Source organism: Lutra lutra, chromosome 11 (assembly GCF_902655055.1).
Source record: "Lutra lutra chromosome 11, mLutLut1.2, whole genome shotgun sequence".
Taxonomy (NCBI): domain Eukaryota; kingdom Metazoa; phylum Chordata; class Mammalia; order Carnivora; family Mustelidae; genus Lutra; species Lutra lutra.
In genome coordinates this window covers 89,143,649-90,297,081 of record NC_062288.1, presented here as the reverse complement: position 1 = coordinate 90,297,081, position 1,153,433 = coordinate 89,143,649, and the positions used below count along the sequence as shown (strand labels likewise).

Sequence of the window (1,153,433 nt, the reverse complement as noted above, 5' to 3'; positions counted from 1 at the left end):
CTTCCCAGCTGTTCTCTCTCTTCATCTCTTGCTCCATTAAAGTATATTTTCCTCACAGCAGCCACAAGGATCCTTCAAAACCATAGTCACATCATGTTACTCCTTTACTCAAAACTTGTCAATGATTTCATCTCAGAGGCAAAAGGAAGTCCATAGCATGACAAATAAAGTATTATATGGTCTGCTGCCTGTCTTAACTTCTGATCTCTTCTCCCATCATTCTCTTGCTCATTCTTTCCATTGTAGGATCATTAGCAATATGTTCTTCTTTTTTTTTTTTTTTAAAGATTTTATTTATTTATTTGACAGAGAGATCACAAGTAGATGGAGAGGCAGGCAGAGAGAGAGAGAGAGAGAGAGAAGCAGGCTCCCTGCTGAGCAGAGAGCCTGATGCGGGACTCGATCCCAGGACCCTGAGATCATGACCTGAGCCGAAGGCAGCGGCTTAACCCACTGAGCCACCCAGGCGCCCATGTTCTTCTTAATATACTAAGCGTGTTACCACCTAGGATCTTTGCACTTTCTCCTGCAACCTAGAACATTCTTTGGGTTTGTTTTGTTTTGTTTAGAACATTCTTATCCCAGATATCTACATGGTTTGCCTCTTCATTCTTCAAAGTTCTTACTGAAATGTCATCTTATTTAGAAGGACTTTGTTGGGCATGAACCTGCATGTTCTCTGCTCATTCCCTTGCCCAACTTTGTTTTCTTCTACACGCTGCTTTCCTCAGACTCCTACGTCAGCTGGCTTCTGGTTGGGTTCAGTCAGTAGGAGTGCCAACAAAATACTGGAGAGTGGGAGGATGGAAGGGGAGACAGGGTATTTTGTCCTATCTCAGGCTGCATCTCCAGGCGGCAGTGAATCTGCCCCATGGCTCTAGTCCCTCTTGAAATAGCTCCTTGCCTCTGGCAGGCTACTCTAGCCTTTGGGATCTGATAACGCCATATATTTCCTTTGTTCCTTCAGCCTAGGAATGCTAGTGGCTTCCAGCCATTGCTGATTTCCAGATTTCTCTAATGTTAATTATTTGGCCTCTCAGGTCTTCCAGTACCCAAGTCTTTCCAATAAATTCCTCTTTTTATTCTTCAGACCTATTTCTGTTGTATTCACTGGATTCTGACTTGACAACTTATATCAGTTTCAGTCCCAGAAGGAAATTTGTAATTTGAGGAGAGTTTAATAAAAGGACTGTTTACATAAGTGTTGGTTTGGTTTTGGAAAAACAACAAGGGAAGGTGTAGTCACTCTGGGCCAGTAACAGCTGGGCGCCATTACGCACTACTCCCAGGCTTAAGGGGGCAAGTCAGGGCTTCTCAACCTCAGCACTATCAACATTTTTGGCCAGATAATTCTATGTGATTGGGGGAGGGCTATCCTGCACATTTTAAGGATGCATAGCATCATCTCTGTCCTCTGCCCACTAGATGCCAGTGGCATTCCCCTCAATGAGACAACCCAAATTGCCTCCACACTTCCACAAATGTCCCTTGGAGTAAAGAATAACCCCAATCCTTGCCACTAGGGAAGGGCAGCTCCTAGAATCCCAAGAGAGACAAGTGTGATGAGATGGCCATCCAATTAGACAAACCTTCAGTAGAAAGACATAGCCAAACCATTGTAACACAGTAAGAAAGGAGCCAGAAGAAGACATACCCCAAATCTACTCTATTCTTTCCCTCTGATCTCTTGCTAGTGCTCCCACTAGCCAAATCCAATTGAAAGCCAAGTGCAAAAGAGCATACTGTGTAGTCCATACACGTTAGCCTCCTATGACAGATAATGGAGGGGAGAAGAAGGGTGGGGAACAGATCTAGAGAAGAAAATGGAAGGTACCTAGCATACTACCCTATGTGATAACACTCCTGCCTCCTGGTAAACATCCCCTGCATCCTGCCCTTTTCCAAAGTGTTTTCCGTAACACCTACCACCATTTGACCTGCTATATATGTCCTTATTTGTTCTCTGCCTCATGCTCAGAGCCTGGTACATTGTAGATGTTCAGAAACATTTGTCAAATGAATGAATGATGAAATCCAACAGGAGAGAATATACTGGATATGCAGTAAAATCTTACTCTGGAAACAAAGTACAAATCACAGGGCTAAAAGAAAATATTTTAGTTTCAGAATAGTTCTTCATAACAAGTTTATCAGTCACTTTTCCAAAGAAACAGAAATAACAGGATGTATGTGTATAAAGAGAGATTTATTTTAAGGAATTGGCTTACATGATTGTGGAGGCTTGGCAAGTCAAAAATCTGATGGAATGGGGACTCAGCGAAGTGGTATAGTTTGAGTTCTTGCTGGGGCTAGTCTTTTCCTATAAGGCCTTAAGGTGATTGAATGAGACCCATCCACTTTGTGAAGGATTGTATGCTTTACTCAAAGTCTGCTAATTTAAATGTTAATCATATCCAGGGTGCCTGGGTGGCTTAGTGGGTTAAAGCCTCTGCCTTCGGCTCAGGTCATGATCTCAGGGTCCTGGGATCGAGCCCCGCATCGGGATCTCTGCTCAGCAGGGAACCCTACTTCCCCCCCCCCCACCGACCCCGCCTGCTGCTCTGCCTACTTGTGATCTTTCTCTCTCTCTCTCTCTCTGTCAAATACATAAATAAAATCTTTAAAAAATAAATAAATAAATTTTAATCATATCCAAAAAATAGTTTCACAGAAACCTCTAGAATAATGTTTGACCAAATATTTGGGCACTGTGGCCCAGCTGAATTGATACATAAAATTAACCATCACAGCAAGATTATAGCATATTAAATTACATTTTTAATTTGTATTAGGGATTTATTAGGGATTTGTATTAGGGATTTATAGTCTAAAGAGGGTAGGCTGGGATCTTCAATCCTAACCCTTTTTAATAGGTGAAAAAAATTAATACAATGAACTGCAACTGTTAACTTAATTATGAAGACAGGTTTATTCTTAGCCAATCCTATCCTACGTTTTTAGCATTTATTTGATAAAAGACTTCAAAGCCAAATGTATCTAATGATAAAATCAGAATCCAAAAACAATTTGTCTAGATGGCATGATAAATACAAGAAAACAAGGTTTAGTAAGGATTCAAATAAGGTCCTAAATTAGGATGGGATATGGATTCCTCATATTATAGACATTCTGAATTTAACAAGTTCTGGAGTATGATTTAAAGTAGCATATAATTACAAATATATGCAAATCAAACAACACACTCTTAAACAACCAATGGGTTAACTAAGGATTTGCAAGAGAATTTAGTAAATACTTTGAGATGAGTGAAAGTGAAAACACAGCATACTAAAACCCGTGGGATGCAGGGAAGGCAGTGCTTAGAGGGAAATTTATAGCAGTAAAGAGTTACATTAAAAAGGAAGAAAGTGGTTGCATGGGTGGCTCAGTCAGTTAAGCACTGACTCTTGGTTTCAGCTCAGGTCATGATCTCCGGGTCATGAGATTGAGCCCTGTCTTGGGCTCTGTGCTCATCGTGGAGTCTGCTTGAGATTCCCTCTCCCTCCCCCTCTGACCCTCACCCTGTTCATCAGTGCTCTCTCTCTCTCTCTAAAATAAATGAATAAATAAATAAGATCTCAAACCAATGACCCAACTTTATGCCTTAGAAAAAGACAAGCAAACTTAACTCAAAGCTAGCAAAAGGAAAGGACTAATAAAGATTAGAGCAATAATAAATGAAACAGACAATAAAAAACTGTAAAGAAGACCAGTGAAGATAAAAGTTGTTCCTTGAGAGACTCCTGGTTGGCTCAATCAGTTAAGCTTTGACTCCTGATTTCGGCTTGGGTCAGGATCTCAGGTTGTGAGATTGAGCCCTGAGTGCAGCTCTGAGCTCAGCGAGGGGTTCTGCTTGGGATTAACTCTCTTCTCTGCCTCAGCCCCTCCCCCACTTGTGTGAGCTCTCTCTCATTGTCTCTCTGTCTTTCAAATAAATGAAGATCTAGGACAGGAGAGTTAATGGGCCAGAGGCTAGAATCTAGGAGAAACGAACCCAACGAGATGGAATTTAACTCACATGAGAGGTCCTTTACTTAGGTCTATAAAAACAACTGTCCAAGACCTTGGTAGGGTTGAGATGGCTGAATAGCATCACCCAGGGAAAAAGAAAAGACTCTGGTTTCTGTTGGCTGGAAGCTAAATATGAGTCAACAGCAAGTTGTGCTGCCTAACAAAACAACAAAAAACAAAACCCAAAGGAAATCTTAACCTAGAAAAACAGAATTTTAGTATCTGGGCCAAGGTGAAGGAACACTTTTATTTTTCCTTCCCTTGTCAGCCTGTACCTGGGGAACGGAACACTCTGCCTGGTATCAGATTGTCAAGGGGCAGCATCAAAGCACAGGGGTCCAGAAGAAGGGGCTGGGATGGTGCAAGCCCAAAATCATCTCCATGAAACATGTCTGCAACAGAGAATCCTGCAGTGATTTATGTCACCCTCAGCTACTCAAAGGGTGCAGAAGGGATGCTTTTCATGATGACCATTCATTTCATCGGTCTGGTCCTTGCTGAAAATATGTAGCTTCTAGACAGATGGACCTTGGTTATCTGGACATTCTGGTTACTGGTCTACCACACTGATGACACCATGCCAGTAGGGCCTGGTAGCAGAACGTGGCTAGAACTTTGAACGTCTAAGGAAGAGATGATAAGAAATAAACCCTAAAACGATTCAGGAACCTGACACATCTGTGGAATTTTTTAGAGGTACGATGATCTAGACCAGGGGTCAGCAAACTGTGGCCTGTGGGCCTAGTCTGGCCTACTGCCTGTTTTTATATGGTCTGCAAATTAAGAAAGGTTTTGCATTTTTATTTTTTTTATTTTTTTTTAAAGATTTTATTTATTTATTTGACAGAGAGAGATCACAAGTAGACAGAGAGGCAGGCAGAGAGAGAGAGAGAGAGAGGGAAGCAGGCTCCCCGCTGAGCAGAGAGCCCGATGTGGGGCTCGATCCCAGGACCCTGAGATCATGACCTGAGCCGAAGGCAGTGGCTTAACCCACTGAACCACCCAGGTGCCCCGGTTTTGCATTTTTAAATGGTTGAAAAAAGTCAAAAGAAGAATAGTATTTTGTGACATGTGAAAAATACTTGAAATTAAAGATTAGTGTCTATTTTGTTGTTGTTGTTTTATTGCAAGACAGCCACACTCATCCATTTATGTATTATCTGTGGCCACATTCAAGTGTCAACAATAGAGAAGTTGCCACAGAGAATGTATGTGGAACTCTTACACTTTCTACTGCTGCTCAGGGGGTCATAACTCACTCAAAACAGTGTCAAGAGTGTTAAGTGTATCATTGTACCATAATGTTTAATCTAATTTAATTTAATTTTACCTTATTTTTTAGTACCAGTGCATATCCTTCATGTCAAAACAAGAAAAGTGGACTCCAAGTGTTGTACTTTCTAGTCACTGTGAAGTGTGGTTTATTTTTTATTGAATTATATTCATTATGTAATGGCACAATAACTGTGCTCAAACAACACTATATATGTCCGCATTACCAGATTAAGCAGCCATTGCAATATTTCCAATTCACAGAAAAGTAACAGTCAATAATATTATGAAATTTAAAATGGCATATATCATTATAGCAGAACTTCTTCCCAAGAATTAAAAATGGAAACTTGGGCTGCAACCCAACTTTTCCTGGGGCCCATTTCATAGCAAGCAAGGAAAGCCATTGACCATGAGTAAATGAACTAAATGGTGTTAGGCTGCAGAAGCTGAGAAAATGTGTCCAGAGAAAATAAACTTGTTTAAGACAATAAGTCTTTTGGTAAGAATAGCAGGTCCAAGTAGTGAAGACATGGAGAACAACATCAACAGTTAAAAGAAACAAACAAAACCCCAAAACACCAAGGTGATCATTCTGAGTATTTTCTCTTGTATCTTGATGAGTTACCAGATACCACTGATAGTGTTCAGTTACTATTGCTTACTTGAAGTGTGAATGCCACGTCTAAAGTGACTGGAGACTTGGCTCCTGTGAATAGTCTTTGTAGAACAGGGACAAGTTGAGAAAATCCAACCTGAGGTGGAATCTGCTAAGATGTTCTAACAACGCCTAGTGCTAAGAACTTCGGTGGCACAGAAGAAGGGCTTAATTGGACAAATTTTCACAAAACTTGTGGAAAAAAATGCTAAAGCCTGTGATTATTCATTGTCTTCTTAATCAGCAGATCCTTTGCCGAAAATACTTGAATCTTTGTGTTATTGAATCAAGAGTGTCAAAAATGACTACTCTGGTGGACTTATGCTTATCTTCAGTCTATGCATTTTTGTCAGAAATAGAAGCAAAATATTCTGACCTGGTGGCTTAGAGGTAAAGTTTAATTGTGGTCCTTTTTTTTCCTTTTTCTTTTTTCCTTTTTGTTTTTTTTAGCTCAAGACGGAAATTGAGGGTTTTTTCTGAGCAAGAGCTACCTTCAACCACTACTATTTAACACTGAATGAAAGATGGAAATGTTTTGCTAATTTTTAAACGTGATGTGGTATTAAGAATCCTTATCTTTTAGAGATATATACTAATATGTTTATAGATGAGAGGGGCTGCTGATAGTATTTGCTTCAAAATAATCAAGGGGAGGAACAGAAAGCAAGGGGGGCCAGATGAAATAATATTGGTCATGAAATGATGAAGGATGAGTGATCTGTACATTATATTCAAGATACTATTCTCTCTAATTTTGTAGATGTTTGAAATTTTTCCATAGTTAAGAAGTTAGAAAAAAGAAATGATCTCTGCTACCACAACTGACGAAGAAGCCACCTGGTAGATATAGTGGCTTGCAAAGTTGTCATAAGAATCAAGAGGTAACCAGAGTTCATTCCTCAAGGTATTCAAACCACTGACAGTATTTAGCCCTTCAGGCACTGGGCTCCCAGAGACCCACTGCAAGCTGGGGCTCTAGAGCTCATGAGCCCCATGGAAGAATCAGAGGGTCAGCAGGAATGAGTCAAGCATAGCATTTGGGTGAGCTCTCAGTTGGAAGAAATGTAGACTCCACTTGGTAAGGAATGAAAAAAATGTCTAGAAATCCCTCTGTAGGGAGTGGAGAAGGGCAGCCCTCTGGGTCAGCCGAAGTCCCTGCCAACCCAGGACAGTGTGACTAAAAGCCAGATTCCCTAGTAAACAGACATGCAGGATTTCCAGACTTCCTTGGACAAGCATGGAAAAGTGGAGTAATTAACTTTCAAAAACTTTTACAAACCCAAAAGGGAGGGAAAGCTGATGGAGTTGGGAGGCTCAGAAACTTGCCCGAGATCAAAGCAAGTCAAGTTGCCCTAAGGAAGTGTTTTTCTTTCACAGGCCACACGTTCCTTTAAGGGCTAAATTTAAAAAGAGAGAGAGAGAGAGAGAAAATAAATGAGTGTTCACAAAGTATATTTTTGCATTTGATTTCAGGGGCTCCCCAAAGCCTGGGATCCATGAACTCCAGATTAAGAATCCCTCGAGGAAAATCTTGTTTACAGTAAGTTCACAGTGGAGAACAAATGTCAGGGAAGGTAAGAAGAGAATTGCTGAACATAGTATATCCACTTCAGGCCATGAGCACACAGCAACACCCAGGTTGTTTTCCTGCCCTAGGAAGATATACATGAAGCTGGAAAGTACCAGGTATGGGGACCTCTGTCTAGTGGAAATAGTTTGGCACAGCCACTGGAAGGTTGAAAATAGCCGCTTGGCTCCGGAAAGCCAAATATTTGAAAGGATATCATATCTAAAAGGATAGGCCAACCAGATCACAGTTGAAACCTCTTTTCCGTCATCTACGATCACCATTAGCAGTGTTCCAACGTTCAAGTCCATCCCAACAACATTTTATAAACAATGTGTCTGGAAGTGTGGGAGATGAAAAATGTCACTGAGACACAGGACTCTAACACAGGGATGGTCATCTCTGAGTGGAGAATACAAATGGCTCTCAATTCTTTGACCTTCAACTTAAATGTCTTTTTTCAGGGCCCTTTCAGTTGCACACAACCTTAGCCTCTCCTTTGGTATTATCCTCACATGATATTCCTTCATCATCAAGATTTCAAACTCTAAAATTCTCTGAGACCACAAACTCTCATTCTTCTGTCATTCTCATACCAATTAATTTTTTTTTTTCTTTACTCTCCGCAGGAACTCCAGACTTCTTGAATATTCATATCCAAGCATTCAACTGCCTTGATTTCACTTGCCTCTTGCCTAGTCTGGATACCCTGGACACGTGAAGTGACCCAGGACCACTAGGTGGCAGCAGAGTCTCAACTAAACTGTCCACCAGCTTGAGCCGAAGATCATTGGTATTAATAACAGGAACCATGAGAGACTATGGACTCTGAAAAACAATCTGAGGGGTTTGAAGCGGCGGTGGGTGGGAGGTTGGGGGAACCAGGTGGTGGGTATTAGAGAGGGCACGGATTGCATGGAGCACTGGGTGTGGTGCAAAAACAATGAATACTGTTATGCTGAAAAGAAATTAAAAAACAACAACAACAAAAAAAACAAAAAACAGGAACCTCAAGTTTGAAGGGGCAGGGCAAAAATGGAATTAAACAAAAGATAGAGAGTACAAGGAGATCAGTCAGCTGGGGACAAGGTCTTGAGCCCCACATAAGTGTAAACCAGAGAAATGGCTTAACCTTAGCAATGGGGAGATGGCAGTCACTCCCAGGTTCATTGACTAAGTATTTCATACCTAGCCATGTGGATAGTCTTCCCTTGCTTTGAAACATTCACTGCCCAGCTTCCTTTAAAAATATATATATTTTAGGACGCCTGGGTGGCTCAGTGGGTTAAGCCGCTGCCTTCAGCTTGGGTCATGGTCTCGGGGTCCTGGGATCGAGTCCCGCATGGGGCTCTCTGCTCAGCGGGGAGCCTGCTTCCCTCTCTCTCTCTCTCTGCCTACCTCTCCGTCTACTTGTGATCTCTCTCTGTCAAATAAATAAATAAAATCTTTAAAAATATATATATATTTTTTAATTAATTAATTTATTTATATATATTATTTATTTATTTGACAGAGAGTGAGAGAGAGCATGCACAAGCATGGGGAGTGGCAGGGAGAGGGAGAAGCACGCTGAATAGAGAGACCAACGTGGGGCTCCATCCATCCCAGACCCTGGGATCATGACCTGAGCCAAAGGCAGATGCCCAACCGACTGAGCCACCCAGGTACCCCCTCCCGCTTATCTGAAGTACTTTCTATCTAAGGGTTAGTTACTTGATGCCAGCAAGCCTCCTGGAATCCTTTGCTCTTAACTGCCTTGTCAGTCCCCAGTGACAAAAGTCAACTCCCTGTCTCTCTCCTTCTGGGCAGCCAGGTGCTCCTATAGAATGTTGGAAGGGTCTACACATTACTCAACTCTCCGTCCATAATATGTAACCTTCAGTGGGGACCTCAAGGCTGGTCACCACTCTTCTTTATGTCCTTAGTTAACATCTTGGGGGGCATTGCTCATGGAAACAATTCTAACCCTGCTTCACTCCCTCAGACTCCCTTACCACATTTCAGCTCCCCAACCTCACATCCTCCTTTATCTGAAGGACTGAGACCATCCATCCCATCTTTCCCCCACAGTCCTCCTCCACTGTAGACAGAGCACAGGACCCACAGAGGCCTCCGTGGGACCTTTCTAGAGGTGGCTCAGGAAGATGTCAGAAATGCCACCCTCTTCCGTGCAAAGTAATAAAACGATATCCTGCATCTCATCTCAGAATCAATGTACTTCTCTGAAAGATACTTTACTGTTTTGGTCATCTCAGGCTGCCATAACAGAACATGACAGCCTGGCTGGCTTAAATATCAGCATTTATTTCTCACAGTTCTGGGGCCTGGGCGGTTCCAGATCAAGGTGCCAGCCAATTCAGTCACTGGTGAGCATGTGCCTGGCTTGCAGAGAACCACCTTCTCTTACACCTTTACAAGGGTCTTTTCCTCAGGCATGCACCTCTCTCTTCCTCTTCTCATCAGGCTGCTGATCCCATCAGGAGGACCTAACCCTGTGAACTACCCCAAGCCCCGTCTCCAAACACCGTCACATATGAATTTGGGGGTGCACAAACGTTGAGCCCAGTACAGTTAAAATGTGGATGACTGGTCTTTCCTAACTCACAGGAGGAAGCCCCGGGTGGCAGGTTGGACAACTCTCATCTGCAAAGATAATGATTGCAAACCCTTTACTAAAAAATTAACACACGGACGTAAAATATATTCTCTTCTGGTAAATTTCAATTGAGCTCGTTTCCTCTTCAATGATTTCTGATTCATTTATTCAGTCATTGAGTTAATAAATACTTACTGACTTGAGCCGAGACTCCTAACCACTGCTTCTTGCCAAATACAGAAATGTGTTGATGCAGCACTTTTGTGGCAGATAAAGAGTATTTTAAAAGAAGAATCATTCATCCAGAATTTGTCAGAATCACCCTCCAGCACTATGGAAAGAGAGATATGTCAGTGTGCTCAGCTGTGAGCTCAGATGAAACAATAAAGTGCCTTGGGATGAACTTTTTTATTATCATTACTCCTGATATTCAAGTAGCTTTCAAAGGCTTTTGATCTAATGAAAAGATAACGTGTGGCCAGAGACATGTTCTAGTCCTCTTGACGGGCACATCTTTTAGAACAGTGATGTCAATGAGAATTCCATCATATTTATCAGTTTGTTATGAACTAGATTATTAAAGATCATTGCCGCCCCGCCCCCACCACTCCTGAGTGAACTAACAAGAATGAATTTTAAAATCTACACTGCCATAGACTTGACCTTGTCTTCAGAATGATCTCACCAGTTTGCTGGCTGGCATCCTCTGAAGTTCAGCCTGATCCTCCTTCTCCTGAAGCTTCCACTCTTAACTTAAAGTCATGTCCATGTTAAACTGTATTCAGTGGGTTTAATTAATGCGCTGCTTTAATATTAATAAATTAATTTATGGGATTATAAATTGAATTATTTAAATGAATGTAATCACTTTAAACTGTTATCAATGGATTAGCGATGTTTACCACAAATAATTGGGTATAATAACATAGGAACAGAACAGCTATATCAAATATTCAGCAGGTTTGCATGAGAAAAAGGATAAGACCTGTCCTGTGTGGTCAAAGCATATGAATTGAGTACAACAGGTGGAAGATGTAGGAAAGTGCATTTCAGCTTAGCATAACAACGACCTCTCTAAACACAAGATTTCTCTAGATACTCAAGGGGAAAATGGAATTCCTGGTCAAGAGAGGTGGTTGGGCATTTGCCAGCCTCTGGTGTAGAAGACCTGGAAGACTTTCAATGCCCCCTGAAGCCCTGCGGACCCCAATAGTCTATGATCCCCGAAGTCAGCCCTGTCATTTCTGCCGCAGCCGGGGGTGCACAGCTGTATGAAAGCCTTGAGGCCTGCTTGGCTGCCAGCCCTCACTCAGCTTCTCCACCGAAGCAGGACATGGCCCCAGGGACACACCTACATGGTTATTAGAGATTAGAGAGCTTGTAGCTGTGAGTGTGCGGCTTTTCTTCTAGTAGCTTCACAATGGAGGATGTTGCAAGGCTGATCATTATGATAAAGCAGGTGTTTAAAATTCTTGTCTGGATTCTTGACTTCCAGCTTCCAGGTAGAACTGAATTAAGTTATAAGGTGTCAGAACACAATTACAGCAGGCTTTTCCGCTTTAGAATATTACCGGATGGTTTAGAAATAAGTCAAGCAAAGCCGAAAGACAGAAACCGCACTCTTAAGGTGCTGGGATGGAAGAAGAAAAGAGGAGAGGGATTCATTTTCCTGAGATCATTTGTGTTTTTCCCTCTGAAAGCTCAAGCAAAAGTTAAGGAAATTTATTCAGGAGTTCTAGGGCCTTTATAACTAACTTCATAGTGTTGCCAGGAAGTAGAGAGTGTGGGGTCCAGAAAGAGCCTTTTCTGGAGTGACAGTAGAGAGGGAACTTAATTTTGGTGGATATGGAAATAACACTTCAGCAAGAGTTGTGCGTTCTAAAATATGGGAAGAGCCCAGAGGTGCATCGACAGATGAATGGATAAAGAAGATGTGGTGTGTGTATACAGTGGAATATTACTCAGCCATCAAAAAATGAAATCTTGCCATTGGCAATGACATGGATGGAACTTGAGGGTATTCTGCTAAGTGGAATAAGTCAGAGAAAGACAAATACCATATGATTTCACTCATACATGGAATTTAAGAAACAAAACAGGGGTGCCTGGGTGGTTCAGTGGGTTAAGCCTCTGCTTTGGCTCAGGTCATGATCTCAGGGTCCTGGGATCCAGCCCTGCATCGGGCTCTCTGCTCATCGGGGAGCCTGCTTCCCCCTCTATCTCTGCCTGCTGCTCTGCCTACTTGTGATCTCTCACTCTCTCTGTCAAATAAATAAATAAAATCTTAAAAAAAAAAGAAACAAAACAGATGAACACATGGGAAGGGAAGGAAAAATAAAATAAGATGAAAACCGAGAGGGAGGCAAACCATAGGAGATTCTTAACTCTAAGAAGCAAACTGAGGGCTGCTGGTTGGAGGGGGTTGGGGGAGGGGGTAACTGGGTGATGGGCAGTAAGGAGGGCACTTGCTGTAAAGAGCACCGGGTATTATATGCAACTGATGAATCCCTGACTTATGCCCCTGGAATCAGTAATACACTGTATGTTAACTAAATTGAATTTAAATTTTTAAAAAAAGTTATGGGTTCTAACTTCACCAATTTACTAACCAATTTCTGGACCTCAATGGAAAATACTTGGTATTTGATTTATCCTGAAGAGTATGTATGGATCATGTGTATGTTGCTTTATTATGATAACTAACATCAGGAAAAGAAGTTGTTAAGAGAAAGAATGATCTAGGGTCCTTGGATATTTTTGATCTTCAGAATCCTGCCCCCTTTGAGATCCACAGCCATTGCCTTAGTGGGAGAAAGAGTGAGAACCCTATGTCTTGTGCTGACAGAACACAAAAGCCCTCAACCTAAGGACATGAGGAAGATGTGTATGCAGAGTCATGGTGTCGGGTAACTCAGCCAGCAGCTTAACAATGGGCAGGATTGTGTTTGGATGTGATGGCACAGACTGCAGAAACCAACACACGCGGAAGGCAACAGAACCGCTAAGGAAAAAAACAACAACAAAATCCAGGCTGTTTTTTTGTTTTTGTTTTTGTTTTTTACAGAAACCAAAGAGTAGTCCTTATATATTTATTACATGCTGAATTCTAGGAGATATGTGTAAAAATAATAAGTATTAATTTAAAAAGAAATAATATGGGGCACCTGGGTGATTCAGTCAGTGAAGCAGCTGCCTTTGGCTCAGGGTCCTGGGCACAAGCCCCACATTGGGTTCCCTGTTCAGCGGGGTGACTGCTTCTCCCTCTCCCTCTGCCCCTCCCCCTGCTCATGTTCTCTCTCAATATCTCTCTCTCTCTCTCTCAAATAAATAAATGAAATCTTAAAAAAAAAAAAAGAAAGAAACTAGTACAAACCCTACTTATTGCTTCATAAAGGAAGGCCATTGTCTTTCTGTAACCACAAGGAGTGGCCCAGGACAGTGACAAAACTCTTGGCACTCTGTATAAAGTTGACCCCTAAACAATGCGGGGGTTAGGGGCATTGACCCCTGGAGCAGTTGAAAATCCACATATACCTTTTAATTTCCCCAATAACCCACTGTTGATGGGAAGCTTTATTAGTAACATACACAGTCAATGAACACAGATTTTGTATGTATATATATATATTATATGCTGTATTGTAACAAAGCAAGCCAGAGGAAAGAAAATGTTCTCAGGAAAATCATAAGGAAGAAAAAACACATTTGCAGTTAAAAAAAAAAATTCATATGTAAGTGGACCTTCTTAGTTCAAACTGGCTTGTTCGGGGGTCAACTGTCCTTAAAAAAAAAATGTGGATTACTGGGGCACCTGGGTGGCTCAGTCAGTTAAGCATCCAACTCTTGATTTTGACTCAGGTCATGCTTTCAGGGCCATGCGATTGAGTCCCACCACAGGCTCCTCATTCAGCACGGAGTCTGCTTGAGATTTTCTCTCTCCTTCCCCCTCTGCCCCTCCCCGCCACCGCTTGCAATCGCTAAATAAATAAATAAAATCTTTTTTATTTTAATGAATTTTCTGAAAGACTATCTGTACATTTTAGCAGGCTAAGAATTCAGATTTCTTTTTTTTCCCCCTAAGATTTTATTTATTTATTTGAGAGAGAGAGTGGGGGTGGGGAGAGATTGAGAGAATGAGTTGGGGGAAGGGCAGAGGGAGAAGCAGACTCCCTGCAGAGCAGGGACCCCCCAACGTGGGACTTGATCTCAGGACCCAGGGATTATGACCCAAGCGGAGTGGCAGACACTTAACTGACTGAGCCACCCAGGTGCCCAAATAGATAAAATCCTTAAAAAAAAAAATGTGAATTATTTTCTCAACACACTGGAGAAACGAATACTCCATTTTTCTGTCCCTGTGGGCTTCAGCTTTTCCATATCTAGACTAATACATGATTATTCTGACAACCACTCTGACCAGTTTTGTAACTGACTCTAATTCAATTCTATTTCCTTCCAGTTAGCAAATTTTCCATTTTTACAAACAGATATCCTAAAGGGAGCAGACCTTTTCATTTTGTTATCATTTGATTTTTTTTGAATACCCAAAGTAAAACAAAATGGATTCTAAAAAAGAATACATGAGATATTTGTTTTAGAGACATCCAGGTGGCTCAGTTGGTTAAGCATCTGCCTTCAGCTCAGGTCATGATCCCAGGATACTGGGACTGAGTCCCACATCGGGCTCCCTGCTCAGCAGGGAACCTGCTTCTCCCTCTGCCTGCCACTCCCCCTGCTTGTGTGCTCTGTCTCTACCTCTGACAAATAAATAAATAAAATCTTTTTTTTAATTATTTTATTTTTTAATAAAATATTTTATTTTTTCATTTGACAGAGAGAGAGGAATCACAAGTAGGCAGAGCAGCAGGCAGAGAGAGGGGGGAAGCAGGCTCCCTGCTGAGCAGAGATCCCGATACAGTCTCAATCCCAGAACCCTGAGATCATGACCTGACCCAAAGGCAGAGGCTTTAACCCACTGAGCCACCCAGGCGCCCCTAAAATCTTTTTTTTTAATCATTTATTTTATATTATGTTGGAAATCCAGCCTGCTTTTCTTATTTTTTTGACTAGGTAACTAATGATTTCTTTCTTTCTTTCTTTCTTTCTTTCTTTCTTTCTTTCTTTCTTTTGAAATGACTTAAGTAATAATTGCAGAAATAGTAGGAAGAGCTTTCCTTTCTGAGTAATTTGCTGACATGATGCCCCATGACTCTTGGATACTTTAGCATACAATTCTTACATACGAGGACTTACACCTATGATTACATTACCACCATCAAAATGAGGACATTAACTGTAATTTATTAATGTCATTTAATTTCAGACCCCATTCAAGGTTTACCAGTTGTCCCAATAATGTCTTTTGTAGCAAAAGAATCCAGAATCAAACAGCCCATTTATTTCTTGTGTCTTTTTGTATTTCTCAATCTCAATCATTTCTCTCAGTCTTTTTCTGATTTTCATGACTTTGACTATTTTAAAATTACAGACCACTTATTGTGTCAAATGTCTCTCATTGTGGTATTGTCTGATGTTTCCTCAAGTTTCTGTTTAATTATGCATTGGCAGGAATATCACAGATGTGATGCTGGGTTCTTCTCACTGCATCCTATCAGGCGGTACACGACTTCCATTTGTCATATGACTGGTAATATTAGATTCATCACTTGATTAAGATGGGGTAATAGGCAGAATTGTAGGATAGTACTATGACCTTGGCCGGTGGTGTTACTCGCATGATTCTGTTCTGTTTTACTGCAAAGGGGAGATTATCCGGGTGGACCCAGTCACATCAGTCCTTTAAAACCAGAGTTTTCTCTTGCTGGTAGCAGAAGCAGAGGTCAATTCTGCTTGAGAAATTCAAAAGTGACAGGGATTCAACTCTAGGCAGGTCTACCTTGATGTGATAGAGAAAACCCAGGGCAAAGAACTGTGATCAGCCTCCAGGTTCAGGGGGCTTTTCCTGGCTCCCAGCTGACAGCCAGCAAGAAGTGAGAACCTCACTCCTATAGCTTCAAGAAACCGAATGCTGCCAATCTGAGTGAGCTTAGAAGGTAGATTCCTCCCCAGCACCTCCAGATAAGAGTCCTGCCTGGCCAGCACCTTGATTTCAGCCCTGGTGGACCCCGAGCAGAGAACCCAGTTGAACCCACCTGGACTTCTGACTTACAGAACATGAGATCATAAGCAGATGTGTTTCAAGGTGTCAAGTTTATGTTAATGTGTTACACAGCGTTAGGAAACAGATACAAGACATATCTGCCAGGTTTTTCAACTGTAAAGTAACTTTTTTCCCTCTCAGTAATTGTCTTAGCTTGAGCTGCAATAGAAATTACCAGGAGGTGCAGTTCTGGAGGCTGGGAGGTCCAAAGCTAAGGAGAGGGCAGATCCAGTGTCTGGTGAGCCCGCTTCCTGGTTCTCAGATGGCCATCTTGTCACTGTATCCTTGCATGGGCAGGAGCAGAGAGAGGAAGCAAGCTCTCCTGTCTCTTCTTATAAGGGCCCTAACGCTATTCAAAAGGCTTCTACCGTCATGACTTAATCACCTCCGAGGTCCGACCTCCTAATACCATCACATTGGAGGTTAGGATTCCAGCATATGAATTTGGGGCAGGGTAGGGGGACACCCATAATAATAATTAACAAGTGCTTTAAGACTAAAAGAAGTGTTTTAAGACTAGACAAATATCCTATTCCTCATCAAAGATTTACCCACTTATTAGTCTAAGTGTGAACTGACGTTTCTTGGATGGATTAATTATTAATACAGTTGCTAAAATCGTGGTCTTCTAATCCCATTATTTCTTTCTCATATTAGTTAACAATATGCAGTGAGGAAGAGTTTCGGTCCTCATGTATTCATTTCAGTGTGGTCCCATGAATTCCTCTTTTATTCAGTGGGTCATAATCCATCAGTGTCCTTATTAATTATATGCTCTAATTGAGCTGACCTCTGTGCCTTTAGGCAGGACCCCATCATTCACTGAGCACTCCCTCACTTTCCGGTGGAAAAATCTGTTCCCTGCTGCTATCCTGGAGTCAGCTAGTTCTCCAAGTAACCTAGTTTGTTTGTCTGTTTGTTTGTTTTAATGGAGAATGACATATATATATCTATAACTATATGAATCTTTATGTCTTCTGTGCCAGCCTATCTATTTAGAAAACCATGATGAGTTCACACGAATCCTAATCCCATTCCATGGAGTTCATTCTGGTTTTGTGTCTTTTCATAGTCGTAACCTCTTACAATGAGAAATCGGACTCCATGGCTATGTAATTTGCAGAACCGAATAGAAAATGCAAATGCAGAGTCTTTGTCCCCTGGCAGGAAAAGAATGCTGTTAAAGGTACTAAAATATAAAGTTTATTTCTTTTTTTTCTTGACATGCATGCATTTTCCCCATATTTGACTTACAGATGAGTAAGGATGTCCTAAAAGGAAAAGGAACTATGGTTTGCCCCATATTTTCCTTTCTTCTAGATCATTTTCAGTGCAAGTGATCATCTAATAAAGAGAAGTAACGCAAGGACTCAAATGATTAGGTCAGGCCCACCCCAGCGATCTCCCTGTCTTACATCCGCTGATTTAGGACCTTAGTTACAGCTGTAAAATCCGCTTTACCGTACAATACCACATCAGTATTTTGGGTACTATCTTATCATATTCACAAGTTCCACACTCCAGGAAAGGAGATGATACAAGAGAGGGTCACTGAAGGCTGCCTTAAAAGTCTGCCTTCAACAACTACAGTCTTTTAAGATAGATAATGGCTAAAGCCCCCAAGGAAAATGTTAAATTCATTTGTTATTACGGAAGTGTCATCATGGCCCCTGCTGGGCTTGGCTCTGAGAAGGAAATAACTTTGTAGGCCAGAAGGAAATAACTTTGTAGGAAATAACTAACTTTGTAGGAGTAGATATCTTCCGTCATCTCAGGCCACTGGGCTCTTCTGCAGCAATGTGTCGTTTTCTGAGGCACAAGGTTCCTGTCAGAGTACAGAGGCTGCCAATGCAAAAGCATGGGACCGGGGAAGCTGCCAGCGTTCATGACACCGCTGAGAAGGCTTCACTTTGGATAAGATAATGCAGGTGGAGAGCCCCGAGAATGGATTCATACAGAAACAAACAGGCCATTGAGAAAAAACAAAAAACAGGCCTAAATATGACTCAGATGACATTGAGATGCTATTTGAGCTATTTCTTTTTTTTTTTTAATTTTATTTATTTATTTGACAGAGAGAGAGTGAGCACAAGCAGGGGGAGCAGCAGGCAGAGGGAGAGGGAGAAGCAGGTTCCCTGCTGAGCAGGTGACTCGATGTGCGGCTCCATCCCAGGACCCCGGGATCACAATCTGAGCTGAAGGAAGATGCTTAACCAACTGACCCACCCAGGTGCCCCTATTTTAGCTATTTGGCTAACAATTTAATGTGAAGAGTAAGTTCTGTTCAAGAAAGTGCATAAACGGGGTCCATTTATTCAAGAGATAGGATTAAGGAGCAGAGAGGGTACAACAACAAACAGAACAGACCAGAAATCCTGCTCTCATTGAATTTACGTTCTATTGGGAAGAAACCGAGCAAGCAAGCAAACAATAAATGTTATATGTGATCTATTAGATAAGTAAGTGGTATGGTGGGAAAGAAAATGAAGGGAAAGAGAGTATCAGAGGAGATGGAATAATTTTAAATAAGGTGGTGATGGAAGGCCTCACTGTGAAGACGGTTAGTGAACAAGGACCAGAAGAATATCAGGCAGAGAATCACCCCCATGTCTGACGGGAGCACATCCCAGGCAGTGAGGATAGCGAGGGCAAAGGCCCTGGGGCACAAACACAGTGGTAAATAAGTCCAAATCACCTATCTTGTGTTCTTTTCAATGATGGTCTTCTCAAGGTCTCCTTCTTGGTCTCTACCAATTCTCCCCAGCTTATCTGGAGATTGACCTTTTTGAAACAATGCAAGTACTGGCAGAGAGCACCATAAAGCTGAAGGGTGAGACACTTCCCTGGAATTTCTGGGAAAACATTTACCCTACTGAAAACAAATGAGGAGCACCAAGTTGGGTAGAATTGAAAATAATATGTGATCAAATTCCACTGTGTAGGACATTCAGAATATTTGTTTTCTGAAGTTGAAAGGCCAATTGAATGAAAATGATTTCAACCAACAGTGTAGGTGTATGAAATATTTAATTGAGTTGAATCCTTATTTGTTATTTTTTCAAAGGCTTAATAATTCCCTGATTGTAAAAATGAATTTCCCATTGTAGAAAACTTGAAAATTATGTAAAACCATATCAAGAGCAAAATTCACTTGTGACTATGTAGGAAAAAGAACTGTTTATATTTCTATCTTTCTAGACAGATTTCTCTTGTATTTTAAACTTTGTTGAATTGATAGTGAAAACAGCTTGCTTTAATTTGTTATTTTTGGGTACTGGTCTGAACAACACTTCACAGAGTTTACTGGCCAGGTCTCGTGTATCAGCTTTGCTTTCTCTCAAACTTTTCTTACTGATTTTAAAAAGCTCTTTCATCATAAGAAAATCACGAATCCATTTTCTGCCATACTCATGGCAAATGGTTTTTTCCAAGATCCTTTACTGCCCATTATTTTTGCATAATTTTTATGTTCAGAGTTTGCGTTTTTATACTCATGCATACTCAATATTACAGCCAAAAAAAATACTCATTTCCAACAATGTTCACTAAGAGGGTCTTTTCAAATTTAATTGAAACTTATTTTCTACAAGAGACTCTAATCGGTACCGCTCTTGCTCTGCAATGTAGGGTGAAATCCCACAATAATGTAATAGGTATGGTCCAAAATTTAAATCGTGTAAAATGCAATTATTACAAGTTTAATGAAAGACTAAAGCTGGCCTGGACAGCTGGGCACTACAGGGTCTGGCCGAGGACCTCCAAGGGCTCTGGGTTCCAACTGTAGTTTGGCAATCTGCTGGCTGGTGTTTGCAAGATCTCACTCACATACTGAGGGGTCAAGTCCCAAGACTTACTGGGAACTGCAGGACAGCAGCAGTGACTCCTGGAACTCCAGGTTTGCTGGTGCCCCGTTTTCCAGCCTAATCCCAATGGATGGAGGGGAAACATACTCAGGACGTGAATACCCACCACTTCCCATGATAAGCTCCCTTCATTTTCACACCCTGCCTTGGATCCCTTCCTCCCCAGCTACTCCCCTTCCTCTCTCTCCATAAGAAAAGACAAGTTCCCTACACACTCATGGAGTATAAAGAGTTCATTTAACACACACCTGTAGTGTATACATGAGACTCTTCATCAGGGTGGGCTCAGGCTTAATTGATGACCACAGTAGCTTTATTTCTAGCCATCCCAAAGCAGTGAACAGATTTTGGGATGGATTCATTGCGTTTGTTAGACTTGCAAGATCAGGGACCTTGAGACCTGCAAAGTTCTCATTCCTCAAGATGCAAATGTGGAAAATAAAATCGGGAACAGTCAGGAAGTTGCTCTTTGCAGAATACATTCTTTTCTCCATATCAGCTTACTTACTTCTTTTTTAAGTGAAATGAAAATGTCATATAATTCATTAATAGGAATATAATCTTTTTATCTTATAACCTAAGCTTTTTAATTAAGGAAATCATAATCACCTGAAGGAAAAAAAGTTACACTATTTTAAAAGCACACAAAAACAATCCCATAGATTATTTATGGATGTGTAAATAAATAGTAAAAATATCAAAATGTGCATGGGAAGTGTATCTACTCAGGGTCCAGTCAGGAGAACAGAATGCAATCTAAGATTGTTGAACACTGGATATTTAATTCAAAGAATTGGCTACCCGGGGTGTGGAAGGGATGTGAAATGGGAGACGAACTGGTGAGGTGACTCAGGAGTCAACAGCAGCAGGAAAGGACTTGGTCCTTGGGATGGAGCACATAGGAGTAAGTGATGCTCCTAATTCCAGCCGTGGCATCTTCTGGTAGGCATCAAAGTTGGGGCTGCTTGGCAAGAGCTGGGACAACCGAGGAAATGGGAGTGCTTTGGGGGATGCCACTCCAGGCACAAGGAGGAGAAACATCTGGCTTCTCCTTTTCTCCAGCCCTCTAATCACCTGACTCTAACTCCCACTGACCAAACCCAGCGGAAGTGACGGGGAAGCCTGGGAAATGTAGTCCGTAGGCACCCCGCCCCCATGAAGAATAGAAGAAGGTCAGGGCTGGGAGCAAGCAGGCAAGTTGGAGGGAATGGGGAGCAAGTGGCCCTTCCCCAACCTGACGATGGGCACGACCTCTGGGAAGGGAGTCAGGAGAATGGGGAGGGGAGGGTACAGATTAGGTCCTCCACTCTACTGGCAACCATTTATTTCGTTACTAAATTAAAAAAAGTTTGAAGCCAATATGGCAAAATGTCAGCATTTGTTAAAATGATAAGGTGGGTGGCCCAATGCTCATTATGTTACTCTGTGCATTTCTACATAATTGGAATATTTCAGAAGAAGAAATTATTATAGAAAAAAAATGTTCCAGATTAACGGCAAGAGCAAACATTTTCCTTGTTCAGACTCACTTCCTTTTCCACCCCCACTGCTGAGGATTCGCCATGACTCTTCTTCAAAGGAGAGTGGCGCCTCTGTGGGTCTTATAGGCTCTGCAGATCACTGGAGTTGACTCTTGGGCAGGAGGGGATCCTAAAGGCAGAGGGGGAGAACAAGGAAGAAAAAAAGGGACAGGCAAGGAGGGAAGGTACCAGAGGCTTGGGAAGCAGGGATGACCAATCACAGGGAGCTCTCCCCGTCTTTCTGCCTTTGAAACTTGGTTCAGCAACTCACAACCCCAACATCCTTGATCAAATTCCTTGGCCTCTCCATTTCTCCATTTGCTTTTCTGAAAACATGTGGTGGTTGCAAGCTTCAAGGAGTTAACACATACAAAAAGCACTCTGAAAAAAAGAAAAGCAGTTTAAATAACGTTGGCACATAGTAAACTCTCAATCTATTTTGGTTACTATCATATTTTTTATTCTTTTTATCTTTGGGTCCTCAGTGTTAGGAGAGTTCCCCTATGCTGGGATCAAATAAGTGGGGTGGCGTGGGGGTGAGGGACCCTGTAATTTGCTTATCTAAGATCTCCCTGTGATCACCAGCTCCTGGTTGAGCATATGCTGCCTAGATCCTGACCTGGGGCAGGCTAGACTTGTTGTGATTTTAGATAAGCTTGGTCAAAGTTAGACTCTGGCAGAGAGAGTTATACTTCAATAAAGTGAAGGGAGAGAATCTGTGTGGTCATTTTAGAAGGAGACTCAGCTTGAATATTCTGCAGAGAAGGGGTGATCCTCCAAATAAGACAACCTGCAGAGAAAACACAAAGGAGACTATGTGGCCATTATACCCTGATTTAGAGAACAATCTTCTCTGGTGTGCCCTCAGACTGTCACAAAATGCTAGAAGGATACAAGAACCCCCCGCTACACACACACACACACACACACACACACACACACACAACCTTCCCTCCAGCTGCCCCAACCAGTGTGCTAGGAAGCAGGGATCAGGGCACCAGAATGAACTCTTAATGATAGCTAACCAGAAGCCCAGTCCCCAGCACGGAGCTAAGTGCCTTCAAGTATCACCCGCATTTATTCTCACAGCAGCGTGAGGTGGGGAACAACGATAGAACAGTTTGAAGGCTGTTGTATTTGATGAGTTAACGGAAATGACCCAAGCAAAGGTCTTAGAACGCCTGCACTTTCTGAGTTCACACTCAGAAATGTGATGGGTACAGTCGTCCCACATTTGTGGATCAAGAAAGCAACTCAGGTGGGGTGCCTGGGCAGCTCAGTGGGTTAAAGCCTCTGCTTTCAGCCCAGGTCATGATCCTGGGGTCCTGGGATCGAGCCTCGTATAGGGCTCTCTGCTCAGCGGGGAGCCTGCTTCCCCCCTCTCTCTCTGCCTCTCTGCCTACTTGTGATCTCTGTCTGTCAAATAAATAAATAAAATCTTAAAAAAAAAAAAAAAAAGAAAGCAACTCAGGAAACGGGTGGAGGGGAGTAGAGTAGCCCGAGGGTGAGAAGACCTATAGACCTCTAGAAGACCTAGAGTCACACAAGAGGAAGAGCTCTGATGGAGCAGATGTTCCCATTACCATCGTGTGGGGAACTGCAGACCCTTGTTGCCGGGAACCTTCCCCCGGCCACACCCACATTCACAGGAGAGGTTCACATTGCTGTGGCCCGCACTGAGGCTTAAGTAGATAATTTGTTGAATGACAGCATACACCCAGGCAAGTGCTCAGAATCCAGGCATAGGCTGGTGAATTTCACAAAGCGAACATGGCCATGTAACCACACCTGGAACGAGAAACTGAGCACTCCAGACGAGAGGTTCATGACAAAGGGTTCATGAAACCAAACATTGTGCTTTCTTCTGTGTCTGGCCCCTTTCGTTGCAGAGCGGGTTTGGAAGGGGCACCTGCGCGGCCGAACGCGGCTGTAGCTTGTTTGTTCCTGTTGGTGTAGAGCGCTCCTCTGTCCGAGAAGCCCACGAGATGTGCAACCAACTCCTGATGAGCAAGCACGAGGGGTCTTTCCAGGATGGGGCTCTTAGGAAGCAGCGATGCTTTCTACATTCTTATATGCGTTTTTTGGTGAATCTATATTCACATTCCCGGTGGCTCCAAGGTTGAGAAATACTTCTCTAGACTTGAGAGTAGACCAAGCCCCATACAGATGTCTTTCGTAATACAGTCTACCACGCACCGGCAGCCACCCCAGCTCCCTTGTTTAAAATGCAGATTTCTGCATCTACTAAACTAGAATGGGGGAGGGGGGTCCTTTGGGAATCTACGCTGTTAACAACCACAGCCCACCCAGGTGATTTTGTTTTTTGTTTTTTTGGGTTTTGTTTTTGGTTTTGGTTTTTGGGGGTTTTTTTGGGGAGAGAGCAAGAGAAAGAAAGAGACCATGCTGGGGAGGGGAGAGAGACAGAGGGAGAAGCTGGCTCCCCACTGAGCAGGGAGCCCAATACAGGGCTTGATCCTGGAACCCCAAGCAGATGCTCAACGACTGAGCCACCCAGGTGCCCCTCCCCCAAGGTGATTCCTTATACCAGAGTTGAAGAAATACTATATTAGGCCACATTGCAAAGACGAAGTCAATCCACGCCCAGTGGTATTTCTCCATCCAAGATCTTTTAAAACTGATGAAATGCAGACACGAAAGGGAAGGATGGTTTTTTGCCTTCAGTGAGCACTTCTAGGTGAGAACAACTTCTCTCAAGCATTACCAACTTTGAAAGCTTGTTACAAGAATGGGGACTGTTTAATTAAAAATGTTTACGAACTCAGAGCGCCTGGGTGGCTTGGTCGGTTGAGTGTCCAACTCTTGGTTTCGGCTCAGGTCATGATCTGAGGGTCCTGGGATCAGGCTCCGTGCTTGAATCTGCTTGAGATTCTCCCTCTGCCTCCCCCTGATCCCCTACCCCTGCCCATGTGCTCTTGGGCTCTCTCTCAAATAAATAAATAAATCTTTAAAAAAAATTTTTTTTTCCAATCTTTAACGCTTGGGCTCACCAATTCCATTCCCATGTAAAACCCCCTCAGATACGTGAACATATATTCTTCCGAAGATACATATGAGGATGTACATATTTTTATAAAATGTTGTCACTCAAGAAAACACTCTGTTGTCGGGTTGCTTATCACTGGGGCTGACAGCACAGTTAAAGGTTCAGTTACTCATAGGATGCGAGAGGCGTGGACCCAAGCTTCTTATCAGGAATGGGTGAAGAGCGCGCACCAGCCTTCTGCCCTGAAAGCCTTCCTGACTGCTTCTTTGGGAAACACAAACCCCGGAACTGTCCAGTCTCTCCCTCTGGGGTCCCCACACCCTGAGAACAGGACTCTTCTCTCTCACCTGGTCCTTGCCTGTAAGAATCCAGCCCCCGCCTCACAGTTCCCTGTGTTGCTGGTACCATTGCCTCCAAGCCCAGCATCTTATTCAGATTAGAAAGGATGGTGGATCTCCCCAGGACCCCTCCTGCTCATGCAGTTTCTGACTTCGGTTCATTCTTCTCCAGCAGCCACTGGCTTTCCTGAGATCCTTCTGGAACCTCCCAGGGCTCATCTCTTCTTCACATAGCTGCTCTGCATCTAAGCTCTTTGGTCTTCCCAAATGAACCCCAGCTTGGGCGCCAGTCCACTCCCAGGTTCACTGGCTGTTAGGTTCCACCCCCACAGCAGGGGCCGAGAGTTATGCCCTTTTTGGCCCCGGCCACTTCCTTCTTCCATAAAAATATTCAAAAGTTGCTAGAAAGACTAGATTTACGATGATACGTTTGTTAACATATTCATGTTCTCCGTCTGAGTTTGAAAGATATGACAACATCTTTGTGGGTCTCTAAAAGTATCCCGTACCTGCTGGGCTTCCGATAGGCCCTGCATGGAGTCCTTTTCTGGGTGGGACTCCCTCAGCTGTCATCTCAGGGCACGCTTTCCGTGAATAGGCTTTAATTATCTGAACAGTTTGGGGTTTACAGAAAGTATGGATGCATTATTATTAACTCACATGCACAGTTTGCATTAGGCTCCACTCTGCGTTGCACCTTTTCTGCTGCACACACGCGACGACGTGTGTTAACCATTAAAATATCATACATGTTTTCACTGCCCTAAAAATCCGCTGTGCTAATCATCCCTCCCCCTCCTCCCCAGCCCCTGGCAACCGCTGATCTCTTTCCTGTCTCCACAGTTTCGCTTCCAGAGGAGAGTAGGAATCGCACAGAATATAGCCTTTTCAGATTGGCTCCTTGCACTTAGGGATAGGCATTTAGGTTTCCTCCATGTATTTTCCTGACTCAGTAGCTTTTTTTTCCTCCCCCCTGAGCAGTATCCATTGTAGGGATGAACTACACTTTGCCTCTCCATTAGCCTATGGAAAGGCATTCCGGTGGCTCCCCAGTTTGGGCAATTGCAAATAAAGCTGGTGTTGACATTCACATTCAGGTTTTTGCGTAGGCACAAATTTTCAGCTCATTTGGATACATACGAAGGAGCACAATTGCAGAATCACCTGGCAGGAGTGGCTCTTGGTTTCTTCTGACCACATTTCTCCTCTGAAACTTTGCATTTGTGTTTTACACGCCCAGGGCACCTGTGTCAGGCATCTAAAAACCCACTTGATTTCCTCTGCACTTGTCTCGGAAAAGTGTGTGTTTGCTCCCCCTGGTGGGAGGGCGTCCCATTCCCCCCGCCCCACGACCCGAACCCTCCTTTCCTTCTCCAGTCTGCTGACAAGTCATGAGGCTTCTCACTCCTCAGCGTCTTTATGGCTCTCCGGTGCCAGCTCTTAGCTAACGGAAACAGGGGAGAAGTAAGCCCTTCAATAAGAGCAGGGCCTATTTCTGTTCAGTCAAGTTTCTGCAAATAGATCTGGGTTAAGTTAGAGAGCCCCGGATTACCCGTATATAGTATAATAGGGAAGTTCTCAGCTATTATTTCTTTAAACTTCCTGCCCCCTTTCTCTCTTTTCTCCTGGAAACCCAATTATTCTAACGTTTGTCCATTTCATTGGGTCCCCTAGATCATGCAGGCCTTCTTCACGCCTTTTCATTCTTTTTGCTTTGTTCTCCTCTGATGGGGTTATTGCACAGTTCCCGTCCTCTACATAACTTACTCTGTCTTGCGTCCCATCTGCTCTGGAGCAGGGGGTTTCTACTGCATTATTTCGTTCTGTGAATTCTTCAGCTCCAGAACTTTGGTTTGGTTCTTTTTTATGATTTATATTTCTTAAATTTCTCTTTTTGTTCTGATATACATTTTTTCCAGCTGCCATTGAATCATCTTTCTGTGTTTTCATGCAGCTCATGGAGCTTCCTCAAAATAGCTCATTTTACATCCTTTATCCTGAAGATCAAAGGATTCTGTGCCTTTGGGCTTGGTTGTTGGAGAATCATTATCACCTTCACGTGTGTGTCATTGATTCTCCATGCTCCTACAGTTTTGCATGGCTGCTTTTGCATTTGACTAGCAGACACCACCTCAGATCTTTACTAGTTGCCTTCAGATAGCGGGGGGGGGGGGGGGGGGGGTTTCTCTCTGACTTCATATGGATTCACCTCTCCACACCTCTTGCTCCCTCCTCCTACTCCTAAGCTTTTTTGTCTCCTCTGCTTCTTAAACTCACCAGCTGGCCACTGGAAACCTCTCTTTCCCTTTGCGGAAGGTGGACTATAGCTCAATGCTGTGGTTTTGTCCTCGCCTGCAGATCCTGGTCTGTTTCTCTGAAAGCACTCCTTTTACTAGACTCTGCCTGGCCACTGCACTTGGACACATGTGCAAGGAGCCAGCTGTCGAGTGGGGATGTGTGGGGGCGACTGGCCCACCCGGCAATCTGGGGGGACTCTCCTCCCAGCGGCTTGTAGGTGCCTCCTTGGGGCAGTCATGAGTGCAGTCTGGGCTTTGGTATTTTGTCTGCCCCCTTCCCCATCTCCAGCTACCCCCTAGCCACGGAGGACCCCACCCATACTCTGGGTGCTGCTGGAAAGAAACGGGTTTCTTTAGCATCTTCTGGCACAGCTGGAGCTAGTTCAGTCCCACGCTGTGCTGTCTTGGGGAGGGGCCGGTGCTGGCAAAGTGCCTTTTTCCCTCTCCACTGTCTACACTTTTTTTTTCTTCCCGCTCCATAGGCGTGCTGGAATCTCCCCTCGGGAAGGCTGGACTTGCACAAATTCTCTTTCATCCGTGGTTATTTGCCCACGTCAGCATTCCCCAGGTTTCTCCCCGGCCGCAGCCAAGAGAGAGCATGTCCACCAGCTCTGGTGGTCCAACAGCTGGAACTGAGGTCTATTACAGATGTGCAGGTGGGCCAAAGGCCTCTTGGGGCCCGTGGCTCATCGGGCTGGATCCCGCAACTCCCGCAGGGGCATTTTTGGGCATGGACAGATGCCTAATGAGCTGTCACACAAAACACGACAAAAGGAGGGATGTCCATGCTGCCATGATGCTGCTGTGAGAACTGTCACCAAAGTCCAAGAAAACTCAGTTCTCCGTTTTACCCTTTATCCGCACCTTTGAATTTGTGACTTTTAAGTACTTAAAAGGAAAACAGAATAATGTTTAAACAAGGCAGAGAGAATTTCTTTGTAAACTTCAGAGTAAACTTCAGTTAGGAAATATATTGACTTTTCTTGTTTGTCTGCCTGTAATTGCTTTTTACAAATCAGCTCACAGACTCTCCGTCCCCTTTCCGCGGATGCTGCATCGCCTCGCCCGTTCCCCACCCCCGGACCTCTGAAATAGCTCCTCACTGGTCTCCATGGACCTGCTTTGGTTTCAGTGTAAGCCCCTGCCCAGGACAGCTCCACCTGCTGTCTTAGCTCAAGAGGCGATAAAGAATACCACAGACCAAGGCGCCTGGGTGGCTCAGTGGGTTAAAGCCTCTACCTTCGGCTCAGGTCATGATCCCAGGGTCCTGGGATCAAGCCCTGCATTGGGCTCTCTGCTTGGTGGTGAGCCTGCTTCCCTTACTCTCTCGCTCTCTGCCTGCCTCTCTGCCTACTTGTGATCTCTGTCAAATAAATAAATAAAATCTTTAAAAAATTTACCACAGACCAGGGGGCTCAAACCATGGAAATGATTTCTCACAGCTCTGGTGCTGGCATGGCTGGGTTCTGGGAAGGCTCGCCTCCTGGCTTGCAGAGGACTGACTTCTCACTGTGTCCTTACAGGGTGGAGAAAAAGAGAGAGTACACGTCCTGGTGTCTCTTGCCCTAATCCCATGAGGATCACACCCTCAGGACCTCATCAAAACCTCTAAGTACCTCCTGAAGGCCCCAGACCCTAATACCATCACACTGGAGGTCCGGGCTTCCACATCAGAATCTGGAAGGGACCCAGTTCAGACCGGAGCACCCAGGAACTTGCTAGAATAGCACACTCTCGGGGCCCACCCCAGACCTGCTGACTCAGAAACACTGGATGGGGGGCCCAGCAGTCTGTTTTCTCGGGCCTCCCAGTGGTTCTGACACATGCTAGAGACTGAAAACCACCGCTATAAATCATTCTCCAGCCTCCACCCGTCTCCCAATGTGAACGGATCATGTTCCCCCCTGCTTAAAAATCCAGTGAGTTGGGGCGCCTGGGTGGCTCAGAAGGTTAAAGCCGCTGCCTTCGGCTCAGGTCATGATCCCGGGGTCCTGGGATCGAGCCCCACATCGGGCTCTTTCCTTGGTGGGGAGCCTGCTTCCTCCTCTCTCTCTCTGCCTGCCTCTCTGCCTACTTGTGATCTCTCTCTGTCCAATAAACAAATAAAATCTTTAAAAAAAAAAAATCCAGTGTGTTCCCCCTGCTCTGACAGAAAAATACAGACTTTTGAGCCTCCAAGACCTCTGTTCTCTGCCCCTTGACTGCTTCCCTGACCTCGTCTTGGGCCACGTTCCCTTTGCTTATCATGTGTCACACTTGCTTGTTATTTCTCAAGGATTCCAAGCTCTTTGGGGTCCCAGGGCCTTTGCTGTTGCTTTTCCCTCAGCCTGAGATCACGTACTGGCTCTCCGGAGGGCTGATTTCTCTCTTCAGGGCTTACCTCACATGTATCCCCTGAGCTGACAGGCCTCCTTCCCTGACAGCCAGCGTGAAGAGGCAGGCCTACCCTCTCCCCACAAAGACTCTCTACCTCACATTCAGTGGATCTCTCCCATCAGCTTATTAGAATCTGCGTAAATGTGTGTTCCCCGGGTGCCTTTCTTTCTCCCATGGCCACATGAAAACACCACGTGGAAGAAATCTTGTCTGTCTGGCTCACCACCATCACCCCACTGCCTCAGTCAGTACCTGGTCCTCAGAAGGTGCTCGAGACATACTTCATGAGTGAACGAACGAAGGAATAAAGGAAGTTCGTGAAAGCCTGAGTCTTTATAAAGGAGTAGGCTTATAAAGGAGTCCTTATAAAGGAGTAGGCTCCAGAGCCTGAAATATTACCTTAAAGTTTAAGTCAGTAGACTTTTTTTTTTTTTTTTAAGTGGGGTGCCTGGGTGGCTCAGTGGGTTAAGCCTCTGCCTTCTGCTCAGGTCATGATCCCAGGGTCCTGGGATCGAGCCCCACATCAGGCTCTCTGCTCAGCAGGGAGCCTTCTTCCTCTCTCTCTGCCTGCCTCTCTGTCTACTTGTGATCTCTGTCAAATAAATAAATAAAATCTTTAAAAAAAAAGTAACCAATAGCAATGTCTTCCTGCTTACTTTGTATCTATTATTTGTCATGTCCTGAGGGAATTACTTACCCTTCTCCCCCCAAGCTTGGCCTCCTAGTTCTTCTTTGTAGGCAGCTGCTAATATCCAGGGTGGCTGATAGTGGAAAGTTCCCCAGAGGAGAAATTTGGGAGGGAGTATCCAAGCAAAAGCCACAACATCCCATTTGACCCCAGTATTTGGCAAACTTCCCATTCAAACAGTTCTGTCTGAGAATGTGCCTTAAGCCAAGGAGCTCCACAAGCACACAAAATCTCACTTTAGTTATATAATATAATATAATATTATAATATAATATAATAATATAATATAATATAATAATATAATATATAATAATATAACAATATATAATAATATAAATAATATATAATATATAATATATATTAATATAATAATATAATAATATATAATAATATAATAATATATAATAATATAATATATTATAATATAATAATATAATAATATAATAAACGGCAGGTGAAAACTGTCCAAGAGTGCCGACTGCACGGAGACCCCCTTTGCTCTTTAAGCAAATATTCAGTGAATGAATGGACTGTAGAATATTGAAGCCATCAGGAAGAAAGGAAGTAACGTTAATCTGGAAAAGTCAGGAAAGCGTGACAAAAGGAAAATAAGGTTAGATAACAGATATTTGGTAAAACTCATCCTTATTATAATAGATATAAATATTTTGAGCTCACCTATTAAAAGTCAAAGTAAACTGCCATGTTTACATGGGCAAGGACTCTGTCTTATTCACCATTTATTATTATGCAGACTAACCCTTACCGAGAGTTTATAATCCTTCTGAAATTGTGCTAATGCTTGTGAGTCACTAAATCTGGCAAAATGATCTTCTGGTATCCCTTGAGGATTATACTTAATAAGTATTTACTGAATGTGTACGATTAATTCAGTGCATGATCAAGGCCTATCAAATTCGGTAAAAAAAAAATCTAAATCTATTTGATATGTTTTTAAGAGACAAACAAGGGTAACAGAGCAATACCTTTCAAAAAATAAATATTTTTTAAAAATTAAAAAAAGAGCAATACCTTTCACTAGGTTAATGAAGAAACAAGGAAGTGATACTTCCTACAAATACTCCTACATAGAAATAAATAAGAAAAAAAAACTAGAAATACAGAGGAGAATTGTACAATTTTTGAAATTATTTGACACAATTCCATTCTAATCCAACTTAAGTTGTGACATGTATGTATGTATAGGTTGCTAAAATGTACTTAAAAAGGAATAGGAAACCTAACCGTATACTGTATACATAACCGTGGAGAAAATGAGAAAATTGTCTAAGAACAGTATCTCCTTTGCTCCCAGCCCCTAAAAAATGACAAGTCCAAAGGGTTTTATAGGCGAATTCACTTCCAACCTTGAACAAATGAATTAATTCCCCTATGTTTTCATGCTTCCAGCACCATAAAGAGAAGAAAAACTCCATAGTTTCTCCCAAGAATTCATTGAGACCCTATTACCAAAACCTCACAAAGATGGATCACTAAAAGAAAGCCACAGGCTCTGTTCTACATGGACAGAACTTGAGCGCAACACATGAAGTGAAATATGTCAGACAGAGAAAGATAAATCCTGTATGCTCTCACCTACTCGTGGAATCTAAAAAAAAAAAAAAACCAAGCTCATAAAAAAAAAAAAAAAAAAAAAAAGATCAGATGTGTGTGGTTGCCAGAGGCAGAGGGGAAAGGGCGGAGGGGGAATTGGAGGAAGGTGGGTCAAAGGCTACACATTTTCAGTTATAAGATAAATAAGTCCTGGGCATGTAATTTACAATAAGATGACTAGAGTTAACAATGGTATGGTTAACAATGCCGTAGTTAACAACGCTCTTTTTGCAAGTTGCTGAGACAGTCTATCCTAAAAGCACTTGTCATAAGGCAAAACACTGTTTTTGTAACTGTATGAGGTTATAGATGTTAACTAAACCCATTACGGTCATCATTTCACAATATATATGTACGTCAAGTCATTATGCTGTGCACATAAGCTTATGCCAATTATATCTCAATAAAACTGCAAGGGGAGGGGCACCTGGGTGGCTCAGTCGTTAAGCATCTGCCTTCAGCTCAGGCCCTGATTCCAGGGTCCTGGGATAGAGCCCCAATTGAGCTCCTTGCTCAGCAGGGAGTCTGCTTCTCCCTCTCCGCCCCCCCACCGGCCCCCGCTTCTGTTCCCTCTCTCACGTTCTCTCTCTCTGTCAAATAAATGAATAAATGAAATCTTAAAAAAAAAATACTGCAAGGGGAAAAAAATTATATGTCAGTACACTAATGGATATGGGTGTAAAGGTTTTGTGGCATTAAAATGCAGAATCTAACACCCTTTTAAAAGAAGTTTACCTATGATCAGAGGAATCCCATTCCTAGATCCTGTATTAACGGTTCAAGGAGAGAAAAATATATGGTCCGGTGGCTGGGAGGGAAGGGGCTGGAAAGAGTGGCCGGGCCCCACGACAGAGTTCCCAGAGCCCTCTGAGGGCACCGCAGTATTATACAGGGAGTTGGCAACAGGCCTCTTGCGGGATGGATGCGTGAAGAATTAGGGATCAGCCTTACAGGAACGCAGCAACTCCATACCTAGATGCTGGTGGTTTGGTACATTCCTCCCAAACTCTGCCATCCTAACAGCGTTAACTCCAGAGCTGGGGCCACATGGCCAGAGGTCAGAAGGTGCCTCCCCTCGGCAGCTGTGGTAGGACTGCGGGAGAGGACTAGGATGGGAGACAGGGCGGAGGCTGGGCAATAGGACACCGCTACCGACTCTGTTCTGCCCCCTAGTGGTCAAAGGGTGTTGGTCTTGAAGTCGCCCACCAAGAGCAAGCCCTGTTGAGGACAGGTCTCAGAAAGGGGATTCCCCCACCTCCCCCCACCCCCGACACTTTTGGTAATACTCAAACATTTCCTTTGCTGACTATCTGTGTTCAATTAAGGAAAGTCTCTTCTGAAATAAAATAAAGTAGAGCCCTTAGCCCAAAGACTGCCTCCTTTGAAGATGCCAGTCCCCTTGCCCCCTTTACCAATAGTTCCCACCTTGTGAGACCGTAGAGGGACAGGTGTGTGGGCATGGGGGTGTTCTGCAGCAGTCACCGGTCTCCTACCTGCCAGCCTTCAGATCATCGAATTTCATAGGACACTTCCATTTAATCAGATGCTGCTCTTTTCACTGCCAAAGAGGAGGTGCTTAATCATCACTTTTAATAATTTTCGAGGCCAGGAGGCAAGCCTGGTGTGTGCGCACTCCCGCTGGACCCTTCCCCTTCCCTAGACAGGACAGGGGACCGAGGGCCCCACTGGAGGGAGACAAGCAGGCTGTGTGCGCTGAGCAGGTCCGGGAAGCTCAGAACAGGAGCAAGGGGGTGGTCGTGTTGGTGGTGCTGGTGCTCACACGCACCCTCAGACTGGTGAGACCTCGGGAGGCAGAATGTACGACGCAGGTTACAGTCTAGGGATGTGCATTGGTCAAATGAAAGCATGAATCTAAGATGTCGTTTTGTTAAGAATCTCAAAAGCAGGCCTTCTTCTGAAATGGTTGAGGGAAAATCTTCCTAAGAGCAGAAGACATTAAGTCAGAAGCAGGTACTTAGGAGAGGTTGGACTGAGTTAAGAGATAGTAGACTGCCCACATGACACCAGTCTGCACTGTGTTACTGTCATGGTCATCCCGAGGGCAAGAGGGGCTGGCCCCCAAGGCAAGGCTGTCAGGGAATTTCCAAGGGCATTGTCAGCCCCCTCTGCTCACCTCCCAGACCCAAGAGCACCACATTCACTTTTTTCTCTCTCATAGTTTTGTCCTTATCTTATCCCTTGACCTTGCTCAGGGGACCTGACTCACTTGACATTATCAAGGTTACGCTGGAGTCCAATAGTCAAAGAATGTTGCCTTGCTTTCAACATTTTGCTCAAACACAAAGGACAAAACTTAGCAGATGCAAACCCCCTCATTACACATTTTGCACAAGCACTAACCTTCACCTTGAGTCACAGCATAAAACATGGGATATTTAAGAGAAATTCCTTGGCCATTCCATTACGTAATAAAAACCAATCTATAAAATGTCATGAAACAGAAGGAAAAAAAGGTCATGAAGCAAAGCAGTGTATGCTTGGTGATAGGTTTCATGACGAGCTTATCAAAAGAACAGGTTGAGTTTTGCCTTCTCTCCTGCATGAGGAGAATCAAGGTTGCTTCATTCTTCAATAGGCTCCCAACGATCTATGATGATTCTAGGTCATCTACTTCCCGACCTTTCCATGAATGGCAGGAACACATGCAGACAGTCTCATCAGGTCTGCCTTAGTCTAGCCGGCTGATGAACTGGCCCAGACTATATCCCCACAATCTTTCCTATTTTAGCCATCCCAGTCACTCCAATACAAACATATGTACAACGATCCTGCTCTATCTCCCGGCTTCCTACCTCATATCCGAATATAGTTCTAGCACTGTTGACTCTTCCTTTAATATGTTTTCTCTTTCAATCCATACCCTTTGATCTAAGCCTCTGCTTCAATTCAGAATGGTATGGAATCACCCAAGACCATCGCTGTGGTCTTTTGCTTCCCTTTGGCTCATTCTTCCTCTTACCCACTACCACCAGATAGTGTGAGAGGACTTCCGAAAGTGTGGTCTGTGGAATAGCTGTTATGTGAAAAAGAAAAAAACAAAACCAAACAAAACCAGTGAATGCATTCAAAAAAGTTCGAAAATTCTAGGTTAAATGAATTTAAATAGGTCTCTTTTCTACAGGACTTATCAGAGTCTTTAATACACTAAGCATGTCTTGAAGAAGAGGTATCATACGTGGTTGTTCTAAGACTTTTTGATCATGGAGCATTTTCCTTCCGCTCTTAGCCTTCTTTGTCTGTAGATCATCCTCAAGCTACAGAGCACACTGAGAAACAATACTAAAGAAAACTAGTTTTTCAGAAGGTGTGTTCTAATAGTCCAGAGGGCTCTTATGACATTCTCAGAATCTTGAGAATCTTGCATTATATGGAAATAGAAAGTACTCTTTGATATTTTATTTTAGTTTTAAAATTTATATCATATTTCATACCTACAAAAGAATAAATCCAGGGCCGCCTGGGTGGCTCAGCGGGTTAAGCGTCTGACTTTGGCTCAGGTCATGGTCTAGGGGTCCTGGGATGGAGCCCTGCATCGGTGTCCCTGCTCAGAGGGGAGCCTGCTTCTCCCTCTGCCTCTTCCCCTCCCCCATGTTGAGCTCTGTCTTCCTCTCTCTCTCTCTCAAATAAATAAAATCTTAAAAAAAAAAACCAACTCAATGTACAAATGGATGTAAAGAAAATTATAAAGGATGCTTGTGGTCTCACCATGCAGCTGATGAACTAAATCGGGGGTAGGAAACTTTTTCTATAAAAAGCCAGAACTTGAGCTGCCTGAGTAGTGTAGTCAGTTAAGAAAGGGACTCCTGGTTTCCGCTCAGGTCATGCTCTCAGGGTTGTGAGATCGCGCCCCATAGGGCGCTCTGTGCTCAACGAGGAGTCGGCTTAGGTGAGAGTCTCTCTCCTTCTCCCACAGCCACCCCCACCCCTCCTGTGCTCTCTTGCTTGCGCTCTCCCTCTCTCACGTAAATAAATACATAAATCTTTAAGAAGTAAAGAAATACATAAAATAAAAAGCCCGAACTAATCAAAAGAGCAGATGATTTTTGCCCTCTTTCCTGTGAGAAGAACGTGACCTGGGGACCCCGCGTGAGGCGGCACGTGCCACCATTGGGGTTCCAGCACCTTCTGTCCCACCGTCAGGGCGGCCTGTGGCTTACCACGCTGGGCTCTGGAAAATGCCGCCTGTCTGGGGGTTGTCACTCTCAGGATGGCTCCGGATGCATCGTTCTTCCCTGTCTCCTGTGAAAAGAACTCCCAAGTCGCTCGGCCACGCCCACCACCCAGGACACCACGGCCGTGAGGGCCCCTCGCAGGCCGAACGCGCAGTCCGGAGAGCTGCGGCGCACGGCTGCGGTCTGGTATGGAATAGACTAGCAAAGCGGAAGGAATGGTCCGAACGCCTTTCTGGGACTCACCTGGCCCCGCAGTTTCAGGTGTGGCTAAAAACTCCCCATGTCGCACGGCCCCCGGTGGCGCCGACCGCGCACGCCCGACTAGGCCCAGCAGGGGGCAGCACATGCCCGCGCACCCGGCTTTCCCGCCGACCCTGTGACGGGAGCTCCGAACGAGCCTCCCGGGGCAGGCATGGGGAGAAAGACCTTTGGAGCACGATCTGCAACTCAAGCCCAGGTCCCAGAGCTAGACCAAGGCCACGTTCAGAAGCTGGAAAATGTTGTCTTTGAATCCTCACGGCTTCCTGCTCTGTTCCTCTTTTGCTTCTCAAAGTGTGGTTGGGGGAGTGGAGGCATCAGCCAGAACGAGGATTCTCCAGGCCGTACTCTGGGTCCACTGAGTCAGAGTCTTCAACAACTTAAGTGCCCGAGCTGTCTACAACCATGGCTTTTTTTTTTCTTTTCCTTTTTAAGATTTTTATTTATTTATTTGACAGAGAGAGAGACACACAGCGAGAGAGGGAACACAAGCAGGGGGAGTGGGAGAGGGAGAAGCAGGCTTTCCGCAGAGCAGGGCTCGATCCCAGGACCCCAGGATCTTGACCTGAGTCGAAGGCAGACGCTCAATGATTGAGCCACCCAGGAGCCCCCAACCATGGCTTTTTAATAAAATCTGTGCTTCCTTCAGGACATAGGCAGCGTCTGAACATCAGTATGGCGTTTCCATGGCTCCCTTGATCACTTTCATAGCCTTCGTCTTATGGGTCAGCATTAGCACACCATGGTCAAAGTCAAACACAGCATGTATTGTAAAAGAACCCTCCACGTCCCCTGCCACTGCCCTCCTCCAGGTGGGTGTTACCCAGAGTTCTTTAAAGGGACCAAAGAGTGATCCTGGGGCTAGGTGGTGACCTAGAGCCAGACTCTCCTGATGGCCTCCAGACTTGTCAAAGCAGTACGTTTTACTGGGGATTTAAGTGCCTGCTCGGTGTGAAGAGCCCCCTTGGGCGCGCCATAAATCTGCAGCCAGGCACAAAGGAGGCTGAGGCTTCGTTGCTAGAATGCCAGATGCTAAGCCTGACTCTCTGATAGAAACCTCAGGACACCCCTGAAAGTGCGGACTGCCACCTCCCCCTTGCCGGTGGCGAGGGGGACAGATCCGCCTGGCTCAGACTGGCCTACGGAGACACTGTCCCCCAAAGATGACCATGTTCCATTCTCTGGGGATTGTTTAAGATGCAGAATACAGTTTCAAAGCTTGAGCCCACAGCAGCTGTGAGTGATAAGGGGGCAGGGAAGGGGAAATGATGTCCTCCGTCCTCCCAGCTGCCTCTGCAGCTCACCGCACCTGCTCCTCAAGTCAGGCTAGGCCCAGTCTGGGAGCAGCATCAGAAAACTGACAGGGGTGAGCAGAAAACCTAGAGTCGAGATTTCAAAACAATCCCGTGTTTATTGCAGAATGAAGAAGCAGCTCATTTTCTCTCCCTCGGAAAAGTAAGCAAACATTCAATGCAGCACATTTCTATAATTCTAGCCTCTATCTTTAGCTGTCTTTATATAAGCACACAAATTAGACGAACAAAACTGGATTCAGAGTTGGAGTAAAAATCACTCTATCTCCATAATATACCATGAAAATTGTATTTGTGCAACTGAGCTAGGGTCTTGGGAATTATTATAGATATTTTATTTTTTTATTTAGAGTTAAAGAAGAGGGCAGGATTTGCTTATTTTATTTATTTGCTTTTCTACTTTTTAAAATTTTTATTTATTTATGTGAGAGAGCACAAGTAGGGGGGAATGGCAGAGGGAAGGGAGAAGCAGATGCCCCACTGAGCAGGGAGCCTATGTGGAACTGGATCCCAGGACTCCAGGATCACGACCTGAGCCAAGGAGAGATGCTTAACCGACTGAGCCACCCAGGTGCCCCCAGGGTATTTGTTTTCCACAGGCAACCAAGAGAGTGTGGCATTTCCCCACTGTCCCCCCCCACCCTCGCTTGCTCCTGCCATCTTGAACATGGCGGGTAGGTTTGAGCCCCTTTGGAGGAAGAGGTTAGAAGTAAAAATTGAAGGTGTTTTGGTGAGAGACTTTGTAAGATTCAGGGCTCATACACTGATGCTTCAGGGCCCAAGTGACAAGTACAAGATAAAGTAGGCAGAGAAGTTCTGTCCACTTCAACATGGAACCCAGCTTCCCTCTGGCTCCTTGAAGATGGAAGGCATTGGGAACGTTACAGGAGGCAAGCTTCCAGAGGACACAGTGAGGTCAGCAAAAGCAGCAAAGTGCCCGTAGGGGGTGCTTTGAAAAGTGGCATTAAAAATATATTTATTTATTAAGAAATATGTATCATTTTCTGGCTTGCTTCCTTTGATCATGAAAGATGATCTTCGTTTCATTCATGTTCTTGTAATGGTGATTTCTTTATATTCACTTTGACTCAGTATTCCATATGTAAGTACACTGCAATGTATTTTTCCAATCTATTTGGGATATGCATTTGAGTTTCTAGGTTTCTGCTGTTACGCCCAATGCTGCTATGAACATCTTTGCATACATAGACACTGGACTGCATATATGTGAGTAAGAGTTCCTCTAGGACAGAAATTGCTGAGGTGCAAATATAACATGTTTTCAACTTACCTGGATAATAACAAGTCATTCTCCAAAGTGACTACACCAATATGCTTTCTCCAGCTGTCTCTGAAAACTTATGTTGTTCACCAGCAGCAAATACCACCAGGTTCTTTCGTTTTTGCTAATCTGGAAGGTTTGTGATTGTATCTGGTTGTGATTTTAATTGGGATTTCATGGATTACTAAAGGGGTTGAGTATTTTTTATTATGTTTACTGGTCACTGGGATCTCTAGCTTTCTTAACTATCTGTTCCAGCCTTAGCCCATTTTCTCTATGTGGTGGTTGTTTTCCTCATGATTAGTAGGAGGCCTTTCTATATTCTGGATAATAGTTCTTTGTATGTTTCGCAAATATCCTCTAACACTCTGGAAGCCCGGATTTGTGTGCTCTTTATAATATGTTTATATGAAAAGACGTTCTTAATTCTAATGTGATCAAATGTACCAATCTTTTCATTTAGTGCTTTTGTATCTTGTCTAAGAAACCCTTCCCTGACATGCAATCAGGAAGATGTTCTCTTTTCTCAGCTCGTGAAACCATACCACCCTGTCTTAATTACTATAGTTTCATAATAAATCTTAAAATCAGTTGGTGTTAGGGCACCTGGCTGACTCAGTGGTTAGAGTGTGGGACTCTTGATCTCAGAGTTGTGAGTTGAGCCCCACAATGGGTGTAGAGATCACTTTAAAAAATTAAAATCTTGGGCCCCTGAGTGGCTCAGTGGGTTAAGCTGCTGCCTTCCGCTCAGGTCATGATCTCAGGGTCCTGGGATCGAGTCCCGCCTCAGGCTCTCTGCTCAGCAGGGAGCCTGCTTCCCTCCCTCTCTCTCTGCCTGCCTCTCTGTCTACTTGTGATCTCTCTCTGTCAAATAAATAAATAAAATCTTTAAAAAAAATTAAAATCTTAAAAAAAATCAGTGTTAATCCTCCAACTTTATTAGATTTCCAAATTGTTGGGTCATTCTAGATTTTTCCATGTGAATATTAGACTCAGTTTGTCAAAGTCCACCAGTTTGTTAAAAAATCTGATGGGATTTTGAGTAGGACTCCATCAAACCTAGACATCACACTGGGGAGAAATGGCATTTTAACAGTATCGAGACTTCTAACCAGTGAATTTCTTTAATATCTCTCAGCAGTGTTTTATAATTTTCATTGTATAGATCTTGCACATCTTTGGTCAGTTTGGTAGCTAAGTTTTTCACATTGATTGTGGATTTTCAGCATAAAAATTTGAGGTGTTAAAATGACCTGAACGGGACACACATGGCTGTGCTCTCCTACCGTGCGCTTGCGAGACACTCTGAAGAGCTTGGATCCTTTGCCTTTGGCAGGTGAGGCACCGAACAATGTCACCTATGATACCACAAAGCCAAGAGACCTGAAAGTTAACTTAAGATTTCCTGTGAGATAAATTCATCTGAAGGCCAGGATAGCTATAAATACACAGTACCGGGACGCCTGGGTGGCTCAGTTGGTTAAGCCACTGCCTTCGGCTCAGGTCATGATCCCAGCGTCCTGGGATCGAGTCCCACATCGGGCTCCTTGTTCTGTGGGGAGCCTGCTTCTCCCTCTGCCTCTGCCTGCCACTCTGTCTGCCTGTGCTCACTCTCTCTCTCTCTCTCTCTCTCTCTCTGACAAAAAGATAAATAAAATCTTTAAAAAAAAAATACACAGTACCTTCAGTGCTTGAAATTAGATCAGGAGGGAAGGTGGATTAAGATAATTTGTTTAATATTTCCTTTGGAGATAAAAGCCAGTAAGAGACTTTCTCATGATACAGATATTTCAGGCAATTTACCTAAAAGACAGTAGGATTATTTCAGGTAATCCTGAAAAGACTGAGACTGCTTCCCACTCCAGCTTCTACCCTTTCCACAAGCCCTGAACCAGTAGGGTCGCCATTACCATCATTATTAAATGTCCTTATTTTATTTTATTTTAGAGAGGGAGAGAGAGATAGGGAGGGGCAGAGGGAAAGGAAGTCTCTTAAGCAGACTCCACACTCAGCACAGAACCCACTGTGGGGCTCGATCTCATGGCGGGGCTTGATCTCACAACCCTGAGATCATGACCTGAGCCAAAATCAAGACTTGGCTGCTTAACTGACTGAGCCACCCACTTAAGGCACCCCTTAAATGTCTCTGTTTTTAACATAACACCAAATTGTTGCTTGTTCGCTTGCTTTGAAATTTCATACTCCAATGCCTTACTCCAAGAATGGAAGGAGATAATAATGGAATAAAGTGTTGCCACTTCAGATGTAAGGGAAGATTTAAAAAACTGTGATAGGCTAAAATTTGGAACCAAACCCAACACAATGAGGTTTGAATGGGCATTAGGCTTTAAAGAATCTATTGCATGAACACTAATTCTTGGAGAAACTCAGAATAAAAAGAAATAAGGATTTCCACCAGCAATTCCGTAAGACGTAATAGTGTGAAAAATAGAATGACAAAATCGAGGAATTTGATGGCCTCATTGTACTTGGCTCTGATTAGATCCTTTCCAGAAAAATTCTCTTCTCTTGTTGTGCTGAGCCCATGGAAAACTGAGTTACACTAATGAGAAGATTAGAAACCAGGTCAGACAGAGAATCCTCAAAAGAATGAGGGATGATGTGCTTGGGAAATAAACTAGGCAAGATATGGTACTGTCTTCTGAATTTGAAGAACTGCTGCATGAAACTTTTATGACTGCAAGCAAAAGACCAACAAGAATGTCTCTAGGAGGTCTATGAAGCCCAAAATAAAGGCATTATGATCACTGAGATTGTCCAACAGATTGTCAAACTACCTTCCAAATCTCTGACCTCATCGAGAACAGAATTATTTTGTCCTGGGTTGCATGAACCACTATTATGGATGCTGCAAATGATTTCTCCCTGGCTGGGGAACAGTAGTAAAACTTTATGGCAGTGGTTCAGGATCCTTTTACACTCTTAAAAATTATTGAGGACCCCAAAGAGCTTTAGTTTAATGGGGACTACATGAACCAATATTTACTGTACTAGAAATAAAAACCATGAAATTTAAAACATAGTTATGTGTTCCTTCACTGAAAGATAAGAAAACCCCCACTGCATACAAAGAACATTTTTGTTTTGCAAAAATATGACTTTTTTTCCCAAAACAAAAATTTAGTGGGAAGAGTGGCATTTTACTAAACTCTTCAGTGGATAGTTTCATAGAAGACAGCTGAATTCTCGTGTCTTCCTTTGTATTTGCTCTGCTGCAATATTGTGTGTGGTGTAGCCTCTTGGAAACTCCACTTTTCGCTTGTGAGAGAGTAAGAGTGAAAAAAGAAAATGCTGTCTCAGATTATTATGAACATTGTTTTGGTCCCGAGCCCTCTAAAAACATCTTGCATATTCCAGTCATACTTTAACTCTATATGGTCTGATAATATCAACCCAATTTATCGAACAGACAATACTACATGAACAACTCAGGATCTCCCCTTCCAGTGGGAGGATTCTACTTTGGAAGAAAGCATCCACGTATGAATTCATCAAAATCCAAAAAGACTGTCCATTATTTTTTTCCCATATCAAGATGTAACAAAATTCTTCAACTAGTAGAAGTTCAACATTCTTGACAGCATCGTATCATCTTGACAGCATGGTATGAATTTAAATGATTTGCCTGCAAAGAAACTGTCTTGAAAACATTTCCTAACTGGGTCATGTCAACGTTGATAGATGTATGAGGAAATTTAAATTTGAAGTTGTTCAAAAAGTAATTACTTGATTCAGAAATCCAAAAGCAATGTTTAATTTACAAGTAATTTTCACTGTTCTCTCAGTTCTGCATAAGCTTTATCATAATTACGCTCAAACATGTTTACAGCAGAAGAGAAAGAAACTCCAACTTGCACTGAATTTTTTAAACTAAATCTAAGCTTACATGTTTTCACAACACTAAAAAATCTTTGGATCATATTTATGAGAACACATTTGTTTCTGCATATTCAAATTTCTATTTTTATAAATTTGCAAACATGTCCTTATATATTATGTGTTAAACCTCAGGCAGATTGAAATCAAAATGTTGGGCTAATTTGTAAGCAATAAAACCTTATTGACACTGAAACTATTAAACTGACCTGTTTAAATATTTGTTTTGGTGCTACCATATTATAAAAGGCCAAAATCCAAGCAAAATCCATTTCCCTATATTTTCATACTGCGGGGGTATTTCTTTCTCTTTTTTTTTCTTTTTAAAATATTTAATTTATTTATTTGACAGACAGAGATCACAAGTAGGCAGAGAGGCAGGCAGAAACAGAGAGGAAGGGAAGCAGGCTCCCCGCTGAGCATAGAGCCAGATGTGGGGCTGGATTCCAGGACCTCGGGATCATGACCTGAGCCGAAGGCAGAGGCTTTAACCCACTGAGCCGCCCAGGCGCTCCCTGCTGGGGTATTTCGATTTTTCTTGAAACCAAGTTTATGGCTTAATCCACAGTTTATTCTTAGTAACTGGATAATAATTACAGTATTTGTTTACTTAAAAATGAATCTGTCTTATCATTTTCCAAAAAGATCCAACTCCTTAAACTCATTTGGCTTTTTCTCATGTGTTGCTAACAATTGCCTGATTTGCTAGTTTCTCTATATCTCTCCTGTGCTTTTCTTACCTAGTCATCTGATTTTTTCCTACTATAGTTAGCTAATTCTTAGGTACAGCTGCCCTTCATTAATGCAATTCTTTAAAATTTTTTCCACATGAAGTTTTCTAACTCAAACCTTTACAGGTCTGCCAATTTAAGAGAAGAGCTTCTTTGGGATGTTGGGTCCCCCAAATCACACCAAACAACCTGCCGGTAAGACTAGGCTTATCGGGGAGGGCCGCCTTTATGGAGTCTTGTTAGCATCTCAGAGGAGAGACAAGGCAAAATTGGGATAGTTCTTGAGATGTTGAGTCTGGTCTTTTGAAGGAGGAAGGGGTGGTGATTGGCACTGGTTTCGAATTGGGAGAAAAATGATGACAGAACGGACTAGGTTTGGTGGTTCCCACAAGATTAAGATTTTGAGGATAGTTTTCAAAGCCTCTTGGGGAAACTGCCATTTGCTGCTTTGTATGAAAGAGTTGGCGATGGGACGCCTGGGTGGCTCAGTTGGTTAAGCAGCTGCCTTCGGCTCAGGTCATGATCCCAGCGTCCTGGGATCGAGTCCCACATCGGGCTCCTTGCTTGGCGGGGAGCCTGCTTCTCCCTCTGCCTCTGCCTGCCATTCTGTCCGCCTGTGCTCGCTCTCTCTCCCTCTCTCTCTGACAAATAAATAAAAAATCTTAAAAAAAAAAAAAAGATAATCTGAAAGAGTTGGCGGGCCTTTCAGGATGTTGCTGAAATGAACAGTACAGTCATCTGCCATTTTTATCTTCCTGGGGAAGAACCTCCCTTGAGGCATATGTTAGTGAAGAAAATAAACTCATATGAATGTGAGTTATGTGGTATGGATCACTCTTAGTATGCTTCTCATTAAAAGAACACAATTTTTGTAGAGTAAAGGATGCCTTGTATATAAATAGTTCTATAAGTTGTTTATTTTGAACATATATCATATAAAATACTATAAAATATAAAACTAAATATACTATAAATATTTACTGGTGAATGCATGGAAAAACTTCAGGTGGGGAGGAGAAGTTGACCAAGCAGCCCGATTCTGTCCCCCAGGTTCCTCCTTCCTATTGGAGCTCTAATGTTTTATGCCTTTGTCACCACTGTGCCAGATTTCCCTGAGTACAGTTTACAATTCCAGCCCAAGCTGGAACAAAAATATCCTTTCTTTTCAATTCCCCGGCATAGTTCAGTTAGGCAAGAATTTTAGAAATTATTGCTAGCTACTAAGAAAACACTGAGAGAAGTGAACAAAGAAATTACCCCAACATTCAAACAAAAGAATGACATCTGTAATAACCAATGGTATGTCTACTCCCAACAATTAGTGCTGAGCAAACAGAACCATCTGTTTACTTAGTACAAATTCCATGGTTGTTTCTTAAAGTAACATTGTTGATACTCTCTTGACCACTGCTTAACCATGTACACACTCTGATTTCCCGAGATAATTCCCACAGCAGTCCGCAAGATGAAGTTAGAGCTCCATTGCTCAACACTCAAGACCTATGCAGTCTGGACCAGTCTACCTTTCCACCACCTTCTCTGTCCCTTCTCTTTCCCTAGTGCCTCCCTGACCATCTGTGCCAAGATACCTGCCATTTCCCAACCCCACATCTTTATTCATGCTCAGGTGCCTTCCTACTTTTTGTAACCACTTCTTAGAACGACCTCCCCCAACACTCTTCATGATGTGCCCAACTTCAAGGCCAGGTATAAATAGAACCCCTCCTGTGTAAACTTTCCCATCCTCCCACCTCTGCCTGTCTGTCTTTCTTTCTTTCTTCTTTTTAAAGACTTTATTTATTTATTTATTTATTTGAGAGAGAGAATGAAAGAGAGAGAGGTGAAAGGGGAGAGGGTCAGAGGGAGAAGCAGACTCCCCACTGAGCAGGGAGCCTGATGTGGACTCGATCCTCGGACTGCAGGATCATCATCTGAGCTGAAGGCAGCTGCTTAACCAACTGAGCCACTCAGGTACCCTCACCTCTGCCTTTCTATTGCCTGTACCACACCATCTCACAGTTAGTTCTAGATGTCTGCTCTATGCCAGGCTGTGAGCTCTGTAGGGTCTCACTGGCTGGGGCACAGTAAAACACACCTCGGCTGAACTACATAAATTTGACTTGGTTTGGTTTGATCTAGTTTTATTTAAGCATACCACTCTGCACACTTCTATGGCTTTACTGTACTTTCAACCTCTGTGGTGGTTTCCTTATTGCATTACAGGGTGAGCAGACACATGAGAAAAACGGGAGTAAAATAAGGACACTCAAGAAATTTAGCAGAACTACTCCCTGTCAAAGTTGTTTTTCTCTTGCTTCTGGTTTCAGGCAGGAAGCAGATAGAATCTTATTTAAAATATATATTTTAAAATATGACCCTTTTTTTTTTTTTTTCATCTAAAGTATAACTACCTCCCCACCTATAAAAATCAATCCTGGATGTTAGGAATTAATTCAAGGAAGGAGTGAAGATTCCGTGTTATGTGATCTGAGACCCATGAATGGCTCTCTTCCCTTTCCTTCCAGATAGCTGACTGGGGTTGGGAGGGCACATTAGACAAGAAGACTTTGTAGGCTGATCAGAGTGTTTGTTATTGGTGGGGGGGTGTTTTTTGGTCATGTCTCTCATCATCTTTGAGAACCCCTGCCTGCCTTTCTGTGCTCTTATTTCTAGTGCTTATGACAACCACAGCCCTCAGGCCCCTTAGTTGACACATATATCAAATATCACCCACCATAGTGGCTGCCATATTAGACAGCCCTGAAAGAGGGTCTAGGGGAACAAAGGGAGAAGGATACTTTTACAGTGGGAACAAAGGGAGGAGGACACTTTTACTGTGTTTTGTCTTAGCTATGGCAGACATGGGACTGGGGAGAAGGCTCCCCATTGCCCTTCCAACCCGCAGGAAGAAGGACCACTAGACCTACGAAGGACAGGTGGGCCTTCATTGGGATCATCTAAGCCTTGAATCCCAGAAAGGATAGAGGCCCTCCCCTACTGAGGCTGAGGGTCTCCATCTTATGTTATCCCCAGTGCCTTCCAAAATTCTTTCTTCAAAGAAATGAGAGGGGGAGGATTTGTCCTTGGCCCCATTTCCTACATAGATAGGGAAGCCTGCAATCTGGATAAGGCAAGAAGCTAAACAATGATCTAGAAAGGAATCCATTGTTTGTCTGTGTTGTCTATAACAATTCAAACACTGTCGTAGTTGGTCAAGACATACTTCTTTTTACTTCTTTATATTTTACAAAATATAACTAAATGAATCTTGAGTACAAAAGGTATCACACATTTTTTTGGTATCACACATTCATATTCATCATTTTTACTTTTACTCATAATACTCTATTTTAATTATTGCAAGTATCCAGATCTGATGCTCTCATTTTATCTTTTTAATGGTTGCCTTGATCTCCTTTAATCTTTATTCCACTACTCATGTATTTTGTCAATTTTCAAGGTTTTTCTCCTTTGATAATAACTAGTGGAAAAAAGAAAATCCTGAATTTCTCCTTGCAGATGATAAATAGAAGAGATGACGTCTGCTAAGGGGCTCAGTCATGTCACAAATGCGACTGTTGGCTAGGGAAACAGAAAGACCTGTAGATTCTCAGTTTGGCCACACAAAGGCTTGTGGCCTTACTCTGAATCTTCATTTTTTCACCAGTAAGACAAAGGTAATGAGAAACCTATTTCACAATGGCTTTGTGAGAGCTCCACGAGATGACAGGCATCACACACTCACTCCGACCGCCATTATTAGATTCAGCGACATGAGACGGACATTTTATATTTTAAAAAGCTACATTTTATAATTTTTCTTATGGTTCCGTCTTCGGTTGGCTAGTGGAACCCAAACCCCAATCATCTGGGTCCCGGCCCTCGGCACTTTCCAAACCATGCTAACTTTCATTGTTGGTGAGATTTATTTTTAGAAGGACAAGTGCTGATGGTGGAATTATGAAAGAGCTTAGGACAGGAAATGTGTGAAGAAACCAACTAGTGAGAGTGAGAGAGAAAGAGAAGTTACAGAACTGGTACTAACTTCTAGATATTACAAATATAATGACTGTCCAGTGATCTTGCCTTTCCTAAGCCCAATGAAGTATATGTGGTAGAAGATTCCGATAAGCTCATCAATGTCATTTGTTAGGGATTGTGATGGTTAATCTCAGGCGTTCACTTGTGTGGGCCAGGGGGTGCCTAGACATTTGATCAAACATATTTTTGTCTGTCAATAAGGGTGATTGCTTTTATATCACTAGACTAAGTAAAGTTGATTGCCCTTCCTGGGGGGGTGGGGGGAAACTCATCCAATCAATTAAAGACCTGAAAAAGAATTTTTTAAAAAGGCAGAGTAAGGGAACTTTGCCTGACTACTGGAGCTGAGACATGTCTTCCTCTGCTCTCTAAGCAGAACTTATGTCATCGGCTCTCCTGGGTCTCCCATCTCACGGACTGCTAACTACCGATTCTGTGCAGTCCATAACCACATGAGCCAATTCCTTGTATCTCAAGAGAAAGGGAGAGAAAGATTGTAATACTTATAGTATATCATTATGCATCTATACTCTATTACATTCTATTATATATTGACCTATATTTATATTTTGTGTGTATTGGTTCTGTTGTCTGGAGAACCCTAATGCAGGGATGGATACCAAAGGTTCTGTTAAGGCAGTAAAGTTATCTTTAATAATGCACTCTAAAGCTGCCATCCATAATTGTACCTAAAGGATTCTTCAAAGATAATGATGCTGGGGCGTGCCTGGGTGGCTCAGTTGGTTAAGCATCTAACTCTTGGTTTCGGCTCAAGTCATGAACTCAGGGTGGTGAGATCGAGCCCCAAGCAGGGCTCCGTGCTCAGAGGGGACTTGGCTTGGGATTCTCTCTTCCCATCTCCCTCTGTCCCTCCCTACTCCCCCAAATAAATAAATAAATCTTAAAAAAAAAAAAGATAATGGTAATTACTTTGTAGGTTTTTTTGTTTGTTTTTTTTTTTTAAGTCTGAGCACGTGAATCCCGGATCTGGCATTAGGCAGCCAGCTTTGTTCTGTGAGTCATGACTCAAATCCAAAGGCTTCCTGTGGGTGAAGAGGAATGCATCTTGGATTTCACTGAGGCAGTGTGCTGGACAAGGTTGGAGGTTGGGTGTCTGAAGACCTGCATTTGAATATCAGCTCTGCTCTTTATTGGCTCTAAGAAGTAACTTTTAAAGCTTTGGCTTTCTCACCTACAAAGCGAGCATAACAAAGACTAATTCAAGGGATCTGGGAAAGACTTAAGAAGACAATGTGTGGGAACTGCTCTCTGTAACTACATAGTTTAAGCATATTGGTTGCTGGAAGAGATTATTTTATGTTGAAAGGAGCATTGGTTTTGGACCCGTGTACTTAGGTTAGTTAATCTTTTTGAGCCCAAGGATCTTCATGTGCCAAAAATCAAAACATGAAATAGAGAGCAAGAGAGTTTATAGCCTACCCTTGCAAAATCTTGTTAGGATTAAAGGGAGGACAGCGTATGAACAGTCTCTAGTAGAACTAGAACTTCTTTCTGTAAAAGCATAACTCTTTTCTTTTGGTAAAGATTTCATTTATTCATTTGACAGACAGAAATCACAAGCAGGCAGAGAAGCAGGCAGAGAGAGGAGGAAGCAGGCTCCCTGCTGAACAGAGAGCCTGATGTGAGGCTCGATCCCAGGACCCTGGGATCACGACCTGAGCCGAAGGCAGAGGCTTTAACTCACTGAGCCACCCAGGTGCCCTAAAAGCATAACTCTTGATGAAATTATTCAGCCATTAGTTACTTCAGTGTTATCCTGTGTTTATTTCTAAATAAATGAAGAAATTAAGGAACTGCTCACTCCCATGTACTACCAAGTGACGTTCATGTTCATTTCCCACTGAGAGCCCTCTCTTTGTCTCTTCTAGCTAGACAGTGCTTCTCCTCAGTCCTTCTTGGCCCATCGGGAACTGGTAACTGTGGGGGCACCTGGGTGGGTCAGTCAATTAAGAATCTGCCTTTGGTCATAATCTTGGGTCCTGGGATGGGGTCCTGCATCTGGCTCTTCTCCCTCCCCCCTTCTTGTGTGTGCTATCTCAAATAAAATCTTTTAAAAATGAAAAAAAAAAAAAAAGAAAGAAACCATAACTTCTATAACTTAAACACAAAGCCTCCAACTTGTATCTCAAAAAATTTAAGATTTATAACTGACAGATTCATATTATCTCTGCTAGGTGATACTCAAGAGTATTGCATAGTTATGAATTTTCTGAAGATCTCACAGAAAGAAGAAACAGAAGAAACAGAAGATTTCTGCCCTGGACGGTTAGAGGAGCCAAGAAAAGAAATACTAAAGTCACCGTATACACATAACTCTGTCACCAGGGCCCTTCTCTATTTACAGACCTTCTAACTCCTCCTACCAGGGAATCTTATGGTGTCATTTAGGGACCATTATCCCCTTCAACCTGGTTCATGTTCTTAGGTGATGATTTTCTTTTCAGCAGTGAAACAAGGGGAAAAGTGAAGGGGCTTTTTAAAGGTACTTATTCTCCATCCTCCTTTTGGCTTTCTATGGTCTTGGGCAAGCCACCTAACCCTTCTGAGCCATAAAAACTCACCTGTAAGATAATGCCCACCTACAAGGTGAAGTAATAAAACCTGGACATAAATTGGCTGCGGGGATGGAGGGGAGGATCCACTTCTGACTGAAGAGTGAATTATATGTGACACTCCTTTAATGAAATGGGCTCCCTCATCCAAGCTGGCTGTTAGTGACCGCTTGCCATGCACTGGGAATCCCCAGGCAGTGGGACGGGGAGTGGGGAGGTGTCTATCTGGGTTCTTCATTACCCATCACCTTGCTGTACAAAACACTTAGCTCTTGTCTTTCCCATGAGTCATCCTAGCAGGACCTCTTTCCTCTATTTCTGTAGATTCTAGGATATTCTGCTCCTGGGAACTCCTCAGAGGATAACACACATTCCCTTTCACCCATCCCCTCGTTTACTCTTCTTTAACGATGGTAGAATGACTTATTTGGTGACTTCTGGTCTTTTCCTGAATTTGAATTGTGCATGATTGGCACAGCCTTTTCTGGATTTGCTCATACTCTCCCTGTCTTTGGGTTACATGCATTTTCCACCAGGTAAATGTCCTGCCTCTGAGAGGAAGACCCAGTGGTCCAGCTTTGCCTGATGCTGGTGGGCACATCTGGTCCTAAGGGGCACGTTCAAACCATATTTTCTAATTCAGCCTTGTCGGAAACAAAGCTGATATTTTGATTTCCATATGCCTGATTTTTTAAAAAGATTTTATTTATTTATTTGACAGACAGAGATCACCAGTAGGCAGAGAGGCAGGCAGAGGGTGGGGGGAGCAGGCTTCCCGCTGAGCAGAGAGCCCGATGTAGGGCTCAATCCCAGGACCCCGAGACTATGACCTGACCCGGAGGCAGAGGCTCAACCCTCTGAGCCACCCAGGCACCCCCATATGCCTAATTTTTGTGGCTATTACTCAGTGTGTTCTCAACTCAGGAAAAGGAGAGCAATCACTCTCAAACTCCAAAAGAACATGACTAATATGTGTTGACCATTATTTTGACTTCCAGTTGCCCAGAGATTTCCATGCTAGGAACATACATGATGACATTTTTCTGAACATCATATTAATGTGTTTTTTGTTGTTGTTGTTTTTCTTTCTTTTTTTTTATTTCTTTTTTTTCTTTCTTTTTTTTTTTTTTGTCAAGCAAGCTCTGATACTCTTAAAATAGAGAAATCTAACTCCTGTGTATGAGGGCATTAAATCCATTTATGACTTGGATAGATATATTTCTAAGTTTTGCTACCAAAGTTACCTCTCTGACATTTGTTGTAATGGAACCTGAAGAGAGCTTTTGCAAATATTAGCTTTTGTCTTTGCCTCTAAAATCAATACCCATATATAGTCTTGACTTTGGCAACGCTATAAGGTTGATGCTTCTTCAATGTCAGATTTAAATCAAGGTACTTAACTGGGTTTACACAAATGATAGATTATCTGTTCATGGGACAAAAGCAACTCATAAGCCTTTACCAGATAATGGTCCTTAAAGGAAAGGAGTTCATCTCTGCTTCTGAGAAAGGCCATATCACAGAGTGCCAGACAGAGAACCCCCACCCAGACTGGGAGCCCCATCTTAGACCCAGGCTCCACCCTACTCGCTGTGATGTGTGGCACTTTTCATTGGGTACATGCCTCGATTTCCTCTTTTACAAATGGGGGGGAGTTGGGAATAACAGTAACTATCTTCAAAGTTTCTGGTGGGGATTATTTAAATTAATACTTTTTTTTAAAGATTTTATTTATTTATTTGACAGAGAAAGAGAGATTACAATAGGCAGAGAGAGAAGGGGAAGCAGGCTTCCTGTTGAGCAGAGAGCCCGATGCGGGGCTCGATCCCAGGACCCTGAGATCATGACCTGAGCCGAAAGCAGAGGCTTTAAGCCACTGAGCCACCCAGATGCCCCTAAATTAATACTTCATAAGTGTTTGGGAAGATGCCTGGTATGGAGGAAGAACACTGGTTCTGGAGCCAGACTGTCTAACTCAACCTGTCCCCAACTCAGCCTCTGTGGGTCTTGGCTTCCTCATCTATTAAACCAGTGTAACAGTACGTACCACCTCATTGGGTGATTATGATGTGTAAGTGAGGTCATGTGTGCAGTTTGTGGCAAGCAGGAGTATCGGTAAGATGGAAGTTTGTTTTCTTTCTTTCTTTCTATCATGAAAAGGAAGAAGGCAATCCAGGTCTGATACGGCAGTGGCACCATTTAAAGAATCCAGGTTCTTTTTATCCTGTAGCTTTACATGTGTTGTCTCACAGTTCTAACAGGCTGCTTGGACTCCTGCCATTATATGCACATTCCAGGCAGCAGAAAGAAAGAAGAGACAAAGAAAGCTGGTATAGCCCTTTATTAGCCACTAGGTTTACCAAGAAATGTTCTCTTAGAAAACTCAATTCCTTTTGCTTGGTTAGTGTGGAATTAGAACATTTTCTCAACTATAATTTTACTTCCTATAAAACTTGCTAGAGATTTTTCTACGTGAACAATCAGAAGTGATCATATAGTCTCAAAACACATGTTCCTCCAAGCAGTATTAAAGATCTGTTCACAGTCTTACTATTCAATTCGGATGGTCACTTAACCATTTGCAGTCTGTGGATTTATAGTGTGTATTTTTATCATTTACATTTTCTGGAGGCTGCTGTCTGATCATCCTAACTTTTGGGAGCTCAGGGATCCGTATAAGGATCTGAAGGAAAGCTCTGGACTCCTTCCTGGAAAAATACACATAAAAACACCCTCCAGATTGTGCATTTATGGATTTTTATTGCATTGAAAAGGTATTTCCTTCATAGAACTAATATTTAAAAACACATACAATAATTAATGACTCCTTCATTCTCATAAATGTTCAAACTTGGCAAATTGTTTTGACAATGGGCTTTCCTTTCTTCTTAACAAAAGAAAAAAAAAAAACTGCCCGAAGTTTGATCATGTGGTTCTAGAAGGCCTCTGCAAAGGCAGTGAGTTGGAGTGTGCTCTCATTTCTTGCTAAAATCTTGTGATTCCAGTGGTGATTCAGAGCCCAGATTCTGATGAAACTGATGAGGACTGCAGCGGCAAACAAGACCTCTTTCAAGATTTTCGCAGAGTCCTTGAAATCGCTAAGGAAATGTGGAGCCTCCTCAGAGACCAAAGGAGCCCTTCCCTCACTCCCAAGCACTCCCCACTCAGTTACCCTGTTTTAACTCTTTTCATATTGTTACCACTATGTAGCGTCTGTGTCTCCATTCATTTAATGAATTTATTCCTTTTTAAAATATCGTATTAAAGTCTCATTTGTCTTGATACCTGAGTGTTCCTTGGTGCTGCCTTCAATGTTGAGCCCCAGGACATTTCCTCACTTGAAGCACCCTGATCTTGCCCCCTACCCCAGGTTGGGCAGCTTAAAATAGGTGTGGGGGAGGAGGAGTATTTACGCACAGAAACTAACCAGCACTGCAAATGGGAACTCTGGGGCCCCAGAACACAGAAATATTGTTACACATTTATCCACAGACCCTGCCAACAAACCTCTTCTCTGAATGTTCCTTTCACCAACACTTGGTGAAGGACAGCACCCCGCCCCCAACCCAGCTCTTTTAAGAGACAGCTGTTTTGTTTCCTTGTCAATCCTCATGACCGCCCCCCGCAACCTAAAGGTGAGGTAAATATCCTCCTTGTATACTGCACTCTCAGTTCATTTCTTCTCTCAAGATCCAGATACTCAGGGACACCTGGGTGGCTCAGTCGGTTAAGTGTCTGCCTTCAGCTCAGGTCATGATCCCGGGGTCCTGGGATCGAGTGCCGCATCACAGGGAGCCTGCTTCTTCCTCTGCCTACCGTTCCCTTGCTTGTGCTTGCTCACTCTCACTCTCTGACAAATAAATAAAATATTAAAAAAAAAAAAAGATCCAGATACTCGGAAATTCACAGCATCTCATTATATGCCCCACTGTCCCTTCCACAGAATTCAGGTCATTCTTCCTCCATTGTCAGACATATTACGACGTGCCCCTACCCCCTCTGTAATCATTCGTGGTGACTTACAACATCCTTCTAATTCTTCGTGCCTTCGATATCTGTTTATCAACTCTCTTGCTTGTTAGGAACTTTTCTTTTCTTTTCTGCCATTACCAATACCTCTACTACCATTAAGTCTCAAATTTTAGCATCCTGCCTGGTACCTCTTACCCCATCTTATTTCCTCTAACATTCATACTTCATCAATTCTTTGACACCATAGAGACCCCTAATTCACTAACCTCCTCTCATTTCACCATCTTATCACCACCTTCCTAGACAGTCACTGGCTTCTCAGCCTCAATTTCCTCTTTCTCTCACTTAGATTCCGTGGTCTATCCCAATAATCACTCCTTGCATTTACATTTTGCTGGCAATGTTTTCTGTTCTCATCAATAAAGAGGATCAGAGACAATCTGCCTTTAGACAGAACAAAAAAGAGTACGTGTTTACAGTTGTGCCCAGGGCTAAGTTAACTGTCTCATCCTTTGTCATAGTTAAAAAATATCTAGGCTTTCTGGATAGCCCACATTGATCCACTACATCAATGACATTATGTTAATTGGACTGTCCGAGCAAGAAAGGGCTAACACATTGGAGACTTTGGAAAGAAACATGCCTCCCAGAGGGTGGGAGATGAACTCTACTATAACTCAGATTGCATACCCCACCAGTAAAATTTGGGGGGGTCTGGTGGTTGGGGGATTCTGGGGCATTCCAACCAAGTAAAGGAAAGGACAAATTACTGCATCTCGCAATGACCATAATGAGGTTGTCAGCAGACACAGCAAGGGTTCCATTAAAGTATAAGCTCTGACTATTGCCTAGGTTTGGGGATGCATCTTGTATCTTCTAAAGTGTACATCAGATCATGACATTCCACTCTTAAAAATCTTCCAAAGGCTTCTCATCACGTTCAGAAGAAAACCAAATTGTTATGTGATGGCCCTTTAAGGTCCTAGGTGTGATCTATGCCTACCTCTCCACTTCAGCTCCAAGTTCATTTCCTAGGAACCTCCTGCTAACTCTCTCTGCTTTGCCCATGCAGATGTCCCTGCTTCTCCCACCACTCCCCCTGCACACACCCTACCCCCATGTCCCATTCACACACCACCCAACTCATTCCACCCTCAAGGTCCCTACAGGACTCTTCTTGCCTACTGGAATGTGTCTCTCTGGGTATGCACCGGCCTCATGCTCCCTCTCCGACCCTGTACTCATCTTTGCCCTCTTTGCCTTTGTTCATATCCCTTATCGTTATCAGGCCAGAAATTACATCAGCTTGTTTTTAGGTATGTTTACTAGCTATCTCTCCCTCTAGAAAGGAAGCTTTATGTGGTCAGAGACTTTGTTCTCTTTATCTCTGTAATCCCAGGCCTTCAAACAGTACATGGCCGAATCGAATACTCTGTAAGTATTTGTTGGATAAATGAATGAATTTGTTGAATGAATACAGGTGCCAAATTTGATAATAACCCACACACTTTGTCTGTACATAGAGATATTTTCTTCTAGTGGATTCTCCCAGCAAAGCTCTGGATCGGGCCAACACGAATGAAACGAGCTGGCAACCGAGAAGTTATCTATGGCCTCATACAAGTCCATGCTGATGGGAATGACCAGCGGCTGTGGGAGCTGCTTGATAATACCAGAGCCTGCATTAGCAATTCCATAGTTTCACTGCCATCCGCCCACCCCCACTGCCACCCAAACCAGGACCCCCGATCAATAAGGAGAGCCTTCCATCTCACCAGTAACCTATTCCTAGACTGGAGTACAGGAGACTTATTTATTTTCACTGCGAGGTCCATTGCCTCACAATGATGTATATGCATGTCTCTCCTCTTGCCTCCTAGTACCCTAAGTCTCCTCACTTGGGAAGGAGAAGCCACAAGTACAAGAGGTTCTCAGACACTGGGTGGCTCAGTCGGTTAAACATCTGACTCTTGATTTCAGCTCTGGTCGTGATCCATCCAGCCCCGCATGGAGCCTGCTTGGGATGCTCTCTACCCCTCCCTACCCCCCCTCCCCTGCTCCTGTTCTCTCTAAAAGAAAAAGAAACAAAAAAAACCAGAATTCTATCTTAATACAGGATTTTAAAAATCTAAATTAATGCAAGAATCCATCATGAACAAAATATGAAACTTTTAAAGAATGACTACTTAACTAACTTCTTGGGCTTGGGCAAATGAATATTACCAAACCTTGGTTTCTAGTGTCTGAAAAATGGGAAAGATATAAGGTCTTGTCTTTTCTAGGAGTTTGTAAGGATAAAGTCAAGCAACATGTTTCAAATGCCTAAGCACGGAAGGCACCCAGAAAATAATGGACATTATTACTCGCAAGAATGTATTAAACAGTTGTGCTAAAAGTGAAAAATGTTTTTCTTTCTTTTCTCCTTCTTCTTTTCCCCCTTCTTCTTCTCCTTCTTCCACTTCCTCTTCTTCTTCCTCTTTTTTTTTTTTTTTTTGTTGTTGTTGCTGTTGTTCTCCAGTATCTATGGGGAAGGTTAATGTTGACAATTCTCCCAATGATGTTTGCCATCTAAACTTCAGCTCGCAAACAAACGAATAAATATTGACGCCCTGGAACCAGCTCCTCGTTTGACCAGTCCCTGAGGTTTTAAGGCCAACCCCTCTCCCCAGCAGGGGCTGAGACCTCTGTCCTTTTCTTTCTTCCTCTCTCTCTCTTTCTTTCTTTCTTTCTTTCTTTTTTTAAGATTTTATTTATTTATTTGACAGAGAGAGATCACAAGTAGGCAGAGAGGCAGGCAGAGAGAGAGGAAGGGAAGCAGGCTCCCCACTGAGCAGAGAGCCCGACGTGGGACTCGATCCCAGGACCCTGAGATCATGGTGCCCCACCTCTGTCCTTTTCTTACGGCTTCCACACTTTCTCTTTTGGCTCATTACCTCTCCCGGCTTCTACCTACCAAAGCACTGGTCTCAGTTCTTATCCTACAGTTAGGACTGCTTGGCAGAGGATGCAGAGGGATGGAGGGGGCAGAGGTGAGAAGAAAGACAGCTTTGCGGGCATAGTAGAAAGGCTCACGCTGTGGATTTCTCCTGGAGCTGACATGTCCCTTGTACATGGTTGTCATAATTTCCTGCCACTTGAGATAAGAAGTAGTGGCAAGACCACAGAACAGGTGGAGGGCACAGGTTTTCTAAACCTCGAGCCACAGTCTACTAGCGGGTCATGAAATCATGTATGGTGCAACCAGGAGTGAATCATGATTGAAAGTAGCACTAAAGTAATCCAGGATATGGGGCACCTGGGTGGCTCAATCGGTTAAGAGTCTTCAACTCAGGTCATGATCCCAGGGTCCTGGGATAGAGCCCTGCATCAGGCTTGCTTAGCAGGGAGCCTACTATCTCCCTCTCCCTCTGCCCCCGCACCCCATGCTTGTGCGTGCTCTCTCTGTAAAATGAATAAACAAAATCTTAAAAAAAAAACCAAAACCCCAGAATGTGTAATAGCAGAGTATGCTACACATCATAAGGATGAGAATTACTTTGTCAATATTTTGTTTCTGTTTCATTTACAAACATGTGTATAGTATGTGTAGCTATGAGTCACAGTAAAATAATTTGTAGTGGTTAAGAGTTTGGGTGCTACACTCCAACTCTTCAGGTTTAAATCTTGACTATGCCATTTATTTGCCATGAGACCTTAGCAATTTACCTTTCTTCTTAATGCCTCAGTTTCCTATGTAAAATGAATTAATAATAGTACCACTGGGGCGCCTGGGTGGCTCAGTGGGTTAAAGCCTCTGCCTTCGGCTCAGGTCGTGATCCCAGGGTCCTGGGATCGAGCCCCGCATTGGGTTCCTCACTCAGTGGGGAGCCTGCTTCCCCCACCCCACCTCTCTGCCGCCTCTCTGCCTACTTGTGATCTCTGTCAAATAAATAAAATAAAATCTTTAAAAAAATAATAGTACCCACTGCAAAGAGTGACTATGAAAATTAAGTGATTCGATGCATAAAATGCTTATAGACTAGCAAGACCTTCCTATAATGTATGTAAAGTGCCTAAGACAGTGCCTGATATATAATAAAGGCCCAATAGTTGTTTGCCATTGTGGAAGAGACTTCCAGTGCTTACTGTATTTGATTGCATTCTGTTCTCCTCTGCTTTGAGACTCTCCAGTGCTCTTTGGCTCCCCTGAGGCAGAGCCTGAAGATTTGGATTGGGACAGCAGGGAAACCACAGAAATGTGGTAGAACCTAGAGCCTGGGACCTTGAGTGACTCTGTGAAGCAGAGCCTACTGACGCCCCCTCACCCCACCGGCCTGTGTTGGACAGACTGCCAGTAACCTTATATATTTGTTTATAACAGCTTTATGGGGATATAATTCACTTACCATAATATTCACCCCATTGAAGTATATGATTTCGTGGTTTTTCATATATTCACAGTTATACCAGATTTCACAGGACCTTGAATGCCAGGCTTAGGAGTTTAAGTTGTATCCTATGGGAATCAGAGAGTTAGTAGGAAAATGTCTTGTAGTTGCAAAACGCATTTAATTAATTAATGATAGTCTGACAAACAGCATTCCCATTTCCTTTGGCTTCTTCCTAACTTTATCTCTATGTCACATGTTTTCTTCATGCTTATAATGAGGCCATATTTACAATTTTGTTCTCTACTTTCACCTTTGTAATATTTCAGGTACACTTTTCTCTATTCATCGTCTTCATTTCCAATGGCTATATCGCGTCTATTGCCATAGCTGGACACTTACAGTTTTACTTTATGTGGTTAGAACTGTTTCTCTCTCTCTCTCTCTCTCACACACACACACACACACACACACGCACACAGAGCAAGTGAAGTGCCCTAAGTGTCAAGTTTAAGGAGGTGCTCACATCCAGGCGGTATCTGAATGATACATCCCTTTTCATCCGTGTGTACGGATGTACACGTGAGGCCGTGTGTACGCGTGTGCAAATGTGTTGCTTTTGCCTGGATTTCTTCAGGAGGAGATTACTGGTTCTCATGATCGGATTACTGGTTCAGAAGATGAATATTCTTATTGCTCTTGATATGAAGTGCTAGAATCGTTCTTGGAAGGATTCCACTGAAGGTTTTTTGAAGCATCATTCTGATAGATGCACAATGGCATTTTTCCAAAGTTGACATGCAGTCTCAGTATGTGCCCGTGATCCTACTGCTGTTGCTATCAAAGGTCCCCAGGTATGACTTTCACGTTTGCATAACCCACACAGACTATTCGCAAGTCACAACTGTAGCTATACCTTCATGCACTCAGCTCTAACCTCAAACATCAGAGAAACAGCCAGATCTTCACACTGCGTGCATGTCCCTAACAGAGGACCCCTCTGTGTATACCAACCAGGTCATTTAAGGTGTTACCATCTCCCCAAGGGATAGCCCTTTGGACAGCAACCTTTGGATATATTCTATCAACAGAAATCTTAAGAATGAAGAGTGTCAGGCTACCACTGTTTTATTACCAAGTTCCCAGCTGAAGGTGCTAATTAAAATTCTATTGTTTGAGGATAAGTAGCATCAGAATCCGCCAATTAACAGGTTTTTATAAAAGTCAAATGGAAAAGTATCTGGGCTAGTCAGTTGCGTATAAATTTTTCCTCAGGGGCACCTTTTAGAAGTCACCAAATGGAAAATCACCAGACAGGAGTTCAGGGAGGCCTGGTTCCTGAGTCATTGCCCTGCAGATGTAATTCCCAATCTTGCATGATTAGGAAAGATCAGAGGGTGATGGAGCAAAGAAAGCAGATTTGGGGTAGGATAGAGATCAGGGAGAGAAGTTGTTGAAAAGAAACCAAAACTGTCTTCAAAGCTCTTCCAGCAACTTTCTTTTGGGTGTCTTAGAAAATAATATCTTCTTCCCTGATAATTAAGGGCAGTTTATTATTTAGCCCATCCTCATTTGAAATACTTGAAACTCCAATATTAAAGTTAACTTTTCTTCTCTGAGTTTCTGCCTATTCACACTTCTAGAGAGTTTTGTAAAGTTACATTATTGAAACTTGCTTTGATAGTCTTAAAATTTTTCTGAAGACCGAATGTCTTCCGTGGGTTCTGAACCAAGCTCATCCGGGATTCCTAACCTCAAGGGATGCTTGCTGGCTTTTGGAGGAAGGCTTGTTCAACCCCACTCAATGGTGCAGACAAAACTCTCGCACCTAGGGTGGGTTGCCAAGATAGCCTTAAAGCGGCTACCTACAGGCTGTAAACTCCAGCCTCCAGTAGGTGTTCTGCGACAATACTGCAGCCATTTGTCTAATAGGCACCTTTCTAAAAGAAAAGTGCGCTGCTAACCTGTACTTGGAGTCAGTAGGATTCCTCCAGATCAAGGATAGGACATCAGTCCTATTCCCCAGGAACATGACTGGGGCTGGATCACAGGCAAATGTATCCTTCGGGGTCCCTTTTGAAAAAAAGAAAGAAAAAGAAAGAAAAGAAACCCGAACTCCTTCCCAGTCTACTTATTTATAGGATGTCTGGTACTTTCGCTGAAGCATTCCGGTTTCCACGTGCCCCCAATGCTTGGCGAGGTCTCTACCTCCGCCGGCCGGTGGGGCGTGGGCGAGCCAGCGGCGCGGCAGAAATCCGGTCCCTCTGGGACCCAGCGGAAGGCGCATCCTCGCGGAGCCCTCGGGCTGCGGCGCCCCCGCTTCTGCGCGGGCCGGCCAATCAGAAGCCGCCTTTGCGCAGCCGCTTGTCGATCCGACCCGCCCTTTCTGCCGGCCTCTTGGGCTATTTAAAGGCCTGCGCCAGGGCCGAGCGGCATGGTCTTCGGGAGGGGGTCTGCAGAGTTCAGCCGTCATGGCCAGCCACCTCGTGCTCTACACCGGCGCTAAGATGCCCATCGTGGGGCTGGGCACCTGGAAGGTAAATGCCCTGGGGGGCGCGCCCCACGGCTCTTCTCGGGCTCAGCGCGGCCTGGGGCGGTGGGGACCCGCCGTGACCCAGAGCGGCCCCCGCCGAGGACGCCCGGCCTCCCAAGGAGCCATAGTTGGGCTGGCCGGGCCTTGGAGGGACGGGGTGGTCCCCGCGGAGGCCCGGGCACCGGCCTGGCGTCCCGGGGTCTCGGGTGGGGGACCGCTGCTGTAGACACTGGGTAGCTGGGATCCAGGCCGCACTTGGAATCTGGTCCCGGCTGGAAAACCACAGAGAGGGGTTTCCTGAGCCTCGGCGCTCGGACCCCGGGGGCGGAAACCGGGAGGGGCCGGGCGCTGATGGGGCCGAAAGGGGTGTGGGGCGCAGCCGATCGCCGTCGTTTCGCGTCTGAACCGCACCTGTGGCACCTGCGTCTTTGTCTCTCTTTCTAAATAGTTTTATTCTTAATGGTTTCCGTTTCTGCTCTCTCAGGAATAAGCACTCAGATTAAGCCCGGAGACTGCAGATAATTAAATTAGCTGCTGCGAGTTGGCCCAGGATGCATCTATCTCCGTGTCCGTGTCCCCAGACACGCGACGCTGACCCCTTGTAGCCGAGCTTGCCTCTCGGGGTTGAGGGGGTTTGGGGGGCTGTTGTCGTATGCGGGGCAGACCTTCGCAGAGAATCTGGTCACCGATGGTGACCGCCCAGAGAAAACTGTGCCCCGGCCTCAGTATTAAAACTGAGGAAACCTTAACACCGCTGAAATCTTTCTACAGCGTCTCCAAGAAATGGCTAGGAATAAAAAGGCTAGCCTGATGACCTGGAAAGTAGGGAGCACAGAAGGGTGGTATTATAGGCGCTGGGACAACACCCGGTGTTTTTGAAAGCTCCGTATAAGTTAGTTTTGGGGCATTGTATATTAACATTCTCCAGCTATGACCCAGGTTTTCCCAGGGACTTTGAATGTGGGCCTGGGCATTGGATATTCACACACTAATAAGAAAACCTGAGACAAGAGGATTGAGGGCACCATTAAATGGTTTGATCTAGAACAGAGGGTGGGGCTTACCTCTACTCTAAAAGCTGCAGTTGAAGATAAATAAATATAGGAAATAAGAAAAGGGTCATAGAATTGCTTCACACAAAGTGTTTCTTGGCCAGAGTAATCAGAGTGTGTGTAATTTGTGTGTCCTTCAAGAAGTCCAGTGATGGCTCTAAGGGTGTAATTGAATTATGACCGTGATACCGAGTTAAATTTCAGCTGTTTAGGGTTATTATCTTGGAAGGGATATGAAAAGACACTTTCTTGGCAATAGTAAATTATTGCAGTTTGCATAATGATGCAGGCACGCACAGACGTAAGCGTATGACTGGAACAAAAGATCCATAAAACTACTAGGTGGGATGAATTCCAATATTTTATTCTGTTTTGTGTTTTCAAAAATTTGGTTCCTGACCTTGGCTCATGGTTTGACAATTACTGTTCTAGGGTAAATAAGGAATAAAAGTTCTTAAAAAGGTTTCAAATTCTTTTAATTTTTTTTAAAAGATTTATTTATTTAGAGAGCATGCAAGCAGGAGCAGAGAAAGAGGGAGAGAATCCTCAAGCAGACTCCCTGTTGAGCTCAGAGCCCAATGTGGGGCTCCATCCCAAAACCCTGAGATCGTGATCTGAGCTGAAACAAAGATCCAGACGCTTAACTGACTGAGCCACCCAGGCGTCCCTATATTTTTATTTTTTTAAAAAGATTTTATTTATTTATTTATTTGACAGAGGGGGGTCACAAGTAGGCAGAGAGGCAGGCAGAGAGAGAAGGGAAAGCAGGCTCCCTGCTGAGCAGAGAGCCCGATGCAGGGCTTGATCCCAGGACCCCAAGATCATGACCTGAGCCGAAGGCAGAGGGCTTAACCCACTGAGCCACCCAGGCATCCCTATTTTTTTATTTTTTACTGAGAGGGCACACATGCAAGTAGGATGGTGAGGAGGGAGAGGGGGAGAGAATCTTAAGCAGGCTCTCTGCCAAGTGCAAACCCTGTTCTCAGGACCCTGAAATCACGATCTGAGCCAAAATCAAGAGTTGGACGCTTAAGCTACTGAGCTACCCAGGCACCCCCTAAACAGAGTTTTAAATACTGCACCTGCACACTTAATGACCTGAAAAGCCACATATTCATTTAAAATAACATTATAAAATCTATACTTAGGTCATTCATTCTGGCAGACTACATTCTTTGAGGGCAAGGGTAGCATTGGTCTCGTTCACAAGTATTTCCAGCATTTCTCACAATGCCTGGTAAATAGTAGGCCCCCAAAGAAATACGTAGATAGGTGTTGAATTAATAGAAAGAAGTAAGATAACTTTGGATGGTGGCGGAGGTGAGGAGATGAGGTTTGTACAGAATTGTGTTGAGGTGTGATGGGGAGGTAACAGCGTAACAAGTAGCACAAGTATGGGCTTAGAGTGGAATCTTTTTTTTTTTTTTTTAAAGTATACCAGTATAGATCATAGCTATTCCCCCTTTCCCCTTATGTGTGTACATATTTTTTTCAAAGATGCTGGACAAAAGAAGGGGTGACCTAAGAAACATTTGCTTATCTTTGTGAGAAGTCGCGGAGGCTCTGCAAGCGGGTACAGTTGCTTGCTCCTGGATCTTTCCTGTCATGGCCTCTGTGTTGTACCGTCCAGACCCTTCGCTGGGCTCTAGTGGTCTCCGGTCTGCTGTTGCATCAAAGGTCCTCAACTCTGCCCTCTGTCTTTGGAGGGGAGGCTTTCGGTCAGTTGGGAGAACATCTCTGCCTCCAACCCCATGTGGCTTAGGGAGTGTTTCTCCCCGGCAAGCTGGCCTTCCCCATTAGACAGGAAGTAAACCCACCGACATTGTTTTGCTAGGAAGCCATTAAAGCAGATTTCTTCTGATACCCTCTTGCTAGTAAGTGTTCTGACCTTGTGAAAAATTGTTGGTAGTTTGATCATTGTAACGCACCCAGGTGCTGCAAACCGAGGAGGGGAGTGCAACCGCGTTTCTTAACCTCTTTCCCATTTTCTCCATCCCTGCGCCACGCAGGAACCATTGAGACATTTTTCCCTAATTGCTCACCATGTAAAAAATTAACATCCGAAATCAACTGTACATCTGTTCATGTCCTGAAGCCCTTCAGAGGGCCACAGACTGTTGTGTAAGCTAAGATTTATTTGTTTTTTTTTTGTCCCCACTGAACCAGTTTTTGCCTCTTTAGGGGTGATAGCTCCCCCTTTAAGAACACACGAGGTAGAAAATAATGTGCTGAGAGAGATTATCTGTCACAGGCTTGTAATGGCCCCAAGAGCCCAGGTTTAGGGAGAGGTGCTGGCATTGGAGCTGAGACAGTAACTTGGTTTTACTGTTCACCTGCCTCCTTTTCCTGCGGGCCTCAACCTCGTCCCTCTTCAAGATCAAAGATATTTAAGTAAGTCTTCCCCAAGCAGGGCCAGTCCCGGTCCATTGCCATCTCAACCAAGTGGAGATAGGAGTGTCTTAGAATTCAGCAGAGATTGATTCAGGTTTTATTAGTTGTTGTGTGTTTGTTGCCAAGCCTGATTATGAGCTTTGATGCCAAATAGTAGCCAGATTAACTGTTTTCATGTGATAATGCAACTAAAAGGGCGGTCAGCTCCTTATCATTTGTACAGAGCTGTAAAATGAGGTGGACGGACTGATCATGAGGTTGGTTTATCTGCCCCAGACATTGAAAATGCACTTTCTGTTGACCGTGGATTGGACACGAGAGGTAGCATGGACTATTCTCTGGACTGTCCCCCATGCTTGGTCTGTTGGAGCCTTAGGAGTACAGCAGACTTTAAGCCTTGTTTATACAAACCACCAGATCCCCTGTCTCCCATTTGTGCTGAGTGGGAGTGTTGGGTGCCCTATAGAGTGAGGAAGCCAGTTTGCTCAGATTTCCCTGAAGTTGATTGAGACTGTGTTGTCCACTGGTTAACTTAGAACAGGCATTAAACGCTTTTGGTCGCCAAAATACCCATGTTCACTGTCAGAATAACTCACTTTTTGTTATCATGATGCTGAATTAGACACCAGAAATTTTATTTGTGAATGAGAATTAGGACAAATCAAGGCTGGGCTTCTTGCCTAATCCCCATTTCTTTGTATGCTCTTCTGGCATAGGAGGGGCTTCGTAAACTACAAGCCACAGACCACTTTTGTAAATAAAGTTTTATTAGAACACACCTCACGTGTACTCATTACTTATGACTGCTGTGCTGCAGCGACAGAGTGGAGCAGGTGCGACCCACCGTTGAGCCCACAAAGCCTCAAGTATTTCCTGTTTGGCATCTTACAGAAAAGGTTTGCCAACTCCTCTTTCAAAAGATTCTAAGTGAATTAATCAGAAGTTGGAATACATTTTTAAGAAGTCACTAATGCCTATTACACTTGCTTCTGGTTGAAATGACTTATACTTAAAACAAACACTTAAAATAGAAAATTATATTGTAAGACCACTTGTATGTAAACAAACCTAATAATGAAAAATGAGTTTCTCTTAGACGAAGGTTAAGTTTCTCTAAAGTAAAGCTGATTTCATTGGAAGAGGTTAAATAATGTTTGTGGGGACAGCTTTTCTGCGATCACAGTACTTTTAAAGGCTTTAGAGGTTGATGACTGTGTTTCTTTATTAAATCTAAGTTCACATCAGAAGTTATGGTTTCCTACTCCTTACTCTAGGATTGGCATTGGCACGCTGTTCTCATACATCTTGTCCAGGAATTGTTTTTCCCCAAGGTAAAGTTTCCTTTGGTCCCATCCATACCCCCCATTGCAACATAATACCTGCTAACTAGAGAAAATTAAAAAAAAAAAAAAAACATCAGAAAGAACACAGTCCCCTGTTTCCAGAAATCCCCATGATTAATTCTACAAGGGATTCAGCTCTGAAATATTTTTGTTTTATTACCATTGACGCCATTTTATAATCTGGTTGAACCTTGCAGAGGGAATAGAGGGAGGGTTATTTTTTTAAAGTAACAGGTAAGAGCTACATGTAAAGGGGAAGATAATTAGGTTTTAAAAGTGTGTGTGTCTAAAGGGGGGGGCACTAATATGATCTGAGTTGGTATTAGCTGGCCGCGATAGAGGAGATAGGGAGGCCTATCTTGTGGAGATGGTGGGGGCCTTGGGGGCCGAGAGTTCTCACTGCCGTCCAATGACACTGTCAGCGCAGACTGTTGTCAGGTTGCTGTCTGAGCCAATGGTCTCGTGAGCTGGAAGGTCCAAGAGAGTTGGGCATGCATGGATTTGCCCAAGTCACAGAGCAGATGATTGGCAGAATCGAGTGAAAAAATGATTTAGTCTGTAAGACTTGTACAGTTGGGTCATCTGTAATTTGAATGTTTCCTAGAATGGTTTTCTGTAGATTTCCTGTGAAATGTATGGAAATATATCTTGATGATTTATTTTCTTTTCAAAGTTTCAGTTTGGACCACTCCCCTGTGTTTGCATTCATAAATGCAGACCTGAAGTGGAGAGACGGTATAATCACGTACTAGCATTGCCAAGTTTATTGTGTGATTTTTTCACCGTGACTTAAATTGGCTGATTCGTTAGTGGTAAGAGAAGTTTGTTTAGTCTCTTTCTGGGAAGGGTCCGCTTGAGGTGATTAGTAGTATAATTCGCGGACTCTGGTACATTTTCATGCCAGAGAATGATCTGTCCAAGCCCAGAACACTTATCCTTTCCCTGACCAGTGTCTTGGGCCTCTTAGGGCCCACACGGGGGGGTCAGATCTCTAGGCAGAGCATGGCTCTAAGGTCCTTCTGGTGAGGTTTGAGTCCTGACCTCTTTGACTGACTGTGTGATCATGGGCCCATTGCCTTCCCTCTCCTTGCCTTACTTTCTCTTGCTATAGAGATAACAGCGTCTGCTGGGCTTGTGTTAGATTCACCATATTAATGTATGTTAATGTATTGAAGACTGGTAAAAGTGAGTCCGTATTTTCAGTTTGAGCCTGTATGGGTCAAATACCCCACTCGTCCCTTTCCATTCGGTGACATGATCTGCCCTGGCACAAGCCTTCTGGTAACCAGGACATCTGTTCCAGGGTCAGCCCAGGGGACGGCCATCAGTCCCCCTGTGGCAGAGCACGTGGCCCCTTGTGGCCTTCCCCGTGGCCGCAAAATGTGTCCCCCGAAAGGGGAGGTTGGCACATAGCTCCCATCCTCAGGAGTCTTGTCACAAATTGCTACAACTCCTGCACGTTGAATTTATAAAATGCCCAACAGTCCTTGCATGTGCTTTTCTTTACCCTTGGAAAGCAGCGTGGCCGGCGTCCCAGCACATGTGTCCTGAGCTGATCTCTTGGTCATCTCTGCTCATGGCTTCTCTGAAAACATAGCATGAACTTTTTTTCAGTTTTGTGCCACTCTTTGGGCAGCCTTGATTATGCTAGTTTACACTTTCTGGCTCCAAGGAGTTGAATAACCAACTCCATGTTGGGTAGAATAAGAAGTATGTCTGAGGTGGGGATTCATGGGCCACAGGTCACCCTGGGGCATACTAGCGTCGAGGCTATGTGATGTCGCTAGGAGCAGTCTCTCTTGACTCTCCTGTCTCTCAGCCCCGCTCTCTTCAAGTAGCTCCTGGCTCCATTCCCCCAACACTGTGACCCCAGCAGAATGGGAGCTTGTCTGGGTAGTTCCAGAGACTGAGTCTCACGGGCCTGGTTTGGGTCATGCCACTGCCTTTGCATCATTTGCTGTGACAGATGCAACGTGTGGCCAGGCTGGGCCTGGGGAGTGTGCCCGCTCCCTGCCCCGTCTCTTGAATCTTGAGTGGTGGGAAAGGCTGCTCTCGTAGCTTCTTCGGTCCTCTAGGGAGAAAGGAGGTCATTCATCTGGAGATGTACCCTCTCTTACGCCTGAGCTTAGCAACCTGCCCCCTGCTCCCTCCTTGGGGGTGAACAAGCTCAGTGGGCCAACAGGCTCTGGCCATACCCTTGTTCCCACTGGTTCATAATCTACTACTCCCCCACCGCCCCCCTCCACCGGGCCTCTTAACAACAGCTGATGTCAGAACAGCCAATGTCTGCAGCTGCTCATCGCCCTGGGGAGTTTTCCTTTTCATTCCCTTCTCCCCCAGCTCTCTGGAGGAATGCTCTGTGTTCATTCCACAGGCTGCTGCACATGTGTGTATTTTTCGCCTCTCTGGTCTGAGTAGGATCAGTGAGGAGATGGAGTAAGTGTCCACGTGGTCAGTCTGGGTGCTGGCGGAGCTTGAAGGCTGTGGAGGGGTCGCCTCCTCCCTGACCGCCCAGCTCTGCCCCGTCCGGGTCGCAGAGGTGGTCGCGGGGCTTGGGCTCGCACAGCTCATCAGTCTCTTTGCAGCTCTGCCCACACATTTCGAAGCCCGTTTTCCCTCTCCTCCCAGCTCCCTTCTGTCTGCTGGTGTCTCAGAGGGGCCGTCTCCCACCCCTGCCTCTTAGAGCAGGTTCTCACGTGGTTGCAAAGAAAGCACCTGCCTTTGAGTCCCTATCAGTAAGGTTCTTGACTTTATGATCATCTCCCAAAACTACTGAAAAACGAGTGATTGCCAGTGTCCGACTCCACACCCAAAAGGAGAGAGTAAAGCATGGGTGTTCAGTGACAGCTCAGAAGCCAAATGGGCGTTGGGTAAATAGCTACAGCAGTTATTGAAATACTCTGAGCTATTTGAAGGAAATGGCATCCCTTACTGTCTTGGGAACCTAAAAGATTCAGATAGGGTGTTTTTTGTTTGTTTTGTTTTTATACGGTGGTTTGTAAATCAACAGATGTAGAGAAGCCAGGGAGACAGCTGTGGCACGTGTTTTTAGGGTGGGCTGCGGCGAAGTGGTCTGAGGATGCTCAGGTGAAGTCGTGTGGCCTTTCAGCTGGGTCGCATGCCCCCCCCCCCCCCCCCCCCCCCCCCCCCCCCCCCCGCCCCCAGAGCCTGGAAGCTCTGGGGAAGCCGCTGGCCATCCGCAGCCGTGGGAAAGGGGCGGGACTTTCAGCGGGAGGCTCACGCCTCCCTTCGTTCTTCCTGGGTTGCTTCGTTGTTGATTTGAACTCCGTGCCTTCCGATCCTTTTCCGTTCAGTCCCCTCCAGGCAAAGTGACCGAGGCTGTGAAGGTGGCGATTGACCTCGGCTACCGCCACATCGACTGCGCTCACGTTTACCAGAACGAGAACGAGGTGGGGCTAGCCATCCAGGAGAAGCTCAAGGAGCAGGTGGTGAAGCGTGAGGACCTCTTCATCGTCAGCAAGGTGCTGCCCTGCAGGGAAGCCCAGGCCACGGGCCTCTCTCTCCTGTTTGTCCGAGGCCAGCGTGGGTGCAGGAGCCAAGACCATCCTCTGGGGAAATGAGTTGACTACAGGCCATAGAGGGTTCCAGAGCTCACCGGTCCACTGTCTCTTGGATGGTCATTCCGTGTAGAGCCATTGGTTAGAGCCCCTTGTCAGCGAGGCTTAGGTTGTGGGTTGGTGCTCCCTCTCCAGGGAGTTCTCTTTGAGGACAGACCTTGGTTTCCGTCTGGAGGCTGGGTCTCCCCGGATGGCCTCTGTCTTTCACCTGGAGGCTGTCCGTGCTCAGAGGAACCCTGGGTGGGAGGGTGAGGCTGACCCCAAAGACACAGTCCTGTAGGAAAATGGCCATGGGAGCTCATGTTTAGGGCCCGGGCCTTCCTGACCTATCCATTCTCATTAGGCTTCAGTTTGGTCCCTCTGACAGGTTTCCCTGACCCAATGATCCTGCCTTCCTTTGGAAAATTTGGGTCCACAGTGTGCAATGGAAACTCCCTCACCCCCGTTTACAGCATCCCAGTGAGAGGGGGTGGGTGGTGTCTTGGAGCCGTCTGGCTTCCCGCTGAGATGTGCTCTCTCGCCGGCCTCAGCTGTGGTGCACGTTCCATGAGAAGAGCATGGTGAAGGGGGCCTGCCAGAAGACGCTCAGTGACCTGAAGCTGGACTACCTGGACCTCTACCTCATTCACTGGCCGACGGGCTTCAAGGTAGGCGGCCGGTATTGCTCCATGCAGCCCGGGCTGTGTTAGGCTCTCCGGCTTTAGGGTACAAGTGGGCACACGCTCTATGTGAGTCCTTACTGGCCCGGGCACTGTCCCCGGGAGCTGTCCGTCCCCAAGCCCCCACGCCTGCTGAATCTGAACCATGGGCGACTCGACTGAACATTACAGAGTTGGAGGAGTGCTGCGCTGTGTCATTTGCCGCTGGTACCGTTTCAAACTGTGGCCCTGCACATGGGTCAGGGGACATTCTGTACGTGGCCCAAAGACCTCCTTGGCTGTCATCTTCTGTACCCACATCAACTTTTGGGTACAGTCCGGCGTTCTGCACAGAGGCCCCATCCCCTGGAAGCCCGAGTTTCTGCACCAAACACACTCTCGTTATGAGTTCTTTCTAGCCACAGGGTCTGTTTTCTGCTTTATCAGCCAGAGTGAAGGCAATGTGGATTTTGTCCTCTAGCCCTGTTGTATTGTGCTGGTTCCATTGGACAGTCAGCTGTAACCCAATTGAAAGGAACAGGGTCTGGGGGCTTCAGGAGTTTTCTGCCCGTTAACTTTTCATAGTGGCCCGTGGGTTTGCCCTTGATGATCTTCTGAAAGCTTAGCTATGGTAGTTAAGAGTCATTTTTTTTTTTAGAACTTTGCTTTTAAAGATCCAGGTCTGCAAAGGGCTGTCATTGACCATGTGCTCTTGTAACAACAGCACGGGAAGGAATATTTCCCGCTGGATGGGGAAGGCAATGTGATTCCCAGCGACACCAATTTTGTGGACACATGGGAGGTAAGGCAGTTGCTGACTTGGTCTTCTCCCTCCTTGCTGGTATCTATTTCTCCTGTGAGTGATCTGCTCTGCTGTGTCTTCCCCTGCATTTTGGTGTTCGGTTACCATTTTTGCTCTTCCTGTCTTCTTAAAGCTAGCCAGGCTTTTGTTTTGGTGTCTCTCGGCTTCTCCGAGCTCTAGTTTGCCGGTGCCGGTTAGTAAGGGCAGGGCCCGTTAAACTGATGGGAGTCAGAGATGCTTTTCTCATCCCTGTCCTCTGGGGCACATGTCAGAAGCAAGCAGCCCCTCTTTTGTTGGTAGGCCATGGAAGAGCTGGTGGAGGAAGGGCTGGTGAAAGCTATTGGAGTCTCCAATTTCAATCATCTCCAAGTCGAGAAGATCTTAAACAAACCTGGCTTAAAATACAAGCCGGCTGTTAACCAGGTAAACATGGTGGGGGGGGGAGGTATGTGTGGGAGGCTGTTCAGTTACTCTCTGAACCTGGCAGTCACTTCCGGTCTGTGTCCCCCAGGGAGTAGCCAGGAGGCAGGTCCCAGTTTGGGACTGAGAATGATGATGACCCACCTGGGAGCCGCACTTGCAGGAGAGACAGGGTGTGAGCCTGGCTTGTGATGACTCAGGCTCTCCAGGATTATCAGCTGGCGGCCCATCACAGTTGATAAATTGGCCAAAGCCAGAACAAACCCTTAGGGCCCATGGCCACAGTCCGTGATAACAGCATTATTGTTATTCATATCGAAGACACTTGCTGGGAAACAGGGACTGCTGTTCCAGCATATCTGGGAGCTCAGACATTGGCTATACATCATTTTCTGTTGGGGAGGGGGGGCTTCCTGTATGTCCTCACAACCGTGCCCACACGTTAGCCCCAGCCCTCCGTTTGCATCTGCAGATCGAGTGCCACCCGTACCTCACTCAGGAGAAGTTAATCCAGTACTGCCAGTCGAAGGGCATTGTGGTGACGGCCTACAGTCCCCTCGGCTCTCCTGACAGGCCTTGGTGAGGTTCCCACTGGATTGTGTCCATCAGTGAAGGTTGGAGATGGATGGCTAGAAAGAAAAATTCAGCATCAAGGAAAATGCTTCTGGCGCCACTTTTCAGACCTACCCAGGAGCCTCTCATTGGGTTTCCTGGTTGTTCCTTCTAGTAGCAAGATGGCCGTTCTTTTTCCCAAGGATTGGGAGTTTGTACCTGAGCTTCAAATCAGGAGGAGACTGGTGGGCTGCCCTCAAAGGCCGATGGGAGTTAGAGCCGTGGGCTGTCCTCAAGTGGAAGTGAGGCTGGGTGTTCACACAGGCCATCTTTCTGTCTCCAGGGCCAAGCCTGAGGACCCTTCCCTGTTGGAGGATCCCAGGATCAAAGCTATCGCAGCCAAGCACAATAAAACCACAGCGCAGGTACCATCCCCTCCATGTGCCCGAGACTGTTCCCTGAACTCCCTGCATTCGTAGTGGTCCCCTTGAGTGGGGAGGGAGAGGTGACCAAGCCCAGCCAAGCCCTCCCTGGAAGTGCGACTTGAGGTCCTGGAGCGGGTGGTAGATGGGTCACACAGACTAGGACGCCAGAAGATGCCCATGTGGTGGGGACGGGAGTGCCAGCCTCCTACCTCCACAGGCCACCCCAGGGCCCGCATTTGCTGAGGATGTGGGAAGCTCCTCTCCCTGCTCACAGGAGAGCACTCAGTACCAGCCACCTGGGAAATGTTCTTTTTCTCCCAAGTGGTAGGATGGCTTCCTCCTTGTGACCAGGATGCCTGGGAGACACAGCAGCACATGGCATGACTCGGGGGGACCCTGACCTCTCTGAGCCTCCGTTTCCTTACATGTGACATTCTGGAATTTCCGTCTTTGGGGAGTGGATGTAGATGACACTGAGTGACATGATAATGTAGGTTATTGGTGTACGTACACACTCGGCCCCTCTGTTCACAGATTCTGATCCGATTCCCCATTCAGAGGAATTTGGTGGTGATCCCCAAGTCCGTGACACCTGAACGCATTGCTGAGAACTTTCAGGTAAGATCCTGGCTGCCTGGTCAGGGTTTTTACAGTGGAACAGGACAAAGGGCCTTTCCTCTCATGCCTGGACTGTCCCGTGTGGGACCCCCACCATCCTGTCCCCTCTCAGAGAGCCAGCCGGTGAAGACAGCAAGTGAGTGCATTTGCCCACAGAGGTCACCAGCAAGTGTCCAGCAGGCTTGATTTCTGGACATTTTGACATGAGGGCCTTCCCCGTCCCCACGTGCGCCGCCCCCGCCGGGCTCACTGGCTGCTGGCCTGCCCGACGGCTGAGTTCTTCCCCGGCAGCCCGCGTCCCTCATGGGAATGGTTCCCCTCCTGATGGACCTTTCTTGTCCTCTGTCTAGCTGTGAGGGGCTGCTTAGGCCCATCTCAGGTACCGCCTCTGACAGCACCCTTCAGCCCCCAGCCGGACTTCGTTCTCAATTTCTCTGGCCCCTCTGAGGATCGTGTAGCGTCTCCCTCCAGCGTGCCGCCAATCGGTCCTTGTGTGGGAGTTGTTGCGTGACCTCTTTCCTTCGATTCAGTGTAAACGGAAGCGGAGACGCTTGTGATCTGTCATTTTCTTCCCACCTGTGCTCGTCACAGAAATGCTCAGCACTTCTGTGATTGTGACAGTCACAAAATGAACTAAAAAGTCCCATTTTACTCAGAGGCTCCGGGGGGGAGGGCCTGCCTTGTTCCGGGCAGTATCCCGGCGGCCCGTGGGCCTTCTGTGAAGAAACTGCGCTTCCGTTTCTCGGACCCTTGTCTTCCCGCCCTCCCCACTCAGGGCAGCCTCTCCTCAGCGGCTGCGCCCGGAGCTGTTTGGATACTTTGTATTCTGGGTTTGACCTTTATTTGAAGAATTTACTGGATTTTCTTTTTTCTTCTGAGGTCTTTGACTTCGAGCTGAGCAGCGTGGATATGACCACCTTGCTCAGCTACAACCGGAACTGGCGCGTGTGCGCCTTGGTGAGGTGAGTGTGCGCGCGGGGAGGGGAGCTCAGGCCGCAGCATGAGGGAAGCTCCTGGAGGCCATGAGGTCCGCGTCCCGTTAGCAGTGGTTCCCACCGGTGCACGTCACCTTGCTGTCTCACCCGTGCACAGTGGGAAACGCTTGAACCAATGTCAGCTGAACTGCACAGCCAAGGGGAAAATGCCAACCGATGGTTCTAGATCTCTCCTCCCCCCCAGGGGCGCTGTTGGCCTAACCTGCAGCAACTACACATTTTAGCATTAATTTTCAAATCTTAGCGGCTCACCTGAAACCAGGTGATCGATGGGGCTCCTGGCCCACCTCCCTGGGAGAATTCGCCCGTGACTCTTACCTCATACTGACGTAATCAGAGGGGTTCAGTAGGAAGACTGTGGTGCTTGAGGCTGAGGAAACCTCTCCACCCCTCCCTGACTGATGGTCACCCAGAGCCCTTCCAGCTGCGAATTCGCTGGCTTCTTGTGTTCCCTGCGATTTGTAGTGTGGAAACTGAGGGAGGTGACAAGGAAGGTTGTTGTATCTCTCCCCCCCCCCCCACTCCCCCTTCTCCTACAGTACAGTAACCAAAGTTTAAAACTCATTCTTTCTGCGTTTTAAGAAGAAACCTCCATTTTACAGTGGGGACCAAGAGCTTCCTTTCTCACTTATGTGTACGGCCTCTCTTTCTTCCCCATTTCCCAGCAGTTAGTCCTCTGAGCAAGACTTGGCCTTGCCCTGAGGTGGGGTCGCGTGCCAGCCTCCTCTCTCCTGCCTCTGCTCCCTCTCAGTGCCGTTGGCAGCGCTGGTGGCCCCCCCACCCTCGTACCTGTCCGCCGGCTCTGCGTCCTGGGCAAGACTCTCTCCTGTGCTTGGGTGTGACTGTGCCTGTGAGCACGTGGCCATCACAGACATCACAGGCCACTAACGGCATATCACTGGCACTGGCACACCAGGCCATTTCTGATGTCCCTGGTTGTGTTAATGCTTAACCTTTAGGCACTAAGATCCTTTTTGAACCAAGTGGGTGAGGAAGAGAAAAGTGAATCATTCAGCAGGTGATGTCTGTTCTCCTGTGAGAGTCTCCGTATCATTCATTCACTTCCCACTGCCCTTCCCACTGCTGACACAGCGTATTGGAGCTCTCGGGGCTGACAGACAGCAGTGGTTTTCCGATGGTCCCTTTTCCCTTATACTCCCTCCTCTCTCCAGTGCCACTTCAGAAATAGCTGTCGGATGAGTCTGGGGGCTACTGATGCTTCATGGGGACGGGTTGGGGCTGGAGTAGGGAGGGAGAGGCTGGCTCCCACATTCCCAGCTCGCCTAGGCCGCTCTCTCAATAGACATACATGTCCATTGCCTCTTTTCAGCAGTTCTCGCTCCGGTGAGCCTCTTGCTGAGGGCAGGGTCCTGTTACTCAGGCTTGATGGGAGGCCAGAAAAGGGGCAGACTCTGGGGATGTTTTGAATGACTCCAAATCTTGGAGCGTTCTGGGCCCTGTGCTGGGTTCTCCCTGGGCCTTTCACACTATGCCCAGCCAGCCTCTCTGTTGTGAGTGCCAAAACTTGTTCCAGCACGAGCCATTGGCCATATTCATACATACTCACCCTGACTCTCTCCTCCCCTGTCTCCTGTGTCCCACTCTGCACTGCTCTGTGGAGCTCCCTTCAGCTCCCACTGACCCTAGGCAGCTTCTGTGTCCTCAGAGCACTGGCTCTGTCACATGCAGACTCCTGACCCCTCTCTGGTCACCCTCTTACTGTTTCAGACTATGGGATGCTCTGGTCCTGCCAGTTAGCCTGAGTGACCAGAAGCAGGAACCGTGTCTTGGTGCCCCGCTTGCCTCAGGCACGGTGCTGGGCACACGGGGGGGGGGGGGTGGTGTGGTCTGTCACACAGGTGCCAACTGATGACAGCCCATAGAGGAGCCTGGAGGGGGGCTGCGGGGGGCCCCCAGCACAGACCCATGACCTGAAGTCTGGACACTGGCTCGTCTCTGAGGCCTGTCTTTCTGCCTATAATGAGACTCTCACCATGGCTTTCGGTCTTCTCTTATGGTCGAAATCCCTTCCCTTGTAAAGCTAACATGTTCCTCCTTTTCTCCCAACAGCTGTGCCTCCCACAAGGACTATCCCTTCAACACGGAGTTTTGAAGCTCTCAGTGCCTCTTCCCCCTCCAGGTGACCTGCCGCTGTGTTCCCCGGGTCACTTTCCCTGTATGTAGTGTAGTGTGGCCTCTGCCTTTCCTGGTGGGTCAGCGACCTGCAGCCAGGCCAGTGAGGGCTTGGCCCGCTCGGTGTCGGGTCTAAAGAGCAGTATCAGTAGGTTAGAAGCTTCTTCCAGTTCTCTTTGCCCTTCTTCCTGTCCAGCTGGGAAAGTAGGACCTTAGGACTCTTTCCTGACTAAGTTGAATCTACAAAGTTGAAATAGTGCCACTAACAACTGGATTTTGGCTGCTGGGAACTGTTGTAACCCTTTCCTCCAGACTTCCTGCCTCAAATAAAAAGTTCTTTTGTGAACTTGTTGCTGTTTGTTTTATTTTGATTTATCGAAACAGTGTACCACCCTCTGTCTCACTCAGCCTTCATCCCCTCTGTAACTGTAAAGCAGCTACTCAGCTGAGCAACACGAAGGCGTACCTGACAGCTTTCCTTCTAGTCGGGGGTCCCTCACCCCAGTACCTTGCTCCTTTAGCTTTAGGGAGGTTGGTCTTACCTGGGTGCACATTTGAGTCACCTGGGGAGCCTTTAATGCTAGTGATGCCTGGATCTCACCCCTGGGGACCCATCTGATTGGCCCAGGGTGTCACCAGGTCCTCAAGAGTTTGCAGGCTCCCCAGGGGTTCCTACTGCACAGCCAAGGCTGAGAGCCACTGCTTTAGGGCTGAGAGGGGACGGGAATCTGTTTGTCACTTCACAAGTTACTTTGTTTTCCTCCTGCGCGCGAAGCCCAAAGTCCTATGTTTTCTAAGCCGCGCTCTTCACAAAGAACCGCTTTCATGAAGCTCATGGTCTAGATGAGAGGGAAGAAGGGAAGCATCAGCGAATGGCATCTGGGTGAGCTCCAGCCACCAGAACACGCCGTAGACTGAGCGGGCCAAACAGACATTTGTCCCTCCCGGTTCTGGAGGCTGAAGTCCGATCAGGTTGGCCAGCTGGGTCTGGTTCTGGTGAGAACCTTCTCCCTGGGCTGTAGATGGTCCCCTTCTCGCCGTATCTTCACATGACCGTGAAGGAGGAATGCTTTAAATAGGATTACGCAAGTAAAGGTCTGTTTTTAACTTTTACGAATGCTGTTGCTTATTTTTTATTACATTTCCTTTCCCGGAATTAAATTGACAAAGGCTAGGAAAGGCATGAGCTAGGTAAGAGTTGACTTAGGGTTTCATGGAGTTAATGGCTTGGTTGCTGACTTCTTACTGGATGACGGTAGGTCCTACAGGTGATGTTCATTGCTGTGCAGGTTACCCACTGGTGAAACGTACCCCCAGGGCTTTAGGGAATTGGGCAACAGTGGTTGCTGGGCCTCCCCCAGGGATGCAGGAGAGAGCCAGGCCCCTGCATGCAGGGTTTGGGCCAGGTGAGGGACTCAGAGCCCCACCCGCTCCCTGCCACCCACAGGCTGCCCCTCTTCCAGCCACCTGTTCCTCACAGCGGTCCAGCCCTGCCAGGTCAGCAGGTCCCACCTTACCCCAGGTCAAGCTGCAGACATCCGCAGTCACCCTCTCAACCAGAGCACACTGTCGTTTTCCTGTAAATTGAGTCAAATAATCTCTGACTTTGTACCCACCCTATTTCTCCAGTTAGCCCAGAGCTGGTTTTAACATGCTTTGGAAGAACTTTAGGGTGATCACTAGTAAGCGTTCATACCTGATGCCAGTGTGCTGGATCCCTGCTTTAAGAACACGATCAAAATAAGATAATTTGAAAGTCAGTGGGTTAAGCCTCTGCCTTCCGCTGAGGTCATGATCTCAGGGTCCTGGGTTGGAGCCCCACATCAGGCTCTCTGCTCAGCAGGGAGCCTGCTTCCTCCTCTCTCTCTCCCTGCCTCTCTGCCTGCTTGTGATCTCTGTCTGTCAAATAATAAATAAATTCTTAAAAAAAAAAAAAAAGATAATTTGAAGGTCAGCAAGAAGCACAAACAAGTTTAGAAAGGGCCCTTTTCTGGCCTTGGTCCCTACTTTGTAGCAGAGACTTGGTTCCTATCTAAGAACATGTCCCTGAGAAAGAGAAGGAGTCTTGGCTTGGGGGGGGTGGGGGGGGATGGGGAGGAGAATGAAAGCTTCTTGATTAAAGAACTCCTTCTGCCTTTGAAGATTCAAAAGGGGTGAAAGGGGTGTGGGGGGCCGTCAGTGGCCCAATGCAGGTGAGTGTCCCGGCTTGCTGGTGCTGGAATGTGGTGTGAAGGAGCATAGGTGTGGCCGAGCAGACATGGGGTGGGGGTCCTAGAGAGGGGTGCTGCCTTTCCAGTGCGGAGCCCCCTTCTCCCTTCTCATCGTGCAACTAAAACCCCCGATAGCTTTGCTCATTCCCGGGGTTGGGGGGTAGGAGGGGCAGGTTTACAATCCTGCCTTAGCTCTCAGGTGGACTTGTTGCCAATGAAGTGACTCTCCAGGGGTCCAAGGCTGTGGGAGTTCTAGAACAACAGTGCCGGTCCCATCTCTGAGGACCTTTGCCAGGGCCTCCAAACACATTCACAAAATAGTTAGACTTTTACCAAAACGAAGTTCCAGCCAAGGAGTAGAATTGTTAATAAGATAATGAGGCCCACTGAAGGACAGAACTAAATTTAACTGAATCACATAGGTGATTAAGACCTGCACTTGAAAACCTCTCTGAACAATGCAGACTTGATTTCAAACAGGGCAGTTTCTCAAGGACCAGTTTCACAGAGCACGGTTTCTCAATACTGTCCTGCTTCGCATCGGTACAGTTGTTGAACGAGCTGCTTTGTGCAAAGTCCGGGGTGTCCCCCAGAGGGACCCCAGGTGCTGGCCAGCCAGGAGCAGCATCGTCCGTGCTGGGTCCAACCCTGGAAGGCTACCTCGGGGGGCAACAGGGACTACCTTTGGGGCTTCATGGCTCCCTGGGACCCAGCTCCAGGTCACACCTCGTCTTTCTGTCCCTTGAAGGCATTTTCTAGCTGTGTTCTAAGAAGAACTGGGTCTTCAGGATCCTTAAGGAAACTTGCCTTCCCTCTCCCCTTCCCTCTACGGAGTTTGGCTACAAGAGGGGGAAGCTACTGATGGCTTCTCAGGTCCTCTTCGACCCAACGCTCAAGCTGGGCCAGAGGGAGCAGAAATCTCTGCTTTCCTTCCCTTTCTGTCCACAGGGCCTACAACGGGGTCAGGGCTCTGTGTTTGGGCTCTGTGTAAACGAGTGACCAAATGAACGACGAGCTTTTCTTAGAGCGACAAATTATGACAACCTCCTAGTGTAAAATCAGTGCATTTCCGACCCAAAGAGGGGCTGAAACTGTGGCCTGGAATCCATGAAAGAGGCAAAGGTTCTTCTACAGATGTAGACGGACCAAGACTTCCTTGCAGCTCCCTTCCTCCTTTTTTTTTTTTTTAAAGATTTTATGTATTTATTTGACAGACAGAGATCACAAGTAGGCAGAGAGGTAGGCCGGGGTTGGGGGAGTGGTGGGGAAGCAGGCTCCCCACTGAGCAGAGAGCCCGATGCGGGGCTTGATCCCAGAACACTGCAATCACGACCTGAGCCGAAGGCAGAGGCTTTAATCCACTGAGCCACCCAAGCACCCCAGCTCTCTTCCTCCTAATCCGAGACTCTGGCAAACCGGTTAGCTTTCCGACCTCGATTCCCCAATCTACAAATTCCTACCTCCTAGTGGTCATGGGGATTGAATGAGGTATATGGAACATAAAACCCATTATCCTGGGCCTTGCCCACACCACTCAGTCCTGCTTGCCCTTATTTTTACAACAGAACATTGGCAACAGGGGCAAATCCGTCCTTTCCCTCACAGCCTGCGGCTGGTGCTGGGGGATGGAGCTCTGCCCAGAGAGCAGCACTTTCTCCATGACCTTGACTCTGGCCACGTCACACACAGAAAGGGCAACCCTTGATACACTTCTCAGGGGGCAGTACACTGTGGGCCCTTGTTTCTAATCTCAAGGACAGTACGTCCTTCAAGAAGAGCAGACCCTGAAAAGAATGCTGACAGGCGCCTGTATGGCTCAGTCAGTTAAGCATTTGACTCTTGATTTTGGCTCAGGTCATGATCCCAGGACTGTGAGATTGAGCCCCGAATCTGGCTTGTGTTGGGCATGGGGCCCTCTCTCCTCCTCCACCCCTGCAAAAAAAAAGAAAAGAAAATGCTGCATATGTGTTTGTAAGAAGTATTTTTTTGTATGGATAGATGAAATCATTGAGTGTTGGAGGTCATCTAATCTAATTTATTTTTGGCTGCAGACTTCTCTCTTTGAAAGAATCCCATATGGATCCTCAATATTTAAACCAGATGGCCAGGCTGCTGTGGTTTAAGTCGGGGAGGAGTCTGGGAACCAAGCCAGTTGACACCCTCACAACCCCCTAACCATGAGGGCCTGAACACTGTTGCAAAGCCTTGGGATCCAACCTTTGTTGTTTATTTTTAAGAGCTATAAAGATTTCTTCCACACAGTTGTTGGAATTCAAGAATTCCAGAGTGGCTTAACTCGTTGTGGATGGGGGCCTCTCTTGAGGGGGCAGCAAATATGGCGGCTGGGATTGCATCATCTGTAGGCTTGACTGGACTTAGAGGATCTGATTCCAAGGTGGTGCATTCCCTCACAGGCAAGACAGTATTGCTGTTGGCAGGAGGCCCCAATGTTCTCACCTCGTGTACCTTTCCACAAGACTGCTGGAGAGCTCGTGACACGGTGGCTGACTCTCCCTGATGGGTGATCCAAGCAATCACAAACTGGAAGCCATAATGTCTTTCATTATCTAACCTCAGAAGTCACACACCATCATTTCCACAGAGAGATCAGCCCTATCCACTGGGTACACCTTGGAGGCTGGCCACCACAATTTGCAAACCTAGAACTACATTTACTAGGAAGCATTTCAGAAGTAATTACAAATGTGCAAACAATATTTCAAAAGAATGTATGTTCCAATCATCATGCCCAGCCAAGGCATGGTTTTATAACCACTTTTATAACCATGGTTTTTATAACCCTGACAGTCAAAGAGGTCAAGTGAGCAGCCAAAACTCACAGAGCAATTTAGTGACAGAAATGGACCTAGAATCCAGGTGTCTGGATTGAGTCTATTGCATTACATCATGACATTCCATTTAATAAAAATTACGGAAACTCACACACATGTATAGCCTGATCACCAGGGAATCAAAGTTAACATCAGGTTAACATCAGCTGTAGGTCATATTCATAATATGTGATCTCGACATGATGTGATGCGAACGGCCCTTTACCTCCACAATCTTCTCCCCGCAACCCTATAACCCCAGTCTAATCAGGAGAAAACATGAGACAAATTATATTTGAGGGACGTTTTATAAATATCTGACCAATACCAATACCACTCAAAACTGTCAAGGTCATCGAAACCTTGAAAAACCTTAGAAAAGTCTAAGAAGCTATCGCAACCAAGAGGAGCTTAAGGAGACACGACAACAAATTGTGTGGGATCCTGGGACAGGAATAAAGACATTTAGGTAAAAACTAAGGAAATCAGAATAAAGTTGGGACTTTAGCTAAGAAAAATTTATTCATATCGGGTCACTAATTCTGCCAAATGTACCATATTAATGTAATCTGTTAATAATGGGCAACAAGGTATGAAGTATATGGAAAGTCTGTACTATCTGTGAAATTTTCTATGAAACTATTCAAAAATAAAATGTCTATTAAAAAACTTTATAGATGGGGCACCTGGGTGGCTCAGTGGGTTAAAGCCTCTACCTTCAGCTCAGGTCATGATCCCAGGGTCCTGGGATCGAGCCCCACATTGGGCTCTCTGCTCAGCAGGGAGCCTGCTTCCTCCTCTCTCTCTGCCTGCCTCTCTGCCTACTTGTGACCTCTCTCTCTCTCTGTCAAATAAATAAAAAATATCTTTAAAAAAAAACTTTATAGAATGCTCAGAAAGAGCTGCTTTTCTAAACAAAATATAACAAGCCTAGGTTATTCACTTGCTTTAAAAATGCTCCCATCTCTCTTAGATCAAGTAAACACCATAACTAGTAAGGGTACAGATTTGAATGACATGATTGCTAACCTTGCTCTTGGAGGGCACGTATTTCCAAGCACATGTGGGACATTTATGAAAATCAGTAATGTGCTGGGACAGAGTGCTGGCCTCAGTGAATTTCAACAAATTGATATCCTATGGATCACACTGTCTGACCACAATTTAATAAAAGTGTAAAACATTAGCAAAAAAGCATGAACTAGAAACTGTCCATGCCCATAGTCACACACGGAAATTTGAAAACAGACACACAATCAACTCAAGCGTTAAAGAAGAAAAAATAATAGTAAATACTCCATATGGCATTTACGAATGAATTATGTCCCATGTAGTATTTTGTGAGTTTTATGTATTTTTTAAACCTCCAATCAACCCTTTGAGGCTGGTCCTGTCATCATTTCATTTGCAGACGAAGAAACCAGGGACTCATACAGCATGAACAATGCGCTCACGTCAGACAACTGGAAAATGGTGGCACTGGGTCTGCGTGTGGCAATCTGGCTCCAGGGTCTGTATTCTGGTTCTGTTAGGCTGCCTCTTAATATAAAGTAGAAAACACCTGTGGAATGGTAAAAATGAGACATATCAAAACTTGGGGACGCAGCTAAAGCATGCTTAGGAGTCTTATAATTTAGGAAGTCTTAAAAACCAGTGCTGAAGTAGAATAACTATTACAGATATATCCACAAATACAAGATAAAGATGGTTTTATAGAGGTGTTGTTGGGTATCATAACATTCTAGGTACAGACAATGTCAATCTGACATAACCTGTTCCAGAAAGCAGAACAAGAGGGAATACTTCCAAAATCATTTTATGCAGCCAGCAGAAATCTGATACTCAAATTACTAGCACAGTTCAAGAAAGGAAAATTACAGGCTAATCTCACTGAAGAACAGATAGGTAAAAATTCTAAACAACATAGACTTAATCACATCAATAATGTATAAATGATCAATGCAATTTTATCACAGGAATGCCATGTTGATTTTATATTAGAAAATCATTAACACCATCTACCATATTAATAAATTAAAGGTATATGTAGTATTCAAATAAAAAATGTTTGATACTTTAAAAAAATGTTTGATACTTTAAAATAATTTTATGATAAAATCTTTGGTCAGACTCACAATAGAAGAAAACTTCTTTAAACTTGGTAAAGGGCATCTCCACAGCCATCTCATAGACCTACTATGACGTATCCTTCTGGTATACGATCTACCACTGTTCGTTTTCACATGAACAAATCTCAACAACAGAATATCGAGGCAAGATATCAAGGCAAGAAAAGTCAGTCACAGAGAAATACATACAGTAAGAGTCTACTACTACAGGGGCACAGTCAGTTAAGTGTCCCACTCTTGGTTTTCCTCAGGTCATGATCTCAGGATTGTGGGATCAAGCCTCACGTAGGTCTGCGTGCTTAGTGGGAAGCCATGCTCAAGGAGTCTCTCTCCCCTGCCCCTCTGCTCACACACTCTGTCTCTCCCTGAAATAAATAAATTAATTAATTTTTAAAAATCACAATGAGATAGCACCTCATACCTATTGGAATGGTTATTATAGAAAAGACAAGAGATAATGTGTTGGTGAGGGTGTAGAGAAAGGGAAACCTGCATGGGCTGTTGGTGAGAATGTAAATTGGTGCAGCCATTATGGAAAACAGTATAAACATTCCTCAAAAAATTAAAAACAGAACTATGGCATGGTCTAGCCATCCTACTTTTGGGTATCTATCTACAGGAGACAAAATCACTGTCTTGGAGAGATGCCTATATCATTGCAGTGTTATTCATGATAGCCAAGACATGGAACAATGTAGGTGTCCATTAATGCATAAATGGATAAAGAAGATGTGGTATCTACATAATGGAATTATTCAGCCGTGAGAAAGAACAAACTCTTGCCACTTGCAACAATTTGGAGGGACCTTGAGGCATTATGCTAAGTGAGATAAGTCAGAGGAAAACAAATTCTATATAATCTCACCTATGTGTGCAACTAAGAACATCAAACCCACAGAAAGAGAGATCAGAGTGGTGGTTGTCAGAATCCGGGGGTGGTAGGGGAGAAGGAGGGGGAAATGGGGAGATGTTGGTCAAAGGACACAAACTTCAGGTGATAAGATGAGTAAGTTCCGGGCATCTCATGTACAGCATGGCAACTTTAGTTAACAATATTGTATTGTGTTTTTGAAAGTTGCAATGAGAATAGGGCTTTAATGTTCTCACTGTAACAACAGCAAAATAGTAATTATGTGTAAACTAACCTTATTGTGGTTAACACTTCCCAATATATACCTGCAACAAATCTTCACACTGTACAGCTTAAACTTACACAATGCAACCTGTCCATGATATCACAGTAAAGCTGGAAAAACAAAGACCCCAGAACTGACTGAAGTTACCACCAAAAAAAAAAAAAAAAAAAAAAAAGGTTGGAGGTCAGGTGAGGTTTGATATCAGAAAGGGACATGAAAACATTTCTAAGTTACCACTTACTTTGCCCTGCATTCTGGGAATATGTGTGTTTGTTTTATTTAGTCCTTTAAACGGGATACAGAGATCTTACACATTTTTTGTATATATATTTCATAAGAAAATGTAAATGCTGAAAAAAACAAAGGATCTCATTTGATTCTTGCAACACTCCCATGAGACCCATGTATCATGATTCTCATTTTATAGATGATGAACTTTGATGAACTTAAATCGAGAAAAGTTCTTTGCTATGCCAACTATCCCACAGCTAGTCCACAGTTCCATCTTCTCATTCTGGAAACTTCCTACTCAATCACACTGAAACTAACTTGTATGACTACTTCTTTTATTTTATTTCTTTAAGTTCTATTTATTTAAGTAACTCTACACCCAATATGGGGCTCAAACTCACAACCCAGAAATCAAGAGTCACGCACTCTACCAACTGAGCTAGTTAGGCACCTCGTTATGACTGTCTTAACTCTAGACACAGAAAACTCAGAGCACCCAACTGCATGTTATTGAGCAAAATAAAAGACAGGGTTGTTTGCTTGCTTGTTTGTTTAAAACAAAATGGTCTTTTCTTTTTTTTTAAGATTTTATTTTGTTTGTTTGTTTGTTTGTTTGAGAGAGAGAGCACAAGCAGGAGCAGCGGCAGAAGGAGAGGGAGAAGCAGAACTCCTACTAAACCGGGAGCCTGACTTGGTACTTGATTCCAGGACCCTGGGATCATGACCTGAGCCAAAGGCAGACACTTCACCAAATGAGCCACCCAAGTGCCCCCAGAATTGTGTTTTGAAGACCTATGTTCTTTCCTACTGTTCCTGGTTTGCTATGCTGTGTAGTAAGACAGTAATTCAGTAGTTCAGTAGTGATAAGCGAGGTATGCTGATTTGCAAACCAGGAATAGTGACAGTGGCATTAGGAATGAGAGGGGTGGTCAGACATGAGGCAGCAGATTTTGCAGAGAATTCTCAGTGCCTTTCATGTGCATGTTAGGTAATCGGTGCTCAGGAAGGAAGGGTCAGCCTGAAGACTCAGGATAGAAGTCAGATAGGTTTTCGTGGAACTGGAACACAGGATCAACGGGACCAGAGCAGGGGGCACTGACAGTAGGGGGCAGGTTCCTACCCATAGCTCAGTGTAGTGGGGAGGCCACAAGGACCCAGCATAGGACCAGGACAGGGAGAGAGGGCAGAGGAGAGGAGGCCATAAACACATTCCTTTTTTATTTTTTTAAGATTTTATTTATTTGAGAGAGAGAGCCCAAGTAGGGTGAAGGACAGAGGGAGAAACAGGCTCTCTGCCAAGCAGGGAGCCCAGTGTGGGGCTCCATCCCAGGACCCTGAGATCATGACCTGAGCCGAAGGAGATGCCTAACCAAGAGCCGACTGAGTCACTCAGGTGCCCCTATGAACACATTCCTGCTGCACATTTCCACCTGAGCCTGCTGTGAGGCTCCCAGCCTGGACCTGGGCACTGAGGGAATTGAGTAGGCTTCCCTCCCCGTCACCGTAAATCAGCCAATTTGGACAAAAGCACTGGCTCTGGAAGGGCTCCCTGAGGTCATATGGTTTCAGTTTCATTGTGTAGGACAGTCCAAGGGACTCTGTCAAGACCAGCCAGCCAATTGGTGGAACAGCCAGGATCAGAACTCAACGCCTTTGGATGTTTTATCCACTGTTCTCTTCCTACAGGTCACCTATGCTGGTGTCGTCTTAGGCTGGACACATCAGTTTGGAAACCTCAACCCCGCAGTTTATGGCCTCATCTGAACACGACACTACACTGGTTTGTCATCCAAGGGTTTCAAACTGCATTGTTGAGGAAGGTTTGATTTGTGGGTTAGGGCTCAGGGTCAGGAAGGTTGGCACAGGTCTCCTCTTTCCTTCCTCTTCCTGCCTCAACCAGAGTAAATTCCTTTTCATCTGCTTTGTGTGTTGGAAACTGCATAATATTTCATTTGTGAAGGAGTTTCTGGCCCTTAAAAGAAAAGTTGCAGAAAAACTAAAATCGTTCAATGGAGAATCAAGCGGGATCTCTTGGGGGCTCTCTCTCTCTCTATTTGCTCATTTCCCAAGTTTTAGTACCTTTCAGTAAGCATTCTTGAAGACTGAGTTCCACTCAGTTCCATGGCTAAGGGCCACGAAAAAGGAGATCACTCCATCCTCAAGGTAGAGATCCGTGAATGATTCCTAGGTTCGTCAGTCACTTGGCGGAGGGAAGCACTTTCCCTCAACAACAGTTTAACGAATACTTGTTTGACTTGCCTGTCTCATGCAGTGCTCCTGCCATCCTACTGAATTAATCTCATTTCTGGAATGTTCTGGAAGAGGATTGATGAAAGATAGGGCAATATGGTCATGACTCCAACAACTTGCTAACTCTCTGCCCCTGTAAAACAGGGATGATTTCTCTCTACATGTGTGTAGGTCATCCTAGTTCAAAAGCCCTCCAGATTATTCAGTACAGGACAACATAAGGCAATTAGTTCCTCTTCATGGAAGGAAAGAGGACAGGACAGGATGTCCTAGGTTGGATGTTCCTCAGCTGGGCACAGCCAGTGTGAACACTGTTGGTTCCTGGGACTACCTGGAGGGCAGGTGAACAGGTATATAACAAGGTAAGTTTAAAGAGGGAGTAAGTGAGGGTAGACTGGGAAGCCCCCATTGTATGCAGAAGCATTCCCAGGACCCAATTATATGGCTCTCTCCAGTCGCTGCTTGGCTAGGATGGGGTGTGTACAAATGACTGGTCTCTGGCCCTAGCCTGCAGCCTCCTCAGAACATCCTGACAGCACCTTGTGGTCTAGAACGGGGACTGGGCAGCCTTCTGAGCACTGGGGCCAAGCAAAGGCGGCAGAAGGAACCTGGCTCGTTGAGTTCATCCTGTGGGAGCAGAAGGAAGTCTCTCCATCCGCACACACCACTGCCTGGTCCTCCTCAACCGATAGTATGGTGTTTGCTGCCTCCTGCGGGCCACATGTGAGTCAACCCCAGTGCTTTCCTGACTTGCACGGAGCCCTAGTTCACTGCTGGGAAATGGGTCTTCATCGTGACAGCAATAACCACGAGACTCTTGCTAGAACTCTTGGTGGAGGGCTTATAAAAACATACCAGAGGGGCGCCTGGGTGGCTCAGTGGGTTAAAGCCTCTGCCTTCAGCTCGGGTCATGATCCCAGGGTCCTGGAATCGAGCCCCGCATCGGGCTCTCTGCTCAGCGGGGAGCCTGCTACCTCCTCTCTCTCTGCCTGCCTCTCTGCCTGCTTGTGATCTCTGTCTGTCAAATAAATAAATAAAATCTTAAAAAATAAATAAATAAAAACATACCAGACACCACACCAAGCTTTGTATGCACATCATCTCGTTTAATCCTTGGAGCAATTTTGTGCCATGGGAATTATTACTCCCACTAAACAGGAGAAACTGAGTCTGTTATACGGTTGTACAAAGTCCATGCTGGCAAACGGCCAGGCTGCGGTTGAGACCCAGGTGTGCCAGAATTCAGAGTCCACATTTGGAGCCACTGTGCGAATCCATGTTCCTGGCAGGCTGCACCCTGGATGGGCTATACTCAGCCTACTCTGTCGACAGAGGCAGGGACAGACCCACAGTGTCTTTTTGTTCCAACCATCCACAACCTGGCAACCTCTCACATTCCCTTTCTCCTCCACCTCGTGTGCCCATCACCAAACCTACAATCATCGCGGTCCTCTTCTTTTCTTTTGATCTTTGTGCAATTTGCCTCCTTCCGTGTGGGGCAAACCTTCACCCTAGTGCAGGGGTTTTGAGAGTGGAGTCCACAAGAGGCCTGAATGGAATCACGAGGTCTGTGAACCTGGACAAGGAAAGAATTGTATTCTATAACAGAATACGGAAACCAAGTAGAAAGAAATACTGTGACTCAGTCACTAATGGAAATTATAGGCGTTCTGTATCAGGTAGCCATTGTTACAGAGATCTCAAAATATCACTTATGCTCATCACTGCTTTAAAATTACAATAGCTAGCAAACCAGTCACAGATCTGTTAATCACCGATAAAAATATGTATATTACATCACAAATTCATTTTTTCCAATATTTTGAAATATTGAAATATTTCAGCATTCTCTGAAAGTTATGGAATTCCTCCATAATCCTGTATATTTTTAATGTATTAAAAAACTATGCCTGGAAATAAGTCAATCAGAGAAAGACAATTATTGTACGATCTCACTCATACATGGAATTTAAGAAAGAAAATAGAGGATCATAGGGGAAGGGAGGGAATGATAAAACAAGACAAAATCAGAGAGGGAGACAAACCATAAGAGAGTCTGAATCATAGGGAACAAACTGAGCGTTGCTGGTGGGGAGTGGGGTGGGGGGACGGGGTCACTGGGTGATGGGCAATAAGGAGGGCACGTGATGTAATGAGCACTGGATGTTATATGCAACTGACAAATCACTGAATTCTACCTCTTGAAACTAATAACACAGTATATGTTAGCTAATTGGATTTAAATTTTTTAAAAATCCCCAAAACCAAAAAACCAAGCAAAACAAAAAAATTATGCTTAAAAGTGGTTCAGAAGATTCTGCATCCAGCCGAAGGGGTCTTGGCATGAAAAATGAGAGCCACTGCCCTTGATGCCAGGCCAGGCTTTGGTCTTCCGGACGCAGGTCATACACGCTGCAGGGACCAGGGATGGGAGTGTTTGCAGTTCTCCAAAAATGATGACCACATGGTTTCTCTTCCAAACCAGGAGGCTTTTGAATTGAAAGGAGGCACTATTAGTAATTACACTGGGACAGCAAGTGTAAGGCTCACCCGACCCAAACAGCATGTACCCTGCAACCGGAAGAGTAAGACAGGAAAATGCCAGGTAATTAAATGTAACTTACAAACATCAACATAAAGACTCCATAAATACTCTGCCAATAAAACTAGATTACCTCCTAAAGTCCAGAGAAAATGAAGTATAACTAAGATAAAGTACGGGCTTCCCCTGCTATCCAAAAGTAGACTGGTCCTTCCTATGAAAACCTTCCTAAGCTGAAAGTGTGTAAATCAAAGGAAAGATTACCGTTAATTCACGTGGAAATTTTCTTGAGCATTCCCAGACCCCAAAAATAACCCCTGCCAAGCTTTTTTGGTCCTTGAGGACACACCTTGCTAGTGGATGGACAAAATCAACCGAGATAAAGCAGATGCTCAAAGAATTCACAGCTTGACGCCTAGAGGCTGGGTGTCCTTTCCTGGGAGGGGCTCAGGGGGCCCCCCCACTCACTGTGCGGGGTTCGCCCTATCTCTATAAAGGCTCACTGAACACTGTTGCTGCTCGTAATAGCCTTTTCTCGTAAAAGTGAAAATCCTCTTTGGCTTTTTTTTCCCGTTGAAAAGAGGTACTAACTCAGGTCTTTTATAAAAGGAAAGTGGTGTAATGAGGACTTTTGAAAAGTGGGGGATACCTGTGTACTGGCTTCGAAGAAATACCTCTGTTAGATAATAATAATATCACTAATGAACCACTTCCATTGGATCAGGTGCTGTCTGTAGTCATAGGAATGTACTATGATTATTCCCATCTTATAAGTGGGGAGGCTGAGCGGAGTCACACGGCCACACCTGCGCCCGGGGCTACGGTCTCCATAGCCTCTTTGAGCCCTTGTAACTTTAGGAATGTTGTTGTTGGGAATGGAGTCCAGCAACAGGATAGATGAAATGCAGAACATGGGTCTGGGTCTCTCCAGCACTGCACAGGTGAGCCACTGCTTTTATCCTCTGTGACTAGCTCCAGTGATGTGAAAAATATTCCCCGGAGAGGAAGGGGAAATCTGGACAGTTCCCATAGAGCGATAGAAGGATTCCTCTGAGACTCCGAAATTTTAAGTAACTGTCCCCAGGCATTCACCTCTTCTCTGACCACAAGCCCCCGGCTCCCCTATGAGACACGGCATGGGGCAGTGATGAGGAGCGTGGGTCTGAAGGTCAAGTCCCGGGCACCTACCTGCCGAGTAACCAGGTCGTGGGCAGGTCACATCGCCTCCTGGGACTGATATTTGCTCACCTGCAGAATGCAAATAATAATAAACCTTACAGGTGATGGTGAAGAGTCAATGAGCCCAGAAAATAGACAGAATACCTAGTCATGATTATTATTATTATCATTTTCTTTTTTTTTTAAAGATTTTATTTATTTATTTGACAGACAGAGATCACAAGTGGGCAGAGAGGCAGGCAGAGAGAGAGAGAGGAGGAGGAAGCAGGCTCCCTGCGGAGCAGAGAGCCCGATGTGGGGCTCGATCCCAGGACCCTGGGATCATGACCCGAGCTGAAGGCAGAGGCTTTAACCCACTGAGCCACCCAGGTGCCCCCTTATTATCATTTTCTAAGTCTCCAACTGATTGATATCCCCAGACGCCACGCTCCTTATTATTCTGAGTACGTCCATGTGTTCAGGAATTTTCAGCGTTGCTTTCTCTTCAAGTTCGTTGGTCCTTCTGTGGCTACCTTCGGATGACTGCTAGAACGTTTGCTTCTGCGGCATTTGTGCCTAGTTTGCTGGGGGAATGTTCTCCTGATTTATGGCACGTTCTCCGTCTGCCCACACCCTAATAGCATTTGTGCACGAGCTCCTCATTTGCATTTTGCTGAGCTGATGTGACTTTTTTTTATAAGTTCAGGGGTGTCCAGAGAATGCTTCAGTAAGAATTGAGTTGACAAAAAATGGGTTGGATCATTTATCACCTTTGCAGAAACAAGATGAATTTCTGTTTTCAACTGAAATAAGAAATTACAAAGGACTGCCGGGCCAGGCCTCATGAAAAATTAAAATGGTACAAAAGAAAGATAATTCAATACAAAAACGGTGAGACACAGCTTGAGAAATGTTTACATCAATATGAAATGAATATAAATATGTTCTTATAAGGCCAACTTTTAAAATTTTGCATAACGACCCAAAACACACTTAAACTGAAACAAAAGTTATGCACAAAAAAACACACTATGCGTGAAATTGTATTTTTATGTAATTCTGATAATATCATCAGACTAAGTTTTGTATGTTTTTAGTCTATTCTATTCTAATTTTTAATGCTCATTATGAGCCACTTAATTGATTTCTTAATTGACTAATGAGCTCTGATTTACAGTTTAAAAAAACAGTGATGTCAAGAGCTCTTATAAATACACTATTGGGGGGCGCCTGGGTGGCTTGGTGAGTTGGGCCTCTGCCTTCGGCTCAAGTCATGATCCCCGGGTCCTGGGATCGAGCCCCGCATTGGGCTCTCTGCTTGGCGGGGAGCCTGCTTCCTCCTTTCTCTCTCTGCCTGCCTCTCTGCCTACTTGTGATCTCTGTCAAATGAATAAATAAAATCTTAAAAAAAAATAAATACATTATTGGGTAAAGAATATACATAGGTACTTCTACATATAACACAATTTTTTATTTTTTCTAAAATATGAAAAAACCACTTTTAAAAGATAGCAAAAATCTCAGCTTCAATACTCACCCAAGAGATACAAATGATAACAAGGATAAAATACAATTGCACTGATTGAATTAGCAAAAAAGAAAAGCAGTGATGCGGTCTAATGCTGATGACATCATAACAAAGGTTTTCCCTTAAGGCTTTATGTATACCCCCACTTCAGTTCAAAACAGGTTTGAGGTGGCTTTGTGTACTGAAATTACCAAAGACAATGGGTGGCAGATTCTACTGACGCAATCTTTTTTGGGAAGAAACTGGGTAGTCAGTACATTTGTGGAGTCATAAAAATGTTCATACCCAAAAGTAATTCCACTTCTGGGAATTTATCCCAATGAAGCAGTTCAAAGAAAAAAAAAATGCTATACATAACTTTTTATATCATTACTTAAATAGTGACAAATGAAAAGCAGTCTCTACAGCCAAGAATAGCACCATATTTAAATAAGCGATATTACGCTAATTCAAAATATTTTGCAGCCAATAAAATAATTATGGCTATGAAGCAACATGAGAAATGCTCCTGCTAACAAATACAAGAGTTATAAAACAAAATGCAGTATGTGTTTCAGTTACCACGGCTGTATAAAAATTACCCTAAAACTCAATGGCATGAGACAACCATTTTTTAAAAAGATTTTTATTTATTTACTTGACACCGAGAGTGTGAGCGAGAGAGACAGAGAGCAAGCACAAGAAGGGGGAACAGAGGGCAGGGGAGAAGCAGACTCCCCGCTGGGCAGGGCTGAGCAGGAAGCCTGATGTGGGGCTCAATCCCAGGACCCTGGGACCATGACCTAAGCCAAAGGCAGACGCTTAACCAACTGAGCCACCCAGGCACCCCAAAACAATAATTTTTTATGGATCAGTAATTCAGACAGGACACAAGTGTATGACTTCTCTGGAGCGACAGTGCTTGGGGCCTCGGCTGAGCCCAGATCCTCATCATCATTTGCTCAGATGTCTGGTTGTCGATACTGGCTGTCAGCTGAGACCTCAGTTGGACCTTTTGGCCAGGACGCCTGTGTGTGGTTTGGGCTTTCTTGAAACCCGGTGGCTGGATGCAAAAGCTGACAGAGACCCCAGCGGAAGTCAATGCACCTTATATGACCTAGTCTTAAAAATTATGGGCTACCTCTTCTCCATGCATTGAGACAGTCACAAAGTCCCAGGAATTAAAATGACAAAACCTTGGGAATTGTTCCCAGGGGAACCCTACTTTCCTGTATAAAATTCCACTGATCCCACTTGCAGCTGTCAGCGCTCAAGCCCCTGCACGGGCGATGGCCCTCCCATTGATGGAAAGTGGGCCTGGTGCAGAGGCCAAGAACCCAGGGCACGCAAGCATCGCTCACACATGGCACTGTGTTCCTCCAAGCCCATCACCTCCCCAGCTGGGTGGCCTCATCTACAGATGACCTCGCTCCACGGTCACTAAAGGAAGCAGGAAAGGGGGACATGTCTTGGAGAGAGAGGCTCCTTCCTCCTTCACAGAGTCAGTCCCTCCACCTGTCTCCTGGTCAGTCCTTCTCACGTTCTCCCCAAGACGTCCCGCTCAACCACCGCACCCCGACAGCCAGCCTCTTGTTTTCCTAGCACCTTGACCTTCTCTCCTTGGTGGCATCCCTTCTCTCTGCCCAGGTCTTCCACAGGACTATTCTCGCTACCCCTCCTCCAATCGTCATCTGGTGTATTGCCTGCCTCTACCCTACAGACAAGCCCTTCAAAGGACACGCTGACTCCAGCTGTTTCCATCACACACTCACTCAACACCAGGATCTACCCTGCAGCTCTCTTTCCTGGCACGACTCCCACCTGCTTCTTAAATGTCTCCACACGGTCAAATCAAATGAGCCTGCCTCCACCGTCATCCTCCCTTCTGCGGGCAATGGTGTGGCATTGCTCACCACGGGCTTCCGGAACCCACGTCTCCAAGCTCTGGGACACCATCGGCTCCGGCCTCTCGGCACCTCTCTGCCCACCCGCCCCTCCCCCAGGCTTCTGCTCTCCCTCCACCCCCATTCCTCAGCTACGGCCAGTTACTCTCAGAGCTTCTACTCCCACCTACAGACCCCGCCACCAAGCTGAACATTTAACCCACGTTACATCTAGGATGTGCAGGATCCGAACTGCAATTTTCAAATGACCCATGAAGCTTAATCAGGCTGGGTAACGATCAAGGCCTTGAGGCGTCTGTTCAGCCTTTCTTGGACTAAGATGGTCTGTCTTTCAGCTGCCGTGGCCTTTTTCTGCTAGGAGAAGAGGCCCCGTGCCGTGGGGGGGTGCTCGTCCAGTCCTCCAGTGGGGTCGCTGGCTCTCCAGGGTGATGACCTTGGCCGGCCTCCTGTGTGCCCTGATGGCCTCTGATCTTGCACCACCTGCTGTGGGGTCCGCCCACCTGGGACCCAGTCCAGCTGTTGGACGACAGGGCCCAGTCTTAACCTGTACTTGCTCCCTTAGCCTCCTGCCCGTTGATACAGCCACCATCTCCTTCTCCTCCCTTAAATTTCCCCACCCAGCCAGCTTTATATTTTAACCTCCTTAAGTCACATTACCCTCTTCCAGATTTCTACCTGAGCCTAAAATTCGGGGCTGGAGCCTAGCTCTTAAGGAATCAACAGGGAAAGAGGGAAGCAGAGGAATTTGTGAACCCTCCTTCAAGATAGCACCCTGGCTTAAAGATTATTGTCCTGCGGTAATCCGATTTTGAATGTCAAAAGTTGAAAGATCAACTTAGTTTTTTCCTGGGCTATCCTTCCATAACAAATTCTATTTTCTTCCCAGACATCTGGTTGCCCGAGGCAGACTGTCTGTGAAGGTCACAGACTCGTGAAGACAAAAGAGAAAAATCGTGTGCAATTTCAAATTGTTCCCTCAGTTATAGTCGTGAATATTGACATCCATCTCGGCCCCAGTGGCTTTCCTGAGCTCGAGCTTCTAATATCTAACTGCCTACTGGACTTCTGCAAACACCTCTAAAGCCGAACTCAGTATCTTCGCTCTAAAACTTGCTCTTTTTATTATGATCCCATCATCAGAGCTTAAGGAGGCTGAGGACAAATGGGGTTGCGGCGGGGGATGTGGGAAGAACCAGGAATACCTAGAACCAGCTGTTTTTCCAGTGCCAGAGGCTCTACCCTTTCATTCCCAGAGATTCTGCGTAAGGCTTGGGCATCTGAGACTTTTCCAAACAAGCCAGATGATTCTGATACCGATGGAAGTGGCGGTGGGGGAACCACGTTTAGAATCACGCCCCAAGCCCCGCCACCTGGGAGCCCAACGGAGATGGGGTGGAGCCAAGGCCCCTGCAGAGTCCCCGCCCCTCCTACCGGGCTTGCTTAAGGACATCACCACTTGCCCTGTTGCGAAGCCTGCGAAGCCTCTGGTCTCCCCCTCCCTTCTCACTGCCGCCCCTGGACGACTGGTTGAGCTCCGTCCTCCAAGCAGTTCTAGCATCCATACCCTTCCTGGACCGCCCTGCCAGCACCTGCATGACACCTGTGCCACGTCAGCGGGATGACTGTGTGGTCCCACAGAGAGGTCTCCCCGCCTGGATACCTTCCAGTCCAATCCACCTGCTCCGCGGGCTCCTGAAAGCTCTTATCAAATGAAACTCTGACCATACGGCCTCCCCTGGAAGGCCCACCGTGGCTGCCATTTCCTCAGACCCTTGTTCCCCCAGTGCCGTCATCTACAAAAGGGAGGCGATGCCAACAGCTGTGTCTCATAATTGCTTCGGAGATCAGAAACAATTGATCTGAGGCTCGGCCTGGCCCAGCGTGACTTCAGGGCTACGAAATGCTCTGCGACCTCGCTCCAGATGGTTCTCCGCTGGAATATGAGCCCTTCTTCTGAGCTGCTGCACTGACAGTCCGTTGCCCTGGCTGCAGGCCCTTCGCTGCCCGTCTCATGCCCTTCCATACTAAGGGCACCAGGACCAAGATTTCCTGCAGACAGCCGGACACAGGCTTGGCTAGACAGACACCGGCCTCACCCTGCCTCACAAGCCCCAGCTTGGAGATGGACTCATGGTCCCTCCCTCTGGAATGGCCTCCCCTCCTCTTCATTTGACCAAGTTGTGGCCACCATCTCTGGCCAGCCCACAGGAGCCCCTTCCTCTGGGCCCAGGATGCTCAAGTCTTACTTTGACTCACAGAGCAACTGCATGTAGAAAGGTGCCCAGATCCTGGTCTAGGGCGGAAGCCACAGATCACCCCAGGGATGGAGCAAGATCTGGACTTGGTGAGGTTTAGCAGGCAGGTATCTTGCAAATCAAGTTCAGAGTCAAGTGTCAGAGTAGCCCTGAGGAGAGCCAGATGGTTCTATCTGTGAGCCAGCCCTCACCCCGTGGGGACCTTTGACCCAGAGGAAGCACACTTCTGCCCCGTCATCCTGATCAATGCTCAGTCCTGAGAGTGGAACGGGACCCCTAACGCCAGCTGCTCCTGGCCATGGAGAGCCCTGAACACTAGCAGATGGGTCTCCTGCGAAGGGCTTGGTCAGTGTCGGGGACCACCAGAATGGACTCACAAACAACCATGAGCACTTTCAGCAAGACTCAGAGAAATGCGGGGCCTGCAGACTGCGTAGGCGCAGCCCGGGGACGCGGAGCTATAAGGTCAAGGTAACCTGGCCCTGGATTCACAGGCTGAGGTGACCTGAGTTACATTCCCTCTGCATGTCTGATTGTGGGAGTAGCTATAGCAAAGCACCCACCAGCCACCAGAGAACAGAATTTTGGGTATGGAGCTACTTTCCTCTCTTGCCACTACCCGCATGACACCTTTCAGGTTTTTCTACTCTCTAAAGCCACAAAAGGGCCTGGACTGGCTTCTGAGGTGCTCCACGCCAGGTGGCCAGCTCTGAGCACCTCCCAGCCTGACACCCTGGGGTCATCCTGGGCAAAACACTTCTGCCAGGAGGATGAGTTGGACGAGGTGGTCAACACTGTTTTTACCAGATCTGTCACTCTGTAATTCTGGGATCCGTTTGGAAAGGAGCACCGATAAAGGTCCTGCCTAAACCCTTGGAGATGTGGCCACTTCTCCAAGGCCCAGCCTCAGACATGGCTTCAGGGGAGGTATAGGGGGCAGCGGAGACCAGGAAGGAAAGACACAGAAGGCCCCAAAGAGGAGTGTTTGTGAGCAGGGCCCCTGTTCAGGTTTGAGAGAGGAGAAGAGATCCCACCAACTCTCTTCCCCCAACTTTGGCCTCTGTTCAGACCACAGTGGAAATCTACCCTCTGGTGGCATGGGTGGGTATGTTTTTTTTTTTTTTTCTCATACCTTTGTGCTTTTTTGATTTCCTAAGTTTCTGAGAAAAGGTTCCTCTTGGAAAATTCCAACTCAGTCTCAGCTGAACAAAAAAGAATGGGGGTTTTTCCACAAGAGGCTGTGGTGGAAAGGGGGACCCAGAGTCTCCAGCTGATCATTGTCTGAAAGCTGTAAAGAACCAGGAGCTGAGGTCCAGGGGAAGGGCCATCCCGGGAGGGCTGGAGCTGAGGGGGGCCTGGGGGACACCCTGCCCTGCTCTCCCACCATCCTCTCACCCCCGAGAAGTGCGGTTCTCACATGCTGACTTGCTCTTCTTCTAGGACTCAGTATTCGGGTTCCATTGGGACACACATTACCAAACACTTTAATCCAAGGAAGAGGCTGAATGCACTCAGTTTGAATCCCTCGCCCCAAAGGAAAACCCTCTGCCCCGAGTGGGTCCAGCGAATCTTGGACTGTTCTTTCCCTCCTCTTTACCCCTAAGAACCTACTCTGTGACTGCTTTCTCCTTCTCTTCCTCCTCTTCTTCTGCTTCTGCCTCACCAAGTATCTGAATCTTTTTAAAATTGAGATTAATTCACCCAACATAAAATTCTCCATTTTAAAGTGTGTAGTTCAGTGGCTTTTATGTTATTCACGATTCCCTGTGACTTCTTATCCCCATTGACATCTTCCCTGGGACAGAGAAGAAGGGAGCTGGGGCTGGACAGCTCTGGAAGTTTCCCTGACTTGTTAGCAAGGCATCCCTGGCTGCTGAGACGGTAAAGGCCTGTTCCACCCAAGTGACATAGCCACACCCCTCTCTGGAATTTCTGGGGAAATCCTGTCCCCGGAGCTGGAATCCTGCCACTGATGCCACCTGTGGGTTCTTAAGCAATGTCTTCCATGTATCAGCACCTCTTACATCAGTGGCACCAGGATCAACCCATAAGGGGTTGGAGAACCTGGACCCTGCGATGAAGTCAAGCCCTGAGGGTGAGATGAGCAGGTCAGGGCCTCAGGCTGGGGTAGATGATAGGGTCTCAGGACCAATCATCCTGGAGAATAGAGCCTTGGGGATACTGGTAGAGTCCTCAGAGTCATGTCGCTTAACTCCTTCCTCCAACTAATTGAGGAAACCAAGACCCAGAAACCACAATGTTGAACAACCCAGCAATGGCAGACCCAAGACCCAAGACCAGAACCTAACTCTTCTGACCTTGGGCCGCTGCCTTCTGTGCCAGCTAATTCATTCAACAGGCAATGATCATTGAACTTCCCTACTCTGGGATGGGGACTCTGGGTGCTGGACAGGAGTGACCTGGAATTCCACAGAAGGCCACACCCCCCTTCCCAGCTTGAGGCAGCAGACCAGAGAGGACTTCGAGGCAGCCAATCCATGCCCAGTGGAGGGCTAACCTCGAGAGGAAAGATCCAGAGAGAAAACCCCTTGCACTGCCCAGAAGCTGCCTCAGAAAGCCCTCCCCTGAGAGATTATATTAGACACAAAGGTAATAAATACTCAAAACTCATCACCTACTAATTATTTTACTATGATCTGTACTCTCAGGGTTGTTTACGATTACATCTACACAGTAAAATACTATGAGATCCTGTATCTCTTCTGTGTTCAGTGATGTTAACATCGTGGCTTGAAACAGGCCTCAGTGGGAGTGTTTATGCTACAGAAACAGGCAAATGCTGCAAATGAAGGTTTTGTCTTGTTTTTACTTGTATCAGCCACCAAAAGGTCCATGACATCCTCCCATGGGCAGATTGTTTGCACATAACTTCTGAGCCTCCATAGTACAGCTGCTCCCTCCCCATCAGCCACTGTGGAAAAGGACCAAGCAGGACTCAAACCAGAGTTGCCATGGGGTAGGTTACAGGGACGGATGGGAGGGGAGAAAAAGAAGAGTATGTTGAAAGGAGAGGGCGCACACATCTGCTCAGCCCCCTCTTCCCTCCCTTCCTCCCTCCCTCCCTCCTTCCCTCCTTCCCTTCCTCCCTCCTTCACTCCCTCCCTCCCTCTCTCCTTCCTTCCTTCCTTCCTTCCAATCACCTATCCATTCCATTCATCAAACATTTGCAACCACTATCTGTCAGGCCCCTTCCTGGACTCTGGGAGAAAACAAATGCCAAAGAAAGCACTGTTTTCTCTCTCCTTGGAAATAAATACAACCCATCTGGGTCTGGGAGTCCGTCTAATTGAAAACTTCCAAAGGCTGGGCAAAGCAGGTCTCAGTTTGGAGGGAAGAGCTAAAGGTCCCCAAACCAGATAACTCAGGGCGAAAACGCGTGGGAAGGACTTCAGCGTAAGTAGCTTAACTGGTACCTGATTTAGCAAAAAAAAGTAAGGGTCTTAAAAATCCTGGGTCCCGCAAACAAAACCCCCACCCCCGTTACGTATCCGACCAGCTGCAGTGACAGGACTGTGCACGCGCGAGCAGGCTTGTGCACCTGCAGTCTAGGGTACGGTGCTCGCCTTTCGCTTTGTTTCTCTCCCTTTTAAACGTAATCATTCTCCTCTGTTCCTTGTCTTGACTTTCTCTTTTTAATAGAATGAGTTCAGGAGACCTTCACGGCTCCTCATTCACTGGCTTCTGTTCACTTTCTGGTCCCAAATTTTAACATTCCCTGGGCTGCCCCCAGATGCTTGTTAAAAGTGCAGACTGTGGGGGCACCTGGGTGGCTGAGTGGGTTAAAGCCTCTGCCTTCTGCTCAGGTCATGATCCCAGGGTCCTGGGATTGAGCTCCATATCGGGCTCTCTGCTCAGCGGGGAGCCTGCTTCCTCCTCTCTCTCTGCCTGCGTTTTGCCTACTTGTGATCTCTGTCTGTCAAATAAATAAATAAGATCTTTAAAAAAAAAAAAAAGTGCAGACTCAATCCCCAAGCCAGGAGGCTTCTGGCTCGGAGGGTCTGGGGCGGGTTCCGGACTCCGCACCTTTACCAGGCTCTGCAGGTGGTCCCGAGGAGGGTCTGGTAGAAAAACAGCGAGTTGCAGAATGCTTCCCTGCGTCACCGACAAGCCCTAAACAATACAATTATGTATTGGTTTTCCCCCTAGAAAGGATTCATTTCCGCGGCTCCATTCCCACTCTCTTGCCTGCTATCCTCGCTCGCAGTTGTCTGAACTGTGGCCAGTGCCCGCGAGCCAGCTGCCTCAACTTCCCTCAGATGAGCCAGGCCTCCGATCAGGTTGCCAGGTTAGTGAGTGTCATGAGCAACCCGCGGGCGACCCTGTCATTTACAGTTTCACCACTTAGTGGCGCCATTGCTCCACTTTCCAACTCCGGTCACTTTGGCGTCCTCAAGAGTTCCTCCTGTTTTGCTGACCGTTTAGAGGGGATTGTTGTTTTGGTGTTTTTCATCCTTTGTCACAACTCTGATTCAGATACACAGTGACACACTGAGGAGCCTGAAAAGGGACTGCATTTTGTTTCACAGTCGCCATGGGATTGGGGGTTACGTTCTGGATTGATGGAGGGAAGATTGGCCCCAAAGCGGGGACAGAGATGGGGACTGATGACAATCAAGTTGGGAGAGGCTGATCCATTGCCCGGGGTCATGGGGAGCCATTTTTCTGCCTCCCCACTTGGCCCTAATGCAGAGATTGCATATCGGGTGTAAGGAAGCGACCTAGTGTTTGTTGGTCGCCTACTGTGTGCCAAGCTCCTCATGGGTCACCTCATTTAATCCTCTCACTGATCCTGTATGTTGTGTCTTTCTCCGGAGGGAAAATGGCAGGCCTGAGGACAATGAGACAGAGATCTCTCTAAATCCCATATATTTTCTGTACACAACATGGTCTTTGCTCCTTCTCTGCTCAAACACTGATAACAAAGCAGATTTGCAAGTAATTCTATTTTAGACAAACCAATGAACCCTCTGGCCTCTGCCTCCTCTCGGGAAGGAAAACACTGAGCTGGCATAGCTGTGGAGCAGTGGACACAGACTGAGTCACTCCTTTCGCCAAGGGTGGAGCAGATTTAAAAATTAATGGGAGGGGGCGCCTGGGTGACTCACTGGGTTAAGGGAGCATCTGCCTTCAGCTCGGGTCATGATCCTTAAGTCCAGGCATCGAGCCCTGCTCGTGCTCCCTGCTCAGCCGGGAGTCTGCTTCTCCCTCTGCTCATGTTCTTTCTCTCTCTCTCTCTCTCTCAAATAAACAGGTAAAATCTTTAAAAAGAAATAAATGGAGGGAGGGAAATGAAGTCTTTTCTAATGAACAGGCAAACAGTCCCACCAGCAGCTGAAAATCAATGAAGCAATAATAGATGGCATTTGAGTAAGCTGGGATGGAGGCATTCTGGGCCCAGAAGCCCACATCTCCTTCAGTTTCCCAGGGACATCTCCTGTCCCTCTCACATCTGCAGACTTGGCTACGGCTCCAGAAGCCACTGCAGGGGCGTCCAGCGGGGGCCACTTAAACAGATGACGACCTGTCTGTACGGACAATGTGGGCACAGGCGGGGCAGGGTTCCACATTAGTAAAGGCACAAATAGAACTTTTAAAGAGCTAAATTGAGGAATGACATAATGTCATTAGGGGACAGTTAATAGCAGATATGATCAGGTAGGACACTACCGGGTGACACTGAACTGAACAAATTGAGCAAAGAAGTATTGGATACAGCTTTTGATTCTGAACTGGAGATCCAGCAATTCTAGGGACCAGCTAACCTAAGCAGTTAGGACCATCACGATGCTGCAAAGGCAGTTTCTCCTCACTGTGAAGTCTAGCTTCCAGAACGCACATGGATTTGCCCCGTCTTGCAGGTAAATTCCCCCAAATGGTCAAGGCTGCAAACATACCCCATTAACCTTGGCTGTTGCATAAGGATCCGCCACTTTGGCCCCCGCTTATCATCCTCTTTGTCTCTTCTCCATTCCTCGCTCCCATTCTTCTCAAATCCAACTCCCTTTCTCCTCCCCCGGCTTTCAAATGACTGTTTCAAGTTTAGGCATAAAAGTCCTCAGCCTCCGGTTCCAAGACTTGTGTCCACGTGACACCAGTTTATGGCTGGAGATTATTTCTGTTTTCTGAATCAGCACCTTCCTTTCCTGCCCTTCCTAGGGTGGGTGGCCTCTAGATGCCATGCATGGTAGACCAGCCCAGCCCAGACCAACCCACTGACTGCTCTGGCTTTTATTGGTGAAACCCTCTCCTCCTGGTAGCCTGTGAAGTAGCCATTTAACAGATGGTATCACATGACTTAGCTTCTACAAAGCCAGTAATAAATTGCATCCCTGGAACATCTATATTTCAGTAGTTGTATTATTTACATTTTTCATTTATTAATCCTATTAGGAATGTTCCCTCCAGGAGAAGAATAAAGGTAGAACAAAATACAACAAGCAACTGTGAAAAAAACATCCCATTCAAAGTCTTGCTGTTTTCTCTTGGGCACAGGTGTATATATTACCTGTGTGCAAAAAGGACATCTGACTTGGTGCAGACATAAGACCATCTACTGCTCTAAGTATCTCCTGAAACCACCCCCCCCCCAACAAAGATGCCAGGAGATCCCAGCCTAAAGAGTCCATTTTTCAAGGAACACTGTATCCAAGCATTTCTTTAAAATTCTGGAGACAGCCCTATCGAATGCTACAAGAAGTGTTGAAAAAATGTTGAAAACAAAATGTGGTTTTTAAAAGAGCCCAGTGGAAGAGCAAGCGAGTGTGGTTTTGTTGGGTTGGCTGGCTGGTGGTCATGAGTGCGATGGCTACATTCGGACCTGATCGCATTAGCAGTGCGGTGAACGTGATTGCCCTCATTGTAGCCCAGGGCTCGGCACGCAGTAAACCCAGGACCATGAGTTGCTTAGCTTAGCTCCTGGGATTGTCACCGCTGTCTCATCTGTCCAGGATCTGCGCGAGGCATCAGCACTCCCGCTGCATCTTTGGCAAAGCCTTTCAGCATCTGTGCCTGCCCTAAACACCTGACAAACTGGGATCCTCTTCTTTTCCCTAATGTGGTATCCTCTCTGCCTATTTTATGTCCCTTATTGGATGGCTCGCTATTCCTGAACTACCTTTTGTTCAAACCCCTCCCACGGCACACAGTAGGGGCACAATGAATAAGCGACATGATCACGGAAGTTGACAGGTGCCATATTTTTGTGTGTGTTGTGGTTCAGTTTCTGCTTCCTGGCTGTTGTATGGTAGCTTCAGACATGGGAGGAAGAGGCAGGGAGAAGTGAAGGGAAATTCTCATTCTCACTTGCCTTCCCGTTTTAGCCTTCTTGGATTTTGGTCAATTTTTGTAAAAATCAAGAAATGCAACCCATTCTTGGAATATAAGGCAGAGGCGTAACTTCCCTAAGTAGTGATTTTTTTCTCCTCTAAGATAATAATTCCTCTTGTAGCCACCTCACAAGACTATGGAGGCTCAAATAAGATAATGTGCATCTGAAAGCTCTTTGCTAGTGGGAAAGCATGATATGGGTATAAGGTATTATTATCCCTTTAATCTTTCTAGTCTCATAATGGAGAAAAATTTCCAAAGACAAATTGGGAGCTCATTTCAGGCTCTCAGCTGCCTCCTGCTACATGAGGTCCATGACAATTAAATGCTGCAGGAGAGTCTGGCTAAATTCAAATAAACAGCAATGTGAAATGCGTAGGTCAAGCCTCAAGCGCTGTTGCAGACTGGCAGAACTCTCCTTCAGGCCTCTGGGACTCCCCTGTGGACTGAGATGCCAATTTGCATAAGATTGCAGATGCCATTCTGGGTAAGACCTTTAGTTCATGTGTTCAATTTCCTGCTCTTACCATGCCACCAAGGGTCATTCTGCAGAAGAGTGTGGCTATACCTTTTGATCACAGAATGCAGAGCCTCCACCCTTTGGGATTGAGGGACCCATTCCGCCAGCTGATGGGCATCATGGCAGCTGATGGCTCTCAGTTGAGTCTCAACTGGGGCATTGCCCTAAGCCTAAGAGAGCCCCTTGTTCAAAGCCAATCCCCTCTCGTAGCCAGTGACTGGCCAGTGGTGGGGAGGGATGGTTTCCTTGGCCTGGCTTCTTTGTCTCAAAATGGACAACACTGAAGGGCCATCCCAGCTCCAGAGCTCCCCATGGCATCTTCTAAGTTCTCGGATTTGGGGCCACTCAACTTTTCCCATTGCCCAGTTCTGTGCCCTTCATCCCTCAAAGTGTTGTTCTTGAAAACACCGCTTGATAAAGCCCCTGTGTGCCAATCTCCAAGAAACTTTACCCATGACACCGCTCAAATGGTGAATGGGTTACTGTTCTGTAGGAATATCAATCCTCTCATCCCTTGGAGAAGGGAGGTCGGTCCCATGTCAGTCCATGCCCACAGGTGAGCTGCCTTGGTCATCAGCAGCATCCTCCACTTACTCTGGGTTGCCATACAAGCATTATTTTCCAGGTCCCATGATAAAAGGTTGGGAAGCGCTAACGTAATATGTGGAACACTCAGAGATAAATCTATTCTAACATAGTATGGTTGCCTTTCCAATACGCATTCCCTCTCTTCCTTACTAGTGGAACCCTGGCTTTAACTCCAGGCAGTAATTTTCTCAGCTGAAAAAAACAAAACAAAACAAAAAGCACGTTTCCCAGGCTGCTCTGCAGCCAGGGAGAGCCATGTACTTAGTTCTTTCTCAGTGGAGAGAAGCAGAAATTTATTACTTTCCTAATAAAGGCATCTCCCCCTCCCCCTTCGTGGTCATCCTGCCTGGAACAGGAATGGGAGAGGTGACCAAGAGGAAGCCCATGTGTTGAGTAAATTCATAAAAAAGTCATAAAAAAATTGTCCCAAACTTGGAAACTTCGGACAATTATTGTCTGACAGTTCCTATGGGTGAGAAATCATGGGGACGGGGTCGCTATCATGTATTTTCTTGCTAATGCAGCCCAAATGTGTTATAATATGGAGGGCACTACCCAATGATATAAATAAATAGTGAGAGGCGGGGATCATTAGGGACATTATTAGAGGCTGCCTTACCACCATCCAACCTTGGGCCCCAGTGTTGCACATCCGTCCCATGGGCAAAAGTTACTTTCTGCCTCCACCTGTAGGAGTCTCATCCCATTCCAGCATCAATGTATAATTCAGAACCACATTACCTAAGTCAGGTCCAGGTGTGGACGAGGCACCCCAGCAGCTCCCCCAAGACAGTCCCAACCCAACTTATGCAGTCTCTATAGCCCGACACTTTCGTTTCCTGACTTACATGTGACTGTGTCAGAAAGAAGAGAAAAGAAGGATAAGTTGGTAGTTACTTTGACCCGCTGCACACTACACTAGAGTGTGCCTATATGAGCCTGGACATACACACACGCACACTTTCTCCAAAGCACGCTGCGATGTGCGGCACTCTAACCATGTATGTAGGCAAGACAAAGAAGACAGCACTCAAGCAGAAATACCAAAGCAGATGTTTTTGCAGTGAGAACAGCAATGTGATCGGAAATGCCGCTCACATGTGGCCGATTCGGCAGATGCCAACCAAAGACCCAAAGTCGTCTTCTACCATCCCTGTAGCTCGCCGTGGAAAGCAGTGATGGAGCAAGAGTGGGCTGGGGCAGGAGGTGTGTGGCCAAGTTAGAATGAGGGCAGTAGAGCTGGGAGAAGGAAAGGAATAGCAGAGAAATGTGTAGGGCAGTGTGCCTGTCTCACTTCACCATTCTGAGGAGGCATGGCTCTGCCAATTCACATCACTGAGTGAAACAGTGTTCTGCAAAACGAGGGGCACAGAGCCCCCCACCCTCACCCCCTGGTGAGAATATCTTCAGTTGCTGAATTGCATAACCATGAGCTGAGGTCCCTCATTCCTGTCTAGCTGATGGCACAGCTTTAGCCTTTGCAGTCTTTTCTGATAACCATCCCAGGTGTGGCCAGCGAAGCACTTTGTCCATTGTGCTATCTGTGTGAAGAGTCACTCTTGAGGGTTCTGGGAGGATGATTCCAGATACAGATAGAAAAGCCAATCCAGAACACCACTCTACTGGCTTTGCCGTCTATGTAGATGTTTCTAGAGATTCGATCACTCTCTGCTTTTAAAGTTCATTCTACAAAATTAACATTAATAACCAACTGAAACTCACTTTTTTTTTCCAACTGAGGCCACCAAACCAGAATTTGAAGTTTAACCCTTTTCATCCTGCACCCAAGTAGGAGAAATTTAAGAACAAAAACCACCTTGGCTATTAGTCCCCATCTGATCTAGGTCTCTTGGTTCCAGTAATTTCCCCCTGCCTTTTTCCATTTGGCCAAGCCTTTGTCCTGAGCCCCAGTTCCAACTAAATCCTAGCCTTAGTTCCAAGAACTTCAATACATATAAGAACAGGATAGCACCTTCTTTTGTATCCTCTAGGGATTGAAGTCCTATTTTGAACCCAAATTCCTAGAGATGGATGTTGCCTTCCTGATGAGAGTCTCCCCTAGTCCCTTCTTGTTCCAAACAGATCCTTATTCCTAAACTTGGGAAGCTCCTAAACTTGGGTTTGCTAGAACTCTAACTGTTCTCAGGTCAAGGTTGGTGGCCTTTCTACTATGCCCTTCATTTGTCAGACCACCTATGAGAACATGGCATTCATGGCTGGAAGGGACTTCAAACATCGTTTAATCCAATAATTCCAACACACCTTGCCTGACGGTAAACTCAGGGAATCATTCATACACGCCTCAGATTCAGAGCTCTCCCCTTATCATGCTAAATAAGAATGGCCTAAAGTCAAACATTCCAAAAAGTTTCTCTCTAGTGCTAAGGGTCAGGGTTGCCTTGAAGGTCTAGGGACATTATTTTTTAGATTGTTTTAAAAACTGACTGGGAAAAGGGTAGAAGAAGCCTGGCTATGACTGTCAGACACACAGAGCCAAGTTGCATATTGCAAAGAAGGGACAGAGAATGAGAAGGAGGCATCCCCAAGTAGTTCTGACTTAGGGCCATGGTCAGCTGGTCCTCTCTGAGGCTGGATGTGGACACCCTAGTTGGCTCCTAATTCAGTCCCAAGACGAGGCCATCTCAAATACTGTAGATGAGGTTTTTGCCTGAACAAGGAGGACCAACCTTACGGTTTTCAGTTTTTCAGATTGTTGATGATCTAGGAGCCTGTGGATCTGAACTGGTCCAGATGGCCCTTTATTATTTTTTTTAAATTTAATTTAATTTTTTGGTGTGTGTTCCAAAATTCATTGATGCACCACACCCAGCGCTCCATGCAATACGTGCCCTCCTTAATACCCACTACCAGGCTCACCCAACCTCCCACCCCCATCCCCTCCCAAACCCTCAGTTTGTTTCTCAGAATCCACAGTCTCTCATGGTTTGTCTCCCCCTCCAATTACCCCCAACTCACTTCTCCTCTCTGTCTCCCCTAGATGGACCTTTGAAATTAAGAGGATCTTTCCTGGACTCATGGGCAGCTAAGGAGCTCTGAGCAGGCCATGGAAGCACACTCCCATCTCCACCCAGAGCTCTGAAGCTTCTTTGCAAAGCAACTGCTCTCCCACACTATGCCTGGTAGGTTTGGCCCCGTCTAGTCGTATAGCGGCACCCTGGTCCTTGACCCATCCTGGTCCATATGTGTCTGAAATTGCACTCTTACAGACCAGCAAGTGCCCAAGACACCCTGGCAGGCCAGATGGCTAAACACATTAGGGGAAGCTGAGGGTGTGCACACAGTGCTTTTGTAGACATGGAGAAGGCCAATCAACTAAATCTGGGAAGCCCCTGAAGTGTGGCAGTTTCTGGGCAAAGATGGAATCAACAGGGACACAAATAATTTAAAAGGTGTCATGCTAGGAATACCAAAGTTGATGCTGCTGCTTCTTCTTCATCCTCCTTTTCTTCTTCCTCCTCCTCCTCAATCTCCTTCTCCATCTCCTTTTCGCCACTCTTCCCCTCTTCCTCCTCCTCCTCCTCCTCCTTCTTTTTCCCCAGAGCTTCTAATAGGAGGCTCCTTGACTTTACCCAAGCTCCTGAAGGTCAAGGGCACATTTCCCAAGGTGACAGCCAATGGCTGGGCAGAATGAGAAAGACATGGAAGCCCAAGGACTCAGATGCTTTGGCTGGGCCACTTCTAGATTACTTATGGAAGCAGGTAGTTTGGAGGGAGCTAACCAAATAGCCACGAATTACTTAGTTGTTCAACAAGATGGGGCTCACCCAGGACTTTTTGAGGGGCTGCGAGGGGCGATGACATTGTGCAACTCTGAGCCTGTGTGTCATGTGTCATGTGTCAGTACAGAGACCCCTGATGTCTGGGGACGAAAATACCGGTGGGACCCTGAGCAAGAAGACTCTGCGAAGGCCTCTGAGAACCAGGCGCAGAGCTCGCTCCTTCCAGCAGCACCCAGGCAGGCGTGCGGAATCGATGGGGCGCTCTCAGAGACGCAGAACTTCCCCGGGAAAAGCAATTCCAGGAGGAGAAGGCAGGCCTGATTAATGTGCTACAGCCCTTGAGAAGATTAATGTGTGGACAAGGGGAAACCAATGAATGTAATTTATTTAGACTTTCCAAAAGGCTCCATACTAACAGCTATTTTTAAAAGTCACCGTGCGATCGGGGTTTTAAAGGACTAGCTTTTTGAGGTTAATGCCAACGAGGACACCCCCATTTTCCTGCTGCCACCACCACAAAATATGGATGACGTGTGACTTGTACCCGGTGTAGTGGTTTCTGAGCAGATTCCCACCACCTCTCGCTCCTCAAGAAGTGACCCCCCATTCTCTCGCCTCTGAATTCCCAGCTTGTTCCTCTCTTACCTAACACTTCCTATCTTGTGTGGAATTTTACATGTATAGTGCATTCCCTAATAGACTGGAACCCACCCAGGACAGGGACAGGTCTTAGCCATTGTTGGATCCTATGCCCCATTCGCACCAGGATTCCTTGACCTTAAGTCAGAGAACTCAGGTGACTTCAGACCCAGGAATCTTAACCGCTACAGTTTACTCCTGGGAATATTGCACAAGTATCTCCAGTTCGGCCTGGCCTCCTCTGCCCCTATCATCCCCCACTCTCCATCTACTTGGAAGTGCGACTTCTCTTCATGCCACTGCACCTGGCTTAGCTTAGGCCCTCATGCTCCACCTGTATTATAACACCTTCCAATGGGTCAACCCTTCAGAGGCCCCAAGCCGGGTGGAGGGCTCCTCACGTCCCCTCCTGCTATCCCCTCCAGCCTCATCCTTTGCACACCCTTTGTCTGGCCTGCCCCAAGCTAGAGCCACTGCCATGCAGAGCCTCTGCAGGTGCTTGATAGCTATTGCTAACAATCCCATTGTCACCCCCACTTCCCCTCACTTCTTCCAGCTTCTTCCTGTAGTGAAATCCTGCTTATCCTTTATATCTCAACTCAAGGGCTGTCTCCTCTGAGAAGACGTTTCTGAATCTTCAGTCTGGATTTATTGCTTTTCCTATGCGCTCATGTATGCATTCCACAAATATTTCTTGAACAGCTACTATGTGGCAGGTGTTGTGGTAGGCCAGGATGATACGATAATGAACAAGACAGACACAGTCTCTGGTCTCACAGAGCTCAGAATCTAAGGAGGGGCACAGACAATTTTACAAGGAAGTGTAAAATATATAGTAAGTGTTAAAATAAATGCTCCCTCCTGCCACAGGGCCTTTGCATAGGCTACTCACCCACTGCCCTCCCCAGAACTCTGTCTCCCCTTTGTCTCGTACTCCCTCAGATTTAAACTCAATTAGTTCCCCAGGCTAAATAAAATCCCCCTCCTTTATGCTTCCCCCCCACATTTTGTGCTTCTCTATCAAAGCATTTAAAACAATATAATTTCATATTTATTTGTATCATTAGCCAATTAATGACTACTAACTCCTCGAGACTATAAGCTTCATAAATGCAAGGCCATGTCCATTTTGTTCACCTGGATAAACCTGGAATAACAGAAACTCCATAGGTATTTGTTGTATGAAGAAGTGCTAGGGAAATAATAGAAGTACCAAACCTGATTTAAGTGGGGGCTAGACAAAGCTGCCCAGAAGACGTGATAAATTGGAGACCTTGAAGGGAGTATAAAAATTAGGCCCTGAGTCAGTGGGCAGTGAAAGCATTCCAGGCAGCAAACACAGCTATGGGAAGACTGTAGCTAGATGGCCTGATGTTTGTGAGCACAGGTTGTCAAAGGAGGGTGCTTATTCCTGAAGGAGTACGTAAATAATCCATGATGAAGCAGGAAAAAAGAATGGTCACCTACATACGATGAATTTTTAACAGAGTAAGAAATTAAGCTCTATTATTATCTAATAAATGGGCTGAAGCCAGCAGCTCTCTTAGTGTCAAGACGGTCACATGGCATGGGAAGTACATGGTATGTTCTGGAAGCAGAATGGCCGTGACCTAATATGCAGCTCATAATGTGTCTGTTACATGAACTCATGGATTTATTGCTTAGTATAAACCCACACAATACAAAGTGTGGTTTAAAGAGGTTTCCGCAGGGGCGCCTGGGTGGCTCAGTGGGTTAAAGCCTCTGCCTTTGGCTCAGGTCATGATCCCAGAGTCCTGGGATTGAGCCCTGTGTCCGGCTCTCTGTTAGCAGGGAGCCTGCTTCCTCCTCTCTCTCTGCCTGCCTCTCTGCCTACTTGTGATCTCTGTCTGTCAAATAAATAAATAAAATCTTAAAAAAAAAAAAGAGGTTTCTGCAAAGAAGACGCAGATTAAAGTTATGTAAGTAGAAGTTAGCAAGAATTTTCTTCTGACCACTAACTTTCTTATACCATACACAAAAATTAACTCAAAATAGATTAAAGATTTGGGCACCTGGGTGGCTCAGTGGGTTAAGCCGCTGCCTTCAGCTCGGGTCATGATCTCAGGGTCCTGGGATCGAGTCCCACGTCGGGCTCTCTGCTCAGCAGGGAGCCTGCTTCCCTTCCCCTCTCTCTGCCTGCCTCTCTGCCTACTTGTGATCTCTCTCTGTCAAATAAATAAATAAAATCTTTAAAAAAAAATAGATTAAAGATTTGAATGTAAGACCTAAAGGCATCAATCTCCTAGAAGAAAACACGAATGGTAAACTATTTGACATTGATCTTTGCAATGGATTTTTGGATCTGACTTCAAAAGCAAAATAAAAAAATGGGACCATGTCAAACTAAAAAGCTTCTGCATGGCAAAGGAAACCATTAACAAAATGAGAAGACTTACTTACTGGATGGGAGACAATAATGACATATTGATTATATATTCAATATCCAAAATATACAATTCATAAAACATAATAGCAAAAATCAAACAATCCAATTAAAAAATGGGAGAGAATCTGAACAGATATTTTTCCAAAGAAGACATACGGATGACCAGCAGGCACATGAAAAGACGTGATGCTCAAAATCACTCATCATCAGAGAAATGCAAATTAAAACCACAATGAGATATCACCTTACACTGGTTAGAATGGCTATTATAAAAAAAAAACCCCTAAGAAATAGCAATAAAGACGTGGAAGAAAGGGGGCCCTTGTACATCGTTAGTAGGAATGTAAGTTGCTGCAACCACTTGGAAAACAGTATGAAGGTTCCTCAAAATATTAAAAATAGAACACCATATTATCTACCAATTCCTTTTCTGGGTATTTATCTAAAGAAAACAAAAGCATAATTTACAAAGATATATGTACCTCTATGTTCATTGTAGCATTACTAACAATAGCCAAAATACAGAGATAACCTAAGTGTCCATCAGTGGATGAATGGATAAAGAAGATGTGGGGTTTATATATAATGGGATACTACTTGGCCATAAAAAGAATGAAATCTTGCCATTTGTGACAACATGGATGGATTTTTTTTTTTAACATGGATGGATCTTAAAGGAGTTCTGCTAAGTGAAATAAGTCAAAGACAAATACTATATGATTCCACTTACATGTGGAATCTAAAAAACAAAACAAGTGAGTAAACAAAACAAAACAAAACCATAGATACAAAGAACAGAATGGTGGTTGCCAGAGGGGAGGCATGTTGGAAAGTGGATAAAACCCATGAAGAAGGTCAAGAGGTACAAACTGCCAATTATAAAATAAGTAAGTCATGGGGATGTAATGTATAGCATGGTGACTGAAGTCAATAATATTCTTGAGTATACTTGGAATTTACCAAGAGAGTAAGTCTTAGGGGCGCCTGGGTGGCTCAGTCATTAGGCGTCTTCCTTCAACCGGGGTTGTAATCCCAGGGTCTTGGGATCGAGTCCCACATTGGGCTCTCTGCTCAGCAGGGAACCTGCTTCTCCCTCTGCCCCTTCCCCTGCTTGTGTTCCCTCTCTTGCTTTGTCTCTGTCAAATAAATAAATAAAATCTTAAAAAAATAGTCAAAAAGAGGGTAAATCCTAAAAGCTAAATTTGTATAAATGATGAATGGTAGCTAGACTTATGGTGATCATTTTGCAATGTATACAAAAATTGGATCATTATACTGTACATCTGAAACTGATATAATGTTATCTGTTGATTATAACTCAATTAAATTTTTTTGAAGATTTACTTATTTATTTGAAAGAGAGAGAGAGAGAGAGAGAGGACAAGTGGGAGGGGCAGAGGGAGAGAGAGACAGAATCTCAAGCAGACTTAGCATTGAGTGCAGAGCCTGAGGTAGGGCTCAATCCCACGACCCTGAGATCACAACCTGATATCACGACCTGAGTTGAAATCAAGAGTCTGATGCTTAACTGACCATGCCACACAGGTGTCCCATACCTCAGATTTTTTAATTTTTAAAAAAATTTTTAAAAGATTTTTTTTATTTATTTGAGAGAGAGAGAGAGACAGCAAGAGAGAGCATGAGAGGGGAGAAGGTCAGAGGGAGAAGCAGACTCCCTGTGGAGGTGGGAGCCCAATGTGGGACTTGATCCAGGGACTCCAGGATCATGACCTGAGCCAAAGGCAGTTACTCAACCTACTGAGCCACCCAGGCGCCCAATCAGATTTTTTTTTTTTTTTTTAAGAATTTACTTCGGAACTGACACTGCCTCACACAAGTTCTTTGTCAACCACACTATGAGATAAAAACAATTATTAATCAGATCTGACAAGAAGTCTCCCAAAAGAATACAGAATTATCACCAAGGACTTCTGAAATCTGTATTTGCATCCTCTGTTATCAGTGTCAAATCTTTCCCTATTTATAGTTCTCTTTGTCTTGATATATTAGTTAATGGTGATAGTATATGTATATAATTTACAAATATACATATCTTGGAGTGTAATGTATGTGTGTGTGTGTGTGTACCTGGAAGATTTTTGCTTATTTATCTGTTGTATTCTAATTGTGGTGTACAACCAAGACTTTGGAAACTGTTCCATTAAAGAAAGAAAAGTCAGTATAGTAGAACTAGAGAGTAAGGGAAGACAGTATTGAGAAACTGCGCTGAGGAGGTAAGTAGGGAACATATCTCTATATAATATTTATATGCTATTCATAATTATTTATTTTAGGGGTTCATAACCTGGAAATTATACTCAATAACTTATGTTTATAAGCATTTTGTGGAGATGATTCATAACCTTCTTACAATTCCCTAAAGGTTTATATCTTAGTGAATGTTAAGAAATATTGATTTAGTTAATGGTCTACCTTCCCCAACTAAACTGTGTTCTGTTGTCAAAGCCTCTCATCTTTTGGGTCATCATCGTGATAGATATAAAACAGGGCCTCGATCATTATTAAATGACTCAGTAATCTACCTATTGCTTTCTCTTCCAGTACTGGAAGACAAAGCAGCCAGAAAACCCCATGCCACTAAAAGTTGATTCTTTCATGAAAAGAGAATTTTTTATAGATTCTATTCAACATACACTTACATGACACAAACTGTGTGCAGATAGAGTCTAAGTCTTTTAGTGATGTAAACTCATTCAGTCCTCATCATGAGTCACTGTCCCATTTTAGGGATGTGAAGCTGGGATACAGAGAAGTTAAATGGCCTGCCACAAGCATACACCTGCTAAGTGGGAGAGGCAGGGATCAAACCCACACAATCTGGCTGCAGATTCTGTGCTTGTGACCATTATCCCATGGCATGACCTGCATGTCAGCCCACATGATGACAGGGTCAGTGTCATCAGAAGATGTTCAGTGTAACCTGACAGTTAAGACATTTGAGACACCTACTGTAACCTCCCTCACAACTTGGCAAAAAATGCCCTTCAAAAGCCAAATAGGGAAAAGCCGAGTTAGATCCAAAGGGCTTGAATTCATACAGCTACAAATGATAAGAGTTGAGTGGATAGCTCTACTTTTTAAGACAGCAAAGTGCTCACAAAGGTGTGAGATTTCTTTATGAGAATCCTCAAACATATCCAGAAGTGTAAAGAAAAATACAATGAGCCTCAATTTACCCATTACCTGGCCCCAACAATTACCAATACATGACCAATCATGTTTCATCCATACTCTCACTTGTTCCCCCACTATATTCTTTTTTAAGTAAGCTCCTCATATATGATTTCATAATGGAACTTTAAAATACTGTATTACTCACTTAGAAACTGTCTAGGATTGAAATCAGGGAACCTGAGTCTGAGTCTTGCCTCTATAATTTTCCAGCTGTCATTGGGTAACTTCTCCGAGCTTCAGTTGCAACTTCAATAAATTATAGATGATAAGGGAAACATAGGCAAAAATGAACTATTGGGACTTCATCAAGACAGAAAGCTTTTGCACAGCAAAGGAAACAGTCAACAAAACCAAAAGACAACTGACAGAATGGGAGAAGATATATTCAAACGACATATCAGATAAAGGGCTAGTATCCAAAATCTATAAAGAACTTATCAAACTCAACCCCCAAAGAACAAATAACCCGATCAAAAAATGGGCAGAAGACATGAACAGACATTTCTCCAAAAAAGACATCCAAATGGCCAACAGACACATGAAAAAGTGCTCCACGTCGTTCGGCATCAGGGAAATACAAATCAAAACCACAATGAGATACCACTTTGCACCAGTTAGAATGGCTAAAATTAACAAGTCAGGAAGCAACAGATGTTGGTGAGGATGTGGAGAAAGGGGAACCCTCCTACACTGTTGGTGGGGATGCAAGCTGGGGCAGCCACTCTGGAAAACAGTATGGTAGTTCCTCAAAAAGTTGAAAATAGAGCTACGCTGCAACCAGCAATCGCACTACTGGATATTTACCCCAAAGATTCAAATGTAGTGATCTGAAGGGGCGTTTGCACCCAAATGTTTATAGCAACAATGTCCACAATAGCCAAACTGTGGACATCATACATATGTATGATGTCCATCAACAGATGAATGGATAAAGAAGATGTGATATATTTATATACAATAGAATACTATTTCCATCCAAAAAAATGAAATCTTCCATTTGCAATTATGTGGATGGAACTAGAAGATATTATGCTAAATGAAGTAAGTCAACCAGGGAAAGAATTATCATATGATCTCACTCATATGTGAAATTTAAGAAACAAAACAGAGCATCACAGGGGAAGGGAGGGGGAAAAGAAAAAAAGACGAAACCAGAAAGGGAGGCAAACCACAATAGATTCTTAATCTCAGGAAACAAACTGAGGGTTGCTGGAGGGCGGGGTTGGGGAGGAAGGGGTAACTGGATGATGGATATTTGGAGGACACATAATGTAATAAGTACTGGGTATTTTATGAGACTGATCAATCACTGAACTCTACCTCTGAAACTAATAATGCACTATATGTTAATTAATTGAATTTAAAGAAAAAAATTTTTAAAAATAAAAAATAAAGTTTGGGTAAAATAGTAAATAAACAACAACAAAAATTATGGACGATAATGCTTATTTTACATATGCTTTTGAGGAATAGAAAAGTCAATGTGTATGAGAGTAATTTTTCAACTGTAAGTTTCTTGACTGAACCTCAGCCTAACTCTGCTTTCATCTTGCTACACCACAAGGAGTGTGATGGCTAATTTTAAGTGTCAGCTGGACAGGACTATAGTGGCCAGATATTTTGGCCAACACCAGTCTACATATTGCTGTGAATGTATTTTTCTTTTCTTTTTTTTTTTAAAGATTTATTTATTATTTGACAGACAGAGATCACAAGTAGGCAGAGAGGCAGGCAGAGAAAGAGGAGGAAGCAGGCTCCCTGCTGAGCAGAAAGCCCGATGCAGGGCTCGATCCCAGGACCCCAGGATCATGACCTGAGCTGAAGGCAGAGGCTTTAACCCACTGAGCCACCCAGGTGCCCCAGTGAATGTATTTTTCAAATGTGATTAGCATTCCCTGTCTCATGATTTTGAATAAAGCAGATTACCATCTGTAATCTGGGTGAGCCCCATCCAATCAGTTGAAGATCTATCTCCAGAGCAAAAATCGATGTTTCCGGAAAAGAAAAACATTCTGCCTCCAGACTGTAGCATGGAAACTCTGTCTGAGTTTTCCGCCTTTGGACTCAAGACTGCAACATCAACTCTAACTCAAATTTTCAGTCTGCCAACTGCCTTTATTTTGGACTTGCCGGTCACATAGTCATGTCTGGCTTCGAACTGGGGTAAACCGAGTGGCTCTCAGCAGCAGGGACTGGAGGGGGGGAAAAGTGGGGGGTCAGGGTATTTATTCCCATGGCTCTTTCCTGGTAGCTGTTGTACATCTCTACCACAGTGCTCCTCTCCCCACTGACCGGGTTCAGTAGTGCTTTCTTCAGTCCCCTCCAGATGATGGGGTGACGCATTCCCTGCGTTGTTCCCAGCCCTGAGCGCTGTTTTTTGTGGTTTCCTCATGCTGCCCACGCCACTGCAGTCTCTTCATGAAGCTCCCCGAGTTCCCCAGTGTGAGGGCTCCATCTGTTTCCTTCTGGGACTCTAAGTGATGCAGAAGCTGGAGAAAGCCATTTAACAGAGACTCCATGTTAGGTATGTGGATTAAATATTTCACTAAGAATTCTATTAGGAAAACTTCAAGTGCTCATCAGTATCGCTTTTCCCAAGTCCCCAAACTGTCTTGTCATAAGCTGTCCCGCTCTCTGGGACACTCAGCTCAAAATGCCTGCCTCCTCCCCATCCTCCATCCTCTTCCTTACAAATGTTTCCCCAGCTGGGGGCTGGACTCACTCAGCTCCTTCAAGTCTGCCCCATGACCTTTCATGGCATCTTAGCATGGAGGGGCGGGGGGAAGGACACGACAGGACAAACGTCTCCCCTTTCCCATAGTATCCCTTCATCTCCTTCCTTCCACAACACCCGCGTCCTCTTTCCTGTCCTCTGAGCCATGCTCCCTCTTGCAGCCTCTAACCCACAGCGTCTCAAGCCAGCTCAGTCGCAGCCAGTGGTTCCCCCATCGGCCCTAATGATCTGTTTGGACCAACCTCACAGGCACATGCAAAATTCTTCGGTTATTTGAATTGCTATTGTCACTTTCCTTTTAGACGTGGTCGATTCACCATCTCAGCCCTTTCCGCAGCACTGCATGGTTAATTTCCACCTCAAGCTAATGGGATATCCTATCATGTCCTCCACAAGTCCCCTAGTGTGGTTCCCCACCCCTGCCCGCATAAATGCTTACAACTACACCCCAAATATTTACAGTATGCTTTAAAAAAACACGTCCAATTTTACCAGGATGCTTCTATTATATTCACAGCCAGTCACAGCCTTTCCTTCCTTGGCAGCTTATCTTGCAAGCAGGAAAACAACCTTTCTTGTCTCTCTCTATATATATATATAAAAAATAATAAAAATAAAAACTTGACTTCTATTCACCAGCTCAATGGTGTGTGGAAATTTTGCTTTAAATAATTAAAAACACTGATAAACTACAAAGTAGCCCTTCTCTCCTGCTATACCAAGAGATGTCCATTTTAACGAGGCATTGATACGATACAGCCATTCTGATGCTTCCCCTGATTCCATGAAAACAGGATTATGTATGGTGGCTGTGTGTAGCCAGAAGAGCAAACTCAAAGACCAAAAAGTACAAAAGCCATTTGAAAGCTAATTAAAATGGCCTCCAGGATTCAGGAGGGAGGGATACAGTAAACAGCATCTCCCGGCCAACCACCCCTTCTGTCACAGACATACAGGATGTAGTTAGCCAACCTTTCTGCTTTTGGGTGTATAACTCCGCTGGTTAATGACCTGTGCACACGAAGGTTACCCACCCCGGAGTCACCAGTCTTCTGGGACCTCTTTGACTTCTTTGTCCCCCAACTCTCCATGAGAGGCCATGGCTCCTGGCAATGGAGGACCTTCCCCGAGCAAACCCACCCCGCTTATGCAGCCTGGGAAGGATTCTCTACTCAATCGTGAGGCAATGTCGCCTGGGACAAAGCTGAGAGTCTCTGGGAGTCAGGCCTCCTGAGGACCAGAGCCCAGATCTGGGCATCCGGGCCCAGCCAGACCCCACCCTGGCCTCACTGACCCCCCCAGAAGAGGAAACAGCAACGAGAGGGCCCACACGATCCTCACAGCTTCCAAGAGGAAAGTTGGCTTTCCTTTGTCCTTCTTAGTCACCAGCCTCCCTCCTATGGGAACCGCTTAGGAACAGTGCGTGAGGAGTAAAGAAATCTGCCTCAATTTGCCTATCTCTGACACATTTCACTACCCTGCTCTCTAAACCTTTCCTTCTTTCACTCTCTCCACCCCTCCCCCCTCCCCACACCCACGCAGACAGAGGGCATCCATCAGCCAGAGGAAGGAAAAGGTTTCATCTGGAAATATTGGTCTTTCCTATTTTGTTTCTGGAATTAAACAGCAAAGTTGTGTGGAAGCACATTCATTGGGACGTTTGGTACTTCCTTAGTAGTTTGTCTTCACGTATCTGGGGAAGGAACGAGGCTCCAGGGTCAGGAAGACATGGTCACTGGATGACTTCAGGATGGTATTTGACCTCTCTACGTCTGCAGTTCCTCATTTGTCTATAGGAACAACAGTAAGGCCTAATAATGGGACCATTAGAGGATCAACATAGTTAATGAGTGTAAAGGAACTTCAGGTAGGACTTGCAATGTATCAGGTCTTCAAGACACCATGTTATCTGCTCGAATCATTATAGGAGCCCAGAATTCATGTTTTCTTGGAAACCAATAGTTAAGGCTTGTTCTGTATGTAGAAATCATGACAGTTACCAAGAGGGAAACCCCAGCCTGGGAACTCTGAGGGACACGCAGAGTAGTTTCACCAAAATGCTAGGCTTCCAACCACTCTAATGAGAATTAAATTCTTCCCCCATGTTTCCTTTCTCTCACCTGCACTGGGAGCCAATCCCTTCTTTTAAATGGACCAGAACCTCAAATGAGGACATGATCCTGTTTCTGGGTCTAGCCAGGACAATTCTTCCCACCAACTTAAATTAGGTCTTCTGGTTCCATTTTTCCTCATGATACGGTCTATTCTTCTCCCAAACATGAGAGGAATTTTCTTAAAAATAAATTAGGCAGTGACACTGCTCTGCTCACGATCTCCCAAGGGCTCCTCATCTCACTCAGGGTAAAATCCCAATTCTTCATGGTGATCAGTAAGGTGCTCTATGACCCCATCAGTAAGGTGCTCCCCACCCTATCTCTACTATCTTTTCAAGCTCACATATGCCAACTACACTGCCATCAAGCCCACTAAACATATGTCAGCCACAGGAACTTTGCATGTACTCCCCTAACCTGAAAAGTCCCCCCCCCACTAGAAGTCTAAATGATTTGCTTCGTCATTTCTTTTAAGACTTTTCAAACACCACCTCATCTGCTATTAACATTGGGGTACAGATGGCCCTTCTTTTCACTACATCTGTATCTTTGGGGTAAATACCCAGTAGTGCGATTGCAGGGTCATAGGGAAGCTCTATTTTTAATTTCTTGAGGAATCTCCACACTGTTCTCCAAAGTGGCTGCACCAACTTGCATTCCCACCAACAGTGTAAGAGGGTTCCCCTTTCTCCACATCCCCTCCAACACATGTTATTTCCTGTCTTGCTAATTTTGGCCATTCTAAGTGGTGTAAGGTGGTATCTCAATGTGGTTTTAATTTGAATCTCCCTGATGGCTAGTGATGATGAACATTTTTTCATGTTTCTGATAGCCATTTGTATGTCTTCATTGGAGAAGTGTCTGTTCATGTCTTCTGCCCATTTTTTTATATGATTGTCTGTTTTGTGTGTGTTGAGTTTGAGGAGTTCTTTATAGATCCTGGAATCAACCTTTTGTCTGTACTGTCATTTGCAAATATCTTCTCCCATTCCGTGGGTTGCCTCTTTGTTTTGTTGACTGTGTCCTTTGCTGTGCAGAAGCTTTTGATTTTGATAAAGTTCCAAAAGTTCATTTTCACTTTTGTTTCCTTTGCCTTTGGAGACATATCTTGAAAGAAGTTGCTGTGGCTGATATCGAAGAGGTTACTGCCTATATTCTCCTCTAGGATTCTGATGGATTCCTGTCTCACATTGAGGTCTTTTATCCATTTCGAGTTTATCTTTGTGTATGGTGTAAGAGAATGGTCGGGTTTCATTCTTCTACATATAGCTGTCCAGTTTTCCCAGCACCATTTATTGAAGAGACTGTCTTTTTTCCACTGTATATTTTTTCCTGTTTTGTCGAAGATTATTTGACCATAGAGTTGAGGGTCCATATCTGGGCTCTCTACTCTGTTCCACTGGTCTTTGTGTCTGTTTTTATGCCAGTACCATGCTGTCTTGGTGATCACATCTTTGTAGTAAAGCTTGAAATCAGGTAACGTGATGCCGCCAGTTTTATTTTTGTTTTTCAATATTTTCTTAGCGATTCGGGGTCTCTTCTGATTCCATACAAATTTTAGGATTATTTGCTCCAGCTCTTTGAAAAATACTGGTGGAATTTTGATCGGAATGGCATTAAAAGTATAGATCGGACAAATGGATAAGGAAGATGTGGTCCATATACACTATGGAGTATTATGCCTCCATCAGAAAGGATGAATACCCAACTTTTGTAGCAACATGGACAGGACTGGAAGAGATTATGCTGAGTGAAATAAGTCAAGCAGAGAGAGTCAATTATCATATGGTTTCACTGATTTGTGGAGCATAACAAATGGCATGGAGGACAAGGGGAGTTAGAGAGGAGAAGGGAGTTGAGGGAAATTGGAAGGAGAGATGAACCATGAGAGACTATGGACTCTGAAAAACAATCTGAGGGTTTTGAAGGGGCGGGGGGGTGGGAGGTTGGGGGAACCAGGTGGTGGGTATTGGAGAGGGCATGGATTGCATGGAGCACTGGGTGTGGTGCAAAAACAATGAATACTGTTACGCTGAAAATAAATTTTAAAAATTTTAAAAAATAGCAACAAAAATGTCTACAGATAATGAAAGTGTGTGTCCATTCCCCTCCCCACAAAATAAAAATGATTTTTCTCATTTAAAAAAAAACAAATGAAAAAACAAAAAACACCACCTCATCAGTGAGGTCATCCCTAACTTTAACCTAAAAAATAAAATAGTTTGTAACACTTACATACTTCTATACTATGTGTTGCTCTAATATTCTTCACAGTACACATCATCATCTAACATACTATGCATTTTTAAATAGACTTTAATCTAGAGAAGTTTACGGAAAATTTGAGCAGAAAGTACAGAGAGTTTTCATATGCTCCTCCCCACCCAGTTTCCCTATTACTAACATCTTGCATTAATATGGTACATCAGTTACAGTTGACGAACCAATACTGATATATTGTTATTAACTAAAGTCCACAGTTTACATGAGGATTCACTCTTTGGGTTATGCAGTTCTTTGGGTTTTGACAAATGGATCACGTCTTGTAACCTCCAACACGGTATCATACAGAATAGTTTCACTGCCCTAAAAACCCTGGGCTCCACTCGTTCTTCCCTTTGCTTTCCCTGCAAACCCCTGGCAACCAGGAATCTTTTTACTGACTCCATAGTTTTGCCTTTTTCAGAATGTCCTATAGCTGGAATCCAATAGTAGTTAGCCTTTTCAGACTGGCTTCTTTCATTTGGCAATGCACATTTCACTTCCTCTCCCCCATGTCTTTTGTAGCCTAATTGCTCATTTCTTTTTTTTTTTTTTTTTAAATCACCGAATAATATTCTACAGTATGAGGGTATCACAGTTTGTTTACCCATTCGCCTGTGGAAGGATGTTATGACTGCTTCCAATTCTTGGCAATTATTAACAAAGATGCTATAAATATTCATGTGCAGATTTTTATGTGGACATAAGCCTTCAGCTCATTTGGGTAAATGGCAAGAAGCATGATTACTGGATCACGTAGCAAGAATATGATTAGCTTTGTAAGAAACTGCCGAACTTTCTCCAAAGTTGCTGTATCATTTTGCATTCCCACCAGCACTGAGTGAGAATTCCTATCACTCCCCATCCTCACCAGCGTTTGGTGACGTCAGTGTTTGGGATTTTAGCATTCTAACAGATATGTGCAGAAACCTGTTGTTTTAATTTGCAGTTCCCTGCCGTCATTGGATGTTGAACATGCCTTTATATTTTTATTCCTAGTTCATCCCCCCTACAGCATCTTTTAAATGTTTACGAAACAGATGAATGAATTCATCTTAAGAAGAGCAGGTTTTAGAACTTTTAGTTTTCAGTCACACCCCTTGTCCAAGGAAACCCCTAATGTCTTGTGGGGACCGGGCTTCCAGCCACGGACCATCGCAGACTGACTTTGTGGGGCTAAACACAGCTCCAGAAGGGGGTAGGGTGACAAGGGCACGTTCTTATATCTTGGGGACTCTACTGAGCTGAATAATAATGCCCTAGAGGTGCCCACATCCTCATCCCCAGAACCTGTGAGTGTGTTGCCTTACATGATAGAAGGGATTTTGCAGGTGTGATTAAATTAAGCCTCCTGAGGTGGGGAGAAGAGCGGGACTCAGCCAGGTGTATCCAACATAATCACAAGGATCCTTATAAGAGGAAGGCAGGTGTGTCCGACTGGGAAAGAGGGTCATGTAATGACAGAAGCAGTGGTGGGAGTCTTGCAGAAACAAGCCAAGAAATATTGGCAGGCTCTAGAAGCTGGAAAAGGCAAAGAAACGGATTCTTCCCTGGAGCTTCCAGAAGGAACACAGCTCTGCTGGCTCATTTTCGACTCCTGACCTCCAGAACTGTAAGAGAATAAATTCATGTTGCTGTAAGCCACGAAGTTAGTAGTAATTTGTTTCAGCAGCCATAGTAAACATACAGGGAGCAACAGCATAGAAGAAAATGGGAAAATGTATGAGAAATGCTAGAATTGAGACTAATCTCTCTGAAGGACTGATCTCGAAGATGAAGAGAAGCTCTGCCTCCCAGCAGTGTGCTCAGAAGGTAAGGAGAAAGAAGGGGTCAGTCCCCTGGAGCCCAGCCCACCAGTGGGGCAGAGAAGGAAGGGTTCTATTCTTGTAGATGGCGTGTTGGTTGCCTCTGTGTGCCCAGAGCCTGGAGTGGCTTCAGGCACAGATCCGTGCTCAGTGAATGTGTGCGGGATGAGTGGTGTGGCATGGAATGGAGCAGAAGAGAAAACTAGGACAGAGGCAGAGGGCCTTCTGGAAACTGTAGAGATTTGGTAACTAGCAGCTGTTCAGGTGTTGAGGCCCTTCTGAGCCTGCCGAGGCCCCTCCTTGAAGAGGGAAGGAAATGGTACTTCAAAGATGGTCAGAGGAGGTGGTCGCTGGTGTCCGTTTCCAGTAGTTCCTAAGCTGGATCTACCCTGGGCTGCAGACCTATCTGAGCTCACCTTCAGCCCTGATGGGGCACAGCTGCTTGGGGTCCATTTGCATAATCAAGGACCAGATAGGCTGCTCAGGTTTGATTTCAAAGGCAAGAAACCCGGTCTCACTGTACAGATAGAACTGGTCTATCTCCCCTTCTTTTACCTGTGTCTGTGACCTCTGTTTTGCCCAGAGTGGGCATTTACACCATCAGCCCTATTCACTGGTTTCCATTAGAAATCCAATCGAAGCAAGCGTTTTATACTTTTTAATAATATTGGCAAAGATGAATCCCACTGTGCAACACATGGTCTCCACCACCCATCTTATTCTTCCTCTGTTTTTATTCTCCTCTTTCCCTTCTCCAAGACAAAATAAAAACATAAATTGTTTGCTTATGCAGAATAACTTTGGCTCTTGCTCTGAAACCTTGGCACCGGATCCTAAGATAAATTCTTCTACTAGCTAGTAAGTGGGTGACCTTTTCCCCATCTCATTATGCCTGGGAACTGTACCTGAGGGCAATAGACATCTGTCACACAGACCATCTCTTTGGCAAATCAAATCTCAGCTATTTCATCGTCCTCTCCAAGGGACTCTGAGAACACAAGACACCACCATATTGGATCTGGCATCTCTGGGCTGGTGGGAGAGCAGGGCTTCAGAAGTGCTTCAGGACAACTCCCTTGCTTAGCTAGATGGCCTTCAAATCAGCTGAGTGGTGACGGAGGTGGAGAATCCTTGCCTAGGTGTTGTTTTGGAGTTGGCCCAATCTGGTGTCATCCAATTAACAGGAAATGGAAAGCTGAAAATGCCACTGTGTAGCTAGGATAACTAATGCACAGAGTTCACAGGAGACCCCCCTCACCTTCAGGGTGTCTTGAATGCTCCAGGAGGAACTTGAGCACTAAAAAGATTAACTGTCCTGGGTTCTCAGCAGGAGTGACCTATCAGGGGCCTCTCTGTCCAATTTCTGTAATAAATGGGAGATAATGCATGAAACAAAACATGTGCTTTGTGAATTTGTCTTCCATGGCACATAGCAGTGTATCTTGTCTTGCTCAAGGTTATTTAAGAATAACTTCAAAGTGTGGAGGAAATTGAGCTTGGCTTCACTGTTCTCCCATCTCCCTCTCTCCTTCCTCTTTGAGGGACATGAAGTATGGAGACAGTAGTTCTTTTTGCTCATAAGGAAAGGACAGAGAACGTTCAATCTCTAATTAAAGATTAGACTCCTCGGATTTTCATAACGATGAAAATTCCTTCATCCTTCATCTTAGCCAGATCTCCCAGGTGACTCAGATGATACCTGTGAGCTAAGATCTTGGTGCCTATGGATAAGTGAGGCTGAAGCTACTTCCATTAGGCTAGACCTTCTGTTCCCATAAATCCACATCAAGCCAGAGGCTTTACAGCCTGCTGAATCCTATAGTCATTTTCCAGAGTTGAGTTGGAGCCCTTTCTTCCATCTGTCTCATACTCCTTGTGTTGTCATCAATATCCTTCTCAACTCTTTAAGATGTAAATAGATGAGCCACAAATTGAGGAAGACAAGAAATATCCTGGAAAGGAGTTGCCAGGTCAGTGCTGTTGTAAGCTTTACTTGGTGTCAATACCAATTTGTTTCATCCAATGATCTGCATTGGGAAGAAGCATAAAGAGGACAAGAAAGTTGTGTTCATGGTTATAATTCTTGTACTTGAGTTCATAGGTACCAGCAGCTTCCATGGAGACCCTCTTATCTCTGCCTGGCTCTCTCCTGGTGCTCAGAGCCATTTAAGCAATTCTCCTGTGCAACACTGCCTCCAGATAGAGGTCACCCAGGGGCAGCAGCTCCCTCTGACCTCATGCCATCTTCCTCCTCCTCACAATTGCTGCTTCCTCCCTGGCACACAGAAATGGGGTTCTGATAGGCTTCCCAAAGGCTGGATGTTTGGACAAGGTCCTTTGTTTCTCCTAAAGCTGAATTTCAAGTATTTCTCTGGACCCCACTTGCCTTCTCTTGTTTCCATCAAACTTCTGTGGGTTTCCTGTTCTGTGGGTTCCTTTGCACTTTTAACCCACTTCCAATATCTGTAGTTTTCCCTCATAGTGTGCATCATTTAATTTTTTTAAAGATTTTATTCATTTATGTGACAGACAGAGATCACAAGTAGGCGGGGGTGGGGGTGGGGAGCAGGCTTCTTGCTGAGCAGAGAGCCTGATGTGGGCCTCGATCCCAGGACCCTGAGATCATGACCTGAGCTGAAGGCAGAGGCTTTAACACACTGAGCCACCCAGGTACCCATCATTTAATTTTTTATTAAGATTTTATTTATTCATTTAAGACTGAGCACAAGCAGAGGCAGAGGGAGAGGGAGAGGGAGAAGCAGACTCCTTGCTGAGCTGGGAGCCTGACACGGGGCTCAATTCCAGGACCTGGAGATCATGACCTGAGCTGAAAGCAGACACTTAACCATCTGAGCCACCCAGGCACCCAGCATCATTTAATTTTTCAGTGCTTTTTATTTTATCTTCTTCTTCTTCTTTTTTTTTTTTTTTTTAAGAGAAAGAATGTATGCAAGGAGGTGGGGAAGGGCAGAGGGCGAGGGAGAGGGTCTTAAGTAGGCTCCATGCCCAGCACACAGCCGGATGCTAGGCTGGATCTTATGACCGTGAGAGCATGACATGAGCCAAAATCCAGAGTCTGACACTTAAACAACTGAGCCACCCAGGTGCCCCTAATATTTTTTATTCTTATTTCTCTGTCTTACACACACATTGACACAGAGTGCCTATACCCAATACCTCATCTCATAGAGCTCCTTTTACCTACACAGTTATACACTTCCCATCTCCCTTTCTACTGCCTATAATCAGAACCTTAGACTTAAAAGGACCACAGTCTTTTATACCAAGTAAAACTGGCTACTATTTGTTGAGATCCATGGAATCCCTGAGCTAGAGATGAGGAACTTGGGAGTCAGAACGTTTGAGAAAACTGTCCGGCAGGTGGAGGAGCTGGGACTAACGTTGGGGTCTTTTTGACTCTAGATCATGTTGTCTTAACTCATGGCCTGGTTCTGGCACTGAGTATTTGAATTCAGTACTGACACTAGAATCTGATTGCTCTACTACTCCCCATATATTTCCAGACTCCCCATTTTTCGTATCATACCTGTATGTTTGGAAGGATTGGGGTGGGGGGGATCCTTGCCCATTCTGTTCCAGTTTGACATTGCCAGCTCCCGGTGTTTGGGGCTTAATCCCACCTAACAGTCCCCCCAGGCCATGCTTCCATCATCAAGTCCTTTCATTCATAGGCCAGATGAAATACCTTCCTTTATTTCTAGACCCTAGGTATAGAATTTCGGGTCATTCTAGCAGTCACTTTGGAAATTGTTCATCAGTGGGAGTGTTTATCCTTGACCAACAAAGTTAAAATTTGAACCTGGCCTTCCCAAACTTCCCAGCCTGAAAGTGAGGAATACTTAAGGACTGAAAATAAACAAAAGGATTTATAATGACTCACGCATGCCAAATTCCTTTTGTGATTAAAATAGATACTTTTGAAATGAATAACGAAATTCACTAAATACACATGATCCTGTCTGAATAAGATCCGAAGGTATTTTTGTTTTAGGGTTTCACTATTTTTCTGGGCTTGTATCGAGGGGCGCAAGGGCAATTGATTCTCAACCTGTCTTTCTGCGAATTGATTTAGAGGTCTGTGCGTCAAAGAGGCAAAAGGATCTAGAGCTGGGACTGAGAAGTTGTGAATTCCAGACTGAGCGCATTTAGTATTTCAATAAAGTACCAGGGTGACGAAGGCTCTTTTTATATTGATGTCTGTCTGCTCTCAAAATAACTTCTATATTGTTTGGATGAATTTAATATTACTAGAATGTTTTCAAAATGATCTTCGCTATTCTCACTTCTTCTCCACCTGAGCCTTATCATTACACCTCTGATTTCTTAAAAAAAAAAAAAGTTACCATCAGAATGTTGACTGGGTCTTTAATAAATAGATATGCTAAATTGGGGAGAATTAACACTTTTTCTGGTATTCGGTCTTATTACCTAGAAGTGTGTGTCCCCATCTTTTCAAGACTTAAATTTATAAGTGGTGAGCATATTTTGTTGTTTTACCTCCAAGTTATAGTAATTTTCTGCTTTTTAAGGAACGATTTCTGGTTTTACCACTGCCATTTTATTCCTTCTACTTTCTTAAGATTTGTTTCATTCTTATTATTCTCTTTTTTTCCTCCAACTAAGAACATTGTTTGCATCCATGAGTTTTCCTATTTGCAGAGCTTTGGCTGCTTTCCATTAGACGCCATAGGTGACCGATATAACTTTCCCCTTGTCTTGTAATCAGAGTTTTAATCTTCTGTTTGATTCAATAGTTGGTTAAGAATGTTTTATTTTATCTTAACAATAGAGTTTAGGGGAGTTTAGGTTAGTTTCTTTAAACTTTTACTATTTGGGGTAAGAGAAGATGTGACCCAAAATGACACTTAGTAATGATACCAATAGCTAACCTGTAAGGAGTGGTTATTACGTGCCAGCCACTATAATAATAAGCTCTGTAGAAACTCATTTACTCCTCACAATACCCATAGAAGTTAGCTATTCACATTTTACAGATTAAGGAACCAAGGTTAATAAGCCAGAATGTGACCCCAGAGTTTCTGCATTGTGTTTTCAATCCTTATAATAATTTTCACTCATTTGAATTTGTCAGTGTTATTAGGGCTTGGATAGCCCCCGGTGGGGCCTTTCCTCATTGTCCTCTTACTGCTGACTGTGTCTCCATCAAACTCTGAGCTGTAAGAAGGTAGAGAGGTCTGCCCTCTTTGTGTCTTCTGCATCCAGCACGGTGACCAGGAGCAGGGAGGACGTTAATGGCTCTGTGGGGTGGAGAAGTTTAGGAGATGGCTCTATGGGTGGTATCCTGCCATGTATGCAGGAAAGAGGAAAACAGAGCTACTTTGTGAGGATGAGTTGAAAAGCTCCAAAAACTCCACCACCTTCAAAGGCTCCCAGACTCCTTTACCACTGTGTTTGAAAACTTCCACTTTAGTGTTCTTTGTTAGAAGTACTGGGTCCAGAAGGATAAAGCTGAACTGCACTGATGTTTTCTGGCATAGAGAACCTATTAGCACACATTATTACAATGGCACAAATACAAAGAATTACTAATAGGTGTCTTCTACATTTGTAGCACTTTGACTTATAAATGATGTAAGTTCCTTGAGGGTTTGAACTGTCTTTACGTATGTTTTTGTTTTGTTCCATCCCAGCAAAGTTCCTGAACATAATACGTGCTCAATAAAAGAATGTCGAGTAAATGAATGAGTGACTTGCAAACTTCTTATCTCCTTAAATGCTCACCTACAAAACCCAACACCAGGAGAGACCTTGACTACAAACCTCCTGATGTCATTTACCAAAAGGAATGGGCTATTGAGAACCAGAGAGGAGATGACCCAAGATGACACACTTGTCTGATGGGTGTGCATGCTCACTCACAAACTGGGGCTGGCAGGAATAAACTTCATGAAGAGGAAGGACAGTGAAGGATTTACCTGAACCCAAAATAGGTGCTGAGATACCTCTTCTGAATCCTGCCGATTCAGCAAGGGGTTAATGGAAGCTTTCAAGCAAGCTAGATAATTAACGGGATTAAATCTCTACCTGTCAATTAAGCCGATATATTTGAGTATAATGCTATTTAATTCTGTACCAGGAACAGTGCAATAAATCAAAGTTTACAGATGTCTTCAGCAAGCCCTTGATGGATGAAACACTGTAACTCAGAGGTGCATAGAAAATCTCAAATAAGATAACCTCCCATGTGATTAATATAGCTGTCTGCATTGGCATAGGCTCCAGAAGGTTCTAATCCAAACATGTTTAACATCACATACTTTATTGTGACAGATTTAGACACCTGAACTAACTAACCAGGCAAATGGTGCTTAATTATACTGACTCATTATGGACCTCAGCAATAAAGCTGGGACACAGAAGTATGTGTTAATTCCCATCTCACACAGTCACATACAGCATAAGCAACTCCGTGTCCAGAGGGCTTTACAGGTCTGGTACACAAAGCACAGGGCAGAGAGCTATCTGATTCCTCCAAGGGATGCTTTCCTTCTCTCTGTTCAGTGGTGCTTGTCTACATGCATTGTTTAGACTGGCCAGCAAATGCATATCACTGGTCACAGGGGGAAAGAGGCGATGTGTCTATGAACATCTCCCCACTTAAAAACCAAAAGAATTGAGGTTCCAGTCTTTTTTTTTTTTTTTTTCATACACAAAGGATGGTACTTATGAAAGTACATGTGCATGTCTGGAGCTCATGTTTAAGAGGCCAAACCAAATGCTTATCAACCCTCTGCATTGATTCTGGAATGGAATGACCTCCATACAGGTATATGGATTTAAAGTTATCAGAAGTAAGCTCAAAACTCCCAGATACAAAATTCAACTTTTCCAGTAGGATCAAGTTGTTTGACTCCTTCTGTGCTAATGTCACAGTGGAACCAAGAGGAGTGGGTCTCCGTCATGGCCTGCTGATTGACTGAAAGATCGGTAAAGTGTGCCAAATGTGTAAAGATGGTGTTGGACAGAAATGAAGCATAACAATAGTCTCTGCTCTCAAAACCTACCTCATTTCTTTGGGAAGAGCAGCTCAACTCATACCAAGGATCACAATTATGGTGTTGGCTATACATGAAACAAAAATTCATTGAAGAGAGACTGGCATACTCTGGAATTAGCCAAGAAAGCCTTCATGAAGAAGGTGAGTTTGAGACAAACGTTTGAGGGATTTGGACCAGCAGAGAAGATGGAGTAGAATTCAAGATGAGAGAAACTACCTAGAAGTACGGAAGCAGGAGTTGATGTGCTGGGTGAGCGAGGCAGTGAGGGGAGCTATTTAAAGAGTGAAGACTGTCTAGGAGTGGTGAATGGGATTAGCACCTCAAAACACTTCTGGAAAAACACCCAGAGATGTCTGAACCCAAGACCAAGGACATGAGAAGGACATTAATCATAATTGCCTATAGATGTGACAACATGAGAAGAGGATTTTAAGAATCTTGATCAAGGGTGCCTGGGTGGCTCAGTGGGTTAAGCCTCTGCCTTCAGCTCAGGTCCTGATCTCCGGGTCCTGGGATCAAGCCCTGCATCAGGCTCTCTGCTCAGCAGGGAGCCTGCTTCCCCCTCTCTCTCTGCCTGCCTCTCTGCCTACTTGTGATCTCTCGCTCTCTCTCTTTGTGCCAAATAAATAAAATTTATTTAAAAAAAAGAAACTTGATCAAGCAGAGGCATAGGGACTGGAGAAAAATGAGATGAGCTGGAAGGGGCAGATGAGAAGTTATTGCAAAATTGATGAATAAAAGCGTGAGTACCTTTAGCATCTTTAACACAGTAACATTGGTAGTGTGGGAAGAATTAAGACAAAAGGAATCAACTCAGCAGAACCAAAAGGGAGAAAATGCCCTAGTATGTCTCTTTCTCCTACTGTAAATTGGAAATAGAGCTGATAACTTCTGTGATAGACTCCCCAACATCCATTCTACCCAAACACTCCCTGTCTCAAACCTGCTCTAATGGTTCTAAGTCAATCCTGACAATTCTGTTCTCACCAGTGATGGTTTCAGAATTGCACATGTGACCACTTCAGGCAGATGAGCAGTGGCTTGGGAGAAATCCTTCTTCTCTTTAAGTGAGAAACACAGGGTGAGATAATCTATCTTCTCCCTTTGAGCATTGTCTCATGCGGATGTGATGTCGGAACTGCTACACTGCCTCGTTATCAGCTTTGGAAAATCTGAATCCTTGAACTGCCGAATGACTTAACCCTGAACCCCACAAAACCTCCAGACTTTTGATAATGTGAGATAATTCACATCCTTTCTGTTGCATTAGTTTTGGGTTGGGGGCTTTTGCTATTTGTAGCCAGAAACATCCTAACTGATCGATAGTTCTGTCTTCTTGAGTAGAAAACTTTTATAATGCACTCTACAATGAAAAGGTACGGAAAAAAGGAAGGCGGAGTAATAATTCATAAGTTATAACACAATTTAAGTTGCAACTTGTTTTAAGTTTTATTTCATGAGTCTATTGCTAAACAAAACAAAAAATTAAACTATGGCACAAGAAACTGAAATTCTTCTTCAGATCTGCCAAAATCGGTATTTTTCTATTTCCATCAACAGAAGTGCCACTAATCACATAGGGATTAGTGTCTTCCTCGTTACCTTATGTGAACAGTTGTTAATGATGGCAATAGATATTTTTGTTATTCCTTAAGAATGTTGTGAGATGGTGGCTGGACATTTAACTTTTAGTATGCTGTGTGATTTCAGTTTGTTTTGAGTGTTGACAAAAGCTATAGTCAGCTAAAAGCACACAGTGTACCAGTTAAGATAAGCTAGATGATGCTGTAGTAATAACACCAATATCTCAGGGGCTTAACAATAAACAGTTTGCTTTGGATCTGGAAAACTCTCCAGGTAGCTCTTCTCCATGTGGTGGCTCAGTGATACCAGACACTTGGCTGTTATGACCTTCTCAACACAGGATTCCATGATCACCACGGCAGGAGAAAAGAGAGCTGGAGTTTCTCACCCCAGCAAGTAAACATTCAGCCCTGATAGGATACCTCATTTGCAGCCCGTTGGCCAGCACTCATCATACATGGACAGCCATCAGCAAGGATCACAAGACGTGTAGCCCATCCACATGCCCCTAGGAATGGGTGAGCACCAGAGTCTCTGCCACACATACTAACATGTTGTAAACTTCTGAAGGGCATTACCCAGTCCTGCTGGTTAGAATCTGATGAGAAATGCAAGACCTTAAAGGGTCATTAAAGAAAATAGACATAAATTGGCAGTCAGAACCACTCTAACGAGGGGGTTCTTGGTGGACTTGCGAAAAACTGCCTTTCCACTATTAAGTCCCCTGGCTTGAACTGTTGTCCCCCTTGACCATTGTCTTCACTGTGGCTCTTAATTCCTCAAGCTCAGTACCTCATAAGGAAAATAGAATCAGGGAAATAGTAAACACAGATGGAACGGGATCTACCATGAGTAGGGGAGGTATTGGGAATAAATACCCAAGGACACCAGACATCCACACTCTAAAAAGCTGTACGACATGGAAAATGTCCGAGTCTAGGCAGGCACTGCTCCAGATTCTCCCACTGACAAACTGTGAAACTCTGTCCGTTGCTTTGTGAACGGACATAATGTAAGGTGGTAGATTCTCTCCCAAATTGCTCAGTATTTGGAGCAAAAGAGCTGTTCAGGAAAAGTCAGCTTCCACTCCAATGGGCTTCACACTAGCAGGAAAGCTTCTCTAACCAGATTCTTGCAACACGGCCCTCAAAAATGTCATTTCCACTTGGTACTTACCAGCATCACATTTTACCCAAATATTTGCATTTCCCTGGCAATCTTTCCTTTACATTGTTAATAAAAATATAGAATAATATCAGCTCTCTGAGGTTTGAGGGATTTTACTTTAAAAAAAAGATTTAGGGGGGTGCCTGGGTGGCTCAGTGGATTGAGCCTCTGCCTTCGGCTCGGGTCATGGTCTCGGGGTCCTGGGATCGAGCCCCGCATCGGGCTCTCCGCTCAGCAGGGAGCCTGCTTCCCCCCCTTTCTCTCTGCCTGCTGCTCTGCCTAGTCGTGATCTCTCTCTCTACATCAAATAAATAAAGTCTTAAAAAAAAAAAGATTTAGGGACGCCTGGGTGGCTCAGTTGGTTGGACGACTGCCTTCGGCTCAGGTCGTGATCCCAGAGTTCCGGGATCGAGTCCCGCATCGGGCTCCCAGCTCCACGGGGAGTCTGCTTCTCTCTCTGACCTTCTCCTCGCTCATGATCTCTCTCACTGTCTCTCTCTCAAATAAATAAATAAAATCTTTTAAAAAAAAAGATTTGTCAGGGAGAACATAAACAAGGGGACAAGGGGAGCAGCAGGCAGAGGGAGAAGCAGGCTCCCCACTGAGCATGGAGCCTGGTGAGGGTCTGGATCCCAGGATCTTGGGATCATGACTTGGACTGAAGGCAGACACTTAACTGACTGAGCCTCCCAGGCATCCCTGGGAGATTTCAGTCATTATATTCCTGCTGGAGTCCAAGGGAGATGTTGCTCAGATAGGAGTGTGTAGATGGGCAGTACAGGAGAGGTAGGAGGGATTTCTCTGCCCACGCTGTCATTGTATTTCCACCTCTGATCTCTTTGTGTTCTCCTTCCTAGCTTCTCCTCCCCAAGGCTTAACTGATCAGAGAATAGGACATTCATTGAGTGCATATTGGCGGAAGTTAGGATATGTGCATCTGGGCTCCACTTTCTCTCCTGCTTCTTGGGGCCTTAGCCAACCATCAATAAAATGAGAAGTGGGTGGAAAAAGAGACCAAGAGTGACCTCTTCTCCCACTGCAAGCGGCTAGTGTCTACAGAACAGGAAGTAGATAGAAAACTCCTGAGAAAAGGTCCAAGAGACATCTATTCCATATTTAAGGGAAGTTAATTTGCTGAATATGTGACAAAAATCTCAAGGGGGTGCCTGTGGCTTAATAGATGCTCACTAAACATTTCTGAACAAATAACTGAGTACATTAATTGCATCTGGTGATTGTTTTTCTTTCATAATTGAAACAGGCCTTCTGTGAATCTCAGCAGCTCACCAACTTGCTTTGAGGCCTCGGGCAAGTTATTGAGCCTCTCTGAGATTAGTCTTCTCATTCATCAAATGGAAATTATGATGATAGTTTTAATACCCCACAGTGTTATTGAGAGGATCAAGTGAGACAAAGTATATAAAATGCCTGATAACTATAATAATAATTCTATGATAATAATGATAATAAGCCTTAAATGCTCTCTCCATCCTCTTTCCACAATTAATGGATTCGAATGAAGCATTTATTTGGTAGCTCATTTCCAAGTTCCTATTAACAGCAGAGCACTATTGTCATATAGGAAACTGTGAGTTTTCCCCAGGCCCTTTGTCACTAGAATCTCAATGCTATCATTGGTCATTTGGTAAACTGAGTCAGCTTCCATCTCCACACTGTAATTTCCAGTGTTTACTTGACAGCAGAATCCCAAGAAGAGAACTAGTCTTGTTTTTCGTTTTTTTTGTTTGTTTTTTACTTTTTTCCTTTTTTTTAGTATATTAACATATAATGTAGTATTTGTTTCAGGGGTGCAGGTCTGTGAATCATCAGTCTTACACAATTCATAGCACTCACCATAGCACATACCCTCCCAAATGTCCATCACCCCGCCACCCGCCTCCTGGCCCTCCAGCAACCCTCAGTTTGTCTCCTGAGATTAAGGCTTTCTTAGGGTTTGTCTCCCTCGTCGATCCCATCTTGTTTCATTTTTATTTATTATTTTGGTGTAGGCAGTGGATAGGGTGAAATATCTAAATGAGTAAAAAGCCAGAGTTGAACAGGCTAACTCTGTCCCTGTCCTCACCTACCCCCTTCCCCAGCTTTGGGCCCTCTCTGGTAATTATTTGTATTATTTTCTTATATTTTCAGTTTGTTCCTTTCCATACACTGAAGGTAGCTCTGAATCTTGCTTTAATCACCTAACAATGCATCCAAGCCTCTTCCATGTTAAAACATACGGAGTTACTTAGATGCTCGCCTCCTTGCTTGCTTCTTTTCTTTCCTTTCTTCCTTCCCTTCCCCTCCTTTCTTTCTTCTACACGGGGTTCCACTGTATGCATGTACCATGGTTTAATTAACCAAATGCCCTATTGTAAACACTTAACGCTACTTCCAAACTTTTGTTATTACCAATAATACTGCAATAAACAATTTCATACTTACGTATTTCACGGATGTGGAGGTGGTAAATTCTTAGAAGTGGTTTTGCTAGCCCAAAGGGTAAGTGTCCTTAAGATTTTGATAGATACTGCCAATGTGGTCTTTACATGAATTCTACCATCTTCCACTCCCAGCAGAAATGTCTAAAAGGGTGAAAGAAGCATGCTTAAACCAATTTAACAAAGGATAAATGAAGATTAATAATAAAAGCAAGCATGGGGCGCCTGGGTGGCTCAGTGGGTTAAGCCTCTGCTGCCTTCAGCTCAGATCATGATCCTAGGGTCCTGGGCTCGAGCCCCGCATCGGGCTCTCTGTTCAGCAGGGAGCCTGCTTCCCCCCCTTTCTCTCTGCCTGCCTCTCTGCCTACTTGTGATCTGTCCATCTGTCAAATAAATAAATAAAATCTTTAAAAAAAATAATAGAAGCAAGCAGAACCATGGGTCAAGAACCCCCAGGAGTGGTGGTGCCCTCAGGGACTCGGGATCCTAGCTCCTTCTCTTTCTCTAGGAGACAGAACCAGCCTCAAGAATCAAATGACATAAAGCTCCATGGGGTCTGCCTGTGGTGCAGATATTTCTACGGAACAAAAATGAAGACTCACTGGAGGGCCATCCTTCATGGCCTGCAAGTTCCACTTCCCCTGCCCTTGAACACCTTCTTCTCTTTTTCTTAGGGCTCCAGTCCCTGCACCCCTGGAAGCTGCAGAGAAAGTGGGCTCAATCATGACTGCATCTCAACCCACACCAGTTTGTGGAATGACCCATGGTCTTTAATGCCTGAGTGTGGATTCCAGGTGAGCCCTGGGAAGAAAAGGCTTGAATGATCCATGTTATAATGGATTAACGTTGGCAACTTCAGTATGAACTCATGTTTGTTTAGTGTGGGTACAGATGGATACATAAAGAGGTATTTGTAGGTATGTACATATACATGGGTTGGTACACACGCATATGTGTCCTTGCTCTGTTAGCTAAGAGAACCCAGAAGCAAGGACACTGCAGCAGAAATGAGCGCATGTAGACATCGGATTTTGGTTTCTAATACCATTCTAGTTAAAAGAAACAAGGCTCCTTGCAGAAATGGTCAAGTCCAGAACTGGGGCAGGAAATACAGAATGAATCTGAACACCCTGTAGTGCCAAAAACCATGGAGGTGCTGAAAAACAGAGGCAGAACCAGAAAACCATAATGATAACTTCCTCAGTGAAAGAGAACGGGGGGGGGGGGTCTTCCGCCAGCTTGCCGTGGCCTCAAACCAGAGTGAGCAGCCAGCTGGTGGATGGTTGGAGGCGATGAGGGCATCTGGAGTTACCATGGGGCTCTGCTCGATGACCAATGTGGGGGTGTTTCCTCAAAATCTGAGCTTGCTCTGGAGAGTGTTGAAAAGAGACTTTTCCCGTTTGGCTTGACTGAGGACCAGTGGCTGCATTCTGTGTTAGGGTACAATGAATTTGCTCCAACAAGAAAACCAATGCGCAGTGGAGTTAATTGTGAAGGAATGTGTTTCTTTGTGACTACTAGGTCTAGGGTGGGCTTTTGTAGCTGGAGGGGCAGCTCTGTTCCGTCCACCTCCTCCTTGCTTGCTGTCCCATCGTGCTGTCAGGCACTGGGTCTGGACGGCCAAAGCCGAGTCGCCTCACCTACCTCCCTGCTTGCAGAAATATAGGAAAAGGAATTTTTTTTAAAGCAACTGTCACAAATGGGGGGGGGAGGTGTTGAAACTGCCGTCTCCACACCCACCTCAGCCAATTACCCTCCATTCCCTTCTCCTTGGTAGTTCCACACCAAGGGTCGGTGCTACTGGTCAAGGAACGCCAGGAACCCAGAGGACCTGGGGGCAAGTGCACTACCATAAATGGGGGCAGAGTGGAGCATCCACAGTGACCGGCTGTTTTCAATATGCCAATGAGAACAGAATATAAAGTATAGACTTAAAATTCAGTACGGAGACACATAATTGATAGGGGGCTGTGGTAGACAAGGGGTTAAAACACACCAGCTGTGACACTGGGAATGGCTCTAGAATCATCTTTCCTGCAGGCCTTCAAAACCTGATCATTTCTGCCTGGAAACCAGAAGCCGGGCAAGGAAAACCCTTGAACTCCCTCCAGATTTATGATTCTTATTACTGCCGCCCCTAATGGGCTTGTCATCCCCCCGCCTCCCCAGACCAAAAAGGGGGGGAGGGAACCAACTTAAAAAATAGTCTGTGTAAAGAGAAATGCTATCTGAGGGGAAAAAAAATTAATTCCTAGGTAATTCCACCTTTGTGTTAAGGAATTCTGTTCCTTTTATTTTTCTGACTTAAACTATTTGCATGGAAAAGGAATCACAGATGAGCTCCTTTGCTGGTGCCATTTCTCTGTGGTTCATATTCTTGTCTTCCCTGTGACATGACAATCAGTCACCGTGGAGATGACTACATGTGTCAAGAATAGAAAATTTCATAATTTCAGGGGCAGGATGATGGCTCCATCCTTGGCTGATAGCTTCTCTGATCATTTTGGCTCCTCTGCTGCTCTTGTAAGAGCAGGAAAGATCTCCTTTTGAAAAGAATTCTTCTGATTAATGTTTTAAAAACTTATTTAATTCTTTTCTCACTCTGGACTCATAGATTGGTACCCAGGTAAAGTCACTGTCACTTTGCTGTGGTGGCAATTCCAAATGTCAACAAAAGCCTGTACCCCGGTTTTTAGTCTTGCAGAAAATGAGAATATGCATTCGGGAACAAAACATCACCGTTTCCCAAGGGCTGTAGGTTAGCAGACATCTGGCAGAAGCCTAGAAGGTAACTTATTTCAAGGCTCTGGGTAGATCTCTGTCTCTCCCAAAACATATTTCTCAATCACATGAAATTTCATAATTAAAAATTCCTTCCTTGGATACCTGCTGAAAGGCAAATGCTATCTTTGAGCTCCCGCTACTCACCCAATTACCTGGAAAGGCCACAAAGAGTAGGGACTCTGGGGAAGTAGAATGGGTAGGGAAATGCATGAAGCACAGGGAGAGAGAGAAGGGGGAAGCTGGGGATACAGAAACCAACATCCCTTTCTTAGAGTTTTGCCTGAAGGCAAGAAGAGCATATGGCAGAAGCTGGCAGAGCCCACTCATCTCTTCTCTGTGCACCTGAAGTCCTCTGGGAAGCTCAGTGGGAAGTTCCCACACAGGTGATGGCTAAGCCCATCAAGCACCCGTTTCTCTTGCGGGTTTCTTCCCGCCTCATACTAGGAGCACATAAAGCTTACTCATGGGGAGACCAGTTGTGCACCAGAGTTAAAGCCCAGGAGCAAATTCCAAGTCAGCAAGATGGGAATTGGATGAACCAAAACCTTGGCTTCCAGCTGCCTGAAGTCTTACTCACAGCTGCATCACCATTCATCATAGCCTTCATTGGAATGCTTTCTTCTCTTTGATAAATGCAGGGTTGTTTTTTTTTTTTTCCCCAGCTTTATTTTTAGATGCTTACCTGTTTGGGCAGTGAGGTCTAACTTTGGACTGAACCTTCTAGTGCTTCATCTAAGACTTGATGTAAGGATACTTGTGAAGTTTGAATAAAATTCCATTACTCATATTTAGTTGAGCGTGAAAAAAAAGTGATTGTATGTTTAAAAACTACAATTGTTCATTTTGTGATAAATGATCGATTCCATGAAAAAAGAACACTTGGGTGTTCCTCAAGTCTGAGGACCCCATGGGCTGAAGCGCCATTTGCCCACGGTGCCAACCCTCTCATTAATGCACCTGCATTGGCTTTCCCTCACCCATCTCACTTTCCCACTTGTTCACCATGCTTCCTGAGATCACTTCCTGAATAAACTACTTCTTCCCCTTGCCTCATTCAAGGTGTGCTTTGGAGGGAACCCAAACCATGACAGCACATCTTCTCAAACTACAGCAACTCATTCATATCCCAACAGGCCACCCCCCAGCCTACATCACGTCCTCACAAGTCCCTACAGAAAAACATCTGTGTCAGACACACTCTTTCCCTGCTGTCCCCTGAGGCCCATCTGGACCCACGTCCACATCTTTCTTCACACTCTTGGTCTCCCCGGAAGATGATTCCCTGGCTTTTCTCCATGCCTAACTCCTTCAAGACCCATGATGCCGGTCCTTGATGTTTCTGACAAGGTGATTTGCCAACATTGTAAATTCCTGGTGGGTTCATGTTGTCTACTTTTCCTTATGATCATTTCTCTGATTGCATCATTAGATATAAGTCTGTGCCAAAGATCCTATCAGAAGGTGCAAGAAAGGGTTTTTCCTCATCTCTGGTCGTGCGTCATCCCCCTGCTCTCGAAGATGCAGCTCAAACCGATGGAGATTAACCCCGAGATGCTGAACAAAGTGCTGGCCCGGCTGGGGGTTGCCGGCCAGTGGCGCTTCGAGGACGTGCTGGGGCTGGAGGAGGAGGCTCTGGGCTCGGTGCCAGCGCCAGCCTGAGCACTGCTGCTGCTGTTTCCCCTCACGGCCCAGCATGAGAACTTCAGGAAAAAACAGATCGAAGAGCTGAAGGGACAAGCGGTCAGTCCCAAGGTGTACTTCATGAAGCAGACCATTGGCAACTCCTGTGGGACCATCGGGCTCATCCATGCCGTGGCCAATAACCAAGACAAACTGGAGTTTGAGGATGGGTCCGTCCTAAAACAGTTTCTTTCGGAAACAGAGAAGCTGTCCCCTGAAGACCGAGCAAAATGCTTTGAAAAGAACGAGGCCATTCAGGCAGCCCGTGACGCTGTGGCACAGGAAGGCCAATGTCGGGTAGACGACAAAGTGAATTTTCATTTTATTCTGTTTAACAACGTGGATGGCCATCTCTATGAACTTGATGGACGAATGCCTTTCCCGGTAAACCACGGCACCAGTTCAGAGGACTCCTTGCTGCAGGATGCCGCCAAGGTCTGCAGAGAATTCACGGAGCGTGAGCAAGGGGAGGTCCGCTTTTCTGCGGTGGCACTCTGCAAGGCGGCCTAATGCCCTGGGCAGGGGACGTAGCCTTTTCCCCGCTCTTCCCCTTCTGTGTGAAACCTACCCCCACCAACGCAGTCCAAAATGCTTCCGTACTTGTGGAACACAGCTGTTCTCCTTTGGTTCTGCAGATAAGCTCCTCCCCCCACCCCCACCCCCACCACACCCGAACTCTAGCAGAGCCCAGCTGTCGAGAGAGCAAGGTTTGGTATAAGCCTCAGATGGCGAAGCATTCCCCCCCCCCCCATGTATGTATTGTACCTCAATAGCTAATGCTTTAAATGGCCACTTTGGTTTGCGTCTGTAAATTAAGGTCTTGGATGTGGTTTAATTGTCCTTAAAATAAATAAAACTTTTCTGCTGAGTAAGAAAAAAAAAAAAAGGTGCAAGAAAGAAATCCACCCTTGGCTTAACCTGATGACCAATGACCCCTCTGTACCCTCAAATGACAAATGCTAGTAACAAAGACACCTGCAGAGATAAGCATGATAAAGACGAGGGGATCATACCAGGCGGGTGCATGACTCTGTGAGAGGAGGCAATAGTGGGTTCTTATTTTCGATCTTAATGAAAAACTGTAAATTTCACACTCTTTCAGAACAAATAGAACTGTGACTTAGGCTTCAAAATTTATGTAATTGATTACTTGGATTTTTGACAGTTCATTCGTGCTTTCAACAAATACCCCTTTCCTCCCTAGGAAGTTCATTATATGGTGGTAGAGGGGGTGGTTCAGGGACCCCCGATTATTTTTCTTTCTTTCAACTGCAAGGCAATTACTGCCTAAAACATTTATTTGGCACTTAGCTGAAGCCACGTTGCATTTTAAATTCCTTTTTCTACTCACAAAAGCCCAGCTTCCCCAGGAAGACATCTTGCCTTGTACTTCTCCTAGGATCTGATAATTGCCAGGCATCTAAAAATAGAAAAATAAAATTTTCTCATTATTGATGAGAATGTTGACACTTTTCTGAAAAGTATTATGAAATTGTCTGCCTTCTTGAAGAGAGATGCCGGCAGAACTGGATCTCAGCAAAGGCACCACGCCCTAATACGGTTCTACCCTGAGTTTTGATTCTCTGCCTTCTTCCTCAGCATGAGGCTGTTAGCCAGCTCTCCCACCCCATAACACCCATTTCAAATACCTCCCCTTCTGCACTATAGGTCCCTTCCCAATTCCCAGATTATAATCTGCAGCAATTTAAGAATCCAATATCCCAGGTGGGATTTGGCATGAAGGGGAGAAGTCACCAGGTACCTGCCCTTTGCTCCACAGCTCTGTATGTCCATATGGATGGACATATCCAGTGCTCACAGATTGTTCCCTTCTTGTTTTCAGGTTGGGGCTGTCAGTTGCAGAAGGCCAACATCCCTATGTACATGAGGTCTTGGGCAAGTGTGGACAGTGCCTGGTCAATGTTAAGTAACACAGACAAAGGAATCACTGATGTCCTAAAAGCCAACATGAAAACCTCCTGTGCATAGCTGTGACTCATGCAATTCCACTCCCAGCCTTGGTTTCCAGAACTGGAAAAACAGAAGAGATCTCACGTCCTCAGAATTCAGAAACACTTGTGACCAGAATCAGCTTTGCCCACACAGGACAACCTTCCTCAGTGCTCACTTCCGTCAACTTTGCTTTGGCCTGTGGCCTGAGAACCTCACTCCTTGCAGGCAACCTTGGGCAGCCATCCTGGATCAACCATGGAAATTAACTGCAACCCGTGTCCTTCTCGAGATGTTATAATAGTATCAAAATGTGCATTCCAGTGGGAAACAATAACAGCAACATAAAATTCATTTTAAAAATGTTCACTAGGGGCGCCTTGGTGGTGCAGTCGGTTGAGTGTCCAACTCTTGGTTTTGACTCAGCATATGATCTCAGGGTCGTGGGATTGCATCCTGCATTGGGCTCCATGCTCAGTGTGGAGTCTGGTTGAGATTCTCTGTGCCTCTCCTTCTGCTCATGCTCTCTCTCTCTCTCTCAAATAAATCCTTTTAAAATAGTTTGCTATCTTTGTCTTTTCTACAATTGTTTGTTCTATAGGCAATGTGCCATTGCACACCAATAGAGAGGCCCATCTAGCTGAACAACTGATTGTAATACAAGATCTTGGGAAATTTGAGTTAGCTCATTAGACACTGGGTTTCTCCATTTTAATGGACTTAGCCATCACAACACTGGATGCACACGTCCCCTCCCGCAGTATTGAATCCCTACCAGAAAAGCTTGCTCTGGTAGAAAGAGAACCGAGTAGCAGCATTGGTCTACTTTGATGGAAAATCCCAGAAAGTTCATTCTTCTGGCTATTTGAAGTGTTACACATGCCCAGTCAACCAACCTGAGGAGTCTGCTACTACTGTGCTGGTAGTGAGTGTCAGTGGAAAGTTTCTGCAGTTGAATCCAGTCAGCTAAAGAATGTTCCATGTCAAAATGGCTCAGCTGTTGTTGGAAAATAGCAGTGAAACCAGCAATTCCTGGAAAAAATTCACCAGCTTTTTGGTAGTCCAAAAAGCTATGCATGCAGGTGTAAAGAATTCAGTGTTAAGCCAAGGTCTACCTGGAGATCCCATGACTACTAGGCTGGCCAACAAGCAATATGGCACCTCAAATATACTTTGTGTGGACAAAGATGAGGCCAACTGTATCTCACAACCTGAGTAGGTTCTAGGGTAGGTATTTCTTATTTGCATTTTATAAATGAGTCTCAGAAGGTTTAAACAATCTGCCTAAGGTCATCCAACTAGTAAGAATTGGGACCAACATTAAAATGTTTGATTTTTCCACTGAAACTCCTACACCTTCTGAAGAAGAGGTCTATTCAGAAATGAATCTTCTGGCAATACAAATTCTCCTCCTGTGTTGATATTCAAAATACTGACCAAAGCCTATGCCAGGGCATTGACCAATTGGAAGAGACCTAGCAGTTATTGTGTACAACCAGATGAGAGCATGTCTACTAAATACCTGCCCCTCCAAATTAGTCCATGAATGAGACTCAGAAAAGTGCATGAAAGGTCATTGCCATCAGAATAATTTCAAATGGTATTTTTGATGATAAATGTAGGTTGCATAAAATCATAAAATATTTAAAAGTATAAAGGAAAAAAACAAAAATTTCATGTAATTCACACACCCAGACCCTTGCTATAGGTAGGCTCTTGCCTTTTTCACTTAGAAACATGTTTTCATGTCATTAAGAAAATCTCTGGTGATTTCATATTGATAGCTATTTAATTTTAGAGGTAACTGATTTCATCCTCTTATTGTAAATTTTGAGGATTTCAAAGCTTTCATTTATCTAAATAATGTGTTGATAAATATCTTTGTGTGGCTGAATTTCTGTTTGCCTTTAAGTTTATGTCCTTAGGAAAATTCCTAGAACAATTACTGGTAAAGATGATCACAGAACCACCTTTCATTCAAGACAGCTACCATCAATACCAATAATTATCATCCTCATCCTTATGGTTATTACCTTTATGTGATCTCTCACCTAACCCCATCATGTTGTCTCACATCCCTTCCTGGTTCCCCACTGCTACTAGGATAAGATTCAGTCTCCTTCACATAGTTTACAAGGCCATGCATGAGCTAACCTTGTCTTGCCCTCTCTGTTTCTGTCTCATCTCTTGCTATTTTATTCTTGAACTTCATGTTCTAGCAACATTACACAACTTGCCATTTCCTGAGCATACAGGAAGGTCTCCAAAATTTGCATATGTAAGTTTCTTGCCTGGGCCACTTTCTTAACCACCAACCCCCGAATTCACCCTCTGAGTTCTTACCAATGTCTCCCATTTATGCTTTGGTATTTTCTTTAGTAAAGAAGCCGAGTCATCACATGGCACCTCATTCCAGGACCTCCTTATGCTCCCACTGCCCTGGGTAATCATTTGTCTTGCTGCAGTGTAACTGACTATCTTCCCCACCAAATACTAAGCTCCTTGGAAATAGGGACTGTGTCATGCTGGCTGTTTTGTCCTCAGGCTTTTGCAGGTCTGACCTCTGGTAGGCCGGGAATAGATATTTGTTGAGTGACCAGAACACCATCCATGAGTAAAGTGTTGGTTTGCTGCTCTGATTGAACAAATCTGAGAAGGTACTCAATAGCTGAGCTGTTGTGGACCCTGGAAGGGGGCCATTTTCTTGAAGGATTTTTTTTTTTCTGATTAGAAAATAATGCATCTCAGCAGAAATGGCAAGAAAGTCAAACCAAATGTGTAAGGCCCTGGTTAGCACAAAGGCATGGAGAGAGGAGGAAGGTACATCCACCTGTCATCCCACCCTAAGTTTAGATGGTAGGTCTAGATGGTAGGTCTAAATGCTAAGTTCGAATAGGAAATTCCCATTCTCATGAATTGAGAGTTCAGGAATGGATGGATGATTCCTACTTTCAAAAGCCCACAGTATGGAGATCATCATCCCATCATGGTCCGAGGAGCAAAAAAACAAAACAAAAACCATGTCCAGGGAGGTGTCCTCTCATACTTTCCATACCTGCTTTCCAGATACTAAAAGGAAATGTCTTCTCATGTGTACCCAACACCTACGGATGAGCTACCAGAATGAGCTACCAGATTCCAGCACTTTCTAGACTCTTCAGAGGAGATAGGCTTGTGGTGACTCATTCTGCTGTGATCTGCCATTTCTACTCACCCTTGAGCTAATGTGTCAGTACAAATACTTCAGAACTGGCCAGCCTCCAAGCTATCAGAAAGATGGACAGTGCAGTGGAAGAATACAGAATTGGACATCAAATGACCTGAATTCTGGTCCAAGGTTTGTAAGTAACTTGATTGTATCTATTTCTCTATGTGTCTGTTTCCTCACCTGGAAGTAGAGGCATTTGGGTATAGTCCTTCCTGAGATCACCTCCTAACTCACAGATTTTTCTAATTTGACTCCTACACAGCCCTGTGCTTGGCACTGTTGGGAATCATTGAAATATACAATATGATTTCAGTCCCTAGGCAAATTTGGGGGGTGGGGGGAGGACAACCCGGAGTGGTTTACACATTCTTCCATTTTTGTAAATGCTATATAAAGGGTTATTGTCACACCATTGGACATAAAGGAAAGGCTTCAGGAATGGACAGAATTTGAGCCTGTCCTTAAAGTAACCCACTTATCAAAGGCCCTTGGCGAGAAATAGTCCCTGCCATAAGCCACAGCCAAAGTCCTTATGTCATAAAATGGACCCTCCACCAGGGGCCTAGAGGAGCACTAAGAGAGTGGGTGCTCAGTAAAGCTTATGAGATGCAATAAGACAGGTGTACTCTTGTCCAATCTGCTCTACCACCATACTTGTCTGTAATACCTTATCCAGAGACTGAGTCTCTGTGACCCCACTATTAATACTTTTATTTTTTTAAAAGATTTTATTTATTCATTTGACAGACAGAGATCACAAGTAGGGAGAGAGGCAGGCAGAGAGAGAGGAAGGGAAGCAGGCTCCCTGCTGAGCAGAGAGCCCGATGCGGGGCTCGATCCCAGGACCCTGGGATCATGACCTGAGCCAAAGGCAGAGGCTTAACCCACTGAGCCACCCAGGCGCCCCACTATTAGTACTTTTAAAGATTGTTTTAGCTTAGCATCGTATGGCATGTCTATATTTCCAAAAGGTGTTGCCATTAGTCCGTGAAAATGGAGTCTTCATCTCTGACCCTTCACCTTGGAGGAAAGAGGGGTTGAGAACAAAAGCTGGGCAGGCACTAAGTCGGGATTAAACTGTGCAGCCCCTCCATGACTCGTACCTCCCCCACCTCTCTCCCCATTTGGACCTCCTGTTATCCAAATGAGTCATCTACTACTGCTTGACTCATCTGGTAGGTTAGTTGCCCAACGAACCATGGAACTTTAAAGGCTAAGAAAATTTCCAATGGTTCACCATGTACACCCATCACATAAGATTGTGCTTCCCGTGTTCACCTTTGGATTTTTAAAAGGAAAAGGAAATGTTGTGGGGGCACATAGAAATGGAAGAGAGGGGAAACAAGGTAAGAAAAGGGAAGAAGGGGTGTTCTGGAATGTTTATCTGGCTTGGAAGTAGGGGACGGACATGAAACCAGTGGAGGACCATCTCTGTGCCACTCCAACTGGCCCCATGTCCCACCTAAGGCTTCAAGTCTCCATCGTGTACCTGGTCGCTGGAGAAGTAGCAGGGTGATCTGTAAATCATGCAATGTGGATTCACTTCCCTAATTGCATTTTTCATATGCTATTAAAATGAATTTGGACTTGACCTTATTAAACAACAGGGAATTCTCACAGGTTCTTAGTCAAGGGAAATACTTGAACACAGCAGCGTACATTTTGTGTCTGCCAGAATCATGGCAGGAAACAAAAGGCACATTCCAAAGGGGTGTTTGATGAAAGCTCACCAGAGGGACAATACCCGATGATGTGGGTGGATGTAGGGAAGCCAGCAACGGAGAATGGAGGAGACCTGGAATGGCCACTGTGACTGGATGGAGCTCTAGCTTTGGGAGGCAGATAGCTGCCTGCCAGAAGCTGTTGGTAGAGGATCACAGTGTGGCTGGAAGGGAGGGAGCTGGTGGACTGGCTCTGATGTCCCTTTCCTCTCAACTTCTAGTCCCCCATGAAAGCCTCCTATTGGCTGAACACAATGAGATCCATGGAGAGAGCAGGAGACCCCTGGAAACTATCCATTCAAGCCAGATTCCCAGCATCACAACAGGGTGCAGATGGGAGGGGCTGGGTCTGCAGGGGCAAACAGAGAACACCTAGCCTATCTCTGTGTAGTATATTATGATATCCAGAGATCTAGATCTATAGATAGAGCTCTATTTTGTAATCTCATTTGGTCCTTACCACAATCCTAAAGGGTTTTCTCATTTTTCAAACAAGGTCAGCTTGGCTCTCAGAGATCAAATCACTGACCCATCTAGAAGAGGTGGCAAAGTGAGGACATCAATCCAGGTTTTGACTCTTTGAGATGTTACTCCCAGCCTGTCTTTTCTCAAATTCTACTGTCCCCCTTTTCTTTACCCACCCAGGGTTCACCTGGGCTTCATGTTTAATTCAAACCTACTTGAATGAAGTCGCTCTGTCAATCCTGTTCCTTCTGGTTGGCACTTGGTGGTGGTCAAACCAAAGAACGTAACAGCCGTTAGTTTGTATTGTTTTGAGGTGTTGGTCCCTGAGTTCCAGAGTCTTCTTAAGATGAAGAGAAGGTTCCTTTGGACACAACCTCCATCAGCACTGGGCACATCCTACCGCTCAGCAAACGATCAATAAATACTACCTAAATTTAAATAAGCAGCATGGGAAGGTAGTCAGGAAATTGCGTCTGAACAAAAGTACACACACGTCTGCCACGATTCAAAGCAGGACACAGAGTCACTCTGACCAAAAGGGACTGGATAGCAGGAATCCGGCACTCTCGTAATTATCGGGTGGGAAGAAGTAAGGGGGCCATCGTTAGGCAACTGGTTTCAAGATCAGATTACTCTAGTTGTGTTCACAGGTCAGGGAGCTGTTGCTACTAATGACACCAGCGCAACGCCTCACACTTCCCAAGTGGGGACCAGACCCTGGGAGTGGAGCGAAACCACCACACACGTTCACCTCTGACTGACCTTCTTCCAACAGCTACACGAGCAGGCAGACAGCCTTGGCTTGCTTCTCCATCACTCACGCAAATTCACTTCACTGGCTCAGCCTGAATTACACCGAGACGCCCCCTAGCTGTAAGAAAGAGTGGGAAGGCAGTTTTTGGCCTCTCCTCCCTTGCAGTATTGAAGGGAACAGAGAGGGGAGTGGGAATGGATTCTAAGTGCTAACAGACTGCCTGGCTATGAGGTGCAGATAGACATAGGGTGTCTAGGTGCTGCCATGATCCAGAAACTAAGATGGTGTCATGGCGGCTGGATACCTAGGAGGGTCGATAGGCTTGGTACAGATTATTTTGAGGTGTTTTATATTGAGTGCTTTTATTCCATTCTGTGAATTTGGTGCGTCCTTCAAGATCAGCCTTGGAAGGGAAGCACTGTCAAAGAAACAATCTGTAACACAAAGGTGTGGAGAGGAAAGGCAACTAGCCTTCCCTGGGAGCCGGCAGGGGTGTAGAGGGGTGAGGTCAGCATACCTGGTGCTTTTAGGAAGATGAACCTAAGTCTCTTGAGCACCATCAACTCATTCAAAGTTCCCTCTCAAGCCCTCCACTCCCCTCAGCAGTCAAACCCAGAGCCAATGGGGGTGGGGGGAGGGAGGGTGTCACTGTCTTGAGCCTTTCTTGGTCAATGGGGCCCCCTAGTGGTGTAGCAAAAACACTGTGTTTTCTGTAATGTCGCAGCAAGTTAGCTCAGTTTGAACTCAACTTTTAGATGGAAAAACCCCCCACAAATCTAAGTGAGACCATGAGCAAATTGGATCTGGAACTCCTAACACTTAGCTCACAGCAACAGGGGCAGCATTCACCTCTCCTCCTGATGTACCAGGCTGACTTTAGCTAGTCATGACTTAGTGGTTCTCAGCGGGGGCTGTTCTGCCCCCCAAAGGCTCATTTGGCAAAGCCAGGAGACACTTGATTGTCACTACTTAGGAGAGGGTGCTACATCCCATCAAAACGCCAGTAGTCCCCGAGTGGAGAAATTCTGCCTCGGAAGAGGACAGTTTTCCCCTCAGGATGTCACCAGGCTCAAACCCTCTGCATTGCTTCCAGTTATCCTCAAACCCAAGACCCTGAGAGAGATACAAAAAGAAAAGGGCTAAAGCCCACAAACTTCACAGTCATTAGGATGGTAGGATGGCTATTATTTTAAAAAAAAAGGTGGGGAGGGGGTGCGGAGACAGAGACAAGCATTGGTGAGGACACTGGCAGGAATGTAACATGGTGCAGTTTCTGGGGAAAATGATATAATGTTTCCTCCAAAAGTGCAACATAGAATCACAGGATACAATCCAGGAACCAGCAGACAACCCAAGAGCTGAAAGCAGGGACTCAAACCCACACTTGTACAAACCACTGTTTATGAAAGCGTTACTCACGATGACCCAACAGAGGATACAGCCCAAATGTCCATCAACAGAGGAATGGGTAAACAAAACGTGATCTCTGCAGACAATGTCATTTTATTCAGGTTTAGGAAGTGATGAAATTCTGAGATCTGCTATAACAGATAAATTTGAAAACAGTAAGTGAACTAAGCCAGACACAAAAGGACAGATATTGTGTGATTCCCCACTCATATGTGGTACCCAGGATAGGCAGATTCATAAACACAGAAAGCAGAACCGTGGTTGCCAGGGACTGAGAGAGAGAGAGAAGAATAGGGAGTTCTTGTTTCATACAGAGTTTCTGTTTGGAAAGACGAAATAATTCTGGAAATGGGTAGTGGCATTGCTCAAAAACATTAATGCCACTGAATTGTACACTTGAAAATGGTTAAAATAGTAAATTTTATATTATGCATATTTTATCACAATCACCCCCTCCAAACTTGGGTGGGTCACAGCTCTTTTAGCTCAAATAGCAGCCAAGGTCAGCAGGGTCCCCCGCTTGCCAAGACCCTCTGCCTGACCCACAAAGGCCCAAGCGTGGGTTTGCCAGGACTTAAGCCAGGGCCTGACATATTAACTGAGGATTTGCTGCACATGGCTTTGACTGCCCAGGGCTCAGATTGGATTTCCCGGGGTTGGGGACAGCTGGCAGCAATGCCGCTGCCCCTTTGGTCACCAGGAGGGCATCACTCAAAAGTCTGGAATGGACGCACAAGGAGCTTCCCGGAAGGCCTTTTGGCTTCCATTGTGGATTCAGCAGGACCGTCTTTCTGTGGGAAAGAAGGTAAGAGAGCAGGGCTGGAAGGAGGACAGTGCCAAGTCCTTCTGGTGGCCCCCGAGTCTCTGCTGCACGCGTGAGAGGTCAGCTCAGCTCAGCTCAAGACAAAGCCACTTCACTTCTCTTAGCCCATGGCACTAAGGGGGCATCTCAGGCTTTGTGGGCGTGTGTGTATGCACACCTGGGAGGTTTGTTTCCCATTGTCCTCTGAGTGAATGATCTCGGGCTTTAGAACACAGGAGGATGATTCTAAGACTGTGGGTTCAATTCTATTTACAAACCAGATAGCATTACACAGTGAAAACTGCTTTGGGTCTCAGAGAACACTCTGGTCTCCGACTGGCCAGCTGGCACAGGGAAATCAGTAAAGGAATAGAGAAGAGTCTGGACAAGATGTCCACACCCAGCCTTGCCCCGACCCTGCGGGAGATGGAAGCCTTTGTACAGCAGGGAGCGGTGCCTAGGGATATTGGTATCTGGCATGGCGCACATGCTGATTTTCACTCAGAGGATGCTGCAGACCCCAAGGATACCCTGTTGGCGGTAGTCAGCACTTCTGACAGCTGAGTTAACTTCATGATTCTCTTTTTGAAGTTGCAGGCAGGGTGTGCTGTGTATACCCCCAACTTTCTCCCAATAACCCTTCGGGGATCCCCATTGAGAGGAGTCAGTAGCCAGTGAGGGTGGTAGCATGGCAAATATGGGTCCTCAGCTCTCAGGACTGAGGATATCCGTATGTCCAGCCCCTGCAGAATTCACAGGCCATGGGGCCACTCTCCTGGTGGAGACCTTGACTGGCAGTGTTAACTGGGTGGCGGGGTTCTCCTCAGACAACCGCAGAAAACCCTTCACCTCGGGACCAAGAATAGGGTCACAAAAGCCATGATTCTCTAACACCTGGACGCTAGAGGTAAGGCCACACCCTGGTGCGTCCATCAGGCATGTACCTGTCCATTACCTACTTGTGCAAAGTTTGTGGCAATATGAGAAACAACCAATCTCTTGAAATCTCTTTACCTCTCCACCCAAAATTCAGTGTAGTAATTCCCATCCCTGTGTTGTGTTCGTGTTATTCTCCCTGAACAGATTGCCTTCCCATTCTCACTCATTTATTCGATGTCTCTTGGTTCCTACCCATCTTTGTCCGTCCTGTTATTTAAGCAAGCCATCACATAAAACGGGTTTCTTCTGGAACCGATTATGTGCAACTCCAAAGTCTGCCACCAGGTGGCGACAGCACGCTGCGCTTTGCTATCCCGGGTCCCAGGGGGGACTGACCTTTGCCAGGAACCCACCTGGGGCCAGAAGTTCACTTTACCCTACAATGACCTTAGCTAGGTATTACCACCCCCACTTCACAGATGAGGAGACTGAGATTCTGAGAGGCTAAATAACCAGCCCAAGAGCACGTCTGGCTGCTTTAAAAGCCCAGAGTGTTTACATTGAGTTGTGCTCTCGAGGCAGAGTTTCTTTCTTTTCTTTAATTTTAATTTTTTAAAAATTTCTTTTCACTGTTCCAGAATTCATTGTTTATGCCCACACCCAGTGCTCCATGCAATACATGCCCTCCTTAATACCCAGCACCAGGCTCACCCAACCTCCCACCCTCCTCCCCTCCAAAACCCTCAGTTTGTTTCTCAGAGTCCACAGTCTCTCATGGTTCTTCTCCCCCTCCCATTTCCCCCAACTCCCTTCTCCTCTCCATCTCCCAATGTCAGAAGCTCCTTACTCTCTGCTGTCTTTCTTGTCCTCGTGTGTGCGGCACACTTTGCATGCAGTCAAGGCCCTCTCTGTTCCCATCTGGCCCCTACCCTGGGAACTAGATTGCCACTTTCCATGTTCTGAATGTCCCCCGCCTTCCAGGCTCCATGGGACTCCCAGAAAGGGTTCAACCCCTTGTAAGGGCCTGACTGGTGTGACTTTCAGCGTGGGGGGAAGGGGGACGTGGATGCTTACTAAACTCTAGCTCTAGGGGGTAAAGTTGCCAGGGCTGCCGGGTATCACCTTAAAGAGGAGGAGGGGGGTGAGACTGTGCGGTGGGGGTTCAACCTGTCCACGCCATCCAAGATAGCTGCTGTCCAGCTCCAAGAGTGACCTGAAAACCCACCAGCCTCCCCAGCTTCCCTTGGGCACTAGCAGAGGGAGATAGGGTGCTAAGAGAAGTAGCAAGGCTTCCGGTCAGTATCTTGGACATGAAGAAGACAGCGAGTGTGGCCTCTTCTCAGTCTGGTGGCGATGATCCTCTCATGCTGGAGACTCTCTTCTTACTTCGAGGTGTCCTTTCCACTAGGGATAATCCTGACCTAGTACCACTTACTCAAATGCCCCCCCCCCCCAGGAGGGCAGAGTCCAAGACAGCTGGCCAGGGGCTCCTGCCAGGCTGGTGTGGGATGCTTTTCCCTCAATATCTTGATGATAACAAAAGTAGAGGCAAACGCAGCCAAGAGCCAAGCTCTGAGTGGAGCGTGAAAATGCAGGAGGTGGGAGTGGGGAGCTTACAGGGCAAGAAGAGGTAAGAAGCAGAAAGAGAACACAGAGCTGGAGCCAGGAATCCACCGTGAAAGCAGCAGGAACAGGGTGCTAGTGGGAAATAAGGGGAGACCCCGCTTCCAGGAGGTGCTGTTCCAGGAGGTGTCCCTCTGATGTGGCTCAGGAGGGCTGTTGACAGGGAAAGTCAGCAAAGCACACCAGCTGCGTTGGACCCCACAAATGGAAAATGAGGTTCTGGAGATTGGCTTCTAACAGCGGTCTCTGATCCTAAGAAGAAACTCCCGAAGTGGGCCCCCCAAATGCCAGGGCTCCCAGACTCCACCTGAGATAACCCACAGCTCTTGGGCACCGTCATTTAAAGTGGTACGTGGTGTGGGCAGCAAAACCACCGAACGCTGGCGCGCTGGGAAAATACCGCAAAAGCTACTGGGGCTTCCAACGTGGCTGGACTGGGATTTGGGTGGAATTTGATGGCGGTGTAAATAGTGACCCCCTTTTTTTTCCCTCAAGATTTATTATTTTAGAGGGAGTAAGAAGGAGAGAGAGAGAGCACAAGTGGGAGGGGCAAGGGAGAGGGAGAAGCAGGCTTCCCACCGAGGGCAGAGCCTGATGCTAGGACTTGGTTCCAGGAGCCTGAGATCAGGACCTGAGCTGAAACCAGGAAGCCAAGGGGAAGGCGCCAGAAAGAAGAAGAATACAAACACCAAATAGGACAGATAGACACCAGCTTGCTCCCACCTTCTGCCACCATTGCTGTCACCAAAAGAGACCAGCCAGAGTATCCTCTTCCTGCCACTCCTTTAGCCATCAAACCACTCTGTTGTAGAGAGAGAATATTTAACCCCTCTAAGAAGAATCTCTGATAGGAACCCCTACTGTTTGAGCGGCCATAGTCAAACCATCTTTCTTATATCATTTCAATATTATTAGGAAGCAGAGAAAATCAAGTGTCCAACTCAGCCATGTGTTACTGTGTGGTTATATCCCGCCTGCAGGCTCCAGAGTCTGGGTGTGGCTGCCGTCTGCCTGTCTCCTGACAACTCAGGAAGCCCTTTCCCACGTAGAGTCTTGCTTGAGGCTCATAGCGGTGGTGGAGTAAACCAAGGCCTAGGGACTGGAGGTGACCCAGCCCAAGCCACGGAGCTGATGGGTGAGTCGGAACGTGAACCTGGGTCCTTTAATTCCAAATATCGCCCCCACCTCATTTCCTCTCTCTCTCTCTCTCTCTCTTTCTTTCTTTTGATAGGTTGGGGACAAGTGATATAAAATAAGATCAGTTTAAGCAGTTTTTAAAAAGCTAAAATTTTCATTTTGGAAGATTGTCCTGTATTCTGTGACAATTTCTTTCCTGCCTTTTTTTTTTTTTTTTTTTTTGGCATTGAAATGTCCTTTCTTGACAAAATGATGCTGATTGTGGATGGTAGAGTAACGCTTTTTAAATTCAAGACTTACTTGTCAGGATTCAAAAATGACAGCCCTATGTTAGCTTCCAAAATTTGTATTGGAAACTTCTCTGGTGTTTGACATCTGAGAGCCCCAGGGACAGTAGCCTGGGGTACACAGTGGTCTTAGACTTCCAGGTGCTTACAACAGCTGGGAACCCTGCCAAGTCCAAGTTTTCAGACTGTCCCCACTCTAGTCCACGTCAGGGATGCTGCTTCTTTGCCGAGGGAGTGACAGCGCTTCGGCTCCATGGCTGCTGCCCGTGTTAGCCCTGTTACCACCTCGTGGGTGTCACCAGGGACGGGAAAGTCTCCCCTCAGGTCAAGCAAGTGGCGGATCCTTCCAGGAGCTGCAGCTGCTTGCTGGCTCTTGGGAGAGAAAAGGACCTCGCCGTACGTCTTGGGCAACTTTGTTACCTCAAATATTCCGTTATGCAAAATGGACTCAGTACTGCACCATTTGGAAGAGAGGTTTGGGAACCACTAGATCTCAGCTGTGTACTCACTTGGGCTGTAACCTTCCCATGCTTCCTCTATGCCTACACATTAAAATGGAAAATCTTAAATTTGGGTCATGCCCAGGCACAGTTTGGCCCTATTGCCCTTTCCAGGAAACCCCAGCACTCCCCGCCACCATTCCACAGTAGTCATGGAAGCTGGTCCATTCTCCAGCACCCCCACAATTTGTCCCATCCCACTCCTCACCTGTCATCACAAACTTTTTTTTTTTTTTTTTTTTTTTTTAGAGAGGGAGAGAGGTAGGGAAGGGTAGAGGGAGAGAGAGAGACTCTTAAGCAGGCTCCACGCTTGGCATGGAGCCCAAAGCGGGGCTCAGTCTTGTGACCCTGAGATCATGAGCGGAGCTGAAATCAGGAGTTGGACGCTTAACTGACTGAGCCACTCAGGCACCCCCCAAACTTTTTTAAAAAGTAAACTTTACACCCAGTGTGGGGCTTGAACTCGTGACCCTAAGATCGAAAGTCTCATGATCCACCGAAGAGCCAGCCAGGCACCCCTGCCTTCACAATTTTATGCTGAGTGGAGAGGAAGGATGGAGCTGTAGCTCGATCCCCCATTATCCAAGGATGTCTGCCATATTGGGGATGTACTCAGCATCTCCCAATTGTGATGCTATGCAAATGTTTGCCTTTTTTTTTTAAATGACTAAACTCCACCAAACTACCCCCAATCAGATGTCAACATTTCCAGGGACCATTTACTAAGAGAGTTGTAAGAGAGGATATTTGTGAATGGAATATGACTTGATTTGCTTTATGTCTAATCTAAAAGCTGGGGTGTTGTGTGGGCTCCAGAACTCCCCTGCAATCCACTCTGGCCCCTTAAATAGGTGACACGTGCTCATCTAGGCTTGGGGATTTGTTGGCAACCCCTTCAGCTGAAGTCCCTCACGCTGAGAATCTTATGTGGTCCCTTGGTCTGATGACTTCACCTCTCCAAGTCCTTCTGTGCAGTGACACTCCCCCATCCCCCACCCCTACCCAGGAGGACTGTGCTGGAGAGATGTCTGTTCTCTAGACTCTTGGTGTTTGAAAACAAGGGTCCTTCAGAACCACTCACCTGTGCACCCAAGCTGTGATGCCTCACTGGATCCTTGTGGTACCCACTGTCCTTGCTGAAGGATCAAAGCCACCAAGCTCTTCTCTTTGCTGTAAACCTTCTGTGATTGTCCTTCCCACTTCCTGCTGTGGCCAGGGCGATGGCCTCCCCAGCCCCACTGCTAGGGTTGCTCACTTCCTGCATCCCATGTCTGCTTGAGAAAACGCTGCTGTCCTGTTGAAGTTGGCCCACCACTGTCTCCCTTGAGAGTGGACAGACCCCAGGGAGAATCTTCTCGTTTTTCCTATCTCAGGCAGATGGGAGAAGAGACCTTGAAATACTATGTCCCCTGGGACTAGACCTGACTTGGGAGTCAAACAGTGTTGCCTGTCATTCTGAGAACCTCAAAATGTTGTCCCATGTTTTCACTGTCTCCCATAGGAAAATATGAGCCAGGGCTCCTCCATAGGGAGTCACGGGAACAATCGGCCCAATTCACCCGAAATCGCTTTCCTCAGCCCCACACACAGCAGCTGAACCGAGGTGACTCATGTCACTAAAAGTGTGTCCAGATGTACCTTGCTGATACCCACTCTCCATGATGTGCTGTAGAGAACAATGTCCTCTAAAACATCTTCCCCAGAATTAGCCAAACTCAAGGTTAAGGGCACAGGAGTCCAAGATGCCAAGTTAAGTCTGCCCAAGATTTCTGGCACCAAATGCAAGCTTGGGGTTTTCCCAAAACCATCCTCAGTTTTCATCATTCACTAGAATGACTCATGGAACTCAGGAAAGTGCTATATTTACACTTACAGTCTTTTTTTCATAGCACAGAGAAATAAAACAGAGCCAACCAAAGAAAGATACACAGGGCAAAGTCTGGCAGACTCCCAAATGTGAAGCTCTTGTGTCTTCAGGAACATGTTACCCTCTTGTCCTCAATGTGGACAACACAGTGTCTTGCCAGTGAGCTCATCCAGGCTTCAATGTCCATAGTTTCTTCCTGTAGACATGACTGACTGAATCTATTGCTATGTGGTTGACCAGAACTCCAATCCTCTAATCACATGGGTGGCCTCTCTGGTGGGGCTGGTCTCACCCTAATTCACCTGGTTAGCATCAACTATCGAATAAAACCCAAGGGGCCCACCGTGAATAACAAGACATTCCTATCACTCAAGAAACTCCAAAGATTTTAGCAGCTACCTCCCAGGAGCCTGGACAAAGGCCAGACCTCTGTGTGAGTAAAATAAAATATCCTCTACACACATCTCTAGGACAAAACAAAGTCTCCTGGGGTTGTTTGTTCTAACATTCCACTGTGTCTCATAGACCAATGGCATAACACTAAACACAGGTCAGAAAAGTCATCACACTGAGCAGAGCCCAAAATAATGTGGCCAAAGTGTGAGGTCCTTTTTTTTTTTTTTTTTATTTTATTTATTTATTTGACAGACAGAGATCACAAGTAGGCAGAGAGGCAGGCAGAGAGAGAGGAGGAAGCAGGCTCCCTGCTGAGTGGAAAGCCCAATGCGGAGCTCAATCCCAGGACCCTCAGATCGTGACCTGTGCCGAAGGCAGTGGCTTTAACCCACTGAGCCACTCAGGTGCCCCATGAGGGATAAATTAGAATATTTTACAGGATATCTCCACTGCATGCCCCACGCCCTAGTGGAAAACTTCCAAAAATAGAATTTCTCTCAGCTAAGCTTTTGAGAGCTATGGGGTCAAGTTACACTCCCTGATAACCATTGGAGAGCAGGTAGTTCATGTTGTGGCTAAGCGTCAAACCATGTGTCTTAAGAGTCTGCTCAGTGCGGTGTGGGAATGACATCCTCTGATAAATGTAGAAAAGCTAATAAGGATACGTTCCTACCTACAAGGACCCTCCCCGCCCCAAATGTGACAAACTTTGGAGTATCCCTAGCTCCTGAATGGATTAAAAATATATCGCTTTCCAAAATGTACGGGATATATCAAATTAGCAGCATTCTTTCTGCCAAAAGAACTTTCCAAGTCTATTTTTAAGTGTAACACTTTGGCAAGCAAAGGTATTCAAAACTCTGTAAGCTCAAGGAAACCTTGCAACTGTGCATCAAGTAACTTTTTAAGAAGTTTTGGCAATCAAAACAATATATTTTAATGAATGTATCTGAAAGTATCTTATGCAGTTGACAATGGGGGAGACATAGTTATCCTTGGATCCATTTTTAAACAATTGTGTCTATTCCCTGACGTGTCTGATGCTTATTTAGGAGCCCATTGATTGTGTACCGTCTAAATGGCCCATGGAAAATGGCATGGGCGTGTCATCACCACAGAACAGGCTTTGTCAAGCTGCGATCAGAAGACCTCGGTCTTCTATGAAGCAGCATTTATCAAGATAATAACTGCTTGGGGGCCCTCACAAAAGCCAAGAACCAAGATCATCACTCCACTTTTCTTTCCTGTGCCAATTGCTTCTCACCAAGTTGGCCGCAGTACCCTCCTGACATCTTGTCTTGTCCTAAGAGTGTGGTTGGCTCTAAGGATTCATTATCAGTGGACTTATCTCGTCTTAAGCTTCCCCTAGTCAAGTAAGGAAATGCTCAGGCCAAACTGCTTTCTGGCAAATCAAGAAGCAATGACCACCAAAGGAGTCTTTCCAGACCTTACCCTGCTTTTGTGTTTCTATGATAATGTGGTACTGTAATATTTAGCAACATCACCATGCCACTTTCTAAACCATGCTGGGCATGTCATTGGCAAAGTGCAAGATTCTTTTTATAAATAATTCTCAGATCACGTTGTGTGAATATTTACATATGTCTGGGCTTGGCTATTACCTTGGAAGAGGGTAATTACACATATTCAGCATTCCATGGGACCCAACACTGTGCTTTATGCCAAACAGGTGCATAATAAATGATTCATTAAATCGTGGATGGGTTTTAAGTCAGCACATTATAGACTCCCCCCAGGGCGGGATCCCTAAGAGAATTTCTTGTGATGTTAGAGTTTGGATATATATAGGAAATATTACTGGTGCAGTGCACCTGAACTCCCTCTGAGAGGGATTTTGAAGGAGATCAAAGGAGATTCATAATGGTGGAAGAAATGAAATCATTTGAATTCCACTTGGCAGTTCCGGAAATGTAAGTTACTCCCACAGTATGTATAGCCCTAGAAGATTCTAGTCCTAGCACACCCTAGAACAAGTCGGCAGATTCCGGTTTTGAGGTAAATCCAGAACATCTCTAGACCCAAGCACGTAAATTACCATGGACTGATAATTCTTGTGCATGCTCCAAAAAATTTTTTTTTGCTATTTTAATCAGCCATTGCTGAAAATTGTTGCTAGTAGCCTAGAAGAGAAATAATATCTTCATGGTTCACAGTTTACAAAACACTTTCATGTGCATTATCTCATCAAATCCCTTCTAATAGCCAGGTAAAGTAGATACTATTTCCAGAAAAGGATGGGATAGAAATGTTGCACCTTGCTCAAGCTGGGTGGGAAAATTGTGTCTCAGCACCAGGATTTCCGCTTCAGAGCTAGCTCTCTCCCCACTCTGCCATGGCTTTAGGCCACCTGACCTGAAGAACATACTTAAATGGATTAAAAGGATAATGTGGACCCAAACCCAATGACCAAAAATTACTATCTTGCATGTTAGTAATTTCTGTGTATCGTAGGGCTTATTTTGCACCCTTAATTGCATGTTGAGGGAATTCTGTCCAATTTTCAAAGTTCTCTGGGGGAGGGGTCAATTCATTCATTCTTTACTTATAATTCATTCCCAATCAGTGATTCTAGCCTCCCTCATCAGTAGTCACAAGATAGTGGAACAAACAAAATGTCCAACCACAGAGGACGTGTCACCTCAGATCCACCTCAGTATATTGGCCTCTCTGCTAGAATTTGGAGAACCTCTCTCTCTTTTCTGTTCAGTCACCTGTGACATTCTGGAAGCTGAGGTCCCATTCCCTTCTGGTCTCAGCCTCTCCTTGCCCACCCAGGCTCCGACAGGAGTCCAGGGGCCACGCGAGCACGGGAGTGACAAACCATCTGCTCAGAAACGCAGCTCCTCACCGACGGCAGATCCCTGGTAGCAGATGTCACTCACACCAAATATCAAGGGCCACACGGTGATGTGCTCCTATACAAATTAAATTGTAAAACAGTAAAAAAAAAAAATCTGCCTTCTTTACTAACTTTGACTATATACCAAGGCAATCTTTTTTATCCTACCCAAGATTTCCTACACTTTTCCTTTCCTTTTCTCCTACCCCCACCCTACTGTACGTATGTGTTGAGCAAACACGCAGGTACACATACATGCACACACACATATACATACATGCGCTCATTTCGGAGGTCCAGTCCTCACATGACAAGAAGGATTTAAAATGAGAATAGCAGGGGGGCCTGGGTGGCTCAGTGGATTAAAGCCTCTGCCTTCAGCTCAGGTCATGATCCCAGGGTCCTGGGATTGAGCCCAGCATCGGGCTCTCTGCTCATCAGGGAGCCTGCTTCCTCCTCTCTCTCTGCCTGCCTCTCTGCCTCCTTGTGATCTCTGTCTGTCATATAAGTAAATAAAATCTTAAAAAAAAAATTCTAAAATGAGAAAAGCTGAGATTGGGGAGTGGGGTGTGGTAGAGAAAAAGAAACAAGCTAGCTAGATCGACGTGCCTCCAAATCTCAGGGGGACTGGCTAATGTTAGTGCAGCTTGGAGACTGCCGAGTCATTTAATGAAACACAAGGTAGAGAGAGATTCATTTGCTATTCTAAAAAGCCCCAAGTCAGTGAATGCAAATGTGCCCTATTCAAGAAAACCAAATTAAAGGAGCTGCTGGGAATTCTCTGCATAGTTAAGCAGAACAATTTTTCCCCCTTTAAGGCCATGTTTACCCTTCAGAAATCACATACCCTTAAGCACAGAGACCTAGAAATGCATCAATTTTCAGAAAGGATGTGTTGCATTAGCCCAGCCTTGTCCTTCAAAGGAAGAAAGGAAAAATTCATCATTGCCCTGGACGTCTTCTGCCACTCTGCGAAGAGAGAATGGGCCCAAGGGCTCCCATCTGACTCTGAGGTGACAGGTGTCTGGAGTGGTCAGAGCCTTGGCCTTGCTCTAGCCTACGGACACACTCCAGCGTGAAGACAGGTCCAGAGATTGTAGACCAGGGAAGCGCCTTCCAAAGCCAGAGACAAGAAATAGGCAAATGAACAGGTATGTGAACTTGCACCCCAGTTCCTGAAATTAGTCACTGGGTGACTTGTAATGATTGCTTCGAGATGTATATTCTTTGCTTAAATGGCTAAGAGAATTTTCTCCCTATTATTCTGTCCTCATCTCCAACCAGCTCATGTTGGTTTCCGGTTATGGAAATACACTCAGCCTGGCCCAGAGCTCAGAGGGGATGGATGGGATGATTCAGAGATCTAGCTTCTGGAAAAACAAAAACAAACCCAGTGTGGGCAGGGACATCTCTGCCTCTCTCTGGGTGTCTGTGGGTCTATGACTCTCTGTCTCTCCATCACTGTGTCTGTGTCTCTCTCCTTGTGAGGAGTTTTCCTCTTGCTTTCTCCACATTGTCTTCTGTGGTTGGAAGGTCCTTCCCACAGCTCCCAGAGGGCTTGTCTGCAATGCTGGCAACCAACAGAAACCGATACCAGTTCTGATTCTCAATTCCAGATTCCTAGAAAATAGAAGTTTGTGAGCACAAAGAATGTATCCCTTGTCTTTATGGAACTGTAATGTAATAAAGGGAAAAGGACTCTACTAAAAATAGGCACAGAAATTTCTAAGTTACTAAGTGAGAGGATGTCGTATGCAAAAATGCGGACTGCTGTGGTAGAGAAGAAAGGTTGGGGGAGGCTAGACACTGAACATTTGTGTTTCCCAGAATTCAGGTGTTGAAACTTAATCCCCAAGGTGATGGTATTTGGAGGTGGGAGCTTTGGGAGGTGGATTGGTGTTCTTATAAAAGAGACCCCAGAGAGCTCCCTTGCCCCCTTTCCACCATGTGAGGATACAGCAAGAAAGCATCTGTCTATGAACCAGGACGTGAGCTCTCACCAGACACAGAATCCACCAGCACCTTGAGCCCGGACTTCCCAGCCTCTAGGGCTGTGAGAAATAGATTTCTGTTGTATATAAGCCACCCAGTCTTTGGTTTTGTTATAGCGGCCAGAAGGGACTATGACGGGAGGATTATATAGATTGGGTGTGCCAAGAAGTGCTATCCTGAGGGAGTGACATTTAAGCTGAAAAAGAAGTAGGAATTAGCCATTCGAGGCAAAGGGGACGAAGAACATCCCAGGCCAGGGAACCATATGAACCAAGCCCCAGGGGCAGAGAGGAGCTGAGCTTATCAGAGGATCTTAGATGCCAGTGTGGCCAGAGGTGAATGAGGTAGAGCGTAAATTGGGATGAACTACAGTGGTCTCAGGTGCTCTGTCATGCAAGGGCTCATGGCCATGTTTGAGATTTTATAGGAAGTACAGTGGGAAGCAATGAAAGAATTTCCAGCAGAGACATCCCTTTCCTGTTTGTTTTAAAAGATCATTCTGGTGACAGCATGAACTGATCATTGGAAAACAACAATGGAAGCAGGCAGGCCAGTTAGGAGCCCATCTGAAGGGTCCAGAGGAAAAAGGAAGCTGGCTTGTTAGTTCAAGGTTATGACAATAGAGACAGATGAGAAGGAGTTGGAATAAATTTGGGGAATAGAAATAACGGGTGTTGGGGGTATATTTTATGTGTGCGGGGTAGGGGGCAGCTGACATAAGGGGTAGGACTACAAATGCTCCCCCAGACTTCTGGTGAATGCAGGTGCCAGTACTGAGACCAGAGGCCCTGGAGCAGGAGCAGATGGGGCAGGAGGGGAAACGGTTCTGTTTTGGGCCCATTGTACTTCAGCTGCCTCCGAGACAGCAAAGTAGAGTTGAAGAGTACGTAATTGTGTATATGTATATAATGGTATATATGAATCAGAAGAGAGATCTGGCCAAGGACAATGCATGTGAGAGCCTCAGGATCAAGAGGGTTTTTAAATCATAGGAATGGGTGAGGTCCCTCAGGGAGAAAGTACAGAGTGAAATGAGAACAGGGCCTAGGACCAAGTGTGGGTAACTCTCACACCAGGAGCTTAGGGAGAGAAAAATCAACTAGGACGTCTGAGAGGAAATAGCTGGAAAGAATGAGGAAAGGTGGGCAGGCTGGCTAACACAGAGCAAGGAAGGAGAGGGGGCTATCTCCCCCTTCCGGTCAGTGCCCCAGAAGGTGTTAATTAGCTTTTATACGTAGCTAATGTTGACTCCATCCCTATTTTCCTGGCAGCCCCTTCTTTTTTTACAACTATTCCAAGTGATCTTTTTACTCTAAATTTTAAGTGTCCAGTCATCCTTCTACTCACCTATTCATCCATCCATCCCTCCATCTGTTCATCCATCCATCCATCCATCTGTCCATCCATCCACCCACCTACTCCATCCATCCATCTGTCCATCCATCCACCCACCTACTCCATCCATCCATCCATCTACCCATCCATCCATCCATCCATCCATCCATCCATCCATCCATCCGTATCCAAATTCACACTAAGGTGCAGGGCATGCAAGAGTCCACAAGGAGGAGCCCTCAGTCTTCTTTGCTTTCACAGTTCCCTTTCCTTCTCTACTGGTTTTTGGTTTCTGGCTCTGAAGGAATAGAGCAAAATTTGCGGCACGTACATATAATGATATCCATTCTGGTAGTTGGTCTTGGGAAAGCGCCTCAGATCTCAGTTTAATTATATGGAGTTAGTAGTAGTAATAATAGCATTAATAGTAACGCCGTGATTGGAACAATCTTCCTTCTAATGAAGGCAAGGAATATTTCAGCGTCCATGTTTCCCTCACTGTGTTTTCATACAGTCTAGATTGCTTCTAATGCATTTGAGCCCACTTTCCCTCTGTTCATTCAGTTTCTTTCGACATGTTTTTTCAGCCTGTCGGCGTGAAAAACCCTCACGTAGTGACGTGGTGAAGGCCAGCATTGTACCTTCACAAGGGCTGAGAGACTATTTCTTGTTGTGCCATCTCATTCTCCCCACCCCAGCAGAGAGGCCCATCCTGGTTCAGCCAGCATCCCGGCCAGTGGCCAGTGTCCTGCCTAACTTCTGCCACCACTAGAACCCTGAGTGTTCCCATTTTAGTGGGTCTTGTCTTCCTGCCACCACCCAAATTCGCCTTGTACCATTTCTCCATCTGCTCTAGAATGGCGGTGGACTTCTCCCAATCTTCCCTACGTGGAGTCACATATGCCTTAAGGACCCCTTGTGACACAAATGGTACTACCAGCCTATCCTCAAATCTTCCACGGTGTCAACATTTGTTTTTTGTTTTTTTTTAAGATTTTATTTATTTACCCAACAGATAGAGACCACAAGTAGGCAGAGAGGCAGGCAGAGAGAGAGGAGGAAGCAGGCCCCTGATGAACAGCCCAATGCGGGGCTCCATCCCAGGACCCCGAGATCAGGACCTGAGCTGAAGGCAGAGGCTTTAACCCACTGAGCCACCCAAGCTCATGCCTGGTGGCCTCATGCCCCTCAGCATTTGCTTTGTGCCAGTTTCTTCTTTCTTTCTCTAGACCGCTTCAGAGCAACTTGCAAACGGTGTTCTCGCTGTGCCCCTCGGTCTCTCCGCTCACAGCCTCTTGGCTCGTTCCGAGGCCGCCAAGTCCAGCCTGGATTTTCCCGCGCAGAAGCCCTCCTTGGTCTTTCTTTAGGGCAGCATATCACAGAGCCCTCGGCTCTTTTACATTCTCTTTTCCCTAAACTCTGAGCCAACTCTCTCACCCTGTTGCCTCACACTCATCTGGGAAGCAGGCGGCGACGTAAATCCTCAGAAAAATAGACTCCGTTGGCTTGCGCGTGCCCTGGAGGCTGATGAATTAGGGGGATGAAAATTCCAGCGAGCGAGAGCCCTTAACGCTGTCATGGCTCCACCAAGAAGAGGTTTTTGAGTGTCTTTCCCTGGGGATCTTTCAAAAGAAATTGAACCTCCATCAGATGATTTAGGGGCACAGAGTAGATGACTCTTCAAAATTCCTTCCAGCGCTCAGTTTCCATCTGTCTCTCCCAGACTCCGTCCTCCGATGGGAATGCACTGCCCCCGCCCTGCCCACCTGTGCTTTCCGTGGCCCCAGTGTCACTGACGGGGTGAGGTAACGTCTTGTAAATCCGTCAGAAACATGTCTGAGGCATGCTCTGGGGCACAGAGGAAATCTAGAAACCCCATGTCTGTCTCCGAATAACACTTGGGCATCTATTCCCACACTTGGCCAAGTCTTGGATTTGCCAGTCTGATGATTTTCTCCGCCCGTGTTCATCTTACCAAGTTCTGAGTGAAGGGGCGCTTCTCTGAGCCACTGGGAGTCTCCTGAGAAATAGTTCAAAACGTGGAATGCTTCCTTCGAGAGGTTAACCGTGAGCCCAGATGTGTACTCCTGCGAAGCCTTTTACATTGAAAAGCCAAAGAGGATTGACTGTCCCCAACTTGCTCCGCGGGGGGCGGGGGAGGGGGGCTTGTACAGATTAGCTGTGTGGCTGTGACTCCAACGTTTCACTTGCTCCGCAACATTTCTGAGGACCCGCTCCCACCACGTGCTGCGCCCGGGGCTAGGGAGACTGCATAGCACATCCTACGGAGGAGGGAGAGAGCGGGGGAGGGGAGAGGAGGACAGCCTGCACTCTGGAGCCAGACACCGTGACCTTTTTCTTTTTCTTTTTTTTTAAATTTATTTGACGGAGAGCACAAGCAGGGGAAGCAGCAGGCAGAGGGAGAGGGAGAAACAGGCTCCCTCCCACCCAAGCACCCCTGCGCCCGAGCTTCTAACCAACCCCAGCCGCACCACTCCGCAGCTGTGTCACTTTTCCAATTCTGCTGGTACCTTGATCTTAGACTTCTCAGCCTCCAGAACAATGAGAAATAGATGTTTGTTGTGTATTTATTTATTTATTTATTTGATAGAGATCACGAGTAGGCAGAGAGGCAGGCGTGGGGGGGGGGGGCGGGAAGCAGGCTCCCCGCTGAGCAGAGAGCCCGATGCGGGGCTCCATCCCAGGACCCCGGGACCACGACCCAAGCCAAAGGCAGAGGCTTAATCCACTGAGCCACCCAGGAGCCCCTGTAATTTTTTTTAAAAGCCTGCTAAGCCTTGGTTTCTTACTCTGTGAAATGGGGCTAAATGTAAGATTACTGCAAGGGTTAGGTGAGCAGATGAATGTGAAATGTTCAAACGGTGTAAACAGTGTGCAGAGCCCATCAAGCACGTAGGACTACTCCCCAGCCTCTGAATATAGCTCGGCTCTTTGATTGAAGGAACATCTCAGCCCAAGGCTATATGCAAAAGAAATACAAATTCTCTCACGGAAGGTTTTGAAAGGTAACATATGCCTTCCCTGAAAGTGTCTCAAGGAGGCAGAAAGAATCGCATTACACAATTGGGGGAGAGCTGGGCTCCCCAGCAAGAATCTTTATACCTTTCCCTCCCCCGAATTCCACCTCTCATCCATGACCCCACCTCTCCCCTTTCCTTAATCTTCCTCACCCTCTCCCAGCCTCCCGGCTCTCATGCTCTCCCTCTCACTCCTGACCCTCCCCAAGCACACCCCCACTCCACCTTCCCGCCACCAGGAAACCTCCTAGAGCATTCTGAGTCGGTTTCAAGCCAGGCCAGGCATTTATCAGCATCTCTAAGGACTGTGGAAGCCGTCAGCTCAAGGGAAGTGATTTTTCCCACTTGTGTTAAACAAAACTGGATTTTTTTTAAAAAAATTTTTATTCATTTGACAGAGAGACAGTGAGAGAGGGAACACAAGCGGGGGGGGGGTGTGGGAGAGGGAGAAGCAGGCTTCCTGCTGAGCAGGGAGCCTGATGTGGGGCTCGAACCCAGGACCCTGAGATCATGACCTGAGTTGAAGGCAGACGCTTAATGACTGAGCCACCCAGGCGCCCCAAAACAAAACTGGATTTTAAAGAGAAAAGCTCCAGGAGAATCTGAAAGGATGGAGGAGAAAGTAGGAGAAGGTGGAACGCAAAAGTTTTTCCCTGCTTTACAAGACAGAGCGGGCACTTGTCCTTCCGAAGCATGGAAGGAATAACTCTATGTTCACCGTGGGAGGAAAGCAGGGTCACCAGTCACGCTGACAGGTGGGCAGCATGCATTTCCCAGGTTGCAAAGAGCCTCTGCTTACTCCCTACCACTACTGCGAGAGCAGGGCCTTCTGCAGAAGCTCCGAGAATGCAGGGGAGCACTCCACATCTCTCCCCGGGAACCCAGGAAAATGTGCACATTCCCCACCTAGGAAGAAAGCACGGAAGAGATGCGGGTTTGGTGGTGCCACTGGCCACCCAGCTCCCTGCTTCCAGGCTAAGCGGACTTTCCCCAGGTCGCACCCTGTCTCCAATGAGGAACAAGGCTTTAAAGGATCTGGATTCAAAACAAAGTTGGTGTGCAGGGAGCAGCTGCCCAAAGCCCCTCCTGGGGCCTCAAAGCCTCACGTGGCTCTGGGTGTGATCCGGCCCCTGGACAGCGGGTGTCTGGAGATACACCTGGCAACACTTCTCTCATACATGAACAGAGCCATCCCCCCTGACCCTGGCTCTGCATTTAAGCGGATGCATTTTTAAGGCAGATGGAGGGCAAAGAGAGACTGAAATTCACTGAGTATATCCCATGTGCCAGGAGCTTTACATATGGGATTCTGCTGAATTCTTGTTATAATAGGGTTGGTGCTGTGATTCCTTTTTATTGATGAGATACTGAAGCTGTGGGGTTTTGAACCACTCACATGAGGTCACAACACCTCGAAGGAAGCAGAGTTGGAATTTGACGCCAGATACATCTGATTCTGAAATGGCTACTTTCCCTGTCACTCTACAGGGAAATCTTATAGATCTTATAGATCAACTTACACATTTGCAAATTTGGGCTTGATATAGAGACCCTCGAAAGAATCATTTTCGCAGGAACAAACCGGACATGTCGTGCTCCATTAGAATCATCAATCCACCCATGACTCCAAACACCGTAGGAACCGTGTCTTTCCCATCCCCGGATTTACGTCTTTCTTGAGCGTGTTCCAAGTGGACGAGTGACCATGACATGTGACATGCAGATCACACAGGATCTCTCTGGAAATGGAGGAGGAACTTCTCTCTTTGAGAACATTAGGGTGTGGGTCTCAGCCCCACTCAGACTCTGAGACCGTTGGAAGACCCGGATCACAATGAACAATTAGGCATTTAGAGCTGCCAGTCACCATTTCAGGAGCCAAAATAAACCTGCATAATTTTTTCCCCCCACAAAATCTAGAGTCAAACTGCAAATGAACCTAATTCCTTCCCTTCAAAAGCACATTGCCCAAATGGGCTCCCTTTGTTCACCCAGTTAATGAACACTCCTCACTGCCAGGTAAAAGACCAAAAAGAAAGGGAAAAATCTTTGATTAAAAAAAAAAAAAAAAGAAGAGGAGGAGTCACTTAATCATTACCCACCTCGTCTGGAAAGTCTGCTGAGTGTCTGAGGTGCCTCTATTAACACTTTCTTTAAAAAAAAAAAAAAAAAAAAAGAGTACTTCTTAACTGGCACCTGGCTTTTTTGTTCTTACATATCTAATATGACCTTCGCAAATCACATCTGGGTCTCTAAGGAGCTGGGGTGTGGTGTCTCAAAGAGAAGAATTAAGGGAAGTCAATGGGCTCCAGAATTTTTGTTCTTTTATCACTTCTCTGCCCCTCAGAAGTAGGACCGAGAGGTCTGACCTGACTTGCTGAGCAGTTGGGCAGAGAGAAACCTGCAGAAATGAAGCAAGCCATGAACCCTTTGAATACTCGAGGACATGGGAGAGGAAAAGCCAAGCCCGAGTGTTCTCTCTGTCACACAGCCCCACCGCACATCCCTGGAAGTCTTGTGTCTGCCGCCTGTCCACCCTGGGTTGCCCTCGGCCATGCCATCACCCCTGAAGCCCTTGCTGGGGGAAAAGGAGGCTTCAGCGGCTTCCCACACAGTGGAGAGCACAGAATGGCCTCGTTCCCCAAGACAACAACGGTTGTCACTTGCAATTCAGCTTCTCAACGCTACTGTGATACTCTCCAGGGAGGCTCTGCCCAGGACTAGGTCTGTCCCCTTCCGGCCCCCATATTGCTATCTGGTGCATTGTTGACTCTGTATTAATGACAAAATAGAAAAGGATGCTGACGCATGCCAACCAAGAACCAGAGCGGGGAGACCTCTGAATCCTCGTGATGCCTCAGCAATTGCAAGTTAAGGACGCTCTGAAAACTTGGGTTGGAAAACTCATTACCAGCCCCGTATGCAGACGTTAAGAATCCTAACCAGATGGGAGGCAGGAAAAGGACAGCGACGGAGCACCTCTTCCTCTCTGACTACTTGGAACGGCGAGGTGCATCACCTGCTGAATTATATATAGTGCAAACAATGCGTGCCAGAGACTTCAGGTACCGGTAATTAACGGCAGAGGGGAGTTGGCCCAGATTTATAGATTTCCCTATAATGAGATCATTACTTTCTGCACTTACTGATTCCGTGTGAAGAGTTTCTTTCTAATCTCTTCACGACTTCCTCCAAGTTCATGCAATGCAGGAGGCAGGGAGCTTAGAGACATAGAACTTGGACCCTGGCAGTAGATGATACTCAAGGGCTCCCAAGAACTGTCTGAAAACTCAGGAGCTCCGGGTTTCAACTGGCCTCCTGCAGTGTGAAGGGGTCTTGGGTTATAATGTTGTGCCTCAGTTTCCCCATCGGTAAACCAGGGAGAAGACCACTCATGGATCCCACAGGACCATTGAAAGGATCAGAATTTTAAGAGATTAAAAACAGGCTGCAGTCATAAAGCACACAGGCAATTTGTAAGTTTCCCTTATTCTGAGACACCGAGACTCATCGAGGAAACTCACTTAGGTAACGTTTACCAAGCCTCTGCTGTGGGGGGCCAGGAAGTGATCTGGCTGCTACAGGTAAGGCAGGAGTGACTAGAACAGCGAAGTTCCTGTCCTTAAAAGGCTTACATGCTAGTCTTCTGCCTTTTTTTTTTTTTTAATGGGGTTTGAATTGTGTGTGCTCCTGAGCACGGCAGCAGGAAACTTTCTAAGTGGTCGGACTTACACAAAACAAGACTCGTCCCTACCTCCACCGCCCCTGGGAGGGGGGCTGGCCGCCGAGCCAAGCCAGACTCCCACTCTTTACCCACCAAGTGCCCATTACCCTCTCACTAAATATTATTTTTGCAAGGGCTTTAGCAAAATTACCAGCCACTTTGCAGTCTGAACGCACCCCACTGTACTGCGTGTATTATCCTAAGCCATAAAATGTTTTGAGGTTTCCTGGGATGGGAATGGGTATAAAATTACAGTCCATTATTGTTATATATTTCTTTTCATTACTCTTTGTTATATTTCTTAGGTCTCACCAAAATAATTCTTGCCCCACTGACAGTTTACAACCTTCAGATATAAGTAGATGGTCCCCAAGTTCCCCCCCCAGAACATAATTTCTGGAGCTTTTCCTGTTCAGCTCTTTTAATCTTTCTTCATAAATTCAGTTGTCCTCCTCCATCAGTCCCATTGCTTTTCCCCCAGTGTTCACCCCATTTGTCAGTACCTGGCTGGTAATTAGAGGCTCAGAGCTGAGCATGGCTTTCCAGGTGGGGTTTCAGCAGGGTCGTCTGTTACTCCAAGCGTTGCTTAGCAGATCTGTCTCTGTCTCCTCTTGGGTCCCACACTTCACCCCAGACAGGCTAATACAAAGGGAGCACAAAGGAGAACAACACAAATATTACCCCGACCCAGAAAATGGGTCCTGGGAGGAAGATTACAAAGCTGGACCCTGTTCTGTTTAGAGCCGAGAAGCAGTCCCAGGAAGGGGGTATAAAGAGAGCGAGGATTCATTTTCTCCTTTATCTTCAGTAACAAGAGAGCAGGTTTTACTCCACAGCGGAGACATTTTGTCTTAAATGTTATTAAAACCTGCTTGGGGCTGAGCTGTCTGAGGTTTCTCTCCTTCTAGAAGTCACTAGAAGGTTCCCCTTCAGTGAGATGAGACACAGGGAGGAGCTTCCCGTCCCAGGAGCCTGCTGAGGGCACAACTCAGGATGTCCCTCCTCTCTTCTCCACGCTCCTTCCCTTCTCTCCACGTGCCTTCCTCACCCGAGTCACAGAGGGGCAGTTTTCCAGCTGCTCACTGACTGTGACCTGGGACAAATGCATTTTCATCCGCAGGTCTAGGTTTAGGGAAGGGGAGAAAACCACGTGGATAGACAGCTTGCATGGGCTCATATGAGTCAGTCATACCTCTCTGGCCATTTTATCAGCTCAGTTTTCCCTCATCTTTTTTTTTTTTTTTTGAAGATTTTATTTATTTATTTGACAGAGATCTCAAGTAGGTGGAGAGGTAGGCAGAGAGAGAAAGGAGGAAGGAGGCTCCCGCTGAGCAGAGAGCCTGATGTGGGGCTTGATCCCAGGACCCTGGGTTCATGACCTGAGCCGAAGGCAGAGGCTTTAACCCACTGAGCCACCCAAGCATCCCCCTTTTCCCTCATCTTGTTTGTACACCCCAGCCCTGGAGAACATGTATCTTAGAGTAGAAATCTGACAGGGGCTGGGGAATGACCCCAAGCAGTGGATTAGAACATGGTTTTGTTGTTATTATTTGTTGGTTAGTTTTTTAGAGAGAGAGAGCTGCATGTTTGTGCAAGTGGGGAGGGGGACAGAGAGAGAGAGAGAGAGAATTTCAAGCAGAACCCCTGCAGAGCAGGAAGCCAGACTTGGGGCTCAATCTCATGACCTTGAGGTCATGACCTGACCTGAAATCAAGAGTCCGACACTTAACTAATGAGCCACCCAAGCACCCTAGAATGTGTTTTTAAACTGGATTGCGTTGGGCATAAGGCCTCATTCTCCTGTCCCCTGTGTGCTTTAAGGCAGGCAACCTAATAAACCCAGGCCTCAGTTTCTTCATCTGTAAGACAGAATCGTCTTACGGGGGGTTTTGTGAAATGGAAGGGAGAGGGGCGTAAGGAAGGCTCTTGATACTTAACAGGCATTTATTCAGTCTTAGTGTTTCTTCCCTGGGAGGGAAACCTATCATGGGGGGCGGGCTCTGGTAGAACTCATGACATCTCATGCTTACAAAATCTCCGTAATTATCTCTACGTATGGAAAGTTAGTGTTTGGAGGGAAAAAAATTCAAAGAATACAGTTAGTCAAATCCATTAGCAAGACAGCCTCGAAGTTCATAACCTAGCTTTGATCTGCAATTTAGAGGAAGGAGTTTCCAAATACTTGAGGGATCATTTTTCCCCCTTGATGTGATGTTGGAATTTAACTCCCATTAACCATTACAGATATAATGAGTTGGCAGCCAGGGGAAACATACCCTCTAGTGCTTAATGAACACAAAATAAAACATTTCCTTTTATCTTCAACATCCACCAGAGTAATTTGAATGATGATATTCATATTCATGATGCATTAGACCCTTCCATCAGCTCCGTATTGTCACTAAGACTCCTATGGAATGACAATAAGTTTGCTGAGATCTTTTTTGATGATACCGTGGTCTAGTAACTGCTGCTGAAGATGAATCATGGGGTCCCAGGTCAATAGAAAGTAAGAAACATTCCACAGTCGCTGTGAATTTCCACCCAAACCAATGGATGTTGGTGGCCTTGAAATAATCACTTCCAAATAGAGCATAAATCACCTTTAATGGAGCTCTACCACCTGATGGGATGAAGACAGGGGAGTGGCAATAAGGAAGACCATTCTCCCAAGCATGAAGTTCTGCAGTTTTCCCAGCAAGGACTGGAAAGGACGGACTTAGGAGTTTGGAAAAGACCAGGGCTAGGGAGGAAGGCTGTCAGGCTGTGCTCCTGTCTCATATTGAATGTGAGAAAATCTCTGCAGCGAAGCCAACACTCTCCTTCATGTATCTGTAGCTCCTTGAGGCACAAGACTACATCTTTCATGTCTTTATTTTCCCCACCTTTCTTAGCACAGGGCCTGGTGTACAGTGGCTAATGGTTTTGAAGCCTTCGCTGTGGACCATGCCCTGTGTTGAGCATTTTCCATCATATCAACGTACCTGTTTCTCATTACAAGTCAAGAAGAGAAGAAGATAGTATTATTATTCCCTTTTTATATATTAAGAAACTAAGGTCAGTTCAGAGGATTCCAAGAACTTGTTCAAGGACACCCAGTAGATGTCAGAACTGAGACTTGAACTGAGACTTGAACAGGTGTCTGATGCCATCATCATCCGTGGTCAGAGCTGCCCAGTCTGAGGTGCTCAGAGAAACGTTTGTTCAACAGCATTGAATTCAGTAATAGAGTCAGCATGTGTGAAGGCTCTGTGCCTTTTATGCATGAGTCTGGACACAAACAGTAATTTCAGTATGGGATGAGTCTAGAAGAGGTACAAAACATTCTGTAAAGGGCCATATAGTTAATATATTTTAGACTTTATCATAACTACTCAACTTTGCTGTTGCAGCATGGCCAAGGTCCAATAAAACTTTACTGACAAAAACAGGCAGTGGATGGATCTGCATGGCCTCCCCCATCTGGAATTTGCCAATTCTTGGTCTTGCCAACAAAACCATTGGCTACATTAAGTTGGGGGATAGGGATCCCCCAAAGAAGATGGAGCGAGAGTTTGATGCTGTCTCTTTCAGGATCTCCAAGGGAAATAAGTAGCACAATCAAAGAGTTAACTAAATTGAGTGTCATGGCAGGACTTCCCACAGAATTGTGTACAGAGATAAGAGAACCAAGGATTCTCTTCATCTCTCAAGGATGGTGATGTGCCCAGGGATCCGTAACACTGGGAAGATGTTACCAACCTGGCCCAAAGGGACAAAGGGAAGAACATTACTACTGGAAGATGGCATGAGCTATATTCATGGGAAAGAAGCAATCTGTCAGGGATTGTAGCTCTAGATAGGAAAATGGAGTCCTTGCTTGAACCATGGCCCAAGAGATGAGGGGCAAGGGGAATAAAGACCCAACCTCTCTCTCTTCCTGCCCTCTGGTCTCCTGGTCTTCTTTTTGCCAAACTCAACTGGAAACCAGGGAGCAAGGGAGCCTGGGTGATGTGTTCCAGTTGAGCACAGTTCCCAGGGCTCAAATCAGGACAAAAGAGTAGAAAAGGGACCTGGGAAGATATGGAGAATGACTATCACAGTTTACTGTGATAAAGTTAAGCACTGCTTTTCCACTGAGATGCTGACTAGTTTTCATGAATCAAGCAATATTCTTCTAAACTTCCCTTTCCCCATATCTTTTTGGGCCAAGACACTAGAAAAATGTATTTCCTGGCAAACTAGTAGTGTCCTACAGAATGTAGCTCTTTTTGGAGAATAACCTTGCAGTTCCCTCTCCAGACTTATTGGAAAAGGCTTCTTGTGTACAGTTGTCCTGGGTCCCATCTGCTCAGTGCAAATGTGCAACCAGATAAAAACCGAACAACACATACTGGATCAATGAATACCAAAGAAGAGTTAATAACACTATTAAGAAAGAAGATGCTGGAAAGTTGTGATCTCCGGGTGATTTTTTTTCTTGATAATTATCTGTATTTTCTTTTTATTCTATGGTAAAGAGGAAAAAAAAAAACCAAAAAAAATAAAGAAAGAAGAAGAAGAAAGAAAAGGAAGCTCGGTTCTAATTGTTCAGGAAAATGTCAAGATTTACAATTCCAGGCTCTCCCAAGAATGTGTTACTGATGTTACTATGCAGAGTCACTAACTCATTCACTTATTCATTTCACAAGTGTTTATTGAACAGCTACTATGAACCAATTAGGAAGCTAAGCACAAGGATGCCGTTGCTGAAAAAAGATTAGCACAGCCCTGCTTATATGAAGACACCAGAAATAGATGAATAAGGCACAGGGTCCTTGACCTTGAAGTCTCCCCAGTTTGGGTACATTGAGTACCCAAGAGAGTACACGGTATGATCCAGGTAGATAGAGGAAGCTATAAGTACCTCAAAGAGGCACTTACCCCAGTCAGTTTTAATGGAAAGTTTCCTGGAGTATACAATGCCTGAACTTCTATTGGGAGATACAAAAATTTATGCAGAAGAATAAGGATGGCAAGGGCAGTCCAAGCAGAAGGACAGGCACAGGCAAAATGGTGCAAAAAAGTGGGGGTAGATGGCTCTAGAACAATGCTGTCCAACAGAACTTTCTATAACAATGGAAATGTCAATAAATCTATTCAAAATGGCAGCCATAGTCACTTGTTTCTGTTGAGTGGCTAATCTGACTAAAGAACTGAGGATTCCTTTTTATTTAATTTTAAATACTTTAAATTTGATAGCCACATGGGGCTAGTAGCTTCCAAGTCAGTTGCACAATGCAGTTCTAGAACAAAAAAGTTGGGGTAGGGAGTGATTCACAGCAAGAGGGCCATCAATTGGACCATATTCGATGGGCAGTATGAAACCACTGAAGAATGTTTGGAAATGATCCATGGTCAGTTGTGTTCATGGCAAATCGCAGCATGTAGAGAATGAGACACAGGGCTGAGCAGATGGGAAGCCGTGAGCAGACATTTGCCAGGAGGCTCTAAAGACACTAGAGACCTGGACAGACCAGAGTGACAAAGGTTGTCATGCTCATGCTCAGGGAGTCCCAGGAGGTTCTCATAACCCAGGTTCTGGTGCACATGGTAATGGACATGAGATGAGGCTGGGAAGACGGGGTATGGGGGGCCCTGGAAGGAAGTTTGGGGCTTTTCCTGTAAAGAGATAGGGGGTCAATGAAGGCTTGTAAGCAGAGAAGCAGATCTTAGGTGTGACCTTGAGTTAACTGTCAACCTATCTGAACTTCTATTGCGTGTTTGGGGAACTGTGAAATGCAGATAATGAGCCCTCCAACCCCACATGGGTCTGTATGAAGGTGAGACAGCTTTCCTGCAACAGAGCAGCTGCCTGACCACCCCGCCAACCCCCCCGCCCCACTCCCACTCCCACCCCCCCACCGCCCCCTTACCACATGGCAACTCGGGGTGTGCTGCAGCTTCCCCCTTCTCAGCTGTCACTGCCACAGGCTTGACGCTGAGCCATCTGGAACCTCTTTTCAAATCCACCCCCCCAAAGCCCCCCAGAACACCCTACACTGTTCCACGAAATTATGGGTGTTGGCATGGAGGAGGAAACCAAAGCTGACTCTTGAACAACAACAAAAAGCGTCCATATCGTTAGAAGGTTTGTTAATGAAGAAATGCCCCAACTTTTCTTTGTAACAAAAACCCGGACCACCACGTTGGTGCCTCCTGGGAAACGATGTTGGGATCAATTCTGAATTGTTTTAATTTTGCATGAAAGATCTGTCTCCCCCACCCCTCCCCCAAATACAATCTCAAGGGGGTGGGTAGGCTTGTTAAAGGTGGGGTATGATTATTCAACAGCAGGAGATTGGGGATTGACTCTCCACTTTCCTGAGGGTGTGATGTAATGCCAGCAATCAGAGGCCAGCCGGTAAGGCTGTTTGAAAAAAACCACACTGGGAAAAACAAAACAAAACCCAAAACCACCTGTCGCCACATCATTGAAAATTTTGGAAAGCCTTCTGCGTAGGAATGAGCTTTCCTTGTGTTAGAGAGGTGGGCAGGGACACCCCTTCTCTGCCATGGGCTGCTCTGACCACTCTCTTTGTTACTGTTTGCTGAGTTATTGTACTTTCTGAACCATCTGTCGTGCCTGAAAAAAAAGGTGGGGGGGATCTGAAGCATCCTAGAGGAAATCTCACCCCAGATAAACAGCTCCCTGGCGGTCTGACCCTTGTGTGATTGTGTGCGGGTGTTAGGCCTATGCTTTAAAAGCCCCTGATCCGTTCTTCTCTGTCCTATTAGAACTTGTTGAAATGTTATCAGAGCAAAACCAAGGAGAAACTGTCTGCTACATAAGCTTTGCAGATACAGCCTGTAATCTGCAAGGAAACAAAGCCCTGGGACAATGAACTTCCAGGACAGAATGCATAGGGTGGGGGGTGGGGGGACGAGGGGAGCTCATCCAGATCCTGGCTCAGTCAAGGAGCCCAGGAACACCTGTTCCATTTCTCTGAACTTTGGTTTTCTTTTCTGTGTCTGTAAAAGGAGAAGAAAATGATATGCTTCTCTCATCGGGGTGTGACCAAGTAACACATGAGATAGCGTAATGTAAAACTTCTGGCAAAATGCCTAGCGCAGAGCTGCTGTTCGATACTTATCAATTATCTTCAAGATAATTGCTGTGTAATAAAGTAATTTATTCATTTGGCAAGTATATATTGAGCACTGCTATGTGCTGGGCACTGTTCTAGTTGCTGGAGGAACATAAAAAGCCCCTGGTTTTCTGGAGTCTACTGTCTAGTGGACGACACAGAAATTAAAAGTAAATCTATAAAAAGATAGGTGATATCAAGTTAGGTAATGATAAAAATAAAGAAAATAAAGCAGGATACATCCAGAAAGAATGTCAGAGGATATTGTTTCAGAGATGGTGGTCTGGAATGGTCTCTCCGACGAAGTAATTTAAGCACAGAAGATAACAAAATGAGGGACATTGCCATAGATAAAGATAGGGGAAGAGTGTTCCAGGCAGAAAAAACAGCAAGGGCAAAGGCCCTGGGGCAGGACTGTGCTCAGCATACTGCAGGAACAGCAGGAACTCAGTGTGGCTGGGGGACAGGTTCACAGGGAAGAGCAGTAGGTGAGTGGAAGAGAAGTACCAAGGGCGCGGTCAGAAGCTGGAGTGTTTTGAGAAGTGCTGGTAGTTTCATATGTGTTTATCGTGCCTCTCTGATGAAACTGAAAATCTCTTGGGACAGGGGAGCAGAGCAGTTATGACTCTGGTCTCTAGAATCAGATAGATCTGGATGTTAGCCAAGCTTGCAACTTTATGTCACTTTGAAAAGGTCTCTTAATCTCTCTAAGCCCCAATTTCTTCCTCTGTAAAATGGAGATCGTAATAGTGCCTATCCCACTGGATTTTTATGAAGATTAAATGAGATAATTTTAGTAAAGTGCCCGGCATTAAGTGCTCCATGTGTTAGCTATTATTATTGACGACAGCGGAACATTCTCTGCACTTTTCCTTTATCAATCAACAAATACATATTAAGTTCTTACCTTTGCAAGCTCTGTGATATATAATCCTGTACTTCCCACGTGGGCGTTGAGCATATAACTCGACTCTTAATTAATTTTTATAGCCTTACAAGACAGCAATAACTTTCTAACCTAGCAGTCAGCTGACTGATAACTCTATGCAGAACCCAAGAACCAGAAGGAAAATGATGTATGTCTTTGAATTCCCAAAACACCTGTCAGAAAGATTATGCACCAAAGCTATAAACTTGAATCACAGGGAGCTCTTCATGCCGTACACGCTCTTAAAGCCAGTCACATGCTCAGTCAGTCGGGCTTCTCAGGTTACAGAGGGTTGGAAGGGACAGTGGCCAGAGGCCAGCACGCTGAATGTACGGAGAGCCACAGTACAAAAGACAAAATTAAAACTGAAACGTGGAGAGAATTCGAACTATTCACTCCCTCCTTTTTTATTTATTCAGTCATTCACTCACCTAACAAATATTTATGAGTGACTATTGTAAGTGAGGCACTGTTGGGAGCCGGGTACTCGAAAGTACCAAGAACCTGGTCCTTGTCCTCACATGGCTTGCAGCGTGGGAAGAAGAGAGGGACAAGGGATCCAGCTCAGTGGCGTGTTAAGCACTAGGCTAGGGTGAGTACCAGACAGCAGAGGGCGCTGGAGGAGCATCCATTAGTCTTGGGCCACCAGAGACCATTTCCTAGAGGAAATGGGGGGCCATTTCATATCAGAGATCTCAGGCCATGGTTCATCCAGTGACTCAGTAAGAATCACCACATTGCACTAATGGCTGCTCAGAACCATGATGCTGTGGGCACAAGATAAGGGTAACCAACGTTCACTGTGTTGGATTTGATAAGGTGGGGAATTCCATGAAGACATCCATTCAGAATTATTTTAGTACAATTTTTGGTTCACTTTCAATCCTAAAATTCACATTACCTGGAAATTTTGGCTTAATTACCAGGTTGAAATCTTGCTCTTGTGACATTAACATTTATTTCACCAGTGATAGTAGATCTCTGAGAAATTATTGTTAGGCTGTAGTTTTCAGACAATGCATGAGGTATACCATATAATATTTTATATTGTTCATAAGTATTAAGTTACATATCTACTTTGGTCTTCTTCTTCTTCTTTTTTTTTTTTTTTAACTGTGTGGCTGTAGGGAGAAGGCTTAAGAAGAAACATTCTTAACTATAGGAGTCCTGTGAAAGTTTGGTACTACCAAGCCTGGTGCTTGGTACAATTTTGAATCAGTTATGATTCATAACTAAGTAATGGCCAGTTGTCCTCCTGTTTGGTTTACTCAGAAATACATGCTGTTGATAGTGTGATGCTGTTTCTTAGAGTAAAAGATTGAGAACAATCTAAAAACCCAACAACAGAGGACTGGTTAAATAAAAGATGACAGGTCCAGGGGCGCCTGGGAGGCTCAGTCAGTTAGACATCTGCCTCTGGCTCAAATCATGATCCCAGGGTTCTGGGATTGAGCCCCACATCAGACTCCCTGCTCAGCAACGAGCCTGCTTCTCCCTCTACCTTTGCTGCTCCCCTTGCTTGTGCTCTCTCCCTCTCACTCTCTCTCAAATAAATAAATGAAATATTTTTTTAAATACATAAATAGACTATTATGCAGTCATTAAAAAAAAACAAGATTATGCTAATATGGAACATTCTCCAAGATATATTGTTAAGGAAAAAATAGCATCTAAACTTTTAAAAAAACATCTATTTTATAATACATGTGAGGATGCACAAAACATTACTGACAATGGTAGTCTCAAAGTAGGGATACTGGGTGACTGGAGTTTAGGAGAGGAAGGGAAATTATTTTACACTGGTAAATTTTTTTGTATTACAAATTCAAAAACCAATCTGCAAACAAAATTTTAAATGAAGAAAAAGTAAAAAAAAAAAAAAAAAGTTTCACCAATCCCAAAGGGAGCATGGTGTTGGGGCAAAATGGTGGTACAAACTGAGCAGGGGTCAAGTGAGGGCTGTCTCCTCCGTGTCCTGGCACTGTCATTTGGGGTATGATCAATGGTCACAAGCCAGCAGTCTGCAGAGAGAATCTTTCTCAAAGATGGGTGTGTTCCATCCTTTAAAAATGTGGGTGCAGGGGCGCCTGGGTGGCTCAGTGGGTTAAGCCTCTGCCTTCGGCTCAGGTCGTGATCCCAGGGTCCTGGGATCGAGCCCCACATTGGGCTCTCTGCTCAGCGGGGAGCCTGCTTCCCCCTCTCTCTCTGCCTGCTGCTCTGCTTACTTGTGATCTCTGTCGAATAAATAAATAAAATCTTTTAAAAATGTGGGTGCAAAGGACTTGGAGTATGCATTTCTCCAAAGACATGTAAGTGGCTAATAAGCACATGAAAAGATGCCCAACATCTCTAATAATTAGGGAAATGCAAATCAAAACCACAATGAGATACTGCCTCACATCTATTACGATTGCTACTGTCAAACAAACAAACAAAACCCCAGAAAATAACAAGAGTTGGGGAGATAAATGGAGAACTCTTGCGTACTGTTGCTAGAAATATAAAATGGTGTGGTTGCTGTGGAAACAGTACACTATTTTTCAAAAAAACTAAATATAGAATTACCATGATCCAGTGGAATGATCTAGCAATTCCACTTCTGGGTACCTACCCAAAAGTATTAAAAACAGACTCAAAGAGATATTTGCACACTCAGGTTCATAACAGCATGATTCCCAATAGCCAGAAGGTGAGAGCAATCAGTATGTCCATTAATAGAGGAGTGAATAAAAATGTGGTAGATACATGCAATGGAATATTTTCCAGCTTTAAAAAGGAAGGAAATTCTGACATATACTACAGCAGGAATGAACCTGGAGGACAGTATGCTAAGTGATATAAGCCTGTCACAAAAAGACAAGTACTGTATCATTCTACTTAGATGATATACTTCACTAGTCAAATTTATGGAGCCAAAAAATTAAGATGGTTATGAAGGGCTGGGGAGAGAGAAGAATAGGCGGTTATTGTTCAAAGGCTACTGGGTTTCAGTTTTGCAAGATGAAAAGAGCTGTGGGAATGGATGGTGGTGTTGGTTGTACAGCCGTGTAAATGTATTTAATACCACCAAACTGTACACTTAAAAAGGATTAAAATGGTAGATTTTATGTTATGTGTACATTAAACAATTTAAAAAATTTTTAAGATTTTATTTATTTGACAGAGAGAGAGAGAGATCAAAAGTAGGCAGAGAGGCGGGTGGGGGTGGGGTGGGCTCCCTGCTGAGCAGAGAGCCTGATGTAGGGCTAGATCCCAGGACCTGGAGATCATGACCTGAGCTAAAGGCGATACTTAACCGACTGAGCCACCCAGGGACCCCTAAAAATTTTTCAATGTGAATTTGAGTGTATCTGGACAGACTTTCCAATTCCTTAATAAAATTCTTACGTTCTGCAGCCAGTTTCCCACATTTACCTGAAAAATCGGTTTGGCACATAAACCTTAACCCGCTGGCCCCACATGCATTGAAATTTGTGAGCCTTAGAAAATATATTTAACCTTCTTAACCCTCAAATTTCCTCCCAGGTATAATAATCCCTGTCTACCTTACGTAATTGACGGAGGGGTTGATGAGTTAGGTGTGGAAGCGTTCCTGGGCTGAAATTGTCAGACAAAGTGATGTACTGTCCTCCCTCCCTCCCTCCCCCCTGCCTCCTGGAACAGATCAAAGCATGTTTCAGGACGTGGGTTAGTGACAGCTTCACACGCACTTAATACCTCAGTTGGGCAAAAGGGAACAGAACCAGTGTAGGGAAATTGAAATTAAATGATCCCATGGGTCGGTTTCTTTCCCTTAAAATCTTCTCAGTCATTCCGAGTTGGGAGGGGAGAGGAGGAAAGCATAGTGGGTAACTCCGAGACATGCCACACTTTGTAGAAAACTTGGTTCTCTGCTATCATGTTTAGTAGAAGTGGTATAACAGTGTCTTTTCCTCATAGTTAGATTTTCAGCCTCAATTCAATAATATAATTTAATAAATACCAATTTAAATAGAAATGAAGGAGGAAACTGCAAAGCACATAGGTCATCAGATTCCTGCCATCCTGAGCTGGCCCACGGCCCTAGACACTGAGGACTGGCGCTTCATAGCACTTTCAGCCCCTTTCCCGTTTGTGTATGAGTCCCCTAAAGGGAATTTGAAGGCAAAGTGGGGGGGACTTGGGGGGTAGGGAAGGAAAAAATGAAACAGGGTGGGATCGGGAGGGAGACAAACCATAAGAGACTCTTAATCTCACAAAACAACCTGAGCGTTGCCATGGGGAAAGGGTAGGGAGAGGGTGGTGAGGTTATGGACATTGGGGAGGGTATGTGCTATGGTGAGTGCTCTGAAGTGTGTAAGACTGATGATTCACAGACCTGTACCCCTGGGGCTAATAATACATTATATGTTAATAAAAAAAATTTAAGAGTCACCTAAAGGGATGGCTGGGTGGCTCAGTCGGTTAAGTGTCTGCCTTCAGCTCAGGTCATGATCCCAGGGTCCTGGGATCAAGTCCCTCATCAGGCTCCCTGCTCAGCAGGGAGCCTGCTTCTTCCTCTGCCTGTCATGCGCTCGCTCTCTCTGACAAATAAATAATCTGTTTAAAAAAAAAAAAGAGTTCCCTTAAAAGGAGCTAGTTTTACTGAAGATCCTTACTTCTCCCTTCCATCCTCCCTCCCTCTTCTGTCCCTCCATCCTCCCTTCCTTTTTTTCTTTCCTCCTATCTTCCTTCCTTCTTTTACTAACTAAACATCTGTTCTAAGCCAGACAGATCTAAATGTAGAGGATACTACAGCTAATAAGACAAAGTCCTCGACCTTTGCCACTAGCATTCCGGTTGGGAAGATTGCCTTCCTAGCCCAAACTCCAAAACTCTATGTGTCTTAATGCAGTGCTCTGAGAAAGAAAATCTGTCCGTGAATAACGTCCTTGAAGAAGCTAGAGTGCCTAAATCTATCAACATGCTGGGGCATTGCTTGAATCTGACCTCTGAAACAGGCAACAGAAATATTTTGACTTTATAAATAATATCTTAAGCATATTTATAGTGTGTCTTTCCAGGACACAGCTCCAAGTATCTCAAGATTTATGTGATACAGAGAGAAGAAAATCATCCTCATGTAGTACATATGGAAAATAGGTTTTTCAAAAAAAAAAATCAAGTGACAAATCTCTGTAGGATTATCAACTTGAGGACACTTGTCAAGCAGTATCCCACAGGAGTCATCTTACTTAATTTTTTTGTCAACAACTTGGTTAAGTGGATTTTATAAATGATTCAAAATATGTCTGAGTGGCTGGAACTAGAAGCAAAAATGGTTTTTAAAACAACCTTGACAGCGTTTCCTGCTGACAAACAAGCGGGTGAAGATGATGAACGTTCCCAAAGTGATAGGTCCTTCTTCACCAGGGAAGGGGGTTGTACGGAGGTTCAACTCATTGAGCCCGGCTGCTGTCGAAGAAATTCTATTCACTCAAGGATGCTAGAATTTTGAACTCAGTGGGGAAAAAAGAAGAAAAAGTCTGGGAGATGAAGGCTTGCCTCTACTGCATACCTCTGGTTTTACGATGAAACAATGAAAATATTGAAGATGAAATGACCCCTAAGACCCCCACTAGGGTCTTAGTGTTGATTTGCAGCCTCTCAGCTCCAAATTCGTTCTTCTTGGCTTTGTGGGGGTTGGGGGGCTAGAGCATGATCCTGTGGACGTCTGTCCTCTGCCTAGGTGACCCAATGGGGAGCTTTGTCACAGGGGGTGCTCTGAGAGAAGAACGGGAGGAGGTGGTCTGTCTTCCTGGTTCTGGTGTTGTCCCCTCTCTTCTTGTTCCTGCAGCCCAAGGGATACCCCATGGCCCTCATCTTGGGGAATTTAGCAGTACCCTTACAGATGGTTACTAGAGAGTTTTGCCAGAACCCAGCCAACTTCCTAGAAAGTACAATACCCCCAAGAAGCTTCCTGGTGGGTTGGCCAGTGACCCAGCTGGACCCCAGAGGATGAGTCACAGCAAGTTTGATCAGCAGCTGATAGAATGTCTCTGCTAGCTGGAGGGCCCTAACCATACCCTTTCCAGTAAGCCCTGAATCTTAGTTTGGCTCTCAAGAAGGCCCGCTTCCAGATTTGTTCCTTCCTTGGGTTATCTGCGTTGGTCCTAGGTAGTAGCTACTTCTCATATCTGCTATTTGTATAATCTTGGGAGTTTCTTAACTCCTTATAATAATGAATTCTCTGTTACTAGTTTGTAATTCTTTATATTAAACTTTCCCCATTCATTACTGTGTGATTTCTGTTTCTTGACTAGACCTTGTTGAATGTACTCGTAGCCTCCGGAAATGTGTGCTGAAGAGTTTACTAGAAGCAATGTATAACAAATTCCATAGTAGCACGATTCATAACAGCCCAAATGCCCATTACCAGCAGAAGAGAGAAATAATTTGTGGCATATTCATGGAAAGGAATGCTGGAGAGTGATTAGAATAAATGAACTACAAATATATGCGAAAACACAAACAAACAGAAACAGAATGTTGAGTGAAAGAAGCAAAAACAGAAGAAAATATGCTGTATGATTCCATTTATGTGAAGTCCCAAAACAGGCGAAACCAATTCTGGGGCTAGAAAGAAAGAAAAGTGGTTATTCCTAGAGGGGATTAGTGATTGGGAGGAGAAACAAGGAGCTTCTGGGATGCTGGTAATGTTCTGTTTCTTGGCCAGGGTCTTGGTTATACAGATGATCATTTAAGGAAATTAATTGAGCAGTGCCTTTTTGATGTTTACATGTTTGATGCTTAAAAATTAGTCATGCTGAAAATATGTAATATTTAATAAAAATATTTAATGAAACACACATATTTATCGAATTGATGAGGTACAAATTATTTGACTCCAATAATAAAGGAAAGCTCATTTATTCAACAAAAAATATATGTGCATAGTGTGTATCATATGATGCTAAGAATCAAGAGATGAATTCGTTATTCTTGGTTCTGTCCACAAAGGGGCATGGTCTCCAGGGGAGACAGACATGAAAATGACAACTACAACACAACATGCTTCATGGATTTGTTCAGGTGGTGTGGATGGAGTGCTACAGATAGAAGAGGGAACGAGGAATGGTGTGTTGAAACGCTACGCACAGGAAGGTGGCAGCATCTGAGAGGGGACCTTCCCTCTGCACAGTGAGGATGTATCTACTCACTCCACCATCCTCCACTTCCATAAAAGGTTGAGCAGGAGAAAGCGGGGTATTCTGAGCAGGCAGAACGGCATGCACAGAGATATGAATTTTGAAACTCACTGTAAACTCAGAAAACAGAGTGTTTAATGTCATAAGAGTCTGGGTAGCACTGGGAAGAATGGCAGGAGATGAAACTACAGAGGGAAACTGAGGCTTGATTGTGACATGCTTGTATACCTTCTACAAGTGTGAATTTTGCACAGGGTGCCAAAGAAATTCTGTATAGCTAGGCTTTAGAGATGTCCTCCCACCCAACACCCAACAGATGCCCATGTTAGTTCTCTTTCACGGAGAAACCAATGAAACCCATAGAATTTGGTACAAGTGACACTGTGTGACTTCTGAGGCCACTGCAGCTTCTGCCTCGATTTCTTGAAAAACTTGTTCTTGGGGTGTCCATCATCATATAAGAAGTCCAGCTAGCCTGAGTCCACAGCATTGTGAGAAAGCACAGTCTAAGAGAGACTGTGTGGAGAGGGCGGTCCCTCAGCCCAGTCAAGCTTTCAGGTGACTCCAACCTCATCTGACATCTGAACACAACTGCGTCAGAAACCCCAGTGGAGAATGGACTCACTCTGTGTTGAATGTGTATGACATAAAGAACTGTAAGAAAGATTTTCTTTTTTTTGGATCTATACTATATTTTGAATCACTACTCTTCAGAGCGGTCTATTACACAGTACTAGACAAGTAGACCAGATATTTTGGTATAGAAATGTGACAGAGAGAGTATGAGTTTGTCTTTAGAAACACAGTCTGGAGGGATGTCTCCATCCTCAGTAGGCTCAGTAGGTTAAGCCGCTGCCTTCGGCTTAGGTCATGACCCTGGGGTCCAGGATCAAGTCCTACATTGGCTCCTTGCTCAGCAGGGAGCCTTCTCTCTCTGCCTCTGCCTACCCCTGTGCCTGCTGGTGTTCATTCTCTCTCTCTCTTTCTCTGACAAATAAATAAATAAATTCTTAAAAAAAAAAAAAAACACAGTCTGGAGAAAGCATGGATGAAGATTTGAAGAAGGCAGAGGTTGAAGGTACCAAGACATGTTCAGAGGCTTTCACAGGAGGATATGTGGACAGAGAGGCTAGAATCTAGAGATACTTGTGAGGCATAAACTTGACAGGGTATAGAGATCAAATAACTATGTGGTGGGAAGGAGAGGAAGACTGGAAATCTTTCAGGTTTCTGTCCAAAGAGAATAGGTGGTAGATAATGTCTTTCATAGAAATTAGGGCCTATTGGGCCATCTGGGTGATTCAGTTGGTTATGTGCCTACCTTTGGCTCAGGTCATGATCCCAGTGTCCTGGGATTGAGCCCCTCATTGGTATCCCTGCTCAGCAAGGAGCTTCTCCCTCTCTGCTCCTCTCCCTGCTCATGCTCACTCACTCTCTCTCTTTCTCAAATAAATAAAATCTGAAAAAAAAAGCAAGAACTTATATGGAAGGATAGATGAGCTGTGTAGATGCTTAAGCTGAAGGGGTTGCAAGGATATAATGCTGAAGGAGTCAGATACGCAGTTGGAAGTTTTATTTAAGGCACACAGGAAATTGGGGCCATACATGACATTTATACACATATAGGCTCACAGTTACATATTAGGATGGTTGAAGTTACAGAGATGAGATCACCAATAGAAAGGGTTTAGGGCAGTAAGAAGAGGGAAAAATAATGGAACTTTGGTAGACTTGGGGCAGAGGCGGAAAAGCCCACAAACAAAACTGAAAAAAATAGGAGAAGTAGAGAGAGAAACTGGAGACTCGTGTCTCAGAAGCAGATAGAAAAGAGGAGAATGTCAAGAGTATGGAGCTTTCATTATCAAAAGCCACCGCAAGATCGAGTAGGGTGAGAATGTGGTATATGGTTTTGACAATTAAGAGGTCGTTAGGAATCTGAATGAGACTACTTTCCAGAATCTGGCTTGATCAGAGTAAAAAGTAAAGACTATGAATTTAGATTGTTCTTTGAAGATACTGGGTGGCCAGATGAAAAACTAAGGTAAATTTGAGCAGGATCGTAGGCTATGAGGAAGGAAGAGACTAAGGACAGGTTAGCTGACACAAAGTTCCTTGGCCAGTCAGAGAGGTGGGATAGAGAGGTCTCTAGAGTCATCTGTTTTACAGGCATCTGCTCTTCAAAGTGTGGTCCATGGGCCAGTAGCATCAGAGACACCTGAGAACATGCCAGAAATGCCTAATCTCAGGACACAGCACAGTTCTAGTGAATCATAACTTGCATTTAATTTATTATTATTACTATTATTTATTTACTTGGGAGAGAGAATGAGAGAGAGAGAGAGAGAGAGAGAGAGAGAGAGAGGTCAGTGGGAGAAGCAGACTCCCTGCTTGACTCAATCCCGGGACTCCAGGATCACGACCTGAGCCGAAGGCAATTGCTTAACCAACTGAGCTCATCCAGGCGCCCCATAACTTGAATTTAAACAAGATCCACAGAACCTGGTAAGACAGGCATTACTGTTTCCATCTCTACCTAGGATGAGACTCAGGCTCAAAGAAGTTGACTGACATAGCGGAGCTGATTAGGGATTGAGCCAAGATTCTATCCCAGCGTCTAATGATCTTTTCAAGAGGTGGACAGGCCAGTTCACAGGGATTTCTACTTTCACTCAATTCAGGGCAGTTGTTTCAGATGCTAACACCGCCGACAATCCATCACAGGTCTGTAGTTCTAGTGCCGTCAGTTGTGAGTTTGTTGTTACGGCGATGGACGAGTTCCTTTCTGAGCCTTCGGCGGCCTCCCAGGAAACCACATTGACAGCATCGGAACTTCACTTCCCAAAAAGCCCAGCGGCCCCTTTCCGCGCGAGGCATGACGGGCACCTCGGCCCGCGGTCTTCTCTGGCGGAAGCACCTCGAGGAGGGAGGCCACGTAGCCTGACGTGACGGCGCGCAGCATCATGGGATGTGTAGTCTGGCTCTGTCCGGGACGCCCCCTCGGATGAATGGGGCCCAGGCTGACTGCGAACTACAGATCCTCGGCCGGCTGCGTTGGTGGAGGCCGCGGGGGAAGGGGAGCCGGCGGCGGTGCCGCCAAGGAGAGCAGCACTGCGGCACGGTGGGGATGATCTGTGCCGCGGCGGACGCAGCGGCCCGGCTTCTTGGGGAGGCGGTATAAGCGGGCGCCGCGCCTCCGCGCTCGCCCTCAGTTCCGCGCTCCGGCCATGCGCCCGGCCTTCGCGGTGGGCCTGGTGTTCGCAGGCTGCTGCAGCAATGTGATCTTCCTAGAGCTCCTGGCCCGGTGAGTGACCTCCGCGGGCCGCACCCCTGCTCGCAGCGCGCGGGGCCGGGGCGGGACGGCCTGGGACCCGGCGGAGACGGTTTCTCCGTGGCCCCGCGAGCTGCCCGCTCTCCCGCCCTCCAGGTTGCATCCCTCGGAGGGGAGCGCCGAGGGTCCTGCTGGCCTCACCCGCTTTTCCCACACTGCGGGATTGCAGCCTGCAGAGTTTTTCTCTCGTGACCGGTCCAAGGTCGGCGGGGAGCTCGTGGCAGAACCTAGAGCTCCTCCAGCTCTTTTCGCGATCCTGTTAATGCCACACGTCGGACTGGGGCAAAGTCCAACGGCTTCTAACGCAGTCTGATTTTGCACTTGCAGCCAAGAAAGTTTCATTAAGCCCCCCCACCCCCACCCCCCAAAGCATTTGTTTTCTCGGCCTTCGAGATGGTTGTGAGTGCTTGACCCAAACAGACCTCCCGGTGATGTAGTCCGGTGGAGCCTTACTTACTCAGAAGGCCGGTCCCCTTGACCAGAGGGAGGAATTCCAGCTTTTAAGATACCACAGTCTTTAGATCGAGAAGCGTGCATTTGGAGGCGTAACTTTATAAATTAAGAATGATTATGACACTTTTTCCCAAAGGGAAACTAGGTTAGTTTTATTGAGGTGGCTCTCAAATAATGTTGAGCAACGTGCAAAGTTCAGTGGATAGGAGCTGTTGTTACGGAAGAGACGACGGTGGACTAGAAAAGGTTCAGGACCAAAAATCTCAAGTCTTGGTTGGGTCCTCCTTTTCCTTTAGCGTTGGGCCTCCCTTTTCTAGCCGAAGAATAAACGATGTGTGGTGTTCTCTAGGGCCATATATCTGAATCTACACATCTCCACTGACCATCAGAACAATCTTGTGAACCAAACAGGTCAGGAGTTACTCTCTCTTTTGCTGAACATGAAACAGGGCTCAAGAAGTCAGACGGTCTTCTACTACTTGTAGGTAGCAGAGCCCAAACTAGAATCCAAAATACCTGTACTCTACTCTAGTACCTTTTGCAATCTCCCTGTTGTTTTTGAACTTAAGCAGCCCACGGAATTTTGGTCAGTGCCTCACCTGGAGGTGAGCTAGAAATGTATTTATTTTGTTTCCATGATACCATTGATTAGTCATTCTAAAGCAATCGATTTATTTAAGGTCTGGGTTAATTTTTGCTATTGCAGAGCTTGAAATCTTATGCAGAAAGTGTTGATAAAGATCTGTCACTTATTTTGGGCGTAGTTGGAGAGAGGTTTAAAAATTAAAAAAAGAAAAAATGTACCCACTTGTCAGTCTGGTATACTTCCAAGGAAGGTCATTTGGGAAATTGATTTAAAAATACTAAAAAAGTGGAAAAATCAGGCCAGCCATGGAATAATGAGAGAATAATATACTGTATTATTAAATATATATAAATATAATAAAGACTTGTGTTGAATGTGCCATTAAATTAAATCCTGCCGAAGGCTATATGACATCATGATATGTGAGCACCTGAGGGCCCTCATTACTAAGTGTGAGCTCTCGGCTAAATTACTTGATCTCCTGAGTCTGTTCTTTGAACTGGGAAAGGCTCTACCAGCTTCACAGGGTTTTGAAGAGTTGAATGAAATGCACAGGCAAAGCGCCTGAAGCACACTAACTTCCTCTTTTTTTTTTTTAAAGAGTATTTATTTATTTGATAGAGACAGCGAGAGTGAGGGAGGGGGAGTGAGGGAGAAGAGGGTTGCGCTGAGCAGGGAGTCGGACACGGCGCTTGATCCCAGGACCCAGGCACCCCACACTGACTTCCTCTTGTCTCTAACAACTTCGGTTTCGGTGAGGGTAAACCTTGTATTATAAGCTACTCCTGAAAAGTTGTGGATAAATCTAACTTTACGGAATGTTTTTGTGAATTAGAGGAGCTTCTATTTAGAACGCTTTGAAAATTTATACATAGATCCTCCTCGTTTGTCTTTTTTATAAATCTGACTTTTTGCATAGAGCAGTAGGTTTTCATAAAGTGGTGAGGGGCACGGTTATTAACTTAGTGAGTGGTGTACACCAGACCGAATAGCAGACTTTTCCTGGTTTGCTGGGGCAGCTCACAACTTACTCTGTTAAAGACCAATAAAATAAGAACAGGTTGGACCAGATGGTCTTTAAGGTCCTTTGTAGTTTTGGCCTCCTCATAATTTTTGACTTTATCTTGGGACATCACAGTGGAAAGCTCATAAATTTTTATAGAGCAGGAACTTGCTCTTATATGGCTTCCTTGGGACCATCATGTGCCCTAATACCGTGCCAAGCAGAACACTAAGTAGAAATGGAAATGCTAGAGTGACTTGTAGGGAGAAGGAAACATTCTTTTCCATTTTCCCCAAATCAGGAAACAAACCTAGGTTTCTTTTTGATTTTTTTTTTATCTATAATTGGGACCTGTAATAAAATAAAAAGCACCACGCACTGTACAGAACAGACGTGAAGTCATGAATGGATGCCTTGACTTCCCCCCGGAAAGAGCTTGGAAACAGGTTGCGCACACATCAGCTAACTAACTCGCCAAGGTGGTGTGTCCTACCTCGGAAAAACAATCTGAAACTTTTTTTTTCCCTATTTTACTTTATAATTAAGTGCATCATGTTGACTCAAGTAAGGAAGTTTCCTAAATCTGGAAGAAGAAATTAAAAAATTCAAAGTTGCTTGTCTTTGAAATAAAAATGTGAAGGTTTGCTAAAGAGAATTCCAAGTAAGAGAAACTGCAGTTGGTGATTATAATTTGTAAGGAGTAAAGTAAAGAAAACAAGTGATTTAGGGAAAAGGATCCAAGTTTTTACATTGAAGGTTTAAAATCAGTTGTTCAAGTTAAAACAAATAGTTCCATCGGTAGCCATACAACAGTGTGTTCCCCCAAAAGCTAAGTTGGTTTTGTAAAAAGTCTAATTATGTGAGTACATTAGGGATATTTTAAAATCCTATGGAAATAGAGACAAAATAGTAGAGGGTTGTCAAGGGATGGGGGAGGGGCAATGGAGAGGGACCCTAACATGTATGAGATATCTTTGGGAAGTACCCTAAAATGGTAAGAGCTGCAGAACTCAATATAGTAGAAACCACTGAACTGTAAACAGTAATACAAGGGAGTCTGCAAACCTCACGTATTTGCACTGTGCTCTGGGAGACTTCCCTGAGTCAGTACCATGTGACCCTCAGTGTCTTTAGCAATGAAATGGGCATAAAAATAACCTCTGTAAAATAAAGATAACATTAAAAATTATTATGCTTTTTAAAAAATCCTGTGAGGAATACACTTGTAAAGTGGATCATTTTTAGAAATAAATGACTTCTTTTTATCTTTCATAAAATATTTTAGGTTATACTTCCTTACAGTGAGGCGCCTTCACATTCGTTCAGCTGCTTGAGTGAAAGCCAGATACTGTGCTCAGAGAGCGAGGCATTAAGATGAATTGGACACCGCTGGTCCTCTTACCTTCCCCATGTGGCACTGGATTCTTACTATTTCATACTCCCATTTTGCCTCACTCATTACCTTGTCACCTCCTTAAGGGTTCAGGTCTCCTTCACACTGGGAGCTTGCCAGCACCTAACTTTACCTGTGATAGGTTCTTTAATTAAATTGGCCTAATCCTTTGGTAAAGAAAAAATGGGTGGGAAGCAGGAAGCTTGATGAACCCCATTTGGGCTAAGTCTCGTGTTGGCACTTTACATTTTCTCCTGGGATCATCGCTACAGAATTAAAAATTTATCACTTGCACGTTTATAGCTGAGAAAAATTTGTCAAGACGAATGTCTTTAAAAAGGTTACTGTGCTTTAATTGAAGACCTTTCCGTATACAAGGTCCTAATGTTCTAGTCTTTGCCTTTTTCCCCTCTGTGGCACACTTGAAGTGCTTTTCAGGGACTGGTTTATTTACTCTATAATAAACCAGTGAGATAGGCACTAATACTGTTCTGCATTTTAAAGATAAGGAAGCAAGACTTAGATAGGGTAATTAACTTCCACTCTAGAGAACTGGATCCTGCTGGTCCTTGTGTAATTTTAACCATCTTGGGTGGTTCTCAGCCCTGTGACAGCATATGGGAATCACCGGCACATCTTACGTAGGTCTGCACACACACTCCCACACGCATCTTCTGGCACTTTCCCCAGACCTACACTAGTGGTTCTCAGGTCTGGCTGCACCTTAGAAGCAAGCAGAGAGCTTTGAAAAGTACAGGTTCTAGGGCCTTACCCCCACAGTAGTCTGAGCAGATCTGGGGGCTGGGAGGACACCTCCGACTTGTGGGTTTCTAAAGAGCGGCCTGGCCAGAGTTGAAAAGCACCAGGCTAGGAACTAGCTGGAGCTAACGTACCTTCTCCTGTCACTCATCATTAGGCCAATGGTTTTGATTAGCTCTTTGAATGAGGTCAGTGTTTTATGTGATTGTTTATGGCTTCTTGCAATGTTTTTCCCTCCAACATAAATACTAAAAGAAATGTTGGCTGCAAAGCAGTAGTTTTCAAGAACACCTTTGTAGCAACTAGAGCATAAGGAGTAGCAACAGTTGTGTTGCTCCTGGTAAGTCTAGCTCTGCACAAGAGTGGCTTATGCTTAGAGTTAACCTAGAACTTGTATACTTGACATTGCTATTTACTAATAATACCACTAGTAGAATATGGGGTTGTTTTTTAATAAATAGCAGTATATTAAATGTAATAGTACATTTATAATACAATAATCATCCCTCTGATCACTAGCCTCTGGTTAATAAATGTCCTTGATCAAGATGAGAAAACAATATGAAGGCTGAGAAGTCTGGAAGCTCCAGGGAAACAAAGACAAATGGCCACTTTGTACTTCTTCCAGTGACTGAGCAGAACCTGATAGGGGCAAACTCCAAACCACGAACATTTTAAGTAACCAGTTTTCCCAGTGTTTCAAGAGGGAGGTCAGAAGGACTCTTTCTGCCTCTTAAATGTGTGCCTAACCGTCACTGTGGAAGATTCCTCAACCCTTCCGTGGATCACTGAAGAGGTTCGATTGAATTCCACCGTTTATGGAGTACCTAGTATACCTGTGTTCAGGGCTGGGGTCAGTTGATCGCAGCGTTCTTCAGCCTTTTCTCCTTGTTCTTGCTTCTTATCTCTCCTTACCCCTGCCGAAGACCCTTTGTCTGTAGACACTTTTTGCCTAATTACCCCTCCACAGATACATTCTATCCTGATTCATGTGCGGTCTGTATACCCGTGCTTGATACTTCAAAAAAGAGAATGAACCTCCCCAGCCCAAGAACCAGTCATTGCCCCCAGGGTGACCTTCTCTGAGACGATGTCCCAGTCACCAGCAATGGGTGCATGTCTTCTACTGCCAGTAGTCTTGGTGGTTCCTGGTCAGGAGGCTGTGTAAACACCCCAGGAGACCTGAGCACATTTCTGCACTGGGGCTTTGCTGCTGAGGTGACCAGGATTCACTTTTGGTCTTTTTGAGTATCCCAAGGACATATGACCAACCTCCCACCCCTTACTAGAAAAGTTGTATTGTTCTGAGAATGAGAGTTATCAGAATTCTTCCTCATGGCCTACTCAAGGCCTATTCTTTCTCATGGCTAGGGAAGAGAAAAATAAGCTTGACATTTCTTCTCTGTGAGCTCTATTGATAGACGTGTGTGATCCATGGGATGTGAAATCAGAGATAAAGGACAGTGGGTAAGAGAAATTGGTCCTCCCTGTTATTTCGAACTATTAATATAACAAGTCTTAGTGCCCTTTATCTCAGCTTTTTGTTTTACTACGCAGGAAGCATCCAGGATGCGGGAACATTGTGACATTTGCACAATTTTTATTTATTGCTGTGGAAGGCTTCCTCTTTGAAGCTGATTTGGGAAGGAAGCGGCCAGCTATCCCAATAAGGTATGGCACATTGAAGTCTCTTTTAGCCTTTGTTATTTTTGTTTTGTTTTGTTTTGTTTTTAAGAAGTTCAGGACTTTTCTGGTAACTAGGTAGAAGGAGGAGTATGAGATATCCTCTTAAAAGATCTGTGTCAAAGATATTAGGAGAATAATAATGATAATTCATTTTCTGAATTTAAAATGTTGTGACATTCCAGGGAGCCTGTTTTTCGAATAAAATGCCCACCACAACACAAAATAATTATGATGGAAACAACAATGTGTGTATGTGTCTAGTATATGGTTGGTTAAAGGTTTAGTGTGACCACAATGTTTTTTAATAGTTATGTATGCTAGCCTCATGTTGGTATAGTTATCCGATAAATTAAGAGTGGTATTATTGGTCCTTTTTAAAAATGAATGGGTTTGGGGAATAACCAGAAGTGGTGCTTGTGCGGCCTCGTGATACGCTAAGTGCCACCTAACTGTTCACTTTCACATGGTTGATTTTACGTTGTGGGCATTTCCTCTCAGTTAAAAGGAAGTGAGTGGCAAGCCAAGGCAAAATTGTTGAGTCCAGACCTCCATGCATTAGTCCAGATTTGCATAACTACTCAGGGGGCCAAAGAGAAAACAAGACAGTTCTAATAAACAGTGTATTGAAAATTCAGCATTCTTGCCCAGACGGACTGGAAATAAAAGTGTAATGCATCCAGTTGTGAGTGTGTAGTAAGATCAAGTCATGTAATCCTGTTGATAGGGATTTTCCGGTGTGAATGTATCCAAGGGCGGGTCAAGGCTCATGGTGGTTGTTCTTTTGCAACATTCCCGAATAGCCTGCTATAGAAAATGTGGTTGAATTTTGTTATTAATATTGTGCTTTTAAATTTCCCAACGTGTTGCTAAGTATTCTGAGTAGGTGGTTTATTTCATTGGCTTTAGTATCTACATAAAACCTTCATTCCCTAGATCAGCGTTTACATCATGGTAGGCACCCCCACAATTTTTTTTTTTTAAATCTCTCTATTGTTTTATTTTATCCTATTTTCAAATTTTTATTGAAACTTCAGTTAGTTAACATATGGTGCAATATTGGTTTCAGGAGTAGATTCAATGATTCATCACTTATATGAAACACCCAGTACTCATCACAAGTGCCCTCCTTAATGCCCATGACCCATCTCTCCGTCCCCTACCCACCTCCCTCCAGCAACCCTCAGTTTGCTCTCTGTTGTTAAGAGTCTCCTATGGTTTGTTTCCCTCTCTCTTTTTCCCCCCCCTTCTCATATGTTCATCTGTTTTGTTTCTTAAATTCCATATATCAGTGAGATCAAATGGTACTTGTATTTCTTTAACTGACTTATTTCACTTGGTATAATACACTAGCTCTGTCCACGTGGTTGCACATGGTAAGATTTCATTCTTTATAATGGCTGAGTCCCTTGTACATACGTATATACCACAACTTCTTTATTCATTCATAAGTTCATGGACACTTGGGCTCTCTCCGTAGTTTGGCTATTGTTGATAATGCTACTCTAAACATCGGGGTGCATTTACCCCTTCACATCTGTATTTTTTTATCCCTTGGGTAAATACCTTTAGTGCAATTGCTGGATTGTAGGGTAGTTTCTATTTTTAAGTTTTTGAGGAACCTCAGTATTGTTCTCCGGAGTAACTACACCAGTTTGGGGTTCCAGCAACAGTCCAAGAGGCTTCCTTTTCTCTATATCCAACACCTGTTCTTTCTTGCGTTGTTAATTTTAGCCGTTCTGACAGGTGTGAGGTGGTATCTCATCCTGGTTTTGATTGGTATTTCCCCGATAATGATGTTGAGCATCTCCTTATGTGTCTGTTGGCATCTGGATGTCTTCTTAAGAAAAGTGTCTATTCTTCCGCCCATTTCTTAACTGGATTGTTTGGGGTTTTTTGTACATTGAGTTTGATAAGTTCTTTATAGATTTGGGATACTCAGCCTTTATCAGATATTTCACTTGGAAGTATCTTCTCCCATTCCATAGGCTGCTTTTTAGTTTTGTTGAATGTTTCCTTTGCTGTGCAGAAGCTTTTTTTTTTTTTTTTTTTTTTAGATTTTATTTATTTGACAGAGAGAGACACAGCGAGAGACAGAACACAAGCAGGAGGATAGGAGAGGAAGAAGCAGATTCCCCATTGAGCAGGGAGCCTGATGTGGGGCTCGATCCCAGGACCCTGGGATCATGACCTGAGCCGAAGGCAGACACTTAACAATTGAGCCACCCAGGTGCCCCTTGTGCAGTTTTTTTATCCTGATGAAGTCCCAATAGTTCATTTTTGCTTTTGTTTCCCTTGCCTCTGGTGATGTGTCTAGTAAGAAGTTGCTGTGGCCAAGGTCAGAGAGGTTTACTGCCTATGTCCTCCTCCAGATTTTGATGGCTTCCTGTCTCACATTTAGTTCTTTCATCCACTTTGAGTTTATTTTTGTGTGTGGTGTAAGAAAGTGGTCCAGTTTCATTCTTCTGCACGTCGCTGTCCAGTTTCCCCAACACCATTTGTTGAAGAGACTGTCTTTTTTCCATTGGACATTTTTTTTCCTGCTTTGTTGAATATTAGTTGATCATACAGTTGTGGGTCCATTTCTGGGTTCTCTTTTCTGTCCTGTTGATCTTTGTGTCCCGAATAGACCAAGCAATCTGGAAAAAGAGAAACGAAACTGGAGGCATCACAATTCCAGATTTCAAGCTGTATTGCAAAACTGTGGTCATCAAGACAGTGTGGTGAGACAAGGATCCCCCACATTTTTAATTCCTCTGACCCTCTCCCCACTCCCCCCCAACCCCGCACCATTATCTCTTTCCATTGAGGCTGCCACTAGCGCAGTTCAGGAATGCATTCATTCTCACCATTAACTTTTATAATGGTGTCCTAGCTGGCTGGCCTCTTGCCTCCCACTGCTCCGTACCTGTATTTCAACTTCCTACTATTGTCTTGTGACACCCCCCCTCACAGGCACTCAGGGGTCACTAGTAGGTTCTGAGGGAAACCCAGCTCCCTAACCTGCCCTTTGAGGTTCCCTGGGATCCTGCCCTGACAATCATACCTCCATGTGTGTCCTGTAGAGCTGGCTGTTTAGTTTCTATCTGTGAAGCTGCAGGCAAAACCTTGACATCATGGGGATGTCATTCATTCCCAGGAGCAATTTCTAGGCCATGCTGCGTAGCCAGCAAGGTGGAATAGTTGGAATTCATTATCCTAAACGTCCTGGATGAACTCTGTCTCCAGATGGCATTGTTTCAAGAGAAGACTAAGAAAATTTGGCAAGAAACCTTGTGAAGTCACCAGTGATATTTTAGAATCTGTGAAATAGCGGTTCTCAGTGTTAAAAAAAATATTCAGTTGAGTAAATTTGAAGATCTAATGGTTTTATTAAATGAATCATGAATCAGTGTCCCATCTAGCAGGAAGAGGGGAGCTCTATTGAGCTAAAGAAGGGAAAGACTTTTAAAGGTAGAGGGCGTTAAAAAAAAACAGGAAGGAATTTATTAGCAAAATATGCATTGTTTAGGCAAGGTTGCCTTGAAAGGAGAGCAGAAGCTATCAGGGGGGCTATCAGAAAATTCCCTAGTATTGACCAAGGAATTCTATGTTGACTGGATAAAGAGGACATTCCAGGGAGGGGGGATTGGTTGAAATTGCACTTGGGTAAGGAATTAAGTCTTGTTTTACTGACTTGGGTCCTTAACCTTAGTGGCACCATTTTGGGCCTGTGGTTTTCTTTTGAGCAGTTACTCCCTTTTGATCAGACTGTCAGCTTAACTGAGAGATGTGATAAATATTTTAGGTCTTAGCACTACTCTCCCTTACTGCTTGGAAGTTCTTGAAGTTTTTGTCATTTCTTTGTCTGGTATCCATAGATCATGACCTTTTTGCTTAACCTTCATAGGTCACAGCCTCAGATTCACACTCCTCTTAAGTGGGTTATTTTCTTTGTTCTATAATGTTCCTGTCTTAGGAAGAGCATTTGCTTGATCCATTGCTGCATGTATCTCAAGCTTTCAAAAAGGAAGTTTATTACCATTACATAAGTGGGATAAATCCCAGTATTTGGAGTGCACTTTAGAGCCATGGTCCCCCAGATTCAAGCCAATCAAAATCAAATAAGCCAAAGAAAGACCCTGTAGAAGGAGTCACCTTCTTAAGCCAAGCGACATGTTCTGTGACCTTACCTGAGTTTCAGGGTTCACAGGGGTGATGTTGGCTGTAGCCCAGACACCACCTTCGTCAGCCAATAGAGAGTTAAGAGCTATTCCGTTATCAAGAGACTTTAAGGATATTTGTTGGGCTGCTATTGCTTTAACAGGTTTTGCAGCAATTTTAAGAATTAAGAAGCAGTTCTTTTTTTTTTTAAGATTTTTATTATTTTTTTGACAGGGAGATAGAGAGCACAAGTAGGCAGAACGGCAGGCAGAGGGAGAGGGAGAAGCAGGCTCTCTGCTGAGCAGGGAGCCCGATGCGGGGCTCGATCCCAGGACCCCGGGATCATGACCTGAGCTAAAGGCAGCCGCCCAACCAACTGAGCCACCCAGGCGCCTCAAGAAACGGTTCTTGATCCTAGCCTCATTTACATTTATCTCTAATCAGGGAAATAGGAACATGTGAAAAGGAGTGAATTCTGAATCATGAATGTTTTCCAGTGGGCCCTAAAAAATATATATTTATTATCTATCTATTTATTTATTTATTTTAGGGTAGGGGGCAGAGGAAGAGGGATAGAATCTCAAGCAGACTCCCCACGGAGTATGGAGCCTCATGTGGGACTCGTCGATCTCAGATCCTGAGATCATGACCTGAACCCAAATCAAGAGTTCAACTTGACTCAGTGACTGAGCCACCCAAGTGCCCTGTTAGGCCCTTTCTAACTCAACAATGTAAATGTAGGGGAGTCAACCAATGAGATGTCTTATTTTGTCTGTGAAAAGTTAGGGGCACAGTTAGATTTTTTTTTTTCTGTCCTGAAATAAAACGTTGTCTACATTTCAGAGGTTGCCATGTTACAAGGACATTAGGATGACACAGTCTGGCAGGGAGGGACTATTTTTGCAGTAGAGTGGACTTTATCCACATGAGCCACAGTCTTACAAATACAGGATAAAGGCTTAGTGTTACTTTTTTTGACAGTGCTTCCCATGTAATTTACATATCAAATAAGCCTAATTCATTTACCAAGTCCTTTGGAATATTTTAGGTTAAAAAGACTTCACTTAGGGGAAAAAAAAAGGCTTCACTTAGAATTTGGTTTTAGGAAGTTAGTCAAACATGTATTTTTTAAAGATTTTGTGTATTTATTTAGAGAGAGCGTGAGCAGAGGGAAGGGCAGAGGGAAAGGGAGAAGCAGACTCCCCCTGAGCAGGGCCTAAGCCTAAGGCAGCCATGTAACCTACCGAGCCACCCAGATGGCCCAGTCAAAAATATTTTTAAAAAAGATTTTAAAGCCCTTGCCTACTTTAAATAGGATCACAGATTACTACAAAATCTAATACTTAAAAGGTGAAGAGATTTTTAGTCTTACCCAAATGACCAAAAGCCCAAGAAAACTTCCTTTTAACAGATAGAAAAACCAAAATCTAATTTTGCACCAGCTTGCTTTTGATTTTAAAACCCTTTTTTATAGATTTTATTTATTTGTTTGTTTATTTATTTATTTATTTGTCAGAGAGAGAGAGAGAGAGAGAGAGCGAGCGCACATGCCTGCACTGGCAGGCAGAGGCAGAGAGAGAAGCAGGCTCCCTGCCGAGCAAGGAGCCCAGTGGGGGACTCGATCCCAGGACCCTGGGATCATGATCTGAGCTGAAGATAGTGGCTTAACCGACTGAGCCACCCAGGTGTCCCAAAACCCTTTTTTAAAAACAAATTTGTTTTTAAATTTGTTTAATTTCGGTTGACCGCACGTGAAAGTTCCTGTTTGAGAAGATTATTTTTCCACAAACCTCCTACAACTTTTTCCCCCTATATTCCAATTTTGTCCTTTGTTTTTTCCCTTTAAACAACCAGCCTCATTTTAGGACAAAATTACTTTTTCTCCCCTTCACAAAAAATGTATTGAAAGAGGATTTTGGCTGCCTCTATTTTGACCTCAGACTTTCTAGTTGGCTTCTTTCCAGCTTGTCTCTTGGCTCAGACTGAAGACCCTGTGGGCAAAGCATCCCAGGAGGGGAACCAAAACTAGCCCCTCAAGCAGTAGGGTCGGCTGTGGGCCAGCGAGCTCCGCGATCCCATGATTCACTTCAAGACATGGTTAATTTGACTTTCACTGTTCACCTGTGCATATCCACCCACCTTTGCTCCACATTTCTTACATGTTATCCTGGAAGTATTTTCGGTACCTTGGAGACAGTCTGTCAGGTGCTAGGCCCCTGTTTTCCGGTGTTGGCCTCAGTGAAATAAATTCCTGTTTGTTTGTTTCTTTCTTTTTTAAAGATTTTATTTATTTATTTGACAGAGGAGAGAGATTACAAGTAGGCAGAGAGGGGGGAAGCAGGCTCCCCACCGAGCAGAGAGCCCGATGCGGGGCTTGATCCCAGGACCCTGAGATCATGACCTGAGCCGAAGGCAGAGGCTTAGCCCACTGAGCCACCCAGGCGCCCTCTGTGTTTCTGTGTATTAGGAGAGTCAGCTACATCTGTTCTTGAGGGTAATGGCCTTATGAAGAAGAGGTCCTGTAGTACCCTGCAGTGTAGTGTCCCCTGTTACCCAGACCCTGCCACTTCAGGGAGTATCTCTGATGTGTGCAGCATGTGGTCTATTGTTGTGTCCTGGCCACTTGATCCTTCAGGCCAGTCATTTACAGAGGCTTTTCTCTGCCTTGTGTGGACAGTGTTTGGTGTCTGGCCTGAATGTGGTGCATTTTAATAAGTTGTGCTCTGGTCTGCTTGTGAAATGAGACCTTTCACTAGTGCTGCTGGGGCCGAGGCCCTGCAAAACTCCTGTCAGGAGATGTGCTGTGGGCAGGGGTTTGAGCTGGCCTTCTGGGGGAGGGGGCCTGTCTTGTTGGGTCCGAGGCAAGCATTACTGGGAGGGTGGTTCCAGCAGTGTAAGCACTTTAGGTTGAAAGTGTCAGTGCTGGGCTAGTTCCGGGAGGTGGTTCTGTGTTTATACTAAGGAGTAGGGGAGGGAAATGGCTCTGCCAGTTCCTTTGTTGTTCCCAGAGGGGTCTCTTTGTGAGCTGCCTCTCTGGAACAGGTCAGAGAGGAGCAACTAACCTCTTCACGGTGTGCCCCAAGCCCTCTCCAAATCCCTGTTTCCATGTTCTGTGTTCTGGACTGTCTGCCTTCCCTTTTCTCCAAGAGCAGCCCCAGTGCCTTGGGGCTTTATCTGAACCAAACCCACTGACCTTCAGAACTCCAGGCTTTAAGCCCCACAAGAACTCACAAAATTTAGCCCCTCTCACTTTCCAAGCCAGTTGCTATGGGGATTTGTTTTCTTCGTGGCTCCCACGTGTGTTAGTCTGTCTCTTGTCCTTCTCTGCAACAGCAGCTCCTGGAGTCCTTTCTCTCCCAAACCATATTCATACTTAGTACCTTCTTCCATGTGGACCTTCTCTGCCTTTAGTTATGGAGTTTGTTCTGCTAGTCTTCAGGTCAATTTCTGGGGTATTTAGGATGATTTGATAGTTATCTAGTATGAGGTGAGCCTAGGGTCCTCCTACTTCTAGAAATGATTTAGATATTTAATGAATTTAACTTGATTCATCATTTAACCTAATTTAGCAAAACTTCAAGGTTTTTAGGTTATTAAAAAAATTGGGAAATCTATTTAGATGTAATATTGTTGAAAAGTTCATTTACAAACTTTTATCTTGTTTATATCTAATTTACTTGTCCTTAATAACTATGTTTAGGTGATGTATGAAAACAGTACTAAACATTAGACAAAGTCAGCCATTATCCTAAGCTATTAATTTTTGTTGACAGATCTTGTAAAGGACAACACGAACTTATTTGGGGGCTAGTAAACTGAAGTAGAATTAAAGTTTTATATTTAGTGTTGGTAACCCCAGAGACCTGTCTTTTTAATTAAGCCATCAGCCTTAAAATATCAAATATTTTTTCCAAACCATGTGACCTTGAAAAATATTTGGGTTAGTTTTTTTTTTTTCAGAAAGTTTTAGAATGCCCAATCCTTACAGGTGGTTGCCTTAAAACCAACTAAATAGAGCTCTTGTACAAATTAATTTAGGAATACCACCCGGAATTAGAAAATACCACAGAGTGACAACACATAAATATAGACACACATGAACATACAGACAGAGAGCCCCTATGGCTTTCTATTTTAAATTGCTGCACTGAAGTGCGTACAGAATTTACTAGTTGTAAAAGTTAGGTCTCTGTTGTTTTTCTGGTAGATATGGAATAAGGTTATCAATCTAGATGGTCAAAGTTATTTTAGTATTTGTGAAGACACTTAAGATTTGAATTTCTCCTGGCAAATCAAGTTCCAAATGACCTCTCCCCCTTGTGTTTTTCTTGATAAGAATGACCACTCTAAAATTTGTATTTTAAGGAAATGGACTAGAAAGGATTTCCTAGAGAAGACTAGTAGAATCTTGAACATTTACATCTTAAAGACACAAGGAAAGAATGCAAGCTTCTCCTAGAAGGACTCTTGTTCCCTTAAAGTCAGAAATTTTACACTTACAATTTTGAGATAGGGGAGATTGGGGGATTGGTAAGGGTTAATCTGATTAACCCTCCATGCATGTGCCTGTCACCCAATCAGGTTTTTGTCCATACGCTCATCTACCTATCCGGTAGTTCACATGGGAAGGGGTGGCATATAATCCTTTTGAAGGCAGTTTCCTCTTAGGGCAGGGGTGGGGGTGAGGGGTGGGCCTTGTCTCTGTCTACCTTTCTTCCTACTGTCCTTCCTTATTTGTAAAGGAGGGGACAATGTGAATTTTTATTTTCCTTGCTCAGCTGAGCTCAGGAAGTAATGTAGTTACAAACTCTTGAGGATTCACCCTAGGTTTAGGAAATTATTCACCTACGGACTTTAGTTTGGCCTTTAGCCAAGGAGTGAAGAGTATTGGCTGTAGCCTCAACTGTTCTTCTTCTACAAGTAACTGTGGGATGGTCTTTTTGGAGTGAAAGACAGTCCATGGGAGGCTGACTAGGATGAATACTCAAAGGACAGAGGGGAATAGTAGCCGTTATGTCAGTTCTACAGTCTTGTTTTAGGTACCTTTAGGTACCTTTGCTCATTTTCATTAGCTGTTTACAGTGAGTCTTTTAGTGAGACTGTTTTGGAATTTTGAACCTTTTGGAGGCTTCTGCTTGCCATTTAAAACAAATATCCCGCTCTATCAGTAAGTTGCCTAGTACTGACCAGGAAATTCTTTGTTGACTGATAAAAGCAACCTTTCCTGGGGTGGCAGGGGGAGAGGGGTATTGGTTGTAACTGCAGTTGGGTTAGGAATTAAGTGTTGGTTTGCTGACTTCGGTCTGTAACCTAAGTGGCGCCATTTTGGACTTGTGGTTTTCTTCGGAACAGCAGTAATTTTGTGTGTGTGTAATACTCTGTTCTGCGTTCATTGTGAAGCTTCTCAAACTTGGTAGACTGTTAATTTCACCCCAGCATGGTTGATGTTTAGGGCTCGTAGGTCCATATCTACCAGCAACATCAGGTAGGTTCTTGTCAAGGAAGATGACTGGACTCTCAGTGCTGTCATTCTTCTGATGTGCCAAGATGAAAAAGGTGGGGGTGATCTGTGCTCAAAGACCTTCACCATTTCCTGAAGGATACGAAAAAGGGGAAAGGGAAATTCTTGATGCCCTGTATTCTCTAGCCATTTATTTCAGATATTTTTTCTCTTTTTGAATGTATTCGATTGAATCGTAGGAAATTGCTGCTTTTCAACTCTTTCGACCTCCAAGAAAGTAGCAGTTTTATAGGGTTTAATCTGATGTACACGAAAGGCATTTTAATATCTTCTAGATAAAAATGGGGCATACAAATCCAAAATAATTATTCATTCATAATTGTTCATTTATATTTATCCCTTCCCCTAAGTTATTAGGGTTACTGAATTTTGGCCTTTGGTTTTTGCTTTTATTATTAAGGACCTATAAACTGTCAAAAACAGGGGCCCTGATTTTAAATACAACTCCGTAACAGTCAGATAATATCCTCATTAATTTGGAGGCCACCAGTTCGGAATGTGAGATAATTTCAGCAGTTGCTAGATTGAAAGTCACCCTTAATTTAGCACATCTTTTCTTTAGAAAGGAATTGTGAAAATTAACAGTAGAAACAAGTATATAGAGGAAATGGTTGGGAGAATTAATCATTACATACAAAGAAATGATAATGATAATGAATATTATCCATTCACTGAAAAACCTATTGATGTCTATCAGACAACATTTTTTGTTTTTGTTTTTTTGTTGTTTTTTTAAAAAGATTTATTTATTTATTAGAGCACGCGCAAGTACACAAGCAGAGGGAGAGGCAGAGGGAGAGGGAGAAGCAGGCTTCCCACTGAGCAGGGAGCCTAATACTGGGCTCGATACCTGGATCCCAGGATTGTGACCTGAGCTGAAGGCAGACGCTTAACCGACTGAGACACCCAGTCACCCCTCAGATAATGTTTTTTGAAGCCTAGTTTCAAAGTGCTTGAAAAGTATCTTGAGTATACTCAAAAGATTAAAATAGTGTTTCTTGAAACATAGCCTATCATTCAGACTTTTTCCTTATTAGTCTGGCTTTGGATGTATTTTTATATGTTGTTAGTACTGACTTTACATTATCGTAGCGATATAATCTTTTAATCCAGAGGGACTAAAACAAAATACTTTTCTAACCAAACATAACTATTTCCTTCTATACTTGATTTTCTTGAAGTAGTAGATTTTGTGTGATGTGCTGTGATCTCTGCACTTCAGGTACTATGCTGTGATGGTGACCATGTTCTTCACGGTCAGCGTGGTGAACAACTATGCCTTGAATCTCAACATCGCCATGCCTCTGCATATGATATTTAGATCTGTAAGTGCTGTCTGCTGACGGGTGTATGTGCCTCTGGGAAGCCTAAGTGGGTCGATCGAACACTTGACAGAAGTAGAAAGGTCTTACAACAAGTAGAGTCCAGCGTCTAAGAAAGATCTCCTGGATGCGGGAGCAAAGGCTGGCTGGCTTTCATCTGCACAGTAAGGCCGAGAGGGGACAGTTGACTTTCATCCCTCTGAGGTCTTCTGGGTGATCAATAAAAGGAGCTGAAATCTCCCTGGATAACAGATTTCATGTTTAATTTCCTTTGTCTGATTGATTTTGTTTTTGGACTTGCTATGAATGTTAATTAACTTATTTCTCATCACTTTTGGTTTCTCTCGTAAAATTATGTTTACTTCTAGTACATAAAATTGATACTTCCCTTTTTTTTAAGCAAGAGACTTTTGAGACCATTAAGTAAAGGGAAATTCTTTTTTTTTTTTTTTTTAAATATTTGCTTACTTTAGAGAGAGAGTGCGCATGCACGGGTGCAGTGAGGGGCAGAGGGGGAGAATCTCAGGGAGACTCCTCGCTGAGTGTGGAGCCTGATGCAGGGCTTGATCTCATGACCCTGAGATCATCACCTGGGCCCCAACCAAGAGTGGGACGCTTAACCGACTGAACCATCCAGGTGCTCTAAATGAAAAGAAATTCATAAAGATTTTTATTTATTTATTTGAGAGCGAGAGACAGAGCGTGGGGGTGGGAGGGAGCAGCCAGAAGCAGAGGGGGAAGCAGACTCCCCGCTGAGCAGGGAGCCTGATGTGGAGCTCGATCCCAGAACCGTGAGATCATGACCTGAGCTGAAGGCAGACACTTAACTGACTGAGCCACCAAGGCGCCCCATTAAAGGGAAATTCTTGATGAAGATGGGGTTTCTCCCAGAGCAGCAGAGATTTTTTTTCTTCCTCTCACTTTTGGTGGGAGATCTGCATGTAGTTTGTATGTAAGTAAATGAGAACGGGGTGCTCCCTGCAGAGCAGGAAAGACTTCAAGGGGAATGTAGTTAGGATTGCAAAAGAATGTAGAACTGGTGACCATTGGAATTATAACATTTTTGTGTCATCTGAGATTTCTGGAAGATTAAAGATACTATCCTCAAAGGGACTTTTCAGAGCTAATTATAATTAGAAAAGTGACTTTCAAAGTACGGAGCACATAATAGACTTTCAATAAACTCTTGCTGATTGAGTGACAGCTTTCCAGAGAAGAGAAAGATCCCTGCACGCCTTCTTTCATTAATTAAAACCGGGGGAGAGGAGAAGCTTAGCAAAAGCTCTCACAAATGGATGGAAAAATGTAACAAAATTAAGTCTACAATATAATTTATTTCTGGTAGCCTTAGTTTTAGCTCTGACCAATATTTAGAGAATTGTCATTTTTATTCTCATTGTTATCTTCAGAAGGTGTTATTAATTTACATAACAAATTTGTATGCTTTATACTTGTTGCCATTATAAGAACAAGTGACCTTACTATTTAATCATCCTAACCACTTCCTTTCTGGCTTTTTCCTGCTTGTCCATGTTCTTACTTATCTCGAGTTATTTTCTTTCCCTGGTGCATTGAAACTCTCTTACTGTTTTCTCCTTTTACAGGGTTCTCTCATTGCCAACATGATCCTAGGAATTATCATTTTGAAGAAAAGGTAAATAATACACTTTCATATTTTGTGTATAGGAAGGATATCCTGAGCCCCATCCCTAGGCTGGATTCCTTTCCTCGTAGTGCCGGTAAGTTTGCTCTCGATCACCTGGTTTGTTTCTTGGTTTTCTCTGTGCCGGTGCTGTGCATCCCAAGGCCGTGGACCAGGTCAGGGGCCCCACTTGTGGCTTTGGAACATTTCCTCTGTGTAGAACAGAATAGCTCTTGTCATCACTGCATCTTTAGTACCATGATAACCTCCAAAGCCAGCTGATCTAGAACTTTACTGTCCCATGTGGTCTCCACTAACTCCATGGGACTCTTGACATTTAAATTTCAGTTACGTGGGGCGCCTGGGTGGCTCAGTGGGTTAAAGCCTCTGCCTTCGGCTCAGGTCATGATCCTAGAGTCCTGGGATCGAGCCCAACATCACGCTCTCTGCTCGGCAGGGAGCCTGCTTCCTCCTCTTTCTCTGCCTGCCTCTCTGCCTACTTGTGATCTCTGTCTGTTTAATAAATTAAAAAATAAAAATATTAAAAAATAAATTTCAGTTACTTAAAATTAAATAAATATTTCGTTTCTCACATTTCAAGTGCTCAGTAGCCACACGTGGCTACTGGCGACCATGTTGGAGAACCCAGATAGGGAACATTTTCAGCCTCGTGGAAGTTCTTGGACAGCACTCTCATAGAAGGTGTTTATCAGTACAACGTGATGAACTAACGACACCCATGTTAGAGAGAAAATTCCTAACAAAGACCGAAATAGCCAAGAAGATGGGACAGAAACTTTCAGGACTGTTCTATGTGGCTGTCACCAGTGCCTCTCTCTGGGATGTGACTGGGAAATCTCAGAAGCACCTGGGATACTTTCTCAAAATATTTGTCTTTCACCTTCGTTCTGAGTCTTACCCCTTACTCCCAAGAAGAAAGGGCATTGCGGAGAGTCAGCACATTCAGTCTGGAACATTTCTCAGGGGAAGTTCACCCTCACCGTGAAGATCACAATTGTACAAGCTCAGGCCAGCTTTTCTCTGTTTTCAGTAGCTAGCCCCAGGGTTAGAAGTCTCTACCAGCTTAGAAAGTGCTGCCAGTTAAGTGTGGCAACCTAGAGTATTTAAGTAATAAGAGCTGTGTGGTAAGGACAGTTGGCCTGTCCTGCTAGGCTCCTTATCATGAACCCTTTATCTTTGGAGTCTTAGTCCCCAGATGAGTACGACTGCAGCTGACTTCTTTTCCTGATCTCCACATAAGTGTTCATATGTAATGGGTTTATTACATTGAAGTGACCACTACCCTTCTTGGTAGTGTAGACTTGTTGGGGCAGACCCACAGGCCTTCCAACTGTTGATTTTGCTCGTAATAGGGCTAAAAACATATTCTTTTTTTTTTTTTTTAAGATTTTATTTGACAGACAAAGATCACAAGTAGGCAGAGAGGCAGGCAGAGAGAGTGGAGGAAGCAGGCCCCCTGCTATGCAGAGAGCCCAATGTGGGGCTCGATCCCAGGACCCCGGGATCATGACCTGAGCCGATGGCAGAGGCTTTAACCCACTGAGCCACCCAGGCACCCCAAAAGAACATATTCTAAAAGGAATGTGTTCTCCTGAGAGTGCTCTGAAATGTCAGGGGCCTTTCTTAATCATCTCCGTTGCCCTGGAGAACTTCTATTGGGTCTGTCCTCTTGCATCTGTCCAAGTAAGCCCTGTTGACTCTCCTTGCTGTGTATCACCCAGAGAGCAGGAATTTCCCTTAGGTAACCATCTAATATCAGGAATTTGTAAGTTATTATCTCCTTTTGTGTATTTTGAGTAGAGCCCCTTAGGTTCACAGTGTGTTCTCATTCCGGGATTTGAAGACCAAGTCAATACTTACCTCATCCTGTCCTTTGTTAATTTTTAGGCCTGTATTACCAACCTCTCCCTGTTTTGATCTTTCCAGACTCCAGAGTGCCCTTACTTTTCCATCTCCCTCCTCAGGGCCTCTTACTTCATCCTCCCTCTCTCCACCAGCAGGTTGCTCTTGGCCCCCGATCTGCTGCTTAGCCAGGCCTGCTGGCCTGCTACGAGGTGATGCAACCAGAACTGTACAAAGTATTTAACTAGAAAACCTTGACTGGTTCATCCTGTAAATTGAATTCCTTTTTGTCCTTGCCTGAGTCCTTCCGCTTTATCAGTACGAGCCCAAGAGGGATATTAAGGATGTTGTTTTAGTTAATATGAAATGCCACTGTTCTTACTGCCAGTAGTCCTATTAGTGTAATATTTCTTCCTTTATCCAACTGTGCTGACGTTTAAAAACATTTAAGTCAGTCAGAGGTGTTAAAAAAAAAATCCTCTCCTGCCAATGGCCAGTTGAATGATTTTTCCCCCGCCACTGAATCCTGCTACTTGTTCCTTATGATCCGTTCTTCCTCTTGTGTGGTGTGTCTCTGACGCTTGGGTTTGGGTCCCTGAAGACCAAAAGCACCACGGGTGGCAGTTCAGATGTGTCCGGCTTTCCCTGGGACCCGAGCAGGATGGCAGAGCATGTCTGGCCTATGTCTTTTTTTGTTTTTGTGTTCTGACGAAACCTCTCGCTCCACAAACTAACAAACTATTTTAAGCAACACCAGGAAAGGGAGCTTAGTCACCAGTCAGCATCCTGCTTCGTTCATGCCCAGACTTCGTGTGTACGAGCCCGTCCGCTGGATTCCGCTGACGGGTGCTCTCACACGGCACCTGACTGGGAGCATCGCGCGCGAGTTCATATCTGTGCTTGTCTTCTCCTGAGGTGCTCTCGTTCTTGTTTTCGCAGATACAGCATTTTCAAACATACCTCCATTGCCCTGGTGTCTGTGGGGATATTTATCTGCACTTTCATGTCCGCAAAGCAGGTGGTAAGAACCACTTCACAAATCGTTTCTCTTCCTGCTTGCCGTGGGGGCCCCGGGGTGTTTTCTGGACGCGCTACATTGACCTGTTTGTGCCATGGAAGGATTTGGGCCTCTGCGAGAGAAGAGCGGCGGGGAGTGGGCGACACAGATCGTTCCTTCGTACCCGGGCACCTTGCATGCAGTTCTGGTCTCCCTACCTGGTATTTTCCTGTCTTTCCTAGACTTCCCAGTCCAGCTCGAGTGAGGATGACGGACTCCAGGCATTTTTAAGGTGGCTGCTAGGCAAGTACAGCGATTACAATAAAGCTAATTGCCTCTGAAGTTCTGTTTGCTGAGCTTTCTCCCAAGGGGCGGGTTTCTTGGCAAGAAGCTTTGGCTAAACAGATTATGCCACAGAAGAGAGAGGCACCCGGGATCACCCATCTCTGAACTTAGGTGTTCAGAACATGAAAAAAAAAGAACATGTCCACATTCAGGGTAATGTATTCTACAGCATGGTTCCACGATTTCCGTGGCTGCCAGTGGTATGGAACGAAAAGTGCACCTCCGTTTGCCTGTCACTCTCTCTGAGTGAGTGCGTAGAGTGTCCTCCATTTCTTCTTGGTCTGTCTCCTGAGTAGAAGCAGTCAATTTCCAAGGGACTCATTTCTAAATCTTAGATTCATTTTCTTCATAAGTTAGCTCTTCCATAATGAGTGTTCCCAAGCCCGACTGATCATCAGAGTCTCCTAGGGAATTTTTAAAAATATGAGTATCTCTTTGTGGAACTCATTAGATCACTCCTATAGAGCTCTGGCCTTGTGTTGTCGGATACGGAGGTGAAACTCTTTGCAAGTGCAGTCCATGACAGCAGTAACAGGGTGAGAGTAAGCCGAAGAGAAATAGCAACGAAAGAACTAGAATCTCCCTGTTGCTTGGCTTTGAAAATTTATCCCTTTAAGGTCGCTCTTCTTTACAAAAAAAAAAATCATCGTGAACTGTTAGAAAACACTTATCCAATAAGAAAAATTTCCAGAGGATATAAACATACAATTCATGGGGAAAAATTAATATCTAATTACTGTATGTTCAGCCTCAGTACTCTTAGACAGAGAGATGCAAATTGAAACCAAAATGCAGTACCTTTTTATTTTTGGCCTATTAAAATGGCAAGACAGTAAATAATTATCTTCATTGCTATAGGGGGTGCAGTAGGACAACCATTTTTGTATAAACTGTTTATGGTAGAAATTGACACGGCCTTTCTGGAAAAATTTATGTACTGTTTTAAAAATGTCTGCAACTTCTGACTGTAATTTCGTTTAGGAAAGTTTACCCTAAGGAAATCATCAACATTTCGTTTAAAGATTTATGTACAAGGATATACATTGATTTCAATAGTGAAATAATTGGAAGTAATCTAATCATTCTCATGTTGTAAGACCTTTACTATGGTCCCTCCACGTGATAAAGTCATGGAGCCGTGGGTTCATACCTTGGAAGAAATTCTAATGAATGACTTGAAGGAAAATCCAAAAAAAAAAAAAAAAAATCCAAAAAAAGGATTGTGAAGAAAGCAAGATGTACATTTGTATATTCATTATGATCCCGTGTTAGCATAAAATATATACATAAATATATAGAGAGAGCAAACTATCAAGGAGTGGGTAGTGATAATGTGGTTGATTTTTACTTTTTTTTTTTTTTATTTGACAGAGAGAGATCATAAATAAGCAGAGAGGCAGGCAGAGAGAGAGGAGGAAGCAGGCTCCCCACTGAGCAGAGAGCCGGATGTGGGGCTCGATCTCAGGACCCTGAGATCATGACCTGAGCCGAAGGCAGAGGCTTAACTCACTGAGCCACGCAGGCGCCCCATGGTTGATTTTTACTTCTTTAAAAAATTTTGTACATGTTCTACAGCTGGCTTGTAATAAATGTAGAACAGTCAGTGTTCTTTAGGAAAATGTGTGGAAATGAGCAAATCCAGTATCTTATCACCTGGTTTTTGTGTTTTCAGGAATTGGGGCCCTGACGTTTGCACTTCTGATGTCAGCACGGATGGGTATTTTCCAGGAGACCCTATACAAACGATTTGGGAAACATTCCAAGGAGGCTTTGTTTTATAATGTAAGCAATTTCTTGAGCCTGAGATAGATTAAAAAGTACGCAACTGTACTCTGTTATTTCAAACGAAATATGCGTTTTTCTGGTGTAGTTGAAGGACCACATATTTTTAATAGGCTACGAGTATGTATTCTGAGCCACTGTTCTCTGCCTGAGCCGCTCCTGATCGGTCAGTGTGAACCTAGCATGTCCCGTAAACCAGGAACAACGTCTGTGGATTAGGACCTTCATCTCCCCGCCCCAGTGTTCCTATAGATGAAATCGAGTGAAACCACTATGGAAACTTTGAACAGGAAAATAAGTTCCAAAAACCCCATGCAGAGGGGGCTGTGGGTAGGCGGACAAGCATTTGAGGGAAGGTGGGGGGACAACATCCCTCCGGGGAGCGCTCTGTACTCAATGGAGAGTTCCATTAGCTAATTCTCTGTTCTTCTGCTCCTTTTTTGGAAACTGCTAAGCCGGAGCCGCCCCCTCTAACTGTACTCTTCCTCCAGCCTCTCTCTTGTGGAGAGAACACCCACAGCACAGCCCCTCAAGGTCCCGGGCGGTAGAGATGCCGCCAGCCTCAGGGTTCGGAGGTTCGTCACTGCCAGCTTTTGTATTGAAGCTGCAGACAATCAGGCTGAGATATTTAACTGGGACACAGGCTCTCTGGTTCACGTCATTGTTTTAGAACAGTACCTGGCACGGGGTAGCTGCCCTGTGACGGGCCGAATGACTTTGAGTTTAAGCTTCCCTTTTGCTGAGGGAAGGATGCTGGCTCCATTTTTTTGTTCAGTGTGTGATGATCTCTGACTCCAGTCCGTAAGGGCCAGAGCTGCGGCTTGGGGTCAGTAGCCTGCTGGACAGTGTCACGTGGTCCGAAGCCCTGGATACGTTTAACCTAACGAGTCTGAATTGCTTTTCTTGATCCTGCTTGTCAGCTCGTAAAACTGGGAGTCGTTGTGAAGCTGCCCTGCGGTATTCTGTAGTACATCTGTATGTAAATTTACACGAACTCTTTCTTCCCACAGCATGCCCTTCCACTTCCTGGCTTCATTTTCCTGGCTTCCGACATTTATGACCATGCAGTTCTGTTCAATAAGTCTGGTGAGTGTGGGGTTAGCTGGTGGAATCCCCTGGCAGGTTCTGGGGCCACTTCTCAGTTTCGCCATTGACTTGACGATCTTACCCAAATCACCGCCCTATGGGGAGCCGTCCCCACTCTACCTCCCGGGGATACCGTGCTGTTCGTCAGCCGTTGCAGTGGCAAAAGCTTTTCCAGATGCTTCTCAGTTATTTGCAAACAATGTAATAGAGTATCTTCACATTTTCTATTTTGCTTTGGAATTTGTGTGCTTGTGTTTGCATGTGGAACGTTTGATGTTTTGAGAATGCCAAAAAATAGCAGTACCGCCCCGCAGAGGTGGGACCATGAGAAACGGGGCAGCCATCAGCTCTGCCTGCTCCGGCCCGCCCTTTGCTGCAAAGGCAAAGGCAGCCCCGCTCACACACACAGTCCTAGCTCCCTTGGAGTGAAGGGAAACAAACCATGAGGGGGCTTTTTTCAAAGGTAAAGGGTAGGAAATAAAGCAGCAGGAATAAGCAAAATTTGTTCAGCTGTCTACAGGGTAAGTTAGCTGTTACTTGTTAAAGGGACTTTTTAATCAACTAGCTATAAATTGCCAATTAACTTGAAGGGAATTACCTACCTGATGTGACTGACTGAAAGATGTAGTGTTTATACAGACCAAGGAACACACAGGAACAAATAAACATGTGTAATGTTAAGGCTTTCTCTTGCTCATATCTAAAATGGTAGGTGTATTTTGTGGAGTGGTGGTATGTGCCCCGTAAACTTGTTTGCCATCAGAACCTGCGTTAGGAAGTTGTGAATGCTTTCTGTTGGGAGTTTGCAGTGTTGTCTGTCCCATTCACCCACAGAAAGTGTGTGATGAAGGTAGTGTGTCAAAGTTGTTTTTTTTTTTTTTAAGATTTTATGTATTTATTTGACAGAGATCACAAGTAGGCAGAGAGGCAGGCAAAGAGAGAGGAAGGGAAGCAGGCTCCCTGCTGAGCAGAGAGCTCGAGGCGGGACTCAATCCCAGGACCCTGAGATTATGACCTGAGCCAAAGGTAGAGGCTTAACCCACTGAGCCACCCAGGCGCCCCTGTCAGAAAGTTTTTAAGGTTCTGAATTACTCAATCATTTCTGACTTTTTTTTTTTTTTTTTGGAGATGTAATTGACACATAGCCATTTTTGACACAATAATTTTTAAGGTCCCTTGAGAGTTTGCACATAGCAATGGACCATTGATATAAAAATATTATCAGATTCCTTGGGATTGATTTTGATTTAGTTACTAGAATGCTGCTTCTAAAAGTCACAGGGATGGTATTTACATAAAATCTTTTTTAGAGTATGCCTTCAACTTCTTCAAAATCATCCCTGAGTTAAGTATGTTTTCTTTTTTCCTCTTGCTTGTCTTAGGTTATCTCAGATGAACCTGTTATCCTTGAATTTGTTACAAGAATTGAATATCCACCTAAATATTTTGAGTCCTACTGATTGACTCTTTTTTTTTTCTTTCTTTTTTTTTTTTTTTCTACTGATTGACTCTTACATAGCAAATTGATACAGTGGCTCTCTGGAGCTATTAAACAGTGATAATGTTACTTGTCTTTTCAGTGTTTCAGAGACAGTTGAATAACACATTATGGAGATTTCCCACTAGTTTAGACAGTTATATTACATATGTGTGTGTGTGTGTGTGTGTGTGTGTGCATATATATGTGTGTGTGTGCATATATATGTGTGTGTGTGTGTGTGTATTTTTATGTTTTGCAAAAGAAAAGTAACATTCCTTTACTAAGGAGATCTCACTGTCACTGTTAGAATTTCCTAAGTTACACAGAATAATTCTACCTCCCCAAACACCTTAGGAATTTTTAAAGACTGATCATTTGAGAATTACTATGTCCTTAGTCTCTTTGATCTTTGATTTCCTCCCAAATATTTGCTATGCAAGCCTCATAACATAAGAATACATTTAAAGGAAGAAAAGTTACAGTTCTATAGCCTTAGATGTCAGCTAATTTCATTTTAGCAGTTTCTTTCCAGACACTGCTTACATACATTTTTACATAGTCGTCATCCTTGTGTGGATACATTTCATACTTGCTTTTTCACTTGCCTTCTTTTTTGTGTGAGTGTATATAATCTTCATGATTCTTTTTTCATCAAATGTGTCCCACCTCATTTAGTGAAAGTTCCTTTAAGGCTTACACAGCCATTGAGACTGATTTGGTTTTTCCTCATTATAAATGTACTCCATCAATGGAGAACTTCTTTCTTCTTTTGAATTAATGAGGATTAATTCCTAAGAATGACTGTCAATACTTGTATGGTCCCTTAATGTGAGCATTATGAAATGGATTTAAAACACACACACACACACACACACACACACACACACATCCCCAGTAGATATTACCAAATGAGTGGCTGCCAATTCCACTACTGCCTTTCCAGATTAGGGTTTTATACATTTTTAATTGCTGTTTTAATAGAGTCTAAAATGGTAGAACCCTGTTTAGTTTTGAATTCTTCGATTACTAGTAGGATTGCATATATTTCCAAATGGCATTTGTGGGTTGTCTTTACTCTTGGGTCGATCGTCAGGTAAGGGCACGTCATTTGTAACTTCTCTTTGCCTCGCAGTGTTTCTTTGTAAAGTGGGGTCCTAGTCAGGTGGATGGTGAAGAGTTTATCTTACAGTTGCAGTAAGTAATTTAAGAAGCCAATGTAATGACTCTTGAGACCGATGTAGCCTGGAATCAAGGGAAGTAAAGTGGCGTACAGTCCAGTTCTGCTTGCGAGGGAAGTCGTGTTGCTGTCTCTGTTAGGTTCGGTCTCCATTCGGCTGTCAGAAATATGACCGTCTCCCCTCTCCATCTTTGCAGAATTGTATCAAGTTCCGGTCATTGGTGTGACAGTGCCCATCATGTGGTTCTACCTCCTCATGAATGTCATCACTCAGTATCCTTTGCGCTGCTCTGCCATGAGGTCTGCTCTGTGGTCTTTTGACTGAGGAATGTTTATTCTTCTTTTTTTTTTTTTTTAAGATTTTATTTATTTATTTGACAGACAGAGATCACAAGTAGGCAGAGAGGCAGGCAGAGAGAGAGAGGAGGAAGCAGGCTCCCTGCGAGCAGAGAGCCCATGCGGGGCTCGATCCCAAGACCCTGGGATCATGACCTGAACCGAAGGCAGAGGCTTTAACCCACTGAGCCACCCAGGTGCCCCGGAATGTTTATTCTTCTAACGGTGTATGACATGAGTTCCGTCTCTGCCTTGATCTATTCTGTACTACCGGAGACAGAGCTGCCCATCCAGTTAGTGCCTTCGTGGGGGGCCAGAGGTTAGTGCTGCAGCAGGTCGGTAAGTCACTGGGCACCATAAAGAGACTGCTCTGGGGGGAGGTGTAGAAATCAATGGATCACCAAGTAATAGTATAGGACGTGCATGCTCTGTGACTTCTGCTGGAGTTGTTCAGTGGCCTAGGATATGTCTCAGGCTGCCACAAAATTCTGTAAGAAATTTTAAACTAACTAAACCTAATTTTTTAAATGGTTCCTTTGAACAACCTGAAGTAGGTTATAAAATCATGAAGGGTCTGAAACCACGAAACAGGTCGAGATTGGTCTCACTCCTCTGACGTCACCTAGTAGATTGGCCAGCAGAGTTCCTCTTTAGACAAAGAGGTGGAGCCCGGGTCCTTATATTAAGTAGGTTTGCTGACATTTATCGAAAGTGTTACCTACCTTCTGTCACTACTTGGGAGGGGACCATTACTGTACACCGTGTGAGGAACTCAGAGCGAGAACAGTGGGCGGTCTGCAGGCAGCTTCAGGGGAGGATCCGCAGATGAGTGGTAGGACATTTACTCAGTTAAGATGTTCTACTGAGGAAGAGCCTCCGAGCAGCCATAACCCACCCATGTCTTCTGGTTCTTAGAATATGAGCATTTAAACCAAGAGCGATGCCAGAATGTTCTCCCTGGTATTCTCTCTCTAGTCTGCCGAAACCACCTTAACCCCACCCCCCCAGGTACGTGTGCATCCGGGGCGTCTTCATTCTCACCACGGAGTGCGCCTCCCTCACCGTCACCCTTGTCGTGACCCTACGCAAGTTCGTCAGCCTCATCTTTTCCATCTTGTACTTCCAGAACCCTTTCACTCTGTGGCACTGGCTGGGTACCTCGTTTGTCTTCATTGGCACCCTAATGTACACAGAAGTGTGGAACAACCTAGGGACCACAAAAAGCCAGCTTCAGAAGGACAAGAAGAACTGAGGCCTGCCCGGAGCAGAGACCAGGGTCGTGATGTGCTAGGGTCTGGTGAAGGGCTGGCCGCCCTTCCACATTCGTCAGCGCTGAAGTGTTGAACCAACCATGTACCAGAGAATCCTCAGAAGGAGGGACTTCTCAGATTTCTTAAGGCTGTACAGACAGTGTCTGTGGACTCCAAATGGAAACCCCTCAACCATGAAGTAGAAACAAGAACAGTTCTCTGCTCTTGAACAGCCAGCGCGTTTGTTACTTGTTTACCAAAATATTTAGTACTGTTACTTGTTTATTGAGTTCCGAGTCCCCACAGCTAGTAGTTTTATATCCGTGTTCGGTGGTGGTCTCTTGTTGCCATTCTGATGATTCTCTGCCACACAGTCATTATCATCCTGTGGCCTCGTCCCTTTTTTCTGTCACCTTTCCCCTCCCCACCAACCCCTGCAGCCCTGTCAGCCAGTCAGATGCATCATCATCAGGAAACAACTGAGCTGAGACACCGGTGACACTGGGACTGGAAAAGAAGCAGTTGTCCCTGTGAGCCGAGCCCTTGTCACGCTGGAGCAGGGCTGGTGGGAATCCTTTCCCACATCTTGCCTTTTTTTATTTTTTTTCCTTTTTTCCTATGCAAAAGTCTGTTGCTTTTTCTGCCTAGAACAGACCTTCAGCGTCTCTCTGAGGCACAGTTAATAAGAAAGGTTGTGTATGACTTGGGAGAGACGTTTCCTGGCATGAAGCCCTGTGGCTCCGAGTGGAGATGGTGCTGGGAGTGGCTGGTCCTCGGCGGCCCCCAGAGGGCCACAGCTCCGGGCTGGTGCCAGTGGGTGCCTTTCCTGCTGGGAAGGCTGCTTAACACCAGAGAGATTGAGCTCTGCCTGTCAGGCTGACAGAGTCGTGGTCAGTCAGGCTAAGGAGGAGACTAGTGCATGGGGGTTGTGGTGTATAAATCAGGTCCAGTCACAACGAAAATGAAGGTTTTTTTTTTTCCCCCTTCTTTCCTATGAAGTATCTTAGTGTTCTTGATGAGTGTTTACAGGTGGTTGGGAGGTAATGTGTTTTGCTCTGTGTGGAAATATGATGCCCCTTTTGGCTAATCATTTCGGAGGTGTGGTCTTTCCTTGCTGGGGTAATTTTGAGAACAAGGAACACTATCAGCATAGTGTGTGTAGGGTGTGTGTGTGTGTGTGTGTGTGTGTAGTTTCTGCGATAATATTGGAGGAGAAAAGAACCTGAAAGTCTGTTCTTTTATTGCCTCATTTTTCACTCAGCGCCCCCCGCCCCATCATTAACCTCACAGGAGTACATGCCGCTTTTGGGCACGGACTGTCTTAAATTGCGGTGTGGTTCTGCAGATCTGCTTGGCTCTCCTGTGGTGTGGCAGGTGTCCGCCGCCGCCTGCCTACAGCTGGTCTCTGATGGGGCCTTTGGGTCGCTCTGGGGGAGTAACTTAAGCCACATCATTGTCGTCTGCATGCTAATCACGGGTTTTCAGACTCGTTCGTTGCTCTAGACGTGGACAGCTTTCCAGTGCTGATCACTGGTCTGCCCCAAAAGATGCTGAATTTGGCGTGAACCCATTCATGGAATCAAAAGGCATTTTCTTTGAAATATGTAGAGTTCTTCAGACTGATGGTGCTATAAGTAGCATGGGTTAAATATCCTCTTAAAAACAAAAGCTATTTTTTTTTAAATCACTTAATAGAAGAACGTGTCCCTAGGGGCTGTTGGATTGCTGTGTATCTGGAGTCTTAACAGGCTGTCCTAACTCAGTGTCATCCTTTTTATGTTGATGAAAATTTTTAGTAATTGAAATGTGTCGGTGCACACAGCATTTAAGTGAGTCTATTAGATTTTAGATTCCAGCTTTAGAAAGTACACGTTCCTCAGTCTGAACACCTCTGCTGGTTTTATTAACAAGAGGTTATATATGGACAGATTATGGCACTTAAGCAAAAAATGAACGTGTGTAAGAAGAGAATGTCTGAAATGCTCTGTGAGTTGATTTTCGCTCTAGTGGCCAGATGTAAGAAAATATGTCTAATGGACACTAGAACTTTCATTAACAACTTGTTTTTGGACCATTTATTTCCAGAGGATAACTGCTTTTTCCATCCAGGTTGAAACTAATTTCAGCTTTTATGAAATAGGCAAATAAACCATTTTGTAAAGGACCAGACCCATGCAACAGAAGGAGAAATGTCTATTAAAATGCTTTTCCTCTTTCTCTGGGTCAAAACTATGTAACTGTGTACCTCAGAGATAGAGTTTGTTTACAAAAGAGATTGGTGTTTAAGATAGCCAAAACTCTACCCTTAGAGCAAAGATCAGATAGCAGATGACACTAGCCAGAAAGTATACTGTGTGTGTGTGTGTATGTGTACATGTGTACACATACCTGTGTACCCACTTAACAGCTGGACCAGTGCCATAGATAAATAGGAGAAAGTGGTGGATATTTTACTTCTATTAATATAATACCTACATAGCCTTTACCACAATTCTGTCTTCTCATTATAAATGCTTTTTCATTTTTTGACTTTTTTCTTGATCTTTTAATTTTCCTTTCCATCTAAAACAATCATTAATGTACTTGGTAACTGTCTATCAAGTTTTAAAGTATTTAGACACAATCTGTTCTTCTGGGAAGATTACCTGACATTTTTAAAGCACTCTAATAACTTGAGGTCACTTCTCGAGCACCCGTCCCCCCTTCTGCCTTACTTTGTTTCCCTCCTGAGCCCCACCTCCAGTGTCCTCACCGCACTTTCTGTTCACTTGTGTACTTCTCCACTGAAGATTTGTATAGTTTCCCACACCTGTAATCTTGTATCTGTTTATGCCTCTATTCTCTGGGGCCTCTCAGATGTTTTTGTGGGTTTTTACAAGGTATTTATATCTGTGTAGCACGAATTTTGTTAGACATTGTTGTAAGTATTGATACTTGGCATGTTAAGATCTGGCCCATAAGTATGAACATGAGGGTGAATGTAAAATGTTTATATATTTTATTACCTGAAAGTGGGGCTGAAAATCTTAACCACCCTGTCCTGCTGTAGTTGGAAAATAATGTTCTTGTTTCCTCCTTCCATCCCATCTTGAGCTCAGTTTACTCAGCACTGCCAGATGCCTAGGGAGAGGGAAGGTGGAAAACCTCAGGAATTAATCCAAGCCAGTGAATTAGCTGTTGGGCTGGAGGACCAGTTGGCGGGTCAGAGTGAAGGGGAGGAAGAAATTTTCCTGTCCAAGGTTCTTCCAGCTGGATTAGGAGTTACATTTCCATGAGACAGATTAGCAGGAGAAAAAATCAGTTTTATTTTGTGCACCCGGAGTCCCGATAATGAAACCGAAACCTAAACAAAAGACCAAAGCAGGCATTTTTTAAAATACACATTTTAGACTGTAAACCTGTCAGGAATTGACAGAAAATGGATGTTTGGGTGCTTTAGTAAGGAATTTGGGCTTTGGTAGTAGATTAGTAAAAATATAACCAGGTTTATTTCTACAGCTTCCTTGGCTTTAAATAAAGGTGGTGTTTTGTTTTGTTCTGTTTCCCCCTGTTTTCTTAGTGTGGGGAGGGTACCTTTCACAGAGGAGTGTCTGAGTGTCCTTGTCATGGTTTCAATTCAGAATCCTGAGTATGCCATCGTGGTGCACTATGGATGGCCTGCCCCGGGCCCCTGCAGTTCCCTTCTCTGAAACTTCCGTGGAAGTCTCACACATTAAAAGTTGACAGATTGTTCCATGTCAGTGAACCAGCCTGGGTTCTGACGGGAGGTAGTTAAACTCATTTCAGGAGGCGGTGATGTATTCTCAGTCCAATGGTTCAAATCAGGAATGAATGAGCCATTTCTGTGGAAACAAAAGCCGTGGTTCATGACTGGATCAAATTAGAAACCAGTTTCAGAGTGTAGCCAGTCAAGTGGATTTCTGGATGACAGGCAGTGGCAGTCTGATGTATTTTCTGGGTTTGTAAATTGAGTTTTATGGCGATCTTTTTGAGTAGCCCATCGAGCAGTGGGCATGGAGATCGTCTACATCTGAGCTGTTGTGATTTCTCTGACGTTTAAGTTGTTTATGTGCAGTTTGCAGGGCTTCAGGAGAAAGGGAAGTTTTTGGTTATCAAATTCTTCCAAGTAAAAAGGATGGGGAAAAAAAACAAACCCAAAAATGTTAGTTGGGGGAGCTGTAGCCAGGCCCTGGAGAAAACCAGAAGAAATCAGGATCTTGTCCAGTTTATAATGAACCGTATTTGGAAATAGTATTCACAAAGGTATGTTATTGAAACAGTTTTTCTCTTTATAATCACACTCATTTTTACCAAATATAGCCCAGTTGAGACTAATTGGTTTGCGAAAGAAGCCTAGTTTTTTAAAACTTGGTTTAAGTGCAGCAAGAATTGTGATTGATCTCATAGGCTCTTTTTATAAGGCCTCTCCAGACTGAACTTGACAGTCTTTCAAGGTTGGCAGCCGAGTCAGATACTTGCCACAGACTTCAACTCTAGCACCTAGAGATTTGGATTCATTCTTTCTCAAGGTCCCAAAAGTATCCCAAGTTTCTTGCATCTGCCAGGAAGTGACCTTCCCTCTTCACATGGTAAGTCTGCTGGGAACTCTGTCAGCAGGATATTAGGCTATTTTTTCAGAGGGCTTCCTTGGTTCCATATAGTCCACCCTAGTTCCTTAAGCTCTCTGGTAATACCTGAGTTTATGCAGGTCTCCCTCAACTAGGCATTCCAGTCAAAACCCCAGTAATAAAACCAGTGTTTCCAGTTGTGTTCCGTTACTCTTATTGAAGTTACACAAGTGAATATATTATTAAAATATAAAAATACTGGGAGTTTCTGAGTTCTGAAGGGATCAGGTAGAAGATAAATGTTTTATTCACCGAGGTATATTTTATCAAATTGCTGTAAGTTACAATTACCTTAATTTCTTTAAATCTGGAAAAACAATGTTTCAACAAAAGAAAGTCATAAAAATTATAATCATCCTCAACTCATTCAGTCGCATGTTGTTCTTGTTGTGCTTAAACTAATTCTTACCGAGTTCAGTTGCATGATCTTATCAGAAACCTGTACTCTGATTTCTTTCCATGAGTCTCAGTGCAGATGAAACACATTTGAAGGAGGGCTTGTAAAAGCATCTGAGTATAACTGGAAACAACGAAAAGACTTAAAAGTGGCCGTGGTTAAGAGATCTGATTAGAGTTCATGACCATGCAGTTGACAAGGAAGTTCAGTTATTTTTGTGACACACACCACTTCAGGGTAACATATGAGGACATACCTGATTTCTGAGAGTTTCATACAGTTTTTAGTAAGATTTCTACATCTAATCCGAGAGGGTTCAGTATCACTCAGTGGACAGAGCTTCCCATGTAAGTTAACAAGCCTAATTAGTGTACTCTTTTTATATAGGAGACGAAATATCCATGGGCCCCCTAGAATATTTCAGTTAGATTGTGATGATAAGACTATAGAATTTGATTTTGGAAAGTGTGTCAATAAACATCAAAATGTCTGAACATTTTATTAAATAGGATCCCTGATCATTCTGGAATATTTAACCAAAGTGACAATAAAAGATTTTAAAGGCAAATACTGAAGGTTACATAATTGTGAGCAAAACTTGGCTCTTTTGATATTGAAGAGTCAGTTTTCCTGAATGATCAAAGATCTGATGAAGACATAGAATCTGTTATTGGTTTGCTTTTCATCAATTATAAACAAAACTCTTTAATGTTAGAATTTATTCTAATTTATTCTAATCTTAGCCATTACTGACCACATATAAAGTCTGTAAACCTACAACTTTTTCACATTCAGATTTTGTTCTAAGTTTTCCCTCAACAAAAATGTCTTTGCATTCCTCGTACCTCTTATTGAAAGCATTTTCCTTGTATACAGAGTTGGTTCCTTTATTGGGGGTAGCTTTAACCCATTCGATTTGAATTCTTAAGTGAAGTTCGAAGTAGGAAAACCTTGATCTCCCCTTCTCTGAAGGCTGACTGGACAGCTTCTGCACAACAGAGGATGGAGAGAACCCAGAGAGAACAGAGAAAGAGACAGATGTGGTAACAACTGGGAACTCCCACCCCAACACTGTAAACTGAGCGACTGAACAGATTTATCTGCCCTGGGGCGCAAGTAATATTCTAGTTGCCTTTTTAGACCATGGCTTCTTAAAGGATTAGCTTCCTACCAAGCAATATGGGCCTGCTGGAACACTCTCAGGTTGGAGAAGCTGCAGCATGTCCCTGTTCACACTCCTCCACCTTGATGGTGCGGAGGTAGATGGGCTCCGGGCTGGCCTGCTGCTTCTGTGAGCCTGGGGCCCCAGCACACACTGGGTAGACCTGGACAGCATTGACTGTGGCTTCAGCTGTAACACAAGGTGACACAGGGGCAAAGCATCTCAGGACACTGTAGATGACTTGCCTGGCCCCCCTTACACATACTGCTGTGGGACTTTCTGCCCAGGCTTCCTGTGGCTCCCACTGACTTACCAGGATGTCCCCTGCAGAAAAAGCCCTGGATCCCCCAGCTGGCCTTGACTTTCAGCTTCAGCTGTCCTAGTAGAGTCGTCTCCGCAGAACCCTGGGATCCCCAGCCCTCACACCTGCTACAGCTCTGGCCAGGCCCACAGTCTACACCAGACATCCTTGCACCAGGCAATTTCTTCAAGTTTAGAAAGGAAGTAGCTGATATACCTACTTCTTGGAAATAAACACAAACACAATGAAAAATGTGCTCTAAAGAAAAGCACGAAACTTCAGGAAAAGAACCAAATGAAATGGAGATCACCAGTCTACCTGATAGACACGAGAGTGGATGAACTCAGAACTTCAACAAAGAAAAAATATAAAAAAAGAGCCAATCAGAGTGAAAGACTATAGTAACAAATGAAAAATACACTAGAAAGAATCATCAGCAAATTAGAGGATGCTGAGGAGTGGATCAGTGATCTGGAAGCCCAGCTGGTGGAGAGCATGCAACCTGAAGAGCAAAAGAAATTTTAATATGCATAGGTTAAGAGATTGCTGGGACAACATCAAGCATCTTGACATTCACATTATAGGACTCCCAGAAAGAAGAGAGAAAGAGAAAAGGGCAGAAAACTTACCTAACCTGGGGAAGGAAACAGACATCCAGGTCCAGGGGGCACAGAGAGCTCCAAACAAGATCAAACCAAGGGAAGTCCACAACAAGACACATAATTAAAATGTCAAAGATTAAAGATAGAGAATCTTAAAAGGAGCCCGTGAGAAGCAACTAGGCATGTACAAGGAAACCCCCCATAAAGCTGTATGATTTTTCAGAAGTTTTGCAGGCCAGAAAGGAGAGTCATGACACATTCAAAGTGCTGAAAAGAAAAAAACCTATAACCAAGAGTTCTTTACCAAGCAAGATGGTCATTCAGAATTGGTGGGAGAAGAAATTTCTCAAACCAAAGGTAAAGGAGTTTATCACCTCTCAACTGTCCTTAACAAGAAATGTTAAAGGGAATTCTTTAAGTGGAAAAGAAAAGCCCATAATTAGAAGAAAATTAGGAAAAGGAAAAAATTTCACAAGTAAAAGCCAATATACAGTCAAAGTAATGTATCAATCACAAAGCTAATATGAAGATTAAAAGACTTAAAAGTAATAAAATCAATTATATCTAATAGCTAAATTATATCTAAGGACTCAAAAAATAAAAAGATGTAAAATATATACATAAAGTGAAGGGGGTGTAAAACTGAAGTTCTTTTAGAATGTGTTCGAACTTGAGCAACAATCAGCAATACAGACTTATGTACTTAGGATCTTATATATGAGACTCTTGGTAATCATAAACCAGAAATCTATAATAGATACACAAAAAGGAAGCCAAGCATAACACTAAAGAAAGTCATCAGTTACAAGGAAAGAAAACTATAACCAGAAAATAACGAACAGAATTGCACTAATACACTTATTAGTAATTGCCTTAAATATAAATGCTCTAATCAAAAGACATAGGGTTCTCTCTCCCTCTCTCTCATAAATGAATAAAATCTTTAGAAAAAAATAAAAGGGGGTGCCTGGGTGGCTCAGTTGCTTAAGCAACTGCCTTCAGCTCAGGTCATGTTCTTTGGGGTCCACACAGAGTCTGTTTGTCCCTCTCCTTCCCTGTCTGCTCTGCCCACCCCCACTTGTACGCTCTCTTTCTCAAATAAATGAATAAAATCTTAAAAACAAAAGACCTAGGGTAACAAGATAACCAGAACTACCTATATGTTGCCTACAAGAGACTTACTTCAGACCATTTATGGAGTGAAAGTGAGGAGATGGAAAAAAAGATTTCATAAAAAAGAAAGGAAAAAAACTGGGGTAGCAATACTTACACAAAATAGACTTTGAAAAAAAGCCATTATGTAATGATAATGGGATCAATCTAGTAAGAGGATATAATGATTACAAATATTCACCCACCATTGGAGCACCTAAACACATAAAGGAATATTAACAGAAGGAGAAGTTGACCATAACAGGAGGGGACTTTAACATCCCACTTGCATCAACAGGATAGATTATCCAGACAGAAAATAAGTAAACAGTGGCTCTGATGGGTTTTACAGATATATATAGAACATTTCCTCCAAAAGCAACAGAATACACATTCTTTTTAAGTACACGTAAAACATTCTCCAGAATGGATCACATGTTAGGCCACCAAACAAGTCTCAATAAATTCAAGAAGACTGAAAGCCTATCAAGCATCTTTTCTGACCACAGTAGTATGAAACTAGAAATTACCAGAATGGGGGGGGGGACCAAAAACATAAGCACATGGAGCCTAAACATGTTACTAACTAACCAGTGGGTCAATGAAGAAATTGAAAATGAAAACACAACAGTCCAAGAGCTTTAGGACACAAAACACTTCCAAGAGGGAAGTTTATAGCATTAGAGGCGTAGAAAATTTTCAAATAATCTAACATAACATGTAAAGGAACTAGAAAAAGAACATCAAGAAAGCCCAAAGTTAGTGGAATAAGGGAAATGATAAAAGTCGGAGTAGAAATAAGTGAAACTGAGAGTAAAAGAAAAAAGACCAGGGAAACCAAGAGCTGGCTCTTTGAGAAAATAAACATAATTGATAAGTCAAGAAAAAAAGGACTGAAATTAAAATCAGAAATGAAGAAGTGTAACAACTGATATCACAGAATGACAAAGGATACTAAGAGGCTACAAAAAATATAAGCCAACAAATTGGACAATCTAGAAGAAATGAATAATTTCCTAGAACTATACAGGCTTCCAAAAGTGAATCAGGAAGAAATAAAAAATCTGGACAGATCAATTACTAGTAATGAAATTGAATGGGCAATCAAAAATTATCAGAAGTAGTAACTGATGGCTTCACAGATGAATTCTCTCAAACATTTAAAAGAAGAGTTAAGAGACGCCTGGGTGGCTCAGTCAATTAACCGTCCAACTCTTGTCTCAGCTTAGGTCATGATCTTGGGGTTGTGAGGTCAAGCCCCATGTCAGGCACCCCCCCTCAGTGGAGAGTCTGCTTCTCTCCCTCCCTCTTTCTTTCTCTAAAATAAATAAATGACTCCTAATTAAGTAAATAAAGAAGAGTTAACTCCTGTTTTCCTCAAACTATTCCAAAAAAGGAAGAGGAAGGAAAGCTTCTGAATTCATTTTAGAAGGCCAGCATTACCCTCATACCCAAATCAGACAAAGACAGTATAAGAAAACTACAGGCTAATGTCCCTAATAAACACAGATTCAAAAATCCTCAACAAAATATTAACAATTCGTTATCCTGTGGGATTTATTCCAGGGATGCAAGTATGGTTCAATATCGATTCAAATCGATCACCGTGATGCATCACATCAACAAAATGAAGGTTAGGGGCACCTACCTGGGTGGCTCTTTTGGTTAAGTGTCTAGCTCTTGATTTTGGCTCAGGTCATGATTGGGGTCCCGGGATTAGTCCCTGTGTTGGGCTCCATGCTCAGCAGGGAGTGTATGTGGGGATTCCCTTTCTCTCTCTCTCTCTCTCTCTAATAAATCTTAAAAAAAAAAAAAATGAAGTCTAAAAAACATATGACCATCTCCAGAGATGCCAAAAAAGCATTTGACAAGATTTAACACAAACAGGTTCAGAGGAAACCTTTCTCAACATAACAAAGACCATTACGACAAACACATAGCTAAAATTATACTCAGTGAGGAAAATTTCAGTTAACAGCTTCTCCTGTAAGATCTAAAACAAAACAAGGATGTCAGTCTACTCTTTGGGTAGGTTGACATCAAGGATGTCAATCAAATTCACTTTTACTGAACATAGTACTGGAAGTCCTAGCCATAGCAGTCAGGTAAGAAAAAGACATAAGAGGCATCAAAATTGGTAAGGAAAAAATAAAACTTTCACTGTTTGCAGAAGACATAATACTATATATAAAAACCCTGAGGACACCACCAGAGAACTATTAAGAGCTAATGAATGAGTTCAGTAATGTCGCAGGATATAAAATTAGTATACATGAATCTTTTATTTCTGTACATTAATAATGAAATAACAGAAAGAGAAATTAAGAAAGCAATCCTATTTATAATTGTACCAAAAGGAATAAAATACCTGGGATTAAACTTAACCAAGGAGGTGAAAAACTGGTACTTGAAAACTATAAAATATTGACTTAAAAAAAGGTGACAGAACAAATGGGTCAGTAAAACCAGGAGTACCTCACCAAATTTTTATGACAAGTAGCTAAGCCCAAGGAACTAGTTCCACAATATATTCTCCTGCTAAGCAAAATTTAGAAAGAGAAATCAAAGGTTCTCACCCCTCTCATCCCATTGAACTCTGTAGACAGATTCTGGGAGGCTGACGGGGTCAGAAATCTTACCTTCTACCAGCTCTCTGTCAGACGTCCTAAGATCTCAAAGCTGCTGAATCTTCTTGCCAAGTATCCAGTGGAAGTGTAAGCAGCCAATGATGCCAGTGGAAGAGGAGGAAGATATTTTCTTCTTCTGCCCAAGATTCTTCTAGCTGGACTAAGAAATTGACACGAGACAGATTAACAGGAAAAAAATCACCATTTTATTTTGTGCACACAGAGACCCAATAATGAAACTGAGAAATAAATGAGCAAGGCAGGCAGTTTTTATACAATTTAGGCAAAGACACAATAAATCTGTGAGAAATGGACAGGATAAAGAAAATAGGTATTTGGGAGCTTTAGTAGGAAATTCTTAGTGGAATTTGGGTTGAGGTAGTAGATTAGTAAAAAAGGAACAGGGTTTGTTTCTACAGTTTCTTGGCTTTAAAGTCCCTATCTGCAGTAGTAGGGATGTCTTCTTAGTTCTTAGTGTAGAGAGAGAGTACCTTTCATGTGGGAGATTTATTTTCTGTTTTCAGGAGAACAGAGGAGGGTCTGAGTGTCCTCGCACATGTTCCCAAAGTAGCTTCAATTCAAAATAATGAGTATGCCGCTGTGGTACATTATGGGGCCTGGCCTTGGCCCCTGCAGGGGAACATGGCAAAGACCAGGGCAGATGCACAAATACACAGTGAGAAGATCCCTATCAAAGTGATCAGAAATCAAGATCCGACATTTGGTGTAGCTTGTTTCTCTTCGGCTTGGAGTGAATAGGATTATGAGTAACTCAGCCCTTAGATAAACAAAGCATTTTGATCTCAAGAACTTTATTCGGAAAAATAGGAGTAGATCTTACCTATGACCGTTCAGTCTCAGGTTGAAACAACTATCAATGTAGCTAAAATCCATTAACATATTATTACTGATTGAAGCGACATCTCAAAATGAGTATAAACAATGTTTGTAAGTAGAAGCTAGTCATAAGCGTTGGGATACATTCAGTACGCACAGAGCTAGGGCGGAGACTTCGTAGTGTGCTTTCTCTTTCCAGCAGCTTCCTGACAGTAGACACTGCAGAGAAGAGAGAGACCAGGGATCACATCTCACTCTGTTCTGCAGCACCAGCCACAGCCTAGTGTCTGACTTGTGTTAAGGAACTAAGTAAACACTTGCCAAGATCTCTGCTTCCATCAAGTTTCAGAGAAACCTTTCATCAGCTCCTGATACCTATTTCTGCTCTTCATTAGCTGGTTAGCAAGAAAGCAAATAAGAAGAAACCTTTCTGAGACTCAATTATAAGATTTCTAACGTTCCTAAGAACGGATAGACCACACACACAAGGGACTGCTGGCACTGCGGTAGGGAAGAGCCTTCTGTATTTAGCACCTTGTATCATTTGATGCTTGGTGCAGAGAGGCCTCTCAGGGTAGCATTAAAGATTCTCCGTTTCTTAAGCAGGCTGCCCGGGGTGGAGCTTACCTCTTCCGAGCTGGTATTGGCTGATGCCTGGAGCTCACTGTCTGTCTGTCTATGCTTAGTACCGTGTTAAGCCACCTCCCCTAAGCTCTGCCTACTTAAATGGCTAACCACTCTACCTACGATCTTGAATTTGAATCAAGTAAGGCAGGGTGCGAGGGTTCCAGACATCTGGGGGAGGGGAAGCTTGGGCTACATTTAAAAGAAATCAGGTCCATACCTTTTAACCAAAAAAAGGTTGTAATAATCTGTTGGCCTATTGAATTACTTATATCTTTCGAGATGTGAGAAGATGCCCGGGAACCAAGGAGAGCAGCAGGGCTTGTTAGCCGGCACTCTGTGCCTCATTTGCACGCACAAGTCATTTCTGTGCTAGTTGCTCTCATCCAAGGAATGGCGTCATCCTCCCCAAGAGGGGATGGTTTTTAAAGTGGGATTTCTGAACCAGTTATGTGGAGGAGGGGTGGGAAGGGACAGCGGGGATTTGATTTACCCAGCCTCTTAGCTTTTCACTGAGGATCCTGCTTTAAGATAAAGACCGGGGGAGGTGAAGGCTGGGAAGCCGTAGGGTGTGTAGAACAGCTAAGATACATTAGCTCATATTTGGGTTTTGAGCCTGTGACTATCCAACACTGGCTTCCAGGCTTCTGAGTTATCTGAGCAGAGAGTTAAGGAGGAAAGGGAAATTTTGTAGAGTAAATTGTTTTGCCACACTGAATGGGTCTTTTTAGCATGATTCTTATAAAGAGTCATTTTCTGCGTTCTGAAACAACTGATTAGACACCTGGTTTTTCTCTTGAATTTGTACATTGTTTCTTAATAAAAGTGATAAATTTCTTGCAGGTGTTTTCCATCACCGTTACCTTTCAAGCGCTTGTGTGCTGTTTCAGTAGCTCAATTTTTACCTCGTGTAGTGGCGGCGGTGGTACATTTTACTGCAAACGGTTGTAAGCAGCCTGTCTTCGTAATGCCTGGCAGCCGGATCAATCATAAACCACCTCTCGGGCTATAGGTCTGCTTCTACTCCGAAATTTAAGGAAGATCAGTCTACTTTTGGAGGTTTTAAAGGCTCCTGGCAGTAAGTTGCCGTAGCCACTCTCTCAAATCCTCTTTGCTTTACAGGGACACATTGATTTTTGTAATGCTGCAATGGCCAGTTCTCTTTATCTCTGATCTGTTGCTTTTAAATAAATCTTAACCTGAAAGCATCTTTCCAAGCAGTTGGCCACACCTAATCTATTTTTTTTTTTTTATTTGACAGACAGATCATAAGTAGGCAGAGAGGCAGGCAGAGAGAGAGGAGGAGGCAGGCTTCCTGCTGAGCAGAGAGCCCTATGCAGGGCTCGATCCCAGGACCCTGGGATCATGACCTGAGCCGAAAGCAGAGGCTTTAACCCACTGAGCCACCCAGGTGCCCCCCTAATCTATTTTTAATGTTATTCGGTAAGCCCTCCATCCAGAACACTGAAAGAAAAAACAAAGGGGAGATTTTGCATTAAATAGAGCATGATTAAAATTGGTCTCCTTAAAAATCACAGCACAGCCGGGGCACCTGGGTGGCTCAGTGGGTTAAGCAGCTGCCTTCGGCTCAGGTCATGATCTCAGAGTCCTGGGATCGAGCCCCACATCCGGCTCTCTGCTCAGCAGGGAGCCTGCTTCCTCCTCTCTCTCTGCCTGCTTGTGATCTCTCTGTCGAGTAAATAAATAAAATCTTAAAAAAAAAAAAAAAAAATCACAGCACAGCCTTATCAGAAGGACAGGGCCTGATGTTCCCAACTGGCCCTAAGCCTCAGATGCAATGCTGGACTGGCTCTGGCTACCTCTGAAGCCCGTGCATGCTCAAGTCATACAGGCATAGAGAAGGGGGGATTCTAAGATGGGATGGACTGCAAGCCTACAAAAAGGAAAAAACCCTCTGGGAGACTAAATCATGGCTTAGTTCAACACCTTCGCAAATTGTGTATCTCACCCGTGGAGCGGTCTTCTACAGGCGAGCCTGTGATCCCAGGGCCAGTAGCGAAGTGTAATTGCAGAGAACACAGCAGTGTCTCCGTCTGAGATTTCCCTCATTCACAAGGGCTCAAGCACATAGGGGGATGTCAGAAAAGATCCAATTTCCCCGTCTCTGTCTTCTGTGCAGCATTCAGACAACCATCAAAAAAGCACAGATCGATGAACTGAGTGTGTATTAATGTCAAAACCTCCTAAAAGAAAAAGCCCATCTGGCCAGGCAACTATCTGTTAATAGTCACAGCTTTTCAGTGATGTTCTTTATCTGCAAATTAACTTAATAAAATCATCCCATCATTAAAATTAAGTTATGTTCATGTGTGATTGTTTCTTAATCAGCACGTCAAGAATTTAGCATCTGGCTTCATTATTGCACACGACTCTGGTACACAGATGCGTTCCGAAGCTAAGGGAGCTTCTGATGATAATGATTGGAGTTTTATTATTTCCTGTAATGGATTCAAATGAAGTTTACTGCATGAACATATTCCTTTCATGAAAGCCACACATCTGTGTCAATTTCCCAGCGTCTTTAACATGGTTGCAAGCAGGGATTTCGTTCCGGCAATTAAAGGGAGTGACACGGTACTAATAGTATACATATATTTATCATGTGTGAGGCTCTTTGCTCCACCTAATCCTCATGACAAATCGTAGAAGTTAGAAAATTATCCCAGTTTCACAGATAAGGAAACTGAGGCACAGAGGAGCTAATGCCTCAGTTAATTTTAAGTGTTGGACTGGGATTTGAACCCATGAAGACTGATTCCAGAATCTATTAATCACAGTACTATGCCAGCTCTTAACTCTTGGTAAGAGTCCGGTTGGTATAGATCTCTATGCTAAAAATCAGCAGTTTTTCTTGAGTTGGTTTTCTCGCTGTGATGTTAACATTTGTCTTCAAATTCAGATCTTATTCTCTGCCTTCCCTTTGAGAACTGATGATCTGTAATGCAAACAAGAAAAGAAAAACCAGAAAGTCAGTAGCAAAACAGCCCTCTGAAATGGTTCTGGTTCTTAAATGTTCACATTACCTTCTATCTGAATCACATTGCTTTCAGGTTAATCAATAATATCAAATACGCAGTATGGAAACTGGGGAAATTAAATCACAAAGCCTTTATCAACAATTTGCTTAAGTAGCTGTAATTTACAGAATATTTAATATATGCTTAACCATTCTTCTAGTTTCTCCACATCCTGTCTCCAAAAGCATTTAAATCCTGATATCTCATCTACCTGGATACATGCCATCCCTGAATTATAGTTTGATAATAAACCTTCAACCATTATACAAGGATCATTACAAGAGCTTTCATTTTCAACGATTCACTATCTTTGGCACAAATGCAGTTAATGCACTATCCATTATCCACTGGGTTGTCTAATAACCCCCTTTCACACAAGAATCAATATTACAGTATTGCTCAAATTTAGATTCTAGAAAACAGTGGTCTCTGCAGATATGTTTGCATATGTAATTTTATCAGAAAATGAAAACCCGACTGTCATCCTTTTTCTACAAATATTATCAGGATTAACTGCCTGTCATAGAGACCGAAGCCACAGTAACTTAACCTGATGGCTTATTTTTCACAGGAGGTAGGCACACAGGGGTTACTTCAGTCCTGCAAAGTCCTCAACGAAAGCAGTGGAAGCTTCTAAACAATGGCATGCCCGCGGGAGCCGCTGTGTGCCCGCCGTTGCCAGAGGGCCTGTTATATGCCTCTCATTTCTGCCCCCCGCATCACACCAGTACATGCCATTGGAGAATCTGTCCCCCAACACTGTTGGCAAATATTCTGGGGAATGTAGATTCCGAGACTTCCCCACCCTCCGGAACAGGGGCGGAGATTCAAATTAGAGGGGCAACCCAGCAGCGTCAGCCCCGAGGCTGCACTATTGAACAACAATATTTAACGTCCAGACAAGCAGTGGAGTGAGGCAGCAGGCTTCTGCCGAGTAGGATGCCCACGTCTCATCCGAACGCCCCAGCCAGGGCAGCGGCAATTCCCTTTCGGGTCCTGGAGCCTGAAACTAGAAATTAAGGCAACCATCCCGTGTCTTATGTAAAATGAAGAGGGGGTGGGATTGGTCACTGATCATAAAAGTAATTTGCTAATGTTACTAATATATTCATAACAACGCAAGGAAGAAAAGAGGCAGGCTCGTGATGGTCTTCATTTTCACAGCTGTCCGTGAGGCCAGAGTTGGCGTTTACAACTTACGTGTCCTCTGCCCTCTGCCTGCTTCTCAGCTGCTCAAGGGTCTTTAGCCTGTGGGATGACCCAGACCTTTAATCCTGAAGTCCTTACTGTGCCGGTGGTGTTGTCCTCCATTAACTTGAACCTCTGGGCACTTAAGTACCAGGAAGGGTCCTGAAGGAGTGCCCTGCCTTGCAAACATTTTTTCTCCTCCCAGTATGGCCAGACTCTTGTTTCCCCCTTCATAATCAGGAGCCAAATTCCCCCCAAACAATGGCCGCGGTCCTTTTCTTTGCCTGTTGCTCCAAGAAGCCAAAAGGACCAAGTGGCCAACCCAACTTCTTCCCCACCTGAAGCTTTGTTGCATCCCGTGGTACAAAACGTTCCTCTCTCGGAATCTCAGACTCCTAGACCAGCAGCTCTTAAAGTTGTGCGACACAAGGAACAAACATCTTGCAAGTGGGCTTTGTGAGGGTGAGGGTATGAATCCACTTCACGTCCATCCCAATTCTTGGTCCTGTGTTTTCTCTCTGGGGGTAGAAAGGGACCATGTATAGGTCGCTGGTTCCAGCAGAAACAGCATCCTGTAGGACCACAGGTTTTATGTTTTGTTGTTGTTGTTTTTTATTGTGTTATGTTAGTCACCATAAAATACATCATTAGTTTTGATGCAGTGTTCCAACATTCATTGTTTATGTACAACACCCAGTAGGACCACAGGTTTTAACCGCTCCTCCAAAACCTCGAGGCTGAACCAGGATGTGTCTACTTACCTACGAGCTTTCCTTCCTGCTGCCGCACAGGAGACCCGTCTCAGGTGTTGGTTACGGGGGTAGGCCGACTTGAGTGACGGAGTTGGCCTGGCTCAGTCCGTCTGTCTCCGGCATCTTCGTCCAACACTGCTTAGACACATGCAAATGAACACACACATTCACAGGATTTCTGGTGTGAATCCCGAAAGCTGCGTTTTCTTTTTTTCTCTTGAAGGCTCCCCATCCCCCGCGCCCCACTCTCTCTCTCTTTGGTGGGTGCATTTTAAATGTGTTAAATCTAGGAAAAGATGTCATCAAAGGGAGAAAAACAGGTGGGGAAGAAAGAGATGAAAACACTCTTTGACAGTTCACTTCTGTTTTGCAGCTGCGAGGAGAGCCGCAGATTTGAATCGCGTTACCTCCCTCACCAAGCTAATTAATTCTCCTTTTAAAACAAAACAAAAAAACGTCTCCTTCCTTCAATCAGTGTCAACAGCCAATTACAATCTTTCATCACCTAGTGTAATAACACAAATGTTATTGAGGAAGAAAGCAGTTGGACTGACAAGATTAGCAATTCACTCCTTCCTTCTTAATCTTGTAATCACATGGGATGCAGCAGTTTACAATAATATATACCCAAGTTTGCCAGTAAATTACCGCATAAAGGCCATGTGTAAATTCCCCATCGTGTCATGTCTACTTTTGGCACAGAAGCACGTGTCTTCCTGTAGGAGACATGGGATAAATTAAGATCAGCTCCTTAGAGAGCTTTTTCCTCATCCATTAACCACTGCAGAAGGTTGTTAATTATGTAAAGAGGGGCCTACTTGGTAGAATATATAACCATGGGTGGCATTTAGGGGCAACAGAAAATGGAGGCAGCTGACAGTGACAGAAGGTATTTTGCCAGTGATAAGATCAGCACTTCGCTGTCATGGGCTGGAAGACAAAAGGCTTCTTGCCTTGTTGGGATCAAATATTTGTTGATATGATTTAGATTTTTTCCCTGACATCTGCGGGAAGCCTGACTCTGTTATCAGTGCTGAAAAACCACACTCCCTACCACTCTAGCAGTTGTGAGGGTAATGGGTATGAATTTTAAACCACAAACTGGATTGTGAAAGCAATGTCACAGAAAATTGATAAAAAGAAATGGACTTAACTGATTCCCAGCCCCCATCCTGTCAGGCTGGTGGGGTCTCATTCTCCATCTTGGCTATGGCTACCGCATCTCTTTGGAGTTGAACAAAGACCCAGGAAGCTTATGTGATGTTTAGAGAATGAATGAGGGGGTTCTGATTTCTGTTCGTCCTTGGGTGTTGGGGTTCCTGAAGCCTGGTGACTGACCCTGCAGCTCCAGTGCCTGCCCTGGAAACACTGTCTGGGTTTCCCCCTGGCTATGTTGCTCTCAACGTTTCCCTGGTCCTGCTCGGCTTACCTCAGGTGGGGGAGCACGGGGCCTGGACAGGTAACTAAAACCACACAAAGGCTTCAATGAAGGAAAGGAATGGGAAGGCAGAGGCAGATCAGGGCTCTGTGGAAGAACGGATCTCGCTTCTCCTACCTTGGGTCTGGCGGAGGAATGGGGGCTTGGCTTAGAGCCTTCTGTGTGCCTCACATTCTAGAGAGGACTCACCGCGACCACCACTTTGGTCAGAGCAGGGTGCAGCTCCTGCCCAGTGTGGTCTCAGGACCCCTCTGCTTCTGCCACTACATTCACACTTGACTCTGGTCCCTGAAGGAGGATTTCTCCTTCCTGGGTAGCTATAGGAATTTTAGATCTTTTCTGAGAGCCATTGGACTTCATTCAGAACCCCTCTATTGAGGAAACCGGAATACATTTCCTACTTTCCCAAAGTTCCTCATCATTTCTGCCAGGAGGACCTGTGATCTCTAATTGAAAAGCCCAGGAAGGCATGAAGAAGCAGACCCCACAACTAGCTGCCACTGAGAGTCACACACTTTCCACCCAGGATCAGATCTTAGTTGTGTGAAAGAAACAGCAAAATGGAGTCGGTATTGCCAAGAGAGCGATTTAAGATGGAGCCATTAAGGAAACGGAGTTTATGCCCATCCCCACCTGAAAGATAAACTTTAAAAGATAGTTCGCTGCCAAACCACAAGCACCCCAGAGCACCAGCAATGCTGCCGTGTGTCAAGAAATGAACTTTTTTTCTTCTACTTAGAAACCGACTCTTTGCTTAGTGATAGCTCTTAGCAACCAACGACGTGCAGATAAGAATAGCTTCAGCTTGTCAACACCAATCACAATTCTTGACAAAAAATTTACGTGGCTTTCCTGGGAGTCTCCTCTTTGCCTTTATAAGCCTGCCTCTTCTCTCCCTGCTTCTGGAACAAAGTTTTGATTTCTGCTCTTCTGTGTCTCCCAAAGTGCAATTCTCGGGCCCCAGATGAAAGCCTTTCTTTGGTTTGCCTCCCAGTCTTGCTGCATTTCTTGTTCAACAGCAGTCAGCTGGGTAATATGACAAGATCAGAATATTTCTTAATGAAAACATATGTTCCAAATCTCCCAGTCATCCTTAAGCAGCCAAAATGCAATCACCATAGATAATTTATGGAAGCCATTGCAGAGCTCAGCATGCTTAGTGCCTTGTGTTTGACAACCTCCCACCAGAAGTGAATGGAAATATATTTCAAATCAAAGACTCACACACTCTGCACGTTGAGTTCATTTCACACAACTGAGGCATAAATTCCACAAAAACACTTTGTTGTGGCAGACCGCAGGCGATCAAAGGCTGGCCAAGTATGTGTTACGTGCTTCTGAGCTTCCGCCATCTCCAGGCCCCAGAATGCCTGTGGGGGACGTGGCTAGTGTGGCCCACCAGCCACCTGTCTGCTCGCAGAAATATGTGATGATAAATGAAATTTTAGAAGACATGATCAGTGATAAGTTGATAATGGGCTATAAAGGATTAAGACTTTTTACTGTTTTTTTTTAAGTGTATTTCCTAATTGTTGAATACCACAGTTCACAAGTGCAGGGCTAAACTCCTAAGCTAAGAAAAACCTTGGTACTAATTGTAAGGTGTTTCCAGTCTACTGTAGTAGCCCTACTTAACTGGTGATTCCCATCCCATCGCCCAAAGACAGGTACTGAAAAATATTGCTGTATTTCTTTCCAGTTTTCTCAATGCCTGCATATAACACACCAAAATTAGGATCACAGTGCATATTCAGTTCTGTGTTCCATGTTACTTACTTAACACTGTTTTGTATGTGTTTTTTATAATCTTCAAAAACATGAGTTTTAATGATATCATGACATTCTTTTGTGGATGTCCCATAACTATTTCAACAAATTCATTATTGTTGAACATTTCACATTTCTGTTTCCAAAGTTACTTATCAATAGTGACTGAACGAAGATCCTTGTATGTAAATCTGCCTGCATTGATCAGAATTCTTTCTTAGAATGCATGCCTTGAAGCAGATTTATGGGTCCACAGCCTGTGAACAGCTTTAGATTCTTAAAGATATATGACCAAATTTTTGTGGATCTATAATTCACATAATTCATTAAGCAAGTATTTTATAAAAACAAGCTACCGTGTGCCAGGTATGGTGGCCCAGGGCAAAGAATATATTAGTGAGCAAAATCAACACGGTCTCTCTCCTTAGAGAATTGGCAATCCACTGAAACAGAGTTTAGATATAACCTTAGAAGTGAAAACAAGAATCTTTGTAGATTTAATGTTATAGTTCATGCAGAATTAAGAGTTTTGGGGAAAGAAAAACTAGAAACAAAACGAAAATTTTGACTCTCGGAATGCCATTTAGGCAAATAATTCTAACAAATGTTGTTAAAATTTTCTGAGCATTATAGCAGCTGTCAAGTTGCCCATAAATGATGCAATTACCCATAAATTGTGTTCAGTCAGTTAAGATTATAGAGGAATATTAGAAATTGGTTTGATTCCAAATGCTACTCAGTGGGAACAATAAAAATTATTTTACTTCCAGTTTAAAAATGAAAATGGATAATTCACAGGTCAAGTGAGTTGTCTGTTTTTCAAAAAGTTCTCTAGGAAAAACTGCCTCTAATGGTAGGAATGGGAAAATTTAAGAGGCAGAGTCTACCAGGAATTTCTGTCTGATGTGATAGGTTGAGATGATATGGATAGATCCACCTCTTGTTCCAAACCCATAGATATATCGGGGATAAGAGTAACAAGGAGGGAGGGAGGTAAAAGGAAAGGAGAAAAAGCAGGGTGCAAATGAGAACATATTTGTAATATATACAACTAACAGTGGATTAATAGCCAGCATTTATAAAGAACTCTTAAAATCGGTATGGAAAAGACAACTGAAAAGAAGAACAGATGACATGAACAGTATTTCACAGAATAAAATCACCCAGTGGCCCCTAGACATGAAAGGATGGGCAATCTCACTCCTAATAGGGTAATGCATCCTACAGGTGGAGTGACAGATCAGGTTACCTTCATCAGATGGACACTGAAAAGTCAGAAAACAGCAAGTGTGGACAAGGAGTATCAGCAGGAGCTGAAAATCAGTATAGCTGACTTGGAAGATAATTTGGCATTATCTTTTGAAAACATGTCTATACTAAGACCAGAAATCACTCCTGGTTGTACCTATAGAGAAACAGAATGCCTTTCCTTGCCTTTACTGTTCTTTTTCTTTCTTTTGTCTGGCTTTCTAAATCATATATTAATTGGGTTTTTAAGAACTTGCCCCAATTACAAGCAAGTGGATTTATTATTTAGGTAAAATTAGTGGCCCAAGCAAAATCTTTATTTAGCAGAACTCAGGGTTAGAGCAAGAATTTTGCCACAATTTACAAGTACTGCGATTTCAGGAAATATTAGCGATTTTATTTATTTATTTGAGGGGGGGAGAGAGAGAGGGATAATGAGCAGGGGGAGGAGCAGAGGGAGAGGAACAAGCAGACTCTGTGCTGAGCCTGGAGCCCAATGCAGGGCTCAATCCCATGACCCTGAGATCATGATATGAGTGGAAACCAAGAGCCAGATGCTCAACCAACTGAGCCCCCAGGTGCCCCTCAGGAAATATTAGATTAGATCTCTGCACCTAATCTCAGAGATCCAGTAAATATAAAACTTAAATATTCCACAGTGGCAATTGAGGATATTTTTGACTTTGCATTTGGTAGAAATTACTGTTCCTTATAGGAGTTAGAGAATTAGAGGTATGCATTAGGATAATATAATTTTCAAGAGAACCTTATAAGCTAGGGTGAAATTAGATTTGGGGCTTTAGTGTCTAGGATTCTAATTTAACATGCTTTGGAGTTCACCTAATCAAATTGCTGAACTAATCTCTCATGCCAACAACTGCTGGGGCTCGTAAAAAACTGGGAGCTTTTCACATATTAATAAATAAGAGAAAATATAGAACCGCAAACCTTTCTCCTCCTGAAATGCAAGCAAGTGGTACGTGACCTTCGCTGAGCCACTGTGATTTGATGGAGGCATTCTAATTAGTGGATCAAATTGCTCTCATTTTTCATAGTTCTTGTTCACAAGACTTGCTGCATATGCTTTTTGAAAAGGCAGTGCACTATACCGTAGATTCTGTGTGGTGCTAGGCTGATTATTATACTGAGGAGTTGTTCTTTATGTGTCAATTTCATCATCTTTGTAAACAACTTCATTATCAACACAGTTTGGGATTGGAATGCTTTCATTAATCAGATACTTTAGGTTCTTATGCATAACCACTTTTCAGAAAAGTCTGAAAACAAAGCCATACAGTGCCTATGCATTTGGAGATCAAAGCAGCATATATTCAACTATGCAGTGTCTCACCAACACTGTTATGAGAAATGTTCAAGGTGTTTAATGGGGTTTGGGAGAAGAGGATATAGACAGTTTGATTCATGTCAAGCCAGGGACTGTTATCCTACTGACTATGCCAACTGTCGAGGAGGAAGAATTTCCTCTGCCCTTCAAGGTCCTTCCAGCTGGACTAAGAATCAGATGGACATGAGACAGATTAATAGGAGAAAATCAGATTTAATTTCTTAAGTATAGGGTCTCCACACAGACATGAGATTCCAAAGGCAGTAAGGCAGAATGAGGTATATAGATAACCCTAAACTAAGGAGAAGGGTTACAGATTTGGGACTTTAAAGGCAAGGAATGCAATACATACACAGGAAGATGAAAGAGAATAAATGTTTGGTAAACACAGGTTTGCTGGGCCACTCATACACAATTAGACATAGAGGCCTTTGACCACACTGGTCTTGTTATGTTCCTCCCTGTCTGCCACACCTAGTTCATATCATAATATACTTCTCCATGATGATGGCTCTCTTCCTGGAGCAGATCCTTTATCTAAATGATCTTTAGGCAGTTGAGGGAGAGGTAAAGAGTTTTTCCTGAATCGGCTGGGCTTTAATTGCTTTTAATTCAAAAATACTCTTCATGTCAAAGTGGCCCATCTTAGGATAGCCTTCCCTTGGCTCCAACAGGAGCCAGGTTATTCTCTGGGTGGTCTCACACCACCCTACTTTTTCCCCACCAGGGATTCTGCTTGGCCCTTGCACTTATGAGAAAGGGTCCTGACCACAAAATTGTTGCTATTCACTGGCTTCCTGTCATGCCCTGGTTTTCATTCCCTCACCCCTATTCTCTTCTAGTCCTTGGTTTGTTTTACTGAGATAAATATATGATGTATATATATATATATAAATATTTATAAATTTTAAAATATGTATATTATGTACAGAGATATGTACTGTTTTAGTCAGTTTTTCTGGATCTGTTTTTATTTTCTATTTATATTCTTATCCTATTTTACAACTTATTTAATCTTTGGATACTTTGTCTTTTTTTTCTTTTTAAGATTTTATTTATTTATTTGAGAGAGCATGAGTGAGCGAGAGCATAAGAGAGGAAAAGGTCAGAGGGAGAAGCAGACTCCCCAAGGAGCTGGGAGCCCAATGTGGGACTTGATCCTAGAAGTCCAGGATCATGACCTGAGCCGAAGGCAGTCACTCAACCAACTGAGTTACCCAGGCACCCTGGATACTTTGTCTTTTAAGATTTATCACTTTAAAAACACTTATTTTGAAATTTTATTTAAAAAGTTGTTCTTTTATGGGCGCCTGAGTAGCTCAGTCAGTTAAATCTTGGTTTCAGCTCAGGTCATGATCTCAGGGTCATGAGACTGAACCCTGCATCAGGCTCTACACTAAGTGCAGAGTCTACTCGAGATTCTTTCCCTCTCCCCTTCCCTCCCCTTTTGCCCCTCTTCCCACTGGCAAATGCATGCATGCTCTCTCTAAAATAAATAAATAAAATATTTAAAATAAAATATTTAAACATTGTTCTTTTACTATCTCAAATGTTTTTCACCTAACGAGTCCAATATGGTAATTTGTCCACTATGATATTTCTTATTTACTCTTTTTTTTCTATTTGAGTTTTTATTTATTCTTGATGTCCTGGTTTTGAAATTCTTGTTCTTAAACTTGTAAGTATCTCACTGATTCAATTTTATATCTTTCTATATTTAAATTATCTTATTATTCACATTGTATGAATAGAAATGGAAAAACTGACCCCACATGATCCACATGTAGAGTGATTATATAAATTAGTATCTACACTAGGATGCTTTTGAAAATCAAAGTGTGCCCATTAATAATTTTGCTGAGACCACAGGCATAAAGTGGGACAACCCCAAGCTACCCAGGACACTAGATCACTTAACCCATAGGACCAAGTTATAGGTCTTCCCTTAACTCAACACTCCGAGGCACCATGAAACAGAGTAGTAGTTCTGGTTTTCCATAATAGATCCTTCATATCTTCCAAAACTCTCTTGCTAAAAATACTTATAAAAGTAAAAATAGTTATGTTTATACAGCATTTACCATTTGACAGACACTTTATGTGGGCAATTCTGGAGGGAACACAGTGCAAACTTTCCCTGAGGGTAGGTGTAGCCTCTTTCCAAACTGAAATGGTATAGCTATTCAATCTGCCCTTTCCATGCAAGGTGGGTTTTTTGTGTGCTCAAACACAGTAGTCCCTGATGTCCTTGCTGACAATGTGCTACCACATTGTGTGCTACCACACCAGAGCGAAAGGTCAGAGGAAGGGTCTCTTGGCAACGATTTCTCAATAGTCCTGGCTGACTTGGCAAATCAAAACAAAGCAAAACAAAAACCATAACCATAACAACAACCATAGGGAAATGGCATTGGAGGGGACCTGGGCTGGCTGTCCACTTGCTCTCTACCTTCCTCTAAACACGTATTCTTATGTTTATTTGTGGTTTAACTCCCTCCCTTGTTGAAAGAATGAGTTTCCTGGTACATGCAATTCCTTCATTATAAGGAACCTGGAAAAGATGGATACCATAAGCTATAGCCCTAGTAGGCCTTCTTCATAAAATGGGAGAGCCATATATCTGCTGAACACCTTCTCTGAAAGAATCCTAACTGGACAGCCGCAGCCCTCTTAGACTGTCAGAAGTGTAGAGGGATTCATGCTATCTCCCCAGTAGACCTTGTCTGAGGAAAAGCTGGTCTCTTACATAATTATCACTACCATATTTTATTAAGTCTAAGATATTATAAATTGTAATGTATAGCATCATTTTACATTCCACCAAGAAAGAAAAATAGTGCTGCCAATTCGACTATGGCATGCCATCAATTTTAAAATGTGCCTTGATTTAAAGATCTTAAAATGCAAAAAAGTGCCTCCTAGAATCAATATTTTTTTCCTTCAATTTTCCACCACCTGATTATTAATTTCCTTCTAAGACCCACCACAGGGGAAAGGGAACGTGAGGCTGGAGACTTGCAGGCTATTGCACAATATATCCCTTCACCCTGCCCCCCACCACTCCCAGTTCTGTGAAGTGACATCTCCATCGGTCCCTCCATGACTGAACCTAGCAGTTGAAGAAACAGATTGTTGAGTAAATTGCCTAAGGTCAGAATGTCTTCACAGATGGATTCTACCAAACATTCAAAGAAGAGTTGTTACCTTTTCTTCTCAAATTATTCCAAAAAAATAGAAAAGGAAGGAAAGCTTCCAAATTCATTCAATGAGGCAGCATTGCCCTGATACCAAAACCAGACAAAGCCTCTATAAAAAAAGAACACTTCGGGCTGCTATCACTGAGGAACATAGATACGAAAATCCTCAACAAAATATTAGCAAACTCAATCGAACAATACATAAAAAAAAATAATTCACCACAATCAAGTGGGATTTATTCCAGGGTTGCAATGGGGGTTCGATATTCACAAATCAATCAGCACAATACACCACATTAATAAGAAAAAGGATAAAAACCATATGATCATCTCGGTAGATGCAGAGAAAACACTTGACAAGTTACAACATCATTCATTAAAAAAAACTCAACAAAGTAACATAATAAAGGCTACGTATGAAAAACCCACAGCTAGCATCATTACATGGTAAAAAAATGAAAGCTTTTCTCCTAACGTCAGGAACAAGACAAGGATATCCACTCTTACCACTTTTATTCAGCATAGTACTGGAAGTCCAATTCAGCATAATACTGGAAGTCCTAGTCACAGCAATCAGACAACAAAAAGAGATAGAAGTCATCTAAATTGGTGAGGAAGAAGTAAACCTTTCACTACTTGGAGATGACGTGATACTATATATAGAAAATGCTAAGAACTTTACCAAGAAGCCACTAGAACCAAAAAAATGAATTCAATGAAGCAGGATACAAAACTAATATACTTAAATCTATTGCATTTCTATATAGAAATAATAATTTATATTATAATAATATAATTATATAATGAAACAGCAAAAATTAAGAAAATAATCCCAATTACAATTGAACCAAAAGTAATAAAATACCTAAGAATAAACAAGGAAGTGACAGACCTGTACTCCAAAAACTAGAAAACATTGATGAAGGGCACCTGGGTGGCTCAGATGGTTAAGCATCTGCCTTCAGCTCAGGATGGCTCAGGTCATGGGATCAAGACCTACATCAGGCTCCCAGCTCAGTGGGGAGTCTCCTTCTCCCTCTCCCCCTGCTTCTTCCCCTGTTTGTGGGCTCCCTCCTCTCTCTCTCTAAATGTATAAATAAAATCCTTAAAAAATTGATTAAAGAAATTGAAGATGACACAGACAAATGGATATTCCACCTTCATGATTTCTAAGAATTAATGTTGTTAAAATGTCCATACTACTCAAAGCAATATACGGATTTAATGCAATCTCTACCAAGATACAAATAACATTTTTTCACAGAGCTAGAACAAATAATAGTAAAATTTGTTTGGAAACACAAAAGACACCAAATAGCCAAAGCGATCTTGAGAAAGGAAAACAAAGCTGGAGGTATCATAATCCCAAATTTCAAGATATCCTACAAATCTGTAGTAATCAAAAAGAGTATGGTACTGGCATAAAAACAGACACATAGATCAATGGAACAGAATAGTCTACAAATAAACCCACAGTTTATGGTCAATTAATCTACAACCATGGAGGCAAGAATACACAATGGGGAAAAGACAGTCTCTTTAATAAATGGTGTTGAGAAAAGTGGACAGCTACATGCGAAAGAATGAAACTAGACCACTTTCTTACACCATACACAACAATAAACTCAAAATGGATTAAGGAGGGCACATGGGTGGCTCAGTCAGCTGAGCATCTGCCTTCAGCTCAGTTTATGATCCCAGGGTCCTGGGACCTAGTCCCACATCTGGCTCCCTGCTCAGCAGGGAGTCTGCTTCTCCCTCACCCTGCTTGTACTCTCTCTCTCTCAAATAAATAATAAATAAAGTCTTCTAAAAATGGATTAAAGATCTAAACATGAGACCTGAAACCATAAAACGTCTAGAAGAAAACGTTGGCCAGGATCTCTTTGACTTTAGTCAGAGAAACGTTTTTCTCAAATGTCTCTTTTGGCAAGGGAAACAAAAGCAAAATTAAACTATTGAGATTACACCAAAATAAAAAGCTTTTGCCCAGTGAAGAAACCATTAACAATATAAAAAGGAAACCTTTTACTGAATGGGAGAAGATATTTGCAATGATATATCTGACAAGGGGCAAATATCCAAAGTATATCAAGAATTTATACAACTCAACACCAAAAAGACAATCTGCTTAAAAATAGGTAGAGGACCTGAATATATATTTTTCCAAAGAAGACATATGGATGGCCAATAGACACATGAAAAGATGCTCAACATCACTAATCACTAGGGAAATGCAAAACCAAAACTGCAACGACATACCACTTTACACCTGCCAGAAAGGCTAGAATCAAAAAGACGAGAAATAACTGTTGGTGAGGATATGGAGAAAAAAGAACCCTGGCACACAGTTTGTAAGAATTCAAATTGGTGTGTGGAAAACAATATGGAGGTTCCCCAGAAAGTTAAAAATAGAATCCCCATATGATCTAGCAATTCTGCTACTGGGTATTTACTCAAAGAAAATGAAAACACCAAGTCAAACAGATACATGCAACATGTTTACTGCAGCATTATTTACAACAGCCAAGATATGGAAGCAGCCCAAGTGTCCACAGTAGATGAATGGATAAAGAAAATGTGGTATATATACACAATGGAGTATTACTCAGTCATAAAGAAGAATGGGATCTTGCAATTTTGCAATAACATGGATGGATCTAGAGGGTATAATGCTAAGTGAAATAAGTTAATCGGAGAAAGACAAATATCATATGATTTCCCTCTTGCAGAATTTAAGAAACAAAGGAACAAAGAAGAAAAGAGACAAAAAAAGAAAAGAGACAAAAAAAAAAAAAAAACCAGACTTAAATACAGAGATCAAACTGGTGGTTGCTGGAGAGGAGCTGGATGAGGGGATGGGGAAATAAAGGAGATTAAAAGTACACTTATCATGATGAGCACTGAGAAACGTCTAGAATTGGTGAATGATTCTACTGAACACCTGAAACTAATATAACACTATATTTTTATTATAATTCAGTAAAAACATTGCATAAGGTCAGACTCTGAGCAAATGGCTGAATCAGAATTCAAACTCGGGAATTCTGATCATAGTCTCACCGATCTATGCTATAGTGCCTTCCTACTATTTAGACAGAGTCTCTAAAAAAAATTGCCTTTGTTTGAGGGAAAGAGTGGTATGCAGGGACTGTGATTTTGTATTACACAGTCAATGCTGGAGAACATTACAAGAAATGGCTACATCAAACTCAAAACTATTTAATACCTATAAGGCAAAGAGGATGTGGTCCACATTTATATGCCCCCTTTGGAACAACTAGGAAGAAGAGTTCTCTGAAGTCTCACTCTGCAGAAAAGCTATACTGTTCCTGGGTAACCACTGACTTCATCTTAAGGTCACTGTGAATCTTAAAATTGTAGAACTAATCATGCTTCCTTCTCTCCTGTGACTAACCAGGAAGCCTACTTTTGTGACCCACCTCTAAGAATCAGGCTTGCACCTGATATATTAACCAGTCTTTTTGCTCTTTGCCCTAATATCCTTACTTGTTCATGCTCTGTCCAATTGAACTGCATGTATCACAATTTTATGTCCTCAAACCTTTGGAATACAAAGGTATGGCATATATCTAGAAAAGTTAATGTTTCTAGAAATTTAAATGCAGGTGTCCAGGTTAATATGTGGCATATAAGCAGCTACCTATCCTAACTTCCCATTCAATGAATTCTGAAAGATGCACGCCCCCCATAAAATCCAAACAAACCAACAATAACAAAAGTAACTGGCACCAGGAATAAAATCTAAAGGTCAGACCATATGCCCAAGCCCTGTTCTTACCCACTGAACACAGCATGCTAGGGAGAGCAGAAAGAAAAGAACAGAGAATATACCCTGGGAATAGAATAAATGTTAGAAAAATGTTAACAAGTTCAGTCACCTGTCACCTCCCATTTCTTCTACTGGAATACAGAAATCAAGCAGATTCTTCCATTAGTATGCAGAACTATTTCTGAAATACTCTCCTTCCCTCACTTTCCCTTTGCACCTTTAGATTAAGACTGTGACAATGAGGAAATCATCACATACAATCACTGGTAGTAACTACTGAAACTACTGAAAAATCCAGAGAGAAGTAAACACTTAATATAAGGCCAAAGCAGCTCTTGAAGATTTATTTGGCAAAAAGAGGAGTAACGTTCTATAAACTGAGTCCTAATTAAATTTGTAATTATGAATATGGGAAAGGATGGGGGAGGGGAATAAAAACATTTTAAACTCCAGGATACACATCAGAGTATGGAAAAAATATACTTTCCAAATCACTATAAATGAAAAGAGCAAAATATGTGGGAAAAGACAAAAGCCAATAAGTGAAACAGCAAAAAAAAAAAAAAAAAGTCTCAAACTCACCATAAAACATAAAACAAAGTAGCATGACTGAATTCATCTGTATTAAAAAGAAAAAAAATGATTTTGCTTCATAACTGAAGTAAAAGGCAGAGACTCTGAATGAGTTAAAGAACATGCAACTATTTGTTTCTTGAAACAGTGAGACCAAAATCAAATTATATAGAAAAAACAAGAATAAAATGTATCAGGAAAATAAAAATAGGAGATGGCACTGATATTATCAAAGAAAAGTTCAAAGCAAAAAGGATCCAATGAAACAAAAAACATCCTTGCATATTGAAACAAGGCAAAATCTGGGGCACCTGGGTGGCTCAGTGGGTTAAGCCTCTGCCTTCAGCTCAGGTCATGATCTCAGGGTGCTGGGATCCAGCCCCGCATCAGACTCTCTGCTCAGCAGGGAGCCTGCTTCCCCCTCTCTCTCTGCCTGCCTCTCTGCCTACTTGTGATCTCTGTCTGTCAAATAATTAAATTAAATCTTAAAAAAAAAAAAAGAAACAAGCCAAAATCCCTAATTATATAGTAGTTCTGAGTATTTACGAGGTGATTAGCATAACCTCAAAATTTATGTAGCAATAACTATTTAGTATATAAGAGACAGAAACACAACTACAGTGAAATATTAAAATACCAATATCATCCATGACAGAGTAAGTTAAAAAGAGGATATATCTATATAGTTTAAATAATGTAATTAGTAAAATTGAATTAGTAAATGTAGCAAAATTTTATGCTATAGACATTCTTTTCGATTCTAATGAAGATTTTTTAAAATTGAGCTCATGCCAGGGCATAAAGAACATGAATAAAATTTACAAAATATAATGACATAAAACACATTTTCATTTCTTCATTATAATTCATTGAAACTAGAACTTATAAGGAAAAAAAAAACCTCTCAAAATAACTGTCAGGCCAATAAAACCCCAAACTGTGATGATAAACCCTTTAGAACTGTCCTGTTCCATATAAGAACCATGAGATACATGTGGTTATTTGTATCTAATTAAAGTAAAATTAAATATTCAGTTCCTTAATCACACTAACCACATTTTAGTCTTTAACCATATCTTAGTCACACCATAGCCACAGGAAGCTTGTGGCTGCTGTACTGGACAACGCAGATATTTCTATGCATTTCCATCATTGTAGAAAGCTCCAATGAACGATGTGACTTTTAGAAAACAGAACTTATGATAATAAATGGGGACCAAATAGTTAATACCCAGTAGATACACATTCACAAGAATGTAGGAGAAAACACTAACATTCCAGGATAAAAATGTAACAGAGACATAAACTAACAATTCATAAGAAGGAAATGTTAATCAAAACTAAGTCTATGAAAAATATTAGACATATCATTTTGCAACTATCAAATTAGTAGTGAAAAAAATCATAACATACTTTATACTAATTAGAGTGTGGTGAGTCACTAATAAACTGAGGGAGGTAAATAATAAAAACTTTTGACAAAATCATTCTAGAAAGCCCCACTCATTAGTCAGTCATTCTAGAACGCCCCAGTCTAGGAGTTCTGACACCTGTCTATATACACTCTGGGGACTTTCAAGAATACACTGTCTGAGCCTCCATACCCACAGATCCCTATTTAACTGCCCTGAGATGCAGCCTGGTCATGGGTGTTTTCAAGGTTATGGAGAGTCTGATGAGCAGACCAGGTTGAGAACCATGACTCTAGAGTTACAGAGATATAACTTTGCGGTCTGGGGTACAAAAGAAACCTCATTTGAGTGTGGGACTTTAAGAGCAGGGGCACTTCTGCCTACTGTTTGTCTCCCCATATAGAGCTGTACCAGGTACCACTGAGTTCCCAATGTACCCATGTGGTGGGAACTCATCAGGGAAAGAAGACTGTGGAGGTCAAGGCAGAGAGGCTGAGACAGGCCTCTTGTCCCAGAATGACACAAGGGAGAAGTTGGTTTATCATGTACTTTCATGAAAAGAACCAAAGTTACATAAAAAAGAGGGTAGGCATACCTGGAGTGGCCAGAATGATGCGGATGCAGCAGCAGAGGACACCATATTCATGGACCCTGGAGAGGAGGCAAGACCTAAGGCTTTCATGTTAATGCAGACACAGATGCATACCCCCCACCCCCACCCCCATGTCTCAAAACTCTATAAACCTCTGGAAGTTGGATGCAATCCCAGGTGAAAAAGCCGATGAGGAAAGATAGAATTGATTGAGACTGTCCTGAATTGACTGAGAATAAGATACAATTTCTTTCACTTTGGATTTGAGCTTGAAATTAAAGAGTTTATGGTCTGAGGTATTCTTACTCACTACACATTCATTATCTAGTGTACTCATCACAAGAATTCCAAACAGGCACTCTTGTTGTAATCCTGGTTTTATAGGTGGTAATGATTTGATTCAGATAGAAAATAATTTACATTTCTAACACTTTTCACTTTATATACTTTGATGTTATTTGACTCAATTCGACTGTTATGTCTTAGTAATGAGATGCACCTGGTTTAATGTAAAGGGTGTTTTATGTATCATTTAATGGTTTTTGTCCTGATTTCTTACTTTGATTATAATATTATATATTCAACTTGTGTTTTTTATTTGTGTGATGTTACTTTTGATATTTCTATAAGCATTTCTTTTATGTACCACTAATTTTTTTTAATCAGCAGGTAATCCAGGAGGGGAAGGAGGGAAGGAAGGAGGGGAAGGAACAGAAACTCAATCACTGTGAGTGACATCTCAGTATAAGTGAGGAGAAAAGGAAAACTTAGAAGATAATAAATTGTTTGATTACGATGGGGCACCTGGGTGGCTCAGTGGGTTAAGCCGCTGCCTTCGGCTCAGGTCATGATCCCAGGTCCTGGGTTCGAGCCCCACATCGGGCTTTCTGCTCAGCAGGAAGCCTGCTTCCTCCTCTCTCTCTCTGCCTGCCTCTCTGCCTACTTGTGATTTCTCTCTGTCAAATAAATAAATAAAATCTTTAAAAAAAAATTGTTTGATTATGATGAATTTGATTAAATTAATACATACCTCAATTTTTTGTACCCTATAAAGAAAACCCCTTCTTTTCTATACTTATTCATAGTAAAATTCACAGTGAACCAGGAATTAAATGAAACATTGTTTTCTAAAGAAGTTTATCTGCCAAAAACCTATAGTAAATCTCACATTTATGAGTGAAGCATTAGACATGTATACATATTTTCTAAATCAGAAGTGAGATTAGAATGCCCACTATAATTTCTTCTATCCACCATTGTATTAGAGGTTCTCTCCAGGGTAGTTTCTTAGAAGAAAAAAAAAAAAAGAAAAAGAGAAAAATAATAAGAGTAGAAAGGGAAAAAATGGCATTTTTTAAATATTACCTGGATGGAAATTCTGAAATAATCTATGAGTATATTATTAGAATAAGTACCCATGATTTCTATATTTCAGTCACAGAAAATATAATCAAAGAATATTCCACTTATAATAAACAAAAAAAGTACCCAAGAATAAATCTCAATCATGCTAAAGATACTTATGTTCTTTATGGAGAAAATTAGACAAGTTAAAGAAATTAAAGAAATCCTACACAAATGGAGACAAGCCTCCTCAAATTTATGAATTCAGAGTAATTCTAATCAACTCCAAACAAGGGCATCTGTAGGGCTTGAAAAACAAATTCTAAAATTACTTAGAAAAGCAAACTGTAAAGAACAGCCAAGATAATTTTAAGGAATATGGAAGTACACAACTTGTCCTACTATGTTGTAAGTCTTATTACAAATATGCTATACCCAACTAATGAATGGTTGAACACTCCATCAAAAACTAATGATGTACTGTATGTTGGCTAATTGAATTTAAATTAAAAAATATCAGCAATAACATAAGTAAAGGCCATCTGATCAATGTAGCTCTCGTTATGCACAATTATGTGCATTTGGCTTTAAGCGGTAGGTACAATGGAGAGCAGACTCTAGATTGGGAATGGAGAGACCTGGATTCAAATCCTGGCAGTCCTAATCATTTGTTAAGCAACAAAAATTATTTCTTTTTTCTATCAAAACAAAAAACAAAAACAAATACATAGTAAATAAAATAGTGAGTTAGAGGAGAGAGTCTAAAAGGACACCCAAGCATTTATGAAAACAATTTGTGAAAGAAATGGTTTTATAGATTAGAGAGAAAACGGGATGGGACAACTGGAAAAAAAAATTCAATCCTACCTCATGTCATACACAAAAATCCATTCCAGGAAAAGTATAGACCTAAATTGGAAAAGCAAAATTAAAAAATAAAAGAAATTTAGAAAAATATCTAGGAGATTTTATCCATGACTACGGGATAGAGAAGGAATTCATAAGACATAAAAATAAAAGGTACTAACTATAAATAAAAACACTGACAAATTTAGCCATATTAAAATCTTTATTCATTCAAAGATGCTCTTTTAAAAAGTGAAAAGACAAGACACAGCCTTGGAAAAACACCTGTAATACACACAGTTAACAAAGAATTAATAACCAGAGTTCTGAAATAAATCCTGCAAATTGACAAGAAAAATATAGTAATCCAACATAAAACTAGGCAAAACATATAAATAGGCAATTCACAGAAGAGGAGCTATAACTGGCCAATAAACTTTAAAAAATGTTCAACTTTACTAATAATTAGAGGAATTCAAATTAAATATAAAAATGAGCTTATATTAACAGTCATTGGAGTAGCAACTAAAAAGACTGTCAATCCCAAGATGCAGGAGAATGGGGACTTAGATGTTTGTGAAGGCATGTTAGAGTAACCAAAGTGGGAATATCTAGTAAAGTTAAAGATTCACATACTATAACACAGCAATTCGACTCCTAGACAAGAATGCTTTTTGTCGTTGTTGTTGTTGTTGTTTTAAGACAAGAATGTTTTTAGCTGAATCCTTTGTGATAGAAAAAAAAAAAAGGAAGCAAAGTCAGCATTCATCAATAGGGAAGTGGATAAACTGTGGTATAGCCTTACTGTGGGATATTACGACAGTGGAAAAAAAAAAAACTAAAACAACATGATCCACGTGGATTAATTCCACACACATAATGTGGAGAACAAAGTACAATGCTGAGTATGTACAGTATAATATGAAGTTTAAAATCATGGTGAACAAAAGCATATATTGTTCAGGATAAATGCGTACATATAGAAGTCTTTATCAAGTTGAGGAAGGCCTCCTCTGTTCCTAGATTTTTATCATGAGAAGGTGCTGGACTTTGTCAAATACTTTTTCTGCATCAATTGATATGATCATCAATTTTTCTTGTTTAGCCTGTTATTAGAGTGGATTACATTGGCTGCTTTCAACTACTGAACCAAGCTTGCCTTCCTGGGATAAACCCATTTAGTCATAGGGTGTAATTCTTTTTATGTTTTGCTAAATTTTATTTGTTAATATTTTGTTAAGGATTTTTATATCTATTCATAAGTGATATTAGTTTGTAGTTTTCTCTGTATGGCCTGTCTGATTTGGTATCAGGGTAATATTAGCCTCATAAAATCAGCTGGAAACCTTCCTTCCTCTTCTCTTTTCTGGAGGAGACTGTATAAAATTGGTATGAATTCTTCTGTAAATCTTTGGTGGAATTCTTCAATGAAAGCCTCTGGGCCTGGAGGTTTCTTTTTCAAAATTCAATTATCAATTCAATTCAGTTTAATTCTTCAGTTTCTTTAATATATTTATGGAGTTATTCAAATAATCTGTCCCACAGTGTGTGAGCTGTGTTTTGAGAAATTGGTCCATTTCATTTAAGCTGTCAAATTTATGTCTGTAGAGTTGTTTGTAGTATTCTCTTACTGCACTTTGATGTCTATAGGGTCTGTAGTCTTATCCCCTTTCACTTCCAATATTGGTAATTTATGTCTTCTCTTTTTTCTTTGTCAGTTTTACAAGAGAGGGGTTGGCAATTTTACTGATCTTTTCAAAGAGCCAACTTCTTGTTTTACTAATTTTTCTCTATTGTTTTTCTGTTTTCATTTTCAGTGATCTCTGCTCTCATCTTCATTATTTCCTCCTGCTTACTTTGTTGTTTTTTTTTTTTTTTTTTTTTTTCTCTTTTTCTAGATTATTGAGGTAGGAGCTTCTTGATTTAAAAATCCTCTGCTGGGGCGCCTGGGTGGCTCAGTGGGTTAAGCCACTGCCTTTGGCTCGGGTCGTGATCTCAGGGTCCTGGGATGGAGCCCCGCATCGGGCTCTCTGCTCAGCAGGGAGCCTGCTTCCTCCTCTCTCTCTGCCTGCCTCTCTGCTTGCTTGTGCTCTCTCTCTGTCAAATAAATAAATAAAAATCTTTAAAAAATAAAAATAAAAAAAATAAAAATCCTCTGCTTTTCTAGTGTATGCATTTAGTGCTATAAATATTTCCCTTTCAGCACTGACTTGGCTGTATCCCACAAATTTTGATATGGTGTATTTCACTTTCATTTAGTTTAATGTATTTTTAAGTTTCCTTGAGAGTTTCTCATAGACCCACAGGATATATAGAAGTATGTCATTTGTTTTCAGATGTTTGGAGATTTTTCTGTTATCTTCCTGTTACTCCAGTTTGATTCTTTTTTGGTCAAAGGACATGTTTTATGATTTCAATTCTTTAAATTTGTTAAAGTTTCTCTCATCATTATGCAATATACCTCTCTGTCTCTGGTAAAAATTTTTGCACCAAAGCCTACTTTATCTGATACTAATCACCGCTCCTGCTTCCTTTTGATTAACGTTTGCATGGTATATGCAAACACGTTTCTATCCTTTTACATTTGACCAGTATACCTTGTTAAATCTCAAGTGAGTTTCTTGTAGATAGCATATAATTGGGTCACATTTTAAAATCAAATCTGCCAACCTCTGCCTTTAATTGGTAACCACTTATTCTAATGTTAATTGCTATTATATAAGGCCTTAAGGCTGCTTTTGGTTTTTTTTGTCTGTTTGTTTTGTTTTATGGTTCTCTGTTTTCTTTTTCCTGCCTTCTCGTGTGTCATTGAAAAGTTTTTAAAACTCCATTTTTGGGGTGCCTGGGTGACTCAGTGGGTTAAAGCCTCTGCCTTCGGCTCAGGTCATGATCCCAGGGTCCTGGGATTGAGCCCCGCATCGGGCTCTCTGCTTAGCAGGGGGCCTGCTTCCTCCTCTCTCTCTCTGCCTACCTCTCTGCCTACTTGTGATCTCTGTCTGTCAAATAAATAAATAAAATCTTTATTAAAAAAAAACTCCATTTTTATTTATCTATAGTATTTCTTGGATGTATCTCACAAAGTAGCTTTGTTAGTAGTATTCTAGGTATTACATTATCCATAGGATTTATCACACAGTCTACCAGTGTTACTATTTTAACAATTCAACTTCAACAATTCAAAGATTACCTCCCTTTAAGTCCTTTCATTCCTGCTTATAATTGCCTTAAATTATACATAACTTCTACACATACTGAGAATCATATTAGATGCTATGATTTCTCCTCAGTCATGAAACCTAATTTAAAAAACTCAAGATGAGGGTGCCTGGGTGGCTCAGTGGGGTAAGCCTCTGCCTTTGGCTCAGGTCATGATCCCAGGGTTCTGGGATCGAGGCCCACATCAGGCTCTCTGCTCAGCAGGGAGCCTGCTTCCCCCTCTCTCTCTGCCTGCCTCTCTGCCTACTTGTGATCTCTCTCTGTCTGTCAAATAAATAAATAAAATCTTAAAAAAAAAAACAACTCAAGATGAAAAGGAACTTCTACGTATTAGTCTATATTTTTACTTTACTGTTCCATTTCCCTTCCTTTTGTTTCAAATTTCCTTTTTTATCAGTTTCATTCTGTTTCAAGAATTTTCTTTAGTCATTCATTTAGGATACAGGTCTGCTGGCAACATAGTCTCTTTGTTTTCCTTTCACCTGAGAATGTCTTGATTTCCCCTTCATTCCTGAAGAACATTTTCACTGAATACAGAGTTCTAGATTGACAGGTTTTTTTCTTTTTTTTTCTTTTAGCACTAGAAAATGTTGGATCTATTTCCATGGTTTCTAGTGGTACCATGATTTCTGATAAGTAATCCACCATCATTTGATTTGTTATTTCCATATAATGACGATGTTTTCTCGCTCATTGCTTTAGGATATTTTTCTTTGTCTTTAGTTTTCAAAAGTTTGATTACAATGTGTCTTGTTGCAAATTTATTTAACCTGTCTGGGTTTTGTCATCTTCTTGAATTGGTAGATTTTTGGCTTTTGCCAAATTTGGGGAATTTTCAGTCATTATTTGAATACTTTTTTAGCTGCATACTCTTTTTTGCTCTCCTGGACTGCCAATGACATAAACATTATTAAACAGTCCTACATGTCCCTGGAGCTCATTTTGTCCTTCAGTCTATTTTCTTTCTGTTTTTCAGATTGGGTAATTTCAGTTGCTCTACAAGTTCAGACTTTCCCCCCACTCTGTCCTATCCATTTTACTACTGAGCCTCCCAGTGGGTTACTGTATTGCTCAGGTAAAAATTTCCATTTGGTTCTTCCTTATATCTTCTATTTATTTGCTAAGATTTTCTTTTTCTTTTTTTGTTTCTTGTCTGTCTTTTACATTTTTTTCAATTATGTTTATGATTGCTTCTTGAATCAGTTTTATGATAGCTGCTTTATAATCTGTCAGATCATTCCAGCATCTGTTTCACCTTGGCATTGGCATATGTTGATTATCTTTTCTCATTCAAATTGAAGTCTTCCTGATTCTTGATGAGTTTTGTTTTTCTTTTTTTAAAAAAACTATTTCTTGGACATTTGGGATAGTATATTATGAAAGTCTGGGTCTTATTTAAATCTTCTTAGCGTACTTTCTTCGACACCATGCTAGTGCGGGAGGGAACACTGACTCATTCCTGCCAGGTGGAGGTAGAAATCTAAACTCTCCACTCTCCACCCAGTCTCTCTTGACACTTAGAGTAGGAAAAGGGGGAATGATGCCTTATTGATACTGGGTGGGGTAGAAGTTTAGGGTTCCCATTAGGCCTTCACTGACATATCTTGGCTTGGATGTTAATTATCTTTTGTCATTCAAGTTAAAGTTTTCCTGATTCTTGATGAATTTCTTCTTCTTCTTCTTCTTTTTAACTACATCTTGGACAGTTGGGGTAATATGTTATAAGAATATGGATTTTATTTAAATTTTCTGTCCTCCACATGGCCTCCACTGCCCTGCAAGAAGATAGGTCGGTGGCAAAAGTCCTGGATCTCCACAATTACATGGTTTCACTTACTTGTGGAGCATAAGGAATAACCTGGAGGACATAGGGAGGTGGAGAGGAGTGAGTTGGGGAAATGGGAGGGGGAGACAAACCATGAGAGACTGTGGACTCTGAGAAACAGACTGAGGGTTTTGGAGGGGACAGGAGTGGGAGGTTGGGTGAGCCTGGTGGTGGGTATTAAGGAGGGCGTGTATTGCATGGAGCACTGGGTGTGCTGCATAAACAATGAATTTTGGAACACTGAAAAAAAAATTAAATTAAAAAAAAGAAGAAGAAGAAAAAGACTGCTTAGTAAGAGTAAAAAAAGACCTTCTCTGACACCACCCTGATGAGAAGGGAAAGAAATGCCTCAATACTCTCAGGTAGGGAATGGAGGTCCAGGTCCCTATGTAGCCTTCAATGACACTGTGGGAGGGGGTTCTCATTAATATTGGGGAGTGTTGCAGGTCCTAGCCCTCCACAAGAACTTCCCTGACACTATCCCAGCAGGGAGAAGGAGGAAACCTCATTTTAGCCAGAAAAGCCTTTGCTGACAGGGTAGGGAGAAAGGGTGAAGTGACATTTTCATCCACAAAGACGTGGATGAAAAGTTTTCTGTCTTGCTAGGTTGCCCCGTTCTTAGTTCTTTACCTAGAAGAAACATGCTTTTGGCTGGAGATGTGTGGTCTTTACTGTCAATGTTTTGGCATTACAGCTTATCTAGCACCCAGTTCGGGATATCTGAGCCAATAAAGAAACCCAGGGAACTCACCTCTGTGTTGCTTCTCAGCTCCCAAGGTCCCCAGCAGGCTTGTCTTCTTCCTTCTACCTCTCCATCTTCTTATATTTGTTTTAGATATAATTTCTAGGATTTGACTGTACTTAGCGGAAGAAATAGGGAAAAGTGTATCTCCTCCATGTTGTCTGAAATTGGAACTCTTATTTTTATATCTTCTGGTGTTTCTACAGTATTTCAAAATAACTTTTTAAAAGATTAGATGATGCTAGAGAACATTAAAGTATCCCACCCTCTGCCTCCTCATTGCTCTAGAGAGGACTAATTCTCTTTTCCCACTCAGTCTTGTCCTTTTTTTCAGGTTCCTCCCTTCTATCCCCTTCCACTAGCCCTAAGAAAGGAACTTTACGCAGCTTCTGTTGAGAATAGGGCTAAGTGGCAGACAGAAGCCAATATAGCAAATCAAGTTACATCCAAATTTGTCATGGGGAAAAAGGGCTATTAAAGGGGGTTCTAATATTTTTAAAACGGAAATCATTAAAGGGTTTTACTATTTTAAATATTTAAATATTTAACAATTAGTACAGTACGATGTGGAGGCTCTTGCTCCCAAGAATCAGCAGGCACAGAGGATTCAGAGAAAAGACCGTCTACCAATCCAGAGAGATGTGTTTCAATATTTTAAGAACCAATATAACTACCCAATTTTTTTTTTTCTGCCAACAGTAGGTAGTGAAGCTATAAAGATGAAGAAAGTTGTTTAGAAATAGTTCTAATGACAAGAAGTACATAATCATAGTCAGGAAAGGGTGAAGTAAAAGAAATATCTGGTAATTCTTATTCCTTCGTATTGCTAAAGCAACTCAAGAACCATGAAAAAATACATGAATTAATTCCTTTTGAGAGATGCAGTCGAGATCCTTTTGGTCACTAGTTAAATGGAACTCTACAGTTCTTTCATAATCAGAAGAACAAAATATCTCAGTCCCCTAGGGCATACACAAATGTTATAAATGGACACATTAAAATTTCAAAAGCAGAATCCCAGTTGGATGTATCCAAAAATCACTATGCACACAGCAAAATACCAAGATCTTGGGAGGGTTTGCCATCTGATATTTCAGAGCAGGAAGCAGCTGGAAAAGTCATTAAGAGCTATGAGAAAAACTGAAATTACATTTCCAAAAGCTAAGAATAACTTACATTCTAAAAAGACACTACTTGGGAATCACAAAAGAAATTGATTGAGAGAATTAAGGCACATAGAACATTCTTTTGTAGGTAGGTAGTTGAGTGGGAAACAGGATCCATGACCAGGTAAGACAAAGGGATTGGACATTGATCAGAACAAGTTTTGTACGTTAAGACCAAATGTGACTCTGGTCTACTTGCGGCCCTGAGGGATTGGAGGGAGGATGAGTTTGGTGTTGAAACCTGGGTGGCTGATGACCGAGACCGTGTGTCTTCTGTGTTGGACAGGCACTTTGTCCCATGGAAGTGAGTGTTTATATAGCTCTGTAAAACATTAAGGAAACAGAAGGCAATACATAGAGTTAACCTCTTGGTACACAATACATTTTTTTGTTTACAAAGAAAATAAACATTGCAATATTATAAGCACCAGAATATTGTTTATACTTAATTCATAACAAACTGAAGGGAACAAAAGACACCCAAACAAGAAAAACAGGGGATGAGTTTCAAAATACATCATGTGCAGGTTTGGATAAGCCTTAGGTTATGTAAATTTGTCCAGTGATCAGAAGTTGCAACCCCAAGTAGTTCCCATGCTACTTTTCTATCCTGTTCATACCCTCTGTAATGATGCCTGACATCATATTCTTTTACAATCATACCTAACCAGACTGAACACACACACACACACACACACACATACACATCCTACAGTCCTCCCAAGAAAAGCCTTATCCACTGTGCTCTAAGGCTGGTTTGTTCACCGAGGATGGAGACACCAAGGATGGACCATGGAGCTAGGTTCTATTGGGGACTGTGGGCAGCAAGATGAGTTTGAAAGATAGAGACTGAAGGTAGAGCATGGTGGCCACAGAGGAAGCTGAATTCTCACTGGGGAAAAGCACTGTAGCAGGGACTGAGAAAGTAAGGCAGAAGATTCTACAGAGAATGAGAAAAATGGAGTGACCTATACGGTAAGATTAGGAAGACTCCATCTATTGCACAGACAGAAGCAATCTGAATCACTGTAAGGAAAATGGACCCCCCGACCCCCGACCCTCACCTTAGAGATGTTTTTCAAACTGGAAAGGGTAACAAAAATGTCTTCAAAAAAGGAAGGCGCTATAGAAGAAAGAAGACAGTGGAAGTGTGGGCCTCCTTTCTAAATCAGTTCAAGTTTCCACACCCAGGTAAGTTGAATCCCAGCCTGCCGGGGTAAACTACAGAAATGCTTTCAGAATTTGGTCTTGTAGAGCTCACTGACAGTAAGAAAAGACAAATAACACTGCTCTTTTTAACATGGGAACAAAGGTTTACAAACCAGTGCACTTGACCTCAAACCTTAGCAAATTCAAGTTTGTGAAAGAAATGGTTTGTGCATTTATAAAACACCAGAGTGAGTGATAAGTGTTGGAAGGAGTTTGTAAATTATGTCAAATTAATTATTTTCAATTAACTCAATTTCCCTTTTACTTGGGCAGGGGTCAACAAATGTATAGCCCAGAGGTGAAATCTGGTCTGCAGTGTGTTTCAGTAAATAAAGTTATTGGAATCCAGGCTATGACCGTTAATTTACATATTGTCCATGGCTGCTTTCAGACCACAATGGGAGGGCTGAGTCATCGCAGAAGGGTCTAGCCCTTTACAGAAAACTTGCTGACCTCTGAGTTAGAAAGCACCACTGTTACAGTCTTGTCTTGATTTCCACACATATCAGAGTTTCTCACATAAAAAGACGCTAGAGAGATGTGAGTAGGAATCACAAGGCAAGTAGACTCTCCCTGGAACTGAGTCTCCGAAGACTTGTCACAGGACACTACTGTCGCCCAGGTCCTGGGTCCTACTGTTGGCGGAGACTATGAGAAAGACTTGGGTAGCATGCTTGCTGCAGAAACTTATAAAACTGTGAATATGGAGGATGAAACAAAACCCAGAATGATCGAATTAAACTAGAATGTGGTGCTGAAACCAAAATAACAAAAAGAAGAAAATAAAATTTGCCTTCACATAAGAAGAAAATCAAGTACATATGTGTTAGATGACGGAAACCTGGTCTGGCAGTTCATGTGCAAAAGACAGGAGAGCTTAACTGACCCGGAGCCAGTCGTGTGACTTCTCTCGAAGAAAACCGCCCCTGAGAGACACCAGCAAGATGGCAGACAGGGAAGCTCCAGGCCCTTGCCCCCCTGTGCAAACACTGAACAGTGACACTAACCGAAACAACCTTGTAGGAGCTCTGGAAATCAGTGAAAGAGCCCTAGCGACCAAGCAAATGCCCAAACAAGAAAAAGCCACATTAAAAACAGTAGGAAATTTCAAGGTTTTTTTCCACTCATTTTTGCCAACCGGAGAGAGTAGAGCACTGTGCTAATGTGCGTGGGGGCTGCCTGAGCGGTCTGTGTCCCTTAACTCAGCTTTCAGAGGGCCACAAGTGGCACAACTGGGGGCCCATACAGCTGAAGCTGAAAGCAGTGAGGACCCAGAGCCACGTATGCCTGAGGTGAGACACTGCTAATTGTACAGGACAAGAGAACATCATCTTCATAAGGCGCCAAGAAGCAGCTGGGGTAAGACTGTTAAGGAAATGGATTTTGTTTGTTTGTTTGTTTTGGTTAATGGCTGTGTATGCTAGGAAACTGGAAAAAAGCATCCATGCAGGTCCAGGAAAAGTACATGTCCAGAAAAGGACTGGAAAGACCTTAAGCCTTCATACTTTACTGGTCCTGGGCTCTGGACAAGCCCCGCACCCGGGGTGGCCTGCACGCTTGGAGAGGTGGCTGCTTTTTCAAATGCTCAGTTTTCAACAAAACACCCCATGGCACATAAAGAAACCAGAATACATGACCCATTCAAGGCAACAAAGTAAATCTCCAGAAACCATCCCTGCAGAAAACTACCACTATCTTTGGCTTCTGTGTATACAAATTTATAATCATACCGAGTAGGTATCTAGCACCTGACTCCTTTCTTACACCACACCGCATCCTGTACGCTCTAGATGACACCATGTGACACTAGAACACACATATACATACATACTATATGTGTGTAATATATGGTGTACAGGATGTTTCTCTATTATTGTAGGACAGATAACACGCTCAAGGCTCAGACATCATCTGATTTGCTCAAAACTATGCAGTCAGACAATGGCAGAAATGGAGCTAGAACCAGGCCTTTGCATTTTGAGTCCAATGTTCTTTTCACAGGTCACAGCCCCACTTGCGTTCTGGCTGGACTGTTTGGAATGCAGTTCGTACCTCTAAGCATCCCATTGAAGGAAAGGTACGAGAGTACAGAACATAAGATAGGAAAGGTCTGGAAACACTGTCCTATGGGATACCAGACCATGATGGGCCTTGGTGACACATTTGGTTCAGGGCTCCTGGAGTTTTGTCCTTAGGCCCCTGAGTGACAGGTCACAGTCTTGAATGGGTTTCTAGAAGACTTCCCACAACCTGTGAGGTGACAACAAAGTGTCTACTTCAGAATCTGGGATGACTTCCTGGAACCCTGGTCTTGGGACTCTAATCCTTACTGTCTGTGTTCACTCTGACAAATAATAAAATCCTTGAAAATACTTTCTCTCAGGCCTCATCTGTCCTGAAGTTAAGTACAGCTGAAGAGGCCCTGCCCTTGGGTTGGCTAGAAGCTACCTGTTTAGGAACCCTGCCTTCTGGACATGCCAACTGCTGTGCCTTCTTGTCTCTGGCAAACTAACAAGTCTTTATTCTCTTTCTGGTTTCCCCACTCACCTGAGCAAGGGGATCCTCACGTACCCTCTGGGCTCGGGCAGAACTTTGCCACCAGCCCAGGCTACAAATGGTGTCTCCCCAGTAGCCTGCAGGTCCTACAGAGTCCTCCAAGTTACTCATTGTTTTATCCATTGCTCACAGAGCCCCATCTTCTAGCCCAACACCAGGTTACTTTCTCCCTTTCTCACTTCACCTCCAGCCCTTCGGTCTCGCCAACCCTGTTCAAGGTCTTTACTCACGGTCATGTGTGAACACCACTAGCGCTACTATGCCCAGAGACAAAAATGCAATGCCCACCTTGTCGGGGCCTGGAGATACGCATTCATCTGTGTGTTGAGGAGCAAGGGGCATGAAGGGGGTGACCTGGCTAGGCTGGGCCAGATCCTTTTAATCTAAAACCAACGGGATTCTGCCAGACTCCCAGAGCAGAAGATGGGCCAGCAACCTGAAACCTTCCAGGCTTCTCTTCACCCTCACTGAATGGAGCCCAAGTCATCCAAGACCCCCTGCAGAAAACACACGCCCTTGACCCCAGAAGATCCCAGCAGGCAGAGCGGCTCAATGGGCCGAACAGCAGCCTATTCTAAGCCCACTCTAAGTGGCCTAAGTAAGGGACCTTGGGCACATTCCCGACCATGCTGAACTTTGTTTTTCACCTCTGAGCAATGGGAGACCAAAAAACCCCCACCCTACCTCAGAGGAGAGGGATGACTTAAAATACTCATTTAATTTTAAAAAAAATCAGAAACAGTGGGAAATAGATACAGTGATGTTACTGCGCATATGAGACCCGCACTTAAGAGGACACATACCTCTTAGGGCCTGATCAGCCTCACCATCACTTACTGCTGATCCCGGGCGAGAGTAACCACTGCCCTCTGGAGGCTGAGAAGACATGTCTTTCAACCATGGATAAGCATGAAATATCGTAGAGTAGTTCTTGAGAAGGTGGGAATCCTTGCCACTGAAAAGCGAAAAGTGAAGGATACCGTTGGGATGAAAAGTAAGCTCCCGAGCGCCACACGGTCGAAGCCTGTGACTGCCCTGGGGCGCCTCTCCGGAGCCCCGTCCGTGGTGTGCGCACGTCTCTGCTGAGCTCAGGCATTCAGCGCGGTCTGCGGCAGGAGCCACACGGCAGCGGGACAGAGGAGCATAAACCTCTCCTCCAACTGACAAAGCAAAGCAAAGCGCCGTGATGGGTACTGGAGCACACACAAGTTGACGGAGTCACGGGTACTAATTCCTAGCACTTCAGAACCAAGTGCAACTTACATATGGCAGTTCCTGCTATTTAAGGACAGATGATATGCAAGCGTCTTAGGAGGCCTGATCTGGACCACACACTGGGCATACCTAATGCGAGTTTTGGGGACTGGGATCTTGTTCCCCCTTTAGGATGAGGTTGGGTTGTGACTAGCGTGCCCAATACCCCTGTGTTTGGCCCAGTGCACTTCCTGCCATCAGGTTACTCTCCTTTGGGATTCACCTGCTTCTTGGCTTCCAAGGGTGGTGGGAGGTGGGGGGGGGGGGGTCTCCATGGACAGCAGAGGAGGGGCTCATCCTGAAGAGCACCATGAAGTAAGTGAGTTTTGTTGCTTTGCTCGCAGCAAGCTTAAACATTATTTCTTAATTTTTAGGTGCATTTATTTATTATTTAGCTTTTCTCCTGTCATTTATAAACATTTACCTTTGGAGGATCTAACTTCCTGTTTGCCCTACCAGTTTTATGAACTCTTTATTATTTTTATTTTTTATTTTATGAACTCTTTATATATTGAATGTTGACTCATTTGTTACATTTTACATAGTCTGCTGTTTTTCCTTTTACATTTGTTTTGGACCTAGAGAAACTTAAGGTGTTTATATGGTCAAAATGTACTCCTCTTTCCCTCTGTGAGTTTTCTTATTTCTCCAAAAAAAATTTCACTAATGTTTTAAGGAACTCATTACAGTTGACCCTTGAACCACGTGAGGGAGGGGATTAGGGGTACTGACCCGCCTCCCTGCAGCCAAAAAGCCACATGTAACTTTTGACTCCACAAAAATGTAACTACTCACAGCTTATTGTTGACGGGAAGCCTTACCGATAACACAAACAATTGATTGACACATATCTTGTATATGTATTAGATACTGTATTCTTACTCTTAGGATAAAGGAACATAGAGTAAAGGCTCTTAAGAATATCAAAAGGAAGAGAAAATGCATTTATGTATTGTAGTATTGCCCCGTACTGTAAATAACCCGCAAATAAATGGACCCGTGCAGCTCCAACTGTGTTGTTCAAGGGTTAATGGTCTATACATATAATTAAAACCAAGTTCTTTTATACAGAAGGGCTCATAATTAAAAAGCAGCAAGCCAAGCCCTACCTCTCCCAATACCACTCTCCTGAGAGCTAACCATTTTTTAAAAAAAAGATTTTATTTATTTATTTATTTGACAGAAAGAGAAAAAGAGATCACAAGCTGGCAGAGAGGCAGGCAGAGAGAGGGGGGGAAGCAGGTTTCCCGCCGAGCAGAGAGCCCGATGCGGGGCTCGATCCCAGGACCTTGAAATCATGACCCGAGCCGTAAGTAGAGGCCCAACCCACTGAGCCACCCAGGCGCCCCAGAGCTAACCATTTTTAACCATGTCTGTTTTCAGATATTCTCACAATAATTTTGTTTGTAAATAATACATTACTTTTATTGACTTACCAGTTTTAAAACAATCTTTGGCAGACATGGCTATCTGCTATAATCGGAAAGGATTCAGCTCACTTAATAACACTCCCCCTGTTTTTTCTCCCCCAAAGAGCTCTGCCACTGTTTTCAGTTCCTCCATCTGTCAGACCTACATGGTCATGGACTGTATTTCAATCCTGTCTTTCTTGTTCCACCAACAACAGATGACGCGTGTTGACTTTCTAACTCTACCTCCTCAACTTTGTCATTAGAGCTCTACTTTTCACTGCCAGTGTTAATTATAGTAAGTTCTGTCGTCAGAGTGTTGTCTTTTCATGATTTAGCCAAAGATTAATTTAAAATGTTGAAAATTAGGAGGTAATTATTTACTGCAGAGCCTGGAGGTCGGCTGCGATTACACACTCGCTGTAGTTTCAACGCAATGACTACTATCTCAGCACAGAAGTACATTTCTGGGATCAAATGTCAAATTCAGGTTGACCTCCACTTGTTCACACTCCACATTTAACTTAAGTTCATATCTTTGCAGTAGCAAAGGCTGATACAAATTGGGCCTACTCTGGATAAAGCCTGTCATTTAATGAGCGTGTCTCTGTCTACCAACCTGATATTACTACTGAGCAGAGTGAAAAGGGTAGAAGCAAGTTTTAATGAGGTGTCCCCAGGAGTTCAAGGCCCCATTACTAGGAAACACAGTCCAATTAGCTATTTGGGCTTGCCCTTGACCCAAGAGGAAATGTAGGGGGTGATGTAGGCATACTGAGGGGACACATCCAATATGAGGGCACTCATGCTGTCTCTATTATGTCTGAATGGCAAGCAGAGACTGCAGTACTTGGGTCGTAGTCCATGGCTGGAATCCAAAATCAGCTCTCTTGGAAAGCTCCCGCACTGGGCATGGACACCTGCCTTCTGCTCAACCTATTAACTACAGCTAGGGCTTGATGGCACCAACATTTCCAGGCAGAGGTAGTCCAGGATGGAGCCATCTCCCTGCGGCTAGGGTTCTGCTTAGAAGATTTCAGGACTTGTAGGGGAGCACCTGGGAAGCTCAGTCGGTCAAGCATCTGCCTTCAGCTCAGGTCATGATCCCAGGGATCAAGCCCAGCGTCGGGTTTCCCGCTCAGCAAGGAGTCTGCTTCTCCCTCCGCCTCACCCTCTCCCCTCCCCTGCTTGTGCTTTCTCTCTCTCTCAAATAAATAAAACCTTAAAAAAAAAAAAGTTTTGAGTACTTATTATCAACAGATAGAAAAACTGAATTGCTCATTGGATCGTTGGAAGGAGGGGATCCCTCTTACCAGGTTGGACTGAGTACTTGGGTTTGTCTTTTTTTGTTAGACAACAGTTTTTGGAATCCCTTCACAGAATACTAGCCTGTCTCAGATAGAATACTGTGATCCTAGAAGATTTTGTTTTCCAACTCTTGCCCCCACATAAGGTAACTGAGCTAAGAACCACTTCCTAAAGAAGTGAGACCAATACCTCCAACTTCTGGATTTCTCTGTGATTGAATAGCTCTTTCCTCTTGCAGTGGGCAAGTGACATTAGTAACCCTGCTTGGGAGCTTCTCTCCAGAAGTATACTAGACTGAATCTTGTTCTGCTCAATAGAATGTTAGATGCATTTATGTGTTAGGGGTTAGATCTTCTATTCTAAACTACAGCACCATAAAGCTTCATTCCTTCTTTTAGTAAAAACCCACAATAAACCATAGATTTTATGGCCAACCTCTAAAGTAATACCAACATAGTATGTTAAAGAGAGCACAGAAGGAAAATAGCAAGAAAAAAATGCCACTGGATTTTTAATACCTACCATATTAGTTTGTTAGGGTTGGTGTAACAAAGTACTGTGAACTGAGTGGCTGAAATTTAGTGTCCCATAGTCCTGGAGTCTACAAGTTCAAGATCAAGGTGTCAGCAGGGTTGGTTCCTTCAGAAGGCTGTGGCAGAGAAGCTATCCTAGGCCTTTCCTCTAGTTTCTGGGGTTTGCTGGCAATCTGGTGCTCCCTGGCTTCTACATCACTCCAAGCCCTTTTTTTTTTCTTTTTATTTGTTTATTTGACAGATCACAAGTAGGCAGAGAGGCAGGCAGAGAGAGAGAGAGAGAGGAGGAGGCAGGCTCCCTGCTGAGCAGAGAGCCAGATGCGGGGGCTCGATCCCAGGACCCTGGGATCATGACCTGAGCCGAAGGCAGAGGCTTTAACCACGAGCCACCCAGGCGCCCCTCCAAGCCCTCTTATGATGCACATGCCTCAGTCCAAATTTCCTTTTTATGTGGACACGAATCATATTGGTTTAGGGGTCTACCTTACTGCCTTATTCCAGTATGACCTTATCTTAACTAATTACATCTGCAACAACTTTATCTCCAAATAAGGTCACACTCTGAGGGGACAGGACTCCAGCATGTGAATTTGGCAGGGGGTGGGTAGGGGACGGGGTGCACAACTCAACCCATAGCACATGTTCTGGTCTCTTATTTTTGAAAAAGTGTAGGTCTTCATTTAAAGCACACACCCAAAAAAAGTGTGGGGGGGTGGATCACAGAGCAAGGCCTTTCAACAATTATTTCTTCCTTTTTATCAAAGAAAATATTACATGAAACTGCTTTGAAAGACTGATGTAAAAAAGTGGTGGAGTTGAAAGACACACATATGTTACCACCAGCGAATGGTCAGACTTGAGGGTAGGTCTGAGCCACCCTTTTCACCATGGGGCCAGATGAGGTATAAGCCCAGTGTGGCCTGTTAAGCGTTCTTTTTCTCTGTTATGGTCTGAATATGTCCACACTTCTCCTTCAATTAATACTGAATATTAATACTAATTAGAATACTAACTAGAATACTAGGGTCTCCAGTAGCTAGTGAAATGTGTAGGCTTGAAGGAACCACTTAGAAGGGATGGTTATTTTTCATCATCAAGGTTAAGGGAGGAAATCCAAGTGTTACAGCAATAAAACTCAGAAATAAAGGAAAACGTCACTCATTTTTTAAACTGTCCTTATCAAGACACAGGCTCTCAAAAAATATCCCTTTGTTGGGGCAGACTTTTAAAAAATAACTTTTTAAAGTTACGTTAATACTTCAAAAATACTTCACCACTGAAAATATGGGAGAACAAAGAAATAAAAATTGGTCATAATCTCATCACTACAAGATAATAACTAATAATATTTTGGTGTATTTTCAGTATTTTTTCCTGTACATACACACAAATATTTTTAGACCTAATTACATTGGCTATACATGTGTATCTCAATTTCCACACTTACTATTATATTATAGGCATTGGTTCGTCTTTAACGCCTTATAATTTTAACATTTGTTTTAACACACAGAGTGATGTGAGAAACTTAACTGTATCTAAAGGAATTTTTTCCATTTATTAAATATTTCATCAAGTCATGGATTCTAAATAGTTTTTTTAGGATATAAAAATTAAGTATAAATTCTAAATTGAAAATTTGAGTAATAAAGTGAAGTTCCGATTTTCAGAAAGTTAGTAAGAACATGACAAGACCTTAATTATAGCATTTAAAAATTTTCAATTTAGAAATTACAAAAAATGATAAAGAAGAAAATAAAAATAACTGTATTTCTAGAGAAATCTCCCCTGGTAATATTCTAGTGCATTGCATTCCAGTCCTATTTCTTGTCTGTTACACTGCCGTGTGTTCAGATAGCGCAGAGACTCTGCTAAACCCACATGACCCTTTCTGAAAAATTCTCTACTTGGTTCTCTCTCACTGGTCTGGCCACAGATAATCAGATAAAGGATGGGTGCTTGATATAGGTGCAACCAATCCATAGACCATCCTATTTCCTATGAAGGCTCTGGCTACAGATCTCTATTCAAGAGTGGCACACCTAGTAGATGATGATTGACCCAACCAGCCAGATCTTTTCTTGGGAAGTCTGGATTCAAGACCTATGTATGGAGAGATGGTCAACTGTAGAAAAAAACACAGAGCAAGCAGAAACCAAATGTAGCAGATTGCCTGCAAAGGCCAAGCACTAAAATCAGTGGTAGAGTGTCAGCTGTGGTCTGTATATGGTCTTCAGCTTAACACACACTCAGCTTTTGAACCACCTTTTGACATAGTAAGCATTGGAACCCTGAAATGTCCTTTTGTGTATTGGACACCAGCTGGTAAACATTTAGAAACAAAGCACTATATTAATCAGAGATGTTAATTGCAAATTACAAACACCAACTCTGGCTCATTTTAATACCTAAAAAGGAGTGACTGAAAAGCTATTGTGTTGTTTATAAACTAATGAAAAACTGAAGGATCAGACCTAAAAACTGGGTAGGAATCAAGGTAAGCTAGGTGCCAAGAACAGAGCCAGGTCTCAATATGGGAAGAGATCAGTAGATCATCACAGCTTGCACTCCACAATGGATTCTGGATCCTCCACTACAGGTGTCTGGATGGATCTCTACCTGCTCCTGCATCTTTGTGTCCCCCCACCTCCACATTCAAAATCCCAGAGAGAAGCTTTTAACTGGATGGACCCAGGATATATGCTTATGTCCTTCCCCAGAGGGCCAGGATCTACTCCCTTCAAATTCCATGGTGGAAGGTGGGGTCCTGCTCCCCAATTTCAGGATTTCTCTGAAGCATAGGGAGGAGTGCCATGATCTTCTCTAATCAGCAGAAAATAACTGATTTTATTGCATAAAACTCAACTCACCTCCTCTCGGAATACGGTCCAATGGGAGCTTTAAAATAATCTTCACAAAGCTCAAAATTTTTCTGCAGTTCTAAAGCTGTAAAATAATGTAGACCATTGATAACAGGTGCTGGCACTGGACCCCTGGAATCAGAAAAAAAGAAAAAAAAAACAACAAAGAACTTTGTAATGATACCAAGCATACACACACATAATACATAAATACTGACTGATATAGCCACATTAATGTAAATACCTGTAAAATATATTTGGAATAATGTAACATAACCACTCAAACATTTACTCCAGACTTGTCTTAAAACACTAGCATTATTACATTCTAATTTGTAGACTAAGGGAATTTATGTTGTTTTAAATCTTTCTTATCTATGAAATCACCAATATTGGCAAATCATCTTCCTACTGATTAGTATGTATTCTATGTCTTCCATTATAAACCCTTGTCCACTTGTTACGTGAGTCCAAAAATTTATCAACCGCTATAAAAACTGAAATAGATGTTTTCAAATTTTGTTCCTAATCCAATGCTTTGAAATGATACCAGAATAAAGTATTTCTAAAAATTCTAATATTATACTCTCCACTGAACTCCAGTGTAAAATATTTTTTTCATCTCTACTAGCTTGTTTTCCCAGAGTGACTTGGAAGAATCATTAACCGTTTTTAGTGAAAAAATCCTGTTGCTATTCACCTCAGACTTGCTAAATAGAGTTGCTGTGTGCAAAGTAGCCCAATTGCATATAAATTCATGCAAATTTGAATTGTCTATCTGTCCTGGTATGACCCATTTGGAGCTCATATTTAAAATTGCTTCGGTTCTCTGTCCCTAGCGTTTTAATAAGCTTGGCCCTGCTGCTGATTCGAGGTCACACAGATCCTAGCTTTGCTGCTCTGGAAGATACTGTCTATCTCCTGGCCATCACCTTCCTAGCCCTTCAGTGAATCTCTGTGTATGCCACACAGCCTATCCTTTGAATCAGACTATCCAAAGATAGCTTATCAATATGGAGAAAATTCATCACACTTTTTGGATATGGTACAAATAGACAAAACTTGGTTTCATTTATATTGGTTGAAGATTTTTAACAGATAGGTTAAAATTATAGACAATAAAAATTGAAATTGAAAAAAATTTAAATGGTTTCTTTATTCTGCTTCCTTGAATCTCTGCATTCTAAAAAAGCTTTTTAAAATGCATAATTAAGGTCTTGTCATGTTCTTGCTAACTTTCTGAAAACAGGGACTTCACTTTATTACTCAGATTTTCTAAAATGTGGCACAGGAAAGAGAATTCAGAATATCAAAGCCTGGGGGCGCCTGGGTGGCTCAGTGGGTTAAAGCCTCTGCCTTCAGCTCAGGTCATGATCACGGGGTCCTGGGATCGAGCCCCACATCGGGCTCTCTGCTTGGCGGGGAGCCTGCTTCCTCCTCTCTCTCTCTCTGCCTGCCTCTCTGCCTACTTGTGATCTCTGTCAAATAAATAAATAAAATCTTAAAAAAAAAAAGAATATCAAAGCCTGTAACGTTAATGAGAAAATAAAATGCAAACATTCTGTAGCTATCCTGTGACCTACTTATTCATTCTGAGTAAATATTAAACCTAAATGTGCCTCTTGATATGTAATGATAGTACAGTAATTATTATAGCCACTAACATCAGGAAGCCTTTACTATGCGGAAGGAACTAAGTAAAACCCTTCATATTAAGAATAGAGAATTCACAGATTAATAAAGATACAATGATTCCCACTCTCATAGAATTTACAGTTTAATATGGAAAGGAGGCATTAAACAAATAATGAATTACTATTGTTTTGAGAGTCATGACAGACAAGAGCAAGATAGTGAACAGGATATAATGAACTTTCAGTCATGAACAGCCTTGGTGAAGGCTGATATATATTCAAATTCCACCAAAAATACCATTCCTTATAGTCTTCAAAGAGTGCAAAGAGGGTGCCTGGGCGGTTCAGTGGGTTAAAGTCTCTGCCTTCGGCTTGGGTCATGATCCCAGGGTCCTGGGATCGAGTCCCGAGTTGGGCTCTCTGCTCAGTGGGAAGCCTGCTTCCCCCTCTCTCTCTGCTTGCCTCTCTGCCTACTTGTGATCTCTGTCAAATAAATAAATAACATCTTTAAAAAAAAAAGTGCAAAGGAAAAAAAAAAGCCACCAGTTTTTAATAGCTATGAGCACATTATGTCTTTTTAAAATACATATAAATGAAAGGAAAATACAACTTCTAGAACTAGGTTTACTACTGAATCACTGGGTCCACTTTAGTAGAGAGGCCTCTGTTATGTTGATGATTTAGGATTCATTTGGTATATTTGGATCAATCTAAAGATGCCCGGTATAAGTAAATGTGATATATCGCTACCTTTGAAACAGGAGTGTGTGATGAGGAGATATATTTCCCATCAGGGCCTGCCGGGCTGTCTCATATTGTCTCTCTATAGAATCTCTTTCCTAGGCAAGGAATATGATCAGAAAATTATATTGATGTCAAAAATACGTCAGACGGTGAAAGTAGCTATAATCACTATCTTCTAGAGATTGTCAAATATGTGGAAAGGGGGAAAAGGCCTAAAAAAAAAAAGCTATTGGTTCAGTGGAAAGAACAAAAACATTATAAATGAAATATTTTTATGAAGACCACAATTTATCAACTTTATTTGACATCTAAATAATAATGTGACAATTCCTTATTCATGTTTATATATTTTTTTATCTTTCCAATGAGATCATCTCTTATTATTGTCTTTTTGTCTTCCCAGATCTTTGCACACAGAATAGTCAAGTTATTGATTATACCCAACAGTATTTCAGTACAACCCTGAAATATCTCCCCCGTGTCACCAGCACTTCACCATCACTATATACTTAGTAAACATTTGAGGGGGATACAGAGACATAAAAGACATAATCTCCACCTTCAAAAGGTTTATAATCTGGTGGCAAAAGGGGATTTAAGGGACGCCTGGGTGGCTCAGTTGGTTAAGCAGCTGCCTTCGGCTCAGGTCATGATCCCAGCGTCCTGGGATCGAGTCCCACATCAGGCTCCTTGCTTGGCGGGGAGCCTGCTTCTCCCTCTGCCTGCCATTCTGTCTGCCTGTGCTCGCTCTCTCTCCCTCTCTCTCTGACAAATAAATAAAAAATCTTAAAAAAAAAAAAAAGGGATTTAAAAAGACAGAGAAAAAACCAAGATAGCACATGCTGTTTTATAAATAGTAAAATGTATATCTATACATGGATTATGTAATGGAGTGTGGTCTGTTTACAAACTGTCCAAGTGCTGGATTTCCTCACTTTAAGCAAAGCTGACATATAAAATTCTCAATTTACAGAAAAGATAAATCAGCAAGTGCTTATTTGTTTTACATAAAAGACTCATTTATAAAGGGATTTGTAGTAACATTTATTTAAGCAGCAATCTTTGCTTGCAGTAACTGAATCTGAAATAAAACTCTTTGATTTTAATGTCACTAAACGCCAAAGCTATGGTTATAAGCTCGCATAGTTTCAAGTGGTTGTGTGTGTTTTAGGGGAATTTTTCAAGAATTAAATTTTAAGGGTTAAGTTGATGTGATTCTAAAGGCATTTTTGCATTACAGAAACTACTCTGCAGTAATGGTTCTACTCTGTGGTGATGCCAAGGTTGGTGCAGTGAACACTCCTGGGAAACAAGTCACACCCCTGAGACCAGAAGACCCTTTGGTCACTCCTGTGTTCCCCTGTACACAGCACACACACCTGAGCATGAAGAGGGAGCTTAATCTATATCTTTAATGTACAACAGTATAAATTTGGGGAGATAATATGAAGTGTGAATAATGTCTAGCATTCTCTGTGATCTGGAATAGAATTTGCTGTTGACGGTTGCTACCTTAAGAAATTCTGGGTCAGGCTTTTGAAATTGTTTCTTAGACACCATGACATATGACAGCTAACAATGAAACTCTCAGGTGTCTATCTGGTCACCATAGGCTCTCGGGTGTCTATCTGGTCACCAAGACCATATAACTGTGTCCCTGACCATTAGCTCTGTGATTCAGCCTTAAGCAGGACAAGAAGAAAATAGCCTTGGACTGGATGGATGGGGTTTGCAATGGGACAAGAAAGGAGGAAAGAAACTCTATGTAAATTTCACTATTTAAAACTATCTGTTTAAATAATCCCATAAATACATCTAAATTATTTCATATTACTACACACAGAGCCAAGAGGCCACGGAGAGTCAGGGCTGGCGTGCATGAGAATGGGTTTAAACGATGTGAGAGGGAAGCCTGTGTGCGTGGAGGAGGCCGGCCCGGAGAGACAGGACCACAGAACACTCGAAAATCAGGAGCAGAGATGACAGGAACTTGATGACTCTGGAAGGCAGGGAAATCCGAACACGTTCATTCTAGCGCCTGGCAGTTCCTGTGAGGTCTGTACTGCAGCCCTGCTCCTGGCGCACCGGGAATCCACTCTCATGTTTTCTACGCAACTACCTCTTATGTAAACTGACTTGACCCCTTGAACACTGTCGTCGTAGGACTTAATCCAAGTAGACTGCAGAGCTACGCCTGGATATACCATAGCCCGAGACTTTTCATCGGAGGTAACCAGTCTGAGGCTTTCAGCCACCGCCTACAGTTCTGATTTTAGAGTCTGATGTGATTATTTGCCAACAACAGCCTCGCCTTAAGGAACCACCAACGAAGACCTGAGAACCAAAAGGCAAGTCCTGTCGCATTTGTGGTGACAGCAGTGGCTATGAGTTAGGCCTCTTCAAATTCCCAGACCATCCTATAGAACTATGACAAAAGGAAACTGAGCACAACCTAAGCAAGCAGAGGCAACGCTGCACTCAGTCCTCCCACTCAGACCGATTTTTCTGGGTGGTTGGGGAACCTGAATTGCAACAAAGTTACATGAGCGGCTTGAGCTCTGTGAAGTTATAAAACAGGGCCTCGGAGTGGACTCGCTTTCAAGTCTCAGCCCAAGAACACTGGACATTTTACCCCAACAGGAAAGCCAGTTTTCTCCTGAAATGCATATTTTACCATGTGAGTGCTGTCGAAGTCCTTTTCTATTCTTGCTAAAGAGAAGAGTTGAGTGTCCAAGTTTTGACTAAGGGCTAGGGAAAGGGACTCATGAATATTCTTTGTAGAGCCCATGTCGATTCGCACAGGCGTAGAAAGAGGGTAAAAATTTGTCTTCAAGACAAACTGTAAAAAACTCTCAATCTGGGGCACCTGGGTGGCTCAGTGGGTTAATGCCTCTGCCTTCGGCTCAGGTCAGGATCCTAGGCTCCTGGGATCGAGCCCCGCATCAGGCTCTCTGCTCCGCGGGGAGCCTGCTTCCTCCTCTCTCTCTGCCTGCCTCTCTGCCTACTTGTGATCTTTGTCTGTCAAATAAATAAATAAAATCTTTAAAACAAAAAACTCTCAATCTCACAAAAGAAACTGAGGGTTGTTGGAGGGAGGGGGTTAGGGAGAGGATGGTGGGGTTATGGACATTGGGGAGGGTATATGCTATGGTGAGTGCTGTGAAGTGTGTAAGCCTGATGATTCACAGACCTGTACCCCTGGGGCTAATAATACATTATATGTTTATTAAAAAATTAAAAGAATTATAAAAAAAATTTGGCTTCAGCTCATACCAGTCAGAAAAGAATTTTGGTGAAACTTAGTCTCAAAATACCAGATCCCCTTTTGGTCTGAGCGGAGCAAGGCTCCACTGCAGCTCAGCCCCTTCCCCACCCACCCCTTACCACTGGGGTTTTTTTGGCTGAAAGTCTGGCCCATAATTTCACAAAGTAGTTTCTGTCTGTAGAATCCAGGAGGTCACACAGATTCAAAGTGGAGAGCTTCCGAGCGGAATCTTCAGATTTCAGCGGAGGCATCTTAGTACCTGGGAGGGAAGAAGTCAAAGTTTGCAAATAAGAGGCACGAAATAGCAAAAGGGGACTTTCTGAAGTAAGGAAAATGCTTTGTATCTGGATTGTCCCAAACACAGTAAACTCAAGAATTAAAGTCTGTGCATTTCAACTTGAGAGTAACATAACTAAAAATATGTCTGGGTGGCTCAGTCGGTTAAACGTCTGTCTTCAGCTCAGGTCACGATCCCAGGGTCCTGGGATTGAGTCCTACATCGGGCTCCCTGCTAGTGAGGAATCTGTTTCTCCCTCTGCCTACTTATGTGTACTCTCTCTAACAAATATCTTTATCTTTAAATAAATAAAAATAAATAAAAATAAAAATAAATAAAATCAAAAATAAATTTTAAAATATTTTTAAATAAAATAATGTCTTAGAAAACAAGGTCATAATTATTACTGATTATAGTAAAGTCAGGCCACAGCACCTAGTAGACATGTCCTGGGAGTATACTTGGTGCTCACCAAGACAGGCTTATGAAGGGAACTGAAGAAAATCTTGGCACACACAATACCTTCCAGATACTTAAACGTCACACTGATAATCACTTTCTGTTTGAGAAAATTCTCCTAAAAGGCTAGAAAGAAAATAAAACATGCAACACTGAGAAGAAACTTAAAAAAATAATGGAATGGATGATGAGATCACTGTTTGACAGACTTTATTCATAAATAATGCTGAAAATTTCCTTTAAAACATTATTAGAATGTCCAGAGACCTAGGATACAAAGAATCTAAATTTCTATCACTGCTCATCTACAGAGACCCCTGGTGTAAATGCTTTTGGATATATATGAGCATCAACGATGTCAGGAATATTGCTTTAAAAATGCTAAAGTAAAAAATTTTTAAATGCCAGAATAAATGATCCCCTCATGTTCCACCAGTCAAATGGCTGACTGAGCAGACATGGGAAGCTCTCTTGACCCAAAGATAAGAAAACACTAGATATATAACAGAAATTTGTCATACATAGCGCAACTGAGAAAGCAAGAAAGAAAAATTTCCAGGTGTTGGAAGTGAAGGTTCCAAGTCAGAAGAGCGGGAATCGATGTCAAGAAATCCGAGTGCTCCTGCGGCTGAGGTTTCTGGACTGGGAGAGGCCAGTCCCTATGTTCCCGAGGCAGAAGCCCTGGGCTCTTGATACGGTGAGAAGCCGCAAAGGGGGTGTCTGGGAATGGCAGCGCACAGACCAAGGGACTGTGGTTGGACACGGAGTCTCGGTAGAACTGAGGATGGAAGCACCTGTAGGAAATCAGGCCTGTGATCCTGGGTTACGTGCTTGTATGGAGAACCTGAACTTAAGCTCCCACCAGATGGTGTGACAGTCCCAGGCCAGTGAGATAAGGAGAACACTTGTAGGCGAGTCAAAGTTTTTAATCCTGTGGGAAAGTCTAAAGCTCCACAACCCAACACCGGTCTTGAGAAAGAGAGACAGAGACAGAGACTCAGAAGATACAACAAATAAGTCCACACCCGAGGAATTCCAGGCAACAGGGCAATCTGAGAAGCGCTGCGGGTAACTACGGTTGTGACAGTCCCAGTGACAATAAGGGATCATTGCATGTGGAGACTTCTTTGTTAAATCTTCATGATGTAGAAACCACTCAGTCCGTATTTGTTGAGTACCTGCTGTGCCAGCCAGGGCTCTGGATGTTGGAGATTCGGCAATAGACAAAAAGTCTATCCCCTGAGCTATGGGAATTACAGCCTCATGCTGGAGAGAGACGAACCATGCATCAGATGCTACAGGCGGTAATACGAGCAGTGAAGCGATGGGCAGCCAGATAAGGGGACAGAGCAAGAGAGGGCATGATGGTTAGAGAAGATCTATCTAAGGAGGTGACATCCGGACAGGCAACTAAAATCACAAGAAAAGCATTCAACTGTCTGGGACAAAAGCAGTATCATGCAGAAAGAGATGCTTTTTTATAAAGACCCAGGAGCATGCTTAACTGAACTACAGGAAAGAATGGATATGGCTGAAGGAAGGTTGGGGGGAGGGGCCTAGTGAGATGGAGATGATGGAGACTGTGCTCAAGAAAAAGAAAGAGAACGCTTGTCACCTTGATGGGACTCTAAGAACCAAAAGCATTGTGAAAAAGAGCTGAAGAATTTGAGAAATGCTATAAAAAATTAAAAGTTATAAAAATTAAAGAAATAGAAGCTATTGCATTGAGAAAATTTCCACAAAAATTTCCAGTCTATGTGTCAGGGTTCTTTTTTCTACCTTTCTGAGACATAAGCAATTTGTACCATGGTGTGAACAAGTCAATGTGATGATACAATGGTAAAGATAATGTGTTTACATTATTATTAAACTACCTTGTAATGCCACCACATTAATGAGTTGAACTCCTATAATGAAGAGTTTCATACAGTTCTTAAAACAGTTTCTACTGTCTTAATACATCAATGAACAAGAGATTTTGCTTCTCAAAAAAAATATATCATATATATATATATATAATTACGACTGTTACAATAACCTGCAACAAAAGTTTCTTAACATAATCTTATTCAAAGTATCTACATTAAAGACAACCTTGAGGCAACATTAAAATATACATGTAAATTACAGTCCACAAAAACAACCAAGTTCTTCAGTATAAAGGCTAGTTAAATTTATTTAAACACCTACAATGAAGCACAAATGAATTTAATGATGCATGACAGATTTTAAAGTTATTTTATGGATTTATGGATTTTATGCATTATTAAATGCAGGAAAATATAAATGAATTAACTGGAACAAGTGGAAGTACATCTTAAATTAATTCTAAGTAGCTTAGATCTTTTATTTAGAATTCTATCCCTTTGTAGTCAAGTGGATTAAAATAACATGCATAAAACATTTTAAAAGAAGCTGCATAGAACCCAGCCTAAATAACAAATGCATTACGAGCCATGTACCTGAGAATAAAACATATTGAGTATATATTTAATATCCTACCCTTACACAGACAAATCAAGGCCTTTTCCTTCATAAAGGAGAGAATACAAAATGTTGATCTGACATTATAGGCATGCAGCCACATAGCCATGTCAATAACTAGTAATAAAATTAGAATTTGAGAATCAGACTGTGAATATTTTGAGAAACAAAAATCCCTATTTGAATAACCAATTTTTCTACATTAATGAGATTAGTTATATAGCAAAGCAACTAAGTCATTTTCCTGTTCAAAAATATGAAACTAAACACTTGTAAATGTACATTTTTTTAGCATTTAAAAAAAAAAAAACCCTGGGAAAAATCAATCAATTGGAATTTGTTTCAAAGCCACAGGAAATGTATGATTTGGAAATAAGCTTTAATTTTCAAACAAAAGTTCTCAGATAACTGGATGGTTTCAGAATCATTCATTCTCCCCCACCCCATTCAAATGGGGTAAAAAAAAAAGAAAACAACACACACATGTTTATGTAGGTAATAGTGAGGTGTGTTTTTTTTTAAACTAAAGAGAGTAATTTATCCTTACCATGATTAAACACATACACATATAAAATATACAAATACTTGGAAAATCACTGTAAAGGAGTCAATAACGAAATATGTAACCATTAAAAAGGATAAAACCAAATTAAGGCACAATAATCTATGATACAGTATTTATTTATTCTTAATGAGTTACATAATTTTAGTTGAAAATTAAGGAAAACTCAATTCATCAGGAAGTATTATCACAAAACTGAAGCTTCTGAAAAAAGCTATTTTTCTAGGACAGAATTAAATCTTGAAAGTCTTTTCTATCTGTGCTTCCAAGTAAGGAATTAAAACAACTAAAATTTTACACAATATCCATAATAGTTTTCCATAGTTAAATAAGCTTTTATAGAGGAAAGCTACCAAGACCAAGGAAACAGTAATAATATTTATGTTCTAAATGGTAAAATGAATACACTTATTAAATCCTTCTTACAGTAAAGTGCTCTATTCTTGAGTTTCCAATCAAAGAGTAATCAGCTACTTAAATAGAGAACAGAGTCTTTATCAGGACAAAGGAAAGCATGTGAACGTATATTCTCACACAGAGAGAATGAGGTTCACAAAAAAATGTTTCTTTCCATTGAACTTCACACTGAAACCTCTCAATATAGCTGAGTTAATGGGCTCAATATTTGGTCCCTGCATTTACAATGTCCTAATTCGAACATATAACAGGAATGCCTGGCCAGCTTAGTTGGTGGAGCATGTGACTCTTGGTCTCAAGATTGGGAGTTCAAGCCCCACGCTGGGTACAGAGCTTAGTTAAAAATACCAAAATAAACTTAAAAATAGAATAAAATAAAACATATGACAGTAGTACCCTGAATTTTTTTTTTTATGTATGAGTTTATCATGAAGTAGTCAATTGATGGTTTGAAGGAGATAAGATATACGACAGGCAAATTTCAAGATGAGAAACTTAGTATGTAAGATCTGCATATGTCCAGCACTTGGGCAAGAGAAAGGAGAAGCAGGAAACAGGAGAGAAATCTTCAGGGAGTTTGGATACATATGAAAGCCTTCTTCTAAGTAATAGGTTTGATAAGGCTGGTGTTGAAACTTCCACCCAATCCTATACTCTCACCTCTAGCAAGCACAGGGTGCTCCCTAAGGGATCATTCTTCAAGAACAGCTTTTTCAAAGATGGTACATCATTGGTCAATTCCTCTAGGAAAGACTTTTTTTTTTTTTTTTTTTTTTTTTTTCCTTTCTTCACTTTTGTCCATGGAAACTGAGGATCTTTAAGATTGGATAGCTTGTAGAAGTCAGTCTTGGTCTCAACCCATCATCAAAGGAAAACAGAATTCCTACTATCTGGTAGTTGATTTCTGAGTTAAGTAACTTGACAGTACTTACTATCCAACCAATTTGAAATGCAAAATATAAATGGCTTTGACTTTATCAATAAAGAAATATCATAATAAAATAATAGATAACATTTATTGAGCATAGACTATGTGCCAGCTGCCATGACAAGCCTTTCCCGTGTGTATCACCAGATTTTATAACCACCCTAGAGCTGATGTTTCCCCAACTCATTCTCCAAGCTGCGATGCTGTGTGTGAACGCCCATCAAACAATCTCTTCATCTCTGTAATACACCACTTTACTACAATTTCTTCCCAACATTATCCTAATTCTGTTTAAGCTCCTTAATTCAATCAAGGTCGTGAAGGTTTTTAAAAGGATTTTCAGAGAAGACCATCCTATTTGCCAAATACTTCTATCTAGTTTGAATGGTTGTTAAATCCAATTAATGATAAAATGCTATCCTTTTTTTTTTTTTTGCTGCTTACATGTTAACACTAACATTCATATACACACTTACTATGTGCCAGACATTTTCTTTCAATTAACTCATTTACTCCTAACAATAATCTTGAGGTAGGTCATCGTCTCTACATGAGAACTCTGTAACTTTGCCAAGGTCACACAGCTAGACTGTACTAGTGCTGGGATTTCCAATGATTATTTGGACAGTTAGTTATTTGAAATTATCAATTTCTAAGGTTATAAACTTTTTAAAAAAGCCTCCGGGGGGCGCCTGGGTGGCTCAGTGGGTTAAGCCTCTGCCTTTGGCTCAGGTCATGATTCCACAGTCCTGGGATGAGCCCCACTTTGGGCTCTCTGCTCAGGAGGGAGTTTGCTTCCTTCTCTCTGCCTGCCTCTCTGCCTACCTGTGATCTCTGTCTGTCAAATAAATTAAAAAAAAAAAAGCCTCCGGCTTTTGCTAATCATGTTCACACTCTCATAATCATCTTGGAGGTGAAAGATTTGGTGGTCTGATATTATTTACCTATCATCAACACCAAGAAATTGTTAGGCTCTTATTATCCTTTTTTTTTCTGAACGCCTGCTCAATAATAATAATAAAAAAAGTGGGGCGCCTGGGTGGCTCAGTGGGTTAAAGCCTCTGCCTTCGGCTCAGGTCATGATCCCAGGGTCCTGGGATCGAGCCCCGCTTTGGGCTGTCTGCTCAGCAGGGAGCCTGCTTACCCCTATCTCTCTGTCTGCCTCTCTGCCTACTTGTGATCTCTCTCTGTCAAATAAATAAATAAAATCTTAAAAAAAAAATAAAAACAATAATAAAAAGTGATTTCTAGAATCACGTCTTTCAGATTGAACTGAGCAATTAATTAAATTCAGTTATGAACATATTGTGCTAGATACTACATAAATAGCACAATTACTTAAAGTGGAGTTTGGAAGATCTTTTATGTTAACAAGATGATTTCAGGGTTGTCATGGAGCAAAAGGAAAGGGAGTCAGCTAAGTACTTGGTCCTGAAAACACTACTGATCCAAAAAGTTTTGAAGTGTTTTTTTCTTGCTTTACCTAAGAACTTATTTTTGTGCCTAAGATTTTCAGACATATCTTCTCTGGAGCCCTAATACTGACAAAGAGTGTAACTGCCAATCCACTGGATCCTTGCTGTTGTCCCAGAAAGGAATTCAGCGTTCAGGTCATTCACGTCATTCACAGCAACTCATCCCATCACACAGGAACAACCAGCGCAGGGAAGCATCTAGTCAAACAGGCCTCCGGGAACAACACCAGAGCAAAGCTCCAGAGAGCTCAGCACAAGGGTTTTCCAATCACAGGTTGCAAACTGAATTGTGGAATCCATTTTGTAGGTTACGGCCAGCATTTTTAGAAATTGGGATTAAGTAGAACAGAAAACATCTGGGTTTATCACTATAGTAAGGTGTCTCCTACACATGTCTGTGTGAGTGTGAGGATATTGTAAAATGTATTCCTAGTTAATGGATTTGGGGTCTGAAAGTTTGAAAGCCACTGTTCTAATGAGCCCCTAAGTGCATAGATTTTCTAGTACTAAGCTTTATTTTCAATTAAATAGACTGCTGGATTCTCCATAGCCAGCCTGTAGAGCCTGTTGTAGTAAATGGATTAAATCATAAAAGCAACCTTAAATTTTATCCAGCCCAACTAATCGTCCGACATATGGAAGCTTCTCATAAGATTTCCAACACAGAGCCTTTAAGTTCTAGAGAAAACCTGTTTATTCCTTTGTATGTGACTTCTAACTTTAAGAAAGTTCCTCATAGGGGCGCCTGGGTGGCTCAGTGGGTTAAAGCCTCTGCATTCGGCTCAGGTCACGGTCCCAGCATCCTGGGATCGAGCCCCACATCGGGCTCTCTGCTCAGCAGAGAGCCTGCTTTCCCCTCTCTCTCTGCCTGCCTCTCTATCTACTTGTGATCTCTCTGTCAAAAAAATAAATAAAATATTTAAAAAAAAAAAGAAAGTTCCTCATTATGTATGCCCAAACTGAAAGAGAACATAACATAGCATAAGGTTGCGCTTTCACAGGACAGGTTTTCATACATGTGAATTTGATTCTATGTAACCTTTTCCAAATAAACACAGGTTCGTTGTAGAAAATTTGGAAAATACTAAAAAGCATAAATGAGAAAGTAAAAATTATTCATAATCTGACAACCCAGAACTCACAACTGGAACCATACTGGCTTTACCTCCTTAATCTGTTTTTTCCTTAGTATGTAACAAATATTCTTCTCTATATTCATCTACAACATGATTATAATGGCAATGTAACATTTTAGCATATGGCTAAACCATAACTTTTCCGTAAGTTATTTTTAAAATCCCATTGGGTGGCTCTATTACTTCCAGATTTTATTATAAAGACATTAATGGGAACATCTTTCTAAGTCAATTACTTCCTTGGGATAAGTCATAGATTAGAATTACCAGGTTAAACATAGGCAATATTTACAGGCTCTGATGGATATTGCACAACTGTCCCCCACAAAGTGGTGCCAACTTACTTTCTCAGTGATGACACAGAAAGTGTGTTTCCCCTTAACCTTACCAAGAATAGGCATTAATTTGCTTTCCATCTTTGCCAGTTTGGTACCCCCAAAAATCTAATCCACTTTAATTTACAGGAGTACTGAAAGCTAAATGCATTTTGACATGTATTTTGGCCATTTTTCTCTTCTCTTTTGTGAATTACCTCATGTCCTTTGTCCAATTCTCTTTTGAAGCTTTAAAATAACTGATTTAGCTCTTTAAATATTTGAAGAAGTCTCTTAAGCCCAGTGGAACTATATTATCTCTGTTGATGTCAACAGAGCTTCCTTTAAAAAGCTTTAAAAAGCTAAAGATCACATTAGCTAATAGAGTGACTAAAGTTCTGCAGTGTTTTTTGCTGTCCCATAAAGACCACTTTGCTGAGGAATATAGCAAATGGAAGTGATGTGAACTTTGTAAATGTAGATGGAAAATGACAATTCTTATACAGCTTAAAAGCAGAAGTTTCCATTATACCAAGAAAATCAATAATAGCAGTAAAATCCTCCCACCACAGAGGAGTTCGTGATCTGTGCTCCTCCCTTCCTTGGACAATGAACAAAGTATTGACCAGCTGCTCTGAACCCAGGACATTTTTACATGCCATCAAAACACAAACCTTATACCATCACGAACCCCCGGGAAGGGAGCTAGAGCTTCCTCTAAGTCAAACAAAGGGAAACCTGGCTTTTCACTTCCCTTTAGAATCCTAAGAAAAATGCAACCTTGAATGCCCTAAGCAGCCTCAGAACCAGTTGCCCGAGGAGGAAACCACGTATTTTTCTAAAGTTCTTGCCTAAGTGAGGTATCAGCGCTTCTGAGATGCACCATTCATGGCTCATAAAACAAGGGGTGGTTATCCTTATTTTCTTCACATCTGTCCTCCCCAACCCCCCACCATGTCCCATCCAGATACCTCCTGAATCTGTCTATTCCTGACACAGTGCCTTATTACAGGCCCTCACCATCTTGTTAGAACTATTGCAATAGCTTCCCAGCCATCCTTCCTACCCCCTGTACTACCTTAAATTATCCTCCATACCAACTCTAGACACATGCCTCTAAGATAAAAATTTAACTATTCAATGGCTCCCCGCTGTTAGATCAAGTTTCCAATCTCATTATTAGCATAGCACAAAACGCTCTTTGGATCTACAGACACCTGACATCTGGGTCCTCAGAAAAAATGCTGCGCCTGCTCTTACTGCCACGCTTAGACATATGCTGTTCTCTTTTCGAAGAAACCTTCGCTCTCTCCCATCATTCTAATTTTGTAACCTTGATGACTTGGCTGAAAGATAACCTCCTTTCAGAAGTGTTTTGTGATCTAATTCTCCCATCCCAGGCTAGATTCAGTGTCCTTCCTTGGTATCCTTATGACATTCTGGAAAAGTTAATAAATGGGTTTGCCTATTTGATGTTAAACCTGGCCCAGTGTGCTGTGGGGCTTCCGGCTACCCCAATCACATGGTGTTGTAATGAACTCTCTTATCTGTCTCTCTGGATAAAAGATGGAGCTCCTCGAGTGTCCTCATCATCTCACTGTGTACATCTAGCAACCAGCAGTCTGGCAGCTAGAAGGTGCTCAATCAATGCTTGTTGGATGACTGGACTAACTCCATAAACGTAAGTTATGATATATTAAAAAAAAATTCACCTTACTATGGTCATCTTTGACAAATCAGATAAATCAAAGGGTAATTATTGGCATAACAGAGGCTCTTCATTTTACAAGAGGATTCCTGCCTCCTGGATTCTAAAAATGTCAATTTCCTCTACTGAACTTGAAATAATATGTGCCATACATACAAGTTCATGGACACAAACCTTTTGTGTATGATAAGATCCATTTATACAGGCATTTAGTCCTCCATTTTTTCCTCTTTTGGAAATACAGGATGCCAAACATAGTTTCCAGTGCTGCTATCTACGTAGTAAGCACGCAATAAATACCTTGTAACCCTTTAAGAGCCAGATCCCAGGTTAGCTGCTTTGCTCTCAGTCCCTGCTGTCCGGGAATGCAGTTGCCATGTACTCGAGGAGGGGGCACCAATGGTGACATGTATGGGACCCTGTCTCTGGCCAGAGTAGATTAGTTTAAGAATGAACACTTGGCCCAAGCTAGGCCAGTCTATATCGTTCCCTGAATTTTTTTTTTAATTTTAAGATTAAAGAACATGCAAATTAATCCCTTTCTAGTAGTGGGAGCTGCCAGATGTAAAAACACATATAAGACTTGAGAGGTACTGGAGGCCGTGTTCCCTGCCATGTACAGAAACTTCTATGGAGTCTGTCGGAACCAAAGATAAAGAGCCACCATGGAGAAAGAAACAGAAATGACAAGAGTGCTGTTGATGACAGAAAATACTGGGGATGACGAGAGTCTGGCTTATGTTCAATAACTGGTGCCAGTTCTGAGGTAGGCTCAGCTCTACCTCTACCCTCCCCATAGTTCGGTTGTGGGAGACTTTCCACTCCCTTCTCGTAGATTCCCATAAGCTGCCTCAGGTCGGACCCCAGTCACTTGTCAGCAAAGGAATCCTGATGGTATGAGTTGATAAAGGAAAATGAACTCCGCTCCATCTTCTCCCCACTAACCCTTTTCACGGATTCAGCCAAGTGATTTGGCATAATGAAGGCATGGGCTAATTTACATGAGGTTCCTATTTGGAGAGCGAAGGAAGGTATTCATCCTGAAATAAACATTGAGCAAAAGCAAGTTTCAAGTCATACATCCCAACGCAAACCCGGAGGACTCAGCAATCACAGTGTCACTGTGCAAGGAACGTATACCCTGCCCTTCAGAAGACTCCCATACATTAACTGTGAGTCTGGAACCTTGGCAGGAGTGACCAAGACCCAGAAACTGCAAAGGCTTCCTTTCTCAGAGTTCTCTTTCTGGATCCCTCGATAAGGCAAGAGGCAGGTGAGAATTTTCTCATCCAGAAGTGACTTTTCCTAATGGAGTCAACAAAAACAAGGGCAATGTGACATTGCTTCAGCCAGAGTTCGAGCATATATTGGAATTCATACACATCTAGACACACAGGCTCCCTGCTGGCACCAGATCTGTTAAGACCAGCTCTACAGCTTGCTGGAGTACCCCACTCGAGGGGCTGCTCTTTGAGGCTACAGTGGCAAACCACAAGAATTCGCACAGACTTGCTGCTTTCTAAGAACCCAAAGGCTACACGGGGCTGGTGCCCACCCCCTCATGCTTATGCAGGTGGCAGAAGGAAGCTGGGATATGGAGTCATAGTGGCCTGGCCATCACTTTCCTTTCTGTGACAGCACTGCCTCCAAGGGGCACAGAGGTTAGAGACCCAGTGCTCCAACGGTGGCTTACACCTTGGTGCTCTGACTGCCCCTGGCTCGCAGTCTTCCTTCCCAGCTGCCCCGCTCCTCGGCAGACATGTGACTCTGGGGTGTGGCTGAGCTCCTGTCCTTTGGTGCTCCCCCATGTTTCCGGCTGTGTTTGTCTCTGGCTTGCTGCCCAGGAGTGCTGTCCCTTTGGACAGAGCTCCCTTTGGTCTGATTGGTCCCCTTCCGGGCTTGCGTCCCTTGGACAAGCTGCTGGGTGGAAGCCTGTGCTGGGGAGTCCAAAACAGTCTCTCTCTTCGGAAATCTTCCCCTTTTATGAGCCTCTTCTTTTCCCCTCGGATGTAGCCCAGAAGCAGAATCATCTGGTCTGGACTCCGCAGAAGAAGTTTCACTCTGGAGAGGTCTCCTGGGCAGGAGCTGACCCTCCTGAGTTGGTGGACCACCACTGAGGGCCGCTTTAGTCTCTTGAGACAATCCTCCAGAATTCCTTCTTTTCGAGGATGGTCCTTTTTTGGACACAGTTCCTTTCTGAACCAGGTCATCTGTGGGGAGGCTGGCACCAGCCTTTTTTCTGGAAGAATGTTCCTTTTCCCGCTTCTCTTCTGGTAATTGGGGATCCTTAGGCAATGGTTCAGCATGGGTTGCCTCAGGGATTTCTGGTGCATGGACTTTTCTCCTCTGGTTCCCCTGAGGACTCTGAGGCGGGCTGGGATTAGAGCAGTCGGGAACCTGTGGGGGAGTCATCTTACTCTGGGATTCTGGCTGCAAGGCTGTCTGATGGCTTCTAGGTGCCTTTTTCAGATACCCTGGCCCTTTAGTTGTCTCTCTTTGGACAGGGAGTTTTTTTTCCTAGCTCCTATCTGCTGCACGGGCTCTTGGTTTTGGGGTAAGGCCTGTACATCTGAAATCTTGCTGGAGGCATGGCCTCCTTTTGGAGCTTGCCTTTCCTTTGCAGGCCTTGAATCATGGTGAGGCCCTGTGTTCTGAGGCAGCCGCTGTTCAGAGAAGGGAGTGGGAATTTGTGGGAGCCTAACGACCTGAGCCTCCTCTTCCTGGGGCAGATCAGGGACAGGCTGTGGCATGTGCTCCTGGATGGGGGGGCTGATAAGAGGGAGCTTCACCTCCCTGACCTTTTCTTCTTGGACTTGCTGAGGACTATGGTCTGGATAGGGGCTCGGATTTTGTGGTGGTTTGGAATGGGGAGGGCTGATGGGAGGAAGTTTACTGGGGTCTCCTTCCTGAGCTAGTGGAGGCCTAGGTGGGGAAGTCACAGTTTGATCTGAGGCTGTTCCTGAAGCTTCCTCCCTGCTGGGTGACAGGAGTTTGGGTGTGGGCCTCCGGCTCTGGAATGGAGCGAGGACCTGAGGCTGGGGGAGCCTGGTGGGAGCCAGGCGGCTTCTGGGGAGCAAAGTCATTGGGTCGTTCCTGTCCTGGGTCTGTTTGATAGCTGCTGAATCCTGAGGCTGTGGCAATTCTGGGTAAGGAGTGCTAACCCGAACCAATTCTGCTTTAGGGGTTTCCTCTTCTAGAGGTTGTTCTGGAGATGGTCCCAGTATTTTGGCCCCATTAGGGTGGGAAGGGTCTCTTGGAGGCTCATAATGGGTACTGTTGGGTGGCAGATCAGCAGACTTGATTTCCTCATCTTGGGTTCTCTGGGGGCTGAGGGATGTTGGGCCAGACCCCAGGGGAGCCTCAGATCGGGGAGGGCCAGTGGAAGTTACCTTGGCCTCCCCTGATTCCTCATCCTGGTCTGGCTGAGGGCTGCGAGCTGGAGCTGGGTCAGGGTGCTGAGAAGGCTCCTGGGAAGGAATGATGGAAGACTGCCCTATTTTATCTGCTTTTGCCTCAGATGTCTGGGACTCATTTTCAGGGAGATCCATCGTTATTATTTTTGAAGAAAGATCTGATTGTTGAACATCCCCTTCCTTCTGGTTTGGGGATAAGTCTTGGGCCTGCTGGGAAGTTCCAGGTGCTGAGGAGCTGGGCTGTGGAGGGGCCTGTGGAGGAGGCTGAGCACTGACATGGCTAGTGGGAGAACGTTCTTCTTGATAGGCTGCTCCCTCCTGGGTCAGCTCTTGGTTCTGGGAGGGGGCCAGGTTCTGATGTTCAGGGACCTGTGCATGAGTCTGTATTCTAGAGAGATGCTCTGTTATCTGGCCATCTGCTTGCAGTTTCGCCAAGCGCCTTGGGGACGGGACCAGATGTGCTGGTACCCCAGAGGGGGTCTTCTTGCTAGAGGGAGCTCCTGCTTTAATATAAGAAGAAGTTAGCTAAAAACATCTTAACATGTACTATGCAACTAAGTAACTTTAGAAATAACAGCAAAAAAAAATTGTTTCCTTTCCTGATGCACATAGGTCTTTGAAAAGAATAAAGTTACACATAGAGAAGAATTATAACCTTTCCTTCCCCTTGGGGAGACTAGGTGCCTAGAATTCTCTCATTTAGTAGAATGTAGAAAATCTTAGTCAATGGAAAGCATCAACTTCAGCAAATAAACATAAAGAGACTTATTCACAGAACCAAAATTTACATCCGGGTGAGAGAGTGACAGCAACACTTCTAAGTGAATGAAATTTAAAATTTCCACAACTTAGAGAGGTCAGTGCTGCTTTTGATGGTAGAAACGAGAGGGTGGATGTCTAAGCCAGGGGTAGTCCTGCCTGTTTAACGGCAGTCCCCTTCAAGAAACTGGGAGCTCTCTGAGGAATAATCAGCTTACCAAGAGAAGGGAAGGCAAGGCAAGGCAAGGCATGGAAAATTCAACAGGCACTCTAAGTCAGTAGGGAACGGAAGGAAGCAAAAAATGGATTCCATGGAAGCATGAGGTGCCATGGCTCACAGGAGCTGCTCCTGATACTCCCCCCACCCCCATCCCCGCCACCCCCAGGGCTACTCTTTTCCCTCGGACTCTATGCCAGGTTTCAGCAATGGTTCTCAGAGGCCACTAGCACATTAACACTGCAGACGGGGACACTTCCTTCGATCACCATGGGAGCAAGTTCTCCGTGTGATTCTGTTCTCATGGACCAACCAGGGACTCGATCAGTGCAGCAGGCACTTGCTTCTGAGAGAAGTCCATACATATTCTGGTGGCCCACAGAACATCTTAACGTAGGCCTAAGGACATGGCTCTGAAATGCTGTAGTCAAGGGTGGCACACCAGTGTGGAACAGCCTTGAAGAAACTAGTCTCTGCCCACTTTGAGAGAAACCTGATGCTCAGAGACTACAAACCAAGTCAGACCTCCAAGGTGACCCCACAGTTGTCCATCCCCAGAAGCAAACCAGGCTCCTGGCAACGGTCCATTCTCCCCCACAGAGGAAGATGGGCTTGGACTACTCCGGGTCCTCCCTGAACCTCCTCATCTGGAGAGGTAGCCTGTGCCTCAAGCTGAACCAGACATCTCTGGGGAGGGGTTGGGGAAGAGTGGGGACAAGGAAAATCTTGCCACTTGGTGGAATTTCTGAGGGGATGGCTCCACTCATCATTCCTATCTCCCTAGTTCATGACAGTAATAGAGTAAATACAAATTTAGTCAAGAAACAAGGCTAAATTAAAATATAAGAAAAGTAAAAATGTCTAGAAGAGACAAATTCATAGAGACAGAAAGTAGATTAGAGGTTACCAGGGACTAAAGGGGGGAGTTATTGCTTAATGGGAATAGAGTTTCTGTGTGGGAGGGATGAAAACTTTTGGAAAGAGGTAGTAGGGATGGTTATACAACACTGTGAATGTAGTTAATGGCATTAAGTTGTACACTTAACAAGGCTAAAATGGCTAATTTTATGTTTTTTTTAATCACATGCAAAAAGAAATTTTGAAAAATAGAAAGGCAGAAGAACAGTAAAACCCAATGCTGAAAGCTCTTTCTCTTTGTAAACCCCGTTTCCTAGAATCAGACACACAAGGATTTTTTTCACCCCACTTTTAGAATTTGACAATTCACATCATTTGGCAAATGAAACCCTGCCCTTTATTAGAGATAAAGACACCACGTGGGACCTAGTAAATTGCTCAATTTCCCCGTTTGACTCATCATCACCATCATTTTCCTCTCTCACTAGACAGATCTAAATAATGATTTGCAAATATAATTTTATTTTATGATTTCTATAGCAGGAACTCAGGGTGGTAGTTGGATCAGCTTTTTAAAAGCTTTATTGGGGGCGCCTGGGTGGCTCAGTGGGTTGGGCCGCTGCCTTCGGCTCAGGTCATGATCTCGGGGTCCTGGGATCGAGTCCCACATCGGGCTCTCTGCTCAGCAGGGAGCCTGCTTCCCTCTCTCTCTCTCTCTCTCTCTCTCTCTGCCTGCCTCTCTGTCTACTTGTGATCTCTGTCTGTCAAATAAATAAATAAAATCTTTAAAAAAAAAATAAAAGCTTTATTGGGAGCACCAGATGAGTATTCCAGAAATAGGCTGTAGAGAGACACACGGAAGGTAAAGACATCTCTTACACTGAGTTGTGAATAAAGTGAGTTTTTTATTTCATAAAAACTGTACTGTTTGCTCAGGATTTTTTTAGTTATCGTGCTTTAGAAATGAGTATTACCTGCTACAAGGGAAAAAAATAAGATCACCCATACCATGGTTGATAAATATTTTTAATTAATGGCATTAATTATAATGGTATGTCTCAGTATTTTGAGGTTTTAGAATCACTTTGTACCTAACATTACTATTTTGTATGTGCATTTCATGGAAATTCAATTAGTCTCTCCTCGGGTAAAGGTTTGCATTTCTGGGTCGAGGCTGATGTGCTTGCTACACTGATAGACTTCGGGCTTATTTTTACGATTTTGTTCTACTTTCATCATTAAGAGTAGAAATTAAAATTGCATTCTCAGTTACAAATTAGCAACATGAAATTACTGAAGATAAGGCTATGTATTATTACTTCAAATATCTAGGAATACTTCTCAATTGGCATTGGTACAGGATTCCTGCTTCCATGAAAACAAAGCCATTAGCCACCAGATTTCGGTTTGTACTGAAGCCTAACTTATAGGCTGTCTAATCTAAGGGGGAAAACCTCAGCAAATTCCAGAATGTTCCATAATATTATATGTACGGCTTTGTTGTTTAGAAATGGCAGTTCAAAGTGATTTCTCTGATCAAATTAATGATTACTGGTGAAATCTGGAATATGAAACTAAGGCTTCTAATTTCCAGTTCAATTTTCTAATTGGTCTTTCATAGAACCTTAAATATTTTTTATTTCAATTTCTTACCTTTGACAGCTCAATTAAATATTAAAAATATTTCAACTATGCTGAAATTACTGATCTTTTCTTTCCAGGGCTCTCATTTATACTTACATAGGTAATGTAAGTCTTTACGTAAACATACAGAACTACAGAACTTAAAATCAGAGGGACCCAGCTCAGAATGGAAGCAAAAATGCAAAGCCAGCCAGTCCTGGGGCAGTGACCCTGGTGGGGCTCTGGTCCCTTTTCGGGGAGTCATGACGCTCATTTTGGGGTGGTTATGGTTGGGCCCTGCTCACCTGCAGTGAACCCCTGAACATGGGGGCCTGTCCTCCTTGGCATAGACTTCAAGCCCTCAAGCTCCAAAAGGCCCCTGGCTCTACTCTTGAGCCACTAGAGATCCTTTTAAAGCTTTATTAGTAAGGACCATGCTCATTAGAATTTTTAAAGACTCACTTGAATCACATCTGGCCTCCACAAAGTCACTTTATGTGCAAGTTTATCCTGAAACCATCGACAGAAGACAGTAACGTCCTCCACAGATGGACTATTTAAATAAAATGAGGTGGTTTGGCTTCTTAAGAAAACACATCATTTTCCCAAATGCTAACCCTGCCAAGAAAAAAGGGGTCTACGCAGGCTACTGAATTAATACATTAATTATAAACCTTCCCTCTACTTTTTAAAGCAGAGGTTCCATGAGTCAATAATCAAATGACCCAGTTTCTGTTATGCAGTGTGTCTGAGAGGGAGAACATTTTAACAAATTCTATAATTCATACTTTCCATTAAATCAGACAGGCCGAACCTAACTGGTCCAAATAAATGAAGTTTCATTTTACCCTTTAAAAAGGGAGTCTGTTTTCCTATGCACACGTTATCTGGTCTATTAATTCACCAAATGGCAACTGCACCGAATCGTCAGTGTCCTGGTGGTCGCAGAATGTGGAGTGATGGAGAATACGGAATGATGGAGAGCAGGAGCCCCGCTGGCTGAGATCCAGCTCAAACGCCACAGCTCGCAGGTGCCCTCTGTGTTACGGACTGACAAACACGCTTCTCTCCTTTTCTCAGAACTGGTCAGGCTCGGGGGACAGCCTCACGCTCATCTAAATCCTCAAGGGGCTGATTTAAAAGCCGGAACACCAACTGATTCATTCACAGTGGGAGCCGGCCCGGCTCAGGGATCAGGGCAGGGTGTTCTAACGTAGGAGCGCGCCCCCAGCGGAACAGCTCCACCCGGGGGACCAAATTAAAGATCAGAAGTTACCAGGTTAGCAAAGATTGAAAGCAAAGAGAGGCAGATTTCCTCACGAGAGACTTCCATCCAGCTCTCAAAGCCTCATGAGATATGCCATGCCCCTTGCCCAGCATGGCTTTCTAAAAAACTGATGGGAGTTTATCCATGTGGATAAACACACGGGCATCCTCCTCATTGAATGTCCCCCCTTCGAAGACTGGACATAGTCCTCCAGTCCTCCATGAAGCCTGTCTGCACACAGGGCACACTTTCTTCCACTCCTCTGCAGGTGGGAAGTCCTACCCTGGTCACCTGTCTTCTAGAAGAAACACATGGAAGGGCAGCCTCACTCTGTTCTATTGGTTGCAAACCAGTGTCACACTGACCTCATTCCAGAGGTCCCTGACCTGAAAAAAGTGTGTAAAATTGCTAAAGGGCACTGCCAGTCTCAACTCTGGCAAAATCATGGCCTGGCCTGCCCCAACCCGGCCAGCGAAGTCCTACTGGGCCAAGAGTCATGGAGGCCAAAGCACGTGAACACACAGCAAGCCAGGGTCTCACATCAACATTTTACAATATGTGATATGTGAGGGCTGTTCAGCCCACTGGAGGGGACCTTCTTTTTCTTCATTCAGGTGGCAAAAACTACACAGAACATAGTCTGGCATCCCCACCATTTTTAAGTGTTCAGTTCGGTAGTGTTAGGTATATTCACACTGTTGCGCAATGAAGCCCACGAGCTCGTTTCATCTTGTAATAGTGAAACTCTGTAGTTGTTAAACAACAACACTCCATTCCTCCCCGCTCCCCAGCCTCTGGCAACCATCCCATTTTTCTGTCCTTATGGGTTCGACGAGTCTAGGTACCTCATAAAAGGGGCATCAGACTGTATTTGTGTTTCTGTGACTGGCTTACTTCACTTAGCAGAACACATCCTCCTTGTGGTGTGTGTCAGACAGAAGCCCCTTCCTTTTTAGGGCTGAATAACATTCCACGGTATTTATCAACCACATTTAGTTGATTCATTCGCCTGTTGACGAACAGTTGGGTTGCTTCCTCCTCTCAGCTGCTGTGAATAATGCAGCAGTTCACTGGGGTACAAGTACCTGTGCGAGTCCCTGCTTTCAGTTCTTCTGGGTAGATATCCTGAGGTGGAATTGCTCTATCATGTGGTGATTCTATTTCTAATTTTTGAGGAACGACTACACTGTTTTCCATCGAAGCTATACCATTTTACCTTCCCAATCTCTCAACATCCTTGCCAATGCTAATTTTCTGTTGTTTTTTTCATAGTCAGCCATCTGAGTGGGGATGAGGTGGATTGGGGAGAACCTTCTAAATACATCTCAAAATATTCATGTGCCAAAATTCTAAGTTAAGGCTTTAGAATTCCTGGATTCGAGGAGAGACACTGCTCTACAGCCCATGCTGTTTGCTGCACATGTTCCATTAGGCACTAACTCTCCCTCAATGGAGAGCATCAACTCCATCTAGCACGATAGTCAAGTGAAGTTCTGAACAGCAAAGCAGCTTGCCCAAGGGAGCGGGAGGACCACAACCAGGCTCACACCCTCTGACCGTGCTCTTCCGCTATCCTCTCTAGTACCAGACACTTGGAGGACTGTGGCAATGCAAAGAGGAGAAAGAAATCTATTGGCTGGAAACAACACTAAACACAAACTTGCCGAGCAGAATGCCACCTCAGCTCCCTCAGGGAGCCAAACTTCTGGAAGGCTGAGTTCTGAACCAGGAGGCTGGCCCTTATTTACCATAAACCACCAAGGAGGCACCGGCCAGCATGCCCCTGAAGGACAGCCCTGTGAGTGCCACTATGGCCACCCAGACAAGGAGAGGGACAGGTCCAGGGGGCTGATTCACGTAGCTCACTTGTGAAGACAATCACATGGGAGGAAGGAGAGGATTAAAGCGTTAGAACCAGCTTGAGCCTGGCTGACGAGTACCCTCATCGCAATTCAGACTGGTTTCCCTGGCACAAAAAGGGAGAGCGTAGTACCTGCAGTCGGAGCCAAATTCTTGGATGTTTCCTCAGACAATCCAAGGTATTCTCTGATGAGGTGACTCAGCTTTTGGTAGGCAACTTCCAGATCATCTACAGGAAATGAGAGAAGGAACTTTAAGGCAACAGAATCATAACAAAATACAGCCAATTTGCAACTGATGGTGGTAATGATTTTCTAAGCTACATCTAAGTTACGACTCTCGTGGTAGGCAGAATTCTGAGACCCTTGAGACACTTCACCCTCAGATAACTGCCTTCCTTCAGCGTGGGCAGAACCTGTGAACGTGAGAGGGGGTTACTCCTGTGATTATGTCATGTTAAATGGCAAAAGGGAGTTTTGCAAACGTAACGAAGGTTACTCATCAGTTGAGTTTGGGCTGGTCAGAAGGGAGACTCTCCAGGTGGGCCTACACAGGATCACATGAGCCCCATAAAGAAAGAGTGTTTTCTGGTAGAAGAGGAAAGCAGAGACTTGAAGCATGAGGAGAATGTGATGTGCTGTCACCAGCTTGAAGACAGAAGGGCCACCCACACACGACCTGGGAGCAGCCTCTAGGACGTAGGGCAACCCCTGGCAGAGAGCTAACAAAAGAAGCAGACACCCAGTTCCACAACCACAAGAAACTTCGTCAGCCAACAGTTAAGATGCAGGTTACAGCAGATTTTCCCCCAGTGACAATACACTTCAAAAATAAAACTTCACTGCAAGTTACCGACCTGCATTGATGATCGCATCAAAATATCCTGGAAATTTCTGATTGGTTTTAATATAAAGGTCCACTCTGGACACAGCAAATTCAATCTCTACACGACTGAATAATCCTTTTCTCCGCAAATATCCCTCATATTTTTCCTTGTCCATGGGCACCACCAGGATATATCGAGGCTCAAAATAGGAAAATTTCAAACTTCTTACACCCTATTTGTTCAAAGAAAATGTGATAAATTAGAAACAGACACACAATTTAGGAATTATGTTGGAGACATCTGACAACATAGGTGTAATAAATAGTCTTGTATTACAAGATTTGGATAATTAGCTATTATTTTCCTATAAATATCTCAAAGTTGGATTACTTCCCTTTGTCCATTAAATATTGTTATTGGAAATAAAAGAACTACCTGGTCATCCTCTAATTAATTACTCTAATAAACATGATGGTTAAAAAAGAAAATTGCTAGGGGCCCCTGGGTGGCTCAGTCGGTTAGGTGTCCAACTCTTGATTTCGGCTCAGGTCATGATCTCAGGATCATGAGATTGAGCCCATTGTTGGGTTGCACACTGGGCATCAGGCCTGCTTGAGATTCTCTCTCCCTCTGTCCCCACTCACATCCTCTTTAAAAAAAAAAATAAATAAATAAAGGAAATTGCTAGATACAAATAGGTACATTCACAGTAGTGTTGTGTCTTTAATACTGAAAAGTAATTTCTCTTTTTCTTTTTTCGGATTTTATTTTTAAGGAATCTCTGTACCCATTGTGGGGCTTGAACTTATAACCCAGAGATCAAGAGTCACATACCCTACTTAATCAGCCAGGTGCCCCACTGAGAAGTAATTTCAAGTCTACATTTCAAAGAGCATCCTCTGTAGCTGCAGGACATGAAGATCTTACCAGAGAAGAAAGGCTCCTCTGTTACCCCATTGTCATCTCCTTGGGACTGGCCCTATTCCTAAACCAACCTGGTTGGCTGGTTCCTGCTACATCTCACAGCTTCTACACAGAGAAGGGACAACCAAGCTGCCAGGAGCTCACACCCAGAAGCGGGGCTGGATGGTGGTCTGTGGATCAGGAGGGCTGGGTGGTGACAGACCGCAGCTCCCCAGCTATTGCAGACCACGAGCCAATCCCACAATTGCTCCCTGGGCACCAATTTCCTCATAGCGGAAATGCAAGAGTCCTTCCAAATGAACTCTAAAGCCCCTTCCACCTCGATCCCATCATCAGCAGTTTAGCTCAATGTTCAAAATCTTTGTTTTAAACATGGGGGGGATGAAATATGGGATCTTTTACAAAAGAATTTCTAAAACTGCCAATGACAGTACAACCAGGGACACCAGGCCTGGTTCACGGAGTCAACCTCTTGGAAATGAGTAGGAGAAAGTTCTCAGGGAGGAAAAAGGAGGAGGGAGCCAGCACTCAGAGAATCAGTGAGCCAGAAGAAGGTAAGCACAGGAAGCTGGAGAGTTTCTGCCTTGTCCAAGGAAGATATTTTTGGTGATTAGCACAGAAAACCTCCTTAGAGATGCAAAAAATGCAGTCAATTGCAGAAAGACGAGAATTGTGGGATTTTGAATAGAAAAATTAAAGAGCTGGACGAAACAGGCCCAGTTTCACTGCAGTGAGGCACCACACCAATCCGAGGAGCCAAAAAGGAATCACAGTCTCCTGTTCTGACAATTACAAAGAAAACAAGTTTTAAAAGAAGTTTCAGAGTCGATAGAAACGGAATATCTGACCAGCCCATATTTTGTTTTCTGTAAGTTTGATCTAACAGAATCATTTTCCTAACTTTTTTTTCTGACTACAAAACTGTTACACCGCTCAGTGAAGTTACCTTCCAAAGACGATCAAGTATCTTTAAAGATTTCACATACTTAATAAAGCCATAAATTTTTAAAACAATTAAATAGGGGGTGCTTGGGTGGCTCAGTGGGTTAAAGCCTCTGCCTTTGGCTCAGGTCATGATCCCAGGGTCCTGGGATTGAGCCCTGCGTGGAGCTCTCTGCTCAGCAGGGAGCCTGCTTCCTCCTCTCTCTCTCTGCCTGCCTCCCTGCCTACTTGTGATCCGTCTGTCAAATAAATAAATAAAAAATCTTAAAAAAAAACAATTAGATAGGATAGTCATGGTTTTACTCTGGATCTGGACTGGATCCATATTCTAATTGCATATTAGAATATGTAATATTCTGCATATTCTAATTTCAGAAGATCACTGGGGAAGATGGGATATCGGGGCAGAGAGGGAAATCTCCTGAAATCTGCAAGTCTGAATTGCTCCAAGCTGGAATGGACTGCAACCTGCGAGCAGCAGGAATCTGACAGCACAGCCCATGCCTCTCCCATGAAGAATGAGAGAACAAGGGCGGCTGCACAGAGCGGCCAGGCAGGTCCCGAGAAGACAGTGTACCAGCTCCACAGCCTGTGAGGAGGACATTTACCTGGATATCACTTCATATAGTCAGAGACCACATGCCCTAAATGAGGAATGTAGTGAGGAAATTAACAGAGAAAGTGAATCGTGGGGTGGCTCAGTTGGTTAAGCGACTGCCTTAGGCTCAGGTCATGATACTGGAGTCCCGGGATCGAGTCCCACATTGGGCTCCCTGCTCAGCAGGAAGTCTGCTTCTCCTGCTGACCTCTCTCCTCTCATGTTCTCTCTCTTTCATTGTCTCTCTCTACCTTTTAAAGAAATAAAATATTTTTTTTTAAAAAGTGAATCGTGAGTAGCACTTCTATTCCTAGTATATGTGTAATCCATGTCTTCTGTCATAACTCCGGTTATTTAATTGTGCATGTCTGGCCACCCCCTGTGCCTAACAGGGTGCTAGGTGCTACCCCCACCTCCTCAACCACAAATATATATAGATAGATAGATAGATAGACTCACATAAACATACACATGCATTTAAAATAAACTGACTGAATGAAAAGACACTTACTTCTATTTCCATGTGAATACAGCTTGCCAAACCGTCTCTCGCAATACCTTCTATGGTATCCCTATTTAATCCGTAACTGTGACTACCATAATTAAAGGTAAGAATGAATTTCCCCTGAAATTTGAGAAGCACAGAGGTTTTTCATATAACAGTTGCCATAATGAAACTGAATATAAATAAAACGATTTGATGTCTTACTTTTCTATGTTTCCATAAAACTTACAAATAGAAGGCTGACGATGGGTTTATGAAACTTAATATCAAAATGTGGTAGAAAAATTTATTCAGAATTCTCAGCTGGAAAAAAAAAATGAGTTTTTAGAGATCCTGTAATCTGCTGACGAAACACGTGAGGACAGTGAAGGCACTGAGGAGAGTGAAGCTGCTGGTAGGACAGAGCATTTTGCTCATTTACCTGCTTCCTTGCCAAACGTGTACCATAAACTGTCATTACTGAGAAAGCAAAACCGATGGCCCGCTCTTAGCCTCAGCCATGTTGGCTACGCTGGTAGACCAGGTACCCCAGAAAAAGCTCCCATTCTCGAAAGCCTTGTATTCCCAGATAAGCCTGAAGGCCATGAATTACAAGGACATCTAAAAACCTTCACATCCTGAGATAAGCCATGAAAAACAGACCCAATTCAGTTTTTCCTTATAAAACATAGCTTTTTATTGACACTGCCCCAAATGTTTTTCAACAGAATTGCCGTGTGCCCTAGAGTCATCTGAGGTTTAAATACTGCCTTCCATCTAATTCCTGGAAGCCCGGTTCTTCCCAAAGCTGTACTCCCTTGCAAAACAGTCCAAGTTAAAACATGCCTCTCGAAATTGACCATTCCTTTGACGCTGTTATATTTATTAAGCTACTAGGTCTCATCTAAACTGGAAAGCTGATGACAAAAGAAGGAATAAAAATATGGATGATCTTGGCAACTGTGGCTCCCCACACACGGGATTTTGAAAGAAATGAAAGCTTGCAAGGCTGAATCCTGTCAATTGAATTGAATCCCATCGGATGGCAGCATCATTAAGAACAGGAGCCGTTAGGAATCCTTTATGCTACCTCTGCCTCCTGGCCCGACATGTTCTGGAGATTTGGGGATGGGGGACAGGCCATCTGTCAGTGGGAGGTGGGGTGGGGGGCGTGGCATGGGTGTTGGAAGTCCATGAGACACAGAATACCTGTTGTGGTGCAGTGGGTCTCTAGTGAATGTGTCTGCTAGGAGTGATGAGGACAATCCACACACTTCATAATCCAAAGGAGTTTATATCATGCATTTTAAAAGTTAAAAACTCAGTGACAAATATCCTAAAATTTTATGTCTTCAATGTCATGCCTTCTTTGTTTTTTTTTTTTTAAGATTTTGTTTATTTATTTGACAGACAAGATCACAAGTAGGCAGAGAGGCAGGCAGAGAGAGAGAGGAAGGGAAGCAGGCTCCCTGCTGAGCAGAGAGCCCGACTCGGAGCTCGATCCCAGGACTCTGGGATCATGATCTGAGCCGAAGGCAGAGGCTTTAACCCACTGAGCCACCCAGGCACCCCGCCTTCTTTGTTCTTTGAAGCAAATAGTATGACATCTTATATATGTACATATATCATATGTACATATATAATACATATATATATTGCATCTATATAGATAGATAAGATCCCTATCTGAATCTTCCATCCTATCTTGCTTACTGTGACTCACCCTGTTTTCAAAATGCGGGTTTTTTTGTTTTTATTTTTTTTGAAGGTAGGGGTAGAGGGAGAGAGGGAACCTTAAGCAGGCTCCATGTCCAATGTGGAGCCTGACATGGGCCTCAATCTCACACCCCAGAGATCGTGTCCTAAGCTAAAATCAAGAGTTGGACATTTAACCAACTGAGCCACCCAGGTGCCCCTCAAAATGTACGTTTGAATCACGTTTCAGATAAATACTGTGCATTTGTTTGCTTGTGTGTACAAGGGCCACCCTCTGTGGAGCCCAAAAATATTTTCTGGAAGAATGAAGAGTTGGGAGGAATCTGGCATTGTACTTTAGTATATAAGACAGGCTTTGTTATACTTCTTTTTAAAAGATTTAGAATAAGTGTCCTCCAGCTCCTGGCTGGTGATAGTCCTTTCACATCTTCCTGCTGGAGGATTTCTTAGTAAACAGCAATAATCCTATTTCAAAAGCCTCCAGGTCTGTGATCTTACTTCCACAAGAGAGGAAGAATATCTTCAGGGAAGTGACTGCACGTATGTCCTTAAAAATGGGCTGTGTGTCTGGGGCACCTGGGTGGCTCAGTTGGTTAAGTGACTGCCTTCAGCTCAGGTCATGATCCTGGAGTCCCAGGATCAAGTCCCACATCAGGCTCCAGCTCCACGGGGAGTCTGTTTCACCCTCTGACCTTCTCCCCTCTCATGTTCTCTCTCTCTCTCTCAAATAAATAAACAAAATCTTTTTTAAAAATTTTTTAAAAAAAGGATTGTGTGTCTGTAGGGATGCAGTGAGGTGACAATCCACATGTAGGTGATGAGGGAATGGAGGAGAGGGTGCCTCCACAGGAGGCATCCGGGGCCTGGGTATGCCAGGGTAGTCTGCCAAGGCAGGGCAGCAGGCTGGCTGGGTGGGGGTTCCAGGGAGCGGGGGTGTGTATACAGGAGGCTGAGTGTGTCGGTGTGACTGGCGAAGCTGATAATGTGTCATGAGTTACAACCTCTCACGGTTTGCCACTTCGTGAAACAGTCTTGAGCTCGCTTTAGGAAAAGGAGCTCAGAAGCAAAATTCCAATTGAAGAAAATGACATTATACTGAGGTAATACACGTTAGCAGAAGCAGTAAAAACGAGCACTACTCACACAGACAAGGATTTTGTAGAGGGAGTCAAACTGTGAAACCAAATATGGAGTGTAAGTACGGAGACTTCTTAGACTAGGAATTAAACCAGACTTAGTTACTACTGATCCAGTAAGGTATGGAACATCAGGGGAGCATATGGGGTACTGAGAACAGATGAACTGAACCAAGAAAAAAATTGCTTCAGACTATAACAAGAGAAATTAACAGGAATTTCGGGAACTAGCTGTTTTTCAACCCTAAGAGTCCTAAAGGAATCCTTCTTACTAATATCAAGATAATGCTTTTTATCTCTATTAAGGCTTTTAGAAATATAAAAATCCCAAAATACTCTTGATACATTCAGATCAACTACCAGAATACAGCCCTAGGAGAGAAGATTATAAAGAATCTCAAAAATGTTCTTTTGACAAGGTTAGAGGGGAAACGGCCTAGAGATTATAGGACTTTCTCATTTGGGTTTCTCTGTGAATGCAAGAGAAAACATGCACAATGTATAAAGCTGGGCATTCAAAATCAAACTCATAGAAACTGCAGATCCCATGCTAAACTCTACTACAGTTATGCGCACTGATGCATAACATGGAAGCTTAAGGCTACATATGTGTCCAGGACAAGCCAAATGAATGAGACACTGCGTGATGAAATGATGCTTAGGGCCACAACAGTTAGAAAGCACCAGTGATGGGGTGCCTGGGTGGCTCAGTTGGTTGAGTGTTCAATTCCTGGTTTCAGCTCAGGTCATAAACTTAGGGTCCTGAGATCGAGCCCCACATCAGGCTCTGTACTCAGTGTGAAGTCTGCTTGCCCTTTCCCTCTGCTCTCTCTCATAAATAAATAAAATCTTAAGTAAAAAAAAAAAAGAAGAAAGCACCAGTGACAGCAAATAGGAGGGGTCTCTGGACAGAACACTCCAACAGCAAGAGAGGCTCAATTCATATCACACATCAGACTGGTCTGTGAGAACTGCCTATGTTGGGTAAAGTCTGATTAATAACAGCGGCACATGGGGCGTCTGGGTGGCTCAGTGGGTTAAGTCTCTGCCTTCGGCTCAGGTCATGGTCTCCACGTCCTGGGATCGGGCTCTCTGCTCAGAGGGGAGCCTGCTTTCCCCTCTCTCTCTGCCTGCCTCTGCCTATTTGTGATCTCTGTCATATGAATAAATAAAATCTTTAAAAAATAATAATAAATAACAGCAGCACGTAATAAGCACAAATCACAAGCACTTTACATAGAGGTTTTATTTCCATTTTCTTAAAACGTCTACTCATTGAGCTTCACTGAAAATTTACAATATTCTCTCCAAGATCCTAAAATAAAGCTGCATATCAACAAGGATGTACACGTGGTTTAAGAAAAAACAACCCAAAAAGAACACTTCTCTCATAACAAACACAAGATTTTTCTCTTTGTTATCACTAGTTCCTAATATTGCTACCAGAGGAGGAGTGTCTCTTGTGTAATACAGGGGAGAACGTTCTTACCATGTTTAGCATTTCATCAAAAACTTCCTGAGAGATAAAATGGTAATCCACTCGATCCCCTTCTCCAAAGTAAGGCGGTCTGGTGGTGTGGCAGGCCCTGAAAGCACAGTGGATAACTGGTCGGCTTCCAGCAGCTTGAGATTGAAAATAGAAAAGGTTTGAGTAAAAGTAGGTTTTAAAAAGTTGAAATTGATCCACGAATCATGAATTGTGAGGTAACGTAGTGCTGGACACACTGTGGTTTCGAAGTGCTAGACCACATTCAGCTGCTCCACTCCTCCAGGGCTCATACAAGCTCGGAATCGTCCACACCGAGTCCGGATGCGCTGGTGTCCGTCACCTCCTCACAAATGACTACTTCTGCTCATTACTTGTATATTTCCACCCAAGAGTCTTCGTGTCCTCTCTGCTCTGTGGGCATTTCCCCGGGCCCCTCCTCATCCCTCACCTGGCTAGCCCACCTGTCTTCCAGGACTCAAGTTAAGTGCCCCGCTCCCCTCCTGCCCCCCATCCCCAACCCAAAAGCCTTTCTTGACCCCCTCTGGCTGATTATGTTGCTCTCCACGGGCTCATAGCCTCAGTGCCTGCCACCCGTCTCCACCCAGTTCCTTGCTCAGGACCCCCCCTCCTCAGCTCCGCCTGTGCTATCAGCACCAGATATAAGCCTCCCAAGGGAAGCCCTGGGTGGAGCTCTCAGTTCAACCAGAGAGACCCTTGCTGATCATTGCGGCGGTGGCATCCCCTCCCCGTCTCCACACCCTCCCACTTACTCCCTGTCACCTGGACGGTCTTCCCTTGTCCATATATCTGGTTTTTCCCTGTCTTCCCCAGCCCGACGTACAACTCAGGAGGAAAGGACTTTATCTTGTTCATCTTACTTGCTACTGCATTCCCTACCACCCGCCGCAGCGCAAGCAGTCACTAGTTACCTGTAACATGAACCGGTAAAGGGACGCCTGGGTGGTTCAGCCGGTTAAGCCGCTGCCTTCCGCTCAGGTCATGATCCCAGGATCCTGGGATCGAGTCCTGCATTGGGCTCCCTGCTCAACGAGGAGCCTGCTTCTCTCTCTGCCTCTGCCTGCTACTCTGCCTGCCTGTGCTCGCTCTCTCTCTCCCTCTGACAAATAAACAAACAAATAAATAAAATCTTTAAAAACATGAGTGAGTAAATGACACCTGCAAGGTGGATAAGAGGCATGACCAACTCCATTTGGTGGAGGGCAATAAAGACAACTAGTCTAAGGCCACAGAGCAGACCAGCGCCAGTCCCAGAAATAGACAATGGGGTCCCAACTAGCCCATGACTCTCAATTTCATACCTCATTTCCTAGAGTTGAGCTCTGGGACCGCAGTGCAAACTGATCTTTTGTATTATCCTGTGGTTTTCAAGGAGCAGATGAGACTAGCTGGACATCTGACATGGCATTTCAGGTCTTCCTCACAAGAAGCCACGAGGTGAGTGTTGCTGTTCCCATTTCACAGATGATGAAATTGAGGCACAGCAGTTAGGTGACAAAGCAGCAGTGCCAGGATGACCCCGCGTCAATTCCTCTTACTATCGGTGACGCAGCGTCGTAACCTCAAAAGCTTCTCTGTTACAGAGCCCAATTTTTATCATTTATACCACTGTTCCCCTTCCGTTATCATCAAGAATTAACTAGACTAGGAATGTTAAAGTCTTAACATTCTACTTAAATTACAGACCCAGGAAGGAGAGTATATTCCAAGAAGACACTGTCAAACACCATGGTATTTGTTTTGTGGTGTGACTACTCTGGCATTCCTTCATACACCTTGGCAGGGCCCTGGGACCTCTGTCTAGCAGTGTCCTTGACAGGCCGAAAAGAGAACTCAGTGACTGGGCACCCTACACTGGACACCCTTCACATAGCCTTACGCGTGGTATTGGATTTGCATTTTCCAACAAAGGAACTGAGCGGCAGGAATTTTTTTCAGAATTTCTAAAAGGAAGACAAAGCCAAGTAGTAATATGAAGCTTCTAGGCAGGTAAATAAAGAGAAGACTTCAGAGAGGAGGAGAATGCGGATGACAGAGCCTGTATCCACTGTAGAACCTTCTATTACGATTGACCTAAGATGACTTGTGGGTTTTTGAATCCTGTCATCCAATTTTCACATGCAGAAATGTTCGCTGTGGAGTAGGCTGCCCAAATGTGAACATCTTAAAAAAGAAATGCTGCATAGTGAGAGCAGTGTTTCACTAAACTTAGAAAAAAATGGTGCCTAATTTTAGACAGAAATCTGCCTGGGCCATCACCTTCAGTGTCCTTTTTCTCCCCAGTCTCAATACAATTCCATTTGTAATTTAGATTTCCATGAGTTTATTATTTACTAATTAATTGACTAGTTAAGTCATGGTTTGCAATGGGAGCCACACCAAAGAAGAACTTGAGTTAGAGATGAACGCCAGACTACAACACTGGGCCGGAGAGTCTGAGAGTGAGTTTGGACATTCAAAAGACCTCTTCATGGGCCAGCTGTCCTGGAGGATCTTAGCAAATCAAGTCCATGGGGAAGAGACGACGATTGGGAGGGGAAGGAATCCACAAGGTCAATGGAATGGCCCAATATCCAGGGAAATGTAATAGGATGAGAAGATGCTGGAGAAGAACTAGCCACTTGGATGAGGAGTAGAAATGTTTTCAGTTTGATTCAGAAGCATGCAGTTTTAGAATCTCAGTTCTGGACCAGATTGCCTCAGGAAATAACAAACTTCTTGCCACTGGAAATATTTAGGCAGAGGTTTGGCTGTGAGCACATCTAAATTCAAGCCCTCGTTGTGATGAGCACTGGGTGTTATGCACAACTAATGAATGGTTGAACACCACACCAAAAACTCATGAGGTACTATATGTTGGCTGACGGAACATAGTAAAAAAAAAAAAGGGCGCCTGGGTGGCTCAGTGGGTTAAAGCCTCTGCCTTCGGCTCAGGTCATGGTCCCAGGGTTCTGGGATCGAGGCCCGCATCGGGCTCTCTGCTTGGCAGGGAGCCTGCTTCCTCCTCTCTCTCTGATTGCCTCTCTGCCTACTTGTGATCTCTCTGTCAAATAAATAAATAAAATCTTTAAAAAAAAAAATTCAATCACAAGGGGAAAAAAAGATAATAAAAAAGAAAGAAATTCAAGCCCACGATAGCACACCATCTTGTTAGTAAAGGAACTCTTTCATAGGCTACCCACAAAAGCCCAGGTCTTCCTAGGGCATTTGGTAGAAGAATTAAATTAGTCCTAACCCTCAATGCAAATATATGACAATTCACTGCTGGGCATAAAGAGATCATCAGCATCTAAGATGCTAGCGCCACCCACATCTCAGCATCCTATTCCAGGAAGCCACCACCCCGCCCACTCTCCAGTAACGACACGCCCACTTTCTAACTCACACCATGGTGAGCTGTGACTGTACCCCAGCTGGTCCCCAGGTCTCCAGTCTCCCCTTCCCAGCCTCTTCCGAGCCGCCCACAGGGCGCACTTTCTAGAATGCAACAGTCCTCAAGGCACTCCCCTCTTACAAATCCTTTCTGCTGAGACTCCTGTCTGCGTCTCTGGTCTTATCTTCTGCCGTCTCCCTGCACACTTCCGGTACTCCAGGCTGTACGTGCAGTTCATCAAACATGCCTGCCCACTCCGAAGGTGCTCCCGCTGGAGTTCCACAGCCCACGTGTCTTCCACATCTTCTATCCTGGAGATCATCGCAGCACCCATCCAAATATCCTGTGAGCCAGCACTGACCTGCCTGAGTCCCAGACTAGATGCTAAGCTCCCAGGACAGGGCCCACGTCTGTTTGCTCGGCAGGTCCCTGCCGGCACACGGCTGGTGCCCAATAAACACTGATTAGATGAATAAATGAGCCGTTCTACTGGTTTGTCACATCTGGATAAGCAGGCATTAGGTTAGCCTGCATTAAGGTAGCTGCAGCTCATACATCTCATTTAGCTAAAGAGCTGTGGTCTTTTCCGTGACTGCGCTAGCATACTAAAAGTAAAGACGTTTAGTAGTCGACATCAAGAAAAAGGTCATAAAGATAGAGACCGGGGTAAAATGGAGATCTCAGAAAGAAGACTAAAGTTTTTCTTTCATGACTATTCAGATCACTTTCCAGGCCTTAAATGGGGAAGGTGGACAGGTATACTGGCATTGTTTTATGTTTCTCTCATTATCCATCACTCTGCCAGGGAGCCACTGATTTGTGTGGTAATATTAAGGTTGGAAATAGATTTTGAAGGCAGTAAATTCCTATCCCCTCGTAGAACTAATACAGGTAAGGAAAGAACCACCAACCTACTTCTAAAACCAAGAACAAATAGAAAAATCAAAACCTAACACGAGGACAAAATCTCTCAGCCATTCCAATGCTTGTTAGACCACCATGTTATGATTTTAATATTGATACATCTGGATACACAACTTAGTGCATTTAGAGAATTTCATTGAATGTCTCAATCATGGGGCAGTGTAATTTAAAAAGGAAGACAGAATACCACGAGAAAATGAAATAGATGGGAAAGAAAAGATTCAAGGAAAGGGCAGAGAAAGTCCCTTTGTAAATACTTGTATATTTCAAGATGAAACTGTTTTTATGCCTTTTTCCCCCATTTCATTAAAAGTCAACAAAAATTATGTTGGATAAGGAATTTAAAAATCTAAACAAGAGCAATGACTTGCCTCTGAAGGTGTGCTTTGGTTTCATCATTTGTTTTAATCAGAAACTTGCTGCATATAAAGTAGTACTTTCTTACCTTCTCCACAGATGAAATTACTAGCTGTCTAAAATCTTTTTTTTTTTAATCCAACGATACGATCTTTGATCCATACCTTGATGGAATTTTTAAAATGATGTGCCACTGAGCAAGTTCTGAACTCTGCATCCATGGGGATGCCAGTGAATGGTGGGACAACGCTTCGGAGCCTGCGAGGGAGGTGGGTGAGTGGGTGTGTACTTGGCAGCAAGGCAGTAAGGCCCGTCTTTCCACACTGGCCACTAATTCCAGCAGGAGGAGAAAGATAGCAGTAGTAACTGTAGGCACGAAGCTAGTTTTAAGGTTTTGTTTCACTGCCTTGTGCCTCCACACGACACTAATTAAAGGTCTGAGTTCCCCACTAGATTACAAATTCCATTAAGGCAAGGACATTATCAGTCTTGTTCTCACTGTATCTTTAGGGCTTAGCACATGGGAGGAATTCAATAAATATTTATTGAAAGAATTGGTAAACAAATGAATGAATCCATCCATCTCTCTATATATCCATCAGTGGCAGTTGTAGAAAATCACCTTTGTTTCTTATCACAGTGATTTCCCACGAAATGTGGTATAGAATACCCTTAATTCATTCATCCCGTTCACTCAATCTGGCACTTGGTTAACAAGTATTTCTCGTGTAGGTATTAAGCGCCTGGTCACCTCCTGAAACACCGAGAACCAAACGGTGGGCAAAGCTGACATTGGTCCATACCCTCCTTGGGCTTACAGTTGAGTAGACAAATGTTAAATCAATCACAAGCATGGTGGATAAGCATTCTAATAGGGGAAAAATAGGATTTAATAAAAATGAATAAGAGGAAGGCCATCCAAGTGGGAACAGAGAGGCGGACTATCTCACAATCTTGGTGATGAGTTAATAAACACCTCCGAGAACACACCTGATCCTGCGGGCCTCCATAAACGTGTATCACAAACCATATGAAGGACCTGGTGCTCAACGTTTATAACGTAATTAAAAGGAATTCTAATCAGAGAAAGCCTAGGTTTCCGGAATTCTGGTCTGCTCAAAGGTTCTGGGTTTACATGTTGGCACAATGGTTGGGATACACAACCATGCCGACTTTGACCTTCCATTCATTGTGTTCTACTTACCTACTTATCTACAGGTTCAGCACCCCTATATAAGTAGGCATAATGGCACTCTATACTTTTTCATTCTAATGTTAAGTTTTAATTTATTTTTGTTACTTCAGGGTACTTAAAATATATTAGCAAATAAATCATTTTATATATTTGGATCCCGGAGTTGTTAAAATGAGGGATGTAATTTTAGATATCTAAATAAATGGACCTGTTTCGAAGAGTATTCACATTGTTTGAACATGTACAGCTTAAGGGAAGGCGAGGCATTAGAAAATAATTTGCATCGATTCTTCTCGCTGTCTGAAAAATCTTTGCAGTCCCCTCCTCTGGTCACCGACAGACATTACTAATCTAGAAGTAATTGCTTTGCCATAGGTTAAAAATTAAGAGGAAACCAGTTCGAAAGACCACAGTGGCGGCTCTAAACCTGACTCCCAGAAACTTTTAAAAAGTCTTTCAGCCCCCAGTCCCCCCAAAAAAAGTCTTTAGGCCCAGCTGAAGAATTTTTTTAAATGGTCCTCATTTGTTTGATATTCTCCTCTATTTTAACTGGACCATGAGGGCAAAATGTCTCCTCCAGAAAACTGGAGTGCAGTGAATGCTAGCCCAAGGGAAACAAAAGGAAAAGCGTTTGCCGTCATTTCTCTTCTCTTCCTCACGAAATGGGCCTCAGAAGAGGCCTCCCCATGTGGAGATGAGGCAGTGGAGGTGCAAGTGGTGGGAGTTGTGGGGGGCGGGGGAGGCGAGGAAGGGAGCTCTGGGCACCAGGTGCCCCACCCATCCTCATCCCCGCTGTCGCAGCCGGTGGCCACAGCACGAGCCTGGCCTCAAGCGCCACCATGCTTCACTAAAAACGCATGGATTTTGCAGCCCTTGGAGAGTGATGTCAGCGGTCAGTGAATGAAGGTGGACATTTGGGGGAATAAAGGACGACAACATGCAGGGTCTCTCTCACAGTGTGATAAATGGCAAAGAAACCAATGAGCCTTCTCTGTACCTTTTCAAGCTTGCTGAAAATGAACAGCCCCAAGGAGCAACAGCCGACATTTTACGTCCTTCCCGGCCAGTGAGCACACTTACCCGTACCGGAAGTACGTGCTGAACTGTCTGCAGAGGCGGTGAGCAAGTTCTCGTTTCCCACAGGCTTCAGGACCAGCCAGCACCAGCATGGGATATGGGGCGTCCAGGCGGGGGAGAGTGCTGGAATACAGGGCAGGCAGAGACAGCCGGGTCTGGTCACATACACAGCCAGCAGGCAGGGTCTCCACCCCAGTCACCCCTAAGTCAGGGTCTCGAGCCCAGTCAGGCCTAAGTCAGGGCCTACACCCCAGTCACGCCTAAATCAGGGTCTCCAGCCCAGTCACACCTAAGTCAGGGTCTCCACCCCAGTCAGGCCAACGTCAGGGCTTCCACCCCAGTCAGGCCTAAATCAGGGCCTACACCTCAGTCAGGCCTAAGCCCATGACTGAGCACCTGCTACCAGCAGGCACTGGATAGGAGGCCGGTCCTACTTTCCTGAGCAAGTTCGTGATGATAGGTCAAAAATAATATTCAAAGCATAGATAATAAGTCAAGTCCAAATGCATGTAAATTTACTTTACCCACATTTTTAAAAGGAAAAATATGGTAAAATGTGTTAGTTCTTAGTTGATCAAGTATTTCCCTAAGAACTTCAACATGAAAGAAGGAAGACTGTTCTCTGAGAAGTAAGTTTTAATATCTATGCCCACTGAATTAGAACACAGATATGCAATGAAAATGGTAATAATTAAAATTTACCTGAGCAATCAATATGTCCCAGGCACTATTCTAGGAGTCTGGTGGGCATTACCTCATTTAATTACTACAGGAAGTGGATGAAGATGTTTCTATCATTATCTATGATTATCCTCGTTGCATACACAAAGAAATTGAAGTACAGAGAGGTCAATTAACTTGCTCAAAGGAACAGCTAATGGCTAAGAGCTAAAATAGGAATCAAGGCATGGCTTCTGCGCCTGGAAGACTGGACTAAGGAGTGAAAACATGCTGGCTGATGTGTGTGAATTCCACTCGTGCCACAACTATAGAAATACAGAATAAGATATATTTTAAGAATACACGCTAAGGTATAGATTCTATAAAGAATGGAGGTGGTGGCGGTATAATTTTTCAATCTCTCTGAACATTCACAGGGGAAAAACACAAAAAATGGAAAAAGTTAACAGCAAAAGCCCATGGATAACATGTGTAACAAAACCAGATGAAAAAGTTTTTCCATGAACCAAAAGCCCACAGAGCCTTGTACATTGCAGGGATCCACGTGCGGGGATGAAATGGGGCAGCAAGTGACATGCCTGAAGACAAGAGAACCCCAGCAGGACCAACGGATATCCACTGGAAAGCAAACAGGCTGAAACTCTACATGAACAAAATCTGTACATCCATATTCATAATAGCTGGATTTGTAATAGCCCCAAACAATCAGCTCAGAAGCCTTTCGAGAGATGAATAGTTAAACTAATTGTGGTGCGTCCACACAAGGAATATAACTCGGCAAAAAAAAAAAAGGGAATGAATTGTTGGTATATCCAACAACTTGGATGTATCTCCAGGGAATAAGGCTAAGTTAAAAAAAAAAAAAAAGCCAATCCTAAAAGGTTATACATGATAAGATTGTTTGTATCAATTCTTGAAATGACAACATGATAGACATGAAGACTGGACCACTGGCTGCCAGGGAGTAGGGGAATTGAAGAGGAAGGAGGTGGCTGTGGCCCTAAAAGGGAAGTGCAGGGATCCTTGTGACAAAACTCTTCTGTGGTGGTGCTCATACGTTCTAGACGTGTGGCAACACCGCATATAACTAAATGCACCCACGAGTACATGCAAAGCTGGTGAAATCTGATAAGGCCGGTGGGTTGTATCAATGTCAAGTTCCTGGTTTTGATATTCTGCTGTAGTTACTCAAGGTATCACCCCTAGAAACATCTAGAAACATCTAGAATTTCTCTGTATTATCTCTTACAGCTGCATGTGAACCTAAAATTATCTCAAAGTCATACACAATTTATGAATCATTGAACACTATGATGTCTTATATGTGGGCTAATTGAATTTAAATAAAAACAAATAAAAAATAAAATTATATGAAAGTACAATTTTTAAATGATTAAAGAGAAAAAAAACTGAAAGTGACAAATATTGAGTATAGGCAAAGGAGATCTTCTTTCTGAAGGTGAAAACCAAAGCAAAGGAACAGAACAAATATTAAAGACCATAATTCAAGAAAACTGTCCTGAAATTTAAAAAAAAAAAAAACTATGCATTGAAAGAGTACACAGCATACCTGAGAGTATTAGCCCAGAATGACTAATATTAAGACACAAGTCTAGCAAAATGACCTGATTTTAAAGAAAAAAAAAAAATCACTCAGCTAGAAAAAGAGAACACATGACTTACAAGGGAAAGGAAATTGTTTTTAGATTTTGATAGATGTTTTGCACCGCCCCCCAAAAAAGAGTATCATCTTTTATATATTCAAGGAAAAAGTGTGAGTCATGGATTTTAAATATAACAAAAATGACTTTCAAGTATGAAGGACAGAGAATATTATCAACATGTAAGGGTTCAAGGGATACTATCCCATAGCACATCCTAAGGAGTCTACAGGAGAACAAGCTTCGCACACCCAATTAACTCAGGAGACATTAATACAAAGGCTGATGGGAAGCCATAAATGTGCAGTTATCCATAGAAAAAGACAAATGACAGCAAAGGGGGAAGTATGGTGGGTGAAGGATACACGTCCTGACAATATAAATATGGTACACTATTTTTAAAGTGGGTGATTGACACTTACTTAAAATATATACAATAGGTAAGTTCTCGGGGATAGAAAGGAGATACAAAGTCTCCAGGGACCAGGAGTAGTGGTAGTAACTGGGCTGTTACTGCTTAGGGGTTACAGCTTTTGCTGGGGGGTGGAGGGATGAAAAATTTTGGAAACAGGTGGTGATGATGGTTGCTACACAGTGTAAATATAATTAATGCCACATAGTTATACACTCTAAAATGGTTAAAATGGCAAATTCTATGTTATAGATACTTTACCACAATAAAAAATGGGGACAGGGTGATGGGAAGAGCATAGGCAAAATATTATTTCAGTGTTTTCGGCAAGCATGTCAGTGGTAGTATTAGGACTGATACTGTTGTGCTGCAATATGGGATTTTAAAAAAGTAATTATGGGATATTCTAAATCCATCTCCCTCTGTGTCTTTGATGTGGGAGGAAAGGAGGACACAGATGTAATAGAGAGGAGGATAAGTAAAAGCTCAACTATCGTCTTAAAATTGAGTTGTAAGTATCAGTATGAATTCAGGAGATATTTTATCATCTACCTATAAATAAATATAGATCTATCTATATAGACTAGATATAAGCACATTGAATAGATGTGGACAGAGACATATAAGTAGATAAACAGGATAGATAAAATAGACCAGTGGGTGACTGGATAGATGGGTGGATGGCCGGATGAATGGATGGATGGTTGGAAGAAAGGAAGGAAAGAAATACATTCTTAGGTCTGTCCACTAAAAAGCCTAACAACAATGACCAACTCAGTAGCAATGATTACCTCTAGCAACCAGGTTGTGACTGGGAAGTACCATTTCTCACTGAAACCAACCAGGGCTTCTTGGAGAAGTGGTTAATTCCAGAGTATGGACAGGGCTTGTAGAAGATGAGCCTGGAGGACAGGAGAGCAAGAAAGCTATCAGTGACCACCAGGCCAGAGTCAAGATTCTGCCATGTAATTTTAGTATTGTATCCTCACCCTCGTCGCACCAGAGGAAGGGACAGTGTTCCCCAATAATGCAGCATAAGAGTGCCAAGGTCAAGAGTTAGGGTTCCCTGTGGGGCCAGCCTGGGATGGGCAATGGTAGTCTTGCCCCTGTCTCCATGAGTTTCTCACAACAAACACTGCTTCATTCTGGAGCATCTGGGACTGCTTGGCCATTTTGCTCTTGTCTACTCAGTAGCCACAAATGATGATGAAATACGTGTTTTTCAGACAGTGCTGTAAATTTCTTTGGTACATATTTTTATATAAATGTACCCTAAAGCATGAAACAACTAGCAATCTCATAAACTAGGAAAGAAATACAACGAGGACGTAAATGCCCTTCTTTTAAATCAGATGTGCTCTTCCAGATGTATGCAAATAAATGATAAATCAGTTCACCTAGAGGGCAACCATAAATATATAAAACTGTCAATGTCTATATTATTAAATTACATGTAAAAAATCATGTCCTGGATGCAAAATAAAACATGTGCTCTCTGTGGGAAACCAACCATGTGAAGTCCAGAAGCAAATACCACATAAAGAAGGGAAGCCATTTATAACGAAGAGATTTTACAAGTATTTTTAAAATGCCTTTGGGTATTGATAGAATTTCTGCAATATACTTATAGCATAAATGGCCATCTGCTCCAACAGATTGTTTAAAAAGAAACGGAGAAACTGTGGTAAATCTGTCTTTGAACTTAGATGTGAGAGACTCTGTTCATGCACTCAGCTAAGCTGGGTGACTCACGGGCTCAGTGTGATCGGTGTAAAGACGATCTCAAGTTTCCCTTGGGCTGGCTGGGCTTCCTTCTATGGACTCTCTCATAGTTTGCATTCATGCTCTTTGGCAGGGCTATCCAGCATTCACTCACAGCTAAGGAAAAACTTAGAGTGGACAGAAATCATCACAATTCTCTGTTCATGAGGCAAAGGTCTATGGTTCTGTCCTACAACAGGAAAACGGACACATTTTAAACATGGCGTTTCACTGTCCTACGTCATAGCTAACCACCATTCAAGGGGCCGGATGGTCAAGGGGAGACGAATCCACTCATCTCCACACCTGGGAAACCACCAGTGAGTGAACCCTGAGCTCAAGCATGTGACGATAATCCCTAAAACTGAGAGAGTCAAAGAAAGACCCTCCTCTCAGAGAAGGCGAGGAAGGGATGAGTCACAAAACAGAGGGCTAGGGCAGATGGCGAGGATGTCCTGTGCTCACCACCCTGAGTTCTACCCTGGGGATCCCTCCTGAATACCTGTCAAAGATCCTCTGGGGCTGCATCACGCTGTTGACGACATGGGTCAGGTGATCTTGGGCTGCGACCACTTCAGGGGGAGGATCGTATATATTCACAGCTGCAACCTTTTCCAGAATTAGAAATGCAAGAGGAAAACATGCTTCATTTCTTCAAAGAAGACAAGTCTTAAATTTTCTTGAGCGAAACATTCAAGACAGGCAACTGGGTACAGAAAATAACTTAACACATGCTCACGACCTTTGTGCTCCAACGTCCTGTCTACTCTAACTTTCCCAAAACCTAAATAAGGATCGTTATCTTAAAATACCAAGCTGGAGTCCACGGGTCCCCCACTTCTTTCTGTTCTCCAGTTTGGGAGGGAAGAAGCAAACACCAAACCTCTAAAGCCCAAGAGTACTTTTAATACAGTAAAAACGCCCACTTTGAGCCTGAGAGGAAGGAATAAAATACAAAGTTCTAGATCCCAGCTCGTCGATACCATGGGGATGTGTTCCTCATGCCATCTCACCAGGAGCTATTCCAATTATCTCAAATTCTACCCAAACCTCCTCCTCTTTCAGCAGAGCTTCCTGTGTTCAAAGAAAGGGGGCTTTCCCTCGCAACGTAGACTTCTCTAACTGAATGTCCTTGTCACCCCTCTACATCCACGATCCTTGTGTACCCCACCTTTACTTAATGCAGGCTTTTGAACTGCACTCCCTTCACAAAACATTAAAGAGAAAGAGAAATCTAGGAAGTACCTCTGAGTTTGAGAACAACAAGGCACTAACATCCGTAACTATTTTTAACTGCAATTTCCAAGAGGGAAGTATGAAGCGGAATATCGGCTGCTCTACGTGCTTATAACTGTTTTCATGCTCACCTCAACTTTGCATTTAGTGTGAGAAATCCTTCGTTAATGGAGATGTCGGCTGTCACCACTCACTAAAGCAAGACAAAGTCCCACCCCGGTATGGTAGCAGGGAGGCAGGTGCTAGCGTGTCAGGTCCCATCACTCTGGAACTCTGTGTCCAGGGGGATCATGAATTTAAAGAGCAGAATTAAGGGTTTAAAATACCAGGAGACTGATCTGAGTACCTTTTGATTATATATGTAGAATGACATAATAATAAATTTCATTATTAAATGAGTGTTTAGAGCAACTAAGATAGAATCACACACCCTCCAGGAATGGTAGTTATCCAAAATTAACAGAATGCCATTGTGCTGCTGCCTGGAGCCGTGGAGCGCGGCTTCTGTCCCTACTGCTGGCCTGTTGACTGTGCAAGAGCAGCACCTTCGCCGCATTCGTGCTAATGTTCAGCTTTGCTGGGGGTTAAGACAGAGAGTAAGGAACCACTCCCTAAATAAACCGTTACTTCCCATATTGTCATGTGCCCCTCTTATTGATTACATTGGTCCCGTGGCAGGCAGCAAAGCCCTTGAGCACACTAACTCTCAAACACATGGAATAATATGATTACATACCTTTTCTTCCACTTTAATTTTCTTCTGGTCTAATTCTGTTAATCGTAGGAGCATAAAAATCACGAAGAACCAATATTCAGATTTTTCCTTGTTAAAATATGAAGAGGAATATTCAGTTGCCTTCCTTTCCCACGTGAGCAAGCGCTAGCATGCTACTCCCACAAGTAGGTGTTTCAGTTCTACCCTGTCGAGACACACACACACACACACACACACACGCGCACACACACCCTCAAGGTGTCTACACTTTCACTTTCACGCTCACCAGTCCTCTCATATTAACTCACATGCAGACTGTGCCTTGTAGCTTACAAAGCTCTTCAAACGTGTGATCTTGTTAATCTCCCTGTGACATAAGCAGGACGGGTATGACCATCCTCATTTCTAAAGAGAAACTAACCAAGCCTCAGTGGTGAAGCATTTCACCTTAGATTCCGTGGTCAGGGATTCAAATCCTGTCCTCTAGCTCCAAAGAAGTTCATTATTGCAAATAATGAACATTATTTATGATGACTTTGTCATTTGTTTAGTATTATTTTGTATTATTTTGAACTTGTACTGTTTGGAATTTATTTTACAATAAATATTACTCGTTTATAGAACAAATTCTTACTCCCAACTCCCAACTAGCTGCCATGTTAGGATTATCTGGCTTTTAGAAATATAATTAAAGATTTGTATTAAGAAACATCTTTTGGGACGCCTGGGTGGCTCAATTGGTTAAGCAGCTGCCTTCGGCTCAGGTCATGATCCCAGCGTCCTGGGATCGAGTCCCACATCGGGCTCCTTGCTTGGCGGGGAGCCTGCTTCTCCCTCTGCCTCTGCCTGCCATTCTGTCTGCCTGTGCTCGCTCGCTCTCCTCTCTCTCTGACAAATAAATAAAATCTTTAAAAAAAAAAAAAGAAACATCTTTTTTTTTTTAAAGATTTTATTTATTTATTTGACAGAGAGAGATCACAAGTAGACAGAGAGGCAGGCAGAAAGAGAGAGAGAGAGGGAAGCAGGCTCCCTGCTGAGCAGAGAGCCCGATGCGGGACTCGATCCCAGGACCCTGAGATCATGACCTGAGCCGAAGGCAGCGGCTTAACCCACTGAGCCACCCAGGCGACCCTTAAGAAACACCTTTGAAGAGAAAGGTATTAGTGGGTGATGCATTTATACATAAGAAATTACATGAAATGAACATACAAAAGTATCCTTTTTGTCCTTTGATGGGCGAGTTGTGTATATAAGTGAGCTAATGCCCGTGAAAGGGTTTGTGGTATTTATTTATGTGCACGCACAAACACTCCCCATGGCTCTAAAACTGGAAGGGGGAGGGAGGTTGGTGGCTTCTTTGTAAGTCGTGCTCCGTTCTTACCAGAAATGCTTTTAAGGTGGTGGCCACTATTCCCATACCAAGGACTGGATTTATTTTTTAATCTTGTTTTTCATTTTTGCTTGTGCTCTTTTTTTTTTTATTCTTTTTGCTGGACAGACATGTTCCTCAAGTTACACACACAGAAAAAGTTACTCAGAGGTACATTTAAATTCAAGAGTCTCTGGAAAGGGAAGGGAAGGGTATAGGTAGCAAAATGGAATGAAGGACAAATGGAAAAAGAGGGAGGGACAGAAGCCAGGAGAGAGAATCTATCAAGGGTAGGAAAGACAGAGGCTTAACAAACAGTGGATTTTTGAATACCAGAGGTGAACAATCCATAGGAAATAGAGTATTTCTTTCTATAATCGTTTTTCCAACACCATAGATTTCCCCAGCTATATCCAGACCAATTACTATAGAGATCTGAGACCTTTCCCCTCGTACACCACAGGAACCAGTGTCTGTCTACACCTCCAGCATGGTGTCTTCTATGACATAAAAGGACATTGCTCCAGGGTCAGTGGCTGCATCAGGTGATTTTTATTACCAGCTGGGATGAGTCACACGTGACACCCCCCCCCCCCAAACCCTCCCCAGGCCTCTCCCCCAGCCCCAGACAGGGCACTCCAGGCTCCACTGTGGCCTAGGGCACCAACAGCTTCTCCTTTGCCTAAACCTCCTAATTGTTTCCTTAGAGATGGAGAGTGAAGGTAAACACGGGGCATCACATCCCTGATGCTCCTTATCAAAAGTACCTCTTGAAGAATTCCAAGAAGGTCCTCACCCCCTCTCCCCACATATTCTCTCTCTCACCTGAATTGGATTTCTTAGAAAATTGAGAACCCGGAGGAGAGGTAGATTTTCAATGTATTCTATTTCACCCAGCTCGGCAATCTGTTTAATCAAAGAAACAAAGTATTATCAGTAGACTAACTGTGCAACCCATAATACAAAGTTCTGTGAAAGGAGCTGACTTGGATCTTCTAACGTCAACTTCTTTTAGAAACTGCTCTGTTGCGTAGCCCAGCCTTCTAAGGAGTATTCAGATCGCAGAGCACAGGAACGACCGCGTGCCGCCTCACTAAATGGGAACACACACAGCCATGTTTTCTTTTTTCCTCTCTGTTTAAAGAACAGTGAGCTGATCCTCCTCTCAGCCATATTTTTTTTTTTTATTTGACAGAGAGAGATCATAAGTAGGCAGAGAGACAGGCAGAGAGAGAGAGGAGGAAGCAGGCTGCTTGCCAAGCAGAGAGCCCGATGTGGGGCTCGATCCCAGGATCCTGAGATCATGACCTGAGCCGAAGGCAGCGGCTTAACCCACTGAGCCACCCAGGCGCCCCCACAGCCATATTTATTTTAAGGCAGAGATAACTTAGTACGCAGAATCAGAGAAATAGGACAAAAAAACGCAGGTGGGGGCTCCGTGGTTCTCTCCTAGGCCCTAATCCTTCCTAACCCTCCTGCTCCCCAGTCTCCCTCCCCAGCACTGCCTCTGCTAACCTGGCTGTTTGGGACTGGTGAAGACTTCTTACTACGTGTGCATGCGTAGCTCTATTGTTTTTTCAACAAGAGGTAATTATTTTAAGGAAAGATAAAAACAGAAATGATACGACACAGTTCTTGACATGGGTGTTCGCCTTACAATTTTTTGTTTACACCGTATCTTTATGTTTTATACTCTTTTCTGTGTAGGTTATGTTTCGCAACTTTAAAAAAATGAAAAAAAGTTGCTGGTCAGTTCCTTAATTTGACCAAGGAGAAAGCTTGGGTTGCAGAATGCCTGAATTTCCTGCTAAACACGAATGGTTTTACTTAAATTTCCTGTAGTTAGCATAATTATAATTTTACTTCAAATGTGGCTATCAAACTTTTGCAAAAAAATTAATAATCACATCATTTCTATTTCTCCCCAAGTCATTCCTGCTTGCGTTGTGAACGCTCTCCCAAGGTAGTCACCAATAATCCCGGAGTTATCCAAACACAAAACGCAGCTCAAATTGAACTACTCCCAGAGCTAAATCAGGGGAAGGACATATGCACTATGTTCAAGGGATGCCATTTTCAAAGACGTAATATAAAAGGTAAATTCTGAGTCATCATATAGAACCTGCATTAGTTCTAGATGCTTATTAATAAGCATTCATCTGCTTATAGCAATGCTATGCTATCAGACACAGCTCTTTCAACACAATGGTTATATCCATTAGAGTGACATTTAGATCCTCTGCTTGATAAGAGGATTATTTTTTAAATACCGTGTGATTCAGGAACGTGGAATAGTCAACTAGGTTCACACTGCTTGGTCAGAGCAGCGGGCTGATTTTCCTCTAGCGTACAGCCCCTGTGCTTGGACCCAACACAGATGCAACAAGGGGGATGTTTTCCTGCAATGAGCATGTCTCACCACTAAGTCCTGGCCTTGTGCCCTGGCACACACTGCTGGTGAGCATGGAAACTGGCATGTTTTTCCTAAGAGGCAAGCTAATGGTTTACGTGTACATAAGCTATGAACCAGCGACCCCTTCCTCAAGAGGTTTGCACTGAAGAGATCATCAGACCGGCAAACATTAGATAAAGAACACTGGGCCCAACATTTTTAGTAAAAGTTTAAAAATTCCTCAATTCTGAATAACCCCACCATTAGGTGATTAAATGAGTCACAGCACAGTCCCATAATAGGAACACCATGCACCCTTTAGGAGGGTAGAGATATCTCTGATAACTGACATGGAAAGATCTTGAAATGTTGCAAATAACATGAATAGCATGATCACAGACTACATAAAATTAGAACATGTCAGCTGGGATCATCTGGTCTTTTGAGAGTCACATGAGAGGGATCCAGCTCCCTTCCCACTAGCCCTTCCAAAGGTAGGAAGAGGTTGTTAAGGGGAGAGCAAAGCACGTATGCGCTAGCCCGGCTTCAAGATCCTACACCTGCTGAATTAGCCACACTCCACAGATACTGGTTGTCCTGACTGTGCCCTTGGTCCCTCTCCTGAAGACCTCACCCTACAGCAGACCCATCCTCATCTCTTCTTCTCAAATGCCAAACCCAGGGCTGTGTGCCTCACAAACTATTCATTATAGTAGGTGTAGGGGTACAGCGCCCCAAATGACTTGAAGTGAGACATCGCCAGAAAGGTTCTATTCCTGGAGGACCTTGAGCCATGTCATACCAGCAGAGCTGATCCCCAGATTCCAGATGCCCCTCTTCTCAAACCTCCTCTGCCACTAGAGGTTACTCCCAACCCCTAGCAGCTTGTCAACTTGAAATTCCTAGGGAGAGCAGTTTAGTTGACTCATTTCACTGCTTCCTCCTAGGCTATGCTCTCCCAGCCCCAGCATCCACACTTAAAGCCCCCTGTGAGGGCTTTTTTCTTTGACTGACTGGCTGATTGATTTGTGAAATAAGGACACTAAAAGAAGGAAAACAGTGTTCTCTGAGTAACTCCCCAACCAATGTCTTGTTTCTAGAAGAAAGGCCTGAGGTTATCATAGAGTTAACATTTGGGAGATAAGTTTTAAATGGCAGAAATGACATCCATGCTAACAAGGACTATAGAGAGTGATAAGGGCCCCCAAATCACCCAACGATGGGAAATATTTGCAAAGGAACTTAAAAGAGATGATGAAATGATCGTGTGAGGGTACAGCCATGTGCCAGCCGCGAAAAGCACGTAAATAATACTGACGGAAGTACAAATGATAAAACATCGAATTAATCATATGAGGAGCAACAGCTAAGTTATGTTTCTGTAAAAATGACAAACTTTCCATTCCTGACATGGTATTCTCAGTAGTACTGGGGAAACCTCTGAGGAAATCTGTGCAAGGCACGAAGAACATTTCAAACTACTGTTGGTTGCTCCCCAACCTGCCCAGTGGGGAGCCAGGGAATTATGTTATTGTTACGGACTCAATTGTTCTCAAAGGATTCCCTGCTTTGGGACACATGGCCACTTTTTCTTTAATAGAGTCTCCTGAACATTTGAAATTTATAAACTCCTTTACTCACTTAATGATACGTTTTTTTTCTCCTTAAACGTTTTCAAATATAACTTGAAATGCCTCTTGAAATGGAAGAAAATTATATATTTATTCATGAGGTCTTTCTAGAGCAGCACTATCCAGTATGGCAGTTACTAGCCACAGGTGGAGTATGGCTAGGATGAACTGAAATGTGCCTTAAGTACAAAATACACATCAGATGTCAAAAGCTTAGCATGGGCAAGAGGTTATAAAGCTCCTCATCAATGATTTTTTTTTTTTGTATATTACATGTTGACATGATGATATTTTGGATGTATTGGGCTAAATAAAAGATATTATTACAATTATTTTCACATATTTCTTCTTACTTTTTTACTGTGGCTACTAGAAAACTTAAAATTGTATATATGGCTCACAGTTATGGCTTGCATTATATTTCTATCAGAAAGCACTCTTGGGGGTGCCTGGGTGCCTCAGTGGGTTAAAGCCTCTGCCTTCAGCTCAGGTCATGATCTCAGGGTCCTGGGATCGAGCCTCGCATCTGGCTCTCTGCTCAGCAGGGAACCTGCTTTACTCCTCTCTCTCTGCCTGCCTCTCTGCCTACTTGTGCTCTCTCTGTCAAATAAATAAATAAAATCCTAAAAAAAAAGAAAGAAAAGAATGAAAGCACTCTTGTAGAGCATTATACTCTAGGCTTTCCTGAAGGAAGAGTCACCAGCATTTCATTTACTGTACTATGCTTCAGCATTGAGAACACTGAGTCTGGAGGCAAACCATCCTACATTTGCATCCTAGCTCTGCTCTTTGCTAGGCATAGAATTTTGGGCATGTTACACTTAACCTTTCTGGCCCCAGTTTCCTCACCCAGAAAATATGACAATAGTAGGGATATAATGAGGATTAAATGGGACAAAGGATGTGAAGCACTTAGAACAGTGCCTTGTGCACGGGTACTCAGCAAATATCTCTAGATGATCCTTTTATTACAATTATTACTATTAACATGAATCATTATTCCTTCCCCTGACTTCTGAGATGCATTCAGTTGGGATTCGATGAATGCATTTTACCTTTTCAATACTCCCTGGATACAGGTGAGAACCATTTTCATGGTAATTTCACGAAAGGACACTAAACCCGTATGAAATAGAGACTATGCTGACTCCATAAAACACGTGGCACAGGGAACAAAAGTTAAATGAACTTTAGAAGTTGACAAAACAATTTAATATACAAATCAAGTCAAAATAAGGACTAAGAGTTTTGTCTGTGATTAAAAGTCTACTTTATCTGTGATTAAAAGTCCCAGACCTAAAGATGGCCTTTTCTTGATGTTTAGACGAACAGGTGATGCAAGTTCATTGGAGAAAGAGTCATCAGACATAACTGATAAGCACCATCGCACTTGAACAGAGAAAGGTCTCCACAGCACCACATCTCCCCCCAGATAAGACCCATGCCTCTTTCAGGGCCAAAGTTTGCATTTTCAGGAAGAAATAGTCAAATTCCTTACGATGTCTTTCCAAAAATGTGACAAAGTACTCAGAATAAAATTGTATTGTAGACATTATTGCTTAAGTCATCAATAAACCATGATTACAAGCCCAAACACTTCACTGAAAATAATGTATAATAAGAGTGAATGCCAATTTTTATAATTTGTGAAACAAAGTTTGTTTTAAACCAGATATGGAAAATTTGAGTCTATCCAATCCCCAACTCCTACAGATTAGGAACATACACTATTGTTACCAATAGAATATTGGACTATGCCTCTTCTCCTTAAATGACAGTCATAGGCAATACCAGCCTGAGGTTCTTCTCATGTTTCTCATTTCCCTGCTCTGACACTTCAGATACTCCCAAGGTCACCTTTCTATACAAAACTTTACATGAACACATCTACTTCAGAAAATCATGTCCACTTGATTGCAGATTAAACCCTTAAAACAATGTATCAGGAATCATCAAATTTTCAAAAATTAAGAATCGCATTAATTACAGACAAACAAAACAGTCCTTCTGCAACTATTGCTCCTGGAGATTTCCTAGAATAATTCTAAGCTGGCATTTCAAATAAGAGCCCTGGAGAAACTAATAATGGGTCCTAATATGTCCTCTTATGTGGATGCTGAAACCAGGACAGATGACGTGTAACATTACCTTATTATCTTCCAGGTTGATCACCTCTAGGAAGTCATGGTTCTCCAAGCCCTGGAGGCTGCTGATCTGATTGTGGGACAGATCCACAATCTGCAAGGCTTTTAGGTCCTCCAAACCCGTGATCTTCTCAATCCTGTTACTGCTCTACAATTGGTAAAATACATTCAATATCTTAAAAGCTTCTAGTAGGAAAAAGTATAAGGCCAAGTTTTCATTCTGGATACTGCCCAAATCTCCCAAAATCAACAAGCCATTCTTGTTCCCCTGCCCCCTCCCATTTCCACCAACCACCTCCCTAAACACATATATGAACACCCCGGAAAGAAATCCCAGTATTTCAGCTGGAAGAATCAGAATGTCATATTTTCACTAAAGTTCATGCAAGATGAATGTTCAAATCAGTAGGACAGACAGAAGCTAGGTAGTATAAGCTTTTAACATTGTTTACCAAAAGCCTGAAGACAGCATGACTCCATGTTTACCTTCAGAAACATTTAATGCAAGTCTTTCAGTGCCATCATGTTACACCACTCAAATAGTGTGACTACCACAAATGCTTGGTTTTTAGGAACATTCTAAATATAATCACTTCATATCACAATGGTCGTGGTAGTCTGATTCATGGCTTGAATTATTCATGTTCTTCTGCAGGTTCCTCCTCTGGAATCTAGGCCAGACCTACGACTTCCCTTAAGCAAAAGAATATGGCAGAAGTATGCCAGTTCCAAGTCTAAGAATTAAGAAGGCCTGGTAGTTTCCCTTCTTGTGTCTTGGAGCCCTGCGCTGCCATGTAAGGACTCTAGCTATTAGGAGAGGATTTTTGGAGAGATCGCATGGAGAAGAAGAGGTCACACGGAAAGGGGCCCTGACACTAAAGAGAGGAAAAATCCAGCCATTCCAGCATCCCTGCTGAGCGCAGCCCCCAGCCAGTCTGCTGGCTGAATGAAGCAAGAGCAGCAGAAGAACCACCCTGCTGAACCCAGCTCAGATTGCAGAACGGCTGGCCAAAACCATGGTTAGTGAGTAATATTTCTCCATGCACTACACTTGGGATGGCTTGTTATTCAATAATAGATAACTGTGTTCTTCAATAATTCACACATAAGCATTTTCTCAGACAATGAGCATAAAACAGAGATTCAGAGATTCTCTTTCCCAACCCCCACGGAACATAACCAGAAATGACAGTGGCCACAATAATCTGCATTTTCTTGTGCGTTTTCCAACATACAGTTCCTTGGGTTTCTTAGCCTCAAGGTGTAAGAACATGTCACAGTAAATTTACACTTTCAGTTTTAGTTGGGAATCATAAAGACAATTTTGAGGTTTCAATTAATGACATAAAATGCCCATCTTTAAACTTTTAATACTTTTAATAAGCACTTAACTGAAAAATTAAATTATAGCATGCTCTTCCATCTACAGTATTTTTCCTGATATATGATTCCTGGTACATTGTAATAGCAAGAGCTCATTTTCATCCTATCTTTCATAAGATTTCACTTCAGTAATGAGCAAGATTTGTAGTAATTAGTTTAATTCTGTGGCTCTTTAAAATATATTACTAGAATGTTGGTAATCTACAAAGCTGGGTGATAATACATGGGGGTTCATTAAACTATTCCCTTTTTAAAATATATGTTTGAACAATTCCATAATCAGAAGGGAAAAATACTCATAACCCCCACTTGCCTAAGTTAAGTCGAATTTCCTACTATTCAGAGTTCAGAAAAGTTCTAAAAAGTGTAATAGGAAAGGAAAAGAAAAAACTGCACTAAAGTTAATATACTATCTATACTAATTTAACTTATTGAAATAAGACCTCAATATCCTATTTAAAATATGCCCACATGTAAAATTTATATACAATACAGTTCTTCCCAAAGGACTTTGAAGTGTTAAAACTATGGAAGACAGACTAAATCTTTACAGTGTCTCTGCTGGCTTTCAAAGTGGTAGATGCATAAGAGTAGAGTGAGGCATAGAAACGTTTAATTAGTTAGCCTATGTTCATAAAGGAAGGCAGAATGGGGAGATACTCAGAATCACAGAATTTCTGAGTTGAAAGTCATCTAGTCAAACCCTTTATCTGATGCTGAAAAACAGACACATTGCCCCTCAGAGTGGACATCCAGTTTCAGCGAGTTCTTTTCTTCTTTTCTTTTTTGTAAAATCATGATTAGCAGGGAAAAGGAGGCCTTTAGAGCAAAGCTATTTTCTTAAACAGATGAAATGAGAAATATTATTCATCTCCCCAATTCGGAAAGGAAAATATAAACGGCTCTTAGTAAGACAAAATGAATTTTAAAGTGTAGAATGTATTGTCCTCCCTTGCTCAAAGAAGCAGTTGACAGAAAAGCCCATGAGTGACCCACATTATCCCCTTCCATTTACTGTAAAAGCTGATGGTAGAGAATTAACTGGTTTGTATAGCGAATTATTCTTTTTTCTCTTAAAAAATGTAAAATGAATTATTTGCAGTAGTAAAGCAGTTGGTTTTCTAATTCCACAAACTAAAACATAAGAGCATTAACTGTTGAAACAAATGTGTATCATTTTATCTTATATATTTCATTAACATTTGTGAAAGAAACCCTTACTCTTCTCAAAAATTTTAAGGGAAAATGAATGATGCCATGGTCCATATTTTCTGATTCATCTTGAGTGACTGGGGCAGGGACTGGGAACAATCCCCCAAATTTATTTGTAGAAAAAATATGTCTTTTATGCTTTTTCTAAAAGCTGCGTGAGATGGGACAATCAACATGGATTACTTGTTTAATTATTGAAATAAACTCTTAGGATAAAAGTGCTATGTGTTAATCTTCTTAATCATGAGTTCAGTTCTCCTGCCTCTAAGCACACCCCCCTATCTCTTTCCACATACCATGCTCTACTTAAAGTTAATGGGAGCGCCAGTACAAAGAGATGTAAAGAGAAGGATAAGGTTCTAATGAGGTACCATCAGAGTAGTACACATTGCCAGTACTCCTTTAAATTATCATTTTTTGAATGTGACTTTCTTTTATAATTTTTAAATTTGCCCACCAACATAACAAATTCATTTTCTTTTTATGTTTTGCTAACATGCCCTGGTGGACAGAAAACATGAAACCTTAGGAACATTATGAGACCTCTCCACGCCTCCAGTCCATCCTTGGAACTGGAACCAATACTTTGCCCTCACCTAACTCGCTGTGAGGAGTGAAGTCTCTTGAAAAAGTGTTTCAAGCTCAGAGAGAGAAAAATGAATACTAGCCAACCTTCCGCTATCTGTAGTTTAAATAAGACAGGAATAGTCTATTAGAAATGTCATAAATCGGGCGCCTGGGTGGCTCAGTTGGTTGAGCAACTGCCTTCGGCTCAGGTCATGATCCTGGAGTCCCGGGATCGAGTTCCACATCCGGTTCCCTGCTCGACAGAGAGTCTGCTTCTCCTGCTGACCTCTCTACTCTCATGCTCTCTCTCTCTCAAATAAATAAATAAAATCTTTAGAAAAAAAAAAAAAGAAATGTCATAAATCTGCAGATAACCCCAAGATGTCATTTCAAAGAGCAGTTCAACAATCTCCCATGGGATAGTTCACATAAGAAATTAATAAGCTACCAGCCTTGTGGCTTAAAATCCTCCCTGCCCACCTTGTGACGGATATAATAAAAAACAGCAAAGCCATCCAAGGGTAAGACGTAGGAGAGAGGAGGAAAGGATGAAGAATCTTGAATAATCCACAACTATATCATCAGCTTTTAAATTAGTGAGCTAATCTGTTATTTCAAAAACACTGTATATATCTTTAGAACTATTATAATTCTGCTGACTTTTTGATAAATTATCTGCATGTTTATTCATAGTCACAGTGCACGTCAGAGCTTAAGAAAAGTTCTATGGGAAAAAAATTTAAAAATTTCAAGTTTCTGATTGGAATTGCTCCTTTAGTCTCAGCATCAATTTTGGTTTTCTAAAATGGGAAACTAGCATATATTAATATAAAAGCACTGCCAAAATTCAGATAACATCTTATGGTTCATTTGAGAACAATAACGTGTAAATAGCACTAAATATTATGTTTAAATATGCTTAAGTGTTATTTCATCAGTGAGACATTATGAAATGTATTTTTAATAGTTGTTAAAAGTATTTTTTCTTTTTCAGTGTAAAATGTCAATCCTTTAAAAAATTGAATTTGGACGCCAAATTAGAAAATCACTTTACTACAGCAGGAAATACTGATCCTACACATATACGGCACTGAAAGGAGCAAACAAAATGGAAGACAAAAACTTTCATGAAGGAATCAGTTCTTCATCTTGAAAAATCCTGATTTTCATTCAATTATTATTCATATACTTGCTAAAACATTAACTAGTACTTCCCATCAAGAATAACTTTTGGGGGGCGCCTGGGTGGCTCAGTGGGTTAAAGCCTCTGCCTTTGGCTCAGGTCATGATCCCAGGGTCCTGGGATCGAGTCCCACATCGGGCTCTCTGCTCTGCAGGGAGCCTGCTTCCTCCTCTCTCTCTCTCTGCCTGCCTCTCTGCCTGCTTGTGATCTCTGTCTGTCAAATAAATAAATAAAATCTTTAAAAAAACAAAACAAAACAATGTATCATTATAAAAAAAAAAAAAAAAGAATAACTTTTGGGGGCACCTGGGTGGCTCAGATGGTTAAGCATCTGCCTTCAGCTCGGGTCATGATCCGGGGTCCTGGGATCAAGTCCTGCATCAGGCTCTCCGTTCAGCAGGGAACCTGCTTCTCCCTCTCCCTCTGCCTGCTGCTCCCCCTGCTTGCACTCTCTCTCTGGCAAATAAATAAACAAAATCTTTAAAAAAAAAAAAAAAAAGTAACTTTTGGTTAGACTCACCAGACAAAGGATCTTGATTGGCAGCATGCCTAAGCCGTTAATTGACGTGATCTTGTTCTTGGCCAGACTCAGGTGCATTAGGCCACTACACAGCTCTAGCCCACTGATCTCCTCTATCTCGTTGTCTATACACAGTGACTATGTTTAAGGAAAATGTTATGAGAAACATTCTGAAGAGGGGCGCCCAGGTGGCTCAGTAGGTTAAGCATCCGACTCTTGATTTTGGCTCAGATCATGATTTCAGAATTACGAGACTGAGCCCCACATTGGGCTCCACACTCAGTACCGAGTCTGCTTTTCCCTCTCCCTTCTCGCCCTCCACCCCCGACTTGTGCACACACGCTCTCACTCAAATAAAATCTTTAAAAAGAAAAAACATCTTGAAGAAAAAAAACAGTGTCAGATCATCATTAGAAAAATCAAACAACAGCATTAATAAAGCACTAATACATGCCAGTACAGTTTGAACACTAAATCTTGAAATATATTTTTTTCATTATAGAAGTTAATAGTAAAAAAAAGAAGTTAATACTGGCACTGCTTAAATTACTTTAAAGACACAGCTTTTGAGTATGCTCAGTTGCATTCTGCATTCTTAGTGACTCATTTCATCAGTGAGGAGAAACATCTCAGGGTGCTTCAGAAGCTGCCTCCTTTACAGTGATTTTCCTCGGTTCCTTAATGGTTTCCACAAGAAACTCCCGTGCTCTCCCCCAGTCGGGACTTCAGCTTTGTCATCCTCAGAACCAGGGGAACAGCCTGGGAGATGTCCCCGGTGGCAGACAGGTGGTAAAGAACCAATACCCGGACACAGAGAGGAGCAGCCTTTTCTGTCTCTGTTGGTTTCTCTTCTCCCTTTAAAATAAATAAGGCCTGGGGTGCCTGTGTGGCTCAGTGGGTTAAAGCATCTGACTTCGGCTCAGGTCATGATCTCAGGGTCCTGGGATCGAGCCCCGCATTGGGCTCTCTCCTCGGCAGGGAGCCTGCTTCCTCCTCTCTCTGCCTGCCTCTCTGCCTACTTGTGATCTCTGTCTGTCAAATAAATAAATAAATAAATAAATGAGGCCTAAATTCCGTCTTCATTTCCTCACGTTAAGTTTCTAGTCATTTTAAAATTTAAATTGCTTCTGTGTTCTATCCTTAGAATCACCTAAAATTGCAGTCCCAAAGTCACCAATTCTATCCCCCTCTCTCCAGTCTCAATCTCTTCAGCAAATTTTCAGGATTTAGTATCATTTGCGCACCACAAATCATTTTCCTTCCCAAGTAACTGAAGACGTCACGGTTCTCTCAGCCATTTGTAATCCGCAGGGCATCCAATCAATCAGCAAGAGTTGGCATTTTTTTGCTTTAAAACATCTCTTTATTCCCTTCCTTTCAGATCACTCCACTGCCAACTTAATTCAGCTTTAGCACCTATGGGTGCATCTAACATCCATTTCTTCTTGCCTCAAATCACCTGACACACTGTAGTCAGGTTAATTTTTTCAAAATATTGATTAAATATCATGTTTCAATCAAAAAATTCTCACAGGACAAATTCCAAATTCCTCACTCTGGCATCGGAAGCCCCTGACTTTACACAAAGCCTATTTCTCCAGTTTCATCTCCATTATAACCCAGTGAGAATTGCCTAATTCTGCCAGGTCAGTCTTCTTAGCAGTTCTGGAATGTACCAAGGACTTTCTTACTTAGCGGTGTCTTTTTTATCATACTGCTTTCCTACCCTTCCTAAACCCTGCCCATTCCTCAGGACTTAATTTCAAATTCCATTTCTTTTCTTTCTTTAACATATACATTAAACCAACTTCTTTATGATCTCGTTTTGAAAGATAATCTCATATTCTTATTTCTGTTGCTCTTAATTACTTAAGACTCACAAAGGACAGGCTGCGAGGACATATTTGCAACAGAAATAGTAGATGAAGGATTACTATCTAGAATACATAAAGAATGACAATAACTCAATCCAAAGAAAGAGTAAAGACAGAACCACCCAACAGAAAATGAGAAAGAGTACAGGGAGGAAATTCTCAAGAGCAAACCCAAGTGGCTAATAAACGTAAGAAGCGACTCTGCTTCACCCTTAATCAGGAGAATGCAACTCCAGGCGCCATTCCTCACCTATCAGTTTAGCAAGCATTTTAAAGGGTTCTGAGGAACACATTGTTTCCTATGACTGAGGGTCCTTATGTCAGAGCCAACTTGAAAGCAACCTGGCAGGGTCTGCTGTAATTGTAAATTTGTCACATCAACTTCAATTCTTGATATCCACTCTGGACAGACCATTTCTTCCTTGAAGCCTTTTCTGGTCAACTTCCAACCTCCCACCTATCTCCTTCCATTAATCATAGAATCAAAGAATTTTTTAAAGGGGAAGAAAAGATGATTAAGTATCACAAAAACAGGTATTTCACCTCAGAATTCTCTGTAGATCTCCTAACTCCACTAGTTACTAATTATGTGACTTAACTTCTCTCAGCTCAGATTTTTCACTGGTAGAGTGGGAATAGCAAACAATGGGTTGCTATGAAAACTGAGAGTTTGATCATGGAAAAAAAATCATTGGAATGAGGCTCACAAGCTATAATATTCCTCACAATTATAAGGCAGTTATCATTACCCCATTAAAAGCGCCAGAAGCCAAGGAATCACATCCTCTACCTGTTGGCCAATAGCACAAAATGGAAGATTGAAAGCCAGCATCTATTCTGAAAAGATGTAGGCAAGAGAAAGAGATAAATTAGGAAACCAGAAGCAGTGAGGATAAAGTACTACCAAATGAACCAGACACTCACAATTTTTCTCCATTGGTTCCAGATTTGATCCTTGGAAGCATAGTTTCGCTTGTCATCAAATATGCATTTTCAAATGTACTTTCATAAAGCTCTCCTGCCAGGAGAGCTCTACAAAGCGTTCATGCTCACAAACACCACACTCTTTCTGCTTCTGTTTCCTCTGGGCTATTTAAATAATCATCCTCAAACCAGAACGAAGAACCAGATCTTTGCTGATACAGATTGTAAGAAAGGCTGTGCAATGTGGGAAACAGAGATTAAACTCTCCCACAGCTATAGATGAAATAAAATGTCCTTAGAGTGGCAATCTTTGGCAAGAAAAATTAGGCAAGGAAAACTTCAAATGGCCGTCTGCCTCCAGTTAGCACAGGAAGCAATAGTTCTTAAGTCCTATGTCAGGCGCACTAGTGTCCCGGTAGTTCTGCTCCAACTGATATGAAGATGCTCAGTGGGGAAGAGTAAAACAAACGCTTGTGGGCACTGAGTCAGGAAGCCTTCCCATGGGAAGGGGGCAAGGATCAGAAAACAAGGACTTAGGAATCCTGAAACTGTCAAGAGCTAGTGGGAATTGACAAGGCAAGCTTGTTTATTGTGTATGCAGTAATTTTCCAAGACATCCGAGGCTAACCCCAGTTCTCTCAGTACATCCGCTTCACTCTCCAGCTTTGACTAGTACAGCACGTCAGGTTTTATGAAATTCGCCTCGCAAGGGCCAAGGGAAGAGGAATACAGGTGCCTCACTGCAGCTGGGGGGCAAAGTTGCAAAGGCTTGAGGAACTGACTGCACAGCTCTGCTGAGAAATAAGTGCATTTCAGAAAAATTGTCTATTTCCCAACTCTTCACTCCCCTTTAAACATCAAGGAATTTCAGTCTCTATAAATTAATCACATTCTTGACTGAAGAGTACTTTTTACAATGGCCCAACACCCCACCCCCACCCCCCACTTCCACACTCTCAAGGTCACATCATCTGTGACCACGAGTAATGATAAAGGTCAGTATGCAGGAGTGGTCCGTACAGAGTTCTGAGTTTACAGCTCGCTTTCGGGAATACCTTTATCTCCCTCATCTCTCATCTTCTTATTTTAAGAACGTGCATGAAATGTTACTTGTCCTTCCTCTGAACGTTATTCTTTTGCATTCTTTCATATAGGTCTTGGGACTTTCCAACAAGAAGAAATATAATCTGGTAAGTCACTAAGCTATTACAATGAATTAGCTTACTGGGTTAACCCTCTTAAGTACATTTTAATTTTCAAAGGCCGCTGGCTACCAGAAGAAGGAGACTCAAAGAACTCAAAATCATCATACCGCATTCTAGCTCTAAAGTTTTACATTTCAGTGAATAAATCTTTTACGGTGGAACTTTAGGTCCTCAGAAACTGAGGGACGGAACCCAAAGGCACATAAGCATAACTTTACAGTGAGGGAAGAGCCCCACAATGTAGTTTTACATCTTGGTGATGCTGTCAGCAGTTTGCAGAGCTTGACATGAATTATTCACTAGTTCCGTATTCGCTCTTATTCGTTTGTCTACAATCATAAAATATGGTTCAGGTGTAGAAAAAACAGTTACTGAGAAATAAGTAGGAAATCCATCACAATTCTCTTAGTAGGGAGAACCGCAATGATAGCTTTAATCAAAACCAATCCTGAAAGATCTATATCACCTTACCAGTGAAAAATGTTCTTCACTATAGGAGTGAATCTCTAAAAAATGAAACACACATACACTTTAAATGGCTAGGTGATAAAAGTAGTTATGACTCAATGAATTGCACCATGGGGAAAACTGGAATTTAGAGGACAGATCTCGGTGCAACCACTGACCAAATGATCCTGGACAGTAAATGAGCCTCCCTGGGTCTTAGGCTCCTCTTTCATAAAAGAACAGTTAGTAGTAGATCATCTCTAAAGTCCGGTCTGGATTTTAAAATTCTGTGCATCACTTTTTAAAAGCTCCATGGTTCTATAATCATCTAACAAATTCTAAAGAATAATCAATCTGTCGATACTTACTGGTAAAGAATACACAGCATTCTTTCTTAAGAATATTCTTTCTTGATTTATCCTTGATAAAGTTTATCAGCTTGTGATTTAGGATGATTATCAATTAATCATCAGTTAGCCACAAATGGAACGACAAGATAGCATAAGATAAACCAAAAACTTGATTTCTTAAACCAGTCCACTTTGAGGCACTAATTTAATCTACAATCACAATGTCAGCATTAACCAGGTCGATTAACGGTTAACACTTAAAGAAGTGCTCTTTAACGCTGCTAATTACAATTTTGTTGAATTATATTTTAAACAAAAGTGCACATGTTCCCCTCAAATAGAAAAGACGTATTCATCCACTAAGGAAAGCTTGAACATAAAAAGCACAAAAATGATAGCCACCAAACCCCTAAAAAGGACACACGGAATGGCATCAGATTAGGAAAGCGTGCCCTGAGAGGTACGACAAAGGACTGGCTAGCTTAAAGCTGGGGATCTTCAAGTACACTCCTCAGACCGGCAATATCGGCACCACCTGGAAGCTTGTAAAAATGCAAATTCTCAGGTACCACCCCAGACCTACCCCACCAGAAGTTCTGAGGATGGAGGCCAGCAAGTTTTTTAACAAACCCTCCAGGGGATTCTCTTACAGCTCAAGTTTGAAGCTTGGTAAATAACTATTTTCAAAGAAAATAATAATTTTCAGATTTAAAACATTTTTAATAGACGTAGGTACAGCATTTGCCCATACACAGCCTGTGTATATTCATTTTTAAAAATCTAGTGAACACTCTGGAAATGGACCCCACCTTCAGCCCAAGAAGAACACGAACAGTACCTGACATCTACCTCCAAACGCCCCTCCTGTTGCATCCAACGCCTCCCTCTCGGAGATGGCCACCATGCTGAATTGTCTACTTCCTCTTCCTTTTCCCCTTTGGTTTGATACTAAAATTATATTTAGTTTTATTAAGATGCATCCCTACTGTTCCATGGAGATAAATTTCATTCATTTTCACTACCGTAGGATAGGTTATTATGAGTATAACATAAGTTGTGCTTTCTCTTATCAATGAGCGTATGGGCTATTTCAACTTTTTGCTCTGACAAGCAGTGTTGCTATGAGCATTCTTATACAAGCCTCCAGAAACACGCCGCTAAACTTCCCATAGGTAGGAATGAAAGTGCTGGGAATTTTGATGTTCAACTTTATAAGAGAGCATAAAATTGCTCTCCAAAGTGGTTGAACTAATTTCATACCCAAAGGAAGGAAAAAAAAAAAAAGAGAGAGATCCTCTTGATTTACATGTTCTCCAACACTTGGTATTTTTAGATTTCTTAAATGTTGTCACTTGAATGGATGTAACATAAGTATCTCATGTGGTCTTGGGCTGCATTTCTCTGAATACAAATGAGGCTGACATCTAGTCATGTTACTAGACTTATCGGATTCATTTTCTGTAAAACACTTTTTATACATCTTCTCCCATCTTCCTATCTGGGAACATGGAATATATTTCTCTTTAGTTAGGGCTTTACTGCTCTTCGATAAAGTTTTATTAGATTCCTCCCACAGGTCTTATTGTTAATAAGATTCATTTTTATTGCTCTTGTAAATGGGGTCTCTGTTTTAAGTTGTGCTTTCTAATTGCTTGTTTGTGATGTAGAAAAATGCAATTGATTTCCTTTTATTGAAGTCATATTCAACTATTTTGTTGAGCTTTCAAAACTATCATTTCTAGTAGTTCATTGCAAGTTATTTTTGATATTCCCTATGGACAATCATATCATTTGCAACAACAACAAAAAAGTCTTTTTATCTTCTCATTTCAATTTTTATACTTCCAGGTTTTTTTCCTCTGGTTTTTACAGTGCTGGCTAAAACCACCAAAACAGTGATGGAAAGAAGGGGCAATGGTAGAGATCTCTGTCTTGTTCCCAATTTTAAAGAACCTTTAGAACATGTCCCCAGTTAGGACAAAGTCTGCTTCAAATATTTTTATAGACCTTTTCAAGTTGAGGAAATTCCCTATAACTAGTTTACTAATAGTTTTTATTATAAATTAGATTTTATAAAATTCTATCTATTGAGTTTCTAAACCTACTGATCGTATGGTTTATTTCTCTTAATCAGTTAACATAGTTAATGATTTACTGACCTTCTAATATTAAGCTATCCTAATATTCATGAGATAAACCAAACTTGATCATGGTATTAACTTTTTCAAACACTGTCAGATTCAGTTTGCCAATACACAGTTAGGATTTTTATATCTAGATCATGGGTGAAAGGAGTCTGTCATTTTCCTTTCTCTTATCATTCCTTATCTGCTTTTGGATATCAAAGTAACCTCATTAGCATGGATTGTGAATATGCCTTCTATTCTCAATCTTTGAAAGATTTTGTTCATTATTAGAAGACCTGTTCTTAAAAGTTTGGATCTGGGGGCACCTGGGTGGCTTAGTGGGTTAAAGCCTCTGCCTTCGCTCGAGTCATGATCCCAGAGTCCTGGGATTGAGCCCCGCAACGGGCTCTCTGCTCAGTGGCGAGCCTGCTTCCTCCTCTCTCTCTGTCTCCCTCTCTGCCTACTTGTGATGTCTGTCAAATAAATAAAATCTTTAAAAAAAAAAAAAGAACCTCAATTAAAAAATTTTTTAAAAATTTGGATCTGGTGGGAGTTTTTTTTATATGAGTATTTTAATTTACTTTATATGAATTGCATTTATAAATACAGGACTACTCAGGGTTTCTATTTCCAAATCAGCATATTTTTCTAAGAATTTATCCATTTCATTTAGGTTTTCAAATGTACTGGCATAAAAAATGTTGTTTAAAAATTGTTATGCAAAGCTTTTCAGTCTTTTCAAAAATCTAATCTAATAACATAATTATATGCAGTATGTATGACACTCTAAAACAGAACAAGAGGCATATTCAGTACTGTTTAAAAACGAGCCTACTATCTATTCAAAACGGTAAGCTAAGAATTTGTTTCATTAAGAGTTTATGAAGGGGGGGCACCTGGGTGGCTCAGTGGGTTAAAGCCTCTGCCTTCGGCTCAGGTCATGATCCCAGGGTTCTGGGATCGAGCCCCGCATCGGGCTCTCTGCTCAGCAGGGAGCCTGCTTCCTCCTCTCTCTCTGCCTGCCTCTCTGCCTACTTATGATCTGTCTGTCAAATTAATAAATAAAATATTTTAAAAAAAAAGAGTTTATGAAGGGTAGCTTGTTTTGCCTCCTTGTGTTTATATTTTAAAGACCACAGGTGAGGAATGCTGCCATTTTACATTTTAATTATGTGTCCATGTTCTGAATTTCAATTGGTTCTGCTATAATGAGGACAGCTTTTTATACTTTGGAGAAAAGACTGAATTGCTACATCTAAAGTCAGGTTAAAAAAAAAAAAACAAAAATCCTAGTTTTCTTCATGGTGTTTGACATTTACAAGTCGTAACAGTTTTTCACACGGAAAAATAAATTTATGTAGAACTTAAGTCTTCCGTGATAGACGTGTTTTAAACCGCACCCTCTGTTTGGAGTCCAAAATCCTGTGGAGTTGTTTTCTCTGGCAGTTCCATGCTATACACAGAAGAGTATTTTTCTGGGAGGCAGAGCCCAGATTGCCACGTGACCGCCCTCATTCAGGGTGCCCTAAGCTGGAGCTCTGGATGCTCCCTCCTTCTTTCTGGCTGGTAGGAGTCTCCGGCATGGCTGACTTCTAGACCAGCGCTTCTCAAGCTTTACTGTGTATTTCCCATCACCCAGGGGTCTTGTTAAAAATGCAGGTTCTCATGTCAGGGGCCTGGGGTAGAGTCCCAGAGCCTGCATTTCTAAGAAATTCCAGGCAATGGTGTTGCTGACATCATTAATCTTCCCTGAGCAGTGTTCTTCTAGGTGGTCTGAGTGGATTTCTGAGTCAGGTGGCTTCTGGGTGGTCAGCCTCTACCTCCTTGCAAATTCAGTATGTATGATGTCAAGCATCAAGTGAGAAGTTCTATGGACAGGTGCTGCCAACGTGTACTACTTTTAGTTTGCCATCAGAGCATTTCATTTTGATCATTTTCTCATTAGGATACATTTAGGAGAACTTGCTCGTTTCAAGAGCACCAGTTAAATGCCCAATAATGGCACATTCCACATACCAGTTCTAAAGAACATGGTGCTATGTTCGAAGTTTCCCATCATATATGAAAAAGGCTTTTCCCCAATAAAATACACGCTCAAGACAATATACCTTCTGTTCTCCCCACATGTTCAGTCTCATTACAAGTGTAGTGTTTTAACTGCTGCCCTGTCCCTGGAATGAGGCACCCAAGGGCAATCAATTCATTCCCCCACTCTACCCGGAAAAATCCTCAGGTGGGCAGAGAGATACTGAGAAAGAGAAGACACTGCTCCCTTAGCACCCAGAAAACATCAGTCTCCGGTGTCAAGAGACTCCAGCTCATTAAACTCACAGATTCCTAATTAACCCTTTAGGATCTTGAAGCTGGTGTGTGCATACTTCAAGGTAGATGGTTCTCCATGGGAACCTGACTCATGCAGTGTATATATGTTCCTGAAGTTGGCTGCTCATCAAAAGAGGTTGGTTTTGCTTTTTTAAAAAAAAAAAAACAAAGTATATTTTAAATACGCCGGAGGAAATAAATAAATAAATAAATACATACGCCAGAGAAACTTGCTATTTAAAGGGCAATTACTATGGATTCTTTGGGAAATTAAAAAAAAAACCCACCACTTATTTTCCTTTTGGTCATATCTGAATTTCCAGATACTGACCTTATTATATAAAGCAGGACACAAGTAAATTTCAAGAGTCAATTAAAAATAAGCCTATGTTTATCAGAAAATGACTGTCTTATGTAGCTTTTTCAGGTGGAGGACGCTCTTGGGAAGCTCTGACTTACGATCTTGCTCCTTGGTAAATAAAACATGTTTCTTCATTTTGTGAATATCAATTCTTAATCATTCAAATGAGTCACACATCTCCAGTAAATTGCTTATCTGGTACCACTCCAAGTCATCCAAGAACACAGTTATTAACAGGCCTATTACCCAAATTTCCCCTTTATTCATTCAAAGGATACTGTCCAAAATTAGTTTAGTGAGAGTCTGGTATTCTGACAAATCACGCATTTCAGAAATTTGATTGTAGGAAAAATCCACCTTCTGATGAGAAAAAGAGAACAATAGGTCAAAGTTTATTTCTCGTCTGCTTCACCACAATAATTTCTGGCATAAGAAGACCTTTCTGGCCCCTTTTCTGGGGTTAGAATCATTACTGAAAGTATGCCAAGGCTAACACAGCCACCCGTATCTAATCACGTTCTGTCTGGACCCTTGTCTGTTCAGTCTGAGGGACAGGGGGAAGGAGTCCCCCGCCCGGGCCGCGGTGGGGACACCCCCACCCCCAAACACTTTCCATTCCTGCTGTTCCTCTCTCCATTTCCGGCAATCACTTCAGGCTTTCTTCATCTTCCCACAGAATTCACCACAATTCCGCTTTTACCACCATTTCCTTCATTTTCTCTACTGCCCCACGAGCGGCATTCACTTAGCTCACGTGTTCATCTTTTCTCTGCCTTTTCTCCTCTCTCAATATATTCTCCCGAGTCACTTCTCAAGTGCCAGAAAAATCTTTCTTATTCATCCCTCAGGCTATATCTCATCCACTTAACACCCTTTCTCAAAACGGACTATTTTAGGAAAGCCTTTTCAGCAACATGAGTTGTTCTTTCTCCAAAATAGGAGACTAAAGAAAAACAACATTAAGTAACTTTTAATATTCACCCATGAGCAAAAGATGAACAAAAAGGATTTAAAAAAAAAAACTTTTTAAAAATGCTACAGTGATAACTTGCTGGGCACATGTAATAATTCTCTGGAAAACTATCAAACAATGTTCTAATGAGCACTAGCGCTCTTTAAAACAGGGTCCCCCTATACAAAGAATACTTTATCAATGTATTAAATACTAAAAACTTTTTTTTTTTTAAAGATTTTATTTATTTATCTGACAGAGAGAGATCACAAGCAGGCAGAGAGGCAGGCAGAGAGAGAGGAGGAAGCAGGCTCCCCGCCGAGCAGAGAGCCCGATGCGGGGCTCGATCCCAGGATCCTGAGATCATGACCTGAGCCGAAGGCAGCGGCTTAACCCACTGAGCCACCCAGGCACCCCAAATACTAAAAACTTTAAATATTAAAAAAACATGTTGAAAACTCAAGTGCCAAGAGAAGAAAACAGATTAAGTTGATTACAAGTTAGCAACAGGACCACATTGTCAGTAAAACACAAGTGTGTGAACCATGCGAAGAAACAGTAATCTGCAAACAAAATACTATTCGTTCAAAAAACCCCAAACAATTGGAACACAAAGATTGACGCCGATATAAACTGCAACTATGTCAAACACAGAGCACGGCTGACCTAAAGCATTCAGTCTGATGTGACCGAATGAAGTTTCACATTCACTTTGGTCTTCTACGTAATCGTGACGGACCGGGAGTCAACCCAGTGATCGAGGCTTACTTATAACTGACACTTTTTCCATTAATACCTTCTGTTTTTGTGCCACAGTCGTGTCTGCTCCTCTCTAACTCTAGCCCTCTCTGGGCCACACGCCCATACTGTGCCCTCTGGCACCTGTGTTACCAGGTGTGCTGAGAGGCTGGAAAGGGTTTCTGATGGGAGCTCTGACTCCCCCTAGGAGTTCCACCGGGCCCGGAGGCGTGCAGGGAGTCCCAGCCACCAAATGAACCTGCTGGATCTACTAAGAGCAAAGCATTCTGGGAAAGACAGAGCATGTGTAAGAACAGGCCCCTGTGTTCAGGAAACGTGAGCCTTCTCTGGCTGGTGGCCCAAGGCTCACAGATAATAAGTGAACAGGATGCAGAGCTTTCTGAGAGAGTGGGACGGGGTACACAAGCCTGGTTTCCTGGGTAGACACGGGCTTTGGGTGGCAGACTTTGGGTTCCAACCCAACCCTACTACCTCCCAGCAAAGATGACATATGTGATTTGCCCATTCTCTACTCTGGAGTCCTCATCTGTGAAATGGGACCTTCCCAGCTGCCTCACAGCTTTACGGGGAGGACTGCTTAAGGATAATGCCCTGAAAACAACCAGCAGGCCTAGGTCATGGCCCCCAGGCTGATGCAGAGTTCACAAGGGTTTGGAGCGCGTCACCTGGGGCGGTCTGGCTCTTGGCAGGCACTTCTCTACAGGGACCGATAGATTTGCTCTTAACTCTCTGGGAGCTCAGAACCTCAAAGACAGGGTTTCTGCATTGTTTTTGTTCATTGGTGAAGCCTTCTTGGGGGAGAAGGTGGGGCGGGTGAATGGAAGAAATTCCAAGGAAGTTTTTCCCAGGGGAAGGGTTCACAAGGTTGCCTTGACTCATTTCCCTGGGGCTTAGGACAAAGCAGAATGGGAGAGCAACTCAGGGAGAAAGGAAACAGCTCTGCAAGTACAATTCCCAATCACCTGGAGATCACGGGGCCCCACACTGAGTACAAATAGGCACCTCTAGGCACCTCGTATGGCTTATTTGGACAAAAGAATGTCACCTTGGCAATAAGTATAATTTCAAAGGAGAAAAAATTTTACCCCAGTACTGAGAAAAAAAACGGGGTAAACATAAGAAAAATTAAAAGAGCGTCTCACTAGCAGTATGGGTGATGTCGGATTTTGATTTCAAACCAATTTTCCTATTTGTGCAAGCCCTACTTTTGGGATCTGAGTTCATTTGGTTTGTAAATAAAACAAAATAGATAATAAAAGGCAATAACTGATGTCTAATCCTAAAAATATTTAATGAAATACGTTTGTCTACTCGAACACTAATCCCAAGCTCCCAGCGACGGCTCTCAGATCCATCAGCACATTAGAGCCACCTGGGGGTCCTTTAAAAAAATTCCACACCCGGGCCTTACCTTGGGCCTCTTGAATCAGACTCTTTGGCAGGAAGATCCAGGTGTGTTTCAAAGTCCCCACGTGACTGAAACGTGCAGAAGAGTCTGGGAACCACGAATCTCTAACCTGTCTGCTTCAGTGTGGCCCAAGGACCACCAGCAGTGGCATCCCTTGGAAGGCTGTTAGAAACCACAGTCTCGGGGTGCCTGGGTGGCTCAGTGGGTTAAGCTGCTGCCTTCGGCTCAGGTCATGATCCCAGGGTCCTGGGTCCCACATCAGGCTCGTCAGGGAGCCTGCTTCCTCCTCTCTCTCTCTCTGCCTGCCTCTCTGCCTACTTGTGATCTCTGTCTGTCAAATAAATAAAATCTTTAAAAAAAAAAAAAAAAAAAACACAAGACACGGCCCAGAGCCAGCTGCTCCATCGACTCCCGTTCACACAGTTTGGTTCTGTGTCAGATGCAAAAGCAACTTCAGAGAAGCAAGATCAGAAATCATTGTCAGGAAAAAAAAAAAAAAAGTAACGTATTTAGCTGTGAGAGAGAGAAGGTAGTTCTTCAGCCTGAACACTATTAGCAAAGCTTCCTAAGATTATCTGCAGACAGACCGTCTTCCTTTCTCATAAATGATACCCAAATCCCTTTTTATTTCATTTCAGACACTTACGCTACTTACTCCCGTATCTCGGGCTGTCTGAATTCCCTATTTGAGCACTGGTTTGCGTGTTAATGTACTTTGCAGACCACTTAATGAATGAATGCGATGATCAAGTCTACCTTGAGATTTTTGGGTGGCTTGAAATTGAAGAATGTTGTCAATTTATTGTGAGAAGCATTAAGTTCTAGAAGGTAAGGCATACAACTCACACAAGACAGATCTGGGGGGAGAAACAAATACAGAAATAAGGTAAGCCAATAAAATCAAAATTAGACTAAGTCATTAAAAACAGCTTATGTTACATCACAGCATTTCTCTCCTTATGCCAGTTGCAAGCACTTCTTAATTATTCCAAGCAAGTGAAATGAATAAAAATAGGAATGCATGAAACACAGGCAGTGTGGAGAACTCTCCACAAGCTCCTACCTTCACCTTCTTCCCCAGGACCTCCCCTCCTCCTCAACACTTTTCTAACTACTGGTACACCCTCCAGGTCCCAGCTCACTCTCCCATGAGCTACTAACAGCCAAATTCTTAAAAAATACCAGCCTCGGGGCATCTGGGTGGTTCAGTGGGTTAAAGCCTCTGCCTTCGGCTCAGGTCATGATCCCAGAGTCCTGGGATTGAGCCCCGCATCAAGCTCCCTGTCTGTGGGAAGCCTGCTTCTCAACCTCTCCCACTCCCCCTGCTTGTGTTCCCTCTCTAGCTGTGTCTCTCTGTCAAATAAATAAATAAAATTTAAAAAAAAAAAAAAAACAAACAAAAACCAACCAGCCTTAGAGGAAAGGACGAGAAACTAAAGCCATAGATAATCCCCTTGATAATTAGCCCCTAAGTGACTATATTAAGTCTTTTCACAAAGACTGAAAATGCCACAATTAGAGAAGTTTGTTATAAATTAAATTTTTAGTTGGACTTAGCCCTAAATCTCATTAATTATTTAAAGTGATTTAAATTATTGCTGTTATTTTACTTTGGCTCTGGATTGGTTCAGAAGTATGTCCGAGTTTTGCTCTTTATCCCAAGCAAATATTCTAAACCTCGAACGCTAAGTAAAGGACAGCTCTGCTCTAATGACAGTAACATATAAAACATAAAAATGGTGAAGTTCTGTGTTGCCCTTCTCTGCCCATCTACAGCAGAGGCACATTTCAAAGCAGTAGGATAAATTAGACAAAGACTCAGGAAGAGGATTTATAGCCCTGTCTCCAGCAGGAACTCTGGTCTCCCACCCGAAAACAGTAATCATAACAGCTTTCCCTCTCTTTCCATTCTAGGTCACAGAAACAGCTATTACGTGCCTCCTCACGCCCAGGAAGGCCTCTAGTGGAGCAGCTGGGGCCTTCCCTGGAGTAGATGGAAAAGGCACCATGAGCACACCCCTCGGCCCACCTCCCCCTCAAACATCTTTCCTTCTCAAGATCCTGCCAAATTCTACATCATTTCTCTAGTCTAAATCACATCCTTCTTTAGCCTGTCTTTATGGAATTATTCTAGGATTACTATTCTGTCTTTATGGAATTATTCTACACTGAGACTTAATTGGTGGCACTTAATGAGTGAATCAAGGAAGGCTGCCTGGAAAAGGAATCTTAAGGTGAAACTGTCATGACTTTACAAGTCTTGCCTATTTGTCCTTCCTGAGCTCAGCTCCATTTCTCTCCGTCAACTCTATTACCATCCAGCTGACCCCATGCCTCCTTGGAGCTGATCTTTCTGTGGGCAGGTAAGTGCTGGACCATGGAGCTGTCCTGAAGCAGAAGCAGCCACTACCACTGAAAGGGAGCTACGGAAATGGTGAGTACATCCCAATTCTGTTGATGACCAATCCTTTCAAATCACTCGGACAGAGGAAAAAATGCATGGTCTGATTGTTGGCCCTCGAACTCTGACCGGCCCGTTAATCCCTACTTGGTGCAGTGACCTCCGTGTCCACCAGATGGCAGGAGCTCCTCGCGTCTACAAGGGTGATTCTCAAACCGTGGTCCTGGGTCGGGCACATCCCACTTCCCAGGGGAACTAACTAGAAATGGAAATTCTCGAGTCCCACCCCAGAGCTGCAGAATCAAACTGAGGGCGGGGCCCAGCTTGCTGTGTTTTAACACCCCCCCACCCCTACCCCCCCCACCCCGCCGCCGCCACGTGATTCTGATTCAAGTGAAAATCTGGTCTACATCAGAACATGAATAAAAAAAAAAAAAAAGAAAATATACTGTGCCTTACACATAGGTTCTCAAACACTGTATGCCCTTAAAGATTAAAGACGACTGATCTGAGAAAAGCTCCCTTCGCAACTGGGGGTCCCAGCTCAAGCTGAGGGGTATGAGGCCACCACTGGGCATTGCTGCCATCTCCCATCACACTGCAATTCCTTACCCAGGGATAGAATCAAACCTGGGAGTGGTGGCAGGCAGGGTAGCTCCTGCCAATGACACTGAAAAACACTTCCTGATGACAGGATATCTGGGATTTGATTAAAAATAACCCTAGCAGGGGCACCTACCTCACTCAGTGAAGAGTCTGCCTTCGGCTTAGGGGCTTAGGTCATGATCTCCCGGTCCCAGGGATCGATCTCCCTGCTCAGTGGGGAGTCTGCTTCTCCCTCTGCCTCTCCCCTCCCCGTGCTTGGGCTTGCTCTAAAATCTTTAAAATAACCCTGGGGGGTGTGGTCAGGGAGGTATAGGTGAAACTAGATGGGCCACAGGCTGTTAAATGTTGAACCTGAATGTTCATTACAATAGTCCCTTGTGCACATGTTTGTAATTTTCCATTGAAAAAAAGATTACTAAAACTAGGGAAAAAAAACTCAAACAGTAGCATTGGAGGAAAAAATGATGTTGGACTGGTTCTTAGCCACTGAAGAGCACGGCTGGATTTTAATTACTGCTCTCCAAAAGGGGAGGAATTCAGAAAGGGGCAAGAGAAAACCATATCAGCAACATTTAACCGTCATGAAAAAGACAGGCCAAAGCCGCCAGTGGAAAGATGACCAGCAAAAAAGCAGGTCGAAAACAACAACTGTTGAGTTCCCTCCAAGTCTAATGGAAAGAAATTGGACACTTTAACTTCAAATAAGATCAGAAAACAAGAATCAAGGTTTGAAGAAAATGTGACTAATTGCATTAAATGTGAGCAAGATTTCACAACAAATACATTATGGAGAACCACAAATAGTGCAGTGGAAGAACCAGCTACATGTAAAGAGACAGTAAAAAAAAAAAAAAAAAAGAAAGAAAGAAAAAGAAAAAGAAAAAAGGAAAAAATAAATGTGTGGAATCCCTGGCACTCAAGTAAGAAGAAAAGAAGTAGCTGGCCAGAATTAAAATGTAGATGCAAAAACAAAATTAAAAAAAGAATCTGTTAAAGGAAAAAAAGGTGAGAGGGGGAGAAGGACTAATTCATCTGTACTGAATAAACTAATAGGGGGAAAGACAAAGGAATCATCAAATATTCGGGAAGTATTAAAGAAGTATAATGAGCTGTCTCTTAAAGGAAAAAAACAAAGCAAACATTTCATGGGATACGCTTCAACACCATTGAACTATTCGAACCACAGACAATGTTGCATATCGGCTGACTTTACTCATCACCCATGATGCCTTTTTTATACACAAAGTAGAGCTTCGATATGTAAAGGGATAGATAGTAGCACTTACACCAAGTTTTGTAGTATTAACCCCTATGACATACTGCACAGCTTTAATTTTGAAATAACTGAATGATCCAAAAATCTACTAGAACGAAAATTACATACCTTCAATTTTATTTACTGAAAGATCCAACTTCTGTAGGTGAACATATTCACAGAGAATGCTAATGTCAATTAAATCACAACCCTGAGAAGATAAAAGGTAAAAAGACTTTAATGCTGCTTTAACAGGTTAGTACTCTGCCATCTCCTGACACCTGGAAGTAAGAGCGGACTGAGATCCAGAATTTCTGTAAGTATAGTAATGACAGTACACTTATGCTAAAAGTAGAAGTATAGGAAAGATATACTTACTTATAGTAGAAGCACAGTAGTTAAATGAGAGACTACATCTGAGGTCTCCTACTAACAGGATCTCAAAGCAAATGACAAACCCATTTAAAAAATGCATTCCTCTGAAGAAGAAAATAGCTTGGAAAATTAGTGATATTAACAACAACAAATACAACATGAAAAGGCAAATTAAAGCAGTGTTGGGTAGACCTTTAGAGTTTTACTATTTTTTTAAAAAGGAGAAGAAAAAGAAAACCCCACATAATAGCAGTAGGGCCAAGTCTTTTCTCTTGCAGAAGAAAAGGCAGATGCCTAGAATTTAAATGAAATGCTAAAGAGATCACGTATCACCAGATCGTTAATAACACTGTTACCTACATTTTCACAAGGTCCTGTTCAAAGCTCCCTCACAGTAATCTCATCTGACCAAGTAAAACTGAGATCCATAAGGCAGACTAGTCCCAGTTTGGCGATGAGGAATAGGAGGGACAAAGAGGGATTGTGAATAACCTAAAATCACACAGCAAATTAGCAACAGAGAAGCAGATCCAAGTCTCCTAATCCTTTTCCAAGATTCCTTCCATGAAATTGTGCTTCTGGAGAACTTCAGGATGGGGGAAGAGAATTTGATCCCTTGGAACAGACTCTTATTGCTGGTTTATGTTACAATGTCCAAATCAGAAAAAGTCAACCAATGAAGTATCATAAGCACGTTCTCAAAACACACTGATAAAATGTTTAATGAAGGCCACAAGAATAGTGTAATAAATATGAAAGAAAACCTACCATGAACAAGTCATTGTGCATGATGAGAAACACAGTGCAATGATGGGGTAGAGCTGAACTGTGCCCTTAAGAAACTTAGGACTTTGGCAGGAGAGAGCATATGTATATAAGTAATAAGAAAAAGTAAAAAAGAACGTGTAACATTAGATATAAGGGGATGAAATCACCAAATCAGGCAACTGTAAGAAAGCGTATGCAGTAAGACAGGTTATAAAGGCAAAGTAATTCAATATGATATATCTCAAATGTAAGGAGGTCAGGGGCAAGGTAAGGTAAGCGTTAGTCCATCTAGCTGAAGTAAGATTTAAAGGATTGCTTTTTTTCTTTTTGCAGATCAATTTAAGGCATAGCACTACATACAGGAGTAGAATATTGATTGAAATGGACTTGTGTAGGGGATGTATTGGGTGCTGGAATTATCTACCATTCCAGTGCCTAACATAGGGCAGTGCTCACAGAGGTTCCCTGTGAGTTACCGCTTAACTGGCCAAGTCATCCAGAACAGGCTGTAACGTAAAAATGGTAAAAGGTTACAGCCTCAATATGCTGTCCTCAAAGAATATGCCACGGAACCAGCATGGGTGAAAAGAGCTTAATATTTCTTGGATAGTTTACTAGTTCAAATCCAAGAGAGACCAAGATTATAAGTTGTATATGCTCATTAGACATACTTCAGCCGTATTATAGCACAGTAGCAAAATTTTAGTGTGCTTTTTTTTCACCTACGTATCTGACTTTACTGTGTGGCTCTCCAAGGAATATTTAATACTTCATAATATAAGGAAGCAAAAAGTTAAATTATTTTTCTAGGGCTATAGAGAAACAAAAGGAAGAAAGAATCTGAAATACTATGAGTACCTTGCTATTAAAGCTTTCCTTAAAAAGTGAAGCCAAGATTATGTGTTAGTATTGATATCTTGAAAATTGATGAACAACACATTTTTGTCTTTAATAATGGGTATCTTTTGGAAAGTGAGCTGTGACTCAAAGCACTTATTTCTTGACATACTTGGGGGGGGCAGTCAATACCAAAATACTTTGTTCCCTTGGATTTAGATATTAATTTTAGTTCTGGCACTGATCAGAGAGAAAATTCTTAAAGAGTTTTTGATTGGTTTCACAGAGTCAAATTCAACTTCTAGAAAGAAAGCATTGATTACTATAATACAAACTACTTAAGATGAAAGAAACAGACCGATGGGAATGAAAACAAAGGAATTCAGGGGCTGATTATTGGACTACCCAGAGCGCTTTGATGCCTCACATAACACAAATAACTCTTATCACCAGTCTCCATCAAATGAAAGACTGAGATCTAGGCCCACCACAAAAACTATGAATACCAGAAAAAATAGATATGATCCAACCAGTATTAAGATGTAGCCTAGTCAGCCCATGGTGATCTTGTCATACTCACTGGTAAAGCTAGATTGAGATAGACCTGCTCAGTCCCGGAGCCCGAGCGCCCCAATTGGTGAAGGGCATTGGCCACGACCTCCTCTCTCAGGACCCCATCAAATTTCTCCTGCAAAAAAGCAAAAACAAAAACAAAAACAAAAAACAGGTGGATAAAGGACTTCCATTAGAAAAGAAACAGTCCAGGCGTGCCTGGGTGGCTCAGCTGGTTAAGCGTTGACTCTTGATGTAGGCTCAGGTCACCATCTCATCATCTCAGGGTCATGAGATCGAGCCCCACATCAGGCTCTGCGCTCGATGGGGAGTCTGCTTGAGGCTCTCTTTCTCTCTCTCTCCCTTTGCCCCGCCCCTTGCTCTTGCTCACTCCAGCTCTCTCAAATGAACACATAAATCTTAAAAAAAAAAAAAAAAAGGAAAGAAAGAAAGAAAGAAAAAAGGAAGGAGAGAAAGAAAAAGAAACCCCTTCATAGCCAGCATTTAGTATATTACATATTCAGGAACTGACCCTTCCAGAATTTATCAGCCCTAAAGAAAATTCCATGTTGAAGACACATACATAGGACATATAATCAAATATCAAATCGGGGTTGTTATTGCCACTAAATTGTCGGGTGGTCACTTGCATTAGGTATTCAAAGTGACATACAACAGCAATGGAAACATCACCATTATGGTGAGAGCTACACTGATTGAGTGCTTCTCTGGTCCAGAGAAGAGCTCTTAACGATCAATTCATTGAATCCTCCTGACAATCTGAATGCAGGCACTCTTAGTTCCATTTGACAGATGAAGAAACTAAGGCTTACAGGGGTTAACTTGCCTGAAACCACATAGCCAGTGGTATAATACAAACGATTCTGTCGGACTCCGGGGCAATTCTAACCACTATCCTAGACTGCCGGCCTCTACCCGAAAGGATTGTTGCATCCAAATTAAGGCAATTACTTTGCTAAATCTGGTATTCTTAGTGCGGGGGGAAAAGAAAAAACAAAAAAGAAAACAGGTTCTCTGTTTGCTTCCTATTAGCTAATTTTACTGGATTCATACAATTTACAAGATTTATTAAAAAGGTAATAATCGGGGCGCCTGGGTGGTTCAGTGGGTTAAAGCCTCTGCCTTGGGCTCAGGTCATGATCCCAGGGTCCTGGGATCAACCCCCGCATCAGACTCTCTGCTCATCAGGGAGCCTGCTTCCCACCCCGTCTCTCTCTCTGCCTGCCTCTCTGCCTACTTGTGATCTCTGTCAAATAAATAAATAAAATATTTAAAAAATAAAAAATAAAAATAAATAAAAAGGTAACAATCACTGCCATAAGGAGATTGGCCCTTGGTATGTAGAAAGCCATGAACCAGTGATACGTCAACATGCCTTTCCCCAAAAATAAACAGAAGAGACAACAGGTAGATCCATATTAGCTCCGTACTGCCTTCAACTCTATAATGACCAACACATCAGCATGAGGACACAAAATCCAGTAATCCCATCAGTCACACCGATATAATTAACTGCGACTAGCGTGTATACAATGATGGCAAAATACTCTTTCCAGTTCCATATTAATTCGGGAACCAGCAGTGCTGCTCGGGCTGCTGGTACTGAGGGCGAAGTTCATAAGCTTGTGCTAGTAGCAGGAGTTTCTCTGTGCCACCCCTCCACCAGCCCAGGAAAGCAAATATCGCTCATGCATATAGGGGAGATAGTGCACAAGCTGTGAGGCTGCGCAGGCTTGGTTTGAACCCCCAATCGGCCATTTTGAATTTGTGACTTTGGGAAGATAAAGTTTTCTCTGAGCCTCTTATTCTTTATCTGCAAATAGGGAATGTTATTACTTTCTCTTAATGGTTAGGGAGAAGGAAAAACAAAATACTGTAAAGCTCTTAGTGCTTTGCCTAGAACTATAGCAAGTGTTCCCACTGAATGACCGCTGCTTCCACTAATTGATGAAGTTGGAAATTCTGCATCTTAAGGCTTCATTCTTCCATAACAATCAACCTGTTTACAGAGGAAAGACACTCACTTTTCTAAATACAGTTCCAACTTCTTATACAACGTGTGGGAAGGATTAGACATGGAGGTGTTACCTTCCCCTCCAAAACTTTCCATCTAAATCTCTGAAATTTTTTTTTAAGATTTTATTTATTTATTTGACAGAGGTCACAAGCAGGCAGAGAGGCAGGCAGGGAGAGAGGGGGAAGCAGGCTCCCCTCTGAGCAGAGAGCCCGATACGGGGCTCCGATCCAGGGACCCTGAGATCATGACCTGAGCCGAAGGCAGAGGCCTAACCCGCTAAGCCACCCAGGCGCCCCTAAATCTCTGAAGTTTACCTGACTCACACCCTCTATTTCCTGGTGTGAGAAGATATTGCTCCCCTGCTGACAGTAGGTAAATGTCTGCCTTTCAACAAAGCCATGGATATGGAGCCCGGCATACCATGCCGGTCAGCATTTTCCCAGCTCCCCAAGGCAAGCATCCCCATGGCAACCCCCTCACAAGTCCCTTGAGGTTCTTGCCCTTTATCAGCATCATGCTTTTCCCTTCTGATCTTTGGGCATTTTCAGACCTTTAAAAGCCCTACTTGATCTTGGGCAGTTTCAGAGCCTAAGGATGGCCATTCAATCCCCCCTCCTACTCCCAAGCACTCACGTGCGCACACACACATTTCTTTTTCAACTCCAGACACTTTAAATTGATCTCTCCTCAGCTTCAGCCACTTGTAGCCATGGCCACGCCCCGGACCAAGTCATCATGCTGAACTGTTCCACCTTAGAAACCTCAGACCCTAGCATTCTCCTCTGTGGTCCTACACTAACCTCGCCTTGTGATGACAACATCTCTAGCCAGTTCCTTTCCTCTCTGAGTCTACCTGTCCCCTCTCACTTCCTTCCCTGCTTGGGATCCCCTGGGCCATTTCAAGGTCTCTCTACCCTTAAGTCTCTGACTCCTCGTCCTCTGACTCAAAATACCACACACAAACCCAAACCTGAATCAAGTTCACAATCAACTACTGCGCTGAGGCAGGGACTGTGTCAAGCTCGTCATTCATCTGAGACAAAAATCTTTACAGCATGCCGGGCACATGCCAGCCAGTATGCTAGGCTCAGTGGATAGAATTATGAATAAGACATGGTGTCTGTCCTTAAGGGATTTACAGTTCAGTCTGGGAAACAGACAAGTACACAAGCAATTTCAAGTAGTTTGATAAATATTACAATACGAGTAAGCAGGGTGCTTTGACCATAAGCAGGGCATCCATTTTTTTGCCAGTTCTAGGGGGAATTAGGAGGTTGGCAAAGACTTGCTGGGGGAGAAAGCAATGAAGTTAAGACATAAGTAACTAAGTGGCTCTGGCAAAGGAGAAGAAAGGGCAGGAGAAGAAGACCAAGAAGGGTACTGCAGGCAAAAGGGCAACAGGTACAAAATTCCAAAGGCAAAGGCGAGCACAGCCCACTGGGGAACTAGAGTTCAAGAGAGCTGAAGCATAAAGTAGGAGGGGGAAGACGGTGCCTGGTACACAGAAGGGGCTCAAACACAGCTGAGTGAATTAAAACTGCTCCTGCCCTTGAGCTACTGAGTGGGCTGGGAGGGGACCCCCAAGCCATGCACGCTGGTACCACTCCAGTGTCAACCGTTAGCCGCACCCGCTGCTGTTCCAGGCCCGCTGCTGTTCCAGTCCCTCATTCTTCATCAGCTGCCTTTCAGCTCCCACCCTGGCTGTCAGATCTCCAACCTCTCCTCAAGCCTCCAGGGGCCTCCCCTCTGTTGTCCTCACTCTCAGCAGGTGCACTGCTCCCCCACTTCCCATGGAAGCGACCAGACATCAACCCTGCCAGCATTCTGCACCTGTCCGAAGGCCCTTCCTTTGGGTGTCAGAGGCAGACTGCTTCTTTTCCACACTCAGGGCCCCCACTTCCTGTTTCCTCAGGGACCTTGCGCAGGGACCATCCATGTTGCCCTCTTGGCCTGCGATATCAGCCAGTCTCTCTCCATCGTTGTTACTCTGCACCCTGTCAGTTCTCCAGCAACACAAGTCTGTGAGTCCTTTCCTGTTCCTTCAGCTACAGCTACGGTCTCCCTCAATAACCGAGCTACTGCAGAGCTGCTTTCACGTCCTTTAGGGACCCCTCACTCACCTCCCACTCACTCTTCAGGGCACTTCGGTTAGGCTTCCGCCTTCACAACATCACAAAACCACATGGGCCAAGGTCTCCAATCACAAAACCACACGGGCCAAGTCTCCAATCACCCTCAAATGGGGAAAGCTAATGAGCACTGTTTAGGGCCCTTCCTGTTTAACCTACTGGCAGCACAACTCCAGACTCTTCTCTCTCCTCCATAGACATTGCTAGAGGCTTCTCATGATCTGCCTGTCTCCAGTCTCACTATCCTCTAATCTAACCCCAGTCGGGGCAGCTGCCAGGGGAGCTCCCCACCACTTAGAGACCCAAGTCCATGGTCTGTAAAACAGCGTAAAACCCTCCAAAATTTGGCCCACACTTCACCTGTGTGCCCACACACCCCCTCTCCACCCAGACAAGGGTGTGCTTCCCTCAAAGTTTGCCATGATTCCTGCAATCCAGCTGTCATCTGTACACACTTAAGTACAACGCTTCAGATGCTCAACAGCTGTGATTTACTCACATCCTTAGCTGACCTTGAGCACAGGGGACACCTAGGTCCTCAAGGAAGTTCTCATTTTCTTCTGTCATTACTATTGCTATTATGCATTACCTCTGTAACTTTTAGGAACCTACTCTGTATCAGACACTCTTATCAAGAACTTTAACAGGCTTTCTTATCAGATTTGATGTTTATAACTATCCCATGAGTAGACATTACCCACATTAAGTTACTGGCAGAGCGGTTTCCATGCACCAGACACATGTGACGGGCCGGTATGGAGTCAGAATGGCTCCTACATAGTAATCATTCAACGAATATTTGCTCAAAGTCAATGAAATTTACCAAATCATTTAATAAGCTATATATAATTAGCAGATAAACACATGTGTTATTATTTGTATCAGTAAAAATAATATATTATGGTAAGTATTTCACTTATGGTTCTCATCTAAGTCTCACAACTCTCCTATGAGATAAGTGTCGTTAGAATTCCCAGATTACAGAGGACACACAGAAGTGAAATAACTTACTCAAAATCTCAAAACTAACCAAAGGCAGTATTCTGAACAGCTGGTCTACCTTCCTTGAGTTCGCCAGGGGCTTCTGAGACAAATTATGCCATAGGCACTCAGTAACAACTGCGACCATCATGGCATTATAAAACTTAGCCAGGCGAGGAGATGGACAATAAATCTTTGAACATGAAAGTCTAAATTTTTCCTCAATTCCAAGTTTTCAGCTTATTCAGCCTATTAAAATTTATCGGATACCCCAAAAAGCTAAAATAAGATGTAAGAATACAAAATAAATATTAATATTTAGAACATAAGTGGAGGAAAAAAAAATAAACTTTTCCACACACAACCTACAAGCCAGGGATAACCAGTTCAAGTCAACCCTCCCCACGGTTTGTTAATGGTATACTGAACACAGGTTAATACCAGCACTAATGAAACCCACAGCCCAAGAACATGTGTTAATTAGAATAATAAAGTAAACCGGTGATTCATCTGTGAATTCCTTTGGGGTGGAAGCTGGTAGAAACCATACAAACATCTCAAAGTTGTAAAAACACTGCTACAGTTTTGCATTTATCACTGTTAAGGGTAGCAAAGTAAATCAATAAAAGATGAATAACGTAAGTTATAATTTTCTATCATCCACTTTAAGAAAAACTAATGTGTAACCAGCCCATATAGAAGGAAGGAGAAGAGGAGGAAAGTCAAAATGGGAGAGAAGGGTGGAAAAATGGGCCAAATATTGAAAATGGATAGAAGGGTGTTATGAAAGAAGGGAACCCAAGTGGGAAAAGAATGTAGGTGGTTAACAGTAAAATCAGAAGAACATAAGACAATGCAAATTACAGACAGGTGAAAACGAATAAACAGGACAAATGAGGAAAGGAGTTTGTGAAGGAGAATGGGACTAGCAAAGAAAAACATATTTGGCCTCAAGGAGAAGAGGGGACTAGGAAAATGCACAAAGATGCAGAGCAGGGAAGCCAAAATATCACAGAACCGGGGTACTGGATACATTCTATTTTTTTGTATTATATCTACTTCAGAAATGATTTTGCAGCAGTTTATACCATGAAGGAAGAGGAAAGGAGAGAAAAAACCCCTAGAGGAAAAACTATTAAAATGAAGAAAAATATTGATTCTGAGTTTCCCGGCAGCCAAGACAAAGAGGAAAACCCAACAGTTTATTGAAAGGAAGCGAATCAACTTATGTTTTTGAAGGAAGGCAAACAATATATTAGAAGCCAAGGGAAGGAAGTGGTAAGAGACGGAAAGGGACCCACACCACCCCTGACCCCCAAACCAAAAAACTGGCAGTGGGGTAAAAACAAGATGATCAGTGTAGGAAAGAAGTGGAATTGGGTGAGGTTTAGAAGATGTTCTGTAGACAAGAGAATTTACAGTAATGTGAAGGCAAAGCCGCACCTTGGGGAATACAGACGGGAAGGTAAGAAACATTCTCCACCTGCGAAAACACCACCAGTGAGCCGGCTGTTTGTACACTGTAAGGGGGTGTGTGTTGCACTATATACCCCGGGCAGAAGTAATACATTACTCGGTGTGTGGGTTAGCCCTTATCGGATTACTTCAGGACAGTAATTTTTTTCCCCCGTGGAGGAAGGAGGATGAAGGGACTGGAAGTGAGGGAGAGTGTTGGGGTACCTCACAATCACGGAGAAGGGTGCAGGGGCTGCCAAGGACGAACTCTGTACGTTCCCAATACCGTCGAAGCACAACTTTTCAAAGCTAAAGCTGTAACTCCGCACACTAATAGGTGGAAGCCTTTTCATCAGGCCGCTGTGAAACTTGACTCTTAAGACACCCAATGTGCTAGGGACCAAAAAAGGAGACACGTGGAAATAAATGCAGGCAAAAGGTGAGGGAACGGGAAGAAAGGAGCAGGAGCCTAGGAGCGGCCGGGGAGAGGTGCTCCCAGCGGCGAGAGCCCGAGGGCTGCTGAAGGGCGCGTGGGGAAGCTGCCGCCCGAGTAGCAGGGCGCGACACCTGGAGAAGGGAGAGAGGGGGTTGGGGTAAGGCACACCTCCAAATCCTGCATCTCGGACTCTGAGGACTCCTCGGATTCCCCTTCGCCCTCGCCCTCGCCCTCGGCCTCGTCCTCGTATTCCTCTCCGTCCGCGTCCGACTCCTGAGAGCGGTGAATGAGCTGCTGGAGCAGGTAGGAGGAGGCTTTGTGGAAAGTACCCTTCGATCTCTGCCCCATGGGAAAAGAAGACCAGCGAGACTGCCGCTCTTTTTCTGAGTGCGGCAGAATCCACTGGGCTCCGGTTCGTGAACCGCTCTGGAGAGGGGAAGACATCGGCCACTGGGGACCGCTCCCGGCGGCCGCCATCTTTGTTTACCGGGGTTGCCCAGGAGACGGACGCAAGGGATTGTGGGCTGTAATCTCCGCCCTTCCGCGCGTCCTGGTTTACAGTCTGAGCCACACCAGGCTCTCGGCTTTTCTTTCTTTTCGTCTGACTCGTCTGGGTGTTTTTCCCCTCTCTTTTTCCCCTCTCTTTTCCCCTCTCTTTTAGTGTGCTCAGTCGCTGGCTTTCTTTTTACTTTTCTTTCTCATTTTCACCTCTTTTCTTCGCACCCCTTTTGTCTCCAACTGGTTTCTCCTAACCTGGAGGTCCCTTTGGGAGACTTTTCGTCCCACCCTAACGCTACCTGTGAGCATCCTTCATTCACCTGATTCATTCGCAGAGGCCCTTTCCACAGAGTGTACTTTGAAAGTGTTAGATGTCTCTAATGATCTCCGTCGAAAAGCTAATTAAGACTGAAACTTTGAGCGGGCCGCGCGTTGTTAGACCAGGTTGTGCATAAATGAAATAGAAGGCATGGCTCCTGTCTTTATTATTTAATTGCAGATACTAAAGAAAAAAGACCAGAGGAGGACGGGAGCTGATTTGCAATTAATTTACATTTTCCCCTTGAAATGAGAAGCCATGTCCTTGGGGAGAAATACGGGCAGTGGTCTAACAATCCAAACAGAAGAAGAAAAAAAAAAGATTGTCAAATTGACACTGTATCTGAAAGCCTCTGAAAAGCTATTAGCATCCCATAAATAATTGTATTAATCAAGTGACCTGCATTGGTAATTATTTTTATCTGGTTGCATAGGTTCTCTGTGCAGTTAGATATTCTTGCAAGATTACAAAGCATGATTTTATGCTAGTGTGATTTTATGTGACCCAAATCCCATAGCCTTGAGCTCCACTAAGTAGACTATGGAAAAGCAGAATGAAAATTATAGTAACTATTATTGCCATAGTGATGACAAGAGAGAGCCTTGCAGGGAAGTCGCTCGCATCCTCCTGGCCTTACAGGGCTTTTTCTCCATGCTTCAATGATAGCAGTTGAAAATGCAAAATGATCCTGTCAATGGCTGTCAGGGGAAAAGAAGAAAAAAATCCTTATGGACACCATCCATTGACTATTATCTTTCTCAGTGCTGGAGGGACCATTAAAACTGACATAAAGCTTTTAGAATTACCTTCCTTCATTATCTTGCTAGTCATAAATGTAAAGGCCACAATGAAAGTATCTCTTTTTGCTCGGCTCATCTTGCTCTTGTTTATTTCTTTTTCCTGTGGGTGGAGACTCCTCCAAGGGGTTTTTCCTCACCGTCACCCCCACAGGACATGGCTCTTGCTAACTGACATAGGGAAGAAGGGGGCAGAAAGCCTAAATATGGAAACCAGGTGTGGTTTTGTTTCTTAAAATAACTTAATCAGCATTTCTAGCAAAGCAAGATTTGCCAGTGCCTCTATTGAGGACAGTGTCTTAAATTGCGTTAGTTAGGACCTGTCAGAGAATAATTTTCAAAAAATTAAAAACATGATTCTCATACAAAAATGGAATAAAACACTTGCGATTGATTTTATTCAACCTATTCATTAATGAGAGAACCAGTAATATGGTAACAGGGCATTCACAGTCCATAAAGAGAGGCATTCTGTTAAAGAGAAAAAAACGGCTGATACCCTACAGGACATTAAACTATAGCTTCTGGAGTTATGTATTTCTTTCTTTTTTTTTTTTTTTTGTTTTGAAGCTTTATTTATTAGAGAGAGAGCATATGTGAGCGGGGTCAGGTGCAGAGGGAAAGGGAAAGCAGATTCCCCATTGAGCATGGAGCCAGAAACAAGCTCAGTCTCACCACCCTGAGATCATGACCTGAGCAGAAATCAAGAGTCTGACGTTTAACTGATGGACCCACCAGGGCACCCCTGGAGTTATATATTTCTAAGTGCTTTCTTTTCACCTTTACATTTAGGCTGCATCTATCCCCACTTGACAGATGAGGTAACTGAGGCCCAGAGAAGTTAAATAACTCACCCAAGTTCAAGTGGTGGTGCTGAAATCCAACCCCAGAATGACCAGTTCTACAGTCTGCCTTTAAGTACCGTTTTTGCAGATGGAAAATATAAGTCAAGATAAAGGTACACGAGAGGTCTCAGGAGAAGGAACATGTATCAGTTAATATTCTTCAGTAGAAATAAGAGAATTCACTCAGACAATGACCCTTTCATATAGAATCATGGCATGTCAGAACTAGAGAGAACTTAAAAGCTTATCTTATCGAATGTTCCCTTTTATAGGAGAAGAAACTGGTGGTCCACCAGAGACAATAACTTGCCCCAAATCACCTGATTTGTTAACAGCTGAGCAGGAATGAAGACTTTAGACCTCTCATTGCTCAAACTTTGCTCTTGCTAGTTCACCAAAATGCTCCTGGGGCTGGAATTTTATGAATAGAACACTTTGGGGTTCTGGGCATCAAAATGAAAGACATTACCTCCATAAAATTATGTTACCAGGTAGAGAAGACAATTCGGCAGAGGGAGAAGAAGTGAGAGGAGGAAATATTTTGTCTAAACTTTTACTGGCATAAAACATCAACAACTGCTTCCATTTATGCTCTGCTTACAGTAAACAAGGCTTACCTGAAGTGCCATCTACATATCTCAATGATTTATTCCAACTGCTTGCTGAAATAGGAATTGCCATTTCCATTTTACAAAGGGGAAGAAGGATGCTCCAAAATGCTAAGCAAACTGCCCTGTCACACAGTTTGTGTCCACACCAAAATTCCAACACAAGTCTTAATGGATCCAAAGCCTCTGGTCTTAACCAGTAGTACTCTGTCTTCTCAACAAGTATGAATTGGTTTTTCAGGAAGTAATTGTTAGGCACAAAGAGCATGCCCTTGGTGAGAGCCAGAAAATGTACTATACGTGTGGGCATGCACGTGTATGTGTTGGGGGCAGGCAGGAAGAGCTCAGGATTCTGGGACCGGGAAATAGAGTAGGCTGGGCCAGCAGCGGGATATGGTAATCCAGGAGAGCAAGGGCTTCTGGGATAGCCCTAGATCCTTTCCGCCACTGATGATGTCCCCCTCCCGCCAAGAAAGTGGAATATTGTCACCATGAAGCTAAGAGCAGCTCTCTTGAGAGGACAAACAGAATACGTTATTGGGAGGAGAGTGTCAAAGGGGTCAAGAGCTGTAGTTTGAAAGAAGGTCCTAATTACCAGCTTTAGGGACTAGGTAGCTGAGCCTCTGTAACAGTATTTATTGTACTCTTGACTTTTTGTGTGGAAGAGGGGTCCTTCCCAATCCAGAGCCAGCACTCTAAGGCAATTGACAATGGGAAGAAAAGGCAGGGACCAACCCTCTATTTCCTGTATTTGGGGAGAGTACCTTCCCTGGAGTGTGGACCTTGGGCAAAGCAAGGAATGTTTGGCTCCATCCCCTTCATGTACCTATGCCCCAATTTTGTGCAAGGAAAAACAGGTGGGACAATACTTCTCAGGTATGTTGAAATGGCAGCACCTTGAACTTGTGGTATTTTTTTAATGGAATATTTAAAATTTTACAGAGTATCATGAAATGGGAGAACAGATAGGCCATTGAAGGCACCAGTGATATGAGAGTAACAATGAAAACATAACCATTACTAATAATGTTTAATGGGTATTTACTATGTGCCAAAATCCCTTATAAGTGGTTTACATATATTAATTCATTTTATCCCTATTAGAACCCTACAAAGTAGAAATTAAAATTATCCCTCTATTATAGATGAGCTAAGCATAGGGAGATTATAACCCACTCAACCTACTTTATCACACAGTGGCAAAGCAAGGATTCAAATAGAGAAAGCTTGGTTTCCCAGCCCACATCCTTCATCAAAACACTACTTCATGGGGCACTTGGCTAGCTCAGTTGGAAGAGCGTGCCACTCTTGATCTCAGGACTATGAGTTTAAGCCCCATGTTCGGGATAAAGATTACTCAAGTAAATAAAAAAAATAAATAAATAAAAATAAAAATAAAAAACAGAACAAAACATTGTACTTCTGTTCAACCACTTTTGTGAAAGTTTATGAAGGCTGTTAGGGACTGAATTTTTCTGTCCCCCTCCCGCCAAGTCCCTGTGCTGAAATCTAATCCCCAGTGTGATGGGGTAAGGAGGTGGGGCCTCTCGGAAGTGATTAGGTCATAAGGATGGAATTCTCATGAATGGGATTATCCGAGGCCAGACAGATAGCTCCCTCTTTTTGCCCTGTGAGGATACAAGGGGAAGGTGGCAGTTTACAAGCTGGAAGTTCTTCCCCAGAACCTGAACCTGGCACCAAGATCTTGGACTTCCAGCCTCCAGAACTGGGAGAAGTAAATTTCTGTTGTCTATAAATCACCCAGTTCACGATACTCTGTTACAGCAGCCAAAATTGACTAAAATAGGGGAGACCCTTAAAGTTGAGATAATTCAATGCATTAATGTCATACCTCGTTTACTTTGTTATCCCTTTCTATGAAGATGAGGTCATTTTTCATAAGAAAGTTCATTATCTAATAACAGCCTAGTGGGATTGTGGACATTAAGCAAATAATTATACAATAATCACTTAATTTCAACTGCCATAACGGCTAATGAGGGAAAATATAGGAGCCATGAGACCATGACCTAGGGCCTTGACACAACATGGTATGGAAGGATCCTTCAAAATGTTAAGACAGACAGACACTTGGAGCCTCACGATTATTATCAAACAGGTTGGGGAAAGACAATACAACAAACGAGGAACTTCATTTGTTATCTTTATAGAAATCAATTGCATCCAGATTATGGTAGGAGTAATTAATTAGGCTGGTAGAACCTGATAAAGTCCTGGCAGGACTTGACTGAGCCACATACTATGTGTTCTAAATCGGGGTGCCTGGGAGGCTCAGTCGGTTAAGCATATGCCTTTTGCTCAGGTCATGATCCCAGGGTCCTGGGATCAAGTCCCACATCAGGGTCATGGCTCAGCAGGAGCCTGCTTCTCCCTCTGCCTGCTACCCCCCACTGCTTGTGTTCTCTAACAAATAAATAAAATCTTTAAAAAAAAAGAAAAAGGTAAACTCTTGATCTCTTTAGTCAAGAAATTTGCATTATAGTTGAGCAGCAAGATACAGAGATTTTAAAATGAGGGGGGCACCTGGGTGGCTCAGTGGGTTAAACCTCTGCCTTTGGCTCAGGTCATGATCTCAGGGTCCTGGGATGGAGCCCTGCATTGGGCTCTCTGCTCAGCAGGGAGCCTGATTCCCCCTCCCCCTCTGCCTGCCTCTCTGCCTACTTGTGATCTCTGTCAAATAAATAAAAAATTTTTTAAAAGTACACAGGAAGGGCGCGCCTGGATGGCTCAGTCAGTTAAGCGTCTGCCTTCAGCTCAGGTTGTGATCCCAGGGTCCTGGGATCCAGCCCCTTGTCGGGTCCCTGCTCAGAGGGGAGTCATCTTCTCCCCCTCCCTCTATCTGCAGCTCCCCTGCTTGTGTGCTCTCTCTGTCAAATAAATAAAAATCTTTTAAAAAAAAAAATGTACACAAGAGGGCACCTGGGTAGCTCAGATGAGTAAGCATTTGCCTTCAGCTCAGGTCATGATCTCCAGGTCCTGAGATCAAGCCCCATATAGGGCTCCCAGCTCAGCCAGGAGTCTCCTTCTCCCTCTCCCTCTGCCTCTCCCCTTGCCTGTGCTCTCTCCCTGTCTCTCAAATAAATAAATAAAATCTTATTTTATTTTTTATTTTTTTTTAAGATTTTATGTATCCTTTTGACAGAGAGAGACACAGCGAGAGACAGAACACAAGCAGGGGTTGTGGGAGAGGGAGAAGCAGGCTTCCTGCCCAGCAAGGAGCCCGAAGTGGGGCTCGATCCCAGGACCCTGGGATCATGACCTGAGCTGAAGGCAGATGCCTAATGACAGAGCCACCCAAGCGCCCAATAAATAAAATTTTGAAAAAAACAAAAATGAAAGTACATAAGAGAAGGTAAGTCCCACCTGACAGATCTGGAGGTAGTTCAGGCCCCCGGGGAGGGAGCAGGTGCAGACCGCTCCGGGCAGAGGGCTCACTCCTCCAAGCAGGCGAAGCAGTCCAGTCCATGGGAGCTGTCGGTGGAGATAAATCTGTCCCCAGATAGGGATGTTCAGAAGCTTCGCGGAGGAGGTAAGAGGTGAACAAGGCCTTCAAGGAGGAAGGAGACACGCCGGAGGAGGAGAAGAGCGGGGAGTCAAGCGATGGGAAGCGGCATAAATCAAGGCAAGTAGGCTGGCCTGGACATGTTTTAGGAAGAGGCTCTGAGAAGTAACGGGTCTAGAAACAAAAACTGCTCACAGGGAGTCCGGAAGAAGGGAGGATGCCGACTTCCTCAAAGAAGAGGGACGTGCCTGAAGGAGCAGGTGAAATTCCTTCGTGTCAAAATATCTTAGAATCTAGGGGATGACAGTAAAGAAAAAGAGGAGAAGAGATGGGCCTCGTAGGCGATTCTGAAAGCCACGCAGAGAAGGCAGGAGCCATACAATTTTTGGTTTTACGCCCAGTCCCTTACACACAGATGCTGCTTTCCCGTGGGAGGAACAGAGGCTCCGCTGGTCCCTGACACAGCATGTCTTTTAGGCAGTGGACACAATTCGCATCCACACCTTGTGGCCAGACTTCCTCAGTTCCCTTTCTCCATGGAGGGTCCCTCCCTTCCTTGCTAATGCACCTGGTACATAAGCTTTGTGAAAAGTGCTTTATCAACATGTGCTGACGGTTCAGAAGCACAGCCTTGTGGTGATTATACCGAATGCAGCTGCTGCCTCAGTCCTCCTGAGTGAGTGAGTGGAATTAACTTAGGAGGACACCCGTCCCAGCAAGGAGGGCCCGGTCTCTGAAGCCACCAGAAATCAGAATTCTGACACAAACTAGAATTCCCAAACTCAAAGGATTTCACAGGACTCCTTTAGATTAGACCTGGGATCTAATCCAAGCCTGTCCTAATGCTTGCCTCCCCAGGTTCCAGGGAGAGCTCACTCAGAGGAATAGGAAACTCGAAACTCGGGACTTCAGGGTGGTAGATGGCAAATACAACCAGGGCTTCTCCTGTCCCCGTCCGCACACCCCTTGCCCTGTGACTTCAGCCCCTCCCACTAAGGGGTGGAGCCTACTTGCTTTGGCTCACAGAACAGTTGCAACTGGGACAACAGCAGAGACGGGAAAGTGCTTGGGCATTGGGCCCATCTGCACACCTGCCTCCCTCCCTTCCTTCCTTCCTCTCTCTTTTTTCTTTCTCTCTTTCTCTCTCTTCTCTTTTTCTTTCCCTTCTTTCCTTCTTTCCCCTTCTTTTTTTCCCTTTTTTCTCTTTCCCTCCTTTCTTTCTCCCTCTCCCTTCTTTCTTTTCCTTCTTCCCTCCCTTCCTTCCCTCTTTCCATTTGTTCGTTCCTTCCTGAGAGAGAGAGAGAGCACACAAGCAAGGGGAGCCACTGGCAGAGGGAGAAGCAGGCTTCCCACTGAGCAAGGAGATTGATGATGTACGGCTCCATTCCAGGACACTGGGATTATGACCTGAGCCAAGGCAGACACTTGACCGACTGAGCCGCCCAGGCGCCCCTGGACTGTTCCCTCTTGCTGCTCCTAGGAAGATGGTAATCACCCTGCAAAGAAGCCAGGACCAGCCAGCAGGATGATGACAGATGCGGGTCTAGCTCCCTGGGGCTTTAGGTCACTGCCTCCCATTACCAGGCACGTCAATGAAGCTAGCCCAGCTCATCCAACACCAGCCATCCTGCCGACTGACTCAAGATTTCTGAGGAACCCAGCAAAAACCAGACCAGAAGAACCATTCAGTTAACCTAAAGAAGGATGAACTAAATAAATGGTTGTTTTAAGCCACTAAGATCTTGGGATGGCCTGAAAGGCAGCAAAAGTGAATTTATATATACAGTGTCTGGATTGCCTATGGTCTCATCTCACTGGCTAGTGACACACTGATGTTAGAATCTTTATCTTCCGACTTTCACTCAAGTGATTTTTCTTCTTCTTTTTTCTTTTTTTGCCCTTTTTTTCTTTTCTTTCTTCTTTCTTTTCTTCCTCACGTGTGTGTGTGTGTGTGTGTGTGTGTGTGTGTGTGTGTGTGTGTATGATTTTGGAGGCTAGATCTGAAGCTGGCAAGCTGGAGACCTGAGAGAGCCCACGGCCTAAGTTCTGGGCCAAGAGCAGAGGAAGACAGATGTCTCAGCTTAGCAGTCGGACCAGCAGAGTTCCCTCTTACTTGGCCTTTTTGTTCTATTCAGATCTTCAATTTTTTTTTAAAAGATTTTATTTATTTTGAGGACAGAGAGAGAGAGAGAGATCACAAGCAGGGGGAGGTGGAGGGTAAAGGGAGAAGCAGGACCCTTGCTGATCCGGGAGCCTGTCAGGACTCGATCCCAGGACTCTGGGATCATGATCTGAGCTGACAGCAGTCGCTTAACTAAATGAGCCAGCTGGGCACCCAGGGTCTTCTGTTTTGATTGCAGGAGGCCTCCCATATTAGGGAGGGCAGTTTGGTTTACTCAGTCTACTGACTCAAATGTTAATCTCACTCAGAAGCGTTGTCACAGATGCACCCAGAACAATGTCTGACCAAATGTTTGGGCACCTCGTGGCCGGGTCTGGTTGATGCGTAAAATTAGCCAGTACAGGAGCTAACGTTTGTGAGTGGTTTCTAAATAAGGGACAGAAACAAAAGTCCTTTGGGATCTGTCAAAGGGGAAGAACAAATCTCATACCTTTTCCCATCAGTGTTCCAGTGGCCCCATCAGACCCTGGTGGATGCTCTGACCACCATCCTCCATTTCGTGCCCCGCCACCTGGGGGAGCACTCTTGCGTTCCTTAGGTCTGGAGGATGCAAGCCATTAAAAGTATCAAAAAGTCAAGCGTGGGGGCGCCTGGGTGGCTCAGTGGGTTAAACCTCTCCCTTCGGCTCAGGTTATGATCTCAGGAGTCCTGGGATGGAGCCCTGCATCGGGCTCTCTGCTCGGTGGGGAGCCTGCTTCCCATCCCCCTCTGACTGCCTCTCTGCCTGCCTGTGCTCTTTCTCTCTGTCAAATAAATAAATTAAAAAAAAACTCTAGGGTGTATATAGGAATAATAACAGGGATGATTAAAAAATGGAAAGACCCATACTTACATGAGAAATACAAGTAGACAAGAGGTAGCGCTAGAATTCTATGAAACATTCAAAAGTGGGAAGAGGGGCGCCTGGGTGGCTCAGTTGGTTGAGCGACTGCCTTAGGCTCAGGTCATGATCCCGGACTTCCAGGATCGAGTCCCGCATCGGGTTCCCAGCTCCTTGGGGAGTCTGCTTCTCCCTCTGACCTTCTCTCTTGTGCTCTCTCTCACTCATTCTCTCTCAAGTAAATAAATAAAATCTTTAAAAAAAAAAAGTGGGAAGAGGATGATAGAGAAATCATACCTGGAGTCATGTCGCACGGCTTTTTGGAGTCACAGGATACGGGCAACATACATATCTGGAAAACAAAAATCAATAACCATCAGAAGAATAGGACCAGGTCCTGCCCTTGGGCCTCTCACTGCCCTTAGACACCCAGGTGAGCAAATCTGTGTTTGAATTATTTATCTGCTTTGTAAAGAGTCTTGCAGATACCAACAGCTCTGAATATGCTAGTATTTTCATGATAAATAAATAGAGGCTCAGGGTATTTTTCAAAGGTCATTAATTATTGAGGTCCCCTCAAGCAGCTCTTACTCTGTCTCATTTTGATTTTTGTTCCTGACCAAATCAAGTTACTAAAGAGTCCGTCTTGATTGGGAATTCAGTCAGGAAGTGATTTACGGCTTTTATAAAATTCCTTTGCATAAAAATCATGTTGGAGAAACTTGATTTTTGACTATTTCGGCTCTGAGTTGTTCTTCATACTACAGCCTTTAAAAATTGTGGCAAAATACACAATTCACCATCATAACCACTTAAAAGTGTACATACAGTTCAATGATATTAAGTATATTTACACTGCTGTGCAAGGGTCACCACCATCCATCCCCAGAATTCTTTTCATTGTGCAAAACTGACTCTATACCCATCAGGCAATAACTCCCCATTTGCCCTTCACCCCAGCCCCTGGAGATCACCATTCTGTCTTCTGTCTCTATGATTTTGACTAGTTCATGTACTTCATGGAAGTAGAATCATAGAATTCTTGGTGACTGGCTTATTTATTTAGCATAACATCCTCAAGGTTTATCCATGTTGTAGCACATGTAAAATTTTTCTTCTTAAGTTTGAATAATATTCCACGATATGTCTATACCACATTCTGCTTATCCATTTATCTGTCAGTGGACACTGGGGTTGCTTCCATCTTTTGGCTGTTATGAATAATGCTGCAATGAAATGGATGTGTGGAGACCCTGCTTTCACTTCTTTTGTGTATATGCCTAGAAGTGGCATTACTGGATCAGATGCTAATTCTATTTTTAAATTTTTAATGAACTGCCATACTGTCTTCCATAGCAGCTGCATCATTTTACATTCCTACTAACAGTGCATAAGGGCTCCAATTTCTCCACATCCTTGCTAACACTCGGTACTTTCTGGTTTTTGTTTGTTTTGCTTTGTTTTTGGATGATCGTCATCCCAGTGGGTATAAAGTTGTATCTCCTTGTGGTTTGGATTTGCATTTCTCTAATGGTTAGTGATGTTGAGCATCTTTCTGAGTGTTTATTGGCCATTTGTAGATCTTCTTTGGGGAAATATCTGTCAGTCCTTTGCCCATTTTAAAATCAGGTTGTTTGGGTTTTGTTATTGAGCTGTAGAAGTTCTTTACATATTCTGAATACTAATCTTTTATCAGACATATGACCTGCAAATATTTCACTCATTCTATGGGTTGTGTTTTCACTCCGTTGATTGTGTTGTTTGATGAACAGAAGTTTTAAATTTTTACTTAGTCCAGTTTATCTATTTGTACTGTTGTTCTCTATGCCTTTCCACATTTGAGAAGTGACTGTCATAGTCTGGAAGCTTTTCTCCTGTTTTCTTCTGACAGTTTTATAGCTTTATCTCTTATGCTTATGTTTTGACCCATTTTGAGTTAACTTCTATATATGGTTTAAGGCAAAATCCATCTTCATTCTTTTGCATATGGACATCTAATTTCCTCAACATTATTTGTTGAAAAGACCCTATTACTTTCTTTAACATATAAAATTATCAAGAGAAACAAGGATTGTCTCTTAGGCAGAGAGTATTACCACTGTACAAGATGGGACTAATTATAGGGCAGGCATTATCAAACACATTACCAGGATTAATTTAATAATCTGTAAAGCATAGGCATTGTTTAGTCTCCATTTCTTCCCTGCCCCATCTCTTCCTCTCTAGCCTCCATATCTCTGGAGGGGCTGACCCCTGCAGATGATATCATTTGGCTCCCTTGCCTTTTGTCTTTTAATTGATTTTGGCCAAAGGAAGCCAGGTGAGAGAATGGTCAGAGTTTCCCTTATACCACCTGCATCCCTCCATGACTATTGTTCTGGTCTAGAGAACCCCGTCCATAGCTTCAGTTCTCACTGGGTTCAATTAGAATATCGTTTGCTTCCCTTGATCCTTCCATTTCTGCTTCAGCTAGGCCCTGGTATCTCAACATCCTTTGGTGATTTCCTTAACTCTACCCATAGTCTCTTTATTAAATTCTATTCAGAAGCCTAACCAAGTGGGCCTAATATTTCCTGCTAAGTCCCTCACTGATATGAATGGTAAGTGAACATGAAGATAGCTTTTTATTTTTTCTTTTTAAGATTTATTTATTTATTTATTTGAGACAGAGAAGAAGCAAGCATGCATGCATGTGCATAGAGAGAGGGGACAGAAGGAGAGACAGTCTTAAGCAGACTGAGCTCAGTGCAAACACTGAGCTCAGTGCAAATGCTGACCTGGGGCCTGATCTCAAGATCCGGAGACCATGACCACAATCAAGAGTTGGTCACCCAACCAACTGCACCACCCAGGCACTCTGAAGACAGCCTTTTTTAAAGGAGCTAGTGAAGCTAATTAGTCTAGTGAGATATTCACCATGGTATTTACATCCTGTTTAGAAGTTGAAGGTTGAGTGAGAGAGGCTCAGGAGTCATCTCTCTTGCTTTTTTCTTTTCCTTTCTTTTTTTTTTGGATGCAAGGGAAGTCTAGGGCTATACCATCCTGAACATGCCTAATCTCATCTGGATGCAAGGGAATTAGGGAGGAAGGGAAGTGAAATCATGAGGGTGTTTTTTTTTTTTAAACTAAGATTTCAAAGGGAAAACAATGTAAAAGACCAACATGCCTGCCAGGTATAAAGATAGTTATTATAAGCAGACTAGTAGTAGGAATTTATACTACTAGCAAATTAGAGCAGCCTGAAGGGTTTCTTCAGTCTCCCTAAACCCAGTCAGGAAGTTAAACGTTGTTTATATGCCACTCATCGGTAAAGACAGGCTTCCTATTTGGGCATAAGAAGTAAACCCAGGGCTGAATTACATTAAGCAATAATGTAATTTTTTCAGAATTTATTTCAAAATTTATATCAGAAGTTAATGAGAGAGCTGGCTTGACTGTGAAAGTACCCAAGTGTTCTATTACTTTTAATCTTGATCCTTTAGTCACATCTCAAAGGAATTGTCTCTTCCCTTGGCTCATTTCTCTTCTATGCATGTGAACCTAACTAAAGGACAAACTCAATCCACACTCAAACCTGCTTCACTTACTAAACTAATCTGACTATGTCTGGAAGGGACCTCTGCCTGTAGCTGGACTTGAATGGAATCGTTCTGTAAACTACACCCAGAATATTGTACCCTAGGGGTGAATCCTGGGAACACACTTCTTACAACCTTCTGGCTACCCCCATTACTGATTCTATCCATAAGAAAATGCTACTGTGTTTATAAATGTCCCAGCCACCTCCTGGCAGCAGATTTCAGAATGGGAGGCTTAAAACCATAGAAGTAAATAATCCAGTGCACAACCTGTGGGGTAGTTTGTAAACCCAACCTCTTACATGGCTAATTCCTAATCCTCTGCCATCTCAAAAATTACCTTTTACCTTAAAACTTCTTTTTAAAAATATTTTATTTATTTATTTGACAGACAGAGATCACAAGTAGGTAGAGCAGCAGGCAGAGAGAGGGGGGAAGCAGGCTCCCCACTGAGCAGAGAGCCCTATGCGGGGCTCAATCCCAGGACTCTGTGATCATGACCTGAGCCGAAGGCAGAGGCTAAACCCACTAAGCCACCTAGGCACCCCTTAAAACTTTTTAAAATGAAGTAAATGGATATGGATCACAGTTAAAAATAGGGAGAGATCTTCTCCATGTCCAATCAGCTCATACTTATTCAAATAATGACTAGGAGTCTGGGACAGAGGGCTTCCAATTTGATTCATATCTTCCCATTCAACCATTTCTCAAGGAAACTGCCAAGTCTTTTTAGATAAATCCTAAACAATATTTTATATTTTCATTATGCTTGTTTTAAAAAATGAAAGTAAAAAGACAAAGTATTTTTCACCCTGGCAATAAACCTGCACAGGCAGAGAATTAGATGTCAGAATCTTTAGTAGCAGCCACATTATTTAGCTGATGAATTAATAGGAATTCGTGGAAGAGGAGGTAGGATTTAAAGCCAAAGCTGAATAACAATTAGGTCTTAGTGTCATTAAAATTCTACTTTCAGCCACTACTAATTTTCTTTCTGACCACAAAAGACATTAGTTTTTCTGAGTAAGGAGGAAAAAGATCTGTATTGTTTTACGACACTATGCACTGAAGAGACTGCCACTGTAGGAAGAGGTTGTCATTTAAACTGCCTAGACAGGAATAGATGAACAGAAAAGGGGGAGGTGGGGGGGAGAGCACTGAGAAGCATGTGAGGATCTTGAAAGCATGAGCAAATTCAGTGGTAGGAAAACAGATGAGGGAGTGTAAGAAGAAATAGCAGAGGCCAGCATCAGGACCTCTGCCTTGACAAAGGGGGCAGAGAGCACTGGACACCAGGTGTCCATTATTGAGAAAAAGATCAGGTGCCTTGAAAGGGAAGGTTGGGGGTGTCATGCAAGGCCAAAGACAAGTCAATGTGACTCCAAATGACAGTGTAGCTATCCGTGTTAAGCCTTTAGCAAATTTTCGTCATTGAGATACTGGTTGGTATCTGGAACTCACTTGGGGGGCACACTTAGATTCATAGCATGATTATGCCTTCCCACCCCTTCCCACCCCAAACAAATGTTGGTCTACTAAGAGTATCACCGGGAGTATCCATCCCCGTGATTCCTCATTAGAGACAATTAATATGGAACCTGAAGGCATATCCCTATGAAGCAGGTCCCTTCATCTATTAATTGAGAGTTACAGAGCACTGACCTTTGAATTATGTGATAAAGTATAGAATCTGAGCTGTAGACTGTTAAGACTACAATTCTGAGCCCAGCCATTCACAAATGGAATCATCGAAGGTGAGGAAACATAATAGCATCTGTAACATGTGGAAATCCAAAATAGGAAGGAGGTCCTCACTGCCAAACCTCAAAACTGTAAATCAAATCTGATAAACACACAGCTCCTGGAGAAGAGCAGGGGAAAAAAAAAAAAAAGCTGACTTCATAAATTCTGAGCTATTCCCACTGGAACAGAGGAACAAGAATTCCCTCTCAAGGAGCAGCAGTTTAAAAGAGAGCTGCTAAGAGAGGTTGAGATAAGAAAGGAATGACTCAGCAAGAAGATGGCAGCCCTTGAAAACTGAATTGTGGGTCAGAGCCTCAGCCCCTCTTAGCCTTTCTAATGGCTTCTCCGAGGGCAGTTCTGTTAACTTCGAAGCCATCCCTGAAAGATGAAAATGAACATCCCGTGACCTCATCACAGCACTAAAAGGGGTTACATTCTAGTTAGGAAATGGCAGGCTCTCTTTATAATTTACATGCTAAACAGAAGCTTCTAGATTCCTGGAATTTCCCTTAGGGAGACAAAATAAATAAGAAACGCTGTCTGTGATAACCCATGGTGTAGTGGGAGAAACGGAACTAAGTGCAGATGATTCCTAAAGATGGGTGGATTTTGTAATACAATGTGAGGGAGGCTAATGATGGAGCGAGGACCAAGTACTAAGTAAGGGAAGGCAGAGGAGGCTGTGACTAATGGACCCCATTTGGAACCCATCCTTCCTCACCATCGGAGGCTAGGGAGCAAGTACAGGACCGAGTCCTAGTGAGGAGAGAAAGGACACACCAATGTTTTCCCTTTTGTTTGGGTCCCTTAGTTTGCTAGACTGGCTCTAGGTGCCATCTGTCCTCGATATTTATGAAAAATACCTTATTGTACTTATTTTCTCAGAAGACTCTATAGAATTGTAAATCATGTCATATGTGTCCCCTGAAAACAAATCTAGGATGTCAACCCCCCAGCAAATTACTACGCAGCTGGCCTACCCACTATTGCTACTGTTTCTAATACAAATGAAGGGATTTCCTAAATAAGACACATGATATGTGGCATGCACTATGCTCGGCTTTTTTATACTTTCTCTAATATTTTATACTTTCTCTAATATTCACAACAGTAGGAACAATTATCCCATTTTGCAAACCAGAAGACAAGAGTTAGGGGGTTAGGTGACTCGCCTATGAGTACATGAGACCATAGGTAGGTGGTCCAGCACAAAATGTAAACCTAGATCTTCTTGATGTGGGAAACAAAGGCAAAAGAAAAATTAGATTTCCTTACTACATATAGCCCTTTCACAGGTCCTTAAAACAGGCAGAGTGACATCCCTCTTGGAACTCAGCTGCCTTGACGTTAGTACTTCACTAAGGGTAAAATGTCAGCCCAACCCCTAGGATCCTGTAAGTCTACATTAACATATAAAGAGGGCATATAAACATATAAAAGGGAACTTTCTTTATCTCTACCTATCCCCTCTTCCTAGATACCTGTTGGCAATCATCCTTCAAGCCCATGACCCACTGATATACATCTGAAGGGTCTCGTGACTGTTTACTTAACAATAATAAATGACCTTTCTGAATAATAACTACAAGGATCCTGGAAACCTTGCTTACCAAAAATACCTGGGAAGCTAGTGCTATCCCCAGCCCCCTCCCAACTTGAAAGTCTATAATGGGCCACTTCTCATGACCCCAGTGCAACTCTTTCTGTCCCGTGCTTCAATAAAACCACCTTTTTGCACCAAAGATGTCTCAGGCATTCTTTCTTGGCCTTCGTCTTCGAACCCTAATGCCTATATGCTCTTTCTACCACATTCCGTGCATCCCCCAGAAACCTGAAATACAACCCGCACCAACGAAATCTCTTAGAAGAAAAAAAGCTGAGGCTTCACTGCTTTAACAAGTAGAACTAAAGCACTGGGTCATGAAATACCCAGGCTGGAGCACATCACTAACATCTGTAGACCTAACAGCTCTCACCCCCAGCCTCCACCCCACCCCTCCTTCCTCACCAACCCTGCACCTCCTTAGGAACTCTGCTTACAAGCAGACAGGTGTTGCCTCCTGGAGCGTGGCCCCCACCCAGTGAAGGCTCTGCTGGGGCCTTGATTGATTTCAGTCAGGCGGGGGTCCCTTTCCTTGCTGGCAATTGGCTTAGGATGTTCACATGGAACCCATCTGGCCAATGATATGTGTCCACCGAAGGAGCTTCTGCAAATGGGTTCCCACTTCTAAAAAAAGGCTTCAAGGGGCGACTGGGTGGCTCAGTGGGTTAAGCTTCTGCCTTCAGCTCAGGTCATGATCTCAGGGTCCTGGGATAGAGCCTCACATCGGGCTCTCTGCTCAGCAGGGAGCCTGCTTCCCCCTCTCTCTCCCTCTGCCTCTCTGCCTACTTGTGATCTCTGTCAAAGAAATAAATAAAATCTTAAAAAAAAAAAAAAAAGGCAGAGATGGTCTCTTCTTCCATGGTTTGGGGACACTCACATATAAGCCTCTTGGAACTAGGTCAGCATAAAATCATCAGCCTTTGTAATCAGTGGGATAGGGACAGAGGGAGCCTGTTTTCTGAATAATGGCCACCTTTGGCCCAGGTCAGGGACCACCTTGGGTCTTTCATTACTTGCCTTGATCATGGGAACCATTCATGGATGTTTCCAATGGTTAACTCGTTATTTGAATTAGTTTGCCTTTCCCCCCCCCAAAATCTGGAGCAGTTAATCACATCACGTTCATTTCTTTGTAATTTAGAGAGCTTTCTCTGTGAAATGCAGAGCAATTTCACAGAAGCCATAGGAAACTTCTCTTCCCAGGGTCCCTTATAAGATCAAACAGGTATCTGTCAACAAAGGGTAGTCATCCCTGCTAGAGCTCTTTAATGTGATAATGAGATAATGCGGCTCTCTGATTTCTCCTGGGCTTCGAAGGGTCTGCCCACTGCACCCTGCCTGCACCTCTTCTCCCAATTCATCCCCTCTCAGCATCCTCCTCCCACCTCTCTCTTAAATGCAAATGAATTTCTCAATATCCTCTCTGTTCTGTACACTCTTAGCCCTTTCTCCTTATCACTTTGTACTTACAGGGCACCCCAGATCTTTACCCATACATTTCAGGTCAACAAAGGCTTATGGAGTGCCTCCTCGGAGCAAAGCACTGTCATAAACAAAGTGGAAGATAGAAACCTGGTATGCCTGGGTGGCTCAGTTGGTTGAGCAACTGCCTTCAGCTCAGGTCATGATCCAGGGGTCCTGGGATCGAGCCCTGCTTCAGGCTCGGGCTCCCCACTTGGTGGGAAGCCTGCTTCTCCTTCTCCCACTCCCCCTGCTCATGTTCCCTCTCTCACTGTGTCTCTCTCTGTCAAATAAATAAATAAAATCTTAAAAAAGAAAAAACCTGAGTCAAGTCCCGGCTCCGGCTCCCAGTCAGTTTAGACTCTAGTGGCAGAACTGAGTCTGGGTAAAGTAAGCAGAAAGTGCAAACCAGGCTCCCATTTTTGACCAGTGGCTGCAGAAAGGGCCAGTGGAACTGGGGGTGTGAGCAGATGGGAGGCACTAGACAGAAGAGGACTGTCAGCTCTGCCTGCCTCACGTCCATTTTGCAGATGAGCTAGAGGACTGATTGCAGATGAAAGATGCTTCTACCCCATCTTCCATCTCACCCTTTCTGGGATCCTTCTTACCCTGGCTGTTGACTCTTTCTGTGCATCCTTACCTTCTCTCTCAAACGAGGAGCTCTCTTCAACTACTTTAAAAAATAATAAAAAGTACCGTTAGGATTGTCATTACCTTCAACTTCCTTTTCCTCCTAAGTTGCAGATTTCCTGGGATCTTCTGAGGCGGTGTGTGAGACAGAGTCAGCTCCAAGATTCAAGTAAGGCACCATTCCTCAGCCTGTGGGGACGAAAGTTCAGTAAGGGGAAAGAGCTGAGGCTTTCTGGGGTGGTGGGCAGCTGAATTAGCCCCCTTCTATGGGTAATGTTCCGTGCCAGAGCACTGCTGTGCTCAGTGGGACAGGCTGTGGGGAAGTTGATGGGGGTGGTGGGGAGGGTTCAATGACCCGTGTGCCTCCATCAAAATGTGGGACGGTCTTGACACATCACGTGGGTTGCCTCTGTATACCTCGTTCACTGCAAAAGCAAAGGAAACCCACTAAGGACCACTATTTGTAGAGTTGGCTTTGGTCTGGTATTACTCAGAACTAAAAGGACCATTAGTACTGAAAATTAGGACTTCTTACTGGTCACACCCAACTAGCTGTTCTGGAGCAAGATACTTCGCTTCTTTTATCTCCAGTGTTCTCACTGAAAGCTGGGAGCAATGAACATACAGCCTGCGGTTGGCGTGAGAGTGATGTGGGCTAACATAGATTTAACCCCTGGCACAGTACGCAGCCCAGAGACAGCCCTCCTCGAGTGGTAGTTCTCCTCCAACCCCTCAAATCCCTTTCCATAAACATTTCCTTGAGAGTCTACTTTGGGCTTAGTACAAAACACTATTTGTGAACTGAGTCCTACGGCCAACCTTTCAACAAGAGGAGATACCATAGAATATTGGAGAAATTTCTAGCAAATTCATCGGTCAAAAATTTCAATGTAAAGAAAAGTCATCTATTTTGAAAATGAGGTGGGAACCCCCCAGCTGACGTGGATGAAGTTTAGCAAGGATGACATCCCCCTGCTTCAGAAGAGGCGATGCGACACCCTCGAGTAAGGTGGCCACAGGTGACGGCTAAACCCTTGAAATGTGGCCAGTGTGAACAGAGATGCACTGGGAGCACAGACAGACACTGGATTTTGGAGCGTTCAAACCCAAAAGATCCCATAAAATACCTCAAACATTTAAAAATTAATTATATGTTAAGACGGTACTATTTTGGACATACTGGGTTAAGTAAGATATTTTATTAAAATGTTATGAGATTTTATTAACATCAACTTCACCTTTTTTTTTTTTTTTTACCTTTTTAAATGTGGTTGTTAGCAATTATTTAATTACTTGTGGCCCACCTTAGACGTTTACTGGATGGGGATAAGCTGGTAAGTAGTTTTGAGGACAAGCCACCGTGTGGGGTCTTAGTTTTATTGGGCTTAATAAGGTTTGGTGAGGAGACTGCAGGAGCTAGTACTCACTTTGACCTGGCTTAATAAAGACTTGGGCATAGAAAGAGTTAAGTATGGTTTGTATTCTTCTCCAGAACTTAACCACAGCTTTTATACTCTGCTTTAAAAGAAAGTAGTTTCTCTCATTCTGTGGCAAAAAGCATCCACGGTCTTCTTTGCAGATGCAGCTTCTTTTGTCTCTCTCTCTCCGACGCGTCACGTAAGAATACTTTGATGACCAGAGCTTCCTCTGTCAGGGAGCTCGCTCACCGACTAATTAACTCTCCAAAGAAAGCTGAGAGCTTTGCTTTCTTACTCCACTTCCGTTTCCTGCTATGGCCGGGAGAGCAAAGCAAGGAGATGGCTCTCTGGGGCTGCAGGGCCTCAGGCTTGAGTCCTTGCTTCTGTTTTTCCAGGTGGGGGAGACTTTCCCTGACCAACGGTGTATTTATTTCATTACTTCATCCTCTCACACAGAGACAGGTCTTGGCTTAAAAGCAAGGTTCCAGCATTTTTGCCACTGACCAAATCTTTTCTTTTCTTTTTTTTTTTAGATTTTTAAAAATTTATTTATTTGACACCAGAGAGAGAGATCACGAGTAGGCAGAGAGGCAGGCAGAGAAAGAGGAGGAAGCAGGCTCCCCGTTGAGCAGGGAGCCCGATGCGGGGCTCGATCCCAGGACCCTGGGATCATGACCTGAGCCGAAGGCTGAGGCTTAACCCACTGAGCCACCCAGGCACCCCTGACCAAATCCTTTCTTTGTTGATAGTACTTAAAACAACAACAACAACAAAAACAACCACGTTTGAATAGATGAGAACAGTTTTTAAGTGGATTACCGGACAGTTTTTCCCCCCATTTCATTTCCTGTTTGCTAGAACTGTTATTTTACAGTTGGCTTCAAAATTTCAATTCTCACGTCGAGGTGAACGATGTCATATTTTCTCTCAAGTTCATTTTCTTCCAAGTTTAACGCCTGCCCCACAGATGACTGCAAAGTGAATGTGTGTGAAGGAATTCTTCAACTCCCTCTACACGGTCCTCCCTTCCTCACTAAATCGGTCAGTGGCACTACTGTCCTCCCAGTCATCAGGCTCCAAACATTGACAACCTGTGGTCCTGTTCTTCTCTCCCCCTTCTTCTCCGGAGACTCACACATTTGCTAGGTCAAAAGATAGTCTCATCACTCATCTTCGTCCCCTCTGTTCTGTTGCCATTTTCCTACTGCAGTCGTCCTAGCTTCTTCCTCAGGGGCCAGCAGCAGCTTCCTGGGCGGCTTCCTGTCTCTCATTTCTCTCGGCAGATGTGTCCAAGTTTATCTTCCCGTAGACACTGACCAAGTCACTTCTTAGAACATAACCTGGTTCCCCACGACTTACAGACTGAAGTCAGACATCTCAAATCACTTCTGGTCAAAGTGGATATAAATAAACACAAAACAAAGGAGAAATAAAATCCCCCGATAAAAAAAAACTCCTGCCATTCAAAGCTCTGTATTGCCTGTCCCCAAAATACCTTCTCATGGCTCCTGTTCAGTCTCCTGGTTCCAACAAAACTGGGCCACTGAATGCTCCCGGGATACAAGTCCAACTCTTTTTTTTTTTAAGGTTTGAGAGAGAGAAGGGGAGGAGGGGTAGAGGAAAGAATTTCAAGCAGATTCCTTGCTGAGCGGGGAGTCTCTACTGAATGGGGCTCTACTCAGGGCTTGATCTCAACACCCCAAGATCACATCCTGAGCCCAAATCAAGAGCCTGACTTGCGCCTGACAGAGCCACTCAGGCGCCCAGCAAGCCCAGTTCTTAACTCAAGAAGCTGGAGCTCTTACCTTCACCCAAGCCTCTCTTTTCCCATGTCTAAAAATAGAGTCCTACAAATCCCTATTAGCTTGCTAGGGCTGCCATAACAAAGCACCACAAACTGGGGGGTGGGGGTGCTTAGAACAACATAAATGTATTGCCTGGCAGTCCCAGTGGCCAGTAAGAGATCAAGGTTTCAGCAGTACCACCCACACCCCCTGTGTAAGGCTCCAGGGAAGGATCTGTTCTAGGCCTCTCTGACAGCTTTGAGTTCCTTGGCTTGGAGCAACATAATTCCAGTCTTAGCATAGCATCTCGGTGTGTGTGTGTGTGTGTGTGTGTGTGTGTGTGTGTGTGTAAATTTGCCTTTTTTTTTTTTAAGATTTTATTTATTTATTTTACAGAGATCACAAGTAATCAGAGAGGCAGGCAGAGAGAGAGGGGGAAGCAGGCTCCCGGCTGAGCAGAGAGCCCGATGCAGGGCTCGATCCCAGGACCCTGAGATCATGACCTGAGCCAAAGGCAGAGGCTTAACCACTGAGCCACCCAAGTGTCCCTAAATTTCCCTTTGTTATGAGAACATCATTGACACTGGATGGACGTCATTGACACTCTGACTTTATCTTAACTGATCACAACTACAATGACCTGATTTCCAAATAAAGTCACAATTCCTTAGCACTAAGATTAGGACTTCAGCAAATGACTTTTTTTTTTTTTAAAGATTTTATTTATTTATTTGAGAGAGAGAAAGCATGAGAGGAGAGAGGTCAGAGGGAGAAGCAGACTCCCTGCAGAGCAGGGAGCCCGTTGTGGGACTCCAGGATCATGACCTGAGCCGAAGGCAGTCACCTAACCAACTGAGCCACCCAGGCGCTCCAGCAAATGACTTTTGAGGGAACACAATTCACCCCATAATACTGTCGTCATAGCCAAGCTCAAATGTCACCTCCTTTTGGAAACATCCCAGACCCACTGTCCTTCTCCCTATCCCAAACAGGATAGAACCACTCTCCCTGTCTTTACCACCTCTGGCATAAGTAGCCCCTATGACTTTTCTGTGTTTTGTGACCCAAGCGCCGGCTTTGTGTCTGGTTTAGGCACTGGGTTGTCACCAGGCTGCTTTTTGAAAGGAATGCCGAGGGGCGCCTGGGTGACTCAGTGGGTTAAAGCCTCTGCTTTCGGCTCAGGTCATGATCCCAGGGTCCTGAGATCGAGCCCCGCATCGGGCTCTCTGCTCAGCCGGGAGCCTGCTTCCCTTCCTCTCTCTCTGCCTGCCTCTCTGCCTACTTGTGATCTCTGTCTGTCAAATAAATAAATAAAATCTTAAAAAAAAAGAAAGAAAGGAATGCCGACCCCGCTATAGTAACTCTTAACTTGCACACCCATCCCTCGTCCTGGAAGATGAAGGAGGAAAAGCATAAATGCTTCAGAGGACTCTCCTTGGTCCTGGAAACCCACTGAGTGTGATGAGGAGATGTCCCGGAGGCAACTCCTTGCAGGACAGTTGTCCCCAGAACAAGAGCTGGAGTTCTGAAGATACCTCTGTGGACGATGTCACCTCCACCAGCTAGAGGCTGTGCTTCCAACTGCAACCGTGGAAAGAAGCAAGGTTGCTCCGCGCCCTCCCCACCCCTGCCGCCAGCTCTCCCTTCCAGAGCACTTAATCTGCTATTTAAGATGCAGATCTGGATTTCTTTTCACTGCCTGCTCAGCCACATTTGGAGGTTTTGATTAGGAGATAGCGCCCTGTGTGCAAGAATTAGGTCGGGTCACACCATTTAATAAAGCTGTCATGACTGATGTGAGCACTACACACAAAAGGGAATGGGAGTCATACAGCTGTAGTCCTTGTGGCATGAAATCATGCAGCTTCCGCTTGGGTAGGGACCTTTTTGATGTCACAGGGTGAGGGATTAAGTCATAATTATGTAGATCTAAATTACCTTCCAGCAAACCTACTGGCGGTTCTTCATTAACATCGCAGCAGGCTTTAATTCCAGCATAAGACTGATCACCCTTCAGCTGCCCGACATCCAGCCTGCAGAATATGTTTGGAATTAAGCAGGGACTTCGGCGAAAAGAACATCAGGTGCCATTTCTCTACTTTGTCTCAGACTCGATTTTGATTAATAAGTGCATGTCCTCCTTTCATGATGTTGCTTGGATGTGTGCTTGCTGGCTGCACACATTTGACTTCACTACCCAAAGCTTGTGGCACTGACATCGGAGAACCTAGTGGTGATGAGGGACCTTGGATGTCACTGATCATCTGAGTTTTCACCGGAAGATAGTAAAACTCCAAGTCAGATTTCTTCCAGAAATTTTCACAACTAAGGTGGCCCACTGATAGGAACATGAACCTTTGCCAGGCCCAAATTAGATTTAGAGCCACAACATCTTCATTTCTTTTCTGGAAACACCGAGATAATGAGGAGGAGAGGTTTAGGGATAAAAGGAATCTGCTAGGAACTTGGATGTTTCCATTCATATCAGGTTATGGAGGTTGATCCCTGATCAATGGGCAGGACCCCTTACCATTGGTGAGTTGACTCCTGTTTTGGATGACCCAGGAACTTGTCTCAGCAAGGATGTCTGTGAGCCACAACTATCTCCTCCCTCTTCCACTGGAGTAAACCAGGGAGGCTGACTCCTAAATGTTAGGTGCAATAAAACAGCCTTACTTTAGGAGACTTTCCTGCAAGCAGTAGACAGTAATATCTACTTCTCTCCATCAAGGAGGGAGATAGGCTTTCTCATGCTCATCTTCTGGGATTGGTTACCCATAGCCTTTTTTTTCTTTTTCTATCTGTAATAAGGAATGTTCTTCAGTTAAATCCGGTAATGATTAGGGGCACCTGGGTGGTCAGTCTGAAGCATCTGCCTTCGGCTCAAATCATGACTTCAGGGGCCTGGGGTCGAGCCCCAAGTTGGGCTCCTTGCTCAGTGAGGAGTCTGCTTTTCCCTCTTCCTCTGCCCTCCCCCTCTATGTTTTCCATCTTTCCCATGCACACATACACACTCTCTCTCTCTTGAATAAGTAAAATCTTTTAAAAAAGATTAAAAAGTCAGGTAGTGTTTAGCCCTAACAAAAGCATACAGAAGATGACAGAGTTGGGAGGGATAATCTGGGCCAGTGATTCTCCAACCAGAATTAGCTAGTGGGCTGAAAAAAGGGAAGATATTGTCAGGTCTCACCACTAGGGGAGGATGTCAACATCTCCAGTGATGGGGAGTGGAAATTTTTTCTTAAGCTGCCACAAAGCTTAATTTTAATTCTAGCAACTGTTCTAATTCTTCTGTGTGGTTTCTGGACTCTGTTTTTTTTTTTTTTTTTTTTTAATCTTAGCTTGTTTATGGATGTGTCATAATTCTAGACTACTTCAGATTCTTTCTGGAAAACAGATGGTAGTCGTAGTGGTGTGTGTGAAATTATAAGTAAATTTGAAAACAGAGGTCATCCAGAAAAATCCTGTACCCACTAGAGAAGGAAACCACATTCATCATCTGTGATAAATGGCCATCCATCTCTGGTTGAAAATTTTAAATGACAGCAGCGCACCACGGTAAAATGTGACTTATTCCACTATAGGCTGCTCTCGTTGTATAAAGTTCTTCCTCATATTGAAACAAAATTAACTTCCTGGTAAGATTTCTCTATTGATCTTAATTCTTTCCTTTGATTATTTTAAAGGACTTTTGCCTCTCAGAATTTATTAAATACTATTGCTGAATAACAAATTAGCTCCAAACTTAGCTGCTCAAACAACAGACACTGATGGTGTGAGATACACAGCTTCGGAGGGTCAGAAATCCAAGAGCAAGTTACCTGGATGATTTTAGCTCAGGGGCTCTCAGGAAACAATGACTGAGATAGCAGCTGGTGGGGCTACCATCATCTGAAGGCTTGACACAAGCTGTAGGATTGGCTTCCAATGTGACCCAACCACATGGTTGGGCTGCTCCAGTGTCCTCTTGACAAAGCAGCTGGCTGCCCCAGAGCAAGTAATCCAAGAAAGCAAAGAGAAGCATCAGTGTTTTCAGTATCTAATATGGTCACCACCATCATTTCTGCCATACGCTACTCAGTAGGATTATGTTGCTAACTGCAGCCCAACTAAAGGGGTACAAAATTAAGCTCTATTGATAATCTCTACTGATGTTCTCTATTTGGTGAGACATTATACTTATGCTTCCATTTAACTCTTTAGATATGGTTTCCTTTAGTTCTGTAAACATATTTATAATAACTGATTGAAAGTCTTTATATAGTAAGCCCAACATCTAGACTTTTTTTTACTTCTTTTTTTTTAATTTATTTTCAGCGTAACATTATTCATTGTTTTTGCACCACACCCAGTGCTCCATGCAATCCATGCCCTCTCCAATACCCACCACCTCATTCCTACAACCTCCCACCCCCGCCCCTTCAAAACCCTCAGACTGTTTTTCAGAGTCCATAGTCTCTCATGGTTCACCTCCCCTTCCAATTTCCCTCAACTCCCTTCACATCTAGACTTCTTCAGGGACAATTTCTACTGACTGTTTCCTTTCCTGTGTATAGGCCATACTTCCTGTTTCTTTGTGTGTCTCATAATTTTTTGGTTGAAAATTAGACATTAAAAAATTTTACTGAAATACATCACATACCAACCATAACAATATTCACACTTTTAAACTGCACAATGCAATGGATTTTAGTATATTCACAAGATTGTACAATCATCACCACTATCTAATTCCAGAACATTATCATCAGCCCAAAAAGGAACTCCATTCCCATTGAAAACTGGACATTTGAAATAATGTGGCAGTTCTGGAAATCAGACACCTTCCTCCACCAGGATTCTTGTTGCTGTTTTTGTTTTGTTTGTTTTGGGGGAGAGAGAGGGAGAGAGAGAATCTTAAGCAGGCTCCATGCTGAGCACAGAGCCTGACACAGACCTCAGTCTCATGACCCTGAGATCATGACCTGAGTAGAAATCGAGGGTTAGACACTCAACTGACTGAGCCATCCAGGTGGGCCATTGTTGTTTCATTATTGTTTGTTTTGTAACTTTCCTGGACAGAGTCTGTATACAGATGTGTATATGAAATGTGTATACAGATATGTATTCCCTGTCATGTGTGACCACTAAAGTCTGTGTTCAGTTAACTTAATGGTCAGATGATGACTGAACAGAAATTTCCATAAATGCTTTGAACCAATTAGTCTCCAGTCTTTCCCAAGAGGCACTGTGTGTGTGTTTATGTGTGTGTGTATGTGCTGGGGCACACTTGCAACACTCCTTAAGTATACAACTTCCTGCTTGTTTAAGTTCTGAAGTCCAGCAGTGGTGAGAAGTTGCGAATTTCTGTCCCTCTTACGCCTTTCTGGAGTGTTCTCACAGTCCTGCACATGTGTGTGTGGTCTTCTAGATCCTGTGATAATGTTGGAGCTTTTCAAAGGCCCCTATGAACAACTCATTTCTGAGATCTTCCTCTTAAAGTTTTGGTCAGGCTTTTGTTGGCCCCAACTGGGGTTCAACCTTGGGCACTCACAATGAGAAACAATTGCTATTTATTGTTCTTGACAAATGCCCTAGGGATTGGGTTCCCTCCTCCCTCCCTACCCCCAGTGAGCTCTGAATCAGGTCAAATAATGACAATGTCCTATGACTAGGGCTTTCCATGGAGCTATAAGACAGGTAAAATAGTGATGATTCTGTGTGAAAGGGGCTTTTGAGGGCCTCCAAACTCAATTCACCCCTCCAATGGTCATATGGCTGCTCATTCTCACAGCTACCATGATTCTGAAGATGCTGGTTTTCATGACGGCAGAGCCAGGGTGAGGGGCACTGGAATAGTGCGAGTTAAAAATAGAGTGAGCTACAAAAAAGAAAAATGCTACAATATTTGCTGTTCTCATGGAGATTCAGCAGTTTTTCTAGAATAAGAGCTCATTGGGTTGTTGGAAGCCTTCGGTTAATTTCCAGTTTTTGGAAATGTTGATTCTGGCAATTTTTACAAGTATTCTTATTGCTTTTATGGAAGAATGAATTTTCAGAAGTTCTTGCTCCACCATTTTGGAAGTCTCCAAGGTCCACCTCTTGAAGGGAAGAATGCCAGAGAATTTGTGGCCATATTTAACACCACCACACAGCATCTGTCCCCAGAACTCAAATCCAAAGTCTCACCTGCCAACCTGGCACAGAGGGGCCATTAGCAGTGATGAGATGTGGCAGCAGAATTCAAGGGTGAGGAGACCCATCCTTTGGGTGAATACATTTTTTAGAGCTGAACTAGATGACTTCCCAGGGTAGCTCATCTTTGACCTCTTGGAAAGCCCGTAACCTTGGAAACCTCTGTAACCACATGAAAGGTGGGGAGGTATGTACATTCAAAGAAGCCTACTGGAGGCTCTCCTGATATGAAGATAATCCAAGGGTAGTGCAGACATTCACCTGTGATAAGGAGATCCGCCAGCCTCTTGGGACCTTCTCCCTGATCCACTTTCCCTGTGAGGTCACTCACTGTGCCTGGTAGCTCTTCTTCTTGCCTGGATGGTGCCCTACCAGTTGGCAGCTATGTTCTCATTTTTGGCCAAGCCCTCTGGCACTTTTTATGTAGTCCATGGTGTCCTGAGATTTTAATACTGTCTTTCATGCTGTCTTGAACACTAACAAGAGACAAGTCTCTTTGCTATTGGACGAATAAGGACGTGACCACAGCTTCCATGGGAGTATTTTCGAATTATAACTTAGGTCTGTACAGTTGGCTCCTAAGTAGCTGCCTTCACAGTGGCCATTGATATATGGCGGTCAATGTAAGAACTAATCAGAGGAAACTCCACCCTCTTGACTGAGCCATGAAATGAACCGCTGAGACCAGGCTGTTTCCTTCTCTTTCACAGTGAAGGGCCTTCCCAGGAGAGCTAGTATAGCAGTTCGCAGGAACCACACAGCCTTGGTTTGCCTCGTGTCTAGGTATCAGAATGACATTACAGGAGCTCTTTTTTGTTTGCTATAATAAGCCTAGATTTCTGTGGAGAAGGACGCTGAGAGATTTTTCACTTTGCAATACACTTACAGGGAGGAATTGGCACACACAGCAGAGGAGCAGGAGAATAACCAGAATGTACGTGCTAGACCTTGCCCTCTTGGTGATCCTGAACTAAGAAATCTGACAGGGGGCGCCTGGGTGGCTCAGTCGGTTAAGCATCTGCCTTCAGCTCAGGTCATGATCCTGGGGTCCCAGGATGGAGCCCCGCATTGGGCTCCCCTGCTGAGCAGGGAGCCTGTTTCTCCATCTCCCTCTGCCAGCCGCTCCCCCTGCATGTGCTCTCTCTAATAAAGAAACAAAATCTTAAAAAAGAAAAAAAAAAGATAAAGGAAATGAGACAGATTAAAGATGGCTAAAAATTCTGCAATATTCCTCTGTTTGAGAGGTGGGATCTATTATAGTCCATTACCTTCTGACCTTTACAGTATGGCCAAAGTGAGGCCAGTCCGGTCTCAGGGCTAGCTTTCAAAGGAACTGGTGGCTTCTGTTCGGGGGTCTTAGTGTCCTAGACATCATGAAAAAGGGCAGCCACTCTGCTGGAGAGCCCACATGTGGAGGCGCTGAGACAATGCAGGGTGGAAGAGGACCCTCAGAGCCATTCCTGCCAAGATGACAGTCACGTGACTAAAACCATCTCGAATGCTCCGGACTAGCCCAGCTGCCAACTCAGTACCACAGGGTGACCCTGGTAGACACCACATGGAGCAGAAGAGGTGCCCAGCTAATCTCTGCTCAAATTCTAGATTCAAAGACCCATGAGATCTAATAAAATGATCAGTTCCAACTATGAGTTCGGGTTAGCATGGTACACAGCAGTATGTAACTGGAACAGGCAGCCTTCTTTGAGAGATGCCTTAGGCTAGGCAAAGGACCAGAGCTAGACCCTGACTTTTCCGCAGCTGCATCCAGAAGGGGCCCTCACAGACCTTCTTAGGGTGCCGGGACTAAGGGCCTGCCCTGTGCAGCACCGGGTGGAGTTCCTAGTAGTTGCCTGCTGGTGTGCAAGCTGGCCTCGTTGTGTCTTGTGCTTATGATTAGCAAGTAAGTATCTAAAAGAGAAACTGTTGCATCACCAACATGTCCATTTCCAAGCTTTTTGAGACATACTGTCAAGTTGTGATTCTGGAAAGTTCCTACCAATTTCTAGTTCCTTCTACAGTCTGTGAGATTGCCTGCTTCCTGCCCCCTCAGTGACATGAACTATTATCAACTGCAGTAGTAAATGTCATCTTACGAATAATCTCATCCCTTTGCATGACCTCTCTTTGCTCATCTTGGTATCCATTGCGCCTGGCAGAGTGTCTGGAACAAAGCAGGCACACAATAAAGAATTTTTGAATGCATAAAGCCTCAAAAGGCTGCGAAATCTATTCCTCCAACCCAAAGTTCTCTCCTGTCTACTCTTTTTTCTCTAGATGTCCCACAGTTGCTTTAAGTTTATCCACTCACTTCTTCACTTCCAACCCCGCTTCTCCCCTCCCCAACGGTGCTCCCGGTCTTACTGACCGGGACCTCACTCCCTCAGGTAACCTAGCCAGAAACTTGGGAACCTTCCTTTGCTCCTTTACCACTTCCTCTTACTTTTTCCCAACCAACCAATGATTGTGTCCTGAAATTCTATTCATTCTTCACCCCTGGACATTCATTCTAAAAATATTTCTTGATCATCTAGTATGTCCCAGGGATTGGTCTAGGTGTTGGAAATCCGGAGAACAAAAGATACAAATACCCCAGCCCTCATAATGTATATTTTAGATGGTGGAAAAAAAACAAAACAAAAGAAATTAACAACTAAATTCTATGGGATGTCAGATGGTGATCAATGTTATGGAGAAAAATTAAGCAGAGAAGGGTGACAGGATATGGGAGAGGGACTTCTGTATTAAACACATAGTCCGTGAAGGGTTCACTTAGGTGAAATCCAAGCAGAGACTGGAAGGAGGTAAGGGAGTCATCACGCTCCGCACCGCCTGAATCTATCCCCTTCTGTCCGTCTGCACAGCCATTGCCCTTGTTCAAGCCACCACCATCTTTCTCCTGGATTATTACTAGTCTCCCTGCCCCCCACTTTCTAATTTATTAACCATCTTCCTCCAGGGTGATATTTCTCAAGTCGAAACCTGATCCCAACTCTCTTGCCTAAAACCCTAAACTTTTCGAGGTAAAAACCAAAAATTCATTCCTATCTCCTACAAATCCCCAAAACCTTCTCTAACTTTTTGTTCCCCAGGTGCCCCTTGATAGCCATAGCTACTTACAGTTCCTTCGATAAGCATGGCGCTGAACTTTTAAAAACCTTCTTAAGCTCCTCTTTTCTCATTCCATAAACAAAGTCACAGTCCTCTTCTTGGTGTTGATTCCTTTTTATTTGGTTTGGAGATGCATTTCAGAGAGCCTGCCTCCCTTTAAAAGAGCCATTCATTCAGAAAAGGTAGGTTTTGGGGCAGGATGAAACTTTCTAATCAGTAAGGTAAGTGCTAATCATGCAAATGAGGGATGTCTGTAGTGTAATAAGTCAGGGGCGGCAGCTCTGCATTATTAATAAGCTATGGGCTGCTGGCATGGCCCTGGATATTAATAGCATAATGTAGATGGTGTGATAAGGGCACAAAGCTCTGTACCCTTGGAGGGGGAGCCAGTTTGTGGCAGCAATAGGGGCCAGGTTTGGGAGCTCTGTGTACCAGCTGATGGGGTCTCTGGACCAGACTTTGTGATTGTGGGTGAGTGGGGTGGAGGGCTCAGGGGGTCAGAGAAGTGCCACATAAAGGGGCCTGGACCTGGCTTTGTTTTGGGTGGGGGGGAACCTCGTCAGTGCCTTTGTGTTCTGAGGCAGGCTGGGACTAAACCCTGGGTCCTACCTGACAAATTCAAGTTGTAGGTGCCATGGTCATGTGGACCACTCATTGCAAAGTCATGTCCACAACTAGGAAGAAGACCATTAGTAGATGTCCTCATCTACATCAGCATTAGAGAAATGGATCTGAAGGGTGGGATGTTAACAAGGGGCAGGAAAGCCCAAGCATGAGAGAGGTTAGATGTGGGTGGTTAAGATGTGTTCAAGATATACGCTTGGCTGGGAAGACTGTTGGCTCTTCCACCTTTTCATGAATGAATTTTTAAAAAGGTAAAGCCAGTACCTACAGCTATGGAACCAGGCTTCAGGGCCTGGGTCCCCACAAAGAACTCTGTCTCTAGACCTGTCTAGAAGGTGAGTCTGATCCTGCTAACAAAGCATTGTTGTGTTTGCCTTGGAATGAATGTTCTGATAACCATGGTGGTTGGAGAGCAGAGACAGAGAAGGGGAATTCACTGAACTTAGAGCATCTTGAAAGATGACATTCATCCTAGCTAATGATGTTGCTAATAAAGGTTGTCTGCAGCCTTTGTCACCTACTACCTGCTAGCAAAGTTGTGGGGAAGAGGTATATCACTCCTCCTGACTTCCTATGGTTGAAGGCTACTGATGTTTACCAAAGGAACCTGACAAATATCATGTCAAATTGACTTAGCTCCATGCTATGGTTTGAATGTTTGTGTTTTCCCAGAATTTGTATGTTAAAATCCTCATCCCCTACATGATTGTGTTAGGAGGTGCAGCCCTTGGGATGCACTTAGGTCATGAGGGTGAAGCTCTCATAATGGGATTAGTGCCCTTAAAAAAGAGACCCCAGAGAGCTTCCTGACCCCTTCTACCACGTGAGGACACAGTGAGAAGGTGCCATCTATGAACCACAAAGTGGGCTCCTTCACTAAATACCAAATCTGCCAGTGCTTTGGTCTTGGGACTTCCCTGAACAGTGGGAAATACATTTCTATTGCTTATAACCTACCTAGTGTCTGGTATTTCATTATAGGAGCCAAATAAATGGTCTAAGATAATCAGTCCTCAATGGAGGGGTGGGATGCAGGGCAAATTACATAGATACTTTTACTTCTATGCTCTGAGTAGGGTCTAGGGCACTGTGCCATCATCTCAGGGGTCTGCTGCGGCAGGACCTGTGCCATGACTTGCTGTATCCGGGAACATGGAAATAAAAATTCAAGGAAACGGTAATAGTTAACAAACCTGCAAAACTTAAGAATTTCTATAACCCTTGTGAAAACACCTCAATGCTTCCTATCCTGCATATGAGTGAATTGTAGCGCTTTAAGCACCAAAAGACCTAGTGCCTTGTGCTTTAATAGTATCTTAAGATTAGCTGAGCTAACAGCATTTTGGTGTTATGTTTCCTCATTTTAAAATCGCAACTTCAGATCTCTTTCATAACCACTAACATTTACTTCCATTGGGACACCAGAGAAATACGAAGAACATCTGACAGAGATGGTAGAAAAACAGAAAATTGATTTTTTTGCCAGTCTTTTCATGTTTTTGTGAGTGGACCTGGGTTATCAGAGGATAAAAACTCAATTCTAGGGACTGGTATTGAATGGCCCTGTGATGGAAACTTCCAAGGTAAAAAGGGTTGGTCCGGTGAGATGATTAGACCCCAGAGAAAATTCAGGGGCAGAGATATATGGCCTCTTGTTTAGGCATTTTCAAGCTTTAAAACAGTTAATTGTAATGCTCTTTTTTCTTTTTTTTTTCTTTTTTTTTTTTTTTTGTATGTAGTGGGTGTCTCTAGAAGCTTTCCTATGAATAATCAGAAATACTGAACTGAAGACTGTGTAGATTACCCACTAATACCAGGAGTATCAGGAGTTCAAGGACGGAGACAGAAACATTAAAAGACATAAAGTGAGGGGCGGGGGGCTTCAGGGTCACTCTTTGAGTGAACAACACATCCCTAGTTGTTTCTATCTCTAGCACAAATGTGCTGACAAGCTCTCTATCCTGGCAAGGCATTCTTCTCCCTCACGTCTCTAAATTTGGCTTCTGTTCCCATCACTCCACACAACCAGCTCTCTTTGATGACAATAATTTCATCCTTTTTTTAAAAAAGTTCCTTGTTCTTTCTGCTTTCATTAAGGTCAGTCTCTTTGTCATGCATATTAGTCAGGACAAGCAAGGCTATGCTGCAGGAACAAACAACCCCTGAATTTCAACAACAAAGATTCAATCCATTCTTATGTCACGTGTCAACGGCATATCAGCTTGGGCTCTGCTCTGCATTGTCCTCCTTCTGGGAACCAAGCACACTGAACGGTCGCTGTCTGGCACTTGCTGGATGTCATGGCGGGGGTGGGGGAGCAGTGAGCTCTGGAGGGTTGCACACAGTAATTAAATACTTTAGGAAATGTTACATTTCTACCTACAACTCACTGGCTACCTAATCACATTGTTGCACCCAAACAAAAAGGAGCCAGGAAATACAATCTTACTATACGCCTACAATCCAGGTATGTTTCCCCATTCTTTACATGCAGACATGTCATGTCTTTGGAGGCTCGGTCTTGCCTTCTACCACTCTACTTGGCAGCTTACCACCGTGGGGGCACGTGTGGGCTCCCAAATGCAGGGTCCCTGGGATTGACAGTCAAGAGATCTGGATGTGGTCCTGCCTCAGTCACCAAGTGTCTCTACTCTCTTCTCCTGGAACATCTTACTTGACCATTCAGAAAAGTGAACCGGTGGGTGGATAAATGCTCTCCAAAGTTTGATTCAGCTCTTACAAATCCACAATAGATTTGTTACTGAGAAATTGAGGTCATTGCTCTACCCCAAATTAAAATAAAAGGGACATCCTCTCCGTCAGCCACCTTATAGGCAGATTATCTGGGGACTCCTCCTGAAGCCCCGGTTCCCTTGACCCTGCCCCAGGTGTCCAGTTAATAAACTTCCTGTTCCAGGGCAGAAAAAGAAAAGAGAGGGAAAGGACAGGAAGAGAGTCATTTGGGAAACTCCCTTAAACAGGCTACTGTCTCCAACGATCCAGGACCTCCCGGTGGTGGAAAGAAAAACACACTTTAGCATTTGGTGCAGAGAGGGGAGAACTGTCCCACCTGGAGTATCAGTCCCCAAAGCTAGGAAGAGACCTGCTCTGGATTCCAGGCAGCTCTGGACCTGCACCTAGCTCACAGCGCCCCCAGCAGGCAGGTCCTTGGGTGGGGGTGAGTGCAGGGTGTGCACGAGACAGGACTTCCACATCTGGAGCAGCAGAGGGCATCCGGAGCAGGGGAGGTGAAGTGGTGAGGACACACAGATGACCATTCTGTCTTCACCATTTTCTGGCTGTGCTTTAGCAATGGAACCTTGACACAACCCAAAGGAAGGGAAGCCTCTTCCCTACCTCCCTACCAAGAAAACACAACAAATTACTGTGGTTAAGGCAGTTGCTGAGAATAGTAAGTGGGAGCTCAGAGCCAGATTTGGTGTAGAGGGGAAAAAAAAGACGTTTTCCCTGCTCAGTTTCGTAGATCCATTTATGAACTTCTTTTAGAGATCCCTGATCTGACACTGCTCAGCACAGGCAGGAAGAGTGACCGCAAACTCAAACCCGGGCAGAAGGCTATTCTGTCTGTTAAGGCCTGGTCCCTAATGGGTCCTGGAGCCTTCAGTTTAATGAGATGCACATCATCCATGGGCAGGCAATGAGATGCAAACTCACTAAAAGCTAAAAGGGAAGCAAACACTGGAGGGCAGGTGTCCTGTGCTGGAGAGGGGACTCAGACAATGCAATGACAGACTCTGAACTGCTGCCTTCTGGCGGCTTCAGGCTTCAAGTACAAGGAGCAGCATCCTGGCCCTGCCTGGCACGTCCCAGGCCTTTCTGACAATAAGCCCTGTCAAGATGGCTGTGCTCCTATGCCACATCCACAGAGCAGGTTTTCTAGGTATTGGGTCAACAGCTCCTCAAAGAAACAGACGAAATATTATTAGAATATTGCTTATGATGCATTTGTCATATTTATCATATGGTAGAAGCTGAAAAGCTTTTACTTTAGGCAGAAACTGTGGGGTAAGAGCTATCATTATCATTATTATTATCCCATTTCACAGATGAGGAAACTGAAGCTTACAGCATTTAATAGTTTATACAACAGCAAACCACTTCTATAAGGCTGAGGTGACCTTCTGAGCCAAGGTATAGAGGATTCTAAAACCTAAGCATTTAGTCCCCACCCCCAATACTCCAGCATTTGGTCCAAGTATGGGTCATCATCAGCCTCCAGGGACCAAAAGGTTTTTTGGGTTTTTTTTTGGAAATTATTTTATGGAAGCTTTATGTCTTTTTCTTTCTTTCTTCTTTCTTTCTTTTTCTTTCTTTCTTCTTTTCTTTTCTTAACGATTCTATTTATTTAGTAGAGAGCATGCACATGTGAGAGAGTGAGTGAGAGACAGACAGACAGCAGGATCTGGGGAGAGGGAGAAGCAGACTCCCCGCCAAGCAGAGAGCCCAACGTGGTGCTCCATCTCGGGACCCTGGGATCATGACCTGAGCCGAAGTCAGACGCCCAACTGACTGAGCCGCCCAGGCACACCCCCCGCCCCCCGAAAGTTCTTGGGTCCAAGAATTTTGTACATATACTGGCCAGAGGAAGCTGAGCAGCCCCAGAGGAGAGTGGGAAAGGCAGTCTTTTTTTTTTTTTTTTTTTTTTTTTGACAGAGATCACAGGTAGGCAGCGAGGCAGGCAGAGAGAGAGAGGAGGAAGCGGGCTCCCTGCCGAGCAGAGAGCCCGATGCGGGGCTCGATCCCAGGACCCTGGAATCATGACCTGAGCTGAAGGCAGAGAGAGGCTTTAACCCACTGAGCCACCCAGGCGCCCCGGGAAAGGCAGTCTTAAATCCAGTCTGGGAGTGGCTCCCCCGGCGGCTGTAGGAGAGAACACAGTTGATGAGAAGTCCCTCGAGGCTCAAATACAGCTTGTGAGGGTCTCTCCTTTCTCCCTACGGATGAGATGAGGGAGGGGTGCCAAGCCTGAACTCTGGTGTTGGCATTGTCTGGGCCACGTCTCACTCAATGTGAGCCTTGGTTTCTTCTGCAAAGTAGGGATGATAATAGTAGCAGTCTATAGGATTTTTTTGAGGATTCAATGGAATAATGTGGTATATAGCATTTAGCACAGTGCTCAAAAAGTGGTATCTAAAATAACATGATAGCAATCACAAAAATAATAGCAAAAATCAGGTGCTGTCCTCCTGATCGCTTGCAGTAAATACACTTGTGAAAAAACGCTCGGCCTGGTAGGTATATAAGGTTGGGATGGAGAGATGGGCAGTTTTTCTCCTCTTGTGCTATGTATTGCAAAGTCAGCAGGAATCTGAAGCCACATTTCTAAGAGGGATGGAATATAATGGGAGCCACACTCACCCGACCGCTCCTAACCTCATTTTCCCCCCCTCATTTCTAGGGACACACATAAGCTGTCTATACATTTAAAAAAAAAATCCATGTGCAGCCATTACAGGTCCCTGCATTCCCAGGCTCCCAGGGGCTCCTGCTCCAGGTGTGTAACCGTCCCGGCAATATTTTTAATTACAGACACGAGTCTTTGGCAAGGATGTCGAGACAACCCCCTCCAACCAGGCCCCCGTCCCCTAGGCTCACACCTCGCCCCATTAGCGGAGACTTCTCCCCCGGGATGGCCTCTGAGTTCCCTTTTAAAGAGATTTCCAACTCAATTCCAGTGGCTTTTGCATCTCATTACACTCGTGATAATTAGCTCTATCTCATTACAGCCCAGCCCCGCTGGAAAAGGATTAGTTGTTTTCAGGTGTAGACCCGTGGTGGGCCTCTTACTACACCTCTTCAAAATTCCAGGCAGGCCGCCCGCCTCCGCCAAATGAGGACAACTCCTTCCAGCTGTGTGCACTTCATTACAACTTCCATTGCAGGGCAAGGCTCTGCTGTATTTCACATCTGGTCACACGTTTATTAATTATGCGCTTCTTATAACAGCCAGGCCTAATTAGGACAGAGCCGAGACCTTTGCTGAGCCAAGTCTTTCTTTGTTTTCTTCTTCTTGGTACCTCATTACCCTCCCTCCAAATTAGGCCCAATTTGTTTTACATCTCTGCCCCATTAAGACAATTGCTCTCAGGTGTGTGAATTTCCGCACCAGCTCTGCTTCTTCTAGCACATTCTGGTTGACTGGGACACTCCTTGTTTTCCTATCACCTCCTGCTCCGAGGACAGCCACTTTGCCGGGCTTCTCATCACATCTGCCTCTAGTGGAGTGGAGACCAGCTAGGGCTCATTGAAGCCTGACAGCTGTGTTTTACTGTGAAAATTCTGTGCCCCGGGTGCTAGGTGGCAGAGAATCAGGAACCTAGTGGCTGTTCATGGAACCCAGGAGGCATGAATCCAGTTGTTCCATCCACACATGGTAAAGGGGGGGATCTTCCAGGTTCTGGTGAGCCAGGAAGGGCCCAGTGAACAGTGAGATACAGTCCCGAGCTTCCAGAAGAGCAAAGCTCAGAAGAAAGCAGCAGAGGGTCAGGCTGAAGATGTCAGTCCTCAATCCTAGGAGATGTCTTCCTAAAAGAAAGGGTGGTCTTGATGCATTGAGTGACAAATAAAAACTCGGGGGAGGGCAAGATCGGGGGTAAGTTGGTTAACTCTTCGTCAAAGTGGATGTATAAGCTCCATGTCCCACGGGACTGCCCCTCCTGCTTGCCATTACCTGAATCCTGTATCACCTGAACTGTGTAATAGGCAATGGCATCTTCTTGACCGAATGAATGCAGTAGCGCTAAGACATTCATCGATATGACTTGGCAGGAGGATTGTTGGGTTTGGTTGCCAGTTCAGCTTGGCTAGTATTTGCGTTTTTCTCCCCAAGCTATTTGAAACATAAATTAATGATGGTCAGAATGAGCAAACATTCAGGCAAGAATGAGGTCTTGCTTCTATGAATGAAGTCCTTCCGTCTGCATCCACTTGGCCATCCACCGAACAGGACATGGGCTGTCCTGGACCTGTTAAAAAATGAGTGATGTGCCATCCTATAAAGAAATCTGCACCTTGAATGTCTAGGACAAAGAGGCACAGATCACTTTTTCTGTGCAGAACTGACATTTTTCAATCCTATCATTATTGTAAGCAAAGCAGGGATTCTACTTTTCTAAACGCTCCCCCGCAGCAGACCATCTGCCATTTTCCTGCTGGTTCTCAGTGTTCTTGGCATTCTACTCACTCCAAATCCATGTCCCTTTTCACATCCAATAAAACTATCTTAAGCACTCACCAATTCCACCCCTAGCTCTTCTGGTATCCTTGTAACCACCCCAGAGGTCTATACCTAGAATGGAAGGAAGGAGAAGAAAAGGTACAGAAGCTATTCTGGGAAGCCATGGCCGTCTATAGGCAGCCTCCAGACCAAAGGGGTCAGCTCGAAGTTCCCTCAACTCCCCTCTCCCACCCCAACTTCTTGGGTAGACTACTTTCCTACGATGTTGTTGCTCCCATGGTTTTCTCCTACGTGGATTCAACTTCTTTCTGACCAGACTCTGAACCACTCAGATTTACAGTATTCCTTCTAGAACCCTCTGGAAGACCATCTTTCAGCTGCCTGCTGAATTCCCACTGTCGGTCCTGATTTCTAACTCAGCCCTGAGTGTACATCCATTAGGGTTTTGGTTAGCATCCAGTGTCCATACCCTGTCTTAAAGGTAGACAATGAAGTGCCCTCCCTCATTGTCTAGTATCTGGCCGTAGGCCTTGCAGCATTTAGCACACATTAGGAATGTTTGCTGAATAAAGAACTCAAGAAAAACAACACACAGCAGTTATTTCAGCTTCTCAAAAGATTCTTTAATTTCTGCCTTTCCCACCAAGACCAAATCTGTACAAACAGGTATATAATTTTGGACCATCACAATATGGGGCATCGCCATGTATGGTTGAAGTCCTTCCTGCTCTCCCCCCACCCCACATGTTTCCAAGGTGTGTCCCAATCAGTGCATTGCTTTCTCCTGTGACATATCAACCATGGGCAGCAGGAGTGCTTGGAGACTTGGGGGACAATGGTGGGGTCCAGTGTGCCAGGAGAGGTGAGCAGCCAAACCATCTGGGAACATTTTAGAAATGGCCTCTGCTGTGGGTACACAGAGGTTGAATGTCATGCCGTCCCATCTTCCGGGCACTCAGCTGAGTGGACCAGGGCAACTTTCTAAGGTGAGGAAGACCTAGGGGCTCACATCGAGAGCAAGTAAGCATCTAAGAACCGCTCACATCCAAACTGATGTTTAACTGAGAATCAAAGTTTTTTACCCATGATTTTCTCTTGGAAAGCAGAGGTTAAAAAATCAAGAGGAGGGCAGACTGCCTTTCATTGTTCCATTTTTGTGATTAATTTGAAGGCTATTGGTTTTGATGCAGCAGCAGTGAAGACAAAAAGTGTACACTGACGACATTCTGTGTACAAGCTGCCGCACGCAGAACTCACTCAGGGACCGAGATAAAAGGACTTTTCCCCCTAGCCCCAAAGAGGTCCTATTTTGGTTAGGAAAACTTGTTGAAAATTACAGCCAGTTGAGAAGCCACTGATCTGAGGTTGGCAACAGAGACGGAAGGCAATGCACATATGCTCATTTCACTGAATTATAAACGGACAGGGTCGAGAGAGTCAGAAGCTACTGTTTGTGTAAGAGAACCCTATAAAGTGTTTTAGGAAGGGACGAAAACTGAGGGAGCCAGTCTGCTTTCCAAAGACTGCTGGTAGTTGTAATTTGTGCATTCATTTTTTTTTTCAGAGTCCAATTTGATACAACCTTCCTCCCATCCCACCCTTGTCACTCCATCCTTTGGAACTGACTGCGCTAGAGAAGACATTAAATCAAAACATTCTGTACTGCAAACTCCCTTTAGAGTTTATATGAAAAGCCCAAAGAGACACAAAAAAAATATCCTCATGTCTTCTCTCCACTAAAGCATCAGCATAGAGAAAAGCAAATCCACTCTGAAGAGACCCAATAAGATACCAGAGGAAGAAGCAAAGAGGACTGAATGAACAAAAATGGTGCCCCCCACCCCACTCATCTCCCCCCATACCCCCCGCCCCCAGCAGAGCACCCGATTAAACCGTAGTTATTTTCTTATCCTTGGTGGCTTGCTTGATGGCAGCCTGCTCGCAAATGATCTCCTTGAGCCGCTGCAGCCTTGTGTTCTGGGTGGTCTGGTCTCCCACCCCAGTCTGACTGCGGTGCAGCAAGGTCAGGGCGTGGATGTACTCTAGCTCCGTGTACTTCACGCCCTGGTCCACCACCAGGTTCAGGAGTTCGTCGGCCGTGTTGTATAACATCTCGTAATACTGCCTGGGGAAGGAAGAGGGGACACTGTTCACCATCTCCATTGTCAGCCATTTATGTGGTTTTAGGGGTAATGAACATGCTGCTTACAAATCACTTATTCCATAGGGATTTGTCTATCATTAGACCTTGTTCTCGGTCCTATGAATATAAGGGAGAACAAGACACACACGATCTCTGTCCTCTTGGAGCTCAGCGGAGCTTTCTCCATGAGAATAAGCCTGAATGAAGGCTCTAGGAGACCTCCCATCTTTCAGGGTCTCCATTCACTCGAGATTTGGCCTAATGTTATATTTACTTAGCAGGTTCCAAAGAAAAAGAAGTAGGGCCAGCACCAGTAGGGAGAGAAATAATCATCTGGCAGGCGCCGTGAAAGCTGGTTTTGTCTTAATCAATCCCTTGTTCATTTACTTATTCGTTGGAGGCTCTGTGAAATGTGTGGTTTTCTCCTCCATAAGGTGGGATAATAACAGTACTTACCTCTTCGGGTTATTGGAAGAATTAATTCATCCCTATAAAGCACTCGGAATGGTGCCCTACTAACATACATGGTCTGTAAATATTAGCCATTATTTGAAATAATAATAGTGTATTCATAGTAATGTAATGATAGTCACGGAAGTATATAATGATGAGCAAGACACACCTCTCTCCTCAAATAGCTCAGAGATAAGTCGGAAAGATAATGGAAACAGGGAAATAATGGTTGAGTTTCTGTTGACAAGGTTCATTTCCAAGTACTGTGTCTTTTAACCCTCACTATACTTAGGGAGCCTTTTCTCATATAAGGAAACTGAAGCATACCAAGTTACAGGACTTGCTCAGGGTCCCAAAGAAGGAGGGGTTGTGGTGGGATATGCACCTGAGTTTCTAACTCTCCTTCTTCATGGATACAGACAAGAAAAATGCTCCACGTGACATGAAGGCAGTATAAATGTTATAAATTTATAGCAGAGGAAGGAGAAATCCTACCATGCTGAGGGGAAGGCGAAGAATCAAGGAAGACTTCATATGGGGTATGATATTGTCAGGCAGGGCTTCCAGGAAGGAAATTCTAGATTAAGGGAAAAGAGAAGAGCAGAAGCAGAGACTCCTCCTGGGAGGGGAAATCTGGTTGGCCTGGGGAGTGTAGGTGGACAGCAGAGTTGTGGGAAAAGCCAGTTAAAGCCAGAAGGCAGACTGTTTGACATCAGGCTAGTTAAATTAATAAAGAACCTTAGACTTAGTCAAGTCCCTCCCTCACCCCCCAAGGTTCTGTTGAGAACGGAAGCACCACCCAAGTTGTGCTTCTGGAAGATTAAGGTGATAGTGGTGCACAGAATGGTCTGGGGATAGGGGAATTAGCTGTAATTCTAGCAAAAAGTTGCAGACTTGAGATCCATTTGGCTGCAAGGCCACTGGCCTGGGTGAAGGAGAGGAGAGTAGTACCCGTAAGAGAAACATGCATTACAGTGAGTCTCCAACGCGGAGAGAAGATGGGGAGTGTGGTCAGGAAAGGAGAAGGCAGCCATTTGCCCTTCTTAAAACCAACATTATGCCCCCACTAACCCTCATGGAATCTACACTAACTTGCATATTTACTACAAATTACCCAGGAGGTAAAGTTGAGTACAGGCTCTTTGCCAAGCGATGCTGTCACAGCTGGTTAGGCAAAGAACTGAGAAGCCTTCCCAGGCACAGTTTACTTCCTTCTCTCTTCCTGAAAGGAAAGGCACTGTGCCTCAGTGGAGGGCAGACCAAGGCAGAAGGCCTAAGGCAACTCCAGAGAAGAAGAGATCTTGCAGACCTACCAGGATCATTGGACTTGAGTCTTGAATTTGTTTCTTGTTCATCAGGAACATCTTGATAAAAAGAACATCCTCTGGGAAAAGTAAGTTATCCTTGTAGTAAGGAATATATTCTGGGAGCTCATAATTTCAATAATATTTTATAAATTGTTGTTACAATGGGAATATGGTCAGTAACGGCACTGGTGTCTTTTCACATGGCTAGTAATTCCTTTTCCTGCTCTGCTAAACCTCCTTTTCTAATTAATATACTCTTAAAAAAAAAAAAAGAATACACTTTCACAAATACTTCCTAAATAATGGCAGGAATAGTAAATGCTCATTTTATATTGGCAAGTTTATGAGTGATCTCAGGCAGCAAAAGGGTCAACATCCTTGCGCAGAGGGTCCTCTTGGGGCTAGTTTTCTGTAAATGAGAGTTCACTTTCACTTCCTGAAACCACATATTTAGAAATCACTGGTCAAAGGTAACCTTGAAGGCAGACAGAGGTACTTCTAATATGAGAGGCAAATTAACTCCAGTCTGCAGACTTCCGGGAGCCCAGTGTCAGATTCGGTGAGGAAACTTTCTGAAGCTTCATGCTCAGCATGAAACCCACATGAATTACCCATACCCCATAATACATCTGTTGGAACTTAAAAATACAAATTTTAAGAAAAACTTGATACTGTAGGAAGACGCATCTTTATCTGATGGCTTTGCACATTCCTTGGCACACCATGGCTTCCTCCCTGATACCAGCCCCTGTTTTGAGAAATGAGGCCCTGCATCGTCTAATGTGGTGTCTCTCGGATGCACAGGTAAGGGAGAGAGCTGCCCATTTAGGGAACTACCTAAGAACACGTTTTAAAACTTGCTGGGAAAGAACACATATTGAAATCTAGACTTACCTAACGGAATGACAGAACATTGGGGGCCCGTGATTCTTTCAAGGTGAGAAGGGACATGGTGGCGGCAGTTCTCGGATGGTGGGTCTCCAGCTAGAAAGTGCCTCGGGAGCTTAGGAAAAGTACAGATTCCTCAGGACCCAGCCCAGCTGTTGTGATTCCCAAAGGTCCTGAACCTAGCTGGGATTCTGGGAACCAGACCTAGCTGACCCAGAGTCTCTTTGGTGGGGGAAGAGTTACAGAACCATCCCCATCTCCTTGAGCCAAGAACCTAAAAGCATTCGGGAAGGAAAAAGAAGAGCAAGTGGTGCTTTTGACTGAGATTAAACCAAAAGAACCGGGTTCGTCTGTATTATGATGTTGGTATTTTCATCATGTATCTTAAGAAGTAACCTCGAGCCTGCCTAGCCAGGTGAAATTGGATTTCTTTAGAAAAATCTGATGAATTGTTTCCAGGGATACCGACTGGTTGTTGACAGAGACCACTGTTCCATGCTGGGAGCAAACAAGAAAACAAAGATGCCTGGATTTCCAGTCAGTCCTGGTTCCTCCAGTGTGATACACGGTAAACGGTGAGCCACTTAAGTCCTTAACGTTTCAAAGATTTTATTTATTTATTTATTTGTCAGAGAGAGAGAGAGAGAACACAAGCAGGGGGAGCAGCAGGCAGAGGCAGAGAGAGAAGCAGGCTCCCTGCCGAGCAAGGAGCCCGATGCTGGACTCGATCCCAGGACCCCGGGATCACGACCCGAGCTGAAGGCAGTGGCTTAACCAACTGAGCCACCCAGGCGTCCCGTCCTTAACGTTTCAATATCCTCTGTGCAATGAAGAACTTTCTAAATTCCAGAATGACACTCTGAAGTGGACTCAGAGACTAAAAGAGTCCTCAAGAACCTCAGATGAACAGTGTCCCAGATTTGCAAAGCTGAGTTATTAAACAAAATTGACAGGTAACTGATGGTGTGTTTTCTGTAGTTAGGGGAAAAAAAATTACCCATAACCATGATGATATATTAGGTCATAAAGAAACATAAATATTTAAAGATGGAATGAAATGCATTCATCTTGCAGACTAGTACCCGGTAGCAGAGGCAACACTAAATCAGCACAGTGATGGTGGTAACGGGAGGTAGAGGAGGGGTGCGACAAGGTGCCCCAAGGAGAAAATAGGAAAATGCCCCAAACTGTACAATGAGAATGGGCCTCCATGATAAACACTGACACGGTGAAATGAAATCATGTAACCCAATTGGGATAAATAATTTACCAGCACTTATTGAGGCTCCAGGAAAATGAAAGCTTGATCTTTATCATCGAGCATTACAATAGCAGCCGTGGCTTCCAGGCATCACGTTTTGTATGAGATAGCGCTTAGCTGCTGGGATGGGAGCAATGAACACACATTTGATTTAGGCCTTTTCCAGCTCATGACTTGGACAGCAAGTCTCTTCAAAGCCCATGACATTCAGAAGCCAACTGCCAGACGTGAACCAAAGATCCTATTCCAGAAACCAGAGTTCCAGGTCACCCTAACAGGTGGAGGTGGTTTCCTCCCATGGTTTCTCTCTTTGAGGCGCACCTTCGTGCAGTGGTTCCCAAAGTGGCCTGAGTGGACAGGGAGGCAGGTGGGGGGATAGGAGAGAGCGGTGGGGTGATGTCACCTAGACATCAGACAGCAAAGCTTTTTGTTTTGGTTTTAAAAAAAGATTTCATTTATTTATTTGGAGAGGGAGAGAGCATGACTAAGGGGGAGGGACAGAGGGAGAGGGAGAGGATACAGAGGGAGAGGGAGAAACAGGCACCCCACTGAGCAGGGAACCTGTGTGGACATGGGGCTCGATCCCAGGACCCTGGCAATCATGACCTGAGCCGAAGGTAGACCCTTAACCAACTGAGCCACCCAGGTGCCCCTTAGTTTCCAATTTTAAACACTTTCTTTGAGGAAAGATTTTTTTTTTTTTAAGATTTTAAGATTTTTAATTTTTTAAGATTTTTTTTTAAGATTTTTTTTAAGATTTGACAGAGAGAGAGAGAGAGAGATCACAAGTAGGCAGAGAGGCAGGCAGAGAGAGAGAGAGGGAAGCAGGCTCCCCGCTGAGCAGAGAGCCTGATGCGGGGCTCGATCCCAGGACCCTGAGATCATGACCTGAGCCGAAGGCAGAGGCTTTAACCCACTGAGCCACCCAGGCGCCCCCCTGAGGATAGATTTTTTTAAAGCAGATTTAGTCAAAGGTAAGTATAGTATTTAGGACTTGGGCAATGCTGCCAAACTGCTTCCTAAAAGAGTTGCATCGATTTTTCTTCCTACCAACAACATCAGACTGCACCTACCTCCTCATATTCTTTTAACATTCATGAAGTCAAACCACTTTTCATCTACTTACTGGTTTTTATTTTTATTTATTTATTTATTTATTTGTTATTATTATTATTTTTTACTTACTGGTTTTTAATGTACATAGATCTGTATGTGTTGTTGTTGTTGTTTTAATTTTATTTATTTGACAGAGATCACAAGTAGGCAGAGAGGCAGGCAGAGAGAGATGGGGCAACAGGCTCCCTGCCGAGCAGAGAGCCCCATTCGGGGCTCAATCCCAGGACCCTGGGATCATGACCTGAGCTGAAGGCAGAGGCCTCAACCCACTGAGCCATCCAGGTACCCCAGGTCTGTATGTTTCAACGTACATAGTCTGTTGATATACCTTTGTATATCTGGAGTATAAGTGCTCTTCTTATTCAAGAACTCTTCAGAAATTTCCACAAACAAGAAGCAAGACCTTTCTAGTCTCTTGTCCCTGGTTCCACCTCCCACTCTGCCACACTCATCATAAAAGTTATCACTGCATCTCTGAAAGCTACTGCCAAGTTTCAGCTCTCTTTGTTGTAAATGGAGGAAAGAAAGCCCCAGTAAAACCAGCAATTCCCACACAGCAACTGTCCTTCTTGGACCTGCAGGCGGTCCCGAGAGTCTGGGGGTGGGGGTGGAAAGAAGGTGCTAACTGGGGGCTGTCCATAGTCCCTGGGGAAAGCTTTGCCATCTGCCTCCCTTTACAGGGTGGGGTCCAGAGTCCTAAATCCCTGAAGGAAATCTGTATTTTCCATGGATACCTAGTTATGTCTCATGCTGGGTGCGAGAATCTGTCTTGATTGAGGTACTATTAATAATAATGTCTGGGGGCACCTGGGTGACTCAGTGGGTTAAGCCTCTGCCTTCAGCTCAGGTCATGATCCCAGGGTTCTGGGATCGAGCCCCGCATTGGGCTCTCTGCTCAGCAGGGAGCCTGCTTCCTCCTCTCTCTCTGCCTGCCTCTCTGCCTACTTGTGATCTTTGTCTGTCAAATAAATAAATAAAATCTTAAAAAAAAAAAAGTTCTGAATTTTAGGTGCACTGGCATACACAACCCTTTGACATAGCTACGGGCAAACATCCACACTGCACAAATGAGCACACAGCCATTTGTCGAAGGCCTCACAATCAAGGACTTTGAACCCTGTATGTCATATAGACTCTACGGACTCAACACAAAGATTAAGCAGAATATGCCATAATATGGACATAATGGAAGCGGTAGAAAGTGGAAGTACTAATTGCAAATAAAAGTTGCCTAGCAAATTTTAGTCATGATTCAGGTAATAGGGACAAAATAAAATTCACGTACTAACTCAACTCTGCCTTCTATGGTAATGGAATACGCCAGTATTTTGGTAATTCGAAATTCATTTACACATTTTGTAGTTAATATTTGAACAGCACTGGATTTGATCTGGGAGTTCAGGGCTCTAAAACGAATAATGAAGTCATGCTGCTGAGTCAGCATTCCAGAAGTTACAGAAATGAGTTTTGGCTTTTTCACTGAGTCATGTGTTCCTCACTTTTTTGCCCCTCCAAGCGGGTAATGGACAAAGTCATCTTTCTTTCCAAAAGCTGGCTGCCCTTCTGACCGATTACTTCCTTGAGGAAGAGGGATAACTAAGCAATGTCATTGTAAAGACTTTTTCATCTAGTCCTTCCTGAGATACTGAAAGTAATAATGTCAACGAGACAGTTGGGCTCTGAAGTAGACTTTTTAAACTTCAGTTTTGAAGGAGCAAAATTTTACCTGAATTTAACTTAGTACTGACAGTACCCCCCACATTCTTTTTAGCCAATAGTTGTAGCATTTTGAGAACTTGAATAAAAAACCCCAGTAGCAGATGGGTCACTAAATTGTTGGGTAAAACATCTAACTCCTGTTCATTCAATGGTATGCCACTGGATGCATGTATGCATGGTGACAAGCAGGGAGATGGAGAAAGAGAAAAGAAAGGAACTGAATAATCCATAACTAGGTAATCATCCCATAAATAATTAAGAGGTAGTTAGAGCAGAAAGACTTAGAAGACTTAGAAAGAAGTGAATACTCAAGAGATCAACTAAGCTCAGATTCTGGTTAAGTCTTTCACTCCCTGCTAACTCGTTGTGTGACCTTGGGCAAAGGCTGTCGGCTCTTTGGACTTCTGCTTCCCAAACTGAAAACAAAGAGGTCAGAGCAGATGCTATTTAAGCGTTTTTGGATTTTAAAACTTTTATAGTGTCCTCTGCTTGCTTCTTTAAAACCACGGGCTTCCATCAGAATTAGCTGATGCTGATTTTCCCTGAACCGTAGTAGGTGAGACGCTGCAGTGATTGATTTGGAAATATTCTGAACAAGTGTAAACTTAGCTCAGATGTGTACTTTCCAGACCAATAATAAAATGGATGGTAATCCCGTGTGTCAGAAGAATAAATTAGTTTATTAAAAATATAATATAATTGCTCTCATTTGTCTTCCCCTTCAAAGAGCTTAGAGTTTATTACAGACATGATTGAAAATTCTAATTTGAAATCGTGGAAGTTATTTCCATTGCGGGAATGAGAAAACTCAGGTAGAGAAAAGTGAAATAATTTTCAGAGAGGTATTGGCAGAATTGGATTTATGTTCTCTAGGGATAGTTCTTAACATTCCTGACAACAGACTGGGGGCAGGCTTTTGTTCGGATCAGGGCATTCCAGAAGAGAAGCGTGGTCTTTAGAAAAGACAGTGTAGACATTCCCTGAGCGGGTGGCAGGAGAAAATCACTCAAGAGGTAGTCAGAGCCTGAGAATCTGTTGTGCTAGTCCTGTGCAGGCTTGATGGGTCACCTCCCTGCATTTTCTTTATAGAAAGTGGCACACACACACTGCTTTCACGGACAGCACTATCCTTAACCGCAGTTACCTGATGGCCAAGTCTAGATAACCAGCATGCGTCAGTAGTACTGGGGGTGGGGGGTGGTGGGGTCTCTTCTGAGGAGATGCTAAAAGCTAAAGTGGGCTGTGTTCATCCTTCTCAGGAACGTAGCCTGGTATTCTGATAGCAGGCCCCAGACCTCTGCTTTCTCTTCAGAAAACACAACCAGTCCAAACAAAGGAATTCCTCAGAGACCCATCACTTGTGAGATGATGATCCTCTCCCAAGCTCACTTACAATCCCTGAAATGGGAAGAAAATTTCTTCTGGTTCTCTCAGCTAGAAATTTTGCTCCTCACCTTCGCAATACCTTCTAAATTTATACTATCTGTGGCTGAAATTTCCTCCTCAGGAACTTAAGGATTCATATGTCGCTCTCCGCTCCATCAGATAATTTTTTAAATTAAGTTTTCTGAAGCAGGGCTAGAGGAAGATCTGCATTTTAAATTCAGTACAATTAAAACTGTGTCTCTTTGGTCTGGCACTGCCTTCGGTCAAACCCCATTTGTATGAATAATTATTCAGTCCATTAAGAAGTCTGCTCAACTCCTTCTCCCATTTTGAAGGTTTTAATAAATATTGATCAGGCACACTTCTGTTTGCACTTGCCAAAGCAATTCTGATGGATTCATCTTCTGATGTTATCAAATAATGAAATATGAAAGAGTGAATAGAATTACCCTCTTGTTCTGTGATTTTTTATTTAGGTCTTTCATTTTACTTTCATAATTGTGTTTGTCTCCTACTCCTGTAAACGCTCTTTTGATTATCAAAAGGTGAATCCAGGTTAAGGAGAGTTATGCTGTGCTGAATATCACTTTAGAGAGTTTTTTCAATTAAAAAATAATATATCGAAGATCATAGGTTGATAAAAGGAGATAGTATTACGTACTTCAGTGGTCTCCAAGCCACATATTATTTACTGATTAGCACAAGGCCCTTATACTGAGTATTATTTATATGGCTCAGATTAGCCATCTGGGAAGTGGTTGCTGACATACGCAGAAGAAAAATAATTCAGAGGCCCTACAGCTTTTTCAGTTTTAAGCATTTATCAACTTTTCGATAAATAATGCAAAGGATTTCTTCAAAGGAATATCTAGTGTTATTATCACTAGTACTTAGGAAGCCATAGTAACATCTTAAAAGCTAATATGGTAGTGTCTCCTTATCCACAGTCTTGCTATCTATGGTTCCAGTTATCCATGGTCAACCATGGTCCACAAGCAGAGGACCCTCCTCTTGACGTATCACTAACAGCAGCCTCATGCTACGTCACATGCCTATGTCATCCACCTCACTTTAACTCATCACACAGGCATTCGTCATCTCCCATCATCACAAGAAGGATGTGCACGAGATATTCTGAGACCACATAACTTTTCTTACGGTGGATTGTTATAATTGTCCCCCTATTTATTATTAGTTACCATTATTGGTCTCTTACTGTGCCTAATTTACAAGTAAACTTTGCCAAAGGTATTATGTATAGGAAAAAGATAGTACGTAAGAGGTTGAGTACTATCCGTAGTTTCAGACATCTGTGACACGGTCTTGGAAATTATTCCTTGCACATAACGGGGGACTACTGTAGAACAGAGAAAATTATAGATGTATAGTCTCTTGGTTTCGAGAAGCTTCTTTTATCTCTACTTTGAAAAAAAAACAACCATGACCCAGATCAAAGATATCTAGGACACTAGGTAAAAACTTTATAGTAAAATAAATCTGGGCTTGCCAGACAGCCTGCCCATTCTGCTCCTCTCTCTTGGTCTGTGGGAAGGAAGAAAAGAGTTAGAGGGCGCTAGACAAGGAACCAAGCCAAGGATAGGATTCTGCTCCTGGGCCTACCAATTAGTGATGGATGGAGAAGGGAAGGGGTCACTGGTGTTGGCTTTCCATATTTATAAACGGAAATCCTTTTCTACCTGTAAGTGTTTGGAGAGAGGTCAGTGAGGGTAGGCATGAACTTCATGGCTTCGATGGAAGAACCTGCCATTAGAATATTAAGGCAATGAGGCCAAGGTAATGGATCCATTTCAGTAGCTGCCAGTTCTTTCCTTCAGCCACGGACTCTGCCCTAACCAGCTACCCCACAAGCGTGTTTAGACAAGATCTGGGTGAGGCTGAGTGGATGGTTCACTGCAAGCCATTATCACTGCTGGGGAGCCTGAAACGAGAATTGCTAGTTGGCCATCAGCTGGCTAAGTTACTCAAACCCTTACCGATGACTTTTGGTCCTAGTTAGGGACCCCACCACACTTCTCGACATTGTTACGGGGGATTTCTCTACTTTGCTGAGACAAAAGAACTGTATCTTTTAGGACTGAAGGGCCAGAAAGAAAAACGGGTTTGGCAGAGGAACAAAAAAAAATCAGCAGATTATTTGAAAAGCGAGAGCATATGCAAATCAGCAGGTCCCAGTGGCAAATACTCCAGCGCGTTATTTACTAAACCCTCAGGTTATTTACAGAAGCAAGAAAACCTAAATAAACCAAAGCTACAAAATGGGCCACCTGAGATTCAAGGACCTGTGACTTAGACCCCATGTCAATTAGAAAAATGATAGACTAAATCAGAAAGAGCTAATGGAAATATGTACAATATCCAGCAGGGTTTAATTAAAAACCCAAATACTCTGACAAATGTGATGGATAGCTTTGGGTAGCAATGTGAATTTGGTGGATGAAAACACCACTGCGGCTGATATATATTTGCATGTCAGTGAACCATTTTATCCAGTGCCTCTAAAAAAAATATAACTAGCAAAACGAATTTATTTTGAATGGCTACCCCTGATGGGACACAGGCTGAAGAACAAACAAAGGGTAATGATAAAGGCAAATCAACAAATTCATAGAGAAAGCATCTAGCGAATGCTGAGGACACAGGCTTATAACTGATCTCACTTAATACCTTAATTAATGTGCGAGCACACACAGGAGCCGCCAAGGGCAAATGTTACTAAATGGGGAAGGGCTGTGAACAGCAACAAAGAAAGAGAAAGAATGTAACAGACTCCAGAGAATTCAGAGTTGGGGCAGAAAAGAACTAAATGAGACACATGTGGGGAAAACCCAAGTGAATTTCTTTGGAAGAAATTCTACCCTTCTGTATTTCATGGTGGGGAGGAACCTTAGAACAGGACTGGTAAAATGGTTCGGGGGTCGGGGAGTGTGTATGGGGGGCGGGTAAGGACATGGAACCAGAGAATTTTCTTACTACCTGTAAAAAAAAAAAAAAATTAAAAGTACCAGTTTTAGGGCAAGGAAGTGATGATAACCCCTCCTTTGTTGTGCTTCAGAGTTCTGTCTTGCTATAGACCCTAAAGCCAATGGAAAAAAAATCAGAAAGAGCATCAAATGGGATTAAAGGGACAGAGGGTTGGAGGAAAAGAGAGGATTAAAGGATATTCAGTCCAGCGTTTGCTCCAATGTCAGCTTATCAATAAGTGAGGTTTTTCCTGACCACCTTCTGGAAGGCAAGACCTACCCCGCTCATCAAGCTTTGTCCTTTTACTGAACGTCACTTCTGTTCAGCATCGATCTTTATCTAAACATAAATATATATTAAAAGTGTTTTTTGGGGGATAGTTATATTTTTACATTATATCTATTTTTAAAATTTATATTATACGTATTTTAAAAATGTATCTACCTATGAAGTCAGAGACCCAGCATCTTCTAGTGGTTAAGATCATGGACTCAGGAGCCAGCAACCTAGTTCTTAGATCCTAGATCCTAGTTCCGTCTCTTACTATTTATGCTCTTGGGCAATTTACCAATCTCTCTGTGGCTTCTCTTCTTCATCTGAGAAAGGAAGTAGTAATATGGGGTTGTTACAAGGATCAAATGACGAAGAAGAGTGGCTGGAAAGGAGTAAGTGTTGTTAAGTGTCTACTACGTGAATGTCTGCTGCTCCCTCCCAGAACGGAGGGGCTGTGACAGCAGCGTTGGATTCGGTCTCACTCCTTGGTACCTCCTGGCCCGAGAACAAGACATCTATGGGTGTGGAATCAATGAAAAGGAACGGGTGAATGACAGATCTGACAGTCAGCCCATCTCTTAAGTGACAAAGGACAAAGTAAAAAGCAGTCTGAGATTCTTTGACACTAATGGGGAAGCACCTATGAATGAAAGAGGTGCTCTGTGTAAAAGGAGGGGTCCTGTGACCCAGCTCTGGGAGGGAGATGTGGAGCACCTCTGTGGGGGTCACCTGGCTGCAAATAAAAAAGAGGGGACAGAGAGAAGAGACCCGTTTCTGGCTCATGATGTGCAATCCGCCATCTTCTCTTTCATCCTCCAGTGGAGTTAGACACGAATCCCACAACTTTTCTCTGATGCATATGACCTCAGACATTTCTTGGTTTCTCTGAACTTCAGTTTCTTCATTTATATGTGGGGTAGGTCATGTAACATCACAAGTTAAGTTTGAGGATTAATCAAATGACATGGTAAGTATGCCGTTGATCCCAACGCCGTTAGGACCCCGCTAGGGTTTTGTTTTGTTTTGAACTTGTGGATCTAGTATCTACCCCTTTCCCTCGTTCTTTCATGTCTGCCTTCAAACATCCTTATGTTTCTCCTCTTTTGAAAATGAAAACAAGAGAAAAAAAAAACCCCAAATCCAAACAACAAACTCCACAACCTTCATACAATCCTCTGTCCACTCTGTCTCTCGTTTCTTTTCTCCTTTTCATTGTTAAATTTCTTGAACAAATCATTTGTATTCACTGTCTCTCCCTCTAAAGCCTCCATTTTGTGAAACTACATTTTAAAAAGTCACCAATGACATTCTAGTACATAAACACAATGGGTTTTCCTTAGTCGTCTTCCTCTTGGGTTTTCCATTCTGAACTCAACTCTCTTTAAGTCACATTACTTGATCCTTCTCCAGCTGCCTCAGATTCTTCTAGTTCTTTCTTGGCTCCTCTTCTGTCTGTTGGCTGCAGGCATTCCTCACCGGCAGGCCTTGGCCTTTCCTTCTCCTCTCTCTGCTTCCAAGTCTTACCAGTGCATGAGATGTTTTTCCTCAAGATCTCGTCTCTTAACAGATCAAAGCTTTATTTTCATGGGTTTCCGGACATTTCTACTAGATGCCCTTATCAGGTGCCTAACTTCCAAAGTTTGCAAAACCTCAAAATATCAGTGTCTCTATTGACTCTTGTCTGATCATCACCGGGTCTATCAGCGTAATGTCCCTTATGCTCCTTGCTTATCTCCAATCTCATTACCGCAGATCGGATAGGAGTCTCTTCTCAGTAGGTTATGACAACTATTTCCTACTGGAGTCTCTCATGCTCACTCACTTACCCATACTAATATTCTCTGGTTCCAACCAGATCAGATTACTATTCTGTATAAAATAAACAAACAAATAAGCAAACAAAAAACCCAAAACAAGGGGTGCCTGGGTGGCTCAGTGGGTTAAGCCTCTGCCTTCTGCTCAGGTCATGATCTCAGGGTCCTGGGATCAAGCCCCACATGAGGCTCTCTGCTCAGTGGGGAGCCTGGATCCCCCCCCCGCCCCCGCTCTCTGCCTGCCTCTCTATGATCTCTTTGTGATCTCTCTCTCTGTGTCAAATAAATAAATGAAATCTTTTTTTTTTAAATAAATGAAATCTTAAAAAAAAAAAAACAAAACAAACCCAAAACAAAAAAGACTTGTGTGTTCACTGATGTCAACAGGATCAAGTCCCCAAACCTCTAACACCGACATCCAAGGTGGCCCCCATTCCACCCGTTCTTACATCTTCTCCCTGTGTCAACCTTCTATTTAACCTTCTATTTGTCAACCTTCTATTTAAGTCAAACAGAGCTACTCATGTCTCTAGAACATACTTTGTCCTTTTTCGCACCGGACTTATGTATCAAAGCCTAAATAATCCTCAAGACTGATGAAATCTCTTTCTACTACGAAGCTCTCCCCTGAACAACTTCTTCCTTCTCTGTTACTGCATGGGTCCCCCATTTAACATGAGACATTCCAGGCAGGATCTGCTTTTGAAAGAGGTTATTAAGATTCTTTAAGAAGAGTGATACAATAAAAAAAAGTTACTAGGGTCTAACAGGAGGCTATAATAGTACCTACCCCATAGAGTGTTATTGAGCTAATACCTGTAAAGTGCTTAAAACAGTGTCTGGCACCTAATACACAGATGTTCGTTGAATAAGCAAAATAAAAGGTACAAACAAGCATATGGTACAAAGCCTTTGACTCCACTCCTGTCTCCTAGCTAGCAACCCTGTTTCCTTTCCTAGAGCCTATCACCACTACTAGTTTCCTGGGTAGCCTTCCAGAAACATTTTACACACACACCCGTGTAGTTGTGTGTGTGTGTGTGTGTGTGTGTGCATGCACGCTCACATGAAATTTAAAGAGAAATGGTGTTTACATGCTCTTTGCACTTGGCTTTTCCCACTTAACTATATATCTTGGAGATGGTTCCACTTTAGTACATATCGACCTGCCTCATTCTTCTTAATGGCTGTGGAGGATTCCATTGTTTGGATGCACCATAATATGGATTTATTATCTTCTCCCAGAACGCGGGCCTCATGACGACAAAGACGATGTCTTACGACTCTCCGTGGTTTCCTCAGTGCTGATATGGTGCCTTTCAAAACCATTCTTTGTTTATTCGCTCAACAAACATTTAAGCGTCAGTTAGGCATCAGGTAGTCTCTAATAGGTTCTGGGGCTGCAGAAGTGAGTTCAGGGGCTGCTCTCTGGAGAGGACAGTAGCCATGTGATTACAGCAGCGTGATAGTGGCTGTAATAAAGGTACACATGAAACTCCCTAAGATCACAGATGGGGGGACTGTACACTTCTTAGAGCAGTCAGGGAAGGCTGCTTGGGGGCAATGTTGGTGCTGAGGCAGACACAAGGGGAAGAAAGTGCTCCATGCTCGAAGTCAGTGGAATGTGAGAACTGGTTAGGAAGGTGGGATGAATAGGGTATTTACAGGGAAGGGGTTCCAGATGGTTTAGTCCTCACCGGGGTACAAGGGTTACATGGAGGGGGAGGGAGGGACAGAAGGTCAGCGAGGTAAGCTGGAGCCAGGTCAACACAGATCTTGTGTGTCACGCCAGAAACCTGGGACCCACGGTAGGAGGAAGGGTAGGTGGAATGAGGGGACGAGGGTGAGACTGACTTAGAGTTGCTAACCTTTTACTCTGCCTATGTTGTTCCAACTAAACAATCATCTATCATTTCCAGGATTTTTTATGTAGTTATTCTAAAGATTTATTTATTTATCTGAGAGAGAGCGAGTGCACACACGGGTAGGGGGAGGGGCAGGAGGAGAGAATCCTCAAGCAGACTGCCTGCTGAGTGCGAGGCCCCAATGCAGGGCTTGAGCCCTTGACCCACGAGTTCTCAACGTGAGCTGAAACCAGGAGTCAGATGCTTAACCAACTGAGCCACCCAGGCGACCTATTATGAGGATTTAATAAAGGAAGGCCTTTTAATACTCCTCAAGTAGGAAGGTAATTATTTCAGAACAAAAAATTGTATTTTCTTTGATGAGAAACTCACTACAGGATCATTATTTTTCTAATTGTCCTAAAGATGAGGATGGTTTTGCTTCAGTTTCCAGCCTGGCATTGGGGAACCAGTGCTGGGGAAGGCATCTGAAGACAGAGGGTTTGAGAAACAAGTCAAATGTGAGGACAGCTGGGATGTAGAAAGACCTCTTGGGCTGTAGGGTGTACATCGGCCCCTGTGAGAAGCAAGGGAGCCTTCCGACTGTCCAATTACCCAGCTTCTCTCTGGTTTGCTCAATATCTGCTGGTCAGACCGTATCAGTGTTCCAGGTGTCCTCACCACGTCCCCAAGCATACAGCGGAACAAAATCAACGTCCAAGATGCCAACACCTCAGCAGAAAAACACATCCTGCTGTCACCTCTAGTGCCTTCCATTCAGGTCAACACTGGCCTGGAACCGTGATGACACACTCAGCAGGACGGAGAAGAGGTAGAGAGGGAAGGGCAGCGGCAGCAGAAACAGAAGACGGCAAAAAGGACGCCTTTCACCAAAAGGTACCACCTATTTCTACTCTTCCATTGGGCTGTTGGAAAAACAAGGCAAGGAGGACCAAGATGTATACAATCATATATAAAATTCTAAATTAGGAGTACGATCATCATCTTAATTTAATCTCTCGACAACCACACACAACAGACTTGATAACCTTAGTCTGGCAGATACACAGAGAATCTGGGAAAAAGGTCACTAGTTTCATGGATTGACGCTGGATTCCAAGCCTGGTCTGTGGGATTCTCTCCTGGTCGGGGGATTCTCCATGGGGATTCCGGGAGCACTGGTAACTGACGGTGTCCTAGTGCAGGGCAAGAATTTACACCAGATTTTTCTTTTACAATCGGGATTTGAGTCTGGGGAGGGTGTCTGGAGGGATATGAGGTAAAACGGAATATAATTAGCCACAGGGAAATTCATTCTGAGAGTCTGCAGAGAAAATCCAGTGTGGAGGGACAGAATAGAAATTTTTTTCAACGGGCCCTTTCCATATAAAAGACTAATGTGAGACTGTTCAACAATGCCGTTCTCCTAAGTCTATAAATAAAGAAAAGGGTGTTTGATGGGGAAAATATATATAGCATTTGCATTCTTTTTGTAAGAAGAAAAAAGTATCCGACTTGAAAAACCTCCCAGAAAGGGCACCATAGGAGAGAAAGGTCTTAGAGCGCGGTTAATACCTCTATTTAAATGCTAATGCTAACCTATAGCGCCCGACCACACGAAAATGAAAGTTTTTCAAAGACCATAAAGTGAATTTAAAATGAAAACCTAATTTCCTGAATAAAAGATTTTTTATTTCGGCAGAGAAGCGGATACATGGAATTGCACGAGAGGAATACCCTGCCAATCAGGGTAAAAACCGGCCGCAAAACCACAGCGCGCCAGGCTAACCGCAGGGACAGGGGGCTGCCTCTGTCACATACCTGGGTTTCCCTTCAGAAGACTTCCCTTTGGAGCTCAGCGTTTGCCCCTGGTGCCTGATGGAGGGTGCGGCTCCCCACGCCCCCACTCCCCCCACCCACCCACCTCTGGAAGGAAAGGTAGAGCCCCAGGCAAGGAGGAGTCACAAGGTGGGGTGGGGGGGCCACGGTCACATGGTCGCAGCCACGCTCTACAGTTAAGTCTTGTAGTTTACTGTGCGCAGGTTGTATCTCAGTAAAAGCGTACTACCTTCCTCCCCCATCCACCTAAAACACAGAAAAGAAAATGAGAGCAGGCAATAGGCCAGGTGTTGGGGGTGGGTACCCGGATACGTATTTTTAACTCAGCCTCGCATCCTAACATTATGACAAATGCTGGTTTTATGAACCTTGAAAACCGTATGGGGGCAAAAGAAGCTCATCACAAAAAGCCACACGTTACAGGATTCCGCTTAAATGGTATCTCCAGAAGGTGCAAACCCACAGAGACAGAAAAGAGATTAGTGGCTGCCAGGGGTGGGAGTCGGGAAACGGGGAGTGCCTGATAACGGATACAGGGTTTCCTTTCGGGTTGATGAAAATGCTCTCAAATTACCTAGTGATGATAACCGCCCAACCGTACACCATCCAAAAAACCCCACGTGAACCGCACACTTTAAAGGGGTTAATGTTTATGGTATGTAAATTGTATCTCGAGCTGTTATAAAAATGCTAATTTTATGAACTACAACCCTGACTTCTTCAGCTACAGGGAGGATGTACACCCACAGCCAATAGTGGTGTGGAGATTGACCCATTAATCAAGACATTTGCTGCAGTTCAATGTTCGCCCGGGACATTTGCAGAAAAGATTCTGTCAGCTGACGGATACGGAAACATTCTCACTAGCTCCCCTATCCACCAAGTTCCCCTGAAATGTACAGAAGCCGTTTGCAGGGCTCCATACTTTGGCAGGTCCTCCCACGACACCTCCCCCAAAGCCTTTGCACAGAATGCCTTCGGACTGCCTCTAGTTGTGCACGCTAATCTCAAGATAAGCTTATGACAACGAATAATGAACAACCCCTAGTAGAAAAACAAGTTAGGACTGGGGACAGTTTTATGCACATGGTTATGGAGTAACAGAAATATAACCACAGGGCATCTCAACGGCTCCATCGGTTTAGCATCTGCCTTCAACTCAAGTCATGATGCCGGCGTGATGGAGTCTAGCACTGGGCTCCCTGCTCAGCGGGGAGTCTGCTTTTCCCTCTCCCTCTGCCCCTTCCCCCGACTCATGCACTCTCTCTATCTCTCTCTAATAAATAAATCTTGGGGGGGGGAGAAATATAACTGAGCTGACAATTCACAATTGATTATTTTAATGTTTTGTTGAGGGGAAACAATTAGTATTTATTTAACACTAGATGGCAGACGCTTTCCCGGTGCCCTGGATTTCATCCTCATGGCCAGAACTCACAAAGGCTAAATACCTAAGGCCACCTGGTTGGTTAACAACAGTCTGAATTCTGCCGGCCTGATAATACACTACCCTAGCTTACCTCGCCCAGATCATTCCAGAAAAACTCTGAAATGGGACGTGTGGAAACAGTTTATACTCGGGAGCAAGCCCAGGGAAACACAACTGTTTGTAACGGAAAGCCCCACTGAGATGCTCCTTGTGACGGCCTTGTGTAAACCGTAAAGTGCTATGAAAATACACCTATTTGGGAAAAACATATTATTATTATTATTATTATTATTATTATTATTATTATTATTATTATTATTATTTGAGCCTGGATGTTGGATGGGGGGACATTAGAAGCTGAAGTGCAGACGACTCCTCACCGTGTGGCTGCCGTGCTAGCTTCTGCGAAGTTAAAGCAGAGGAGGAGACTTGCTGCCACGATCTGCTCTCCACCAGCTGCCCTTCGGGTCTTTATTCATGGTAATGAGTGACTTTCCAAGGCTGAGTTGAGGCTGCGCGAGGGAAGGTGGAGGGCAGGATGGCCTGTGATCCCAGCGAGTACAGGTTTGGAAGAAAAAATATGCTGAGTCTCCACAGGAAAAACAGAAAGTTATTCCAAAGACAGCAAAATAGCCTGGAAACCTGAGCCCAGTGTTTCGCAAATATTAGAGAAGGCTGGGGGAAAGAGCGAAAGGGTGTATTCCATTCACTTCACATTCACAACCTTCAGAATCAGTGTTTCTTAGTTTCCAGGGCTTTCAAAAATTGAATGAACCTCCACAGTGCTTCACATATGGTCTGGTGGGTCTGGTGGGCTCTGGTAGCAAGCAGGATGTGCCTGTTGGTTATTCTGTTGTTGTTATTCTGTGGCCCTGGGGAAACACTGCTCTCGGGACATGAGGATCAGTGGAGGAAACTCGACAAGAGGAAAATGGCACAGGGGATTACTTGGGGTTATCCACGAGTCTGGAGAGTCATGAGCACGCCATGGAGATCTCCAAGCTGCTGGTCCAGTCATTAGACTCCAGCATCATCAGGCCAGTGTCACTAACCAAGGCTATCCCAAACACCCTGACTCAAATTAGGACTACGGGTTGAGCTGTGGACGCTAAGCAGGGGGGTGTGGAAAGGAATGGGCAAGAAACCAGTAAGCCTTCAGTCTGCCCTTTCTACGGCGAGACTGTTTGGGCCCGTTCCCTGCCTCCCCTGCCTCCAAACTTCCATCTCAATGGTCTAAACGCAGGGGCACAGGAGAGAACTCACCTGCTGCCCCGAAACTTACAAGAGCGTGTAGCACCTGCTGTTAGAGTTCAAAACCAAAGGCCAAGACCATCTGAGGCTCAGCTGGGAGATGTGACATGTGACCTCTGGGCCGGAAAGGAACCGCTACGTCTGGAGAGCCCTGAAGTGCCACCCAGGCAGCTGGCGGTGTCCCTCCCCATGCAGGTTTGTACTTCTGCTGAGAATCTGCTTTACCGGGAAACATTTCCAGTGTTTTCGGAGAGGAACATTTCAAGTGCAGTGGTGAAACACACATTGGTTGGTGACCCAAATGTCTCGGCAAATATTTTCTCAGGCTACAGGTGCACGGGTTTACAGACCCCGTGGGGAGCAAACCTGCAGGGATGTTTTGGAAATACTTGCCTGGGGAGAGAAATCGCAATGCTATCAAGTGCAGCCAGGATGTCATGAAGAAAATGCCTCTGTGTCCTTTTATATTCCATGTGACAGTGTAGACACGACATCTCGTGTGCATCTGTTCCAGTCCTTGCCCTGTCACTAGCTAATGAGTGATCTCGATCACAGCACGTAAGGCCGGAGTACCTCAGTTTCCCTATCTGGACGCAGACATGGGTTGACTAGAAAGATGACATCTGAACACCATCCTAACCCATGACAGAGACTAAAGTGGGAGGAGGGGTAGCAGTGTTGTTATTATTTCCATTTTCCAGCTAACGAAATTTACGCTTTGGAGAGATGAGCCCCCAGGTCTAACAGCTTATCAACAGGAGAGCTTCCAATCTTCATCTCCTAAGCCCCCAAGCCTGCAACTTTATTTTTTTAAATTTTTAAAGATTTTTATTTATTTATTTGACAGAGATCACAAGTAGGCAGAGAAGCAGGCAGAGAGAGAGGAAGGGAAGCAGGCTCCCCGCTGAGTGGAGAGCCCAACGTGGGGTTCAATCCCAGGACCCTGAGACCATGACCCGAGCTGAAGGCAGAGGCTTTAACCCACTGAGCCACCCAGGCACCCCAAGCCTGCAACTTTTCTATCACACCACACAGGCTTGTGACCAATTTCCTGGCTTCCTGGGTGTCTCTGTACTGAACCACGGTGTCCCCGGTCATAGATGGCCCACATTTATGACTGGTCCACTTAACTTTGATCTCTTCCCCACCATGCGTTATGTCACTCAATCTGCCCTGGGAGAAAAAAACAACAACAACCATGTTTTTGACAAGAGCATCAAGCTCCCTGGGAATGCAGGAGCTGGGGCCTGATTTCATGGCATATTCAATTGAAAGTAATAGCGGCTCCATTGTAATAAAAAGCTTTATTGTGCTTTGTAATGAAGACACAAAGCACTTAGTTGAAATCACAGTCTTTTAAACTCATCTGCTTTATACTCTACTGCAGAGATGCAGCTACAAAGGGATTCAAAGGGAATTTTACAGCATGACTGCCTCACGGTAGCCGTAGCTCTGAGTGGGAATCAGCTTTGCCCGGGGACTACCTCTGGGGTCAGCGTTTCTCATCTTTTCTCTCCTTGCTGTGTTTATGGAAGACACTCTCTGATCTTTCTGGATGCTTATTCTACTTGTGAGGATTGACAGGCTTCCCCCAAAGCTCCATTACACATTACATGATCTCAGGCAGGGTATACAAGCCCCGTCCCACCTACCTCTCTCTACACACACACACACACACACACACACACACACACAGCCACACGTGCACACCAGAATAACAGACTGCTTGCTCAGTGGGAGGAGAGGAAAATGAGGATTTTCTAGCCCTTAAATAAAGATTATAAGTGTTGTTGGGCTGTACAAAGATACAGAGTAATTAAAAAGCTCTTCAAAGAATGGAATAAGTACATTAAATCCAGTTAAATAATTTTTCAGAAACACTGCAAGCCACCCTTCTTGCTGTTTCATTCTCTTACAATGAACCGAAGGAAGAATATCTCATTCTCCAAATGGAACTTTATGGAGTTTCAATAAGCCCCCTCAGCACTTATCTGAATCTTTAATTAGTTCTATAATATACTGATGATATCAAGCCTAATTAAATTTATATAGATAAGGCGCAATGAAATTCTAACCAAGTGAGCTGGAAAGCATATATTAAATAGTAAATTTAATGGTTCAAGCTGATAACTACAATTTTCTATCAAAAAATTAAATTCAATTTACATGTTGTATTCAAATTGATTTTGAGTGTGCAAATTATTGGAAAAATCTCCTGAATGTATCAGTAAAATTGCTAATCCAGTCTGTTTAAATATCAGTTATTAATGTCTGCATTTGCAAATAAGCCACACACATTTGCATTTTTACTGCATGTGGTAAAAATTATCTAAACCTTATGCCATTTTATTAAGAATACTAAGTGATTTTTCTTTTACCTTCCTGCGTAAGTTAAGGGGCCAAAGAAATGACTATTGGGTCTAAAGAAAAGTCAGCAATTCACTATACAGCAAGGCAAAGATGATACATATTTTTTGCTGACTAAAGCAGTTCACTTTACTCTTTGGGAACAAGCGATTATGATGGGAAAATCCTTCCTTATTTGGAATCCACTGGAATGGAACCATGCACAAGGATCTGATGCCGTAATCACACATTTGGCAGTGTTTGCCCACAGTTTTGGGAGGGGAAGGGAAACGCATTGTTACGTTTATCAGAGAGAAAGGTACACACCAGAAGATTATACTTCAGCCAAGAAATATGCTTGGGAAGCAATATTAACTATATACTGGATTATTCAAAGGCAAGGCCCAACCACCTATACCGTACATGATAATAATTGTGCCATTCTTGGTTTTCACAGGTGACTGGCTACCATTTAGAACGATCAGCATTGAATGTGCGTCTTTTTATTTGCTGACATACAAGAACATTGAAGATGTTATAAATATTGTTAATTAAGCTTCAGTGACCTCAGAATTAGCTGTATGTTTGTACAAATTTCTGCATTGATTCCTTGGGACCAGCCATTATTTGCTTTCCCCAAAACATACCTTTATTACTCTTGGATTCCACTGGTTGGAAAGCTATCTTTGAAATGACCAAATATTTATTAAACATCTATTATATGTCATGTGCTTGCATTACGGAAGATACCAATAATATGCCAATGATGTCAGAGAATAGGAAAATGAGTGTCGAGGAGTCGAGCATTCCAGAAAAGGGGTGATAGGTAGTGCGACGCATTTTGAAAAGTAGGAAGCTGGGGTGCCTGGGTGGCTCAGTCGTTAAGCGTCTGCCTTCAGCTCAGGTCATGATCCCAGGGTCCTGGGATCGAGCCTCACATCAGGCTCCTTGCTCGGCAGGAAACCTGCTTCTCCCTCTCCCGCTTCCCCTGCTTGTGTTCCCTCTCTCGCTTGACTCTCTTCTTTCTGTCAAATAAATAAATAAAATCTTAAAAAAAAAAGAGAGTGGGAAGTTTAAGTCAGAACAGTCAGAACAAATGCATGGACTCACATGTAAGGAGCACTGTCTGATCAATGGGAACAGAAGTTTCTGGAATAAACAATGAGAGAAGAAGCTGGCCAATTAAGGAAGGACAATGAATAGGATAATTTTTATTCAAGCCTATAAAGTCTGGGCTGGATAATTTGAAATAAAGTTGCTCTAAGGATGGAGTGACAAATTAATTTAAGGGAAACAACATCACAAAGGATGGCTGACACTAGAAAGATATAAATACCCACTGAAGGATTGTTGCTTCATTCCAAATGTGGGAGCGTAGTGATGGTGGAAACAGTAAAACAGCAGCAGGAGCTGGAACCTTCTGGAGGAAGAAAAAGTCAACGCGTCTTTGTGTTTAACAGGATATATGCGGTTGGCAAGACTGACGAATGCGCCATGGACGGTGTTAGGAATTTCTAGGAAGTACAGTCTAAGGTTAAGGTACTAAGGTTCAGCTTTGGCAGACCTTGAGCCTGTTTTTACAGAGAACCAAAACCACAGCGAATGGGCCTGTTAGTCTGCTATTAAGAATTTGAAAACTTAAGAGGAAGAATTGCTCGGCCCTGACAGAGACGATGAAAGAGAATAGGGGGCCAACGCTGATTCAGATATCCCTCCTGAATGGAGAATGCTCATAAGTTTAGAAGTGGGAACTTGCTTTATGAGAGAATAAGATGAACTCCTTTCAAATGCAAACTCTTCAACAAAGTGAAAGCCTGTGGATTCTGACCCCTTGTCCCAACCCTCCACAGCTGTTCATTCTGTGGGGGCCGCTGAGCACAACAGTCTGAACCGCTGCGGGGGGTGGTCTGTTCTGAACGGGAAACTCTGAGGAAGGGCAGTGAAGAGGAAAACACTCAAGGCCTGGCAAGATGATATCATTTCGCATTACTGTGACGGCCTGTTCCCATCCCTAACTTTTGTTCAGAATGTTCCAAGGATGAGAGAGCAAATACAGAGGGTCAAAGAAAAGGGACTGGGACTCTCACAGCGCCTTTTGAAAACTCAGTCAAATCGTGGACTGCCTTGCCAGAAAACAATGAAATCGACATCCACACGGATTTTGCATCTAGTTTTGCGGATTATGGACCCCCTGTAGCTGCATTATGCACTCCATGCGAGGATTACCCGGTTTAGACTCTAAATGCTACACACAGACATCACCCCCCACACAGACATACAAATATCTGCATCTTCATATACAGACTCATCTTTTCTGCACCAAGCATACGTGTGCGCGCGCGCCCATGCGCACATACACCTATCCGCCTATCAAGCTGTACGTAACTCTCTTCCACCTGCTTGGGATTCTCATTTATCAGCATCTCTGCTCACACCAGATGGAAGCAGGAACGTGGGTCAATTTAAGGTGGGTGGATCTTTCCGTGTTGCAGCCAGGAAATGAAAGGAGAAACGTCCGTGTCACCGCAAGCAGGAAAGCGGGTTATGGGATGTATTGGTAGAGACACACATCTGCTTCTCTTGACATGGGCACCTTGAGCGCTCTGAGACTGCTGGGTAAGCCAGTGTTCATTTACCTTCATTCTAGGGCCCTCTCCCAGAGCCAGCCAAGCCCCAGGAGGGTTCGTACCAAGCCCAGGGAGCGTACAAGGGCCCCTCGTTATTGCTGAGGGTGATATACAAAGACAGAGAGCATCCTGCAGTTTTTGGTACAGACCTCCTCCCACTTCACTACCTGAAAAGACGAGGGCATGGGGGCCATGCAGGGCACCGAAGGAACATAAAATGTAGAAATAGGGAAACAAGTACAACAGAGATGAGAGTAAATTAGAAGGAAGAGTCAGGGAGAGCCAAGGAATCAGAAGGAAGTCACAGAGAATAAAATGTTTTGCAAGTGATTTCTCCAAAAGGATTAATGTGCCCACCTCACTCAGCTCAGCACTCTCCGGCAATTTAAAAGACAAATTAGAGAGGCCAACAACGTCTGAACAGCGGACTTCACGCAGCGGCTCTGGAAGCGCATCAAGGTAAATACGGACGTCAAGAGGATGAACCCAGCACTTGGCGAAAACAGTCTCATTCTGCAATGTGTCACAGGCCCTGGAATTAACAAAGGCTTTAATCTTTTTATGTGTTTCTATGTGTTTACTGGATCCCCCTGGGGGAGTCTCAGGCTGCCCCATCTCGGGCCGCACATTAAGCCCGAAACCCATCACGCAGAAGCTCCCCTGTCCGCCTGGTGCAGATGCCTCTCAGCTCAACGAACTCAGACAGGCCCCATCTGCCAGATATGCTGATTCCCACACGATCAACACGCAGTTCCTGAGCCCGGCACTTCTCAGACCTGCCTCTGAGAGCGTGATGTCTGTGCTGCGGCTCGGGCCACAGAAGGGGAGGGAGGCGGATGCGGCGCCAGATTTCATTCCCATCTTGACCTTTCGAAGGGAAGTTGTGGAAAGACAAGCTACCTTTTTTAGTTCCCTGGTACTCAGAGTGCTAGGCATTTTGCACAGAACTCCCTGCGTTCAGAACCAGTTGGTAAGTAGTAAGACGCCGAGGATTACTATTTTATAACTGGAAATACTGGCATGAGAAATATGTGCTTTTTCAAGAACTTCCAGCGTTCAGGGAAGAAATGTGGAGGGGAAGCTAGCCAGAGGAGGTCTCCATGCACGAGGAGCAATGGGGACAGCTCACTTCTAAATCGTGCCTGACACATTCACGGCAAAGCGTGTGAAGCCACGGATGCCACGGGAAGACTGTCATGTCTCATTGTCTTGGTGAAGGATGCGAGGGGTGCAGAGTCTAACACCGGGCCCGTGTCTTGACAGATGGGTGTTGGAACTAATTGAGATGATACATTTGAACTTTTCTGGGTCTCTCTGCTAGAGAAATTCAATTATTATTGAATTATAATCCTCTAATGTATTTTATTCACCATCTCACGCTTTTTGATTATCTGAGCCTGATTTCTTTTTATAATTCAAAGTGTTCCAGGGAAGGAATAAAGTTACCATGGTCTCCTTCTGTGAGGAATCCATTCCACTGAAATCCCCTTCAATGGAGCTCCGTAGGGTTCGGCTCAGGGCGCTGTGGGAGCAGTGTGCAGTCCTTTGATTGAGAAAACTTGGTCAAAAGCACGGATATCTTTACCTTTTGGTCTTTACCCTTGCTGCCTTTCATCCCTCCTCTTGTTACTATATTCATGCTTCAAATGAGAATCAAATTCTTCTGCCTTGCCTAATTTGACTCACTTTTCCATAATGTTGGCTGACCATCCAACACATAAAAATGGGGGGACCAAGTTACACACCCTCTTGCACACTACTATAGGAAGAGTTAGCAACTGCTGACATTTTCCTTATATTTATACCATTGGCAGTTTCACTTAAGCCTTAAAACCATCCTAACAGGGGCACCTGGCTAGCTCAGAGGGGTAAGACTCTGCCTTCAGCTCAGGTCATAATCCCAGCATCCTGGGATTGAGCCCCACAGCAGGTTCTCTGCTCAGCAGGGAGCCTGCTTCCCCCTCTCTCTCTGCCTGCCTGCTTATGATCTCTCTCTCTCTGTCAAATAAATAAAATCTTAAAAACAAAACAAAAAAACCAAATCACCCTAACATGTAAGCCAACCGCTTCCATTTTTAGAAATAACTAAAGCATGGAAAGGTCTGGAAACTACCTGAGGTCACAAAGCTACTACTAAGTGGGAGGGCTGGGATCTAAACCCTGGTTTGCATTGTGTTTCCATTTCCAAGCTGCAAAACAAGGAAGTTTTGAGAAGAGGCACAGAACCCTTCTCCCTATATAGAATCCATATATTATCACATGGCTATAGATTATCTAAAGAGAGGAAGGATCTTTTAGAACCTCTGAATTATACAAAGCTATTTAATCAAAGAAAAAATTTACTTAGCATCTCTGAGGATCCTCATTTGATACATAGCCAGAAAGAAGGAACCTACATTTCTAGATCTTAAGAGAGAATTACTGAACAAGGCCACGAGACAGTCACTGTGGTCCTTCTCCCTCTAAACTATGTCTATAACTGATCTCCAGAGACAACAACTTTTCCTTGGTAGGGGTCTATCGGCATGAAATCTGATCAGTTCGGAGAGAGATGAGATAATAGTTGTCATGCCTAAGTCTTAGGTTCATGCTAGAATACAAGTTGCCATTTCCAGGGACCTTCCACCAAGTCAAGTCAGCTGAGTAGCTGTAAGAAGGCAGCGGTCCCTTTCTGTTGCCAGTGTCTGGTTTAGAGGAGGATGTGTGAGACAATTAGGGCCAGTAAGATACAAGTGGAAGTCCATTAGCGAGACTGCTTGAAAATGTTTCCTTGAGACAAAACTGAAGCAAGGGAGGGAAACTGTCTTTTTCCACTTGATGTTTTTGTGATGCTTGGAAGTGTAGGAACCTGCCTGGGACGACAGAGGGGGCTGTGGAGCATGAAGCCAACAGACCTTGAGAAGGGAACAGCAGAGAGCTGGCAAGATATAATATACATTAAACCGAGTATTATTCGGCTGTAAAAAAAAAAAAAAAAAAAAAGAACAAAATCTCACCATCTGCAAGCACACGGATGGAGCTAGAGAGGATGATGCTAAGTGAAAAAAGTCAGTCAGAGGAAGACAAATACCAATTGATTTCACTCATGTGTGGAATTTAAGGAACAAAGCAAATGAACAAAGGAAAGAGACACACCAAGAAACAGACTCTCTCTCTCTCTTTTTAAACATTGTATTTATTTTTGCGAGAGACAGAGAGAGAGAAAGAGGGAGGCAGGGAGAGAGGGAGAGGCCGAGCATAAGAGGTGGGGGATGGGCAGAGGGAGAAGCAGACCCCCGGCTGATCAGGGAACAAGATGCAGGCCTTGATCCCAGCACCCTGGGATCAAGATCTGAGCCGAAGGCAGACGCTTAACCGACTGAGCCACCCCGGCACCCAAGAAACAGACTCTTAACTCTAGAGAATAAACTGATGGCTACCAGAAGGGGAGGTGAAGGGGTGATGGGTGACATAGGTGATGGGGATTCTCATGATGAGCACTGAGTCTTATATAGAGTTGTGGAATGTTTTAAATATTTCAAGTCGCTGAGTCCCTTCCCTCTAATGTATGGAGTCAAATGTATCTAACAGATAAACCTGGTGTGAAAGACAAAAAGTATAGCTCACCTGCAATACCTTTCTCCTCTTTCGGCTATTTTATTACTTTGGTGTAAAAACGCTGCCCTCTGTGATTTAAATAATTAACTATCTAAACCTCCAACTCATCTGCTGTCTGTCCCCGCTTTTTAAGAGGAAGTTATTAATGACCCTTTTGTAAACTTTTCTTCCTCTATGGTCCATATTTCACCTTCCATTGGGCCTCTGGCTTCCATTTTCTCTTAGCTGCATTTTTACTTTTGCCTGTGTTGTCCTACAAGCACAACCTGGTCTCCCGTGCTTTGCTGCGTGACGACCACAGAGGACATTTACATCACTGCGAGTACCGAGGATGGCTCGGTGCCCGGCCCGGTACTGTGTAAGGAGTACACTTCCCTCTCTATCGTTCAGTCATAACCGTGAGGCGTCTTCAACAGCATGCTTCTGGAACTCTGCTTTGTATTTGGACCATGAATTTTTTCTACAGTTTTTTTTCCCCCCTCAAAATTTCACATTGGCTTTTCTTTTTCTTACATTGTTATATTTATCATGGCTTAAGGGTTTTTTTTGTTTTTTTTTTTTTTAATTCTTAATCATACTATGCATCTTCTTGAGTCTTTCTACTCCCAGAGCTCTTTCCCTGGGGGGTGTTGTATCCTGTCACCACAAACTGGACTTGATCCTTCTTCAAATCTGCTTCAAGGCTGCCCTTTTGCTGTTTTTCGGAGTGGAATCGAGAGTCTTTTTAGACATCATGTTTTTTAATTTTTTGGTTTATTTACCTGCTTTGCTTGAATACATCCTTGGTTCCCCAGGAAGGAGAGCATGAAAAGTAAACTCTCTGAATCCTTAAAATTCTAACCATGTCTTCCTCTTGCCCCCAGCATGGCGGATATACCCTTTGGATACACGTTTCTAGGCTGAAATCATTCTTCCTCAGAGCTGAGCAGGTATCATTTCATTACTTCCTAGCACTTAGTGCTACTGATCACAAGCCTGACGCTGGCTGACTTGTTTTTCTCCCTCTCTCGCTGAAGCTTTTAGGAACTTTACTCCTGGCAGTATGATAGTTCGCGAGGCTGCCTTTAGGTGAGGCTGTTTTTTGCATTCACCGCGCTGGGCACCCAATAGACTCTTCTACTGTGAAGACCTGTGCCCTTAGTTTTAGAAAAGCGTTTCTACCGATTCCGCAGCACTTTCCCTTCCCTTTCATTTTCTCATCTCTTTTCTTGTGACTCCAATTAGTGGGATGCTAGGCCTTTAAGTACAGCTTGGATCACGTTCCTGAAATGCCTCCCCTCTTGGTGGGAGAGAGTTCTGCCTGTGAGAGTTATGTGGGGGGGATGCTGAAAGTGCTAACAGGTAAGTCTGTTTCTCCTGTGGGCTAGTGGGTGGGGTGCCAGCCGTCAGGTGGGAAACCTCTTTTTCTGATGCCACACGAAGATGGTCTGTTCTGGGGCTGTGACAGCCACACCAGATGCCCCGACTTTCCCCAAATATTTCCCAAGATGGCTCTTTCAGAGATAAATTCTGGGTGCTGGCATTTTAAAGGGGTGAATAAAATGTGTTGTAATGACATTTTCATATTTATAAAATTTTCATTAATCCTTCTGTTTTCAGTCTCTCTCGGCATTCCCATTTTAAACTGTGGGTTATGAACCTGGAACTTCTCCAAAGCACTCATTGCACATTCTAGTCAGAGGTCGCCCCCCACCCCGGTTTACTCATTAACTGTACCCCATTTTCTTCCATCTTCCAGAAATCTGTTGACCACCTTTGTTCACTGGTAAATCCTCTCCTATTCTTTCTCTGCTTGAATGGATTCTTGTTTATTTTTCTGTGGAAGTACAGTCTTGATGGCTGCCATCTTGAATCCTACATATTTTTTAACCCTCACAAGCTTTGAAAAATACTGGAGATGATGCAAAATGTTTTACCACAACTTTTAACGTACAGCACTGAAACTCAGTGTGTGCTCAGGGAGAGCACAGTATTGCCTATTGTGGGCACCTAAGCAGGCCCACGGTGAGGGGAAAGGGCTGAAGCTGTGAAACAATCGAAGAAGAGAGACGCTGGGCTCTAATGTGTTGACTCTTAATGATGCAGGATGCTTGGAGCCCCCAGGTCCAGTCTCACTGAGAGGCCCAGCTGCTTCCGCAGGTAGCAAGGTGACTATCACAGTCCCTCTCCCCCCATCAGGCGGAGCCACCCAGCTCTGGGCTGGGCTGGTCCCAGCTGGCGCCACTGCTCTGAGGGCCGTAATGAGCAGCAGCAGTACAGGGTGTCAGATGGCTCAGAGCCTGGGGTGGTGAGCAGCTTCTGCACCTTGATGTGGCGTGGAGAGGTGCCAATCAGCCCCATTAGCAGCAGGAAGACAGTGGCAGAGGCAACAGCTTGTGTGTGAGGGTGATGACAGCAGCCATAGTGACGACAGGCTGGCAGCTGCCACCAATACGAGTGGCAGCCACTGGACAGTGACAGTAGCTACAACTGCAGGAGAAAGTGGTGACAGGCTTAGGGCGACACACACCTACCGCTTTGATATAATAGACGGAAAATCACTTTCGATATACAGAATACTGCTTTCTAGGTAACATGGTTCAAAGAAAAGACTTCACGATGCTAAAAGATGCCTATGACAAGGTGGCCTCTTTCTAACACCAAGGTCAGAGAACCTCTAAAGATATTCTGTCACCATATTTCTGTCACTGATTCCGCATTTCAGCTTGCAAGGGGGGCATCTGTTTCTAAAAGGGCCAGCACTTCCAGAAGGGCTGTACTCTTTGTTGTCATCAGGTGGCAATAACGAGTCATAATTTATAATCCCAGATGGTTTGGGTTACTAGGGAGATCAGATATTCAGGATCTTAAATCATGACTTTGTAACTCATCTCACTGTCTGCTTATTAAAACAAGCTAAGCTGAGAGATTCAAGAACAAATGAAAACTCAGAAAAGAAAAATCTTTCTTGCAAATACAAAACAAAAGAATTTCCTTACATTTCTTGCGCTATTCTTAACTTAATGGATCTATAATGGAGTCTCAGACTCTTTCTCTTTCATTAGATGAGTCTATTTTAACTTGGGGATTGCTTTTTCTTGAGCGGCTTTCTACAGCATAGCTCCTTCCCTTTAATAAGAAAGGCTTCCTCCAGCTGGGATGCAAGTGTTTGTCAGATTTTTTTAAAATTAATTAAGTAATTTATTTATTTATTTATTTATTTTTTAAAAGATTTTATTTATTTATTTGACAGAGAGAGATCACAAGCAGGCAGAGAGGCAGGTAGAAAGAGAGGAGGAAGCAGGCTCCCTGCTGAGCAGAGAGCCCGATGGGGGGCTTGATCCCAGGACCCTGAGATCATGACCTGAGCCGAAGGCAGCGGCTTAACCCACTGAGCCACCCAGGTGCCCCTAATTAAGTAATTTAAAAAAATTATTTATTTATTTGACAGACAGAGATCACAAGTAGGCAGAGAGGCAGGCAGAGAGAGAGGAAGGGAAGGAGGCTCCCTGCTGAGCAGAGAGTCCAGTGTGGGGCTTGATCCCAGGACCCTGGGGCCAGGACCCTGGGATCATGACCTGAGCTGAAGGCAGAGCCTTTCACCCACTAAGCCACCCAGGCGCCCCTGTCAGATTTTGAACTAGTATTACCTTTCTCTACCCTCCCAAGTGCAATTTTCTCTTTGTCTAGCTGGAAGTTCTGTAGTCCTAATTAGCTCCATAATCAACTCTTAATAATGATTAAAAAAAATCATCAGGAGCACGAAAAGCATTCCCTTACTTCCAGAGGCAGTTGTCTGTCCTCAACCACAGACAGTGATTCCCTTTTGGGTGTGGGAGGGGGAGAGAGGGAGAGAGGGAAGGGAAGAGGAAAGGAAAGGAGGGAGAGAGAAAAAGAGAGAGAGGGGAGGGGAGGGGGAAAGGGTAGAGAGAGGGGGAGTAAGGGAAAGAGAGCCACTCCTTATCATTCTTTACCATTATTCTCAGTTTTAGTTCTTAGTCATTTTTTTTTTAAAAACAGCTTTATTGAGGTGTAATTCACATACCATATAATTCACCCACTTCAAGTGTACAATTCAATGGCTTTTATCATCTTTATAGATAATGTGCAACCATCACCACAGCTGAATTTAGAACACCATCATCACCTCAAAAAAGAAATCCTGTACCTTTTGGCTACCACGCCTGTCCCCCCTGCTCCCTACCCAGCCCTGGGCAACTACGAATTTACTTTCTGTTTCTACGGATTTCTCTGTTCTGGACTCTTCTATGAATGGAATCAGAGCTCATATGATCTTTTGTGACTGTCTTTTTTCACTGAGAATAAAGTTGTCAGGATTCACTCATGTGCTCCAATCTTTTATAGCCAAATAATAATCCATTGTGTGGATAGACCGCATTTGCGTATCCATTCATCCAGCAATGGACATATGGGTTGTTTCCACCTTGCAGTTATTATACATAATAATGCTATTTATGGACACGTTTCTGTGGGGACATATGTTTTCCTTCTTTTTGGGTATATACCCAAGGAGTGAATCTTACGAGGTTTTAATATCCTTTCTTATCTTAGTCCTCTCTTAGTCCTCTCTCTCTTAATTGTTATCCCATTCATCCCTCTCAGTACTGAGCCCACCCTCCTCCACCACGTACAAGCAGGAACTAGATCTTCATCTTTGAAGTTCTAGTAATGGTTAGCTCTCAAGTATGTTCAGGAGGTATGAACGGTTGACCCTTACCAATGGATGGCCCCTTGAGGTATGAATGGATAGCTCCTTGCCAATCTGTCATAACCACCTCGAGCAACTGACTTCTTTAGGAAATGCTTCAGATATTGAAATAGTTCAAATTACATGCTTTTGTGCTTATACGTGGCTTTATTCATTAAGGAAATTAGTGGTAAGAAGCTCCCAATGGCACATGGTTCCAAAGATGTGTAAGAACCTAAGAAGAGGCTGTTTTAAAAGGTCCACCAAGGTCCTGAGGTGAAACAGAAGCTTAAAGTACAATGAACACAGGAGATTATCAAGTTACATATTTGGGATGAGACTATCCCTAACAGCTTAGAAAAACCATTTGGGGCCTAAGGGTCCTCTTACATCTGCTCACTAGATATGGCGAGGTAGACGAGAACGTTTGAGAACATTCTTTGAAGGCAGACAGCAGGTGTCTATATCAGACCAGATTCCTCTCAGGATCAAAGTAAGAATCTGAAGGTTTTTGTAAATGACCACAACACTAAACCTGTTCAAATTGGTCAGATATCCGGATTCTCCCTGTCTACCCAGCACTTGAAGACTGTTTCTCTAAGTTACTAGCATGAACTTGGGCTCAGGAAAAGAACTCATATACCCTGTGGAAAAATGTTCATTGGAAGCAGAAGATTAGTACCCAAATTAGCACTTAACAAGCCAGTGACGAGACTCAACCTCCCATCCTGGGCAACTGTACTGTGTCTGCCAGTACGGGAGTCCAGCCACCCTCCACACTGACGCAGTCCTACGACATCCTGGTTCTTCTGCTAAGGATATGACTTCCGGCTCCTTAGCAGCAGGAGAAGTCTCCCCCTCCAGTCTCTCCCTCTCACTTAATCACAGTCCTTATATTTTGTTTTGACTTGGAGTTTAGTAGAATTCAGATGGTAATTGTGTTATCATTTCTACTTTAATTTGCTTAAGAAAAAAAGATTCAAATTGATGTGGGCAGAGCAGATATTTATAGCTAAGAGAGAACATAGCAATATCAATATCAAAAGCTAATAAAACGAATAATCTTTCTGTATTTACTTAATAACAAGGATATGAGTATGTGCGGATAGTGAACAGAAGTCATAATTATTATCACATGGTAATTTCTGTTTATAAAGAAGTGTCTAGCAGCAATATTATTCTAGTCTTAGAGAAGGAAAACATTACGGGGAGTGGGGTTAACAAGATAACCCTCGAGTTGGAAAAGAAACTAGGGGGAGGGGTTCAAACCACACAAAGATGGTGATGCTTCTTTTCTGGAGATTACCTGCCACTGCTTGAGGATAGCGCGGCTTCCAATGGGAATGTGAACACTGGGAAAGTTGACATCAGCCTCCAGGAGGCCGAGTCTTGGGGCGTGGGGTGGGGAAGGGGAAGTCCTGACCAAGGAGTCAGGAAATGTGAGTCCTAGTCCTACCAGGATCCCTCACTGGCCAGTTTTTCCATCTCCCTGAGCCAGTCTCCTGTCTGTTAAAGGAGGGTGACAGATGACACCACCTCAAAGTCCTTGAGAATGAAGACTTTCTAGGTTTCTGTGAAGACAAGGTGATGTAAGACTCTGACAGCCACCTGGGACTTCTCTTGACCAGATTCTACAGCCATTTCTCCCTTCTACTGCTTGCTCCTTTCCCCAATTTCAAGGAAACTGTACTTAGTTCAGTCAGGTCAGTTTTTGTTCTTTTTCCCCTTGTAGATCCCGAACCTGCTCAATGGTTTTCAGCCAGGGCTGGGGAGGGATCTGGGCTTGCTTTCCTTTCCTCCTTAGCGCCCCAGAGAAGAGCTAATTAATTGACATAGAAACCTTCAGCCTCACAGGAGGGCTCTAAATACAAAAATGCAGATTACTATTATTTCTGGGGATTCAGCATTTATTGCTAATCAAAGTGACAGAGGACAAATGAATATATATTTTCAAAAGGATTTTCTCTTAACCCTTCGATAACAGTCGCCACGGAACTTTATTTTTGTAGGAGCCCCTTAAATATTTGAGACACCCCACTGTCACATTCAGGGTTACAGAACAGTTCTTCCTGAGATCCAACTAAATTGGTAACTAAATGGTACAACGCACTGTACTAACCAAGCTCCTAATTTTCTTAAAAGTATAGTTTAAGGAGAGCAGCTGCATCCAAAAATTAGACTTTGGAAACTTCTCTATCTTTAATTGCTTTTGGTTCTGCAGAAAGTGACCTTTTCTCGGTCTATAATATCGTCCTCCTCTTAAATCTCCCCTCTCTCAAAGTACAGCTCAAAACTGCATTTTTTTTTTCTCTATTTCAGTCCACTCCTAGCAGCACTTCTGTCTAGCTCTTTCCATAAAACAATTTTGAAGTGTCTGTCTCCTTTGGCACCTAATAAACTCAGTACTTCACTGCCTATGCCACTCACTTATTAAATTTCATTCATTCAGCACAATGTTATCGGGGGTAGTTATTTCTTGTTTTTGTTTTTCCAGGATCCATCCGACTTCTTCTGGTAACAGAAGCTTTCCTTTTCTCTAGAACACTTCCTAGGAAGTCCTGGTCTGAAGGATCAGCCCCTTGCAACAGGTGTGGGCACGTGGACCGTCTAATCAGAACGCCCCTTCCTCCCGGCCACAGCGATTGGTTCGTAGGAGGACAGAGTCAGAGTCCCTCCATGAGATTTGCTGTGCGGATTTTTTCCCTAACATTCTCTGCTAAAAGTATGATACTAGTTTGTGGCTATTATTTTGGGGAGGACAAAGGCTATATAATAATAAAGCCAAGCAGATGCAAACAGAAGCAAGAGTCTGATGGATAAAAAAAAAAAGACTGAGTCCATGGGGCGCCTGGGTGGCTCAGTGGGTTAGGCTGCTGCCTTCGGCTCGGGTCATGATCTCAGGGTCCTGGGATCGAGTCCCGCATCGGGCTCTCAGCTCAGCAGGGAGCCTGCTTCCCTCTCCCTCTCTCTCTGCCTGCCTCTCTGCCTGCTTGTGATCTCTGTCAAATAAATAAATAAAACCTTAAAAAAAAAAAAGACTGAGTCCAGCTGATGTGGTTTGAATCCTTGGACAAAACTATGTCAAAACCAATCACCCCTTGAATATCTCAGTTTCATGATTCAATAAATTCTCTTTTTGGGCATAAGCTAGTTTGGATTTGGTTTCTGCTCTTCGCAATAGAAATAGTCCTGACAAATACAGTGGATGCCTACTGTACCTGGCACTGAACACTTACTCTGCAGCCTGAAGTTTAGACACAGGATAGCTAAATCCCCAAGGTAGCCCCTATGAACTATGCCTCCCATTATTCCTGCCTTTACATAGTCCCCTCCTACACTAAATGTGGGCTAGCCTAGTCACTTGCTTTAACTGACAGAATGTGGCAGAAGTGATAATCCTGTGCCCACGACTTAAGGCCTGGCAGATTCTACTTTCATCCTTTTGGGAGCCCTAAGTCACCATGTAGGAAGTATAACTGCCCTGATGGAGAAATCACTTGGAAGAGTTATGTGGAAGGTAGAATCTCGGAGACTAAATGAGGAGAGAAAGAGAAGGAGCTAGTTACCCTAACACCCCAGTGGAGCCCAGGCTTCCAGCGACCCCCACCAGTCACACACAGACAAAGGAGCGTGGACGCTCCAGGTCTAGCTGCCGTCACCTTACAGCCATGGGAGACATCCCAAGGCAATCCAGCAGAAGAACTGTAGAGCTGAGCCCCAGTCCATATGCTAAGTCAACAGAACTAATGTCATGGTTGCTGTACTTGGTACTAAGTTTGGGGATGATTCATTATATAGTAATAGATAATGGAAACAAATGTATAAAACTGATAATTAGGTCTTCTCAAGGATGGGAAACAAGCCTCGGGGCATATAAACCAGCCAGTTTTGCTTTCTCTTTTAAAAAAAATTAAAAAAAAATTTTTTTTAAAGGTTTAATTGACACAGAGAGAGACAGCCAGAGAGGGAACACAAGCAGGGGCCGTGGGAGAGGGAGAAGCAGACTCCTCAACGAGCAGGAAGCCTGATGCGGGGCTCGATCCAGGACCCTGGGATCACGACCGGAGCTGAAGGCAGACGCTTAATGACTGAGCCACCCAGGCACCCCCCCCAAAATTAAAATTTTTTGATGGATATTTAAGTATACTATAGAATTAGCCAAGATAAAGAGATGCTGTGTAACTTTATATAAAAACTTTAATAGCAATGAGTAATAATCAAAGTTGACATTAAAACTTCAATAGTAATGATTAATAATGTAAAACTGAGCTTTGCTGAAGACTGAAAGAACTAAAAGTGAAAATTTACTCGATTCACTAGATTTTACCATGTATATGTATGTAACAATCACGGCTGTAAGTTGCAGAGAAGCAATTATTGAAAGGGTACTGGGTAAAATTTACAGGTGAGCCAGGAAGAGAGGAGAATCAGATTTGGAAAGTGAGCAGGAGCAAACAAGTGAGGCAGTGGTTGAGATCATGGCCAGAAGCGCTCCAGAATCACCCTGCAAAGACAGTTTCCTGATATACCATTGCTGCTGCCGCTTAAACACAGAACACTGTGTTTTGCTCATGTGCCGGCAGAACCGGATGTTGACTCTGCCATGGTCACTGCTATTGGCCACTACCCCAGGTAACTGGAAGTTCCACCACTGCTGGTAACGCCTCATATGATTCTCCATTACCCCTGACCTTGGAGTCCCTAGCTCCCTGATTAGTCTGGAGTAGGCACATCTGATTGTCTGTTATAGGCTGGGTCCCCATACAGGAAGCAAGCCTGGGCTTTGTGTTTTGATGATGGAGGATGGGTTCTGTCTCCCTCCAAGGCCATGCTGTGGAGAATTCTCTCAACACAGGAGGAGATTTAGAAGCTAACTGATCAAAAAATGACAAATGTCAATCATGGATCACTCCTTTTATTTTTCTTTTAAAACGAGTAGGTTTGGGGCGCCTGGGTGGATCAGTTCATTGGGCATCCAACTCTTGATTTCGGCTCAGGTCGTGGGATAGAGCCCTTCCGTGGACTCCGATCCTGCTTGGGATTCTCTCTCTCTTTCTGTTCCTCCCCTCCCACTTGTGCTCGTTCTCTCTAAATAAATAAATAAAATCTTCAAAATGACTGGGTTTTCTATTGATGGAACAAAAACACCTATCTTCTTGCTCTCTCCTCTCTTCCGAGTATGTAAAATTCATTGAAAAACCGTAATAGTTTTTTACAAGCTATTTAAGACAACTTCATTTCATTAGTCATTGTATTACCACCACATGTAGGTGTTTGGATACTTGGGGAATTAGGGTGTGTACGTGGCAGTGACCCCCCTCTCCCTGTGCTGTCTGGTCCTGCCTTCCTACCTACCCTGGACACTCTCTAATGCTACTGTGTGGCAGCCCTCAGAGGTCCTATACCCCTTCCCGCCTCTGTCGGGCCTGACAATAAATGTAATCATTCCTAGATAGACAATAGGTGCCGCGCCAAAATCCTTTCTCATAATCCTTTTGGCTTCCTTTTGTGTATCCCTGCAGACCTATAAAACATTTCCTTTCAATTTCTTGCAGGGAAGATAAAAAATTGTTACCCCTCCTTGAAGCCCTTTCAACGAAGAACATCCCAGCGTCATCATTTAATAGAGTCTGTAAAATCACTGAGGCTGTGGTATATCTCCTTGAAATACTAACGCGTTTCATTGTCATGAGCTGTATAGAACAATAGCTAAAATGCAGATAGAGCTGGCTTTGAATCATGGTTCTGTCAGTTGCTAGTTGTGTAGACCTTGGGTTACTTAATCTTTCAGACTCAATTTTCCCATTTGTAAAATGAAAATGCTAATACCCAGACACACTAGGTTATTACAAGGATTACATCTGATAACCTGTGAATATCACATAAGAAGAGGGCCGTACACAAAGTGGGTGCTCAATACATAGTAGTTATTGGTAACTGTGTGTTAACAATAATAGAATAAAAGATATTTTGAGCAGTTTGTTGTTACTATCTCGCCTTACTTGTATGTGGAAAACTGAAATGCTATGATAGAATTATAGTGCTTTAAAAACTCCACGATGCAGCATGGGAAGAAAAGAAGGGGTTACAGGTGTAATAAGAGATTCTGGCTTAAACTGAGATATCACATTGTCAACAGTTTTCAACAGACAGAATACAGTAAAAAATAGACATAATGCTAAAACTATACTAAACACAGTGGTATTCTTTGATACTGGATGGGATCTTCCAGTCTCGGGGCAAACATCATGAACACCAATGATCATTGTAAGAAAAAAACTCAGAAGTCCCAGTAAGTATGATTTTCCATACAGAAGAATTCTCCAGTAGACAACCAATTAATCAGTAAGATAAATAATGAGACAACCAATTCTCACTGCTCTTCTCTTTGATTCTAAATATAAATGACAGTTTGAAGAGAGAGATTAATATTGGAAAGGGAAAAACTTATTTTTCTAAGTAAGGGAGAGCTTGATCCAGGAGATTAAGCAAACCTTTGAAGGTAGGATTTATGATGGCTCACCCACCGGTCAGGAATGGACAAGATAGATTTGACGGAACAGAAAAAATGTAATGCTATAGGAGTTAAAAAGAGATATGAACATGTGCAATTCACATTTTTAGGGGTGACCCATCCCTAGTGCTAACTAACAGTAAGGGACCTACCTATGATGATATGTCATGCTGGCCAGGATATCGTCCTCACTACTGTATCTGCTTGGATAAGGACCTCTTCTAAGATAGTTGTCAAAAGGAAATTTCTCTCTTATTCTACAGGCGAGCTAACAAAAGGGGTCAGTGTCATCCAAGCAGATCTGCACAGGCCCTACTGAAGAAAGGGACCCCAGGGAAGGAGCTGCAGCTTTCAATGGAAACTTTTCCTTTTTTTCCTTTTTTTTTTTTTAATTTAAAAAAGGGAAAAAAGCTATTAGAGGCTCTTTGGCTTCAGGGCCCATAATTTAAACATATGCTTTTGGTGGGAAGGAAGCTCAGAATGCCCCAGAGCACATTCTTTCCCTCTGCACCACAAACAGTAAATATTTAAGGCTCATTAGAGAAACTGGCAAATAGCTAATAGCCAACAGCTACAAAACTTAACTAAGGCAATCAGCTCCCTGGCAGACATATGCTTCCCTTGTTCAAATGTTAGTTATGTGTCATTATCATTTCAATACTTTCATCCCAAGAGAACTAGGAAACCAAGAAAAGAAAAAGGGGAAATTTCTGAAAACTGAAAAGTAAAAATGCTCCTATGCTATATAATTAAAGTTAACAAAAGACACAGACCCACTGCCATGTACGCAGAGAGGAGCGAAGCTGAAACTTCAGATGACTGATTTATCACAGCAAGTAATTACTTTATGTTTTTCACAAACATTTGAAACCTATTATTACTTTCACAGCAGCACACATCAACAGAAGACTGTCACCTAAGGGAGAAATGGGGGAACTGGGCTGTAATTAATTTCCACTTGAACGTAGCCATGAAGCCTTTAATGTTGTCAATAACATGGTCCAGCCCCTAAAAAGCCCCAGCTGCTCCCTCCTTCCTGTGTCCCCAGTACCCCCAAAATGTTTCACCAGCGTCTTTGTGAAAGAGATTGCCGCGAGGAGAAGGAGATGGGGTGCTATTGCCTGCGGGAGGGCGGAGGCCGGGGATCCACCATTCCCCCGACCTGCGGGGGGAGAGAGAGAGAGAGGTCAGTTAAGAGCCAGCCTCTCCCCCTCCGCCCACCATTCGTTCTCTCTCATGAGATTCCATTTGCAATTGAGCAAAATCGGAGGTGGGCAATTCTTGGGAGAAATTTAAGCATAGAGATACCAGGCAATGGAAATCATTACAGCAGCAAGTGAAGCCTAGATCTTTAAAGGTTAGAACACAAAGATTAAGAGTGCCTCCAGGAAAAAGCGAAACGGCTGATCTGAATAAAACCTTTCCATCAACTGGAAAACCTCAGCACGGCAAAGAAGATGAAGAGCGACAGCAGATGTGACATTTATATTTTTGAGCACCTACATGTTTATTTTTTGAATTACCGTTCTGAGCCTTATAGGACCTGTATAGGTCATGCAAAAGCAGTAGCCCCAGCTTCTGTCGGTCTTACTCTCCAGGAGGTGTGGTGAGCAAATGCCACAACTGGGAGCTTGACCGGAAGAAACTGGCCTCCCCTCCTTCTGTCTTCATTCCTTCATATATACACATGCCTTCATTTTTCTGTCCCTCTAGTCATCAAATATTAAAAGTGCCTGTTACATACTGTGTACATGAGAAATCTTTACAGTACTTTTAGGGAATTAGATTGAAGTGTTGTTTTGTTTTTTTTTTTAAACAGAAAGCAGAGATTTATTTTATTTTTTTTTAAGATTTTTTTTATTTATTTGAGAAAGAGAGAGAGAACACGAGAAGGGGGGGGGGGTCAGAGGGAGAAGTAGACTCCGTGCCAAGCAGGGAGCCTGATGCGGGGCTCGATCCTGGGACTCCAGGATCACGAACTGAGCCGAAGGCAGTTGCTTAACCAACTGAGCCACCCAGGCGCCCAATTAGAATGAAGTTAATTTGCTTCCTCTCAAAAGCCTTTCCTGGGACAGCGTCTTCTGAGAGCTGGTGGCCAAGGCGGGGCTCTGGACCTCTGTGCCCCATCTCTGACTCTACCTTGTGCAACTCTGGGCAAGTTGGGTCTACAGCAGATCTTCTACTCAGAGCCTTATTTTTAGATGAGGAAACTTCAGCTAAGAGAGTGGAAGTGACTTGCCCAAGTTTATACCACAACCGTGGATTGAATCTGTTTATTGGCCTTCTACTACCTTAGCGAAGTACTAGTTCACTCCCAAACTTCCAAGACCACAGTTGACTCTGCCTCAAAATAGTTGTCATTGATCATCGCCATGGTGCCTGTCCTGAGGGGTGATGCTAATGGCTCCACTTAATCCAGAAAAGGGCTTTCAGGCGAGTTTTACTTTGACTGCCTGCAGCAGGAGGAAGACGGAATCCAGGTGGGGGGAGTGGGCAGGACTAAAGGAAAATAAGGGGCTGAGAGAGAAATGGCCTACTGTGAGTGTCAAAGATCATAGGAAAGGGCAGAATTTCTCTAAGAGCATCCAAGAACTACCTGCATCAGGCTCTCCGGGACACTTGCTAAGTAAACTGCAGATTCCTGCTCTCCACCCCCGTTCCCCAACCTGAACTTTCTAGATTTGAATTTTTAGGGCTAGAGTCAAAGAATTCCACTTAAAAGAAGTCCCCTATACCATCTAGCCTTTGATAACCACTTGGTTTATCTGCTTGGTGTTTTAAGAGTACAGATGGGTGTATTTGGGATTAATGATGGAGTTTACCCATGATATGATCATATGCTAGCTCTAATCTGTGGTATGGTTCTGAGAGAGTGTTTTTTTTTTGTTTTGTTTTTAGATTTATTTGAGAGAGAGAGAGAACGGATGTGTGCGCAGACTGCCTGCTGAGCGCAGAGCCTGACGTCATAGTGGGGTTCCATCTCACGACCCTGAGATTGTGACCTGAGCTAAAGTCAAGAGTTAGACACTTAACAGCTGACTGAGTCACCCAGGCACCCCAAGAGACAGTGTTCTTGAATGTCAAGTACTACTGCTCCAGCACAGTTCCTTGGAAGGGGGACAGACCAACAATGTGCAGTACTGAGTACCAAATGGCTAAGCAAAACCAGCCCTCCCTCACACATTCCAGTGCAGGAGAGGCCTGCAGAGCCCTCTACAATGAAACTGCTAATTAAAGCTAATTAAAAGTGCCAGAGACTAGAGCTTGATGGAAATCAAGTGGGAAGGACAACCAGAAAAAAATAAAGGAAAAGAAAATGTTTGAGAGCCAAGAGCCTAATTGAAAAATGAAATCATATTTTAATTACACAAAGCAAACAGAGACCCAATATTTACCAAATGAGAACCCTGATTTCTCATGGCTAAGAACACAGAAAGACTTTGGTGTTGGACTGGTCAAAGTTTGAATCCTAAAACTCTTATTATTATGTAAACTGAGAATTTGCTTAGCCTCTTTAAGCTTTAGTTTTTTTCATCTAGAAAATGAGGTCATAATAGTTACATATAGAGTTTCAGTGAACCAATATAGGCAAAGCACTTCTTACAGTTCATCTCATGTACTGAGTTCAATTACATACTAGTAATAATACTGGCTCTGTGTAAAAGAACAAAACTCGACCACTCTCTTACAGCAGACACAAAGATAAACTCGAAATGGATAAAAGACCTCAACGTGAGACAGGAATCCATCAGAATCCTAGAGAGGAACATAGAGAGTAACCTCTTCAACATCGACCACAGCAACTTCTTTCAAGACATGTCTCCAAAGACAAAGGAAACAAAAGTGAAAATGAACTTTTGGGACTTCATCAAGATCAAAAGCTTCTGCACAGTAAAGGAAACAGTCAACAAAACAAACAGGAAACCCACTGAATGGGAGAAGATACTCACAAATGGCACTACAAAGGACTGATATCCAAGATCTATAAAGAACTCCTCAAACTCAACACACACAAAACAGATAATCACATCAAAAAAATGGGCAGAAGACATGAACAGACACTTCTCCAAAGACGACATACAAATGCCTAACAGACACATGAAAAAATGTTCATCATCATTAGCCATCAGGGAGATTCAAATCAAAATCACACTGAGATACCACTTTATACGAGTTAGAATGACAAAATCAACAAGACAGTAAACAACAAATGTTGGAGAAGATATGGAGAAAGGGGAACCCTTTTACACTGTTGGTGGGAATGCAAGTTGGTGCAGCCACTTTGAAAAAGAGTATGGAGATCCCTTAAGAAATTAAAAAATGGAGCTGCCCTATGACTCTGCAATTACACTACTGGGTATTTACCCCAAAGATACAGATATGGTGAAAAGAAGGGCCATCTTTACCCCAATGTTCATAGCAGCAATGGCCACAGTCGCCAAACTCTGGAAAGAACTCAGATGCCCTTCAATGGACGAATGGATAAGGAAGATGTGATCCATATATACAATGGAGTATTATGCCTCCATCAGAAAGGATGAATACCCAACTTTTGTATCAACATGGACAGGACTGGAGGAGATTATGCCGAGTGAAATAAGTTAAGCAGAGAAAGTCAGTTATCGTATGGTTTCACTTACTTGTGGAACATAAGGAATAACATGGAGGACATTGGGTGAAGGAGAGGAGAAGGGAGTTGGGGGAAATTGGAGGCAGGGATGAACCACGAGAGACTGTGGACTCTGAGAAACAAACTGAGGGTTTTGGAGGGGAGGGAGGTGGCGGGTTGGGTGAGCCTGGTGGTGGGTATTATGGAGGTCACGTATTGCATGGAGCACTGGGTGTGGTGCATAAACAATGAATTTTGGAACACTGAAAAAAAATAAAATAAGAACAGTAATACTTGCTCTTATATCATCACTGCAAGAAAGTAATTTAGGCCTGTAGGTAGTTTATACTGAAGTCAGTTGTCTTCTAGAAGCTGTCCTTGTTTCAGTGAAATCAAAGTGTGGAGTCATAAGTCTAGGCACATGTTTACTTCCTGGTAACGTACTTATATTTAGCTAAGGATACTCTCTGAAACGTACATGGAAATTCGCATTTATCAAACACTCTGAACACAAATCACATTCATAAACATTTTAGATTGCTGTTACAGAGCAGCAGAGGGGAAAAAAACCCACTGAGAAACCAAAAACAAAACACAATTATGGTAACTAGTCTTAAGAACTGTCGAATGAGAAAGGCGCTGGGAGGAAGTCAGGCCTTGATATGGTCTGTATGAGCTTCAGCTGTTTCCGTGGCTATCCCAAAGGCGCCTGTTTCCTACGTTTAAGCACCAAAATTAAACAGTGTATCTTCATTCAGAAAACAAGAAAGGTCATCTTCCAGCCTCAAGTTTTTCGGTAAGAATTCTAATAAAGTCAGTAAATGATCATTCTTGGGCTTGAGTCAAGAACAAGCTTCATATCTTTTTAGTACATATCTTTTTAGCACGATCATTTCCTGGCAGAAAAATGGCCTCGCTGGGTGAATTAATTTAATTTCCTAACTGTGACAACTACAAAGGTAGTGCAGGGTATATAAATAGCAAAATTTGATGAGAGATTTTGGGCAAGTCACTTCTGATTTCCAGTCCTTGGGATCTTTATTGGAAATAATACCGCCTGTCATCTATGCTAATCTCTGAATCATTCCAATTCCAGTACATGTGCTACAAAGGGAAGACTACAACTATTTGCCAGTAATCTTGAGGAACCCTGAATTATACATCGCCATTATATATGTACAAGGTATGGTGACATTAATTGAGCATAATCAAAAGAATTCTTACTTAATCAGAGCCTCATACATAAGATATGACCAATCAAACATCAATACGGACAGGTATTACTTTTGAGAGCTTTATAAATACTCATTTTTGGGGTACTCTACGGGGGATGAAGAGCCCCCCTTAGACAATTAGCGATCAGTTAATTGCTAGAAGGTATGGAACCTACTATGAGTGCCATAAACACAGAAAAAGTAGATGAATAGAAAGAGGGATGATCAGAAACAGTGTAGGAAGGTCAAATGAAGGTTTAATTAGGGAGATGTAATATTATTTGTGTCTGCTTATACAAATTTTAAAGAAAATTTTCTGAGAGATTAAGCCACATAAATTTTGTTTTATTATTAAATTTTATTAATGGGTATATTTCCTCCTACCAGGCAGGAAAAGCTATTTAACGCATCATATTTTCAAATTTACTCTGGCCCCCAAGAAAGTCAGGGCTAGTGTTGTATCACCATTAAATTCAAGAGATATAACAGAATTTTTAGGGGGCACCATCATTAAAAGAATTTGGGTAGCAGACAAATCTCTCCTATAAAATTTATCACAAATCCACATGATGAATAATCTTGAGTTGAAAATCTGGAGTTTTTCAGGTCAGGGTCTGAAAGGGATAGGTTATTCCAGGATTGGAGAAGCAGCTAAAACCAATGGCAGAATAAAGGTGGGGAAAAAAATCAGCAGAGAAAAATATATGAAAAATACACACATATGTAATTTTTCAGAAACAGAATTGGTTTTCCGGCAATCAGATGACATTTTACTTAATGGGGGGGCATTTCATGTTTTCAGCTGAATTACCTCCAAAGCCTACTTCAGAGGCAGTACCCACTCCTGATTCCCGGGAGTGATGGGGATTTACAGGACCACGGATATTCATCTGTCTGGATGTCTGTGGGTGTTTCCAGTAGATGGCGGCATGTCGTTGCTAATTCCCGTCAGGCTACACCCTAACTGTGAGGTTTTCCAAAGAGGAAAACCCGTACCTCTGCTGCAGAAAACCGAAGGGCTGTTCCTGGTGCAAGAGGTTTGTGTGAAGGAAGTCGGCCTAAACGGCCACCTTGGAAGGAAATTCAAGATTTTCAGCCATGCCAGAGATCATTCTTGACCTTAGATACAGCACAAGGTCAAGGATAAAGCAGGGGTCTGAGGTGATATATATTCAGTTTCTAGGCTGAATCTGTCACCTGGAGGAAGCACCTCAACAGTTTGCCTCATAGGGGAGTCCAAGAGGTTAAAATGGGACGATGCTTTAATTTACGGGGAAGAAAGGTGCTACAACAATTCATGGGGGGAAGGACCAGTTCTTTGCAGCAGTCCTGTCCTTTTCTGCTTTTGTACCTTCCCTATCCTCTTCTCATGCCCTTTATATCCTGGCATTCCCCAGGGCACGGTCCTCTGTCCGTAGTGCTGATTTCCCCTAATTTTTTTTTTAAATAATTTTTTTTTTCAGCATAACAGTATTCCTTGTTTTTCCACCACACCCAGTGCTCCATGCAATCCGTGCCCTCTCCAATACCCACCACCTGGATCCCCCAACCTCCCACCCCCCCCCCCGCTGCTTCAAACCCCTCAGATTGTTTTTCAGAGGCGGGGCGGGGAGTAGGAGGCGGCGCCTTTTCAACCTGTACTCTAAAGTGAGCTGATTACCTACCAAAGAACTCCGATCACCCATGAAATCAGCCTGAGATCAGAATTATAATTCTGATATATTATATATATAATTATATACTATATATACTATATATATATATATATATATATATATATAAAATTCTGATCTATACACGTCTGGATCTCTACAGGGGCAGAAGACGCCAGTGGGCAGGTAAAGCGGAGTGGGAACATCGGACTGATATCCTGATATCGGAAGATAAACAAAAGGGGGAGGGAGCCACCAGAGGCAAAAGTAATACCCCTAATAGGAGAGTGCCCTGCATCTGGGGACCAGCATTAACTCGGAGACTGGTTGAAAGCACTCCTAATGGTTTTGAACCACAGGCCTAGGCTGATGATTCCCTACGTCTGGTCTGTTCGTTCAGGACAGCTCCTCCCACCCCCAGTTTCTAGCTCACATGTCCAGTTGTGTGTTAAACATCTCCACTTGGAAATATCACAGGCAGCCTGCACTCATTACATCCACTGATGACCTCCATCAGACCTCCCTCTCCCCATTCCTGGAGGTTTACCTTTAAAAAAAAAAAAAAAAAACCTAATTGGCTTTATTCGGTGATTTCTGAATCAGGCAGCATCCTACCTAGCAAATGGAAGGGTGGTCCTAGGACCCACCCATGTCAGAAAGTACCCTGATTCCTTTTTCTTTATTCTCATGGTTCTATCACTCTCTAAATCCCGCCAATTTTAGCTCCTATGTAACACTCAACTCCATGTCCTCCATCTCCCCCAGTTTGGACCTGGTTCAGGCCTACACCCTCTTGACAATCACCTTCCACTTGGCCTGCAAGGCCTGTGGCTTACCATCCTCCTATCCATTTCTCACCTCGCTGCTCAAGTAATCTTAGAATATAGATCCGACCATCTCGCTCTTATGCCGACTCCATTTACCCTACAGAAGACCTTATCATCCACCCCTCCCCGCAGAATCTTCTACCACTCTCTTCCTCAAGCATATGCCCCAGTCACCCTGAACTGCCCTCTCTCTCTTCCAAATGGCTCCCTCCTCATCCTGGATAACTCTGCTTCAGATTAACATGAAGCATCACCTCCTCCAAAAATTCTTCCTTGATCTCCTACCTTCCTAATGGATTGGGGAAACTCAAAAAGTTAGGTATTGCCAACACAAAACCCCCCCAGAGACGTAAGTATAAAACATGGGCTACTTATTTCCTGTGACAGGAAGCTTTCAAGCTTTAAAGTTCAACCTCTTTTTAACAGCCTTATTGAGATATAATTCACACACCATACAATTCACTCATTTAAAGTGTACATTTTCTATGTCCTTTTGTATATTCGCAGGATTGTACATCCATCAGCACAATCTACTTTAGAACATTTTCATTATCCCCAAAGGAAACCCATGTTCCCATTTTCTCCCGACCCTCCAGCTTTAAGTAACCGTTACTCTATTTTCTATCTCTATAACTTTGCCTACTTTGGACATTTCATATGAATGGAGTCATATACTATATGGTCTTTCATGACCAGCTTCTTTCATTTAATGTAATGTTTTCAAGGTTCATGCACGTTTGTCATTATGGATCAGTACTTTTTATAGCTGAAAAATAGCCGTTGTGTGGGTTTATCACACTTTATTTCTCTGTCAGCTGATGGATACATCTGGGTTGTTGCCACTTTTTGGCCGTTACGAAAATTTGTCTACAGATTTTTATGTAGGTGTAGGTTTTCATTTCTCTCAGGTAATACCTAGAAGAGGAATTGCCAGGTCATAGGGCAAGTGTGCAGTTAAGTCTAACTTTTTGAAGATCTGATGCACTGCCTTCCAAAGCAGCTCTGCCATTTTATATTCCGACCAACAACGTGTGAAGGATCTGGTTTCTCCACATCCTAACACTTGCTGGAGTTGGACTGTCTTTTTGATTACAGCAATCCTAGTGGGTGTAATGTGATTATCTCATTATGGTTTTGATTTGCATTTCCCTAATAACATCTTTTCATGTGTGTATTAGCCATCTATACAACTTCTTTGGAGAAATGGCTATACAAATCATTTGCCTATTTTTTGATAGTTTTTTCCCAATAGTTTTAGACTTACAGAAAGATTGAGAAGACAGCACAAAGATTTCCCATATAACTTGCACCCAGTCTCCCTATTATCAACATCTTAGTGTGATATCTTTATCACAACTACTGAATATTGATACATTATTTATTTTTTAAAAAAAGATTTTATTTATTTGACAGAGATCACAAATAGGCAGGAAGGCAGACAGAGAGAGAGAGGGGGAAGCAGGCTCCCCGCTGAGCAGACAGCACTATGCTGGGCTCCATCCCAGGACCCTGAGATCATGACCTGAGCCGAAGGCAGAGGCTTAACCCACTGAGCCACCCACGTACCCCGAATATTGTGACATTATTAAAAAAGTCCATAGTTTATTCATATTTTCTTAGTTTTTACATAATGTCCTTTTTCTTTTCTAGGATCCCTTCCAGAACACTGATTACATGCAGCTGTCATGCCTTCTTAATTATTTATTAATAAAGATTTTATTTATTTACTTGAGAGAGACAGAGAGATCATGTGTGCACATGGGTGGGGGGAGGGGCAGAGAGAGAGGAAGGAGGAGATTCTCTGCTGTGTGGGGAGCCTGAAGTGGGGCTCGATCCCAGGACCCTGAGATCATGATGTGAGTTGAAGTCAGACGCTTAACTGACTGAGCCACCCAGGTGCCCTGCCATGCCTTCTTAGTCTTGTTTTGGCTATAAAAGTTTCTCAGACTTGCCTTGTTTTTGATGACCTTGATAGTTTCGAGGAGGACTGGTATTTCTTTCATAGGATCCTTTACTGAAAACTCTCTGATGTTTTCCTCATTTATATGGGGGTTATGGGTTTTGGGGAAAATCACAGAGGTAAAGTATCATTTTCATCCCCTCAAATCAAGGGTATATCCATCAACATGCTTTGTGTAATTTGGCGTTGACCCCTGATCACCTGGCTGAAGTACTGTTTGTCAGATTTCTCCACTATAAAGTTACCTTCCTCTGACTGCTTATGTACTCTTTGGAAGGAAGTCCCTAAGAATGATCTACACTTAAGAAGTGGAGAGTTAGTTTCCTTATTTAGGGTAGTAGCTATGTAATTCATTTGGAATTCTTCTGCATAGGAGATCTGTCTCTTCTTCCTCACTTATTAATTTATTCAATCATTTTAGTTGTATCACTATGGACTCATAAATATTTATTCTGTACTTTGTGTCATAATCCAATACTTTATTTTGTCGCTCAAATTGTCCCAGCTTTGGCCATTAGGCTCTCTTTCAGTTGGCCCCTGTGCCTCTGTGACACATTCCCATCGAAGTGGTGTGCGTGTGTGTGTGTGTGTGTGTGTGTGTGTGTCTGTGTGTGTATGTTTAGTACTTCCTTAAGTTCTGATGTTCCACGCTCATCTTATATATTTTCTGTCCTAGTCCTAGAATCAGCCATTTCTCCCAGAAGCCTTGGTTCTTTCCTTGGTGAAGAGTATTAGAAACCAAGATCTGGACACTAGGTATGCTCATTACTATTGGGGCGCCTTTACCTATTCTTTGATTGGGTTATTTGTCTTTGTATTATGGAGTTGTAAGAGTTTTCTATGAATTCTGGATACAAGTCCCTTATCAGATATGTGATACGAAAATATTTTCTCCCATTCTTTCAGTTGTCTCTTTACTTTCTTGATTCAATCTCTTATTGAGTTAAACAAATATGGTGTGTTCTACTTCTCCATATAAACCTATGTCCTGAGGAGGCATTTCAAGCAACATTTCTTTCTCCTTTGGTTTACAGATTCCAAATAGTTCCTTCTTCACCAGTGGGATTTTTCTATTGGCTACTGTGAAGATGTCCTATGTATGTGTATTACACATAGAAGATATAGGGCCTTACTGGTTAAGGAAACATACACAGAACAGCTCCAAAGCTAAACCAGAGTTGCTGGAAGGGGGTTGAGGGCAGGAGAAGGGAGGGGTGGAGCTTGGAGGAGCACCTTCCTTAAAAATAAGACCATTCGATGTCCTTCTAAGAGAGATCACAACTCCTCTTCATCATGGGAAACACATAATGAATAAATATGCTGGGAAGAGCAGGGCTTTCTTAGTAACCATTCAGTGAGAAAAGAGGGTGCCTATTTGGTCTTCTATATATCACACCAGAAACCTCTAATTGCATTCTTGTTTGTCATGAATGCATCAGATCCCACCACAGAACTGAGCAGTGAGAAGTCTGTTCCCAAAGCTTGTTTCTGCACTAGGTAAGTTGTGTAGAGAAGATTAAGAAGTGCAAACCAAAGCATTTCAGCCCTCTTGTCAGGTCCACCAGTACCCCAATTCTCTGTCCTGAGCTAACTTAAACTACTAGCACCATTTGACACAGATGAAGACACTCTCCTCTTAAAACACTTGCTTCTGGGCGCCTGGGTGGCTCAGTGGGTTGGGCCGCTGCCTTCGGCTCAGGTCATGATCTCAGGGTCCTGGGATCGAGTCCCGCATCGGGTTCTCTGCTCGGCAGAGATCCTGCTTCCCCCTCTCTCTCTCTCTGCCTGCCTCTCCATCTACTTGTGATCTCTCTCTGTCAAATAAATAAATAAAAATCTTAAAAAAACAAAACAAAACAAAAAAACACTTGCTTCTGGGAAACAGACCTCTCTCCTATTTTCTTTCCTGTTCCTTCTCAGGTTCCTTTGCTGGTTTGTCCTCAGCACTCCAACATCTCAACAGTGGAGTACCCACCCAAGGCCCAATTCTTGGATGGCTTCCCTTTTTCTATGCTTGTGTTGTCAATAAGATCTCATTTCTCATTCCATCTCATGGCTTTAAATCCCATCTACCTGCTGATGATTCCCAAACCCCTATTTCTAGCCCAGACCTCTATCCTGAATATAGATTTGTATGTTCAGCTCTCTCTTCATGATTTTTTAAAATTTTTTAAAAAATATTTTATTTATTTATTTGACAGAGAGAGAGAGGGAGAGAGAGAGAGATCACAAGTAGGCAGAGAGGCAGGCAGAGAGAGAGGGGGAAGCAGGCTCTCTGCTGAGCAGAGAGCCCGATGCGGGGCTCGATCCCAGGACGCTGAGATCATAACCTGAGCTGAAGGCAGAGGCTTAATCCACTGAGCCACCCAGGCGCCCCCTCTTCATGATTTCTATTCAGATGTCTAACGTGCATCTCAACCTTAGTATTTCCAAACCCAAACTCTTGATACCTCCTTCCTATCTGCCCTGTTTCTACCTCCCCAAACTCAACCTGTCTTTCCCAGTGTCTGGCGTATTTTCATTTCAGCAAATCAAAACTCCATCGTTTGAAATGCTCAGAACAAAACCCTTGGAGTCACTGGTTTACTTCCAATCTCTCAGAAAATCCTGTCAGATCTGCTTGTAAAATATATCCTAATCTGACCACTTCTGATCTTCTGCAGTGCCGCCATCTTGGCTTGAATCACTACTATCTTTCACCTACTTTCCTGACAGCTCCTTCTGTTTTTGCTCTTGCTTGCAGCCTCTCCTCCCCAAATGTCTACTTACAACATAGTAACCAGGAGTGATTCTTTTACAGTGTAAGTCACTTTATGGCAGTCTCTGTTCCAAACCATTGGATAGCTTCCTACCTCACTCAAAGTAAAAACCAGTGTTAACGCGACAGCCTTCAGGATCTCAGCTTAGATGAAACCCGTGACACCGTCTCTGACTCTTCCCTCTGCTCATTCACGTCATAGATACTGGCCTTTCTGCTGTTCTTTAAATGCCAAGCGTACTTCTTCCTCTGGCTCTTTCCTCTTGTGTGTCTTTTCCTGGTATGCTCTTCCCCTAGATATCCACATGGCTTGTTCCCTGTCTTCCTTTAGCTTTTTCCTCAGTTGTTACCACATCATTAAGGGCTTCCGTGACCACTCTACAACTGTGGGTGACCTTTGTTACCCCGGCATATTCTCTTCCCCTTCCCATGCCTAATTTTTCACATAGCATATATATCATCTGAGGTACTTTATATTTTACTTATTTATTAGTCTGCCTTGACTGCCTGAATTATAATAGTGTAAGTTCCATAAGGGCAGGACCTAAAGAGAAGACACACTCAATAAACAGCAGTTGAATGAGTGAATGAAAGAATGAGTAAAAGGGTGAGGAAGCTTTCTTAAGCTTTCATTTCCTTATCTTTGTCGGATTTAAGTACGAGAGATGCCAGTCTAAAGAAAATCAAAATGAGAAAAAAATCGAGGAGAGAGGAAGCCTTGAAGGAAACCAGAGGTGGCAGGAGAGATGAAGGAGAAAGAGAACTGTAAAGGGACCGATGTCAGAGGGAAAATGTGGGAAGAGCAGGAAGAACCAGAAAGAAAACTCCGGACTCATCTGCTTGAATAATGACTTCACTTAAAGTACAAAGATTGTTGGAGCCACTTTGGGGACTTCAGTGCCCAGCCAGACTTCTCCCGCGGTGCAGTGCCTGGACTCCCGGGCTGTTTCAGAGATTCAGTCTGGAGAAGTGCAAGGCAGCTCAGGGGAAGATGATTTCTCATGAAAGGAACTAAAAAAAAGCCCACTCAAGAAGCCCTTCCATTTTCTAGTTAACCTGCAGTCATTTTCCAGGACAGAGTATCATCTTGACTCTAAAAATGTACAATGGGGTTAAAAGGGTCAACACCATAGCAAAGATCATTGTCTGGGGGACAGGATTTCTCTAATTCTGGTGACTATACAGGTTATGCTGATCCTTGGTCACCTGAGATTTATCCTCCTACTAGAAATGAGAGTAAAGGTGTGTAGAAAAAGAGATCGACAGCAATGCCGCAAGTAGAAGAATCAACATACATGGAATCACTCCACGTTCTTCTTTATTACAGAAAGGGTGCTGCATTTTCCACTGGCCAGGGAGGCTGTGGAGGTAAAAAACTACAAGAGCATTGTAACTTCTTGGTAAGTAAGTTTTCTGACACATGGCAACTAGTGATTAATTACTGTGTTAGAAGATAACATTCCTGTAGAGACTTGCTGGAAATACCGATGCTGCCCATGCTTGCTTAGACACTGCTTAAGGAGCGCCGAGGCACACTGCTGCAGTCTCTTATTTCTGGCTATTTTGGTATTGCTGTTATATTCATTTTACACAGCTTCAACTTCAGTGGAATTGACGGAGCCCATTTCCATGAAACCCATCCTACCAAAACCAGAAACAGAAAAAAATAAGGCCATAAAGCGTGTCTATGTGTGTTCGATGTATGAGAGCAAGAGCAAATGAAGGAGAAAAAGACAATGAATCATAGGGATACATGGTTCCTTTTGTAAAATGCTTTATGCTCTAGGGAGATGCTGTTCCTCCTAAACCTGTAAGAACATCAACCCATGGCAGCTGGTGAAAACTCTTAGGGCATTAAAGACAGACTAAGCTTTGTCATTATCCAAGTACTTTGTCAGCACCAAAAGAAGCCTTGAGTGGATACCTATCCATTCATTCAATCCCCATGATGAGCACTTACTCTGGGCTCAGCACTGAGAAAACAGAAAAGAGTCTCAATGTCTTGGGACATTAAAGTCTAATAGGGAGAGGTCTTCTGAGGGGTGCCTGGGTGGCTAAGTCAGTTACACGGCCGACTCTTGGTTTTGGCTGAGGTCATGATCTCAGGGTCATGAGACTGAGCCCCACGTTAGGGTCCCCGCAAAGCAGGAGTCTGCTTGGGATTCTTTCTCCCTCTCCCTCTGTCCTTCCCTGCCACACGATCTCTCTCTCTCTCATCAAATAAATGAATAAATCTTAAAAAAAAAAAAAAAAAAAGGAGAGGCCTTCTGAACCAAGACTGGAAGGACAGAGTCATCCAATGCTACATATTTATGCTGCCTATTTCCTTTTATAATCCATCCAGAGTAAACAGCAGTAGTAGCAGTACTGCTCCCAAGTGGTCACATTTCAGGTCACACCCACTGCCTTGGACATCAGTCCCAAATCCAACCATAAAAGGCACGGCTCAGTTGCCATTTAATTACTTCCTGAAGAAGCAGTGCTAGCACGCAACCCACTGATGCCGACCTCAATACCGCCTAGTCAGCATTTCATTATTCAGGTGCTGGTTTTTTTAGGACGTGTTCAGGCCCCATACTGTCTGCCAAAACCTGTTAATTTACTTATTTCAGCTAAATAAAAAAAATCATTTAAAAAAGGATGATTGAATTTAAGAATTATATTCCTCAGAGAATTAGTAATGCTTTTCTGTATCCCTCAGGCCTCCATGTTCTTAACTTCCCCTTGTTAATGTTATTATGAACAGACTAATTCAATAATGAGATCATTCCCCATAAGAGCAACCAAATAAATGCAGCATTCAGTCACACCTGGTTTCCCTAATCTGAGCAAAGAAGGCTTTCTACCAAATTTAGCCTAAAATAGGGAATTTAATGAACACGCAACACACACACACACACACACACACACGCATGCACAAAGGAAGAATAAGACAGGGAAGGAGGACAGAGAAGCAGAGGAACAGGGTAGCAATGGAACAAATGGAAGGACAGATTGGAGAAGAAAAGTTAAAAATGAAGATACATGGTTATAGGCTTTCAAAACAAGGATCCTAGCATATATGTCTTGATAACTGTCAATGTAATGTAATATTTCATTATTTCCTGAAAGGTCTTAAAAATGGTTTCAAATTTTCTGGAACTTCTTGAGGAATCAAAAAATCAAATGAAATGACACAGAAGTACAAACATTAGGCAGTAGAATTCCAGACAATTAAAAATAAATGACTTTCTGGCCATAAAGGAGTTTATGAAAAAATTCACCAAGGTACAAAGAGCAGTAAAACACTAAGATACCATAATCACTGTCTATCTTCTTCAAAACTGTTTTAGCTTTCACTGAGTACCAAAGGTCTGATGATTTAAGTAAGGTATACAGTGTTGAGACCACATGAAGAGAGAATAAAACAACCCTTCAAATTTGCAAAAGCACATTATAAAGAAACATTAAAAATTGAGATCTGCAAACTAGGAAAGAGAAAGCGTGCACTTTAAAAGAAGAGCCTTCAAGGACATGAAAGGTGAGCACGGTTGATGATGAATAACCACTGTCCACACAATGAAAACAAGAAGAGAAGAAGGGATTTCAACTGGGAAAGAGAGAAGAGATGAGGAAAAGGTTCATGAAAACATATATTCAACACGTGATTTATGAAAGAAAAAAGGAAATAATCCTAATGGATTTGTAAATTTGCAAATGTTTATAAATTTGCAAATGATTACATAATACCTAACTTATACCATGAAATATTTGTTCAGGTATTAAAAGTGGTACAGTGGACCCTTGAACAATGTGGGAAGGAAGGGGTGCCAACCTCCCACACAGTCACAGATCCGTGTATAACTTCTGACTCCCCCAAAACTTCAGTAGGAATAGCCTACTGATGGCCAGATGTCGTACCGATAACATCAACAGTTGATGAATGCGTTTTGTAGGTTATATGTGTTAATACTGTTTTCTCACAAGAAAGTAAGGTAGAGAAAAGAAAATGTTATGAAGAAAATAAGGAAGAGAAAATACATTAATTGTAGTGTATGAAAAAAGTCTGCATATGAGTGGCCCTGCACCGTTCAAACCCATGTTGTTCAAGGATCAACTGTCCTTTCAAGGGCTATCAGCAGCTTTGGGAAAAATAATGTTTCCAATGAAGGTTACTGATATGGGAAAATGCAATTAAACAAATATAAAATTGCATTAACATAGTTCCAATTTTGTAAAAAGAGAAATCATATGCATGCATAGCATGAAAATTCACTTGTATCCCGGGCAGAGGCACAAGGCCTGAGAAATTACACCAAATGTCATAGTCTCCAGATGAGAGGCTTAGGAGTCATGTTTATTGATTTTTTAAAAAAATTTTATGTGACATATCTTATGCAATAAGCAAATATTACTTTTAGAATAAGAAAGTTACTGAAGTTTTGTAGTATGAAGAACTTAGGTTAGAGAACAGGAAAACTCCCTGCCTAAGGCAGGTTACACATCCAATAGAATCATAGAGAATTACCTTCTCTAAGACTGATGAACATCCAATTGTTTCATTTTTTCTTAAATTAACTTTTCAAGTACAAAGAATCCATTTTTCTAAGGGATTTTGATAGGCAACGGGATCTTGACTTTGGTACAAGGGACCGAGCCTGGTCCTTCCTCCTACCTTGCAAAGTCCAGGTCTGCCTCCCGCGACATGGTGATGTTGGTCAAATTCTGCTGCAGGACAAAGATGTTCCTACACATCTTCTTGATGCCAGACTCACTGATGCGCCTGAAGTACTGGGCACCATTAATGAGGATGCAGGAGATCAGGTGACCCAGGCCTGAGGGACCAGCACAGATCAGCGATGGGGGGTGGAGAAGAGAAGACAGATTAGTGCCACCTTGTGTGAACTTACACATGAATGTGTAATCCTCCACAGATTTAAACGATCAAAGAAGGCATATCTCTGAGGGTTGCTGCACCCACGGAGCCTACAGTAGTTCTGGAGTACTTATACATCATCCTAATAGCTACAAATGGAGAGGCTTTATGCAACATACCCACTGCACACCCCAAGCCACCATGTCAAGGGCTTAGAAAATAAGCCAGTTGGTTGTAAACTACTGAAGAGGACTGGAACTCTTATTTTTCTGTAAAGAGATACTGGAAGCAGAGAAGAACACATGCAAATACAATGATCTGTTTGGTTTCCTTTTCCTCCCACAAAAAAAGACAGGGGTGTATTTTTGGCTCAAATGTTGATTTGGAACCCAATAAGCAAAAATATGTCAGTAAGAAATGGATGCATGCCGGTCACCATTCTTCAAAGCTTCCCCTGGAACTCTAGAGCTAGTCTGGCTAGTCACAAGCAGTCTACTGTCTTCATGATTTCCCTCTTCTGAAGTCATAGAGCCTCCATGGTGACGGTTCAAGGCGGGACTTCAGGATCCATGACTCCCTCTGTCTGCAGAATGAGTTTCCCTTGATGAGGATGAACGCAGAAAAGGGAGAGGAGGAGCATTCTCTCCTGCCTCAGCTACACTCCTGCAGTTGCTTCCAGACCACAAACTCACCTGTACGTGCAACTACTTGAAAGGGAAGTAAAAGGATTTTTACTCAAAGAGAAGGAAACACACATGTGGATTTTACATTTAAAGCCACTGATTGATGTGAAAAATCTCTGTAGGTTAAGTTTTGGGTATGATTTTACTGAGCCCATAACTCCGGGTATAATTTTGTTCTGCCGTGGTAAAATGGAATTTGCCTAAGCGGAGGCAATGAGGGGGTGCGGTGTTTGTAGAGAATAGTAAATAATAATAAATATATTAAATAAGTAAATTTAGGGGCGGCTGGGTGGCTCAGTCAGTTAAGTGTCCTACTCTTGATCTCAGCTCGGTCCTTGATCTCAGGGTTGAGTTCAAGGGTTGAGTTCAAGGTTGAGTTCATGGAGCCCACTCCCTGCCCCAGCATGGAGCCCACTTACAAAAAAAAGTAAATTCATATGATAAATACACATAATAAATTATAATAATAATTAAAAAAAAACCAATAGAAGTTGTCTGTTTTATATCATTACTATACACTGGCAATTACTATACACACATAATATCTGTGATAAGATGCTCCTCTTTGCCACACCAAAGAAGACTGATACCCTCTCACCCCCACACCCCACCCCTTGGGAAATTCTGTATTATGCCTTTTCAATTGAGGAGGAAATATCACAGAGAAATATCTAGAGCTTTTTTAAACAGAAGGTCTCCAATTTATGATTTCTTCATCTCTATTCTATGTTAGAGCATTACACCCATATTTCAAGAAGATGTTGCTATTCATCAGGATTGGATGTTAAGAAATGTCTGGGCAAAATGAGAGGGAAAGTCTGGGAACTGTGAATGTTGATACACAGGGCTTGGAAGAGTCATGGTCAAGAGCAAGGAGGAAACAGTATAGTGAGCGAGGAGTGACTTCTCAGATGGACACCATAGCTCTAAGCTCCAGAGGACTGTTGTGGCCCTCAAATTCTCAGTGCTATGGAGAGAACACTTAACCTCTTAATCACTAACACTTTCTGGCTGAAGTCTTCTAGGAATAGTTTCTTTCAGAACATATCTCCATCTTTATGAAATAATTTAATGGGAAAATAGGATTTTCAGTGTTTTGGTCCAAGTTTGCTGGGACATAACTGTTTCCTAAAGCAAGCAGTGGCCAAGCCTTTCTTTCCTGTGTCCAGGTTCTACAGTCATCTGCACAATGCACTTCCTTAACTGTTTTGAATAACATTGCTTTAATTCTGAGACACACCATCGATACTTCTGGGACCCAGGACTATATACAAATAAACCAAAACAAGAAAGGAGGGAATATAGTTTGAAGTCCTAAAAGTCCCACCCATTAGAGAAATTCAGCATGAAAAATCATTTGGTTGGCATTGCATATTTAACAATGTTGAAGGTGAATGCCTTTATGCGGAAATGTCTTTCGTGCCCTTCCTTGCCAGCCTGCCCCATGGCATTAATGGATCTAGCCTTCCTAAAATCTCTGATCAGAGGTTTCTTTTCAGACAACAGCGCATTCTTTGAGAGAAAACTTCCCCTTCCACCGATAATTTTAGTTAATGAGATCTTTTTTTGGAGTCTTCTCATTGTATGTGTGCTTCTTTTTCTTTTCTGAGCTTCTCTTGAGCTAACTCATGGTCCACTCTACATATTTACCCAACTCTCATGAGTGGCGTGTCAGGGAGGCAGCCAGGCTGCCATCTGCCTTATGTTGGATCAAATCTTATCAACCAGAAGCAGATGGCAGCCAGACTGTTGTCTACCTAGCCATCCGCAGAGAGACTAGGTACTGCAGCTTTAATCCAAAAAGAGAAAAACTGAACCAAAACAAAACCCAAACAACTATAAGTTGTGAACTTCAATAATAGGGAAAGATTAAAAAAAAAAATCCTTCACCCCTCCTTCCACCCCAAATCCTAGGGACACAGGCAAGGTCTGACCTTCAAATATATATTGGAACTTGTGCTGCTGAAGGCTGGCACTCATGGCCTCTTCAATGGCGCTGATGTCTTTGTTGAGCTTGACCACCAAAGGGTCATAATCCATACTTTCCACATTAGCCACAATGGCGTAGTTCCCCTCCTTTGCAAGGGGGATGAGATAGTGGAAACAGTGAACCCTGAAAAAAAGGCAAAGACGGAGAGGGCAGTTAGTAATACATTTTCCTGATGAAAACAATAATCTTGGACAGACCGCCCAAATATTTAGGGCAGCAGTGGCCCTGTAAATATTTACGTCCTCCTCCGCTTGTTCACCCGAAAGCCATCTAACGAAGAAATGAGGGATCTGGAGCAAGTTAGCTTCTGTGAGCCTCGCCTGCTTCACCCAAACATCAAGGGTGAGGAATAAATGAGCTCTAACATCCCCTTCAAAGACCGGATTATATGGCCAGTGTGAAAAGCATTCCATCTTTCAACAGACACGGCTGTAGCAGCAATGCGAGGCAGAGGTCACGGAGCTCGAAAGAGTTGGCTCTGGAATGAGACCATTTTGGCTTCAGTTTCCAATTCCAACATCTGCTGGCTGCGTGGCTTTAGGCGAGTTACTTCATCTCTGTCTTGGTTTCCTTATCTGGGCACTTGGGATGACAACAACACTTACCTCTAAGGGGCTCTGAGGAGCTACTGAACATGGAGCATGTGGCATGGATGCCCGGGCACAGGGCAAGGGCACAGCCAGTGTTGGCTACCATCACTATGACTATAATTAATCTATTACTTCAGTAAAACACTACAATAAATTTACTTATTTATTTAAAAATAAAATTGTGCTGGGCCTTGGGAATGTGAGACATGGTTTGTGCCCCAAAAGACTCCATAGCTTAGTGGAGTGGATCAAAAAGGAGAAAAAAAAAAAAAACAACAAAAAACAAAAGAGGGCAGTGTGTCACTCAGGAGCACATGGTCCTCTGGTGAGAACCATGGAAGCCTGCCACTGGGGTGTCAGGAAAGGTTCGCAACATAGGGTGACACTTAAGTGTGTAAGATTATCTAAATGAGCTTAAAGAAGGACGTTCCCATGTTGACACTGCCTGAGTCATTCTGACCATGTACACTTCTTAGGTTCTTTTTGGTAGTTATTGGGAACTGCTAAAGAAGTCTGAGATGGGTAAGGATTGGCTACTCTATAACCTGGGTGTGAAGCTGTAACAAAAGCAAGTTTCAGTACAAACAATTCTTCCACACATACAGGCATTTATAAAGAAACAAAACCAAAAACCAAAACCCTCCATCCATCGGCAGACCCAGTTCAAACACGCTGACTATAAACTCAGTGAGGTAGACAGGAAGATGTTCAGAGTCAAAACTCTGTTATCCTTATAGTCTGTATCAGGTAATAGGAAATATTCCTAAACAAAAGGCTGCAAAAGCCTTGGGCATTATTGCTAATGAACTGTCTTCAGGCTTGACTACGATCTTTCTTTTTTAAGTAAGGTTTATTGAGAAATAATTTATAAACAGTAAAATGCACCCTTCTCAGTGTATACTTCTATGAGCTTTGACAAGTCTACACAGTTGTATGATCACTGCTATTATCAAGTTGTAGAACCATGTCATCTCCCCCAGAATTCCCTTGAGCCCCTTTGCAGTCAACCTCTACCCATACCCCAAGGATCTGGCAACCACTGATTTACAGACACTTCCTATACTTTTGTTTTGCCCAGAACGCCCTATAAATAGAATCATATAGTATGTGGCTTCTGGAGTTTGGCTTCCTTCACTCTGCTTAAAGCATTTCTGCTTATTTGCCATCCATACACCTTTGTGTTCACAATTCTTGCCCAATATTTTTATTGGGTTGTTTCCTTATTATTAAAATTTGAGAGTTCTTTATATGTTCTGGATACAAGTTATTGATTAGATATACATTTTGCAAATATTTTCTCCTCCTCCTTGGCTTGTCTTTTCATCTTAGTCATGTCTTCTGAGGAATGGTTTTTAATTTTGATGAACTTCAGTTTATCATATTTCTTCTTTTTTGGGTGGTGTTTTTGGGGTCATATGTAAGAAATCTTGGCCTAAATAACATCACAAAGATTTTTTTTTTCCCTAAGTTTTCTCCTGGAAGTCTTGTAGTTTTAGGTTTTATATTTAGATTAATGATCCATTTTTAATGTTTTTTTGGTAAGATTTTACTTATGTACTTGAGAGAGAGCATGTGCACCAGTGGGTAGTGGGAAGGGGCAGACAGAGAGGGAGAAGAAGACACCTGGCTGAAAAGGGAGCCCGACATGGGGCTCGATCCAGGACCCCGCGATCATGACCTGAAGGCAGATGCTTAACTAACTAAGCCACCCAGGTGCCCTGATTCATTTTGAGCCAAGTTTTGTATAGGATTGCGTTATATTCTTAAAACTTGCTTATGTGGGGGAAATCTAAAGATCTTGACTACTAGCTCATTTTCATTATGGGTGATCATCTAACAGCGACATCAATTAATGACAAATTTTGCCAATAAAAATTCATACTGGCATTCCGGTGCTCATTGGCAAGGTGTATACTGTTAATCAAGACACCAGTAACTGCGCTGGTTGCAGCCCCCTCTGGAATGTGACCTTTCTAATATCATGAAAGCTGACCAATCCTGGAGTGGGATTCACGATGAGGGAAACTGATTACTACTGTGGTAGAAATTAAACTGAGTAGCTCTTAGCTGAAAATAAAATCACGCCATCAATGCTAAAGTATTTTTATAGTAAATTACACATGACGCAACTCCAGACAATGGGAAGACCACATACAAAGGCATGAGGGTATGAATGAAGGCCGGTTTTCAGGAATGACAAGTGGTTCCTTTTGGAACACACACATCACATGTGAAGACAGAGGCATGAGGTGCGCTCGGGGAGACGGGAAGGAGACCAGTCATCATCAGCTTTGGAGGCCATCTATGGACTCTGGACTTTATTTGAGAAGACACAGGGGGCCTTAGGAGGATTTTGAGAGATGAAATGATATAATCAGATGTGAGCTTTGGCACAATCGCTCTAGCACAGTATAAAGGGTGGACTGATGCTGAAGAATGGAAGCAACTGAAAGGAGAGAGACTACTGGGGATATTCTCAGGAACTGGGGGTGAGAGCGTATCAGATCCTGAAGTGAGTGGCATGGAAGAGAAGTAAGACTACTTTAAGGTACTGTCTTCCTCTCCCCAAATGGTTAGAGATGAAAAAAGATATTAAAGTAACCATTGGCAAATGTCAAATTCAAAAAGTGTTTCTTTTCTTCAGAGTCTGGCATGCTGTTGCTGACCTTAAGATGACTTTGGCATTAAGGGTTTCTACAAATATTGCTGATTACGCAGCAGGATGGGTAATTTTCAGAAAGTACACACTTCGGATCCCAATGGTAACAGGCGCTCGCTGTGGAACCCACTTAGAGCCCTCCTGATGGGAAGAGAAATCAGCTGATAAAGGTGACATTCCGGGCATCTTGGACTCAAATGGCAACTTAATTTTCTTCTTCTAAAGTTCAAATAGGGGGAAAAAAAGCCTCAATTTTTAATGGTCTCACCATACCTTTCATCTCTTGGGAGTGTCATTTGCTTTATGCTTCAAACTGTGGAATGGGGCTGCTTGTTGGTTAAATGTGACCTGCAGGGACATGGGTAAAATGTCAAATGCTCTTTGGATGGGTCCTTCAACATGGAACCTACTGGATTTGAGAACACCTTCTGGTTTGAACTTTAACAATGTTACAGAAAAATACGGGCTGCAGATATGGAGGTATTTTGGTGAATAAGATAAATCTTTGGCATCTGAGGTTGTTCTGGCCTTCTTGCTAGCATTTCTCACTATTTTTTCCCCATTAATTTCTTTGTCTATTCTATCTGTGCTCTCTTATTCCAGTAGCTTCGGGGGTAGAAGTACCAGAGACAGTACCTAACCAGCCACTTCTTCATGGCACCAGCCCCCGAGGGACAGGGCCTAACTTCTAACTCTGAGTTATGGTCAGATGGGAACAAAACGAACATTAGGAGATTATGGTGATAAGGATGATGCTGCCCGTACAGCTTCCGGACCTCTTGCACACACGCAGCGGACTGCTGGGTGAAAACAGAGCCTTCAAACCACTTCATTTCCTTTAAAGAGCAACAGGTTTTGTTTGGACAAACAGCACTTCTTTTGTCTGGGTTTGATTTCAAACCAGCTCATTCTCCAGAAGCATTCAGATTTTTATTGAGCACTTACTATGGGGGCAGGACTGTTCCAGGTTCTGGGGCCAGAGGAATAAAAATGGCACAGCTGACTCCCTCCTTCTAGAAGTCATCATCATCCACTGTGGATACAGGGGGGCCCAGCACCCTCCTTACTTCAGCATTTCCACAGTAGTGTACTGATATGCTAGTGATGCACTTTGTTCATTTTGTATTGTCAACCATATGAACACGCACACGCACACACACACACACACACACACGTGCTTGTTACTGTGACAGAGAATGAATGAAATCTGTCAATATTCATTTCAGGAGCCATCCACAGTACTCTCTGCCTAGTTTTACTTGTCATACTTCAAAAGGAACAAAGACAGTATGGAACATATTCATAACAAAGCAACCTGAGTGTTGAAACCATGTGATATGAGAAGGTAGGAGAAATTAATTTAGAAACAATAAACATGTTTAGTGCTTTTAGCAAAAATCAAGGGAAGGAAATTCTGCATCCAGGACTCTAAAACTCAGTGCTTTTGTTATTCATTCTTACAATGACCTTTTTCTGTTTTTCAGCGATTGCTGAAGGAGATATCGCAATGGGTGTCATCGCGATGAATGGTTTCTTGTAAAGTTAATAAATAATGACTAAGGTATGTTCAGCATTAAGAATAGTACCGTCATGACGTATGAAAATAAAGAGGGCAGAATAGAGGTTAAGGATTTAAAAGACTTACTCAAACATGTTGAAAAATCTCCCACTGGGAATTAACTACACTACAAGCGGCTAGTTCTGAACGTGGAACACTTTGTGTTCCCAACACAATCGATAGCATAAATTCCAGGAGCTGTGATAGTAATTAATTTGATGTTCCTTTGCTTTTCTGTGCAACCCGGGTAACAGAGGCTTCAGAATGTTACTGATTTTTGTTTTTGTTCCTGTCTATTACATTTATCTATTCATAGAAACCACCTGATTTATTTAACTGTCAGCTTGTAAGTAAACAGAAAACAAATCTAAAAATTATCGCAAAACAAATCAGGAAAACACAGAGGAAGGGCCTTTCTTCCTGGACAGCTGCATGTAAGGAATATGATCAGAAATGAGGCCGGGTAAAACATTCCTAGCCTGCAATGCTGCTTCTCTTACTCCACTCACAAGGTGTGACGTAATTAACAAGTAAGTCATTGGACAAGATAATGAAGAATGAACAGAGCATGAGGCATACACAAGAAATGACATCCAGAATACATTATCAATTATGCTTTGCCTAAGCACACCTGAAAGATATCCAATTTCTAATTGGAGTCCAGACATATGAACCAAAATCCTATTTACATTTTTAAAACCTCAACCTAGTAAAGACTCCAAATGAAACAACAAAATGCTCTATGAACTTTAATAATGTCTCATGGTAATACAGAAGATGTGTTACTGTACACTTTCTGATCTCAAATTTTCTGATCCTGAAGTTCCAAAAGTCCATATCCACCAGGGGTCTGATATGGCTACCTAGAGGTCTAATAAGCAACTCTAACTAACCATCTCCCAGATGGAAGTCTTGATTTTCACCCCTCCTACAACCCTTCTCCTCCCTCAGGCTTTCTCACCTCTGTAATGGCCCTGGCACCCAGAGTTACGCAGGGTCCAAAGCTGCTGGTTTTCCTCAAGTCCTTTCTTTTGCTGTCACCAGCCCCTGCACCCCACCCAGGTGATCAACACATTTCATCAGTTCTGCCTTTGGAACAGATCTCAAACCAACCCTTTTCACACGTACTCTCTGCTGCTCTGGAGCTCATAACTGGTCTCAACGCACGCTAGGCTTCCAATCATACTCCTTCCTATAATCCCTTTTCCAAACGATAGCTGAAGTGCCCTTTTAAAAATGAAAATGAATGAATGAATGAATGAAGGAATGAATGAAGCTCTCTCCCTTGCTTAGAACCTTTCTATCTCTTCACAATGCCCTTAGAATGAAATCTGAGCTAGTCACCTGGTCTATGTGGCACGATGATGTGCCAGGCTTCACGACCACACGTGGTCAGGCCCCAGCTGCCTCTTCCCATAGTCTCACACTCCTCCCCACCTCCTTGCTCCCAGTGTTCTACACGCCCAAGCTTGATTATCTCGGGACCTCTTGGTCTGAGCTTCCCTTCTCCTAGGTCTTTACACACGTGGTTCCTTCTTGTTACCATGTCACATTTTCTTTGACCACACTATCTAAAAAACAAAAAAGCCGATACCTCTTTTGTAGTCAAGCCCAGCTACGCTCTGCCATGTCCAGAATGAAAACTAGCCACGTGCGGCTATCGAGCTCTTGAGATGTGACCAATCTGAATTTCAATGTGCTCTAAGTGTAAAACATGCAGATTTGGAAAGACTTTGTACACAAAAAAATGTAAACTAGCTCATCCATAATTCTGACATTAGTTATATGCTGAAATGATAATATTTTGGATACACTGGGTTAGACAAAATATATCATAATTTATGTGTTTCCTTCTACTTTTTCAAATGTGACTCTTAGAAAATTTCAATGATCTATGTGGTTCAAACATATGGCTCACTTTGTAGTTGTATCAGCACTGCTTGATTCCATTATGGTATTTTGTCGGTTGCACTTATGTGAAATTATCTTTCTTTGTTCGTTCATTGGCTGTTTCCCCCATTAGAATGTAGCTCCAGGAGAGCAGGGCCCTTGAGTGATTTTTTTTCCATTGCTGTATCCCAATTCCTAGCACATGGCCTGGCACAGAGGCACTTAGTAAATGTTTATTGAATGAACGAATGATTGAAGACATCCCAGTCTTTTTTTTCTACCATTTCCATAGGTGTGATAAGAGAGCCCACCAACACTAAGAATGTTCTATACCCACCGCAAGGGAAGGAATAAGAATCCAAGATTATGGCATCTTTGAGACTCTTGTCCTGAATGATGATTTAATGTAATCTCTTCTTAGGTCTCAAGTTCTTGAAGGACGGCTCCTGCATCTGTCTACTCCCTTACCGATTAGCAGAGCACATGAAAATGTCAGTGACAATAAAGTCACCATAATCACAAAGCTACCACATTCTGAGCATTTACTTTGTGTCAGGTATTGTACTAATTATTATTTCATTTACGAAGTCTGTAGGCTAGGAATTATTGTTTTACTTTTATGATGAGAAAACAGGGCCAGGAAAGGTGTATTAACTGACTTTAAGACGGCCTAACTAGCTGGTAGAGACACTGAAATCCAGAACATTCTGATGTCACAGGCCACACAGACTCTGAGTCACCATATTTACGATACAGCGTGTGCTTAAAACTTTTACAGTGATCGATTAACACTAGAAATCACATTCAGTGTAAAAAAATAAAAAAGGACATCAGTAGTAAGAATCAAAAGTTACAGTGATAGGCTCCAGAAAGAAACAAGCGATAGGTGACCCGCGGCGCACTTCAGCTGCCGTCTTGGGCTTGCCTGTGTCATACCTGACTTCCAGATGCAGCACCAGCAAGCAGCGGTCAGCCATATCCTGGAAAGATCTGGCAAGTTCACTCAGCGTCTGCATGATCTGCTCCGACACTGGGGGCAGATCCATGGTCACACGGCTCTCCTGAGCCGGAGATAGCACTGAAAGGAGAAGAAAACACCAGTCACTGCACTACGTGCCTGGAGATCTGCTGGAAATGACATCTTACTTTGCTGTTCATCATGTTTTTACCAATTTGACTAATGCTGGTGTGGGCAGCATTCAACATCCGAGACACAATTGACTGTTTCTGTAATTAATTCAACACTGATTGTCTTCAACCAATTCACAGATTACTAGAGCAGAACCTTGGCGTTGGAAATGGCCTGAGCAGGCATCCGGCCCAACCACGTGGTCGAGGCTTGTGTCTCTTGCGCATCTTCTAGTGATTGCTGGGCGTCTGCTTACGTACTCCGATGAGTGTGAACGAAAACTCAGTACCTTTTAAGGCAGCCTACTCCTTCTCGAAAGATGTGACCATCTCTATCTACTGACATCTGTTGCCATTAACTTCTAATCATGGGCTCTGATTCTAGAACTTGGCAACCATTCTCATATGTGTTAGCACGTCAAGTATTCAAGACACCATGTCTTGTGGCTTCCTTCAAGTCTTCCCTTTTCTAGGCTAACTAACCCCAGTGTTTCAGCTATTCTTCAAATAATCAGAGTGAATTGTTTTTTAATTCTCTTAATTTGCCAACAAAACCATTCCAATTGTTTTGTATCTCCCTTGAAATGTGGCACTTGGGACCAAACATAATAAATATACCACAGAGTAGGAGCGTCTGGGTGCCTCAGTGGGTTGAGCCTCTGCCTTCGGCTCAGATCATGATCTCAGGGTCCTGGGATCGAGCCCTACATTGGGCTCCCTGCTCCGCAGGGAGCCTCCTTCTTCTCTCTCTCTCTCTGCCTAGCTCTCTGCCTACTTGTGATCTCTGTCTCTCAAATAAATAAAATCTTTAAAAAAAAAAACCATAGAGTAGATCTGTCCTATCTACAGGGAATGATTAGTTCCCTTGTTCTAGATGCTATGCTGCTTGCACATGAGCAACAAGAAGGTGAAATCTTCTTGGGTGGGGGGTAGGAAGAGTGTGCTGTATTCTGCTTTATCTCATATACAGCCTACAGTCAGCTAAAAGCCCCAAAAGGTCTTTTTGGAAAATTTGATAGAGCTACCTTCTGTATCTCTATCAAGTAATTAATAAAGTATTTATGGTAGTTGGACATTTTTTTCAGGAAAATATTGAACAGCAAAAATGCAAACTATATTTATATCTAGACTTCTGTTGCATATCCAGCTCCCCACAACTTCTCAAAGATCACCAACAACGAATCTGGCAATTTCATTCAAAAGTTCTTTTAGTATTCTAGAGTTTCCAAGACAGTCTTTGAATCCTGTTTCCACTACTCACTTATTATGTGACCAAGACCTAAATACTTAAATTATGTCTGCCTCAGTTTCTCACTGTAAAATGGAGATAATGCCACCTACAACGTGGGGTTTTGGGGAGCATTAAATGGGTTAATGTGGGTAAAACACATATAATAATAGCATATCAACCTCACTTAATATTAATATAAATAATGAGCAACTGTTATTATTCTTTAGCATGTGATTTGTCCAGGTTAAGAGTTTTTTTTTAAATTTTTAAAATTTTTTATTTTTTTATAAACATATATTTTTATCCCCAGGGGTACAGGTCTGTGAATCGCCAGGTTTACACACTTCACAGCACTCACCATAGCACATACCCTCCCCAATGTCCATAACCCCCCCCCTCCCCCCAGCAACCCTCAGTTTGTTTTGTGAGATTAAGAGTCACTTATGGTTTGTCTCCCTCCCGATCCCATCTTGTTTCATTTATTCTTCTCCTACCCCCTTAACCCCCCATGTTGCATCTCCACGTCCTCATATCAGGGAAAGAGTTTTAAGCTTAACTATAGTGACAAGGTACTTAAAAGATAATTCCCTTGAGATTCCATTATCAGTATTTTTTGCTTTTCTACCTGAAAATCCTTCTGTCAGAGGATGCAGTGTCTTTTGGAAGAAGGGCACTTAGGGCCTGTGAGATCTGGCAAAGCATCACTGACTGGCTCAGGAGGGGCTCCCCTTACAGGGTAGAGAGTCACAGGTGGCTGTGGCAGGGTCTACAGCCACAGGCTGTCAGAACTGCATCTGTTTTTGGACTTTGCTATGCCCAGAGAAGGGCCCAGAAAGACAGCCCAGCCTCATAGGGCCAAGTTCTCTGGGAAACCAGACTTGAATAAATTCAGGTATTATGGCAAAGATTAAACAAAAAACAAATTTGGGCCAAGGGAACGGATCTGTAAGGAAGAATGAAATGTAATGATGTAGATTTCAAATTCCTACCAGCCTTGGCATCACTCAAGAGGCTCACTAACTCCACCCACGGGAGTGTGGCTATGGCATGGCGGCCCCTCTCCACGGTGAACACTGCCCAGCCTGTAGGACTGCAAGACGAGATCACCACCTTTATAATGTTTTCATCCGGCAGGCCACATGAAAGCAACTATAAGGAACACTAGTCTAATACTTCAAAGCATGTTAGGGCTTTGAACCCTTGGACTCTGCTGTTGAGTGACACTGACCGTGGATTGAGAGCTCTTTATGTGCCACGATGGGGGCAGAAATCAGACCCCAAAGAGATCAGACTTGTGGCTTAAGATCCAAAGCTATATCAATCTCCTAACTCTATCAAAGACATTTTGGACAAATTCCACCAATAAGAAAAATCCAAGTAGACGAATTAATGGAAGATAAACAGTCAAGAGAAAATTTGGAATGAGTGAGGTAAAAGGAATTTAGAAAAGCAGCACGTTGCACATTTCGCTGGACTGTCATCTACAACAAAAATGTAACATTTAATAAAGCGACATGAAACCTCATGCCCAGAGTCCTATAGAAAAGCCCTCCTGTGAATTCCTGAGGGCTCCCTGAAACTTACAAAGTTTTCTTAACAAGAAGGAACATACAGAGCAAAAAAATGCTGAGCTTGGCAAACAAATACAACACAAAACAGTGAACTCTTTTTTTTTTTTTTAAAGATTTTATTTTATTTATTTGACAGAGAGAGATCACAAGCAGGCAGAGAGGCAGGCAGAGAGACAGGAGGAAGCAGGCTCCCCGCTGAGCAGAGAGCCCGACGCGGGACTCGATCCCAGGACTCCGAGATCATGACCCGAGCAGAAGGCAGCGGCTCAACCCGCTGAGCCACCCAGGCGCCCAAAACAGTGAACTCTTAAGTGTCAAATGGAAACCTACAAAAAAGCAATGCTGACAGAAGAGGCTGGGGATACAGCTGAGATAGGAGGTTGCTGGACACACACCTGATACATCCTTTTAGAGGCTATGTGGTGTTTTATCTTAGGGATTGCTCTTCATATCAGCAAAGCCCACATATATTGGACTTTAAAAATATTAGTACTTGGGGTGCCTGGGTGGCTCAGTAGGTTAAGCCCCTGCCTTCGGCTCAGGTCATGATCTCGGGGTCCTGGGATCGAGCCCCACATCAGGCTCTCTGCTTAGCAGGATCCTGCTTCACCCTCTCTTTCTGCCTGCCTCTTTGCGTACCTGCGATCTCTCTCTCTGTCAAACAAATAAATAAAAATCTTCTAAAAAAATATTAGAACTTGATCATTTTATTAAGATATACACTTTGAGTTGTTCTGCTAATACTACGGATGGGTCCCATCAGATCATTCATAATATCCTGCTCCTCCTATAGCCACTGTATAAAAGCAGGCATCTTGGAGACTCCCAGCTAACTAATCCGGCCAGTAGAACTGTGGCTTTCTGTACTAAATTGATCAGTTTATAGGAGGATGCTGAAGCTTGCTCTCCAGGGCAGGCACTCCTTGTTAGGTGAACCAAGACACATTTCCAATTCTCCCTTGTTCACACAGCTATAGACTCCAGAAAGCTGAATGTTCGCATTTCCAGCCTTGCTCATACCAAGTGGAGGCCACGTGTCCCCGTCTGCCCGATGACCTTTAATATAGATTCTTCTGTGGCAATTTGATCTAATCCCGGCTAATTCTGCAACTCATCTTTTGACAGAAAAACGAAAGTATGGATGGTTGCCCCTAAAACTTTCTGGATTTTAATCTCAAAAATGTCTTCAATGTCACTTGTCCATTTTTCCCTAGTGCTTGACTAGCTCCTTTTCCCCTTCTCAGCAAATTTTCCCAACTCATGTTGCTTTGTCCTTCTTACTCTCTTGTCACTCCTCTCTTTTTTTCTTTTTAAAAGATTTTATTTGACAGAGAGAGAGAGAGAGAGATCACAAGTAGGCAGAGAGGCAGGCAGAGAGAGAGGGGGAAGCAGGCTGCCTGCCAAGCAGAGAGCCCGATGCGGGGCTCGATCCCAGGACCCTGAGATCATGACCTGAGCCGAAGGCAGAGGCTTTAACCCACTGAGTCACCCAGGCACCCCTTGTCACTCCTCTCTTAAGAACCTCAGATTCTCATTAAGACTTCAAAGGAATCATCAACACTTGTTATCTCTGTGGTCTTGCCTATTAACTCTTCTACATGCCAAAATCCTTCTGCCTTTACCTCCTTATTACAGCATTATTCTCATCATCACCAATGATCTCTCTTTTTTTTTTTTAAAGATTTTATTTATTTATTTGACAGAGAGAGATCACAAGTAGACGGAGAGGAAGGCAGAGAGAGAGGGAGAGAGAGAGGGAAGCAGGCTTCTTGCTGAGCAGAGAGCCCGATGTGGGACTCGATCCCAGGACCCTGAGATCACGACCTGAGCCGAAGGCAGCGGCTTAACCCACTGAGCCACCCAGGCGCCCCCCAATGATCTCTTAATTGCCAAAACATTGGGTGCTTTACAGTTCTAATCTCAGAAAGGCCCTCTGCTATGTTCAACGTTGACTGGCCACTTCCCTCTTAAAATTCCATTTTCTTTTGGCTTAGATGGCACCCTACTCCTCTGGGTGTCCGTTATCTCTCTGACATTGTTTTCATCATTTCCTTCCCTGGATCCTCTTCCTTTAGCCCACCCATAAGTGCTGGGGTTCCCAGGACTTTTTTCTCTGTTGGTCTCCCTTATTTATCATTCTGTATGTTCTTCCTGAGTGAGCTCATCCATTTTCATGGCTTTTGCTATTATCTAGGGATTGAGGACTCCTAAACTTCATTTGAGCAACTGTGCAAGCTAGCCTTACCTATATATCCCACAGGCATCTCAAATGCAGTGTGTTCTAAACAAAACTCATTATCTTCAGCATCTGCTCTTTATCCTGAACTCCCTCTGCATCAGTGGTGTAGCAATCTAGAAATCTCAGCTGCAAGCTTGAGAGTAATTTTTGAGCCTCTTTTCTCCCTCACTCTCCCCGGCAAAGGCTAATTTCTTCCAATTTCATTTCCTAAACGTCTCTTAATGTCTTTTGTCTCTTCTGTACCTGCTGTGACTTTCTTGGTTCAGTCCTCATCTCTGCCATGAACTACTATAGGAAGAGGCCTCACGCCTGGCTCCTATCTTGATTCAATCCTCCATGTTTAGCTCATTAAATGAGTTAGAGAAGCAGTTATTCCTCAAAAACACAAATGAGACTTTGTCAATTTCTTGTAAAAATAACATCGGTGTTTCCCATTGCTTATGTGTTGACGTCCAAGCTCCTGAGCAAGGCTTTCCATTATTTTTGGTTTCTGTCCAACACTTCAGATTTTCACCATTTCCCTAACTCCCATTTTCTCCTTCCTCTCCAACTTCTCTCCTTTCCCATCCTGGCCCATTAATCTGACACCATCTTAAAGCAGATTCCCTAAACATACCCCACTGTTTCAGGATTCTGTGCCTTGGTTGGTTCTTAATCCTCTTTCTAAACTATTCATGCTTTCTGGCTCCGAAAGTGTTTCCTGATACTCCAGGCTGGGTCATTGGCTCCTCTGTCCACCGCCGCCCCCACCCCGTAATTCTATTACAGTAGTTACCGTATACCATTGACATCTGTTTATCAGTATGTCTTCCTAGAGATCATTAACTCCTTCACGACAGAGATTATCTATATATCTGTCCATATCTGTTGGGAGACATACAGGAGCTCGATCAATGCTTTTTTATTAAACAGAACAAATATTTTAATTGACCAATGTGCCAGGAGAAATAACTCACATAATAACAGATTGATGAAAATCAGGAGAGAGAAGGCACAGCTTGCCATTTACAACTGTAACTTTTCCCTTAGCTTCTTGAGTATATTCTGGGGACAGAGTGGGTATATGGAAGTAGTTCATGCTAGCTGGTTTCCTGGGCTGTTCAGGAATCCTGCAGAAGTGCAGACTAAAGGAATTCTGGTCAATCCCTACAGCCCAAGCACTTCCCTATAAATGGTGTTGCCTTTAGAAGTCACTTTAATTTCATGAGTCCGCCTCGTGGCAGCCAAGCCTTGGGGGTCCTCTCTTTTCCACGGACATAAAATCCCTGGCATATCAAATAACCAGTATCTTTCAAGGGAAGCCAGTGTACTGTCATGGAGAAGCAATCAGCCCAGGACATTAGGATGTCTCAAGTGTTTCCACATCCTAATATTAACCAGACTGAAATGTGTTTAAGTCTTAAAATTAGTTGAAATTGGACTCATTCAGACCCAGAAGAGCATCTGTTTTCAAGGATGCAGCTGCTACACTTTCAATGGCAACTTACTGTGACTTCTTTAATTGATTCATAGGAGGATGCCCTTGTGCATCTGTAATATTATCTAAAATTGTTACAATGTTAGCTTAGACTGGTATCAGCTGTCATCAAAGTGATAAATTGAAAAGGAAAAGCTGGTTATCGTGGCAAGAAAAGAAAGGTTAACTCTGTGAATTCAAACTTTTTAGAAGATGGAAAAAAGACAATGAAGAATGATCCCATGAGATTTTCTCACTTGAAAACATTTTAGAAGATCACATTTTGGTATAATCATTATTTCTGACTCCTCTTGCTATTTGTACAGAGAAATGATAGATACCACATAACGATGTCTGCTTGAACCTGGGATACATTTATTTAATTTCCAATCTTCAGTTTTCCTCTTTAGAAAATCGTGGTAATCATATCTTCCTAACTCCCAGAGCGGTGGGTTATTAGGTTCTGTAAATAATTTCGAGATCCTTCAATGTTGTTACCTGGCTGACATTTTTTAAATATAAAACAGGAATGCAGATTAGGCTTGTGACATTAAGAATTTAAGGGGCTTATGGAAGCAGAGGGAGCTGGGCCAGAAGACCCTCACTCGAATTCTTCCCTCTCCCCAAATGCCTGCAGAATTGTGCCGCTATCAAGCCTAATGGTGGGGACGGATTGAAGGGTGTCAAACACTCTCAGGCTGTGGTTCCAAGTTGGAACCTCAAGGCCAGCTAGCTCTGTCCTCGGGCTTTTCAATTTCTCTGTACCACCATCCTACGTTTTATTCATGCTCTGGAATTATTTGTAAACCTACACAAGCTAACCAGCCCCGACCCCAGTGCTTTGCACACAGTAGTCATCCTTCTAAGTGTTTGTTCAATAAATCACTTACCTATTTATGAAACCGACTGGCTTCTGGAAGCAGAGGTGATTTTCACACACTAAAGTCTCTACTGTCTTCATAGCATCGAATTTTTTAAAAAAGATTTTATTTATTTATTTGAGAGAGAGAGAGAGCGAGCAAGCGCACAAGCAGGCAGAGCAGCACGCAGAGGGAGAGGGAGAAGTAGGGTCCTTGTGAGCAGGGAGATCCATATGGGGCTTAATCCCAGGACCCTGGAATCATGACCTGAGCCGAAGGCAGACACTTAACTGACTGAGCCACCCAGGCACCCTGAATTCTGAATTTTCTTAGGATAGAGGTGTCCTTTCCTTTTTATCTAAGTCAGTTACTCCAAACAAACGTTTCATGATGACTCTTTGATCATTCTTTCTTTTTCTGAGATACATTTTTAAACTCCCTGCTATGCTTTGCCAGCAGTCCTAGCTTTTGGCACGGTCATTTATCTATTTAGCAACTCATCTATTTTGTCACTCCTTCCCTTCCGCTGAACAATCCAGAACTTTCCCTGAAGTTCTTCTGCTGTGTTTCTATATAAGGACCAGGCTTACGTAAGAAACATGTCAGGTGGGTTCTCTTCAATTTTGCTTCCTATTTCAGAAGCAGTGGTTCTTCTGTCCCTGAATAATACCTAGTTCTTTTTAGTCCAGATTTCCCTAGAAATTTTAAGTTTGGACTAGTAAAATCAATTGATTCTGAAAACCAGAATGCTGCCTCAGACTGTTCCCTGACCTACAAAATTACGATGGCCAAGGATGGGGGACAAACTGGACATCATTCACATTAGACCTTGTGCAGGCGTACCTGTGGGAGACCAGCTCTGGAAATACAGCCACTCTCCGAGGCCTAACACCCAGCCTGATGAAGCCTCTTCGAGCTAGCGGCTGTGCGGCGAGAACACCAGGCCTTTTCACTGCTGCTTCTGGAAGGAAGCTCTCTCTTGTCTCCTCTGAAGGGGAGGAGGACAAATGGAAGGGATTTTTTTTTTTTTTTAAATTGGGGTGGCTAAAAATGGAAAAAAGTCATCACTAGGAAGGACAAAAGAGATTAAGAATGGAGGAACTGGAGCACAAAGTGAATGTGTCTTATTTATGTTTGCTTTTCTAGGATCTAATTACCTAATTGATAATATATTTATGGTAAAAAAAATACTTCCAGTGGGTGCAGGAGGCAAAGACCTACTTTCTTTTCTGTGCTACCATTTGTTATTTAAATGATCACGTGTTATATCTTTCCCCCGTTAGTCACAGACTTATAAGCAACATAACTTCGTGTCCTTTGGAACAACTCTTTGCCTCACCCTCCTCCCCCTACCCCAAAATGTCTTCTATGATCCTAACTGCAGGCAGTGATGCTTCTTGGGAAGAAAAGGTGTGTTTGCGCCACTTGCTGTCCAGCCTAATGGCATGGATGTTCAGTAACATTGGTTTAAGAATGTGTTATTGTAAGACAAAAAATAAATAGAGACCAAAGATCAAATCTTTAGAGAGAACTCAGTTTTAAGGATGACGCTTAAGAGTAATTTCCATCTCTGTGAAACCACATTCTTTCCTGCTGGTTCCCAGAGGAACAGAACTTATTCTCTCCCTTATCATTACCTATAGAGCACAGTTCTTAACAACAGTCAGCCTCACTGTCCTCACGTGTCTCCTCAGAGAGTTGTTGCGAGGACCAAATGGGGAGTACGGCCCCTCCCGCGGTGCCTGACACAAAGCTAGGACCATGTGAACTCCAGTAACGCTAGGCCTCCCTCTCCCCGTTCCAGTCTTGGCGCAGTTCCCCTCATGCTGTAGAGACCCCGGGAGCTTGTGAGATCTGTGAGAACGAAAGCCACAGCCTACTCTTCCTGCCATCTCTCACAGTCGAGCTCCTCCTTACCCTCAGCAGTAATGCCTGTTGCCTTGAATTGGCAGGTTAAGGACAAATCAAAGAATTTCATGTCTTTTTCTTTTCATTATAGCTCCACAGTGCCTTTAACCCAGTGTCTTCCAAATAGCTTACTAGCTTGGAACATTATTCTGTTTCAGGGTAAGAAACTGAACCTCCAGGAAGGCCATGAGTGAAACTGAAGAATTATCCCAAATATTGACCTATACAGAGAAAACAGGGCAGATCCCTGTAAGGCTCACAGTGAAGGGCAAAATAAAAATAAGAACTGAGATTTAAAAAAAGAAAAAAAAAAAAAGGAAAGGACTGTTGTTCCCTTAGGCTACCATAGGTAAGAGGCCAATTCGGAGCCAACAGGATAAACGACATGGGGCCGTGTTGTAGAGGGAAGATCACACCTGGCTCCTCATGAAACAGGGCTCGCTCGACGGTTACGAGCCTGAGCAAAGCCCCAGGTCCTCCAAGACGGTGAGCTTTAGTCTCGACTTCTCTACAGTGTCCAAAACCAGACACACTGGTTTTTATACCTTGAGAGTGACGGTACAGACCTCAGTCCCCTCCGGTCCTGGGGGGAGACATTAAGATTGATTTTTCCTTTATTCCAAATAATCCTCCTCGAGGCCTGGTAAAAACCTAATCATCTACTAAAAAGGCGTGTGGTGTGGCCAATTCAGCTCCTGCCGGATATGAAAGAGAAATGGAGGAAAAGCTAATGAACAGCTCCTGTCCTTGTGCTGAAAGGTACTATTGTGGGACTCTATTAGATTTCCGTGGACTCTGTAAGCCTTTTGTGTTTCTGTAAAACCTGACATCAAAAAGCATCTTGAGGTGTTAACAAATACTTAGCCAGATATTTTCCGTGAGTAAGCGACACAGATTTAAGTTGCAAGAGAATTGCAGACGCAAAAATATTATGTGGCAAAGAGATAACATTTATTCATGTGTCAATAGGATCCTTCCAGCTCTAGGATTTGTAAATCTTCCCGAAAGCCTCCAGGGATGACTCATTAACTGTGTAAATTGGAAAGAGGAGGTCCACTTGCAATTGGTGAGACTGAACCAAACAGAATAAGGCACACTTCCTGACAGGGCACGGCCAACCGTACCACACAGGGAGACAGAGCTGAGGGAGTTACATGGAAAGCCCTTGTTGGGGTGTCTCCTGCACGTGACTTCTCCCAGTGGCCTTTGTCTTCGTGACTCTCATCTCCAGGCAGCTGCATCATTCATACATTTGAACTTGAGGTAAAAAATAATCATCTTGACCTACAGCAGGTACAACAAGTTTCACTTTTGGGAGGATCACCCTACCTACCTCCCTTGAGTCTGAGGATTCAATGAGAAAATACATAAAGGCTCAGAACAGTGTTTGCCTCATGAGCCCTTAATACATGGCAATGGCTATTGCCATTGCAACTACTATTAACACTATTATTTATTCAATAATGACGTACTGAATGAAACAACAGTAGACCCCAGGATCCATCTCCTCCGGCCACAGCTCGGAGTAGGCTTTGGGGCAATCAGACGAGCTTTAGACAGTGAACAGCGAAACGTGGCGAGGTATCGTTGAGTGCGGAACAAAATAGGTAGAATCCTAGAAGCACCGGTCACTCTGATCCTATGGCCTGTGAGGACAACACACAGACAACTGACTTATTAGGAAGCCAGCGCTGACCCTGCCACCAAGCACACGGACCCGCCCCAAGACTAGCTGTGTCGCCGGCGACGGCTCTCTTCGGAGCATGTTGGAAGTAAGAAATGCAGAGAATGAACCTCCTAACACACATGGTACAGGACTTGCAGGTGTAAATCTTGCTGAGAGAATTTCTCCTCCGTGAGGACATGGGTGGCCACCTCTCCAGTGTGCGGTAAAGGTAACAGTTAACTAAGTCCCTCCCCTTTCAAGCTCTCTTGTGTCAGATATGACCTCTACAGGCTAAATGGATGAGCTCATGCCACACACATATTGACTAATGCCTTGTGAAGGTTAATATCGTACAGCCATATTTCTGTCTTTACACATTAGTAACACGTGAACACTGTTCTCACACGCATTCCAGCCTTGACGTATAATCTCCAGAATCATTAACAATCATATAGATGCTTCCAGAATCAACTGTCCTAAATATCAAAAGATTCATAATCTGTTTTGAAGCCAGTTAAGGGTAAGCTACATAGAGAAGCAATTGTTTTTCTATCAAGTGAGTATATAATCTGAGGATACGTATTAACCTTACTGGAAATCTAAGTAACTTTCTTTCTCTATGTAAAAGGACACGAGTGTTCTCATAGTAACTATGAACCCTATTTTTTCTATTGTTATATAACATTTCTCTTGGATTGACCAAATTTAGACTTAGAAAGTGGTGGCTAAATTCTGACTCGACTATCTACTGACTGAATAACCTTGGGCAAAACTGCAAAGACCCTGAACTGGGGTGATACCAGTTTCAGCCTCCAAGGGTCATCCTAAGGACTCAGGGTCTAGAGAGCACATAAAGCATCTAGAACAATCCATGGCACATAGTAAGTGCTCAGTAAATCTCAGCTACTGTTGTTGGTCTTTTTGCTGGGAATTCTGGAAGACTGGGACTCCTAGGCTCATCTCCTTACTCATCAAAACACCTTCCAAACACTGGAGAGCCGTGGACTTAGCTGTTCATGCGACTAATGGACAGAAAGAAACCGATGTAGTAAGACATTTACACATGTAAACTTCTGACATTCTGACCTTAAAATAAGGAATCACAAAAGTTAGAGAACACTACATAATTGTGGCAATGTTTGAAGCAGTGGAGGCAAACAGGAGAAAAGGGGAATGCAAGTGGCAGGTTTAAATTTTACCTTTTCATCTACAAAGCGAGGAGAAGGACTTTCTCCCAAGTTCAGTGAAAGAGGGGGCATTTCAGGCAGGCACGAGGAAGTGGAGCTTGCCGGGAAAACAAGGAAGGACACCCGAAAGCAGCTTGGGAGGAGATACAGTAGGTGTTTCTCACATTATTTTGAGGGAGGAATGACAGGGATCTTTCTTTTCATGGAAAGGATGTCTGTAGCACTTGGTTCTTGAGCAAAGGGAACCTGGGCGTTATCTTAGGAATTCAGAAGGATATTCCACAAAGCTTGGAAACTGTGCTTTTGAGAGATCGGATCTGCCTTCCCCCCACAGGGCTTGGAAGGTCGGATTTGTACTATGAATCAGCATTTACTTCAGGGTTACAGGTTAATTCCCCCCAGCCAAAGGCACAGTGAGAAGACAGGAGGGGAAATGTACACGGGTGTGTGTCCGCGTGGTACAGCTCAGCAAGCAGGTGACCAGAAATCGACAGAGCCTTCCATTTTGACCTGAAGTGATCAAAAAATGAAGTGATCATTTTCACCTGAAGAGTAAGAAACCATGTTATAAATTATTTTCATATGCACATAAAGACACTGACAAGTCAGCTCTTCTGAGAAGGCTTAAAACAGCCAAACGGGGCTTATTTGGGAAAGATGTTTTTTATCTTCCCTACCAGAGGGAGACTTGTCATTTTATTTTTTCTTGGGAATATGTTCCCCTCGATATTACCCTAGATTACATTTATTGTAGAAAGTGATATGAGAAAATACACTTGTGCCCTGGTCCTTGGTCAACTCGGCATTGTCCCCAGCCCTTTTCTGGAAGCTCAGGAATGAATTGTATTTCCCAACTGCTTGCCGGCAGGGCAAAGGTACTTAGATTTTTTTTTTTTTTTTTAAGATTTTATTTATTTATTTGACAGAGAGAGATCACAAGCAGACGGAGAGGCAGGCAGAGAGAGAGAGAGAGGGAAGCAGGCTCCCTGCTGAGCAGAGAGCCCGATGCGGGCCTCGATCCCAGGACCCTGAGATCATGACCTGAGCTGAAGGCAGCGGCTTAACCCACTGAGCCACCCAGGCGCCCAAAGGTACTTAGATTTTGAATAAGGTTAATACGTATCCAACTCCTGCCAGCAAGAGGCACGCGCAGAAGATGTGGAAGGCAAAGAGAGAGAGGGAAGGCGCGCTCCTCCTCTTGCACTGGTAGAAAGATGCTCAGGCAGATGGCAAATAAAAGGGGTACACAGCTGTTTGCAGGAGAGCTCTGGTGACAGCTGCTTCCTCCTGGCACTTGGTAAACCCTCTGGGCGCCTTCCCTCCATGTCCCCGTTTCCTGCAAGCTGGGAGCTACTTTCCTTGCTCTTTGCTTTCTTCCCACTGTTTTCTAAACTTTTTAAAACCCTTTCAAAAACATCTAATTCCTTGTATTAAATTCCCTCTTGCTTGAAATACCTGACATGGTTTCTGTTTTCCTGACTGAGTCTAGAGGAAGAAATACATACAAGCTTCTATGCATGAGATATTCCTGAGACCATCTCGAGCAGGAGGGAGTGGGATGAAAAGTCGCTAAGAATCCATCCCCAGGCTCCCCTTTCATGGAAGCTGGTGACCTCTAAGGCCAGGATGTGCGGAACGTGCTCAGCAGAGCTGCTAGTCTCTCCAAGCCCATTCTCTCGCTTTCCGCCAGCTCCCTTCATCAGAAAAACTCCACTTTTATTTGCAACCTATTAAGATCTGGCAGCAAAAATCTGCTGAAAGGGCCATTTACAAACCACTGCCCTTGAAGAGGAGGGATTTGGTCACAAGCAAACCATTTCCCATTGCACGCCTGCCTTGAGATAACCGCCAAAGTAGGGATAAAAGTCAAACACTTAAATTACGGCACAACTCCTAAAGACTGAGGATGAATGGCAGGAAAGTCTGTATAAACATTTACTTGCAAACAAGTGACCAGCTTTCTCTTTATTAGTTTAGCCACATGAATTCTAGTATCTTTAAAAAAAAAATGTGTTTACGGAGTACTGAACAAATTATAAACTGCTCTCATTTTGAACAACACCTGCCAAGACTCCCTTGCAAAACAGATTTGACCTTCCCTTTGGAAAATGTTTCACCGATCCAATGAGCTGTCCATTTTTCCGAAAAGTGTGCCATGGACTTCTCTACTATTTTCTAACAAAATCCCAGGTTAAAGATGTAAACTGCCACAAAGCTGACTTCTTAGAGAGGTCACTCCATTCGGAGCTGCTTTCAAAGGCTATATAAAAAACTTCAGCTTAATACTGATTTTTTTTTTTTTTTTTTGAGAGGGGGGGGGGACGCACATGCATGTGCCCATGAGCAGGGGGGCGGGGAGGGCAGAGGGAGAAAGAGAGGGAATCTTAAGCAGGCTCCATAATCTAGCATGGAGCCCGACGCGGGGCTCGATCTTACCACCCTGAGATTATGACCTGAGCTGAAATCAAGTCGGACACTTAACCAACTGAGCCACCCAGGCGCCCCAATATTGAGCTTATCTTCCAAAACAACTCCACATTTGTGAGCACACTAAGCATGTAACAACTTCCAGCCTCCACAGTTTGGATCACTGGCCCTCAGACAGGCTGAAGTCATGAAATTTAGAAGGAACCCCCTACTGACTCCTAAAAGCTTCGATCTCTTTGTTCTTAGGCTCATTCATCAGAACATTTAGTTTTAAGTGGGTACTCACCAATTTTTACATCTTTCTCTGCTGGACCAAGAAGAATTTTATTTAAAGAGAAAACACTAAGATGACACCGGTAAATCTTGGTTTGATAGGCCACAAGAGCTACACTGAAAATACATTCACATTCATTTGGAAATGAAACACACACGTTGAGATTATAGCAAAATCTGGTCTGCTAATTTTATGGATATATGCACAGTGCTCCTGCTCCCTCCATTACAAAGCCTGTTCAGTCTCTTCCGGGGGCCCTTGGGCAGTGAGGACCCTTTCCTTTTCCTCTTGTGAACCCACGGGGGCTTCTGCCTCTCCTGGCATTCCTCTCTGGGTGCCAACAATCATGCTGGTTCTTGGGGTCACGGGCAAACTTTAGTTTACGATTTCTAGAATTTCTTCACATTTCCCCTGTTTTGAGAACAGGAGTACCTGCCGTAATCTGGTGTTAAGTCATCTTTCACGTGTTTTACATTTTCTCGAATTCAGCAAATTTCTTGAATACCCCAAGATAATCTATTTGAATTCTGCTTTAAAACAGCCCCAGGCCATCTGATGTTTTCCTCACACTTGTTTCTTACTATGACTTATCTTTTATTTTTTCATTTGAAAAATAGCCCCTTTCTAAATAAAACAGAAGCAGAAGAAGGGTGGTTCTGCCTTCTATTAGCATCACCTTTGTCATTTTGCCAAATGTGGGCCCATCCATTTCCTGTTCTTTCTGTGTCTAAATACAGGTAAATTTTATCGTAGGCAGCATCTCTAGTGACCACCGGGTGATTCTGGGTGTTTGCTACCCTCACACTTTACCCAAGGCTCACCCTCCATCTTCTGTGCCTACTAGGAACTCGTTCTTTCATTCTTACATCCTTCCACATGAGCTTATCAGAGAGATCTTTGGAAGCGAGACCACAATGTGGTGATAAAAGGTTCAGACTGGAAGCAAATTGGGTAAGTTGAAATTCTGGCTCTCCCACCGACGGCTTCATAGCTGTGTGTCCTTAGTAAGTTTTTTAACCTCTCTGTGCCTCAGTTTTTCAGTATGCAAAAATAGAGAGAATCATGGTATTTGCTTCATGGGGGTACTGTAAGGATTAAATGAGAGAATGTCTGTGTGTGTTTAATAATACACCCTAGAATAAAATGTGTTTGATATTTTTTCTTGTTGAAATGATTTAGCCTTTTATGGTGTAAATTTTATCTTGTATCATCTCCCACAGATGTGAGCTATGTTCTCTTTGATAGGTTCTAACCATGGGATCACAGCAATATATTTTCTGAATGTCTGAAAATTTAACTCTGTGAAAATGATACATCCCTCTATGCCTGGTATTTACTTTGCTGTGTAAACTCCAATATGACATGGTAACATTCTCCAAAGACTATTACAATGTTCACTTTCCCACTGAGTTCTTCCTTTTGGTCAGAATTACATACAGAATATTGAGTCTCCACGTTTTCTCCCTCTTGGGAAGAAAAGTCATTGGAAAGACAATTCAAGAACTTAATTCCCATCCTATTTTAGCTGAATTAGACTTTTGGAAACTACCTGAAACCTCCCATCATGGCTGCTACCACGTCACTTTCATCATTTTATCAAGAAAGCATCATTCAGAGCCTGTATTTCACTGAGTGGTCTGTAGTATACTTTTATAACAGTATCAAGCACTTCTACAGGACTCAAAATAAACATAGGAATGCCTACAGAGTTTTAGTTTCCTTCAGTGCTATCAAGGTTCCCCATTTTCCATTCTGCCATTATCTTAGGTGAAATCGTTTATACAACAAAGATGTTGATAAGTAATTAGCAAAATCAGTAGTACAGTCAATTCTCAATAAAACTTGTACAGGATCCTGTATTTTATTTTATTTTTCAGGATCTCATATTTTCATTTTAGTTATCAGCATCCTCCTCTTCCTTCATTAAACCACTCACAAGAACGACGACAAAGCTGAATTCCTTTAAGGGAATTCAGATGCTTACTTCCCAGGGTGGGCATTACCTGAGTCCTTCTCGGTTATTTATTTTGTAATTATCATAACATGTTTATCATTCCATATGCTAACGCATAAGCAGAATTCCTGGTTCACTCCATCTCCCAACATGGGACAAATGCAGGCTAGGAAACAAATGACTTTTGAATGAGTCTGTTTTGCTGCTTCTAGACTAATACCTAAGGTTAGATTTGTGTATTAGAGATCAAATACCATTAAAATAATTGTCTCTCTACTGAAAATAATTTCTATGACTCAGTCAGTTGAGTATATCTCCTAAGGAGAATTTTTTACAATCACGTTCTAGTTCAACTATGAAATTTGGATGGCTTCCTTTATTTGCTCATATTTATGTCTGAGCTGTACTGCACATCTGTGATGTGCAGGTACCGTTTCATTTTAGCGAGCGTCACTTCAGCATATGGCTCTATTGGCAGAGCTAATTCCTTATCCCCGCCCAGGGCTTGGCACAGGCACAGTCCACCAGTTGCACAGACAAGGAATCTGGAAAGGCTTTTGATGTCTATATCCTGCACTGCCTAGATTGAATTAGTGATGGAAGTCCGCTGATCATTCTTCTCTAATCTCTCCAAACCATCCCCACAGCCTCCATCTTGGGTGGTCTTCCACCATTCATCACCCATGTTAGCCTAGCAGGTTTCTAACTAATCTGTTTGCCTCAAGGATTCTTCCTCTCTGATTTATCCTCCTAGAGTCTTGCTGAAGAAATTAATCTAAAACACCATTTGATCATGGTTCTCTTATGTCTAACGATCTTTCGATAGCTTGCCCTTACCTTTCAAGTAACATCTCAACTGCCCACATCTCCAGCTTCATTGCTTGCTGCTCCCCTACCATGAACCTATGTTCCAGGCCCAATGAATCCATGAATGACCCTGAACTCATCCTCTTCTCTTTCACTTCATAGCCTTTTCTCCTCCCCTCCCCTTTTTGGTTTCTCCTCCATAAAATGCCTTTCCATCTTCTCTTTGCCTGGTGGATTGATCTTTGTTCTTTAAGATCCCCATCAGTTGCCCCCTTCTCCAGAAGGCCTTCTCTGATGCTTATACTCTCCTTAAAACATGCTTCATGCGTTCCCATTGCATGTTGTGTTGCCCAGTCACAGTATGGTGTAATTACTTTTCATGCCTGTCTTTTCCATGACCTAGAAACACCCTGCAGGCAGAAGGTGGGTCTTGTTTACTCATGGCCCTGCGGCCTAGCATCTAGCTGGTACTGTGTTACCTGTTAAGCCGAGGTGATCCACAAATATTTACTGAATCAGTATCTTCTCTGATGGCCCCAAGAGACAGTGCTGCATTGATGTAGTTTAATTTCTATAGGATAAATTCAAAAGAACACATAATTTATGAATTCCTCTCTATGCCTCTAACCAGTGTGGCTCTCCAGCTGATTGACCATGTGTCTTTTTGTCTCCTCAGTAGGGGATGTCTACTGGAGAAGATGAATGGAGAGGAAAGCAGCTGGCCAAGCCAGAGAATAAAACAGGACAGTCGGAGGACAAAGGCAAAAGCAGAGGAAAGTCAAATTGACTTTTCTAGGACCACTCTCAGCACCTCCTCATTCTCTGCAACTCGGAGAATCCATAACACAGAAAATTACCCCCCCCCAAAATCCCTTCAGACAATGCAAATCTCTGTTTCTGCATTTGCAGGGTCTGTCTGAGTTGCTTTATTTAAACATAAAGACATGAAAATAACGCCCCCTCCACACATCCTACAACAGTATGCTTTCCAACATGCTTTGAACTTGATGAAGCAATTCCGGTTATTTCAAAGTTTGTTAAAATGTCACATCTGTTTTTATTAGATAAGGAAGCAACTTACATGATAAGGAAGAGAGGTAAAGGGTTTTCTAATCCGGGAAATCGGACGCATGCCCAAGAATCACCCAAGCGGATTTTCAGAAAGATAGAATGAAAGCCCCTCACATGAAAACTGCCATATGAGAAAGTAGAAATCACCGTTCGAGTGGACAGAGGAATCGTCGACAGTGAGGGGTGCTGCAAGGATGTACGAGAAAGAAAAAGCTAGAGAAGCTGAGAAACATTTCTTCTCAGTTTCATGAAAAGTCATGTGGCTCCCAGAACAACGTCTCAGCGAGGCCACTGGCTAAGCCTAGATCCTACCTCCATGCTTCAGCTTTTCCATCTGTAAAATGGGAATAAAGACACTAGCTTTATTATTATTATTTAGATCATAAGTTATTTATTTAGTTAGATAAGTCTGGACTGTGGCTGTGGGGATTAACCAAAAAATGAGTAGAGTAGGAGTCACAGATGTATAGTGAGAGAGTGTTTCTGCCAGGGACGCGACAGGGAAGCGGGGATGGGAAATAAATACAAAATGGATGGAATGACTTCTTGGGTAACCCCGGAGCGCTCATTTCAGGGAAGAGAGGAGGGATGCCCGACAGAGCTCAGAAAGGGATGGCAACTCATCCGAGATGAGCTGTGATAAGCTGGCCTGACTACGTTGCCCCATCAGCTCAGTAAACACTAACGATGAAGACAGCCCAGACTACCATTGGTGATAAAGAGGCAGCTAAACACTCTATTAGTTTTTCATTTTGTGAATTAATGTCCTTTGTGGAGTGTGTACACTAACCAGTAATGAGTTGGTTCCTTAGAACTGCCTGGGGTACTCCTCTCTGCCTCTGCAGGAAGGCATAAATTTCACATGGAAATCAGCACTTTTAAGGAGGCAATAACTCCTTTAAAAGAAGTTTGTTTTCAATTAGTTTCTACACACATCCTGCTTGAAGAAAATCTGCCTCTTTCAACCAACCTTCCATCCTTCCCTATAAAGATGAAGGAAGAAAGAGGCTAAATGGTCTTCCATAAGATTTTATAGATAAATAGATCACTCTGATTTCTCTAAAAGCCCACATATAAGCTGGGAATATTTAAGAAAACCAACACCTCTGAAGCCCTATTAGTCTCCCATAACAATAAAGCGAAATCAATCTCTTACTAGCCAAGTCTTGCACATTAAGCCTGATGATTAGGTTTCCTCCATTCACCAAGGCCCTGTGAACCTTATCTACCCCCGCAGAATTAGAAAGTCAGGCCGGGGCCTCTGAGACACATAATCGTATTTCATTTCCCTGGGTTTAAAACCGCTATAGCTCACGAAGGACTCTGCGGTGAGGGCTGAGGTTCTCTTTTCAGCCTTTAACCAGGCTCTCTGTGAGTTTTTCAACTAGAAGACATTTCTTAAAGGAGAAGGGTCTGGGGAAGGCCCCTGGAACCTCCTGGTGGTGGTGGGGGTGCGCCCTGTAGTTGACAATCCTGACCCAGTGAAGCCTGTACTCATACAACAAACTGAGTAAGAGCCTGAGACAAAAAAATAGAGTTGTTTCTTCAACTTTGTTGGCTTCCTTTTTAATATAAAAAGTTAATTTCAGGGAGATTGCATAATGACATAAACAAGTAGATGAGGAGCCAAGAGGTCTGAATTCCATGACTGGTTCCTTTGCTGATTTTCTAAGGAGGGCTTTGGATTTATTTTCTTCTCTGAGATTTATATACTGCTTGTTTTCTTAAGAACTTGAAGTTGCTTCTCATATATTACCTTATATTAGTCTTGCAGATTTTAATTAAAAAGATATATTACATACATAATAAAACCCTCCCGAAATATACCTCCCGAAATATATACCGCTATTTCTAAACTAGCGTTCTTAACATTCATCCCTTCAAGTTGAACCTACGGCTTTGTTCTTTTCTCCATAATCTTCAGTATTTCCTAGATAACTGTGTTAAAGCAGAAATCGCTGCATTGATTTGACCGGGCATCTGTATTCATGTCCGATGTAGATAATGGTCCCACTAGGCTATAAGGCCCCAAATGACCTGGGCTTTGTATCTTCCTTCCATTCACCACTGAATTGACTTGCCTAACCCAGCCCTGGGCACAGAGCAGGCTGAACGAGGGAAGTGAGAGAATGAATGAAAGGATACATAACCTTCCTTGTTTGGTGTTCATTTCCTCCTCCTCCTTCCCTTCATGAGAGTTCTCATCTCTTTCTTTTTTGATGCTTTAGTATCATGGATTCCTCTTTAATATTTAAGCATAAAACCAGTCCTTTCTTCAAATCCTTGACAATAGTTATCCCACAGTTTGGGGCCCGCAACATTTATTATTTGTCCCTCCCCCCCGACCTTGCCTTACTTGTCAGACAACCCTCCTGAGCTCTGGCATTCCTTTGGCCCCTGGACTGTCTCTAGTCTGAAAAGAAGTTCCTAAAAGCTCACAATTTCATCTTCTCCTATGGAGTGTATTTCGTAGTTTATCGTATCACAACAGTACTTAAGTGAGGCTGATGGTTTTTCTTGTTGCTCAGTTAGCATTTATAAAACACTTAGAGTATATTCTAAAATATCCTTTAAAACAAAAAGGCATTCACAGAGTTGGTTTAAAAAAAAAATTCTGAGCTTTTCAAAGTGCTGAGTCCTTCCAATAGGGCAGTCAGTCCCCTACAAAAAACGGGAGCCCCATCCCAACCTTTCTGGGCTGATGGAGTGAGTACAACTTCAGGGGGTGACTAGATGGGGCCACAGGGTGCTAAGCACCCTCCCCTGGGAGCCGGCTCCTTGTTTTGCTACTGCCTGCCGCCCTGGCATCTCGGAGCCATCCCTACATGGCCAGCATGTGAAAACATATTGAAATCCTCCTCAGATCACAATACATCTGTTCTAAGAGGCTGGATGAGAGATGCCAGGGGAACATTAACTCAGAATTTCCTAACTCAAGTGCAATTAAAATCTCAGCCACAGTGAAGAATTAATGTAGCCCTTTGCATTTTAAATACATATTTTAATTAAATGACACCCATCTGCAGAATATGAGACTGCATTTTTATTGAGGATTTCAAATGATATAATCTGTTCCTATGAAGCATAAATGGCTTGGTTCATGTTTCCAGAAACCTCAGAAGAATTATATAGATCTGGCATCAGCACATGTGGTAACACTCAATTTTGCTTAAATTTAAATCTGTTTGACTTGCATGGTAAGTGTTGTTTGTGTGGTAAGATTTAGACTGTGTAGGAAAGTGACGGAAAATAAGAGCAGAGCCCCTTCAATAACTTGGATCATTGCTGCGGTGCATCTGTCCCTGGGAACACCAGGGTCAAGGGCAGGGCATCTCTGTCCCTGCTAGAGCTGTGTAGCCTCGGTGATAAGCTCTTAACTCATTTCGCCTAATGAGAAGCTTTCTCTAAGGTGAAAGATATGCTAATGGGCCTAAAGACTGAAAAAGAGACGGGACAGCTACCTGCGAGCCGCACAATTCCATGCGACAGAAATGATTTCCGGCCGGTGTAAGTTTTCAGGAAACCCAACTACCCTAACAGGAGGTAGACAGCAAATGCTTCCCTTTCCCTTAGCGTGATTATTTAGTATCTCTGCTCCGTGCGGCTGTTCGACCTGTATGTCTACAGAAAGTACGGTCTTCATGACAGAGCCCCGAGAGAGGGCAGGACGGAACCTGGACTCTGGACCTGGCTGTGGCACTCCGCGGATGTGTGACCTCGGACAGTCAGATGTATGGCGCTCAGTTTTCCTGTCCATAAACTGCCCCCCACCTGGCCGGTGTGGAATCCATGCCAGCTGCTGCTGCCGGTGAGAGTCAGGTCTGGGACTCACACCGGCCTAAGTTCTAGTCCTGGCTTCGCCACCTGCGCGATTTCATGGAAGTTGCTCCATCTTTTGAACCTCACTTTTGTCAACTAACAATTGAGATGAGGATGCTTATTGTATTAGTTTCCTGTCGCTGTTTTGACACATTACTACAGATATAGCAGCTTAAAACAACACACACTTCGCATCGTATAGTTCTGGAAATTAGAAGTGTGACACCGGTCTCCCTGGGCTGAAACTGAGGCAGCAGAGGCTGGGGGGTGAATTCACTTCCGGGTCATTGCTCGCTGCTAGAGGCTGTCCACATTCCGTGGCTTGCGGCCCCTTCCTCCATCTTTAGAGCCAACAATGGAAGGGCGAGTCCTCACAGGGCCTCGCTCTGACGTCTTATCTGTCTCCCCTTCACTTGTAAAGACCTTTGTAGTGACACTGGGCCCACCTGGATTATGCAGGATAATTTCTCTACCACAAACTTCCCTTTGCTGAACATACTTGCAGGTCCTGGGGACTTTTGGGGGCTACATTCTGCCTACCAAGTTACCTTCAGAGCACTGTAATAATTAAAGATAACGTTCTAAAACTCCTAGTGTAGTGTCAGGTGCATAGTAAGTTCTTGGTAAGTGGCAGTGTTCATCATTGGTACTGCCTAGTTGACTAAGGTCTTGTCAACCTTGGACGTTCTAAGTAAAATGTTTTGCTAATAGCTTTATGTTTTGATCATTAAGAAGTAGGTTCCAAGATAGAAGATCATATATCTGTAAACATTTGTCTGTTAATGGCCAGAATATTGTAATAGCATAGTATCTGACTTTCTAGTTAATCTGCTGGTAGAAATTTAAGGCAAGTTAAATATTCTGGTGCAATTATTACGCTCTTAGGGGGATTTGCCTCAAAAACTATGTCAGATAGCTTGTGGAAATATCTTAAGAGTAAACTGTTTCTATTATTACTTCTGGGAGTATAATGGTGTAGATCCAAATATTAAATACACTTGAATTATTTTATCAGCTTTTCTTATGTGTATTAATATATGCACACACATGTAATATAAAGGTTTAATATTTCATTATATCTAAAACTGAGTAAATTATCCAGGTTCTACTATCTCATGGAAGTAGCTGAGACACAGAACCCAGTTCCATCTACTCTGTGGTAGGGATCCTCTTGGCTCTGGCTCTCTGATAATCTAAAACTGAGTAAATTATCCAGATTCTACTATCTTATGGAAGTAGCTGAGACACAGAACCCAGTTCCATCTACTCTGTGGTAGGGATCCTCTTGGCTCTGGCTCTCTGATAGCCCTTAAGAAACCACAAAACATCTTGATTGAGATAGTGTGTCTATAAGCAAGGCAGAGTATCAGGAGGCCACCTGAGATCTTATTAACTATTAGATAGGAGACTCTTATTTTCTCATCCAAACATAGGCAAACTAATTATGCTGCTATGATTGGGGTTTGGTGGTCGGTACTAGGAATGATGGCGGACTACAGTTACTCTCGTCATCAGTTTCACAGGACAAACTGAAAGCCCAGATTCCAAAAGACATTTGGAAAGTCTCTTTTTCTCCAGTTGCTGGATGTCAGGAAGACTGGAACTTTATGGACCATGGGCTCTTCCTTGACTGGGTCTGCCTAACGTTTTCATGCAGGATTGCATAGTAATCCTTACAATTGATCATAAACTTAAAAGTGAAGACCCAGGGAGGACTTCTACTAGTGTAATCACTTTTTAGTTCACTTTTTAAATGTAATCAAAGCTACAGATGCCCAAAAAGAGTCATTTTTAGAAGCTTTTTCAGGAGGCAACCACTTTCAACTCTTTTAGTTGATTTCCATAGTTCTCAGCCTTCTATAGTTCAGGAACTTGTCCACTTTGCTCCTTGATTTCCCACTTCTCGGTGTTTGCTGCCCTCGCACTAGCAAAATGAGGACTTAGCTCCCTCCACATATGCGTACTCTTCTCACTGCTTTCTTGCTACTGTTGCATCTTAACTTTGGCAAGATCCCTATGTTGCATTGGCATTATTCTTACTAAGTGCTCCAACATCTAAGGCTGTGTAGTAATCCCTAGTTCCCCACCCCACCCCAACCCGGGACCACAGGCTTGTTTCCTCTGATGCTAATAATGTCCTTGCTACTTATTTGTTTGGTTAGTTTCTTATGTGCTCAGGGATCATTCAACCCCTAAACACTTCCCTGATCAAACAATTTCTTCTCTCCCTGAATGCAAACACACTGGGTATTCTGAACAGACGTCTCCTGAGACCTTCTCAATGCCTCATCCCTGGGCCAGTTTCTCCCTCTGCCTCCTGCATAGCTGCCCTTTTGGCATCTCCTGTCATGACCATTTTGGGGTTCTTTCTCTGTGTTAAAGATCTCCGATCTCTGTTCCTTCTCACCATGCCTTCCTATTTTTATATAAACTCTTCAAGTTTGGTAGATTCTGAAGAAGGCTGAATGGAAAATATGTTTTTTGAGATCTTACATATGTTTGACATGTTTTTGTTCTTCCCTCACACTGAACTGACACTTCTGGTTAGGTATAGGAGTCTAGGTTGGAAATAGTTTTTCTTAGAACCTAAAATGTATTTTTCTATTGTCTTCTAGCTTCCCGTGCTACTTCTGAGGAGTCATTGCTTTCTCTTTCTTGATTTTTTTTTCTATAAATCACTCCCCCAACCCCTCTTTTCTCCTGGACAGTGTAGGACTTTCTCTTTATTCTGAGGGTTCTGCAATTTTGTGATGACTGCTTCGTTAGGAAGAACCTAGCTCCATTTTCATCCTTTAAGAGACTCTGGTCTGGTCCAATATGAAAATCAATGTTTTTTGCTTTGGGTGGTTTTCTTCATTTTTCTTTGATGTTTCTCTTTATTTCTCTCCTCTCTCTGTGGCCCTATTATTCAATTTTTGGATACTGGACTGCTCCTTGGGTCCTTTTTCTTTCTGCCTAGTTGTTATTTGTCTTTATGTTGTCCTTTTTTTTTTTTTTTTAATATTTCTTCAACTCAACTTCAACTTCAACTAACTTTTCCTTTGGTTAGGGGGCTGTAATTTTCACTTATTTTTCTGTCCATGAGTTCTCATCTGTTCTCTGAATGTTCCTTTCATATAGGATACTATTTTTGTTTTGGATGCACTGTCTTCTCCTCCTTCTTCTCTAACTTCCTTCTTCTTAACTATCACCTCCTTCTTCTTCTGGGATACGAACTATAAGTGCTTTCTTCCCCCTCCCCTGGATAATCCTTGTTTCGTCTGAGTTATGTTTTCTATTTATTTTGGTCTCTGTGTTTCATATTTGGTTTCCTCAAATGTCTCCTGTCACTGGCTCTCTGATCACAGTTCAGAAGGATTCACTGAAGTTTTGTGTCTGTGGAGATGGCGCCTGTGGACTGTGGTCACTACAGCAGGTGATCTGGTTGGTCTCCTTCATTGGGGAACTACAGATATTCGTGTCTTTGGGCTTTGTTTTTGTTTTTCTTCTCTTGGGCTGCTCAGAGTCTTCAGACTTTCTAGTCTCCTGTCTAACATTAAATACCTGGCTGCCAGCAAATCGGAGAGGGAAGGCAGGTCTCAACAGCCATTGATGTGAACCGTGAATTAGCCACCCTAATTTCAGGAGGGTAGCCCCGCACTCAACTATGATATATATCCCACAGCCCCAAGGAATCTCTACTTTACTATTTTTAGGAAACAAACCTCCGGTGTTCTGTTTTGACTTGATAGGAGCAGTGCCACAGCTATGTGAGAGAGGGGAGAGAATCCGAGAGTGAATGTCTCACAAACAACTTTCAACTAGTCTTCCTGTTTTCAGCCCCGTCTTCGTTCCTTCTTTCAGAGGTAGTTAGCCATGCCATTTTTTTTTTTAACATAAGTTGTATAACTTCTTGGTGTACTCATTACTGGTTCAGAAATTAGCTTTCTTGGCTTTTCTCTTATATTGTCTTTGTTCCTGTGGACTCAGACCTTTAAAATTCCCCTCTGCCTTTTTTCAGTGGGGTTAGTGGAGAAAGGACAGATAAATGTGTATGTTCATTCCATCACTTTTTTTTTTAAACAATTATTTAGGTTCATGCTAAGTGACAATTATTAACTTTATAATTATATTATGATGTGGTTGGACCTGGGGTGTATTTTACTCAGAATGGCCTTCTTCCACTTCCTCCAATCTATAGATCCATCAAACGTGCTGAATGTCCGTCCCTCCTAAATTCTAAAATTCTATGCCAGTGTCTTCCTCAGCAAACTGCATGCCTGGGTGTATCAAAGCGATATCTTATGTAAGAAACAGGCAGGCTTCAGGCATCACAATTAATCACTGGTTTCATTCCTATCTCAATGTCTTGAGAAGAAATCTGCTGGGAACAACATCAAAGATAGAGATGGCAGCTTTTATTGATTCTACACAGCCTCTGACTCTGTGGACATGAACCATTCACAGCTAAGTCTATGAGTTGAGTCCAACACTAATATCCAGTTATAGCATCAAGTTTAGAAGGTGCTCTGGTTAGAGCAGAAGGTGGAAAACCTAGAACTCTGCTTGCTCAGGACCCTTCCAAGCTGTCTAAAAACCACTACTCTATGGCAAAAAAATTGGGGGGCATAAATCAACAATTTATTAGTCAACTGGAATAAACTTAGAATTGTTTTTTTTTTAATTTTTTAATTTTATTATTTTTAAAAGATTTTATTTATTTATTTGACAGAGATCACAAGTAGGCAGAGAGGCAGGCAGAGAGAGAGGAGGAAGCAGGCTCCCCACCGAGCAGAGAGCCGGATGTGAGGCTCCATCCCAGGACCCTGGGATCATGACCTGAGCCGAAGGCAGAGGGTTTAACCCACTGAGTCACCCAGGCTCCCTGGTTTTGTTTTTTTTTTTCTTTTAATTTAATTTAATTTATTTATTTGACACAGAAAGAGAGATCTCAAGTAGGCAGAGCAGCAGGAAGAAAGAAAGGGGGAAGCAGGCTCCCCACTGAGCAGAGAGCCCGATGTGGGCCTCAATCCCAGGACCTTGAGCTCATGACCTGAGCTGAAAGCAGAGGCTTAACCCACTGAGCCATCCAGGTGCCCCTAGAATTGTCTTTAAATAAAAAAAAAATTATTTATTTGACAGACAAGAGAAATCACAAGTAGGCAGAGATGCAGGCAGAGACAGAGAGAGGAGGAAGCAGGCTCTCTGCTGAGCAGAGAGCCCAATGTGGGGCTCGATCCCAGGACCCTGAGATCATGACCTGAGCTGAAGGCAGAAGCTTTAATCCACTGAGCCACCCAGGTGCCTCTAAAATTGTTTTTTTGAGGGAGATTCTGACTCGGTCTATAGCTTCTCCTTTAGCCCAACTCCTAACAGGTTTTCTTCACTGGATTTCACAAATGCTTACTGGGTCTATACCACAATATTGCCCTGGTGAGAGAGGCTATTCGTGTCTATACATAGCGTTAAATACAGTCCATATCACATTATCTTAAATGTACTCTCATGGTAAGTAAATGGTAGTATAGGGGTAGTTAGTTGGGGAAGAGAGTTCTCTCTGAGACTGCTGCATAGGGGATTGTGTTCTTGAAGTCATTCAGATAAAAATATATACTTTCCCACCAGAAAAATAATATTAATGGAGGTTAAGGTCAATTTTTTGGTCCATTTATGCTAATTGAAATAATCCACATTTTTCCCACCCCCTTCTGTGTACTGTTGGGATAAACAGGAAAGGAACCAAGTCCATATTTTCCAAATGCTTGCCTTCTGGTTGGTAAAGCAGATACAGAAACAGACAAATGGTACAATACAGTGTGTAACAAGATGCTAGAGATAGCTCTTGGGTATGACAGAGCTCAGATGAAAGTTATTTAATTCAGTCTGAAAGGGCCCACAAAAGTTTGTTGGAAGTGGTGAGGCTTAAGCTGAATTTTAAAGGATGAATGGGTGAAGAAAAATGGGAAAAGGTAGGAGAATGGGCATTAAGTTCGGAGGAGACAGCCTGAATAAAGATAAGGGGCTGAGACATTGCAGGGAAACTAAGGGCAGTCTGGTGTTCATAAAAACAGAGATACAGAGTGTGAAGAACATTCTAGGTCATGTTAAGGATCTTGGACCTTGCCCACAGGATGATGAGAAGCCACTGTAGCAAGCTGTATGGTCAGATCTGCCTTCAGACAGATCACTTCGGAATAGCAGTTGCATCATAGGAGGGGAAGAATGGAAGCAGGCTACCTAGAGGATCTGGGTGAGAAACAACGGAGGTGTCAATTAGGGCAGTGGCAGTAGCGATGAAGAAGAAATGACAGATGTCGAAATATTTAGGAAGAGACGCAGCAGATCTTCATAGCAACTATCAAAAATAGGCATTATTATTATACCTAATTTAGAGATGGGATAATTGAAACTCATAGAAATTAGAAATCGTGTTGCATATCCCGTAACCAGAAATAACAATGTTTCTATGGGGGAAATGCATTCGGAGTTTTAAAAAAGAACTTCTGGATGGCAACACATTCATCACTGTGCCAAAACAGGTGCTGAAGAAGAGATTAAGGAAGGGAAAGACCAGTCAAAGGAGAAGGTCAGAAGGAACATTTTCAGTAAGTAAAATCCACATTTAGCAAGGGATAAAACAGGTATGTAATTAAATATATGCTTTAAATAAGGACATTAGAGGCTAAAAATACTTTGAAAATCCAAAGGTAATTGTACTGTTTAATCTTAGGAGAAATTCTTAATGGAGATAAATAGAGGACTTGAAGGGAACCTTCCTATGCTCTGTAAGATAATTGTTACTATCAGTGCCTGAAATGAGAGGAAGCAAGAAAGGGAATGGGCGTACCTGCAGATGTAAGGAAAAGGGCTGGCTCATCTGTAGACACAGATTTACCAGGCGGTTCAGCAAAGAGAAAGGTAGCAGATCTCAGGCTCTCATGCAAGCGCTTTGTTAATTTAGCTTAATTTGATGAAATATTTACTGAGTGCCCACTATGTTCAAAGAGCTATGCCTGAAGCGGTTCTATTACGGATACTGATAATTACACCGGCCTCGTCAACGTCTGTATCAGCACGAAGAACTCACTGGGCCCTGTATGGTACACCAGGTTGGCCGTGGTTTCTGCTCGGTGCTTTGGTTTACGATCCCCGCCGACGCAGAGCATTGATGAGGGAAAGCAGTCTTAGTGTGAGCTGATTTGGCAGTGGTGGCTGGGTTGTTAACTAATTCACATAACTAATTCAGTGTGGAAAGTAGGAAATTAAGTGAATGGCAACATGGGTAATTGACCTCTAATGAATTCAAGCTAAATAGCTATTTTCACTATTCTTGTTTCTCAGTATATTACTGGGATGCATTTTTCAACCATTTAGATGTTTTAAATGGCTCTGCTGAAACGAAAAGAAGCTCTGTGATAATGAATCCTTTTTGTTGTTTCATGGTGTATGTGAAACCTTAAGTGATCCTTGGTAAAAGACTGGTGTACAAAGAAAATCTAGAAATAATCAATTAACCCAACAGTGGATGAAGAAAATACCATATTAGCACTTAAGAATCTTAACTTTGTAATCAAAAGACCAGGATGGCTTGCACTCTTTACACTCTTGTATTTTTTTAAAATATTTTTATTATGCTCAATTAGCCAGCATATAGTACATCACAAGTTTCTGTGACTAAAGTTATACTTTGCCATCAGGATTTTATTGAAGCCTGACGACTATAGTTAATAAAAATCGAGTACTTTAAAGTTATGGTAGATGTTTTAAATTAATGCATATAGGTATTTATTTATTTTTAAAATTCATCTCTATATGGTATTAATGAAGTGTTGGTATCCTGTATACTGTCCTAGAGATATTCAGGGCCACCCAGACATTGAATAGTCTGTAGGTAAACTCTGCTCTTAAAAAATAAGACCGTTTATAAGACATCTAACTGGAAAAAAATTCATATGCACAATCAACTCAATGAGACCTGTTGTAAGTTTTAACTCCTAACGAGAGAGAGAATGCAAATGAACACAGATAAGGAGCTATTGACTCCAAAAGGGCTCTGGGCTTGGATGGACTGTCATTTTTGTTACAGTTTTTTCTAAAACCACCAGGCAGCAGCGTCTTCATTTCTATGTCCCCTGACACACTCAAGTGCACATTACAGAGAAAGTCACTTAATGAGAGCGGAGGTTTAACCTGAAGTTTTGCTCACCGTGACCCTGAATGAACACCCCCTGACCCTAGGCCTGAGGTCCACGGCCACATGGCTTTTGGGAGGCTGTGAAATGCGAGGGCTCAAGGTCTAGTTTCAATATGCGATGCACCAAAGGTCCCAGGACAGTGAAATGAAACTTAGGCAGCGTGGCCCTGTTAACAACCGGTGGGACAGGAGAAGGGGAGAAGCAAACCGGACACAGACCTGGGCATTTCACACTGAGGAGCATTATGAGCAAATATGGGCAGCAAAATGAAGACTCAGAAATAAAATATCCCCAGGATGACTGAGAACGGGGAAAGAAGCTTTAAAGAGAAGCAGAAGGATAAAACCTGATCGAGAGGTCGCTGTTTGCCAGACATTGTGTCAGGCGTTGGACACAAAAGTGGATTGATCCTGTGAGGAATTGATAATATATATAGACAATCCCAGGGAAGACATCAGAAGTGCCTGCCCAAGGCCAAGCTCACGCTTGTGTGTTGAGTTATTCTGGTGCTGAGGAACAAGAATAAGGCAGGAACATAACATGGCCTCAAAACTCCATGGGCAGGGCTGGGTCAAGAGAAGAGAAAATCTGGGTACAGTGCTGAAGAGAAGCACCGCTCCTGCTCGTTTGTAGGCCGAGTTTCCGGCCACTGGTGGCACGTGTGGCAGCCATCTGTCCGTTAGTGACCCATGCTCTGTTTCCCCGAGCGAGGCAGATACAGCAGCATATGCAACAGTCTTTTGTGGGGGCGTTTTTCTAGCACACTTCCAAAATTTCTATGAAAAGCCCCAAGGCTGCTGGCTGGAGAAATGTGGTAATCGGGCTGTGGTACCTTTCAACAAATAGCACGGAGGAGTTTTCCTCACGCTCCCTCTTTGAGAAGCAGGCATGACAGAAGTTCTGAACATCTCCTCTCTTTGAGTCAAGTTTGAGCAAATATTTTTCTTCATAAAGCTGACCCTAAAGGATGGCCTATGTAATTCCTGTATGAAGAGAGAGTCTAATGCTATTTCTGTTTTGGTGCTTTCAATAATACTCCATAAATCTTAAAATTAATATTTTGGTAATTCTCTGTGGGCTTGCAGTATCCTGATTAAAAGTTTGTATTGTAAAAAGTCAAAGTCTTGTCATCACAGGTCTTGAGTGAAGTTCTATATTGCCCTAAAAATTGTGCAAGAGACTCTCTTGGAAGGAATGGACAGTTCCTCTCTAGACCCAATGAGTTTCTAACGAAGGAAGAGGACACATGACCACTTTATTATTTTGATCCTTTGTTCAGCCTCCCTCACCTAAATCTCCCAGAGAGTCCTCACTATAAAAAGAAGGCGGTTAGTTTAGTTAGAAAATAGCCCTAATACAGGACACTGTCCAACACAGAACCTGGAGTAAAAGATAAACACCTAAAACTATATGTTACAGATCAGTTCCAAGGTTTAGAGAAAATATATGCTTCTTTTAAAAATAATTCGCTAGGAACCACAGAGAACTGAATTTTTTCAGACTTAGAATGTTAAGATTCTCAATAATGAGCTATACAGGAAAGCGATATTGTTTGAATTTGCATTTCTCCCCCAGGTATTAAGCTAATGACTTTATCATTTTCCTTTCAGGAAGTTACCCACATATAGATAATCTTTATATATAGAGACCCACTTACGTAGCTTATCACCACCTTTACTGAGGTTCTATAATATAATAATTCTGATAATACCTTGGCTTGTCTTTTAACAACATCGAGCTTCATAATACCTCATCTTTGCCATACGCTGTGTGTTTTAGGAGAATGAGGTTCCGAAGAGATACAGAATACACACACATTGGAAAATAAAAAGAATAAAAAAAGAGGAAACCCTCAATTGCAATTAAAATGCAGCAGTCCTCCACGACACGTCCCAACGCTACTTAATACAGACATTTCCAATAACTTTAATCTTTAAGTGGTGATTGTCCAGAAAAAAAAAAAAAAAAGAAATCAAGTTTGCGTTTCTTAAAAGACAAGAGGGAAGAAAATGACTTGTCATATCTGACTGGTTTGGAAATATAAAATCCAATTCTGAAGAAGTAGAGATAAGAAAAGTGCTGAGGAAGTACCATCAGCTTAGCAAACACTAAATAATGAACAATGCAGAGACTGTCCAGCATGATAAAATACTCTATTAGAGGGACTGTTTTTAAATGAGTGATAATTGTGGCCCATCCACAGTGAAAGGTTATTGAATTTTTATCTGTAGCAAAAAGCTTTTGACAGACTTGCTGAAAAGTCACCTACAAATAGTACCTTCTTTAGATGAATTTGACCAAAGGGGTTTTCCAGCATGTGACATCTTTCTGACATTTACAGGATTTTTGCTTCCTTGAAGAATCTGATCAGATATTCTTAGTTTCTAGGAAGACACTTAGGTTTTTCATCAGTTGTACAGAAAAGTCCTCATTATTCTTCCTTTCATAAAAATGGGATTAAGCTGTTAGTTGAAGACTCCAGTCAAATCCACCCAGGATTCAATGACCAGAGCTCCGAGATGATAATACGCAGAATTAACTGCTGTTAGTAAACAACACTACGCCTTGGAAACCTACACCATATCAAGTATATTCTATCTATTACCATATCATATCTCCTATGAAGGAGGAGGTCTTTTACATTTTTATTGTATGATTTATAATACTGGATATACACTTGTAGTATTGAATTTAGGACAATAAAGTAAAAGAGAACCTTTCCCTAAATACAGGACTACAAAATATGGTTCCAAATTAGATCCTCATTGTGGATGGAGGTGGGGAGGGGAACAGCTTTTAAGCTTTAGCTTCTTAAAATGGGTGGCATGTCAAGATCACTTACCCCCTTTTAAAAATCTATTTACTTATTTCTTAGTCTTTTAAAATTTAAGTAGGCTCTATACCCAGCATGGAGCCCAATGTGGGGCTTGAACTCACGACCCTGAGATCAAGACCTGAGATGAGATCAAGAGTCGGATGGTCAAACGACTGAGCCACCCAGGCTCTCCAACCCATGCCCCCTTCCAAAGCTCACATGAATGTGGCATCACAATCATCTCGCCGTAATTTGGGGAGACAGCTGAAGAAGAGTTTACCCTTGGGGGCAAACAGAGGCAGGCCAGTTCGGTGTTCTGAGCCACACCAGAAACAGCTGAGGAGGTTGTTTTTCTCGACACTGTGGTCTACACTCTGACAGTCAGATTTTAGTCTAGATTTTGTCACTATGGGGTTCTGACCTTGGGCAAAAGGTCAAATTTCTGTTTCATGATCATGCTTTGTAAAACTGAGAGAATGAAGGCTGGCCGGTCAACAAGCCTGAGGCAGGGATAAGGAATTAAGGATTAATGGTTACAAAGGACCTTGAAAGTATGAAATGCAATCTAAACACTGGGCCCATTACCGTCGTTGTGACGCCCCCGTGGGACTGGCGCACGCACACACGGACTTGCGCATAGCGTCCCGCTGCCGCACTTCACCGGGGCTGGCCGTCTGCAAAGGGTCCTTTCGAGCTCTTGATTAATAAGTAAGCCGTCTGAAAAGGCATATCGAGTTTACATGTGGAGCATTTTTCTAAATTCAATCTCCACAGATAGCAATTTCCTCCATTAAATTCGGGCCAGCCCTCTATCCTCTTCGTTTTCCCTCACGGGATTTGTCTCTCCTACCCACACTTCGCTTTGGGGCATACCTAAACTTAGTTTCGTGGGTGAAGAAATTAAAAGACACACTCTTTGTCTAGTGAGGAGTTCATTAAGTCATGGTTAGTGGGCTTATCTCAAGTTTTGAAGCACCCAACTATCTCAGGGCTTCTCTAGATAAGAGCTTAGATTTAATAGTACAATCTGTGCCTTGAGGTACAATCTTTCACTTGGTTCTCATTGTAAGAGGCTTCTGTATTTGGCAGTCAAATCAGTCCCCTTAGATTTTCTGCTCAAGTCCTGCTGCCCTAATGGCTACTCCTCCCCACCTCAGCTTGGTGTCGGCTCAGGTAATCCCGCACCTGCACTATTCTCCTCAGTCTGAGTCCTCAGCACTCCATTTTAGAGTCCTCTCTTGTTTTCCAACCCCTTCTGGCCTCCCCTGCCTTCCCAAAGATTTTCAGTTTTATTTCTTCTTCCTGTTGCCATTTTATAGTTTTGTTTGAAGATACAATTGTTCAGCTGGAAGCTCCCAGCCACCACACTTAAGTATCCATGATATTACCATATTTTAATAAAATATTTCCCTCATGGATACAAACGTTGGTGCTTTCAGAGAAAGAGCCCCATAATTCTTTACGGACAGATACTCAGAGCTCCATAATTACACTGAAATGCCCACAGCACTAGGCTTCTGTAGCTTCACAATTGATAATCACCTCTTTGCCGAGGGTGGTTGGGTACTGCTTTCTAATCAGTCCTCAGGACAGGATAATGAACTCTACAGATGACCATCTGACTGACAGGAGGGGAATTGTTTTCGGTTCTGCCTTTGAATACTAAGCGAGCCCTCTTTTTATAGTTTTGAAGAACAAAAAGAGTTTCTTTGGATGATTCAACTTTGGCTTCTCAGACGGACACTTGTAGACAGGTGACTTTCAGACGCAGGTCCATTCTCAGACACATTCCCATGACCTCGGAAACACTGGGGAACTCTGTGCAGTGAGAGCCATGATTTACTAGGAATGATTCAGGAGCACAGATGTTAGAGTGTGAAAAGCAACCACAGGACTTGGGATCAAAGAGAAGCCCGAAGGGGCGGGAGGAAGGTCAAGACCCAGCACTAAGCGGGGAGAGCAAAGAGAGGGCTCTAGTGAGCAGGTTGAGAGTAGGAACCCCGGGAACCCCATACTGAGTCGCCGTGCTGTGTTAGCACACACTAACACCGCCCAAGTTCATCATCTCATTTAATGGTTACAGCAACCTAAAGAGTTTGTATCATTGTTTCCATTTAACAGGTAAAGAGACTTACTTAGCTCAGAAAGGCTAAGTAATTACCCCTTGCTGACACAACTTGCCTCACGTGTCTCCAAGTGAATCTGATTTCAAAGTCACATATGTGCTATATGCCTGCTAGGCCAGGAGAAGTATGGGAGAGAGTCTATGGACTAAAAGAGCATCATAGATATTCAGGGAGAGACAAACTATTTGAGGGCACTCAATCAGAGGAAAGAGAAAAAGACAAAGTAAAAATGTTTAAGAAGAGGACTTCCCATTGTGTATCAGTATTTAAAATGTACTGAAAAGCAAAGCAACATGGGTCAGCTGGAAGCTGAGGTGATAATCAGCACTAATAGCGCATAATGCATCAGTATGGAGAAAGACCTAGAAGGGTCCAGATGGTCTTCCTTATAAAATGGGAGATCCCCCAGCATCTCTACTCTTAGTAACAACAGGGCTTCAAGAGAGTCCTAGGAATCAGGTGAGCTCCCTAAGCACAGGGACTTTCCAAGCAATTCCTACTTAAGATGAATTTCAATCAGTTTATAAATAACAGAGTACAATTACAACTGAAAATGAACAAAATGGAATCATCATCAGATTATCATTTGGTGTTTTTTACTCCTACAAAACATATGATTAGTTGTGAAGTTGGGTACAACATGGAAACATACTTGGACATTATTTTAAAAAGTGATCAAAGCTCACATGAAAGTAGAGGTAGTACCAATTAAGTAAGATCAAAATAAATCCGGAGTTGGACAGTGGGCATGAAACTCACGAAGGAGATATAAGACGGCGGTAATTTAATTTTCTCAGAAAAGAGCATGATCATGAGGGGCCGCTGGTGGCTCAGTCAGTTAAGCATCCAACTCTTGATTTTGGCTCAGGACATGATCTCAGAGTTGTGGGATCGAGCCTTGTGTCAGGCTCCATGGTCAGCATGGAGTCTGCTTGAGATTCTCTCTCTCCCTCTCCCCGCTCACATATTCTTTCTCTTTCAAAATCAATAAATAAAAATCCTAAGAAATGAAAAAAAAAAAAAAACATGCTCATGAAGTTAACCAGGGTAATGAACGTGGACGGTACCACCAACAGAGGAAGGAGGATGGTAAGAGTGAAGCCACAGAAGGAGAGTCAAGCAAATGACAACTAATAAGACCAAAAACGGATGATGGCCTAGAAAGCCTAACCTCAGAAAGACGATTAGAGCAACTAAATATGTAGGGTTGTGCTAAGCAGTGCCTGACAGGGAGCTGTCTGATAACAGTCGACAAATATTTGAAACTTGTAAATACTGCAGCAAGAGAGGAATTACCACATGTGGAGTTTTAATTAAAAATAATCAGATGAAATTATGACAGGGAAAACTCTGGCTTAATAGTTTGACAAATGCAAAGCTGAAACAGGACAGTGTCCCATGAGATCTTGCCTAGGGACATTTTTATCCACATTTGTGTCAAGGCAGAAAAACATACGGCAGTGTGTGTGTGTGTGTGTGTGTGTGTGTGTAGGGGTCTGCATTTTATCTTTCATTTACCAGTAAGGCAGAAAAAGTCTTTGACAGTGAGCTCTAGAATGGGAGAATTCATATTCCATCTTCTAGAATGGAATGAAATGTTTTATTTATAAAAGGACAGATAGAAAGAAATAGGTAGACAGAAAAAAATGATAGAAAATGATAAATTATCACAGGCAACGCATAAAGGCTTCCTGGTATGCCACAAAACCATGCATATGAGGGATGGGAGTATACAGACACCTGGACCTTTTCCATCCTTAATTTCAGTTACACAATTGACTTGTACACAATTTCGCATTCATTCAATCGGTTTGACATTTGCAGCCTTTTGTATTAAGGGAGACAAGGATTCTTTGTGCCCTTCTCCTTTGACTGGCTTGAGAAGGGTAAGAGGAATGTTTTTATTTTTAACCAAATTTGAGCCACAGTTTGACTAACTAAAAGACTGCTAAGCAAAAGTGGGCTATTGACTCTGGCAGAGACTCAAAGTATAACATTTTGCGCCTGGTGTTCTTGTCCAGAAAGTGGGAAGTCATGCTAATCCCAAGCTTTTGAGAATAGAAGAACTGGCAAAATAACTACAAATAATTTCCCCAACAGGAAGAGGAAGAGAAATTAAAGAAGACACAAGAGCGAGGGGGCTCCCAATCTGTGGTTCTCCATCTTGGCTATTTGTTGACTCCCCTGGGGAGATGATAAATGCACAGTGGTCTGGGCCTCTCCCCGCGAGGGTCTGAGTGAAAGCTCCACAGGTGATTCTCATATAAGCCAAGGTTGTGAACCAACCAATCCTTTAAACCAGTGGTTCTCAACCTCCGATCTGATTGGTTCGGGGACCCCCAGGCCACATGCTGGAACAACGAAATGGAAATCTCTAACAATAGGGCCCAGTATCACGATTATAAAAGCTCCCGACTGATTACAACTGATGTGCAGCCAGCTTTGAGAACTGCTACTCTACATTTCCCAGGAAGCAAGTCTCACTCATACACAGGCTTGGAGTCAACACTGCACACTGACTTTTTAGTAAAGAAAATCCAGGTAACTCTTTTAATGTCAGCATGGCTTTGTCTGAAACATGATTGTGTATGTTTATTAAGTGGTGCTCAGCACACATGGCTGTAGTCTCTGATCAAGTAGCTCCGGGTAGAAAAAACAGCTCCTCCCACACAGAGCCTCTCAGACCCATAAGATTAGAGAATGTATATCAACTGCATAATTATTGAGGGTAGACAACTATTTTCTTTAGCAGCTATTCAACTTGTCCAAACACTGGGCTTGTAAGAGATGCATTCATCATGTCAAAAAATAGTCACTAGAGAGATAAACACACAAGTAATTTATGGTGGAAAAGTGGAAAGTCGCTCTAGAATTCAGCAGGAACTGTCTGGAGACGGCTACATGAGTTGGAGGCATAAAAACCAATCCCAGAACATCATCAGTGATAAGTCACATTGATAGGAGTTTTTCTTGGTGAAACGATTTGATGAGAATTGCACTTTATCGCTGTGGTTTTCCTTCCCCAAACCCGTAAGTCCAGTCTAATCACAGTAAGAGATTAGGCAAACCCATACTGAAGGACGTTCGGCAAAATACCCGACCAGTTTTCCTCCAGACTGTCAAGGTCATCAAAAAGGAAGAAAGTCTAGGAAGCTGTCACAGTCTAGATGAACTTGAAGAGATATAATGACTAAATACATTATGATATCCTACATGGGAGCCTGGAACAGAAGAACAACATTAGGTAAAAGTGAAGAAAATTCTAATAAAGACATACCAGTGATGTACCAATATTCGTTCATTAGTTGTGATGAATGTACCATATTAATATAAGATGTTAACGGTAGGGGGAAACTGGATGTGATATATATGGAAACCTTGTACCATCTCTGAAACTTTACCCTGAATCTACAACTATGCCAAAATAAGAAAAAATTTTGAACATATTTTTTGAAGATTTTTATTTATTTGAGAGAGAGTGTGAGGGAGAGAGATCACAAAGGCAGAGGGAGAAGCAGACTTGCTACTGAGCAGGGAGCCGGATGCAGGACTCAATCCCAGGACCCTGAGATCATGACCTGAGCTGAAGGCAGAGGCTTAACCCACTGAGCTACCCAGGCACCCCTCAAAATCAAAATTCTAATAAAAAAAATCAATCCCTGGACCCCCACGATGGACATACTAGCATTTGAAAACGAACTGAGGTGTGGAATTCTATTAGAGCGTTTGTGAACTGTGAGGAAGGTGCGCAGTGACTGGAGAAGTGTCAGTATCGCAACCGAGTTTGAAACAAGCAAAAAGGAAACCACACTCATTTTACATTGGTTGACTCGAACATTTCTAAAAATGATTGAACAAATCAAATAATCAACCAAATTGCAACAGAAATCATCCGATGGTGTGCAAATTTGCCAATTATATGAAATTACATTCCTGCAATAGTAAAACAGCTGTCCTGTCCTGTGCCTGACTGTGTGGGGAGAAATCAAAGATTCTGAACAAATTATATAAATATAGCATAGGATCAGTGTTTCCCAGAAGTCGTTCCATGGAAGTCGAGTCCTAGGAGATGTTCTCCGGAGAGAGAATTCACTGTTAAGTTTGGGAAACACTGCATTGCTGTCAATGTGGCTGGTGTGACTGAGGAGCTGAATTTTTAGCTTAATTTAATTTAAATTTAAAGAGCCACCCAAGGGTAGTGGCTGCTGTGTAAGACCGTGCAGTATCTAGAATTTATTACATAACACAGCAACAAGACAGGTGGAGTTTCTAAGTTAGCAAATACTTGTAGAACAAAAACAGAGTGACAAATTTGAGAAATGTCCTACTCTCAACGATGATGAAATTCAAAAGGGATATATGCACTACTCCTGTAAATTTAAGGAATAGAAATTCTGGTTATACACTGGGAACGATAATCAGAAATGATCACAGGTTAAATGTTGGCATTAAAGCGCTTGCATTAAAAAAATCTGATGACGCTCCTGGGTGGCTTAATAGAAGCATGGCATGAATGGCCTCCCCAGCACTACCAGGACCGAATCTTGTCCTGGTCAAGACAGTGATGGAGTGGACAGAAGATTAAATTGTGAGTTTGAAGACTTGCTTCCATCCACGCTCGGGCATAGACATGTGGTGTGACCATTCTGAAGCCTCCATTTCCTCACAGGCAAAATAACTGAGTTGGACCAGATGATTTCTAAGATCCCTAGCAATAATTTCATCACTTTAAGAAGGAAGTGTCATTTGCACACACAAATTTATGGCAGTACCCTTCACAATAGCCAAGAAGTGGAAACAACAATGTCCACTGACAGATAAATGGCTTAGAAAAGGCCAGCAGATACATACAGTGCAGTATTATATTTCCTTCTTGTCCGGTCACATGCTACAACATAGACGAGCCTTGAAGACAGTATGCTAAGTGAAATAAGCCAGTCACCAGAACAGAAATACTGTTGATTCCACATACATAAGTGTATCTAAAGTCGAATTCAAAGAAACAGGAAATAGAAAATGGTTACCCAGGACTGGGAGGGAGAGGAAATGGAGAATTGTTCAATGGGTAGAGAGCTTCAGTTGTACAAGATGAAAAAGTTCCAGAGATCTGCTGAATAATATATTTAATGCTACACTAATGTACACTCAAAAATGGTCAAGTTGGGGCACCTAGGTGGCTCAGTTGGTTAAACACCTGATTCTTGGTCTTGGCTCGGGTCATGATCCCATGGGTCGGCATGGAATCAGCTTGAATATTCTCTCTCTCTCTGCCCCTCCCCCCACCTTGGGCTTGCATGCTCTCTCTCAAATAAATAAATAAATAAATAGATCTTAAAAAAAAAAAAAAAAAGATAAATAGTTGTAAAACTAATACTACAATTCCTGAATAAATTCCAGAAACCAAAATTGTAACATTTACTCACCCTCGGGGTTAGAGGGCTGTTTTAACATTTTGGTTTCTCAGATTGGAAAAGACTAGGGCATATTTTATTGCTTATTGTCCACCCACACTGCATGTGGGTTCAGCAAGAAATTCAGTCACGGTAACTGTGAGCAGAGCTGGACAGCCTGGGTCAAAGGAACCTACGGTTGGGCTCACATTCACAAACAGCCAAGTTCACCAACCAAGAGGGTGTGAGTGAACTTGGTCCTGCTCTGGGCTCCTAATTCTGCTATGTTCAGTTGCCCTTAATTCAGAGACTGGGATTGTCAGACCAGAAGTCTTTAATACCTAGAGATGGGCAGGTAGTGGCCAGGGAAGTATTTTCAGAGACATCTAGTATTTTATGGATAAAATATTCAACATCTAATTTCTGAGGCCGAAGAAAGAGGGTTAGACTGAAGTAAAGGGACTTAAAGAAAGAAAGAAAGAAAAAAGTGACCTCCCAGATGGTAAGGTTAAAGAGCAGAATATGTAATCAAGGAAGTTTTAGGATCTCTAGTCCTGAAGATTTTTTTTACAGAATCCAAGACAGACAGGAGGCCCCCTGAGGAAGCAGTACAAACAAAATAAACCCCCGAACCCCTCTAGTTCTCTGCAGTCTATTTTTAAAAGCTACACATCTCTAAAACAAAACCATTAATTTTCAAATTGAATATACTCCAACAATTTTTACGTAGGTCACATTTGCTGAGAATTTTCTTAACCAGAACAGTTCATCTCAGAGTCTTTGTTTAGGATTCGTACACACAGCAGAGAGTACAAAGGGCAGATGCTTTCCTGCATCTGTACGACAAGGTTGACATTGTGATCCACGGGGACAAATATGTATAAACCTAGATTCTGAATGTCCAGTGCTAAATATGATCCTTCTCAGCTTCTCTGCACTAAAACCATGTCCTGAACATAAAAGAGTTCTACAAGGTAGAGCAGGAGACAGAGACTGGGTTGCAGATGCAGAGAAAAACAGAGTCAGAAGACAAGGCTGATACAAAAAGAATCGGGGGGACCCATGAGAGGAGGTCAAGCTGGGTCAATCCAAGGCCTTTCTGGAACTGTTTCTGGAGCTCTTAGAAAAAAAAATGCTCATTTTTGGTCTGGGATCAATCTTGGGGCTGCTGGTGGCCAAGGATGCTGCCATACGGAAAGTGCTTGCCTGAGATGGAAAGCAACAAAGAGAAAATACCAAGAGACGGAGGAAGGGATACAGAAGGGCTGGGAGAGAGTGTGTGTGTGCACAAAAGAACACGCATGTGTAAGCATGTCTGGGACAGGATGCTATCTTGTAAACCTGGATCCAGCCACACCTGAAGCCTTTGATTTACCAGTTTTATGAGTCAGTGCATTATTCTTCCTTCAATGTGTCTGTTTCTTTTAATGGAAAGAAGCCTAAGTAGAACAGGAATGAGGAAGAGGAGGGTGGTGGGGGATACCAGAAGAAATGGAACAGGAACCAAGGATGGCAGTAGGACGAAAGCAAGAGCAGTGCCTTCGATGTAGTCAGGACCTCTTTGAGGCGTGGAGACCCTTTTAAGTGCAAACAGACAGAGTGACATTTAGGCAAATGCTAAAAGAGACAGAAAACTTATCTTTGAAGAAATGGTCAGCGTTCACCTCTTGGACGATTGGGCATCCACGCCCGGCCACTAAATTGCAGTCCTCTCTTCTGTGTGACATGGGATGTTTTGGGTGCGTGACCGTCATGCTATAATGTTTGGAAAGACGTTCTACTATGGAAATCATTTTCTGCAAATTTCCTCTAGTCCATCAACACAAACAGCTTCATCATTCTATCAAAGCCACGCATCTCCCAAAGAGTTAACAGAACGTGGAACAAGAAATAAGCCTAAAATCTTCTTTTCTGGATTTCTTCCCATCCTGCTGAGTATCCCTGAGTGCTAGATAAAAGGCTGGCGTTTTGTTTTCTTCGTGTTACCTTGTCTCCAGATTTGGAAACACTTTTGTGGAGGTAATCACTTGGTTCGCTTTTCAAAGGAATAATAAAGAGCTTATCCCTTATTCCCTTTCTAGAGTCACACTGACACGGAGCAGTCAAAGTAACCCATTACCAGAGACTTCCCTGCTTTGCTCAAATTATAAACATCAATGGGCATCTCTCCTGGGAATTCAAAGAACAGATGAGTGTGGGTGAGCCAAGCTTGCTGTTCGAAGGATGAACCAGGTTTGCTAAAGGTTTTGTTTTAGCAAAGACAACATAAGTAGTGATTACGGTTCACTTGGGTTTTGTACTGATCGTCAAAATGCTGACAGTCACTTAAATCACTCACTGGGTGGAATAATCACCCTGAAAAGAACGGGGATAGTACAGCTCGTATTATAAAATGGAACTGAATACAGGAAGATGAAGTAACAACGGGTGTGGTAGAAGCGATCTTTGTCAGAATAACAGAGATGATTAAAGACAAGAATGAGATATCAAGTGTACTGGGTACTCTCGGTGACATGAACACACAGGCAAATCATGCAATTACAAAGCTGAGCATAACTCAGAGAACATCTCTTTTTGAGAAGAGCTCGTGTCAGGTTGGCCTGTGTGCATCACCCAGGGTCTTTCGATAGAGCTTCTGGACCGTTTTGCTTTTGCAAAACCCTTTTCACATGGACAGAACAGAATCTGGAATGCTGAGCCACTGGAAATAAGAGACTGCATTATGAAGCATTAGATGTTGATGGCCTGCAAACGAGAGGACCCCTTCCAGATGCCCCTAGTCAACGGACCCCAGGCAGCCCTGCATTTGTAGGGGTCAAAGGAAACTGGGAAAAACAGCACATGTGGTCCTTTTACAGAACTGTTTATTCGGCAATTAGCAAAAGGGAAATGAGCTCTGACTTTGATTTTTGGTGGAGTGGGGTGGGGCTGGGAGACAAACTGGATAATTTCGGCCACTGTGACAGACTGCCTGATACTGACAGGATTAGAAAGTTGAGGGCCTTTCAAGGATATCTCCAGACTCGGATCTGCTCAGACCCCACACTGTGTCCAAATTACCCTCTTCTTACAGATTCTGAGACTGAATGTGTAATTTTAGCTTCAGATAAAAAGTTATGTTAAATAATAAGCATAAAAATAAAGTATAAATGAAAAGTAGTATTTGAAGACGTCTTCCAAGCAAAGTATATCATTTTGCTCAAAGGCTCCCTTCCTTCTGTCCATTTCCCTACACACAACTGAGTTTCAGGAGAGCTACAGCATCAGTGAGAGGCTGGTGAGCTTTCAACGGATTCTGAGCCTCTAGGGGGTGCGTATTTCAGGGAAGAATTGACCCTGTGAGCTTCCTCCCCACCTCTTCCATCTCCAGGCTGGAAGCCGTGGGTTAACCAAATCATGACTTTTCAAAAGACAATGATAATAAATAACTTACTCTGAAGTTCACAGCCCAAACAATGCAGGCTTTTTCGTTCTCATTATCTCCTAACAGTTAACTCTAATATCAAGTTCAAAGCTGATTCTGTTTCTTTCATGTTACTGCTGTTGTTTTACTTTTTTCCTGCTGTTTATTTATGTATTCAAATCTGTCAGCACCTTTATTCCTTCTTCCTATCGTTTTTTCTTTGCTTCTATTTTAACGGCCTAACACATACTTCTGAACTCATGCTTTTGATGTGCCTTAAAGTATTTATTTTATCACCAGTGAATAAAGTGTATGTGCCCTAAAGTTTTCAAACTATTTTTCTCAGAGTCATTGGTCCTCAATAGAAAAAAGTTTCCCGTTTTTATTTCATATCCTATGCCTGCCATTCCTTGAATTCTGTAAGTTCTCTCTCAGCTTATCCCTTTTCGGGAATCACTGTTTTTTCTCGGTGTCTCTACTTTCTAGCACCTTCGTCACTTCTATTATTCTCTTGTTGGACACTTTTTCATTAGCTTTATGACAGTTCAAGCGAAAACATCAGCTGTGTGCTCAGCTCTGGGACAGTTCTATGCTTGAGAAGTTGTAAGGAGGACGAAGGCACTGTTTTCTGTTCTGGAGACACAGTGGTGCATTTTTCCACGATTTTATGTTTCGAAGGTTTAGTACCAAGCTATGGTGAACGTGAACCTTTTTTGGCTTTCAATGCTCCACACAGGCAAGTGGAGATTACTTCTGTTAGCAGGATCACAAAGTGAGAGGTGCAGCCTACACAGAGTTCTTGCACAGATCTAGCACGGGCTACATGTCCCCACATGAGGGGTGTCCCAAGTTGTCGGGACATGTATATGCACCTGTGTTTCAAATGAAACTACCCAGTCTGGCTTCTTCCGCCATCCCCACAACCGTTGCCGTATAGGTACTTACTCTGGGACGTAGAAAGATTGGAGAAAGCTGACTTTGTTCGACCTGCTAGCCACTCCAGGCTTTCATGCATGTTGGCCAAAGCTTTGAGGTCACTGACATCACGGAGGATGTCTTGCGGAGGGATTAGCTTATCTCCCAGGTTCCCAATAAGGACTTCTGACTCCTTGCCAAAGGCTGCCCTAAGAGACAAATCAGAAACATATTTCACATATAGCATGGAAAAGAGAGGGGTGGGCAATACCGTTTTAGGCAGGGTTGTTAGTATTTCATAGCATGCTATCTTTCCCAGGTTTACTATTGGGAGAAAACTATCATATACCTGCTTACAATTGTTCCAGTAGGAGAAAGACAGTTCTTAGAAGAATGAAGTTTCCCTGATGCTCATACCTTCAACAGGAAACAGCATGGGGCCTCACCTAGACAGTGATGGTCCCTGGGGATGGCTTTGATGCCCGCTCTCTTGTGGCTTTTTCCTTGTCTCTTCTGCTATGGACACTGACCAAAAGCTTAGGGCATGAAATATGTATATGGTTTGAAGGTTATTGTGATAAATAAAACCACCAAGTTAATCAGCTAGAAATGTTTTAAGATGTTCAAAAGCAGGGACACCAGGGTGGCTCCAGTGGGTTAAGCCTCTGCCTTCGGCTCAGGTCATGATCTTGGGGTCCTGGGATCAAGCCCCACATCGGGCTCTCTGCTTGGTGGGGAGCCTGCTTCCCACCCCCCTTCTCTGCCTGCCTCTCTGCCTGCTTGTGGTCTCTCTCTCTGTCAAATAAATAAAATCTTAAAAAAAAAATGGTCAAAAGCAAAGAGGGTCTAGTCTCTTTAAGAGAGCAGATTATAGTTGAGATGGATGAGAGGCCTCCTTCATTCATTCCCTGACTTGTTGTAAAAGGGATCCAAAGCAAACTACAAGGCAGTAAGGTATGTACTATTAGAAAAGAGAGACCAATAAAAACCAATGCTGGATCCTTTCACTGACTGGAAAAGTAAAGTTGGATGGTCTGCACACAAAAGCCAGCATGCTCATGATATCTGGTGGGGGGAGGCTAAAAAATGAAGTCCTGTGGGGTCACAGGAGGAGGGAGTTGGGAGGGCCCCTGGAGACCATGCAGTGCCGCCACAGCACGGAGGCAGAAATGGAGGCTCAGAAGGTGAACCGTTGTGCCCACATAACATGCGAGTGGCAGAGCTGGGACTGTCTAATTCCCACAGTGCCCTTCCTTTCAGAAATACAGAGGGCTGAAATGACAGAAGACGACTGAGGCTGCTAGGGAGAAAAATCTTGTCTTTTAGGGACGCAGAGCCGCTGCCGGTGAAGGTTGGAACAGGCACCTGGAGAGTTCTCTTTGAAAGTCCCAAAGCTTTTTAAAACTCAGAACACCTTAAGTGAGCAGAAACAAAGGCTTTATTTTAAGGAGCAGGAACCAAATTATGTTTCAAGCCAGAGGTGAGGAGTAACAGGTGACAGAGTCAGGATAATGCTTCATCGCTGGAGCCCAGCATCAAAGCAGACGTTCCATGTGGAGAGAAACAACGGCTGTGAATTAAAAACTTATTTAAAAATGTGTGTGCTACCGAGTAGTGAGTCCCCATGAGGCTTCTTATTTCAACGCAGGGTTCCAGTTTTTTTAAGGAAAAGTCATCCTCGAGTGACTGAGTTGGGTAAGCTATGGTCATGGAGGCAACAGAGACTCCGCCCAGGAACCGGAAGAGCACATATGAACTTGACTCAGCGGTCTCGCGAAAGGTCTTGGGGTGGAATCCTAAAGTCTGCATCTCTAACCAGTTTCAGAAAGCACGCTTTCGTTGAGTACTAAGAGTTAGAGCACAGGCTTCTAAGTCACCCGAACCTAGTGCTGAATCCTAACTCGGCCATTTACTGCTGGAGATCTACTGTCTCTGATCCTCGTTAGCTGGGGGTGAGGGTGTTGACCTTGGACGAAGTAATATAAACATCAGAGGGGACTTCAGAAACCTTTACTGGGACAATTTCAGTAATTCCAAAAGTAGAGAGAATGGTAGGATAATCTCGCACAGGTCAGTCTTCTTTCACCTGTCTTTTTCCACACCCCACCCCTTTTGGAGGATTTTGAAACAATCATTCAGGTGATGTGAGGTGCGTGACTCAGTGCATGGAACTTGGTGAAAGCCAACAAGCTGTAGTTATCATCAATCTACAGGCTGTTGAGATGGCTGGTTTATTTGGCGTCAACCCAGGGTAATGCTACAATGAATGAATGAAAATAGACAAGTGATCAGAAGTAAGTCAATTAGATCTCAAGGGCTAGTTTTGCAAATGGAACCTCGTAGCATCACAGCAAATGTCACCATGTCTCAGAGCCTGGATTTCCGAGAATCTTCAAGAGGTAAATTACTGTGATGGAAACCACTAATTCCCTGCCCAGTATCCATCATCCCGTGCCTTCTTAGGCAAAGGACGCTGGGATTGTCAGCGTCCAAAGGACACTGGGGGTCAGCCGTGTGTTCAACTTCAAAACAAAACAAAACAATCCCCTGCGCAATTTCCCAGCCCTTCTTGTAGAAGTGCTGGTCAATGAGCTATAAACCAAAATCAGTAAGTGGGCTTCCAAGAAAGCCCTTTTGAGCAATCTCGGCTGGCAGGGACCTCTTGTGCCCCCTGCCTTTCTGGAATGCAGTTATGGCAGGTGAAGCTGTAATAGTGCTTCTTCGAATATCAGATGACCTTGAGTATGAGAACAATGCTGAGAATAATGGAGCCAAAGATTAGGAGGGCATGGGGGCCCCCACGCCACCATGGAGCTGCAGTGCAGGCCCAGACAATGCGCTTCTGGGCTTCGTGTCACCGGAGGGACAATAAAACCCTATTTGTTTCGGCCACTGCGATTCCAAGTTCCTGCCACTAACAGCTAAATGCAATTTCTAACTGACACAATGATCGAATTAGCATAAATGATGTCAACCTCGGAAAACTTTCCCTGAATTTAGATATCCCTAAAATCAAGTTACCGGGAAAAGCAAAACAATGTCTCCTTCCTGATTTGAGCCCGGCAGACAGTTCTAGCATCTTCTCTGTGGCTGTCATTCAGTCAAGCTGTAAATATTTAGTTTTCTTAATCTGTCCTTATATATCAACTCTCCCAGCCACTTAATCATCTTTGATAGATATAACACAAAAAATGCCTCCAAGCCGGGTGGTTAAAAGGCAACAGGGGAGGCAAACAGCTTTGAAAAACAGGCTCGGAGGTATTTTTATGCGTGTAGGTGTAACCCTGGGTGGAATGTGACAATCAAGACAAATGTATTTATGTAGAAGTCTAATCTGCTTGTGGGGGGATCTCTGGGCCTTGGGCAAGTCTGCGGTGTGCTTCCTGCCCTGGGTGCCTATCCCATTTCCCTTTGGCTCACTCAGATTTGCTTAACCTCCTCCGACGGGAGAGCAACAGACTGAGAAAAATACAAACCGCCTCATGTTGAATACACAGGACACATCTCATTTGACAGGAATCCATAATCATCCCCTAACAACCTGGAGAGAGCACGGAAGCCATGACATCGGGAATAAATGATTGACAGTTATAACCACTTCACACACACACAAATCATTCCTTGGAGGATTTGTGTGTGTCAAAGAGCTTGGTGGATGGTTTTTATGTGTTACAATAACCTTAAGGGGATGGCTTTAGCTGCTTGACTATAGATCTTTTCTCTAAACCTTCTAATTTCTTAAATAAATTATGGTATATCCACACTATGGAAAACTACGCAGGCATTAGAAATTATATAGTAGAAAACACTTGATACCATAGAAAAATATTGGCTATGGCTTATTTTTAGCTACGATCCCCAGCTGAGTAATATAAGCTGTTATATAACTATATGTACTGTAGGATATTAAAAAAAAAGATTATATGTCTACCTAAACTAAAAAAGGCCGATGTCTACATTCCAAATGCTAACTGTGTAACCAGATCGTGCTTGGAGCTTTTTTGTATTTTCCACATTTTCTTCAAAGAGCATGTTTACTTTTTAATTAAAAAACAAAACTTGGAAACCCTACCACAAATGAGAAAATGTTTCGAAGGGACACATCAAGAATTTTAGCACGGAAAAAAGGAGGATGTGGATGTTACAGTTACTTAAGCCACATGGGGAGGCAATGGGTGGTTGGCTGGTTCGGACCGAGGCTCCAGGCTTGCTCAAGATGCCGTCACTGTCCGACACAGAGGATCTCACTGCCAGAACAACGACGGCCCAGCATCTGGGCCAATGCTGTTTCTCTTTCTAGATCTGAATTTCTACATACTCTTCACCTTCTGCTGCTTCTGCAAGCCCATTAATGAAGGAAGACATTACATATATTTGGCTGACGTGGGCAGCAGAATCATCATTACCCTGAGAAAGAGGAGTAACAGAAATCCAGATGGGACAGGCACTCAGTCATGGCCCACAGGTCATCGGACGGAGCTGGGAACAGGAACCGGAACTCAAAACTTGTGTGGGCCAGCTACCGAGGCCCGCGCAAGGAGCCCCCTTCGCCAGCGGTAGGCCAACATGCTCACGTAGATGCCTATAAAAAAACTACAGACGTGTCAAACCTGTGAGGCTTAATTTTAGCACACAATTATAATCTTTAAGGAGCTTGATCTGACAAGAATTCATTTAAGAGATTTTTGCCAAGAGTGTAAAACCCGTTTAATTTAATTTTACCACACAATTATAATCTTGAAGGAGGTCTATCCGACAAGAATTCATTTAAGAGAATTTTGCCAAAGATGCTGAAAATTGTCTCCATTTAGTCTTTAAATGGTTCTGTTATCGGCTGAAATCTTAGAAAGGCCAAAAAAAAAAAAAAAATCTGCATCTTCAGCAGACTAAATGCACTTAGGAAAGAAACATCACAAATAATTTGTTTCAGAATGACTGATCTGCAGATCTGGGCTCTGTTTGGTCCCATGCCATGTACATTCACATTCCCTTGCTCTCCCCTCAAATCTCCCCCAGTCTCCCCCGTGGCTTCCTATCACCCAGGAGCCTAGGAAACCTGCCGGAGCGCACTCCCCTCTGATGTGGGACCAAGCGCGGAAGAGCAAGGACCAGCTCAAAGAGCAAACCTGACTCCCACAGGCTTCTTCCCTCTCAGAAGGGGCAGTATTGTACCCACCGCTGTCACAGCCACTTAACAGAACCGCTTGCCTGTTTCTACTAGCACCACTGTCAGATTTCCCCAAGGTCTTATTGACAATCCTGCTATCCTATTCAACAGTATTTCTGGCCATGAAATTTCTTTTACAGGAAAAGAAGCATAAGGGAGGGCTGATGTTCCCGGAATGCCCTTCTCGTTGCTTAGGCCATCCCCCCGGAAGGAGCTGGCCTGACAGAGGGGTGCGATGGCCCCTGCAGGATTCAGCTAAGGGTCCAGTTGGAAGCTAACACTTACCAGGCTGGAGTGCTGGAGGGCTTGACTCAGTACTCCAACCCCTTCCCCCCAGGTACCCCCAACCCCTGCCGCCATAATAAGAAAATACAGGCCTGGGAAGTTAGGAATAAAAGCAGGAATGGCCCTTCCTCTCATGATTATAAACAGTTACAGAGGTTCAACTCCTGCCCCCTCCCCCAACTTGGGGCTAGGTGGGTTTTCAGGTATTGGGGAAGGAATGTCTCCCTGGGCAGTTGCAACAATGACTCCATTAAAACTGGTAGCAGAGGAGCGGCGCCTGGGTGGCTTAGTCGGTTGGGAGGCTGCCTTCAGCTTAGGTCATGATCCCAGGGTCCTGAGCCCCATGTCAGGCTCCCTACTCAGCAGGGAGCCTCCTTCTCCCTCTCCCACTCCCCCTGCTTGAGCTCTCTCTCTCTTTCTGTGTCAAATAAATAAAGATCTTAAACCAACAACAACAAAAAACTGGTAGCAGAGATGGCCATCTGGCCTTTTGGCCTTCTCATCACTGAACCAACAGGCCGAGAGGGCCAACTGGGATGCCAAGGGGTAAGTCTGTGACTTCTACACTGTAAGTGCAGGCAGACCATGTCAGATTCACTGGGATCCATCTTAGTGTTTCTATGTCCACGGTGAAATTAAGGGAAAACGCAGGGCAACCTGATAAAGGCAGGAATGCTAAGAACTCAGCTCTTCTAGGAACAAAGGCTTATTAGTTTAACACATACAGGTGGTGACCTCTGTCGAGCTGAGGTGGCAGCAGAGGCCAAGAGTGCACAGTGGGACGGGCAGGTAGAAGAAGGAGGGAAGAAATAGCTCCTGCTGCCTAGGAACTGCGTGGCGTATCTATGCATACATCAACCAACAGTTTCTTTTGGTTTTCCACTTTCCTTACTAGTTTTTATTTGTAGTAAGATCTACATAACATAGAACTGATCATTTTCACCATTTTTAAGTATACGGTTCCACAGCGTTAAGTATGTTCACAATGTGTGACCATCATCACGACCTGTTTCTAGATCTTTCCCATCAACCCAAACAGAAACTCTGTGCCCATTAAACTTTCCCTACACCACACACCCCCGCCCACCCCCGCTGCTGAGTCCCTGGCAACCCTTATTCGAGTCTGTGTTTAGGAATTTGTCTATTACATCTCACAGACATGGAATCATACCATACGTGTCCTTCTCTGTCTGGCTTATTAACATGTTTTCAAGGTTTATCCATGGTGTAGTATCAGAGACTCATTCCTTTTTTAAGGCTGAATAATATTTTGTTGCTATGTTCATACCACATATTGTTTATCCATTAATGGCTGATGGGCAGGCTGGTTGTCAATAATGCTTCCATGCACACTGGGGTACTAGTATCTATGCCTCTGCTTTCGATTCCTTTGCATACATATGGAGAGGTGGAATTGCCAGGTCATATGGTAACTCTGTGTTTCTCTCTCTAAGGAACTACCAAACCGTTTTCCACAGTGGCTGCACCATTTTACATTCCCACCAGCAATGCATAGGGGGTCCAATTATTCTACATCCTTGCCAAAATTTGCTATTTGCTGGTTTTAAAATTTCCAATTAATTTGTAAATAGTAGCCATCCTAATGGGTTTGAGGGGGTCTCTACCCCACTATTTTATATGAGGAGCTGGTAGTGATCAACTTCCCAATTTTTCTTTTCTTCTTCATCTTTCTTTCTTTCTTTTTTTAAGAGATGCAGAGAGAGGTCTGGGGAGAAGCAGAGGGAGTGGGAGACATGACCACAGAGGACAGTGGCAATCCTAGACTTGAGATGAATACAGTGAGTATTGGGGAGACAGGGAGGGAATGCCTTTATATGATGAACAGCACTTGATATCAGGCAGAAGTATAAAGTTCTAAAATACGGGCGTAAGGGTGAGAATGGATAGAGAGCAACACAAGGGGTAAGACTAAAACTCCTGGGCCTGTTTGCTTTAAGATCCATTCCTCATCTTTCCCTTGCTCTGATCTGTACTGGGGCGAGGCAGGGGCTGATCCTTGCAGCCTGCTTTCCAGGCTCCCAGCTGGGTATGGACACTGGGAGGCCCTCGACGGGAGGGACACTGAAGGGCAAAGGGAGAGGAGAAGGCAGGGCATTTATCCCCTGCCCTCTCTGCCTTCTGGGTCATGTCTCCAGCAACAGATGCATCTTCTTGGCTCCACTCCTACCCAGCTGTGGTGTACAACATTCCTCTGTCCTTTGGCATTCCAGCTAAAGGGAGGGGAGTGGCTTCTTGCTCTTGCTAACCTGTGGGTTATCTGAATGTTCCTGGTCCATAGGCCCTCATTAGAATGTATAACCAAGTCCTTACATTAAATTCTCTCAGAGGTAAATAGTTGACATTGTTTCTATTTTCCACGTTAGACCTTGACTTACACGTTAGATCTAATGACGACGTGTGGTCATATTCATTGCTATTGGGGACTGAGTCAATTATTTGGCATGGGAATTAATTAGTCCTGTCGTATGAGCAGACAAACTGAGACATGTTAAGGTGACCGGTAGACATCACTTAGCCATTATCTGTCAGAGCCTAAACTGATGAAGGTTATAAAAAGGTCAGGTCACCTACCTAGATTCCTAATAATACTGACTGATTCTATTGAGATGTGACAATGACACATCCATTTATCACTTCTGCTTTTTACAACTGCTCCATCTTCAACCCTTTCAAAACTTAATTCGTCTGCGTCAAAAATAATGGGGCTAGCACGCATTCTGATGGGTTCTTTAATCAGGTTTTCAAAAACTGTTTTTCTAAAATGATCTTGGCTAAATCCTCATAAATAAGAATAAAACAGCCCAGTTATCTTGATTACAATATTATTTCTTTCCTCCTAGAAACTGCTAAAACTCATCCCCAAGTCTATCCTTCACTCATTTTCATGCGTGTGCATTTCATCACACACTCTCATGGGAACAGCTATTTTTCACATTTAATAAGTAATTGCTCCTCTTTAGAAATTTGTCTCTGTCTATAATCACAATCAAGGATTTTTTTCAGTTGCTTTCTTTGCCTAGCGTCCCTCCGCCATGTAAAAACTTGCATTGCTCTGGCCTGGCTGGATGACACAGAGCCGTCCACAGCTCTGTGCAGGGACAGACCAGGAATGAGTCCGGGAGGGGTGCGAGGGTGTTCTCTGCGATCACGGTGAATAGATAAAATATCAGCAATTTCTCTGCCCCCAGGTCCTGCTTGGGGCTTAGAACAATATTGGTTTATTGTTCTTTTTCTCCTGGTTGCAGGGAAATTGTAGTTTCTGGGTTTCTCACAGAAGACAGCCAGAAAAATCAATCAAGACCATCAAGGGGGTGGGGGTTTGATCACCAGCTCTTTCTCTTGTTTCTTTAAATCAGCTCACTCACCACAACAGGCACAAAACACTGGATGCATGGATTTATGACATTCTGGTCCTGAGAGGGGAGTTGGTGTTAGTGTAAAACAGTGGTTCTTGTTCTGGCTATACATTAAAAGCTGAACTAAAAAAGTGTAAACAAAATTCCCCATGCCAAACTCCATCTGTGAAAACTGATTTATTGGTCATGGGTGGGGCTCAGGCATGGGCATTTTTAAAAATAATGGCTTTATTGGGATATATTTCCTATGTCATAAAATTTGCCCATTTAATATGTGTAACTCAAAAGTATTAATCACAGTTATGTCATTATATATAATCACAGTTAATGGGACCATAAGACAGTTTAGAGCATTTTCGTTACCGCAAAAAGAAACCCTATACCCATTAGACTTCATACTTATTCCTGACCCTTACCCTCCAGCCCTAAGTAAATGCTAATCTACTTTCTGCCTCTATAGAGACAGACATTCATATGATTTATACTCATATAAATGGAATCACACTATATGTCCTCTTTTGTGACTGGTTTCTTCATCCCTGTCTAAGCCTGTCATAGTACTTCCTTTTTTTTAATTACCAAATAATATTCCATTGTATGGATATACCATATTTTGTTTACACATTTATTGGCTGATGGACATTAGGGTTGGTTTCCATTTCTAGGCTATTATGAGTTTTGCTGCTATGACCTTTCATGTATAAATCTTTGTGTGGTTGTATGTTTTCATTTCTCTTGGGTATATACACTTAGAAGTGCAACTGGTGGATCACAGGGTAACTGTCTATAACCTTTCAAAAAAATGTCATATTGTTTTCCAAAATGGCTGCACCATTTTCCATTTCCCACTAGCATATGTGGATTCCAATTTCTCTACATCCTTGCCAACTCTTGCTATTATCTCTCCTTTTGAAAATTCCAGTCATTTTAGTGGACATAAAGAAATACATACATATACATATACATATACATATATATATTTTAGAGAGAGCATGTGTGCCCAAGTGGGGGGGGAGGGGCAGAGAAAGAAGAAGAGAGAGAATCTTTTTTTTTCTTAAGATTTATTTATTTATTTGACAGACAGAGATCACAAGTAGGCAGAGAGGCAGGCAGAGAGAGAGGAGGAAGCAGGCTCCCCACTGAGCAGAGAGCCCGATACGGGGCTCGATCCCAGGACCCTGAGATCATGACCCGAACTGAAGGCAGAGGCTTTAACCCACTGAGCCACCCAGGTGCCCTGAAGAGAGAGAATCTTAAGCAGACTCCCTGCCAAGTGCAGAGCTCGACATGGAGCTCGATCTCACAACCCATGAGATCAAGACCTGAGCTGAAATCAAGAGTGGGACGCTTAACCGATTGTACCATCCAGGTGCCCCGAGGAAGTATATATCTCCTTGTGGTTTTGATTTTCATTTCCTTGACGGTTAATGGTATTTAGCTTCTTTTCATGTGTTTATTGACCGTTTTATGTCTTCTTTAGAGAAATGTCATTTCTGATGCTTTGTTCATTTTTTAATTGGGTTATTTGTCTTATTATTATTGAGTCATCCATTCTTTACTGGATATATACTAAGGATCTGTGCCATTAGCAGGGCTCTGTCCTAGATCCTGTGGTGGGGGCAAAAGCCCCTAGGATGATTTCCTAGTCCACTAATATGCCGTAGCCCAGAGTTTGAAAAACATGGTGTTAAAGTCTGCCTACCTCTGTAACGGTGTTTCTTGGCTGGGTGTCCCAAAGATGGCAGACGTTGACCAAGCATTTTATAGAGAAACTAAAACACACAGAGGAAGATGTGAGCATTCGCTCATTGCAGCAAAGGTGGGAACAGAGCCAGTTCCTGTCCTTAGTTTACTAATCAGGGCCACAGCCACCACTGTCCCTCACAAGTCACAGGAGCTTTAGGATTTCACTTTGCCCAGGGATTCCACAGCCCTCAGTCCTGCTGCCTCAAGATATACAAAAACTGCTTCTTATCAAGGAATTAGACTTTCTTGAGCACTCCACTCTCAAGTACTGCTAAAGCAGGGAGACATACACACATCTGTCAAATCTGAGTGGAGTCCCTTCATAATAACAGGCACCTTTCTACTTTGTAAAACCAAGTCTAATCACAGAGGTCCTTAAATTGGAGAACCTTCTCTGGCTGTGGTTGGGGAGAGAGATGTGATGATGGAAGAAGGTCAGAGAGTCCTTTGAAGGTGGAGGAAAGAGACCAAGAAATGAGGGCAGCCTCTAAAAGCTGGAAATGGCAAGGAAATGGAGTCTTCCTTAGAACCTCCAGAAAGGAGTGCAATCCTGCTAACACCTCGGTTGTAGCTCATTGGGACCCGGGTCAGACTTCGAACCTTTAGAACTGTAAGAAAATGAGTCTGTGTTGTTTTCAGCTACTAAGTCTCTGATAATCTGCTATGGGAGCAATGAAAAAAAACCTGAAAATATGTGGTAATGACGTGCACATGGAGAATGCCCTTATTGTTGAGAGATGAATGCTCATATGTTTAAGGATGAAAGGTCACCATGTCGGTAGCCTACTTTTTGATGGTCTGGCAAGAGACAAGTTAAGTGCATTTATTTGGTGAGAACAGAGTGGATATGGCAAGATGCTAACAGTCAGTAAACCTAAGTCAAAGCCTACAAGCATTCACTGGATGGTTATTTCAATTTTTCTGTGAACTTATCATTGAAAAAAAGTTTAAGTTCAAAAAAAAAAAAAGAAGCGAGGAAGAAATGGATAATTGTTGTGCTTTTCAAAATCACTGCCCAAGTTTGAAAAAACTCATGAACAGGGCACCTGGGTGGCTCAGTCGCTTAGGCATCTGCCATCGCTTCGGGTCATGATCCCAGGGTCCTGGGATGGAGCCCCATGTCTGGCTCCCTGCTCCACAGGGAGTCTGCTTTTCCCCCTGCCTCTGCCCTTCCCTCCCCAACCCCCCAACTCATGCACGCTCTCTCAAATAAATAAATAAATAAATAAATAAATAAAATCTTTAAAAAGATAAAAAATAAACTCATAAACAAGCTCTAAAATCTTGTTCTTTTCTCTGCTTGAAACTGTATCTCCATCCTACTGTTCATTGGAATTTTAATATGAGTTTTTAGTCATTAGCTTTTTTCATACTTCTCAGCAATAGACAGTCACGTATACAAATGGACAGTTAATATTTTTATGTCAAATGACCGTAAGCCCTGTTAGCGACAACAAATCTGGATTGGCTCATAGCAGCTTTGTAACTGGTCAATAAACATACCGCAAGTAAAAAAAAAAAAAAAAAAATCACTGCCCAAAACACTTCTAGGACAGCAGTCTCCCAGGAATCACTCTTGAAGTTTCTTCCCAGTGCATTGAGTTTCTGAGAATGAAGGCTTCGTACAGGGTATAACATAACACGTATGATGAGACTTTAATGTGCCGAATTAAAAACTTGAACAATATTACAAAAGCAATCAGAACTCTCACAAACTGTCTTTGCCATTCTTATTTCAGATCCGAAGAGATAAAATTTAGAATGACGGCCACTTATGTTTTGACATGTTTAATCTGTGCAGGCATAAATGCATAATTTCTTCTGTCAGTCCATCTTTCTCCCCTTGTATATGAATTCTGGAATAGTTTATGTGTTGTATTCTTATGGGTGAGAAAAACTATTATGCTCAAATAACTTTCTTCTCGAAGAAGAGGGCTTGGAGCCACCAAGGTGACGGCAGAGCAAAGGCACCATTCTGCTAAGGGCAATTTCACCTCTACGTGGGTTCCCTGTCTAAAAGACAGACACTAAAGGATCACTTTTTTCATCATGAAGCCCATAGAGGCTGGGCTGCTAGCAAAACACTAGGGTCCAAATAGTGAGTCTCCAATTAGAGGCCAAGATTCTAATCACAGGTCACTAGAAGTGACCGGGTGATAGGTCCAAATACACAATGGGAGACTCATTATGTAAAAACACAAGACAACACAAGACAAGACAACACAACACAACACACCTCTGCTCCTATTTGATTTGGAACTGTGTAAGTCATATGACAAACAATCCCTTAAATTTTTTCTGTAATTATAGTTTCATCATTTATCTTCTCCAGCAGCATGATGTTTCTTCTTTTGCCTGTGTTACTAACAATATATTCTATACATTAAACAGTTAGCTTTTTAAAATTTCTGGCTCATTTCCAGTCACTAATATAAAATTATGACTCAGACTGTAGGCAAACAGCTAAGTATTTTCACCCAGTTATGGACTGAAGTGTATTCCCTACTCCTGAAATTCATGTAGTGAGGTCCTAAACCCCAAAGTGATGATATTTAGAGGTGGGATGTTTGGGAGGTAATTAAGTTATGAAAGTGGAGCCCTCGTGATGGGTTAATACCCTTATACGGAGAGACATGAGAGAGATGTGTGAGGGTGTACCAAGATAACGGGCCTTTGAAGCCAGGAGGAGAGCTCTTATCAGAAATTGAACTGGCCGACACCTTGGTCTTGGACTTCCTAGCTTCTACGACTGCAAGAAAGAAAGTTCTGGTATTTAAGCCACCCAATCAATCTACAGTGTTTTGTTATGGCAGCCTGAGCTGACTAATACATACCCAATACTCGGAGACCCATTCTATGCTATCCTTTCTCTTCTTTAACTCCATTACTGTATCAAGTAGTACATGAATACAGACATACATTCATGCAACAAGCATTTACTGAGCAACCACTGTGTGGCTCACACGAGGTCTGGCATTCAATACCCAAATTCTAGAGCAATGATACTAGGTAAGTACTCTGGTCATTAATCCTATGCTTTTGATATCAGGTGTCAAATCCTACTTTGATTGGGATTTGATTTCAAAAGCCTTTAAGGCACCCTATGCTTTTATGACAACATTTTTCTGGAAAACAATAGTCATTGAAGAATTGACCAAATTTTCTTGTAAGATCAGCTTAATAATTCAAAGTTGATTCAGAGATATCAAATGAATGATGAATGTTTGCAAAAAATACACATAAATGTAATCCTACTAAAACCAGAACACTGAGTAGAGCCAAAGCATAGTAAAATTATATTAAAAATTCTACAAAATGGACAGAATGTACTAGGTGTATGATTACAAAAGGGCTCCATCTACTCTAAAATGTAAACATACAACATGAAAATACAACTCTGCTGGACATTAAACATGACCTAATGTAGTAGACACGTGCACACACACACACACACACACACACATAGTGTGTAAGTTCTAGAATTAATGACTGTCATTTAAAGAGGAGGGGCAGAGGTGCGGAGAAGTAAGGGGAGCTGGCTAAAGACAGCTTTAGCCTAGGAGCAGGGTGAGGCAGAAGCCCAAATCTCAGTCTTAGGGTTTTCTCCACATTTTTTACCCCCTTTTTGGAACCAAGCAGATAAGTACACTGATGTATCAGTGAGTAAGGAGAGAAGAATTCCACGGAAATGGATACTAGGTTGGGGCACCTGGGTGGCTCAATCTATTAAGTGACTGGCTCTTGATGTTGGCTCAGGTCATGATCTCAGGGTCCTGATATCGAGACCTGTGTTGGGCTCTGCACTCAGCAGGAAGAGAAAATTCTCTCTTTTTCTTTCCTTCTACCTCTGCTCCTCCCCTGCTCTCAACTCACTCTCTCTCAAATAAATAAATCTTAAAAAAGAGAGAGAGAGAGAAAGAAATTGATACTAGGTTACAACAAGCAAAGAGCTAATTGTGAACAGCACATTATTTTCAGGTGATGGCACCTGCTCCGAGTTTTCATCAAGAATCCACTGGGAATAAAATTGCATTGAAGTGCTTTGATAGCGCAGAACATGCTTTGTTCAGCTAAGCCACTAAATAAGCCTGGCTAACTAAGTTTTCTTTGTAGGATTTTGTCACTCAATTGTTGTCACTGGATATTAACAATAAGGCACACGCTTTTCCTATAGGTGCTAGGACTTCTAAGGTATACAGTTTTTCTGCCGGAGCAACTGTAAGTTACGTATTTATACAAATAACAATAGTTTTCCATAAAGAACATTTATTAAGCTTCAAAACAGATGATCACATGTAGGATTAAAATAACCAATAATCCTAAATTGAACACATACTCTGGTTTTTCAACTACCGAGAATGATTGCAGATTTAAAAGTCAAAATTCATGTATCATTGAGCCTCCGCACCTGAGTATTCCAGCTCACCGATCATTCTGGTTACTTCTCAAATTACCATACAATCTCCTTTTGAATAAATTAAATCTACTCAGGGCAGAGACACTAAACACCTGATCTCAAACAAAGGCAATGACTCCCAAACTAAACAACGAAGTGGTCTGTCTTCAAGGTAGCTTTCTTGGAACAGAGAAGGAAAAAGAACTGAGGAATGGGAGGGGTGTAGGGGTTATATGGAAGACCAAGAAAGAGATGGGGACCTCCAGGACTAAGTGAGATAATACAGAGAAGAGTAAATGCTTTGCATCAAATGGGCAGAAAAGTGAAGGTGGCTTCAGATTAAGATTTTTTTGCAGGGGTAAACATAAATGTTAGAATGATGATGTATTTGTAGAGAATTAGTGAACAGGCAGTGAACAGTAACATGGTTTGAGGATATGTGGAATTTTTTTCTAAGTAATAATTACTCATAGTTAAATAACTTATAACGCTCAGCAGTGATTCCCCTGTCCAGCTCCTACCCACCCTTAGTCTTGTGCCCCTGAAGAAAGCACCTATAGCTTACAAAAACCAACTATTTCTGTTCCTAGTTCTTCCAGTGGTTACATCCACATGGAAATTGCTACTTGTTGATGTGTTAATTTTAGATATTTTGATTCTGACTGCCCTTCTTCCCTCCCCCCATTATATCCAATTCCCCTTCTTAATGTAGTTACATGATTATTTTTAGTTAATCTATTGGCCTCTTAGATTTTTATGCATGTCTTTACCTCTAGCAGACTCCCCGCACGATAAATTGCTTATTTAACTATCCTCCTAGTCTCTGAGCCCCTAAGGCAGGAGGGAAGCAGGGAGGAGTGCAGAGCAGGAGAGAGTTTTGGGGAGGAAATGCTGGAGAGGCAACTGATACCTGAGCTGAATCTTGCAAGCAGAACAGGACAGGGTAGACAGGAGGCAGGGGTGGGATGAGCAGAGGACATTCCATGAAGAGCAACGGGCATGGCAAACACATAGAGGGACGAAAGAGCATGGTAGATAGAGAACTGGAAAAAGTTCAGTACAGAAAAAAAGACGCGGGTGAGAAGGTGAGCAGTTCATCTTCTGGAAGGATGTCAGCCTGCAGCAGAGAGCGTCCGTGAGTAGAGACAGAGCTGGGGAAAGACAACAGCAGGCGCAGGCCTCCTTGGCAGTGGTTTTGGACTGTCTCACTGTTGGCCGGTGTCTTAGGAACACCTCTTCCTGCTCTTACCTGGGCTAGGCAACAGGTATCCCTCCCAACACAGAACACTATTCTCAGCCTCTTTCTGAAGGGCTGAGTGGGACTCATTTGGGCAGATCATTATCTTCTCTTTGATTAAGACTCCAAATGAGAGAAAGAGGAATGGTGTTAAATGAACTAAAACCTAAGTTTAAAAAGTTAAGTAATTCCACGATCTGAAATTATACAGAAAAACACAATGTAGAAAACACTCTATCAGCGACTTTTTACCAATACTAATGAATAATTCTAATCCTCCAATAATTGTCTACATAGATTAGCATTTATGCAATATATAGGAGAGATTTAAGGTCTTTTTCATTTACTGCCAATCTTATGCTAACAAGAGAGATATCATTTTAATATAATAACAAAGTGCCTAATGCAATCGTCTTGAACATTAATTGATATGTTTTGTAGCTGAGTCTCCAGGTAATTACCTGTCTTCTTTGTTTAATTTTGAGATTAAGTCTGCTTCTCACCTGGTCTTGCCTGGCGGTGCCCTACATCCGTCTATGACCTTCATCTTGTTTAATCGAGGGGAAAAAAAAAACATTTTAGCAAAGCATTTTCTACCCTTGTGCTCACTTAATATATTCATATTTCCTGATTCATCTTTCCTTTTATAATTATATTTTTAAGTCATAGTAAGCCTGCAGAGATAGTGGAATACATGTCTCCATTCTTTTTTTTTTTTTTAAAGATTTTATTTGTTTATTTGACAGAGAGAGATCACAAGTAGACAGAGAGGCAGGCAGAGATAGAGAGAGAGAGAGGGAAGCAGGCTCCCCGCCGAGCAGAGAGCCCGATGCAGGACTCGATCCCAGGACCCTGAGATCATGACCTGAGCCGAAGGCAGCGGCCCAACCCACTGAGCCACCCAGGCGCCCCATACATGTCTCCATTCTAATGAACATTTTGTTCAAGCTAGCTAGCCTATTTTCTCCTTTACTGGATCTTTTACTTGTTCCTTCTAATTCATCTAAAGATTCTTCAACAGCTGTAGTTATTGGGAATCTTTTTTTTTTTTTAAGATTTTATTTATTTATTTGAGGGAGAGAGCATGAGAGAGCTTGAGTGGGGGGGTGGAGGGTGGGCAGAGGGAGAAGCAGACTCCCCACTGTGCAGGAAGCCTGATGGGGGTTGGGGGGGGAAGCAGGATGGATCCTGAGCCAAACACAGATACTTAACCAGCTGAGCCACCCAGGCACCCTCCCCCACTTTTTTAAAAAGTGGGCTCCATACCCAGTGTGGAGCCCAATGTGGGGCTTGAACTCAGGACGCTGAGATCAAGATCTGAGCTGAGATCAAGAGACACTTAACCCACTGAGCCACCCAGGCATCATGTTATTGGGAACCTTTTAACAGCTATTGCTTATATTGTATTGTCTTGAGAACTTTTTAAAATTTCCAGATGGAATTTTTATGAAAATTATTTATGTTCTACTTTATTCATACCATGTTTCATCTAAACATATTTCTAAGCTCACTAGATTTCGGCCTCTCTGTCTAATCTGAGCTGGCTGAAGAAACCGAACAGGTTTGTAAAGACCTACCAAAGGCAAAACCGAAATAAAACAGACTAATTAGTGGCCGTACCAAGGACCAGAACCTGGGCCGGTGAGCTTCCAAAAGGAACATGGTCCTACATGTGCAACTTTTAGGGAGGCCACTGAAGGCACTTTCTTCCAGTTAAGACACTGGCTCACCATTCTTTACATTTTATTCTTTTCATTTGAAGAATGGGTGATTTTTCCTATTTTAAAATTAGTTTCATTCATCCAGCATTTACCGAGGATCTGTAATGTACTATGAGGGTTTCATAGAAGGCAGGTGAAGGTGCAAACCTTTCTTCTTCCATTCTCTTTTTTTCATTTACCATTTAATACAGCACTCATACCAAATAAAATCTCAGGAATGGCCTTGCTCTTTGAAATAGTATTTTGCTGTTCTTTAGTAACACTGAGTCCCTAATTTTATAAGACAACAAAAAGCAGCCTTAATAAACACGGCAATCACTTGATTCTCCAGATAAAACAAGAAGTTATCTTCTAAAACACTCAGTAATTAAATATAGCTAAAATATCCTTACTCTCTCTTCCCTATTCAGGTCTGCATTACACTCTCTCTGAAACCTACATAATTTCTTTTATATCATCTTTGTATTTTCTCTCTCTTTGTGTCAGCTCTCTTCTTTCAACAAGATTCTTTTTCTTTTTTCTTTTCTTTGATTAGGCAAACATAAAACTCAGAAAATTCGTAACAATGCAATACAATGAATATTATCAATTGCAAACTAAATCCAGAGGAAAAGCACTTATGTGACAAATGTCTGACATTAGCATAACATGATTAGAAAACCAGTCAAGATTATAATGATCAATGAAAATGAAGGAATAACTCAAAAGTTCAAACCTATAAATTCCTGATCTACTTTGAGGCTGGAGGATCGTGGTGGGGTAGTTCTTAGAGCTAGACCTTCTGGGCTCAAATTTTAGCTCTGTCACTTAGTAGCTCTGTCGATCTGAGGAAGTTACTTAATTTCTCTACCCCTCTGTTTCCTCATCATACCTGAAAACTCATAATGTTGCTATACAGTGCCAGATACCATCAACTCTGACTGTTGTAACTGTTCAAACAGGTTGTATTATTTTTTTTATCATTCATCTTACTGCCTGCTAGACTTCAAGACTAATTTGTAGGCTTTATATCTTCCTTGATTTCTATCACCTGAAGACTCTGGTTCTGGTCTCACTAATCATATCTATCTACTTAAGGATTTTCAAACCCAGCTCTAGAGAAGTGATTCTTGTTTTTAAAATCCTGGGTCACTGAGTGAAATGGGGGTTCACAGATTTTGGGGGACAATCTTTCTAATAAAGATGGCCTCCCCAAATCCTAGACAATCCCTCCTCACCCCTGCTACTTGTCCCAACACCTTACGTCTTCTGTTAATTATACCTCCAGAAAGTGGGACTGCTTTTATCAGTGGACATTCATTGATCTTAAAAGGATAAATATATACATATATATGACAGGTGCAAAGACAATGGGCTACAACGCCTGCTTTCAGCTTCCTGGGGAACAAAAGGATATTTGCTATTTTTCCTTTTTCTATTAAAACCCTGGCTTGACCTATTTTTTCCCCCTCTATTCAAAGTTAAGCCTGGAAATAACATACTTTATTTTTTAGCTAAAAAAACAAGAAGAGGCAAGGGCCTCATTTAGTAACGAAGGGAACATAACCTTTATTCAATGCAAAGGGCAATGGATTCTATATTCATCCATGTGCCAAATAGCCCTCTGAGCTTTAAAAACTAATTATAGGGGGCACCTGGGTGGCTCAGTGGATTAAGCCTCTGCCTTCCGCTCAGGTCATGATCCCAGAGTCTTGGGATCGAGCCCCGCATTGGGCTCTCTGCTCCGCAGGGAGCCTGCCTCCACCTCTCTCTCTGCCTGTCTCTCTGCCTACTTGTGATCTCTGTCTGTCAAATAAATAAATAAAATCTGTCAAATAAAAAAAAAAAACTAATTATAGGAGGGGAGTGTGACTTTTCAGTCTTTTTGGCTCCTGCCATGCTGTACAGTATTCTAATGTGCTCAATCAAGGCTCTGTCAACTCTACCACACTGGCCTATCAATGAAGGGTGTTCTCTCCTACTTATCCTCGCTTTCAACGTATAATCAGGAGAGAGAGAATGTGAAAGATTAAGAGGAAAGAATCACAAAACAGAAAAGACTGAAAAAGTTATTTTTCTATTGTTAAAGTAAATATAATTTGTTTTCAAACTATGTCTACATGCCAAAGCATGGACCCATCTCTTGGGCATAATGTTCAGCAAAATAAATCCCATACTATGATTAAATTATATAAAATTTGGGAATACTCAATCTGATCTATGGTGATCAAAGTCAGAACAGTGACTACCTTGAGGGTAGGCTGTCTGGGTGCTAGGAGAGTTCTGTATTTTGATCTGAGAGGTGATTCCGTGGGTATAATCATATATAACATTTCACTGAGTTATATACCTTAGGTTACACTTGACTTCATCTATATTGTAATTCACCAAAAATTTTTAAAAATGTATGTATAAGTTGTTTTACCTTCAAATTTAAGGTGAAAGGTGATATGCCTCAGTAAGCAAAGCAGGAATAAGAAAGTGAGGGACCTAATCTAGCTTTTCTGTATTGGAAGCACGAGGTGATACACCGATACGCAGCTCTTGGGATTGGCATTCTCTTTTTTGGAATAGGGCTAGAAGCCCATCCCTTTAAGCTACCGGAGATACTAATAAAACTAACTGAAAAATCTCTTTGCAAGCATAGAAGAAAATTAAGAAGTTACATAATAATAAGCCGAGGAAACAGGAAGATTTACATTCATTTAAAGTAATCTGAAAAGTTGGGAAAAAATAATTTATCCTCTAGAAATTGTTTCTAATAAAACTCTTCAGGTTATAGATATGATTAAATGGATACACTTAAAGAGAAAAATATATTCAGCACAAAAAAGGTTTTCGAGAAAAACATCTCTAGGACTTTGGTATACTTACAGATTTCTAAGTATCAATCTATCTCTAACAAAGGAGCTGCAACCTGATATTTAAAGAATGCCTACAAATCAGTAGGGAAAAGACAGACCACTTTAGTGAAAATGGGCAACAGATATGACCAAATATATTACAAAAGAGCATATTCAAATGGCCAATAAATACATAAAAGTGCTTTAAAAGGTGCTCAATTTCATTAGTCATGAGAGAAATGCATAATAAACCACAATGAGAGACTTCTACGAACCTACAGGGCGGCTAAAATTTAAAAAATGGGAAATATCAAGTACAGATGAGATATGGAGCAACTGGAACTCTCATATACTGCTGTGAATATAAATTCTCACCACCACTCTAGAAAACTGTTTGGCGCCGTGTACCTAAAGTGAACATATGCATACCCTATGACCCAGCAATTCTTCTCTGAGAATATAAGCAACAGAAATATATACATATGGCTACCAAAATACATGTAGTAGAATATACATAGCAACACTATATGAAACAGTTCCAACTTACGCCTATCAGCAGAATAAATGAATGTATACACATATAAACACACACACACACACACAATTTAATACAGACTATAGAGCAATGGGGACCTATACACAACAATATGGAAGAATCTTGCCAATAGAATGTGAAACAAATGAAGCCAGTCATAAAAGAATACATAAGTGCTTGATTTCATTTATATAAAATCCAAAAACAGATTCAATTAATCTCTGAGTTTAGAAGTCAGATGAGGGCAACTTTTAGAGATGCAAGTAGTAACTAGTAGCAGGAAGCATAAGAAGGCTCCTTGTTGCTATGCCTTCTGGGTATAGGTTACACAATAAAAAGTATGAAAATTTACCAAGCTGTGCCTTTGACCTATGCTCAAACTAAAACATAAATTTTTAATAAAAAATAAACTATAGGTAATGTAAACAGAGAAACAGAAACTCTAAGAAAGAATCACAAGGAAATTCTGGAAATCAAACACATCACAACAGAAATGAAAAGTATTTTTGATGAGCTTATCAATAACAGGGCATAATCAAGGAAAGAATCAGTGAGCTAGAAGAAAGGTCAATAGAAACTTCCAAAATTGAAATACAAAGAGAAAAAAAGAATGAAAAGACAATAGAATATCCAAGAACTGTAGGAATAATTAAAGGAGGTATAGTATTTGGACAATGGGAATACCAGAAGGAGAAGAAGGAGAAAAAGGAACAGGAGAAGTATTTGAAGAAATAATGACTGAATTTCCCCACGCCAATGATGGATATCAAATCACAGATCTAGGAAGCTCAGAGTACACCAAACATCACACACACACACACACACACCTACACCTAGGCATATAATATTCAAATGGCCCAAAATAAAAAACAAAGAATAAAATCTTGAAAGAAGCTTGAGGCAAAAAGTTACTAACTGAAGAACAAAGATAAAAGTTACATTAGACTTCTCTTCAAAAACCATGGAAGCAAGAATAGTGGATTGAAATATTTAAAGTGTTAAAACAATCACCAACCTAGAATTTTGTGCCCTACAAAATTATTTTTCAAAAGCGAAGGAGAAATAAAGACTTTTTCTGGCAAACAAAAATTGAGGGAATTTGGGAGTTCCCACTACTTGTGGGATGGGACGCTGCCCAAATTATGAATCATTTAACAAGCCAATTAAAAAATGGAGGAATTTGTCACTAGCGGACCTGCCTTACAAAAGATGTTTAAAAAGTTCTTTAGGGGGACGCCTGGGTGGCTCAGTTGGTTAAGCAGCTGCCTTCGGCTCAGGTCATGGTCCCGGCATCCTGGGATCGAGTCCCACATTGGGCTCCTTGCTCATCGGGGAGCCTGCTTCTCCCTCTGCCTCTGCCTGCCATTCTGTCTGCCTGTGCTTGCTCTCTCTCCCTCTCTCTCTCTGACAAATAAATAAAATCTTTAAAAAAAAAAAAGTTCTTTAGGGCAAAGGAAAATTACTTAGTTCAGAAATTTGGCTCTACATTAGGTAAGGAAGAGCATTAGAGGAGGAATAATAAAATCTTTTATTTCTCTTACTCCTCACTGATCTATCAGATAACAATTTGTTCAAAAGAATAGCAGCAGCATTATATGGAGTGATTATTGCTTATGGATAAATGAAATACATGAATGACAACAACGTTATAAGGGATGGAAGGGGAGAATTAGGAACACTTTGTTATAAGGTACTTGCATTACCTGTTTTAGTGGGCTGGTGTTAAGTGGACTTGAATTAGTTATAAATGTATATTGCAAACTCTAGAGAAACCACTAAAAAAGGTAAAAGAGAAGTATATTTATATGCTAAGAGAGGGGAAAAAGTAGAATCATATAAAATAGTCAATTAAAACCAGAAAGCAGAAAAGCACAACCCATAAAAGAAAAAAAATACAATAAGCTGGACTTCATTAAAATGTAAAACATTTGTTCTACAAAAGAAGCTGTGAAGAGAATGAAAAGGTTAAGTCTCAGACTGGGAGAAAATCTTTGCAAAACACATATCAGATGGAGGACAGCATCCAGAACATACAAAGAACTCTTAAAACTCAACAATAAGAAAACACAGCCCAATTAAAAAATGAGCAGTATCTCAACAAAAATATATATACAAATATCAAATAAGCATATGAAAAGATGATGTTCAACATCATATGCCACTAGGGAAATACAAATTAAAACAATGAGATTTCACTACACACCAGTTAGAATGTACCAACTCCGCAACATTAGCACCAAATGCTAGAGAGGATGGGGAGCAACAGGAACTCTCATTCACTGCCGGTGGGATTGTAAAATAGAACCACTTTGGGAAACAGTGACAATTTCTTACAAAATGAAATATACTCTTACTACATGATCTGGCAATCACATTCTGTAGTATTTACACAAATGAATGAAAATGAATCAAAACTTACATCCACACAAAAACCTATACAGGAGTGTTTAGAGCACCTTTATTTATAATTGCCAGAACTTGGAAGCAATCAAAATGTCCTTCTACTGGTGAATGGATTAAACAAACCATAGTACATCTCTATAATGGAGTATCACTTGGGGATTAAAAGAAGAGTTATCAGGCCACAAAAAGACATGGAAGGAATATTAAGTGCGTAATTTTAAGCACAACAAGCCAATATGAAAAGGTCACATGTGATTCCAACTCTAAGCTATTCTGGAAAAGGCAAAACTATGGAGATGGTAAAAAGAAATCAATCAGCAGTTGGCAGGGCTTTGGGGAAAGGAAGGCAGGGATGACTATGGGGAACACAGAAGAGTTCTAGGGCAGCGCAACTGAATCTGAATGATACTGAGATGATACATCCATTTATCTTTGTCAAGACCCACAGAATGTACAACAGGAAGAATAAACCCTAATGTAAATTATAGACTTCAACTGATAATAATGTATCAATATTAGCTCATCAAGTATAACACATGTACCACACTTAATGCAAGATGTAAAAACACAGGACATTGAATGTGGTGGGTAAGAGTACATAATGGGAACACTATACTTTTTGCTCAATACTTTCTGTAAACTAAAACTCTCCCCCCTCAAAATAAAGTCTGTTAATCTAAAAAGTGAACTCTCCCTCTCTCTCTCTATATATAGTTAAATTATAGGTGAATTTGTGAGTTTCACAATTTTTATATGGTATTATATGGTACTCTAACAAATTTTCATAATAAAAGGCTGGAAAAATGTGGCACTATCATTCATGTATGAATACAGGTAACTTCGTGAGCAGCAAAAACCTATTTACCTACAGTTACACCCACATTCTGAGAAAAAGATGAGCCCACAGTTGTATGATAAGTTGTAAGTAAAATACTGGCCATTACTTTCTTTATTCCTTTTTTGATCTTTGCTTCTTTAAAGTGCTCTGATTTTCTTTTTTTAAAGATTTTATTTATTTATTTGACAGACAGAGATCACAAGCAGGCAGAGAGGCAGGCAGAAGGGGTGAGAGGGCAGCAGGCTCCCCGCTGAGCAGAGAGCCCGATGCAGGGCTTGGTATCAGGACCCTGAGATCATGACCTGAGCGGAAGGCAGAGGCCTAAACCACTGAGCCACCCAGGCCGCCCCTGAAGTGCTCTGATTTTATTTTTACTATTTATTCATTCACTTGGATAGGCAAAAAGCAGTAAGGTTAAACCTAATTTTAATGTGACAAAGTACTACTTCATTTTTCTCCCTACTTTACACAGCTCTACAGTGACAGAGGTGAAATATTTCACTGTGGCCATGTGAAAATGAGTAGTATCATTGAATAAGGCCACAGTGTCATGGCTATGTAAAAAATTTAAACTGTACAAAGTTAAACGTTGAGTGATAAAGTTGAGACCTTACTTCTCTCAAAATAAGTAGGAAACAATCAGCGATAATACAATGCATTTGAACAAACATGAGAGGCTCATTTGTATTTCCAGAAAGTTCCACTAACAGTTCTAGGAACTGCAATTACTAAGAACAATTTTAAAAGACTCTGTATGGGCAAGAACTTTCTGTCATTAATTGTCATCTTTCCAAGGTATGGCACATAGTAAGGTCAATACAGCTTTGCTGAATAAATAAATGCGTTAATGAGTAAATCACATGCTTCCCCTTAGAGGGAAAAATGACCTACAAATTAAAAGATATTTTAACTTGATTTAACAATTCTCTAAATTTGATCCATATTAATCCCTTTAAAAAATTTTTTTAAAGATTTTATTTATTTATTTGACAGAGAGAGAGAGATCAAGTAGGCAGAGAGGCAGGCAGAGGAAGGGAGGAAGCAGGCTCTCCACTGAGCAGGGAGCCCAATGCGGGGCTCGATCCCTGGACCCTGGGATCATGACCTGAGCCAAAAGCAGATGCTTAACCCACTGAGCCACCCAGGTGCACCCCTTCTAAAATTTTGAGTACAAGGCATATTTACATGGGAAATGAGGTGTGTTAGGATAGAAACAGACTTTATTAATTGAGTTCATTGCTGCTTGATATTTAGAATTGCCCCAAATTTCATGTAAGGAGGAGTTGGCTAAACAGATGTTTTTACTCCCAATGTTTAATACAACATAGGAAAGAAATCTGTTACCTTATGAAATCTTCTTCCTCTTCTCTCTTTGGCCTCAGCTGTTTGGGCTGAGCCATGTTCACCCAGTTTGGCAGAGATTTCAGGAGTCTGCTGATGTCATCATCTTTTGCCCACGATGCACTGATGACAAGTTTCTCTTCTGACTGAACAATGCCCCTGAACACAATCAGTGGAAAAGAGATACTTCAGCACATTGCCTGCTGTCCAGTTAGCATTTTTCATCTACCTTTGCAGCAGCAGACAAAAAAAAAAAAAAAAAAAAAAAAAAAACCACCGCCATCTCTCTTATTAACATGACCCATTATCTGAGGTGGAGTCGTGACATCCATTAATAGGTCACGTTACTGGAAAAACCATTTCTAGATTTTGTTCATAGTTTTTTCACTGCTGAGTAACTGTGAAAAGGTCATAATAAGATTAATTTGTCACCCTTATCATAGTTAGTCCCTTAGGATAAATAAACACATACGGTAGGTTTGGGGGGGGAATCTTTCAAGAAAGATGTTGAATAAATAAGAATGTTATGAAATGAAGTAAAAACATGAATGGGATTGGGAAAGTGACAAAGTGTTACAGTTCTCTGACTTCTTGGTTTTAAATCACCAATCAGCTCTACTTCAAGGTACTTTTTGAACTAGGGACACCCCTATATTCAAAGTAAACCTACTGTCATAGAGAAACCTTCTGCCCCTGATGTCAGGCAGAGAAAGTCTTTGATTATTGCTCTCTCCAGTGGGCTTTGACTGGTGACCTAGAGTGACAGGCTTCAAGTCCTTTAATAGGGCCCAGGGGTGAGCTATTAACACTGCGCTTACCAGAAATTCCCTGTAAATTCATCTTAAACGTTCAATTTCAACTTAATTAAAAAGCCTCTCCTTCTGTTCAACATTTCTGTCACTGTAACTAATTTCAATGGTCTAAAAATCATCAGCAACTCCAGGTGACAGGAATGACATTTATTGATGAGGGGAGTGCTACCCTGTCCCAAGTTGACCCAGACTCCAGAATTTTCCCCCTCTCACAGGCGGGAACTTTTGTTAGTGTAAGAATCACAGCTAGAGGACATTACGCACTTCTTAATCTACAATATATGTATGGTGGGTATGCACGATAAAACCTCCTTACCCAATAGACAATTTAATGCTTGTCAACAAAGGAAGCTGAAGCCTAAAAACTCTGACTCATGGCAACCTGACTCGAGGTAATAGGATTTCGGGTTGTAGGGAGCAGTATTGCTCTGTTCTCTGAAAATAGGCTAGAATTACTAGCTGACTTCTAGCATTCTTCTAACTCACAATAAGCAAAAGGTTTCTAACAGTAACTATGGTCAGCAATATAGAAATTAGACTACAGAACCTTCTTTCCTCTGGTCTCTCAAATCACTCTCCCTGGTACTTCCTATTCTCTTTTTTCTCCTGTTATTTTCTTGCATCTTTTCTGCGGTATTTATGGATGAGTCCCACAATCTTTCACCCATTCAGATGTGGGGTGCTGGGTACCATATCACATTCATGATGTATGCCAGGCGGGCTGACAATGTTCTTAGGCCTTCCTTTTACCTGCTTCTGCTCAACTTCCCCTGGCAGTTCCCTAATGCTCTTTTTTTTTTTTTTTAAAGATTTTATTTATTTATTTGACAGAGAGAGGTCACAAGTAGGCAGAGAGGCAGGCAGAGAGAGAGAGAGGAGGAAGAAGGCTCCCTGCTGAGCAGAGAGCCTGATGCGGGGCTTGATCCCAGGCCCCTGGGATCATGACCTGAGCCAAAGACAGAGGCTTTAACCCCCTGAGCCACCCAGGCGCCCCCCTCAATGCTCTTTTTTAAACCTTCACCTTTTATCTCTCCCTTGCTTATCCCCTACAGTCTCCCTATCTGACACAGCAGGGAGGCTTCTTAATTCTGTACTTGTAAACATTCCCCCTCTGTTCCCCACAGAAATATCTTCAAATCTATCTCATCCTCATTCACTTCCAGTTAATCCTTCTGCCTAGGCCCTTAGGGATCCTCCCTACTGCCCCCCAAATCCACTTTTCAATATCTCATATCTCTCTCGATAGATTTCCCAACCACCCCGACCCCCCCTTTTTTTAAAGAATGAATCAGTCTCTTCCTCGATCCCACACTTCTCTCTAGGGAAGCTCTTCTCCACCCTTCACAGACACTGTCACCCAGTGAATGACCTTCACTCACCGACTTCCCTTTCTCACTTCTCACTCATTTTATCCATTTATGAACTCTCTCTCCAGGATCTACTCTATGATTGAACCCAACTATTGCTTTTTTGAAATGCTTTGCATTATGTATTTTTCCTTTCTAGATTTTCTTTTTAGCTCTTTTAGAAATCCACTGGCCTCCCTCCTCCAAAATGACCTGCCCTTGTATTACGGATTCTATTCTTTATCTTTCTGAATATTTTATTTTATTTTACTTTCTGAATATTTTAAAAGCGGCAATTTTAAACTTCCTTTCCTGTGGCTTTATATTTTTTGGTAGTTCGATGGATGTCAAATGTCCTGTTAGTTGCATTTTCCTCCTTTTCTCATGATAAGGAGTTTTCTCATGTCATCTGCTATTGGTCTGTAAGCTCCCACTCAGTGGGACTTGTCCTCTGTGGGAATCCCACAGTTGCCCTGAGTTTCAGAATTTTGTAGAATTTTTCATTTTAGCACTAGCTGAAATGAAAAAAAAAAAAAAAAAACTTTAGTGAAATACTACCTTAAAAGTACCCACATTGTTCACTTACATATATTTTCTAAAGACTGGCTTAATTCAATAACCAATATTTTATTACTGGCTTCACTAATATTCATAGATCCTATTTTATTAAAAAAACAGAAATCAAAAGGAACTAAGATGCTACCTATATACTGCTTTCAACAATAAATTATTAATTCACACTGGAATGAAGATCAATCCTAAATGTCATTCCAAGTATTCGAATTTGAAATATTGACATTGATTAGCGACGTACAATTAGCCCAAAGGGAATTTTTCACTCAAATGGAAAAGTCTCCATACTCACTGACTGCATTTATTAGTTTATCATTTTGTGATAAGCTGGATGGTGTGGGCTACAAAATTCTAGGACATATCCAAATAGCCCCAAAAAAGAAGAGCTAAATTTCCAACAATTATTCCACAAGAGGAGTAGGGTTAATCACAGTACTAGAACCATAATCTACTAATTAATTCACAGCTCAATGGGCCACAGACAGAGCCATCTGTGTAACTATTTGTACCCGTTCCCAGGAGGAAGAGGAAAATGAGTATACCTCTTGAAACAGGTGATAAGGCTGCCATGAGAAGGGTCTACCCTCTAGACACAGTTGAGTGAATTTCATTCAGAAAACATCTGCTGGTGTTGACTGGCTCTCGTGTGCATGGCTTCCTCTCTGGAGCAGTTGGGAAGTGCAAGTGTGCCTGGTCCCTGGACACAGCTGGGGGGCTGAGTCTTCCATTAGGTAAACAACCCGGGGCAGGTGGGGCTAATTGGATTCAACTGTTCGGTGACAGGCAGGGCATGGCGTTTGCTTTCCCAGGCTGAATCTCCCAGATACTTCAAAAACTAGGAGCCAAGGTAGACAGATGAACCCCCCATCACGGATGGTTCAAATTCAGCTGCTGTAGTGGATTTTCAGCTGTGAATGATTGGACCTACAGCAGGCCAAAGGGTAACACAATGTCCATTAACACAGTGATCGTGACAAGGAGGGCTGCAGGAATAAGAGGTCATGGTATGCCACCAATTCAAACAAAACAAACACAAAAACAAAACCCCCAAATCCCTTAGGATGAGATGGAGCAGAACAAGAATAGGCAGAGTAAGCAAATTAGGCTCTTTTTATATCGCTCTCAAGGCTGGTCAGAGAGCTTGATGACAGTCTGGATTTCGACCTAAGAATCACAACTTCAGAAACATCTGATTACTCTGGAGATGGCTCATGGGAAGCAGAAACAATTCAAGGGGAACCGTGGAAAAGGATTTTTTTTTTAAATTTATTTATTTGACGAAAAGACAGAGAGAGAGCACAAGTAGGCTGAGTGGCAGGCAGAGGAAGAGGGAGAAGCAGGCTCTCTGCTGGGCAGGGAGCCCAACGTGGTGCTCAATCCCAAGACTCTGGGATCATGACCTGAACCAAAGACAGATGCTTAACTGACTGAGCCACCCAGGCACCCCCTGTGGAAAAGGATTTGAAATTTGAGAGTTTGTAGAAGGTCACTCTTGGGCATAATTTAATAACAACCTTTATATAGACAAGTTCTCAGAAGAAGGGTTATAGCTGATATTTAAAAAAAAAAAAACAAGAAGAATTATATTGGAACAGAGGACCACAAATTAATATAAAATTTGTCTTAACTGTCAATGTTCAGATTTTTGTTATAAGCACACTAAAGATCTTCATGGAAAGACATCAGACCAGGTAATTGCCTGTCTCAACTCTAAATGCGTGCTCTTTTTTGTTTTTTAAAAGATTTTATTTATTTATTTGACAGAGAAAGATCACAAGCAGGCAGAGAGGCAGGCAGAGAGAGAGGAGGAAGCAGGCTCCCTGCTGAGCAGAGAGCCGGATGCAGGGCTCGATCCCAGGACCCTGAGATCATGACCTGAGCTTAAGGCAGCAGCTTAACCCACTGAGCCACCCAGGCACCCCTAAATGCATGCTTTCTTATTGGATTTAGAATAAAACTCAGATTCCCTGGTCTTGAGATCCTTTGTCAATGGTCCTTAATTCTGGGTTGCAGTAAAACACCTGGGAAGCATTTTAAATGTGTATCAATCACACATTCTGAAGTGGGGCTCAGCATGGATAGCTCTAAGCTCTCATGTGATTCTAACGTGTAGCCAGAAATAACCTGAATGATGTGCCCCTTGCGCCTGTCCATCCTTCCTCAATATTCACTTCTTTCTCCTTCTCTTTCCCTCTGTTCCAGTTACACGAAGCTTAATGCATGTAAGCTTTGAGTCTCTTGCCATCTTCACACCTCTCCCTCCTCCGCCTGGAATGTTCTTTCCCATATCGCCACATGGCTCCTTCTCAACCTTCAGGATTTAGCTCAAATATCAGGTCCTCTCTGAGGTCTTTCCTGATGCTGTCCCTCACCTCGAAACTTTTTTTTTTTTAAACCATATCACCCTTATTTCTGAGAAATTTATTGTTTGTTACTTGATTTATTCTGTGTCCTTCATTAGGGTGTGAAGTCCATGAAGGCAGGACCATGCCTGGTGTATTCGCTTCTATACTCTTAGATCTAGAATAATGCTGGCCCCAGAAATGCTTCAAAATAACTGTGGAATAAATAAAGTAATGCATGAATGAATGACAGCAGAGACACATGAAACACCAGGGAAATAACCGAGGTTATAAAGATATCTTTCTTAGGGGAACCCTCCTACACTGTTGGTGGGAATGCAAGCTAGTGCCGCCACTCTGGAAAACAGCACGGAGGTTCCTCAAAAAGTTGAAAATAGAGCTACCCTATGACCCAGAAATCACACTACTGGGTATTTACCCTAAGGATACAAATGTGGTGATCCAAAGGGGCACGTGCACCCAAATGTTTATAGCAGCAATGGCCACAGTAGCCAAACTATGGAAAGAACCTAGATGTCCATCAACAGATGAATGGATAAAGAAGATGTGGTAGATATATACAATGGAATACTATGTGGCCATCAAAAGAAATGAAATCTTACCATTTGTGACGACGTGGATGGAACTAGAGGGTATTATGCTGAGTGAAATAACTCAACCAGAGAAAGACAATTATCATATGATTTCCCTGATATGAGGAATTTGAGAGGCAACATGGGGGGTTTGGGGAGTAGGGAAGGAAAAAATGAAACAAGATGGGACTAGGAGGGAGACAAACCATAAGAGACTCTTAATCTCACAAAACAAACTGAGGGTTGCTGCGGGGAGGAGGGTAGGGAGAGGGTGGTTGGGTTATGGACATTGGGGAGGGCACGTGCTATGGTGAGTGCTGTGAAGTGTGTAAACCTGGCGATTCACAGACCTGTACCCCTGGGGCTAATGATACATTATATGTTAATAAAAAATAAAAAATTAAAATTACTAATGAATTGATTTAAAAATAAATAATAAATACCAGCAGCAATAACTATCAGCTGACAGTTGGCATTTCCTAGGCATTGCTCTCAACACTTCACCTGTATTATTAACTTGCAATCCCACTAACAATCCTGTGCGGTAGGTGGGGTGATCATTTGCATTTGATGGACATGATCCCAAGGCCTGCTCAGGATCCAGCAGCTGAGGAGGGCCGAGCTGGGACTGAGTCTGTACCAACTGCTCTCGAGTCCACACTCCTGCTAGAATGCCTCTCTGAACCATCGGCAACATTTCTCGGGTCCCATTTTCTCTTTAATTCCACTAGCTCTTCTCTGGGCTTTAGACAAAACCATCCTCACACTGTGACCTTCGCCAGGTTCTGGACCTTTCTGAACCTCCATTTTCTTATAGGTGAGGTCGGGGGAGTCCTGTCTTCCGGACGGTTGTAGCTGAAGAGACGGGTGAGTGACTGACAGTCCCCCGCACAGTGGCAGTGTACTTTGCTGAGTGTGACCCCATTCCAGTACAGGCCGTTATTACTCTGCGGCAAAGTTACTTCAAGAGGCTCCTGTCTGATGTCGCTGTCGGCTGACTTGTGGGGGAGAAATTACGACTGGTTGCTTGCTGTGGAGTCCGTGGGACACGTGGCTGCGTGGGCAGCATCTGTGTCAGCTGACGTGCACCCGAGAGGCAGAGGGAAGCTACTCGTTTCATCAGGAAAGATGGAGGAGAGGCGTCTAGACAGGCGTCACGCTAAAAGTTGGAGATGAGTATGTGGGAAAAGACATAAGAATATCCTCCTAGATTTCCAAAGTTTAGATCATGGGTGAAGTTAACACCATGAGAATCACTTTTGGGACATTTTAAACTACTCCTTCCCCAGGCCCAAGGCTCAGTGGGCCCAGTGTGGGAAATCCTGTATGGGTGCTTTGATATCTCCCCAAATAAGTTGATGTGAATCCACAGTTGAAAAACAGTGTTTTTGAAAAAGACACGTAAACCAATAACGGATCAGATCATGCATCAAAAAAATCTGTAAATTGTAATACAGCGGATGCCGGAATAGGGTCACGCATAATAAGTTAGAGGAGAGAATGTCAGCTCTCGTTGGCTGAGCGCTTCCTATGAACCAGACAGTGTACATATTTTATGAGTGTTCCTTTGTATTTCCTCAGTATTTCATACAAATGAGTATATCAGTGCCATGTAAGCCAAGCGGGTAAGGGATAGAACAGTTTCAAGAGGCAACCAGAAGACAAGCCTGCGTGGAGCTTACTGAGAGTTCCCTTGGGTGTTTTTCTGATTCTTTTTTCCCCTTTTTAAAAATTTTATTTATTCATTTGAGAGAGAAGGAGAGAGACACCATGCACACATGAGTAGGGGGAGGAGCAGAGGGAGAGAGACTCCTGGGCAGACTCCGCACTGACTGCAAAGTGTTATTTTGGGGCAGGGTGTGGAAGGGACAACTTGGGTTTCATGATCCCGAGATAACGACCTGAGCTGAAACCAAAAGTCAGATGCTCAACCAACAGGCACCACTGTGCACCCCTCCTTGGCTTTTCTGAGGTTCAAAGTTAGTTTAGACTCTTGGTTTGGCTCAGGTTGTGATGTTAGGGTTCTGGGATCGAGTCCTGCATTGGGCTCCAGGCCGAACAGGCAATTTGCTCAAGATTCTCTCACCCCTTCTCCCTCTGCCCTTCCCCCTGCTTGCACTCACTTTCTCTCTCAGATAAATAAATAAATCTTAAAAAAAAAAAAAAAAGTTTAGTTTAGGTTTTCCAGCTTTTTCTCTTCGATTCCATTGCCTCTTCTTTGGGCTTAGAGTCAGATAGACTTAGCTTCTGGCACATGCAACTCCCACTCCCACCTCCCCCCCTTAGTTGGGTTATGAAGTTGGCAAGGCAAGCTCAACCATGCTCTCATTCCTGCAGGACGCTGGCCTCTGGCTACTCTGGAAACCCTGGGGCTTCAAGACCCATCACAGGTCCTGGTCTCTCGTTTCTACGTAACACGATTGGGCCACAGAGATCTTAGGACACCGCTTCGATCATGGAGAAGGCAGATCATCCTCCTTACCAAAACCTCCTTGCCAGGAGAGTATTCCCTTGCTTCATACGGTAAGTCTTCAACATTCCCTATTCTGCCCATTCCTACCCAGCCACACTGTCTACCTAGCCATTTTGATTTCTCAACCTCTCCCCCACACATCGCATCTACCCATGCTACCCCACTGCTTGCTCCCCCTGTTCAGTCCATAAGGAGTTTCCTTATTCATTCAGCAAACACAACGAGGGTCAGTGAGTTGCCTAGGCTGGGGCCAGACCTGGTTTCCGCCGTCAGTGATTTCAAGTTTATCCCAATGTCACCCTTTCTTCATGCTCTGGCATGAGTTCTCAGTCCTCTGTGAACCCTGAGGATGGTTATATCTTCTCCTAATCAAAACATACTGGTGTTTTCTACCAGCAGAGCCACAAAGATTAGAAGATGTTTTATTTGTATTCTCTACCAGGCCCAACCAAGGCAGAGAGACCAAAAAATAAAATAAAATAAAATAAAATCAACAAACTGATGCTGAATTGGAAGATGCAGAAACTTTAAAAAACTGTGATTTCCAGTCTTTCAATGACTATTTTGGGACACCTAAGCTGCTGGCAGTACCCCAGGACAAAGAGGACAAGCAGAGGCAGAGAAGCACTCAGCTCGGAAGTAGCAGGCTAATGGACCGACAGGCTGATTGCTAATGCAGCTCATTGGAGAACCCACAGCTGAGTTTTCCTCTAAGCCCCAAGGGGGTGGGACTAATTAAGGAAAAGACTTCTAGTCCTCATTACCCTTTTCGGAAATCTCTCTTTATCCAAAGCATGTAACATGACATCATTAGACACTATGGTCTTTCTCTCCAGAGTGAGGTGCTCCCAGAAAGGTGAGATGTTCCTGACCTTCCCTCAGATCTCTCAACTCCCAGTGAATGCTCCGGTTCTCAGGGTAAACTTAGAAAACAAGCCAGCTCTCAGCAGAGGGCATTGTGAGCTTGTGGATTTGATCATTTCTGTAAAAGATATCTGCTGAGAAAGAATCAGATTTGCAATGTTTCCCTGCTCCCTTCTTCCTTCCCCAATGTTATATCATTTTGGATCATTTGAATTGTATATGGCTTTCTATTTAAGTCAGTCATTTGCTGGCAGCAAAACTAGAACATTTCCTGTTTTTCCTCTCACTGTAATCAGGATTTGGCTGTCCAAATTAGGACTGCCCTAATTACTCCACAGCAGGTGCCAATCTGGGGGAGGGCAGTAAATGGGAAGAGAGGAAGTAAGGACACTTTGCATCTTCAGAGTCAGACAGTAAGAAAACACTTTCCCTCTAGCTTGAAAAACCTGATTAAGTAATGGGCAACAGGCACCGTGGGGTTATATGGGTGTGTGTGTGTGTGTGTGTGTGTGTGTTGCTTTGTAACAGCCATATAAACGATTTTCTATTTTTTTCCCCTTCAAAGCTTCACAGAATTACTTTTCCCATCCCTGAGATAATTCATCCCAGGCCTGTAAATCAGCGACTGTGGTAGATCGCTACAGACATTACCTTGTGCATGAAATGACCTGATAATGGGCACCAGTAAGTGGACACCATTCCAGACAATTTGGCCAGGAGGGACACCACGGTGGTATGGACTCCTGGGGGGGAAGGAACCAAGAGGCTCTGGGAGGACCACAATACATCAGGAACCCAAGAAAAAGCAAGAGCTCTGCTCCGAGAAGAAGTAATACATACAATGGAGACACAGTTGTGCTGTTTGGACAAAATAGTGAAACGTAGATGGCAGAGAAAGAATTCAATCCCTGAAAGAACAGGCCACAGCAAACAAAGTTCCTCTACCTGTGCGGTACATCCAGCTCCTGCTGACTAGCCATTCGCCCCTTTCTGTCCTACCTCAGCAAACTTCCCTCTGTCTCAAGAAATACTCTTCAGATCCAAACATGCACCGATTTCTTCTCATTAAAATAACATATAAAATGACAAAACACGCTTCCTATGACCTCAACTCTCTAGCTACCACCTCCTTTCTCTGCCCCTCGTGGCAGCAAAACTCACTGTAGGGGTCCCCCTGTACTTCCACGTTCCCCACTCTCCACCTCCTTCTGCAGCGCAGGCCCCTCTGGGTTTCCCACCCACGGGTCCACAGAAACCACTCTGGTGACGATCACTGACGACCTCTGTGAGGTCAGATCTGTCACTCCGTCAGTTCGAATGCTGATCCCACACTTCCTCCCTCCCCTCTGCTCCTTGGTTTCTGGAACACCCGGCTCTGAATTTGCCTCCTATGTCACTGCTGCTTCTCAGTTGCCTTTCCTGGTTTCTTCTCTTCTGGCAAACTTCTTCAAGTCCATGGTCCTCCTCTCTATCATGTTTACACTCACTCCCCCGAGGTTTCATCTCGTCCGCGGTTTTACATACCATTTACACATACTATATATATGTCAATGGCCAGACCCCTCTCCTTTGGATGCCTGCTCCCTATCTCTGTGTGGATGCCCCAGAGACTCCCCCCGCCCCAAATTTTAAGTCTTCACTTGCTTGTCCTGTGATGTCGTCCATCTCCATAGCTGGCAACTCCATCTTTCCATCACTCAAATAAAAAAAAAAAATCCTAGGAGTCATCTTCGACGCCTTTCTTCCTCTCACACCTTCTAACTAAGGCAGGGAATTCCAAAGATATTCAGAATTCAACCAGTGCTCACCATCCCTGCTGCTACCATAAGTATGAGCGGTCTTCATCTCTTACCTGGATTGCCACGATAGCCCTTAACTGTGCTCCCTGCTTCCATCCCTGTCCCCATACAGCTTATGCTCGGTACAGTATATGGTCATGGCGATCATGCTGCCCCCCTAGGGGGCTCCCTGTTTCACTCAGAGTAGAAGTCAGTATCCCTATTGTGACCTACAAGGCCCTGCATGGTCTGGCCCTCTGTGCTCTTTGGGACGTCCTCCTCATACCCTCTTTGCTCACTTTACGCCAACCACACTGGTGTCCCAGAGGTGGCTCCTGGAAAATTGCATGCAGAGCCTTGCTTTGGGGCCTTTGCTTTCTTTCAGATACTTCTTTCCAGATACTTCAGCTAATTCCCCAAATTCCTTTGAGCCTCTTCTCAAACCTCAGCTTGAGTGGCCCTCCGGACCACCTTATGTAAAATGGCAGGCTCCTTCTCCTACACTCCAGAGACTACACTCCTACACTCCAGAGCGCATTCCCCCCACAGTACTTATTATTTTAAAATTCTTTGTGTCTATCATTCTATTTATTGTCTGTCTTCTCTCTTCCATCTCCAGCAGAATGTCAACTTCATGAAAGCAGCTTCTCGTCTTTTGGTTCATCACTGTCTCTACAAACCCTACAAGTACTCAAGAAACATCGGCTGAATGAATGAAATCCTAGAAATCTGTATGTTGCTTTCAGGATGGGGTAACAAACTGTGTCAACAGTTACTGGAATTAAAGAATATCCTGACAGGCTTAATACATTTAGGCAAGGACCTCGGGGCACCAGAAGTAACTCAGAGCAGAGAATCACAGACCCATTCCTGATCATCTTAGAGGTATGCTGGCAAACAGTGAAAAATGCCCAAGAGCAAAGATGTTCATAAAAAGAAAAGAAAGGGGGCGCCTGGGTGGCTCAGTGGGTTAAAGCCTCTGCCTTCGGCTCAGGTCATGATCTCAGGGTCCTGGGATCGAGCCCCACATCAGGCTCTCTGCTCAGCGGGGAGCCTGCTTCCTCCTCTCTCTCTGCCTGCCTCTCTGCCTACTTGTGACCTCTGTCTGTCAAATAAATAAATAAAATCTTTAAAAAAAAAAAAAGAAAAGAAAAGAAAGTATATGACAGAAATGAGGTGAGTTTGGAGTTAGAGGCAAAATTCTAGAACTGATCATTCAAGATGGTTTGTGAACAATTAGGAAGTGGTCCTCACTCGGAGCCAGGAAGACCTCGCAACGCACAAATCACATGCCTTTGTTCCTATCCTAACTCAGACACTCATTGATTTGCCATAGGGAATGATAAATCTGGCTCAAGGTCAAGAGTCCTGGTTTCCAAGGGTAGTTTGTAAGCTGTCAAATATGAATAAGAGCTCTTGACAAAGGTTCTGCACAGCAGGGTCTGTGGGTCCTGAAAGTAGAAGGATACCTCGTACTGTGTTTTGCACACCTGTATGTGCCCACTCTGGGGAGACCTGAGGGAGGGGGAGCTGCATTATAAAGGTTAGGACTGGAAGGACACCAGCAAGAAATCTAACAAGTCTTTTATGGGGGCAGATGATAAAATACAGGAAGTACTATCATGAATGGTGGTAAGGGTCATCTTTGTCATCAGAATCACAGCTAATCATTTTGGGGGAAACTTACTATTTTGCTAAAAACAGTTCTAGAAGACTAACATTTTCAAAACAACCCTATGAGGGGAGATCTATTATTATTCCTTATAATAATAACATTATTATTATTATATTAATAATAATATAATATTATTCCTTATTATTCCTTCTTGCAGATGAGAAAATTAAGGCACAGGGAGGCTGAGTAACTAGTTGTTCAAGGCCATAGGAACTAGTAAGTGGCAAAGTCAGCATTCAGATGTAGGTTCCAGAGCCTGCTCTTGAGGTATAGTCTGATTTCACATTTAGAAAACCCCAGGAACTCCTGAAATACTGGGTAAAAGAAGTCTCGAGAGGTATGTCCCCAAATTTTCAACTTAGCCTTGTCCAGTTGAACATTTTTTTTTCCAAATGACATACATAAAGAAACTAAAAGATTGCTTATAAAATTAAGAATGACAAGGAATTTGGGGAAGAGCTAAGATTTTCTGATGACAGAATGAGGATTCAAAAATATCTCAGAAGACTGAAACGATGAGCTAAAAATAACATTAAATTTAATGGGTAAATGTGAGATCTTGAATTCAAGTTTTAAAAAAATTCTCTACAAATACAGCACAGAAAAGATAAAGCTAATTTCAACTACTATTTCTTCATATATTTCCTTACCCCTACAGCCAACCAGTGGCCGCGTCCTATAAATTTGGCTCCTAGTGTCTCTTGATTTGTCCCTTCCTCACTATCTCTTTTGCTTCTCTTCAATTCAGAAACTCGTTGCCTCTCTTTCTCTCCCTCCTCCCCCACACTCTTGCTTTTCCTGTCCATCACACACAAAGCTCAGAAAAGTCTCCCTGACGCACAGGTCTGTGCCTGGTACTCCCATTTATTCTTCATCAGTGATTCCCCACTACCTAATTGTACAAGGCCAAGTTCCCTGAGCCTGTATTCAAGAACCTCCATGTTGGCTCAGCCTTCCTTTCCCAAACCCAAACATTCGTCATTTGTTCTTTCTTTCCCTACTCTTCTCACCTCCTTGACATTGCTCTGGTTCCTTCCTTCAGCTCTTTAGCCCAAATCCTGTCTAAGTCCTCCTCATTCTCACTGTCACTCTCTCCTACTTCCTACCTGTCACGGAGGGGCTCCTGTCCTCACGTCGTTTGTTTCTTCCTCCTAGAGCATGTTTACCTATTTTATATTCTCTATCACAAATTAACACCATGAACAGTGGTCTCTGATTTCCTTTTCTGTTCTCTACCAAGAGAATGTCTTGGTCTCTGATTTCCTTTTCTGTTCTCTACCAAGAAGGCAAACTCATTCGAGTTATAATCTCTGACTGACGGACTACTTTATCCTCACATACTCACATTGCCTCGGACCTTGTAAATGCTCAATAAATCTCTGGCAAAGGCGATGCCAGAATGTACCAAGAAGCACCGTGTCCAGCACTGGGTCCTACACAAGAAAGGTAATGATTTTGCTGAACTAACAGGCAACAATGCTGCTACTTCCCCTGTGTCCCTGAAATGTCCTTTATTCTGTCCACCTCCCTACATCCCATCTGTCTTTCTAAAGCCAGCACACATCCACACATCTCACCTGTGAAATCTTTTCTGACTTCAGTCTCCCCTTCTTTTTCTCTCTCATCTTTCCTTCCTTCTGTTCTTTTGTCCCATTTTGTGCAAGTTGCCCCTGATTACTGTACTCTCCTACCTCTCCTTAATTATAGATCACATAAATTTTAGTGTTTTATCATATACTCTTTTCTTCCCTAATTGTTTCAGGTCTTGTCAAGCAGACCATCATTTGCTCCTATTATTAGCTTCTTACCAGAAGTGCTAGGATCTGTTCCATAGCTCAGTGAGATTTCTGAGCCCAGAGAAAAGAAATCAGAGGGAAAACTAAAGGTTTTCCAGTTCATAACAATGGTGTTTCAATTCTGTGGATGCTGGAAACAGGCCTAACTGTCCTGTCATCGTGGTCGGAAGGCTACAGATCAAGCATCTGGAGAAGCACATTTTAAGAACTAAAGAGAAATTATATTGCAGATTATTAAGGGATCCCAAGAATTTCAAACTGCTTTCCTTTAAAGATCTTTCAGGATCACGAGATGGACCGACCACGATCTGGCATCTCCCCAAAGACAAATCTTAACGATTCTAGGTTTTCATGGAAGTCCAGGCTGATACCTTGTCTCTGCCATTCAGCAGCAGTCCTAAGTGGCTCTGTCCCTTGGTCCCTCCCATTCCCTCCTTTGGCGTGACCACACATGCATCTAGGAGGCGCGTGCTCTTGTCAATGCCCTTGCCAAGCGCAGGACACTGGTCAGGGTCGCCGCCGAAGGTCTACCTGCAGGCCGCAGCGCAGGTGTCCTTGTACTCCTGGAGTTTCACGCACACCATGTTGAGGAACTGATCCGAGTACGCGCTCAGGTCGTGCATCAGGTTCATGAGGTCCTGCACGGTCTTCTCCACAATGATTGTGCTCTGCGAGAGGACACAGAAATTCATGAGTTGTTTTCTCTCTCTCTCTCTCTCTCTTTTTTTAATTCAAGTCATGTGTAGGACAAGGAGGGCCAACTGCAAGGATGCCATCATCTAAGACACAAGCTTTCCTGGGAGAGGCAACACTGACAAGTATCGATTAAAAACAACCAAATAATTAACTTGCATGATGCTGGTCTTCCAAAGACCTGAGAAAGCACTTTTTGTGGAAAGACGCAGGACAGGGGTTTATGGAATGGTTTCATGAAATTCTTGGCATCCATGAGATATGGCTATGGCTTTTAAGAAAGAAAATGCATGTTTGGCTGGAGACTGAGTTATTGCATCCAAGGCTGTACTTTGAGATTAGGGACCTACAAAAGGCAACTCAGAGAAAAATGCCCTCCAGGATCTGGAGGAACATAAGGAATAACATGGAGAACATTAGGAGAAGGAAAGGAAAAGTGAATTGGGGGAAATCAGAGGGGGAGATGTACCATGAGAGACTGTGGACTTTGAGAAACAAACTGAGGGTTTTAGTGGGGAGGGGGAGTAGGAGGATGGGTGAGCTGGTGATGGGAATTTTTTTTTTTAAAGATTTTATTTATTTGACAGACAGAGATCACAAGTAGGCAGAGAGGCAGGCAGAGAGAAGGGGAGAGAAGCAGTCTCCCCGCTGAGCAGAGAGCCCAATGCGGGACTCGATCCCAGGACCCTGGGATCATGACCCGAGCCGAAGGCAGAGGCTTAAACCACTGAGCCACCCAGGTGCCCCCCAGTGATGGGTATTAAGGAGGGCATGTATTGCATGGATCACTGGGTGTTATATACAAACAATAAATCTTGGAACACTGAAAAAAAAAAGAATAAAAGATATAAAAGATGAAGGAACAGGCTGAGAGAAGGAAGTCAGCAGAGCCAAGGGCTGCAAGCCGCGCCCTTTCAGCTACACCCCTGTGCCTCGGAGCTAGCCCGGAGTCTCCCTGCTTATAACCCTAACTCTTCCTTGCTAGATCAGAGCGTCTCCTACTGTTTCCACCACTGCAGAAGCAGTGTCCAAAGGGACTCGGACATATTTTAAGAATGGAATTAGAGAAATATCCCAGGGAAACAATAATAATAAGCCCATCTTGCAGCTAGAGACGGATAGTACTGTGCGGCAGTCAGCGTTCTATCTGTAAAGAGGCATATTCAATCAACTCGAAATCTTGGATGAAGACAAGACCGTGTTGTTGAAACCATTAATACTGCCTCTTTCAGAAGGAGCAGAATTACCGTGGAGTAAATATTAATCACATGCCTAGCATTAATCACATTCCTTCCACCCTGGAAGCCTTTGATCAACAATTGGTTTGTTGAAGATGTGTTTATTTACACAGAATTACAGAAGCTATGGTAGACATGGCCATAAAAGTAAACATTAAAAAAAATTTTTTTTTTTGTATGCTGACAGTGACCTGTAGGGGGGGAAAAAAAAATCAAAGGCATTTTATTCTGCTTAAATGCAGACTATGGGGTACAGGGTCTTGGCTCATTTTTTTTTTTATTTCCTTCTGAAAATACAAAGAATGGCTACAACTGGACAGCTTTTCTCAACACAATGGGGAGGATCAGCTTGAGTTATGAGTTCCCCACACGTGCTTATTCAAGATTATGTGGCTGCAGAGGCTTCTTATCTTCTGTCCTGCACCCCCATGACCTCCCCCCTCCCAAAGTAAAATAATCAGAAGGTGAAAAGGAAGGAACGGTTGTATTCTGTAAGGCTAAACCTCACAGGAAACCAAATTATGGTCTCCAAAGAATCCCCACAAGTTCAACTTCCTTTTCTGTATTGATTTTAAGAATAAAGCAGTGCAGCTTCACCCTGATCCATGATCCCGCGCCTCTGTGTTTGTGTGTGAGTGACAGGAATTGATTTGGCTTCACTACATGTCCCCATGCTGCTCAGAAGCATCTAAAATCCTCATCCCGATTCAGAACACAGGATATCCTACAACACGTGGATAGCAATTAATAAAGCAGAGTGGAGTCAGCCATCCTAACAAAGCCCCCTTAAAGGCTAAAACACCGCAGGGAAGAGGAGCACAGGGAAATTGTTCGGGTTTATTGAGAGAAAGGGCCTGGTTCTATTTCCAATTAAGCTATTGATAATTAACTCCGGGCAGGTTTGGGTAACCGCTTCCTTTCTTACGACTCAATTTAGTCTTTTAATAACCAAGATGTTTTGGTGGCTCCTCGACTGGCCTTCATCACTCTGGGATTCAGGTGGCGGGCTGGTGATTTTACACAGAGGGGAAGATGTCTAATTGTTCTCAGATCGTATCAGGTGTGTTTGGTCTCCCTGATTCAATGGTCAACTTCTCAAGAGCAAGACTGGAAAGACTCGAAAGCAAGACTTCATTCCATTTTGTCCATCTCCCATCCTTCCCCTCCCCCACTGGCTGACGAATTCTCAGGACCTTCAGGACAATGCGACTAATAAGGGAAACAGTACTAATAATGTTAGCCCACAGAAATGAAACCTCTCGAATGTCACATACGTCAGGGATCCTAGACACCGGCATCTCTGCACTCCGCAGTATCGCTGGGTGGGTTCAGGGTGGTCTGTGTTTATTCCCATGACCGTGTCAGAGGGGAAGGGGAAAATGCAAGCACCCAGGAATACCCCCCTGAGATAAGGGTTTTGGGGTAAATAGGCAGTACCTACAGGGAATGATTAGAAGGTCGTAGTTTAATTCTAATGATTGTGATTGACAAAAAGCCTATGAGATGCTATATGATTACACACAATTCTCCAGCTATTTGGTTGGTTTACCTTGTCATGGTAGCACTCTGGGTAATCAATCACTATATTCTCTTCAAGGAAAATGACACTGTAGTTTGCCAAATGATGGGTATTTTTACAGGGTAGGGGGGAAAAGTTCCCATTTTCCAAGAATTTATTACAATTTCCAAATCAGTGGCTCTGACAGTTAAGTGTTGAAAGTATCAAATTTCTAACAAGGTCAATTCTGTTTTTATTTATTTGATCTCTCTGGCACCTCAAATGATGTATTAACTTGTTATTAATTTTGGGATTTGCCAATGGTGAATATAATGACTTTATAATAAGTAAAACCCTGATTATATTCATTAGAATTTCTACTAAACATATCACAAGTGATTGATATTTGTTTAGAAGCAACTCAATTCTCATTTCTTGCAACTTATTACCAGGTAATAAAGTCTGGGCATGACATGAAAAATGAGAAAAGGAAAAAAAAAAATCCCAAGATAGCGGATGCAATGAAAAAGCCATTGCTATGAAAAATGGCTAAAGTTTCTTATAGAGATGCACCAGCGGACTAAAATAGGAAGAGGGTATATAAGGACCAGCTTTTTGGTTCTGTGCTTTAAAAAAAATTTAACAAATGAATGAAGATGATTGGATCTTTAAGACCTTGTCCATTGTTTGCCAAATGGGGCTCTGCAGAAGGATACTAATAGTAATATTAGAGAAAATGGACTCTAAGTTCAAGTAATTTGGAAAATGCTGAGTTAAGGAAAATTGAAGTGGTTTCTTCACTGGATGACTTTGGAAACTTTTACCATGCTAATGTCACTGTGAATCTGAAAGAGGCAAATGTGGTATTCAATCTTCCCTTAATTATTTAAGACAACATTTTTCACAGCACAGCATAGATCTCTTCACATCTGGATCAGTGTTTCCAGAACATGGTTTGGGAATGACTCCCCAGTTCTCTGGTCATACTGATGAGGACCCTACATCCAGCGACATGCTTGAAGACTCATAGTGAGTCTAGCTAGGAACCCGGTAAGAATTTAAGCCTCCTGCTCAGTCCACACCTTTCCTACATGCGCAGCCTTTTAAGTTCTGGCCCCTGCATACCTCTCTAACCTTCTCTCTCGCTTCTCCAATCATGCTAACCCTGTGCGCCAACCATAAGAAGCTATTGTTATTCCTTGACCACATCAAGCTACTTCCGGCCCCTGTGTCTTTGAATTTCCTAATCTCTGGGACTGGCATGCCCTTCCTAGTACACGTCTGCCATTCTTGAAAAGTCAGCTCAAAGGCTACCTGCTCTGATTCAAATGCCCCTCGTCAGTGCTACCAGAACACCCTAGGCACAATTTAGTCCCAGCCCTCAATGGGGTATGGCACCCATTGATTCACTTGACTGTCTCTTCTGCTAGACTATCGATTCCCTTAATCAATGACTATACCTCCATATCTCTACGACCTAGGAGCAAAGTATCTGGCATATTGTAGGTATTCAAGAAGTACTGATTAATGAAAATGCACGGCACATTCAGGATGGTGAAAAGACAGATTTAGAGTAGAATTATGATGCAAAATAGTGAGCTAATAGCTGGACGTGTGCGGTGAAATCGGACCCACGGCCTCTTTATTACTATATTACTGTATCTTAATTCCCACAGTTCTATCGGCTGAATATTAACTGTGAGTACAGATTTTATATTTCTCTACAAAAATATTCTGAATTTCACCTAACATTTTCTGTAATGGCAACCCATTATACATACAACAAACTGTGTCAATTTTAAAGTTTAAAGAAATATAAATAAACTCACAAGTCAGGAAAAACAAAACCAAAAACCTTGAGTTTGGGGGTACCTGGGTGGCTCAGTTGGTTAAGCGTCTGCCTTCGGCCCAGATCATGGTCCCAGAGTCCTGGGATCAAGCCCCGCATCAAGCTCCTTGCTTGACAAGGAGCCTCCTTCTCCCTCTCCCACTCCCCCTGCTTGTGTTCCCTCTCCTGCTGTGTCTCTCTCTGTCAAATAAATAAAATCTTAAAAAATAAAAACAACAACAACCTTGAGTTTGGAGAATGTAGTCTGTATGTGGGCTGTTTTAGTCCCTGGAACAGGAATGGTTCAGAGATACTACAGAGACCCCAAGGTTCTTGAAAACCACTTTTTAGGAAGCATTTGAGAGGAAACAGTAAATTCAGACATACCACCACACTATCACCCCTCCCACACACACGCCAGCAATTATGGAGGGAAGGGACTTCACAAATGTTAGATGAGGACAATAATGTTTCTGTTTATTGGGACATAAATTCAACTACCAATCAGTGAAGCTTGTCACACCACGCCATCCTTCTAATTATTATCAGGTCCATGTGATAGCTTGCTGTGAACAATAACAGCTATAGTGATGACAATACTGCTGTAAGCCAAAAGGAAGTCTGCTTTTCATTTTTTAATCTACATTTTGATGTGTGTGAGGTTTAAAATGTTCTGAATGGGTCTGCTCCTTTAATAAGCTGCCTGGTAAAAATCTGTGCCTCCAAGGAGCTGGCACCTGAGCAAATGCCCTTCTACTCTCCTCCCCTTCATCCTCCACTTCACAGGCAGAGCGATCTGTTGAAGACTTCCGTCTCCTACGGAAATGAGTGCTTAAGTCCATCAAAAGACATGAACACCGGGAGTGATAGCAGTTGCAAAAAAAGAGGCGACTGTAGTGTTGTCGTGTGCCTCAGTAGCTGAAGGGGCAGAGACCACGTGGTGTAGTCACACAGTAGAATATTACAAAGCAACGAAAAAGGGCGAGCCACCACGGCGTGTGACAACGCAGGTGGATCTCGCTGACCCTGTGCTGAGTAAAGCATTAAGACAAGAAGTGAAACAACTGCATGACGGCTCTTATTGTAGTTCGAAAACAAGCAGAAGTCATCTCTGGTGGCAGAAGTCAGAACAGTGGCCACCCTTGGAGGACATGGGCCCTGAAGGAGAATGCAAGAACCTTCCAAGTACTGGAAACATCTTGACTGAGCAGCTGTTTCACGAATAAACACATATGTACAAATTCTTCCCACTTAAGGTTTGTATGGCTTATAGTTTCTAAGTTTAAAAGTGATGTCTGATTATGTCTCTCACCAACTTAAAGCTCTTGAGTGCACAAGGGTTTGCATTCTTCAGACCAGCAAGGCCCTTCATGACTGGGCTTCTGTCTCCTCCTCTAGCCATCGGCTTCCACCTCCCCTTGCCTCTCTGGGATCCTCCTACCTGGGGCATCTTCAGCTCTTCGCTCCCATTTCAGGGCCCTGCACTTGCCTACGAAGTTCTGTCCCCTTCTTCCTTTCTTAGGGTACTCTTCCTTATCTTTCAGATCCCAGCTAAAACCTCCTTTCTGTAGAAAAACTCTTCCCAACTTCCATTAGGCCCTCCTGTTAAAAACACCTAGAACATCTCTCTCCTGCCCCTTTGTTCTACTTCTCTGGAGAACGCAGATGAATATACTTTTGTTAGGGGAGGGGAAGAGCCCAACTGGGAGGGACGTCTGGTTGGTGGTTACATACAGGCATGTAAGATGTCAGTCGTGCACAATTCTGTCCAGCTATTATATAAAAGAATAGGTACCCTTCAACAACTTGTCTGACAGCACCATCTGTCCGTGCATAAGTATTCTAGAGCAGTGGTTTTCACTCACGGGCTATGTTCAAATTGTGAAGATGTAGCAATATTGCTGGCGACACTATTATAGGCCACTGGATGCCAACTTTGGGAAGGATGAGAAACTGTCTGCGGGTAGGACAGGGGACTTAATTATTAAAGAGATACACATTTATTATGTAAATATCTTCTCTGACCCAAATATGAGGAGGAGACAAAAAGAGATAACTTCAGGAGATAAAAAGCCAGATCAGACAAGGTTTCCACCCTCCAGCGGTTTTAGATATTAGTAGGAGGAGACCAGTGAGTTCACAAATAAAGACCATAAAGTCTCATAGTTGCTACTATCCTGGGCATCTGTACTTGGTACAGAAGAAGCAGGAGAAGGGAAGTTAACTGCACTGGGATAGTGGTAGGGAAGTGGTGGGAAAGAGGAAGTGATCTTGGACTTGATTTCTGAAAGATCAATAATAACTTATAGATTGACAAAAATGGGGAAAAAGCACTTCAGGTATAAAGAGCAGCATGAATGTGAGGTAGCATGAGGTTCAGGGAAGTGCTGTGATGAGGGTGTGTGTGTGTGTGTGTGTGTGTGTGTGTGTGTGTGTCTCCATCGGGAAGGCTACGAGGGAAGTCAGAGATAAATGTTGGTGGTCCTTGCATAACAAATGTGTGCGTGGTACCTACGTATTTGGAATATCCCTCTTTACCCTCTCCAGCATGAAAATGCAACAGACTAATCCTGTCGGATGTCACTAATTATTAGATGATCCACTCCAACTGTAGGAAGGTAATTTCAAAAGGTTCTACTCTTGAGAAAAGACAAACTTCTATAACGAACAGGGAAACACATTCTAGCAGGTTGAAGAGAATTATAGTTCATAAATAGGCTTAAACAAAGAATACGAGGTCAAATTTTGGGCAATCAGCAATACTGTATCTCTTGAGAATTCACATAAGTGATTATAAAATTTAGCTGTCAGTCAATAACTTGGAAAATGTATGTTATGTAAACTACTCCTAAAATTTTCTTAACATTTTGGCTAGAGGATCACTCTGCTTGAATAAAATCTGTGCCTAACATATCTTATCAGCACAGCTGGCTCTTTATGAGGTTTATTTAGGGGCTTGTGATTTCATATTCAAAACAAAACAATGTAGCAGGAGAGGGGAAGAAAGTATACAACAGTTGCGCTTAGTTAGACTGTGAGATACCAGGGACGATCCTTGTTTCCTAACATGCTTCAGATCAATATGACTGTGTGTCCAGGTTATTGGTTCCCCTGGATAGGTAAGGGAACCCAGGGAGTGGAAATATATCAATGAAAAGGTGAACAGTGACACTTCTAAGACTCTAGCCCAACACACACACACACACACACACACACACACACACACCCAAGTACCTTAAGATTGCTATTCAGCAAAATACACAGTGCTACAGAAGACATAGAAGTTCAACAACATTAGCAGCTGTAGTACTTCTTTTGTGCCAAGCAATGCTCTTGAAACAAGTGGTATTCCAAGAGAAAACGCCAGTTAAGAGCAAAAAAACACTGTAGTGGAATAGCAGTGAAAAGGTGGGAAGAACTGAACTGGGATCTGGAAGATGGGGGCGGGGGGGTTCAGAATACCCGGGGAGGGAGAAGCAAGGCATTTCAGACCAGGGAAAAGCTGGTCTTGTGTGGCAAACAGGAGACGAGGGAGGCTGGAAGGGGAGATTTGCTGTGGAGGAACCAGAGGAGAAAGGACTGACCGGCCAGAGGGCGCCCGCCCAAGGAAGGCCTGGATGGCAGGCTGAGGGCTTCTTCCTGTGGGGACAGAAGCAGGGCAGTGGATAAGGTGGTGGATGGAGCTCAGAATCCCAATCCTAGAGCTGAAAGCAACTATCCACAGTCCAATTCTCTGGCTTTAAAAAGGAAAATCAGAACAAATATTAAAGGGCCTGTCAAGGGTACACAGTTGGCTTAGGATACTTCAAAACCTAGAATCCAGGTCTCTGAGCTCCCTCTGGCCAAAGCTGATGATTAGAGGATCAAGTGGAATCAATTATTGTAGTTGATGATTTTTATTGAAAAACAAAACAAAACAAAACAACAACAACATGGAAAATCAATATCAGGAGACAGAAAAAAATTCGTTTGTCACCCTTTGAGGTGACTATTGAATCAAATTCTTTGAAAATTGATAAAGAGAAAGAATTACTCATTTACTCTGTCTTTCTGGTAGAAACCATATCTATTTCAGGATTACCAAATAGGGAAAAGTTCTCCTTTAATGAAGAATGCCAACTAAGAAGTAGGGAATAACAGAATTAGAAAATCATTTCAAGTCTCTAATAAAGCAACTGATTTGGGTAAAGATTATCCATTGCATTAAAACAAATCAATGAAAGTTGATAGGGAAAATGAACGTTTTTATAGTGGCAAAAATACACTGCAGAGATTACTTTCCGGACACACGAGGAAAACTGTAACTACACGGTGGAGGGACGAGATGGTTGCAATTCCCATCCAGGGGCCAACCTTCACATCACAAATGTTAGGAAGGTCTGCGTATGTGACGGAACATGAAATCTAACATCATCCATTATATATTCTTATTGACACCATTTAACGTCAATCTAATCGCACTTTTTAAAGATTTTATTTATTTATTTGACAGACAGAGATCACAAGTAGGCAGAGAGGCAGGCAGAGAGAGGGGAAGGGAAGCAAGCTCCCTGCTGAGCAGAGAGCCCGATGCAGGGCTCCATCCCAGGACCCTGGGACCATGACCTGAGCCGAAGGCGATGGCTTAACCCACTGAGCCACCCAGGCACCCCTAATCGCGCTTTTAGATCTATATCAAGTAAGAGGAAACAGGAAGCTATGAGGAATACAGAACACGGGACAGTGCAGAGCACAGGTGGCTGGCTCTGTTCAACACATCAATGTTGGGGGGAGAAAAGGACTGTTCTAGATTAAAAGAGCCACGTCACAATTACAGTCATAGATGGAATCCTAGTTCGGCTAAACTTATTGTAAAGAACACTTTTGCAAAATGTGGGAAATCTCAAATTTCTAGATATCAGAAGATATTAAGAACTTACTGCTCACACCCATAACCATGACAATGTCATTGTGATAATGAAGAAAATGGTCTTATTTTGTAGAGGAGTAATACTAAAGTATTTTGGTATGAAATAGCTTGAAGCCTTGCTTCAAACATGAGAAACCCAGAGGAAACACAGGAAGCACTAGTTCTCAGAAGCTGGAGAAAGTAAACGAAGTGAGCCCTGTGAGTGCCCAGCTGGAGATTCCAGGCCACCATGCAGGGAAGGGGTGGGGGGTGCCCGTAGGGAGCCTGGAACTCATACTGAGTGGAGGACACAGAATCTGGAGCTTTGGAAGGTTAAGGGAAGGAGGACTTTGTGGGGGTGAAATACTTGAGGGGAGGGAGCTGTACAGAAAAACCAAGGGAGAGGGAGAGTTCCAGATCGTTCTGGAAGTCTTTAGCAGAGTCCCCTCAAATCTTTGGCTGAGTACTGATCTGTGCCTGTGGGGCAGGAATTAAAAATGCTGGTCAAAGAACTACCTAAAAAAAAGCAGGTGGAATTCCCAGACTTCACACAGGGCCAGGAATGGTTTGCATTAGCTAGAGTGATGAGCATAGACTCGGCGTTGGATTGAGTCCTCAGGAAGGTGCTGTGTCTCAGGTAGAAGGGGGAGTGGGGGCAAACTAGCCTTAGATTAAAGGTTGCCCTGGACATGTCTCACAAAGCCTGGAAGCACATCTTGAAATGATCAGTGTAAATCTATCACTAAAACATGTCCTAAAGCAAATCTCAATAATATTTAAAGTGCTACAATAAAACCCAGAACCCCAAATTGTAAATAATAGTAATAATAAATCAGCATGCCCAGCATTCAACAAAAGTCTGCCTGGCATGCAAAGACGTGGGAGAATACATAAGGAAAAGGAAAATAGTTCAGAAGAACAGTCCCAGAAATGACACAGATGATAGAATTAGTAGACAAGGAGGTTAGAACCACCGTGATAAATACGTTCTTATGTTCAAGAACATAAAGCAAAACGGGAACATGACAAGAGAAATGGAAGACACAGCAATAGAAACTACCCAAAATGAAACACAGAGGGAACAAATGACAACGATGAAACAGAGAGTCAGTGAACTGTCCATGGGACAGTATCAAGCGAGCTAATATAGGTAACTAACGTTCCCCGAAGGAGGCGGAGGGCAGGAACAATACATAATGGCTGGACATTTTCTGCACCTGATGAAAACTTTATGCCCACAGATCCAAGAAGCTCCGTGAACCTCAAACGGAAGGTGACAAAGACTACAGCAAAACACGTTATCACCAAATTGCTGAAAAACAGTGAGATTAACAGAAAAAAAATCTTAAAAACAGCAAGAAAAAAAGGAAATGAAGTCTGAAAGGAAAAATGAAGAATTCAGGCCTTTTGACCCCCATCTCAATACTCTCTCTAGGGCTCCACACTGTGCCCGGTCCTGGGGAAGGTGGTGCGAGATGGAGGGGGATGAGGCTGACATGCGGCGGTGACAGCCAGCTGGCCATCTGGGGCCCCGGCAGGAGTGTGGGGTGGCTTGGCCAGCGGTGATGGGGGAGCAGAGGATCCGAGAAAGAAAGGAAAGAACAGGGACAGAGAAAAAAAAAAGTGGGGAAAACGAAGTATGGAAAAAGCCAAGAAAGAAGAGTTTCAAGGAAGAGGGGTAGTGTAAAGTCCTCTGAGTTTTATGAACAAACAAACCACTCACAAAATCCTCCACTAGAGAAGGAAAACTCTCCAATGTTAGACTGTCTCCAGGTAGCAGTGTGCCCTGGAATTTTACTCTCTTTCTGCCCATATTATCCCATGTGCTAATGTCTAATTACATACACATTAAAAAACAAACAAACAAACAAACAAAAAACTCAACCATCCTTCATTCTTTTCCTTAACCCAACCAACACAAACTGTTTTCTTTAAAAAGATGATTTATGGGGCACTTGGGTGGCTCAGTCAGTTAAGCGACTGCCTTCAGTTCCGGTCATGATCCTCCCACTGGGGTCCCTGCGCAGTGGGAAGCCTGTTTCTCCCTCTCCCTCTGTCTGCCACTCCCCTCCTGCTCGTGCTCTCTCTCCCTGCCAAAGAAATAAATAAAATCTTTTAAAAAAATAACAAAGGGAATTTACACAAAGAAAAGCTTAATAGCAAGAAAGCATAAAAGTAAAAAGGCATGAAAATGAACAAATATAGATGAACTTACATGAAATATATATATTCAAAGTTAACCAAATTCTAGCCCCTAGCGACTTCATCGATGAAGGTAAAATACTCAAGTACCCTTGTTTCCTTTCTCTTATTTTGGATATATCTGCAAAAATAAACAGCATTTGTAGAATATAAATACGAATGTGAGAACAAGTTACCTACCTATTTACCCACCTGTCAATCTATCCAATATTTACTGAACACCTACTATGTGCCAGACACTACCCCTATGCTGCATCTGGGAATACAACAATTATAAAGAAGTGGGTCACACAGAGTTCTAAGAGCTTTATAGGCAGCATCTCATTTAACTCCTTATAAATTCTATTTAACTATCTATAAGATGGGTATTGTTATCATTATTTTATAGCCAAGGAAAATGAAGTACTAAGAGATCAAAGAGTTGGGCACCTGGGTGGCTCAGTGGGTTAAGCCTCTGCCTTCGGCTCAGGTCATGATCCCAGGGTTCTGGGATCTCTGCTCAGTAGGGAGCCTGCTTCCCCTCCTCCCTCTCTCTCTCTCTGCCTGCCTCTCTGCCTACTTGTGATCTCTCTCTCTGTCAAATAAATAAATAAAATCTTAAAAAAAAAAAAAAGATCTCAAAGAGTTGTCCAAGGACATGCAACTAGAAGACTGTAGCTTTAGTCAGGATGTCAACCCAGGCAGCCTGAACCTTTTGCGGCTGTTTTTCTAGTAAAAACAGGAACAGTGAGTGATGAGTTAATCTTTCCAGGCAGTCTAAGAAGCCAGGTGCGGCCCGGTCAAGGTGAATAAGGACTGACTATGGAAAGATGTCACGATGACCTTCAGACGATGGTTTCAGTGCTACAGCTGGTGGAACCAGAACCAGATTTATGGGAAGCTGTGAAGGCGCTGTGTGGTGAGGGGACAGAGATGCTCCTCTGAGACATCTGTCAGTGAGAGGGAGGTGGGAAGTAACCCAGCAAGCAGACAGGACAGAGTCAGGATAGGATGGAGATGGAATTCTCTTGCTGGTCACCAGGCTATTCTGTATGACTGGCCTTCTGGAGACCAAGGCCACTCCAATGCCAGCAGCTCAGCCAAGAGACTCTTCAGTGACAGTTCTGAGGCAGCAAGGAATCTAGGCTCTGTCTCTTCACACTTTCCCGATACTTGAACTCTTTGGTTCACCCAGAATGCCCATCTCATGCGAAAGTCCTGGACTATGGACCTAAGACTGCCATACAGGCTCAGGCTAATAATCCAAACTATTTTAAAGTTATCTTTCTGAAATTATGTTTTCGCATAATTTTCCATGCCCTGCTAACAACATTACCATAGCAATTTTTAACACCCTTCTTCCTGAGAACTCAGAGTACTTCGCAAATATCTCAATCAATATCCCAACAGATTGTGAGAAAGTAGAGCAGTCATTATCATCCCCATTTTTTAGCAAGTCTAACACTTAAAAGCGGTTTCAAGGAACAAGTATAACACTTAGGAAGAGGTTTTTAAAGAACTCTAGAACATCAAGCCGCCACCAAAGGTGGCCATAAGTGTTTGCATTTCTTTATAGTTCTCAAATTCTTGTTCCACTCTGACTCGTTTCTGTTATGCCACAAAGCAGCTGGATCCACAGAAACCCTTCTCTTGAGGTAGTAGTATATCCTTCAAGCATTTTCTGTGATTATTTTGTCCTTTGAAAGATTTCACATCCTTTGCCACTCCATTTAGTGCCAATAGACAAACGAAGCTGGAAATTCACAGAGCAGGACCATTATATTTCTTCTTTTCTGCCGGCAAAGGCCGGGTCTCTTCAGCAGGAGACACCATGACCCACAACGAGGCAGGAGTCACGAGGGAAGAGTCATGGATATGTAAATCAGCGTGTCAGAGGAGGAAGTCCGGCCGGACCCAGTAAGAGTCGCATACTACGCACACATTTGTTCCACTCCATGTGGGCTCACCTGTCTTTGGTGGCTCATTCCACCCAACAATCAATTATGCTGACAAGTTCCCCTACACATTGTTTCAGCCTCAGTTACTCATGGCGCTCAGAGGTGAGATCTGGGGCCCCCTTAGGAGAAGAATGAGCAAGGAGCTTGGCTTCCAGGAAAATAGAACATATGGAACTGTTTGAGGGAGACAGTGTTCGTGCAAGCGTGCACACACAAGGGAAAATTTGTTCAAGGGTAAAGCTACAACTCAGATATGCCTCATATAGGGAGAGACGACAAAATTGGTGAAGAGCGCATACATTTTTTAAAAGTAGGTCTTGTTTTTGATTAAACGGGCTGTTGCAAACCCAGCATTCCAGTTCATTCTAGGAATAAAGTGAATGAATGGGTCCATATGATCGCTGTACGTTGAGGAAACCAGTATGTGCCACTGGGCAAAAATTAAGTGACTAGGACCCAGGGCTCTGAATGTGGTTTTAAGACTAACTTTAAGACACTGAACAAGTTAGTCTTCCTTTCTTCGTTCCCAAGGAGTGTAATAGTCTGTGTGAACCACATCTCCAGCTGGCCCACCAACTTCACCTTTAACCCATTTTCCCAAGTTGAGGAGATGAGTCATTCGCATTTACCCTTCCTGGATTTTCATTACCAAAGCAGACTTTGAAGAAGGAAGAGAGAGGCCTCCATGAGATCAGAAATTACCACAATGGATCCTGATAAACCAAACTCAAGGGCATCCCACCAAAGTCTGTGTGAATGGAAAGGCAAGAGAACCATCCATGTACTGCCCAGGGAAGCAGCTTTGCTCCTGAATCAAGAATGGTTAGTGGTTAAAAAAATCAGAATATGGAAGCTTTAATGTATTTCCTTCTAAGACAATCTCTTCAACACAGCAAACACCCACGCCACTGGGAAGGATAAAGCCAACACATATACAATAATTTCCCAACTTTAAGGTTTCACCAACCAGGAAAAATAAATGAACCAACATAGATCCAACTATTTTGCCAAGTTATGGTGCTTAAAATAAAACAAAATAAAAACAGATCACTTACAATACCACTGTCTTTATAAAAGTATGATTAAAAGCATGAGTATGTTAACACTAAGACAATGGAGGAAAATATCAGAAAAAAGTCCTTTCTAAGAAAGTAAACTGGAAAACACACACACACACACACACACACACACACACATACACACATACACACTGACCTTAGTTTTCCCATTTCCTATGCATCGTATTTTAGGCTGGCAGGCCCAGGTTGGACTGGACTGGGGACCACTGTGCTAGGATGAAGGGGTTAGGAATCACTAGCAGAGGACATGCTTTCCAGATCACTCTGCCTAATGAGGCACAAATGCCAACGGACAATGTTCAACGGTTGTGACTGTGCTCAGCCTTGGGGTGGGGTGGGAAGGGTTTTGATTTTAAGTGGGAATTCATCATTCTACCAAACTGGGACTTCATATTCATTCTAGAGTCTCTTATTAGACCAGGAATGAGAACATGAGACAGGCTCACATGTTTTTAAAAGCAAGAGAAATTAAGTGCACAAAGATTCAGCTGTCACAATGTTATCTTTGGATCTTAAGTATAAATTTGTTTAAAACACAAAATTAATATAAAACTCAAAAGTATTAAATGGAATGATAAAATTGTTCAAAGCCTCTTCCTGTGGGTAACTGAGAAGGCACTGTAAGAGCATGTGGATACAATTTGGAAAGAAAACTCTAATGATTCATAAAATTACCACAGTTCCCATGTAACTGGAAACAATAGAGCCTACTGCAAAATACAGACAGAGCATTCAATTCATTTTAATGGTTTCTCGTTTTTTTTTCTTTTAAACTCTCTGCTCCTTTTATCACTATGATCTTTTTTTTAAATGAAAAGTAGAATGTCCCTGCTGCCCATTTTCTTCTTGTATTGTTTCCCTTTTGTTCTAAAAATGAGGGTAAAATTAAGTGCTTAGATCACTAGAGATTTCCAGATGGTCAGACAAATGGGTCCTGAGGCTCCTGGGCTTGCGTTTTTCATAGACACGGGCAGACATCTCTCACTCGGTCTCCATGGCTCTTGCTCAATACAAATCTGATTTAGTCCAAGTACCTTCACTGTGTGACAACCACATTTCTGCCTAGAATGAGGATCCAAATTGACTTCATTGCTTCAGTCAAAATGGGACTTTTTAAAATGTATTTCTAAAGTATCCCTTTATTTTCCAATTACATATATTTGCAATAAAAGAGAAAAAGTTTATATTACATATATTTGAATCTTTGCAGATTATTTGGAAATGTTTACTGTTTTTCTTTTTTTTTGTTGTCTCCCTTCCTGCTCTCGACTCTTCCTCTGGCTTATTCTGTTAACCCTTTTCTCAGTCCCCTAGAGCTACTGTTCCTGCGTCACCACCCCAAGCCAGGCTTTCTCTTCCTTATTTTCATGTGTTTCTTTTGCTATTGTAGGATAGAGAACTTCAACTCTCTACCACACAGCGAGTCTGCAGGTCAGAGCTCGGTAACTGCTGGAGGTGTAGATTTTGTAAATAAGTATGCATGGGTCGCCTACTGTATGCCACACTTTACTCCAGGTGCTCTTAAACTGTTAACTCATTTATTTATGAGGTAGATACAATTACCTTCACTTGCCAGATGGCAAAACTGAGGCAGACAAAGCTTAGGAAAAACCTGAGGTGACACACTATATAGTGAATGGTGCGGTCCGAGGAAAAGCCAGTCAGTCTGGCTCCAGAGTCCTTGCTTTCAAGAAGAATAAGGAGAAGGAAGGAAGGAGAGGGAAGGGGGGGGAGAAAATGGGGAGGGGGAGACAGAGAGAGAATTCATGGCTGATTCACTGAGAATGAGCAGGAGGAGGGAAGGGCAGCCTAGGAGAAGCCATGGCTCTACCGTAAAAATCTGAGCTTGGCGTTCTCGAGGGCTCTGGGCAAGGAAATGAAAGGCAGGCGTGGCCATACTGGAGGAAGAGTTCTGTGACCTTGAAGATAAATGGTCACTCATGCAGCTGAAGGTCATCAGTGATGGTACTATTGGCAGCAGTAGAAGAGAGTCACGTGACTGGCAGTGTGCTGGGAAATGTTTAGCCACTGGCTCTCCGGGGAGATGAGGGAGTCCTGATCAGTAGCGTTTGCTGGTTTCCATGTGTACATACTCCCAGCATGGACGATTTCACTACCAATGTGATGTCACTGACCTTCGGGCTGGGGAGAGATGTGCCCAGCGACACCCAGAATAATAAGTATTTCTGGCATTGGCTCAGTAGATGCAAAAGCCCGAGACGGTAAAAGAATCAAGAAGTGATGAGTTTGAGTATTCCCTTTGTTTTTAGTATTTTAGAGCTTTTTTTTTTTTTTTTAAGATTTTGTTTAGTTATTTGACAGAGAGAGACACAGTGACAGAGGGAAGACAAGCAGGGGGAGTGGGAGAGGGAGAAGCAGGTCTCTGGCTGAGCAGGGAGCCTGACATGGGGCTCAATCCCAGGACCCTGGGATCATGACCTGAGCAGAAGGCAGAGGCTTTAACAACTGAGCCACCCACGTGCCCCAAGACTTAGGTTGTAATAATGTCTAAAATTACAAAATTTCTGAAAATTTCACAACCAGCTCTTAGAAGCCTGTAGGAGCCAACAGCCACAAAACACCAGGGGTGACTCACTGAATGCATCTACTCTCAGATAAGTGGATGGACAGGGGTCTGGAGACTTGAACCTCATCAAGTCCCAGATTTGCCACAATGAGGAAATGAATGCAGGGAGAGGGAGACGAACAAATATGACAGAGTTTAGGAAAAGCAGAATATCTAAATCGAATCTGAGGAACAAAGAAAGAGGTCAAGGTCAAGGGTGAAAAAGAGTTTGAGAAGGTAAGTTCAGAGGCCCGAGTCTGCGTTCTTGAGGATGCTACAGACCACGAGTGGCAAACCAGAGAACTCTGCGGAATGGGGCCATCCATCCTCACGCTCCCCAAGCAAGGCTTCGCATCTTCGTTCTCTGTTCTACATTGACTCTATTTCTGGGTATGGAAAGAGGTCAAGCAGGAGACAGAGGACACCTCATGAACTGGCAAGCTTTAGGTGAACATTAATGATAAACTAGGCAAAAAGAATGTAAGACCAGGAATTCAAGAAATACTGTTTGTACGCACATCTAGATGTGGCACAGAGAAAAATGTGCACGCAAAGCTCTGAACCACACAGAAGAAAAGCTCAACTATCACAGGGAACTGGCAATCTTTGGGGAAAGCCAGTCTGTCTCACTCAGCAAGGCCTCCCTGGAGTCAAGCACATACTCAATACATGTATTTTTCACTAAATGAATTTCCATTATATCTGTTCCACGAGGTAACTGTCTTTGAAATTCTTGTCACTTGAATACAAAGGGACTCTGTGTGTGTATGACTGAGAACTACTTTTTCATGGAAAACTTTCTGCCTTTTTCTTTATTGCTCAAGATTCTAGTAATACTTGAGAATTCATGAGCTCACAAAGGAAGGCACATTTAAAATGTCTGACTTCCAGCTCTTCCTTCCACCTTACTGGGAGCAGCACAATACAGAATTTTTATGTACATAGCGCTTATCAAATGCTTGCTGAATTCAAAGATTAGTGGAAGATTCATCTCATTACTCCAAACTGCCAAATAATGGGCTATTTTGCTAATTGACACCTGAACATATAATTATAACTGGCAACCCTACAGAGCAGAGCACCTCGGGTCAAAAATCAGCTAGCTTCCAGATCCCAAGGGGCAGAGTGTGGATTGAATTGGAAGTTAGTTAACGTAGTTCTCACTTTTGTAATTGCAAAAAGGAAGCCCAGCTGTAAGCCTCAGGACGGCGTTGGTAAAGCCAATACTGAGATTGAGGTCCTTCTGGTTTTATTGAATATTGTGTTCCTGCTCCCCTGGCTCTCCCTTGCTTGAGCGGTAAGGATTTCCTGCCATAAAAGTCCGGTTGATGTGGTACAACTTGTTTATAAAAAAGTGTAATGTCTAATGAAGAAGAATGTCTAACCTTTATCAACTTCTTTTTTCCAGAACAATCACTCAGTGACTGTTCTTGTGCATTTACTACCAGCATCTCCTACTGTGCTATGGAGATGTAAATGAAGAAGTGGGGGGGTGGGGGAAACCAAGCTTCATTAAATACCTTCTGTGTGCCCCAGATTATGCTAAGCAGGGCAACACGAGTCCTCTTACTTAATCCTCACAAAACTCACCTGACAGAGAAGATTGGGAGCTTCAGAAAAGCTGAAGTCCCTGTCTAAGATAACACAGTAGGTGGTGGGGCCCAGAGCTGCCCTCAGACTGATCCCACTCCAAACCGTGCTCTTTCCACTACTCCCGTTGGCAACTTAAATTCCAAATTCTCAGGCCAGGCAGGGCCTTAGAAAACTACAGCCTGGTGTTAGTCTTCTTGGAGAGGCTGTAAAAGAGGTACACACAGAAATTCAGCTACCCACACGTGGTATAAACGAATGCTTTTCATCATGGCCTGAGATCCTCCCCAAGGTTTTATAGACAAGTTACAATCTGAGTTGGGGCCTTCAGGGAAGGTGGGTAGAAAAGATGGACCTTCATGGTACGGGGAGTTGGAAAAGATAGGGGACAGGTATTCCATATTCCTCCAGCTACCTGAGAGGAGAGGCAGGGCAGGGCCTTCTGACTAAAGACACAGGTAGCAGCAGTGAGAACAACATACCTAGGGGAGAATTTACTTCTGGGTGAGGAAAACAGATTTAACAAACACATCTATTCTCTCTTGCTCCCCAGATCTCTGAAGCAACAGTAAAGAGATTATTTTTGTCCACGAGAAAAACGTATAAGGATTAAGAAGAACAGGAGGGGAGAAGACAAAGGGAACACAAGTGTGGAAGCTGGAAAGCCCATCAGAGTGGTCATTGGCTGTAACAGACGCAGGAAAGTGCAATCCTAGGTCAGGAATGGAAAGCTGAAAAGCAAACCCATCTCGGCTGCGAATTCCCGACAGCCCTAGGCACCTCTGGATGTGGGGGTAACAGGGAAAGGGTGGTTACTAAAAGGATTAGTTCAAAGTCTGTTGAGAAGGTGGTCAGTTTCTCAAATCCCTCCCCCCACTGGAAAACAGGGCAGTCTCTCCTCCACCCTGGTAAAAACCTGAAGGTTTATTCTCTGTAAAACAGATCTCTGGACTAGGAGACAGGATAAATAATTAAGAGTGGGGGGAAAAAACAACAACAACAGCAGAATTAAGTGAATCTATGCATATCGATGCATAGATGGAGGCCGAGAACCTCCAGCCTTCTCTCCCATCCTCTTCCCATTTGGTTTCCTGGATGCTGGCAGGGAGGCCTCTGGTCTCCAGAGAGCAGATCAGAAAATCCTTCTCTGTGGAGCCTGGTCCAAGAATGACCTAACGATACTCACATTGGAGGTTTCCCAAACAAATGCCCAATTAAATCTTCATGGTTCTGACCCCAGCCCAAGCCAGGAAGTGAGATCAGAAGAATAAAGAAAAGGTAAAGCGCTCTTGCCTTTAACAGCTGAAAAATAGGATCTCTTTGAACCAAACTCCATCTAGAATTATTACAAAAGACAATGTAAAGTATTATAATTTACCTACAACAGCAAATCCTTCTTATTTTTTACCTTCTGTGTTCCTGGCGATTTATTTGATTACCGAATGGATGAAATGACCTCAAATTCATGCTGGTTTAAATGAAAAGGCCATTAGCACACATGCTTTAAAGATCCCTTGGAATCATATAGTGAGATAACTCACAGAGCTCAGTACACACGCTACCATCTTCCTTTAATTAAGTTAATCAATACACATTTGCTCAGGGTTCTAGTGAGAGGACCTGGTGTCTTTCAATGCGCACACCTACCTCTGAGGCTTCTAAAAATTAGTCTTTGGGAGGTTTAAGTAAGTGATTAGCATTTTCCACTATTACCCTACAAGTCCTACCATGTATCACATTTAAGTGGATGTGGCAGGATCATCTTCTGAGACACTAAATCATGGTCTGCCACAGGAATGCAGGGGTCAGGTCGGGGGGTGGAGATGGACTCAAGAGAGATTCTTCTCCTTCCCTGCTCCCACTTGTGAAAAAACAAAGAATGAAATCTTTGTTTCTCCAGGGAAAGGATTAAGAGCTTCCTTTTGCATCAAGGAGCTCCCCCAAAGCAAATCTACCACCCAGGTCTCTGGGTAAGGCAGAACGAAGTCTGTGTGCTTCAAAAGGATGATGTCAGTGATGGTGATGATGTCAACACCAAGCTTCTCCTGAGTGCTGGCCATGTGTTAGGCAGTGTGCATAGTTATAGCCAAGTTAGAAACTGACATGTTAATTTACTTAATTCTTACACAGCCCTGTGAACAAAGTACTATTACTGCTATTTTGTTTCAGAGAGAGGTCACACAAGCATGGGGGGAGGGGCAGAGAGAGAATGCCAAGCAGACACCCTGACTCAGCCCTACCTCCCTGTGAGCATGGAGCCCGATGTGGGCTTAGGACCCGAGATCATGACCTGAGCTGAAATCAAGACTCGGACCCTTAACTGTGCCACCCAGGGGCCCCTGTTACTGCCATTTTACATGCACAATAATTCTTCACTAATCACTTTCATGTTTCAGACTAGGATTTCTCAAATAAAATCCCAATTCCTAATAGGTGGTTTGCTTATTTTAAAATAATATTCAGTGAAACGAAATTCCAGTATAGCCATACATGTTATATAATTTCTTACACTCCCATCTCTGATTTTTCTAAAATATATTCGAATACAGAAAAAATGTGAATAAAGACACAAACATTCACCTCAAACATAAATTCATTTAAAATAGTTCATATACTTAAATGTAAATGCAAAGCTATAAAGTCCAATTAAAAACATAAGGGAGAAACAGGCTCTTGCTCAGCAGGGAACCCCACGTGGGGCTTGATCCCAGGACCCTAGGATCATGACCTGAGCCGAAGGCAGACGCTTAACCAACTGAGGGAGACAACCCATGAGAGACTCTTAACTATCAGAAACAAAATGAGGGTTGCTTGAGAGGAGTTGGGTGGAGGGAGGGGATAATTGGGTGATGGGCATCAAGGAGGGAACGTGATATGATGAGCACTGAGTGCTACACACAACTGATGAATTACTGAATTCTACGTCTGAAACTAATGACGTTACTATATATGGGCTAACTGAATTTAAATTTAAAAAGTAGGGGAAAATCTACATAAATTTTGGTTTGTGATTTAGATACAACATCCAAAGCTTAAATCCTAATAAAAATAATAATGTGGAATTCAGGAGGTTTTGACATTTGCGACAACATGGATGAACCGAAGGGGTGTTACGCTCAGTGAAATAAGAGAAAGACAAATACCGTATGATTCCACTCAAATGTGGAATCTAAAAAGCAAAAAAAAAAAAAAAAAAAAAAAAAAAAAAAAAACCCAAAAAACAAAACCCAAAAACAAAACAAAACAAAACAAAAGACAAACAAAAAGCAGAAACAGATCCATAAACACAGACAACTGGTGGTTGCCAGAGGGGAGGGAGGTTGGAAGATGGGCAAAATGGTGAAGGGGTGGTGACTTATAGGCTTCCAGGTGTGGAATGAGTCATGGGGACAGAAGGCCCAGCATCGGGAGTATAGTCAGTGATTCTGTGATAGCACTGTGTGGTGACAGACGGTAGCTGTACTTGCAGGCGAACACAGCATAACGTGTAGAGCTGTGAAATTACTATGTTGCATTCCTGCCTACTGGAGCAGAATCCATAGATCTGAATGTAACCTCATAACGACTCATTACAAATGAACAACTCACCATCATTAACATCAACCTTTCTATTTAGCAATAAACCATGCCTTTAAAGACTATTATACCAGGAAGAAAAGTCTGTAGCCACTTAAACGGCTCCAAACCAGCATGTTATTTTATGATTTTATATAGCTTTTCTTACAGAGAGCAGCAGCTATGAAACCTCAGTGCTTTGAATAAAAAGTAGCAGTAGATTCATTGTTGTCAATTTCTGCAATTGCTAATTTGCTGCTTAAAATATTGGGAACCAGAAAATCAGACATACTTGTCCAGAATAGGCTTTGACTAAGAGTCTGTGGGTAAAGCATATGGGCTCTGGTTCCTACCTTCATGGGGGCCACCATTGATGAAACTGGGCAGCTTTCAAGTTTGCTTATACTTATCAACTTCTGGCACTTATTTTCTTAATCAATCCCCCACTTAGAGGCAGTAAAAATCAAAGGACATCTCTATCCTCTCCAAAAACCAAGTGTCCAAAAGCCAAGTGTGCAAAAAGTACTATGAATATTTTGGTAAATGAGAGCGGATTCATGATCTAGATGTATTTTTCAGATACCTGTGATAAAATTTGAATTTCTTGAAAGCAAAGCCCAGTCTTAGTCATTTCTATGTACCTCCGAGCACCTACACATAGTTAGCTATTGATCATTATTTATTTCTTGAAGTAACCGTTGCCTTATGAGAGACGTGACAGTTGAGCTAGTAATATTTAGGTATTTGAAGGTGGGTGGAGGGGCATCCCCGTAGAGAAAAGCGAAGGAATAAGAACATAGAAGAATGCTCTCCACATATCAGGGACTGGCTGAGTTTGGCTGAGGTCCCTGAATTATCTCTAGTGATACATAAGAGAAAAAAAATATACAAGTTGATACCATCTCTGGCTTGCATACAGTGCATTTAGGTCAATGATGAAATTACAGGTATGTTGAGGCTCTTGAAAAGTTTAAGTGCTGTCCAGTGTTCTGGATAGGTTCTAAGGAATTTCCAGATCACTTCTGGCTCTGCTTTCCAGATGATGAGTATGAGTATTCTTTCAGGACTACAGATTTTTCTTTCTTTCTTTCTTTCTTTCTTTCTTTCTTTTTTTTTTTTTTTTTTTGAGATGGACAGGAAGAGCACGTGCCCAGCATGGAGCCTAATGCGGAACTCGATCTCACGACCCTGAGATCATGACCTGAGCTGAAATCAAGAGGCTGATGCTCTGTGGACTCAGCCACACCCAGGCAAGTCCCTTAGGACCTAAACAATTTAAATTTCGTGCCTAAAACTCGGAAATAAAGAGGAAAAAGAGCAACAACATCCATTAAGCGTTTCTGTGCCTTGACTGTATTCTAGACACTTTACTATTTGACTTTCTTCAATTCACCAACATTTTTCTGAACTATTATTTTCTTTAGTGTGAAACCAAAACTATTGGACATTAAGATATTTGCCCAAAGTCACATGGCAGCTATATGGGGGGGGGGGGAGTGGTGTGGAGGGGAGAGGGGACAAGTTTTGCTTTTAATTTGGGTTCTTTCTTCCCTCCTGCAAATGGCCAAACACCTCCCCAGAGACCCCAAATTTTTTCATTGTAAGTGGCACTTTTGAGGAAGGAGGAATTGCTGGCTGGCTTCCTTTCTTTCAGAAATTCTAGCTGATGGTCTCTTCTGCTCCGTTAGCTTGACAGCAGCTCGCAGAAGCACTGTGGAAAACGAGGCTGAGCGAGGAGACGTAAGCTGGCCGAGGCGAGCCGGGCTGCGTGACCAGCTGTTCCCAGCACTGCAATGCTGAGGCCTATTTCTGACTCGTGCTGTTTACAGCTTCGAGCTGGGCGCCTCTCAAGGACATATGGGCACTGGCCTACAGGCTTTGCAGTTTTTCAAAGGGGAAAACATATCTACGGGGCGGCTGGCCTTCAGAATTGTATCTAAAAAGCCAGCAGAGGATAGCCTGGACTCCGTGAAATGGCCAATATTTGACCTTGTTTGACCTCTAAAAGGAGCCATTTTCTAACTTCCCAGAAGCATTCTGGATAGGTTCTAAGGAATTTCCAGATCGCTTCTGGCTCTGCTTTCTAGATGATGGTACTACTGCTTGTTACAGAATTTCCTGCATTTTAAAAAGCTCCAGCATGCAAAACGATGACAGCTACACTTCAGAGCGTCCAGTGCCTTTTCCAGTCTGTGCCTCCTTTCAGCTTCAGAATCCAGCACATTGAACACACACACACACACACACATGAACTCCCTGCTTTCTCAACCCTTCAAGCTCCCGGAAGAACCTGTATTGTTAGGTCATTTGTTCTGTCTCTAGAAGGATTTTGCGACTTCACTCTCTTAAAAAAAAAACAACAAAAACCCAGCAAACTGTCCTAACTGATCAAGGATGGCACGAAAGCAGCTCTCGGGTCCTTGACTTCAATCTGATTTCCTCCCAGTGCTAATGACTGGAAGCCACTACCCTGTGAATAAACCCATTTAGGTCTCCTAACGCCAGCTGCAAGTAGGAAATTAGAGTAAATGGGAAGGCATGCGCTGCGGCCGTTTCAGCGTGGGTACCCGGATCCAAGAGCTGCTCATCCATTAACCAAACAGCAGCACTTGCAAACCCAGCGGGAACCAGTGGCTCCCTGCTGAGAAACAGAAATTAACTTTGTGAGGAGATAATTTGTCTTTAGATGGTTGTCATATTCAGAAAAGCTCTCTCAGGGTGAGGGAGTGGGAAGAGAGGAAGGGAAGCTCCTGACAATCCAGCCACATATCAAACAAAAGCTTATCAGGGAGCCAGGTGGCATCGAAGATTGATGTTGTGCCCGGGCTACCTCTGGGACACGTCCCTGAAGTGTAGCAGGAGCTGTGGTGACTTCTAATGGCTGCTTGGAAAAACGAAGACTGTACAAACAATGGTTGTAGATTTAGCTCAACCAGAAAGGACCAGGGAGACAAGTGGACTGAGGTACTGGGAGAACACATCGGTGCCAGTGGGTGGGGTTTTGCAAGGTTTTGCAGGGAAGAGTCAAGCGGCCAGAGGGGACCAAAGGTGGCGGCAGAGAGACCTGCTGGAGTGGAAGGCTGTCACAGAATGAGCAATTAGAATTTGAAATGCACCCTGGGATCGGACAGCAAGCTGCAACAGGATGCCACGTGCTGTTCCAAACAGATGAAGCAGAAGACATGCCTAAGAAGGTGACACTGTTCTGATTTATTTGAAAATACTTTAATACCACAGGGTGTGGATTAAGTGCCGCGTGGCAGAAGCACAGGAAGACTCTGGGGCCTGGGAGCTGAAAAGAACCCCACTTAATTTCAATCAACACATCTCGAGCACCTGCAAAATGCCGAATCCCTGCCCTCAAGGAGTATCCAAGTCGTTTCCACAAGGCACTCGGATCATCATCATCAGAGCCATCTGGCAAACAAAAGATGTCTCAGGGCATTAGAAGGCAATCATCCAGGTAGATCAAGGGGAGGTATTACTTTCAAAAATGTTCTACTTTTCCATTGAATTTCTGGCTTTGGATCAGAACCTACCAAGGAAGGAACTTGAATTTGGAGGCCTGGGGAGACAGGAAGGAAGCAGCCTTATGGGTTTCAGACACGCCACCTGAACTGGCCACAGCCCCACCAATTCCAACTGATGGCCACCTTGACAAACCAAAGTGATACCTATGAGGTATTACAGTATGAAAGGGATAGCAGATTAAAAACATCACGTATGTGTTTATTCAACAGACCTTTTCTGAGCCCCTCTACACGGCAGATAAGGCACTAAGGAGATGCATAAGCAGTGAGGATACAGTCTCTCCAGCTTTAATTCCCACACTTGTGGGTGACAGAGAAGAAGATAAGCAATTACAAAAGAGGTGATGTCACACGTTCATAAATGACAGTGTCAGGAATAAGGCCTGGGCAGTCTGTCCCAGGTGCTTAACCAACTCCAGTCACTACAGCACCACATGTGTATTTTCCCATTTACGCGTGCGCAGAACTTGCATTCATAATGTATTCTCTTATGCATTATTTATTTAATCCCCATACAGATGCCGTAGGGGTCAAATTCAGTTGACCCTTGAACGGCATGGGTTTGCATTACGTGGGTCCACTCATACATGGACTTTTTAAAATACAGTAGAGTACTGTAAATATATTTTCCTCTTACATATGATTTTCTTTTCTCTAGCTTACTTTATCCTAAGAATACATTATATAATATATGCAACACAAACGATATGTTACATGTAAGGCTTCCTGTCAACAGGAGGCTCCCAGAAATTTGCTTTGGGCAAGTCAAAACTTTACATGGATTTGCTGCCTGGGGGGGGGGAGGTCAGCGTCCCTGACCCCCACATTGTTCAAGGGTCAATGGCAAAGGCTCAAGGAAGTTTGGCTTCCTGTGGAAGGCCACACAGCTTGTGAGTAGTAGGGATTGGTTCCATCCCCATTCTAATTTCAAAAGCCTTGGTTTTTTATTTTTTTTTTAAGATTTTATTTATTTATTTATTTGAGCAAAAGAGAGAGAGGAGGAGGGAGCAAGTGCAGGGGGAGGCACAGAGGAAGAGTGACAAGCAGACTCCATGCTAAGCATGGAGCCCCACGTGGGGCTTGATCTCACGACCCTGAGATCATGACCTGAGTCGAAGTCAAGAGATGAATGCTTAACCGACTGAGCCACCCAGGTGCCCCAAAGGCTATGCTTTCTTAACTATACAGGTCAGCTTCTTAAAATCAATATTCACCCAGGGCTTGGTCATGTTCCAGGTCACTTAATCTTCCAGACAAGGCTGCAAGGTAAATATCTCAGACTACAGGCAAAGAAATCAAGGCACAGTGGTATTAAGGGGTAGTATCCATTTACATGGCTAAAAAGGGGTAAAGCTAAAGGCTCACAACCAGGTCCCAGAATCTGAATCAAAGCTTGTCCCACTACGGTGTACACATGGAATGACAGATCACCAGCGTTCTCAAGTGTGAAGGGGAATGCAGGGTTAACTAGTTCGACTTGCAGATGAAACGCAGAAGCTGACATGATGCCTACTCTCCTGTCACTGGTTGCTTCTACCCTCTCTCCAAAGAAAAAGGTAGACATTATGCTTTTTAGAATCGTTCATCATTCTACGTTAAGAGTTATTATTACATCACCATTTGGGCACTTAGCACAGAGAACATTAATTTGGAGATCTGAAGGTTGTAGACTGAACTATGGATCTCAAGGCCCTACGCTCAGAGCCACATACTTCCAAATGCAATAGTGCCGGCATCATGAGAATAGAGATCAAGAAGCAATCCTGTCCGCCCAGCCAGCGGAGGACATATGGACGTGGCTGTTCTTGTATCTTATTTTCATATCTTATTGGACAGGAGAGATCTTTCTACTGGAGTAGAGAATAGCAATTAAAATTCACAGGTGAAACTAAGTTGTTTTTCTGGTTCAGATTATTAGATCATTCCAGGAGGGCTGGTGATTTGAGAGGAGTTGAACAAGGAATAGAAAGTGGCAAAATGACTCTCTATTAATAATGCCTGGGAAAAGCTCATAAAACATGAGAAGCAACTGCCCAGTTCTCTTGGGGGCTAAAAACAGCTGACTTGGCAGGACCCTAGGAATGGGGGGAGGTATTTACAATACCATGGTCAGCTGAAGGGCAGCACTGTGTTACCTACTTCCTGCAAATAAGAAAGACATGGGGCCATTAGTGACTCGCAAGACAAAGGGGTCACATACCACCCAAGACTCTAGCTGATGGTCTAGATCACAGAGCTCCTTATTTTTTAAATTAATTCCAAAAGACAAGTCCTTTTTTTTTAAAATTGATTTCTAGAGAGTAAAGGAGAGAAATAGTGGGGAGGACACCCCCCAAAAGCAGCAGCTGAGAGGGACTATTTGACGACAGGGATGGGGTGAGGTTAAGAGGCTCCAAAGTTTAATGTGCTTTGGGGCCCCACAGAGTCTCTCAATTTTGCTGATGGCTGCGCTTGTGTTTTAAAAATAAAATATGTGCTGAGTGGATTAAAAGAGTGAATTGAATTCCCGAGGCTCCGATTACCTTTCCCTTTGCCAGTTTTTATCGGCAATGATCAGTCAGACTGTCAGGTCTGATGTAAACTTCTTCCCTCTTGCCCTCTTCTTAGCTTCAGAGCATATGAAGTACAGATTAATTTTTTTTTTCTCTTTTGAACAGTTGAGCCCAGAAGGAGAATGCGCTAGAAAAATACTCCGTAACCAGGATACCAATAAGAGAGGGCAAGGACGTAGGAGGGGATGCTGTCCTCAGGGTCTTCGGGGTCCTTCCCTGCATCAGTACCCGGGGGTCCCCACAAGCCCTGTGTCTCAGAGCTCCACCCCCACTCACCCAGAGAAACAAGAAGCCAGATGGTCCGTGCCTGGAGAGGCAAATGTACGGGGACACCGCTAGTCTGTCATTGTGAGTCCTCTCCCCAGAGTCAAATGGGATGGACTGTGTCACATATACCCTCTCCCAGGAGTGCTGCCTCACTCCGATGGGGCTGCTGCCCACCAACTCCCCGGGAGGGCTGGGGCTTCTGTGCATAGCCCATCTCAAGCGTTCGACATTCTATCTCCGTAAGACAAACGAAAACACAGTGTGACCACCGGGGACTGTGAACTGCCAGAACCTGCTAACGAGTGCCCGTGTGCTCCCAGACAAGCCAGGGAAGGAACACACCCGGACAGGGGCTCTCGATGGGGAGGCAGGAGCAAAGCCTGTGGTAGGGGACAGTGCAGTACGGACGCTGTTCAGCCGACACGAACCGACGGGTTCTCCTGAGGTTCAACCTGACCGTGAAGCAGGAAGGGCCTCTAGAACAGGATTTTTATGCCCCCAGAGATGGAGATGAACATGAGCACAGGGGAAGGGCTCAGTGAACACTTGCTGAACTGGACCAAACAGATTCAAGATGTCTGAGCCGCGACATCTGCGGATGGTCTGCGGAGCTTCGGGGTGCCCAAGCCTCATGCTGAGCAACTCAGATGCTAAGGCAAAGAAAGATTTTCTTTTCCCATAAAATCGAGGCGGTGATTACGAAAACCACAGATGCGCTCTTGCCAATAACAAGGTTAAGAAGGAGAGGAAGGCGAGAGAACCCAGTCAGCTCCACGAAGCAGGTGCTCCTGGTGACTAGGCATGTAGTCAGCTCCCTGGCATGCCGAAGAATGGCACCTTTCCCAAGAAGCCGAGCCCACCGTGACTGCCTGACACCCAGCCGGACTGCGCTTAACCTCAGGCTAGAATCGCTTACTGGATTCTGAACATGAGGAGCAAAAAGGCAGTTAATTGACTCAACCTCACTTCCAGGAACTTAGTCCATCTCAGATCTCCTAGGCGTATAAGGGGGGGCACTTCAGAGCTAAGATACTGACGGTCCTGTATGTATTTATCATTAAGTTTTGTGTTCTTAACAAGTGACCAGCCCCTAGGTCACTGTGACAGGGCTCAACAAATACCAACTCATTTTGGGCGAATTCATGGGAGGCAAGTGTGTCAAGGGACAACAAGTGATGCTTCTCCTTTCTCTTAGAGACAATGCTTTTATCAGAGACGACCCCACGAGTTCTGCTCACTCCCTAACCTCTGCCCTGACTGGAGTCAGGAAGATGCTGTGATTATTTATTCGTTTTTGTAAAACCGGAGAGAATGGATTTTAGAAAGATTAGATTAGAAAGATAATTTCAATTATCTTTTGGGTCATGAGCATTTAGAAAAGAAAATGTGATGATCTAAGAGCTATCTTGCGTTCAGGAAGCTGTTATGTTAATTTTCTTTTCTTACAAGATTAGTAGACTGAGTGATCTGTAGGTCTTCATGGATCTTGAGGGCTATGCTTATGGTAAAAATATGGGGTAGATGACAGCTCATGGAGTCAAGTATTAGCAGGCAGCTGAAAAGCTATCTACCGAGAAGGGTTGCTTATTGGGTTCTTTAAACCCAAAGGGACATTCACAATACACTATGGTCCTTGGAAATAACTTGTACAACAATTTTCTTGACAATTTTGAGTAAGGACATATAAGATTTATTAAATTTTAAAAACCCAGACAACTGAGACTATTGTAATCAGTATTGATGATAAAGCCAGCATTCAACCATTATCCTGACAAGCAGGAAACTAAAATTATGGAATTTAAGAGCAACAAATGTTTTCCCCTTAAATTTCAAACAGCTGGTTTTGTCAAGAGCATTAAAAAACAAAAAAAAGGCTGAGGATTTTAATTTATCAAATATCAACAGGACCTGGAATTTGATCAGGTTTAGAAAAATAACAGCAACAACCAAAAATTTCTGACCTGAATTAACAGCAGTAGACTATCCCATCAAACGTAGATCACTGTCTATCAAGGGAGATCAAATAAATGAGAATTACCCTGTAGAAGTTCATTTCACTCTCTGCTTCTCTTAGTTCTCTACACTCCACCATGTGGTCCTTCTTCCCCGTGACACCACTACCCACAGATGCTCACTCCTGGTTCCCCTGTATCACTCAAGAACAGTTCAAGTATCACCTTCTGAGAGTCTGTCCCTCACCACTGATTGAAAACAAGCCACTTTTTCCCGAAACACTTTCTGGCATAACAGATGTTCCTGTTTTATTACCTATATACCAGTGTGGGCTACTGGAGATCATCATCTTTACTTACTTATTTTCTGGTTTCTTTTTCCGCTACTAGACTATAAGCTCCATGAAAACTCTGACCTGCCTCTTATTGCCTGCTGTTTTCCCACTGTTTAACATGGTGTCTGAAGCGGAACAGGGAATCCAGAAGTAGTTGCTCAACGAAAAATTAAATGTCTGTGCTTGGCAGACCACAGCCGACTGTGTTCAGTTTGAGGTATCTCATTTGGAGAGGGTCAATATCAATTATTCAGAGGAGAGTAATTAGGATGAGAAACTTCCTCATATGAGGAAGAGATGAATACACTGGGAATGTTCCATTTAAAGAAGAGACAGCTACTGGGAGACATGATAATTATCTTGAAGAAACGGAAGCGAACTTGCTTTGCTAATATTCCAGGTGGCAAAACTAGAAACGATGGATACGGTACAGAGAAACAGATTTTTGGTTCAATCACAAGGAGGAACTTTGTTTAAAAAAGAAAACAAAAACAAAAACAAAAACAAAGAAGGACAGGAGTGCAGCGATGCAGTGGACTGCCTTAGGAGTGCCAAGTTTCCTGCTAAGGTGGGTATTCGGCAAAGTCTGGACAGCCATCTGGCGGAGGTGAAATAAAATGGATTCTGACAGGTAGGCGCACTGGGGAGGTGACCTAGGTAAACTTTAAGGCCTTTCAGTTCTAAATACTATGTTATTCTGGAAGTCTGTTCATATAAGTGTGATACTTCTCGAACAGAAGGTCCTCGTGATACTCTTCTGAAAACATATTCATTGGGAAACAGTGTATACTGTGTCCACTTTTGGAATGTGCTACTGTAAAAATACCTGTTTAATGTTAAAAGTAATTTTGTCCCCCAGCCCATTTTTACCTTGGTACTGGTTCTCACGCAGCACCATTAACATCCTACAACTAGATCCTGCGGAACGCACTTTGGGAAATGTCAGCCTATGCTATGGGAAGAATATTCTTCCCTCCTTAAAATGCTCTAAGTTGTTAGAACTTGCTAGAAGATGCTAGAACTTCTAATTCTGGTCAGTGACAAAGCTTTAGGCTGAAAACATGGGAGTTCTGCAGGACCCAGAGAAAATTTTAAAAATTTCTGCAGTTTTATAAAGGTAAGTAATCTATGTATCACAGGAATTGGTAGTGTTTTGTTGGTTTAGAAGAACACAAACAGATCAAAGAAATTGACATTCTATTGAAAAATAGTTCCTGAACATATTTATATTAGATGAGTTGTTTCTTTGAACACTATGCCCATGAATAACTCATATATCCTTAGTTGCACAATATTGAAAACATTAATATTTCATATGCTGAAGTGCTAAGAGATGAACATTCAAAAAAAAGTATATTGTCAGAGCTGACCAAAGCCAAGAAAATAAAATGTAGGGTTTTCTTTTTTTTTTTTTTAAGATTTTATTTAATTATTTGAGTGACAGAGAGCATGAGAGGGGAGAGGATCAGAGGGAGAAGGAGACTCCCCACTGAGCAGGGAGCCCAATGTGGGACTCGATCCCAGGACTCCAGGATGATCTGAGCTGAAGGCAGTTGCCCAACCAACTGAGCCACCCAGGCACCCAATAAAATGTAGTTTTTAGGGAAAGAAACTCTCATCTTTTGTTTCATGGTGTGTTAATTTGGTGAGAATGCAAAAGATTGAAATGATTCATTCAGTCAACAAGTTATTGAGTACCTACCTTGGGCTGGAGGGGGTTGTTACAACATAGAGATTAATGAACACTCTAAACCAGGGTTTGATTTATTGACCTCCTCTCCCTGCCTCACTCTTTTCCCCAGAGAGCAAGTTGCTGAATATTCACCAAAACACCCCTGGATTAAAAACTACTTTCAAGTCCCTAAGCTTCAGATTGAAATAGAGGAGACCATCATTGAAAGGTTAAAGCTACACACCAACATCTTTGTACTCTGGTATTCTTGGCTTCTAAAAGGTTCTCCCATACCCCAAAAATGTATTTACTTCTGACAAAACATTTTCAGTCAAGAAACATGTATTAGAAATATCATAGGCAAGATTTGAAGGGCTCAAGACAATGCCAGGTATGCTTTTAAAGACAGCGATCAGACCAATTAGAAACTATGTTATACAGGATACTTCATTCTATGTAAGATACCATTATCTTCAACTGCTGTCCCTTATGAAACATGTTGACAAGCCAGCTTCACTGGTGTTAAAAATATGGAAACTGGGGACATTTCAGGATGGTGTCCCTTGAGAATACCAAATCCTTCCTTGAAAGTTTAAAAGTTTCAAATTGAGAACATTTAGATGGTAAGGACACCATCCACAATGCCGATCTCGCCGCTGACTGTCAGGGTTGATGGAAGAGGTATCACAGACCACGTGGACATCATCTTCCTTCTCCTGCCTGATCTTCCTGAAGCTGTGTACTTGGACAAAAGGGGCCATTTCTGATTTCTTCCCTTTGCTATGTGATATGTTGTTAGGATTTCAAATTAGAATCATATGCATATGAACCTTCCAGGAACAGCCTATCTCTCTCAGTGTGGGGCTCCTGAGTTTCAAGATACAGTTTCCAGAAAGTAGAAGCAAATACTGTTTACAGAGTACCTCCTAGTGAGTAAGTCTTATTCACCTATATTCTCCCATTTAACTTTCTACGGGAGGCATGACAAGTGCTATTACGATAAATTTTATGAATAAATACACAAGTGATGAGACCCACTAAAGACCACATTGTGATGATATGGGTTTAAAGTCCATGTGAAAATCCAGCTCAAAATCCAGCAATCTCACCACTATACCAGGGGTCAGTGGTCTCAACTATGCTCTGTGGGCCAAATCTGCCTGCCACCTATTTTCGTCAATGAAGTTTACTTGGAACAGCCATGTGCATTCATTACAAACCTTCCCGTTACAAAGGCAGAGCTGAATAGCTGCAAAAGAGACCATGTGATCTGCAAAGGCTAAAATATTTACCATCTGGCCCTTTATAGAAAAAGTTTGCTGACTTCCACGTGGTGGTTGAGGGATCCTAAATTTCCATCAGCAAAAGCAGCAGCCCTTTCAGTCTAATCTGTATGGGGCAATCTACAGACACCGGGTCCTGCGAAGGGGCTCGCTAGGCCCCAACCACCACCAGGGGGATGCACGTCACCCACACAAAACCACACCTCAGCTAAGGGTGGGCAAGAGGCTGTGCTTCCAAGGTGTTCAACTAACGTGGCGTTGACGGCCTATGATTTCCATTATTGCCATTTTGAGGTTTACAGGAGACTGCGGAAAACAAACTGAGTAGAAAGACAGAACTGAAGTCTGTCTGAAGATGAAGTGAAGATGAAGTGAAAGCCTCACGTAATGAAGCAAAGCAGCTGACAGGGCTGGAAATGGATTTTACCAAATTCCAGGCTCAGCTCGCTCTTGCTGCTGCTTTCCTCTAATTTCCTTTCACTCTAGCCTCTGTTTCCTTGCTTGACTGAAGCCCAACTATGGAGATATAAAATAAGCATCCTTTTTTTTTTTTTGCTATAAATTAAAATGTTCCCCATGTGTGTGCATGCACACGTATGTGCATGTGTGAATGTGCATGCATGTATGTGGGGGGAGTGACGAGTTGAGAGCAGTCATCATAGAATTCATTGCAAGGTTCTCTTGGTCTTTCTTTCTTTCTTTCTTAAGATTTTATTTATTTGAGAGAGAGAGAAGTAGTGAGAGAGGGAACACAAGCAGAGGGAGTGGGAGAGGGAGAAGCAAGCTTCCCACTGAGCAGGGAGCTGGATGCGGGGCTCGATCCCAGGACCCTGGGATCAAGACCCGAGCTGAAGGCAGATGCTTACCAAGGGAGCCACCCAGGCGCCCCCTCTTGGTTTATGATGGTGAACAGATGCCTGCCTTTTATGTTCTTTTAAATTCTCTAAGACTGACAAGTTCAGCCAGTCAACCAGAGACACTTCATTTCCCCCCTCACAGCCAAAAAACAAGAGTGCCCCGTCAGCACTCTGACACCACTGGGGCGAAACCAGATTACTGTGACTTGTGTTCCTGACATGATTCGAGAATGAACCTTTAATCTGTTACAGTACACAGAGCCTCCTTTAACTCAGTACATGGCAACAAGGAGTGTAGCGTTTTGTTTCAACCAAGCTCCCAAGTGGTATCCAGGCAGATGTGATTTGCTGGGGGACAGGGGAATGGCGTGGCTGGAACACGTGGCAGGAGATGTGCACCAGAGGGCTGCCACTCGTGAAGTGTTTCTGTCAGGGCGAGAGCCCACCAAGCCCCACGAAAGGGTTTTCGGACCTTTCTGAGAGAACCAGATTTCGGATGGTCCTGGAGCAGTCTAACCCACAGATGTCCCAGTGAGTACCACGGGCAGAGGCTCTGTTACCTACCCCGCTGTCTCTGCTGGTTGGCCACACTCAAGTACATTTCAACTGAATGGAATGTTCTGTCCCCTCTCGTAAGATGGCCCAGGACACAGGATGTGTGTGGATGCTGTGGCAGCACTCCTGCACTAGGGAAACAGCACAAAGCATGTGCCTTCCTAGTCAGAGTCGGCCTCCACAGCATCGTTTTAAAGAGATGACAGTTCAGCCACTCCATTCCATATAAAGAGAAAACACGCAGCATTCCAAACCGAGGTTCCCATGACGTTGAGGCTACCTACCACACCAATCTTAGTTTCAAGACATTTTAAGTTTGGACTTTCAGGTTTGAGTTAAGGAAAGGCCCTTTTAAAATAAAACAAAATCCATATGAGAACGATCAGAATCTATCATAATCAAAGTAGAAAATTTCGTGTGGTTTTCAGGTAAAACACAGACATTTTCAGGAGGTAGTGTAGATCTTTTTAGTCAGGAATGGCCTTCTGAAGCAGATTTTAGGTCTGGTTATAAACATGGGGTGGGATCTGAGGAAAAGGATGAAGCAATGCTGTTCCTCTTCAGGAAGCATGAGAGACAGGGATGGCCAAGGACAGGGAAAGGAGACCGAGCAAGGACTGCCTACGTCAGACGGGTAAGAACACAATGTCTGGTGGAGGAAACGCTCAGTAAAGTTACACTGGATAAGAAAGTAAAATAGAGTATGTATCGTTCGAGGTGACTGCTGGAATTAATGAGTGGGAAGATGGGCAGCAGTGATTTTCTTGACAGGATTGTGGGGGAAGTGGTGGTGATTTATACTCACCTGGATAAGTAGGTATGAATAATGACCTTTGGGTAGAAAAAGAATGGGCCTGACAGGAACGAAAGCTACAGCAGAAAAGGCCTCGCCCAGTATGGGGACAATATTCCTGGTCTCAACAAATACCATCTTTCCAGCCTCTAAATTAAAAACTTGTGTGCATCGCAGACCCTGGCTCTCCACGCCCAACAGAAGCAGTGGCCATGCGATTCTACCACCCGATCCCTTTCATGAACACTCTTCCATTTCCTACTGCCTATTTCAGGTTTTCATCTTAAAAAAACAAAACAAAACAAAACAAAACAAAACAACCAACCTCTTATTGTTAAATACAACCCATATATTTCACAGTAACATTTATATGGAAAGGCTTATGATAACATGTTCGTGTTAACCATGAAGCAAACCCCTAATGGAACCACCAACACTGTAAAGAAACACAACCTTCCGGCATCCCAAGCACTCCCCTGACAACACCGTCTCTCTTCCCACCTGTGGCAATCTTTGTAATCATCTTTTTCCTGCTATTCTGTATGATTCTACCACTTGAGTTTTACCACTTCCCTCAACTACAAAGTATAACTTTGCTTCTTACGGATGGAATTATATTTACATATTCTTTTGTATCTTGCTTCTTCTTCTGAGTGTTCTTTTGTTAGATTCATTCAGAGGGTGTGTAACACGCAGTTAGTTCATTTCTATTGCTGCAAGGAATTCTGTCACAGGTATATACAATGTATATATGTTCCTGAATGCCCTACCCTATTTCATGCCTCTGTATTTTGTTCAGGTCTCCTCTTCTCCTTTGAATATGTCTTCCCTTTCTGGACTCAGCTGAAGTATCGTCTCCTTTATGAAACCTTTCTTGAATGACCAGTCCCCTTCCTGAACTCCCAACGGGCCAAGTGCACATGTAGACAGAACATGGCAGGCCTAACAGCGATTTGTGGATATGTCTGTCATTCTCTTCTCAACGATAAACTTGACAGCAGGACTCAGGTCCTTTCCATTTCTGTGGCTCCCTATCTTACACCATGCTCTGTTTTGAGTACCTACAGGATACATGTTGGCTCAACACATGCAAGGAGACATAGACAACTTTCAAGTTTCACACTTGAAACCTCAAAGAAATAAAGTACACGTGACCGAGATCAACAGACAGACTTAAAAGCTGAACTGCTACGCTGGCCTGACATTCAGGAGTTTGGGTTTCAATCTTCACATACAGCAAGATTTGGGGACTGTAAGATTTGGGGACTGGCATGAGCCCTCCATGGCTGATATCCTAAAGCTCAACACTCTTAAATCACTACCATCTTTGGTTGTCATTCTTTGTTGATTACCAACTCATACGCCTATTTCTCGGCTGCTGGGAGACGGGCAAACGCTAAACGATCTCGCCAAGGAAAATACAGTGAAAATGAATTTATTAAGAGTGTACATTCTTCACCGGAGCACAATCTTCAAAGCAATATGCCGCACTGTCATTATCTCATTACAGTAATTTCAACACTTGCTCCTGTTAACTTATTAAAAAACATTTTAAATCATTTTCTTCATTGCAGGCACAACAAACTATCTCATTACCCAAATATGGATTGGTGCCAAATGATACGGCAAGGGATGTGATCAAAGAAATGCACACAGGCAGGAAAGAGTCAGGGTTCGGAGAGAGACATGCCTAGAACAAGATAGAACTGTAAACCACCGCTTGCCAAACGGGAAGTGGGTTTTCAAGTCATTGTCATTGTACAACAATGTCGTGTAAACATTGGGACAAAAACCTTCAAGTTTTAGAAATACACACAGCAGGGCACCTGGGTGGCTCAGTGGGGTAAGCTGCTGCCTTCGGCTCAGGTCATGATCTCAGGGTCCTGGGATCGAGCCCCATGTCGGGCTCTCTGCTCAGCAGGGAGCCTGCTTCACTCTCTCTCTCTCTCTGCCTGCCTCTCTGTATGCTTGTGATCTCTCTCTGTCAAATAAATAAATAAAATCTTAAAAAAAAAAAAAAAAGAAATACACACAGCATCTCAAAGACACTGTCTAAAGCAGGGGTTGGCACACTCTGGCCTGCCAGCCACATCCGGCTGCTGCATTGTTTTTTGTTAAGGCAAGTTTTATGGGAACACAGCCACACTCATCCGTTGTCACACTATCCGTGGCTGCTTTTGTACCATGATGGCCCAACTGTTCAAACACAGGCCATATGGCTCGCATAGCTGCATGGAAATATTTGCTCTCTGGCCCTTTACAGAAAAAAGCTTGTTGGCCCGTGGTATACAGCTTTCTAGTCAAAGGAGGGCTCACGGACCGGCAGCTTCAGCACGGCTGGCGTGCTGGTTCAAAATGTAGAAACTCGGGAAAGAACCCCCTGGTGATGAACACGGGGATTAAAATTTTAGAAGCACGGTTCTGAGGAACACAGTACTGGAGATAAATAAAGTGACACAAAAGAGGAGGGCCTACTACTAGACTGACAATATTTTATTACTGGACAATGGAGGAGAGGGCTATTGGCAAAGATCTGCATAAAGACGAAGAGGAAGAAAGACGTAGATGGAAAATTATGGAGAGCATTAAAGATTGTATATGAAGGGGAGAGATTTCTAGAATCCATTTATACCCCTACAGAGGATGGGACACACAGAAGCTACTTTACTCCAGATGGCAACAGGTTATTTTGGTAAAAGAACCATTACTACTAATAGCAGGTCTAGGTCCTCTCTCATCTCCCAGTGCAAAAACAACAGGTAAGTAAGAAACAAATTTGCCTATTTCAACCAAGTCCATTTGGTTGTCATATTCATTTCCTTTTTAAATACTCCATTTTCCCGGGGTAACAGGAAAATTGTTTTTCCAATAAGGCAAATGGATTATGATTTGCTCCCTGAAATAAACATGTTATAAAGCCCACTTTAAATCTCTATTTTATTATGTGTTATTTGTGTTCCATTTGTAACAGGCTATATGCTGTCATTCTGAGTTTGCTTTATCCAACACTGGAAGGCCTGGACAGAGATGAATACCATTTCCTCTCAAGGCTACGATGCCTGATCTATCATTAGGTTTATATTTCATATCCTCACATTTTCTAAGTTCTCGAGTTGGCAAGTCTCACATATCCAAACTACACACCTCCAAAGAGAAAAACAACAATATCTGAAGATGCACAAGAACCGTTTTGTGACCTTCCTTCCACCCAACGGACAGCGCAATTCGGCCTGGTGAAAAACACACGTTAGAATCCAAATCCTCAATGGAAAATGGCTTCATGAGATGGAAAAAGGATGTCAGGCAGTAATTTGAGAGGAAAAATTATTGCTCCTGTGATAACAACTGGGAGTTGCTCAGAGACAGTCACCTTCTGTTCCCAAACATGTCCTGCGTTGGGCATGTTGGACTCACCAGGTAGAAAATATATTCAGGCAAAGGCAATCCTTTGTTTAAGAACTTTCAGATGGGACCGTCTTTGATTTAGAGGTGGCACACTGACTTCTGTCACAGAAAATTGATACTTTTTTTTTTTTTTACCACTCCCCCTCTTTGAATTAGATCTGACGAAGAAGGAATGTGGCTGACACTCGATGGTCTTTCTTCAGAACATCAGGGAATGTAACAGCTGGAAGGACATTCTGAAGAGGACGAGTATCCTTTGTTTAGAGATGAGATGTAAAGGCACAGAGAGGTTAAGGGCACTGCCCAAAGTCGTGTCATGAGTGGGTAGCAGATCATCAAGATATGCAATCCTGGAGGACAGTTTCCACTTTTAAATTTTGCAGCCTTTTTTTTTTTTTAAGATTTATTTATTTATTTGAGACAGAGAGAGAGAGCGCACGCACAAGTAGGGGGAACGGCAGGCAGAGGGAAGAGAGAGAAGCAGGCTTGCCCCTGAGCAGGGAGCCCGATGTGGGGCTCCATCCCAGGACCCAGGGATCATGACCTGAGCCAAAGGCAGACGCTTAAACGACTGAGCCACCCAGGCGCCCCTCAATTTTGCACTTCTTAACTCTCAGTCTGGTGCCTGGTACACAGCAGGCATTCAGACCTTGTTTGTCCAGCTGCGCAGAGAGCCCTGAATTCCAGTCCAAAGTTTTTTCCACTGTACCATGCTTGTTCGTGTTTAACAATGGATTAATCTCTCTTTTATGTTCCAAAAGAATCAGAAGTCATATTTCAAATTATGCTTTTACACAGGTATAATTAAATCTTTAAAAGGTGGGATGGCAAAGAAATTAGAGGCTGGAGCATAACAGACATTTTATAACCTGCAAATGCCAACAGCAGGCAGCCCACCCTACTCCGCCCCCCTTCCCCCACAGTATAGTGGCAATTATATTCCAGGGTGAATAATATAATTATCTAAATGAAACCAGGAAGGGGGAAAAAAAAAAAGATGCAACATAAAAGGATTAGCTGCTCAAGGACTTATGGTTGGGGGAGGGAGGAGGATGGATCTAGGCTGACAATTTCATAAAGTAGCCATCAATTATTTAAATCACTGTGACTTTTCAGACAGCATTCTGGACAGCAAGGGAAAAAACAGTCTAAAATGTTGAAAACCATAAATTAGGAGAGAGATGCTTGTTATTTGGTTTTGGAGTGGAACGTGCTCTGCCTTTAGAGGAAGGAGCAAAATGGAAAGCAAAGTCACCCGGAACAGCAGGGGCTACAAGATGTTACTGTTGTTGGAAGTTCAGCAGAACAAAATAGTTTCCTTATGATACAAGTGTCGGGGCTGTTAAAAACCCAATGTAAGTACATTACTCAGTACGTGAAAGGGTAGCGGGCTTCCCACAATACCACAGGTAGACCAGAAAGCTGACCGGGTCAGCAGAAGAGGGGCCTAGATTTCTACTACTGGAGCTGCCACTTATCAGATACGTCACGTTAGACCAGACTCTGAACTAGCTAAACTTGATTCCAGTCACAGAGCTCTACAGTTCTTTGGGAGTCTAGTCTTTCTAGGATAGAAAATACCAACATTCACTAGGGAAAATGTATACCGTACCACACACGATCTTTTTCTAAACGGCGTGAGGACACACACAGTATTTGTCTCGCGTATATAAGTTTGGTTACAACATTCCTCGTCTACAAAGTCGTATGTCTGTTATCTAAGTAAACCAGCATGTGCCTCTACGTTCAGGAGCTGAAAGGAGTAAGGAAGTAGAATTAAAATAAACCTAAAATCTGTGCCAATACCTGAAGTATTTGTATTTGCTAAGTCAGCTCCATAGCGACGGGTTATCTCTATCCAGGTCCAAGGTCTGCAGCTGGGTTAGAACTCAAGAGGTTGGGGCGCCTGAGTGGCTCAGTGGGTTAAAGCCTCTGCCTTCGGTTCAGGTCATGATCCCAGGATCCTGGGATCGAGCCCCGCATCGGGCTCTCTGCTTGGCCCTGAGCCTGCTTCCCCCCTCTCTCTCTCTCTGCCTGCTTGTGATCTCTGTCTGTCAAATAAATAAATAAAATCTTTTTTTTAAAAAAACATTTTATTTATTTATTTGAGAGAAGAGAGAGACAGTGAGAGAGAGCATGAGCGAGGAGAAGGTCAGAGGGAGAAGCAGACTCCCCGTGGAGCTGGGAGCCTGATGTGGGACTCGATCCCGGGACTCCAGGATCATGACCTGAGCTGAAGGCAGTCGCTTAACCAACTGAGCCACCCAGGCGTCCTAAATAAATAAAATCTTAAAAAAAAAAAAAAAAAAAAAGAACTCAAGAGGTCAATCTGGTCCATAGCTTCATGAGCCAATTAGCTTGGTCTGCCCTAGATACAGTTAGTTGGGAAAGAGTTAAAACAGTTTTCGATTGAGTCACTTGTGATTTTTCTCTGTAAAACCACTCCATAAAAAGGTAGACATTATAAATATATAACTAGTCACATAAATATTTAACTGATGCATTTTAGACAAATATATGAACTACAGCAAGACTTTAAAAGATACAGTTACCCAGGGACTAATTAAAACCACTCACCAACTAAATTGTAACATTATAAATTACAACTTAGCTCTGAATTCTTTTGTCTTTCACTGAAAGAGAAATCTTTAATTTTCTCTTATTTCTGTTCTGTACATCAAAAAGTTTCTAATCCCTGGCAGCTTACAAATTTCTTGTCATGCTGGGTGTTGCAGAAAGTTCTCTCTTCACTTAAAGTTCAGTCCCTCTGTCTATACTCCTTCCACCCTTTTAATTCCTCTACAGACAAAGGGGATTTGCTAACTGAATCAAGCTCCTGAGTTCGTGCTATTTATTTTTACTATTTATCAGATCACTGGACATTCAAGAGGGATGTACTTGTACCACCTCTTGTCCATTCCACCTCCCAGGCTGTAAACACATTTTTCTTCTGGATCCATCTACTTCCACACTGACCGGTACACAAATCAGGCTCCAATTGGCCCAGCTAACCCTGCTGTCCAACATTTAAAGGTGTGTAGACAGAAAACCAGAGGCCCCTTAACAGACCCCTGGCATCGCTTTCTGGATGTTAAACATGAAAGCTCTTCTTGAAAGACACAGCTCTGCTCTTGACAAAGCAAGGCTTCATTCCCATGGGGCTAGTTCCTTTGGGTTTAGCTCCTTCTATAAGAAATTCCCGGAGCAGGAACCCCAAATCCCAGAATAAACATACTTATTGTTGGCACTGAGCGACCTGGGCAAATAATTTTATTTGTTCTTTTGGCCTCTGAAATCCATGTTTCCAGAGAGCAAAAAATCCCTACTCATTTTTTTCCCCCTTCTAATGGGCAGCAGCTGTTTATTCAGCCTTACGTGGATTCTCTCTCCTACTATTTGAGTTGGAAGAAGATAAAGGGTTAAGTTCTGAAGGTGTCCATCACCAGTGAATTCCTAGGATGATCTCTGCAGACAGAAAATTTTTGTACCACCTGACTCACTGTCTTTACTTCGGCTGTAGCAGCAGGTCTTCAGCAAGTTGGTTTTACTGGGTGGAGGGGTTGGAGGGAGAGTGTTTTTCCTGGAAAGGAATGCTAAGTATTTTTTTCAAAATAGAACCTAAGTGTTTTGTTTTTTTTTTTAAGATTTTTATTTATTTGTCAGAGAGAGAGAGAGAGAGCAAGTGACAGAGAACACTCACATAGGCAGGGGGAGTGGCAGGCAGAGGGAGAGGGAGAAGCAGCCTCCCGGCTGAGCATGGAGCCCAACAGGAGACTCATCCCAGGACCCTGGGATCATGACCTGAGCCAAAGGCAAAAGCTTAACCGATTGAGCCACCCAGGCATCCCTAAGAGTAAGGTTTTTTTGGTTTTTTTTTTGGTTTGTTTGTTTAAGATTTTTTTTTTTTTTAATTTGACAGACAGATCATGAGTAGGCAGAGAGGCAGGCAGAGAGAGAGAGGAGGAGGAGGCAGGCTCCCTGCTGTGAGCAGAGAGCCCGATGTGGGGCTCGATCCCAGGACCCTGAGATCATGACCTGAGCTGAAGGCAGAGGCTTTAACCACTGAGCCACCCAGGTGCCCCCCTAAGAGTAAGTTTTAAGATGTTGTCTTGAATAAAAAATGAATAAGAAGTTGACTTTAAATAGATAAATAAATAAATAAAATAAAATAGTACTTAGGGGTAAATTTGAATATTCTTTTACTTTTGCCTTGTTCTTATATGCCAGTTTACTCATCATGCTCATACTTTCATTAAAGCACTTACCACTGTGATATGTTTGTTTATTTATATGTCTGTCCTCACCACTTTCACAACCCCACTCATCCTCACAACTTCCAGAAACAGCTAAAAACAATATCCAACAGATCTGAAAACTTATGATCACACAAAAACCTACGGGTGGATGTCCATAGCAGCTTGCTTAATAACCATCATCAATGGAAGCGACCAAGATGTCCTTTAGTAGGTGTAATGGACAGACACATTGGTATATCCCCACCACATGCCACATGGAATACCACTCAGTGATGAAAAGCAATGAGCTATCAAGCCATGAGAATCCATGAATGGATCCTACGCATACCGCTAACTACAGAATCCAGCCTGGAAAAAGCTAAATACTATATGGTTCCGGTTACACGAATCCTGGAGAAGGCAAACCCGTAGTTACTGTAAAAAGATTAGTGATGGCCAGAGAGGTGGGCAAAGGGGAGATGGGTTGAAAAGACCAAGTACAGAGATTTGGGGGACGAGGGACGAGGGAGAGGAATGGTAAAAGCCATTTTGTGTGATGCTATAAAGGCAAGTATATGACGTTACTTATTTTTCTAAAGATTTTGTTTATTTACTACAGAGAGAGAGAAAGAGAGAGAGCACAAGTGGGCAGAAGGGCAGAGGGAGAGAGAGAAACAGACTCACGGCTGAGCAGAGAGCCCGATGCGGGATTTGATCCCAGGATCCTGACCTGAGCTGAAGACAGACGCTTAACCAAATGAGCTACCAGGCACCCCTAGGACGTTATGTATTTGTCGAAACCCACAGAACTTTTAAGCATGGAGAATGAACTCTAATATATGCAAATTAAATAAAATAATTTAAGGAGGTTAGGGGATGCCAGGATGTAGTGCAGAATGTGACAAACCCATCTAACTGCATTACAAAATGCACAAAACAATCTTCTTGAAAGGAGTAGGAGAAAAAGGTGCCGAACCCAGCAATTTCAGAAATCAGGATGTAAAACTAAAGGAAAAGAACTGTATATAAGAACATCAACACGGGTTGATAAAGCTGCTTCCCACAAGGGCACAGGCTAATAATTCTGACACTGCTACAAATTTGCTGGGCTAGAACAGTCAAGCCAATGGGTGGCGCATGGGAGGGGGCAGGTGGTTTACTGTTGGAGAAGGAAGTTTCAGATAAATAAGATAAGAGGAGCAGGCTAGAGTGACCCGCACACTAATGCATTATAGTTGGAGACACCAGTATGAACTCATTTTTAGCTTAGGATGTAAATGCACAAGGAGCGCCTGAGTGGCTCAGTCTGTTAAGTGTCTGGTTCAGTTCAGGTTGTGATCTTGGGGTTGTGGGATCGAGCCCTGCACTGGGCTCCACGCCGAGTGGGGAGTCAGCTTGAGATTTCTTCCTTCCTCTTCCTCGGCCGCTCCCTGCCTCTGAAATAAATAAATCTTTTTAAAAATATGTAAATCCAAGTAGCCACATATAGAAATATGTATGGATGAGAATACATATGAAGGTTAGTATAAATGCATATATTTCTTTCCTCAATCAGTTGAGAAGACGGAGAACTAAGGATACACCAAGTAGCAGCCATCACACCGAGTCCCCAGATCTTGGTTGCCAATACTGTTCTCCAGTAACAGCCAGCTGGAGCTCCTTGGGAAAATGGCTGATTCTAGGACTGGAGCAGAAAAATATAGATGGGGCTTGGAGCATTTTGAAATGTCAGAAAACAAGGAATGCTAAAAAAAAAAAAAAAAAAAGAAAAAGAAAGAAAAGAAAAAGAAAAAAAATCACAAAGATGGGGACACAGGAGAAACAAATACCTGCGAGAGCTCCCAACGGTCAACGCTGGAACAATCTGAGTGATAAGAACAAGGCAGTCTTGCATTGTAAGCCTGCTGTCTCCAATGAAAACCCATGAATCCATATTGACATAGATTAGAAAGAGGGAGGAAGAGTAACTTTCTAGTGGAGAACCCTGATGAACACTGCCTTAGCCAGGTGCTCAAGGTTAACTTTTTTTTTTTTTGAAGATTTTATTTATTTATTTGACAGAGAGACACAGCAAGAGAGGGAACACAAGCAAAAAGAGTGGGAGAGGGAGAAGCAGGCTTCCCACACAGCGGGAAATCTAAGGTGGGACTTGATCCCAGGACCCTGGGATCATGACCCAGCCGGAGGCAGCCACTTAATGACTGAGCACCCCCCTGCCCCCAACTTTGACAGTGATAAGTCTTGTTGATAGCATGTCTATCTGATATGACGTGGTAAGAGTGGCAGTCTACCTCTGGGGTGTTCCGCCTGGAAACACAGACCCTCTTGTCAAATCACAAGAAAAACATCAGATCAAACCCATATTGCTGGACTTTCTACACCATACCACCCACTGTCAAGACCATTAAAGAAAGGGAAAGTCTAAGAAACTGCTACATCTAAGGGGAACCCAAGAAGTTAAGACAACTAAATATAAGGTGTTGTCCTGGATGGGATGCTGGAAGAGAGACATGAGGTAAAAACCAAGGCAATTGAATAACTATCGACGTTAGTAAGAACGTATCAATATTGGTTTGTTAAATGTAACAAATGGACCAAACTAATAGAAGATGCTAGTAACGGGAAACAAGGTGTGGACTACCAGAGAAGTCTCTGTAATATCTTGGCAACTTTTCTGTAAACCTCAAACTTCTTGAAATAAAAAAGCTTAATAAAAAAACCAAATACTTAATCCTACCTTCCTTGCAAACAAGACAGGCTTGCTTCTGCAAAGTATAACCCTAACTGTGTAAGCCAGAGACCACCCTCTAAGATAACTGTTGGAAACTTCCGTTTTATTCATTCACCAAATGAACACCTACTATGTATCAGGGATTCCTTTTGGCTCTCAGGCAAAATTCTAGAGGATGGAAGAAAAGGGGATACTGCTTGTTTCAAGAGGCAAGAAATGAACGGATAGCTCAGCCCTCTCTACACAGGCAGGCTGTGCATTTGGTAAAGTCTTGGAAGCCAGGGGCAAACATAGCGTCCAAGGTCACCAGAGCAAGTCTGCGAGCACCTGATAGGCAGCCTTGACCTTGGAATGACCAAGGGGAGAACAAATGAAAACATGCTTTGTGGAATCAAAAGGAAGAAGCAATTAAGCTCCTGAGGCTGAAACAGGGGCAAGGAGAAGCTGTATGTGTCCAGTGAAGAGAGGTACAGAAAGCCTTTCATTTAAGTGCTGTCATCTGAATTTGACTTAGCTATTTGCGAGTGAATATACTCAGGGTATTCTGGGCTCCAAAGATATGACCATCCGTCATGGGAACAGCTGTAACGATGGAGGGGAAGAGAAGCAGATAAAAATGAAGAAGAAAAAGAAAGGGAAACTAGAGGCCTAGATGGATTTTTTTTTTCCCTTCTCAAAAGACTCTATTTCCAGTATGCACAATCCAAAAAGGACAGAATGACACACAGATAACCTGTTAATGAGCTAGCAGTGTGTTGCCTTTTCCCCAAAGCAGAACTTTACTGACAGAGCTCCTGGATGTCTGAAAAGGTAATAAAGGAAAATATACAGCTTAATCTTTGAACACACATGAACATGCGGCAACCAATGACTGCTCCCATGGACAGGGGCGGTGAAGAACCCCAGCCACTGTGCGGGTTCGAAGAAAAGCCTGATAGAGAACACAATGCTTGTCCGAGAAGGTCAGCCTGTCTGACCAATTGTGACGAGCAATCAAAACAATGACTTCAGATGCTGAGCTGAGCAAAATGTGGGAGCAGCCAGGAGGTCACCACCTGAAGCTTCGGTCTGGAGACCAACACTCCTAGGAAACTGTCTTTCCTTCTGAGTGGGCCTCCTAGATCCCCGCCTTGGATGGCCTCTCTGACCCCAGACTTGCTACCCTCTAATCCCGTCTGTGAACTGCCAGAGCCCACCCTCACTTATCAGCTCATCCCCCGCTTAGGCAAGATCAAATCAGACAGGAGCCAATGAGCCGCTTCACTAGAGCCTTTGATGACTGCTCCTCCTCCCACTTTAAAGGTAACCTGTTCACTCAAAGTTTAAGGCTTTCTTAAGAGTTTTGTGACCCCAGCTGACCCACGTTCTCACTCCCCATTCATCCCCTCACCCAGGTGGTCTAACCTCACTGTCTCATGAACATACCTTTTGTGTCTCTACTTCTGTTACATTCCTTGTTTGGGTTCCTTTCTCCTCCGTCCTCGTCGCTATTTCTACACAGCCTGTGATGCCCAGTTCGGGACCCACAGCTCACCTAAAGTCTCTTGATTTCTCTAGCCCTCAGGGCTCTCAACTCGCAGACCACAGCCTTCTGGAACACTGCGCTCAGTGGTAGATACAAGCTCTCCCCCATGGCTGCCGGGTCCGCAGGTATGAGGAATTTCGATTCCCTGCCTAACCAGAAGACCCCGTGAAATGGGGTCCCCCGTGAAATGGGGACCCCTCGTGATGGCATCAAGCAGGTGTTTAATCAAGATTTATCATTTAGTGTTATCTACAATTTCAACAGCAGAAATTACTCAACTGCATGTCCCAGTTGAGGGATCCGATTTAGCCCGCCTTACAGTGTCTAAAGGAACATGAACGAATGCAAGTTGGTGAGTACGACAGGATGCTCGAAAAGCCAGAGCAGGAACAATGGTTTTATTTGGATAGTTACTCTTGAAGGGTCAATGAACTTTCAAGATCAGATACTCTGCTTTCTCCCTCCTCATTTTCTCCCTAGAACAGCTTCGAGCCAGAGCTGCAACATTCAGACAGGGCAAAAGCGACTTTGGAGAAGAACGTCAAGTCCCCAGAAGCAACAGTTCTCTCTGTCTGTGCTCCTCTGCCTCCTACCAGTAATCCTGCCAGATCAGCAATTGTGCTGCTCCCAAGAATGATAACTACCATTTGCTTGGGCTGCTGAGCCAGCCTTTTCTCTCCTGGTATCTCTTGATGAGATGTTCTTCCTCTTCTCTAGCATTTAAGGAAAAGACGTGCATCAGAAGATGCCTTTGTTAGCGAGTAAAGTGAAATATACATCGGGCCGAGGATCTGAGCCACAGAGTGTTAATGTACGTCAGTCCCTGTCAGCAGACCTGTCCTAAGTCATTACCTTCTCTCCTACTTATCCATCAGGAGTGGGCAGAGGCAAGATCAAAGCAGACAGCAGCCAGTCAATGTCTCCAACGCCTCAGATGAACCCCGTTTCATAGAACAGCCCAAGTGACAACCGAGACGGCCAGCCGTGGGCCTATCTTGACTTAGAAAATAAATTCAGAATCATCATTTAAGACCCAGGGCTTATCCCTAGATGGATGTCACTCTGAAACAGCCTTGTGCTCACACAAGTTTCTTAGTACCGAGCAAAGCTGGTAAACAAGTGTCACCAACTGTAATTACGTTCTCATTCAGCAGTCCCTCGTGACTTCTCTACCCACATGGGTAAAGCCTTCCAGCTCGCTTTTTTTAAACTGACCTCATAACCCAGATATAATAAATTCTTGAAAAGTTGCATCTAAATTAAAAGCTGTTCCAAACACATTATGAGAGATGATAGATTGTTGAAGAAAACATTTGTAATTATAACTGACTCGTAAAAACAAACCTGGAAATCATTAATAATTCTTATACCATGCATAGGGCTGGTTGCAAAGATTTTCTACACACATACAAAAAAAAATATCTCCATTTTTAGCTGCTCTGGGTGCACACATGTGCGTTCTCTCTCTGTCTCTATTTCCCCCCTCTCCTTGCTTTGCAGGAAGCTATTTTTAGAAGTCTAGTTAAGGAGGAACTTTCTAAGAAAACCATCTGATCCAGAGATAAGACTATAAAGATATTTGTAAAAACTCAAGTTGACCACATTACGTGTCTGTTGTCTGTAAATAAAAATCACCTCCTGTTTGCTCACTTCAGTCTTTTTCCATCAATAGTTATGATGACAAATTCCCCTGTAGTATCATATCAACAAAGGCGGTACTTATAGATTACTCACAAGCATAAGCCCGTCCATTCAATGTTCTCTGACACTATTTAAAGGAAAGCCTTTAGAAACAGAGTACTTTCAGAAATTGAACAAAGCAATGACTTTCCCACTTAATTTATTTCTCTTTATGGTCAGATTTTTCTAAGATATTAAAAACCTGTGAATGACACCACAGTAAAGTGCTTAGGGAACGACTGGGAATTCACTTCGGAGATGGCTGAAGAATTAAAAATGACCAGGTCTGGTTAAGCTATGAAACAAATACAGCATAAAGTGCTAAATGCAGAATTTGGACAGTGAATGTGGGGGTGTTGACCACACAGTTTTTTCAGCCTTTTTAGGAAATTAAAATATTCATGATACACTGTGGAAAAAATATTGCCAGGTTCTTACACTGGCTGTCTAATCATGCATAAGGCACACTGTTGGGAAAAACTCGTGAAGTTTTTCACTTAATAGGAAACCTATTTCATTCCTGTAGGTTTTTTCTTAACACCATTCCCTTTAATGCTAACGGATTTTTCTGAAGGCAGTGATCAGGTGTGTGTGTGGACCAATAACAGGAAATTATGAACCACCAAGTCAAAACAGAGAGCCGTTCCCAGAGCTCCGCTGAATACATGAACCCGTATGGACTTTTCCCCTTGGTGTTATAGGGAAGCTTGAACATCCTCCACGCTTTATAGATGAGGGAAGGGAGGTGGTGCCAGAGAAGAGAAGTGGCTTGGGCTCGTCTAAGGTCACTGAGCTGACAAGGAGACTAGATCCACATTTTAGATGCTTTTCCCACATGCCATGATAAAATTTACATTAGTTATGTTCCCAGATGGCTATGAAGCATCACAACAAAAATTATAAAAATAGAATGTATTAAACTAGTAACAGAATTAATGCTACAAAACCAATATAGATATGACAATTTGAAGATACAAATGAACGTTCTAAGATTCTATAAGTCCCCACTAGTCATGAAAGATTTCATTTGCTCAGCTGTCTCAGAAGTGAACAGGTTGAGTGTTGAAAGCCACAGTGACAACATAAACAGCCAAAGACAAGAATAAAGGCATCTCTTTCTCCACCTTCTTGGCTAAAGCCTGATGCAGCTACTAGTGGTTGGTTATTTGAGGTCCCCACTTGTCATAAAGAGACCAAATAATATTGCGAATGAATAAAATTGCAAAATCCCAAGAAAATCAACACTACAAACTATGGTAAATTAGTATTTTTTCAGTCGAGACAGACACTGAAGAATCAGATTAGATCCTGATGCATTTTGGTTCTAAGGCTTATTTTAACACAGTGGGACCATCAGCACCACCTCTCAGAGCGTACACGGTGTGGGGGGGGGTCAACTGATCAGCTCTCTTTTCAACTAAATGATGTTTGTGACGACTTCCAGCAGACCTTAAATGGGACTAATCTATTTGCGCTAATAAAAGCTGAATCTATTCCATACCACAGAGTGGGAGGTAACAACTGGCCGTGATGCAAATACACTCAGAGCAGCATTCTTCTTATCAACATAATTTGATACGATGAAGATGCTATGTTCTTGCTTCTGGCTACACTTCCTTGGGAGACCAGCAAGAGGTTATCCCGGCTTTGGGCATCAGTGTAATTAGCTCTAGCAAGTCATTATACCATAGGCAGCTGTGACTACCAGCCTTCGGAGAAACCCACTGGTGGAGCGCCAGCCATCACGCAGCCTACTGCACACTGTCATTGGGAACCTTGCTGACACCAGAATCCAGAGCACCCCGGCCTGTTGTCTGAAAAACAATCCCTGTACACTGCTTCCCGTCAGAAGGTTTTCAAGGAACATATAGCAAATTAAATACACTGCATTCCATATAACTTGCTTCCAATGATCAGCTATAGTGGGGTGAACAGTGAACCCCCCAAATTCTACACAGAACCTCAGAATGGGATCTTACTTGAAAAGAGGGTCTTTGCAGATGATATCACAGTAAGGATGGAGATGGGATCAGGCTGGATTAAGGGTGGGCACTAAATTCAGTGAGGCTGTCTTTCTAAGACCCAGAAAAGAACACATGGAGACACAGGGAAGAAGGCGATGGAGGCACAGATCAGAGTTATGCTGTTAGAAGCCAAGAAATGCCAGACCCACCAGAAGCTGGAATAGGCAAAGGAGGGTCCTCCCCTAGGCCCACAGGAGGGAATGTGGCCCCTGGCTTCCAGAACTGTGACGGGACACGTTTCCGGTGCTTAAAGCCACCAAACTGTGGTCATTTGTTACGGTTGGTCTAGGAAACCAACACGCTAGCTTTCATGGCAGTAAACACCACGTGCTACTTCTGCTGCTGAAAACCAACCAGTGGACCACCTCCAGGAAAAAGAGAAGGAGGTTAAGTAGTATCACCACTTGCTGTCACGCTAGGGTGGGGGGAGGCAGGAAACAGAGGTTCCTGGGTGGGTGCTGGCGTACAAAGGACAGGAGCAGGGAAACACAAATTAGCGAGGAGGGGAGATGTGGGGGTTTCTGAAATCGAGACAGATGGCAGGCGTGGAGACGTCAGCAGGTCAGAAGTCTGTAACGGTGAGAGCACATCACACTACAATCCACACATATGTGACATGGGGAGGGAAGGAGCCACGTTTTACAAACAGGACTCTACCTAATCACTAGAAATAATTCCTGGGTTCCTATGACACCTGTTTTATTATTCTCGTTTCATGGAGGAGGAAAAGTAGGTACAGAGAAATGAACAATTTGGTCCTGGCCACCAAGTTATCAGATGAAATGGCTGTGATGTAAAATCATTTGTATCTGATTCCAAGGCTTATGTATCGAAGTTGGTGCAAAGTATCAAAGAGAACTCTCTATCACAGGCCTCACTGAATTCAAGAACGTCTCAACTGTAATTCTGTATACACTTCCTCTCAGGGCAATGATTGATCCTACGAAGTAGAAAGATCCAGACCAGTGGCCGTATCCATCAAAGTATCTTTCAGGACACTGATGCCCAGGCCCCACTCCTGATCAATTGAATCAAATCTCTGGGATGGGATCTAGGCAGACGCTGTTTTCCGAAAGCTCCCGGGCGGTTCAAATGGGCACCGCGGCTGAGAACCACTGCCCACTCCCACAGCTACGGAAGAGATGGGTGTCGCGTTAGTGGGCAACTCTGGCCATGTCACGTCTTGGAAGTAGTCTGACAAATCCTGGGGCAGTGAGGAAAATGAAAAAAAGGCTTTAAATGTTTCAAGAATGCCTACATCCTGACTTGCACAGCTTCTGTGTTTTTCCTCCAATGATGTGGGAATTCGAGCCTAGGCATTAGGAAAGCTGCCTCTTCTTCTCATCCCTGCACGAGCCAGAAAATTGTAGGCTCATCCTGTGTTTGGAAAGAACCCCGTAAAAATCAGCAATGTGCTAGACTAGGAAGCCGCTTCTGCTGTCACTGCAAATATTGTTTTTACAATTTCTGGGCCTGTAGGAAACAAAGCTGGATAGTTTGTTTTTTTTTTTTTTTTAAGTGACTTCTTTTGTTCACTGCAATGCTAAGAGCCCACAGCTTTAGATCCCATTTCCTAACCTCCAGCTGGGCATGGCGTTGTGATGGAGCACAGTACTTCCAAAACTTCAGTCTCTATCAAAATTACTGGGGGTGGGTGGGCTGGTTAGAACGAAGATTCCTGCAGGAACTTGCATTCCTCACCTGTTCAAGTGATGCAGATGCTGAGAGCCCATGGACCGCTCACTGGGGCAAAGGAGTGCTTCCCAAGCTCTAAACGTGCCTGGAAATCCCACGCCGATAGTGTACAAATGCAGAGCCTGACTCGGAGGACAGACCACTCTCTATGGAGCACGGGTGTAGCCTATTCCACTGGGGGTGGGGGAGACAGCTTTCCAGTTGGATGCCCATTCAACAGTTTGACAGGTAAAAGACAAAACCCCTGAGCATTAGCCTTCTAACTTCCCCACCCCTTTATGGACAAAGACACTAAAGAAGAAATGAATTAAACGACCTCCCCCAGAACTGAATGGGTGTTTCCTCATGTCTAAGGAAAGAAAACTGTGGAGACTCCTATAGATGCATAAAGTAACTGAAAGGATGTCCCTTTCAACAGACCGCTGCCATAGCTCCATGTGCAGAGTGCCAGGGTGCTCATTTCCTGCCTCCTAAGAGACTGCCTTAATTTGAATCAGGATGCTTCGCCTTCAACAGGTGGAAGCCATTTTGAAAAAAAAAGGGCCGGGAGCGGAGGTGGGGGTTGTGGGGGGAGGGTGGTGGGGGATGGCAACAGAAGAATCAGATAATAAGAACACAAGGTGTATTCAATTCTGCGTTCATGTGGATGCCATCAGAGGAATAAGTACTGTAACATTTTAATTTAAGGGTTGCCAACAGTCTGAAACCCACAAGCACGAATCGTGGGGGGACGACATGCACACACATGTCCTTGCTCGAAGGAAGCCCTCACTAATTCATTCACTTTCATTCACTCAGCCATTCATCCATGTATTAAATATTGAATACCTCCTCTACAGCAGACACTTCTAGGAGCTGAGGACTTGGGACACAAGCCCCTGCCAAAATTATTCAAGCGACTTCATCTGTTGGAAAGTGCCTTGGGCACCAAGGTGAGATGATTGCTTCTGTGCTTTCACTCCTTTCTCTCTGAGGCAATATCAGGGAGTAAGAAATTTAGGGCAGTGTGACCCTAACTGTGGTGAGAGCCCAGCCCAGGCCCCCCCACCCCATCTGTCATACATTGATACTTTTACAAAATACATCAGAAATTGATTAATAAAAAAATTTAAAACCACAAAGATATACAAAACACAAATTTCCCCGCCCCCCCTTTTTGGTTAGTTTCAACAGGCAATGTTAAATTCCTTTAAAAGGAGGGAGGGCATTTAATGCTTTCTCTCAAATTCTGTACCTCTCACAGCAGACTGGCAACAAATAGCTTGCAGACAAGCACACTCCTCGGGCTACATTTTGAGTAGAACTCATTTGGACACTGGACTCCAGGGTCAGGTTGCTTGAGTGTGAATTATAGTTCCAGTACTTGCTAGCTCTGTGACTGTGGGCATTTGATTTCATTCAGCAATTTCTCCGTTTCTTCCCCATCATAAGAACACCACCCTCACAAAGCTGTTGCCAATACACATAACCACAAGTCGACACGCAGTAAACAATCAGAATTGTGTCTGGCTCATAGTACATGCTACCAAAAGTGTTAGCTGCTATCATTACTACTATCTACTACTCGGAATACAACTGTTACTATTACCACTATCTGTACAACGCGTGTACCATTTGGGGCTGATAGCGGCACAGCTGATTCACCTATAGGATGGCGTCTCTCATCTCCTTTCTATTCACTTCCTTCCCTTCTGTGAGTTCTGTGCCTGGATGGTGAAATTACGGATTGGAAAGCACATTATCACCCACGGAAATGCCCCCTTGTAAGAGATTATCTATACTGCCCAGATGCCATTTCTGAGAGGTAAGGACAGATCATCCTGGGGTCCCTCCATCCACGCATCACCAAACAGATGAAAGCAGCGATGAGACAGCTGTCCTCCCACCCCCCCAACCCCCCCACCATGGAGAACCCCATTGTGCTGATGCTGTGTGACGCTGGGAACTGCCTTAGGGCAAAGGTGCAGTCGGAGACCCAACGGACAGTCTAGCAGCGGGAATGACTTCAAAGGACATTTTTTTAAACCTCAAGTAATTGACTACTTTGCCCACCTGCATCTTTTACACATATGTGAGTTTCTCCAAACTCCTTTCTCAACAGTTGTTTTGGATTCTCAGCAGAAATTTTTGAGAATTGTTTATTTTTTTTCTTCAGCTTAGTCACTACAATTAGCTGGGCATAAAAATGTTACAGTGACATTTAAGGAACATTGAAACTTGACCATGGAAAATTCTGTTTGAAAACAACTTACAAAGATTAAAAAGCAAGAGAATGTCTCAAGATGCGAGAGGAAAATAACCATCTCATTACTTTTTTGATCTCATTACTCTGAGGATATTAAATTTATTGATATGGGCTAACTAATTTACATTCTCAGAAAATAAAATTTTTATGAAGAAAGAAAGGGAAACAAAATAAATAAGAAAGCAGGTGTTTTGGTTGTGACAACACATTTGGGGATTAATAAATTGAATGACCTTACTTTAAAGATTTACTTACTTACACAGAACTCTATCTTGACTCAGTCAAGGAGAAGACAGGTGAAGTCAGAGTTCTCATCTATCCCTCAGAATGGAATAATCAATTTAGAAAACAAGAAGCATAGTAACACTATGGCTGGTGACGAGGCTGGGAGTGACTTAGTAAGATGGCAGTAGGCTGCCCTAAGGTGTCATTGAGCTGGCAAAGTGTGGCCCTGAGATGGTCCAGATTATAGTCAACTGGTTCTGAGTTTTAAAGTGTTTTTGCTACTCAAGCTGAAAATGATCATGTACAATAAGCCAGCATCTTTAATATGCCGATATGCTCTGTAGTTCATTGTTGCCTTTGTTTTCTTAGGAATTCAGTACACTAAGCATATTAAAGTTGCTCTGCACAGCAGGGAGCGTGACACTGCGGGGACAGAAATACTGAAAGCTTTTTCTGAATGAGAGGAAGTTAATGATATGGTCAGACCAAAGCTAGATACAAAAAAGGTTTGTCACTCTCTATTTCTGGTCTTCCCGTGCTGACTCTGTAGTTATTTCTAACTCTCAGAACTTATCCACTGTGTCTATCCAACCAACCACCCATCCCTCCATCCTTCTATCCATCTCTCCAAGTCTGTACACATTCCTTCAATAAATTATATATTGAACACCTTCCTGCTGTCTTGTGCTGTACTATGCTTTCGGAACTTACATTCTATTGGGAAAAGACAGATAATAAATAAGTTAGAAAATCGATGAACTAATAAATATGGTGGTTGTGTAAAGATGAAAGAAGAATCAAAGTGTTCAAATAGTGACTGGGGAGATTTATTCAGGATCTGGAGAAAAAGAAGAGAATTCTATGCAGAGGATTCACATGAGGAAACATTAATGCAGAGACAGAATTACAGAGGTATGGGCAGATTGAAAGAAACAACGAGGGATGGGTAAGGCACCCAGAGACTAGCAAGCGCGGAAAGCTGTCGTCAAGGGGCGAGGGGAAGAAATGACGTTACCAGAGCCCCGTCAGGCCTGGAGCTATGGAGCAGGTGTCACCTGGCGGCACGTCTGGTTACGGAGGGATGTAGGCACAGCCAGAACAATGATCCAAAGTAGAGAGGAAGGACATGAGAAACAGCCCTAATCTCTTTCTTCTCTTACCTCTCTGCCCGTCTGCCGCTGTTGGCAGAACCAGATTTTAAGCTACGTGGCAAGGGAACTTTGGTGATACAGTCCAGGGAGTTCAGCTTCAGTGCTGGACTGGATTGGGGTGTCGGAGGGAGGGAAGAATGCAGAATAATCCTACTTAGGTAGGATAGTCAGGAAAAGCTGCCAGAGAGAGAGTGGGGTGGGCAGAGAGAGGGGATGCCATCTGAACTGAGTCTCAGAGAAGAAGGTCCCAGACACGCAAAGAGCCAGAGTTAGAGTAATCCAGTGGAGGGACCAGTGAGCGCATGCCTTTGCCGGTCTCCCTTCCCCATACCCCGCACTCAGTACAGATCCCTCACAAGGAATGTAGCTCAGACAGAGCCAGATGATCCAAACGAGCCCTTTCCTACGTGTGATGCTATTACTCAAGTTCTGGGAGAGGCGAATGCCTCTATACCCGTTTCTCAACACCACAGAAGAGTTTGCTCATAAAAAAAACACTTGTAACTAGAGCACTTGTCTATGAAAAGTCTAGGATTTATATTAACTCTAAGGTATAAAGAAGGAAAAACCAAGGAATACACATATAAAGGCAGGTAAGGGCAAGCAACTAAAGAAGAACTCTTTTCCATTTGCACAACTTTTCTTTGAAGAGCTCAAGCCTTCCGTGCTTTGAGATAATCTCGGATCATGCAACTTCTGTAAAAATATGCTATTGCATCCATCATTCTCCCAAAGGAAGAAACACTATAAAGATACAATCACAGTGTAATAATAGTTAATGTACCTATAAAATTTAAACTCATACTCATGTTCTTTTAGTTTTAGATTTATCTTCAAGTCACTGGCTAAAATGGATATAAAATAAATACCTCAAGCCTATAAATCCAAGTATCTACTAAAAATTGCTTCATTTCTGTTGCCTGGAAACCATTTCTTTATATAATCGAAGTAAAATTTTCAGTATTAATGAGCTCTTGAATTAAATGATCTGACTTCTAAAGGCCAGTTTGCTGGGAGGTTCAAATTCACTGTGAGCTGGCTGAGTTCTTAACAGTAAGTCTGCTCTAAAGTGGTACTACAAGGGTTTTCTTATTTGTAGTTGAGGTTCGGCACAATAACTTCCTTCCTTGACATCCTTCATTCGCCTGGTACATTCACCAGTGGAAAAAGAATTCCCTTCAGGGACAAGTTCCAGGCAAATAATGAGGAGTTGCCTGCATGTCAATGAGACTCATCACCTTCCATATGCAAAGCCAACCATTTTTTTCTTAAAGATCTGAAGGAATTTCCATTATCTCTACGTTAGCTCTAAATTTCCCCAGTGCCGGTTTAATTTATTTCTTCTTGTTTTGTCTCTGATGAATATGGAAACAGATGGTAATTCTCTTTCTTTCTGTAATTTGTGTCTCTTGCCAAGTTAATGAAACTGCTGACAAAAACAGTAAGGTCAAAGTGTATTCTTACCTGTAGGAGAGGCCGCTGTACCCCCATCACCTTCATGGTGTCTGCATTAGCTAGGATCTTCAAAGGGTCAGACGTTTTGGTGACTCCTTCGATCTCCTTGTTGATCTCTGCCAAGACCTGATTGAGGAAGATGTTTTTGATGTACACGGTGAGAAAGTCTCGAAGAGGGCACTGTTTGGCTGGGCCAAGTCCCAAGGCATGCTCGATCTCTTGAATAAATCTGGAGGACAAGAGAAGAAAACAGCTGTCAAGTATATCAGAAGAAAACTTCTGGAAATATCACAAAACACATATGGGTATTTCTATCTTTGGCCTCTCTTTCCATGGAGAGATGAGGGGAGATTCCCAGAATTCTTAACGAGAACAGGTCATCACTTTATTATTTGTTTCAATATTAGTTGTTTTTGCTTTCCTAAGTTATTTCGCTAATTGAATAAAAATAGGACAAAACAGAAAACACAAATTCTAAACTCAGGGGGAAAAAGGGAGACATCAAAAGATATTTGTATTAATTCAATAAGGAAATAAGAATACAATAAGTGAAGAGAGGCATGATGAACAGTAAACAAACTAAAGGGCAAATTTAAAAGCACACCCCCAGGGGTGCCTGGGTGGGTCAGTGGGTTAAAGCCTCTGCCTTCGGCTCAGGTCATGATCCCAGAGTCCTGGAATCGAGCCCCGCATCAGGCTCTCTGCTCAGAGGGAGCCTGCTTCCTCCTCTCTCTCTGCCTGCTTCTCTGCCTACTTGTGATCTCTGTCAAATAAATAAATAAAATCTTTAAAAAAATAAAATAAGGGGCGCCTGGGTGGCTCAGTGGGTTAAGCCGCTGCCTTCAGCTCAGGTCATGATCCCAGGTCCTGGGTTCAAGCCCCACATCGGGCATTCTGCTCAGCAGGGAGCCTGCTTCCTCCTCTCTCTCTGCCTGCCTCTCTGCCTACTTGTGATTTCTCTTTGTCAAATAAATAAATAAAATCTTTAAAAAAAAAATAAATAAAATAAAAGCACACCCCCAAATACTGCATATTTCTCCCTGAGATCTTTATATGTATAGACAGAATGTTCCAAAAAAGGGGAGATTTGCACTTCCCTGATGATTAGTGATGTTGAGCATCTTTTCATGTGTGTGTTGGTCATCTGTAAATCTTTGTAGAAATGTTTATTAAGGTCTTCTGCCCATTTTATAGGTTTATTTGTTTTGGTTGAGTTGTAGAAGTTCTTTATGTATTTTGGATACTAACCCTTCATTGGATATGTCCCTTGCAAACATCTTCTCCCATTCAGTAGGATGTTTGTTTTCTTAATGGTTTCCTTTGCTGTGCAAAAGCTTTTTATTTTGATATAACCCCAACAGTTTAGTTTTGCTTTTGTTTCCCTTGCCTCAGCAGACATATCTAGAAAAATGTTGCTATGGCCAATGTCAGAGAAATTACTGTGTTCTCTTCTAGGATTTTTATGGTTTCAGGGCTCACAAATAGGTCTTTAATACATTTTGAGTTTATTTTTGTGTATGGTGTTAGAAAGAGTCCAGTTTCATTCTTTTACATGAAACCACAAGGAGATAATCACCTCACACCTGTTAGAATGGCCAGAATCAAGAAGAAAAGAAACAATAAGTGTTGGCAAAGACGTGAAGAAAAAGGAACACTTGTGTACTGCTGGTGGGAATGTAAACTGTACAGCCACTCTAGAAAACAGTGTGGGGTTTCCTCACAAAATTCAAAATAGTGAAGCCATATGATCAGTAATGCCCCTCCTGGGTATTTACCCAGGGAAAACAAAAACACTAACTCAAAAATATATACACACGCCTATGTTTAATGCAGCATTACTTGTAACAGTGAAGACATGGAAGCAGCCCAAGTGTCCATCAATAGATGAATGGGTAAAGAAAATGTGGTATATATATGCAAGGGAATATTTTAAAAAGATTTTATGTATTTATTTGAGAGAGAGCGTGAGGGGAGCATAACCAGGGAGGGAGGGTCTGGGGGAGAGGCAGAAGCAGGCTCCCTGCTCAGCAGGGTTCAATCCCAGAACCCCAAGATCATGACTTGAGCCGAAGACAGATGCTTAACCAACTGAGCCCCCCAGACACCCATAGATATATACACAATGGAATATTACACAGGCATTAAAGGAGAATGAGATCATGCCATGTGAGACAACATGCATGGACCTAGAAGGTATTACACTGAGTGAAATAAGTCAGACTGAGAATGACAAATACCATATGATCTGCTCATAAATGGAATCTAAAAAAGGTGAGTAAACAAACAGAAAGCAGAATCGGGACTGTAAATACAGAAAACAAGCTGATAGTTGTGGGGGTGGGGGAAGTAGTGGGAGGCGGGCAACCAGGGTGAGGTGCAAAATAAGCCAAGGGAGAGGGAAATATAGGCCTCCAGTTATGGAATGAGTAAGTCACAGGAATAAAAAGCAGAGTGTAAGGAATACAGTCAATGACATCGTAATAGTGATATAATGGCACAGATGGTAGCTACTCTTGCAGTGAGCACAGTCTAATGTATAAACTTGTCAAATGGCTAAGTTGTACACCTGAAACTAATGCAACATTTGTGACAACTATACTCAAATTTAAAAAAAAAAAAGGGCGGAGGGGAGAGAGAGAATAAATGATAACTCTTCTAATTCATGATGATAAATTGGGAGGTAAAGAAAGAGAATGGGAAGGAAGGTGGGGAAAAAGAAGAATTTCAACCTTATTTGTAATGACCGGGAAAACTTAAAGCACAGGGAACAGAATGTTAGGAACTGTCCAAACTCACAGATGAGGACGCAGATGTTTGTTACATTCTTCTTTGTACTTTTTCTTCCTGCTTTATGTGGTTTTGCTATACACAGATTTAAGTTACTGCCTCTTAGTTACACCAGTCCCCCTGGAACAAGGTTTAAATTCCAGTTACTACATATGTTAACTGTGAGTAATGGCAATGGCATAAGATGAAAACTTTGCTGCTACCTCTCCAGTCCAGAAATTATGTAAATTACTGAAGTTCAGCATGATCAGCGGATCAATCATGTCACTTCTTTTAGAGTCTGACAATGATTGATAACTGCACATCTGTTACTTGGTTCATGTTCAGGCAGCAAAGCGTGTAGTTGTGTTGTCTCCCTGACTCCCAGTGATAAGCCCACATGGCATTTTGCAAAAATGGTAATTTAAAGAGGGAACTGGCCAAAAGGAATAGAAATACAGACAAAAACAAACTAACAGTGATAACACTGGGAGTGAAATTTGAATGGAATGTAAGTGGATTTATAGAAGAAACAGCTGGGAATGTTGACACTGCCCCCGCTTTAAGAGGCGAACCCAATCAGAGGGAAGGTGAACTTATCTACCTCACCAAGGAAAGTCTTTGTGGTGAAAGGGATGAAGGCATCCCAGGGGAAGTGAGGGAGCCCAAATTGTACCCTAAGGGAACACCTGAAGATATTTCATAAAACTGAAAAGCAAAGAATAAAATGCTGGCAGGTCCAGACTTAAAGCAAGTATGACATTTCATCAATACCTAGAAAAGACGCTCGCTGTGTATTGTCAAGTACATGACAAAAAGAAGGCAGCAAGCACTGGTCAAACTACACTGACCAAGATTTTAACAAAACGCTTTACTTCCTAACGTTTCTAATGTCACAGAGTGCTAAGTACATATTAGTTTTCTAAGTTTTTCATTTTTTGACGTATTTATAATGGACAGCAAGGGAGTTTTTCAAGTTTTGGCAAAAAGTTTCTGAAGTCAAGAAACAATTGTGGTTATCTCCAGTAATTAACATTGTTTTGCACAGTGATTTTTACTTTTCCACAATGCTAAGCAAAGTATGGACTGTGTTGTATTTTAAATTTTCTTTGAAAAAAATGGAGATGGAAAATGAAATGAAATCAAGTCAAATGAAATAAAGACAAAAACTGAATGATTAACTGGGAAGATATATTTGCAATTTCTATCATAGATGAGTTAGGAAAAAAAACCCAAACAATTTAGTCGAAAAAATGATCAAAGAACAAGAAAAGACAATTTATAGTAAAGGGAATACAATGGCCATTAAACATAAGAAAAAATTCTTAACTTTGTTCCTAATGAAAAAAATGAAAAGTAAACTATACTGAGATGCCATTTTTTATATCCATGCATTGAGCAGATAACAAAAACTTGAAAAACATAGTCTTTTGGCGTATGTGTGGGAAGAGGCATTGTCATGCATTGTTGATTGGAATGAGAAATGGTAGGACCCTTATGAAGAGCAAGTCGGCATCATCATTTAAAATTACAAATGCATTTCCTTTTGACCCAGAAACCCCACTTGTGGGAAATTTTTCTGACAACTCTAGTTAAATATGATTACACAGATCAGTGTAGCATTGTTTTTACAGCAAAAGACAAAACAACTAAAAAAAATCCATCATGTAGGGATTAATCAAAGCAACTGTGGTGTTATCTATACACTGGAATACTGTGCCAACCTCAACCCCCAAATGCGGAAGCTTTTGACGCACTGTGAACAGATCTCCACGACAAATTGTTCAGCGAGAAAAGAGAGTTGCAGATCAATGTGTATTTTAGTAGTACTCCGCACACTAGCCTTTCTGTAGAAGTTATGCATCCTCATTTGTTTCTTTTTCTTTTTTTTTTAAAGATTTTATTTATTTATTTGACAGAGATCACAAGTAGGCAGAGAGGCAGGCAGAGGGGAGTGGGGAAGCAGGCTCCTTGCCAAGCAGAGAACCCAATGCGGGGCTCGATCCCAGGACTCTGGGATGATGACCAGAGCTGAACGCAGAGGCTTTAACCCACTGAGCCACCCAGGTGCCCCTGTTTATTTTCTTATAAAGACAGCCTGGGAAGACTCACAAAAAAACTAATCAAAGGGAGTTCCTGCAGGAAGCAGGGATGAGGTGGGGTCTAGAAGAGAAGTGGGAGTTAGACTTGTCGATTACAACTTTAACGCGATCATCTTCGATTTTTTTTAAAGGTCAAATTGGCTTTATTCAACAATTTATGAATCAGACAGTATCCCAGCTAGCAAACAGAAAAGAGCTCTTAGAATCATGGGATTTTTAAAGACTGTGAATATATCAGCTACTCAAATAACATTAAATTAGAAAATATAAAGAATTACCTATACATACCAAAGAATGTATTTCATAAATTGCTTTCTAATTAGAGCACATTTAAAGTTTGGTGTATAAATGTTCTTTAAGTTTAGCTGTTTGACCTAATAAAGAGTTTCCTTTACTTAATAAATAAATACATCATGCTTAATCTTGCATATCAGCACTTAACATTCCATTAATCTTTGGGTGTGTGTGTGCGTGTGTATGCACGCGCGCGTGTGCACACCTGGGAGGATGGAGGGAAGGGAGGGTTTATATGTATAGTAGTATCCCAATGAGAAAGTAAGCCAAAGAATGGAGGAAAGAAAGCAGACATTGAAAAGCCAAGAGAAACCTCAATGAGGTTTCTTAATTGACTTTATCAACAAGGAAAGGGAGTAAAGGCATGACCACCACACAAGATATAATAAATCTTTAAGAAGGGAGTGAGCGGAAGAAGGTGGGGAAAAATGAAGAAATAAATGTGGACAGTTAACCATAATTTAAAAATCTCCAAATCCCACATCCTGCAACTTTGACCCCTTCTGACTCCTCAAACCCTCAGAGAAATTTCCCCGACCCCAGGTGTATCTTTTCCCTTTGGTCTGCCTCTAAAAGAAAACCACTGTTTTTAATTTTATTATGAGCAACCACACCAAAGACGTTTTCATTTTATAATTTTCTAGTATTATGGACTCAATCATCAGAATCCCTCCTAGCTCTTTTCAAAAAGAGTTTTCTGAGGACTTCCTACATTTTCAAAATCATTATCATTTGTTAAAGACATATTTTTACTAGTTAACCTGCTCCTAAACAGTGGCAGAAGGCTCTAAATTATCCATATTTTCCTTTTTTTCTAGTCCTTTGTTTGCCTTTGGTGTCCCCAAAATATGAAACCGTGCTGAGCAGCGCCAATGGAGGGGCGGGGCTCCCATCACTTTCAGCTGCATGACTTCTTCCCAATACAAACCTCTTATTCCCGACAGCACGCGCATTAGTCTAGAAGGACATATCCAGGTTGATGTTGTCATCTCTAACTCAAGGGGACCCATGCAACATGTGCCCAAATCCGCATTCAGACCTGTGCACGCCCCTCACTGTGCAGAAAACATGAAATGTGCACGAGAGAAGGAAAGAAAGAAAGAACATGGCTGTCTGATCAGCCCGTTTTTATTCTCATTAAAAAGGGGGAGTAAATATATGAAATGGGCAAACAGCTCTTTCTTGGGCAAGAAGGACACAGAAGACAGACTCTCCTAAACAGCCAGAAGGTAAATGAGACTTGCCGTTACTGCAGAGAGGAAGAACAGAGGGGAGTGGAAAGGCCACAGCAGAACGCTTAGAGTGGGTATTCCTGAGGCTGAATCGTGACTCCACAGTGTTGGGTGGGTTATCTAGCCTCTCTTGACCTTTCTGCTATATTGTGTAAATGGATCTGATAATACAGACGATTGTTTTGATGACTCAAGGAGGAAAATAAAAGTTAAGAACTCAGCACAGAGGTTGGCACATAGGAAATGCTGGGTAAATCGTAGTGACTATTATTGTGATTACTATCAGGATATTAACCTCAATGAGGCTGGAGAGTAGAGGTAAGTGGAACATATTTTATGATTTTTTTTTCACCTTCCTCCTGCCTTTTCCTGTTTGCCCATAATTGGCAATTTGGACCACTAGATTAATACCTTATTTCAGGAACAAATTGATAGAGGAAAGACCAAAGCCCCAGGTGGCTGGGGTCAAATGTAAATTATTCACTTCTATATCCTCAGAGCTTAGTACTACTTACTCTATGGCTAGCACATAGTAGGCTCTCAGGAAATATTTGGTAAAGGGAGTAGAGTGAATAAAATTAACAGGTCTTTTAATTTCAACCTGTGGTTCCTGAAACTAAGGTACGACCTCTGTGACAAATACAGCCTTCCTCCCAAGAATTGGGACTAGAGGTCCAAATAAAATATTTAAAAAAGAAAGCACCTCAATGTTAACAGTTGCCTTTTACTGAAAGAATGTTCTTGAGTCCTTGACCATATACCCAGCATTGTTTTTTTACTCAGTACAATCTGGTTATTCACACGACTTTATATTCTGTTCTTTTGCAGAGTATTATAGACTTATTCCATCCCACTAATGAACACAAGATTATTCAACCAAACATCTATTAGGGAATATTAATGCTGCCCTATGGCTTTATTATAGATAATCTTACAGGGAACATCTTCATTTTGTTACTTGAATTATTCCCCCAAGTTATCAGGAGTCACTCCTCATCATTTTTCATGGGCGACTCAACATTTTATTCCCCCCCCCCCCCCCGATTGCCACAATGTACTGCATGGCTCCTTTTACCTAGTAAGTACTTGAAAACTGATCTGTTGAATGGGAGATAGGAGAGAGAGTGTCAACGGTGCGGAGGCAAATCATCAAAAAGCTCAGTTTTTCCAACAATGCTCCTAATCAGCTCTATGGAAGTAAGAAAGCACTGAATTTTTAACAGCAAAAAGAATCTCATTAGGAAAGAAAACACTTCACTTCAAAGTTAAGATGGAACACAGATGGAACCCTGTCAGAAGGATATTATCTAATCTGGTGAAGTGCTTTCCCACTAGGGATTCCCAACCTGTGAAAGATGAGAAGGCAAACAAAAGCCCAGGTACGCTGGTGTGTATGGAAAGGAGGAGAAGGAGACCAAAGAAAAGAAGCTACGTGATGCCATGCCAAAAGAAGCTACGTGAAACTACGTAGGATTTTGAGGACCTTTATTCAGATCAGCCTCCGAAACCCAAGGTTGTAAAGCAAGATAAAACAAAAAACACATGAAAGTAGGCAACAGATTCTCATGGCACTTGGATGTCTAAAGCATGGATCTCATTTCCCAAATTCTAATATTGCTATTCGTAAATATTTAACCAAATGTTTTGCTTTCAGAATGCCACCAACTAGGGGGCCTCCTAAAATATGTCCATAGTCAGGACCTGTATTTTAAACTTGTTCTTTCTTACAGCAAGTGCGTAGCCTTTGGAATACATATGGAAGGACACTACCCATATGTGACCTGGTATTTTCAATATTTTTATCTTGATTTGATTTCTATCCAGGGAAATCGTAAACTAATTAAAAATTTCACTCAAGCTTCCCAAGCTCTGTGAATAGCTCACCCTCCTCACTGCAAATTCTGTTTCACTGTAAAGCTCCATTTCTTCCATTTTATCTCAGCCCAGAATTACGGCTGCCATGAGCTGGAAATACCCTTGAACATGAAGGGCCTATATTATATTTCAGAAGCTGCAATGTGAGCAATGATACTTTTTCATTTGAATAAGAGTAGTTACTCACAGTAAATACGTATTCCTAACATTCACACCCTAGAGAGTTTTTTTTAATTCTATGGCGAACATTAGCAGCAATGGAACAAGCTGATATGTACCTCCTGATAAGAGAGAGAACAGCACAGCATCACTTCTCTGATATTTTTGCCAAAAATGCATAACTTGAACCCCATCAAGGGGAAACATCATCTTTCCATAAAATCAAAACACAAAATCAGAGGTGCAGATTTCAGAAAATTCATATTCCTCTGGCTTTAGGAGCACAGGAAATTCTCTCATGAACTATGTTAGTTTATCGCTCATTATATTTTTAGTATGTACATTTGTATATACTCTGTATCATACAAGATACAATATATTAATTCTTTTCACTTTGATACTTCCTAACTTTGCTGTATATTATCACATATATGTCCTGGTATTTTCGGCTGTATAACGCACATAAAACATTCGTCTGAAAGGCTTGAGGTTTTTTCTCCTGATCCCACATATTGGAACCAGTAGAAATGTGTAGAGGGACTTCTCCCTCTGACCACCTACATTCTTCAGCATCTCTCAGAATTATTGGTTCTACTAGTGTACCTTCCAAGCTAGACTCTCTACAGAGTTGCACCACGAAGCTCTGACTCTTCTTCCACTACAAAATAGCTTTAAAACCATTTTTTAAAAATCTGAGCTGTCTTCTTCCCTTCATTTTAGTCCCAGGTGTCTATGTAAAAAGTTGCATATTTGCAGTTCTGCAGAAGCTCTGCTAAGCTAGTCAAGCATACTCAAAGGTAAGTCCCCACGGTATCATGCTTCTGGTGCAATACTCCACTATCACAATTCATCACATCACATGATGCAGATATTTACAAATGCATACATTAAAAACTTAGTTAGCAATCAACAGTGAGGCATGGTTCATGACAGTGACATGGAATGAGTTACTTGTGCTTTCAAAGCCCAGAATTTGGAACTTGAATTTTTTGCACCTTTGATTTTGTGTCTTGGTTTTATGGCACCAATGCAAACAAAAGCATCAACAACAACCCTATCGCATAAATAACACAGGCATTACAAAGAGAAAATTTAAAAAAAAAAAAAAAAAAACACTACAGATTCCCCCCCACCCCATCAGGTAAATAGAAAGAATCTTGGGACACACAGAGAATGGAATACTGAGGGCCAACCCCCACCGATAACAGAGGCCTACGTAATGATGACACTGTTCTGCACTGGACTCTAATTGAAATAGTAGACTTTTACGAGACCACAGTACACAAAATCCCTGCCATGCATGATTTGTATGAAAAAGAGCAGTGGATAACCCGTAATGAAACCCATTCCCAGGCATGAGCCTATCCTTGCACAAACAACTGTACCCGGATGGACGGAGTACTGAGGTAAATGGGCCTCTGGAATCCAACCCAAGTGAGGCCACGCAAAAGGCTGGAAACAGCTCAGTGCACACAAAGAAGCTGCGTGGCAAGATTGGCTCCTTTAGGACATATTTCTTACGTGCTCACTTATTCTCCGATGTGACATTTAAAGCACAGAGCAAACTAAAACAACTTGGGGGGAAAAAAAAGAAAGAAAAAAGAGAAAAAGAAAGAAAAGAAGCTTCACAGGAATTGATTGGAGATATATTCAACTTTGGATTATCTGACTCAAAAAAAGATCATTTGGCAATGATTTACAAGAGACTCATTCAGAAACAGCAGCAACAGGCATATTTTGGACTATAAATCAGTGGAACATGAAAACTGAAGAAAAATCCATAAAGGTTAATGCACTTTGGAGCGCATTTGCCTCTTAATTCATGGGAGTAAGTCATCGGCACATCAGGAAGAGGCTCCCCCAACAGTGTGTAATTGTTCACGCTGAGTGTAACTACTATCTGTGCCTTTTGTATATAAAGATTTTCTGGGTAAAAGTGTGAAATAAGCTCATCATGGCAGAGCCCAATCATGTCGTCAGCCCATACCCCTAGGAGACAATCTGCTGAACTAATGAAATAAAAAGGGACTTGGGTGCTCTTATTTGTAATGAGTAAAATTCACGCCTAGCACTATGGAGGGGAAAAAAAGGTAAAAATCTTTTACATTAAGTAAAGGGAGAAAAGCAAATTATCTACAAAATTCGAATTCTGCAGGCTTGTAAACAAATTTAACTTTAAAAAAATCTTACTGTGAGTACACTGCAAGTGATTTGTGACTGCATTTAAGTGTTCCCTCCAGACTAAAAAGCACTTTAGGTAAAATGAAGTAAGCCTCCTTAAAATGACAGCTGTTTAAATTTTTTAGGCATATAATTTGGAAATTGAAGTAATTCAAACTCTAACCCTTAATATCAAGCAATCTTCTTTTTTAATGAAAAAAATGCATATAAATACATTAATAAGGGCTACTGATCTAAAACTCCGAGGCAAAACGATAATCGTGCTTTTCCAATCGGCCTGGAATTCTGTTTTTAATCCCTTCTCCTTATTTGTAGTCAAGAAACTTCTCCTTGGGACGCCTGGGTGGCTCAGTTGGTTAAGCAGCTGCCTTCGGCTCAGGTCATGATCCCAGCGTCCTGGGATCGAGTCCCGCATCGGGCTCCTTGCTCAGCAGGAGCGTGCTTCTCCCTCTGCCTCTGCCTGCCATTCTGTCTGCCTGTGCTCGCTCTCTCTCCCTCTCTCTCTGACAAATAAATAAAAAATCTTAAAAAAAAAAAAAGAAACTTCTCCTTTGTGTGTGTATATATATATATTTACAAAAGAGAAGGCTGTCTGAAAAATTTTCAAGAAAAATAGCAACTTATTATAAAATGTCTATCATAGCACCTGGAAACTTACATGTAATGTATTAAACATGTTATATTTTAGGGGTTCCATACCAGTTTGGCCTTAGATATTCTAATGCAAGACACAGGGGAATCTGGCAAATCTTCCAGCTATTGCTGTCAGTAGGCGCTCTATTAATAATTGCTTACATCCATTCAGTTCTTACCATGTCCTGATTGAAGAGCTTTATATGGATTCTTTATGCAATTCTCACAATAACTCTATGAGGTCTGCACTCTTGCTGTCTGCATTTTACATACAATGAAACTGAGTAAGTGAAAAAAAATATTATTAGCTGACAGCTACATTGTGCTTACAATAGGCCCGAACTGTTTGAAGCAACCACCATGACTTGCTTCACTTATTCCTTACAACGCTATTAAGAGTACTTTCGTAACTGCTATTTGGAAGAAGAAATGAAGGCATAGAAAGATTAAAGACTTTCCCAAGGTCACACAGCTACTAAGTGAAGGGGCCAAAATTTGAACTTGGGTGGTTTAGCTCCAGAGGCCAGGCTGGACTTAACCTCCACTCTATACAATGTACTCTTCTAAGACCACTGCCTCCCAAGTGTTCACCCTTAGAGTTAGGAGTCTTGAAGGGAGCTGGTAAGGGGAAAGCAATGAACAGAGGTCCCTGTGAAAAGCCCTAGAATGTGCTAATACGGTAGAAGCTTGTGTGGACTGAGAGAACCTTCGTCCTGGTAAATACAAATATTTGGATGTATATACCAAGACCAAATAATTCTTAAAAACAGTGAGTCTTACCTCCAGCCCTGACTTCCTCCCCCAAGATCCTGATCTGTATTTTTAATCTGTTAGCTATTTCAACTGGATGTCCTTTTGACAATTCAAACTATCTCTAAAATGGAATTCTTCATAGCTGCCCTCCCACTATTACTTCATTTCTCTCCCTCTATGTTTTCTATTTTTGTGCTCTCCTTGTTCCAGTTACCCTGTGCAAACTCAATCACCTTTCACCTCTTCCTCTCTCATTTTCAGCCTTGCTACTCAGGAAAGCAGCTTCCAGACTTAGAGGCGTTCTCTTTCCATGATCTCTTATGGTCATGCATTTATTCATGCGTTCATTTCTTCCTTTTTTTAAGCAAGTGTTTGTGGGGTGTGTATCTTAGGTCAGGTCATGTTCTAGGTTCTAAAGCATCTCCCATGAGAGAGTCATGGCCCAGGGACTGTCACTGCCACAGCTAGGATAGGAAAGGACACATCTCAATTAGTTTTGTGTTGACTCCTGGACAGACATTCCTGTGCCTCCATTTGTAACATCCAGCACCATAATTCAGGCTTTTATTAGATTAGATGATATAGATGGATGGACAGAACTTAATATAAGGCAATTTCTTTCCCAGGCCTCCTAAAACAATCTCCCAACTGGTGTCTTCCATTTTTAGTCCCTTCTTCGGCCAACTGATCTAATGGAGTCTCACTAAGGTACAGAGTATCTAACTCCTTGCAGCTTCGTCAGTGTGGCCTACTCCCTCTTGCCCCCCGGTCTTTGCCCATGCTGGTCCATCTGCTAGAACATGTTCTTCTCTATCCTCTCCCCCAACAGTCCCCTGACGTACAGCCACTAGCTTAAATACTACTTCTTCCAAGAGGCCTTGTCCCTTGAGTTAAATGCCCTTTCCTTTTCCCCCAGAGTACCGTAAGTCCCCAGAATATTCCTGCTGAGGTGTCTGTATTCTAAACATCTTGAAGAGGGGGACTGTGTATTGCTTATTGTAGTCGGTGTTTCGTACCCAAGTCCAATGTATTTGCACTTCTCCTCACCAGCAAACTTTGCTGTGTATTCTTTGCATGGAAAAAAAAAAAAAGAAAGAAAGAAATCCCATGTCTTTTCTCATGATGTCTATGTGGCCTACTTTCAGTGCAATCCATTTTCTAAACTGTGGTATATAAGCTAGAGTGGAGGCTTGAGAAGCTGTCATTTTCGCTACAACCATCCTTTAAGGGCCAATTTGAAGCTCACTCACTGATAAAGTTTTCCCTGGTCTCTTTATTATTCTTATTTTTTAAAGCAATCTCTATGCCCAGTGTGGGGCTTGACCTCACAATCCCGAGATCAAGAGCTGCACGCTCTACTGACTGAGCCAGCTAGGCCCCCCCCCACCCCTAATCTCTCTCAGCTGCTTTATTAATTTGAAATAGTTTACTTCATTACATAGTATTAGCTCCTTTCTCCCTATTTATTTTCTCTCTCCTGTTAGAATTAAGCTCCTTCAGAGTAGCAACTGTGCTTTTGTACATTTTTGAATCTTACCTGAAGCACTTAACCCTATGTCAAATACAGTGGACACAGTTAATGTTTTAAGAAATGGGGATATTATGTTTCTATCACAACTTACTTAGGCTTTATCTTGAAAGGTCAGTGTTTTGTTTTGTTGTTGTTTTTTTTTTAAGATTTTATTTATTTTGAGGGAGAGAGAAAAGAGTATGAGTGTGGGGGTAGGGCAGAGAGAGAGAGAGAGAGAATCTCAAGCTGTCTCCACACTAAGTGTAGAGCCTGACATGGCACTTGATCTCACGACTGTGAGATCATGACCTGAGTTGAAATCAAGGGTTGGATACTTAACTGACTGAGCCATCCAGGTGCCCCTAAAGGCCAGTGCTTTTTAAAAGGATTATAATGTATAGATTATTATAAGGCTATGTCCTGGGGAATAAATATGGCTGGCCAAAAAAGGTTAAAAAAAAAAAAAAAGAAGAACAAACAAAGTGAAAGAAAAAAGAGAAGATTGTGAAGATGAATGATGTATGCACTATGTTAAATTATCATTTTTTAAGGCATTTTAAGGCAACCTATTAGCAAACCAAAACCTGCTCACCCTTCTGGTAACATGAAATTTAGTGAATCTGGTTTAATTTAGTAAATACTGCTTGGGCATCACTGACGGAAGTCAGAGACTGAAAGCATTTCATGTGTCAAAAACATGAATTGTGAGCCTGCTGGGATAAAATCACACTATCTGTTTGCTGGGAGAGACAGGCTGGCCACTCAGTTCTTTACTATTCCCAAAAAGGATGATTTCATTACATTTAACAAATGAATGCTTTGGAAAACTCAGTTTGAATTATCTCTAATGAGCCTATTTGGCAGCTAGGCTTGTTCCTGAACTTAGCTTATGATGATTCCTTATCCCACTCTTGTTATTTATTATCACTTGATTAACTGTCATCCTGAAGGCAAGGAGCTCTAAGAAAAAGTACCTGGAAAACAGTGCATGATCCCCTAGTCAACCATTTGGATATCTATGAGTTACAGACATCTCCTATTCCCTAAACTTTTATACTTTTATCTCCTTTGTTCACATACTTGATTATTTCAAAGAAGGCACGATGGTCTTCTCATTGGTTCCCTTTTCTACGTCCACACTTTCCCAGACCTGTATCTGTAATGATCTTGCAACAGTACTCACAAAGTTATTTTCCATCATGGCTTGAAGTTCTCCTCAAATCCACTCCTACAGAGCTCTTTCCTATTTGGGAGAGAGTTTTTGTTTTCTGGAGTCTCCTCTTGGCCATCCATTGTCCTATTACAATCTCAAGAGGGTTTCAACATCAGTCACACAATGGGTTGGAGTAACAGCAACTTAACACTGATCACTTTTAAGCCATCTCAGCAGCCATTCTACTATGGCCCTACTTTCCCTCCAGGGACTCTTTAGAGTTAATTTCATCAATAGGTCCACTTACTGGACAGGAATTCAAGACTTTATAATTCCTACCATTCTGTTTCATTCAAGTTTTTATATCCCCTGGAAGGCTAAACCAGCATTAACAATTCTAACAAATCTGACCAGCAGCAAAATATAGATAATTACATTTGTATGCGGAATAATACAGAAAAAAAAAAACAACACCAAAAACCCAGCCTCCTGCTAGCTGATTACCTGTAGGTGAATACTTATCAATCATATAGCCATTAGAATGATGGAATATACAACATTTCCCAAGAAAAACTAGATCCTATTGAATAATTTCGATTACAATGTAACTGCTAGTCCTCTGGATTCTGCTGATGACAAATACCTAAAACAAACACAAGACAAAGCAACGCCCAGCAGTCAGTGTCTGCAACCAGGTCTCTCTGCTCTGTGAATTTACCCTCTTGGGCTGACTGCCGCTACTAATAATAGCTGAATATGCAAGACACAGAAAACACCCACAGAAAGTACTTCAAGCGACGCCTGGGTGGCTCAGTTGGTTAAGTTGCTGTCTTCAGCTCAGGTCAGGATCCCCAGGGTCCTGGGATCAAGTCCGGCATTGGGCTCCTTGCTCAGCGGGGAGCCTGCTTCTCTCCCTGCCTCTGCCTGCCTCTCTGCCGGCTTGTATGCACTCTTTCTCTCTCTCTCTCTCTGATAAGTAAATAAATAAATAAAATCTCAAAAAAGAAAGAAAGAACTTCAAACATAAAAGAAAAAAGAAAAATCCAGGGTAATCCTGGTTTCAAAGCAATGGAAAAAAAAGAAAGGCAAGGAATATATGCTTTATAGCAGCGCACATAGGAAGAACATCTTAATGGAAAAAATTATTCCAGAAAACTATTCGGTCTCATATAAAACCTGTGAAAAAATTTCTCACTCCTCAGACTGACAGCGAGTTTTTTTGGACAGTTTATTGAATTATGGCAGTACACATATTGACTATATGGCAGTATACATAAAATCGCCCATTTTTCTGAAGACGACAATGTAAAATTATGGCCACAGGCATGCCATAGGCACAAGACTTAGTTTTGCAAATAGCAACTATGTATTCAGGTTGTTACTGTGTACCTTCTTATTTATTAATACATTGTAGTGTTTTTATATCATCTTACCCACAAGCATATTTTGTTTGATCAGTTACATATGTAACAAGCTCCTCTCGCATTCATTGTATTTTCTCTCCTTTTAAAAAGTATGTAGCATCATACCCTTTAATCTTTTAATCTTTGTTTTGGACCCATTTTTGGCAATAATATTCATGCAAGTTCCAGCAACAATCTGAAATATGATGGTAAACCTCCCAAACATTTAACTAATTAATTAATCCAACTACCATTTACTGACCATGTATAAGCCATGCCCTATGAGTTAGGGATGAAAAGTCCTATAGGTCAAGAGGAAAGAGATGATCTCTCTTATCTGTAGCATGTTAGCTCTTACCAAAGACTTTCACATACTTGAACCTCACTCTGCTTTAGGGGCTATTTTGACAGTCATAGTTATTTCCATTTTACAAATGAAGAAATTGCAGTTCAAACAAGATGGGTAATTTGCTGAAGGTCACACTGCTGTCAAGGTTTAAGGCTGTGTCTTGAACCTAGATCTGGCTCCTAATTAGTTCACCATTCTTTCCTCTGTACCATATCCCAAACTGGCAGAGCCCATATGCATAGAAATTCAGAAGAAAGCAAACTAAATGGTCACAGATTCAATGATTATAGAAAATATCCCAATGTGCTCATTTCCAAAGATGGAAAGGCATATTTTTCATAACTAAGTTTTAGATATTTTGGTAGTTTAAAAAACACTGGGAAAGTCAAATGCATACAACTGTGTTGGAAAAAAATGAGTGGGCAAAATGCATCCATAAAAAAGAGTGACATGACATCTCCTCCTTACTGGTGTTTCCCCCTCTACAAGAAGGATCACAGAGTGTGTTATGACCAGACACCAATGCCAAACACAGGCCTGAGCAGCTGGGAGAGATCTGGAATTTTGTAAGACTCAATCACAACGTTAGGCCAAGCACAAAATCTGCATCTTTTGCCTCTTAGTCCAACGTTCTATTCTTCAACAACAAAAGTGAAAGAGTGATTAGACTATGTGGGCTTCTCTTTAACCTGGTTGGCCATTTCTTCTAACAGCACAATTATCCTGCTAATGAGATTACATTTGGCTTAACTAGAGGATTATTTCACAGCAGAGCCCTGCTGACTCCAGTTCCCAGAGGTCCCATCGTTCTGTAGATGCGCCCATCTAACATTCGTTTGTCTTAATGAAAGCCAGACGTAAAAATTGGGCCTGCACAGTTGCGAGGAACACAAGGGCTTTTGTTTATATTGAAAAAGAGCCTCATTTAGTCCATCTGAATCTTCCTAATTCCCAGTGAAATATTTATTAATGAGTATCAGCATAGCAAGCCAGAAAGTCTTATTTGCATTAATTTAAACCATAAATAACTGAAGGTAGATTTCGTTCCTTAAGTCACGGATTCAGAAAAAGTCCGAAATTGCATGCTGAATAAAAAGAGACCGTTAACAAAGTGAAATGTATTAGAAGTTGAGGGTGGTAGATAATTTTGCCCATCCTCGGACTACATGGATCATTTCTCAATATAGAATTCATTATCCTGCTTGTCGTCCCTTCTGTAGAGGTGATAGGACGGAACAGTAATTTTTTTCTAATTTCTGTCAGTCAGGATTGTAGGGAATCTATCTGTCCTACTCATCAGGTTGGACCAGAAATTAGCTGAGTATATCTGGGTATCCACGCATTCACTCAGCCAACAAACATTGAGCGTGCTAACTATATGTCAGGTTCCACTCGCTAAGAATAAAAAACAGACAAAACCCAGTACTCGCTCTTAAGAGAGCTCAGGCTAAAGCAATGCTGAACCCAGAACCACAATCCACATCCCATTAGTGGTTATGAAACAAAATTAAGAAGCTGCAATCAGCATTGAGTGAAATAGGGAGGTGGAGAGGGACTTGGTAATTTGTTCACACACCTTATCCCCCAACATGGCTTAAATTCTTTGAGGATAGGATACTGGTCAGCTTTCTTTCTTTCTTTCTTTCTTTTTTTTTTTTTTTTTTTTTTAGATTTTATTTATTTATTAGAGAGAGAGAGAGATCACAAGTAGGCAGAGAGGCAGGCAGAGAGAGAGGGGGAAGCAGGCTCCCTGCTGAGCAGAGAGCCTGATGTGGGGCTCAATCCCAGGATCCTGGGATCATGACCTGAGCTGAAGGCAGAGGCTTTAACCCACTGAGCCACCCAGGAGCCCTGGATACTGTTCAGCTTTATCAGTGCCTTCCCCTCAGTGCCTGGCATAGGCACTCAATGCCAGCTTCCTGCCTAAAGCGGTAAGTTAAGATAGCTTTGAAAATGGCCATGATGTAAACCAGCTATGTGAGGGCTAAGTACAGCTGAGCCTGTGTGAGTAAAATATATATTCATTTGCTGCTGGGCAGTGTTTATGGCCATTTTGTACTTTCATCTTCTCTAGCTATGACAATTTGAGTTAACTTCACTTGTGCAAGCTCTAATCAACTCACAATTCAAAGTCTCTACTTTTAGGAAGTACTGAGAAATTACAAAGAATATTGCTGCTAAGACAAACTGTGCCTCCTATTGGCTGGGCATATACTGGTGTAGGAGGAGGAAAGTAGGCCTGTTGATTATTCATGAGGAGTGAACAGAACACACTCCACCAACAAGAGAACATCAGCACGAGGGGATGCTAGTAAATAATGTCTCGCTCACAGCCAACAAGAAGAAAATCATTGCCAAATACAGTCCATGCCTCTTATCTCGTTGCTCCCCTTGGAAATGAGCACAGGGGCAAACAGCATTGTTAAGAGAGTGATAAGGAGTGAAGAGAGAGTCACCTTCGTGCTCTCAGGTCACCCCAGCCCCACATGCCAAGTCTTCACCTTCTGCCCTCACTGTGGTACAGTATCTGGTGGGTGTCCGCCATTCAGATTGTGGATCTTGGCCACTGGCATGTGACAATTCTTGTTTTCATCTGAAGGGAAGACAGGTTTGATCAACTTTGACCACAAGGCCAAGCCATTCTATTTCCCAAGGTCATTTATGTGAGGTTCAATACTGGAAAGGAACAAAAGCATATGATGCTCCTAAAATTTGTGTCTCTGGCTCTCTGACTTGAGAAGTCACCCATGCTTGACACTTCGTAGTGCTGTTACCAGAGAACAGAAGACACCTCCCTATTTAGGTATCTACACTGGGAAGGTTTACTCAGATGTCAATACTGTCGGTTACTTGGGTCACCTAAACCTGGAAAGCAATGAGCAGGGGATGTCGATGAAATGTTTTCATGAACAAACTTCCTTTGACTGTTGTTCTGTCTGAACTTTTGAAACAAAAGATGGAAAACCATATCATCAGAAGATTGAACATTCAGTGCAGGAATATTACTCAATAGGATGATTATTACTTAATACTGGCTTATGAGGAAAATAAAAGGGACATTATTAAAAGAAATCAGCACAACCTTTCTTGGAGTTGTGACTTTTTTGTTCATGGCATCAAAAAGACAATCCAAGTGATTATTTTAGGTCTTGGGAGGGAGCAGGAAGAGTTCCCTCCTCTTTGGTCAATTATCTAGGAGAAGGGGTTGTCATAAAGATGCAGAAGGAATCATAATAATTAGAAACTGGATCTTTGAAGGATATATTTATTTTCAAATCTATAAGCTATCCATACATCTACCTATCTAATCTAAATATGATTTTAAGAGAATCCAAGAGGGATGAAAACAAAATAATAATAATCATAATGTTTCAAATTTGTCATCAGAATGAGTCACTTTCATATCCATTACCTAATTTAACGCCACCAAGATCTTACAGGGCTACCCTGGGACTGTTCTCTGGGGAAGTAATGTGTTTGACTAGAAGTATAAATTTAGGGAGGGAGGAAAGAATACAGGGATGAATGGGTGGATGGATAGAGATTGCAAAAAGCTATAGCTAGCCGATTCACTGATTTCTTGATATTTGATCTGTTCCTCTGGATGTGCATTATTCCTTTTAAATTATTTTAATGAGATAAAGTAAGGCGAAAAGGCAACAGAATCATCTTCAAACAAATCCCATCTTTATGTCTGGTCTAGATTTCTCTGGTCTAAACCCCTTCTTCTAGATTAATCTGTGTCTAGGCTGATCTTTCCCATTCCCACCTGTCATCTACACCGAACATCTCTTTTGTAGTGCTATTCCATTTATCAAACACCTTCAATAGTTTCTACTTTCATCACACGAAGCTGAAATTCCCTTTCCAGGGTCTGGCCCCATTTTTTCCCATGCCTCTGCAGGAGGCTCATTTGTTTCTTGTTTCCTTAAAATCCAAAATTATTCCTGCCCTGGACCATTCACAGTGAGGTTTTCCCACTCTTTTAGAACCCATCTCATTTCGGGGAAGTTTCAGAATACCTGTATTTTATACATGTATGATTCACAGGCTGAGAGAGAGGGGGCAAGATAATACAGCACGGCATCCTGACTGCCATCCTACTTGAATGTGTTCCACAGGAGGCAGGCCAGGGCAAGAGGCAGGCCAAGTCCCTCCGCCCGACTTACCTCCTGGCTACCTTTTGTGGTGTCTGCATCTAGCCCCTTGGAGTGGGACTATGTAATCTGGTACTTTTAAGATATGTATTTTAGGGGCGCCTGGGTGGCTCAGTGGGTTAAAGCCTCTGCCTTCAGCTCGGGTCATGATCCCAGGGCCCTGGGATCGAGCCGCGCATCGGGCTCTCTGCTTAGCGGGGGGCCTGCTTCCTCCTCCTCTCTCTGCCTGCCTCTATGCCTACTTGTGATCTCTCTCTCTCTAATAAATAAATAAAATCTTTAAAAAAAGATATGTATTTTAATACAATATAATGTCTATTATTCCCAGGGCAAACAATTCTTTTGAAACATAACCAGAGAAGGAAATCCTGAAGGAAAAGGTAGTTGCACTGTAGTTAACATGCTGAAAGATGGCGGTCCGTTGCCCACCTGGTAAGTGATTTTCATAGGTAATCACAAGAACATCCGGTTTTCACCTTGGGTTCAGGAGTAGGTTCTGACACCCATCGAGGATCAGAACGCTATGCTACAGCCTACTGAAATTCTACCTGCCTTCTAAGAGCTCAGCTTGGGGCTGCTTGTCTCCAGGTCATGTTCACCCCCCTCCCTTCCCTCGCTTTCATAGTCCAAGAAACACAATTATGTGTTTATACCTCATTTTCACTGTCCTGTGTTATTTCTCATGTAATCATCTCTTCCCAGCTGTATTTCCATTTCTCTGAGTAGTGAGATTGTGCTTTTTCTATTTCCCATGGTTCCTAACACAATGCGCCACTCCAATATTAAGAACTCCACGACATGAGCTTTTGGACAATGTGGTGTATGGAAGAGAGCATGGGGCCTGGGGTCAGAAGGCCCTGGGTTGGAATCTCCATACATTCAGATACTTAACTGTAGGACATCACTGACCCCCTGGGCCCCCTCTACAAAACAGGGGAATAATATCTCCCTTGGAGGGTTATTGTAAGCTTAGCAGTGATATATGATCTGCACTAATGCCTTCTATTCACCTAATGGATATGAATGGAGTGCCTGAAATATAGTAGCATTCATCATGAGGTAGTAATACTCTTAACAATCAATTCGTGATAATTGATTCGTCATTCAATATATGGTAGAGTATCTGTATCATAAATGTTTTGTCACAACCGAGACTCTTTAGGTAGGAAATCTTTGGAAAATTTTAATGCCTTAGTTTACACCGATGGAGCTCTCCAGAGCTTCCTTGGAGCTTACCAACAGTATCTTAGGTATGTATACTGTTTAGAATTTACAACAGACGTTCACACACATTATCAGACTTTTTCAACTTGCAAACACAGAATGCTGGGGACTTTTAAGAGGCAAAAGAATCTGGCAGCACCTAGTTTCTTGGTGGTGACACTGACAAAAAGTACTTCAGGTGTGCTCTGGGTCTCTGAATGCGCTCGTCCCTCTGTCTGCGCTGCTCTCCCTCCAGTCAAGCCACTCACCCTGTCCCCGCACCCATGTATGTCATCCATATTCTGAAGATGTTCAAGGAGGCCCTGACATTGAAAATAGCTCTCTAATCATTATCTCCTTTAACTGCCTCTTTTTCTTTGTAGGACTTTTCATCATCTAATGCCATGTTTATTTGCTTATTTTCCACTGGAAAGCCCATGAGGGCCAGAACATAGCCTGCTTCATAGCTGCTCACCTAGAACCTAGAAAAGTACATAACACAAGGCAGGGGCTCCAGGGACACTTGGTGAATAAACACGAACTTGCTGGACTCCTGTCTACTTCTCTCCATGAACTCCAAGGACCGGGAACTCTAGGAGATCACGAGTTTCACTGAACCAATGAGTAAGAATGGAAGCAATGTCTGTCTTTACTATTTCTCCCCAGATCAGACCATCCCAGATAGCTGTTCGAAGAAGACTAAAGTTCCAGAGCCTAGTTCTGCTCCCAGACGGTCATATTTAACCCATCCAATGTGCCCCCTGACCTCCGGTGATACCACACGGTAACACTGGAATCAGTGAAAGAAAAAAATAAAATGTTCTTAAGCAACATGGCCCTAGACCTTGTCCCCTTTCTCTGATGCCTCATTATGACTATCATTTGATGATCACACCTGAAAAGTAAGAAACAAGTACGAGTCTAATGACATGACTTGGGCAGAATAGCTTACATTATTTTTTGAATTATCACCAGTAGCACATTCTTGCGTGTTCAAATCCTGCAGCTCTCAATCTGGCCCCCTGTAAAAAGTAACATATGCTCACAATAAATCTTTAAAATGGCTCTATTAATAGAGTGGCTGCAGTGACAGTTTTATAAATGGGCCCCATCTTTATGCAAACTGTGTTTTATTAGATTGCATTATAATGATTTGTAATAAGAATAGAGATGGGTTGTGAGAGAAGGAACTCCGAACGTTCCCAAGCCGGTCAGGGGTTTCAGAGCCCATGAATTCTGGGTGGCAGACTGTGCATTCCGGGAACAACAGACATCATCAGATTAGTTTTGCTACAGTTGTAGGCTTCTCCGCCTGCTTTTCCCAATCAGATAATAACAGTCTAATAACTGGCTTTGTGTCTGTCAATCCAATTACTTCCTATTTGGGATGTGCTGACACTCCATTAAATCGGCAGACAGATGGCAAGGTCTTTCATTACCCTCCGACTGAATAATTAGCTTCCTGGGCACATAACTAGGGAAGGAGCCCATCTATAAAGTCAGGTGTCTTCCAAACAGAACCAAAGACACAGATCACTAAAAATAATCTTGTTAGCTTAATGTTATGTCAATGCCATGCCTGTAATAGGCAAAGTCGTCTGGTTATCCTTCACTCGACCTGGAAGCCTTTCCGGGCAGTGTTGACCAGGAGGAGTGGCCCTCTGGCCCCATTTCCACTAGAGTCCTCTCCCCCGTTAAGTCTGCTTGGTAGGTGCTCTGGGAAAAACACAACCACAGTCTGGGATCCAAATCACGTCACCTTGGGGAAGTGAAACTGTTTTTTCATCTGACCCGATCTCACTAAGAAATGAAAGGCATACAACACTCACTAAAATAAACTGCCTGTAGAGAAAGTTAGGTAGAGTTTAACCAGAAACTTTTAAGACTAGAGGACTAGACACCTATAGTAAATTAATATGCAATTGTAAGAATTTTAATGAAGTTCTCTTACAACTGTGAATCTTCATGAGATGCATACAATACAGTTAAGGAAAGAGAATTTGAGAGAAAGCACCATCCCGTGTCTTCCATATTTCCCACTCTATTTACCATAATGAAATGCATTTAACAGGTATTCCATCAACTATGAGTCAACTCAGAAACACTTTTATAGAAGTTATTAATATCATGATGCTAACTGTTAAAGGGAAAGCTGTGATATAGTTGGTGAAATCAGTGCCCCCAAATACAATGAGAGTTTCCTTCTAAGAAAGAACTTGGCTGGCAAGAGATCCTTTTCTACTCCTCTGCCCTCTTTGAGTAACTTTGTCACAAATGTCTCAATACCATGGTTCAATTCAAATAAGTCATTTGGCATTTCATGCTTCCAGTGGCTAGAATCTCAGATTGGGACTGTTCATTAATACGGAGGCAGCATGGTGCCGTGAAAAGAATATGGCCTGAGAAGGGAAAGACCCGGATCCCAACCTGCCTGCCCTTCTCAGTTTACTCACTTAGATGAACTTCACAGATCCTTTGGCTATAGCTCTCGCATTTCATGATTCACTATGGGGTGCTGGCGTGATTTGGTGCCATTTCTCAGCTTTCCTCCTTCCTAAGAGTAGTTCCCTCAGGGCCCTAAAAAGGACCTGGAGCATCACTGCTCTCTCATCATGAATATTCGTGCTCAAAGGCCACAAAGACGAATAAACGCCCAGCTGCAGGGAACAGAAGGTCAACATACTAACACGGAGCTAGAAGCAAGGCTACATTAGTGTGTGGAAGCACTAACTAGTGCACTAACTTTATAGCCCTTTAATGAGGATTAAATTTTTTCATGGTTGTGGTTAAACGGAGGGAAAAACAACAACAACAACAACTGCAAGCCCATTAACCATGTTCTCTCTTTTCTAAGGGTCTTCATTCCTTCCTTGTTGAGGGTACTAGTTAGAATTCAACGATAGTTCTATGTGAATTCGGTTCTGTCAAACCTGATTCGTTGACCACTGTCTCTTTACTCAACAATTGCGATGGCACTAGCAGGGAGGAGTTGCTCTGAAAACCAGAGTGCTTCACTGGGGGAGGCTCAGTTGGGGGAGACACAGAATGCTGGTCCAGAGGAAAGAGCAAGTGACCCGTGGCTGTGGTCTGGGGCACAGTGGGGCTGTCATCCCCGGCCTGGACAGCATTCAAGGAAACGCATAGAATAATGGAAGGAACTCTTGGGCTCTAAGAATTGACACCTGAATGAACTGATTTGAAGGGTAAGGACCCTCAGGTGTTAGGAGAAGAGATGGAATAGCCTGGTAACTGAAGTTCCGAATTGGGAAAGACTTGATTTAATTTGGGGATTTTTACAAGCACTGAAAATGAAGTAAGAATTCCAAAGCAGAAGAGGTAGGCACTACGGCCAGGCTCGCCAAGGAGGCCAAGGAGTTTCTGTGTCACTGGGACAGATAACAAGGGGGCTAGGCTGCTGGTGGCTTTCTAAATTCACCATTTAAAATGTGAGGGACGCACATAGCCCAGGACTCATCTGGACAGCAAAGATGAAAATACCACCCCAATTACCGAAATCATCTGAGTGTGTATGATGGAGGGTCTTTAAAGACTCATTTTTCCAACCATAAGTCAAAACATCAGAAGCCCTGATGAAGGAGTCAAAGTCAACTACAGAAACTGGAAAACAGAGAACAAAATACCACACTCGGTAGCAAATAATGGGCCAGATAATGAGAAGAAAATGGTTTCCCATGCCCAAGGACCTCCAAATTCATTTCTTGACCAGTCTCCCCCTGTATCAGGAGAGCCGAGAGGGGAAACGACGTACAAAATGCGAGGGGGAGATTCTTGGTGTGGTGAGGAGAATCCCCTTAGAGTTGTGTGAGACCTCCAGTTCGAGAGCTATGCGAGGTACCTGAGAAATGCAGTCAAGACCAACCGAGTACTACTGCGTCTGTTAAGAGTCTCTTTAAATCCCTAGAATTAAGATCACCAGGGACAATGATGAAACGGGGTGAACGGGTTTCCTGCTCAAGCTCCCCTTTAAGGATTTCAGGGCCCCACTTTTATTAAATGTCTTCGTTTTTCAATTGAACATGTTGTGCTTGCTTAGTTATTGAAGTATTTTCACAAGAAAAAGGGTAGGGTGGGGGGTGGGGGAGAGAATGCCTCAATAAAGGGAAAAGAATGTCTCCCTTCATCTTCATTGCACCAGTCCCGCTGAGGCTCCAAAGTCGAGAACGTGCAAAATCCATTCACACCACCTGAAGCTGACTTCCTTTTGATACCTCCTCCCGAAGAACTATAAACGTCTCTTATTTGTAGACACTTTTTTTCAAGGCATCAAAATTGTCTCAGTTTTTACAGTTCCGTTTCAGAATAAAAATGCATATTCTACAACAGCCTCACTTACAGCTTCCTCATAGCACGGTAATTTAGAATTTTGCTCCTGTGAACAATTTTCTTCTACATTAGTTTTTTTCCCCACTTTCCATATTTTTAAAAAATGAAAATGCCTTAGTTGTAATCATTTTCAATGGACAATGCGGAAAGTGCCTGTTGGGGGATTTTAAATGATGAAATATTATGGGCTGTTTAATTCTGATTTGAGTAGAAACGAATGTGAAAGGGCTCAAGAGAAATTCCAAACCATGAGGGAGACAAAAGGAATGGTGACACAGTTCCCTACACCGGTGTCCTTAACCTGGGCTCTGCAAATTGCCCAACACTGTGCGTAAAACTCCCCGGGTCTGGACATCTGAGTATTTCTCCAGGGTCCGTGGATGTTATCAGATCCTCAAAGATACTGGTATTACCCTGCCACCCTCGACAAAATACCCTAATCCACACAAAAATCTCCTGAACAGGGTCTCGTCTGCATGTGAAAAAACAATGTTCAATTTGCTTTGTTTCTATATTTCATATGTAGTTGTAAAAGTAAAGGAGATAACTATAGAGGTGAGTTTTATGTTGATCCACAGGTATGTTTTATGTTGAGCCACAGGTATTTGATTTCTAAAGGTAGATAACATCTTTATTTCATAAAGATTAAGATATAAAGAAACATGATCTGTTTTAGATAAATACAGTTTGCAGTGGGAAAACTGTGGACCAACAGCTCTAGACTCTCATCTGTACTCTGCTACCACCGGGCTGCTCAAGCTACAGCAAGCCAATGAGCTTCTTTGGGCCCCAGCTCGGAACTATTGAAGGTAGTTTACACATCTAGGACTTACTTTACTCATCTGCTCCGAGATTTTGTTCTGAAGTATTTTTACTAACTTGACTACATTTGTTAAATCATCAATTTCAGGGCACCTGAGTGGCTCAGTGGGTTAAGCCTCTGCCTTCGGCTCAGGTCACGATCCCTGGGTTCTGGGATGGAGCCCCTCTTTGGACTCCTTGCCTAGTGGGGACCCTGCTTCTCCCTCTGCCTGCTACTCCACTTGGCTTGTGCGCGGTCTCTCTCTCTCTCTCTCTGTCAACTAAATAAATAAATAAATAATCTTACTTTAAAAAATCAATTCAAGTTTATATAACTGCCAAAAGAACTTCTGGTCAGTTCTCCTTGTACGCACGTGTCCAACCATCAAACTATAAAATATGAAGTTCTTAGCCATGCGTGAGGCCATATCCAGGGAACCAAGGATGCATAACTGAATTAGGGAGGCCCAGCCCCTACAGCAGGTGTGCTGTGCCTTGAGTGGCGAGAGCTCTCGCCAGAACATAAATAAACCTATTTGTAATTTCGTGACCACATCGTAAACACATCCATACTCATGAGTATACCAAAAAGAAATTGTGAAGCTTATCACCAACTTCACAGATTCTAGAAGTGGGAATCCTGGATAGTCAGCTGGCTGAGTGAGAGCAGCTGGCAGATCTCTTCTAGTTCGAAAACATCGGGATCTCACCCAGAGCCACGGTTCAATCCAAGTCCCTGATATCCAGCCCTAATAAAAATACTTCAATGATTACAACACTCCCACATCTCCCCAATCCACATAAATGTCTTCTTTCACTAACACCCAATTATGTCTATAACTAAAGTAGATATTTATACTGATAATTCAATTTCTGTATGTACCTTGTCCTCCATGCTTCAGAGAGTTGAGTTTAAATGCCTTTTTTGATTACTAATTATTTTCTAAGTGAGTTTAATGCTTGTGAAAGCTATGGGGACCACATGCCTGAGGACGGATGTTCTGTTTGACGAGCAGATTTCATGGAGCCCCCACCAGTGTTCGGCGTGAATCCCTACCTGCAAATCTCATTCTAGAAAGGCTTGTTCTGTGAAGCTGACCTTCCCCTCAGTTACTGGCGAGCTGTAAATCTTAAAGAAGAGATAACTTAGCTCTAGTAAGAGGGGATGCACTACACGAAGAATTCGCCTAACCATTTAGTTCAGGTGGAACGCATGTGGTCACTCACAGAATAAAAATTATGTGACATAGGGTGCCTGGGTGGCTCCGATGGTTAAGCATCTTCCTTCAGCTCAGGTCATGATCCCAGAGTCCTGGGATCGAGCCCCGCATCGGGCTCCCTGCTGGGTGGGAGGCCTGCTTCTCCCTCTCCCACTTCTCCTGCTTGTGTTCCCTCTCCCGCTGTCTCTCTCTGTAAATAAATAAATAAAATCTTTTCAAAAAATTATGTGACATAGGGCTAATATGGGAACTTGCGATGAAAGCAAATAGCTTTTATGTATTTTCTACCCATCATTCAGTTCCGCAGCTTTGGTGCAAATTCAAGTTTTGTGGTTGTCACCCCCCCCCTAGTTCCAAGAAATTGAGTCACAGTTTTGCATCCTTTGCTTCAGTGTGCTCGGTGCTCAGTAACATGTAAGTGCCCCCAGTGGGGTGGGCAAAGACTCATTAGCAGCTTAAAGCTTTAGGACTATTAAGTGGTCTCAGGTAAAGACATCTCTCAGTGGGGCGCCTGGGTGGCTCAGTGGCTTAAAGCCTCTGCCTTCAGCTCAGGTCATGATCTCAGGGTCCTGGGATTGAGCCCCACATCTGGCTCTTTGCTCAGTGGGGAGCCTGCTTCCCCCTCTCTCTCTGCCTGCCTCTCTGCCTACTTGTGATCTCTCTCTGTCAAATAAATAAATAAAATCTTTTATAAAAAAAAAAAGATATCTCTCAGCCTTTTCCAGTGAAAATCAATTCATCAAATTCCTTTCCTGTCTACATTCTATTGCATGCTCTACTGCTCCTAAAAAAGTGTGTCTCTCTTCTAGCTGGGGTAACCGCAGTTCACTCAGCAACCGCGGATTCACTGACCATACTGCGGACTGTAAAGCAGGCTGACTGTCATTTCTGCTGGGGAGATCAGGTTGTGCTGGCTACGTGCTCATCATCTACCAGGCTGGAGGCAGCTTCTGATTCCCTTAGGAGCTGCCGAACACTAATGGCGTCAGGTTTGTTACATGAGAATATAATTTTCTTCTAATTATGTGGTCAAGGGGCTGGTGATCTTGCTCTCTCCAAAAAAATGGCAAGTCCCTGGACACTTCACATTAGGTCATCAATATGATGACTGCGGCTAAGATGAAGAGGTAGTAACCAAATCAGTACACAATGGCTGGGATAGCTGAAATGCCCAACTGGCAGAGGAAGTCACTCACTACTTTAAACAACAGTGTGTTCTTAGAAAATGAAACGAAAAGGACAAAGTCTTTTCTGTCATCTCCCACCATCACTGCCCCAGTAACATTTTGCCTTTGAAATAAAGAAGACTTCAACTGATAATTAAGCTTGCAGTTGTTATAATGGTAACATGATCTTATAAGCTACTTAAGTAACTGAGGTATGGAGTTTTGCAATTTGACCAAGCGTATACATCTAGGTCAACACTAGTCCTTGAGGACATTTTCATCACCCCCAAAAGAAACTCTATACCTATTACCAGTGACTCTCCATCTCCCCCACAACTCTACCCCATCTTTGGCCCTAGGGTACCAATCATCTACTTCTTATTTCTACACATTTGTCAGTTCTGATTTCTTCATATAGATGGAATCATACCAATGGGTAGTCTTCATGACTGGCTTCTTTCAGTTGGCATGATGTTTCCAAGGTTCATCACGTTATAGCACGCGGGTATACTCTATCCCTTTTTATGGAAGAGTAACAAGCCATTGGATGGATTTACCATATTTGATTTATCCATTCATCAGCTGGCAGATGACCCTTCCTTTTGAAATGCTAAAATCCCTCCTTTGGGCTCTTCCTTAACTTAAAATCCACTGCTATGACTGTGTTTACTTTTCATTCATAATCATTGATGGAGTAGTGTTTTTTTAATCCGTGGAAACCAACACAGTCCAAATATGAATGGAAAGCCATATGAAAGATAACTGAAAGGTCATGGATTAGTAGGAATAATAATCAAAATGAATGTAAACCATTAATAAATGCCAAAAGAAAGTGGCGTGGATCTTACGAACTGGACGACGTGTTACCTAGGAAGACATGGGATGTAGTTACAATGGCATCACTGGAGAGTAGTGACTCAGCAGAGACGGTGGCTTTCCCCTGCCTTCCTTGTGACTTTTCACTGCTTCATTAGAATAAAGCAATGGCACTACCAGAGTCAATCACCCGCCCCTCCCATGTCTTACTACATCTTTGAACCTCCCCCAAAGCCTAGAAGAGCATCTGGCCGATCTAGAGTTACACATATTAAACAAGCACATAATCCAGCTTTAGGGTTCCCTGTGGAAATAAATACCAGGTTCAGTCCTAGAACTGGGATCTCACAGCAGACCTTCTAAGGGACGAGCTCTCTGAAGTCACTGCTGAGTGTGAACAGATGTGATTCTCAGAATTGTACTTCAAATGACTGAACTGGTTAGTGCCGAAGAAACATCAGAACACAACCGCTACTCAGTTCACGGGGGCTTGCTGAGGATCCACTCCGCGGCGGGCACTGCTCTAGACACTGGTGACCCAAGAGACAACGCTTCTGACCAATATGGCGGGCAGTCTCGTGAGGGTAGACAGACACGAACCAGATGTGTACCCAGCAGTAACGGCTGCGACAAAGCAAAATAAAGGAGACTAGGAAAACGGCAAGTGAGGAGTGGCTGCTCTTCCAAAGGAAAAAGAAAAGCCAGGAAAAAGCCTCTGGAGAAGGTGGCATTTGAACAGAGACCAGAATAAAGTCAAGAGTGATGCAGATTTCTGGAGCAACGGTGTTCTGGGAGGGGGGGAGGGCAACTGTGAAGTTCCCGAGGAAGAATGGATTTTCAGCATTTGGAAGCCATCAATGAGGCCAGCATGGGTGAAGCAGGGGGGCAGAGTGAGTGATGAGAGGCAACAACAGGGAAATCACTGGGGGGGCTGGGTTATGGAGACTTCATTTGCCATGGTAAAGAATCTGAATTTCCCCCGACTGGCATGATCTACCTTGTGTTTTAATAGGGTCACTCTGCCTGCTGTGTAGACAATAGAGTAATGGGTGACCAAAGCAGGAAGAGCTTCGGGGAGTAGACTGTGGCAGCAATGCCGATAAGAGATTATGGTGGCCCGGATCAGGGTGGGATGAGTGTAGACAGTGCAAAGTGGTTAGATTCTCTATACAGTCTGAAGGTAGAGCACACAAGATTTGTCAAAGACCTACTGTGGGCAGGGTATAAAAGAAAGAGAGGTGTGTTAAGCATGACATGGAGAGTTTTGTTCCAAACAAGTACAGGGATGGAGCTGGCATTGACTGAGATGAGCAAGACAATAGGAAAAACAGGTTTTAAAGGAAATTAAGAGTTTTGCATTGGACCAACTTAAATGAACTCGTGAGCAAGCTAAGCGGGGAGATCAAGTGAGCAGTTAGATATATGAGTTGTGAGGGCAGATTGGCAGGTCAGATAAAACATTTTGAAAATATTTGTGCATAGCTGGTATTTAAAGTCATCAGACTAGGAAGTGCATCTTCTAGAAAAGACAAGAGGCCCCCAAAGGCTGAGCCCTAAGGTGCTCTAATTTAGAAATAGAAAAGATAAGGAGGTGCCAGTGAAGGAGAAGGCACAGCAGCATGGGAGGGGAAGAACCGACAAGGAACTCAGTAATTACCGTCCGTGTTTAGAATACATATGAACTGTATTTCCTTTCCTCTTGGAAACTGCCTAGAATGTATCCCATAATAGTGAAAAACACACCTATTAGCTGTGTGACCTGGCACAAGCTGTCAACCTCTATGAGCCTGCTGCTCTACCTTAAAATAATACCACCTATGTGTTGAGCTTAAATGATACAATCCATAAAAAAGTGCTGAATATGTTATATAACAGAAAATGCTCAGTAGATGTTACCTATCATTACTGTTATTCATGAATCCTTTCTCTTTTATGTCTAAAGTCCTTTCCATCTGTATATGGATCATTTGGGATTTATTTACAACCCTGAAGTAGAACTACTTCTGTGTTTGAGTCTTACGTTATCGACTAAAGGGCAGTTTCTTCTCTGTTTGTCTGGATGCACAGAAGGTAAATTTTAACATGGTGAACATTGTATGTTCGTTGAAGATACAGGAGTCCAAGTGTTGTAAGAGCCAGGATGATGACGTCATCGCTGTTGAAGCTCATGAGGCCTTCTGTTGGATTTCTGGGGGGCGGGGAAAGGAAGTGGCAAACCACTGAATAAAGGTCAGCAAAATGTGAAATAACATGGAGTGTAGACCTTCCATGTGGTCGTAAGAAAACGTTTTTCTAGACCTAGTGTTCCAAACTTCTCAGGTACTAAGCATATTGCTTGAGAACTTTGCTCACAAAACTCAGGGAAAATAGTTACTTTCGATGCCCAACGGTTTACTAGAAAGAAAATAAATGAACAGCCAAATGAAGAGTACACAGACTAAGAGCAGAAAGGTCCCAAGCGTAGGAGCCTCTGTCCCAGTGGAGTTGGGCTGCACCCCTTTTCTGACACGTTGGGTGTGCTCACGAACCCGGAGGCCCTCTAAATCCTGCTGTCTAGGGGGTCTTATGAAAGTTTCATTATGTAGGCATGATTCATGAAATCCTTGGCCACGGGTGATTAATTTCCAGTGTCTCTCCCCTCCGAAGAGTCTGAGGGACGGGAGGTAGGGGAGGGGGTCAAAGTTCCAATCTCTAATCCTGCCTTGGTCTTTCTGGTGACCAGCTCCCACCCTGAAACTATCCAGGGGAACCCAGTCACTGGTCATCTCATTAGCATACAAAAGACACTCTATCACTCCAGAGATTCCAAGTGTTTTAGGTACTGTGTGTCAGGAACCAGGGACAAAGACCAAATAAATATTCCGTACTGTACCACAATATGAAATAATACTTTAATTTTAAAAATTGTGTCCTTAGCCAAGTAGGCATAAATGTCATAGTTTTAAGATGTCATTTCAATAGTGATGGCACTTTTGGGCTGACCAATAGAGTTTCTTTCTGTGGATCCCTTTTGTTAAGAGGCAGTGAGATGGCAGATAGCTAACTAGGGCTGGAGATAGGATAACCGGTGATTTAATTTAGTGAAGTTAGTTGCTCCTGTGGGAACTGAACTCATGACATTGGTCTCAAACTGTGCTCCAGGTAACTACAATATACTATTCTGGGGTCACAGAGCCATTGTGAGCTACCTGGAGTAGCCCAGCTGTTTGGAGTAAAAACCAGCAGCTAAGCAGTTAACAGCATCTGAGAAGGGAAAAAAACCCATTTTTTAAAAATGCCTTCTCTTTTTAAAAGTTAGCCTGATTGCAGCTGTGATTCTTGAACAGCTTGTTCTGAACCACATGGCCTTACCAGCCTCCCAATCTTCCCACTATGTTCCATGCTCAACCGGCTTTCAACAGCTTTCCCGAAGCAACTCCTCAGCATACTAAACTTGGGATTCTTTAACACCAAGTAACACTTTTCTCTCTTTAATGGGATAATTTAGCCTTCTGACTTTCACAGCAGATGCATTTAAGGCTTAGTGATGTCATTTAATTACAGACTCTGAAGAAATCTGAAAGCATCATTATAACTAGCCTGTGCTGTCAGCTCTCTGACGAAGCCCACCAGCAAGGCCATGTACAAGAACAGACTCGGGGGAGGAAGAAAGAAGAGAAAAAGGCACACAGGTCAAGGCCTGTGCTCCATCACTGGAATATTGATGTCCAGCCTTCTCCATCTATCATCTAGTCAAATGCAGATAAAACCCAGAAAGGCAAAGACCGAGGGTCCAAATTAGCAGGCAAATGAATGATCAGGTCAATAGACCTAAAGAACAATCATTAAGGTGTATTTTCTCAGTTAGAGTGATCAAATTAAGATATCAAAGGTACATTTTTCTGTCCTCTTAATGGTCTCTTGAAGTCTTAACCACTAGAGTTCAATAGCTACTATGTGCCATTACAAGCACTTGCACATGACCTCCTTGCCTAGGAAGAGAAACATGATGAAGATTAAGAGAAAAAAATATGAGCAAAGGAAAGCTTATGTGTTAATCAAACAAGAAAGTGCCTTAAGAAAAAAGATTAAATGGTGTAATTTAAAACTTTATTGATTTGAATTATTAACATAATAATTATTAATTTTACCACTGAAAATGGAAGGATAGATAAAATAAATGTTTTAAACTGATGATTACTATTCTTTAAGACCATAAAGAATGGGGGTGTGAAGAATTTGTCACATTCATAAGTTGTCCCAAAAGAACAAATCAAAACAACAACAACAAAAAATGTGCATCTCATCTGCTACGTAAAAAAATTTTCTCTTGGTACTGATTGCCGTCAACTATGGGGTCAGAGCAATGAAACTGTACAGAAGAGTTCATCAAAATGTAAAAGCATCCACAACCACAGATCTGTATTACCTCCTGTTACTGGTACATCATAAGCAAAAGAACTAAGTTATCTCCGTTTGTCAAAATCCGAACTTCCTCCCTTGCAAATAATTTATAGTTTTTAGAACTACCTATAAGCAATGATCCCATATACTAACTTTCCACACAGTTCAATGAATGCACACTTTATTACACTACTTAAATGCAAGAGTTCAAGAGCACAAACATGGATGAGTACTTTGGTGTTGTGAAGGAGATGAACATTCTGGCCTTCTGCCACCAGGAATCATATAAAATTCATTGTTCATAAAAGCAGTTATATCCAAGGAGAACTGCAAGTAGGATGATGGCCGGGGCCATGACTGATAGGATGTCACACATAACAGCACTTCGCAGGCAAGCATCAAAGGCCACCTGGGTATGTGACTATGATCCTCTCTTTCAATAATCAACCACAGACAATCCCTGGTCTCTGGTTATCTCCAGCCAGCTGGTCTTGGCAGCCTTGACAGCAACGGGGACTTAAGGATGCCATGATAACATGGACGCTCCAAGTCCCCTACCACTGGGAAGGGACCAAGGGACGGAGGAAGTTTTCAAGGAATCCAATGGCTCACATCCATAGTAGAGGATATGAGCTGCAGAAGGTTCTTTCAAAGTCATTTATTGAACAGTATGAACCACATGAATTACTAATACACTTTATTACTAACCCTCATCATACTCCCATGAGATACACATCCTTATTTTAAAGATGAAGCACAGATGTATAGAACTTGTCAAATGTCATTAGGCAAATAAAAATGGTGCAGTTGTGCTTCCAAACCCTGGTCTGTCCTGGCTCTTGAGTCTTTCCACTCTGTCACCTTGCCTTCCAATGGCTTCAGCCAGTGACCAGGGTCGATCAACCAATATGCAGCCTTGAAACCAGAAGTCAGGTCTGTGGAGACTTGTCTTTCCGTATATGCCGCCAAACATTGCCAACCTTTGATGTCACGCCCCTTTCCCTCCACGTACAGTATATTTGTAGTTTGGTACCCAGGTGGTGGCAACATTTAATATAAGGGTAGTCATTCCTGGTATTCATTCAACCAGGTTTTATCTACAAAAAAAGTGTTTCAGGGGACCCATTAAAAAAGTGATTTGCCCCAGGCTCCACCTCTGCTATGAATGATGCTGTGAAGAAGGTTCCCATGTTGAGATCATTTTTCTGCCCTGATTCGAGACTTATCCTTTGACAGCTTTCAGCCTGCCTGATCTGAGTCTCATCTGTTCAAGTAGATTATTGCAAACGAGACTCCTTGCCTAGTGAGATCAACATGCAGGGAGCATCAGATAATTTCTAATTGAATTTGCATCACTTTGATTAATGTTAATGCCCTCAAGGCCCCAAGGATGGGTGCATTTGTGTGATTTGAAATAATCCAACAATTTTATAAAACCAAGAAGGGATATTTGTTTATTTGTAAGCCCAGAGGCCCAGGTATCTAACTAGTTTGTAGCCCAGAATGATTGCATGCCCTCAGAGGTTACATTTATTTTAGTAAACCTAGATATGTATAAATATAACATTTCCTAAGGCAGCATTTTGACAAATGACTAGCAGTGTCTGCACTGATGATTTCCTCTGAGCTAAAGAAGTTAACATGTTTTCTACAAAGGCTTAAAAGACACTGAACAGAGGCAATATTGCAACCCTTGGAAGCATCTTGATACCGACCCAACTTGGTTGTATTCATCCCCAAAGCCATATCAGTAAAAGACGCATACACATTAGGATTACAAAGGAATGATTTTTTTTTTTTAATTAGAAGCTGTAAGGGAATGATTAAAATTAGAAGAGGTGGATTCCAACACAACAAAAGCTTTTTTTTGCATTGTCACTCCTTAAGTGGCATGTCTGGAAGAGTATTATTTGTGTTTTATAGCTGGTCGAACTAAAAGAAGTTAGACATCTTGCCCAAAGGCATAATAGCTGTGAAGCAGTCCAGAACACAATTGGGAGTTGAGGTCCTGGGCCCCCCTACCTCTCCACTGATCACAGCGAGTTACTGCGGAGCCCTGTATGGGAAACTCACAAAGGCGCAGATGGCCCAATGCCAAGGCAAATTCTCTGGAGACATACCAAGCTCTCCCACATGCTTCAGGTACAGGGGTGGCTGGGCTTCAATGATCTGGAAAAACCCCACACACTGGTTTTAGAATCAACAGATTTTCAGAATTAGAAAGGGTCTGTGCATTCACTGATATTCTAATTCCTGAATTTTTCAGATGAAGAAACAAACCCAGAAGGATTAAGGTAGGATTAAGGTATTAAGGATTAAGGTAACCCAGAAGGAAGGAAACACAACTAGTAAGTAGAAGAGCCAGGTCCCAAAACTCGGGCCTACCCATTCCTAACTCACTGCTCTGTTATCACCACTGCCATGTGTACAAACCATCGTCAGACTTCAGAACTGACAGAAAGCCAATTTATGTTTCTAGTGAATCCAGGAACCCCAAGAAGTCTAGTTTAATGGAGTTTAATGACCTCTGTAGGCTACTGACAAATGAACCAGATAATCTACAACAGCTTTCTCCACAGACTGTTCTGAATTTCACATTTCGAGAGGTCTTGTTGTTGCTGTTGCTTTTTTTTTTAATTTTTATTTTTTTTTTAAGATTTTATTTATTTATTTGACAGACAGAGATCACAAGTGGGCAGAGAGGCGGGCAGAGAGGCAGGCAGAGAGAGAGGAGGAAGCAGGCTCCCCACTGAGCAGAGAGCCTGATGTGGGGCTCGATCCCAGGACCCTAGGATCATGACCTGAGCTGAAGGCAGAGGCTTTAACCCACTAAGCCACCCAGGCGCCCTTGTTGTTTGCTTCTTGAGACTCTCTATTTCCCTTATACAGGAAGACATATTATCTAATAGTTGTCATTTTCTCTTGAACCAAAGTGTTGGAAGGAACATAGGCAGAATATTCCATTCTCGTCAGCGTTGCTGACGCAATGGCCAGTGTCTCATTCTCCCAAAGACTAACTAAAAACACCATCTGCTCAGTTTCGTGATGTCATAGGTGGAGTCACCATGAAGCAGGCCTATTATAATCAGAGCACCTTCTAGAAGATCAAGTAATCACTTGGCATTTTAGGAGGCAAAATTTAATAATTCGTAGTTTTAAAAATACCAACATGCTAACAGGGACTCTGGCCGCCACAGATGTTCTCCATTAGTTCTCCCTTTAAGAGAACATGCTGTGGGGAGCAAAGGTGCTTGCCAGCCTCGAGGCACCACACCTTTGAATCTCTTCAGTGGTCATGCCAGGCCACAGACAGAGCAGGGCAGGCACACTTAAACTGCGCCACTGCAGCCCAATGTGGGATTCCTTATGATGCTCCTATGTTCCAAAATGGTGGTGGTGGTGGGGGGAAGACATTGCTCCTTGAGAATTATTCGCAATAATTCTGGTAGACTCCCGGTAAGTCTGGGAGTTGCTAAGTCCAAGCAAGACATTATCTCTATTAACATAAAAAGGCAGTTTAAAAATATATATGCATGGGAAGAAACCTGTTAAATGACAAGCTCTCAAAACCAGTTTTTGAGCTCCCCAACCCATCATGTCTCTGAGGCTGCTAATACCATGAATGCTTCCCTTTTCCATGTTGACACAGTGCAGCAATTATAGGAAGGAGAAATTATTTCAAATATGAAGGAAATTAAGGATTTGGGGGGAAGGTCGTTAACTGTGAATGTTAAGCCATTAGGGTACTGCTTGATGGCTAGAAGTAAAAACATCGCTAGTTGTAAAAAAACCGTCAGTGACCATCAGTTCTGTGCTAATATCACTTCTTAGAAAAAAGCCAACCCCTTCAGCGTCCAATGCTTGCTCTTCCAACCTACCAGAACACACTGCTCTGATCCCCAGTAAATCAGGATAAGTCCTCTGATCTGGACAACAAGAAATCACTAACTGAAATTTCTCCAATGATCCAAAGGCCCACTAAGTTCTGAAGCACTCCAAGGAACAGAGTTGCTAGGTTATTTGTTCCTTCTCTTTCCCCCCTCACTCTTTGCTTTTTATAGTACCATAAATCCATGCTTCTCACCTAGCAATACAGCAAAAATAAGAGTTAGTAGTATTGAGAAAGCCATTAAAAAAAAACCCTCATTTTTATAGACAGGGAAATAAAATGCAGAGTATTTAAACCTTTCACTTACACAATGAAGATGGCAAGTAGATATAAATTTTACAGTATTTAAAAGCAAAACTCTGTGGCCTACCCAAACAAAATTACCTTTCTAATACAACTTTGCAAAGGAAATCTCAGCTCCAAAGGTAATTTTGCCTGCAAGGTACTTACTGATATATGAATTACATTCACAAAGATGAATCAATAAAATTTGTTTGATAGCTTCATCATCTCTCCATTATCTCAAATCTTCTAAGGCAGCAGGAAAAATCACAAGGCTGTTGGAATTGCCTATTTGAAGATACAGAGGAGGCCAAATCCTATCATACCTATTATAGAATAGAGCTTGACCATGAAATCTTAATTAACACCGTAACAATTTACTTAAAGTCTCTGACGCAGCCCATGTGAGGCGAAATCAGAAAGGAAATGCTGTTAGTGTTTTAGAAGAATTAAATTGAAAGAAAAAAAAAAAGACATGGCAGAGGCCACATTACAGACTAATAAAGGATTCAATAAGGCAATTATTGCTTGGATAGTGTTTCTGCTATGTGTCAGAATGAAAGGGAAACAGCTCTGAAACTTTGGTGAGATTATAACTTTCCAAATGAATAATGGTGGGAAGACAATAAGTGGTCCACCACCTTCCGACCTTCTCCATACTCTAAAAATATGAGATAAGATCTCAAACCAAGTACTTTTTAAAGTCAGTAAGGGAATCATGAGGAACTTGGTTTCCATTTTTTTTTTCCTCATTAATTTCCCCCTTGAATCAGAAAGAGATACAATAGGATGAAAGGCAACTTGGGTGAAAACTCTTACTCTCTACATTTTGGACCTTTCCTTTGTCTTAATCACAGTATAGTACCAGGAAGAATGCCTACAATTCTCATCAATCAAGTACACTTTGATAAGGTACTTTTTTTTTTTTTTTTGAATGAAGGATAAAGTAAAGGGTAATGTTAGTAAATACCTAGGCTGTGAATAGCACAGAGGTGTGGGAGAGATATAGCTCCAGGGAGAACAGAAAATCACTTGGTTAAGGTATGGCACCAAGATAATCTTCATAATGAATCAAGATATAAGAAGGTGTAACATATGATAGTGCTGGTTATATGTTAGAGACCATCTAAGAACTCCGTATATATTAACAGTATATATTAACAGGCTTAATCCTTAACGACAATCCTTTAAAGGAGGTATTGTTATTGTCATCTCCCTATACCAGAAGAGGAAACTAAAAATAGGTTTAGTGACTTTCTCAAGGTCACACAACTGAAAAATGACTAGGCCAGGATGTGAACCTAGACAGGATGGTTTTAAAAGTCTGCATTCTCATCCACGTGCCAATCTCTCTCTCTCGCCTATACTACTCATCTGCTTCTTACTATAATTCCACATCAGGCCATCCCTGGTTCTGTCAAAAATCATAATACTGCCTTGTTCATTAGAATGACATTCACCAAGAACACGAAAGCATTTGTCAGCTTTAGGGTGGCAACTTCTCACAAGAGCCTCTGCAGAAGTATTTTTACTATATTCTGTGCTCCAAAAAGAGATCCTCAGTTATATGACTCAGACCTAAATATACAATCCAGTAATGAGGTTCCCTGATAATATCTTCTGAAGATATAGCTATGAAAGCGAAGTTAATTGACAAAAAAAAACTATATATGTATTCTCAAGAGAACAAGCAGAGGCCTCAAAGAAAGAACAAAGTGTACGTGGTTTTTAATCTCAGTAGAAATTCTGATAAATACTATGTTCAAAGAATTCTCCTTGATGAGGAACAAGAATCATTAAAGATCCTAGCAAAAACATTTTAACTCTATAATTTTAGCAGACTAAATGTAAGGAAATCAATAGCAAAAGATAATTATAAAATAATGTCTCAAAATATAAAGTAAGTAATTTTCTTGACCCTCAAGTGGTCCTATATTGACAACAAAATTAAAGCTTGTGCTCTTTTTTGTTTTCACTGTAGTTCCTTTCCAGAAGGCTAAAAAGGTCCTAGTTATAAGACAACTTTGTCTCATATTTTTAATAAGGTAGTGAACTACACGTAAGTATTCTTACATACAAAGCAGTGAAGAGGACACTAGTAAAGAAGGGAACACGTTTGTGGCAATAAAGGAACTTTAACAGGCAATAAAGGAATAGAGAAGTTTGTTAAGAACACCCATCCGAAGACCCAAAGCAGTAGGCTTCCAAACTCAATCCAAATTATCTGGCATACGAATAGGTTTACTCTGAGCCAAATGTTAGCTTTTGAACATTTGATAACTCTTAAAAAATAAAATGATGATTTAAGAGGATACAAATCAAATATGACTCATATTTGTCATAATTTATACATGATCTTAAAAATGAGAGATAAGAACAAATGAATCCCATCCACATTCGCAATGGAACTCAACTCCTCATTCATACTTTGCAGCCCTTCATTCACAAAGAGGTCAATTAGCCTTCTTTGGTCGTCCCTTTTTCCACAGACCTTGGGCGTGGGGGTACACATGCCTAAACGTCTGCAATGAGAGACAAGATGTTCAGTTAACACCTGAGGGATGCCGGAATAAATTAATAGAAGACTGAAGCTAAGGTACAAACCATGGCAGTACAGCCAGAATTTGGAGAAGGAGAAGAGAAGCCTGTAAGATGAATACCACACTGCTCTTTATTGAGCAACAACATAAAGACAACACCATTTATATTCCTTGTACCAGAGGGTGAAGTGAGAAAACAGACTGTACAATCAGTAAAGAGTGAACAAAAGAAACCGAAAAACTCAATTCCTCAGGTGACTAACCTCTTCCTTAAAATCATACTTGCAGTCTGAAGTGTCCACTTCTTTGATCTTTCTAGCCTGGCCAGAATTAGATCTCTAACTTTATTTTGCCTTATTTCTTTAAGAGTGCTTTTTAAAGAAAAAACCAAAAATTTTATATCTTGACAGAGGATGCGAGCATGCATGTGGGTACAGAGGGAGAGGGCCAGAAGGAGAGGGCAGAGATCTCAAGCAGACTCCGCACTGAGCATGGAGCCCCATGTGGGGCTCGATCTCACAAGCCTGAGATCACGATCTGAACTGAAATCAAGAGTTGCACACTCAACCAACTGAGACACCCAGGTATCCCAAGAGTGGTTTTTTTTTTGTTTTTTTTTTTTAAAGATTTTATTTATTTATTTGACAGATAGAGATCACAAGTAGGCAGAGAGAGAGAGAGAGGAGGAAGCAGGCTCCCTGCAGAGCAGAGAGCCCGATGTGGGGCTCGACCCCAGGACCCTGGGATCATGACCTGAGCCGAAGGCAGAGGCTTTAACCCACTGAGCAACCCAGGCACCCCAAAAGAGTGTTTTTTATCCACAGAATATCTATAAATATCTAAAAAAAACTAAGCCCACCAAGACCGTAATAAGGAAAAGACGTATTTCCTTCAAGAGAACTGATGATGCAATTTTCTTCCAGCATTAAGTCCAATTTTAGACTTCCTAGGAATCCTTTTCTGAAGTGTCAGGAATGCCAAACTTGAGTTGCTCTTTTATGGACATGAGAACATCCTAAATGGTCTACAGTCATGACTTAGAGCCACGAGGGCACCATATAATAAACCTACTATCTCTGATGTATACGGATTTAGGATACGCAACAGAAAAATAAATGAATGAGTGGGGGAAATTATGGGTGTCTCACAGGAGACATGGACAGGGAAAAAGATCTCATATGTTCCTGGATATTTGATGTCTTCACTGTGTCTCAGTTTTCTCTATTGTATCAGACCCACAGAAAAGTAGAAGGAGAGTATGTCCCAGAGAACATTAGTGTGGCTATGCATATATTCTTCCAGATGCATCTGTTGTATGTTTGACAGAGAAAATTCATCTTCCTGTCAAAATTTACTAAAGATGATAAACCAAGGCAAGAGTGCAAGGACAGTGCTACACTGTGTACACAGATTAAGAAAGCCATGTGTGTGTACATGACACTGTGGGTCAGTCCACTTGACTACATTACTGAATGGCCGAACAAGTGGCCTGAGGTTATTCTGCCATGATGTGGGCTAAGAATGATCAATGTACACTTCTTCCAATTTACTTGAAAGTTTCACAATGGAGGCTGTACATTTCATCCAAACTGATTTCTATTCCTTTTCCCCAAAGGGAAGGCATATTGCAGATTAAAGAGACGAAGAAACCCTGCTAGGTCGCACTACATAGTAAGGAGTTGAGAAGAAAAATGGAATTCCTCACTTTTGACATGACAAACTGAGGGAAATAAACCATGTAAAAAGACTACCTTTTTCAAAAATTGCCACAATTATGATTCTGAAGAGTTAAATCCTCCTAAAACCCACAGACCTAGAGCTCTGACATAAAGGCAATCCTCTACCTTCTGTCATGTGTCTGAGTCACTGCTGGAGGTAACAAACTTGGGTCAGGTTAGCCCTATTTTCATCATTATCCATTATTTACTCAATTCATGGGGAGGGAAAAGTTGAGTGGAGGATTAGAATCTTCAGGGAAAAATATCACAAACTTGACATTGTGAGTTATCATAAGCCTCAGTGATTTTTTTCTTTTTAAAGATTTTATTTATTTATTTATTTATTTGGGAGAGACTGAGTGAGAGAGACAGAGTGAGCATGAACCGGGGAAGAGGCAAGGGAAAGAAGCAGCAGACTCCCCGCTAAGCAGGAAGCCTGATGTGGGGCTCTATCCGGGACTCCAGGATCATGACCTGAGCCAAAGGCAGACATTTAACTGACTGAGCCACCCAGGTGCCCCGAGCCTCAGTGATTCTCAAAAATGGTCTGCGGGGGCTGCCTGGGTGGCTCAGTGGGTTGAGCCTCTGCCTTCAGAGGCCTCTGCCTTCTCTCTCTCTCTCTCTCTGCTTGCCTCTCTGCCTACTTGTGATCTCTGTCAAATAAATAAAATCTTTAAAAAAAAAATGGTCCGGGGATGAGCCTCATACAGACCACTTAGTTCACCTAAAAACATCCAATTCACTAAACCCAAAGGAAATATGAACTCAGAACTCATGTTCATAAGTTAAGGACCACAGACTATCACATGCACAAATACAGCAAGAGTTAGACTTGAACTAAGCGGATCCGTAAAATTTCTTTTTTACAAGAAATCAAGTTAAATGTCTTTAAGTTAACTATGCTTAATACCATGGACAATACGCCACTGATTATCAGTAATGACTTGAGTTAAACAGCAATGGTTTAAGAATAATAGTAATGATCTCAGCTGGAGCTAATATTCACTGAATGCTTACTATGTGCTGGGCTCTGTCTCAGCTAATTTTGTATGTATTATTTCATTATCTTTGTCTTCTTCTTTCAACATCTTTATTCGATGTCATGCTACTTCCTACTGGAACATCTTTAAACCTCTGCAAACATTAGGAGTCCACAGCTGGTAAGGAGGCTATATTCATTTAGAAAGCAAGTGAAGCATTAGAGTAACACATATGGAATTGACGAAGCATACAGTTTCTGCTCATGCCGGAGAATAATTTAAGGCATTAGTCTAGATCTTCAGGGATGTTGATGGTCTGCACGCCTGTGCCCTTTCCAACTCTGCCCTGGGGCTGGTTGCCCTCACTGGTTGGAGAATTATACAATGAGGTCCAGAATATGGCTTAATCAGCTTTCCAATTCCAGTTTATTTCACACAGAGAGTAATCACTCAGCATCACACATCGGATCCTTAATCCCAGCTACGTGTTTTGAAAATGTATCTTTGTGAGGACACCAGCTGTAACAGGGAGTGGCTTCATATAAACTCAGCCCTATTATTAGGATGATGGGTGTGGGGAGATCAAAACCACCACAACCGTAACACAGAACAAATCTCAGATGCGTTCTCCACTGGTAATGGGCAGCAGACCTCTGTTCAGGGACACGGCTATCTACTACGCGTGTCCATCTAGGATGGAACGGGCTGCAGACCCCGGAGTGTGGTGGAGGAGGTGGGTGCGGGGGAATGGACAGCAGGGCCAGGAGGCTGTGAGTACTGAGTACATAAGGACAAGGATAGGGAAGTCAGTACCTCCAAGAATTTATGTTATCAGCTTACTGCTGCCATTTCAACTTCCAAAATGGAAGAGTCAATTAGAACCCACAAGAGTACCCAAAGAGCTGAGCGGCTGTGGAAGGTAGCGCATTTTGGGGGCATCATCTGCTCTCGTAAGTAGCATCTTCCAGACTGTCCACTAGGGAGCTCAAAGAGCAAAAATAAAACAAAACCGAGCAACTGTACAGATTCTCAAGGATCCGCTCCAAACCTACTTACGTAGGTTTTTTCTCGGGGTGCACGCTGACAGGAGGAGAGAAATCCGACAGGAGCAGGAATCTGTACTTTAAAGAAAATCTCTAGCGAATTTCTACTTTGCTACTCTTGGAAACCACTACCCTAGAGACACTAGTTACGAGAACTTGAGAGTTGAAAAAGATCGAATTTGTGCACACGAATTGCTTAGCCATGTCCCTAAACAGGAAACAGAAACTTAGTGGATCACCTGTTAAAGAATATAGTTTTCGACCAGAAAGTTCCAGCAAACCTTCTTACGGCCCTCAGTGGGGGTTTATGAGGTCTAGGTATGCACTGGGTAAAGATGACATGTGATAAAAGCAAAGAGAGGGTGGGGTGCCTGGGTGGCTCAGTCAGTTTAACTCAGGTTTCAATCAGTTTCAGCTCAGGTCAAGATCTCGGGCTGCTGGGATAGAGCCCTGCACCCGGCCCGGCACTTGGCGGGGACTCCGATTTGGATTCTCTCTCTCCCTCTGCCCCTCCTGCTCCCGCTCTCTCTCTCTAAAATCAATAAATAAATTTAAAAAACTAAAAAGAAACCCCAAGCAGAGGGCAACACAAGATTGTCCAGAGTCCCACAGATGACCCATTTACGCTCACTGCAACCCTACAAGGAAAATATTATTTCTATGCCCATTTTACATGAGAAAACTCAAGGTTTTGACTTTGCACAGTCACTCAGATAATAAGGTGGGAAGCAGTGCTCTAAAGGGAAAGGAGGGGGCGCCTGGGTGGCTCAGTGGGTTAAGGCCTCTGCCTTCGGCTCGGGTCATGATCCCAGGGTCCTGGGATGGAGCCCCGCATTGGGTTCTCTGCTCAGCAGGGAGCCTGCTTCCACTTCTCTCTCTGCCTCCCTCTCTGCCTACTTGTGATCTCTGTCAGATAAATAAATAAAATCTTTTAAAGGGAAAGGAGCCGCAGCCCAGAAGTCAGGAGAATGGAGTTTTAGCTCGGGCTTATTCTAGCACTCTGGGCCTCAAATGTCTTTGCCTGTAAAGTAAAGGGACTGGATTAGACCATCCATAAGGTCTCTTAAAATTTTAACAATTTATGATTTTAGGCTATCACAAGGAAGGTTTCTGCTTAGTTTCTTTCCTGTTACACTTCATTGCCATGCTATAATGACATTCAGCAAAAGAGGGCATTAAAATCTTACATGAGAAAACACTGCAGGAGCTAACCAAATTTAAGGTTTCCATAAAGGAGAATAAATAATTTCAGCTAATGCACTGCAGTTTCTGTTTTAGGAGAAAATGGTGGCAGGGACGGTGCTCACGGTTTGAGTGCAAGAGCGAGGAAGATTCTCTGTGTTCTAACGCCTAACTTGCAATGATGAGTGGTATCTTCCATGAGCCCAGGTGTTACAGAGTGCTGTGTGAGACGTTCCAAAATATTACCAGGGCTGCAGTAACAACTCTGTCTGGAAAACGCACGCCCGGCATAGCCTGAGATGCACGGAACATACCAAGCAGGAAACATAAATGTGCAGAACGGCTGTATAATTGTTGAACTTGCGCCTCATATATTCATAGTTAATTTTGGCAAACGATTTGAGTTACGGGAAGGGGGAAGATGGGGAGGGGGTGACTTCTCCTGTCCTTCAACTTCCCAGAAATGTATTAGAAATGACAGCCTATGATTGCCGCAGACAGTATCTAATTAACTGTCATTATAAAACACATGTCAGAGCCTGGGGCCTATGAGGGATCTGATGTCTAATTTCTCTCCAGAATAATAAGAGTCTCCTTTGCAACAAGCTGGTGAATGAATTTTGTTGTCTCATTAATCAACTGATTTCCATCTGACCCCCTATGTCCCCTCCCATACCTTACTCTTTCCTGCTGCATCTCCCACCCCCCCAACTACTCTGGAACTCGTATTTTAGACAAGTGATGGATTGAAAACAGCCTCCTGTCATCTTCTGCCTAGGCAATCTCAATAAAGAGCCACTGCAGAAATATGATATGGAAATGGGAGCTGTTTGTAAAACCTATTAACTCAATAATGAAACAATTATTCCTAAACAACCATGAAAATTACTTACAAGCCTTATTTTCTCTCATTTTGCCCTACCATGGATTGCGATTCTATTTTCATTCCTATTAATTAGAACAAAGAATTTAATCCTTTTCTCCTTCTATTATGCAAAAACAAGCATGGTTATTAGGGAGCTATCTAGTTTCCAATTAATTTTATTTAGGGATGAGTTGCAGAGACAGAATCATTACTGATGTCTCCTAACTAGGGAGTTAAGATGAAACGGGGCCTGAGTCAACACAGAAAGTAAGTAATTTCCCTCAGTTCGTCTTTCCATTCACAAGATTACTCATCAGCTTCCCCCAAACAGATCCATGACAGTTTGCAACTGAGCAAGGAACATTTGCAAATGAGGCTGAACGAAATGAGAAAAAAGACGGTCGGTTGACAGAAGTTGTGTAAGATCCCGCATATAATATAATCCACGGTAACTCCCACTCAGCCCCTCCAATCGTGGTAAAATGTACATCCAAATAGGGTTTTCTGGGAGCAGAGGCCACATTCTGTACCTGTTTAGGCTGTGTTAACTGATAATGACTAAGCAGTGTTTCTGAAACTGCGCATCAAAACCAACATGGAACGGACTGGTATGTGATGGAACAGGACAGAACAGAACGTATCAGAATATACTGTGTGCAGTACTATGTGCTTCTATACGTCCGCCCATCAGTACACATGTACGTATGCATACCTGCACACTGTTGGTTATGGCAAGACTTCCGAAAATCCTTGGACTAAGACAAAGGAATTGGTCAACAAATATTCATTAAACACACATATGACCCCAAAACCAACTGAATTAGCGTACTGCTTGTCAGCTACTTAATGTACTTCAGACTCTACTCATGAGGCACACCCGCTCCCATCTTTCCTCCACGAGGAGAAATGAGACAGGGCGAGAATGATCCTAGTGTCAAAGGTTTGAAGATAACCCCGAGTGACTGACTGGCAAAGTCAGTTGCAGCTTCCGCTGAAGAATTAGCTGGGATCTGGGACGCTGGTAAATGTTGAGAAAGCTCCACGAGGTGCATTATGGAAATGTAAAATAAGCCATAATATTTTATCTAAGTGATCAGAGCAGATAATTATGTTCAATTTTTAAAATGGTATAATCTTGACTCCACAGTCAGAAGCAGTCACTTACTTATGACATATTCAAGAGCCAATAAAATGCAGTAATCTGTGCATACATTAAATGATATTTACATCTGCCCATGAGAATACTGATAATTACCGTATTGAAAATCCCATTCTGGGTTTTCCTACAGTAGCTCTGCTTCTAATACCTTGTCCAGAGGCTTCTGGGGCTTGGGCCTTAGATGGTAAAACTGTCCCACAGGCTTAATGGATGTTGTGAACTGGGTTGCTATACACAGAGTTAGCTCAGGACCAAACTGTCCATTTGTCTCTACATCGATTTATGGATCCAGCTCCTATCTACCGAGGGATAACTACGTATCAGGCAGAGCGCTAGCTGCTGGGGATATGTGCAGAAAGGCATCTTTTTTTGTTCTCAAAAACCATACTATCACCTAAGAGGAAAATACACAAGTGCACTGAATACTAGCGATTCTGTGACACAGAGTCAGTGTCCAGTGGGAAGGAAAGAAAGGAGAAACCAGTTCTCAGGAAAGGCTCGCGGGAGGGCAGGAGAGACTGAAGCTGGATGATGGCTGGAGGAGAAGAGGCCAGAAAACATTCAGGGATGAGAGAGGCACTGATGGAAAGCAGAGCAAGGCAAAAGAACAATCTGTGGGCGGAGGGCCGGATCTTCTCAGGAGAGTTCGGACTACACCCAGAAAAGGGGGAATGGCTGTAGGTAAGATAACAAAGTAACTGGCCAGCTAAGTTTTACACAACTGGGGAGTTTCTCTGGGTGGAAAGTCTATACTCAAGAAGTTCATATATAAGTTACTGACTACAAATCTCTCAAGTTAGGGTTTCTCTCCTCAAAATTATGCAATCTAGCTTCCTTAGAACTTAGTTATTTAATACCCTTCTGTTACTTTCCACCTAGACGTCATCCCAAGTGCTTTGGTTGAGACCGCCTTTCAAAAAGGAAGAAGAATGTCTCCAGATTTCCCCTCACTTCCTTTACACTGGGGTCAAATGCTTTTGATTGGAGAATATTTCCAATAGTCATTACACTTGTATATAACTGAAGCACGGTAGGAGATTAAATAAGATGCTTGCTTCGTAGATGAAGGAAAATTTAAATCTGGTGCATGGGTGACCCATCTCATCCTTGATGCCCGACCAAATGTCACCCACCCCAGGCAGTATGCCCTAGATCTCTTGGCCAGAAGTATTTCTATCCCTCTTTGAACTGCCACAACATTTTATTTAAACTTCTTAATGTAACAGCATTTTATTTATTTTTAGAAACATTTTATTTATTAATTTGGAAGAGAGACAGAGAGAGTACAAGAGGGGCGGCAGAGGGAGAGGGAGAAGCAGACTCCCAGCTGAGCAGGGAACCCGACGTGGGGGTTTGATCCCAGAACCTGGAGATGATGACCTGAGCTGAAGGCAGACACTTTACCCACTGATCCACCCAGGTGCCCCCCTGTAATAGCATTTTATTTAAACTTGTTAACACACATGTTACAGCATCTTTCATTCCGTGTCTCTTCTACAGGGTTGTTAGCTCCTAAGGAAACACTGGCATGCACCAGCTTTTGAGGAAGACAAACCTGAGTAGGAACTTCAATTCTACCCTCGGTAGCTGTGTCAGCTTTGGTAAGTAATTTTTCTGAGCCTCAAACTCCTCACCTAAAGAATAGATGCAATCACCAGCCATCTTTCAAGATTGTTTGCAAGATTAACCGAAGAACCTAGGACAGAGCCTGATACATAGTTTGGGCTCAGAAACTGCTATTCTGTCTCCTCTTCCCTTGACAAGGGATCATATATCTTTATCTCTTAGCACTGCCTAGGAAGAAGTGATAAATATTGAAGATATGCAATAAATACTTGAGAGCGGAACAGATAAATGAAAACAACCCATTAACTAGGAAATTTCCAGTAGCGGGGTTTGGTTGCCCTAGTCAACTCATGGGAGAAAGACTTCTGGACATGGGAATGTCCCTGGAACCCCTCACATGAAAGCATGAATATGGCAGTCTCACGGCTTTCTGGGAGCCCTACGACTAGGGCTAAAGAGCGTGAAGAGTCAGTCATGTAATTTTGTGGATTTCTTGGGAGTTGTGAGGTATGTTGCTGATTAGATGTAGAGTCACGCTGAATATTACAGTCCAACTGCCTACTGGGGGTGCTTTATGAGTTCCGGTCATTCCCATTGCTCCCACCCTAACCACCACCGTGGTTCTGGAGATTATCAACAGGAACTTCTATGCCTCTGGCTGCGACTTGGTTCTTTAGAGCCAGTCAGTTTCCCACAGGGGCCAGGCATGACGCTTTCATACATAACAGGTGCTAATCACTCAGGATTTTTATCAGTCATTCATCAATGGAAGACACCTTGTTCATAAGTTGCTGGAGAAGATGCATTTGGGCTATCTTCTTTAGCAGTACGGACATGCCACAGGACAGAATTTTCTACTAGGTCACAACTAAGAAAATGTTACAAGAACTGCTTCCCATAATACCTTCTGTATATAATGATGTACCGTTCCACAAAAGGTAAAGTAAAATATGCTGAGGGAAAGAAGACAAGCAACATTAGCTTCGAGATAGGAAGCTATCAGGCCCTGTGTTCTTTTTCAGTTTGGAAACTTATTCAAGATCCTCCTCCTACCATCAAGCTTCCATGCCTCCCCTAAAAATAATGAAGTTGCAAGTGATATATTTTATCACCAAGTGACAGAAGTTTCCTGAGTCATAGCTGAATTCTTAAACATATATAATTCTGCAAAGAAAACGTTCAAAAATAAATTAAAAAGTACGTTTCTTGGGGCATCTGGGTGCCTCAGTCAGTTAAGTATCTGACTCTTGTTATCAGTTCAGGTCTTGATCTCAGGGTCATGAGTTCAAGCCCTGCACTGGGCTCCCCACTGGGCACAGAACCTACTTTAAACAAAAAAATACAAAAGGAAGTTCTAAACTGCTGCTTCACTTACAGATTATTCTTGCTCTTAACCCTAGTCCTAGATTGGAAGCCCCCTTGGTAACTCATCCTGAATTCGTTTCTTCAAATAGAATTCGCATGAAAGCTTGTCAGTGGCACCAAAACTTATTTCATGGAGGCTTAAAATAAAAATCTATTCAATTATTTTCAAGTTGCACTGGAAGAAACACTCCAGGGCTATTCTTTAATTCATGCTGTTGGAGAAAATGTCCAGGAAGCTTTAGATGGTAGGGTTTTCTCTTTTGTTTACTAGGAAAAGAACAGAAAGTTACAGGCTACAGGTATGCTGAGAATAGTTTAAATTGCCTCTAACATGTTACCTCGATCATTCATTGCTTTCCCAGATTATGTGGGAAGAAGACATAACCCCTCCCCCTCCTTTCCACTCGAGTTATTTCTAGAGCAGTCTACACTAGCGGTTGGTACTGCCTCAGCCCCCTGAATGGATCTCACAGAACATGTTCGCCTGAAAGTGACGGGTGATCTCTTGGTAGTGCACTTCCTATCGATGTTTCCATGTCATCTGACACCATCACCATCATTTGCCCCCTCGCGCGAGAAGCAAACACATGGCTATTTTCCTATTCCTTGAATATTTCCTTCTTCTTTCTCCACTCACTCTTTCTCTTTGATCTCTTCAGCTTCATTTCTTCCATCTCACCTTGAAGATCAGGCACCTACTTCTATTTTTTTACACTGAGTGCCCACACTCAGTACCATTATTGTAGTAGCTTCAAGGCATCTTCTACGCCAATGACTAAATACAAAATCCACGACTAGTGGATTCAGACACAAAATTTCAACCTCCTGCTGTACGTTACCACAAGCATGATACAGAGAAAGCTCCAACTCAGAATGTCCACGCCACAACGGCATGGTCACCAGCTCCTCTCTCAATCCAGACCCTTGTTCTTTCTACCATATTCCGTCTGTTCTGGTTAATGCCATTCCCACTGGCCCAGTTACTCAGTTTCTGATATGATATCCTCTCTTCTATTTTCCCATAACCTGCTCTTTATAGTTTTCCATATTACAAAATTTTGAAATTATCCATTTACTGATCTGACTTCTTCACTAGACCATGGCTTCCTGAGACAAGGAGCCTTGCTTTTTCCCCTCTTGTACACAGTAGAGTGCCTGGTAAATGGTATCTTCCTGTGAGTCTAATACAAATGTCCAATGGTAACAAGGAATTCCTCTCAAAAAACACTGCTGTGTTTCCATTTTGCCAATTAAGGTTCATTACCTAACCTTGGTGATAGTTTAAACTATATGCTTTACATATGACATTTGATTTTTCTTCTCTAGCCCTATACGGCAGACACCACAGATAGCCCCATTTTATAAATAAAGACCCGGATTCTCAGATGATTGGCAATTTACCTGAAAAGGCATGTTTTAAACCCATTTCTGTCTGGAGCCAAAGCTAAAAGCTCTTGAGAGCTTCAGAGAGAAAAGGAAAGGTTTTGCTGTGAATTAGGGAGAATAAACAAAGAATAAATAATAAAAACTTGATATTTTAAAGAAAGAAATTAATTTTTAACTAAAGAAGGAAAACAGAAGAACCATGGTCTCTGAATAGAGGCAAGGATACATGGAAATGAAAGGGAACAGTTATGTAAATAAGAGTTCTCAGCTCATCACAAGATAAGTGGGAGAAATTTTTAAAAACTACCTAGTGGGAGGAAGAGTAGGAGGGAAGGGGAAACCTATGGAGGAAGGGGAAAATGTTTGAAACTAAGAGATTAAAAGAATGAAAGAGAAAAGACCCAACTGTGTTGGGAGTCTTATTTTCACTCTAATGATAATGATTTGCAAGCTTAAGAAAACCTCTAAGTATACCAGGTACCATGAGTGATTATAACCTCATGATCTAGGCAATCTGACGTTAAACAATTGCTTCAGAGAAGGTGTTAAAAGATAAACCGCACTTGCTGGGCCTTTGAGGATCACTGTCAAGTACTAATTCTCTCCCTCTCTCTTCTAGAATAGACGAAAAGGAGTTTCAGACTGACAGAGAAGGTTTTCCTTAATGGGTGAAAATTTATCTTTTAGGTGTGGATAGCATCATTTGGTGGTTTGGTATAATGTTAACCATTATATTCTAAAATTTATTATTTCCAAATACAATTTGATACTAAAGTAACTCTGTTAAATTTTAGCCAGTCCACATTCCATTGAGTTAGATAAATATTTTCCAACTACCATTCTAATAAAATGTCACTATTATTATTTTAGAAAGCATATTACATTGGAATTTAACTTAAATAGCAAGTGAGTTGCTTTCCTTTAAAGAATTACACTGTTTCCTGTGTTAAGCAAATAATAATTAACACAAGTACATACAGTTATAATTAGCAGGGAATTTAATTAAACAAATATGCCAACATAACCAGATGCATGACAAAGTAATTGTAATATGCCTTGCCAATATATTCTTTCCCACTTCATAGTTGTTACATAGTAATTATAAAGCTATCTTTCCCTTTTTTATAAGCACAGAAGTTCTAAATATGAGCCTCCTAAAAGCAAGTAAAAGAAAGCAAAGAGAAGAAATCTTACTGAAGAGGAAGCATTGATAACTCAATTATTTCACTCAGAACTCCTGGTAAAAGCTCAGTTGAATCAGACTCTTTCACTCTGTCTGAACTTTAACAGACTTCATTCTACTTCAGTTTTTTGGGTTGAATCCCTAAGCTGGGCAGAAAACTCCATGTGCGTGTGTGTGTGTGCGTGGGCACATGCGCACACGTGTGCACGCATGTGTGTGTGTGTGTGTGTGTATAGTTTTCTTTTAAAGCCTGAATGCCACCTTGTGTCCCAAAGGAGTCTCAAGAGATAATAGGGAAATAAGTTACAAAAGGGAGGGTAACTATAATTCACAGGTAAAGTTTAAAGTGTATACGCTCACTTAACACTGAGAAAATAAAAATGATGGGTTAATCTGCTAATTTCCTTATAGGAAAGATGGTAACACAGAGGAAGGTGAATAATGCAGAAAAAAATATTTTACTGGGTCATTTTCAGAATAACTCCAAGTATAAACTTTATCACAATGCTATGTTACACTATGATCTTAAAATAGAACTCCCCCCCTTTATTTTTTAAGATTTTTTAAAAATTTTAAATAATTTCTACATCCAACGTGGTGCTTGAACTTTCAACCCTGAGATCAAGAGTTGCATGCTCCACCAACTAAGCCAGTCAGGTGCCCCAAAATATATTCTCTTCTTATATTTATCCTATACTTACAAAAAAAACCTCATGATACTTACAGTTTTTAAGAAACAAAAAATGGGGTGCCTGGGTGGCTCAGTGGGTTAAAGCCTCTGCCTTCAGCTTGGGTCATGATCCCAGGGTCCTGGGACTGGGTCCCGGGATCGAGCCCCACATCAGGCTCTCTGCTCAGTGGGGAGCCTGCTTCCTCCTCTCCCTCTGCCTGCCTCTCTGGCTACTTGTGATCTCTGTCAAATAAATAAATAAATAATCTTTAAAAAAAAACAAAAAAAGAAACAAAAGATCTACTCATGGTAAAACAACTACAATAACAACCAAAAACCAAAACCAAAAAGCACACATCTAGAGACATAGATACAATTTCTAATTCTTGAGTCTACCATAGTTAGAAATATGTCATTAACCTTGGGTTTTCAAAATGAGAACCAGCCATTTTCAAATCCTATCTACATTGCCAAGCTATTCAACTTTCAAATTTTTACCTAGCACAGGTTACATATAAACCAGTGGTAAATTCAACCAAATGTAGGTGGGTTACGATTATATCTGCTAGAGATCATTTCCATTTAAATATTAAGACCTGAAAAAATAAATATTAAGACCTGAAATCAAGGGAGGAAAAACAGAGATTCTGATTAGACACAACACCCAGTTTAATGGAAGTACAAATTCTCGTGAAGCAACAGGATACGCTCATTTTGTAGGAAAACAGAACAAAAGCATATGTTCACATATAAGATAAAGAGAGCAGACAAGAGCCTTAAAGTTCCACCTACCCGTGTGTAGGACTTCATAGGTTATCAAAAGTTTTCACACATTTTAGCTTATCTGAGAGTCACAACTATAGATACCTAGTGATTATCTGTATTTAATTATGCAGGAATTGAGACCTGGAGAAGATAAAAGTCCTATCCAAGATCACCTGCCTAATAAATGGCACAAATGAGATCAAAACCAGGTATCTGAATTTTGAATTTACTGTCTTTCCTACCAGCTTGCAGATGTCACACAAAGACGAAAGGTCTATATGTATGTATAGTAGATCTCAGTGCTCTCCAGATTAGCAAAAGCTTGATGAATATTAAGCAACTCCTCAGCTAACAGCAAGTAACTTACGAAGCTACTCAATACACTTGAAAATCCTAACTTGCTCATTTTTTCAAATATTAGGCAAAAGAACACCGAATGCAACTGTACATATCTGAGATATCTGAGATACAAAGTTTCTTTCCTATCTCACAGGAAATCAGCCCCCGCAGACTAGGAAGTTTTTGAACTGAGAGCCTCAAACCAGACTCCAGTAGCATGTCTGCCTCAGTAAAATGCCGTACCCTGGGACCCAATCCTCTTGACCCAGAGTGTGCTGGAGCTCTTCTAAGAGGCTTGATGGTTTTGGCCGCAACTTAGAGACATAATAATGAAACATCCATGAGGTTCCTTGCACTAGAAGAGAAAAGAGGGCTTCGCATCTTCACTGCACGAATTAACTTCTTAGAGCAACTCTTTTTTTAATGGCGGGAGTATCAGAAGGATAATTTTTTTTTTTTTCCCCAATTGCGACCTTCTGGAGAGGTTTTTGAGGAAGGATGCCAATCTTAGTTAAAAACACCTTGACATCTGTTCAATGTTTGAAAACTACATAGAAGTTGTGGGATGCAGAAAGACAAGCAGAAGTGAAAACAGGGAGGTAAAATAAAATAAACGTTTACTAAGTGGAATCAGCTGTTGGCCTGGCACTCTGCTCATTCACACGGCCACAGTCCCTTATTTATTCTTCACATGTAACCTATAAGGGAATCAATACTGTCATTAATGTACGAGACATGGGCAAAAGTCACAAGGTTAAGAAATTCTACTGATCCACGACATTATGTTTTTATGGCTACAAAAATCAAAAGAAAACTAAGAAACTTTGAAGTCCTTTGGAGAGGTCCCAAAGTTGGTAAATCCTAGGACTGTGAGGGCCACTAAAAGCAGAAATGTCCAGTAGAAATCTGTCAAATTGCTTTCAGAGAACATTTTCTCCATAGTCCCTTCCCCAAGATTTGTTCTTAATAAAAGGGCTCTAATTTTCCTCTCTTAAAAGTTTGTGGTATTGCAATGTTGGTTTTTTTTTTTTTTCTTTCTTTTCCTTTGTTGTCATGGCTTTGCTGAATACTCAGCTAACTTTTCTTTTTTGGAAAACATTAAAAATGCAAGCCGCCCCGTGTAAAAGCAACAGCAGCTGCTCCATTTATTAAGCGCTATCCTAAAACTTGTGTATCAACGTATTTAATCCTTCCAACAACCCAATGAAGTCATTTTTACAGATAAGCAAATGGGCACCAAGAGGTATAGGAATCTGCCTACTGTCACATTGCTAGCAAGTTAAGGGAACTAGGTTGTCTTAATCCCTTTTTCAGGATTTCAAAACTATGCCCTTTACTGCTTAATTCATTCAATAAACCAACATAACTATTTTTCTTGTTGCTAGGTACTGTGCTAGGTGAAGGGGATCCAGAGAGGAAAGGCATGGTGCTGAGTCCTTAGGGAAGACATAATAAGACAGCCAAAAAACTATACCCCAGACTTTCATTTGCTAGAACTGGGTGACTTACAAAGAGACAAGCATTTATACTTGGTGCTCACTCCTGTTTTAAATAAACCTACCCACCATTCAGAAGTTTCCATGTGGTCCCCAGACTAGCAGCACCAACTCCAACTGGAAACTTCTTAGAAATGCAGATGTCCATGGTTCTACGTGGACATGCCACCTTTGGCCAAGAAGACATCCTGACTTTATATATTGATGTCCAGAAAACAATTATTATCCTCCCACGTTATAAAAGCAATACATGTTAATTGCATAACACCATGAAATGTACAAAGGAAATAATCACTGTCAATGTTTTGGTGCATTTTCTTATTAGAGACTACATAGTTAAGATCACATTGTATATACCATTCTGATTCTACTTTATCCCCTTCTTATATCCCAAATCACTTTCAGTATCATTAAAAACACTTGGTATAGGGATACCTGGGTGGCTCAGTGAGTTAAGCATCTGTCTTTGGCTCAGGTCATGATCCTAGGGTCCTGGGATGGAGTCCCGCATCGGGCTCCTTGCTCAGAGAAGAGTCTGCTTCTCCCCCTGGCAGCAGCTCCCCTGCTCAATCTCTCTCTCTCTGACAAATGAACAAAATCTTAAAAAAAAAAATTTTGGTAAATATCATTTTAGTTATTATGTAACACTACATCACATGGAAGTAGCACAATACCATTTCCCTATCGCTAGTTTCCAATTTTCTGCTGTTATAAACAAGCTGCCGCAAACATATTTGCACAAAAATATTTACTCACGTATCATTGTGCTACCTGGATATAAATATCTGTAAGTGAAAAACACGAAGTTTAAATATTTCCATACTTAGTGGTTGTATCAATCAACGATCCCTCTGGCAGAATATAAGACTACCTGTTGGTTTACCATTTGACGCAGGTAAGGAAATGGTTTAAGGTGCAGTTTTTTGTTTCCAGTAATGTTTAATATTCACCATTTATGACATTTTTTCACATATAGGCTCTCACTTATTGATTTTTACTATTTAACTGAAGCCATATGGAATTTTCCTTTTATAGGTAAAATATAGTTGAGAGTCAGCAATTTCATATTGTTCAAATTTAATAGATTAACTTTGAGGATGTGAAATTTTATCACTTAAATTGAAAATTCTATCACTGTATATTGGGACACAGGACATATATACATGAAAACAAGAAAAAAGTTCTTGTCAATGATTTCAGTGACACAATGATTCCTCTTGTGTCCCACTCAGAGCTCTGCCTCCTTCTACAACCAAGTACCCAGTGGGATTATAAAATTTATAATCCCATCTTAATGTTTTCCCTTAATAGCATGTCATTTCCTAGAGTGAAAAGAGGGAAGAGAGGGCTATCAAATTCCTGGAAATCCGCCCCCTGTGTCTTCCAGAACAAGTCTCCATTCCTCTTACCTGTCTGCCTGATGTTACACCTGTGCTTTTTCTTTCCTGTTCCAAAGGTGTAGAGAGACAAATCCAGACATGAGAGAGATGAAATCAAGGAGGCAGTGGAGGACACTCACATATCTCTTCATGTGCCTTTTGCCCACTGCTCTTCTTTTTTCTCTTTTGAGAGACAGAGAGAAAAGGCAAATGGGGAGGGGCAGAGGGAGAAGGCTCCATGTTCAGCACAGAGCCTGACACAGAGCTCGATCTCATGACCCTAAGAGATCAGGACCTGAGCCAAAATCAAGAGTCTGATGCTTAACTGACGGAGGCACCCAGGCACCCCTTCTGCTCACCGCTTCTTGGCAAACCACTTCGGTGAAATTTCTTGCGAGGAGAGACAAGAAAAGCCTTCTGAAAGGAACTGAAATTGTCCACTCTGTCAGTCTCTTCAGGATAGGTAAAAATCACTGCGCACAAGTGAAAATAGTTTGCTTACTGATTAGTATTGTTAGTAAATTATAATGGGAGGTGGTTAGAAGTGAACCAAGTCATACAGAAAATTCACTTACCAGCTATTATCTCAATCAAAAAAGTTGATTTCACACTGAAAAGGAAGTCAAATTCCAGGCAAGCAATATGGTGGGCTGGGAAGAGCAGTCAACTCGTTATCTTTTTGGCAGTCTGGGGTCTAGCCCTAGTTTTTTTCACGGAGACTAGGTATGGGATTTTCACGAAGGTGAGACCCAATCTATGTATCAGTTCACTCTTTGGTTAAAAAACAAACTAAAAAATATAGTTTAGAAGTGCTCTGAAGTCTCTTTCCAGTCCTCAATGCTACGAAGGTATTGACAATTGGATAATACTATACGTGGCTTCTTTTTCTTCCAGCTCTGGCAATAGTACATTCTGCCAAGGGAATTTCATAGCAAATCTTTCAAAGTAGGCTCTTAAGCACCCTTAAACTCTCACATATGCTAGAAAATACAAGGGTTTTTATGAGTTTCATGAGTCTATTTCAGATGCTTCAGAAGAAAGAGTGTTATCCAAGCTAATTAATTCATTTCATCTGTGTGGCGCTATGCAATTGTTGGGATTTTTCCAAAAATGCTCCTCAGGGTATCTTCTGCTTACATTGTTTTGTTCAAAATTTCAGAGGTAAACATCAACAGAAAATGCTAATCTTCCTTTAAGACTTCTTAGTTAGGGGAGGTTGAAGCCCCAGTAGATTTGTCGTTAATACTAAATTCTTAATTTATCAGTCTGTTTGCTCTCACTCTGCTCCTTGATAGGCTAATACATGCAAATTTTGGTGCGGGGTTGTGAATGGGCTATTCTGTTTGCACCATCAAGTTGTAAAGATGGGTATTAAAGGCCAAAAAATGATAATGGAAAATCCAAGAGATTTTATATTTATATATGTATGTATATGTATGTGTGTGTGTGTGTGTGTGTGTGTGTATACACATATAATAGATAATGTTATAATTTTGTTGTATCAGCTACTGCTTACAAATAAGGAGGTTATTTCCTAGGCCATGTAAATATTTTTGTTACAGAGAACTTTCTATTATCTAGCAATAAACTTCTTTTAATTAGCCCAATAAGACATTAGCCATGCTATGTTAATTCTAACTTCTTTCTTTCAAAAAGAAGATTTTGTAGTAAGTGGAGATGATAGAGGAATGACAGCCAGGAGACCTACCTGCCTGGCTTTGCTACCAGTCAAGGTCTTTCCTAAATGAGGCCTAGGATGGCACAAGGTCAAACCAGCTGGGGAGAAGAGAAATCACAGGGGCAGTGGAGAGAGAGTGCAGGTGGTGATAGCATCAGGTAGAGAAGCTGGGGGTATAGTGGGGGGAGTGATTTGTCCTGGAAGACACTGGATTCTGAGATTCAAAGGGGACAGGTTTCCAGTGATTGGATAGCCCCCATTCCGGTCTTCACCCCTACTCTAGGAACTGACATTCTGCCAAGGGAAAATATTACAATACAGTATATCCTTCCTTATCCTATACCATCACTAAAACCCAATATTTTGAAAAAATTTCTGCATTGAGTAGTATGCATCTTCAAACATAGTTATTGTCCAAAAATAATACACCCAAATGTTACCCTCTTGCTAAAAAACACGAGCCGAGAAAGGACAAGGCTTCCTGAACGTCTCTGTTGTACAAATCTGACTCAATACCATTTGCTGTGTCCATAGGATCTATGAAGAGTCTCGCTACATGCAACTAAGCATCACAACAGGTCAGGTGAAAACTCAGGTTACCTCCCAGTGATTTTTCCTGTAAGGGATCTGATGCGTCCTCCCATTTCCCTCTTTGGTCAGACTGATGCTGATTTGGAGGCAATGATTAATTTTTTTTTTTAAGATTTTATTTATTTATTTATTTAACATACACAGAGAGAAATCACAAGCAGGCAGAGAGGCAGGCAGAGAGAAGAGGGAAGCAGGCTCTCCGCTGAACAGAGAGCCCGATGTGGGACTCGATTCCAAGACCCTGAGATCATGAACTGAGCTGAAGGCAGAGGCTTAACCCACTGAGCCACCCAGGCACCCGAGGCAATGATTAATTTTAACCTGTACTCTGCTCTTCATTTTTTCTGTATTTCTTGTGTCTTCTTTTCTTCTGCTAGGGGCTACCTCTAGACCAAACTGGAAAGCAGGCGCAGCATACCACTATCCATGCACTTTACTTTTCTTCTACTAGACTCCTTCCTGAACTCTGACCCCCCCACCCCCATTCACAGAGTGTACCCTTTCTCCTTCTTTCCCTCTTTGTCCATCAGGATGCTGACTCAGCAAGGTGCTTCTTCTGGCTTGCTGGCATGGAGAAAAGGGGTCAACAACGAAGTGCTTCTGGGCCATACATGTCTGCTAACTTCATGTGTGGTGCTGCCCAGTGGGGATAAGGGAGAGGTCCCGGAGTCATGCCTGCAAGGTCTGAACCCTGGCTCTGCCATACACTAGCTGGGTAACCATGACACGGGTATGCAATCCTGATAAGCCTAAGTTTCTTCACCTGTAAAACGAGGAAGGTCGCAGGACTCTGTATTTTATAAGGTGATACATGTAAAGCCTTTGGATCTGTGCCTGGGATACAGTAGATAGGCACTGAAGCTTAGATACTATTTTTATTACATCATTAATTTGTTACTATTAATTATCATTGATTAGCTTCTCCCAGATCCATTAGAATTTTAAATTCAGAAAAACTATGTCTTCATCTAATATTCCAGGAAAAAAAGAATTATGGGGTCCTATAAATTTGGAAGTACTGGTATAAATAAAAGTAAATGATTTTTTTCTTACTATGGGACTTTTTAGGGTCTTTACTCTGTTACAGAGTAATTAATTACTGAAAAGGGAGTTAATTATAATGTTTTCCAATCTTATCCTTATTTACTTATGGATCTATTCTCCTGTCTGGACAAGCTCTTAACATTTTGCAAAACAGAATTCTACAGAGGCAACTTAGGGCAAAGTGCCTTAACCTTGTAGATGTTGCCGGTATAGTTGCCGGTACTGTTACAAGCTGGAGGGAGGGAATCTTTGGCATGGGGAACGATCCCTGAATCTCACAGAATTTCACCCTATTTAAAAATCCCTAGCCTATCACATTGTCTCTGGCCTCTCTCCGTATTCTTCTCCACCTTCCAGAAATGCCTGGAAATTTCAACATTTCTTCGTTAAGTACTTCAAACTGCCAAAGCACTTTACAACGTGATCTTTATACTCTTTATAATCTAAAGATTGAAAAGGCACAACGTATCACAGAAAAAAATCTAATATATTTCAGTTACGTTATTAAACTTCAAAGATTAAGAATCCTTTGGGTAACCAGGCAAGAAAAAAATTAATGCTACTTTATATATACACACAACTCGCACACATCCACCCACCCACACTTTTCAATGTATAACTACATACTGTGTTCCTGTTCTACATATTAAAAATCTATATAACATACACAAAATAGGGGTGAAAAGAAGATTATGTGTTCATCTCCAATGATCTCACTGCCTTTGTGAGTGAAACTACCGAAACTCTCTTAAGTGTACCTGTGCTGGTTTGCATGTTAGTCTGCCCTAGACAGCAGGATATGGCCCCTCAGGGACAAACTCCTGGTCTTTTCATCTTTGTATCCCTAGAGTCTGGCACGGTGCCTCAGAGATCACAGGCATTCAATAAATATCCATTCGATTCAATGAATAAATTACACATTGATTTAATTATTTCATACCAGCTGCTTGACTTTCCTTCTGGGTCAAGTATAAGCAGTAGCACTTTAAAGTTGTTTCCTAATGGGGCACCTGGGTGGCTCAGTGGGTTAAAGCCTCTGCCTTCGGCTCAGGTCATGATCCCAGGGTCCTGGGATTGAGCCCCGCATCGCATTGGGCTCTCCGCTCAGCAGGGAGCCTGCTTCCTCCTCTCTCTGCCTGCCTCTCTGCCTACTTATGATCTCTGTCAAATAAATAAAAAAAAAAATCTTAAAAAAAAAATAAAGTTGTTTCCTAAAGAGCCCAGCAATGTAGAATTCCCTGACTGAATAGAAAATAAAAGCAATGCTGAAAGTGATCCTCCCTTAACCTCCCCAGAGAAGAAAGCGGACCTGAGTTCCAATCCCTGCTTCTCAACTTACTTGCTGTGTCAACTCAAGCAAGTTATTTACATTTTCTTTAAAGACCCAGTCTCCCTGTCTGTTTGAAAACGGGGATAATGATGGGACTCTATGACTCAGGGTTCTCCAGAGAAACAGAACCAATAGGAAGTGATAGCTCTTAGAAGAACCCATTATCTTGTTAGCGCAGTATCAAGAAGTCGCTCAGTGATAACTCCACAGTCCCTCAGGAAAAGAGCTGTCTGCTGATACTCTTCTCGCCCATCTCCACTAGGCCATTTCCAAAAGCTGAAGCAGCCTCTTGATACTCCTTTAAACATCTAAATCACAAAGCAAATAGCATCTACATCTCAAAAAAATGAGCCGCTTCGTGTTTTTTTTTTCCCCTAAAACTACTTTTCCCTCCTGTCTTCTTGAACTCAGCAGAAAAATCCTGAGCAATTTAACTAGAGCCATAAAATGCAACTTATGTTCAATGGCTTACATTCAACATTACATCATTTCCCCACTGGCATCACATTTTAAAGTAGGAGCCACTACCTTCCCATGTAGGAAGAGGGTCTTGGCAGAGAGAGTGGTCTCATCTGTATAAAGGCAGGATGTCGGAATGTGCTCATCTACTTACAAACAGCAAACAAAATCTCGACCAACCAATTGCATAGCCAGATTTAGCAATAACATACAATGAAGCTAGGGAACTATTTAGTCCTTAAATGCCTATTAAAAAAAAAAAAAAGATTTATTTACTTATTAGAGAGAGAAAGGGGGGAGGCAAGAAACAGAGAGAAAGAGAGAATCCCAAGCAGGTTCCCTGCTGAGCGTGGAGTCTGACACAGGACTCCATCCTAGGACCCAGACCCTGAGATCGTGACGAGCCAAAAGCAAGAGTCAATGCTCAACTGACTGAGTCACCCAGGATCCCCTTTAATCCTTATTTTTAACTCATAGCCAGACAATTGTGATCACACCCATTTTCCCCCTTTTTTCCTGGAAGCATGAGTTCAGCACACCCATGAAGCTCCAAGAGTCACCATCTTTGACTACAGTCACAGTGATTATCCTAAATAATCACACCCAAATATTCAAAACTTATTTTAGTTGCAATTTTTACATAACTTTATAGCGTGTTTGATACATTTTTTTTTTTAGAATTTCTTCCCATTTTCTCCTTTCTTGGTTGCACAGTACTAGAGAAAAAGGAACCACATCATTTTTTTCCCACCTCCCCAAAAGGAAATACTTTCTGAATCCTCTGTCATTTCCATAAATTTTTCCTGTGCTTAGAGCAAAAGATTCTTGGTCCCCAGATGGTCTTGCATGAAACATTTTTTGTGTGTTTGTGCATAATGGTATTTTTAAATGGAGAGGGTCCAAAGCTTTCACCACATTCTCAACGGGGTGGGCAAAAAAAAAAAAAAAAAAAAAAAAAAGAAAAGAAAAGAAAGAAAGAAAAAGCAAAGAACTACCAATGCCATCAAGGTTTGTTATATTAAAACAGAGTCACAGACCGGCTACACTGTAGGAGGACGTCAGAAATCATCTTAGAGACAATAAAGCTCCATACCTTCATTTGATGGTTGGAACAATGGGAGTTCAGAGAGGTTCAGTGACTCTGAAAGAAGTTCTTTTTTAGAAAGTGACATTATCAAAATAAAAACAAAGTGTCTGTGGAGGTTTTCCTAGCTATTTAAACATCCCCACCCTCCCCCTTCAATTGTAACATAGGTATTTCGAGAAAACAAGCAAAAGAAGTGTCATCGAGATGGTAATTACGGGTGATTCACTTTCTGTAACGGGGTAATACTGTTTTATAATGAAAATGATAATTATGGGGCGCCTGGGTGGCTCAGTGGGTTAAGCCGCTGCCTTCGGCTCAGGTCATGATCTCGGGGTCCTGGGATCGAGCCCCGCATCGGGCTCTCTGCTCAGCAGGGAGCCTGCTTCCCTCTCTCTCTCTCTCTGCCTGCCTCTCTGTCTACTTGTGATCTCTGTCAAATAAATAAATAAAATCTTAAAAAAAAAAAAAGAAAATGATAATTATGAAAATTATATGGAAATATGAAAAAATATGATGTGTAAGAGGAAAAGCAGAATACAAATTAGTACATGTGGTATCGTATGAATATATATGCAGGACAAAAATGATTGGAGGCCCCGGAACTAAAAAAAAGGCTGTTATGTTGTAAAAGAATGATTTTTTTTTCTTCATCCACATATTTCACTGGTATTAATGCTGTTTTCTCGAAGATTTCGTGGCGAAGGGAGCTGCCATGCAGACTTCAGGGAAATAAGCTCAGAGGACAAAGGGCTGCCACAGAGAAGGGAGGGCAAGGCATTCACAGCAAACTCGCCACCTTGAGTCAAGACATGAAGAAATTACAAACGAGGACACTGGAGGGAAGAGCCTATGAAGGTCAGAGCGTGTGGACACTTGGTTGTGAGGGAAAGGGAGGAGACCTGTATTGTGCCTCTCGGTACAGAACCTAACCCACAGGGTGCCTGGGTGGCTCAGTGGGTCAAGCCTCTGCCTTCGGCTCAGGTCATGATCTCAGGGTCCTGGGATCGAGTCCCGCATCGGGCTCTTTGCTCGGCGGGGAGCCTGCTTCTCCCCCATCTCTCTCTGCCTGCCTCTCTGCCGACTTGTGATCTCTGTCTGTCAAATAAATTAAAAAAAAAAAAAAAAAAGAACCTAACCCATAATAAGCATTCAGCGAATAGAATTTAGTGTTGCTGTTACTGTACTGTAACACCTTTGGAATATTCTACACAGAAGGCTTACTGATTGCTTCCTATGGCTTTCCAACGTTGTGAAGAACCTTCTACAGCATCCGGTGGTCCTTCTGGTAACAATGCTGGGGAATGGGGGATTTGTTAGCACCTGTCTTCTGGTGGTCCTTGGTCTGAGTCTCAGCAGCACAATTATATTTGAAATAGACTATGTTTCTCTAGGAAGGTGTATGGAGAAATGCAGTGCTGGCCTTTAGGCCTAGATTTTCTTTTCCTATAGGAAAATGATCCTTGTCAACAAACATTTACTAATCACCAACTAAAATACGCTGCTTGTACATCTATGGGAAAATGTGAACTATTCTTCCTTGTTTAGCCGCAAGAACATGTGTGAAAAAGAAATCAATTTGGTTTCTTTGAGCAGCTTTAGACCTGATCTTAGAAACCATACTTGGTAGCCCCTTTAAATTCTAAGAAAGAGAGAAAAACAGTCAAATTTAATAATTATTAACTTACAATGTATTACTAATTAGGCATGGGGTGTTTTATCATATTTGCTGGCATTAAACTTAAACTAAAACCAATTTGGATTTTCAAATGTTACCATATATCTCTCATAGTACGTCACCTCACATAACCAATCCATACTGTACAGCAATGCCAGATGGACATTTTATCACGGTGAAGAACTACAGAAGGGAGGCTTGGGTGGCTCAGTCAGTTAAACGTCTGCCTTTGGCTCAGGTCATGATCCTGGGGTCCTGGGATTGAGCCCCATGTTGGGCTCCCTGCTTGGCGGGGAACTTGCTTCTCCCTCTCCCCTGATGGTGCTCTCTCAAATAAATAAATAAAATCTCTAAAAAAAAAAAAAAAAAAGAATGGTAGTAGTTTGAGGTAGTATCACTTGGTCCTCCTTCCTCTGACCATTCCTGAAGTGGGGGAGGGTATTCTCTAAGGTGTCACCCTTCCTGAATACACTCCCTGGTCAATTTCGACTATTGTCATGGCTTCACCTACCACCCCAATACCACAGACTCTCTGACGTATGCCTCCTGCCGTGACCCATGTGAGCTCCTGGGAGGTATTCCTAAACAATGCACTCCTCCTGGGTATCTATCTCATCGGGATTCAATGCCCCAAGTTCAAAGCTGCACTTATCATCTTTGTCCTAAAGCCTGCTCCTGCTCTTACAGCCTTGATTTCAGAGAAAGGCACTGCCACAGATCACCTGCCTAAGGCAGAGCTGGAGAGGCCATCCTGACCTCCTGCCTCTTCTTCACCTCCAGCAGACAGCCAAGACCTGCCAATTCTGCTAATGAGACCCCTTCCCTCCAGCCTTACTCAAGCAACCTTCGTTCAAGACCGCACCATTTCGCAACCCAAATGTGATAAGCAGCCCAGTCTGGTATTTTCTTACAGCGGCCAAACCCGTGAAGACAATGGAATAACCGTCACATAGGCTCCCGGGACCACCCCCCACGTGGAGGCCATTTAATTCCTCCCGTGCGTCTCTGTGGCACTAATGACATCTCACTGTACGAACCAGACAATGACATATCTTGTGTCTGGAGTTGGGGATTGTTGTTTGGTGGAATCTAAGAGCATTCCTGACTGTTTGCTAGTATGCTTCCTTACTTAAAAACATCAAGTATCCTCCGTGTGTCATACTCTTGCATGTGCCGGTAATCCAATAAGGAATATTTTCCAGCCCCTGCTTCAGTGAGATCAGTGTAAGATAGGAGATTTTGGAAAAATAAATAGGTACAATGAAGACTACAGGATTGGTCTTGGGAGAGAAGAGTTATTTCCGCTTCTTGGTGTCCACATCCCTAACAGATGAAAGATTGCTCTATTTATAAATTTCGGTTGAAAAGATTCAGAACACAAAAATAAAGCACATCCTAAAGAGATTAAGCTCTTTGATCTATGAAAAAGACGGTCAACACAGTGGAGAAAAACATCAAGAGTCTTCCACAGGATAAAAGGAATGGTGTCAGAGTAGCAGGCAAGACCACATCACAGAGAAAGGAAGCAGGCTTCTCCTAGGCAGGGTAACACACTAACAAACATGGGCCCAGATGCAGGCAATGATGTGGGATAGTGTCTGACAGAGCCAGTGGAGAGTTTAAAGGTTGAGACGAATTGGAAAACCCAGACTCCGGAGAAAGACTTGCAAACTTTGCTAAGGCCATCAAAGCATGGCCTTACTGTAACTCATCTTCCATAACAACATCCCAAGAAGTTAACATTCATTTACTGAGCAAAGTTGTCTGTGCTTTCTCTCAGTCTCCTTCCTCTGGCCAAAAACCAACCAAACAAAACTTTGATGGCTACAGACTGAAAGTCTGTGTCCACCTAAAATTCAGATATTAAAACCCAACTGCCAATGTCATGGTATTGGGAAGTAGGGCTTTAGGGAGGTGATGAGGTCATAAGGTACAGCCCTTGTGAATGGATTAATGCCCCTGTAAAAAAGAGACCCCAGGAAGCTCCCCTGCCCATTCTGCCATGTGAAGATTCAGTAAGGGAGCCAGGAAGGGAGCTCTCTCCAGACATGGAGTCTGCCTTGATCTTGGACTTCCCAGCCTCCAGAACTGTGAGGAATAAACGTCTGTTGTTTCAGCCACTTAATCTAGGATATTTTGTAGTAAATGCCCAAATGAACTCTGAGAGCTTCTCTTTGTTTCTCCCCTCTGATGCTCCTACAGTCTTCTGTACTCCCTCTTTTTTGCTCTAACAGTGATCGTACTTGTAACTACTTGTTTTAATATCCACTATTCCCATTACACTGTAGGCATCATAAGAGAATAGACCATGTCCATCCATCTTGACAGCCGCACTGTGGGCACAGAGCTGGACACAGAGTAAATGCTCCATACATATTTGGAAGAAAGGAATAAAAGAATGCACTGACCAAAGAATGAACAAAAGAAAATACAAACACCCCAGAAAGCTGGGTGCCACTGGTCCCATTCTATGATGAGAATATCCCCACTCTGCAAAGTGAGCTGACCAGACCAAACTCACAGAGACTGCGAGCAGCAAAGCCACCTGTGAACCCAGAACTACTCAGACTCTTCCCACCGCACCACCCCCCACCCCACGCCATTGCTCTTGCCTCTTAATTCCACAGCTTTCCTTCGATTTCAGCGCAGTAAGAGAAAGCAGCAGGAGAAACTAAATGCTTAAGTGTTGCACAGACTTAAGTGAGTCCCCAGGAAAAGGAAGACTAACTGGCAAAAGAGAGTTTAGATGCTGGTCCCAAAGAAAATAAATTAGACAACTCAGCAGCTATGATAGAGGAGCTATTCCAAATGAAAGGAACAGTATGTAAGTGGGTCATTTCAGGGGCTCCTGAAACTAATTAAAATAGAAAATTAGACGTATTTCACACCTATGTTTTATGCCACTATGAAACCCCAGTATGACAAAAGGAGCTATCTGTGACACTGTGGTGTAGATGGAGACGGAGAACAAAGCCTGATGAGCCCTCAAACCAAGACGCTGCTATGTATGGAGTTTACGTACTTACGTCACCGGCCAACTTTTGCCTTCCTGCTTCAATTCAGTCCGTGAAAACCAATTACACGTGAATGAAATGGAAACCAAGCAGTTTCTTAGAAGATGTAACACCCTCTTACATGCTGATAAATCAAATTTGGGTGGAGGCAAGGCAGCAAGGAAATTTCAAACTATTTCGGGCAGTGTCTTTTCTTGGGTCTTTTCCCTGACTAACCCTTCCCACCCCAGATATTTGACTAATTGGAACTCGAGATTTCAAGCGTAAGTCTTAAGCTGTAATTTGTTACATCTGCTTTAAAATGTGACCGGAATCTCAAATGATTTAATTGTAACATTTGGGACTGGTGAACACTAGTGCAATTACAAATAACTACCAGAGAAATACTAATAAATGTCACTTTGCTGGGAAAGGCAAAAGACAGGATCCAACTTTATGCAAGCAATTAAAGGTGCTTTTGTGACCATCAAATACACTGGCCTTCCAGATATTTTAATGGTCTTTCAACGAAACAAGAAACTCAAAGGATTCAGTAAACCAGTCAGGAGATCAATTACTTTCTCCATGATGGTCGTCCTCCAGGCTAATCCACATGTGTGGATATAAAATACAAATGACTTCTCCAGGTAGTTTGACTTGCATTTCAAGAATCTTTGCATTTTCCAAAAATTGGTTTTCTCAAGTTTTTCCATTGAAAAAGCTCCAAATAAGTCTATAATTCCTTCACATTCGGCTACTCCTCTCTCATGTCCCACACTATCTTACTTTAAAACTGGTTTCCCCACAGGATGATGCCCCACAGGCATTTCTGCTTTCTATGTATATTCATTCCAGAAGAAACCAGTGATCTACCAATGGTACTCCGAAACTCCACCCAGGGAGGCACATACAAAGCCAAAATGGCCTAAAACTTCCTGAGAAATTGGTGTTCAATGGACACACTGGAAAAAGTGTTTTAAGTCAATGATTCTTTCTCTTTTAAGATTTTATTGATTGACTGACTGACTGATCAAGCGAGAGAGCATGCAAGCAGAGAGAGAGGCAGAAGGAGAGGGAGAGAGAATCCTTAAGACTCCCTGATGAGTGCGGAGTCCAGTGTGGGGCTCGGTCCCATGACCCCGACATCATGAGGTGAGCCAAAATTAAGAGTTGGATGATTAGTGGACTGACCCACCCAGGTGCCCCAAGCCAAGATTCTTAAGTATACTGGCCATTTAAATATGCCTAAAATACAAACTTCCACTAATGTCCATAATGACGGGTCACTATTAAAAACATACAGAATCCATGCTCCTGGGGACAATGGGAAGAAGACGCAGTAGAGAAACAGAAGCCCCTGTGATCTGAATCCCCAGATAATTCTAATGTACACTCCTTTCTCTGTAGACAGGCAGAAAATCCTAGCATTAGGCCTTGTAGCTTTCCTTCACTTCAGATAAATTTCCAGAGATCTCATTTTGGTCTCAGAGGCGTATCTGTTTAGTTTTCATGGCAACAAAAATCCAGTGGCCAAGAAAAATCCAACTAACCTGTAGAAAAGGCAACAAAGGAGGGCAAAAGTATGTTCCATAAGTAGCGAGGACTCTTCAAGGTGGTGCAAAAGGGGAGCAAATTAGTGAGGGAAAAGAATCTACCACTGATACGATGTTAAAATACCAGTCAACCTGGAGTCTTCTTGGAGCCTAAACCAGGGAATTTGAGACACAATGTTATCCCTTTGAAGTCTGACCAGATCAGAACAATTACAGCATAGGACTGAACAGAACTCAAAACAATTAATTTGTATTTTTAGGATTCTTCAGTCTGATTAATATATAAAGTCTTTTAATACCAGATCCCATCCATCAGGATCCAGAGGCAGGGATAAAATTATAAAGTAGGTCACCTGGGGGAAATCTCTCCTTTTCATCACCCGTTTGGACTTCACTGAAGTCTACAGCTAGGGCAGGGATTCCTAAAGGAAAGAAGAACATGACACTAGACTCTTCTGATTTTGATTTTCAAGTAACAAAGACCTCCCGAATTCCTACCACAATGAATCATCTTACTGATACAAGGATGGAAGTGTTTCGTATTTATGAGAACAGAGATCATACCTACAGCCAACTTCATGGCTCCCAAGCCTTTATGTCACCTTGCTCATTAGCTGTCTAGCAAAAACAATGAAGCTTAGTATGCTTGTGTAGAAAATGGCTAACATAGCAAGACTGAGGCTGCTATCTTAAGAAGGGCCTGCTTGTAAAGTTGGCCCTTGGCTAGTACTTGGAAAGTGTTCTCACCTTTCTCTAACTGATAAGGGTGGTTTCCTGTGCCTACATTGTTTGCTGTACAATGGTTTACTCCAAATGCTGGGCTTTCCTTCTTGGGTCTGAAATTTTGGTACATGCTAGGCAGAGAATGTCTATATGAACAAGTGACCAGTCCCTGACCTTGGGTGCTGACTCTCTCAGACACGCTGTTGCATTTCTGCTTCTGGGAGTGGGGTATACTATGTGTGACCCCCTCTCCCACATGGGAGGGAGAGAGCATAAGGAAGCTACATGAATTCCTACAGACCTCACCTGGGCTTTTTTTTTTTCCTCCCTTATCAGCCAAAAGTATATCCTAAGTTACTATATCACTGTAATAAATCTTAGCCATGGGTACAACTATATGCTGAGTTCTTCTAGTGATCTCCAAACACAGGAGTGACGTTGGAACCACCGTGAAACTATGAAGTGACTTCCCAGTCTGGGACTTGCCAATTGGGACTTCCCAATCACATGGTTTCTCCTATCACAGGGGCGCATTCATCAGCAGGCTTCATATTCTGTCTCTTGAAGCTTGTCCTAGCTCACACCTAAAATGTATTACTGAAGAAGAGTCACTGTAAACCTCTGGGTCTAAGGTCTTAGGTCTTAGATCTCAATATAAGGTCTTCCTGCAAACAAGCAACCTTCTGAAGACAATATCCTCCAGTTGATTGACTAATCCAAGGTATTAATTCTGCTAGTGGACATGTAAGGCCAGGTAAGAACATGTTAGCTTAATAACTGATTAGTAAAAAGTATTTTGTGTATTTTCTTGGTTTTTAAATATTTTTGTAAGTCATCTCTCTACCCAAGGTTGGGGCCTGAACTCAAGATCCTGAGATCAAGAGTCGTGTGCCCTACCAACCGAACCAGCCAGGCACCCCTAATAGAAAGTATTTTGGAGTGACACAAACTTTGCAGTGCCCCAGCTCAGACAGTTCCCAGGTCTGCAAATAACGTGTAGTTGGCCTAGCACAAGAAGAAGGTTTAAGAGAAATAGCCCTAGGAAGAGAAAAGCTGCTGGTCTCCGAGCCTCTGGGTATGGATTCTTCTTTTTCAGTGTGAGAACCGGGAGCAAAAAGTTAACGAGCAATTCTAAATCTAAAACACTCAAATTTCAATCAGGATGTAGATGTTGCAATTATGTGGTGATGGCTGGTAGGTGAGAAAACAATAAATATTCTCTCTGGTTGCTAGTTTTTCTTGCTGAGTCAATCAGATTTTAAACACTGCCTCAGAACAGGAACAGTTACCTCGAGTTGTGGGTAGAGAGGAGCCATGGAGAGACTAACCTAGGCTGCATGCTCAGTGAGGGGCCAAATTGCTCAAACCACCTTTATTTTTGAGCAGAGTAATTTGAAATACAAAGGGCAAAACGTACATCAGTCACTTTACCAACAGACTTTCAATGTATGGGAACTTCAAAACCAATTCACAAATTATTAAATATCTTAAATATCTTGCCTTTTATCTTCAAAATACAGAATCTTTTACACTGACAATCAGAATAGACTAGGGGAAATTCTTCAAAGAAAAGTTGGATTTAAACGGTATCTGAAAGAAATATGGAAGAAGGTTCAAGGAAAATATGAAGAATTTGCCACTGAAATTTGCAATTGAAACATGATGCTTCTGCACTTTCCTAGGACAAACGTCAACTTTTTTTTATATCACTATGTTATGCAAGGTGGTCGTCAGGGATGGGAGGAAGACCGGCGTCCAGGTAAAGTGAGCCAAGCCAACAGAGAACCACCATCTAGAAATGAAGAGGCTCTCTTTGCAACTTTTTATACTTCGCAGATTATCCTCAATCAATATGCTGGTTTAGGATAAAGGTCAGCAGGATGTTACTTACCATTTATTCTTTCTATGAAGTATACAGTTTATTAAATATATAGTCTGTATCCTATAGAGCTGTCTTTATTCTAGACTATGTTATGTTCTATAGTAAGAGTTCTGGGTGTGTTCAATGCAACGCATCCCAATATTATATAAAAACCAAAAATAATAGGTCTTAATTTAAAATAATAATAGCATTTCAGGAAACGGAATTATTAGCAAGTTGGAGTTGACCTGACTTAAGGACTCAACGAAAAGAAGGCCATCAGAGCGACAAAATGCTAGTGTACAATTTACTCCATGCATCTAATTTATGTCACTCCCACCACGGGTGACGTAGATGTTTTCCTAAGTGCCGCCTGAAAGAACATGTCTTCTGTCTTGACATCCCTGAGTCCTAACTTTCCCCTGGTGTGGCTGTCCTATGGTGACCACATTCTTCTGAACCTCAGACTCTTTCTCAACCTCTTTTCTTCTCTCCTCTCGGGCTCCTTTGTTTTGGCTCTCTCCAAAGTGCTTCATCGAGCCCCTATTAAGAAAAGAGAAAATGCCAGGCTGACTTCTAAGAACCACCGAGCTGCTGTCAGTCTGGCAGACGAATGAGGAATCATGGGAAAGATGGGCTGTATCAACAAACTGTGAAATTTTTGAGCAACAGATGAAAAGGTTTCTGCATTCTGTTTGAATTCCCTCCATACAAACATGTGTGCATCGTGACAATCCTCTTTTGCTGAAGTTTCTTCTTCAAAAATAAGCACTGAACGCTACAGCTACTGGAGAGCCTTATGAATCTTGACCCTGAATGCAAGGCCCACTTTCACTGCCAAGCAGTATCTCTGGCACAGAAGCAAGGAACTCCCCCAACTCACACATGTACAAATAATGCGGCCGCAGGCAGAGAGACACCCTGTAGCTCAGCAGGTCGAAAACATATTCACTAGCGACTCCGGCATTGAGAAGATTAACACTGAGTGAACCAGTGAGGGAATCCACGCCTAAATTAGCCTGGGTACAATATTTTGAATTTAAAAACTAGAATATTTCTTCATTTACAACAGGCTTTATGGTAATACGTAACCAGCAAAAACAACTGAAGCTCTCTACAGAACTTGGAACCGGCAATTATCTTCACTGAAAAAGAAGAGCTTTAGTATGTTTAAAATCAAAGTATGGAAAATCAACCCACGTAGGATTTTTCTAGATGGAGTAAAAAGCTAAAGAAAAAAAATTAAATAAAGGCTGTGAGTTGGAACGGCCACTTCGAAAACACCAAGGCAACATGTAACGTGAGAAACATTTCCTTAGTATTTGCTACCTTATCATGAATTGTAGAGCAATCGTATGCCTTTAGGAAGGCTGAGATAACGATTTTAAAATAGCTTTTCCCGCCCTAGTATAACAGTTAGAAATGTTCTATTAGCATAATTGGAAAACGCAGAACAGTAAGAAATAAATATACTCATTCAACAAACATTTATTAAAGGGATACCCTCTGGCAGGCACTAGACACAAAATATACAATGGTGAAAAAGACCACCATGAGTTCTCAGAAAACATCCATTCTAGAGGGAGAGACAATCAGAAATCAAATAAACAGATCAATAAGACAACTGTGTACTGTGATACGCACCTTAAAGTTACTAGCCGCCCCCCACCCAAATCCTAAAAAACAACAGCTAAAAATTAACAGGAGGCAATGGTTCTAAAACAAACCACAATGAATATTTTGGTCTATTTTATCACAGTCCTTTTAAAATATTTAAGTGCTTTTCGTAGTTGAAATCCTATGTCACTTTATATACAGTATCTTTCATGTAAAGTTCTCTCCCGAACATCTTCTATATTGTAATCCATTACTAACGAACAAAAGTGTTATAACCATTTTCACTGTTAAATATGCTAACACTTACAGAACACGGTGTATAAGACACTTTCTCTGTTGGCTCATTCAATCTTCATAACAAGCCCATAAGATAGGTACTTCTATTATTTTCATCTTATAGATGAAAAAAAAAAACCTAGAAAGTTTAACTTCTTGAAGATTATACAGTTAATTTAAAGCATAGCTAAGATTCAGACACGGTGGTTGGACTTGCACGGAAGCTCCTGTCACAAAACCGCACGGTTACTGCCTTAATGGTTGCGTAATATTCCATCGCTCTCATCTGGTACTTGGTACACGAACTTTTCATAGGACAAAAATGAAAACAACCAAGACAGAACATATGGAGTGACAAGGAAGCAACAAACACATTTTATTGAAAAAGCAGAGAAGCAGAAAAAAAGCTTCCTTTGCAATTTCTAAATAAAATAGGTCTAGGGGGAAGAGGAAAAATGAGCTTTCATAAATTATCCCCTTGGCAAATTTCTAAACATATCTAATCCAGAAGTGATTATGTAGTTAGAATAACTTTTTTTTTTTTAAGTAAAGGAACAAATGCTTCTTATGTACTATTTTCACCATGAAAGCATCAGCCAGAACCTTCCAAACATTTGGGATCATGGGCAATAAGCGGCCAGGAGTTCAGCCACCAGATGTGTCCAGGCGCAGCTGCGTTTGCAATGCGTCGGCATCAGCGAACCGGAAGGGTACATGGAATCTTCCGAGGGCCTTGACGCAATCTCACAAACATGCTGGACCCCAGTCACCAATCAGGACTGGTCTTACTTGCTGGAGGTTCTTCGTGTAGAAGGGATTCCTGTACCCAAGCCAAACCAGTGGGGGAACAACATAAGACCATTTGTAATACTAAAGATAAAGAACATAACTCTCACCAGAATTCTAGTTCATCTGGGCCTCCTCATCTCACTTTTCTTTTTTTTTTTTTTTTAAAGATTTTATTTATTTATTTGACAGAGAGAAATCACAAGTAGGCAGAGAGGCAGGCAGAGAGAGAGGAGGAAGCAGGCTCCCTGCTGAGCAGAAAGCCCGATGTGGGGCTCGAACCCAGGACCTGGGATCATGACCTGAGCCGAAGGCAGCGGCTTAACCCACTGAGCCACCCAGGCGCCCCTCATCTCACTTTTCAATGCCTTTGGGTGTGTGTTTTATTGGGTACTCCCCATCCCTACACCGCAGTATCACTATCATCAATGAGATTTGAGTTCACTGAGTCAAGGCCATACACTTCCAACATTTCCTACTCCCCTAGAAAGTCTTTTTTATTAAGCCTCAGGTAAAGATTAAAATGTAACAAAGAGTAAAGAGCTCTGTGCTTTGAAATCAGACTGTCCTGGATTCAAATTCTGACCCCATCAGTCACGTCTGTTCTACAAACCTGGAGTGTGGGCAGACAGTTTATGACTTCCTGTATCTCAGTAATCTTCTACAGTGCTTCTTACATAGAAGGTGTTCGATAAACAGCTTCCTATTATATTTCTGCATATCTACATTTTCTGTGTATATTTAACAAGATCTAATTCTCTTCTCCATTTTTTTTTTCCCTCTAGGAAATATGCACCTGCCAGATGTTTAACAGCTACATATCAGCAGTGAATGAAATGCTGTTGGTACATAATTTGGTTGTAAAGTTTATAAAGTGCTTGGAGCTGACAGAAATAGTGCAAATGAAGACTGTAAATGGACATAAAACATGAAATATCTCCCTCACGAACCCTAGCTTTTCTCCCTAGATTTATCTCTCCCAAACTAGGGATTCCTGTTTGTTGTTTTTTTGGCCCACCCCCCACCCCCCCAAAAGGAAGACACACTGTACTCATTTGTAGCAGGCAGCACCAGGATGGGTCTGATTCATTTAGGACTTCCAGCACCAGGACACAAAAATGTCAAATTAGCTCCAAACCAAAGAGGAGGCTAATTCACTCCTGAAGCCCAATAAATGGACGGTAATCCCTGTCAATTACGGCCACAAAGAACAGGGTCCAAAGTACAGTTCCCACTGGCAGGCACGAGATTTTGAGTTATTTCACGGTTTTCTGTTTTTTGTTTTTGTTTTCTTTTTTTAAAGATTGACATCTACTTTCCAAAAGGATCCCCTTTCTGGAAAAAAATCCATCCACTCTCTTCGTCTGGAGCTTTGATTCATGACATGTCACAGCGCTCCCGAGTGGGCTTCTGCCAGTGGTGCGAACGCCAATGGCATGGGACAGGTAGTGACAACGGCACAGCTGCAGATGAGGACACTGAAATCAAGGCCTATTCTTCCCACGCCATCATGCAAAGCCCCTTTGACTGCTCTGAAACAAATACAGCTTAATTTTATTTCCTGCCTGGCTTTGTAGAATTCTGACATGTCCTCAGTCAAACACGACCCAGTCCTTCAATCAGGCCCTATTTTTCTGGAGATGGAAAACAAGAGGAAGCTAAAGTAATTATTGAAAACTCATAAGCAGCAGCTTTAGCCTAATTACCTTGACTTTCCTTTTTAATTTTTCCATCGATTGTCTCTTGTTAATATCCAAGTATTGACGGAGCTGGTGGAGCCTGGTGCCACTATGATAAGAACAGATGCCGCTGGGAAGCGAAATGTAATTAGGAGACCCGATGTTCTGTTCTTCATTTTTCAGAAGCACACAGGTACAGCCCAGACTTTGGTTTGAGACCCTCTTAAGAATCACCAGCAGCATCACACAGCAAGAATCTTTGTTAGAGGCCTTTGCTGTCTGGTGTGCCTTGGCCACCAGGGGGCAGCCGGGGAAAAAGAAAAACAACCCCTTTGTCTTTGTTCCTCTTTTGATGTTAAAATATGTTTCCCCTGTTTTCAGCACACATTCTATTAGAACTCCCAGGTCAACAACTCCAGGGGGGGATGAACAACCCAGGAATAAAGGTGACATCCTTTTGAGCGGCACGTGTTGCCTTTCAAATGCTGTTGTATTTAAAGTTTCAACTGGAAAAGAACTAAGCAATATTGGGTGAGCGTCCCTGAATAGTAATGTATCACTGACAGATGCTTTTAATAGCTCCTGATTCCTTTGTCTGGGAGAACAGTGAAGTTTTCTTGCTGTAAAATATAAAATTCATTTGAAAAATAATTATTTCTAAGGGACTTCCAACTTTTCAATTTCTCATGTATCTATACTTTCTAGAACGCTAATAATATGGTGTAGGTTGAGATTCTTGAATTGCTATCAAGGTGCACCTCACTATAAGCAGACACAATTTAGTACCGTTCTGCGCAAATCAGTTTTCTAGGAGCCAAGAAAACCTTGGCAAACCTGGGTGTCACGTTGCCTTCTGTTTTATCTTTTAAAGCAACTCGGAGAGAAAATCAAGCAGGAGCAGTTACCAAGGCTGAAAGTAATCACAGAAACCGGAAAGGAGGAATTCTCAAAGAATAAGCCCTGGTTGCAAATTCTCTTACATAATCCAGAAAGAAAGAAGCATTCTTTTTTTTTTTTTTAAATTTTATTTATTTATTTGACAGAGAGTGATCACAGTAGACAGAGAGGCAGGCAGAGAGGGAGAGAGAGAGAGGGAAGCAGGCTCCCTGCTGAGCAGAGAGCCCGATGCGGGACTCTATCCCAGGACCCTGAGATCATGACCTGAGCCGAAGGCAGTGGCTTAACCTACTGAGCCACCCAGGCGCCCCAGAAAGAAGCATTCTTGAGGACCGGTAATAGTCAGAAACCAAGTTGGTGTTGTAAAACCCAAGAAGCGTGTGGGAGAGCGATAGGAGAAGGAAGCCAATGGGTATGAAGGGGGGAAAAAATGAACGCAAGAATCGTTAGACTACAGAGGAGCTTAAAGACTTGTACTCGGCAGAAACGGTGCACTGGGCAGCGGGAGCAGAAGTAGCAGAAACGGTTTAGAACCTATAAAATGTATTCTGATGGCAACAAAGGTACATCAGCTATAAAATGACATGTCCGTGGACTTTGGGGGGCAGTTAGTGAGAGAGCAAATGGATTTCTGTTAAAACAGCTTCACCAGTCCCTGAGGGCAACACTGTAATCAGCTAGGAACAGACATAAACAGGTCATCAATCTAGATCAGCAAATGGCAAACACCTCATCGGAAGGTACTGAGAAAGAGTCACACTATAATCTAGACAATAGTGCATAACCATAATAGGACATAATCTGTGTTTAAAAAGAAAAGGTGGGAAGAGAGATAGAGACGCTTGCTGGGAGGCAACCATAGGAGACTAAGGGAAAGGGAGACAAAAAAAAAAAGAAAAACACAGGGTAATCTTTCAGAAATTGAACTATAGCTCTTACTGACATCCTAGACAGGGTAAAACAGAAAACAAACAAACAAACAAAAACAACTAAGGATGTGTTGTCATGGGACTTGAAGTGAAATCCTAGCTCCGCTATTTACAATGGATGGGACTGTTTCAACCAGGATTATTTTAGCTACAAATAATAGGAAACGGACTAAAGGTCATAAATAGTTTCATTCTAAGAAACAGGAACCACTTCAGTTACTTTAAGCAGGAAGAGATTTAATGTAAGAAATTTGGTGCTTACGGTGGTATCGTGTTAAGAGCTGGGGGAGCTGGGTTGAAGCCACATTTCCAGGAATGATTCCAAAATAATACTGAGAAACTGATTCACCGGAGAACTGTGACACCTGTCGCTCTCAGGAAAGTCAGGGATTAGGCTACAATGACCTCTGGGTAGTCGCAAAACTAGTCTGTGACTTTTAATATTGTTGCAAAAATGCCAACACCTTGCTTCCAGAAAACAGCCAGACCATAAGAACACAGCTTTTACCTCAGTTCCCCCTTACAAATGTCAAGTGACTGCATCTTGTAGGAAGAACCCACTTTATCACCTAAATTCTGCCACAAGGGATACCAGGATATATAGTCATGGAAGGCAATGAGCTTGGAATAATTTCTGAGTGCCAAATCACCAGGTGCACAAGCAGCTTAAACAGCAGTGACAGATAGCAGCATTCATGATAAGAATTCCAGAGGCAAGGCAGTTTAAGAACTGGTTAATTCAGAGACACTGCAATTTCATCCAGGACTCAGGGTCTTACCATTTTTCTGTTCTCTGAACATCAGAAGCTTGTCCCTTTTTGTTTGCAAAATGGCTGTCATGGTTCCAGGTAACTCATGTACCTTTGACCTTGTTGACAGAAACAAACAGGCCTATTTCTTTGTATTATCTTTCAGTCAGAGAAAACCTTACCTCAAATGCCTCAGTAGACCTTCTCCAGATTGCTGACCAGAACTCTATTGTTTATTTGTGGCCTAGACCATCACTGGCAAAAGAAATAGGATTGGCATGACTGGTCTGGACAAATCATGTTGCACCCTGAGAGCAGGAGAAAGGACCCTTCGCTGAGCACATTGCCTTGCAGAGAGTGTCACCAGAGGGGCACCTGGGTGGCTCAGTGGGTTAAGCGTCTGCCTTCAGCTCAGGTCATGACCCCAGGGTGCTGGGATGGAGCTCAGCGGGGAGCCTGTTTCCCTCTCTCTCTCTGCCTGCCTCTCTGCCTACTTGTGATCTCTCTCTGTCAAATAAATAAATAAAATCCTAAAAAAAAAAGAGAGAGAGAGAGAGTCACCAGAACAAATTTAGTATTTGATAGCTAGGAAGATGAGGGGGTGGGAACGGGGCGGGAGGGGATCAACAGGTTAAGCAAGTTGCTTGACTCCCACTCTGTGTCTGACCCTCCTCAGTTCTCACATGAGGACGCTAGGATCTCCCCACTCAGCCAAGAAGGGCATCACACCATGGTAACCTATGCCTATGATCTCACAGGACCGCCATTCCTGGAAGATCACAGAAAGTGACACACAAAGACCCCCCGTGGACAGTGTGGGCGATCATCATTATGACTGTCAGGGGGAGTGAGGAAGGAGACTTCTGTCCTCACAAAGTACCACCCTCGCCAAACAGAGTTAATTGCCAGGGCAAATAACTGCTTTGAGAGAAAGCAATTTGCTGAGATGTGTGTTTCTGAAGCATTTTATAATGTCATTATGGACAAAAGGCTAAAATCTATCCGAAGAAAGACGACCAGTAAATCATGAAGCTTCCCAATAGTTGGAATGTCTCCAGAGAATTTCCTTGTTGTTTTTAACAGAGACCATCTTGAGCAGTGTCACTATGTTGATGAAGTAACTGCATTTCTGATGCATGTTAGCCACTACCACAGCATGTCATCACGGATAGGCATTACTGTTAGGCGTACATGCTAATATCCATGTAGGATCTTAAATAGAAAATGCGCAGATAATTGCAAATTTCATAGTCCTTGGTTTTCGAAATGTCTTGAGCTTACCTGTTGCTTTCAGGGTATAAGCTAATGCATATCAATTCCTCCTTCCAAGTTCAAACTTTTTTTTGTACACTCAGTGGAATTTCATTTCATATAGGTATGTGAAGGTAGCAAGAAGGACTGCCTATTAATATGCCCATAGTTCTTTCTGCTTGCCAAAGTGAATTCACTGGATCAAATTACATTATAATATAAAATATTATTATCGAATTGATCTCATAAACTGATGTTGAAACTTTTCAAAGGAATCTCCCCTAATATTCTCATTTATATCTCGCTACATTGGAATCCTATACCTTCAAAAACATCAAGTCATTATGTCAGTCTCTCAACTCCAAGGTAACATTAATGATGCAGTTACAAAATGGCTATCCCTGGCATTTTGTCATCCAGATATTATGAAAAGGTTGGGAAAAGCTTTGACTTGTAGAATAGTACCCTTTTAAAATGATAAAGAAGTTATACAGAAGGCTAATTTGTTATTACGGTGCTTTGTAATGGGTGCACTTGGCCAAGCTAAACTCTATTTCCTTGAACTCTCTTCCCTGGGTGTTTCCAGTTAGGATGGGCTACACAAAAGACATTCTTGCTTGAGATGTGAAGGACGGAAGTAAACCAGGAACGACTGTGCTCTGCAGATTAAGAGGTTGGGATCTTAATGTTGTTGCTAGTTCAAATCCTTGGTCTGGGGCAACACACTTCCCCAGATCCTCCTGGAGCTTCTTGGACTCCTGTGCCCGGTATGTTTTAGCTCAGTGGTGAAGGGGCCAACACTTCCTGCAGGACACTCACATCATCAGGGTTGGAGACAAGGAGAAGTGATGCGAGTTCCAACCCATCTTCACAGGTTCTGGCTCGTTCTTGTTCTCCTCACTTGCTATCCCTCCCCAGGTGCTACGTGAGCTGCGAAGAAACTGTTTAACCAGAGTCCATGACTGCGTAAGGCCAAGTCCCTGTAACAAATTTTTTATTATGTGTTTTTATATTATATACGCACACACCTGCACATGCTTCTGCTTTTCTAATTGAACAACAGTTTTTTTAAAAAGACTTATTTATTTATCTGAGAGAGGAAAGAGTGCAGTGTGTTTGTATGCGTGTGCGCGAGCGTGTGTGTGTGTGTGTGTGTGTGTGTGTGTGTGTGTGTGTAGGGTGCACAGAGAGAGAGAATCCCAAGCAGAACTCCCTGCTGAGCGCACAGAGCCCAAAGCATAGGGCTTGATCCCGTGACCCCAAGATCATGACCTGAGCCAAAATCAAGAATCAGACACTGAACCAACTAAACCACCCAGGTGCCCCTGGAACCCCAGTCTTGAACATCATAACTAATTTGACAAAATATCATTCCGTGGCATACTGCTCATAAAAATCTTTATTTTGAAGACAAATGACCAAAACTAAGTTTTTAAAGTTCCTACAACCTAGTAACTGACAGATGCGTAAATCATCTGTGGATGGATAGCCTTCTGAAAGAGGCAAGAAAGATTCCTACACGTTTAAGTGAGATTTCCATATGGAAAGGTTCAAAACTAAGTTTTAGCATTAAAAGCCAAACTTCAATTATCTGCTAAATTCTGCTTTCAAAACTTCTTATTCTCCTATCATTCTAGAAAATTTTGCCATTGCTGTAGTTGAATTTTTGACTTTTAAAAACACATATATTAGAGAAAATTATAAAATGAAAGTAACAAAGAGAATGTCAAACATACAGATCTCTGTATTAGGGGAGGGTAATTGTTGGATCTGTTGGTCAAAAGGGTTCTAAAGAATATTAAACATTATTATGGTAAAGGTGCACATATACGGTACTGCAACCTGATAACACCGAAAGTGGGGCGCCTGGGTGGCTCAGCCAATTAAGCGTCTGAGTCTTGATTTCGACTCAGGTCATTCTCTCAGGGTCATGAGACTGAACCCCACGATGGGCTTCTACGCTCAGCAAGGAGTCTATTTGGGATTATCTCCCTCTCTGTCTGCCTGGCTCACTCGCTCTCTTTCTCTAGATAGGTAAATCTTTAAAAAGATTTTGCCTTGGGCGCCTGGGTGGCTCAGTGGGTTAAGCCGCTGCCTTCGGCTCAGGTCATGATCTCAGGGTCCTGGGATCGAGTCCCACATCGGGCTCTCTGCTCAGCGAGAAGCCTGCTTCCCTCTCTCTCTCTCTCTGCCTGCCTCTCCGTCTACTTGTGATCTCTCTCTGTCAAATAAATAAATAAAATCTTTAAAAAAAAAAAAAAAAAAAGATTTTGCCTTATGAGTTTTAGATGTAACATTTTACCTCAACATATAGGGAAGACTCTATGAGCACTTCTCTTACACTAATGAGGGAACTAAGACAAGAGAGAAATAACTTTCCCGGGATCACCTAAATTGGAAAGTAGCAGGACATGGCACTGTGCCCACTCTTGTATTCCTACTCCTATGCTACAATTTTTAAAATTCATACAAAATGTTTAGAAATTGAGATACTGCTTATAATACTCAATTACTCAACATACAATGTCTCTGTCTTTTCTCAGCGCCTTCACTCATATTCCCTAACCAAACCAGCTCGGTATAACCAGTTTTCTCTGATCAGAGGGTAAGCTTCCTGAGGCCAAGTCCGTAACTTCTTCATGACACTTCCAGATACTTCCGAGTAATGGGCATACAGTCATGGTTTTTGTGAATCAATACTTTGTGGGATTTAAGCATCTGGTATAAGCCTCTTAATGCCGCAAACCACATCTTCTAATTCGAATTCTTTATGAACAGCAGTACTCAATAAAGCCCTATTAATTTTAATAGTCAGCTGCCTTTTTAATCTGGCAACACAAAGCTGAAAACAGATAGAGACCCAGATTTTTTTTCACTGAAAAGATCTAAAAAAATGATATGTAGACCCATTCACCAAATGGCTTAACTCTACAACAAAGGGGTGGGGGTTTCTCCTGAAGCTTAAAGGTCATTTCAGAACAAATCTGAGAAAGTATTACACACAGGGGTGCCTGGGGGCTCAGTCCATTAAGCGTCTGACTCTTGATCTCAGGGTCATGAGTTCAAGCCCTGCATTGGGCTCCACACTGGGCATGGAACCTACTTACATAACAACAAAAAAAAGTATTATAAACAATGGGTATAAGATGTATAGAACTTGTTGTTATTCAAAGAAGTAATGCAGATTCAAAATAATAAGGACTGTAAAAGAGTTTTGATAAATCAAAAGTACACATTCATTGTGAAAAAGGTAAGGTAGGCTGATGTCATGAAGTTCAATGTTGTCGTTTCACAAGATATCTTTTGTTCCCATTAGAAAAAGCAGAGTTTACACTATGGTGGGTATTCTTAAAAGGCTGTAGAGGGAGGAATCTCCGGTTTCAGGCCAACACACATAATTTGCATTTATATTACACTTTATAGTTTAGATCACAGTTTTGGATCTCAGGTTTTGTTTCAGTCTCCATTTGGGTCAGGTAGTTTCATTCTCTTTCACAGCTATAAACTTTCAAAACAAGCTATCTGTTTTATTAAAAGTTCTACATATATGAAGGAAAACTAGAGCAAATTCATGTCAGTTGCTGGGGAAGAATTAAAGTGGAGTAGAAGTAACAACACAACTTGGAGTTGGGAGGGAGCTTAGACACACAGGGGGATATGGTACCCCCATCCACAGCATCCCTGGACATGTCAGTAACATCATCCTCAAATTGGAAGAAGCTAATAGTTGAGACAATTTCTAATAATTACAATTTGCAAAAAGACTTCATACTGAATCACTATGACGTATACCTGAAACTAAGAGGTTACTATATGTCAATTATTCTTCAAAAAAAGAGATAACTTCTTAATTAAAAAAAAAAAAGAAAGAATTTAAGTCATGTTCTTTGAAAATGATGTTCTCAAAACACCAAAAATACATTTCCAAAATTATCTATGCAAACAGGTCATGATGCCTGGAACAGCTCCGCGCTTGCAGACATGCAGAGTCTGCTAGTTAATCTCCAAAGAAGGCTTTGTGGCAGGAAGCTCAAAAAGCAAGAAGTTATCAGTTTGTCATTCCATTATACACACCTTCAAGTATAAAACTCATTCTGCTAAAAGAATTTTTTGTCTTTTAAAATGTTACACTAAGCACTGTGCTGCTTCCCAGCAATGCTAACCACAAAGGTAATGATGCTGTACATTTAATTTTTCCAGCCTTCATGTGTCTGCCAGCATTATAAATGAGTCATTAAAAGTCTCAAATAGATTGACATTGTTGTTTGCTACTGCTGAGAAATCTCATTTCTTTCAAGACAGCAGGAGACAATTTGGGTTTAATAATTGAGGGGCACCAGAAAGCATGCAAAGTTAAAAGAATCTAAAAGGATATTGTTTCAACTTTCTAGGATATTTATTTTGTCACTGAACTTAAAAACTAAATGGTGTATTTCATGAAAAGGTCAAGGAAGGCAAGATAGGCTCTAGCCCACAAGAAACATGGGAGTTGTCTCTGCTGAGAAAGTGAAAAACTTTTATAAGGTAATTATATAAGGGAAGGGAAGAGCAATTTGCTAGACAGGTCCCAGGATGTCCCATGCGTCACCATCAGTCACAAGCAGCTTCCTATATGTACAGATAGTCTTGTTAAATGACACCCAAGGACCCAGAAATCTGAAGCTACTTAGCTCCACACTGACTTTGAAAATCAAATAGCATGAGAAGGATCCGCAGAGCCTAGAACTTCTATGGCAAAAACCTTTCTTCCTAAGGGATTCAAGAAAAAAAAAATCAAAATCTTCATAAGGTAGAACATTTACACAAGATGAGGAATGTCAGAGAAGGGATGCCTGGGTGGCTCAGTCAGTTAAGCCTCTGCCTTCAGCTCAGGCCATGATCCCAGGGTCCTGGGATCGAGTCCCACATCAAGGCTCCTACCTCAGCGGGGAGCCTGCTTCTCTCTCTGCCTCTGCCTGCCATTCTGCCTACTTGTGCTCTCTCTCTCTCTCTCTGACAAATAAATAAATAAAATCTCAAAAAAAAAAAAAAAGGAACATCAGAGAAAAAAAGTTTAGAGATGAGAGAACAGGTCACAGCCCAGCTTAGTTGCACCACAGATTCTTGTGGAAGAGTAAGGGGGACGGATGAAATATGCTGGCAGGGACCCATTATCAAGAACTTGCGCAGAATGATCACTGTATTCAATTCCAGTCAACAAGGAGCCATAGAAGGTTTGAAAGGGTAGAGAAAATAATGCAACTGTGACTGAAAAGTAACGTGCCAGCACTGTTCAGGCCATGGTCCAGACCAGCAAGTGGGCTACTGTCATTGGTCCCACACAGCCAGAAGAAGATTAATGACCATGGAAAGATGAGAACAGCAAACTAAGGAATGATTCCCAAAATGGGATCTAGAAGACTTAAATAATAACTGGTAGTGACAAACAGGAAGATAAAATTGAAGATAAATAGGATGTTTATGGCACAAGTGGCTGAAAAAAAAAGAGAAGCTAGAAAAAAAAAAATTCCAGGAAGATAAGAAGTTCTTTGGACATGAGGAACCGATGGTAAATGAAGGCAAAGAAAGATGTCCAGAAAGCAGATTATCATGAGTATTCCGGGTTTTGGGACAGAGTACAGGGTGGTATTGCATAAGTATAAAGGTAAGGCAAGGTGGGGCACCTGGGTGGCTCAGTGGGTTAAGCCGCTGCCTTCGGCTCAGGTCATGATCTCAGGGTCCTGGGATCGAGTTCCACATCGGGCTCTCTGCTCAGCAGGGAGCCTGCTTCCCTCTCTTTCTCTCTCTCTCTCTCTGCCTGCCTCTCTGCCTACTTGTGATCTCTCTCTGTCAAATAAATAAATAAAATCTTTAAAATAAATAAATAAATAAATAAAGGTAAGGCAAGGAAATAAGATCACTGATCTAGATATTATCAAATAAAAGACACACCTAAGTTAATAGTTTGGGCTGAAGCAGTATTTTAGGAATAGGAAGGAGGAAGAGGAGACAAAAGAGGACAGAGGAAATGAGCAGTCAGAAAGGCAGGAAACCAATACAGTGTTAACTGTTCCAACCATGAACTCATGAGCTTGAGGAAAAGGTTTTCACCTGTTTTGAAAGAACCAATAACAAGTCAAAGAGAATACATATTAAGGAGAAAACCTATTGGGTTTAACAATTAGGATGTTATTACCGTCATCATTAGGACCAGTGGTTCTCAACCCCACCAGCACATCATTATCTTCTGGGAAAATCTTTTTATAAAATTATCAGTGGAGACACTCATCACTGACCAATTAAATCAGAATTTATCCAGGTGGTGCCCAGGCATATGAAGTTTTGAAAAGCTGCCCAGGTGGTAACAGAATGCAGGGAGGGTTGAAAACCACTGTTCTAGCTGGAACGATGGCAGCGACAATACAAATAAAGAAAAAGAAAGAAGAGGTGGAAGAAGAAGAAAGTTCACAGGTGGTAGAGAAGAAGAACACAGTCCACTCTGTGGATACACTTGGTATAAAAAAGAGGTCAGTATCTTGAGAAGACCTCGGGTCAGCAGGAGGTTTATGCAGGATAAGGAATGGACACGTCTGTAGGCAGAAAGAAATGAGGAGGTGTCGAGAAATGTAAGTATCCTCTGGGAATGAAGAGAGGGCGGAGGGCGGGTAAGGATTAACAGAACAAGAGTCTGGAAAAGCTGGGAGGAAACAATCAAAAGCACAAATGAGGAGATGACCTTGACATGACTGGAGAGGACTTCCTCCTCAGGAGAAGGAATACAGGAAGAGAAGAGAAACTTTTGAGGTAGAGTCTAGGAGGGGTACGGTAAGGCAATCCTCTTTAGATGATCTCAATAGGCCAATAAATAAATGAAGATTTGGGGGTTCAAGAAATGGAGAAGGACCGTACATCTGAAAAGGCAGAGAACCTAGGATCCCATTTAACTGAGGCAGGGAAACGAACTTCTCATGTAATTAATCACATTTCTTAGGAGAACAGACCAGGAAGATGACTAGAGTGTCAAAGAGGACTCAGATAAACTTGGGAGTTGTCTGGTCGTGGCTTATAAACAATACGGCTCAAGATCAGAAGTCAGGCAACAGGAGAAGGATCCGCACAGCCTGGAGCTTTGATGGCAAAGGCTTTCCTTCCGAAGGGATTCGGAAGAAATTAAGAGGACTGCCTGAACCAGTTCCAACTCTCATCTACATTATGTCTGAAGAAAGTTAAGTTCTGATTGAAGTTTTAAGTTAGGAATGGCTTTAAAATAGTACTAACACTAAAATTTACTTTAAGCCTCAAGAAATACTGACAACGAACTGTGAGTCACAATTTATTAAGTCCCTGCAACATCGAAAAGTTGCGTGAAATCAACACAGGAAAATTATTATGTCGAGGAATTTCTGGAAAACCTAACAGAAACTAGAAAAATAAACTCTAAATAAAAATTTTCCAATAAATGGAATCTAACAGAAATAATCAGCGATCACTTAAAGTTTCAACCTCATACCCATGTTATGAAAAAAAGTGAATTATCATGAGTAAGTGAACTCTGAAGATTGCATTTACATTCTGCCAGGTCCTATTTAAAAAAAAAAATGGAAAACCAATTTATGATCCATCACCGTCTCCCCGCTTAATGTGTTAATGACTGCACAGGCTTAAGAGGTTTAATTTTAAATTCTTTCTAGTACTTGGGATGTTCCCATCAATAATTTGAGTTTTTAAGGTGTCACCCACTCTCACCCTGAGCTGCTAAGGGGAACTGTCCCAGTAACACAATGAAGCTCTCTTGTAGATAACAAACAACCTACCTATATAAATTTGATCTGCCAAAGGCGCTATTGTCTAGTGCTTGGTAAATGGTTTGTATAAAAATCCATATATTGAGTTGAGCAGAAATGAAATAAAGTCTGAGCAGTGACAGAATGTCAATTATGGAGTTCGTAAAATAGCCCCTTTAAAAAGTTGTTAACTTCGGCACTTTTTAAATTAAATCTAAGAATTTTATTTAAATATCATATTTTTCTGGGGCGCCTGGGTGGCTCAGTGGGTTGAGCCGCTGCCTTCGGCTCAGGTCATGATCCCAGGTCCTGGGTTCAAGCCCCGCGTCGGCTTTCTGCTCAGCGGGGAGCCTGCTTCCTCCTCTCTCTCTGCCTGCCTCTCTGCCTACTTGTGATTTCTCTCTGTCAAATAAATAAATAAAATCTTTAAAAAAAAATAAATAAATATCATATTTTTCTGCCTCAAGCCACATTTTGAAAAACAGCACAAACTCTTAGGTGAAGGGGAGAAAAATTATTCTTTTGGGCGATTATCTTCTTGGGGATCCACCAACGGTAAGTTAAAATTTGCATTTTAAATTGCATCTGCAGGACAGGTTTGGAAGAGAGGTCCAACAGGCAGTACTCCCCGCCTCGTTTATGTGAATAACAACAGCTTGTATCTTGGTCGTCTACACAGTATCTTGAAGAATGAGAAGTGAAGGACGGTCTCAACAGGTCACCCCAACATATGCAGAGATGCAGAGATGTAGTAGGTTCTAAAAATTTGAAAAGGACTTTGTCATAGACATAAAAATTAAAGTTGAGGGGGGTGCCTGGCCTGGCCCAGTTGGAGGCCCACAGGACTCTTAATCTTGGGGTCATGAGTTCGAGCTCCACATCAGGTGCAGAGATTACGAGATTACTTAGATAAAGAAACCTTTAAAAAATTAAAATTTAGGGACAATAATAACTAACAAATGACAGGTCAGGCAAACATAATGACAAAACCTTAGTGTAGGATGGCTGGATTTGGCAAGGAAAAGCAGGAAGAGGAGAACACCAGGTAAGTGGCTTAATAACATAAATTAACATCTGAAATACACGCTCTGATTTTCGGAATACTTTGGCATAATTAACTCCTTGGTTCCTCACAGCATCCCTGTGACATGCCTAAAGCAAGCTTTTCTTAAACACCATTCTAGAGCTCAGGTAACTGAGGCTCAGAGAAGTTAAGTAACTTGCCCAGAAGCAACTGTCTAGATTAAATGTGGAGGCCAGGATTCCAAGGGAGGTCTCATCATGCTGAATTCCACGCCAGCCCACTGCACCAGCAAGTGAGTGAGTGTTTTATTTGGCCATGCAAATTGCTATTTTTCTCTTTATCCTTTCACTATGCTGTTTTGCAAATTAAGTAGTCCAAGCCCTTCGTACTTCTTCCCCATCGCATCCCAGCAGTAAGCAGAACGTCTTCGGTTGTCACTACTCCTTAGCCACAAGTGCAAGGACAAAGGGCATTCTTTTATTTATGTCCCACGGAAAAGAAATCAAAAGCAGTGAGAAGGGGACCGAGGTGACACTGCTTAAGGGACAGGATTCCATTTTGGGAAGAGGAAGGAGTTCTAGAGATGGGTGATGGTTGCACAACAGTGTGAATATTCTTTTTTTTTTTTTTTTTAAGATTTATTTATTTATTTATTTATTTGACAGAATGAGAGAGATCACAAGTAGGCTGAGAGATAGGGGGAAAGCAGGTGGATGTAGGGCTCTATCCCAGGACCCTGAGATCACGACCTGAGCTGAAGGCAGAGGCTTAACCCACTGAGCCACCCAGGCACCCCGTGAATATTCTTAATATCCCAGAACTGTACACTTGAAAATGGTTAAAATGGCAAATTTGATATTAGATATATTTTATCACCATAGAAAGCAATAACCCCTCTTTTTTTTTTAATTTTTAAATCACACTAACACTTCAAAATGTTGCTGTAAGAAAGATAAATTATTACAGGGTAAAATCTACTGTTTTTGATTATCTATGTTAAATACTCTACGGTTCCATTTAAATGTGATGCATATTTTAAGTAAAATCTAAAGTCAAAAGAAAAAAAACCCCGAAATCCCATTTTCCATTTGAACAACTAGATTCACTTTGTAATGATTATCAAGTGAGTCTTATAAAGTCAAATGAAATCTAACAGAGAAGAGTAGAATATTTAATCTTACTAAAAGCTTATGTCTTTTATAGCATTAAACATGAAATGACTGAAGCTCACCAAAGTAGCATATATCTATTAATGTGAGTTAATCCATACAAAATAGGGAAAAAAAGCTCATAATTCTAAATTGTTTAATAGTCAATACTGGTATTTTTTGGACACTTTTTCCAAAATGCTTTAGATTGTCAGCTCCCTGAGCATGAAGACTTGTCTCACTCTTTGCTGTATGTTCAGAATTTAATAAAAAACAGAAGGAAGGGTGGGAGGGCAGAGAGGAGAGAGAAGGAAGACAAATGGCTTTATAAACACATCCAAACAAGCATCCAGAAAACTTGGGATCTGCCAAATCTGAAATAGTTGGTAGTTGAACAAGTTGACTTGATTATATCAAAAAGCGTTTTTTTTTTCTAGAGCCATGCTCAGCAGAAATGGCAGCGCCATTAATAATATTTTGCCAATCTATCATCTGTTTGAAAGGAGTAATGGGAATTTAGAACATTTCAGTAAAGGTTCATCATAGGCAATTAATCCTAAGACTCTGTATTTGCAGATCCTGCTGACTAACCTCTAGGATTTCCCCTGTAAGGTCCTTGTCCAGGTAGAGAATATAATTTCAGATCCATTTAAAAAGATTCTCATTATCGTCACCAGTAATTACTGCCTTTTTTTCCAGTCATCTCATTTGTCAGAAAGAAGGTCAGTAAAAAGTGACCTTAGCTGCCTTTGAGATCTATAGAGTGATTTCTTTTTCCTTTTTTGTTTTTAAAACCTTCCTCACTTTGCGGTTGTTAGAAATAGTAGCAATATTAGAATAACAGAAAATCAAAGCCATGCTATTATTTGAGTAAAGCAGACACCATTTATTCCTTTCACCTAAATCTCAGAAAAGCGATCACAGTTGCCAATGATTATTCCTCTGAATGCTACAGTATTTAACTTCTAGAGGTCAATTACTTTATATCTTGCTCTGGGAGGTTTCCAGATTAAGATTTAATTAGTCTTATTCCTTTGACCAAGAGACTAAGCTATATTAGACCTAGAAAAGGAAGTTTTCTTAGTGTTTTGTGGTATGGGGAGAATCTAGCTCCTGAATTCATAGGAGTGTTTAGAAAAGGAGAATAACAGAAGTTGACTTTAAGTATTTCAATTAAAAAAAATCATAAAAATATGACTCTTAAGCTTAAAAAAAAGACTTACGAAATCTACTATTATATAAAAACATACAGCTAAAAATAAGATAGGATCAGGAAAGCTTGAGAAAAATCTTACTATGCCCCAAGGACCCAAGAAGATCTCCTGTAGGTAAGCACTCTCTTCCAGTCATGCCAGACATCATTTCAATGGGAAATGCAATGAGTCTTTTTTATTACTCCCCAGTGAGCGGACAGTACTGCCTCCCTCTTCTAAGTAACTATTTACCTGGCAGTATGTTTTATGAATGTCTCCCTCCCCCCATTCCTTCACATAGCAGCTTGCAAAATGTGCACTATAGGCCAACATGGGTCCAAATCCAGCGTTTAGAGACGAATACGCAAGCAGGAGTGCTACAGAACTATCCTACACCAGCGCAGTTAACGTCTTCTCAAAAATGTAAGAATTTTTTTAAAGGCCTAAGTATATATTTACTCAACAGAGATTAGCCAAGTCCACTGTTGATCATTCCCACACTTCTTCTTGCAGCGTTGCCCAAATTTATATTTAGCAAATAAGGGGTTTTGTGGGGTTTTTGTATTTGTTGTCTGTAACCTTTCCTGAAACTAATTCTAAAGAAAAACAAAGGGGGAGAATTCATCCATAACCAACATTATCTGAGAATCTATAGGGTTTAAGCAACAGAACCGTGTTCTTGTCATCCAAATAGTGAAAGGACTGTTTTGTGGAAGAGGAATCAGACTACTTCCTTAAGAGCTGGAGGGTGAGAGCTGGAACGGACAGGTAAGGCTGCAAGGAGACAGAGCATTTTGCATTAAAAGAAGGCTATCTAGGGGTGCCTGGGTGGCTCAGTGGGTTAAGCCTCTGCCTTCAGCTCAGGTCATGATCTTAGGGTCCTGGAATCGAGTCCCACATCAGGCTTCTTGCTCAGCAGGGAGTCCACTTCTCCCTCAGCCTGCTTCTCCCCCTGCTTGTGCTCTCTCTGTCTCTCTTTCTCTGACAAATAAATAAAATCTTAAAAAAAAAAAAAAAGGCTATCTAGGGGCGCCTGGGTGGCTCAGTGGGCTAAGCCCCTGCCTTCCACTTAGGTCATGATTTCGGGGTCCTGGGATCAAGCCCCGCATCGGGCTCTCTGCTTGGCAGGGAGCCTGCTTCCCCATCTCTCTCTGCCTGCGTCTCTGCCTACTTGTGATCTCTCTCTCTGTGTCAAATAAATAAATAAATAAATAAATAAAATCTTTTAAAAAGGGGGGTGCGCCTGGGTGGCTCAGTGGGTTGAGCCTCTGCCTTCAGCTTAGGTCATGATCTCAGGGTCCTGGGATCGAGCCCCTCATCGGGCTCTCTGCTCAGCAGGGAGCCTGCTTCCCCCTCTCTCTGCCTACTTGTGATTTCTCTCTCTCTGTCAAATAAATAAAATCTTTAACAAAAAAAAAAAAAAGATGGCTATCTAATGGGCCATTTCACCGAATGATGGAATGAGTTTTTTCAAAAGGTGGAGATATTGGAATGGATAAAATTCACGATAGAGAAATACTATAGAAAAGATCATACGTTGGAGGATGGCTGGATTAAGAAAACCCTAAACGTTCTTGTAAAATGACCCTAGATGGAAGTCAATTCTTCTCTACTTGTTGTTAGCTAACAAATAAGTGGGTAAAGAGCCCAAGAGGAGTTTACAGAACAGAAGAAGTATACATCATGTTATAGGGGAACATTATGTAGATTACGAATAACTAGACGGCAATTACTAGTAATTGTTAGTTGTCTTAACAACAAGACAAATTACCAGCATACACAACCATTTTCCAAAAGAAGGACAGAAAAATGCAGCCCAAATCTGACAAGGGAAAGTACTCTTGGGTAGATTCAATGTAGTCAAAAAGGTTTGAGCCATTCTCTAACTCCCAATGTTATCTACAGTTCAGAAATGAAAAGCTGTCTTCAGTAAACACTGTGTGACAACATCAATGGAAAGTCTGGGTAAGAGTTTCCCCAGTACACCCTGTCACAGAACCAAGCCCTTCAAGACAACTCCCTAGCAAATCGTTATTTTCGCGAAAGAACAGCTCTGCTTCGTGCTGCAAAGTCGCTAAGGAGAGGTCCAGCTCTCCATATAACTCTCCCTTCCTCCACCTGATGCACTACCATAAATTTTTAACATAACGTTTTGAGGTCTAATGAAAAAGTTATAAGTATTGACTTTAGCTACAGCTTCTTTTCACTCAGAGACATGCCGCTGATTAACAAGGGAAGTGGCATTTGGGGGCAAAGGAAGAATCAGACAGTCACGTACTTTTATCAAGTTAATAAACTGCCAAGTGGCAATTATTTAAAAGAACTTCAACTAAAGACCGTAAAATGAAAAAAAGAAATTCACCGATAATTAACTTCAGGCAGAGAAGTTAATGCTTAATCCTTCCAACATAAATAATTTAAGAGAAAGTGCAAGAGAAAGTGATACACACTTTAAGAGATAAAAACAACAATCACTTTATGATTGTTCCTTCAACAAACTTGATTGCTAAATTATTTACACTGAAAACATCTTGCTGTCATCTGACACACAGTAAAGGCAATGAGGGCACACATAAATATGACTGTCTCATTTAATTGTCACAAAACCTTATCTGTCTCAATTTACAGGTAAAACAGTGGAACCTCTAGGACTTGAAGCTACTTAGTGAAGGTGGTCCCCCTCCTGCTTACAGGGAGTCTGAAATATCAGGAGGGAATGAAAACCAACAACTGGAATCAAAAGGGTTTAAGAAAGGGTGACAAGGAGAGGTGGGGTCGGGGGGGAAGTGGGGAAGTATTAACAGAGAAAAGAGCATCTGCACTGGCCCCTGATTGCTAAGATTTTGGTAGGTAAAGAAGGACAGGACGGCATTTGAAACATCACAGAATTTGAAGAGGATGAGAAAATAAAAATACATGGAATTGCCAGGCTTACCGGAGCCCCGTGCAGAGGTGCTGCAGTTGGGCTCACAGCCTGATTAAAGTGCCAAGTTCTGGTCAAGGAGCTGGACATTATTGTGTCGGCAAAGGGGATTCATTAAAAGCTTCTGAACAGGGGGTTTGCGTATTACACCTCAGCAAAAGCCAGAAGAGAGTAGTGTGGGCCCGGTGATTCACCGCCTCCGAAACGTACATGTCCCCACCATGTTTGGTAAGCACTGATGAATCTCTCTTTGACACACTCTCGTTTGGTTGCTGTGACTGACATCACTTCCTGGGTTGCTCTGACCCTTCCTTATGTTCTTCTCGGCTGCGAGGTCTCCTTACCAGTTTTAGCCCCACACCGGGGCAGGTCAGGGGTCAGCATGCAGACCTGTTCTCTTCCGCAATAGATGCTCACTCTAGATCTTACTCATCCTACTGGGTTTAATACCATTAATTTCGATGACTATCAAATGCATCTGTGCAGTCTAGACCTTTCTTGGTTTTCGGCTCCCCTGGATGCCAAATTAGATATCTCAAACCTAACAAGGCCAAAATCAACTGGGTTTCTCCTTCCAAATCTGCTCCTATCAGGTCTTCTCCATCTTACTAGATGGCAACTCCAGTTCACCAAATGCATAGGACAAGCCCCTGCAAGGTACTGCTTTTGTCTTCTCTTCCACCTCCCACAGGCAGCCTCCTGTCAACTTGACCTCTGAAGCAAGGCCTGGCCCACATCACCACGCCCTGTCCTCCACATCACAGGTTGGCCAACAACAGCCCAGGGGCCATATCTGACCCACTAATAAAGTATTGTTGAAACAAGTGTTGTTGAAACAAATACCGTCTGAGCTCATTCACATGTTGTCTATCCTGCTTTCATGCTATGGTGGCACACGTGAGTAGGGTAATGAAGATCACGTGACCTGCGAAGCCCGAATTTTATTATCTGCCACATTACGAAAACATAGTTGCTGACCCCTTGTCTGGATTATTATAGTCACTTTCAAAGTCTTCTCCCTGCTTCTGTCCCCCACCTCCCTACATACCATTCCCCACAAAGCAACTGATGAAAATTTTTAAAACTATGTGGTCCAATATGCTAGCCACACGTTACTACTCAAGTTAAAAATCCTATTAATAAAAAAGTTCAGTTCCTTAGGTGCATTAGCCCCAGTTTAAGTGCACAACAGCCCCAAGTGGCTGGTGGCTACCTTACTAGGCACTGTAGATTCTAGAACATTTCCGAGATTACATGAAGTTCTGTTGCTCAGTACTGCTTTAAAATCTATGATCGTCTCCCTCCACCTCTCTAAATCCCCCATTAACGTCCTTTCTTATTCAACATCAAAGTCTTTGCTAAGGCCTGTTATTGGATCATCCCCTTTCTCCAGTCCCCCATATACTTCTCTGGCCTCATCTCCTCTCACTTCTCCTTATCATTGTGTTCTAATCTTACGGGTTCTCCCACAGAGCCCTCCAAATACTAAGAAACACTCCCAATTTCAGGCACTGCACTTGCTGCTCCTTCTACCCAAACATCTGTCTCCAGATATCTGTATCCATCATTTCCTCTCTTCCTTTGGTCTCTGCCCAGATAACACCTTCACAGAGAACCTTTTCCGAACTCATCACTCCACTTCACCTGCCTTCATGGCACTTGTCACCAACTGAACTATTACATCTCTATCTATCTTAATATTCACTAATAAAATAAACACGGCATTATTAATATCCGTGACTCCCCACCAGAGTATAAGCTCCAAGAAGCAGGAATTTTGTCTGTTTTGTTCTCTGACATATCCTCAGAGCCTTATGTCAGCTACATACTGGGCACTCTACAAATATTTGTTGAATGAATGAATGAATGAATGAGAATGCCTTGCGTTAGAGGCTTCAGAAGAATTAAGATGTACGAGGTTCTATTTTGAAGTCTGCCTTGCTAACAGCCTATCTTCCAGATGTGGGTTTAAAATTTTGTCTGGTACTCCCCACCAAAGCTCAGCCTGACTGAGATCTTTCCGTTGACTTTGGAGTAACTGATAAGTGAAAGTTTCTTAGCAGCCCACAGTGAGTCCTTTCTGTCTCAAGTTATCAGACAAGACAGGGTATAAGACTGGAAACTCCAGCTTGGGAAAACCAGCCCTCATCTAGCTGCCCAAGGCCTGAGACCAAATTTCCAAGCCCATGGGCAAACTTGCCATTGCCAGATCTGCCAGCCTGAGGTTACTTACTCAGTCTGATGATGGGATTTTGGAGTCACATAATTTAGATTGCCATGACTAGCAATGACACGTAAGATTTTTTGTTTACGTTAGCCGGGGCTTCACTTTCAATTTTGAGTAAGTCTTTATGGAAAAAAGTTAAACTTCTTTAGTAACTCAAGATATAATTCATGATCAAGTCAAGATGTACTGTCATACTACTGCTGCCTAGGGGGAGACACTATGTCTCTTAAACAGTGTTCTCTTTCTCCATCCCAAAGACATCACTGAGGATATAATGAAGGAAGCACATACAAAGTAGAAGGGTTATAGTGCAACAGCTCAAGGTTGAGGCAAACTGCAGGAGGTCAGCAGGTACTGGCTATAGCAACGTCGACTTTGATAGGGACCACCTGACCTCTTCTCTGCCCTTCTGAATATTTTGTATTTTCTCCAAACCAGCTCCTTTAATGGACAACAGAGGAGTAGCACTAACAGATACACCCAGCTGACAACTTTCATTTGGCAAATCTGTTAACAGATGAATTCCAAAGCAGGTAAATAATTTAAGGTTACTAATGTAAATGGAGAAGTAACATTTAACTTATAAATACTACTCATAAAGAAAGGAATTTTTCTCCTCTGAGGCATACGAATAAAAGCAAATCCATGAGATAATCAGTGACCTAGGAAAAGGTTAAGAGCAGCTTAAATAATGAATGCAGAGGTAGAATTCAGACTGACATAAATTTATTTTTCTTGCTATTACAACCATATGGCAATAATCCAATATGAGAAGCTGAATTTATGTGGTAAGGGCATAACTCAAACCCTGCTTGTTTAAAATTCAACAATTTAGGGCAGTTTGGAGTAGTGATATTATACACCACTTTGCATTTTGAATGGCAGGGAAATTTTACATTGATTTTCACAGAAGATGCTTAAATGAACACTCTAGTAAAAATTAATGGCTTAGGGGCGCCTGGGTGGCTCAGTGGGTTAAAGCCTCTGCCTTCAGCTCAGGTCATGATCCCGGAGTCCTGGGATCGAGCCCCACATCGGGCTATCTGCCTAGCAGGGAGCCTGCTTCCCTTCCTCTCTCTCTGCCTGCCTCTCTGCCTACTTGTGATCTCTCTCTGTCAAATAAATAAATAAATAAATAAATATCTTAAAAAAAAAATTAATGGCTTATTCTCCCTTTCCTGACGACCTTTAAAATGGCCAGAATTCACGCTTAAGTACCTCAGTTATCACTCCTGCTTACGGCCCCAGTTACATTATATCAGAGACCATGAAAGTTTCAATAATGTTTCCAAATTGGCTACTGAAAGAGACATGTAATTGCCCAAAGCCCAGTTTAACAATAGCCAGTTTGCCTTTCCTTGTGAAAAGGATACATTTCTTCTTTAACATTTCTCAGTCTGCAGAATCTTGATTTTTTTTTTCTACAGGGGGAAAAAATTAACTAATTTTCTCCATTTAAAGAGCCTCTGATTTCCCCTGAGCCCCAGATAAATACAAGAGCAACAGTAATTTAATGGACCCAGGTAAAGTAGCTGAATGCGTGAAGCCAGAGAAAACTGGTCTTCTCTAGTGCACCTTTCACTTTCAAAATCAAAGCGCCTTATCAATAGATTTTCAACATCTCACGGTAATGAAACAATGGTTTTAAGGCTAGTCCCAAATGAGGTAATAAGTTAAGTCTGGATAGCAAGAAATATTTTTTTTTTCTTTTTGTTTTTTGAGAGAGAGAGAGCGTGAGCGAGCAGGCACAAGTCAGGAGGAGGGGCCAACAGAGAGGGAGACTCTCAGGCAGGCCCCACACCCAGCACGGAGCCCAAACTCACGCCCCTGAGATCATGACCTGAGCTGAAATCCAGAGTCTGACACTCAACTGAACTACCCAGGCACCCTTGTTTAGCAAGAAATCTTGAAGTTACATTTTATATCTTGAGTTCTGACCTCTTCTTGCTTGTCAGACGTAGGCAAGCCAGAAATTATACGCAGTTGCCAACCGCATCAGGTGCGTGACTTCATCTATGCACCTTCCTTCAAAATCAGTAAGTTCAAACTCAGCTCTGTCAAGAACTGTGATGGGTCTCAGTTTTTACCCTCCTTGAGAGCTAACAAGTTAGTATACCACACTTTTGAGAATGCTGGCAGAACCGTTCCCCCCAAACCAAGAAAACCCTAGCCCCCTGGGTCAGAGACAAAGGACATTTTACTACTTGTAATAACACCAGTAGCCAGGCTACCATCGTTTCCTTGCTCCGGTTCCCACTGAGTCCCATGACGTGGGTCAGGAATGAATGACATGTAGTGGGTACAGGACAAGAGGGGAATCCTGGGCTCAGGAAACCCAATCTTTTTTAATGGGTGGCAAGCAAACCTGCTCAATCTTTGCTCCCTATAGTGAGACATTATTTCTATGATACTGGACAGCAAAGAAATCTGTCCTTCGCTCCAGAGAGGAGACATTTTTTCTTGCTGCAAGACTGTTCACTGAACAACCGCCACTGAGAGGGCAGTCCACAATGGAAGTCCACAGTGTCGTGCTTTTCTGTTCATAAGACGTGAAGAAACACAAGAAACCCATGGGAATTTGTCTCTCAGCCAACATCTTCTTGCCATGTATGTACCTGCCCAGTGGTTATATGTAAATGAGACACCTGACTCAGTAGGAGGTCACAAAGAAGACCTGGTGCTTTGGGTTGACTACAAAGGTTCTAAAACCTCACCTTGGCATTATGTTACATGTGCATTTTTATATCCCTGAGTTTTACAATGACCTATGTCTTCTGTGATAAAATCTGGTCTCTGACATAGTAAAAATACCAGGAATAGGAATGAGACCTCTTCACTTCCAAACATATCTTTTCTGCCACACCACACTGCCTCCATATGAGAAGAGATTCTCTATCTTATTAATGGTTCCAATTATCAGTTTTTGATTCCTGGTTCTTTCCCTAAGGAAACTCTATGAACCCCAAAGAGGTAATACTCAGAATATATGCTTGATGATGTTTCAAAGTAATTTTCTTTATAATAAGCTCCTAAGAGTATGGAAGATCATAAACTGCAAGGTGATGCCACTGCTGAAAAATGGACAAAATGCCGAATTTTTTTCTTAATCTTAATGGGAAAAAAATGGAAAAGAGCCACATCTTCTCATCTTCCCCCCCAAACCAAGGCCAGTCCATTAATTTAGTGTCAAAAAAAAGGAGCTCGCTGAATTTCAAATTCTCCATTCCTCCCTTAATTGGAAAGAGACAGTAACTGTAAGGACAAGCCTACAAGAAGCAAAAGGAATAGAGCAAAATGACAATTGTAACATCAAACTTGGTTACCTATTTACTGTAGGAAAACTGAAGGGTCCTATTTAATATAAGAAGCTCTACTTTAGACCCAACGTATTTCTCCTTAAAATTATCAGATAAATCTATTTATTTATTTATTTATTTATTTATTTATTTATTTATTTATTTTAAGATTTTATTTATTTATTTGACAGAGAGAGATCACAAGTAGATGGAGAGGCAGGCAGAGAGAGAGAGGGAAGCAGGCTTCTTGCTGAGCAGAGAGCCCGATGCGGGACTCGATTCCAGGACCCTGAGATCATGACCTGAGCCGAAGGCAGCGGCTTAACCCACTGAGCCACCCAGGCGCCCAAAAATTATAAGATAAATTTAAGTCCTCAATAACATTTCTCCATTTTTGAAGTGGCTCGTTTTATTTATTTATTTATTTTTAATTTTTTTAAAGATTTTATTTATTTATTTGACAGAGATTACAAGTAGGCAGAGAGGCAGGCAGAGAGAGAGGAGGAAGCAGGCTCCCCGCTGAGCAGAGAGCCCGACTCGGGGCTCCATCCCAGAGGCCTGTGCCTTCGGCTTGGGTCATGATCTCAGGGTCCTGAGGTGGCTCGTTTTAAAGAGCTGTCAAGTCAATCTCAAGTTCTCTGTCCCCTTGCTGGTATGTTAATTTTTCTACATCTCCAAGTGCTCTACATTCTGCTTATCTACCATGGAAACATTACTGTTTACTAAACACCCACAGCTGGGCTGCCGTCAGTATCAACGAGTTAAGCAAAATATTGTTCTCTCTTAAAAGTTTTGGGGTTTTTTCTCTGATATTTTAACAATAAAGAACTGAGGAAGGAAAACTTGCTACATTGTGAGAAATTTCTAGAAATTTTATAACATGAGATATCCTCTAAGTAACTATTTCTTATTGCTCTACATGAATAAGAAAATAACTTCAAAATCAAATTCTAAGGTTGACCAGTTTGCTTGTGAAAGTTGTGAAGATGAAACCTCACTTGAAACGGCTTTGGGAGGCTCTGAGGGGAGCTCGAACACACTACTGCCTGTTGTCAACTGTAGACCCCAACAGGCACGCACGTCCCTTGCATTCTCCGATGAGAAGAACCTTACATTACTACCCAGCAAGAGGAAGAAGGTGTTCCTCCTTGCCCAGCAACAGCTCCAGCCAATTAGAAGACATTACTACTTAGCAAAAAGGAAGCTGCCACTCCTGATCTCCTCCAATGAACTCTTAGTCAAGGCAACCCCTTTACAACCATCCCTCTTTGCTTTATGCAAGCAAGCTCTTCTCCTTTGTTCTCCAGATTTGCTTAGGCTTTGCTACAGTTTGCATGTCTCTAATTGCAATTCCTCTGCTCTTCCTGAATAAACCCATTCTGCTGGTGAATTAACCAGCTATATAATCTTCAAGGTAAAAAAAAATGGTGTTTCTTTATTGGTGGCTGTGCCTTGAATTCTTGTGGTTCATAGGCAACAGTCATGAAATGATAACCTCCAGATTTAATTATAATTTTGAAGTATTTTTAGTTATATTTTAACTATCATTTAGTAGCAAAATAGGTGTTATACACATTTTTATAGATAAGGAAACTAAGGTTCAGAGAACTTAAGTAGCCCAAGGCTCAGAACGCAATAATTTCTTGGTAATATATTCTCTCAAAATCCCACGTCTAACCTCATTTCAGGGACAGATTCACTTGTTCAAGAAATAATGAAAGACTACTCTAGGCATAAGCTAGGAACTGGGGATACACTGAGAACAGAGGTACCATCTTTGCCCCAAGAGGCCATGGTCCAGTGGGAGTGATGGTGGGAGACACATTAGAGAATCATACACAATCAATTATAATCCAGTGGGGGAAAGGTCATTGATTCTGGACTGCAACCCATCAATTCATTCATTCATCTATCGATCCAACCATCCATCCATCCATCATTTCTTGATTAGTCTCTACTGAGCACTATGCTAGGCAGGGTTGGAAAACGGAATGCTAAACAAGACATTCCAAACTCTTATAAAACTCTGACTTACTACATTAACATTGTTTATTTATTTATTATTTGAGATAGTGCATGTACAAGCAGGGAGTAGAGGAACAGAGGGAGGGGGGAGAGAGAGAATCTCTTTATTTTTTTAAAGATTTTATTTATGTATTTGAGAGAGAGAGCTTGAGAGAAAGATCACCAGCAAAAGGGAGTGGATAGAGGGAGAAGCAGACTCCACTGAGCAGGGAGCCTGATGTGGGACTCGATTCTAGGACCCTGGGATCATGACCTGAGACACTTAACCAACTGAGCCGCACTTAACCAACTGAGCCACCCAGGTGCTTGTGAGAGAGAGAAAGAGAGAGAGAGAAACTTAAGCAGGTTCCATGCTCAGGGCAGAGCCTGAATTGGGCTTGATCTCATGACCGTGAGATCATGACCTGAGCCAAAATCAAGAGTTGGTTGGATACTTAACTGCCTGAGCCACCCAGTCTCCTATTTTATTACATAAAAATATTACTTCTTGAAAAGGGGGTAGCACTGTTTCTAAGTTTCTGTCAATTCAATTTAATGAGAAATCATCAAAATGTACTTCAGAGAAATGCCGTTACATATATATTACACATATATTTATAGTTTTACAGTATTTTTGTTACTCTACCTTATTAAATGTAACTTTTTAACTGTTTTACAATGCTAAGCCTCAAGATGAGCACACAAAGAAGGAGAAAAGCAGAAGGACAGGTCTGAAAGCACACTGCACAAAGACTGTAACCAACCGGATGAAGGCTAACGGCAGACGGAACAGAAATCAAAGTTCAAGCAACTCGAATCCACAGCTTCCTAGAAAATTAATTATTTTTAGCTTACAAGGTCTTCCTGCTTTCAGTTTCTTTACCTTTAAATAAATCTGGAGTGTCTACCAGTACATTATTTTTCTGAAAAATTCCTCTACATGTCATGTTTGGACAAGAAAATCTTCGATGGCCCCAAACTGAAGAGGACTCTTCAGTCTTACATTAGGGGAGGGCCCCCCACAAATCCAGTCCTATGTTCCCCAAAATGAGCCTTTGCCCTGACAAAGCTGGTCCACTCACTGTCCCCAGAATATGCCTGCTCTCACACAAACATTCTCACTATTCTCTTTTTTGGAGAATCATTATCCTTCCTTCATGGCTAATGTTCACTGAACATTCACTAGGTGTTAAACGTCTGTTTTATTTAGTCCTCACTACATTCCTATTGATTGTAGGGTTGGAGAGGATTGTATGATTGGAGAATGAATTATTATTCTAATTTCAGATTTCAGAATACCAAGGCTTAGAGAAGTGAAGGGTCTACAGTCACAGAGCCAGTAAGTGCACAAGCTGGGATTTGAATTAAGTCTCATTTCCGGGGCCCGAACTGTTGAGCACCGGAAGGCAATAAGCAGGATGAGCTGATGGTGACCCCCCAGAGCTCACTCAGTGTTGCCTGGACAAAAACCAGCTACCGCCGGTGAACACCTTTTTCCCAGGAGAAGGGACTGTACTCAGGATCAGTTACCCACAGCACTGGCGACTCGTCCTTCAGAAGAAGAGACTCTTCGCATGGGTCTGAAAGCATCTAGATACTAGGCAGCTGACGTTCCCAGACAACTTCTACAGGCATCTGGGACAACAGATTGAACTGCTTGGACCTGAGCAGCTCAAGGATTCCCTCAGTGACAAGGATGCTTTCTCTCATTCTTGAGAGACGGTAAGGCAGAATTTCAGGGGAATTCAAACCCACTCTGCAGGGTCAGCAGAGCAGACACCCTAGTGTACTTCTCTGTGGGATGATGGAGAATGGGAGGAACTGTGCCCTCTTCTGTCTTGCTGACTTAGCTGGGTCAGTTTTCCTTTTCCCTAGTAAAATCTATTCCTTGACTCATGCTGGATGAGGTGGTGCAGTCAGTCTTTGCCTTGAGACCTGGATGGAACCTAATGGACAAAACCACCATCCACGGTGCCTTGGGCATATATCAGACCGACTCTTGCAAAGTTGAGCTAAAATCCCATTTCTTCTATGGAAAAGTTCCTGATTCTCCTTAGCGAAAGGAGATCCTTGAGCCTCTAAACTGTAGCAAAGGCTATCCTTCGGCATCTCAACAAGGCATATCTTTGGTATATATAATTATTTAAGGTATCTTTCCCACAAATACGCATTTAGATTCCATTGAAATTTTAAGCTTTCCAAATGTAGGGTAGGGAACCTATATATTTACCATGTTCAACAGACTGTGTGGCAACCCTGTATACATAGGCATTTAATATATATTTGCTAGCTGTATGTGTATAAGGACATGCATGTTTTGTTCTTCAGAGGGCCACCTTTCACCCACTCATCACCTATATCTGAGCGCCTAGTATACACTGAGCCCTGTTTTGGGCACTGGGTTTACAGTAACACTGTTCTGACACAAGGAGTTCCTCACACAAGAGAAAGATGGATATATGAGTGGTGTATTATAATAAAATCATACAGAACTATGGAGGGGAGTGGAGGGATGATCGTGGAGGGTATCACAGATGGGGATGTGGGCAGGAAGGGGGGCAACCCACAGGCAGAACACTCACCATTTTGTTGGGCCCTGACGAACGGCTAGACTAAAAAGGAGAAAACTTCTACAACTGAATGAGAGAAATACACCAACTCTTTAGTTACTAAACGAATAATGCTAATTTAAAAGGAGATGATTCCAATTACTTATAAAATTACAAAGCTCACTTAATTTTCAAAAGTTCTTTTACCAGTTATTGACCTTGAGTTCATAGAAAAGGGCAATTTTACTGATTTCATTCTTTGGCATTAGTCACCTGAAAGGTAAGAAAGAGTAGTGAACCTTTCAGAAGTTCTAACAATTCCTCTTTGTCTGAGCCTCTTTTATTTTTTTCTTTTCTTTTCTTTTTTTTTTCTTACAGCTAAATCTGAATCTATGGGAAATATCAAATAGAATTACTTGCTATCACACCTAAAAAAAGAACTTAAAATAAATTAAAAAATAATTCATTGTTGCATTCGCTTTAGTATATGTTCGCACATATACTAAAAAATAATTCATTGTTTATTTAGATCTGAGTCTAAGGAACACAGAGCTGGTGTGAAATATTGGCAAATGAAGAAATCTACTTTTAAAGAATATTTTCTAAAACTAATGTTAAAAAAAAAACAACCTCTTTAATTACACAAAAATAGTCTAGAAGAAAGCTCCAATCATGGGGAATTTTTCTATTTTGTGGCAGGAGACCAGATTTCTATTAAAAATCACTTTAAGTCTTCAAGTCTAACAGGTAAGGCCAGATGTGACAAATGCATATTTCTAGCGTGATCAGGGAGGACTTCTCTTCCGGAGCCTTCCGGAGCAATGCTCCCCTCTCTCAGAAGTCTCTAAGTCCACCTTTAAAGAGAGGTTGTGTTCACACAAGAATCTGTCTCATACACAGGTATTCCAACTCTCTGACAAGCCCTTGCAACCACTTGTTCAATTCGCTCTTTCCGCCATATTGAAAGCCACTTGAAGGTGGAGTCCCACACCAACTTTTTCATGGCTCAGTCTCCAGCACTTAGCAGTGCTCTGCACTCACGAAGTTACAATAAATATTTGATGAATGAATCAATGAATGAAAGGAATGCTTCAAGAAAAAGACTATTTAATAAGGATCAATGCTAAACCTCTCTGAAGATAGTAGTCTAACCTTGTCTTTGAGAACTTGCCTATAATGTTTTTAAGGAAAAAAAAAAATTCTTCATTGGGATATGGTATGCTTTCTATGTAACTCAAGGCAAAGCTAACTGCTTTACCAATACATGGTGATCCCCATTTGAACAGAAATAATATGGCTATTTGACAATAACTCTCCTATGAAGAAATATGCTTTCTAGAGTATGACTAAGAATTGCCACAAAAAGTAACCTGCCTAGTTTCATGTGTCTATACCACAAACATGCGCTCTGCCCCAAATAAAATAATTAAAGGCTCTGACACCCTAAGTACCCTCCCTCCCCTTTCCTCCATGCTCCAAAGGCCCCTAATAGTGGAGAGAAGACAAGCAATGTCTGGTGAAACAACACACAAAATGCAGAAGAAGGGGCCGTGAATTCATCATAGTTAATTAGGACACAAAGTCCCTAAGCAGCAGCCTAGGAATTAAGAGAAAAGTAGAGAAGAAGGGCAGGAATAAGCCAAAGAAATTTTTAAGTCCCTAAATTCACTCAAAATATAGGGGCCTTTATGTTTAAGATTCTAAATTATTCTAACTTTGACTTTTAACCTTTAACCTGGGATCTCTCTCATTTATTGAAATCCCAATATTAACCCCTCTGCCTCCAACCAATCACTGGAAAGCATTAAAGATTTTCATGGCTACTGCAGGGTTAGCAAGGAAAGGAATCAGAGACCAGATCCACTTTTGTAGTCTACAGCCGGGTGAAGAAAGACCACTTCCAACTGGGAGCGTTCAGTGGTGGCAGCCAGAAATCAGAGGACAATGAGACCCTTGAAGTCCCCATGTAACTGAGCTGGCGTTCCAAAGCCTAGACTACTCAACACAAAGCTACCGATACCTGCTATCCTCTGCCTTCTAGCTCTCCTCTATTTACACAACCTGGCATGAAACTGTTGCTCTTTCGTGAAGGGTATGACTTTAAGAAAAGATAAGACAAACATGGAGAAAACACATGAATGGAATCAGGTTTATAAAAAAATAAATAAATAAATAAATAATAAAAATGGAGTAGGTTGTGTCTGCTGAAGTCCGTTTCACGGAATAGAAAAATGAGGCCCAGAGATAGGATGGATCTCTCAAACTCATACAGTGACAGAACCGAGGCTCAGTATTATTTATTCCTTTGTAGTCCGGTGGTATTTTTACATGATGGCTGTGAACATGATACGAACACGAAAGAGAGCTAGAGTTACATTCCAAAGATGAGGAACTTTGATCCTGGCTGAGACTTAGACAGGTCACTTCACCACTTCATTTCCATTCTGTTAAAATGGGGAGGGTGCTCCCTAACTTAAAGAATTGTTTTCTAAAGTGACACCATATATGTGAATGCACAGAAGGGTATGGAACAGAAACATCCACCAGCCTGCTTCCAGAGGCACCAGCAGAACGATGTATTTTCTCATACAAAAGTGAAGTCCCAAAGGTGGAGAGGGCTGCAGGAACAGTAAAATCAAGGCTCTTGCTCTGCTATTCTCTTAGCTCTTCACTCCTCCATGGTCAGTTCGTCCTCAGGTTATTATCCTCTAAAACTTCAAGGAAGAGAAAACCTCTCTTCCAATTCTGGAATAAAAAATCCTTCCTCTTAGTCTGATTGGGCCAGAAAATAATTTGGACTTCCATCTTCTTTAGTAGCTCAGCTCCCTTAAGAGCACAGTGTCAGAAGGATGCAAGGGCCAGTATTAGGGCACTAAGTATAGGCAAGCAGAGCCCAGGCCAGCAGAGTCTGTGTTCCTCAAAATGCAAGGGGTCTTTATCAGTAGCTAGTGGAGTCTATTTTCCCTATAAACATCCATGAATTGCTTAATACCATGTACTTCTTCGAGACACTCAGAAGTGATCACGTGTATCTTATCTGTGGGTTTCAGTTTGTGCATCCTTCTTCAAAAATCCATGAAACGCTCTACATTGAGTTCCACTAAATCCATTTCTCTCTCATTTCAGCCTGAACATTACAATCCAGCTCCACAGGTAGCAAATTGAAATGTTTAGTGGCCCATTGCAGACAGATTGAATCTGAAAAGAATATGGCTATAAGGAAGAAGCAAGGCATCAATATCATATAGTAAAGCTCTTGCCAACGACAGTGATGATGTAGGTGAATGATTGAGCATTTGTTAAACTTCTCCCATTGTGAAAGTAACCTATTATTTTCCTGGTTGTGCAATGAAATGCCTCAATCACCAAAAGAACAAGTCAGTAAAAAATGATATGGCTTGTTTTCTACGGCCGTTTTTCTATGGGGATGGGACCCCACTTGACCAACAGTGTGCTTAATTCATCCTTGTCTGGGGTTCATTCGGTAACAGGTTTCATATGCTGCTAGGGAAGGCTCTTCCCTCACCCCTCCCTCCCCCACTTCCTTTCTTCTTCTTTGATTTTTGTTGTTGATAAAATTAAGCCTGACATAGTTGAATTTTAAGGCTAACATGACACGTTGCCTGATTTAGGATTACTTATAAAAAAGAAAATAAAAAGCATGTTGCAATAGCGTCAAAGCAAAACTATGAAAAAACAAATGAGGAGCAGGGGTCCTGAAATCTGCTTCTTCGTCTGACTGCACAGTAAAAATAGTTGAGGTTAGACAACAGGTCTCATGTGGTAGCATTTCATACCCGCAAATACTGATTTATATCCCAACTGGTTACCATGTCCAAATCATCTCAGCACTGAGAAATCCCCATACACAACATGAGCCCCGGCAGCTACACTGACCCAGGGCTGTGAGCAAGAGGGGAGACACAGGTAGGCACCTACGAGATCAGATGCAGAGGAGATGAGCCTCTTCCCAAGGTCTACTCCAACCGGAGACATGAACCTCAACGTTGCCTATCCAGTTTCTGCAGCACTCCTTCTCAAGTGCTATGGACCGAATGCTATGTCCCCATATGTCATGTCATGTTGTCATGTTGTCATGTTGAAGTCCCAATGTGATAGTACTTGGAGGTGGGGATCTTAGGAAGTCATTAGGTCATGAAGGTAGAGCCGTCATGAATAAGATGAGTGCCAATATGGGTCATGAGAAAGACAGTGTCTCTTGGCCACATGAAGATAGCACGTGAGAACAGGTACATGCGAATCAGGAAACAGGTCCTCCCCAGACACAGACCTTCTGGCACCTTGATCTTGGACTTCAAGCCTCCAGAACTGTGAGACGTACACCGCTGTTGTCTGCCACCCGATCTATGGTATTTTCATTATTACAGCCTCAAGGAGCTAAAATCCCACACATCGTGTCCTTGATGCCTGATGGCTACTCCATGCATTGTTTTATTAAATTCACAAGGTCTTCTGTGGCTGATATAAATCTGTCAACACTCATAAGCAAAGTACTGGGAATCTAAAAGTAAATGTTCTTCTTCACTGCCATTTGATGTTAAGAACACAAAGGTGACCAATTTAAGTGTAACGTGATGAGACCTCTGTAACAGTAACAACAATCATAGTAACAGTCCCTAACACCTGTAGTATTTACCACGGGCTAGGTACTGGTCTAAGTGCTTCACTCATGCAAATCCTAGCAAGTGATTTCTACTGTGATCCCCGTTTTACAGATGAGGAAACAGGGACAGAGAGACCTAAGGCATCTGCCCAAGGTTTTGCAGCCAGGAAGAAAGCAGCACCAAAGCAATCAGGCCACAAGAGCCATGGGCTCTTTACCACAACACTAGATCTCACACCTCCCTGAAAAGGGAACAGAAAACCAATGATGGGAGTGATGACTCCCTCACAGGAAATCTTAAAAACAAGGCTAAGTTCCAAAAGCAAGGGAAGCAACGGCAAAAATGAACTATTGTGACTTCATCAAGATCAAAAGCTTCTGCACAGTAAAGGAAACAGTCATCAAGACCAAAAGACAACTGACAGAATGGGAGAAGATATTTGCAAACGACATATCAGATAAAGGGCTAGTATCCAAAATCTATAAAGAACTTATCAAACTCAACACCCAAAGATCAAATAATCCAATCAAGAAATGGGCAGAAGACATGAACAGACATTTCTGCAAAGAAGACATCCAATGGTCAACAGACACATGAAAAAATGCTCCACATCACTCAGCATCAGGGACATACAAATCAATACCACAATGAGATACCACCTCATACCAGTCAGAATGGCTAAAATTAACAAGTCAGGAAATGACATGCTGGCGAGGATGCGGAGAAAGTGGAACCCTCCTACACTGTTGGTGGGAATGCAAGCTGGTGCAACCACTCTGGAAAACAGCACGGAGGTTCCTCAAAAAGTTGAAAATAGAGCTATCCTAGGACCCAGCAATCGCACTACTGGGTATTTACCCTAGAGATACAAATGTAGCGATCTGAAAGAGCATGTGCACCCAAATGTTTATAGCAGCAATTCCACAATAGGACATCTAGGAAAGAACCTAGATGTCCATCAACAGATGAATGGATAAAGAAGATGTGGTTCATATATACAATGGAATACTGTGCAGCCATCAGAAGAAATGAAATCTTGCCATTTGCAATGACGTGGATGGAACCAGAGGGTATTATGCTTAGCAGAATAAGTCAATCAGAGAAAGAAAATTATCATATGATCTCCCTGATATGAGGAAGTTGAGAGGCAACATGGGAGGTTTGGGGGGTAGGAAAAGAATAAATGAAAATTTAAATGAAACAAGACGGGATCGGGAGGGAAACAAACCATGAGAGACTCTTAATCTCACAAAACAAACCGAGGGTTGCGGGGGTGGGGTGGGGAGGAGGGTGGTTGGGTTATGGACATTAGGAAAGGTATGTGCTATGGTGAGTGCTGTGAAGTGTGTAAACCTGGCGATTCACAGACGTGTACTCCTGGGGCTAATAATACATTATATGTTAATAAAAAAATTTTTTTTAATTAAAAAAAAATACAACCTTAAAAAGAAAAAAAAAAAACAAGGCTAAGTTCACCTAGCCAATGAAGAGATGTCTGGGATTTGGCCCAATACATACTAAATATAATGATGCCCCCCCCCACCTTGGGCCAGATATAATCAAAACCTTAATCTGATAAGAACAATAAGACCCCTTGGCAGGGGTCAACTCTAACCTTATATGGCAGAGCCCAGCAACAAGCGAGGACGGCTCAGGATGTGGGAAACTGTCCTGCCTCCTTTTTATTTATTTTCTTTCCCTCTTGATGTCACCTCCTGAATTCTATTCCTTCACAAAACCTGTTATTTCTCTAGCACCCCCACCAAAGTCAGCCTTGGCAGACAGTGCCTGATTATAATTGGCTGTCCTTTGCTATTACACAGACTCTGCTATTAAAGAGGCAATTGCCTATCAGAATCACATTCTGAAGACAGCGCCCATTAAGAATCTTCCTGTTGTTGCTCGGGGGAAAGCAGTCATTTGCACTACCGAATCAGACTAAACATATCACATGTCATTTCTTTTGAAGACATGGCTCAGCCCAATACTACAAAATGACCGCTTTGAAAAAAAGCAAGTGAATGAGCAGCAAACCTAGAGGTTCTAACGTTATTAAATGCTGACGTTTGGAAAAGTATTCTCATAAAGACAGTGACCTGGGGACAGTATAGTCGTGGAACTATGGGATGAAGGGGCCAGATAGAACAAGATTTAATTACCGTTCCTGGTGCTTATTGGCTGTGTCATATTGAGCAACTTACTGAGACTCAGGTTTTTCATCTTTAAATTGGAAATATGATAATGCCAGAGGTTGCTGTAGGACTTCTGAGAGGATGTCAAGTATCCAGCACAGGGCCTGCAATGCTATTTCATTTAATTCTATTTAAACATCTCTCCCACCAGAATTTAAGCCCCATGATGGCAGACATTCTTGTCTTTGTTCTCCAGAACATAATAAATGCTCAATAAGTATTTCATGAATAAATGAATCAACGCATTGGTTGCCTTCTTCCTCAAAACAATGTCAATTTAAGTCAGAGCCTCTTTTTTAGTGATGCAGAAATTCTTTTATCAGGACTCCATCAGTTACCTAACCCTTTCAACGAGTATGTCCCTACCCCAGTGAACCAGAATATTTGTTCTCTCCCAAACTCAGTATCAACAACTCAATGACAGCTTGTGATGATACATGCCTCAAAATCATCATTCATTTTAGTTTGCAAGTCACTTATGAAGAATTCCTTTTCTTGTAACAACCCATATTTTACTTTTTTGTCTTTTTCTTATAATTCTTTTAAATCAGGAGATTTTGCTGCATTCTAATAGGAGAACTAAGGGGTCTCTAAGTCAGAAACAGGATTTACCTTGGTGGACAGCTGGGTGGACTTGTCCCCACACTTCTCTGAGTTGGAGGGTTTTTATTAGGTTCTAGCTTGAGGATTTCAAAAAGCACTTTATAAATAATATAAACTATAAAACACCATACAAATTTCAAGATTATCCTACTATCTAAGTAACTGTCCATTGTCACTTAAGATAACCAGAGTTTCAAAATTTCAAGTCCTTGGATCTGTCAGAAACAAAAATGGTAACATATTTTTCAGAAATAAGCATTTGAGAGTTGAGAAAAAAAAATTTACAGATTTCCACAATCTCCTTTTTTTTTTTTTTTAAAGAGATTTTATTTATTTATTTGCCAGAGAGAAAGTAAGAGAGCACAAGCAGGGGGAATGACAGGGCAGGCAGAGGGAGGGGGAGAAGCAGGCTCCCTGCTGAGCAAGGAGCCTGATGTGGGGCTTGAGCCCAGGGTCCCCGGATCATGACTGAGCTGAAGGCAGACACTTAACCAACTGAGCCACCCAGGTATCCCTTCTATAATCTACTTTAATATAACAAACTGTTAAATTAATTGGTATTTCACTGTCAACTTTATTTTTCTCTGTTTCTATTTAACAATTTTTTGGGGGTCATTTTATTAGGTAATCACTGGTGTAAGCTGATTTCTAACATTTTAGGAGGAAAAGCATCAATGTAAGTCCTTCAAAGCAACTGACAATTAGTTTTATGCTAAATGAGTCTCTTGGCTTCAATTTTATGCTGGTTTAAAAAAAACAAAAACAGGTAGGTAAAGGTCAGTGACTATGTACACATAAAATAGTGTAAGAACACACTTGAGAGATGAAAGCAGTCCCTCTGACAAATTTAGTGTTTGTGTCCCCCCAGAATTCCTATGTTGAAGCTCTAACCTCCAGGGTGACAGTATCTGGTGGGGGGCAGGGTAGGTAGGTCTTTGGGTGGTAATTAAGTTTAGATAAGGTTGGAGGGGGTGGAGCCTCCTGATGGAATAAGGGCTCTTTTAAGAGGAGTAAGAGACATCAATGTTTCCTCTCCCCACCCTGTGAGGACAAGGCCAGAAGGTAGCCAACTGTAAACCAAGGACAGGGAACTCACCAGAACCTGGGTATACTGGCACCATGGTAACCTTGGACTACCAGTCTTCACAAGGATGAGAAATAAATCTGTTGCTCAAGCAGCCCGTTCTGGAGACTAGGACATACCCTTCACATTCATATTAATTGGTCCTGAGCTACAGCAGGTGCAGAAACTTCTATTTGCCATCTCTTTTGAGAAGCAAATTGCTCAGGTAACTCTGTACCTCCCCTCAGAGCCCCTCTGGTCCCAGCCCTCCACAATGGGAATGTTAATTAGAGCTTCCCCTCTCTGCAGGCCGCAGGCAACTGGGAGGCAGGCAGGCTTTTCTTCCCAGCTTGAGAAGGAAATCAGGGAGGAATAGAAATTTCTGTGGTCCTTATCCCTATTTTGAATTTGAAAAATGTGGCTTCTGTCAGCAAACAAAGAAAAATAAATTCAGGCAGCTCTCTCGGCAGATAGTCTTTGTGTCCACATATATTTAGAAAGCTGTCTTTTCTTTCCTTTTTTTTCCGCCCTACCCTGTGGTTTTTTTGAACATTCTATAGTAAAGAAGCAGTGATTACTGAAGAAGCTGTTAAACGATCTCTGATTTCATCCTCACTTCATTATTCTCGAAATCCCCACCCTTCTTGCCGCTCACACTGGGCGACCCGCTGAGGATAAACACCCCGCCCTGTGCTGTCCCCAATACCGGACAACCACAAGCCACAAGCACTTCCAATGTGACTAGTCCAAACTGAGATGTGCCTGGAGATTAAGTACACACTGGATTTCTAAGATTTAGTGTGAAAATCAGAATGTAAAATATGCTATAATTTTTATATTAATTACAAGTTGAAATTGTGGAAAATTAACAAGAAATCTCATTTAGAAAGGAGGCCAGCGGGGGTGCCGTCATGCCCCACCCTTCATCAGTTGCAGACACCGGAAGAGAAGCACTGTGGGCAAAGACACTACTTTCCTATCTCAGCAGGAAGAAGAAAGGCTTTCCTTTGCCCTAGCAACAGCCTAGCCAATGAGAGACAGTCACGACTCAGCCAAGGAAAAACACCTGTACTCGGAACTCCCAGTTTACTCCAATCGACTTTTTGTTTTTACGAGCCTTCTCGACTACCCCCCACCCCTTTTCTCTATAAACCAGTATATCCCTCTCCTTTGTTGTGCAGAATTGCCTATGGTTTTCCCATAGCTGTCCCTGACTGCAATCCTCCACTATTCCCCAATAAACCCATTTTTGCTGATAAAATAATGGCCAATTTTATTTTTTAAGATGAACAAAATGATTATTTTGGATGTAATGGGTAAAATAAAACATACTATTAAATTTATTTCCAACTTTTTTTTACCAAAGACTCATATGTCTTTGGGAGAGTGCTGATCTATACACTTATTAGTTAACCAAAAGTTATGTCTAGTGTTGACTTATGTGTATAAATGTAAATACAAATACTAATAATGTGTGTCTGTCACCATTGCAGCAGGCACTTATAACTGATAAACCAAATTTGTAAATTCTTACAAAGGAGAAGGAAGGTACCATGCTGAAAACAGTTTAAAAAATGTGTTCATCCTAATAATTTAATAACATCGCAGCAAATGGAATTAATAAAAAGGTCTACACATGTATAATTTTTCACACGCACACAAACCTGCACGCCTACATACATATAGTGGTCAGACAAGGGACAATTCAAACTAATTGGGAGGGAAGTTCATTCACACATTAGCAGAGGCCAAGTGAATACTATTATCTTTAAAAAGGCTCATTTCTAAAGTCCTATAAATGCAGCATACGCTCTGGCTAAATGCTATTAGAAAATATAATACACAAATAAATCACGTATCTAATTGGCATAGCAAAGCCCCAGTGGAAACAAGCTCTTAAATAGTACCTAAAATAATTTGATTGTTAGCTTTTGATCTGGTTGATCTTGTTTAATTGTGTTAATATTCAATTTCATTAAAATCTTTAAGGTACTATGCTTCAACTCAATTCAAATTCAGATTATCCTATCACAGATTGTGAATTATGCAATCCTATTATATTCTGCACAGATCTTTTTGAGGGTGTGTAAGAGCTATTTGAATAATGGAAATTTCTGAAGCCTAGGACTACATTTTAATTTTAATTACTCAAAAATTCAATTTGGAAAATTATGAATTTCTAGGTTTCTTTTAACCCTTTGTTGGAATACCATTTGCAAATTTAAGATACTGTTTATTTTCATTGATACACATTTTCACATTTGTATTCTTCTGCTTATCTGGCCCTTTCGGGTCTTTTTTTTTTTTTTTTAAACCAGATAAGAATATGTTATAAGATAATTGCTATTCTAAGTAGACATATGATAATGTAAACATCCCAATAAGAGTCTTTCCAAAATATCTGCTTATGCATGTAAGATCTTTATTTGCCCTGAAGCTGCTGTCATTGTTAAAAATATTCTACATCAGGAAATGCCTTAAAAAAATGACATGGTGACATATCTTTATCTATTAAAGTTTTTGGAACATTTAAAATCATTTAAACCTCAGTCTAATGAATGAAGGACTAAATAAATTAGGTACTGTCATTTGATGTTACAAAAATATATGTGTGTATATACATACACATAAAATACATACAAGCATATTAAAAAAATATACAGTAATATATAAAGCAATTGTACTTAATTTTTGGGTCCTTAAATTTGCTCTAAGGTAATTTCAAAGAAGATTAAAAATAAACTGCTTGGAAGGGAAGGATAAATAAAGTAAGATAAGGGGCGCCTGGGTGGCTCAGTGGGTTAAGCCGCTGCCTTCGGCTCAGGTCATGATCTCAGGGTCCTGGGATCGAGTCCCGCATCCGGCTCTCTGCGCAGCAGGGAGCCTGCTTCCCTCTCTCTCTCTCTCTGCCTGCCTCTCTGCCTACTTGTGATCTATCTCTGTCAAATAAATAAAATCTTTAAAAAAAATAAAATAAAGTAAGATAAAAGCAGAGAGGGAGGCAAATCACAGGACTCTTAACTACAGGAAACAAACAGGGGTTTTGGAGGGGAAGTGGGGGCAGATGCAGTAATTGGACAATGGGCATTAAAGGAGGGCACATGATGTAAACAGCATTGGGTATTACATGCAACTGATGAATCACTGAATTCCACCCCTGAAACTAATAATATACTATATGTTAACTAAATTGAATTTAAATTAAAAAATTAAAAATAAAATAAAAAGTAAAAACTTGAGGTGGGGGAAAACCTGTTTGGAGCACTGGTGGCATTTTTTAATATTAAAAACATATTTAAGGGTGCACCTGGGGGGTTCAGTCAGTTAAGCCTCTGCTTTTGGCTCAGGTCATAATCTCTGGGTCCTGGGATCTAGCCCCATGCCAGGCTCCCTGCTCAGCAGGGAGTCTGCTTCTCCCTCTCCCTCTGTTCCTGCTCGTGCTCACTCTAGATCAAATAAATAAAATCTTTAAAAATAAATATTTAAGTATTTTTATGGATAAAATTCAATTAGATGATCAAATCTAAAATGTTTACTAAAAAAAAAAAAAATCAGTCCTTTCTAACATGTCACCTAAAAAAACCAGTTGCAAAAACATGTTTACTCTCCTTTCTTCTACATTCCTAGCTTGGAATCCTAGAATTATAGTCCACTTCCTTTTAAGTAAATATAGAAAGAGAGCTGTCCAAAGTCATCAAGCGAGAAAATGGTGGTTATACTCTTTCCACACTAATTCACAGCTGGAGTTCCCCCTTTCCTTTTTAAATTCAAACAGGCCCAGTATTCTCATTCTCAAACTCACAATGTTTATTTTGCATGGATTTTTTTTTTTCCCAGACTACATTTAACCAAATTAAGTTACTTAGTCCCTTGAGGAAACTATAAAAACTCAACTGTCCATTCTACCATCACGAACTCCGCATAGTGACGGCAGTAATACTCCGACATACTGATATCCTAGACACTAATGGGGTCTTTCTCTTTACAACCAGTGCTCTGGATTCTCTCCCCAAATCCACAATCTCTATTAGCTTGCATAGGTTTCCTTCTGAAATTACAATTACCTCTAACTGCCCTTTTGTAATCAAACTTTAATTCATATTATGCCTAGGATTTGAATCTGATCAAGTTAAATTTTCTGAAAAAAGATATTATTAGGTTAGTACTTACAGCAGAGAAGGGCTCTGTTTTTTTCCCTTTATTAACTAACAAATAAACCATATTTTGTAACAGAGAGTGGCCCCCACAATGTTCCTTGGATCACATTGGATAACTAAGTCTCATATAAAAAACAATTACAAAGCCAACGTACGTCAGGCAACAAAATGTACATTGAGTAAAATAAATAAATGTGGATTGTCCCTTGTTATCTGTTATAATACTATCTGACATCTACGTCTTGACTAGGACCTTTTAGCACACCAATAGACTACAGGCTCAAACTCATGAAATTCCACGGTTGAGTATTTGACCATGTGTCTCCCTAGATATTTCCTTTATCAATGAATAAATGGAAACAATTTCCTGTACTTTTCGAATTTGTCAAAACTCACAGAGTAAATCAGAGACAAATCCAGGAAAGGAGTCCACAACCAACATCTTTCAATTTCTTTTGTTCACAAAGTCAAGATGACTTTGATATAAAGAACTTGAATCAACATCATACAGAATTCATTTAGTATAGCTTCTCTGAATTGTATCTTTTGGAAAAAACAAACAAACAAACAAACCTGCCTCTCCAGAGAAGAGTAAATTTAAAGAGAGGGTTAACACATAACTTTGGAAAATACCGCCTGCTCTGTCAATCTCTCCCATACTCTGTACTTCAGCATATTATAGTTCAGTCAGAAAAATACTGGAGTTAAAAAAAAAAAAAAAAATGAAACTATTAAATTTTATTTAGCCAAGGTTTTTTTTTTTTTTAATTTTTTTAAAGCTTTTTATTTATTCATGGACAGAGAGAGATCACAAGCAGGCTGAGAAGCAGGCAGAGAGAGGGTGGGGGTGGGGAGCAGGCTCCCCGCTGAGCAGAGCACCAGATGCGGGACTTGATCCCAGGACCCTGAGATCGTGACCTGAGCTGAAGGCAGAGGCTTAACCCACTGAGCCACCCAGGTGTCCCAGCCAAGGGTTCCCCCCCCACCCATTAAATGCTATCTTTTCCCTTACCGGCCATGACTCCAGTTACATTTCCTGGGGCACTACTGTCTTGTGGAACAGTTTGGCAAATGCTGGTTTTATTGAAAAGTACATAGGCTTGAAAAGACAAATGAAAACAGGGTAACACTAAAGTAGCTCTCTGGCTAATCTGGACCTCAGTTTTCCTAAAAATAAGAGTCTTAATATAGATCTGACAACAAATAATGCAAAATCAATCACTCTAATACATTTTCCACTGCAATGGCAAATAACAAACTTTATTTATTAAGCCAAACAAACATTTAGGGAATGTGCAACATTTTAGATTCTGCTGGAGCTCCTAGAGATGTTCCTTACATGAAGGAGCTCACAGTAGTAGAGGAGACACACACTCAGATAAACCACTACGGGAAGTGATTCAGCCTCTTCACTGATTGTGCATACAAAGGGTCAGGCTGACCAAACCCTATGGAGGAGTGGAACTGAACGATGATTGTCAGTTTGCTCCAGGGGTAAGGTGAAGGGCACCCCAAAGACACAGGACCCTATTTCTTCTTCTTATTTTTTTTTGGTAAAGATTTTATTTATTTGAGAGAGAGAAGAGAGAATGAGAGAGAGAGAGCGCACACACAAGCAAGGGGAGAGGCAGGACAGGCAGAAGGAGAGGGAGAAGCAATGTGGAGGATGGTCCTGGGATCATGACCCAAGCAGAAGGCAGATGCTTAACCGACTGAGCCACCCAGCTATTCCTATCAGGACTCTATATTTAATTTCCATATTATGGACACAGGACACCAACATAAAAATTTACCATCAGCCTCCATACTTTAAAGTTCTATGCAAAATCTAAATTCATGGCCTCAAAAACCATCAAGAGTGAAAAATAATAGCCAACGTACTTGAAGGAAATAAGAAAACAAGACATGAGATGCTGGTATGGAGTAAGATGCCTGCTAAATGTTGGTAGCTATTTTTCATAAGTTTAAGAGATATATAATCTACAGGGCTAAAAAAATAAAGTTGTACATATCTTTATGCATCTTCTTTAAGATTAATAGTCTCAACTCAAAATGAAATCACTCACTTAAAACTATATACAAAAAATACAGAAAAAAAAATAGCCTAAGGCTTTTTTTCATGGAAAGGCATTGATGGGGGGGGGGGTGGATATAGGGGACTAGGGGAATAAAATCAAAGGCCACAAATATAAAAGCAACTTAATCCATAGAGCATTCGAGTTTTTTTTTTTAAATGAAGCATCAGCTTATTTGTGTTTTTTTGTTCTTAAAACTGAACACAAATGCAGTTCACAGAGCACATTTTTAAAACAGCTGATTTCCATCTTATAGCACAGGTGGGTATATTAGGGGAAAAGAAGGTGGGCTCCTGAGTTACACAGCTCTGGGTTTTCAACCATGCTGTAGCACCAACTAGATGTGTGACCTTATGTAGGATTTTTTATGTTTTATGGGAAAAAATGTTTTATGGAATAAAAATGTCTTACAGAAAAAAATGAGAATAACAGTAGTTACTTCACAGAAGAACTGTAACAGTTAATCTGTGTTAAAGATCTTCCTCTTCCTTCAGCATTAAAATAAGTCATCATCTCCCCATTTCACTCCCAGTTTCCTTTTTTTTTTTTTTTTAAGATTTTATTGTTTATTTATCTGAGAGAGAGAGAGCAAGTGCACACACAGGAGCAGGGAGAGGAGCAGAGGGAGAGGGAAAGGCAGACTCCCCACTGAGTATGGGGCCCAATCTCAGGACCCTGAGATCATGACCTGAGCTGAAATCAAGAGTTGGAGTCTTTTTTTTAAAGATTTTATTTACTTGACAGACAGAGAGAGAGAACACAAGCAAGGGGAAATGGGGGAGGGAAGAAGCAAGCTCCCTGTAACAAGGGGGCTCTAACCCAGGACCCCAGGATCATGACCTGACCCAAAGGCAGACGCTTAAGGATTGAGCCACCCGGGCGCCCCAAGAGTTGGAGTCTTAACGGACAGCCACCCAGGTGCCCCTTCCAGTTTGCCTCTCTGAATAACAAAGATAAATAAAAAGAGAAGCAAAGACAGTGACAAAAGATAAGGAAAAAGACGAACCAGTCTAGGTAAAGACCATCTCTGTCATACGGGAACGCTGGAATTACCACTGGGAGCTTTCATAGACTAGTTTCCCAGGTCCCAGGCTTTCAGCTTTAGCATCTGAATGAGGAGGGAGGCCCAAGAATATTCTGATGTAGCCAATTTCAGAACAGTCCTTAGTATAAGTTTCCTAAAGCGATAAACACACAAAGGCGGTGCTTAATAAATCTTTATTAAACGAATACATTGTGAGTGACTGACTGATGGAACCATTTATGGTATCATTTAAAGAGAGAAAAAAGAATCCAGGAATAATGCCCTGGGTGGGTGTGGAATACTGACAAGACTTTAGGCCTTCAGAGTCTAAAAGAGGAGGCTGACATGTAAACAAATAAATTAAAATAAAATTGTGATAAATATAATAAAAACGCAGTAAAAAGGAGAGGAGGATTAATGTGCTGTTCAAAAGCAGTTAATTTTAAGAACTCAGTACGTTACGTCACTTCGGTGTCAACTACAACAATAATGAAAACCCAAGAGATTATGAAGAAAAAAAAAAAAGACCAAAATTTAAGGGGGGCTATCAATTTGTTTTACATTTACAATGTCATACTTTAAATGCTCCGTGGTCAGTACGATATTTTGTTTTTTAGTGACTCGAGAAATAGTACAAATAACCTCCAAAATGTGGAAAATACACCAACCAGGTTTACATGTTAATCTTCATATAAGACAACATTATTTCAGCTGTCCTTACTACTGTCACATTTCAGTATAACAAAGGAAACTGGACAGTCCTTTGGCTTTTATTATAATGGGATTTGATGCACACAAACATAGCTGCTCAGATAAGCATAACAGAGATGCTTCTAGAACTGTACATCAAACTTGTAAAATGTGGAGACACTTAATGAGCATCACTGACACTGATGACTAAAAAGTTGCTGTCACTATCAGTTTAACTACTGTCAACGAAGACTTAAACTGTTAATGGGTTGGTTCGGACCTGCCATTAAATGATATTGGAAAGATGCTCAACCCTTGAGGGTAAAATGTTGACTCTTGCTATCCACAAAGTCTACTTTCTTGTCTAAAAATAAATAAAAAGAGAATATATCGTCAACAGTTTCTCTCCCCAATACTACTGAACCAGAGACAGGCAAGCTAGGTGTGATAAAGACACAACTCCATTCCTTCTGGTTGCAAGGAGAGAAATGAAAATACTATTCAAAAATTTTTTTTAATTTACGATTTTATTTATTTATTTGAAAGAGAGAGATAGCAAGAGAGAACATGGGCTGGAGGTGGGTAGTGGGAGAAGCAGACACACTGTTGACCAAGAAGCCTGATGTGGGGCTCGATCCCAGGACCCTGGGATCATGACCTGAGCGGAACATAGACACTTAACTGACTGAGCCACGCAAGAGCCCCTAATATTCAAATTCTTGAAATAAGCCATGTATTCTCACCTTCTGAGGATTTACAGTGGTTCACCTGTAAGGATTTGCAAAAATGCACACTGGATGGCCTGACCATCAGTGTTTCTGATTCCACAGGTCTGGGTGGGACTGAGAATTTGCATTTCTAACAATTTCCCAGGGGATGAAATGGTACTGGGGCAGTGGTCACCCTGTGTAAACCACTTAAACCTCTTCTTTTCAGCCTTGAACAATCCTACCCGATCTGGCCACACTCACTGAAACTTTGCTCAGCAATGATCTCTTCTCTAAAGCCTTCCCTGAGACCCTATCTGTGCCTTCCTATCCTGCTTCTCCCTTCTTCTAATACAACAACAAAAACAACAACAACATTTTTCATAGCTCTTCTCCTTTACTGAGTTCAGCATGGCTGTCTGGACAGAGACAGCATTACACACATTTTTACTGATTTCATTGCACATGACTGTGAAGACAGCAAGCTTCGGTATCAGACTGCCTGGGTCTGAGCCATGGCTCCGCGGCTTCCTAAGCATGTGATGAGGGCCATGTTGCTTCAAGTCTCTGAACCTCAATTCCTCCCTCCAAAACAATAAAGATCTCGACAGGGCACACCACACAGGGTTGCTTGTGCAAAGTAAAAATAGTGATGTGAAGTGGTTAGATGTCACCTGACACGTGGCAAATGCTTAACAAATGTGATTCACTGACAGTGTTATTAAGAAATACAGATTTCTGGGGCGCCTGGGTAGCTCGGTGGGTTAAAGCCTCTGCCTTCGGCTCGGATCATGATCCCAGGGTCCTGGGATCAAGCCCCGCATCGGGCTCTCTGCTAGGCAGGGAGTCTGCTTCCCTCTCACTCTCTGCCTGCCTCTCTGCCTACTTGCGATCTCTGTCAAATAAATAAATAAAATCTTAAAAAAAAAAAAAAGAAATACAGATTTCTAAGAAGAGAGGGATGATAAGTTGCTGCTGGAAAACCCTTCAAGAAAAGAGGATCTTTATAGCTTCTTTTTGTTCTTCCCGCACATCCCCCCCACCCTCTGCACACCCCTCTCTGTCTTCTCTGCACTGGGAATAGCTCTCTGGCTACAGACCCTCAACCCCTGAAGATGTCCACCTGTGCGAAGTTAATTTCCACCGGTTTCTTGGTCAGGAGCACCACTGAGCTGTTGAGCCCACCACGGTCTGCTGTGGTGTTAAAACCACTAGCGACACCGGCTGATCAGAGCCTCAGCAGCTGGGCAGCTCCATGCCCCCTGACCTCACTCATCCCTAGACACAGCTTCCAAACCAGCGCCATTTCAAGGGACATCAACACCACAGCCAAGTTCATCAGGGCTGGGGCTGCCACGGTTGGGGATAGCTGCTCTGGGGCTGGAACTGGGGCTGAGTTTGGGAGCCTCATCACTGGTGATGCCAGCAACCCCTCTCTGAAGCAATGGTTCTTCTCCTACACCATTCTGGGCTTTGTCCTCCCAGGGGCCATGGGGCTCTTTTGCCTGATGGAGGCCTTTTTCATCCTCTTCACCATGTGCCAGAGCCATGTCCACTTCCCACAGGTCTTCCTCCCATGTCTCATCTGCCCTGTACATTCCTTTTCCTGTATCTCCCTACACAGCCTGGGGAAGGTGGTTGGTTCCGGGTTTGACAGAGAGAAGACAATTACTGTGGTCATAAGAAGGTAAAAAAAGAGAGAGAAAGAGAGAGAGGATCTTTATAAAGTTTTGCTATGAGATGAATTTTTAAAAAGTGATTTTTTTTTTTCCTTTTCAAGAACATTGGGAATAAAAGTCTTTATTACTTCACAGCTCTCCGGACTGGACTGGTGTGTGAAGACTGGGGCACAGGACTGCTCAGTGTCCCTGACTTTATTGTGCTGGAGTCAAGAGATGGGAGAGGAGCTGGGCGAACACTCAAGAAGGAAGCCTACAATGGCCAGGGGAAGGACCTTCAGCATGGTCACGAACACTCGCTCCACTCTGAGAATTATTTACCAAGATACGGCTAGAAGTGTGAGCTGTTTTACTTGGAGAGCAAAACAGTTTCATGACTAGATTTCTTAACTATCTGACCTACAGTAATAAATGTGGAGATGAGGAGAACTGGACTGCATATGGAAGAAATTATAAAGACAGATAGTAATAAACAGCAAAATAACAAGAACAGTAATGAAGAGTATTATGACAAAAATATGTAACGGAAGAGGGCATTTCAACAATTTCAGCCTGTACACAGATTATTGCAAATGTCTGCCTGGAAGCGGAGATACCATTATTTAATTCCAAAAGAACTGGCATCCTTTGGTTTCTCAAGTACTCGGAGTGTAATATAAATGTCAAAACTTCCACCCAGGAACCAATGAACCATCTCCTGACAAAGAAAAACGGGCCTGGGAGCAGGGGGCTGTGTCTTCTGAAATGTTAAAAATGACAGACAAGCTAAATTACGTTTGAAGGTTTTATTTTTCTAAAGCAGACAAATGACATTTTTACTAATACTGAAAGATAATTTACTTGTTTAAAAAAATACATTCAGGCCATGTTCTTCTAGTTCCAGAGCTTCCCATACCACTTATAACAGAGAATACTAATGACTAATAAAATTGGGCACCATTTCTTTTCTTATCCATCCCAAAGGAGCAATAATCATCACAATAGTGTCATTTCAAATGTAAAGTAAAATCTCTAATCCACAGGGACTCCAAGTGGAAAGCTGCAAGGTATTGTTTTACTGCTGCCACTTTTTTCATGACATATTTTCATCTTGTGGAAGACTTCGGTCACGTTAACTAAAGGCTGTGTTGATCAAAGGAAAAATGCATGTAGATATATACACTGTATAATGCCTCTTCTATATACTGTGTGCCTACACAAAGAATTCTATTTGCAGCTGGCTTCCCCAAAAGCCCAGCTCTTTCAGACTTAATCATGCTAATAAAATTTACTACCTTCTTCTTGGCTTTGGTGAAGATCCCTATAAAATTACACAATGACCTCAGGACATTTCTATTTGCATTAGGGGTGTCTCCATCATGATTCTAACTCCGAGTTCAATGGAATGTAAAGTGATGCTAAGTAGTTCTACTCTAGATGAACTATTTTAAGAGTGCTTCAAGGCAAATACGTCCTCTAAGCCTACTTTTAAAAATAAATTTTACATATGTCTGTACACACACACACACACCTTCCTAGATTCGTACACTAGATTGTTAAGATTTAATACAAAAATTTGTATCAAATAACTACCCTTATCCAATAGGGCTTTTTTTTTTTTAAATCACATTTCCTGGCAACTGATTAATAACCAGGCAAGCTAAAATAATGAACAACCGTTTTGAATTTACTTTAAGGCCAGACTGAAGAATTTAACTAGCTTGGAGAAAACTTAGTACTTGTATTAATAATCATGTCATTTGGTGGGGAATAAAGGTGTTAAGAGACACTAGAGAGGGGTAACTATCATCACAGAAATTTAGAATCAAAATACATGAAACAATAAGGATACCAGAGAAAGCCAAACATTAAACTTAGTACCCTTAACTTAGTACCAAATATTACACTTAGTACCAATGCTTTGTCCACAGATTTATCAAAACTGTGGTAGCCCTGTCAAGTCTCAGTTTGTGCTAGCTGGTGAGAGGGAAATCACACTCTACTGACTGGACATAGCTGGGCTAAGAGAAGACCAAGTAATTGCCGCCATCACTGCCCCACCTACTCCACATATGGTCCCTGTTGATGGGGTCAGCCCAGAGACCTTGTTCTACAGCATGACTGCATCCTACCAAGCTGTAGCTAAGTAGACCAAGGGTAGGCGTCCTACCCAATGGCAGCCAACTGAAAGGCTGGCTAGAAGCCAAGATCATATTCTTACTCCTAGAAAGCCAAAAATTAAAATGAGGTAATAAAGAAAAAAACAAATGAAACATCATGATTTGTAAGTCCAATTTTTAAAAGAACCCAAACCACGAGGAAATAAAACTGTAAGGTGGGCAAAGCAAGCATGAAACTTGGCGGAGTCATTTGCTGGAAGGTGAATATTTGTGGGCCATTTATCATTCACATTATTTTCTCCTGCTCAGCTTTGTAATGTTTACTACCATTCCTGTGATTCTCTTGCATTTCTTCATAACTCCCAAGTACATCACGTACTTGTGATAATCTTATACTTTCAATAATCTGAATGAGTCTCTATTTGCAGTCATCTGAATGAGTCTCTACCTGCAAAGAAAAGATCCAACTAAAAGAGTGACCAAAAGTTTTGCCAAGGAATTTGAAAATCAAGTTAAATCTCCAAGTAAGCTGTTATCTTCATAACCTATTTTTCTCCATTTGACCAAACTGCCATAAGAGAGAAGAATAAAAATGGCCGTAATGGCCTCACAACCACCATTCTTAACAATTCAATAATCAGAAACTACTTCATTTCCCACTTGTGTTTCTCTGGTCTCTCCTCTCCACCCCATATACCCTTACAAGGACTTCATTTATGGTTGACAAATCACAGAAACTGACAGGTGTTTGAGAAATGAAAAAAAAAACCCTTCATCTTCAACAAAACAGAGCATGGTATTTGTTATTATAGATATTCAGAAGAGCAGAAGACTTTTAAGAATATACAGATTTTTCAGTGGTATTATTAATGATATAAAAGTTCTAATTCTACCTTGTTCATTATCAAACAACATATCCCATTCATAAACAATTCCCAGACCTCAGCCGTAAGGTTCTGTATCTATTTTACTTCTTCCTCTCCTTGACTCTTTATCAAGACTGTCTAAACCTTTTTTTTCTTGACAGCATCTTATTCTTTTATTTTAATTAATTAATTTATTTATTTGTCAGAGTGAGAGAGAGCGAGAACGAGAGAGAGAGCGAGTGCGCACAAGCAGGCAGAGCGGCAGGCAGAGACAGAGAGAGAAGCAGGCTCCCTGCTGAGCAAGGAGCCCAATGTGGGACTTGATCTCAGAACCCTGGGATCATGACCTGAGCTGAAGGCAGTGGCCTAACTGACTGAGCCACCCAGGCATCCCTTATTCTTTTATGTTTTTGATGCAGATTATATTTTTTAAATGTTTGAAACATACCTATTTTTATAATCTGTTTAACTAGTAATTCCATTTCTAAAATTACTGAGAACAAATTCAACTGTGTTTTGTTTCTGCCTGATTCTAGTTCATGGTTACATATCCTCTGTGTATTTCTGTAATTTCAGGTTGTGAACTCATGTTTTAGGCAGTTTTATCCATGGGAAGAACCAAGGCCTAAATTTATGGCATATTCTTCTAGAGAAGAGTTGTTGGCTTTGCCAAGACAGATTTCCTTGTCATCTCTCTATGCTGATAAGTGGTTTTTTTTTCTTTTCTACTATTTTAGTAAAGTTACAACCCTTCAAAAAGTCTATGCTTCATAGGGTGGTTTTAATTCTAAAATCCTCTCTTGAACAGGCCCCAGGTCCTGTCTGCAGTAGTGATGCAGCTGTTAAAACTCAAATCTCTTGCTTACTGGGACTGACAAATGCCCCCAAGCAGCTGTGGTATCAGCATCAGCTTACTGCTCTGGTTTTTAGTTTTCTCTTTATTTTTATCCCCAGGAGACCTCTTACTAACAAGGTCAGCAATACATTTAAAAGGAAGTTTATTACATTACAGCCTGTATTTCTAACTGATTTGTACTGGGAAATTTTCCAGACATTTTAGCTCAACCTTGCCAGAAATCAAAGTCCCTTCCTTTTATTTTTATGTGGTCATTTCTAATATTTTTTTCTTCCCCATTTCCTTTAACCTAGGACCCACACATGTCTTGTATCATGCAAAATCGTTCCTACTTCATCAAACCCGATCATTAAAAAGGTGAGGTAATTTGGCATTGCTCAAATTACCAATTCTTCAAGTTGAAAATCAAATATTAAAATGGTAATTTTGTACTAAAATTCTTTCTTTCTTTAAGTCTACCAAGTTTGTACTAGCACAGTTAAACCATTACTTTTTCATCTTTTGCAAAGTTACAAGACTGCATTGAAACCCAAAGAATAAAATTTTCTGGCATTTTAAGTACATTTGAAATTAATTAATTTTAATTCAGTAAATTATCATGAAGGATTAATGTTTTATCTTTCATTTGTAAAACACTATGTCATAGCTTACATGCAGTCCTGACAAAGGCAGAAGAATGATATGACATCTAGGAGCATCTTTTCTGAGCTATGAGCAGACTCACACAGGTTTGTCTCTGTGTGCTAAGCAGCAGCTGTTAGTCCAAGTTAGTTAAAGCATAGGTGTCTCAGCTAATTGGATAAACTGCATGTGTAATACTGGCAGAATAATACATTTTTAAAATAGCAAATGTGATTTTGTGACTTTCTAAAATGATCCAGGACAGCTTGCTAAATGCATATAAAGTAACCTGGGAGCACATGGTGATCATTTGCTTAATATGCCACATTTTAATAATAATTTTTAAAAAGGTGGGTCAAATTTCTGTTTTCTAGGGATTTTATTTTATATCCTTATATTCTGGATATGTAGATGTATAGGTAAGATATTCACTAGTTATATATATATATATATATTTAAGATTTTATTTATCCATTTGACAGAGATCACAAGCAGACAGAGAGGCAGGCAGAGAGAGAGAGAGGAAGAGAAGCAGGCCTCCCGCTGAGCAGAGAGCCTGATGCGGGGCTCGATCCCAGGACCCTGGGATCACGACTCGAGCTGAAAGCAGAGGCTTTAACCCACTGAGCCACTCAGGCACCCCTAGCTTTTCATATTTTGGTGTTAATATATATCACCTGTTTTTTTTTTTTTCCCATATGAGTGATGTGTCATAAAAGTGACAGTTATTTTAACAAAACTGGCAAGATTGCTTTTCTTGATTCAAGAATGCCTAAAATCTCATGAGTGCTCCCAAAACTCAGTAAGAGAGACAGTGTGTGGTGCAGAGACCATAAAGCTGTATGAGAGGCAGGGCTTTCAAATGAGGATTCTACTGCAAATTATTCTAACCTTCTACAATATTTAATGATCAGTGAAAGAATAATTATCACCATGTGTTTTTGTTCAATTCAAAAGCTACAGATATTAGCTTTAATGGCTAAGATGAGCAAATTATAAACCATTCATTCTTGTATTGCCAGCCTTTTGACAGTTTAATATATATGTTAGACCCTGAGCCCCTGAGACATGAGGCAACACTGCATATGAAATTGGCACACTGTGAGTTAAATTAACAAGTCAGATAAAGAATAAGCTGCAGACTGGAGATTGATCAATTATGCCCCCAGCGGAGCAACCAAGGAGCGCCATCTTTGAAAGTAAGCCTGTTGACCTGAAAGAATGAGAAACAACACTCATAGTGATTTTACTCCTTCTAATGTGTCTGATAACACTAACAAAATGTGTCAGCTGGAATGAGCCATGTAATATCAACACACAGGGAAGGAGAAGCGAGGCCCCACAAGGAGAGAGAGGAGTAAAAGGAGAGGAGAGATGACATTCGAGAGTCATGGTGCTCAGAAAATGAAGGTGGGAAGGGCAATCTTTCAATCAGGTCCTCCCACTAGTCCCCCCTTTCACAGAAGGACAAAGTCTCTGAAAGATCAGGACACCAACTTGTTTAAAGAAAAACATTTCATGGTGGTTGGCACAGAAGGGAAATCCATACATCCCTTGGCCATGTGTGGACCAACTCCTTTCCTTCAAAAGTGACGCTGGTGCCTGAGAATGTACTGTGCTCTGGGACCCAGCAGGTGTAGTTTGTGAGTCATTCTAACTGAGAGCCTCAGCCCCTATGAGGTGGTAAAAGGGTCTGATGGTAAATACCACTTAACATCTGGTACGGAACTAGCAGGCAATGAAATTATACTGTGTGCGTGAGAAAGGTGGCCCAAGATATTGCTCAGGCTCTGCTCCTCTTCCAAAAAGCCATGTGTGGCTACCTGAGTGTTTCTTTAGTTAATGTTATGGTATGAACCTGGTATATAAGTCTCAGAAATGGGGCAAAATAGGTGGTTCGTGGTTTCTTAAAATTTGGGCCTTATCTGTCTATATCTCAAGTTCCTCATCTTAAAATAAGAATAATAACCACAACTATTTCATGGGTTATAAATTTTCATTGTAAAGATTAAACCAATTAATATATGTCAAGTGTTGAAAACCATGCTAGATTTGTAACGTTCCATAATTAACTAGTCTAACAGTGTGGTTGTTATCATCTTTTTTTTTTTTTTAAGATTTTATTTGTTTATTTGACAGAGAGAGATCACAAGAAGACAGAGAGGCAGGCAGAGAGAGAGAGAGAGGGAAGCAGGCTCCCCACCGAGCAGAGAGCCCGATGCGGGACTCGATCCCAGGACCCTGAGATCATGACCTGAGCCAAAGGCAGCGGCTTAACCCACTGAGCCACCCAGGCGCCCGGTTGTTATCATCTTAACAGACTTATTTGTTTTCCTGACTTCTTTACATTTACCCAACTTGTAAATTTTTAAATTTCTCATGAGATTCCATATTTCAGCCATTTGGATGTAACATTCTTCTTCCATAGTAAATGAAAAGGTATCTGCTACATGTGCATATATTTTTTTAAATTTTTATTTTCTTAAGATTAATTTATTATTTGAGAAAGAGATAGAGAGAATGAGGAGGTGGGGCAGAGAGAGGGAGAGGGAGAGAATTTTAAGCTGACTCTGTGCTGAGCATGGAACCTGACACAGGACTCCATCACAGGACCCTGAGATCATGACCTCAGTCAAAACCGAGAGTCGGATGCTCAACTGACTACACTTTCCAGGCACCCCTGCGTGTGCATATTTTCAAATGAACATCAACTAAAGGCAAAGTACGAGTTGATCCGCCAGGAGAAAAAGCAGCCCAATGAAAATGTGTAATAGAATTCTTCTAAAATGGTAACAAGAGATAGTAAGTCAAAATTTCACAGGATAGCAAAATTTCATTAATCAAATTTTTAATTACACAGATTATATAGGTTCTCTCCATTAATACAACTGGATATAGTACATAGCATACTATTTCTATTTTTTTTTTAAGATTTTATTTATTTATTTGACAGAGAGAGAGATCACAAGCAGGCAGAGAGGCAGGCAGAGAGAGAGGAGGAAGCAGGCTCCCTGCTGAGCAGAGAGCAGAGAGCCCAATGCGGGACTCGATCCCAGGACTCTTGAGATCATGACCTGAGCCTAAGGCAGGGGCTTAACCCACTGAGCCACCCAGGTGCCCCGCATACTATTTCTTTTGAATAAAGTTATACACATATATGATTCTTCCCAAGTACTAATTTTTTTTTAACATTGTATCTTGAAAAAATTGCACACCTACAGTAGAGTTGTGAGGACAGTACAGAGAGTTCTGCATACCCTTCACCCACTTCCCCTTACTTAGCCATGGTGTCATTAATAAACTAAGTCAACACTGGTACAATACTATTAACTCTACTACAGTCTATATTCTGATTTCCCCATTTTTCCGCTAATGTCCTTTTTCTGTTTCAGGGTCTAATCTTTGACGCCACATTAAATTTAGATGTCACGTCTTAGTCTCCTCCAATCTATGACAATTCCTCAGTCTTTGGCTTTCATCATTTCAAAACTTCTGAAGAGTACTCACCAGTTATTTTGTTCCTTTGATGTTTTCTTAGCATTTAGACTGTGGTTATGGATTTTTGTGAAGAATACCACAGAGGTGAAGTGCCTTTCTTATCACATCAGGGGATACATGATATCAATAGGTCTTATTACTAGTGATGTAAACTTTGATCACATGCAAGGTGGTATCTATCAGGCTTCTCCACTGTTACCCTTTTTCCCTTTCCAGGGGTTTGTTACAATGTCCAGCAGAGGAATTGGGTTTTGCCTCCTGGAGGGAGGAGCATCAAGACATCTGTGGACTTACGTTAAGCCTCCACAGTAATTAATAAATACTTTGGGGGAGATACTTTGAGGCTATACAAATATCCTGGTTCTATAATTTAGATGTTTTCAAAAGCCATTTTTACATATATCATTTCCTTTGCCCTTCCTAAGAATCCTTTATTTAATGAATAAATAGACTGAAAATGATGGACACAGCTCACTATAATTAAAGTCTAAAGCAGAATCCCAAGTTCATGCCATAATCATCAACTCACGTGGCATTGCTAATTTTGTCGCTCAACACCAGCATTGGAAGATTTCACTGTCCAAACAGCAATGCGGGCATAAATAGGTATGCACACTCATTGGCATCAACTTGCCCTACTGAAGACAAAACCTGAATAATAGAAAATAAGGAACACTAGGAGACAATCAAGTATTTGATGCCTGAACTGTGTATGCACATCATTGTCACTCCCCTTCTAAATCAAGAGGATTGTTTAATGATCTCAGAATGTCTATTTGGCTCTTTTCCCACAAAATAAACTGGACTCTGGACTACCTAATCAGTTCTTCTTTGATGTCTCAATCCCAATGGGAACTATAGTTTAGGCTTAAGTCTAAAATACAGTTTGAGATATATCTATTTTCTATGGAATCATACTTCATTCATTCTTTGTTAAATATTTCAGTAATCATCTTTAGTTAATACCATATTTTATAACTGAAACTCCATAACATTTAAATTCTAAAAAGACAAAGCCTAGATGGAATATTTTGTATGCTTTTAGATAATACTTATAAAGTAATTCCACATACATTTCTTCATGTAATCTTTTCAAGCACACTGTCAGATAAACAGAAAAAAATAACTTTATTTCTCTTTTACAGATGAGACTTCTAGAGTTTCAAGAAGTTTGCCTATGACCAACTATCTAACAACTGGTAGGGTCAGGACTTGAAACTAGATAGAAATACATTATATTGTACAACTACATTTGGACTAAACTGGTGGATATTTACTCTTTTTATTTATATCTGAATTTGCCCTAACATACTTGGATGTATCAGGTCATTTCTTTTCACCAAAATGCATTCTTAGAAACTAGGCTGGAATTATTGACACTTCTTCAAATCACATTTTTTTTCACAGCCTAGAACATATATATGCTCATCTGATGAAAACATTAAAAATACAGAAAAGATTAAAAACTAGAGAGGAAAAAATACCTAGGGATAACTATGTTCCTTATTTGTTATATTACCTCCTAGTAGTAGTTGACATCGTTAAGATCACAGTGTATCTATGATTTCATATTCACTTGAAAGATACATACTTCTCTTTGTTAGCAAAAGCTCTCCATGCACAAAATTTTAACATACCGCTAACAAAAACAGCAAATAGGATGTTTAATGCCAGTTACTGTTCTAAGTGTTTCACAAATATGAGTTTATTTAGTCTTCCTCTCAGACCTATGAGGTGGGTATTATTATCTCCATTTTACAGAGTATGAAACTGACTTCATGGCCATATAATGCTACACCACCTGAAAATACCATAACCTACTTAGCCTTCCCACTATTTCTTGGTTTTTGAGGTTGTTTACGATTTGTAAAGCTGAAATTGGCACAGGCAATGCTAAGTTCTAACTCTGCATATGTTTTTAACATAAATGTGTGCTGGTTTGGCAGCAGCTGTGAATTAGGTAATGTAAGAAGTGAAGCGCCATCTTTATTCGCCATTGCCAGAGTTAAGTGGTACCAAAAGGGAAGAGAAAGCAAGGCTGTCTTTCAATTTTCAAATGTCTTGAAGAGCCTGTAACACCTAGTGTTAAGTCTCATGGACAGGAACCCAGTGAATCACCTTTTTGCCTGAAGAATAGTCTTTACAGGTGATGTCACCTTCCCTCCATGACGGCACTTGGTGGTATGGTTTAGGTCAAGGAAATCGTGATGGAGCAAAGCAAAAGCCCTCAGTACTGTCAGTCAATACGCGGCCAGCGGGATCAGAAAAATTGCCTGGGTTAACTATTTTGGTCTGGCAGACCACATTGCCTTTCCATTTTAAAACAAAATAAGAACATTCCAAAAGTCCTTCCGAAATGTTTCTCTGCACGGCAGTGGGAAGACGGAGGTCCAAAAAACCAAATAATACTAAATGTGAGCTGAGGCCCAGGGACTGCTTCCCTACTGCCAGTTTGGAATTGTTTGCAGGAATAAGTAGGTGTCCTGTTTTGTATAAATCCGGACTTTTCTCACTTCAGATACAGAGAGAACACTTCTTTTTAAATTAAAAACAATCCCCTTCAAAGCAAGCCTCCATCATTCAAAAAGATATCCTGCGCCCGAAATGCCCTTTACCTGCTTTATTTACATGAGAAACACGACAGAAAGAGACTTTATGCTCTCTTCCATCTAATTTCTCTAAGCTACAGCCATTGATTCTTTGTAAGTTTATTTATTCAAAACAACAGCACAAACAATTCTTTTTTCTTGGGTCAGCAGCTTACTGAATTAACATCAATCATCAAAGGAGACGGGGCTGAAAGGAAGATGGAAGCCCATTTTCTCAGAGATTGATTTTTTTTAAGCCAAAACACACAGGCATAAGCAGGAGGTTATTTACCACGGAAAAGGTTCAACTTGAAAGTCACAGCCCAAAACTGGGTACTCACAGCACACATCAGTTCCCTTGAAATCTTTAAGAAGTGTTTTGGTTTTTTTTTTCCCTTCACTTAAATTTCTTTTTTGATGGCCTGGAGAGTTTGATTACTTCACTATATAAAGCCCACCTGAATAGCTTAAAACAAGGGGAGGGCAGGTTCCAAAGAAGAGAGAAGTAGATCAATGTTGGTGTTATTATAATGATTTTCTAATGGCCTTCTCTACTCTCTTTACTTACTTTGATGTATTTAAAGTGGGCAAAGTTCATCAAAGACCGCTGTGATTAGAGTCTTAAATGTGTTTAAACAACTACTTTTGGCATGTTTGAGAGGTGATTTGCTTCATAGGTCCCAGCAAAATTATTCTTTGAGGACCTTGATCTGCTTCTTGCTTGGAATTCAGCTCAATTATTTTTCCTTGCAAGGTGGGGGTGGAGGGTTCTTGCCTGAAAATGAAGTCAGAGGGGTCAGGATTCCTGAGACTGCTCTAAGAACTGCAAAAAGTAATTGGTTTATATCCATTTTACATCCTGTCCTGTCAGGGGAATGTGTTTCCTTCCTACAGCTTTTCTGGAGATTTATGTAAGGTGAGGAATGCATTAGACCCAGCGTATATAAACCACTAGGCTCCTAGTTCAGTAGAATGTGCTATGTTCTTTATTTCAGACATTTTAAACGTTTGCCATGTTGTTAAATCAAGTTTAGGAGAAAATAGGAGATTTTTAGTCCAGGGTACAAGTAAATGGAGGAAGATCAAAAAGAAAGAAGAAAAAAGAAAAAAAAGTTCCCTAAGCCTGATTTGGCTGGGCAGGGCAACCTGTGTTATCACTGTTTTCTCTCAAATTGAGACAAAATTTATTTCAGTTAAGACTTTGATATCAAAACCATCAATCACCCTCTTGTCTGAGGAGGAAGCAGGAATATCCACTTGTTCCCCAGATGTAAAACAAAGATTTTTAGCCTCTAATTCACAGAGATTGCTGAGGAGTAAAGTTGGTTCCTTAGAAGGAAGAAATAAATTCATTAAATAAAATCAGTAAGAACCACAAAGGAGTTTCACCTATTTTTTTTTAAACACCCACTACTTAACAATGAGATATTGTGATCTGTTGACCACTCTAAACTTGCATTTCTATTTTCTTCCATGCTTAGATCACATGCAAATTAGCAAACTAATGTCGTCCTGTATACATTATCACCTCTGGCCATTTCTGAGTAATCTTTTAGCTCCAATGTCCTCCAGAATGCTGTGCACTGAGAAAATGCAAAAATCTAAAAGAAAAAAAAGCCCTACCTCAAATAATGACTGGCAATGTCGACCAATTATAAAGCATTATAGTTCCTATAATGTCTCCACCATTCCATGGGGAGAAGCTGGGATTGAAGCAAAGCTAAAACAAACCAGAACAAAACTAAACTCCCCAGGGCCAGTTCCTGGGCATGTTAGAGCAGTTTCCGTAGGAGCTCCTCACTTGTCAGGTGCAAGGTTCTGCTCTGAGTGATAACTGATCACCATCCCTTATGAGAAGGAGAAATTAAAGACAACATTTTAATAAAAATGCTTTGAGAGAAGGTAAGTTAAAAAGCCTGATTTGGAACAAAGGTAGCAGAAGGTTTAAAAAAAAAAAAAAGGTCTTTGTAAAACCCGGAAAATAAAATTTCCTCTGGTTTTTGAAATGGTGCATTTGTGTTGATTTCTCTCCAAATGAGCAATTTATGGAGGAGAAGCATTAGACTTATGGGATAACAGCTGAAAATATGTTGTGCTTTTGGGAGTGTTGACAAAAACACTCCAGGGTAAGGGCCTAAATGATTAGTATGTGATGAGCCTGAACTAAAGAGAAGTCCTGAGATCAGTTTGAACAATGAAAGAATAACAAGAAAAATACAAAAATAAAATACCTAAGTTTTTTAAGAAGTAACGGAGCTCAACCAGGCAGAAAGAAAGAGGGTAGGAGCCTTCAAGAACTTGGGTGGTAACACAATGTAGAAATCCAGAAGGGGGAAAAAACAAAAGGAGAGGGACGACACTAGGTGTGTGATTCAATTTATGACCTCCCCCCAAAAGTAAATAAAGTTTCAAAATAAACATAACCTTGAGAAATCAGTTACTTTAAGAAAGGGGTCAGCATGAGGGAAACAGTTGGGAGTAAATTGCATTAAAATATTTCCCTTTGAGTGAACACACAGTGTAATAAGCCGTGAAGAGCGTAATTCTGTACTTACATTGTGTTTTGCAAGCAAAGTGGGAAATTGAGAATTACTGAACCTTGCTGAAGTTCTTATCCAAATGAGTGTTTCAATTAGTTAACGAAAATTTTCCTATGTTTTAGAACTGGAATTAGTCTATGGAATAAAGCAGTCCATCTATGGTGTTGCAAAATGGCCCTGCAAATTTTGTTATATATGCGACTAAATCTAACCAAAAAAGCTTTTTGTATTTATAACACACAGCAATATTATTTAGAAAAGATCATGTGTGTGTGTGTGTGTGTGTGTGTGTGTGTGCATATATGTGTGTGTGCACGTACACATATCTACCTATATATACATACACATGCACATATATAAAAGCTTTACTAAAATATATTTCACACAATTTCCATACCATAAAATTCACCCTTTTTTAAAACATCATTCCGAACCTGGAGAAAATAGAGCCTTATTGAAAACGGTCAATGAAAGTTTAAGAGTACATTTATAGTGTTGCATTTTAAGTCCAGTATACTGTGGAGCACATCACGGGACCTGAAACAAGCATTCCAAGTGACTAAGTGACACAGGCTCTGTGAAACATACCTGCAGACCACTGAAGGAAACTTAAAAGGTATACAATCTTTTAGTGAACACTAACAACAACAACACCAGAGCATTAAATTCTGATGCTATTTAGCAGAAAGGGAAGGATTTAAGAGGGATTGCTTTTTGGGTTGTGGAGAAAGGAAAGGAGCTTTCATATACCTTTTTAACTGTCAAGGTGCTGAATACAGTTCGCACATAGTGAGCATTTTTTAAAAAAGATTTTATTTATTTATTTGACAGACAGAGATCACAAGTAGGCAGAGAGGCACGCAAAGAGAGAAGGCGGGAAGGTGCGGGGCTCCATCCCAGGACCTGAGATCATGACCTGAGCTGAAGGCAGAGGCTTAACCCACTGAGCCACCCAGGTGCCTCCATTGTGAGCATTTTAAAAATATTTGCTAAATTAAAGAATAAAGGAAGCTGGAAATGTAGAAGGAAAGCAAAAGCCAAAGTAAAAAAAACACAACAAAACAAAAAACAGAAAAGCGAACTTTAAAATACAAACCTAGAATTCCAAATTGAAGCTCTGGAATTTTATTATGGTTAAACTCAAAATAATGCTCATTTCTTCTTCTTTTTTTAAATGCATGGAGTGCATTTGACATATGAGAAATTCGGCTCCATATCCCTTGTGGGGAGATCAGTATGGCCCTGACAAAGATGGAAGTGTCTAAATATGAAATCATGGATCAAATCAAGCACAGTAAATCACCTGGATAGGGTCGTTTGACCCATGGATTTGGTAGAAGGTTTGTGCAATTGTAAAGACAAGGGGATTTGTCATTAGTTCCCAGGAAATAGCAACACATCTTAACCATAACAAAGATGTCAACAAGAATATTTTTATTCTTTTTTCTAGAACTTAAAAATGAGAGACAAGAGAAACACTAAGAGTTACCAAACCAGTTAGTTTTGTTTCATGCACAGGAAATAGGGAGGTCAAATAAAACAATAATATTCTACAAGGATCACACAGATATTATCGGTATAAACGAGTATGTCAGAATAAGGGAGGCAAGAATGTGGAGCCTTGGAAAGTCATCAATTTATTTTAATTTTTTCTCCCCCCACTTCTCTCTCTCTCTCTCTCTCTCGATTACACACACACAAACACACACACACACACGTGTGTGTGTATACTTACTTACTGTATGTATGTGTGTATCCCCAAAATGATAGTTGTATATGACTTTTTGAAAAGCGTTCTGTAATGCACACGATAAGTAACTCCTACTGGAAATAAAAGGTCTTTTCACTAATGAAAATCATCAGGAGTATGGTTCCAGAGTATACAAACTTGGCTCTTACACAGACATACCATATCCTATTAATTAATATATTTACTTGGTGAAAAAGAGAAAAGACTGCCTTGGGGGAAAAAAGGAGAGGGTGGTGGTTAATAAAATGCCTTATGGGGAATTCACAAATCCCAGAAAATACAGCATTGTCCTTTCTACTTTATATACTCAGACACCATCTTGAATCCTGTATTCCCTCCTGGGCCAGGCACATGACAAGAGCAATACTTTACTAGAGAAGAACCCAAGAAAGGCAATCAAGCTACTCAGAAAAAACAACTGCTAAGAAACTAAGGTCACTTAAGTCTGCACATAAGGAAAATGTGACTAATTTATTTAATGGCTATCATAAAGGGATTAGATCTACTCTATGGTGCTTTCCAAAATAGGCACACTCAGTGTTTTACTCATTTAAAAAATAAAACTTGAACACATTCTCAGTGTAACATGCTGTGCTAGATGAGGTGGGATATACAAAGGTAATCAGACAAAAGTCTTGTTCCCACAGAGTATACAGTCAAAGGAAATTTAAGACATCAAGTTAGGGTATGTGCGCTATTGAGGATCTGGAACGGTGCGTGGTGTATAATGGACACTTGGTAAATATTTGTCTGAATGAGTAAATGACTGCAACTCTCACCCCCATGGATCTTGCAACTCCCTGCCTGACTGAGTTCCATCAGCTGATGTGGCTGCCTCATGTTCTCCATCAAAGGGTAGGCAACCTTCCCAAATGGAGAGGAGCTATTCTTCGTCTCCACAAGCAGGAGGGGAGGGAGAGGGAGAGAGGGAGAGGGACTCTCAGCAGACTCTGTGCTGAGCAGGGAGCCCGACGAGGGGCTCCATTAAAACACCCTGGGATCACGACCCAAGTGGAAACCAAGAGTCAAATGCTTAACCGACTGCACCCCCCAGGTACCCCGAGATGAGCCATTCTTTATTCACCATACAAGTACAGATAATACACAAGGCAGAAACGATCACCTGCCAGAGAAGACACTCAAAAAGTGCTATGTGAATTTAGAAGCTGAAAAAATTAAAAAATAAAAATTACAGGAAGGCAGATGTTAGCTCAATCTAATAATTGAAGATGCCCAACCAAGAAACAAGTACTACCGAACTCCCAGCTCACCAAATTGAAACTGTCCCTTCTGAAGCCTCTCATCTGAGGGTTACTTTACACTGTTCCGCCCTCCATTATCTGGAAATACAGTCTAGGGCTATTCATTTTACAGGGTCATCAGGAATATAGTCTGCTGTAAATCACAGAGTCTGCCAGGTAGAATGGTTTGCCTACACCAAAAGTGGGTAACGAGCAAATCAGCCCTCCAAATCTTTCAGTATAAAGCTAATTCTTCCCTGATCAAGAACCACAGCTTCACACACAGTCTAGAGAGTATTTCTGTTATCTGGGCTTTTCTAAGGTGATATCACATATTCTTAGATAGAACTATGAGACAAGAAGTCTTCAGAGACTGGTCACTATTACATACATACATCTACTGGTCTAGTTGCTACTAAAGAAATTCTATCTAGAGAACCACTGAGTTGTGTGGACAGATCAACCTGAGTTCTCCTGAGTATCATATGATAAACAATAAAATTATGACTTTAGCAAATGCCTTTGAGTGCAATGAAAAAATCCTTTGAGACCTGGTTTTTAAAAATGTTACACTTAGAGTTGATGCCTCCATTTGGTGACAACTCTGTGTATCATTTGCTGGTAGCAAAACACAATCACCAGATCATCTGTCGATGACTCTATTTCCATAAAGGGAAACCTCAGCGTATCCTTCTACCATGTATATATTTTTAAATAAATAAGCAATAAAATTTAATTATCTTGATTTTAAAGACTGAAAATGTAATATAAAAGAAACATTAAGTACTTTGTGTTTTTTGAGGTATGTACAACTCTACTTTGCAATACCTAACTTCATTCAGCACTCTTCCTTTACAGATGTTTTGAGTGATTTAATTTCAAAGAAAAGCCCTAGCAATGCATCATGTGGCAACTCTGTGTGGCCAAGGAGACTCAAAATGGAGGCATGCTGGAGCTCGTAGTAAATGCCTCAAGCTAACAGGACAATGACAGCCTTTACTGTATAAGCATTTTCATGAACTTACAATGTAGAGCAGAACTATCACAGGCAACCTATGAACCCAAACCAGAGTGCTGACATATGTGACAGGAGTCCATGCTCTTTAACTTTTAAAAATTAGGTGACAATTGAATGCATGAGGATTTTACACAATAATTAAAGGCATCTGACTTTCTGCTTGTTTTTCAAATTTAGACAATCTGGCACGACTGGGATTATCTTCTAAATGACAGTGATTAGCAGGACCCCACAGAGGCTAGCCCCTCCAGTTTGGCTAAGTCTCCATTTATGCCAAAGTCACTCATTTATGTTATCAGTCAAGCTCCTGTTAAGTCTGTGACCTTTTATTTCAAGGAAGAAATGTCTAATGAAGGGAGATAAAAGCAAAGATAATACAAAGATAACCCCGATAACCTCAATATAATCAGGTACACATTTACACACACCGAGTTCTAAGCATTCATGAATGTTAACTCCTTCTGGATTTCAACCATGAAACAGAATGGCCCTACTGACCGATGCCCACAGTGAGATAACTTCATTTATTCACTTCACTGCGGATGCTTCACTTATGGATAGCTGGCAGTTAGGGTCATCTTGAAAGGCTCCAAAACGATAAACTGATAATGAAGGAATTATGAAACAGTGTCCTCCTCTGCCCACCTACCACCTTCCCCCGCCGCCGAAAATCCAAGAATTTTCCATGGATGAAGATGGCAGAAAATATTAACTTAACATGTATTTATCACAAGAAATCATGTGTTGTGTAGTTTTAAGAATACTTCCTTATTCCAAATTGCTAATTTGGAGTTGATATTGATATAATCTTCCAAAATGTTGCTAACATGATTGAGTCTTTTCTTCCCCCAGCCTCATTACATTCAGATGCTGGTACTAAGCATAATGTTAAGCATTGTAATTCTGCCTTTATTAGATTCAGGTATATAAATGGCATCCCAGTGAGCGTGGTGAATTTTGATCATTATTTCTCCACTCAAGTTATGTTCATCTTCCTGCTGAGAGGATGATCACAGAGTTTTACCACAAGCCCAAGGGACCCATTATTTATTATATTACATTTTATGGTGTGGAGTAAATAAATAGCATTAAAGTGCTAAATTCATTCACAGAGATGAACTGTATTCATAAAGTGGAGAAATTCTTTAAATCAAGCCTATGCTGCTAATAGGCTCTTCATAAAAATGCAGAAAACATCCATTGTAATATGGCAGCAATAAAAGGAGGCAGCTGGGTTAACACACAGAAATACCAGAAGGCAAACATTCTAGGCAAGGCACACAAATGGCATATAACCGAATCACGAGGTTAAACACACAAACCTCACTTACTAATCTGTCGTTTTCATGTAAGTGGACTGTAATAATTCACACCTTAAAAATAATATAATTATCATAACAGCAGAATTCAAAATAAACTCAGTGTAACAGTATGTGAAGAATTCAGCAACCCCAAGCCCTCTTAAGACCTGCCTTAATTAGCCATGCATTTTGTCTTAATCAGCATGTCTTACATTAAAAGGCCATTTGGTAGGGAATGTGTGTGCATTTGTCTTTTGTATTATATATAATCTACTCCCATTTCCATCTCTGATTTCTAGGGTCTCCCACATTGCTTTTGGTATGGCTTTTGACTATAAAAGATTTTCTAGCCACCAATCCAAAGGGATTTTCTTTCCCCATTCTTCATGTGACTTTTAATCATTTAAGGTAACCTACAATTCTGTATTTCTTTCTTGGCAGATATAAACTCAGTAGTACTTGAGAGTGACACAAATTTCTTGCCGCCCTTGGACTTCACTACGGAAAGTCACTGTGGGGCTCAAGTATCAGGCCCCATACTACCCTAGCATCTGTTCTTCCTTATACAGTGCTGTGCCAACACTACCCACATGACTGAGTATTTTTAACAATAGGAAGGATAATGAATTTTCTGTGTCAATTACAACATTCACTGAGTACTTTAAGGTGGTACAATACAGAAATAAAGAACAAGGAAAATGAGTATTAACAAAGTATCATGGTAATTATTTGAAATCATACTTAAGAGGAGAACCATAGAAACTATAATCAACATATGAAAGGGGGCAAGGAGAAAGGCATGGATGCTGTGTCTTTGTTTTTGAGATTCCTCTTTAAGCTAATCAGAGATGATCAGAAGCTGTGTATCAAATACAGAATGGAAGCTAAGGCAGAGCCAGGTGCTCAGAACGAAGTCAGAAGTCTGGAGGCAAGGGAGAGATTCCAAATGAAAGCATATGAGGGAACAGCAAGACAAGACAACAATGAGTGTGGTTAGACCAAGTAACGATCTGAGTTTGGGCACACATAGGAACAATGAATGGAACTTTTCAAGATGGGAATAAATGAGGAAAAGAATAAGGAAAAAAAAAATACGCAAGAGAATAGGCAGAAGAGACCAAGTTGACATCAGCACAGAGTCCAGAAGAATGAACAGGGAATCTGGGAAAAGGAAAAAAAAAAAAAGATTTAGGTATCACCATAACCAACTTAATAACTCACACCAGTGTTTCAGGGATTGGGGGTAAAATTACTTGCTTCTTCCCAGCCAACCCTAGTAACTTCATCATTTGATCCTAAAGGCTGCGCCAAAAGGCCAAGCATAGAGTTTCCAACTTCCCTACCAGGAATTCCCTTTAAAAGGGGTTCCTTTAAGGAATCAACACCTGAGAGCAAGAGTAAGGAAGAGGGAGGCCAGGCCCAGGCAGATAATTCGTTCTTTCACTTCGCCTCCAGAGATAAAAGGTGCTGAGACAGTCTCCGTACCAGCTTCTCCAAAATCAAGTCCTGTGAGGACCAGTCGGGGGGGTATGGAGGCAAGTCCTTGTGAGTAAGCAGGAATGAGCCCAGTGTGGGATTTCCAGAAGGGAGGTGTAAAATTTCAGTGCGCTGACATTACATAAGGGAGCATATTTCCTGAAAATGAGTTTGTAAAAGCTGATTGATCCATTCGTTTGTTCAACATTCTTCACTTTGCAAACACGTATAAAGCAACAACTGTTTGCTGGGCTGGAGGACAGCCGTCCTTCAAGAGGCAAGCCCTTAAGCGATTCGCTGTGTAATGAGGGTGATAGAGAGCCTAGCAGCATCTGACAGAGCTGTCCCCTTTCCTTAAGACACCTCCTTCCCTTGGTTGCCTAAAAACTAACTTCTCTTGGTCTTTTGCTTCCTCACTGTCTGTTCCTTTTTGAAAAAGCTCTGTCAGGAGCTCTGCCTCTTCCCAACCTACATGATGTAGGTCCCAGGTCTTGGAAGTCTTTTCTTTACCTATGCTTCCACCCAAGTGGATTATATCCTGTCTCAGGGCCTTTCACAGCCCTGGAATGTTGGTGACTTTCAAATTTATATCTGTGGGGTGTCTGGGTGGCTCAGTTGTTGGGTGTCTGCCTTTGGCTCAGGTCATGATCCCAGGGTCCTGGGATGGAGCCCCACATCAGGCGCCCCGCTCAGCGGGAAGCCTACTTCTCCCTCTCACACTCCTCCCCTGCTTGTGTTCCTTCTCTCTCGCTGTGTCTTTCTCTGTCAAATAAGTAAATAAAATCTTTAAAAAAAAAAGTATAGGGGCGCCTGGGTGGCTCAGTGGGTTAAGCCGCTGCCTTCGGCTCAGGTCATGATCTCAGGGTCCTGGGATCGAGTCCCACATCGGGCTCTCTGCTCAGCAGGAAGCCTGCTTCCCTCTCTCTCTCTCTCTGCCTGCCTCTCCGTCTACTTGTGATCTCTCTCTGTCAAATAAATAAATAAAATCTTTAAAAAAAAAAAATAGTATATCTATGGTCCTCCATGCGGACCAGTACCGTAGCTCTAACCGCATATGACTCTCCCATTTTTAATTTAAATTCATTAAAATAAAGACAAATAAGAAATCAGCCCCTCAGTTGCACTAGCCACAACTGAAGTGCTTAACAGCCACTTAGCTAATGGCTATCATATTGGACAGTGAAGTTATAAAAAAAAGTTCTACTGGACAACGCTGGTTTAGTTCTCACTTCCAAACTGTAGAGTCTTGTATCCAACTAACCACTCAACATACGAACTTGGCTAATCTAATAGGTGTCTCAAATTTCCATCTTCAAGACTGAACTCAGGATCTTACCCCCCCAACTAGCTCTTCCTGCAATCTTCACCCTCTTTGGAAATCCCACCTTCATTCTTCTTGCTGCTTGGGTCAAAAGCCTTTGAGATCTGCTTGACTCCTCTTCTTCTCACACTCCTATTCAACCCATTGGCCAGTCTTCCCAGTCTTCCCAGGACATCCAGAGTGGCACCCCCTCTCACCTACACTGCCGTCAACCTAGTTCAGGTCGGCGTTTCTAACCTAAATTATTGCAGTGGCTTTTTATTCTTTGCTACTACTTTTGCCCCTTTATGGTACATTTATCATATGGCAGCCAAAGCAATCCTTTACAAAGTTAAATCAGATTACGACATTCCTCTTTTCAAAAGTCTCCAATAGTTTCCCACCTCTCCCAGGGTAAAATCCGCTTAGCACCATCTAAAAGGCCTTAGGGTGGGAGGTTGGGGATTAAGAAGGGCACTTGTTGGGATGAGCACTGGGGTTTGTACTCAAGTGTTGAATCACTGTATTTATACACCCGAAACTAATATTACTCTGTATGTTAAGTGTAAATTAAATAAAAACATAAAAACTCTTTCCTCTGCCTAGAAGGCTTCTTTCCTAGGTATCTCATGGTTTGCTGCTCCCTAATTTCATTCAAGTCTTTGCCTGAACACTTTTTCCGAACACCTTATATAAAACAGCAACTTATCTGCCTCCTTCCCACCCTGCTTTATTTTTCTTCAAGTATTTACCATCTTGAGGTATTTGGGGATTTATCGTCTGAATCTCCCATTAGAATATAAACTCCTTAAGAGCAGGGACTTTATTTGTTTCGTTGCTTGATGCATAATAGAAGCTAAATAAATATTTGTTAAATACAAACAAAACACTGTATCATTGTGGTGAATGCCCTCACACAGGAATGTATACAAATGTTCTCCAGATCCGTCAACTCAGTCAACCAACTGGGACTATCTTCATTGGGCAAACAATATCCACAAGTGTAGAGACTCGGGTACTAACGAACATGCACACAGATCCCCCAGCTTAGCCATGAGTCTGCCCTTGTTTTCGCTCCTCCCGCCCCCACTTCACAACAGCTCCCCGGGCGCTGATGCTGAGGCCGGCTCTACACTCAGGCAGCCTCATCACCCACACCCCTGACCTGGGACGCCTGACAACTCCTCTTCCTTACCCACTGCTGGAAACATCCTTCCTTGTCCATCTCCGGGCACCACTGCAGGCTCTGCAAGCACCAAAGACAGCTTGCTCTGCCCCTCATCTCTCCCCTCCAGACGTGGCCTCCTTGAGGAAGGGAGCTTCTGTGCTGAGGCACCGGTAGGGCCAATGCGCCATCTTGTCCAAAGAGAGGGAGTTCACCCAATATGCCTTGGCAACTAGGAAGGGGAAGACGATGGAGTAGGACACAAAGAGAGAGGCTAAAAGGGGAGAACAATCCTGATGGGCCTACCAAGAAGGACCCTGCATCCTCCCCGCCAAGCACAGACTTGCCCTTCCCAGAACTGCCATCGCACCCAGGTCACGTTATGATCCTCACATCAGTGACCCTTGGAAACTGCCCCTCACCACCTACCTCTCTCAAGTACGAAACTTCAGCCCTGGTCTTTGGTAACTACAAGTAGGGCACGTTGAGGGTAATGTCCTTATTCTCCAAAATAAGAAGGTTGGACTGGATGATCTCTAAGGTCCCTTTTATTTACCAAGTCCCAGCAGGGCCTATGAACTTCTGACCTTGCTACCAGGTTTCAGTAGGAAGAGATGTGCTCCCAGAATCTCAAGCCGACTCTAAACCCATTTCCAGACACAAATTTTAGTTAAATTTGAGAAAGCAACAGTAAGACACTAAAGATAGATGGTGGGTTATACTGTTCTGCAGAGGTTTGTACCAAATAAGATTATTTCTATGAGAAAATGCATTCTGAGTTCCAAACAACTAACTGATAAATGAACCAGACATATGAACTATAATCTGTTCACAAGTATGAAACTATACTGTTATGATGCTACTGGGTGCCCTGTTACAGAAAAGCTTCAGAAAACAGGCAGTTTGGCAAACAACCGTGAACATGACCTAAAGATGCCCACAGACTATTATACAATGTATGTGTACATTTTTACTTGATTTCCATGCATTTCTGGGACACATTTATGAGAAAAGCAAGGCCGTCTTATAACTTATCTTCTATTCATACATTTAATGGCTTTTATTAACCCTGCCTAGATTCATTGCACTTCTTTTGACATTAAAAAACAAACAAATAAACATTCAGAATATAACCTACAGAGGGCTTCTGTACACAGAAGATTTTGTGTGCACAGATTTTGACAGTGAATTTTGACAGTGAATCACTACACTCATTTGCGGGGAACAGAGGAGGGACGCTCTCCAGCGCCCAAGACGCAACATGGTTGTTCAGCTAAAACACTCTAAACATGACCAGGGAATACATAGCAGGTGAGCAAACTGCAAAGATATTCTGTTGGAAAAGGGCGAAAAGCATTTATTGTAAAGGCTATCTTTTGTTTATTTAATTATAAAGACTATTTATGTAGTTGTTTGTACCACGCCTGCTGGTTCTTAGAAGTTCCAAGTCTTTGAGGTAGAAAACTTGTGATCAGGTATCATCTGAGACAGGGTCTGGTATCATGGAAGAGCTGGGAGACTTGGATTGTTCTGGCTCTGCTTCTACTTCTAAATCCTAGGTAAGTCACAAAGCTTTACTATACTAGCTCCTAATTCCTCTCAAGTTGAATATAGGGGCTAGACCAGGTGACTGGTAATCTTTTAATGAATAGAAATCTATAGGTTGAGCTTAAGTGTGCGCGGCAGGGAAGCAGTCTATTTCTCTTCCATTGGCTGCTACGCAGCTAGGGCGAAAACCAGCTTCACAGAATGATGAGAAGGAATCTTTAACGGCTCTTCTGGCAAAGTTGACTTGTCTGCCCACGATTACTTTCAGCGCTGACTGGCAAGTGGATGGGCAGAAATGGCCATGTCATCAGTTGTTTCCAGTGTATTCTAAAGAACAGTAGTCCCCAAATCCTTGACTAACGTGTTTATTGTTCAGATAACCTTGAAAAAATGTTATATACACTATTTGCCTCTGGAAAGTCACAGTGAGCCATGTGTATGAAAGGCTCTGAAAAGTTCTGCAATAAAGAGTTGCTTATCTTAATATCAGGCAAACAAAAAAGTATATTACAATTTTCATGGTACTAAAAAGAATTTACTAAAATAGGGTTTCTTGGGAATAAGGAACTGAGTCTTAATTCACCTTTTGGCCTCGGCCCTGAGCACTGCATCTGATATATAACAATGCTCACGATTTCTGAAAAACTGAGTGATGAAACCTGGAAGAGCCTAGAATCTGGAAGCATGGGTGATGTTCTTCCGAGGTCTTATCTATACCTAAAGTCACCAGTAAAATGTATCAGGAAAGTGCAAATGCAAAAGTAAAATGAACAACAACAAAACAACAGCTTTCTAGGAGGACAAAAGAGTAAACTCAAGCCAGTACGTTTCATTGGAATACTCTCCTCGAGCAGTAAAGGAGGAAAACTAGAAACAAAATATACCACATGGGGCTTAGGAAAGTATTATGTTCCACAGGCGCTCAATCAACATTAGCTGATGCTTCCTAGCAGTGTCCATAACTTATTTATCTACCCACTCATGTTCTCAATGCCTCAATTTCCCTGTCTATAAAACAAACAAATATTTACTGTAAGATAAAATAGCAATCCATACTCTCTGAGGAGCTGGGAGGCTCACTTTTTGTTACAGGAGCATCTGGAAAGAGGCAGATGATGGATGGCATGTCAATCACCATCATCATCACAACTGCTATTGTGGTGAACGGGTAAGAGAGGCAGCAGGCCCACTCTCCTGGCTCCAGGGTTCGCTGGGTGGGAGATGTGTCCCTTCCACACACCCACGCACTGCTCAGTTTCTTAGGGCAGGGCGGAAAAGATGAGAATTGATTGCTAAGACAATAAAAGTGAATGTAGCTCGGTTCCTGTTATTTGCATTAATAAAGATTTCCTTTTTTGATCTATGACAAATATTTCTGCCCACAAAGTATTTAAAATTAAATTATTTACTAGGGAGAACCGAGACAGAATAGAATAGTTAAAAACAAAGCAAAACAAAGTACAGGTTGGGGCTTCGAACAGAGTTGGGAGAGGAGAAAAAAAAAGGTTTGATTAGAATCTTGACTGTAAATACCACAGGTTCTTAATCCATCAGTTTGTAAATTACTTGAGAACAGGGACCATGGCCATCACTCTTACATCCCTAGTGACTGGCACAATGTCTGGAATACATTCCGCACCGAGGAGAGGTTGAAGAAAGGAGAATGCATGAATACCCATGCCTCAGTGTTTCATCCAGTAATAATGAAAACATAACCAGCTACGTAAAGGCTGACACTAATGATTCAGTTGTTTGTAAAATGCTTTCAAGGAAAATTTAAAATGTTTCCACCCTCATTAGCATAAGCTTTAAAAGCAGCAGAAGAAGGGGGAAAAGGCCCCCAGCATCTGCATACTTTCTATAACGTCCACCAGCTTCATGTAGGACATGGCTATCAAACTATACAGCAGTCACCCCAATTCATTCCGGAGAAAAATCACTGCTTCCAACATAATACACTAAAACAAATTTATAAATGTTAATAAAATTTTTAAAAGGTCAGGTCACTCCTTCCTGTAACATATGTCAGGGGGAACCTAAAACATCTCCGTATCAGGTCATTGGCAGGACAGCTATGACATTAAAGAATGGAGAAAATGGAATTTTTTTCTCTTTTAAAATTAGTTAACCAGCACATCTGTCTGCTTCCCCCTGGCTGCCTGGTATGCAGCAAGCACTGTATACTGTAACAGGGGAAATTTACTGAAACTTACCATTAAATCAATATGGCCGAGCTCTCTACAAGAGGCTGTAAGAGTCATGCATGTGGGAAAGCTGAAGGGAACAAACGGACACTGAGAATAAGAACAAAAATGTTTTTAAAAAGTAAAGGGGAAAAAAAAAGTAAAGGGACTCTTCAAATTTCCAAATTTCACAGATCAGGCAGCAAAGCCAGGGTCTTGAAATTTGCCTTATAATCCTTTCTTCCTAGGTTAAAATTAGAGATAGCTCTCTTATTCAAAAATCTAGCATGAAAATGACAGACAAAAGTGAGAGTTCTGGCTGAATTATCAGAAATTACTTTGGAAGAAGGTAATAAAACTGGATTTATAGAAAAGAACCATACCAGCATTTTATTTAGTGACAAATGGAGATGCTATTTCTTTTTTTTTTTCTTTTCTTTTGGCTCATCCATGGAGATTCAGAGGGCAGGGAAATATGTTGTCAAATAATTCTGCTGGAGAGTAAAATGTGTTCTGAATATCTGAGAAGCAAACAGTGAAAATACAGTCTGTGTAGGTCATACTGACATTCTGAATAGATTAGAAATAATAAATAAGTATATTTATATGTATATGAAATATATATATAAAAGATACATTTACTATAAAATCTGGTGTCTCCAAGAGCTGACCATAAATCCATACATAACCCTATTATCTAAATTTATAGAATATACTAGGAAGATTGCTTTGCAAGTCTTAGAACACTTCAGTTTTATAACTGAAAGGAGTCTTAGAGATCAACTTGGTTAGTAGGGGTGCCTGGGTGGCTCAGTGGGTTAAGCCTCTGCTTTTGGCTCAGGTCATGATCTCAGGGTCCCGGGATCGAGCCTCACATTGGGCTCTCTGCTCAGCGGGGAGCCTGCTTCCCCCTCTCTCTCTGCCTGCCTCTCTGCCTACTTGTGATCTCTCTATCAAATAAATAAATAAAATCTTTAAAAAAAAATAAATGTTTACGGTATTTATAAGGCATATTTATACATTTGTATTTGATCCTCATAACCATCATGGGCAATACAGGAAGTTAACTGATTGACCCAAGACTACCCAGCTGTCCATGTGAAAGTCGAAAGGGGAAAAGCACGTTCTAGATAAACAAACTCTTCACTAAATTAAGAATGGGAAAGGAATCCACGGAAAACAATCACTATAATAAAGGTGTAAGTGCCTATAAGTAAAAATAACAAGCAACTAAAAGAATCACTTTTACAACCTGCATGACAATACATATGCCACAGAAACGGAAATAAATGAACATTCCAGGTTGCTACTGAAGAGAAAGAGGAGAGCACTGCTATTTAATACAGCAGAGTCCCCCGTCACCGTACAATGTCAATGGCGTAAGTATCTTTTACAGTCAGAACGCATGTGCTTACAGAAAGGAAAGGAAAAACAGAGATACCACGAAAATCACCTTGAACTCGGCCTGTGGGCTGTTTCTTTGCGTTTTTGTACGTGGTTCTGTTTTGTCTTTTTTCATTACCATTATCTAAAGAAGGAAAAATCCCCACCTTGCATGGCAGCCGAGCCCACAGAGACCCATTTTGTCACAGGCCATTAGTGTTCATCATTACACAGCTTAATGCAGTTGTCTGTTCCCTTTAGTGAACTCTGCATAGATTTATCTTCAGCTAATGCTGCAGAAGCTAAGGGAAACTACGGAGGTCTCTGGGTTTGTTTGCCTTTATGGGACAGCATTTTTAAATCATTCTGGGCCAAAGGACCCTACAGAGTTGGAGAAGGTAATATGTGCTTCTCCCTTCATACTGGCTCTAACAGGCAATGTTCACTCACAGGGAAAAGGATCTGGGCACACTCAGAGGCACCTTTGTTCTGAGGTGAAGAGCTCTTATCTTGGCTCTGCAGTTCAGAAATCTAGAGAAGGTTTTTTTTGCACAGACACACATATACGTGCATATCCTGAACTTCACAACCCTATCTGAGACTCTGAAACTTCACTCACTCATTCAACAAACATATATTGAAGGTCTCCTTGTCTGGTACCATTCTAAGTAATAGAGAAACAACAGTGAACCAAACAGATAAAAGTCCCTACCCTTATGCAACTTATACTCTTAGTGGGGTAAGTGGGGACAGTCAGATAAGACCAATACAAGATAAAGTATATAAATGGTGACCAGGGAAACGGGGCGACAGGGACAGGCATATTACAAGTCTAAACAGGACAGCCACCAAAAGCTTTATTAGGACAGTAATATGTGAGAAGTGCCTTAAAAGCGTTAAGGTAGTGACTCACAAGGGTGGGTGGTGGAAGAACACTAGTGTTGTTCAAAGGTTCAAGGAGAACAGTATGGTTGGAACAAAGTGATCTACAGAGAGGGCTGCAGAAAATGCACTGAGCAGCAACCGGTAGGGGCAGATCACATAGGGCCTTCTAAGTCACCGGAAAAAACTCTGGTTTTTCCTCTGCATGAATTGTTACCAGAGAATTTTGAGCCCCAAAATTTATATGACATAACTTAACACTGACACAGGATCGCTATGGCTAAAAGGGAGGAGAGCAATAGATCAAGCTTGAGACGAGTTAGGAGCACAATTCAATTATCCCGGAAGAAATGATGGTGGAAGAGACCAGGAAAGTAACTATGAAGGTGATGAACAATGGTTCGATTCCGGGGTTTACTTATGGAACAGTCCAAAGGATGTGCTTACGGACTGTATTGGGGGTGTGAGAAGAAAGGCAGTTTCCTAGGCTTTTGGTCTGAGCAACTGGGCCAATGGTGCTGCTTTCTATTGAGGTGGGGAACTCTGTAAAAGGAGGCAGTTGGTGATAGATGGTGCGGAGCACTGGGATCTCGGTTTTGGACATTTTGAATGTGAGAGTCCCATGTGACGAAGAAGCAGAAGTGTCAGGTAAACCAAAAGACCTAGGCTTTCCAGCTGGAGACCACGGCAGCAGTCCGGGCAGGAGATAGGAATTTGGCAGTCATCTGTTTGAGGTGGGTTTTAAAGTCCAAAGACAGGCTGAGCTCACCAGGAAAGTGAAGGTGGCTGAGAACCAAATCCTAGGCACTCCAGGCCGAGAGGTCAGGGCAGTGAGGAGGACACTCACGAGGAGGGAAGTGAGCAGAGTGTGTTATCCTGGGGGTCAAGTGACGAGACGCTCTGAGGAGGAGAGGACAGAAGCCATCTCCCATACTGTAGTTTTAATGACGCATAGAAGGGGTCGGTCACAAGAATGGGGACACTCTGTGCTGACTAGCAGGAAAAGTGAAGACCGGGAGAAAATGCACAGAAAGGGAAGCTGGGGGTTATACCTGTTCTCTGCCATCCCTTTCTCTGTTTCAATTTCTCCAGTGAGGGAAAAACGAGAGGAAATTAGCCTTATTCCCTACACGTGTTATAGTTATGAAAACTGACCAAGCCTGTCACATGTTTTGAGGTCTTGGGAAAAAAGCACAGGAAATCTTACTCCCAGCAGAGCCCACAACTACATTTATTCCGCCACCTGTTGCCATCTGTTTACTACTGCTCCGACAGCATCTTTTCAGGCCAGACAAAGACATTCTGATATTCTTCTGCTGTTCTCAGTAGAGCAGACACTCAGCTACTACCACGCCCCCCCCAAAAAAACTTTTTCTTAAATATGGGCTTATTTATGTATTTTGAAGGTGAAAAGGAACGGGACAAAGAAAGGGAGTGTCAAATAGGCTCTCATTTGCTAAAAACTGTGCAGAACTATTATCCTCAACAAAGTAATGCTCTTGAATGTGACATCCAAGGATAATGATTTGAGTAAACAAGTCCAAAGCTGCAAAAATGAACGACATATTGAGGTATGATTAAATACCGCACTCAAAATTGCTCCACTCCAAGCTCCCGGAGACACATAATTGCTCTATCTAATAATTTCTCCTCTTCTTGATTTCTCTGCAGCTTTTAATAACTCTCTCCTCCTTTAAACCCTCTTGCATCGTTTCCATAACCGGCTTTACTTCTGTGGCCTTTGCTGTCTCATCACTTCCCTCGTCCTCTTTAAATGACGTGTTCCAAGATTAAATTGACCTCAGCTTTCAATTCTATTCAAGGCTTAAAAATCCCCTCTATGCATAAAATACAGGGATTAAGAGCTCGGATTTAAACATCATCAAGATTTCCACTGAAATCTCACTGTAACAATTACTAGTTGTGTGACCTACGGCAAACTAGAAAAATCTTTTCTGCACCAGTTTCCTCATCTCTACCATTTCCCCATATCCTCATGGATATTAATACTATCTGCTTTATGGAGTTCTGCGAAGGTTTAATGAACTAATCCACACAAGGCTCAACATCAAGACTGGCATGTATTAAGCATGCAAGAAATATTGATTATTAGTGTGACTCCCGACTATACATTCCTAGCTCTGGCCTCTCTTTATTTCAAGGGCACTTTCTCCTGCCTACTAGAATTATTCATTTGAATCCCTCAAACTCTCTGTGAACTCAAAACAAAATAATTTAGTACATGTGGATTAAAGAAAATCTACCGTTGAGTCATTAGTAAGTCAATTACAGCAAATCATTCAATAAATGTTAGCCTAAGAGAGCAATGAATAAAATGGCATTGGAAAAATAACTTGAAATAAAGACAGTGTCTAGAAAGTATTTAGCCTATGCCTCCTGCAATGCTGTCCTGTCCCACTTTTTTTGCTTACCAGGCTGCATCTAGTCCAGTTTCATTCTTATAATTTTTACTAATAAAAGCAGTATGTTTAAAAAAAAACACACAGTATGTTTATTCCATCAATCATCCTTGCCCACCCTAGACAAAAGTTACTGGTCTAGGAAATGTCTTAGGAAATTTAGAACCCCATGATTCTAAGGCATTTTTCTCTTTAAAAAACAAAACAAAACAAAAAAAAACCCTTTTATTATTAATGTATGTCCAGTAACAAATTGCTTCCATTTCAAATATTGTATCCTGGGGTGCCTGGGTGGCTCAGTCAGTTAAGCAGTCAACTCTTGATTATGGCTCAAGTCATAACCTCAGGGTTGTGGGATGGAGCCCCACATCAGGTTCTGCGCTCAGCAGGGAGTCTGCTTGAGATCCTCTCTCTCCCTTTCCCTCCGCACCCACCTCCACTGGCGCATGCTCTCTCTCAAATAGATAAATAAAATCTTTAAAAAATGTATTTTATTCTATTATCCGAAGAGTTGTTAGGGAGGTAGTACTAAGAACACTGCACACCCACTCACAGTGTTCCTGTCTCACTTATGAACGCACTCAGTAGCACGTTCTCACACCACACTCCTGCTGCATACGTCGCTCACTGCTTCTTTTTAACGGGATACTTTATTTGCTGTCAAAACCTAAATTGGCCAATAATCTTTTCTGAAATATAGATTCTCACTGCCATCACACTTTTTTTTATTTCACAAATATATAGCCCTTCACCATAAACACTTGATAAAATATAACCACGGGGCCCATCAAATGTGTCTTTTACCATATCTGTGTGCACTTCCTATATCTCCATAGCTATAAACTTTTCACTTTGAAGAAGGAGATGGATTATCATGGTAAAGTCACTAACACGCACAGATTTCCTCCTGAATTGCTCTGTGACCACACGTAGTAAGATGTGTGTATGGTTCATGGTAATTTTGTGCTTCTTTCCCTCCAATGGCAGGTTTTTTTTTTTTTTTTTAAAATTCAACAAGAGTTGACATACAATATCCTATTAGTTTCAGGTGTTCAACAGAGTGCTGTGACAATTCTATACATTATACAGTGCTCCCCACAGTACGTGAGGTCCCCATCGCTCACTACACAAAGGTAGTACTATTGACTATACTCTCTACTTTTCATCCCCATGACTTACTTTATAACTGGAAGCGTGCACCTCTCAAAGTGGGACTTCCCAGAGCCTTACTCTTGGAATACACAGCTTCTCAGGGAGCAACAGAGACCCAGAAAAGCACGTGAGTAGAGTGTGCTCACACCCTCGCTACCCTCCCTTTCAGCTATCTCAACCGCTCTTCCCCTCCACCCCCGCCACCCGTGAAAAAGCCCGGGCTGGCTTGAGTGGTGTGCTGGTGAGCACGCTGAAAGTCAAATAGAGGAGTTCAAATTTTAAATTCACTGTATGGTACCGTGTTCAGTGACCTTGAGCAAATAATTTTATCTCTTTCGCAGATTCCTGATTTTCGAAATTAAATGACTGTTCTGAAAATGAAGAGAAGTCAAGACGTGAAAAGTCGGTGGTATACAACAAGCACTTAATAAATAGCCGTTCCCAGGCACAGCCTGGCACAGCTTCCCTTTCCATTAAACCTGCACTCCAATTTTTTTTTTTAAGTTTTTATTTATTTGACAGAGAGAGATACAGCAAGAGAGGGAACACAGCAGAGGAGTGGGAGAGGGAGAAGCAGGCTTCCCACTGAGCAGGGAGCCTGATGTGGGGCTTGATCCCAGGACCCCGGGATCACGACCTGAGCTGAAGGCAGACGCTTTACGACTGAGCCACCCAGGCACCCCCCTGCACTCCATTTTAATGACGTGTTTGGTGTGTAGCCCCGCAGAATCGAAGTGGCATTGGGTCTCCCCATCAAGTAATCAGAAAAAAAAAAAGTTAAGAGAAGAATGGAGGGGAAGAAGAAAGGAAAACTCTAAATTGCACTCAAAGGTTTAACACTCTTCAGACTGGATGCTTTTAAAATTTGCAGGGTTCCACTAGGCCCACTCAGTGGGGGAACATGTACTTTCCCGTGGCACACAGAGATCAGCGTAAAACAAACCCACCAGCCAGTCAAGAGCTGCCTGCCTGCTACAAGGGGCCTTTCACATGATGCTGCAGAAACGCGACCTCAGAGGGACGGGCATCTTTATCAGTATTCTCTCCCCTTCCATTTGTTCTTTTTAAAAATTACTGCAGTCAACTCAGGCAGCTGTCTCTCTACGCCTCCACATTTCCCTTCACCCGAGCTCCCAGAGAGCAGTTTTCCCATCCTCACCTCTGCCTGGAAAATACTCAATAAAGAAATGAGTGGAAACAAATTAGTCATTCTGCAGTCTATTGATTAAGCCCCACCAAATCAGGGTCACACTGGGTGCGCTTTGGGGGAAGGGAAGCAATCAATCCAAGGCTACAAAAAAAAAAAAAAAAATTAATGGAAACACACTCAGAAGTTTCAGTCCTTTTTACCTTGTTATTAACATTCAGGCGGTGAGTCCTAAGCATATGGCTCAAGGGCCCTAACAAACCCTGCAACCGGGGAAGGGAAAGTGCATTATTAACTCCATACACTGAGGGCTGGTGGCAGATGGGTGAGAGCTTCTGCTTCCTGAGTTGCAGAGAAATGGACGCTAGGAAAAGAAGACGTCCAGAGTGGAAGACAGTTCAGTCAGATCTTACTTATCTCTGGGAAAATCTATGTCCTTGAAGGCTGCTAAAAAAGTAAATTGCCTCTTCCTCCGTCTGAACTAAAGCAAGGAGGGTTTTTCAGAATCCCAAGTGACACACAAAGCTTAAGTAACAGCAAGAGTAGGAAGGTGACTGGTGGCCTTTCTGATGCGTAGCACGAGACTATGTGATCCTACAGGTTGCCAACCTCCGTGTGTTGAGGAGCCTCCTACAGAACCTGTTTAAAATGCTGATCCCCTGGGGTGCCTGGGTGGCTCAGTGGGTTAAAGCCTCTGCCTTCGACTCAGGTCATGATCCCAGGGTCCTGGGATCAAGCCCCGCATCGGGCTCTCTGCTCAGCGGGGAGCCTGCTTCCTCCTCTCTCTCTCTGCCTGCCTCTCTGCCTACTTGTGATCTCTGTCAAATAAATAAATAAAATATTTAAAATAAAATAAAACAAAATAAAATCCTGATCCCGTATGCTGTGGCCAGAGTTCTGACCCAGCAGGTCCAAAGTAAGGACCGGGAAGCCACCTTTTTAATAAGTTCCTTTGCTGACTTAATACAGGTGGTTCTTGGAACACACTTTGACAAACACTGCAAAAGGATAAGACAGAACCAAAATAAGCAATAATATTGATTTGTGGGGGGGAAAAAGTAGAGAGAGATTCAAGTGGCAAAACCAGTCTTCTGTCCCTGCAACCAGGCTAGATGACAAGGCCCTTTGAGCATCCTCAGTAGACATCCACTTTGGGAATAAACGAGTGAGTGTCCTTATTTACTGAGGACCTATGTGATCTTCAACAACTCTAGGAAATGACTACTACTACTGTATCCTCATGAGCAAGATAAAGAAACCAAGAGGAAACAACTTGCCCAGTGTAACACAAGCAAAACATCATGCAGCTATGTCCATGCTACCCAACAGTCTACCTGCTCCTGTCCACTCCGGATAGTCCACTGCAAATGGTCTGAAGGTATTTTTCCTAAGAGAGGACACCACAGCTGCTTCTGTCCTGGAGAAATAAGCCCCCTATAATGGTATTTTCTCCCCTTTATCTTTACCACAGAAACAGCTTCCCTCAATTCTGGAACTCCTTACCTGAACAGAGGACAGTAATTTTTAACCTGCTAGAATTCGGTGAGACCCTAGAAAGATACTGGGGAGGAGGAGGCCCATAAATACCTGGTTGGACTTTCAAGCCAAAGTCAAGGAAGAGCAAGGGTTTAGTGACCAAACAAGTTCATACCAGCATAATCTGGCGCTGGTAACAGGGAATCACTGAATTTGAGAGTCGAGGTCTTAGATTCTCCTAAGTACTCAGAGATATATGTGGCGTGCTCTCTCTCTCTCTCTTCCTTCCACCCCTATGCCTTACTGCCTTTGCATAGGACAAATTCTCTGATAGGAAAATTCCTCCCCTACTTCTAAGTATAATTCACACCCTGCAGGTCTTAGCATAGACATTGTTACATTATTATAATATAGTATAATATAATTATAGTATAGTATAATAATATTAATATATATAATGTAATAAAGGCTGTCTCTACTGTATTCTCCTATTCTTTGTGGCACTTAACTGCTTTCTTTGGGAATGCTTATCCTCCCCGCTGGCCTGTAAACACGAGGGCTGGGAGTGTTACTCGTTTCTGTTGTACTCCGTACTGGCTTGCAAAGGACCAAACACATGTATTGGTCTCCCTGTAGCAATACAAGGTGGCTAAAAGCAAAGACCATGACTTGATTTCTCCTGAAAGCACAAATCAAGGCAGACCATGGAAAGACGAATAAAGGAAACCCACAGCTCTTGGTTCCAAATTCTTCCATGTAGCCTCCATGACCAGTTCCATTATCTTCCAACACGGATTCCACATTCAACCAAGACAGGATCCACACTGATTTGTAAAACAGTATTACCACTCTTGTTAGATGAGAAAATCAAAAACACACTTTTCCAAAATCATATGCTCAAGAAACTGAAGGTCATTTTTACTTAAACCTTTTTTAAGTAGTTGTTTTTTTTGTTTTTTGTTTTTTTTACTTTTACTCTACTAACCTTTGTTAGTATAAACTAAAAGTCCATGTTTATACTAAAAGTCTATCAACCCTCTTTAGTTAAAGTGTATTTTCAAATTTGGAGCATCACTGAAATTCAATTCTGTCGAGGCAGTTGGGATAGGTTAACAGAACTTCCAAAGACGTTTGAGATCCATGCTAAAAAAAAATGCTCTTACTGAACAAACTATTCTCAGTAACAAAACCCTAAGAACTTAACAGCTATGAACAGCAGTCTCTCGTTGGCGGTGAATGTTAACTACGAGCAAAGAGAAACTGAGGTCCTCGATTCTCTTTTGCCGGACTTCATTAGGTTAAAAGGAAGTGATCGTCATGTAGGTGGCATGACTTTTTTCTTTCTGTTTTTCTTTTTTAAACCCTGCCTCAGTTCCCACAAGAGATACCATTTTATCTTACTACACTCACAACAACAACAACAAACCAAACAACTGCCACTCTCCATGATCTCCCTGGCTGTCTTATCTTCACAGGATATGTTAGAGTAGATGAACGCATTTTTTTCCTAAGTGTTATTTATTCTTTGAAACACTCTTCTGAATTCTTCTCAGGCCCCCAGATCAGATATTTTTCCCTGCCCCCAGGAGTTCATTCTTAATTCTAAACATCAAAAATAAAATACATGCAAATATCATACAAAACGTTGAAAGAAGTCACTACAGACCTGTACTACATCATGTCACGGTATTGTAGTTGGTGTGACCTTCCTGTGCTACGTCCTGTACAGACGCAATCCGTTTGAGTCACTGCAACTCCTGTTTTCTGGGGGGGCTGTTTCTGCTAAAGATGGAACGTTTTCATCCAAGTAACTGCCTACCTCTTTTTTCTGTTAGGGTTCACCACAGCACTCACTTAGCGTTAATTTGTTTAATGTAAATGTCTCTGTGATGGGTAATTTCATCTGTATTCTGCTGCCACTTCATTTGCAACATTACTCTAATTAATGGGTCATTCATCGTTTTACTAGAGCTGTTTTATATTTGAGGGGCTACAGTTACCTTCATAGTAGTTTCAGAATTGGAAAATAATTCTCGCTACTCCGGTCACATACTTCGGATATGTGACAAGACGAAATTCATTTTCCATTTCTCCCCATCGCCAATTTTGCTAATGTCTTTGCATAGGCAGAAAAGAACACAGCATCCTCTATTTATTAATATGAAAGTCCCCCCAAATGACAGTTTTGCTTTTAAAGCTTAAAATTCAGCCCTTAATTATTTATTAAGTCTAAGCAATCTTTCCCTGAGTCCTTCTATACTAAAAATACAATGGTTGGAGCAATATATCCCATTATTTCATTGTGAATGAGCCCTGAGCAACAGGAAAGGGAAAGAAAGAGAGGTGCTCATGCCAGGCCTGAGGTAAGGGGACAGGGACAGACATTCCACACACGGCCCTTCCCTTCAGTTTGCTCTACCTCTGACTAGCAGCCTCTAAATGTTAAGTCCTCTGGGACTGTCTAAAAATGGCGATCCATTCAACTATCCATTTTTAGTTTCTATGACAACAATCTCTATGAATCATCATTTATCAAGGCCTTCCTGTTTCAAGTACAGGCTTAAGTAATCTATGTACACTGGCTCGTCTTCTAACAATCCCAACAAAGTCCCTGGTATTAGTCTCATTCTACAGATGAAGAAACTGAGACCGCTGTTAGTTCAGCGGATAAAACGGGAATGGAGTCCAGATTGGTTAGACTCTGACACCTGAATATTGATAGCATTTCTTCAGGGCTAAACCACCTTCCTCAGAGCTCTCAGCAACCTAATGAATTTAAGGCACTCCTTTAAATTCCCAAGGCATATTCTTTCATGCAGAATTGATTTTTATAAACCCTTATTCACGCATGCATACAACCAGTCCTGGAATGACAGGGATGGCCAGTACACTAGCTGAGTTCTTATTACGGAAAAGCTCCATATATTAGAAACTCTATCTTCTAAGTCCCAAAGGGGGAAAATACAGGATATCTAGGAAGAAACTCATTTCTTCCCATGACTGCCTGTATGTTTCCCAACAACGTTTCTTTATTATAATTAGACTTCCTCATCTCCTATTCCTCCAACCCTGAATTCTCTGCTATCCCGGGCACTCTCGTACCACACACGTATAAAGATGAAGAGCTATGGACAGAGAGCATACCATTCTCACATATTTCTCTTGTTTTCACTTCAATTTCTGCTGTGCAGCTCAGAAACAGAAGTTGTTTGGTAAATGACAACAAGAAGGTTCATAAAATCAGGCTTCCTCTTTCTTATCGGTCCAAAGAGAGGAAAATGGAGGTTACATGGGGAAGAAAATGCAGGCTATACAGGGAAAAGTATTTGCTAAGCTTTAGAGAGTTCACAAGGAATAAGAGGATGTTTGCAGAGCTGAAGACCCAGAGGAAAAAAAAAAAGATTAGAGAAGGTATTTACCCTGTTAACCTGCCAGAAAGAGGTGAAAGTTCTAAGACGTAAACACGTTGCTACTGAAGGGGCTCAGAACAAGTTTCCCTAAAATGTGCCACTTTCCCAATGTGCACTATTTTGAGCCAAAGGTAATCAAGACCCAGCAGATTCAAGAAAAACTTTCATCTCTCCCTTAAACTATTTAAAAGAATCTAGGTGGAGGACCTTCACCAGAAACAGAATTATTACCAAGAGCTAACTGTTTACCTGGCCTATGTGTAGAGCGTAATAAACATCTAACACCAAACAACTGCTCTTACCTGCGACTCATCATCCTTCCCCTCTGAAACCCTGAACCCCTTCCTTAGCTCAAGATGGCATATAAGCCTCAACTGCCCAGCTTTCCCTTAGGTCTTATACTCATGTGGGGTCCCGCATGTATGTAACTAAATATTTCTCCAGTAATCTGTCTTGTCTTAATTTATTAGACCAGCTAAACAGCCTGGAAGGATAGAGGGAAATTTTTTCCTCCCCAATACTGTGTGTGAGAGCAAATGCAAAGTAGTGCAAAAACGGTACAATACAGCTTTGCATACCCTTCAAATATTACTTTGAGATATTCCTTTTTAAATAAAAAGATGTCTTGATACAGTGGGTATTTTTAGTTGTAACAGGCAAATACACTGAGAACTATTTCATGATAGTAAAGTGCAGAGGTTTGCCTTGGTCTTTAGAGAAAACAAAACAAAAAAAAACTTCTGAAAGTTGAGTTATGGTTTTGGATTCCAAGCCAATTCAATGTAACAGAAAATATAATATCTACCTACAATCACAAAAATTATTAACGCTAATAATGTTCTCCTTCCCTTCTGAAGTTTCATTAGAACACACCCTCAGGCCCATCAAAATCTACAGGAAAATGCTACATATGGAAGTAAATATATAAGTTCAGGTCTCAAAACCCTTAAAGGACACAATTTCACTTACTCACTAATGTTGCTCTCTTCCTAGAATTTTCCCTAATTAGAAAACAGGAAGTATTGCCATTGTTATTTATAGTTCTGAAGTCCTATAATTTCTTTGTTCTGGAGATTTTTACTCTGTTTTTCTTCTTTTCTACCAGGAAAATGTGGTGCTAACATTTAAGTCCAAAAGCGGTCTACTTTAATACAGTGTCTGGCCTATGAATTTTTAGGATACTGTTACAAAAGCATTAAAGCTATCTTCATTTTTTTTTAAGATTTTATTTATTTATTTGACAGAGAGAGATCACAAGCAGGCAGAGAGGCAGGCAGAGAGAGAGGGGGAAGCAGGCTCCCCGCTGAGCAGAGAGCCCGATGTAGGGCTCGATCCTGGGACCCTGAGATCATGACCTGAGCCGAAGGCAGCGGCTTAACCCACTGAGCCACCCAGGCACCCCTATCTTCATTTTTAAGTCTCTAAGTAAAAAATGAGCATTAGGAATGAGAGTTTGGAGAATGGAAAAAGTCAAAATTCCTAAAAGAGTGAAAACAGCCATTTGCTCTGAGGCTGAAAACCAAGGTAGCCATGCAAGGCCCCTGGTCCTGGGGCTGCTGCTGGTCCTCAGCCACCCTGCTGTATCCAGTTCTCTTACTTACGAGGTAGGTCTCTTCCTTGAACCGAGACTCATTCTTTCCCCCACCGTTCCTCCTTCTCTCTGGATCCAAGTCACTCTTCCCTTTCTTCTTTACTTGGCTTCCTTCCACCGTTTGCCACTCCTTCTTTTTGCCTGAGTCTCTCCGTTAAGTGGCTTAAGTGGAACCAGGATGTTTTAACCATTTTTGTGCTTAATAAATAAAGCACTGAAATCTCTCTATTATGTTAAGAAATTAAATATCTTCTATTTCTCTAAAAACATTAAAAGAAAAGAGAAAGGAAACGTTTTACCAGCGTGTGGCCTTTAACTTATTTTTGGATAATCAAGAGGGAAAACGCTCTTCCCCACCTCCTACTTATTTTCATTGAAAAGATACTGTGCCTCTAGGGTGGTTCACATTTTTTCACAGATCAATTTTTAAAAATACACGCTTATAACATAAGCACTTATATGCTGGTAGCTTTTCATCTGCAGTGAGAATATCACAGGAAAAATGGCAGTTATAAGCCATCAACATCATAGCCAAATTACCTGGAAAAGGAAATCAACCAGCTTTTCTGTTTATCTCTAAGCTAATAATGAGAATCAATCTACCAAGCACTACCTGCCTCCTAGAACTTTGGAGTTACACAGTGAGGTCCTTGTGTGCAATTCTGATATCAGAAAGAAGTCCTCAGAGTAATATTTAAAATCACCCTATTCAATGAACAAGCAATCTGTATCTTCATATTACGGTTTAATGCTATGAGGCTAATTCATACTATAAGTGATCCAAAGCCTATTTCTACTAGAGTCAACAATCCTTTTCTTATGATAATGCAATAATTTTTCAGACTAATGAATCATGATGTTTTCCTGAAAATGTTCAATTCAAAATAAATACAGGACCTGTAGTGCTGAAAGATTTATGGGTGTTTTTTTTTTTTTATTTTGTTTTGATTTTTAATTTTTGGAAAATGTATCATCCTTTTCCTCTAGATTTATTCAAGTTTGAATGAAAAGTTCCTGCTTCAGTTTAGAGTTTTGATCTTCTTGGCTATGATGTCTTCCTCGGCCTAGACTCTAATGAGAGATTAAATCTCTATGCTCATTGTCAATCTTCTACATTGAATGCTGAGAGGGAGAAAAAAGCAACTTTTTATTACAGAACTGTGAGGCCCCTCTTTGGGGAGAAAAAGGAGGAAATGTGGTGTAACATTTCTTTTGGCTTTTCTTCTCACAATGGGAGAATATGTACTTTGGATATATTCAAAGAACCTTTTATGGTCATGATAATTAAATCAGTAAAGAAACTCAATTCCTTCTTTTTTTCTTTCTTTATACAAGAAATGTCTACTCCAGAAATGAAACTGACCAATCTCAGTACTAAGAAATCTTTATTTATAAACTAAGTTGTACCTAGTTAATCTCCCCAAAAGTGACTATCCAGGACGGTAGTTATTGATTGTATCTTAGAATAAGAATACTAACTCCTAATTTGGGCTTTAGCACTTGATGAGAAGTCGGCCAGAATTCTTAAAATAAAGTCTTAACATATGATACATTTCCCTGTTCCAGGGTGTAATGACTGTGGTAAAGGACCTTGAAATGGCCACTCCATTAGTTTTAAGTGGTACTAATTAGTATTTATAATTTAGATTCTATGTAATACACAGAAACAAACACAGAGTGTGTGAAGTTTTGGCTCTTACTATAAGAAAATACCAATTTGAAGATTAAAAATAAGATTAAGTAGTTTTAAAGGGCACAATTTTCATTCTAGAAAGGAAATAAGCAAACTCAAGTTGCTGCCAGTGGGAGGAACAACTGAGTTTAAAGCTCCATTTCACAAATTAAATTCTGGCTGCATTTTTTAACACCAAGACTTTTTTTTTCCCCCCTCCACAGTGCCAAAAATACATTCCGGAGCCAATGTTCTCAAGTGAAAACATACAGTATTTAGACAAGCAGTAATTCGCTAGTAATGTTTCCACATAATCATTTCACACACGATTGCTAATCATGCCATGTGAGAGAAACCTCTAAACAAGGAAACATATATGGCCATAAAATTAAGTTATCAAACTAATAAACACAGGAGAAATGGTCAAGTAAAAGAGTGCGTTCTAAGCTCGTTCAAAGTATTAATAAATTCTGTTTCAGATAACTTTGGATATTTACACAAAGAGTAGAAATTTGGAAATAACCTAATCTTAGAAATAGAAACATTTTCTTTCTCTTATTCTTGAAATACGTAGCTGAGAAATTGTTTCCCCAAGTAGTGATATAATAATATTCAAGAGGTTCCCAACCTGTCACTTATCATGATAACTTCCTACGACTAAGCTCTTCAAGAATTATTTATTGAGTTTCATGCCAGCAAGTGTTAGCACCAACCACACTCTCCTCCTTGGTCCCGTCACAAGCATTGATGGGCAGCAAGAGAGAACTCCCAACTCTACCAGAGCTTCCGAGTGCATTCTCCTGCTGAGAAGCAATGCGCGGCATTCGAACCAAAGACCAATTCCATTTCCCCCGTCTTGTTCAAAAGGAAAGACACGGACGGTTGTGATTGAAAGCATTAGTGGGGTTTACATAGAGGAAAGCCAAGAGAAACACTCTGAATGGGCACACCATGCCCTCCCTTCTCCAGAAACACAAATGAGCATGGAGGAAGTCAAAGTTATATATAATCTTTAGTGGTAAAATAGTAGTAATGCTTCACACATGGCAGGATCTGGCAGAGTATGTTACGGAGGCAGCTCATGAAATGCTTAGCTATCAAATTAATTCCAGTTGGCTGGGATATGAACCCTGTCACATATATTGAAAACTAGATGAAACATAACTGAATGTAATGATAAAGAGCAATGAAAGTGCTGCTGGAAAAATAATCATGAAGCTTCAGCCTTGTTTAATGATTTTGTCAATATTGGGAGAAGACGAATTCCATGGAACCAGAAGAAATCCCAGAGGGATTGTGCATACATTAGGAAGAAATTATGCGGAGGGTATCCAATGCTAGTACTTTAAAAAGAGGGGAGGGGGCATTATTTTATAAGAATAAGCTAAAGAAAATGCTAAACTAACTTCTAAAGCTTAAAATGATTTTTCTTTTACGACTTGAATGCTGAGCGCATGCTACAAAAAAGTCTACAGAAGATTCAGGGCAATCCACCGTAGAGAAAAAATTATTTCTTTTTCTTCTTAATATTTAAGGCACTTGATGGAAAAGCAAGGTCTTTTAAGAGAAATGAGGGAAAAAAAAGAACAGTCTATAAACATGGCCATTGTTTTCCTTTTATAAATTATTTCTGGCATGGTTTCCCTAGAACTTCAGTTTTTAATTGCTTCTCAAAGAAAATATTTAATCAGCTCTCTCACATTGTTTTTAGAAAAGCATAAACACTAACTGAACAAATAAGTGAATTTTAAAAATTAATGAAATTTCTGAATCAAAGTGCTAATCATTTACTCAGACTACACAAATAAATAAATAGATTTGTCTATTCTTCTTCACAAAAGATTAAAGTTTAGCAAGATGGCACTAACAATTGGCCTGGGTGAGTCAAAACTGTTTTCCCTCTCCTTTTAGGGACCCTCCTATATCATCTTGCTCTAAATAAAAAACAAGGAATATATCATATATAAGGAGGTATGAGTTTAAGGCCAATTCATAAGTGTCATGAAGACTAAATATATGAAAAAGTTGTATTTATCATAGCTCACTGAAAAAAAGAAGGGCCCACAATGACAGAAGTCATTTGAGAAATAATGTAAAACCACAAAATATAGGGAAATGCATTCTTTTTAGATGATAATGCCAAGAGAGGATGTTTATAAAGAAGACATCCCTGCAGGTAGCACAGCTCTCGAAAGTTTTCATTTCACATCATACCAAGACCCAAAGTAAATATGGAGATAATAGTGTTCTATTCTAGAAATATTCAAGTGCTACTTCGTTTTTGCAATGGAGACCTCCCTCATCTGTGTAGAGAAATTTACCTTTAAATAAATTATATTTTCAGTCTATTTTGAAAATTTACCTTAGGTAACTTTACCTTAGGTAAATTTATACAATAAAAGGCCTTACTGTTATGCAAATAAGTATGCCCAAATCAACGAGTTAAATTCATAAAGTTTTCTTCTGAATCAGCCCAGTATTTTTAGATAATTATCTTTTAGAACTAAGACTAAGAGAAAAACACAATTATTACGGTAGACCACCGTTGAGAAAGTACTCTGAGGCTCTCATCTTGACCTGGCCTGCGATGTCTCTGGGACCCAGACCTGGTCAGATTGTGTCTTTCATCTGAGTTTTTTTGTTTGTTTGTTTTTGTTTTTTAAGAGAAAAATGATTTATTCTAATCCAGCAGGAAAATTGTGTTCATGAACCACTTCCAGAGTGTCCTACTGAAGTGATATTCCTGACTCAACCAGCCCAGTTAGTCACCATCCAAAAGGCCTGGAGCCTGAGAAACTTCATATTTTCAGGGTTTTGAATGAAGAGTAGAAGCTAAGAGCTAGGGTTCCAGAGTCCATCTGCCTGGGCTTGAATCCTGGCCCCGCCATTTACAACAGTTTGATCTTGGTCAAACCACTTCAACTGTCTACGCCTCACATGAGGTTCCTTAGCTATAAAGTGGGGATAATAATGGTATCCACCACAGAGAGTTGCAGTGAAGACTGAATTATACAGTGGATGCTAAGCACCAAAAAACATAGCTAGGTGTATCGCTAGGGCTCAATAATTTTAGTTTCATTACTATTTACTTAAGTTGATGGAGACCTTTACAATATATAAGCCTACTATAAAAGTGAGACCCCGAATGTGCACTTAAGACAATTCTATTCTGCATTACCCAAACATTCCTGGAATTCAGAATGTTGTAAAACTATTACTTAGGCTCGTGTCTATAATCTAAAACACAAGGATTCAAGATATATGCTGATTCCTATTTCTCCATACAAGTAGGAACTCATATTAATGCTGTAGAAATTTATTGTTCACATGGCATCAAACTTTTGGTAGCAAACTGGATGTAAGCAAGGCAAGCATAATCTCTGGGACTGCATCAGTAACCTGACTCCTTAAGGCTTCGGTGATAGTTTTCCTGGAGTTTGCTGGGATAATGAGCCTAGACAGCCTTGGTCCATTAAGGACCAAGCCTGCTGTCTTAATGCATTCCCTCAAGTAGTTCAATCATGTTTATTTGGGAGAGACTCTGAGTTATCTTAGGGACATTCAAATACCAGGTTTCTTGAGTTTGCTAATATATTTAAATTATAAAGGGGCTTCCTGATTGCATTAGAAATGCATCCATCTTCTCCTTCTTGTCTTCGCAGAGGGCATGCCACATGTGACCTGTTTACAGGTCACAACCAAATGCAAACTCCTCCTAGGTTGGGACTGCTAATTATATTTTGAAGAACAACTTGTTTCTGTCTCAGTAGTTATGCATCATCCACCAAATAAAATAACATCTGAAATGTGTGTGCCGCACATAGATATATTTCATCCAACTCCCAGGAAAATACATATGTGGATGCACCCCAAGAGTAGGTTTGGTAGAGAGTCTCGAAGACTGAGAAGAAACTAATGGGAAAAATAAGCAGACGTTTCAGAAATGACAGGGTTGGAAGAAAAAAATCTATTCCCTAGTAGTACAGTTCATATAAATTGCTAGAAAGATTTCAAACTGTCAGCAGAGGCTTCCTTCCTTTCCCTGATCCAAACTACGAATAAAACTTTCTGCAGGAGAGCCAAAGCCAATGACAAAATTCCCCTAACATTTATATCTGTAATGGTTTTTTCTCTGGAGAGAACAGAAAATACGGGGAAACGAGATTTTTGACAGGCTTTGTGATGTTTAGAAAGGCAGGAGTATGTTTGCAAACCTCAAACCTGAGTGACTTATTCTAGCACCCTTTCTGACAGGCAACATTAAACAAATGTCTCGCATAGGAGGTTCCTCTGGTGTGTGCGCTTGGGCTTGAGGAAGGAGGAGAGGAGGAGTTTCCCATGCTGTCATGGGAAATTAACGGTCTACCTTAAGGTGGTTTACAGACTATCATTTTTTATCAGACACAGGCAGCCCATCCACTAACATAAGCATTCAAGAGAGCAAAATAAGCCACTTTCCAGTAACAATCAGTTTTCCTTAACTAACTGTACCACAGGGGCGCCTGGGTGGCTCAGTCAGTTGGGCAGCTGCCTTTGGCTTGGGTCGTGATCCCAGGGTTCTGGGATCGTGCCCCGCATCAGGCTCCTTACTCAGCGGGGAGCTGCTTCTCCCTCTGCCTGCCGCTCCCCCTGCTTGTGCTTACTCTCTCTCCCTCTGACACGTGAATAAATAAAATCTTTTTTAAAAAAAAGTAACTGTACTGCAAAACACATTTGGAAATTTATCTTTGGAATTTGTTTCTTTGGGTATCAAAAGCAACCCCAAGAAAGTACAAATCTGTTTAGGTGGCAATGACCCTGAGGCATATAGGAGCACAAACCTGGAACCATGAACTGCATACTGTCACCTAACAACCGCTGTCTATCCTCAGGATCGTGGTTCTGACAGTGAGAACTGTAAGACATGGCCTCCATGAAAAGCTGACATTATTAATTTACTCAGCCAACATTTGTTGAGAACCTAGTGTGTGCTAGATGTCAGCAAAGTTCCGGGTATGTAAAGCCAAACAGAAAAATGATCACTAACATCTTTCTGAGGAAGAAGCTTGAGGATAAATAGAGAATAATTATGTGTTAGCAAGAACACAGAGGGAAGGGGAGGAGGTGTCAGACGGTATCCCAGAAAAGATGTTGCTTAGGGATGAGTAGAAATGGTTTAGGATGGCAGAACAGACTACAGGAAGTGTGTAAGAAAATGAAGGAAATGAGGTTTAAAAGTTCTACAATCCTGTTTTTCTCATCTACCTACTAACGGTAAAGATTATGTGAGAGCCGAGATGTAAGAGGAACCACAAAATGGAGGTGACCTAGACCCCTTAATCACCTTGTAGTACTTCCCATGAAGAACCTTGGACAGGCTCTCTTCATGCCTGCGCTCCTGTCCAACATGGTGCAGAAAACACAGGATTTAGTCAGAAGCCAAGGCTGACATCCTGCTCCCAAAGCTGTGTGGCCTCGAAGAAGGAACTGAATGTTCGAGCCTTCAAACTATTTTTCGGGGTTGTTATGCTGACGGAGTAAGACAATGTACTTGCAAGCTGCTGTTTTACTGTTAGCTATTTAATGCTATTATATAATTTATATAACTCAAGTAAACATATAATCATAGTAATACAGTTATTATTTATGTCTGAGTAGATCATGGCTTTATATGCTGACCTCTCCCTTTAGACCTTTATAATTATAAAATATATATAGTCTCGTTCCAATAAATTCAGAAAATATAGGAAAGTATAACAAAGAAGATAACCCCACATTTATTTCTAGGTCTATATGTACTCATAAATAAAGATATGTATGTATATATTTTGATCAAAATGTGATCATGCTACATTTTTACTTTGCAACCAGCACTTTACTCAGTATATTTAATGTATCTTTCCATGTTAATAAAAATGCATCTACTACACAATTTTCAGTGGCTGGACAATGTTGCATGCATAGAACATAATGTATACAACCAATATCCTCTAGACAGACAGCCCTATATATGAATATAGATCCTAGCTAAACATTCCATGTGATCTGTCCATTTCAGTCTTTTCATCCTTCCCTTTACCCCATCCTCCCACCCACATACCTCTGTTATCCTTTTGCTTTGTTTCTTTGCCAGAACATTTGTATTTGATCTTAAGGATTTTCTGAAAGTCCTCAATTCTGCCTCATCTGATTCAGTATTATATTAAGCTTCACTTTATTGTACAATTGTTCAGTGACTTAACCTATAAACTCTATCTCCACTACAAAGGCCGTTAGCACACGTGACTCACACCTTTCATCCAGGAATCCCCTTCTTGTCCTTCACAAATACTCTCTCCTCATGCCCATCTCCAACTTCCAAGCAAACATTTTATGTTTGAATATAACCCAATTTGTTTCTCATCCCTAATCTTATCTTCTACCTTCTCCTAAAACATCACTATTAACTGTGGATGTTTTCTCCTGATAGTGACATTATTTTCCTATTCTAAGATTATTACTGAGTGAGGGTATATATTTTTAAAATGTTATTTATTTATTTGAGAGAGAGAGCGTGCACGTGAGCAGGGGGAGGAGGAGAGGGAGAGGAACAAGCAGACTCTGTGCAGAGCATGGAGCCAATGCTGGGCTCTATCCCAGGACCCAGATATCACGACCTGAGCTGAAATGGAGTCTCACCCTCAATCGACTGAGCCACCCAGGAATCCCTCTTTCATGTGAGACATAATTATGAAAAGAGTGACTCTGGGGGCACCTGGGTGGCTCAGTGGGTTAAAGCCTCTGCCTTCGGCTCAAGTTATAATCCTAGCGACCTGGGATCAAGCCCCGCATCAGGCTCTCTGCTCAGCAGGGAGCCTGCTTCCTCCTCTCTGCCTACTTGTGATCTCTGTCAAATAAATAAATAAAATCTTAAAAAAAAAAAGAATTCAACTTTTCTTTAAAAAAAAAAGTGACTCTGGATATGTGGGAGCAGGGGGAATCAGAGTTTTCTAGGTGGCCTCCTAGATTCTTGTGGTGTGGATTATGGGAGAGCTGGCGGCATCCTCTCTCGGGACAGAACCACGTGATTTACATACCTACTCACTAAAATTATGGTAGTGCCTCCAACCTAGCCCAAGCCTACTCACTGCTTCCTGTGAATCTCCCACATCCCACTGGTTCTTGGGTAATCCTTCATGTAACACTTCTCCCCTCTGTCCTGGCTGAATTTGTTATCTTCAAACACTAGCCTACATACTGATATTTGTCTAAGAATACTGATTTAAATTGCCAATTATCTTTCTTTGAAATGGATGGTTCTTAACTTCAAGGTTATATATATGGCTTTTTTTAGTACGTTCCACGCCCAGTATGGAGCACAGCGTGGGGTTTGAACTCACGACCCTAAGATCAAGACGTGAGCTGAGATCAAGAGTCGGCTGCTAAACCAACTGAGCCACCCAGGCATCTCAAGGTAATATCATTTTACTTTCCTTGGTGTTCTAATTCATTCTCTTTAACAAAACTGGCAACCTATGTGAGTTGCCGATTACTTTTTCATTGATTTCAAAAATCTCAAAGTCTAGGAAATAGAGTCAATTAATTTTAGCTTCCCTGGCAATTACTTCCAAGGCTGTAGGGCACCGTCTATATTCTTCATCTCGTTAATCTGACTCTGGGCACCCTGGCTCACTGCCTGGGTAGAACAGAGAAGAACCTCTAGGATTTCTTACTTGCCTGAGAAGCTCATTGGCCCCCACAAGACAGGAAATCAAAAGGTTTCCTGAACACTTGTTTTGAAGAAGTTTAAATAATAAGCAGTATTTAAGACCATAAGGTCCTAATGAGTTCTCATTTATTCCAAAATAATGACTGAATATTATGTTCTTATAACTGTTGATTTCAGTGGTATATGGATACAGGGGCTAACATAAAAGAACCGATAACTGCTGTTATTACCAGTGTGGGTGACTAACACAGACATAATGCTGCACAAAAGCCACCAGACACCAAAGAGGACATACTGTATGATTTCATTTTTTTTTTAAAGATTTTTTTTTTTTTTTTTTTTTGACAGAGAGAGATCACAAGCAGGCAGAGAGGCAGGCAGAGAGAGAGGAGGAAGCAGGTTCTCTGCTGAGCAGAGAGCCCGATGCGGGGCTCGATCCCAGGACCCTGAGATCATGACCTGAGCCGAAGGCAGCGGCTTAACCCGCTGAGCCACCCAGGCACCCCGACTGTATGATTTCATTTATATGAAGTTCAAGCACAGGCAAAACCAATCTACGTACAATGACAGAAATCCTACTGATGGTTACCTCTTATGGGAAGGTATTGACTGTCAATATGAGAAAGTTTTCTTGGGCATTGAAAATGAGCTACATGAATGTTCTCTATTTTAATCTGGATCATGACTATACTTGTGTATACACACACAAAAATCAATACAAATATATGAATATATATACAGATATGTAAGTAAAGAGCTGTACATCTTAATGTATGTATATCATATTGTAATAAACATGAAACAGGGTGCCTGGGTGGCTCAGTGGGTTAAAGCCTCTGCCTTCGGCTCACGTCATGATCTCAGGGTCCTGGGATCGAGCCCCGCATCGGGCTCTCTGCTAAGCAGGGACCCTGCTTCCCCCTCTCTCTCTGCCTGCCTCTCTGCCTACTTGTGATCTCTGTCAAATAAATAAATAAAATCTTAAAAAAAAAAAACATGAAACAGATCATATTGTAATAAACACAAAACAGATTAGCTTTTAAGTTATTTATAGATTCTGGAATCTACAGATTCACAGAATCCAATTAAGATACTTCCATACTCTTTCATTAAAGAGGGATAGCCTGGAAACTTCCTGACATTACCCTGTTTTCTTCTTGCTATGTATCAAATACTTTCTCACCTATTCATGAGGTGGTAGCTTACAGGAAGAGGATTTAGAGAGTGCTCCTTGAGTTTAAAAATAGTAACCACCAAATAATTACTCTTCTCTCACAAGTGCAGAAAACTACTTGTTTTCTATTTCCAGTTATCTATTCCAACTGCAAAACAAAAAGACAGATCCAGCACTTCCAAGGTCAAAACCACCGCTCTTGCCACAAAATGAAATTAAGGTCATTAAAAACAAAAACTTCTCCTGTGATACTTTTACCTGTATTCCTGTATCAGGTACAAGAATAAAGACCTTTTCTTTCTCTCTAATGAAATAGCAAAGTTTCAAGAAAATATTGTTTTTAGTTTGAGGTTTCTTGTTGTTTTTTTAAATACCAAAAGAAAATAAAAAGGGTCTTTGTCCATGAAATGGAAGATATTTCCCTTGAAATATTACATATTAAAAAAACACAGTAGGCCATATTAATGATTAAATGTTCAAATGATAATTGTTAAAAGTAATAAAGTTAAAAATGACCAAGAAGAGCCCTTCGTGTTAGACAGAAGCCCTTCAAACAAAGTAAACAAAGTAGAAGTAAGAGAACAAAGTGAACAGGAGTGGGTGTTTACGTGTGACGGGGAGAGAGAAAGTTTTCTGAGGGGCACACAAGAGGAAGAGCAAAATAGTTTTCCAAATCATACAGAGTATACAACAATGTATAGCCAACACCCAAAGGAACAGAAGTTATATATGAGAGACTGTTTTTCCTGTAGGTATTCCTACACTATTTTTAATACCAAATTACATTATCAGTTTAGCTTTCAAAATCAGATGTAAATGGCCCTGTGGCTAGACATAAGCATATTTCAATGAATGCTGAAAAGGTACACTGGGGCTACTGCAGCCCAAGACAAAAACATGCTCAGAATACACAAAAAGCAGCACACAAATTATGTAAACATGTTGCACTGAAAAAAATCTCTGCTGTCTTTTATGTGTAAGCTAATGTTAGTTAATAATTGTAAAATTTAATTAGCAGAAAAAACTGCACCAAAAATATCGCATATTTAGGTCAAAATTAACCGCAGTCATGATGATTTTAGGTTTATTTGAAAATACAGTTTCAGTCTCATATTAGCTTTTAGCAGAAGAAAACCTTAAACGTCACTAAGAGTTAACTTACACTCACATGAACAATTCTTGGCCCAGGAAAAAAAAATGAGAAAAATATAAACAGGAGAAGAGAAATAAAAAGGAAGGAGGAGAGAAGGAACTCCCTCGCAGGGAAGGGTGAAGTTCCTCTAAGAAGTGTGCTACAGGGGCGCCTGGGTGGCTCAGTGGGTTAAGCCACTGCCTTCAGCTCAGGTCATGATCCCAGGGTCCTGGGATCGAGTCCCGCATCGGGCTCTCTGCTCGGCAGGGAGCCTGCTTCCCTCTCTCTCTCTCTCTTTCTCTGCCTGCTTCCCTCTCTTTCTCTCTCTTTCTCTGCCTGCTTCTCTGTCTGCTTGTGATCTCTCTCTGTCAGGTGAACAAATAAAATCTTAAAAAAAAAAAAAAAAAAGAAGTGTGCTACATACAACCATAACATGAACTTCTCTCTTCCTCTGTGTCAGGGAGAGGAAAGTCTAGTCTACTCTAAGTCCTTGGCTTACTCAATGACAATCAACAGCATTACACTGAAATATGAAAAAGTAACACGTATGAGCAAGACCAGAAGAAACACAGAGCTCTGAGGCTGTGCGGTAGACCAGAAATCACACTGTATGAAATCTGTGACCTCAAGAGTGCAGACCTGATGGGTGAGCACCTAGTTAACTGCATCTCCAGGAAGGATACTGCCTTCCAGGGAAAGCTTTCGTAGTTTTAGTTTTCCTAGTTTTAGCCAAATTCATTACAAAATTCTCATTATGTAGATTCTCTTCACATCCAACCAACCAGCTAGCCATAATAAAAAATTAATTAATTAATTTTAAAAAAAGGAATGTTAACCAGTTTTAATCCAGATTTGTGAAACAACAAAAAAAACAAACTACTTTAACTCTTTTATGTGATAGACATTTGATATGTGAAAATAGGTGTCAAATATTGTTTTCCTTCTGCATTTTCACTGACATTTCCACTTTTTTTCCTCATAAGGAAGGGCCTGTACTTTCCTTCTAACTGGACTGCCAAGCCTGACTTCTCTTAACGTTGTCATTGAAATGTACATTGATACTTGGGTTGGAGCCTTGATCATCCTTCCATTTTAGTCGGTAATATAAAATGGTCAGTCAGTCACAATCAGTGTCCAGCCATACACCACATAACACAGTTTGAAAATACAAAAGTAGGGGCACCTCATTGACTCAGTGGGTTAAGCCTCTGCATTTGGATCCGGTCACTATCTCAGGGTCCTGGGACTGAGCCCCGCATCAGGCTCTCTGCTCAGCGGGGAGCCTGCTACCCGCCCCCCTCTGCCTGCCTCTCTGCCTACTTGTGATCTCTGTCAAATAAATAAATAAAATCTTAAAAAAAAAGAAAAGAAAAGAAAAGAAAATACAAAAGTAAAAGGATAGTTCTGAAAAATGAATTTTAATCTCTGAAAATTAATTTGAGGATTAAAAGCCTTTAACATTTCTCACATACATTTAAAAGCAGTTGCTCAGATGTGGGGCTTGAAATCTCACAGCCACTACTCACTGCTTCACAGACCTTCACGGGTCAGACAGTCTGAAAACACAGCACTATTTTTCATAATTCTGAGGACAAGGGGGAAAAAAAGGTATGTTTCATAAAAATGCAATAGGGTAGCCGCATTTCCTCCCACGCATGAATAATGTATGATCTACAATGTTATTTGCTAGACTGTCTAATCACTAGCATCTTTCAAAATGTCTATATAAGCTTTAGCTCATTAAGAACAAACATGTATCTGTATAAAAATATCACATACCTGTGAGCACTCCGAATAATATTCTGCCAAATACCAATATACACATTAAACTGACACAGGTATCCTACTTTTGTGCATTTCTAAAGAATAAAAATGTTGGGAAATGAAATACAGAAGAATTATTTCAGCTTGGGACATTCATGCTTACTCAAAATCAAGTTTAAATCCCTCTTTCAAAGCATCCACACACTCACACACTATATTTTATTTATATATATATATATATGCATATATTTTTTTTTTCAAGGAATGACCCAGGAACTATTGCACATTTTCTAAATAAAAGTGGAAAAAAAAAAAAAAACCTGGCAGAAACAGAAGAGGCTAAATAAAAAAGCTTTTAAAGCAAGGCTTCTTCTATTAGAAACGGTTTTATAATCTTGGAATGGGCTTCTATGATTCATGAAAGAATGATAAAGCAAAGGTACTTCATACAACAATAAGCTTTCAACATAGTAATAAGAGACAGAAAAGGTGAAAGGACAAAGTATCTGGGGTTCCAATAAATAACGACTAAAAACAAATTACGAAGCTGAGCTACAACAGTAGTACTTTAGGATTGATATTGTAAAAAGAAAGGAAATGTAAAGTTCAACTTTTTATTTCTGTATTTCATCCTCTAACACACATGTTTTAGTCACAACAGAAGTAAAAAGAAACCAAAATACAAAAAGAACAAAACAAAAACCATCCACTATCATACCACTTCTAGGTAGGAAAGAAAGACTGACCTATTTTCAATATCATTACTAAAGAAAATAAAGAATTTTCCTTTATACTTTTGTTGGTATCTGAAGGAAAAAAAAAAATTCACTTCTACAGACATGTGCTAAACACCCTTCCAAGTGACCCATTAATTCTTTAAACAAGTATTTGTTCTGTGCCCCATTCATGTGGAAGATACATCTGAACCGCTCTGCTCCCTTCATTGTGGAAGTAACGTTAGGAAAGGAGGTGAGAAATTAAAAAAAGACCATGAAGGCCAAAAATCTAGGCTGTTAGAGGAACACAGATTTGGAGTTCTGAAGACCTAGAATGGTCTTACCAAATTCATTCACTTATGAGTAACAGCTGGTGCCAAAAAGTTGGAAAGATCATTTGTGTCAGGTCAGGTTTAGTCTAATATAAGGAGTTTAGTGATTACCCAGACTTATTTTCTGTAAGAAAAAGATTAGATTTGTTGGCAAAGTTTATTACAAAGACCCCAGAGGGCCTCCTGCAAAGCAGCCCACCAAACCCTACAGCTTCTATGGGAAAACAACATATAGCTCAGCCACAACTGCTCTGTGAAAAGTTCTCAGGTATCTAGACGGTCACATGGAATAAATCCTTAATAACATGTTGATAAGCTAATGGTCTAATAACATTTGCTCACTATCTCTGGATAATATTATCAAAGTGGACTACATATTTAAGATTTATTTTCCATTTCAGGAGACACAACTGTCAGGAGGGACAGAGATTTTTCACTATAACAGAGAGAGCTGGGCTAATGACTTCACCCTTAAAAACAGGGCTTCCTGAGTGCCCCACATCCAGGAAGATAAATCTCAGAAAATAGTTTTTGCTGGTAGTCATTACATCAGGCTTTTTCTAAGCCTTCAGAACCTTTGGAAGTTTTAGATCGAGTCCCCAAAGCTTCTTATAAGTCTAAATAGAATGCCTTCCTTGCTGTTTTGACAAAAAAAGGAAGCTTCTACCTCGACTACCTGTGTATGAAGCTCCTCGCTTATCTGCCCCAACAGGCGCTGTGCGCCAGCAACACGCACCTGTCTTCATGGCAGTCGGTTGGCTGTTCCTTCCACATCTCCCCTTCTTCCTTTCCACCTACTGTTTTCCCCGCCCAGGTCATTTGGCCCCAGAAAGTCACCCAGCTGCCTCCCGTACTTCATTTTCCAGTCTAGCCAAATGTCATTTTCTCAGAAAGCTCTTCCGGCTGCGCGCTAACTAAAACAGTGCCCCCGCAACCACTAGTCACTACTCAAGTTCCTTCTTCCCATCCCTCGTTCTTCCTAAATGCTACCCCTGATGCTGTTTTCCGCATGTATTAGTTTACTGATTTTTCCACCAGACTAAAGGCCGCAAGGGTAGAGACTGAGATGGAGAGGAGTTGGCACAAAGTGCATGCTCAATAAATTGTATTAAATTGTATTAAATGGATGAGCAAATGGATTTTTATTATGCTTAATTATAACAATGAATTTTATATGCCTTTGATCTACCAGTATTGTCAGCGTGGTAAGTACTCTCATTAAAAAAACAAAAAAATTCAAAATGCAAGTGTTCATCACAATTGTCATTTACTTTGGAATACCGTTTTTAGAAACATAACCTACTCCACTAATGGCATAATCAATTTTGGTGCCTTTCATTGTTTGCGGTTTGGTTTCAACCACTTCCTGACCTCCTACCTTCGAGCCCTGCTAAACAATGACAGCAATTTCACAGCGAGGCCCCGGCAAACCCTTAACCAACTCCCCACAATGCTGCTAGCGGGCAGTTGCTCCCTCTGACAAGATGAACTTTGAGAAGTTACTCTCCTCTGTAATCAGAGACAAACACAATTACATGCGATGATTACGATTTCTCGTTCTATTGCCGTTTGCCTTAAAAAAGGCACAGAGCCAACCACAGAAATTCTGACCATCACCATAGCTCAAGATGCCAAGAAGTTCTATCTCCCTAACTAATCTAAATGCCAACCTACTCTTTACTGACCAATGAATATTTCATTTTTTGTTCCACCCAAAAAGCCTTTAATTGCTGTCTGATCCTGAAGTGTGGCTGATAATAAATTGTGAAAAACGCTCACAGCCCGGATATTCAATATTCAAGCTGTGTCCAACAGAGGAAGCATCAGTGACACTTTTGCAACTTTAAATGCCATCATCATCCATTATGTCTCCAGCCTCTTACCTCTGCCAAGTCACCCCAACTGCAAACATCTGTTCTTCAATTGTCTCAGAAGAAACATACTTCATATATGCAAAGTGATTATTACCCTAGAGCCAAATGTCTTTGAGAATCTAGTTGAAGCAAATAAGCAAAAGAAACGTATTGTCATTTGGACTTTAAAATTTTAAAATGTCAGCCCTTTGGAGTCCTTAAATATTATAAAAGGATTTCCCAGTCACAAAATCACAAACTTGAGAGGTAGAAAGCAAAATCCAGACCAAATCCTTGATTTTATAGACATGGAAAACTAAGACACACAGGGATTTGGCCAACACAAAAATTAAAATGTGGTCACTTGTATCTATCTGAGCCCCGCCAGCCCACATTCGGTGGTCTCTCTATCACGAAATACACAAAACTTTCCATTTAAACACTGGCTCCAAGTGCTAAAAGAATGATTAAATAAAGCACTTAATAAATTAATTTCCTGAGTTTGTTCTAATTGCAAAATTTCATGTACATTTTCTGCAATAGATAATTAAGGTTAAATGAGGTCATAAGAGTGGGACCGTAATCCAGAAAGGCTGGTGTCCCTATAAGAAGAGGAAGAGGCCATGTCAGGACACAGTGAGAACGCTTCCCTGGACTTGGGGTCCTTATTCCAACCTGTCCTAGCTCTCATGACTAGAAATTTTTGTTTCTATAACAGTGATGGGCCACATGAAATCCCACCACTTTTGTCTGATGATTCCACCTTTGAAACCAAAGCCTCCAGCTGTAAGACGTTTGAATGCAACAGAGTCAAAGGCATAACTTTGTCTCCAATAGCAACATTTCCCACCAATTTGCCTTCCTGACCCAGAATTGTATGCAATCACAAATGCATGCGGTAAGTAAATAAATAAGAGATTAATAAAGCTTGAGAGTATTTTTAAATACTTTAGTTAGATGCTACAAGCATTTACATTTGTAAAGGAATAAATTTTGTTGTCTCTCAAGTTTTTGCTACATGAAGGAATGGTACTAACAATCTAAGGAACAGACATTCTCTGTTGGGGGGTTTTCAGAGTATAAGGAATTAGCAATAAATGAAAAAACAAAGACAGAAATAAATTCTCTGACCCTCCCACAAAATCCCACAAATAGCAACCACAAGGTAATTTCAAATTTCCAGAAATGGCTACATTATATATTAACTATAACTAGAAAGTGCTACTCTGTCAAACTGTGATTGATACCTCAACAAAATGTATTTTGTTGGTAAAGTTTATCATGATGTAACTATTCAGAAATAATTTGTGTAAAAAAAAATCCAAATGCGTATCTGATCTAGACAAAAGAAAGGAAATATTATCACTTGAATCTCACCATTAATATATTTCCTGTGTGCTTCCAAAATTGAAAGTCTATAAAGTAATTTATTAGAGTGAAACCACCCATTCCTCTTGACAGTTTCCTGAAAAAGGTAAAAAGCAACTACGTCAGTGGGGGCGGGGACAAGTTACTAGGCCTGTCATTTTTAGGGTCTCTATTTTGGTGAAAGTATTTCAGAATCTACTTAGGTAAAAGGAAAAACCTCTTCATTTCAGTATGTTTTGTTCACTTAGAACCAGAAGTAGCAAAACTGATTAGATAAACTCTTAGCATCAAAAGCTTACGTTAAGGGCTAAGTTTCACACAATGTCCCGTTAGGCTAAAAATAAAGCAGGCAAGATAATATACCACAGACCTCATTTTTCTAAAACGTCATTCTCTGGGACACTGGGACACTTTTCTGATTTCTGATAAGGAAAAGCATTAAACAAAGAAGTCAAGGGGACAACAGAGTTAAGGGGTAGAGAACAAACTGGAGGTCTGTCCCTATACTTGCCTCCGACCCCCTGTGAGATTTCTTAGTGAAGAAACTGCAGGACTTAGGAGAAAAGTACAAAAATAAACTTGCAAGGCTGCCAGATCTGGGACCTTGTACAAGGATTTTATGGGAGGACAGTAAAAATGACGGCTTAGAATATATAAAACAGCGGAACAGGAATGTGCTGTGTGGTTTCTTGAACAGGGTGGTTCTGAGTTTTCAGTACAGAAAACTTTTACACAGCAACGAATGCACTGTCCACTAAATAAAAATGATGAGAAGGACATTTTTAATAAATGGCGTATACACAAGCCATCTGCAGGATTTCAGGAAGACAGAATACAAGTATTGCCAGACATAGGGGGAAAGTAGCAAAAGGAAAAGAAAACTCCCTTCCCACGGAAAAGATCTCAGTTCCCTGAGACGGTGCAAGAAAACAAGGACAGCCCTTAAATGGATGACAAAAGCCAACTTATGCTAAGTTTCTTCTGAACTAGAGTTTGGGGACTCAGGAGGGGAAGTCGACAAGTCATTGCATCTGAGCAGAAGCACAGGCGGAGAAGAAGTGCTGGGTCAAAGGTTATGCGATGGCTCCCTACTGAGTGCGGGAAAGGCTGCGGTCATCTATGTCCTACGTGCAAGAGATCGCACTCATCTCCATCCTCACCAGTCATCGCTGTTTTGGGGCTTCTCAGATTTTGCAGCCCCTGCGGCTACCAAGGGAGGGGCTTCAAGCAAGGGTTTGATGTTACTTTTTTGTTTCCCCGGGACCTCACACAGAATCAGACTCCGATAAATAATCAGTGATTAAAACAGAACAGAGGAACCTGGATCTGAACCTAATTTGTTGTGGTTTTCACTTTACATCCTAAATCCAGTGCTTTAATTCCATTCTCCTACACTAACTCTCCCACTAGGTTACATGGTCTTGTAAGTAATAATATGCTAAATCATATCCACTTTGAGCTAGCATGGGAGTAAAATGAGGGGCATGCCAAAGGATGGAAAATACATGTCTACATGTTTTATTTAAATAATCCCATTAAATAAGAGTGATTGAGATACATTCGTTAGATTACTCCTTTCTGCCCGTGGACACCGCCGAGTAAGCATCGTTAAAGTCTCCCCTCCCACCGCCGTCATGTCTAAGTCAGAGTCTCCCAAAGAGCCTGAACAGCTGCGGAAGCTCTTCATCGGAGGTCTGAGCTTTGAAACAACCGATGAGAGTCTGAGGAGCCATTTTGAGCAATGGGGAACACTTACGGACTGTGTGGTAATGAGAGACCCAAACACCAAGTGCTCCAGAGGCTTTGGGTTTGTCACATATGCCACTGTGGAGGAGGTGGATGCAGCCATGAATGCAAGGCCACACAAGGTGGATAGCAGAGTTGTGGAACCAAAGAGGGCTGTCTCAAGAGAAGATTCTCAAAGACCTGGTGCCCACTTAACTGTGAAAAAGATTTTTGTTGGTGGCATTAAAGAAGACACTGAAGAACATCATCTAAGAGATTATTTCGAACAGTATGGGAAAATCGAAGTGACTGAGATCATGACTGACCGAGGCAGTGGCAAAAAGAGGGGTTTTGCTTTTGTAACATTTGATGACCATGATTCTGTAGACAAGATTGTCATTCAAAAATACCATACTGTGAATGGCCACAACTGTGAAGTAAGGAAAGCGCTCTCTAAGCAAGAGATGGCTAGTGCTTCACCCAGCCAAAGAGGTCGAAGTAGTTCTGGAAACTTTGGTGGTGGTCGTGGAGGTGGTTTTGGTGGGAATGACAACTTTGGTCGCGGAGGAAACTTCAGTGGTCGAGGTGGCTTTGGTGGCAGTCGAGGTGGTGGTGGATATGGTGGCAGTGGGGATGGCTATAACGGATTTGGTAATGATGGAAGCAACTTTGGAGGTGGCGGAAGCTATAATGATTTTGGCAATTACAACAATCAATCCTCAAATTTTGGACCCATGAAAGGAGGCAATTTTGGAGGCAGAAGCTCTGGCCCTTATGGTGGTGGAGGCCAATACTTCGCCAAACCACGAAACCAAGGTGGCTATGGTGGTTCCAGCAGCAGCAGCAGCTACGGCAGTGGCAGAAGGTTTTAATTACTGCCAGGAAACAAAGCTTAGCAGGAGAGGAGAGCCAGAGAAGTGACAAGGAAGCTACAGGTTACAACAGATTTGTGAACTCAGCCAAGCACAGTGGTGGCAGGGCCTAGCTGCTACAAAGAAGACATGTTTTAGACAATACTCATGTGTATGGGCAAAAAAACTCGAGGACTGTATTTGTGACTAATTGTATAACAGGTTATTTTAGTTTCTGTTCTGTGGAAAGTGTAAAGCATTCCAACAAAGGGTTTTAATGTAGATTTTTTTTTTGCACCCATGCTGTTGATTGCTAAATGTAATAGTCTGATCATGACGCTGAATAAATCTGTCTTTTAAAAAAAAAAAAAAAAAGAGTGATTATTTCTAAACCAGAGTCCACACTGAACTTAGAGAAGGGAAAACATGCACTATTAAGTGTTTAGTATACATTTGTCGATCATGAATAAGTGAACGGCTACAAGAGAAATTGAGAAAATTTTCAAGAAGAGTAAAAATGAAATGCACCAGTATGACAATGCACACTGACTCTCCTCATTATGAAAACTAGACTTCCAAACTTTAGAAGAAATAATAAATCTAATCACCAATAAATGCTGAAGTATAAAAACTAAAACTAAAAAAAAAAACAAACAACTATAAGATCTTAATCATTTGACGTTTTATAAGCAAAATAGTGAGGTTTCAGCTAAGACTTCATAATGGGTTTGAGAAGCAAGGTTACAATTTACACCAAAGGCTAATTTAAAGTCTATAATGATCACTTGCTTAGAAAGGAATTAACTTACCTTGCAGACCACATAATATTCTGGTGACTTCCATTAAGAGATACACAGAGAATGAATGTACACTGTATCATGCAACAAAACTTTCACCTGTTCTAATCAATAATAACACTCGGAATTAAAGTAGAGACCAAGCAAGTGAGTAAAACTAGTGGGAGTAGTATCAAGTCTTAAAACATCTTTCTTATAAAGAAGAATAAATGCTAAAAAAATGATTGTTAAGAACTGCAATACATTAACTCTACCCATACTTTAGCAAAAATGCATTTTCTTAACTGTGAAAGAAGGGTAACTTTTCTTCCTCAATCTCCTAACTTCACATTTACAAAGGGGAAAAAAAAAGTTCACAGAGAAAAAAATCTCCTGAAAAGTGGGGACTGACGTCACAGCTAAGAAACTACCGAAGGTCTTCTTCCATGCTTTGGAACGAACGTAAGCATAAGGATTACATTAATCCACGCCATGGCGTGATTTAGCAGCAAATTATGGCATTAAATCTAGGTTAGAAGATGCCTACAATGATTAAGGTATTTTCCCATTTTCCTAACAATTAGCAACTCTAACTAAGTAGAAATCAATTTAATTAAAGATGAGAGTGAATAGTAAACCAATTACCAAAGTCAGGTGTAATAAATATGAGCACTGTTACTTAATCTAGAAATTCTAGATGTTGTAATTTATGTATTTATATAGAAAATCAACTAAATTTACAGAGGAACAGTCTTAATTCTCTTAATTCCATGATTTCCTAAATTACATGATTTACGTTTGCAAACGTTTGCTAAAACGAATTTTTCAGAAGATTAATAATGCTTCTTTAAAAATCTCTTGTTATTACATGAAAGGATTTTTGTTGTTGTTCTTTAATTTGCCTATTTGTGTTTCTGCATTTAAAACTAATTGGGTGAAGTATTCCAGAAGAATTTCTAAACCTGGTTGCTTAGGTTTAGATCTCTTACCTAAGCAAGAGATCTAAATTGAACTAGTTCTAATGATTTCAATTCAGAAAGTCTTGATTAATGAGCAGGCAGGGTAATGATAGCCCCAGTAATAAACTGCTTGTGTTTTAGAAAAATATATGCAATATTCATCTGGCCAATTCAGCAGTACTTCCTTAACTGTTATTTCAAATGCCTCAAATATTATAGAAGTTACCTGAGAAAGTTAATGTGATGATCGGAAGCACCTGACTTATAATGAACCCAAGAGTTTCTGGTCCATATTACATGAAAAAAGGAAAAATATATACTGGCTCATTGCAGAGAAAACATACACAACTAATATTATATGGGATTTCTACGTTCAAAGAGTACCCTTTTATTTTATTGCAGTCAGTAATGCCTAACATATAATTCACCATCTTAATCGTTTTTAGGTATATGGTACAGTAATGCTAATATATGCACACTGTGGTGTAACCAGGTCTCTAGAAATTTTTCATCTTGCAAAACCAAAACTTTAGATGAAAAATAACTCCCTTCCTCTCTTCCCAAAAAGTTCCTTCTTAAAGGTATTTAGGGCTTAGTAGTTTTTAAAATGCAATTATCACAGATTTTTATTTTTTATAGTCATAGTTCCACAATAAACTGAGCAATATAGTAGATTTCATTCTAGTCCGCATCAAGTTGTCTTTAATATATAAAACCATATACATGACATCTATAATGTCTTCCAGTATTTATAAGTTATATTTGTTTCAAGACTTGCCAATCCTCAGAGGGTATCGGAGCCATTAATGTAAATTAGGGAGAAAGGCCCTGGGTCTGCCATTTTTTCCCGTAAAGAGCCTAAGTGTAAACATCTTAGGCTTTGTAGGCCGTATGGTTTCTCTGGCAAATATTCAACTCTGCAACACTGCAGCACAGAGCAGTTAGGGACAATGCATAAATAGATGAGTACGACTGTGTAAAAAAAAATTTAGTGGAAAAAAAAAAGAACAGAAAAACAGGTGACAGACTAGATTCCTCCTACAGGCCATAAGTTGCCAGTCCCTGAAATAAAGAAGGCAATGGAGGGACAATGACAGAGAGAGGAAGAGGGGCAAGGACAGGGAGTAGGAAACAAAGAAAACTATTTTTAAAAGTATTTATGGCGTATTACTCCAGAGAACAAATAGGTACTTAGCAAAGTTGACATTATTTGTTTTACTGACAAATTTTGATAGTGAAGCCCTGGAAAATGGAACAAATTTTTGTTTTGTGTGTTTATTGAGGACTTGTTTCAATGGTGACTGACCTACTGGCAGCTGACCTACGTCAGCAAAAATAATGAAAATAATGACTTTCAGTAAGTACCTAGGATTTGACTTACCTTAGTAATGGGTGGAATATGACAGTAATATTTCTGGCTCCAGGTTTGCAGACAAATTTGGTTCCTCCACCTTCAATTAAGTTGTCATCAGGACCCCCTTTCAGGAAAAAGGAGAGAAATTTAGTTTATTAGAACTTTTACAAAAAAATAAACCAAGGCTATGGAGATGAACGTGAGGCTATCACAAGAAGGGCTGCCATTGAAAACAGTTGACTTCAAATCTATACAATTATTTTGAATGACTGGATCCAGTTAGTCGTCCTCATTACATAAACTGCAGGGCAGCATTTTCACTCTGGAGTGAAAGGTCAGTAAAGATAAATTGTGCTTTTTTTTTTTTTTTTTTTAAAGCTGGATAGCATCTTTTTTTTTTTTTAAGGTTTTATTTATTTATTTGACCGAGAGAGAGAGAGATCACAAGCAGGCACAGAGGCAGGCAGAGAGAGAAGGAGGAAGCAGGCTCCCTGCTGAGCAGAAAGCCCGATGATGCGGGGCTTGATCTCAGGACCCTGAGATCATGACCTGAGCCAAAGGTAGAGGCTTTAACCCACTGAGCCACTCAGGTGCCCCAAGATAAATAGTGCTTTTAAAGAAGCAGTGTAGGGTAAACCCAGTTAAGCTTCTAGATCTGCATTCGTCAGTGTCTGTCTTAGACGGTGCAGCACGTGAAACTTTCCCAAAGAGGAAGCAACATTCAAAGGTGTCAAGAGCTGTTAAAGGCTGGAGCAAAGACCACATAAACCTACCTGACCACACTTCATCAGTCTAAGCCCCAGGAATTTTAAGATACACTAAGTAACACTAAAGTTTTTAAAAATCCCGCAAATGAAACGATACAGTGCTTTCTTATTACCTAGGTTTTTTTTTTTCCTTCATTGAAAAGCTTCTTATACCTTAAATATATACAAGTAGGTGATATAATTTATATGTAAATATTTATTTAAGATTTTTTAAGGCTTGGGACGCCTGGGTGGCTCAGTTGGTTGGACGACTGCCTTCGGCTCAGGTCATGATCCCGGAGTCCGGGGATCAAGTCCCACATCGGGCTCCCAGCTCCATGGGGAGTCTGCTTCTCCCTCTGACCTTCTCCTAGCTCATGCTCTCTCTCACTGTCTCTCTCTCAAATAAATAAATAAAATCTTTAAAAAAAAAAAAAGATTTTTTAAGGCTTTAAGACTTTTAAAATAAATAGATGTTTACCATAAATCTCTCACACACATTTAATACAGGAAAATTAGAAAAATTAAGGTGTTCTTAAACGTATGTAATTTTCAGAATCCAGCTTTTCTTAATGACCCAGAGTTATCAATACCCTTGTTTGCTAAATGATGTCACTAAGTGGGTTTCTTGAAGGAGTGCATCCAGTATTTTAGTCCAGCCTCTAATACTGATTCCGCAGGGTTTAATGCTGATACGTACTTGATGCTACCGGAAGGCTTAAAGAGAAGGTGTTCCTATACCGACCAAGACTCATAATCTTTCCTCAAACTATTCTTAACAGGTTTATTAATTGAAACATTGAAGGCTCATGGTATGAGGAATACCCACTCAGCTCATACATACTGAGGCAAAAACAACTCATTTTGACTCTTTTTTGGGCCACAGCCGTGAAGATGACATTGACTTAAGATACCATCCTAATTTCAGAGGTTTTCAAATGTGAAAAAATGTGTATCTTAGGATGTTGGGAGAAATGCTTTCCCTTCCCCACACACTACTCAGGTTACCTACTATGAGAATGAAAGTTAATGTAATCCCTGGCCTCCATCTTTTACTCACTCCAGATGAAGTGAAGTAATTCCCTTGGTAAAACCAAGAAGACCGAGCTGAGCATGCCGGTCGCAGCAACCTCCTTATTCCGCTTTAGAGACCAGAATGCCCGCAGATGGCCAGTGCTGTCTCACAAAGTCAACAATAAAGGTCTTGCTTTGTCAGGGAAGGATGAAGTGGTCTAGTCCCTTCTGTAAGTGGGTGAGTACATTTGTCTAATTTTGACGTTCAGTTAGGAAGCTCAGTTGGCCCTCATAGTAGACCACATCTCCCAGGCTAGCTTATGTCAGTATAAAAGTTGGTATCTCGCCTTCCATCTACCTTACTTGTGTTATTTAATAGTATCAGAAATCTGACAGTAAAGACGGATGCCATTTCCTGGGTCTCCTCAAAATCCTAACAATCTACGCTTAAAATATTCCATTTCTCTTTTCTAAATTCAACATTCTCTTTCCAATTACAGCTCTTTGCATGATACCAAACACAACTAAATCTCATTTGATTTATTATCTATCTTAATGGTCTCCGAGGTATCTTGGAGACTGGCTGATAAAAACACGTGAAGCCTCAGAAATCCATACCCTGGATCATCAAGACTTCCCTGAGGCATCCGAGTCTAGACAAATCCCACTTGGATCAGTAGTTTCCACCAACTAATCACAGCATGGCTTTTCTTAAGAAAAACAGAAAGTATAATGGGGCATGTACAGCTCTTGATTCAAAATCATGAGCTATTTTTTCCCATTCGAAAAAAAATCCATCTTGTATTACTATATTTACACCAGAGATATCAGTGTTCTGCAAAGTCAGTGGTTTTGCAAAAGGAGAGCATCAAGACTACCACAAACCTGAGTCCTTTCACAAAATCCACTTCTAAAGGGCACATGGTGTGGTTCCAAACAAACAGAACAGAACAAATAGATTGCCTTTATCAACACTTCTCTCTAAGATCATAAAATGAAGTCAGTACTGAATTACCAAGGAAACGTGTATACGTGTAGAAAATAAACAGGTTATATTCTGCACTCCAGGCGCAACATAAATAACTTTCTATGAGGGGCACCTGGGTGGCTCAGTGGGGGAAAGCCTCTGCCTTTGTTCAGCTCAGGTCATGATCCCAGGGTCCTGGGATCGAGCCCCATCTTGGGCTCTCTGCTCAGCAGGGAGCCTGCTTCCCTTCCTCTCTCTCTCTGCCTGCCTCTCTGCCTACTCGTGATCTCTGTCTGTCAAACAAATAAATAAAATCTTTAAAATAAACAAACAAACAAAAACTTTCTATGAAATAAATCTACACAACAATATAGTGCGTTCATTTATGGAATACGAGCATTTCTTTTAGGGACAAATGTGAGTTAGACTACTTGATCTCCAACGCTTTCTAAAAATTTGTAGGTGCTATGATTTTTGATACTTAATAGTTACATACAGACCTGATAAACCTAGCTCCAGTCAAACTGGGTAGCTTCGTGCATACCAAATGCACTGACGGTGCGCACACCGCCATGTCCTGCTCCACACCCGGCTTCCATCAGGAGGGCCCTGTCCCTTCCTACCATTTCTTCAGGCACCAGGTCTAGCCTTAAACTGTTGAGTGGCCCTCTCCCAATGCCCACAATTCTGTTAGCATTGACTTTATATAAAATAACCTTAACACAGGTCACCTGTATTGTCACTTGCTTTCTAATTGCTTAGGTAACATTTTCCTGCCTGGGATGGAACTTCCTGGAAAGTATACATTTGCTGAATGAAGGAAGACATGGAGACCTACCTTCGTAGAATGTCATTGGAATTAGACGAGAAAATATACATGCAAGTTGTTTGGGAACTGTCAAAGACTTAACAAACATAAGCAATTCTCTCTGTACCCCCAGAGCCTTACAGGTAACAGGTGTGCTTAATAAACATTGTTGATGACAATCATATAGGGAACGTAGATAACAAAAGATACGATACCAGAAATGAGGCCCATGGGCCACGAGAAATGTCAGCAAGAGGAAGAGTTGGCTGTGAAAATGAAGGATGAGGACTAGCATCCGGCTCGAAACTAAGTAACAGCTGCATGTGTTCCTTGTTAGCTCCAGAAAGATGATGATGACTGCTTTACAGAGTGGTGTTAAACTAAATAAAAAGTAAACTTTGGGCAGAAATACCTCAACCCCCAAACAAAATTCCTCCTCCGGGAGCCTCATTTTATGTTTCTGGGCCCACTGCAAACCCCATCTCCCCTGCATTTGATGTGATTTCCTCTTTACTATGAGTCCGAATCCAGCTTACTTGATTACCAAAAATAGCACCAACCCAGTGAAAATGTTCTTGAAAATACACAGGTCGGAACCAAAAGGAAAGACTGTGGCCAAAGACCATATGGTCTGAGTGTCGAATCCTCTGAGAGTTAGTCCAGCATTTCAACATTCTGAGTGAGAAACAAAACTCGCCTCTCCTCATCCGCCTTCCCGTAATCAGGTAATCTGGGACCGGCTGTCACAAGCGTTCCGAGGAAACATGCTCCACCCCGGGAAGAGCACGCAGGGGCCAGAGCATCTCCTTCGCCTTCATTCATTATGCTTACAGTCTAATCTCAGCTGTCAGAGGCCAGGTGATAGGCACCAGAGAAAATGCTGAATGATGATGGATGGTTGGAAAGAAAAGGAAACTGACAATGGTATTACAAGTAGAATATATCTTGTGCAGAAAGGAGAGGAAATGCCCCAGTCATATTTCAGTTTCAAACAATGAGGACAATGGTCCGACAGGCTCTTGCCGACACCTGGCGAGAGGCACCAAGGCCACCAGGGACTGCTGGGATGACAGCGTCTCTGGGCTCACAACCGAGGCCCTTCTTGGAGAATTCGCTACATGAAAGTCATCAGCTCCTTAACTCATTTCCTCCTTGATTCTCCCGAAGTGCAATTTCACGTTATTTACAATGAATACAGTCACTTTAATAAAACAGAAAAAGAAAACCACAGCCTGAGAAATGGAAACAAATGTCCTCACTGCCAGGTCTAGGGGACAGTAGGAAAAATCGCTAAGACTGGTGTCAGACCTCAGACGGCTACTCAATACTAGAAGTGTGATAGAATTACTTAAATTTTCTGAGCCTTGGCTTTCCCATTTCTAAAATGCATACTGAATTAACTCAAAGACCTGTGGTGGCAACATCCTCCTGGGGATTCAGCACACTGACACCTAGTATACATCAAATAAATGCTCTACTTTTCTCATTAGAATGACCAAGCAGTTAAGGATCTACCTGATCACATACACACACAGTGAACATCCCTGGAATGTAAACTAAAACACGAAAGATCCAATCGACAAAATGCTACTCTTGCTACTTTAGGCAGCATTGTATGAAGTCAATACCATTCTCAGCAGCAATCAGAATATGTCTTATTTGGTGGAATTTTTGCAGGGAAAGGTCAGAAAATTGCTGAGAACACTTAAAGCATGACAGAAAAAAAATAACCAATATGTTACAATAAATGTATGGATATAACGATTATGAACTGTCTGTGCCAAGTGCTTACATGAAGACAGTGTAGAGTCTGGTGGTCAACGGGGCTGAGACAGGGAAAGCCCAATCAGACATGTTTGACGGGGCCTGGATTTCAACCTGACCCTTCCACATTGTAAAGAGCCACAATGAAGTTTTGTTTTTTTTTATACTCTGCTTCATAAACACTTTTGAAGGATTATGAGAATGCATTCTGAATGCATCAGTAAATAGGGTCTTTAATTGTCTCTAAGAGCCTGCTGAATGGCCTCAAAGTTCCCTGAATTCACAGCTGTCACCTTGGTCTTTGGATTAAGTTCTTTAGCGAGTACCCATTTAAAAGCACAGATTATCATTAGGACTTAATACTGTTGCCGCTGCTACCCCCACTACCCAACCTGTGACCAGGGACTATCTATGGGCTTGGGGTTTGGTACAAGATTAGGAAGAAAAGGGAAGTATGATACCCATTCTAACCCTCGAATCACTTACTGTTACGGTCAAGTCAAGCAAATCAAGATTGGTGGTAACTTTCTACTTTTCATGGTACGTTGCTGTCGGACCTGGGAAGGAAATCTTGGCAATAAACTCCTTCTAGGCAAGGATCACCTTTTGGACTCAACTTGCACCACGTCTGTGATTATTAACAACAATATAATTTTGTTCATGGATGTATCTCCTGGGCTTGGAATAGTTTCTGGTACATGATAAGCATTAAGTAAGTATTTGCTGAATGAATATATGAAAAAACAAATGAACAAACAAACAGCCATAATGTCTCTTTTAGATCGTGTGAATTCTAAGTACAAACCACCTAGGAACAAACAGTAGTTGTGTTTTGCATAAAGTATGCTCAGTCAGGAATGCATGTTTCAGTAAAATGCTGAAAAATTATAAGGTATTATTTGTAGAAAACAATCTCCCAAGTAGAAACAAATTAGTTATCCCCACCATTAGGGGAGTAAATGTCTTGTCTACGTTTCTCTGCTCAATTATATTTTTTTCCTGGGCAGCTCTAATATTGTACTGTGTACATAATTAAGACGAGTGTCAAGTATGACACAGAGTACGCAGGGAGAAGGTCAAGGGGCAGGAAGGGGACTCACATTAATAAAACATCTACCAGGAACCTAGTACTCTGTTGGACCTGTGAGATAAAACATCTCACTTAATCCTAGTAATCGCCCTGTCATATTAAAGAAATGGAGACTCGTGGGCTTGGGAGGAGGAGTACAGAGTCTTGCTCAAAATCAAAATCACACATGCAGGTTCAGTATTTAAATTGTTTTCCCCAACTATATACACACTACAATGTGCTCGATATCACTCAATGTTCCAAGAAACTGAAGGGTTGAAAAAAATGACTCAGGTGATGGGTGATACAGGAAAATGCTAACACAGGGGGCAGTAAACCGATTTAATGGTGGTTTGACATATAAAATGCATTTTCCATGGAAACTGACATTCCATTTTCATGGAATCGACACTAAATACAATAGTTGGTTATCCAAATCAATGCACAAAAAGCCTCTCTGATCAAAACTGTAACTGAAGCCTTACAACATTTTGTAGATAAAACCATCATATAAACAATGATTCTGGAGGGAAAACATTTAATAGTCCAACTGAGGCCAGAAAGCACACTTTCCTCTCTAATATTGTCCCAGCTGCAAGAACTAGAACTAACTTAACTCTTCCCCATCTGTCCTGACTGGCCAATGCAGGGTCAAACTACTGGTGAGGACTTTCTGGAGACCCAGAAACATGCAGGTAGGAAGACAAGAAAGGGTCCAGCCCTTCAGGGAGGGAAATTTGGAGAGTTTGCCTATATCAATACCCAAAACACTGACAGAAGCCCATTTTTTTCCTGCTTCCCCTTTTTAAGAAAATTCCAGTAACTCTCCCTTGCTTTGTCCTTTACTGTTACATCTGATGGATTTCTTAATAATCCTTCCACACTGCTGAGGGCCCAGGGGAGATGAAATTACTGCAATTTGTAGCAGCACCATATTATTATGGAATATTCTAGAGCAGAAATATGAGTGGAGAAGAGAGACTTTGAGAGTTAGAGTTAAGGATTTACCAGCTGGTTGTAGCAGAAGAACAGGGGAAAAGGAGCCAAAGGTTCTGATAAGAAAGAGAGTCAGATGATTGACCATAGATGGGTCAAGGCTGCATAAGAAATAAATGAGACTTGTGAAGACATGACTGAGGGTAAGCAATCCGAGCTGACATGCAGGGGTTTCTCTCGGATCAGAGTATTAATGGCTGAAGTGAGAGTGAGAGAAGACTGAAAAGGAACGGAGGGACAGGCTCAGAGTTGTATCTTTCCTTGCCCTCCCTAAGGGTGACCCCAGGAAGCCCTCCCCTAAGTTAGAAATAGGATGGGCCAAAACAGTAAGATAGAGGTTTGGTAGTAAAGAAATAGGGAGCAGCAAAGTTTGGAGGTGGGGTAAGAATGAGAAAGGAAAAAAATAAAGTCCAAGGACCTCAGCTCTGAGGGAAAAGGGGAAGCTCCTTTTGGTCCCTTTCTGGTATCCCTCATACGAATAAAGCATATTGTACAGAAAAGAGGATCTAAATTAGAGGCTGCCTAATGACAGGTTACTGTGAGACAAACAGTCCTTGTTGTGCAGTGTAAGGAGGAGTACAGCAGATGAACGTGCAGTACCTTAACGTCTGTTGGAATTTCAATGTGAGTGGCCTGCGAGCAAGCAAATACATCATCTGAGTTTTGCTTAGGTAAGATCCTCTCTCCCAGATGTTTGGCTAAAGACCATGAAATAATTACTTTTTGGTAACCTAACAGTGTTGCTTCCCCATGAAATAATTTTTATATAGAAATAGAAATAAAAATCATATTCTTTTATAGTTCAAAAACGGACTACAATCTAGTTCCCAAATAACAAGTAAATTTTATAATAATCTATTATTCTGGGGTGGTGTCCTGGCTTACAAAATGAAATAAGAAACTATCTTTATCTTCCTAACAACAAATTCAATGATGTTTTGGAGGATGGAATGACAAGGAACCAAAAAAAAAGAAAACAACAACAACAACAACAACAAATTTTAAGGTTCATAACAGCTCACTCTAAGCCATCAGTAAAATGAGTTCACCTGGAGTCAAAGACGGCTCCATTAGTAACAGTACTGACTGTTTCTCTAATGGAGTCTGAAATGGCTGCTCTACAAAGAGCAAAATGTAAGATATGAGCCAATTACCGAGGATCCACAGTCACTGCATGCATATTTTTAAATGGTTGATCAATAAGGCACAAGGGAACTTGAACTGACCATTTTTGAGAAGCAGTCCTATCTGAGTGCCGTTATCCTCCAACTCACTTTATTTGAAGGCTACATAAGGACACTGCATTGATTCTTTCTTCTTCCTCTGTTTAACCGATTCCCTAGTTTTAATTATCTTGAATCTACTAAATAGGTTTTAGTGGCAAGCCAGGTCTATCTAGCTCAAAGATTTTCATGTGTGTAAGTCCTCTTACTGGAGTCCTCTCCCTGTGTCTGATTACTTTCACTTAGCATATTTTCAACGTTTAGCATGTTTTCAATGTTCCTGTTTCATGTTTAGCATGTTTTCAATGTTCATGTTTCATGTTTAGCATGTTTTCAACGTTCATCCATGTTGTGGCATTTATCAGTCCTTTATTTCTTTTTAAGGCTCATTAGTATCCCAATGTATGGATATGCCACGGTTAGTTTATCTATTCACCAAGTGATGAACGTTTCGGTATTTTCACTTTGGCTGTTATGAACAACGCTACTACGAACATCCATGTACAAGTTCTGTGTGGACAGGGATTTCCAATTCTCGTCAATATATACCTAGAATTTGAATTGCTGGTCATATGGTAACTCTATGTTTAATATTTTGAGGAACTGGCAGACTGTTTTCCAAACAGTCTATGCCCTAATGCTCATTGTTGTTATTTTCTTTAATAAACTAATTATTTAGAAGAAAACCCGTGTTGGGGGGTGGCAGGCGGGCGGTGGGGGAGGGGGAAGGTGGTGTGTGATGAGCTGCAGAAAGTAGAAAAGTATGGAAAGTAGGAAAGCAGGAAGTGTGAATAGTTTGTTCTCCAGAAAAACCCTTTCCCACCAGCCCGAGATCTCCCACTGCCTCTGGTAAGGGTGGTCCTGTCTGTTTTGAAGGATCATGGAGGAAGCACTACTGTAACAAGTGATGGCAGGCCAGAAGTCTCTGGAAATTGGTACAACTGGGAAACGCTCTGTACTATGTGTAGTGTTTCAACTAAGTGTCTGGGCTGGTTCATCAACCATGATTAAAACCGACAATGAAGATTCTCTCCTCGCTCAAGTTTCAGATTGCCGAAGATTTTACTTGTTTGCTCAGTAGTTCTTGTTAAAATACAGCCAAGAGTGCTATGAAGGATGACAGAGTGCAGTGAAGTTCTCTAATCAGATGAGCCCATTTCAGTGCTGACCTAACACGTATGTTTGAAGAGTCAGGAATCTTCCGATGATGGCTTGCCAGTTGAGTGGTGGATTTATGGTGCAGATAAGCATCAAGCTGAAAACAGATTGCGCCCATCCATCTTGTTTTGCCTGTGAAATGGCCTACAATGGGAGCCCAGGCCACTGGAAATGACGGATGCACAGATACCAGTTCATGTAGAAGAAACGATACTATTAAATGCTGTCATTGTCTCCATGCTCAGACATGTGCTTAAATCTAAGAATGCCCAAAGGTAGACAGAAATTATTTTGAAGGGTTGAGGTGGCAGGTAGAAAGTATAATAACCTAAAATGACTATAAGAAGTAAGACAGATAAAGGTCTCCTTAAAGACAAATTTAGAGTCGGAATACAAGTTGCAAAACATGGTAGCATTTAGCTTACTGACAAAGATAATGAGTGCTGGCATCCAAACAGAAACAGCATTATTTCATGGCTCACTGGAAGCATCTGGATGACTAAGGCACAGGTGGCTTTAAATAACTTTACCAGCAAACCCATAGTCACTCTTTAGTTTTAATCAGCAACAGTCAACTTTCCAGCCACTCTAGGCAACAAGTCTTGGAATATTCTCATAGAATTAAAATCAGTCTTCCAAGCCACCTAAGCATGAGCCATGACATGACGACACTCAAAATTACATCGGCAGGGTTTTTTTTTTTTTTTCCTGTTTCTACATAAATAGAGCATAACATAGGACTGTGCATGCCCTATGTTTGGCAAAAAATTGATTAAAAAGAAGAGTTTTAGTCTATCCAGACAGACTGCCCATCCCCTGCAGCTCTCCAATATCTAATACATTTTTTTAAAATCCAAGCAAAACCAAAAAGCAGTGAATTTTTCTCATCTTATTTCCTCTACATTTATCTGGCATGATTATACCTCACACTTCTCAAAAATTTTATTCTCCATTTTATCAGTCATGATTGTTAAAAAGCACATGACCTTCAATGTTATCGTGGTGAACACAGTGAACATCATGGGTGAACTTAAGATTTGGCAACAAGAATGTTTATCATAGAACAGTATCTTAAACTTTTAAAAAGTCACTTAAAATGCAAGATAACAGGGAATTGATTATAAACCTACACACATCTCAATATATACATAAGTTGTACAAACATGTATGTATGGATGGATGGATAACTGGAATATGACACAGCCACTAAAAATATATATGCTTGTGTTCCCTCTCTCGCTGTGTCTCTCTCTGTTAAATAAATAAATAAAATCTTAAAAAAAAAATATATATATATATATATAGACACTGCAATAAGGCAAGAAAAAGACTTAACAAGCAGGAGTCATTATGGCAAAGTTATTAATTAAAATAATATTGTTATATAAGCCAATATTATGTGTCTCACAACTGTAATACTGAATGTCTTTGCTGATTAGATTCTTTTGTCTTTTGTCTTGAATCTTGTTCCTGGATCCTTTTTTCTATAGGTATCATGTATCATATTTATTTGCACATGTATTTGTGGGTACATATGTGTTATTTAAGTTCATATTCCTTAGAAATTTATCTGTAATAATTCTTGGAGAATTTAAAGGTAGGTACCATCAGAATACATTAGCAATCACGTCTGCTAGTGGACCTAATAGAATTATCAACCTGGAACCCATTTTAAACTAAAGACTCACTTTAAAATGTTCTCACATGAACCAGAGGATGTTTAGTTTGCCAACGAACCTGGTTTTTCTAGCAATTTTTCCTGCTTTCAGTGTATGCCAAGGTAACCAATTTTCTTTCAGTCCCTTATAGGAGGTGCGAAGGTTATGGGGAAAGGGTTGGTATTTCTAGATGGTCCGTGAACTCCATATGGAGTTTGGGAGCAACATTCTATTAGACTCCCCAGGCTGGGTCAGCTTACTTGGAAGTGCCTTGCAAGGTTACTTGGGTTTGGCAAGTATCTTCAAGGTGAAGACTGGCTTGGAAGTACTTTCCTCAATATCTCTCTGCAGTCCTGTTTTTGCTTCTAATAATATGCTTCTATATAATATTATATTATATATTATATTCTATATAATATTATATTATATACCAATAATATTGCTTCTATAATATTTCTTGCCAGCCCATCAAAGCTATTTAACACATTTTTAAATGTTTCACCCAACACTTTAAATTTATTCATGGGAAGATCAACAAAGATACCAGTCATACTGCTAGAAAGAGAAGTCGCCACACAAAGTACTCTATGGAACAGTCTACAGTGTCCCCTCTGAATTAAATTATTCCAGTGCAAGTATCTCTGGGTTATATTCAGATATCCCTAGCACTGTCTGTTGTTTGTTTTTAAACAATTCTCATAGTTATCCAAAGAGAATCATTACAAATACAAAAAAATAAACAGAATGAAAATAATATAGCTTTTCCTTAAATGTTATCAGTTAACTTGATATAGTGAAATAAATGATACACAATAAAATGCAATTTGATATAGATCATAATCAGATATTAAGAATGGAAGTTCTAACTTTGACATCAAGTTATTTTCTGGCAACACGAAAGTTGCTTAACCTCTCTGAGGCTTCTATTCTATTTTTTACAAAAAAAAAATAGAGAATGAACCAGATAGTATACTCTTGAGAAACCTTTCCATCTATGAATTTTTATTTCCTAGATCATAAAATGTCCATTGGAATATATTCTGCTGGTAGGTTTTCTTATTTTCCGATACTGTAGAACATAATTAATATAGTAGCACCTTTATCAAGAAGAAATTTATGCCAATTATTATAATCATTGAGATACCATATGCAATAATTCTAATGGGATTTTAAATGAGAATGAACTGTATTTTTGCTTTGGGATATTAGTTATGCTTCAGGAAAAAATAATTAGTATCATTTGGGGCTGACATTTTTATACCATCTAATTATGATCATCTATGCTCTCTTTCTTTTTATGGGAAGCATCTTAGATCCTGCCTTGATTATCACAAGAATTCCCTAATGCTGACAAATAAAATGGGCAAAATTCATGCCGTGTCTGTGCAATTTTAACCTAAACTGTTTCTTAATAATTCTCCCCAAACCAGGTATCAGAACTTTACACAAATCACTATAATCGATGGTTTTCAAAATAACAATTCTGACAGAAATGTACTTAATAGGAAAACACTATTTAATTTAATTCAATTCAATCGAATAATTAGGAACTCAGCATCGTGGTGCCTAGGAGTGGACTCAGGATGATATAACTAACAGACATAGTCCATGACGTCAAGAACTTCATGCTTTCATTGTGGTATGAAAAGGAACACACCAAAAGTTAGAGACAAAGCTATTATAAGATACAGCAAAATATTAAAATACAGTATTCCACAAGACGTAAGTACTACTTTTTAGTTTGAAAACCAACTTACATAAGCATAAAAAAAATTCACGGAAGAGATAAGTTACAGTTGCTTGGTAGAGAAAATATGACATTGATCTTCTATAAAGTAGCCTGGTATTAATAATGCAAGAAAACAGATTAACAAAAGTAACATGTAATACAGAACTCATAATATCGGCATAATTGGTGTTACTGGTATCATAAGGTCAATTCTCCATTGGGCTGTGAAAAAACAGTGATTCAGTCACATAACAAAGGAGCTACTTATCAACATTTTCTAAATACATCATATAAAATTCTTGCTACAACTTTCTTCCCGGAAAAGTGCATTTCTTTTGTATTTCTTCAAAGATCAGTGAATTTGCTTTTTAAATGTTGTTTTTCAAAAGCCTAAAATATAGACAAGGCTTTTATTAAGATAAAATGCACAAAAGAATGACTTGTCAATGTAGGGGAGGAGGGACCAGAGAGAGGCAGAGGTTATTAACAAAAAGGCTCTGAAGATACTAGACAAAGCAACTTAGGATAAAGTAACGGTCTGTAGGCACAGCTTCAGTTCATTTTTTTTCCCTAAACAATCAAGCAACACCCTGACGATGGAGAAATAAAGGGATAGAGAACAATGAGACGGGAGGCCGGTTAAATTCAAATCCATTCAACAAATATTGATGAAGTGCAGATGTGTCCAGGTTCCACACAAGGTGCTGGTAGTAGGAAGAGCAACACCAACCTTGGGTTGCTCAAGTCTGCAACCCTGGACTCCTCTTAACTCTTCAGTTTTGTTCATGACTCTCATCCTGTCCACCAGCAAATCCTAGCAGTTCAACCTTCAAGACACAGAGCCAGTACTTCTCAGGACTTTCACTGCAAACAGCGTTCTAAGCCACCACCATCTCTCTCCTGATCTCTTGTCTTCTAACTGGTCTCCCATCCTCCCTTCAGGGGATTTTCAACATATAAGACAGAGTAATCTGGCTAAAATACAAGTAAGGACAATCTGGTTACTCCGCTCTCTAGAATGCTCTGCCTCCTATCTCATTTGGAGTAAAACTGGAACCCCTTGCAATGATCTCAATAGAAGAATCCATGCGATCTGTCCCCATAATTTTCTGGTTTCATCTCCTACTTCTCCTTCCCTGTCTCACTCTGTTCTTCTGTGAACACACCATACACACACCTGTTTCAGGGCCTCTGTTTCTCCTATTCCCTCCACTTGTCAACAACCTTCCCCACAGTCTCTGTAGCCTCTTCCCTCACCTGCTTCAAGTCTCCACTCAGCTGTGTCCTCCTCAGTAAACCCTTCCCTGTCATGCAAAATGAGAGTACGATACAGTATAAATAAAATCATTTAAATAATAAATTCAAATTCCAGCTCTACCACTTGCTCTTTGAGTCTCTCCTTCACCAAGGCATTTAAATTTCCAACCTCTGTTTACTTGTCTATAAAAAGAATAATACTCTTCTGTGCCCTCAAAAAAATATAAACAAATAAAAGTATGTGTGAAGGTTTTTGTCAAATTTGTGTAAAGCACAGGATAAATATGATAGTTATTATACATGGAAACAGCTATGTGTTTTGCTAATCCCCACTAGGAAGAAGCTCTAAGAGTCAAATCTTCAGAGGAAAGTGGATTCAAGTCATCATTTTATTCTCAGGCATAAGAAACAAGAGGGTAGAAGCAAAGAGAAATGTTTGGGTTGGAGGAATGGGAGAGTGGGGAGGAATATGATTATCGTCTTTAGATATGTAAAGTGCTGTACTGTAAAAAGGAGTTAAGTTGTATTCTGTGGTCCTAGAGACAGGAATAGGACAAAGAGGTTGGAACTTTCAAAAAGGCAGATTTGGGTTTCTAAAAGGTCACATTTACCAAGGATTGGAAGGGCATGAAAAAGCAACGACTATTTTAGGAGACAGTTTCTTCCTTGAAACTGAAGGTCTTTGTTTGTTTTTTCCTAAGACAAGGTGGTTATCCATTTGTCGTGGTATCTTAAAGGAGATTTAAAGCAATGACTGGAAAGTAAGAATCAGTCCCAGCAGTGAGATTCTGGCATTTCACAAAAATGTCCTGGGATTAAACCCATAAATATAATTAAGTCAAAGACCATCACCAAGGATTCTGCAATAGTCAACATCCCTGAAGAATTCACTATTATAGTCTGTCACAGTTATGTAGGATCATAAAAAAGGAATTAAACTTATAACATGTCTACTTATATCTAGTTATGTCCAGTCATATCAAGAATAAAAGGAAATACTGCACACATTAAATAGCAAATGCAACGTGAACACTGTTTTTTTGTGTGTGGGGTTTTGTGTGTGTGTGTGTGTGTGTGTGTTTTAGAGGCTAAGAGTATAAAACAATCAAGCATCTTTGGGACTTCTCATTATACAGGTAAAGTTTTCAGAAGACTATAACCAGTGCTGTGCTAGTAAATGCTTAATAGCCAGCTCTCTGTGTCGGGCAGAAGCCCTGATCTATATAGCCTTGGCTGATTTCTGTGGGGGTAACTATTCCCAACAAAGTCAATTTTAAGCTACCAACATGGTATCCCTGAACACACAATTGGGTGGAAAAGTTCAGGGTTATCTCCAGCAAGCCACTGTGAGGCTGCTCTGGCCCACCTCTGAGTCTAAAATGAGCCTCATGATTCTTATTATATCATTTTACTGTGACCCTACTCCTTTCCCCCACCCCAACACACAAAAATAACGTATGTAAAGTAATGATACCTCTTCTTTACATACAGGATTTCCCCATTTTTGCTATAACTATGTTTTACACATAGAAATTTCTATTTATGTCTTAATGTGATAGCTGCAGTTTATAGGACAATATTCCTCTATTAAGATTTTCCTCAGCTGACTTCCACATACTCCCTGTGCTTATCACACAGAGGGAGAACAGAGCCATTGCTGTAGTCCTATCATGAATTAGTAATATCAGAAAATTATTAGTTTCCAACTCGTTGCAGGCACAGTATACATGTAACTGGAATATGCTAAATTCACAAAAGCCAAAAAAATCATTTATTATAAATACCCAAATCAAAATCTTGAACAACAGCAAGTTCAATTTAAGTTCAACTATAAGCTCAGTTTAAGCACAGGAAATAACAGGAAGGAGTTCTGTATTTTTATATTGGATTTCATACAACAAAAATGATTTCTTTTCTCTGCCACCTTCTTTTAGTGGATGAGCCCTATACAGAGGCAAAATATATGATTAGAGTTTCCAATGTTTCCATGGGGCTCAGGACAATAGTACACGATTGTCAGAACTGTGTACATCTAAGAAAGTATTCTTAGCGTTTAAAGATGCATCTTCAGGTATGCGGTGTACAGGGATAAGATGACATCATGTCTGGAAGCTGCTGTAAAATACTTCACCAAAGAATGAAAAAGAAAAAGGAAACAGGAGATGAAGCAAATAAAATTGTAGTAACTACTGAATGTGGATGGTAAGTACACACAAGATATACACACATACTATTTCCCCAACTTTTTGTGTGTTTGCAATTCTTCCCCTGCCCCCCCCAAAATAAACAAAGCTTCCAGAAAGACACTGATTATATTTAACACAGAAAACACTTACTAATTTTCTGTGGATCTACTAGAGACCTTAGTAAATATCCTCCTAAATCCTGTTTCAGCAAGTCTGAATACTACATACATATTTATTGTTATTAACAGTTGAAGGATAATAACACGACTACTCAGGACAAAACTGTGGATAGTACTCTCAATTCCAAAGTAGTTATATAAAGCCATAAGGCCTTCCTAAGGTCGTTCATTTGACCTTGCAGAGGTATCTCTCACGGCATTCATAATATTAACTGTTCTCCTATTAAAGGAAACGCCCTCAGGGTAAACAATCACCCCATGGTTCGTCATTTTAGATTTCTTTTGCTGAGAACTGAACTGGCCAATAGCACACACTCAGTTAGCCATGATTTCGGCAAAACTGGAAAGCTTGACAGCATGGCACTCGATGTAGATCAGAAGCACTGTTTTTTTTTTTTTTTTTGAAGATTTTATTTATTTATTTGACAGACAGAGATCACAAGTAGGCAGAGAGGCAGGCAGAGAGAGAGGAGGAAGCGGGCTCCCTGCTGAGCAGAGAGCCCGATGCGGGGCTCGATCCCAGGACCCCGGGATCATGACCTGAGCTGAAGGCAGAGGCTTTAACCCACTGAGCCATCTAGGCACCCCCAGAAGCACTGAGTTTAACAAAAAATGCTTAGAGGGTGGCATTCAACAGTCTCAAAGGTATCTGACTAAAGAAATAATCCGACTTAACATGTGCTTACAGTACTCCTGCAAATCACAGGCAGGCTGGAAGCAAAGCATCACAACTGGGTACAAGTTGGTCACCGTTTCCTATAACTGGAGCAAAGTTTCACATTCTAGGCCCAGGACGAATGACTGTCCTGCCAAACAACTCTCATGCATCTTATACTTCAATATTTTATCTCATCTTTATTTGCACTGCATTTTTCAACAGTTAAATGTGTTTTTCTTCTTCCCTCCCAGGGTCTGCAACCATCTCAAAGGCAGGGCCTTTTTGTCTCCTACTTAGGTATAATGCTTAAAACTCTACCATAGCGTTCAACCGATGAACACAATAAATATACAGCTTTTCTGAGAAGGCAGAAAGAAACTGCCCGCAAATTTAATGAGGTAATCAAACTGTTAACCTAGGTATCTTTGAGGAATATAAGAGAAGATGTTCACTAGATTTGTCTTCCTGGTTTTTACAAGAGAAAATAAATTTCCATTCCTGTTCTCCACTTATCCAACCAAAAAAGAGTCCCAAATTCAGATTAAACTGTTCTATATTAAAGATCCAGAATGTAGCTTAAAACAAAATCCCAGGAAAATTCTGCTGTAAAACTTTGAACATCCTTAAGTTGAAGCACATTCTATTAAAAATGCCTTATTAAAAAAAAAAATCAAAGAAAAAATTCTCTTATTCTACTCATAGGTTAAAAAAAAAAAGTCAGGGCGCCTGGGTGGCTCAGTGGGTTAAGCCGCTGCCTTCGGCTCAGGTCATGATCTCAGAGTCCTGGGATCGAGTCCCGTATCGGGCTCTCTGCTCAGCAGGGAGCCTGCTTCCTCCTGTCTCTCTGCCTGCCTCTCTGCCTGCTTGTGATCTCTCTCTGTCAAATAAATAAATAAAATCTTTAAAAAAAAAAAAAGTCAATAAAGGACTTAAAATTACTTAATGATATCAATTTTTGCATGCTTTTTCTCCCACATATCTTTAGAGCCACGCTTGTTTGCCTTCCCCAAATCTATCTTATACATGATATATATATAGTTTTACACAATGGTCCATTTTATATCACTCTGTGAACAAGAAATGATCATACGTTCCCAGCAGAAAGCAGGCTCGAAAGCACCGATGCAAAATTTGTCCATTATAATAATTTGCATTTCTCCTGTTAAATGCTTCTGATGAGAAGCCTACAAAGTGATTACAGTCTTCTGATCTTCTTAAAGCACAATAGAGAAGGAAACATTAGAATGATCACAGAATGCTTGTGGGAATATAATTTCATTCTGATCTCTTTCGTGTACAACTCCACGGGGACCTCAAAGGCTCTTCCTGGCACACGATAATTATTTATTTACTCAGTTTCTGAGCCTGATGCCATGATACGGATTTCAATATTGTCATACAGATGACGCTTAGGTACAATGTCCTTCTAGTGATGCTTCATCTATTTTTGCTCCCAATACTCTCTTGTCTAAGATCCAACACCATATGCATTGAAATAAGTTGTTCTTCAATGTTTCAAAACCTGATTTATTAGTTGTTCCCATTCCATCTGCCTCTGAAAACCGCAATGTTTTACTTTCACTGGCTGCACAAAAAGGTTGAGGCTCGATTTCCCTTCACTTTATCATTTTATCAGCATATCTGACACATGTGTTAAGTTCTCCTTTCAACTATATAAACCACTTAAAATTCATGCTTTTTATTTTTAAGATCAGGTCAGTATAGCACGCACTTGACTAATGCATTTGTCATCTTCCATATTTACTACCGTTTCAAAAACCTGGGCTCAAAAGACCGTCCTTGCTATTATAAAGCACAGCAAGGCTGGGCTGAAACCCAGGCTTGCCCAAATTGGGAAAACTACCATCAGCCAATACATATTGCATGATCTACAGCTACGAAAAAGGTGGGACAATCCTAGGGTCTGAAAATAACTACAACAAGGAGTAAGAACAGATGGAATTATCTGAGGGGATGGGACTTTCTAGGGAGAAGAGAGAGAAAATGGTCTGGAAAAGGCAAGGAAGACAGCAATCACGTGTCTACATGGCACAGAAAGAGCCACTATTTACAACAACAGCAAGGGAAGCAGGCTCTCAAGGTGCTAATAGGTTCTAGTTCTAACTGCTCTTGGAAGAAGGTTAAAAGAACATTCAATAAAGATGTCTGGGATATAAGAGATCTGCAACGATGAGGTGGGTAAATTCAGACAGAGGACTGGTGCAGCGGGGGGTGGGGATGGAAGCAGTATTGGGGACAAGGGGCCTCACAATGTTGGGCAAGAGGGGGACCATGGGCTCTTCATGGTAACTGATGTGGCTGAGATACAGGGCATGGTGACATGGAACAGACTTTAGATATTAACTGGTAAGAGTTGTGGGGAAATGAAGGCCACGAAATTGCTAAGAATATAAATAGTTCTAGAATGCTCATGTTTATTCTTTGGTGGTTTGGAAGGGTGGTTTGGAAGGTTTGGAAGCTACCTTCTTGAAACGGTCTTAGTCAATGAACAATTCTCAATCTTCATCCTTCTCACTGGATCTAGCAGTATCAACTAACAAAATCAACTGTTCCTTTTTTTTATTTTGAAGATTTTATTTATTTGTCAGAAAGAGAGAGTGAGCACACTTCGGGTAGCAGCAGGCAGAGGGAAAAGCACACTCCCTGCTGAGCAGGGAGCCCAATGTGGGATTAGATCCCAGGACCCCAGGATCATGACCTGAGCTGAAGGCAGACACTTAACCGACTGAGCCACCCAGGCGTCCTTCAACTGTTCCTTTCTTAAAACAATTTCTTCACTTAGGTTCTGTGACTCTGTATTATAATCTCTTGGTTCTCCACCTTACTCCCTAGGCAGTCCTTCTCCATTTTCTTGCTGATTCCTCCTCATCTCCCTGACCTTTTTATCACTGTGCTGAACCCTTGAACCCTTTCTCTGTTCTAGATACAAGCCATAGAAGATTCCAGTTAAATATCATCTACATAGGAATAATGCCTCAATCCCCATCTCTAGGCTAGCCCTCTCTCCTGAACTCCAGACTTGGAGGTTCAGCTGACTACTCAGGATCTCCACTGGACTTCTAGTAGGCATGACTCCAATTTAACTTGTTCAACAATACACTCTGATCCACCTCCCATTCCCTACTGCTCCTCCTATACTCTTCCTTTTATCAGTAAAAAGGGACAATGTACTGATTCATGCTACACTAGAGATCAACCTGAAAAACATTATGCTAAGTGACTGAAACCAGACATAAAAGGCCACATATAGTGCCATTCATATGAAATATCCAGAACAAGCAAATCAACAGACAGAAAATAGTCAAGGGCTGGGGAAGGAGGGATGGAGAGTGACTGTTAGAGACAGATTTCTTTCAGGGGTAATAAAAATCTTCTGGAATTATATAGGGGGTGGTCACACAACTCTGCGAACATACTAAAAATCTTTAAATTGTACACTACGACATGGTGAATATTGTGGTATGTGAATTTTATCTTAATAACATTTAAAATTAAAATAATAAAAGACTGTAGAAACTTTGTTTTATTTGCCCTTGTATCTCAAGCCCCTATAGCAACATCTGACAACAGTGGCTACACAAAAAATACTTGCTGAATAATTGATAAATTAGTCTCTAAATTTCATACATATATACACACCTACTACTGTGTACATATTCTACGGTTCCCCCTTCTTTATACATCATTAATGATGTATGATTATTTAATGACGTATGAAAGAAGAGCAGAGATAAGACCAGAAGTCCACTGCTCTATCTTGAAATCAGCCCTAACAATTAAAATAAATATGAAAAAAAAAGAGCTGAATAAGAAGTACCAAGTGCGTTCAGAACTCTCTCAAGATAAATTTAGGCATTTACATAACACTGCATTTAAGCTTAAAAATTAAATTTGTAATTTAAATTTTGGTAGAGCACAATGGGCAAATTCTAAATCAACCCACAGACGGGTATCATAAAAGCATTTCTATATGGTACAGTGACAGAGAATAAGAAGTCTAAGATACAGTGACCGACGCTTAAGGAATTTATAACCTACACAGGTAGAAAATAAATACGCAAGTCCTAAAATTTCCAAAGTTAAAAGACTAGCAAACACGGGCTGCACAAAGTGACATTATAAACTTCGTTATCTATAACTTTACTGATATTATCTATATATTATCTATTAACATTATCTATAAACTTCATAGAGGAACAACCGGACAAACCTGACCTCAGCCAGAGGATCAATGTAGTAGCGTCAACGGAAGTAAATTATCCTGAGAACCTATACCTTTGATATGAAGTGTTGTGAACTACATTTGCCCTCTGTGTCTTCCTCTTTAAAAGCTCAGAACTCCAGGCTAATTATAAGAGAAACACCAGGTAAGGACCAACTGGAGAACATTCTACAAAATTCCTGCGAGGCACTCTTGAAAATTTTCAGGGCCATCATACAAACTCTAAGAACATCCTAACGTGACACCACTGTTAAATGTAATAAGGAGGTATCCTGAATGCGATCATAGAAGGAAAAAAGGTAAAACCAAGAAAACCTGGAAAAAAAAAAGAAAAAGAACCGTAGCTAATAATAGTGTATCATATTGGTTCATTAATTTGAAGAATAAATCATAATGATATGAGACTGTAATAAGACAGGAAACTGGATCTGAGCTAATGTGAAATCCTGCACTATCTTTGCAAGTTTTCTATAAATCTACATCTATTTTAAAATAAGAATGTATTAAGCTACCTGTTTACATAAAAAAAATAAAAAAAAAAAACACACACAACCAAAAAACCAGCAAGGAAAAGAGTAAAATTATGTATGATTTTAATTTGGTAGCAACTGAAAAAAATCACATATCTAATATTCTTAAATATTCTTAAATTCTTAAATAAATTCTTAAATATTCTTAAAATTTTTTTTTTAAAGATTTTATTTATTTATTTGACAGAGAGAAATCACAAGTAAGCAGAGAGGCAGGCAGAGAGAGAGGAGGAAGCAGGCTCCCCGCTGAGCAGAAAGCCCGATGTGGGGCTCGAACCCAGGACCTGGGATCATGACCTGAGCCGAAGGCAGCGGCTTAACCCACTGAGCCACCCAGGCGCCCCTATTCTTAAAATTTTTTATCTGGCAGTTTTTCTCTCTATGTGGAAGAGAACTTATCATCAACTGGGGTGGTGGTAGAGATTTAATAATTGTTCTCATTTGGATGACCCTAATTTCACAGTGTATCTTAAAATCTAAGGAACCACATCCCTTCTCACACACACAAAAACACACCCACAAACACTTTGTTTTAACACCATAGGAAGGCAGGGCCTTTGCCATTCCCCACTGGCAGGCAAGGAAGTCCCTCCTAAAAGCACAGGTCTCCCAGGTGTGCTGCTGCCTGGGGTGCTCGTGCCAAGGCAAGAACACACCTGGCAACAAGAAAGGCCCAGCTGAAGCTGAAATACCTGATTGCCTAGACTTCACTCTGCCATATCCCATTCCTCAACCTGTTCATCCATAGGCTCTTTTGGATGGGCTCCTCTCCCTTCTCATTACGCCAGTGTTGTTTTGTCTGAAATGCAATCACGGATGAATTGGACTTTAGGAAATATTCCCATTCGAGGTCTGTAGTCGTATCAGAAACCCTAGACCCCGTGTTAATTTTGTTACGGCTTTTAGTTCTCACATTTCAATGGACAATCACTCTTCCCTCGAGAATGCCGCTGATATTGGCAAGAAAGCACAGGGGCTGCCACACGACTCAGTAACGACCGGGGAAACTCAACCCTCAGCGGACGTTAGTAATCACGGGAAAACAGCCAGAACTTTAATCACAATTCTTTCAGAAACAGCCAGGGATTTCGACGTGCTGTTATTCTAGGATATGACCCTGATACAGTGCTTAATCAAAGCCACTGCCAGTGCAAGACGAACCTGTAGACTTTAATAAAAACCAATTTCATAAAAGTCAGCGTGTCAGCATCATGCTGGACCCAACTTAGCAAAACTGTAAAAGGTTTACATATGTACACATTCTATAGATAAGACGTGATACCATATAGCAGTTGCATACTTAGAATCGTGTGTTTATACAAACACACACGCACGCACACGCATCCACATGGACACTGCCATTTAGACACGCAGTCACACAATTAAGGTTAGAGAGTCAACCAAAGTACTGGAAAATGTGAACCTCTCTAACTGGGGACCAGCTGGGTGGGCAGGTGCAGGATATGGACTGGACCGCCTCCACGTCCCAGAGATGATCTGGAGGCTTTCTTCAAAATAGAAATTCGGGATAAAGTGTTTTTGGTGCCAAGCCTCTGCTAGCAATAGACACAAGTCCCAGATGTTCAGGAAGCCGCAAAGCTTGACTTACTCGGCCATCAGCTCTATTTTTGGACTGTGTCCTGGCGAAATGGCAAAGGCCATGGTCATACCTTAAGATACAGCAGCTGCCGGAGCGGCTGGTGCAGCTGAGATGCTCAGTTGAGCTGTCTTCTGTCCTCTAGCAGAAGAAAAGAAAAGCAGACAACTGCTAGGCCATCTTCTCTGCTATACTCCCACTCACAGGGCTCCTCTCTTCTCCCTGACTAGGAGAACTGAAGAATGTGGCAGGGGAGAGAGGGGCACGGAGACTGACAGGCCGTTTTAAAATGTTTTATATATTTATAAAGATTATTTCCATCAGGGAATAAATGTAATATGTAATGGGATAAACAGTAACTCAGAATGATTTACAGCCTATTAGAATTGAAGGGGATGGGCTCACTCTTAATTCTTAAAAAATACATATGCATATGTGTGTGTGTGTGTACACATATACATACATATACACACATACATAGATATACACATACATACATAACTCTAAACATTTTCACAGATAGCACCAAATATTTCCATCGGGTCTTTCCACTTATAAAAGAAATGCCTCTGAATATAAATAATGTGACTATGACTGAATGTTCCAGGCCAATGATACCAAAAAACATCAATTAACTAAAATCCGATCAGATTTTTTACCCTGGAAAATACTAACCCAATCACAGAGAGGTCTATGAAAAGAAAAAAACAGAGAAAAGAATGTGGCAAATAAACTATTTCTTAGTTGTTGTTTTAAAGGAACACATAAATGAGACAAAGAGTGTGGACAAGGGAGTCTGTACCTGTCTCATTTCCATGCACTGTTGCCAGGACAATCTTTAAGAGATTATCCCCAGGATAGGTGATTCAGAGCAAACCTGCTTTTAAATGTATATCAACAATATTTAATTGTGTACTTTCTTGGTATAATCTGTATGCAGTTGATGCTTCTTTAGAAGCTAAGAAAAAGGCTATTTCTCAAATGTCTGTTTCTGACTAGACAGAGGTTTGTAATATTAAGAAAATAAGCCAACAATACTTGAAGCTAGAGCCCTTCGCTGGTTAGAAACACAGATGCATTTTACCCTGCAATAGTTCATAGGGGAACAAAGGGATAAGACAGCAAAGCTGTAAAGTTTCTTAGTTTCTTCTGGATAGGTCAATTTTGTTGTTGTTTTTGATTCTGGAATTATGAATTCTTCGAACATCAGAAAGACCCATATATAAAATGCAAATGCTGTAACATTTTCTAAATAATTTTTCTGCCTTTTTGGAAAATGGGCAACACTGATTCTCTCCATTAGTGCAAATAATAGAGGGTACTCCACACCTAGCTGATCGGGCAAGGGGAAAACTATGCAACCCTCCCTTCCCTGAAGAAGAAAACAGGTCTACATAAATAATAATACCTTATAATAACACAGCTACTTAATGTCCAAAATGCTTTTGCAATCACACTCTCATCTGAGCCTCACAGTACTGAAGTCAATAAATCAAGTGCTACTAAAGCAACTTAGGAGAAAAAAAATCAAGATATCAAAAGGGGAAGCACCTTGCCTAAGATCTTGACAGACGGTATGTACTTCAAAACAAATGGAAAATGTTAGGCATTGCAAGGAACGTTCAAACCCTCAAAAGTCAAAGGATCTGTCTAGCTTCCAATACCTGCTCTATAATTAACTTGTAGTGTGATATTTAGGGGAAATAATGTCAAGCTGGACATGAATCTGTACTCAGCGGAATAAGAATCATACCACCTCCCCGCAACTATCTCACCACAGATACCAAAATAAACGAAATAATAAAAGCTAGCCTTTGGACTCAAAACATTCCAAGAATCTCAGGAACAGACTTAATCTGTGCTCATCAATCTCAGATACAACCAAAGTTCAGGACGAGGTCGTAGCAGATGTGGGAGTTAATGCAAAAAAGGCTGATCTGTTATCTACCATCAAAGCCACAACGATCCACCATATTACGTAACCGTTCATACAGCATGGTGATCTTCCGTCGAAAAGCAATCAGTCAGCAAGTCTCATCTGAGGTAAGGGAGGGCCAAAGGGAAGCATCAGACAGGGTCAGGACAACATGGAAGAACAAGAAAGGAACAAGAGGAGAAAGAATATGGCAGAACACAGGTAAAGCAAATAGAATATAGTAGCATCCAGCAAGAACAACAGGACAAAAAAGATAAACCACAGTTCTCTCTACTCATCTTGGAATTTCTGCTTCCTCCAAAACCAGGAAATGTTAGCAAGGCTCTTCATGTGCACATGGGTCATGTCCTCAATTGAGAGATGAGGCTTTACAACAGTGCTGACCAATGGAAACATGTGAGCCCCATGTCATTGAGAATTTTCCAGTAGTCACATTAAAAAAGTAAAAGAAAACCAGTGAAATTAATTTTATTAAGATTTTAACTTACTTAACCCAATACATCAAAAATATCACTTAAACATGTAAACACATTAAAAATTTTACAGGTTTTATATTCTTTTTTAATACTGCTTCTGAAATCCAAGTTTGCATTTTATACTTAGAGCGCAACTCAATCCAGACGTTAAATTTTCAACAAAAAAACCCTGAAATGTACTTAGGCTTCATAAAATCTCCAACTGAAATAGTAGATTTCATATACCCAAAGCTATTCTAGATATAATTAAAAGTTTGCAGTAACTGAATCAGAATCAGTTTTTAAATTAATGAAAATTCAATAAAATTTAAAATTCTGTCCTTCGGTTGCATAAGCCACACTTTAAGAGCTCATGAGCCTTATGTAACTCTTGCTATCATGCTGTGCAGCATAACTATATACACGATGTTCTGTACTCTCCAGAACGTCAGGCGTCATTTTGCCCACACAGGCACAGCTTTCAAAAGGACAAATGGAGATAAACAAAGTCCAGATACTAATAACTGATCACCTGTTCACTAATAGTGATTAGACTGGAAGAGTGTGGCAAAGACTTAGTTGTAGCCAATAATCAATCTTCCATACTAATAGCTCTTCTGATTTTTAGTTGAGCACCTTGAAATTCAGATTGTATTTCTGGTCCTCTCTGAAAGTAAAGTGTGGCTCTTTGACTAATTCTGGCCAACAGAACACAAGCAGAAGTGTTGTGCTGTAGCTTCTTACAATACCCTTAAAAGACAGCTGGACAAGCCCTTTGCCCCCTTTCTATTTTGTCTCTTTTTCATTCAGTGGCTGCAATGGCCATCATCTTGCACCATGGTTCTGCCACAGAAGGAGTTGGAACTTATGCCAGGACCATGAGTTGAAGGAACCCAACCATGCAGAGTTTGTGGAGCAAGACCACCATACACACCTGAACTACATAATTCATGACTTCTATGTAAGGGGGGGGGAATGTCTACTTTATAGAAAAATGATTACCTTATAGAAGCCATTGTTATTTCATGTCTTCATTACTTACACAGAATATAAGCCCTATTGATAGAGTGGGTATTCTAGTGGACATCAATTCACCAAACTTGATCTGTATGATCTAACTGGCTGAAAGGATAGTCCACATATGTTAAAGAAGATTAACAAAACTGAAAAGCTGGCTACAAATTCACATCCCCACCTACCCCCCCCTCAGTTTCTTCTTTTCAAAACAACTCTGATTTTGTTCTTCTGGACAGCATACTGTATGGAAGGCTGACCCCAGTGCCCTTAAGGGTCAGAGCCAGATTTAAGGAAGGGTCTGTAATTCTAGCTAGTGAGATATGGCATCTTCTGAGAAAGGCTCTCTTGTTTTATACAGGAAATCCAAAGGAAGGTGGGCCTCTGTTGCCTCTAGAGTTCTTGTGTGGATGTGATAGCCATCAAAGCTAGGGTCCTTGGGTGACTGGCGCCATCTTGGAGACAATGTGAAGATGAAGTCCACACTTGGAAAAGGGAAGACCCCATGAGAATAGCAGAGAAACAAAGCCAGAAGCCCTCTGTACTAAACCAGAAGACTATTTACTGGAGGAGCTTAATGCTGCGCTAACTGGCAAGCCCATTCATTAATGGGGAAGAGGTGTGATTCTATCACTAATAGCCAAAGGTATATAAAATGATATAAGAATTTCCCCCACAGAGGCATTTGGGGGGTAGGAAAAGAATAAATGAAACAAGATGGGATCGGGAGGGAGACAAACCATAAGAGACTCTGAATCTCACAAAACAATCTGAGGGTTGCTGGGGGGAAGGGGGTAAGGAAAGGGTGGTGGGGTTATGGACATTGGGGAGGGTATGTGCTATGGTGAGTGCTATGAAGTGTGTAAACCTGGCGATTCACAGACCTGTATGTACCCCTGGGGCTAATAATAAATTATATGTTAACTTAAAAAAAAAAAAAAAAGAAAAGAAAAGAAAAAAGATTTCTGTGGGGACATATACATTGCATCCCAAGAAAATAAAAAAGAATAAAATTAAAAAAAAAAAAAAAAGAATTTCCCCACAGAAGCATCCTATTTTTTTTCCAAGCTCCAAAACAAACAAAACTCATGAAATTATAAACAAAAAAAAAACAAAAAAATTTCACTGAGTTAGGGGAACAAAGGGACTGATGATGAAGGATGGAATTTAATAGCAGGAAAATCTGATCTTAAGTAGTTCTATCCATTTTACAAATATGAACAATTTAATGCAGGTTTTCCCTACCTTTAAAACAAAGTTAAAAAAAATAACTTGAAAAAATAAAAAATAAAGTAAAACAAGGTTAATATTGTCTATTTTTGTCTTTTCTCCAGAACAAGGCAGCACATGAGGAAATTAAAAAAAAAAAAAAAAAAAAGTCTCACAAAATTTCTCATAAACCCATGGTACAATTTCTTTTTGCAATGTAAAATAAAAGAACCAAAGAGCATTTCTGCTATTGCAGTTAAAGGACAAGAAAGAAATCCAGATTAGGTCAAGAATTGGGACACCCAACAAATGGAGTAGCTACACAGCGGGATAAGAGAAAAGAAATGGCCCTGGGGGTGTCAAGGGGGGAGATGGAAGACACATGGAGAAAATTGTGGGGTGAGAGCAAAGCTGGAGCAAGGCAAAGGATGGAGGGGAGGAAGTGAGCAAAGCCACTTGGAAGACACATCTCATCAGCTATGACAAAGACAGGCAGAAAGAAGTGCCAGAATCTGGGTTTCAACTCCTTAGGAGACAGAGAGGAGAGAGGTCTGATGGGGATGGGGAGGAACATGGGCAATCCCCAAATCCAGGACTCTCCATCGATTCCTTAGAAAAAAATCGAAGACTTGAGAAGTTTGGTAAGAAGATACAGGAAGTGGGAGAGCTAGGAAGTAATTTATTGTTGGTGCCAGGCATGCTTTAGAATTCAAAAGACCAAAGTTCAAAAAACAAAGTTCAGGACACCTGGATGGCTCAGTCAGTTGAGCATCTGCCTTTGGCTTGGATCCTGATCCCAGGGCCCTGGGATCATGATCCCAGGGCCCTGGGATCAAGCCCCACACCGGGCTCTCTGTTTGACGGGGAGTCTGCCTCTCCTCTTTCTCGCTCATGCTCTCTCTCACTAATTCTGTCTCTCTCAAATAAATAAATACAATGTTTTTAAAAACCCAAAAAACTACAGTTCATATTTGCTAGAACAAAGAAAGGGAGAAAAGCCTCCAAATGGAAACCTTTTCTCATTCTTTTCCTGCCCTAGCTCTTACAACCAGCTTTTATTATCTTCTCCTCTAGATTTTACTGTCTGTCTCTCTCATCTACAAAACCTCACACAAGCCTCTGGGCTCAAGATGCACCATTTCACCTGCATCAAATTGGTTACCCTGGAAGGTTTCTGTCAACGGTTAGGTTCTAAAATTCCTCTCTCAGTTTAGGCAAGCATAGTTTTGCTTCCAAGATACCCAGAATAGTTAACAGGAGATATGTTTGGTTTGAGGGTGGTCTCTCTTCATCACTCTGCCCCAATTCTCCTTGTTGGGAGAATATGACTTATTTTTATCCAACATACAGAGAGGCATCACAGGTCCTTTTTTTGATAAATGCATTTTAAATTATCATTAAATTTTACTATGTCTTTATGTAACCACATAAAATGTGGATTTAGATAGGAAATTATTCTTGTTTTAATATTTAATAATTAATTTTAATATTTAATGATCGAAGCAGGTTTCTTTCTGTTTGCTTAATAAATTCTTTTGTATATTGTTTTTAAGATGTATATTTTACTACATTTGCTCAATTATGCTTGCTCATCTATTATAGAAACACACTGTTACAAGCGTTTTAGAAAAGTGAGATGCAGGAGTTGTGACTACTGGATATAACAAGGAAAAAAAAAAAGGATTGCCTTTTAAAGCCAAGCCTTCGATGTATGGAAAATACAAAAGTGAAAACTCTAACCAGGAGGGAGCTTCATAATTCAAGAGCTTCTATCCATAAAGAACTCCTAGGATTATTTACTGTACAGATCTGACAAGTGGACTTCATCAACTGTTCTCAATCCCTACCTCCAAAGACAAACTGATTCCCATTTTATAATTACATACACATTACTAATTCAGGGAGCAAGAGGGCCTCTGGCTTAAAGATTTCTAGCTGGATTATCTCGGGCTCTGACGGTTATGCCCGGTAGGTAAGGATTAGAAGAGTTAATTTCAGATAGTGAACTGGAAATACCAAGACTAATGATGAAATGTCAGAGCCTACAACCAGAACAATAAAGCAGCATCTCCAATCCTACCTTGATAAATCTCTCCTCGCCCAGATGTTATTCATTCTGTTCCACTCGTAGAAACAAAACCGTACCACAATATTACCTAATGCACAGAAGTGGGAATGAGTCACAGTACTCTCTGCTGTGTATCTCATCAAATGAAGCCTGAGTAGTAACACCAAAATGGAAGACTTTGCTGATTTTTTGAAAATTTAAGCCGCTTGATAAATATCTATCAGTTTTGTTGGTGAATGGATCTTTCAAGGGCTCTCCAGATAATTCCAGGTGTGAACATTCCTGTGTACAATATAGTGGCCTAAAAAGAATCCTTTCCAAAGGCTTCTAAGGCTTCGAGGAACTCAAGTCTGGACCTTGCCATACCTCTGTTTGGCGAAAGAATAATCACAGGTTGGTGAATTTCAGAGGTCTGAATGGGAAAAATGACAAAAACGGGTTGGTCCCATCAGAATCAAATTATACTCTTAGGAACACAGTACACAGCACTGCCCCATGTCTGTATCCACTTTGTTGCCACGGAATGGGGCAAAAATGAACCAATTCTCAAACCTACATTCATTCAATCTCCCAAACGAAGTGTCACCTCTTGTAACGAAATGAGCTGCGCGTTCTGTCCAGGAGGGTCCAAACCGACGAGAAATCACTTCTGCAAACTAACTGTTACAATAAGCCCTTTAGCAGATTCGTATCAGCAACTTAGTTCCAGAAGGTGTATTTTTTAACCAAGTGTATATGGTGTTAACAATGAAGGAAAATAGGGAATGTTGCTAGGAAATTAGATGACTCTGTCTGTCTCTATCTACATATATGGAATGTATCCATTACTAATGTACCCATTAAAGTGGAATTACATCAAAACAGCTGAAAAGGGAGCAAAAAAAAATACCAGGCCTTCATTGCTTTTTTACTGGACATTTATATAAAATAGAGGATAGTGGCAAAAAGGCAAACTTTGTTACTATTTTACTTAATGGCTAATAAATTATTATGCTCCCAGACAACCACTTAAAAGCACCCCAAAAAGACAAAAACAAATGGCATTTTGTTTGCTTTTAGGATGCTATTTAACATTTTCAAAAGGTGGGGTGGGGAGGGCCAGGTGAGGATGGAAAAAGAAAAGGAAATCATTCATTTTGTGTACACGGTATTTAATTTCTTTTCTGGATCGAGCAGAGGATCTGGGTCTCATGACTCTAAATGCTGCCACATGGCTCCGTTCCTAATGATTGGTCTATTACACTATAGTTGGATTTATTTGAACAATTAAATGACTTGTCCAAAACAGAAGGCATTCCTGCCTTCCAGTAGATAAGATACACAAATTCCCTGAGGGGATGAATATAGGGCAGGAACACAAAGAAGTGTTTCTAACAATGGTAAAAATGTCAGGAAATAGAAAATGTCAAATCCCCAAGGGAAAAACAAACTCAAAGTTTGGTTAGAGCTCAGGCACCACTTTTTTTGTGATGAAATTATAGTCTACAGACTCCCCTAAGGGAACAAAATGCTCGAGCTAATCAAAGTGTAGTGTTTGCTGGGTTTTCTTTTTTCAAAGTTCAAAACAGAAGCAACAGCAACAACATAGCTTTCATGTCATTGTTGGCAGGAAATTTTAACTCTTCTCAGGATAACTTTTCTTTGGAAAAAAACTGAACCAGAAATAAGAGTTGCACATTCTGAGTTCCTCTTTCTGATTCCAATTTCCTACCTGGTACACTGGAAACTACAGCAATCGGGAGGAGAAATTTAACTGTTAATTACATATTCAAGCCATCATCTGATTTTGTTGATGGGTTCAAACAATGATGGTAAAACTCCGGCATTTTACTTGGTGATTTTTGTTTGATCTGATGCAAACACCTTGTAACAAAGGATTTGAATAAAACTGGCTGTGGCCTCCCCACCCTTCCAAGGCCAGTCAAGTTCAGTTTCTATGTGAGCACTTTAGTTTGGAACTCAAAGGCACGGCCATCTTGGTTCAGTCTCCAAAGAACAATTAACAACGCCTAATGGGGGCAACTGGTTTTTATTCTTCCAGTTTTGATTTTGCAATCCTAAGTGCCTGGCCTGATAAAAATTAAATGGAACAAGGATTCAATATTTAACTCTTGCGGAATTCCACCAACCTCCTCTTAGATACGAAGGCCTGGCCTTCTCCACCATATCCAGTTATATTTTGATATTCTATCAATTCCTTGCTAGGGTGACATATTCTCACTGCAGCATAAGTGGGGTGAGAAGTACAAAGAGCTAATGCAAAGTGTCCTAAGTGCAAGGAGCCCATAATGGAGCGGAGGTCAAAGCTGACCGCATGCACACCTCTAGACGGACAACAGCATGTCACGGACAAGGGACTAAGAGTCTGTCGAGTGTGTTTCTGAACTTCTAATGGGGAAATGTCTTGGAGAGGCCTTCTCCATCCACCCTGTCTCAAATTTCAACCTTCCTTCATGCCTCCTTTCCTGCTTTAGTGTCCCTCCTTAGCCCTTAACATTATTACAACATTATATGAGATTTCTTATCTTGCTTATCATCCATGTCTTCTAAGTTCCATGATGGCAGGGATTTTTGTCCATTTTGTTCAATGCTACATCCCCACTGCTCGGAGTAGTGCCCAGGCAGCTACCCACTGAATGAATGAATGAATGAATGAACAAAGAAATGAATAAAGGAGTGAGTGAGACAACCCAAAGGGACAGAGATCAGAAATATTAACTATGATGGTTCACATTTCACTTTTTCTAAAATTAATTTCCCTATACAATAGCCTCATTTACAAATAAGGGATCTGAAATTGAGTAAATTTGTTCAAAGCCGCACAGGTAACAGGGAACTGAGGAGGATTCGCACAGAACTCTTCACATAGCACCACACTGCCTCCTCCTCAAAGAGGAACTGAGACGTGAATCGCTGAGTTGGATCTCTGTGTGAGGATTGAAGGTAATAGAAACAGCCTAAAAAAATACAGACATGAAAACGCACGAGGATCAAATACAGCAGAATGGCAAACACCCAAGACTTATGTGGAGATTTATGTTAAGAAAGAGAAATTAGAGGTAAATTCCGGAGGACCTTGAATGCCAGGGCCTGTCCTCTTACAAAGGAACACTTTCAAACCTTATTTTTCTTAAATAGTAGAAGTTTTCTTCATCATTAGAAAGCTTACACTGAGTCAATAAAAAGTCGGAGAGAAAATTCTTAAGAAGACAGGTTGAAAGAAAATGAAAACAGACTAAAAACAAAGGCCTAAAAAACAATGGCACAAGAGGAAAAAATAAGAAATGACAGGTTTGAAAAGCCTTGTAAAAGAAAAAAACAAAAGAAGTTAGTAACAGATTAGGCAAAGACAACAGCCAGAGAGGACTCAAAGTTTTGGATTCTAAATACATTGTGAATGCTGCTACCTTGAAAGAACAGGGAAATTCAAGAAGGAAGGGGTTATGAGGGGAGATGATGACTATGACTTTAAGTCAATATGCTCTCCTCCACACTTCCATCCGTCCCCAAGATTTTATTCTCCAATTCTTTGCTCTTCTTACTCCCTCCCTGAATGATCAAAGGCAACATCATGGTATCAACTCCCACCTGAATGCTAATAAAACTCTTCAGTAGAGCCCAGACCTCTCTCCCAAATTCCAGATTTTACTTGACTATCTCAGACATTTCAACTTCAACAATCTGAAAACAGCTGGGCTTCTGCCAAAACTGGACCCTCTACCACCCAAGTTCCCGTGCTAGCACTCATCTCAGGACTGCTTCCTATCCTTCATACCTTTTCCTTCCCACACCCAATAATCACAAGGACTGAAGAAAGAGCTTCAATTTTACTTTATGCCTTTCTGCATTGCTTGAATCTCTATATAACTTGAAATCTATAAACCACAACTAACCAGTGTTGGTGGGGCTGTAGAGAAATTGGAACCCATGTGCACTACCAGTGGGAATGGAACATGGAAAACAGTATGGCAATTCCATAAAAAATTAAAAAGAGAATTACCATGTGATCCAGTAATTACACTTCTGGTTTTATTTCCAAAGGAAGTGAAGAGTTATCTGCATACCCCCTCACCCCCCACCCCCGCAAAAAGGAATAAAGTTCTGACAACTGCTACAAAGTGAACAAACCCTAAGGACATGTGTCAAGTGAAATTCACCAGTCACAAGAAGACAAATACTGTGGGGGCACCAGGGTGGCTCAGTGGGTTAAAGCCTCTGCCTTCAGCTCAGGTCACGATCTCGGGGTCCTGGGATCGAGCCCCGCATCAGGCCCTTTGCTCAGCGAGGAGCCTGCTTCCCCCTCTCTCTCTGCCTGCCTCTCTGCCTACTTGTGATCTCTCTCTCTCTCTCTCTCTCTCTCTCTCTGTAAAATAAATAAATAAAATCTTAAAAAAAAAAAAAAAGAAGACAAATACTGTGATTCCACTTACATGAAGTAACTAGACTGGTCCAACTCACAAAGACAGAAACTAGAATGGTTGTTGCCAGGGACGAGAGGGGGCAAGGGGCGGTTACTGCTGAGTAAGTATAGCATTTCAGTTGGAGGGATGAAAATGTTTGCAGATGGACGGTGGTGAATGCATCTAGTAACACTACTGCATACTGACTAAGACGGTAAATTTCATGTGTGTATTACCACAGTTAAAAATAAATAAACATTTAAAAGTCAATGAAGCAGCTAAAGAAACCCTAAGTACATAATAAAGGTAAATAGACTTGCTTAAACAAACAAGAGTATGGGGACACCGAAAGATATTTAGACTATGTCCATGCCCATTTCTTATTAAAAGAAATGACAGGCAAGGATAAACAAATCATTTACTCTTGTCAGATACTAAGTTTTCATTTCCAAGACAAAAAGCCAATAGCTTATACTTTGTTTAAATACCCCTTCGCTGGTAATCAACTTTAAATGAAACTCTTCATGGATGACTAGAGACCTAAAACTCAAGTGTCAGTATACCATTAATATTTTAATTGAATTCATGAATATTCATAGGCATTTATTTCTTTAAAGAACACAGTAAGATAACTGAATTATTCTAATATGCAAATCTCAGCCCTGACAAGACATCTTACCTTCCTCTACATTACAAAAACCAATGCATTTTGGGCCCATTCATTATTTATGTAATCCTAGAGTCTTCCAGGTTACCAAGAGCTATTGAGCCTAAGCAACACTTTCTCAGATGGGGCAGAGTAACTGTGGTGTTCCAAAGCCATTTTGCCCAGCAAATCTGAAAGAGTTGTATTTTATTTTCTCATGATTCCAAACTAATTTGAACACCACCCCCAACACCTGTTCTTCACTCCAAGCCCAAGAGAACTAGGGAAATGCAATGTTATTAAAGGTTTGCTTCTCCGCTTTTTCTTTCAATGCGCTGGGACACTCCAGCTCTAACACTGCAAAAAATTTTAAGAACTTTGACAGCTATGCCAACTGTTTTATAAAACTAATTGTGCATTCCTTCAATTTCCAATTATAAATAAATTTATGCAAATTGACTGACAGTCCCCCAAAGTGAAGCGACACATTTTGATGCAAAGGCACAAAGGCACACCCATTGATTCAATCAAGCAGCTATGCACAATATGTCACCACATCAGGTTATATATATTTTAAATCACGATAGTGTTGCAGGTTAGTTATGGTGATAAGAAATAAAACACCTAAAAAATTCTTTTTTTTTTTTTTTTTTTTAATTTGACAGAGAGATCACAAGCAGGCAGAGAGGCAGGCAGAGAGAGAGGAGGAAGCAGGCTCCCCGAGAGAGCAGAGAGCCCGATGCGGGGCTCGATCCCAGGACTCCGAGATCATGACCTGAGCTGAAGGCAGCGGCTTAACCCACTGAGCCACCCAGGCGCCCCAAAAAACACCTAAAAATTCTATGAGATATTCTAATTCTCACTAATTTTGAGATGCAAAGATACATCAGAGGTTCAAAAGCCTTGTGACTGGAAAACAAAATGCTGAAATTTTAATTGCCCAATAAATAATCAGCAATCTGGGAACCACCCTCACAGTTCTGTAGCATCAATAAGGTAAAAAGATTCCTTTCTACGGACCAAGGACGGACAGGAAAATCACGAAAATCCCACTAAATATCTGATGAGATGTGAAACTGGTTTTGGAGGGAAAAGTGTGGCCAAATGAAGGGTACAGAACCATGACTTTTCTTTGAATCCCATGTAATAACCCCATGACTTATGTATTAAAATTTCAAAAAATTAAGGCAATAGTATAAGAATAACAATTTCAAATGTATATTGAGTTGGAAAAAATTGACATCTACCTATTGGGAGGCTTACGAAAGGAACACCTGTACGATTTTCAAAATCTAGAATCTCTACCGTGCTCCATAATTTGTCTCTAGTTATGAACACTTAACTTCTGCAACATCACTGCGCTGGCATCTTACAAGGCAACATACTTGCAAATAAGCAAGCACATCTAGCTTGGATTTTTTTTTTTATTATTTTAATAGGGTTTTCTGGGGATTGGCGTGGGGGAGGTAGGTCAGAAAAACTGGATATGCAGCATAAACAAAACTATGAGCTTCAGTCAGTCAATAAATATATACTGAGTATATAAGTCCTGTGGAAAATAATAAATTTGAACTTTATAATTTGATTACTAAAACATGGGTGAACACTGATAATAACTGGTAGACAAAGAACTACATCTTCTCTTCTTCTACAGGCAACTTATCCTCATCAGGACTGAGAATACAGTGGAAGTAGCATGACAAGAAGCAAGAGTCCTGAGCAGGAACAAGGAGATCTAGGTCCTTTTTCAGACTCTTGTGACTTAAGACGTTATGCAATCTCAAGTCCCTGAATTTTGGGGGCCATAGTTATCCCCCAAGTTTTCCAAGATATCTTCTAACTTTATAATAATTATTGGAATAAATGTGGGAAGAGTTATTTTAGGAAGAATTATTACCAGGAAGAGAATGAAAATGTTTACAATGGTGGTCCAGGAATTTACAAGGTGGCATTTTTATAGTTCAAAATTTTTTCATGGGCAACAAAAAAAGTTGTGTTTTTTTTTTTTTTTTTCCCACAGAGAAAAAAAAAACATGAAATTGAAGGGGAGGGCGCTTGGGTGGCTCAGTTGGTTAAGCATCTGCCTCTGGCTCAGGTCATGATCTCAGGTCCCTGGGATCATGCCCCATGTCAGCCTCTATGTTCAGGAGAGAATCTGCTTCTCCCTTTCCCTCTGTGTGCATGAACACTCTCTCTGTCTTGCCCGCTCTCTCTTGCTCACTCTCTCTCAAATAAATATATATATATATATATATATATATATATATATTTTTTTTTTTTTTAAGATTTTATTTATTTGTCAGAGAGAGAGGGAGAGAGCACAAATAGGGTAGGCAGCAGGCAGAGGCAGAAGCAGGCTCCCCGCTGAGCAGAGAGCCTGATGAGGGGCTTAATCCCAGGACCCTGGGATCATGACCTGAGCCGAAGGCAGATGCTTAACAACTGAGCCACCCAGGCATCCCTCTCCCAAATAAATTTTTTTAAGAAAATCTTTAAATTGAAGGGGAAAGAAGATAAATACAAGTTTGTTACTTCATCATATATTTGCTAGCTTTCTAAAGTCTGATGAATGCAGTAAGTAAATATTCGAAGGCAAGTGGAGGTAAGATATTTTGCTTTTCTAATCCAAAATACTATCCCAACTTTACAAAGGTAGATCCCAGCTCCATCATTTGTATAACTTATTCTTTTTGATTATGTCTATCTTTCAACTACGTTGTAAGAGAGACTGCCAAGTCCAGCTTCTGTGCCTACAGGTAAGAACGTCTTCTTCCATTTACTTTGAAATGAAATATATATATTCAAACCTGAGCATATGTTCTTCTCTCTCCCTCATGAAGCACTCACAGGCATACAGTGAATAACAGAATTAGAAAGAAAACATACAAACTAAGTTAATTTTAGCATCTTTTTTATAAGCAGAAAGAAATAACTGTAATCACCATCACAGGAATTAGGTGTTACAAGGCTGGTATACAGTTCCAATGCCTTCACAGATGCTGAATTAGCAATTATCAGAACTATGGCTATTTTAAAGGTCATCCTATTATTTGTCATCACTGAAGTTAAATAGGTGAATTAATCTGCCCTCTACCCAAGGTCTTCTATCAAGACTTGCTGCATTATACAAGGCTGTAAGGGTGCAAGGTCCCCAACAGTGCACTGTAGTCCCAATACCCTGTCTCCATGTTGCTTCCTAGAAGTCCCATTTCTCACTTCTGGATTCCTTTTCTACTGAGACTGCATGACATTACCTCTAGCGTTATCTGGATGGTGACTGGCCCCCCCCTTAAGAAACCATCTTCATAGATCTGGGATTATTGGGATCCCCTCCTTTGCTCATTTTAACTCTGCTGGCTGTTACTATATTGGCCAATGGAAGAGAATGTTTTAAATAACTCAAGCTCAACTGACAGATGCCCCCTATAAATGGGTTAAATAAGTTTTTTTAAACAGACATAGTAATGCACTACATAATGGTAATTTGACTGTGACGGAGACAGTGGATTAAAATGAAAGAGACAAGCCAACCAATCACTTTTCTTAAGGTGTGATCTGCCAATTATCTCAACCAACACAGATCCTAATATTATCATTCTAGGCCATATGTGTAATTCTCAGGCAAAAAATAAATCTTTTAACAAGTCTGTAAGAGCTGTTGGCACGCATTCATGCCAGCCTGCACTAACATCTTGAGAATTTTGTCTATTCCAAAAAGTATATAATGAGGAGGGAGTCAAAGAGGTGGGAGAGAACCTAGCCATAAACGTGATTTACTTATAGGTTCAAAAAAGATGTAAAGACCCAAGCAGTTCTTTTTAAATCTGCTGATAGATAATAACAAAAATGCTGGCAGTGCTCCCCATTCGTGAGCTGAAGAAGTATGCGGAGGTCCAGAACATTTTCAATATTCACTGTGCCCATCTGTCAGCAACACAGTCACCGAACAGAACGAGCAATTACCAAAGCCCTTTTCAGATATAATCTGTCAACCACATCTAGTTCTCCTGCCAAAAGAAATCAGAACCGAGGAATGCAAAAACAGACTGGCCTTATGGGACCAAGGAGGGGTTCATTTGAGATGAACCCAAAGGTGAAGAAATGAAACAGGAAAATTAGAGGACTGTTAGGAGCACTCACTAGGATTTATTTGAACTGAATACTGGGCACCGAAGAAGCATGAAAGGAGAGAGACACCACTAGGATATAAACCCACTCTGCTCTACTGCACTTATTACAATTTTAAATTCAAGAAATTGGTTTACTCATTGCCAGAACTGGTTCTCTCTGGACAGGGAACATACTGGATGGACCCCTCTACAGCCACCCCATTCCCAGACGCTCCCACCAAAACAGAAGTTTTAAATAAAGGACACCATTTCAATTCTTCAAAAATGTGTTAAATCTTCTCAGCAGCTCAGCTACAGCAGTATTGTATGTGCTATGGCACTAAAAAAAAATTTTTTTTAAGGTGGGGAGAGCTCTTTCCAAGTTAATGCTTTACTATAAACCAGCAGCTCCCTGTCTACTCTGTGATCATACCCAGAGCCTAGATGAAATTAATGTGCCCTGAAGAAGGCAGTGTAGACAATGGGTCAGAGTGGAGAGAGGTAACATTAGGTGTATGTAACCTGGTGTAAAGTGACAAAGACTTGAACAAGGGAGCTAGCTACGAGAGTAGGAGCCACTAGAGGTCAATCCAAAAGAAAGGGGAAAAGACAAGATGTGAAAATTCTAGGGGATTTCTAGTTCTAGAAAGATCTAGGGGATGAAAGAAACGTGGTACCTTCAAGAGTACATGAGATGGATACATACTGACTTCCTGGGGGTCGGGACAGGGCGGGGGGTTGCTTTATCACTTTAAAGTAACTTTATCACTTTAAAGCGTTTTTAGCTGAGAATTAAGCACATCTCTTTCTTTTCAACAAATGTGTATAATCAAATATAATTATTTGATTATTGGTGAGCACTTCACTGATATAAGTAATCTAAGAGCACACTTTCATGAATACTATTTATTTCATGAATGGTACCATCTTCAGTACAATATTCCTTCCAAAAAGTTGGTTCGAACAGATCTGTCATCACCCCTGGAGATAAAGAATAATATTTTAACTCTAAAGAGGTTCCAAATCTGCACTAAACAGCATCTCTGCAGGTGTCACCTTTTCAGATGAATTTGGTGGAAAGGGAAGAGGCAAAGCTGTAATGAAAAAAAGATGAAGAAAAGAAGAGCAGCCCAGCGTGCGATCAAAGTACAACAATATTAACAAGAGTGAGGCCATTTACATTTCAGAGAGCAATGGCGGTACTGCCTGGGAGCTTCATTGTTCCTACACGTGAAGAAGAGACACAGGCTAGAGGCAGAAATTGAGGGTGGCAGGTCAGCAGCCCTTTAAACAAACTGACTGACTGGGCATGCATACAATGCCCAGACCTTAACTGTTCTTCAGAAAAAATTCCCACCATACCTATATGAAAGTCACCGCAATTGGCAAAATACTTTTTATTCAGTGTCTAGTAAGTGAGAGGTCAAACGAGGTAATTTTAAAATATGTCTACTCTCAAGAAGCTTACAATCTGGTTTAAAAGCTTATAATCTAGATTCATTCTAATTCCTCCCTAAATACCTAAAGAAGCATACGTGTGTGTGTGTGTGTGTGTGTATTTAAATGATACTTATGTATATAGATTCTACATATGTATACATTGTGTGCATAATCATATGTATGACTGTATAGAATTACATATGTATACACACACACACGCGTGCGCCTACCTCTGGTTCCATTCAAAAGCCAGAGCTTCTATATATTATACACTTTCCACTCATTCCTGTCAGATATTGGTTATAAATAATAATGTTTAATTACCTAAACTATTAGTAAGAACAGCAACTTGTTAGAAATCTTACCTAATAACCAATGATACTAAGAAATACCTTGAAACATGTTTTATATATGCTAAATAATAACTGGAAAAAATTATAACATAACCGAAAGTACTTTAAATTTTTACAAGACTGTACAATCTCTCTTCACAAAGGAAATAACATCCCCAACATCTTTACTTTGTGCTTAACAAAGGAACATGCAATCCTTACAGCCTGCGTCAAAACTCCAGGTTGGCAATTAAAGGCTCTAAGTCCATGAGTTCTACTTGACTGTGTACTTTGGGGTGCGTCACCACGAGCTTCCTGAGTCCCTGATTCCCAGGGCTGGAGTTGCCTCTTGTGATTCCTTAGCGGGACACAAAGTAGAAGACGGAGGTGAAGACTTGCCAGAGGCTGAGGAGACTAAACCACTAACTATACTGTCACTGAATCTGGTCCTTCCTCCATTTTTAGAACTTGTGCGGTGGCTTCTCTGGAATGGTGCCCAGAATACCCGGGTTCCTACTTATGTCAATAACTAGTCAATTTGCCTCTCCAGTTCTGTCACTCTGTAAAAATGGGGTTGCTTTCAGCTCTAGTATTCTTTGTGGAGCGATGAGTGTCACATATATCATAGACCAGTATTGGCTTTCTTTTATTAATCAGAAACTCTGAAGTCAACATGTCAACTATATTCAAGATCTAACTGTTCATGTATTATCACAGCTATATATGACCACACTCTTTTGTTCCAGAATTGGTATAGTTCCAGATTATCTATATATATAGTAAGTGCTTTATCACATGGTCATATCCTTAAATGTTATCTTAGAATCTGGCTAGGGCTTCCTGGTAAGTGGAAGATATCTAATTGAAAAAGTCAAAAATAGACTCTTCCCAGGTTTCCTCCTTCCCTCCAGCGCCCTGAGGCCTTGCTGCTACTCCAATTCAGGCTAACCAAGGGCACTGTTCCACAGTGCACCCCTCTCTATTTTCACCTCAACATCTCCATCACTACTGGCCCACCCTGCAATTCAAGCTGGTCAACCCTCTCACATCTTTAAAAAAAAAAAAAAAAGAAGAAAAAGAAGAAGAAGAAGAAGAAGAAGTGATTCTTTGTTTTTTCCTCTTCACATCACAATTCTGGAAGTTGTCATCCACAGTCACCAATCCCAGCTCCCCAGTTCCCATTCACTCCCTAAACAGGCTTCTGCTCCCAGCAGCTACCTATAAAGTTCACCCCAAGGGCATCAGAGACATGTTTCCAGCCCTCTCCTGCTGGAAAAAAACAAACAAACAAAAGGTCCCACCCAAAAACCAAAAACCCAAACCAAACCAAAAAACCCCACAAATTCTCCATTTTTATAGTAGGGAAGTAAGTTTATTAAACTGTAAAACTTCTGGTAGTTATGAGTAGGAGACTGAGTCATAAGCCTTAAGTCACTATAGATCATATTCAAATACCAGTATGCTTGGATTACTAATCAGCATCAAAGTCACACTATTTCAGCAAGATGACATTTAGAGATGTCCCAACAGCTTCCCCAGAATCCCAGCAGCTCTTCAAATCAGTAACCTATCTTCCCTAAAGTTTATTATTTTATTTCACTAAAGTGATTTTTGTTATGCCAGGAGGAATTCCTTTTATATATTTTTGTTTGTACTTCCTTTATTCTTCTATAACCTTTCAAATGCTAGAAATCTTTCATATATACACACAAAAACCTATCAATTTTTTGCTTAGGTTGTTCAAAGTAAAATGATTATCCAAGCAACTTGATTGTTTATTATTCTTGATTTATTACTATTTTATATTGAGTAAGCTTTTATAAGTTTTTTCCTATGCTTATTGATTTTTCAGTTCCAGTCTTCTTTTCCAGGCAGGGTCGTGTTTTAGCCTGCTCAATTATTCAGTGCTATGATTCTGATGTACTATTTACACTGCTACAAATTTGGAGAAATTTAGACAGCATTCTAGACAAGAATTTAGCCTGGAATGATGCAAAACAAAATAAAATAGGCTGGAATGTTGCGTTAAAGTACCTCCAAGCACAAATAAGTATGACCATTCAGATAACTGCCTGGTTTCTTTAACATCTGCTGACATTTAAATTCTTCCTTTGTGGGCGCCTGGGTGGCTCAGTGGGTTAAGCCGCTGCCTTCAGCTTAGGTCATGATCTCGGAGTCCTGGGATCGAGTCCCGCATCGGGCTCTCTGCTCGGCGGGGAGCCTGCTTCCTCCTGTCTCTCTGCCTGCCTCTCTGCCTGCTTGTGATCTCTCTCTGTCAAATAAATAAATAAAATCTTTTTAAAAAAAATAAAAAAATAAATTCTTCCTTTGTAAACAATACTGCCTTTTCCACTGGATTCTCTCCACCATCTTCTAGTTCATTTCCACCTGCTGACTCAGTAAGACAGAAAATCTTTGCATTACTTTCTCAGTGAATTCTAATTTTTCACCAACCTTCCTTCTAAACGATTCATTTTTATTAGTAATTTCCACTCTCCCTAGCTTCCTTCTGTCTGATGACATTTGTCTGTATGGACTACCAAAGGGATTATCTGGTCACCCCTGTGACTCACACTAGTCTCTCCTGTGAACCACTGCGTGACTGAGAGCCACAAAAGCAATCACTGGCTCATCACTGTAATATTATTCCTTAATTGTTTATGGATTTAAGTTGAATGTTCCACAAAACTGTAAGTTACATAAAGGCCGATTTCTTAAACAATTCTAAAGTCCAGTGTCTAGGAGGGAAAGACCACCCAGGATGCACAATGAGATAATGACTAGAAAGCAAGGAGATACCAATACTTAAATTAGCATCTCTAATCAGTTTCAAAATTAATGGCTTCCTACACCATCAATTATCATAGTCTTATTTCTTTTAAATGCCTATATAAAGATGGCTTGTGCTGGGCAATTGTACTTTGGTTATTAACAAGCATACGTACCCTGAAGCAGTGGGTTATGTTCATTTTAGTTGTTTGCTACATCTTATACCCAGCCTCTAGATGGAGTCAGTGACTTCACTTTCTGTAACAGGAAAGCCACACGTCAAAAGGATATGGAGAAGAAGCAAAGAATCCTGGTTTTAGCCACTTTCTACATGTGTGACCATGGATATAAAACATCTAAGTACTCGAGCTGCACACATGACGTGGGCCACGCTTCTTGAAGTTAGGGCACAAATGCCACCTTCATCTGAGTGGATACTTTAAAATGTAGGTTATTTGGCCCAGATAACAGACTTGAGTCAAAACTGAGTCTAGACCAGGAATCTGTATTTTTACCAAGAATCACCCGGGGCGCTAAAATGGAGAGGCACTATGGCAAAGTAGCAACCCATGCTATAAAGGGCAATGAAGCAAGTCAGAAAACCTTTTGTTAATCATGTCTGTACCACCAAATCTGCCTTGCACACTGAGGGGGGAGGGGGACTTCTTTAGGTTTTACTCTCCAAAATTATTAAAAATAATTCCTGATCCCCAGTGTATTAGAAATCTGCGGAGGCTCCAGATACACACAGCGGCAGCTTTCCAAGTTATACGGTGACACTGCTAAACTGACTTTTTTAAAAATAGATTTTATTTATTTATTTGAGAGACAGAGAGAGAGACAGAGTGAGAGAGCATGAGAGGGGAGGTGAGAGGGAGAAACAGACTTCCCACGGAGCTGGGAGCCCGATATGGGACTCAATCCAAGGACTCCAGGATCATGACCTGAGCTGAAGGCAGTTGCTTAACCAACTGAGCCACCCAGGTGTCCCTCTACTCTGCTTTGAAAACAATTTGCTTCCTTTTCCAGCTGAAAATGACTAGCTGCTGGTACAGATATCAAATTTCATTTACTTCTCTGAAGTTATGTCAAGTTACACATTCCATCTTATGTTCAAAACTTAAGCCGTTCTCTTATCGTTTATGTCCTTTAGACTTATCTAGCATCTCCTCTGTCCCCTTCATTCAAGCCCCTTAGAGTGACTAAAACACTCTGCTTACTTTCAATTGTCCCAAGTACCATACAGTTTCCCGCATGATTAAGCTTCTTTTCCTTTATCACCTCATGATTTATTCTGCCACCTTCCTAGTTATCTGAGTTCTTAATTAATATTTTGGCCTTTAAAAAAAGTGGTTAATTATTCTTAGTTCTTTCTTAAGGGAGTTCCAAAATCATAAAGTTGGTATGTTACTATTCTTAGACCACCATGTTTTCCTCCATCTTGAAAGCTGGCTCTCTCAAATTTGTTTCCCCAGTCCTTTTTTTCTCCTAGCTACAAAATACATCACTAGAGATGCCAGGCTTATAAATGTGAATCGTATCATTGGTTAATCTATTCATACCACATACTCAACATCCTTCTAAATCAATCTTTCAATGAGTATCTCATAGAACAAAATTGTTTTAAGACACTAACTGGTTCAAAAATTATTATGGTCTGCATATTCTTTACTATGAGTCCTGTCCTTTCTTGGATGCAGAAAGAATTAATCACTCATTTCTTCGCATTCCCAAACATCTTTACCATTGTACTTCTTAAGCTCTTTCTGTTATTATTTGTATAATTTGTTTTGGAAAACCTACCCACCTACTAAGCTATAAGGTGATGCCCTCTGAGAGGGCATCCACCAAAGCTCCTTGCACATAAACAGTACTCAGTAAAAAATTAGTTGAATCAGTGAGGTCAAAAATAAAGCAAAATCAAAGCAGAAGTCAAATGATTTCCCCATCTTTGTATTTGGAAAATTTCCAAATGGACTGAAAATTTTAATGCAAAAAAATTAAACTAATGTAAGTAATGGAAGAAATAAGAAAATTCCTCATATTATAACCTCAGCCAGTAGAAGTCTTAACTGTGTCACAAGGAATTCATAAAAGAAAAGCTTGTGATACCTGACAAAATAAAAATCAAACATTTCTCATGGCAAAACCTATAATGAAAGTCAAAAGATAAATAAGAAAAAACTGGAAATTCATATCTCGAAGTGTTCAATGATGTGTTAAAGAATTCCTACAACTCAACCAAAACAAAAACAAAAACAAAACAAAACAAAACAAAAACGGGTGGGGGGTAATAAACCAATTAAAAATTGCTCATAAATAGCTCACAAAAAAAGGAAATACAGAAAGTTGTTCAGTTTGTAATAAAAGATGAGCCCCAAGAGGAAAATACAAATTCAAACTAAAACAAAACATGGTTTTTTGTTACCCATTAGAACGGCAATGAGTCAAGAGCCTGGGAACATAACGTGTTGATAAGAATGCAAAGGAACAACTTCAAACATAGTTTGGTGAACGTATAAACTGGCACTACCATTATGGTGGGCAGAATGTCAGGGTCCACCCAAATCACAAATGTCTGTAGATTCCACCTCCAGAATCTTTCAGATACTTATCTTCCAGATATGTTCATCTACATGTGAAAGGACATTTACATCTACAGCTCTGCTTGTAGTAAGAAAAAAAATCAGAAACAAGTCGAACACCCAGTCACAGAGGAGGAGTTCTCTAACCCATAGTGTATCAATACAACGAAATACTCTCACCATAAAGAGGACTGATACAGCAAATGAAAACAGCCACGTTCACAACAGTATTTACAATGTGCTATCATTATTGTAAAACAAGAGAAAAAAGAAAATACATATATTTGCTTATTTATGCAAAAACCATCCCTGAAATGAACTATAAGCAACTACTGTTATCAGAGGTCTGTGGGAAAGGGGAAAGGATGGCTGGTATACAGGGGTTGCAGAGGGAAGTTTACCATAGACACTTTTTCAGCTTCTTAATACCGAATTATTAGAATGCATTACCTATTTACACTGAATTTTTAAAATCAGTAAAATCGAAGGCTTTTTTAAGGTAACACAGTCTATCAAAGTTCTAAAAGAAAGAAAAAAAGCCAAATGACTTCATTCTCACATCAGTACTTTTACAGAACACACAAACGTATGTGAAAACCTTTCTGTTTTTCTTCATACTCTACGTGATTCTGTATAGGCACCCAGGTTTATTATTTAAGATATTCTAAATCTTTATTTTAATATTATTATATCCACACAAACGTCATCTTCCAGCATAACGAGATGACCGATGCCTAACCATGACACTTTTTAAAGGTGGTTTATTGGAAACATTTGCAATGACAGGCATCCTTCATTCTTTCCGCAAATATTTACTGAGCACCTCTTCGGTGAAAGACGTTGTTGAAGGCACAAAGAATAAAACAGACAAGACAATGAGCATCATCCTGTCCTGACAGAGCTAATATTCTAGTGGGGAGCAGACCCAGTCACTTAGTTTAAATATGCATCTTTAATCAACACATATTGATCATGCATCATGAATAAATGGTGTTTCTTGGTTAAAAAAACAAAAACAAAACAAAACAAAAAAACAATGTAAGAGCACCTGGGTGGCTCAGTGGGTTAAGCCTCTGCCTCCAGCTCAGGTCAGGATCTCAGGGTCCTAGGAAAGAGTCCCACACATTGGGCTCTCTGCTCAGCAGGGAGCCTGCTTCCCCACCCCCTCTCTCTGCCTAGTTGTGATCTCTGTGTGTCAAATAAAAAAATAAAATCTTAAAAAATTTTTTAAAAATAAAAAAAATAAAAATCTTTTAAAAAATAATTTAAAAACAACGTAATTCAGAGGGTTTTTTTTTAACAATGGGTTAAGAATTTACTCATCAGAGAGACAATCTGAGTTTTATTAAATCCTAATTCTATTGAAACACTTAGTACACCCTAAGCCATGCTGGCTGGACGTGTACTCTCGTATCTATCAGGTTCACAATCACCTTACACGATACATACCATTATTATTTCCACTACACAGATGAGAAAACTGACACTTGGATGGGTTAAATACTATCTAACTCTAAAGCTCATGAAATAATCACTCTCTTACACTGCCCCTTGTGCCTCCAATTCCTGGTTTCTGACTTCAGAGAGATTATAGATAAAGTACAGATGAGTTTCAAGTCTGGCCCCTGGCCCTCTCACTCCAAACCAAAATATCATTCCTGGCATTAGGGTATAAATCTAAAATTCATGAAAATGTGGCTAAATTAAAATCATGCTAAAAAAAATGGAATCTATTATCTTCACTTCATTTAGGCCAATGCATTTACATACCTTCCTAAGTGATAGTGAACTCATGTTCTTTTAAAAAAGTGTACTACGTACCCAAAACCTGCACTGAACTGTCCCTATTAGACATCAACGTTACTGCCTGGGATCTCTGACGTCCTTTGAACTTGCAGAGAACTTTACCTACATCTTGTGCTAGTTATTTGAAAACAAGGGTTATCACAGTCCTCAGTTCCACATAGCTGCAAACACTGAGAGGTTCTCAAAGTGTGGTCCTGAAATGCCAGTACTCGCAGCTCTTCAGAATAACCTGACAGACAAACTCCTAGGCCTACCCAAACTACAGTTGCCAGATTTAGCAAAAGCAAAACAAAAAGCAAGATGCCTGGCTAAACTGAAATTTCTGAAAACTTGGAACAAAGGACTTCTTTTATAGGGTAAGTACAGTAGTCCCCCCTTGTCTAAGGTTTCACTCTGCCTGGCTGAGTTACCCACAGTCAACTGTGGCCCAAAAATATTAAATGGAAAACTGCAGAAATAAATAATTCTACTTTTAAACTATATACTATTCTGAGGAGGCTGGTGAAATCTCATGCCACCCTGTTCCATTCAGCCCCAGACTCATCCCTTTGTCCAGCACATCCATGCTGAATATGCTGCCAGCGCATTAGTGGCATATTATCCTAGCTATGTGTACACGGGAAGAAACAGTCTGTATAGAGTTCCATAATATCCATGGTTTCAGCCATCCACTGGGGGTCTTGGAAAGCATTCCCCACAGATAAGGTGGGGTGGGGGGCAATTGTACGTTCCAAATATTACATGAGACATACCTTAGAAATTAGTTGCTATTTAGCTGGAAGTCAAATTTAACTAGGTCACTCTACATGAGAATCAAAACCCAGACTAAAATCCTGAAGGTGAATGCTAGCAATCAGCTTTAACAGGTCCTCAAGGTTATGGATAAAGAAGATATGGTCCATATATACAATGGAATATTCTGCCTCCATCAGAAAGGATGAATACCCAACTTTTGTATCAACATGGATGGGACTGGAGATTATGCTGAGTGAGATAAGTCAAGCAGAGTCAATTATCATATGGTTTCACTTACTTGTGGACCATAAGGAATAATATGGAGGACATTGGGAGAAGGAGAGGAGAAGTGAGTTGGGGGAAATCAGAGGGGGAGACAAACCATGAGAGACTGTGGACTCTGAGAAACAAACTGAGGGTTTTGGAGGGGAGGGGAATGGGGAGTGGGTGAGCCTGGTGGTGGGTACTAAGGAGGGCACATATTACATGGAGCACTGGGTATGGTGCATGAACAATGAATCCTGGAACACTGAAAAAATAAAGTTAAAAAAAAAAAAACAGGTCCTCAGGGTTATTCTGACGCATGCTTAAAGTCTGAGAACCACTGGCCTAGACTCAGCTCCCTCCCTCAGCCTCCCAGCCTTCTAACCTAGTCTGTGTCTAAGTTAAATCCTTTGAGTGGGTAGCATCTATAATAGCCAACATATGTATTGAATACTGTCTGTGCACCAGGTACTGTTTTAAGGACTCTCCATGGATTTTCCTCTTTTAATCTCATGAACAACCCCATTGAGGTAACTACTATTGTTAACTACTATCATTTCACAGATAAGAAAACTCAGAATAAAATACATTAAGCCCAGGATCCAGCATGATGGATGGATCCAACATCCAACAACTCCACCATCCATGTCCAATTCTTGGGATTAGCTTCCCTTTGGCTCCTAGTTAGCTGTGGTTCCCAATCCATTTTGCTACGGTAATCAATGGGAAAACTCTTTCCCAAGGCCACTAACTGAGATTCTAATTCAAACTAAAATGGGCACCCAAAACTACAATTCAGCAACTTAGAGGTTTCTACTGCAATTCCCTACTCACCAGATTAGAACCCTGTGTTATCTACAGTTGGTGAGGTAAAGCTTGAGTTTACCTTGAACACTAAAAATTCAGATTACTGGACATAGTCTTAGTGAACTGAGTTCATAGGCCCTGACTTGAAGGTCCCATTGCAACCTGTAGCTATGCTCAAGGTTAGGACATATCAATTCATGTTGTTTTCCTTTTCATCCTCACAATTACATGTCAAAGGCCTTACATACTATAAACCTGGCGGGGAGGGGGGAAGAACCCCTAAATAAATAGGGAAAATCTTAGCCTGCCTCCTACTGGTCAGTCACCAAAATTCAGCATTTTGACTGATCCAAACCTTTAAAATTGATCATCAGAAGTTGGCTTAGTAAGGTATAGTTGAAAGTATAACATAAAGTGACAAAACCATCTAATTGGGCACACAGGTAAGAACCTGATTTCACCTGCAACTGAGAAGGCAAAATACAAGAATTCCTATGAAGCAAATCATGTTTCCATAAAGCTCAATTTGACTCAGACCCATGTCAACAAAAATAAATTCTCAGCACCTTCATTTTTTTTCTAGAGTAACTCCATGCTACAGAATCATGCCTGAATGAGTAATTCAGCAGGAAAACTCAGATGGACAAAGCAGCTGATATCAAAGACAGTGGTCTCAGTGTGCAATGAATTCAATTTCTGGCAATTTTGCCTCAACAGATTTCCATCATTGCCCAATTTTGCATTCATATTGAAAGTGTAAAGCAAGTATATTTGAATCACTATTTTTTAAGCCTGTATTGTGCAAGGTCTTCATCTAGCATTGGGTTTGTCTCATATTTTCCAACTCATGCCACTTAGTTTTACCAAATCCATTTCCATGAAAACAGACAGGAAAGACAGACCATGTATCAGACACTTCCCACTCACACCACACATAATGAGGCTACAGCTGGTGCACATTCAATTCAATTGGTAACAGGTGTTTGGAGGAAATGCTCTAGCAGATAAGTGCACTTGTCTTTAGTTTCTTAAAAACAACTAGAGCATCTTAATTCTTCTATACAAACAAACCCATCTGACCCAGGCAACAGGAGAAAAGAGGAAATCAAGTGACCTATAACAACAAGGGAAGCAATGGAGAAACAGAACTCGAAACACCTCACAGCCAATAGCAGCTGCAGGGCAATGACACTCAGTGCTTACAGACACATGTTCACGAGAGAGCTAATTGGCCCAATTTTGAATTACTTTTTAAAAACATGCACTTCTTGAGGCTTCAGGGAAAAAGCCCATTTAATTCTGGAAACTGTAATAATTAAAAAACATAGTTACCTTTTCTTCGACCACCACAGTCTCTCAATTTCGTATGCCAGTGGAAATGGCCATTAAAAATGACCACTAATGGCAGAGTGTGACAACCCACCAGGATAAATCAAATAAATGAAATTTAATGCTCAACCTCCCAAATGCTGACCACAACAAGTCCTCCTTGGCCTGAAACAGCCATTTGAATTATTGTTTTCCTTTTTTAAGTGGCACTGAAATGACCAAAATAATTTCATCTTCTTTTCATGACTTCATGAGTCACCAGCCTGTCCCCGTAGACCAGTACATTCCTGATGAGTCTTTCTATTATTAAAATTAATGAGTACTCGGTTTGGCCACAGGGGGGCTAGCAATACAAAAATGTGATGACTAACTCGGGGACTAAAAATTAAAAGCTCTTATTAAGAGGCACAAGGATTACTAAGGACACATTAAGATCCTTTTATTTTAGATTTCAGAAGTAACAAGGTCCCAGTATGATACATGAGCCCCATAATGCATTAGTTGTATCATTAGAACTACAATGACTCAGTGCCCTCAATCCTTCTTTCAATTTGTTGCCGTAGCACAAAACAGGAATATTTCAGCTGTGCTTATCTGAAACTAATTGCAATTTTCCACCTCTTCACACACTTGTGAAAACAGCTATGGCTAAACTAAAGCTAATATTTTTCCTAGGTGAGAAAGAACTCTATTTGTCAGGGGTATGCCATGACTGCTGAAGCAATGAGACCTTATAAAAGTGACAAGTCTAGAAGTGCCAGATGAATGGGATTTTAGAGAACCACGTGAACCAGAAGCACACGGCTGCTATTTCAGGAGGCCGAGGAACCCAGTAAAGCAGAACCCAAGAGTCAAGAGAAGCACTGGGCGTCTAATCCAGAGGTCAAGGCGTGGCCCAGGGAAGCCTGTTTCGCTGCCTTTTCTATCACGGCAGCAGAAACCAATCTCCGGGCCTGGGCAGTCTGGAGCAGGCAAGCAGAACTGACTGAGAGCAAAAGCACCCTTCACAGAAATTCAACTACTCTTTAACACTACGAAGCAAATGAACATACACAACGAGGGTCACCACTCCAGCTAATGAGGAACGGCCAAGGCAATCCAGTCTTAACAGTCAAGGAATTAAAGGCATTTAAAACTGATGGCAACCATGTGTACGTTATTTCTAGGGTTTCCAGGGCCCTGTCCTGCACTGTAAAGATGGCAGCCAAGTAGGGAAGACTGGCTCCTTAGAAACCCCTGAGGGGGAAAAAATGAAGACTTAATTAATGAATGGGCATACGGAAATACTGGTTTAAGAGGATATAGAGCAACCTAATTACCTTTGGCACAAAACTGGGTTTGTACCATTTAAAATATTTCCAGTGGTTACTCCCACTTTATTTGCAAAGACAGAGAGTGCTGACTGGCCATCCAAGGCCAATCCAACCTCATTGTGACAGACACTAAAATGCCAAATGCTTTTGTCACCCTTATTTACACAGAGGAGTGGTCGAGTGATCAAACATGAGCCCAGGTGATCTGAAAAAGCTTCCCTTTTTCTGACAACAAGGGAACAAACTGACACATGCCATCCTTTGCCCTTTTGCCTCAAACACAAATGTAACGACTGCACTGCGGCAGCCATCTTACTACCACCAGAGAAAAGCCAAAAGAACTATGCAGAATTAGCTCTGATCTTAGTGAGTCATTGAACCAAATGCCTATTTCAGACATTTTATGTGCATAATAATAAACTCTACTGTCAGTGGGTTTCCTGTTACAACTGAATGCATTCCTAAGGGATACAAGTGCCATTTTGTTGTATCCTAAAACTCAACCCCTATAGAAGAATGCAGTCCCATCATGCACCTCAATGTACCTCAACTCTCTAGTGGCAGGATTACAGGAAATATTTATTTTCCTCTTTTACTCACATGTGTTTTCTAAATTATTATTATTCCATGAAGTTTTATTTGGTTAAGGAGAAATTACAAATATTCATTTGACACCAATATGGCCATGTAAGATAGTTTAACATAAAAGATCGGTTAAAAAAACAAAACAAAAAAACCCCCAAAAAACCCCAAAAACCTACCATGATTCTAGAAGGTAAGCTCAAAAGAAGAAGCCCATTCTTGGCTTGTAAATCTATAAATCCAATATATTCCCATCCAAAAAAAAAAAAAAAATCAGACGTATAATGGAACTGGATATGCTAATTCAAAATTTTACCTGTTAAAACAAAGACCTGCCAGTAATTTTAAAAGAAAAAAAATTAGAAAGTACTTGTCCTACTGACTTCTAAGGATGACAGCACCTAGCACAGAACTGGAACAGACACAGGTAAATAGCTAAATTATAATTTCTAGAGAGCCCAGAACCAGAGTCATGCACCTTTGGTATGGTGGGCATCTAAGGAAGTATTAGCCTTTTACTAGTCACTGCACTTTTATCCATACGACTCTGGGTGGGCCTATGTTCTTATATGACTTCATTTCAAGGACACATTGAAGGAGAGCTGACCCAAACTGAGATTTTCACACTGAAGAGCAAAAGAATCAGTCTCTTTCTGGGTAGATGAAAAGCCCAGGAACCATTTATAAAAAGACAGACTATAGTGAAAAGAATGAAGCCAAGATGATGAGAAATGGAGACAAAGAAGAAGAGAAAAAGAAAGAAAAGCTGATGGCATTTGAGCCCCTGGTCATAACTGTTTTCCCAGGGAAGGTTTATTTAAAAGAATTCTAAAGATCAAGAAGCTCTAGAGGAAGAAAAAGACAAAATTACCAGCACAAAGTCTTAAACTTTTGCATAATTGATATTACGAACAAGGTTTAAAAAATGAGCAATGAACTGGGAGAAAATAATTTTGCCCTTATTTAACAACAACGGATTTCCAGAATATATACAAATCCATAAGAAGTACAGAAAACTGGTCAAGAATTTGACAATTTGGAAAGAAGAAAATAGAAATACATATCAAATGCAAACCAAACTTGGGAGTAATTGGTTGAAGTGCTTAAAATCAGATAAGCATTTTACATAATTACTATATATTCTCATACATTTCTCCTCACAGGCCCTTCAGTCTTAAAATAGTAAAGAGTGCTAATGTGGTCAGTCATATGGGATCCCTGGAAGTCCCTTGGCTGGGTACGGAGTTTCCTTCTTTTGCCCTTCATGCTTCTTTTGGGGGCCACCAGCTATCATTCTTCTGAGCAACTGAAAGTTTATTAGATGATTTGAAGAAGTATCAACAGCATTAACTCTCACGCATCTTAAATGATCTGGATTCCATTAAATACAATTTATATCTTTTCTCTCTTTGTGAATACATCTATGTCTATGGGGACTATCAGAAAAACATAAAACATTAATTCCTTTAAAACTGAAAAAGGAAGAATAGGAAAGAGATTTAAAGAATACGTGTAACATTTGTTTGTAGTTTCCAAAATTATTGTTCTAACATTAGAAGCAGGGAAGTGTTAGCTTAAACACATTTTTTCCCATTAAAATAGTTCATGTCTACAGACCCACCCAAAATGCCTCAGGTATTTCATGAAGTTAAAAGAAACTATTATTCACACACTTAACTGAAGGAATTGGTTATTATGAAGTTATAACTAAAAAATACATGTAAAAGAAAATATGCAATCGCTCTTAATTTCAAGTTATACCTGAATTCTAAGAAGCCACAATTCTAGCAGTGTTATTAGATTTCCCTTTCACACATTTCCTGGGAATCACATTTATAACAGATTCCAGGACAAAAATGTTTTTACTAAAAAAAGAAAGAAGAGAACCAAAATGTCAGCTAACATTTCCTTTCAGGAAGCATCTTACTGTGGGTGTTATAACAGGCTTTGATCAAGGAATAAAAAGCAGATGAATTAACAAACATATGACATAGGTCAGAAGCAACGCGTGAGGGGAAAACACTTATCATACGAATTCCCCATGCTTGTGCTCTTTTAAGTACAATGAAAAAATGGACTGCTGGATTTGGGCAGTTAGTATCGGGAGAATTTTCTTTACTATTCAGAGCTCCGTAAGAATCATGCATGTTTTATGTGCCACACCCCTGGATCTCAACATCCTGACAGGTTCTAAGGGTATGAATCTAGTAACTATTTATGCAAAATAAAATTCTAATTTTTTTTTTTAAACTCATGAAAAATGGAAGGCTCTGGTTGTAAAACTGAATCACTAACACTGGGCTCATGAAACCCACAGGACATTCAGAGAATGCATATGGCGGGTACCAATTGAGTAAGTGGCAGAGAACAGATACGCAACGTCAGATTTTTGTTTGTTTCACCTGGGGAGGAGGAGGGGCAGCCAGGTGGTATTTAAACAAGGGTGATACCTGCAACATTCTAAGCAAAAGGGGCTGAATCAAAGCTGTACGATTTATGTTGAAGGGATGGGCATCTCCTGGTCCAACACCCCAGTTAACTGCTCTAGGCGAGGTTAGCTGCTGTTTTCTGAAGAGCTCAATGGCCCACATGATACTGAGGTCAGAGGTACTCAAGACCCCATAGAAAGCCCTCTACCTGATAATATAATTTCTCTCTCAGATTTAACTCCATTCACACCCACTCATTGCTGAAACACATGGGAGCAGAAAGGGTCAACGAAAGACCCAGGTTTGAAACCTAACCAGTCTTTGCATATGGGGAAGGTTCCCTTGCTTGCCTGGCTTCATCCCTTTTCAATTCTTCTTCACTGTGGGTTACCTGGAGACCAAGTCCTTCGTCCTCTGCTGTTGAATCCACCCAGTGTCTTAAGCATTTCATTCATCCTTTCCAATACCCACCAAAAACACTCCGTTAGGGTCTTCTTTTCCTCACAACCAGCCCCATAATTCCTCCCAAATTCCTCCAAAGCAGTTAATTCTCCTGAGACTCCTTCTCTGGGTCTCTGGCATCTAGGCAGAAATGCTCAGCTGAAACACCAAAATTCATCCTTACCATGGTACTTGTTTTGTTTCTTTAAAAATCAGATATGGTATATTCCATGAAACCTGACTACTTTTTCTCTCTGGCCAGTGCGGGAGTCATGAAGTTGGCAGTGATGTAGGAACGGAAGATGGAGGGGAACAATAAGGAACCGGACACTGAAATCAAGCTCATCTTAAGAAAATGAGATGGAAAAAGTAGGGCAAGAAATCTCCTCTCAAAATAAGAAGAATTAACTCTAGATATGTATGGAAATTCCATTTAGGATAAGAATCAGCGACAGGAAACAGCCAGAAGGGACTATTTGTACTGAAATACAAGCCATTAACTTGAGCCAAGCTAACAGCAATGACTGCGGTGGCAACTGCTGGCTGCAGATAATTAGTTTAGAACCTATTTGAACATGAATATTTTATCATGCAGCACAAAACTCATTATGGAGAAGAATTAGAGAGCCAGGACGTCTAAAGGCTCTGGAGAGGTGATCTGTCAGCTCCCAATAAAGAGCCTTCTAGAAGAAAGCAGGTTTAGTGATTCAGCAAGACTGGATTTCATTAAAGCTACAGCAATCCATTAGGAACATATCTGGTTCCAAGCTACACTGCGGCAATGTCACTGTGGGCAGCAACTGACAGGAGAAATGGAGTCAGTGAAAAGTCCCCTCCAGTGGTCCCAATTTCTCAGTGATGCACATATCCTGTTTCTATCAGAATACAACTTAAAGGGCGCCTGGGTGGCTCGGTGGGTTAAGCCTCTGCCGTAGGCTCAGGTCATGACCTCAGGGTCCTGGGATCAAGACCCACGTCCTGCTCTCTGCTCAGCAGGGGAGCCTGCTTCCTCCTCTCTCTCTTTGCCTGCCTCTCTGCCTACTTGTGATCTCTCTGTCTGTCAAATAAATAAATAAAATCTTAAAAAAAAAAAAATACAACTTAATGTGCCTGGCCAGTTCTGCCATCAAAGCCCCTATGTGCTTATGTACGGAAGGTGAAACAAATCAAAATTTTGAAAATTAAAAAAAAAATTGCACTTTGCCGGCTATGTCAGAAGTGTCACACTGTTACTTTTCCTTTGAAAACTGTTGAATTTGGTGTCACTCGTTGGTTATCACAGCAAACAGCCATTGGTGACAGTCTTACGTGCATTCATTTATGCCAAGAATTACTCTATGAGGTCGGTACCACTGATGTCCTTATATTTTATAGATGACCCCACAGCTAAGCGATGTTAAAGTAAACTTGTCTGAACTCATGCAGCTGGAGGGCAAAGAAAAAATTTAAATTTCAATCTGGCAGTCTGATCCTAAAGTCTGGGTTCTTTCTATGTGTATTTCTAGTGACCCTAGGGCTCCTGAATATAAACCTGGTTTATAGAAAAACAAAGTTCATGTCTTTAAATTTTATTTATTAAATAAAATAAAAATAAATGCATATAAGTATTATTAAAATAGAAACCTACTATTGTGAAGAAATAAGTGTACCTTAAACATCAAATTATAGGTTATCTTTGGGGATGAGACATGAAATGTCTTGCCTGAGAAAGCTGTTAACACATAGCTAATGTACTACCTTCTTCTTAACCACGACACAGTCAGCGACCAGCAAAGAAAAAAGATATTTTAATGACTGCTCCTTTTTCGATCTACTCTCTACACAGAATAGCCAAATCTCCACAGTTCCCTAGGCTGATGGGGGACTCAATAAATATTTGTTCATTGTTATTTAGATAAATAACTTGCCCAGGTCATTCTGTGTTAAAGGAATTAATCCATACCCCAAGGGTATTACAGGCTAGATTAATTTTCCGATAACTTCTAATCCACTGCTTGCTCAAACATCTTCCATCTACAGCAATGTCTTGGAGGTTTCTATGTATTTTATGTATTTTACTGCCATACGTGCGGGGAACTAGAAGACGAAGAATGCTATGCTTGTTAATCTACATTTTTTAAATTGAAGTATAATTAACATACAGTGTTACATTACTTTTAGGTATATAATATAATGATTCAATAATTCTATACATTTCTCAGTACTCATCAAGGTAAGTGTACTCTTAATCCCCCTTTATTTACCCATCCCCCCACAACTCCCCTCTGGCAACCATCCAGTTTGTTATCAGTTAATCCATCTTTTGGTTCCATAAACATTGACTGCATGTAAACTGCAAGGCACAGGCGATTAGAAAAATTCTTAAGATAGGCTCCGTGCCCATAAGGATCTCACAGTCAAGTTGGGGAGACAGATGTATAAATAAAAACCTGTAAGGCACTGTGATGGTTGTTAATACGTTAACTACTATTAGTTACATATTAACTACTGAACTACTGAACTACTGAAACAGGAAAGAGAAGACATTAAACTCTAAGAGGTCAGGTAGGGCTCTATTGATGGAAAGTGCTCTGTGATCAGGATTATGACTCACGGTAATTTTGTCAGAGAAAAGTCTATTTGGTTGTATTTTGAAGCACAGATCAGGCAGAGTACCAAAGACACCACCCTGGCCCTGGGTGAAGGCTAAAGGAAAGAAGCAATGAACTTCTCTACCAGAGATTAATTAATTTTGAAATCGACAAAAACCATAATAATTCCATTTCTGGTGGAGCGAGCTCAGGAACCTAGAATTTAACATATTTCAAGATTCTTCTTACTCAAACCTTATTACCAATAAAGACTTCTAGAGAACAGTATTTAATTTCTGAAAGCTAGAGCTTAAAATCTAATACTGTGAGGTTTTCCAGCTTTCAGGAGAAGGCCTGGGCTGCATTCCTATAGATCTTAACACAAACACAGAATAAAGCATGACTTAAGAAAAGCTGGCATTCAAATACCTAAATTTATATAACAGATATACTAAAGTTTTTCAATATACAATATACAATATTCAATATACAACTGAATTCTCACTTTCAAGATCACTCACCTCTAAGCACATTTCCTAAGGAATTTACATTGTAAGATTTAAAATCTGTATTATATGTATTTTATAAAGTAGGAATATTTATAGATCTACATAAGATCTACTTATTAGTAAAACAAAGTGTAAGCACCATGGAATAGACACGGGCGGGGGCAGAGGCCCTGCTGGTGACCTGCTGCCTGAGCTTTCAATGTCCCAACAGCCCAACAAACCCTGTGATCGCCTCTCACCACGTGGCGAACATGGAAAATCAAACTAGGTCCTACTGACTTCCCCCCGCTGTCATCCCCTACTCCTGGTTCCCATTATCGACTCCACTTCTAGAAGAGAAAATCTGGGTCTAGTAAAGTGAGAAAGATATTTAAAGGCAGAAAATCATATTTGAGATGGACTTTGAAAGACAGACTTTATTGAGTGGATACAAATTAAGTTTAGAAGGGAGGAAGGATTCTAGGGAGAACTCAGAGCACATGCAAAGACACCAGAGGTGAAAGGATTAGGAGCCCAAATAGTAAGTTCGGGGAGTGGGCCGGGAGGAAGAAGTATAAGGCATAACGAAGTCTTGAAAAGGGAAGCAACATATTTGGAATATTATTTGAGGACGACTCAATACATTCCATGAAAGACAGAGTTAAGGAGTTTCTTTAGAGAAGGCAGACATAGTCCAAGTGTGAAGTAGCAAAAAGCCTGAATTAATTGGGGCAGTGGGAATGAGAAAAAGTAAATTATAGACACACTGTGATTTAATAGTATCTTTTATATGTATATCATACTTTATAAAACACTTTATATCCATTATCATATTTGATTCTCATAATAATCCTGTAAAGTAAGCAGGGTATATAACACTGTCCCTACGTTATCACTGTAGAATCAGTGCCTGAGACCTGCCCAGCGCCTCCTGTCCACTAGTAAATGGCCAGGGGAGTATGAGAGCTCAGTGCATGTCAACACCCAAGGGTCCTTCAACTATACAAAGAAAGCAAATAGATCATACATGAGGAAGGGTAAGTTCTGTTCCTTCCTTTATTATCTCAAACACATTTTGTTCAAAGACTTATTAATCTTTGAAGGGAAACACAACATAATAATAAGATATGCCTTGATTTCACAAATGCCTAATGCTAAGCCTGAAAAGAACAGGCTTTATTATCAAGAGAATGTGGTGTTTAGTACTTTGCACCAGATACTGTGGCAGGGGCTATGAACACCGTGGCAGACACAGGCACATGGTCTGACTGGGCTGACTGTGTTGATTACATGCATGTGATCGGCTCCGTCACCCGTCCCAACCGGAGACAGCCCTCCCTCCAAGCCCGTTCCAAGTCACTATTGAGTCTCGGCAGTAACTATTCAATTTGCCATATGCTCTCGAAGGTGGCTGTGGTGGAAAAGAGGTAATTCCTAGTGTATCTGGCTTTTGAAATAACTTCAAATACCAGTAATTAGGCCTCAATTTCCCTAACATGTGGGTATCAATAAAATACCCCCAGATAAAAGTCTCAGATGTGTCCTAAACTGTAAACAAGAAGTACCTTTTTGTTTTTATATGACAACAGTAACACAGACATCTTCAATGATTTCTGCTCTGTTTTGAAGAGGAGCTAAAACACAACAGATGCAATGTAAAACAATGCTAGCTGACACGTAAACCAGTAACTCTGTCTGGAGCTTAGAATAGTATTTTTATGAGGTCTGAAAACCAGGTTCAATGGAGCCATTTTTTTCCCATTTTTGAAATCAAAGATTCTTAATGATATAAAACAAACGCAATACCACAAAGTCAGAATGCAACTAATTTTATTACTTCTTATATTCAATCAAAATGCCAAATGCCATTCACAATACTATTATTCCTGAACCGTGAAAACATGCTTAACTTCCTTATTATTACGCTCAAAGATGTCCACAATGATCTTACTCTATCTTCTCACACAGACTCAATAAAACAAAAAAATTAATTTCCCTCTTCACTCCACAAGTCAGAAATGGATACACTGTTCCCTGCTGTTAATGAGGTAATAGAAACACTACTGCCATAGCACTAATGCACTCACTTAATGAATTATTTTTTTCCTTGGTAATTACTATAATAACAGTAACTCATCCCCAACTTCAGCATCTTAACACAAGCATATTATTTCCATCTCCATATTTAGTTTGGTTACCTCATGGACAAATTTAAATGAATGAAAATCAGCTAGATTACAGGTGGTAAGGACCCCAAAAGAAACACCATATGGAGAGCCATATGCTTTGGCACTTTATCAGCGTGTGACAGAATCCTGGAATCTATCTTCAGAATAACTGACATCCCCTCCGTATCAATTCTCTGTACTGGTGCTCTAGAACATTCACATTTTCAACCTTATGCTAACATATTCTATGTCTAACTATTGAATGCTGTAAATCCAAAGGCACAGCAGTTACTTTCCTCCTTCCAAAAAAGTAAACAGAGCAATTTCAAAACAACTAAAATTACAAAAACATTATCTCCCTATACGCTAGCCTGGAAAAATCACAAGAGGAAACTTTCTTTCTGAAGAAAAACCTGGCGGTGCTGGTGGGGGGTGGGGTGGGGGGGTGGGAATCAAATGTCAAAGCAGTGAGTAGTTACGGCAGTGCCGTTGATGGCAGCTGTGGATTCGGGAAAGGTATGCACAGTGGAAGCTTCTCTCACCTAGCAAGGGTCACACAGCAACCGACTGACGTGTCACGAACCACGCTTCGCATCACACTTTTCACTGAAGATGATCGGAAACGGCCCTTCTGCGGGGTCACTTATCAGTCATGGTTGAATCAGAGGAAGGCCACCAGAGGGAGGGAGAGGTGAAGAGATCACAAGGCAGTAAGCGAGGGCTGGCGAGGCAAGTCTGAAACCCACAGGGCAGAGGCTCTCAGAGAAGGGCAGGTGCTACCCGCTCAGGCCCCAACTGCCCCTGTTGCCCACAGACAGAATTTCTGCTTCAAAGAAGTGGCAGCTCTGCTCTTAAGGCCTTTTGCTGGTGTCCTGGGGCCCGCCCACATTATCTAAGATCGCCCCCTGTGGAAGCCAACGGATGACCGACTTTAATCATAGCCCCCAAATACCTTCAGAGCAACAGCCCTAGATTAGTTTTATTGACTTAACTAGGAACTGTAGCCTAATCAAGTTAACACCTCAAAAAGATCATTGGGTTATGGTTTGGAAGCTGGCACTATTTCCTAATTTGTAGGGTTAGGGGACAGTGGACAACACTCATCCAGTTCTATCTCAGCTAAATTTGAATGCTTACGCTTTTTAAATTTCATAAAAATGGATGCTACAATATAAAAGGCCTCATAAACTGAGGGTTTTGGAGGCGAGGAGGGTGGGCGGTTGGGTGAGCCTGGTGGTGGGTATTAAGGAGGGCACGGATTGCATGGAGCACTGGGTGTGGTGCATAAGCAATGAGTCTTGGAACACTGAAAAAATAAAATTAAATTAAAAACAAAAAAAATTTTTTAAAGGCCTTATATTAATGATGGTGGTGGTGGGAATAACAGGAAGGTCATGACTCTTGAACAAAGCTGATGTCATTAAATACTAGAAATTGCTCAGAGATAGGGGTTTCAGACTCTTAACCAAGGAGCTCTCTTTTTCTAAAAAACCTTTATGACTTACATTCGTGCCAGAAAAATAACTGTTATTGTAAATGACAGCTGTAACCGTGTAACAAAACAAGCATCATCAGGGTGTTGCACTGAATCAACCAGAACACAGTACACTCCGCTACGGAAGGACTGGGCTGCAGTTGAGATCCTTCACAGAGGACGCCTACTGTGTGTCTGGCATCAGAGTGGAACAAGGGAGACGTGCCCACAGAGAGCTTGTCCGGCCAAAATAAATTGTTTACTATGTAACATCTCTTCTCTACCACTGCAGAGTTGTTTAACACCGTAATGAAAGTGACAAGAGTTTGGTAACAAAAACCGGGGCTTCAATTCAAGATACAGAAGCGGCCTATAACACTCTTCACTAAAATTTCGATTGTAAGAAAAAAATCAGTGGAGAAATGAAATTCACTGGGTTCTTACTGCTTATGGTTACGGTTACGTACGAGGCATATGTATACATTTCCAAATTTATAGCTGTCAGGACAGGGCTCCTGGGTGGCTCAGTGGGTTAAGCATCTGCCTTTGGTGGGTCATGATTCCGGGGTCCTGAGATCGAGCCCCACATCGGGCTCCCTGCTCAGCGGAGAGTCTGCTTCTCCCTTACATTGTCTTTTTTTTTTTTTTTTAAGATTTTATTTATTTGACAGAGAGAGATCACAAGTGGGCAGAGAGGCAAGCAGAGAGAGAGAGAGGAGGAAGCAGGCTCCCTGTGGAGCAGAGAGCCCAATGTGGGACTCGATCCCAGGACCCCGAGATCATGACCTGAGCTGAAGGCAGAGGCTTAACCCACTGAGCCACCCAGGTACCCCCAGACTTTTATGTAATGGAAATGCAGGATGAAAACTGTGCTCCAGACTTCCACCTGCCAAAGTTTCCTACGTTGTCCTCAGTTACAATGTAGGTGTAAATAGAAGCAGAGTAATGTTCTTGGGCAGATGAAAGTACAACACAAAAGGAGACTAATAAGTGAATAAATGTCAACTCAGAGGATGTTCCATAATATCAAACAAAGGTTCCGTTCTTTGCTCACCTCTGGTCAGCCTTTGACTTTTCCATAATGTGGGCCAAAAATACAGCCAAATGTCTATCAAGTTTATGCATGCCATGAGACTGGGAAGACAAGAAAAACAATTAAGATTCCAGGAGATCATGACCATCTAGGGCTATCTATGCACCCAAGCTAAGATGAAGAAAATTTCAAAGAATAAAGAGCAAGGTCTATAATAAAGAAAAATCAGCCATGTAAGAACATAAAAGTATCTCGAAAAGGTAAACTTACAGGGACAGGGAAGGTGCCAGAGGCTGAGGGTAAGGAAAGAGAATGACTATAAAGGGCTCTACTAGGGATGTGGTGATGGTTACATGACTGTATACATTTGCCAAAACTCATCAAATCATGAATTAAATTTCAATAAACTTGACCTTAAAAATAAAATGGACAAAACTAGCTTTAAAATAGCACCAATGAAGATCCCTTAAACGTCCATATGAATAAACACAAGTAACTAGTGAGAAGATACATCTAGGGTAGTATTAAATTAACAGATGTACAGTTTCTAGAACAAGAGAAGTAAATCATCCAGTTCTCTGGACAGGTCAAATCACGTCTGTAATGAGTATCCATTTTCTAAGAGCGATTTGAACCAACTGAAACTATCAAGAATATCAATCAGAATGTCAAGATTACTGGAGATCCAGAAATATAAACTAGGAACCAAGGGTTTTCATCTGGAAAAGAAGAGGCTCAGTGGGAACAGGCTGGCCACCTTCATGAATCTCACGGGCCGCCGTGGGAGACTGAGATGAGCCAGTTCTCTGAGCTGGATGGGGCCAAACTAGGACCACTGTGATTAAGCACTGATGCAGACTGGAAAACCAGCAGAAGTAATGCAGAGTGAATTCAAATATTAGGAGAATAGTCAAACCAGATGGCTTTTTAAATCCTTTAACATTGAAAATAGTTCATGTGAATGATGAAAAGAATCGGAACTGGGAAACCGTAGCAAACATGAAAAGACAAGAAAACTATTTGAATGTAAAAACTGAACAGACACTTCTCCAATGAAGACATACAAATGGCTATCAGACACATGAAGAAATGTTCATCATCCCTAGCCATCAGGGAGATTCAAATTAAAACCACATTGAGATATCACCTTACACCAGTTAGAATGGCCAAAATTAGCAAGACTAGAAACAACCGGTGTTGGAGGGGATGTGGAGAAAGGGGAACCCTCTCACACTGTTGGTGGGAATGCAAGCTGGTGCAGCCACTTTGGAGAACAGTGTGGAGATTCCTCAAGAAATTAAAAATAGAGCTTCCCTATGACCCTGCAATTGCACTACTGGGTATTTACCCCAAAGATACAGATGTAGTGAAAAGGAGGGCCATCTGTAACCCAATGTTTATAGCAGCAATGTCCACGGTCACCAAACTGTGGAAAGAACCAAGATGTCCTTCAACGGACAAATGGATAAGGAAGATGTGGTCCATATACACTATGGAGTATTATGCCTCCATCAGAAAGGATGAATACCCAACTTCTGTAGCAACATGGACGGGACTGGAAGAGATTATGCTGAGTGAAATAAGTCAAGCAGAGAGAGTCAGTTATCATATAGTTTCACTTATTTGTGGAGCATAACAAATAGCATGGAGGGAGTTAGAGAGGAGAGGGGAGTTGGGGGAAATTGGAAGGGGAGGTGAACCATGAGAGACTATGGACTCTGAAAAACAATCTGAGGGGTTTGAAGTGGCGGGGGGTGGGAGGTTGGGGGAACCAGTTGGTGAGTATTGGAGAGGGCACGGATTGCATGGAGCACTGGGTGCGGTGCAAAAACAAGGAATACTGTGATGCTGAAAATAAAACAAAACGAAATGTTTTGGGGACCGTAAGAACGTGAAGAAATCAGAGAAAGGCAAGTTAAATCAAGCTATAATATTCAATAGGAAAGAAGAAAGAACCCAATGGCTCTCTGGTATCCAGTGTTGTTCTAGGTATTTCATACACATTTAATCCTCAGAATAAAGCACTGATGTGGGCATTCTTGTAAGTCCTTCTTTAGAAAAGAGGACATTGAGGGTTGGAGAGGTTGAGCAACGAGTTCAACCTCTAAAAACTGGCTGAATTAGGATTCTTACTTGGATTTGACTCAAAAGTCCTCGTGTCCTTTGAACACCGATGTGATTCCCAGTGGTAAGATTAAGTTATCTGGAAAATTAACTTTTGAGAGACACTTCATTTCTTAATGATACTAACAAATGAGGCATTGCTATACTTTCTCTCCATAAAACAAGAGTCTTGAACCTAACGTGTTAGATGGGTAAAATATCTCATTTAGGGGTATTTGGCAAAGAAAATTACCACACAAGCAAAAAAAAAAAAAAATTGTTTAAGTAACATTTTTATCACTTGCAGATTTTCACCCATATCATGCTTTCAGCCAAGCATATCCCAGGTCCTTTGGCTTTTAAAAACCCAAAGTGAAATGGAATTAAAAAACAAAATAATCAGAACAAAAGGTGAAGAGTTATCCTCCTACTCATTCAAGCCTTATCTATTATTTCAGGTATGAGATACAAAGCTCTGAAGCATGCGGACCAGGAAAAAAGAAGGAAAGAAACCTACAAATAGACAATAACAAGGTTTTTTCCGGCAGCCAATCAACCCGGCACATCAATAACCTTTTGCTTTAGAAACAGAACATGAAAGGTTACTGCTTTATTTCTCTTGATTTGGCTGAACTTCAAATTTGACAAAATACCATCTAACAAACTTATTAGCATGGTCTTGGAGAACAAGAATAGAGGAAAGGGGAAAAAATGACAGTATTTAGGTTTTGAAATTTAGGTTAAAATGCAGAAGAAAAAGGCATTAGACACCGTGAGGTGACCTAATTTAATTTGTTCTAGGAGTTGATAAGAATGGGTTCTGAAGTCCTTGATCCTGACTGACAAAGAAAAGACAATTTCAAAACAAAGGTATCAGAACCATATGGAGAAGTAAGGTAAATCCGTTTCCTACTGGGAAAACAAATGAATGGCGGAAGTTACTATAAAAGTCACTTTACCAGCAGGAATTGAACTCGATTTCAATTTAACTTGATCTTTAAATGATTAAAGGACTAGAAGGAAGACAGATAAAACATTAGTCCTCCACATGCTGAGATTACCAAGATTGAAAAATTTATTTTAGATCTCAAAAAAAAAAAAAATCAAAGCACAAAAACCTGGTAAAAATTTATCTTATACATGCATTTTTCAGTCCATTTGAGTATAATTTTTGAGTTAGGTTGCAAGCAGAGATGATGGGGAATCTTTTGTTCTCTTCAGGAAATGTATGCCAAGTTCTTAACACTTTCATTTTCCCAAAGCACCATTAAAAGTCAGGCAAAAAATATATGTATATAATAATAATAATCAAAATGTAGCCCCTAGCCTTTACTGTTTAACTTCGTTCAGAAAGGTATAATTCAAAATTTTCTAAGTAATGCTATTTCTTGGAGAAATAAGATAAACCTAATTTCATTTATAGGCTAACTAAAGACTGAGGGTCCATTTATCATTTTTAAAATGCTAGCCAGCAGATAAGATTAGTTTCTGTCACTCACAGCACTGTCAAGATGACTCAATATGATTGTAAAGTCGATTTTTATGGCCATATTTGAGCAAATAATAAATGTTCCCATACAGGCTTCAGTTTGAAGATCTCCAAGAATTTGACTGATACAGAGGATAAACGACAAGCACACTCCCACCGGTAGGTTCATTTGATAATCTCATACTACTGTTTTCTAAAGAAGACCTAGAAGAAGCCACTAAAATTATTAAGGCCTGATAAAAGCTGTATAGAAATAAAGCTTAAAGAAACTGCGATTATTGCAGCTGAAGAAAAGACAGCACATGGAAAACCTAATAATAGTTATTAAATATATGAAAGCTTATTGTCTGAAGGATGGGTCAAGATGAGCGACTCAAGCAAAAAATGGAATTAAAGAATCAGGTAAAATGAAGAAAGGAACTTGCCCACAGTATAACCAATATATATATATATATATATATATATATATATATATATATATATATATATATATAATTTTTTAAATTTAATTTTTTTGTGTGTATTCCAAAATTCATTGTTTATGGACCACACCCAGTGCTCCATGCCATACATGCCCTCCATAATACCCACCACCAGGCTAACTCATCCTCCCGCCCCTCCTCCCCGCTAAAACCCTCAGTTTGTTTCTCAGAGTCCACAGTCTCTCATGGTTTTTAAGATCTATTTATTTATTTGAGAGAGAGAGAGAAAAAGCGTATGTGCACACCCGCACACACACAAACACACAAACACGCATGTGTGCATGTATGAATGGAGGAGGGGCAGAAGGAAAGAATCCTGAAGCAGACTCCCCACTGGGTGGGCAGCCCTCCAACGGGCTTGATCTCACAACCTTGAGATTATGACCTGAGCCCAAACCAAGAGTCAGATGTTTACTTACCAGACTGCACCACCCAGGTGCCCCTAAATATTCAAAGTGTAAAAATACTCCCCTGAAACTCAACACTAGGAAATACAACTGAATAATAGCTTAAGTGGAGTCAATAGAATTAATGAAATTATATCTGGATACTCAAAGTAATCTACGGAAATTCCCAAGAAATAATGAAATAAGTAGAAATAGTAAATTAAACAGAAACATAAAAATCTGTCTTAGAGAAAAATCTTAGACTACAGAGAGATTATATTGGGATACTCAATTTACATGCAAAGGGAGTTTCGGAAGAGTTATAAAAAACTTGATTGCTTTCTTAAATCATTACCAAAGGGAACTAAATATCAAAAACTAAACTGCAAAGCCAACTAAGTTCAGGGACAAATCTAAAAAAACCTAAGTTTCCCGAAACACTCAAGCTATTGTATTTGTGGTCTAATGAAAATGAGCAAAAATTTATTTTGACAACTGTGGTCATCTCTATAGCTCTCAACTGACATATTTCCAGTCCAAATACACTTACTAATACTTTTAATCTCTAATTTTAATTCTGAATCCATCAACAAGCTTGAAAAGAACAATTCAAATTTTCCTTAAGACAAAGAAGACTAAAACTGGTATTGATAAGCAAATATAAAGTTAATGCCATTCACTATATCAGTCTGAAACTATTTCAAATCATTTTCTGAATATCTTTAAATAGGTATTCTCTCTCTATCTTCAGGAAGATAAGAGATAACAAGTTGTTAGCAAGGGTGTGGAGATGAGAGAACACTGGTACACCACTGGTGGTTATGTAGATTAGTATAGATATTATGGAAAACAGTATGGAGGTTCCACAAAAATTTAAATATAGAAGTATTATATGATCCAACAATTCCATTTCTGAGTATATATATCCAAAGGAAATGAAAACAAGATTATCAAAAAGATACCTGCATTCCCATGTTTACTATAGCATTATTCATAATAGCTGAAACATGGAAACAACCTGTGTCCACCAATGGATGAAAGGATAATGATGGGGTATATATACACACAATGAAATATCATTCAAACGAGAGAAGGAAGAATATCCTGCCATCTCTGAAATATGAGTGGACCCTAAGGGTATTATGTTAAGTGCGATAAACCGGACAGAAAAAAGCAAATACTATATAATATCAATTATATGTAGAATCTAAAAAAGTTGGACTTGTAAAAACATTGAGTAGAACGGTGGTTACCAAGGGCTAGGGTGATGGGAAAATTGGAAGATGTTGTTCAAGGGTACAAACTTGCCTTGAACAAGGCAACTAGTAGATAAATAAGTCCTGGAGACCTAATGCACAGTATAATGGTTACAGTCAACAATAATGTATTATAAATTTCAAAGGTGCTAAGAGCCTAGATCTTAATTATTCTCACCACAAACAAAAGAAATTATAGCTATGTGATGCAACAGAGGTATAAGCTATTACCATGATGGTGATCACAAATCTGTTGGACACTTTAATGTTATATGTCAATGACATCACAACTTACAGGAAAAAAACTGGGCATTCTCTAAGTGACATATTATTTCAAAACAATTTCTAAAATAAGTTTATAAAATGGGGTTACACTGAATGCTTTAAAAAAAAAAAAAAAAAAAGGCAGGGGGCACCTGGGTGGCTCAGTGGGTTAAGCCTCTGCCTTCGGCTCAGGTCATGATTCCAGGGTCCTGGGATCAAGCACCACATCGGGCTCTCTGCTCAGCAGGGAGCCTGCCTCCCCGCCCCCCTGCCTGCCTCTCTGCCCACTTGTGATCTCTGCTGTCAAGTAAATAAATAAAATCTTAAAAAAAAAAAAAAAAAAAAAAAAATTGTTTAAAAAAAAAAAAAGTCAGAATCAAGAATCAAACGTGCATAACGCCCGGAAGAGAGAATTAAGCCTCTGCCTCCATCACTGTTAAGTTAACCACATGATGCATATACGGTGTCGTGACATAAGTTCTTTCCCCCACATTACTCCTGACACTGCCTAGATTTATTTAATCTTTTTTTTTTTTTTTTTACTTTATCATACTGCTAAAAAATCCATCCACCAAGTAAGGACCACGGAGAGGTCCACAGATAAGATTTTTCTTTAAAATACAAATGTTCCTACAAGTATTTGAGTTCCCTCTAAATTTCCTCTTGTCATTGAGTTCGACTTTCAAAGCACTGTGGTCTGAAAATATGTAGGGAATGATCCCAGTCTTTTGGTACCAGTTGAGACCTGCTTTGTGACCCACTATGTGATCTATTCTGGAGAATGTTCCATGTGCACTAGAGAAGAATGTGCATTCTGATGTGTTAGGATGAAATGCTCTGAATGTATCTGTGAAGTCCGTCTGGTCCAGTGTGTCATTCAAAGCCCTTGTTTCCGTATTGATCTTCAGCTTAGATGGGAGATGTTAACCACTACTGAAGAATGGAGTAGGTAACAGTGACAGACATTCAAACACACAAAATTAATTTGGGTGCCATTGGCAGAGATTTTTGGAGATGGCATACCTAACTTGGCCTTCCTGGGTAGTGTCCACATTCTCAAGTTATTTGAAAAGATAGGTAGAATCATTTCCAATAAGAAAAAAAAGTAAATAAAGACTATAATTAGCTTAATTAAACCTAATTATTTCATGTAGACATAAAAATTCAGAAGATGGACCATGAGTTTCTGTACTGTTACCTATTGTAATGTGAAATCTTTCATGTTCCTAACTATATTAGAAATACATTTGTTAGTACTGTCAAAAACAAAAAAATAACTAGCAAGAAGTACTCTGATTCATTATGTAAAAATAGCCCACACATCAAGGGATTCCAAATTTCAAAACAAAATATGTCTTTAAAATGTTGTTTGATGAGAAGTAAACAGAAAATAAATCAATGTATTTCTGCGAGAAAGCCTTTCTCTACTTTCCAAAAGGAAACTATTAGCTGTGCAAGTGAAACTGGCAAAGTCTATCAGGTCAATACATTGTTCCATAATATATGAATTGATAACTGCTGGCAGGAATCTTTCAGAGTAAGAGACGCAAAGCTTCTGAACAAGGAAGAAATGGCAATTTACCAGGAAAAACATACACATACACATATACAATAAGCTATGCATTAGCAAATGAAAGCCACAGATTTGGAAATTATGTTTGTAAATTTGAAAGTAAATAAAAAGGCAACTTAGCAATCTAGCAATTGGTTATAAACGTGAAGCCATGCATGGAAAACTTATTAATGTTCTTTTAATAGTTTTCTGAGGTAATAAGAACTATGATGGGGTAATCAGTTGGAGTTAGACTGATTTTTAATGTTTTCTTTTCCTGGACACCAAGTAGCATATAGTCCTAAGAAATTTCCATTAGGGGTCACTGACAAATGGGACAGAAACAGAATTCTGGGGCTGGAGTTTGAAGAAAAAGAAATCCAATGGCAACATTTAGATGGTATGTGGTTTATCACAGATGACATAATGACAAAAAGTGGCCATCAGGAAGAAAATTGCAGCTCCTGTAAGCAATTGCGTTATGAGGCAGGTGGTACATAAGTGATAACAAGTAATGGCAGTAGGTGTAACAAAAAATGCCTCATGTTTATCTAATGCTTTCCTTCGAAAGTACTCAAAATTCCAACAGGGAATAGCTAACCACTCCTCCCAGGTTTTGAAGGTTGCTGGTGGTGATTTTTTCACAGGGCTGAATTACAGAATGCTTATCAAAGAATCATAAAGCAAGAAGGGATTCTGTGAGAGTATCTACAGTGAACCCATTACCTCAGAGCAGATGTGCCCCTACAGCAAGCCTCCTTAGAATTTTCCTGGAGAAAATCTACAAATTCCCAGATCTAAGGATTCATAAGTTTCAGGGAGCAATGAACTTCTTCCAGAAGGACAACTAAATATTCAGGTTATATCCATGATGGGATCTGGGGAAAGTTTTCATACTTACAAAAAAAATTATAATTTTCTTTCCTACCTTTGAAAACTGCTAAGTCACACAAAAAAAGAAAAAAAACTCCAAATTATAAATCATTACAACCTATGCAGAGATTATGGTTAGCTTTTAGAGAGAACCTATGCCTGAGACAAATGGCTTTTCTTGTTCCTGATTAACAGGTACTAAAACAGCCTGTCTTCACTTACATCAGCAAGGAGCAGAAGGCACCTGAGATCCAGAAGTCTGCGAAGCCACAGCTCTGCCAAAGAAAGCTGGTTCCTGAGTTCAAAATTTGAGTTCATTTTAAAGGTCACACGTTGGCAGTTATGCAAAATGGAGCACAAGAGGTAAAGTGAAGGACAAATGAGATACAGTGGAGTTGGCTATTTACATCAGAGAGTAGCATATGACAGTAAAGAAAAAAATTCTCTTACCTAATCCAAGCATCACAGTGCTTGAAGCAGAACAGAAGGAAGGACACTATCCCCATTTCTGTGCAGCGGTAGGACACTCTGCCACTGTCCTCTGTCCCACCCTTTATAAGATGAGGAAGTGTATTTGAGTATGAATCAAAAATTGTTCTTTCTGGATGTAACAGAGTAAAGCAGCATCTTAAGCATACCACAGGTATGAAGCACCAAGGTAAAAGATAAAGAAAGACAATTAAGTACACATTTCTGAAAAGCAGAATGACAGAGCAATAGCGGTTTATTTAAAAATGTGCAGCATAAAGACCAGTAAAAGAAAAAAACCATACACATGCAGCAATTTCACGAAGACGGTGTGACCAGTGTGACCCTTTCCTCAGACATATATTATGTATCCATTAAGGGGTTTTAATCTCCTTGGGAGTATGGACACAATTTCAAAATATATAATAAATTCAGTCCTAGAAGAAAAAGAAAAAGGACTGTAGGTAAAAGATTTTGAAGAAGGAGAAGGAGAACTTTGTTAAGCTATGGATGAAGAGAAAGCTGTTTAACAGCAAACGAAGGCAACCAACCCTACTCCAGCTGAACATTCTGACAAAAACGATGGTTCTTCCCCCAACGATGGTCCATCCATCCTGGAAAAGCGGCAACAGGGAATTCTGAGAATTCAGTTGCAGTAAGTAAAAGAATGCCCTGACTTTCCAGCTCATGTACCATGGCACAAAAGGAAGCGAATCCAGATTCAAAAAAAATCTAGGTTTGAGGCTCAGGTCTGCTGCTTACTAGTTATGTGACCTTGGACAAGTTACCCAACCTCTGAAACTCGTTACCTCATTTATCAAAAGGGAAAATACTCTTACGGCCTCTTGTATCTCTCAATCACAAGAAGCAATGTGAAAAAAAGCAGGGTTCTTGTAACTGTTGCTACCAAAAGAGGGAAACATTTATAAGAGAAAACAACATCAACTACTGTGTAGGAGCTATTGTGACCGAAATACAAAACTGTGCACAACTGCATCTTCCACACAGCTCATAATTAGCCTTGACTACTGATACATCTTAAATATGGACCAGATTTCCACAGATGCCTTGATAAAAATAAACCGAAGAGTGCTATACCACTATTATTTTGGTGGAAGGCAATCTTAAAATTCTACATATTGGACTACTTTCAGAGGAACGTGGAGAAAAACCCAACATGGCTTTCTGTTAGATTTGACTGCTTAAGGGTGCAGCCAGTGATCACAGTAGCTGATTCACACAGGAACAAAGAAACCAAGGAGTAGGGACGGTTTCCTCTTGGCAAGATGAGTAAAACAGATTACAGGTGATATTCTCTTTCCACAGGTAGCGTGGGCTTAAAAAGATGGTACGAGCAGTAAATGGGCAGCCACGTAAATGATATAAAGAAAAGGATCTGACTGCCTCAGGCTTTCAGAACCTATTTCACATCAACCAACAAGGCAGACACTAGACACTGCTGATATTTGCCCTCGACTCCCCCGTTCCTCCTTCCCAGCATATGGATGGTGGGAAGGATGGTGGGATGGATGACTGAAACATAGTAGTTTCCAGAATCTTCCTTACAGCTAGTTCTGGCCAATGAAATGGACAAGGAAGTCGGTGTGGGCAGCTTCCAGAGAGAGGAGCATGTCCCACTTTGCCTGTGCCTACTGGCTGCTGACTAATAAGCAGATAAGACGGCCAGAGTTCAAGTCCTCACCTTGGACAAAGAGATCTCAGGAAGGGAGCACACACGTGACAAAACATTAAGAAGAGGAAGCCCGGGTCCTCAAGGATGTCATGGATCAAGCCACACACCAGGGCCAGACTACCAGACTTGCATGTGGAAAAAGAATAAAACTCCATCTTGTTCACCCCACTGGGAAGTCCCTATTGTACACAACTACACCGACCCCTGCAGCCAAGTTAAACATGTTTGGCAGCAAGTCTCCCAACTTAATAGGGAGAGTTTTCAAGTAAATTGACAGGAGGAAAGACAAGCTCAGATAAAACAGCAATAGAGGAGGCAATCGGTGTGACTGGGCAAAGTAGAGGGACAAAGACTGTACCCAGGAATATTTTTGCTGAAGGAGAAGTCTGGTTAGAAACAACACTGATGACCGTACTGGTCTAATGCTCAAGACCAGCGCATGGCCCAAGTAATCTTCCAAGTGAATGAGTGCGATCTCTTAAGAATCACTAAAACTTTGGGGTTGTGAACAGAATGGGAAAGACAGAGAGAGTGGGACAGAGAGATGGAAGGAAGGAAATACAGTGGAACACGCCAGGCATTTCTTTTTAGTTGTCCTACTTAATCCTCACAGTGACCCAACAAATCACTACTATTACAGATTGGGGAAATGTGGCTAGAAAAAGCCTCGTAACTCAAAAAACCAGTAAGTGGAAGAGCAAGAATCCTAATTCAGGTCTTTGTCTCAAAAGCCCACAATCTGCCCATTACACGAAGCTGCTGGTTCAAGGGAAAACTTACCGGGCTCAGAAGAGAAGCAAAGTAAAACACCCAGTCTGGCGTAACAGACAAGAGAAATAAACGTGATAGCATCTACTAATCTGAGCCATCAGAAAAGAAAGGGACAATGTGATAGTAACGGAAGTCTTGGAAGAAAAGAAGTATGTTCATTCAGTTTAGAACAGCAACGCAACGTATGCTGGAAACACCTGCACATGCACCCACTAGCCTTAGAAAGGAAATGACAACAGGCTTCAAAGATACAATTCCAGGGCTAGAGTCTACCGATGAAAATAAAAATCTGTAAGGTAAAATTTTTAATCAGATAAAAGAATTAATACTGTAAAAACATGCAGGAAACTGCTACCTATAAAGTAGTACCAGATTCCTAATCCCCAAGCTGTCCTTATTTGTTCGACTGCAAATCCTACAATCCTCCCAGAAAACGCTGGCACAAACTTTGGAAACATCCTTGCTTTCCCCAATGTTGAAGTTAGGACTCACAATGGCTCTGGTCATTTAGGTAAGACCATAAGCCTCAAGGTATGAGGAATTTTTTTTAAAAAACTGAGACAGACCCTCATCACCATTTTCTGGCATCATATTAACAAGTCACAGAAGCAAGGCAGCTGCTACGTGACAAAAAGACAAAATCAGGGGTGCCTGAGTTGGTCAGGCGACTGCCTTTGGGTCAGGTCATGATCCCAGGGTGCTGGGATCAAGCTTTGCATCAGGCTCCCTGCTCAGTGGCGAGCCTGCTTCTCCCTCCCCCTCTGCTGCTCTGCCTGCTTGTGCTCTCTTGCTCTCTCTGTCAAATAAATAAATAAAAATCTTTTAAAAGAAAAAGAAAAAAAAGAAAAGAAAAAACAAAATCACCAGACCTGGGGGCAGAAAGACTTAGGTGCAAGGCCTAGCTTTTATGTATGGGTAGTGTGACTCGGTGAGTCACTTACCCACTCACAACTTCATCAGTGAAGTCAGAATGACATTTGCCCCACAAAATAAAAATGCCAAGGCAGAAGTCAGGTACACAAAGACATTAGGTTTTGAGGATACTCAATATACGGTGTTTGAGTTAAATGGATGTGCAAAAAGGTTGTTTATGAAACATAAAATACACGTGGTTCAATGTGTTCAAGCACAGATATCACATAATGGGACCCCATCTCGTTCTGAGATAAGGACTCCACGCCTTTGTAATGACTGTGCCTCACAAGAACCCAAATGTGTGTTAACACATCCGCACAAGTCCCGCTGACAAGTGAGTGACCACTTGGGGTAACGTCAGCTCTGCACATAAAACCTATCCCATCTGTCCCATGGTTTTCCAGTGTATGTCCCTGAAGACAGCATAGTTTCAATCAAGAAGCTCTTCAGCTGGATATGAGGGGCTCAGTGTGCCCAACGATGAAGATGCTGTTTACGTCTGCTGACTTGAAAGCCCAAGAAAAGCCATCTTCAAAGTCTAGTGTTTCCTTCCTTTGTTTGAGTCCCACTGGCTGACTTGGAATGCTAATGTAACACGACTTCTATGTATGTGTATGTGAGTGTCTATACATGTTAATGTAATTCAATAGTACTAGGTTAAACCACAGAGAAAACATTTCTCAGCCCTTGATTAAGGCCTGCATTACACCATCAGACCCCATCACAAGGCTTGCTGATGAGTAGCTATTTGGACACACACAGAGCTGTGATTTCCATCCACTTTACTAATCAGCAAGTTCAGATTTGCTGCTAATGTGACATTGATGAACAGGAATGATGCTAATGTGACAGTGATGAACAGAAATGACAGCTCAGGGTTGATTAAAATTAGCTAAGGTTCTTCAACCCACAACCAGAATGGAAGGGCTCTGAAAACAGCTACAGCCAAACAAGCCTCTCTGAAACAGAGAGGAAACACCAAAAACATATGTTTACTGATTACACATAAATTTGAGCAAATACACACTGCAATGTGACATCGTTTAAAATGTAGGCAGTCATGATTCAAATCCCACACTAAATCAAAAATGGCAATAAACACAGATACACAGAAGCCAAGTGCCAAGCAAAGCACAATGTCAAAAGGTAGAGGATATGATTTGATTAGGAAAGCACCGAGCATACTGGAAACACAAAGCAAGGGCTTAGCAGAGCTGAAATAAAATTCTCCGCTCTACGATAACGTAGGAAGAGCGTTCTCATCTGCCACATGGACTTTTTGCATTTGTCACTGACTGGCTGGAGTCAGAGATCCTCTCCACAGCCTTTGGGACAATCAATTCACCTTCCTCCCCTCCCCTTCCTCGCCTCCTCTCCTTTCAAACTACTCCCACACCATGGCGGCCAAGTTTGTGTAGAAATATATGGGGAAACAGAAGCAGCACCGAATGGGTATGTAAGAGTCGAAATGTACTCCTGGCAAAACTAAAGAAGGTGGGATCATGGTGCTCTTAACACCAACGTTTCTCGCAGCTTAATGGAGTCTCAAAAAAAACTAAAAACCAGAAACCAAACAAAACCAGAAAATCTACGCAGAAATGGCCTCGTCGGCTGTAGTACTACCCTCATCTGTTATGGCAAGAAGTTGACTGTAAGTAATCCACGAGGAACAGGCTACCCTCCTCGGAGCTACAGTAAAAGAGAATACAGATGTGTTTGGTTTGGTTTGGTTTTTAAGCAAAAGTCCATACAGGCTGCTGCTGTTAAAGTCTAAATAAAGTGGTCAGAGTCTCGTGTCGACAGTATTGAACTGAATTCCCAGAGACAGATTTACTCAAAACCTAACAGTGTGTCATCCTAAAAGGGTTGGTTATCGACAAGCCACAGTGTCCTGCTACAGGTCTTCATACTAGCACTGAAGATCAAGACGTATTTCCATATAAATATTCACAGGTATGAGGTACTAAAAGAAATAAGTGTATCCTGTGCCAAAAATAGCAGTCCTGAAATTCTAGTAAATTTTAATTCAGGTTTTGTATAATGCTAATATATTACTACCAACTGAAATATTCTCCTGGTAAACACGAAACAGAAATGGTTAAGTGACCTTCTAAGAATCCGAAAATCTATAAATGGACCAGACACATTTTACAAGCATTTCTGAAAGGAGGTAACAAAGGAGATCAAAGAATAAGACACACTGCTCCGAGCTTCTGTAATCAGATATTGAAAGTCAATCAACACAGGCAAATCTTCAATTACGGTATTCCCTGTGGCAATCATTGACAGGGCTGTTTCTGGGTCATACTCCATCCGTGTAATTTTCACCCTGAAATCTCAAAGAATAGACTATTTTCCAAAGAGAATCTCTCATTTTGAACTCTAACATCTATAGTAAGCTTACTCCCTTTTTAGTAAATAGTCTTTCCTCATGCATAATTGTCTAAATTATCCTTTATTAGAATTCCTTCGCAAAAGTAAATTTTCTGAAATTATCTGGATCACCTTATTGCCTCTAAATAAGTCAGTTACAGGAACTCTAAACAAATTTATATGGGAGTAAATAATTCAGTGTGTGTGTGTGTGTGTGCGCGCGCGCACGTGTGCAAATGCACGTGCTAAAGTTCAAAATCTAACATGGTTTCCAAACTTACGAATAAATGTGGCCAATTTATGACTTGGCCACACCAGAATCTTACTTGTAAAAGCAAAAGGGTATCAGAAGCAGGCTTTCTCCTAGGTCACTGATACCTTCTAGCATTGCTCTTTGTTTTGTGACAATAACTTACCACCAGAGCAACATGTATGAAAAGCACTCTGGTAAATAAACCACCTACACACCACCTCCTGCTTACTCTACCCCTCCCTGTTTACACAGTGGGAAAATGCAAATGATATATTCATTTCCTAAGAGATTTTTCACTTAAGCAATTTATCCTAACTCTTCTCATTCTGAGATCACCCGTTCCTGTATTTGTCTAAAATACTTAATTCTAACCAGCCATGTGCTAATGGATATAGTTAGTAAGTCAAGTTCAGGATAATGAGAAAGAAAAAGTTCAGAGAATTTTTGGAAGGAAGTACGCTCCTCAAAACTGTAAGTAGTAAACACCAGGTACCTGTAGGTCCACTGAGCCTAAAAACTATCTAAAATTTCTAAAAACTACCCAATAAAAATTAATTAAAAAACAATCCCATTATTACAAGACAGATTCACTGAAGAGAAGGGGTACAACAGAATTCTCAACTCCAAGAAGGATTTATGTTCCTAAGGACTATTAGATTTTTCACAGAAAAATAACTTTTTGTTTTTCCATGTGTTTTTTCTTATGGAGTTTGATAGACCTGCTCCCCAGCCTCCTCTGGGCCTCTGAGGAATGACAGTGCTACAGGCCCTGACTGTAGCCAAGTCTTTCTTGGTTTTATCACAATGTTCCTTTGTCTCCCCTCCATTTTCCATCTACTTGCCAACATTTTACAAATGAATATAAATTCAATTAATGAATCTGCAGTTAGAAGCCAAGTAGACCATACTCTAAGTCTAAAATGCTAAACATGAAGTTTATTAGAGTAACACTAGTTTAAAAGGCATTAGATACTCTCCAACATGGATGGTTAGTCTCCATACAACATGAAAGGCAGCTTCTGTGGTTCAGGAGTTAAACCTAGGAAAGGCCACATACATTCATCTACAGTCAACAAAATAAAGATAACCTTCTCACACAAAGAAAGCATCAGTTATACTCTAAAAGCTATGAATTGGGTACTACACTATTAATTTTAATTAAAATCTCTACTTCACAAGAAATGTTATTTTATTCTTTTCCTGCAGTGCTGTTTGCTACATAAAATGCATGCATTAAGAGGTATGTGGTTGTATACATACACCTGGTGTCCACTACTCCATCCGCGTTTACTGTTCAGTCTCTACTAGGTCCTGCCTCTCTGAATCTTGCCATATGTCTCAAAGATGTCTTACAGAGTTTAATGAGGGAAAAAGATGGTTAGGGTAAGCCCCTCTGCTATGCTCAAGGCTATACAATTAATAGGCCACAGCACCTGACATCATTTGTTCCTTCCTCACAGATGCCTTGGAATGGAAAGCGAATCGACTCACATCCTTTGCTTCCTTCTACCTTTGACAAAGCTGAACAGGTCCAAAACCTCGAGCCTTTCTCTGTCATTGTTTCTGACTTTTCATTCTCAAAACCCTCCAGCTTCATTCATTTATCCCCAACTCGAGTGACTTAGAAATCACAGGACCAGGGCACCTGGGTGGCTCAGTCGTTAAGCATCTGCCTTCAGCTCAGGTCATGATCCCAAGTTCCTGGGATCGAGCCTCACATTGGTCTCCCTGCTCAGTGGGAGGCCTGCTTCTCCCTCTCCTGCTCCCTCTGCTTGTACTCCCTCTCTCACTCTGTGATAAATAAATAAATAAATAAATAAAATCTTAAAAAAAAAAAAAGAAACCACAGGACCAACTTTCTTGGATTAACCAAAAGTATACAGAGTAAATTTAACTGCCCTTTAGGAAATTTTTATTTGAAGAGGAATAAATGTACCTCTGTTTAAAAAATATACTTAGCTGATGGGTAAAGAAAATAGCCAGGTGTTCAAATAATTTACTTCTTTTCTAGGCTACAGTAGCACACCACTCCCATGTTGGAACTGCCACTTCTCGGCAGTGCAGCACAGATTCAGAGTGCGAGCTCTGGAATCTGAGAGTAGCTCCTGCCCCAACCATATCCATGCAGGCCATGGGAGCTGGGGCATATTACTCAACTGCTCAGGGCATATTACTCAACTGTTCGGGACATAAATTTTCTACACATATTCCCACACTTCCTAGAGGATTAAATGAAATAGTGGAAGTATGTGGTCGACACGTCGTACTTTCCCAATAAATGTTAGTGGAGAGGTTGAAATGTTTCTCTCTCCAATTACAAAGGAGGCTCCGGACTGCTACTCCTGACCGTCCTTACTTATTTCATTTGCAAAGACCGAATAACTCTCCAAGTTGAAAAATGATGACCTAGATATGCCTCTGAATCTCCAGACGAAAGTAGTATTTTAAACATGACTTCTCTAATTGTCTTTTTGTTCTGAATAATCGTGCCTCATAAGCAACGATGCCACATGAAAAATGAACACAGACGCAGAACTCATCAAAGGGTAACATAATAGGGATCAGAATCAGAAAGGCACAGGTTTGAATCCCTGTTCCACAATCTACTAATGGAGTTATTTGATCTTTCTGACGCTCAGTGCCCCATCTACAAAATGGGATAATACTTACACCTCACAGATTCATTACCGCCATCAAATGAATATGAGCGAAACACCTGGCACAAAATAAGGGCTCAAACATAAGCTCCCTTCCTCCATGAGCATAATGAACTTAAATTAAACCCCTGCCCCAGCAAAGTTGCTTTTTATCCCCAAGAGAGCAGGGATATCTGGATGCTCGGGATTTATCCGTGGGAATCTGTTCTTAATATTGTTCTAGTTACACAAACAAGTGATGTGTACTAATTACACTGGGGTTTTACTTTTTGAAATGAAGGCACACTATATACCATAAACATAATAAAAAGCAAAAGAAGAAGGAGAAGAGGATAACAAGGAAACAGCTGGTATAAAATGTGCCCATCATTCAGAGAGGCAATGGGGCCAACAGAGTTTTTCAATAAAAGCAAAGAGAACACTAGGTGGTAACGAAATGGATACTTTAGATCTTGGGAAGCAAAACATATTCAGTACTCTTTGGGATACCAAGGGAGGCTCGGATAACATCTCCTGTCTTAATGAGCTATCCTCCATTCCCAGCTGTTCAGAACAATGACAGAGTTCACTGCGGCAGAGAACCCACATACAAAAACTCCACAGTCCCTAGAGCCAGAGGTTTAGGGCAAATGCTAAATCATACATCTGTTGGTGTTTGGATGTATAAATGAACAGGGACTTGAAAAAAAACAACAACAAAAACAGAAACAAAAAAAAAAAAACCCCAACACCTTGCACATCTGGGATCTTTCTTCTCCAAGAACTGTCAAACCTATGTTAATCCCTTTTCCTTTTGTTCAGACAAACGTGTTGGCTCTGAGCACTTTTTATAAAAATTTATTTTTTAGACTAGTTTTAGGTTTACAGAAAATTGAATAGTGTAGAGAGTACCCATATATCTTCTCAATCTGAGCAATTTTTAGGGTTCTAGCTCATTTAATATATAAATGATAACACAGAATTTGAATAAACCAATAAATTAAGTGACTAAAGAAGAGATTTTGAAACCCTAGTCCCCTACTTAGGTTTGCATAAACCAAATGTAACAATCTGTATACAATACAATGATCAGCCAAAAAATCCCCAAACAAACAAAAGTGTGTTGCTGGTAGTTATCCAGGGGAGCACTAAAGCCAAATTCAAAATCATAGTAACTGATAAAATATTAAAGTATGTCTGTAACAATCAGAACTCTAACAGCCCATTAACAACATTAATACTTCCTTCTCCTTAACCTCCATATTTGCTAAGACCATAAGAAAACATTTCATAATGGATCAATCTCCAATCTAAAGAACTCTGAATGTTCCTGAGATCAAGGCTCACAGCCTTGGGCCCATTAGACAGCCTCTTTTAACTATGGAAGCACTCTCTTCTGTTTTTAATAAGATCAGGTGGTCTACTGGGTCATGCAGATACATTAAGCAAAAGATTATCAGGTAAGTCATCACTACCTCTAGGAAATAATTAATTGGGTAATACAGTGCAGAGATTCTCAAGTGTGGCACCTAACTTGTTAGAAATGCACATCCTTGGGTCCCACTCCTGACCTAATAATGCATCAGGAATTGAGGCAGGGGTGGAGGGGGTGGCAGGGAGTGGTCCCAGCAGCCCGTGTTTTAAGATGATTCTGATGCAAATAAAGTTCAAGAATGACTGATATATTCAAGGATGCCTGACCATAAAAAATTACTGAAAATAAACAGTAAATATGTCCCCCTACCATCCTCTTTTTTTTCTTTTTTCTTTCTTTCTTTCTTTTTTTTTTTTTTTTTTTGCTAAAAATAGGAAAGAATTTTGATTATTTTTAGGACAATGTTGCATTTCATTTGGGAATTTTGATGACTGTTTTGTAGGGCTTCCTACAGTGGTCTACTGAACAGAATATTTTTCAGCTGCTGCCATTTTTCTAAACCGGGGGCAATGCACATTTTTTACTACATCACAAAAATGAACTGAAACCTTTTGTTTCATCCATATACAATTTCTTAGAATCTGAAAGCCATTCTGATCAGGGTTTTTGACCACATTTTTTTCTTTAGTTTTACAGTAACTTTCCAGCTTTCCCAAACTACACTCCAGCACACTGCCTACATCTCATTCCCCTGCCTATGGCTCAGGGCATAACACAACAGACATACCACAGGAATACCCCAGGTTCAGACAAATTAGGCAAAGGTCTATGTTTGTAGGGTCAAGCCCTTAACCAACATAAAAAGCCCAACTACTGCATGACTTATATATGTACACATTTAAATTCATGAATACATATACATATACATATATAAATATATATATCTATATATATATTCATTTCAAACCAACTACAGATACAAAAAAAATCCAACTAATGGGAGTGGTATTATGATTAGTGTCCCTGAAACTCTGCTCCCTTTTCTACAGTCATCTAACTTCATTTCCCATGAAGTGTTTGTAGTAAAATTAGTTCTATTCTTACTGCTAATCCCCTCTGATGTGCCCAGAGAAGCAGAACGCCTTTGAGAATCGATTTGCAAAACTAGTCTTGATACATTTGTTTGCTGCAGGAAGCTTTATCCTGCGAAATTTCTCTCGTGAGAAACAGAATATAGGATCAATGGGAAAACTTTTATAGGATCTTAGATCATGTATTTAAAAAAAAAAAAATTCTCCTCAAATCAATTTGGTCTTTCTTCGACCAGTGAGTAACTGGCTTACTTTGAATTACTGATCCTGTATCACAAATTCCTAACCTGACATCAATGTGGATAAAGGAGGAGTGGTCAACATTTATAAATGGGATTAACTTATTTCAGCAAATTGGAAAGGAAAAGGTTGGGTATTTCTGTCAAACTGATTTATGCTTTGGTCTACACCACCCCAAAGAAATAAGAATTTTTCAACAGCTTGGGCAACAACATCGTATTGGGTCTCTGAAGTGAAGAAAGAGCCAATTATTGGGGAAAGGAAAATAATGCACCAAACATACGTCTCTTCTGGCAGAAGACGGTAAAGACACTGAAGCCTTAGCAGCATTATAGGACTCACCTGCTAAGGTTTAAGGAAGTTAGTCCTTCAGGAACAAAAGGCAAGTAAGTCTCTCTCTAACTTGGGAATATTAGCTCAGGAAAAATATTGATGGGAAAGCAGGAATCCCTTTAGGCAAGGGCTTCTTAATCTGGGATCCATGGATAGAATTAATGGAGTGTATGACCTTGGATGGGGAAAAAGCTTATCTTTATATTACTAACTGCTAACTGAAATTAAGCATCCCCTTCCATCATGATCACAGGCAACAATGACAATAGTATTCACACACCTGCAACTTGGTCACCAATAGAAATCAACAATATTTTCATATCCTCTTACAGTTGTTCTAAGTATCTCAAAATTATGCTCCCAATTGCTTTGAAAAGATTGCCACTAGATCTTCTTAGTTATTGTAATTGTTTTTCAACATAGTTGGTTCCTTTCGTACTCCTGTGCATTTTTAATCCATTTAACATTATTCTGAGAAGGCAAAAAGGTTCATGATTGAAAAATTGTTAAGAAACCTCCTTTAGAAAAAGGTAGTATGGAAAAAAGGAAATACTCCCCAACAGTCCCAGAAACTCTAGCAAAAACCCCATTATAAAGAATTTTCTATGAAAAACAGGCACACTGTTCTCTTCTGAAATCCACAAACGTGTCAGAAGACAGTACCAGCTCACTATTCTCACTTGGCAACTACAACAAGACCTTTAAAAGGTTCAGATGGCTTATTCAGTCCCAATAGGAATAATTTCCAGCCATCAGCTTGACCTTGGAAAGATCAACTGAACAGCAGTGGCTATTCTGGGAAAAGGAGAAGGCAGCTCAGCGATAACCCAGCAAACACATCATCAGGAGCCACATTTTCCTCAGTCCAAGATATTAGCTAAGGTACCACTGTCAGGACACTGTGAGGCATTCCAAGAACCAACAGCCCTTGCAGTATTAAAGCAGTAATGAGCAAATAACCTATGGTGGATAATTCAAATGGCTAAATGTCACACTTACAAGATGGAATAGGTCAAAAGCTCTCAGTATAGAAAGGACTTCAAATGCCCTGATGACAGAATAACTTTGTGCAATTCCAGACAGGAGATGAAAACAATCACAAACCAACAAGTTCGTAATGATCAGATATGCTCTGGTAGTTCAATCTCTGTACAGAGCAGATATTCCTGAAATAATGGTTTATAAGTCCAATACTTTCAATGGGCTAAGAAAGAGTGCATTATTGGAAGGAATTGTACAGTGAGATTTGAGCTGTCTGGGACCATGCTTTGAAAGACCATGTCAGTGAACTATGATCTCCACATTACATGCATCTCCCCAAATTAATTTATAGGGAACTATTAACCATAAATATATACAAATCCTCAGGAATTTAATATGTAGTGTCTGCTTGAACCGAAGTATGTACTACCTAACTAGTCCTCTGACCTTTAAGCTATGAGATTCTAAACCTGAAACTTTTCTTTCTGGCATGATCTTTTACTCAAAGCTATCCCGAAGTGGGTATCTCAAGCAATCAATACATATGAAGCTGGGGCATATTATAGTCAGCTGGAAATGTAACTAAGGATAAATAACAATTATCACTATGATGCAGCTCTAGATTCATGTATTTATGGCATCAGGAAAAAGCAAACACAAATTGGAGAGTAAAACACTAGTGGGCTACCTGATTTGGTTCGGGAGGGAAACGTCGCAGGTGCCCTTCACATGGGATAGTTTCTGAAAAGAGTTCAAAACAAACCAGTTGGCCATGGCTTTCCAATGGCCATGTCATGGATTCTTGGGCAGACGGGCTTCAATTTCATTCTTGTCACCCCTATAATGAAACAACTTAAACTCATGTGTGTGCAAGGGTTACAAAGGGATATTTCTGAGACAGATTCTGTGCATTTTAAATGCTCTGCAGCTGAAGAGAAACTCTTTTTCCTTCTCTGAACAAAGAATTTTCTATTTTCTGTACAACTGTGCTATAAGCCATCCCAATTCTTTAAAAATCTGAACACACAATTATGATTCAGTTGAAAACAAAGATAGTGCCACTATAATTGTGCCCAATGAGCCCAAAATATTAAACTTTTATTTTCAAGTATGGCTTTCATCACTCCCTCCTCTAATGCGGTATATATGATAATATATTATTTGTTATTCAGAAGAGGAAGAGTTCCATACAAAATGAATGACTTCAATTGCCTTATAAATAAAACATGGATAAATGTCTTGGCAAACTAAATTAAAGGAGCATTTGTATTTGATCACTTCATCATATTACTGTCTTCATCTACAAGGAGAAGAAGCTGTTGTTGCCTATTTTCTGAAATTCATTACGTGTAAAGTCCATAATGGAGAAAAATTGCTACTATGTTATGGCTGAAACTCAAACAAATCATACATATTATGCACCTCAGACACTCAAAACACATTAATGGCACAAAACTCAGAAAAGATAATGGTGGCCCACACCTGTAGTTTGGGGGTTTGTATGTTTGTTTTGGAAGGGCTTTTGCTAGCTTGACGATGTTAAAAACCTAACACATCACTGAAGGTTGGTATTGAACTCTATCATCTCTTCTTAAAATTTACCAAAATGGAGAAAGAGGATAAATATTAGTTTTGATGAAATACCTTTACTGATTTTGGTTTAATGAACAGAAGTCAGGAGATAAACTACTTAAATACATTTTTAAGAAAAGCTGAATCCATACCACTGTTATCATATTGTTAAAGCTGCAAATACAGATGAAACGGAACTGGAATAAATCATAAACAATAAAGAGTATTTATAAAGAATATTTAAGTAGTATTTAAATTTAAAGTATTTAAAGAGTATTTATTACTGTGGGGGTATAATTCTAGGTTGTCTTTCATTTTTCCCCCATTATTAATTAAAATGCATTGGGGGCAATACAAATCTCAAACACTATAGAAATAAGCAACACTTACTGTTTAAGAGAAAGCATTTTTAAACAGAGATGGCTAAACCTATTTCAGTGAGAAAATTATGGTGGGAATAAGATACCTTTTTTTCTCGTGGGCTCTGGTAGAGTGATTTACAAACCTAAAATCTTAATTGCAGCCATCATTTGAGATTAGGTAAAATGAAAATCATCCAATTTCTAAGGATTTCAAGTTTTCTTTTTTTTTTTTTAAGGTTTTTTTTTTTTTTTTAAGATTTTATTTATTTATTTGAGAGAGAGACAGTGAGAGAGAGCATGAGCGAGAAGCAGACTCCCCATGGAGCTGGGAGCCCGATGCGGGACTCGATCCCGGGACTCCAGGATCATGACCTGAGCCGAAGGCAGTCGTCCAACCAACTGAGCCACCCAGGCGTCCCAGGATTTCAAGTTTTCAAGAAGTGTTTCCCATAGCATAAACAGCTCTAAAAGAATATTAAAGTCACGATAGTAAGTATACTCAACGCAATAAAAGTTAAAGGCTGATTCGTATAAATGTCACTCTGCAAATGTATAAACACTATCATTTCCACCAGCCACTATTAAATTGGCTCAGTTTACCATCCAAATCATGTGATTTGCACATAGCAGCCCTGAAAGGTCAACATTCCACATAACATCCTTTCATTTATTCTATACATCAGCCACAGTAGTCATCCTGCTCAGGAAGCTTACCTCCCATCATCCTGGGATTATCTGAAACACACACTTGGTTGATTCTTATGGCCAAGTAGGGAAAAGCATAAATGGAACTCAAAAACTTCACTTTCTCACTAAGCTTGTTGTGGGGAGGGAATGAGGGCACGAGGTAGGGAAAGAGGAAGGTGGGAGAGAAAGAGGGAAAAAAAAGTGATAAAGAAAGGAGAAAAAGGAAGTAAGACCAGAGGCATGAAGGTAGGGCATTAGGAACTGAAAGACGGAAGAATTAACAAGGGCAGCAAAAAGATCGCTTGTAATTTACATAAACTAATAATTTACAATATGACTCCAACAGCCATTCCATTTTTTTGTTGAATATATATTTCATCTTTCAAAATCTTTTACACCAAAAGTCTACATTTGTATAATTAACTGAGCACTTCTCTGCCCTTTACTCAAATCGGTATCATCAAGTGAAACATATTTAAAAGCATTTCACACCTCAGTAAAGCAAGGGTCCTAACATCCACTTCCTTCATACTCAGACATTACAGAGCTCATTCCCTGGGCTAGATTTTGTTCTTGTCCCTAAAAATGCGAAAATGAATACAGTACCCTGTGTGAGACAGACAGAAAAAGATTAAAAAAACAACAACACTGCAGTCAGTACATTAAAGAGACATGCATCCATGTCGTATGACGCATCCAAAAGAGGCTTATAAAAAAATCAGAAAAATACACCTACACATACAGAGAACAAACTGGTGGTTTGCCAGAGGGAAGGGAGCCTGGTGGGATAGGTAAAATGGCTGAAGGGGAGTGGTAGGCACAGGCTTCCAGTGATGGAATGAGTAAGTCACAGGGTAAAAGGTACAGCTTAGGGAAAAGAGTCAATGGTATTTAGTAGCGCTGTGTGGCGATAGACGGTAGCTCAACGTGCGGTGAGCACCACATAATGCAGTTTTCAAGTCACTGTGTAGTATACTCGAAACAAACCTAACACGTTTGTCAACTATACATCAGCTAAAAAAAAAAGAGGCTTGTATCAGGTGAGGACTTCTGTCTCTCTGCCATATTTGCTGCTATATTATTCGATTTCTTTTTTTAGCTTTTAATTTTGTTCTGATTATAAAATTTTTAACATTTTTATGTTGCAACACTAAATTATCCTTTCCTTCAGTCAAGTCTTTGCATATCCAAACACTTATTATTTACTTTTACCTTCTAATTTTTTATGTTTTGTTCCATTTACTCTTTCAACCATCTGTAATGAGTTTTGTCTGATACTTCACGAATTAATTTTTTTTCTAAATTATTCTAATACTGTTCATGGGCTATAGATCCATTCTACGCTGGATTATCATATACAGTAAGTTCTTAAAGAAAATAGGAGGTCTATTCATTCCCACTGGTCTAGTGGTCTGTTTCGCAGTAAGGAATTCACCTGAAAACTGTTTCCTAAAGGCACAGGTTGGCAGAACAGACGTCCCCATAAATGCACAACCTCTCTCAAGTGTTCTCATCTGGAGGCTAGTCTGGGTTTAGTCAACTTGTGTCCAACTTTTTTTGTTTGTTTGTTTATTTTCCATAAAGAAACCTATAGTAATTTCTCTCTGGTTTGGCTTTTCTACCTTCTGATGATTTTTTCAGAAACTTCTCTCAGTTTGAAAGGTTTTTTATGTATTTTTATGTATACATGTTTTTTATGTATTTTATTTACATGTTTGTACCAAATATATAATTTTCATTTATAACATAACTACTTATTAATACTATCATAAACATTTAAATTCTATCTACTACTTCCTAAAATTTTGATGAAATATGCACTTTACAATTTCTTTATTGTGAAGTGTTCGGGTAAGTATCATTATTTCATTGCTGTAGTGAATATATGTATTTTTAATAAAATAATATATAACATAAAACTTGCCATTTAATTACTTATTTATTTATTTTAAGTAGGCTCCAACACAGGGCCCAAAGCCACGACCATGAGATCAAGGACCTGAGCCTGCAGTTCATGAGGTCAAGAGTCGGACACTTAACCGACTGAGCCACCCAGGCGCTCCTAACTATTTTTAGGCATACATTTTACTGGCAGTAGAGTACACTCACACAGCTCTGCAACCATCCCCACCATCTATCTCCCGAACTTGGTATTTCAATGTGTGGAACTCCTATAACTATGTGAAGTTCTCATTTCATCATTCCTGTCCAGTATCAATCCCAGTATGGTTAGAGCATATCTAATATTCCTTAGTTTGTGAGAAGGATTATGTAACTAGATGTATGCATTTGGAGTAGAAAAGGCTAGATTTAGGCGGATGTGTGTGTAAACTGTAGTTAGTGACTGACCCATGCCACAAACAGGCAGGTTCACACATTAGGAGAACAAAGACAAAACATCTCACCTTGAAGACAATGACCTGAAGCAAAAATAACCTAAATGATTATTTTCTACTGTGAATTATTCAAATTCCATAAAAAATGAATAGGTAAGTTGGCAGGAAACATAGAGTTACCACATCTTCCAACCTTTCAACTTCCTGGTATACACATAAGCAAAATGAAGCTTATGGCCACACAAACGCTTCCACACCAACGTTCAATGCAGGCTCATTCACAGTGGCCAAAAAGTGGAAATAACCCCATTGTGGAAATAACCCCAAAAGTCCACCAACTAGTGAGTGGATAAATAAACAGTTACACAGCAGAATATTACTCAGCAAGGAGAGGCCACAAAGGATTGATACATGCTATAATATGGAAGAACCTCGAAAACGTAAGTGAGAAAAAGTCACAAAATGCCACATATTGTATAATTCCATTTACATGAAACATCCAGAGAAGAAAACTCCATAGAGAAGGAAGGTAGATTAGTGACTGCCAAAGTCTAGGGAAAATGGGAAGAAATGAATATTATACAGGACTTTCTGGGGGGATGATGAAAATGTTCTAATACTAATTGTGGTGATGGTCATACAACTCTGAATATCCTAAGAACCACTGCACTGTATACTTTAAACGGGTAAATTGTATGGTCATGTGAATTCCAATAAGGTTATATTTTAAAAAGTTAAAAAAAAAAACTTTCTAATGTTCATACAGTTGCAGAGATAGTCATACGACCCACACTAGAGACTGTATTTTCAACAGTGATGCATCAAATTCCTTCCAGTATTTTAGGGGCACCTGGATAGCTCAGTCAGTTAAGTGTCTGACTCTTGGCTTTGGCCCAGGCCATGATCTCATGGGTCATGAGGTCAAGCCCTGCATCAGACTGGGCACTCAGCGGGGAATGCTTGGAGTTCTCTCTCTCTGCCCCTCCCCCCAAGCATGTGTTCTCTCTCCTCTCTCTCAAATAAATATATCTTTTTTAAAAAAATTTCCTTCCAGGACTTTAAAAGCACTGCTATTGAGCAACAATTCAATTCAAAGATGTATTGATGAGAGGTCAATTAACATCAAAGACAGATTTTCTATTTAGATTGATGAAACCACAGTTACTGACAATAGGGCTCTTTAGTGGCATGTTTTCATTACCTTGATAATGATTATAAATTATAAGAAGACATGGTGTTGGTAAGTTCTTTAAGAAAGTGACTGTACTGAAACATCTATTTTTGCTACAATAAAAAAACTGGGTTGTGACAAATAAATGTCGTTGGAAAATTTAGTGCCCCATGCTACTGGTGGATCGACCTTCAAGGTCATTAGATGAAAAGATTTATAGCGCACCTGAAGGGAGTATGTTCTGTAGTTCCTGCCAAACACTGTACTGTGCTTCAATATTAACTGGCTGCAAATAAAATTAGCCCATTTCTTTATTACTCTCAACAGTATAATCATTAAAACCAATAATAGTATAAAGTCCTATCACCAAAAAATAAGCAACTAGTAATCAATGTCAACTACCTTGCAAAGACATGATGTGCAGGGCGCCTGGGTGGCTCAGTCATTTGCATCTGCCTTCGGCTCAGGTCATGATCCTGGAGTCCCAGGATCAAGTACCACTTTGGGCTCCCTGCACAGCGGGGAGTCTGCTTCTCTCTCTGCCCTTCACCCAGCTCATGCGCACGCACTCTCTCTCTCTCTCTCTCACAAATGAAATCTTAAAAAAACAAAAGACATGTACAAGAAAAACAACATGCTCTAAAAAATTTCTTTTGACATTAACAGAATAAGAACTAGAGTTTAATACTTGGCTTATCAATCTGAGCCTCTAATAATATGTAATAAACTAGTAGTGGCAACAAAAAGTTCGGAATATCCTTAGTCTAATGCAGGAGAGAAAAACAGAGAATTTAGTACAACAAACCAAATACTGGATCAAAAAGAATCCCTATCAGTGTAGGACCCCAATTTTTCTCATTTTAGTGCTTAGTTCCCAGCGTCCCTAAGTCTAAGCTCTGAGAGTTTCTCTGCTATTAACCAACTCAAAAATGCCAGCGTTACTTTTAGTTACATGTTTTTGTATTTTTACTATCTTCTTTTTAACAACTTTGATGTTTCTTGCCGCCTCCATGGACGGTTTCCAATCTAGAGTAGGCGGTCTCTTATCAATAATTTACATATTGAAGAGGTTATCTGATGGTGCACAGAGCACCTCTTTGTCCAATTTTCTAAAACATTCATTCCAGAGGTAGATTTATCAGAAATTACCTGGAGGAATTTCTATTTGTTGTCAATATAGAGATGTTCCTAAGAGTTAAATATCACAGCAAAATTAATCAAACTGAGTTACATAATAGTAACAAAATATTATCACTACATATAAATCACCCAGAACAATGTTTGGATGTAAAACTCAAAAATGTTAGGTACTGGAGCACCTGGCGGGCTCAGTGGGTTAACATCTTCCTTGCCTTTGGCTCAGATCCATGATCCCCTGCTCAGCGGGGAGTCGGCTTCTCCCTTTCCCTCTGCCTGCTTTTCCCCCTTCTGTGCTCTCTCTGTCATATATATAAATTTAAAAAAAATGTTAGGTATCACACTACATACATTAAGAAGCATGATGTAGGGCCCTGAGCCAGCCACAAATGTGCTACAAAAATACCATTCAATGGAATAACCAATTTTGTCCTCCGCCCAATTACCTTCCAGCAATTTGGACAGCAGATACAGCTCACATACATCCAGCAATTTCCTGACTCCAGATAATAATCAAGAATTGAAAGTAAACAAAAAAGGGCTCTCAGGGGACAAGATGGATGTTAAAAATTTTATAAGCCTTACTACTCACCTCAGGTCTATTTACTTTTACTTTACACAGAGCAACACTTTTTTTTTTTTTTTTTTTTGTGAGAGAGAAAGAGAGAGAGAGCGTGAGCACAGGCAGACAGAGTGGTAGGCAGAGGCAGAGGGAGAAGCAGGCTCCCCGCCGAGCAAGGAGCCCGATGTGGGACTTGATCCTAGGACGCTGGGATCATGACCTGAGCCAAAGGCAGCTGCTTAACCAACTGAGCCACCCAGGCGTCCCAAGCAACACATTCTTATATCCAATTTCTATGTCTAAAAGATAGAATGAAAACAAGATTAGCAGAAAGTAAGCTAAAAGCAGAAGAAAATGCCTGAAAGTAAGGAAACAAAGACATAAGAAATAAGTAAAAATTAAATTAAAAAGCGGAACCTAGAAAACAAAAAGGATGCTGGATGATCTGAGTCAAGGATAGATACACCTCAACTTGGGTATAGTACTGTTTCAAGTTCATAACAATGACTCCGAGTTAGCAATAAAAAGTTGTGTTCTGTTTAAAATAGTCTTTTTAAGACAATGAGAAATATATAAAATGTCTCAAAGTTTTTTCTAAAAAATGGATAAGACATTTAAAAATAAAAATAACATCAGGCACAGGGATAAATTTTCAGATACTTTATCTTCCATTCTAAGTGCTTCCCTAAATAAAATAGGTATTTGCACACTGCAATTTAGAACTAGAAGATGGTTCTTAACCCACCAAACCCTACAAACCAGAACATCACAATTTGTGCATTTCCAGAAGGATCCTTACACAGTCACTACAGCTTCTGCTGTGATCTGCACCACCCTGCCCACAATGAACCTAACAAACTATCAGGACAACACGAATTAGTCATTTGCAACCCTATGTGTCCCATTATCACCACCCACAGTGCATTACTGAAAACTGCTGTAACGTGATTTGTATTTAACGTATGCTCTTAAAACAATTTTATTGCTTATATGTCTCCAGTGTTCAGCTTTCTTAATAAATGATCTCTCACAGTATTTCATTTCATCCCCGCAGCAACTCCACGAGGAAGACTGCGTCATCAGCTTTCAGGGACAAAGAAATCACATCGTTTAGAGATGAGCAGTTAGGTGATTTACCTGAGGTTACCAGACTCTAGGTTCAATACCAGGTGTGTCAAAGCCTTGCAGAGGAATATTCATGAGCAGCATTATTCAAAAGAGCCAAACACATAAATAAATAAATAAATGGAAGCAACCCAAATGTCCATCAACCCAAATGAATGGATAAGCAGAATGTGGTATTACCATATAATGGAATGCTACTCGTCAGTAAAAAGTAAGGAACTATTAATATACACGACATGAATGAACCTCAAAGTACTATGTGAACTGAAAGAAGCCAGATACAAAAGACCACATGATTGTAGGATTCTGTTTATATGAAATGTCCCAAAAGGCTAATCTATAAAGACAGGAAGTGCATTCATGATTGTCTATGGCTGGGGCAGGAAGTCACTGTGAATGGTTCAAGGGATCCTGTCGGGGTGACAAACAGGTGCTAAAATTGGATTGTGGTGATGTTTGAACAACTCGGTAAATTCACTAAAATTCACTGAACTGTACCTTTAAAATGGGTGAATTTTGTTATTTTAAATGATACCTGAAGAAGACTGTTAAAAGTAAAATTGGTGTATCTGGCTCTAAAACATGCTATTTCACAAGGAAAGAAAAAATAAAAGTCATAAGATGACAAGGATGAAGCCATAAGTAGAATCTTTTTTTTTTTTTTTTTTTTTTAAGATTTATTTATGAGAGGGGCGCCTGGGTGGCTCAGTGGGTTAAAGCCTCTACCTTCGGCTCAGGTCATGATCCCAGGATCCTGGGATCGAGCCCCACATTGGGCTCTCTGCTCAGCGGGGAGCCTGCTTCCCCCTCTCTCTCAGCCTACTTCTCTGCTTACTTGTGATCTGTCAATAAATAAATAAAATCTTAAAAAAAAAAAAGATTTATTTATGAGAGAGAGAGAGTGTGCATAGCGTGAGCTCGAGCGGGAGAGGCAGAGGTAGTGAGAATCTCAAGCAGACACTGCAACAGAGCCCAGTGCTAGGCTCGATCTCAGGACCCTGAGATCACAACCTGAGCCACCACCAAGAGTCAGATGCTTGACTGACTGCACCACCCAGGAGCCCCGAGTGTGGAATAATTTTTAGTGAACTTAGAAGGTCAGCAGCAAATGTCTCATAAAGAGAGAAAATGCAGGACGCCTGGGTGGCTCAGTTGGTTAGGCCGCTGCCTTCAGCTCAGGTCATGATCCCAGGGTCCTGGGATCAAGTCCTGCGTGGGGCTCCTTGCTCGGCAGGGAGACTGCTTCTCTCTCCACCTCTGCCTGCTTGTGTGCTCGCTCTCTCTCGCTCTCTGACAAATAAATAAATAAATAAAAATTTTTTTAAAAAGAGAGAAAAAATGCAATCTTCAATATTAGCTATTTAATTGTTTGCAAATAACAGAAAACACATACAAATTGCTTTTAAAACAGAGACTTACTTCTGTCTCCAATCTGAAAGTGGACAGTCCAGGGCTGGAATGCCAACTCTGTGGGCATCAAGGGCTGGGGCTCCTCCTTGCTCTACACCATCAGTAGCTGGCCCCCAACCTAAACACAGCCTCATAGCCACGGCTGGCTGTTGAAATGTCAGCCATTACGCCCAAATTCCAGGCCCAGAGAAGGAGGAGGGAAGAGCTATAAAAGGTTACCTTCCACCTGAGTCAGGCCTTTTAAGGAACTTTCTCAAAACCCTATCCAACCACCTCGGGTTACATTTCATTGGTCACGCTTAACTGCAAGGACACTGGAAAATGTATTTATTTAAGGTGTGAACATTACCACCTAGAATATAATCAGAAGGTGGAATAAAAAAAGAGAGAGAGAGATAAACAGACAATGGCTAAGCCACCAGCAATTTCTACTGGATTTCCTTCAAAATTGCTCAGTACCAAAAACAGTCAAAAGAAAGTCTAGTCTAGAAACTCAAAGAACACTAACATACAGTTAAACACCCAGGATAAAGATGGTATAGGTGTATATTTTATTCTTTTCAAGAATGTAGTATGCCTTGAAGCTTCTAAACTGACTCATTTACAACTCAAAATCAGAGTCTGATTTATCTACTGGAATAACAGTTTGGAAACTAGTCCTTCATCCTTCTCCTAAACATTCCTCCATCTCCAGTATGTAACTGATGCATAAAACCCCAACGAAGGAGACTTGTACAAACACCCAATTATAGAGGCTGGCAAGTGTTAATTTGTTACTATAGCTACACATTTTATGTCATTTGATGGGAATGTGTCTTTTCAAATTGCTCTAAGCCCAGGGGAAAAGGTATAAGGTTGATGATCTCTTAATGCACATCCATAATTCTATTAGGTTTGATCTCCAGGGGAAAGAAGAAAATTCCTAAGTGCTATGGTGTGAAAGAGGTAATAGACGCAGCTGGTCAGAGACAACAGGGCTACCCTGACTAGCTAGCATCACCATTCTTCATTTTATGGCAAGGTTTTTAGAGTAGTGGTTCTCAGAATGTGTTCTCTGGGCCAGCACTATCAAGCACCATGTAAACACATGTCAGAAATGCAAATTCTTGGAGCCCACCTTGACCTCCTAAATCTGAAACTCAGGAAGTGGAGTCCAGCAGGCTATATTTTAACAATACCTTCCAAATAATCTCACATGCTCTAAAACTGGAAAATAATGTCTCGGGATATAGACATCATATTTCACATCTTTCACCAATAAGGTTTTCAAGGACAAGTAAGAAATGTCATTATACATTAAGCCAAGTGCCTTTATGGCCATAGATTAACATAACTGTATATTTGTTGAGTTTTGATCATAAGAAAAGGGGATTTATAATGTCCTAGTTTATAATTTATACCTCACCACTAGCTGCTGGTGATAAAAAAAAAAAAGTCAACTAGTCATACTACAATTTTCCAGCCATACTCAGCGATGGTCCTCAGCCAGGAGGTAGTTCTTCATGGAGGTCTTGAAGAATAGAACATAAAACTGACCACTGTGCTTTATACAGAAATACCACATGTTGGACCATGTATTGCTAGACAAGGTAACTACGTCCTATTTGCATGGCAAATGTGTTTTATCTTGACAGCACATCTCAACAGACTGAGATGCTCACTTCTGGGTCTGCAGTGGTGCAACCTACAGCCAGTTAATGAACACCTGCTCCTCCTTTCTAAAAATTACAGAGGATACCTGTTCACAATCTATCCAGAAGATGTACTAAGATTATCACAGTCTATAAAACAGACTAATTTTCAGAAGAAAAATTAGAGTCAAGTTTCTACTTAGTATCTAAAGCTTTAAAACATTAATTAAAAGACTTAATAAAATTTTGGAATTTTATGTTGATAGGAAAATTTTTTAGACTGCTAAGAAAGATTAATTGACCATATAAGGATACTTTAAGTTCTAGGCTCTCTACTCGGTTCCATGATCTATGCGTCTGTGTTTGTGCCACTACCACACTGTTTTGATTAGCGCAACTTGGTAGTGTATCTTGAAATCTGGTTCTCCTGCCTCCAGCCTTTCTCTTCTTTCTCAAGTTCACCTTGGCTATATTCAGGGACTTTTGTGATTCCACACAAATTTTCAGATTATTTGTTCTAGTTCTGTGAAGAATGTTATTGGTATTTCGATAGGAATTGCAATGAATCTGCAGACTACTTTGGGTAGTAGGGGCATTTTAACAATATTAATTCTCCTAATCCACAAACATGGAATTTCATTGTGTCCTCTTCAATTTCTTAATGTTTTGTTGCTTTCAGATTACAGGTTTCACCTCCTTGGTTAAGTTTACTTCTAGGTATTTTATTCTTTTTGGTACAACTGTAAATGAAATTGTTTCTTAATTTCTCTTTCTGCTACTTCATTATCAAAAGCAAGAATATATAATGGGTAAAAGACCATCTCTTCAATAAATGGTGTTGGGAAAACTGGACAGCTACATACAAAAGAATGAAACTAGACCACTTTGTTATGCCATACACAAAAATAAAATCAAAATGAATTAAAGACCTAAATGTAAAATGTGAAACCATAAAAATCCTAAAAGATAACAGAGGTCATAATTTCTTTGACATTGGCCATAGCAATATCTTTCTAAGGTAAATAAACTATCGGGACTACATCTAAATAAAAAGCTTCTGCACAGTGAAGAAAACGGTCAACAAGACAAAAAGGCAACCTATCAAATGGGAAAAAGTTATTTGTAAATGATATATCCAATAAGGAGTTAATATCCAAAATATATAAAGAACTTATACAACTCAACACCAAAGAAAGCAAACAATCAGACTGAAAAACAGGCAGGGAACCTGAAAAGACGTTGCTCCGAAGAAGACATACAGATGGCCTGGTGACACATGAAAAGATGCTCGATATCCCTTATCATCAGGGAAATGCAAATCAAAACCACAATGAGAGGGCGCCTGGGTGGCTCAGTAGGTTAAGCCTCTGCCTTTGGCTCAGGGCATGATCCCAGGGTCCTGGGATCGAGCCCCACATCAGACTCTCTGCTCAGCAGGGAGCCTGCTTCCCCCTCTCTCTCTGCCTGCCTCTCTGCCTACTTGTGATCTCTCTCTCTCTGTCAAAAAAATAAAGAAAATCTTAAAAAAAAAAAAGAAAGAAAGAAAGGAAAAACTACAAGGGTCAAATAAATGCAGAAAAGATGGTAAACTGCCTAATTCAGGTATGTACTCAAATTTTGTTCTTTTTTCTTTTTTTTGAGAGAGACAGAGAGCAAGAACACACACGCACATGAGTGGTCATGGGGGGAGGAAGAGCAAAGGGAGGAGGGGGTGAGGGAATCTTAAGCAAGCTCCACAACTAACATGAAGCCCCACATGGGGCTCCATTTCATGACCCTGAGATCATGACCTGAGCTGAAGCTCAAGCTGGACGCTTTACCAACTGAGCCACGCAGATGCCCCTGCCCTCAAAGTTCTTAAAAAATGGATAATGTCGAGTGGTGTCAAGAAAATCAAGAAATGGATGCTTTCATAGACTTTGGAGAGAATGTAAAATGGTAAACATTTTTTGAAATGTAATTTGATAATCTATTCAAATTCAAATTTTCATATTCCAGTTTTGAACAGGCTTATCCTCTTAACCAAGAATTCCTCTTCTAGACACCTATTTTAAGGGATATTCACAAATGTTCATGAAAGTGTTCAGGGCAACATTTCTGAGAGAGCGACATTTGGAAAATGCATATCTGGGAAATCATGTAATACATGTATCAGTGCATAGAGCGGGAACTGAAAGGAGGCATACCAGATTTCTTACAGTGGATAGTCTGGGCAGAGGAACAAAAAAGAATGAGAAGTTCGAAGATTTTACTTAACTTTAAAAAAAATTCAAACATGAACAATAATTTCATGTATAAAATTCAAAAAACAAAGAAACACTTGAAAGAAAAGAATCTTACACACTTACATACTTACAGTGATCACGGCGTGACATATAGAGCTGTCCAGTCACTAAGCTGCACACTCGAAACTAACGTAACAATGTGCATCAACTCTACTTTAATTTAAAAAAATCTTATCTAAGTCCCAAAATATCAAACAAAGCAATGAACTTCAGCCTCCCTGGCTGAAGCTTCCAGGAGAGAACGAGGCTTCTTGACTGGCCCATTCAACCTTTTTGGGCCTGTGCGTATACTAGAGGATAAGCTCAGTTTTCAAGCCACTAGACTACATGAACGCAGAAGACACTTCCTGGTCCCACAGGAGAATATAATGTTTTTGAGGCATTTAGTATCACTGAAGTCCATCCAAATTTTAGTCACATACAGCAAAGTACATTTGGATTTTAGACCACAGCCATGGAGTTTGACCTTTAACTTAAATCAATCATATGTCAATATTAAGAAATGTATCTTCCTAGCCATTTAAATATTCTAAGACAACCTGTCAGCCTACTGCCAAACATAACACAACTACCAAATAAGCCACCTCCTATGGAAAAAAGGGTCTTTTTGAAAATATTTCTTCAGCATGTCTTCCATTTTAAAGAAACTCTAGTTGAGGACCACCACTTGAAAGTATCTGTACATTCACCGAACACACAAAGAAGGGATTGTTCATTCATCCTGTACTAACTGCCTCTTAGGGCAATGACTGCACAGTGAGTAAGCAGGAGACCTCAGCAGTGGTTAATGGCAATGAAGTTGAACACAACCACCAAAATCATAGTAAGTTAAGACTCCCAGAGAGAAATGTGGGAAGTCATCCAAGCCACTAATCATTTACAACATTTTTTATATTATTTAAGAGAAACCAGCTATAGAACAGCAAGCTTTTTGTTCTTATACTATCAAGCTTTTGTTATCATACTATCAAGCAATTAGAAAGAAATATGAAATCATTGATGTGATGTGCAACAGTATTTCATGCTTAGAATAATCTGAGGAAGTGTGGGTCCTGTCAAGAACCTGGGAGGTCTTGCGATCACCTGGGCCTCAAAGAAGGTTCATATAACAGATGGAGAGAAATCCACGGTGTTTAAAAAAAAAGGTTCACGGCTCTATTTCATTTCATCTCATCAGAAAAGTTATTTCCATTAAAGATGAGATGCTATTAGTTAGTCAAACATTGTTTTTCGCTGACCATTATGAGCGCAATGGCTGCAGACGTCCTACAGTTCTAACTCAGGAACCTGTAGTCAAGAGCAAACTACTAAACCATTAAAAAAGTCTTCGCTGGTGATGTTTGGAAAAGACAGCTTTAATATCTTTGGATATACTTTAGATATACTGTGTCCACAAAAGTATAGTTATCAAAAGCAAACATTCGATTATGGTTATTGGGAATTGATTATGGTTACTGGTCTTTAAAAAGTTCATGGTGGAAGATTTTTATACTTATAAACCTTCACTGTCCATTCATCTGCCCTCTCCCTAACTTACTGAATTGACTCTTCAAGTTCCACGAGGAGTGAGGTGGTCAAACAAGGAAGTCTTGAGCCTTTCTTTGAATTTATCCTGCCTTGAAAAGTTCAATGACCCCAGGGCTTCTACCTACCACATAGATGACTCACATTATTTCAACTCCTGACCTGAATCTCTCCTAGTTCATTGCTTGGAACCCCAAGGTGTCAACCTTTCATTTCACTGGTCTACACTGCCCATCAGCTCATAAAAATTGGATTTCTTAAATTACATTGATCAGAATCCTAAAAAAAAAAAAATAGCCTTCTTTGTTTCCATACTATTTCTGCTAGAATAAGACATCCTTATCAAATCGAGTATTTTAATGAAAAATGGGATTAAAGAATAGAGGGTTTCAGGCATTCAATAATAATGTAATTTTCCCAGCACAAAATTTCAATAAGAATGAAATATTTACCCGTATACTTAATAGTTAAAAATCTGTATCTGTACAGGAAGGTGTAATCATATAAACACACGAGTCAACCACTATCAAAGATTGACTATGTTATACTTAAAAGTAAAAGCTATCTTTTCCAAACATCACCCGCAAAGATTTTTCAATAGCCTACTCCCAAGTCCATCATCCACCATGATATAAACTGAGCAGAGAGCAAAGCAAACAAAGCAGAAATGTTGCCAATAGAACAGCTGACAAGCTCCCCCCACCACTGGGAATTTCAGATTGGAATAAGGTTATTAACAATTGTGAGCCTCTTAAAGCAAATCAAGTTCCTTAATTAATTATTTTATGAATTGAACTATATCAAACTGTAGTTTTCAAAAAACTAACATTAAAGGAGGGAGAGAAAAAAAAGCCATAGAATATGCTTGGTTTTTCCACTCCACTAAACAATAATCCTTGCTTTCCTTAGAAAGATTCGTATTTAATTAGAATGCCTCTCTTGATTAATTTTCCCAATTTTGATAAATTCAATTATTTCTCTTTGATACTGAAATAAATACTTGAATATACGTATGTCCACACTTATTTCACGTGCTTTTGTTGGAGCTGTTTTATCGGTTTCTTCTATAGGTAGTAATATTGCTTTTGCAGTTACGAACAGTATTTATATATGTACTTCTGAATTTATATATGTGTGTTTACATGTAATAATAGCATTTTACTACTACTATTATAACGGTAAATTTACTATTGCTAATATAAGCATGTAACTATCCCTAATAACAGCATTATTACTATTATTGCTATTATTTGCTATTCTGAAAACTAGGCACCTTCTTCTGCCTTCTGCTACAAATCTGCAGACAATGCTGGAGGCAGACTCCCCGAAAGCCGTGCACATACCACCCCTGCCCCCCATCATACACGCACATACAGTCACTAATCCTTCATTCCTCTGCTTAGGCTCCCCACCGTGTGGACCTGGAAATGCAGAAACATATGCCAACAAAGAAAACACCTATAAACATGACCCTGTAAATTCTTCCAGCAAATACTTATTAGACCAAGAAAGCACATAATCATCAATATCTAAAAACATGAAGACCAGCATTTGAGGCTGAAGGCTACAAATCTGACAGGCTCAACTCTTCAGCCCCTGATTGGCGGTTTTTCCTCCTCCTTTCCCCAAGATTAAACTGCAGCCAATTTTCATCCAGCCAGTGACAGATACTCTTCACCGACAAAGGAAGGGAGATGAAGCGAGACTGACAAAGCTGAGAATCCATAGTGGGATTGCAAGAATGACGGACTAGATCAATGAATCTTGTTCCTAAATCAGAAATGCTTTAGGGAGAAAAATGCAATGACAGAAATCACTGACTGTGGAGTCACCATATGGTCTCTTCCATTCATGGTTAGCATAGTCCAAAAACTGCTTATAAATCTGTTTTTTAAAATAACCCCCAAGTTTCTAACAAAAGCTCCGATATATAAATAGAGAAGATCCACACGGGAAGAGCATGAGAAAAGCCAGATTCCGAACCCCACCACCATCTCAGGCCTAGGTAGGGCTCATCACCCACGTTCCATCTCACTACGGATCCAAACAATTTCCCTGATGTCAAAAAGCAGTCCATAAATGTATATACTGACAGCTTCAGAAGCACAGAGCACCATCGTGAGAGCAAAAAAACAGGCCAGTGAAGAAAACGCCGGATGACTCAGAAGTACTGACAAGGTCCCTTTACTTAAAAATCTTAGAATCTAATGCGCAAAGAAGAAAAAGGTAAGAGTCTCACCCTGGCAGACGGCGCTAACGCAAAAGATACAGTGCTCCTCCAGTTCTCAATTGAAATTAGATGTCTAAATTAAGAAAAGAGGGAGCGAAAAATATTTTCCAGAACAAATGAATTTTCATTATGTTGTATCTCCTTGGGGAGCACCAATTAGGCTGATGACAGGATACACCGCTCTACCAGAGGCCTGGGGTTACATTTCTTCTTATCTCGGGCACCTACGCTTGACAAAGGTCACTTATCATTAAGTGGTAATCTATGTCTTGAGATAATTCCCTTCCTAGATCACGTCTCAATTGATTTAAAATAATTTTAAAAACCCCCAATAAAGACACAAAATAAACAGACTCCCGAAATAGCAAACCACCATTTAGAAAAAATGGTTCATTTTCTAATGGAAGAAAAGGTTGGCTTTTCTCCAAAGCATATAAACACTTTAAAAATTTGTTCAGCAACTGACTGAGTAAACGAAATTTATTAGAGAAAAACTGAAGAATAAGTAAGAATGCAGGAACAAAAAATATCACTGCGCTTGTAAAACCTATTCCAGGCAAACATTTAAAACAGATACTTTGCATAGCAAATAGGCCACTGAAGAATTGGGCATTTCAGGTTCCTGCATTTTCAGATTTCTTATTCTTCCACTTCTCTGAATTTCCCATTGCCTTAATGGCAATCTCAGAATTAAAACCAAAAGACAATTTCTTTTTTTTTTTTTTTACATATAAATTTCACACTCGCCCACCCCTGCTTTGCTGTCAAGTGTCTGACCCTGGTTTGATAATCTCATTTCCTGAGAATCAAAAAGCTGGAAATTTAAGCTTCCTAGAGTGTTAATTGCAGCCCTGCTCCATTGCTAATCAAAAAATTGGATGTTTTGCATGAAAATGCTTCTCTAATTAATTCTCAGTCATAAATCGCCCTGGTTTTAATAACCCCTCCTTGATTGGATAGCCTTTGAAGAGACAGTGCAGCTAATCCACTAAACTAGAAAAAACACACGCAGAGGAAATAATAAGTGGGCTTACAAGGTATGAACTAGATGATTGCATTAATACTGTCAAACTAAAAGAAAGTGAGTCCCTTTCTGGGCTTTTCATGCCTCACCCTGCACCCCAGTAAAATAAACCATGAAACTAGGAATCATGAACAAAGTCAACTGTCACAGAGGCCATGCATCAGAAGTCAAATCTTTCACTCTCCTTCCGTAAAACAGCTATTCCTCTCATTTTTTAAAAAAGAGGCTTCCCTTGGCATTTTTCCCCCTAGAAGCTGGAGATCCAACCACGTCCACTTGTCACACTGTCTATTTTAATAAGACAGGGTTTTTGCTTCCCTTCTTCCCTCTGCTTCTGACTGACAATATATTATCATACATATCTCTAAGAGGTGCTGAACTGGATTTTCATTATCCAAAATGTCAAGATTCGTTTTTGTCATCAGAGAACACAGCTGGTCTACACCAGCAGCCCTTTGATTAATTCAAATGGAACAAGTCACCTATACATAACTTCATTTTCCCTAGACTGGGTCTTGCATTCTGCAAATTTTAATTTACAGCTTGTCAGTATAAGATACCATTTGCTGCCATGGCGGCACTCAAAGAAAAAAAGCAAGTCTTAATTAACAGCACTTTGCATTAATCCTATGATTACTAATAAGGCAACAATTGGGAATTTTTAGCCTCAGAGCAGGACTTATTTACAATTCACTCACTACCTGTTTAATAATATTGTACAAACTTTCAGAAGATACTAGAGAAATACAGATGCACAATGATCAGTATATTTAACAAACACTACTTTTAACATATAAATGAATATAAATGTGGTTTTCCAGTTGACCTGTGAAACAGTTATGTCTCCTTTCTCTAAATTCATGAAAGTAGGTATAAAAAAAAGTTACACTAAGAGAAAATGACAGATTAACAGGCCTGGACTAATTATTACAACAAGAGAAAAAGGACTTGAGGTAGATTCTGACTTGGATATAGAATGCACAAACCCACAGGTGTATAGCCTTCTACCATCAATAAGATTACATTAAAAAATTCACAAGCCACCATGAGATACCACTGTACACCCACTAAAATGTCTGAAATTAGAAAAACTGACAATACCAAGTGTTGGCATATACTGCTGGTGGAAATTTAAAATGATACTCTCACTTTAAAAATCTGGCAGTTTCTTAGAAAGTTAAGCATATTCCTACCACAGGACCCACAATTTCACTCCTCAGTATTCCCAAGAGAACTGAAAATTTATGTGCCACACCAAGACTTATACACAAATGCTTACAGCAGCATTATTCTCAATAACCAAAACCTGGACACGACACAAACACACATCAACAGCTAGAATGTAAACGTTGTGGTATATCCTATCTCTCTTGTGGTACCACCATACAACAGAGTACCACTCAGCAATAAAAGAGGGACAAATTACTGATAGATGCAGGAACATGGATAAATGTCAAAATCATTATGTTCTCAAAGAAGCCAGTCACAAAATTGTATACTATATGAGTCTATTTCTATAAAATTTAGAAATTGCAAGCTAACCTAATGGGAAAAATCACGTTGGTAGTCACCTAAGGCTGGGAATAGAGAGATAATGGTCTACAAAAGGGCACAAGGAAACTCTTGAGTGATGAAAATGCTTGGAATCATGACAGGTAAACACATCTATCAAAACTCAACGAATTGTTCATTTTAAGTGAATGTGGCCTACTGTATGTAAATTATCTCAATAAAAGAGAAAAATGCACAAGCTATTTCAAATCCAAGTTATTTTGCAAACTGTATATAATAAACTCCATGATATCAATTGTTCACCTCTACCATTTACCAGTTGTGTGACTTTGGTCAAGTCACTTAACCACTATGAGATATGGTTTTCTTAGCCATAAAGAATTAGAAAATAAGGTCTCCTTCACAAAATGATTCTGAGAGTCAAGCGGTAATCATGTACTGCAAAAAAATGACACCTCAGTAAGTTCACTCTCTTCTCTCAAATATTAGTTTCCCTTAACTTCCTTCCTAATATAATTTAATCTGTGATATACTCATGTATCCCTCAAGTATTACTAATATATTGGAAAAAGTTCTATGCTTGAAAAGACCTCAACTTCTATCTAGTTCACTGTTTGGTTAACGTGTAATACTGAATTTCTTTTCATTTGTAAAAAGCATGAATATTTATTGAGTGCTGACTACAGATGCCAGACACTGTATGAGGAAATTGAGATGTACGGTTACCTCAAATGACATGGCGCCCGTCAGCTTGGAACTTAGGATAAATACTGAACAAACAATTTTACACAAACAATAAGAAAATATGGAGTAATTATAAGCATGCCATGTGCTACAATGAAGAAGCTAACCTAGTCGGGCAGGGTAGGGAGGGATTTAAAAAAGCAAAACAAAAAAACTTTCCTCAAGGAAGTAAGAGTTGAGAGATTAAAAGAAGACACTCCATGTTAAAAGTTTTAGAATACTGATTGACACATGGTAGGTATTTAATAAGCATCATTTAAAAATCATACAAGGCAGAGAACTACCTTAAAGTTGACAACTAGATATCAAGGAGAAAGGGAAGATGGGGTGAGCCAATTCCAGATATAGGGAGCAGCATAAAAGGAGGCCCCAAGGCCTGAATGGGGATGCATGTCCTCAGAAACCCAGCGTGGCTGTGGTCGGAAAGGAGGCCACAAAGAGGCCATGTGCAACTGGTGCCCAAACAGGCAGAACACTGTTAGGTGTATTAAGGACATGGAACTTAGTACTAAGAAATATTAAAAAAAAAAAAAAAAATCACTGAATATTTTTAAGTCACTCTGGTTCCCAATATAACGAATGATTTGGAAGGAGTCAAGGCAGAGGCAGGACCAACCAAGAGGTGATGGCAGTTAGAACCTGGGTAGAAGTGAGTTACTTTAAAAAAAAAATAAAGAGTTGATGGGTTTGTAACAGTAGATGGGTTAGGAAACAGTATCAGCAGGATCTGGGAATAGATTAACTGCTTACAGAAGAGAAGGATCACTTCAGGTTTAGCAGCTGGTAAGTTGAAATGCTATTTAATGAAATCAAATACGCTGAAAGAAGAGTGGGTTCTGGGGTGGTGGGGAGAAGGGGAATGATGAATACCCAACTTTTGTATCAACATGGACGGGACTGGAGGAGATTATGCTGAGTGAAATAAGTCAAGCAGAGAGAGTCAGTTATCATATGGTTTCACTTACTTGTGGGGCATAAGGAATAATGTGGAGGACATTAGGAGAAGGAAAGGAAAAGTGAAGGGGGGGAATTGGAGGGGGAGATGGGCCACAAGACTGTGGACTCCGAGAAACAAACTGAGGGTTTTAGAGGGGAGGGGGGTGGGAGGATGAGTGAGCCTGGTGCTGGGTATTAAGGAGGGCACGTATTGAACAGAGCACTGGGTGTTATACGCAAACAAAGAATCCTGGGACACTGCATCAAAAACTAATGATGTATTTTATGGTGACTAACAAATAACACAATAAAAAAAAAGTTCTAACAAATTAATAAATGATTACTTGCAAGAAAGGCCACCTGAGAATGCTGGGTAAAAATGCATATACATAATCAGGCCTTCCTAGGAAGAACACAAGGACATTTCTCTATAAAAAGCTGTACTACAAATCAGTGAATTGGGATACAGACTAAGCGCTAAATAATGGTATCCAGAAACACCTGCCAGATCCAGGGGAGGAAAAAAGTAGCACAATTAGGGAGAGCTCAGAAGTCCTTTTTAAAAATGAAAACAACAGAGGCGCCGGGGTGGTGCAGTCAGTTAAGCGTCTGTCTCTTGGTTTTGGCTTGGGTCGTGATCTCAGGGTTGTGAGATTGATCCCCGTATTAGGTTCTGTGCTCAACGCAGGGTCTGTTTGAGATTCTCTCTCCCTCTCCGCCTCCTGCTCATGTTCTCTGTCTCTCTAAAATACATCTTAAAAAAGAAGAGAGAGAACCGTAAGGTAGACTACACATCATCAGCATGGCAAAAACTTAAGAGGCTGATCAAACCTCTGTGAGAATGCACAACAACTGAAATTCTCAAGCAATTTCTCATTTATTTCTATAATTGCAAAATGCCTATTGGTATCTTCTAAAGCTAAACATGTAACTATTTCATGATAGCTAGCAATTCCACTCCTAGGTATAACCCTACAAGAAATCAGTGTTTATGTACAAAGTGGTTTATAGCAAATTTGACATAGCCCCAAAGTAGAAATGATAAATATCTATTAACAAGAGAATGAATAAATTGTCCTATAAGCATACAACAAAATATACAGCAAGAAAAACAAACTGATACATACTGTAACATGAATGAATGGCACAGACAACATGTTGAGCAAAAGCAACTAGAGACACAAGATGTTGTAAGATTCTAACTACGTGGATGTAAGGAATAGGCAAAGCTAAGTGATGACATTATGAATCAGAAGACAGGCTACGTCGAGGGGCTGGTATTGACTAGGAAGTGGCATGAGAAAGCCTTCTAGGGGCTAGTTACATGGGTATATCTATAAGCAAAAATTTAGCTCTATATTTAAGGTAAGCGTACGTGATACACTTTATTGTAGGTATATTCTACTTCAATAAAAAGAGAAATAATAAAATTGTGAGAATAAGAAAATAAGGTAGAAAAAAGGAAGAGCAGAAAGGATTCAGTTCATAGGGAACTAAAGCTCACACGCTAGAGGTAATCTGCTTCCATGACATATATTCTAAAAATAATTGAGACAGCTACAAATTTCAAAGTGTCAACAAACAATTATGGCTAAAATCTCAGCAAACACCATCTAAAACTGAGCTAATTGTTCCCTCTGGGCATTATATTTGCCCAAAAATGTCCTAGAAGTGAAGGTATAAAGAGAACCATACTACCATTTTGGGAACAAAGGATTTCAATTCCTTGGGAAATAAGTCCAAATTCTGTATTGAGGAAACTCCATCCATTGAGTTCATCAGAGGAAACAATTTAGAAATGATCAGAGACAACCGCTCAATTTAGATGCTAAAGAATTCTTATGGAACAAGAAATGCTTCTTGTGAGAAATTCTCTTGAGAAATGCTTTTCAAATGACTCAATAAGGTATTCAAGAAGAGGCAGGATTACGGATTCCCAGTAAGTCACAGAATCTAGAAAGGAAGATACTCATAGATGAGTGGTGTGTCCCATCAGCAGCCTCGCTTTTCCCTGTCCTCTTCCCACAACCACGCCATGGGGAATGACGGCCATGAAGAGTTAACTGCTCACCTTCCAAGCCAAGCCAAAAAATTTCCGCTATCTTTTTTTAACTAGTTTCAGTCACATACCTTTTATTGGTTTTAAGAATGTATGTTGTTTTCGAAAGATCATTTCCCTTTATGATACTCATCTGAGATCTCTGATAGCTCTAGGATTTTTTATTGACTAGGAAGTGGCGTGAGAAAGCCACTTTTTTTTTTTTTTTTTAGGTTAAGAATGGTTAGTAGGTGCGCCTGGGTGGCTCAGTGGGTTAAGCCTCTGCCTTCAGCTCAGGTCATGGTCTCAGGGCCCTGGGATGGAGCCCCGCATTGGACTCTCTGCTCAGCAGGGAGCCTGCTTCTGCCTCTCCCTCTGCCTGCCTCTCTGTCTACTTGTGATCTCTCTCTCTGTGTCAAATAAATAAATAAAATCTTAAAAAAGAATGGTTAGTAAATTATGTTTTTTGTTTTTACAAGTAACCAGGAAGTGACTTCACAATGAAGCTAAGGGTCAGGCAGGCAAGACAACAGTGTTTGTAAAACGTCACCAAACAATCAGCTGGAAGGTAGTTAGTTCATAGAAGAAATGACCTTTCCCTTTTAACCTCCTATTCCGCCATCTACTAATCATCCTCAATTATTTACAGAGTAAAATGCAGTTAGTGGCACTGAATATCAAAATGATTTTGAAGAGAAATGGCCATTTTCATTATTGCCATGAGTATTTACCTCTTGGGCAGATGTAAGTGGTACGAACAGGTCACGGAAGAGACGCTAAGTGCTGCTCACCCAGACCACTGCAGCGGACGCCACTTCACATGACATGATCGCAGTGATCACTGATGTAAGCACAGGTTTTCAACACTCTAGACGAACTTTTGTCAAAAAAGAGAATGGGGAGAAAAGGAGCTTCTGAGGACCATTCTAGGAGATTTCACTGGAATGTATTTGTCCATTAGCATATCTATTCATTCATTAATTTAAAAAGTGTGATGCCAGGTGCTGGGGCAGGGGAGGCAGACCCCAGATAAATTAGCAATAGTTAACATTTAACCAGCATTTAATTCGTGCCAGGCACAGTTCTCAACCCTTTACATATGTTAACCCATTTTATCCTCACTGTGGCCCTACATAAGTCATATGACATCCGTATGTTCAGTTTATAGAAAGAGAAACTGACAAAGGAGTGGTTTGCCCAAACTCACCCAGGCAGTAAGACAGACTGCGGAGACCATGCTCTGAACCTCTAAGTAGTCCTCAGACTCCTATCTTTAGGAACAGACCAAGTGCTGAGAATCAAGAACCTCGAGTTTTAGATGGACTGAGAGTCACAGAAATCATTTAACTTCTATTAACTGAGAAAACCAGTTAAACAACTTGGAACAAAAATCACAAAGCAAGACATTAAGAAAGACGAATGGTAGCTTGATTTGAGTAATTAAAAATACAGGTCCAAGAAGAGTAAATGAAACAAGATGGGATTGGGAGGGAGACAAACCATAAGTGACTCTTAATCTCACAAAACAAACTGAGGGTTGATGGGGGGAGGGGGTTGGGAGAGGGGGTGGGGTTATGGATATCGGGGAGGGTATGTGCTATGGTGAGTGTTGTGAAGTGTGTAAACCTGGCGATTCGCAGACCTGTACCCCTGGGGATAAAAATATATGTTTATAAAGCTGTAAAAAAAAAAAAAAAGAAAGAAAGAAAGGATGAATCCCCAAGTTTTGTAGCAACATGGACGGGACTGGAAGAGATTATGCTGAGTGAAATAAGTCAAGCAGAGAGAGTCAATTATCATATGGTTTCACTTATTTGTGGAGCATAACAAATAGCATGGAGGACAAGGGGAGATGGAGAGGAGAAGGGAGTTGAGGGAAATTGGAAGGGGAGGTGAACCATGAGAGACTATGGACTCTGAAAAACGATCTGAGAATTTTGAAGGGGTGGGGGGTGGGAGGTTGGGGGCACCAGGTGGTGGGTATTGTAGAGGGCACGGATTGCATGGAGCACTGGGTGTGGTGCAAAAATAATGAATACTGTTATGCTGAAAAAAATAAAAAAATTAAAAAAAAAAGTGAAAAGACAAAAAAAAAATACAGGTCCATCTAGGAATAAAAAATAAAGAATTCATATTCTTCAGAGAGTTTAAAATGAGCACTCAAATTAATACGCCAACCAAAGCCTAAAGAGGAGAAGGTGGTATCTGCAATTTAAGAGGAGGAGGAGGGAAGGAAGAAAACCCTAGCTCCAACATCAGACTTAGGAAGGGGAATGGTGATGGGTAAACAGACATTGCTGAATGCCTTAAATATGAGGGAGTCGTTAACAGAGTTGGTTAGATTAGATGTGGTTAGATTAGACTGGATAGATTAAAGTGAAACTAAGAGAGAAATATGAAAATATATGTTAGGGGGGAAAAAGGTATCTTCACCCCTAATACTCCATAAAAACTACCCTCTCTTTGCATTTCCTATCTTAAATAAAATCATTACCTACCCAAGTCACCAGATTGGAAAACTGGGAATCGGCCAAAATGCCTATCTTTGTTCAAACTCCACACAGAAGGAGTCATCATGTCTATGTGATTCTTCCTCGAAATTGGCTTTTGGATCTACTCCCCCCGCACCCCCACTGTTACCTCTTAAAAAGCTGGCATGATCTTATAAGCTCTCACCTGAAATAACACCACAACTTGCCTCACTCTACTCATCACCCAGAGGACAAAATCCATGTCCTCTCGCTATTATAGCAGGTCCTCTGAGCCCTGCCCACCGGTCTCCCTTCTCTAAGCCTTATCTTTCCCAGCATTCTCTGCTTCAACCCCCAAATACCTACTATCCCATGAAGCTCTCCTACATCAGGTGTCGTTTCCATCTTCTCCCTACTTGAGGTACGTGCCACTCCCCAGGGCAGTCTGGTTAACTCACCTTTCCAACTGCAATATAAAGATTCCTCCTTTGTAACACCTTCTAAGACTCCCTCTGGCAACGCTCAGGGTTTTCTCCTCCATGCTCCCAAAAGTACTTAGAACATTCATTAAAACTGTGTCTGCTTGCAAGTCTTATCTTTGATGACACCTAGAACCTTCCTAAATGCGGATGTTCCGGGAACACCCCTGGAATAGCCTAGAAATGTTGACTATATGTTGTCACCTCCGATATGGCAACTGACACAACAACCCTAGGAAATGGGCAGGCTAAGTGTTACTAACTTCATTACACGGCAGAGCAGTCTAGGGCTCAGACAGTTAACGTGACTTGCCTAGTAAAAGCAGGATGAGTAATAGGTACTCCTTCCACTAAACCACTGTGCTCCCCACGCTCCTCAAAGCACAAACAGCTGCACCAACATTCCACATAGGAACATCACTAACCAACTGAACAGGGATATGTAAATTAGTTAACTGGTGCTGAAATCAGACGTTAATGTGCAAACAAACAGGGACTTATTTGAGCTAAGTGGGCATGAATATGCAAATGAACTGGCTGCAATTCAGTAGATGTCATCACAATTCTAGGAATGAACATCCTATATTATGACTATTACAATATTCATGTAGCATTCATACATACTCTCATATATTACTGTAATATGGGCTGTTTGAGTTTAAAATTGTGGTGAAGCCAAAAGTAACTTGATGTATATTTTCATCCACACACTTGTAAGCTGGAAATCAGATGTGAGCACACAGAACTCGTCGATCTCCATACACAACCAAGCTGCCGTTTGCAGGCCAAGCTGAGCAAGGTACTCTGGAAATGGGTTAGGCTGGTCCTTCACGATCCCACCCTTGCCAGTATCTCCAGCCAAATCTACCTTGCACAGCCTAAGACGCTACAACAGTTGCATTTACAACAGTTGTGTTTCCTCCAAAAATTTTAATAAAGGGGCATAGCCTTACCATTGGAACACCCCTCAGAAAATCTAGTAGGTGATCACATTTAGCTTGTCCTCAGGTGTAACAAGATTTTTACTTTCTTATCATCACCAAGACACCATTGGTTCTATCAATTCTTAATTTCTAGCTACCATGAACAATGGCCCAAGCCATCCTCAGCAGCTTTGGTGCCCCCTTACAAATGATAATCAGTAGCAGTCTGTATACATAAACTGATTTCCTTAATAGAAAAAGCTAGGGATGCCTGGGTGGGCGCAGTTGAGTGTCTGACTCTTGGTTTTGGCTCAAGTCATGATCTCTAGGTCATGGGATCGAGCCCCATGTCAGGCTCCATGCTCAGTGCAGAGTCTGCTTGAGACTTTTTCTCCTCTCCCCCTGCCCCCCCCCACACTTCAGTGTTTTTTCTCTCTCTCTCTCATATATATTTTTTTATTTCAAGTTATATCCTTCTAACTCATGGTATGAAACGAGAAAAGCCTATATGCTCACACTTCCATACATTTATTCCTGCCATGTCCATTGCCTGAAATGCCCACCTCTTTTTTATCTGCAAAGCTTCTCTTCATCTTTTATAAGCATCTTGAAACTTAAATACTTATGAAAGCCTCCCTGCCTTCCCAGCATTGTATACAGATCTGTTACAGATCTACATAATTCCATCAAAATGTGTAACATAGTGCTCTGATCACATGTCTGCACGTTGACTCAATTAGAATAGGGACATGTGGGTGGCTCAGCCATTAAGCACCTGCCTTTGGCTCAGGTCATGATCCCAGGGCCCTGGGATCGAGTCCCACATCAGGCTCCTTGCTCAGCAGGGAGCCTGCTTCTCCCTCTGCCTGCTGTTCCCCCCACTTGTGCTCTCTCTCTCTCTCTGACAAATAAATAAACAAAATCTTTTAAAAAAAATTAATCAGGATATAAGCAGGGCTGCAAGTAGCAGAGAACCAAAATACCACAGACTTAAACAGGACCATTTATTCCTGTCTCATGGAGAAGTCTGGGATGGTACGATGGCTCTGGTTATCAGAGGCCTGACGCTGCGCAGTCTCTAACTCGAGCTGCTTCTATCTCATTGCTCTCATCCGCATTGGCCTAAGATGGCTCGCCACCATAGGTCATTCATAGTGTGCGTCAGAACACGTTCACGCACACTGGGCTGTGAATAAAGGGACAGCCTCTTCCTTCCCTGTAAATATGAGATCCAGTTATAGTTATACACATCACTTTCATGTACATTCCATTGGTTAGAATTAAATTACATGTTCATGGCTGGCTGCACAGAAGGCTTAGAAATGTTTCTATTTGGGGTGGCCACGTGTATGGCTAAAAATCAGGGCTCTCTTCATGTGAAGGAGAGACAGAACAAATGCTGGGGGACAAGTGCCAGTCTCTGAGATACGGTCATGGTCCTTTTCTGCTCTTTTGACCTTCCAAGGCAAAACTTGGTTCTGTTCATTACTGTATCCTAAAGGCCCTGCCCAGGACAAATACAGGTAATAAATCTGTACATATGCGATAAATAAATAGAAAGTCTAGAAAACGCAGGACACAAAAGCAGACTAGCTGCGGACCTCACCTGAAACAGGGTTCTGGCGGGTTAGATGAGGCTGGGGAAGTTGGCAGGGAGCACTCACTCCTGCTCCTGGAGCTGTCTTCTCATGAACTATCTGAGGGACAGCTGAAGTTCAGTAGCAATCATGGCTGTGGCATGGACCTGACATTGCAATGGACTAGGACAGCCAAGAACCAACCTAGTTCTCCCAGAACACTCCAAATTTCCTGAGGACTTTCCTATAGGAACATTACACTATAGGTGGTTGTGTCTCTGGAGACCTAAGAGGCCTTGTACAAATTATTGTATTTGTACTTTTTATGAAATGTGTGATATCTGAATGCACAGGACACTAAGTACAGTTTAAAAAAATACAACAGCATCTCCATCACTTAGCTTAAGAAATAGAACAGTACTATTATCCTTGAAGCCTATGCTCCTCTCTAATTATACCCTCTTCTACCCTTTCCAGAGGTGGCCTTTCCCCTGAATTTTATGTTCATGCTCCCTCCCTTACCTTCTTCACATTGTCATACACGAGGATATACGTCTCACGATATTGTTCAGTCCTGACTGCTTCTGACCTTCATACAGATGGGATTCGACTATATCTATAGTCTTTTGTGATTGCTTTTGAGATTTAACCAAGTTAATATACAGTACAGTTCATTCATTTTCATTGCTATGTAGTATTCTACTGCATGGCTAGGCCGAGACTGATAAATCCATTCTCCTGTCTATGGTATTTAAGTTATTTCCAGGTTTTTGTTATTCAAGCAATGCTACTAGGAACTTAAGGGTCAGTCAGTTTTGCTTTCCACATTTCAGTTCTTGAGGCACCCAAAATTTATTTTCCTAACTGATGAGTTTCAAATTCAACTTTTTTGTTTGTTTGTTTATGGTTAATCAATTGTCTGACCACCCATTATTGACTCACCTGTCCCATCTCTACAAGTCTATAATGTCATCTGTCTCCTTATCAGTTTTCCTTTGTATAGCATGCTGATTCTGGGAGTCTTTAGTTTCGCAATGGTGCCTCGGGTGCTCCGGGTGCTCCGTGGAAGAGAGGAGCAGGGGGGGGCTCTGGAGTCCCAGACCCCATTTAGTCAAACCACCCCCCCCTCAGTCTGCTTTCTACATTCAACACTGAAATAAAACATGCAGAAAACAGGTTCTAGGACTAAAATAACGAATTTGAAAAGTACTAGATTAGGGGCATCTGCATAGCTCAGTCAGTTAAGCCTGTACCTTCAGCTCGGGTCACGATCTCAGGGTCCTAGGATAGAGCCCCAAGTCTGGCTCCCTGCTCAGCAGGGAGTCTGCTTCTCCTTCTCCTTCTGCCCTTCCCCCTGCCTCATTCTCTCGCTCTCTTAAATACATAAAATCTTAAAAAAAAAAGTACCAGATTATGAGCTCCAAAGCACCTGCTACCACTAAAATCTACTATTTTCTTTCCTAGACCTCATACTACATGCATGCAGATGTCAATTTCCTCTGAATTCTGATAACAGATCACTTAAGATAAGCATCTCTAACTATTAATATTCCTGAAAGGACTCACGCTTCATTCTGAAAACATAAAACTATCTTATAAATTGTGTCTTATTGGGACAATGATCAAGTTGTTCTTTGGTGTTCTCATTAGTCTAAAACTTACTTTCCCCACTATACACCAAGAATGTTTTTGGTCTTCTCTGTTTTCAAAAATAGCTCAAGTCACAATTAGCTGCATCATATAAACTACTAAATTTGGCAAAGATATAATTTCTTACAGTCTTAAAGAAAATCTAAGAAAATGAGCAAAGCTGTTATTTTACATTAAAAAGTTAATGAGCCAAATGATAAAAAGTACGACAGAAGCTAACTTTTAAATTTTCCTGAAACAAGTTAGAAATTTGTCATTTTTTCTTATTTTTTATTTTAAAAAAAGCTTTTAACTCCAGTACTATATAAAGAGAAATGCCTATGTATCACTTTAATCTCAAATACATATCTCATTTAACAGTATTCACTCTTTTCCCACATCTGCATGGGTGAATGAGTACATAGAACAAAGGATTCTTAAAAATAAGCTTATAGGTCATCAACTAGTTCTGCACGATGACCAAGGATCATTTCTCAAGAGTGAGGTTCACAGGCTTTACTAAGGCTTCATGACAGCTGTTTCACACTCTCAGGACCCACTGTCCATCCCATGACCTCCAGGCTCCTCCACATGGCTCGGATACCAATGGTTTGTCCAACAGGACTTTGTATGAACTAGAATTCTTCAGAAAACAAACCCATGTCATAAATTAAACCCAGAAACAACATTTTTAAATAAAATGAATATCTACATTGCAACGATTATGGCAAAGAGGTGACAGAGTCAGAAACAATCTCAGCATAAAAATACTTTTATTTCCTAAATGATTTTAAATAATGCATTAGTCTATTCATGACCTGAGGAAAACATATTTATTACTTACTACTTCTTGGGAACATATAAAGAAATTAGCATTTATAAAAATTCTATTACAATTTCATTATAAGACAAATCTTACATAGGAGGAAGTTAAGATCAGTCTTTTTAAAAAGCAAGAACATAAATATATAAAAGGAAGGGGAATCAATTTTTATTATGTTAGAACCTAAAACAGAGAGATAACTATGAAAGATTAAGGTTATCTTGAAATAATTATATGCAATTTTAAGAAGAAAAAATGTATTTTTTCATGTCCCCCACATATTGCTACATAGTTATTAACAAAGTCATTATGCAAAATTTAAGACTACAAAGAATTTTCTAATCGTATTTCAAGATATAAAGCTTTACAAATGCTTCTTATGTTTAAGGCTGTGGAACAAATGTGCGGGATGAGTATAAAACTGCTGTACCTCACTTCAGCCAAAATGTCCCTGAAAATGTGTGCACAAATGGAATCTTGCTTTAAATGTTCCATTATAGAAAAGCTTGCTATTTGAGAGACTTCTATTATAAATCCTCTTGTAAAAAAGGATAATCAGCTCATGGCTAATGTATTTCAAATATCACCCTACCTTAAGGCGAGGTACCTCCAAACAGATTAATTACATATGATATCATTAGGTATTCACAACCCCAGTCACCAACAACCCATTAGAGAGAAAAACTCAGAAAATTCAGGTCAGTCAGTATAAGAGCCCAGTTTTCCCCGATGCCAGTGCTTCCATATTTACCATGTAAAGCAAATCCTCTTAGAGAAGTCAATTCTCAAGTGGTTGGAGCTTTACAGAATATTTTAATGTCAGGGCTACAGAAATGCCACTCATTAGACTAATGGGAATAAAAATAGCACTCTAAAGGTAATATTATTGAGTACAAACAGAAGTACTAAGTAGCCCCAAGACAGAAAAGAAACTGTAAGCAAAACTGAGTAATACATTTCTACTTGGATCATGGACAATTACTGTACTCTAGCCCTTCGTGAGTTTTATTATCTTAAAAATGAATGAAGGAGACAAATCACAGGACTCCTACTCTGTTTATTAAGCCTCCCACTAGGCTTTCTCATGTAAGTAGGCCTGTGCCTATGAACAAGGAGATACTGAGGACAGAGCCTCCTCTCTCCTATACGTTTTGAGTGCTTAATTCAAGCAAGCATTGTCCCAGGCACTGGAATGCAATAATGAGTAAGACTTCAGAGGCAAGTGCAGAAACTTACCAAGTGAGAAAGATATATAGAAATGAAGTATTATGAGGAAAAAAAATTTTTTTTAAAGATTTTATTCATTTCTTTGACAGACGGAGATCACAAGTAGAAAGAGAGGCAGGCAGAGAGAGAGGAAGGGAAACAGGCTCTGCGCTGAGCAGAGAGCCCGATGCGGGGCTCGATCCCAGGACCTTGGGATCGTGACCTGAACTGAAGGCAGAGGCCTTAACCCACTGAGCTACCAAGGCGCCCCTATGAGGAAAACTTTTAAAAAATGTGAGAAAGAATGATAGGATGGTGGTAGGGAGTGGGTAGGATGCTAGAAGAGGTCAGGAAACAATAACCAGATCTGGGCAGGAGGCCCAATCTGGAAGTCGCCTGCACCTAAGCACTAAGCAAAATTCAATCTGGACTGAGATATCAGGGGGAGTCTAGAGAGTGAGCACAGGTAAGGTCCCAGCACCAAACCTTGAGACACTCCAACATGGGGAGGAAAAAAGGAACATGGCTGACCAGAAGATCAAGTGAGATGAACACAGGGAAGCAAACACAGAATCCGCCAAGATGGGGATCGCTGGTGACCTTGAGAGGAGCCAACTCAGGGGAACAGTGAGACTGGAGGGACCAAGAAAACAAGAGATAAAGAAGTGGGTGCAGTTCTCCCAGTTCCACGATGTTGAATTTTTTAAAGCACCATTTTAATTCAAATCAATTACAGCTATTCTGGTTTTTCCAGAGTTTTAATTGCATAGTCAAATGAGAAAACCATGGCACAGTGGGACTGAGTAAACTAAGAGCTTATTTTGGTCATTAGTACCAGTATTTTGAGGTCTTTTTTAAAAAAATGCTCATGAGAGGGGCGCCTGGGTGGCTCAGTGGGTTAAAGCCTCTGCTTTTGGCTCAGGTCATGGTCTCAGGGTCCTGGGATCGAGACCCCCATCGGCCTCTCTGCTCAGCGGCGAGTCTGCTCCCCCCACCCCACCTACTTGTGATCTCTGTCAAATAAATAAATAAAGTCTTAAAAAAAAAAAAAAGAAGTAAATTTTCCAACTCAAGAATTAAAAAAAAAAGAAAAAAAATGCTCATGAGATAGTGTTCATCAGTTACCTTATTCCCCCAAAGAAGCCCACGTTAAATCTGAGAAGCCATATTCAAGCTAAATGTTCATTAAAACTACAGTCTTTCTAACCTGTAGCACGACTGCCTAAGCCACACAATGAAGCAGTGGAGAGGCTCAAAGCAACAGGACATCTCTGATTAACGGAGACACACAAGTTCGATTTCCACCTGTTCTCTTGCACACTTTGAAAGAGCATCCCCACCTCCTCAGCCCAAGTGCCAACAGCACACGGGCTAATGAACCATCTGCACCTGAACGGAGCCAACTGAGATGGGTTGGTGATACCAAAGAAATCTCATTTCTACGTTCTTTGCTCCCCTTGTGTGTTGTTGAGTAACATTTTTTAATTGTGTGATGAACTGGAAATGTTGGGAGAGACTTAATTTTTATAAAATGGGACCTCTCTCATGTGACTTTGATGGTCTTTCCGGAGGATTTTCTTTGCCACAGAAGGAAAAGTTGACCCCTGATACAAACTACTGGGGAGCGAAGGCTGCAGCTCTGTGGTGGGGAGAGGAGAGATAATGTCTTCTGCCAGCCCCTTGGGACTGGACTGAACTATTTTCGATTCTACCTTTTCAAGGATAAACTGAAATGCTGATCTCACAGTGGTCCATGGACAAGTCAGATGAATAGAGTCACTGAGAAAGGCTGGTTGGTTTTTTAATGGAAAATAGGTGTGATTTTCCCCTTTTCCTGCTGAACTGTTAAAAGCATTCATCAGAGACACTTCTGCTCCTCAATGAAATACCATCAAACTTTTACAGAAACTCGTCAGCGGAGTTCTTCTCTCACCATGCATGTGATCTGTCAGCTCAGCTAAAATTATGTTTTAATGATTATTATGAACATGAGATGTTTGCTGACTACTTTCTTCCTTGTAACCGGAGATAAATCCTCCTATTTTGCTGAACATTGGTAAGTGAAATATACCATCACATATAGTTCCATGTTTCAATTAACTTTCTGAAAAATGAGAAAGTTCCCAGTTACAGAGATTCTTCAATTAACCACCCTCACAAAATAAACTTTCTCTATAATGTAGTTGGATTTGGACATGTTTCTCCATTATACACAGCAGTGCTGTCCTAGGCCAGACAGCTCAGGGGCAACATTCCTACTTAATGAAGCTACGTAGAGAACTACTGCAGAGAACAAAAACAGATCTACACACAACCTCTCCTTCTCCCTAACTTAAAAACTAACTGAACCTCTGAAGCCAATACGGCCTCTCAGTGGCCGCCTCTCCCTTTGGGGCCGTCCCTATCTCTCCGTGTTGAGCTCTCTATCCCACGTTTGATGTCAATCGCCCTCATTGGTTCTGTCGCTGAGTCAGTCACTATTTACTGAATATTTACCATACCAGGCCCTGTGCTAAGGATAGAAAATAAAATGGTATTTCTCTCCTGAACTTAGAGTTTCATGGTACACTCAAACAAGTGAGCACTGATCATGGGGTGGGGGACAGTCATCAGACTAAGTGACAACTGAATTTAAGTTGGAAAGTGGAGTAGATTTAGCTAAAGAGACAAAGAGAGGGACGACAAAAACTAAGTGATAGAACAAGTGAGAACAAGGGGGCCGGAGGAGGAGGAAGACCTAACACTCCCTATTTGGTCAGCACTTTTCTAAACCTACCTACCTCATCACCTACCTCAACGAAGCTTTCACAACAACCTCATGAGGTGGGTACTGTTATTTCCGTCTCCATGTACAGGTAAGGAAACAGAGGCAAAGAGGGTACGAAACTAGTAAGTGAAGGGTTGGCAATCTGGGCCCTGACCCCTCTCATCACTGCTTTGCTTCAGGGTCTCTCCAGAGATTGTGGACCACCAGGGCCACTGGCAGAAAAGCCATTCTGCATGGCTGGGAGCACAGAGAAGAAGAGAGTCTACCATCAGTCATCTGTCTTGGTTGACTCATTACGCTAGAATCTGAATGAATGATAGGTTGCTCTGTTGTCCCGTTAACTATGTGGTCTACCTTTTCATCTCTACGCGTCAAACAAAAGGCTTCCTTGTGGCAGGGGTGTTGTACAAAGGGAAGCGGCGCGTGTGTCAGGGCAGGGGATATGCAGGAAGTCTCTGCATTTTCTCCACTCAACTTTGCTGTGAGCCTAAAACTGCTCTACAGCATTAAGTGTACTGATGAGTAAAAAGTGGAATGATCTAAAAGAAAAAAGAAAGGCTTGCTTTGTCCCCATTAAAGAAACTGCATGGGGGCGCCTGGATGGCTCAGTGGGTTAAGCCGCTGCCTTCGGCTCAGGTCATGGTCTCAGGGTCCTGGGATTGAGCCCCGCATCGGGCTCTCTGCTCGGCGGGGAGCCTGCTTCCTCCTCTCTCTCTGCCTGCCTCTCTGCCTGCTTGTGATCTCTCTCTGTCAAATGAATAAATAAAATCTTAAAAAAAAAAAAAAAACTGCATGTACTACAAACCAAGTGGAGAAAAACTACGGAGGTAAATTTAAAGTTTCATGACGTAGGGAGGATCGCTCTAGCCCTGAATGATCAGCTGCAGCCCCTGAGTGGCAATTTGGGTACGATCAGTCCTACAGGAACGTGGGCTCGGTCACCACAATTTGTTCCAAGCTTCCCAGTCCACCCAACACTGCCACCAGGCAGCTGCTTGCTAGAGCCTGGGTCACCTTCAAACTTCGCTCCTCGACTTGCTCCAATCCTAACTACCCCTTGTACCCATGTACCTCACGCCTCCAACAATGTAGAGCAACACTACTACTAAATAAAATGTTGGCAGGCTACTTTCCTTTTCCTTATATCCTCAAACATATTTCTAGGCTTTTAGTTCTGGTAACTCTACCCAGGAGCTGTGGGATTATTACTGTGGTATAGGCATGAGAGAGCAGAGCAGCTATCTTTGGAAAAATTTACAGGTATTTAGATTAATAATGAAGGTGGAGGTAGAAATGGCTGGGTGGTAGTCTTTAAATCCAGAAAGTTCTGGCTGGATGCTGCATAATGTTTTGAAACCTGATAAATCCTGAAGACTAAATATTTCAAGTACCTCTAATGCATCCCCCAAAATGGAAGTGTTCTCATGTATCCCTTATATAGGAAGCCCATAATTTTAAAATAATTTAAATCATCACTCCCTTCTCTCACCTTCTCAAGCATTTTCATGTACATCATCTACTTAGCTGTTAGCCCTGACTTCTGGCACTATTACTGATATTCATGCCTTACTTGCATAGCTGGATCTTAAGGCTTTATCTTTTCTTCCCTTCTACTCAACCTTCATCCCCTTCGATGCATAGAATGGCAGGCACTTAGCAGGACTACATAAATCTTTCTAAATTGATTGCATTTACCATGATTAGCATCCTTCTTGTCACAGAAGAAAATGTTATTGGATTTTTAATTTAATAAAATTTGCTTACGATTTATTTTCTCAAGGATTTTCTTCTCCAGGTTACAACTCTTTAGGAACCACATATGGGTATCAAATATCCTGTATGTCAAAGCTAGCTTGATTACAACATCTCACTTAGAGACACCTTTCTTCCCTTTAAATAATGACAGAGGCTGCATTTACCCTTTTCCCAATCCCAGGTACTCCTGCTACATTCTAGAAGGTATGGAAAGCACTAAGTGTAACAGTGACAGCCACAGAAGACCGGCATTCCCCAAGACTGTGACTGGACTTGTGTCTGCCATGTTTAAGCACGAAGAGACTGACCTCCTATTTTAAGCTTTGAGTTCTCACTTGACTGGCAGCAGGTCTATAAAATCTGTGGCCATGGCAATGGCTTTAGCGGCCTGACAACAGATGCTGGGAAGTAACAGAAGAAACAGTTTATCAAGTCTTTAAAACTTTGCTATCTTGAAGGAATCCTGTGAAGGCAAACCACAAATTCACATGCGCCCAACACTTCAGATCTTCCTCCAGAAACTAATTTTTCCAGAGAGGTCAATCACCTACCTTGGAGTTCTCCACTGCGACTGTAGAGCTCCCGCCTCTGCTCTCGCAAGTAGGCACTCATACTGATGGCATGGGAGGATGACTCGAACCTGTGAAGAGATGCAGGATCATCAAAAGGCGGTCACCCAACAGGTGGTGTCCAGCCACATAGTCCAAAAGTGTTCTACTCCAGTCTGTGGGGTGCTCCCTAATGCTCCCGGCCCCAAACATTCTGGCTCTCCCATGAAAGGGCCAAAGCAGGTTGCCACAGACCTTGATTTAGGAGCAATATTACTGGCTAACGCCGCCCTCCACAACAGCCTTTGGATCATTTGCTCCTTCTTCATTTCAGCTGATGGAACTCTCATCTGTCGCCTCCAGACCCTCTGCCAGGATCCCTGCACACATGCGATAAGGGTATCCTATGAAGTGATTCTAATGGGCTTCTCTCCAGTTCATGAGGCACCACAGAAATACTGGCTCCACAGGGCGGACATCTTGCTTCTTGAACTCCCCTGGTCAGAGAACTAGTACAGAAGGCATGCTAGCAACGCTGCTTCAGACACCAAACAAGGAAGGCATCAATGGTCTCTCCCTAAAAGTCCTCAAAAGCAATATAGTTTCTAAAAGGTTTCTGACCTGCCACCTACCACATGAAATACTCTCCAAACTCTCAGGGACAAAGTATGTGTTCACCCCAGGAATCACTTCAGAGGTCAGCAACATGGACGACAGGCGCCTGATATCGAACAGGTTTCTTTTTTTTTTTTTTTTTTTTAATTTTTTTATTTTTTCAGCATAACAGTATTCATTATTTTTGCACCACACCCAGTGCTCCATGCAATCTGTGCCCTCCACAATACCCACCACCTGGTGCCCCCAACCTCCCACCCCCCACCCCTTCAAAATTCCCAGATCGTTTTTCAGAGTCCATAGTCTCTCATGGTTCACCTCCCCTTCCAATTTCCCTCAACTCCCCTCTCCATCTCCCCTTGTCCTCCATGCTATTTGTTATGCTCCACAAATAAGTGAAACCATATGATAATTGACTCTCTCTGCTTGACTTATTTCACTCAGCATAATCTCTTCCAGTCCCGTCCATGTTGTCGAACAGGTTTCTTAAAGGCGAAAACAAGAACCCCAGAATAAAAAAAAAAAAGAAAAAGAAAAAGAAAATCACAGTCTTAAGAGAAACAGCAGGAAAGGGCAGGGGGGGGGGCGGGGCAGGGAACAGGTGGACTGAAGACCATAGCAACAGTGAACCTTTGACGTGTTAAGAAATTCCATTTCAGGCCTGTGATTTTTCAAAGTCAGAGGAACGGGCTGACAGGAAGAATCCTCCTGAGAAGAATTGCCGCTAAGTGGTAAACAGCAACATCACGGAAGAGCAACAGGGATAATGGCATAGGTTTCCGGCAACAGTAAAGGAACGCCACCACTTTCTTAATTACACCTTTTTCCCCCATTCTTAGACAAGGAAGATGAATATCAGTCTGAGGGAGACCCTTGGGTTTCTTGATCCTCTCCTCTGCACCCTGCCAAGAACTGAGAGGACCCTCGCAGCCAGAAGGAAGGCAGAGTGTGCAGTCCTTCAAAAGTGCCACCTGCCAGTCAAGTGCCGGAGAGAAGTCGCTGCCCTCCGGAGAGCATGCTGACAGCTATTGATCAAACATGGCAAGGGAAAAAGAAATGAACTCTTGAGCCAAGAATAGAGAGGCACACAGGCTAGAATGAGAACTTAAACACACTTAATTAACCTTGGCTAGGGGCAATTAAAGAGAGTAATAAAGTCCTTCACGGGTGTCATAAAAACAGATTGCAGCTCACCCAAATCTTAATCCTTTATGACCTGATGCATTTTTGCTACTCAGGAAACCCTCTGTATGTTTGCTACAACTCACAGATTGCTAAAATTTTACAGTAAAAGAGGCCCTAGAGATGATATGGTCTCACTTCCTTATTTTATAGCCAAAGGCACAGAGATCCACTACGACAGGAGACCCGTTCTGGTTTGCATGGCTCATTAATGGGAGAACCAAGACCAGAAGCATGCAAATCTGTGAGAATGGTCTAGCTCGGTGTGGGTGATGAGTTTCTATTACTATGCAATAGTAGTGAATGTTTAACAATGACTTAAGTTCATTTATTTGGTTCCGATAATTTGTACGTTTTGCAGTACCCCAACTTCAGGTTAGGCTAAATGTGGAAAAATGTATACGTGGCCTGAGGTTGAATGTTAAGGGTGATGGCTGAGAGCATGAAATCTAAACACCTTACAACCTGCTTTCTGCCTACACCGAGATTTACCACAGGAAGAAAAAGAGAGAAAGAGAGAGGGAGCGAGAGAGAGAGAGAGAGAGAGAGAGAAGCACACCAGAGAGCAAGCAAGCAAACAAGCCAGCGAAGCAAAAGCCCAAGGAATAGGCAGCATCTCGGGCCGTCTTCGTTAACCACGTTTTCTCTTTCACTACGTTCCCTGTCTGCTGCCAGAGCCCCCATTCTATCTGGGCACTCGGCTTCTTTGCTCCCTCTTCCAACAGCTGAATGCTGAGGAAAAGCGGTTCCTCTCCAGCCCACAACTATCACCAGAGCAGACCCCTGACTGTTTGAAGACAATTACTGTGATCTGCCAGGAACTGGTATAGGAATGGGCGTTAAGACCCGATCCCAAGACCTGAGAGAAACTTGCAGAGGGGTTTTGTCACTGGCAGAAGAGATGAATAAAGAAATAATTATTAATTAAAAAAAAAAAAGATCTGAAATGGTATAGCCATTTTGTAAGACATTTGGCAGTGTCTCGCAAAGCTAAACATAATCTTACCATATGGTCCAGTAATCATTCTCTTAGCTAGTTCTCCACACGAACAGAAAACTCACATCTACACAAACACCTGCATGTTTATAGTGGCCTTCTTCACAATGGCCAGAAATTGGAAGCCACCAAGGGGTCTTTCAACAATTGAATGGAAAAAAACCAAGGTACATGCACACAATGGAATATTATTTAGCAATACAGAGAGATGAGCTATCAAGCCACGAAAGACCTTAAATGCATACTGCTAACTGAAAGAAGCTCGTCAGAAAAGTCCACACACTATATGATTCCAACTATAACACGTTCTGGAAAAGATAAACCACAGAGATAGTGATTATTGGGGGCTCAAGGGGTGGGGAAAAGAGAGAGGAATGAGTGGAAAACAGGATGTTGAGGGCAGCGAAAGTATTCTGTATGATAACATGATGGTGCATATACGACAAGACATATTTTTCAAGACCCATAGAATGTACAACACAAAGAGAGAACTAGAAGGTAAACGACGCACTTTAGTTAATAATGGTCAATATCAATTCATCAGTTGTACCAAACGTACCAGACGAACGAATGCAAGATGCTAACATAAGTAGAAATTCTGAGGAAGGGGGACATTAAGAGAATTCTTTGTCTTGTCTACTTGATTTTTCTGTAAACTGAAAAGCAGTATTAAAAAACAGTCCACTAATTTCAAAAACAAAATTTGCAGAAGAATCACACCCTTTCCTTGGCTTCACCATTATACTCGAGTGGGACCAAAGGCATGAAATGAAAGGGTTGGGTCCTTGAGGATGATGCACTGTCGGATTCCAGACTCCCCTTTGTTCCTTCTTACCGCGTGAGGTAAGAACTTTCCAATGGGGGCCTGTGTTACCTGTGGACTAAAGCATTTTAACTACTAGTGCATCTATGCTCTGAACAAAACGGTAAAACATAAAAAAAGAATGCACTCAATACACAGAATGCATTTTATTCCAGTGCAGGCACACTCAATCTCCTCTCCTCTAGATCATAAGATGAACGCCCTGTTGAAACTTCCAGTAATGATTAAGAACTCTATGAATCTATGATATAAACAAATCTCAAAAGTGAATCAATAAAAGATACTCTAGCTTCAACTGTTCAAAAATAATGAATTCAAAACACAAAGATAATACTTCTGTAGTCACTTCATATGCTAAGATTTACAGGCACAACTGCTTAACCCGTTATCTCCCGACTTCTCAGAAGAACACATAGTCCGACCAAGACTTAAATCCTGCTTCTACCAATTGCTAGCTATGTGAATTTACGTAAGTTACTTAACCTCGCTTGGGTCTCAAGTTTTTGTGTGCAAAAAAAGGATTAAAAATAAGACCCCGACCCATAAGGTTGTAATGAGTAGATGAGACGATCCATGAAAAGGCTTCATGCTTTTGCTAGGACTTAGCCATTACTCCTGCTGCCGAAATCGGACATAATCTGAAAGCTGATGTATTCCATTTCATATAAAAGTCCCCAAAAACAACTGGCAAGTTTCATTTCCCTTCATTGTACATAAAACACCACAGAAATAAATTCCAAAATCTTTATTAAAAGTCCTAGACAGTCCACTAACCATATTTCAAAACAGCCATTTCCCCTTACAGAAAACAAAGGTATACAAAATAAAAAATATATTCACTTTCTATAAATTGCTTCAAATCAGCTTCCATTGGGTGAGGCACCAGCTGCCAAAACAGTAGAGAATCATCCCACTCGGATCAAACACTCCTGACGCCTGCTATCTTACCATCAGGGAGATACTTACTTAAAAAGAGAATTTTTTGGCCTTTGAGGTTTCTTCTTGGCAAAAAAGGCTGCAAAATCGCGTCCAGTGCTGGCATAACTTAGTTGAGCTGATGGTTCAGAGGCCGTACGAGTATTTTTCATATCCAAGTACTCAGTCAACAGCATCTGTGCAATCAGATAAACAGTTTAATGCACACGTTTATGATGGGCTACTAAGAAAAGCAATTTAAAATGATGAAAGCCTCATCCTTGACATTCAGAAGTATATTAACCTAGCTATTCATACTTCTAGTTGGAGATCTAAGGAATGATTCAGTATAGACAGAAAGTCATCTATTTGCCATCTACACCCAAAACTGAGAATAGGATGTTAGGCATTTGAACGTGGGGTAAAGGGGAACATTTTTCTTGAGGTTCCGCTATATGCCAGGTACTGTGCCAAGAGAGTTAACCAACATTTATAACCCTCATAACTGGGGCGCCTGGGTGGCTCAGTCATTAAACGTCTGCCTTTGGCTCAGGTCATGGTCTCAGGGTCCTGGGATCGAGCCCTACATCGGGCTCCCTGCTTCTTCCTCTCCCACTCCCCCTGCTTGTATTCCCTCTTTCGCCATGTCTCTCTCTGTCAAATAAATAAATAAAATCTTAAAAAAAAACCTCATAACTGCCAATTGCAGCAATGTCAGCAGCAATGACGCAATACTTACTGAGGGCTTACTATGTTGTAGGCAAGGGGCTAATTTGTACTTAAAGTATAACATTTGATTAAAGGAATTCTCAGGTTACAGATAAGGAAGTGGTTTAGGGATTGCAGCATGAACCCTGGGATCCTCACTCAGGAGACCACGTCACACTCCTCACTCTGTAGTGAAGGGGAATAAGTGACTCTGGTGACTCTAACAAACTCGCTAAGAGGCACCATGAGTCACTGCAGGCTAAGGGGCACTAACCTACAAATGATTTCTAGGGCCACTGCTCATCTGGACAGCTTCAAAGCAAGAAAACCAACAGCTTTTTAAATCACAAGTGCCAATGGGTAATACTTATAAAATTGATCCCCTTTACAGCCTCAAGGAGGGAGGGACTTGGGTTCAAATCAGCTGCTATATATTTTTTTTGTAATTTTATTTACTTATTTTAGACAGAGAGTGTGTGCACATATGTGTGCAAGATGGGGTGGGAGGGGGAGAGGGAGAGAATCTCAAGCAGGCTGAGCTTGGAGCCTGACACAGGGCTTGATCTCATGACCCTGCAATCATGACCTAAGCCAGAATCAAAAGCCGGATGCTTAACCGACTGAGCCATCCAGGCACCCCAGCTGTTGTATTTCTAAGACAAGTGTTCTAAAAAGTTCCCACTGTTGTGAAAGAAAGTAGCAGATCTGGAAGAGAGATCACCATGGTTCCTAAGACTATCTAACGTGGATTAAGTATATCAACTCCTTTCTGTAATCACTTGCCTCATTTAAAATTTCAGGATAATCAAGTGTTACAGAAGATATAAGTGGGTGCCTGGGTGGCTCAGTGGGTTAAGCCTCTGCCTTCGGCTCAGGTCATGATCTCAGGGTCCTGGAATCAAGTCCCCCACATCGGGCTCTCTGCTTAGCAGGGAGCCTGCTTCCTCCTCTCTCTCTCTGCCCGCCTCTCTGCCTACTTGTGATTCCTCTCTGTCAAATAAATAAATAAAATCTTAAAAAAAAAAAACAAAGAAGATATAAGCAAGCAATTCTACCCATGACTGAAATAAAAGCTTTGCAGACTCAGGTTCCAGTAAGTGTTCCTTCCTGTCTGCAGGTGTATAGTCATTTATTTGCATATTCATTCAATAAAGCTTTGAGGACCATATTAAATGTTATCAGCAAAAGCATTTATGAACCACTCTGTGAGCATGATGCTGTCCCAAGTTTTAAAGCCAATTATGTCTGTTATGAGCACATACGTGTTACTAAATATTTATTAACTATCAGATGTGTTCAGAAAATGACCCTAATTCGATCTTCCAATCTAGCAAGCCAGAGCTACTATCTATATTTTGGAGATGAAGAAACAGATTTAAAGGTTTGAGAGACTAGCCTATATCCATGTGTGGGTGCAGGAATTAACAGGAAATCTCTGAACCTTCCCCTCAATTTTGCTGTGAACCTATGTACATGGTCTTAAGGAAAAAAAAAATAAATAAAACTAGCCTAAGGTCTTATAATTAAGGAACAACAGACCAGGATTTCAACCCTGGTGCAGTTGACTCTGTAGCCTGGCTCATCCCCATGACATTCTCCTCTTACTGAAAGCATAAACTCTCCCAATGAGAATGGCTATGGGTGGCAGCAAATAGACTTATTCAAGTTTCTATACAAAGGAGATTTCACTGGGAAACTATAAAACATATTAAAAGATTGGTCAGTGTTTTTCTTAATATGTTTACGAGACTACCAGAATATTATTCAGCACAGTGATATAGTAATATACTGACAAATACCATCTCTGCTAATACGTCATCCAAACTGCCCAAGAGGCAAGGAGAATATTAAATTGGGTCTTGACTTCAGTAACGACTAAACTGAGGGACTTGATGACTTCGTAGATTTGGCACTCAATTACTTGGTAGATCTAGAGTTGATGCTAATAGTTTGTGGGAATTTGTGATCAAAAGAAGGCTAGTAAACCAGAACAGAATTTCAAATTGATAGGATCACAGAACGATGTCTATAAAGGCACTTGTTTTCATTCAAGTGTTGGTTTTAATACCAATCAGTGTGACAGAAATAGGTTTCTACCAAAGCATGAAGATACACTAAACCAGGAATTCTTCTGAGGTACTGCTTGTCCTAGAATTCAATGGTTGGCCTTGTACAATAAAATATTGATTGATCAGGGCCTACCTGAGGAGCATCGTTAAAACTCAGGTAATTCAACATCGCTGTTCTTTTTCTCCAAGTCAGTAAAGTCCTCCTAAATATCACCTCTTACTTTATTATCTAGTCTAATACACTGGCTTCTCCCCTTCTTTCGACAAACACATACTATTTCTACGTTCTTAACCAAAAATCTTGCTTTGGTCCTCATTCTCTATGATCTTCTTTCCCTTCTGTCCTTAGGTTCCAAACGTACAAAGCAGCCTTCACATGTATTTCTGTTACCATGATACAGTTTAGTCCTGACTTCCCTCCCACGCTCTAGCTCCACCTCTGTGACAGCACACTTGATCTTTTCTCACATTTCTCAGATAAAGTCAAGCCTAAATTCTGAGACCTAAATCCTTTTCCCATAAAATGGGTAATTCCTTCTGTCTTTTTTCTGTGAGGGATTTCTTGTTCTTACCAGCCTCTGGGTTTAAAACTTCAGAACGGTCCTTGGCCACTTTCCCTCACCTTTGTACCCGTGCAGGAGTTAGCACCCCGGGGCATCAGTCTTTCCCAACTCTCTATTATTCTGTCCCCACTCATCCATTTGACAGCCATCAACTTCAACTCATGTTGTTTCTCTGTCTGCCCCTGGTCTCATCTTCCTCCAGTCCCTCCCATACACCACAAACAGAGTGGTTTTCCTAAAACCCTGTTGCCAATGCCATCTTAAGGCTATTTTGTCATCTGCGCCAATCTGACCTTAGTATCTACTCCTGATCATATCTTAGTGTCCACGACATGAACCCAGCACTCAATTAGAATCAACTACTTACCTCTTCCCTGAACATTCATGCCTGGGCCCTCTCATTTTTGGAATGCCTGACCTAGGTTACCCTCTTTCCTCGATACCCTAACAAACCCATCCCCAAAACAATTCCAATGTTTTCTCTCCAATGACTCCTTCTCAAGCCACTTTAGGCAGCTGTCCCCTTTTCTGAGCTCCTACAGTACCCATCTGATACATTCTTAAAGAAGTGTTCATCAAAAACTATTTAAGGAAAACATTTAAGGAAAAGACACCCGACCACCCCAATTTTTACAGTTCTTTACTTTCATCATAGAGCCATGAAACACACCAGAAAATGAAATATATATACAGTGAATCACTGAATTTTACAAAATGTGGTAAGAAGCTTTGATGTATATGTTTTCAATACACACATTAGAAATGTTCTCCAAAACAGAATGAGCCCTGTAAATAACCTTTCAGTATAAAAATCTATAATACAAGTGAAATTAAAAAGGGATAGCTATGGGGTGCCTGGGTGACTCAGTGGGTTAAAGCCTCTGCCTTCAGCTCAGGTCATGATCTCAGGGTCCTGGGATCGAGCCCCACATCGGGCTCTCTGCTCAGCGGTGAGCTTGCTTCCTCCTCTCTCCCTCTCTGCCTGCCTCCTGCCTAGTTGTGATCTCTGTCAAATAAATAAATAAAATCTTTTTTAAAAAGGGGGGGTAGCTATGATTTTAATCAAAAGCTTTGCCATATTTGTTTCCTTCACTGTATTTGGTTCTTTTTCCTAATATCATTTACCACCAGCTGGAAAATACCGCATTAAAACAGGTAAAGTCTTATTTTGACACCAAATTGTAGAAAGTGTTTTTTTTAATATCTCAAAGAACAAAAAAGCTCCTTTTTCTAAGATGCTTGAAATTTGTCTGAATTAGGCAAAATCATCTACTACCAAGTCTTGACACAAACGTCAGACATCTGGTATTAAAATACAACCGTGTAATTTCTTGGTGATTCCACATCATTGTGAATAATGTACTCCATCTTCTAAATTGTACATAAACATTCTAAACCATTACCTATGGGTTCAAATCTCCATTTTTATGAGCAGAAATAAGCTACACACATTGTCTTTTGCCTGGGGAAAATCACCCAAGACTGGAATTCTGGGACATTATATGAGCTAGCAATCATATCTTATCCATAGAAAACCTAGAGAAGATTATCCCATGTTCTTGTTAACTCTAAATTCCTTCGTATCTTTTCTCTTTTTAAGCACAGGTAATTGCTATAATGAGAGTCAAAGTTTATGGGTCTTTTAACTTCAAAGGTATTAATTTGTAGTACCAAAGACAAGAATTATGAAAACATGGCTGGAAAGCACCAGAATATCCATAGAGCCCAGGGATATTACGATTCACTATAACTTTTGAATACCTGGTATGCTGAATGGTTCTGTGATAGAAGCCAAGAAATATAATGCTTTAAAGAAAATACAAACTGGGGTGGTCTGTATCTCTTCTGCTGTAATATTTATTAGCCAGTCAGAAATTTCATGATGTATAAAGCAGAGCCAAGATTTTGAAATTTAGAACTTGCTTAGCATTGGTAACATCGTTCTAAATGAATCCCTCATTTACCATTCAACCTTCTTTATTTAAAATATTGCTTGTGGCTGCTTATGTCACACACCCAGAGTTTCCTAAAAATAAATATGGAATTTACCAGCTTATAGTGAACACATCTCCTGTCTTCAGCTTCTATGTTAATCTAAGTAGAAACATCCAGATCCCTCTAGGTAGTTAATATAGTAAATCCCTTTCACTAGCTTCCCAGCTTAGAAAATCCTTACCACATCTAAAAATTGTTCCCCAACTACACAGTGGACTCTGGTTGCCATGCTTGTAACCATGGGAACTTTACCCTCTCAGCCAGAGCCTACTCTACTGGGGAGACAGTCAATCCCCAGTTTGGCCATCAGGTTCTCTTTCCCAGGAATGGATTAGTGGGATACAGTCTCTGTTGGTCAATGGAGATGAAAAGATGTAAATTCTTAGGGCAACCTTCTCATACTGTGTGGATGAAAAACCAAAGAAAGCCAATCTGCAGAGAGGATAAAAGAATGAACTAGATGATGAGATAGAAACAGGAGATTTATAGGTTGCAACCTAAGTTTTCCATAATTTACAGGTCTCAAATCCAGTTGCTAATAACATCTTAAATTTTCTTCTCTCTGGTTCCACAATATAACCTTTTGGCCTTTATACATTTTCCTTATTTTTTTCTTATGATAGCTTGAATGGTTTTTTGTTTCTTCACCAAGACACCTATAGATAAAAGACTACACACTAACATGTAGGTAGTGACATTTATATCACAGTTTTTGCGCAACACTGATATCTCACGATAATAAGAGGAGCGGTTTAAACAGGTTTCAATCTGTGCACTAAGAAACCAATTCTCCTCACTACTAACTTCAAATGTTCCATGATTTTACAGCAAAGCCATACTGTACTGATCTACATGATGAATCTGAAAATTAGATTGCTAATGACTGGAGCAATAATAAGGTGAAAAGAAATCACTGTGCACTAAGACTACTTTTTTCTTGAGCAGTATCTTGAATGTACCTATATTAAATACTATAATTTTCATCTTACTTTTCAAATGCAGATGTCTAGGAGTTTCTGTTATAGGCACAGCAAAGTAGCTTCCTTTTGGACTAACCCTTATATCAATAATAATTATAAAAGCTAAAAAGATCAGACCAAAAAAATAATAATAGTATTAATTTGAAGGCCATGGAGAGAAACCAAATTGGGCAGAAATTGGTAGCTTTGACTCTTGAAAGCACACTAGTTGAGGCCCTCTGGTTTCTTGCCAGAGGGAACTTCCTACTTTCCACGGAGCAAGGGCAGAACTCAAGCAGAAACCACAGTCTCAATGGATGGAGGAGACAAGGCTAGGTCCAGGGACACCAGGACATCCAGAATTTGAGAAGAGAAATCCAAAGAAGGGGGGGGTAGCAAAATCAGCATAATATGTCCCTCAAACTATTTCTTTGATTCCAGAAAATATTAAAACAGAAACTGAAACAATAATTTTAAAAATTAGGGCCATTAAAATTACTAAAAACTATCAGATTTCCCCCATGTATGTTGCTAGTGAATGAAAGGTTAACAACAAAGAAAAAAAAAATTCAGTTTTTTAATGTAGCATTTTCATTTCCCTGTTGTCTAAGGACTAAAATATTCTGCAGTAAGGAAACTAAAAGAAAAATAAACAGTCATTTTGCAAATGGAATGGCTGCCTGCTTAATTATACTCATTATCAACAGCAATTGTGTAATTAAAACCACTATTAGTATGATCTTGTGAATAGTTCCTTGGTGTTTAAAGTAAAACAAACCAAAAAATTCAATGAGCACACATGTGTTTTCTGGTCCTGTACCAAATACCTGAATCAGGAAAAACCTAGATCATGTTTAGTTCCCTGCCAACCACAACAGATGTGTTGTTAACAAAGAAAACCCAGTTAATATTTTCCAAAAAAGAGTTCTCATTTTTTTAATTAAATATATTTAATACCTAAAATATGCAAAGTATTATGCTGGATATAAAAACAAGATTCAAAAATAAATCTTTCCTTAATATCAAAACAAATCAATTTTACTATATATGTAAAATTTTATAAGTGTTAAAATTTGTAAAGAGTTAAAAGCCAAATCAATCAATCAGTCCTTCCCCTCATATGCTTATCTAGTGACAGACACACATGAATGACTATAATACAAGGGAAAGTGGTAAGCATCAAGACAAAGAAATTGCTATGAGCACTTATCAAAGGACAAAACTACTCCTAACTGGACAATGAAACAAGGTTTCAAGATCATGGTACACGTAAAGACATAAATAAAATCTTAAAACATGTAAAAGCCAAAAACCAAAATAGTGGAAGGAACAGAACATACCAAGAAATGGTGCTGGGGAAATTCAGAGTATCTTTAGCAGAGAGCAAAGAGCTCAGGTAAGAACAAAATGAACAGTGAGAGATAGACCTGGAAAGCTGGTAAATGGACAAAGTTCTCAGGACCTTTAACACCAGGCTCAGGTACTGAAGCCAATACGAAAGTTGACGGCAATAAAAGGTTGTGAATAAGTCAGTAAAATGGTGATAAAAAGTACTTTAAATAAATGAATCTAGCAGCATATGAAATAAAAGATTATTATTATTATTATTATTATTATTATTATTAAATTATTAAATGATGATTAAGGAAGTACTTAACACATGAAGCAAAAACCTACCGAGATAAAGGAAAAAAAGAAAAAGAAAAAGAAAAAGAGAGGGGCTTCTGGATGGCACAGTCAAGCGTCTGACTCTTGTTTCAGCTCAGGTCATGATCTCAGGGTCTTGAGATCAATCCCGGGGTCAGGTTCTGAGCTGAGCAAGGAATCTGCTGAAGTTTCTCTCTCCCTCTCCCTGTGCGTGCTCTCTCTCTCAAAATAAATAAATAAATCTAAGAAAGAAAAAAGAAAGCAGAGAGAGAGAGAGAAAGGAAGGAAGAGAAAAGAAAAGAAAAAGAGGTTAACTAAAGTAGTGAGAATGGGATTTTACAATTAAGGATACCTTTGCGAGTCAATGCAGAGGGGGAAAAAATGAACAAAATTGAACCAGTTATTCTGCATAGGAAAGAGGAGGAGAAATAAAGAATAACCAAAAGATTGCTCATCTGAGGAAAGAAAACCCTGTGGTTCCATGAACAGTAACTAGGAACGCAGGAGGAATCTGCTTCGTATGGACAATAAATTTAGTTTGAAATATACTCCCTTGTGAAGCACATGAATATTCATATTCGTGTCCCTCAAATGCATAATTGTGAAAGGGAAATAATGCTGATGAAATTTCCATGATTTATACATTAATTAACTTGCATTAGTACTATTAAGTATATTTCTATACAGTCTCCGAAGGACACTTTGAAGGACACATACCCTTGAACATCTGTAACGTGATTTTATCCCATAGTATTGCTTAAAACAGCTCTGTTGAGGTATAATATATGTACCATGAAATTCACCCATTGTAGTGTATGGCTTATTGATTTTTAAGTGACTGTATACAATGTAACCGCCATCTCAATCATTCTATAACACTCCTGACACCGCAAAATTTCCCTTACAATGTTAGCAGCAGCTTTTCCATAGAGCCTTTCATCAGGTTCAGGAAGTTCCTTTCTAGTCCTTGTTTGCTAAAGGTTTTTGTTTTTTAATCATCATTGGGTGTCAAGTACTTTCCTGTGTCTACTGAGATGATTAAGTGGGTTTGACCCTTTACTCTATTAATAATTATGTATTACACAGATTTTTTTTTATAAATCCCACTTAATCATGGTGCATAATACAGTTTTATGTTGATAGATCCAATCTACTCGTATTTTGTTCTAGAATTTTGCATCTATGTTTATGAGGGGTATTGCTCCAAACTCTTCTGTTATCTTTCCCTTTTTTATCAGGCTGCTACTTGCCTCATAGGATGTGCTGGAAAATGCTCTTTCATTTCTCTGTTTTCTAAACAAGTTTGCAAAGAATTGGTATTATTTCTTCTTTAAAAGTTTGATAGTACACCAGTGTGGCTTCTCTACCTGGAGGACTCTGGTTTTTCTTTTATTTCCCACACCCCCTCACCCATTTGCTCAGCCCCCTACCCTCCTCCCCTCTGGAACCATTGGTTTGATCTCTGTACCTATGGGTGTTTCTGTTTTTTGTTTTTAGGAAAATTTTTAATTACTAATTTGTCAGAGGTAATTCAGATTTTCTACTTCTTGAATCAATTTTGCTATTTTGCTATTTTGTGCCTTTCTAAGATTCCTCCACTTCTTTTAATTGCCTATTGGTTGGCATAAAGTTGTTTATAATATTCCTGTATAAGCTTTTTAAATTTCTTTAAGGTGTGTGGTAATGTCTCTTCTTTCATTCCTGATTTTGATACCTTTTAATTGATCAATCTAGCTAAAGGTTTATCAGTTTTGATCTTTTCAAAGAATCCGCTTTTGGTTTCATTACTTTTTTCCAATTGTTCTTCTGAGTTTTACTTCACTGATTTTTACTTTTGTCTTTATCATTTCATATTTCTGATTGCTTTGGATTCTTTTTCTTCTTTCTTCCAGTTCTTAGGGTGCAAAGAGACATGGTTGATTGTAGGTCTTTTTCCTTTCGCTCATGGTGTATTTAGAAGTTAGTTGCTTTACTTCCAAATGTTTAAGAAGATTCGAACTTTCCTCCTGTTGTTTAATTCTGTTGTGGCTAGAGAACAGACTTATTCCATGATCTAGTGTACGCTCGAGTATATCACTGTGCAATAGGTTCCGTTCCAACAGTGTGGGGTAGAGCGTACCTTATCCATCAGTTTCACTCAAGATGCTTAACCCTGTTGTTCAAGTCTTATGTTTTCTGTCTAGCTGTTCTATCAATTATTGAAAAAAAATAGTATGGAAATCTCTAACTTTAACCACTGAATTTTCCACTCCTTTCCATTTTGTCAGTTTTTCCTCCATGTATTTTGGACCCTATAATATTTTGATGGTTATTTTTAACTCATTCAGAAAAAAAACAGAAGACAAATAAAAGAAACCGTGCCAGGGTAGGACACAGAAGTGGTCTCAACACCCCAAGGCACATTTCTATTTCAATACATTCTCTGCCCACTTCATTCAAACATATTTTAAAGTTCATTCTACCTATTCTCTCACTTTCTCCCTTTTCCTCAAACTTGACTACCAAGCTCCATGACTTTCTAAACACCATTACAAAGTAAAACTTCAGCGACTGGTTCAGTTTTACTCTGTACGAAGACTAAGATGTCTCCTCACACTATGTTAATGATCCCTTTTAACATCACAGGGCCTTTCTCAGTCTCCTCGATTTCACATCAACAATGTCTCCTCTATTTAACATTCTTGCTCCTTTGGAAATACTCCGTCTCCGTGGTCTCCAACTTTGAATCCCTCTCTCTGACCACAATATCCTATTTCCTCCCAACTAATACACACCTTTCCCTTCTCAGTTTGGGCTCAAATTTGGGAAAGACTGATCTGCATATTAGAATCACCCTGAAAACCACTTTAAGAATAAAGATTAATGTGCCCCACGTTAGAAACACAAAATGAGAGGGTGATATGGAAATGCGGGAAATGTGTGCTTGAAAAGGGCTCTACAACTCAACTAGCTATACGACCTTCATCCAGCTAAGCCTTGTTTCCCTCATCTGTGAAATAAGGGTAACAGGGTCTACTCCCTAGAATTAATATAAGAATAAAAGAAAAAATACATAAAATGCTTAACACATAACAGTCTGTTATTATCTCTGGGGATGAGGCTCAGAAAATCTGCTATGGTTTTTTTTTAATGCATCCCAAAAGCCACGTAACAAAGATATTATCTCCCTGTGCCTTAGAACTTTGGTTTTCTCAACTGTAAAACAGAAGGAATGATATCACCTGCCCCAAGGAACTAGCATCAGGAGTGAGTGAGTTAATGCTATCAATTACTTAGAACATTGCCTGGAGCACAGCAATGTTTATTTATTTCTAAGTAAACTTTATTTATATAAAATATAAAATTTTATTTAAAAAGTATATAAATATACTTTATTGATTAAGTAAATAAAATTATCTCTACATCCTCATCATCTTCCCACTGTTTTTCCTCTTCTCTTCCTTCTTTCCTCTTCCCTTTCTCTCTCTAATAAAACCTCAATGGCTAAGTCTAGGTTTCTGCTAATACTTATTCTCCAGACTTCTGGTACACTTTCACTTCAGTGAATCTGACTACCACGTTGTCCAATCTAATTGTTTGCATGCTGAATATCCTTACTCTTTGTTCTTGTTCTCTTCCATTCCAGTTACTTCTGCATCTCAGATCACTCCCAGGTCTCTCTCTACCAGCATACTTTCTCTCAAGTTCTACAGATGCACTCCCATGTCTGCAAGAGCATCTGCCTGGTTTCCACACCCTTATCACAATAAGGAGATGAAAACAGCAAAGACATGAACAGAGTGCCGAGGCATGGGGTCAACAAACAGCCTGAGCCGACACACTCTTTATCATCACCATTCTTCAAAAGGAGATAGGGAGGGAAGAAAGAAAAGTCTCCTTAGCTCCCTTCCTTGTTGTTAATACCATTACCATTTCACTCATCTCCCACAATGAAAATCTGTAGTTAGCTCTGACTCTTCTCGGTCTGGTTGCCCAAATCACTCGCCAAGTCCTATAGATTTTACACTATGTGTGTCATGTCCATTTCCTCTTCTAAATATTTTTATCCCTGCACTCATCCTGTTAGATCTGGTCCTCATTATCTTTTTCATCAAGTGTTACAGTAGTTTCCCAACCGGTCATTCCGCCTCACACGCCTCATGGCCATCTATCCCACAGCTAACACAGAACTCAATGTCCTCATTCTTCTCAAATCCTTCAGAGGCTTCCCCTTTGACTGCAAAATAAACCCCATCTCCTCACTGTTATTCAGCACCTTCCACAGTCCCCAAATGACCTCTGTAGACTTACTTCCCATTAATTGTTTTTACATAGCTACTGTTTGGTTAAACTAGATTTTGTCCTGTTCCTTACATAAGTCCCAAAGGTTTTTTTGGTCATATCTGAGTTTATCCTTTTTTTTTTTTTGGTAACCCCTACTAACTTTTCCATCTATCAAGCATGGGAGAAAGAGATCAAGAAAGTCAATTTAAGTATAACTTGATTGATTTTATTGTTTTTAACTTGATTGATTTTAACAAACCATAGGTGCTCCATTCAGATATGCCCAGAGACGATATCAACCCTAGGTATGAGGAAGCAGAAGTAGGTAAACACCTTTGAAGTTTTTCTTCTCATGGAGGTCTAACCCCCATCCTCTTCTTTCAAAGTTCTTTTTGTAGCAGTCTTTTAATCTCACTTACCCTTAATCTTAAAATGACAGCTAGCTGCCTCTATCTTCACATTAGATGTAAATATGTGACACGCGCTGGTGGGTAGGATGGACCTTTCTTACCTTCTTTTCTACCTTGAGGTCAATCTCCCAGTAGGAAGCTGACATCTGAATTGACACTATCAGACAACCAATGAGTTTGTTTCCAAAAGATATTGGCTCTTTCTGGTTTTCATATACTTATCATACTCATTTTAGATCAACACTAGACATTGATCGCTTATACCTCAGAGAGAGAAACATGCAAAAACTGTAAATGCTTCTGATGTTCTAGCTCATGTTTTACCTTTAAATACTTGTGTGTGTATAGGTACACACACACAGATACTTGTTCATACTGACACAGATATTCATACACACTGAGAAAGTAAACATGAGTGGGCATGCTGCGTGGACACGTCAAAGGTCTCTGCCTTCTGAGAAGTCACCGCTTATCTTAACTGATAACTAGGATATCACTCTCATTGAAACCCATGCAGCCATTTATATCACTCAAGGACTGATCTTGTAGTGAATCTGCCTTCTCTCCTGCCTCTTAGTTCAGGCCATGCCTCTCCTTTCTATCTCTGTTAACATCTAGCAGAGTGTCTTGAACAAAGTAGGTGCTCTCCAGTAGGTCACCTAAATTCAAAGTCAGATGCTCTAAAGGGCAGCTCCATATTGATGTTTTACATTCACAGATGAGCTCCTTGGAGTCGAACTACAGCCCCCATGGTGAAACTTCAGACTTTTTGAGGTAGATTAATTTACTCACATCACAGGAATACCATTTATTAAATTTCTGCTCCAATGAGATAAGTGCTACCCTAATGACCTGAAAGAGTTAATGCATCTTGGAAAAGACCCAAATTGCTCTCTGGAGACAGTTTATTCAATTAAGTGTCTCCAACCCAGAATTTTCAATTAGCAGTTCAGTTACTACGAACTCCTTCATATTGGTTATCTGTAATCTGTGAACACTGACACACCAATAGGAAACAATGTTTGCTTATAGTTCATTCAAAATAGAATCTTTAGGATTTAACAAGTGCAGATGCAGATTCCATTAACATTTATTTTGTCCCCACTGAGTGCCAGAAATTGTGTTAAGTACCTGCTCATGAGGATTCGAAGGGAATATTCTGAAGAGCGGAGGATAATGGGGCTTGGAGGCACTGAATACACAAAGCAGAAGATCACAAAGACAAATAAAATGGCTCCTTTTTGAAGGAATCCACGAAGATCTCAACTGAACCCACCTAAGGCTTTTCAGAATCTGGTTTCAGGCTATCTAATCACATCTTACACTCTTCATATGAATTATGCATATGGTAAATTTGTACAGCACTCACTGTTGTGAATATGTGTTATTAGCCTTATCTCAAATGATGTTCCCCAACGCCTAAACCCCCACCTTCCATCAAGGACCAGTTTAGCTCCTATCAAACACACAAAACCTTCTCTGACCAACGTCTCTTAAGTCATCCTTTACCATCCTGCAGGATCCACAGATGGTTACCTGGACTTGGTAATTAATCATATACTACTGTTTATGGAACTTCCCTGAATTTATCTCTTAAACTCCCAATGTGACCTGATAAGAAGGCACTTTGTCTAATATTTCCCTGTATTGTCAGAAATCATGTCACATTGAAACATCTTAACTAAAATCCTTCATAATCCAAGGAAGAACTTAATATCACTCGTTTCTCAGCGTTGTCAACTCCTACATCGTAAGAAAGATTCTGTCTGTGATGTAAGCAAAATTCTTCTACCTGAAGGTGATGAAATACATATCCTTCAGGCAAGACACTAACTGGATGACCTATACCTGTCGATGGCCTGGTTAAACAAAAAATAATCCTACTTAACTACTATTGTTTCCGAGAAAAAAATTTCCACATCTACAACAAAATCTGTGATTTTTGTACATTATTTTCCCTGAAATGTTCTAAGTTAATTCAAAACATGGGATTAAATGATTCCACTTATCTACTACACTCGAGGTCAGCCCATAATCTGAAAGGTTAACCAAATTAACCGTGTTGCTGGTTTATCATAAATATAAAAAGTCAAGGGTTCAAAAAATAGAGACCTACTTTACTGATATTTATGGCATTAACTTTTAATTCTTTTAGACTGGATTTCCTACGTAACTTTAATTTTTCCCAAGTGTTTTATTTTGATCTTTTATTTCAAAATAATATATGTTCATGACTACAGAAACATATAAACATATACAGAAACATATCTGAGTCTTTTAATAGTACTGTTGTATGCAATATATTTTATTGATTTGCCTTTGTTGGTAGTGCATTTCATAATTTTCTCTTGTCATTCCTCTCAGTGATAATAAGCACAGTGTTCTGCACAATAAAGGACCTAGTAAATGCAATTATGTCCATCCAGAGAACCCAATTCTATCAGCAAGTGAAATAAAACCTGCCAGACTGGCAGCATATGGTCCAATAAGATCCTTTTCACTCTCAATTATTTAGCGCCCATTTTTCATACATCAGAGCACATCTCAATTTGTAAACCGTATTCCACCTGCCTGCTCCGACACATTTAACTCCTCCCTTCTGCCCCTAGGATGGAAGGGCAATGTCTGAACAGCTGATGCCAAAGAGTTTCGAAAATAAGTGGCCTATCAGAATCACCTGTCTCTGCAAAATCCGCATCTGTTCACTTCGACTCTCAGAAAGAGGACCACGCCCAGCAGCAGGGTGTAATAAAAGGAAACATGGTAGGATGGTTAATCTGACTCATTCCCATCCACTTGACAGTGAATGTTTGTCAACATGACTTCAGAACGTCGGAGGGAGGGGGAAGCTGAGCCCCAGCCTCCTGGCTGTGAAAACTTCACAGCTCAACCAAACTATCCCTGGCCCTATTCTCACCGGGTAATGAGCTCATACCATAAAAGCAAGTCATGGAAAGAAAAAAGACAGCATGCTGTTTAAATACCAACCGTGTTAACTCGGAAGCAATACAGCACAATTCGTGTACCTGATGTTCTCTGCTAATTGCTTAAGACATCCTGCCACGGAGGAGACAGCAACAGTAGCCAGGACCTAGTCTTCTTTAAATGCCAGCTCTTAATAACAAACTCCAAAAAGGTCTTAATTGCATTTACCAGGAGCTCATGAACTTTAAAAGTTGTTAATCAGATTTCCATGTAAATGGAATGACGATTAAAGGTTAAGTACAGGTTTCTGAAATTTCAGAAGTTGAGAATATATTGCCCTTCATAGGGGAAAAAAAAACTATCAGCCTTGACAGGAACCAAACATCTTAATTAAACATGCAGAAGTACCATGCTTATTTTTACGTGAAGTTCTATTTTCAAATGTCAAAGTTAATCATGCACTTGACTAAAAATGCGCACAATTCACTCAGCCAGCGAAGAAATGCCTCGGTATTCTTCCCTGAGACAACATCTGCAGGTCTCCGAAAACGTCTCATGGCCCCTCAGACCTGATCCCTGCCCGCGCAACACGGAAACTGGAGAATCACAGTGAAATGCCTTCCACACAGAGATCTTAATTGCTCTCCATCTGAGGAGTAATCTAAAGCCACACGTTTTCAATCAAGTCTGCTTCATATTTATGTGGCTCAGGAGAAACACGAGATGCTTCCCCTATAAATTTGCTGCACCTGTGTCCCTGGAGTGACATGTTGACAAATGAACATGACATCTCCTCAAACTCCAATAAGAATTTACGATTCTTGGAAAGAATATATTTGATCAATTATAGTGTCATCACAGTTGAAAGCAAAACCGTGTCTTTGGAGTGCACTCCACAAAATTTGCAAGTGCTTGTGTTCCACAACAGGATATAAATGACAGGTTCCCCAAGCCCCGAGTCAGGTCCTCCTGCTCTAGCAGTCCGTCTCAGATTCTCCAGCTTGAGAGGAACTAGGAGGAGAAGGACTGAGGTGAATAGCTGTATAGTGCCCTAGCCAAAACAACTGCAGGACTGGAAATCAGAAAGTATTTGTGGTATAATATCTAGCTCATAAAAATAAATAATTATTCTTTAAGCTGGTTACCTGCTAGTGGAAGGAAAAAAAAAATCCCTCCTGCAGCCCTACTTTTTCTGCTTTTTGTCCTGATTATACTTCTAATTCTCCCTTCTTTTATTCCTTCTAGGAGTCTAAGAAATTTCCAGTGTTTGCTCAACACAAGGTACCTACACCCCCACTTTAATAGAAAAGCACAGGTGCTTAGTGTTCCTACCAAAGCTACAGCCACAACTGCTGTTGGAATTATTTCTAGCAATTGTGCTAGTGTGATTACATGTGGCCACAGAGCCAACCCAAGCTCTTGTGTCTTAAAGAAATCCAGAAGGGAAAAAGTAATACCGTATAATAATTAGCTCATTTGAGGTGAAAAGAGAGGAAGCAAGGAAGAGTTTTTAAGTGGTTCTTGTTGGAAACTGCTCCTGCTGAACTGGGAGGTCCCCTGAGTAGCGTGTGTGCTTTTCAAGGACCAGCACCACCATGGCATCTCCCAACTTTCAACTACAAGGGGCTCCCTCCTCCTGAGGACAGAGTGTGAATTTTACGTTTGATTCAACCCACCATGTGTCAGTAAAGCTTTTAATAAGCAATCTGATTGAGAAAACGATCTCACTCAGTATGGCAAGGCTCTAAGGTGCTAGAAGACGGATGTGCTGAGAAACCACACTTGCTTCCTGCTAGGGGCCCTTTATGACCAAAGCATATGGGCAGGCAGTGGGTCAGGAGTTCAGAGAGTCTGAGACAACATGTTCTTCTGTAACAATTTCTCAGTAGAAAAGTATTTCATTCTCCTTTGTATTTCCCCAAAGAAGAAAAAAAAGTGGGGGGTAGGGGTGTGTGTGTACATGCAATGAAGGCCAACTGAATAAATGGATTTTTGCAGATGAAACCCATAAGCTTGGGGTGACTAGGCAGCTCAGTCGGTTAGGCATCTGCCTTTGGCTCACATCATGACCTGGGAGCCCTAAGTCGGGCTCCCTACACAGAGGGGAGTCTGCTCCCTCTCTCTATCTCTGCACCCCCTCTGCTTGAGCGTAGGTGCCCGGGCTCTCTCTCTCAAATAAATTAAATATTTAAAAAAAAGAAAGAAAGAAAGAAACCCATAAGCTTGTCCTCCCCAGTACCCTGTTCTCCTAAAGTACCCAACAAGACAATCAGGGCAGGGCTTCAATAAAGGCAGAACACAGAATTCTTAGAACTGGTCTTTAAGAACAACTTCTCATCAACTATTACCACTGCGATATTCACCGTGGGCTTCTAATGAGACTGACCTAGGCAGTGTCTCACACAATTAAGCCACCTCATCCCAGTATCTGTGCCTTTATTCATTGAGCTGGACACATCTGAACTGCTGATTTCCTCCTGCTACAAATTCAGTCACTTTTCAAGAACCAGCACAAGTATCCGCCTTACACTGATGTTGCCATTCCTCTCTCAAGCATTTATTGAATATAAGGCCCTGAGCTGAGTACCGCACATCCCAAGATGCAGGAGACACGTTTTGCCCGGGAGGAGGTCCAAGGATTGCTCAGTGGTCTTCCGTTCCTTTGAACCACAGCATTTAGCTTCTCTGATAGCTGATACAAATAATGCTGTACATAAAGTTAACCTTAAAAATATTACAATATCACACCAAAAGTATCCATTCAAAAGGAGCACTCGAATAGCTATTTCAGCTGCTGACTTGGCTCTCATTTCGGTTCTCCATATTCCCTGGCCTGTTTCTGTGATTTCCTTAATTCATTTAATCAGTATTTAGAAGTGCCTTCTGTAGGGTAGTCACTAACTGAAGTACCTTAGTTTGTCACTGGGCTGCTATGTGGAATGACCCAGTTCTCCAAATCACCTATCATGTCCTTTATCCTGGACTCTGTGATGACTGATTCCATACCGGCGATAGCTGCAGGCCAACAGAGAGCTCCGAGAACCCGGGAAGGTATATCTACCATCAGGTACAAGAGGGTCATCTGCACAATTCTGAGCAGCTTGCAGAACTCAATCCATGATGTCTCCTGACTTGTCTCATACATGAGACACTGATTAGGTAGTCTACAATCTAGTTTTCTCTTATTACCCACTCTACCGGAGTAGCCCCATCTGAAGTCAATCCCTCCTCAAGGTATTCAATTAATTATATGATCACATCAATGTAAACTACGATGGTGTGCTCCATTAAGCCAAGAGAGCTTATCATTTCTGATAGTGATGTACTTTGACTCAGTGAAGGTATAATAATTAGTCCCTATTTTGTTGGCTCTAGCACAGCTATTCCTTCTTCTGGACTCAAAAAGCCATTACCTAAACATTTTCTAGCCACAAATTGACCCCTCAGAATCTGGTGACCCATATGAATACTGTGATTCTAGGATTCAGTTACAGTAACTCACAAGCAGAAATTAGAATTGCTAATGACAATGTATAGGCTGGGGAACAGTTGCTTTCATTTCCTTTGCATTTACTTTCAACTGGACAACATGTATTTATCTTTAAATAATAGCCTCCATGGATAAAGGAGAATACACCTAGATTGAATGCAGAATGTAGCATAGCAACCTAAGACAATTCTGGTTTAGTGCAACATGGAAGGAAACAGACAGCTAATATAATTAATTTCTTATAATATATATTCTCAGGGAATGATGCTATTATAATCAATAATCCTTAAATTAGTAAGTAACATAGTTAAAGAATATAAACTTATGATTTGGGACACGGTGGACCAGGGAATAGCTACCTGCACCACTGATGTTTTGTCAAATTCCATTTCTTTAGAGGCCTTAAACACTGCTAGGACCACAGATACGTCATTCCATTCTTAAGTCAAAATAGCAGGAAGTTAAAACCCATAAATCTATGGAATACTAATTATGCATATTATACATGCAGCTTCAAAGGTGTAGTCAGCACTTTCCCATCCAGTCACTAGCTCAGCCTTCTCCACTGATAGCTTCCTATGTGTGTATCTACCACCTAAAGTTTCAGATCCATCAGCTCTGAAACAGCTTTCCAAGAAACCCAGACTTGTCATAATAAAAGGTTCTATAGAAGATAAAGACTATTATTTGTTTCTCATGGGTCAGTCATGATACTTCAGGAAAAAAAAAAAATCAATGGAACCTAGATGGGGGTATTCTTGAGCTTTGTCACAGATGGGCTGAAAGTTGACAAGATAATCATCCTATTAAATAAACATCACATATTGCCACCTTAGAAATATCTTCCATTTGTAGCACAGAAAAAGTTCTGTTTTTGTAACCTTCAGCCTAACGACAAACCAAAGCAAATCCTCTTAAGGACTGAAGGTAGTGCTGGAGAAATAATTAAGATATAATACAAAACATAAAAGCAGAGTTATTCTAGTATAACCAAAAAATTCCTTCAAGAAACGAATTAAAGAAAACATCTCCTAATCTATGAGAAACTGAATATTTAGAATGTTTTCAGTCCAGTTATGTGTGAATAGGGGTAAAAATGTAATAGCAGCCTGTCTCTAGTTTTCTTTAAGATTGACATTGAAAAACCGCCTGAACCACACAATTTAGAACTTAATCATATATTGTCTTGAAATGTCAGTGCTGTTAAAAATAATATTAGTTTGATCTCTACTAGGAAGCAATTTAAGAATAAGCACCATCTTACACTTTTTCTTTATCTCCTGCATTATAGAGGTTGCTCAATTCCAATGACATGAATAAGGCACTTTTTATCTAAAAAGAAAATCAGCCGGCTTTCAAAATAAAGTTGTGTGTTTAACTTAGAACATGTAACTCCTAACCCTGTGTTACATATTCCAAAGAAAACTTTCTCAAGAGAGGAATACCCTGTTTGCGAAAATGGATAATTAACCAAGAAGATGCCTTTAGGAGAGAATACTTGCTTCAATACGTGTTTAGAAGATTACTAACTTATATGTTTATGATTAATTTTCCTTAGAAATATGTTATTAAAATAGATACAACAGGAAAAAAAAAATTAAGAGATTTTTCTGGACGCTTTATCAGTAGCCCAGAAGTTAATCACTAACTTTGGAGAAATGACTTTTTAATGAACAGAAAATGTAATGTTTGAAATTTTCAATACACACTTTCAACTTTATTTTTTTTCTTCTTTTTTTATTTATTTGACAGAGAGAAATCACAAGTAGGCAGAGAGGCAGGCAGAGAGAGAGGAGGAAGCAGGCTCCCTAATGAGCAGAGAGCCCGACTCGGGACTCGATCCCAGGACCCTGAGATCATGACCTGAGCTGAAGGCTTAACCCACTGAGCCATCCAGGTGCCCCACACTTTCAACTTTAAAAGTATTAAAAATCTGTATGGTATTATCTAAGAGATAATGCCAATGAGAAAAGGTAAAGGTTTCATTTAAAGATACTCTGAAAGCAAGAGAAAGCAAATGTAATCTCTAATAGAAGGAAGCATTAGTATTCCCCGCTATCAATTATCACCGAGAATTTTCACTATGGAACTTTCTACTATATTCCACAGAATCTGGTCAACCAATGTTATTAACATCTCTGAGCCTTATTGCAGGAGAAAGAACTATATTCCTGCTTTCATGTAAAATGATTTCTAGAACCCTGCTGTATTATTTATAATTCACGGTGATTTTTATATTCTCACAGCCCACTACAGATTTTTCTTAGTGATTTATGTTAGGCTCTTTTAAAGCCTTGTTCCTATTTATGGTTTATTCTCCTCTCGGAAAAGGTGACGATCCATTCCAGGTATGTGCGTCATGATAAACCTACAGGCTGACAGAGGGTGGACACACGTGGACTTCACAGAGTGGAAAGGAGACTGACGAACAGCTGGCCCTTGTAAGGTACTTTTCACCTGGAAGAAAAAGACATGTGGTCTACAGAACTCAACCAACCTCTCAAGACAGAGTTTAAAAATGGACATGTGTTTCAAATGTCCATATACTGCTCATTTGCCCAGAGTAAACACAAAGGCCAGCAGTTCACACATGGAACATTTTGTTGGCTGTTCTGTCATTATTGCTAAGAACATGTTTCCACAGTGTACATTTGTTAGACTGTCAGTCGCTGTCAATAACCCATAATGGTGGAGAGTCAAAGCCATCTCGTTAAAAATAACTTTTAGAAGGAAAAGAACCATTATCCACCCTCGGGGGCATGAGCTATTCTAGACATGCGACACACGCAGAGAGCTGAAGGGGTTAGGGTGTGGCAGTGGCAGTGGCTGCTTGGGCTGACGCTGCTTCACACTCTATGCCTGGGCTGTGGTACTGGGCCACCTCTGTGGTCACTAGCATTCTCCTCAGACACAGCACGTACTGCTTCTCATCACTGTAAATGACTCTTCCCTATATTTCTTAGGCCCCAGGGTACACACTGCCTCACATTTTAACATATCTAAAATAGTGACAATGGCTCACAAAATAATTATCCACAGTTGTTTTATATAAGAGATGTACACATTTAGGTACTTTTCCTTTTCCTTCCTAATCTTACATTTCTTAGTATCTTAGCATTTAGGACCCTGCTGTAACATCTATTGCTAACGAAGCTTTATTCCTCTTCCCTCCTCCTCTCTGCTTTTCTCCCCCCACTGTGCCCCTTTTTATGTCTTCAGCTGTTCTTCATGTACTTCTTTTTCATGGCGAATGCTAGGCTGTTCAACAAATCAAATGCATTGGACTAATTACCAGACCCTCACCTCTTCTCAGTAGGCAAAAGCTTAAAAGCAACACAGCAATGGGAATACAATTAACACTACAGAACTGTACACTTTAACATGGTTAAGATGGTACTTTTTATGTTACGTGTCTTTTAATGATTACAATTTAAATAAATAGAAGAGCAAGGCACACGGTCTCTCTGGAGTCATCCTGTTACACAGCTATGTCTTCTCAACTCAGAATTGTTGACCTCCTTCCATCGCCATCAGTCAGCTACAGGCTAAGCACGTCTACCCTAGTGACACACTGTTAACTGACATCTGGAGACCCGAAGTGAAGAAACATCAGAACTGGGGGTCCATCTCGTCCCTCATACAGCAGTTCACTGAGGGGCAGCCGCCCATTCAAACCCCTCAATAAATGACTCTTTCTCCGTCTCCAGGTTTTTAAATAAAATATGTCTGGGCATGAGGGAGAATATACCAGTAGGCAAAAAAAAGAACGAGGTTCAATAGTATGAGTCTATCAAATGAAGAAAGAAAAATTCATCTGGCCAAGAATTCAAGAAAGAAAATTAATAAGTAAAATGCTAGCAAGTTACCTGAGTTAATAAATATTCAACTAATCTGTGTTGAACATATATATTTATAATCCCCTTTAAAGCTAATGAAAATAAGATTAATACAGGTTCATGACCTAAGTTGCAAGTCAATACAAAATCTGGAAGAGGAAAGGAGAAACAAACATCAGATTTTCAAGTTACAATGTTAAATTGGTATCAGACTCTAGCACCCCACGCAGTCTTTCCCATATTTGCACTAAAATATCCACGAGTGCGAAAGACCAAAAAAACAACTCACCGTGCTCAAACTCTGGCCCACACACAACTACTGCCAAAATCATTAAAGAACTTACACAAAATACAAGGCTGAGGGAATGGGGTTAAAACCCACACCTTTTTGGTTTACACTTAATGGTTTAACTGCGACACCCCTGGAAGCAAAGTTAGTCTGCTCGCCTGGAAGCGGGTACAAAAAGCCCTCCCTCCTCTTCCACTGTCCATAGTCCCCAAATCAAACAAAACTGAGCAACATTCACGATTACACAGACAATGACTTGAGGCGGCAGCCCTCCTGCTATCACCTCATAGCAGCACATCTTGTCCTACAACCATTAGAAAGACCCCTTCAAGCACTTGCACCCGGATGTTTATGGCAGCAATGTTCAGAATAGCCAAAATATGGAAAGAGCCTAGATGTCCATCAACAGATGAATGGATAAAGAAGGTGTGGTATGTAACACCATGCAGCCATCAAAAGAAACAAAATCTTGCCATTTGCAGGGACATGGATGGAACTAGAGTGTATGCTAAGCAAAATAAGTCAATCAGAGAAAGACAATTATCACATGATCTCACTGATATGAGGAACTTCAGAAATAAGATAGAGGATCCTAGGGGAAGGGAGGAAAAAATGAAACAAGATGAAACCAGACAGGGAGACAAACCATAAGAGACTCTTAATCTCAGGAAACAAACTAAGGGTTGCCGGAGGGGAAGGAGGTGGGAGAGATATGGGGTGGCTGGGTGATGGACATTGGGGAGGTATGTGCTATGGTGGGGGCAGAGCCTTTTACATGACACAAGCTGCCAGCAAGTAGGAGAGGCCGAGCATGGGGCTCTGCCAAATAAAATCCTCTTAGGTAAAAGACGAGAGATAAGGACAAAAATAATCATGGAAAATGCATTTCTGTTTATTTTCGTAGGCCATCTACTACATATCAGGGAGTCAAGCAGAAATGAAAGTTGAAGATTCCATCTCCAGGAAATAGATTTGCATTATATAAAAACCAGGAACTAAGCTTGCAGATAGACACAGGACACTGATTTTTTAGCGGTAAACCCCAGAAAATGATTTCATTAGCACACAAATGTTTTAGTAATAAGCTCAAAAGCAGTCATCATATTCCAACTGTTGGCACAGTGTAGGAGGATTTCCTCTCCTTGGAGAGTGAGTAAATGGGAAAAAGAAAAAAATTGAGCAAGAAAAATTTCAAGAAACTAGAAACGACAAAATGTCAATAAATTCTGCCATGTCCGGTAGCATACAAGAAGAACACATGGCCTCTTGTAACAATAAAAGGAATCTTTGAAAACAGGCTAAAAAGAAAAGACACCAGGATCAGATAAAAAAAAAAAAAGGACAAAAGAAAGATAAGAATTGCAAGGAAAACAGAAATGTTCTAACAAGAGAGAAACCTACAGTAAGTGCAGCACGTTAATAATTTATATACTGTAAAGTTAAATCTGGGGTGCAAAAAACAGATTTGAGAAGTATTCCCAAATGTAGATGGAAATAACAACAAAGATTGAAAGGATTGAGAACAGATGATGGCCATCAAGATTTAAGAACAGGGATTCAACCCAAGAATTCTAGAAATAAGACTTTTTTTTAAAAAATCATGTTTACATATGTACACACACATACACAGAGACAACACACACACCATGAGTTATACTTTCTTGCACTAGGGGAAAAATATCATATATAAAACAAAAGAATCTACCACATCTGTGGGTGGGGCACAAAGGGGGAGGTATGAAAATGAAATGACCTTTATCTAGTTTGATCTCATTCGTGATGTAAATGAAATTAGCCAGAATAAAGAACTTCTAAAATGAACAAAAATTGAGGATAGCTTTACACTTTCTCCAACATTATATGATAAGACTATCGAACACTGTTTATAGATTTTTAAGAGAAAAGAGAGGGTCCACAACAAACAAACAAACAAACAAACAAACCTCCTTTCATTTACAGAAGCTCGGAGAACATAACTTGAGAGACTTCAGAGAATAAGGAACCCGTGTTCTCGAGAGCACATTGGTTCCTCAGAGCTGTGCTAACAAAGGACCACAAACCGAGTGGCTTAAAACAACAGAAATTACTCTCACGGTTCTGAAGAGATCAAGTACGAAATCAAGGTGTTGGCAAGTCCACAGCTCTCTGAAGGCTCCAGGAAAGCCTACTTCCTTGGCACCTCCTAGTTTCCAGGGCCGACCTGGAGAACCACCACTTCAATCTCTGCCTCCAGTGTCACATGGCATCCTCCCCGTCTCTTTTCTCTGTATCCAAATTGTCCCCTTAAAAGGACATTAATCTTCATTTTTTAAAAAAGATTTTATTTGTCAGAGAGAGAGAGAACACGTACAAGCAGGGGAAACAGCAGGCAGAGGGAGAACCAGACTCCTCGCTGATCAAGGAGTCCGATGTGGGGCTCGATCCCAGGACCCTGGGCTCATGACCTGAGTCAAAGGCAGATGCTTCACCAACTGAAGCCCCTGGTGCCCCCGGACATGAATCTTTAGAGCAGGGCTCACCCTAATACAGTATGACTTCATTTTAACCAGATTACATCTGCAAAGACCTTACTTCCAAATCCGGTCACGTTCACAGGTACCAGTGGCAGGACTAGAACCTATCTTTTTGGAGTACACAATTCTACCCACGATGTTGCGGAGGGGGAAGGAGAGGGAGGGACTTAGGTACTCTCGGCTACTGAAGATGAATCGAAATTAGGACTCAGGACATAAGGAAGTCACGACACAAAGGACTGCTGGTCTTTCCCAGCCTCAATGTTAAGAAAGGACCTGGACTGAGAGTAGAACACAGTGGGCACTGTGGGCAGAGAACACTCCGCTGACCTGTGCCCTCCCTCTTCTGCCCTTTACCTATAATCACTTATTTTGACTCAGCATCGAAATGTTTCAGTTAGACACCTGAAACAATAGCAGTGTTATTCTTTCTACCACTAATAATGGCTCGACTATTTTAAGCACATTTGGGACAATATTCCAGGAGAGCTACTAAATAGAAAGTATATTGTTCTCTCTAAAAAAGAATAGCTACACAGAGCGACATAATAGCCTTTTTATTTTTTTGGCCTAGAAACTTGAGAAATAATTTCACATTTCTGAAACTTGTACTGAATTACTTCAATCACTGCAATTTTTTTTAAACGAACTCTTCTCTCATCTAGGTCTAGGACTATGGCTGTATTATATACGCTTAAAAATAATTAGGATGTAAATTCAACTATGCTTTAAAAAAATCAAAAGTAAATAATACAAATGAAAGTTAAAAATTATCCCTGGGATATAGAATTCTGGGTGATTTTTAAATTTCATATTTTCTAAACATGTCTATAATGAACACACAACTACATTTATAAGCAGAGTAAAATGGCTTATTTAAATAAGTGAGTAGAATTTTACATTCCCAATAGGGCAATTTTATGACTTAATGAAGCAAAAATTTAGAGAAGGAAATTCACTAAAATGTAAATGACACTTATTTCTAGGTGCTGGGAACATGGAAAAATTAACTTTTTTCTGTATTTCCCAAGTTTTCTGTAATGAGCATGCCTTATTCTTGTAGCACGAAATAATAATATAGGAAGAAAGTGGGGAGGGGACGTGCCTGGTGGACTCTGCAGGAAGAAAAGACTGAACCCACCTTCCTTTCGCATCTGTAAGATCTCTGTATATATTCTGGGGAATAAGCAAGCATTAGTCTCTGATTTCCTAAAACACTGTGTAATAGCAAGGAATCAACAGTGATGTTTTCATACCTCAATATGCTTTAGAAAATTATATATCTTCCAGAACATAATAGTGTAGAGCCAAAATACATCTGAATATAAAAAATGATGAAATGCTTAGTTGACTAGGCCAGACTCACTTTAAAACGGGAACAGAAGCTGCACAGCAAACCAAAAGCTGTTTTTCTCCTTCAGTCTTTGACTTGAAGTTAAAAATCCAACATTAAACCTGCCAAAATGTTCCTGGGACTTCAAAGAGCTAAATAAATCTATGTAAATTTAGCGGGAGCCTCAGGAGGACAGGTGAGAGTATCAGAAACAGAGAACTTTAGAAAGTTACATAGTAACAAAGGTGCAGGGGGTTCAAGTGTGGAACTCTTGATTTCGGCTCAGGTTCTGGTCCTATGAGTGGTGGGGCTGCTCCCTGCTCAGCATGGAGTTAGCTTGAGGTTTTCTTTCCCTCAGCTCCTCCCCTCCCCCGCCACTCTCTCTAATAAATAAATATATCTTTAAAAAAAAAAAAAAAAAGTATTTCTTTAAAAAGAAGCAAACAAAGTAATACTACGGAGTCTTGGTTCTAGGCTGATTCCCATTGCCAGAATGTGAGATTCACCAACAGTTTATCACTCCACACTCTCAAAATAGTCCCAAATCAAGAATATCATCACTGCTTATCTGGGAAAAAGTAGGGGTTGTCCTTATTCCTTTCGGTTTCTACTGGGTTCAGAGATTGAGTCCATGGCTTCTGAAATTATGTGTGAGGATGGATCAGTTCTGATACTATTATAAAGCACAAAAAGTAAAACTTTAAAAACACGAAGATAAGAATCAAAGCTCCCAATTCGTTTTTATTATTCAGAAATAAAATTACTTTGTCCAATCACTAAGAGTTTCTAAATGCTTAATCTTGTTTCTGTCTTTATTTTGTCCGGGATAGGTAGTAGCGAGCATGACTTGAGAAGGAGCACCGGTCGGTCTGGTCAAGACAGAAGCAAGCATGTGTTCGCTAGCTCACAGTGACCAAGCTGGAGAGGAAGCCACCTGCATTTCACAGATAAGCCTGCTTTAAAAAGCTGGGAGTAACCATTCAAAATACCATCAAATCACCAGAGAGAAATTTACAGCACAAAGAACGGAGCACAAATACAAAAGCGTATCTCCCCATCCTAAAAAAAAAAAAAAAAAAAAAAAAAACTGGACAAAGTCCCCTTTTAAATAAGAAAATCATTTTATTGACAGTTTTGGGCTGTCATTCTATTGGGCTGAGGGCAGAGAAGGGCTGGTCCAGCTTAACGGTCTCGGGTACACACAGAGAGAATGAGAGGCCTGAGAGAGAATGTGTGCGGCATTCGCACTCACAACCAGAGAGGGAAGGCAATCACAATAAGCAGGAGGGCTGGCTCTGCTTGAGAGTTTAGAGAGGTCTTCTTTACCAATGTCAGGAGAAAGTCATCACCTAGGAGTGTAAAAACTATGTTTCATTCATTGTCCAGGCCTCGGGGTGGGGGTGGGGGGTGGCTGGGCATAGTGAGTTGCCTTAACTCCCCACCAGGATTCTAACGCACAGCCCAGGCTGAGAACCACTGAAGTAGTAGAAAAGAGCCCCAGTGCAGAAATTAAACCCCTAGGTTCTCAGACTGGCCCTAACAGTTTTTGGTTGTGTTGGCCCACATACCTTACGCCAACATAACTGCAAGAGAAATCATATGTACAACTCTTTCCTAGCTCTTGAAGGTTTTAGAACCTCAGATGTGAGTTCACTGTAAAGCACTTTCCACGTGTTCCAGCAATCCTTCTCAAATACAATATTTACTAAGAGAGAGATTTCAGGGACTCTTGATAAATCTGAAGATCAGAAACCTATGACTGCATATGCACACTTGAGTGGATTCTATAATGAGTTTAGGAAAATTTCAATTTGTCAGAATATAAGTTGAAAACTTTGAGAAATGCTGTCTTATAGAATCAAGTATATGGCAGGAGAAATTTGGCAATCAGTACATATGATTCAGAAACATGAAAAAAAAATACGCACACAGGAAATCATAGTCATGTCCCCAAAGCTGTGCCCAGTACTTAAAAATCTGTTCTATTTAAAATAAGATGTTTATATAAAGTTAATCTCTAGGCAAACAGACATGATTAAAAGAACCTCCAAATTGTGTGAGTTTGAGATCTCACCTAGTTGTGTGACATTAAAAATACAATCTATCTGCTGAGACCTCTCAATCCATCAGCCCAGACCTTCCTAGTGAGCCCCCAGATGCCAGCTCTGTATCTCACGTCTCACAACCACCACAAACTTAATATGGCCAAATAAAGCCCAATTCTCCTCTCCCTTTCCCCAATCTTAATGTGGCTCTTTCACAACATTCAGGACTCAACTCAAACGTCATCTCTTCAACGAGAGCTCGATGACCACCCTAGCCTAAGGAAGACACCTCCAGAAAAAAACCACACCCTGCAGTGTTGTTCCTTCATAGTCTCTTTCCACAAGAACTCACCAGGAAGGGGTGCCTGGGTGGCTCAGAGGGTTAAGCCTCTGTCTTTGGCTCGGGTCATGATCTCAGGGTCCTGGGATTGAGCCCTGCATCAGGCTCTCTGCTCAGCAGGGAGCCTGTTTCCCTCTCTGTCTCTGCCTGCCTCTCTGCCTACTTGTGATCTCTCTCTCTGTGTCAAATAAATAAATGAAATCTTAAAAAAAAAAAAAAAAAAAAAAAAAAAAAACCTCACCAGGAAGGAAATTATCATCTGTATGTGTGAGTTTACTGTCTCCATCTCTGGGATTCTATGCCGTTCATTGCTGTAGCCCCAGCATGTAAAACAGTATCTGGTACAGAGTCAATCCTCAATAAATATTACTCTCCAACTAACCTTGTTTGTGTCCAAATAGAGGCATTTAGAAGGAGAAAATTCAAGAAGATTAATAGCAAAGGAATAAACTACCCACAAATGGTCAGGCTTTTTCAAAGGTTTTCTCTTTTATAGACCTGAGACTCCATGTCCACCATATGAAGACACTCACTCTGGTACAGTCAAGTCCTCCACGCTCCCCTTGCTACTTTCTGCTTTGATCCTTCCTTTCTGGTTTCCTTGGTCCATTATGCTATCTCTCATCCAGAATCTCCCTTATCCCATTAAATTAAAAATTCCTTTGGTCACCAGCTTGACTCCATAACTTGGCTTTTCCTGAAGACAACAATTGGACGGAACCACTGGCCAACCACCGTTAGCGAGTGAGCTTACATTCTATTCGGATGCAGCCCTGCTTTCAGCACACTTTTTTTTTACCAGGCTACCAGCACTCGGGGCTCTTGGGAACAAGAGAACAGGAAGTTATCACAATTCCCTGAACCACACAGTTTCTGGGTCTGTCATTTGTCCCTGGTCCTGGCACAGTGGTCAAAATAAAGAAAATACTCCATCACAAGCTTCCTCTATTCCCTTACTGCAAACACTTCTGGGGGAGCTCAAGCTTTCTGTACATAGAAGGTAACACCTCACTTCACTACTGCCTTCCACTTTCAGGGGCCATGTTCCAGCCGACCTTTCTGGGCACAGAACTTTGAGAGATAAAGTTGAAACCCCAAGGACCACAGTAGTATGCTTGGTTCTGGCCCCTCATTGAAGACAGGAAGATGCGGGGAATTTTCCGGAAGGCCAACTAGTCATACCACTCACCAACACACCAGGGGGCAAGCCAATAGGCTTGCAAATGAATCTGCAGGGACAAACACTTACCCACGGGATTGGCTGGATTCTGCACCTATAACCATGAGAAGGGTCACCGAGAAGTTTTTGATACTGCGTTTCCACCACCAGAAGCAAGTGACAAGACTCAGGTGCAACTAATATGCACTTCACAGACCAAGGCTTTACCCACAGGCCTTTCTGATTCCATCCAAGCCTACCCAGCTGCTCTCCGGTCAAGAGAGCAGAGCTGAGCCCACCACATTCAGCATTCCACCTAAGAGTTTACCAAAAAGCAGGTGTGCTAATGTCCATCTCTCCCCTGGTGCTGGGTCTCTCCTGCTAGAATTTCTGCAAACCCATCCTTCTGCATCTACCACTACTTGCATTTCTTAACCAGGTCTAGCCTGGACAAATGCTTCACCTCTGGATGATTACCTGAGGACAAGAGCTGTGCCCCCCCGCCCCCCTCACAAGGAAATGAATGGCTTTCGAACTAACTCCAGACCTCCTTTCACAGCAACCATAGCTTCTCACTCCACCACTTGCCCAAACCACCCCCACCCCACAGACATGCACTTCCTACTATAGATTATGTTATCATTATACTCCTTTCTGATCAATGGTGCTCTACCTTATCTTTCACTGGTCAACCTTATCAACCTTCACTACCACCCTCCTATTGGACGGCGATCATCTCAAACTCGAATGGGTATAAACCCATTCATCTTCTCTTCTTGAGAAACAGTACCACCATCCTTTTAATTACACAAAGCTTGGCCAGCCTTGATTTATTCCTTTCCTCAATATCCAGCCAATCTTCAAGTCCCTCAAATGCCTTCTCCTTGTATCAAAATCTATTTACTCCCACCCCATCCATATTTCACTTTGCTCACTAAACCTTCCATCACAAACCCCTCCTTATCTCCTAGGTTCTCTCCTTGAGCTGTATAAATGGGCTCCAATCCCATCTCAAGCTCCACTGTGTCCCTCTGCTATCCCCACTACGCTGAGGAATCCCTCCTATTTCCAAAGCACTTCCGGACTGTTCCAGCATTTAGCACATCATGTTGTCACAATTTATGTGACTGACTGCCCACCAGTGAGGGCTCTTTAAAGCAGAGGTTCCAGGTTTTCGACTTCAAAATCTCCACAGTATTATAAATTTCAATAAATGTTTACCAAGAGAATAAATCCTCCCTATAAATCCTCTCTAATAACTGTCCCTTTCTATTCTCATGGTCCTTAAAAAAGGGTCTTTCTAATTGGCCTTGAGTCTTATCCCCTCCAGCTCATCATTAAAACTACATCCAACACATCCTTCCTAAGACAGTAATTTCATAATATCAATTCCAGAGACTGAAAAACATATACATATGCAAGAGACACACACACACAAAAACAAACAATAAAAAAATCTCCAGTGGCTCCCACTGCTCATGGCAGGACTCATCAGTGTCTGATCATTAGTATTAGATCTGAAAGACCATGTGGGCAGAATTTCTCTCACAGCTTTCTAAGATGGCTCACGAGAGAAGAACTCAGCCAACAGAGCTACACTCTCCTCCGCTCTGCTGCAGGCCTCTCCCCTCAAAAATTCCCTCCTCTGTACCATTCATGGGCCCTACCCCTCAGAGGATGGATTAGAGCTTTACAGGGAAGGATAAATGCCTCTTTAAGATGTTAGAAACTCTTGCTCCAGAAAATATAAAACCGAAAGTCTGTAGCTGGGATTTCTAGACCCTCTGTGATCAGTCCCAACCTACTGAACGGGGTTCTCACTCATCCATGTCTTAGACGCACAGCCTCTGTGCCAGCTCCTGCCATGTCGTCCCTCCCCCAACAAACTCCTTGTCCTCTCCTGTCCCGACCTTTTTTGGCACTGCTTCCCCTCTGTAATGCCACTTCCATTCTGAAGCGTTTTCCAGCCACTCCATAATTTCCCCTTTCCTTTATTCCCCCAGTACCTGGAGTCCCTATTACTGGTTTGGCACCTACCACTCCAGCTGTTAAAGTTACAACTTTTGAAATAAAAGATTTCAACCAAAATCTCCCCGTAGTACTAAAATACCTCCAGTCAGGTCATGAACACTGATGGCCAAATGTAGCATAAGAAGTTAATCCTCAAGCCAAAGAGCCTGAAAGGAAGAGGGAATTGAATGGGCAGCCAGGGGTAGAGATAAAGGTAGGAAGAATAACAAAGTAAAAGCCTTCATAAAAGTACCGGGCTGATTCTAGTACTTTCTCTGCATCCCTTAATATGTCACCCAGGAACAGTGAGACTCAGTAAAACCATGAAGAGAAATAAGATAGTCCTTGTAGCTTTCAGGAACTACAGTTAATTTTTTTTTTCCAGTTTAAAAGGTAGTTGGTGTTACCCATGCAAGACCCTGGCTTAGGAATAGTTAAAATAGGGAAGGGGGCGGGTGGGGGTGGGTGGGTGCAGGTGTAGGAGAGGGTTGCCAGCAAGTGATTATTCAATTGAATCACTAAACTTTTTTTAAAAATGCTTTTAAATGAACACATTTAATTAAAAGGAAAAAATAAATAAAGAGGCTGTAACTCATGAGAAGCATTGTGCAAAGCTGACTTTGGTTCCTTTGAGCCGTCTGAACTGAGTGATAGATGGAAGAGTTACCCGCAGAGTTAGAGTCACCATGATTACTTTATTGTTTGAAATCTCTACACGTTCCACAATTCAACAGTGAGGCAGATGCGGGGGAAACACAGGAAGGGTCACCTGAGCTAGGAGACTGAGAGACTCCCACTACATCTTTGCTCCTTTTGTCTTACAGACTTTATGTGTCTTAATAAATTGTGAGTCTTTCACCAGCACCAGACCAGTGATACATCTTTTTTGGTCCCAGGTAATCATATGTCAGTAGTTAGAAGACAGCTTTGTGTAGCATCATTATCATCATAAATACACACACACACAGAGTCAGAAGTAAAAACAATCCTGGAATCCAAATCTCCTGATACCGGTATTGTCTTATGTGCTATAAGCTCATCAACAAAAATACTGAAGAAATGACCCAGTGTTACACGTAAATAATAGGAAATCAAAAAAGTTTTCAGATGAGGAAGACATAAAGAAAACAACTCAATATACCCTAAGCATAAAACGTCAGGGACAAAGTCACTTTTGCTCATTGTGACAATTTTGAGTGCCCAACACAGTGCCTTGCAGATGGCAGGCATTTCATAAATTAATTTGCAAACAAACATTTGGAGATGAAAATCTGGCTGCTGAGCTTAGGGTAAAGGCTGGTAGCCTAGAACCCAGCTAGCAGGCCACAGCAACAGTACACAGCAGCAGAGCTGGTGGACCACGTCATCAAAACCTCTTGGATGCCTCCTGAAAAGGCAGTCATCTAAGCTCTTCACAGGCCAAATGTATTAGAATTTCTGGGCTCGGGACCCAGGAATCTCAACTTCCAACAAGCATTCCACGGTGATTCTCCCTGCCCTCAAGGCTTAAGATCCTGAGTGTCTGAGAAATTAATGACCAGCTCTGGAGGTGAGGGAAAGAAAGGAACCGCACAGAAATCAAAATTTAAATCTAGAGAACATAGGGCATTACAGAGAGAAGAGACAGAACATGAGCGATGGGGAGGAGACAAATAAGGGGAAGTTAGTTATCAACTAAGGTAAGAACCATTTAAATATAAATGTACAAACATTAAAGAAGCAGCTCTGACGAGCCCTGGGATGAAGGATTAATTCCATTAGTGTGCAAGAGGCCAGGAGGACCAGAAGAGACATCATTAGGATAATTAAATAATTAACACACATAGGATTAAAATTCCTCTTGGGGAAAATGATAATGAACAAGAAACACCTAATGTAGTTTCACAAATGACTCTTCAAATATCTACAGACAAAGACAGATCTGAACTAAATATGGAGGAAAGTGTAAAGTATCTTGCTACAGTCAGCTAAAACTTACAAAAGAGTCAGAGGTAGCAAATTAATTCATGCTACTCAAATAAGTCAGACATGAGAAGATGAGCTTTTAAAACCACCAAGGGTGGGGGGTGGGGAGGAAGACGGGGGTAAAAGAAAAATGCTGCTAAAAATGGAGTAGGGGATGGAATTAATGAAGACTAAACCAGCTCAGAAACTGAATTAATTCCTTTTAATAGGTCTTTGACAAGAAAAATGAAGAAGACATATTTGTATAATTAGAGAGAATGAAGACTTTGGAGAAATAGCGACTGACAAAAAGCAGATGGGGAACACTTGACAAAACTGAACTCAGGCCGATAGACAGGCCTACATGATGGGAAGCGAGGCCTCTTAAGGGAATTCACTCACATACTTGAGGAGTCATTTACAATCATTAGGAAAAGATCACAGAAAAATGGGGAAACAGAAGATTTGAAGGGAAAAAAATTACAACGAAACATCCTATCAATCTTAAAATGGTTACAAAGAAAGATGATGGCAAACGTTAGTGGTAAAAGCAGTGACATTTCCTCCCATTCAGACTGTGGGCTCCATGAGACCAGAGACGTTCTTCTTCACTGTGTGACATGAGCACCAAGTTTAGAGCAACAGCTAGTGATCACCAGGTAGCAGAACGTGTATAAAGACAATGAGCTAGAAAATGAATGGTACCAAACTTCTGCCTTTCTTCTGAGCAGAAAATTGCACCACAAAGGAGGTGATATGCCCATTTTTTTCTCTTGTGTGTGAAATAATATAATAGGAAAAGGCAGAATACATGAACATCTGGTAGCCAATTAAACCATAAGCCATGGTCAGAATAAAACCCTAAACACTCTAGAAAGATAGAGTAAATCTGAGAAACTATAAAATAAAAGCAAAAAAAAATACAATATATACCATAAATTTGAGCAAATATTCTCAGTGCTTTCTTTACAAAGAAATCCTCCAAGGTATTTGGAGACCATACTAAGCTTAAAGAGAGGCCAAAAGTAAACAGAAACCGTAAAATCTACCTTTACTATGATTGTTATAAGTCAACGAATCATGGAAGTGTCTCACACGCACATTCCATCCCAACCCCAATGCAACGTCAAACACCCCAATACTTTTTCAATTAATTTATCCTCGATTTATAAACAGGGCAGACAGGCAAATTTATACAAAGACATATGCTTTCAGGAGGCTGACACTAAGCTAACGGGAAAAGATCTCAAAGCTATAAACAGACTAAATGCTACATTCCCCACAAGCTAAATTAAAAGGAGGAAGACTCCATCACTGGGCATCTTTAGGTATCGCTTTATGGAGGCTATAGTGTATTCCATGCAAGACGTATTGAAAACAACACCCCGATTAAGCCAAATTGAAAGCCACTGAACTCCCATACAGGAAAGGTATATGACACTTAGGAAGACTGCTTCCGTCACAGCTCAGTCCTAGTTGTCTGATCAGGTCCTCTATGGCCTTAAGGATTAAGTTAGCAGACTATCCCTTAAGATATGAGCTATGTTCAGCTTTTGTTTTTTACCATATCACCTCCACTCAGGAAAAAGGAGATGAAGAGGAATAGGAAAAGGGTAACGGCCCTGATCACTGAAATGGGGGAGAGGTTTTCATCACTGCTAAGTCTTTATGCCGAAAGAAGAGCAAAGGAGAAAACAGACCCAAAGGTACTATCATTTATATGAATACCGACAGCTCCGGCCTACAAAGGGTAAGTTAGAGTCAAATTCAAGACCTCACTCAGAGGGCCAAGCTCCATGGGGCTGAATGGGCAGGCATAGACGGGCCAGCTGAGAGAGCAGACAGAGAGTACAAGGAAGGCCAAACCACTCTAGGTCTGACCCATGTCATATCCAGTTTGTCTAGAGGCCAAGAAAAAAAAATCTTTCAAAAACAATCAAGCTGATATAAGAGCATCGATCTCTTGAAATAACCAGCAAGGATAAATTCTATCTCCTTAAAACAAAGCAGAACAAAACACATGCAAAAAAAGTGCCGTTTAAGAAAATTCAAAGACCCTTATTCTACCTCTAGGAGTAAAAGACTGACAAGAACAAATTAAGAGATTATTTCTATAAATTCACTGTTGTGAATAATGCTGCAACTGAAATGTCGATCGACGAATGAATAAAGAAGATGAAAACACACACACACACACACACACACACACACACACACACACACACACACTACAATGCTATTCAGCGAGGAGAAAAAGGAAATCCTGCCCTTTGCAAAACATGGATAGACTTTGAGGGCATTATGCTAAGTGAATGTGTGGAATTTTACATGTGGAATCTTTAAAGAAAAAAAGTCAAACTCATAAAAAGGAAGAGTCAAAAAGTGGTTGCAAAGGGCTAGAGGGGATTAAGGAAATGCGGAAAGGTTGGTAAAAGGGCCCAAACTTTTAGTCATAGATGAATAAGGTCAGAGGATCAAATACTTAAAAAAAAGAAGAAAAGAGAAAAAGTAAGAGTTAATGGGGGGGGGGGAAGAAAATCTAAGCAAGGACTTGCTGCAAAGGAAAAGAAAAAAACCGAGCAGTTTAGCAAGTTTAGTTATTCGCTTACTCATTCAACACAATCCAGGTAGGCCAAGAAGCAATGGCAGAAACTTTTACCTCACCCAGATACTTCTGGAAATGAACAAATTTCTAAATAATGAAGCACTGTTTTCCAAAAATGGATGTCCGTGGACCATCTAAAACTCGAGTGACAGAAATACAGATACCTGTGACGAGGAGAGAGCATTCCATAATACCTGCGTTTGGAGTGTCATTTGACTGCTATCGTTAGCACAGTATTACCTAATTTATCTGGTAACCTGGACCGCTCAGAACTTAAAGGACAGGAGAGAAAGAGACATCTCAACAGGCAAACTTTACCGAAGTTACAAACCCCACTGGAGCTCTCAGGCACTGGATGCCAGTGAGTGGTCTCCTGCTTACGTATTCTACCGGCAATTCCAGCGACCTTGGCTCCTGCCTTCCAAGCTTATACCACAGTAGCTGGGCAGCTCAGAAGGGACGAGGAGCTTGTCTGAGACAGACATAGTAAGTGTCTAGATAGGATAACCTACCAGCACACGACAAGGGGAGAAAGACAGATGGCCTGAAAAGCAGACAAGTGAGACAGAAAGGAAGATAAGTTTGGGGCTGGTTCGGAGTGTGGACAACAGCGTACGGGCCTCTGGAGGTGACAAGGGGACCTCCGACACGCCACAACGCACTGAGTCAAGGGTAGTATGCAGAGTGCAAATGAAGCATCAGTTCACCAGGTTCAAAATGATGGTCCTTCAAACCACCAAGGTAAGTCTCAATGCCCCGGATTTTGTGGCAAAAAGACCTGAAAGAGGTCAGTGCACATAACCCCAAAATATGCCATTTGGGCCTATCTTGAGTGAAAGCCACTTGAAAAACAGCAAATACAAGAAAAACACTCTGACCTTCCTTTTTTTTCTTAAGAGCACGAGACGAAAGTCCTCCATGAAAGCTTCCTCCCCCGACCAGAAGGAAAGTGCCATGCTGACCGTCGAGGACGACCCGCTCAGAGTGAAAGAACTATACATGCAAATAGGTCTCGTTAAAACGATGTTCATCTTCCTAATTCAGCCTCCTCACACAGTTCACTCCTCCACGGTTGCCTTTCTTCAACCTCATATAACAAAGCGAGTAGATTAGCCGTGCCTTCGAGCCTTTCTTTATGAGGGGCCCCATGTCCTATAAAACTTCCATGAAATACATTTGTATGCCTTTCTCCTCTTTTTTTTTTTTTAAGAATTTATTTATTTATTTGACAGAGAGAGATCACAAGTAGGCAGAGAGGCAGGCAGAGAGAGAGAGAGAGAGGAGGAAGCAGGCTCCCTGCCAAGCAGAGAGCCCGATGCGGGACTCGACCCCACGACCCTGAGATCATGACCTGAGCCGAAGGCAGAGGCTTAACCCACTGAGCCACCCAGGCACCCTGCCTTTCCCCTCTTAATCATCTTTGTCCATTTTCAAACCCAGCCAGGGACCCTAAGAAGGAAGGAAAACTTTTTCCACTCCTACACGGCTAATTTGAGAAATATATTTTATAAGCTTTTCCACTTAAAAATGTTAGAATACAACCTTTGGTACTTAAAGGAATGAGATCTTGCTTTCTGAAATATTAAGCTGCATTGAAAGTCAGATTCCTAGACAGTGCGTAAGAAATTAGACATTACCAATCTTCTTTTTAGAGAAAATAGGATACAATAGTTTAGAGTTTGCTTACAATAAAGCAATCAGTCTCCATCAGAACTAAGACTGCCATTTAAGGAAGAAAAAAAAACAGTAAGGATAAAGCTTTAATTACAAAAACAAAGAGCCATATGGATTTGGCTATTATGATAGCACAATCCCAAGGTCTGTGAAATGCAACTCATTTCAGTCCTGGCACACAAGCCTTAAAAAAACGGTTAAACAAGCTCAAAGTATCTTTGAGGCAACAATTGCCCACTGGGTTTCCGATTTTTTCGGCACTGAATTAAAAGTTAATAGATGTTGCAGGCAGTTCCTGTGCATCCCTTAATCTGCAACCCCCCAAACTCTGAGAAATAAAAGCAGCCCCTACCATGGCTTTTCAGTCTGGAGGGGCAGCAAAATGACATGGTGGGGGAGCTTTGAAGCCTGTTAATAATAGAAAGAGAAATATACCATGAATGCCAGAGGGGGGAGCTCAGAGCAAAGGGAAAGATCATGTTTATAATGGGCAAGAAAGAAATTCTGAAAACCTTCTGAGCTTTCACACAATATCCTTTTTTTCTCTTTTCAGTGTTTTCTTTTGAACGATGGGTTCCAATACCCTTTGAAATAAACAATCCCCTCGCCCCCCCCCACCACCATTTTTTTCCTAGGTAGAGGGAAAATAAATAAAAGTACTGCTGACAGTAACCAGTTTAAACACTGGGCAGGTGTCTGAAACCTCTGCTTCAGGGAAATCTCCAGCACACAGCCTCCCCTCTCTAATCAGTTTTGTTTGCAAATGAACCTACACAGAAGGATTGGCATCTAATGATGCTGGAGGCACAGGGAAGGAATTAGCCAAAGACAATCATTATTTTAAAGAGGTGTTTGGCTTCTTCCACATTCCTTTATATGTTTACTTCTAAAGACAAAATGGAATTTTAATAGGCTCTTTCCATAATTAAAGAGACTATCTTTGTGTATTCACTGCCCTTTTCACCACTGACGAAATGCAATGACTTTACCAAAGAAAGGAGCCACTGGCCATTATCTTCTCCTAGAAACAACTTCCAAGCACAGACAGGTTTGCAGAGATAGCCAGGGTCAACCAAGCACCCTTCTTCCAGCTCTGAATTGTCAGCATTCCTTTTAACTGGGTTTTCAATCCCGAACAATTTTGTCAGGGACCAGAGACATGAAATTGGCATTAAAACAGGTACAAACCATAAGGTTTTGATTCTATAGGGAAAGTTAAGGCTCCCAAATCATTACATAAAGGAAATCTTTATCAGGAAACAGCACCCTTTTGTATCCGTTAGCTAATGCCACAAAATTGAGTAACAAACCACATTAAAAACTCAACAACGTACAACAATAAGCATTTCTTTCTTTTTTTTTTTTTTTTTTTTAGATTTTTTATTTATTTATTTGACAGAGAGAGATCACAAGCAGGCAGAGAGGCAGGCAAAGAGACTGGAGGAAGCAGGCTCCCTGCTGAGCAGAGAGCCCGATGCGGGACTCAATCCCAGGACTCCGAGATCACGACCTGAGCCGAAGGCAGCGGCTTAACCCACTGAGCCACCCAGGTGCCCCTAAGCATTTCTTTCTTAATCACAAATATACTGGTTATCTGGAATTTGCCAAAAGACCAAATCCAAATGCACAAGTGCATTTCAAGCCTTTGCTAGTGCCATTATCTGCTAATGCCATTGGTCGCGGTAGGTTGACATGTCCAAGGCCAGTGTCAATGGAAGGAGAAAGGGGTGTCCCCTCACAGAGAGAGGGGTGGGATGGTAGAGTTAGAGAAGGACTATTTGCTGAACAGTCCACCACATGCTCAGATACAAGCTGCTAGAGTTTTTTGTTGTTGTTTTCCCACACCTGGCACCCTGCTGTTAATGGAATACCAAGGTCTGCTCACTACATCGTCTTGGTGAAAGAGACCTAGTTTTATAAGCTTGCCATTTAGAGGATCACTAGAAAATAAGAACAGGAAGGGGGGAGCCTTTAGAATTGAATTATGTGGTATTTCTGAGTATAAAAGGACACGATTAGGAATTTTATTAGCTCCTCAGTAATCTGTTGACTAATAAATTGTCTACTTTACACCAGCATCAACACTGTTTTATGCAATATTAGCTTAACATAGAAATAGCCTTCTAAGTAGCAAAATTACCAAGAACAGAGAAGGTAGAAAAGATCATGCCAAGATTTCCAACTTGGATAATGTAAGCAATAGCGGTGCACTGGCAGAAGCTGGAAAAGAGTGGAAAGCACTTAACAGTTTTACAGTAATTTTTAACAAATTTTTAAAGTAAATAACATTATAAGATAATTTTAAAAGCCTCTGATTGTCCACATACATTTAAGAGTTAACTTGTCAACCACATAACCAGTTAAATCCTACTGGGAACAAGATGTGGGATGGAGATAGACTGGTGTGTGTGTGTGTGTGTGTGTGTGTGTGTGTGTGTGTTGAATTTATATATCTATGTATATATCTATGTATGCTTGCACAGATATATAACAAAACTTGATTAGGACAGGCCACTGAATCCCAGATTCAGTTTCCACTGACAACTATGGAATGCCTACTATGTGTCCAATACAGTATCTCACAAAAGCCACACTCTGAGGAATTACTATTATCCGTGTTTTATAAAGAAGTAAAGCGAGCCTTGGTGAAGTTCTGCGACTTAAACAAGATTACTCAGGGCCCCTGAGTGGCTCAGTTAGGTAAGCGTCTGCCTTCAGCTCAGGTCATGATCCTGGGGCCCTGGGATGAGTCCTGATCCCAGTATTAGGCTCCCTGCTCAGCTCAGCTGGCAATCTGTTTCTCTCTCTCCCTTACCTTCCCCCGACTCAAGCACTCTCCCTCTCTCTTGCTCTTACTCTCGCTGTCTCACAAATAAATCTTTAGATAAAATAAAATAAAACAAAATATAAAATAAATAAGATTATTCAACAAGTTAGTCACAGAGACAGAATTTGAACATAAATCTTCTAAATAAAAGCCTATTTCCCCCCCTCTACCACCCCATGATAATACCTAAAAATGCCTTTATTTCTTAGCTTAGCCAAAAGGCAGGTTCTTTTATATTTTCCCAATCTCAATGCCCAACACTACGTGAATGGACTAAACCAGAAACACAATTATTACCTTAACAGCTTTATAATGCTCCCTAGGAGATATCCTACAAATATCGACAAATATAACCAGAGTTGGGAATCTGTTAAACCTCTTACTCTAATATCAGGTATCAATCAGCTGGTGACAAGTTACAAAAAGAAGAAAATCTCAATACTTTCAAGTAATGTCTTCATACTCTGTTTCCTGTAATGAGTTTTAACTGAAGTAATTGAACTGTTTCCCATGAACCCTTATAAAATAAAGACTTTGTCAAAAGGAAGTGAAATATATACTCTGTGTAATCAAAGGCTCTAGATTTCTACCTACAGTCTATAGCTTTTGCACAGTGATTCTCAACTTCATTAAGGGTCCAGTCTATAAACCTATCCTTCATGGCACACAACTCCACTTAACATGCAAATGTGGCCTCAAAAACACTGTCTCAGATACAGGGTAATCTATGCTTACTTACGTTATGCTACATTTAATTTATACATATATTACTCCAGAAGAGCAGAGTAGGGAGGAAAGACTGATAAAATGGATTCCTCCATCCACAAGGGTGATTAGGAAAGAAAAGAATACTAGTAAATAGATAGCGAACCTCCAGTATCTTGTCTTACTTTTAGACAATTAGTTGTGAATTTTTTAAGGCAAGTGACTCACAAGGGAGAGTACAAAATTATTGTCTTCTACAATCTAATAATCTTGGCAGCCATGAAAGTTATCTATTTATTGATGAGCAACTGTAATTTATCTTCCCCAGGTAAAATGCAGTTATTTAAATGTTTTTCTTTTATGAACGCTGGCCTCAGCAGTAAACATGTAAATGACTTCTCAAGAACAAAAACACTCATTAAATGTCAATAAAGTAAAGCTATAAACTGACAGCTATAAACTGACAGCTATAAACTGACAGAAAATGCTATGAGAGGTCAGCGAGGTCAGCAATGGACCACCAAGCTCAGAGAGAAGAGTGAATTCAAGATGATTGTGATGCTAAGAACTGGGCAGGGAAATCTGGACCCGGATTCCAGCTGTTGCTCTGCCATTAAGTCTCTGTGTGATCTTTAAAAAGTCACCTGATCTCTATGGGAATAATTTTTCTCATTAAGAAAAAAAACAGAGGAGTTGGATTATACTCATTTTTTCATTCAGGAACATTTACTGAGCACCTACTATTCTATAGCACTGGCCTAGGTGGAGTGGACACAGCCATGACCAAAACAGACAAGGCACCTGATCTCAGGGACCTTCCATTCCAATGGGAAGATGGACCCATTAGAAACCCTCCAGCTCTAAAACTCTATGACCATTCAAAGCTTCAGGTCATAACTCACTCCAGTAGACATGATGTTCCAAAAGGCAGGAAACAAGTAGTAAACTTGTTTTCAACAGTATGTCAGTTACATTTCAAACAATATGCCCAGTATGGTGGGAATATAACATGGTGCAGCCAGTTTGGCATTTTGGCAGTTCCTCAAGAAATTAAACAGAGTTGCCCTATGACCTCAAAATTCCCTTCCTAGGTATACTCAAATCCTAAATACATCTTCATGTAAAAACTTATACATGAATGTTCACAGCAACATAGTTCATTAACAGCCAAAAGTGGAAATAATCCAGATATGCATCAACGTACAAATGGATAAATCCAATGTCTACACAAAGGAATATCATAAAGAAATAAAAAGGAATGGTGCACTGATACATGCAACAAAATGGATGAACCCTAAAAACGATGCTAAGTGAAAGAAGCTATTCACAAAAGATTACATACGATACCATTCCATGTACGTGAAATGTCCAAAATAGGTAAATCCACAGAGAGAAACCAGACTGATGGTTGCCCAAAACCTGAGAAGAAGGAATGGGAGGGAACTGCTAATGATGAGTTACTGACAATGACTAGGTTCTTTTTTGGGGTGGGGAACATGTTCTGGGACCAGGTAGTGATGAGGGATGCCCAACCTTGTGAATATACTAAAAACTATTGAATTGTACACTTCAAAATGATGAATTTTATAGGATGTGGATTCTCTCTCAATTTTCTTAATCTTGAAAACTAAAACAATTACGGAAACCAATCCCAATATACAATAAAATCAAAGCGGCAGACTGAAATACAAAGTAGATGACTTGCTAGTGAAATATTTACAATACTCAGATTAAGATTTCAAAGCAAATTTTACATTTTGCTCATTATTCCAGGTCCAAGGCAAACACTGTTAAAGTCAATTAAAAGATATTAAAAGCCATGTTTCTATCAGTTCTCTAATATTCTATTGTAAGCCTTTACTGTTCCAGTATGCTTGCACCTAAATCAATATACTCCCTATTTCTCCTTCCTCATTGTTCTTCTAACCCATATTATTAATTACCTCAATTCCTAGTCTCAAATCATCTCTCTCTTGGTTAATACTTTCCCAGCCTTTCAAAGGCATCAATATTTCTACCATCCCCCTTTAATCAGCTTTTGACTCATAACAAATTAGTATTCTTAGATACATTCCTAAGGTATCTTTTGATTAGTGCAAGAGCAAGAGATTAAACACAAAAGTGCAGAAAAAGTGAGGATACTCATGGTAAGCAGTTTCATAAAAATTAACTTAAGTCCTGATATAATCCAATTCAAAACTAAATATACACAATAAGCACCAGTAAATGCTGGGGGAATAAAACCAGCAGAGTAACGAGAAAATGCACTGATGTAGAATGTAGCTGAAGAAACCTGGAAATCGTTAGACGAGTCACAAGCGGCAACTACTGGATCTGCTTCCTGACCTGTAAATTCAACAGCAGCAAATTCTGAACATTAAGTCTGTGCATACTTAGACAAACCTGTAGAAGCTCCAGGGATTTCTACAAGAACTACGTGAGGGGCTGCATAATAAATACAATAAAATATTAGCATAGAGTGATGGCCATCTGTTCCGAGACTGTTGCTTCTTCCTGATCATTCTATGGCACATGCTCCAGCTTATGGCACCTGCTTATGGCCACTGGAATGACAAATGGCATTTAGGTGCCAATGAAAAACAAAGTCAAGGGTCAAAGAAATGTTAGTAATCCTTTGAGAAGCCCAAGAGGGAAAGAACTCCTTAGAGCTCAGGCTGGTTGGGCCTAACCAGGAACTTACTCATGGTAGAGAAATTTACATTCTACTACACAAGACTACAGACAGGAGAGCTGCTCCTCACATCAGACCAAGTGAATAAAATAGGAAAATTTTAAATCAGGACATTCTCTATGCGGAGTTTAATAATCCGTAGACATACAAATCACTGTCAAGTGTGATCCAGCAATTCTGAGAGCTGAATTTTAAACTTCCATTAGGCTGGAGCACTTTTACCATGATCCTATCAGTCATAAGTTGAGAAGCTAAATACCCTATTTCTCAAACTCTTGAAAGCATCACAGACTGAAAGCAAATAATTTGCAAACACAAGGAAGTTATGTCTCTCATCCTTTTCTGTAATAAAAAAAAAATTATTTTATCCTCAGAATCTACCAATTGATTTTTCTCCTCCTTTTCATCAGGGTTATTAAAAAGTAGTATAATTACTCGATGTGGGAATCTTAGTCTGAAAGGAGGAACAGCAGAACAGTGGATCCCCAAAGTATGAGGGTGTGTGTGTGTGTGTGTGTGTGCGCACGTGCGCGTGTGTGTACTGCCCTCACTCCCACCCTCCAGACACACAGTAAGAAAATTTCTGGTCACCAGCCTTCTGAATTTTAGTCTCTACCATGGCAATCTATGGAAAGGATAGCAAAGAGAGCCCCCAAAGGCAAGGTGTTGATTTACAGAGTTCTGCAATTCAATCTTTCCATGCCACCGCCATGTTCTCCAGCACCCCAATGCACAGATAACCACTAGATGGCAAAATTAGGTTGGAGAGTAACAGATACAAACTGATCCAAGATACAGAATGTTTGGTTCTCCTTTTGGAGTTGATGTTAATTTTTTTTTTTTAAAGATTTTATTCATTTATTTGACAGACAGAAATCACAAGTAGGCCGAGAGGCAGGCAGAGAGAGAGGAAGGGAAGCAGGCTCCCCACTGAACAGAGAGCCAGACGTGGGGCTCGATCCCAGGACCCCGGGATCCTGACCTGGGCCAAAGGCAGAGGCTTAACCCACCAAGCCACCCAGATGTTAAAATTCCTCCTCTACCAAAAATCAAAGCAAAAGTCTTTTTGATTCTTCTTCCTGTTTTGTGAACAGATGATTAATCACAGAGTTTGGCATGCCACAAGGTAATCATTTCTAAATTACGTCAAAATGTCAGGGTTGTTGACAAAAGTGCCCAAGGTGAGCAAAATGCCCAAGATTTAGCATACAGAGAGCGAACAAAAGAATAAGCTAGTGGAGGTGTATCTCACCCAACTAAGGGAGGCCGTCAGTGGACTAGGATGGCCTGGAAAGTTGGAGAGAAATCAGTTACTCTTTTTCCCACCCGAAATGTTGCCTAGCCCATGAGACATATGATATGTAATCCAAGTGAATGACCCACAAGAACTGAAATCTTCAAAGAATAAAAGAACTCATCTAATCACCCCTGATGGACCTCAAGGAACATACACGTTCAGGAAGACCGAAAGTGACGGCAGAATGCACAGGTTTCTTTAGAATGTGTGGGCAACAGAAAGACTTCAGAGTCATCTTTTCAAAAGGAACCCAATCACTCATTAGCACAAAAGGCAGAGACCCACACTGTGGATCACACTGTCAATATAAACCATTCAACTCCCTGTGTTGCCTTAAGAGAGGAAACGTCTGAAGTTCACCAGGAAGCTGACATCAAAAGATGCTCATGAAAACAATCAAGAGAAAGTCAATCTGGACTCAACTACATGAGTGATAATATTCAGTAATAAGAACTTCTGTATGACATCATGATGCTGATGATGGCATTCATGTAAAGCAAAAGAGCCTCACACGCAATTTTTTTTTAAATTTTATTTATTTATTTGACAGACAGAGATCACAAGCAGGCAGAGAGGCAGGCAGAGAGAGAGGAGGAAGCAGGTTCCCTGCTGAGCAGAGAGCCCGACGCGGGACTCGATCCCAGGACCCTGAGATCATGACCCGAGCCGAAAGCAGCGGCTTAACCCACTGAGCCACCCAGGCGCCCCACACGCAATTAACAATTCTTTCTTCACCATGTATATACACAGATACTATCTTTAGAGCTGCCCTTGGCAAGCAAGGATAGCAAGACAAAGCAACAGTTTGCACAATTTCAATAAAATATTTCTGAAACAAAGGCAAAGGAACCAAGCATTTATCATTTCCACAGGCAAATTAGCAGAAAATTGAGTCATGTAAATAAACTTACCATAAACATCCAACAGATACTATTATTATCCCACACTTCATGAGCAACAGTTATTTGCATGTAATTAATTTGCTTATTTCTGGTGCCTCAGACAATATAATATGTTTATCAGCTTGGTTTCTCAACAATAAGTGTTTAACTCTTCCATCTATATTTATAAGAAAATATTTATCTTGCTCTTTCCTTGACAGATTCAGAGCCATCTGCAGGCATAAGACACAGAGCTACTTCTGCGGCGACTACAGACATAACCCCCAACTGGGGCATGACGTCACCGACTGGAGGGTGAACACAGAATTGCCGAGGTTGAGTTCAGCAACAGCTCTTCTATCCGGGCAAGTATGTTGACCAGTGATACAATCTGTGCCAAAGGCATCATGGGCAGAGACACAGAAGACATTTCATGGGTGGGATACAGGCATTTGGCACTAACCCTAGCCCTAACCCTGACCCTAAGCCCTTTGCTCCCTTGAAAGGACAATGCCATGCCAATATCCCCCTGCCCCCTGCAGCTTTCATGGCTGCTCAGCTCACTGTCTGAGAGCCCCACTCTACAGTCCCATATCCATAATCCAGTGAAGCATATCCCCTCCCCCAGGGAGCACCCTGACAATGCCTCACCCCTCTCCTGAGCTCTGGCCCTGGGAAAACCATGGTTTCCTCCACCACAGTTACTGTCACCACTGGCTTAGTTTGTGACTGTAAGAATTCCCCTACCCTTGTCTACCCCTTGGCCAATCGAGATGAAGCTTTGTCCACAGAGGATTTTGGTAGTAATTTGCCAAGTCATGGGTTAAAGATGATATACATCCCACATACTGATCCCTCTCACTTATTCTTTTCTTGCTTTAAAGTTAGCTTCTCTCTGACAGAATATAAGAAAGAGTCAACTGATCACATTTTTTTTAATTTACTGACCATATTCGTGGTGCTAAATCTCATATCAAATATAGAATATCCTAAGAGATTCAAGTAGACGTTATGTGTAAATATTTCTGGCATATCTTTGTATTAGTGATACTTGTATGGTATAGGGTTATGTGAATAAATAACAAATATACACTCGTTTTTCAATAATTAGTGAGTGCTTACTATGTCTAAGAACAGTGCCAGGTACAGGGTACATATTGACAATGAGGTCATTACATGGTTCGCATTTTTTATGAGCTTAAAATGTAATGGGGTGGGGGGAGGGGCCTGGGTGGCTCAGTCGGTTAAGCATCTGCCTCTGGCTCAGGTCATGATCCTAGGGTCCTGGGATCGAGCCCCCCAAAGGGCTCCTTGCTCTGTGGGGAGCCTGCTTCTCCCTCTCCTTCTCCCTCTGTTCATGCTCTCTCTCGCTTGCTCTTTCTCAAATAAATAAATTTTTTAAAAATAAAATAAAATAAAACGTAACAGGCAAGAACGTGACCAATGTGTAACATGCACAGTTTCCAAATGAGCAAAGTGATATGAAGGCAAGATAAAGAGAGCTATGGGAAAACGTGGCCTTAAAGAAGGCAAGAAGAAAAGGTGGGATAAAATATCTAAAGCCAGTATTAATTCTACCTGTGGTTTCACTCCTCTGTATAATGAAGTCTCCAGAACAATTCTGGAATTAATCTCGAGAAGGACTCTGGCTTCAAAGAAAATTATTTGGCTCATCCTTGGGTTACTCCATTAATTCTCCTACTTACCCAATGATATTTTCAAAATAATACTAATTAGTTCTTTTCTTCTTAAAAAAAAAAAAAAAAAGCATTCCACAACTTCTTTAGTAAGATAAAGCTCCACATACTTCTCTAAAATTCTAACTATAGATTTTTTTCTATTATTAAAAAGAATGAGATTCCTAGTTTTTTTTTAATTGCTCCATAAATCCCCAAGGGATTTTCCACCAATGCCCATTTCAATCAGCTGTAAGTTGAAATGTCATTCTGAACTGGGTCATTCTAAAGAGCTGTACGAACCAGTAAAACGTGTAACCTATATAACCTCCACGTTAAGAATATGTGGCTCGAAAATCAGTCCTCCGCAGGTTGTCTACAATTCCGCTGGCTCCCGTACAGAAAACACAGAACTCTCATATTAGGTGCTCTTTTTACCATGCAATGCCAGCTACATTAAGCACCCTTCTGTTACATAACATGAGCTAAAGGGAATACAGAACTCAAATAACTGTCCCTCTGAGTGAACAATGCAAGCTACAGAAGTACCCTATTTATATGCAATGCTAGCTTATAGGAAACACAGAAACGCTAAGAGCAACCTTAAACATAGAAATGTTCAAATCACCCTCAGATGAGGGTGACCTCATCGTCTTGGGAGAGCAAACAGCTTCCCTGAGCAAGCTTTTTTTTTTTTTTTAATTTCACATCAGAGCTTCTGTTTTGCCTTGTTTCCAGTTAATGCCTACATCACTGCAATTCCCTCCGCCTACTCTGATCAAGAAAGGCATTCGGCCTGGCCTGCTTGCGGTGCTGAGAGGCAAAGGGCAAAAATGATAGGTCCCAAAGCAACAATCAGGACCTCTGCACCAAGTAAGAGACAAAAGGGTTTAGCAGGGGGGTTAAAAAAAGCAAATGTTTAAATGGCTTTAAGTAATGCTACCGAGAAAAAGAGAAAGACTGCCTTGCGTACCTGGGTGGCTCCATAGGTTAAGTTGCTGCCTTGGGCTCCGGTCGTGATCTGACTGGGATCTCCTGCATTGGTCTCCCTGTTCATCACCGAGTCTGCTTCTCCCTCTTCCTTCCCCACCCCACCCCACACTCTGGCTCAGGAGCACTGGCTTGAGCTCTCTCTCTCTCACAAAAATATGTAAATAAAATCTTAAAAAAAAAAAAAAAAAAGATTGCCTACAGGAGTTGCACATAGTACTTACTTTTCTTTCTTCTGCCTAATATTATAGGTGGTCATTTATATGCCTATCTTGGTAAATTAAAAATTGCTTGAGGGCAAGGATCATATTTCTTGAGTTCACATTTCTAAAACATCCTAAAAAAAAAACCCTCAATAAAGAATATAACTGGCCCTAAAAACAAATTATGTAGGGGAGAAAAAGGAGTAAGAAGTTTGGGGGTTAAAAAGAAATTTTTTTTTCACCTTCATTTCAGCTCTCTAGTTGAAAGTAACAGAAAACTCAAAATAGCTTAAATTAAAAAGGGAGTTTAATTTATGAATTTAGAGGTCTATTACACAACTAAAGGTAAAAATATAGCCAGAACTAAGAAAAGCAATAGGGAAATGGAAAGCAGACAAGATCCCTCAGAGCGAGGCCCCTCTCTCCATTATGATAATTCTCTCTGCAGGTCTAAATCCCTCTACCCTCTGTGATAAGCTTTCTCTTTACTCCACCTAACAGAAGATAGCTACACCAAGGCTTCCCTGGCTTCTAGTCTCCTCACATTAGCTCAGCAAGGCCAGAACAGCTTTTTTTTTTTTTTTTTTAAAGATTTTATTTATTTATTTATTTGAGAGAGAGAAAGCACATGGGTATACACATGAGCAGCGGTGGTGGACAAAGGGAGAGAGAATCGCAAGCAGACTCCTCGCTAAGCATGGAGCCCGATTCGGGGCTCGATCTCATGACCCTGAGATCATGACCTGAGCCAAAATCAAGAGTTGGACGCTCAACTGACTAAGCCACCTAGGTGCCCCATGAACTGTTATCTTCTGGTCCCAAATTCCAAATTCCAAGATGGGGAATCTGTGTGGCCCTGTTTGGTTCAGGCATCCATCCCTGCTCTGGCAAACTGTGACCAGATGGGCAGGACGAAGACACCATCATGTCTTTTAGGTGCTCATTTCTGTGGGAAGAGGAGAGCACCGTGCATCAGGCACATACAACAGAAGAAGTCCACTGCAACATGAGAGAAGGCTTTACAGGTTGCCAACAACTGTCACATTCTTTAGGTCACACCACAGCCCTGCAAGAGGGGGATGCTAGAACTCACAAGAAAACAGGGGCTGAGGATATAGTTCAAGGACCACCCCAGGATTTCTCAGCTACTAGGACAGGGATAACCCTCGTTCAGTACTTCCCACCAACTCCCACCATCCAAATCGAACAGTGAAAAAGAACAACACTTTTTCAAAAAGTCAAAATCAGGAGCTCACAAACTCTGAAAGAAGTGTCTGACAGCAACACAAAAGTGGAAAACACGACACTTCATTGGAGGTGGGGGACGGGGTTGTTAGTGCAGGCAACAGGAGATACAACAAATTCTCTGATGTGAATAAGCCTTTACGTAGATCATTTTCGAGTCCTAAAACAGTTTAATTGACTAAGCCAAGCCCAAAGAACTTTCTTCTCCCACCATGAAATTCTTTTGGCATCTACCATCTATTACACTGTTTCTTACCATGCGCTCACCTGGGGAACAGAGTTAAGATGTAGATACTGATTTAGTAAGTGCCACAGAGAGACTTCAAGATGGCCCTCATGATCCCTACTTCCTGGTATCCACACTTTTGTGTAATTCCCTCCCCCTGGGCCTGTGACTTGCAGAATATAGCAAAGATGAAGGGATGTCGCATTATGTTCTATGATTCTGTCTTGCTAGTAAACTATCTCCCTCTCTCCCCTGTTAGTAAACTATCCTCCCTGTTAGTCTCCACAGTTAGCTGGCTTTGAAGCAGCAAGTTACCAGAAATCCTGGGGCCGCAAGGAAATGAATGTAGACAATAATCGAGGAAGCCTGGAAGCAAATTCTTTCCAGTCAAACCTCAGAGGTAGGCTGAAGGACCTCCCCTGCAGCCTGGTGAGAAACCCCAATGAGGAGGAACCACCCGAGCTGTCCAAACGCCAGACCCACAGAAACTGTGAGACAATAAATACGTGTGCTGCTTTTAGTCAGTAAGTCTGTGGTAATTTATAATGCAACCACAAAAACTGAGAGAGCAGGTCTAGACTGGGGCCTGAGATCTGGGCCTCCCCACTTCGAACAGCACTGCTACTCATCGGACACCGACATGGGCTGCCTTCCGTTTGGGCTCACCTTTCATGTTGCTCTTGTCCCCATCAAACTACTGTCTCCTCATAATACGAAGTATTACACTCCGTGGCTCCTAGGACAGGATTCAATAAATACTCGAGGGCCGGCTATCTTCATGTCACCGCTACCTTCCTGGTCTCTCACTTCACTGAGAGGCCGGTTTTTCTTTTTAAAATCAGCTTCACAACAAAACACCACCATCAGGTAGTAAATTTCTTTACTGTCGGTTCTCAGAGATCACTTTGTAATTCTCTCAACGATGAGTGCTAAGTTGGAGTTGGAGAATTTCACACTTGCATCTGTGAAGAAGCCCTTAATCTGTTCCCCACCCAGAGCTTCCTTTCCTTCCTTGACCTTCTCCCTGTCCTACGGACCAGACATCAGCTCACCTGCCCCCGGTACTGTTAGTCCATAATCACCAACATTCTCACCAGATGATTCATTGGATGTCCCTCAAATGAAACCACCTTGTTATTTTCTTGAAATCATTTCTCCGCTCTCCCCTCTCTACCTACAGAGACACCCTGCGACCTGAAATAACACCGACATTCAGAGGAATCAGCTCTACTACCTTCCTTGAATTCACTCATACGGGAAAGATCATACTGAACCACTTAATCACTTCCACGCACAGCCAAAGATGACCTTTTCCTAACATTGAAAATATCAGTTGTCCTTACAATATTTCCCCATAAATGTCCATTTCTTTTCTTTTTTCCATGTAAATTCTAAAAGCTTATCATGTATGAGGGCTTTTATCTAATCCTATATCCTACATAAAAGTTGCTATAAAACAGCTGGCCAATCAATTACAATGGTCTCTCAGTCCCAGAGGACATTCACCAGCACAACTGTTCTCAGTTCACCTTATATTTGACAATATTTACGATAATCCCAAAAGCAGTTATAGGTAACGGTATACATAATGATTCCAAACAGGTTAAAAAAAAAAAAAAAAATATATATATATATATATATATATATATATATATATATAAATATAAAATCCAGGAAGTGACAGCTACGGCAGAACCTTAGAAGGCAGGTCATGTCTATTCAAAAAAGATTTTTCCAGAGATTTTGTTATAGTCCCTTGAAGTCTGTGCTCCTACCCTCACCCCAACAGAATCAATGTACTGACCCATTTTTTTTTTATTTCTCACCAGCACATCCTCAATCTATGCACACTTTAGACATTCTTCTTGGTGATTTCTAACACATTGTTTTCCATGAATGCTATGACTTTGAGTAGTATCTTAGCAGTGGGACACAAAAGCAAGATACTGATTATTCAGTATTATCTAGGAACCGACACACAACCTTAGCAAGAGATAACTGGCCAACTTTATGATCCCAGCTATTTTTTCATTCCTTTCACTCACAGATGAAGCAAGAGCTACCATGGTAATCAGTGGTAAAATTTCTGGGCACTAATGGACCATACCCTCCCCCCCAAAAAGGTTGAATTTGGGATCCTACAAGGTCACAGAGTACAGCTTATACATGCTAAGCATTGAGCCGAGAAAGAAACCAATACATGAATTCTGTATTGAATGAATTCAGTTGCCCCTTATCCTGGACTTGATGATATGTTGGAGGACATTTTCTCCACAAGATGGGTGAAACTGATAAAACTATTATGTTCTTTCTATGACTACGAGGAGATAAAGGGGGGGAGAAAAATAGAACACAATTATGTAGAAACCATTTTCCAGCAAAACAGGAAAAACATTCAGTTGTTAACAGTATGGCCTTAGGGGGCACCTGGGTGGTTCCGTTGGTTAAGCGTCCAACTCTTGATTTTGGCTCATGTCACGATCTCAGGGTTGTGAAATGGAGCTCCATGCTGGGTGTGGAGTCTGCTTAAGATTCTCTTTCTCAGACGCCTGGGTGGCTCAGTCATTAAGCATCTGCCTTCGGCTCAGGTCACGATCCCAGAGTCCTGGGATCAATCCCCACACTGGGCTCCGTGCTCTGAGGGAAGCCTGTTTCTCCCTCTCCCACTCACCCTGCTTGTGTTCTCTCTCTCACTATGTCTCTCTCTGTCAAATAAATAAAATCTTAAAACAAACAAAAAAAAAAAGATTCTCTCTCAAAAGATGGGATCGGGAGGGAGACAAACCATAAGAGACTCTTAATCTCACAAAACAGACTGAGGGTTGCGGGGGTGGGGGGCAGGTAGGGAGAGGGGGGTTGGGTTATGGACATTGGGGAAGGTATGTGCTATGGTGAGTGCTCTGAAGAGTGTAACCCTGGCGATTCACTGACCTGTACCCCAGGGCTAATAATACATTGTATGTTAATACAAAATAAAAAATATTTTTAAAAATCAAGAGGAAAAAAAAAAAGATTCTCTTTCTCCCTCTCGCTCGACTCCTTCCCCACTCCCTCCACTAAATCAAACAATATGGCCTGAACTAAAAATCAAAAATTCACCTACCAACTGATGCCAGTAAAAAGAAAACCATGCAAAAACTTTAAGTGTATTATTAAAAAGTTCATGTTTCACTGCATTTAAAAATCCTTAGTTTTTATTTCAAAGAAGTTGATGATAGTTATTCACTCTAAAATGAAATTTTAAAGGAAGGTAAAACTACATGGAGCCCAAAGGTACTGATGAGATGGAGTGGGTGAGAATTCCTACAAGCAATGGCAGCTAGGACGGATGGGATCATACTGTTAATGTCAAGAGTGAAGAGGCAGAAAAAAGGAGGTAACTATGGCCCAGGAATCCCCACTTGTCTTCAATCTTTGGCTCTTTTTTGCCCATAAATGATGTCCAATCTAGCTTGGACTCACAGTCATTGCGGTTTTTTCAGCTCTTAACTAGAAACTACATTTTCTTACCCCATCAACCTTGTGATCATAAAAACCTTTTAAAACCCTAAGAGGTAGAAAGTCATGCAGTTAGACCTTCCATCTTCACATCCCACCCCCTCTTTGAATCCTTCCCCTGATAGGAGACTCCCTATCTCTGGAAACACTGTATTCCATATTAGATAGCTCCAGTATTGGTAAGTTCTTTTACTCAGCAGAAATCTGTCTTACTTCCAGTTACTTAGCCTGAGTTCTGTCCGCTCATAAAATAGAATTAAAAGAATTACTTACCCATATGGGAACTGTTCAAACATTTAAAAGGAAATTACGATGTCTCCACCAAATCTTTCATTTGCAGCCCTGTGAATCCCTTCCTTTATACTGCACGTTTTGTGTGCTTTTCTTCAATCCCAGCTTCCAAAGCATAAAAACCACATATTCACATAGACCTCTCCATTCACACTATCTAAATTCAAGTGAGCTCTCAGTGTTTCCAAACAATGCACTCAGTCATCTGCCTTTTATTTCTTCGCCCATACAAAGGTATTGCAAATGCTCTTCATTCTCTGTAATAACCTTACGTTGTCACCTCCAACACCGCAGGACCTTCACCACACATAGGGCACTGGCCACACAGCCCGTCATCCTTCTCTGCTCCAACACTGGCTTACCCCGCCTCCCTCCAATCCTCTTTCACAAAATCTAACCCTGCCATCCTGTCTATAACTTCTGGAATTATTTTCCTCCATTATATCCTCCCAGATACCTGGGAAGGGAGGAGCAATGAAGAACTACTAACATTTACTGACCCTGAGTTAGGTATTTTGCACACTCTTTATCATTCAATCACTCCAACTTTTTGATGGCTTTCCCATAAGGTCTCTCCATGCTAAATAAAGTTGTTCCTTTTAAAATTAAGATACATTATTTATGCATCTACTATATGCAAAGTACTGTGGTTGGCAGTGGTACAAAGATGAATAAATCACCCATTACGCCTTCACTCAAAGGATCTTAAGAGTTAGAAAGAGAAACAGCCATATACGCAAATAATACAAAGCTTCTAACAAGGGAGGAAGGAAAGAAGATATGAATAAAGTAGTCCCTCTCGTTTCTAAATCAGAACACTGTTGCTGTGGTGCCAGTTAGAAACTCCAACCTGTTCCCATGGATGATGGTCCAGTACTATAACAAGTTCAACGCACAAGGCTAAATCAAGTGCTCCAATCTATCTTTCCTTTAAAGCTATTGCCCTATTTCCCCTCTTCAACTCACTGACCTTTTGGATGTGTTTAATTTTTTCACACACCATCTATGGCTTACCTCCTACAATTTAAATCTTACTTCTAAAAATCACAACTCCATCCTTGGAGGATATTAATGAGCTGATTACTAAATTAAAAAGTGTTGTTTTTTATTTAACAAGACTATACTCTCTCCCTCTTTGAAACACATGACATTGCTGACAACACTAACTTGTGTTTGTACTAATAAATGATTCTTCAACTTACACGTGTGGACCAAATTTTACTTCTCGTATCTCACCAAAATGGAAGCATGCACCCAAGCATTTCCAAGATTTTTTTTTTTAATCCTTCCACAGAAAAATTTTCCACTCTCACCACATCCACAATCATTTTTGGATAGCTGCCTTTCTCTCTACCCTCTCCTTCTTTCTCTATGTATTTTGTTTTTACATATATACACACAAAAAAATAGAAAATAATGTAGTGAACAACTATCTTTCTACCACCATGATTTAACAAATGTTAATATTTTGCCTTACTTGTCATGCCTTTATTTTTTTTTAAGATTTTATTTATTTATTCGACAGAGAGAGATCACAAGTAGGCAGAGAGGCAGGCAGAGAGAGAGAAGAGGAAGCAGGCTCCCCACCAAGGAGAGAGCCCAATGCGGGGCTCGATCCCAGGACCCCGGGATCATGACCTGAGCGGAAGGCAGAGGCTTTAACCCTCTGAGCCACCCAGGCGCCCCATGCCTTTATTTTTTAAGAAGTAAAATGATACAAATATAGCTCAAGCACACTCTCCCATCTCTTCCCATTTTAATACTTTGTTTATACATATATAATATGAAATAGGACATACTATTAGCCTGCATGCTTTAAATACACGTTTTATACACACACACCCACACACACACACACACAAACACAGGAAAAAACAATCAACATCATTAATCATCAGGGAAACTCCACAATCAAAACCACAAGGAGATACCTGTTCACACTAGAATGTTTAAAATAAAAAGATATTTTTATTTTATCACACCCATTAGATGTTTAAAATAAAAAGGCCAGTAAGGACGAGGAGGAATGGAATTCCGCACATGCTCTTGGTCAGACTGTAAAAGGATATAGTCACTTTAGGAAACAGTTTGGTGGTTCCAACATACTTGAACTATCTATACACAGTTACCATATAACCCAGCAACTCCACTTCAATGTATACACCCCCCCCAAAATGAACACACATGTCCACACAAAAACTTGTACACTAATGTCCACAGCAGCATTATTCATATTATGCAGAAAGTGGAAATAATCCAAATGTCCACCAATTGATGAATGGATAAATCAAACATGGTATAGTCACACAATGGAAAATTATCTGGCAATAATAAAAGGAAGGACTGATACATGCTACATCACGTATCAACACTGAAAACATGATCTATCTGAAAGCAACTAGTCACACAGAAGCACACACAGTGTAATTTCATTTATACAAAACATCCAAAATAGCCAAATATAGGGAGACCGAAAGTAGATTAATGGTTGCCTAGGGCTAGAGAGGATGAGAGATTTGGGAATGGGGTAGAGCAGCTAAGGGTTCCTTCAAGGGATAATGAAAACGTTCTAAAATTGACTGAGGCGACAGAGGCCCAACTCTGAATATTCTGAAATCCACTGAATTGTCTACTTCGAATAGGTTAATTGTGTGATATGTGAATTACACTTCAATAAAGCAGGGTTTCTTACACATATAAAACTTGGTATACATTCTGTTAGAACTCTATTATATACACTGCATATATCTTAGTACATAGACTATATACTCTTTTACAGCTTATTAATTCAGCACTACATTTCTGAGATTCATCACTGTGGAGAACTAGTTTATTTTAACTGCTCCAGTTCATGGGACATGGGGGTGGGGGGGACAATGTAGTGAGTGTTCACTACTTTGATCAGCACCCCTATTTTTTTTTTCTATTAGAAGTGGTGCTAGCAAGAACATCCTTGCTCATGTTCCTTTGACGTGAGTTACAATTTTTTAGGCTAACACCTAAAAGGAGAACGGCTGAGCTGCAGAATATGTACATCTTCAACTGTACCAGGTATTTCCAAATTGCCTGCTAAAAATATTAGAGAACTGACTCCCATTGGTTATATGCAGGAGTTCCGGTTTCTTCTCATCCTTGCCAACACTTGGTGTTAGCAAGCTGATTAGGTTTTGCCAATCAATAGGTTTAAAATGGAATCTCCCCGGGGTTTTACTTTTCATTTCCCTCATTATTAGTGATGCTGAGCATCTTTCATCATAATTGTCCATTCAGCCTTCTTCCTCTGTGAAGTGCCTAGTCCTATCCTTTGCCTGTTTTCTACGGAGTAGTTTGTTTTTTTCTTACGGATCTGTAGGACTTTTTCCAAACTCTGTATACTTACCTTTAATCATTTAGGAGAGTTGCAAGTATGTACTCCCAGTCTGTGGTCTGCCTTTTCATTTTCTTTTTAATGCCTTTTGTTATATTGAAGATTTTTATGTTAATGTATTCCAAAATGTCAGTCTTTTCTGCCAGTGCTTATAATTTTTATGTCTTAAGGAATTTTCCCCTATCACAATGTCATGGAAAACCGCACTGTGTGTTCTCTTACAAAGTTTTTAGAGTTTTGCTTTCCACATTTAGACCTATAACTCATCTGGATCTTAGTGATTTTCTGTAGTGTTAAGTGGAGATTTAATTTTATTTTTTCCATATAGATAGATCTAACTCCATTTATTATTTATCAAATCCATTCTGACCCCACTAATCAGTAACTCCTACATTATTTTCAAATCTGTATTAGCTATTTTATAATCACCAAGATAATCAGATTCAGACTAGAATCAAAACGGGATGTGAGACCTACCTGGTGAAAGGCTAAGAAAGAGGATAAACAAATGGTCTCTAGATATCATACTACAGATTGCTTATGATACAGGAGATCTATCTGTCCCTTCACAATGAAAAGAGTTGGAGGAAATATTTTAATAAAGTGATCAAACCCAGCATCGCCAATAATAGAACAAGGCGATACAGACTTCCTGACATGAAAATGGAAAGCACACAACACCTCCTGTGGGGTATTAATACCACAGCTCGCCAAACTGAATCTAATCAGGAGGAACGAATGAGACAGATCCAGATGTTGGAAGTCTTACAAGACAACAGGTCTGGACTCTTCAAAATTATCAAAAACAGGGGTGCCTGAGTGACTCAGTGGGTTAAGCCTCCATCTTCAGCTTAGGTCATGATCCCAGGGTCCAGGGATCGAGCCCCGCATCAGGCTCCCTCGCCATATTCTGTGTGGTTGTTGTCACTGAGACCCTGTTGTACTCTCAAGGCAGTTGGCTGGGCAAGTATCTGGATGGTGTTTTGGTTGGTTGGGCTCTCTCTCTGCCTACTTGTGATCTCTGTCAAATAAATAAATAAAATCTTAAAAAAAATTATCAAAAACAAAAAAGGTAAAAGGACTATTCCATTAAAGAACATTAAATAAGTAGGACAAACAAAAATATAATATACAATCCTTGCATGGATCCCAAGTTATCTTTAAAAGTCCAATTTAAAAGATACTTTTTAATAACTGGAGAAATTTGAGTATGAACTGCATATTAAATAATATTGTACCAATATAGTGTATAGTGACAGTACTGAATTCAGCCATGTAAAAGAATGCTCTAATTATAAGAAGATATAGGCTAAAATATTTAGGGATAAAGTGTCTTGATGTGTGTTATAAATACACATATATTTCTATACCTTTTTGTGCGGATATATACATGTATGGAATATGTATACACACAGAAATTAAATCTGGCAAAATTTTAAGTAGAGGCAACAGTTCTATTAATGTTTACTGTACTGTTCTTTGAATATTTGTTGAACTTTAAATTTTTCAAAAAAAAACTGGGGATAAAAGCTATACTGCCTCTCATAACTTCAATTTTGAACTATTACGGCCTTTTGCAATTTCATCTTTGACGCCTACTGTCATTTTGATATTGACCTAAAATAAGTATCTTTTCCCCAGTATAACCTCCCTCTCTAATTTTCCAATTTCTATGTTGCTTTAGCATCACGTTCCCTATTAGAATCAAAATCCTGTATTCAACTTATAGGATATTGGGAGGCCATTAATGAAAACCATAACATTTATTGAGACCAATTAGGCTGATTTTCACAATTATGGTTGAAAAATTAGTTTACTTAAATAAACCAGTAAGTGGAGAAAGAATGTGTAACTGAAGAACTAAACTGATAAATCTATAACAGACAAGGTAAATCAAAGGAGGATTCTCTAAGAAAGCTGATCCAAAGACAATCTTCATCAGAGAGACTGCACACAGGCTTGTTCCAATGCCAGGCATCTTGCAACAAGAACCCATCAAGTGCCAAAACATCTTGGAGTCAAAGGGTACAGCTGACAAGGTACTAGGATCTTCCATGAACCCAAAGTTCTGGGATGCATCATCAGTAGCAAAGCAGACTTGCAAACCTCTGCCAGAGGATGTGCTGAGGCACCCCGGCATCTGTGCCCACACCCCAGCATTGTGCAGTATTCCCAGATTTTGTGACCCCTCAGGGGTATAAGCAAGTTGTCTTGACATCCTGAGAATTTGACCATCGCTGGCCCAATACAGAATCTTTTTCAACCCCCACTTTCAATAAGGATTTTTTGAATGCCCATTATATGCCAGAAACACCATTCCGGGCACCAAGAAATCAAACATGAATACACCACAGGCCCTGGGCCCAGGAAGGTCATACTGAAAATGGCTACATTCACACGAAAGCCACTCAGTGTGCCAAGTCTGAGGAATGAATGTATACAACATCCAGACAAGGAAGTTAACAGTTCTTTTTAAGGAACAGGTTATCTAAGCAGAAACATGGAAGGCTGACTGGAACTTCACCAGGTGAGCCACAGAGACAGGGCACATGAGCAAGAGGAGGAAACAGCAGATCCACAAGGAAAGACGCCTGACGAGCAGGACACTTTCCGGCCTGCTGTGCGCACGGTGGGAACACAAAGGTTAGGAGATGAAAGGGGAGTACCACGATAGGGCAAAAGTTCTTGTCTGCTACACTAACAAGCATGTAAAAGGCAAAACTGAAAGGTTTTAAGCAAGAGACCCAATGTCCGCTGTGGGTACAGAAGGCGTGCGGGCGTGTGTGAGCGCACATGTGTCAGTATAGACACTGTTACGTGAATAATCCTATTTCAAGGAAACACTTACTAAACACTAAATATGTGCCTGACATTAACTCATTTAAGCCTCTCAACAGGCTTATGATATCTATATTAATTCCCTCGCTTTACAGACCAGAAATATAAGGCAAAAGGAGAAGAATTTTCCAAGACCACACAGGTGGTGGAAGGCGAAGTGCCATCTCTCTCTCTCTCTCCTACATTGTTAGTACCTATAGACTCTTGCTTCATTCATCCTCTCACCCTGGTTACTCCAGACTCCCCTCCGTGGGACTCACATGGACGCCGGATTAAACATCCTAACACACTGCTTTAGCGGGTCACTTCTCTGCTCAAATAATCTCAATGACCCCTTAATACCTATAGGTAAATATCCAAATTCCATAATTTAGTCTCTGTCTTGCACACTCCCAAAGTGGAGTCCTCAGAAAACAGCCTCTGAGACAGAGTTCAGCACGCAGGATGCTTGTTTAGGTGTACTCTTGGGATCAACACCCACAGCTTCCTTCCAGAGAAGAGACAGGATGGAGGGAAATGTCAAGCCACAGTAAAGGCCCGAGATGAGCATCAGCTGACACCACGGGGAGCATGGGGCTAGAATGGACCTTCAGAGTTGTGAAATGGCCTCACTGTCATGCTCCTTCACTGGTTAACGTGCACAAACCCAAGAATCGGCACCTTGGGCAAACTCTGAAGGGGCTGATAGCCAGAGTCCTGGCCACCAAGATCTCTGATCCGATCGACAATGCAAGTATGAATGGTCCCCTATTCAAAATTCTTTAAAGACTCCACTGCCATTCCAACCAAGTCCAAATTCATTAAGCATGGCCCACAAGGATCCATGAGGTTTATAAAAAACTAAGTCACTTTTGGGGTGCCTAGGTGACTCAGTCAGTTGAGCACATGACTCATGGTTTTGGCTCAGGTCATGGTCTCGAGCCCTGTGACGGTTCCAGGCTCAGCATGGAGTCTGCTTAAGATTCTCTCCCTTTCCCTCTCCCTCCCCTTCTCCCCCTCTGCCCCTCTCCTCACTCACATGAGAGCACACATACACACATAAATAAAATCTTTAAGAACAAAAAAATTAGGTCACTTGCACAATATCCCAGAGCTAGCCAAGATGGCTAAACTGAAATCAAGCAGCAATCCGACACCAAAGTCATTTTTGATGTCTAAGGTCTTACCAACACAATGCCAACGCAAGGGCACGGAAGGGGATTCAACCTAGAAAGACCATCTACGGCAATATTTTCTTAAGGGCACTTTTACCATTTTTACTAAGTCCCACCAAACCAAGACTATTAAAGGAGTTAAGAATATTCCCTAATAACTCCTTCAGATGTAAGCACCAAGCAAAATAACAAGGAATTTGGTTTTGAAACAACCCAATTACCAGTTTCAGCATGACCTCCATCGGAGCCCATAAATCAGAAGAAAATTCAACGAGCTGTGCTAAAGGAAAATCACTGAACTCAACAGAAGGAATCATTCTAACGTGGGCCTTCGGTAGATGGAGCTCTCCCCTCTGAATTGGTGCTGAACCACATGGAACAGGAAAATCTGAAGAGCTGGAAATACAGTCATTTAGACAAAGGTTCTGAACATTTGCACTGATTAAAATGCCAATCACCCTTCTCCTAAGAGCACTGGCATTAACCCTGGTGTACCAGCCACATTTCAACTCTGAATAATGTTATTATTAAACACGTACTGAGCACCAACAATGCCTTCAGCACCTGTAAGAAAGAGAACGAGCACTCTCCTGGTAGTTTGCCATCAACCAGTGTTTTGGGAAAGCCAGAAGAAAGACTATTAACCACTCCTGGATTTTATTTTCATGGGGGGAAAAGAAATCCTCAAAGTTTATCTCTCCCCTTAATTTTAATATGAGTCAGGGGGTTATTTACGGGGAAATGTTCCTTATGATGGTTACTTTTTTCTCATCTCATCCTTGCTGTGGTCATATGAATTAGGCTTATCACCAGGCTCTGTTTTAATTAACTCAGGATATTTGATTCTCCATGTTGGCTTGGGATTAACATACAATTGTGAAGTTGTAGAACTGGGCTACCCTTAGACAGATGCTAAAAAGGGTATCATTACCACAAATAAAGATGAAAATATTAAAATAACGAAATACAAACAGAAATATATCTATTCCTCCAAATGCCCCCACCACAGTATGCTACACTTTATCAGCTAAATAAGGCCCGCCCACCAAATACTGGCCCCCCAAAAAGCTGAATTCTGTATGGAAGCAGCCCAAGTGTCCATCAATAGATGAATGAATAAAGAACATGTGATGCGCACACACACACACACACACACACACACACACACACACTGGACTATTATTCAGCCATAAAAATGAATGAAATCTGGCCATTTGCAACAACATGTATGGATCTAGAGGATAATGCTAAGTGAAATTAGCCAGTTGGAGAAAGACAAATATTACATGATTTTACTCATATGTGGAATTTAAGACACAAAGGCAAAGAAGACACACAAACCAAAAAACAGACTCTTAACTATGGAGAGAACAAACTGATGGTTACCAGAAGTGGCAGTGGACTGGGGGGCGGGGTGGCGAGGGCAGTGGGTGAAGCAGGTGAAGGGGATTAAGAGTACACTTATCTTGATGAGCACCGAGTAATGCAAATAATTGCTGAATCACTGTATTGTATATCCAAGTTAATACAACACTGCATGTTAACTATACTGGATATAAAATTTTAAGACTTTTTTTTAAAAGCTGAATTCTGAAGTACTCAAGAGGTATCAATCAGAAATTCTGTGTACTCTAGAAACTCTTACAAGGCTTAAAGTTTAGATTGTCCACTACAGAGCAAGACTAACGCTGGCCCAGCAGTCAAATAACAACCCCCCAAAAGCAATATACTCTTATAAACTAGTCACTAAAGGACAGGTTATTATTAGTCCATGATCCACTTAAACAGTTAGGGTCCTACCTCCTCCTTTCAAAGGCCACACTTAGAAGTAAACTACACTAGAGAGGAACAAAACACTTGCAATTCAACATCAAGGGGAAAAAACTGCTTTGTTATGATTTAACCCATAACTTTTAAAAAAGGACAGACAGCAGGTGAGAACATACATTCAAGTAATTCAGTATAAATGACACTGCGTGCGTTCCAAATAAACTATCACGTCCCACTTGACACTGGGACAGAGCTTTCCCTGGGCTGGCATACTTTTGTGACCTTGAAAATAAGTCTCTCATAATCTCACCATAATTTGTACTTAGAGATGCCTTCACTGGGCTATTTGATGTTGGGATTTTAATTCAAACAACTTTCTTGAGAAGGTCATTATGTGTTTAGATGGAATGTAAAGACCAAGAAATTGTTCTACTTTTGCTGATGCTAAGTCCTGAAAATATTAAATCTACAGATACAAAATCTGTGATAAGATCTAGTTAGAATTCTGCAAGTGTAAGAATGTGCTAAATGTACTGACAGAGGTCAGAAAAAGCACAGGAAAAGGGAAATGTCTTTAAAATGAGTAAATGACTAAGAATATTTTTATGTAATAAGAACTCTCTAGTTTATTTCTTTTTTTTTAAAAGATTTTATTTATTTATTTATCAGAGAGAGAGAGAGCGAGCGAGCAAGCACAGGCAGATGGAGGCAGAGGGAGAAGCAGGCTCCCTGCGGAGCAAGGAGCCCGATGTGGGACCCGAACCCAGGATGCTGGGATCATGACCTGAGCCGAAGGCAGCCACTTAACTAACTGAGCCACCCAGGTGTCCCTCTCTAGTTTATTTCTAATGACATTTCAGAGACTGCTAAAGACAACTCTGTGGTGGGTAAAGGGATTCAAGGAAGACCTAGGATCTACAGATGGCAGGAAGATGCTTCAAATTCCTTCTATTTGGTTAATGCTTCTATAGTCAACTATCTAAGGCCCTTTTCTTTGTATTCAAAAATGACTCTGCAGATATAAGACAGGGTGTAGTTTAACTGCTTCTTCTTCTTTTTTTTTTTTTACAGAAGTGGATGAGTTGACACATTATTTTGCCAAGTTCCTTTTGATATAAATTTAGGTATCTTTAAGATGGCTGACCATAACAATTATTTTTATGTATTTTATAATTTATAATATGTAGCCAAAAAAAGAGAAAAGGAAATGACCCAAAGATCACTGTATCTGTAAATTTAGCCTTTCAAGAGCATAGTTGCATCCAACAGTGCTGGTCCTAAGCTTTAGTAAGATGAGAGATAGTGACCTAGCACTATTTAAATGGTCTAGACCTACTGACACTAATGTAGATTTCAAGCCAATTTTAGTACTATCTTTTGGAGACCTTAAATGTATTCATTCAAACAGAATACAAAATAAAGACAGCAGACAGATGCCCACATATGACCATTGTGAACACATATATTGTCAGAGAAGACATTCCTCAGTCTTAACATTCTTTTGATAATCCTACACAAAACTTTAATTTCCCTAATAGAATGCTTTTTTCTCAGATGCAATGCTTTCTTTTCTCCCTCTTCTGATATCCTGTAAGATAGATAAGTCCTGATAAGGAGACTCTGAGCTACCTTGAAACACATGCCCGACACATTACTATGATCCCTACAGGTTGACTGTGTGGTGCTCATGGACATAAAGCCATTTCAAAAGTACACACACTGTGTGTTGGCTCAGCAGGATGGGCTGTCTGGTGGTAGGGGGGAAAAATGAAAAGGCAGCAAGGCCCAGGTAAAATATAATTTCATTTCTTAGCCTGGAGAAGAGACTCCTTGCGAATCCATGTGCTTATTAGTCCTCATGCCTTTATTTGTTAAACAAGGTTAATATTCCGAATATTCTCTTAAGAGCATCGTACACACAGGCTAATTAATAATAATTACTAACAAGAAAAATGTACAATTCTTTTAAAATGTTAACTGACAGCAGATTTCCCTGCAAGTAAGGTCCAGTAATTTCTGGTTCGTTCATTCAACTCTCTCCCCTAGCCGGGTAAGGTTAACTAACCCAGAGGCTGGAAGACCAAAGTACTTCCAACAGGCTAAATGTAATGTTCTTCAGAACACCAGATCCCTGGGGTAATTAAAATATATAGAAAAGAGGGGCGCCTGGGTGGCTCAGTGGGTTAAAGCCTCTGCTTTCGGCTCACGTCATGATCCCAGGGTCCTGGGATCGAGCCCCGCAGAGAGCCCGCTTCTTCCTCTCTCTCTGCCTGCCTCTCTGCCTACTTGTGATCTCTGTCTATCAAATAAATAAATAAAATCTTAAAAAAAAAAAATATATATATATATATATATAAAAGAAAGACAGAATTAATTGAAGGATCACAGCCCGCCAAATATCTGAATAAGACTAGCTCTTAATATGTTCCTCAGTAAGAAAGGTTGAGCAGGGGTCAGGACGAGGATAGAACAAAGTCATGCCCACTGCTCTGAGCTAGTGATCTCAGAAGCTAATAACCTAAATGCTCAGAGAAACAAAAGCAAACCAACTCCTCTGGCCTTTTCTGGAAATATCTGGAACATCAACAAAGAAATTTAGCCTCCAGCACATTCTGCCTCTCATAGCGGGTAATGTTCCACATGACTGCTTTGAGAAGATGGGGGGGCACTATGCTTAGCTACAATGTGTAGCACAGACATTACACTTGCATTTCTCCTCTCACTCAGGCAGTATGCAGGCTCTGTAAGAGGACTGAACCAAGAGAATAAACCTAATACAGCCAAAATTCGAGGATTTTTAGATTATCAAAATGGTGGCTTTGTAGTAGGAAAACCAAACCTCAATAAAATGGGAATAAAGCCTGATCGTTCTGTTATTGTATTTTAGCTAAACCTTTATAAATCTGCTTGTTTACTGTACGATCGCTCATGAGCAATGCACAGCCTATGAGTAAAAATGATGATGATTTATCTATATACTAACCTACTGAGAGGTTTATCTGATTTTGATTACACTTCTCTTCTTAGGCAGTCACTCCAGATAGCTCCACCAAGAGAAACACTTATAGAAGATGGTCGTAACACAGGCTACCTGTGGTGCTTCAAGAGGTCCTTTGGTCTTATAAAGCGTTAAATATTAAAACATGCAAAAGCAAATGAGAAGAATCATGGATACCTGTTCAATTATCTTCTAGCCCCACAGCCCCAGATTCCACATCAGTACTCCCTGAAAATACACAGGAGTCACATATGATAGACTGAAAAGAATGCAGACAGCAGCCTAAGATTCCAGTGGAATATACAGACACTGGCGTCAGACTGAGATTCAAATCCAAGCAAACACGTCCTTTGGCAAAATCACGCAGTGAGACGTGGACAGAGCAATGCCATGTAGGGGAAACGAGATTATCACGGGGCTCAGGATAGAAGGAATCCTAAGGAAAAGTAGCTGCCAACTCCACCCCCACCACCAGCATGACTACCAGCACCTACGTCATCGCCACCACTTCCCATCAATCCTCACCACCGAGACCACCGCCCACAACACTACCATCACCACCGACATCAGCGCCACCAATAGCACCTCCCTCAACACCTTCATCATCATCATCATCATTTTGCTGGGTTTGGAGACAGGTTTGGGTTTAACTTCTGGCTGACCCTCAAATTATTTGATTATTTTTAGCCTCAGATTTCTCATCTGAGCAAATTGCAAATGAGCAATGATCTCAGTTTGACATAATTGTTGAGAAGACAAAAAAAATTAAATGAGACGAAGGATACATTTACAAATCTAGGTATTCAATACAGACCACTTCAAATCTAGATTCTACTCTCTGTGCTTGTTCTAGTTTCACTTTAAAAAGCATCTTTGCATCAACCAAGTAAAAATGCTCCAGAGTTTGGTTAATTCTGGCACTACCAACATTTTGTTGAAACTGCTCTAACTCTAGTAATTTATAGCAACCATTTTCAGTTAGCTGGAGACTTCATCTTACAAACATCTTGTCTTGCTGCAGGCTGGTATCCTTTCACAGTTTAATTTTCAAATATTTTATATTTTAATATAGCCAATATCCCCTTCCTTTAATGTTAAGGCACAGTGACTTTAACCTTTATACCCAATTGCAGAATTGATTACTTGAATTGCTTTTGCTATTGTGAATCTGTTAAAGAGAAAATCATTCTGGGACACCTGGGTGCCTCAGTTGGTTAAGTGTCTGACTCCTGATCTCGGCTCCTGTCGTGATCTCAGGGTTGTGAAATCGAGCCCCACATTGGGCTCTGTGCGCAACAAGGAGTCTGCTTAAGATTCTCTCTCTCCCTCTGCCCCTTCCCTCCCAGGCACATGCATTCTATCTCTCTCAAATAAATCAATCTTTTCAAAAGAGAGAAAAGCATTCTTATGCCTTTTAAAATGGTAAGGGAGACTTCATTCAAGTCTATTGCAATAGATTTACTGCAACAGGGGAGAGAAATAGAGCTCAACTCTGAATATACCCAAGACAGGATGGGGATTTACAGATGACAAGGAGAGTGGGGATTGGTGGGGGGGGAGCGGTGGATGAAAAAATACTAGAAGGAAAAACCAAGGGTAGGAGAATTCTTGCTAAACAGAGGTCAAGGACTTAGGTATCAAGTTCTTGAGGATGATGAATTTGGATCAGTTATCAAGAATGATCAAAACCCAAAGGGTAGGAGATTCTCCCTAACCTGATTGAGGATTATTGCTAAAACTGAACCCAGTAAGAACAAACACAGAAGCCCAAGGTCAAGGCCTAGTCAAGAAGATAGCTAGAGGAACCTTATTAAGGTTTACTTACAGATAGGGTCTTGTCAAATCCAAGAGTAATCAATCCCCAAATGAGGGCAAAGAGTAGCCATCCTAATAAAGAACATGAGGCTCACTGCATACATTCTGGGACATTCACACCTTCAGCAACAGACTGTTTCCTGTCACTCTCTGTCCAAGTTCAGCGTTATAATACCGTTTTACGTTCATCAAGCATAGTATATTTAATAAAACCAGTTACATTCATTTTTATGAATTGATAGTCAATAAAAATGACTATTGCCTAAATACTTTCTGTATAAGCAGATATAAACTAAAGTGAACTATGAGAACTACATTTTACTTACATGTTAGAATTCCAGTAATATAGTCTTTCTCTAAAGTTCCAGCTACCTATGAGAACTTAATCTTTTATATTTTACCAATATAGCAAAGAAATTACAAGAGGCAAAGACAACGAGTCAAAAGAAATTTTTTTTTAAAGATTTTATTTATTTATTTGACAGAGAGAGACCACAAGTAGACAGAGAGGCAGGCAGAAAGAGGGAGGGAAGCAGGTTCCCCGCCGAGCAGAGAGCCCGACGCAGGACTCGATCCCAGGACCCCGAGACCATGACCGAAGCCGAAGGCAGCAGCCCAACCCACTGAGCCACCCAGGCACCCTCAAAAGAAATTTTTAAAAAATACCACCCTTTACAATAAAATTAAAAATACAAACTTAGGGGCGCCTGGGTGGCTCAGTGGGTTAAGCCTCTGCCTTCAGCTCAGGTCATGATCTCAGGGTCCTGGAATCGAGCCCCGCATCGGGCTCTCTGCTCGGTGGAGAGCCTGCTTCCCCCTCTCTCTCTGTCTGCCTCTCTGCCTACTTGTGATCTCTGTCTGTCAAATAAATAAATAAAATCTTTAAAAAAAAAAAAATACAAACTTAGAAAACCAGTCAGGGTAAAACTATGATTTTAATGTTTTTTTTATTTTTATTTTTATTTTTATTTTTATTTTATTTATTTATTTTTTTTTATTTATTTGACAGAGAGAAATCACAAGCAGGCAGAGAGGCAGGCAGAGAGAGGGGGGGGGAAGCAGGCTCCCTGCTGAGCAGAGAGCCTGATGTGGGGCGTGATCCCAGGACCCTGGGATCATGACCCGAGCCGAAAAGCAGAGACTTTAACCCACTGAGCCACCCTGGTGCCCCTGATTTTAATGTTTTAAAGCAATAGAAACTCAATAGGTAGTACAATGTACACAAGTTAGGTTGTACTGATCCATAATGCTCACAAATTCTAAGCACTGGAACACATGCAGTAATTTTTTGTAAGTATTTTTCAATCCACAATCTTGAAAACTTGTTGGGGTTCTGTGAAGTACTCCACAACAGCCCATGAAGAACAGATGGTTAAAGAAAATGTCATGGGATCTGGAATCAGAGTCTACCCTGAATTCCAGTTTACTTTCTCCTGGCTCACCATGTGACTTGGTGTAAATTACTCTCTGTCTTAGTTTCTTCATCTGTGATGCAGAAATAAAAGGAGGTGAGGCAGGGGAAGACCTTTGCAAGCACTGTATCATTATGTAAGTACTGACTACACTGAGAATACCAACGCAGACTCATGCTTGAGATGTTTTTGTAAATTATAGACATTTTTTATCTTTAAGGTCATATCCATCTTGCTGGCAACCCCAGCATCTTGCCCACAGTAGACTCAAATATATGCTAAATGATGCGGATGGATTGGTAGGTGGGTGGGTAGAATTTCATTCTCTTGCTAGCACTAAATAATAATCCCATCACCTCCATTAGGTGGCACATTTGCCTCGAAAGGCCAAAAAAAAACACAACACATTCAGAAAACAAGAAGTTATACTATCAGTATCTATTGGTAATACTTACATTATCTGACCATAATCTGAATAGAAAAAAAAAAAAAAACACAAAAAGGAAAAATAACCTTATTTTTTAACAATTTCCACAACCTCTCTATCTCTACTCAAATATTTATTATTGGTTTTAGGATGATTATTCCAGATCTTTTTCCTTCTACTTCATATATAATATGGATCACTGACTATATACTAACATAAAATTACAAGTTTTGTCTTATTGAAATTTGTTCTATATACACCATCAAAACTTTACTACTAAATCAATGTGGTATGATTTTAATATAAATTTTCCATAGCCTCAAAAGCACTATAAGTTCTGCCTTCGGCAAAGGAAAGACAATACTTACAACTTTTTTTTTTATTGAATATCTTATTCAATAAACACTTTTATGTGCCAGGCACTAAGAATACAGTTGTGAGTCTTTTTCACAAATGGTGCAGGGGAACCTAGATATCCACATGCAAAATAAATAAATAAATAAATAAAGTTGGACCCTTACCTAACATCATATAAAAAGAAAAAATAGATTAAAGACCAAAATGTATGACCTAAATATATAGAACCCTTAGACAAAAACACAGGGCAAGGGTTTCATGCCACTGAATTTCCTGAGTATGACATCAAAAGCAGAAGCAGCAAAAATGCAGACAAACTGACTTTTTGAAAACTTTAAAATTTTAAAATTATGTGCATCAAAAGACAGTAAAGCAGGACCCAATAAATAACATTGGCATCACTCTAGTGGCCAGCCACTCTAATAGACCACATTCTTTTCTGCTAACAATGACAACCCACAGAGAAGTTCAGAACTTGCATTCTGGGTCAAATGTGTTGCCCTGCCAGGAGTCTTTCCACAAATATGGTAGGCTCACAGTAACTAGTGGGAAAGGGTACCGAAGGACAAGAGTAGAGATCACAGCCATTTAAAAATCCCAACCTCTCAGGGTTAGAAATGCTAAAGGATCGGGTGGGTGGGTGGGTGGGTGGCTCTTTGTCTGTGTCTGTGTGTGTGCACGCGCGTGCGCGCACACACACACACATTTCTGTTCCATCCCACAAATAAAGACATTTCTTCTCTTGTTCTCGTAAGTATTAGAGTCTTGCTATTCAAAGTGTGGTCCAGGGGCGCCTGGGTGGCTCAGTGGGTTAAGCCGCTGCCTTCGGCTCAGGTCATGATCTCAGGGTCCTGGGATCGAGCCCCGCATCGGGCTCTCTGCTCAGCGGGGAGCCTGCTTCCTCCTCTCTCTCTGCCTGCCTCTCTGCCTACTTGTGATTTCTCTCTGTCAGATAAATAAATAAAAAAAATCTAAAAAAAAAAAATCACTTCAAAGTGTGGTCCAAGTGGTTTGGCATCACCTGAGAACTTGCCGGAAATGCGAACTATCTAGCCCCACCTACAACTATCGAATAAAAGTCTGCAATTTAAGAACAAGTAATTCATATTCATGTTGAAGTTTGAGAAACCCTAAATAAGGGGACCTGTCCACAACTCACCTCCCTAAAGGTCAAATGAACATGACAGCATTGCTGCCCCCACAGCTGTATGAAGGAGTAACTCAACAACAGCCTTCAAATTCTGCAACATACACAGCAGTACACTCTGGTACTTCAAGGCAACTGGAACGAGTCAGAACGTAACCTAAGTATTTCCCGTATTCAGTACACCACAATGTTTAGGCAAAACTAATATAATTATGGCTTGTTTTGTTTTAAATACTTTCTAGAGAAAAAACTCATTTCCACTTTATTTAGTAGAGCAATAGGTAACTTACATACCAATAACTCATCCTGGATTTTCTGGTTTCCCAAAGGGCTTTGCAAAGACCTTAATTACATACCACTCTGGGACAACTATTTCATTAGCTAATTTTCTGGCCGCCCCCTTTTGTCAGGTGAAAATGTGTTACCACGGTTCCCAGTGAAGGCACAGTTAATGTGTTTTGGATAGCAATTTGCCTGAAAAGGGGTAATTAATATTCTAGTTTGAAAATAAACAACGCATCTATTAAAAGTATTCAGAAATATATGAAAAAGTTGAAGAAGCTAAACTTATGTCAAAATTTAAACCAAAAAAAGGAAGTCATGCAAATGTCACTGTATATTTTATTTAATACATTCAGTTTTCTTTAGAAAATCTCCAATGAAAAGACTGATCATTTATCCTCTAATTATTAAAGAACATAAAACTAACCATGTTACGAAAGACCAAATTTTAGGACAACTAAGATCACTGGGAAGTTAATGGACTGAAGATGAAAGAAGACAGCTCCCTAAATTTGTCTCAGTATTAATACAAAAGCCACTACAAAGAGGCTCAATCTTTTCAGAACGCACATAAAAAGACATGTGCACTATGGCAGCAATGAACAATACTGTAACGAGTGGTGACTGTAACTTAGGCACGCCCAGAATAATATTAAAAATCATGCTTTAATAATATTAAATAATAAATAATTAAATATTATAATAATATTATTTTAATAATATTAAAAATCAGGTGGTTGAAGGAACACTTGAAAGACATTTTTGTAACTTTCACTGCTTCCTGCACAACTTGGTAATGAGTTTCAGAACCTGATGTCAATTACAGTCCTATGGCTACAGACAGCTCCTTGTGCCGCCACTCCAAGTTCTCGCATCTTTTCACTTTCTGTGTAACTGTTTTCACCGTATGTATACATTTCATTCCCCGCATCTTTCCTTTTTCTCTATCACAACTTTCCATAGTACCCACTCATCTACCCATCAACATACACGACCAGTCTTGATATTCACCTTCCCATTATCTAGTTTATTAACCCATTGTGTAACACAAAACAGGGGAAGAGGATCTCTCAGAGGAGTGATGGGATGGAAGGAGGGCTCCAGACAAATTTTAGAGAGTTGTTATGGCCAACAAGTTAAAACCGAAAGAGGTCAAAAATAATTCCTCAAAGAAATCTGGCTTTGGTTCCTAAAATAATGGAATGAGGAAGAAAAAAAGATAAACCGTAAGGTAGATTCAATGACCTGACCTTAACATGCTGCTTAAAAAAGAAAAGCAAAAATTCCTAAGAAGAAAATGGAGGGGAGAGCATTATAACATACCACCTTCAGCCACAGGGTGACTCCTAAGTGACCGGTTATCTACAAATGTTAGGAAGCCACTTACTAAATGGTTACCCCCAAATTAACCAGTGCCAAGTGAGCAGAAGGGCGGAGTGAGCAACGCATCAAACCTGGTATAGAGATGTCCCTGTAAGAGGTGACTGATAAATATCTACCGGTTAAATACTCTTATCACCTGTTAACTGTTCTACCGGATTACACGTAAAATAATCAAGAAAATCTTAAGTCTCTACTTAAGTCTGCTTAAGTCTAGGTCCAGGGTCTTCAAGTAGCTGGATTTACACCTTTTAGAACCCAGCCTAATCCGAGATCTCAGCATCTCAGGTCAGATCAACCACAGTGGCCTTCTAACTGGTTTTCCTGCCTCCAAGTCTCTCCAGATCTCTCCAGGCTGCTCAGATGTCGTCTTTAGTGCCACTACCCTCTGCATCCAGAGCCCCAGCTGACTTGAGTACAAACTCTAAATGTATATAAAAATACTGAGCACCATGCCTAACATAGAAAGGAATCCGTAAGCGTCAGTTTACTATGAAACCTTTGCTAACATTCAAAAGCCTCAAAAACCTGGCCCCTACTTACCTCACAAATTTGAGTGGTGACAACACCTGTACAGGGCTCCTTTCCTCCAAACAAAGTGGACTACTACCTGTCACCACATCAGGGCCCATGCAAAGTATCTAATCTCCCTGCTGGGAATACGAGCCACTCCTTTTCCCTTCCTTTTCCCTTCTCATAACTCAATCTTCTTCTCCAAACTCTCCACCCAGTTCTAATCCCACTTCCATATGAGGCTTCCCTAAAAGGGCCCAAGGTCTCATTTCTCGAGGTCCAACACTGCATTTTGTCTACAGCGTTCATGAACTGTGTATCTCTTCTGTGAGTTTTAGGTACTACTATAAACGGGGGAGATAAAATTTCTGAGATGCAGAAAGACGACATTCATAAACGAAACATCTCAGCACGAAACTCATTATGCCCATAATTCCAGCTCTACCGATCTATCTCTCATCTGTAAGACAGACTCTTGCCCTCAAATGAACATAATGAACAAGAGAAGGCGGGCTTCAAAGATCCAGCTAGTGTGTTATCTCTTGAGTTGGGTGTCGATGATGTGGATATATTTAGTTTGTGAAAATGTGTGAAAAATACATTCCTATGATGTGTATACATTCTCATCTGCATGAAAAAGGCAAAATAAACAGGTGAAGAAGGTGAAAGAGGTGGGGGGGAGAGAAAAACTTAAGAACCACAATCTGTACAAAGAAAAAATCCATTCTCACCTACCAGCCTGGCAGCCGTCGTGGTAGTTCCAGGCCCTACTTACCTTCAAGGGTATTACAAATGTTTACCTTTACAGGCTCTAAATGCTATTCATCACTTTCACCCTTTTAAAAAGGTATGGTTTGGCTGAAATAAAAATAGTAACTCTAAACTAAAAATGTCAACATTTCACAGGCTAATACCAACATAATTTACAGAAATGCCAGGAGGACCAGCTAATTTACACTAGTAAAGCACTTTGGAAATGTAAGTGGTATACAAATTCTAACCGATGATGGTAATGATGGTTGAGTTATCAATATTTTAACCTTTATAAGTGTAATTAAAAAATAAGCACTTAAATACCGCTTTACATTCTCTAATCAGTTTAGAGATACTAATTAAGCCACAGGTCATCCTCCGAAATAAATGCAATTCCATTTAGAGAAAATGGAAGTCGGACCACCGAGTTAGGCTCACACTGAAGGACTAAAGATACCCAGCTCTCTGGTGCTCACACCTCTGAGAATGTGGAACACAATGACATAAACAAAGGAGGACAAGAAAAAGTCAGTGGTCTTGCTTGACTTTTGGCCCCTGATGTAAATAAACCTTGCTTGAAGAAAGAGGGGGTTGCTAGGGAATGTCTGGGGAGGAAATGCAAGCAAAATGAAGATCAGGCCCCACTCTGCTGTAGGCTACACCAGAAGCTCAACATGACGGACCAAAGCAAATGCAGAGAGCAAGTGTGAACCACAGAAAAGGGTTAACATGGGAGTATACAAAGCCACTAAGATCCTGCCTGGGTTGAAAGGAGCTGCTTCAACTAGGAAAATGCTGATACAGCCCTACTTCCTCCCAGAGCCATGTATGCACCCTTCTCCTGGTCCCTACATTGTAATTTACTGAAAATGTCACCCAAGCTTACGTATGAACTCGAGTAGTGAGATAGTCTGGCAAATGTGAAACAAATCGTAAGCCGGGAGGCTGTAGCCCATTATGGCTTCCTATGTGTGATACTCAGGTCCCTCCACTGGAAGATTCTCGAGATTTTATGTGCACAAGTTCTGGCCTGGAGGACCTGCCTAGTAGTCTCTACACATTTTTTTCTTTCTCCAACGGCAGCAAGCACCTGAAGCTTAATATATGAGCAAAATCCCATAAAGAAGAGGAGCAGACAAAGCCATCAAGGTTTAGATAAACTGTGAAAAACAATGGAGACAATACATCACAGCAGTCATGTGTCCAACTGGAATTAGACAAAGCAGAGTGTGAATCTTGATCTCACCACTTAATAGTGAGGCAAGTACGTCACTAGACTTCTTTAAAACTTGTTTTTGTCACCTAACACTAAGAGTAACGGCATCATCAATGTGGGGATTCAGTGGAATTATGTAAGTGAAGTACTAAGTTTAAGCACAGTGGCATGTGGTAAACACTCGGTAATGTTTGCTGTAATTTCTAAATGTTTTAATTTCTAATGGAGACATTAGGTTTAGAGAAAACAAGAGGATGGGGTATCTGCACTAGGGGAATGGCAAGCACAACAGCTCCGAGGTAAGAGAAAGGGGAATTATGAATACTGAAAGATAAATGGAGTAATAGAGGACAGGCGTGACAGTAATAGGAAAAGATGGCAAGATAAGGATCAAAATATTAATTCTTTTTGAAATTATTGAGCATCTGCTTGGAGATGACACAGTATTAGTTTACAGATAAAAAAGAAGTCATCCTCAGTGCTAATAGATCAAGAGCTATTAATTCACCTGCAGAGCCTGCGACTTTAGGTGACAGGTGTATAGGGGTGGGGTGGGGACAAACAACAGCGGAGGGTATGTCTGGGCTTAGGTAAGATGGCAAGCCTGGCTCTGTCTGTGATAGATCCTGGCTGGCTCAGAGGCCGTTAGGAATCAAAGCTTGAGATGGATGAAGCCATGATGGTTGTGACAAACAGCAGAGTGGCAAGTCAAACAAATACTCCGGTTTGCAAATGGACTCCTCCACCAAAACACACACAAAAGTGAACCTCATGTCTCAGTTAGTTTGTATTTCCTTGCTCTTTTGAAAGATTGGCAGCGAAGCTGCAGTCCTGCAACACTCATGTAAACGAAGCAAACTACAGCTCTTCCAATGGGAGAGCAATGATGACCTTGAAAAAGTCACTCCACTATGCTAATTTTCCCAGTTTTGAAGTGAAAGCCTTGCTGTAAAAGGGCGTGGCTCACTATACTGGGAAGCCGGCCATCCAAGGAATCAAGGCTCGCAGGAGGGGCACGTTTTCCAGGGAGATTTTAGGCTAACTAAATGAATACAAGGAAATAAAGGCAGAGATGAGCTAGATCAGGGTTCTAGGTTTATACCCTGGCTGTTCTTGGCACCCGACTTGCTGTGGAACCTCTTGGGTGCCTCCCTAACATAAGTTACTACAGCAGAGCCTGGGGGGCTCAGTTGGTTAAGCATCTAACTTCGCTTCAGCTTAGGTTGTGATCTCAGGGTCATCAGATCGAGCCCCAAGCCAGGCTCCATGCTCAGTGCAAAGTCTACTTGTCCGTCCCATCACCCCTCCATCCCCTGCTCCTCCCCACCACACACACGCTCTTGCTCTAAAATAAATAAATAAAATCTCTGGGGGGTAAAAAAGTCACTACAGTAGTCACTTCAATCATTGTTTTTAAAATCTCCCTATTGAACAGTAGTTAAGGCAATAAACATGGACATCAGACCAGGATCCAAAGCCTGACTCTACTACTGTTTACCAATCACGAGGACACAGTCCTCATGGAAGCTTGGGAATAATAACTCCAAGCTCTCTGAAATGTTGTGAGCAATGAAAAAAAAAAAAAAAAAAACTTATTTAAGGTTTGGCCTGGGTCACAGTCATTAGCTTAAGTAAGTATGAGTGCTTACGTTTCTTGAAGTAACACTATTGCTTCCTTGCTACACCTTAGTGTCTAAAATTTCATGGTTCTCCTGCACGTCGGAATTCACCAGGAGGGCTTGTTCAAACACAGATCACAGAACTCCATCCTGCTGGAGTTTCTCAGTCAGTGTATCTGAGACCAAGCCCTAGAATTTGTACTTCTAACTGGTTCACAAGTGACTGATGATGCTAGTCTGGGGACCACACCATAATCACCGGTCTGTCTAAAGTCATTCCTGATGTCCCTGTCTACCCTGAGAACTTTTCATGCTAAGACAAAGGAACGAACTTCTTCCAGAAGGAGTCAGAAAAGGCTAACATTTAAAAAAAAAAAAAAAAAAAAAAAACTGTTGGCCATGTACACATGCAACAAAGAAAAAAATGACAGCATTGGCTGAACTAAGCTAACCAGCCCCTAAAGCGAAAGCTGGGGTGCCCTCTATACCCCCCAGGCACTCTTTTTCATAAAATATTAGTGCAGGTTTATTCCATAAAATCCCAAGCGATTCGGGTCAGATTAAATCCCCACAGAAATGCAGGCAGAATGAACAGATGGCTTTTTCCTTCCTAAACACTGTGTATGTGTATTTTTTTTTTTTTTTACTTGAGCAGTAAAACTCACTGCCTTCAGAGTCACATGGGGCCTGAACATGGACAATCTCAGAGCATCCCGAACCACCACAGTTCTGGAATCCTGTTCACTTGCCCTTTAAACACCGGGAACTGCTCATACCCTGTTGGAACCCAGTTGGTCATGAATGGAGGTAAGAGGAGACAGAAAATCAAGAGCATTATAGATCTAGAAGAGGAGGGATCGGCCAAGCTCTCCTGGTTGCTTCTGGGGTTTTGTTTTCAAGACAAGGGCTCTGCTCTCCATGGCATACACTTTCCCACCCCTCTAGTCCTCTGATTAATGACCCCAGAAGATGAACACCACCACATACTGGAATGGAGTTTCCGGGTAGTACAGGAAAACTATAAGATTTTTTATATTAAAAATGCCAACTTTCTTTAAACTGAACCCTTGAAGTGCCCCTATTTTGCCCTAGGATGTTCACCTTTACTCTCCTACAAGTAAATGGATTTATCATCATCTCAGTCACTACCAGGTTTTAAAAAAAAAAAAAAAAAAAGGCAAAAGTACTGCTATTTGACCAGCAATAATATAAAGACTTGGTGACCAGGACAAAATTACACTAATTATCACAGACTAGCTGGACATCTTCAAATTGAGGCTCTCTGAAGTAATTTACTACAATAAACTGACTAAATTACAGCAATTTTAATTTCATATTCTTGTAGTCCCTCCCCCCTCGTCCCGTAACTCTGCTTGTCTTTAAAAAGGCCACTGTGAGGCACTTTGGGTAGGATCTTTTTTTTATGCTACATTTGTAACATGCTCTTGAAGCTTGAAATTAAAATTTCTTTTTCCCACCAATTTGGTCCCTTCCCATTTGGCAAACATCTTTTTTTGATTCTTGCATTTCTAATGGAGCTGAAAATTAATATGACTTTTTTGCTTAATTCTTTGATTATGCAAAAGAATCATCAATGATGTTAGCATGGTTCTTTCTGCATAGTAGGGAGTTGTAATAAAAACTTCACATTTCTATAGCACCTCATCTCCCAGAAGACCGCAGTACACTTCAGAAACTATCCTCAGAGGGAGCGTCTCCACGCCACTCGCTTGCAGCTGCCCCTCAAGTGAAATGCATGCCCTGATTAAATGGCATTTCCTCAGAAGAATTACATAATACAAGCCCGGACGATTCTAAAGAAAGACTTAACACTTAAAAGAAGGTAATTACACACAAAAGACAGCACAGAAAGAAGTGGATTTGATTTACAGCAAGTCCAGTTCATTTCCAGCAAGATATGCAGGGAAACTTTAATAAGGATAAGAAAATGGAAATGAAAAATCAAAATGTAAAATCCCTCCTTTTTTTCCCCCAAAGAACTAAGGACAATTTTGGATAGTCTCATTCTGACTTAACCTATTATCACATTTGTCACCCTTCTTCCAAATGTGTTGGCACACCCGCACTAGAAATGACGCCAATGAGAGAGCCGGGGTTAGCTAGGAACGACACTGTGGTTGTCTCCATTATTAACGGTTTCTCTTGCCAACATTATTCATGCTCCTTATCTGGAAGCCTGAGCTAAGCGGCCTGGCCAACAGAAACGCTGGAAATGACTGAACTACCGTCCAGTTTAAGAGGAAGAGGTGAAATGCTCTCCTGGGAACATAGCAAATCTTCAGTTTTATGATTCCTCTGCTACATGATTTTTAAATCTACGAAGTTCATCCTATTTACAAGGCACTTAAAATTCAATCTGAAATCAATCAGTATCTACTGGGTATCAACCACTCATTCACTCAAGAAATATTAGGTACATATTTGACACACTTAAGCTGTGCCAGATTCTGGGGCGCGGAGGGGCGGGGCAGATGGGCGGGGAGGAGGGGGGACAACAATTAATAAACAATGTCCCGTCCCTCAAAATAGGAGCTGAAAAAAGAATTAAAACCTGCAAGTGCAAAAGCACTGGGACAAATGGTCCTCCAGAGGACTCTTACCTGCCTGAGAAGGAAAGATAAGGATTCAGCAGAGGAAAAGAAGTAACTACGAGATACGCCAAAAGAGTAGTAAAAACAGGAAGCGCAACAAGTTCTGGAAAGGAAATCATGGCGCTTCATGGATAAGACAGAGCTGACTGGAGCACAGGAAAGAAGGTATCCAGGCATGCGGGCAGAGATGGTGGGAAAGATGTGCAGTATAAAGCCAAATACCGGTGCGAGAAAGGACAGAGTCCAACTTGAAGGACAAATTTAACCAGAGCATGTCTACGAGAAAAGAGTAAAACTAAGCATGGAAGAGAAGGCTCATCCCAACTGTGGAGGCACCTGAATGCCAAGCTAAGAAGATAATCTTATCCAACAGACCCGTTCGTTACAGGGAAGCAGACCATTTGTAATGACCCAATATCTCGTTAGTATTTTCAATTTACTCTGCTGAGGCAACGATGCTGCTCCAGACAAAGCCTGACACATCCACCAGTGCCACAGCACAAGGAGCCACGCTGCTCTCCAAGAGCTCTCTCCCGGGCAAGAACTTAAAATTACCACATTTCGGGGCGCCTGGGTGATCGGCTGGTTAAGCATCTGCCTTCGGTTCAGGTCATGATCCCGGAGTCCTGGGATCGAGCCCCACGTCAGGCTCCCAGCTCAGCAGAGAGTCTGCCTCTCCCTCTGCTCCTCCCCACTGCTCGTGTTCTCTCTCACATGCATTCACTCTCCCTCTCAAATAAATAAAATCTTTAAAAAAATTTTTTTTAAATAAAATGATCACACATCTACAGGACAAAGGACGAATCTGTGGTCATCTAGCTTGCCAGGTATCCTTTTTCTTTATAGTAAAATCCTGGGCAGGGTGGAGGGCGGGGGGAGTTGTACTGGCATTCATGCCTATCGCTCTCCCATTCCCAAAACAGCCCAGGGAGGCCAGCTTGCAACCCTATTGGATTATTAGGAATCTCTAAAGAAAACCTTAACACACTCACACCAGCCCTCTCTACCAAGTTCATCTGCCTTCAGTGAGGGACCCTAGTGACCCTACCTCTGTTGCGTCCCAAACATAGGAGTAATTCTATAGAACTGGGTCAACCTCAAGGCAGTGAATTTCCCCCATACCCTATACCAATCAGCAAAGCATCGAAAATGTGCTTGCGTGGGGAAAAACAAGAGATGGTATTTCTAATCACAGTGGGTGAACAGATCATCAGCAAGGACCCAGAGTCAGAGAAGAAATGAGAAAGCCTGCAGGGATATTCAGTCTATTTCCCTAGTGATACACATTCAATTCCGTCAGGATCAAATGCCCAAGGAAATTCAACCCCATTCTCCTAGGGGACCATCCCGTAGACCAACAGTTCTCACCGTGGAAGGATTTCCTGACGTTCGGTTTGGTTTGCGTTCATAATTCCTTTCCGCTGCGCTCACCCCAACTGGTGTGGAAAGTAAATAATTCCCTTATTTCTTGTAAAGTCTCACCTTCATTGTTGCAAAGTTTACCTTTTGGGTTTGTATTTCCAATCAAAAGCACCTGAGCTACATAATCGGTTATTAGTTTATATTCCTTTTTTCAAGAATACCAGGCACTGCCGCATTTATTGCCCCCTCGATAAAAACACAGTTGACAATAAACAAGAACTTCCTTTCACTTTGCAGCTATCTCTGAAACAGCTTGGGGAACCCCTCCAACATGCTCTGTACTAAAGCAGTGCTAACTACTGAGGATTCAGAACTCTGCTGAGACTTTAAAACAATGATATTTCTTCATCTGATCTCCAAAAAGGCTCCCCGTCTCTTTGCTTCCATGCTCACTGCTAAACACTCCAGTTCTTCTCTGAAGCCCTTCATCACCGCAGATGCTCTGCTTGGGACCTGCACCCATGGGTCTATCGTTCCGGGGCACGCGTGTCCAACAGAGCATCTGGGATGCCGCCTCACCAGACCCGGGGAAGCAGGGACGGTCGGCCCCAGCTCCGTGCAGAGATGCGGTTCTGTGCAGCACAGCCAAAAATAGAGATGGCCTTTTTCATTGCCATATCACGTTGCTAACACATCTCTAGCGTGCTGTCACTCATCACCCCCGTGAGACTGGCTATTTCGTGCTGAGCTTTCGTCAGCTGCTGTAGTGTGCTTGGCGGCAGCCCCTGGTTTTCCTGAGATGGAATCTGATCTGACGTGGTGGATTTTGTTGTCACTGTTCACTGTACATTCGCAAAATCCTTCAAAACTTGTAGGGAGTGAAACCAAAAAGGTTCATACACCAATGTGGCAACTCCTTGGCAATACCAACAAATACTTCCAGGAAGCCCAGAACTATGAAAAAATAGTAATTATAGCCTTGAATGCTATAAAATTTGATATATAAGCTTATAAAGGATCAAAAAAATGTAAGGGATTTGTAAGAAAATCCCCTGATGAAGCACCCATTATCTTTTTCAGCGCCTCATTGTATGACCGACAGATATTTGACGCCAAAAATTTATTCTGCCCATCCTTCCTCAGCTAGGTAATACACACATAAAACACAGATGGGTAAATGCGATGCTCTTATAAAGTTTAAAACAGATATCGGAGTAACACATTTTCTTAAGATACTTTGAGTAATAAAGGACTTCTTTAGAACACTTTTTATCAATTTCTCTTACTCCTTAAGATTGTCTTTAATAGCCTTGGTTTTAATATGACCGAACCTCTAACACATGCTAATCCTGGCTCTCCACTGGGGATGCACATTAGAATCAACTAGAATCCTACTGAAACAGGCTCTCCAGAAGTGGGGTGCAGGGACTTCTGGCTGGAATCCTCACCACTGACTATACCGCCTCCTGGCTCCTAGCAGACCCCCAGCCTCCGCCCAGGTGCCCCACACCCTGATATGCACGCCGTCTTGATAGGGACCCTGACAGCATCAGTAGGAGTACAAGCCCGAGGGGCACATGACTTGCAATGCTCTAGCTTCTAAAATCTCAGACAAAACCAGAGAAGAAAATAAGCTTTGGAAGTGGTAGGCTGTCATCTCTCTCACTAGACCAAGAATCAAGCAGACCCTGCCTGGGTAACAAGGAATTTAAGGAGAGCAGCCTTTCTACGAGATCGACTTATTCTGGAGTATCTATCTGCTGCTAAACTACTATAGCAGAGAGTTTGGCCCAATGTATTAGGATACCCATGACATTTACTCCAGTTTTCACTGGCATGAGATAACCTTGACACTTGCCACATCTGTACCAGCAGCCAGAGGATCTCCTTGGCGGCCCAGGGTTTCCTGCTTTAAGCATTAACAGTAGTGAACATAAAATAACAGAGGATGAGCCCTGATGCTATGGAAACTGGCTCCAATTTCGAGGAAGATTTCTAATGTAACTTTCTAATGTAAATGCAGTTCGGTTCACCAGGCGGCATACCACCCAGTGACAAGACATGATAAAACTTCCAGTAGCAAGTACATTTTGGGAGACTCAGTGGCCGGGCTGGCAGTAACTTTACTATGCCTCCCAAACTAGAGGCTAGCAAAAAGTTTTAAAGGCTGAGACATGAAGAAAAACTATTTCTGCAAGGATAATCTGACAAGTTCTCTGGCTTGGAATACTGAAAATAGCGGGTTTTACTTTAAGGTCTGGAATCCTCAGCTAACAAAATATCAAATGAAACCAAACCTAAGAATAACCTAGTTTCAGACCTGGATTCAAAATAGAAATTGCATTTGTCTCCTTGAAAAACTCCTCCGGGTCATGGATCAGTACCAATAAGATCTGTGCATTTCCTACCTGACAGCAAACTTCAAGTTCTCTCTGTATGAGGTTAATTTTATCACTATTTAAACATTTATGTGCCAGTTAGCAAAAGCAAAATGATTTTACATTCTGTCTGTGTTGATCTCTGGAAAGAGAGATCAAGGCATGAAAACGTGAAGTGACTTGTTCTGGGTGTCACTGTCGGGTAAACAGTATAAGGAGAACCAGAGCCTCCACCAACTTCGGGAGCAGTGCTGAGCACGCCACGGGGCTACCCTTCCAGCCAGTAATAGCTAAATGGGCAATTTGTTTCACAAGGAGATACGAAAGAGGGAAATTTTTTTTTAACATCCTAACACCTGTTTAAAGTGATCCTTTCATTCCCTGTTGGGCAGAATTCCACAAGAAATACAATATTTTGTTTCCATGGTACCTCAGTCTTATGCACCTGAAAATGTGCAGCCAACAGAAAGACAGGCATGTCACGAAGGAGGTGACATTTGGGAAGGTGCTGTTGCTGCTCAGAAGGGCAAAAACATGTATTTCTATTATCACAGTTTCAATAAGAGTGTAAAACTGCAAAAGGAGTGCAGCAGTGTATGGTCACGGGGCTGACACCAGGAGGAAACTCTGACACCCTGTTATTAGGATGACTGCAGCCTTGTCTCCCTCACAAGGCTGTCTCTAGACACAAACACGCTGAGACAAATGAGCCTTTCACCGGCGGGATGGACTCTGCCTGCCAGGGAAAGCCCAGGTTCCAGGGGAGAAAGGCTGCTGAAGTCTTTAAACGATCAAAAATTATTTTCTCTTCCAAGACTTAATAAACAAAAGAGCATTTCAATTTGTCAGCAAGAAACATCTTCCACTCGAAGAAACACAGAAACCCAAACCCTACGTATGGAACTCTATTCACCGCGTAATGCCATCACCTCGGCTCAAGGCGCACGCTTAACGGCATGGGGCTATTCTTCTTGTCCCTTATTTCATTCTCCAGGAAGGATTTCAACCCAGAGGGCATGCCACCGGCAAGTATATGAAAACTCAACTGGCCTAAGCAGAAAACTCTACACAGAATGTAAACAAGTCTTCATGTTGGTTTAGGAGAAACAATGATGACAACAACAAAAGCATTCTCCCGTGTTTCTACTCCTGCCAAATCTCTATCAGTGAATTTAGTGCAGAAACATACACTGTAGGCTCCTCCTCACTTCACCAGTGAGCTCTCTATCTTGTGTCCATACTTATTCCCTAATGCCTAGCACATAGCTGGCTCCAATAACTTAATACTAAAACATCATTAAAATATCTGCTATATTGGAATCCAGATTTCTGAGTCATCCACATGGTGTTATAGATTTCCAAGACCCCCGAAAGGTTTACAAATCCTTCTCTCCCTTGTATTCCTTTACCATGCCCCGTGAAAGCCTGTCTTGTTTATTTCACTATTAGACAACACTCAAGTATCATCCACAGACTCTCCATTTGTGTATAAAACAGTTTCCCTGCATTTGTCTCTAACCACTCTGCTCAGTCCTTTTCAACGCCAGCACACTAATCCTACTTCGTCTCATCACACCCCGATCAAAATCCCCAGTGGTCCAATATTACTGCAAACAAAGGTCCCCAAACATCAGCACGCATACAAATCACCTGAAGGGCTTGTTAAAACACAGATCATATGGCTGCATCCCTAGAGTTTATCATTTCATTAAGTATAAGGTAGGGATAAAAATCTGCACTTTTAATACGTTCTCAGGGAACACTGGCCCAAAGAAATGGTTCCCAATTAGAGGATTGTAAATAAGTAGAACAAAATCACCTTAGGAACTAAAAAACAAAACAAAACAACAACGGAAAAACCACCCCACCCAACACAGAAACAACAGAATCCAGTCCTTATCTGCAGTGATTCCCATTTAGAAGGTCTAGGATGGGGCTAGGAATCAAGCCCTGGGTAAATTAAATGCATACCCTGCCTCAGAAATAATCAGTCTGAAAATTATCACAAATGCCTCAAGGCGTTCCACAAGCTGCGCCCCAACCTACCTAGCCGGAAGAAGGGGTCACTTAAAGCGCAACCTTTCTCTTTCTCACTTACCTCTGAAGACCATTTCCCATTCCCTCTGGGCCACATAACGCCATCTCATTTGCCGTTCCAATTGGAGAGCCACTGCCATCTCCTCCACTCCTGTACTCCAGGAACCAGCTCATCATCATCCCCCAAGCCCTTTTTTGGTCCATTCCGCATGTTTTGGTGCAATTACAAGACACACTGTGCCAACTGCCTTCTTATATATTTAGCGACATTAGCTCATTGGTGTGCCTGCCACTGTACACCCCGTTTATGGATGGGTGTATAGCCTAGTATCACTCAGTGACCTGTGACTGTAAAGAATTTTTGAAGGAATCACAAAACACAGAGAGCTAAAAACAAGGTAAAAGTTGCAGAATAATTTTTACTGTATAATAACAATTTAAAATATTAGATGAACTTCTTATTCAAAAATACTTCATTCTCAAATCTGTGGGTTAATGAAGACTAGTAGAATACATAGTTAAGAAACAACCACAGATTAATTCAAGTCATGACTAAGGTCATTCTTCCAACATATGTCGAAGAAAACAGAAGACGGGGTCAGGAGAGTAGATAAGTAAGAGGTGAAAAATGGACAAAAAAAAAAAAGAGGAGCAAAGAACAGTGATACCTTGATCTCAAACCAATTAAAATAATAAATGAAATGATATTTCTATGTTAGACACCTCACCTTGTATTATTAGATCAGTTTTAGTTTTATATTCTTTATCTGTCAAATAACATATGCCAATGATACACGAACACATTAATATGGAATAGTAACAGTATTTCCAAGTGTATGATTTGGGTACTACCAGTTTACTGAGAGCTATAACAAACAACCGAGACCTCTTCTATGTCTTAAACACATCCTGGAAGGGGAAAGCAGTGGGGAACAGGAAGTAACTGCAATGGACACAAACTTCCTAGAGTGTTGAAAATATTCTAAAATTGTATCATGGTGATGGCTGTACAACTCCGTAAGTTTACCAAAACCACTCAAATCTGTACTTTAAATGCATGAATCTTTTTTTTTTTTAAAGATTTTATTTATTTATTTGACAGAGAGAGATCACAAGTAGACAGAGAGGCAGGCAGAGAGAGAGAGAGAGAGAGAGGGAAGCAGGCTCCCCGCTGAGCAGAGAGCCCAATGCGGGACTCGATCCCAGGACCCTGAGATCATGACCTGAGCCGAAGGCAGCGGCTTAAACCACTGAGCCACCCAGGCGCCCCTAAATGCATGAATCTTATGCCATGCAAATAATCTCAGTAAAGCTGGTTGGGCGCTTGGGTGGCTCAGTCGTTAAGCATCTGCCTTCAGCTCAGGTCATGATCCCAGAGTCCTGGGATCGAGGCCCACATCGGGCTCTCTGCTTGGCAGGAAGCCTGCTTCTCTCCCGCTCCCCCAGCTTGTGTTCCCTCTCTCTCTGTGTCTCTGTCAAATAAATAAAATCTTTTTTTTAAAAGCTGTTTAAGTAGGCAAAACAACTCCTATCATAAAATGAAGGTAAGATCCCCAAATCACTACATTTGAAACCACATGTGTGAAAGGTGTAAGTCATTTCATAAAGCCAAAAACATGTATTTTAAATTATGTTAACATATCAGCTGTTCCTGTCTGATGGAACTTAAAGTTCCTTAGTGTATTATAAATATTTTTAATACAAGTAGGTGGGTTTTGTTTTCAAAAGTGTGGGAATTGTATATGTTGGACAAATTCAAACGAAGTAGAGCTAAGTAAGGCATCTGACTTCGTTCATAACCATAATTAATTCTTCATGATAGCATTACAAATACAAACCTAACAGACGTAAAAGCTGTTTTCAACTTAGAGCATTAGTCTAAGTTTGTCAAATACCAAGGATCATAAGAACTTATAAAATATTTCATAATCTTGCAAAAGTAAGTTTAGATAGTCTGTAAATACTTTCTAGGGCTTGATATATTCAAGACTGAAATGCCATAAGTACTATGATACAAATAATTCCATATGATAATACTAAGTATCTAATAGTATCCAATGTGTCTGCATAATACAAAGTACTAGTATTCCATGTTATCTCTCTATTCATATACTTATAATCTACCTATATTCATCTATCTATCCATCTATCTATCTACTTGAGCATGCAAATGGGGACAGGGGAGAGGGGCAGAGGGGCAGAGAGGAGAGAGAATCTTAAGTAGGCTGAATACCCAGCACAGAGCCTGATGTGGGGCTCAAGTTCACAACTCTGAGATCGTGACCTGAGCCGAAATCAAGAGTCAGACATTTAACCAAATGAGCCACCCAGGCACCCCAATATGTATCTTTGTATTTAAAGATGATCCCTTAAACCTATAGTGACAAACCCAAAAAGACTGGGGTAGGTTCTTCAAAATGTCATGGAGAAGTTAGTGGGAGAAGTTAGTGGCCATTTTTATCACCAGTTCCTTCTAAGCATTGTGTCCTTTTCCCCTCTGGCTACCTCTCCTTTTTCCCTTTGGCTATCTTTAAGGCTTTCTTCTTTGGTTCTCAGCAACCTGAGATGCAGCATCTGGGTACTGGTTTTCTTTGTGTTAATGCTGCTTAGGATTTGTTGAGCTTCTTGGATCTATAGGTTTATGTTTTTCAATAAATTTAGAAACTTTTGGTCATTTCTCCTGATAATATTCTACCCCAATAACTCTCTCTACTCTCCTCTGTACCTGCGACTACAAAATGCTAAACTGCAGGATATGGGCCCATTACAGACAATATGGCTTTGTTCATGTTTCTTTGCAATCGGCTTTCTCCCTATGCTTCATTTTGGATCGTTCCCATTGATTCATCTTCAAGTTCTCTGACCTTTTCTTCTATAGCAGGCAATCAGCAGCTAAAGGCATCTGGTACATTTTTCACTTCAGATATTAATTTTTATTAATTTTCTTAAATCCCAACTAAAGTCGCATTCTTCTGCCTTTTCACAAACTTAAGAGTATGCTGGACTCTGTGGATGCTTTGCTACTGAAAATGTGGACTGTCTCACTCTCAAGTGAGTTTTGCTCTGGCAGGCCGCTAACGTACAGGAGGATCAGGCTGATGCCACAGAGACTTGGTTGGCAAGATCTCGAGTCACCCCTACCCTACAGCCAGAACAGGGTGCTCGGCAAATTGAGCCCACTCTGGCCACTCTGAACTCCCAAGATTTCTAAGTATCTGGCAACATCTGGAATTACCGATCAACATACAGTGCCCCAGTGGCCATTTTCTGCCAAGCCCTGTGGTGCATCTATGCAGCTTCATATTTGACCAAAGACCCAAGGGCACTCTTTTCCGACCAATGGTGGCACCTCCTCTGGGCAATTCCCTCTTCTCCACCTCCACCATCCCACCCCACAGATTCCAGCTGCTTCCACATACTCAAACTCTCACCTCTGCTTCCTCTGCTTAGGGAGCCTGCTGCTGTCTGCCTCGATTTCACTTCCCTATGCTACAGTGTGGCAGGTGTCCCCCGAGAGGAAGCTGGGATGAATGAGGGACTAGCTTCATGTGTTCTCTGCTCTCAAGTGAACATGCTGACTGCCTCAGTCCATCCGGCTTTAGAGCTGCTTACAACAGGAGGTAACTGCATCATGGCTAGAACCAAAAGTCCCTCATTCTTACCACTTTTGAAATGGCCTTGAAGTCTATTTTCTTGTTTCATCCTTAAAATAAACATGGGACATGTTTGTGGGAAAAGCACATATTTCTGTGATATTTATAAATCAAGATATAAAATGTTAAAGCACCAGTTTCCCAGCAATAAAGATACTTTATTCGATACACAAATATTCATCAAGCAGCCACTATGGACACGTGGTAATAGAGCAGCAAAAGGAACGCAGAGGATATAGCTGCAACTTGTATTCTTTTCCCTGAGCCATCAACAGAGCACACGGACTGCACCCAAAAAAAGTCTAATGAGTGAGTAGCCAAGAATCCATCATTCAATCCAACAGAAGCATACCTTAAACTCTTAAAAATGACAACAATTTACATTCATGATTTATTTCTTCCTGCAAATACTCCTATTTGCCATGCAAGTAATTTCATTCCTACAGTTATATTTTTCAATTTCCTACGTGTACTTAATTTTTTTCATATTAGTAGGTACTATCTAACCAAGTCACTTCTATTTAGCTATGTCAAATTTGCTTCAGCTAACTCTTAATCGAATTTCCAGTCCTCATCTGGCCAAATCAAATATATTTTCCTAGCACACGGAGAGAAAATATAATAAAATTTCTAAATACCATCTCTGCATCATCATACTGAACAGTAATATCATTTCTCCGATCTTCAACAAATCAAAGTGATACATTTATACCTTACGGTTATTTTCATCTCTCAAAACACACTCTTGACCTGTCATTTACTCCAATATATGCAAGAGATGACTTTAAGAAAACAGCCATAAAACTAAGCTACATATGTTCATAAAATACTGTTTAAGACCATTTTAATACTGATTACCTTAATATACGACTCATGCCAGAGAAGTCAAGTACGTTACGACAGAGAGCCAAATACTATACATCCTCGACTGCAACATATTATGAATCTCCTAATATGAACGCCTGGCAAAAAAAAAGTTGAAACGTCTTTTTGGAAGATGAGGGAAGTTGATGACAACAGCAGCATCACCCTTAAATAGCATCGTGGCTTTCTCACTGTTTATGAGTAAGGGAACATTTTAGGTGCAGATTTTTCATTCCAACCTGTTATTCCACATCAAGATGGCGCCATATCTGTAAAAGGACGTTACCTGCAGAACATCTTGGATCTTCACCCACACGTCCGCCATATCGTACAACTTGACATCGTCCTGCTGAGTCAGCGGGGCCACAACAGTGTCCTGCAGGTACCCCAGGACCACGGAGTGTGCAGTGGCTACAGCATTAAACTTGTCAAACAGCAACTCCAGCAGCTCCAGAAGCAACCTGGTGAAAAGCAGGTAATATTTACATCCACACACGCGCGCCCGCGAAGATGGCTTATGATGGCCTGCACGAAAACCATCAACATTGGAGACAGCACATGGGATTTTCACAGACTGATCTCCAACAGTTGTAGGATCAAAGCAATTCTTGAAGCTAAACCTCAGTTTCCTCTGCTAGACAATGGAGAGGATGCAAGAACAGAAAAGCCAGTGGTCACGTCCCTGAACCAGCAGTAACAGCTCATGCGTCCTTTTTATCATATTTGAACGATCACCCCACGACCACTCTGTATTCACACAGGCAGTTTCTCTGAGAAATTCAGGCAATTTTTCAGACAACAGTTCTGATGTTACACAGAACAGGCTATTTCCCAGCAATAAATTGGGCACTTTGGTAAGGATGCTAATCCTTTTAGTCACGGAAAGCTGTGCCTACCATTCAGATGTATGGCCTGAGTTGCCTGAAAAAAAAATACACACCTGCCAAGCAATCTGACTCTCACCATAGGGAGCAGCTTAGGCATCTACATTATCTCATTTTTCATAGTGAGAGATGCTGGACACATATTATTACATCCATTTTATGTACTCAAGGACACAAAATGAGGTTGCAAGGCAGCTGAGCCTAGAACAAAAGTTGACTTCCGTGTCAGTGCATTTAACCACGTACCTCTTGCTGTAGCTCTAGAATGCAGATGTGCATTCGGAGATAGCTTGAAGCTTTGTGTCAGGAATGCTAAGCAATTCCTCTAACACTGAGCCTTACAGCTTCACTGATCTCCTAGGCTTGGAATTATTTTTTCCTCCTCTGAACTTGTATTTTATCCCACTTGTAAGGAACCTATACGTGGCTCGTGTATGTGACTCAATAAACGTGGGTCACAAGTATTTACACAGAGATGGTTTACCTCCCTCCTTCAGTATTAGTCTTTCAATATGGGAAACTGCTTTACACATCTCCATATACTTAGGAGCATTGAAAACATGATCAGCAAATATTTGCTGAATTGAATGTGTGTACCAAGAATGAGTCCAGAAATTTCTGGAATGTGACCTTTACTGTGTATTGTGGGCTCTCAGTTCAGAGTTCCTAAGCAGACTTACAACGCAACCTGAAAGGTGGAAAAGGAAAGCAAAAGAGCTTATCAGCTATGTCAATTAACAAGATTTTATTACCATAAATAAGAGGTCGTAACTGCAATTTCATCAAAATGTATAGCCTATTATCTATTCCTATGGCTACTTTACTGCCCAATTACTATAATTAATGTGCCAGTGTGACAGCCAATAACTATCTTATGATAAAACCCTAATATCTGTTTGACATTTTAATTTAGATGAGACAGAATCAATAAAAATTTATGTAGTACTCCCAGTTTAGAACACACATAATCCAGAAATTAAACACTGTATTTGTAAATAGGAGCCATTCTACCTTTGGGAATGATGGGATTTTTTTAAAAAATCTTTTAAAGGTCAAATCACATTTATACTGACATATACGTGAAACAATTCTTTCTCATCTGTTACAGGAGAAATTCTCAAACATCAGCAGAGGGTACAGAGGAAGAGGGGTCTAATGTAACAGCCAAAACAGTTAATTCAGTGTAGGGAAATGATCTGTAAAAAACTGATATCTGGCATCACACAGAGTAAAGTCCTGATTAAGTGAAGGCTCTACTTTTCAAATAAAGATTTAAGTTAAGTATGTAAGCCTTATGGTTCCCAAATATCAATCCATAGACCCCAGAGTATTTTTCAGGGATAGACAGGAAAATAAGAAGAACAGGAACATTTATCAACTTTTCACAAAAGTAAATTCATTTGGTATTTTTGGTACTCTCTTGATAGGAAAATCTCATTTTCTATCACGACGGCAATTAACCCTGCCAAATGTCCTTAACGTGACAAAATTAAAAATAACCTTATGCTATACGCTAATGGTTCTTGCCATCCTATTGATCCAGGACATCCAGAAGCCTGGGGCTCACTGGTGTCCAACTGCCCAATGGCATGAAGCTCCAGGTACAGGCCTGCAAACCAGCAATGAAACAGAAAACACTGGAAAAGAGGTGGCTCCTCTGAATGCAGGGGTGCTGCTATCTGATCATCTCCAGGGCCACCAAGCTCCATGACTGCACGCCCTGACAGCCACTCAAGGACAATGGCAGTTGAGCAAGCCAGGGCAGTGCTCTATTTAGAAAAGAGACAGAGCAGGGAATTGGGGTTTAGGATGAGATTCGTGGTAACTATTGACATCATGGAAATAACAATCCTTCGATAAAATGCTGACACACTGCCAGCTTCCCTCAATCCTGAACAATCTAGACCAAGACAGACTTGTTGTCGTAGGACCATCATAGCCCTAACAGAAGCCACACAGGAAAGAAAGGAGAAGAGACAGGCCAGAAGTGAAGGGAGTCTGGTTGCAGCTCTACCTACATTTGAAACATCGACCCATTTCAAAGACAGAGACACTCTCCTCTGCCTTACCACAGCACAAGCATGGCAATATTAATAAAAGCCACAGTTCTTACATCAAAATTAAAGACTTCAACACTGCAAATGATACCATCAAGAAAGTGAAAAGACATCCCACGAAATGGGTGAAAATATTTAAAAATCATTCATCTGACAAAGGATTTATATCTAGCCAATCTAAAGATTTCTTACAACTCACAATAAAAAGAAGAATAACCAAATTTTAAGATAGATAAAGGTTTTGAAAATATTTCTCCAAAGAAGATATATGAATAACCAAAAGGCAAACAAAAGACATACAACACCAGAGAAATTCAAGTCAGAATCACAAGATACCATCGCCCATCAGGATAGCTATATTCAAATAGGCAAGCGATAAAAAGTCCTGTGGAGGTCATAGAGAGAAACCGAACTCTCAATACAATACTGGTGGGAATGTAAAATGGTAGAGCCGCTCTGGAAACGGGTTTGGCAATTCTTCAAAACATGAAACAAAAGGTTACCATATATGAACCCAGGAATTCCATTCCTAGGTATATCCCCAAGAGAAATGAAAACATACGTGTACACAGAAACTTCTACACAGATGCTCATGCCAGCATTATTCCTAAAGTAAAATATTACAATAGTAAAGTTGTAAAAATGGAAATAATCCACATGTCCATCACCTCATCAATGGACAAACAAAATGTTCTATACTCGTACAAAGATTATTATTGGTTATCAAAGGGAATGAAGTGCTGGACATGCTATAAGAAGGGTGAATCTTGAAAATGTGATAGGTAAGAAAAGTCACAGAAGACTACATATTTCATGATTCTATTTATACAAAATACCCAGAATACACAGATTTTATACACACACACACACACACACACACACACACATATGTGTGTATGTTATATATATATTTTACATATATATATGTAAAATATATGCATAGTTACTTAAATGGGTGGGAATTGACTACTAATGCATATGGGGTTTATTTTTTTAGGGCCAGGGGGACAAAAATGTTCTGGAACCAGACAGAGGTGCTGACTGCACAACCCTGTGGATACACTAAAAACCACTGAACTGTACACTTTCAATGGATGAACTGTGTAGCATCTGAATTTTATCTCAATATGTCTATTTTAAAAAGAAACCCATCAGCTATGGCACTGAGTGAGGACAGCAGGGCCCACACCGCCTCTGTAGTGAGAACATATAAAATAGTGAAAAAGGAAACTGATGTCTCAAAAAGTGAAGTATTATGAAAGTGGACTCCTTTGGAGTCTTACTATTAGAGGACATGAGATTTTGTCTTTTGGCTGACTTGGTTTTGGTTTGTTCTTCCCAGTACTGTAAGTAACCTGTTAGAAATCAAGATTCATGGGCTTTCCCAGCATCAATAATTCCTCTATTCTTTATGAAGAAAAAAAAAAAAAAAAACCTCAATTTCTCCAAGTGTTCCCATCTATAAAAACAAAGTATTTATTAATACCTGTTTAGGGTTCTCACTGAACTGTTGGAAAGAGCACAGCAGAAAAAAGACAGAACCAGGTAGAGGGAAGAGAGTTCAGGCGCCCTCTGTCTGGGTTTCTGGCTTAAGCAACTCTGAAGATGATGGTTATCTTTACTGAGAGTGAGTGAATTCAAGTGAAGACAGAAATTTGGAAAGAGGGTTCCTGGGTTTATATCTGGTTACGTTTAAGGTGTTATTTATTTAAGCACTTGGATATGCAAATCTGGAGCTCAGAGGAGAGACTGACACTGGAAATTTTTAAGAATGATAAATATTTGAGAGGAAGCGATCACTCAGGATAATATGCAGAGTAAGTAAAGCAAGCAAAGTTCACAGCCAACACTTTCCAAAACAGCAGCATTGGAAAGATGGTTAGGAAGTAGCTAGGAGGGAAGAATGAAGCCCGGAAAGGAAATTGTAGAAGACAAAGGAGAAGAGAATATCCACAGTCAAGGCTACACTGAGGTCAGAGAAGGTAAAGACAGAGAATCATACAACTCACAGGTCCCAGTGACCTTGGCAAGAGGACTGCAGAGGAGGACTGGAAGCTGAGCCCTCCCCAGTGGGATGAGGAGTGAATGGCTAATAAGGAAAGAGAAACCGAAGTCAAAACACACACTTCACAAAGGCACAATATCCCTTACCAACATATGCACTCCTTAAAAAACAAAAAGTAAGGGGTGCCTGGGTGGCTCAGTGGACTAAGCCTCTGCCTTCAGCTCAGGTCATGATCTCAGGGTCCTGGGATCGAGCCCCACATCAGGCTCTCCACTCAGCGGGGAGCCTGCTTCCCCCTTTCTCTCTGCCTAGTCGTGATCTCTCTCTCTCTCTCTCTACATCAAACAAATAAAATCTTTAAAAAAAAAACCAAAAACAAAAACAAAAAGTAAGATGACTCTCTCCTGAAGCATCCAAGAGTAAGAGAGATCAGGAATCACTCACATCAACAGGACATAAATCCACACTGGTCTGGCCCAATTTAGAGCCACCAGAAATCAAGAGAAACAAGATGAATATTCATAGACACTTGCCAACTACCCACACGAGACTAGAGTGGGAAAACAAGTGACTGTCTTCGGCTGTAGACATACTCAGGGTCACCCAAACACACAAAGCCCTGCTCAAGTTATTCCCCACTCCCACCACAAAATTTAAATAAATAAAAGAAATAAACCATTCCATTGTGGTTAACTCGGTCACTTAAATCATTTTAGGCTCAAGGTTTCACCACTGATCTAAAGACAAATGAGCAGACAGTATTTATAAAGTACCAGTGACTCCTTAAACGGACCTTAACAAAAGCCTCCCATACAAAGAAGCCTAAGAACCTCCAAGATTAAAATTTCAATTAATTGCCATTCTACCCCTCAGAAAAAAAGAGCACCCACTGTCTCTCTCACATGCACCACAGCAGTCATATCTAGAGGCACAAAAGAGTGTGCATTAAACAGCAATACAGCATCACAGGTGGCACAGTGACATGGTAATCCTGGGATGACCAGATAGTACAAATGCCACTGAGAACCACAGACCTGAAGCCAGCTCCCTGCTGCATATCCATGGGACCTTCACAACATCATGAGGGTATTCCAAATCACAGGTTCCTCAAACACAAACTTCTTTAATCACAGTTTCCTAATTACAGACACTGAGAAATAGATGCAAAAAAATGTATGTAAAGTCCCAAAAGCTTCTGCACAGCAAAGGAAACAGTCAACAAAACAAAGAGGCAACTCATGGAATGGGAGAAGATATTTGCCAATGATACTATAGACAAAGGGCTGATACCCAAGATCTATGAAGAACTCCTCAAACTCAACACCCAAAAAACAGATAATCATGTCAAGAAATGGGCAGAAGACGTGAACAGACACTTCTCCAAAGACATACAAATGGCTAACAGACACATGAAAAAATGTTCATCGTCACTAGACGTCAGGGAAATTCCAATCAAAACCACACCTTATACCAGTTAGAATGGCCAAAATCAACAGGACAGGAAACGACATGTGTTGGAGAGGATGTGGAGAAAGGGGAACCCTCTTCACTGCTGGTAGGAATGCAAGTTGGTGCAGCCACTTTGGAAAACATTGTGGAGGTTTCTTAAGAAATTAAAAATAGAGCTTCTCTATGACCCTGCAATTGCACTGCTGGGTATTTATCCCAAAGATACAGATGTAGTGAAAAGAAGGGCCATCTGTACCCCCATATTCATAGCAGCAATGGCCACGGTCGCCAAACTGTGGAAAGAAACAAGATGCCCTTCAACGGATGAATGGATAAGGAAGATATGGTCCATATATACAATGGAGTATTATGCCTCCATCAGAAAGGATGAATACCCAACTTTTTTTTATCATCATGGATGGGACTGGAGGAGATTATGCTGAGTGAAATAAGTCAAGCAGAGAGAGTCAATTATCATATGGTTTCACCTACTTGTGGAGCATAAGGAATAACATGGAAGACACTGGGAGATGGACAGGAGAAGTGAGCTGGGGGAAATCAGAGGAGGAGACAAACCAAGAGACTGTGGACTCTGAGAAACAAAGTGAGGGTTTTGGAAGGGAGAAGGATGAGGGGATGGATGAGCCTGGTGGTGGGTATTAGGGAGGGCACATATTGCATCCAACACTGGGTGTGGTGCATAAAACAATGAATCTTGGAACACTTAAAAAAATAAAATTAAGATGTTTAAAAAAAAATGTTTGTAAAAGTAAACTGAAAAAGCAAACCTGAAACAACAGCAAGTTGTTTTTGTACCTTTAACAGATACCATCTGAAAGGGGAGACGGGGAGAGACACAGGAGACTTGCTCCAGATGTCTGCATGGCCCAGGTGCACCTCTGTCCCCCTGTCAGCTCCGTCAGAAAGATACAGCAGCATCATTCCAGGAAAACCCCTGCTTCAGTTTACTTGGATCTGGGGTCTGTCACTGATAACCGAAGGAGGCCTAACTCACAGGGTAAGAGCCAATTCCTTCATTCCTCTGCGACTCTATATGCCCTCCAAAAATAGACGGTCACAATGGACACAGGGTAGTGACAAAACAGTGACATGCATGGCCTCCTGCAATAGAAAATAAGGGCATAAGCCTTAGTTTACGTCTCCTTGTAACCATATGTCTCCTCCAACACAAGGCCCAATGCCCAGAATGAGGTAACAGTCAAATGTTGTGGGTACCTGTGTCCATGAGTAGGCTGGCAGCAATATTAGAAGTCTAGAATTGGAGACACTGACCTGACACTGACAAAGACCACTGTGCCAAACATAGCCACACTGATTACATGCCAGGCACTGTGGAAATGCTTTACTTGGATCATCTCATTGAAACCTTTGGCCAACCCTATAGGGAAGGTACTGCTTTTATCCCCATTTTACAGACAATGAAACTGTAACACAGATAAGGTTTAAACAAAGGCCTCAGTTTTAGAGGCTGTTCCTTTTAGGGGTATTAGGAAAAAAGGAAGCTGTTTTTAAGAAGAGGCCACGGGTGCCTGGGTGGCTCCACTGGCTAAGGCTTCAACTCATGATTTTGGCTCCGGTCGTGATCTCCAGGTCGGGAGATGGAGCCCCGCGCTGAGCTCCTCACTTAGCAGGAAGTCTGCTTCAGATCTTCTCTCTCCCCCTCCCTCCACACACACTCTCTCGCTCTCTCTCTAATAAATAGATCTTGGAAGGAAGAGAGGAAGGGAGGGATGGAGGGAGGGAGGGAGGAAAGGAGAAGGGGAGGGAAGGAGGGAGGGAGGGAGGGAGGCCGAAGCGGTATCAGTACTGTACAATGCCAGGGAAACCAAGGCTGGAAAAAATGTCAATAGAACTGTCTATACTGACTCTACCTTTTCACCATAAACTAGTTTTTACCCCTGATATTCTACTAAAACAACTCTTGCAAAAGTCTCCAACATCATTTTGCTCCATCTAATAGACACTCTCCAGCCCTTATTTAAGTAAGTGCAGCACTTGTTTCTACTGACCACTCTCGCTCCTTCTTGAGACACTGCCTCCCCCTGGTCCACAAGCCAACGCTCTTCTGCTTTCCTTCCACCTCTCTGCTGGCTCCTTCTCAGAAGCTCTTCCTCAGCCTGTTCCCAGAGTCCTGTGAACACTTCCCAATCCTCACACTTTCTCTGGGTGACTAACAACAAGGTGAGAAAATACGCTACATATTATAACCTCCTGGTTTCAGAAGCCCATAATAAAAAAAAATATTTCACATTTAACTACCCTCTCAAAAGGATAACCTTACCAATCTTAACGTGAGAATCAAAGGTATAGTTCAAGCTGAAAGACACATGCACTCAGAGCTAACTCTAATAATACTGTAATAAAATCTGTTTTGTATTAAAAAAAAAAAAAACAAAAACCCCACAGAAGTGTGGGACTGAAGGAGATATCTGTTCTTTAAACATACATCCAATTACCTGGCAGATTTTAGAAACAGCCCTCTTAAAAGTAAAATGTTACTTTTTTTTCCCAGACCCTCTACTAACTTCCCACTTGCAGCTACCCCTGTCTGCCTCGTCTTCAAGAAACATAAGAAAATGTTAACGAACCGTTATAAGGAGACAAGGAGTGTCTATGGTATAAAGCTGTATCATCAAGCTGTGAAAAGTGTTCAATATTTAAGGTGAGATACGACTATCTGAATCTAAATTTAACATCCAGGGAACCTTGAATTAGTCACTTGGCTGGAAAACCCATGTTTGCAGCCAAGGAGCTGCCTTACTTGGTCACGAAGCAAAGACACACACACACAAGGTAGAAAATCGGTTCCGTTCTACTACTTCTTACCGCTGAGACTTTAAAATCAGGGTTCTGCATCTTCCCACTGATAGACAAAGGCAAAAACTACAGACTATTTATTTCCCTACCACTATGCTCTAAGACATAAGAAAACACTGACCTTTGGGTCTTCTGTGAAAAATTGAAGGAAACTGATCATCAATTATTTCCTATCAAAATGGTCTTATGCCCACACATCTCTATCTCACATATTCAGTTTCCTAATAAGCTTGGCTGAGCTAGTAGTTTTCATTTCAAAACAGGACAGGAGCCTACTTAATCTTCAGGGTTGTCTAATATCTACTTTTAAAGGGGTAGAGATAAGTTTTGCCACTTATTAATAACAATCTTCATGTAAAAAGAAGTTACTATTTGAGAAGTGCTGACTAATTCTCCATCTGCACGATGAAAAGAACAGGAAAAAACTATTAGCAATGTAGAAAGAAACAGAGCAAAAATTAAAAGCACACTGCATGGGGCCCTGGCGCTGGGAGCTTTCTTCCTGTGTCACTTCCCCACTGGTAAGTCAGCCTCTCATGCCCAGTGCCTGAATTCTGGGTCGATGACCCCAGTGAATTAATTCTAACATATGGCAAACTAGTGACTAAAATTAGAAAACAAACCCAGGCTTTCTTCCTTTTAATTAAAGAATTAGCATCATTCTTCACAAAGCCTTTCCAAGATAACCTCTTCAACAGAAGGTGCTGGGAATCCTGGAAGCCACAGGGAGAAGAGAGAAGCTGGATCCTGATCTCACACATACACAGAAGTCAACTCTAAGTGGGGTAAGGACTCAACCATAGACCTGAAACCACAAAATTCTTAGAAGAAAACAGAGGTAGGATCCTTGACATTGGCCTTGGCAATGATTTTTTGGATTTGACCCCAAAAGCAAAAGCAGCAAATGTAAAAACAGACAAGCGGGACCACGTCAAATTAAAAAACTTCAGCACAGCAAAGGAAACCACCAACAAAATGAGAAGCAACCCACAGAGTGGAACAATATATTTGCAAATGATAGGGGCATCTGGGTGGCTCAGTCAGTTAGGCGTCTGACTTGGGCTCAGAAAAGGATCTTGGGGTCCTGGGATCGAGCCCCAAGTTGGGAATCCCCACTCCGCAGGGAGTCTGCTTCTCCCACTCCCTCTGCCTCTCTACCTGCTTGTACACGCGGGCACGCGCTCTCTCTCTCTCTCTCAAGCGAATAAAATCTTTAAGAAATACATTTGCAAATGATATATCTGATAAAGAGTTAATATGTATAATCTATAAAGCGTTTATACAACTCAGTAACCACAACAAAAAGGTATATACACACAATCCTATTTAAAAATAGGCAAAGAGGGCGCCTGGGTGGCTCAGTGGGTTAAGCCACTGCCTTCGGCTCAGGTCATGATCTCGGGGTCCTGGGATCGAGTCCCGCATCAGGTTCTCTGCTCGGCAGAGATCCTGCTTCCCTCTCTCTCTCTCTCTCTCTCTCTCTGCCTGCCTCTCCATCTACTTGTGATCTCTCTCTGTCAAATAAATAAATAAAAAATCTTAAAAAAAAAAAAAAAAATAGGCAAAGAACTAAGTAAGACATTTTTCCAAGGAAGATATACAAAAAACCAAAAGGTACGTAAAATGGTGCTTAGCATCACTCATCATCAGGAAAATGCAAATCAAAACCAAAATGAGACACCACCTCACACCTGGCAGAATGCCTATCATCAAATGATAACAAAGGAACAAATATTGGCAAGGACGTGGAGAAGAGGGAATCCTTGTGCCCTGTTGGTTGGCAATATCAACTGGTGGCGCCCCTACTAAAAATAGTATGGGGGTTCTGCAACAAATTAAAAATGCAACTGCCCTATGATCCAGCAATCCCATATCTGGGGATTGAAAGGAAATGACAGGGAATGAAAACAGGATCTCAAAAAGACGTCTGAGTTCTCATGTTTGTTTCAGCATTGCTCACAAGAGCTAAAATTGGAAAACAACATAAGTGTCCATCAACGGACAAGCGGATAAAGAAGATGTGGTATGCATGTGTGTGTATACATGCATATACATACACACCTATATACATACATACAATGAAATATGATTTGGCCAGAAGAAAGGGGGACATCCTGTCATTTGTGACAAGATGGATGAAATCTGAGGGTATCAGGATAAGGCAAATAAGTCTAGCAAATACTATGTGTTTTCACATATGAGGAAACTAAAAAAAAAAAAAAAAAAAGCCAAACTCAAAGAAACAGATTAGAATGATGGTTGCCAGGGGTTGGGGGTAGAGAAAATGGGGAGCTGGTCAAATAGTACAAACTTGCGGCTGTAATTGTGTAAGTTCTGGGTAGCTAACGTATAGCATGGTGACTAGAGTTAATACCATATTATGGACTTGAAAGTTGCTAAGAGTAGATCGTAAGTTCTCACTGTAAAGAAATGGGAATTAACTGATGTGATGCAGTTGTTAGATAATGCTATGCCAGCAATCATTTTTGCAATATGTAAAACATATTGAACATGTGTCCAAGCAACATGTTCTACACCTTAAATTTATGCAATGTTGTGAATCAAGTATAATACCTCACTGAAGCTGGGAGGGGGCGGAATTCCTCTCCCTCATGCCAAAATAATGTATCATCATAGCGGAACATTAGAAAAAGTATCCATAAATCTACTGCTCAGAGATAACTAAAGATGTTAGATGCATATTTTTAGTACAAGAATGTGCCAGGTCCCTAGGGGGGAATGGCTTAGGTATCTAAGTCATCAGTTTAATTCTCAGGTGAGCTAATTAAGATCCATTTACTCTGTGGCTGCTGATCACACTTTTTAACATGTCCAGCTATCTCTGAGAGGCCTGTCATCGATCACAACTGGGGGTGTGGGTGGAAGAATGGATGTGTCAGTGCAGATACGGCCTTTCTCCTGTGGAAAAACAAAAGCAGGCCCAGGAAAAGAACTGGGAGTGTCAATTTCATAGAAGACAGAAGGCAAACTCCCTGACAGAAAGAGACTACTTCTACTCTTAATTCTGCCACCATCAAGCTTTGTGAACTGTCAAATTATTTTGGCTTTCACATTTCCCTGTGTAAATCTGGGATTAATAACCCCCTACCGCTGATGAGGCCAGTGGTGAGGGCCGCTAAGCTCAGGTATCAGATGACAAAAGCATAAATACTACAAAAGCAGAAAACTCTGTGATGTCTGAGATGTTGTAAAGAGTGTTCTCAAGCTCTGACAAGCACGTGAATTGCCTAAGGCATAGACTCCTGCGGGCCCTGCCCCCAGACACTCCACTTCAATCGCCCTCCACCTCCACCTTCCAAATGGCATTGGTGCTGCTCTTTAGACCCCACTCCTGGTGCAGAGATTTTTTTTTTAATTCACTTCCTCTTATTAAAAAATTGTCTTCTTAGCATCTTTTTCTTATTCATTAACATTCTTGGGCAATTCAGTATGTGTCCAGCCCTAGGTCAGGCTGCAAAAACACAAAGTTAAGTCCCCACTTACGAACTCATAGTCCAGTCTGATTAGAGACGATGGTAATGAAATGGGCCAGGAGTCAGAAGAGCCTCTAAGGTACGAAATACAGCCTAAGAGACTCAAGACGATGCTTTAATCCCATCTGACATGACCGTAAACATCAGCAAGGGAAAGCTGTCACTTGACACAAGGGTTTTATTTGTGTTATTGCAATGGAAGACCTCATGTCAGTTTGAATGTGGAATACCTCTTCATTTAACACCAACAAGTGTACAGAAAATAGGACCTAAGGTAGCTCCCACCACCTGCAGATAGAGTAGGGGGCCCAGACGCAGCAGGAAGGCTGACACCTAAACATGATCAATAAAGCATGAAATAGATTTTATCCGCCAGTCCTTTAACTCATATGATCTCTAATTTGAACCTGTAACACCATGGAAAACAAGAGAATTCAAAGGCAGGTTTTGTTGGTGGTGGTTGTTTGCTTTTTTTTTTTTACCCTGACAGATATAAATATTTAAGCAATCCCATATTAAGACCCGTCCCATTTAGCCAAACACCCTTGCTCTGAAGAACATCACCCAAGAACAATACACAATCGGAAAGATAGCTGTCCAACTTCATGCTTACAAGAGAGTGAAGAACATTACTCACATTACTAATGAACTGATATTTTACAAAGCTATGACCAATTTATTTATTAAGTCTTCCTAGAACATACATAGATTTGGAACCAGTATTACCTTCCATGGTAATAAATTTTATGTTTTAGTTAACAATTGGTATATTAAGTCCCACATGTAAAGAATTAACTCCTTTCATTTGTTCTAAAAATACTGCAGTAAAGCTGCAGGGGATATGCTCTAGTTGAAGAATAGTGGAATTTCCTCTATGTCGTTGGTTCATCCTATTCATACCCTTCAGTATTTAACAGTTGAGTATATTTAAAGCATGTTCTCACTGATATATGTAATCAAAAGTAGAGATTTAATCAAATGATATCATAATCACTGAAGTTAAATTTACTTGCTTCCCGCTTGCTTTGATTCGAATTAACGACTCCTCTAAATTACATCAAGGCCCTCCTGATTCCGAGCATGTCCAGGTGCTACATGCAGTGGCTGGGAATGGCTACACAAAGCCACAAGGACAAATGCTTGACCTTGCTTCAAAGCTGCTCCTAAATGACTTTTCTGTCCAATAAAATGACCAATCCCACAAAATCCTACATTTCAGAGACTTAGGAGAAGAGTAACTAATAGAAAAAGAAAAAAAATGGAAGGAAATGCTACTTATTTGAAAAAGACTCATATGCCTGACTCCAGCCACAGGTCTAAAAAAAATCCATGACCAAGTGTGTCACAGTGGTATGACCACAGACCATAAACAAAGTCAAAAGAGAAGAATTGAGGGGAAATTATGAAATAAATCCCAAACAACTAATTTTCATAACAGAGAGTTCTCACAAATCAATTAAAAAAAAACAAACAGAAAAGTAGACAGTTCGCTGAAAAGGAAATAAACATTTAAACTCTGTATTATTGAAAATTTCACATTTCAAAAACGAAGAAGAAGAGCATAATAAACTAATATACTTATTGAAAAGTTCTCCGATTAATGCCTTTCCTCCCACTCTGGACTTTAAACTTACGCCTTATTTCTTTGACGTTTCAGCCCAGTGTCTGGTTCATGATAGATATTCAACAAATGTAGGAATTCATTCTTTCATTCAACAAATAATGGGTCAGGTGGGCACTGCCCTACATTCTGAGGACAGGGTGCTGAGCAAAGCAAACTCATTCTCTTTCAAGGCTTCCATTCTAGGAGCAGTTAGAAGATAACCAAACACAGACAGACAGACACACACACACACACAACATAGAAGGTAATCTAATGGTCCAGATCCTGTTGGTCTCCAAACAGGTATTAATTACATGTTTCCATACTGATACCCTCATTAGGCATTTTCATTTTCAATGATTTCTTCTGATTAAAGTAACTTTAGTACTTTAACTCTTAAATAATTAATTTATTTTTCACTAGAATTTAATAACAGTTACAAAATAGAGAGGGAAGAAAAATCTACAACATTATCCCAATACAACTACTTTCAGCATTAAAGCGTATTTCTTTCCTGTGTTTTCCACAAATCTTTACTATCCCAGTGGGCACAGAACATGTAATGTTCTCTGCCTTTTAGATCAGACGCTTCATCTTCCTGCATTCTTAACCAAGACGAAGGAACATGGCAAAAGGATCTCTTTCCAAAAGGAAAACGGGTTTCCATAGCAGCCATGGCTTCAACTCATTCAACCCCTTCTGCCCTCTTCAAGACCAGCAGTTTTACCAAAGCTGAGCAGCCCTCCAGCACCTCCCCCTGCAATGATTTGCTGCCTCCAAGTTTAAACAGGGCCATTTTTAAATAGACGGAAGAGGTGCCTCACACATGCCAATCACTCTCTTTTCTCCCATCTTCCTCTCCTCCATATTCTTGACATTGAACCTTGAGAGGATTTTGTTTCTTTTACCTCTTCCTCACGCTTTTCCTATTTGTTAATTATTAAAGAACTTCTTCCAGCTTCTTGGAAACAAAAATGCTATGAAACGCTCACGGGCTAGATTTTGGGAAAGAAGCAATAATTACACAGCAGGAGAGGAAGAAATGGGTAATGAGCTGCCCAGACCGCAGACCACATGAGCCATCTGAAACTGAAGACACTGCCTGTCTTTCGGAGGAAATTATGGGTAGCAGGAGGTTCTGGGAGATTAGCAAAGCACATGTTGCTCTTATATTTATAGCGAGTTGGCAACAGGAATTGAATATTTTTCTTTAATAGTAAGCAGAGGTTTATATTCATAGATTATGAATGAACAGAAAGACTATCTCTCCAAGAAATAGACAACAGATAGTTGCGGGGGGGGGGGGGGGTCCAGTGTCAAAAAATAAGTGGTTCACCAAAGTGATTTTTAAAAACTGGCTGTGGAAATATTCTGACTCTGCAGGAAGTGAAGCATGACAATTCACTAGCCTGGTTCCTTCTTCTTTTCTAGCAAAACAGCACACCGCATTAATTCTCTTTACATAAAGACAAATGAAAACAGGCCTGCAATGCATCACAACCAGACTATATTTAATAAGATGATGCTGAACAATAAAACTTTTAAGGAAAGTTATAGTACTGGTATCTTGCCTCAGAGTAGCATTTATATGCTAATGATCTGGAAGAGGTTAATTCACTGGGGGTGAGGGAAAGAATGTGCATATTGGGGGAAAAAAAGGATTTATGGTTCTTTTTACCTACATTCCAACTTTAAGAAAACCAGATTCTTGTACTTTCACATAAGATTTCTTGTATTGTAAATAATATGAAGTATTATGACTTCTTTCTAAAATAAATGCCACTAACACAACCCGGTACAGTTTGATGAACATAAAATACCATGCAAGCTTCAAGGGATAATCTGACAATATCCCTTCTAAAATTTTCAGCTTCTAGAAGCAACAAGGCCAATCACTTTTGAATGACATTTTCAAGGTCATTAATCTGTGAATTTTAAGGCACCTGCAAGCAAAGAGCCACCACAGACTAGCTCAAAATTATCGGTCATTTGGAATCCCAGCCTAAGACTCAAGAAGAGAGGCTCACCCCCAAAATTTGTTCTCTCTCAACTATTTTATCTCTTAGTAGTTTGGGCTCAATTTTTCAGATTTGTACATTTTATAAAATGGGACTGTGTTATACACATGAAACCAAGACCAGCAGCTTGTTCACTTGCCAGTGTCCAATATATCCTGCCTACAAAAGCTCTGAATACCAACAACAACAAAAAAACTTAAAGGGGTGGGGGGGGGCGGTGGGGAACCCTTCTGCTAACTCATTCCTCACAGAGGAAACATTTATTATTTCCTGGGGCAGTATGCTGAATTTCTACTTCTACAGCTGTAATTTCCACTTGTGAATACTGGAAGGGGCTTAGGGAATGGAAGAGGAAGGAGTCAAAATCCTATGAAAGACACATTGCTTTTAAGGGTACTGTAATGAGATTTGCAGAAAAGTTATTGATCCGTGCCCTTTCGTTCTATTTCCAATATACACTATAGTCATGTTATTTCCCTATGAAAGTTCAGTGTATTCATCTAGGGACTTGCAGCAACAGGGCAAATAGCAAGCCAGAATTTTGGAGTGTTCATTAGTAAGGAGGCAAAAGGTCTTCACGGAAATCCAGGCACCAGGCAAAGAAAGAAGAAAAGCAAAGTTCAATTTAGAACCATTCCCCAGCCTCTCTGGATCACAATGTGAGTGATCAAAGAACACGGCAGTTCAGGAAGGAAGCAAGAATAAATAAACGCGTGTGTTCATATATATCTAGGCATGTCATAGTTCTTCCTGGAGCTGCTCTACTAAACTCTAATCACGTGACCTCACCTAGGGCAAGCAATCCTATAAAATGGGGATTATTTTCTTCAGATTATAGAGCTGGCATTCAAAAGCAGGTCTGCCTGACTCCGAAACCCATCAAAACACATGCTTTGAAATGGTCTATGGCAGGAGATGGGTGGAAGATGGTTTCTTCACCAACTGCACTTTTTTTTTTAAAAAAAGACTTTGTTATTGAGAGACCGAGTGAGGGGAGGAGCAGAGGGAGAAAACCCTCAAGCAGACTCCCCGCTGACTGCGGAGTCCGATGCAGACCTCGATTCCACGACCTATGAGATCACGACCGGAGCCGAAACCAAGAGCCAGACACTCAACCGACTGAGCCCCCCAGGCGCCCCATACCAACTGCACTTTTGAATGAAGTTCAAGGGAATTAACTTCTGAAGAGCTTTAAGGAATAATCAAAATCAATGTTATTTAGGTATTTAGATACATCAAAGAATATAGAAAATACAAATAGAACACATTAATTTTTCTAAAATATTTAAAGTCTGAGAAATTCTAAGTAAGCTCTTCTTTCTCCTTAAATTTGTTATTTGCTTTAAAAAAACAACAACAACAACAAAACTTAGTCCTATATACAAAGAGTAGAATTCCCTTAACAACAGGTCCACGAGACTATGATCCCCTCTACATACTGTCTGGCACCTCCCAGGAACTGACATCATTTAAGAGAAGACCTGCTCCACTCTGCCCTCTGCCCCTACATGAAACTGTAGTTTCCAGTGGTCTCTCCCTGCCCCTCCACTGTGACAAATCCCTGTCCTGGTAAGCATGGAGGGTTGGGGGAGGGTAACAGCAAAGAAGGAGGTAGGGAGGAACAGAGACCTGTGTAGAGTATATCTTGGATTTTCTAGAAAAGTCCATTTCAAATATCTTGTCCCACGGTCAAGTGATATTAGTCTATTATGCCCTGAATTCTGGTTTGGCAGACATGATCTCTCAGTGTATGAGTTAAGACAGAGTTGGGACTGTAGTACAATTTCAGTTTCCCCTTATGAAACAAGAATTACGAAATCCAAATCCTATAAGCTATTTTAAATAGATACAGGTGTTCCTGAAGCCTATTTGCCTTATTGGCAAATATCACTACACATCAAAGGAGAAAGCTGAGGACAGAGGAAAGACCACAGAGATGCATTCAACTCCAAGGCCAGCCACTTCATCTGTGACCCTGAACTAATTATTAGTTTCTGAGCCCCAGTTTCCCTAATTGTAAAATGTAGACACTAATAAGTAGCTCAGAAAGTGGTGGTGGGAGTAAATGAAATAATATACATAAATGCCTTGAATGATGCTTAGTACTTAATATTCAATAATTACATTTTTTTTCATTTGAGTATGAACGATATGCTTTAAAACTTTTCAACCCAATAATGCCTATTCAGCAATTTTCACCAATCTGAGTTTGTATGGGCTCTAGTACCCCAAGCTCAAGAAATAACATCAACAGAAGCTTGTTCACCTAGCCCCCATCCTAGAAAATGCAGAATTCTCCAAACTACAAACTGCACACCCATTTACCTTGGTTGGTTCTCCACAGTGAGGTTCTCTCCTCTCTGATAGCCACTGTCTGCTACCTGGGTTGTAGACCTCTTCACAATTTGCTGTAGCTCCTGCTCCAAGCGTTCTTTGATTGCCTTAACGGTCTCTGGAATCTTCTTCAGTTTGGCCAGTCCCTTGATGAGGATGCCCATAAAAAGGGTGCTGTTCTCCTCTGGATCCGATTCCAAATCCTCCTTGATGTCCTGCAGGTTCATTTCCCTTGCTGGAAAAAAAGAAAAAAAGAAAAAAAAGAAAAGAAAAAGGTTCCATTATAAGATTCAAAAACAGAACGCATTGAATAAATGGGATCACAGCTTTGATTACTGCCTTAAAGGAATTAGAGAAGACTTTTCAAGGGGGAAACAAACCATGAGAGACTGTGGACTCTGAGAAACAAACTGAGGGTTTTGGAGGGGAGGGGAGGTTTTGGAGGGTGGGGGGATGGGCAAGCCTGGTGGTGGGTATCAAGGAGGGCACGTATTGCATGGAGCATTGGGTGTGGTACATAAACAATGAATCTTGGAACACTGAAAAATAAAAAGTTTAAAAATATATATATCTCCCCAAAATTATATTCACAGAGTGACTAAGAATCAAAAAGTAACAGTTACATTCCTCAAATCATAGCCATCAGTTAAAATAAGAGGTGGAAGCCATTAAAAACAAGGAAATCTCCACAGAAAAAGTTTTCCATGGACAGCCACTTCTACAATGAGCCAGCCCGTTCATGACATTTATTAAGCACTCGCTGTTGATAAAATGCCATACTTGGTGCTACAGGAGAATTCCTGAGAGCCAGTCTCAAAACTCTTATTTAATACTTACAAAAGATAAGTAACTTGATAAAAAGAGGTAAGTTAAGTAAGGTAAATTAGTTTAAACAAATGACAATAGATGAAGAAAACTGAAGCACGGTATGCGCAAAGTGAGACACGACTCTGAGGAAAAGAGTAATGAAGATTTTTCATACACACAAAAGAACCACCTTCTATTTTTCTCTAAACATAGGTCTACCATAACACACTCTACTGAAAATGGGTCTTGCAAATTCATGTTAGTTTTCTGAGAAATAATTTTATATGTCAAAAGTCTCCATAGATCTACAGGCTTTGGGATGGAAGAGGGCAGCCTAGCACAGTGGTTCTTACCCCCCCCCCCCAGTGAGGAGCTGGGGAGAGCGAGCGATGGGGATCTGAGACCTCCATTACTGACTGAAAACCACAGGCCCTCCCTTCCGACTAACACACATACACACAAATATGTGCCCCAAAATACCCAAAAATAATTCTCTCGTTTTAACAATGGTTGGATTTAGATAGAATAAGGTGAAAGTGAGTAAAAGCCAGAAGATGGACCCTAACAGTTAAAGTCTTCCCCATCCTTCCCTCTCTATTTTTCAAAACAATTGACAGGTTTTTAAAATATGTGATATCCTGAAAGACTGCATACCTTCTTCTTTAGGGGAGTTAAGCTCAATGACACTATGAGTCCACTCCACGTGGTTCAGCACCCCTGGAATGCACTGCAACCTACTGATTAGGGAAGAACGAAAATATCCCACTACAGGCAGCAAATCCATGTGACCACTGCATAGAGTCTCCAAAACCCCTACTTCAGATGATACGCACGCTATTCTCTTCAATCCCTTCTATTCATGTTCCCAACTCGTAAAATGCACTTCAATATGAACCAAAAGCATTTAAGGACATGCAGGATATAATTACTTCAACAAGCTTGTTTTCATTGAAGACGTCCTCTTTGTATTTATCCACGAGGCTGAAAACCATGTGGAGAGACAGAAGCACAGCAAGAAGAACCAAATTCCTAGGATTTTCTTTGCAACACAGAGGACATTTGATGAGGTGGTATTTCATTTAAAAAATTTTAAGACTAGGGGCGCCTGGGTGGCTCAGTGGGTTAAGCCTTTGCCTTCAGCTTGGGTCATGATCTCAGGATCCTGGGATCGAGCCCCGCATCGGGCTCTCCACTCAGCGAGGAGCCTGCTTCCCCCCTCTCTCTCTGCCTGCCTCTCTGCCTGCTTGTGATCTCTGTCTGTCAAATAAATAAATAAAATCTTTAAAAAAAAAAAAAATTTAAGACTGGTAAAGCGGGAGTAGAACCAAGGTGACTTAAGCCTGTGAAGATTACAATTTTGATGGCAAAAAAAAAAAAAAAAAAAAACCCAAACCACAAACAAACAAAACATAAGGCATTGATATTTCCAAATGTGACATTCCAAAAATTGACATTTTAGTTACTGGTTTTGTTTTATACATTAAGAACCGGACCCCTCAGGCCACAGACTTCCTCCATCCTGCAAAACCAATCCCGGCAGCAAGAAGAGAGAAATACTTAGCGGCCGAGGAGCCATCTAAATTCAGCATGTTGCAGGTTGGGGGGCGGGGCGCAGCTGGAATGAAGCACAACTATAAGCAGAGCTTCAGGCAGGGAAAAAAGTAATGGAAATTTAGCCGAGAGAAAATGATCTTCACAAAAGAGCACATATGTGTCACAAACAGACACAACCAAGGAGCCACCTGTGTGTCACAAGCACCTGCCCCAAGAGTGACGGGTGAGGAGATAAATGTAGTTAAGATCCATGAGCCCCTAGACGGTCTGGCATATAGCTACTTATATGTGCACTAATATGATAGAGAGCCTATTAAAAAATAACAAATAAGCAAGGTATGAATAATAACATGCCAGAGCCTCAAATGGCACATCTGTTTCAAACCTTATCTTTGTTTGTCTCCTAAAATCTCCTAGAGCATAAACAGTGAACAGATCCAATATTAATTAATTTATATTATCTATTTCACTTACATCAGCTGAAAATTAAAAGGCAATTTAAAAGGATAATATAATCAACCATGAAGACTAGTCCAATAATCACGGTGAGGTCAGAGAGAATTATTGGTGCTTTATGGAAAAAGTCTTGTACAAAAATAATATAGCTGAAATTCAGTACGGGCCTCCCACCACAATTAGAACAAAATGTACATACTTCCAAACAACTTAACACCAAACCATTCATTCCCTTGTATCCACAGTGACATAGTACTCAAAGTGCAGGTTTAAGAACACTTTATAATTAGAAATACTATACTATCTCACCCAGTTCTCTCTGATCTTTTTGCTCTGAAGAGACTTATCAAGTGAGGATTTCCTGAACCTGCTTTTGAAGATCCTCAGTGGCAGAACAGTGCTAAATACTAAGATTTTCATGTTCCTCCCCACTATTACTACTAAAATCCTATTGGCCCCAACTGTTCCTTATTACACACATAGACAGGGAAGGAAGGAGGAAGATACGGATGTGTAGGTATACATGCTTAAGTGGTTTGAGGCTAAGCATGGATTCATGAAGGTTTAACAACGACACTTTGGGACTCATGAAACAATTACCTGGATGCTATCTCCAGTCCTCCCAAGCTCCACAATTCCATGATTCTATCAACTTAGAGTAAATCTATACATCTCTAGTTCCATGGCCTATAACCAATTCTGTGCACCTAAATTACAGATAGCCCATTTTAAAAATAACAGAGAAAGTGAATAATCCATTTAAGCAGGTAAGTCTTCTATAAAAGAAAACTACCTTTTGTTTCCCAGTGAGTACAGAAAGCAACGAGACTAGTCTGTAACTGCTTTCTTTTCTTGGTATGTTTGGTAAGAAAATATGAGTAACATGCACCATGGCTATATACACATGTCATCAAATCTGCACAAGAACCCTGGTGATACACTTTAACTTTGTACTCAATAAGCTTCATTATTTAACTTAAGATTTGTACATGTTAAATTGTAAGAGATAACGATAGTGTTTACCACAGAAACTCCCTGTAAATGTCATGCTTTATGCTGTGCATGGTAACTAAAGTATACAGATATGGCAGATCTGATTTCGACCTACATACATAACTTCATTTACATGTTGTATTCAAGAACATTATGTCTATATAACAGGGAAACTGTGTCACTATTGAACAGAATTCAATATAAATTCAATATAAAAAGGAAACTTCAAAAAACTCACCAAGCCTACTTAACCCAATAAAGTACCAAGAGAATTAGATACCCACAACCTGCCCCCACAGGCAGGAATCTCGCCTTAGTAGAATGACAATGCTCTCAAATAGAAAATAAGAAAGTTACCACTTAACAGTAATTCTGGTCAAAATGGTACTATAAATTCATAGTTGAGGGGCGCCTGGGTGGCTCAGTGAGTTAAAGCCTCTGCCTTCGGCTTAGGTCATGATCTCAGGGTCCTGGGATCGAGCCCCACATCGGGCTCTCTGCTCTGTGAGGAGCCTGCTTCCCTCTCTCTCTGCCTGCCTCTCTGCCTACTTGTGATCTCTCTCTGTCAAATAAATAAATAAATAAAATCTTTAAGGGGCGCCTGGGTGGCTCAGTGGGTTAAGCCTCTGCCTTCGGCTCAGGTCATGATCTCAGGGTCCTGGGATCGAGTCCCGCATCGGGTTCTCTGCTCGGCAGAGATCCTGCTTCCCTCTCTCTCTCTCTGCCTGCCTCTCCATCTACTTGTGATCTCTCTCTGTCAAATAAATAAATAAAATCTTTAAAAAAAAAAAATCTTAAAAAAAAAAAAATAAAATCTTTAAAAACAAAATTCATAGTTGAGATACCCAATCTCAAGACAGTTATACACAAAATAGAAACTAAGAAGTTATGAAGAAATAGTCTGATTCAAAACTGAGAGTAACATCTCTGTGGACAAGCAACAGAAAAAAGGAATGGAGCCAGAATATGTGTCCAACGATGTCTGTGTGGAGAAGCAGGCCGAGGCAGGCAAGATCTAGCCCACGGGGTGTTACAGAGACATCACACACACCACTGGCTAGATGAGCCGACAAAGTCCTCCACAGAGGGCTACAAGCACAGGACCAAATCAAGCTCTACACCTACAGACGCTTCTGGTCTCATCAAATCCTTATCTTCCATCCACATCCCAGTGGAGATACCTGGTCAACTATTTATCTTAAATACCATTCATCTCACCAATGAAAAATTACCTCTAACATCTTTTATTCTAATTAATGCACCCACTGGTACAGATGAGAGAGCAGTCTCTGATGCACGGGTTGCCCCTGGAGTATAGAATCTTGATTAGGGTCTTTCAAATGTTAACTAACTACCCCAGAAGTGTGGATTCCTGATTAAGGTACTTCAGAAATGTTAACTAAGCACCCCTAAGGTGCAGATTAAATTACTTTAAAGGAAACTACAGACAATATAACACCCTACTCCTGAAAGGAGGCTGCCAAAAGTTATTGCCAACTCTGTACTAGGGACCATCATTTACATGAAGCTAGGGGTTTTTATAGTCCCAGCACAGGAATAGTTTCATCTCAGTGGTGGAGAATGAAAGCACAATGAATGTGCCCAGGTCCACCCATAAGTGAAAGTGGGCTAAGAGGGAAATGATGGTATGTTTCAGGGGGAGGTAGAGTGAAGGGTAGACTACTACGATAAAAGCAACCAAAACAATACTGTTCAGTCTCCCTTGGGACAGCGCTTAACATACATGATCTCTTTTAGAGCAAGGAGGATGCATCTTTGAAAGTCAAGGAGTAGCCACCAGTATAAAAGTGGCTACTAAAAACTTTAAGTGGGCAAGAGGATAAGAGAAGACACAAGGAACAGATGAAAAAAATGTTTATATTAATATTCAATAATATGTGTTGGGTTTTGTGAGTTCAATTAACTAAAGAGATAATATGATGTAGTAAAAAGAGCAAGAGTGGGGCGTCATAGGACTTTAGATCTGATTATCAACTCTACCGCATTCTAACTGGGTAAATCTCTCTGAAGTCATTAAATCTTGCAGGACTTCAACTTTCCCATCTGTAAAATGGAAATAATATTACCTACACAACTGTGTATATTAAAGGAGGTAACATGACATCAAAACACAAAACAAACCCCCAAGTAAGGGGGGAAAATGTACTTTTACAACATCTAGCTTTAGGAACTCCTGGATTGCTAGAGACAATGGAAATTACTGAATTCCCCATTTCTCCTTATTTCCTCCAAAAACAACACAGAACAACCAGAAGAACAAACAAAGCTCATACAAATCATACCCTCAGGATAACCTGCAGATTGAAAATGCCCCAAATTCACAACAACTATAAGTAAAAATAAGAAAAAAACACCTAATACCATCAAAGGATCTCCCAGGCTCCTGGCCCACCTCTGCTCCACCACAAGGCTTTGTTGCAAGCAAAAGCAGGCTGTTGAAGAACCATGAAAAAACTAGGACATTAGCGATGATCCTAAGACTGATCTAAAAAAGACTATGACCACCCAACATTTCAAATACTCAAAAAGTATGGGTTTGGATACTCAAAAAGTATCCAAAGAGATGAGAGTGAAGAGGGAAGAGAGTTTAAGAGAAGATAATTTGTAGGACCAGTATTTGAGACCTCCAGCTTCTATGGGAGAAATCAGACAAAAGGAAGAGAGAAATGTCCTTTGGCTACTGGATAGTGAAGGGAGAAAGAAGCATAAAGAGAAAATTCAGGACACCATGAGAGAGCCAAAATTCTGAGAACAACCTTCTCCTACCATCAAAACAAATAATACACTCAAGTATTTGGATTTTGCTATGCTGACAGAAGAGGGAGCCAATGATCTAGGAATTCAATTAAACACCCCAAACCCATAAAAAGAGAACAGGAAAAAAATGAACAAATTCTTATCACGGTATGGGGGAGAAGGGTTGTCAGAAAATCCACCACACATTAAAAGAGCAAAGTTTCCTGCAACAAAACTACCATGAAGCACAAGAATATTAGTTAGCAACACTCCAGATGGAAGAAATATATTCAAACAAGAACCTGTGGATACAAAGCCATCTTGAGTCAGAAATCCCAAAACTAGTAACAGACATGGACAAATAAAAGAAAGGTCTGAGAAGCAAATGGACTAAACTGAGAAGAGATAATGGAAGAAAAAAGATATTATTTCAGACAGGAATAAATTATAAAATACCCAAGAGAAAACAGACACAAATGAGTATCTTATAAAGGGTATTAAGGAAATTCAGGGAACCAAAATAGAGAATAAAAGGGATATAAAGAAAAAAGTACAAAGACCAAAGAGAAAGTAGTAGAAATGGAAGACAGGCAAAGAAAAAGGTAACATATTAGAAGAAAAACAAACAACAGGGTGTTTAAAATTATTTTTAAAAAAATCTTGAATCTACAAAATGAAAGAGCCTATTGGGTACCTGGGAAAATTAGCCATTCAAAAAATAAACAAATGAACAAACTCCAGGGCATACCCTACTAAAACTGTTAAGTTCCTAGGTTAAAAAGTCATCAAGGTCTACAGGCTCACAACTTACAAGGCCAAACAAGGCAAACTGGTGCAGCCACTCTGGAAAAACAGTATGGGGATTCCTCAAAATGTTAAAAATAGAACTACCCTATGAGCCAGCAACTGCACTACTACGTATTTATCCAAAGGATGACAAAAATAGTGATTCAAAGAGGCACATGCACCTCAATGTTTATAACAGAAATGTCCACAACTACCAAAAAATGGAAATAGCCCAGATGTCCATCAACAGAAGAATGGATAAAGGAGACGTGGTGCATATATATACAATGGAATAGTGTTCTGACATCAAAAAGTATGAAATCCTGCCATTCACAATAACGTGGATAGAACTAGAGGGTATTATGTTAAGCAAAATAAATCAGTCATAGAGTGCCTGGGTGGCTCAGTGGGTTAAGCCTCTGCCTTCAGCTCAGGTCATGATCTCAGGGTCCTGGGATCGAGTCCCGCATCGGGCTCTCTGCTCAGCAGGGAGCCTGCTTCCCCCCCGCCCTGCCTGCCTCTCTGCCTACTTGCAACCTCTCTCTGTGTGTCAAATAAATAAATAAAATCTTTTAAAAAAAAAAGTAAGTCAGAGAAAGACAAATATCATGATTTCACTCATAGATGGAATTTAAGAAAAAATCAGATGAACATAGGAGAAAGTAAGGAAAAATAAAACAAGGTGAAATCAGAGAGGCAAACCATAAGAGACTTTTTTTTAAAAATTTTACTTACTCATTTGAGAGACAGCAAGCAGGCACAAGCTGGGGTGGGGGGCGATGGCAGAGGGAGAGGAAGCAGCAGGCTCCCCACTGAGCAGGGAGCCCAACACAGGGCTCAATCCCAGGACCCTGGGAATCATTATCTGAGCCATAGGCAAACACTTAATGGTCTGAGCGACTCAGGTGCCCCCAAGAGACTCTTAACTAAAGGAAACAAATTAAGGGTTGCTGGAGGGGAGGTGGGTAGGGATGGGCTAAATGGGTGATGGGCATTAAGAAGGGCACTTGTTGTAATGAGCACTGGGTGTTGTATGTAACTGATGAATCACTAAACTCCACCAGGAACCTAATAATACACTATATGTTAACCAACTTAAAGGTAAATAAAAATTTTTAATTAAAAAAAAGAATTTTCATAAAACACACAAAGAAGATAATGAAGTAGCATTTTATAATAAAAAAAGAAAGAATATCAGTAAGTAAAAATTGTAAACTAATGAATTTATACCCATCTAAGCTGTCCTTTAAGTACCAAGCCTAGACCTACTAAAGGAATTCTGCACCCCTGAGCCTTTACTTAAGGAATCTTTTGATGAGCCAAGAGATAAGTGGAAAAACTTCAGCAAAAAAGATTGATGATGAGCATTTAAAACATTAAAGTGTAGATTTAAGATAAAAACACAACTGGCAGGTATGAATGGAAGATAGCTAAGACAAATACATTATAAACAATAAAAAGTAAAAAATAACACAAATAGAAGCTAGCAGAAAAGAAAGGATAATGAAGTCATGTTGTTACTTAGGCAAAAGACGGGGATTAAAGGATATCCACAAAAACAGAAATGTGAGAGGGAAAGATTAAAGCATTAAAAAGGGACTAGGAGCATTTTTCTGTTTTTAAAAACATTAAAAAGACAATTGCTAGCGGAAAAAAACATCTCCTAAACAACAACAACAAAAAAAGTGTTTAAGGAGCAAAGAATATCTCAGAGAAAAAGAAACATAGCAAATATACATATTTATAAAATACTACAATAGAGGGGTGCCTGGGGTGGCTCAGTGGGTTAAAGCCTCTACCTTCAGCTCAGATCATGATCCCAATGTCCTGGGATCCAGCCCCGCAGCATCGGGCTCTCTGTTCAGTGGGGAGCCTGCTCCCCGCACTCCCCACCCTGGCTTGCCTCTCTGCCTACTTGTGATCTCTGTCTGTCAAATAAATAAATAAAATCTTAAAAAAAAAAATACTACGATAGAGCTGAGACAAAACATTAGTCTTACCAATATACATCAATGGATCATACTCACCTATTATAAGAAAAGGATTTTCAATTTGAGTCACAAAGCAGGGCCCAAAACAGGCTATATACAGATATCAAAACTAGTAATTTAGAAAGGCTAAAAATATAGAATAAACAAAAGACGCCAGTCAAAAATCATTAACCATTATGACGAAGGGCATCTTTTAATATCACATGCCACAATTCACAACAAGGGTACAACACTTACAAATACTGACATACCAAATTAAACAGCAGCCACCATTTTGAAACAAAAACTACAAGGGAGGCAGAAATATAGGGGAAAACCCACTAATAGAAAACTTGAATACATCACAAAAAAAAAAAAAGAAAAAAAGGAGATCGAAGACCTAAACAATAATTAAATAATGCAGATCTTATGGATATATATCAACTCTATACCTGATAACCAAGAATGTACCTGTTAGGGCCAATTTAACGTTAAAACCTATTTAACTATTAGGGCCTGCTTAGCCAGAGTGGACTCCATATTGCCTAGGTAGCCATACTGTTCTTTATATCCACGGACTTCATGCCGGGAATAAATGCCCCCATAGTTCCTGGTATTGGTTCCAGGTATCGATTCTGGCAGTAAACGCCTTAACAATAGAAGCCACATACCTTGGGTCTGCGGTTATGCCCTATAAAACCAGCCTGTGAGATCCAGACGGGGCGGATCTGGATCTGGATCTTTGGAGGCGGCCCTGGTCGGTCAGTCTGACTCCTAATGCTTGGCATAGAATAAAGCTTTTTGCATAACTTTCAATTTGTCTCAGTCTCATTCCCCTTGCCGGTCAGTCTAACTTCTAATGCTTGGCATAGAATAATGCTTTGCATAACTTTCACTTTGTCTCAGTCTCATTCCTTTGATAACGGACCCCAACAGTACCTTTTACTCAAGCACCCATGGGACATTCACAAACACTGGTCATGTATTGTTACAGAGAAAATGTAAGTTCCATGAAGTAAAAGTATTACCAACAATACTCTCTGAACTCAACGCAAAAAAAGCTAGAAAGGATTAAGAGAAAATAAAATTCTTCTGTTAAAAACACTGTATCAAGGGGTGCCTAGGTGGCTCAGTCAGTTAAGCGTCTGCCTTCAGCTCAGGTCATGATCCCGGGGACCTGGGATAGAGCTCTGCAGCCATCAGTCTCCCTGCTCAGTAAAGAGTCTGCTTCGCCCTCTACCTCTCCCTCTGCCCCTCCCAATACACCCCCAATTCATGCACTTTCTCTCTCTCCCTCTCTAATAAATTAAAAAAATCTTTAAAGACAATAGATTTTTATCGAATACAAACTGAAATGAGACAATATTTTTAAAATGATAATGGAAACATTAAATATCAAGGAATGAAATGCATTTAAGGTGTTGAGAAAAATTCTTGTCACTGAACACTTTTATCAGTAAAACTGAAAGAAAATATATGATTTCAATGTCTAGATCAGAAGAAAAAATAAACCAAAAGAAAGCACAAAGAAGGAAATAAAGATAAAAGCAGAAAATGAGGTGGAGAACAGAAAAATGCCCTAATCAATAATCAAAAATACTAGTTATTTCTTGAAAACTAAAAACAAAAACAAAACAAAAAACCCTAATACAATAGACAAACCACCAGCTATTTTGATCAAGAAAAGGGAGCTAGTGCAAATAAAAAGACAAAGAGAAAAGGAAATTTCAAAATCAGAAGAAAATACTGATCTCTATATAGATAAAATTTGAAAAATTAAATGAAATCAATAATTTCCTAGAAAAACACACGTTATTAAAATTGATCCCAACAGAGACAGAATGCTTAAAGAGAACAATCTACACAGAAAAAAAGACAGAAAATTAACAAAAAGCAAAAATATGAAAAAGTATCAGATCCAAATTTTCACAGGGAAATTCCCTAACCTTCAAATATCAGAGAATCCCAATGCTCCATAAATTGTTCTAGGGCACTGAAAATGATGAAAGACTTCCCAGTTACTTTTATGAAGCAAATTATTATATTGAAGGCAAAATCCAGTATGATTTATACATTAGGCTAATATCCTTTATAAACATCAATGCAAAAACTCGAAGTAAAATATTAGCAAACAGTATTTACCCCCACACTGAGAAAGTAACATACCATCACCAAGAGGCATTATTCTAGGAAATGAAAAATTGGTTCAATATTAGGAAATCCATTAATATGTAACAGAGTAAGAGATTTAAAGACAAAACAGAAAAAAAAGTGGATAAAAGACAATGACAATTCACAAAAAAATCAAAATGGGCTTTAAAATTTCCTTACAGAAAATTGTTCAAACTGACTCATAGTAAGAGAAATGTAAATTAAATAATACTGTGATACCATTTTTACCCATCAAATGGGCACAAATTAAAAGGTCTAACAACATAATTTGGCAAGGCTGTGGGGAAAACGAGCAATCTCACACACTCGTGGTACAATGTAAGCTGGTACAACTCTCCTGGGGAATTTAGTCATAACAAAAAAATATGTATGACCTTCTCTTTTGACTGAGCTATCTCTTCTAGATGTTTACCCTAATGATACACCTCCAACATTATGAAAATACATTATGCACAATGTTGTTCATTACATCACTACTTATAAAGGCAAAATATGGTAAACAATCTATATACCCATACATAAGAGCGTGGCTGAACTATGATAAATCACCATAATGGAGAAGTATACAAGGGTTAAAAAAAATAGTAAGAAAGCTGGGGCACCTGGGTGGCTCAGTGGGTTAAGCCTCTGCTTTCAGCTCAGGTCATGATCCCAGGGTCCTGGGATCAAGTCCTGCATCGGGCTCTCTGCTCAGCGGGGAGCCTGCTTCTCCCTCTCTCACTTTGCCTACCTCTTTGCCTACTTGTGATTTCTGTCTGTCAAATAAATAAATAAAATCTTAAAAAAATAGTAAGAAAGCATCATCTATATAAACTAAAATGGAGTGATTTCTAGGATATAAAGTGAGAATAGCAAAATATAAGAGAATATCTAAAGTAAAATTCCCCTTCATGGAACATTTAAGAAGAAACACAGGAAAAATAAACGAGAAACTCATGAAACTGATTAACTACAAGGCATGGGTAGAAGAACAGAAAAATGATTAGCATCCACTTAACTCTCTTATAACAGTAGTAAAGAAAAGGCCTAACAAAAACCTGGCAAACGACAGGCAATTTATAAGAGACCCAAATGGTTCATATACATGCAAAGATTCTCAACACCTCTAGAAACCTCAGAAATGCAAACTAAAATTACAATCTAAAATAATAAAAACACAGAGCCTATCAGATTTGTGAAAATCCATTTGCAAAAATTAAAAGTCAAACAAAGCCAATTTTAAGGGAAAGAAACAGAGAAACAAAAGCTCTTGCATAATTCAGAAAAATCTACATCGGTACAATAACTTTAAAAAGCTATCTGCAGGGCGCTTGTGTGGCTCAGTCAGTTAAAAGTCTGACTCTTGATTTTGGTTCAGGTCATGTTCTCAAAGTCATACAATCAAACCCAGTGTTAGACTCCACTTAAGAGTGTCTCTCTCTCCCTCTGCCCCTCCCCACCTGCTCTCTTGCTTAAAATAGTAATAATAATAATAATAAAATAAATAGCTACTTGGCAAGTGAAGTTTAAAATGCACAACATTCCTATACAGATACAACACACATGGCCCCCAAAGAATAGGGCTTCCTCACTTTGGAGGCATTGTGGCACATACAGAAAATAACAGTACTTACCCAGTACAACAAGGATAAATGGGGATGGCTGCATGTAGCTAAGTGAACTTGCCTAGACATTCCAATTGCCCCAAGACCAGACTGGCTACACCAACGGCTGAAGGGTTCAGTATCTCAGATATATCTACAACCCATTCCCAAGAGATCAGTAGCTGGGAAACTCTACAACAATACTCACTGCTATAAGGTTCCTAATAATGAAAAACTGTAAACTTATAACTTGTCTATCAATAGAAGAATGGATAAATTGTAATTATATAATAAAATACTACACAGTAGTTAAAATAAATGAGAGCTACATCATAACATAAGAAAATCCAAAAAAGTGCAATGTTGAGCTCAAAACCCAAGTAGTAGAATGATACATATATGATACAAAATCAGTAAATTCATTAAATTATATCATTAAACTTAAGTAAATATGTAAATTAAGTACACAATTTACTTACGCCCTAAAATGCTCAAAATAATATACTTTGTATATATAAACAAACATACACAATATTATAACACTTACATACACATATATATATAAATGTAAACTATACATATTGTTTCTGTATTTACAAATGCACAATATATATACATACATACACACAGTAAAAGTATGCAAACATACAGGAAAAAGATATGGAACAATTTCAAAATAGTAGTGACCAAAAGGGTAGAAGAGAGAGGAAAAGAATTGAGGAAGAATTCATGCATTCATGGGGGGTTTCAACTGTACCTATAAATTTTTTTTAAAGAATCTGAATCAAATCTGGAAAAATACTAAGATTTATTAATCTAGAAGGAAATACATAATGATGGTTATATTCATCTCCTATTCATAATAAATAAATGTATTTTAATTAAACTCTGGCCTTGCTTCATTTTTACATTTATAAATATCTGAACCATTAGTTCTATTTTACCTCCCTTATATATAGTCCTCAACTCTACTTATGATTAATCATAGAAATCAACCAACATATTTAATAGCAAATGAAGGATACTTGAGGAGCAACTGATTTAAAATGCCAAGGGAGGCCCCAACCTCAGGACAGAAGTACCTCAAAAGGCATCACATTGTTGTGGAGAACTTACACTATTCTAGACATGTGAGTTCCAAGAAGAAAAATTTCATCTCCTTTTATGTTAGGATTCATAGCTCCCACTCCATGTAGAGAGAATTTAAATATCAAATCCTAAATTTTTAAGAAAAGTATCAAATCCCAGAACAAGATTTTATGAAATAAAATACACATGAGAAAACAGCAACAAAAGAAAAAAAATCATTTAATTTGTGCTCTCTTTAGGTTTTATTGTTTAACCTATGCTGGTACCAGAAAGAAAGGAAGTAAGAAGTCCAGTTTCATTATAGTTACATTCACAGCAATCCCAGCAGGGGCATGCATAAAATGAATAAAGAAGCCACAAATGAAATGCCTGTGTACCCCGGGAGTAATTGCTCAGTCAAAACGTTCCAAAGGCAGTTTGCCAAATGAAAGGACATACTGGGAATCCAAAAGCTTAAACCAACATTTTACTACAATTATTGGCTTTTCTCCATACTTCTCCCATCCTTTTACCTAAGTTATAGTTGAATTACTACATCTAAATTAGACATTAGTTTCCTGTACATTACAAAATACTGTGACTGATGAGAAACAGGAGAAAGACTTGCAAAATACATCACTTACTCATTTAGAGTGGGAACAGCATGAGGCTACCTTCCAACAATTACCATCTGGTCAACCTGTACCGATCACTCAACCTCTATGAGCGGAATATATTTATAAAGTGAGTTTTAAAAATACCTGATTAACTAGAGTGTATAAGCAATCTCCTATATTTACTACACAAACTGCCTATTTATGTTTGTGCTTAATTTTTAATATTTCACATTTGCATATTTTTGCTTATTAGCTGGTTTTATTGATTTACAGGGGTTCTTTATATATTCTGGATACTTAACCTCTGTTGGATAAATGCCAATCTTTCCATGTTCTATGGACTCTTCTGTAAATTGCCCATCATTTGCTCGATTCTTTAAGAGGCCACTTCTTTTCTTCACTAATGTGCAGGAAAGCTAAGTGGATGCTAATCATTTTTCTCTCACTGGATTTCTTGCTTCTGCCAACCTGTGCCTTGATTTTACATATTGTAATTAAATTTTTAATTAGATGATACATACACATTTACAGTTCTATACTTTTATAACTTAAGTATTTAACAGACTGAAATAGGAGAGATACAAAAATAATCATCAGATAATGACAACAGTACCTGCCATAACTACCTCATAGGACTGCAGCCATCAGTTGAATGATGGAATATGCCTTACAAACCATAACATGTAAACTATAATGGAAAATCTCACAGAAAAGTCACTCACACCTCTACCTGTAAAGAAGACGTTTGAAAAAGACTCATTTGCAAACAATCAAAATTCTTGTTTAATTGAAAGTCCTCAGGAATCACCTCCAACCTAAATTTAAGGCACCCCCAATAAGATCTGTTCTATCTGGGGATTCCCTATTGGAACATCTGCTATAAAAAACATCAGTTCTAATGGATTACACCCTCATCCTACTATTTCACAAGATGAGAGGGGAGTTTTAAAAGCCTATGTTAAATTTCCTGCTGATAATGACTATTACTTTCAAGGATGACTTGCAGGGCACTTAACAGATATACTCTTAGGACTTACTGTTCATTAAGAATAAGAAAATATCTGCCCTTCATTTATAGCGTATTTCATCAGCCTCACACTTTTATACATTCTTGGTAACATTTTATGCAGTTCTCTACATAATTTCCATCTTCCTCATTTACATAACCCCCTTTAATAATGTGACCCAGATTAATATAGTCCTTAAGACTGAAACTGCAATGATTTAAAAAGACTTCACACATAATTTTAAGAAAGTCAAAATTTTACATCTTGGCTCCTCAAGATAACTCAAGTCAGAAAATAGGCAGTGCAGAATGTGGTAAGCAGAATGACTGTCCCCAAAAGATACCCATGTCCTAATCCCCAGACTCTCTGTATATGTCTCATGGCAAAAGGAGACTTCGCAGATGTGTTTAAGGCAAGGACCTTGAACTGGGCAGAATAGCCTGGTGGAATCAATCCAATCACTCACATCCTTAAAAGAGGAAGGAGGCAGAAGAATGGGTCAGAGAGATGTGACACACTGTCGCTGGCTTTGAAGAGAGAGGAAGAGGGCAATAATCTGGGAAAGTAGCAGCCCCTAAGAGCTGCAAAAGACAAGGAAATGGACTCTCCTGTAGAGCCTCCAGAAGGAACAGAGCCATGCCAACATCTTGATTTTAGTTCAATGAGACCCATACTGGACTTCTTTAAAACGGTAAGATGATAAATTTATGTTCTCATAATTTGTTGTGGCAACAGGAGAAAACTAATACCCAGGGCATCCCTAGCTTTTTTGTAGGAAAACAAACCGGTTAGAAGAGCATATTCTGGAACCCAGATCCTTACTTGAAATCACAGCTGCTACTCCTTGTCAGCTGTGTCAACTTAAACCAATTATTAACCCTCTATGCCTTGGTTTTCTCATCTGTATTGTAATATTGTACAATTGGAGCTATTGTAATAATAGTATCTACCTACAGAGATTCTTAAAGGACTGAGCTAATTCATGCAAAGCACTTAAAATGTTGTTCTACATAGGGTAGGCACTAAACACATTACTGCATTTCATCAGTAATATTTCAACCATCTTCTCTTTTGGTCACCCACAGAAAAATGACAAGACCAACAGCCTTCAACAGAGAAAGAAATGAGCCCTTCTAAAAAGAAAGGTTTGTAGCTTAGGTACAAGCAGTCCCCATGATGGTCCCAGCGCCACTCAACTACCACTCGGCTCTTCAAGAGTCTTCCCCAATAAGGAAGGGACAGACTCCCAAAGACAAAGTGTTACCATGAACTCCATGAAGTGAGAAATGCTAACTCAACTACAGGGCTTGACAGAAAAAGTACCCATCAAAGAGTAAGCTGTCTTATTAAAAATAATAGATGTAGCAAAATGAGTTTCTACTGAAATTTGCCATAACCGGCATTTTTTCGACTTACTTAGTATTTACACAGTGCTTTTCATTTGCAAAATGCCTGCCCTATCATTTCTTTGTAAACAATTAAAATTTTTATTTCATTTGGCCATTGACTCGGCAATAATGACTTCAACTGCTATAACCAGGCTAAGCAGTGATGGTTCACGCTATAAAAACACAAAGATAAAACAACTGATAATTTCTTCTAGAGGAAGAATTACAAAAGTATGAATGTATAATGTTTCATAATTCCATGCTCTACAACAGCTCAAAGCAGTGTCAAAATTCAAAAGAATAGCAATACTACGTCACAAAGAAAAAGAAAATTTTTAGCTCCAGGAAGAGGCTTGAGTACAAACCTTTGAAGTGTCACAGTAAACATAAATGTTCGGAGTTTTTTGGTTTTTTGGTGTTTTTGTTTTTTGGGGTTTTTTGAGTCATTAAGTAAACCAAGAGTAAAATCTATTACAAAAGAATTTCTATGCTTTTCCTACGGTAAAAGCAATAAACCTCAAGATTCCAAGCCTAAATAACCCTAAAACGTAATTAAATGATATTTTAAAAGGTAATTAAATATGCCCCAGCAACAATATAAATAATCAGGCTCTCAAAACAAACACTTTCAATTAGTTACACAAAATGTATTGACTGACTCCAAATTTTTTTTCTGCCTTTCCACCTTTTCATTATTTCAAGCTCTACAGGACCATAGAACTAGAAAAGAACTATAAGAACTAATTTACACCTGCAAAGCCAACAATAACTGACATTCCTCATTCCTTAAAAGGTACTGAGACTTTAGGTATGACATGAAGGCACCCGTAGGACAGCTCACAGAAAAAAATCCCGTCTCCTTCTCCTCAACCCAGCGCTGCCATAGATGAAGACTCTTTGCAGAGGCCCAGGCCAAGCTCAGCTGAACCCTCTGACAGGGCAGGTCTGAGCCATTCCAGAAGAAATCCCCTAAATCTGTGTTCAGATTCAAAGCATACTCTCCCTCTCCAACTTTAAATGCAGGCCAAAATGGCTCTTATTCAACAGAATAAGAGGTAGCCCAAGAAGAAACACAGCTAGTTTGTGGATATGACCTCAACGTACATTATGTGTGCGCGTGCACACCCGTATGTCAGCACATGTGGAAACAGGGAGGGCACTGGAAGACACAAGGTCTCTGTATAGAGGACACAGGATCTAGAGCAGATCTAGAGCACTCAGAAGCTCTCAAGGACCAGAGAGAGCATGTAACTTGTACAGCAGCTGGGTAAAAGCTGACAGAAACAACCGAGGTCCTGAGGGGAGGGGCGGGTGGAGGGATGGCAGGGGGTAAGACTCCCTGCATCAAAGAGCATTCAAATTCAACTTCAGAAACACAAACAGTGCTGGTCAAATAAGGCCTAAATAGATCTGGATTTAGGAGAAGGGCCAGATTCAGCTGCCAGTTTTCAAAGCTGATAATGCAACAGGCCCAACCAGTCGTCTTCTATCTTACTCCCTCTGAGGGTGGCACAGAGCTCACCAGAGGCTCCAAGGCACTAACCTCAGGACCTCCCAGGCCTGACCCCCCAGATTTCCCCAGGTCTTACCAAGGAACTACAACATTATGAAAAGAAGGTGCATGGCTAAAGAATTAAATACTTACCACTTGAGCTTCCAGGAGTAGAAAACTGAGAGGTATCAAGGAATTTTCGAGGCGTAGGAAGGTTTGTAACATCAATCAGAGGAACGGGAGAAGCATCTTTTATAAGGGAGCTGAAAGGGAAAGGTAGGTAGTTACCACTTTCTCCAAAACCCCACTACTTGCTCATCCCTTATCCCTTTCGTTTTGGCATGAGCCTTCTGTACACTAATTTCAAGTGTCTTCCAAGTGTCTTTCCAGTGGTGACTGTACAGAGACGGGTACAAAGATGTAGTCTAAGGGTTCCAAGAATTCAAATTTTTGTCTTTTTATCTCAATGCTAGCTGGGTCTAAAAACATTAGCATAAATATATTCTGGATCATCTGGATGACTACCTTACCACCAAATTATGCCGTGCAATTTCAGTACCCTTCTCTGTTCCTATATTAAGATTAATTTATCAGCAAAGAAAGACCACATGTGACCATATCATGATAACTGAACTATAGTTTAAGTATTTAAGCTTTGTTTAACTTGTGTTTTTCAAGCTGGAGTTTTTTATATACTCTGGGAGTTCACTACATTTAGTTTTCTTTAAAAGAGGCTCACTGGGATGCCTGGGTGACTCAGTCGGTTAAGCATCTGTCTGCCTTCAGCGTAGGTCATGATCCCAGAGTCCTGGGATCGAGTCCTACATCAGGCTCCTTGCTCGGCAGGGAGCCTGCTTCTCCTTCTACCTATTCCTCCCCTTATTTGTGCTCTCACTCTCTCTCTGACAAACAAATAAAATAAAATCTTTAGAAAAAGAAAAAAAGTTCATAAATTTCATCAAGTTGAGAATCATGACAATAAAAGATGATTTAAGGAACTCAAACAGGTTAATTCAGTATTTGATTACCCATTTCACCTTTTCCATAAAGGCCTTAGCAACTCATCTTAATGATTAACTTTAGCATCTCCAGAATAAACACATTAATTTTAAATGACATAAAGACTATAAAAAACAATTAAATTTTCAAGTTAATTCACATTTATAGCCATCTGGTAAGTGAAAGAAGTAGGCAATTCCAACGCAAGTCAAACTTATGCTCTACTCTCAAGAAACTGAATCATCTACAGGGTGCCTGGCTGGCTCGTTCAGGAAGCACGAGGCTCTTAATCTTGGGGCCAAAAGTTCGGGCCTCATGTTGGTTGTAGAGATTACTAAAAAAAAAAAATAAAATAACCAACTTAAAAAAGAAACAAAATCGTCAAATCACATTGTAACTAAAACAGAAAAGCTTCTCTAAGTTCCAAGGGTAGACAGGTCAAAGCCGTAGTTCTCACCTCTTCCTGTCCCATCAACATCAGGAGCCGTAGCTGCCACGGACGTGATTCTCACAGTGGGTTGTAAAAGGTGGGTGGGCAGAGGGGGGAAGCGGGGACAAGACTACAACTTAAGGAAAGATTTCTCCAAATGCGAAAGACGTTGTACATTTTGAACACCGGCATCTGCACATCCCACAGGGACACAACCCCACCTCCCTCCCACTCCTCCTTTCGGACCCACAGCGCTAGGTAAGCGTGTATTTCTGATCTAATAAGCATATGCATGTTCTTCAGAAAACTGAGAAACAAACTTCCGGTTGAAGGCAAAATCACCATTTAAGGTTTATTTTTATCAAGTGCCAATAACATGTGAGCTATTGTCCTGGGCCTTGAGGATAACGGACAGTTAGTGAGGTCCCCCTTCTCACTCACTACATGGAAGAATGGATCACGACACTATCAAGCAGGCAGCATCTCAGTGTCCGGCACAGGGCTCAGCGCTGAGGGTCCAAGTATGACTATGAAACGACTGAAACCAAACAGCCTATTTCCAACTGCTGGAATCACTTGCAGACTCATGCGAAACCTCAAGCATAAGATATAAAACTAACAAAAGTAACGCTTACCTAGAATTAAACTGACATAGTTACCCATCATTCTTTTCCTCCATTATGAGGCTGTTTAGCTCCTATTTACGCATAAACTTTCTTAAGAAACAGAGTCTTCAAATCCACTGATTCGTCACAATAGTTTGTCTATTTATAAAGTCAGTAAGGTCACAGATTTACCAGTCCTCCTTTCCATACTGACCACCGCTCCATCTCCGGTCTTCCCTCGGCTGCCTCACCGCGTCCTCTGACCTGCACGCTGCTCGCAACCGCCCGGCGAGCTCCATACCCCTGTCTAGCCTGGATTCACAAACCCAAGGAGACAGAGGATCATCACGGACGTTTACAGTGCTGCTACTCACTAGTAAGAAAAAGTTCATTTCAATTCCAAATGATAGGAAAAATACGCAATAAATATTTCTATAACAAAAATGGAGAAGTTTGGGGCACCTGGGTGGCTCAGTGGGTTGGAGCCTCTGCATTCAGCTCAGGTCGTGATCCCAGGGTCCTGGGATCGAGTCCTGTATGGGCTCTCTGCTCAGCGGGGAGCCTGCTTCCCTTCCTCTCTCTCTGCCTGCCTCTCTGCCTACCTATGATCTCTGTCTGTCAAATAAATAAAATCTTAAAAAAAAAAAAATGGAGAAGTTATTTTTGAAGCATTGGCCCACGAAGGTATCAGTTAACAGGAAAGTTCAGGTGCAGAGCTGCATTACAGTCTGCCATCCTATGAATGAAGTCATACAGGGAGTGCATATTTGTGTGTGGTGATATGTGTATTTCTGTGGGTATAATACAGAGTTCTATAAACACAGATGTGCACAAGCCTCACGTTAGATTAAAACCTACAATTATTTTCTCAATTTTAACCTAAAAATATGTTTCTGTTAAATACAGGGTGGTAAATGTCTTGCCATTTTAACTCTGAAAAACATAACCTACTGACTTTATTACCAGAGCCAGAAGGGCCCTTACACTCCATCAATAAACTTTTAGAAAGTCAATTTACCGCAAGACTATTTTCATAGACTCATCTCTCTAAAACTTTCCCCTGGGCTTCAATTTTCTCCTTTGTGAACACCGACCCAAAGGCAAGTAACTCTGGAAATGACTTTTGGTTTTTCTCTTGTTCCGTTATGAAAGGACTTAGTCTCCGGAGTTCAAGAGAAAGCCGGCACACCCACTCATTTAACTATGACAGACACGAAGCTCGACACAACGGCAGGCGCTATTACGGAATCCTGCATTCAACTAGTGTGCACCTGTTTCCATTTCTGAAGAAACAAAGCTGAGCATAGATGGGTACCTCCAAAGGGTTCTGAATCTCTCTGAGGAAGTATTTTTGAAAGCAAAAAAATAAAATCAAAATTAGCTGTTCTTATCAGGTTTGTAATTAATTTGAATGCACTGAACTCCTTTATTTTGAAAGAAATATTGGTACAAGTTATTGTTCTTTTTAAATATCTATGATTATAAGTTTTTATTTTAAATCCATTTAGAGTCATTCGGAGCTAAGCTGTACAAGGACAAGTGACTACATAAAATATTTTCTGGCATAAGACCCCCCCCCCCCCCGCCGTCCCCGCCTTTGCCCCTGACAAATCACTAATTGCTTATTGTGATTGAACAAGGTTTGTTATTTACTAACCACAGGGTGGCAGACAGGAAAACCACAAAGCAAATTACACCAAAAACAACCCCTACTCACATAATCCTATGGACCTTCTGACTATTAACTACTCATCCATCTGGTAAGGATCTACCTCTTCGCGTTTGACTCCAATAGCCATGAAAGGTTTGGGTTTTGTGGGGTTTTTTAAAGGATTAGAAGTACTAACAGCTTGGGGCACCTGGGTGGCTCAGTGGGTTAAAGTCTCTGCCTTCGGCTCAGGTCGTGATCCCAGGGTCCTGGGATGGAGCCCTGTATGGGCTCTCTGCTTAGCAGGGAGCCTGCTTCCCTTCCTCTCTCTCTGCCTGCTTCTCTGCCTACTTGTGATCTCTGTCTGTCAAATAAATAATTAAAAAAAAAAAAAAAAAGAAGTACTAACAGCTTATTAAACATTTGCTTTTTAATTAGAACTCATTTCTGTTCCTTCACTTAATAATATGTCCAAAATTCACAGGGGCAGCTCCCTTGGCTGATTTTATCGTCAAACTAAAACTTGACAGAGGAGAGTTGAACTTTAAGTTGTAAATCTAGTAATGAATGGATTCACCTCTATAACCCCAACAGCTGGCACGGTACCTGGCAAAGAGCAAATGTTCGTAAAAGTTTGTTAAATCAAACTGAGCTGAGAAATAGCTGTCAAAGATAATATGCCCTTACTAAGAAAATTTAACTGAATAATGAAACAGGAATGGCTGGCAAAGTAATCCTCTATAGTTCTAAGTTCTGCATACAGAAAGAAAAATGAATGATTCAGAGGGTATAAAAGTCAAAAACAGTCATGGTCTCAAATGACAGATAAGAGTGAAGAAATGTAATACAAAATAAAGTAAAACTAAAATCCAGGCAAAGAGGAAAAAAGAAGAAAAAAACTGAAAGATAAAAAGAAAACAGACATAAAAAGAAAAAACTTAAGAAGACAAAATAGGGAATAAATAACACAACAAGGTCAAGCATGCTCTTCACACACACCCCCCCCCCCGACAAATATGGACACCAAAATCCATGGGGCTGAAATTTTCTCCCCCATGAGCCAAAGAGCACCCAAGGAAACAAGGTCAAATCAAGTTTTAACCCGGGATGCATGAAGGAAAAGGATGAACTTAAAATAAACTTTTTATTGACTTTATCAACTTATAAAGATATTATAGGCTTTTTAAAAATATTAAGAAAATAAAAATAATCTACTAATATAATTACAGTCTAGTGCCCCTCAAAACATTTAACAGAAAAGCATCTGTCCATCTATCCCTGCCCCCCTACACATACACACACTCATACCTACAGAAATGTACACGCTTTCTTTTCCAACCTTATTATGGATCATCCCATATAGAATTTTAAATCTAAATTTCATTTCAGCAGTAAGCATTTTGCCAGTTCACTAAAAATGATCTTTGGGGTGGCTCATTTGGTTAAGCGTCTGACTCTTGGTTTTGGCTCAGGTTGTGCTCTCAGGGTTGTGAGAATGAGCCCTGCTTCTGGCTCTACACTTAATATGGTGTCTGCCTAGAGCTTCTCTTGCCCTCTCCCTCTGCCCTTTCCATCCCCCACCACCGATCTAAAATAAATACATCTTTAAAAAAATAAAAATAATCTCCAAAAGCATCACCAATAATTATATTACTCTTAAAGTAAAAATACATGCTTATGATGAATACATTCATAGTCCTAAGGTATGAAGGAGTCCTTCTTTCCTATTTCCCACCCACCATTTCCATTTCTCATAGGTAATTCTTTTGATCAGTGTCAGCACTCCTTCCAGGAATTTTCTTTTTTTTTTTTTTTAAAGATTTTATTTATTAATTTATTTGACACAGAGAGAGAGATCACAAGTAGGCAGAGAGGCAGGCAGAGAGAAAGGGGGAAGCAGGCTCCCCGTTGAGCAGAGAGCCCGATGCGGGACTCGATCCCAGGACCCTGAGATCATGACCGGAGCCGAAGGCAGCGGCTTAACCCACTGAGCCACCCAGGCGCCCCAGGAATTTTCTATAAACACAGAAACATCTACGTCTACAAATAAAGGATACATAGTTAAGTATGGGTCCTCTCAATTCTTACACAAATAGGATCATCCTGTATATACTGTCTCTCAGTTGGCTTTTTTTGGACCCAAGAATATATCTTGAAATCTTTCTCTTCATTTAAGAATTACATTGCATTGATATGCCATAATTCATTTAACGATAAACATGTAAGTCCTGTATTTTTGTTTATCAATATCCTTTATCCTTTGTTTATCAAATACCCTTATCAAAAACATTTCAATGAATATCCTGTTACATATATTTTTTATGATACAGTACTATATTTCTAGGATATGGGCCTCCTCCACACACATACAAAGCCTCCTCCACACACATACTCTCCATTTTTTCTACTGGTAGTAAAGTTTTATCATGTGATTTTAAAATTGACTTAGATTTTTTTGTATACAATAACACACAAACATCTAAATTGACCTTCCTTAGTCAAATGTCTCAATACCAATTTCTAAATAGCCTTCATTCCCTCTACTTACTTGGATTATTGTTTATATTAAAGTCCCCCCCAAAAATATATTAAAGTCCCATACATCCTGCATCTGTTTCTAATTCTGTTTGGCTATACCAATCTGATTTTCTATTTGCATACCTGTATGTACTGTTTTGATTAGTTTTAAAATATATTTTAATATTAGGTAAGAAAGGCCTTATTATCTCCCTTCAATTTTATTCCTTTTTTTTTTCAAAAGGTTTTATTTAATTGGCGATTCACAGACCTGTACCCCTGGGCTAATAATACATTATATGTTTATTAAATAAATAAATAAATAAATAAATAAATAAAGGGTTTTATTTATTTATTTGACAGAGACACAGTGAGAGAGGGAACACAAGCAGGGCGAGTGGGAGAGGGAGAAGCAGGCTTCCCACTGAGCAGGGAGCCCGATGTGGGGCTCAATCCCAGGACCCCAGGATCATGACCTGAGCTGAAGGCAGATGCTTAACAACTGAGCCACCCAAGCGCCTTCCCTTCAATTTTTTAAAAATAATTCTTATTCATTTATTCTTCTATGTGAACTTCAGATCTAACAATTTCAAAAAACCCAACTGGGCTTTAACTGGGACAGATCTCTCTAAGTAAATGGAAGGTCTCCTCATTTATTTAGGTCTTGTTTCATATCCTCCAAATACCATTTTTATTACTTTTTCCATGTAGCCATATAACGCTTTCTTATTGTACCTACTAATTGTCTGTTTCTACTTCAAAAATATCCACTCTTGGGGCACCTGGGTGGTTCAGTGAGTTAAGTATCTGCCTTCGGCTCAGGTCACCATCTCAGGTCCTGGAATTAAGCCCCAAGGTGGGCTCCCTGCTCAGCAGGGAGTCTGCTTCTCCCTCTCCCTCCCCCCCTTCCCCAACTCACGCTGAGTCTCTCTCTCAAACAAATAAATAAAATCTTAAAAAAAAGAAAAGTCTACTCTTTATACAGATGTGCCTTCCTGTGATTTTTTTTTTGTTTTCTCCCATAGTAGAAATGTGTTGGATGTTTATGTGTTTCTTTTTGGATACCAACAATTGGAACAGTCTTTGCAAAGACCCTCCATTGTCTGGGTCGAAGCCAAAAAGAGGGCCCAACATCCTGCTGTAGAAGTTGAAGGAGGCCAGACATGTCTCAGGCTCAACGAACTGCATGTTTTCACCAAGGACTCTGAATCTTGAGGGGTAAGGACAGATGCAGGGACATTTAGAGATCACTGAAAAATCCAGCAACTACAGGTATGGTGACAGTAGGACAACAACTCCACCAGACCCTTCCCTGGGGCTTGTCGATGGTGTTCTGGATGTAGTCGGCTGCTTCATCTCTCCTGGGTTTTAGAGCCTGATTTCAAAGCCTTCCTTCCCTTAGACTCTGTGACCTACCTTACCACTTTCCACTTAGTTCCTTTCCTTGTTTGACTTATCAGGATTGATTTCTGCTACTTGCAGGCTAGAACACTGGCTAATAGATCATCCTTTGTCTGGAGAATATTTTATTTGCTTCTCCTCTCATGACTTTCAATACAGAAATCCTTAAACACACATATCTAGGTTAATAAATATGAAATTAAACATTTCCTCCCATTATTCAAATCCAGAACAAAGTCTAACTCATCCTATATAAGAATTCAGCATTCCTTTTTCTCTCCTGCCAGTCGAAATTTCCCAGTTTGGAACTTAATGTCGAGAGACAATCCTGTGTATTGTGGAGTACTCTTTGACCACATAGACCTTTGTCAAAAATAGCTTCAGCTTATATTTTTGATCTCATAAAAATATGTCAGTTATGTAAACGCAAATTTACATATTTAATGATGTGTAGTTCTTATAGTAATTTCAACCTACCTACAACTTTATTGTTCTCAAGTTGCTGATTTTGGTTTGTACCATCTTTGAGTATTTTTCTTAGGAAAATAAAAACACTACTTCTTTTTGTTGTTAATTTATATCTCAGAATGTCTCTCTGCTGCCCATGCTTATTAGCGTCCATTTGGCTGGGTATAGAAATCTTTGGTCCTAACTCGGCCCCATTCAACACTTTGTAGACTTCATTCTGCTGTCTTCTGGCTTTTCTTGTTCAGAAAATCCTGGTGATCCTGATTTTTGCTCCTGTGTATCAGGCCTAGGTTTAACTGTTTAAAACAGAGGACTTAAAATAGCAATGGCCTGAGTACAATAAAAATTTTTCCCTCCTCTCATATAAAAGATGTAATCCATTTAGGAATACATAGGAGGATCAATGCTATTAAGCTGTTTAGGATGGGCCTTCCGTCCTCAAGGTCACCTAGTATTCAAGATGGCTTGATGGCACCAATCCATGTCCTTGACAGGAAATAAAGGAAGGCAAGTGAAGGGTTAAAAGAGTGAGTATACCAGTTTGGCTGGCACCTTTAAAGAATTTTCCTATGAGCCCTGATTCAAAAGCTTGCAAGCAAAAGTCTCACCCTTAACTATGTAGCATGATGGGAAATATAGTCTATTAGCTGCTAGGAACAAAATGAGGGTTGTCATTAAAAATGAAGAACGAGCGAATGGATATCAGGCAGGCAAATAACTATCTCTGTCACAGAAGATAACAATTTTTCTTCCTATTCTGTACAGAAATTTTTTAAAATTCATGAAGAGTTCCTGATCCCATCGAAGACTAAGTTTTTTCATTAATTTTTACCTTAAATCCTTTTGATTTGCAGATCAAGGCCTTTTGGGGTTTTTTTTAAGTAGATTTCTTTATATACACTGTAATTATTCCTCTATTTCTCTCTGTATTCATTTGCTAGGGCTGCCATAATAAGGTATCCCAGACTGAGTGGCTTAAACAACAGAAATTTACTTTCTCACAGTTCTGGAGGCCAGAAATCCAGATCAAGGTGGTGAGAAGGGTGGTTCCTTCTGAGGACTCGGTCCTTATGTTGTAGATGGTATCTTAGCACTATGTCTTCATGGGATCTTCCCTCTGGGCAAGTCTGTATCCTCTTAGACACCAGTCATAGTGGGAGTAGGGCCCATCCTAATGACCTCATTTTAACTTCCTTGCCTCTTCAAAGATCCTATCCCCAAGCTTAGTCACAGCCTGAGGTCCTGGCAGTTAGGACTTTCATACCCCAATTTTAGGGGAACACAATTCAGCCCCAAACACTATCATGTTAGCATTGTTCTACAGAATAACTAAAATCACTATCCTCTACTATCTATACAACTAAGATCTATCATCTTGTCTTTTTTCCTCTTTATGATGAGGAAATTGCTCCCTCCTTATCACTGAGCCAATTCTCTCTAATGCTTTAAACAACGACTGACTTTCCCTACTTTATTTCATCTGTTCTTAGATTTTGCTCATGTTCTAGCTAGTTCTGACTATTTTAAAGGAATGTTAGAAAGACTAGGACATGCACAGCTGTCTGATATGTGTTAGTAACGTCAGTATTCTACTGTCTTAACTGTCTTAAGATCTAGTCTTACTCCCTGCCAGGTCTAGAATAACCTAATGAATTTCTTGAGTCCACACCCAGGTCCTTAAGTATAGGCCTATTCTACCATCAGCCCAGGGATAAAAGGAAAGCGTTTGCTCTGAAGCTCTCTTGAACTACTCTAGAAAGAAGATTGTCTTAAGCAGAGCACAACCCTAAGTAACAAGGAATCTTTTAAGTCCAGTTCAGACACTGCAACTCCTTCATTATGCTGAACGTACCATACGATTTAAGCATCTTTTCTCTTCCTTCGGAGGTATGCCAGAGTATCCCTGATCCAGTAAAAAGGCCCAGAGTAGATGTTTCTTATCTTTACATAAAACAACCATAATAAATGTACAACGAAGGAATGAAGAAACTTCGGATGTCAGCCTTTCAGAATATGGAATACTTGCTATTATAAAACCATCTTATAGCCTCAAGGACAGTATGTTAAAAAGTTAAAAAAAAGAAAAAAGGCAAAAGCAAGAAGTAAATCAATGACCACAGTATTCTGGGAAACAAATAACATTCCTTATAATTCTGTGCTGCCACGAGACACCGCAGCCGGGAGCCTCTTGAACCAACCTCACTCTCCCTTTCTCCTTGTTCCGCTGCACGACCCGGCTCGTGGATCTGATGTACAAGTGCCGATGCAGCTCATCTATGAGAACCAGGTGGAGGTTCATCTTCTTGCTGTGAAGCTCCAACCTAAGGTCACTCAGTCCTTCCACCTGCAGCAAGGGGCCCTCCAAGGACTCAACTGCTGACACCTGCACAGGAGAGGAAAAAAAAATGATTAAGTAGGACAATGACCTAACTGAGCCGTATCAGAAATAGGAAACTACTACTGTTGGAGACCTTCTTTTATGAGACTCTGAGACTTTCAAGAGGAGACTTGATTTTAGAAAAATATATGACCGTATTTTTAAAAGGTCTGGTCAAAAAAAGAGTTCCTGAGAACCTTAGTAACATATATCAGACTTCGAAGAGTGTAATGTGGCTAGGCCTCCTACTTTTGCTTGGGATGCTCTAAGGTCTAAAGAGAAATAATGCTGACAAAAACAATCCTGTAAAACAAGAAGGCATCTGAAGCGCCGCAAAGACGTACATATTACCTGTTCCCACACATACTGCCTGTTAACAGACACAAGCTAAGTGACCCTCCCGATTAAACCGTATCATCCATATTCTCACAAGAGGTCCACATACTAATGATTTCAATCAGCTTTTAATCAAATGTGACTTTTTTTTTTATGATTTTACTTTCTTAATTTATTTGGCAAAGAGAGAGAGAGACAGGGAGAGAGGCAACATAAGCAGGAGGGTGAGAGAGGCAGAGGAAGGCTTCCAGCTGAGCAGGGAGCCTGATGTGGGGCTCGATCCCAGGACCCTAGGATCATGACCTGAGCTGAAGCAGACGCTTAACGACTGAGCCACCCAGGTACCCCAAATTTAGCTTTTTAAGACTAAGACTAAGTGAGAGCGCACTGCATAAATTTTTAAATAATTCCCATGGTGCTCATGAGTCAGAGCTTCACTGGCCTAAGTCTCCATGCCTGTCTACACACAGTCAGATACAAATCTCTCTCGCTCTTTCTAATATACACACACACGGAGGGAAATGCATGTGTTACATGAATGCTACAAGGAGAAAACAGCAGTCCTCACCTCTCCTTGGCCTGATCCAGTTCGATAGAAGAAACAGGATATGAATGCTTAATAGGAGATAAACTATGGAGACAAAAACACTCCTGGTGTAAAGTACAATTTGGGAGATTTTAAGACAAAAAAGACTGGATGAATAAAAATGGCGTGAGAATGCCTACAACAAATGAAGATGAGGAATTCAGGAAGCCTGGAACAACTCGCTCTGAAACGAAAGCAATAACTAAAAAGGAAAAAAAAAAAGCAAGTATTATATGATCCCATTTATCCATGTATATAAAGATTATATTTGTCTTTCTGTAGAGATTTTTTAAGATTTATTTATTTATTTATTTATTTGACAGGCAGAAATCACAAGTAGGCAGAGAGGCAGGCAGAGAGAGAGGGGGAAGCAGGCTCCCTGCTGAGCAGAGAGCCCGATTCAGGGCTTGATTCCAGGACCCTGGGATCACGACCTGAGCTAAAGGCAGAGGCTTAACCCACTGAGCCACCCAGGCGCCCTAGATATTTTTTTTTAACATGGGGCCTGAACTCACACCTTAGATCAATACCTGAGCTGAGATCAAGAGTTGGATGCTGGGGCGCCTGGGTGGCTCAGTGGGTTAAGCCGCTGCCTTCGGCTCAGGTCATGATCTCAGGATCCTGGGATCGAGTCCCGCATCGGGCTCTCTGCTCGGCAGGGAGCCTGCTTCCTCCTCTCTCTCTCTGCCTGCCTCTCTGTCTACTTGTGATCTCTGTCTGTCAAATAAATAAATAAAATCTTTAAAAAAAGAAAAAAAAAAGAGTTGGATGCTTAACTGACTGAGATACCTGGGCACCCCCAGATATATATATATATATTTTGTTTTTTAAAGAAAATAACAATGTGAAGAGTGTACTCTAGGTACTATTCCTTAGGAGAAAAATAAAAGCAAGAGAGAATTACAAAGAATGTAATAACAATAGCCATAGTAGTAGTAGTGATAATAGAAAAGAGAGGACTACAAGCTGAACTCAGAGAGAAAAGAGCCCTACCAAGCTCCCCAAAGGGACTCCTGTGCTATGGCAATTCCCTACCCAGGTTATACTTGTAAATATGCCTAAAAGGTACAGATAAAGGTAATAATGAATGACACTTCAGAGTAAAAACAGTAAGTGTAATTAGGGATATAAACATGCATTCGCCTACGTGCCAGCATGTATAGAAAAGCAAGAGAAAATAAGAGCCCCGAACCATACCAACAGTCCAGAGTGCTGACCACTGACCCACACCAGTACACACAGTCATTTGGGAGCAGCCAGACAGCGAATACAGAAAGCCTTGACCGCCGAATACAAACTGGCCTGAGATGGGGAGGAAAATGCAAAGGCTTCCCCACAAACACATCGCTTGCTTTGTGATGTGCTATAATCAGATGCCAGTAGCAAATAAGTTTCCTTGAGTTAAATGAAAAAGAATGGAGGCATGAAAAAATGACAAGCCCTGGGCCAGCTCTGTCCCCTGCAGCCTGCCAGTCCATTTTCATGCTGGCTGGCAACTGCCTCTGGGACAAGAGCCCCTGGGCCACATGCGAGCTGCCAATGATTCCAAATGGAAAAGCAGCCTCACAAAATGACCACTGCGTCCCCAAGGAGGAAAAACAACAACAAATTCATTTACACGTATGCTCTAAAATGGATTTAACTCGGGTCTCTAACAGAGAAAAGAGGATGCATTAACCTTTGGTGACATCGAGATCCAGAAAATGAAAAATAATTTGGTAAGCCACTGGCCCATCATGTAGCCTTATCCCTTAAGGTAATTAAATCCAGCTGAGATATTTAAGCTTAAAAATCACCCACTGCACATCCACGCTCAATTTGTTTGTAGGAATTTGTATGTGGATTTTTAACCCAAATAGTTCATGTTCCAAATACAAAATTATAAGATAATGTCAACTTTCAAAGCACACTTTATATATATATTATATATATAATATAATATAATATAATATAATATAATATATATATATAATATAATATAATATAATATAATATAATATAATATATATATAATGTTAAGCACTAACCACAGTGCCTGGCACATACTGAGTGCTCACTGAAATTAGATTTTTAACAGAATCTATTTATTCTGTGGATAAAGCAACCTCACAAGGTGGGGCACCTGGGTGGCTCAGTGAGTTAAGCCTCTGCCTTTGGCTCGAGTCATGATCTCGGGGTCCTGGGATCGAGTCCCGCATCAGGCTCTCTGCTCAGCCTGCCTCTCTGCCTGCTTGTGATCTCTGTCTGCCAAATGAATGGATAAAATCTTAAAAAAAAAAAAAAAGAAAGAAAAGCAACCTCACAAGGTGTTACTAACGTTGCTAAATGCAACATTTTCAGTAAAGTATTGTTTGTTCATAGAACCATTATAACCACTTAGATGACAAACTTTCTGAGTATGTTTTCTGAACCCAAAATACAAGTACAATTAATATATATAATCAAGAGTACCATAAGAATTTCAAAGACTTGAAAACCTTACCACACGGAAGACAGAGTAGTCTTATTATTATATGAAAATACAGTGCTCTAATTTTCTGGCCTTCATTTATTAAAAGCTATAATTATGAGACCTAGGCAAGGCCATTGTCCTCCCCTACTCTAATCTCACTAAGTGGTACTAAAAGTGATTTTAAGAAAATAGTTGTCAGAAGATGACATACAAACAGCTAAGAGACACACGAAAAGATGCTCAACATGACTCAGCATCAGGGAAATACAAATCAAATCCATGACGAGATACCACCTCACACCAGTCAGAATGGCCAAAATTAACAACTCAGGAAACAACAGATGTTGGCGAGGATGTGGAGAAAGAGGAATCCTCTTACACTGTTGGTGGGAATGCAAGCTGGTGCAGCCACTCTGGAAAACAGTATGGGGGTTCCCCAAAAAGTTAAAAATAGGACTACCCTAAGACTCAGCAATTGTACTACTAGGTATTTATCTGAAGGATACAAAAATGGTGATTCAGAGGGGCAACTGCACCCAAATGTTTACAGCAGAAATGGCTACAATTGCCAAAACATGGAAAGAGGCCAGATGTCCTGAGAGATGAATGGATAAAGAGGATGTGGTGTGTTTATACCATGGAGTATCACTCAGCCATCAAAAGAATGAAACCTTGCCATTTGCAATGAAGTGGATGGACCAAGAGGATATTATGCTAAGCAAAATAAGTCAGTTTATTTTTTTTTAAATTTTTTTAAATTTTAAATTTTTATTTGACAGAGAGAAATCACAAGTAGGCAGAGAGGCAGGCAGAGAGAGAGGAGGAAGCAGGCTCCCCGCTGAGCAGAAAGCCCGATGTGGGGCTCGAACCCAGGACCTGGGATCATGACCTGAGCTGAAGGCAGCGGCTTAACCCACTGAGCCACCCAGGGGCCCCCAAAATAAGTCAGTTTAAAATGACAAATACCATACGATTTCACTCATGTGTGGAATTTATGAAACAAAACAGACAAAGATAGGGGAAGGGAAGGAAATATAAAATAAGATAAAAAAAAAAAAAAAAAGAGGGAGGCAAACCAGAGGAAGAGACTCCTACCTCCAGGGAATAAACTGAAGGTTGCTGTAGGGGAGGTGGGTGGGGGATGGGGTAACTGGGTGATGGACATTGAGGCGGGCACTTGATGGAATGAGCACTGGGTGTTACTTGCTACCAGTGAGTCACTGAATTCTACCTCTGAAACTAATAATACCCTATATGTTAGTTAAATTGAACTTAAAATTAAAAAAAAAAAAAAGAGTGGTACCAATATGTTACAACATGGGTGGAATTTGAAAACATTCTGCTAAGTGAAATAAGCCAGACACAAAAGTACAAATACTGGGTGATTCCACTTCTATGATGTACCTAGAAGAGGGAAATTCATAGAGACAGAAAGTAGAAGAGTGGTTTCGGGAAGCTGGGGGGAAAAGAGGTGTTATTATTTAATGGGTACAGAGCTGAAGTTTGGGAAGATGAAAAAGTTCCAGAGCTGGACGGTAGTGATGTCACACAGTGTAAATGTTCTTAATGCCACTGCCTGTACACATCAAAATGTTTAAAATGGGGCACGCCTGGCTGGCTCGGTCAGTGGAGCATGCGACCCTCGATGTCGGGGTTGTGAGTTCCAGCCCCCCACTGGGTGTAGAGATCACTTAAAAAATAAAATATTTGTCAGTGCAACATATGATATCTAGAACATCAGTTTATAGAAACCGGACACTTACCTGATTTCAAGCAGCTCATACCATAAAGCTTACACATAAGCAAAACTTGGTGAAGCAGAAAACAGTCAACCCAACCAACAACCACTGATGGTCACACCGTTGTGTGTTTGGGGCGGGGGGAGAGTAGTGGGGAGGAGAGGACCTGGTTTCCAGGCATTTACTAATACTTAGGCTTTATTAGAAGTCATTAAATAGGGCGCCTGGGTGGCTCAGTGGGTTGAGCCGCTGCCTTCGGCTCAGGTCATGATCTCAGGGTCCTGGGATCGAGTCCCGCATCTGGCTCTCTGCTCAGGAGGGAGCCCGCTTCCCTCTCTCTCTCTCTCTCTGCCTGCCTCTCCGTCTACTTGTGATCTCTCCCTGTCAAATAAATAAATAAATAAATAAATAAATAAATAAATAAATAAATAAAAAGAAGTCATTAAATATCCTTGGGGTGCCTGGCAGGTTCAGTTGGTAGAGCATGCAACTTGATCTCAGGGTTGTAAGTTCAAGCCCCACATAGGACATAGAGATTACTTATAAAGTCTTTAAAAAAAAATCATTAAATAGCCACCCACATTTAGATACAAATAACTATTGGTAAAAATACAACTAACGAGTTGTTCTGTTTTTTTCTAATGTGGTCCTTTTATGAATCATTTCACTGTTTTCCAAATTTAATGTCTACAGAGTACTTTTTAAATACCACTGATGAAACATTAACAAGAATTCAACAGATGCAGTTGGGTTAAAGTGGACAGCAACAAAATGGTCTAAAATGGTCTTACAGGTGAAGTGCTATGAGAAATTACTAAAACTGGGTTTTTAAGTGTGACATACAACATCAAATATGTATTATTACAGAAGACATACCAGATGAAAAATCAAATAGACAACAATATAGGAGGTTATTGCTGTCTACACCTCTCCCACAGAGGAATAACATACGCTCATGCCCCAAATGATCTCTAGTATGACCTTCTAGAATTCTCAGATAGGCCACACCATCTCTTAAAGGTAGATTAGTATAAAATGAGCCAATTAAATGATTCGGAAGTTTTCTTACACATTTTCAAAAATAAAATTAGGGGGTTGGGGGAGATACTACAAGTAGGGATTGTTTTCATACAATTCCAATTACTACTCAATTGAACATCAGTATTCTACTCACCACAGCTGGAAACTTCTTAAAGAACAGAACTCCATTTAGACTTGAAAAACATTTCCTTTAGGATTATGAAATAAGCTAGCATTTTCAAAATGTTTTAATACATAATATTGAACAGCATGTTTTGCTACTAAAAATGTGTCCATTGAAGAAAACGGAAATCCCTAAAAATGTTTCCACAACTAAGTAACCAGCTTAACTAAAGTACAGTTAAAATGCACATCATCAGGAATGGTCTGGTATTTCAAAAAAAGTTCACCATGAGCTGAGAGCTAAGTTTACAACAAAGGCCATCTTTCTGATTAAGAACTATAGTACCCTTAAATTTTCTTTACCAAATGTCAATTTCTCAATTTCATTTTAAAGTATGAAATTATTATTTCATAGTTAAGTGTTTCATAGTTAAGTGTCTGTCTTCTGCTAATCTCATCCAAGTTGATTAGGTAAAAAGCTCTAGTTTTATGCTTTAACATAGATCAATCGAAATGTTTTGGAGAACACCAAAGTTGGCCATTCTCAACAGCTGTTTCATTGAAGAGATACTAGAAAAGAGATACTAGAAAAGATTGATCCGGCAATCAAAAGATAAAATTACTGATCTTTTATTATTATTATTATTATTATTATTATTATTATTATTTTAGTTGGGGGAGGGGAGAGACACAATGGTAAGGAACATTAGTAATTAACTAAACCATCTGCTAGCTAAGGAAAATGCTTATTTTGGCAATCACGTTCCCCTAAAGAAAGCAAATGTGTTCCTACTGCTGAGTCCAAACAAGTGTTTCCTTCAGGACTCCAATAATTACATGGTTCCAAAATGTCTTATCACTTTTCAGTAGGTCTGTATGTCTCCCTTAAGGAAGTGTTTTTCTAGGGAAATGACATGACCCTATTCTGAAAATGTTGCCTTGTTTCAACTTACAGATGCAGTAACAGTAAAAAGATAACAAATTGGGCTATTCCAGAGAATGGATACCTTCTCCCTTCCTATACTTAGGTAAGTAAGTAAGACAACACAAGTTAAACTTTTGGAAGAGTCTCAACTAAGAATACCAGAAATCTTTGGCTATGGACAAAAGAAGCGGGCCCTGAACTCAGACATTGACTTTGAGCCCAGGTCACTTGGCAACTGCCACCCAGGCTCCCAAATGGCTAGAAGACAAACTCTGGTGACTTCAGGCCCTATCCCTCACTATCCGTCAAGACAGCCCTCCACCTGGAAGTCTCCGTACACTGTCAGGCTCAGGGAGTCCTACATGCACACAAGAAGTCTCCCTCTGATTGCAGAATGAGCCATACCCACATTACACAAGCACTGAAGATGTTTACCACCAAGAATCCCAGATCACTTACCAAACATTTCCACTTGGCTATACCACATTGCCCAAAGTAGAAATTCGGCTATCAGACAGGAATTTTGAAAAAACCAAAAACAAACAAACAAAAAAAAACCCAACAACAACTAAACGCAGCTTGAAACTTCCCCAAAACAAAAACACAGTATCTTTCACGCATTAGTTTGAAATTTGAACCACAGCAAACTGTTTTTACAAGTAAAAAATGACCCAGTATTGGCTGTTTTATATAGTTTAATCTATTCATTTTAGGAGATCTAAAAGCTTTGATGCATCTAGGACAGCACGGTACTGTTTGTAGACCACTGTGGCCTTATAATAATAGAACCTATGTATTTAATCACATCACAGAATCTATGAAAAATTTAACAAGTATGTGTGTATGTGTGTGTGTATCCACACACACACACATATACACACACATATACACATATATTTTAACATAAAACCACAAACGTGACCCCAAAGGAACAACATCCTGTTAAACGTAAACTTAAAGCAACCTCCACTCGACCTGTGTTTGTAATAGGACAGCAGCCACGACAGGGGACACATGCAGAGGACGGCTTAGTCTGCTCTTCATACTAACAGGTTGGGGAAAGGGCAGGAGAAGGAAGTCCAGAGGCAGAGCATGGGGCACGTGGAGCAAAATGAGGGACTCCGTTCAAGGCCCAGAGCTGTAGTGGAGGTTTAGAGAAGTCTTAGGGGATCTGTAGGAAAAACAGAAGCCCGGATCCCAGCTTTCCTGGAGAAGATCTGGCTTCCTATGGCTGTGTTTTGCCACTGACTGCAGGCCTCTGGGCGATTAACAGCTTGGAACTTAACAATAGACTTCCCAAGAAAGCGGCATCACAGGGCAAGGCCAAGGACCTGCAGCAAGAACACTTTTTTCCACCCTAACTAGTCAGCCCGCAGCCAATCCACAGTGATCAAATCCGGCAGTCAAAAGTGCCCATTCTTAAAGTCGGTTGGCTAACAGAGTATTGATCAGCCCCATTCAGGTGCCCCTGCTCCCTCTGGAAACCCAATACCTATAATGCAGACTCAGCATGCTCTCACCATTAAAAACAGGATGCTGTCGTCTCCTTCCATTCTCCTTTCATTACTGCCACGGCTATTACATGTTTTTATTTAATAAACCTTCATCAGTTCAAATGAAGGGCTGTTATTAGTTGTGCTAACAACCAAATGATAATGCTCCAGAGAGGCATCCCAGCTTGTCGGTGCATTAGCAAAGAGAGGAGAAGAGGAGAAGGGCTGAGGTCAAGCATGTGTCAATGTAAATGAGGCGGTATTAGGTAGTAAAGGCTTAATGCAATAGACTGCCGGGGAGTTAATGGAATTTACAGGATAAAGCAAATGAGATGAAGTTATTGATAAGTGAATGAACGGAGGGGGGCCTGCAAGATAAAGCGCTGTCAAAGAAAAGCACTTTTTCTTGTGGATTTCTTCTTTAAAGTATCTTCAAATCTATCTCAGAAAACAAAACTCAGGAGAGATCAAATGGGACTGCAGGTTTCACCACGGAGCTCAACCCACCACTGCTGCGAGACACGGACTTGTTCTCAAAGCATACCATTCGACTAAGCTATTTAAGTCTTCTTTGGGCCTTCCCCCCTCTTTTTGGTTTTTGGGTTTTTTTTTTTTTTTCCTAAACATCAGGGTGTTCCACCACCAATAATTCCTATAACTTCAGCGAAAATCTTTGCTTTTTCTTTTTTCCTCTTGTAACGTAGGGGTGGCAGCTCTTCTAAGATATTCCATCAGTCCAAGCCTCACAGAAGGACAGTATCTGAGAAATGAAAGGCTGTATTTTCTATTGTAAGAAACCTTCAAAGGCTGTCAGGACAGCCTTAGGGTCCCACCCTAATTTCACAGGTTTAAACAAACAAACCAAAAAAAGGCCCAGATATGTTTCTTAACCTTTGTTTTTCTCCCAAGTTATAAAACTACATGATCAAGACAACTTGAAAACCACAAAAATCACAAAGGAAAAAGATGGTCCACATTCTCACTAATCAGGTAACATGTATTTTAACCTGATTCTTTCCAAGTGTTTTTCCACACAAAGTTTTTAAAAAGTATTGTTGTTTTTAAATGTGCTTTTTCCATTTGGCCATATATTGGAAACATGTGACCATTAGCCAATATATTTTTGGCATTCATACACATAAAATGAATATTCCACAAATGACTTAAACCATTTCACCATACTAGGTAATTGCTATTCTCTTATTTTCACATATCTTCCTGTGATAAAAATTGTATACAAGGATAATTATCATATAATTAAAATTCTTAACTCTATCCTTAACATTCTAGAAGTAGAATTCCAAGTCCAAAATAATATATTTATTTAGAGCTTCTAATACATAATGCCAAATCAAGAGCCTTATTTGTTCTAAATGGACTTATAATAGATCAGTTCACAAATACTTTCTGATGAAATTGAACAATACCTCACACCTTAAGAGACAGTTAAGAATTTTAATTGCTTATGGAAAAGATAACACAAAAATCCTTCACTCTTGCTAATCTTAGGGTCCTGATAGTTCCTCCAATTCTCAATGCCCATCAGTGCTCCATAAAGACAGCATTAAATCCTAGGTTTCTATTCCAAAATACAAGAGAAAAGACCACTAGGTAAGATATCCTCATTTGACAAATGTTCCAAAGTCACTTACTTCCTATATCATATTTGTTATTCTGGGACAAGAAACAGTTACAGAGTTGGCAAAGCAGGTCTCTGAGAGTCACTGCAGGCTCACACTTAAATCAAGACAATTTCCCCCAATCTCCAAGACCCCCAAATCCATTAGAAATGCTCTGCACTGAAAAAAATATACAGTGGAAAAAAGACAGTCTCTTCAATAAATGGTGCTGGGAAAACTGGACAGCTATATGTAGAAGAATGAAACTCAACCATTCTCTTACACCCTACACAAAGATAAACTCGAAATGGATAAAAGACCTCAACGTGAGACAGGAATCCATCAGAATCCTAGAGGAGAACATAGGCAGTAACCTCTTCGATATCAGCCACAGCAACTTCTTTCAAGATATGTCTCCAAAGCCAAAGGAAACAAAAGCGAAATGAACTTTTGGGACTTCATCAAGATCAAAAGCTTCTACACAGCAAAGGAAACAGTAGGCAAAACAAAGAGGCAACCCACAGAATGGGGAAGATATTTGCAAATGACAGTACAGACAAAAGGTTGATATCCAGGATCTATAAAGAACTTCTCAAACTCAACACACACAAAACAGATAATCATGTCAAAAAATGGGCAGAAGACATGAACAGACACTTCTCCAATGAAGACATACAAATGGCTATCAGACACATGAAAAAATGTTCATCATCACTACCCATCAGGGAGATTCAAATTAAAACCACATTGAGATACTACCTTACACCAGTTAGAATGGCCAAAATTAGCAAGACTGGAAACAACCGGTGTTGGAGAGGATGTGGAGAAAGGGGAAACCTCTTACACTATTGGTGGGAATGCAAGTTGGTGCAGCCACTTTGGAGAACAGTGTGGAGATTCCTCAAGAAATCAAAAATAGAGCTTCCCTATGACCCTGCAATTGCACTACTGGGTATTTACCCCAAAGATACAGATGTAGTGAAAAGAAGGGCCATCTGTACCCTGATGTTTATAGCAGCAATGGCCACGGTCACCAAACTGTGGAAAGAACCAAGATGCCCTTCAACGGATGAATGGATAAGGAAGATGTGGTCCATATACACTATGGAGTATTATGCCTCCATCAAAAAGGATGAACACCCAACTTTTGTAGCAACATGGACGGGACTGGAAGAGATTATGCTGAGTGAAATAAGTCAAGCAGAGAGAGTCAATTATCATATGGTTTCACTTATTTGTGGAGCATAACAAATAACATGGAGGACATAGGGAGATGGAGAGGAGAAGGGAGTTGAGGGAAATTGGAAGGGGAGTTAAACCATGAGAGACTATGGACACTGAAAAACAATCTGAGGGTTTTGAAGGGGTGGGGGGTGGGAGGTTAGAGGAGCCTGGTGGTGGGTATTATGGAGGGCACGTATTGCATGAAGCACTGGATGTGATGCATAAACAATGAATTCTGTTACACTGAAATTTTTAAAAATTAATGAATAAAAAAAAAGAAATGCTCTGCACTTACACAGCTCTTTACTAACATCAACTATTAAAATCCCACAAAGAAACATGAAAGGAATATTATTTTTTGCATTTTCAGAGCTAGGAACAAGAAGTCATCAGTACTGGGGTGAATCGAAAAGAAAACAGACTCCAACAAGCTCCTCCTATCTTGTCAAGCCAAGCAAAAGTTACCAATCCGCCTTCTCAGATCATTGTCAAGTTGATGGAGTGCTCCCATCAACAACACGTGTCGTCACCTACAGCAATTTATACATTTTTAGGGTTCCCATCTGGTCACAGATTTATAGGGTCCCCATCTGGCCACATCTTGACCAATCAGAAACCTGTCCAAGCAAGTCCATATATGAGTCTGAAATCCGGAATATGACAGAGGAGGTCAGCAAAGGACTCGTGTATTATTCTTGCCTGAGTTTATTCCTCCTACAGACTGAAGTGTATAAATGTGTGTGCACACATCTGATTAAAACAACATGTATGCATCAGCGATGGTAGCTCCAGGAGAGAAAGGCTGCTCAGTATAAACACGTCCCAGATGACTGCTTTTTCTCTTATCTGGCACTGCGTGAGGGTAATAATGCTACTTATACTTTTTTAAATGTGTATATTACCTTATGTTTTACAAAGCACTGTACTCTTACAAAATTTCATTTTTATTCTCACAGCCATTCTATAATCTAGGCAGGGTATGTGTATATTGACTCTACAGAAGAGAATACTACGGAACAGAGAGAAAGTGATTTGTCTAAGCTCATGGAACTGGTGAGATGTTGAGTCAGGGCTAGAACTAACAACATCTGGCTTCTAAATCCATTTTCTTTGCACTATACCACAATGTACCTAGCCACCACTTGTCAATAAGTCAACTTTGTGCCCCAATTTCAACCCATGAAATCCCAGCGAGGTCAGATAAGAAACCACAGTAAGAAATGCAGGGATTAGAGCACCAAGGAGAGCCCTAAGAGTTCAAGTCAACCCAAACCAGGAGCGCATCTGATTTAACCATTCACCAACGCTCCTACTGACCAAATCATCAGGCTATAATACTAGGTAAGAGCCAAATACTCAGTCAGCTCTATCCAAAATCCACAACAGAGGATGGCAACAAAGCAACTTGAAACTACAACATTTCTATATAAATGTGAGTATCAATCACAGTCTGATATCTGTCGTATGCAAATACGTGGCTTCTAATTCATTAGAGCTGGTGTTAAATGAAGTCAAGGACAATTAGTTTTACTCTGCTGCATAGCATAGATAGGCTATACCCCAAATCTACAGCCCTGTACATTGGAATCACCTGAAGAGCGTTAAATTACTGAACTTAGTATCCAACCGCTGGAGATGTCAATGTCATCAGTGTAGGGTGTGGCTTTAGGGTTTTAGAATTCTTGAAGGAGTCCCTAATGCACAGACTTTGGGAATCACTGTCCTACGGCCAAGCAAGCCAACTGAAAACTGGTGAACCTTATGAGGTTTAGTGCAATCTAACAGAATTTCTATGTGCTTTAAAATAAAACAGGCAGGGGCGCCTGGGTGGCTCAGTGGGTTAAGCCTCTGCCTTCAGCTCAGGTCGTGATCTCAGGGTCCTAGGATTGAGCCCCGCATCCGTCTCTCTGCTCAGCAGGAAGCCTGCTTCCCTTCCTCTCTCTCTGCCTACTTATGATCTCTGTCTGTCAAATAAATGCATAAAATCTTAAAAAAAAAAAAAAGAAAGAAAGAAAGAAAAGAAACCTTAGCCTTCAAAAACCAAATATAAATAAAAAGGGCACTGAGCACCAACAAAAATAGTTTACAAGCCTTGTACTTTAACTCTCCAGGAGAAAAAGGAAGCTGCCACACTAAGGTTACTCATTTAATTTTAGCCAAACACTAAGGTTTCTTGCTTAATAACTTTGTTTTCAGCTCTTCCTAAACCTTTTTGGAAAAAGACCAAATAGGTATTTGAGGGAATGAAGGGGTCATCTCAAATACAGCTCAAAGCAGCTACAACTGACCGCCTTATTTAACTAGCCAGCCATATTATCCCACCCCACCCCCAATATTCCTGGTCCCCATTTCTTGTCATGCTCATCATGACACAAGACACTACTTGTTCGTGTGTCTCCTTATTAGCATCTAAGCTCCTTCAAGGTTAAGGCCACATTCAGCTATGTATACCAACAACGCAAGTGATCAACGATGGCGTCATCCCATTCTTTGTTAAGTCTATCAAAACATGTGCCCGGGGCGCCTGAGTGGCTCAGTTGGTTAAGCGACTGCCTTCAGCTCAGGTCATGATCCTGAAGTCCAGGATCGAGTCCCACATCAGGCTCCCTGCTAAGCAGGAAGTCTGCTTCTCCCTCCGACCCTGCCCCCTTCCATCTCTCTCTCTCTCAAATAAATAAAATCTTTTAAAAAAGTGCCCAATTCTTGTGTTATTAGTATAGAATATCAGCATTGGTCTTTCAAATCAATATACTACACTAGGAACAGATGGGCTTAATGGTATCTATCTCCTTATTGACCATGGATATATTTTTTATCATGTGTAGAGAAACCTATATGGAATATTGAAACATTTTTGCAGTCACTCACCACTTTCAGGCTAGGTCCAATAAGTTCACTGGAATGTTCCAGCTCTCGATATTTATAGAGCTTTCACCTCAATACCATTCCCACATCATAATGAGAGAGAACAGTCCTGTGAGATCTTAGAAACTCTCAAACCAGATGAAAGGGATGTGCACTTTGGCCCCCTTTCTCTTACTTGTACATTAATCATTTGATAGTGGATGCATGATCACCCCTTCCCTGTCCAGAGTCTGAGAAAAGAATTCGTCTATTTGCTAATGACACAGTTTTAACAGCAGCAGAAGGAACAATCTCACTGCTCCACCGGTCCTGCCACCTAAGCACTGACAGAAAGAATAGCTTAACAGCAACTACTTTGTAACACTAAAATCAACACTATTGATAAGCACCCTCCAGTACTGAACTGGCTTATACCCAATTACAATACTAGCAGAAAACCACATTTAGCTACCTAAGAGTAGATTTTACAACAAACTGCTCCTAGATCGTTGATTGACGAACTGCGTTGCTTATGGTTAGACAGCAGATACTATGAACTGTGAACATATACTCAAAGTGGGCCAAGAAGGGGATACAGAGAATCTGAAATTTCTCCATGTCAAATCCCAAACAGATGGCAAAGAACTTCGGGGTCCTGATCCCCCTCTGTGCATGTGTTAAGTCAGACTAGGTTTGTTTTTGGAGGAAAATCTCTGTGCCAGCAGGAACTCCTTTGTATACAGTGTAGGGTAGTCTTTCATTCAGAGAAGTGTCCATTTGAGGGAAGAAGGAATCAACAATGCTTAACCTAGCAAGCCTACTTCAACTCTATCAGCTCAAAACAAGTCCACCTCCAACCAGTTTTTGAAATTGTAACAAGGGAGCCATCACTATATCCTTCTTACAGTATCAGTTAATCAATTCATTATAAACAACATTTCTAAGCACTTACTGTATATATAGTATGGACTTAACATAAATAGCTTAGTATCTCATTTAATCCCTTCCACAACCCTCGGGAATACATGTAATTCTCAACTCCAACTTTCAGCCAAGTCAAATTGAATAATTAGCCCCAAGTCATCCAGCTAGTAAAAGTCAAAGCCGGGATTCAAACACAGGTCCATCTGACCCACACTAACACCCATGCTGTGTCATTCACAACTTTGATTGTTTATCCAACAAACGCAAAGGATCTCGTGAGCTGAAAATACGACAAATATACTTTTATTACAGGAGCTTAGAAAACTGCCTTACTCCCTCTGTACCGGTTGTGGCCACATTTTCACCAGCAAAAGTGACATATTTCTACCATACCATTCTCTCAAGTCATCTCTGGGATTCTCTGGGAAGAAGGCAGTTACATAAGTATTAGTTATTATTATAATAATCCTTATCTCACTATACAGCTATGACTTTTTTTTTAATGTAAATAAATGATTAAGAGACATTAAAAATCTCTACCATCTCAGGAAGACTTGGAAATGAAAACATTTAGCGACAGGCCCTGTGACTGTCAGCTGAAGTGCTTCAAAACCGCTCGCGCTGGCTTAGTTTCCACCAATTGAACGCAATTAGGAATGGACTTCTATGGGCTGATCAATCGAACTGGTGTAAGTGGTTTTCAAAGCTCATCTGTGCAGTTTGAGTCTGATGCAGACTTCCACATAAATTTTCCTTTTAAAAAAGTTCATAAAAATATTAACTATCATAAAGTGCCTTCCTGGTTAGCTCGTGCCACTGGGAAGAAGCTGTTATTCTTATATTAATAATTCTTCCCAGAATTAATCAGTCATTGTACATTAGAACCAGCAGCTGGAGTGTTTTGAGTGATAATGAAACCTGTAACAAGGCATCTTCAGCCGTCTTTTCAAGACAATAAGGGAATTAAAATTTCAATTTAAATGCAGAGGTCTGAAACACGCTTCACTGGCAAAATTACTTCAATTAATGTGAGTGGAATACAAAGGACAGACTGCAGAAATGTGATGCAGCAACGAGAAATTATGTCATTAATGTGCTTGCATCAACCCAGCACAATGACTGCAAAGGTCTAATTTAAACCATACATATCACAAAGCTACAGGCTACAATATTAATCAAGTCTCTGATTTCAATGTGACGGATACGGGCTTCTTGTTGGACCACTTTTAGCTTTTCATAAGCTAACAGCAGCTGTTTACCTTGAAGAAGGAAACAAAAGGCCATGCCTATTTGCGGACATTCCATGTCATGACAATTTAATTATTTTATGCAATACTCAGGTTATCATATCGAAAGAAGAAATAAATATCCCATCTAGGAGCCAAGTCTACAGCTATCAGACGAGGGTGAGGGTGAGGCAGGAATTGCAGGAGCGGACAGGAGCCAGGGGTCACCACTGATTTATTTACTCTGGATTTATGAACCTGAGTAGGGATTAAATTACTGGCCATCTGCACCTGCCTTCCAACGGAAATGCAAACTCTTTTGATAAACAAATCCAAGGAAATCGGAGAGTTTTGAAAGACTCAACTTTTTGTATTCACTTTCCTCTGATGTCTTTAAGCAAAGATTTTTTCATTTGGACCCTTGAGGTGCCTTAAGTAGATTTTACTTCTAATACCACGTAACAGTGGGGAAAGGAAATGTGATTTTTTTTTTCCATAGGAAGTCCAATGAAAGAGCAATTACAGACCATACTATTCACTCATATACAAAAGGTCAAATTGAAGGAAATTTCCAACCTTTTAAGCACACCTTGAATTCTACCTTCATGAAATCGTCATTGTACATTAGGATCATGCAAAGCAACTACCTCATCTGGAAAATAGGGATCATATCAGAAACCTCTCTCTTATAGGGTTATTGCAAGAATTAAATATGTTAACAAGTGTAACCGACTTAAAACAGTACCAGAACGTAATGAAAACTCAATATATATTAACAGTTATTACAATCATTGTTTGCTGTTCATTTAAATATTGCAAAAAGAAAAGGTTAGAAACTAGAGAAACTTGCCGTTAAAACAAACACTGAAACCAGAGAAAAATCAGACCAGAACCCCTAGAGAGAAAACCCCCTATTCTCTGTTTAATTATATTAAAGTCTTTCCCATAGTTACCCATTTGGCCAATGATCTGGGAACCCTGACTAGATGAGGCACACTATGCTAAGAACTGGGCAGTCAAAAATAAGTAAAATAAAGCCCTTGACCTCAATGACCTACCATACAAACAAAAGCAACTGTATTACAAGAAGTACATGCAGCTTATGGAAACAAACAAACAAATAAAAAAAAAGCATCTACTCAGGCTAAATATTCTTACCACAATAAAAACAATACATCTTTTTTTTTTTTTTTTAAGAGAAAAGCATCTAATCACCTGGGACATTCAGAGAGCTAATGAAATTTGAGCCAAGCCTTAAAGAATAAATCATCATTTTCCAGGCAGACAGGATTGGGATTAGGTTCAGGGAAATATGATCAATTAAACAACGTCTATCACATCCCTACATCAGCAACAAATAACTGGAAGTTGTTATTAATAAAAAGCCACTGTTCTAAAAAATGCAATAGCAAAAAATGATATATTTAATACCTCTAAGCGATACAATACTAAGCATTATTATATAGAACATAAATGAAGAAATCAATAAATGAAACCTATTCACTGAAAAGACTCAATATTACAAAGATGCAATTTTTATATTGAATCCATCTCATGACACTTTTTGAGGAATATGACAAGCTGATAACTGAAATTCACGTGGAAGAGTAACAGGCCAAGAATAGCCCAGATAATTCTGAAAAGCGAGGTGAGGGAATGTCTCCACCTGCTATCATCAAGATAGATCATAAAATAATAGTAATTAAAACAGCATGCTTTCAGTGCTGAAATAAACAGGTCCAACTGAACAAAACAAGGAGCTCAGGGACAGACCAATGCATACATGAAAAGTTGGTATGTGACCAAGATGGCATTAGATGTCAGGAGGAAATAAATTCAGCAAATGGTCTGAGCCACGTGGCTATTTATACAGAAGATAAAATTAGATCCCTAGTTCATACCATATATGGAAACAGATTCCAAATGGATTAAAGAAGACATAAGAGATTCTCTATATGACACTGGGACAGAAAAAAAATTTCTTGAAATAAAAATTGGATATGAAGCAGCAGGGTGGCTCAGTCAGCTACGCAGCCAACTCTTGATTTCTACTCAGGTCATGATCTCAGGGCTCAGCGCTGGGCCTGGAGCCTGCTTAAGATTCTCTCTCTCCCTCCCTCTCCCTTTCCCTGTACCCCTCCCCCTGATACTCATGCTCTCTCTCTCTCAAAACACTGAAAAAAAAAAAAAAATGCTGCATTAAATTGTAACACTTCTTTGTAACAAAAGGCTTCATAAACAAAGTAAAAAGATAAACCGCCAACTAAGAGAAGATATTTCAAATATATCTAACGGAAGATTAGTGTCCAGAATATATAAACAACAACAAACAGGAAAAAGAAGGAACTTCTGGAAAACATAGCTCATATACTCACCTCCTTCCAGAGGTAACTGCTCTTCCTTCCCACCCCACTCCCCAGATCCTCACTTGCCCCAACCACATAATTTTAACTGGAACTGACAATTATAATAGTCCAGCTGACCCAACCTAGACCCTACCCCCATATTTTCTAATTAAAAAAACTTCTCTCCCAAACCCCACCTACATGTGGAAGAAACAGTCTACAGGAGAACACTGAAGACGACAGGCAGAAGGAACATATTGGTGGCATTCCACATGTACTCCTGTCCTTTCAGCTGATAGGTTAAGTGAATTGCTTACTATTCACTCCTTTTTTTTTTTAAGTTTTTATTTATTTATTTGACAGAGAGAGATCACAAGTAGGCAGAGGCAGGGAGAGAGAGAGGAAGGGAAGCAGGCTTCCTGCTGAGCAGCGAGCCCGATGTGGAGCTCGATCCCAGGACCCTCAGATCATGACCTGAGCTGAAGGCAGAGGCTTAACCCACTGAGCCACCCAGGCGCCCTTACACTCCTATCACACAACCAGGTTTTAACGTAGGATAGAATATCATCACATATCTCACGTCTTGGTTACCAGATTCCCTTAAAAGCTTCTTATGAAGGACTTATGGCAAAATTCTTCTTGAAAATCTCAATTGGAACCACTTGGATGATTTACCCTGCTTCTCCCACCAAGCCCTCTAGGTATTTTTCCCAGTGTTAGAGCCAATCTAATTTGGTGAAACAAAGATAAGGGATGCTCACCTATTGTGGAAAAAAGAATCCAAATGTAGTCATCTGCTAGAGGGCTTCTGTAGCCCCCACACAACTCTGAATCAGACAGCAGTGGGGGTGCTTGTGTGGAAAGGAGAGGTAGACAGAGCAGCCCTCTAAGAGCCACAGGCCCTGAGAAAATCAGTCTTAATAAATAACGAGACGGATATTATTTTTTATTCATCTTCTAGACACTCAGCCACATGTACCAACAGCTGCAACATTCTCCAAATTTTCGTTTCTAATTCAAAAAATAACAGAATGGGGGCAGCCTGCTGGCTCAGTCAGTAGAGTGAGCGACTCTCGGTCTCAGGGTTATGAGTCCAAGATCCACGCTGGGTGTAAAGCTTACTTTAAAAAATAATAATAATGGGGCGCCTGGGTGGCTCAGTGGGTTAGGCCTCTGCCTTTGGCTCAGGTCATGATCCTGGGGTCCTGGGATCAAGCCCCACATCGGGCTCGCTGCTCAGCAGGGAGCCTGCTTCCCCTTCCCCCTCTGCCTGCCTCTCTGCCTACTTGTGATCTCTCTCTGTCAAATAAATAAATAAATAAAATCTTTAAAAAAAAAAATAGTAACAGAATGGACTCAGAGGCTAAAGGCCAGGCTGTGGAGTACTCTTGCTTAACAAAGTCCCTTCCAGAATTATTGCTCCAGAATTATTTTCCTTCTCAACGTTGTATTATTTTCCTTCTTATCAATTTAAAGGGAAAAAAAAAAAGCCCTCACATAACAATCCCTTCAAAGAACTTGGAACATCAAGTTTGTCAATCTCCTAAAGCTGTCTCTCATACAGATTTCATTTTTTAAAATGGGATTCATTAGGGGAACCTGGCTGGCTCAATCAGTAAAGCACACAACTCTTGATCTTAGGGTTGTGAGTTCAAGCTCCACAATGGGCATGGAGCCTCCTTTAAAAAAAAAAAAAAAAAAAATCAGTAAATTAATCAATAAAATACAATGGGATTCATTAACCCTCTTCCTCTGAAACTCAAACACTTCTCATTACCATGCCAACACAATCAAGGTACTGGATTTTTTTTTTTTTTTTTTACCCTTATACGACTTGCCATGGTTCCAAAGGCCGACAATACAGTAATAATTGTCTACTATTTCGAACACTAGAATTAGGAAAAGAACCAGTCCGGCTTCAACTGCAAGGGCTCGTGAGTCCCAAGAGGGCAGTTTGTAATGGGCAACATGAAAGCCAGCGCTTGGGGAACGAGAGCGAGGGCTCTCCTAGCTTAGTGGGAATGACTGTCAGTGTGACCGTCCTCTCACCAGCATGTCGGTGGCACTGAGGTAGTGCTTGCTCGCCATGCACTGTTCCAGCTTCTGAGGCACTTGCTTGATATTCTCAATTTCATCCAGCAGGTTCAGGACATGCTTATGTTCAATTCCTTCGATCCACAGTTTCCGAAGCTCGTCCCTCTTGCAGTGCAACAGCATCTTGCACGAAAGCAGATTCTCTTTCACCTACAAGAAAACAGGGTCAACGTCAAGTCAGTCCAAAGTCTTGCCATCCGAAACCTATAATCTGGTTAGTTGTCTTCATTAGTGTCACTAGAAGGGAACCGTTCCTAATCCCCCCTCCCACGGATCCCCATGGCTGGTTGGCTCGCAAAATTCTCATCCTGGTTCTGACACCGACTCACCTGGATGGGTGGCCTCCAACTTTGGGTATATTTCGCTCTCCTGTGAAATGAGAAAACGACTCCTAACCTACCTCTCAGTGAATCTAGGAAAGGGGACTTGGGACTAAGAGAGCTCTGAAAATACATTAAAATATCCACCCATGAGGTTAAAATATCTAAAAGAGAATGACTGATAGAGTCCAGCTACTATTCCTCACCCGTTTTCTCTGCATGTCTCTTACGCAGCTGATAGGTCACTCGGACCATCCTACATCCCTAAGTCAGAGGAAGTTTACAGCCAAGGAACTGCGCATCCATCTCGACTGACATGAAAATAAGCCCGTTTTCCAGACAAGAGTAGACACATCTAGAGATAATCTCAAAATAAGAGGAACTAGCACAAACCAAAGATTTTTAGATATTAAATAAGACAATCTCAAGCGTTCTCATCGATCTGCAGTTTGGTGACCAGTACGGCACAGCTCAACAAAACTGGAGGAGGAGGAGCAGGGAGGGGTAGTCACAAGGTACATGAGGAGCACATTTTCATATTCATAATTAATACTTTTTGATTTTTATGACAAGAAATAAAAAGAATCATGGCCTTCCGCAATTCACAGAGCTACTCTCCCATACTTTTGACATTCCTCACATGTATTTTTATTTAAATTAGAATTCAGTATTTGCTCACAGTGTTTGTTGTTTTTGTTTTTCTGAGAGAGAGAGAAAGAAGCGGGGAGTGTGGCAAGGGAGAGGGAGAGCAAGAATCTTAAGCAGGTTCCATGCCCCCCACCAGCACAGAGCCCAAGGCGGGGCTCCGTCTTACTACCCTGAGATCATGACATGAGCCAAAATCAAGAGTAGGATGCTTAACCGACTGAGCCACCCAGGCACAACACCCAACTTTTTTTTTTCTTGAGAGAGAGATAGAGAGTAGTAATTTTGTGTTTTGTTTTAGGTAAGATTTATGAATGCATGTCAGGTACACTATTTGATTAGTTTTAGCTAATGCAAGACAGCTATACAATCCAAACAATCAAACACGGACATTTCCTCCACCCTAGAAAGTCTACCATGTTTCTGACTATTGAAAATCTTTCTTCTGCGAGATTTGGTGTGGTGGTGCACATACTCAGAAATATTATGCTTCTGGTCATTATGAAACTAAATTTCAACATTTTTCCAACACACATGGGAAACATAAAGACAGAATGCTAAGACCAGAACGCTTCCTGAGAAAGCATTCACTCTATTCCACCAGTAACTTCAGGGTAATACCAAATCCCACCTTTAAGAAACTCTCTAATGTAAAAAGAACACTTTATAAATAAAGAGATTTTGTAATCTCTCTTGATAAGCACAGTGGAATGATTACTCGCTTTGGGGGGAGTCATGGACCCCTTTGAAAACCTACTGAAGATGGTCCTAATTACCGTCTTCTGCACTTCCAAAGTGATTAAAAAAGAAAAATCTTCTAAGCATAAAGCATCTAAAAAGGAGAACAGAGAGGCGGGAATAGTATATAAGAGATGGTAACAAAACCTTTGAAGTTGGCAAGAAGGCTGGAACGTGAGTACTTCAGCAGAGGAGAGCAATGTGAAAGGCTTAGCATGGAGCAGGGTTTGCTACCGTGGACAAGAAGCAACAAAAACACCGAAGGCGGGAATACAGGGCTCACACCTTCCATTAGGCGTATTTGGAGGCCTGGAGCCTCATCAAACCACACAGAGGGGAAATTCCCTCCACACCAAACAGTGGCCAAATAGAAGGTTTATGACCCGAAAATCAGAAAAGATCAGGGCTAAGGGAAGGGTGTGAGGCACTGGACAGCAAACCCAAAAACTGGGGCCCCCTGGGGCCAGGGGGCTCTGAACACACTCAGCTGGACTTTCAGCCCCAACACAGGAAACGTGGGGCTCTTCCTGGGAAAGGTGACCAGGCAAAAAGACCTCGAGTTAGCGACATCTGGGGTTTTACCCAGGAAACTGCTGGGTCCCTGCCCACTCATCACTAGACAAGGCCCACAAAAATGCTCTGAGCTCCCTAGCAGCTTTGTACCTCCTCCCTCTTCCATTTAGGTAGTTAGCCAAGGAAAGCCTGGAATATGCAAAGTCAGGCACCAAAACAAACAAAAAGGAAAAAGTGCTGAGGGGGGGAGGGGCGTGGTACAGGACAAACATCTATACATGAAACAAAATTTTTTTAAAACTATAATTAAGGGGCACCTGGGTGGCGCAGTGGGTTAAGGCCTCTGCCTTTGGCTCAGGTCTCGATCCCAGGGTCCTGGGATCGAGCCCCGCATCTGGCTCTCTGCTCAGCAGGGAGCCTGCTTCCTCCTCTCTCTCTCTGCCTGCCTCTCTGCCTACTTGTGATCTCTGTCAAATGAATAAATAAAATCTTGCAAAAAAAAAAAAACTATAATTAAGATCCCTTAGGGAAAACAGGGGAAGGCACTTCATCAATGAAACAAGAATAGGACGTTATTAAAAAAAGACAACAACTGAGAATCAAAACAACTCTTGGAAATGAAAATATGATAGAAAAAAAATCCAATATAAAGGCTAGAAGCTACCCTTGAGGAAATCTCCGGAGAATAAAACAAAAACAAGAGAAAGAAGATAAAAGAAAATGAGGGGATTGATCCAAGAAGTCTACTACTTGCCAAATAGGAGGTTCAGGGGAGGAAAAATGAGACAAATGGAGTGGAGAAAAATACCAATAAAATAATAAAAGAAAGTGTCCCAGAAGACACGTGTTTTTAGATTGAAAAAGCACACCAAGTGCTCAAGAAAATGGACTGAGAAAAGACCCAAGCCAGGGCACATTATCCTGACATGTGAGAACACAGGGATAAAGAGACAATCGTAAAAGCTTTCAAGGGGGGTGGGGAGAGGAAGGAAATCCATACAAAGAACTGTGAATCAGAATGCATCAGACTTTTCTCAACAGTAACACTAAAAGCTACAAGACAAAGGAATAATATAGCTTCAAAATCCTGAGAGAGAATTATTTCCCAGAAAAACTATCAATCAAGTGTGAGGGAAGAATAAAGAGATTTTCAGACATACAAGTTCTCAAAAAATAAATAAATAAATAAATAAACCTTATATTCACGATATCTCAGCAAGCTAGCAAAAAACACACTCCATCAACACAAGAGAAAAACAGAAGATGGCAAACAGGGGATCCAGGGAAGGGGAAAACCAACGCAGAATAAAGGCAACAGGAACAATCAGTAATTACAAGGAAAGTAGCAACAATGAAATTGCAGAAGCACAAAGAGTATGCCGGAGGCTTAGAGGTAAATATTTATGTAGTTGTAATAAAATTAGCACCATCTATTTAACCAAAAACTAGGATACACCAGAGAGAGAGAGGTTGAGGGAAGAAGATGAAGTGGGGTAGGGAAAAGAGTGGGAGGCAGACCTAAACCCCATCTTCCATAGCTAGAAGCTCCTACACCATGTCTGAAATAGAAAAATCGGGGCACCTGGGTGGCTCAGCGGGTTAAGCCTCTGCCTCCGGCTCAGGTCATGATCTCAGGATCCCGGGATCCAGCCCCACATAGGGCTCTCTGCTCAGCAGGGAGCCGGCTCCCCCTCCCCCTGCCTGCTTCTCTGCCTACTTGGGATCTCTCTGTCAAATAAATAAATAAAATCTTTAAAATAGGAAAGTCGAGACTACTGTAAGCATTTCACTAAGAGTAATAGTCAGTGCCTTTGAGGTTTTGCAGTTGGGACTGGGGAAGGATGAGATGGGGAAGTACCGTTTTTGTCATCACTTGTGGGTTTGACTTCTTAAATTTTTAATTGAAGTATAGTTGACATGTAGTATTGGTTTCAGGTGGATGACACAGTGAAAGGACAATCATATACATTATAAAATGCTCACCAGGATTAAGTGTAGTCATCCTCTGTCACCATACAAAGTTGTTATAATATTATTGACTATATTTCCCATGCTCTACTCTTCAACCCTACTCAATACCCTACAACTGTGTATCTCTTAATGCCAATTACTAAGGACTTTCGAAACCTATTTCTCAAGGCTGTCATTCCCAGATCCTCTTTGGAGTTCTTGGCGTCCAGGCTAGGATTTCCGGCTATTAAGTCCATTGTCTCTTAAATCTTAGTTAAAATCTGTTAAAGTTTGATTTCTTATATTCACTCTTCTCAACTTGGTTCTATAATTCTCAGATTTTTTTTTTAATAGTTACTATGGAAATTGGTAAAAATAAATTTCATGTGATGCAACACCCAACTAGGCTCTTGAGCAAGAGAGGGAGGGATAAACTTACTAAGAGTCAGTAAAGCTTAGCAAACTCCTTTCTCATTGGAAAAAAGACCATTATGGCATTTCACACTAAGATACATACAATGCAGTCAGCTCACTTCCCCTCTTTGCCTACTACATGGAGGGAAACTGAAAAGGAAGGTAGAACTTGTGTCTGTGTTTGGGGGTGGGGGAGATGGCATCAGGCTATGTGGAAAATGTGCATCACCGAAATTATTCCCTAAACTAAGTTATTAGCCAAAGCCGCAGACATAAGAAGCTATAAGAACTTTTAATATTAGATTGCCCTGAGGCTTCAACTTTTTGATTAGAAAGTCCCAGTTATGAAGAAATGTTATTTTAAAACTTGGGCGACAGGGGGGAATACTACTCGGCAATAAAAGAGAAGAAATAAGAAGAATTTCAAACATTTTGATGAACAAATGAAGCCAGGTGCAAAAAGTACATACCGAAGTTCTAGAACATGCAAAAATAAAAAATAATCTATAGTGATGGGATTTATTTAATTTTTTTTAAGATTTTATTTATTTATCTGACAGAGAAAGACACAGCGAGAGAGGGAACACAAGCAGGGGGAGTAGGAGAGGGACAAGCAGGCTTCTCGCCAAGCAGAGAGCATGATGCAAGGCTCGATCCTTGGAACCTGGGATCATGACCCAAGCCAAAGGCAGAGGCTTAACGACTGAGCCACCCAGGCACCCCATATAGTGATGGGATTTAAATCAGGAGTTGTTTGGTGCAGGATGTGGAGGGGTTAGGGGATAAGGAGGGGAAAACAATTTTAACTCCAAGGAAGCAGGAGGGAACTCTCTGGGGTGGATGGGAATACATTCAAGGATATATAAATTTGCCAGAACTCACTGAACTGTACTCTAAAATACTGTATTTTATTGCAGGTAAATTACAGTTTAATAAATGCTTTTTATGCAGGAAAGAAAGAAACCGCACTGCAGCCATCAATGAGTAACATCTAAAATGTGAGAACGGTACCAAGTTACATCTAAACTTTTATTTCTCAGTGTGGTTACAGCATTTTAATTCCACTCTACTGAATTTATCAGGATCATTAAGATTGAAAACTTACGCTACTAGGTGTCCCTGCAATAAATCCATAGTCAAGCTATTCAAATCAACACACTGAAACCCAAGTATAGAAATCATTCTTCAAACACAAGTTTCCTCTGCTTCCTTCGACTTCTAGTAACTTCATGGTTGTTCTTAATCACCTGTGTGGCCCCAGCAAGAATTTCAGTTTCAATATACAAGATCCTCCAGCCACTCTTATTAGAGCCTATTAGAAAAAGAGGTTATTGTGAATGGGTATGTGAGACGATACAGAAAGCAGAGAAACAGAACTATCTGCAACCTTGTTCTGGGGAAGATAAAAGAGGAAAACTGCCCAGGGCCTCTGAGTAACACCGTGGTCGCATTTGTGAGACAGAAACAGAGACAGATGTAAGAGAGGCTGATGGATACAGGCCTCGCGTCATCAGATTCAACGATTTTCTGATTTTGTTCAAGGATTACCGGGGGGGGTGGGCAAGGGGGGATGCCTTTGGGTGCGCATAGTATCTATAATAAAGAATAACGAATATGCAAGCCCTCCACTGCAACTACAGACTAGAAACAGTCTACAAAGTTCCCCATAAGCAAGGGATATTAACTGAAAATTAATGTAACAGTCAACGTTATTCTTAATTCTGAGAGTACAAAATTTATTTTCTCTTCTGTAGCTAAAAATAAATCTACATATAAACGTGTTCTCCTGGCATGTGTCCGACCCCTTTTTTTCCATAGTCTTATACAAAGTGTCTGGAAGGAATGACATGCAGAAACTACTCACTGTTCTGTTCTAAAGCCCTTTAGAACTACCGATCACTTTTAAATTACCCTCAAACTTTTATTCCCATGCTTTTGTTCCCTTCAGGTTTTTTTGTTTTGTTTTGCTTAGCTGCCATTCTATGGTCTTAAATTCTCTGAGAGGCTCCACTGAACCCTTTCCAAGAGTAATACTTTTCCTTTAAGTCGCAGAGTCTGGACATAGTACACAAATACAGATACACAAACTTAATGGAAACACGACCTCATAATTCTCGTGAACGCCTTCACACACTCTACTGCCTAGATTTTAAATTATGCTATCTCATTATTGCCCACTGTTGAGCATGTCTCTTTTTAGGCTTTTCTCCCTTTCTCCAAGAACCAGCCAGGGTTTTCCCCCCTTACTTTTGGGCTGTAATTTCCTGCCACATCCATGTTGCTCTACTATGACATTTTCTTGTATTAAGGTTATTCTTTGTTCTTATCCTATCTCTCAAGGTATACTTTCTTTTATTTTTTTTTATAATTTTATTTATTTATTTGACAGACAGAGATAGGCAGAACAGCAGGCAGAAAGAGAGGGGGAAGCAGGCTCCCCGCTGAGCAGAGAGCCCGATGCGGGGCTCGATCCCAGGACCCTGGAATCATGACCTGAGCTGAAGGAAGAGGCTTTAACCCACTGAGCCACCCAGGCACCCCTCAAGGTATACTTTCATATAAAAGCCACAAACTTGGGGCGCCTGGGTAAGTAATGAATGTGGCACTACTCAATGATTAAACCCTCAACAACTTTGAATAATCACATACAGTTATTTCTAACTATAGGCAAGAGAAATGAGTTAAGAGCTTGGTCTAGTACCAACTTGGGGCAGCTGAAACTGAGGTAAAATGTAAAGTGTGCGCATTCACCATAGAGACATTTTCCCTTCACCAGCTCCTGGGATGAACATGAGACAGATACTTGGTGTCTTTAAAGAAATCTGATGTCCTCTCATCCACACCCTATAGCGCAGAGCAAACATTCCAATTCAAAGAGCAGCAAGTATCACCTGTGCCACCCAAGTCCCCAGCTTGTACCCATTCATATCCATCTATTTTGATGCTGCTGCTGTAACCGTCATTATTAGGAGACCGGCAGAACCCACGGACTCTAGGTTTTCTAGTGCAGTAACATGTCATTCTGACTGGTATCAATACGTATTCAACAGTAATAGGATAGCCTAAGGATTCTGATTATCCACATTACTTGACCTGCTCAGTCATACATGCTCTTTTATTTACATGTATTTTTTTTAATCTAGAAAAAAAAATTCCCAGTAGACTTGACTCTCGAGGAAAAGAGTCAACTCTATCATCTCATTATCCTCAAGGACTTAGATTCTACTAATATACATCCATAGATGAAACTATTATCAGGGAAATGTCAACAGTTCTGTGTTCTCGAGCTCTAAAAGCATGAATATGAACATCTTCACCTGCTGTGGCCCCCACTGAAATCTACTCAGTGTGTCAGGTACAGTAATTTTAAATTTAAATATAAATTTTAAAATTTATAAATTGTATCATGCCATTCTTGCGTTCAAAAGTTTATTGCAATGGATTCCCACCACATTCAAGAATTATGAACCAAGTCCTTACAGTCACCAAAACCCCCGGTGACCTGACCCACCACACTGCGCCTCATCCACCAGTTCTGTCTCTCAAGCCACTTTCCCCTTTCCTTCCCCTATCCCGTTTTGCTCCAGCCCCACTGGCCTCCTCGCTGCTTCCCCCAAATTCCAATCATGTTCTTGCTTCAGGACCTTTCTGAACCTGCCAATCCTTCTTCCTAAGGTGCTTCTCTTGACTCTCCCTCATTTCCTTCAGGTGTTGGCTCAAACGTCCCCTCAGTCAAGCCTTCCCTGACCAATCCATTTAAACAGCAACTCACGATTCTCCCTTCCTTGCTTTTGGCTTCGAAAGCACGGTGCTTCTTACCATCTGTTATAGCACACAGTACTAACGTACAGTGGGTTGCCCTTGACTAGAATGGAAACCAGAACGTAAACTCCACAGGCCAGGAATTTGTTTTATTCACTTCTATACCCCAGAGCCTCGGTCAATGCTCAGCACAAAACAGACACTTCACACGGAGACTCAATCCACGTGGTTAAACATCACCTACTTTGTTTTTCTATTCCCGCCCACAGCACGTCAGTTCCGTGAAGACAGGGATAGGTGTTCTCCGTGGGGATAACCCCAGCAGTGAAAACAGAGCCAGACACACGGCTAGCGCTCCACAGATATTTGCTGAATGAATCCTCATTACATTCGTTTGGCAGAGACCAGAAAGAAAATTTCAACTCACATCTGTACATGCTCACTATCTTACTGGATATAAAATAACATAGCACCGTCATGATTCAGTCATCCCCACTTTTATTTTAAAAATATGCATGATTATTTATAGGTGTGTAAATATATACACCTATATTTTGTACATAATCCAAAGTGCAATTAAAAACCAAAAATGACAGGAAAAGATGAATAAGAACACATCAGTGTTTCCTTGGTGATAAGAAATGGACTTTCACAGTACAAAACTGTCAAATTATACAATAAAAACAAATTCACATCCATTTTTCTTTTCTCACTTATCAGTTATTAAAGGCTTTTTTGAAAAGAGCTTTAGCCCTTTCTCTTCCCAATACTGAGCTAATTCATAATAGAATTAGGTGACATTTACTTTGACAAGTGTCTGATGTAATAAAGTTTTCTTTTTGTTTTCTTTTGCTCAAAATTCCAGTGTACTTAAAAATGAGGATGGCGAACAGGCTGTGGCTGCCAAAACAAATGTGAAGTAATCAAGAGGAGACTCTTTCTCAATATGAGCCAAAACTCTCTGGGCAAAGAGGCTATTGACTCCAAGTGATAGGGAGTCAAGGCAGAAACCACTACAGGTTTCCCTTGACATGAGGACAAAGTCCATTCAGCCAAGCAGACGAATCAGAAGACAGAAATACCAAACCTTCAGCCTTACTGTGATTACCCAGGGCAAAGCCAGAAGGTCAGCACTAGACATTCATTTTCGGACTCCTCTCGAGCTCAGTATATTGGGTCAAAATGGACTACAGTTGACTTTAAACTGATCTATAGCTTTGCCTAGTTCCACAGATAAATCCACAGGACGAACTCACCATTTGTAAAGGCAAAGAATTAGAGTATCCCTTTTGAAAATGCCCAGTTAATTTTACAATGTAAAGAGGTCATCAAATTGCTTCAGAAAAGGTTAAGAGCTTGCTGATTCTCAAAATGGTTCCTCTTAGAGGCTGAAACTCAAGTGTCAGTAGCGTTTTTCTAAGAATAATTTAAGAAACTGCTTAGAAAACCTTCAGGTAAGGTCTAGAAGACAGACAAGAGAACATGTGGGAAAGCGATACACACAGCTGTTACTGGGCAGGGAGAGTCCAACGAATTTGGAACCAATCAACAGCACTGGCGGCTCATTTCAAATGGTCTGTGCAGCCCCGTGGGCACAGAAGTGCTGCAGGGGTAGCTGCGGAGTGTGGAGGAGACCAAGCATGAGGCTCTGCATCTCACACCCCAACACCACACAAGAGGCAGCTAGGATGTCGGGGTTCCACAAGACAGCTCATTTTAAGAAGCGCGGTTACTGCCTAAAAGAGGTCTGAAAACCAGCAGCGAGGAGCTTAAGAGTTAGGGAGACCAGCGTTCAAATCCTAAATCTGTTGAGCGAGGAACGGTCAAGCGTGGCAAGGAAGCAGTGCTAAGCGGCAGCAGTTACCATGGGTAGACTGCTACTAAAAGCAATTTAAGGAGTTGATACGACGGTCACCGACGGCTGGTTCATCCCTTGGCCATATAAAAAAAATACCCCTGAGGAACCCACTTTGTCCTTTAGGCAGTAACAACATGGCAGCCAGGAGCCAGGAGCTTTTGAAGATCCCACGACCAAAGGCGGTGGGCAGGAAGAGAAAGGGGCAAGAAGTAGAAAGAGAGAGAGGAGGAAACAAAGAATGAACAAGAAGTCGCTGCAAAATAGAGAAAAATGACAAAACAGAAATTACTGCATGCTTGTCACCACTAAGGAGGGGTATTCAAGAATTTCAGTATTCATAAATACATGTCTCCGTAATTCATAAGTTGGGGTTCCTTGTCACAATCATACCCGGAATGTCTCATCAGTGCACAGAAGTCACAACCAACTTCAAATGAGGGGACATACTCAAAGCCCAAATTTCAAAAAATGTTTCAAGGGCTACAGCAATACACGTACACAATGTGTGACAGAAGCCTATTAAATACACGGGATACATAGAAATGGGAGCCTCTAATAGTAAGAGGCCCTGGGTCTTCAAATAGCTCCCCTTTCATGTCCTCACGCGGAGGCCACCTTCCCCATGTCCTTTCACAATGCGACGAGAAACAGCAGCAGAAGCCAAGGATAAGACACAGCGAGGAGGCGATTCTAGGATGCCCTCAGTGCTCCTCTTCAGCCAGGCTTTCTGGACATGGCAAAACTCCCAGAAACTGTCATTATGAGTCCCTCCTCGGGCCAGTCACCGCTATCTCGGCGCCTCCACACACTACGACCCCTGGCCTAACGGAGGGCAACAATCCCAAGAGGACAAGGAGGCCCACCTGCTTAATTTTGTTTCGGGAGTTGGTGATGCGCTCCGTGATGCTCTGGTATGTGCGGATGGCTGTGGTCAATTCCGTGTAGTGCTGCACAATCAACTCGTCCAGGTCCCGGTCGCACTTCTCATAGGCCTCCTCGAGGCGCCCCTTCTCATTCTCTCGGTCTTCCACATCATCGCTGGTAGACAGAGTCCTGGTGAAGACAGAGGCTGTATCAAGCTCAATCAAATTTAAAAGCAAAAAAGGAAGAGAGAGGAGTTAATACACGAGCACATTCCCCTCACCACGGGGGTAAGAAATGAAACAAGTTACTAAGAAAACACCGAAGCCACCTTCCTAGTACATTTCGGGAGCCCGTCTCAGTGGATTTGGGGGTTGCCTGTCCGAGCAGCCTTTCCCTCCACTCTTCCCTTGGCACACGAGTCTTAATCAGATGGTGGGCAGCAGGAACTCTGCAAGAGTCTGGGCAGGCTCTGATTTGCTTGTCTGAATCCCAGGAATTCCATTCACCATCTCAGGGCCAAGGCTGGCCAAGGAGACCTGAAGACTTCCAGGTGCAGTTTTCTTGCAAGATTAACCGGAAGTTGGATATTGGGTTTTTTTTTTTTTTTTTTCTGGACACTGGATATTACTAAACAAAGCTAAGATACTCAAATATTTCACCCACCTTACAACCATGGAAGGAAAGTCAAGAGAAATGCCAAACGACTACCATGATACCATGGAACCCCCAAAGCAGCCAACACCTACTGTTGCTTTCCTTTGAGACTTCTCGTTAGGGGGGGATAACAGATGCCCATTAGTTTAAGTCGCCCTCAGTTGGTCTTTCATATAAAAGTGTACTAACTGATGAAATTACTTATACACTGAGGAACGGAGCATTCCAAATAGCTCATTTAAATGAGCTAAATTTGGTACGGAGCCCCCAGAGGCCTGAAAATAAGGTCACATCAATTCTAAAATACGTTAAAACAGCAATAACAGAAGCTATACTACAAGAAAATCCTGACTTTTACTATTCATCACAGCACTAACTAGACTGATATGAGTCGACAATAACCAGGGAACGAGACAGATACTTACTAAAAGTCTTTCAATAACTTAGTTTGATACATGGGCTACAGATCTTTGTTTTCTTTTATTATCTTTTTTGGACTTTTTCTTTTTTGGACTTTTTCTTTTTCTTTTTTTTTTTTTTTTTTAGTGTTCTAATCAGTAACAAAGAAACCTTCTTCTCTCATCTGTTGGCTGCAGTCATTTAGAGTTTCATTAAATTCCCTCAGATTTGTCAGCTTATATACATTCAGCATCACTTATTTCATTTATCTTTAATTTAGGGAAGGGGTAGTTTAGGCTTTCGATGATGGATGCAATCAATTATAAGTCCATCACGAGAGCTGCTTTCAGAGATGGTCTATCTGTGAATCAATCACACATCTATTTCCAGATATTCACAAGCAAAATACTGTAGAACAGTTTTTCCCCCAACTGTCATTGAGAGCAAGAGATCTTAATTCATGAGCCACATCATATATAAAACTTCCTTCTTAATTTAGAGGAAGATTCTGCAGACCAGTCTTCAACATCAATCTAATCTCTAAAAAGAGTTTCATAAACGTGTTAGGGATGCCAAGAGACCAGTTCTAGCAGGAAATGGTGGAGAAGGGGGAGTGGGCAGGACAAGAAATATAATGAAAGAAAATGCAAAGCCTCTAAGGGTTGTGCGGTGCACTCTGGAAAGCAACACACCAGGAACCCCAAGACTTGAAGGAAGGCCTTTACCAGGCCAGATCCTGTGTCCCCCTCTGTCAATTGGTGATCCTATCAGACTACCTACCTCCAAGATTACTTTCAGGTAGAAAATACTGCACAAGTATTTGGCTAATAAAATATATCAGAGTGGACAACCTCAGAGGAAGATGGTTTCAAAGATGGAGCTACCAATATCACTTGCAATATTTAGGGTACAGGGAGCTAAGCGTGCCTTCCTATTGTTTCTATGATACATAACTTTGCTCTTTAAATCTGAAACCTTCCAGGCTGGTAATCTAAAGTAAAGCACAATCAGAAAATGCCTTCGATTTATCAGCTGTCCCCAAGGGAAGAGTTCCTAGGTATTTACCTCTGATTTCCCCTTCTAATAGCAAACAGCCACGGATTTGTCAGAGCTACACCAGATCAGTTTGCCAACTTTACAATGCTTTGATTTCCTCTCCACCGCCATTTGTGCAAGGAAACATGCCAAACATTTCACGTTGTTTACATTAACTAGGAGAATTACCATTAAAGAAAATGTCAGGCCCAGAGAGGACACCTTCTCGGGCATCAGCTGTCATTGTAACACATTACCACCGCATTAGGAGTTATTTATGAAATAGAAAGGGTTACTAAAATGAAGATTAGAAAGTAAATTGGGTCCATAGGGGGTTTTAGCTCCTGTTTTCATTTTTAGAGAAAATATTTGTATAAGGAAAGAGCCTATGCCAGGTTTGTGCCCCTTTAATTTCATCCTCTTAATGGAAACTGGGCTGAATGACAGTTTGCCTTTAGTTGGAAATAGAGAACAAAACCACCGAAGGTTTTTTTTCTTTCCTTAATTAGAGAAAAGGAAGGCAACAAGGTTACTAATTACAATAATAGCCACAAATATTTAGAGAGGCTTACCACAGCTTCCAGAAACCCCCAGGGCTGCATACTGTACAGACTGTACACTGAACCCTCCTCACAGCCCTTAGGAGTAGTCCTGTTTTCATCCTCCCTCTACAATTTGAATTCTGGCTCCACCACTTAGTACCTGTATGACCTTGGTCATGGCATCTCATTTTATTTTTAATTTTTTAAATTTCTTTTCAGTGTTCCAGAATTCATTGTTTATGCACCACACCCAGTGCTCCGTGCAATACGTGCCCTCCTTAATACCCACCACCAGGCCCACCCAACCTCCCACCCCCGCCCCTCCAAAACCCTCAGATTGTTTTTCAGAGTCCACAGTCTCTCATGATTCGTCTCTCCCTCCAATTTCCCCCAACTTCCTTCTCCTCTCCATCTCCCCGTGTCCTCCGTGTTATTTCTTATGCTCCACAAATAAGCGAAATCTCATTTTTTTAAAAGATTTTCTTTATTTATTTGAGAGAGACAGAGAGAGAAAGCACAAGCAGAGAGGGAGAAGCAGACTCCCCGATGGGCAGGGAGCCTGATACAGGGCTCGATCCCACGGCCCTGAGATCATGACCTGGGCTGAAGGCAGACAACTGCCTGAGCCACCCAAGCACCCCCATCTCATTTTGCTCATCTACAAAATGCAGAGAATAAGAATATCTTCCTCATAGGGCCACTGGTGAGAATTAAAGGAGATCCAACAAAGCCTGGGAAATCATCAGCACTCAATGAATGGTGGTGGCAATTTCTGGTTCTCACTGTCACAGCAGTAGCAGTCAAGACAGCAAGGGCGATAGCTGTGTTCCACAACGTCATGCAAAGGACATTCTTTGGAGACAAAGATTCAAATTCTATCACCCCCAAAACGCTAGGTCATTTGGCACTAGGCATGAGATTTAACCTCTCTGACTCACCTTACTCCTCCCTGACATCAAGAATTGTAGAGAGTCTGACATTTTTATCCTACTCACAAGCTAACAATTTAGCCTGCCAGAGCCTCATGGATGCTGCCAGAAGACATAAAACTCGTGGGTCAGAAACAAAGGACTCTGTTATAGCACAGCAGGCAGCCGGGGCACTGGCATATCTGCAGTAGCCACCACCCCTGCCCCAAGTCCCATGAGGGTTAGGCAACTAGACCCAACTTTATGCCCAGACACACTGTGAGTGACTAGAGTGACTGAATGTGGGAAAACTCTATCTTTTATACTGGACAGTACACCTGACCTGCCTGCCTGCTCTTGTACAGAGAGAGATCATCTCTCTCTTCCAAACATCCAAATACACAACCTTGGTGAGACTGTCTAAAACAAAGGGCTCTCAGCGCCTTGCTCAGAAGAACTTCAGAAACAGCACTCCCAAGGAGAATGGGCTCCCAGCAATAATGAACCATAATTCCCTGGGTTCCTTCAGAGACTGGGTGGTGTCAGGTGATAGTAGATGATATCCCCAATGCCTGTTTTGTTTTCTGCAAAATGAGACCAGAAGCGCAATGTCTCCCACAATAAATATTTGTACCATAAATGAATGATACAGCATAAAAGTAGACCAGAAGTCTAGGGCAAAAGTATTCATGTCTGCTACCAAAACGCAGCAAATTTCAATGTGGAATTATTTTACTTTGAGCCAGTCACTTCACCTCAACTGAGAGCAGGGTAAGAGAGAACACCTGTCATCTAAGTTCACCTCGCCAGCCAGGTCAGGAACCTCTCCCCAGTCTTCCAATAAGCCTCTGTGAGGTGGAAAACTCACTAGTTCGCAAAGCCATTCACTGCAGTTTTGAAAAGCTCTCCTTATTACAACAGCTCACCTTTCATTAAAATAAAATCAGCCTCTTTATAATTTCTACCCATTGATCCAAGTTCCACCTTTTTTCGGTTATGTAAGTCTATTCCCTCTTCCACACAATTTCTCTTTAAGTGGTAAAAGGCTCTCGGTACTTCTTACTCAGATTAAACATCTCTAACTGCTTCAACGATTTCTCCCACAACATGGCTCCCACGTGCCCCACCATCCTTGTAGATTTCCCTTCCAAAACAGCTAATGCTCACACAGAACTTACTATATGCCCAACATTCATCTGAGTGGATTTAGGCATAATAATTCACTTATTCCTGACAACAACCCTAGAGGTAGGTACCATTACCAGCCCCCCTCCCCACCTTATTACAGATAGGAAACAGAGTTGTGTATTAGAGGCACAGAACTTTTAAGTAGCAGAGCCGGGCCTCAAACCTGAACCATCTGACGTTAAAAGCTTCCCCATCCTGTGTAGTACCAGTGAATATGACAAAATCCTAATATGGCCTGACCAGTCCAAACAGGAAGAGGTTTTTATATACTATAATACAAGCACCGTATTTTTAATAATCAGGCCTAAAACTACATTTTGGCAACACCAAAAAATTATCCAAGGTCCCCTGGACAATGAGTGCTGACGAGCCAACTCTCACTCATCTACTTGGGAAATTTTCAAACTAAATACAGAAATGTACATCGATCCTTGTGTCCTACATTTGAGAAAGGGAAGAGGAAAGTGAAGCAAAGGATATTAGGTAGTGGCCATAATGTGCCAGGGAATGCAGTGGTTATTTTGCACACATCGCTAAGATAATCCTCAGAAAGCCTGGTGAGATGAAATCAGAAGAACAGAGAGGGAAGGTAACTTTCACCCACACGCACAGCTAAGATAGGAACTGGACTTGACGCGAAGTATACCTAACTTCACAGCCCATGCCTTTTCCAGTATGCCCGTTGTGAACTCCTACTTCTTGTGCCTTCGGCTCCTGATCAAGCTACAGCTCACATGTGAAGAGAAGAGGAGATGGGCAGAGATGTAGACGATACTAAAAAACCTGCTAAGTGCTCCCAGAGTCTTGAGTCTGGACAAGAAGCATGAACTGAAGGACATGAGAATGGGAGAAACGATCTGAAGTTGCCACCCCAAGATGCTTTTATGTTACTGAATCACCTAGATTTTCTTCTCCATTCCTATCTCACAACCTTAAGATTTACAAACTATTAAGATTTACAAACTATTGCCAAGTTCACAGAGGAACATTAAAAGCATACACTAAATTCTAGTTAAGCTAGACACAGAGACATTTCTGGATCACGAAGAATTTTGCACAAAGACAGCTCTGGCATTTGGCATGATGAATTACATCTCTAGCCATGACTAATTAGTCCCCAGGAAGGAATTTATTTACCTAATGGGCTAAAATTAGGCCCACGGTGCACATATTAAGCTACTGTTCACAGCACCTAGTAGGAACACATGCTACATGGTTCTAGTGAATTCACAGTCAGCAGCTCCCAGCGAGCCTTCCACACAAGCATTAAACCTGAGGTAAGTAACTACAGATCTGAAACTGAATTTCTCACTTTCCTTTTTTTTTTTTAACACCAGCTTCTGTATTTCAGTCTAGCCGGTCAAATGTTCTGAAAGGAAAATAACTAGTCACCATCATGGACTCCTTCTACGGAGCAATTTTGCCTTCACTTTGGACTTAATAGAGTAATGGGAGTCCAGACAGGGGGAAGGCACACAAAAGTCTATATTGCTCTTAAAAAAGACAAAAGGAAGATCAAATAAAAGAAAAAGCACACCTATGAGGAGAAGGTTAGCCACCCCAAGGTGAGCCATCCCTCAAGAGAAACAATAACCTTCAGTCAAAGACAAAATGAGTGGATGCAGAAAAACCGCAAAGCAAAAACACTGCCAGTTTGGAATATATCCTACGTTTCCGACTCCTCTCATCATGTGTCAACCATGAGGTGCTGGCCACTTTCGAGCTCCTCGAGCAAGTCACTTAGCTTCTGTGTCTGTCTCTTTTCTCACCAAGCAGACAAGATAGTAAGAGTACCTGCCTCACCAAGTGGTTGTGATGGGCAACGTGTGTGAACGTGCTTGCTAAAACATCAAGGGCCACTGATGTGTGGGCTGACACGTTATTAGGAACCAAATAAATCATCAGTGCATCACAATATTGTTAGCCCAAAGCCTCCCCCATTCGAAAGTTCCTGAAGATATTTATTCACGAATTGAGGTCAGACCTTTTCTTTATATTCTTAACGGTGCCTGGCACATTCGAAGTGCTCGGGAAAAGCTAAATAATGAGCAGCAGCCAAATGCAGGCTCTGAAGAGGTCAGGGAGGGCAGTTCTCTGCCTTAAGAAACAATTGCTATTAAATTATCTCACAGAAAGAAATGCCTGCTCAAAAATCTCTCAGAAAGGACAAATAATAGTTACAGCAACCCTACTGAGTTCATTTAGTCATTCAACCAATAGTTCCTAGACACCTAGGACGTGGCAGGCAGGTGCTAAGCAGCCAGCGAGGTAGCCAGGGATGAAAGCAATTCCTCCCCTCAGGAGGTTTACATCCTGGAGAAGCAGGGAACACGGGAGAAATACACAACACACGCAGGCCGGGAAGAAACGGCTATGGAAGAAACAGAGGCTGGGTAGAGGAGGGGGAGTGTACAAAACAAGGAGGCCAGAGAAAACCTCTCAGATAAAGATGGCATTTGAATAGAGCTTTCTAGAAAATGAGGGGGAGAGAGATGGCACTTTCTGGGGAAACAGATTCCAGAAAGAACAGGAGATGCACTAGCCCTGAGGCAGGGTACATTTGGCTTGTTCCAGGTACAAGGAACGGCAAGGAAGTCAGTGTGGCTTCAGAGAAGCAAGAGAGGGGACAGTTATGGATCAGAGAAGAAGCTGGGAGCCAGATCAGGTACAGCTCTGCGGACTTTTCCTCTAAGTGTTCTTTGATGCCACCTGGGGCTTAGCACCCAGGCAAATAACAGCTTTCAGGGCGCCTGGCTGGCTCCATGGGAAGAGCACACAACTCTTGGCCTTGGGGTAGTGAGTTCGAACCCCACGTTGGGTACAGAGAAATAAAAGAAAAATAAATAAAAACTTAAAAAAAAAAAAGAATGACAGCTTTCTTTTTTTCTTTAATTTTATTATGTTACTCAACACACAGTACATCTTAAGTTTTTTTTTTTTAAAGATTTTATTTTTATTCATTTAACAGAGAGAGAGATCACAAGTAGGCAGAGAGGCAAGGCAGAGAGAAGGGGAAGCAGGCTCACTGCTGAGCAGAGAGCCCGATGTGGGGCTCGATCCCAGGACCCCGAGATCATGACCTGAGCTAATAGCAGAGGCTTAACCCACTGAGCCACCCAGGCGCCCCCATCATTAGTTTTTGATGTAGTATTCCATGATTCATTGTTTGTGTATAAACACAGCTTTCAACCAGTATTTAATAATGAATACTGAATGCAAATATTCAACAATATTTCAAGTTTCATTTTACATCTATCCAACCTCTTTCTAAAAAAGATTGGAGACCATTTGTATGAAAATGTAGGTAATACAAATGAGAACGTGGACCTAGTTAAGGAGACAGAGGACAAAACGATGCCATACCAATGTGGAACTCAGGTATGCAGGGCATAGAGGCAGAAACAGTTGATGGGAAACGAGCCTTCAACCTGACCATGAGGTTCTAGCCGTGCAAAATGGGAAATGTCGCCAGTTAAGTCATTCTCATTATCAAAAAGATGGATTCCAGTTCCTCTATTGAGGAAGCAAACTTTAAGCTACTCCTAAATTCTAAAAAAAAATCTTTCACTTAAAACAGTAAGGATGACAATATACAATATAGTGAACAAGGTCCTCAACCACCTTCTAAAAACAATAAATTTTATGTGGTCATTTCTTGTAAGTTCCCTCCAGAACAGAACATTAAAACACAACTCAGACCAAGAGATTGTGACTCTGAACACAGTCTGAGCATGAAGCTTCTCCAATAATCCATTTTAATCTAAGAATGGAATTTGGGGAAAGGAGAGGATGAAATGGATCAAATCATGTTTCATTAATTTCCTCCTCTCAGCAAGCCCTTTGATAGTTCAGGCTGACCAGAGAGTAGTTCTTTGAAGAGCATCAACAGTACAAGTATTTGGTATTAGAGGATTAGTAGGGACTGTTAAATATTATAAGCCAGAAAAGCATGTAGGAAGGTTGCCAACTAATTGTGAAAAATTAACGACCTGTCCAGGGCTCTAGCCTGAGCCTCGAGATCACCTATAGGTAATGACAGACCGTCCCTGTAGAAGCATTTTAGGGTATTTTAACAAAGTAATAAGAGTCTCCTGAGTACCACCTGTTACAGACTAAATTGAGACACACTGTCCTCCCACTACCAAATTTATATCGAAGCAACCCTCAATGTGACTGTTTGGAGATTAGAGTCTCTAAAGGAGGTCATATGGATGCGGCCTGAATGAGATACAACTGGTGTCCTTAGAAGCAGAGAAAAGAGACACAAAAGAGCCCTCTGTCTCCACACACTCGCAGAGGAAAGGCCATTTGAGGACACAGCAAGAAGGTGGCCATCTACAAGCCAACGCGAGGCCCTGCCAAAAACCAACCCTGCTGGTACCTTGATCTTGGACCTCTAGCCTCCAGAACTGTGAGAAAAGAGATTTCTGTTGAAGCCACCCAGCTTGTGGTGTTTTGTTAGGGCAGCTCGAGCAGCCTTATACATGACCCTATGAAACACAGTAGTATTTTGCTTGGCTAAAATCTCAAGGCAGAGGTTATTGGTCACGCCCCTTAGAGCAACACAGATTCTCAACAAATCCTCAAGAATTAACTGCCTAATTCAGCCTCAGATAACTAAACTAATTAACCTGCTATAAGAAATACTTAATGCAACACACCTGAATTTTGGTGACACCTGCAGAACAATTAGCAGTAAGTCCTGCTATCTGAAAACAGTTAATATGCTTAATTATCTACTAAGGGCATTCCTTGTTGGTATACAGTGACCTCTCCTCCAGAAATAATAAAGATTAACAAAACAATTAATGTAAATCCCTTCAAACAACTCAGAAAAATTCATAACAAGTAAGGTTCCACATATCCAAAAATCAGTTATCAGGAAACTACAGCTCTACAAAGCTCAATCTACAATAGGAATCAAATCTCAGTGATACCCTTTCTGGAAAATACTCAGAATAGGCCTCTTACCTGAAATCCCCAACTCCCCGCACTTTTTACTCCTCAGGCACCTACACCCCTCAACCAGCACCACCTTCTCTCATTAGGGCAATTCTGATAAATCTTTTTAGTCACATAATGGAAAGAGCACCAGACAAGGGGTCCTCTTCATTTACAAAATATTGTAACACATTATCATAAGGCAAAAACCAGTATTTTAAAACTCAAATACACAAGGGTTAACTAGTTTCAGGCCCTCACTCCAAGTAGTAAAAAAAACTATTAGCTTATTGAGCTTTCTAGAATATTCCTTTTTGTTACTGATCCCAGCACAGAAACAAAAAGTCTAGAGCATACATGATTTTTGAAGACATGTTTCCATTTTCTTTACCAAACTGGTTTTTTTGGTTAGGTTACACTATCCTACATTATCAGATCTCCTTAGCCCTTATTTCAAAGTGTGAGAGTCAGATTTTCTTTTCTTTTAAAGCATGAACTAGCCAATGTTAAGAAACACCTGACAGTAACATGTCAGCAGGGGAACTAAAGACAGGTCTGGGGCACCTGAGTGGCTCAGTCCATTAAGTGTCTACCTTTGGCTCAGGTCATGATCCCAGGGTCCTGGCTCCCTGCTCAGCAGGGAGTCTGCCCCCTAACACCCACCCCTTCTGTCCGCTCCTGCTCATGTGCACCTGCACCCATTCTTACTCAAATAAATTTTTTTTTTTAAAAAAGACAGTTCTAGGTATGAGTATAAATCCAAACTAAAGAGAAGAAAAAGAGATCGCTAAGAATATAAACACTAACAAGTTGAGAAGAATCTTCAAAGCCTATTCTACTAAGCAGAGCACTTTGTATATGATGATTCATCTACAAATGCTTCCAATGAATTAAAAAAAAAGAGAGAGACTCTCATAATTCCAGTTTGCATGGAAAGAATCAAACATTAAATGTCTGAGATGTGTATCACTACATAATCACATAAGATATGGCTTCACTCAAAGCATAACTGAATCTATATTACACTTTTTAATCCGATTTTATTATATTCAATTATACACTGCAACTGCTTGTTTCTTAATTATGTCTTATTAGATCCCACAAAATACAAGACAATCCCATCCCAACTGATAAAGATTCATGATGACAAGTCCCTCTGAAAAACTTTTCTGATGCATAAAAACAACATCTCTTAATTCACTACAAAAATTCACTTAATATCAAGTGACAGTAAACAATTTCTGCTTTAAAGTCAATTGAAAATTCACTGGTGTCTTGCTTCAGACAGCACTTAGGGCCAATTACTATACCCAACACATGCAGCTTTTCAATATTTCAATTAACTCAGTCATACAAAATACTTCTGGGGACCAAAAGCTCTAAGTCTTGTAACCAACAGAGAAGGCCATTATCTAAAATTTAAGTAAAATCACCTTCACTACATGGGGAGATGGAGAGAAGTGAGTTGGGGGAAATGGGACGGGGAGACGAACCATGAGAGACTGTAGACTCTGAGAAACAAACTGAGGGTTTTGGAGGGGAGGGGGGTGGGGGTTGGATGAGCCTGATGGTGGGTATTATGGAGGGTATGTATTGCATGGAGCACTGGGCGTGGTGCATAAACAATGAATTCTGGAACACTGAAAAGAAATTAAAAAAAAAAAAAATCGCCTCACTACAGCATAAAACTGAGTCCAGGATTGACAGAGTCAATTTTAAATCTACCCCCTATCCTTTCTTAACTGAGGCTACCTCTTTGCCCACTTCCATTTGAAGCTCCACACCCTCCTCCAAGCCTTCTCCACAGTGATCTTAATTTTTATCTCCAGGGGAATGTTTCAGTTACAACACAGTATGGCATTTGGTCACTTTAAAGATGTAGGCTACTTCCTAATGTGGAGTTTCTGGTCAGTTCCTCAGAAATCCCATTTTAGAAGACAAGAGTAGGCACCGCATGGTACTAGGTTATCTTGAAATTCTGGATTACACAAATTGAAGCAAGTTTCTTAACTGCAGACATCCAGACTTTAATATGTTCATGTGCCAGGTGCCCTGGGGAGGAGGGCAGAAGCTGGGTGGCAAACATGGAGATTATGTAGTTATTTCTTAGATTTAGTCATCTACAGACGCTTGTAATTCCCACCCCCTTGTATCTCCCCAGTCCATAAACACACACGTGCATTTTCATGGAAATTTTCAAACACGTACAAAACCTGAGAAACTCCTCAAATAACCCAGCTTCAATGATTATCAACATACCCCAGTCTTGTTTCATCTATACCCTAACTTGAACCCCTAGTTATTCTGAAGGAAATACTCGACTTGGATATTTTTATCAGTATATAATTCACTATGTACCTCTTAAAAGAAAACAGTCTTAATTCCAATATAAATACATAGTGTTACATCATTTCCGGGTGTCCAATACAGTGATTCAACAATTTTATGCATGACTCAGGGCTCATCATGGAAAGTGCACTCTTAATCCCCATCCCCTCTTTCACCCAGCCTCCCCACCCACCCGGGCTCCTGCAACCACCTGTTTGCTCTCTAGACTTAAAAGTCCTTTTCTTTAGCGGCCCCTGGGTAGCTCAGTCGGTTAAGCGGCTGCCTTCAGCTCAGGTCATGATCCCAGCATCCTGGGATCGAGTCCCACATCGGGCTCCCTGTTCAGCAGAGAGCCTGCTTCTCCCTCTCCCTCTGCCTGCCACTCTGCCTACTTGTGCTCTCTATCTCTCTGTCAAATAAATAAATAAAATTTTAAAAAAAAGTCTTTTTCTTTATTCATGTTTTGTTACTTAAATTAAGAATCTTTTTGTAAAAATAGCCAGGATACCATTATCTCAGCTTTAAAAAGTTAATGCTAATTGATTTATTTCCCCAACTAAATTATGTCCTATGGGCTACTCAAACTCTAACTTGCATTCAAATCATCTGGTAATCCTGTTACACTGCGGAGCGGCTCAGCTGGGCCAGGTGGTGACAGAGGCTGCCTCCCCCCTCTTTAAGATTCTACAATCCTAGCAAGCTCTCAAGTGATATTTTATTTTATTTTTTAAATATTTTATTTATTTATTTGAGAGAGAGAGAGACAGTGAGAGAGAGCATGAGCGAGGAGAAGGTCAGAGGGAGAAGCAGACTCCCCGTGGAGCTGGGAGCCTGATGCGGGACTTAATTCCGGGACTCCAGGATCATGACCTGAGCTGAAGGCAGTCGCCCAACCAACTGAGCCACCCAGGTGCCCATCAAGTGATATTTTAAAAATAAAATGACGTCCCCATCACATTGAGCACAATGACAGGCACCAAATTTTAAATGGAAAAATGCTTCTTGAATTATATGCCACTTGATTTTTTGCAAGGGTTGTATACACAATTAATGAATCATTGACACTACATCAAAAACTAGTGACGGACTATATGTTGGCTAACTGAACATAATAAAAATATAAAAATCGAAAAAACTGAAAAACAAAAATTTTTTTTAAACAATTATATGGTCAAAAAAGGTTCTCCTAAGGAACTTAAAATATTAAGTTTTCCTACCTGTCAAATGGTACACAAGAACTTTCCTGTTAAATGGTGAGTTCCCATGTTTTTCAAGGCAAAATTCCCAACACATAAAGGATTGGCTACTAAAAAGACCAGAACTCATTTCATGGCTTGAAAGCAGTGAAAAATGTAAGTAGCTGCGAAGGAGAAGACCAAAGTGAGCAGAGCTCAGAGCTCACCATTGCAAACTGAAAAATGCAAGCAAAAACAAAAAGCAAAACGAAACCACCACCAACAAGAAACAATCTAAATGCTGTGCCTCCCAAAGAAAACCAATTACCAGCTCTATGAGAGCTCAGGCTACCAAGAACAATACTATCACAGGCAAACAAACAAAAAGGCAAACAAACAAACAAACAAAAAACCATATTTTTAATAATAAAGAAATACACAAACAGATGCAAAATAGTTCCAAAGCATTTCTCAGAGTTCTGAAGGAAAAGTTCCTGGAAAAATACTATATGAAGCGAAAGTGTTTAGCTGTTTAATAAAATACTCTGCAAAATCTGAAATGCTATTAGGGCCGAGATATCTAGTTCATTCTCATGCTGTACCTTTATACAGCAGACCTGTATAAATGATGACCTTATTCTTCCATCTGCTCATATGCAACTGATGAAATCGGACCAGTAAAAATCTTTAAAGGTATTTTTCAAAATATGAAGCACTGACAGACTTCCACTCTGGTCTAGATGAAATAACTGGGACTGGATTTGCCCTAGCATCTGAAAATAACAACAACCAAAAAAAACCAAAACCAAAAACAAAAAACTGATTTCAAAACCTTAAGCATTAAGGCAAAGTTTGCAGGGCAGGTGATGGAAAGAACTACAGAGCACTCTGGAGATCCTGCAGAAGGGCTCCCTTAAAGCTTCCGCTCACTATCATCATGCCTAGGAAAACTACTCAAGGCCAGGAAAAGAACCAACAGTAGGGATTAATGGGCACAAGTACCTGAAATCACACACAGCCAGAGGGGAAAATCTCAGGGTTCACAGAGCTTTGGGTGGAGTACTCAAAAGAATTTTGTCATACTAAGGAAACAAAACTGGCCCTAAACCAAACGTAGCTCCGTCCCCATGAGCAAAATTTAAAACAAGACCTGAAAGGACCACAATGTCCAAGTAACTTAACCAAATCCTAGAACAAAATTCAGGAATATTTACAAGAAAACAAAGATATCTGCTCTCAGTACCCAAAAGGTGAAATTCACAATACCTAGTATCCAAAACATATGTAAGGTATGTAAAAAGGGGGGAGCGGTTATTAATCAACTGAAACTAACCCAAAAATGACATAAGAAGACAAAATGAGTAAACAAGAACATTAAAAGTATTATAATACCTGTATTTCATAGTCCAAGAAGCTACAGGAAAGACTGAATGTTCAAGGAGAGCTATTAAAGATTTTTTTTTCTTAAAAGACCCAACTCAAACTTCTAGCACTCAAAACTATAATCTAATAAAAAATACATTACATAGGATTAACAACAGATTGGAAATTGTAAAGAAGATTGATGGCTTTGAAGACACAGTAATAGAGGGGAAAACATCAGCATTCAGTGAGGTGTGGGACTTGAAGTGCCTAAAATACTTAGATAAATCTGACAATATGTAAAACTACACACTGAAATCTATTTAAAAAATTGATGAGCAAAATTAAAGAATTAAATGAAAAAATACACCTATTCAGGGAAAAGAAGTTTCAACATGACTAAGATGTCAATTTTCCTATGTCACTTTGTACATTCAATGCAATCCCAACCAAAAATCCCAGAAGGTTTTAATGTACAAATTTACTAGCTAACTCAAAAACTGATATGAGAAAAAAATAAAATGAAATAAAATTGATGCTGAAATGCAAAGGACCTAGAATACCCAAAATAACTTTTGTTTTAAGTAGGCTCCATGGAGCCCAATGAGGGGCCTGAACTCACAACCATGATGAGATCGAGACCTGAGCCAAAATTCAGAGTTGAGCACTCAACCAACTGAGTCAGCCGAGCACCCCATCCAAAATAACTTTTAAAAAGTAGGGTTCAGGGGCACCTGGGTGGCTCAATGGGTTAAGCCTCTGCCTTTAGCTCAGGTCATGATCTCAGGGTCCTGGGATTGAGTCCCATATCAGGCTCTCTGCTCGGCAGGGAGCCTGCTTCCCCCTCTCTCTCTGCCTGCCTCTCTGCCTACTTGTGATCTCTGTCAAGTAAATAAATAAAATCTTTAAAGAAAAAAAAAAAGGAGGGTACAGGTGGAGAGCATACACTGTCTTCAAGACTTAAAAAAGCAAGCATCAAGACTATGTGATAATGTCATCAAGATAAACAGATGAGTGGGGGCACCTGGGTGGCTCAGTGGGTTAAGGCCTCTGCCTTCGGCTCAGGTTGTGATCCCAGGGTCCTAGGATCGAGCCCCACTTCGGGCTTTCTGCTCAGCGGGGAGCCTGCTTCCTCCTCTCTCTCTGTCTGATTCTCTGCCTACTTGTGATCTCTGTCTGTCTGTCAGATACAATTTAAAAAAAAAAAAAAAGATAAACAGATGAGTGAAACAGACTAGAGAATCAAGAAACAGACCCACATGAGTCAACTGATTTTTGACAGATATCCAAAAGAAATTCAGTGAAGCAAGCATAATCTGTTTAATGAATGGTGTTGGAACAATAGGATACTCTTGCACAAAAAAATAAACTGGAAAAAAGACATGGATGCTGTAAGTGTTTGTCTCTATCTTGATGTGGATAGTGGTTATATAGGTAAAAATTCATCAAGCCATATACTTAATATATGTGCACTTGACTATACATATGAATACCTCAAAAATGGAGACAAATAAAGTCAGCGTATAAGTTAGCATAGAGAAGGGTGCCTGGCTGGCTCAGTCAATAGAGCATGCGACTCTCGATCTTGGGGTTGTGAGTTTGAGCCCCACATTGGGGAGTAGAGATTACTTAAAAATAAGTTAGCATATAGAGTAAGCTCCTATATTTATTTTAAAAATATTTTTTGTTTGAAATAAAAGAATTTCTATCTATCCATCCGATATTTTGTACACACATATACACACACCCAGAGACACAGCAAAGTCTGGAATGAGGTTCAGCCAATATCAATGACAGTGACTAGAATAATCCCATCTTCCTGCATTTCCACTGTTTGAATATGTAACAATATATTGTTTTGAATTATAACACTGTTTAAATTATAACAATACAGTCAATTTTTTAAAACTGGAAGCGAAGTTATTAATAGTGTTTAATTCTGGGTAAAAAGAATATGAGAGTTTATATTTTCTTCTTTGTAATTTTCTATATATTTTTAATTCTCCCACTTAAAAAATATTTCTATAACTCCAAACACTATATATAGCAACATGAAAAAATTCTGTTATGCTAAAAAAAGTTGTTATAACTACAACTATTAAACTTCTGTAAGTACCTAGACAAGATCCACACAAAAACCTTAAAAAGGAAAATAGGTTAATATTTAGGAAATGAGATTGTTGGACTTGTTTTCTTTTTAATAACTTTTTTTTTTTTTACAAGTTTTTGTGACACAAAAATGGGGACGTGGCAATGACAAGTATGCACAAGAAGGGAACAAAACACATGGAATGTTGTTGAAGATCCTACAAAGGTCCAACAATGGAAAACAGAAATCACCTTTTCCGTAAATGGTGCTTGAACAACTGAACGTCCACCTGCAAAAAAGTGAATCTAGACACAGATCTTACTCCCTCACAAAAATTAACTTGAAATGGGTAACGTGAACTGGATAGCCAAGTACAAGACATAACATGAAACTCCCAGAAGTGAACACTGGAGAAAATTTACATGATCGTGGGTATGGCACAGAGTTTTTAGATTACGATGCCAAAGACATGACCTGTAACAGAAATCACTAATGATTCATTAGAAATACAAACTTCTGCTCTAGCAAAGACTCTGTCAAGAAAAGAAGACAAGCCACAGACTGGGAGAAAATATTAGCAACACCCATATATCCGCATACATCCAGCTGTAACACACAACTAAATGACAGGGAGACAATTACTCCCCTCTTACTCACAACGGACTTAATAAAGACAATCATCAGAAACATCCAGTTTCTGGCCAGGGCTTGGGAAAACGGGTGAGCGAATACACCACTCGTGGGAGCGAAAATGACCATCTTTCTGGAGGACATTCGGACTCTCTAAAAATACAAAATGTGAAGATACTCAGGCGTCGCTATTCCTCTGCCACTGCCATGATTTTACACCACCGGTCTACTCCCTGGTGTACATGAATGCTCACTGTTTTAACAGAAGATTTAAAAAAAGAAAAGAAAAAGAAACAACTTAAGTGTTTGTTATAAAAAAGGGATGGGAGAGGGACCACTAATCAAACAGATTATGGTGTATCCATATGAAGAATGCTACATAGCCACTAAAAAGATTGAGATAGATCAGTATATGTTACTAGAAAAGATCTCCAAAATAAAGAAAAACAAGCAAATGAATAAAGGGTCAAAAATGTACATTGTATGATCCCATTTGTTTAAAGAAAATATAATTTTAATGAATATTCCTTAAGTGTATATAAATTCTTAAGTATTATATATTAAAATATTAAATATTAAAGAATGTATATTCTGGTTTAAAGATTGTACATTCAACATTCACGCATACTTAAATACAATTTTCTATTCCTCTCAAGGAATCAAAGGTACATCAGGAAGGATATGAACAGAGTAAAAAGTCTTCATTTTTTATTTTATTCCTCTTGAAATACTTGAATTTTCTTACATAACTAAATTTTAAAAATTATGTATTTTAATGGCAAAAGGGTTATGTAGGCAGAGAGATCATAGGCCTTTCAATTTGCTGGTTTATAAACTTTCTCTCTTTAATCTAATAAATGTTTTATACTTTATGTCTGTTTATATTTTATGTTTTACATGCACACATAAGCATATATATATTTAAATCTAGCTTCTGTGGCTGACTCTCAAATTATCAATAATTACCATCTTAATTCAGCTACACAAGGTTTCTTGGTTACAAAGTGAACATTCTGACAAATGGAATCAAACATTCAAGCCAAACTGGAAAGGTTATTCCTAACAGAAAATTAACATCATATCCTGGGGGCTCTCTGGTGGACATCACAATCAAGTTTCTAACCAGAGAAGCAGCAGATCCTGAAAAGGAAGAAATGAACACCTGCAAGCGTTCTCTACACCAAACTGTGTTAGCCCCTCCTGTACCCTCTTAAATTTCCCCCAGAACCAAAGCTCATATTATTATCCCATTTCACAAATGTACTAGACACAGTGGTCTGAAGTATCTGGTCCAAGGGAATTGTACATGGGTAACACAATTGGGTAAGTTTCTACTACCTATACTTCAACGTCCACCAAACACTATGATCGTATCTATCCACTGTAAGTAGTGGCTTAAAAAAAAACCTGACCTATCACCCAACATTACACCTCTCTGCCTCAAAGCCTTCAGGAAATCCCAATGTTAAGAATTACACGTGGGGGGGCGCCTGGGTGGCTCAGTGGGTTAAGCCGCTGCCTTCAGCTCAGGTCATGATCTCAGGGTCCTGGGATCGAGCCCCGCATCGGGCTCTCTGCTCAGCAGGGAGCCTGCTTCCTCCTCTCTCTCTGACTGCCTCTCTGCCTGCTTGTGATCTGTCAAATAAATAAATAAAATCTTAAAAAAAAAAAAAAAAGAATTACACGTGGGGTTAGAAACTAAGACATGGATTCCCAAAATACTAATTCTTCATGTTTAGCAGGAAAAGAGGGGGGGGGGGTATTTTGCCCCTCTATCCTCATATGCTGTCACATGTCCCAAGACTTCGAGGAGGAAAAAGGAGTTTAGTCTCCAGACAGCCTAGGAGTAATTTTCAACAGTATTGCATCCCCAGTTCCAAGATGTCCCAAGGTGCAAAGGGAGTGGAAACCCAAAAAACCATAATGAGCCAGGCTCAAATGAAGAGAAGAGGTGTTACTGGAAACAACACTAACCAGCTAACACAACTTCGGGGACTCTGCTCTAGAATGACCACGTTCCTTTCTGCCACAAACTGTGTCATGGACCTCAAAGCTATTTGCTCAAAGCCCTGATCAAAGACTGGACCCCTTCAACAAAGCTTGCTTTGAATTAAAAGTGGGGCTGACCAAAACACACTCGGAGGAGGAAGGGAATTTAACATGTGTCTACAATAAAGGATTTTCTAAGTTTTTGAAATTCCAACTTCTGTGAAGACATGAAAGTTGATGAAAACGTGAGCCCTCGACTGCCTTCAAACCTCCTTGACATCTGTAACCAGAGTCTGTCCACAAAAGCTCTGCTCTGAGGTTTCCATAAGGTCGCCTAAAGTCACAGCCAAAGTTTGTCTTCCCAATTAAATGGTCTATTAAAGGCCAACTTATAAAGAGAAGAGAGTCAACATTTAATTGGAAAGCAAATCACCTAACAGTAAGTGGTAGACACATTTCCCAATTAAAAATCTGACAAGAACTCACAAAAATAAAACAGCATCTCCAAAATGCCATCTTGCCCATTCCCCATTTAGAAAGGCTGCCTGCTCCGATTTCACACCAAAGAAAAGGTTAGGAGGGAAAAATCAATAGAAAAGTAGGAAAATGCTGCGTGTGCGTGCACACGTGTAAAACTGTCCAAATTTACATCAGCAGGTGATCGCAACTCTGTCCACCCAATTAGTTCCATTTTAAAGGGCCAGCGGCAAGACTTCAAACCAAAAGCTGCAGGTAGCAGTGGCCTCCGACAGACTCGGTCCCAAGCACCATCCATCTCCTCATCAAAGCCCCACTTCCCAGCCTGAGGACCTCTTCTGCAATACCCCGGGAGTCTACCCTTTGAAACATCTGACTGTCCAGAAATATTTTTATTCAACACTTTTTAAATGGTTAAGAATTTCATTTATGAGTCTCAAGGTACTTAAATACCCATCGACCAAAATGTAACATTTTCACTACTCTACACGAGACTTCTTAAAAATGTTTTGATTTTTAAATGCTTGAAAGTGATGAATGATCATACTAGCAAAATAGTTATTATTTAACTATTTGGTACCACAGATGGAAAGAGTGACGAGATTTGGCTAGTTCCCATGTATATACTTAATGTGTCCTTAGGCTGAACCCTTAACCACCTGTTGTTTTCTTATCCACTGTTAAAAGATGACTAGCAATAAATGCTGTTTCGGGGTGCCTGGGTGGCTCAGTGGGTTAGGCCTTTGCCTTTGGCTTGGGTCATGATCTCAGGATCCTGGGATCAAGCCCTGCATCGGGCTCTCTGCTCAGCGGGGAGGCTGCTTCCCTCTCTCTCTCTGCCTGCATCTCTGCCTACTTGTGATCTCTGTCAAATAAATAAATAAAATCTTTTTTTTAAAAAATGCTGTTTCAAGTCCTAGAAATAGCTTTAAATATATATGATGTGTTAGACTAGTACATAATAAGGTATAGGAATGACTTTTTTAGAAAGATTTTTTGAGAGAAAGAGCGCACGCACATGTGTGTACACCAGCGGTGGCAGCTGGGGACGGGGGGGGGGGAGGTTGCTGCAGGGAGGGAATCTCAAGATTCTCCTGTGAGCACAGACTCATAGCCCTGAGGTCACAACCTGAGCCAAAACCAAGAGTCAGACACTTAACTGACTGAGCCATCCAGGTACCCCTAGAAATGACTTTTTTAACGTATCTGAACAAAAGCAAAGGAGAAGTTTTAATATTGACTATTAAAAAAAAAAAGCTCAGTGATATAAAAAGATAAACAAAGGGGCACCTGGGTGGCTCAGTGGGTTAAAACCTCTGCCTTCGGCTCGGGTCGTGATCCCAGGGTTCTGGGATTGAGCCCCGAATCGGGCTCTCTGCTCAGCAGGGAGCCGGCTTCCTCCTCTCTCTCTGCCTGCCTCTCTGCCCACTTGTAATCTCTGTCTGTCAAATAAATAAATAAAATCTTAAAAAAAAAAAAGATAAACAAAGCTAAACTAATCAAACTTTTCAAAGGATTATCACTGACTCACTTATTTGGTGACAAAGTGACAGGTCCAAGGAAACATAAAAGAGAACTGACATGTATCAATATATCTTCAAGAAGGCTCAGATTTTATAAACATGAACCTAAAATGTATTCGGGAAAGCTCTGGTCTTTGAGAGAGAATCTGAAAAGAGGTTAAGGAGAAGAGGAGGTAATCCAAGTTTAACATGAGGAATTAAGAATCATGAATACAATGTTGCAAGAAGGGGTAACACAAAGAATACAAACTGAACAGAGAGACAAAGCAACTTCAGAGTAACAGAACAATTTACTAACAAGAAATATACATTCCCCATTTTTTCCCCTCAAATTTTGTAATGTAAATAACACCATAGTCCTTTAACGAGTACAACATGATTTAATATATTATGTATATTGCAAAATGATTACAATAATAAGGTTAGTTAACATGCACCCATCTCACATAGTTACAATTTCTTTTTCTTGTAATAGAACCTTTAAGATCTACTCTCTTAGCAACTACATTCCCCAGTCTATTCTCCTCTGAAGTACTCTCCCCTGCTTCTCCCCACCCAAACACCAAAGGACTACTACCATCCTACTCTCATTAACTGCCACTGTTCACGAAGTTTAAACCATTGCATATGTTCAAAAAGCACATCAGGGAGGAAACAACAAAGAGAGAGAGCTGGCAACACTCTCAGGCCAAACCCACAATTTTCCTGTGACTCAAAGAAATACTGAAATATAAACATCAACACTTGAGAAGCAACAACAACTAGTCTTAAATGAGGTCATATGTAACCATGAACTCTAATTCTTACTAAACTTGCCAAGGATGTTAGATCTGGACCCTCCATTATACTATGCTAGTTAACAGTAACGAAAGTATTATGCAAGTGGTCTGAGGTGGTCAAGGATAAAGAAGAAAAATGAACAACATTAATACACAACAGAATTCAGCATAAAAATTGTGTAGGCCTAAATCATGATGATATGTGAAGGTAATATAGATGGGCGTAAGAGGTGGGTGAATAACCACAAAATCATATGCCACCCCATCCAGAGGGAGAGTTCCCCTGAAGAACAAAGGAACAGATAACCAAAGGCAATGTGTTTCTGAATCAGCATCAGTTTAAAAAACAAAACACACACACACACACACACAAAAAAACACTTCAGTTTGGTATTTATGCTTTTTTCAAATGTAGGATGTAGGGCATTTAGAATGAATGTAACTGGCATTTAAGAAAACTGATACACAGCTTAAAAGAAATGGGTGAAGCCTACAGAATCAGAAATGCACAGATGAAATGGTACGTTTATATACCGCTGTTATCTTCCCTAACCCCCACTACACTTGACCACTCCTACTTCTGGATTCCCATATTTCACTCCTATTTCTAGTCTTCTAGTCTGTCACAGTTTTTACTTCCATATTTTATCCCTCAAGTGAACTATACTCTGAAGGGTAACATCATGTCTGATTCGTCTTTGCTAAACACAGAGAATTCACTCAATTGCTCAACAAATATTTATAAAGTATGTATTAACTCCCAGGCACCATAGTACAAACTGACACTAAATACATCATGTAAGTGAATGTTGACTATAAGGCAGAAAAAATAAAGAAGTTCAAAAAAGAATCCAAATAAATTCATATATTAGAACTCCACAAAGGATTAAGATGGTATGCTACCATCTCTCCATACTCTAGCTGGAGTTTCAGTATCACGAAACAAACATCTACACTGCCTGTCCCGTCACAAGAATGTGGGTCCACACTAGACCAGGGCTCCCTTTGCATGGCCCACCAAGTTTATGAAGCATTTCCACACAGAGAACAATTCTTATCTTAAAAAAAAAAAAAAAAAAAAAAAGTAATAATTTCATAATCTTAAATTAGAAGCCCCTAAAAAACACCCATGAGATGGATCTTTATCAGTCCAGGAGTGTTAGACTATTTTAAAATTCAATCTATTCTTATATTCAAACCCTAACTACCAGGTACTGTTTTTGAGGCTTATTTTTTTTTTTTTTTAAATCATCAGGACATTGCGGGGGCCCTCCTAGAACTCAACTAGAAGTTTAGCATGGGGCGGGGGTTTACTTGATGAAAAATTCCCGAGTTGACATTCAAATGTCAACAATGGAAAAACGTGTTATAATACATTTTATTCAGGTTGTTGTAATCGCTTCCTGTATCATCCTTAATGATGTCCGAAAGGATTCCCCACCCTTACTTTATTTCACATTTTTAAAAAAGGAGCCCCTAAAAGGTCCACCACTCTCACTCCCACCACGCATATTCTGGGAAAATAACGTGCATAGAGGATAACCCGAAATTTGTTTTGTTTTGAAGGAACAGACCGGGACAGGAAGGCAAAATAAAAATGGAAAACGACTGTACGCCTTCCAACCCACAGCCCTTCTGCAAGCTCACTACAGGCTCTTGTATTGGAGGCTGTGGCCATTCACAGGTGGTTGGAGGTGACCGAAGTGTGAGAACACAATCTGCAACTCGTGACAGTAACCTCCGGACTTCAGGGCCTTCCACCCAGAAATCCAGGAAACAAGGCGCCTTCCCCAAGTGAGCGCTGCTGAAGGCAATCCATAAATAAACGCTGTGTGAATAAATGAACACACCTGGCTTTCTCTGCCAAGCCCCAAACAGCGTGCTTCTAGGGCCCACGGACCCTAATGGAAAGCTCAGGTCCTAAAGACAAGACAGCGAGGCGAGGCTCCTCCCTTTAGCCCAACCCCAGAGAAAACCGGGGAACTGCGGGGGTCCTTGGGAGGGGGCTGGGGGGAGGCAAGGAGGAAGGGGGAGGGGTCGGCAGGGTGGAACCCAGCTAACCCTTCTCCCTTCCAAAGCGGAGGTCGAGCCGCTGCCCGCTGCCCCCTGTCCCCCGACCCTGCCTCCTGCCTCCCTCACCTGATCACAGAGATGAGCAGCCCCGAGGGGTCTTTGCTTTTGCTGACTGTGCTTCTGTATTTCCCACCAGCCGCTTCTGCCGCCATCTTGGTACCGGGCGGAGGAGGGGAACCGGTGGGTAAGAACGGACCAAGCGAACGTATATTCTGTAATTGACCTCGCTGGGGAGTAACCAATGGAAGAAGAGAAGTTCGGAGACGGGGAAACTGGACAGTCCAATCGCTGAACTAAGGAGGTGGGACTGAGGAAGCAAGTTTCACGGTCTCGCATTCGCTCTAAGCACTCTGGGAATTGTAGTTTCTTTCCGTGGTTCCTGGGAGCGCAGGAAGACTAAACCAGTGGCAACTTGGTGAAGTCTCTTAATGACTGATTTGTATTTATTCTGATCTGGTCTGGGTTTGGTTTTGTTTTGTTTTCCAGTTTCCTTTTTTTTAAAGAATTTTATCATGTTTTTAATAAAATTTATCTTACAATGACAAGAAGAGTATATAGGGGTGTGTTTTTACATGGGGGCGGGTGTGCGTCTATAAGCAAAATTTGACTTTAAACACCTGTGGTTTAAAAAACAGTTTAATACTTAGGGGCGCCTGGGTGGCTCAGTGGGTTAAGCTTCTGCCTTCGGCTCAGGTCTTGATCTCAGGGTCCTGGGATGGAGTCCCCCATCGGGCTTTCTGTTCAGCGGCGAGCCTGCTTCCCCCTCCCCCTCTGCCTGCCTCTCTGCCTGCTTGTGCTCTCTCTGTGTCAAAAAAGTAAATAAAATCTTAAAAAAAAAAAAATTTAGTACTTATTCGGGGCTTCATAGATAGCAAAACAGCTCCCTCGTTGCGATCTCTTGAAAATCAGCCCTCGACACACAGAAAAATGAAAAATTTAAATAAATAAAAACAATTCAATAAAATGTGAAAATGAGACACGGGAATGCTTTTCTTTAGAGAATAAACGCTTATTCTCTAAAACTAAGTGTTTCTACATTCGTTTTATGTGTGAGTTCAGCTATCTTCCAGTGTGCCTGTATTTCCAGATAATCCTTAAAAAAAAAAAAAACCTGCAAAAACACGCAAATTAGATATTGACCAAAAGACCAAAAAGCAAAACTGACCAATTTGCAGATTTTTTTCTTCCCAAGCTAAATAAAATATACATAGTAATAATGTACTTGTGTTTTCTTAATATTTTTCCCAGTAGGTTTTTATATTTCTTGCATTTGACTCTACTGGCTTAGTTATTAAATCAGAACATGAAATAAATAAGAAACAAAGATTAGTGTGCATGTGAAAAGCATAAATCAAGGAACAAGAGGAAAAATAAATATGAAACAGGAGGGAAGGATGCTGCTTAGTAGCAGTAAAGACTTGAACTTCAAAGATGAAGAGAATGCAAATTCAGATGTTCTGGAGTTGTAGAGTAGCAAACACAGAACACATCAACTACCTTTATTGAAAAAACTTAGAAGTATTAAATAAATTGTAAAACATCCATATATGAGGCTATAACATATAGCCACTGGAAATCATGATTTTAATGGCTTTAAATGAAAGTGAGGTTTTCATGGTTTAAGTACAAAAAGCAGGCTAGAAAGTTAAATAACTTATATACAGAGAGAAAAGTAATTGGCCCTAGTGGCTAAGAATGCAAGCAGTAGGAAAAAAACATGATCATTGCAATTGATGCAGAAAAAATCTTTTCACAAAATCCAATACCCTTTTCACAATGAAACACTTGGAAAACTAGAAACGGAAGGGAACTTCTTCAACATGATAAAGAATATTTATTAAAAACACACAGCTAACATCATACTCAATAGTGAAAAACTGAAAGCCTTCCAGCTATTATCAGGCACAGGATAAGGACACCCACTTTTGCCACTTCTACTCAACATAGTACTAGAAATTCTAGCCAGAGCAATTAGGCAAGAAAAAGGATAAAAAGCATCTAAATTGGAAAGGAAGATGTGAAACTGTTTGTAGACAATATGATTTTACATATGGAAATCCTAAAGACTTTTTAAAAAAATGATTAAAGCCAATAAATTAACTCAGCAGGAGTGCAGGATACAATGTCAAGAAAAATCGGTAGTCTTTTTATACATTAACAATGAACAATCCAAAAGAAACTTAACAAAGCAATTCCATTTACAATCACAATAAAATATTTAGGAATAAAAGGTAAACAAAACCCTGTGGATTCAGGAAGATCTCTTTACCTCCCCCTCAACTGCTTTAAACGAATGTAGATAGAAGACCTGCTCCAGGTCCACGGATAACTAACTACATTGCAGTATGAACTCGGTGTGGTAGACAGGGAGGGACCTAGCAAGGCCTGTTTGATCAAAGTCTTCTATGTCCCATTGTTTCTGCATGCCCGAGAAAACATTTGTTTATCAAACATAGGTTCTTGTTTATCTTCCTATAAACTTCATTCCTTCCCTTTGACGTCCCGGACGATCCCCTTCTCCTTAGTTCAGGATGACATAACTACCTCATTCTGCCAGACTGCCTTTAAAATCTCATGTTTCTGTGCATTCCCTGTGCATATGAAACTAAATTTTAATTTTCTCCTGTTAATCTGTGTCATCTCAATTTGATTCTTAGTCCAGCTGGAAGGACTTTGAAGAGCAGAAGAAATTCTTCTTCCCCAACACAGATTAGTGATTCCCTGGGGTTGGGGAGAGATGGGAATGGGGAATGACTGCTTTATAGACATAGGATTTCCTTTGGGGAAGATGGAAATGTTCTGGAACTTGATAGTGATGATTGCACAATTTCATGAATGAATTAAAACCCACGGAATGATACACTTTAAAGTGGTTAAAACAGTAAATATTATGTCATGTGTATTTGACGGCAATAAAAAAAAAATATTTTAAATGAAGGCTGTGCGAAAGGACCACCTAGATTCAATACCAGCTCTTTGCTTACTGGCTAGGTTACCTCAGGCAAGTTACTTAACCTTTCTGTGCCTCCATTTCCTTACTTATAAAGCAGGTGATAATAAGAAACTCCCTTAGAGAGAGTAATTTGGATACTGTGTGAGATAAGCGTGATCTGCTCTAGGCGAACATCAGCTATTATTGCTAAAAGTAAGATACTAGTTTTGTTTAAAATACACCTTGATGGGGGTTATGAAGTTGTTTTGAGGAGCAAGAACACAGATATTTTTTTCCATTTTTTAACACCTTTCTGCATCTTCCAAATTTTCTATGGGTAGGTTGCCTTTGTAAACAGACATAAACAAAAGAGCTTTTTTAAAAAGCAAGACTTGGATAAACACCAAAATGGTGGCTACTTTTATCATAAACTGGAAAAGCAATTATGTGATAATTAAATCAGCACACCCCAATTAAACCTTAATTCAATGAATTGCTTTTGCTTCTCTATTCTTCTTCCTTTATATCCCACTTCCAAAAACCTTACCCATTGCACCTTTCGTCTCCAGGTCACAGGCATACCCTTTCACACTGCCTCTGTTCTAGGTGAGCTTCTAAACTAACCCCAAACTTGCACTAAACTGTGAACAATGAGCGAGGGGAAAAAAAAATCAAGGTAGGGCTTAGTGGGTCTGCCCATTTGTAACCACAGACTCCCAAACTCACCAGGCTACTTGGAACCAGATAAAAGGTGTGAAGATCTAAGGGACTGATTATAGACTTTGCTGTGTGGAGGGCTAACCTGCTACGCGGGGAAGTAAAAGAAAAGGAAATGATGATAAATCACAGCACCTTCTCAATGCCCAAAGAATAAAAGCATAAAGGCTGCAGATGTTTCAATGGGAAGTAAGCAAAGTTAGGATGGCTGTAACAGTCCTCGCGGAATAGGTGTGTGATACTTGAGCTGGACCAAAAAGAAAAAAAAAAAAAAAAAAAAAAAAAAAAAAGAGAGACTTAAACACCAGAACAGGAAGAAAAGGGCCTTCTAGAAAAGTGGAGGTGCAAAGTGCCAGCATGTATTCTATGTTAAAAGAATAATTTGAATAGAATAAAGCATTCATGGAGAAGAAATGGTGTCGTAGGGAAAGAGATCCATGCGGATCTGTTCAGAGAGGACCTTGAACCCCATGGCCCGGCATTGGCTATGTTTTTGCAGTGATGGTGAGAAGCAGTGTATGATCACGTCTTGTTTTATATTGTCTATTATATTGTAAGCCAGGGCAGACTGTTTCTTATTATTACATTTGTAAATATACCCAGAGGCTCTTAAAGCCACGGGAACATCCAATTAAATTAAAACGCTTTGACCTCTTTGGATGAGAGGCTCTATATAAATCCAAGGTATTGATATTCTTATTATTGCGGATAAATGAAATGTGTGAATAAGGCTACCTCAGCGGCAGATTCATAAAAAAATGCCGGGCCTGGGTGTCGGCAGGATGCCTAGCACAGACCCAGTGGATTTGAAAAAGAGTGTTTCATAACATCAGCCATGTGGGCAGAACTCTGGAAAGAGAGTTATTTCATGTCCTCTTCGACGTTGCCTGCTTATAAGAATCAGCTCACCTAAGATACAAGAAATATGCTTTAGGCATGGCTGAGGAAATCAAGGCACAGCCTATAGGTTAAAACTAGAGGGGGGCGCCTGGGTGGCTCAGTGGGTTAAACCTCTGCCTTCGGCTCAGGTCATGATCCCAGAGTCCTGGGATCGAGCCCCACATCAGGCTCTCTGCTCAGCAGGGAACCTGCTTCCTCCTCTCTCTCTCTGCCTGCCTCTCTGCCTACTTGTGATTTCTCTCTGTCAAATAAATAAATAAAATCTTAAAAAAAAAAAACTAGAGGGAAAAAGTGAACGATGCTTTCATCATGGAAAAAACAATGGTTTTATTCAGGATTTCAACTTATCAGCTTTTTCAATGACCTCAGTTGACATAAATCTTACAAAAATATAAGCTTAATTTGAGATATGCACACATTGTATTCTATTGGAGGGAAGTGTTATAAGTAGATCACGAGAGCCTGTACAAGGTCTCACCTATTATTGTGTTTGCCACATTCTTGGTACTTGGTGCAGCCTATGTTGTCTATAGGGTTTAATCATGTTGCATTTGAGTTGCATTTGAGGTTAGCCAAGAATATAGTCTTTTCAATAATAAAGGGCAACATTCTAGAAAGGAGAGTGTTCTTTGTTTCTGCGGGACACCAGCCTGACTGCTGGTAACAAACGCAGCAACTGTCTCCCAGGTTCCTCCCAGATTCCAGCATCCAACAAACGTCAAGTGTATAAACTGTCCCAGGGACCATGCATAGCCAAATACCTTCCAGGGCTCTCCACCCAGATTTTCAACCAGGCCTCGAACTGAACCCACTTTTCCTACCCCCTTCTATTCCCTACTGCCTACTTCCCATGTGTTTCCCGCTTCCACAAATGGCTCAAAAATCTGTTGAGTGAAAAATCATCCTATGCAATGGGACCAAATATTTGCTAATCATATATCTGCTAAGAGTCTAGTATCCAGAAAATAAAGAACTCTTATAGTTCAGCACAAAAAGACAAATAATTCAATTTTTTAAAAGATTTTATTTATTTATTTGACAGACAGAGATCACAAGTAGGCAGAGAGGCAGGCAGAGAGAGAGGAGGAAGCAGGCTCCCCGCTGAGCAGAGAGCCCTACGTGGGGCTCGATCCCAGGACACTGGGATCATGACCTGAGCCGAAGGCAGAGGCCCAACCCACTGAGCCACCCAGGCGCCCCATTCAATTTTTTTAAATGAGCAAAGGTTCTAAATAGACATTTCTCCAAAGGAGATATACAGATGGCCAACAAGCACATGAAAAGATGCTAAACATCATTGGTCCTTAAGGAGATGCAAACCCAAACCACGATGAGACACTACTTCACACCCACTAGAATGGCTCTAATTTTTGAAAAGGAAAATAACAATTGTTGGCAAGTATGTGGAGAAATGGGAAACCAGTGCATCACCTGTGAGAATATAAAATAGCGCAGCTGCAATGGAACACAGCCTGGAGTTTCCCCCAAACGGTTGAACCCCAAATTACCGTATGACCCAGAAATTCTCCATGGAGGTATATAGACAAAACAATTGAAAATAGGTATCCAGGGGCGCCTGGGTGGCTCAGTGGGTTAAGCCGCTGCCTTCGGCTCAGGTCATGATCTCAGGGTCCTGGGATCGAGTCCCGCGTCTGGCTCTCTGCTCAGCAGGGAGCCTGCTTCCCTTCCCCTCTCTCTGCCTGCCTCTCTGTCTACTTGTGATCTCTGTCTGTCAAATAAATAAATAAAATCTTTAAAAAAAAAAAAAAAGAAAATAGGTATCCAAATAAAAAAGTACACACAAATGTTTATAGCAGTACTCTTCACAATATCCCAAAACAGAAAGAACAATAATGTCCATCAATGGGTAGATGGAGAAACAAAATGTAAACCCATACAATGGATTATTACTCAGCCATAAAAAGGAATGAAATATTGATCAATTCCACAACATGGATATATCTCAAAAACATCCCACTAAGTAAAAGAAGCCAGACACAAAAGGTCTCATATTGTGTGATTCCTTTTCTATGAAATATCCAGAAAAGATAAATCCAAAGAGAGAGAAAATAGATTAGTGGTTGTCAGGTGAACATAGAAAGTGACTGCTTTATGGACACAAGGCTGCCTTTGGAGGTGATGGAAATGTTCTGGGCCTGGATAGTGTTGCATACCATTGTAAATATAGTAAATGTCACTGAATTATACACTATTACATATAGATAGTAATTATCTATATGTACATTACATACATTACAATATATAAGTATAAACTTATAACATACTTAATGATTTTATAAGAATATAAAGTTATAATATATACATGTAATGAAAGGGAGAAAAAGAAGGAGAAAGACCAAGCAAGTTCTATCAATTTGACCTGCACGATGCTTCTTAATTCCATACCCTTCTTGACATTCCCTTCCCATTGATTTAATCAGGTCTTTATCATCCCTCCTCTAAGACTCTCATCAGCTTCCTACATGGGACTCCTTTCTCTTGTATCACCCTCGTTCTGATCTACCCACCACACTAGTCAAAATCTGCCAGTTCAAATGTGTTGTACGTGGTGTCTGTGGCCTTTGCTGACTTGCAGCTGTTCTGTGAGGCTTGCTCATCAGCTGATGATTTAGCGGTCCAACTGTGCAGCACCTCGTGAGTTCCGGATGTTAGAAGTTTTTTCTTATGCATCTAATCTACCACTGAATGAGTGGAAAGTAAGACTTTACATACTTTTTACGTAATGCAATATTTCTTTTTTAAAAAGATTTTATTTATTTATTTGACAGAGAGAGATCACAAGTAGGCAGAGAGTCAGGCAGAGAGGAAGGGAAGCAGGCCCCCTGCTGAGCAGAGAGCCCAATGCAGGACCCAATCCCAGGACCCTGAGATCATGACCTGAGCTGAAGGCAGAGGCTTAACCACTGAGCCACCCAGGCGACCCAGTGTACTGTAATATTTCTTTATATGAATCTCTCCTATACCCCACCCTCAATAGGAGGAATCTGACCCTTTACTCCTGCTTTAGGAACATTGAAGGACTCTCATTGCCCATAACATTATTTTTCAAACTGTTTACTAGAGAACCAGCTCCAAATGATCTTCCCAGCTTCTTTACTGATTACTCCCCATTATATCTTGCTCTCTAGCCATGTCCCAAACACACCAGGTATTCTTATATTTTTCCCTTCTACATGCTTTTGCTCAGCCTACAATGTCACTGAGTCCCAGATCCCACATCTTAACTATGGGCTTAAAACGTGGCTACCTATCTTCAGGCTTGTTAAGAAACTCAGTAAGATATGTATGTAGGACACTCAATATATGGTTTTGTTTTTTTTTTTTAGATTTTATTTATTTGACAGAGAGAGAGAGAGAGAGACATCACAAGTAGGCAGAGAGGCAGGCAGAGAGAGAGGTGGGAGGAAGCAGGCTTCCTGCAGAGCAGAGAGCCCGACGTGGGGCTCGATCCCAGGACCCTGGGATCACGACCTGAGCCGAAGGCAGAGGCTTTAACCCACTGAGCCACCCAGGCACCCCAATATATGGTTATTTTTAAGAAAGAATGTCTCTCCATTTACCTGGTTAAAGTTCTGCTTGCCCTTTAAGGCCAAAGGTCAGTAGTTCACCTAAGCACTCACACCACACACATACACACCACAACTCCCTTTATCTCCGTTAACAACATTTACAGCAAGATGATATGGTTGTCAAAGGGGCTGTGTCAGTTTCCTTCAGGCTTGTTCATTTGTAAACTTGAGTGCAAAACCAGGTAAACTTGAGCCCAAATACACTGAAAATGAATTGTATAATGAAATGAATACAACGAAATGAATACAATTCATTTTCATACCGTCATCACCTTCCACAGACCAGGGTCTCAGTATTTGTTGAATTGAAACATCCTCTATACTCCTTTAATATATAATGGGCCAAGACCAAATCTTCCAAAATTCCTTTAAAGAAAATAAACCAGAGCACCTGGTAAACATCACCATAGTCATCAAACTAGTCAGTGATTTAAATACAGTAATTTCTTCAGCAACTTTAAAAATAGACTTTACCATTTTAGTTGAATTAATTCAAATTTAAGTTGTCTTTTGGGAACCATAAATGAATAGAAATAGAAATCATTTTTGATAGATTTATAGATTATAATCTCATTTTACTATATAAAATCATGAGGAATGTTAAGATAGAATCAGCAACATCATTTCATATCTGTAATTTTTCATACTGCTAGATTAAAATCCCGTGTTGTCTCATGTTTCAAATATATAAGTAAAACCGTAGACAATACAAAGATCGATGTGTTTGTTCTGTAAAAATGCTTATAGATGTTTATTGTGGAATTAAACAAATATTCAAAATGCAAAAGCTTATGAATTTTAATTTAAATAATTATTTGATAATATTTCTGTCCTTAATTCACTTGTCGGTTGGTTTAAAAAACAAAAGACACTTGTGCCAGACAATGAAACAATGGAGTTGTCTATTCCAAGATTTCAAGGATTAATGTCTCCAGAAGTTCAATCACCCTGAAATCACACTTCTATTGCAATGGAATCAACAGCAAGACCATCATTTATCTTCAACTGTTCTAAGAGAATCTTCAACCATCTACCAAGAAAAATTTGTTATGACAATGCCCTCAGATATCTGGAGACTGGCAGGTGTCACAGGGGAGCCCGATTCACAAATGGAATCAGTTATTCTGTGTGGACTGAACAGTTATTGAACAGAGATTATCAAGTTGAACTGGTTTCGCTAGTACATGAGAAACAGACACCTATATGGTGTCACTTGATTAGCTCTCTGAAAGTAACTTTCCTCTGTTCATCCTATTTTCTAGAAACCCTTTGAAAAAAGCCATTGTGTGTGGAGGGAGTTAGAACATATGAAGACTTATTTACATTATATAGATATATTTTCCCCAACAGATACATGAGTACATGTGCACAAAGAGAACTGTGAAAGATACTCATAGCAGCATGATTCATAATACCCCCAAATTGAGCATTACAGGAAAACGCCCAACAGTGGAATGTAGAAACAGTGTCATAGTCAAGCAACAGAATACCCAAGAGTGGTGGGAAAAAAAGCCAATTTCAGCTACACACAACAACATAAGTGAATCTCAAAAATGTAGTATGGAGGGCGCCTGGGTGGCTCAGTTGGTTGGGTGACTGCCTTCAGCTTAGGTCATGATCCTGGAGCCCCAGGATTGGGTCCCGCATCGGGCTCCCTGCTCAGCGGGGAGTTCGCTTCTCCCTCTGACCCTCTCCCCTCTCTTGCTCTTTCTCATTCTCTCTCTCAAATAAATACAATCTTTTTAAAAAATGTAATATGGAATAAACAAAGACAGACACAAAATCATGGCTACCGTGTAGTCCCACCTACACAAACTTCAAAAACAACCAAAAGAAACTATATTGTTATAAGTCAAAATTGTGTTTATCTTCTAGATAAGTGGCACAAGGTAGCAACTGGAAGGAGAGGGACCAGTAGTCTTCTCTTTCTTGATAAGGTGATGGTTACATAAATATTCAACTTTGTTTTAGACCTCATTTCTATTTTATTTTTTATATTCTACTTTATGAACATTTCTGAAAGTGACAACAATGCATTGTCAAACATACTGTTCACTTTTCTGAATGTGACCATATATACTGAATTTTTATATGTTCTAAATACATTATACCTACATATGCATCATATATCCTTGTAAGAATACAAGAAGCTGATGAAATAATCATCTGGGTTGGCGCATGTGGGTCACACAGTCAAGCATCCAACTCTTGGTTTCAGCTCAGGTCATGATCTCAGGGTCGAGAGATAGAGCCCTGCACCCAGCTCTGTGCTCAGCATGGAGGCTGCTTGGGTGTCTCTATCCCTCTCCCTCTGGCCCTCATCCACCCCCACGCTCTCTTTCTCTCAAAATAAATACATAAAAGTTAAACATATATATAATCATCTGGGTTGCCTCTTGGGAAGGGAACTGGGCACCTGGAGGGTCGGGATGTATTATAAAATGCATTAACTGTTCAAACAATAATAATTTAAATACATTATTCCAAGCTTTATCTGACATACAGAGTTTCTGACAGAATTTAACAGTTTCAAGATTCTGGCTTTTACTTCCTGTGGTTTGCATTTGTCATCCATACCTTGTATGCTCACACTGGTGTCTTGCTAAGGTGATGACAGTCCCTTGACGATTACCATCTACTTTAAAAATTTGATTCCAGGGGCGCCTGGGTGGCTCAGTGGGTTAAGCCACTGCCTTCGGCTCAGGTCATGATCTCAGAGTCCTGGGATCGAGCCCCGCATTGGGCTCTCTGCTCAGCAGGGAGCCTGCTTCCTCCTCTCTCTCTGCCTGCCTCTCTGCCTGCTTGTGATCTGTCAAAAAAAAAAAAAAAAAAATTTGATTCCATTTTGCTCTTCCCATTTCCAATCATTTTCCAGAATTTTGTGTCCATGTCTTATTTTAGCCTCCAAAACTCTCTCCTAAGATTTCACTGGCAATTCTGATACAGGTCTTTCAGGGTTCCCACACACAGATTGTTCACTTTTATACATTCTTAAACTTTTTTATAAGTTTAATTAAATGATTGCTCAAAACCTCATCAAATTCTTCGGTTATGTATATAATTGCTCAGAAGTACCACTTTTATAAACACTTGTGTGCACTAAGTAAACGCTAAATAGATGACATTTGTTTAACTTTACAGGTTTGTGAGATTTTCACACTTAATTTCAAAAATATTAAGTAAATAAATGCTCAGCTATGCACACAATTCTTAAGATAACAGTCATTACCACCTGCTACCTGTTCAGTGCCAACATTTGTAAATTAATAAACATGGTTTTCACCTGAGCACTGAATGCTGAGTTCTTTGGCTGGAGTGATCATGGAGAAAATGTGCTCTTCTTTGGGGAAACATAAATAAGATTTTTATATATAATACATGAGTGTGAGTGTCATGAAAAGCAAAATGCCGAGAATTATGGGAAAGGGTAACAAGAGGACTTAAATAATAAGACCTGCTAAATCCTAAACCTATTGAGTGGACTTGACAAAATAGCAGAAGCTCTAAAATAATTTTTAACAATAATCTCAGTTAACAGTTGGGAAAACTGAAATAGACACAGAGTGATCTGGAATGTATCTATTCAAGGTTTCCATTCTTCTGATCCGGGAGTGGTATTTTTTAAAAAGTTAAGAATGATATGACATCGGGCCTGACCAAGTCTCAACCTTGGTTGAGAGGGAGGGTCATCTGCATGCCAGGAATTAAGACTTTATATATATACAAGGCTATGTTCTAGAGTTTCTACATATGTTATCCTCAGTTCCTCTCTGATCTTTCTCGGTAGAAATGATTACTCCAGATTCTACCAAGAAGAACCATGAGACAGACAAATGATTTTCAATTTCCGCATTCATTCAAAGTGACTTTTTGGATGTAAGAACAAAATGCAATCCATGAACCTTAACGGGATCCGAGATTTTTTTAAAAAGCAGTAAGCCAACTATAGCAGACGTTTTTGATACAATTCTTGAATTTTAACATAGACTGTATATTAATCTCTTTTCTGAGGTGTCATGGTTGTATTGTGTTTACATAGGAAAATGTTCTTGTTTTTAGGAAATGGGTCTTGAAATAATTTATGGATGAAAAGTCATGGTTTCTTCATGGTATTTCCGAATGGTTTAGAAAAAATTAATATGTGTGTAAACAGATAAAGTAAATGTGGCAAGATGTTAGCGATTGGTTAACCTAAGAATATAGTTTTTCTTTCAATTTCTCTGAAGGTTTAAGCATTTTAAAAATACGATGTTAAGGAATAAAAGAAAAAGTATAAAACATGTATATGGAAAAGGCATATTTGTTGGGTATTTGATACATATATAGCAATGAGCCAGACACGGAGGAACATAAAGAAAATGTGAAAATAGTGCTCACCTCGTAGTAACACACTAGCAATGTGGGAAATAACACAACCATGGTTTATGCCTGCAATCTGATGTCACTACATGGTTTTAGAAACAAAGTATTTAATGGATAACATCTTCAGTCAATGGCATCAGAAGGAAGAGGATGTTTAATGATGTTATCCTGAAGGTACCATGGTGTAGCTGGGAGCAGTATGGTTAGCTGCCAAACAGGAAGTAGTACTTCTGACCAAAGGGGGATGAACCAGCTCTGGGATCGATCACCACCAGACAGAATGTGGAATGTGCCAGAGCGGAAGCAGAAGACCGAAGGGACTCAAGTGTGCAGGGCACTCTGAGTGGAATGAGAGACGTTAGAGCACATGCACCCATTTTTGTTAACAAGGCAGTCCGGCAACCAGCAAGTAATTCGTCTAATACATGGCAGAGAGGCAAGGCTTCTGTAGAAAATATGTAATAAGGATCAGTCCTTCGAGGTGAGGCTTTGACAGGTCAGTGCTTCTGCCATTTGTGGCAGGAACAACATGGAACATGGAGAAGAGGGCACAAACCAGACCAGAATCGTTCTCTTCAACACCCTGGTTAAGGGTTTTGCCAGGGTGATAGAAGATTCGCTTTCGAGGATGCTTAACACAGGTGCCTAGAGAAAAATAAGCTATTTTCCTTACACAGAGTGTGCCCAGCCTTTCTCAACAAATCTTTTCTGCCAGTTTCATAAAGTTCTGAGACAAGGAATTTGTCTAAGTATTACTATATTTAGATACCTGGACCCAACAAACCCCAAACCTTTAAATCTGGATCCCCCTGTCCTGAACAGGCAGAAGCTAAGCAGCCCTCTGCAAAATCCAATTGCCACAGTCTTATTTCTGCCCAGTGTTTTACAGTAACATGGGGGGTGCCAAGAGTAGAGGACTTAAGATGGAAAGCTGAGAATGGGAGTAGGAGACATAAAATTGAGGTTGGGAGGGGGAGAGGGAAACACCAGTGGGAAGCCCAGAAGGCAATGTGAGGTTGTGCAGTAAGGAAGGGTTTGCTGAATAAGGATTATGAGTCACACAGGAATGAATGACTGTGGGAAGTAAATCCCTCCCCCCACACACGTTCACAGCCTCACACGCATACATGCACACGAGCTCACAAGCACACGGTTTTCAAAAAAATCTGCAGACCATGAACATTCTCCTCTCCCCAGAAAATCAGAATTGTTCTTCCTATAATAGCAAGTGCTCCCGGGCTGACTCTCCTTCACAGCCATCAACCCCACCTTCTCCATCCTTCTTTATCACTAAAAAAACAAAAACAAAAAACAAAAAAAACATAAGCATCAGCCTGCAGCAAATTCTAAAAGGCCTTTGGCATAACACATTGGTTTTGCGTCAAATTTATTGCTGAATTTCACTGGCTTCTCCTGATCTGGTTTATTGCTGATTTTAATCTTGTTTGCTTTAGGCTTCTGAGCCCCACTGCAAAATACCTAATATACTCTTTGTAGCTAGACACTGTATAAATAAAATGTATTATATTCCCATTATAACCACACTAGATCATCCACATTATGTAGCACCCATAGGTGGCCCACATTTTTAATTATTTCCCCCAAAACTCTAAATTACTACAATGAATTTAGAAACGCCTCTACTTCTCATCAGAGTAAGTAATTGAATACTCCATTATGATAATAAACCATTTTTCGCTGGAAGTGCTCATTCCCAGAGGGCTTTGCTCTGTGCAGAAAGGCTGCAGGCAGGGCTCTGGAAGGGCAACGTGCTCTCAAGATAATACGTTTGTGATTTTGCCTTAGATCTTAAACCGCTTTCACTCTAAGGAACCCTCCCAGTATTCTGTTGCAAAATGTATCAGTGGAGCTCCATTTTCTGGGTAGAAAAGCAATTCCCAGTACAAGGAGGGCACCTTTCTCCTGGGAAACGTTATGACCTGTTTTTAGGTGGAAAGACAGGTCGGAGAGCCCTTTCTGCATCTCCTGCTTCTTAAGGACCTTCAGCAGAGGGGCGCCTGGGTGGCTCAGGTCGTGATCGTGGGACTCTGGGATGGAGCCCCACATCGGTTCCCTGCTCAGCGGGGAGTCTCCTTCTACCTCTCCTTCTGTCCCCCCTTCCCCAGTTTGTGTTCATTCTCTCTCTCTCTCTCCCCCTCTCTAAATAAATATATAAAATCTTTTTTTTTTTTTAATCAAGTAACTTCAGCTGAAAATAATCGCTATGCCAACGTGGCATATTTTGGGGTGCTGTGTCCTCAACCCCTGCAGGAGGACGAGCGGCATGATGACGTCTGAAGCCTGCCTAGGAACCTTGCTCCACAGACTGATCGCCCCTAACAAGCCACAGGAACGAAAAATCACTCATCAGTCCGAGGCTTCACATCAGAAACTCTTGAAAATAAAAACAAATAATGACAAAGGAGCCGAGGATGACTGTCATCTGGTGGGGTCTCCCTTCAAAAACCTGCAAGGATTCTTTGGTAGGAATGGTAGGTAGAGGGCTGCTAGAACCCTCTGCTAAGTGGCCGGGGACTGCTTTTCCCACCTGAACCCTTGACGACTTCCCCACTTATCTTAGCTCTGGGTCTTCTGCTCATGGGGCTGCCGAAAAAGTTCATTCTAGCTAGAAATACTTCGTCTGAAGGCATCTTTTCTAAATGGGAGCTCTTTACCCAATCTGGGCAGGGGGATGCTTGACAGCAAATATAAAGCCCAGTGACTTCCTCTGTCTATCCCTGGCAATAACTGAAGGGTTTTCACAACAGAAGGGTTGACTGCCCACCTGCCAGTGGGACACTTACATAAGTAACTAAGGGTTGATCTTCAGCATAAACCCAGCTGTAATTGATACACAATGTCATTGTTTTGCACTTCCTCTTTTTACACTCAAGGGCAATGTGTGCTGTATAAGCAGCACAAAGGGAAGAACCTGTTCCCTGGCGTGCAAGGGGAGTAGGGGGCGGGCCTCTGGGGTGTGTGTGTGTGTGTGTGTGCGTGCACACCAGGGATATTAGAAGCCACAAGGCAAACACAGAGCTTCTTTCTGAATCTTGTCCTTTGCACCATGCAGCCATTGTTGTTAAAGCACACGAGTGACTGGCAAATAATTGGTAGAACATTGGGCAGATAAGCCTATCTTCTACAGAAAATCATATGGATCGAGACTTAAAGACAACTCTTTCACAGGAGAATGCAAAGGGGCAGGAGGGAACTTCTGCAATCTGGTTATGTTCTATTTCTTTTCTTCTTCTTTTAAGATTTTTAATTTATGAGAGAGAGAGAAATAGAGGGGGAACACAAGCACAGGGGAGCTGGAGAAGGAGAAGCAGGCCCCCCGCTGAGCCAGGAGCCTGATATGGGGCTCAATCCCAGGACCCTGAGATCATGACCTGAGCTGAAGGCAGAGGCTTAATGACTGAGCCACCCAGGCACCCCTGGGTATGTTCTATTTCTTGATCTGGGTGAGAGCCACCTAGCAGTGCTCATTTTGTGGAAATTCATGCAGCTGCATACTTATGAGTTGTGTACTTTTCTATATGTGAGTTATACTTCAATTAAAAAGCTCATTAAAGTATTAAAGAAAATTGAATATATTAAGTGTATGCACTAGTTGAAATTTTAGAGGAATTTTAATTAACTATGTAAATGGCTAAATATTAATCAGTCAGTTTAAAATTTATTGTTCAAAATTTACTAATTCTATAAAACAGAATAAGATTTAGAAACTGAATTTTAAAACTCAGGGAAAATATCATGCACCCATAAAAAGGAATAAAATACTGATACACGTTACAATGAGACCAACCTCCGAAACAGGTGGAGGGAAGGGAGCCGGACACGAGGCCCCAGGCTGTAGGATTCCATTTACATAGAAGTCCAGAATGGATAAATCCACAGAGACAGAATGCAGATCGGGGGTTACCAGGGCCTGGGGGAGGGGAAATTGAGGAAAAACTGCTTAATAGTAATCTGGGTAATCTGAGATTAATTAAATTAGGGTTGCCAGATTTAACAAATAAAAATACAGGGCATCCAATTAAGTTTAAATTGCAGATAAAGAACACGTTTTTTAAACCTAAGTCTATGTTATACATTGTTTGGAATATACGTATTTTTTCTTAAGATTTTAAAAAATTTATTTATTTGAGAGAGAGAGAGAGAGGCCGAGCAGAGGAAGGGGCAGAGGAAGAGAGAGAAGAAGCAGGATCCCCACTGAGCGGGGAACCATAGGCCAGGCTCGATCTCAGGACCGGGAGATCATGACCTGAGCGGAAGGCAGATGCTTGACGGACTGAGTCATCCAGGCGCCCCTGGAATATACTAAGAGTAAAAAAAAATTATTTCATCTGAAATCAAATGTAACCGAGTATCCTGCATTTTATCTGGCAATCCTACCTTCAGGGTATGCGTGCATTTAGGAGAAAGACCCCAAGGCTCAGGAAGACCCGGTACTCTTCCAGTTTGCACAGTCTTAAATGCTGAAATAGGGTCTCTGTTCATTTTTTGCCCCAAGATACTGTAAAAAGGTGAAATCATGGCCCTAAAAACTGTGCCATTTTCTTGATTCCTATCTTTCCTGATCCTGCTGTCCAGCCTCTGTCTTTTCTGCTTTATGGCCAAACAGATTTCTAATTAACCTCTTCTGTCCCTTATATTGGCAAAATTCCTCCTGGTTTATGTCTCCAATGAACCTGTCCCTTTCTACCTGTTTTCTTATCCTGCCCCTGAGGTTTAATTCTGTTCAAGAGTCTTCTCAAAACAAGTAGAAAGTAAATGAGGACTGTCAGCTTAACTCAACCTGGACCATGCCTGGGGAGGGAGGCAGCAAAACACGAAGCAAGAGAGAAGAAAAAAGAAATTCTTTTACTTTCCCCTCTTTGGATATCTCACAGAATGTGGGACCAGCTGCGTCTCTGTCTATTTACCTTAGAAACAAGTTTTGTGTCAATGGGCTGAGCCTCTTGACCTCGGGTTTTTTCAACCATAAATACAAATAATCTCAACCCAAGACCATCAGCAGGAGAAAAGGGGTCAGAGTGAGAAAATGCCAGGGCTGGGAAAGTTATTTTATTTATCTTTATTTATTGAGAGTTATGGGAGATATTTTAGGATGTGTGTGTGTGTGCGTGTGTTTTTTCCTCCTGGAATACCACATCTAAAACAGGCTTTGATCTGTTTTAAAAGAAATGTTGTCAATATATTCTCTCCACCCGCACCCTAATCCCAACAGCGAGTCAGAGGTGTTATGAACAGGGATAAAGAAGCTTAGCTGAGGTGGGCCGAGAGCCACATCCATCGTAAGTTGCCGGCACCCTCCAGTTGCCCTGGCTGAAGCCCCTCCATTGGAGAGCCAGTGTTGGTCAGAGAAGCAGCCTTTTTTATTTATTTTTTTGAAGATTTTATTTATTTGAGAGAGAGAGAGAGAGAGGAAGAGAGAATGAGACCATGCATGAGCAGGGGGAGAGGGAGAAGCAGACTCTCCATCGAGCAGGGAACCTGATGCGGGGCTTGATCCCAGGACCCTGGGGTCATGACCTGAGCCAAAGGCAGACGTTTAACCAACTGAGCCACTCAGATGTCCCAGAAACAGATTCTTTAAAACCACACTGGAGTCTATAAGAAATGTCACAGCTTCAGATGCCTGAAAGGAAACTTAAACACCAGGAAACATCTATCAAAACACAAAGGAAGTGACAAATTACTTTATAATATGCAGAAAAATATGCATTTGAATGATCATCTCTTAAGACTTTTGGGGGGAGAGGAGAATAACACATTTATAGATGTTATGCAGGAGGATGGGTGACTGCTTTATTCTTCTATTAAATCTTCCCAGAAAAGGAAACTTTAGAGATTCAAAAGGGGCTTGCAAATCATTTCTTATAGTTTCTCTCTTTAGCTATCTGGCTTTCTCTGACTTCTGCTCTCAACAGACATCACAAGCCCAAGGTCCCATCCATCACCCCTGTTGGGCCTCGGCTGCAAGTTTTAGGTTTTTTGTTTCTGAAACATTTTTCTTGTGGTCTCATCTTTTCAGCTCCACAGAGACAGCTAAGTGTTTTCTAGCCGTTTGTGTTCTTATATCCCTTGCATTTAATGTAGTGTTGTAAATCCAAGTTACAGGGATTCCCCGTCCTCTTACGAAAGGGTATGTGCCTCTCAGGAGCCCTTGTTGGAGGCCTTACATGGCTGTTTAACAGCATTTGTCAGCCTTTGTTGCCAGCAGAGGATTAGAGCATAGGTCTTTAAAGGGAAGAAGGCAGGGGAGACTCCTGATGTTCCAAGGATTGGGTAAAATGGTCCATTGGTATAGGAGGGAAAATAACAAAACATCGATTTATTTCTCTTTTAAAAAGGAAAGGAGTTAAACTTTAATACTTCCTCTAGGGATTGACCCTGCCAGCCTCACTTGGTCCATTCGGGCATTTGCCACCAGCGGTCTACCAAGTGAGCTGGTAAGAGTGGGGTTCTACGGTGAGTTGAGATTGACGGTGACCCCCATTCTCATGCACTGTATTCGATGGAATTGTGAAGTTGTGTAATTTGCATGCATACAGTTACATGATCTTGCAGATTATCTTGTGTGGATTTAATCCACTAAATTAAGAAGTGGCTTTAAAATATTCTTATGGAGAGGCCATAAATTTTATTGAATTTTAATAATGCCAGTGCAAGGGAACACCAAGAAATTTGCAAAGCCGACATATTGCCTTCTCCTCATATGACCTCCGTGTTGGCCACCTTGCAGGTGAAAACAGTGATGATCTAACAGGACCAAGGCATTTATCTTGCTTAGTACATTTGTTTCCACTGAAAATAGAAAGTGTTATATCAAATAAATGGAATAAAATCTATTTAAAAATACTGCTTATTTTGGGATGCTTGGGTGACTCAGTTGGTTAAAGTATCTTTCTTTGACTCAGGTCATGATCCCGGGGTCCAAGGATCGAGTCCCACATCGGGCTCCTTGCTCGGCGGGGAGCCTACTCCTCCCTCTGCCTGCTGTTCCCGCTGCTTGCGTGCTCCCTCTCTCTGACAAATAAATAAATAAAATCTTAAAAAAAAAAGATATGAAAATACTGTTTATTTTTTCTTGATTTTATAACATATTAGTAGAGTACTGCATGCTATTTTGCAATTATAAACTCAAAGAATCATTCCTGATAGGTATACACAACCCCAGAACTTTGGCAACCACCAGATGAAAGTCAGCAGGGTATTGGAACTGGCTCATATAGACTCATGAGAGCTGACTGTTAAAATTTTAGGAATTTCTCAAGTCTAAATTAAACACCAATATTAAAAATTTACTTTTATAACCTTATAATTATATAAATTTTGTTAAAAATGAAGATAGTAATTATTCAAAACTTTTCATTTCCTAATTATTTTACTACTATTATTTTACTATCTGTTCTTGAGGTTATTTACATTGATTTTTTCTGTATGGTGGTATATTAGTTACCTACTGCTGTGTAACAAGTTACCCCAAAATTGAGCAGCTGAAAATAACAATATGTATTAGCTCACCAAAGTTCTAAATCAAGAATCTGAGAGCAGCTTAGCTGGGTAGCTCTGGCTCAGGGATTCTCATGAGATTGCAGTCAAGATGTCTCAAGGCTTGACTGAGGCAGAGGATTTGCTTCCAAGAAAATGTTAACCAACGTGGCTGTTGGCTGGGGGCCTAAGTTCCTTGCTGCATGGGCATCTGTATCAGGCTGCCCACAGCATGGTAGCTAGCCCCTAAGTGAATGATGAGAGAGAGAAAGGAAGAAAGAAAGAAAGAAAGAAGGAAAGAGTGAGAGAGAGCAAAGCTGCAATGTCTTTTGTAGCCTGACCTTGGGAGTAACTTACCATCACTTCTGCCATATTTTATTGGTTATCCAAACCAACCTGGAACACTGTGGAAATAAACACTAGGTGTGAATACCAGGGAGGCTCTCTTAGAGGCTGGCTAGCACAGTTGGAAGTATCATATAATGATGTGCTACTGTGTAAGTCTCCCAAACTCTGCAATTGGTGACATCACACTGATCATTTCACATTGACTGTGGTAGAAGTATTTATACCAAAGAAATCAACAAATGCTACAAATCAAGTAGTTTTTGTTGTTTCTTTGTGGGTTATTTTGTATGTTTGGTTTGAGGGCAGAACCAGTTGTTAAACACTCACACAACATGTCTAGATTAAAGTATACTTTGTACTGAGTTTGGTAAAGTAGTGGGGGAAGGAGCAGGTGACCCATAGTTTAGGAGCATGTGGCAGGGAGAATTAGTTGGAACTTACTTGGGACCCCATTAGGGTTAAAGAACCAAAATAGAGGTAGCAGATGAAGATTGAGGTGGTGAGAGGTGGAATCAAGTGAGGGGCTGGTCTCTCAGTGGTTTGGAAGGAGAGCAGAGTGACCTGCACATCACTGCGTGCTCATTATAAATGTCAAGGACAAGGGAAGACTAGAAAAATACTTACCAAGTATGATGTGGTGTGCATTAAAGGCTTCCACTCCCTAGGGGGCTAACATTTGGTTAACATAAGGTCTGAATTTTGACCTTGATTTGACCTTGAGCTCATATCAATGTCCTAATCGGAGAATGAAACAATAGTCATTTAAGACTGAGGAAGCAAGAATTTGAAGCAATGGTTAAAGAAACAAGCAGAGAAGCATGGTAGAGGAGCAAGAGACAATGTGAGTGGTCTTCTGGATAATAAATGGCTGTTGGTCAAGAGCAAGCAAGACAATAGTATTAGTGATGAGAATTGAATCTGTCCTGTGAGAAGAGATCCCTTTCAATCTCTGTTCTTACTGGATAATGAATGTAGGTTTGTTTCATTCTCAACTTAACCATTCAAGATTCAATTCAGTAAGTACTTCTATGAGGCCTGCTATGCACCACAGAATGGGCTGAGTTCCTGGGAACAGAGGTTGGGCTTGGAGCTAAGAGATCTATATTTAAGTCTGTACTCCAGATAATGTTATGGACTTTGGGGTCTAGTTTAAACATTTTAAGGAACTTCCCATTTTTTCCTGATAAAAAAATAAGGATTTTGGAATTTAAAAAAAAAAAAAAATTTTTACTGCAGAAATAGACATAACATAAAATGTACCATTTTAACCATTTTTAAGAGTTTACAGTGAAGTGGCATTAAGTACTTTCATAATGTTGAGCAACCATCACCACTATTTTCAGGATTTTTTCATCATCTCAGACAGAAATTTGTACCCATTAAACAATAATTCCCCAAGAGATGTTGGAACTTTCAGTATTTTGTTCACTTTTTTTCTCTTTTTCTTAGCACCATCCAAGTCCAGACATCATGCATTAAATACGAAAGCAAAAATTCATTAGCCAGGGTTAGTGAGCAGACATGAATTGAAATGTTTCAAGCTTAAACAAAACAAGGCTTTAACCTACATCATATAGCTGCTGATAAATTAAAACTGAAAATTTAAAGATCAATGAAAAAACGGGTTTGTTGATTAATTACAAAACTGGGGAACAACTGAATGCAACCTTCCCAGCAACAAAGATCAATTCCATACATACTTAATGAGGGAATTATGTGGGCTGAAATAAGAATCATAATTTTATCTTTAAGAACTTAGCCTTCAAACTGTGAATGGAACCCAGAATTACTCTACTTTAACTCACATATCTCTTACCAGATAATATTTTATATAGATATAAAAACATCATACTTATAAGTATATAAATAAAATATATTAAATATATATTTTTATTGCTTTTTTTGAGAGAGAGAGAGTGAAGGGGGGAGGGGCAGAAGGACAGAGAGAATCATAAGCAGGCTCCACGCCCAGAGAGAAGTCAGACACAGGGCTCAGTCTCATGGCCTGAAATCATGACCTGAACCAAAATCAAGAGTCAGATGCTTAGCCAACTGAGTCATCCAGGTGCCCCATTTTTATTAATGTATATGTTTTACTATATATATATTTAATAAAAATGTTCTAGAGAATCCAGTGGTCTGCTTCCCATCCCACCCCCACTGTCTAGACTTGACAACTAGACCTCTTTTATTTTCAGTCTTAGGAATCATACCATGGGAAGACAGTTGGGAGAACAGGTGTGAAGTTTAGGAGAATGGAAATAATACACCTCAATTCAGTATTCCTCCATTTTGAATTTTGCCAGAAGCAGTACTTAAGACAAGTATTCATGTGCATGTAATTTCATCTGGAGGGGCAGGAAGAAGCTCCATAAAGGAGTGGAGAAGTGAGACAGGGATGGGAAGGCAGCCAATAGAGTGTGCATTATCAGGCTAACTTCCACTTGAGTGATTGCAGCTTAATCCCATAAGCAGCTCTGGTAAATGTTACAGAACACAGGTGCATCGTCGAAGTCAAGGGTGGAAGGAGCCGGGTATTGGAGAAGAAAAATAATTTTCCCTGTACCATTCTGAGTTCTAAGCTGAGAACCCTGTAATAAAAGACAGATTAACAAGAGAAAAACAAACAGAAGTTCATTAAGATGTATACGTCATACATGCATGAGAGATATGCAGGGAAAAATGTGTAACTCTCTGAGGTGGCTTAGAATTCAGGCTTAAATATCCTGGTAATAGGGTCAGGGGAGAGTCAATGATGTTTAGGGAAAATGAATGGATCCTTAGAAGAGTGTATGGAAGGTATGATAGTTCATGACAAAATCTGTCTGGTGCAATATTGACTTCTGGTCTCCTCTCCTGTGATAAGAGTCAGTCCTCCTTGGTTGATGAAACTCCTGGGGAGATTAATGACAACTGAGTTCCTTTTGGAGGGTGTGTCTTTAGGAGCTAAAGGGAGTTCACAGAATGCTCTCCTTGCGTTTCTTTCTCAAATGCTTGCAACTCAAAATAACATATCAAAATGGGATACTTTGGGGTGACATATCCTGAACTCCTACAGTCTTATTTCGGAGTATACTATGTGATTCTCCAGTATTTATACACAATTCCCAGGAGTCATTGTTTGAGGGCTATTCCCATGGGTGAATTTAAAAAAAAAAACAACACAAAATGAAAGGCTGCATTTGAATTCATGTAAGAAGTTGGAGAGGCAGACCCAAGACTGTGGGAACTTGAAACATGATGAGCAGTTAAAACTTTATTCCTGGTATCAAAAATTTTATTCAAGAATTTACTCTTGAAGTGTTGGAGAACATTTCCATTTAGCATGGGGATGACAGCATTTTTAGCATGGGAGCGTTATCTGGCTAAGTTCTATTTAAGATTACTCTGGCTGCTCTGAGAAGAAGAAATTGCAGGACAGCAAGAGTTGAAACAGAGAAACCAATTAGAAGCTGATGGATGGATAGCTTGATTACTGGAAGTGATTTTAAATTACCCACTGGGACAAGAGATGATGGGGGCTCAGGTTTGGGTGATGTCAACAAGGATTGAGAGTTGTGGTGGGAGTCAAGAAACATTTTGAGGGTAGAATTAACAGCACTACAAGTAAAGAGTGAGAGAGAGAGAGAGAGGAAAGTAAAGGCTGGCTCTCAGGTTTTCAACTTGAACAACTGGGTGGCTGCCAGGGCTTTGCTAATTCTGGAAAGGCTGGGGAGGCACACGTTTGGTGGTAGAAATCAGGAATTCTGTTTTGAATGTGTTATGCTTGAGATGTCAGTTAGACACACAAATGAAGCTGTTAAGTAGGCTGTTGGAGCTACAAGTCTAGCTTTTAAAGAATTCTGGCTTGAGATATAAATTTAGGCCTTAATAACATCAATTTAGGTGACAAATACAGAGATAACATTTAAAGCCAGGAGACCAAACTTCAGTTTTTAAATAGTTGGCAGAAGACATTCCTGCCTGTGTCAGATATCTGTTGTCGCTCCCCCTAGACCTACCCTCCTCCTGTTTCTACACTGCTTTCTGCCTCAAGGGGATTGTTAAGTGTGGAGGGAGCCATCCATGATCTTCCTCACCCTCTACGTCCAGGTTGAGGGCCACCTATGGGGAACCCTCCCTCTACCTCCAGGAGATGAGAAGAAGGAAAGATGATGAAGTTCTCTGGTCGCCTCTTTTCAGGGTCCCCTCAACCAAAAGCCACTGGCACTGAGCTATTCCCTGTGGCTCCCCTCCATCCAGCTCATACCTTTTATTGAACATTCCTCAAATTATCCCAAGCTCCATATGCTGTGCCCTTCCTCTTGGGACCCTGAATAATACACCCCCTTTCTCCTCTTAAAAATCCGTCCCAAACGCTAATGGAAACAATGACTAGAATCTCAAACACCACCTTATCACATGTAACCCAAACTCATACTATGTGAAGGTGGGAAAGGGGGTGAGGAATGATGAACGGCTATGCAAAGCTTGGGAAACCATGAGATCGTTTGGAAGGAAGTGGGTACAAAGGGGTAAAAACAGGAAGATGGTTTAAAAGGCTGGCTAGCAATACACATGTTCCTACCTCCACTTCAAATTCAGGGCAGGTGGTCTCACCCACTTCAGCAGCAGAAAAGAGATTTCTTTTCTGAAGAGGTTAAACCCTAGAGAGGCCAGATTGGAGCAGAAAGTGGAGGTTCCAGGAGGACTATTTCCAAGAAATAAAAATTAGAATGGATCCACTTCCTGACAAGTTTGACTATGAAGAAAATTCTGTGCAGTGGCATTTTACATTTCCCTGTGATTATACAGGAAAGCTTAACTATCCATTCAAAGAATATTAAGCAAATGAAAAAATGAGTATATTTTTAACTCCAGGTAAAACAAAAATTTGCACAAGAAAATAATCATAATTATGGTACGTCAGTGGGCTCAGCAGTGAACAGTATTTATATATTCATTATACTGAAAACAGATTTAACATGTTATTATGTTGGGAAGAAGGGGAAATACCTATTAACTTAAAATGCACATACCTTATGGCCCGGGAATTCCCCCTGAAATAATTTATACTGTGTATTTGCACATACTCAAGGATATTTATGACAGTGTCATTTAAAACAGCAAAAGGTTGAAAATGACCTAAAGGACAACAATAGCCGTAAATGAGTAGTGTTCCAAAAACAGAATAATATTCAGCCTTCCGAAAGAACAAGGCAGTGCCATAAATACTGACACTGGAAAAAAAATGTCCAATATATATTGTGAAGTGACATAAGCAGGATTCAGGGTATTCTGCAAACTTTATGTAAATGTGTGTTTGTGTTTGTGCACACCTAGAATACCTCTGGAAGGAGATACAAGACACCAGTAACGCTGGTTGCCTCTATGAAGGGAAGGGAACCAGTGGGAGGGGGATGGTTCAGGATAGGGAAAGACAACGGTGTTTTGTTAAAAAAAAAAAAAAAAACCCATGGTGGGAGACCTGGGTGGCTCAGTTGGTTAAGCCTCTGACTTTGGCTCAGGTCATGATCTCAGGGCCCTAGGATCAAGCCCTGTGTTAGGATCCCTGATGAGTGGGGAGCCTGCTTCTCCCTCTCCTTCTGTCCTCCCTCCTACTTGTGCATGCTCTCTCTCTCTCTAATAAATAAATAACATCTTAAAAAAAAGAAAAAAGGCCCTGGCACTGTGTGACTTTCTAAAAGTATGTATATAAAAAAAGCAGAAACAGACCCATAAATACAGAGAACAAACTGATGGTTACCAGACAGGGATGGGGTGTCGGGATAGGTGAAATGGGTGATGGGGAGTGGGAGGGATAGGTTTCCATTTATGGAATGAATATGTCGTGGGGATGAAGCGAAAGTAGCCAATGGATTGTAATGGTGGTGTAGGGTGACAGATGGTAGCTACACGTGTGAACATAGCATGAAGTGTGGCATTGTCAAGTCACTATGTTGTACGCCTGAAACTAACATAACATTGTGTGTTAATGTCATTTCAATAAAGAAGAAATTTTAAAGCTTATTTTTTAACAGTGAACTCATCGACTAGATTGGTGGTTGTTAGAGGGTGTTAGAGGGTAGAGTAGGAGTGAGCAAAAGGTACAAACTTCCAGCTTTAAGATAAATAAGTCCTTGAGATGAAATGTACAGCACGGTGACTGTGTATGCCTACTATACCTATGACTATACTGTAAGTTTGAAAGCTGCTAAGAGAGGAGATCTCAAAAGTCCTCACAAGAAAAAAAATTTGTAATATGTGCGGTGATGGATATTAACTTATTGTGCCCATCAATTTGCAATATACGCATGTACCAAATCATTATGTTGTGCACCTAAAACGAATACAGTGTTATCTATCAATTATCTCTCAACGAAAAAAAGAAGCCAAAAAACTAAGAATTAAAAAAATTAAAACTATGCGTATGGACAGTCGATCCCACCAAATGAATACACAAGTCTCTCCGGCAGTCATTATGTTTTTTTTTTTTTTTTAAGATTTTATTTATTTATTTGACAGACAGAGATCACAAGTAGGCAGAGAGGCAGGCAGAGAGAGAGGAGGAAGCAGGCTTTCCACTGAGCGGAGAGCCCGATGTGGGGGCTTGATCCCAGGACCCTGGGATCATGACCTGAGCCGAAGGCAGAAGCTTAACCCACTGAGCCACCCAGGCGCCCAAGTCATTATGTTTTTAAAATGCTGATTTCAAATCTGGCCAAATTTCCGAACTTCCTTATCAGCCCTAGCAGTTTTAAGTAATTATCTGAAACATTGGAATTAAACATAATTCGTGACACATAAAGGCAGTTATCTTACTTTCCCCCAATATTTGTGACTTATTTCTTTGTCTTCAAATGCAAAGCTCCAGTACCCTGTAGAATAGAGGAGCTGACGCAGATACCCCCTCCCGCATCCTAATTTCAGCTAGAATGTTCCCAGTGCTTGCCCACCCCCATCAAATACCTACTGCTTCTAGACGTATCTACCGCTTGCTTAGAACCTTGGAACCTAACCTTCCTATAGCTTGGAACCTATGAACCTATGGATCATTTATCAGGTTACGAGTGTTTCATTCCTTTCCTATTTTAGTTTAAGGCTTGTAATGTTAATCAGAAATAGGAATTGAATTTGAGCAGATTTTTAAAGCATATATATATATTTTTTTTTAAGATTTTATTTGTTTATTTGACAGACAGAGATCACAAGTAGGCAGAGAGGCAGGCAGAGAGAGAGGGAAGCAGACTCCCCAATGAGCAGAGAGCCTGATGTGGGGCTTGATCCCAGGACCCTGGGATCATGACCTGAGCTGAAGGCAGAGTTTTTAACCCACTGAGCCACCCAGGCACCCCTTTAAAGCATATATTGATGTTGATTTCCCTATTTGTTAATATAGAAAATTACATGAAAAAGATTTTCTGTGTTGCGATACCCTTAAATTCATAGGATTAAATGACACTTGGCTATGGTGTGGATTTGTGAGATTATATACTTATAGATCATCATTTTATAACACGTTATTTAGGATCTTTATTTGTATTTATAGTGATTTATATATTTTTGGTTTTATCCATCGATATATTCTATCCATGACCATATAACAAGGTGGGATGGCTTCCATCTTTTTCTATTGCTGGAATAATTTATATAAGAGTTATCTGTTTCTTGAACATTTGATAGTACTTGTCTATAAATTTTCCGGGACTGAGACTTTAAAGGATAGATCTTTGATTAACTATTCAATTACTTCTATAGTTGTTGAATAATTCAATTTTCTACCTCTTATTTCTCCTGAGGTCTATATGGAGATATATATTTTTCTGGAATATCATTCATTTAATCTATACTTTCAAACATAATGGTATCAAATTTACATAATTTTGTAGAGCTAAAAAAATAAAACACTGATGGACCTTTAGTCTGTTTGCTTTCTTTTTTCTAAGGTTCATTATTTTTGTATTTTCTCATTTACCTTTGTAAGGACGGCCAAACTGTTTATCTTGCTATTCTTTTTTTTTTCTATTCTTTTAAAATAACTCATTTTTGTTTATATTGTTCAGTTCTACTATATCTATATTCTGTTTCATTCATTGTTTTTTATTTTTACAATATTTCCCTTTTACTCTTGCATACATTTCAAAGGTTCTTGCAACAAATTACTAGTTCACTTTTTAAAATTTTATTTTCTAATAAATACCTTTAAAGCTATAAGTTTTCTTGGGCACACCCCACAGGTTTTGATAAGTGGAGCTACTGTGGCCATTTATCTCTTAATAATTTGTAATTTCAGCATTGATGTTATTTGTATACCAAATATTATAAGAAGTGTGTTTTAGATATCTTAAATTATATTTTAGAGGGATTTGAATTTCCTTTTTGATGCAAGAAAAGGCACAACAATGTGAATATAATTAATACTACTGAACTGTACATTTAAAAATAGTTAAGATGGGGGGCGCCTGGGTGGCTCAGTGGGTTAAAGCCTCTGCCTTCGGCTCAGGTCATGATCCCAGGGTCCTGGGATCGAGCCCCACATCGGGCTCTCTGCTCAGCGGGGAGCCTGCTCCCCCCCTCTCTCTGCCTGCCTCTCTGCCTACTTGTGATCTCTGTCAAATAAATAAATAAAATCTTTTTAAAAAAGTAGTTAAGATGGTAAATTTTATGGTATGTGTATTTTATCACAATTTTAAAAAAGTTAAAACACACACACACACAGACGAAAGGATTTCTAGGTGAGTTCCGTGTAGTCACAAGACAGAGACAGAAGAACCACAGCATTGGTAGCATCAGAAGGACTTGGCCCATCCTTGCTGACCTCGACGATAGAGAAAGGGACCCTGAGCTGAGCAATGCAGCAGCTTGTAGAAGCTGGAAATGGCAAGATAACAGATTCTCCTCTAGACACTCTAGAAAGTTCTGCCAACCCTTGATTTAGCAGTTAGTTAAGCCTGAACTTCATCAGAGATATTACCATATTAGCCCCTTTCTATATCTGGTATAAAACTCATGTAAGCATAGTGATCTGCATGGACTGGCATATAAGCCATGGCTGAAGTCTTCCTATAAGATACTCAGAGACTCTTCTCCTCTCACCATCCTTTTGCACAGCCATAGTGCAGACAGCATCATCTAAGGTTCTCAGTGAGAAAATGGCGGCAGAAGGAAGTTAGGCTTCTAGATCTCAGGATCTCAGTGGTGGATGAGGGGGTAGAATTTACTATTTAGTGCTATCTCCGCCATCCTAACTGAGCTCTCTCCAGAATCCACTCTGCCCAGCTAGGATTGGAACATTAAGCCCTTGGTACCCAGTCCCAGCGAGGCTCAAAGAGTGAGAGCTTGGGAAATACTAACCTGGAACACTACTAAAATTTTCACCTGCAGTGACTAGAATGGTGGGGGAGAGAAAGGCCACAGCCCACTAGGCTCTTTGTCCTCTCAAGGGCTTAAGGGAATTTCATTCCCAGAAATGTGTACAGAGCCTTTGCCATTGTGTCCCAGATGTGTTCCACTCGCTTATCCTTTGAACTTTAGATTGCATTAGAAGAGCTAACATTTGCTTGTGTGGAAGGAGGCTCTTCTCTACCCTTCTCCCTGGACATCTGAGAAAGGTCTGAGACAGAATGATTCCGTTAATAAATGGATACAGCACTGTATCTTGCCAACAATATTTTGATCGATCTTTTCTTTCACTGTTTTTAAAACAGAATTCAAAGTGGTTTCCAGATTTGGTACAATTCCTTTGACTCATGATTTTCCAAGTTCATGGATCAGTGCAGGACCTTCTGGCCTATAAGTTGGGGAAATTGAGGCAGGGGGTTGGGGAGTGTTGGAGTCCAAATTACTTAAGATTGGAAAGGGGATTTGAAAACCCATGACAACATTATGAGTGGATGAGAAACTCAACCAGAGATTTTCCAATTTTTCCTCCTCTTGCCCTCAATGATGCCTCTAATTCTAATTATCTTAGAATAATTATCTCCTAGGCTTCAACTGTAGCTCTCTCTCTACAAGGCAGAAAACAAAGGTGAAGATGAACGCCACATGTTTAAAGCTGAAGAAATGTTTTCTCTCCTTCCCTGCCTCCCCAAATCATCCAAATCATTTCTGCTGTCCCTGAGTCCTGAAAAAAGCTTAAAATCTTGAAATGGTTTCCATTTTTGGTGTTAAAACGCTATTCCAAATGTGAGTTCTTCAGGCAAAAATATTTGCACACAATAATTTTTATTAGGACTTTTACAACGTATAATCTTTACAAATGACTTTCTTCTGCAATATTCCTCAGAAAGTAGTTTACTTAAGAAGGCAGTTTATGAAACTTGTAAGTTGTTAAAAAGTTACTAAGGAAAATCATTTATGTGCAAAATAAAATATTGATCAAATGGTTATAACTTGAAGTGAGCTCTCACATAAAAGAAAAATAAAACGCAAAGATGTAAAGGCACTCAAGTGAAGAGAGATCTAGAAATAGAATTAATTACTAAGAGGTTTTTTTCTGAAGGACTGAAATGCCTTACCTGGCCATAATCTTCTGTTCCTGCTCCATGCAAAGAATCGATGAAAAGACCTAAAAGTTAGAAGGAACTACTTCAGCAGAAGCTGTTAGAAGAGGGAGTCGCTGAAATGCCTCTTTAAGCTAAAGCAATAGCCGGGAATTGATGGAAACTATGAAAACAACGTTTCACCCTGAGGCAGAGAGTCTATAGAGCCAGGAACATGAACCATCTGATGTATTGCCTGACTTTAAAACAGGGATTAAAGAGACATTAAAAAAAGATATCTTAAAGTCAAGTCTTGGGATAAGAAACTATGCTATGGATGATCATGTTTAGAATTTGTAAGAAATGAACTGAGTTTTCCATTATACCAGGTGTTTTTTCCCCCCAACGATTGCCCCCAGATGAATGCATCTAAAGCAAAAGTCTCTAGACATGGAATGAAGTTTCACTGATATCCAAGCCTTTTCTATTCCACCTGAACCCGCCAAGAGACGACATTCCCCTCCCCCTTTTACAGTTAGGTGTGGCCTCTAGACTGAGTCATACCCTGGACTTACCAAGGCACTGCAGTGAAAACTCCCAGATCCTCAATAAGCCCATGCTCTCAGTCTTCCTTCAGTTCCTGGCTGGCGGCGGCTTTTCCACCCAGAGGACTCAAAGTCCCTAGAAGATGACAGAACCATGAAATGAAAGGAGTCAGAGCCCTGGAATCTCTGCATGGAAAGCAGCCAATCCATTTGGATTGGGACAAGAGCAAGAAATGGACCTATTCTTGTGATAAGCAGCAAAGCTTGGAGGTTACTTGTTATGGCAGATAAACTACCTTAATTAATATAGTGCTTATTAACATGACAGATCCCTCACTCCATTCCAAGATACATTGAATCAGAAACGCTTGGAACAGGATCCAGGTCTCTGGAATTCTTAAGTTCTCCGAGCAGTTTTTAAAAAAATTTTTTTTAAAGATTTTATTTAAATGACAGAGAGAGATGCACCAAGAGAGGGAACACAAGCAGTGGGAGTGGGAGCTCAGCGGGAGGCGTCCCGCTGAGCAGGGAGCCCGGGATCATGACCTAAGCTAAAGGCAGAGGCTTAACCAATTGAACCACCCAGGTGCCCCTTCTCCAAGCAATTGTATGTACACTAAAGTTGTGCTGCTTAAAACTTAGATTCCTTTAAAGTTATCCATATCCATATAAAAATGAACCCTTTCTTAAAGGTATTAAGTAAAACAATTCAAAAGAGCTTTAAATCTGTTAATATAGAGCAATGCTTTAGAAACTATCCATCTTGTTTTTAATGCCACATAGTTTAAATCATGTAGGTCCGAGTGTGCAGCATATATTCAACAAATATTTTTTAAGCATTCATCATGTGTCAGGAACTGTACTGGATGTTGGAGATACATGATCAACAAAACAGTCACATCTCTTCCTGTGGGTGTGGATAACTATAATATGTTGTGATAAGTGGAAATACCTGGTGGTCTGAGAGCCTATGAAAAGCATTTAACCCAGATGTGGTGGATTCAGAGAAGACATTTTTTTTTTAAGATTTTTATTTATTTATTTGACAGAGAGAAATCACAAGTAGGCAGAGAGGCAGGCAGAGAGAGAGGAGGAAGCAGGCTCCCCGC

At 41.7% G+C, this 1,153,433-nt stretch overlaps 7 protein-coding genes and 1 long non-coding RNA gene across 18 annotated transcripts; 5 read left to right on the top strand and 3 right to left on the bottom strand.

Moving 5' to 3' along the window:
- The first annotated feature begins 60,969 nt into the window (after nucleotides 1-60,969).
- AKR1B1 (aldo-keto reductase family 1 member B) lies at nucleotides 60,970-76,417 on the top strand. The gene is made up of 10 exons (XM_047695417.1): nucleotides 60,970-61,128; nucleotides 69,225-69,392; nucleotides 70,019-70,135; nucleotides 70,851-70,928; nucleotides 71,229-71,351; nucleotides 71,821-71,927; nucleotides 72,244-72,325; nucleotides 72,860-72,943; nucleotides 73,823-73,905; nucleotides 76,009-76,417. The coding sequence occupies exons 1-10, from the start codon at nucleotides 61,063-61,065 to the stop codon at nucleotides 76,049-76,051; spliced, it is 951 nt and encodes a 316-aa protein (XP_047551373.1). The 5' UTR covers nucleotides 60,970-61,062; the 3' UTR covers nucleotides 76,052-76,417.
- A 63,661-nt stretch (nucleotides 76,418-140,078) lies between these two features.
- Nucleotides 140,079-141,101, top strand: LOC125080796 (ubiquitin carboxyl-terminal hydrolase isozyme L1-like). The gene has a single exon (XM_047694899.1). The coding sequence runs from the start codon at nucleotides 140,350-140,352 to the stop codon at nucleotides 140,776-140,778; it is 429 nt and encodes a 142-aa protein (XP_047550855.1). The 5' UTR covers nucleotides 140,079-140,349; the 3' UTR covers nucleotides 140,779-141,101.
- A 47,305-nt stretch (nucleotides 141,102-188,406) lies between these two features.
- SLC35B4 (solute carrier family 35 member B4) lies at nucleotides 188,407-221,704 on the top strand. Of its 2 annotated transcripts, none has more exons than XM_047694691.1 (10): nucleotides 188,407-188,717; nucleotides 194,496-194,609; nucleotides 205,508-205,610; nucleotides 207,212-207,261; nucleotides 210,052-210,133; nucleotides 210,352-210,412; nucleotides 212,127-212,236; nucleotides 213,247-213,322; nucleotides 216,177-216,252; nucleotides 217,324-221,704. In XM_047694691.1, the coding sequence occupies exons 1-10, from the start codon at nucleotides 188,641-188,643 to the stop codon at nucleotides 217,565-217,567; spliced, it is 993 nt and encodes a 330-aa protein (XP_047550647.1). In that variant the 5' UTR covers nucleotides 188,407-188,640; the 3' UTR covers nucleotides 217,568-221,704. The 2 variants fall into 2 exon arrangements, with proteins under 2 accessions (XP_047550647.1, XP_047550648.1); XM_047694692.1 differs by lacking the exon at nucleotides 217,324-221,704 and adding an exon at nucleotides 216,525-217,315 and having other exon boundaries at nucleotides 216,177-216,309.
- Nucleotides 221,705-258,882: 37,178 nt separating this feature from the next.
- Nucleotides 258,883-270,835, bottom strand: LOC125081220 (leucine-rich repeat and guanylate kinase domain-containing protein-like). The gene is made up of 4 exons (XM_047695765.1): nucleotides 270,752-270,835; nucleotides 270,517-270,639; nucleotides 263,946-264,097; nucleotides 258,883-259,699 (listed from the first exon to the last, which is right to left on the bottom strand). Exons 1-4 carry the CDS (start codon nucleotides 270,793-270,795, stop codon nucleotides 259,569-259,571), a joined length of 450 nt encoding a protein of 149 aa, XP_047551721.1. The 5' UTR covers nucleotides 270,796-270,835; the 3' UTR covers nucleotides 258,883-259,568.
- Nucleotides 270,836-286,980: 16,145 nt separating this feature from the next.
- LRGUK (leucine rich repeats and guanylate kinase domain containing) lies at nucleotides 286,981-356,877 on the bottom strand. Its single transcript, XM_047695764.1, is given in 17 exon segments — nucleotides 286,981-288,429; nucleotides 288,432-289,823; nucleotides 296,041-296,136; nucleotides 296,764-296,965; nucleotides 299,709-299,822; nucleotides 304,023-304,119; nucleotides 310,970-311,089; nucleotides 315,984-316,090; nucleotides 317,454-317,540; nucleotides 319,627-319,707; nucleotides 324,973-325,116; nucleotides 329,834-329,958; nucleotides 339,721-339,802; nucleotides 343,318-343,418; nucleotides 346,953-347,034; nucleotides 349,384-349,491; nucleotides 356,563-356,877. Coding segments are annotated over 17 exon segments (4,077 nt in total). The 5' UTR covers nucleotides 356,872-356,877; the 3' UTR covers nucleotides 286,981-287,599.
- Nucleotides 356,878-395,908: 39,031 nt separating this feature from the next.
- On the bottom strand, nucleotides 395,909-1,151,865 carry EXOC4 (exocyst complex component 4). Of its 9 annotated transcripts, none has more exons than XM_047694109.1 (18): nucleotides 1,151,816-1,151,865; nucleotides 1,096,878-1,097,067; nucleotides 1,085,770-1,085,964; nucleotides 1,064,686-1,064,870; nucleotides 1,054,573-1,054,682; nucleotides 1,035,761-1,036,004; nucleotides 1,017,374-1,017,548; nucleotides 925,877-926,022; nucleotides 921,297-921,385; nucleotides 797,139-797,235; nucleotides 609,820-610,039; nucleotides 551,101-551,237; nucleotides 536,321-536,476; nucleotides 510,480-510,658; nucleotides 464,965-465,106; nucleotides 457,276-457,454; nucleotides 454,458-454,617; nucleotides 395,909-397,432 (listed from the first exon to the last, which is right to left on the bottom strand). In XM_047694109.1, the coding sequence occupies exons 1-18, from the start codon at nucleotides 1,151,842-1,151,844 to the stop codon at nucleotides 397,195-397,197; spliced, it is 2,871 nt and encodes a 956-aa protein (XP_047550065.1). In that variant the 5' UTR covers nucleotides 1,151,845-1,151,865; the 3' UTR covers nucleotides 395,909-397,194. The 9 variants fall into 9 exon arrangements, with proteins under 9 accessions (XP_047550065.1, XP_047550064.1, XP_047550066.1 ...); XM_047694108.1 differs by lacking the exon at nucleotides 1,151,816-1,151,865 and adding an exon at nucleotides 1,121,037-1,121,172; XM_047694110.1 differs by lacking the exons at nucleotides 395,909-397,432; nucleotides 454,458-454,617; nucleotides 457,276-457,454; nucleotides 464,965-465,106; nucleotides 1,151,816-1,151,865 and adding exons at nucleotides 484,101-484,141; nucleotides 1,121,037-1,121,172.
- LOC125080372 (uncharacterized) lies at nucleotides 461,128-464,496 on the top strand. Of its 2 annotated transcripts, none has more exons than XR_007121348.1 (3): nucleotides 461,128-461,432; nucleotides 462,065-462,141; nucleotides 464,321-464,496. It is a non-coding gene; the product is annotated as an uncharacterized LOC125080372 (long non-coding RNA). The 2 variants fall into 2 exon arrangements; XR_007121349.1 differs by lacking the exon at nucleotides 461,128-461,432 and adding an exon at nucleotides 461,762-461,925.
- Nucleotides 733,659-734,572, top strand: LOC125081272 (ATP synthase F(0) complex subunit C2, mitochondrial-like). Its single transcript, XM_047695821.1, has 2 exons — nucleotides 733,659-734,123; nucleotides 734,339-734,572. Exons 1-2 carry the CDS (start codon nucleotides 733,674-733,676, stop codon nucleotides 734,570-734,572), a joined length of 684 nt encoding a protein of 227 aa, XP_047551777.1. The 5' UTR covers nucleotides 733,659-733,673.
- Nucleotides 1,151,866-1,153,433: the final 1,568 nt, after the last annotated feature.

Excerpts from the sequence above, each read along its gene's own strand:
- LOC125080796 (XM_047694899.1), top strand. The coding sequence starts at position 140,350 with ATGAAGCAGACCATTGGCAACTCCTGTGGGACCATCGGGCTCATCCAT.
- LOC125081272 (XM_047695821.1), top strand. The coding sequence starts at position 733,674 with ATGTCCACCTGTGCGAAGTTAATTTCCACCGGTTTCTTGGTCAGGAGC. Across the intron at positions 734,124-734,338 it reads GCCATGTCCACTTCCCACAG|AACATTGGGAATAAAAGTCT; the intron begins GTCTTCCTCCCA and ends TTCCTTTTCAAG.
- AKR1B1 (XM_047695417.1), top strand. The coding sequence starts at position 61,063 with ATGGCCAGCCACCTCGTGCTCTACACCGGCGCTAAGATGCCCATCGTG. Across the intron at positions 70,929-71,228 it reads ATTTTGTGGACACATGGGAG|GCCATGGAAGAGCTGGTGGA; the intron begins GTAAGGCAGTTG and ends TTTTGTTGGTAG. Across the intron at positions 72,944-73,822 it reads GCATTGCTGAGAACTTTCAG|GTCTTTGACTTCGAGCTGAG; the intron begins GTAAGATCCTGG and ends TTTTCTTCTGAG.
- SLC35B4 (XM_047694691.1), top strand. The coding sequence starts at position 188,641 with ATGCGCCCGGCCTTCGCGGTGGGCCTGGTGTTCGCAGGCTGCTGCAGC. Across the intron at positions 210,134-210,351 it reads TCATGTCCGCAAAGCAGGTG|ACTTCCCAGTCCAGCTCGAG; the intron begins GTAAGAACCACT and ends TGTCTTTCCTAG. Across the intron at positions 212,237-213,246 it reads AGGAGGCTTTGTTTTATAAT|CATGCCCTTCCACTTCCTGG; the intron begins GTAAGCAATTTC and ends TTCTTCCCACAG.
- EXOC4 (XM_047694108.1), bottom strand. The coding sequence starts at position 1,121,122 with ATGGCGGCAGAAGCGGCTGGTGGGAAATACAGAAGCACAGTCAGCAAA. Across the intron at positions 1,064,871-1,085,769 it reads TCAGTGCCACCGACATGCTG|GTGTCAGCAGTTGAGTCCTT; the intron begins GTGAGAGGACGG and ends TCTCCTGTGCAG. Across the intron at positions 1,054,683-1,064,685 it reads AAGGAGAAAGGGAGAGTGAG|CTCCCTTATAAAAGATGCTT; the intron begins GTTGGTTCAAGA and ends TTTCCCTTTCAG.
- LOC125081220 (XM_047695765.1), bottom strand. The coding sequence starts at position 270,795 with ATGTTTGAGTGGTTATGTTACATTATTCCAAATATATTTTACAG. Across the intron at positions 264,098-270,516 it reads GGACCGTATTCCGAGAGGAG|TGGCAAGGATTCCCACCTTC; the intron begins GTGAGTTGAGTT and ends TTCGCTTTTCAG. Across the intron at positions 259,700-263,945 it reads GGCTGATCAGGCCCTAAGAG|AGCTATATAAACACTCACTT; the intron begins GTATGTGTCCTC and ends AATGTTTTACAG.